We start from the raw sequence: 1,090,291 nt of genomic DNA on the forward strand, positions 1-1,090,291 counted from the left end.
GAAACTCAGCACGGGAAGTTACCCATTGTGCTTAATCTCCACTGAGTATTTCCATAACTTAGAAAACTAATCACTTGGTTAAATTATATAAACTCTCAAGAGATGAGTAGAGTACTCTTCAGTATGAAAGTTCTTAATTTCAGAACTCTTGGATTTTTTCAAATTGTTTTCATACCCATCTCAACTGAGTCTTAGAATAGCTTCATGAGGATGGCAGACAGAGATCATTATCAGTATTCTGAAGAGGAAAACAAAAATCAAGGCACACATCTGTGAAGATACTTGAAAGCACAAAGTTTAGAATTTGCCTTATGTGTTAGTGGATCTATTTTTTTTTTCCTAATTGATTGTGCAAAAGTACTTTTCTCAAAATCTTTGGCACTTATAGTTGTCAAAATAATAATTGAAGCATTAAAAACAACCTTCAGGGACACCTGGGTGGCTCAGTGGGTTAAAGCCTCTGCCTTCGGCTCAGGTCCTGATCAAGGGTCAGGGTCCTGGGATCAAGCCCCACATCGGGCTCTCTGCTCAGCGGGAAGCCTGCTTCCTCCTCTCTCTCTGCCTGCCTCTCTGCCTACTTGTGATCTCTATATGTCAAACAAAAAAATAAAATCTTTTTAAAAAAAACAACCTTCAAACACAGAAAATAAGTTTTCACGAACCTTCAAATTAATATAAAATGATATTAACTTCATAAATGTGTCTTTTAGGAACAAAAATTAAATATATTGTCACACTTTAAAAAGCCCAAATGTTAAAGACACATGATTTCTCAGTTAATGTATTTAAGTTCTTTACAGAGATCTTGAACTTAGGATATTCCTTTACTCTAAACTGGTAAATACCCACAAATAATAATTCATTCTAAAAGTAATGACAAGACATAGCTTGCTGCACATGCACTGGACTCCATAGCCATTGCTTTCTGCCCATCCAATAATTGCTTATTCTTTGTTTTTCATTGATTATCCAGAAGGGGACAATGGATTACTTATTTTTGTTAAATGCATATTTAAATTCTGTATAGTTAACATACACCATATTTTTAGTTTCTGGGTAAAATTTAGCAATTCATCTATCTTAAATAACATTCAGTGCTCATTCCATCAAGTGCCCTCCTTAATGCCAATCACCCAGTTACCCCATGCCCCCACACATTTCCCCTCCAGAAACTCTCAGTTTGTTCTCTACAGTTAAGAGTCTCTTATTATGATTTGCCTCCTTCTCTGTTTTCATCTGATTTTATTGTTCCTTCCCTTTCCCTGAGTTCATCTCTTTTTTTCCCCGTAAATTCCACATATGAGTGAACTCATGTGGTATTTGCCTTTCTCTGTCTTACTTACTTCGCTTAGCATAATACCACCTAGTTCCATCCACATCATTGCAAATGACAAGATTTCATTCTTTTTGATGGCTGAGTAATATTCTGTGATGTGTGTGTACATGTATATACCACATCTTCTTTATTCATTCATGTTGATGGACATCAGGGGTCTTTCTGTAGTTCAGCTATTGTGGGTGTTGCTGCTATAAATTTTGGGATGCATGTGCCCCTTTTTATCCCTATACTTGCTTCCTTTGGATAAATACTTAGTAGTGCAATTGCTGGTTATAGGCTGGCTCTATTTTTTTTTTAAAGATTTTTATTTATTTATTTGACAGACAGAGATAACAAGTAGGCAGAGACACAGGCAGAGAGGAGGCAGAGAGGAGGAAGCAGGCCCCCTGCCAAGCAGAGAGCCCAATGCGGGGCTCGATCCCAGGACCCCGAGACCATGACCTGAGCCGAAGGCAGAGAATTAACCCACTGAGCCACTCAGGCGCCCCAGGTAGCTCTATATTTAACCTTTTGAAGAACCTTTCTATTGTTTTCCAGAGTGGCTGCACCAATTTGCATTCCTACCAACTGTGTAAGAGGGTTCCTCTTACACTCTGCATCCTTGCCAAAACCTATTGTTTCTGGAGTTGTTAATTTTAGTCACTTCGACTTGTATGAGGTGGTATCTCATTGTGGTTTTGATTTGTATTTCCCTGATGACAAGTGATATTTAGAAGTTTTTCATGTGTCTGTTGTCCATTTGGATGTCTTCTTTGGGGAAGTGTCTGTTCATGTCTTCTGCCCATTTCTTGACGGGATTTTTTGATTTTGGGGTGTTGAGTTTGATAAATTCTTTATAGACTTTGCGTTACTTCTCTATACATGTTTAGTTAATTTGAGCCTTTGTTTTTTGCTCCCACTTGGGATTCTGAAGAGGTGGGAGAATGTTATACTCCTGTCAGTTTCAATTTCAGAGCTATCCCTGATAACATGCAATAACTAGAAGTATTTTTTTAAATATATATTTTTATTTATTTATTTGTCGGGGGGGGGGGCGAGAGTGATGTGGGACTTGATCCCAGGACGCTGGGATCATGACCTGAGCCAAAGGCAGCCGCTTAACCAACTGAGCCACCCAGGCGTCCCTGTTGGGGGCCTCGTGCCTAGAAGGGGTTAACCCAATAGAGCAACAGTTCTTGGGAGTCTCTTCAACCGAGGACCTTCACAGGTGGTGAGCTAGAGTGTCACTGTGTCTCCCTGGTGATTGTGATGAGAACATTGTGAGGTTTGGCTTGTTGCCATTGCAGCTGCTGTCTCAAGACTAAGCTAATAAGGCTCCTGTGTTTTGTGAATATTGAGTTATGGCCTAGGTGTCCAAACCATGAAGGTCAAGGCTGTCTGATATCTCTGTATGGCCAGCTACTCTCAGGCCAAAATAGAAACTAGCACCAGATGTACAGGAGGTGATTCCCTTACTGTGTGGTATAAATCAGAACTCTGCAAAATAAACTTTGGCACTATTGGACATCCTTCTTGGTGTTCCTTCTGCCCCCATCTCTTTGTCTTAATTTCTTTTCACCATTCTCTTACCCTCTCAACCCTGGTCGGTTTGTCGCGCTGGCCGCGACATGTCCTGCAATAACTAGAAATCTTAATTAAATTAAATATACGGGTGAATTTGATTGAAATTGATGTTGATATCTTCCTTGTTTTGAAATCACAGATACAGAAGTCTTGGCATGATATACAATAAAAACGGCTTTCACAGTAGTTATAAACCAAATAACAAAAAACTAACATTTGAATGAGTGAAGAGGTGCAATAAAACTTAGCCTAAGTAATACACTATGAAGCTGGAAGAACTGCTTTATCTCTTGTAAGGTTCTCTAAAAGAAATATATTCCCTTACTACCAATGCCTCCTCATCTATACATGTATTTCAGTAACTAGTCAACAGAATAAGATTTTTTTTAAAAAAATGACAAAATGGTGGACCCTATGTATAGCAGAAAAGTATAGGAGACAAACGCAAAAAGATTAATTTAATTATAATAGACAAAAAGAGGAAACTCCATGCTTAAACAGCAAACCCTGTCTGGAGCACCTTGGTGGTTCAGTGGGTTAAAGCTTCTGCTATCAGCTCAGGTCATGATCCTGGGGTCCTGGGATCGAGCCCTTCATTGGGCTCTCTGCTCAGTGGAGCCTGCTCCCCCCCCCTCCGCCTGCTTCTCTTGCTATTTGTGATCTATCTCTCCTCTCTCTGTGTGTGTGTGTGTGTGTGTGTGTCAAATATATAAATAAAATCTTTTTTTATTTTTTATTTAATTTCGGCATAACAGTATTCATTATTTTTTCACCACACCCAGCGCTCCATGCAATTCATGCCCTCTATAATACCCACCACCTGGTACCCCAACCTCCCACCCCCTGCCAATTCAAACCCCTCAGATTGTTTTTTAGAGTCTTTTAAACAACAAAGCCAATTAATACAAATTGAGATATGTCCTTAATTATTCATGTATTTGTGACTAGTATTTATATCTTCTATGTGTCATACATTCTGCCTACTTGGTTCTGGAATATTAAAATATATTAGTTATGGTCCCAGAGTTGAGGTCCTCAGATGCTGGCCAGGGCCTAGGTAAAAACAATAACAACAACACCAAACCATAATAAAATGAGGAGACACGTATAAGGTGGCCACAGGAAAATGGATGCAAGGAACAGTTGGGAGTAGTGACTTCTTATAATTAACTGCATCAGAGGCTGGCATTTAAAAAATTGAAACTTAAGTAGGACTTGATTAGATGAGCAATAGAAGATCATAGCCAATGATTTTGTCATTAGTATTCGCATGTTTGGAAAGAGATAATTATTAGGAAAGAAAGAATGATAGGGAAGTCCATAGCTATGAATTGAGAATTAGAAAAACTAAGTAAAGAAGAGACATCATGTCAAAGTCAGAAGTAACAGAGCTAGGGTGTTGCAACCTAATGTCATAGTTTACTGAAGTAATTCTTCAGTCCTGCACTGCAGTTACGTCCATCAATTATACATACCCTCTTATGACAGAATTCCTCCTCTTATTAATTTTTTAAATCTTAATTCCAGTATGGTTAACATAAGTGTTCTATTCCTTTCTGGTGTATGACCAGAAAGGTCGTACAGATTCAACATTCTATACATTACTCAGTGTTCCATCATGATGAGCATGATAAGTATGCTCTTTCATCCCCATCACTTATTTTAGCCATCTCCCCACCAACCTCCCTTCTGGTAACTACTCTCCTCTATATTCTCTGTTCTCTGTAGTTAAGAGAGTTGCTCTTCTAAACACAAACAAAAAGTGTCCATATGTCCATCTATATATTAGTGTTCTTATCAGTACTCTGCAAAAGCTGGAACCAACTCTGCTCATCAACATGGAATAGATAAATATGTAGTGTTATAGTCACTCAATAGAACAGAATGATTCTTTTTTTTTAATTTACATTATTGCTTCTGTAGTGAGTTACACAGTGAGGATTCAAACCCAGACAGTCTTGCTCCCGTCCTGAGTTTTAGCCTTCACTACATTAAGTGTCTGAATGCATGCTGAATTCATATCCTAATTTTGAGGAACATAATACAAAAATCTTTCCTACCTGTCTTCTCCCAACCTCTGTCCATCACCTAGGACAGCCAAATTGAACCAGTAAACTCAACTCTGGAAGACTACATCCCATACTATACTCTGTCTTTCACAGAATTATGACATACTTAATTCTGGTGTTATATGCATGGATGAGAGTATTTATTAACTACCTTCCCCCACCAGAACCTACTACTCTCTCTCTCTCTTTTTTAAAGATTTTATTTATTTGACAGAGAGAGATCACAAGTAGGCAGAGAGGCAGGAAAGAGAGAGAAAGGAGGAAGCACACTCTGTGCTGAGCAGAGAGCCCAATGCAGAACTCGATCCTAGGACCCTGAGACCATGACCTGAGCCAAAGGTACATGCTTAACCCACTGAGTCCCCCCGGTACTCAGAACCTACTACTCTTTAGAGAAGCATCAAATCTAACTATATTCTCATACAAACACAGTAGGTGGAATGTAAGAAAAGCTGCATATAATAGAATCTTATCCCATCTAAATGTCTGTTCTTTAATTTGCTTAAGGGGACCCCATCTATTTTAGCAGTGAAGTAGAAAAGTAAGGGGTGGATGTTCCTGGTTGATTTTAGCAAATCCCTGGACTTGCCTCCGTTTCTCTGTACCTGCTGTTTGTTCTCACTCCCAAACAACTTTGACCCTGTTTCAAATCTTATACCTGCTGTTCAAACTCAAGTAAACATCTGGTTCTATAGCCTTGTGATTGCTATGGTCCTTTTACATCTCATAATGACTTCTGATATTATGTAGGAAACTGTAGAAATGGAAGAAAACTTAGGCCATTAACTTCCATCACACTGTCTTCTGCATTTATATTCTAACATTTCAAAGTAGTTCACAAATAACTTGAACTATTGGATAAAAAGTTAACAAGAATATGAGCCATGAGATTCTGCGTGTCAAGTGTGCTATCTCAGACAAAAAGCTTTCAGAGGCTGTGAGGGAGTTCTTTAACTTAGTTAACTTAGGTCTTTAACTAATAACCTCAAGACTACAACTTCTCTGTGTCTTATTCAGTGGGTTCTGGTGATCTATGATGGTTGGTGCAGTCTCTTAGGCATTTATTGAATCATCAGACTTGAAAGGTCATAACACTTAAAGAAAATGATGAGTTAATATGATCAGGAGTCATAGATGCTTTTCCTAAGACTTTTACATACCAGGGTCTTCTGGCTGGCATTATCTGCAAAAAAAATACACTTAGAGCCCTAAGCCTGAATATTATTTAATAGCATCTTTCAGTGCTTCTCTTTCTTTTTTCTTTTCTTTCCTTTCCTTTTCCCTCCTCCCTTTCTCCCTCCCTCCCTTCCTCAGTCCCTTCTTTCCTTCTTTAAAAGCATCTTTCAACTAACATCTTCCATGAATTGAAGTTTTCTCTTTTTCTTTTATTTAAATGCAATTTAGTTTACATATAGTGTATTATTAGTTTCAGGGGTAGCAGTGCTACTCTTCTTGATGATGGACTATGATGGAATGTTTTTCTTTACTTGTAGGCCTGGCTCTGGATGACCCTTACATTGGCAGTCCCAAGTCACATAAGCTCTAATATCAAGCCTCTCAATTTCCATTTTGATGTTCTATGCAACAGATTCAATTTTATCTTTGTGCTTCTCTACTGTTTTATTGAGGGGAGGATATCTAATCATGCATATGCTTTTCATATGTTAACACGAAAGACATATTTTATAACCAAAATTCACCCAGGGAGACAAGATGGATGAGTCTCTCTGCAACCTCTTCCTGCTGCTGCCCAATTCCCATAACCACCCATGACAGATATCTGCATAACTTTGGGGGCTGCCTATACTATGCAATATACTCAGTGATTTGCTTCCTGGGTTTACTATTCAGACTTGGCCTTTCTATTGACTCTGAATGGAATACACGGACACTTCAGTCTAGGACTCCTACACCCTGGCACAGACTGCTTTATTGAGCCGTATTTAGGTAAATAAGAATTCTACGGGCAAGTGACATCTGTGACAAGGAGCACACACATGACAAAATTTCATAGATCCTACCACCACACCGAAAGCCATCACATTGCCATATCAAGGGTCATGAGTGTAAGTTTTCCTGGTATTAAAAGGGTATAGGAAAGACTGGATGAATTCACTTTGGATTTCCTGTACTGTCTAATAATCTCATTTGGTATCAATACAATGGTGAATTCCTTGCTAGGGATGCCATAACAAAGTGCTACAAGTTGCATGTCTTAGACCAAAGAAACATACTGTTTGAGAGTTTAAGCTGGTAGTCTAAAATGAAGTTGTTGGTAGGATTGATTCCTTCTGAGGGTTATGGAATAAGAGGCTGTTCTAGGCCTCTCTTCTTGGCTTGTCAGTTGCTGTCTTCTCCCTATGTCTCTTCATATCATCTTCCCTCTATGTGTCTCTGTCTCTCTGTCTAAATGTCCCCTTTTTATCAGGATAACAGTTCTTTTGGATTAGGGGCCACCCTAATGGCTTCGGTTTAACATAACTCTGTAAAGATCCCATTTCCAAAACAGAATCACCTTCTGAGGTGCTGGAGATTATGACTCTAACATATTTTTTGTAGAGTATAGGGGACAGAATTCAGCCTAAAACAAAGAATATGAAATAATTTAAGTGAATAGCCTCTCCTATACTCACATAGTTTATAATTACTGTGATAGAAATTGATACTACTGTTGAGTCAGATGAGTCGCTCATTTATCTCATCCCCAAATTGAGGATTGAATATATGTTAAAATGTACAGATAGATGGAAAGAACCAAGATGCCCTTCAACGGATGAATGGATAAGGAAGATGTGGTCCATATACACTATGGAGTATTATGCCTCCATCAGAAAGGATGAATACCCAACTTTTGTAGCAACATGGACGGGACTGGAAGAGATTATGCTGAGTGAAATAAGTCAAGCAGAGAGAGTCAATTATCATGTGGTTTCACTTATTTGTGGAGCATAACAAATAGCATGGAGGACAAGGGGCGTTAGAGAGGAGTAGGGAATTTGGGTAAATTGGAAGGGGAGGTGAACCATGAGAGACTATGGACTCTGAAAAACAGTCTGAGGGGTTTGAAGTGGCGGGGAAGGGGGGTTGGGGTACCAGGTGGTGGGTATTATAGAGGGCACGGCTTGCATGGAGCAATGGGTGTGGTGAAAAAATAATGAATAATGTTTTTCTGAAAATAAATAAATTGGAAAAAAAAGAAGAAAGAAAGAGACAGGAAAGCAACTGGCCAGCTGCGAACAGTGAAATTAGAGTTGATTAAAAAAAAAAAAGAAAAAAAATGTACAGATAGACTGAGAAGTATTTTCCTGATTGGCAGTCATAAAAATAGAAATATATGTATATATATATATATATATATATATATATATATATGATCCTAGGGTAATAGTTGAGACCTTCGGCCAATAGAAGGATAGAAGATATTCTCAGTTAGGATTATTTCTCTACCCTTTCACTGAAAAGCTTTGCTACTGTATGATTCTGATGTTACAACTACTATTTCTAGGGCTAGGTCTCTCTCTTGTCTATATACTGAAGGAATATAGTCTAGAGCCTTTAGCAGCAGAAATATATATGTATAGAGAGGTTAAAACATAGCCAGGAACCTGTACTATTTTTACTTCTTGTGTTACCCTGATTGTTTGATATTTTAACAAAGATAGAGTTAGAAATTAAATTTGAACTAGAAATTACACTAAACTCGGGGTGCCTGGGTGGCACAGTGGGTTAAAACCTCTGCCTTCATCTTGGGTCATGATCTCGGGGTCCTGGAATCAAGCCCTGCCTGGGGCTCTCTGCTCAGTGGGGAGCCTGCTTCCCCCTCTCTCTCTGCCTGCCTCTCTGCCTACTTGTGATCTCTGTCAAATAAATAAATAAAACCTTTAAAAAAAAGAATCACTGCTCAATATACTGATTGCAACATCTCATATGGGTACATATATGTACATAATGACATAAATATGTATATTTATGTATATATACAAATATAACTATTTTCTCATTGATGGAAGCGTGAGAGTCAAAGTTGTTCTTCTGTTTACCCTTCTGGTGCCATAAATGTGTGATTATTTTTACCCCACCTGATTTGAAAAATGATTTGAGATAGCCTATACAATGAAATAAATCTAACAGTGTAAAGGTAATCCAAAAACTTGTAATAAAAGAAAAGGTCAGTAAAATAATATAAATTCAATAGTATGTTTACTATGTAAAATACAGTAACACATTACATTACATTACAGAAAGATCTAATCCAAATATTCAAGGATGATTTATCATTTGAGTATCAGGAAATGTGTCACTGCACTAAAAAAAAATGTATCTTGGTAGAAGTCATAACATTTTTAAAAAGATTTGATTTGAGAGAGAGAAAGAAAGCACAAATGGGGAGAGGGGCAGAGGAGAAGGAGAAGAGACTCCTTGAGCAGGGAGCCCTACATGGGGCTCCATCCCAAGACTCCCAAATCATGACCTGAGCCAAAAGCAGATAGATGTTTAACCTACCAAGGCACCCATTGGCCCCATAACAACATTTTATAAAGTTCAGTATTTTCTCCAATACTGGGCTCCAAGCATGGTGTGGAACCTGCTTAAGATTCTCACTCCCTCTCACTCGGCCCCTCCACTTACTCCCCTAAAATTAAAAAGTATAATAAAAATTAAAAAGCATTCAGATGTTTAATTCTCATATATAATTTTTAAAAGGGTGCCATTTAAAAGAGATGCCAGCATTGTGTCAGCACTAGGAACTCACAGATCTCCATTTAAGTAATCCAGGATGAAGTTCCCCAGCCAGGTTACCTGTTTTATTGATACACCCCACCTTTTTTTTAATATATTTTTAATTTATTTTTTATTTTCAGCATAACAGTATTCATTATTTTTGCACCACGCCCAGTGCTCCATGCAAGCCGTGCCCTCTATAATACCCACCACCTGGTACCCCAACCTCCCAACCCCCGCCCCTTCAAACCCTCAGATTGTTTTTCAGAGTCCATAGTCTCTCATGGTTCACCTCCCCTTCCAATTTCCCCCAACTCCCTTCTCCTCTCTAACTCCCCATGTCCTCCATGCTATTTGTTATGCTCCACAAATAAGTGAAACCACATGATAATTGACTCTTTCTGCTTGACTTATTTCACTCAGCATAATCTCTTCCAGTCCTGTCCATGTTGCTACAAAAGTTAGGTATTCATCCTTTCTGATGGAGGCATAATACTCCATAGTGTATATGGACCACATCTTCTTTATCCATTCCTCCATTGAAGGGCACCTTGGTTCTTTCCACAGTTTGGCGACCGTGGCCATTGCTGCTATAAACACTGGGGTACAGATGTTAAAGTGCTGTTGGATCCTGTTTGCTAGGATCTTGTTGAGAATCTTAGCATCCATATTCATCAGTGATATTGGTCTGAAATTCTCCTTTTTGGTAGGGTCTTTGCCTGGTTTGGGGATCAGGGTAATCCTGCCTTCATAGAAAGAGTCTGGAAGTTTTTCTTCTGCTTCAATTTTTTGAAACAGCTTCAGGAAAATAGGTGTTATTTCTTCCTTGAAAGTTTGGTAGAATTCCCCAGGGAATCCGTCCGGTCCTGGGCTCTTGTTTTTTGGGAGGTTTTTGATCACTGCTTCGATCTCGTTACTAGATATCAGTCTATTCAGGTTGTCTATTTCTTCCTGGTTCAATTTTGGGAGTTTATAGTTTTCCAGGAATGCATCCATTTCATCTAGGTTGCTTAGCTTATTGGCATATAACTGTTGAAAATAACTTCTGATGATTGTTTCTACTTCCTTGGTGTTAGTTGTGATCTCTCCCTTTTCATTCATAATTTTATTAATTTGGGCTTTCTCTCTTTTCTTTTGGATTAGTGTGGCCAATGGTTTATCGATCTTATTGATTCTTTCAAAACACCAGCTTCTAGTTTCATTGATCCATTCTACTGTATCTCTGGTTTCTACCTCATTGATCTCAGCTCTAATCTTGATTATTTCCCTTCTTATGTGTGGAGTTGGTTTGATTTGTTGTTGATTCTCCAGTTCTTTAAGGTGTAGAGACAGCTGGTGTATTCTGGATTTTTCAATTTTTTGGAGGGAGGCTTGGATGTCTATGTATTTCCCCCTGAGGACTGCCTTTGCTGTATCCCATAGGTTTTGGACCGAAGTGTCTTCATTCTCATTGGTTTCCATGAATTGTTTCAGTTCTTCTTTGATCTCTGGTTGATCCAAGCATTCTTAAGCAAGGTGGTCTTTAGCTTCCAGGTGTTTGAGTTCCTTCGGAACTTTTCCTTGTGGTTGAGCTCCAGTTTCAAAGCATTGTGATATGAGAATATGCAGGGAATAATCTCAGTCTTTTGGTATCGGTTGAGTCCTGATTTGTGCCCAGTACATGGTCTATTCTGGAGAAGGTTCCATGTGCACTTGAGAAGAATGAGTATTCTGTTGTTTTAGGGTGGAATGTTCTGTATATATCTATGAGGTCCATCTGGTCCAATGTGTCATTCAATGCTCTTATTTCTTTATTGATTTTCTGCTTCGATGAGCTGTCTATTTCTGAAAGAGGGGTGTTAAACTCTCCTACTATTAATGTATTCATATCGATATGACTCTTTCTATGGATTAACAGTTTTCTTATGTAGTTGGCTGCTCCCATATTGGGGGCATAGATATTTACTATTGTTAGATCATCTTGGTGGATAGTCCCTTTAAGAATTATGTAGTGTCCTTCTGTATCTTTGACTACACTCTTTAATTTAAAATCTAATTTATCTGATATGAGAATAGCTATCCCAGCCTTCTTTTGAGGCTCATTGGCATGAAAGATGCTTCTCCATCCCTTCACTTTCAGTCTGGGTATATCTTTAGGTTCAAAATGAGTCTCTTGTAGACAACATATGGATGGGTCCTGTTGTTTTATCCAATCTGCAACCCTGTGCCGTTTTATGGGCACATTTAGGCCATTCACATTGAGAGTGATTATTGATAGATACGTTTTTATTGACATCATGTTACCTTTGAAGTATTTATTTCTGTAGATTGTCTCTATATTTCTGTTCAATGCTATTCTTGGGATTTTTCCTCTTTTATAGAACCCCCCCTTAATATTTCCTGCCATGTCAGCTTGGTGGTTGCATAGTCTTTTAAGCCTTGCCGGTCTTGGAAACTCTATCTCTCCATCCATTTTGAATGTCAGTCTTGCTGGATAAAGTATTCTTGGCTGCATGTTCTTCTCATTTAGTGCCCTGAATATATCTTGCCAGCCCTTTCTGGCTTGCCAGGTCTCTGTGGACAGGTCTGATGTTATTCTGATGGGCTTTCCTCTGTAAGTAAGGAGTCTCTTTGTCCAACAGCTTTCAAGAGATTATACCTACAATTATGATTCCTCAATTTGACTATCAGGTGCCTTGATGTTTTTCTGGAATCTATAATCTTGGGTGGAGACCATTCGGCCTCTAGTACATGAACACTGGTTCCATTCGCGAGATTGGGAATATTTTCATGAAGAACTTGTTCCACTATATCTTCTAGACTTCTTTCTTTCTCGTCCCCTTCAGGGATTCCAAAATTCTGATGTTGGAACGTTTCATGGCATCATTTATTTTCTGATTCTGTTTTTGTGGTTTCTAAGCTGTTTGTTCCAGGCTTCCTCTTGATCCTTTCTCTCTATCTGTTTGTCCTCCAGATCACTAATTGTATCTTCTGTCTCAGCTACCCTAGCTTTGGGAGAATTTAGATTAGATTGGAACTCATTGAGAGCATTGTGAACCTCAGCCCTGGTAGCTTTTAGCTCTGCCCTAACATTGTGAAAATCCCTTCTGGTTGCTTTCAGCTCAGCCCTAATCAATTCCATTTGGTCATCCATGGCTTTCTCCAACCTAGCTATTGCCTGGATAATTGTTAGCCTGAGTTCTCTTTCTGACATATTGTTTATTTTGATAGCCATTAGCTCTTTTGCAGAAGGTCCATCCTCTGTATTTTTCTTCTGTTGGGCATTCCTCCTCCTAGTCATTTTGGTGAGAGATGACTGAACAGATGTAGCTGGATGTATTTACTGTGGTGCAGTCAGGGTGCACCCTGGAACACTTCTGAGCAATCAGGATTCCCCACCCAAACGAGGGAAAAAAAGAAAAGAAAAAGAAAAAAAAAAGAGAGAGAGAGACAGGAAAGAAAAGGAAGATGAAAGAGAAGGTTCAGCCCAAATGGGCCTCAAGGTAAGATTTATGAAGTATACAAACAAAAACAGACAAACAAAAAGACTGATAAAAGTATATAACAAGAGACTATTATATATGCAGACATATGCAAATATATATTATATATTTTATATATATATATATATACTTGTTTATACATATATATATGCAAATAAAGGATGAACCTCATCAAAAAGAACCCCAAGTGTAAGATTTATATACTATCAGGACAAACACAAAAACACAGAAACACTGGTAGAAGAGAAAGATGGGGGAGTGGTTATAAATTCTCAGTGTGGGCGAGGAAGGTTGTTTTGATTCTTCCTGGATGTATCTTGATATCTTTGTTAAAGGACTCCACTTTCCTAAGATAAAGGGGGATTAAAAATTGGTTTACCTATAGGGGTAGTATTGATTGGAGAAAGGGGATTATTTTGAAGTTTAACTCTATATGAATATTGGAAAATAAAAACAAAAAAGGAATAAACTAGACTAAACTAAACTAAAATTTAAAAAAAAGAAATTTAAAAATAGAAATGTGAAGGAAAAACAGGTGTATGTATCAAAAAGTTCAGGTTAGAAGTTTATTATGGAATTTGATATACTGGACAGCTCACTGTGATGGTAAATAGGTTAAAAAATTATCTATATATTTTTAAAAATGGGCCAGAATAGTGGGAACAAATTAAAAATAAAAGTTGTCCTATGAAGTAGTGGTGATGGTTCTCTTGTACTCTTTTTTTTTTTTGTTTTCTTTCCTGGTTGGTTTTCTGGGGGAGGGGTCTGCCACGTGGGTTTTCAGTCAATGATGTTCCCTGAGTTAAGTCCTCCAGTCCCCCTCAAGGGGGTGGGCTCTCAGGAAACTGGTTTTTTCAGGCTTTTGTTCTCTGGAGGTTTTTATGTGTTGTTCACTTTTTTTTTTTTTCCTCTCGCCTTGACAACTTTTGATGTTTTTTGTTGGTTTAGAGGAAAGTAAACTGCACCTTGACCTCCCTCTCAGAGAGAAGCCTCAGTCTGTTCTTCTGTGGGTGTTGCAGAGCCCATATAAATTTCCCCTTGGCCGCTGGCAGAGCAGGTTCCGAGTCACAGTCCCTGGGGATGCAGGATCTTCTGCTTGTACCCAAAACCATGGCAGCGGCTGCTGTCTGGGCAGCTCCAGACCACCAGAGATTCCAAGAAGCGATCACACACTGAGATTTTCCCGCTTGCCTGGGCTGGGAGTGCCTGGTCTTTCTGGGCCTAAGAGCGCCTGGCTTGCATGCACCTCTTTCAGGGGAGGCTGTGGGTTGCGCACGCCCGTCTCAGGTTCTGAGAACAGGCACAGGTCTGAAAGCACCAGGCTGGGCCTTCGGGCACCTTTCTTAGGGGAGTGTTTGGGTGGCGCGTCTTAGGCTCTGAAACAATGGCGCGGGTCAAAGAGCACCAGCTGGGCCTTTGTACCTCTCTCAGGGGAGGATGAGGGCACATGCATCTCAGGCTTTGTCTGGCGTGGCTCCCATCCCCTCACAGGAGCCAGACCCCTGCAATCTCGCATGCGCTAGCGGCTCAGGGACCAAGACCTGGTTTCTCCACCGCACTTTCTCTGGCTCAGCACCAGGGGAAGCTGTCCTGGGACCGGGGACTTAAGCCCCTATCCCTAGCCGCCCTGATTCCCACTATTTCCCCCCCAACGATCCTTTGCTCTTTTGGAGTGCTTTCAACCAGTCTCCAAGTTAATGCTGGTCCCCAGACACAGGGCACTCTCGCTCATATTAGGGGTATTACTTTCCAGCCAGTCACCTCTGGTGGCTCCCTCCCCATCTTGTTTATCTTCCAATATCAGTCCACCATTCCCACTCTGCTTTACCTGCCCACTGGCATCTTCTGCCCCTGTAGAGATCCTTTTTTCCCCAGAAATCTACAATGAATAATTATTGAGTATAATTATTGAGTATAATTTATATGAAGCATATTTCTTCTCCCTCACTCAATATTCAAACACTTTAGTTTAAAGAACCCTTTTCCTGGTAAATTATTCTAATATTTTATTGTAGCTCTATGACTCTGCTCAAAGTCTCTGAAAAGATCTGTGTTGTGTTCATCTGCCTCTCAATAATTATGTAACATTATGTACTGCTTTATGACACATTTTCTGATTCTGTTTTACCTCTTGCTTTTGTGTATTTAAAATTCTTTCCATTTCTAGATAAGTGTGAGAGTTCAGCCCCTATAAGTATCATCCCCCAGTCTTAAAATTCAATTAACATAATAATAAAAAGGTAAATCTGCATAAATTTGAAGAAAGTGGAACAAGAATAGAGGGAGAAATCAGAGGTGAAAAGGTTAAGAACTTTTGGAGAGGAGAAATTTTAATGAACAGACCATTAAAGGGGGAGAAAAGGCATTTTGAGAGTGTTCTAAGTGGGAATATATGAAGAAAATCTTGTCCAGGAGGGATACCATCTTTGAGTAAAGCCCAGCATGTCAGGCTTAAAAAAGATTGTAGTGCTTCAGTCTCTCATACTTTTCTAGGATCAAAGCAATCAGACTCTTGAGGAAGTCTTTACATGAAAGACAGACATACACACACATGTGTTGCTCATGCACACACACACACACTGAGTTAAAAATGATTGGGATAAATCCAAGAAAACTTTACAAAAATTCTAATGTCTTCAGAGAAAAGTGAGAAGTTGTTAAATTCAAAGTAAAAATGCTATGTGATATGTAAAATGATGCCCAAAAAACAATAAAAAACTTCTGGAAAATGAAGGATAATAATTAATATAATAAGTTTACTGAATGTTTCAAAAGATAAATTGATGAAAATCGACCAGAAGGCAATACTGAAACACAACATTTGACATTTAGGACAGATAGGAGAAAGAGACGAATATTAGAAGATGACCCAACATACACTATGTACCTTCCTGTAAATGTATATCACATTGATTTATTCTTGATGTAATATTTATTTGAAGTGAATATTAATATACAAAACCTTATTTCAGAACACTATGCGTGAGCTACAATATTCAAAGACGATTTTTTAAAACAGAAAAATAAAGGAAATAATCTATTAAAGTGTATTTTCATGAAAATACTAAATACTGTCTTGAAAATAGTTTCTTGATAATTCTCAATATCAGCTAGACATCTTAAATTCTCCTTGAAAGAGACTATGATAATAGAAGAAATATATGCAGTAGTGTATATAAAATAACATCATATTTCACAGCACTGTGATGTATTTTATATGCAAAAATTAATTCTAGGAGATGGAAGAATGCTACCAATGCATGTCCTCAAACATAACATGGATGTAACTCTGTTGACGGAATGGGAGACGGTGGGGAAAATGATGATGCAGGTAAGAGATGACACTCCATTCACAGTGGCCGGAGTTACAAATCATGCCCTGGTATTTGGGATTTAGGAATCAAAGATTAGATGAACATATTGTTTAAAGTAGTGAGGAAGTACTGGGAAAAACTGTAAAATAATTTGAAGGATTTGCATTGGGTGTCAAGCAGAATGGGTTATAGGACAACATTTCACCCTGCTGTTTGTTAATGCCATGCATTCTTTGAATAAAATAGTTAAGTGATATAAAAGTTCTGTAGTTCCTCAGTTTATGTAGATCCTTTACCTCTTTTGTTAGGCTTATTCCCAGGTATCTTATGGTTCTTTGTGCTATAGTAAATGGAATCAATTCTCTAATTTTGCTTTCTATATTTTCATTATTAGTGTATAAGAAAACAACTACTTTTTGTGCATTGGTTTTGTATCCTGCCACATTACTGAATTACTTTATGAGATCTAGTAGTTTGAGGGTGGAGTCTTTTGGGTTTTCATATAAAGTATCAGGTCATCTGCAAAGAGAGAGAGTTTGAATCCTTCTTTGCCAGTTTGAATACTTTTTGTTTCTTTATGTTACCTGATTGGTGCTGCTAGTACATCTAGTAATACGTTGAACAAGAGTGGCAAGTGTGGCCATCCTTGTCATGTTCCTGATCTCAAAGAGAAGGCTGCCAGCTTTTCCCCATTGAGAATAATATTCACTGTGGGTTTCTCATAGATAGATTTTGTGAAGTTCAGGAATGTTTCCTCTATCCCTATACTTTGAAGCATTTTAGTCAGGAGCAGATGCTATATCTTGTCAAATGCTCTTTCTGCATCAATTGAGAGGACCATGTGGTTCTTCACTCTTCTCTTATTGATTTGTTCTATCACATTGATTTGTGAATGTTGAACCACCCTTGCATCCCAGGGATAAATCCCACTGATCCTGGTGGATAAACTTTTTAATGTACTGTTGGATTCTATTAGCTAGAATCTTGTTGAGAATCTTGGCATCCATATTCATCAAGGATATTGGTCTGAAATTCTCCTTTTTGATCGGGTCTTTGCCTGGTTTGGGGATTAGGGTAATGCTGGCTTCATAGAAAAAGTCTGGCAGTTTTTCTTCTGTTTATATATATATTTTTTTTAATTTATTTTTTATTTTCAGCATAACAGTATTCATTATTTTTGCACCACACCCAGTGCTCCATGCAATCCATGCCCTCTATAATACCCACCACCTGGTACCCTGACCTCCCACCCCCCGCCCCTTCAAAACCCTCAGATTGTTTTTCAGAGTTGTTTATATATTTTTTTAATTTTTATTTATTTTTTTCTTTTTAGTGTTCCATAATTTATTGTCAATGCACCACACCCAGTGCTCCATGCAAAACATGTTGTCCATAATACCCACTACCAGATTCACCCAACCTCCCACCCCCCCTCCCCTGTCCATGTTGATACAGAAGTTGGGTCATTCATCCTTTCTGATGGAGGCACAATACTTCATAGTATATATGGACCATATCTTCCTTATCCATTCGCCTGTTGAAGGGCATCTTGTTTCTTTCCAGTTTGGCGACTGTGGCCATTGCTGCTATGAACACTGGGTTACAGTTGGCCCTTCTTTTCACTACATCTGTATCTTCAGGAGAATAGGTGTCATTTCTTCTTTGAATGTTTGGTAGAATTCTCCAGGGAACCCATCAGGTCCTGCGCTCTTGTTTTTTGGGAGGTTTTTGATCACTGCTTCAACCTCATTATTAGATATTGGTCTATTCAGATTGTCAATTTCTTCCATTCAGTTTTGGAAGTTTATAGGTTTCCAGGAATGGATCCATTTCATCTACTTGCTTAACTTATTAGCATATAACTGTTGATAATTTCTGATGATTGTTTCTATTTCCTTGGTGTTAGTCATGATCTCTCTTTTTTCCTTCATAATTTTATTAAATTGGGTCCCCTCGCTCTTCTTTTGGATTGTTTAGCCAGTGGTGTATCGATCTTATGGATTCAAAGAACCAGCTTCTAGTTTCATTGATGTGTTCTACTCTATCTCTAGTTTCTATCTCACTAACTCCTTTAATCTTGGTTATTTCCCTTCTTATGCATGGGGTTGGCTTAATTTGTTGTTGATTCTTTAGTTCTTTCAGATGTAAAGACAGCTGGTGTATTCTGGATTTTTCAATTTTTTTGAGGGAGGCTTGGATGGCTATGTATTCCCCCTTAGAACTGCCTTTGCCATATCCATAGGTTTTGGACTGATGTATCTTCATTCTCATCGGTTTCCATAAATTGTTTAAATTCTTCTTTGATTTCCTGGTTAATCCAAACATTCTTAAGCAGGGTGGTCTTAGCTTCCAAGTACTTGATTTCCTACCAAACTTTTTCTTGTGGTTGAGTCCCAGTTTAAAAGCACTGTGGTCTGAGAATATGCATGGAATAATTTCAGTCTTTTGGTATCTGCTGAGCCCTGATTTGTGACCCAGCATGTGGTCTCTTCTGGAGAAAGTTCCATGTGCTCTTGAGAAGAAAGAGTATTCTGTTGTTTTAGGGTGGAATGTTCTGTATATATCTATGAGGTCTCTGTGGTCCAATGTGTCATTCAAAGCTCTTGTTTCTTTATTGATTTTCTGCTTGGATAATCTGTCTATTACTGAGAGTGGCATGTTAAGATCCACTACTATTAATGTGTTCATATCAATATGACTCATTATTTTTATTAACAGTTGACTTATATAGTTGGCTGTTCCCATATTGGGGGCATAAATATTTACAATTGTGAGATCTTCTTGGTGGATAGACCCTTTCAGAATGATGTTGTGTCCTTCTTTATCTCAGACTACAGTCTTTAGTTTAAAATCTAACTTATCTGATATGAGATTAGTTACCCAGCTTTCTTTTGAGGTATATTGGCCTGAAAGATGTTTCTCCATCCCTTCACTTTCAGTCTGGATGTATCTTCAGGTTCTAAATGTGTCTCTTGTAGACAGTGGACAGGTCCTGTTATTTTATCCAATCTGCAACCATGTGCTGTTTTATGGAAGCATTTAGGTCATTAACATTGAGAGTGATTATTGAAAGATAAGTTTTTATTGACATCATGTTGTCTGTTAAGTCATTGTTTCTATAGATTGTCTCTGTAAATTTCTGTCCTATGTCACTCTTGGATTCTTTCTTCTTTTATAGAACCCCCTCCCTTAATATTTCCTGCAGTGCCGCCTTGGTGGTCACATACTTTTAAACCTTGCCCGTCTTGGAAGCTCTTTATCTCTCCATCCATTTTGAATGTCAACCTTGCTGGATAAAGTATTCTTGGCTGCATATTCTTCTCATTTAGTACCTGAATATGTCTTGCCAGCCCTTCCTGGCTTGCCAGGTTTCTGTGGACAAGTCTGATGTTATTCTGAAGGACCTTCCTCTGTACCTAAGGAATCTCTTCCCCCAGCAACCCTCAGAAGCGCTTTTCTAAAATTATGGTTAACGAGTATCACAATTAAGTGTCTTTCTAGATTAGTTGATCTTGGTGGGTGTTCTTTCTACCTCTAGGACAGGAACGCTTGTGCCGTTCCCCAGATTGGGAAAGTTTTCATCCACAATTTGTTCAACTATATCTTCTAATCTTCTCTCTTTTTCCACCCCCTCAGTGATCCCAATAATTCTGACGTTGGAACATTTGATGGCATCATTTATTTCCCTAATTTTATTTTCATGGCTTCTAAGCTATTTGTTCCATGCTTTGTTCCATGTTTGTTCCATTCCTGATCCTTTTTCTCTATCTTTTTTTTTTTGGTTTGTAACTCCAGAATTTCTTTCTTCTTTTTAAATTTTTTTTATTTATTTTTTATTTTCAGCATAACAGTATTCATTATTTTTGCACCACACCCAGTGCTCCATGCAAGCCGTGCCCTCTATAATACCCACCACCTGGTACCCCAACCTCCCAACCCCCGCCCCTTCAAACCCTCAGATTGTTTTTCAGAGTCCATAGTCTCTCATGGTTCACCTCCCCTTCCAATTTCACCCAACTCCCTTCTCCTCTCTATCTCCCCATGTCCTCCATGCTATTTGTTATGCTCCACAAATAAGTGAAACCATATGATAATTGACTCTCTCTGCTTGACTTATTTCACTCAGCATAATCTCTTCCAGTCCTGTCCATGTTGCTACAAAAGTTGGGTATTCGTCCTTTCTGATGGAGGCATAATACTCCATAGTGTATATGGACCACATCTTCCTTATCCATTCGTCCGTTGAAGGGCATCTTGGTTCTTTCCACAGTATGGTGACCGTGGCCATTGCTGCTATAAACATTGGGGTACAGATGGCCCTTCTTTTCACTACATCTGTATCTTTGGGGTAAATACCCAGTAGTGCAATGGCAGGGTCATAGGGAAGTTCTATTTTTAATTTCTTGAGGAATCTCCACACTGTTCTCCAAAAAGGCTGCACCAACTTGCATTCCCACCAACAGTGTAAGAGGGTTCCCCTTTCTCCACATCCCCTCTCTATCATTTTGTCCTCTAGATCCCTAATTCTATCTTCTCCCTTGGTTAACCTAGCTGTTAGAGTATTTAGATTAGAACGGACCTCATTGAAAGCATTTTTAACCTCTGCCAGGTCGGCTCTCACTTCTGCCCTTAGAGATTCTATGTTGTCACTAATGGTTTTCTCCAACCTAGCCATCACCTGAATAATTGTTACCCCGAATTCCCTTTCTAACATACTACTTATGTCCATATCCAGTAGTGCTGATAGAGGGGGCACAGTCTCTGAATATTTCTTCTGTAGGGTGTTCCTCCTCCTAATCATTTTGGTGAGAGGTGGTTGGGGGGGTGTAGAGCTGAATATATATCAATGATGATCCAGGCAATGTGTTCCCTGCAACATTTTGGAGCAACCAGAAGTCACCACCAAAAAGAAAGAAAAAAGAAAAAAAGAGAGAGAGAAGAGAAAACCCAGCCAGCCAGAATGAGCCCCAAAAGTAAGATTTATAAGGTATATAAGCAAAAACGGCCAAACAAAAAGAGCGACAAAAGTAAATGACAAGAAAAAAAAAAAGAACCCAGCAAAAATGAACCCCAAGGATAAGATTTATATAATACCAGAGCAAAAACAAATACACAGAAACACTGACAGAAGATGGGAGGATGGTTATAAATCCTTGATGTGGGCGAGGGAGGTTATTTTTTTTAAAGGTTTTATTTATTTGACAGAGATCACAGGTAGGCAGAGAGGCAGGCAAGGTTGGGGGAGGGGGAGGGAAGCAGGCTCCCTGCTGAGCAGAGAGCCAGATGTGGGGCTCGATCCCATAAGAGATTGTGACCTTAGCGGAAGGCAGAGGCTTAAGCCACTGTGCCACCCATGTGCCCCAAGGGAGGTTATTTTGATTCTTCCTGGGTGTATCTTGATATTTTTGTTAAAGGACTAAACTTCCCAGAGATAAAGGAGATTAAAGCTGGTTTATATATAGGGGCAGTATTGATTAGGGAAAAAGGATTACCTTGAAGCTTATATCTATATGTATATTTAAAAAATAGAAAAGAAAAAAGAAAAACATATATGTATATGTATGAAAAAGGTTCAAGTTAAAAGGTTATGGAATATGTTGTATCAAACCTCTAGTTGTAATGGTAAGGGGGTTAAAAAATTAAAAAGAAAAAGAATCATGAGAAAGAATTTTTTTAAAAGTTTTATCTATAAAATATACAGGTTTTAGAGCAATATTGGGAGTTCAATATATTGTTTCCCCCTGGTGCTGGAGTTTTACAATTTGGGGGGGGGACCCTGTGGTGGTTGTCCTCTTGTTCTTTTGGCTTACTTTCTGGGGAAGGTGCCTGCCACATTTTTCTCCCATTAATCTTGCTTGGGTTGAGTCGCCCTGCACGTTATCAAGGGGCTGGACTCTGTGGAAACGGGTTTTTCAGGCTTTTGTTCTCTGGAGGTTTTTGTTCTTTGGTGGCTTCTTTTGGCTTTTTGGAGGTTTAGTGGAAAGCATACTGTACCCAGACCTCCACCTCAGAGAGAAGCCTTGCTCCCCTCTGTGAGGTCCAGAACACACAGACTCCCCCTCTGCAAACTCTGATGAACAACACAACCTCCCACAGTCGGTGCATGCCCCCAACCACCATATCAGTGGTCAACTGAGGTGCCCATTTCTCTCTGCACCCCTGTGCCACTAAAACCGTGAGCGATATTGGTCCAGGGAGCCCGCTACCAGTGGCTGCCTTTGCCGGGACTGCTGTCTAGGATCCAGACCTCATGGTTGTGCGGGTCACAGAAGACTGCCACTGACGAGGGATCCAGACCAGAGATTGCGCTGGATTTTCTCTGGCTCAGGCTGGAAGTGTGCAGACCCTTGGCCAGTGGCAGGAGGCTGGAGTCCTAAAGAGCGCCAGTTGGCACGTACCCTAAGCTCTCTTAGGTGTGGGGGAGTGCGCTCACAGCCCGTGGTCACACAGGGCTGCAGAGCACAGAAGGTTGTGGACCGAGGGAGTACTGGCTGACACCCACACCAGACTCTCACGTGTGGGCAGGAGTACACCCATCCCAAAGGTGGTGGAAGCAACTGAAAGCCATGAGCTCAGGGGGCTCATGGGGGCTCTGCTGTCCTCTCCCTGGCATGGGTGGCCCCTGGCGGTGGTCATCCTGGGTCCGCGGGTTTAGGCCCATGCCCATGACCACCTGATTCCACCCCTTAAGCTCTTTTGCTCTTTTGGGGTGCCTTCAACCAGACTCCAAGTTAATGCAGGTCCCCAAGCACAGGCCCTTTCATATTAGTGTATTACTCTCCAATGGGTCACTTCTTGTGACCCCCCTTCTGCTTATTCTGTGATATCAGTCTGAGCATTCCCACTCTACTTTACCTCTCCACTGATGTCTTCTGCCACCTGTAGACATCCAGAAGTATATAATCTTACATCTCAAACTGATTTCATGGGTGTGTACAATGTTCTGGTAGACAGTTAGTTCACTTTAGAGGACCATTTGAAACAGAGTCTCCCACTTCTCTGCCATCTTGCCCCTGTTCATGACTCTCTTGTGTTTTGTTGACCTTCAGAAGGGGGTTCTTCTCTGTTCTCCATGCCACCAGTGGTTCCTATCCTAACTATAACCATCCTTACTTGTCTAGACAATATCAACTTTGCTGCTTAAGTTTGTCAGATTCAATTGAATCATAAATGGAAAATACCTAGTAAGCATCAGCATTCTAAAGCCCACCTTTAGAGGAGACTGGGAATCCTGGGAGGAAGGAAGGAATCTGATGCCTCTAAAGGAATGATTATGATTTGTTTAGAGAAGGAAGATTATTTGCAGTGTCCAGATTGAAACATGTAGTTGTATATGCCATCCCACCAGGCCCTACCCTCCCCAAACTGGAAAACTTCATAATTCAGTGCAATTTTTCCTCTGGGAAGTCTTCCCTGGTTTTCAGCAACCAGTATTCTTTTCTTTGACTTCCACTTTTCCTGCTTCACAAAAGGAGCATGTGTAAAAGCAATTATTTTTGATGTAACCAACTTTACATTTTGCCAATTCCTTTTTACCCATTTATTTTTAAAAATGGAGATATAATTGATATGTCACATTCTATTATTCTCAGGTATACAACTGAGTGTATATATTGTGATCTATGTATATATGTGATCAATATATTGTGATATATTCACCACATAATTCTGGTTCACCTCTCTCCCCAAAGTTACATGTTTCTTTGTAAAAACAACTTTGTAGATCTTTTGTCATAACAAAGTTCAAATGTACAATGTAATATGACTAACTATAGTCACCATTAACTTCAGTCCTTATAAAACCAGTTTTACCCATTTTTCACAGCTTAGCTTCTGTCTTTAAGTCACATATGATTGTCTAGTTCAGAAGAAGATCCTTCACTGTTCATTCAGAATATTTTTGCCCCGTGTTCATAGATTTTACCTTCAATAACAATATCCCACTGGTGCCTGGCATGGTACTTGACAGTTGGGGAGGTGCACCCTTAGCAGGTCCTGGGAAGACTGCATCTCTGTGGGAACAGGCAGCTGCTGAGTAGAGGCATGGGGTGATCAAAGCTCAGGCAGGAAGAACCCTCTGATTGTAAAGGAGATTTTGCTGTTCGAAAGCCCTGGAATTCTTACTGTGAAAAAGAAGGAGACCTGAGAGCCACCGCTGGAGATGTGAGTCTGAACAAGAAAGCAGAATGAGCCTGCGCTCTCTGGAAGAGTTTATTCTACACTGATAATTAATCCATGGTGTGCTTTCACATTTTGGGAATTATGAAGCCAGTAAAGTAAGACTATGCTCATTCACTCCATAAACTTTTATTTAAAAGTGTCTCATTTGGCTGAGGATGTGCTAGGCTGTGGGATGTAAGGGATAGGATGAGGATCCAGATGCTGGTTCTGCCCACAGGAACCTCACAACCAGGGAAACAAATTCAAATTTGAGGCTCGTTTGTATCGCATTAGAGAAGATGCACTGTTTTATTTATGTATGTTTTCACATCACATCTTTGAATACCTGTGGCATACAGGTGTTGGCACTGGGTGCTCTGTCCTTTTAGTGTAGGAAAATGTCCAGAACGAGTCTGGGAGGGAACAGTGTGTGCTGCTGAGTGGGCTTCCAGATGCTATAAGAAAAGCAAGATAATATCAGTGCCTATGCTGACAAGGGAGGACTGTGCTTCTAAATCTTAGATGAACTGAGAATATCTTAGTCAAGCCCATAATTGAAGAGTAATTTTGTTCCACTCCACAGGTGGTACCTGTGGAGGGTCACACAGTTCGGGGCTGACTTACCATTGCCTTACCCTCATGCAGGTCTAGTCATTGTCAGCTAGACTACAGAGCACTCCTCCAAACACCTGGTGGTACAGAGAGAAGAAACACCAGGTTTAATCAACCCCTTGTAGAGATGACTGATGTCTTCAGTGTTGTGTTATTTCCCCATTGTTTATGTGACCACTGTTGGCTAATGGCTCCAAACAGGAAAGAGAATTTGTTTGGAAATTGAAAAGAACCTCTGTTCTCCTGATGTAAGTTTTCACTGAGGATTATATCATAAGTGAAGGAACCAATTCACCAATGTGTATGTTCATTTTCATAAGCATTAAAAACTTCTCCAAATATTCTCCAGACTAAGTTGCTAAAAATGTTAGTCAACAAAAACAACAAAAAGTAGTTATAAATCCTTTTGAGATTTTAATACACTTTCCATCTGTACATTATTGTCAGGGTTATACTCCAGAGTATAAAAGTATATATGCAACTCAACACCCAAAAAATCAAATAATTAATCCCTTCAAAAGTTGAGCTGAATACATCAATAGATATTTTCCATTAAAAGACATCCAGATGGCCAACACACACATAAAAAGTCCCTCAACATCACTCAACACCAGGGAAATGCAAGTCAAAACCAAGAAGAGATATCACCACACACTGGTCAGAAGAGCTAAATAAATAATACAGGAAAAATTCAATGTTGGTGAGGATGCAGAGGATACACTTTTGGTGGGATTGCAAACTAGTGCAGCCACTTTAAAAAACAGTATGGAAGTACCTCAAAAAGTTGATAATAGAACTACCTTACAACCCAGTGATCACACTATGGTGTATTAATCCCTAAAATACAAAAACATTAAATGAAAGGTTTAAAGGCACCCCAAAGCTGATAGCAGCATTATTTGCAATCACCAAATGATAGAAACAGCTCACATATCCATCAACAGATGAATGGATAAAGAAGATGTACTATATATCACAATGGAATATTATTCAGCCATCAGGATGAATGAAATCTGGCCATTTTCAATGACACAGATGGAGTTAGAGAGGAGTATGTCAAGCCAAATAAGTCAGAGAATGACAAATATCCTGTGATTTCACTCATATGTGGAATATATGATACACAACAAACAGGCAAAGGAAAAGAGAGAGAGAAACCAAGAAACAAACTGAACTAGAGAAAAACAGATGGTTCACAGAGGGCAGCTGGATGGGGGATAGGAGAAAGAGACAAAGGGATAAAAAGCACACTTATGATGAGCAATGAGTAAGCTACAGAGTGGTCGAATAACTTTACTGTTCCCCTGAAAGTAAGGTAACACTCTATGTTAACTCTATTTCAGCAAATAAACAGGAAAGAAAGCATTCTGGTTGACATTTCAAGGCAGGGAAACCCCTGTCACAAAGGGAGCCCATTACACAGGTCGGTGTCATTGCTTCCCTTTTGTTTTCAAAGGTCGAACTAAGTATAATGAAAACATTCAGACGTTTCATGCAGCTGTATTTACATCTAGAAAACTTTCAGATTAGAAACCAATAAGAAAAGTGAGTTTGAAATAAGTTTGATCTCACTCTCTATCTGTTTCTAAAACTTGTACTCCAGCCCACAAGCAAAGGGTGCCTGTTTGTGTTAGGGATGCTGAGCACACTGGGATACTATTGAAGCTTGCACCTGATAGTTTTCAAGAGTCAGTTATCTCAGTGTCTGTGGGACCCAGGAGGGTACTGGAGCAGACAATGTGGTCTATGTTGAAGCTAGGAGAGAATCTTAGAACCTATGCAAGTTTGGAAGGCCTGTGTGATGGATGGATGCCTTGGGGACATTGAGTTAGTTGTTGTCAGGCCTAACACTAAATCAGAAATCCAGTGGTTAAAATGTATGTGCAGTGTTAAGGTGGTGGAGGAGCAGAATGGCCCTAAGTTTATCTGTCCTTTGAATACAGCTAGAATGTTATCAATTCATTATGAACACTTGAGAAATATACTGCAAGTATGCGTGTAGAAAAGCCACCAGTTTGGAATGCAGGAGGTGGGGTTTCTTAAATCCATTGTGATATAGCTGAGGATATGGTGGAGGAGGTTGCGGCTTGAGGAGATGACCACAAAGTATTACAAGTAGTGGAGCACAAAATCAGAACTTTTAGAAGTGTGCTACATGAGGGACATTCCCAACTTAAAGGCACTTAGGTGGTAAAGCAAGGCAGAATCCCAGATGTGACAGCATGGTCTGAGGATCCCAGAGGTCACAAGAAAAACAGTAGTGCTTTGGTGCACCTGAGTTCCCAAGCATAAGGGGGAAGCTGGTTGAACCAATGAGTTTAGATGCTTGTTTTCTGCTCTGTGTTCCATAAACAGCAAACCACTGCACAGTGGTCCAACTGATTTCCTGTTAGGGGCTTTGCAAAAGGCAGAAGCATGGGGAGACCTCCCACCTTCCCCTGGGAGGAACAAAGCAGGTCTGCACAGAAAAAGTCTCTCAAATTTGGTCTTTTGAAATTCAAGTTTGTGCCTCAGATAAAAAAGCTCGCACAAAGGCAGGGTTGAATACAGTTCACAGGAAGACAAGAAGGATTAATTTATTTTCTGATAGGGCTCACTGAAAAGTGGGAACACGAATTTTTAGCTCTGGGACTAGAGAAGGGGTGTGCCACCATATTCGTGCTGCTCAACAGATCTGAAAGCCTCTACAGAGCAAAACAGCACCACCTCCTGGACGCTGGAGCTGCTTACACCCACGCCTGCCTCCTTGAGCACAGGAAGAGCTGTTTCCCTATGACAAGTCCACCCAATAATTAGCTCAACAGAACAATTCAGGACAGAAAGCCAGCACAAACAACTCACGCACAATAGATTTACTGGTTATTCAGGGATGCAAAGTTTCATCTCTCAGGGAACACATCACATAGCATACTTTCTAATTTTATTCTTTAGCTTTGTTTTATTTTCTATTTTCTTATTTTTCAATTTTTAATTTTTTTAATGTTTATATATAATTTATATGTACATATATTCTATTTCTTTCATTGAGTTGTTTTATATTTATACATTTTTCTTTCTTATTTTGAAATATTGTTGTTTTTATGTTTTAATTTTTTGAATATCATTGTTTTTAACTAACAATCCAAAACACACTCAGTATCTAGTTTTGTTTTGTTTTGTTTTATTGATTTGGTTTTCCTTTTTTGTTGTTGTTTTTCTCTGCTGTCATTGATGTTATTGCTGTTTTTTTGTCTTTCTTGTCCCAAAATGAGGAGATGGAGAAATTAACACCCAAAAAAGAAACAGGAAGTAATACTCACTACTGGGAATTTAGTCAATACAGATGTAACTATGATGCCTGAACTAGAATTGAAAACAAGTATTCTAAAGATACTAGCTGGGCTTGAAACAAGCATAGAAGGCACTAGAGAACTCCTTACTGTAGACATAAAAGAACTAAAATCTACTCAGGCTAACATTAAAACACTTCTACTGTCATTTGCAAATATCTTCTCCCATTCCGTGGGTTGCCTCTTTGTTTTTTTGACTGTTTCCTTTGCTGTGCAGAAGGTTTTGATTTTGATGAAGTCCCAGAAGTTTATTTTCGCTTTTGTTTCCTTTGCCTTTGACAGTACAGACAAAAGGTTGATATCCAGGATCTATAATGAACTCCTCAAACTCAACACACACGAAACAGGCAAACACATCAAAAAATGGGCAGAAGATATGAACAGACACTTCTCCAATCAAGACATACAAATGGCTATCAGACACATGAAAAAATGCTCATCATCATTAGCCCTCAGGGAGATTCAAATTAAAACCACATTGAGATATCACCTTACACCAGTTAGAATGGCCAAAATTAACAAAACAGGAAACAACATGTGTTGGAGAGGATGTGGAGAAAGGGGAACCCTCTTCCACTGTTGGTGGGAATGCAAGTTGGTGCAGCCTCTTTGGAGAACAGTGTGGAGATTCCTCAAGAAATTAAAAATAGAACTTCCCTATGACCCTGCCATTGCACTACTGGGTATTTACCCCAAAGATACAGATGTTGTGAAAAGAAGGGCCATCTGTACCCCAATGTTTATAGCAGCAATGGCCACAGTCGCCAAACTATGGAAAGAACCAAGATGCCCTTCAATGGATGAATGGATAAGGAAGATGTGGCCCATATACACTATGGAGTATTATGCCTCCATCAGAAAGGATGAATACCCAACTTTTGTAGCAACATGGACGGGACTGGAAGAGATTATGCTGAGTGAAATCAGTCAAGCAGAGAGAGTCAATTATCATATGGTTTCACTTATTTGTGGAGCATAACAAATAGCATGGAGGACAAGGGGCGTTAGAGAGGAGAAGGGAATTTGGGTAAATTGGAAGGGGAGGTGAACCATGAGAGACTATGGACTCTGAAAAACAATCTGAGGGGTTTGAAGTGGCGGGGGGGGGTGGGAGGTTGGGGTACCAGGTGGTGGGTATTATAGAGGGCACGACTTGCATGGAGCACTGGGTGTGGTGAAAAAATAATGAATACTGTTTTTCTGAAAATAAATAAATTGGAAAAAAAAAAACACTTCTACTGGCCCCTGGGCCATTAAAGCCTCTGTGCTGTGGGAGAAAAAAAAAAACACTTCTACTGAGATGCAGTCCAATGGGAGGTTATACAAAGTGGATGAATGAGGCAGAACAAATCAGTGATACAGAAGATAAAATGATGGAACATAAGAGAGCTAAAAAGAAGAAAGAGAAGTAATGAAAGAAAGAAAGAAAATGATCATGAAGGGAAACTCAAAAACTCTGAAAATCCATAAAATAAAATGTTATCCATATTAGAAGGGTCCCAGGAGATGAGGACCAGGAGAAAGGGGCAGAAGGTTCATGGAAGGACCTGGATTGAGGTAAAATGGCGGGCTCGTGGTGAGCGGCTGTCAGGAATGAAAATAGATATATGCCTTGAAGAAGATTGTAAAATAGATTTCTCTTCAAGTCATCTTCTTTCATACCACCCGATAAGGATCTTGATTCACCATGGCGTTAGCAGCAGTAAAATGGGTGATATCAAATAGAACTCTCTGGAAACATTTATTTCCAATTCAAAACGGAGCTTTATATTGTGTTTGTCATAAATCTACATATTCTACTCTACCAGATGACTATAATTGCAAAGTAGAGCTTGCTTTGACATCTGATGGCAGGACAATAGTGTTCTACCACCCTTCTGTGGACAATCCATATGAACATACACAACCTATCCCTCGGCCAGATCCTCTGAATAATAATGAAGAAATACATGACCAAGTGCTGAAAACCAGATTAGAAGGAGAAAATGAGGACTTGGAACAAGGACCCATGATAGAACAACTTAGCAAAATGTTCTTTACTACTAAGCACCGTTGGTATCCTCATGGACAGTATCATAGACGTCATAGGAAACTGGATCCTCCAAAAGACAGATGATACTGAGGTTTTCAGGAATCAAAAAGATGTTATCTTGTGTCTTATTGGCCTTTTGAGAAAATGCATTGAGTATATTCACTAATGTGTTATATAGCAAAATAATAATAAAATGTGTTCATATATTAAAAAAAAAAAGAAGGTTTATGCAAACCAATTTTAGCTGAGAACTTCCCTAATCTGGGGAAAGAGATGGGAATTCAAGTCCAGGAGGCACAGACAACCCCCTCAAAATCAATAAATATAGGTCAACAGCTCAACATATAATACTGAATCTTGCAAATTTCAAAGATAAAGTGAAAATCCTGAAAGAATCTCAGAACAACAGGTCCTTCACCTGCAAGAGGAGACACATGGCTGGCAGCAGACCTGTCCACAGAGACCTAGCAGACAAGAGACCCAGAGACAAGAAAGGACTGGTAATGATATATTCATGTCCTAAATAGGAAAAATATATAGCCAAGATCAGTGTAGCCAACAAGTCTGTCATACAGAACAGAAAGGGAGATCAAGAGATTCCAGGACAAATAAAACAAAAAAAATTTGTGAACACTAAACCAATTCTCCAAGAAATATTACAGGGAATCCTTTGAGTGGAAAGAGATACTCAAGGTTACAAACCAAAAAGGACCACAGACAATCTATAGAAACAGTGACTTTAAAAGTCACTTACAAGTTATACAATAGCATTCACTTTCTATCTCTCAATATTATTCTGAATGTAAATGGAAGAAATGCTCCAATCAAACATAGGGCATCAGAATGAATAAAAGCAAGACCCTCAATATTCTGTCTATAAGAGAATGATTTTAGACCCAAAGACACCTCCACATTGAACAGGAGGGATGGAGAACAACTTATCATGATAGTGGACATCCAATGAAGGCTGGAGTAGCCATCCTTATACTATACATGCTAGAGTGGAAACCAAAGACTGTCATGAGAGATAAAGGATACTATATCATAATAAAGGGTTTTATCTAACAATTTATCTAACAATTTATCTAACAATTTAAATATTGATGCCCCTAATTTTGGAGCAGCAAAATATATAAACTAATAAATAACAAAGTGAAAGAAACACTTTGATAAGAATACAGTAATAGTAGGGGACTTTAACAAAACATTCACAGAAAGGGGATACATCATATAAGCAGATCCCCAAAGAAATAAGCACTTTAAATGACACATTGGACCAGATGGACTTAACAGATATTTTCAGAGCATTTCATCCTAAAGCAACAAGATACACATTCTTCTCCAGTATACATCGAACATTCTCCAGAATAGATTACATCCTCAGTCACAAATCAGGTCTCAACCATAAAAAAAAAAAAAAATCATACCATGCATATTTTCAGACCACAATTCTTAAAAACTTGAAGTAAACCACAATGAAACATTTAGAAGGACCACAAATTCATGGAGGTTAATAAACAACCTACTAAAGAATAAATGGGTTAAGGAGGAAATTAAATAATATTTAAAATACAGTATCAAATGAAAAGGAAAACACAATACTCCAAAAGCTTTGGGCTGCAGCAAAAGTGATCCTAGGAGGAAAGTACAGGTAGTCCTCAACAACAACAACAACAAAACAAACAAACAAAAAAATCACAAGAAAAACCTGAAATGCAAAACACAACCTAAAGGAACCAGGAAAAAAAAAAACCCAAACAGCAAAAAAAGCCAAAATTCAGCAGGGGAACAGAAATAATAAAGATTAGTGCAGAAATCAATGTCAGTATGGAAATTAAAAAAAAAAACAACAATAAGACAGACCAATGATACCAAGAGCTGGTACTTTGACAGAATTAATAAGATTGAGAACCCCCTAGTCAGACTTAGCAAAAAAAAAAAAAATAGAATGAACTCAAAATCATGAAGGAAAGAGGAACAATCACAACCAACACCACAGAAATACAATTATAAGAGAGTATTATGTGCAATTATATGCCAACAAACTGGGCAGTCTGGAATAAATGGAAAAATTCCTAGAACCATAGAAACTACCAAAACTGAATCAAGAAGAAATAGAAAAACTGAACAGATCCATAACCAGCAAGTAAATTGAAGCCATCATCAAAAATCTCAACAAACAAGATCCCAGGGCCAGACGGCTTCCCAGGGAAATTCAACCAAACATTTAAATAAGTCTGAATGGTTCCAGAAACCATTCCATGCTGATGGCTTGGAAGAACAAATATTATTAAGTGTCTATATTACCTAATTCTGAAAATGTTCAAAAAGTACAAATGGGATGGAGAACTTCTGGACTCATTCTATGAGGTCAGCATTATCTTTATCATCAAACACACAAAGACCCCATAAAAAAAGGAGAATTATAGGTCAGTATCCTGACCTATAATTGGTGCAAAAGTTGTCACCAAGATACTAGCTACTAGGATCCAATATTACATTAAGAGGATTGTTCACCATGACCAAGTGGGCTGCAGGAATGGTTCGTCATCTACAAATCCATCAATGTGATACACCATATTAATATAAGAAAGTACAAGAACCATATGGTCCTCTCAATAGTTGCAGAAAAAAAAGGTGACAAAATACTGCATCTTTTTCTTGAAAAGATCCTTTAACCATGTAAGGATAGAAGGAGCATACTTCAATATCCTAAAAGCCATATATGAAAGACCAAGAATATCATCCTCAAGGTGAAAAAAAAGTTTTTCTCATAAGATCAGGAATATGACAAGGATGTCCAATCTTAGTGCTGTTGTTCAACATTGTATTGGGAGTCCTAGCCCCAGCAGATCACAAAAAGAAATAAAAGGCATCCAAAATCCCAAAGAAGAAATTAAACTTTCCCTCTTCATAGATGACATGATACTGTGTGTAGAAAAACCAAAAGACTCCACCAAAAGTTGTTAGACCTGATAAAGGAATCCAACAAAGTCATAGGATATGAAATCAATGTGCAGAAGTCAGTTGTAGTTCTATACACTAACAATGAAGCAGCAAAAGGAGGTTTCAAGAAATCCATTCCATTTACATTTATCCCAAAAAGTACAAGATACTGAGGCATAAATCTACTCAAGGAGTTTAAGGTTTTTATTCTGAAAACTGTAGAACATTCATGAAGAATGAGAAAGACACAAAGAGATGGAAAACCATTCCATGCTGATGGATTGGAAGAACAAATATTAAGTGTCTATATTACCCAAAGCATTCTAGGCATTCAATGCAACCACCATTAGCAGTTTTCACAGAGCTGGAAGAAAAAATCCTAAAATGTGTATGGAACCCAAAGACTCCACAAACTCAGGAGAATGTTGAAAAAGAAAACCAAACTGGAGCTGTCACAATTCTGGACTTGAAGGTGTATTACAAAGCTGTAATCATTGAGATGTTACAGTTCTCACACAAAAACAGACACATAGATCCAGGGAACAAAGTAGAGAATTCAGCAATGGATCCTAAACTCTGTGGTCAACCAATGTTCCACAAAGCAGGAAAGAACATCTAATGGAAAAAGACAGTCTCTTCAATAATGGTTTTGGGAGAATTGGATAGCCATGAGCAAAAGAATGCAACTGGATCATTCTCATACACCATATGCAAAATAAATTCAAAATGGATGAAAGACCTCAATGTGAGACAGGAAGCCATCAAAATCCTAGAGAACACAGGCAACAACTTTGGGCTCACCCACAACAACTTCTTGTTAGACATGTCTCCAAATACAAGGGAAACAAAAGCAAAAACTAGCTATTGGAAGTTCATCAGATAAAAAGCTTTTGCACAGCCAAGGAAACAGTCAACATAACTGAAAGGCAACCCATAGAATGGGAGAAGATATTTGCAAATGACTAACCAGATAAAGGGCTACTATTCAAAATCTATAAAGGACTTACCAAACTCAAGACTACACACACACAAAAATAGTCCTGTCAAGAAATGGGCAGTAGACATGAACAGATCTTTTTCTAGGGAAATGAGTCAAATGGATAATAGACACATGAAAAAATGTTCTTTATCAATTATCATGAAGAAAATCCAAATCAAAATCTCAGGGAGGTATCACTTCAAACCCATCAGAGTGGCTAAGGTTAACAAGTCAGGAAACAACAGATGTTGGTGTTGATACAGAGAAGGGGGAGCTCTCTTATCCTATTGGTGGGAATGCAAACTGGTGCAGCCGCTTGAATACAGTATAGAGGTTCCTCAGAATGTTAAAGACAGAACTACCCTACAACCCAGCAATTGCACTACTGAGTAAACAAATATAATTATTCGACTAGGCACCTGCACTCCAATGTTTATAGCAGCAATGTCCATGGTTACCAAAATATGCAAAGAGCCTAGATGTTGATTGAGAGATGATGAATAAATAAAAGGTGGTTATGTATGATAGGTGTAATGGTCAACTGGTGAATCACTAAATGTTACTCCTGAAATTAATAATACATTATGTGTTAACTAACTTGAATTTAGATTTAAAAAAAATAAAAAGAAAGGAATAAAACAGGAGGAATCAGTATTTTCCATGTGAAGATGTGATGCTGGTGGAGGAATTGATCAATAGAAAAGAAGAAAGAAAAAAAAGAAGAAGAAAAAGAAAGGATCCCGAACTAGACCTATGCTGCTATAATTCATTGATTTTCGACAAATATTAAATACACTTAGTGAGAAGGATACTATTTTCAACAAAATGTGTCAGAGTCATTGGACATGCATTGGCATAGAAACCAAACAAAACCAAACAAAAATACCTACACCTCAACATCCCCCCTTATATAAATATGAACACAATTTATGACAGCTTTGATTCAAAGTAAAACATAAAAGTATAAAACTTTTTACAAAAGAAGCACAGAAGATCTTCAGGACCTAGGGATTGGTGTCTTCTTCACCACAAAATCAAGGCACAGTGCATGAAATAAAACACTTGATAAACAGGAGTTTACTGAAATGTAAGATTTTACTCTACTAAGAACTTTTGTCCCTATTAAGAACATGAAAAGACAAGCTATAGACTGGAAGAACCTGTTTGTCAACCACATATCTGACAAAGAACTTCTACCTAGAATAAGGAAAGAAAAACAGGGAAAAAACAAACCATCCAAAAAGAACATGGATAGAAATACATAAAGACACATTACGTAAAAGAGATTGAGTAGATGGCAAATGTGTATAAGAGGAAAATGTTCAGTGTCACTAGTGATGAGGAAAATGCTAATGAAAACCTGAGATTTATCAGTACTACCCACCTATTAGGAAGGCTAGTTAAACACAGTAAAAACATTGAATGTTGGAAAGAGGCAGCTCTCCTATGTGGCTGGTGGGAATATAAAGGAACAGCCACTTTGGTTGTTCTGTTCAGTTTGATAGGTTCTACAAAAGCGAAACATAAACCCTACAACCTAGCAAGCAGTGTCCTGGACCTTTATCCCAGAAAATGAAAAATTAAGATATAAGAAATGCTGTGTATTGATGTACTGATTCTCTTATCCTTCAATTAGAATGGCGCTGATCTCAACCTTGGGTTCTAGAAATCAGTGTGTCTGAAAGTGTTGATGATACAAGGCAGGTTGTGCTCAGTGTCAGCTCTGCATGCCTCACTTTCTCAGAGCCAAGGATACCCTTGCCCAGGATCAGGATAATGTGATGACTCACAAAGTGTAGTAGTGACTGCAAGCCAGGCTGCACATCACAATCACCCCAGCAGTTTTTTGTCCATAAATTACTCATCCATAAATGATCATTTTAAATTGTCTATTTACCCTAATATAAAAATCCATACCATATCCCCTCTCCTGGAGATGACCGCAATTTTCCCAACTCCCCTTCTCTGCCATCATGGGTGGGTGCACAGATGTCACCACTTGGTGGTGACCACTGAGTGGGAGGCAGAAACTTCCAGGAGGAACTTGATTTGAATGAAGAACTTTTCCACCTTATGGAGCTGAGCCTCCCTCTCACTGTAGTGCTTGGCCTCTTGTTTTAGGATCTCCACCTCATCCTCCAGGCTGGAGCCCCTTCAGTGGGAGGATCTCAGACAATGACTCCACAATGCTCAGGACCTGGGTCTCCTCTTCAATTTCCTCCCATTCCACCTCCTCATTTCCTGCCTTGAGTTTTAATACAAAGTCTTCCAACTACTGGTCCATTTCATTTTCAGGGCATGGTGTTGTTTTCTTCTGAGAATTCCCCAAAAGATTAATAATGCACAGGTAGCAGGCTACAAGGACCTCAGAATGATGTCAATCACAACAAAAAGGGACTGGAGTGTGCATTCCCCTGCAGGCTTGGAGGATGCCCAGTCAGAGGGGTTTGAGTCAGGCTCATCTCTTGTTGGTATTTTTCCAAGTGCTATGCTGGGATGAAGGACTCATGGTTTGAAGACTCTCAGGTGGCCATGGGTCCAGTGGAAATATAGGTGTAGTGTTGAGCAGGTTTGGAAGACTCATAGCCTGAGACCAAGGCAAGCCCAGTTTTTGAGTTCTCTGTGCTTGGGGGGAAGAAAGGATCCATGTTTAAGGCAGTGTGGTGGGTGTAAGGGCCTACTTAATCAGAGAGAGCCATTTTGTTGCAGTAAACTTAGATTGACCCTGCCCCTCCCAGAGGAACTTACTTGCAAAGCCTAGATACAAGGGCGGGTCAGGCCAGGTGAAGACATCCAATCAGTGGGGCACGCATATATCTACTAGGGTAAATTGAAATTCAGTTGGCCACCCGTGTGTTACCTAGCAGTTTTTTTCTGTGTGTGGCAGACTTAGCATAACTGTTCAGTTTTCTCTGTGTATTGCAATCTCATTGGCCACCTGTGTATGGCCTGGTTAAACTACCTCTATAAAAGTTAGTCTGTGAGGCTAGGAGGGGTCGCCTCTTTGCAAGAGATGGCCCTGACCAGTCAGTTTGATTCTCGATGCTTGGTGCGAAATAAAGCTTTGTTTGACCTTCACCTTGTATCAGTCTTGCTCCTTTGATTATGGATCCTAACATTGGAGGGGGCACCCGGATCAAACGATGAGAACTGAGCCAGCATCAGAATTTTGGGAAAAGCCTCCAGAGGTATTGGGATCTTGGGTATTGGGATTCTGTCTGTCTGTCTGGTTGCGGAGCTCAGGGTATAGCCCACTGGGGAGAAACTGGATGCGGCCATGCTCCCCAGGGCTGGAGTGGATGCAGGGACCCCCCATCCCTCTGCTGGCAGATCGGCAGGGGGTTCAAGTCCCCCTGGGCGGTGTCGAGGTTTGAGTCCCCTTGGGCGGGCAGGGGGTTCGAGTCCCCCTGGGCGTTTGGGGGGCTCGAGTTCCCCTAGATGGGGGGTTCAAGTCCCCCGGGGTGTTTGGAGGGCTTCGAGTCCCCCTGGTCAGTCGGGGGGTTCGAGTCCCCCTGGGCGGTTGGGGGGTAAAGAAAGCCCCCACCAGTGATAGGTTCTGGGTGAGAATCATTGGGCCTGCAGTTGTCTTTGCCTGGTTCTTTTGTTGTCTGTTGTATTTGGAGAAATGGGACAAATGGGGAATTCCTTGCCTTCTTTGGCCCAACGTGGACTGCCTAGCCCATCCCCCTTGCTGGCGGGAGAGCATGGCATCTGAAGTGGAGATGGTTATTTGTCTGCCTCAAGGTTTTAATGGGTAATTGTTAAAGTGGCTTCCAAAGTCTTTGGTAACCCGAAACTGTGAAGGGTTGCTTGAATGACAAATGGAATTAAATTTGTTGGACATCTAGGTCTTAACCAAATGGGATAAAATGCTAGAGCGTTGGCTGCTGGAACTGGATTTGTGCTTCTGAAATCTGCTGGTGAACACGTTCTGTGCTTAACTGAGTGATAAATTTGCCATCTAAAGAATTCTGTTGTAACAACTCACAATTGGTTTATATTTAGTCTTCAGTAGAGGTTAAGGTATTTCTAAGAGTACAAAATTCTGTTAAGTGTAATTAAGACTGATGGAAATGAGAAAAGCAACTCTGTATGTAAAAAGTAGGAGATATGTAAAAAGAGAGAAAAAATAGCCCCGAGGCCACTGTTGGAGCTAAATCCATTTGTAAAAGAATGGAGGGGGAGACTGATCACCTCCCATTAGCCAGGGATACCCAAAGGGGAGGATGTCCAACCTGTTTGAATCTGAAGAGTGCCTGACTGTGTGAGGCTTCCGCTACGAAGTCTGAGTGGGCTGCACCCTGAGTCTCACAGGGCGTCATATGGCATAATGGTCATCTACTCCACGGAGTAGTCTGGTCCAGGGTTTATACAGACAGACCTTAGCTAAGCTGCTTCTAAGTTCCCGCAAGGGATGCAAGCAGGACAGCATCTGAAAGATCCCCCTCCCTTTGTCTGCAACATCATTCATGATGGGAGGGAAACCTGGTAAACTCATTATCTGCATACTTTAAAAAAAAAAAAAAAGACACTGGTATAGAAAATCTGGTTTTCTCTCTCTGTTTAAAAAGACTAAGTTTTCTTAAGTTAATTGATCTGTTATGGTTTTCTCTTTGCCTGCCCAGAAAATTCAGTTTCTATGTTTTGTTTTATCAGGTGTTTAACATCCCTAATTATATTCAGGCATGTGTTTTAAAACTTTCTAAGGTTTTAGCAATTGTTGACAAGATTTAAACCAATGATAAACCCTGGGTTACATTTGGGAAAATGTTACGCATTTCCTAAAGTTTTAGTATGTTGATAGATCATCACTTGATATTGTGATTATGGAAATGTTACGTGTCACAAAAGTAACCTGATTTTCTTGCCAGTTACATTGTAAATTCTCATCTCACCAGCTCTTTACCATATCTAGTCTGAGTTTTTGTCATTTGTAATTGTTTTAATTCTCTTGTAAGGTAAATTCCGTCTCAAAGAAAATTCATATAAGAGACTTTCAGGACAAATACAGGTCTTTGATATGTTGAAATCCTGGAACTGAAATGGGTAAGAATTTACAGAAGTAAAAGCTGCATTCGGACTAAACCAGAATTATTAACATGGGACTAGGTGAACTGAAAGATCATAATGTTGTATCTCTTGATGTTTTGTCTTATTTTAAACATTAATGGTTCTTTAATGTTTGCTCTTCCAGACTAGGGAAACTTTTTCTTAACTTATCTGTAACTTACAGAGATAAAAATGTAGTCATTTGTAAACAAATCAAGGTATTCAACTCTTTCTCTCTATCTGAACTCTCTGAAACCAAAAGGTCTCAGCAAGTATTCTTTCTTCCATGGCAATCAATCATTTGCATAAGTTCAATAAGAATCTGTTCTCCTTGTAACAGGACACCATTGGAAACCCTGGTTATTTTACCATGGCTTTGACTGGAATGTCATATTTGAAAAGACTCAGATATGACTAGACAGCTTAAAGGAACTAAGTTGGACTTTATAAAACCTGGAACCGTAAAGCCCTTTGGAGCTATTGGCCTGATATCTGGCTTACAGAGTTCTCAGCAGCCTCACCAGGTGAGCAAAGGATGTTACTTCCTGGAAGGTGCAGGAACCTCAGGATTCTTTGGGGGCCTCAGGAAGAGGAATTTGCCCAAATCAACAGGTATTGCAGGCATGTCTGATGGCAAGTATGTAGCTTGGCTTCTAGCCTGGAGAGGCTATCATAAGTTCAACCTAGAGATTCCTTACGAGAAGTTCCAGCAGAGCAGATTCTAAAAGATTTATATGATCCCTCACTGTTCTTGCTGAGCTTATGTAAATAATTAGGTCAAGTTGTTAAACTGGACTTCTTTTTCAAATAAATTAGTCCTGATTTGGCTATCTCTGAAAACGATGGTTATTTTAGAGAGAAAAATTATGTTTTAATAACACATCTTTATGGATGTTAAATTCTGGATTTGATTGTCTTTAAATGTTTGTCTACTTAAGCTAGACAACTTGAGGTAAACTTCAGGGAAGTTGCATGATAGCTCATTTAGACGATCTTGCTTTGCCAGACAGTCAGCCCAAGATATAGAAAACTTTAGAAAATTGAAGGATTTGAAGGGAAGAATCTGACTGAGTTAGTGAGAATAGCAGAAAAAGTGTTCAACAACAGGGATGCACAAGAGGATGAAAAACAGACAAAAAAACTGGTTAAGGTTTTGGCATTACATGAGGTGGGGAGGAGACGGGTAGGGGATAGTAAATGGAAGGAAAAGCCTAAGCATAGAGAAGGCAGGTGGGAAGACTTAGATTCAGATCAGTGTGCTTACTGTAAGGAAAAAGGACATTGGGCCAGGGAGTGCCCTAAAAGGAAGACAGCAATGCTTGTCACCAGAGACCGAAGGGGCCATGGTTCGGAGCCCCTCCCCGAACCTCAGGTAAAAATTGAAGTGGAGGGGAAATCAGTTGATTTTTTTGGTGGACATGGGAGCCCAATTTTCATCATTACTTAAACCTATGGGAAAACTATCTGGAGAGGAAGTTTGGGTACAAGGAGCAAATGGCACAGAGAGACATAAATGGACAACAGAAAGGACTTTAAATTTGGCCTCAGGAGTAGTTAAACATCGATTTTAGGTCCTCCCTAATGCCCCATATAACTTGATGGGAAGAGATCTCCTCCACAAGTTAAGAGCTGGCATTCAGTTCTCAGAAGGAGGCATGACTGTAACCTTGAGACAACCCACTGTACAAGTGCTTATGGCAGCAGTAAGTGAATACCTCCTTTACAAGTCAGTCTCAAAACCAGAGGAGACAAAGCGGGGGAGCCTTCTCCAAATCCTACAGGACGAGTTTCCCGAGGTCTGGGCAGAAGGAAAGCCCCCTGGCTTGGCCAAGGAACAACCTCCAGTGTCACAATTAAAGGTGACAGCTATGGCTGTTCACGTTCGGCAGTACCCACTTCCCTGGGAAGCAAAGGAAGGGATCAGAAAACACATTAACCGCCTCCAAGGAGACGGGATCCTAGTTTCTTGCAAATCTCCATGGAACACACCTTTGCTGCCCGTCAGAAAGGCCGAGACTGGGGAGTACCAACCTGTCCAGGACTTGCGGGAAGTTAATAAACAGGTTGAAGATATCCACCCGACGGTGCCTAAGCCCTGTACCCTACTCTCCCTCCTGGGCCCCAAAAGAACTGTGTATACCATCTTAGATATCAAGGATGCATTCTTTTCTGCATGTCTTTAGCAAAGGAATTCTCAGCACCTTTTTGCTTTTGAGTGGCCTGACCCACAGGAAGGATTCCAAGGCCAGCTTACCTGGACAAGACTTCCCCAAGGGTTCAAGAATTTGCCCATTATCTTTGACAAAGTCCTACATGAGGATTTGCATGAGTACAGAACCTCCAACCCAGGAGTCACTCTGTTACAGTACATTGATGGCTTGCTAGTAGCCGCTGAGGACTATGAGTCATGTTTGCGGGGGACGAGAGCTCTCTTACAGACTTTGCAGGAAAAAGGGTATCGGGTGTCAGCGAAGAAAGCACAGCTCTGTCAGAGCCATGCCACTTATCTAGGCTTTGGTCTCCACAAGGGAGTGCATAAACTGTCTGAGTCCAGGAAACAGGTGATCACCTGATAACCCCACCCCACCACGTCCTGACAAGTGAGGGAGTTTCTTGGGATGGTGGGCTACTGTAGGCTGTGGATACCGCGGTTTGCAAAGATTGCCCGACCTCTCTATGAACTGGCAAAAGGAGGGCTCACTATGATAGAGTAGACAGCTGAGGCAGAAGGAGCATTTTGGGAATTACAAACAGCCTTATTGAGTGCCCCAGCATTGGCCATCCCAGATGTTACCAAGCCCTTCCACTTGTATGTGGATAAAAAAGCAGGGGTGGCCAAAGGAGATTTAACTCGGACTCTGGGGCCTTGGCAAAGGCCAGTAGCCTATCTTAGCAAGAAACTAGATCTAGTAGCAGCTGGGTTCCCCTCTTGCCTCTGCATAATTGCTGCCACGGCCCTCCTGGTCAAGGATGCAAGTAAATTGACTTTGGGTCAAAATCTCATCTTGACCCCAACCCATGCTATCGAGGGCCTTCTCCGGACTCCACCCGACTGGTGGATGATGAACACCCGAGTGACAGGGTATCATGCCCTCCTCCTCAACAAACCAAGAGTGACCTTCCAGCTCCTGGTGGTGCTCAATCCAGCCACACTGCTGCCAGAGGAGCTAGCTGACCATCCACATTACTGTGGGGAGGTCCTAACCCAAGTCACAGGAATAAGGCTGGATCTCAGAGACATTCCCCTCCCGGATGCCGAGATGACTCTGTTCACAGATGGGAGTAGCTACATGGTCGATGGAAAGAGGTATGTGGGGGCTGTGGTGGTTTCTCCTGAGCAGGAACTCTGGACAGCAGCCCTACCACATGGAACTTCTGCACAAAAAGCGGAACTGATTGCACTCACTAAGGCACTGCAGATGGCCAAAGGTAAAACCACCAACATCTATATGGACAGCAGGTATGCCTTTGCTATTCTCCATATACATGGAGTTATTTATAAAGAAAGGGGTCTATTAACAGCAGAAGGAAAAGGAATTAAAACAGAGAAGAAATATTGGCTCTCCTCCAGGCTATTTGGGACCCAAAAGAGGTGGCTGTTGTGCATTGCCCAGGACACAAAAAGGGGACTGATCTGATTTCAAAAGGAAATCAATTAGCAGATCGAGCCACAAAGCAAGCAGCCCGAGAAACAGTGCAAGAGCTGGTTACACTCCCGGATCTAGCCCTACCAGAAAAGCTGGACTGTTCAGAGGAAGATTTAAAGTATTTACAAAAATTGGCTAAATTAGACTATGAAGGGGACTGGGCTAAGACTAAATCAAGGAAAATAATTCTTCCTCGAAGACTAAGAAGTTAGTAGACCAGACACATCAGGGTACTCATTTGGGGATACGCAAACTCAAGGACCTTATAGGCAAGCAATTCCAGGGTTCTAAATTAGGCGTATGTTTCAGGATGTAGTTGATAGATGTGCTCAATGCCAGGCAGTTAATGTGGGAGGAACTAGAATGGAAAGAGGGAAAAGAGAAAGAGGTAAGGAACCAGGAATTTATTGGGAAATAGATTTTACAGAAATGAAACCCAGAAAATATGGGCACAAGTATATGTTAGTTTTTGTAGATACCTTTTCAGGCTGGGTAGAGGCTTTTTCCACCAAACATGAAATGGCAGGAGTGGTAGGCAAAAAAGGCTACTAGAAGAAATAATTCCTTAGGTTTGGGCTGCCTCTCGCGATTGGGTCAGACAATGGCCCTGCATTTGTGAGCTCAGTCTCACAGACATTGGCCAAGGCTGTGGGCACAAATTGGAAACTACATTGTGCCTATTGGTCCCAGAGTTCCGGGCAAGTAGAGAGAATGAACCGGACTCTTAAAGAGACCTTGACAAAACTAATTCTGGATGGGGCGCCTGGGTGGCTCAGTGGGTTAAGCCACTGCCTTCAGCTCAGGTCATGATCTCAGGGTCCTGGGATCAATTCCTGCATTGGGCTCTCTGCTCAGCAGGGAGCCTGCTTCCTCCTCTCTCTCTCTGCCTGCCTCTCTGCCTACTTGTGTTCTCTCTCTGTCAAATAAATAAATAAAATCTTAAAAAAAAAATCTAATTCTGGAGACTGGCAGTGGATGGGTAGATCTCCTTCATTTCACCCTCTTCAGGGCACGATGTACACCCTATTTAAACAAGGTGACCCCATTTCAAATAATGTTTGGGAGACCCCCTCCCGACCCCTGCTCTGTCCTCAGCTACAAGAGGTTGCCCTAGCAGAAATTGCTGATCTGTCTGTACTCCAGTCACTGCAGGCATTACAGTCAGTCTTTAAAAAAGCCCATGTAGGGATCCAGACTGCCCACACTGGGATGGAGACGGAGGTGGAACCACATCCTTACCAACCCAGGGACTTGGTTTGGATACATCGCTATCAAGTGGGAAACTTGGAGCCTCGCTGGAAGGGACCATTTACTGTTATCCTGACCACCCCCACAGTGATAAAAGTAGAAGGCATCAGGGCCTGGATTCACTTGGGTCACATCAAATGAGCTGAGGTTGAAGACGCCCCCCAGAGGTGAAAGCCTCAGCCAATGGACCCTGCTGACCATGGACTAAAGCTAAGACTCAAAAGACTATGAGTTTATTGTTGCTCTTATTGTTACCTGTTTATGTAAAGTATAAGTAGGAAATTAGATAAAGTGGTAAATGGCTAACTCATCAGCCAACCGTGCACTAGTGTCATTTGTACAAAAGAAAACTAGAGCAATAAAAATGTTAGACTTACATGTTCAATATAACCCCTTACAACCAGAGAACATAGAACTGGCTGAAAAGTCAAGGAGTTCACTAATCTCCAAAGAAAAGGGGGGAATGTAAGGGCCTACTTAATCAGAGAGAGCCATTTTGTTGCAGTAAACTTAGATTGACCCTATGCAGTAAACTTAGATTGACCCTGCCCCTCCCAGAGGAACATACTTGCAAAGCCTAGATACAAGGGCGGGTCAGGCCAGGTGAAGACATCCAACCAGTGGGGCACGCATATATCTACTAGGGTAAATTGAAATTCAGTTAGCCACTCATGTGTTACCTAGCAGTTTTTTCTGTGTGTGGCAGACTTAGCATGACTGTGCAATTTTCTCATTGGCCACCTGTGTATAGTCTGGCTAAACTACCTCTATAAAAGTTAGTCTGTGAGGCTGGGAGGGGTCGCCTCTTTGCAAGAGATGGCCCTGACCAGTCAGTTTGATTCTCAATGCTTGGTGCGAAATAAAGCTTTGCTTGACCTTCGCTTTGTATCAGTCTCACTCCTTTGATTACAGACCCCAACAGTTAGCAGTCAGGAAATAAATACATGGGGCTTGCATCCCAGTGAAAGCTGAACCAGGGATGGTAATTTTCCTTGGAGTATGCCTGTATGGAGAACCCTTCATGAGATCCTGGTCCTTTAGTCAACCATGAGTGATGTGCTTCCCATAGGGACTGCCTAAGTAGATGTGAGGCTGCCCACACCTGCCCAGGCTGATATGGAGAGAGGGAATGACTGGCTTTCAGGTGACCTTTTCCCTTTGTGACTCCACTATGATGGTTCAAATAAGGGTAAATGTCATTCCCAAACCTCGCATTTGCCAAAGTGGGTAGGGATGGGAATTTATGTCTAATTTCACCCAAATCGGCACACCAACTCAGGACTCACCACTTCTATGAGACCTGTGCTCTCTCAGCAGGACCTCGAAGGATGATAGCTAGGAAGAGGACACTAGTAAGAGGGGTCACGTTAATGTATGTTTTGAGCAAGCCCAACATCAAAGCCAGCCATCCCAGTAAGCCCATTCTTCCACTAGCATAAAATAAACTTCTTAAATGATGTCCATAAAAAGCTTCTACACAGCAAAGGAAACCGTCAACAAAACAAAGAGGCAACCCACAGAATGGGAAAAGATATTTGCATTCGCAAATGACACTGCAGACAAAGGGCTGATATCCAAGATCTATAAAGAACTCCTCAAACTCAACACCCAAAAAACAGATACACATGTCAAAGAATGGGCAGAAGACATGAACAGACACTTCTCCAAAGAAGACATACAAATGACTAGCAGACACATGAAAAGATGTTCATCATCACTAGCCATCAGGGAGATTGAAATCAAAACCACATTGAGAATCCAGCTTATAACAATTAGAATGGCCAAAATTAACAAGACAGTAAACACCAAGTGTTGCAGAGGATGTGTAGAAAGGGGAAACCTCATACACTGTTGGTGGGAATTCAAGTTGGTGCGGCCACTTTGGAAAACAGTGTGAAAATTCCTGAAGAAATTAAAAATAGAGGTACCCTATGACCCTGCAATTGCACTACTGGGTATTTACCCCCAAAATACAGATGTAGTGAAAAGAAGGGTCATCTATACCTCAATGTTCATAACAATCCCCAAACTGTGGAAAAAGCTAAGATGCCCTTCAACAGACAAATGGATAAAGAAGCTATGGTCCATATATACAATGGAATATTATGCCTCCATCAGAAAGGATGAATACCCAACTTAGGTATCAACATGGATGGGACTGGAGGAGATTATGCTGAATGAAATAAGTCAAGCAGAGAAAATCAATTATCATATGATTTCACTTACTTGTGGAACATAAGGAATAGCATGGAGGACATTAGGAGAAGAAGAAGAAAAGTGAATTGGGGGGAAATCAGAGGGGGTGATGAAGTATGAAAGACTGTGGACCCTGAGAAACAAACTGAGGGTTTTGGAGGGGAGGGGGTGAGGGATAGGTGAGCCTGGTGATGGGTATTAAGGAGGGCATGTATTCCATGGATAACTGGGTGTGGTACATAAACAATGAATATTGAACACTGAAAAAATAAAATTAGATTTAAAAAATATCAAAAAAATTATGTCAATACACAGAACACACTTTTCCTGAAAACTTTCCACTCCCAAGTAGACTTTGGACATTTACAAAGTCCTCATGAGTCCATCCTCAGAAATGAATTCAGCAGACAACATGTTTTTAGCTTGCATATGCCCTCATCTCTGTCTGCAGGGAAGAAAGCCACCAAGATGTGACTTTCCACGCAGGTTGCACTATAGCTTTAAGCTGTTTCTGGCCCAGCTTTGGTGTGCTCCTTCTGGTTTGGGCACATAGCAGGGACTGCCATTGCTAGCCACACTCTTGTATAGCCACCATGTACTCACAAAGCAGATTGAAGAAAATCCAGTCTCAAGACATAACACCCCAAATATGAAAGATGTATAACTAAGAATATTCACCATGCTAAAATCCAGAAAAACGTCATCCTGAACATGCTACGCAATCCAAAGACCATATCTAATGATGACTTATGTTGGGATACCCAATGGATTTGAAAGAACTATCCTTGGAAAGAACCTTCATCAAGAAACTGCAATCGTGCATTAAACCAAAGAAAGTAAGTCTCAAGATAGAAGCAAATATAAAAAGAAGAATTTAAAAAGTAATTAGAACGGAAAAATATAGTAACCGTAATTTTTTTTACCACCCATTAAATGGGCTCAATAGGACAATGAGGGTGACAGAGGGAGAGTCAGTAAATTGAAGGTAGAACAACAGAAATACTGAATCTGAACAATGGAGAGAAAATAGACTTTAAAAAGGCAGGAAAGAAAGAAAAGACAAGAAAAGGAAAAGAAAAGAAATGAACAGAACAGTAGGGTTAGGACTCTTATGATGTGGTTGGCATGCTTATGAGAAGAGACACCAGAGAGCTTGCTCTCTCCATGCACACCTACAAAGAGAGGTTATGTTAGCACACAGCCAGAAGTTGGCCATAGACAAACGTCCAGTAAGACGGTTTTCCCCAGAACCTGACCACACTGGTGCCTTATATTGGACTTCTACCTTACAGAACTGTGAGAAAATGTGTTACAGAAATACATTAACCATTTTCCAAGGGTAGATTTTGATGCATTTTTATACAGGACAATAAAGCAGGATATAAGTTATAACAGGACTTTATCAAGATTAAAACCTTCTGTTCTACTAATGATCCTGTTTGGAGCATGAAATGACAAGCTATAGAGTAGGTGAACATATTTACAAATGACATATCTGACAAAGGACTTCTATCTAGAATATGTAATAATCTATTAATGGCACCATAGGTTCGTTAAGGGCAGTAGTGAGAGCAGATCTGACAGAACTTAGATATGCTATCAGTGAGATACAATCTAATCTAGGAAGTCTAATAGAGTAAATGAGGCAGAAGGAGGAATTAGTGATTTTGAAGACAAACTGATAAAATAGAAGGAGCAGGAGGAGGACTGGAACAAACAGTTAAAATCCACGAAAATAGAATTAGAGAAATAAATGATGCCATGAAACTTTCCAGTGTCATAATTATTGGGGTCCCTGAAGGGAGTGGAGAAAGAGAGAGAGGACTAGAAGATATATTTGACCAAATTGTAGATGAGAATATCCCTAATCTAGGGAATAAAACATGTAATCTTGTCCTAGAGTCACAGAGGGCATCCCTCCAAGATCAATGCAGGTAAATCAACCCCTAGGAATGTAATAATAAAACTCAGAAATCTTAGAACCAAGGAAACCATTTTAAGGACAGTTAGAGGGAAGAGATTCCTTACATACAGAGGGAGAAATATCAGAATAACGCCACACCTGTGGTCCACAGAGACCTAACAAGCCTGAAAGGGTTGACAAGACATATTCAGGGCACTAAATGAGAAGAACATGCAGCCAAGAATTCTTTTTCTGGCAAAGCTGTCATTCAGAATAAATGGAGAGATACGAAACATCTAGCACTGACAGAGACTAAAAGAATATGTGACCACTAATTTGGCCATGCAAGAAATATTAAGGGGGGTTTCTATGGGATGCCTGTGTGGCTCAGTTGGTTAAGTAGCTGCCTTTGGCTCAGGTCATGATCCCAGGATCCTGGAATCGAATATCAGGCTCCCTGCTCAGTGGAGAGCCTATTTATCCTTTTCCCTCTGCCTGCCACTCTGTTTACTTGTGCTCTCTCTATCTTTCTGTCAAATAAATAAATGAGATCTTTAAAAAAATATTAAGGGGGGTTGTATTAAAAGGAGACAGACCCCAAGAGTGATACAGGACAGATACAGATACAAGAGTGATATAGAAACAAGGACTTCACAGGCAACATTATGACACTAAAATCTTATCTACCCATAATCACTCTTAACATGGGCCCAAATGCTCCCATAAAATGACACAGGACTGCAGACTGGATATAAAGAGAGGACCCATTCATATGTTGTCTATAAGAGACTCATTTTGAAACTAAAGATACATTCAGACTAAAAGTGAAGGGATGCAGAACCATATTTCATTCCAATGGACCTGAAAAGGAAGCCAGAGTAGCAATTCTCATATCTGACAAATTAGATTTTAAGCTAAAGACTGTAGTCAGAGATACAGAAGGATATTATATAATTCTTAAAGGGTCTATCCAACAAGAGAATTTAACAATGGTAGATATCTATACCCCCAAAATGGGAGCAGCCAACTACATAAGTCAACTATTAAAATAAAGAGACGTATTGGTAATAATATATCAATTGTAAGAGACCTTAACACTCCACTCTTAGCAATAGATAGATCAACTGAGCAGAAAATCAATAAAGAAACAAGAGCTTTGGGGTGCCTGGGTGGCTCAGTGGGTTAAGCCGCTGCCTTCGGCTCGGGTCATGATCTCAGGGTCCTGGGATCGAGTCCCACATAGGGCTCTCTGCTCAGCGGGGAGCCTGTTTCCTCCTCTCTCTCTCTGCCTGCCTCTCTGCCTACTTGTGATCTCTCTCTGTCAAATAAATAAAATCTTAAAAAAAAAAAAAAAGAAACAAGAGCTTTGAAGCTTTGTATGACACACCGGACCAGATGGACCTCAGAGATATATACAGAACATTACACCCTAAAACAATAGAATACTCATTCTTCTCAAGCACGCATGGAATTTCTCCAGAATAGACCTCATAGGGTCTCAAATCAGAGACCTCAAATCAGGTCTCAACCAATACCAAAAGACTGAGATTATTCCCTGCATATTCTCAGACTACAATGGTATGAAACTGGAATTCAACCAGAAGAAAAAGTTTGGAAGAAACTCAAACACTTGGAAGCTAAAGACCATCCTGCTCAAGAATGTTTGAGCCAATCAGGAAATCAAAGAACTTAATCAATTCATGGAAACTGATTAGAATGAAAATGCAATAATCTAAAACCTATAGGATATGGCAAAGATGATCTTAAGGGAGAAATACATAGGTATCCAAGCCTCACTCAAAAAAATTGAAAAACCCTTAATGCACAAACTATCCTCACATCTTATGGATCTGGAAAATCAACAACAAATTAAACCTAACAAATGCACAATAAGGGAAATAATTAAGATTAGAGCAGAGATCAATTAATTAGAAACCAAAAATATAGTAGAACATATCCAAGGTACTAAAAGCTGGTAATAAAAGCTGGTATTCTCTGAAAGAATTAATAAGATCAACAAACCACTGCCCAGACTAATCCAGAAGAAAAGAGAAAGGACCCTAATAAAATTATTAATGAAAGGGGAGAGATCATGACCAATACCAAAGAAATAAATACAATCATCAGAAATTATCATCAGCAATTATATGACAATAAGTTAAGCAACCTAGAAGAAATGGATGCACTCCTGGATACATAAAAACTACCAAGACTGAAATAGGAAGAAATTGACAACCAGAATAGACCAATAACCTGTTATGAGATGGAAGCAGTGATTAAAAAGGTCCTCCAAAACAAACAAGAGCCCAGGCCCTGATGGATTCCCTGGGGAATTCTATCAAACATTCAAAGAAGAAATGCCTATTCTCCTAAAGCTGTTTCAAAAAATAGAAACAGCAGGAAAACTTCCAGACTCTTTCAAGCATTACCTTGATTCCCAAACCAGGCAAAGACCCCATCAACAAAAAGAATTTCAGACCAATATCCCTGATGAATGTGGATGCCAAGATTCTCAACAAGATCCTAGCTAATATGATCCAACAGTACATTAAAAGGATTATCCATCATGACCAGGTGGGATTTATCACTGGGAGGCAAAGTTTGGTTCAACATTTTCAAAACAACCAATCTGATAGAACACATAAATAAGGGAAGAAAGAAGAACCACATGGTCCCTCAGTAGATTCAGAAAAAAATTCAAGGGAGGAGGAAGATGGTGGAGGAGTAGGGGACCTAATTTCATCTGGTCCCAGGAATTCAGCTAGATAGTAATGAGATCATTCTGAACTCCTACAATCTCAATAAGAGATTGAAGAAAAGAAGGGCAGCAACTCTATTAACAGAAAAAACGACAACTTTCTGGAAGGTCAGAGATGCGGAGAAGTGAATCCAAGGCGATATGTGGGAAAATAGACCACGCAGGTGAAGCTCCATCAGCCGGCTACTGGCAAGTGATAGAACAGCAGAGCACAAAACCAAAACTTTTAGAAGTCTGCTTTGTGGAGGGATATTGCTCCAGTGGCTAAGCAAGGTGTAGAATCCTCACTGGGACAGTGAGGTCTCAGGACCCTAGGAGTCATGGATATGGTAGGGGTGCCTGAGTATGACAGAGCTCCCGGGTATCAGAGCAGGGAAGCCAGCTGCAAAGACAGCGCTGAGGAGTTGGCTTTCAGCTCAGAGTGTCCATAAACTGTCAAGACACTACTCTTCAAGCAGGGACCCCATAGTGCCAGATACAGGGAGGCTTACCCCTTGCTCCACTGGAAGGAACTGCACAGAAGCGTGCTGCAGGAATCTTCTGTGTTTGAATACTGCAAATGCACCCATATGTTGGAGATAGAAGCATTCAGTCACAGGCTGGATGAGCATGGAACACACGGGAGACCAAGGAGACAGGAGTGATTGACTGCTTTTCTCTGAGGGCTCACTGAAGAGGAGGATCTCAAGCTCTCAGCTCCTCTGGTGCTAGAGATTGGGAGACTGCTAAAAATTTAGGGCATTTCAGCTTTCCCCAGTTTGGCAATTGTGGACATTGTTGCTATGAATATTGGGGTACAGATGGCCCTTCTTTTCACTACATCTGTATCTTTGGAGTAAATACCCAGTAGTGCGATTGCAGGGTCATAGGGTACCTTTATTTTTAATTTCTTCAGAAATCTCCATGCTGTTTTCCAAAGTGGCTGCACCAACTTGCATTCCCACCAACAGTGTAAGAGTGTTCGCTTTTCTCCACATCTTCTCCAACAATTGTTGTTTCCTGTATTGTTGATTTTGACCATTTTAACTGGTGTATGCTGGTATCTCAGTGTGGTTTTGACTTGAATTTCCCTAATGGCTGGTGATGATGAACATTTTTTCATGTGTCTGCTAGTCATTTGTATGTCTTCTTTGGAGAAGTGTCTGTTCATGTCTTCTGCCCATTCTTTGACATGTGTATCTGTTTTTTGGGTGTTGAGTTTGAGGAGTTCTTTATAGATCTTGCATATCAGCCCTTTGTCTGTAATGTCATTTGCAAATATCTTCTCCTATTTCTCCAACAAAGGGTTGCCTCTTTCTAGCAATCTATACTTTCAATGCCAACCTGATCAAAATTCCACCAGCATTCTTCAAAGTGTTGGAGCAAACAACCCAAAATTTGTACAGAACCAGAAACCCAAATCGCTAAGAAAATGTTCAAAAAGAAAAACAAAGTTGGGGGCATCACACTCCCTGATTTCAAGCTTTACTATAATGCTGTAATCACCAAGACACCGTGGAACTGGCACAAAAAAGACACTTAGACCAATGGAACAGAGTAGAGAGTCCAGGTATGGACCCGCAACTCTATGGTCAAATAATCTTCTACAAAGCAGGAAAAAATATCCAGTGGAAAAAATAGAGTCTCTTCAATAAATAGTGCTGGGAAAACTAGACAGCTATGTATAGAAGAATAAAACTCGACCATTCTCTCTCACTATACACAAAGATAAACTCGAAATGAGTGAAAGACCTCAATGTGAGTCAGGAATCTATCAAGATCCTAGAGGAGAACATAGACAGTAACTTCTTAGACATTGGACAGCAACTTCTTTCAAGACACATCTCCAAAGACAAAAGAAACAAAAGCAAAAATGAACTATTGAGTCTTCATCAAGATCAAAATCTTCTGCACAGCATAAGAAACTGTCAGCAAAACAAAGAGTCATTTTCTTCTAACCAACCAAAATCAAGTGTGTGGGTCTGTTCTATTCACAAGGCTAATTATTGATATCTCTATATCTATATCTATATTTTTCCCTCTTCCTTTCCCCCCAGTTTCAGGTCTCTTCCAAAATCAATAAAATCATGAATGAAAGATGAGAGGTCAACCACCAACACCAAAGAAACAATTACAAAGTTCTTCTTACAAACAATTGTAAGAACATATTATGAGCAACTATACACCAGCAAATTAGACAATCTGGAAGAAATGGATGCATTCCTAAAGATGTATAAACCAGCAAAACTGAACCAGGAAGAAATAGAAAACCTGAACAGACTTATAACCAGTAAGGAAATTGAAGCAATAATCAAAAATCTCCTTACAAACAAGAGTCCAAGGCCAGATGGCTTTCCAGGAGAATTCTATCAAACATTCAAAGAAGAAATAATACCTATTCTTCTGAAACTGTTACAAAAAATAGAAGGAATACTTCCAAACTCATTTTATAAGGCCAGCATTGCTTTCATCCCAAAACCTGACAAAGACCCAAGCAAAAAGGGAGAATTTCAGACCAATGTCTTAGATGAACATGGATGCAAAAATTCTAACCAAATTACTAGCCAATAGGATCCAACAGTACTTTAAGAGGATTGATTATTCACCATGACCAAGAGGGACTTATTCCTGGGCTGCAAGGTTGGTTAAACATCCACAAAGCAATCAATGTGATACAATACATTAATAAGAGAAAGAACAAGAACCATATGATACTCTCAATAGATGCTGAAAAAACATTTGACAAAGTACAGAATCCTTTCTTGATCAAAACTCTTCACAGCGTAGGGATAGAAGGTACATACCTCAATATCATAAAAGCCATCTATGAAAAACAGCAAATACCATTCTCAATGGGGAAAAACTGAGGCAAGAGTCCCTGACAGGCATGGGAATGCGGCTTGCAACCGCTGGAGGCAGTGTGAGGTGCAGTGGGAAACACGCCAGAAGAGGAGTCAGTACAGTCTGTTGGTTCTGAGGGCAGTGGTGAGGTGCTGGGTGATAAACCCTGAAAGTTGAGGCACTGCAGCTTGTCTTTACAGGAGGGAGTGGTGAGCTGAAGACTCTCTGTTTCCCCAGGCCCAAGAGTGGTGGTCACAACCCCTGGAGCCAGGCCCCCACTCTGCATTGTGCCCCTTTTCCCCAGGTTTGCTGGTAATGTGCTGTCAGAATGGTTCAGGAGGGTCTTCCCGGTGGGGGTGTGGAGCGGGGGGGTGGGGGGGCGGGAACCAAACCCGACTCCTTGTGCATTTGGAACTGATGAGTTGAGTGTTTGTTGGGAAGAGTACATTCGCTTCTCCAAAAGGGACAAGGGCATTGGTCAGCTTTAGAAGGAAGTTAATGACCACTTAAGAAACAAGCATGTGTCTCTCCTTCTCCCTGGAATTGGAGCAGGTGTGCAGGCTTTAAGTGGGAGGTGCCTGCTTATCCCCACCTGACTACCCTTCTTCACTCTGGCTCCACAAGACCTCAAGTTTTGAAATCAGCATCTGAGTCAGCCATGCAGCTTGTTCCAGGATGCCAGCATTCAGAGAAAACAGCAGACCCATTGGGCACAACAACACAAGAAGAAGGTAAAACTTCTCTTTCACCCCACACCACCTAGGCTTTTCTCTTGTCTCCAGTGGAACCACGGAGTACACTGAAGCAGCTGTCAGCAATCTAGAGTGGGTGCCAGAATTCCTGAGTTTCCCTGCAGGGAGCCCATGGCAGGGATCCCATTTTCTCTGTTTATTTCTGGCTTGCGATGATATTTGGAACATCTCTTTCTTAGGCAATCCCTTGGATTTGAAAGGGAAGATGAGATTGACTGAGTGTGTGTTTTGAACATAGAATGTGTTCCTTCATGTAACAGTTTATTCCACTGGGCCTAGGCTGTGATGGAATGGCAGACATCCAGAATTAGGTGGCTGTTTGTGGTCAGACAGAGACTTGGATGATGTCTTCTCCTTTGTCAAAGGTGATGTATCCTAATGGATTTGTCTTTTCATCCAAAGAGTTCCAATACAGGCAGAGGTGAAATTCAAAATGATTCTAAGGAACCTTATACGATTGAGAATGGAAGCTTGACTTTCTAAAAGTTTCACTCAATGGACCACCTAGGTAGTTGAACATGCTGTACTTTCTCTGCAATTTCATGGGTGGTGAAGTCAGAAAAAGAGTCTTTGGGAATTCTCCTAGATAGAGGCATTCTGGTGGCTTCAAGGGGCTTGGCCTCAGGAAACCTGGGGTGAATTTCTGTGGCTGCCTGCCTGACACTGGGTGAGTCAGGTTATCCCACAGGTTTTCCATTTCCTCCTTATGAAATTGCTGGCAGGGAATATTCTGCTTAAAGCAGAACCCCCCTGCACTGTTAGTGGGCATGCGGGCTGTTGCAGCCACTCTGGAAAAGAGTATCGTGGTTCCTCCAAAAGCTAAAAACTGAACAACCCTAGGATCCAGCAATTGCCCTCCTAGGTATTTCCCCAAAGGGCACAAAAATGGACATTCAATGGGGTACAAGTACCGTGATATTTACAGCAGCACTATCAACCATATTGAAGCAATGGAGGGAGTCCCAATGTCCATTCACTGATGAGTGATTTTTCTGAGCGGACTAGAAACCAGCTTCAGAAAGAATGAAATCTTACCATCTGCAAAGATGTGGATGGATCTAGAGTGGATTTAGCTAAGCAAAATCAGTAAGAAAAGACCAATAGCCTATGACTTGACGCCTATGGAATTTCAGAAAGAAAACAAATGAACATAGTGAGGGGAGAAAGATAGGCCAATGAAGAAACAGACTCAACCTTAGAACACAAGCCGAGGGTTGCTAGAGGGCAGGGGTGTGGGGGAAGGGTTAAATGGGTGATGGCTCTTAGAAAGGGCACTTGAGATGAACTCTGATTGTTCCATGCAGTGAGAAATCACGAAATCCTACCCCTGAAGCGAAGGAATTAACACTGCATGAAAACGAATTGGAACTGAAGTCAAGGTAGAAAAGAAGACCATGTTCTACTTCATGAAGAGTGGGTAATAATGGAGTGAATTTCGCTCTCCTCTTCTGTGGATAATCATTTTCAAACACATTGTGGCAGGATACCCTAGTTTCTGATTGCATAAGGAGTCCTCAGAAACTTGCAATGAAAGATTCAGATCTCAGAGCATGTCCATGTTCCATTGAAATGTTACTTCCAGCTTTCCCAGGTACAAAGGCAAGTGGAGAAGAATATGGCAGAAGAGGAAAAGAGGTGTTAAGCATTCAGGAGGTAGTCTTCTCCCTTTCTCATGAAAGCCTTGGGCCAGTGCGAATTTGGAAGAAGAAGGAGGGATCCCAGAGTTTTGCAGCAGACATGGGAGTTCCAGGTCTGCCTAGAGCTGACAGGGGTCCCTGAAGAGACATGGCAGGCCTGAACTGCTGGTGCTGAGGTGGGTTCTCCAAGGGGCTGAGTTGAGGATGGGATCAGGCGGTGCATCAGGCTTCGGGTTTGTAGCCTGGGGGCTGTAAGACATGTGGGAGTGCTCAGGGGAGCATGCAGGTTTCTCCAGCTCTGAGGGTTCTGTGCAGCTCCAAGTGGACTGGTTTCCTGCAGGTGGCAGGCAGACTCCAATGGTATGGCTCCACAGTTTCCCAAGCTGCTGGCGCTAAGGTGGGCTCCCCTTGGGGCTGAGTTGTGGGCATGCATCTGGCAGTGCACCAGAATCTGTGTTTGTGGCCACGGGGTGCACCAATAGTGGTGGTGGCTATAGGGGGGCACCCAGGTTTCTCCCTCTCTGAGGGTTCTGCACAGCTCCAAACAGCATGGTTTCCTCCCGCTTGGTGCCAGAGTCCTGGGGTGTCAATCAGGGGTCCTTAATCTGGGGGACACAGGGGCCAGGCTTCTTGGGATGGAAGCCTGAAAACCTTAACTAGGGTTAGGGCCTAGGGGCATGGCAGATCTGATATGCGGTGCTGAGGCAGGCTCCCTGGTGGGCTGAGTTGAGGGCAGGCACCAGGTGGCATGACAGATGCCGGGTTTGTGTCTGGGGCACCACAGAACCTGGGGGTGCCTTAGGTAACATGCAGGTTTCTCCTGCTCTGAGGGTTCTGCCCAACTCCAAACAGCACCATTTCACTCTGGGCAGCAGGTGGAGTCCTGGGGTGAGTCTCAGGGGTCCTTAATCTAGCAGATTCGGGGTACACACCTCTGGGTATAGAAGCCTGTATACCCCACCTAGGGTAAGGTGAGGGCCTAGGGGCACGGCATGCCCGATCTGTGGGTGCTGAGGTGGGCTCCCCCTGGGGCTGAGTTGTGGGCATGCATCCAGTGGCACACCAGATCCAGGTTTCTGGCCAGGGGGGCTGCCAATGTTGGGGGTAGCTTTAGTGGGGCATGCAGAATTCTCCCTCTCTGAGGGTTCAGCGCAGTTCCAAATGGCACCATTTTACCCTAGGTGGATGTCGGAGGTCCAGCCTGAGTCTCAGGGGTCCCCAGTTTGGTGGGCTTTGGGCCAGGCCTCTGGGAACAAAAGCCTGGCCACACCATGTAGGGTTATGGTTAGGGCCTAGTGGCATGGAAGGCCCAATCTGCCGGCACTGAGGTGGGCTCCCTCAGGTCTCAGTCAAGGACGTGGATCAGGAAGCACATCATGCTGAGTCTGTGGCCAGTGGAAGCTGCCGAATGTGGGGGTGGCCTCAGGGAGGCATGCGGGTTTCTCCCCATCTAAGGGATCTGCGCAGCTGATCCCTTAGGGTTTCCTCCTCGGTGGCAGGTGGACTTCTGGGCTGTGGTTCCAGCCTCTCTAATCTGGAGGGCTCAGGGGACAGCCCCTTGGAGATAGAAGCCTGAAAACCCAGCCGAGGGTTAGGATGAGGGCCTAGGGCATAGCAGGCCCAATCCGCCAGTGCTGGGGCAGGTAACCCGGGGGGCTGAGTAGAGGAAGTGGTTGGCCACACGTGTGCCTGGCTTGTAGAGGACTTTCTCACAGGATTCTGGCTGTGACAATTTGGGACCCTGGGCCAGGCCCAGGAGGAGACCCTGCCAGACCCCCACCACTGGATTCGAGTTAGCCAGGGGATTCCCGGCCAATTCTCAGGAGCTTTCTGCCCAAATCAACATCAATTCGGGCAGAAAACTCGTGAGAATTGGCTGGTGTTGGTGATTCAGGCCACACTGGTACCTGCTGTCTAGAGCACTTTCTGGCTAGGTGGGTGTCCTGACCATCTGGGAACAAGGGCCAGGATGATGAAGCTCCCCCGAGGGTTCCCACCCAGGGGAGCTTTCTGGGAGGCAGAGTTGAGGGAGGGGGCCTGACTGAGCATCAGACTCTGTCTTTGTGGCTCGGTGGGGTTCCAAATGCAGAGGTAGCCTCAGGGGAGGCATGAAGGTTTCTCCCGCTCTGAAGGTTTTGCGCAGCTTGAATGATGTGGTTTCCTCCTGGGTGGCACGTGGAGTCCTGGTGTGTGGTTCAGGGGTCCCCAGTCTGGAGGGATTCACAGTCAGGTATCTGAGTACAGAAGCCAGAAAACACAATCTAGGGTTAGGGTTAGGAACTAGGGGCATGGCAGGCCCAATCTGCTATGCTCAGGCAGGATCCATGGGGTGCTAAGTTGAGGACAGGAGTCAGGTGACTCATCAGGCTCCGGGTGTGGCCAGGGGGCACTGCCAAAGGTGGTGGTGTCCTCAGGGAGGCATGTGGGTTTCTCCCAGTCTGACAGTTTTGTGCAGCTCTGAATGGCATGATCTCCTCCTGGGTTGCAGGCAGACTCCTTGGGTCTATCTCCTGGGTCTATCTCAGGAGGGCTCAGGGGACAGGCCCCTGGGGACAGAAGCCTGTAACCCAACCGAGAGTTACCAGTGCTGGGATGGGCACCCCAGCAGGCTGAGTAGAGGGTGGTTTTGGCCACATGGGAGTGTGGCTTGCAGAGGGCTTTCTCACGTGATTTGGGCTGCGACCACTCGGGAACTCCAGCCAGTCCCAGGCAGTGGGACTGCGGGCCTGTGCCACCGGAAATGAGTTCCCCAGGGGCTTTCCAGCCAATTCTTATCTCACAATCTTTCTGCCCAAATCAATATTGATATTGATTTGGGCAGAAAGATCATGAGACTTGGCTGGCATTGGGTGGCAATTCCAGCCACGCTAGCACTGGCAGTCTAAAGTGCTTTCTCACTAGGTGGGTACTTGTCAGGGCCATCCAGGAACATGGGCCAGGTTCATGCAGCTCCCCCAAGGGCCCCTGGCCAGGGGAGCATTTCGGGGGAAGAATTGAGGGAGTGGGTCCAGCTGAGAGTCAGCCTCCATGTTTGTCGCCTGGTGGGTCGCCGAAGGTGGGGGTGGGTTTGAGGGGGCATGCAGGTTTCTCCTGCTCTGAGGGTTTTGCACAGCTCCGAATAGCACAATTTCCTCCTGGGTGGCAGGCAGAGTCCTGCGGTGTGGCTCAGTGGTCCCCAGTCTGGAAGGCATGGGGGCCAGGTCTCTGGGGAAGGAAGCCTGAAAACCCAACCAAGGGTTAGGGTTAGGGTGTAGGGGCATAGCAGGCCCAATCTGCCAGCACTGAGGCAGTATCCCCAGGGGGCTGAGTGAAGGACTGGGGTCAGGTGGCGTATCAGGCTCCAGGTTTTGTGGCCAGGGGGGCCGCTGCAAGTGGCCTCAGGGAGGCATGTGGGTTTCTCCCAGTCTGAGAGTTCTGCACAGCTCCAAATGGCATGGTTTCCTAGTGGGTGGCCGGCAGATTCCTAGCATTTGGCTTCGGAGTCCCTAATCTGGAAAGACTGGGGGACAGGCCCCTGGGGACAGAAGTCCGAAAACTCAACTGAGGTTTAGGGTCAGGGCCTAGGGGCATGGCAGGCCTGATCTGCCAGCGCTGGGGCAGGGGCCCCAGGGGGCTGAGTAGTGGGATGGGTTGGCCACATGTGTGCCGGGCTCATAGAGGGCTTTCTCACAGGGTCCAGGCTGCGACCACTCAGGACCCTGTGTGAGGCCAGGAAATGGCCCTATGGGACCGTGCCACCCAAAGCGAGTTCACTGGGCATTTTCTTGCCAATTCTCATGCGCTCTCTGCCTGTATTGATATCGATTTGGGCAGAAAGCTCGTGAGAATTGGACAGTGTTGGGCAGCGAGTCGGGTCGCACTGTTGTCCATTGTCTAGAGCACTTTCTTGCTAGGTGCATGTCACGGCTCTCCCGGAACATGGGCTGGTCCTGTGTGGCCCCCCCCGAGGGCACCTGCCCACAGGAGCTTTCCAGGGGCAGAGTTGGGGGGGGGGTCTGGCTGAGTGTCAGCCTCCATGTCTGTGGCCCAGTGGGTTGTTGAGGGTGGAGATGGATTCAAGAGGGGCATGCACATTTCTCCGGCTCTAAGGCTTTTGCACAAATCCAGACGGCACTGTTTCCTCCTGAGTGGTAGGCAGAGTCCTGGGGTGTGGCTCAGGGCTCCCCAATCTGGAGGACTTGGGGGACAGGTCCCTGGGGCTGGAAGCCTGAAAACCCAACTGAGGGATAGGGTGAGGGCCTAGGGGTCTGGCAAGTCCGATCGACCAGCGCTGGGGCACACACCCCGGGGGACTGATTAGCGGGAGGCATTGGCCTCATGTGTGCCTGGCTCATATGGGCTTTCTTATAGGATTTGGGGCATGACCACTCGGGATCCCGGGCCAAGCCCAGGTGGCAGCCCTGCAGGCCTGTGCCACCAGAAGTGAGTTCACTGGGGATTTTCTGGCCAATTCTCATGAGCTTTCTGCCCAAATCGACAGCAATTTGGCCCAAAAACTCGTGAGAAATAGCTGACCTTGTGCTTCCATTTGGGCCACGTGCGTGCCAAATGTTTGGAATGCTTTCTTGCTAGGTGCGTGTTGCAACCATCCGGGGCCACGGGCTGGGCCCATGCGGCTCCCCTGAGGGTTCCCACAGAGACAAGCTCCCTTGGGGGCAGAGTTGATGGAGAGGTTAAGGCTGACAATCAGGCCCTGGATTTGTGACCGGGGGTTGGGGGAGCCCTGAAAGCAGGGTTGGCCTTAGGAGGGCATGCAGGTTTCTCTCACTCTGAGGGTTCTATGCATCTCTGATTGGCATGGTTTTCTCCTGGCTGGCAGGCAGAGTCCTGTGGTGTGACTCAGGGGTCCCCAATCTGGAGGGCTTTGGGGCCATACCTCTGGGGACAGAAGCCTGAAAATCCAACCTAGGGTTTGAATTAGGGCCTAGGGGCACGGCAGGCTTGATCTGCCTGCGCTGAGGTGGTATTCCCCAGGCGACTGAGATGAGGGTGGGGGTCAGTCGGTGCATCAGGCTCCGGGTTTGTGGCCAGGGGGCCACTGAAGGTGGGGGTTCCCTCAGGCAGGGCATGCAGTTTCCTCCTGCTCTGAAAGTTCTTTGCAGCTCCAAACAACACGGTTTCCTCCTGGGTGGCAGGCGGACTACTGGTGTATGGCTCTGGGGTCCCCCATCTGGAGGGCTTGGGTGCCAGGTTTTTGGGGACAGAAGCCTGAAAACCCAACCTAGGGTTAGGACCTGGGGTATGGCAGGCCCGATCTTCCAGCACTGATGTGGGTTCCCCAGGCAGCTGAGTAGAGGGTGGGGTTGGCCAGTGTTCGAAGACAATTCGTGCCACTCGTGTGTCTGGTATTTAGAGCACTTTCTTACAGGGTTCAGGCAGCGAACACTCAAGAGGACCGCGGGCCTGGCCTGGGTGGTTCCCCTGAAGCCCCCAGCCCTGGAAACAAGTTGGCTGGGGGTTTCTAGCAATCTCACAAGACTTCTGCCCACTCAATATTGTTCTCTTGAAGTCAGAGTATTAGTTGTTCTGAGGACACCTTGATACCGTAGTGTTAAGTGATCAGCCATAAGTAATGTGAGTAATCTACTTCTTATAGCAGGAAGAAACATTAAAATAGTACAACGTATTTACTAACTGAACTCCATACTTTAATAAAAACCTTGGCAATTTTTTTTTGTTGTTGTTAAAGAATTTATTTATTTGAGAAAGATAGATAGCATGAGAGAGCATGAGGGGAAGTCAGAGGGAATAGCAGACTCCCCATGGGGCTGGGAGCCTGATGTGGGACTCGAACCCAGGACTTTGGGATCACGACCTGAGCCCAAGGCAGTTGCCACCCATGTACCCTTTGGCAAGATTCTTAATATTTTTTAAAATCATGGCTGTCACTTTGTTTATTCTCTATATCTATTCCTAAAAGTATGTTGGCTTATATTAGGATAGAATTTTATATTCTTTCATCTTTTTTCTATATTGTATTTTACTCATTTAATTGTAGGATTATTAATTAAGGAAAAGTTCTGATCAAAACTTACCTGTAATTCCATCCACATTACACTTGAATTAAAGAATATAGAAAAAATATTTTTTCATTAATATTACCAGGCATATCAACAGTGTGATTTATTTTTAGTTATGTAATGAAAAAAATACTTGGGTGTAGATTTTTTTCAAAAATGATAACCATGACATGATGAAATGGTCATTAAAATATCTCTAGATTTTGCTTTTTTATAAAAATCAGTATTTAGAATTTCACAGTGAAGAGGTCCTAAATTCTTCATACATGAAATTATATAAAAATAGAAGACATAGACATCTTTAACTCTTTAATCCTTTGATTAAGCAGCAAGCATATCACTCTTCCAGGCCAAACACTGCTTAAACAAAAAAGAAAATTAATGACGTGCAAAATATTTACAAAATATGCAAAGCACACAATAAGACATCTCACTATATACATGTGTCATATTACTAATGAAGCTCAGATTTTTTTACTGTGTGCTCTAGTGTATGTAAATCAAATTACAGCACATCCCTCAGATACAGCATCTTGGCCCATGGCTGGGATAGAACAGATTTGTAAATGAATCATAATATACTTAACAGCTAGACAGATGCTGGAGCTGACCAACACACCGACTTGTCCCACACACTGTATATTGAAGATCTACTGACAAGAGACAAGACAATAAAAGCCATATAGTATGCACGTATGCAAGACAATCTAAGTACTTTAAAAAAATGCTTTAGATATTTTAAGATATATAACTCCCCCCTCCCGTGGCTTTTAAAGTAAAAATAGGTATAAATTCTTGAATATTAAGAATTTTATATCAGATTTTTATCTAGTTACAATCCAGGGGCAGGAACTTTTTAAGATGATCCAATGAGAAAGACAAGATACACCCTGGAAAAAGTTTGTGCCAGAACATAAGGTACTTATGAAGAGCAGAGCTCTAAACTTCAAAATTAAAACTAATCAATGAATTTAAATCTAATAGCTCCTTAAGGCGTTAGAGCCAATGGTAGGAACTATTTTTCCGATATTGGGAATATAGGACTTCTCAAAACATAAATCAAGGGCCTTAGATGTTGACTATTTCGTGAAGTAGTTCTAGATCTGATGAGAATATGAATGTGCAAACATTTAGCCTTAAGTTCCACTAGTATAGTAATCTAAGTGATCTCTTTGCACAAGTCATGATTCCAATATGAAATCACTGTATCAAAAATATTAGTAACACATTGTTGAAATACTATTACTTGTAAAATATTCTTTGTAGGTGCTTAATGATTTATGTGTTCAATTAAGACTTGAGATGTTTTCGCTTCTTATAAAAAAGGGGTCTCAGCATTTTAAGTTAACAGCACAATTGTGACAATATACTGATGCATCTTTAGATAACACAGAACAAATTCTTCAATTTATTTTACGAAATAGTGTTGATGATTTAACCCTAAACCAAACCCACTAGCACAGGTCGGCTGCAAGGAAAACACAAATGTATCCAAATAGTACAATAGAGATTTATCAAGAAAACATCCTTTATATTAAATGCAGACCATATTAATAAGTATGAGGGCAATTTTAAGTCAGAACCTAAACACAAAAAGGGCATTGTAAATAAATGCTTCCATAACTATCACTATCTCCACGTAACTGACAAAATATAATTCTCTTCTAAAGTCCCCAAATATAGGCAACTACTAGTTAAAAGCAGATAGCATTTTAAAAAATCAAAATTAACTCCATTTTCAAGGAACTTAAAGACACTGTACTTCAACAAATCTGTATGTAAAATTATCACGCCAATCCTCTTATTACTTATAGATGACAGGTCAATGACCTTTAAGCAAGGACTTTGCACTAGGACCCTAAAGTGTAAGTTAAAGGGTTAGTAGGTTCAGTACATTCTTTGTGGTTTCATATAATTGCTTTGCAATTGATTAAATTGCTTTCTTTTAAAGGAATGTATTAAAATTCCTTTAGAAAAAAAAGCAAGATATTTTGAAAAAAGGGATACGCACTAAAATTTTTTAAATATGCATTAAATGAACATATGTCAAAATCTGAAATGCAGGCTATTTATTCTTGTACTCCTAACATAGGAAAATGTTATTAAAAATTAAATTAAGGAAGAAAGAAAAAGTCAAACATCCTTAAGAAACTTAAGGAGTTTTCACAATTCCTAAGTCAGTATTTCTGTACTAAGAGCCTTGACTATGAAGAGGCAGAAATATAAAGAATCTCAATAAAATAAATATGGTAAAAACAAAACAAAACAAAATCTATATACTTTAAGTATATAGAATACTTAATCTCCTTTTGTTCCTTTTATGAGATCATGTTGCTGAACATATACTCTAGAAAGGAGGCTAACTGTAGGCTTTTTGTTGTATAACATTTAGTTTGGTTGCACAAACCAAAAAATGTCCTAGACATCCACTTAAGCTAGCCCCCTGCCACAGAACTAGTTCACAGCCTCAGTATCAAGGAGGACTGTTCTCTTTTGCATCAGTCTGATGAGCCCTGGTCTAATGATGGGGTGAAGAGTTACTGTAGCTCTGTCCAGTTTAATTTTAGTGCAGTGAGGACTGTGAATCTGTCTGAATTCCGATAAGTGACGGTGGCTGTTGACCACCAACCGTGGACAACACTGGTCTTGGGTTTAGACGGGGCGGCAGAGAATTAGCAGGGCGAATGAGAGGTGGTGGAGGCTGATTTAAAGTTGGCCGGGGCTGGATGAACCGAGCCTGCTGCTGGAGTGGAGGAGGCTGCCGGTGAAGAGCAGGGGCAGCAGGCAGTGTTGGACGAAGAAGTGGTGGAGGCTGGTTCAGAGTGGCAATGGGGGCTGTTGGTGTTGGAGTGGATGATGGGGCAGGAGGTGATGGACCCAGAGTCCGAGGAGCCTGTGGGGTCTGTGCCTAGAGGTGAGGAAACAAAAATACATGTATGAGATGAGCGTTCCTAATGAACTGAATACAATATAGCTTGGGCTGTCACAGGAAAAACAAAACAAATCAAAACAAAACAAAAACATAACACCAGTGTTTTTTTTGGAAGCACAAGCTTCTTTTATTTTAAACAAAACAAAACAAAAAACCAAAAACTGAAAAAGCAATGAAGCTACCAAACAGGCATCTTTATTAGTAATCAGCTTAACACTGGAAATAAAAATAAGACTATGAAAGAACAATACACTCTCCATTCTTCTAGGATCAGAACTTAGCATGTCATTAGGACTTAAGAGTCACGAGAGAGGCACCACTGAGTAAGTGTATTGTCAACCTTTCATGCTCATTTAGCTAGTCCTCTGACAAATTAACCTTACAGAACACCACACAAAATGATGATTCCTCAACTCATATTAGCTCAAATTCCATACACAAACACACCTCCTCTTCTTCATCAGTGCTCTTCCCTGATGGCACATTAGAAGCAATTTTTGTCTCCTCCCCTAAAGTAGAAGCATCACCATTAGAAGCCTGGGTTCCTTGTTCTGCTTCCCACTCCTGCAATACCTCCTCTAAGTTAAACCGACGCCTGTAGTTTACAAAGAAGTTCTTCACTTGGCCAACAGTCTTGTTGCCAATTACATCTGCAATAGCTTGAAAATCTTTACCATATTTGCGGACACCTGGAAGGCAAAGTAAATAATACACCTGTGAAGGATCAATCAGGAGAGCTGTGTGTACTATACATCATGCACACACAAAAGATACCAGCAATGAAAATCCTTTCTCATAAACTCTGCTCATTTCTCAATTCTGAGATAGAGACTAAGATATCAGGGTCACAGATGAAAACTATCAATTATGTCATTTCAGCGAGCCAGCCACTTGCCTTCAACTGAACAATCAGAAACTTACCATTTTTTACATACTCAGTTATTTTCTCCAATCCTCTCTTGAACTCTCAAATACAGTCCATTTATTGTAAAGCATTGAATTCTTTGTTCCATCCTCAATTCCACATTCATTTATTTCCCTAGTAGCCAGTCACCTAAATTTGAGCAACACCGTTTGTAAACAAAACTGAATGGGAATGAGCCATCTGTTTTATCCCCTCAATGGATTGAGTGGGTGGTCTTAGAGTTCCCCCATTAAGAAAAGCATCATAATTTTGGTTTTAATACCAGCTTCAATTGGTTTTCTTGCCTAATCTCACCAGGGCACCAATGAATAGAAATGAGGTAAAAAGAGAATCATGACAATGTGATTCGGCAAAAAAGGGAAACTATTTTTCAGAGTTAGTTGGATTTCAACTCCTCTAACAATTTCAGACTGTGTATGAGGAGGAGTCTTAGCTGTACTTTATAGCCTTAAGAGTAAGGTTACAGTAGTGACTACATGTACTTGTGTTTATCATCACTACCTTAAATTTAATGACTGTACATTCAGTTATTTGAGAATCTAACGTTTTGTAATGGAAATTTTATTGGAATGAAAGATTGATATTTGATTTATCAAATCAATTGATATCAATTGATTTCAATTTGATTTATGAACCTGGGATAGTCAATTATACTACAGAATTTGTAATGACTTTATATGATCAGATGGATAATAAACTGCTCTTAAGGGAATTCTAAAAGGATGTTCACTGACTCATCATTTAACTCAAAATATAGAAGGTGTCAAAAGTGTTGATTTTACAATTTCATAACTGTTTAAAATACCAGAAAACACTCATTAATTAGAGATGAGAAAGGGAAAAAAATGATACTTATGATACTAAAAAGTCTATAATATAACCTAAGCAACCAGAATCATGGGAATTTAAATAAATTCAATATGTATACAATCATAGATGAGAGAATATAAGGGTATGTTAACACCTCAGGAGAAATGCTAGATTCATATCTTACAGATACCCAATTACCTTAAAGCATCATCAGGATATGACAAAATTCTTGTTTTTAATTTCTGCCTTTATTTTATATAGAGAATTTGGGAACGAGTAATCTCTTGCTTATATTCAACTAGCCAGGCTTGACTACGGGGAGTGCTTTTATCTTAAAGAGCATTTTGACATTAAGCTGTAATGACTTTTACTACAGAGTTTGGGGTCTGTAAACTGTGCTCATCTGCTCTGTTCTCAAAGGGAAAGACATACGCATGATAATAAATTATGGCACATTATTTACATTATTTAGCAAAATAAGTTCTTTTTAAATCCATAAGCTGATTTTCAGTTCAAACTCCATAACTGAGTAAAAATTCTAAGGGTGACCAGGTTCCACTAATTCCACATCTGCAATAAAAATCCAAGGTTATTTCATATCAGGAATTATTGCTATATATTCAAGTACTTCTCTACTACTTATATTCTGGAAAATAACAACTCATTTGAGATTGCTGTACTGAAAAATAACTCCTAATTAGAAATCAGACACAGAGTTCTATCGATGTACTATTTTTTACAAGGAGTATGTAATTTATATTTAGAAATGACCGAATCTACTGAATACATGAGTTTGGAAATGAAAACTTCAAATAAATCTAAGATTAGTTCTTCTGTATTATAGCAAGAAGTCACATTAAGATGGACTCCAAATACGAAGACATCACAATCCTCAGAACACCTATTTGTTTAGCAAAATATATTATAAAACCTACCAGTAAGTTGTCCCCATGTCTGATTCCATTTTATTTTCTCTTGTTTAAGGGACTTGATCTTGTTAGCAACACTGCTGCACTTCCAGAATTACAGACCCCCAAATATAAACTACTTCCTACTGGAACCTTAGTTTTCCCAGACACTCTGAATGTCAGGGATTTTTTCTAAGTCACCTAGGTTCTGAGTCACCCAGGTATGTTTATCATTAACTCATGTATGCCATATAAACTACTTGGTAAAATCTCAAGGCTCAGACCATACTGCAGACTTATGTCGTCTGGTTGAGGATCCCACTGGTGTCCCAAGAACACACAGGCCTTCGGGGATGTTAATGTGCTCAGCCTGCAGGGTGGCAGGGCAGGGTCTGGAATAGCTAGAGCTCCTTGACAGTTGTTTCTGGACAAGAGCAGTCTCATCCATTTGCCCTAGTGTGTTGTGACAAATTTCATAGTTTTTTCTGTATGCCATGAGGTGAGAAAAGTTGGGAAGTACTGTCCTATGAAATATAATGCTTAGTGCACAGGAAGCGCTCAGGAAATAGGACTGACTTTTCTTCCCCAAATCACAAGAGTCACATATAGCTAACTTCGTTATCACCTTCACACTTCCCATGATGCTGGTTCAACAGCATATTTTGTTTAGAAGGTGGAATTCTTAATTCTATACTGTGGCTGATAACTAGGTAAATTCTAGTGAAATACTAACTGAAGACTTAACTGGAACAGCTCTTTCAGAAGAATCCCTAGCTAGGCTTCTGGAGGAAAACCTAGCAGGGTAGCAATGCAGAGCAACTCACTTTAACAACCCAGGACATCAGAGCTTACTTTAGTTCCAATTTGTACCTGCAAGAAGGGTGGTCTACTGTTTTTCATAATTTACAGTAAGTAAGGCCATCTGATTGCTTTATCAGCAAGGCTGAGAATCAACATAGTGATTAAATCTCTTTCTCTTCCTGAAGATGTAATAAAAGGTCCATTTGAACCATGGTTTTAAATTAAAACTTCCCAGGTTGGGGCAAAGGTCAGTTTTTAAAGGTTAGTAGAATGAAATTTTAGAAAATCCTGGAAGAGTTAAACTGTAAATATCCCAGGAAAAGGAAAAAGTGTTTTCAATCAAATTTTGAAAGTTACAATCAAACAACTTGGCTTCTTATGCTGGCAGATGATACCTTATAATCTTTTAACATACACTTTTAAAGTTTTGTTTGGGAATTAATATAAAATCACATTTTATAAAATCCCACATTTCCCAAACAGTATTCTTCATCCTGCCCAACAAAAAAACCCACACATTCATATTTTTAAAAATTTGGCTAGTAAGACTAACTTCAGGAGCATTTGTAGTATGGTGTTTTCCAACTCTGGACATGAACAATAGACTTTCTTCTTTCTTTCTCCTGACATAGAAGGGATATATCTGCTTTTGGTATGTTCAAAAAGTTATTTTTAAAATCTGATTTGGGGAGTGCCTGGGTGGCTCAGTGGGTTCAAGCCTCTGCCTTTGGCTCAGGTCATGATCCCAGAGTCCTGGGATTGAGCCCCGCATAGGGCTCTCTGCTTGGTGGGAGCCTGCTCCACCCCCCCACCCCACCCCCGCCGCCACCTGCCTCTCTGCCTACTTGTGATTGCTTTCTCTCTGTCAAATAAATAAATAAATAAATATTTTGAAATAAATAAATAAAATAAAATCCGATTTGGGGCTACCGCCCACCCAAAAAAGTAAAAACATTACAGTGGCAAGCTGCTTCTAAACAGTAAATTTTGGGGGGGGGGGACATTGTTTCCTGTTTCTCATATAACAGTATTTCTTAAAGTGAGCATGTACTTAGTATAACCAGGAAATCTATTTTTGAAATAAGAACACAGTGACATCTAGAAACTCCAGAGATGTCGTTCTTCCCAATCAATAAGAGATTAATTTTAAACTCAAACCATTTGGGAACATGCATTTCTTTCTACCTCCTATAAATCTCTTCAAGAATTCATATTAAAGTTAAAAAAGAAAAAATCAACAGCAGTGTAAGGGCTAAAAGTAGAAATCATATATTCTCTTTCTAATATCTAGCTTTTCTCTTCCGAGTCTTGTGTTCCCATCATACTTGTTATAAGTTAAATTCCATCACATAAGATGCTAGAAATTTCGAATCATGAATTATCTGAAGCAAGTGTATCAGAGAGCTGACAATTATACTTCTGGGTCTCCATTCTTATGATACCTGTTATAATGGAAGAAACTCTCTAAAGCAAATGAGTGTTTTTTCAATGGAAAAATATGAACTTCCTGATCTCCACATTTCCTTTTAATTGTTCATGTACTGGTTTACAATCCCTATGTTTTAATCAAGTGCCAAATCATTCTCCCCTCCTTTAGGAACCATTCTAGCTTTTTTCTTAATGTATGAGATAAAATTAGAAAGAAGACAGTTTCTAGGCTTGCAACCTAAAAATGAATGAAATGTATAAACTATAGGAAAAGAAGGTAACATTTAACTGTGAAAGAATAACTGACTTGAATGTATTGTTGTCACTTACTGTTTCATTATGAAAGGCAGACAATATGGTGAAAAAACTAAACTAAAAAAAAACTAAACTAAAAATTAAAGCTGATATCTTGATAAAACTGGAAAAGTTTCTTGTTGTTTACCCTAAAATAGCACTAATATGTTATTAGAGAGTGTATTATTTTTTAGCACAAATGATTATGAAATAAATACATTTAAGAGAAGGCCAAAAATAAATATTGTTTACCAGGCTTCTGCCCCTCTAAACTTTGAAGAGTCAATGTTTTGTACTATCATTTAAATGTATTATTATTTTTTCAAAATATTAATTTGAAAATATTGTTTCATTTTACATGAAAAAAATACACCCAGAATCTAATTTTTTTCTTAATTCTTGCTAAATAAGAAATGTTTATCATATGAATATCAAGATTGATTTTGGGGTAATTTCTAAAAGCACTACAAATTAGAAAAGATATATTTATATGTATGATACAAGCTATAAACAGAGATATCTTCATTAACACATATTGTGAAGACTATACTTAATCGCCTGTTAACCAATCCGTTATAATAGAAAACTCAGATACTTAAGGCTGGCACAGATTACTGAAAGTATAGAAATACCATTCTTAACAAGTACTTTTCAGATAGAGGTTTAAATTAGGCACATTTATAACATCCTACCTGGGGACTCTTGCAGAATGCTAATGAAGTTATAACATAGTTAAAACTAAAATTCAGAACTAAAATTAATATAATAAAGTGATAGAGTACATAAGTACAAACATTCCTGTTTTGGTCTGGGCATGATTCCCACCATTCCAAATAAGGGAGAAAGAAGGAAAAATAATTTTTTATTTATTTAAATATTTATTATTAGAGTAACACTTATTTAAATAGTTATTATTTAAATGGTAGTATTTAGTTAACAACAGTATTAAGTAGATGGGGAAAAAAAGAAGGAAATATATATTTGAGCCCTAGGAAATGATCCTAACATTGTATGTGGTTTTAAATAAAAAAGTTTAATAGTAAAATTGTAAGTGTCACTAATGACACTAGAGTATGTATTTCTCTCTTCAGGTCACTCTAATAGTCAACTATGGCAAGATTTAAAAAGGCATTTAACAAATGAGTGTTAAATCAGAATATATACAGAATATGTCTTAAATATAAAGTGCTTATAAGCTAAAATGTTACTATCAAAACTTACATGATCTACCGTTTTGTAAAACTGAAACAGTGATAATAATACCATATAAAGTTTATCACAAATAAAGATTAAAGAGAAGAAAAAACAAAACAACTGCCTGCTAGGTATTTCTGGACAGCAAACTACATTTAAAATAAAAACTGCAGTTTTGTCCCTTAACCACACCGGGATTCAGGTACATATGACATTACTATAGATTATACTATTTATAAGACACACTTCTGAGAATTATATAAATGTGTGGGCCCATTAGCAAAAATGGCACTTTTTAGTTTTCCCTAAAATAACTATTTTGGACACAAATAGCTCTATACTGTTTTATTTTATGTAATGAACCCCCTTCCCAGAAGAAAAAAAAAAAAAAAGAAAAACCCTAAAAAACCCAAAGTGAAACAAAAATTCCACATACAGAGTTAAAATAAAGACAGTAACATATCAAGAAAGTATCTTCAAAATCCAAAGACCATGTATATTTCTGTACAAATTACTTTCTAAAGGTGCATAAGAATATTGAATGTATCTCAACAGGGAGGAAATGTTTGATTATATCCATAAATATTCTTTTAATATTTATAAACTGAGATAATGTCCACATATACAGCTCAAATTATACATGTAAATCTTTCCATTGTCCCTTCCCCTGAATGCAGCTCAGCATAATATTCGACCCAGGCATAAGATTCCATAGTAGTGTTGCAGAACAAACATGAATGCTCTAGAAACATTAGCCCAGATTTTCCTAAATGAGTCTCTCCAGAAAATCATTTCACTGGGATAATTTTCATATTAGAGTACAAGATTGATATACTAACTTTTATGCAACTGAAATACTGAAAATCAGGGTTAAATTCTATAGGCTACACACACACACACACACACACGGATGGACAGAAACACAGGTGTTACACCTATAAAAGCAATGCTTCCCCAAATAACTATGTTAGAGCTCTAAGTCATAGATCTAAATATGAAACAGCCCCTGAAAATACCAGTTGTTTTGTTGTTGTTGTTGTTTTTATTAACAGGGAGCTTGCATTCATGACCCTAAGATCCAATCACATGCTCTACCAACTAAGCCAACCAGGCGCCCCTACTCATTTTTTACTCTAAATTTTAAAGTTACTAATTTTAAAACAGCTATTATTGAACATTATAAACTAATTAAACTTTGTTCTCATTCAGAAACAGTTCCACAATTACAGATGTGCTCAATGCACACTCCACCACCCTGCTACCATAGGATCAAGTATTTATTCTGTTCATGAAATGACTGTTTTGGGCTGTATAGGCCAACGAGAAGGCTGCCATCATTCTGATGGCACTGTCCTGTGACAGTTTCTAATCACACTGGTAGGGTAATTCTCACTCACTCTAGTCCAAACTGCCGAGTCCTCTATTAATCTTTAATTACATTACTCTTACATCCAAATGATAACCTGCACATCCTTTTTGAGTTAAGTATGTTCTCTGTGTTTGAATAATTAGAAATATTTTTCAAAGTATAGTTATATGTTTCATAGGAGCCCAACTCACATATAGTTAACTACTATAACCTACTATATATCTAGGTTAACTAGATAAAAAAAGCTATTAGTACTCAATACAAGGACAGCTCAGGCAGGAAAAACCAAATTGTAGACCAAACTTATAATTACACAATCAGCCCTGTAGATAGTTTATCTTGAATGGAAAAGAAAAAAACAACAGGAAACAAAAAACAACTACAACACTGAATAAAAAATATAAAGTTGGCCCTTCCTTAAGTAATTCAAACATGAGACAATCCAATCTACAAAGCGCTCTGCCATATAATTCAACAAAGCATTCTAGTTATATCAGTGCATTTAAAAGGCTTTATGTATATTTTTCAGTGTCTCTCTTAACTCTATTATTTATATATATATAATATAAATATATATGAATTTATTTTTAAAGCCAAGTTTCTAAGCATTCAGTGGCACATCTCTTAAGATACACTGAAAATTAAGTATATCATTAATATTTTCAGTACCTGACATTTATCATACAGAGAAACACTATTATACAGAACAATTGGATAAACCAGAAACACGTTATAGTTCATGCTTTTAATGATGAGGGTTATCAATGACTAATATAGTAAGAATGAACCCAACTGCAGGAAAACTGAAGCAAAGGCACACTGAGACCATATGACTTGTTCAAGCTTGTCATCACCATCACTGTTAAGGCTGAGAATGTTTTACGTACTGTACAGGACCCAAAATGTATATAGGCTCAGTAAAGTCACACCCACAAGAACAAAACAGAATTCCTGGTTTTCAGGACTTTGTGGTAAACATAAGTGCCCTTTCTTGATCCATTTCTAAATGAAGGGAAGAACTATGGAAGTCACCTTTCATGACAAGTTAAATAATTAACAATAATAACTGCTTATCTTTAATATACCTTGCACTGCTAGAAGCTGCTCCTCTGTGGTCCAACGGGCATTAATTTTCTGATTTGACTACAAAATTAAAGAGAAGTTTCCTAATGAGGATATGAAGACAGACATTTTTCCAAAGTGCTTATTTTTGTTTAACTTTTCACCAAATCATAACTTTCACCAAGACATGAGATTACTAAAACTCTGATTTACAAAGATCCTGTTTTTAATAAGGATTAAAAAGTACGTTCTGAGTTACCTTTTACCCACACAAAAAAGATAATGAAAGGGAAATGAACCAGTTTGGGAGAATGAAAAACATTCACATTTATACTCAGGTCAGAAGCATTAAAACTGAGAAAATCTATTAGTCATCCATTTTCCAACTACAATGTTCCTATCACACATGGCAAGTGTTAAATTAGCCTAGTTTTAAACATTCAAGAGACTTGATCTTCTTTAGAGAGATCTGTGACTTGCTCTTAAATTTCTTCTCTTCACATTTTGATTAAACCTAACCTTTGATTAAACCTAAACCTAACCCAAAACCAGTGTTATAAATTAATACAGAACTGTAGCTCAGTCCTAATTCCTAAAATATTTCTCTAAATTTCTGAAGCAGAAAGTGACCCTCTATAAGAATAGATTTTTCTCCCTAAGGTCTCCCCACATTTCTCCCAATATTTTTGTTTAAAAAAATCCTAAGTTTAAGACTTTCACTATGGTATAACTACAATATTAAACACCAAATCAAATTTCATTAGTGCATACCCACTGATTAGTGCAAGGACCACTGGCAGTAGAGGGAGGGACAGAAGTCTAACAGCCTACAGAGGTTTACAGAAGAAAGTGCCCAGATAAATTTGCCTGGTGTAATACACAGATAGGCTGGGCAAAACAAAAAGAAAGACTTCCTTTGAGAACAAGTGTAGGTCTTATCTCACGTATGGTCTTAGCAATAAGTTTCTACAATACACAGAGGTTCTAGGAACATCTACTTTCTCACCAGGGGGAAGAGGTATAAAAAGTCAGTATTCAGAAGAAAGAATAAAACAAAAATTCAAAATTAGAAAAAAATTATTAGAGAAGAAAGGAAAAAGTTTTTTAAAAAACTGGGATAAATGAGGAAAAAACCTAAATCAGAAAGCACCGAATACCAGATGATGAGATTAAGAAGAGAGCAAGGCAAGGCCAGGCAGACAGTAGATAAAACTCAACTTGAGAATATCAGCGATGAAGCAAAATGCAAACATTAAAAAGGTAAAGAAAAAGAGGGGGCTATAGGCTATAAAGAAGCACTTAGAGGCTCCTGCGTGGCGTCTGCCTTTGGCTCGGGTTGTGGTCTTGGGGTCCTGGGATCAAGCCCCACATCAGGCTCTCAGCTCAGCAGGGAGCCTGCTTCCCCTTCTCTCTGCCTGCCTCTCTGCCTACTTGTGATCTCTGTCAAACAAATAAAATCTTTTAAAAAAATTAAAAAAAATAAAAGTAACATGCACTATGAAAACTTACTTCGGCTTATAAGCAAATTAAGAGACAGGATAGAAGCAAATAGCTATTAATAAAATTAAAAGTTCAGAGTATACTGCAGATTCAAAGATGAGAGGGAAAAGTTACAATGACTAGGCCAGGGAAGAGGGCCAGCTGGAAGGGATAGACACGGAGGTGGGTTAAAGAACATGGTAAGTTTCTGAAATGCAAAGATCAGGAGAAGACACACCACGTATGGGCAACAACAGGATCAACAATTAGGAAGAAATGATAAATAATGTCTGGAAAGTTGGTGATAGTTTAGTTAAGTATGAAGTGGTCCTTACATATCAAGGTCAATGAGTTCACACTAAATTTAATAAGCAATAGATTTTTGGGGGGAGGGAACAGAGGGAAAGGGTAGGATTCTGATCAGAAGAAGACTTTAAGCCTGGAGAGCTGGTAGAAGAGTGGTGCTGTTAAGGGCCTAAGACGCTATGAAATGCTGATTGGGGAGGTGCAGGAAGGCAAGACTGAGGTGACTGTGGTAACCTGGGATTCACTGACAATGAGGTCAGTCAGGTGGAGCTCGGGATCCAATTGAGGCTAAAATAGATTCATCTATGCAAACACAGCTTTTGAGGGTTTGGAAATGTTTATGAGGGAAAACAATGGAGTCATATCTTACTTACATATAAAGTTCTAAAATCTGCCTATGAATTAAAAAAAAATTCTTTTAAATCCAAATTACTAGTGCAATGTTCTTACAAAGGTGGTCATGGACACAGGCACACGATTGCTTAGTAGGTCCACACGGCCAGATATCTCTCTAGCACTGAAATGGACCAAGTCTTTCAGTTAATCCCAGATGAAGCTTTGGTTGAAATTTAAGGTAGTACTGAATGAAAAACAAATACCTATTTAAATACTAGAATTTCAAGTCAAGGAGACTGCTCGTACAGGAGGCCTGTTGAAGCTAAAGCCTTCTAAAGAAATAGTGGATTCACAGTTCTGGCCTCTATCAGCTTACTCTGCAAGGAAACACTTGATAAATGGGAGTTGAAGCAGGATTGTCCGCTCTACTCTACTTGCTATTACTAAATATAACTCCGTTTTACCTAGCTTAATATCTGCGGTTGCATTTGTGCCATTTAAATGTACATATGATACAATTTTAGTATAGTGAAGTGATGAGCTTGTATGTTTCCAAAGAGAAGTGAATTTTGAGGATTAAAGCTTGGAGAATGCTTACATTTACACATAGAAGGGAAAACTACAGCTGAAAAGGGAACATAATAGTTACAAAGGACATCCCCTCTCAAAAGTTAAAGGTAGAGAAAGGTTGTCATCTACGTCAAGGCTGAGAAAAAGGCAAGAAAAATGAGTTAGAGCTGTGGAATTTGATCATTAGCAGCACTGTTAGCCTTCAAGCAGCAGCCTCAGTGGAAAAATGCAGGGAGGAGGGTAGAAACTGCAAACTCTAATTCATTAGAGTCCGTATGACAAAATAGAAGCAGTGGAAGAAAGGGAAGACTGAAGGTGAAATGGGGTCAAAATTTTTTAAATACGTAAGATTCCTTCAAATTACTGATTTTTCTATTCTCTTTTAAACCCAAGAAACTTTGGTAGAGATTTGTCTAACTTACAGGAAGGACAACTAGGATGTATCTCAGAATTTAGAATTGTGTAGTTGTTATGGTTAGCTAGGTAGTATGACTGAGAACATTTTTCTACAGCAAACCCCAGATGGAAATACTGTTCTTTTTATCATACTGTTTCTTTTTATCATAATGAAATACTAATCTAAACTAAAATGATCCAATATATAACAGTTATAAAACTAATAATATAAAAGGCTCCAAAGAGCCTTTTAGAACAATTGATGACATCCCTCGTGAATTCGGCATCTTTACTGCATCCTTTCCCTACTAAATTAGTCCTCTCATCTTTCCCATTTTTGTCAATAGTAGATTCACACTATCTTTGAGTTGAAAGAATTAGAAAAGGACACCAAGTTAAACCTTCCATCCAACATCCTTAATGAAAGGATGTCACCTACCTATGCATGAAAACATCAAAAGATGAGGAAATTTCTAGCTCCAAAAAGCCCTCCTTTTTTAGTTTCTTCCTTCCTGGTTTCATTAATCTCCTTGTCCCTTGTCTCCTTCCTACCTCCAACCAAAACAAATCAAAGCATAACCCCACAGGCCACCACTCCCCACAACACTCTTACATACTTTCAAATAGATAGATTATTTCCTATTTTGCAATGTTCTTTGGATTCATCACTAGCTGTCCACTCCTACAACCATCACCTGACTGTACCCAAAATGCCTTTTACCATTTACTTTATCACTCACATGCTTAGTATTTTAGCAGCTGTAAAGTTTCCAACTTAGCCTGTATAATACTTCCTAAAATTAAAAATTCCCATTATATCCTTCCTGTACGGAAGAAACTACAGGGTCTTCACATTTGAACTAATTTAAAAGGAAAACTTCTCTTCCTAGCTCTCAGACTTTCACACTTTAGCCCTTGCCCACTGATTTCTATCATAAAGAAGTCCCTGTTGAACTCAATCCTGTTAACATCTCTCATTTACCACATTCACTCCTCCTCAGCGTCCAACTTTGCCTTCCTAAGTAGACAATACTCTTCATGAAAGAAAACTGTTTTACACCTCCATTAAACTCTCAGTGGTAATCAGCACCATGATGCGCACAGAAGTGCTCAGGGAATGCCCCTTGACTGATTTTCTCCTTCATAGGATTTATATGTATTTTGAATATACTGTTCAATACCAAACCATTGTTCATATTATTTCTTTTCTTGTCCTTTTTATATGTGCAAAACTCCTACTCATCCTTCAAACCTCAGCTGAAACATCCCCCATTAGAGAAGTCTTCCCTGATTATTCTAACAAGAATGAGTAATTACCACTTGTTTTCCTGTAGCTTTTTACTTATAAATCTATCACACAACTTTAATCAGTTTGTCTTATTCTATCTAGACAGTTCTTTTTTTAAGGCAGATGGAAAAATCTACCCAAATTTCCCATAGTGCCTAAAACAGTGCCTTACATGAAATAAGTGAACAATACTTATGGGAGTGAATAAACTTTCTTCACCAATTTTTTTCCTAAGGGAAAAGAACAAATATAACCAAAAGAGTAAGTAAAGCATCTTAGTACCTGTTTACTTTCAGTTGAGTTACATCACTTAGTAGCCTACTGTTCTAATGGTTAATGAAATTTCTTTTATTACATATTAAGCAGAAATTCTATCTAACCTAAAGAAAAGGTGATCGATTACATGATTTTTCAACGGCATTACTAAGACTGTTAATTCAGTATTTTGAAATAGATCTATTCAGGTTATTTTTCCCTGCAAAGCAACAGATAAGACATGATAAATATAAATATATCCTGTTTTCTAGATAATAAACCTACATATATTTTTCAAGTCATAGGAGTTCAATAAATCAACCTCAAACTAATATTCAAACTTCAGTGTATGGATGGTAGAGTGTTAAGATTCTGGTTGTTTCATTTGGATCATTATTTTTAGAAAAACTCAAAAGATGTCATATATGTCTGATAACTCTAACCACAAACCGCATTTAAATGTGAGAAATAATACACAATTTTGCTATTAAATGAAAACTTACAGAAGTAAGAGTGAGCAGGAAATGAATCTTGGACTCCATCTGGATTCTAAGACTGTGAAATATAGTCAAAATTTCACTATTTACTAGATTTGATGTTGATCAAGCCAGTTAACCTCTCGGAGGCCCAGAGGGATTTGTCATGTAAAATAGTATTTGCTTCATCTACTTCTTGGAATTTATGTGAGCATCAAATTAGATACCATACAGTTATGTTATTGCACTTTCATGTCTTACTTTTATGTAATGTTAATGAGTGAAGCTATCCTTCCATTTGTTTGGAAAATTTGAGGTTAGAATCATTGTTTCCTTGAAAATTTGGTAGATTTTCTCGGTAAAACTGTCTGGGTCTAGTATTTTCTTATGAAAAAAATGTTAACTGTTCCTTCATTTTATTTAATGACTATAAATTTATCAGGCTTTCCTTCTTAAGACAATTTTGGGAAGATATATTTTCCTACAAATTTCTAAGCTTTGTTTAAATTTTTCAATTTATTGACATAAAGTTCTTTATGGTAGTCCCCTATTTTTAATCTCTAATATAATTTTTTAATTTAATTTTTTAAGTTACAAAATTACAGTCATTTAAAGCTTTTGGATTTTATGCATCTTAATGCATAGATATGAAATTTAAATAATTTTAATATAAAATTTAAAATAATTTTTGTTATAATAATATAAAGTAGTATTCTTTGTATTACTATCGTTCAATAAATAAAAATGTCACTTGAATGTTTGTCAGTTTACTTGTGGGTTTGGAATGAGATGGTATATTACTCTATGTATATTTCATTCTTTCTCATTATCTAACCTTCGTGAAAGAAACCATTCAAAACAAAACAAAAAAACCCCAAGAACAACTTTATTCCTAAGGATTCTTCCTTTCTGAAAGATTCTAATGAGTGAGACAACCTCTGGTGCATTCGTTCTGAAGCCCTCCCCGCAACCTTGCTGCCCTCCCCTCAAGCCCCTCATGCATATTTCATTTGTAGATATTTCAGGCAACTTGTGATTGGGGGAACAAACCCTTAGGACCAAATAAGGATTATTTGATTATTAAATATAAAAAAGGCAAGTCCAGGATATGAAGCACAGCATACAAATCTTAAAAAAAAGAAACAAGAGAAAAGATTTACAATAGGAGCTTCTGTGAAAAGACTTGATTGGAATTACAGGCATTTAAGTACTCCTATAATTATCGCAAATATCAAATATATATTAGGTTTCAGAGGAAACAGAGGGAAGAATTGAGAAAATGGTTAATCTATATCTCATTCTTAGATTTCAAATTTCCAGGGACAGGAGTACAAAAATGTTAATTAAGTCCACATACTAAAATCCTCATTAAAAATCTGAGTCAAAAGACAAATACCTTAAAATAAAAAAACTGTTAAAATTGCTAAACGAACTCTTTTTCTTATGTTCTTTTTCTTGCTGTGTTACAAATTCACATAGGTAGGAAAAGGCTTTGAGCAAACACTGCTGCAAACCCAGAAACATACTGGTTTGCTCATTAATTACCTTCCGTGTTCATGTGCACTGGGCCTATCTGTATAGCTGTTTTTCCCTACTTACTTTGCTTGATATGTATTGCTAACAGCAGGAAAGAAATGACTTCACTTAAATCATTATTCAAATCTCAAAAGACTATCTAAATAACAAAATAGAGACATGACAAATTACCCATGCTATGGTATCTTCAAAGTATTAACAACACATGTGACCCAAATAGTAAATACTGGATATAACTCAAAGAATAAGGTTTCACCATACTTAGTCACATACTCTTCAATAACATACCTCAGGAGGTTTGAATTCTTCAATTCCACCTTCCATTTTCTGTTTAAGTGCACTGTTTACTTGTTTAGCATTCTGAACCTTCAAAAAAATAACCCAAAATATGAATCAGATCTCATTCTTAGGTAAACATATGAGTACTCAGTAAGTGAAAAGGATATATACCAAATCCATCTTAAATTTTATTTCAGGAGGACAGACAATTACATTTTACCACACTTGGGCCACACAACTAATACCCACATCAAGAAACTATATATATTAACTAATTATATATACATATAACTAATATATCTCTAGCAGGCCAATAAACAGTCTACAAATTATAGTATCTGAGTATTTTTTAACAATGTCTGTTATAAGACAAATGGTATACAGAGGAATTAAATTCCATCAATACTGCTCATTACTATAATGTTTTAATAAAAATAACAATTATCCCAATAAGAATAATAATGATGCGAGTGGATAGTATTAGGTGTTTATTAGGTTAAGCATCATTGTTGGTACCTCACATGTAATAAATCACTTAATTCTCACTACTACTTTGTTAAGTAAGTATAATCAGTTCTGCTATAACCTGACATAGGCCTTCTCAATAATCACCCTACTAGGCAAAATTGCACAATAAAAACCACAGGACTTATGGGGAAACAGAGCCTGGGACCCAACATTGAGAAACTTCATCAGTGACAAATAAAAAAAAAAGACAGGAACCTCATAAAAATGATAGCAGATTTATGCATTCTAAATAATAAAGAAATTTACAAAGACTACAATAAAGATGGCACTTTACCTTGGAAAAGACCTCAGGTTACTTATAGACGTGTCAAATAATTGCACCATGTGAGTTACTGGGAAATGGTAGGAGAAGGGTTATTCGAAATCAAATGAAAAATTTTAACGCCAGCTATAGATGTGTGTGGTTCATAACATATAGTGAATTGAGAGAACTGGTACACATCTGAAGTATTTGGATATATACTCAGCGAGATCAGTTTTCCACTGATAAAAATAAAATATAAGCAAATGCAAAATTCACATTACACTCAAATTGTTCCCTAGTATATTAATTGTGTTGGAACAAATTCATGTTTTCAAAATATTTTCAAAAAATTTCATTATAGCAGAACTGACTCTACTTTTACAGTACCCACTTTACAGATGAGGAAGGCAGGGCACAGAGAAGTCCAGAAATGTTCCCTACGCAACAGACAGATGCGGCAGAACCTGAATGTGAACCATGCCAAGTTTTTTTTTTTTTTTTTTTTTTTAAAGATTTATTTATTTATTTATTTGACAGAGAGAGAGAGATCACAAGTAGGCAGAGAGGCAGGCAGAGAGAGAGAGAGGAGGAAGCAGGCTCCCTGCTGAGCAGAGAGCCCGACGCGGGACTCGATCCCAGGATCCTGAGATCATGACCCGAGCCGAAGGCAGCGGCCTAACCCACTGAGCCACCCAGGCGCCCCCATGCCAAGTTTTTAACTATCATTCTACTAGCAATATATTAATCTTTACCTAGAATATTAAGGATTAAGATTTTTGTTTCTTCATTTGTTTACATGCTTTTCTTAGTTTGTTTTTTTCCCCCCCTCCAGTACGAGCAATCAAATATTTATAAAGTGACTTGTGAATTTTTTTTCTCAAGAGATTTTAACACAGCTAAAATGTAAAAATCTAGGTTGATTCAAATGTAGTTAGTTGGCCAACCATGTTATACACACAAAGAAAAAACATAAAAACGTAAATTCCTTAAGGATTTCACAGATTAGTGGGGAGATAAATAAATATAAAAATAAAAAAATATAAGTAAACAATAAATATATGTATTATATAAAAATATATAAATATAAAAATGTAAAGAAAGCTAAAACACCTAATGTAGACTTGGAGGGAGAGAGAAAAGAGAGCAAATATTTTGTATTAATGTTAACACACATGGGTAATAGGGAAAATAGGGTTAAGTTCTCCAAAGGAGATGACACCCAAATTTAGTTTCAAAGGATTACAAAGAATTAAGCAAGTAGGGCGCCTGGGTGGCTCAGTGGGTTAAGCCGCTGCCTTCGGCTCGGGTCATGATCTCAGGGTCCTGGGACTGAGTCCCGCATGGGGCTCTCTGCTCAGCGGGGAGCCTGCTTCCCTCTCTCTCTGCCTGCCTCTCCGTTTACTTGTGATTTCTCTCTGTCAAATAAATAAATAAAATCTTAAAAAAAAAAAAAAAAGAATTAAGCAAGTAGGCAAGGTTTGGCAGGAAATGCCTTTCAGGCAGCAGTAGGAAGAGTTATGCTGGGACAAAACAGGCAATTTGAATTCTGCCTAAAGACTGAAGAAAAGATTTTATTTATTTGTTTGTTTGTTTATTTATTTATTTGAAAGAGGATGTGCACGCATGCAAGGAAGAGCTGAGGGAGAGGGACAAGCAGATACAGTGCTGAGCGTGGAGCTCATGTTGGCCTCAATCTCACAACCCTGAGATCATGATCAGAATGGAAACACTTAACAGCTTCAAGACTACTTGAAATCTTTTTAAAGATATTACAGGCAGGGACGCCTGGGTGGCTCAGTTGGTTAAGCAGCTGCCTTCGGCTCAGGTCATGATCCCAGCATCCTGGGATCGAGTCCCACATCGGGCTCCTTGCTCGGCAGGGAGCCTGCTTCTCCCTCTGCCTCTGCCTGCCATTCTGTCTGCCTGTGTTCGCTCTCTCTCCTTCTCTCTCTCTGACAAATAAATAAAATTAAAAAAAAAAAAGATATTATAGGCAAAGTGTTTTATAAGTTCTCTAAAAAGAAAGACTGCTATGCTTTGGAAGATAGGAATTGTGCACATGTTCATTGTTCAACTCAAGGCCAAGCATTCAGTCAAACACCTACTATATACATTAGAGAGCCTGGTGTCATAAAAGCCAAAGAAAAGGAATTCCAAGAAGGAAGAAGTGGTAGTCAGTGTCAGATATTAATGAGCAGTGACAGATTCAAGAAAAATAAGAACTAAGAAGAGGGCACAAAACCTGGCAATTTCTTAATAAATAAACTTAAGATAGCTTTTTCCAGTGGTAGAACTGGGATGGTGTTTGGGGCAGAAATTACACCGGAAGGGTCAGAGAATATGTGATAGTAAGAAAGCAGAGGAAGCTAAAATGGTAGGTATTTATTCAAGAAGTTTGTTGGATAAGAAAAGAGAAATATAAGAGCTGTTTGGGTGAATAACCAGGGTCAAGAGATAGAGAAATATGAATGTTTGGGATAGAGAAAAACTATCTTGATCCCATAGTATACTGTTGCAGGATTCTTACATTTTATATAAGGTAGTATAATATTAACTCTAAGGATAACATTGTAATACCTAAACAAGGATGATATGGTAGGCTGAAGATGCATACTGTAATCCCTACAGCAACTACTAAAATAAAAAATGCAAAGGGATACAGTTGAAAATATAAATATGATGTTACACCTCTCTCTAAAATCCATCAGTGGTTTCTTAACTCACAATGAATTTTAAATTTAACAAGACCTTTTGATCAATTCCTATCTATCTCTGCTGTAACCTGCTAAAGGCAAGTAGAAATTAATGAAGAGCTTCAAAATGAATGATTTTGATCATACCAGTATTTTAGGAAGATACCACAGATAATAATGTGTAGCATGGAGCTATAGCAAAAGTGAACAGCAAGGAAAAGCCACAAGACAGTTATTGTCAGGTAAGAGGTTATAAACACCTGAACAAAGGTAGTAGGGATGGGATTAAAAATAAGGGGACTAATTTAAATAAAATTTCTCAGGTACACTTACATAACTAGTTTACTACTTGGATTTCTGTGTTGGGGATGTGACAATAAGGGATAAATCAAAGTGGATTCTCATGTTTCAACAGACAGGGAACAAAGAAAAACAATCTTTTAGGGGTAAGATGAGATGCCTAGCAGGTAGCTAGAGATACAGCAATACAGAACTTGGGAGAAAAGTCACAGCCTGAGAAGTAGATTCAGAAGTCACTGGCATATAGTGTAAGACTGCTTGATACAGACCAAGAAAGCACAGACTTAGAAAAGTTACTAGGTCTAAGGGATAGGGAAAACAACAGAAAGCTATCTGTTTCTGAAAATGAGAGGGGAAAAAAATGAGTAAAAAGGCCAGTGACCAAAGAGCAACCATTAGCTGAGTACTTACTATGTGCTATGCACTGTCGTAAGCACTTTTCATATATTACCTGTTTAATTTCTCCCAAGCATCATATTATCTACATTTCAAGATGAGGAAGCGGAGTTAAGAAGAATTAACCAGATACTAAAAAGAAATTTAAAAAATAAATAAAAATTAAAAAAAAAAAAAAGAAGAAGAAGAGTTAACCAGCTCCCCCAAGGAACTAGACAATGTAGGGCGCCTGGGTGGCTCAGTGGGTTAAGCCGCTGCCTTCGGCTCAGGTCATGATCTCAGAGTCCTGGGATCGAGTCCCGCATCGGGCTCTCTGCTCAGCAGGGAGCCTGCTTCCCTCTCTCTCTCTGCCTGCCTCTCTGTCTACTTGTGATTTCTCTCTGTCAAATAAATAAATAAAATCTTTAAAAAAAAAAAAAAGGAACTAGACAATGTAGCTAAGGTTAAAATTTACATTCACTGACCCTAGATCTTGACTCTTAACCATGATTAACCTGATTATGATGATGATATATTTATAATACCATGGCAGCTACTACTGGTGACAATGAGGAGGATGAAGAGAGCAGCCATTATTCACTGAGTATTCAAAATGTGCCAGATCCAGCTCAAAAATCTGCCAATAACATCTCAACCAACTCCTAACAACCTGCAAGAGAAGTATGAGTATTTTATCCTTAATTTCATAGGTATAAAACTGAAGCTCAGAGAAATTCTATTATTTCCCAATATCACAGAGCTAACCAGTAACAATGCTGGGATTCCAATTTAGAATAGACAGAGGCATCTTGGAATTTGGAAACAAAGTAAATTTTAAAGAGTGGAGCTTATGTAAGTGGGTAGCTGAGAAAATCCGTAGAAAACTTAGATTACTGAAATGGATGAACAGAATAGACAGAATTATTAAAAATGTGATTTTTATAGACTACCTGACGCTTTAAAGAGATCAGCTCCATGTCCAGTTGCCGCAGGATGGTGTTGGCTGCATTGGGACTACAGGAAACAGCTACCACATCTTCCTGGGTTAAATACATGCCCTTAGGGGGACGGCATTTAGAACGCTGAGAATGATGGCGGTGTTGTAAACTCTGATACTCTCTTCTTCCAAGTCCAATCTTGCTGGTTTGGACAGGTTGCTCAGTATTACCCTAGAAGAATAAAGACAGTTAATAGGTCATTATGTATAAACCAAAGAAAGCCTATTACTGGAAGTATCTGCTACACTAAGTACACCTATAAAATACTTCTAACCAATTACATTATGTAGAAGTACACACACACACAGAAACACACACAGCACTCACCAACTGGGGGATAGACAACATAATGTATCCTTGATATATCCACTCAATAAAATGTTTGGTTTCTAGCCCAGAGGACTACAAACAAATGAAAAAATTAGATTCTAAACTATTCTTGTTTGCTTCAAGATAGAATATATTTTCCCTCAGCAATAAAGGGCTTATAAAACAGAAAAGCTGTTAACTTATGAAGCACAGAGTTTTTTGTTGTTGTTGCTGTTTTTAAAAGATTTTATTTATTTGTCAGAGAGAGAGAGAGCACGAGCACAGGCAGAGAGGCAGGCAGAGGCAGAGGGAAAAGCAGGCTTCCTGTCGAGCAAGAAGCCCGATGTGGGACTCAATCCCAGGACGCTGGGATCATGGCCTGAGCCGAAGGCAGCTGCTCAACCAACTGAGCCACCCAGGCGTCCCTGAAGCGCAGAGTTTTTTAAGAAAATCAAAAAGGGGCCAATTAGAATTATGACGAGTGGCAGATAACACTTCATTCTCACTTCAGAGTTGTTCAAAGAGAACTATGCCTCTGAAGATTAAAAAGGACATAGAATTATCTTAATCTTGACATTTCTAAACTCTAAATCTATTTATCTGTGAATAAAATAGAATGTGAATTTGTATTTTGAAAGAAGTTAGGACAGTTAGAATAATAAGGACCATGAACTCTTAAGTAGGATTTCATTATTACTTGTAATATTCTTAAACTGTGATATAAAAATACGATGTTTTTCTGCTTCTGAGACAGGAATCCACTTGAAACAGTGCCCATTAGGTTGAAGGCTAACCTAATTTCAATGGATGAGATTACTGTTCCAATAATTTAGAAAAGGAACTCTAAGTAAAAGTCATAAAAACAACTGTATAATGGAACATAATCCACCTCACTGCTTAACAACTAACTCAAAGCAACACATGGCAAATTTGATGTTCAAGGAAATTCCTCCCAGTGTAGTACTTCTAAAATTGCTGGACCAAGTATTTTTTTAAAAATATCTTTAAAAATTTAATTCTGAGGTGACAGGGAAGTGAGAAAATTCCTCAGAGACCAGAAATAATGAGAAAGCCACAATCTAAGGGTATAAGTGAGTATGAAGGAGCTGGCATATGCCAAGGCCCAGGCTTCAATGGACAATAGGTTTAAGTCACAGGAGATAAAGCCAGACCCCTGCCAAGGAAACCCATCATTGTGTGAAGTAGGAAAAAAAAAAACACTCCTGTCTTGTTGAGGAAGAGAATGATCAAAGAAAAACATGCCTACCTCATCCTTAGCTGAATGAAAAGTAAAGATACCCAAAAAGTCGTCCCTGAGAATCCCTAATCACAGGCCTACACTAAAGCTGGTCTGGGGACTAAATTTATATGAATTGTCTGGCCTGAAAAATCCCAAATCAGAAATTTAAAGTGTCTCAGGTTAGTAAGATCTTCGGACACTTAGCAAAAGCAAATGCAAAGTGTCTCTAGAAGAATCCATTTTAAACCCCATCTCAAAAATTTTCAACAAGTATGTTCCAAAGAAAATGATTTCCCAACCACAAACTGCTAAACAAGCCCGATGAGTGAGAGATGGCAGAAGCAAACTATAGAATTAGATCTGCAATGACTGCAGATATTAGAGTTACTGGATAAAGGTACTACAATAAATGTGTTACATGTGCATAAAGAGATAAATTGAATATATGGAATATTCTTTTAGTAGTCTATCAGAACTGACTAAGCAGATATGCAAAAGAACCGAACAGAACATCTAGAAATTAAAAAATATTATAAGTAAGATTAGAAACTCAGTGGATGGATTACTTAGCAGATTAGACAGAACTGAAAAGAACAATAGTGACTTAGAATGTACATATGGTAAAAATTACCACAATGCAGGGCAAAAATATGGAAAGACAAAAACAATGGAAAATGAGTGGTTAAAAGACATGTGAAACTTCATTAGATTTCTAAAAGGATTCCCAAAAGAAAGAATAGAGAGAATCAGGAAGACAATATTCAAAGAGGCAACAAATGAGAATTTTACAGAACTTAAGACATAAGACTCAAGAATTATGATGAATCCAAAACAAATTTACAAAAAACAAAAACAAAAACAGAAAAAAACAAAACAAAAAACCCAGTCAGATATTTTAAGGTGAAACGCCACTAAAGACAAAGAAGAGACCATAAAAGCAGAGAAAGAGAAAAACACAAATTACCTCCAAAGGAATGATAATTAGACTGGCAGCAGACTTTTCTGCAGGAATGACCAATATCAGAAGTAGTAGAATATTATCTTCAAATGAAATAGACACCAAAACTATTTATAAGTAACAGACTCTCACTAAATTAACCTGTATAAGATATATTTCAGGAAAAGGGAAATGATTTTTGAAGAAAGGTCTAATATTCAAGAAAGAATAATAAGTAAATTTTAAACATGTATGTAAATACAAATAAATATTGACTCTATATTTGAGAGATTTTAAAATATAAGGTGTAACTAAAATAGGATAAAAATTGCATACATCAGGAGGGCAGTGACTGAAGTCAAAGCATTTTAAGGGCCAATATTAATCATGAAGTCATTAAAAAAATATATATATTAGACTTTAAGTTAAATACACAGGAAAAATTTCCAGGGTATACAATAAGAATAGAAATATATTTCTGTAACAACCCAAACTAGCAGAGAATAAAAAAGTAGAACCGGAGATGATTGAGTCTTAATGCAAGGGAAAAAAAAAAAAAGAGCAAGCCATGAAGGAGGGGAAAACTAGAAAAGCCAAGTCAAGTAAAAGGTAAAAATGAGAAAGAACAAAAATATACACAGATACACAGGGACCAGACTCTCCAGATAGATTATAAAATCCTACCATTATTTTCCTCAGAAAGAGACAGACTTAAATCGGAAGGACATAGAAATATTGAAAGAAAATAATTAAGATAAAACAGGCAAATAATAAATCAAAGAAAGATGGCAGAGTTATATCAGACAGAAGATATTACAAAATACATAAAAATTTTTGAAACCTGGGTTTAAAATGGATTCTTCTAGAGACACATACTGATAAAAAGTTCAATTCAGTAGCAAAATAAAACAACTCTGACTTCTATTCTATGCATCTAATAACAACAGCTTTGAAATATAAAGAGTATCACCTCTCAATTAATGATCAGATAAGCAGGTAACAAAAACCACATCAGCAAGGCAAGAGAACACAGATTTCAAGCACAGAACTGACTAGACACAATTAATAGACACAGAATCCTGTAACTAAAAGAGTATTATTTTCTTCTCAAACACACATGGAAAAACATTTGTGAAAATTTTGTATACTAGACTTGAGGTTTCAAAATATGCCATCAAAATCCTCAACATTCCAGCCATTGAGGAGTGGGATCTATACTTCTTCCCCTTGATTCTGGATCAACTTCAGTAACTCACAGTAACCCACAGAATGCAACAGAAGTGATGTTGAATAACTTCCAAGGCTAGGCCAGCAGAGGCTGGGTAGTTTCCACTTAGTGCTTTTGGAATAAATGCTTTGGAGAAAACCAACCCATGGTAAGAAGCCAGATTACTCACAGACCACCAGGTTAGAGAGGAATGCCAGATGGCAGCTAGCATATTAACTACCAGTCATGTAAGTGCGTTGAAAACTTTCAATTATATTCTATTGATACTGAAACATAAAAACCATTCTAAAATTAGGAATAAGGTAAAAATATTTGTTATCCTAACTTCTTTTCAACATTATAAAGGTGAATCTAGTTCAGTAAGGGAAGAAATAAAAGGCATGTAAGAATTAAAAAGAAATAAAACTATTATTTTCAGAAAACATAAATCTCTTCATAGGAAATGCAATCTACAAATAAATTACACAAAGGTTTCTTTTCTCCCTATATGTCAATGGAGTATTTATTAGGGCTTTTCTAGGAATGCATAAGCTTTAAGAGCAAAGGTCCAAGAACAGCCAACTCCTTACTCCTTAAAAAACACCACCAAGTAGTGGGACTTATACCCTAACAGCCATCAAGACTTACCATAAAGCTACAGCAATTAAGATCTTGTAGGACTGACAAGAGGAGCAGAATAGATAGTCATGCATATATAAAAACCTCATATATGATAAAGCTGCAGACCAGCTGAGAGAGAGGAACTCACTTCCGTATTAGGAAACACAAGTAAAAATGGATTTCTACCTCACATGAACCAACCTTAACTACTGACAGATCAAGGACTTAAATGTAAAAAGCAAAACTTAAAAGCTTAAGTTTGAAAATATAAAAGAACACAAATTGAATCTGTACATGCTTCTGATGTAATAGCTGTTCATCAAAAGCTACAAACTGCTAAAAGCTATGCAACACATTTAACTAAGAAATCAGTAGCCAGAATGCATAAGGAACTCAATAAGAAAATGAACGTTTATACATTCCATCTTTAAAAAACAGACAAAAACAACCCCAGAGGAAAGGAGGTAAAAAATAAGCAAACAAACAAAAATAGGATTTTTCTTTAAAAAGACACAATAATAGACAATAAGCAGATGGAAAAATATTCAGCCTCATTAGTAAATTGAGAACACAATGAAACTATTTCATACTACTAGATTTATAACATTTTAAAAGTCTGAATATATCAAGTATTGGCAAGGAAGTGGATTATAAGTACTCTCATGGCCCAACTGATCCTTGAACAATGTGGGGGATGGGGACAATGACCTTCCCTGCAATCAAAACTCTGTATAACCTGTGACTCCTCAAAAACTTAATCACTAATAGCCTACTATTGACCAGAAGGCTTACTGACAACACAACGGATCAACACAACTTTTGTTATATATATTATACCATATTCTTAAAATAAACTTAGCTTGAAAAAGGAAAATGTTATGAAGAAAATCTTAAGGAAAAGAAATCTACAGTATTGTACATATTGAAAACGTCTGTATGAAAGCAGACACACGCAGTTCAAACCTGTGTTGTTCAAGGGTCAACTTTACTAGGTAACGGCAAATATGAACACGGTTAATACCCTAGAGTAATTCCATTCCAAACACTACAAGGGTAGTATTTACTCAATAAGTCACTGGTGGCACAATCCCTAATGTGCTGTGCATTTCAGGAGAGTTGGCATGCCTTTCCTACCATGCCACTATAATAATGAAAAACCCCTCCATAATTCCATTATTGCCCTCATGGGGGCAATACAAAACCTACTAAACCTGAGAAGCACTATTCCAAAGGAATTCTTATGTATGTGTATTCAGGATATATTCTCATCAGTATTGTGTATGATAATAATAAACTGGAAATGGTGTCCCTTGATAAGAAACAAACAAGTTGTGGCATACGCATACAATGGAACACCGTAGTATAGTGATGAAAATGAACTGCAAAAAGATGCTAGACAACAACAACAAAATGTGAGTAGCTGAAAAACATATATAATATGATTCCATTTATATAAAGTTTGAAATGGACAAAACTCAATTACGGTTGGTCAGAGATACACACGTGTGATAAAACTACAAAAAAAAGTAAATAATTGATAGAGTTCAGGATAGGGTTCCCTTTTCAGGATAGAGGTTCTCTCTGGAGAGAAGGGAGAGGGGTACAATTAAGGAAACACACACACACAGGACTTCTGTTTCTTAAGCTCAGTGAGGAGATGCTGGCTGTTTTATTCTTCTTTAAACTCTGCATACTCTATGATACTATATAGTTCACAATTTTTAGAAGTTTATTAAAATTCTACATAATGTGTCAATAACATGCAGAAGCAGGTAGGCAGATCTGTGTTAAAGGCAATAATATAGTATCACTCCTTCCTGTGTCCCTATGATCTGTGAAAGAACAGAGGAATGAATGAAGCTGCTGACAATACATTACTTGCCCTGGACCACAATCTGGAGGATTCCTGTTAACATTTTTTTTTCAAGATTTTATTCATTTCTTTGAGAGAATGAAAGAGAGAGCACAAGCAGCAGGGAAGGGCAAAGGGAGAAGCAGACACCCCGTAGAACTGGGAGCCTGCCACCATGGGGGCTGGATTCCAGGACCCTGGGATCATGACCTGAGCCGAAGGCAGACACTTAACCTACTAAGCCACCCAGTCACCCTCCTTTTGACACTGTTTAACTTATACTTTCCTTATGCTAATAGTTTGAGATCACAGTCAAACAAAAGGCCAAATGCATATAGATCATCTCGCATAGTTGGACGGAACAGTATTACACATACGTAAGTTCTCTGGATAACTCAAGTCCCTAATCTCTTACATTTGTACAGTAAACAAAAAGCTTATAATATGTATTCACATTTATTATAGTAAATCTGACAGAATGCTTACTATGTTTCAGGCTCTGCAGATAGGATTCTTGCTCTTCAAAGGCTTACCACAAAGGGATAGACAGGTGAAATAGGGAACCCCAACGAGTATTTCAATAGATTTAAAGAAAAATAAGGAGGTGGTGTCAATTCAAGATAAAGCATAAGAGAGAGTTCATAAAGAAGTTACATCTTAACAGAGTTATGAGGAATTTCCTAGGCAGATTTGTGAATAAAGAGAATCCCAGAAAAAAAAGACCATCATAACCTCAGGACAAAAACCAGGGAACTAAACGACTTTTCTTAAACACTGTTAGTAATCCGAAATATGTGGGGTGGGGTGGGAAATGCCTCACTAGAGAGCTTTGTGTTTTATCCTAACCCTATGAACAAAGCCATGGGAGGGTTGCAAGCAGTAAATTCGGTTTTAGAAAGATTGCTTTGGCAACAGGGTTAAAGAACAGACTGGAATGGAGTGGTGTGGAGAATGTGGAGACCAGGATGGAAGACAGAAAATCCCAATAATTCAGAGAAGAGATGTAAGGCAGTTGTATATAACATAAAGGACAAAATTGACAGTTATTTGAGAGAAAAAATTAAAAACAACAATAAAACGAACAATTAAGAAAGTATAGAATAGTATAATATAAAATAATAACAAAGAGAAAAGTTATTAAGATTGAGACACAACAGTTAAAAAGGTAGACAAAGGGCACCTGGGTGGCTCAGTCAGTTAAGTATCTGCCTTCAGCTCAGGTCATGATTCTAGAGCCCTGGATTGAGCCCCAGATCCCACATTGGGCTCCCTGTTTAGTGGGGAGTCTGCTTCTGCCTCTGCCCCTCACACTATTTTTTTTTTCTCTCTCTCTCTCAAATAAATAAAATCTATTAAAAAAATTTTAAAAATTAAAGAGTAGGCAAGAATCACAGAACCGCCAATACTGTACTATATTTTAACAACTAGAATTTAAATAAAATCTGAAAAATAAAATAGGCCACTGGGCGGGGGTGGGGGGGAAGGATCAGAGAATCGTGTTACAAAAGTCAAAGAAGAGATTTTCAGGGAAAAGGGAGGGGTCAGTAACTTGAAATGATACAGAAAGCTCGAGCAGAATACAATGAATGTGGCAGTTAGGTTGACATCTCTCAGCTGTTTCAGTGAAGGGGAAAGACAGAAGCCTGACTGATGCAAAGTCAAAAGTGAAGTAGTGGGAAGGAGTTTTTTCTAGACTGGTAGAGAGATAGTTACACTTTTACACAGAAGATGTGAGCATAATTTGGGCTGCAATGAAAAGGCTGAAAATACGGAATTAGAGAGGGATAACTGATGGGAAAAGTCCTAGTCCTGACACGAAGGGACAGATAGGATCAAACAAGAGAAGGGACCTTTGTTACTATGACAGAGAAGCATTCAGGCAGACTTTATTCAGTAAATGTTCCTGAGTATCATTTCTATTAATAGATTTGTAAGGGGCACCTGGGTGGCTCAGTAGGTTAAAGCCTCTGTCTTCGGCTCAGGTCATGATCCCAGGGTCCTGGGATTGAGCCTCACATTGGGCTCTCTGCTCAGCAGGGAGCCTGCTTCCCCCCGACCCCCGCCTGCCTCTCTGCCTACTTGTGATCTGTCTGTCAAATAAAATCTTTAAAAAAAAAAATCTGTAAGATTTTTAAAAGTCTGATCATATCAAATATTGGTAAGGAGGTAGACAAAGAGTACTATGTCAAGTGCTGCGAGATACAAGATGTACAATGTAACTCTGTCTCTGACTTCAAAAACTGTATAGCCTAGTGAGCAAAATACAGTAATTTTAATGTACGTATAAACATGCTCAGATGAAAAGGGCAGTAAGTAGCACAGAGGTCAGGGAGAAGGGCTGGAATTTAAGGGACTTCCTGCTTGGTATTTTCTCTGTGAGATTATCAGGTTAAGTTTTTGCAGGAGAGTGGAGAGATGGTAGGTGATGTACAGAAAGGGATGCAAGTTCAGAATACCTGCTCAAATAATGAATAAAATAGTATCTTTTACTCAAGATTTATTATGTACTGGGTACTCTAAGAAGTGCTTCTGTAGGGCGCCTGGGTGGCTCAGTGGGTTAAGCCGCTGCCTTCGGCTCAGGTCATGATCTCGGGGTCCTGGGATTGAGTCCCGCATCGGGCTCTCTGCTCAGCAGGGAGCCTGCTTCCCTCTCTCTCTCTCTGCCTCCTCTCTGTCTACTTGTGATCTCTCTCTGTCAAATAAATAAATAAAATTTAAAAAAAAAGAAGTGCTTCTGTATATATTACCTCTTTGATTCCCAAACAATCCTAATATTTTCATTTTACCAAGGGAAAACAAGAAGTTAAACACTGAGAGACGTAAGGACTGCACTAAGATCTGAAGCCATTTTATCTAAGTAGCAACAATTTATATAATTATGCCATTTTCTCCTGCTGTGCCTCTCAGACCAAGAATAGCAACAGACCCAGCATTGCGGGTTCATAGGGTTAGGGAAGGTATAGCAGAGGATAGGGAAATAGGGACTTAATACTAGGGATATAAGAGAGATACGGGGAATACAGCAATTTTAAGTAGTTGATCACTAGGTCTATGGCTCAGAGAAATAAGGCAGACTTGGGAAAAAATGAAGGAATCAAGTAATTTGAGAACATTTAGCAGTAGTAGGAAAATTTGTAAAATAAATTGAGTTAAGAGTAGGATCTTTAAAATGTCACTTAATAAAAGAGTTTAAGACGATGACAAGGTCCAAGATGGGCCAATGGCATTGAGGAATGGTGGTCATTAAATAGGATGAAGGTACATTCTGTCTCCCAGTTTCGATCTTCACTATGTCACAGATGTCTATACCTCACAAGACTTTACCCTTCAATATTTGATCTATTTTTCACAATTATGTAAATCCTTGCCTATATAAATGAGTCAGTATATCAATTTAGCCTTTTCCTAGTGATTTTTTTTTAAAGATTTTATTTATTTATTTGACAGAGATCATAAGTAGGCAGAGAAGCAGGCAGAGAGAGAGGAGGAAGCAGGCTCTCCTTGGAGCAGAGAGCCCGATGCGGGGCTCGATCCCAGGACCCTGGGATCATGACCTGAGCCGAAGGCAGAGGCTTTAACCCACTGAGCCACCCAGGCGCCCCTTTCCTAGTGATTGTAAATCATCATCATCATCATCATCATCATCATCATTTAGAGGAACAGGAGTGCTTTCCTAGCTGGGGATTCTTCCATCTCTTCCTTTGTTTCTCTTTTCACTGCTCTCAGTGTACCACTACTACAGATCATCACCAACTTATGATGGTTCTGGTTACGATTTTTCAACTTTATGATAGTGTGAAAGTCACAGGCACTCAACAGAAACTGTACTTTGAATTTTCTTCTTATTCCAAGCTAGCAATATGCAGTAAAATGCTCTTTCATAATGCTAGGCGGTGGCAGTGAGCTGCAACTCCCAGTCAGCGAAGTGGACACGAAAACAACCGATACACTGACAACCACTGTGAATATTTACAATCATTCTGTGTTTCACTTTCAGTACAGTATTCAACTATATGAAATACTCAACACTTTATTATAAAGCGGGCTCTATGTTAGATCATTTTGCCCAACTATAGTCTAATGAATGTTATGAGCATGTTTAAGTTAGGCTAGGCTAAGTGATGATGTTTGCTAGATTAGGTATATTAAATACATTTCTGACTTGCAATATTTTCACTTTATGATGAGTTTACCGGGATGTACCCTCATCGTAAGTTGAGGGAGATCTAATTTCTAATTTCTAATTTGCTCTAATATGGACCAAAACAAGTGTTTTTAAGAAAAACTGGGTAACAAAACCAGAAAGCTTAATTTTATACTCTATTATATCATACTATATCATCTGAGGGCGTTTTATTTCTTTTCTCTGGAACTAGCGATTGTGACAGGGCTTTTATACTTCTGAGTGGATGAGATAACCCAATAATTATTTAAACTACTGGCTAACTGGTAGTTCTAGATATTTTTCCCAAACTCTCTAACATCGAAAATTACTACTTCCTACATTATGATATAAAAACGTTTTTCTTAACATGAAGTATAGTTCATTCTTCTTTGCATGGATTTGTAGAACAGTTACAAGCACTCTAATGATCACCATTACCTCTTTCTTGGCTTCTTTTTTTGGATCATAATCACTATCATTTCCATCCATTGGGTGTGTTTCTTCCACATCATCATCACTGAGAAGAAACAAAGATTAGTAAACTTAATTCCCTTTTTATTCTATTCCGGGAGTTTATCAAATTGCAATATACCTTGCTAATAATTTCACTAGACATTTTCCAAAAAAACAAGAGTGTCCTTGGGAAGATTACCTCCTATAATTTAGACTGCTGTAGTGTTTAAAAACATTTATCTTTTTGGGTATATAGAATCATGTTAGCAAACATGTATACCAAAAAAACAGAGACCCAATAGGATAGATATTTAGAAAGAATACCATTTGGGAAAGAGAACACATATATTAATTTGATATAGTACTGATTATTTCATCTCTCCAGCTGGAGGATAAAGATAAACACCAGTAAGCAGAACGGTTTTATACCACCAGAAACATACAGCTACAATAATGAGGACTTCAGTTAGTCAGGTAATGGTGCTCAGGCAATTATGGAAAAAGCATGTTCTAGAGAGTGTGTTTCTTAATGTATTCTAAATATATGTACTGACTATATCGGTACTAAAAGGAAGCACTTGCAAGTAGAGTTAAACACAGCTCACATACAACACAGCTGTCTGCTGGCTACAATTAACAGTTAAAGAAAAGTCCTTACTATTAAGATTTCTGATCACTCAACTCTTCCTGCCAGAGACAAAACATCTTGAATGGAAGGTTACATTACATTTACATTTACAATGTGTTGTAATAATTTTTCTGCCTTAGGAAGTGTAAATAATTCAGTAAGTGTCCTAACAATGTAACTATATAAAGGCATCCAACCTACCTGTCACCCTGATTATGTCTATTGGCTAGTTTACGAGCCTGGCGATCCATCAAGCTTGTCCTGGATCGAGTTTTTTTCCAGGAATAGTAATATTTTACAAGGCTAGCAATTGTCTTATCTGGAAGCTTGAAAAAAAAAAAGTCATGTTAATATCAGCAAATTTAAATCACAAATTCTGATTAACAGAATGAATATTTCTGATACTATTCTTTGATACTTAAAGGCATAGATGAAAAATATTTTCATGGGTATATTTATGAATTATAGAACTAAAAAGTACTGTTACAGCCATAGTAACCCACCACACCTATGTCATCAACATTTCTGAATATTCCTATTTGTTCCAAGAAGAAAGGGGAGACAAGAGTATCACAAACATGGTAAACAATGCACCCAGATGTTCCCAGCACAACATTAGCTTTCGGTATTTGTTTTTCTTAAGGAGTTACTCTTCTCTTCCCACCTCTGTAAGTTGAAATTTTAAAACTAATACATAATTAACATGCCTTAAAATTTACCAATTTAAAATGTACAATTCAATGGTTTCTAGCATATTCACTAAGTTATGCAAACATCACTACGTAATTCCAGACATTTTCCTAAGTTCAAAAAGAAACATTAGTAGTCATCCTCTGGTCTTCTCTTACCCCAGTCTCTGGCAACAAGTAATCTACTTTCTATTTCTATGGATTTGTCTATTCTGGACATTTCATATAAATGGGCTCATCATATACTATATAACCTTTTATGCCTGGCTTCTGTCACTTAGCATCACGTTTTCAAGAAAAGCTGTTCAATTTTCAACAATGCATTTTTTAAATTATTATCTTAACTCTAGGTTTTAAGATGATAAATAATAAAATCAGACTGTAGCTACCATATAAAGTCTCTGGGTATTAAAATGACTAATCATCATGCACTGATTTGTCATACTGGCAAACAAGGACACATACGCCCAATCAATAAGGCTCTCTTTAATACTTAGATATATTTGCAAACATTATCTAATTTTCATCCATTCAGGTTAAGAGATTCTAATGCAGCAACTTCTCAGGTTTATATTGACACAATACTAAAAATTTAAAAACTAGAAATAAAGAGTTTTTCTCCTTAAAAACAATAGTACCTGTATAATATTGAAATACAGAATTTTTTAAAATTGATTTTCATATCCAAAAGAATATATTAGAAAACCCTAATGTTAAAAAATGAAAACAATTAAAACAAAAATGAAATTGTGATTTTCTTCCTAGAACCACATTTAATACACATATATTTAAATCATAACAAAAAATTATGATGCAATAATATAACTGTCATGCAGTTGAGTGGTTATCAAAAATAGGGTATATACAGGGAAGCCTGGGTGGCTCAGTTGGTTAAGCGGCTGCCTTCGGCTCAGGTCATGTTCTCAGGGTCCTGGGATCGAGTCCCACATCGGGCTCCTTGCTCCGTGGGGAGGCTGCTTCTCCCTCTGCCTCTACCTGCCACTCTGCCTGCCTGTACTCTCTCTAACTTTCTGACAAATAAATAAATAAAATCTTTTAAAAAAAAAAGAGTATATACAAATATATAGGTATCTGAAGTATCAAATACTTTCAAACATTAAAATTAGACTGAAAACTTTTTTGTTTTTAAGAATTGGGAAGTGTTTAATAATAGCAAATCTTTCAGGCACAAATTACAGTAAAACTAAAATTACCATACCATTTGCTGAATCCTGTGAAAGCTCTTCCCATGAAAACTAAAGGCTTGTTCAAACAGGACTTTATCTTCCACTGTCCACTCATCCGGAAAGGGAGTGAAATTAGGGAGATCAGCAAGGGACTTCTCAATGTTATGTTTATGCCAGAACAACATGCCAAGAGCCTTTGAAGAGAAATCATTCCCCTTTGGTTTTAATGGACTTATGTTCCATCACACTTAAGAGAGTTAAACACAAATTAGGTTAAAATCTTAAGCCCATGACTTCAACTGAAGATACACTCACAGTTTAGAGCTTTTAATCAGGGATGCCCAGGTAGACCTCATTTATTTATCTCTTTTAAATCAGGGCCTCAGAACAGTGAATGTTCTTACATACCACATTTGCTGCATAATCTAGGAAAAACAGTGAACTGAAGAGAGTGACTATAATTACTAAAGCAAGTTTGTTGACTCGTTTTAAGACTGACCCATATTTACTCATTTGTCAATGTGCAGATAAAACATGCTAAAAGGAAAAATATCCAGTAAATATTTGAAGAAAACTATCAATCATAATATTAAACTAGAAGTGCTCACTTGAAACGCAGTAGAGAAATATTTGTTTTAACCTTTTAGAAGTACCATGGGCTGAACAGTTCCAAGGAGTACCTCAATGCAATCTTAATAATATTTACCACATATATTTCTTAAAGTTCTTTATTATCATAATGCATAGAAAGAACCATTATGAGGCATATTGATAACTTCAATGACTTTATTACCAAATCATAGTAAAACCCAAAATGGGGAATTTCTAACCTTCCATAACCTTCCCTTCTATTGTTAAGTTGTAGGTCTTTATCTTTCCTATAAGGTATCAAGTACCAATTTCATTTTTAAGAAGAGATTTAGCAACTTTTCAAATAATGCATTTTGAAATTAATTTCTGTACTTCAGTAACACTCCTTTAAAATGAACATGAAAATAAACATATGTGCAGTTACATTTTAAAGGATTAACATCTCAAACAAATATTAAACAGAAAGCCAAAAATTAAAAACAAAATAATCAAAGGCTTCAAAATTCACAAAAAAATTAGCTATGTTTAGATAAACATCTCAATTTCTAGAAATGACTTTGTATTATTTAGCCATGGTAATGACTATAAAATTAGCTCTTAATAGTGCAGATTACAGATAATTCATTTTACTATTACTTCTGATAAAGGTTGATCTAATAATTAGTTGAAAACAGATTTAAGAATCTATATTTCATTTTTATTTTTTCATGTTCTTCATTCCTTCACTACAAGGGATAATGAACCATATGCCCCAAATGGATCTTCTTTTAAAATTATCTAATAAAAAAAAGCCCCCGCAAGTAAATTAAAGAATTAAAAATTAAATTTGAGAAAAGCCCTTCATAAGTTATTTCATTCAAAATTGAGAAGTCTTAAATACTAAATAAAAAGTTTAAATTCTAGGTCTTTCAGATTAAAAGATCAGAGAGAACTGGGGTGCCTGGGTGGCTCAGTGGGTTAAGCCTCTGCCTTCGGCTCAGGTCATGGTCTATGGATTCTGGGATGGGAGTCCCGCATCGGGTTCTCTGCTCAGCAAGGAGCCTGCTTCCCTCTCTCCCTCTGCCTGCTTCTCTGCCTACCTGTGATCTCTCTCTCTCTCTCGCTCTCTCTCTCTGTCAAATAAATAAATAAAATTTTTTAAAAAATCAGAGAGAATTACCTGTACTAAAAAAAAAAAAAAAAAATCCCTTTTTGGTTAGCATTTGCCAGAATAATCTGAAGGCTTTGAGATACTTTTAAAACGCAAAGCAGAATAAGAAACAGAGGTATTGAGAGAAAAATATTCAAGCCCTTGAGATGAACAATGTTTACAATAAAAGCAAAATCCCTAAGTTTAAAAGGTCAGACTTTACTAGGCTTCTTATGTTATCTATAAAATTGGTGGAACTGCAATTTCTTAGGATAGAACCAACCAGATGTTCTTTGGTTTTGTTAAGTACTGAGGCAAGCTTTAATACTAAAATGTTTCTCTACATACCTGTTCCACATTGTAGCCATGTTTCTCCTTTGCAATTGCAATATATTCATCCACTGCAATGAAACAATGTTATATAACTATATTTACTTCAGGTGCACAGGGCTTTTTTTTTTTTTTTAAACAAAGCAAAATAAAAATATTATATTCCAGGGCTCTTCCAGGGAAAAGTCATTTTCCATGAAATGTTACAAAAAAAGACTTCTATTTCTATAATCAGGAGCAGAACCTTCCTTGATTTAAAATTTTACTTAGTATGATTTATTTCTAAGATTATATAGCACATACTTATTAAATTCAATGCCATTTAACTATTTTTGTATACAAAAAAGAATAGTCTGTACATAGTCAATAGAACCTAACTACCGTGTAGAATATTAGATAATTTCTTCATTTTTCTGTTATAGTCTTTATTTGAAGAGATTTAGCTGCTTCAGATCCCATCTCATAGTAAGAGCTGGCCCAAAGCCTTTACCTTCCCACTTCTGACTGCTGTACAAAGGATGGTTTATCTATGGTTCTGTCAGCTATACATAATAATGACATGTTCAAGTATGCTTCAGTAGCCCTAAATTTTCTTCAGCTCTTCTTGCAAGCTATACAGAAGGTATCTGAATATTCCATTTTCATTCAACATCCATATGTAATCAAGCCAAAAAACTACTTAGATAAGCACAGCTTCAATGATGAGGTACTAGTTATTTTAAGGCCTTATTTCTGAGAAGTCTGCCATTTCAGTCAGCAGGACTGTTTTACGTGAAATCCATATAGTCATTCCTGTTTGATCCTTTTTAAAAGTTTATATATAAAGTGCATATATATATATATATAAAGAACATATATATATAAAGTGCATATATATATATACACTTTATATATAAACTGTGTGTGTATTTATATATATATATATATATTTATATATATATATATATTAAGCATATTTGGAGAAGCAGAGGTTAAGAATTCTGATCCCAGAACAGCTAGTCTACCAGGGCTTGATTCTCAGCCTTGTTGCAAGTTTTTTGACTATAGGCAATTAACTCTTCCTTTCTGTACCTTACTTTTATCACTCTAAAACAGTACCTGCTTCCTAGGATTAAATGAGATATTATATATCAACTGTTTAGAATAACACATGGTACATTTTAGGTACTTTATATGAGTTTGCTATTACTATTAGTCAATGTTAAGATAATTTAATATATAAAAATGATATTATAATAATAATGCTGTTAGAATAGTAACTATTTTCGATGGATGCTATTATAGTTCCTTAAGACTGTAAACTTTTGCAGAAAATCCAAATATTGTCTTTTGTTTAGAATTTAAATTCATAGTACTTAAACATAAGATAGGCCTAAATACATGCTGTTTTTAACAAAAATGTCCTACAGTCCTATAAGTAGAAGGCTAAACAATACCAGTCAATCTATGGTTTCCAACCTTGGCTGTGCATTAGAAGCAGTGGGGGAGCTTTTAAAAAGTAAGCTCAGGAGCACCCAGCTGGATCGGTCGAAAGAGAATGCAATTCTTGATCTTGGAGTCACGAGTTCAAGCCCCATGTGGGGTACAGAGATTACTAAAAAATAAAGTCTTTAAAAACAAATGAATGAATAAAATAAAAAATTTAAAAGTTAAGTCCAGACTCCAACCCTTAAGGTTCTGATTTAATTGGTTTGAGATAGACACTAGACATCAGCACTGTCTTTTAAAAGTTCCTCCACATGATTCTAGTGCACAGCCAGAGCTGAACCCACTGCCCGATATCTTTGGTCTAGAATATTCTACATGGGCACCACACAATCAGGATATGCTAGCTTTCTAAATTTTGTTTTCCACCTTCTTAAGAAACGCACCACTGTACAAAACAGTGGTAGGACAGCAGAAGCCAGTGATACCCTGATGCTCAGTTTATGAATGAAAACCTTTGCCATGTAACAAGCACTGAACCAGAGAAACCTGATAATCTCCCTCAGGTTTCTCAGTATACAGTCCCAGGCCAAATGTACAATTTTGTGTTTTCTGTTAAGAATGCCTCAAGGGCATGTAATTCCTAGATTACCAGCTGGACCTTTTGCTGGTATTCCCAAACTGTCAAATAGGAAGAATTATCAGGTATGCAGCATAATACTCAATTTTCAATTTTTAGTTCTCTTATTGCATCAAGAAGTATGCTTAGCTTACTATTCACATGACATACAGAACATCATTAATTTTCATAGGACTAAATAAACCATTATGGGACATCTCTAAGATTTCGTAAATAATTTTAGAAAACAAGATTATTTTACAGCTCCAAGAATAGCTGTGCAGTGGTTTTCTGTTTGTCTAATTAACAAATTCAAAGATAACTGAATGGAGGGGTGGGGATCTTAGTTTTGTTACCTGCACGTTTCCTATATCTGATGTGCCGCAAAGGATCAGGTCCGCTACATCACATTGAAGTCTAAAGCCACACCATGATTCAAGAAGTGCATGGTCAATGATCCAGAAGGTCTCCGTCCAGAAATGGAGAGCTCAAAGATGACCTGATTGATGGCTGCTGAAGTCAGTTCTTTCCCCTTTCCTCTTTAAAATGGTAATGATAGTGGGCTCTCTGAAGTTTGAAGGCATTTCTTTACAGCTCCATATACTGAGGAAAAGCCTGTGCAGATGTCTACATAGTAACTCCCTCCCCTGCTTGAGGATTTAAGCAGCAATGCCATCAGATCCTAGGTATTTTCAGTCTTCCTGGGCCTGACACAAATTGGAATGATCAACCCACTATCTTTCAAAAGGAAAAACATTCTAATATAACAACCTCCATCAAAAAACAAAACAAAGACAAACTGTTTTCTTATGAGAATCTCAGCGACCCAAAACAAATATAAGTTGTATTTTGAATTGGTTGATAGAATCCTATTGACATAAACATTCAATTTCAGAAAACTTACATTTAGCATCTGGGATACTGTGATATGGTGACCACACAAGCATTCCTCCATTATCTTTATCTGTGTACTTTGTAGCACCTAGGGAAAAAAATTCATTACTTTAAATATGATGGATTTTATGTACATTTAAAATTAAGTATAAACAAAGTAAATTTTTTTCTATTTTAGTACAGTACCTGCAAGAGGACAAAGGAACCAAGTACAAGGAAACAGAGAAGAAAAACAGATTTTACATTAAATATACTAAGTATTTCATTTATGGAATTGAAGAAAATTTCACAAAGACTGAAGTTAACCCCATTTAAATTAAAAAGAAAGACTTTCTTAAATACACTATATAGCCCTATTTCTTGACAGGTAATACATTTGATTTAACCTTCTAAACATAATTTGTGAGTCATTAAAAATTCTGACTTTTAAAACTAGAGAATACCTCAGGTGGTAAGTTATTTCTGTTTTGCCCCATAACTAAATGGGTCAAGACTACCATCATTCAAAAATACTTATACCTGCTTTTTATGTTTTTTATTTAATCTTATTCCTGTGAGTCTGCCAACTGTTCCTTTTGAGCGTTAATTTCACTTATTACAGTTTATATTTATAAAATTATGTGCTCTGTTTAAGAGGAAAACAAAGTCAAAAAATGTAAAAGTTAACAATGCTGTTTCTCCTTGAAATAATCAAAAGTCCACCTCCAAACGTAGAAGCACAACATTACTGTTGCTTATTTCTAACCTGTTATAACCTAAAAAGTCAGAAAAATCAAGCTCTATTAATACTACATCGAGGATAGAGACTGAATGAAAGCCCAACGCAGCTGTCCCAGTGCCAAATACATGCCTGTGGGTTCTGTCTTTTAATTACTCGGTGGTCTTTTTCTGGATTCTTTCTAATTCCTAGGTGCATTCAAGTTAATTAAAACTATCAAGAAATGAAGCATTGTTGCTACCTACTTAAAGACTTGTCTATGAATGTATCATAATTGACTTTTGTGAGGTATTGATAGCTACCAACAACAAATGGCAAAAATTCCAAAATTACTCATTATTCATAAAACATTAACAGAATTTTGAGGTTAAACTATAATCATTCATAAAGTTGTAAGATATTTGGAATAAAGAACACTCACCTCCAGGGGTAAAGGAACTAAGGGTATAACCTCAATCTAGAGAAGTTATCTATCCAAGAATAATCTAATATAGTTTAGTAGTTTTTAACTTTCGGAGAATCACTACACGTGACAATTGCATATTCAATCAACACACTATAGAAAATTATAATTATATACTGTTAGTGAAAATATGAAGCTAAGATTGTTTAAAAATTGTATGTGTTTTACTCTAGGGAAAAATTTAGGATGGAAAAAAGAGAAATGAGAGAATAGTACCAAAGAATTAGAAAAATCATATTTATAAAATGAATCTAAAAATCTACTGCATTTTGTCATATCTTTAATAAAGAGGACAAAAATCTAAGACTTTAAAAAAATGCAAAGTAGAAGTACATTATCTAAAATCTATATTCAATGAAAACAAATTTCAAGTTTTTTAAAAACTTCAAAAATAAGATCTATATTAAATTTCTAACCACATAAAATATAAACACAAAAGCAAAACTGGCAGTCACTCAGTGGAAATAAAACAGACATATCCAAGTTGGTCAGAAGTCTTTATCTACTTCTATTTCTATTGAGTATTCTAAACTTCAGTTCTTCAGCATGGATTTTTTCTTTTTCACAATGAATTATAACAATAAGATAATTTAAATCCTACTTAATAAGGAGTGCAACAAGAAAGGTTTCCATTAAGTCTCAAGTCTTTAAGAGCGTTATCATGCTTAATATTTAAACATATTTCTTGCATCTGATTCTTGCATTACAGAAAATCTTAATTAAAATACCTTCATGAAATATCTCTTCTTAAACAGATATAAACTATTTTTTGTATTTTTTCCCCAGAAGAAAAACAGTTAGGTTTCCCCCAAAATTCTTAGGACTACAATTAAGGGCCTGGTCTGACAAAAACTGACATCCAAGCTGTGGGAACTAACAGCTCTTCTAACATGGGAGTAGGGGATGCTAATAGGGAGAGTACTAATTGTGTCTGGTAGCAGAAAATGACTAATTAGGCTTTTCAAAGTGTTCCTTTTTTTTTTTTTTCCAAAGATTTTATTTATTTGAGAGAGAAAGAGCGCATGAGTGGGAGATGGGGAGAGGGATAAGCAGACTCTCCACTGAGCAGGGATCCCCAAGCAGGGCTCAATCCCAGCACCCTGGGATCATGACCTGAACTGAAGGCAGACACTTAACTGACTGAGCCACCCAGGCATCCCCACATTGTTCTTTTCCTAACCTTGAACTAAACTCCACCATTTTCAATCATGTATGTGTCAGCTAGGCCCAAGAGATGACTGATGTTCACAAGAAATGAGATATTTTAATGGTTAAGAGTGTAACCATTACAGAGTCAGACTCTAATTCGAATACAAGCTCTACCATTTCCAAGCTTTGTCATCTTAGGGAAATTTACCCATGTGTCCATGCCTTAGTGTAATTCTTTAAAAACACTGATGAGGGATGCCAGGATAGCTCAGTCTAACAGTTAAGCAGCTGACTATGGAATTCAGCTCAGGTCAGGATCTCAGAGTCCTGGGATCCAGACCCCACACGGAGTCCCCATGCCAGGCTTCCTACTCAGTGGGGGGTCTGCTTGAGGATTGGTCTCTACCTCTCTTCCTGGCTCCTCCCAGCCCCACCCCCACTCGCTCGCCAGCTCTCTCCCTAAAATAAATAAATCTCAAAAAAAAAAAATAGGGAAGATGAGAGTACCTACTTCACAGAATTATTAAAAAATTAAATGAATGTATGCAAAGTACCTGGCATACAGTAAGCATTACCTAAACATTATTATTACTAGTATATGCTCACTGTAAGTTCTTTCTTGTTCCATTCGATCTCTACTCTGAAAAGACTTCTTGTCACCTTATCAAATAACACAAACGAATAAAACCTCATGGGGCTCTAACATAAATAGCTAATGCCTCCTCTCACCAATCCCTTGAAAATGAGACTGGATAGCTGAAATGACTTTTTTTTTTCCTAAAAACTCAGACCTGACTTCTCTCCTATAAAAGAAGAAAGTAACTTGTATTATTTTATTATTAACATATAAAGTATTATTTGTTTCAGGGGTATAAGTCTGTAACTCATCAGTCTTACACAATACACAGCACTCAGCACAACACATACACTGTACCCCTCAGGATGATTTGCATACAATAATTTTATCCTTTCCATTGTAAAAGTTGAAGACAAAGATCTCAAGGACTTAAAGTCAATATTTATTTTGCTTTTATGTGCAACAATATTTATTTATTTATTTTTAAAAAGATTTTATTTATTTATTTGACAGACAGAGATCACAAGGAGGCAGAGAGGCAGGCAGAGAGAAAGAGGAGAAAGCAGGCTCCCTGCTGAGCACAGAGCCTGATGTGGGGCTCAATCCCAGAACCCTGGGATCATGACCTGAGCCGAAGGCAGAGACTTTAACCCACTGAGCCACCCAGGCACCCCTGTGTGTAACAATATTTAATACTATATCTCAAACCTGTCTGATAACTCAGAAATAATACTGAAGGGATGCTTGGGTGGCTCAGTCAGTTAAGCATCTGTGTTCTGCTCAAGTCGTAATTGAGTGCTGGGGTCGAGTCCCACATCAGGCTCTTTGCTCAGCAGAGAGCCTACTTCTTCCTCTGCCTGCCACTCTTCCTGCTTGTGTGAGTGTGCTCGCTCTCTGACAAATAAATTAAAAAAAAAAAAAAAAAAAAGAATACTGAAAATCAAGCTTGCCTCACCAACGAAATAATCCAACCTTAGAAGTATCTTATCTTCCAAACAGATTAAAAAAAAAAAAGAAAAACCCAAAACCTAGATAGCAAGTTACCATCATTTTTAAAGACTATATATTAGGATGACAGTTCTGAAAACAAAATTATTAAACAATTTTTAAAAGTATGAAATGAAACACTTAAAAGTTTAATCATTTTGAAATCTTTTAAATACCTTAACTGCAGTTAGTAAGTACATTTTTTTTTTCTTTAAAGATTTTTTATTTATTTGTCAGAGAGAGAGAGAGGGAGAGCGAGCGAGCACAGGCAGACAGAATGGCAGGCAGAGGCAAAAGCAGGCTCCCCGCCGAGCAATTAAGTACATTTATGAGATCAACTGGTAAAAACCAACAACTAAAAAACAAAAATATAATTTTGAGGGGCCCTGGGTGGCTCAGTGGATTAAAGCCTCTGTCTTCGGCTCAAGTCATGATCCCAGGGTCTTGGGATCAAGCCCCACATCAGGCTCTCTGCTCAGCAGGGAGCCTGCTTCCTTGTCTCTCTCTGCCTGCCTCTCTGCCTACTTGTGATCTCTGTCAAATAAATAAATAAAATCTTAAAAAAAAATTTTTTTTTGATGAGCTAGGATTTTTACATCAATAGCAAATTTCAAAATTTAAGTACAAAAATAAAAACCAGGGCACCAGGGTGGCTCAGTACATTAAGTGGCTGCTTTCAGCTCAAGTCATGATCTCAAGGTTCTGGGATCAAGTTCCACATTGGGATCCCTGCTCTGCAGGGGAGCCTGCTTCTCCCCCTGCGCCTCCTCCCACTTGTTCTCTCACTTTCTCTCTCTCTCAAATAAATAAAATCTTTTATAAAAAATAAATAAATTTACTTCTTAGATTTAGGACATTTAGAATAAGGAGTTCTACAGAAATCATGGGACAAATATTCTATAGGAAAGAACTTAAGGGGTGCCTGGGTGGCTCAGTTGGTTAAGCAGTTGCCTTCGGCTAGGGTCCTGATCCTGAGTCCCAGGATCGAGGTCCACATCAGGCTCCCTGCTCAGCAGGGGAGTCTGCTTCTCCCTCTGACGTCTCCCCTCTCATGCTCTCTCTCTCTTTCATTCTCTCTCTCTCTCTCCAATCAATAAATAACATTTAAAAAAAAAAAAAGAACTTAAGTACTGAGAATATTAAGACACACCAAATATTTGTTAAAGTTCTCTCAATTTATGAAGTAGGCTCTCACATATTTAATTCACTACCTTCATATTGGGATAAATAATGACTTTCCAAGGGTTATATAAACATAAGTAAGTTTTATGGGAATTAATTTTCAGAACTTCAGCTTCCCTTTGTGCTCTTCCCCAAGATAATCTGCCTGAGAACTCACCTGCAGTCAGAGCTAGCTGTTCATTCTACTTATGTATGACCTCTTTCACAGATGCCCTTCCCTCACTTACCAAAATAAAAAAAAAGGGGGGGGGCAGCTCTTTTACCCCATCCCACATCTGAGAAGAGTACATCACCTAATATTTTAAGACCTCTACACTGCCAAACGAAGGGTGTCAGCAAGGCTCTCCTTTACTTAAGGTATCATAGCTATTACAATTTCAATCAATTATACATTAATTGTAATAACTCAAACCAGAAGAGACTTAACACTTAGAACCTTATGTTCACAAGAATGCATATTACAATGGTAGAGAAATTAGATAGTTGATCAATAAAGCACTTTCAAGCACAAAAATATAAAATTCCATGGGTAAAATCCATGGCAATAAATTTGAAGATAAAAAGAAAAAATGTAAACTTTCATGCTATTCACCTCTCCATACTTCTTATAAAATAGATACTATCATATTACTATAGTATTTATATTTAACTGGATGCATTTAAAACAAGGATATAATGGCTTTATTTCAAAGTCCTAGTATTTTCAATACACTGGAGATTATGTTTTTCAACTATTTTAACACAGCAACAAGTGATGTCAAAAATACACGAGAAAATTTTTTTGAAAATTCTTTTATGGGGGTGCCTGGGTGGCTCAGTCGTTAAGTGGCTGCCTTCGGCTCAGGTCATGATCCCACGGTCCTGGGATTGAGCCCCACATCAGACTCCCTGCTCCGCGGAGAGCCTGCTTCTCCCTCTCCCACTCCCCCTGCTTGTGTTCCCTCTCTTGCTGTGTCGCTGTCAAATAAATAAATAAAATCTTAAAAAAAAAAAGAAAGAAAGAAAGAAAGAAAATTCTATTATGAATATACAAGCAAAACATTTTGAAAACCACTGCTTTATAGACATTAATTTTCACCTAATCTAATGATATGGTTAACATTATCTCCTTTCACAAATCACAAAACAAAGGCATGGATACTTTAGGCAGTTTGTCAAGGACACTATACCATATTAGCTAAAAGGCGTATGAAAAGAGGTAAGATTTAATCGCCACACAAAACTGCTCTTCCTTGATACACAAATAGGCAGGAGGCACTAAATAAAAGTTGGGAAGTGAAAAATCTGAAGGAAAAAAAAAAGCACCTAAGAAAATAAAACCCGGGATGCCTGGGTGGCTCAGTCGATTAAGCATCTGCCTTTCTCAGGTCAAAATACTAGGACTCTGGGATCAAGTCCCACATTGGGCTCCTTACTCAGAAAGAAGTCTGCTTCTCCCTCTGCCTGCCACTCCCCCTGCTTACACTCTGTATCTCTCTTTCTGACAAATAAATAAAATCTTTTTAAAAAAAGAAAAAGAAAGAAAATAATCAAATCCAGTCAGTAAATTTTTATAAAGGCATTCTTAGCAATGGTGTTAATTAACATAAACTGTTCCTAAAATTATATTCAGTAATTCCACTTTAAATCACAATTCTCATATTTTCTAAAATACTCATTTTAGTAATTCATTCTGTTTGATTTCTATCACTATTAATTTCTTCAATAAAAATATCCTAAACACACATACACACATAAATCCCCTTTAATTTTCCTATATTCTGATCATAATAATCTTGGTACCTTGGGAATTTTTCTTCCAAATAAGTTGGTTATGGCTGAATAATCTCCATGAAGGTAGACTGAATGGTTTATGAGACTAAAGATGAAGGTATAGAAAAAGAGAAAAGCAGAGAGAGATACTGACCATTCCTCAATTTCTATCATTAATAAATACCTCTTTTCCTTTTATCTTTTCCAAGGAAATATGTTTAATTTCTCACCAAAGTATACTGAATTGATGAAACTTCACCCAATAGCACAACACTTAGAATAAAATAGATGAATAGCACTGTATTGAAAGGCATAGAGGTTCAATAGTTACTTTAAAAAAATGTCTAACAACTGATACATTTGCTTGACAAGATTTGCTTATAATGGTTATAGGAAAGCCTATCCAGGTTTAAGTGATAATTGGTTTTAGTTGTGTCCCTAGGTTCAGTATTCTTCTGCAGATTAAGGAGAAAATTTACACATGAATTTTTAAAATGTGACATATATTCATTTTTTTAAAAACAGATTTTATTTATTTATTTGACAGACAGAGATCACAAGTAGGCAGATAGAGAGAGAGGAGGAAGCAGAGAACCAGACGCGGGTCTTGATTCCAGGACCCTGAGATCATGACCTAAGCGGAAGGCAGAGGCTTTAACCCACTGAGCCACCCAGGTGCCCCAATGACATATATTCTTACCCTAATAGAAAGTGGCAATTATAATCTGTGTAAATAACTTGAAATGACTTTTAAAAATGTAATAATGCAGTGATTTTTTTTTCCACAAATATTCTGCTTAGGCTCAAAGTAATAAAAAAAAAATGATGATCAAGTAAACTGGATAATTCAAATAGTGGCCATGTGAAACTACCTGAAGTGTTCTGCACTTTTAATGAATTATTTTTCAAATTTTGAACTTTATTCTCTATCGTGAAATGAAAACAAAACAAAAAAACCTTTACAGTGATCTAGACCAAGGCATATATAAATTTGTTCCAGCAAGAAGTCTGGTTTTTAAACATAAGACCTCCCAATCAACTGTGTACAGTTGTCTATAAAATATAAATCTATCTAATGGAGCAAAAAAATAGATATGTTTATTAACTTATGAAATAGTTCTGGTTGTTGAATTCTAATTTGTAAGTCAGTTTATCATTTCCCAAAAAAGCAAAGTACCAATAAATGCCCCAAGTCATAAAGATATAAATGTATGCAGAATCATTCTTAATTATCAAATTTGATCTTTACTGAATAACCGCCATATGCCAATCAGGTATTTCTGATAAGAATTCCATGAAGCATTTTTTATGTCCATTTTACAGCTAGGGAAACTAAGGATCAGGGAAGGTCACTAATTTGCTCAGAGCACAAAAATAAAATACCTGGGAACTGAATTCAGTCTATTTTAAGCCAAAGCATGCTTTTTCCAAGTAACAAGTTAATACCTTGTAATGCGAAAGTGTTATTCCCCTACCAGCTACATCAATAAACAAAATTAGTTTCACAAACCATTTAAAATTATTTGAAGACAACCAGTACCCACACTTGATAGCTTTTGAATAAAATATACTAACAGCTATGTCGTTTGGAAGGCAACCCAAACCTAGTGAGCACTCGAATCACTGGTTTTACCTACTGAAAAACGGACCGCACTAACAATCCTTTTAACACTTATTATTTTACCCTCCCCCTCAGGACAGGAGGATAGGTTACCTAAAACTCCTCTGCATTGTTGTAATGGGCAGGGGATGAATAATACCCACCCATGCCCTATAACGATGTAAAGACGCTATCCCTCCCCTCTCCCACCAAAAAACACAATTAAGCCCTATTAATATCTAATACAGAATTCAAAAGCCCGACACAATGTTATTATGAGGGGACAGGGGGCAAGAAACTGACCAACTGTGAGGGAGAAAGGGGTTAAAAAAAAAAGAGCTCCTTCAAAGTCTATCCAAAGCCTGAACTGAAGAGGGTCTGGGGTGGGGAGAAGGAACACGCTCCACTCCGGGAGGCTCTAGCAAGGGCGCCTCCATATGCGGAACTCTCGCCCAATCCCCGTCCAGGCTGAAATCCCGTGACCGCCAGAGAGCCTGTTTGGAGAAAAGTAGACAGGGAGCCCGCAAGCTGGGTTAGCAGAGGACGCTGGAACCTGGCTGCTCGGGGAGAAAATGTCTCCTTGGCAGCTGCTGCCACTGTCCTGTGGTCTGACTTCCTAGGGCTGCCTGGAGGGCGAGGTGTGCCTCTGGCTTCTCCCCACCCCCTTTCCCCATCCCTTTCTCTCCGCGGCTCCTACACTCGCAGAGCTGTCGCGACTAAAGCTACACCACCCAGCTAAAAAGAAAGGAAAAAGAAAATCCCGTGTTCGAGCGGGTTGGCCAAGGTTCGCCCTCAGCTTCGGCCGATGACAGCAGCCCCGGCATCCGCCGCCCTTGCTGAGCGCGGCCCTCCGCTCCCCGGGGGCCGGCGGTGTGGCAACTGACATTTGCATGGTTCTTCCACAAGCAGCCTGCACACCCTCTCCTCCAGCCTCGGCCCAACAGCCGCTCCTTCCCCAGCCTCAGACCCTCGAATCCGCCAAGGGCCGCCTCCCTCTGCTCTCCCCAACCTCGCCCCGGGCTCATGGGGACAGAAAGGCGATGCCAGCAGCGGGCAAGTGGCCTCTGAAGGAACCATGTTAACCTTGCAATGCACACATCTGCCCACACGCCCTGTGTCACAGCCCTGCCAAGCCTGACAGCCTCCCCGCCAGATGCCTGCCCATCCCAGCCCCGCATCCCCGCCCAACCGCACACCCTGACCCCTACCTCGGCAGCACCTCTACCCCTTCCACCCTAAACCATTCCCAGAAAAGGGGAGACAGGATTTTGCTTAAGCAAATATATCTACCTGGATCAAATTCAGGGATCCGAGCTTGGTATTCAGCTCCGACTCTCATCCCAACATCTGCAAAGCAATGCCAAAAAGAAAAAAAAGAGAGAGAGAGAGAGAGGAAAGAGGAGGAAAAAAAAAAGAAGAAAAAGAAGAAGAAAAGAAGAAAGAAAGAAAAGGAAAAAGACACTTAATAAAATATAAAATTTGCTGGAGGGAGGAAAGAAGCGGCGGGTGGATGGGAAGATATTAACTCGGGCACTCCGGGAGATGGCAGCGGATGGGGGCGGGGAGCGGGGGGGGGCAGGGCGGAGGATTGGTCGAGGGGCGGAGGGACGGGGGTCGCGGGGGGTGCTGCTGCACTGCACCGGGAGTTCGAGGCTACCGCAGCGCCCGGGCTCCGAGGGGAGGGAGGGCGGGAGCGCGGCGAGGGGAGGGGGCTGGGGGAGGGGAGGAGGGAGGGGGGCAGGCGGGCTGGCGGGGAGGAGTTCGAGGCTACCACCGTGCTCGTCGTCGCTACTGCAGCCGCTCTCGGGCTCGGAGTAGTGCAGCCCGCCGTTGGTGGATGAGGCGCCGCCGCCGCCGCCGCCCGCCGGGCTCTTGGCGCTGCCGTTGGCCGATCGATTCTTCCCCAGTAACTCGGGCCCTTTCTCCATCATGCCGGGCATGGTAGAAGAGGGGAGGGGGAAAGGTGAGGGGAAGCGGTAGGCGTCAGGGTGAAGGGGGAGATGGCTTACGAGTGCGGGCGGGAGGGAGAGGAGGAGGAGGAGGAGACGGCGGCGGCGGAGGAGGAGGAGGAGGGTGTTAATATGGAGCCGCCATAACCGCCCCGGTCCGGCAGTAGCGCAGTCGCCTCACAACAACCCGCCCCGGCCCCGCCTCTCTCCCCTCCTCCCTCCGCTCGCCCCGCGCAGTCCCGGGCGCCCCTGTCGGCCGCGCCGCGCTCTACGCCGCCGCCGGTATCACTCCGCCCCGCAGGGAGGTTCCGGCCGCCGGGCGGGGAGGGGCAAGGAGGGGGAGGTGGAGGAGAAGGGGGGAGGGGCGGGGAAGCCCCGCTCGCCGGCAGCCCCGGCAACCCCAACCGAGCTAATAAAATCGCCGCAGAGAAGCCGCCGCCTCTCCGGCTTCCTTCCTAGGGGGCGCTCTAGCGCGCGGGCGGAGGCGGACAAGAGGGCGTGGGACTCTTTGCCCTCTGGGCGGAAGGAACGCGCCCAGCCTGAGAAAGGGCCGGCGAGATCCGAGGCGCCGGAGTCTGGAGAACGGCCTCTCTCTCTCCCCGGTGGTTGCGGGTCGGGACGGCCGGGAGGGTCTCGGCGGGAGCGCGGCGGTTTGCTGCTCGTTTTTGCGGCTCCTCCAACCGCGACGAGCTGGTGTTGCGCCCGTTCCCGCCCGGGAGCTGGACTGTGTGGCGGGCCGCCCTTAGAGCTCCAAGCCCAGAGTAGCAGACGCGGTCTTGTTTATCTGGACGCTGCAGTTCTGGTGTCTGAATCCCAGATCTGGGGCCTGACTCCCGAGAGAGACTGAGGGTGCCAAGATGAGTTTCCAGTGCTAGCATTGCAGCTGTATTTTGCTAAAAGGTGTCTTGTTAAAAACCTTTCTTCAGTTTTCTCTTCTCACCTTTGCTTTATTTTTACCCATTTTTCGCCTCTACTGTTTTATTAGTTAGAAAGTGGGTGTTGTCACTGGTGAAATAAAATTACGACCGGGGCCTTGTGGACTGGTGCTTACTCAGTCCTCGCTGACTTGTGGTCAGGGCTTGGAGCAGAGCTGTAGGGAGGGCGGAGTCGCCTAGTGGAGGTGAGGCAAGAGCTGCATTCTGGCAGAGTTTCCAGCTTGGCAGGCTCCGTGCTCTGTAATGCTTTTCTGAATTGCGTTAGGCAGAAGGAATAGGGAACTGCATATTTCCTTCACCCGATTTGAGGATATCTGCTCTGTTCTGGCACTGGGAGCTGTTTATGATTTTCTGTTTCTTTCTTCGTTCATTCATTCATTCTTTATTTATTTATTGTTTTTGCTCAGCAGTAAGAATTGAGGACTTCCCGTGAACATCTAGTATGCAAATGAATGAAGAGCAGTATTTGTGGTCCGGAGGTAAGGTATTCTCCAAACACTTAAAGGCTGTCCTGAGTAACTCTGTTACAGGTCAGTGTGGAGTGGATCAAAGCAGAAATAAGCATCTCTGGCCAGAGCAAGACTTCAAATGTCTCAATCAGGAATTGAGCCAGGGGAAAAAAAAAAAAGCCTGGGAAGTAAATATTTGGCAGGCTCCCTGTCTAAAGGGGAAAGTCTCCTGAGCAGGTTCAAAACACCTATCTTGTTCTGATCGTGGAAATAGTTTGATCTATCGAAGCTTGATATGATTCCCATAGATCATACAACTAAACCTTTTATTCTTCTCTTTCTCTCAACAAATACAGTTCTGGATATTATTTTAATTCCTGTATAGTTTTTCTACACTGAGAGAATATCCTGGGCAAATGAAATTAGTAGCCATTTCATTTTCATTGTAAATGAATACATTGGTGTTTTTATTTTTATACGCAAACTTCAAAGAACATGATTCAGCATCTCTGGTCCTGTAATGCAAAGGCCCGACCATGAACTAAGTGAATTCATGAAAGGTAAATGTCGCTCTGATGCCCTTTGGCCAGCGTGCTTTCTAACTCCTCAACTTTGCAACACTTCAGCCTCTTTTTTTTTTTTTTTTAAAGATTTTATTTATTTATTTGACAGGCAGAGATCACAAGTAGGCAGAGAGGCAGGCAGAGAGAGAGGAAGAAGCAGGCTCCCTGCTGGGATGTGGGGCTCCATCCCAGGACCCTGGGATCATGACCTAAGCCAAAGGCAGCGGCTTTAACCCACTGAGCCACCCAGGCGCCCCAGCCTCTTTTCTATTGAAAGGAATTTCTGCTTATAGATCAAGGATTAAAACGTTTTAATTTGGGGACTTTTGTACTTATTTCTAATGATTAGTAAAACCCTTAAAGAAGATTCCACACTTCTCTCGAGTACAACAAAGGGGACAGAACGCATTCCACTCGTGGGAGAAGAACCTCAGGGATGGGGGCTTTTCTTTCTGTTTTGCCCCGAAGAAAAGAACAACACCTGAAGCTGACCTGCTTCTGAAAAAGAATAAGACCTTAAAATGATTTCCCAACAGTTAATAAGAACAGTATAAAATTAGGAAAAGCCTAAGAAGAAAATTCTGCGAATGTCAATAAGGGGTTAGAGGAAATGAATCTGGTCAAGGAAGAAGAAAGCTTTAAGAAAGTTAATAATGTCCAATGATGAAGAATCATGAGAAGGGTTTAAGAAAAGGTCTCTGGATTTGTTAACAAACAATATTTTATTTGTTTGACTGCTTTTTTACTGTATTAAAAATTTTTTTTACTGTTTTCATTGCAGTTTAAATTTGGAATAGATATATCTTATAGTTCTAATATCAAAAGATATCAGAGGAAAAGCTTCACTATTGTACTGGATATCCCAGCAAAAAAAAAGGCAAGGAAAAAAATGTATAAGGATTGTTTTGTTTTGATTTGTTTTGTTTTTAATTTATTTGAGAGAGCCAGAGAAAGAGCATGAGTTTGGGGGAGGGGCAGAGGGAGAGAGAAAAGCAGACTCCTCACTGAGCAGGGAACCTGACTTCAGTCTTGATTCCAGGACCCTGAGATCATGAGCTAAAGATAGACACTTACCTGGCTGAGCCACCCAGGTGCCCCCCACAATGTATAAGGATTGAAAAGAAATAAATTAATTTGTTAACTGGAAAAAAAAAAGATGATAGGCTGTATATATAATTATAATCTATAAACTTTTAGTATTAATACTGAATTTAGCAAGTTGCTGGATACAGTCAGTATATAAAGAGCAATTATGTTTTAAAATACTAGCACTAAACAATTAGAAAATGAATTTTTGAAACTGATAACATGAATGAATGCATCAAAAATATCAAATATCTAGTGTATTAGCTTTCTGTGATAGCTGTAACAAATTATCACAAAGTCAAGTGGTTTAAAACAAACTGTCATACTTCTGGAAACCAGAAGTCTGAAATCAAAGTGTCAACAGGGCTACACTCGCTACAGAGGCTTTAGGGAGAATCTGTTCCCTGCCTTTTCCCATTTCTGGTGTCTGCTAGCATTTCTTGGTTTGAAGCTGCATCACCCGATCTCGGTCTCCATCTTCACATTGCCTTCTCTTCTGTGTGTGTCACGAATTTTCCCCTTCCTCTATTATATAAAGACACTGATAGCATTATGATCCATCTGGATAATCTAGGATTATCTCCTTGTCTCAAGAGCCTTAACTTAATCACATCTCCAGAGACCCTTCTTCCAAATAGGGTGACATTTATAGGTTCCAGGGATTCGGACCTGATTTTGGGGGGGCACCATCTAACACATGGCACCTAGGAATAAATCTTAATGAAAGGTGTATTAGGATACTATACTGAAAATTATATTTTTCAAAGAAATTAGAGAAGATCCAAATAACTGGTCAGGTGCAGAATGCTCATGGATTGGAAAATTCGATATTGTAAAAATGTCCGTCTCCCAGTTGGTCAGTGGTTTTAGTCTAATCCCTGTTAGCATCCCAGCAGATTATGTGTGTGTCATTTGACAAGCTAAAATTTAAATGGAAATTCAGAAGATCAAGAACAGCCAAGACAATCTGGAGGAAGAGCAAAGTTGGAGAATTTATAGTACCAGGTATTAGAAAGTAGACCAGTGGAACTAAATAGAACTCTTGTGAACGTTTTATTTATGCAAAGGTGACACTGTACTAATGTGGAGAAAACAATGGATGCTTTGATAAACGTTGCTGGGTCAACTGAATGTCTATGTGGAAAACAAAAAACCTTGATGTCTACTCATACTAAAAATAAAAGCAAAAAAAAAAAAAAAAAACCTCTAAATAGATTGCGGACCTAAAAGTTAAAAGTAAAATAATAGTGCTTTTAGAAAATACCATGGTTTATTGTCTTACAACATTGGATAATCAAATTATTTCTTAAATAGTACATAAAAAGCATGAGGAAAATATTGAGCATTCCAGGTACAGAAAATAGTACAGGGGCCACTTGACTAGCTCAGTCAGTAGAGCATGCAACTCTTGATTTCAGGGTTGTGAGTTCATGCCCACCATGTCAGGTGTGGAGATAGCTTAAGAATAGAGAGAGATCAGCGGGGAATCTGCTTCCCCCTCTCTCTGCCTGCCTCTCTGCCTACTTGTGATCTCTGTCAAATAAATAAATACATCTTTTTTTTTAAAATAGAGGAAGAAAAAAAAAGAACGGAAAGAAAAGAGCATGGAATATGCAAAGAATCTTGAATTGTATTATGTCAAGGAGCTACAAATAATTTTGTATTCCTGGAGCATGAAGTGAATTCAGAATGGGCCTAGAGAGTTAGGCAAGGGCTGAACCACATAAAGGCCTTGACAGTGTTCAAAGAGTTGGGCAATTTTTATTTTTTAATTTTTTTTAAAGATTTTGTATTTATTTATTTGACAGAGAGAAATCACAAGTAGATGGAAAGGCAGGCAGAAAGAGAGGGAAGGAGGCTCCCCACTGAGCAGAGAGCCCGATGCGGGACTCGATCCCAGGACCCTGAGATCATGACCTGAGCCGAAGGCAGCGGCTTAACCCACTGAGCCACCCAGGCGCCCAATTTTTAGATAATGGAAGAGGAGCAGAGGGCTCTAACCGAGAGAGTGATTTAGTTCAGTTGGTTTTTTAGGTAAAAATTGAATGTGGAAATAAATGAGAAGGCCATTGAATTAGTTAAGAAATTATGAGGTTTAGGGGTGCCTGGGTGGCTGAGTGGGTTAAGCCTCTGCCTTCTGCTCGGGTCATGATCTCGGGGTCCTGGAATCGAGCCCCACATCAGGCTCTCTGCACAGCAGGGAGTCTGCTTCCCCTCTCTCTCTGCCTTCCTCTCTGCCTACTTGTGATCTGTTGAATAAATAAATAAAAATCTTTTTAAAAAAAGAAATTATGCCCCTGGGGATAAAAATACGTTTTAAAAATTTTTTTTAAATTTAAAAATAAAATTTAAAAATTAAAATGAATTTTAAAAAAGAAATTATGAGGTTTAAGTTATGGCATTGGTAACAAAAATAGAATTGGGGTTAGATGCAAATAATTAGGAGGTAAAAGTAGCAAAATTGGGGGATTGGTTGAATATGGAAAGGAAGAAGGAATGGAAGAGTCTAAGCTGACGCCAGTATTTTAGCTTGAATGGCTGAGTGGATTGTGTCAACAACAGAGTTGGTGAATACTGAAGACTTAACAATTTGAAGGACAGGGAGAATGAAATAATTTCCAGATAGGTTGGGTCCTCAATATGGAGATACCAGCATGTAGTTGGATATATAATTAAGATCAAGAGTGCAGAGAGGGGGACGCCTGGGTGGCGCAGTTGGCTGGACGACTGCCTCCGGCTCAGGGCGTGAACCTGGAGTCCCGGGATCGAGTCCCACATCGGGCTCCCAGCTCCATGGGGAGTCTGCTTCGCTCTCTGACCTTCTCCTCGCTCATTCTCTCTCTCACTGTCTCTCTCTCTCAAATAAATAAAATAAAATCTTTAAAAAAAAAAAAAAAAGAGTGCAGAGAGGGATTTGTTACCAATTGATTGTAGCTAACCAAGGTCATGAGACCAAAGTAAATCACACAAGAAGAGGATGTAAGATGAGAAGTATAATGAGCTGAGGATAAAAAGGAAATGGACATCAACATTGAAAGGCCATACAGAGGAAAAGAAATGCATAAAAGAGACTGAGCATAAATAGAGAAAGTAGAGAAATAAGGAGAGTGTAACTTCCTGAAACCAAAGGTTCAGAGAGCTCTAAAGAGAAAGGATCAGCAGGACAGCAGAGAAGTCAGTAATTAAAGCTGAGGCTCCTGGGTGCCTGAGTGGCTCAGTTAAGCAACTGCCTGCCCCTAAGTTCATGATGCCAAGGTCCTAGGATCGAGTCCTGCATTGGGCTCCCTGCAGCAGGGAGCCTGCTTTTTCCCTCTGCCTCTCCTTCTCTCTTTCTCATAAATAAGAATGAATAAAATCTTTAAAAAAAAACATAAAGTGGGGGCGCCTGGGTGGCTCAGTGGGTTAAGCCGCTGCCTTCAGCTCAGGTCATGATCTCAGGGTCCTGGGATCGAGCCCCACATCGGGCGCTCTACTCAGCAGGGAGCCTGCTTCCCTCTCTCTCTCTGCCTGCCTCTCAGTCTACTTGTGATTTCTCTCTGTCAAATAAATAAATAAAATCTTTAAAAAAAAAACCATAAAGTAAGGTTCCAATATGTACAGTGCTTCGGCACATAAGAAAACATGATCTTGGAAAGACCACTTTTACTGGGTCATGAGCCAAAGAACCAAACTGCAGTGGATTGAGAAGTCAAGTCTTTTTTAAGGAAATGAGAACAACTAATATGAACCTATTCCAGGAAATTACTCATATGGATAAGAAAAGGAAAAAATGGAACTAAGTGTCTTGGAGCAATGTAGCTCTAAAGTTATAGGCAAGAGTATGTATATATATAATATTTCAAAAGTTGAAGTACCAAGTGCAGTTGTTTCTACCCTATTATCAGTTGGATATATACAGCTGGAACTTTATGTTAAGGAGAAGAGAGAACAAAGGTTATCTAGGTCTGTGTACACAGTAGATGTTTAATAAATGTTTACTGAGTTGAACAAAACTAATATCCAGACCATAGCAGTATGTGTATATCTCCTTTCTAATGTATACACATAAATCACTGTAGCTGCCTGAACATGCTGAGAGTATTTCTGAAAGAGTATAAAATAAACTGTTTACTGCTGGGAAGGGGGTATCACTGTTTGAAATGAAAGGGGGATTTTTATCTCATGTATTCCATTCACAGTTGGTCTCTTTTGCCATGAGTATGTATTGCTGTTTTGAGGAAATACATGTCTAAAGAATCAATAGACAAAACACAGATAAGTATAATTTTTAAAAATAGTGTAGAAGTTCCACCTACTAGAAGTTGAGAGGTAGAACAGAAGAGGAAAGATGGAAAGAGGGTAAGGGGTATTATCCTCATTTTACAAAAGAGGAAAAATTTAAGCAGGGCAGTAATTGTGGACTACACCTTAATTCACCAACTACACTAGGCACGCAGGAAGGAACTCAAATTTTATTCTTACCATCCAGGCTCATAATGATTTTCTTTATGACAACAATTTTGCTGAAAAGTTTATTGATTTGGTTTTTGCTTCTTCTTCATTATTACATTAGAAGTTCCTGTCTCAGGGGCGCCTGGGTGGCTCAGTGGGTTAAGCCTCTGCCTTCGGCTCAGGTCATGATCCCAGGGTCCTGGGATCGAGCCCCGCATCGGGCTCTCTGCTCTGCAGGGAGCCTGCTTCCTCCTCTCTCTCTGCCTGCTTCTCTGCCTACTTATGATCTCTGTCAGATAAATAAAGAAAAAATCTTAAAAAAAAAAAAAAAGACGTTCCTGTCTCAGAAGTTTACCTCCCAACACTCAGGTGAGGCTATGCAACACTGAGCCCAGTTTAGTGGGGAGGGCCCAAACAACAGGGAGGAGCTCCAGGTTTTTGTTTTGTTTGTTCTGTTTTTCTTGGAGCCACTGATCCTCAAGGAGGAGTGAGGGTGGGATCACATAATTTTAGAGGTCTGGCAATGCCCTCCCTACCCCCATAGCTACCATTTCTGAAGCTGGTCTTAAAACCACCATTTAAACAGATAGGGAGATAGGAAACTACAGCACAAAGTAGATCATTTTTTTAGGATGTTGAATCCTAGAAAACCTTTCTTTTTCCTTCTTTTTTTTCCCCTTCTTTTGTCCTTCCTTCCTTGTACCCAAAGTTCAACTACGTCTAAGAGAAACCCCAAATAACTGCCTTAAACAAAACGAAAATTTACTTTTCATGTAAAAGATATCCAGAAGTAGGCAGTCCTGGGCTGAAAAGTCAACTGCAATGAAAAGGGTGAGCAAGGCAGGCTGCTTTATCTCTGCTCTCCACCATTCCTAGAGTGTCCATTTTGCCCTTGTGATCCAAGATGGTGGTTAGAATGCCAGTCATCATGACCACATTCCAAGTTAGAGAAAGAAAGGCAGAAGGCCACACCCTGCTCTTTAAGACTTTCTGGAAGTATAGCATACCATTTATGTTGGTATATCAATGTTCAGAACTTAGTCACATGGCCCACTATCTTCAAAGGAGACTGGAAAATGTCAAAAGTGCTCCACTAAAAATCAAGGTTCCATTGCTAAGGATGAAGTAGGAAATGAGTACTGAAAGGTAGCTAGCAAGCTCTGTCACACTGTTTGTTTAACTATTTGAAAAGAACAGGGGTGCCTGAATGGCTCAGTGGGTTAAGGTCTGACTTTGGTTCAGGTCATGGTCCCAGGATCCTGGGATCAAGCCCAGTGTTGAACCCCATGTGGAACCAGAGTGGAGCCCCTATCGAGCATCCTGTGGAGCCCAAGGTTGGGCTCCCTGCTCAGCAGAGATACTGCTTTTCCTTCTCCTTCTCCCTGCTGCTCCCCTAGCTTGTGCTCTCTCCCTCTCTCTCTCTCAAATAAAAATATAAAAATATTTAAAAAATAATTAAACAAGCTTTCTTGGAAACAACTGCCTATATTACTAAATCTGGAGTCATCTCTCTTCTCTGGGTCTTTGACATTTGTTACTGTTTAGCCAAGGTCTCCGCTTAAACTCCCACAGATTTTTAATTTTCTTTTTTTAACCCTTCCCTTCCTAAGCAAATGAATATAAATGTATGGTCATTTAATTTCACCTGTTTTGTTTTGGTTATCTGAAACTTTTGAGAAGTTTTTGAATTGCAGCTTTCCTACTTAGCTGTAAAGAATTTTGCTTTAAGAACAGGAATAGTGTATTAATTTATATTTTCAGCATTGGGTACAATCCCTATGCATAGGATTCTCAATATTTATTTAATGAATGAATTCTGCAGTTAGAAGTAAAGGACATATCTTGAAGAGTTAGGTTTTTGTTTTTTCTTTTTGTTGTTTGTTTCAATTCTGGAATTGTTTATGAAAGGAGACTATGAAATCTCCCTGTTGGTTTGTTGTTGTTGTTTTTTTTTTTTTAGATTTTATTTATTTTATGGCTGAGAGAGAGAACACAAGCTGGGGGAGCAGCAGGCAGAGGGAGAGGAAGAAGTAGGCTCCCTGCTGAGCAGGGAATCTGACCTGGGGCTCGATGGGGGGGATTCCACTTGGGCTCCACGTGGGGTACAACGCTGGGCTCAATCTCAGAATAATGGGATCATGACTTGAGCCAAAATCAGGCACTTAACTGACTGAGCCACCCAGGTACCCCAATCTCCCTGTCTTTTAAAATAATAAAGACTTTTTAGGTGCCTCGTTAGCGCAGTAGGTAGCGCGTCAGTCTCATAAAATAATAAAAGTCTTTTAAATGTCTGGGAGAGTTATATATTTGTTTTGTTTTCAAATCTTATGTATTTTATTTGAGAGAGAGAGATCACAAGCAGGAGAGAGGGGCAGAGGGAGAAGGAGATGCCCCGCTGAGCTGGGAGCCCAACTGGGACTCCATCTCAGGACCCCGCGATCATGACCTGACCTGAACGCAGACACTCAACCAACTGAGCCACGCAAGCACCCTGGGAGAATTATATGTGAACACATACCCTGACTTTTAGAAGTGGGAAGGTGATTTAAACTTTTGCTAAATTTCTAGATCATACAAATGTGATTTTGTGATGATTTCACTGGCTAAATTTTTAAAAAGGGAAAGACTCTAGATAGTGACAAGTTTAAAGTTTACATCTTAACTCTGCCTGTGATACATAATATCCTTTCCTAACTCACTTCTTCCCGTCAGTTTTATAAATTACAAAATGGGATTATAAATCATTTTTTAATTGAAAAAGATATTTAAAGAACATATTGATTAAAATCAGTGTAGGATTCAAATTCTGACATAATCTGAAGATTTGGGGATAAGATTAGAAATGCCAACCTCTGAAATGGAAACAAACTAAGTCCATTTGTGGAAATAATCTTAGAAAGTAACTTGAAAATGTATTAGAAAAAATGCTACTCATGAAATTAAGGTTTCCCAATATATATTCTTGTAGACTGGAGATAGTAATCAAAATACAATGTGTAGAATGACCTATAAATTTGTTACTTAGACAGTAATCACACACACACCCCTGTCATTAGTATATATTAAATATTCAGATGTTATTGTTATTAAATGTATAGATTAGAAATAAAGTCAAAGAGAAGGAGACCAAGGAGATGGCACCCAAAATCAGTACAATCGTCCTTTAATTAGAATAAAATATTCCTAGGGATAATAATATAAAGCAACAGGTCTCCTGAAGAAACTCAATTTTCTGGGCTTATACAGGATTTTTTTAAAAGTAACTTACGGGTGTGGTGCATAAACAATTCTGGAACACTGAAAAGAAATTTTAAAAAAAAAAGTAACTGTTAGCAATGGTGCTATGTTTTGTCCCCCTTTCTGTCTGGCTACAGGATTTCATAGCTATATCCTGATCTAATTTCATTACTTTTGGTTACCATAATAATGTGATTTCCTTTAGCATGGGCCAAATTTGGGGCTGTTGGGTCTTGCAGTAGGTGTAGGACCCTTACTGTTACTAAGTCTCTCTGTCTCTGTCTCTCTCTTGCATACACTCATGCACACATCTCATTTCTCATCTCTCAGCTCTATTTTCTCTGGGTTTATCTTATTCTCTAATATGTAAGAAGCCACTCCCTAGACATGAACTTCCTTTAAGCCTCATTAAACAACAAGGAATGAAGGAGAAACATGGTGCTTCACTAGATGGGTGGCTTTTCAAACCTTTTGTAACCCAGTGTAATACACGTTATATTGTCAACCCAATATAGACATACATAAATGTGTATCAGTCAGCTATTTCTGCATAATAACAGCCAGAACATCTCAGGGGCATGTGACACTAAGCATTTATTTTCACTCACTGGTGTGTATTGGTTAGGGTCAGCTGATCTGTGCTGGATTCACCCGGGTTTCATGGCTGATCTTGGCAGGGCTAGCTCATGTCTGGATTGGCTGATGGTTAGCTGACATAGCCTTCTCTTAACTCATGGAAGGGTCAGCCTTTTCATTCTATTAAATTTTCAACTGACTGGAAAAGACCCACCCACATTAGAGAGAGCAATATGCTTAACTCACCTAAGGATTGTAATTTTAATGTCATCCAAAAACACCTTCAAAGAAACACTCAAAATAATATTTGACCAAATATCTGAACATCCTATAAAATACATACATGTATTACAATTAATACATAAAAGTAACTATCACAGTCTCTTTATGCTTTGCTTTCCTAAGATAGTAATCATCCCCAGTCTACCTAAGATTACTCCTTCACCAACACCCACCCCCTCACCCCGAGAAGAAATGTATTGTTAACACTCTTGTTTCTGGATGATAGGTCATATTTATCTTTACTTTTTTTATGTAATGTTTGTTTATTTTTTCTTTTTTTTAATTTTTTACTTTTTATAAACATATAATGTATTTTTATCCCCAGGGGTACAGGTCTGTGAATCGCCAGGTTTACACACTTCACAGCATTCACCATAGCACATACCCTCCCCAGTGTCCATAACCCCACTCACCTCTCCCAAACCCCCTCCCCCCAGCAACCCTCATTTTGTTTTATGAGATTAAGAGTCACTTATGGTTTGTCTCCCTCCCAACCCCATCTTGTTTCATTCATTCTTCTCCTAACCCCTTAACCCCCCATGTTGCATCTCCACTTCCTCATATCAGGGAGATCATATGATAGTTGTCTTTCTCCAATTGACTTATTTCGCTAAGCATGATACCTTCTAGTTCCATCCATGTCGTCGCAAATGGCAAGATTTCATTTCTTTTGATGGCTGCATAGTATTCCATTGTGTATATATACCACTTCTTCTTTATCCCTTCATCTGTTGATGGACATCTAGGTTCTTTCCATAGTTTGGCTATTGTAGACATTACTGCTATAAACATTCGGGTGCACATGCCCCTTCGGATCACTACGTTTGTATCTTTAGGGTAAATACCCAGTAGAGCAATTCCTGGGTCATAGGGTAGTTCCATTTTCAACATTTTGACAACATTTTGAGGAACCTCCAAGCTGTTTTCCAGAGTGGTTGCACCAGCTTGCATTCCCACCAACAGTGGCATCCATGCCAGCATCTGTCATTTCCTGACATTAATTTTAGCCATTCTGACTGGTGTGAGGTGATATCTCATTGTGGTTTAGATTTCTATTTCCCTTATGCCAAGTGATGTGGAACACTTTTTCATGTGTCTGTTGGCCATCTGGATGTCTTCTTTGCAGAAATGTCTGTTCATGTCCTCTTCCCATTTCTTGGATTATTTGTTCTTTGGGTGTTGAGTTTGATAAATTCTTTATAGATTTTGGATACTAGCCCTTTATCTGATATGTCGTTTGCAAATATCTTCTCCCATTCTGTCAGTTGTCTTTTGGCTTTGTTAACTGTTTCCTTTGCTGTGCAAAAGCTTTTGATCTTGATGAAATCCCAATAGTTCATTTTTGTCCTTGCTTCCCCTGCCTTTGGTGATGTTCCTAGGAAGATGTTGCTGCAGCTGAGGTCGAAGAGGTTGCTGCCTGTGTTCTCCTCAAGGATTTTGATGGATTCCTTTCTCACATTGAGGTCCTTTATCCATTTTGAGTCTATTTTCGTGTGTGGTGTAAGGAAATGGTCAGTTTCATTTTTCTGCAGTGGCTGTCCAATTTTCCCAACACCATTTATTGAAGAGGCTGTCTTTTTTCCATTGGACATTCTTTCCTGCTTTGTCGAAGATTAGTTGACCATAGAGTTGAGGGTCTATTTCTGGGTTCTCTATTCTGTTCCATTGATCTATTTGTCTGTTTTTGTGCCAGTACCATGCTGTCCTGATTATGACAACTTTGTAATAGAGCTTGAAGTCTAGAATTGTGATGCCACCAACTTTGGCTTTCTTTTTCCATATTCCTTTGACTATTCGAGGTCTTTTCTGGTTCCATATAAATTTTACAGTTATTTGTTCCATTTCTTTGAAAAAAATGGATGGTATTTTGATAGGAATTGCATTAAATATGTAGATTGCTTTAGGTAGCATAGACATTTTCACAATATTTATTCTTCCAATCCAGGAGCATGGAACATTTTTCCATTTCTTTGTGTCTTCCTCAATTTCTTTCATGAGTACTGTATAGTTTTCTGAGTATAGATTCTTTGCCTCTTTGGTTAGGTTTATTCCTAGGTATCTTATAGTTTTGGGTGCAATTGTAAATGGGATTGACTCCTTAATTTCTCTTTCTTCTGTCTTGTTGTTGGTGTATAGAAATGCAACTGATTTCTGTGCATTGATTTTATATCCTGACACTTTTTATCCTGACACTTTTTGAATTCCTGTACAAGTTCTAGCAGTTTTGGAGTGGAGTCTTTTGGGTTTTCCACATATAGTATCATATCATCTGCAAAGAGTGATAGTTTGACTTCTTCTTTGCTGATTTGGATGCCTTTAATTTCCTTTTGTTGTCTGATTGCTGAGGCTAGGACTTCTAGTACGATGTTGAATAGCAGTGGTGATAACGGACATCCCTGCTGTGTTCCTGATCTTAGCAGAAAAGCTTTCAGTTTTTCTCCATTGAGAATGATATTTGCGGTGGGTTTTTCATAGATGGCTTTGATAATATTGAGGTATGTGCCCTCTATCCCTATACTTTGAAGAGTTTTGATCAGGAAGGGATGCTGTACTTTGTCAAATGCTTTTTCAGCATCTATTGAGAGTACCATATGGTTCTTGTTCTTTCTTTTATTAATGTGTTGTATCACATTGATTGATTTGTGGATGTTGAACCAACCTTGCAGCCCTGGAATAAATCCCACTTGGTCGTGGTGAATAATCCTTTTAATGTACTGTTGAATCCTACCTATTGAATCCTATTTTGGTGAGAATTTTCGCATCTGTGTTCATCAAGGATATTGGTCTGTAGTTCTTTTTTTTTGATGGGATCCTTCTCTGGTTTTGGTATCAAGGTGATGATGGCCTCATAAAATGAGTTTGGAAGTTTTCCTTCCATTTCTATTTTTTGGAACAGTTTCAGGAGAATAGGAATTAGTTCTTCGTTAAACGTTTGGTAGAATTCCCCTGGGAAGCCATCTGGCCCTGGGCTTTTGTTTTTTTGGAGATTTTTGATGACTCTTTCAATCTCCTTACTGGTTATGGGTCTGTTCAGGTTTTCTATTTCTTCCTGGTTCAGTTGTGGTAGTTTATATGTCTCTAGGAATGCATCCATTTCTTCCAGATTGTCAAATTTGTTGGCATAGAGTTGTTCATAATATATTCTTATAATTGTTTGTATTTCTTGTTTCTCTCCTCTTTGATTTTATTTATTTGGGTCCTTTCTCTTTTCTCTTTGGGTCCTTTCTCTTAAGTCTGGCCAGGGATTTATCAATCTTACTAATTCTTTCAAAGAACCAGCTCCTAGTTTCATTGATTTGTTCTGTTGGTTTTTTTTTTTTTTGGTTTCTATTTCATTGATTTCTGCTCTGATCTTTATTATTCCTTTTCTCCCTGGGTTTAGGGTTTCTTACTTCTTCTTTCTCCAGCTCCTTTAGGTGTAGGGTTAGGTTGTGTACTTGAGACCTTTCTTGTTTCTTGAGAAAGGCTTATACCGCTATATATTTTCCTCTCAGGACTGCCTTTGCTGTGTCCCACAGATTTTGAACCGTTGTGTTTTCATTATCATTTGTTTCCATGATTTTTTTCAATTCTTCTTTAATTTCCTGGTTGACCCATTCATTCTTTAGAAGGATGCTCTTTAGTCTCCATGTATTTGGGTTCTTTCCAAATTTCCTCTTGTGATTGAGTTCAGCTTCAGAGCATTGTGGTCTGAAAATATGCAGGGAATCATCCCAATCTTTTGATACTGCTTGAGAAGTGATTTAGGACCCAGGATGTGATCTATTCTGGAGAATGTTCCATGTGCACTAGAGAAGAATGTGTATTCTGTTGCTTTGTGATGTCCATCTGGTCCAGTGTGTCATTTAAGGCCTTTATCTCCTTGTTGATCTTTTGCTTGGATAATCTGTCCATTTCAGTGAGGGGAGCATTAAAGTTCCCTACTATTATTGTATTATTGTTGATGTGTTTCTTTGTATTAATTGGTTTTATAGTTGGCTGCTCCCACATTAGGGGCATAGATATTTAAAATTATTAGATCTTCTTGTAAGACAGATCCTTTGAGTATGATATAGTGTCCTTCCTCATCTCTTATTATAGTCTTTGGCTTAAAATCTAATTGATCTGATATAAGGATTGCCACCCCTGCTTTCTTCTGATGTCCATTAGCATGGTAAATTGTTTTCCACGCCCTCACGTTATATCTGGAGGTGTCTTCGGTTCTGAAATGAGTTTCTTGTAGGCAACATATAGATGGGTTTGTTTTTTTTTTTTTTTATCCCTTCTGATACCCTGTGTCTTTTGATTGGGGCATTTAGCCCATTAACATTCAGGGTAACTATTGAGAGATATGAATTTAGTGCCATTGTATTGCCTGTAAGGTGACTGTTACTGTATATTGTCTCTGTTCCTTTCTGATCTACTACTTTTAGACTCTCTCTTTGCTTAGAGGACCCCCTTTCAATATTTCCTGTAGAGCTGGTTTGGTGTTTGCAAATTCTTTCAGTTTTTGTTTGTCCTGGAACCTTTTTATCTCTCCTTCTATTTTCAATGATAGCCTAGCTGGATATGGTATTCTTGGCTGCATGTTTTTCTCATTTAGTGCTCTGAATATATCACGCCAGTTCTTTCTGGCCTGCCAGGTCTCTGTGGATAAGTCTGCTGCCAATCTAATATTTTTACCATTGTATGTTACAGACTTCTTTTCCCGGGCTGCTTTCAGTATTTTCTCTTTGTCACTAAGACTTGTAAATTTTACTATTAGGTGACGGGGTGTGGACCTATTCTTGTTGATTTTGAAGGGGGTTCTCTGCGCCTCCTGGATTTTGATGCTTGTTCCCTTTGCCATATTAGGGAAATACTCTCTAATAATTCTCTCCAACATACCTTCTGCTCCCCTTTCTCTTTCTTCTTCTTCTGGAATCCCAATTATTCTAATGTTGTTTCGTCTTATGGTGTCACTTATCTCTCGAATTCTCCCCCTCATGGTCCAGTAGCTGTTTGTCCCTCTTTTGCTCAGCTTCTTTATTCTCTGTCATTTGGTCTTCTATATCGCTAATTCTTTCTTCTTCTTCATTTATCCTAGCAGTGAGAGCCTCCATTTTTTATTGCACCTCATTAATAGCTTTTTTTATTTCAACTTGGTTAGATTTTAGTTCTTTTATCTCTCCAGAAAGTACTTTTATGTCTCCCGAGAGGGTTTCTCTAATATCTTCCATGCCTTTTTTGAGCCCGGCTAGAACCTTGAGAATCATCATTCTGAACTCTAGATATGACATATTACCAAAGTCTGTGTTGATTAGGTCCCTAGCCTTTGGTACTGCCGCTTGTTCTTTTTTTTTTTTTTTTTTTTTTTGTGGTGAGTTTTTCCGCCTTGTCATTTTGTCCAGATAAGAGTATATGAAGGAGCAAGTAAAATACTAAAAGGGTGGTAAAGACCCCAGGAAAATACACTTTAACCAAATCAAAAGAGACCCCAAATCGTGAGGGGGAGAAAGGGGATAAAAAGAGGTTCAGAAAAAAAAAAGAAACAAAAAAAGAAAACGAATAAAGAAAGAATATAAAAAAGAAAAAATATATATATTAGATAAACTAGTTACAAAATGTTAAAAAAGAAAAGTGTGAAAGTTAAAAAAAATTAGCTGAAGAAGAAGAAAAAAAAATTGAAAAAAAGAAAAACAAATTAAATTAACTGCAAAACTAATGAATCATGGGGAGAAAGCCATGAGTTCAGTGCTTTGCTTTCTCCTCCTCTGGAATTCCACTGCTCTCCTTGGTATTGATGCTGCACTGCTTGTAGGTGAACTTGGTCCTGGCTGGATTTCTTGTTGATCTTCTGGGGGAGGGGGCTGTTGTAGTGATTTTCAAGTGTCTTTGCCCCAGGCGGAATTCCATCGCCCTTACCAGGGGCGGGCTGAGTAATCCACTCCGGTTCACTTTCGGGAGCTTTTGTTCCCTGAACGCTTTCCGTAGAGTTCCGGAGAACGGGAATGAATGGCGGCCTCCCAGTCTCCAGCCCAGAGGAGCCGAGAGCTCAGGTCCCCACTCCTCAGTGCGCCCTCAGAGAATAGCACCCAATAACTCCCGTCTCCCTGGCCTCCAGCCGTGCTCCGAGCTCACCCGAGCTGTGAACGGTTCAAGGTAACCCCAAGCTGAGAGCTCACTCCTCGGCTCTGTCTCTGTAGCCGGCTTTTTTTTTTTTTTTTAAGATTTTATTTATTTGTTAGAGAGAGAGAGAGACAGAGCACAAGCACAGGCAGAGTGGCAGGCTAGAGGCAGAGGAAGAAGCAGGCTCCCTGCCGAGTAAGGAGCCTGATGTGGGTCTTGATCCCAGGACCCTGGGATCATTACCTGAGCCGAAGGCAGCCGCTTAACCAACTGAGCCACCCAGGCGTCCCGGCTTCCCCGTTCTAATACCTACAAGCTCTGTGACCCTGCGGGAACTGGGGCCATGCTGCCCCCTTGGGCTTCACCCCGGTTTAGCTTCTAGAGCGATGTCCCTCAGTGGAACAGACTTTTAAAAGTCCCGATTTTGTTGTCCATTGCTCCGCCGCTTGCCGGGAGCCGGCCCCTCCCCTCGCAGTCTATCTTTCCATCGCTTTGTATTCACTTCTCCGTCAGTCCTACCTTTCAGAAAGTGGTTGATTTTCTGTTTCTAGAATTGCTGTTCTTCTCTTTGATCTCCCTTTGGATTTGTAGGTGTTTGCAATGTTTAGATAAGCTATCTAGCTGATCTCCTGCTATCTGATATAGCCTCAGCCTGCGACTTCTCCACCATCTTGACTCCTCCCCGCCATATTTGTCTTGTAGTTCTGTGAACTTCCAGTCCACACTGAATGTCGTCTTTGGGGTTTAATATCTCACTGTAAATAATACTGTTTTACACAAAAGTCTTAAAGTAATCGTATTTTTTTTCTACAAATACGCATGAAGCTATTTCAAATCCCTATGGAAAAGAATGGAATATAAATATGCATACATCATTTTTGCCAGCTAAGTGTTTTACATATTTAACTACATTTCTTTTAAAGTGAAAGTTGTCTTTTAAGGTCTTAAATTGTTGGGTTTTCAGACTAACTCAATCTTATCTTTTTTCTTTTTCTTCCCATTTTAATAATAACCCAGAAAAAGTTTCCCTAGTCCTTAAGTTTTTTTGTTTTTCAACAATTTCTTAGTTTGGAGCAAAGAAGTTACAGACTGTATCTGATGAACCCAGAGGCTTTAAAATTCATTCCATCATTATTCCACAAATATTTACATCATAATTTTGAGATACTTGGAACACAAAGATATATAACGCACATTCCATAGCTTTAAGGGGCTCATAACCATATGAGAGAAAAAGAGATTTATCTAAAATAATCCTGGAGTTCAGAGGCTCTCTTTGTCTAGTAACATGCCCCATGTTCTCCACTTTATAGGTGGAGAAAGAGATGCAAGAATCTCTAACCAGTTGGGCAAATTGTAATGAGTTGATAACCCAGTAAGAGAGAAAACACCAAGGTGACACCCACCTTTATAAATCTGTTCCTGGGTCTGAGCCTGGCTCACAAGAATCAAGCCACTGGGCAAACTGCCACTCTAGGAACTGACTGACTCCAGTTCAGTATGACTCACCATACCTCCCAACAGTCCTGCCTTTAAAGGCAGCTCATTTTCTCATTCTCAAAAAGGGCCATTTCAGATACTCTTTGTTTTCATTTCTCTAACCCTACTACTCACCTCTCTTTATTTTCATAGATGACCTTTCTGCTGACTTCAACCCCTCCCCCAACCCTAAGCCATTAAACACTCTACCACCAAATTGTAGTCCAAGCCTCTACCTGCCCTTCCCTTCCAGAGGTCAGTGTAGAGATCACAGGGAAGTTGTTTCACATTTCCCTTAAGCTGCCCACTTAGTTCTCTTTTGGACACCTAGTCAGCTTTGTGGCACTGTTCTTTGTACTGCTGGTCACTGAGAGGAAATCTTGGACATGGTGTCCTTCAGGGAAGACATGGGCCTGGGGTAGACTACCCCTCCGTTTACCCAGGATCACCAGTTAGACTGTGCAAATACACATGAATCTCTTCACAGGTACTTTGGGCTTGTTTTAAAGTGGAATTATACTGTAGGAGAGAAAAGGCTAAAACTTTGCACAGAATGGGCTTCTTCCTGAATCCAAAGGAAAACTATCTGTAGCAAACACTGTCTACATTCTGCTTCATATCCTCTTGGCCTTCTTAAGTTCTCTATGAAGATGATTTCCACACACTGAGTTTCTTACCTCAAGACCCCATGTCTCTTTCCTTTGCCTGAAGGCTCTCTTCAGCCCCATGAGAGCTTGTTCTGCTATAGGCAGGTGCAACACACAAGTGTGGAGGGGGAGTTACACTCATGAGGGCAATGTTCAACCAATTGGGGCTGGGGTTGGTGAATAAATGCCCCAGCCTCCTCACTGTCACTGGGACAAGTCTTTGTTGTTGCACATGGTTTCTCAGAAGATCCTCAGTGGGATTGAGCCTTGTTGCATACCTGTGACAGTGTAAAACTACTCACTACTAACCAACTCATTAACCCCACTCAATAAAGCACACTTGCTGACTTTTCTCCCTTTTCTGTCTCACTTTTCCCATGTCCTCTTCTGTCCTTAGAATCACCTCACAAATAAACCTTCTGTGCCCAAAGCCCTGCACTCAAAGTCTGCTTTTTGAAGAAGCCCAAACTAAGATATTGAACAATTTAGGTTTTTCAAAAAGGGAGTCCCATAACTGGAGTCCCCCCCAGTCCCTCCACTGACTGCTGCTTTCAGATTTGTTCCTGTATCAGACAGCTATTGTGAACCATTTCAGAGTGTCATAGACTCACTTATCTTTTACTCCAACTACTGCTGTAGAAACCTGTTCCCTGCAGCTTTCTCTAGGTGCAATCTGGCAATACTTCCCATCAGGCCCATGGAGCTTGCCTCTCACTCTCCAGCTGGGGTTTGTCTGTTGACTCCATAGTGAAGAATGCTGTGGAAACCAACTGTGGTGCTCATACTTATGCAACTCAGGAGTACTGGGGATCATGCCTTTGGGGGGAAAAGTTTGAGCAGTGGGGGATGGGATCCAAATGATAAATACTATGCCCCTTTAACTCTAATTGACATGTATTTCATGAGATGTATTTCAGGCAACTCCTTGGCAGTCCCCTGGATTCCACAGCCAGTCACCCACAGTAGTGTCCAGTTTGGTAATGCATCTTTGCAGTGGCCTTGCATCTTTCCTGCTCCTCCACATCCCTTGATTCTGCTTCCTGGTTCACACTCATCAATAAGGAATGTACACTTAAGCCTTTGTTTCAGGCTGTTTCCCTGTAAACTAGCCTAAGATGTAACTTTCTTTTTTCTCGGCCTCATTTGTAGATTCTTCTCTATGAAAGTTTACCAACCTTTTAGTAAATCAAGGATGGGGTGACTCCCTGAATCCATACTTCTTGCCTCTCTAGTACAATTCTATAAACTTGCATCATTCAATCTGAAATTATGCTCTGTAGTTTTAGAGGCTGGTTAGGGATGTCAAGTCCCACAGGTGTGTGTGTGTGTGTGTGTGTTTGTTGGTGTATAGCTATAGGGAGATTTGACATACCTGCTCTCATTGTGGGTCCAAAATAGGTTAGGACTTCTGAGTTGGGTCCTCTCTTTGATGTAACTGTCAACGTAAACTGCCCAACTGTTGCTATACTGCTGTACCTGATGAGACAAATGTGAATATGCTGTGGTGGTAGGCACCAGCTAAAGTGGCTCCTGGTGATCTGTGCTCCCAATATTCACTCCTTTGTATAATCCCCTCCTCTTGCATGTTGGCAGGACCCAGTGACTTGGTTCTAACAAATAGAATACAGCAAAAGTGATGGGCTGACACTTCCAAGATTAGGTTAGAAGAACTGTGACTTCCATCTTGTTCACACTTTCTCTCTGGTTCTTCTCACTTTTTCTCTCTGATGAAGCCAGCTGCCACATTGTGAGAGGTACACTACAGAAAAGTCCACATGGCAAGGAACTGCCATGTTCCCTAGAGGGATGCCTCTAGGCAACGGTCTGCAAAGAACTGAGGCCTTCAGTGCAATAGCCCACAAGAAGCTAACTCCTGCTGACAACCAGGTGAGTGAGGTTGGAAACACATTCATCCTTCAGCTGATTTTTGAGATTAGTACAGACAGTCCCCAACATATGATGGTTTACTTACAATTCTTCATTTTACAACAGTGTTGGATGAAATATTCAGTAGAAACTATACTTCGAATTTTTAATATTTTCCAGGGCTAGCAATATGCAGTACAATGCTTTTTCATGACACTGGGCTGCAGCAGTAAGCTGAAGCCCCCGTCAGCCAAGTGATTACAAGGGTGGACAACCAAAAACACAAACATTGTTACCCACACAATCCTGCTGTTTTTCACTTTCAGTACAGTACTCGATAAATTACATGATATGTTCAACACTTTTTTATAAAATAGGCTTTGTGCTGGCTGATGTTGCCCACTCTAGGCTAATGTAAATGTGAATAAGGTAGGCTAAGCTATGATGTTTGGTAGTTTGCGTGTACTAAAGGCATTTTTAACATAATGGTATTTTTAATTTACAGTGGATTTATTGGAATGTGGTCCCATTGTAGTCAAGGAATATATCTGTACAGCTCAACATCTTGATTGTAGCCTTGTGAGAGTCCCTGATCCAGAGGACTCAGCTAAGCCATGCTGTGATTCCTGACCCCCATGAAATGTGAGATAATAATTATATTAATGATGTATTTTCCAAAACAAATATTAATTTTCTGGGACACTAAATCTAAAGCCATAAAGAAAAAGAACATATTTTCTGATTACATTTCTGATTTGAAATGGGCTGCCTTCCACAACCCACTCCCCTTGGAATCAACTATTTTATTTTATTTTCAAAATTTTATTTATTTGTCAGAGAGAGTGAGAGAGAGAGCAAGAAAGAGAGTGCACAGCAGGGAGAGCTGCAGGCAGAGGAAGAAGTATGCTCCCCACTGAGCAAGAAGCTAAGTGTGGGACTTGATCCTAGGACCTTGGGATTACAACCTGAGCCAAAGGCAGATGTGTACCCCACTGAGGCACTCAGGTGTCCCTCAACTAGTTATTTTAAACTGTAGAATATTTAGTTCCTTTTATACTTGCTCTTTTGGACTTCAGATATAATAAAGGAGCTATAAGGGTTCCTCCCTTAGTTAAGTCAAGACCACTGAAATGATGGTTTTAAGTGTTTTCCTTCAAGAAAAAGAAGATTCTATCCTGATTTTATGGTTTTATGACCACCTCTATCTTTAAAGCATTTATTTAGCACACATAATTGGGAACCTCCTACTGTGTGCACCAAGTCCTCGGCCTGAGGTTGGGGCTACTATTCTATTCTATTTCACTTTTTCTGTATTGTTAATGTCTCCCTTTCCATTTGGCATCTTCTTCATGGCCTTTAAACATCCTAATATTTCTTAGATTTAAAAACAATGAAAAAGAAGATGGCAGAGTAGGAGGACACTAAACTCATCTTATTCCATAGATAACTAGGTAATGCTCACACTAGCAGATAACCTAGAAAATAACCTGAAGGCAAGCAGAATAAACTTCACAACGAAATGTAGAGATGAGGCCACATTGAAGAGGGAAAGAAGGACAGAGATACCTTTAAAAGCTAAATGGACCTACAGAATTGTCAGTGGGTGGGAGGGACACCATGGGCATGGCAAAGGAAGAGAAACAGCCCCTTACACAGTGAGCCTGAATCCCCATAACGTTTGGCTTTGAAAACCAGAGAGGCCTAATATTGTGTGTTTCTACAACCAGCAGGACTTAAAACCCGGAATTTTAGAAATCAACAGGCTTGGCTTTGGGTGAGCCAGAACAAAAGATCCAAAGGAAACTGAGTCCCCATCCTTAAACAGATAACACAGTGGAGGGATGGAGGGATAGGGTGACTGGGTGATGGACATCAGGGAGGGTATGTGTCGTAATGAGCACTGGGTATTATACAAGACTGATAAATCACAGACCTGTACCCCTGAAACAAATAATACATTGTATGTTAATTAATTGAATTTAAATTTTAAAAAAGAGATCACACACACACACACTCTCTCTCACACACAAAACAGCCAGCAGAGACACAGCATGGAAGATGCAGTTTGAAAAATGCCTGGGGCAGGGCGCCTGGGTGGCTCAGTGGGTTAAGCCGCTGCCTTTGGCTCAGGTCATGATCCCAGGGTCCTGGGATTGAGGCCCGCATGGGGCTCTCTGCTCAGCAGGGAGCCTGCTTCCTCCTCTCTCTCTACCTGCCTCTCTGCCTGCTTGTGATCTCTCTCTGTCAAATACATAAATAAAATCCTTTTTTAAAAAATGCCTGGGGCATACAGGAGGGAGAGTAGTTACTCATTTCAGAGCATGTCCCCAAGGGACAGGGGTCCTTGGAAGACTTCTCCAAGAATAAGGGAGCTGGCAGGCACCTTTTCCCTCCCTTGCCCCCAGCATAAACACACAGCCACCTGCAGGGACTATCCTGGTACTGATACTACCTAACTTGCTAAGACTGTCCCGCCAACCCCTTTCCCCCCTGTGCTCTGTTTTGGTGGATTCACCCTCTCCAGTCAAGACTGCCTCAGTCTCGGAGCTGCAGGGCCACTTCCACAGAGGACCAGTGACCCAAACCTTGCTAACTCTACTGCATTGCTGTCCTCCCCAGCACTCCCCTTTCCCACAATTTGTAGATCTACTCCATCCAATATGCTCTTGGCTGGAGCCTATCCTGGGTGGTGCCACAGGCTTAGAAGTGTGCAAGCCACCCCGTTAATGCCCAGCACCACTCCAAAGTGACTCTTGCCCTGGAGAGAGGGGAAGATAACCACACACACCAGTGAGAAGGAGGCACCAGTAGTGGGCTGAAGGCAGACAACTGGTACAGCTGCAGGCTTCCCACACCAATGAAAGCTTTTCAGGGACAACACAGGGAAAATGCCCTGCAGTTTGGTGCTACAGCATCTTTGGCAAACACCTGGTCTGACTCAACTCAAAACTAAGGCAGCCCCAGACTGGTACACTAACACCACAGGGACCAAACACTGCCTAAAACAGGCAGAGAGCCACTGCAGATAACTGGACTGAAGGAAAAAGGGGCTCAGTTACAATAACAGGGCACATGCAACACATGTAGAAGACACACCCGAAGCACTAAATTCCAGTAAATGGGACATTGCAGGGCACGACAGGACCTCTTCTTTATAAGACCACTACTTTCTTCTTTTTTTATATATATATATTTTATTTATTTATTTGACAGACAGAGATCACAAGTAGGCAGCGAGGCAGGCACAGAGAGAGGGAATCAGGCTCCCTGCTGAGCAGAGAGCCCAATGTGGTGCTTGATCCCAGGACCCTGAGATCATGACCTGAGCTGAAGACAGAGGCTTAATCCACTGAGCCACCTAGGTGCCCCAAGACCACTACTTTCAAGAGCAGGAGAGATAGCTGACTCTGAGCACAAAGAAACAGAGAGTTAGACACAATGAGGAGACAGGGAATATGCCCCAAATGAAAGAACAGGACAAAATCACAGCAACAGACCTAAGCAAAATGGAGATAAGTAATATCCCTGATGCAGAATTTTTAAAATTATGATCATAAAGATACTCAATGGACTTGAGGAAAGAGTGGTGGACATCAGCAAGAACTTTAACAAAGTTAAGAAAGAATCAACCAGAGATGAAGAACACAATAAATGAATTTTTTTTAAAGATTTTATTTATTTATTTGACAGAGATCACAAGTAGGCAGAAAGGCAGGCAGAGAGAGGAGGAAGCAGGCTCCCCACTGAGCAGAGAGCCTGATGCGGGGCTCAATTCCAGGATCCTGAGATCATGACCTGAGCTGAAGGCAGGGGCTTTAACCCACTGAGCCACCCAGGTGCCCCACAATAAATGAAATTTTAAAATAACACTAGGTGGAAGAAATAATAGACTAGAGGAAGCAGAAGAACAAATCAGAGACCTAAAGGGCAGAATAATGGAAAGTAATCAAGATAAGCAGGTGACATAAAAATTATACAGAATAAGAATAAGCTTAGGGAATTCAACAAAACCATCAAGTGTAATAATATTCACATTACAGGGATCCCAGAAGGAGAAGAGAGAGAAAAAAGGGCACAAAATTTCCTTGAAGAAATAATAACTTAAAACTTTCTGAATTTGGGGAAGGAAACAAATCCAGACCCAGGACACAGAGATTCCCCAATAAAATCAACTGAGCTACCCAGGTGCCCCTCTACAAAACATTTAAAAAAAAGAGTTAATACATATTCTTTTTTTTTTTTTCAGATTTTATTTTTTTGACAGAGAGCATAAGCAGGCAGAGTGAGAGGGAGGAGCAGACTCCCCGCTGAGCAGGGGGCCTGATGTGGGTCTCGATCCCAGGACCTGTGATCATGACCTGAGCTGAAGGCAGATGTTTAATGAGTGAGCCACCATGGCATCCCAAGCTAATATATATTCTTCTCAAACTATTCCAAAAAATTGAAGAGGATGGAAAATTCCCTAATTCATTCCATGAGATCAGCATTACCCTGATACCAAAACCAGGTAAAGACATTATAAAAGGGGAGAAAGAGAGAGAGAGAGAGAATTACAGGTCAATAATTCTGATGAACATAGATGCAAAAATCCTCAACAAAATATTAGCAAACCAAATCCAACAATACATTTAAAAAATGTTCCACCAAGATCAAGTGGGATTTATCTCTGGAATGTAAGTGTGGTTCAATAGTTGAAAACAATCAACATGATACATCAATAAGAGAAGGATAAAAACAATATAATTTCAATAGATGTAGAAAAAGCATTTAACAAAGTACATCATTCATTTATGATAAAACTTTCAACAATGTAGGTTTAGAGGAAACATACCTCAACAGAAGAAAGGCCATATATGAAAACCCACAGCTAACATCATATCCAATGGTGAAAAACTGAGAGCTTTTCACCTAAAGTCAGGAACAAGATAAGAATGTCCACTCTCACTACTTTTATTCAACAAGTACTGGAGTCCTAGGCGCAGCAATCAGACACTAGAAAAAGAAAGCCCAGAAACAAACCCACGATCATATGGCCAACTAATCTCTGACAAAGGAGGCAAGGATATACAGTGGGAAAATGCAACAAATGGTGTTGAAAAACGGGGCAGCTACATGCAAAAGAATGAAACTGGACCACCTTTTTTTTTTAAACATCTACAGACAAAAACAAACAAATCTCAAAATGGATTCAGGACCTAAATGTATGAGTTAAAACTATAAAAATCCTGGACAATAGCACAGGCAATAATTTCTCTGGCATCAGCATAGCAACATTTTTCTAGATATGTCTCTTGAGGCAGGGGAAACAAAAACAAAAATAAACTATTGGGACTACATAAAAGTAGAAACCTCTACACAGCAAGGGAAATAATCAACAACACTAAAAGACAACCTACTAAATAGGAAAAGGTATTTCCAAATGACATACCCAATAAAGGGTTAGAATTCAAAATATATTAAGAACTTATATAACTCAACATCCAAAATCAAATAATCCAATTTAAAAATGGCCAGAAAACATGAACATACATTTATCCAAAGAAGACATACAGATGGCCAACAGACACATAAAAAGATGCTCGGTGTCCCTCATCTTCAAGGAAATGCAAATCAAAACTACAGTGAGATGCTGAGAGAAATAAGAGAAAGACAGTTATCATATGATCTCTCTGATATGTGGAATTTAAGAAACAAGGCAGAGGATCATAGGGGAAGAGAGGAAAAATGAAACAAGATGAAACCAGAGAGGGAGATAAATGGTAAGACTTTTAATCTAAGGAAACAAACTGAGGGTTGCTGGTGGGGAGCGGGGTTGGGGGATGGGATAACTGGGTGATGGACATTGGGGAGGGTATGTATTGTAATGAACTCTAGGTATTATACAAGACTGATGAATCCCAAACCTGTACCCCTGAAACAAATAATACATTATATGTTAATTAATTGAATTTAAATTAAAAAAAAGGAATATACTCTGATGTATGTGGAAATGGGGGGGGTAACTATGAGATATTACCTCACACCTATCAACATGGCTAAAATAGAAAACACAAGAAATAACAAGTGTTTGTGAGGATGTATTGAAAAAGGAAACCTTGTACGCTGTTGGTGGGAATGCAAACTGGTGCAGCCACTGTAGAAAATTGTATTTGAGGTTCCTCAAAAAATGAAAAGTAGAACTACCCTATGAGTCAGTAATCACACTACTGGGTATTTGCTCAAAGAATACGAAAACACTATTTCGAATGCCTATGTTTATTGCAGCATCATTTACAAATTACAGAAGCAGCTCAAGTATCCATAGATAGATGAATAGATAAAGAAAATGTGAGACATATATACAATGGAACATTATTCATCCATAAAAAAAGAATGAAATCTTGCCATTTGCAACAACACGGGAGCTAGAGAGTAAAATGCTTGGGAAGCTAAGTCAGTCAGAGAAAGACAAATACTATATGATATCACTCATGTGGAATTTAAGAAACAAAACAAACAAAGGGAAAAAAAGAAGAGAGAGAGACAGGCAAATCAAGAAATAGGCTCTTAACTATAGAGAACAAACTGATGGTTACCAGAGGGGAGAGGAATGAGGGGTTGGGGGAAATCAGTGATGGGGATTAAGAGGTGCACTTGCTGTGATGAGCACTGGGTGATGAATGGAAATGTTGAATCGCTATATTGTACACTGGAAACTAATATAACAGCGCATGTTAACTAAATGGAATTGAAATAAAAACTTAAAAAAATGGAAAAACTTATTTTTATTATGTTCTTATCTGTTTGGTGAATAGCTGAATCATGATAAAATTAGATAATGCATATGGAAGCAACATGGAAGCTGTCAAATGCTACGCAGAGGAATCTAAGAGCTATAGTTAAAGACATGAAATTGCTTATTCTCTTCCCCAAAGAGAATAATCCTAAATCCTTAATAGGATTTCATTTCCAACTGCACAAATCTTTGAGAATTTTTTTGGAAAATCTACTAAACTACAGTCAGAAATAGAGCCTCACACATCCTTTTCATCTAATGTGTCCTTATACCAAGCCAGAGTTCCCAGACCTGTGTCATGCTGCCCTAGGTCTGATTTAGATATCTAGTTTTCAGAGAAGTGGAGTATTCTTTGCTGATTTGTGTCTTCTTTATTATAGCGTTAAGCTCAATCATGCAAACTTCATGTAGCTTTTCTTTGAAAGCACCCAAAAAATAGCTTCAAAATTATTTTAAAAATTAGAGAATATTTAGCCCTTCCCTCTCACCACCAAGAAAAATTTGGCAAGTTTTAAGTTTAGGAAAAACTACATTTTCTCATTATGTCCAAATGTGAATGATTGCATTACTACACACTAGCAAAAATTGTTTCAAGTTTTCAAAAACGCACTATCTACAGACTTCTAAGAGCTTATTTATAGTTGGAATTTAAAAAGATTATGTTATACTTACTTAGTTACTTCAATATTCCTTTTCTATACTATATAAGATGCTACTAAACTCTTAGCAACAATAAATTTTTTTTTTCTTATAGGAAGCTAGTCAAAACTACCAAGGAATTATTAAAACACACAAAATTATTATTATTGAGAATAATTTCTTGATATTATGTGGCAACAAAGACATTAAGCCATATTCCACATTTGTACAAAGTCCCCCGAAGTAAGGCAAGTCCTATGATAAATGTTAAATGAGTAAATTTATCCTAAAATCTTGGTGGATTTGAAACATATAAGATAATAATATATTTTAAATGAGGTAAGAAGATATTCTGCAATTTTCCCCCAAAATTTTTTGAGGATAACTTTCTTGGCAAATATCAGAATTTATGAGACCCTGATAACTTGTCTTAAAATAATATTTTATAAAAAAAATTTAGGATCTTTAGAAAGAGAAGTTACTTTGAAATGCTAATTACCTTACCCTTCCTTGGTTTCTATTGCATTTGTCATCTTATTATCTTAAGACATGTTGGTAAGAGGCTGATATGGAAGGGCTTTGAAACAAGAAGAAAGTCTTTCCAGCCTTGAATTAAGGTAATTTTAAGTATCAAATCTGCAGGCATCCAGGGGGTTGTTCAAGAACAAAGCTTCATCTGTTGCCGGTTCTTATGCATTTTAATGTACTCAACACTAAGACTCAAGCTTCTGACTTTTGATCGAAACTCTTTTGCATGGACTTTCACAAAAACAGTTTATAACACAGAGAGTTAACTAAGGATTTTTAAATTTTATTTATTTATTTATTTATTAGAACAAAAAGAACCAGGCTTTGAAAAGCATTCTTCTAGAAACCTAAAGGTTTGCTGATTGCTTCCATGTTTTGATATATTATTGTGGTTAACAGGATACCACAGTAGGGGCATCAAAGAGATGGTAAATTTACACCTAGAAAATAATTCTATTTTTGTATTGAAATTGAATTTGCCTTTATAAATAGAATAAATATATGTTTCAAATAGCAAAGGAAATTCTGCAAAGGAGTCCTACAACATCCATACCCAAGTTATCTATAGTCTACCACCTTCAATGACTTCTTTGCCAATTATCCTGGATCTGCAGAGAAATTCCTATAAGGCCATTTTAAACACCATGAGGAATGTGTGATTAACTTTTATAGAAAAGCAATCTAGGGTGCCTGGGTGGCTCAGTGGGTTAGGCCGCTGCCTTCGGCTCAGGTCATGATCTCAGGATCCTGGGGTCGAGTCCCGCATCGGGCTCTCTGCTCAGCAGGGAGCCTGCTTCCCTCTCTCTCTCTGCCTGCCTCTCTGTCTACTTGTGATCTCTCTCTCTGTCAAATAAATAAATAAAATCTTTTAAAAAAAAAAAAAAGAAAAGCAATCTAGAATATAAGAACTATAGATTATATGTCCAAAATGCCTTTCTTTCTGAAGAGCACAGACTGTGGGTTCATCAAGATGAATACAAATCTAATGAACAGAAATAAGAGATACTGGGAATGACAGGAATTCAAGCTGAGGTGTGCCCAAAGCTCAGGGTGCTACTTGGTGGCTTGGATGGTGCTGGGGAGATGCCCTTTCACCTCACCCAGGTCAGCCAGGTACCTGTCATCCTCAAAGAGCCTCTCAGGATTAAATTCACCTTTGTCACTCATCCCTGTTTTCATTAATCAACATTTAAGTTTCTTGTCCTTGACCCAGTCTTAAACTTTATTTCCTACCTGTTTCTAAATCATTTCACTGCATTTCTAGGAACTTTTAGTTCACAGATTAAACAAACCCTCCAATTATCTCAAGCTATGACTGAGAACTCACCTCCAAATCTTGCTTTAACTGAAACCTGACTCTGCTGGAGATACCCTCCTCTGTGGGCATTTCCAATAGTGGCTATTTTTACACCCAGCTATAGAGGAAGACATTTTATCAATGGGACCACCTCCTTCTGGTAAATATTTAAAGGTTGTATCTTCCCTTTCTGATTCTGCTCAGCACTATCCTCGAGATTGAGCTAGCCTACCAGAAGGATGTGTTCCCTCCTTCCCTCCTCTTCCCCCTTCCCCTCCTCCCCCTACCCTTTCTTTCCCACCCTTCCTCCCCCTTTCTCCTCTTTCTTGTCTTGTCCTTATCCTTGTCCTTGGTCTTGTTCTTTTTTTTTTTTTTAAGATTTCATTTATTTATTTGACAGAGAAATCATAAGCAGGCAGAGAGACAGTCAGAGAGAAAGGGGGAAGCAGACTCCCCACCAAGTAGAGAGCCTGATATGGGGCTCAATCCTAGGACCCGGAGACACTACCGAAGGCAGAGGCCTAACCCACTGAGCCACCCAGGTGCCCCTTTGGTCTTGTTCTTGTTCTTCTGCTGCTGCCTCTGGTTCTGCTTTTTCTGTTTCTTCTTTTGGCTGCCAAGAAGCATGTAGTTCTTGGTGAGTACATTTAACTGGTAAAGTTTTAGTAAGTTTCAATGATGTTTAATAGGAAAAGATCATATTTTGATCTTCACATCACCTTTCATTTTTGCCAATATGAAAAAGCATTTTATACTAAACTCTGAATATGTAGGAGAAAGGAACAAGTTTTTGTGTTTGTTTTTTTATAAACATATAATGTATTATTAGCCCCAGGGGTACAGGTCTGTGAATCGCCAGGTTTACACACTTCACAGCACTCACCATAGCACATATCCTCCCCAATGTCCATAACCCCACCACCCTCTCCCCCCGCCCGGGGCGCCCTCCTCACTGCCCCCACCCCACCACCAGGAACCAATTTTTTAAATGTTTCTTTTTGTATGTTAATCAACTGCCTTATTAATTTTTCTTTTTTTGTTGTTTATTATTTTCCTGGGGTTACTTAATTATTTTCTTAAGTACTATTCAGTGAAGCCATGTATAATTATTGGTGGATTTAGACTATCTTTTCCAAGTTTTGTTCCCTAATGCTGATGTGACAATTACTTAAAGAAGCATTCTCAGGTCTTTGGAGGGATTCTGATCAATGCTTTCTCTGAAATCTGGTAAAAGTATTTTACTTTCTTTTGCAACAAAGACATTTAATGTTTATAATAAATTTGGAAAGATTATTATTATTTTTTAAAGATTTTATTTGTTTATTTGACAGAGGTCACAAGTAGGCAGAGAAAGAGGAAGAAGCAGGCTCCCCGCTGAGCAGAGAGACCCATGCGGGGCTCGATCCCAGGACCCCAGGATCATGACCTGAGCTGGAGGCAGGGGCTTAACCCACAGAGCCACCCAGGTGCCCCTGGAAAGATTATTTTTTTTAAGAATTTATTTATTTGACACAGAGAGATCACAAGCAGGCAGAGAGGCAGGCAGAGAGAGAGAGGGGGAAGCAGGCTCCCCGCTGAGCAGAGAGCCCGATGTGGGGCTCGATCCCAGAACCCTGAGACCATGACCTGAGCCGAAGGTAGTGGCTTAACCCACTGAGCCACCCAGGCGCTCCTGGGAAGATTACTTTAATGGAGGCTGCCTATTCTCACATTTCCATAGAGAAAGGTCCTGGAGCAATCAACATTCTCTTAGTGCCTGGACTTTTCCCATTTTTTTTTTTAAGATTTTCTTTCTTACTTTTTTTTTTTTTTTTTTTTTTTGACAGAGAGAGATCACAAGCAGGTAGAGAGAGAGGGGAGGAAGCAGGCTCCCTGCTGAGCAGAGAGCCCGATGCGGGCCTCGATCCCAGGACCCTGAGATCATGACCTGAGCCGAAGGCAGCGGCTTAACCCACTGAGCCACCCAGGCGCCCTCTTTCTTACTTATTTAACCGAGACAGAGAAAGGGATAGCAAGAGAGAACACAAGCAGGGGTAGCGGCAGACAGAGGGAAAGGAAGAGGCAGGATCTCTGCTGAGCATGGAAACTGACTTGGCACTTGGTCCCAAGACCTTGGGATCATGACCTGAGCTAAAGGCAGACGCTTAACCGACTGAGCCACCCACTGCCCCTCTAGACCTTTCTTTTTCATCCTTATGTAACAATCCTACTGTCTTGGAATTGATACTATTTGACTATCCTCATTGCTGATATCTTCACACCTTGAGGTTACTTCCCTCATTGTTGAAGATTTTGACTCCTGTCTTCTCTTCTTAACACCTGCTCTCATCCTAGATGCTCTCTCCAACACCAAAGCCTCAAAGTTCTTTGATCTCTTTGACCCCATTAACCCATCCCTCCAATTTATTTTAGCAAATTACTTGCCACTTGGAATGACTTCACCTTTATCACAGTTGTGGGAAGGAAGGAAAGTGCAGTTTACTGAAATTTTGGTGGACTCTAATGAACCATGCTAGTATTTATGACCTATATACCTTCTTGCCTTGACTCTGAGCTGGCTATGTGACCTGCATGAACAGTTACATCAGTTCCAGTTCTAAAGCTTAAGTCTTGAGAGCTCTCACTTTGCAGTCTTGAAGAAGCCAGCTTCCATGTGTAAGTAGCTCAAACTAACCTTTTGGAGAGGCCATATAGAGGATAATTAAGGCCCTGGGAAACAGCCCCAGCTCAGCTAATGACCAGCACCACGTGAACCATGCTATTTTGGACCTTTTGGCACGCCAGCACTTGAGGAGATACCTGTGAAGTAAAGTAACCACCTAGTCAACCCATACCTTGTGAGAAATAATAATTTGTTAAGATTTTAAGAACTCTAAGTTTTGTGGGTAGTTTATTATGAAGCAGTAGATAATGGAAACACAAAGTATTTTCTCTCCCCACATTCCCATCCTGGACCATAGAGGAGGAACATATATGACCTCTCTTCTCCCTTAGGTGTAATTCCCAAGAATAGCTAATATAATTCTGAAGAATTTGCCCATAGCCAGTTGAATAGTGTCCCTCCCCAAAATTTATGTCCATCTAAAAACCTCAGAATTTAGACATAAGGTAATTAGTTAAGGATCTTGAGAGGAAATCATTTTGGATTTAGGGTAGGCTCTATATCTAATGACTGATAATTTTATATGAGAAAGGAGAGGGAGATTTGGACACACAGACACAAAGGAGACAAAGTGCAGATGGAGACAGAGATCAGAATAATGGGTCCACAAGCCAAGGACTGCTAGGACCACCAGAAGCTGGAGGGAGTTTCCTCCTAGAAACACTGGCATCTTGATTTTGGATTTCTATCTTTCGGTACTGTGAGAGAAGAGACTTCTGTTGTTTTAAGCTACCCAGTTGGTGGAAATTTGTTAAAGTAGCCCTACAAAATGAATATGTTGACATTCACTGTTGGATGAAATCATTGAAAGGAAATGGGTGACCATAATTCCTGAATCTGTCTGTACCTGGTTGGGTGTACCAGGCCTGAGTCCTTAATCTATGCATCTGATTAGAAAAGTGGACTTAGAATCTCTTCTGCAAACCCTGTCATATCTCTGACTCTCGGGAAAATTTTCCTTCCCAATGCTACTTCATATGATTAAGTGTATCTACCTATTCTCTCCCAATCCAGGATTCTCCTATCTTTTTTGATAAAGGTAGTTCAGTTCAACTGTAGTGTTTCCAATTAGCACCAAAGACAGTGTCTAACTTACTTTTAAAAAATGTTAGTTCAAGAGGCACTTGGGTGGCTCAGTGGGTTAAGCCTCTGCCTTTGGCTCAGGTCATGATATTGGCGTCCTGGGATCGAGCCCCATATCGGGCTCTCTGCTCGGCGGGGAGCCCGCTTCCCCTCTCTCTCTGCCTGCTGCTCTGCCTGCTTGTGATCTCTCTCTCTGTCAAATAAATAAATAAAATCTTTTTAAAAAATGTTAGTGCTGCCAAGGGACATAATTATAGACAAGGAACATATGCTAAGGGACATAGTTTAGGAGGTTGGATAGCAGTTTGCCCCGGTAAATCCAACATAATATTTGCATTCACCCCACACTATGCAACTTGGTTCGAAATGAACTATGAGCTGAAGTAACATGTATCCCTTCAATAGTAGAAGCTTTCAGAACTAAATGTGAATTGATATCTTTTTCCTGCTTTTGTATTCATAGAATCACATGGCAAGATGACCTCCATCAGTACTGGTTTTTGAATGTCTGTAATGAGTAAATTTCGCTTAGTGCTCTATATTAAATATGTAGTGAGAAGTAATGTTGGTTTTTTTTTAAGGTTGTTTGTTGTTGTTGTTGTTGTTTTCAGGTTGTTTATTGCCTTGGCATAACCTGGCCTATCCTATTTCAATACCAATATCAGTAAATTCATTGAGCATCTAAAATCATACTCTTCCTTTCTTGTTCTAACACCTTCAGAATTCATTTTCACACTTACTGTCCAGATTTCTGCATAGCATAAATAGCAGAATCTTATAATTATTAGGAACTGTAATCCTTTTCTTCTTGTTTTAAATTTGCAACTACCTTTTAAGGGTTTCTGGGGGTGCCAGATACTGTCTGTTGCAAACTCAGCATCATCCCTGCCCTTCTAAGGAATCTCCTGTATTATAGTGGCCAGAAATCTGGAAACTACATTTCCCAGATTCCCTGGACATCAGGGTTTTGGTTTTGATTCCTCCAATAAGAGTTATTTCTGCTAGATTTTGGAAGGTGGAAGACAGAAGAAGTCATTATTGTTCAATCTTAGCAGGCAGGCGTAGTCTTCAGTGACATCAGGTGTGAGATTTTCCAGTGGTTTCTAGGCTTTCTATTGAGCACCATCTGTTTTTGTGCAACAGGCTATTGAGAACATTGGTGCTAGTTTCCTGTGATTCCTGAAACTTTCTGATTTCCATATGTAACTGATGACTTTCCTTGTCCATCGCCTTCTTCAGCACTTCCAAAAGTTTTATAAACATCTAATCTCTTTTATTAAATATTTTCCTGCCTGAAAAGTAGTGATTTCTGTTTTCCTGACCGTAGACTTGCAGACTGTGGTCTAACTCTAGTTAGTATTTAGGCATAGACACCAATCAATCAGAGCAGATCCTAAACTAACCGAAATAGATTCTAGTTACAAACAACCAGTCCAGCTTCACTGGTGGTACCAGCTGAATATCACCTCTGGTTTAGGAACTGGAGAAATGTGTATATGAGATAGGCCTGAAGTACATTGCTCTCCCTTCAGACAAGTCTTCACAGTTTAAAGTAACAGCTTCATCTGATAGGTAAGAGGTAGCCGCATTGCTAGTGTGGTGTAATAAATATATATGATCTTTGTCCTGCATTTCCAGCACAGAGTTCCAAAGACCCTTGGAATTTCCTGAGTGATAGGATTGTCTTTTATCGTGCATTAGAAGTCCTTCTGAGCACACTTGACTTTATGCTAATGAGACAACTTAAGGTAGCTGCCCCCCACCCCATAACCTTGGGATGGAGCCTGGCACCAGAAAGATGAAGTGTCTAGGATATAGGAACTTTCAGATGCACCCAATGACCTCCAGGGAGGGAAAGGCAAGGGCAGCTACAAATAAAACACTACAAAAACTCTGGAACAATAAGAGTTGATGAACTTCTTGGTTGACAAACACATGGAAATGGGGAAAAGTGGAGAACTCAAACACCCTTCCCACAAATCTTGCTCTATGCATCTCTTCCATCTGACCATTCTTGAGTTCTATCTTTTTATAATAACTGGTAATTTAGTAAGTACAATGTTTCTCTGAATTCTTTGAGCCACTGTAATAAATTAACCAAACCCAAAGTGAGGGTTGTGAGAACTTCCAATCTACCGTGTTTGGTCAGAAACACAGGTAACAACCTGGACTTCCAACTGGCATTTGAAATTGGGGTCATTCTTGTGGGACTGACCCTTAATTTGTGGGATTTGATGGTTTCTTCAGGTAGACAGTGTCAGAATTGAGTTAAATTTATGGAACACCAATTCATTAAGAATTGAAGATTGCTTACTGTTGGAAAAAAAACAAACCACATTTCAGCTAGTAAGAGAGATTGATGGGACTGGGAATTGAAGGTGTTCCAAATCATTTTATTTTATTTACTTATTTCAAAGATTTTATTTATTTGACAGAGAGAGACACAGTGAGAGAAGGAACACAAGCCAGGGGAGTGAGAGAGGGAGAAACAGGCTTCCAGCCTAGCAGGGAGCCCAATGTGGGGATCAATTCCAAGACCCTGGGATCATGACCTGAGCTGAAGGCAAATGCTTAATGAATGAGGCACCCAGGCGCCCCTCCAAATCATTTTATATACTCCAGGTCTAATTACTGAATCCCAGTCTTTCTTGATCAGTGTCCTTTCTTGCACACCTGACAGATAACAGCAAGACTATAGGTTTAATGGCCCTGTAATTCAGTAAGTTTGAGGTCAGTCTTTGAATTTATTTTCCAGCTATCTCAACACTGTGGTATTAGATATTTAGCAAAACCTAGAAAGTCCACAGGTTTCAGAATGTGACATAAGTAAAAAATTTAGGAATCTGAACATTCTTTTACTTTAAACTTCCTGGGGCCATTAGAAAAGCTATCCCATGTCATAGTCCTTGAATTCCTTATAATTTCCATGTATTCTATGTCAATAGCCATTTAGTTGCCAATACTTCAAAAAGCACTTTATTCCAGATAGTAACCACTGGTGGTAATTTAGTTAGTTCTTTGGAAACTATGTTCCATGGACTATCAGATCACATCACTTAATACTAACTGAGTTTTTTATACCTTCAGCTTTAATCATACCTTATGACTAACCTCCTCTTCTGCCCGTATCACCTCCTCTTTTCCCTTAAGTTCTGTTGCCTACAACCGTGTCTTTTCAATATCTCTGAGTTGCAACCTCAGTTGCAACTTTCAGAAACTGGAAGTCATAAGAAAATTAATCTATTGAAACTAGGTCAGGTGATTCCTGATATCTCTAGGTATGCTAAAACACCAAGCTAAAGAGATTGGTACAAGGCGTCCCAGAGAGCTACATTCAGGACCATACCTGCCATCCCTGGCCACTGGGCACTTCAACTTGTGCTACTGCCAAACTCACATCTTGTGGTCCAAGATGATCCACCCAGCTCATTTCATCACATACCATTTAGAACGGCACGAAGGAATATGAGAAGTAGAGGAATACCCCTTTCCTTTAAGGCAAAGGTCTGGAAATGGAACACACTACTTCTGTTCGTAGCCCATTCATCAGAATGTCACATGACCATACCCAGCTATAAAAAATAAAAATCCCCCCAAACCTGGAAAAGTGATTTCCTCTGGGAAACCATATGTCCAGCTAAAATTTTGAGGTCTTATTACTCCAGAAAGAAGGGAAGAATAGGTAGCAAAGGACAATTTTCTCTACCAAGGTAACTTTGTGGAAATAAAAATACTCAAGGAAGTATTCTAGCCAAATGAAATTTGTAGCAAGAATAAAATCTCCAGATCAAAAAGACATGAAACATAGAAATAATATCTAGTGTTCAATTCAATAAAGCATGTGTATAAGTCAAAATTTAAATTAATGGTTATATGGCTAAGAACTATACTGAAATTGTTAAGGATTATCATTATTATTATTATTATTAGAGAGAGAGCAAGAGCACATGTGCAAACTCAAGTGGGATGGGAGGGAAGGGAGAGCAGAGGGAGAGGAAGAGAGAAAATCTTAAGCAGTCTTCATGCTCAACACAGAGCCAATGCAGGGCTCAATCTCACAACTCTGAGATCATGACCTGAACCAAAATCAAGAGTTGGACACTTAACAATGGAGCCATGCAGGACCCCAAAAAGAACTCATTATTTTTTTTAAGATTTTTTATTTATTTATTTGACAGAGATCAAAATTAGGCAGAGAGGCAGGCAGAGAGAGAGAGAGAGAGAGAGGAAGAAGCAGGCTCTCTGCTAAGCAGAGCCCCATGTAGGGCTTGATCCCAGGACCCTCGGATCATAACCTGAGCCAAAGGCAGAGGCTTTAACCCACTGAACCACCCATGTGCCTCAAGGACTCTTTAAATAGAAAAGCGATATCCCTGATTATCTCTTACTTAGGTTTATCACTTGTTAATATGAAATTATTATTTTTTTAACTTGTAAAAATGAATTAAGTGTCTTTTCAGAGAACAGGTGAGAGACATATTTATTGTTGAATTTGGTATTAATAGAGAAATGTAAATACAGATGCTCATAAGAGCTTAAAAGAAACTATTATAGAGTTCTTTGTTAAACTCAATATTGCCAGAAGGAGTAAAGAGAATAGTGAAAACAGGCAACTCATCAAAATAAAAGAAAGGATCAGGGAGGAAAACAATATGAATATACAATAAACATAATGAGTTTATTAAGGAGTCTCAACTTGTTGGTATGGTAAAGTGAAATGATTAAGCTTGGGGGCACTGAGATCAGATTTAATGGTTTCACCACGTACCAGCTGTATGGCTAAGGCAAATTGCTTAAACTCTCTGGGATTCAACTTTTCATTATAAAAGCAACATTGCTTCATGGGGTTTATTGTGAGGTTTAAACAGACTTGCTATGTGTAAAGTGCTTAATATAGTGCCTAGCACTTGGGAAGTGCCCAAAAAATGTTAGTTGTTGTGATACACTGTGACATTGGTAATCTTTAGTTAACCACATTTCTTGGTATTTGAGTCCTTATACAACCCCCTCCCACATTGACCTTGGACTTGGCCATGTGACTTGCTTTGGCCAATGAGAAATTTGTAAGTATGATGTGTGCAGAGGCATCCCAGATGCTTTACATCTTGGGCTCCCTCACCACTGTGACGCTGTGAACTTTATCACAGCTATCCTGCTGGAAAGAAAAGTCACATAAACAGAACTGGGAGGATGAGATACCACATGGAGGGGAACTGAGGCACCAGGCCAAGCCCCTGCTAAATGCAACAATATGTGCCCTCATTGGATAGTATGTGAAGAGTCCAGTTGACCTTTAGAGTCATGAGAAGTAATTAACCATTATTATTTTAAAACTACTGTCTTGAAGTGGTTTGTTATATAGCAATAGATAATGAAAATATTATCATTCTCAAGATGAAAACATTTTTCCTTTTTTCCTAATAATCCCCCAACTGTGTTATGTCAACGGCTCTCCTCCCCTGGGTAAAGAGGGAGGATCCATGCTGGAAGAGATTGCTGTCTTCTGTTGTCACTGCTTCTCTGGTGATGTGAATTGATTGTGCTTCATGACCTCTGTTCGCAGGTCTCCAAAAGCTGGACTTTTCATGGAACATGAGTGATTTTTTCAGGGTGCCTAAAGGAAGAGCCACACACCACACCCCATGGCATATTCCCTGAGAGCATGATCTGGCTCAAGTTTGACTTCTTCTCCCTCCATCATTTCTACAAAGTTTCCCCATGGGCACCTTCTCCTGGGTTCCTTTAGCCCAGAGATAAGAAAATGTGTAGAACAGATAGCTCAAGCCCTGAAATTTCTGGGTATTTCCAATACTTTTATTTCACATTTATTCTTGAAAAGCAGTGTGGTTAACTCTATTTCTCCCTCACATTTATTTTTGTTATCATTACCATGTATTTTAATTCAACATATATTTTAACCTCAACAAGATATTTTCATTGTTTAACTAGTCAACATTCGTTTAGTTTTAACCATGTAGTTACCCTTTCTTCTTTCTTTCTACCTTATGTTACTGAGCTTAAATCAGGGATCAATTTCTTTTCCTGAGGAACTGTTACAATGTTGCTTTTGGTGTGGGTCTACTGGCATTAAATTCCCCCAAGTTTTTGTGTGTCTGAAATTGTCTTTACTTCTTTCACTTTTGAAAGATATTTTAACTAGATATATTTTCTGAGTTGACTGTTACTCTCTTCCTTAAATTTGAAAATTTTATTCCATTGTTTTCTTACTTCCATATTTTCTTTGGAGGAGTCAGCTATCAGTTTTTATTGTTACTTCCCTAAAATTATGCATCTCTCCCTTTTGCTCTGTTTTCAGGTTTATTCCTTTTTCTTTAATTTTCAACAATTTTACTCAGACGTGTTTAAGTATTATTTTCCTTATATTTGTTCTACTTGAGGTTTTTCAAGCTTTTTGAATTGGTGGCTTATTGTCTTTCACCAATTTTGGAAAATTCTCAGACAGTATCTTTTCAAATACAATTTGCCTGTTCTCTTTCACCTGTCCTTTGGGATGGCATATTTTGATCATTTACCATGCCTTACAAGTCCATTTTATAATTCTCTTCATTTTCCCTTCTTTTTATTTGCTTTAATCTGTAGAATTTCTTTTGACCTATTTTCCAGTTCACTAATCATCTTTTCTGTTGTGTCTGATTTGTTTTTAACCCTATATATTGAGTACTTTATTTCTGAAATTTTATTTTTAAATTCTAGATTTCTACTTGATTTAATTTTACATGCCTTCAGGTCTCTAATAAAATTCCCTATATTCTCACCTATTTCTGCATCATTCCCTTGATATTTTTGAATATATTGTAATTTTAACTTATAAGACTGACAACTTCAAAAAAAGGATTCATCTGAATATCTGTTTCTACTGTATTTTTATTTTGCTTTTGCCAGTACATTTTTTATTTAATGCTGGACATTGTATATGAAACTTTGAGAGGCATTGGATGATGTTATCTTCCTCCAAAGAAGATAAAATTTTCTTCTTGCCCTCATTTAAGTAGAAGCAGATTAATCATTGGTCCTATCAGGCTTTGAGATGATTGGAGGATGGGCTTAACACTTTGTAAGAGATGATATATTACTTTGTAGTCTTTAAACTAGAATATAGTCATTCAGAAATCTCTACTTGAAAACTGACATATTGTCCAGAATTCCTTCTCCACTTCAGGCTCTGAACTCCTATTTTTGTCTGTTTAGCTACATATGACTGTCTTAATCTCTGTATATCCTTTAAACACCTTAACAAATTTGAGAGGTGTGTGTGTGTGCATGTGTGTGTGTGCGTGTGTGTGTGTGTGTGTTTACTTTGTTTTGGTATTTTGTTTTGTCTTTACCCTTACTGTTATTCTTCCTTACCCTATTCCCCTAGGACTTACAATTCAGAGAAATTCTTGGAAACAAAATCCTTGTGGAATGCTATATTCTTTTCTCTGTGATTCTCTTCTCTCTGAGATCCTGGCCGCTGTACTTGTCTTGACTCTAATTTTTTTCTTCCTACCCTGATGAAATTGCTAAAGATTTTGACTACTGTTTTATGCTGTGCCCCTATCTCCTAGCTAGGAAATGGCAAATTCCCTGAGAGAAAAATTGGAGACTGTCCAGTTTATTCTAGTTTGTTTCCCTCTCCTCTGGGATCTTGACTTTTGTGGCCTGGCTACTGGGCTGCTCTTTAGTATCTTCAAATGACTGTCTCTTAAAAATCTTAATGTTAGACTTAAAAAGTAAAAATGTAAAGCCTCTACAGCCTTTTAAGGTTAAAAGAACCATAACATTTCCAACGACTACTTTTTAGACTCTCTAAGTTTTTAGCATCCTCTGGTTACACCAAATAAAAGATGGCTTTCAAAGTTTTTCTTAAACCATCTCTTCTGTTCTCTTTACTTGTGACATACTCATGTAAGTGTCCATTATGTATCTATTTTTCCCTCTGAATGCATCCCAACAGAAGAGTGTTCAAATAACAACAAAACAAAAACTGCCGAATAGATTAGTTGAGAGGGAGAAATACAACTCTTCCTTAAAAAAATAATGTTGAATGAAATTCTCACTTTTTGCTTATTGAGAATCAGGGTAGTAATCTTCATCAGTGCATTTTTGTTCTTGAAGTTAAATAACTCCCTCTGCTCCTACTTTCTACAGCTCTCAGGTAGTGGCTTATCATAAAAGTGACTTTTCAAACCGCAATTGATACCTATCTGCATTTGTCACTAGAAAAAAAATTGTACTAATTTTTAACACTTTTTTGTGATTTGGCATTAATATGATTATCCGAGATTCACTGACTGAATGCTTGTCTTGTTCTAGGCACTAAGCATGCAGTCATAAGCAAGCAGACACATGGTTATTCTAGTCTGTGGTAAAAATTGACATGCCTCAGAGGGATGATGCAGGTAGAACTTAACCACTCTTTTTCCTGAATATTGCTAGGATGCTGCACTGTCTTGATTCACAGCTGGGCTATCTTCTTCTTCACTGATGCTTCTGAAATGGTGTGGTTTGTAGGGCTGAGTGCTTCCATACTGCATACTGTTAGTCTGTTTTTGGTGGTGATAATGTTGTCTTCTTTCTTGTTGCATCTGCCTTCTCCATGGTAACTTCTTAAAGCTGCCAGAATGATGTAACTTTTTCCCTCTTCCTTTCTTTCAGTCACTCCTGCACAGTTGCCAAGGGAAACCAGATAAGTATTAAGTGTAATATTAATTCAAATATTATCTGTTTGAATAGAGATAAAGTGCATCGCTTTAATGACATCTATTTCAAACTAGCTTCAGGCTTCTGCTGCATTTACTTTAGGTTTTTTATTAGGCTCACAGGTGTTTCAGAGTTGAGGTTCCTGGAAGTCTGAATACCAGATAAATAGGGTAATGTCTATAGGGAGAAAGTCTAGACAATGTTGTTAGGGAGATGGGGGGGTGTTAAACATTTTGACCTATTTGAGATGGTCCTAGTGTTAAAAAAAAGACTCTAATATGAAGGACTACTGGTCTATAGGTATTTTTAACTCCTATTTTTTGTCTCCTCAATAGGCTGGTCAATCTATGCTCAGCTTCTCAAATTCTTACTATCTGTATCTCTACAGTTTTGATCAGCTCTATCACATTGTGGCCTTTATGAACTAGTTTAATCCCTAAACCAACCATTCTGTTCCCTGCTTTGTGTTGCCAGATGCTGCAAACCACAGTTTTTGCTTTGCCAGCTGCCCCCTCTAGGATTTGACAACAGTGATTCTTTATAGTGACAAAGACAAGTGATTGCACTGTTTGGTTTCTGTTTGCAGTTCTTCCATTATACCAGTAGCACCCTTACTGTAAAACCAGAGATACAACACAACCTGACCAGTGTCCTTCTTCAAAGGGTTAAGTACCAGCTTCTTGGGGCTCCTTCTCCAAGACTTTACATTTTAATAATACCGATGTCTTCATTTTTTGTCTTTCTACAGCTCTAAGACTGGTACTTGCTTCCTGAGGTTACTATCTCTGTGATACCTTATCTTCTAGGACGATTGCCTTTTAAGGCAAACAATTGACTAACATGACTACATGACTAACAATTGTTTAGATTAAATTCTTTCAGTTGAAATAATTTATGTAGTTTTTCTCTTTTGAACTTGACCCTGACCATGCATATGTACACTTTTATTTCTTTCATAAGAAGTACCATATGTTTATGACACATTAAAAGTATCTAGAGGATGGCCAATGTTCATATCAATCAGCCCATAGTTCCTGGATTCCAGGTGAGGAACATATGCTGTAGCAAAAAAGCTATTCAGATAGGAACAGGGTGGTGTGTAGTCATGGATTTCTAAAACACAGAAATTTCTAGTTTAAAAAAATGAGCACAATGCAGAAAACTGATGAAAGCATGGGGAGTGAGGTTTGTTACCATTCAATTGAGTTTTCTTTTTGGTTCTCCAAGATAAATGAGTGTTTCCAATGGATGAGGCTTGGGATCTCTGCTGAAGTAATCTGCAGCCTGACTCTCATGATAATTTTACTTAACAGTTGTCAGAGGGATTATTAAGTATAATTGGAGTATTTTTAAAAAATTTTTTAAAAGGTTTTATTATTTATGTGTTTGAGAAAGAGCACAAGCAGGGGGAGTGGCAGAAGGAGAAATAGAGACAGGCTTCCTGCTGAGTGGGGAGCCCCATGTGGGGCTCTATCCCAGGACTCTTGAGATCATGACCTGAGCTGAAGGCAGACACAACCAACTGAGCCACCCAGGCACCCCTAGTTATCCGAGTATTTTTTTAAATGTTTATTTACCCATTTGGGCTGCTTCTTAAGGACAGAGACTATGTCTGTTTTATTTCTTTCTCTATTTCCAATTTATAGCACAGAGCCTGGCAGAAAGGAGCACAAAAAGTTTGGTAAATGAGAAACAGGAGGAAAAAAGATAATTTAAATCTAAAGGTCACATGCACAGAATGCCCAAGATGTCCCTTTTTGGAAGTCACCAACTGGTCTAGGTGCCCAGGACATCATTTTCCTCTAAAATTCCTCTTATTTTATTGTCACAGGCTGTCCATCAACCAGGGATATAATTTAGTTGGTGCATCAGCCATTATCATTCTACTTTCCCTTTCTAGTAAACTCATAGTGAAAAAAGACATCAAGATTTCTGGTTCTGAAAAAATAATAGGCCTGAAAATCTTTCTGCTAAAAACACCTAGAAATGCTGGATATAAGTTAAGAAGACATTATTTTATTTTTTAAATTTTATTTATTTATTTGATAGAGAGAGAGTGAGCACAAGCAGGTGGAGTAGCAGGCAGAGGGAGAGGGAAAAGCAGGCTCCCCACTGAGGCATTATTTTATATACATTTCTGAGTTGGGTCCTGCTTTTTCCTCAGATTATCTCTTCTGTTATTCCTTTCCCCCCTCCTTTTTAATGTGTTTAGTCCATTAACATTTAATGTAATGAGAGATGTGGTTTAAGTCTGATTTTTCTCTTTTTTTCTAGTTGTCTCCTGTTTTTTTGTTTTATTTTGCTCTTTTGTCACTTTCTGCCTCCTTTAGAATTTTGTTTTTATTTGTTAGATTTCCAGTACTTATGTCTAGTTGTTTACTCCAGAGGCTATATTATTAACTTTTTAGTACATTTGAATTTAATGTTTCATGTCTCATAATGTATACATCTTGATTTATAGTCCATTTAACCCTCCATGCCATCCTTTATCCTTTAGTTGTCATATGTATTACATCTATTCATTATAATCTCCAAAAGTAATTCTGTAATTTTTTTATAAACAATTATGTTTATTTTAAATAAAATAGGAGAACCAGTCAAATATACTTATCCAGTATTTCCCATTCCTGATGGCTCTAGTTCATTCCTGAGGATCTGAGCTTCTCTTTTGTGTCATTTCCCTGTAGTTCAATGAATTCCCTTCAGCATTTCTTATAATTATAGTACACTTCTGGTAGTAATGAAATCTCCCAGTTAACCTTTATTTTAAAACTTTTTTAGTTTTCTTTCATTCTCGTAAGAGATTTGCTAGATACAGCATGCTGAATTGATAGTTTCATTCTTTAAGGATGTGAAAAATACTGTTCACTTGTTTCTGGTCCCATAGTTTTTGATTAAAAGTCCAAAGCCATTGAAAAAATTTTTCCTCTTATGTATTATTCATTTCTTCTGGCTGCTTTCACAATTTTCTCTTTATTTTTGGTCCAACCATTTATCAGTTATCTATTGCTGTGTAACAAATTATTCTAAAATTTAACGGCTAAAACAATACACATTTATTCTCTTACAGTTTCTGTGGGTCAGGAATTCAGAATCTGGACACAGCTATCTCAGTGCTCTGGTATTGGTCTCTTATGGGTTAATCACAGTTTTCTCAGGCTTGATTGTGAAGAACGTACACATAGCTCATGTGCAAGATTGTTGCCAACATTCGGTTTCTTATGGGCTATTGGCCAGGTGTCTCAGTTTCTCATGAGCTATTGACCAGAGTTTTCCCTCAGTTCCTTGCCACGTGGTCCTCTCCATAGAGGATCTCACAGCATGATAGTCTGTTAATGAAAGTAAGAAGCAAGTTTGGTGGGGGCAGGGGGTGGAGGGGGGAGAGAGAGAGAGTGCACACTACCAAGAGAAAAGTCACAGTTTTGTCATCTAATCATGGAAGTTATATCCCACAAATTCTGTATTTTATTCACCAAACACAAGTCACAAGTTTCAGCCTGCACTTAAGGAAAGGGATTACACAAGGGAATGATTACGAGGGGTCGGAGTTATTTGAAGCCATTCCAGAAACTGTCTACCAGTTTGACAACCATATGTCCAGACTTGGTTTTCTTTGTAATTATTCTTTTTTTGAAGATTTTATTTATTTATTTGAGAGAGTGAGAGAATGAGCAATGGGGAGGGGTAGAGAGAGGGAGAGAGAGAGAAAAGCAGACTCCCTGCTGAGCAGGAAGCTCAATGTGGGGTTTGATCCCAGGACCCAGAGATCATGACCTGAGGCCAAGGCAGACACTTAACTGACTGAGCCACCCAAGCAACCCTATTTTTTTTTTCTTTTTAAAAGTTACTTATTTAAATTCGATTTGCCTAACATATAGTATATTACTTGTTTTAGAGGCAGAATTTAGTGTTTCATCAGTTGTATATAACACCCAGTGCTCATTCCATCTAGGGCCCTCCTTAATGCCCATCACCCAGTTACCTCATCCCCCCACCTACCTCCCCTCCAACAACCCTCATTTTATTCCCTAGTTAAGAGTCTGTTGTGATTTGTCTCCCTCCTTGTTTTTATCTTATTTTATTTTTCTTTCCCTTTCCCTATGTTCATCTGTTTTGTTTCTTAAATTCCAAATATGAGTGAAATCATATGGTATATGTCTTTCTCTGACTGACTTACTTTGCTTAGGATAATACCCCCTAGTTCTATCCATGTCTTTGCAAATGGCAAGATTTCATTCTTTCTGATGGCTGAGATATATCTATATCTATAGATATAGAAAATGTAAGTGATATATCTATATCTATATCTATAGAGTTATATAGATATAGATATATAACTCTATAGATATAGATATAGATATATCACTTACATTTTCTTTATCCATTCATCTGCCAATGGACATCTGGGACCTTTCCATAATTTGGCTATTATGGACATTTCTTCTCTAAACATTGGGTGCATGTACCCCTTCAGATCAGCACTTTTGCATCCTTCAGACATACCTAGTAGTGCAATTACTGAGTCATAGGGTAACTCTATATTTAACTTTTTGAGAAACTTCTGTATGATTTTCCAGAGTGGCTGGACCAGTTTGCATTCCCACCAACAAAATAAGAGTAGAGGCAGGCTGCAGTAGAGAAATTTTCCTCTTTCTCCACATCCTCACCAATATCTGTTATTTCCTGAGTTGTCAATTTTAGCCTTCTGACTGGTGTGAGTTAGTATCTCATTTGGTTTTCATGATCAACATGGGGCTTGAACTCATGACCCTGCAATCAAGAGTCACATACTCTACCAATTGAGCCAGTCAGGTGTCCCTGTATTTATTCTCATTGGGGTTTATTAAGCTTCTTGAGTATGTAAATATATATTTAATCAAATTTGGGAAGTTTTATTCCCATCATTTCCTTGCATATTTTTTCTACCCTTTCTCTCCTTTTTTGGGGGGGGGGGATTCTAGTTGCCTTATATCAGCCCTTTTGATATTGTCTCTCAGATTCCTAAGGCTCTGTTAATTTTTTCAAAATTTTCTTTCTGTTTTTTTCATATTGGGCAATTTCTATTGATCTAACTTACTTGGCTCTCAACTTTGTCTCACTATTAAATCTGCCCAGGGAATTTTTTCTAATTCAGATACTATATTTTTTTTTAATATTTTATTTATTTGACAGAGAGAGAGAGATCACAAGTAGGCAGAGAGGCAGGCAGAGAGAGAGAGGAGGAAGCAGGCTCCCCGCGGAGCAGAGAGCCCAACGTGGGGCTCGATCCCAGGACCCTGGGATCATGACCCGAGACGAAGGCAGAGGCTTTAACCCACTGAGCCACCCAGGCTCCCCAGATACTATATTTTTTAGTTCTAAAATTCCCATTTAAAATATTTAACAATGTTGTAACCCTTATTAGAAATTCCTTAGAAAACCCTTATTAGAAATTCCTTCAAATTTTTAGTATAATAGTACCTCAAAAATGGAAGTGGTCAGACCTCTCACAACCTCTGAAAAAATGATTACCTAGAAGATATTTGACACATGTTTGCTGATTTGGGGGTGCCTGGGTGGCTGAGTAGTTCAGGTAATGATCCTGGGGTCCTGTGATCAAGCCCCATGACAGGCCCCATGCTCAGTGGGGAGTCTGCTTCTCCCTCTCCCTCTGCACCTGCCCCCCTCCACTTGTGTTTTCTCTCTCTCTCAAATAAACAAATAAAATCTTTAAAAAACACACACAAAAAAACAAATGTCTACTGATATGAATTTTTATTTATTTTTCAATTTTTATTTTTTCAGTGTTCCAAGATTCATTGTTTATGCACCACACCCAGTGTTCCCTGCAATACATGCCCTCCTTAATACCCACCACCAGGCTAACCCATTCCCCCACCCCACTTCCTTCCAAAACCATCTGTTTGTTTCTCAGAATCCACAGTATTTCATGCTTTGTCTCCCCCTCTGATTTACTCCAATTCACTTTTCCTTTCCTTCTCCTAATGTCCTCCATGTTATTCCTTATGCTCCACAAGTAAGTGAAACCATATGATAATTGACTTTCTTTGCTTGACTTATTTCACTTAGCATAATCTCCTCCAGTCCCATCCATGTTGATATAAAAGTTGGGTATTCATCCTTTCTGATGGAAGCACAATATTATGTTGTATATATGGGCCATACCTTCTTTATCCATTTGTCTCTTGAAGGGCATCTTTTTGCTCTTTCCACAGTTTGGTGATGTGGCCATTGCTGCTATGAACACTGGGGTATATATGGTCCTTTTTTCACTATGTCTGTATCTTTGGGGTAAATATCAAGTAGTACAATTACAGGGTCATAAGATAGCTCTATTTTTAATTTTTTGAGGAATCTCCACACTGTTTTCCAAAGTGGCTGCACCAACTTGCATTCCCACCAGCAGTGTAAGAGAGTTCCCTTTCTCCACATCTTCTCCAACACTTCTTTGCTGTCCTGTTAATTTTGGCCATTCTAACTGGTGTAAGGTGGTATATCAGTAAGGTTTTTTTTGTTTTTTTTTTTTTTTAAAGATTTTATTTATTTATTTGAGAGAGAGAGAGACAGTGAGAGAGAGCATGAGCGAGGAGAAGGTCAGAGAGCGAAGCAGACTCCCCATGGAGCTGGGAGCCCGATGTGGGACTCGATCCCGGGACTCCAGGATCACGCCCTGAGCCGAAGGCAGTCGTCCAACCAACTGAGCCACCCAGGCGTCCCTATCAGTAAGGTTTTGATTTGAATTTCCCTGATGGCTAATGATGGTGAACATATTTTCATGTGTCTGTTAGCCATTTGTATGTCTTCTTTGGTCAAGTCTCCTGCCAATTTTTTTGACGTGATTATCTGTTTTTGGGTACTGAGTTTGTTTGTTTGTTTGTTTTTTTAAAGATTTTATTTATTTGACAGAGAGAGAGAGATCACAAGTAGGCAGAGAGGCAGACAGAGAGAGAGGGGGAAGCAGGCTCCCTGCTGAGCAAAGAGCCCGATGTGGGGGCTTGATCCCAGGACACTGGGATCATGACCTGAGCTGGAGGCAGAGGCTTTAACCCACTGAGCCACCCAGGTGCCCCTGGGGGCTGAGTTTTTTATAGATCCTGGATATCAGCCCTTTGTCTATAGTGTCATTCATTTGCAAATATCTTCTCCCATTCTGTGGGTTACCTCTTTGTTTTTTGACTGTTTCCTTTGCTGTGCAGTTTTTTTTATCTTGATGAATTCCCAAAAGTTCAATTTTGCTTTTGTTTCCTTTGTCTTTGGAGATATGTCTTGAAAGAAGTTGCTGTAGTTGAAGTCAAATAGGTTACTGCCTATGTTGTCCTCCAGGATTTTGATGGATTCCTGTCTCACATTGAGTTCTTTCATCCATTTTGAGTTTATCTTTTGTATGGTGTAAGAGAATGGTTGAGTTTCATTCTTCTGTACACAGCTGTCCAATTTTTCTAGCACCATTTACTGAAGAGATTGTCTTTTTTCCACTGGATATTTTTACCTGCTTTGTCAAACTACAGAACATTCATGAAAGAAATCAAAGAAGACAAAAAAAGATGGAAAAGCATCCTAGGCTTATGGATCGGAAGAATAAACATTGTTAAAATATCTATACTGCCCAGAGCGATCTATACTTCAATGCCAGCCCAATCAAAATTCCACTAGCATTTTTGAAGGTGCTGGAACAAACAATCCTAAAATTTGTAATGGAACCAGAAAAGACTCTGAATTGCTAAGGAAATGTTGAAAAAGAAAAAACAAAGCTGGGGGCATCATGTTGCCTGATTTCAAGCTTTATTACAAAGCTGTGATCACCAAGACAGCATGGTACTGGCACAAAAACAGACACATAGACCAATGGAACAGAGTAGAGAGTCCAGATACAGACCTGCGACACTATGGTCAAATAATCTTTGACAACGCAGGAAAAAATATCCAGGGCGGATTTGAATTTAGTCATAACAAAGCCAGTGAACTCAACATCAGGCCATAGAAAGTCCAGGAAGGGAGCAAGTAATACCAGGTATCTTTATCGACTTGTTTTGGGAAGTCAGGCACACTGACTTCAAATAAGTCTGATTAATAGAATACCGAGAAAAGAGAATGTATATCTTAACTTGCAGACAAGGACAGTTTTAATTCTGTGTAGCAGACAGATTATAAAATGGCTCTCATAATTTCTGTCAATTGGTGTTCACATCTTTGTTAAATCCCCTCCCCTTGAGTATAGACAGGACTTCTGACTTGCTTCTAACCAATAAAATATGACAAAGGTGATGGACTCCTGTGATTAGGCTGTATTAGACTGTCTTGCTAGCAAGACTCACTATTTGCTGGCCTGATGAAGGAAATTGCATAGTTGGGGAAACCTCCATGGCAAGGCACCACAGCTAGCCTCCAGCCTCCAGCCTCCAGCCAGGAAGAAGCTGGTCTTACCACCACAAAGAATTGAATTCTGCCAACAGCTGAAACTGATTTAAAAGCAAATTTTCCCCCAGTTGAGCCTGCACATGAGAACACAGCACAGCTAACACCCTGACTTCACCTTACAGAGGACCTAGCCAAGCCATCCCTACTCTCCTGACTCACAAAATCCGTGAAATAATGAATATGTGTTCCTATAAGCCACTGAATTGGTAGTAATCTATTATGCAACAATAGAATATGAATACAAACTGCATTGTTACAGAGTTGTGCTACCTTTTATTTTGTTGACAGTGATTTTCCTAAGTGATTTTCCTATTTAATATGCTGCTTGAGTTTTAGGAAATGAAATATTTTGAGAGCAGCAATTTTATAGAGTAATTGTAGGAAGAGTAGGACTCTGGGGAACCCACAAGAAAAGGTTTTGTTGTTGTTGTTGTTGTTTGTTTTTAATGATCCAGTGCCAGCATTTCCATTATTGGGGATTTGTCCATAGATATAAAGTCTTATTCAGTGAGGATAAAAGCATGTATATATTTTTAATTGCATTGTTATAGTGGCAAAAGAACCAGAAACAAATTTTTAATAGCTAAATTGTTTTCCTCAAAGGCTGTTAGAATTCACATTTCAAAAAAAGAAAAAAAAAAAAGGAACTCACATTTTCACCAGCAATGTGTAAGTACCCTTTTTCCTATGTCCTTTTTTTTTTTTTTTTAAAGATTTTGCTTATTTGTTTGACACAGAGAGAGAGATCACAAGTAGGCAGAGAGGCAGGCAGAGAGAAAGCAGGAAGCAGGCTCCCTGCTGAGCAGAGAGCCCAATGCGGGGCTCGATCCCAGGACCCTGAGACTATAACCTGAGCCCAAGGCAGAGGCTTTAACCCACTGAGCCACCCAGGCGTCCCTTTCCTATGTCTTTTTTTTTTTTTTCATATATTTTTTCTTTTTAATTTTTTTTCCAATTTATTTATTTTCAGAAAAACATTATTCATTATTTTTTCACCACACCCAGTGCTCCATGCAAGCCGTGCCCTCTATAATACCCACCACCTGGTAGCCCTACCTCCCACCCCCCCTTTCCTATGTCTTTTAATGGATTTCTCCTATCCATCTATATTAGTTTGCTAAGGCTGCCATAACAAAGTACCAAGTGGTTTAAACAACTGAAATTATTTTCTCACAGTTCTGGAGGCTAGAAGTCTGAAATTAATGTCACCAGGGCTCTTTTTTTCCTGGGCCTCTCACCTGGGCTGTGGATGACTGTCTTCTACCTATGCCTTCTCATAGTCTTCCCTCTGTGTGCTTGTATCCAAATTTTCTCTTCTTATATGGATACAATTAAGGCCCACCCTGATTACTTCATTTTTATTTAATAAGGGCATATTTTTGGTCTGCACTTATCCTTCATGATACCTCACAGTTGTAATATAATCCTATTTTTGTCAAACAAAAAATTATAATCCTCATATATCTGTGTGTTTATATATTCGTATATAATTATACAGAAATGACAAAAAGTATAAAAGATACAATATAGATTGGTAACATTGGAAACATGATAGTTGGAGAAGAGAATATGGTATGCAAAGCAGCAGAGATGTAGTAAGCAAGCAAACAAAAGTCCACCACAAAATCTGAAAAAGTATGGCATTTATGCATGTATGGATAATACTGTACAGTTTAATATTTTTAAAAATGTTTGTCATTACCTATATATAGTTGTATAACAGAGTTGCAAATTTTCAGGGTACCTGGGTGGCTCAGTGGGTTCAGCATCTGCCTTTGGCTCAGGTCATGATCCCAGGTTCCTGGGATCGAGCCCCACATCTGACTCCCTGCTGAGCAGCTTCTCCCAGGGCCCCTCCACCTCCTGCCCCCACTCATGCCTACTCTCACTCTTAAAAAATAAATAAATAAAGAGTTGTGAACTCTCATTGACATAGAGCAATAAGCGTATCTTCTACAGCTGGGCTTGACTGAACCAGCAGAGGTTTTGCACAAAGTGGGATCAGTAGGAGGGTTAAAACAAGCTTTTCTTTGGAATAGCAGAATCCCAAGAGGTCAATAGGAGATATGAGAGGTTATCTGCAAGCCTCGGCTTGAAACTGTACATTGTCATTATTGGCCAAAGGGAGTGACAAAGTCAAGGGATTGGAAAATATGCTCTACTCATAGAAGTGAGGCTAGGGAGGGAGTTAATATTTCTAATAATAATCTAATCTATAGCAGTTATATAAATATATATTTAGATTATGACTAGATATCTATTTCATTTTATTGCAGGATTTAAAAGTCACAATTTCTACACCTTTGAAGGAAGAAGGGGACTCTTAAATTTCCCATTTCCCAGCCCCAAACACCTAAAATTTAAGAAAATGAAATTTTTGAAGCATTGAATACTTTTCACCAGAACTAGTTACATGGCTGATTGAAGACCATCAACATGCAACTTCTGAAAACTGAAGATGATGCCTGTTTCAGGTTTTTCCACCTTTCAGAGATGACTTTATTTCTTGATCCAGCAGCTCTGGGATCATGCAAACACCAGTGAAGACGGACGACTCCAAAGAAGGAATAAGGAGTAAGAGGTGCCAAAGGCTGTGCTAAACCAAGACCTTGTCAGGGTACCACAGGGGTGTGTCAGGACGGGCAGGGCACAGGCTCTGCTCAACTCATTCTGCTCTACTCTGCTCCACACCTTGTATATGCTTTAAAAGAGCTTTTCTAGCACCGGGGCCCAAGGGTACTGCTTAGTGAGTAACCCTATCAAATGCCCAGGCGGTGTGAGCCATTAGCACCGTTTGCCTCTGCTTTCCAGTGAGTAACCAGAGATGTGACAGCATGAATTAGAAGGCAACCAAATCTCAGTTCTCTTCTCTTTTTCTGTTGAAAAGCCCTATGAACAAGGTCCTTGTCTGCAACATCGTAGGGATTATTCTCAAACTGTCACGTAATTTCAAAAATTAATCACCTTAAATTATATTTCATTTTTATCTCATTTTCAAGAATCATCTAACTTTCCTATCCTTTCATCTAACACCTCATAAACTTCTGAGTCCCCATTTTCTAGGTAAAATGAGCTTCCTGAGTTTCTCTAGGTGCCCATCTCAGTGACTTACAAGTCCAGTCAGTTTGCGGAGACCACGTTTGAAGACTTCTTTGATTCCCTGGTATAGTGCATGAACAAGAGATGATACTACCACAAATATTCCCGAAGAAAACTCTAAATTAGAGAAGGGCAATCCCCACACTGCATAAGCCATTTTGTTTTTCCAGAAGATACCATGATAGAATGTTGAACAGAACAAGCCCAGACATGAAATGATGGATCCAAAATTAATGGGAGTTATCTGAACATGGTTGAGTTTGAAATCATGTTTACTTTTTTGTTTGTTTGTTTGTTTTACTTTATGTGTTTAAATTTTTTTTTTAAGATTTTATTTATTTGACAGACGGAAATCACAAGCAGGCAGAGAGAGAGGAGGAAGCAGGCTCCCTGTTGAGCAGAGAGCCTTACACGGGGCTCGATCCCAGGACTCTGAGATCATGACCTGAGCCGAAGGCAGCGGCCTAACCCACTGAGCCACCCAGGTGCCCCATGTGTTTCAATTTTTTGCCATGCATATACTTCTTTATACAATCTAACAATAACAGTAAAGATATTTTATTGGGGAATAAAGTAATTTACTCAAGTGAAGGGTATGTTAGGGAGAGGGAAGAGCAGTCTAAGCAGAGAAATACCTCCAGAGTCAGGCTAGTTTTACAAACAGCCATGAACCCCTAAATAACTTAAGTAAAAGTTTTCTGACTTTGTCAACATTATTTTGGTCATTATGCAAAACCACTGTGTTTAGTCATGTAGTCAGTTATAATCTGATATATTATCATCCTAATTTAATTTAATAATTATTTCATATTTATATAAGAAAAGAAATTAAAGTAATGGTTCTCAAAATCCTAGCTGATCACTAATCAACCAGAGTGCTTTTCAAATTATATAAATTTCAAAGTCCTACTACTGACTCAGGTCTGTGATATGAGGCTTAGAAAGCATTTTCATAAAGCTCACAGATAATTTTTATGATCACTCACATTTGGAAACCCTGGTATAAAGCCAGTCTTGTAGACTTTGTCCAGCATCCCCTCTCTCACACAGACAATGAAAATGAAAAGAATTAAATTATGTGATTGTCTATGGGCCTTTCAGATGTCCTGACCATCCAGACTAGTTGTTTATATTGCTCCCACATCACTAGCACAAACAACAGTTGCCATACCCTCCATGTTGCTTGACTGTGTAGACTCATATTATAAGTAGCTATGAGATATGTGAACTTGATCCTAGGGTTAATTTATATACTTGGCAGGAAGGCTGATTCACTTTTTAAGTGAAATTTAACATTTCAACAGAAATTCTTGGTTAGACTGACTTACATGCAGAGGGTTTTCCAACAGGGTTGAAAAACCTCCACATAACTAGAAGTGCTCTTCCTTAAACTAAAAAAAAAAACGTAAGTTTTTCCTCAGTCACCCAGGTACTGGCTCAATGAACCTGGAAGTACATGCCCTAGAAAGGGTATAGAATAATTCCTGAGGTTTAATTTTTAAACATGATTTGGTTCCTTTTATGCTTTGTACTTAACGGGCAGGCTTTGAGGCTGCTTTACTCCCCAGGTGGGCAGACCTCAGGCCCATCGGAATAAGAGGAGATAAGCTTATTCTTAGCACTCTGGCTAAGAAAACAGAAAAAATGAAAACAACCAAAACCCAGATGCCCAAAATTTGGGAGGCTAGGAGAAATAGAAAAGATTTAAAATGTTTGGGTATACAGGAAGGGAACTCTTTGAGAAAGTAAGTAGAAGAAAATCAAGGAGGCTATAGGTTTTTCTGACAAGCTTGTCAAGTTTGTCTCAATGTGGAGAGCAAAATCAAATTGACAGGCAATTAACGATTTGGACCCGTTTTCAAAATTTCTCTGCATTACAGCCATAGGAATTTGGAATTTGCAGAGAGGTAAAGTAATTTTCTAAGGTAAAGTAATTTTCCTCTCATATTTCATGCAGGTAAATGTGCTGAGAAAAATAAATAAACCTAAACTAAATGTACAAGAGTATATATTTCTTGTTCTCTTGCCTGTCTCAAGGGCTGGAAAATTCCATCTCTCCCTATTGCATCTTAAACTTCTTACTTGCTTGATTTTGGATGGAGTCTGATCTTTACAGTCCAGGCTGTAAAAGGTAAACACAAAGGCCTGTGAGGTACAAGGCATTCCCAATTGTAGCCACAAATTTAACCAATTTGTCCCTTGTGTCACTAATTAGGATTGCCAAGAAGAAAATGCAGAACAAATAAAAATGTGATTAGAATTATAAATGAAAATGAAAGTCACCAAATTCAGAATTTAGTTCTGCTGCAATGTGCTGACTCTGGTCTGGGGGAGTGCCATCACACTGTGGCTAGTCCTAGGGAATTCCAAAACGGCCCTTTCTCTCACTCAGTTTTTCCGTTCATTATTCTTCCCTCACAGCATGCCGTTTACCACTATATTACAGGTCCTGATGCCTGTAAAAAAAAACCAAAACCAAAACCAAACAAAACTTCCAATTCTCCTAAAGATATTCCATACAGTGCTCAAGGTAAACCACTGCCTTCCCTTCTCAAGAGGTACAATTTAACCAAACGGCTATTACTTTAGGTTGTTTTGGAGAATATTGTTGTGGACCAGATTTACTCAGTAGTTATATAAAACACAGCTACACATTCCCTTCAATCTGAACTGGTAATGTGCTTTCAAAAACCTTAAAATTTATTTGAAATACAGCTAAAATATAGCACTCAAATTTATTGTGTACGTATAATTTGTTTTCAGATGTAATTGTTTGATTTTGTTCCAGTATCAGCCAAGGTTACCATTGTTAAATCAGTCCTGGAAATAAAAGAAGTCCAGTTAAATAATTTTTAATATTAATTTTGGCCCTTGATAAGAGAAGAATTTTTTTTTTCTAAATAAAGGAAGAGAAGATTGGGAAATACCATGTCAGTGATTCTTAAAATATATTAATACAGCCTATCATCTGAGGATTTGAAGGAGGAGACAGGGAAAAGCAGAATATATATATTTTTTTAATTTAAAAAAATTATTTATTTATTTGACAGAAAGAGAGAGAAAGAGCCAGAGAGCACAAGTGGGGAAAGAGGGAAATGGCAGAGAGAGAAGGAGAAGAAGAAGGCTCCCCACTGAACAGGGAGCCTGGTGAAGGCTTGATCCTAGGACCCTGGGACCTGAGCTGAAGGCAGACACTTAACAGACTGAGCCACCCAGGCACCCAAGCAGAATGTTTTAGATGAAAACTTTCCCTCTCCTTCCATGATCATTTTAACAATATTTTAATCCATATTCTTATTCCAACTTCCAAGATAGTGACCCAGAAAGAGATAAAAGAAGGAAAAGAAAGATATAGCCAAAGAACCATTCTAGATGTTTGACAGTTGTCTAAAAGTCCTAGGTTATAAAGATACAAATGTAGTGATCCAAAGGGCTGCGTGCACCCGAATGTTTATAGCAGCAATGTCCACAATAGCCAAACTATGGAAAGAACCTAGATGTTCATCAACAGATGAATGGATAAAGAAGACGTGGTATATATATACAATGGAATATTATGCAGCCATCAAAAAACCCAAAATCTTACCATTTTTGCAACAACGTGGATGGAACTAGAGGCTATTTTGCTAAGCAAAATAAGTAAATCAGAGAAAGACAATTATATGATTTGTCTGATACAAGAAACTTGAGAGGCAGGGCTGTTGGGGGAGAGTAATGGGGGGAAGGGAGGGAAAAATGAAACAAGATGGGACTGGGGAGGTTAACAAACCATAAGAGATTCTTAGTCTCAGGAAACAAACTGAGGATTGTTGGGGCAGGGGAGGAGAGATAGGGTGGCTGGGTCATGGACATTGGGGAGGGTATGTGCTATGGTGAGTGTTGTGAATTATATAAGACTGATGATTCACAAACCAGTACCCCTGAAACAAATAATACATTATAGGTTTAAAAAAAAATAGTCCTGGGTTAGATGTCAGCCTTCCTCTTACCACTTTTCCTAAATTCAAGTCTTCAAATGCATTTTGTTTCTCAAATAAAGAAACAGATTAAATTTAGTAGTTTGCCTTAAGAGAAGTCCAAGAAGTTAATTTTTTAAATGCTGAAGACTTAACCAAAACTTTATCAAAAGTAGTGGAGTGATTAGTTGTTTTGATTGCTTTAAGAAGACCAATAATCGTGTTAGGGATTGAATGTTTGTGTCCCTCCAAAGTATCTGAGTGATATTTGGAGGTGCGGTCTTTGGGACGTAATTAGGTTTAGATGAGGTCATGAGAGCAGGCCCTCAGGATGGGATTGATGTCTTTATAAAAAGAGGAAGAGAGAGTTCTTTTTCTCTCTGTCATATGAGTATACAGCAAGAAGACAGACACCTATAAGCCAGGAAGAGAGCTCTTGCTGGGAACTAAATCTGCTAGCACCTTGATCTTAGAATTCCCAGCCTCCAGAACTGTGAGAAATAATGGGTTGTAGCTTAAGCCACCCAGTATATGGTATTTTGCTATAGCAACCTGAGCTGACTAATAGAGATAGATTCAAAAGCAGTCATAGTGGGATGTCTAGGTAGCTCAGTCACTTACATGATTCTTGATTTTTGGCTCATGCTGTGGTCCCAGGGTCATGAGATTGAGTCCCGCGTGTCTGGGCTCCCTATTCAGCATGGCGTCTCCTTGAGACTCTCTCCCTGTGCACCCCCCTCTCTAAAATAAATAAACAAATCTTACAAAAAAAAAAAGGGTAGTAGTAGTAGGATGCACAGAACAATCCTGAAATTAAGTAAAGAGACATGTAGAGCATAACAGAAATAAAGGAAAAATGGGTAAAAGTTAATCATCTGGTCTTAGAACCAGACTTAAAATGAACGTATAGGACTTCTCCTTTCCAACCGAGTAATTGGTCTTGGATTTCCTCTCCTACTACCTACTATAAGGATACCAGATAAAATATGTTCTGAGATTCTTCTTTATTTTAGGTTTTTAGCAGTTTTAAACATTATTAATTAATTTTAGCATACAGTGTTAATGGTTTTTTTAGCATACAGTGTTAATGGTTTTTAGCAGTTTGACCCTTGTGTGCTAACTAGCTGTGGTTTTCATTGCATTTATCCTGTTTTGGAGGTTTGTTGAGCTTATTGAATATGCAAATTAATATTTTCCACCAAGTTTGGGAAATGTTCAGCCATCATTCATCAAATATTTTTCCTGTCCCACACTCTCTTCTCTTATTTTGGGACTCCAATTACATTGTCTGACAGGTCTTTGAAAATGCTTCAATCTTTTTCTCATTATTCTTCATATTGAATAATTTTTTAAATTTCTTTAAAGTTCACGGATTCTGTCTTCTACCATATCAAATGTGAAGTTGAGTCTATGTAGTGAACTTTCCATTTCTATTATTCTACTTTTCACCCTAGAATTTGTATTTGTTCTTTATTAAAAAATATTTTCCACATGTCTATTGAGTTTCATTATCTGAGCATTGAGACTACTGTTTCCATTCTTTCAACACATTTATTTATTTATTTATTTGACAGAGATCAAAAGTAGGCAGAGAAGCAGGCAGAGAGAGAGGAGGAAGCAGGCTCCCTGCTGAACAGAGAGCCCGATGTGGGGCTCGATCCCAGGACCCTGGGATCATGACCTGAGCGGAAGGCAGAGGCTTTAACCCACTGAGCCACCCAGGTGCCCTTCAACACATTTTAATTCTCTATAATAGCTGTATACCACATTGGGCTCACTTGGAGTCACTATATATTGACTTCCTTTCTCTCTGAGTGTGTCATGCTTTCCTGGTTTTATTGTTTTTTGTTTTTTGGGGTTTTTTTTTTTTGTATGGCTAGTAATTTTTTATTGAAAACTGAATATTATAGATAATACATTGTGTCAACACTGGATATTCTTTTTTTATGATTTATTTATTTATTTTTGAGAAAGAGAGAGAGGGAGTGAGCACAAGCCAAGGGAAAGGTAGAGGGAGAGAATCTCAGGCAGACTCTCCACTGGGTGCAGAGCCTGACATGGAGCTCTGTCTCATGACCTATGAGATCATGACCTGGGCCAAAACCAAGAGCTGGATGATCAATTGACACTGGTGATGAAGTTTTAGAGTATAGGTGCGGTTCAGTGGGGTGGAGTCTGGAACCAATGACCAAGAAAGAATTCTTGAGATGTCTTTTGAGCAAAATGGTAGTTTATTAAAGCATAGGGACAGGACCCCTGGGCAGAAAGAGCTGCTGCCCCAGGGCTGTGAGGGGTGGCAGGTTATGTAGGATGGTATTGGGGAAGGTAAGGAAAAAGGGAAGTTTCAATAGAACTTTAATATGCTAAAGACCTACAGGATACTAGATACCAGAGGCCTTGCCAATGTCAAGGTCATTTCCCCCTTCTTAGCAAGGTATTAACATTAAGATAGTTGGGAGAGTCCTAAAGAATGTCACATATGTCCCACCCAGGAGTGGGGGTGGGGGAAGGTTGCAGGGTGTCAGTTTCTGCTTTGTCCTCAGCCAGTCTTCTGTTCCCTCATCACTGGCACCCAACACTGGATATTTTTATATTCTTCTAAGGATTGTTGGTTTGTATTTTAATAAGCAGCTAACTTGACTAAAACTGTTTAAAACATTCCATTGGTATGTCTAATGTGATCATAAGCTAGTGGCTGGTCAGGGAAATGGCAGATTTATACTCAGGTTTTGACACTTTTGTCCTTTTAGGATTACATTTCTAAATTTCCAGCTGCTCCTTCAGTCTTGGACTCTATTCCCTGTCACACTAAATAAGTAAGACTTTAGTTTTCTGTTTCTGGATATATGGAGTTTAGGAGAATATTTTAAGACAGAAGCATCACAGACACGATTCTTACCTATTTCAGTTGGGGATTTTCAAGTGGAAACTCTCTTTTGGTTTCTTCTGAATACTTTTGAATAGTTGTTTTTAAAAACATTTTGTCCAGATTTCATAATTGTTATCTGTGAACAGATTTGCTTGAATACTTCATCCTGTAAATATGGAAAACTGAACTTTCACTCTTATTTTTGAAATGTATTTTTGCTGCATCTAGAGTTCTGTGCTAAAAGCTTTTTCTTGTTTTTGTTTAGCTCTTTAAGAAGTATTTGCTGTCTTTCTGGCCTCCATTGTTTCTAATGAGAATTTAGTTATCATTATTCCTCTGTACGTAAGGTATCTCTTTTTCTCCAGCATGTGTGTGTGTGTACTTGTCTTTGTCAAACTCGGGGTTCACTAAGCTTCTTGAATAAATATGTGCCTAAGTACGTTTTTCACAAAATTTGGAAAATTTTGAAATTTGAAATCTTTAGTTATTACTTCTTCAAGAAATGTGTTTTCTGCTCCATTCACTCTCTTCTTTCCTTCTGTGATCCTAATTATAAACATTAGACTGCTTAATTTCTTTTGAAAACATTATTTAAAGCAAAAGTAGTAACATTTCATAGTGGGATTTATAACATAAGTAACAGTGAAATATATCACAAAAAAGGCACAGAATATGGAGGGCTAGGAATGGAGTTGTATAGTATACTCTTTTAATTTTATGTGTTCAATATTAACCCTAATTAAACTGTAGTTAAGTTAAAGTTACTTACCGTAATTCCCAAAGCAACTGTAAGGGCCTGTTTAGCCAGAGCAATTCCATCCGGTTAAACAATGACTTTGAATGACTTTGTTGTTTATATAGTAAAATTTAAACTGTCCCTGTCCACCCCTCCCCCCAGGGGACTTACTTAAAAATCAAGTCCCGGAAAAGTCCCAGGTAACAAAGCGCGAATACAAGGGTGGGTCAGGACAGGTGGAGGTATCCAATCAGTGGGGGCACATAGTGTCTCCCTAGCTACCAAGGAGTATGGGTCCCGCCCTTTGGGCACCTTTTGGTCACCAATTCTAACCAAGGTGATAGGCTAGTTCAAATATGTACTGTAGGGTAAATTGTATTCAATTGGTCACTTATGTGTGACCTAGCCTGACTGTGCAGCTTTCTCTGTGTGTTACAATCTCATTGGCCACCTGTGCATGTCCAGGCCCAACCACATGGCCTTTGCTCTTAAAAGCTAGTCTGCAAGGCACAGAGAGGTCACCTCTTTGTAAGGGGTGGCCCCAGCCGGTCGGTTTGATTCTTGATACTTGGCTCGAAATAAAGCTTTGCTTGACCTTCGCTTTGTATCAGTCTCACTCCTTTGATTACAGACCCAACACAACCACAACCACTAAAAATAATCCAAAGATGTGTTGCTAAAAAAAAAAAAAAAAAAAAAAAAAAAGAATTGAAATGCAATATTAAAAATATTTTATTAGGGGCGCCTCGGTGGCTCAGTGGGTTAAAGCCTCTACCTTCAGCTCAGGTTGTGATCCCAGGATCCTGGGATCAAGTCCCGTGGCCAGCTCTCTGCTGGGCAGGAAGCCTGCTTTCCCACCCCCATCCCCAACCCCACCTCTCTGCCTACTTGTGATCTCTGTCTGTCAAATAAATAAATAAAATCTTTAAAAAATATATTAGAAAATATTTTATTAAACCAAAAGAAAAGGTTAGGGGAGAAGAAATAATGGATAGGACATACAGAAAACTAAAAGCAAGACTGTAAACTCAGTCCCAATGATATCAATAATTATATTCCCTATAATTGGATTAAATACTGCAATTAAAAGAATAAGATGGTCAGAATGGATTAAAAAGAAGAGCGAGAGAGAGAGATGCCCATGACTCTGGGAGAATGAACTTTCAAATTAAACATAGTTCAAAGTGAAAGAAGGAGAAAAGATAGATCATGCAGGCAATAAGCATAAGGAAGTAGTTGTTATTATATCAAAATCATGCAAAATAGACTTCAAATAACATCACCAGAGATAAAGGAGGAGCATTTTATAATGATGAAAAGATTGATTCATCAATGAGATATAAAATTCTTAAGTATCTATAAGTCTAATAATAGACCTTCAAAATATATGAAGCAAAACTGACAGAACAAAAAGGAGAAAGCAACAAATGCACAATTTTTAACATACCTCTCTTAGTAATTAATGTAACAAGTGGATAAAACAAGTAGACAAAAATCAATAAGGATATAGAAGATAGCTTAATCAACTTGACTTATTTGAACACTCAACAACTGCAGAATATGAATTCTTTCAAAGTGAATATGGAATGGTTGCCAAGATAGATCATATGCTAGCTCATAGAATAATTCCATGTAAATTTCAAAAGGTAGAAATCTTATATTCTCAGAACATAATGAAATTAGAGATGCCTGGGTGGTCCAGTCAGTTAAACATCTGTCTTTTGGCTCAGGTCATGATCTGGGGGTCCTGGGACTGAGTCCTGCATTGGGCTCCCTGTTCAGCAGAGGGTCTGCTTCTCCCTCTGCCTGCTGTTTCCCCTGCTTGTGCCCTCTCTCTCACTCTCTGACAAATAAATAAATCTTTTTTTTTTTTAAAGAAAGGAACATAATGAAATTAAATTAGAAATTAATTACAAACAAAATACCTAAAGAAACTCCAGATATTTGGAAATTAATCAACTCATTTTTCTATAAGCCGTGTGTCAGGAAACCTCATAGAGGAGAGTAGAAAATATTTCAAACTGAAATACAATAACAAGTACGTCAGAAGTTATGGGAAAATGTTTTACTTTTTTATTTTTTTTAAATATTTTATTTATTTATTTGACATAGAGAGACAGTGAGAGAGAGCATGAGCGAGGAGAAGGTCAGAGGGAGAAGCAGACTCCCCGTGGAGCTGGGAGCCTGATGCGGGACTCGATCCCAGGACTCCGGGATCATGACCTAAGCCGAAGGCAGTCGTCCAACCAACTGAGCCACCCAGGCATCCCTGTTTTACTTTTTAAAAAATGCTTATGTCAGGCCTGCCTGGGTTGCTCAGTGGGTTAAGCCTCTACTTTTGGCTCAGGTCATGATCTCAGGGTCGTGGGATCAAGCCCTGCATCAGGCTCTCTGCTTGGCAAGGAGCCTGCTTCCCCCCCACCTCTCTCTGCCTACTTGTGATCCCTGTCTGTCAAATAAATAAATAAAATCCTAAAAAATAAATAAATAAAAATGCTTACGTCTGAAAATGGCGAATTCTCAAATCAATGACCTCAGTTTCTACTATAAGAAGCTAGAAAAAGAGGAGCAAATTAAAGTAAAAAAAGTACAAAGAAAAAAATAAAGAGCAGAAATCAATAAAATGGAAAATGTATAAAAACACAGAGAATAATTAACAGCTTAAAGTTGGCTTTTTGAAAGAAATCATTAAGCTGACCTAGAAAAAAGGAGAAAAAACACAAATTACTAAAATCAGGGGTGAAAGAGGAGCTATCACCATATTAGATCCTACAGATGGTAGTGAACTGTCTGGGCTGATGGAAATACTCTGTATCGTAATTACTATTTCATTATAAGAGTATGTATATTTGTTAAAACTGAATTGTTTTGAATTTGTTAAATTGAATTGTTTTTTTTTAAGATTTTATTTATTTATTTATTTGACAGAGAGAGAGATCTCAAGTAGGCAGAGAGGCAAGGCAGAGAGAGAGGAGGAAGCAGGCTCCCCGCAGAGCAGAGAGCCAGATGCGAGGCTCAATCCCAAGACACTGGGATCATGACCCGAGCTGAAGGCAGAGGCTTTAACCCACTGAGCCACCCAGGCGCCCCAAAACCAATTGAATTGTGTACTTAATATCTATGCATTTCATTGTAAGTAAATTTTACCTTAATTTTAAAAAGTTAAGTCAAATGTATCATGCTCTCAGTTGGCTTCTTTCTTTCCTTTTGTGTATGCTTTGGTGCAAACCAGCATTTTGGTAAGATTGAATTGATTCAGCCCATTCTCTAACTTGGAAATGCAGTCTTTGACCTATTCATTTTGTAGTTACTGTAATTGTATGTTCTTATTTCCTTTCTTCTTAGATTATATGCTCTTGAAGAATAGGACTCTCTCCTCTGTACACTATGTTCCAAGGACCTCATAAGGTACCATGAACTTTGTGGGTGCTTGACAAATATCTGGATTATTTCTCAACTCCCAGCTTTTGATCATAATTAAAGCAAGCAGAGCTAACCAGGATAGGATCAAATATCAGACATTTAAGAGGGTGAATTAGAGCATGCCTGCGAGTGTTTGTGTGAGTGATTGTGTGTATATAGCTCTGTTCCACAACAGATGAAGAACAATTTGGGTTCATTCCACATTAGTTATTTCTCTTCTCTTAGATACTGGGCATGATTAAGACTTAACATTTTTAATGAGTCTGGAAAATCATCTCAAGGATTTTACTTTGTTAAAAACATCTCTAATAAAGTTAAGGATTACTGTGCCTCACTTCCTTGTCAGAACCTTCATCAACAGACATGAAATCATGTAAAATGCATAGGAAAAAAAATTCCCTAATGTCAGTTAAATTGTTAAATGTGTATACTAGCATGCCCAAACTCCCACAGTAAATATAAATTACAAGAAAGTAAAAAAGACAATGTCAAACATGCATTGGTGTCTTAAAACAAGGGAAGTGCATAAGCTTAACTTCTGAAGATATGCCTTTGAGGGGGTAAAGAAGAATGAAGAGGGCAGGTGGGAGAAAGAAAGAAGTGAAGGGCAAACTGCGGGTGAAGACTTATTTTTAAGGCATTAGAAGCTTGAGTTCAATTCAGGGGCCACATGCTCTTTTCTTTCATTCTCAACATTTATTGTTCATTGATTTTGAAGCTCCATGGTTATTGAGACATTCCCTACCCTTGGGACAGCCTGGGACTTATGCGGATTCAGTGCATAAAATGTACAAAGTGCCTCATATTTCTCAACATTTGGGCTACTTTCAGTCTTATTGTGTTTGTTCACTTTATGGATCCTAGTACTCCTTCCCCTCCCCTGGTCACTCCCATTTAGATTTCAGACTTATGAAGAAATATGCCATGTCTTTTAATTTCATCTGTTATTTTGTATAGTACTTAACGCCCTACAGGCAGCATAACATTACTGTCCTTAGACTCCAGCGAAAGGGCCTTTGCAATGCTTCAGAGGGCTCCACTTACCACACACACAAATAGAGATGTGTGGACTGTGTCACTCATGAGATGAGCTCCTCTGTGGCACAGCATGACCTGTGGTCCTAAATCCCGTCTTGAGACAAACAGCATTCATCTCCTCACCCCTTGCTACATGTCCTCAACATAAAAAATGACTGTGTCTGAGTGGTGATGATTATAGATTGTGCCACTGCCAATATTAGAAACAAACATTTTTGAGGGAAAGATTTGAGCAGTAGAAGTGCTTAGGTAAGAGGAAAAAAAGCAAATTAATTAACTTGCCAATTTCTTCCTCTCAGTTAATATGAATATAATAGATTTTCACATAATGAATTATCATATTCCAATACTGCCTAACATCCATTTTCTTACTTGCTTACACCTGAACACTATATCTGCGAAATACTGTGTAATATTAAATGACTCATATTACTCTTACATTGATAAACATGTAGGTCTTACATAGATAAACATGTGTAGTAACTGATTATTTATATAGAAGTTTGGATATAGATATTGATTTAAGAAAGGATAAAAACTGGGTGCCTGGGTGGCTTGGTGGGTTGAGCCGCTGCCTTCGGCTCGGGTCATGATCTTGGGGTCCTGGGATCAAGTCCTACATCGGGTTCTCTGCTCAGCAGGGAGCCTGCTTCCCTCTCTCTCTCTCTCTCTCTGCCTGCCTCTCTGCCTCCTTGTGATCTCTGCCTATCAAATAAATAAATAAATAAAATCTTTTAAAAAAAAGAAGAAATGATAAAAACTATTGAATGATAGTGACTTGTATGGTGAAATTAAAATATTTTGTAATATTTAGCAATCATAATAATTTTTCATATATAGCTTTTTAAACAATGTTTGAATAAGATACAAAGAGTTCATGATTTGTTTCTGAATCTAAATAATGCCTTAGAGATTTTACTTTAGTTGCTGTTGTTTCAGTAAAGTTTCTCCAAATTGAAATTAGGAACCATCAAACAAACAAAAACTTATATAGGAACTTCTCTGGTTCAAGAAAGGCCATCTAATTAGGAATGACTGAGAGTAGAAACTAACTATGTGAAAAATCTTTTTTTTTATTTGTTAAATTTATTTTCAGCATAACAGTATTCACTATGTGAAAAATCTTGATTATAACCACATAATTAGTGATTTTGCTAGAATGGAAACTAGAAAAGTAAATTTCATGGTGATGAAGTTCTAGAACCTAGGTGAGGTTCAGTGGGCTGAGGTCCGGAGCCGATGACCAAGAAAGAATTTTTGAGACATCTTTGGTGCAAAATGGTGGTTTATTAAAGCATGGAGATAGGACCCGTGGGCAGGAAGAGCTGCTGCCCAGGGTTGTGAGGGACGTATGTACCCTACGGTTGGGGGAAGGTGAGGGGAAGGGACGGTTTCAACGGAGGTTTCGTATGCTAAAGAGGACCTACCAGAGGCCTTGCCCTTGCGGCTTGATCAATGTTGTCTTTAGACCAGCCATTAACATTAAGATAGTTGGGAGACTTTTTGGTGGGGTGTCACAATCCTGCTATCAGTCGTCTTTGTTAGTGAGATTTAGGACATTTGTAAGCCAAGGGAGACTCCTGTCTTGCAGGATTGTGATCCCTGCAATATAACTATTTGCTTATTGTTCATAGCAGTCAGGGCTGCCTGAGGGATGCTACACATGACTGAGGGGGAGCGGATGGAGAGGGGGTGCAAGGCGCCAGCTTTTGCTTTGTCTTCAGCCAGCCTCATGCTCCCTCATCGATGGAATAAATATAATTAATGAATGTTTTGTTGCTAATCAGTTATCATTGACTCATCAACAGAATACCCAAGATGTGCAGTAGTAATTAAATAGTTGTTTTTGATATTTAGCTTTTGATCATATAAAAAACATAGTTTCATACATTTAAAAAATTTTGTTATGAAAGATAATTTGTCAAGGTAAGAGGACAGAACACATTTTATTTGAAAGCTTATTAATGTGAGTTAGACCTTTCCAGTATCTCTTCTGTGGTATGTGGGTCTACATTTGTACTTACACTGGGTCATGTATGTACAAATACATGGGTCCGTGATTAAAGGAGCGAGACTGATACAAAGCGAAGGTCAAGCAAAGCTTTATTTCGCGCCAAGCATCAAGAATCCAACAGAACATTTGGGGCCTCACCTCTTACAAGAGAGGGCGACCTTTCTCTGTTTCACAGGCTAGCTTAAGGGCAAAGGCCATGCCGTTGGGCCTGGCCATGCACAGGTGGCCAATGAGATTGTAGCACACACAGGAAACTCCACAGTGATGCTAGGTGACCAATTGAGTTACAATTTACTCTAGTAGACATTTGAACGAGCCTATTACACCTTGATTGGGATTGGTGCCAAAAAGCCTCCCAAAGGGCGGGGCCCATACTCCTTGGTAACCAGGGAGACAGTATGCATGCCCCCCCACTGATCAGATGTCTCCACCTGGCCTGACCCACCTTTGTATCTGGGCTTTGTTACCTGTAAATCCCCTGGGGGAAGGGGAGCAGGGACAGTTTCTAAATAGGTCCTTTCAATGTACATGTTGGGGGAAATTTCACAAAGTTGTGTATGATGACTACAGTTTTGTTTATGGGTTGATACAAGATCTTCATGGGAAATAAACATTTTCTTCATGGTTAGAATTCATTTAAAAATGCTTGAATTTGCTGAAGATCTTTTTCTAGAAGATTCAAATGAAAGTTTCTGGTGATTTCTAATTTCCTGGAACAATTCTCATGTTTTAAAATAGCATTTGATAATGTATCAGTTGGTTTCCTTTCTCCTTTCTAAAAAGCTCAGATACTAAAGTCAGAATAAGGTGGGCATTGTGCAGTAGTTATTGTGTAGGGGAGCCAGAGGTGGGTGAGGAGGGCATTCACAAGGCAGGGCACCCTAAAGCAATGCTGGAGCGCAAGCTAGGTGAAGTGAGCACCCATGTGTAGAGGGAAACCTAGCCATGAGGTTTCAGAACCTGAGCAGAATAAAGATGTTGTCTATATAGGGAAAAGATGGCAGCAATACTGGGACATGGATTACAAAATGAGGGGGAGTAATAAAAAAGATAAAGACATCAAGAAAAATGGGAGTCAATATTTTCATTATCTATTGGAAACGGAGAAAACTGGAATGGACACTGTGGTGTTAGGTTGGAATTTGTTGTATCTGTGTGAACTCATGATTTCAATAAATATAATAACTTAAATAATAAAGAAATAGATACAGATGTGTGCTATGTATGTATGATGGCCTTGCAGTAGCATCCATTCTCCACCCCAGCAGCAATGAGCAAACTTTTCATCCAGGTTTCTAAATGTCATTTCCTACTAAAAAGTATCAGAACTTTCTAGAGATGACTGATTCCAGGCCTCAGTTAAAACTTTTGGGACATTTTATTGAGCCAGAGAGTAAGTGTTCTAGGAATGAAGGAGTATGTCAAATGAATACAGGCACAGCAAAGAAAACCATCAACAAAATGAAAAAGCATCCTACTGAAATGGGAGAAAATATTTGCAAATTATATATCTGATAAGCAGCTAATATCCAAAATATGTAAAGAATTCATGCAACTCAATGGCAAAAAAAATCTGATTTTAAAATGTGCAGAAGATCTGAATATACATTTTTCCAAAGAAGACATACAGATAGCCAATTTATAATGTACTTGTACCTGTTGCTCAATATCACTCATCATCAGGGAAATGCAAATCAAAACCACAATGAGATATCACCTCATACCTGTCAGAATGGCTATTATGAAAGAGACAAGAAATAACAAGTGTTGGTGAGAATATGGAGAATATGTAACTCTTATAAAATGTTGGTGGGAATGTAAGTTGGTGCAGCCACTATGGGAAATAGTGTGAATTTTCTGCAAAAAAAATAAAAATAGAGCTACCATATGATCTAGCAATTCCGTTTCTGGGTACGTATCTGAAGAAAATGAAAACACTAACTTGTTTTCACCCCAAGTTCATGGCAGCATTATTTACAATAATGAAGATATGGAAACAAGCATCCATCTTTGGACGAATGGATAAAGAAAATACGATGTAGCCTAGTGCCCTTACGCGGCTCCTGCCTAGCTCCGCAGACAACCATAGCACCATTGACACCGGTGCTCTGACTGCTTCGGCATTCGGTCAAGCTGAACCTCTGGGAATGTGGTTTGAAGCTTTTGTTAAGAAGAGAAACAAAATGCTTCTGCCTCTTTTCAGGAACTGGAGGATAAAAAGAGTTATCAGAAGAATCAGAAGATGAAGGGTTGTAGTTAGAAGAGTTTCCCACATTGAAAACACTTGATTACAAAGAGCTGAAGATAAAGCAATGGTTTTAAAACAAACGGAAAGCAGCTGGTGAACCAATAAAGAAAGAGATAACACTACTTCACTTGCATAACTAGGGCTTATGAAATGCTATCTGATCCAGTGAAAAGATAAGCATTCCACAGTGTAGATCCTACTTTTGATAACTTGGTTCCTTCCGAAAGTAAAGCAAAGAACACTTTGCTTTGATGTATTTTCCCCAGCGTTTGAAAGGAATTCCAGATGGTCAAATAAAAAGAAAAAAGTCCCTAAACTTGGTGTTATGAATTCATCATTAGAAGGTATAGATCCTTTTCATTCTTTCTGGTATAATTATGATTCTTGGAGAGAATTTTCTTATTTAAATGAAGAAGAAAAAGAAAAAATAATATGATGAGAGGAGATGGATTGAAAAACAGAACAGCAACAAGGGCACAAAGGGAAAAAAGAAATAAACAGAATAAGAACATTAGTTGTTAATGCTGTGATCCAATGATAAAAAAAAAAAAAAACTGAGGAAGAAGAAAAAGCCACAAAAGAAGCAGAAAAGAAAACCAAAGCAAAGCAAAATGGAAGGAGAGAAGAACTGAAGAAAAACAAGGACAAGCTGAACCAGAAGCTGTTTGATTAGCCAAAGAGAAAGAAGAGGAGGAAGTCAGACAATAAGCATTTTTGGCTAAGAAGGAAAAAGATATCCATGGGGGAAAAAAAGGCCATTTAAAGGAAAGGCAAAAACTTCAAAACTTGTCTGGAATCACTTTCCTGACAATGAGGTAGAGCAGGTTAAAATGATGGAAGAAGTGGATACAATTTGTGATTGACTTCAACTAGCAAGCTTACAGTGTTTGAATGAAACACACCATCTACTAAAGAAGTAGGAAAGGCTGCTCTGGAAAAACAGAAGAAATAAATGAACAGGTTAGAAAAGAGAAGAGGAGCCTGAAGGTCACATGCAACAGCATTTAAGAATGTAGACAAAGCAACTGGTGAAGTGGAAACTGCAGTACAAATCGGTCAGAGTGATGAAGTTCTAGAACCTAGGTGAGGTTCGGTGGGCTGAGGTCCAGAGCTGATGACTAAGAAAGAATTCTTGAGACATCTTTGGAGCAAAATGGTGGTTTATTAAAACACGGGGACAGGACAGTGGGCAGTGTAAAGTTTTTCCGACGAAATAAACACAACATCAGGTGAAGTGGGTGTAAGGCAAGGTTTATTAAAGGTTCTCTCCAGTGAAGTTTCAGGGCCCAGGTGAAGGGGAGCTGAAAAAGTTGCACCAGGAGGAGGTGGGCACCCTGGGGTGAGGGTCCGCAACTCTGGAAAGCAGAGGGGGGATAGTCGCACCCAAGGCAGGGAGGAGGGGGCTTTTAAGGGGTCTTGGGGAAAGCTCAGGGGTCTTTTGGCAAGTTTCCCTTATTCGGATATCCTGCCTGCTCGTTGGGATCCCATTGGTCCACAGGAGCCCGGGGCAGGGGTCTCAGATTCCCGCTTGGGCCTTTGTTCTCCTGTCCAAGCTCAGGTCTTGTGGCAGGAACTTTCGCCATCTTTAGTAGCCCTTCCTGCCAGCCCAACAGGCAGGAAGAGCTGCTGCCCCGGGTTGTGAAGGATGGCAGGTTATGTACCCTGTGGTTGGGGGAAGGTGAGGGAAAGGGAGGTTTCAACGAAGTTTTCATATGCTAAAGAGGGCCTACAAGGTGCCAGGATACTGGAGGCCTTGCCCTTGCAGCTTGATCAATGTCGTCGTTAGGCCAGCCATTAACATTAAGATAGTTGGGAGACTTTTTGGTGGGATGTCATAATCCTGCTATCAATCATCTTTGTTAGTGAGATTTAGGACATTTGTAAGCCAAGGGAGACTCCTGTCTAGCAGGATCGTGATCCCTGCAAGTTAACTATTTGTTTCTTTAGGTGGTCAGGGGTGACTGAGGAATGTCACACACATTACCGAGGGGAGCGGGTGGAGAGGGGCTGCAAGGTGCCAGCTTTTGCTTTGTCTTCAGCCAGCCTCCTGCTCCCTCATCAAGAAGACTATTGGTCTGCAATTACTAATTAACCTTTTTCCTGCTGGAACAAATTCAGCATGGGAAGTTACGGCTACATCCTACTAAGGATGAACATACATCCTTCTTCTGGAGTCAAGAGAACTGCCAAAGATGTTATTGATAAAGTAAAGAGTCTTCAAAAACTTGACCCTCATCAATAAGATGATAAAAGAAAAAGGGGTTTGATAAATTTTTAAAAAAACAGAGTGGTGCCTCAAGCAGACAAAGCAATACCTTCAGAAACTACTAGAAGGTCCACACACAGATTTCACCCCTTGGACAACAGAAAAAAAGACGCTTTTGGAACAAACTTTGAAAACATACCCAGTAAATACATCTGAGAGATGGGAACACATAGCAGGAGCAGTGCCTGGTGGGCTAAAGAAGGACGGCATGAAACGATGGAAGGAAACTTGAGATGCTAAAAGCAAAGAAGCTGCTGAAATGCACTGCTGAACACAAGTAGAGCCAAGAAATGGCTTATGACAATTTTTGTTTTGTGTGCATTTTTATAGTAAAACTGAAAATACTGTACAAAAGAAAGAAAGAAAGAAAAAGAAATTGTGCTGTATATTTACAACAAACTATTATTCAGCCATAAGAAAATGAAGTCTTGGGGCCTGGTGGCTCAGTTGGTTAAGCAGCAGACTCTTGGTTTCCAGTCAGGTCATGGTCTCAGGTGGCGAGATGGAGCCCTGCCTCAGACTCTGCACTCAGCCTGGAGTCTGCTTAAGACTTTCTTTCCCTTTGCCCCTCCCCATCACTCTCTCTCTCTCTGTCTGTCTTGCCATGTGGAACATGAATGGACTTTGAAGGCATTGTGCTAAGTGAAAGAAGTCAGATAGAGAAATAGACAGGATCTCACTTAGGATCTTATTTATATGTAGAATCTAAAAAACTCCAAAAACAAATGAAAAACCAAGCTCACAGATACAGAGAAGAAATCAGTGGTTGTCAGAGGTGAGGGGTGGGGATAAGTGAAGTGGGTGACCGAGGTCAAGAGGTACAAAAGGTACCAACTTCCAGTTATCAAATAAATAAATCATGGGGATATAGTGTACAACATGGCAAAACAAGTTAATAACACTATATTTGAAAATTGTTAAGAGAGTAGATCTTAAAAGTTCTCATCACATACAATTTTTTTGGTAACACAAAATTTGGTAACACAAATTTGATATTCATATACATAATACATATCATGTATATGTTAATTAGACTTAAGTATATGGATGGATGTTAATTAAACTTATGTATATGAATATCAAATCATTATATTGTATACCTGAAATTAACATATTGTTGCATGTTAATTATACCTCAATAAAAAAAATAGAAAGTAATACAATAACAACAAAAGGACATGAGTTAGCTTGAAGGAGATCCCACTGATCAATTTGAGCCTCAAAGAGATATAATCTATTATCTTACAGATGGTAACCCACTGAATATAATAGGAAGTTATGAGTCCTTTTAATATAAATTAATAAATTTACATTGTTTTAATGTGCTTCTACATAAAATATTTATTAATTATAAAGGGAAGAGTAGGTTTGCAGTGGAGAAGCTTGGCAGACACGACCTAAATTATATAGTTAAAGGTGACATTCTCCAAAAAGGAACAAATCAAAAGCTGCACCACCTAAGAATGCAATGAAAGGATGTCAGCATTGTTTCTGGAATATTTCTACCGAAGATGCCTAACCTGAATTTAATGAGGAGAAAATATCATCGGATGACTCTAAATTGAGAGGCATCCTATAAAATAACCGGCCTGTCATTTTCAAATATGTCAAGGCCTTGAGTGTCAAGGTCAGAACTGTTCTATCCTAAAAGAGATTAGAAAGGGGACCTGTCTTGATGCAATGTGTGATTGTGATCTGGATCTATGAACTACATTAATAGACAATAGGGGTCTGAGGATTAAATTGTAGTGCAGTGTCAGTGTTAACTTTATGATTGTGTTGGTTGTGTTGTGGACTGTAAGAGGATGCTCTTGTTTGTAGGAAAGACACACTAAAGCATTTAGAGGGTGATGCGCATCAGGTTGGCAACTTATTCTCAAATGGTCTAGGAAGAAAAGACCTTTGAATTCTACTTGCAACTTTTCTATAAGTTTGACATTGTTCCAAGACCAAAAAATTGATGATAAAAATAAAAAATAAAAAATAATTCTCAAAATCACTAACTATAATTCTGAAAATGAATAGAAAAGAACAAATCAGTTTTGGCCAACTAACATGAAGACACTTTAAGAGCAGCTTACATAAAACATCCCAGGCTGCACAAAATGCCACATAGCAAGAGGAGAAGCCTACATCTGTGTGAGTACTGAGTACTCAAACTTGACGTCTGAGGTAGGCTAATGAGTGTAGAGTATATTTCTATTTTATTAGAATAGAAAAAAGAATATATTTCTGTCTGCTAAGATAGAACATCACAAGTGTTTGGATTATAATTAGTTGATTGATTCATCCTGACTCTTTCGTTTGCTAGCTATAAGACCTTTACATGTCACTTAATCTCTCTCTCTGCCTCAATTTCCTCATAGATAAAATAAGGATAATTATAGGGCCTACTTCATAGGTGCCCAATGGGTGAACTTTATTTACTTTTTTAAAAATTTTATTTATTTATCAGAGAGAGAGAGAGAGAGAGAGCATGAGCAGGGGAGAGGCAGAGGGGGAGAGGGAGAAGCAGGATCCCCACTGAGCAGGGAGCCCAACACAGGATTTGATCCCAGGACCCTGGGATCCTGACTTGAGCTGAAGGCAGAAGCTCAACCAACTGAGCCACCCAGGTGTCCCACAATGAGTTAGTGTACGTACAGTACTTAGATTATTGCCTGGCACAAAAAAAAGTGCTACCTGAAGGTATTAGCAGTCATTGTTATTAATTCATTCACCAACAGTACAATTTGCATTTTCCAGTGTTAATGATGGTAATGCCATGGTGCGTCTCCCTACTGGGTTTTGAGAGAAACTTTCCCTGCTATGGAATTTCCTGTACCATCCCCCCAGCCTCCCACACCCCCACCCAGCTTGTGTCCCTCCAGACCCTCCTCAAAAGCAGAGTGTAAATACTCACCATGACCTGACCCCAGCTTTTCATTCTGACACTAGAACCACACTGGCCAAGCTGGAAGCACTTGCCATATCTAGAACATATCTTATGTTTTCTGGCAAATGGTTCATTGTTTTCCTTTGTACCACTCTGCCTTTAGGATGTTTGTCTCTTTACCTCTTTGTAGAATTAATCAAACTGTCTGGGACTATTGACCAAACCTACCTCCTCTGTGTCACACAGAGCTCCTCTGTTCACCTCAGTTCCATTTTGAAGTCAATGCATTTGAAACTGAAATACTGCTACATGTTTTATATTTTCCCTTTTCAATAACACTTAGGCGCCCCAAATTGATGATTATGAGATTATTGAACACTGACAGAGAAGGGCTTACCTAATTTTTTTTAGGATCATGTGCAACATTTTAAGCTTTAATTATTGTTATCAATAACAGTTAGACTTTTGTTCTTGTTTGCATCTGTTTATGGGACTCATTTAGGCAACTCTCTTATGGTCTGTGAGTCATTTATTTATGCATTTTATTGCTGTGTCACCATGAAGAGCAGATGGCAATAAATATATTCTAACTTGATTTAAGGACTTGAATCTCCCTGGCATTTATGGATTGCCACTTTTAATGCTGCCATCCTCTTTATAGTTGCTTGCTTGAGAGCATCTGAGACTAGATAGCAAAAACCTGCATGTCCTTTACCTCATTTAGTACATGTGCCTAAATGTGTACACCAGTGAATAGAATATGAATTTCAAAGTCAGTCACAGTTGTGTTTAACGCTTGGCTCTTGAAGAAAGTAGCTCATAACACCTGATGAGTTTGGGCAAATTTCTTCATTAAAGAATGGAGCTATTGACAGTTGACTCCCCAAAAGACCACCAGAAAAACAGAACAAGACCAACTGGCCAAACAAATCGATGTGTATTGGATTTGCTATAGTAAGGGTGAACATCATCTTGACAGAGAGTAATATCTCAGAAGGGAGAAGTCAGGGGAGGATATTTATAGGATTTAGGTAGGCTGGATAGTATTCAAGGTAGAGAACTAGTTGAAGTGGGCAGAAATGATGAAATCACAACTTTGGATTGGGGGGACTAGGGAGACAAGTATGCAGCTGATGTTGGAATTAACCTATTTTATTTGGTTCAGGGTCTTATTTTCCAAGGGCAAGGAGTTAGGTCTTTTTTCTTTTTTCAGTATTGTCTAACACTGGAACAGGAAGGTACATCCAGTTCCAGGACTATTTAACACAGGTTTAGGAAATTTGTTACATCAAATTATGTCATCAGATTGTCCTATAAAATAGAATACTGTATATAAATGAGACTTGCACTGAGTAAGTGCTCATTAAAATCTTAGTTTCTTTTCTCTCCTAGTGCAGCTGCTTCCAAACCTTTCCACCTCTCTTTATTTATGTGGAGAACTCCTCTTCATATTAACACCATCTAAATCCGTGGTCCGCCATAGTACTAATACTCAAAAAAGCTTATTGAATGAGTAAATAAAAATCAAAAGATAAGACTTGGAAAATCAAAGTATTTTCAGAATTTTAATAATAGCTTAAACCCATGAAATTGGATTTCTTCCAAATATAATTAATTTATTTATTGTTGTACTGAATGGAAATTTCTCATTAACTCATTGAAGTTCTGGAAACTGGAAAACCTAAAGGAAAACACTAGATTTTTATTCCAAATATTTAAATTATTCAACTTTGTTGTCTTTCATGGGAAAACAAGTTATCCAAATTAGTTAAGAGTCGTTATAATAGGATCTTCTAAGGATGCTGCTCCGACATCAGAATAAAGGGAGAGGTCTAAAGCTCAGGTTCCGTTTAATATTTTTTCCCCTTTGAACTTGTAGTCTTTGTTTTTGACCACCTTCATTAGAAAATGATTTTATTTTTTATTTATTTATTTATTATTTTTTTTAAAGATTTTATTTATTAATTTGACAGAGAGAAATCACAAGTAGACAGAGAGGCAGGCAGAGAGAGAGAGAGGGAAGCAGGCTCCCTGCCGAGCAGAGAGCCCGATGCGGGACTCGATCCCAGGACCCTGAGATCATGACCTGAGCCGAAGGCAGCGGCTTAACCCACTGAGCCACCCAGGCGCCCCAGAAAATGATTTTAGGTGCTTCTGAATTGCTTTGCATCTACTTTTACAGATAAAGTGCAATAAATTGTACAATTGTAAAGGTCTTACAACCCATACTGCTCTGTTTTCCCACAGCGTTGCCTGCTTTTTCTGTCTCCCTAACTCTGTCTCTCTTTGTCTCTCTCTCTCTCTCTCTCTCTCTCACACACACACACACACACACACACACACACATTCCAAACATCAGTAGTTCCTGGACCATTAGAGCCTCTCAAAACTTTTAATGGTACAGATATCAGAATCCCTCTCTCTCCTCATTCACTCCGAGGAGATTTGGACTCAGTCAAGTCTGAGCTGAGTAGGTATGAATCTGCTCTTTTGCAAAGCACCTCAGGAGATTCTGGTGATCCGCCAGGTTTGGGAACCACCCTCTGAGGTATATGGCCATCAGGGCGTTCCCAGCTCCTGGGGGTTGGGACAAGCCCTGCATCCTCCAGCAGCCATTCACACACATAGGGTGCAAGGGCTTGTTTTCCTTTCCTGCCACCATTCTAGCTTTACTGGAGTCCCCCAGGTTGCATCTGGTTCCGGGAATGCTTCATTAGCTGCAAGGTTAATACAACTGTGACTTTTGTTTCGTTTTGTTTTGTTTTGCAAGGGCCACCAAAAGGGCGAGATGAACAGGAAAAGTAATTGAATACAGTAAAAAAAAAATTTTTTTTTAAGCAACTGGAGTACCCTTTATTCCTTCATGTGCTCTAGGTGTAAGGAGTTGATGTGTCAGCTGACAATTGTTCATGGAAACCTCACCAAGAAATGTCTGAGTTTCTATAGAATTTAAAATCCAGACGGATCTGTTTGAATTTGGAGGCAGGTGCTAATTCTTAGGGTTATAGCAGGCCTCTCTCCCTCTTTCATGTGGTGTTGGACTAACAATAGCTACCTTTTTTTTTTTTTAAAGATTTTATTTATTCATTTGACAGAGAGAGATCACAAGTAAGCAGAGAGGCAGGCAGAGAGAGAGGAGGAAGCAGGCTCCCTGCCGAGCAGAGAGCCCGATGCGGGACTCAATCCCAGGATCCTGAGATCATGACCTGAGCCGAAGGCAGCGGCTTAACCCACTGAGCCACCCAGGCACCCCATGGACTAACAATAGCTACCTTTTATTGGCAGCTGCTATGTTCAGAGAACAAGTTCAGCACTTTTTCTACTTTGTTTTATTTAATCCTAATAGCAACACCGAAACCTGTTTTCCTCATATTACAGAAGAAACTGAGGCTGGGTTAAAATTAAATGATTTACTTGGGGTTAGACACCAGGTACACAGAACAGCCAGCCTGGAAACCCAGGTTTTTAGCTCCAAACCTGTACCCTGAAGGCATTACAGAATAGTGATTACAACTGTGGGATTTGAGCCCCCCTGCCTGGCCTCAATCCCCCACTGTGTCACCCTGAGCAATTTGTAGAGCCCCTTTGTGCCTCAGGTTCCTCATCTGAAAATGGGGTTCTTAACCCGGTTAATAGATGGGCAAAAGATCTGAACAGATGGCAAATGAGCATATAAAAAATGCTCAACATTGTATTTTGTCATTAGGAAATTGCAAATGAAAACAACAATGACGTACCACCACACACCTATTGACATAGCTAAAATCCCAGGGGCGCCTCTGTGACTCAGTGGGTTAGGCCTCTTCTTTCAGCTTAGGTCATGATCTCAGGGTCCTGGGATCGAGCGCCACATCGGGCTCTCTGCTCAGTGGGGAGCCTACTTCCCCCTCTCTCTCTGCCTGCCTCTCTGCCTACTTGTGATCTCTGTCTGTTAAATAAATAAATAAAATCTTTAAAAAAAAAAAAAGAAAGAAAGAACTAAAATCCAGAACACTGACAACCCCAAATACTGGAGAGGATGTGGAGCAACAGGAACTCTCATTTATTACTCGTGGAAATGCAAAATGGTATAGCCACTTTGGAAGATAATTTGGTGGTTTGTTTGTTTATTTGTTTTAAAGATTTTTATTCATTTATTTGTCAGAGAGAGAGAGAGAGTGAGGGAGCACAAGCAGGGGACTGGCAGGCAGAGGAAGAAGCAGGCTCCCTGAGGAGCAAGAAGCCCAATGTGGGCTCAATCCCAGGAAGCCCAGTTCATGACCTGAGCTGAAGGCAGCCGCTTAACCAACTGTGCCACCTCGGTGTCCCCAGTTTGGTGGTTTTTATAAAGTTATACATTCTTACCATACAATCTAGCAATGATACTCTTCAACATTTACTCGAACAAGTTGAAAACATGTCCGCGCAAAATCTTGCACATTTACAGCAGCTTTATTCTTCATTGCCAAAACTTGGATGCAACCAAGATGCTCAACTGATAAATGGGTGAACAGGCACATCATTACGATGGAAGATTATTCAGCAATATGAAGAAATGAGCTATCAAGCCACACAAGATGTGGAAGAACCTAACTGCATACTGCTGGTGAAAGAAGCCATTATGAAAAGTCTGCACATTATAGGATTTCAACCATAGCATATCCTGGAAAAGGCAAACAATGAAGAAAGTAAAAAAAGCAGTAATTGCCAAGGTTCAGGGATAGAAGGGAGGGATCACTAGGTGGAACACAGGGGAATTTTAAGGCAGTAAAATTATTCTGTATGATATTGTAATGGTGGATATACATCATTACACATTTATTAAAACCCATTGACCTGTACAACACAAAAGTCAACTCTAACATAAACTGTGGACTTTAATTAATAATAATGCACCAATACTGGCTCATCACTTGTTAAAAAAAAAAAGTACTACGTTAATGCAAGATGTAGATAATAGGGAAAACTGTGTGCATGGTGGGGTGGAGAGAAGAGGGAAAGTAGGGAATATGGGAACTCCCTAAACTTCCCACATAATTTCTAAATCTATAGAGCAACCTTGAGTTGCTCTAAAAATTTAATTAATTAATTAATTAATTATTAATTAAAGAAGAATGTCCCAAAAATACAGACATTTAAATAAAACCCTTAAAAAATGCCTGGCACTGAATAAACATTATCATTGTTGTTGTTTTTATTTTTATTACTAATCTGTATCACTTCCTTGGAGGTGATCCAGACATTTGTCTGAAAGCAGCCTGAAGTTTTTGTTTGTTTGTTTGTTTAGCAGCCTGAAGTTTTGGTGGGAAATTTAGTGTGACCTTGGGCAGGTAACATAAACTCTCTGTACCTCCATTTCCTTCTCTATAAGGTGGGGATGAGAATTGTACATACTTCTTGAGTTGCTGTGAAAAATCAGTGGGTCAATGCATATAAATTTTCAGAATAGTGCCAGGCATGTAAGTGGACCCTAAATATAGCTACTTTTACTGTGTTTCTATATGACCTCCTAACCCTTCATACTCCATGGAACTGGGCTCAAACCCATCACCTAATTTTTGTTTTCTTTGCTTGCCCCCATTTCAGCACAAGAACTTAATATTTGGCTTCAGTACAGGATGCGGCATATGGAGATGCTCAACATCTGCTGAACAAACTGGCAGAGCTGTAGACCTGAAACATGGACACCTCACCTGCAAGGAGGCCTTCAGCGTTCTAAGTTGTGAGAGCATTCAACGTTATATAGGTCTTACATGCAGTCCGGATTTTGAGGAGTACATTTGCTTTCCTGGGGGACTCCCTCCTTTACTATCTAATGTGTCTTGGGCTCTTGGATTATTCTAACGTTTGGGCACTAGTTCTACAATATCTATCTCCCACCCCTCTTCGGGTTTGCAACTCCGACGGACGATATTGTAATTTATTTCAGCTGTTTGATATCCCAGTGATAGTATGTTCTTAGTCCTATGGTTGACTTTGAATTTGGGAGGTATTGTTTCTGGTCTATCAAACTTCATCAAGTTTATATTTAACCTTCACAGTCTGATATGAATTCTAGATTTCAAATAACATTTAATCTCTTAGGGGGCAGAATTACAAGTATTCCACCAAAGTTAGTTTCTTTGTCTAGAATGGTATACATATATATGTGTGTGTTTATGTGCACAGGCGCATGCATGTGTATATGTATGAAAGATATGTATTATTTTATGTTTCTTATCAATTCTACAGATATTTAATTAAAATATATAGACACTGAATGTTCTCAAAACAGAGTCACTTTTTTATGAGTGCTTAAAAGATTGACGTGTTTAGGTCTAACTCTTCTGAGGAAAGAGTGAATTAAGACAGTTTTAACAACAGCAAAAGAATCTATTGCCTTGCATTTTTAGATATGATAATTATAATACCAATGCATAAAAATTAGAATCAAGTTATTTCAAACTAAAAAAAAATCTGGGGAAAATGTACATACAAAATATGATATCTTTACTGGTTATTCTAATAATAGGCTGAAAACACATATATACTTTTTACAAATAAACTAAATAATAGTAATTCACTGGTTCAGACTATGCTCCTTGGAGTTCTTAAATATGAATCTTAATCTTCCAAGGTGGCCTAGAAGATGCATTTGGTTTATCAATGTTGATGGTGTGGAAAATTCTCAAAGGAAAGAACTCCGTCTCTCTGGATAGTTTATCAATAAGCCAGTGAATGCTTGACCCTTTTATTGAGCCAGTCAATTGTGTTTGTTGATTATTCCAGCTTCATGGGGAACCAAATGGCTCATAAGACAGAGTTATTAAAAGGTTTTTGTTCCTTAGAAGAGAGATACTTCACAAATATTAAAATTTTTGGAATTCTCTCTGGAATACTAGAAATTTGCCCTGAGTACATTGCACATAAAATAGATTCTGTATCATTGTGATAAGGGAAGGAGGACTCTGCAGGGCTAGGTAGGATGCATTTTCTAAAATGAGAAAATTAAGATCCTGGATAGTCAAGTGACTTATATTTTTTTATTATTATTTTTAAAGATTTTATTTACTTATTTGACACACACAGAGAGAGAGAGAGAGAGAGAGCATAAGCAGGGGAAGCAGAAGAGGGAGAGGGAGAAGCAGGCTCCCCGCTGAGCAGGGAGTCCTGCTGAGCAGGACTTGATCATGACCTGAGCTGAAGGCAGACGCATAACCCACTGAGCCACCCAGGCATCCCTCAAGTGAATTTTAGGTAGCCAACTTGAAACTTGTCTTTCTGCTTGATTTAACTGCTCCCACTCTATCTCCTCCTATAAGGGTATAAATATCTTCTAACTTCCCTAATTTTTCATTACCTCCACCAACTGGTCACTGCCCCCAGGCTTAGCCCATTCTAATATATACTTTTCACTGCAGTTGAAATGGTCTTTCTAAAATGCACATCTAATCCTATGACTCCTTTCTTTAAAATCCTTCAATGGCTTTCCATTGCTTTTTGGTAGAGTAAACCTTTCATTGCGTCAACAACGTCAGACATAATCTCCTCATTAACACATCACTACGCATGTCTCTCACATTCTTGGAGTAAGCTTCACAACCTTTGGCCTTCTATTACCTCAGTCTATAATGTACCCCACACCACCTGATTCTTAGAAGAGGTAATTCCTTTAGGTGTCTACTTAGATCTCATTTCCTCTTCCTATTCCCTAAACTCTGCTTTTACTCTCCTCACCCATTCTCCTTAATTCTGTATCATAAAAGGTCTGGGAACTGTGATGGTAAAACACAGTCCACTCCTTGAGGTTTCTGGGGGGTGTTGGGAAGTGGAGAGGCAGGAAGGCCCTTGGAAGGAACAGTCCGGCATTGGTTAAGTTTTGCCTCTGTCACGTGAATGATTGAGATTTCTGTTCCAGTTAAAAACAAAGCTATTTGCTTCTCTTCATCAAGATCTCGTGTAGCCTCATGGCTCCTGTGGTGGGTGAAATGCTGTATTAAATGGCATGTGGGATTCTCTGGGTCTAAGAATCTGCTTTTCTCTGGGTAAGCTATCTTTCTGTTCTTAGGCTCAGGTATCTTGTTCCTTCCATATTTCAAAATGTCTGTCCAAGTTAGCTCTAAGAATTGATGAGAAATACTAGAGAGGTTGAAGGGGCAACTGAATGATTGCCCTTTGTCAATTTATTTTCATCTTTAAGGCAAAACACCATCGCATGCATGCTGGTAAATGTATAACAATCAACCGTCTAGGGGTGAAGAAGGACGCCTATATTTGCAATATTTGCTTGTTTCTGTGGTGGAAATTCTCCCACCATCCTCACTTTCGAGCTACAAACATGCAGTAGTACACCACTCCATAGCATTTCCACGGGACAGAAAAAATAGTTGCAAATAACTTCAAGAATCAGATAATAGTAAAGTAATAAAATATAAAAGTAAATAAATACTATACAGTAAAGCAGCAAAATAATTAGAATGTGATGAGTTTTGAGTATTTGTTTTTAATGTAATTTATTTAATTCTAATTTAATGTAACGTTGAATAAGGCCTTTCATTAACAACTGTCTTGCAAGATTCTGAAAATGTAACCATCGATTCTCATAAGTGTAAAGTTTTTCTGGCGAGATAAACACAACACCAGGCAAAATGGGTGCAAGGCAAGATTTATTAAAAACACTCTCCGGTGAAGTTTCAGGGCTCAGGAGAAGGGGAGCCAGGAAAGTTGTGCCGGGAGGAGGTGGGCACCCTTGGACGAGGCTCTTTGACTCTGGAAACCAGAGTGGCGGAAGTTGCACCCAAGGCAGGGAGAAGGGGGCTTTTAAGGGGCTTCGAGGGGAGTTCAGGGGTCTTTTGGCAAGTTTCCCTTATTTGGATATTTCGCCAGCTCGTCGGGGTCCCATTGGTCCACTGGAGCCCAGGGCGGGGGTCTCAGATTCTCGCTTGTCAGGGTCCCATTCGTCCATGGGAGCCTGGGGCAGGAGGGTTTTCAGATTCCTGCTTGGGTTTTTGTTCTCCTGTCCAAGCTCAGGTTTTGTGGCGGGGACTTTCGCCATCTTAAGTAGCCCTTTCTTTCGGCCAGCCCAACATTCCGACCTTTTGACTTACATAATGGTGCCAGAGGCATTGACTCAGTTCTGGCTACTTCCTGCTGACGGTGGGGGTGGGGGGCGTCATCATAGGGGTAGTTAGAAGTGGGCAGGCGAGAGTAGGGCTGAAGGAGGAGTTCATTGATGGACATTCAGGCAAGTTCTTGTAGGCGACCCTGCAGGCATCGGAAAAGACAGGGAGCAGCTGAGATTAGAAGGAGGATTATGCATACAGGTCCTGCCAAAGGGAGCAGCCAGTTTACCCAGGTGTAGGGGTCCAGGCCCCAGAAAGACGTGTCTCGCCGCCGTGCTTGAATCCGATCCCTGAGTTCTTTAATCCTGGAGGTAACTATAACTGATTGGGTAACAAAGTAACAACATTCTTCATTTAAGTATAAGCAGGTCCCCCCTTTTTCGGCAGTCAGTAGGTATAAGGCCCATCGGTTCTGCAGGGGTAAGGCCGCCAGGCTGGTAACTTGGCATCTGTAGGGCTGTGAGGGAGTCAGCAACCCATTCCATGTCATCATTCAGGACTTGGGAGAGTTTGTAATAAAAGTCTATGGAAGTTCCTATCCCCGCTGTTCTGGTTGTCACCCCTGTGACTATTCCTGCCCCTATTATGAATGGGAGGAAGGCAACCCTTTCTCCACGGTGTTGGGGGAATAGGATGGATTGCAGCGGGGATTCAGAGTAGATGGTGGTAGAAGGAGATAGTAGAATGAATATACAGCCTAGGGGGTCATTAGTGGTCAGGCAGCGACCTCAGGTTCCCTGAGGGCACGAGAGAAATATTCCCGAGGGAGTTCAGTATGGGAGGGAGGAGTTAATGATGTTAGCAGCTGCGGTGGTAAGGGGGAGGACACATTAATAATAGGTATGTTTCCCGCGATGGGGCCGATATGGACCATATCATTTGTGGCCGTGGAGTTGGGGAGTGGCCAGTCAATGGGGGGGGGTATCCCTACAATGTTGGAACGTGTTGAAAAAGGGAAACAGATCCAGCAGTCACTGTCACCGTTCTTCGACACATTTTGCCATAGGTTGTAACTAGAGTTCAGGAGGGCCACTGTCAGTTGTTTGGTGGTAGGAAATTTTTGGATGCTACCAAGATTGATGCCCTTATAGACCGGGTCGCTGGGGGTTTGGAGTCGTTTAGTCAAGTCCGTGACCGCTGTTTTAATGCGTTCATGGCTAGCCTGGTTCTGGACACCCCCTCCCCCGTCAGAGAGACTAACATGACCCAGATAGGTCCAGCAAACTTTTCCAGACCTGGGGTAGATGTTGCAGGGGGCAATACCGCGTTTGGCTGTCACGAGGTCAGAGACCAAAAAGGTTTTCTGGTTATACGTACAGGTTGTTGGTTTCTTTCGCCAGTAGCAGGTTGCAGGCATATGAGTAAAGGCTGAAAAATAGTGAGAGGTACCTGAACCCCTCATGCAGCTATATTCACATGGATCCACCTGGTTTGTCTGGATTAGAAGGAATATGAGAAGGGGCCCTAACCAAGCGGAGTTTGGTAGGGCCTGCCATCTGGGAAGTCCAGTCAGTATCTGTGGGTGCCCGTTTGAGATTGTTGTTATGTACCCATGCAGAGTGACCCAACAGTTTCGCAGCAGTTGGGGTGATAAGGACGATCGTATGAGGCCCAGCCCACTGGGTTTGTAAGAAGCCTGGCCGCAAGCTTTTGAGGAGGCCCTGGTCCCCAGAAGATAGACCTCATCTATCCCCTTCGGAAGCATGGTCTCTTGGGGCTGGGATGACAGTGTCAGCATGGGCCCTTAAGAGAGCTTGGAGGAGAGTGAGGTAAGGTAGATAGAATAAAAGAGGCGGGGAAATGGTTGGAAGGCTATGATTTATAAGAAAGGGCCGGCTGTATAGTAATTCGAATGGGCTTAAGCCCGAAGGCCCACGGGGCGTAGCCTGGAGTCTGGTGTGGGCCAGGAAATGTGGGTCTCTAGGGTAAATTTGGTGAGTTGGGCTTTGAGCAGCCCGTTGGCCTTTTCTACCTTACCGATGACTGTGGGTGGTACGGGATGTGAAGTTTCCAGGTTATGTTGAGGCTCTCAGCAACCTGTTGGGTTACACTGGAGATGAAGGCGGGACCATTGTCTGACTGGAGGGTCCGGGGCAATCCAAACCTCGGGATGATGTGCTCGATGAGTATTGTAACCACCACGTCCGCTGTTTCCTGGGCTGTGGAGTATGCCTCGATCCAGCCTGTGAATGTATCAACCAAGGTTAATAGTTAGCGAAAGGTTTTATGGCGAGACATGTGAGTGAAGTCCAGTTGCCAGTCTCCCCCTGGCTGATGACCTCGGAGCTGATGGTTAGGCCCTGGTCTGCGGATTCCTCCTCGTGAACTCCCGGCAGAACAGGTTTTATAAGCCCTGTGGACAACTTCAGTTACCTTAGATAAGGAAGGATGATAGAACAATGGCTGAAGAAATTGGTGGAGAGCCTTTGGGCCAATATGGAGGGATCGGTGGATGTTGGTAAGTAAGGTGTGCGACAGATTGCCTGGCAGGGCAATCCTGTCCTGAATGTAGATCCACCCCTTATCTCCAATCGTTCCTCCCCGTGCCTGGAGGGCTTGTATTTCCTTTGTAGAGTAGGAAGGCTGGTGAGGGGTGTTAAGAAAAAGGATAGGAGACACAGGGGTATTTAGGGCCATTTGTCTGGCCACTGAGTCTGCCTTATTGTTACCTACGGAGACCAGATCCTTGGCCGTTTGGCAGCCTCGACAGTGAACAACTGCTACCTCAGCGGGCCGACTAAGGGCCTCAAGCAACTTGGCGATGAGGGGTCCATTAGCTATAGGGGTGCCCTTGGTTGATAGGAACCCCCGTTCTTGCCAAAGAGTAGAGTGTGTATGAGTTATGAGGTAGGCATATTTTGAGTCAGTGTAAATGGTGACTTGTTGTCCCTTCGACAGGTGTAATGCCCTGGTAAGAGCTATGAGTTTAGCCTTCTGGGAGGTGGTTCCGATTGGGAGGGGAGCCATCTCTAATACTGCATCCATGGTGACCACAGCATAAGCAGCGTGTCTTTGGCCATCTGAGGCCAGGAGGGAACTGCCGTCCACAAAGAGTACGCCGTCAGGGTTGGATAGTGGTTGATCAGAGAGACCGGGATGGAGAGGAGTGAGGTCCTCTAGAAGTTGTAGGCAGGAATGAAGGGGTTCCAGGGTGGGCGAGGGTATAGGCAGTAAAGTTGCGGGGTTGAAGTGGGGGGAGGTAGAGAGAGAGAGATGTGGGTTTTCTAGGAATAGCAGATGGAATAGCTGGAGATGAGAAGGAGTCAGATGGGCCAGGGATTGGTGGCTAAGGAGGTCCATGAATCGGTGGGGAGAGTAGACCTTGATGAGCTGCCCTAAGGTCAGTTTGAGGGCCTCCTTTGTCAGAGAAGCAGCTGCCACTAAGGCCCTGAGGCAGGGCTGCCATCCCTGGGCGGTGACATCCAGTTGTTTGGACAGGTAGGCTATAGCCCTATGTGTAGGCCCCACCAGTTGTATTAGGAGGCCGGTGGCCGAGCCGGAGCACTCATCAGTGTAGAGATGGAATGGTTTAGAGAGATCGGGTAGGGCTAAAACTGGCCCGGTGGTAAGGCAGTCCCTTAGTTTAAAGAATGAGTGGCGGATCGAAGTGGGATCAGTTAGGGGACCCTGGGGGGTCTCTTTAGCCACCTGGTACAGAGGATGGGCCAGGATAGAGAAATTTGGAATCCAATATCTGAAGAACCTAACCAATCCAAGAAAAGAGAGTATTTTATCTGCTGTTTGGGGAGGTTGGAGTTCTTGGAGGAGTCGTATGCGGTCCCACGTAAGAGACCTAGAAGTGGGAGTCAGAAGTAGGCCCAGATAGGTAACTGAAGGGGCACACAATTGGGCTTTAGAGGGGGTGACTCGATATCCCTTGGCCCCCAGGAAGTTAAGTAGGACGGAGGTGTTGTCCTGGGAGACCGAGAGGGAGGAGCTACAGAGGAGGAGGTCATCCACATATTGTAGTAGAGTACTGGCCTTAAGGATGCACTGCTGTAAGTCTGTAGTCAAGGCCTGGCCAAAAATTTAGGGGCTGTCCCTGAACCCCTGGGGTAGGACAGTCCAAGTTAGTTGTCCAGAAGCGTGCATGTCAGGATCCTCCCAGGTGAAGGCAAAAAGAAAATAGGAATCAGGGTGCAAGGGGACGGTGAAAAGGGCATCCTTTAGGTCTAGTTCTGTAAAATGAGAGGTGTTTGGGGGAACGCGAGCTAATAGGGTGTAGGGGTTAGGAACGACTGCATGGAGGGGGACCACAGCCTCGTTGATAAGCCTAAGGTCTTGTACCTGTCGATAAGCCCCTGAGGGCTTGCATACTGGGAGGATAGGGGTGTTACAGGGGGAATTGATGGGGATCAGGAGTCCCTGATGTTTAAATCGTTCTATGATAGGTTTCAGGCCCTGGCAGTGGGCTAAGGAAATAAGAAACTGAGCTCTAGAGGGAAACTTGGAGTTATCTTTAAGCTGTACTTTAACCGGGGTAAGGTGGGAAGTGATGATGGGCTCCGAGGTGTCCCACATCCGAGGATCTACAGTGGGTAGGTCATCTGGACAGGGGTTCGAGGGAGTGGAGAGGTGTAGGATGAGACGGGTTGAGGTGGAGGGAGGGGAGGAAAGGGAGAGGCAGATAGTTGCCCTCAGTTTCTGGAGAATGTCCCTCCCCAGTAGAGGGACCAGGCAAAAAGGAATCACTAGGAATGAGTGGGAGAAGGGGAACCCATCCAGGCTACAGGTAAGGGGAAGGGTCACCCTAGGATTGGAGGAGGTCCTATTGATCCCCATAACAGTAATTGGTGAGGTTAGAGTAAGTCCCGAGTAGGAAGGCAGAACAGAGTAGGTAGCCCCGTGTCCAGCAGAAAGGAGATGGACTTACCCTCTACCTGGAGCGTGACCCTGGGTTCGGCCTGGGTGAGAGGGGTGGCTGAGTCTGGGCTTCATTAGTCGTCCCCCAATCCGAGCAGTTGAAAGGCCGGACTTACTGTCTCGGGGGGTCCCCCACGTTGAGGCGCCGAAGATACACTGAGGTTAGGGCAGCCGGATTTCCAGTGACCCATCAAATGGCATTGAGGGCAAGGCCGGGTTGGTGGCTTTGGATTGGGGCATTGGCGAGCCCAATGTCCCTCAGCCCCGCATTTGAAACAGGCCCCCGGGGGGGGTGCAGTTGGTTGCCCCTCTCTGTTGGCTCCCGGAGCCGGCCGGCCGCAGGGCTGCTACCAAGGCTTGTACCTTTTGCTGGAGTCTGGCTTGTTGTTTAAGCTCAGCGCCTCCTCACGGGAATTAAAGACCTTAAATGCCATTTTCACCAAGTCAGAAATGGGGGTCTGAGGGCCCTCCTCAGCCTTCTTTAACTTTCTCCGTATATCTCGTGCTGATTGAGAGATTTATCTGAGTAGCCAGTACCTTGGCCCCTGCAGGAGAGGTGGGGTCCAAGGGAGTGTACTGGGTTGAAGCCTCAGTCGATTGGTTAAGAAACATGGCAGGGTTTTCATCAGGGGCCTGGACAATCTCCCTAATCTTGTTGTAATTAGCAGCCTTATTAGAAGCTGCCCACATGCCGGCTATGAGACATTGGACCATGTGGTCGTGGTGCCGGCGGCCATCTTGGCCATCCTGATAATCCCAACCTGGTTCTACAGCTGGGACCGCCCGGGCTCCAACTGGCATGGCAGCATCAGTGAGCTGGACCTGATCTGCGTGCTCCCAGGCAGCAGCCTGGATGCATTCCCTCTCCTCTGAGGTGAGGGTGGTGGTCTGGACCACATGTAAATCATGCCAGGTAAGGTCATAGGCTTGGGCCAGACATTGGAATTTTTTGATATAGTTATCAGGATTGGCCGAAAAGGAACCCAAATGTTTCTCAATTTGGGAAAGGTCTTGTAGAGAGACAGGCTCATGAACTCGAACAACTCCCTCAACTCAGCAACCTTCCTTAGGGGGCAGACTAAATCAGGGGAGGGTTTTCGAGCACTAGTGCAGGTGGAGATGGGAGGGGAGGCTGGAGCGGACGAGGGCGCCAGTTCAGAAATCCTGAACACAAGGGTCCTTGGCCCATCTGCCTTGGTGTCTGCTGAGGTTATTTAGGTCCATGAAAATCTGATAATTAAATGTGCCTTCCGGAGGCCATTGGGACTGATTGACTAATTGGTACTGTGGCCAAGTGACAGTACAGCAACATCGTTTTCACAGGTCCTGGTCCAGTTCCAGGGTTTTAAGATTGACCAACAGGCCTAAAACACCCCCGGGATAGTCAAATTTGGATTGGGAGGTCCCTACAATTTGTTGCCGGGCAACCGAGGGCTGGAGGAAGGTGTCCCCTCCTCCACCACTGGGTTGTGGAAAAACTGTGTCGACTGCCATAGAGGTTAGGGCATCTCCCAGCCTCTCGGAGTCACAGAGGTCACCTGGTGACCAGCAGGGTCCTCCCTGACACGGCTGCGATTAGGGCAGGGCTTTCTGGAAGGAGGCTTCAGAAGTGGCGTTCAGAAAGGCGGGTCCGGGTCCGGTTAGGGAAAGGAGAGAGCCTCCCCACTGGGGTGGGGGCTCAATCTCCTTCCCTGGTTTCGGCACCAAATGTAAAGTTTTTCCGGCGAGATAAACACAACACCAGGCAAAGTGGGTACAAGGCAAGATTTATTAAAAACACTCTCCAGTGAAGTTTCAGCGCTCAGGAGAAGGGGAGCCAGAAAGTTGCGCCCGGAGGAGGTGGGCACCCTCGGGCGAGGTTCCAGGACTCTGGAAAGCAGAGTGGCGGAAGTTGCGCCCAAGGCAGGGAGAAGGGGGCTTTTAAGGGGCTTCGAGGGGAGTTCAGGGGTCTTTTGGCAAGTTTCCCTTATTTGGATATTTCTCCTGCTCCTCAGGTTCCCATTGGTCCACTGGAGCCCAGGGCGGGGGTCTCGGATTCCCGCTTGTCAGGGTGCCATTGGTCCATGGCAGCCCAGGGCGGGAGGGTTTTCAGATTCCTGCTTGGGTCTTTGTTCTCCTGTCGGAGCTCAGGTTTTGTGGTGGGGACTTTCGCCATCTTAAGTAGCCCTTTCTTTCCGCCAGCCCAACAATAATCTGGGGTGAATCAGTTCAAGCACATACTGAATACCATTTTCTCCCCTTAGCAGGAAAGGTCTGTTCACTTTGAGATTCAGCAAACATGAAATTTAAACTTCCTAATTCCCTGCAGGAAATTAACTTGTGTATAAAGTTAGAGTTGTGGGGCGCCTGGGTGGCTCAGTGGTTAAGCCACTGCCTTCGGCTCAGGTCATGATCTCAGGGTCCTGGGATCGAGCCCCGCATCGGGCTCTCTGCTCAGCAGAGAGCCTGCTTCCTCCTCTCTCTCTGCCTGCCTCTCTGCCTGCTTGTGATCTCTCTCTGTCAAATAAATAAATAAAATCTTAAAAAAAAATAAATAAAGTTAGAGTTGTGAGTTAGGTACTAAAGGTATTGTAAATGGGGCATCTGGGTGGCTTTGTGAATTAAAGCCTCTGCCTTTCGGCTCAGGTCATAATCTCAGTGTCCTGGGATTGAGCCCCACATCAGGCTCTCTGCTTCGCGGGGAGCCTGCTTCCCTCTCTCACTGCCTGCTTCTCTGCCTACTTGTGATCTCTGTCAAATAAATAAATAAAATATTTTTTTAAAAAGTATTGCAAGTAAGAAAGGTTAAGAAATGTTATACTGAGGGGCGCCTGGGTGGCTCAGTGGGTTAAAGCCTCTGCCTTCAGCCCAGGTCATGATCCCAGGGTCCTGAGATTGAGCCCCACATTGGGCTTTCTGCTCAGAAGGGAGCCTGCTTCCTCCCCCTGCTCTCTCTACCTGCCTCTCTGCCTACTTGTGATCTCTGTCAAATTTTAAAAAATTAAAAATAAAAATAAATAAAAAACTTAATAAAAAAAAAGAAATGTTATACTGATCTTTTCTCACTGTCAGGTGATTTTCTTGTTGTTCCAATATGATTTTTCCCATGAAGGAAACACACACCAACTTAATAACATATAGAAATTTATATCTTTAGATTTAATGGCTTTCAGTGTTACTCAAATGTTGTCTGCTAACCCACAGTATAGTTATCGCCTGGCATCAGGTTGGAAATGAAGATTCTCAGGTATTATCCAAAACTCTTGAATCACAATCTGCATTTTGACAAGATTTACCTGCTCAGTAAATTTTGAGAAGCATTGGGTCTCCTGGGTGGCTCAGTTGTTAAGCATCTGCCTTCAGCTCAGGTCATGATCCCAGAGTCCTGGGATTAAGCCCTGCATAGGGCTTCCTGCTCAGTGGGAAGCCTGCTTCTCCCTCTACCACTCTCCCTGCTTGTATTCCCTCTCTTGCTATCTCTCTCTGTCAAATAAATAAAATCTTAAAAACAATTTTTTTTTTTCTTTTTGAGAAGCACTGACAGACTGAGTATCAGCTTGAAGTTAGACAAGTCTGGCACTAGAACAACACTATCCAATAGAACTTTCTGTGAGGATGGAAATGTTCCATATCTGTGCTGCTCAAAACATTAGCTGTTAACCACATGGGGCTACTGAGTGCATGAAAAGTGGCTAGTGCCTGAAGAAGGTCCCCTTGAGTATTCAGCAAAGTATGAGATTAGCACATGTGTGTGAGGAAATTATTCACATTGGGAAAGAAGCATCCAAGAAGATTAAAGAGAATAGTGCTTACCACCAGGAGAGCCAGGAATAGTTCTTGTTCCTATAAATCCAGTGTTCTATACAGTGAAGCAAATGTTAAGTGCTTAGCTAGTGTTACGGTTGGTGCTGGTGTTGAATCCTTAAACTCTTAAGAAAGTTACTATTATTAACCTTCATTTATAGATGAAAACAGGAACAGAGAGGTTCGGGAACTTGCCCAAGATCACACAGCCAATAAGGAGTACAACTGAATCTCTAATTTGTTCTATTTGACTTCAAAACTCATATTTTCAACCATAATGCTGACCCATTTCCAATAGATTATTTTTTTCTCCTCTGCCCTTCAGTACTGAGCTTGCTCCAAAACTGGATTTCAGTAGAAGTTGATTCCTCAAAAGGATTTGTGGTTGACAAGACAGATTGTCCTTCCATAAACCATTTTTGGAAAATGTCAGTGCTCCCTAGGAAGCATTTCCCATTTTCCCCTGCACTGATGCTAGCATGATTTCTTAAATGCTGGTAATATGTGGGAAGGTAATTGGAGCCTTGCCCTCTCTGCTAGGAACTAAAAGTATAAGACAATGAATTGGTGATCTGAGCCACTGTCTGGCCTTCCTTGCATTACTTTGTTAATCATGGCACTGCTCTCTGCCCTGGGTTTAATGAGTTTATTTATTTATTTTTTAAAGATTTTATTTATTTGACAGAGAGAAATCACAAGTAGGCAGAGAGGCAGGCAGAGAGAGAGAGAGAGAGAGAGAGGAGGAAGCAGGTTCCCTGCTGAGCAGAGAGGACCAAGGACCCTGGGATCATGACCTGAGCTGAAGGTAGAGGCTTTAGCCCATTGAGCCACCCAGGCGCCCCTAATGAGTTTATTTTTAATGTCCCCATATAAAATCATTTTCCCCATTCACAAACTGAAATGCTCCATGATTTGCAACTCTTCTTTGCCTTCCTACCCCGACTGAGCATTTGATTGCCTTTTTTCATGTCATCCTCTAACCTCTAGGCATCTTGCCATGCCAGTCACCTCAGGGGTTCTGTATCTTCTCCAAGGCCAAGTAGAAAGTCTTTTTTTGGTTTATGTAAACCATGAGTCAGTTTTAGATCTTTTAACCACTGAAACCCAAATAGAATCACCTCAATCCAAGAAAATTCACGTTTCTTTCCACGATTTCTGTCTCTTCATCTTTTGCATGAATACTCCTACTTCTTGGCTCGGATTTTAGTGGGTAGTGCCTTCGCAGGTATGAGTCTGCTTCTTTGTAAGTTCTATAAACATTTAAGAGCCTCCCTAGAATTTGGCCTTGAAATTAGCTGCCTTAAAGCTAATTTTGGGAAGATTTATATTGCATTAGTGCAAGTGACTTCAAATTGAACATTAGATATTCCTTTTTTGAAATGCCTTGTAGCTATTCCCACATTACTGGCCTTTTACCCTACATGGTCTCCAACTGTGCATCATATCTTTTCTCCTCTTACACTCTCTGTTTAGATGTTAAAATTTATTTCTTTCTTTGCTTTAGGAAGACCACTCTAGCCACTTTTTAAAACATTTACCATGGTACCTGCTGACATTCACACTCTTTGGTCTGTCAATAAGTAGTAATCTAAATATTGCTCAAAAAATTACAGTAACCTCCCTAAGAGGAATTCTGGTGCCAGTTGTTAAGATAACACATTTTTCACTTCCACTGACCTAATTTTAGCTAACATTTCCGGCCTCGTCTCCCCACTAGTGCACGTGCTATTTCTGTTATCAACATACTATGTTTTTCCTCATTTCCATATTTTAAAAAGATGTCACTACTTCTTTTGCCTGGAACTCCTTTCCATCCTCCCATAAAAGGAAATATATGTTTTAAAGGGAAAGTCTTGCCTCTATACAATTTAAAAATTTTTTTTAAATCAAAGATTTTATTTAACTCATTAATTAATGTGGGAAAAAGTAAGATGCTACAATAGGTTCAAAGGACAGTCCAGAGAGCAGAAACATGTACAGGCCATACAGGCCATCAGGAGCATGAAGACAAATTTTCTTCAGAAATACAAAACTGGTTTATTCCACATTGGGGGAGGAAAATCAATTGAAGCTTCATCAGGAAAAAATGCATTTGTACACCTCTGGACAAAATTAATTTGCACTGCTCTAAGTTGTCTACAAATTACAGAGCTATAAGTAGCTCAATGTCCATGAAGGGCACAAAGACGCCATAAAACCAGGTATCTTTGGAGGATGTGCTAGACACCACTTGGTTTTCATTAAAGACATCCAGTAAGATTTTTCATGCATTTCCAAGGAATTCACAATTTTCCCTTTTATTCTTTTATTTCCTCTACCATCTTCTGCTCCTTTCTTCCTCTCTTTCTTCCTATTTCTAATTCTCAGTGGTTGACTCATTTATTTCTAGATAGTCTCAATCTGTGTACTTAATCTACAGTTTGTGCAGAATCTGCATCATTAGCTTGCCAAACAGTGTTTTTTTTTTTTCTTATTTCTTTCATTCTTTCTCCTTTTGAACAGAATTGGGAAACCATTGTGTGCTTAGGTTTCTGGTTACTCTAATGTTGCATTCAGTTGGGTTTGGAGGCTTGAATTAACTTGAATGAGCTGTACGTTTTCTTAATACATTTTTCCTAAGTCTAAGTATCTTAGACTTCAATTTCTTCTGTATGATGTTGGAAGGTTGAATATAGTACAAATATTATTCTCTTTAACAAAGAAGCAAAAGGGACCTTGAGGAATTCCATATTTGCTGTCATTTGTTGCATTTTTATGCATACATATTCTATAAATAGTGGTCCTCTGCTTTATATATTTCTTTACTTGCTCTAAGAATAAGGCTTTGCTGCCTGCAACATTTATCATAATTCTCAGAATATTAAAGGAGTTAGTTTCTGGCATTTGGTTCACAGGCTAATACAACTCTTCAGCATTTATCTTTTGTCATTTCTATATTTATGTCTTAAATGTGAACTGTTTGCAGAGCTGTAGTGCTCTGATTTCTTTATGTTCTTCTTCACTTTCTTCCTTCTTGGGATGATACATAATAATACTGTTAGAACTGTATTGTAATAGTCAATACTTTATAAAGGTAAATTGTATTAAGGCTCCTGATAATTCATGCTATGTAATTCTTACTGGAATATACGTTAACAAGTGACTTAATTAGGAGGCCACAGAAGGGGCCTATTGATGCTGAGACAGTATTAATTTCAGAAAAGGATGGCCAATGATTAAACCAAATGGCATTTGAAGGATGGAGGTAAGTAGGATCTCATGTTGGTGTAGAGAGAAATCTTGTGATAACAAGATCATGTATAATGTAAACAAACTAAAGCTATCCAAACAGTGTCACAGTGATTCTTCAGTGACTTAAAAGTACAAATAAGGGTTATTATTCCACTGGATTTTCAATTCTGAATCTTGCCCAATGTTAAGAACAGAGAGGAAAAAATATTTTTTAAGATTTTATTTATTTATTTGACAGAGAGAGAGAGAGATCACAAGTAGGCAGAGAGGCAGGAAGAGAGAGAGGGAGAAGCAGGCTCCCTGCTGAGCAGAGATCCTTACACGGGGCTTGATCCCAGGACCCTGAGATGGTGATCCGAGCCAAAGGCAGAGGCCCAACCCACTGAGCCACCCAGGCACCCCAACAGAGAGGAAAATCTTATGTTGTTCTCCTAGATGCTCTGGGTACAGTTGGACAATCTTTGGTGTGGTCGAGACTATAAAAACTGCTGCTCACAAAACTGTGGGGATTGAGGATCTCTGGCCTGGGTTGGAGAGGAAGGCTCTGCCTGCCACAGGCACTGTAGTAGGTAAAAAGCCAGGCTGTGGCAGGTGGGGCCAACTTTAATTGTGTTGTCATGCAATGGGCACCTTCATGGTCTCTGTCTATGGCTTCTCTTAAGAGACCTCTGCTATTTGTATGTCTTCTTTTTTTATTGTTCTTTGGAGAAATGTCTGTTCATGTTTTCTGCCCATTTCTTGGTGATTTTTTTTTTTTTTTGAGTGTTGGTTTTGCTATGTTCTTTATAGATTTTGGATACTAGCCCTTTATCTGATAAAGCATTTGCAAATATCTTCTATTTCATATGTTGCCTTTTAGTTTTGTTGACTGTTTCCTTTGCTGTGCAAAAGCTTTTGATCTTGATGAAGTTCCAATAGTTCATCTTTGCTTTTGCTTCTCTTGCCTTTAGAGACATGTCTAGCAAGATGTTGCTGCAGCCGAAGTCAAAAAGGTTGCTGCCTGCATTCTTCTCTAAGATTTTGATGGATTCCTTTCTCACATTTATGTCTTTCATCCATTTTGAGTTTATTTTTCTGTATGGTGTAAGAAACAGGCCCACTGTCATTCTTTTGCATGTGGCTGTCCGATTTTCCCAACACCATTTGTGGAAGAGATTTTTTTTTCCATTGGATTTTCTTTCCTGCTTTGTCAAAGATTGACTATAGGGTCCCTATTCTTGGTTTTTTATTCTGTTCCATTGATCGATGTGTCCGTTTTTGTGCCAGTACAATACTGTCTTGATTATTGCAGTTTTGTAATACAGCTTAAGTCTGGAATTAGGATGCTTCTGGCTTTGGTTTTCTTTTTCAACATTACTTTGGCTATTTGGACCTTTTCTGGTTTCATACAAATTTTAGGATTGTTTGTTCCATCTCTATGAAAAATTCTGGTGGTATTTTGATACAGATTGCGTTGAATGTGTAGATTGTTTTGCATAGACATTTTAACAATATTTGTTCTTCCAATCAGACATTTCTTCAAAGAAGACATACAAATGGCCAACAGGCACATGAAAACATGCTCAACGTCACTTGGCATCAGGGAAATACAGATCAAATCATGATGAAATACCACCTCACACCAGTCAGAATGCCTAAAATCAACAACTCAGGAAACAGCAGATGTTGGTGAGAATGCAGAGAAAGGGGAACCCTCTTACACTGTTGGTGGGAATGCAAACTGGTGCAGCCAATCTGGAGGTTCCTCAAAAAGCTAAAAATAGAGCTACCCTATGACCCAGCAATTGCACTACTATGTAATTATCCAAAGGCTACAAGCATAGTAATTTGAAGGGGCACATGCACCACAATGTTTACAGCAGCAATGTCCACAACAGCCAAATTTTGGAAAGAGCCCAGATGTCCATTGGCAGATGAATGGATAAAGAAAATATGGGGGAATATTGTTGAGTAATATTGAGTAATATTGTTGAGTAATATTCCATTTGTGTGTGTGTATATATGTTCGTGTATATATATATATATATATATATATATATACACAAACATATATACACACACACAAATGGAATATTACTCAACAATAAAAAAGAATGGAATCTTGCCATTTGCAACATGAATGGACTAGAGGGTATTATGCTAAGTGAAGTAAGTTAGAGAGAGACAAATGCTGTATGATTTTACTCATATGTGAAAGTTAAGAAACAAAACAGAAGAACATAGGGGAGAGGAAAGAAAAATAAAATATGAAAATTGAGAGGGAAGCCAACCATAAGAGACCATGAACTCTAGTAAATAAATAGGGTTGCTGGAGGAGAGATGAGTCAGGGGAAGGATAATTGGGTGATAGGTATTAAGGAGGGCATTTGGTATAATGAGCCCTGGATGAATGACTAAATTCTACCACTGAAACTAATAAAAAGATAAAATATAGGAAAAATAAATACACCACCAGCACAGATGGGGATGATTAAAAAAAGAAAGACAGACCTCTCTTATAGCTTCCTGGAAAGATTAGTGGGGAAGGGGAGGTTTTAGCTTCAAAGAGAAACCCCTAGAATTCCTGGTTTTTCTTCTTTCTCTTCTTGTGCAGTGTCTCTCCCAACTCAATCCTCTGAGCTACAGGCAGTTTAGCTGTATTAACCAGTTTTAGACAGTGAAAGGGAATGGCAGGACATAAAGTGTATAACCTAAAACAAACAAGCAAACAATGGTGTGCCAGACATTGTTCTCATTGGTTTAATTATTACTTTGTTTACTCCTCAGCACAACTAAGTAAGGCAGATAATATATGACATTTTATAGATATGTGGATTATATAAAATTACACACATGTTGTTCTATATAATTCAGTTATTTTGCCTTGCAAAGCAGTAATGCATTAAAAATAAGGCTCTTCTTATTTTACATGACAGCTAATCCCAAACTTTGGTGGGTTTAGGGGGATGTGAGGGAGGGGAGACCTTGTCTCTGATTAATAGAGTTAATTCCTGCCCTCTAGTCTGAAGTGTCCCCCGACCCCACCCCTTTCTCTTTTAATTTCTGAGGGAATAAATGCCATGTGTGAGGGTCAGCGATGTCCTTCTGCTGCAGGCCATACCTAGAAATATTGATTTGGCATTTGATACCATGACTTAAATCACACTGAATCTTCCAACTTCCTATAATGCATGCTAAACATCTTGGTCTCCTTCTATATCTGTGGATCTACTCATGATTTTCGCCAGCAATATGGCAATGGTAACTGGTCTTTAGATGGCTGTGTGTCTTATATTTGATGAAAATATTTGGCTAATAGTGATAATAGGACTCTTTCAAAATAGTTTTATTTGGGCGGGGGGAGCATGGTGCCTGGGTGGTTCAGTCAGTTGAGTGTCTAACTCTTGATCTCAGCTCAGGTCTTAATCTCCAGGTCTTGAGTTCAAGCCCTGCATTGAGCCTACTCAAGCCCTGCATGGAGCCTAATTAAAATAAATAAATAAATAAATAATAGTTTTGGGGTTATTTGAAACTGCATACAGTAGAGTAATGAGGCCCAACTATGTTTTCCATGATAGCTAAGGATGTTTACTGTACCCCAAAGATTGTCTAAAGCTACCAGTGTTCCTTTAAGAATAATAATGGCTAACAGTTATGTGGTGCACTGTGCTAGGCCCTGTTCTAATTGCTGTATGTATATTACCAAATTTTAATCCTTATAGTTTGCATAACTTATACAAGCAAAATTAGTTTGACTTGTTTCCTTCAGTCTATCACTTTCTTCTAATTCCAAGTCTCATGTGGATACAGTAAGTAGTGAGACTTAATGTCACATGCTTACAGTTGATTGCAAGGGAGGCTGTCAAGGCAGGCCCAGGTCTCTGCCTTAGGAGTTTAGACTCATTGTGAAGAAAGTGAACATGATATGGAATTGTGTTTAAAAGATTCTAGGACACCATAAATATAAATAATGCCAGTATAGAGACAGAGTAGGAAAATCAGGAATGTGGCATCACAGAAGCCAAGGGGAAATGTATGTTTCAAATGCCACCAAGAGGTCCGGTACTGTGAAGAGTGAAAAATATTCATTGGCTCTAGTGATATGGAGGTCACCAATGGCCTTAGTGAGAACCATTTCAGTAGAGGGTTGGGAGGGGAAAGAGATGGATTGGACTGAGGAGAAAATATTTGAGGCGATGAAAATAGTAAGTTTAGGCAATTCTTTAAAGATCAACAGTGAAGAAGAGGAGAAATACAGGATAGCAGTTGATAGAGTGGGAAGTTGGATCAGGGATTTTTTTTTAAATTCTAAGGTGAAGGATTCAATAGAGAGAAGATGATGAAGGATAGAAAAGGTATAATCAGTAGCGTAAGCTTCTGAGGAGTCTGGGGATGGTATTCAGGGCACACTACTATGAGAGAATAGTAGCAATTGAGATGAGAGAATAGTAGCAATTGTAAACAGGTCATTGTGATAGAAAGTCAAAGAAGGGGCGCCTGGGTGGCTCAGTGGGTTAAGCCGCTGCCTTTGGCTCAGGTCATGATCTCAGGGTCTTGGGATCGAGTCCCGCATCGGGCTCTCTGCTCTGCAGGGAGCCTGCTTTCTCCTGTCCCTCTCTCTGCCTGCCTGTCTGCCTGCTTGTGATCTCTGTCTGTCAAATAAATAAATAAAATCTTTTAAAAAAAAAGTTCTTTAATTGACATAAAATTGAAACTGGGAGAATGAGGGTGTGTTGGTTGAAGAAAGGTTTTAGCTGGTAAAGCGTAGCAAGCAAGCTGACTCAAGAAGTATACCATGACTGCCAGGGAGTGCTGAAAGCTCTGGTCAGGGAGGAAATCTTTCAGGTATAGGTAGCAATGCCTCTCTGGCCTATTTCACAATTTCCTTAAGCATGGTTTAGCTGCCAAGATGCAGACACAAAGAGAACAGATAGTGTATTTATCCAGGATTGGGTTTATGAAACAATAAAGGGTAAAGGGGCAAGGGAGTCTTAAGATGTTGGTGAGAGAGTTACTGACAAACAACGACAATCTAAACTGAATGACGTGGGAAGTAAACATCATGGTGGTAACGATGGTAGTGTTAACTAATAGGGACTTCAGTGACCTGAATGTCCCAAAATCACAGAAGGATGTTTGAGGTGGACAATGATTGAATAATCAAACTGAAAAGATAGAAGTTTTGGGTTAAAAGTAGATGTGGTAAGCAGCCTCTAAGACAATTCACAATAACCTCTGCATCCACTCTTGTGCTTTCTCACTTCCTCACTCTGAGGGTCTGCCGTGTTGTCAGCTTCCCCAGGGAGAGGCCCACCCAGCAAGGACTCAAGGATGCTTCTGGCCCACGGTTAGGAATTATATCTTGCCCAAAACCATGTGAGGGAGCTTAGGGGCAGATCCTCTGCTATTTAATCCATCAGATGATGGGGTGCCTGGGTGGCTCAGTGGGTTAAAGCCTCTGTCTTTGGCTCAGGTCATGATCCCAGGTCCTGGGATCGAGCCCCTGCATTGGGCTCTCTGCTCAGCAGGGTGCCTGCTTCCCTTCCTCTCTCTCTGCCTACTTGTGATCTCTATCTGTCAAATAAGTAAATAAAATCTTTAAAAAAAATTATTAAACCATCAGATGAAACTGCAGTCCCAGTCAATAGTTTGATTTAAGTCTCATGAGAAACGTAGTACGAAAGGCACCCAGCTAATCTCCCTAGATTCCTGGCCCACATAAACTGTGAGATAATAAATATTGGTTGTTTTAAGCTACTAAATTGTAAGGTAATTTGTTATGCAGTAGTAAGTAACTAGGCAGGATTTTCACAGTACTAATTAGATGTGAAGATCTTTTGTTTAAAGGAAAAATGAGATCTTTTTCATAAAGGTCATGTTAGAATTGGGTTAGAGTAACTTTTTATGGGTTCCAATACCAGTGATACTGAAGTAGTCAACTGGAAAAGAAAATGCCAAAGGATCTTCTGAGAAGGCGGAAAACAGCTGAAATATCCCCTTAACTTAACAGCACCCATCTCCAAGATCTCATGTTGGAAAATAATGCTGACAGTTCAGATATTTCCTATAATGATTATACCTGCTCTGGATCTTTCTCTTTTAGCTGCAAAATGAAATAAAAGTGAGTAAAAAAATCTATGCTTTAACATGCAAAATAAAGTGTGTATTATTTTTTTTTTGCCAACCTACTTAATCAGAATTTAGCTCCTTAAGGAATATTTGCCTTCTTCACTACTGTATCCCCAGAACCTAGAGTAATTCATGTACCTGTTTAAGTTTTTGTTCCTCTAGACTGTTCACAGAGTAAAGTCTAAACTCTTCAACATGACAACAAAACTTTTATTGACATGGCCTTTGGTTTTCCATTCTCCCACCCCTAGTTTTCTTGGATGACCACAGTGTAAAATGCCACAGTGTCTCATTGCTTTGTTTTCAGTTCTGTCTTTGCTTTTGGTCCCTGAACATTTATTTATATTTGAATTGATAGCTACTCACTTAAAAGGATATATATAAAATTATTTGTTTTATCCAGTGTTTTTTTTTATATATGTAGTAGGAGGGTTTTTAAATTTCTAATTTGAAATACTGCCCAAATCCAAAGTCTTACTATATCCATTTTCATCTCTTTCCATATTAAACATTTCTGTGTAATCATCCTCCAAGTGAGATTCTTTTAAACCAGCAAAAGAGGGATTTTGTTTTGTTTTGTATGATCTAAAAGTTTGTTTTAATAAGCAAATTTAATCAATTTATATTTATTGTGATTACTGATATATTTGGTTATATTTCTGCCACCTTTAATGTATTTTATGTCTACTGTATTTATTCTTTACACCCTTTTTTCCTCTTTTTTTTATTTTTTAAAGATTTTATTTATTTATTTGACAGAGAGAAATCACAATAGATGGAGAGGCAGGCAGAGAGAGAGGGAAGCAGGCTCCCTGCTGAGCAGAGAGCCCGATGCGGGACTCGATCCCAGGACCCTGAGATCATGACCTGAGCCGAAGGCAGCGGCTTAACCCACTGAGCCACCCAGGCGCCCCCTTTTTTCCTCTTTTAATGGCATATTTTAATTTGATTATATTTTCTTTATCCCCATTCCCATTTCCATTTGCTGATTTGAAAGTTGTAAATTTTTCTAACAAAGTCTAAAATTTAACAGATTTTTGCTATGTCTAAATTAGAACTTTAGAATATTTCAATTTCCAATACTCATTTCACTGTTTTCAAGTATTTCAGTGCCACCATGTTGTTAGGATTCTTCCAATTTACCTGTTATTGTCCTCAATATTTTTAGGAATCAATATTTATTGAACTTTAGTAATACTTTTTTTTATTTTTACCAGTTTCTCTGTTTAGCATTGTATCTTGTGCTCCACTCTCTCTTCAGCTCATTTTCTTTTCTGCCATAGTATAATTTTAATCATTTCTTTCAGCAAATGTCTAGCAGTTTTATCCTTTCTGTATTTGAAAATGCCTTATTTTATCCTCCTTTAAAGTTAATAGTTCAGGTGGATATGAAAATAATTCAAATATATGGAAGAGTAGAAAGACTTTTACAGTAAACACCTATATCCTAACCACCTGGATTCTATATTTGTTAACACCGTGCTGTGTTTGTTTTATCCTATATCTGTTTATTTATTTCTCCATTATTTTTTGATGCATTTAAAAAAGTTGTAAACATCCATGTACTTCACTCTTAAATGCTTAGATGGAATATGATTAGCTATTGTTCAATATGTGTTTAGAATTCCTTTTCTGAAATAAAATATACACAATGTATAAAACTCAAATGTATCATATTGTGAGTTGTGACAAATACATGTACCTTAATAACCTATACTCTCATTAAGATATAGAATGGTGCCATTCTTTCTAGAAAGTTCCATCATACCCCTTCCCAGGTAATCTCCAGAAACCCTCTTAAGAGGAAAACATCGTTCTGATTTCTTTTCACCATTCACCCACAAGACTGGGGAGAATTTCCATTTGATCTATGATACCACGGCTTGCTTTGCTCTTCATCAGATTACACCTGAGGAGGTTAAGTATAAGTTGTACAAAGTGAGTGAGATCTTCTTCTTGTTGTTGTCTTTTTTTAAAAGATTTTATTTGGGACGCCTGGGTGGCTCAGTTGGTTAAGCGGCTGCCTTCGGCTCAGGTCATGATCCCAGGGTCCTGGGATCGAGTCCCACATCGGGCTCCTTGCTTGGCAGGGAGCCTGCTTCTCCCTCTGCCTCTGCCTGCCTCTTTGTCTGCCTGTGCTCGCTCGCTTTCTCTCTCTCTGTCTCTGACAAATAAATAAATAAAATCTTAAAAAAATAAAATAAAAGATTTTATTTATTTATTTGACAGAGAGAGAGCACAAGTAGGGGGAGCAGCAAGTAGATTTAAAAATTTTTTTTAAATTTTAAATTTTAATTATTTGACAGGGAGATGGAGAGCACAAGTAGGGGGAGCAGCAGGTAGAGGGAGAGGGAGAAACAAGCTCCCCACTGAGTAAGGAGCCCAATGCAGGGTTTGATCCCAGAACCCTGGGATCATGATCTGAGCCAAAGGCAGACACTTAACCAACTGAGCCACTCAGGCTCCCCACAAAGTGAGAAAGACCTTTGTGGGAAGAAAAGGAATCCCCCATCTGGTGATCCATGATGCCCACACCATCTGCTATCCTGATCCCCTCATCAAAGTGAATGACACAATTTAATTTTTTTTAATTTTTTTTTTTAAAGATTTTATTTATCAGAGAGAGAGAGGGGGAGAGAGCAAGCACAGGCAGACAGAATGGCAGGCAGAGGCAGAGGGAGAAGCAGGCTCCCTACTGAGCAAGGAGCCCGATGTGGGACTCGATCCCAGGACGCTGGGATCATGACCTGAGCCGAAGGCAGCTGCTTAACCAACTGAGCCACCCAGGCGGAATGACACAATTTAGATTGATTTGGAGACTGGAAAGATTACCATTTTCACCATCTCTGACACTGGTAATCTGTGCATGGTGACCTGAGATGCTAATCTGGAAAGAACTGGTGTGATCACCAGTTGAGAGAGTTACCTTTGTTCTCTTGATGTGGTTCATGTGAAAGATGCCAATGTCAAGAGCTTTGCCACCTGGCTCTCCAATATTTTGTTATTGGAAAACTCAAAAAGCCATGGATTTCTCTTCCCCATGGAAAGGGTATCCACCTCACCACTGTTGAAGAGAGAGATAAGAGACTGGTGGCCAGAGCAGTGGGTGATGTGATTGGAAGTCCTTAACTAAAGACAATACAGCATGATAACAACAAGAACAACAACAAAAACCTGCTAGGCTATTTTCCAAAGTGGCTTTTATTATTTTACATTTCCACAACAACGTATGATGGCTCTACATCCTTGCCAACACGTTGTGCTGTCAGTCTTTTTGATTTTAACCATTCCATTGGGTATATATGGGAATTCGTCATGTATTCCACTGTTTCTGACTCTCTTGTTCATGTTGAGATCTCTAATGGCAGTGTCATTTTCATTTCTTTGTAGCTAATGTATTTTTTCCTACAATAGTTTTTAAGATTATCTTTTCCTTTTATGTCCTGAAGTTTCACTGCAATATGTCTGATTTGTTTGTTTCCCCTTATGCCACTTTTTAAGTTTGAGAATTTAATTTTGGAAAACTCAATTTGGTGTAATTTGTAATTATGTCTGTATGCTCACTTTTGGGGAGAATTTTTATCATTTGGACCTTGAGGTATTCTGTTTAGTACAGGTTTTCCTTTGGGGGTAGTTTCTTTTTGGTTTCTGATAGGGCTATGTGAGATTTCTATATAAATTTCTTGGCACAGGGAGGCCTGGGTGGCTCAGTTGGTTAAGCCTCTGCCTTCAGCTCAGGTCATGATCCCGGGGTCCTGGGATCGAATTCCGCATCAGGCTCTTTGTCCAGCAGGGAGCCTGCTTCTCTCTCTGCCTCTGCCTGCCACTCTGCCTGCTTGTGTTCTCTCTCTGACAAATAAATAAATAAAATCTTAAAAAACAAATTTCTTGGCACAGAGTTGTCACACTGTGAGGGCATCTGGGAAAATCCCACTCCAAATATGTGGGATGTTTTGTCTAGGGGTTCTGATTCCTGAAAATCAACTGTTTCTACCCATGTTCTGGGCAAGCTGAGAGCTAGGGATGGTAGGTCCCAATTTTCCAAGCTCCTGATTTCACCAGAATTCCAGTTCCAGTTTCCCCACTATGCACAGAGCCTGTATCCTCAGTTTATACCATCACACAAATACTTAAAGTGCAGTCTGTAAGGTGCCTTTATTTTTAGGTTATAAGCCTCCCCATCCCCCTTAGATTCCCAATAATTGCTGTGGATTCCTTCCTATTTTTGACATGTGAAATTTCCCCCTTTTTGCTTTTGATCTTGGCAATATATTAAACATACATTTAAAAACATTTTTTCCAGGGCACCTGGGTGGCTCAGCGGGTTATGCTTCTACCTTCGGCTCAGGTCATGATCTCAGGGTCCTGGGATCAAGCCCCATGCAGGGCTTTCTGCATGGTGGGGAGCCTGCTTCCCCCTCTCTCTCTCTGCCTGCCTCTCTGCCTACTTGTGATTTCTGTCAAATAAATAAAAAAATTTGTTTTTCCTGTCCTTTCTATGTTTATTGTAGAAAGGCAGTACTCACCTCTCCTTAGCTCAATCTGCCATCTTGATTGTTAGTTTCTAGTTACCCTTTAAAGTCATTGTAACTTGGCTTCTTCCCCAGTATTCCATTGAAAATGTATCTACTAAGGTCTCAAATCACCAGTGAATCATTAGATCCAGTGGACATCTTCCAGTGTTTACAGCATATAGCATATGATGGTGTTCTTCATTTCTCCCACTTCAAAGAATTTTTCTCTCTCTGGGCTTCTAGAAAACTGCTTCTCAGAGTTGTCCCTACTTCCAAACTGCTCCTTCCCAGCCTCCTCTGAAGTCTGTAAATTGTTGATTTCCAATCTCTGGCTCTACCCAGATGTGTCTTTTGGGCTCTACACCCGTGTGTATCCCCTGCCTACTCAATATTTCTTTGCTATGTCCCACAAACACCTCAACTTTTTCAAAACTGAATAAAATCTTCCCTAAATCTATTTAAAGAAATGAAGAAGAGTAGAGTGTTATTTCTATTGATCATGGTCTTCAAAGGAAAAAGTTTATATGAATGTGGAAGAGTAGTGATTTGGAGATGGTAGTGAGGGGTTAGATGAATTCTCATTGCAGCTTCTGGCTTCTAGGAACACAGGTCATACCAGATGAATAACCTCCAAAGGAGGGGGATCGGTGGGATTTCAAGACCTTAGAGGAAGATCAAGTGTCAGTTAAGAGGAGTTGGGAAAGTCTTCAGGGATGAGATCAAGCTGAACTATAATTGATTGACAGAGAAAGAAAGATTTAGGGTGTGTAACTGAGAGAGGAAGGTAGCTAAAAGGAGAGAAATTGTAAAGAAGCAAAGCATTCACCAAGTATTTGTTGAGTTTCTTGAGCGTAAGTGCCAATCATTAGCATCTTTCCATCCTCAGAATCTCTCTCAGTGACTGGAATATACTAGTCTCTGAGCAAATGTCATAATAAAATGAGACTGTTGTAAATGGCTTTTAATTATTTTCCATGAGGGGGAGTGCAGTAACAGATCCTGTTTTCTGATGGTAATAGGAAATGAGAAAGAAGGATATTAAGTTTGGACATTAGAAGGACATAACTCAATTCTACAGACATTTATAAATGCCTATTGAGTTAGCCACAGTTGAGTGCAACACCCACATCTGTGCATCCTTTTCCCTGGTCACACAGATTATGGAGTATGATTCTCATTGTGGCAGATTCTCTCCCTTCTCCCAGCCCTCCAGGGGTGAGGCGAAGTATCTATAATAAAGAACAGGTCCTTCCAGTGGATATGGCCTTCACAACCCTCTTCCTATAAGTTTATTAGAAAACAATTTTTGTTAACAGAAATTAAATGTAACAAATAACACATCAGTCATTGGGTTATAGGAGCTGAAATTTCTCTTGCTGCAAATTCCCCCTGTTTTAAATATTTAATCATGGTGGCAGAGCAGGTGAGGTTACCTTCACGTTCAATTTCTCCTAATGGTGCTAATTTTTTGGTAATGATAAGGCATTACCAGAGATTCCAGGACTCATAGGTGACTCTTTCATGTCTGAGGGGTCTGTAGGGGCCTACTTAGCCAGAGCGACTGCATCTCAGTTAAACAGCCATTTTGTTGTTTATGCAGTAAAACTTAAACTGACCCTCCCCCCATCCCCCGCCACAGCCAGGGGAACTTACTTAAAAGCAAGTCTGGGAAACCAGTAAAATATTGTCAACCAGTCCCTGATAACAGAGCCCAAATACAAGGACGGGTTAGGTCAGGTGGAGATAACAGAGCCCAGAATGCAGGGACGAGTCAGGCCAGATGGAGACATCCAATCAGTAAAGCACACATATTATCTCCCTAACCACCAAAGAATGTAAACCCCGTCTTTTGGCGCTAAACTTGGCGCCAATTCTGACCAGAGTGATAGGCTAGTTCAAACAGCCACTATAGGGTAAATTGTAATTTAATTGGCCACCCATGTGTGATCTAGCATGACTATGCAACTTTCTCTGTGTATTACAATGTCATTGGTCAGGCTCAACCACATGGCCTTTACTCAATAAAAGCTCGTCTGTGAGGCTGGGGGTTGTCGCTTTCTCCATAAGAGACGGCCCTGGCCGGTCGGTTTGATTCGCGGTGCAGGCGCGAAATAAAGCTTTGCTTGACCTCTGCTTTATATCAGTCTCCCTCCTTTGATCACAGTCCCCATCAGGGTCCTTGGCTTTCTGAAAGGTGTCACCTATACCTGACGGTCTTAATAAAAGAAAAAAAAAGTAATTTCTCTCTTTGCATTTTGTCATTTCCACCGTCCCCACCCCCCATACATGGCATTGTCTTCCTCTGCATTTGATAGAGGTTTTTTTTGTTGCTGTCGGGCATAGAGATTTTTCTGGTAACCTCTGGACTCCTTTCCCAGCCAGTCTGCACACTTTGATGGCCATGCTCTCTCTGTTGTAGTATCCATCACTATCCAGCCCCTGGTGAACTCACTAATTACATCATGGCTTAATTACGTTGGTCAGAACAAAGACTGGCAAAGTTCACCTTTGTTTCAAGGAGCTCTCCATCTATTGTGTGATATGATATAATGATAATATGATATAATTGAGGGATAAACTAAATGCTGGAAAGTACAGGAGGAGAACCGCTGAGAAGGGTAGGTGAGAGGCATTGGAGTCAAAGTTTACAAGGTTTCATTTCAGACTCTATTCTTGGTAGAAGTTCTAGACAGTGGTACCCAACTTTCTGCAAGGAGGGATAGAGGCAACTTAATTTGAATTCTGGTCACAGTTATTTAAAATTGTCCCTTTATTTTTTTTTTTTAAGATTTTATTTATTCATTTGACAGAGAGAGATCACAAGTAGGCAGAGAGGCAGGCAGAGAGAGAGGAGGAAGCAGGCTCCCCGCTGAGCAGAGAGCCCAATGCGGGGCTCGATCCCAGGACCCTGAGATCATGACAGCGGCTTAACCTGAGCTGAAGGCAGCGGCTTAACCCACTGAGCCACCCAGGCGCCCCTAAAATTGTCCGTTTAAATGAGAAGTGGCTTTGCCTGTTATATAAAAATACTGGAACTCTCAACTGCTTTGCCAAGGCACATCGGTAGAGTGTGAATCCTTTACAAATGTGTTACCAGATTTTGACAAATTTGTAAGAAGAAAGCTTGCTCCAGCTGAGATTCTTACATTCAGTAATAGATCTCAGAATTTGAAGCTGAGCAGATCCTGGAACTGAATGTAGAGTAGGGAACAGAAGGTGTCAAGTAAGAGGTAAGAAGTAGAGTGTATTGTCAAACCTGCTCCTGAAAAGATGGTGTGTTTACTGAGCACATGCAACCTTGGCCTGTGAATTATCAAAGAGAACATGGATGGGACAGAACACAACTCTCTTCCCACAGTCTGATAGTGCTGAGCGTGGGGCAAGAGAATGCTTTGCTTTCTCTTTGAGACATGCTTTCATAGACACTGTGTGACATGGTCACACTGAGTAGTAATGGTGGTTAAAGATTGCTGACTTTTTAGTGTTCTTTTAGGTCTTTAATCTCTCCAAGTGTGCCACTAAAATTTATAGTATTTAAGACGGTGCTCCTCCCCTTACAATGTAGTGCATGATGAGAATCACAGTAGTACTACATTTAAAATTAAAATGGGAGAGATCTTCTTGTTCTTTCTTCTTATCAGGTAAAAGTCTTTAACATCTCTCACCTCAAATGAGTATCATCTGTTTCTTTTTTATCTGAGCCACAGAACATGAAAGCTCATTAAAATCTGAGAAGTTTTATTAACTCTGACAGTTCTCCCCCATTCTCTTCTTTATCTTCTTTGCACAAGCAGGATTATGAGGTTGCTTGACGGGTTTTTAATATTGTCATGAAAAATCTCCCTTTGGGCATGTTTGTGCCGTAGATAACATAACCTTAAGAACCTTATTCAAATGAACTTATTCAAATGAAGTGGGCAGTCACCACCGAGCCAGCTCAGCACCAAATACATTTCAGATAAGCTCTTGCCAATCACCGTGTTACCTCATTTGTAATGGAACAAAGGCCCACTAGACGGAGCTAGGGCTTAAGAAATTGCAGCTCTAAGCTTATGTGATGGGCATCTTACGTGATGGGCTATCTTATGGAAGAAGTGTTATCATTACTTCGATTTCAAATCCTACACAAACCTTACCTAACTGGGCTATTAGCCCACCCCTGTTTACTTTGTGGCCTCACACAATGATGTCTGCAATGGCCCAATTTATTTAGTCACTCAATGATGCCATTTTACCTTGGTATAGCACTTCACAGTTTAGAGCGCTGCCCCCCACATCATTATGTTTGATCTTCACGGTAACGCTGAGGCTTTGCTGGGCAAGAATCAGTCCCTGCATTTTGAGACTAGTAAATGGAGACAGGCTGTCTGCAATACAAATAGGGTGAGTCAGGGTGGTTAACCTGGACCATTGACATGGTGGGGTCTGTTTTTCCCTTGTAAACATTTTTGTGTCAACTATTCATCTAGTCTGGAACTGACCAGAAGACTATCAGCTCATTCCTTTTGTGGGGCACCATTTCTGGCCACATCCATCGGGGACATACAGTAAAAAAGACAGGTAAAAAGAGTCATGTTCAGGTGGAAATGGCCCAACTAAACGAGCACAGGAAAGCAAGCCAACATGAGGTCCTGCCCGGAAAACTTTGATGTATGTGATTCATTATATCAGGGTCAGGTGTGGAGACCAGTACCTCATCCTTGTGGTATAGACAGTCCTTCACGCCAAGTCTGGGGAAGCTGCTGGCCCCATCCCTCCTACCCCAAGCATTTGTCCTCAGAGGCAAGCCCACTGTTTTTGTTTTTGATTTTTAAGATTTTTATTTATTTATTTAATTTATTGGACAGAGAAAGCGATCATAAGTAAGCAGAGAGGCAGGCAGGATCCTGGGATCATGGCCCGAGTGGAAGGCAGAGGCTTTAACCCACTGAACCGCCCTGGGGAAGACTGACAGTCTTGACGGTATTCAGTTTTCCTACCTATGAACGCCTCTCCATTTATTTATATCTTCTCTGATTTCTCTCATTAGAGTTTTGTATTTTTTCCTCATATAGATTTTTAAAAAATATTTTTATTTATTTATTTGACAGAGATCACAAGTAGGCAGAGAGGCAGGCAGAGAAAGGAGGAAGCAGGCTCCCCGCTGAGCAGAGAGCCTGGTGCGGGGCTCCATCCTAGGATCCTGGGATCATTACCCCCACTGAAGGCAGAGGCTTTAACCCACTGAGCCACCCAGGTGCCCCAAACCCACTGTTTTGATGTCTGTCAGTTTGCTCAGATTAACAGGTTGCGCTTGGGCTAAAAAAAACGTTATGCATATGTGCATATATTTTCTTGCCCTTTTTGGAAAGTAGATGCTGGATAAGAGTGGCAATCAGGTCAGTCACTCAGCAAATTTATCAAACGTCCAGAGCCTGCATTTGTGCCTTTGGTTATCTTAGCAACTCAAGACCGTTCTTCGGGAACTCGGTCAGGTGGTCACTCTGCACGTCTGACCTCTTAAAATTCAGCTTCTTTAAGTACTGGTGGAAGGAACACTGGCAGCTTTCACAGATGAGGCTAACAAACCCTAAGGAGAGGCGGGAAGGTGTTCCAAGAGGCTCAGAGCTCCCCCAGAGGCTCTGGCCTGAAAGAGAGCGAAGGAAGAGAGTTACAGGATCATGTCCCCCCAGGACTCGTGGTGACCTTGTTTGAAGTGAATCCACCAAGGACAGGGCTCAGAACCCCTTCCTCTCCACTAGCCCAAGGCGCATCCCGAACCCATCGCGGAGCTGTGCCCAGAGGGTGGCGCTGCTAACCCAGTCTAGGCCCACGGTCGCCAGCAGCTTCCCGGCCGCTGCGGGAGCCCCCCGCTAGCCCTCCCGCAGGCCGGCGGGGGGTGGGGGGCGCAGCGCCCGGTAGGGGGCGCCCAGTCCCAGGCGCCGCGGCTCCCTCCGCCCACCCGGAAGCGGCTGCGGCTAGGCGAACCCCGCGCGAGTGCTCTGGAAGGGAGGCGCGAAGAGGGCGCGAGGGTGGCCGCGGGAGGGAGCCGCCGCCGCTGGCCGCCCGGGTCCCCGCGGGGCGCATGGGGCGCTTGGAGCTGGGATCGCGTGAGGGCCCGGCGCCCAGCTTCCTGCTGCTGTGAGAAGCCGCGCCGGGACGCCCCCAGGACCCCAAACTGCCGGGAGGATGACCATGGCCGGGGGCAGGAGAGGACTGGTGGCCCCGCAGAACACGTTTCTGGAGAACATTGTCCGGCGGTCCAGTGGTAAGAGGTGTATTCGGATTTCGGTTACCCAGGCTTTTCACCCGTGCCTCGATTGCCGTCGCCTCCCGCCGCTCGGCGCCAGCAGATGCAGTAGGACCCGGAGCTCTGCTGGGAGCCGCGGCGCGGGCGCCGGGGGCTGCCTCCCGGAGGCTGGGGTAGGTGGGTAGGGTGGGGCGAGGTCTGTGGGGCCCCGTCCCAAGAGGAGAGCTCTGCTGGGGACGCCTTTGGGGCTCTTCTCGCTTCTTCTCTGTCTCCTCTCCAGAGAGCGTGATAGCTGATGGGCAAAGTATTGGGAAAAGTGATGGGAAGCCGGACGCGGCAGGAGCGGCGGCGCGCTCCGCATCCGCACTGCCCACCCCGCCGCCGCGGCTCGTCGGGCTCCGGCTGCACCCTGGGCGCTGCCTCTCCCCAGGGAGACCCAGCAGCAGAGAAGGCCACTCGGGTCTGCGCCCCGGAGGGATGGGGGCGGCAGCTGCTTCCCACCTTCCATCGGGCAGCAGAAAAGTCCGAGGTGTGGGGACGCGGGGATATAGGGACGAGCGGCAGGTTACCCGGTTCCACCTCTTCACCCACCCACCCTCTTGGAGGTTAAGTTGAGGCTCCCGAGGGACAGAATCTCCTGGACTTATATGGGAAATGGAGCGCATAGGTGCGGAGCTGGCCAAAGGATCACAGGAACAAACCTGCCGTATAGTTCCTCTCTTCCATACCTTAGCGGTGTTTTATGCCTATAAATCTTGCTCAGCTCTCCATTCCCAAGCTCACCAAGTGTGTCAGTCTATCCCTTACCCAGTAAACCAGTGCTCTCCGCTCCTCTCTTTCTCTGTGGCATTAAGAGGGACCGTGTCGGGAAGCGCTAGACTGTGAGAGTTCTAGCAGCAGGGATGGAAAAGATCATTTCTGATACCTTTAGGACCCACAGCAAAGCATCCTGGCTAAAGCCCTGGCAGAGCAGTTAGGAGGTGGCATCTGGAAGGTGCGGTGCACACCCGTTCGTCACAGGACTGGATGGAAAGGGGCCAAGAGCGGAGATATCTTCACGGGATCTGGGACTCCTCTCCTTCCAGATGCAGAGGATACGAAGAGTTGACTGAGGAAATAGGTTTTAAAAATGCGGAAATATTGCAGCTTTAGAGCTTTCAGAAGGAGCTTGTGTTAAAACCATGGGCTTCTATTTGGATTTAGTTAGGGATTCAGGGGAAGAGCGTGAAAAGTGACTTAAGCCTCCAAGAAATGCTCTTTAATTAAAAAGTGATGTAAGGTTAGCTTGCAACAAAAAACTTGTCAACTATGATAACATATTATTGTGGATTATTTAAATATTTTAGAAATGATCCTTTATCGTGTGCCTCTGAAGAATAAGAGTATTGAAGAATTTCTGGTTGGTCACCTTTCCCTTCAATGTCTTGTCCACTCAAACTTAGTGAGGTGGCTTTTAGAAGAAGGGCACAGCTATGACCTGGGGATTCGAGGGGATGATAATTACTACATAAAGGGTCAAATGAATTCTTTTGTCATAAAAAAGCTAGAGGTGTTCATGCATTTTTAAAAATGAAATCACTGAGAGTTAACTTGCTGTGGTTATTGACCTGTTAGGGGCTGTGGAGACAGTCTTGCAGATTTGGGGATCCCAGTGTGCCTGACACCCAACTTTCTCATAAATATCAATGACAGTTCCATTTTGCAGGGGGCAGGGGGAGTGTGGTGTGAAGAGGCTGTGTTCTTTAAGGTATAGGGGAAAGCTTATGTTTAATGTGCATCATATAATGTTTTTGAGTGGAGAGAGAGGTAAGAATCTTATATGGAACAGTCATAAGTTTCATTGGGCTTGTAGGAGGACCTTAAGAATAGTGGAACCAGGGGCACCTGGGTGATTCAGTCCGAGGAGTGTCTCACTCTTGGTTTTATCTCAGGTCATGATCTCAGGGTCCTGGGATCAACATCTGTGGTGGGCTCCCCAGTCAGTGGGGAGTCTGCTTAAGGATTCCCCCTCCCTCTGCTTCTTCCCTGCTTGCACTTTCTGTCTCTCTTTCTAAAATTACATAAATCTTAAAAAGCAAAAAGAATGGTGAAATACCACGCAAACATAAAATGAATCTTGGAGCTGAGACGGCAGATTACTCTAGTTGATTTTCTTAGAACCACTTCTCTCTAAGCATATATAGAATGTCAATAGACTAAGTCGCTGGGAATATTTTTAGTGTTGGCATTTTAATTTCACCAATTCCAACAGCTTGACTTCAGTTAACCACCCAACCAAACAGCATCAACAACACAAACAAAACATCCTAGGAGAGCTGGATGAATTTTTTAAATTATCTATTATTTCAGAAGAAAATATTCTGGTCTTGACACGTGGGATATAAGCTTTTAGTGATCCCTTTCACCACATTTCCAAAACACAAATAGAAGAAAAATATGTGGACTCATGGAACTATCACAATATCTCCATGCATTATTTTATTTTACTGTGATGGAAAAAGTCTATTTAAAAATATTGATTGTCTCCTCCCCAAATCCACTAGCCTTTTTTTGGACATTACGGTATTGAAATAGCAGTTTACCTTTAAATAGCAATACTTTTTGGATCATCTTTATTAAGCATTTTCTCCCAGTGGTCTTATTGCAGTATTTTTGTTCATCGTTTACAGATCAGAAAACAGCCTAGGAATAGTAAATGACTTATTCAAAGTGGGAGGCACACAGTGCCTGACGCAGGAGGTCTTTGGAGGCTATCATTCATCATTGTTTTTCCAGCCATAAGATTTAGCATGTGTAACTACTGTTATCCTTAAAAAACAACAAAACAAAACAACTACTCTCATATGTTTATGGATAATAAAACTGGCTTTGTCTTGGGCCATTTGAATATCTGGTGTCTGGAATATTATAACCTGTAGTGTTTGCTGCTATGTTGTCTGCCTCTCCTTCCCCATCTTTGTATACATGAAGAAAGTGAAGCAAGCACATTTCCTCAAATATTTAAGGGCAGAGCGGATGAGACCCAAAGTCCCTTGACCCCAGTGTCGTGTTCCTCATGGTACATTCTGCAACGACCTTCTTGTATTACCATTATGTTCTCTAGAGAAGCTTGATTTCCCAGTGGAGATTGAATAAAAATGTTATAACAACAAGAACACATTCATTTTGGCTAACAGCCACACTGCCACATCCAAACAGAGTAACAGGGCAAAGGAGAAGCTAATTCTGTTTTAAGGAAGGGCAGCAGTTTCACCTTTGTCCATGGGTTAACTGAAGTCACCTGCAGGGTAACAGGCCCTTACTGATTCAAGCACCTGTCATAAAGTATTAAATAACTTGTGCATCATATATGCAAGCAGAAGAGGAGCAGTGTCTCCATTTTAGAATTTTAAGACCTGAGAATCTTGGGACACCTGGGTGGCTCAGTCAGTTAGAAGTTTCCTTTCAGCTCAGGTCATGATCCCTAGGTCCTGAAATCGGGTCCTGCATCAGCTCCCTGCTCAGTGGGGAGCCTGCTTCTCCCTCTCCTGCTTCCCTTGCTTGTGCTCTCTTACTCTTTCTTTCAAATAAACAAATAAAAATCTTAAAAAAAAAGAATCCTTAAGTTAAGTAATTTACCTCTAGTTAGTAAAAGGCAGAGTTAGAAAATGCAGTTAGAGGCCCGTCAGGGACTAGTCAGCAGCTCTGACAGGTTTGTTCATTTGAAAAGGACTTATTGAGCCCATTTCTTGAACACCGGGGATATAGTGGGAATCCAGAAACCCTCCTTACCCCTTAGAATTCTACATTCGAATGAATCTTGGTCCAAGCACCTTTCCACAGGTGTTTCTGCCTGGAGCTCTTATTTAGGCCTGACATTGTGTTAAAAAAATTAAATACAGAGGAAACACAATGAAAAAAAAATTTTTTTTAAGGTGTTTAATTGTCCTTGATGGGACTAAAATCTAGTTTAACTTTTTCTGAAGACCATTTGGAGGAGAGATACAGTCATTATCTGTGGTTTGGATAGTTGCAAGTGGTTAGCAGGAATAAGTGACTATGCCCCAGATTTTGCTTCTGATCATGTCGGTGATCATTTCAAATCCTCCTTTTGACTTTCTAACCAGCCTGTTTCTCTTTATATTCATGATTGGAAAGTGTTTTTCCAGAACATTTTTTGATGGTTGCTTAAATTCAGTCATTTACTCTCTTAGGAAGGCTGGCAGACTTTAGTGCCAGAAAACTACAAAAATATTACCCTAAATGGTCCCATCCTAGGCAGAACATATGTTTTAATGTTCGGAAACCTGTATCAAACAATTGTAGGTGCCAGTAAGAATCCATGCACATTAGCAGGAGTGAAACGTAGCACATTCTGGTACAGATTTCTGTACATGTATAATTTACAGATTGCTAAATCAGCTGTGTTTTTGTATAGTGTTAAGTTGGTTCAGGTTGTTGATATAATTAGTACACAAACAGGATGAAAGCCGCGGGTAATGTTGTGTCTCCTAGATATGTTGAGCCACGATAATATTTATAAAACAGAAAACTGGTTAAAATCCATTGTTGCTCTGAAAGGGGACTAGTTGGTAATCTGGATTATTACCAGCTCAGTGGATCCTGTTTTTTTTTCATGTAATGTGTTCTAAGATAACCTTCAGCCAAGGCTCTGCTCTCTTGCTCTGAAAGCGTCAAAGAGTTAATTCTGGTGATTGATATCAGCTCGGAGGTGGGGAGGATAAAGGCTTCTGAGTTAACGTGAGGCAATAACATTTCCATACTCCATGGTTTTTATGAAATCCTTCTATTTTGATAATCGATCATAAAAGAAGAAAAGCATTTGAGGAGCATTGTGGACGATTTGGATTTTTGCCTTTGTTCTGACACCAGCTCTTCATTTATGATCGGGCCTTATTTGACAGTGGTTTCTCCAGCATTACGGTGAAGTTCCTCAGTTTTCCCCCCTCCCCACCCCCGCCTCCGTCCTTTATTTTTGGTTAATGGCTTGTACGCAAACCCTTAAAAAATACCTGTTATTTTTTCAAAGGAACCACTTTTGTGAAGTGAGTGTCTACTTTGTATGTTTAGGATATTTGGATCATTTGTTATTGTTTTGGGTTTTGTTCTGTTTTGTTTCTTTAAGTGGCCGCACCTGTAACTGGTGAGAAAGAGAAATAGAATCATAGAATCTTAGGTCTGAAAGGACATTGTTTACTATTCATTTTCCAGTGTTCCAATGTCTCCAGAACCTCCCTCTCAGTTTATCCAGCCCATGCTTGAATAGCTTCAGGGATGGGACACTCACTTTCTTACAAGGATTGTTTTGCTTTTAAGTAACTGATTGTGAACAGGTGTCTCTTCCCTCCCCTTTGCCTTCCTTTGCCTTCCCTCCCCTCCCCTTCTTTTCTCTTTTTTCCTCCCTCCCCCTCTTCTTCCTCCTTTTTCTTTTCTTGTTGTTATTCTTTGGTCTCACCCAAATCTGTCCCTTTACAGCTCTGCTCTGTTTGAGGTATGCCTCATAGAACAAAACTGACCTAGTTCACTCTTTTCTTCCACCCAAGAACCAGTTTTTTTTTTTTTTTTTTTTTTGGTAGTAGTTATTTGGTAATAGTTGTCCTACCTTGATTCTTCCCCCCCTGCTTTTTTAACCTTTTTGATTGCTTAATACCACAACAGAAAAGCACATAAAATAATTTTGTTATTATTTTATATACATTTGTATAAAGTAAATACTGTGCTGTTGCCATCTATGCCAAGAAATAGAATCCTGCCAGCTCTCCAGAAGCCCCCGGAACCCTTCCTAATCCCAGCTCTCTTATCTCCCAAAGGGAGCCATCTTTTGATTTTATTCTGATCACTTTCTTGCTTTTCCTCCTAGCTTTACCACCTTGTTTTGTATTTCTGAATACCCATAGGTTAATTTCTTATCTGTTGCTGAGGTTTATATGTGTGGGGCCACAGAGTGTGTGTTCTCTGGTCAGCTGGAGATTTGCCCATTTTGTTACAGGTGCCATTGGTTCATTTTCGCTGTGATGTCATAGTTGATTGTATGACTATACTACACATTTTATTTACCTCTTCTGTTCTTGATGGACATACATTGGTTCACAAACTGGCCCCTGGACACGGAGGGCGAGGATATACCGAAGAAAGAGGCAGAGCACTTCAGATTGGTAGCTGGCAGGTTTAGTCAACAAGGGAACTTACTTCAGAAGCTTGTCTTGGGCTGCTGAAAGTCAAGTAGATCTCTACCCCCACTGCCAGAATCTCAAAAGTTTATATACAGGCCTTAACTGGGGTCAGCCATATATACAGCCCACATGGTATCTACCCCTTACTGTCTCAGGGCTACATACTTGGAATGGCTCCCCCCGTGGGAGCTATGAACAGAACGTACATTTCCAGGGCAGGGGAAAGGGTGAGGTGCCTCTGATTGCCTGGGTCCATCTGGCAGGTCAACTAGTGGTCACGTCATCTCCATGACTTCCTCCAGCAACTTGTGAGTTGTTTCGAGTCATGCTATTCGTGCTGCTGCAGACATTCTTGGACATGTCTTTCTGGACACGTGGGCACAGGTTTCTCTTGTGTAGATACTGGATATGTATGGTTTACTGTGGTTGAAGCTGCCCGCCAGTTGTTTGAAGGATCTGTATCAACTCACCATCCCACCCTGGGCAAAGAGAGAGCTCCCACCACTCCACCTCCTTGCCAACATTTGGAATTTTTGTCTTTTTTCTCTTTGGTAGTGACATTGGCCAAAGAGTCTCATAACTCCTAAAACAGGGTCATTTAGAGTTATGTTAATAGTGAGCACATGAACAAAATGAAATGAAAACGAAACTTGCTCTTGTCCTTGGGAAGGCATCAGCATCTAGTGTGTTTTGAAATGTTCTCACAGTCTGAACTCCCTCACACACGCTGGTGGATGACCTGAAAGACTAGCACAGTTAGAATTGTGTGCGAAGGGTGCATGCAGGGGTGCGTGCTTGCAGACATGCATGTGGGTGTGTGTATTTAGGAACTCCATTTTCTTAAACTGAGAATCACTAAACCCCAGGGATGGAGATTGTGGGAGAATCAGAGCTGGAAGTGAGAAGGAAATAGGAAGTGAATGAGTTAGGTTTATTTTAGTGGAAGATGGAAAATGACTGATGGAAAGAAGGGCAGAGATGAAGGAGGAATGAAAAATCAAAGATAAAGTAAAATGAAAAGTAAAGGCTTGCTCATGGGTTCAGCTTCACAAGCATGGTGGACCTCCTTTGTGTCTCATACTGAGCTAGAGGCTGAGTGTACCAAAAGGAGGAGGACTTTTGTGATATTGGGGTTCGTTGAGGGATTTATGATAAAGACCAACACGCCCTATAAACCTGGAAAGATTTAAGAAATGTTACGTCAGCTGAACACACACTACATTTTTTCCCCTTATAAATGCCTCACCCCCAAATTATTCTTAGATTTTTACAGCCATTTCTTTTTCTGCGAGATGAAATGTGGGATGACTAGATCGCTGAAGTCAGTTTAATGAAGATTGCAGAATGTGTGAATCTTTGTTTCGGTGGGTAGAAGTTCTCCTAAAAAAATCTTATTCCTCTGGGATATCTCATTGCTCTGACTTCTTTGGCATGCTCTCTTGGTTTGTTCACCCATTGTGAGTTTTCAGCTGTTGACTTTAAAAATAAAACAGTTATTTTACCAGCAGAAGTGGGTTGTTTCAGGAATAGCAGAGAATTGCAATTTGGGACAAGCAGGCTATGGCAGAAATGACAGGATAGTCCAACAGAGGAGAGGAACGTTGTTTTATGGAGAAGAAGGAGGAAGTTGGAAGGGGTTGTTTCAAACAAACATTCATGGGAGAAAGGCAAAAATTCAGGGTGATGATGGTTTCTCATTGGCTGAGTTGCTGAGGTGGTCAGTTCTTACAGGAGACAGTGTACTTTGTTCCCTATTGGGCCTGTAGCTGATGATGATTCTTTGCTGTTGAGGATTCTTCTGTTGGGGGTTTGTCTGTAATGGACAGTTTGGTTTTTTTTTGTTTTTGTTTTTGTTTTTTTTATGTTGTTAGTCACCATACAGTACATCATTAGTTGTTTTTCTTTTACATCACTGGTTTTTGATGTAGTGTTCCATGACCCATTATATGCATAAAACCACCAGTGGTCATTAGAACACATGCCTGCCTTAATACTCATCACTGGGCTACCACATCCCCCTCCTCCTCCCCTCTGAAACCCTCAAATTGTTTCCTGGAGTCCATAGTCTCTCATGGTTCATCTCCTCCTTTGATCTGCCCTGCTTCAGTTTTCCCTTCCTTCCTCTAATGTCCTCCATGCTATTTCTTATGTTCCACATATGAGTGAAACCATATGACAGTTGTCTTTCTCTGCTTGACTTATTTCACTGAGCATAATCCCTTCCAGTTCCATCCATATTGATGCAAATGGTGGGCATTCATCCTTCCTGACGGCTGAGTAATATTCCATTGTATATATGAAGCCCATTTTCTCAAATCTATAATGGACAGTTCTTGATGTTGAATGGTACCGTGGGAGAGCTCCCCTTTCTGGGCTCTCCACTCGCATTTTAGTAAGGTGTCCCTTTTCTAATTTTCGCACAGCATGAGCTAGATGCTGGGATTTGTTTGGTGCTCTGGTGGTTCTCCATGTGCATGCAGTCTTGGCGAACCCACTGTGCTCTGACCAACTTTAGCATCTCCTCAGTTTTCATGGTCTCTGCTCTAACAGCTCCCCATTGCTGTTAATGATCAACTACCAAAAACTCTTCTGATTGGGTATTAGAGAGATGTGCCAGTGATCAGGATGTTTGCTTACTCATCCTGAGATTGCTCATTTTGAAATTTCAAATGACAGTCTTTTGGTTAGTCCTGTGTTGCATAAAGCTGAGTTTGCAAACTAACAGAGTCAATTATTCTTCTTTTTTAATTTATTTTTATTTTTTTTAAAGATCTTATTTATTTATTTGACAGAGAGAAATCACAAGTAGGCAGAGAGGCAGGCAGAGAGAGAGAGAGGGAAGCAGGCTCCCTGCTGAGCAGAGAGCCCAATGCGGGACTCGATCCCAGGACTCTGAGATCATGACCTGAGCCGAAGGCAGCGGCTCAACCCACTGAGCCACCCAGGCGCCCTCTTCTTCTTTTTTTAGATTTTTATTTATTTATTTGAAAGAGAGAGAGAGAGAGAGAGCAAGAGAGAGCATGAGAGCGGGTAGTGGCAGAAGGAAAGGGAGAAACAGACTCCTTGGTGAGCTGGGAGCCTGATGGCGGGGCTCGGTCCCCGGACCCTGGGATAATGACCTGAGCCGAAGGCAGATGCTTAACTGACTGAATCACTGGAAAGGCCCCTGACTCAATTCTATAATTATTAATGTAATTGTAACTGAGAGTGCCCCCAAACCATCACTTCTCACATCGTTTTAAAGGTCTTGTGATGATATCAGGTGCTTCTATAAAGAATGGCCTCTCCTTCCTCCTCCTTCTCTGAAAGCAACAAACAAGCATAGGCACCCTGCCCTGACATTCAGGGGCTGGGGTCAGCATCTGGAAGATGTTTAGCTCCTGCTTGAGTTTGGTTTTTATTGTATATTACACAACCATGGCAAAGAAGATGGAGTTAATTTGAATGATAAGACTGAATTTATTTTATCTAAATAGATTTTTTTAAAAAGATTTTATTTATTTGTCAGAGAGAGAGAGAGAGCATAATCCGGAGAGCAGCAGGGAGAGGGAGCAAGGAGCCCAATGTGGGACTCAATCCCAGGACCGTGGGATTGTGACCTAAGCTGAAGGCAGATGCTTAACCAACTGAGCCAGCCAGGCACCCCTCTAAATATATTTTTCAGTTTCAGTTTTTTGTTTGTTTGTTTGTTTCTTCTCAGCATTATTGGTATCAAATTGACTAGAGCTCTATCATGACAGTTGTGCTCTGAGCCTCTTCTTGGGTCACTGTCCTGCCCATTTTCTCTTTGCCTCCCTGGAGCCAAAGAGAACTGCTCTGTGTCTGTGAGGCTGACTTGGACGGATTATGTCCATAGGCTCCCCTGCTTTCTGGCTTCTGGCTGGCTTCAGCTTGTGGGGTGTGCCACCATGGGATGGGAGGGAGAATTTATTTACTCTGTGCTATTTATTCTTCCAGTTTCCCCCCTCCCTCCCTATCTCCTTCCCTCCATTATAGACTAGCTGTTTTGCCTTGATGAATGGTTACACATCCAGCTCACTCTCTTTGGGTTTGGGGAGGGTTGAATGTCTTACTAACCCTGGGGGTGCTCCGTGTCCCTCAAGTTTCCTCAGAGGTGTTCTGGGGGGGGGCAGGCAGCAGCCAGCTGGTACCCCCTCTTAAGATCTGATTATGCATGTCTCTTCCGTATTCTTGGTTCTGGGACATCAACTGGGTAGCTGCAAACCTACCCTGCTGGGAGCATTTCCCTCAGAAATCGGCAAATAGTATATATCATTTGCTGCTGCTGGCACCTCACACTTGCCTTTGTAAATAGTTGCGTCATTAAACACTCCTCTAGCTAACTAATTGAGTGTGCCATTTCCCTGCCAGGACTGATGGACAGAACCAGTCACTTGTTCTCTGGATCAAGTACTTTCTCAACCTTCTGTCCAGACCAGCTGTAATTCAAGGGGTTGAACTTGGTCAGGGGTGTGTGTGTGTTCAGGTACTTCTTTCAGCTTCATGAAAAGCACCTGTGTTCTGCCTGCTGAAGACAGCAAGTCCTTGCTTTTCTGAACGGCAAGTTGGTCATCTGGAGGCTGGAGAGCTGCTTTCACTTTCCTTCTCCGTCTTTCTTCACTGTCATGATCTCAGAAGTCACGGAAGACCATAAGTAAACTGAGAGTTTACCAGAGACGGAAAGCAGGAACCGCTAGTTAGGAGCACTATTAGATTAGAGTTATTGGGGGGCGCCTGGGTGGCTCAGTGGGTTAAGCCGCTGCCTTTGGCTCAGGTCATGATCTCAGGGTCCTGGGATCGAGTCCCGCATCGGGCTCTCTGCTCAGCAGGGAGCCTGTTTCCCTCTCTCTCTCTGCCTGCCTCTCCATCTACTTGTGATTCCTGTCAAATAAATACATAAAATCTTTGAAAAAAAAAAAGATTAGAGTTATTGGTTACAGTTGTGACCTTGGATAGATGGCCTTTCTCACATGTGTGCCTGGCCAAGTGCCTGAGGTTTGCATGCTTTGCCTACTCTGACCTTCAGGGTGACTCTTGTCCTGTGGGTGCTTCTGTTATTGCCACTCTACCCTTGCAGATGCTGAGGTTTAAAGACACTAAGTCAATGGCCCTCAGTTAATTTCTAATAGTAGAATCTCTGGGACTCGTTAAGAACACAGATTCTCGGGTCACCTGGGTGGCTCAGTGGGTTAAGCCGCTGCCTTTGGCTCAGGTCAGGATCTCAGGGTCCTGGGATCGCGTCCTGCGTCGGGCTCTCTGCTCAGCAGGGAGCCTGCTTCCTCCTCTCTCTCTCTCTGCCTGCCTCTCTGCCTACTTGTGATCTCTGTCAAATAAATAAATAAAATCTTTAAAAAAAAAAAAAAAGAACACAGATTCTCAGGCCCTCATCCCGGGTGCATCAGAATCTCTGGGCGAGGGCCCAGCAGCTGTGTTTTCCTGAGCCTTCCACGCAGCTCTGAAGGCTGTCGCAGCAGAGAACCACTGCTTTGAGACCCACCCAGGTGGTTTTTTACTTGAGAGCCACAGGGTTGGCTGCTCGGTGAGTGGATGGAGGAGGGTGCCTGTTGGAGGGTGAGTGTACCTTTTCACTCACTGAAATAGCCTTTTGGTTACTGTTCCAGTTTTTTTTTTTTTTTAAGATTTTATTTATTTATTTGACAGACAGAGATCACAAGTAGGCAGAGAGGCAGGCAGAGAGAGAGGAGGAAGCAGGCTCCCCGCTAAGCAGAGAGCCCGATGCGGGGCTCTATCTCAGGACTCTGGGATCATGACCCAAGCGGAAGGCAGAGGCTTTAACCCACTGAGCCACTCAGGTGCCCCTGTTCCAGTTTCTCTAACATGCCCTTCCTGCCTCAAGTGGCAGCTAATGTTTCAGGGTGTGAAATCTCTCCAGGGACCTGTGGGGCCCTGTTAGCCCCTTCTGTGGCCAGATTCCTCTGGAATTTTGAAATTGTGGTTTCCTGTGCTGCACGTTTACTCCCCATCAACTTTTCATCTCCCGGAAACAGAGTTCATGCCTTCTCTTTGTTGTTGTGTATATTCCTTTCAGTTTTCAAGCTGTCATTCCAGAGCGAGGGGATACGTGGCGTGATCCATCAGCCGTTTTGAAGTGGTAACTGATACCTTCTGAAGACCAAGGATTCCCTCAACTCTAGTCATTCTCCCTCTGTCAGATGAAATGACACCTGATGTTTTTCCCACCTAGCGAGCACAGCCAGGGATTGTGCTCCGGCTGGACTTTCAGAGTGTGCCATTTTTCTCTGTTGTTCTTTTTTTTTTTTTTTTGATGGAGAGAGCAAGAGACATAAGCAGGCAGAGCAGCAGAGGGAGAGGGAGAAGCAGGCTCCCCACTGAGCAGGGAGTCTGATGTGGGGCTCGATCCCAGGACCCTGGGATCATGACTTGAGCCGAAGATAGTTGCTTAATCAACTGAGCTACCTAGGTGCCCCTCTCTGTTCTTGACAATGACAGAACTAAAACAATTTAGTGATGACTTTGATGTTCTTTATTCAAGAGAAAAGCAATGCATGGACTGGGGGAGTGCCGTGCCTCACAAGTGGCAGAGGCTCTTCTGGAGGGATTTGAGGGCAAGAGCAGTTTTTATAGAAGAGGTAATGTGGAAACAGGGCAGCATGATGGATTAGGAGGTCAGGGGGTTTCCTCACGAGACTAAAAGGTCTTGTTTTCTAAGTAAGGTAGGCTAACTACAGCTGAGTTGGATGATTGGGATTGGTGTGTCCTTGACAGTGAGATGTAAGTGGGCTAACTTAAGTTTACATTTGTGACATGGACTGGGCGACTGGTGCAGCCACCATTTTGTGGGTCCCAGCGTATGAATTAGCTATCCCTCTTCCCAACTTCCCAATCCCTGCTTTCCTGTTGTCTCTAGTTATGCCTTCTCTTTGAATTTTCTGGTTTTCTTCTTTTTCTCTATCTCCCTCTGGCTCTTGGTCTCTGTCTCTCTCCTCAATCTCTCCTGCATGCTCTTCCGGTGGGCTTATGTTCTCTGCTCACTCACCCTCTAGGTCTTGCTGTAGGTGTCTTGCTCTTGGGTGCCCATTCTCCAGCTGCGACTCACACTCTAGTACTCCCTGTTGGCTGTCTTCCATCTCCCGCACCCCTCACCAATACTCCCTGTCCTCCCATTCCCTCTTTCTCTCCTCTCTCCTTCTGTCCTTCTGCTCATCTCGCCCTACTGCTGCTTGCCACAGATTTTCTCTGTTTTCTGTCTCTGCTGCTCTCTGCATTTTGTCTAGATCCCCGAGTGTCTGTCTTGATCTCTGCCACCTGTGTTCATCACTGTCTGTCATCTTGCTTCATCTCATTCCTGTCTCTCTTTGACTGTAGTCTCTGCCTCCATCTCTCCATCTCTGCCTTTGTCTCTCTGCCTCTTTTGGTCCAGTCCTGTCCTCACCTGCCTCAATAGATGCTCTTCTGTGTATCCATCTGAGTGCCTTGCTTCTCTCCCAAGACCTCCTTTCTCCATTTACTGACTAGCATGTACAGGATCAACTGTTTAGACCTCTTGGCCTTATTGTCTTAGTTTTTGTTCTGAGAGAATCTAATTGGTTCAGCCCTGCCTATGGGTTGGTTGGGCAGTTGTCCCCTTCTGGTCTCGTGTGCTGTGACTGGGACCTGGGTGGGCGATGGGGAGGGTAGGGAGTTATGTGATGTGTAGACTGTGGTAGGTACAGCTGGGCTGGGGAGGTCAGCAGAGCTTTTAGACACACAGCTATGTCCCCTGTACTCCTTCTGTGTCTGGGACAATGTAGATACTCCAGTATTTGTTGTATTAAACTGAGCTGCTCTGAGATCCCTTCCATTTACCTTGGTACTATACTTTAGCTTCACTGAGCTGTTTACCAAGAAAGTTCTAAAGATTTTATTTATTCATTTGTCAGGGAGAGAGAGAGAGAGAGCACAAGCAGGGGGAGCAGCCAGCAGGGGGAGAAACAGGCTCCCTGCTGAGCAAAGATCCCAGTACCCTGGGATCATGACTTGAGCTGAAGGCAGACGCTTAACTGTCTGAGCCAGCCAGGTGTCCCACCAAGAAAGTTTTAAAATAACACAGGAGGCAAATGTAAAACTAATTAAAAAAAGAATTTTCTAACACTATATAATATTCTATACTGCTTACTTTGAGTTACTTTTTTTTTTAAGTTCTGGGAATCAAATTTTTACATGTTCTTCAATGATGGTCAATGAGTTTTGTTAAAAATGCCTATAATATGTATAGATATAAAAATTATCTTGACTATAAAATGAGAATAAAACACCTACTTGATTAATCTGTTTCACCATTTGTTAGCAACTGAGGACACCAATAAATATTTCTTCCCAGTAATTCAACATATCACTGACCGCTTATTTATTATGTAAACTGTCATTGAATCATAAAAAATCTACACTTTTAACACAATTTCATGGGGTTTTGTTCCCTTCCATCCTGCTTATAAAACTGATTCATCTGTTTTTATTGTTTTAAAATCCTTTGAGTAAAGGTAGAGGTCATGTTTCTGAAACCATGTACTTAGAGGTAACTACCCAGTAAACAGAGTTTTGAGTTTGCTCTTCAAACTGAAGCCTCTCTTTCCATTGTAATTTACTGACTTAATCAAAGTGTATTTATGGGGGTACCTGGGTGGCTCAGTGGGTTAAAGCCTCTGCCTTTGGCTCAGGTCATGGTCCCAGGGTCCTGGGATCGAGCCCCACATTGGGCTCTCTGCTTGGTGGGGAGCCTGCTTCTCCCACCCTCCCTGCCTGCCTCTCTGCCTACTTGTGATCTCTGTCTGTCAAATAAATTAAAAAAAAATCTTCAAAGTGTATTTATGTAGAATATTAAAGTTAGAGGCAAAACAAGTGATTATCGAATCTCTTGGGAGTTTGATTTATAATGTGCCAATATTGGGCCCTTTATAATTTAGACGAGTCATTTTCATGGAATTTTATTGTTGAAAAACACAATAGAGTCAGAACATCACTTCTGCTGGTATTAAGATTTTAGGTATTTTATGTAGGTGTGTCATACTGACCTAGCTCTTATTTCTCTCATCCCATCCTCTCCATTCTTCCAAATATTACCATATCTCAATCTTTTTTGTGTTTCTAAAAATTAATTTCTGGTATAGATTTTATTTAGGTTCAGGCAAGTTGAACTATTGTTTTCTTGTCTTTGTCTAGTGCTTATGTACATACTTCTTGTTCTCATCATTTATCTCAGTGATTTCTTTTAATTGTTTTTCTAGTGTTTTGAAAGAAAGGAAAAGATAATTAAAGAAAAATATTTTTATTTATTTATTTGACAGAGAACTCGAGAGCAGCAGGTTGAGGGAGAGGGAAAAGCAGGCTCCCTGGTGAGCAAGGAGCCCAATGTAGGGCTCGATCCCAGGCCCTTGGGATCATGACCTGAGCCAAAGGCAGCCGCTTAACTGACTGAGTCCTGCAGGCCCCCCAGAAAAAGATGATTTTACTCAAACTACTTTTTGTAAGCACACTGATATCCTTAGTGATCTGTAACAGTGAAAGTATTCCAAAGATGTGTTCCCTTCTAAGAAAAATACCTCTAGTTCTTAGAAGCATATTGTGAAATTTATATTGTAGGCCTCTAAATAACCAGTGTGCGCAGGGAACAATAATACATTACCATGAACTGTTTGCTGGATATAGCTTTTATCTGTGTGATGGCCCAAACTGAGTCACTTGCTAAGTCATTGCTTAGTTAGTCTCTCCTTTGGTTTTTTTTTGTTTTGTTTTGTTTTGTTTTGTTTTGGTGCTAATGAGGGTGAAAAGCAAATTTCTAATAATTTCTTTTTAGAATATCTCTGTGTTATGCTTTAGGAGCAAATGGTAGGTTTGAAATGATGTTCTTTTAATGTGGTGTGACTTGGCTCATGCACCATCAGCTGAAGAAACTTTACATGCTGTGGGGAGGGGGGCCTTTCAAATTTTAAGAGAGTGTTTATTTTATTGTACCAGCTGAAGGAAAACTGTGGGCTGAGGAAGATTGAATTTGGGAAACCTCACATTTAACTGCATGCGTTCTTACAGCTAAAGACCTTCAGGGGGTAAAAAGGCATCAGGGGGAGGCAGTAGAATCTATCTAATTTGCATCAAAGACCTGGAGATAGAGGGAACTTTCAGATGAGAGCCAATGAATAAATCATGGCACAGGCAGCCAAGTGGAACCTACACATTTTCCTGAACAAGGTAGGAGGGACCTGATCAGTTCACAGACTACGATTCTGGAGGTAGAGTTTGGTACTTCCCATTGGCTGACTGGAAGTCACACATTCCATGTGCAAAAGCTATATGTACGGGGGCACTTGGGTGGCTCAGTCGTTGAAGATCTGACTTGATTTCCACTTGGGTCATGATCTCATGGTTGTGGGATCGAGCCCCATGTCAGGCTCCATGCTCAGCACTGAGTCTGCTTGTCCCTCTTCCTCTGCTCCTCCTCTTGTGTTCTCTCTCTCTCTCTCTCAAATAAGTTTAAATAAATAAATAAATAAATAAATAAAATCTTTGAAAAATACCAGTATGTATAATCAAGAGCATATGTCTTACTTGGATTTTACAGATTCCAAAGACACACGTGGGTATTTTCTGTATATATAAGCTGACCTACCAACATGTGATTTCTGTCTACCGTAGACTCCCTTGAAAAATGGTACACTTTTACAGGGTTATGGCCCATCATATCACGTATCCAAATCCAGGCAGTTCCGCTGAGCAAATGCTCTGTACAACATGGTTCACCTGAAATGTGTCACTTCCCGCCGAGTTGAGTTTAGAAGGTATTTCTGCTCCTTTTAAAGTGACCTACACTCTACAGAGTCCAGCATTTAGAGAAGGGATAGTTCAGGGTGATAACTGGTTGATGACAAGGGTGGGTAGGTTGCACGTTGCAGAAATGCCATCTGATTTGTGCTTTATTATGAATCCAGTCACTTAGGAGTCAGATTTTATTGCTACCAGAAGAAGAAAACTTGTAGTTCACCTCCACTGAGACCCAGAGAGCTGAAGTGACATACCCACATGGCTCATGAGGGACAACACTGCCAATAGGACCCAACTTATTGTGTCCATGATTGTTCTTTCAGATGGTGCTCTGGGGACCTAGGGGTTGCTGGTGAAGGGTGGATTAATAGGGTGACTTTCACCCTTTTTCTCCAATTGGTTTTCATTGTTGACTAGGTTCCTTGGTGCTTCTCTATAGAATCTCATGGCCTCTGTCTTACTAGATGCCCTCTGCTTGTAGAATGTCCATGTGGTGTCTCTAGTAGTATAGCTCAGGGGTCACCTGGAAGCTCAGGGCTCCCAAGAGTGCAGAAGCAGATGCTTCCAGACCTTCAGAACTTAGGCCTGGGTTTGGTATAGCAACCATTCTGCTGCAGTCTGTTGGTGAAAGCAAATTGCAGACCCACCCAGATTCAAGGGGGAGGAACTAAACCAGGGCATGAACGCAGGGAGGCATGGTTTTTCGGGGGCTACCAGTGTAATCTCAACTATTAATAGTGATACTTCGTTCCAGATCTCAGAGTCATGGGCCTGAGACATGGAAGGGCTGGTCTCTACTAAATATATATATTAAAAAAAAAAAAAATATATATATATATATATAAAATTTTCCCCCCTCCCCAAAAGAAGAGAGAAAGTGAAAAGGACTTAACAAAGCACCCAGAGTGTTCTGGAGGGGATCATATTGCCTCTTCCTTTGTACATATTTTACAAAGACTCTCATCAGTGCAATTTGGCAGAGTCAGGAGGCAAGAAAGCAGATGATCTCTGAACACCTTTTGGGATTTTGGAGCTTTAATCCATGTTAATGTGTTCGAGCCCATTTAACCTTCATTCCTCCAGTTTTTACCCAAGTAAAGGTTGTCTGAAGGAGCCACATGAAAGTCAAAATACGGTATCAGCTTTATGACTATTAAACCAGATTGGAGAACATACAATGCCACCAGTTTCCCTCCTCAACCCTCTTAAAAAAAAAATAGAGCTTTATAGAGGTACTGTATTCTGCCCAACTTAGAGTCCTGGAGTACTACCAAGGACTTTGAGGGAACTGCAGAATTTATGAGCTATGGGTCTGCTGATTCCGTTAAAGACTTTTGTAGAGCATCATACAGTTAAAAGCATTGGCTGTGGTGTTTGTGATGGTTATTTTTTTTAAAAGATTTTATTTATTTATTTGACAGACAGAGATCACAAGTAGGCAGATAGGCAGGCAGAGAGAGAGGGGGAAGCAGGCTCCCTACTGAACAGAGAGCCCAACGCAGGGCTCGATCTCAGGACCCGGAGACCATGACCTGAGCCAAAGGCAGAGGCTCAACCCATTGAGCCACCTGGGTGCCCCTGTGATGGTTAATTTTATGTGTCAGCTTGATTCAGTACAGAGTGTGGAGATATTTGGTCAGATACATTCAGAGTGTTTTTATGAGGGTGTTTTTGGATGAGTGTAACATTGATTTTATTCATTTATTTTAAAAAAATATTCCACCAGCCTTTTTCTTTTCTTTAAGATTTTATTTATTTGTTTGTCAGAGAGAGAGAGAATGAGCACGCACAAACAGGGGGAGCAGCAGGCAGAGGGCGAAGCAAGCTCCCCGCTGAGCAAGGAGCCCAATGCGGTACTGGATCTCAGGACCCTGGGATTGTGATCTGAACTGAAGGCAGATGCCTAACCAACTGAGCCACCCAGGTGTCCGGGAGCATAGCATTTATTTTTTATTTTTTAATTTTTTTAAAAGATTTTATTTATTTATTTGACAGAGAGAGATCACAAGCTGGCAGAGAGGCAGGCAGAGAGAGAGAGAGAGAGGGGGAAGCAGGCTCCCCACTGAGTAGAGAGCCTGATGTGGGGCTCAATCCCAGGACCCTGGGATCATGACCCAAGCTGAAGGCAGAGGCTTTAATCCACTGAGCCACTCAGGCACCCTGAGTGTAACATTTAAATCAGTAGACTGAGTAAAGCAGATTGCTTTCCCTAATGTGGGTGGGCTTCATCTAATCAGTTGACGGGCTGAATAGAATAAAAAGCTGACTTTCCCCCTGAAAAAGAGGGAATTTCTTCTGCCTGACTACTTTTAAGCTGGGATATTGGTTTCTTCCTGCCTTTGGCTTTGAAATGAAACATTGGCTCTTCCTCAGTCTAAACCATGAGCTCTCCTTATTCTTAGGCCTTTAGATTTGAACTGGAACTACACACCATTGGCTTTCTTGGGTCTCCAGCTTGCCAATTGCAAATCTTGGGATTTGTTATCCTTCATGATCACACGAACCAATTCCTTATAATAAATCTCTTTCTCTGGTTACACACATGTGCACACATGCACACTTCCTATTAATTTTGTTTCCATGAACTCTGATACAGTGTTAGGCAGTCCCTGTTCTACTAGATATATGGCCTAGGAAATGTTTTGTCAATTTAGTACCTTTTTGCAATATTTATAAAAATGAGTTAATACTAGTGTCTGCTTACCTCAGGGAGTAATGACCCAATGACTATTAAAACATGCGGTCTTGATGGGGATGATGCCCTTTGCACCAACGAAGAATGGCATATTTCCTAACATTTCTCGGTTTAAAATCTCCAGATCTCTCATATCCAGATCAGGCCAGTTCTGTTGCAGCCTTAGGAAATTATGTTTGGGTTTGTTTGTTTGTTTGTTTGTTTTTTAGTGTTTTGTCCATGCAATAGGATACTTTCCTAATCAGGTTTTGCTTGGCTTCAAAATAACTTTTCATGTATTCAGCTTGGAAAATAGTAAATAATCCCAGAGTCATTTGTGTTTGGATGTGGAATGCGTATCTCTCCGTTTAGCTAGAAAGTCCGTATCACTTCACTAGAGCCCTCTTATTTGGCATTCTTAATCAGTGGGAGTATAGCCAACCACCTGGAGGAATTAAGGAGAGTTAGTTGAACAAGATTGCTTTCATGGAGTTCTTGCACCAGAGTTTATGCACTTTTTTCAGGAGATTCCCACTTTCTGAGCTGTCTCCTTTTATGCAGATATACTTCCAGAAACATGGTAGCAAATTGACTTAGACCCACCTGGGTTCACTTCCTTATTTTATTTTTTTATTCTTTATTTTTATTTTTAAAAAATATTTTATTAATTTGACAGAGAGAGACAGCCAGAGAGGGAAACAAGCAAGGGTAGTGGGAGAGGGAAAAGCAGGCTTCCTGCTGATACAGGGCTCCATCCCAGGACTGGGATCATGACCTGAGCTGAAGCAGACACTTAACGACTGAGCCATGTGGGTGCCCTGATTAACTTCTTTATTTTATTTATCAAAGCTTATCTCCCTCAGAAGTTCCCACTCCACTAAACAGCAAAAGGAGACTCTGAATGTCCCAGTTCGTAGTATCTCAAATGCTTCTGTTTTAATTATTCTTTTCGAGGTAACTCAGTCTCTTGAGTTGAAAACCCAATTCAGCCCACCCCACTGTTTCCCCCTCTGATGGTGTGTGGGGTGGACACAAGCCACCCCGCGTGTGTGTGTGGTGACGTGCACCGCCTCGGGGCCCTATTCCCCAGGTCCTTGGGTCTCTGGTAATGGCCTCTGTTCTGGTCACTAGATATCTAGCAGCTGACTTATATTCTGTTCCTTGAATTGAGCAGAACTTGATGCCCTGCTTCAACCCATCACATAGTCCTTGTGTTGTGTATGTGTTTGTGGTATGTGTATGTGTATGCATGCATATGTGTGGTGTGTGTGTACTAACTTGATCCTGTCTAGGCCCCCACTGGCTGTGCAGCTCACCTCTGATATTTGCCTGAACTTCTAAGTCAGGCCGTTTGACACAGCCTTTGGCTACAGGGTCATTTCACTCTAGTGTGATAACCATCTGCTTATGCAACATCAGCACTAGTAGCATAGTTGGGAACTTCTGGATCTTTTCCAGAGTCCATAGTTGCTGGGGCGTGGGGGTGGTGGCAAGGGAGGGTGCCCAGGAAATTAATATGGCCAGGTTTGTACGACAGCTCCTTTAAGTCACCAGTGTGAGGTCCTCTCCCACCCCTGAGTGTCAGATGGAGATCTAGGCACAAAGTTTCCCCTCTTCTCCTGTCCTTGTCTGTCACCATGAGACAGGACTGTTAGAGAATAGGTCAGCACACTAAATTTTTGTTTTTGTTTTTTAATTTGAACCTCTTTTTTTTTTTTCTTTAGCACAGTAAGTTTTAAGAAGTGGAGGTGATAATTTACAATTGAGGCAAGAGACAAACATTGGAAATCTAGACAGGGAAATGCAAACATTTAGATGAGGAATGATTACTTCCATGCACATCAGTATTTCCTAAGGACATCACTGTAGATCACAAAGTAGAATTATAATGTATGGTAACAAAAATGGTAATGTTAACTCACCAATTAAAAGTCTCATTATACTTAGTATTTTTATCGGAAAGCCATAAATCTAATGTGTTAAAAAGATTTTCATAGAAATGGTCTGATTTTAGTTCTTAATGGAATGAGGGAGACAATGTAATATGATGATTAAAAGCATGAGTTTTGAAGTCAGATAGACCTAGATTCAAATCCTAACTCTAATCTGCTATGACTGTCCTCAGAGGCCCCGTGTCCTTGTGAGTAAAATGATGAAATCAGTGACACTTCATTTAGTAAAGTAATACCACCTCACAAAAATTATTATGAAGATTAAAAAAACCCTCCCCTTAATATATGATCAAGTCTTAGTATAGAGCCTGGCACAGAGTAAATATTGATAAATGGTATGCATTCTTACTAATATCTTTAATATTGCTTATGTGGAATCCCTTAGTTTCTGATGATATATGTAGCATTATGGTATTTTTATGGGTAGCCCACAATTTAGAAACAGATTGTTTTTTGGAAGGTAATTTGCAGGTCAGTTATTTGTAGTTTAGGAGTTGAAGACAATCTAGACTAGTCCTCCTTTCCAGCCAACCATAATAGGGTACGCACATGTGTGCAAGGGATGGGGCAGGGGAAGGGGGAAACATTTCCTTCCTCTTGGGGACAAATGTCTTTGTGACTGGGACTAGAATCCTTTCCTCCATTCACTCCACATCCTTGGATATCACATGTTAGCAAAAGAACCTTGCTTCCTGGCAACTATAATTTCTTGCTTGGGTTAACGCTGAGAGGTAACTATTTTAGAATTTTAAATTCTATAATGAGACTTGCTTTTTCCCAGATAAGACTAATCTGCACTGCAGCGACAAATGGGAATGCTTGAGGAAGGGTGAGCACCTTTAAAGGATGACCAGAATACGTTTATGGGAAACTGCAGTGATATCTGGAACTTGAAATATATCCTGTTCTCATTTTTTTTAAACAAAAAATTTAATCAATAAGTTAATTTTTTTATGATTAAATTCATTAAAAATTAAGAATATACTTATTTTTATCAAAGTAGTATATATTCTTGGTTAAAAAGTCAAACTGAAGAGCTTATAAAGAAAAACAACCATCCTGTGCCTTGTCCCTCTGCCCATCCTGCTCATCAGAGGTCACATGTTCTAATTTTAGCTGTTTCTTCTTATAGTTTCTGCCATGTCTCTAAATAATATGCACTATAGCTATTTCTAGATATATCAATTTTAGCTATTAGCTGTTGACTTCTGTTAATTTAGCTGAGTTTTTATCTCACATTATTTACTTTCAACCTCCTTCTCCTAATATAATTATATTATTCCCTTATTGGTTATCTTTGCAACTTGAAAATATTTATGCCTTTCTTTTTCTTTTTATTATATCAGCTCTAGACACCATCTTATGATTGTTCTCACTTTTCTCTCTAAACTTATCCTTTGTATTTTTATAACATTGGAATTGCTAAGATTATATTTAGATACTTATAGTTAAATATTGCATGCTTTGACTATGTTGGTTTTAAAAATTAGAAATTAATGAGATGTTTACACTGTTGTGATGGCGATGAGACATGGTGTGATTTGGTTTCCCTTCTTGCACAGCTTTTGTTTCTTTGATAAAATACTTTCTTTTCCTGTCCATTCCCCACCCCCAAATTATGCACTTATATTGACTTGTTTTTTAAAGATTTTATTTATGTATTTGAGAAAGAGAAAGAGAGAGAAAGAGCACAAGCCAGGGGGAGGGGCAGAGGGAGAGGGAGCAGCAGGGTCCTGGCTGAGCGAGGAGCCCAATTCAGGACTTGATCCCAGGACCCTGGGATTCTGACCTGAGCTGAAGGCAAATGCTTAATTGACTGAGCCAGCCCAGGTGCACCCTATATTGACTTTTTATGCTGTTTCAAATGATCAGGAATATCATCAGATCCTGACCTCCTTTATCCCTAGATAACTCTCTTCTGGAACATCTGACATCTGTTCTCTGAACCATTCTGTGCTGAATGCTTTCTGTTAGCTTCCTTCCTGATTTCTATATCTGGAGCCACTTTCCCTCTGGTTCTCATGTTATCTTATTTCCTTATTCCTTCACTTTGCTGATACACATCCCCAAGTAATTTCCCAAGAAAAAATACCTAGGAGGGTTGCCAGGGTGGCTCAGTCGGTTAAGCATCTGCCTCTTGATTTTGGTTCTGGTGATGATCTCAGGTCCTGTAGTCTAGCCCTGTATTGGGCTCTGCACTCAGTGGGGAGTCTGCTGGAGGAGTCTCTCTTCCCTCCCACTCCTGCCAGTCATATGATCTCTATAAAATAAATAAGTAAATCTTAAAAAAGTGAGAAATGGCTTTTCTAGGTCTTTGCACATCTGAATATCTTTATTCTACCCTCACATTTGATAGTTCTAACTTTTAGAAAATGTTTGGCTTTTTCTCATGTTGTTCTTTCTCTTGTTCCTGTTAGTATACATGTTGTTCCTCTCGGATTGATGCTCTATGTCTTATTTTAAAAAACGATTTCTGTCTCTTCGCTACTACTCTCTATGAGACTTTATCTTCTGAAATTTATATTGAATTTTTAATTATTCACTTTTAATTTACAGGGGGTCTTAATTGTTCTCTTATTTTTTTTCATAGCATCCTGTTCTTGTTTTATGTTTGTAATATCTCTTGAATCTCTCTCAGGACACTAATCAGGGATTTTTTTTAAAGTTATTTTTTGTTTCCTATATTATTTCTGCTTCTTCCATTGTCATTTTTTGTGTTCTTTTTTTACTCTAATTTTTGTATGGATTTTTACCTTATTAATTCATTTACTTTAATTTTCAGGGTGCCTAGGGTAAGAGAGGAAATAAACACATGCTGTCAAATCATTATCTATAACTGGCTATCATTCCCTCTTAGCACTTAACTTTAGTGGGACATTAGCCGTGAAAGAGCTCACTCAGTTTTTCTTAACTATTTGAGGTCTTTGAGGGAAATTACTTACACTTTTAGAAGTCAACAAGAAAGCTAAACTGATTGGATTTCATATTCATTTAGGGGTGATTTAGTGAATTTGATTCTTTTCTTTTCTTTCTATTTTCTTTTTTTTTTTTTTAGAGAAAGAGAGAGGGCCGCTGTGGGGAGGGGGATGGCATAGGGAGAGGAGGGGAGTGAGGGAGAATCTTAAGCAGACTTCACACTGAACTCCATGCAGGGCTTGATCTCACCACCCTGAGATCATGACCTGAGCTGAAATCAAGAGTCACACACTTAAATGACTGAGCCACCCAGCCACCCTGATGTAGTGAATTTTGTACTTTTTTTAAGTTCAAGAATAACTCAGGAAGGGGTGCCTGGGTGACTCAGTGGATTAAAGCCTTTGCCTTCAGCTCAGGTCATGATCCCGGGGTCCTGGGATCGAGCCCTGCATCGGGCTCTCTGCTCAGCGGGGAGCCTTCTTTCCCCCAACTCTCTCTACCTGCCTCACTGCCTGCTTGTGATCTCTGTCTGTCAAATAAATAAATAAAATCTTTAAAAAAAAAAGAGTCTGGTATTATGGGTTAAGCCGCTGCCTTCGGCTCGGGTCATGATCTTGGGGTCCTGGGATCGAGGCCCGCGTCGGGCTCTCTGCTCGGCGGGGAGCCTGCTTCCTCCTCTCTCTCTGCCTGCCTCTCTGCCTGCTTGTGATCTCTCTCTGTCAAATAAATAAATAAAATATTTTAAAAAAAAAAAAAAGAAGAAGAACTCAGGAAGAGAAGACCAGCATGAAGGATTATCCACACCTCCTTTTAAAAAAATACCTTTATTGAGATATAATTCATGTACCATAACTTTCACACTTTTTAAATGTACAGTTGTTTAGTATATTTACAGAATTATGTATCCATCACTGCTATTGCATTCCAGAATATTTTCATCACCCCCAAAAAGAAACTCCACACCCATTGGCAGTCACTCCATCTTCCTACCCCTTCCCTCCAGGCTTCTGGCAATGATGAAACTACCTTCTGTGTCTATGGATTTGCTGCTTCTGGACATTTCACATAAATGGACCAAAAATATATGTGACTTTTTGTGTCTGACCTCTTTCACTTAGTGTAATATTTTTAAGGTTCATCCATGTTGCAATATGTATCAGTATTGTTTCTTTTAATTGCCAAATAGATACCACATTTTGTGTACCTGTTCATCAGTTTATGGATATTTTGGATTATTTTCATGTTTTGGCTATTATGAATACTGTTGCTATGAACATTCATGGACAGGTTTTTGTGTAGACATATGTTGCCATTTTTCTTGAGCACATATTTAGGGATAGAATTGCTGAGTCATATGGTAACTTCATGGGTAAATTTTGAAGAACTGCCAATCTGTCAAATTGACTGCAACATTTTACATTCCCACCAGCAGTGCACAAGGATTACAGGATGCAGGTTCCAGTCTCTCCACATCCTCACCAACACTTGCTATTGTCTTTTTTATTATAGCCATCCTAGTGGTATACTTGAAGGGTTATCCTGTCTCCAGAAAAAAGTCAAAGATCTTTGACCATCAAGCCCATCCTAGTCTGGTCTTCAGGCTCATCTCCTGCCAGTCTCCCTGGTGCCCTTTGTCTGTTTATGTCAGTCTTTATGTGTCCCATCCTGCCAGGCCTTGGCTTAGGCTTCTCCTCCGCCTGGAATATTCCCTTCCTCTCACAACCTCTTGAGTTCACCAGTGAAAGTCAATTTGTGTTCATTTCTTTAAATATTGTTTTTGTATCATATGTGATAGTTACAAGTTAGGTATCCATAATGTTTGAATGAGTTTTACTCATCCTTCCAGATTAGAGCAAGTTCAAATGTGACCCCAAGGAGACATGGTCCTTTACCTCCCTCAGAGTTAATAGTTTTATTATTGGTTTCTTAGGTAGTTGTGCACATGTCGTTTTGTCCTGATAATTTCCTGGAATGCGTGGACCATATAGCATCAGGCTGGATATCTCCAGGGTCTCGTAATGTGCTTGGTACCTAGTGGACACTCCAAAAGTATTCATGATTATATGGGAGAAATGGAGGGAAAAACTGGTTATAGGTTTTCAGTAAAAGCACATTTATAAATTTAACAGTTGTATAGATTAACTTACTGATAGTTGTGTTTTATGTTCCTTTTAAGTAGATGAAAGCATTTTTAAGAATAGATTACCATATTTAGTTATTTCTCCTCCTTTTGGTTCCTCTATTCTTCCTCACATAGATAAGAAGGGATGGTTATCCATATTGTGAATAAATTGTAGATGCTGTTCTAGAACAAAATTAACGTCCCAATTAAATGAGGACATTATATATCACTACTATTTCACTTTGAATGGTATGCATATAGAAACAAAACCCCTTCCTGTTTACAGCGAAAGAAGGGTTGTGTGCGTGTTCTTTTTTTTTTTTCCTTTTCTTTTCTTGGGGAAGGAGTAAGTATTCTGTGGAAAGGAGCGAGCCAAGCTAAAATCACGATGATATTTAAGTTCTGGATGTTATTTGCCTAATTTAAGGTCTTGAAGAGAAAAAGAGGGACAGTTATTACCTAAGCACAAAAAGTATTGAAGACTTTTGTTCTTGAAAAATATGGGAAGTGGTAAGAAAACACTGAGCAGCTGTACGTTTCTGGCCCACTTACTCCCTGCATCTGAAGTGAATGCGGGCTGGTGGGCAGTGAAAGAACTCTGAAATATGGCTTCTGTGGCTACAGAATTTCAGAATCAGCAAGAAGGCTTTTGTCCTTGTGAGCATCTTGATCAGGTTCTATAAGGCTCTAGTATTAGGAGTGTCTAGTCACTTCCTTACCAAGGAGGGCTCTCTGATATGTGTGTTGCACAAGGCAATCCTCCCTCTCCCTTTCTCTGCCTCTCTAAGAAGACTTTTTCCTCCTGGGATGGGTAAATGCTCATCAGGGTCAACAAGGCCAATCTGTAGCTTTTGGCCAAAGGACTGACAAGGCTAAGATGCTAGATGGAGCCCAGAAGAAATCCCTTTTGCATTCTCTCTTGCTCCAGAGTACCACTGTACTTTCACTGAGATGAGTTAGGACTTGAACATGTCTCCTGGAAATCACTGGATTTCTGCAGGATTCATTGATTGGTTGGTTAAGTATGCTTCCTTTGCTGACTTCCTCTTGGAGGACAATTACCTTAGCATTTGAATTCAAAATATTCAGCTCTAAAAAACTATTCTTTTGTATTCCTCACAGGGCCCTCTTCCTGTTCAAGAGACTGTTTTAGAGGGAAACCAAGATACCTGGATTTGTTGACATTATTTATGTCCTCAATGATTCTCAATTAATGTCTTGCCTCCTATGCCCCTTTCTTTTCTTTTCTCCTTCTCCTTCTTCTTCTTCTTTTTCTTCTTCTTCTTTTTTTTTTTTAACAGATACTAATTTTGTGTTGGGGAATGCCCAGATAGTGGACTGGCCTATCGTGTACAGCAACGACGGATTTTGCAAGCTGTCTGGCTATCACAGGGCGGAAGTGATGCAAAAAAGCAGTACCTGCAGGTATTTATGTCCGGGCTTGTTCTGTTCAACATTCTATCATGGTATCTTCTGGAAAAACAAAATGGCTTATGCAGTGTGGGGATTGCCCTTCTCTAATTTAGAGTTTTCTTCAGGAATATTTGTGGTAGTATCATCTCTCGTTCATGCACTATACCAGGGAGTCAAAGAAGGCTTCAAACGTGGTCTCCGCAAACTGACTGGACTTGTAAGTCACTGAGATGGGCACCTAGAGAAACTCAGGAAGCTCATTTTACCTAGAAAATGGGGACTCAGAAGTTTATGAGGTGTTAGATGAAAGGATAGGAAGGTTAGATGATTCTTGAAAATGAGATAAAAATGAACTATAATTTAAGGTGATTAAATTAATTTTTGAAATTACATGACAGTTTGAGAAGAATCCCTACGATGTTGCAGACAAGGACCTTGTTCATAGGGCTTTTCAACAGAAAAAGAGAAGAGAACTGAGATTTGGTTGCCTTCTAATTCATGCTGTCACATCTCTGGTCACTCACTGGAAAGCAGAGGCAAACGGTGCTAATGGCTCACACCGCCTGGGCATTTGATAGGGTTACTCACTAAGCAGTACCCTTGGGCCCCGGTGCTAGAAAAGCTCTTTTAAAGCATCTACAAGGTGTGGAGCAGAGTAGAGCAGAATGAGTTGAGCAGAGCCTGTGCCCTGCCCGTCCTGACACACCCCTGTGGTACCCTGACAAGGTCTTGGTTTAGCACAGCCTTTGGCACCTCTTACTCCTTATTCCTTCTTTGGAGTCGTCCGTCTTCACTGGTGTTTGCATGATCCCAGAGCTCCTGGATCAAGAAATAAAGTCATCTCTGAAAGGTGGAAAAACCTGAAACAGGCGTCATCTTCAGTTTTCAGAAGTTGCATGTTGATGGTCTTCAATCAGCCATGTAACTAGTTCTGGTGAAAAATATTCAATGCTTCAAAAATTTCACTTTCTTAAATTTTAGGTGTTTGGGGCTGGGAAATGGGAAATTCAGGAGTCCCCTTCTTCCCTCAAAGGTGTAGAAATTGTGACTTTTAAATCCTACAATAAAATTTGTGATGTGCTGTTATCCTCATTAGTGTCTCTTTCTGTATCTGCATCTCTGTCGATGTTTGCGTATATACAATTAAAACAAATCGGGGAGTTAGCCTCACTTTCTGGTGGGACTTGAGCAATCTTTCCTTTCCTTTCCTTTCTTCCTTCTTGTTGGTTCTAACCAGACACTTGAAGAAGATCAGAGTAGATAACTTGCAAATTTAGGTTTCATGCACAATTGTAGGAAACTTATTTAATTCCCTGAGGGTGTCCCTTTCCTGAAGATAAAGAAAACCTGCCTTTGTGCTGGCTCTGTTCCTAATCGCTCAGGAGCAGGAGCCTCTTTTGCTTATTTTTTGCATTGCAGGTATCTGAAATCTAATGTCCAGGTAAAGGAAACTTATAGCTACCGGTAAATTACAGTTTGAGGAAACAGTACACAAGACCAATGAGAGCAGGGTGTGATCATGGCACCTCACTTACTTCAGGTCTCCATCCTGCAGGGATTTGTTTCACATGGTGAAAGAAACAACAGTGTATATACCATCCTGTCACTTAAATGGAGGTCACTTATCTAGCAAATTAACTCAGAAAGAGCAAGTGGGAGGAAGCTAAAAAGGCAACTGGCTAAGTAAGATGGGCACAGAGCTTACGTTTTTGCCTCCTAGGAGAAGTCCTCTTGTTCTCAGGCAGGGCTAGTTTAGTCTTGATCGAGCTGTCTTTTTAAAGATAATGAGACAAGCTTGGTTATCTGTTTTCCTGATTTATAGATGGAAGGTGGAGCATTCCACAAGAGAAGTACGAGGGCAACCATAGATAATAATGCTCTCAGCAGGCTGGGAAGGGCCGTAATAACAAAAGTGACACAGAATTCATAAAGTCAGCAGCAGGGCACTTTTTTTTTTTTTTTTACACAGAGCGCTGGCAATCGCAAGCCTGTAGTAAGCTCAAGGCTGTCCCAGTATCAAGCCAAGCAAGGCTTTTGAGTTGGTGGTGGCTTCTGGTGTTCTTCGTGGCTCAGCAATTCTATGACTCTGTGATTCAAGTCATCACCAGAGATTGCATTCAGTATGTGCAGTTTTGGAAGACGGGGACTATATTGTTTAGGAAGGCATGCCCTTGCTTCCACTTTACCCAAGGCTTGGGGGCTGAGTGTTGGTGTCTTCTTGTTCTGGTCAAATGAAGGCCTGAGGTTGTCAGGGGAAATGCTTACTGGGTCCATGGGGAACCTTTGACAACTGGCTTTTCCTGCCCCATGGAGAGATGGCTTTTCTCCTCTCCCATGTTGTGAGTGTCCTGTGCCGTGGTTTACTCCACCTAACTGGGGGTGTATCTTATTCCCAGAGGTACAAACCTTGCTCACATTGGAGCCTAGGAAAATGGACAGTTTTTCTGCCTCTGCTGAGAACCAGAATTAGTCAGTAGGAAGTTCTGTCTGGAAGTTTTCTCTCATTTTCTTGCATGCTACTCATTTCCCCCTTAAGTCTACCTTTCTCCAAATGTGAGCAGTAGGGAGGTGTATTGGTAAGAATTGTAGGATTTCATCATTTCAATTTTTTAAACCTAATGCCTTTTTTGGGGATGGGGTAGGGTGGGTAGGAAAACAGAGCTCCACACACAGTGGCTGAATCTTCTCTTTCTTTCCTTAGCTCTGCCTTAATGTTTAGAGCATCAGATTGCCCCCTTTGGTGCACTCTTCGGTTGACAAATTTCTGTGATTTTTCCTATTCTTTTGTGTATTTGTTTGGGAATTAGAAAAGGAAAAAGTCTGTGGTCCAGATTTACTCTGCCATCTTTTCTGGGAAATTTCCCAGAGTTGTACTTCTAAAATGCAAATCTCATTATGGAACTCTCTTGCTTAAAACCTTCCAGTGTCTCCCCCACACTCCCCCTCTCCCCCCATTGCTTTTGAAAGCCATGTGTTCCTTCATGATTTGGTCTGTGCTTATCTTTCTGTGCTATCTGTTGTGAAATCTCCCCTCATTGTGTATATTCCAGTTACAGTGAACTGAACTGCATTCAGACAGAATTAACCTCCCTCTCACTTCTCTGCCTTTGCACATACTTTTCTTTTGCCTGGAATGTTCTTTTCCCTCCTTCCCGTCTAATTTCCATCGGCTCTTCAGATTTCATTTGTCTTTATCTCTGGGAAGCCTTCGGTGACCACACAGGGCTTTGTGCCTGAAATTTTTGTTCTGTAATGTATTGGTCACACTGTTTTCTGATCTACTCTTTTTGTGTGTCTCCCCTTATTTACTGTTAATTTGGGGGAAGATGGTGACAGAGTGCTGGTGTATCAGTAAGTCTTAAAATTTTTTTAAAAATTTAATTATTTTTATTAACATATAATGTACTATTTGCCCCAGGGGTACAGGTCTATGAGTCATCAGGCTTACACATTTCCCAGCACTCACCAAAGCATATACCTTTCCCAGTATCCCATCACCCAGCCACCCCATCCCTCCCCCCCCACCCCCTAGCAACCCTCAGTTTGGTTTTTGAGATTAAGAGTCTCCCGATAGTGAATGTTTTCATTAAGTGTGTGTGTGTGTTCATTCCACATAGCACAGTGCTAGGTATAGGACAGATGTTTAACATGTGCTGGTACAATACTCAATATTTGTTAAACTAACTTGAGCTTTTTGGTTGATTTGCAGTTTTATGTATGGGGAGCTGACCGATAAAGACACAATTGAAAAGGTGCGGCAAACGTTTGAGAACTATGAGATGAATTCCTTTGAAATTTTGATGTACAAGAAGAACAGTGAGTATTCAAACGATTCCGAAACATACCTTTATGTGCTTGCAATAGTAAAAGAGGTGCTCTTCCTCCGTTGTCTTGCATCTTCTTCTCCCCCTTCAGCTAAATGTTGTTTCATGAGGCTATTGTGTATGTTGGGATAAATGGTGTAGATTGCTGAGTTACACTCTTCTTTATGGAACTCTTTTTTTTTTTCCAAGATTTTATTTATTTGAGAGAGAGCATAAGTAGGGGACAGAGGGTTAGGGAGAAGAAGTCTTCCCGCTGAGCAGGGAGCCAGACATGGGGCTCCATCCCAGCACCCTGGGATCATGACCGAAGCAAAGGCCGATTCTTATCCGACTGAGCCATCTAGGTGCTGCCTAATTAAGACTTCTTGATCTTGGGGCACCTGGCTGGCTCAGTCAATAGAGCACATGACTCTTGATCTTGAGGTTATAAAATTGACCCTGATGTTGGGTACAGAGATTACTTAAAAATAAAATCTTAAAAAAAAGAACTCTTGATCTCTTTTTCTGCCAAGGTCATGTTTTCCTTATTGGTTTACTTATGGTGAGCTGCTAGCTGCAAACACTTGTAGACTTTAAGGCTTCTTGGGGGAAAGGAAGACATGGGACAGTGACTCTGGCCAGATCATCTTTGAGTCCATCCTCCACAGTACCTAGCACAGCAGGTGACCCCAGTAGATGCCCTGTTGGGGAAGGAGATTAAGAGCACACATATCTGGATGAGTACTGAGTATTATATAGAATTATTGAACCACCATGTTGTACACCTGAAATGAATATAATCCTGTATGTTAACTATAGTGGAATTAAAAAAAAATGGTTTCTGAATAAAATTTTCTTCTCCTGATGACCTTACTTTTCTGTCAGAGATGGTATTACTATTCAGAGTAGATTGTGAATTTGTATTTGTTTTGGCTACAGTTACTTCCATGGAGTATGTTAATGAAGAATTTTGGTCAATAGCCGTACACAGGTATAAAACTCACTTTTCCCTCCTGAGGTTTCCTATCGAATGGAGACGAGCTGTGTTGGAAGTATGGGACAGTGGGGTATATGGCCATAGCAGGTTCCAGAGATGTCTAATAGTGCTGTGTTTTGGTTTTAGAAAATGATTTTGTCTGTAAAGCTTTCCGTTCTTTATATGTAGGATTGAATGGCAGCTCATAGATTCAATAGAATGTTTCCAGAGTGGCCCAGATAGCCCATGAGATTACGTGTTTCTCTTGGTGGCATATTCAGAGTGATACATTTGGCTCTGAAAAGCAAAAGGCACACTTTTTTTTCTTTTTTAAGATTTTATTTATTTATTTGACAGACAGAGATCACGAGTAGGCAGAGAGGCGGGCAGAGAGAGAGGGGGAAGCTGGCTCCCCACTAAGCAGAGAGCCTGATGAGGCCTTGATTCCAGGACCCTTGATCATGACCTGAGCTGAAGGCAGAGGCTTTAACCCACTGAGCCACCCAGGCGCCCCAAGGGCACACGTTTTTTCTGGAAGGAGCTGGAGATTCAGTCTGGACTGTTGGAGCAGACAGCTGAGAGCGCTGTTTGTTTGGTGCTGTGGGCTAATGTCGATCTGAGAGACTGGCTCGGGGCATCAGCTAAGCCAAGGAGGTTGGTCCTGAGGCTTTCACACTAGCATGGCGTCTTGCTCTGTCCCCCTCCTTCAGCCAGCAGGTTGAGTTTCTCCTGGCAGGAGAGGAACAGGGGGAAAGACTGAATGGCTCTGTGCTGGTCCTCTACTGTGGTGACCACAACCCAGAGCACCAGCTCTTACCAGGAGCCACATGCCTTTTTGTGGGGAGGAGGGGCCCTGTCCATGTGCCCCAAGCTAATGGAGTAAGTTCTAGGTTTTCTACCCTGTGAGCTTTGTATACTGAGCAGTTGGATTTCCCCTTGACATGGCATACTAATTGGATAGGTGTGTCACAAAAATAATGCTTTGCATTTATATTTTGCTTTAGAGTTTTTAAGCTTCATTAGACTATGCATTTAACTTGCTGAAATTATATGTGTTTGGCACCAAAGCAAGAGAAGAGGAAACTTAATTTAAATGGAGTCAGTGATTTCAATTTGCTGTACCCGTTAGGGAGCGTGTACCCCAGAGGAAGTGTGCAATGGGGGAGGAGAAGCTGCTGTTCCCGCAGCTGCCTCTGGGGCTGAAGATCTTGTATTTATGAGTGTCTCGTTGCCTTGAAGGTGATTCTTACAGCTGATGTTCTGTACTTGAGGCAGACCTGGCCCACGCATGTAAGCCAATTGGTTCTACTAATGTTCTACAAAGAACCAGCATCTCTTTCCTGCTTTGAGGTTGTGGGAGGGTTATTGAGAGATGTGTGCTAGTCTCCAGGGCAGCATGTCAGCCTTGGGATGGGGTTCTACTTCTGGGTGGTGGGAAAGAATTTTCTAGAATAATTGTGGTCATATGCAATTTTTTCCTTACCCTTTGGCTTGAGAAAATAAACATTGTGGAAAATAGGACTCCACTCTATTTTAAAATGTTGATTCTTGAAGCCCCATGAAGTAGACATGGTTGATGTTATTTATGCCCATTGTATAAGAAGTTAAATTCCTAATTCAAGGTCATGTGGATCCAGGACTTGGTTTCCAGTGTCCTGGCTATTCTTCCAAGGCTGTGAGTAAAGGCAGGGCCACCGTGTATGGTTGCGGAGGCTATTTGCTGAATAGAGAACAACTAGAAACCAACTTACGGTTTGCTTCCTGAATCCTCCATACACCATAGCCTAGCCTTACCTCTGTGCTGAGGGAGGAACTTCTCTTTCTGATTTACACAAAGATGTCTAGAAAGCTAGTGGGAATTCCATACAAGGCTAAGCCTGTACGGAAAACCGGAAGCATGAGATTGATGCCAATAATGTTTGTTTCTTCCTAGGACCTCCATATCCCATCCTATCCTAAGGAATTTAGAAATTTTAAATTATATATTAAGCCTGAGAATTTTACATTTACATTGAATTCTGTGCTTAAAAAAAAGATTCTATTTATTTATTTGAGAAAGAGAGAACACAAGTTGGTGGGGGGAAGGACAGAGGCAGAGGGAAAAGTAGACTCCCCACTGAGCAGGGAGCCTGTTGCAGGACTCAATCCCAGGACCCAAAGATCATGACCTGAGCCGTAGGCAGATGCTTAACCCACTGAGACACTCAGGTGTCCCTATGCTTTTTGTTTTGTTTTGTTTTTTAATTGCTTTTTATTGACCCACTACTCTATGTCAGACACAGACTTCCGCTAGGGATGTGGTTGTGAAAAGAAGCCCAACCTTTGCCCCTATAGCAGCGGTGGGGCAGCATCTATTCCACAGCACACAGCCCATAAGTGTTTTGATGGTGACACCATTTGGAGAGGATCATCGAGTTCTAATGTAGAAGGTCAGGAAAAAAAGTTTTCCCAGCAGATAGCAAATCCATGTAGAAACTGAAGATGTGGGAGTTAGGCAGAGGGAAGGGCAAAGAGTAGCTCAGGCGGATGAAATGCACTGAAGCCTCAAGAGACCCAAAGCAGGGCTTCTAGGACTTTGACACACATTGGAAATCACCTGCAGCAGACTGAGCACACTGAGCAGACATGGGCGGGAGGAGGGAGGGAGGAAGGAGGCAGAGTTTGCTCCTGCTTTCAAAACATCTAGTTCAATAGACTGAAACTTTCAGCATTTTGAAGCTGTATAGAATCTCATGGAGGAAAGGCATTCCTGTTGAGATTTTAAAATGTGAAATGTCATCCTCTAAAATAATTTTTTTTTCCTGACTTCTAAATTGAATCATTTTTACTATGGAGAATACACGAACATGGGAAGGAAAACAACCACCCACCCCAAAGACTCACAGCAATTTTACTATGCTATAAACTTTTCGGTGTTTCCTTTTAGGTTTTGACTTACACATGTTACATAATTGAGATTTTGATATGTATGCAACTTGAAGTCATATGTGTATTTAATCTTTTATCATAAAAATATCCTCCTCATTAAAATTCCCCATAAATATAATTTAGAAAGAATTCATTTATAGTTCCTCCACTGTTGGATATTTATGAGGCTCTGAACTTTATTAAACACAGAGCTGAAGGTAGTATCTTCATGTAAAGATATTTATTGGGATTCTGAAATATTTCCTAGAAGTTGAGAATTACCACGTCAGAGAACAGGAACTGAGGTTCCCGAGACGTTTTGCCAAACAGTATTTCAGAAATGAACCGATTCCCAAGTTCATTAACAGGTTTCGAGTGTCTGACTCATTGTGCTACATCAGCACCAAACAGTAGAACTTTCAAATGTCAAACTGCCTACAATTGAACTTTTTTTGTTGTTTAATGCGTGTTTTTCATGCTAGTGAGACTGAAGTACTTTTTCCTATTTACTCTCCATTTAAAATTACCTTTTTTATGTGAATTGTTCAGATTCTTCGCTCATATCTTCTATTATTTCCGGTGATTTTCTTACCATTTTTTTTTTTTTATAAAATCTTAATAAATTAAGTTTTCCTCTTTCCCATTCTTTGGTAGTATTTGCAAGGACAATTTCGTAGAAAGACTCTTCTCTCTTTTTTTTTTTTTTTAAGATTTTATTTATTTATTTGACAGACAGAGATCACAAGCAGGCAGAGAGGCAGGCAGAGAGAGAGGAGGAAGCAGGCTCCCTGCAGAGCATAGAGCCCGATGCGGGGCTCGATCCCAGGACCCTGGGATCATGACCTGAGCCGAAGGCAGAGGCTTTAACCCACTGAGCCACCCAGGTGCCCCAAAAGACTCTTCTCTTGATAAGCATTAATGTTTGTCCTGCCTTTGGGTGGTTGAGAGTAATTAGAGTCTTACTGGTGTGCTTTGGAATGAGTGTGTGGAGTACTATTAAGTATCTGGAAGGACGGATGATTTGAAAGGTTTCTTTCTATCTGTTAGCCAGTCTGATGAAGAAACCTGGGCATTGGGACTCCTGGGTGGCTCAGCTGGTTAAGCCGCTGCCTTCAGCTCAGGTCCTGATCCCAGAGTCCTGGTATTGAGTCCCGCATTGGGCTCCTTGCTCTACCTGCCACTCTGCCTGCTTGTGTTCTCGCTCGCTCTCCAACAATTAAAAAAAAAAACCAAAACAAAAAACCTGGGCATTTTAGTAATGCTTTGTGGTTCATATCATTCCTTAACTCATACACTGGTGACAGTCATCATTAACAAACTCATTCAGTAAATATTTAGGTGTTCACTCTTGTGCTAATCAATTAGTTTTTCCATTTTTCAAACAAGGATATCACGAGTGTCAGCTTTGAGAGAAAGCAGGACACTCTCTGGCTAACGGTCCGAGGCATGTGACTGACTCCACCATTTGTGGCATGGCGGGCACCTCCTGTTTGGGACCTCTGGGTCAGCTTCTGTAACAAAGGAGTACAGGAAAAGCCTTTTCCTGTCATTGTCCAGGCCAGCAAGAAGAACCTTCCAGCCAGATACTCATTGATTACCTACCAAAGGCCTATGGGTTTGAGCCAAAGAGATCCAGGTATAAGAAAGGAGAAACCTCCTTTGAGGAGGTTACAATCTAGTTGTGGAGGCAAATCCGATAGGAAAACCAACATATTTTACTTATTCAGTGCTAGGAGCTATTTATATGTGAGGGATATTGATTCTATGTTGAAAAACATTTCTATTTAAAATGTTTTTCTTTTTTCTTTTTTTTTTAAAGATTTTATTTATTTTTTTGACAGAGATAGAGATAACAAGCAGGCAAAGAGACGGGGGAGGGAGTGGGTGAAAGTAGGCTCCCTGCTGAGCAGAGAGCCCAGCAGGATGCTGAGCTGGATCCCAGGACCCTGAGATCACGACCTGAGCCAAAGGCAGAGGCTTAACCCTCTGAGCCACGCAGGCACACCAGAACGTTTTTATTTTTTTTTATTTTTTTTAAAATATTTTATTTATTTATTTGACAGGCAGAGATCACAAGTAGGCAGAGAGGCAGGCAGAGAGAGAGGAGGAAGCAGGTTCCCCGCTGAGCAGAGAGCCCGATGTGGGGCTCGATCCCAGGACCCTGAGATCGTGACCCGAGCCGAAGGCAGAGGATTTAACCACTGAGCCACCCAGGCGCCCCAGAATGTTTTTATTTTTATTAGACTTTCTAAATACCATTCATAAAGTCAAAAAATTATGGCTCCGTTTTCCCTTAGGGTTCTGAGCTTTATATACTGTTTGGGAAGCTCTTCTCTTTACCTAAACCAATGAAAATATTCTTCACTTTTTCCTTCTGGTACTTTTATGTTGTGTTAGGCTATTTAAAACATTAAACCATTTGGAATTTGTTGGATTTTTTTTTTGTATTATGTGACATAGCAGTTTAACTTCATTTATTTTCCATATTGCTTATTTACATTGTCTCAGTACAGTGTATTGTCTCAGTACATTGTCTCAGTACAATGCATTAAAGAATCCAGCTCTTGCCTTTCAGTTTGAAATTTTCCTTTTCTTAGATGCTAGATTCTCCCACATTCATGAAGTTGTTTCTCTCCTCTCCTTTTCCAGGAGCCCTTTTATAACTTATTAGCTATGTGAGTTTGATTAAAATGCTCTCCATTGGGGTTTCCCATATTTAAATGGGGGATAATGCAGACACAATTCCATGCCACAGAGTTGTTGTGAGAAGTTAGCCATAATGTGTCAGGACTGGACCCCATTGTAAGCACTTAATAAATGATATTGTTGTTTTCACTGTTGTTTGTTTTAGGGCGCTGCCAATGGCTTTTAGTTACTGTACAGTTGACCTTTGCACAAGGCAAAGTTAAGGATGTCAGTAGTCTGTGTCCCTCCTCCCCACCCCCCGCAGGAGAAAGTCTGGGTTTAACTTTTGACTCCACCCAAACTGAACTACTCTTAGCCTACCATTGACTGGAAGCCTTACCAGTAACATAAATAGTTAGCACGTATTTTTGAATTTTATATGTATTATATACCGTATTCTTAAAGTAAGCTAGAGAAAAGAGAATGTTACAAAGAAAATTGTAAGGAAGAGAAAATACATTTACAGTAATATATTTATTGAAAAAAATTCATGTTCCCCAGAGGAAGTAGAAGTGATAGGCTCTGTATTTTCATTCCAAATAAAATTCTCTTTCTAAAAAGAAAAAAAATCCATTTTTTTGGACATGTGCAACTCAATTGTGTTTTATTCAAGGGTCAGTGATGGTAGGTAGTCCTTGTTACTATTTTTCTTTCAAAAATTTTCTAAGTTTTCTTGGCTGTTCTTCTACCTTTATTTTTCTACTTGAGTTGAATATCAATTCATCAAACTCCAAGAAAAACAAACAAAAAAAGAACAATTGAGATTCTGATTGAAATTGCATTAAATTTATATATTAAATGGGGAGGTTTGACATGTTACAAAATTGAATCTTTTCATCTAAAAACAATGTAGCTCTCTTCATTTATTTAGGTTTCGTGCTTTGCTTTGGTCTTCAATCACATTTTAATTAAGTTGAGGCTTAGGCATTGATTTTTCTAGTTTCCCCATGTCTGAGACCATCCCTCTTCCTCAGAACAGGTAGAGGTAGCTCTGGAGTTTCATTAAACACCTTGAAATACATTCTCTTTTAAGTCATCCAAACACCCCTGTGAGGTAAGATCGAACATTTCAGTCTTACAGGTGAGGAATATAAAAGGAACAGAGGAATGTATCAGACACATACGTATTTTACTGAGCCTAAAGTAGGTCTATCATCCCCATTTTGCAAATGAGAAAACCGATTCTAAGAGGTTAAGTTGACATGGCCAAGGCATACAGTAAACTAAGAGATAGGGTTCAAACCGGGGATTTGAGGTTCCCAGTCAGATGTCCTAATGGCCAGCGGCTACTGCTTCTCCCTAGAGCTTTCTCAGACTCTCTGTACTTGTCATTTGTCTCAATGAAGGTGACCTGAGACCAAACAGTCTCTTAGGGGAGGCAGCCATTCCCCAGTCCTTTATCGACCTGTCATCTGAATGGCCCAGTACATACATCCATTCCCATGAATCAGCAATATGGTCGTCAGTTCCATTGGTGTTGAATATGGCCTGGATACCTGGCTGCCCCTTAGCCTGTTACAGAGAGTACTTGAGAGGAGGCCCAGGGTAGGAGGAAGCTTAAAGGAGGCCAAATAAATCTTTTATATTCCTGAGCCTTGCTTTTCTGTTATCTGACTGCTAGGGTTGAGAAACCCCATGGCCAAGTCAAGTTGTCAGGTTCAATACTAGATGACCGGAGGCAGCTAGTAAGGGATGAGAATCACAGAGTGAGCGGGAGGCAGAGCCTGACCTGTAGCTGTCCCTCCCCTGGTACCCTCTGCTAGGAAAGACCTTCTGTTCCAGCAGCAACCACCTTTGCCATCAGCCTTTGCTGTGTTTTCCCCAGATTTGTGCATTGATCTTCCTTTATCATTCACTCTTTGTCCTTTTTGCAGAAACAGGACATCGCGTACTTGCTTTTCTCTATTTGCCCACTGTAGGCACTTGCGTGCAGTGGCAGAATTTTAACCTCATCTTCCTGATTTTGTGTCCGTATGTGTGAATATTTGTGCTTGGATTGCCTCTCTTGAATCGTGGTGTATCTTGTATCATGGTGAAATGAATTATAGTCCAGAACCTGGGCTCTCGGAGAGATCCCTGGAGGCCAACTGTCCTGGCCTCTGCCTCTGGGCAGGTCTATATCTGAATGGAGCCAAAGTGCTCCTGACTGTTTTTGGGGGCATCAAGAGGGATGGAAGGGAAGCTGAGTGAGGGCTCCAGGTGCTGGGCAGTCTATGTTCATTTGAAGCACCTGTTTCATATTTTGAGACTTTGAGTAATGTTTCACTAGTTAAAAATGCTTTGCTCTTAAGAGTAGAAGGTTGAGGGACGCCTGGGTGGCTCAGTGGGTTGGAGCCTCTACCTTTGGCTTCAGTTAATGGTCTCAGGGTCCTGGGATCGAGCCCTGCATCAGGCTGTCTGCTTGGTGGGGGACCTGCCTCTCACTCCCCCCACCCCCGCCTGCCTCTTTGCCTGCTTGCGATCTTTGTCTGTCAAATAAATAAATAATTTTTTTTTTTTTTTAAGAGTAGAAGGTTGAGATTACTGGTCTGTGCCAGTCTGGGATTCATGTTCTCCTTTGAAAGAATTTCAGAAATGAAAATTTAAGCCAATTATGCTTGATTTCCTAGATTGTATAGGGAATGCTAATTTGTGAGAGAGGCAGGTCTGAGTGACTCTGAAGACACTGGAAGTAGGATATATTTCTTTGGAACTCAGCAGGTATCCCTAGAGTACCTGCCCCTCCAAGGGTGTTGAGTTTTCCAACTCTAAAATGACACCTTTTGGAGTTGACTGTTATAATAACCTCATGTAACCCAATGCATAACCTTGTACTACACAAGGGTGCAGGGTGATGAGACAGAGAAACCTCAGATCTCCTGCCCCAGAGTGAATCACAGTCTATTTAAGGAAAGAGCCCTCCATTGTTAAGGTTTAAAGGGAATCTCACATAGTCCTTTCCTTCCTTGCCTGTTATCAGAAGCAATTGAGAGAGATTCAGGACTCAGGCAAATGGAGTTTAAAATATCCCCTTTAGGACCAGCAAAGCTGATCCTAGAGAACATAGTTTATGTCTGTGGACAAGTAAAGTTTCGAATCAGACTTCTGCACCCAACACAGGTAGCACTGGAGAACCGCAGGCTTCTCCTCCTACCGGTCATCACCCTACCATTTTGAGTTCTCCCCTAACATCTGTAGAATGGGGACGCAGAGCAGGGTGGGGGCTCATTTCTAAGAAAGCAGATGAAGAGAAGTGGTTGAGCTACATATGTCCTCTGAATTACCAACCTAGAGAAAAGACTCGGGAGTTCCTTTGAAGTCTGTCCGTCCATGAGGAGATACCATATCAGGGAGAAGGAGGTTCCCTCCCTCAAGAAGCCCAACTGATCAATTAGACACATGCTCTAAGGCATCCTGGCTATATGAATTTTGGTATAAGATTCGTATTTATTGCCTGAAAAGAAATGATTGGAATAGCACGTGTTTAATCAGGGAGCGTTTCTGGAGGAAGCATTGGGCTCAGTTTGGTGGAGAGAAGTGCACAGTTTTAAATAGATTGACCTCTAGAAGTAGGGGAGGGGGGAGTTCAAGATGAGTTTGAACTGCAGTAAAATGAAAAAGGCCTTCCACCATGACAAACAGAGTGGGCTCTCATGACCTTGGAGGTGTGGGTAATGTCATCAACCCCAGGAGCCATAAATGGAATATGAAGATTAGATGGCACAGTCCCAGCCGGAAAAGTTCACAGGCATGGGGCCCAGCTGATAAGTACCGTGGGTGGCCCATAGGGTGGCAGCTGAGTTAATGGTTCCAGGGATCCAACAAAAGATGAAGCCCCTGGGTTAGATCTCATGAGTGAGGTGGGGGGGCTCGCCTCTCATTCCTTACTGGTTTGATGAATTAGCAGCATTTTCTGGTTTACCATCTGAGCAGAAAGAAAGAGCAGAAAGAAAATGGTGTTTTGATTTGTTTGCTTTTTGTCTTACCGCTATAGGATGTAAGGGAGAGCTGTGGGTGTGTAAGTTCAATTGGTGTGAAGCATTGAGTTTTCTGTTGTTTAATTGAAAATGGTTTAAAATCCCATAGTTTCTGAGCAGGGAACTGGGAAGAATAGTAATATAGACCTTTAAAAAACAGTAGGTGATTCAAAGGCTATATTCTTCTTGATTTTGGAAGGCTATGTGTGATTTTTGGTATAGTGGATTTTTCTTTCAAAACACTTTTTTCATAGGGTGACATTGTAACCTGTTTGTCTTCTAAGAGCACCCAGAAACTGGCAGCTGAAAATTATGGAACAGAAAATCAACAGAGGAATAAAATTAACTATGGATGAATGTATAGATAATGAAGATGTAAGGAGAATATATTCCCATCTGATCTATTTGCTGCCTGTTTGACTATATATTTTATGGTTATTTATGCTTCCATGTGAGTAAGTGGGATAGCCAGATGTGTAAGCTGGGTATTGTTAAGTTGGATTGTCTAATCCTCATGTCAGTCAGATGTCTGTCTGGCCATGTTGTTGTATAATGTAGAGTTTGCCGTGATTGCCCACAGAGAGGCCCAGAGATACCTCTTGGGGATTTATTTCCGTCTCCCAAGATTCAGTGAGTTGTTTGTGTAATATCTTAAAATAAAATAATATATGTAAAATGCTGAACACAATGCCTGGTATATAGGAAGCTTCTCTACTTCTTTTTGTAAAATATTTATTTGTTTGACAGGCAGAGAGAGAGAGAGAGTGCACAAACAGAAGGAGTGACTCAGAGAGAGAGAGAGAGAGAGAAGCAAGCTCCCTGCTGATCAGGAAACCCAAGGGAGGGAGGTGGGGCTAAATCCCAGAACGCTGGGATCATGACTTGAGTCCAAGACAGATGTTTAACCAACTGAGCCACCCAGGTGCCCCAGGAAGTTTCTCTAATTCTTAGCATGGAGAAATACTTAATGTATTTTAACCTGAAAGTGGTTATAAAATAGCATATAAATTACTATCCCAGTTCTGCAGAATTCAGCAAATCATTGAGTCCTTATATCCCAGATGCTGTTTAAGGGGATATGGGAACTAGATAGGGAAGAACTTGTTTCTTTGTGTCTCATTTAATTTTGCATCACAGAATTGTTTGGTGTGGCTGGCTAGAATGTCCTCTATAGATAGAAAATATTTGTTTTCCCTAATTCTGTTTTGGAAGCCAGGCACTGACTTTGTGTAGTTAGTGGTTGACACCTGAGTGGGTGCCCTCCCTGAGAAGTTAGATGAGTCCTGCCCACCTTCTCCTTGTGTGGATTAGGGCAGTGCTTTGGAAGAGCTCATTTATCCCATTTTTACTCAGGAATTAGGATCGGAATTGGAAACACAGTGGTTGAGCTCTGTAAAGCACTAATGTAAACACAGCCCGAAGCCACACGGGAACCTCCCTTTTTGAGGGAGTCTTTGCTGGGAGAGTGATCGTGGTGGTTCTCTTCTTTCTTCAGTGTGTTGTCATTTGCCCATTGCTTTGGACCTTTGGGGTTTTTATTTTGGGGAGAAAGACTTAGAAATATAGCTTTTGGTCTGTGGTTGATTGAGCATGTGAGTCAAATTGATAGATGTCCAAACTGGATTTGGACACTGGGGCCCTTTAGCAATAATTCGAGTTTGCAGTAGTCTGCCAGCTGTGGTTGGCAATGCCTGTCCTTGTCCTTGCTCTTTACTACGGCATGGTCTAAGGTAAGTATTTAGGTTTCTCTACCTTAGTGACTTTCCATAAGATCAGAAGGGATTTTTCAACCCATTTTCTAATCCTTTTGCAAGGGTTAAAAGACCTACATTTATAAAATATTGGAACCAGAAGAAAATCCCTGCCAAATAGTCACTGAAAGTTTCTTATCCTAGCAAGAAGAGGAATTCACAGTATGACATCCCAGCCCCTGAAGAAATGAAACCATTTAAGAATGAGAAATTATTTGTACCTATTCATTCCCAAGTCTTTTTTTTCAGAGCCCCTCATGTGAGAATGCAAATTACTGACCAACCTTTTGATATTTCTTTCAGGGACGCCTGTGTGGTTCTTTGTGAAAATTGCTCCAATTCGAAATGAACAGGATAAAGTGGTTTTATTCCTTTGCACTTTCAGTGACATAACAGCTTTCAAACAGCCAATTGAGGATGATTCATGTAAAGGTGTGTAATTCTGATCGTGTGCATGTATTTATGCACTGTGTTTTTTTTTTTTTTTAATACTGTGGTGTGACCCCCCTTCCAGAGAATTGGAGGTTGCCAAGGCAATCTCTGCCCAAAGATCAAGATTTAAACTTTAATTTGTGTTGGGTAAAGCATCGTATCATTCTGGAATGTATTAAGGGGGAAGAAGAGAGGGGAAAAAAGCTTTGTTTAGGAAAGCATTTGAATCAGTTTTATACCTTTTTAGATTAACCCTTTCCAGTAATGATTAGACAGAAGAAGAGAGCTGGGCACTTCTGGTAGCAGCAACTTCTTTTCTGGGGTCCCCAGGACAGATGCCGGTTACCCAAATGAGGTCCGTGGCTACATTCATCTTATTTGTATGTAAACTTTGTTAGATATGATTGACTTCTTGTATCTCAAGATTGTTAAAGTAGATTTTAACACATCTCTGCCTCTGTGGTTGATTGAGTTAAGTCTTGGCTGGTGAATTCATTGGAAACTTGGTATTAATGAGGCCAGGGTCTTGAGTAACATTTGCATATGGGTCATTTAACCAGCCTGTGACTGCAGATGGTAGTGCTCACTTCAGCTGTATCACGGGCATGTATTCTTTAAATAACACTGGGGGCCAAGGAAGGAAAGGGCTCAGAATTTCAAGAACGACGGTACTCCTGAAGAGCTTGAGCTAATCAGATACACACAAGGTGGCATGTTATTCCCGGAGGTGTGGGATTCGGGGGCATCCCAGCACTCTCTTCTGTCCCTCTTCCCCAGCGTGCACATGAGGTAACCTGGAGGCTGTAGCTCCCCTTAGTTGTAGTGCTTCTAGGGCCTGTGGCTGATTTTCCAGCTCCCTGAGAACCATGCTCCTTGAGGTTTCCCGAGATGCACCAGAGAGATCTGAGCGGAGTCCAGGGAGAAGCCAAATGGGGATGTGACAACATTGTGATTGTTAAATGTGCCTAATAGGAGGAAATAAAAAGCGTGATGTGGCTCCTCTCCTGGGCTGTGTCCTCTAGCACTTCTGGAGGCCTGCATTTATAAAGTTCAGAGCACAAGACTGTGTATAACTGTCATCATAGTTTTCATTATATTTTTCCTTTTAACTGTCTGATAACCCAGTAAGTCAATTGCAGCCTTCCTCTTGGTTTCAAGACGGCAGCAGGTGTAAAGTTTCTGGAAGAGCACCCCAGCCTCCTGCCATCTCTTCTTTTTCCTGCGGGTTTGTGATTCCCCGATTTCTGGATTCTAGCTTGAGGATCTCTCAGTATGAGAGTGATTCCACGGTGAAAGACCGACTCGTGATTAAGTATCACCCTGCTACCCTCTAGAAAAGCACCTTGCTTCTTTAATGGAATAAACTCATAAACAATTAAAGGCCATTAGATATTTTGCCATTTGTCTTTGTAAGTTTTGTCTTCAAGATGTAAAGAGTCAGCAGGTTGGTTGAGTCAGGTTGCCTGCCTCTCGCCACCGCTGGAACGTCTTTGGGTGACACGCAAGTGTTGTTTAGTAGGAAAGCCGTCCTCAGCAGAGAGCATGCCTCACGTGCCGCCGAGGCTTCTGCATTCGGCTCCCGGGAAATGGGAACGAGGCCATCAATCAAAGTGAGGCAGTGAGATTCGCCTCAGTTTATTGTCCAGGAAGAAAATATGCTCTACGTCATTTTACCCGAGTCAGTGATGCATTTCCTTGCTGATGAGTGTTTGGGTGCACACGCCCGCGTGCACACACGCATGCTCACAAGCACACACGCACGCATGCTTCAGTACTCCCTGTAGGAATGCTGCTAGTGATCGCTTAAAGCCTTCTCCAAGACACGACTTTAAAAGTCTGTCCATTTCCAGGGCTACGACAGATATATTTGGACCCTCCCTCCTGTTATGTCACTGTGCCCCTGGCCTCCTTTGAGTGGAGCACTCTACTCAGGACAAGGTCAGATTTTATATTTGTCAGTTTATGGTGGAAGATCTTGAGAGCTGCCCAGGCCTTGTTCATTGTAAGTCTATAAACTGCAGCTCTGGCTGCAAGGGTCGAGTCTAGGAAGATACTTTGCCATGTCGCTGGATTGTTCTTCTGACTTGACGTTTCTTCTTGGATGTGCTCTCCCATTGGGAGCTTCTGGCAGATTCTAGCTGGGTTTTCAGTGCAGCATCCCAGTCGGCAGTAGGAGTCTTGAGAGCCTTGCTGACCCAGGGTTATTGGGAATTCACTTTTGAGCGGGAAGGGGAGTGTGGCTTATCCAAATCCCCAGAAATCCCCAGATAATTGCTCTTTGGCTTAGGAGCACATGTTTCCCACTATCAGATTCACCCTTTGCTTTAGTCAGCTGTGCTCAAATTGTCTTTAAAAGGAGATTTTGCCCCTTGATCACGCAGTGCCTAACTCTGGGGCTTGGGACAGGGCTGAGTGCCTTGCTAGTGATTGAAGAAGCCAGCGGGCGCCTCACATTTCCCCACAAACAAGCAGCTGTGGACTATTTCAGCATCAGACACAAAGTAACTCCCCTTCCCCCAGGCTCCTCTTTGACAGAGCGTATCAATTCTCAAGCTCCTTTGTAGGAATGATCCAGGTCCCTGACCACCTCATTTTCTCTTTTATGCCCATCTTTTGACTGCTTCCCCTGGTTTCTGATAAAAAGTGTCCACAGATGGTGGGAGCCAGGAAATGCAGGTCAGGCTACAGCTGTGTGTGTGTGTGTGTGTGTGTGTGTGTGTGTATTTGAAGTCAGAATGAGAGAGTAGATGGGAATTTTTGGCTGAAACGAGAATCTGTAATGTTCCAGGGGTTTCATTTTTTCTAATCTCTTACTTAATCTGGTTTTTTTTAAGTTTAAATTCAATTAATTAACATATAGTGTATTATTAGTTTCAGAGGTAGAGGTCAGTGATTCATCGGTTTTATATAACACCCAGTGCTCATTACATCGCGTGCCCTCCTTGATGCCCATCACCCAGTTACCCCATCCCTTCATCTCCTCCCTCCAGCAACCCTCAGTTTGTTTCCTATGGTTAAGAGTCTCTTATGATTTGTCTCCCTCTCTGATTTCATCTTGTTTTATTTTTTCCTCTCTTCCCCTGTGATCTTCTGTTGTGTTTCTTAAGTTCCACATATGAGTGAGATGATATGGTGATTGTCTTTCTCTGATTGACTTATTTTCCTTTCTTACTTTCTGTTATTATAGATAATTGATAGTGGCTGCAGGATATTTTTCTCTGTCCTATTCTCCCCTTTGAACGAGGAGGCTTGGGTACATGGGTAGAGAAGAATTAGATGGTAAGGCTCAGAGTTTTCTCTCCCCATTGTTCCCTGAAAGATGAGGCTGAGTCATCCCCCTTGTTTTGTCTCTTACCCCACCAAATAATCTCACATTAAAAGAGTGAATTCACTTTTAAAGACTCACATATTTACTTCCACACAATAAACTTGAGCCAGATTCAGATCAAAAAAGGAATGTAAAACTTTAGAAGAGATTTTTTTTAAAGGTCAAGATTGAGAACGTGTGGGGAGGAGGGCTCGAGCAAGCTGTTGTAACTGCAGACCCTTCCCCGTATCTCTTTCTGTGTGATGTTTGCGAGGCCGTCTTGGAAAAGAATCTGGGCAGTGGATACAAGTGGATACAAGCCACAGGTCCCCTTGGCTCCTCCAATACTAACATTTTGTCTGTCTGCCCTTGGGATGACAGAAAGGTGATGATTTAGTGACTCCTCCTTGAAGAAGCCATTCTAGAGTTTTGGTTATTTCTACACTGTTGAGGACAAGATCAGGGGAGGAGGACCTGAGAATCCTTAGGCAGTGTCCACACTGACTGTCCATCTTGGTCCCCGGTGTCCTCTATTCTCTTACATACATTGGGTTACAGCACCAGCTCCTCTAAGAGAATCTGTGATTCTGCAGATTAGGACCTGCCTGTCCTCACAGCCTCCCCACCAAAGTCAGGACTCCTGCCAGCCATCCTCTGCAACTTCTACTCAAAGCGACTTGGCATTCTTTCCCGGGGCGGGGGCCTGCACGTCAGTCTTTTCTCCTATCCCTGAACTTACTTATCCTTGGAGGAGCTGGAATTTCATTTCATCCCAGAACCCTGTTGTCTGGCTGAGGGAGGATACAGGGCTGTGTGGGCTCAAGCAGCCTGGTGGGGGTCTCGCCCGCATTGAATTCTGTTGTGTGGCCAAGGAAGGGGGATGTGGTTGTCCTTCTGGAGAGTGGAGAAAGGATCCAAGGAGTGCTTTTTAGCCAACTGCTGGATTGTACATTATGTTTTGTTCCTTCTGGCTTTCTTCTGCTTTCATGCCTCCCCTTCCTGTCCACCCCCTCTCACCCCAAAGACACCCAGTACCTGTGTGTGCTGGATAGATACAAGTTAGCCTGAGACCGGGGGGAGTATAAAAAGAGGGAGCGGGAAGTTCTGCCTGTGGAGGGGCAGTATCCAGGAAGGGCACTCTTGAACCTTATCTTCCTGTGGAAAAGGTCCACTGTGCTTCCCTGAAGGAAAGTCATCCTGAGCTAGGTTCTCATTCGGTTGTCTCCTCCCATTTGGCCTTTCGGACAATAAGAAATTGTTTCCAGGAGGGTTTCTCCTGATGGCTCTGGTCCAAATGGTACCTGTTATGGTCCATCATGTGCGTTTTCTTCTCCGACATGTTTTTACTCTCATTGTGTGGCTGTCACCCCAGTCCCCCAAACCAGGAACCCAGAGACTGCCTGAGTTGCCTCTTCTTTCTTTCCTTCTGCAGCTGTTGCTCCCTGAGTTCTGGGGGTCCTACCCCTACAGCTGTATTCAGGCTCTCCTTGTTGCTGGGCCCAGGCCCTAGGATTGACCACGCATGCAGGACCTCTTGCCTGGGGTCCTGACTGGTCTTTTATTTGTCAACCTTGTTTTTAAAAAGCCTACCATGCTTGTTCCCATTCTGTTTCTCTAAAGTGAAGTTGGTGTGTTTCTTCCTTCCCAACCTATTAAAACTCCTTCCTGGTTCCCCCTAGGTTTCAGGATGAAGTTCAAATTTCTAAACCTGTCATCTTGGTTCTTACCACTGACATTCTTCTCCCTGTGGCCCCTGGCAACCACTTTAACATCACTTCAGGCCATAGTCTTCACCCTTTTTCCCTCTACCAGCTGTGCATCTTCCATCTAGCCTTTTAGGTTGTCTTACTCTTCACTGACGTATTACTCTGTTTTATGGTTTTTGCCTTTGCAGGTGCTGTGCTTTCTGTGTATAACATCTCTCTTTTTCTTCTTGTATTTTAATTCCTACTCATCTTTCAAAATTCTGTTCTGGTGTCACTTCCTCTGCTCTAACCCTAAGCTATGCCTTCTCTGGACAGTCTTGACCTACCATCCTATACTCATGTCTGTCCCAGAACTTAGCTTCCATATCACGGCTTTTAAAAAATTTATCGGTCAGTCTTCCCTGCTGGGGTGCATGCTCTTTGAAGCTGGAATCCGTATCTTATTGATCTTAGTATCTCCAGTACCTAGCACTATGCCTGGCATGTAACAATTATGTTTACAGAATTAATACATGAATGAAGGAAGTTTTTCATCAGGCCCATTAGAAAATATCTATATTTCAGCAAGGAAAACATGGGGTGGAACTTGGAAGAGAACTTATTTTCCTTCCTTCAGAACAGGCAGAGCCTGACCATGCTGATAGAGGTGTGATGGAGAATTTTACACTCTTGGTCCATTTCCCCATCCAACACCTATTCATTTTCCCTGCCTTCCACTCAGCCAGTGGAGAGCCAGCTCCTTTGAGAGCCCCATTCCTGGAAAGGTTTCAGGGCTAGCCCAGAGCGCGAGAGGCTAGCCAGAGCCTGGGGAAATGCCCAGAGGTCCAGGGACCTTTCTTTTCATCCATTGTGCTAGATCAGCTTATGGACCAGGACCCTGAGCTCCCTGCCAGGCAGGGTCTGGGGTATCTGTCATGCCACCTCCTTCTTATCATCTGTGTCAGAGTTTGGTAGTGGTAGTGGTGTAGTGATGGTAGCGGAGGGGTGGGTTGGATCGAGGGCTAGCAGAGCCCTTGCTGATCGTTTCATGCACAGCTGTGCTTTACCTGATAGAAAAATATACTTTCTGTTCTTGAAAAACCTTGCAGAATTCGATTGCAGTTTTGTTTCCAGCTGAAAGAGCCTAACTCTGAAAAAATCCAAGTTCAGTACTAGGCTCTTTGGGATTCCTGTTATTTGGGGAACCTGTCACCAAGAGTCCTTCCCCCATCCCAGAACAGGCTAAAATATGCCCTTGCTTTCTCCCCACCTACCCAGGGATTAGATTCATTTCTTATTCCCCTGGCTTTGGAGATTGTAATGCACTGGATGGCTATTTAACTAGCTTGTCCTTGCCACCCCTGGAACCAGCTCAGTCTCTGCTAGATCAGACCATGTGTGGGTTGGGAGCAGCCTGAGCCCAGTCACGAATTCAGAGAAATAGCTCAACTGTCTGGTATCATGTAGCGGGAAAGCTTTGGGCCCGAGTGGAAAGATCTGGGTTCTAGAATCTTTGTAATTGTCTAGGCATTCTGTGCCTTGGTTTCCCCATTTGTAAAATGGGGCTAAAACCTGCCCTACTTATGTCACAAAGCTATGATTAGAACAAAGTGAAAGTGCAGGTAAAAGTAAATTGCTACACAACTTTGAGTGTGTCTAGATGCTTTTCTGAGAGCCAGTCTGGGTTGGGAGAAATGCAGAGGAACTCACAGGAGCCCAGGAGGACAGTGGGTGTGTGGTCTCCCAACAGTGTAACTGGTGGTGTGAATGTCTGTGACCTTCAGGACGTGATTGAAGCTGTCTTTTCTCTCCTCTGCATGCTCCAGGCTGGGGGAAGTTTGCTCGGCTGACCAGAGCTCTGACGAGCAGCAGGGGTGTCCTACAGCAGCTGGCTCCCAGTGTTCAAAAAGGCGAGAATGTCCACAAGCACTCCCGCCTGGCCGAGGTAAGGACAAGGGGCTAGCTCTTCGTAAACCTTACTTCCTTGGGTCTGTGCGCTAAGAAAAGGGTACAGAACAAGTGCGTGGTTTGGAAGGGACCTTCAGGACCCTCAGATTCATGTCTTGGTTGGGTACACATCATGATGTGTGACTTTGGGAAAGTGACCTCAGTCCTTTCACCTCTGGATTTTCCGTTAGGTAAAAGGAGTCTGCAGACCATTCCAGTCCAGCTTATTGAGGTTACATGTGTCAATTCATTTCCTTGAAAGAGTAGGAAAGGAGGTAGAAGTGCTACATATATGAAGTGGTGTTTATTTATAAACCATAAATAATTTCATTATTTGATCAATACATATTAGAGGAAAACAATAGGAAACAAACAAAAATCACCTGCAATCCCACTAACCAGATGGCTTTGTTATAATTTTTGTATGCATTCTTTAAGTTTTGGTTAAGTATATCCTATTACCTAAAGAACAATAAATACATTTTTTCATAGTTAATATTTATGAAGTTCAAATGTATCTAAGAATCAATGCATATATTTAATGTGGTTGTGTTACCTTTTCTTCACTTTATATAATCATGAACATCTTTCCAGGTTAATAAAAGTACTTGAATTTATCATTGTTCTGGTAACCTTTGTCATAAGGAAAGCCTGTGGTGGTGGTATGTTCCCTGTTGCAGGGACAAATGAGTGGCAGGGAAGCCAGGGCAAGGGGGTTCACTAGGCTTAATGCACCCCAGTGATTCTTACTGGTTTTGGTGGTTCTGCATCCAAATTGTGTATTGTCTTTGATGATGCCTGGCCTTCATTTTTCCCACTCAGCCTGGGTGGAGAGGGTAGAGTGTTACCCTTGCGCATGGCATGTTCCGTCTTACCCAGAGATGACAACGTAAGCTATCTGTTTGCCGGCTGATGGCCCTCAGTTCTTGGCCCTTGCTCATATGACTGGGTCATCTCTAGCCTGACTCCTGGCTCCCTAAGGGAGGAATAGCCAGCTTGGTGCAACTTACGTTCAGGGCTCTAAATATTAGAGGTTCACTACTGATGATCTCCTTGCGGCATTCCAGAGCCTCTGCCAGCAGTGGGGATGAGAGCATTCACATGTGGCACGTTAGAGAAGAAAAGGCACCTGGAAGCGTAGCTTTTTGGTCCTGATGTGGGCTCAGTACATCATGGAAGGAAAACTAAAGGAGACCTTTTGGCATACAGGCTGCACTTATCCTGTCCCTGCTGCTGCTTTTTGTTAATAAAGCAATCTCCTTTCCTGCTGCTCTCTGCCTTGCTTACTCTTACTCAGCTGCGTTCCTGCTGTGTGCTCCTCATGCGCACCAGGCTTGCTCTTCTCTCAGATGTCTTGTGTGGCAGCTCCTTCTCCAGCTGCAAGTCTTGGCTCAAGTGTCTTTTTCTCTGGGGGGCTACCTGCATCAGTCAGGGTTCTCCCAGAGAGATAGAACCACAAGGCTATTTAATATTCAGAGATTTCTTGCAAGGAGTTCGTTTATGAGACTATGGGGACTGGCTGGGTGAGTCCAAAATTCGTAGGGCAGCTTGGCCAACTGGAAACTCTTGGAAGGATCCAATGCTAAAGTCTACAGATGGTATTTATGCTTCCTCTGCTTTGCTCTTAAGGCTTTTCAACTGATTAGATGAGGCCCACCCAGATTATAGGGTATAATCTGCTTTCCAGAAAGTTGGCTGAATGTAGATGGTAATCACATCTATAAAATTCCTTCACAGGAATGCTTAGATTAGTGTTTGATCGAATAACTGGGTAACGGTGGCCTAGCCAGGTTGACCTATAAAACTAATCATTAGAGTTCACCCCCTGTCAGCCTGTCATATACATTTCCTTAAACCATACTCACTCACCAAATAAAGACAGTTACAGAGTGATACTTCCACCTAACATGATCCAGTTATCCTGCATATAACCAAAAATGCCAACTCTTTCCACCAGAGAGGGTGCAAAATCTTTGGGGGATGTTTACTCTTCCCTTTGATATTCTGTAACTTAAATAACTGAGGTGTAAACTGTTGTTAATACATCTTATATTTGATAAGGGAATAAGAGAGGGAAGAAAATAAAATATTTGCTTAATAGATATATGCATATATGTATGTCATATATATACACAAACATTCATGAGAAAATAGAAATACTCATACCTCCTAATTCTCTCCTATTCTTTTTCTCCACTTAGTACCTTAGTATTTGCTGAATACTATAGAACTTATTTATTTATTCTGTTTGTTCATCATTGATACATCCCAAGCACTTCAAACAGTGTCTGGCACATAGTAGATGCTTATCATTAGTGGTTTTTGTTTTTTGTTTAAATTGATTGAGTGGATGAAAGAAAAGAAGTGATGTTCATGCTTTTGTTGACCTCCTTTGGCAGAAATAGTTGCTCATTGATTGGCAATATAAGGCAGACATCTGGGTCCCATCCCAGGGACTAGTTAGCCTGGCTAGAGGCTTATGGATTTTACTGATCTCTTCAAAGAACCAGATTCTGATTTTGTTGATTTTCTCAAAGGATTTTCTATTTCTAATTTTATTGATTTCTGCTCTAATTTTTATTATTACTTTTCTCCTACTTACTTTGGATTTAATTTGCTCTTCTTTCTTTTTTAGTTTCCTAAGGTGGAAACTTAGATTATTGATTTTTGCTCTTTCTTCTTTTCTCGTATATGCATTCAGTGCTATAAATCTTCCTCTAAGCTCTGCTCTCACTGCCCCCCACAAATGGGCACAAGTTCTGTGTTCATTTTCATTTGGTTTAAAATATTTTAACATTTCGGGACACCTGGGTGGCTCAGTGGGTTAAGCCGCTGCCTTCGGCTCAGGTCATGATCCCAGGGTTCTGGGATCGAGTCCCACATCGGGCTCCTTGCTCAGCAGGGAGCCTGCTTCTCCCTCTGCCTCTGCCTGCCTCTCTGTCTGCCTGTGCTCACTCGCTCTCTCTCCCTCTGTCTCTGACAAATAAATAAATAAAATCTTTAAAAAAAAATTTTTTTTAACATTTCTCTTGAGAGTTCTTCTTTGATCCCATGTGTTATTTAGAAATGTGTTGCTTCATTTCTGAGCATTTTGGGATTGGATAGCTATCTTTCTGTTACTGATTTCTAGTTTTAATTCCACTGTAATCTGAGAGCAGACATATGCTTTCTTTCTTTTAAGTTTGTGAAGGTGTGTTTCATGTCCCAGAATGTGGTCTCTTTTGCTGAATGTTGCAGGGGAGTTTGGGAAGAACATAAATTCTGCTGTGGTTGCATGAAGTAGTTTATAGATTGTCAGTCACATCTGGTTGATGGATCGTGGTGTTGAGTTCAACTGTGACCTCAGTGATTTTCTCCCTCCTGGTTCTGTCCATTTCTTGTAGAGGATTCTTGAAGTCACCAACTGGATAGTGGATTCATCCATTTTTCCTTGTAGTTCTCCCAGTTCTTGCCCCACATACTTTGATGCTCTCTTGTTAGGCACATACAGATTAAGGGTTATTGTTATCTTCTTGAAAAATCGACCCCTTTATCATCATGTGATACCCTTCTTTATGCCTGATAACTTTTCTTGCCCTGAAGTCTGGTCTGCCAGAAATCAATGTAGTAACTTCTGCTTTCTTTTGAGTGGTAGCTTTGTATATCTTTCTTCACCCTTTTATTTAATCTATCTGTGCCTTTATATTTAAAATGGGTTTCTTGTAGACAATTGGATCTTATTTTTTGATCCATTTTGACAATCTTTGTCTTAAATGGCATACATAGACTATTGATGTTTAAAGTGATTATTGATACAGTTAGATTAATATCTGCCATATCTGTAACTGTTTTCTATATTTTGCCCTTGGTCCTTGTTCCTATTTTGTTGTCCACTTTTTCTGCTTTTTTTGTGGTTTTAATTGAGTGTTGTTTTTTTTTTAAGATTTTATTTATTTATTTGACAGCAGAGATCACAAGTAGGCAGAGAGGAAGGCGGGGTGGGGGGGAAGCAGGCTCCCTGCTCAGCAGAGAGCCCGAAGTGGGGCTCGATCCCAGGACCCTGGGATCATGACCTGAGCTGAAGGCAGAGGCTTTAACCCACTGAGCCACCCAGGTGCTCCTTAATTGAAGTGTTTTATATGATTCTATTTTCTCTCCTTTCTTGGCATATTATACTTCTTCTTTTACTTTTTTAGTGGTTGCCCTAGAGTTTGCAATATATATTTACAACTAATCTGAGTCTACTTTGAAATAACACTGTACTGCTTCATGGGTAGTGCAGCTACTTTATATAGTAACAAAATAATCCTAATTCTTGATTCCTCCCTTCTATTCTTTGTATCATTACTCTCATTATCCATAAGTGTAGGTAAGCATATATATATACACATATCCATAGATGTATATGTATATACATACATATATGTGTATATATATAAAATATTAATAAATATGTATTCATATAGAATTAAACACATTGTTGCTATTTTATTTTGAACAAGGTGTTATCTGTTACATCATTTAAGAAAATGAAAAGTAAAAGTTTTTATTTATTTTCACTTTTCCTTTTCTGATGCTCTTTCTTTGTGTAGATCTGAGTTTCTGGCATGTATTATCTTCCTTCTCTCTGAATAACTTCTTTTAACATTTCTTGCAAGGCAGTTCTACCGGCAACAAATTCCCTTAATTTTTTTGAGGCAAAGTCATTATTTCTCCTTCACTTTTTTTTTTAATGATTTTCTTTATTTGAGAGAGAGAGAGAGCAAGAGCGAAAGCACAAATGGGGGAGGGGTTGGGGGAGAGGGAGAAGAAGGCTCCCCACTGAACAGGGAGCCCCAAGTGGGACTTGATCTCAGGACCCTGAGATCATGACCTGAACCAAAGGCAGATGCTTAACTGACTGAGCCACCCAGGCACCTGTCCACTTTTGAAAGACAATTTCACAGGGTACAAGATTCTTAGCTGGTGTTTACTTTTTCTTCTTTCAACTCTTTAAATATTCCAGTTAGCTCTCTTTTGTTTATGCTTCTGAGAAGTTAGATGTAATTCTTATCTTGGCTCCTAATAAGTTAAGGGTTTTTTTTTTTTCCCTCAGGCTTCTTTCAGGATTTTTTCTTGACCTTTGATTTCCTGCCATTTGGATATGATATGCCTAGATGTGTTTTTGTTTGTTTGTTTGTTTGTTTTGCGGCCCTGTATCCTGCTTGGTGTTCTGTGAGATTCCTGCACCTGGGATTTGGTGTCTAACACAAATTGGGCGTAAATTCCTAGTCATTACTGCTTCAAATATTTTTTTTCTGTTTCTCTCTTTCTTCCCCTTCTGGTGTTCTCATTACACACATTACACCTTTAACAGTTGTCCCACAGTTCCTGGATATTCTGTTTTATTTACTTATTCTGTTGGTCCTTTTGTTACAGGATCTCTCTTCCTTTAGCACCTGTAGTTCTTGGTCACACCACTTCGAAGAATGAAGAGGTAGACCAGACAAAGAGTGGTTGGTGGGCAGCAAGGCAACGTTTATTAAGCATGAGTACAAAGCTCCCAATGAAGGAGGGGACCCAAGAGGCTTGCTGTTGGAGTTTCTAAGTTTAGGGGTTTTTATGAGCTCTCCTGCATAATCATCTTAAGCAACCAGGGTGTGCTGAGTTGTGGCAGTCAGGGCTTTGATCATGTATCTGTCTACCTATTAGGTTCATGTCTAAGTGCTGTTGGTCGTTTTGGGCTGACAACTAGGAGCTTTTGTCTTAGCTGCCCCTTGCTCATGATAGTGACAAATGCTCTGTGGCTACTTGTTTTATTTTAGGACATTTTGCAGAAGTCATTTCTGCAAAGTCTGCAAAACAGAATGTTGGTGGGGCCCTGTCTAAGCTGCGAACAGAATGTTAGTGCTGTTCAAGTTTAGCTGTCCTGACTTCATATTTTCTTGTTGGGGACCCTGGCCCTGACTCCCCACTGTCCAAGTAACTCCTACACTTTTTGTCTTTGCTTTTCGGTTTTGGAGGTTTCTATTAACATATCCTCAAGCTCGGGGCGCCTGGGTGGCTCAGTGGGTTAAGCTGCTGCCTTCGGCTCAGGTCATGATCTCAGGGTCCTGGGATCGAGTCCCGCATCGGGCTCTCTGCTCGGCAGGGAGCCTGCTTCCCTCTCTCTCTCTCTGCCTGCCTCTCCGTCTACTTGTGATTTCTCTCTGTCAAATAAATAAATAAAATCTTTAAAAAAAAAAAACAAAACAAAACATATCCTCAAGCTCAGAGATTCTTTCCTCAGCTGTGCTCAGTCTGCTGATGAGCTCATCAAAGGCAGTCTTCATCTCTGTTTCAGTGTTTTTGATCTCTAGTATTTCCTTTTGGTTATTTCTTAGAATTTCCACCGCTTTGCTTAAATAACCCATCTGTTCTTGCATGTTACATTTTTCATCAGAGCCCTTCACATATTAATCATGGTTTTAATTCACGGTCTGATAATTCCATTGCCCCTGCCATGTCTGGGCCTGGTTCTGATGCTAGCTGTGTGTCTTCAGACTGGGTTTTTTGGCTCTTAGTATGACTTGCAGTGTTTTGAAAGCTGAACTTGATGTGCTAGGCAAAGGCTCATGGGTAAGTAGGCCCTTAGTGGTATGGGGGTGAGGGGTCAGGGAGAGGCAGCATTGTATAATTCTATGTTTAGGTGTTTTAGGGACTTTTTGTCCCTGGGATGTGAATTTCATGAATGCCTCTGAGTATTTGCCCTACTTCGGCCAAATGAAATGTATAGGGGGGCCCAGAATTGGGTATTTCCCTCCCTCCCCCCAGGGCAGAGAGGCTCCATGAGACCCAACACTTTAGGCTCTGGTTATACACTTTGTCCTAAGGGCAGGCCTTTCTGAAAGAGAATAGAATGCTCTGGTGTATTTCAATATAGTTACGTTTGTTCTCCTGTTACAGAAGCAGGAGGGGATTTTTTCTCTGATTTTCATGGTGAGGATCTGGTACAGCTCTTGGAGATAAAACTCACAAAACCAGCTGGCTCTCCCTGGACTTTGTAATTGTCAGACTTGGCCACACTGAGCTTCCAGAGATTTGCCAGTTTGGGGGAATAGGTTTTCCTATCTGGTGCTAGTTTTTGTGGAAGCTTCTTTTCATGGGTTTCTTCTCTGGCAGGTTGTCACTTTTTATTCACCTGCCTCCTACTGTAGTTTTTGGTGTAATGATTTACCTGCAGTTTCACTTCTCTGACAGATCTAAGAATTGTCAGTTTTGGGGGTTTGTTCAGCTTTTCACTTGTTAGGATCGAGTGACAAGTTCCAAGCCTAACCTCCTGGACTCGAAACTGGAAGATGGCTAGTAAGTTTGAAACAGAGAGAGCTTTGTTCCCTGGCCATAGCTTACAGCCAATTTCCTGCTCAGTTTTCTCACTGGTCGGTGCCATTAGCCAAATGGAGATTGAGTAAGAGTATGGCTATGCCTGGCCTCTCCCCCTTCTAGGAAAAATCTGACACAAAGCTCAAGTGCACTGGAAATAGCAGTTTTGCTTTTTAAATGGATTGCACTTGGTATTTTCAAGGAGAACTTATTTCCCTGTTTGACTGTTTTTTCCTGAGCTCTGGCAATATGGGTTTGGCCCTCACTTTACTCCTTATGTCTCCCTCCTGGACTGATTGTAGGAAAGAAGGAGGCACTTACTCTGTGCTAGGCTCTGTGCTTCTTATCTTCAATACTCCGGACAGCTCAGAGCAGTTTTACAGAGGGGGAAACGGGGCCATAGGGAAGGTCACTAACTTGTTCATGGTCACCCAGCAGGACATGGTGGACTTTGGATTGAGAACCAGGTTTATGTGACTTTAAACCCAACCCATTTCCCATTAGGTTGGTTCCTTCTCTGCATTCTTTTCTTCCCAGTCCTGTGCTGTTACTCAGCCCAGGGTTATACCAGACCTTCTGGCTTTAGATGTAGTAGGGGTCCATGATCTCCCTCATCTCAGGATGGAGAACCAAGCCCACCTTGTCTGCTGTTCTTGGGCACCTGTTCCCTTGCTCTCTGTTTGGTGTGAGCATTTGTTCTTTTACAGACCAGTTTATTTTCAGATTCTGAAAGTATCTTAGTCAATATGTACGTCTGGCTGGAGGACCTTTGTCAAGTGTTGAGTTTTGTGGGATGCAGACGCTGGGTAACATTGATGAAAGAAAAGGGGGAGGAGGCAGCCCTGGGCTGGGGGAGCACCAGACCACAGTGCAAATCTGAGGGAGGCTCTGCAGCAGAGAGGAGTCCCACACGGGAACTAGAGGAGTCCCACACGGGGTAGAAGGGTCATTCCTCTCAGCCACTCTCCTGCTCAGCCTGAAAGATCCCCCCGGGGCTCCAAGCACCCCAGAATGGACCCCTTCTCAGGAGGAGACCCCCGGACCCAAAAACCAAGCCGAGTCCACTGATCAGATGCAAACAGCACGAGGTTTATTGAGTAGACACAGGTACCTGCGGGCGGTCAAGTCTTAGGAGGACTCGCGCGCCAGCCCTTTGTTTAGGGCCTTTTTATGGGGTTTGGGGAAGCGAAAGCATACGTACAGAAGCAGAAGCATGGTTACAAAGTTTTCATTGGCTGGTTTGAATGTAAGGCATACTCGGTGTTTGTAGATTGGCTTTGAAGGACCCCGACGCGCGAAGAGAAAGGTGGGGAGGGGGAGTGGACCTTATTACTTAGCAGAGAAACATCCTGCCTACGTGACTATCTGCGCATTACAAGCCGCGCGGCAAGCGTACCTATCTCCCCCGCAACATGCCGTTGCCCCTCCTAGCTCCAGGGCTGTGCTGAGATAAGGGAGGATTGTCCAAGTAGGGGGAAGGGAAGAGGGGTCTCTTCAAGCCATTGGTAGTGCCTCAGCAGAAAGTTGGGGTTTCCATCCCTTAGAAATCTGATAGGAGGCTGTCTGCTACCTGCACCTGCTGCTGGGTAGAGAATCCTCTCCTGAAGTGGGATTTGAAGGTGCACATTTCTGAATTTACTACCATGCTTTCTGCCTTTCTAGGGCGGAAGGTCACGGTCGGTGTCTGAGAGAGCATTGCTCCTGCTCTGTAGGATTTCACCTTGGTTTTCACGTAGGGGTGACACTGCTGGTGTTTGGTCTGTCTGGGAGCACTCTGCTGCCGTGCCGGCCGCCCTTCTCCCCCCGGAATGGCTGTGGGGAAGACCAGGCGGGGAAACCACATTTTCCCTGTCCCCTCCTCTTTCAGTCCTTCCCTATGAGGGAGCTAGGTCAGGATGTAGTCTGAGATCTGCCCTTGTGGTGGCTGGAGCCCGGGAACATCATGCAGCCAGGTCCCTAGGAGGCGCGAGGTCCAGCGCACGAGGCTCTCCGTCTCTCTGTACGGACATCTGGCCACTGCCGTGCGTTTCAGCATTCTGCTGCTGTTCTTCATGCAGGGGATTGGAGTGCCGGACTGAAACAGCGCTCAGCTCCAACCCACTGAGCAGCGTGTCCAGTTGTGTGGTTACATGTAGGGCATTTCATCTCTGAGAGCTTTAATCTCTTCCTCTTCCTTGTCTTCAAGTGGAGGCAGTAGCGCAGATGAGAGTAATAGGTGCCCATAGATTTGTTTGGGGCAGGGAAGTTTCCGAACTCAAGCACTATGACATATACTAAATGCTCATCAAGATTAGCTTAATATTAAGTTTCAGTGTTTGGTTCATTAAGTCCTTCTGAAAAAAGTTCTCAAAAGGGAAATCCTGCCATTTGGGACAAAGTGGGTGGATATTAAAGGCAGTGCTAAGTGAAATAAGTCAGACAGAGAAAGGCAAATACTCTGTGATCTTACTTATTATATGTGGAATCTCAAAGCAAATAGGCAAACAAAAACCTGAGCTTGGAGAGACAGAGAACAGACACAGAGAACAGGTTAGTGGCTGCCGAGTTGTGGGTGGGAGAAAGGGGTAAAGGGGTTCAAAATGTACAAACTTGCATTTATGAGGTAAATAAATCCTTGGGATGTAACTTACAGAATGGTGGGTATAGTTAATAATACATTTTTGGATATTTGAAAGTTGCCAAGACTTTTCTTTAAAAAAAGAAAAAGAAAAAGAATAAAATGCTTAACTAGCTGTAGTGATCATTTCACAATATACACATATATCAAATCATGAGGTTGTATACCTGAGACTAGTATAATGTTATATGTTAATTTTATTTCAATAAGAAAAAAATTTCAATTTTTGGAAATAAAACAGGTTCTTTATCAGATTTTATTTTTTTATTATTTTTTAAAATTGTACTTAACTTGAGAGAGAGAAAGAATGAGCAGTGGGGAGGGGCAAAGGAAGAGAGAAAAACAGGGAGAGAGAAGCAGACTCCCTGCTGAGCAGGAAGCCTGATGTTGGTCTCGATCCCAGGACCAGGAGATCAGGACCTGAGCTGAAGGCAGATGCTTAATGAACTGAGCCACCCAGGTGCCCCTTTTAGCAGATTTTTTAAAAAATTTATATATTTATTTATTTGACAGAGAGAGAGAGATGACAAGTAGGCAGAGAGGCAGGCAGAGAGAGAGAGAGGAGGAAGCAGGCTCCCTGCTGAGCAGACAGCCCCATGCGGGACTCAATCCCAGGACACTGAGATCATGACCTGAGCCGAAGGCAGTGGCTCAACCCACTGAGCCACCCAGGCGTCCCCTTTTAGCAGATTTTAAAACAGAGGCATATGAAGTAAAAAGTGAAATGCCCACTGTTTTTTCGGTGTAACCATTTTTAAATAGTGTATGAGTTTTATTATAATAGGTTTGTATAAATTTATATATATATTTTTTAAACAAGAAATGAGGTCAAATTGTATTTCCAATTCACATTTTTTTCTTCTTCGCTTAATTGTATATTCGGGGTATTTCCCTAAGAGTACATATCCCCTTCATTCTTTTTAGTAGTTGCTTTATATTCCCCTGCATGACTGTATCCAAATCTATTTAGCTATCCCCTGTTGATGGATATGTAACTGTTAACAATTGTTGGCTATTATAGTTAATGCTTCAGTAAACCTCCTTGTTTGTGTGTGTGTGTGTGTGTGCGTGTGTATTTTTAAGATTTTATTTATTTGACAGACAGAGATCACAGGTAGGCAGAGAGGCAAGCAGAGAGAGGGGGAAACAGGCTCCCCGCCAAGCAGAGAGCCCGATGTGGGGCTGGATCCCAGGCCCCTGGGATCATGACCTGAGCTGAAGGCAGAGGCTTTAACCCACTGAGCCACCCAGGTGCCCCTGTATATATATATGTATATATATATATATACCTGGGTGGCATATATATATGGTGGCATATATATATATGTGCATATATATATATATTTTCTTTTTTGCCCTTGTATATATATATTTTAAAGGTTTTATTTATTTGAGAGAGAGAGCACCTCAGCAGAGAGAGGGGTACAGGACTCTTCACTGAGCAGGGAGCCCAATATGGGGCTCGATCCCAGGACCCTGAGATGACTGAGCTGAAGGGAGACACTTAATGGACTGAGCCATCTAGGCACCCCTCCTTGTCTGTATATTTTTGGTTTTAATTTAGAAATCTTTAAAATATTCAGAGTTGCAGAGAGTAATCAGCAAGCATTCCTTTATTTATACTATCTAGATATGGATTTCTCACTTCAAATAATTTTGTAATAACTAAAATATTAAAGTTGAGGTGCTCTTTGAACTTCTTTCTAGAGCTAAATCACTACCCTGAAGTTGTGTGTCTCCTTGTTATTGATGTTTTAATATTCATATTACTTACCTACTTATCCAGAAAGCACATATAGTGTAATTGTGTGTTTTTTAAAAACATAGTTGCACAAATGATAGCATTCTGTGATATTTTACAACTTGGATTTTATACCCAATATTGATTTTTGAAAGCTTTTTATTTTGAAAGAATTACAGAATTACCAGAAGTTGCAAAACTATTACAGAATGTCTGGTACCCTTCATCCACTTCCCACAGTGGTACCATTTATATAACTGTTCTATAGGAGCAAAACTAGGAAAATGACATATGTAGAATAGTGTTAATTAAATTAAAGATTGTAGTTGGGCTTCCCCAGTTTTTACACACATTCATTTAAGTGTGTGTGTGTGTGTGTGTGTGTGCATGCATGTAAGTGTATTTTTAGTCTTGTAAGAAGCTGCCAAACTATTTGCCTATTGCAGTTGGTTCTATCACTGTATCTTCCTACCAGTAACATAGGAAACATCCAGTTTCTCTGCATCCTTGCCAGCCTTGGATATTGCCACTCTTTCTTATTTTTACTAATGAGGATGTCATGATACCTCATCATGGTCTTAGTTTGCATTTTAGTAAATGGCTCAAGATGCTGAACATCTTTTCAGGGGTTTGTTTCCAACTACAGATTTCATTTGGTGAAAAGCTTATTCATGTCTCTTGCCCATTTTTTTTTTTTTAATTTATTTACTTGTCAGAGAGAGAGCAAGTGAGAGCGAGCACAGGCAGACAGAGAGGCAGGCAGAGTCAGAGGGAGAAGCAGGCTCCCTGTGGAGCAAGGAGCCCGATGTGGGACTCGATCCCAGGACGCTGGGATCATGACCTGAGCCGAAGGCAGCTGCTTAACCAACTGAGCCACCCAGGCGTCCCTCTCTTGCCCATTTTTAAATTCAGTCCTGCTAACATTTCTTTCTTGTTCATTGCTTTAAACATGTAGGCATGCTTTTCAATCTTCTCTCTTAGTGGCTCATTTCCTCTCATGGGGAGCTTCTCTACAAGAGTGGTTTTTGGTGGGAGGCCATTGGGTTCTCAATGGTGGAGGCATCTGGATGTGGCGGTTGAGATTGTCTGTGCCATATATCATAAAATTTCTCGTGGGTCAGACCAGCTTTTCTGTAAAAGTTTTAGCCCTGGGGTTCCCAACCATGTGAGTAGTGGGAATTCCAACTCCACACTTGTGTACAGCACATGTTTCCCACAGATAACCATTTTGCCACCCCAAGTTCCAGACAGGTGTCCGGTTTGCTTCTAATGTCTCTGGTATATGTGGTAGGTGTCCTCTGTTCTGTGTTTCTCCGCCAGGGCTGCCCTTTGTCACCCCAGTCAGAGCACATGTGTTCCCCTCCTGTACTCTACAATGTATTCCCTGTTCTCATAACCCCTGCTTCTGAGAAATGCCGGGACTGTTTGGTTTCCACTCCTACAGGCTGGTTTGGTTTTGTGTTCCTGCTTTGTTTCTAGTACCTGAGATTTTGAGATTTCTTTTCCAATGTTGAATTTTTATTTTTTAATTATTTTTAAAAGATTTTATTTATTTATTGAGAGGGAGCAAGGGAGCATGCTTGAACAGAGGAAGGGGCAGGGGGAGATGGAGAGAGAGAATCCCAAGCAGATTCCCTGCTGGGAGTGGAGTCCAACTCAAGACCTGGTCTCATGACCCTGAGATCATGGCCTGAGCCAAAATCAGGAGTTGGACACTTAACTGACTGAGCCACCCAGGTGCCCCTTAAATGTTTAATGTTTAAGTGGCATCTCAACATATTTGGTATAACTGGAAGTTTGCCATATTAGAGCTTAGTTCACTGTATTGACTGTTGGCTCTCAACACACTTGGGTTCTCGTGAATTTAATAGGTTCCTGGAAGTGGAGTGAAGGAGACAGAGGGTACAAACATTTAAAAGTTGGTAGAAAGTGCCAGAGTTCACAGTACAAGGTAATCCCAGTTCGCACTGCCTGTGCAATCTCATGTGCCAATTTCTTCTCTCACCATCCTTGAGAATTGGTGCTAGCAATCACTTTACTCAATCGAAAGTTTTAATATTTTTTAAAAGATTTTTTTAGTTATTTATTTGACAGAGAGAGACACAGCGAGAGAGGGAACACAAGCAGAGGGAGTGGGAGAGGCAGAGGCAGAGTTCCTGCCCAGCAGAGAGCCTGATGTGGGGCTTGATCCCAGGACCCTGGGATCATGACCTGAGCTGAAGGCAGGCGCTTAACAACTGAGCCAACCAGGTACCCCTAAAATTTTAACATTTTTAAAAAAGATTTTATTTATTTATTTGACAGAGAGAGAGATCACAAGTAGGCAGAGAGGCAGGCAGACATAGGGGTGGAAGCAGGCTCCCTGCTGAGTAGAGAGCCCGATGCGGGTCTCCATCCAAGGACCCTGAGATCAGGACCTGAGCTGAAGGCAGAGGCTTTAACCCACTGAGCCATATAGGTGCCCCGAATTTTAACATTTTTTAAAAAAGATTTTATTTATTTATTTGCCAGAGAGAAAACGAGCATGCACAGAAGCAGGGGGAGGGGCAGAGGGAGAGGGAGAAGCAGACTCCCTGCTGAGCAGGGAGCCCGCTCCAGGGACCTATCCCAGGACCCTCAGATCATGACCTGAGCTGAAGGCAGACTCTTCACTGACTGAGCAACCCAAGGATCCTGAAAGTTTTAACATCTTCATTATTTTTTAAAATTTTTTATTTATTTGACAGAGAGAGAGAGATCACAAGTAGGCAGAGAGGCAGACAGAGAGAGAGAGAGAGAGGGAAACAGCCTCCCTGCTGAGCAGAGAGCCCGATGTGGGTCTTGATCCCAGGACTCCGAGATAATGACCTGAGCTGAAAGCAGAGGCTTAACCCACTGAGCTACCCAGGCGCCCCAACATTTTCATTAATTTTTAAAGGAAGAGCTCTTGTGTTTTGTGCACTGCACAGGGATTTGATGGGAAAAGTATAGAGGATGCCTTCCTTACATGTGTGAGCATGTTGCCCTAGCTGCCCCAATAGGACGTACAGGAGGCGTGGGAGGTGGTGCTGAGCCAGCCCCTGCCCAGGACGGAGTTGCAGAGAACTCAGGTCAGCTCAGTGCACACAAGCACAGCTGTGCTTGCTGTCCGCATTTGCAGGGGATGTGCTGAGGGCTGCCTGCTGCTGAGGAAGGGCAGAGGCGGATCCTGGGTCCGGGGTGAGTCTGTTTTCCAGTCTCATGGGCCAGAGTCTCCCGTGGAGGCTGCCAGCATGTATGGGAACAAAGGTGTTATCCTTTCTCCTAGAAACAGACTCTGTGTACCTTGAACCCGAGATTTCCTGCTTCATTTTTTGTTTTGTTTTGTTTTGTTTTGGGTGTTGACTTCATTTGATTCCTTTAGACTCAAGGAAAAGTGACAACACTCCAGGGGTCCCTTCCTGCTAGATGGTTCTTTCCTGCTTCGCAGAGGAATCTGATTTAAACAACTTTTGCCACAAGCATCTGGGTTTTGGGCTAATTTGCCTCTCGTAAAGAGTCTTTTTAAACACTCAGAACTGTCTGAATGTGGGATAGGCGTGCCTGTAGGTAGTGAGTTTGTCATTAGCACGGGTATTTGGAGGACCACTCGATGATCTGCTGAACATGAGGTTGGGAAGGGCAGCTGGACTCATGGCCTTGCCCCCTTGCCTTCCAGCCCCGAAGGCCAGCCTGTGCCTGGTTGCTCCGTGCGCACTCACTGTCCGTGGGTCTCCTACTGGCCAGTCCTCTCTTGTCTGAGGACTGGGATCTTGTGACGGAGGGAGGATTCTTGGCTATTCTCCTAGGAGGATCATTTTGTGTATGTGTTTATTATATTTTAATAAATTGTTTACTCAAAACACACATGGGAAAATTCAAATGTTTGGTGATACCAGAGATCAACCCTATATTTGATTTTGGTAAAAAGTTATAAATAATCGGGTGAAATGAGGGTTGAAGATTTTCTACAGCCCTTTTCTTTTTTTTTTCTCTTAAGAGACAGGATGATATAGTGGAAAGAGAAGGGGATTTGGAGTCAGACTGACCTGAATTCTGGTCCAAGACTCCACTGCATTCCAGCTGTGTGACTTTCTGAAAGTTACTAAGCCTCACTCATCTTTCCTTATCCTCATGAAATAGGATATAACCTACCCCAAAGGATGGTAGTGAGGATTTGCGATGCTTTATGAGTATGATCTTATTTCTCCCTTCTTAAAAATCCTTTAATGTAATCTTGTTGTTTCTTTGGATGAACTTAAAATTTATGTCATGACTTATAAGATTTAGCTCGTCTCCCCAGCTTTATCTGGCGGCTCCCAACTCACTCTGAGCATCAAACTCTTTCTTGCCCCTGGGCCTTGGAACATGCCCTTCCTCTTCCTGCAAGTTCTTGATCCTTCTCTCAGCTGAGCTACTTCCTACACATTCCTCAAATCTCTGTGTAGACATCACACTTCCCAACTGTCCCTGCCCCAGCCAGGCCAGTTCAACCTCCTCAGACACTTTCCTCACCATGTGCAATTTCCATGTTGAGCACTCATGCCCCTGGGAATTGCCTCTTCTGGTAGATGGAAGGTCCGTGAAGTCTCTTAATTATTCCACATCCCTGCCATTGAACACAATGCTGACACGTAGTCAGTGCTTGGTAAAATGTTCATTAAATGAATGTGGGAGGAAGGAAGCAAGAACCTCACTCAGTGCTTGACACTTAGTAGGTCCTCACTAAGTGTTGATTCCCTTTCACATTAACCCCTTCCTCCTGTCATGACAGCTCTCTGCCTTGGTGATGGCTTGTGGGGTACTTTTGCTGCTTTGGTAATGATGGCAATGCTTTTGTAACTCTGTCTGGTCACTTCTTCTCAATACTTTGATTTAAAAAATATAGTTGAAGATTTCAAAGTAAGAAGTTAAAAGAATTTCTCAGGAAATTAAGAAGAAACTGAGATCGTGACCCTATTACATTTCAATATGGGCTTATGAAGGTGCCATGTGGGTTGGTACTCAAGTGTGACATGAAGTATACAGGTTCATACTTTTAATTGCTCCTCACTGCCTTTATCTCTTCCATTAAAGAACAAGTGCATCATGGGGGTGCCTCGCTGCCTCAGTGGGTTAAGCCTCTGCCTTCATGGTCTCAGGGTCCTGGGATCAAGCCCCACATCTGGCTCTCTGCTCAGCAAGGAGTCTGCTTCCCCCCCTCGCTCTCTGCCTGCCTCTCTGCCTACTTGTGATCTCTCTCTCTCTGTGTCAAATAAATAAATAGAATCTTAAAAAAAAAAAAAAAAGAACAAATGCACCATGGAGAAAGTTCTAAAAATAGCGCCTTCCTGGTTTACGGGGAAGAGTGTTTATGACAAGAATTAAGCAGTGGTTTAGCTCGGGTTGTCTGAAACCCCAAATCAGGCTTTATTTAGTGGCTGGAGCTTCATTCTCAACTTTGTTAATATCCTCCTCTCCCTCTTCCTTTGAATGGGCTTTTTCTGGCTGAGACTGAGTTTGTTCTTACTCTGTAGTCATAAAAACCAAAGTAGGTTTTTCAAAGGAAACAGGAGATATACTAAGTAAGAGGTAGGGGTCGTCTGGAGTAAGGGGTTCAGAGAAGCAAGGTTTCTCTTTGCCCATAGGTGGAGGATGTCTGAGGCAGTCGTGGTGGATGACGGGATGGTGGTGTTTGCAGGGTGCTTCCGGCTATGTCCTGAGATGATCAGTGAGGCCAGTTTGGTGGGTGAAGTCTTGAGTACCTTGGGGCAGCTCTCAAAGTGGAAGTCCCCTGTGTTTGACTCTGGGTCCTTGTGCTGATACCATTCTGGGAGATGACATCTAGTACTCCCCATTAGATGGCAACCTTGAGACTGCTGCCTCCTCTGACCCTTGTTAGGAGCCATCCTGGTCATGATAGATTGGCCTGGTCTCCAGCTTCCTAGGAAGGCTATAGAGTCTGCCCATGGTCTCGTCCGTTGGTACTCCTGTGTTGAAGCCCACATCCTGCCTCTCCTGGAGTTCTGTGGTCCTTCTTGCCGGCCTTCCTGAGCTTCTGGGCCTGCCTCTTCCAGTCCTTCTGCCACACAGATGCCTGAGTACCTTTGTACACAGGGATTGATTATGAACCTCCCTTTCTTAAAATGCTTACCTCTACTTAAGGGGCATATCAGGTCTTGCCCTCCCCTTCCTTTATATTTAGGGTCATTTTCCAATTTTGTCTTCTATAGAATCCGCACCCCCCCCCGCCCCGATCCCAAGACATAAAACAACAACGAAAAGCAAACCACTCCTAGACCCGAGTTACAACAGCCTCCTCCCACACCGAGCTCTTACCTTCCTCCTTCGCACGTCCAAGGCTTGGGTGCACTCTGTGCTGAAAATGCTCTGTCTGAGCTTTGTCTGTGGCCTGTTCTTCAAAGGAAGTCTTTCTTTTTTTTTTAGATTTAAAAAAAATTATCAGAGAGAGAAAACACAAGTAGGCAGAGAGGCAGGGAGAAGCAGGCTCTCTGCTGAGCAAGGAGCCTGGTGTGAGACTCGATCCCAGCACCCTGGGATCATGACCTAAGCCAAAGGCAGCTGCTTAACCAACTGAGCCACCCAGGCGCCCCTCAAGGGAAGTCTTGACAATCACCTCATATCTAAGCCTTTCTTGACTCCCTAAGTTTGTTCATTGTCTCTTTTTCTCTGCTCCTGCAGTACTTTTATCCATGCATCTCTTCCCACTTTTCTATTATGTGTTAGTAGTTTGCTTACTCATGTCTCTTCCGTTATAAACTATGGGATCCTTGGAACCTCGTGGGTCCTTTTCAGTGTCCGAGGGTCCATGTTTGCTTTTATAAGTGTCCATAGAATTAATGGGGTCTGTGAGGCCATTTTATTTTGTCTTTTTTTTTACCCCTCCCCCACAAATAAATGTACTTTATCAGTCTTCCTTTCTTCCCAGGCCATTCAGTTCTGTCATTGTTGGTCCTGACCAAGGCCTGTAGACAGGTAGGATGTACTCCATGAACTGATTGCTGGAGCCTTCCTGATTATCATCCAGAATCTTCTGAGTGGGAGATGTTTGCAAATAATTTATCCAATAAGGGGTTAATATTAAAAATATATATAAAAATTATATAAGTCAACATTAAAAAACTCTCCAAGTAATCTTATTGAAAATGAGCAGAGGACCTGACATTTTTCTGAAGCACCCGTTACAGATGGCCAACAGATGCCTGAAAAGATCCTGAAACAACCTTTTCTTTATTTGCACAAAACCACTCGTTTGGATACTATTTAACGATTTACAAGAAAAATGTATAGATTTGTATATACAGGTACACACTTATCTACATTTGTATTTTTATTTGACCTTCACAGGAACTATGTGGTGTAAGTGCTATTAGTTTCATTTTCCAGTTGAGGAAGCTGAGGCACAGGGACCTGGCGTTGCCTGAGGTTGATCAGCTGTGGAGCCAAGATTGACTGCATCAGGCGGAGCTTCTGCCGGGTTCTGCCTGCCACAGCTGTATCTCGATTGACTTCCTGGGTTTGCAGTTCCCCTCCCTAATGATTTCCCTTGCCACCCATTTGTTTTCTGACGCGTCCTCCCTCCCTGTCTTGTACATGTTTTTACATTTGCACACGCACTTCTGGTTCACATTTTGAATGTGTTTTCTGTTGTCTGATGTACGGTTAGTTCATCCCTTCCAAATCTGCTTTGGAGAGCAGTGCCTGCCTTTGTGTAAGTTGGTCCAGGATATTACTATGGCTCAGTATAATGTCTTAGTTCAGACTTGTGCTGTCCAGTATGGTGACAGCTGGCTGCATGTGGCTCTTGAGCAATGGGGATGTGACTCATCTGAATGGAGGGGTGTAGTAAGCTACGTGACACATGCTGGATTTCAAACTAAGTATGAAAAAAGGAATGTGAACTATCTCACTAATAACTTTCTGTATTGATTATATCTTGAAGTTATCCTATTAGGTATATTGAGTTAAAATATTAAAATTATTTTGACCTGTTTCCTTTTACTTCTTTTTATGTGGCTACTAGAAAATTTAAATTGCATGTTAGAGCACATTGTGGCTCACATGCTCTTTGCATCCAGTTTGGGCTGTGGGCTCTTGAATCAGATTTGGGTTTGACTCTCAGGTCCACTCCATTAACTTTGTGGATTTGGGCCTTAGCATCCCTGAAATAATTTCCCTTACTTATAAAATAAAAACCAACATCTACCTTGCACGGTTGTTGTAAGGATCAAATAGTATTTTTCATGTAAAGTGCTCAACCCAGAACATGGGATGAGAACAGAGGGGTTACAGATACGGATCTTGGCGTTAAACTTGACAAGGTTAGCAATGTTGGCTGCACCACTTAAAACCTTTTCTGGCTTGGACAAGTTATTTGAATTGCCCAAGCCTCAGTTTCTTCAGTGGAAAATAGAGATGATAATAGTATGCACCTCATACGATTAGGAGTATTAAATACGTTCATCTATGTAAAGGGCTTACTAGCTCAGGGTAAGGCATATAGGTAACACTCAATAAATGATAACCAATACTGTAATATCTAGGGAAGGGTATCTGCTGGAAGCACATGCTATTTAGTGGTATATGTAGACTTTGGTTTTTGTTTTTATTTCTTTATGACTGTACATGTAATTACAATAAAGTCTTAAGATAAAACATTTTCTGTTGTCTTTATCATGGTTATGGTAGTGTTCTAAGAACATTCTTGATATTATATTTTTGTCAAGAATTATATTATTATTTAGGTCTTTTTATAGCCTCTCCTTTGATTTTCTTCATTCAGCTGGTCATTCATGTATTCAGGTGGTTTTTGTTAAGCATTTACTGTGTGCCAGGAGCTGTGCTAAGCTCCTGAGTATGTGGACTGAGTATGTGGGAATGAGAAGACAACCTCCCTGCCCTCGTGGCACTTGTAGTCCAGTGGGACAGCCATCTGCAAACAAGTAAATAGATAAGGTATTACAATGATTCCTGATCAGTGCTAGAAAAGGAACAAATCTGGTGATGTGATAGAAACGAATAGAGGAAGGGTAGTGGTGGGTGGGGTCATTTCAGATCAAGTGATGAGGGAAGGCCTTTGTGAGAAGATGGCACTCACACCAAGACTCAGAGCTTGGGAAGGACCCATCCATGCTGGGGAGGAACATTGTGAGCTGCTCCAAGGTGGGAAAAGCACTTCTGTATTTTGCAGAAAGCCGGGGGTGGGGGGGGATGGAGTGATTGGTGAGTAAAGGGCTTAGGTGAGGTTGGAAAGATAGACAGGGACTCATATGTCATAGCACGAATGTGGATCTTGTTTGAAGTTCAATGTCATGAGCTCGAGGGTTTTGGTTAGAGAGGCAACATGACCTAATACAAGTTGCTATATGGCAGATGACTTTGAGAAGGGCCAGCTTGGAAGTAGGGAGAGGTTGGGAGGCTGTCTCCATACTGCAGTCGGAGGGGATAAGACATTGAGTGGACTTGTAGAAGTAAGCTGGAGAATAGTGAATGGATCCTGAGTTATATGTTTTTGGTGGTAGAAGCAACAGAACTCCCCGATGGATTAGTTCTGAAGGGTCTCCTGAAGGGAGATCTGAGCTGTACCCCTCTGTGGTACCCCAACAGGAGGGAGTGGCAAGGCGAGTGTTTCAAGAAGGAAGATATGTAAAAACCTGTAGAAAGCTGCCAAGAGAGTGAGATCAGGAGACCCCACTGGATTTGGCAACACTGAGATCTTGGTGACCTTGGGAAAGCGATTTCATTAGCTAGAGGAGGTTGTAGTCAGATTGGAGTATGTGGGGTGTGATGGCAGGGGAGGAAGGTGGAGACACTGTGTTTACTACTTTTTCAAAAAGTCTGGCTATACAGGGGAACAGCAGAAGGAGCCTAGCAAGAAAGGAGAGTTGAATGATGTGCAGCAATGCTGCTGGAGTGATCCTGTGTCTGAAGAGAGCTTGAAGGCATGAAAAGAGAAGGAATCATGGCAGGCGGTGGGTGGAAAGCCCTTAAGTTAGGGAAGAGGGGTGAGGTTCAGGAGTTGGGCACTTTTTCTGTTGAATCCAGAAGGAGGTAGGTGGGTAAGGGTAAAGGCCCATTTGTAGACATTGACCATTGGAAGATGCAGGAACCTTTCTCTGGTTCTCTTACTTTCCTTTCAGGGGAAACCATGAGCTAAGAGGGAGGTGTAATGGAGAGCAGCATTTAAGAACTTAGAGTGAAATGCTCTCATCTCTGAGCTACTTAAGCAGAAATCACTTGCGTGGGGACTGTCTCTTGACATAGAAGGGTTTCCGAGTATGGTAGTTTGGTTCTGCTTCTTTCTTAATCTAGCTAGGTGAGGCTTCGGGAGGAGGGTAGTGATTTCTGGAAGACAGGCTCTGGCCACTGTGGCTGGTTTGGGACTTTAATTGGGAAGGCCTGGAGAAGGTCCACACTGGGAGTTGCTGCCTTTGACCGGATGTTGGCTTCATAAGATGGCAGGGTGTCTTGTTGCCATCATGCAGAGGTCTTAGGGAGAAGTAGTAGTTTTTCAAGAGTCACACAGTAGAAGAAAAGCATTGAATTAGGAAACTGGGCTCAGGCTTAAGTCTTGTTTGGTTATCTACAATAATGACGGTGAGCAAGCCATTTACGTTGTGAGCTTACATTCTCAATTTGTAAAATAAGAAAAATACTATTCTCCCTAGTCTCCTGAGGTTGTGTGAGATGTGATGACGTATGGCACTGTGCTGTGAAAGGTATTTCAAGCTGTACAAATAGATTAGTGAAAACACTTGAAGGCTTGGGGTTGGCAGCCCGGCTTATGCTTCCAGCTGTCTGCTTACTCAGGCCTGGTATGACTCAGGCTGAGTCACTTGGCCTCTCTGAGCCTCTGTTTTCCCATCTGTAGAACTCCCTCACAGGGTGATTATGGGGATTCAAAAATACAATAGAGGGCTTTGGAAGTAAAAGCGCTGGAGAAATGTGACAATCAGACTGATGTCCCTATTCTTCATCGGGGGTGGGGAAGCCCTATCTCTATTTTTCTCCCAGAATCAGTCTTCATGATGAGCATTCTTTGGCATTTTTCATAATGACCTGTAATGAGCGCTTCCTGTGCAGAGTCTGGCACCAGTTGTTGTAGGGGGAGAGACAGGGAGAGGGTAAACTAGAAACATTATACCTGGTGAAGTTGTATCTGCATTTGGGGGACTCCCGGTCTGACTGGGCATGTAGGACAGACACAAGCCCATCTTAGAAGTGCATTTTGGAAGGGCTGCCAGCTCTCTACCTTTGGAAACTTCCACTGTACAAGACTAATCAAATGGAAGAAACTAGAGGCACACATCACACTGACAAGTGCAGAAAAGAGGTAGGGGAGGAAACTGGCTGCTGTGGCCCCGGGGACCACCATACCAGGTCATTGTGTCCCACGTCTGGTGAAGCTGTTTCTCTGCAAAGCTTTTGAGGTGTCATCAGATATCTCATAAAAGGCAGGCTCCTTATGGCTGGATACAAGTTGGCATCCTATCTCTCTTGACTCTGTGCCCTAAGACTTCCCCCCGCTTTGGAGGGCACTGGCCCCTTTTCCAGATAATGATATTCTGAATGACTCTGAGAAAGCTTTCTCTCCTGAGGATGACAGTCATGGAGCTCATCAGAGTGGTGTCTGGGTTTGAATATGTTTCCACACATACTTCTGAGAAGGAGAATAAGTGAGTCTCACAGGAATCTTTGGGATCAACACGCATAATTAGTCATTGTCACTGTACTCTGTACTCTGTATATCTGTACACTGTACTCTGAAAAGACTATCGGAGTTGGATAGTTAAGTGGATGCGAAATAGTCTTTTGATCAAGGAGTTTTCCTTCAGAGTATTGATTATCTGTACTGAAGAACTCCACGGATATTTCTGCCTTCCATTTTCTATAGATAATTGCTGAAGAGTTAACGTGAAAATGAAATATATAGGATCTCAAGTCAGACTACAAACACTTGGCCTAAAAAGACTTTTAAAAATTTATTTATTAGAGAGATAGAGAATAAGCAGGAAGGAGGGGCAGATGGAGAGGGAGAAGCAGACCCCCCTCCCCCGTGCCCCATTGAGCAGGGAGCCCAACATGGGGCTTGATCCCAGGACCCTGAGATCGTGACCTGAGCCAAAGGCAGACACTTAACCCACTGAACCACCCAGGTGCCCACATTTGTAGCCTTTACCATAAAGATTTGGAAAGACAATGTATCACATTTATCCTAATCAAACGTCCTAGCATCCAAGTCTACTCCCAGGATGCAGTTACCCTGTGGTTTCAGTATAAAAAGCTGTATCTCAGAGATGGGAAGAGAGAAATGGAATACAAGTCTCCAGCAACCCTCTCTAGCTAGCTGCACACCTCTGCCAATTCTCTTTGAACAGGTGATGTGGGAATAGCAGTGGGGGGTGGGGACATGGGGCAGGGGGTGAGTGTTTTGGGGAAACACTTTTTTTTGGGAAATATGAAGTTTTGGGGAAATATGAAGACACCGTTGACTCAGGCTTCATTCAAGCAGAGCTTAATAGTGTCCTGGAAGGCATGGGAATCCACTTAGAAACAATTATGGATTGTAGTAAACTGTTACAGGAACAGTCCTTTTTCTCTAAAAAGGTATTTTGTCCTAAGGCTTGCTACTGAGAATCTTGGAGCTCCAGGCAACTTTGGCGTGCCGTCAGCTGGTGGCTGCTTGCTTGCGGATTCTTTTGAGTTCTGGCTAAATCGTCTTATCACTCTGACTGTATTTTGCAAGCATACAGTAAATCCCTAAGTAACTCGCCTCCCTTTCCCCTGCCTTTCCCTTAGCTGAATGCCCATGACCACTTCCTTATAAGGCTCATCATTCATGTCTATTCATTGACTTTTATTTTATTTTATTTTTTAAAAGATTTTATTTATTCATTTGACACACACACACAGAGAGGAGAGAGAGAGAGAACGAGAGGAGAGCACAAGAAGGGGGAATGGGAGAGAGAGAAGCAGGCTCTCCACTGAGCAGGGAGCCTGACTCAGGGCTCGATCCCAGGACTCTGGGATCATGCCCCAAGCTGAAGGCAGATGCTCAACTGACTGAGCCACCAAGACATTAACTTTTAAAAATTAAACTTTTTTTTTTTAAAGATTTTATTTATATGACACAGAGAGATCACAAGTAGGCAGAGAGGCAGGCAGAGAGAGAGAGGAGGAAACAGACTCCCCGCTGAGCAGAGAGCCCGATGTAGGGCTCGATCCCAGGACCCTGGAATCATGACCTGAACTGAAGGCAGAGGCTTAACCCACTGAGCCACGCAGGCACCCTAAAACTTTTTTTTTTTTTAAAAGATTTTGTTTATTTATTTGACAGACAGATTACATGTAGGCAGAGAGGCAGGCAGAGAGAGAGGAGGAAGCAGGCTCCCTGCTGAGCAGAGAGCCCGATACGGGGCTCGATCCCAGGACCCTGAGATCATGACCTGAGCCGAAGGCAGAGGCTTAACCTACTGAGCCACCCAGGCGCCCCTAAAAATTAAACTTCTTATTTTGAGATGACTATAGATTCACATGAAAGAAATAATACAGAGAGATCCCATGGATTCACTCAGTTTCCCTTAGATGGTAGCTTCTTGCAAAACCGTAGAACGATATTCCAGCCAAGCTACTGACATTGGTACAGTTAGGGTACAGACTGTCCCATTATGTCATGTCACCTTTTTATAGCCACACCCAATTCCTTCCAGCCCTCACCCCTTCCTTAAGCCCTTGATAACCATTGATTTGTTTTCAGTTCTTACCATTTTGTCATCTCAAGGATGTTGTATGCACAGACTCACACATTATCTCTGGGGACTGTTGATTCAGTCTCTGCAGATTCATCGAGCTTGCCGCCTGTTTCACTAGTCCATACACATTTATTGGTGTGGATGTATCGCAGTATGTTTAACCATCCGCCTGTTGATGTACATCTGGGTTATTTCCAGTTTTTGGCCTTTGTAAATAAAGCTCTGTCAATGTTCATGTACAGGTTTTTATGTGAATCTAGGTTTTCATTTTTCTGGGTTAAATGCCCGGGAGCTGGTGGGTCCGTCGGTAGTTGAATATATGGTTGTCGAAGTGCAAAACTTTCCTGGAGTGGCTGTACCATTTTATATTTCTGCTAACAATATATGAATGCTCTAGTTTATCTGCATTATCATGAGCACATGGTACTTTTAAGTTTTTAAATTTATTTTATTTTTAATTTTTTTATTATATTCAGTTAGCCACTGTATAGTACTTGGTATTGTCACTTGCTATTGTCTTATAGCCATTCTGATAGGTATGGGGTCATATCTCATTGTCCTTTTAATGTGTATTTCCCTAATGACCGATGATATTGCATTTCCCTAATGACCGATGATACTGTCTTTTCACAGGCTTATGGGTCATCTGTATATGCTCTTGGGCGAAATGTCCCTTCATGCCTTTTCCTCATTTTCTATTGGATTGTTTGTTTGTTTGTTCAGTTGTTGAGTTTGGAGATGATACATTGTGAATTATGTATTCTAGATACTATTTCTTCGTGGGATACGTGGTTTGCGAATATCTTCTCCAAGTCACAGTCTGTCTGTTCATTCTCCTAATAGAGCATTCTGCTCCTGATGGGTGGATGTGTTCTATAAATGTCAGCTAAATCCTGTTGGTTGATGATGTTGTTGAGCACTGCTGTATCCCTAATTTTCCGTCTGGTCATTCCAGCACAGGCTGGGAGAGGACAGTGTGGGTTTGTCTGCTTCTCCTTCAGTTCTATCAGTTTTTGCTTTGCGTGTATTTAGAATTCCTTGGTGTATACACATCAGGGTTTCTAGATCTTGGTGAATGGACCCTTCCATCACAATGTAAGATGCCTTTCTCTCTCTGCTGTTCAGCTGGGGTAATTTCTACTGTTTGCTCTGTCCCCTCCATTCTGCTGCTGAACCTATCCACTGAAATGCTTAAATTGGTTATTGTATTTTTGGTTCTGAAATTCACATTTGGTTCATCTTTGTATCTTCTCTTCCTTCGCTGAGACTTTCTACTTCTTGGCTATTTATGAGACTCTATTTTTTTTCCCCATTTGTTTCAAGCGTATCCGTAATTGCCTGTTCAAGCATTTTTAGGGCGGCTGTTTAAAAATCTTCATCAAATATTTCTGGCATCTCTGTCAATTTGGATTGGTATCTATTAACTTTTTCATTCATTTGAGATATTCCTGTTTCCTGGTATAATGAGTGATTTTTGTAGAAACTTGGGAATTTTGGATATTAAGTCATAAGACTCTGGATCCTCTTTAAACCTTTTGTTTTAGGTGCCTTTCTTTGACCTGAGTACGGCAGAGGAAGGGGTAGGCATCCCCTCATTCCTCCACATTAGGGTAGAAGTCCAGGTTTTTAACTCAGCCTCTACTGATACCTGAGGGGTGTCCCTTGTTATCTGTGGGTGAGCATGATAGCTCCAGTGGCCTGGTGAGGTTACATGGATCCCTCCCTGTCTTGTGGGTAGACATGGCTTCATTACTGTAGGGTGGGCAAGGAAGTCCAGGCTCCCCATTGGGCCTATTCCAGCACTACTCCTGTAGGGGGGAGGAGAAAGAAAAGGAGGTTGGGTGCTTCACTGCAGCCCTGAGATGGTGGAAATCCAGCTTCCTAGTATCCTTTGGTGACATGGGTGGCAATGGGGGTCAAGGTTTTTACTGTGCTGCTTAGCTGTGGTTGCGTGAGTCTTACCTGCAAGTTTTTTTTTTTTATCTTTTGAGGCTTTCCCTTTCCCAGTCCCTTTGCTACAGAGTGGGTTTTTGTTGGGACTCTTGGTCTGTACCCATGCATCATTCCAGGTCCCTGGCTGCTTCAGCTCTAAGTCTGGGAATGTCTGAGGCACAGAGAACACCCACAGAGCTCCTCACTGTTATTCCTAGGCAGTGCGCTCTTCTTAAGAGTCTTAAGTTTGTGTTATATGTAATGTCCAAGGCATTTAGTTGTACTTAGAGGAGGAATAGAGAAAAGTGTGTCTACTTTGGTCTTTCTGGAAGTGGAAGTCCCATTCAGTTCACTTTTATTGGCTTTATTATTTTAAGTCAGTCCCTTTTCCTGCCTTGAGAACTCAGGGCCCAAGCTTTTTTAATCACATGTGTATAAATTTCTTTGCATGGGGAGAGAAATTAAAATCCCAAGCCTAGGAGAGCTCTGTGCATTGGTGGGAGGGAATGGAAGCAGTTCCCACATTTGAAGATGCACATTGGGAGCTCTGTGGATTTCTGGCTTGCTTTAACTCAGCTTTTAAGGCCTGGGGCCAACCCCAGAGGAAAAAGCAATGTTCGATTGTTCACTAAGGGATCTTTATATCCTCCAGAGGGAAAAACAAGTTCCCCGGACACAAGAGGAAGTTTCACCCAGAGATTTATAAGAACCTGTAAGTGGCTGAGAGGAGCAGCTCGGGGTTGGGAGTGAGGGTCCCTTCCAGCTTGGCCTGGCTTTTGAAAGTGTGGCTTTTTGCTTTTGACTCCTGAGGGTGAAACCCATCTGTGATACTTTCTTGGAGCCAAGCTTCTCTGGGCTTCATCCTTCATGAGTCGGCTTCCTTAAAACCCTATTCCTTTGGGAAATGTAACCTCAACATATAACAGTCTATGTTTCTAATCCAGCTAGACCTAGTTGGGGATCTGGTTCTGTGTTTCGCTGGCTGACCTTGATGTTCAGTCGTCCACTTAAAAACCATCTTGTGGTGCCGACTCTGGGCCATCCATTGTGCCAGGTTTGGGGATAAAGTAGTGGGTAACTTTCATTTCTCCCTTTGCTTTACCTTCTAGCCATGAGCAAGTCATCAGCTGGTTTTACTTCAAAAATATATCAAAAAATTGGACTACTTTTCCCTATCTCCTCATTTCCTTCCCAGGCTGTTAGAATAAATTCCTCGATTCTGTCCTTTCTTCTAATTCTTTGCCTCAATTCATTATCTACACAGAACCCAGGATAATCTTTTAAAAACATGTACCAGATTAACATTCTTTTGTTAACTCCCTCCAGTTACACTCAGACATACTGAGGATGAAGTCCAGGCCCTCCTCAGGAACCACTGGGTCCTGCGTGTTCTAGTTTCCACGTCTCCTCTGATCTCATCTGGTATCCCTTTCCTCCCATCTGGTGGGCTTCAGTCATGCCAGACTTTTCCCTCTGCCTGAGAACATTGAGCTTGTCTTACCCTTGACTTATTCCGCTCGTTATGCTATCTGCCTTGGATAATTTTCCATTCAAGTTTGAATGGCTGGTTTCTGGTTGTTATTCATTCAGGTTTCAGTTCAAATACTGTCCCATCCCTGCTCCTCCTGTCACATTTTATCCTGTCACCGGGTCCTCACCCTTGCCTCTTCATTAGTACTTACCACAACTGGAAATTACCTGGATTTGTCTTACTGGACTGAGCTCCGTGAGAGCAAGCATCACGCTCTTTCCTTCACTGCTGTCCATCCAATGTCTCCAACAGTTCCTGGCACTGAACAGTAAATGTTTGTTGAATAAAGTTGCTTAATCCTCTGGGGCCTACGTTTTTCTCTTGTCACATGGAATAATAATTGGCTAACAGTACAAGGTTGTAGTTTGAATTAAGTGAGATAATACATGTAGGAGAAGTACTTAGTACAGTGCTTGGCTCACAATAAGCCAAATAAGAGTTTGTCATTGTTTCCTTACGATTATTTATATTATAATGTTCTTTTCCTTTCTCACATGCTCCTGGAGTGTCATGGGCATTTGTCAGTGGCAGATGCTGACTGGTTGGACACTTGCAGTAACATCCTAACTGAGTTCTCTCTTGACCGTGTTTTTCTACAGGTTCTGCAGCTGGGCTCAGACATCCTTCCCCAGTACAAGCAGGAGGCCCCAAAGACCCCCCCGCACATCATCCTACACTACTGTGTTTTTAAGACTACGTGGGATTGGATCATCTTGATTTTAACCTTCTACACAGCCATCCTGGTCCCTTACAATGTCTCCTTTAAAACCAGGCAGAACAACGTGGCCTGGCTGGTTGTGGATAGCATCGTGGATGTCATCTTTTTGGTGGACATTGTGCTGAATTTTCATACTACCTTTGTGGGACCAGCTGGGGAAGTGATCTCTGACCCCAAACTCATCCGCATGAACTACCTGAAGACGTGGTTTGTGATTGACCTTCTGTCCTGTTTGCCATATGATGTCATCAACGCTTTTGAGAACGTGGATGAGGTTAGTGCCTTTATGGGTGATCCAGGGAAGATTGGTTTTGCTGATCAGATTCCACCACCCCTGGAGGGGAGAGAGAGTCAGGTACATGCCTCAAATCTCAGACCTTGTTGTCATGTCTTGAAAGCTGAATAAATGTGGGTGGTCAACAGAAGAGTCATTACGTGGGTGGGAACTGGCATGGCTGATGTCTGAAACAGAGGGAGCATGCTTGATGGATAGTCTCGCCTGCTGTTTTTGTCCTTTGGAGGACTGGAGGCCCTGCATGTCTGTGAATGGATGTGGAAGGGATCAGAGGCTTCCCTCCTATTTCATGTGGAGTGCAAGCCACTGGCTTTGGTTGGTGGGGCTGCAGAAGCAGGCATGTGTCGCCACTGCATTGGAGAAACTTCCACTTGGTATGCAACTGCTGAATGTCTACCTATTGAATATTCTAATTATGGGGATTTTTCTTTCCTCTGCTGCTGACCTTTGGCTGTTTCATAACTCATTAACTCCTGCCAACAGGGATGCTGTTTCCCCCCCAAGTTTGCTTGCTATTTTTTTTTTTTAATGTTGGGAAAAGTTGTTTCTTTGCTAAAATGAGTCTTCACAGTTAACAGTGGTCCATAGTGTCCCATGTGTAAATTTGCTGACGTAGTCAGGCTACGGTCAACTCCGGCCCTGTGACCAGGACGTGTACTATTGCTGGATGATTCTGCTTTGGATTGTTAGTCCTGCAGGCAGTGGAAGGAATGAAAAGGAAACAAATGCTCTGTACATGTGTTGGAATTAGGACATGCTCAAGCAGTCGGTGAATGGGTGCCTGTGTCCTGTTGCATAGGAAGGGACCACTGGGCTCGTTCAGGTGATTGTCTCCTTTGAAAAGGCGAGGACATCAAGTCATCACAAAGGAAAATGTCAGATTCTTATTCAGCTTCAGTGTTCTATGGGTGTTGTCTTTCCTTTTTCTCACTGCCTCATTGATTCTCCAACTGGATGAAGATAAGGTAGTTGTCTGGTAAGTCTTCAGCCTCGTAGAGCAGTGGACCCTCACTGCCTTGGATGACAGAGGGTCCCAGAAGTATTAGTCTGGCTGGGGTGTTAACTGGGTGGGTAATTCAGGAAGCTACCTGGAAGTTGCAATGAAGCAAGATTCATTTTCAGGCCTAGAGGGTTAGTAGGAACTAGCCTTGAGATAATTGGAAGGAACAGCCATCTCCCTGCCAAGACAAGGCCTGGCCAGTGACTTTGACTTGCTGCTGACATAATGATGCTTCCCAGCCTTCAGATCAGTATCAGTAGTGGAGGTAGACTCCAGCCCCTTCCTGGGTGAGAACTCAGATACCTACCTCTTCGCTCTCCAGGGAACGGGAGCTGATGTTCAGATGCTCTAAACTCAGAACAACCCCTGCTTTTATCTGTGTGCTGTGTTTTAATATACTGGGAAATCTCAGGGACTAAGGCTCTGGGTGGCTTGTGTGGATTTTTAAGGGGATTAAATGAGTGAGACTGATCATGTATAAGAACAAAACATCTCTAATGTGAACGCTGGGATTCTTTAGTGTGAATATGAGTACACATTGGGAAGGATATTTTTCTTTGTGAGCCCATTTCTAGAAGATTTTATGTTAGTTGGTGAGGAAAATATGATCATTTTGGCTTAGATTACACAACGGAATTATTTCAACCTAAAAGAGCTTTTTATACACATATGGGAAGTTAAATTTAACTTAAAAAAACCTTTCAAGTTTTTAAAATAAACCATTTACTATTTAGAGCAATAGCATGGAAAATTTGCAGATAAATAGAACAGTTCTTTGGCTTTCACAGGTTCTTGTTAAACATGGGCAGAGCCATAAACACATTTGTTAATGTGTCAAGATTACCTTGTCCCTTAGCAAAGCACAGTGGCTCACCCCAAGCACTGTGTGTGTCACGGTGGCAGTCCGTTGCCATCGACTGTGAGTACCCCTGATGTGGTTTCTGATTTCCATAGTCATGAACTAGGTTGGCAGATAGGAAAAATGCCAGTTATCCATAGCTGTCTAGTTGGGAGGGGTTTAGCGTCATAAGTAATTATAAGAGTATTAAGGGGCTCTTGTTATGATTTGCTTCCATGAAGAGTTGATTTTACGTTTCATAATTTCTTTTCAAGCTTTGGCTGACACCTGAAACAATGCCTTTTCATAACATTTGTTGTGGTGTGTGGGAGTCAGCGCCAGGAAAATGAAGATTTGGCTCCTGGCCCTCTTGGTATCACCTGCTAGGACAGCTGGGACTTTGTGCATGCCGTTTAGCCTCTGTGGATCAGTTTTCTTCTCTATACATTAGAGACCATGCTACTGTCCTGCCTGAAGATATGGCATTTGGGCAGGAGATTATTTGAGTTCCCTACTAGCTGCAAAGTGGGTTTGGTGAGTTCTCAAATCTCATCTGCAGTCATCTCTCTTCAGGAGCTGATGATAAAAACAAGAAGCCCCACACTTTGAGCTCTTACCTGCAGTGGAGGTGGGAGGGAGGTGGGATGGGAGAAGGGTTCCGAGCCCAGGACTACCACGAAGGTCACCCCGTTCAGCCCTCTTAGCTCCCAAATAGGGGAACAGATGCAAGGGCAAGATGACTCACTCAAGATGACATAGCAAATCATATGGCCACGGCAATAATGAGTCCCTTTCTGACTCCTCTCTATTTTTCATGGTGACAGAGTGGATAAGAATAGGGACAAAACACTGATGGACACCGTTGACCAAAACTGACCAAGAAGCTTCCAAAGTCTGAGGCTTAGCCCTTGGTCTGATAGTGGTGGGGATGTTGGGCACAGTGTCCAAGGAGTGGGGGAGGTTTCTGTGCTCCTCCCAGGGCAGCCGTGTTAGTGATGTGACAGGCAGTTGAAAATGCTCAAAGAGGGACAGACCAAGCATGGTTTTCTAGGCATAGGCCTTTTGTCGAAAGGTGCCATTTAATTAGTGGAAATGGAAGGCTGGTGGGACTAGGGGAGGTTGGGGAGGCCACAAAGGGGGTTGTACCTGTCGAACCTGGGTATATGGCTAGGTGAGAGAATTCCACTTAATGGTTTCTCATCTACTGCCTGCTGTCTTCTTGCCCATGCTCTGTTGGTGGAGTTGCTCATCTAAGATTGCAACTCCCTCTGCTCTAGTCCCTTTTTTTTTGGGAGAGTGTGGGGAGGACAAAAAATTATTGACTCATTTTTTCATAAAAAAATACATGGAACTGAAGCCTCTCTGGTGTCTTCTTAATTATGCCAATGGAATTGTGTCCCAGTGGAGACCACCAAAGAAGAGAGGAATGTGCGGTGGTGGCTTTGCCATCTGTGTGTGTTGTCGCGGGTGGGGGGTGGAGGCTCTTGAAGTGAAAGGACTAGATTCAACCCAAGGCTTAGGGTCAAGAAAGAAGCGGGTTAAATTGCTAATGCCAGCAGTTGTGAATTCAGCCCTGTGGATGTCACCCACCTCCATTATTTAAGCCACACAAACGCTTCCTTTGGACTCAACTTGTTTCACTTATGTAGATGGTCTACATTTGCGTCATTCTCCAGCCTGTTGGTCATAATCTGTTTTGGAGGCTGTTTGGGAATATGTTTGCACATTAGTTAAACTGGTGAGAGCACAAAAGGTCTGGAAACTGGGTGAACTGAAGCTGGCCCTGGGTCTGCCAGAGCAAAAGCCAGATGAATTTTCTCAAGCGCTTAGTGGATTACTGGCCTGGTGAGCTTCACGGATTAAAGATGGAATTATTATTCACCAAACATATTCCCTTTCCCCAGGAAGCCTTATTGCCTCCTGCCATTGGAGTGTGGAAGTGCCCAGGGACAAATGGAGCCAATCAGGCTCCTGCCCAGGTTACAGTTCTGGGGCCAAGAGCCTCCTTCCATCCTTGGCTCTGTTACCTTGGACAGCAGCAGTGGTGTTGCCACAGCTGACCCTTGCCAAGAACCTGCTCTCACAGGAGATGCTCCCTGTAGAGCAGAACAGGAGCAAGGAGTAGAAAGATGAGTAGTATCGACAACAAATTCCCTTTAGTGAGGGTGTTTAACTTTCCAAAACATTTCACACAGATTATCTTTATTCTTATTCTTCTGTCCCTTTGCTACCCAGCTGGGCAAACTTGTATAAGTGTTTCATCTCCCTTTGTTTGCCTCACCTGCAAGACGGGTCAATCCCAACTCTAACCTTGAGGCCCCTGCGCAACTGTTGTCCCAGCTTTGCAGCTGAGGAGAAAGGGCCTGACAGTGAAGTGTTCTGGCAGTGAAGCTGAGCATCATTCTGCCTTTTGGCCTGCACTTTTCCCCAGGCAGGTCATGCTGCCTTGGCACAGAATCTGGAACCAGAGTGAACCAAGCTGTGCATTTTTTTCCCCGAGTCCCCCTTTTCAAATTGTTCCCTGGCACAGTCACTTCTCCCTTTTACACAGCTGACGGGTGAAATGTTTGAGTGGCCGGCATGGGTAGGTCTCTGTAAAGATTGCTGGTCCATGTGCACAAGGCTGGACAGTGAAGGTGAAGGTCAAAAGTGACTCCAACATCAGGTTGTCCCCCCTGCTTCTCTCTTCTTGGCAGATGGGCTCCTCTCTAGGTTCTCCTAGGTTCACTGTTCCTGGCTCTTCCAGGCTTTCCCTGATGCTGAAAACAAACAACCCCCATGGGTTGCTCATCCTATTAATTGGTGACCATCAGTCCTACTCTGTGGCTTTGATTTAGGTGGATGGACACCAGTTTAATTTTCATGCAGACTCTTCTGCTGTCACCTGAAAGTCACGAGGTGACCTGGAATTTGCTTCCTTAGGATCTCAGCAATAGAGGCCATATCCATGGCTTGCAGTAGCAATTAAAATCAAGACTTTTTCAGAGCAATTTTAGGTTCATAGAAAAATGGAACAAAAAGTGCAGAGACAAGAGTTTTCCTATCATTACCATCTTGCATTAGTGTGGTGCATTGATTACAGCCAATAGTGATACATTCTTACTAGCTGAAATTCATTGTTAATGTTGGGGTTTACTCTTTGTAGAATACATCCAAAGGGTTTTGGCTAATAGTTAATGACAGAGCTCCATCATTATGTGTTACACATAATGTCCCACTGCTCCAAACATCTCTGTGCTCCACCTGTTCAACCCACCCTCCTCCCCAGCCCCCGGCAACCACTCATCTTATTACCGTCTCCATAGTTTTGCCTGTCTGAGGATGTCATATAGCTGGAATCATACGGTATATAGCCTTTCCAGATTGGCTGCTTTCATTTAGTGATCTGTATTTAAAGTTCCTCCTCATTTTGTTGTGGCTTGATAGCTCATTTCTTTTCATTGCTCAGCAATATTCTGCTGAGTGGATGTATTATATCTATCTATTCAGTAATAGCACTTAAAGAAATTACAGAAAGCCATTGGTTTTCAAGCCTGATCAGTGCAGACCTTGTCCTGGCATTTCCTCCTGCTGTGGACCTGTTGGACACGGAGAGTGGACAGGTGCTGAGACACTGGTGTGCAGCCCATGCTATCTCCTGGATAAAAACTGACAACCTTCAGCACAAGTTGTTATGTCTGATACTATGATGGACAGCAAAACGAATGTGCAGGATACTTTCCTCGTATTTCAGACTCTTTTCCTTGGCGTTTCTTTTATTTTGGTGCTATTTATGCATCCAATTTTGGCAAACAAAAGAGGACACAAGCAGACAAACACACTATAGTTTTCATCCCCATGTCTTGTTAGGGGCAGGAAGCACTGCTGATGGGTGTGGTTCTCCTTTGACAGCCTGCCACGGTGGCCAGGGGCCGAGGTCTGATCGCAGTGATGTTCCCGATGTTGCCCCTGGCCCCATGCTGGCAGTGCTTCTCTCTTCCCCATCTTACTTACCAGGGGACTCCAGCCGAGATCTTTCCCTCTTATTTTATTACTTACTTACTTACTTACTTTATTTATTTTTGTTATGTTCAATTAGCCAACATATAGGACATGATTAATTTTTGTTATGCTCAATGATTCATTCGTTGCGTGTGACAGCCAGTGCTCATCACAACACCTGCCCTCCTTAATGCCCACCACTTGGTCACCTCATCCCCCAGTCCTCCTCCTTTCTGTAACCCTCAGTTTGTTTCCCGGAGTCCAGGGCCTCTCATCGTTTGTCTCCCTCTCTGATTTCTTCACCTGCGGTTCTGCGCTCCCGTCCCCTGTGGTCCTCTGCTCTCTTCCTTATGATCCGCATTTTTATTTATTTTTAAAATCATTCTTCCAAACTTGTGCTCATAGTGTGTGAAGGACTGTGGAGGTTCTTGGAGCAAACTAGACTCAGCTACCCTGCCTTATTTCTCAATGTTTCCCTACTGTCCGTTCTCTCCCAGGCTCTGTTCTAGCCAACCCAAGTTCTGCTTCTCTTTTAATTCTCCCCCAGCTTTTCTTGGTACCTCTTTAAGCTCTTTAAGCTTGTTTCTTCTTCTTCTTTTTTTTTTTTAAAGATTTTATTTATTTATTTGACAGAGAGAGAGAGATCACAAGTAGACAGAGCAGCACGCAGAGAGAGAAGGAGAAACAGGCTCCCCGCCGAGCAGAGAGCCCTATGTGGGGCTCGATCCCAGGACCCTGGAATCATGACCCAAGCCGAAGGCAGAGGCTTAACCCACTGAGCCACCCAGGTGCCCCAAGGTTGTCCCTTCTTTAAGGAGATCTTACTGACTGGGGTGCTAGGGGAGCTTGCAGTCTGGTGGGGGCTGCTGGTAATTGACACTGACAGAGAAAGTGAGACATCCTGTTCCAGGGCTCAGCTCAGGGTGTTATGGCTTACTAAAGGGGAGTACTTAGGTTAGTGAGAGAATCCAGGAAGTCTTCCTGGAGGAGATGATGGGAGTTTGTTTGGTGAAGAGTAAGAAGGGTGTTCTTGGAAGAGGAGAGAGCCTATGCAGAGGAATTTGCCCTCAGGGCTGAGCAAGGCATTCACTGTGTCCTAAGCAGAGTCAGTGTTGGGGGAGGGAGGCACGGTGAAAGACGGGGGCAAGATCCAGTGATGGAATTTCAGAGTCTTGCCAAGGAATTTACGTTTGTGGTCAAAAAGAAACAATTAAGGGTTTCCATTAGATGTGTGCCATGATCTGACTTTGATTCTGAAGCTGTATCAGGCAGCAGTGGTGACAATGAGAGGAAAATGCCCCAGATCTCCCCTGCGCTAGTTCCTTGAACCCGCAGCAGTCAGGCTGTTCTCTCCCTTACTGTAGTGAAGCAACACTACTTCCCTGCCCCGGATCTCTTATTCCTCTGGCCCTCCCACTTAATGCCTGGCTAAGTGCCCACCCTGAACCCTGTTCTCTGCCCCTCTGGGCTGTGTTCCCGTGCCTCCTGTCCGTAGAGAACTCCACACCACGTAGATCCATCCTCAGTACACTTGGGATGCCTGCTGTATTTCTCCAGGCACTGCCCTCCAAGGCAGGTCCTTTGTTCCCTAACCCATTCAAGCCTGGCTGTTACCTCCACCCCAGCTCTGAGCCTTGTCCATAAATCAAGTGGCTGTGCATGTGGAGGCTTATTGTTGGCCTCTGTTATTATGTTCCACTGGTTTGTCTATTCTTATGCCAATACTGCACTGTGTTAATTAGCATAGCATGATAGTGTTAGAATCAGTTACCTGTGTTCTTTTGTTTCAAGACTGCCATGTCTATTTTATTTTATTTATTTATTTATTTTTTTAAAAAGATATTATTAGTTTATTTGACAGAGAGAGAGATCACAAGTAGGCAGAGAGGCAGGCAGAGAGAGAGGAGGAGGCAGGCTCCCTGCTTAGCAGAGAGCCCGATGCGGGGCTCGATCCCAGGACCCTGAGATCATGACCTGAATGGAAGGCAGAGGCTTAACCCACTGAGTCACCCAGGTGCCCCTGCCATGTCTATTTTAGATGCTTTGTATATCCATATAAATTCCAGAGCTGGCTTGCCGGTTTCCACCCAAACCCAATAAAACCTGTTGGGATTTTGGTTGGAATTACATTAAATCTAAAAACCAAATTAGAGAGGGGAGCCTGGGTGGCTTAGTCAGTTAAGCATCTGACTCTTGGTTTCATCTTAAGTCCTGATCTCATGGGTTGGGTTCTGTGCTCAGGTGGAGTCTGCTTGGTTATTCCCCTACTTGAATGCATGCTTGCTCACTCTCTCAAATAAAATCTTTAAAAAAAAATTTGGAGAGACTGGAAGACTTAATATTGAGTTTTCTAAATGTTGGCCATAGAATATCCATTTATTTGGGTTTTCTTTAATTAGCAATATATTAACAAAATATTAGCTGCCATTCATTTTGTTCTTGCTGTTAACTTATTCCTAAACACCTGGTATTTTTGGCACTCTGTAAATGGCTTCATTTCCTGATTGTTTTTTGCTGGTATAAAGTGTTTTTTGTTTACTGATTTTACAGTAAATTTACCAAATTTTCTTATTAATTTGAAGATTTTGTAGGCTACTTAGAATTTTTCACATGCACAGTAATGTCTTTGTGAATAAAAATTATTTTGCTTTTTTTTCTCTGCAAAATCTATACCTTTATTTTTCTTGACTTAGTCCTGTCTAGCATCTATAATATAATTTTGAAGAGAAGTGGATATAGGAGACATCCTTATATTTTTTTTTTAAAGATTTTATTTAGTTATTTGACAGAGAAAGATCACAAGTAGGCAGAGAGGCAGGCAGAGGGAGAGGAGGAAGCAGGCTCCCCGCTGAGCAGAGAGCCCGATGCGGGACTCGATCCCAGGACCCTGAGATCATGACCTGAGCCGAAGGCAGAGGCTTTAACCCACTGAGCCACCCAGGCACCCCAGGAGACATCCTTATATTATTTCTGATCTCAGGGGGAATATGTTCAGTGTTTCAGCATTAAGTATATTGTTGACTTTTGTTGTTGTAAATACTTTCTGTTATATTAAGGAAGGTCTCCTGTATTCCTGGTTTTCTGAGAATTTTTACCATTAACAGATTTTGAATTCTGCCAAATACTTTTCTGCATTTATTGAGATAAAATGTTTTTTCCTCCTTTAGTTTGTTAATGTGGTGAATTATATTGATTGACTTTTTAAAAAAAGATTTTATTTATTTATTTATTGAAGAGAGTGAGAAAGCACAAGCAGGGGCAGTAAGTTGCAGGGGAAGAGGGAGAAGCAGGCTCCCCCTGCTGGATTTGGGGCTTGATCCCTGGGGTCATAACCTGAGCTGAAGGCAGACGCTTAACAGACTGAGCCTCGCAGGTGCCCTGCTGATTGACTTTTGAAGTTTGAATTAACTCTGCATTCCTGGAATAAGCCCTAGTTGGTCATGATGTCTTCTACTTTTTAAAAAAAAATTTTTTTATTTTATTAGGTTAGTCACCATACAGTACATCATTAGTTTTTTATGTAGTGTTTCATGCTTCATTTTTTGTGTGTAACACCCAGTTCTCCATGCAATACGTGCCCTCCTTAGTACCCACCACTGGGCGAACCCATCCCCTTACAGCTTCTCTCTAAAACACTCAGTTTGTTTCTCAGAGTCCATAGTCTCTCATGGTTCATCTCCCCCTCTGTTTGCCTGCCTTCATTTTTCTCTTCCTTCTCCTAATGTCCTCCATGCTATTCCTTATGTTCCACAAATAAGTAAAACCATATGATAATTGTTTTTCTTTGCTTGACTTATTTCACTCAGCATAATCTCCTCCAGTTCCATCCATGCTGATGCAAATATTGGGTATTCATCCTTTCTGATGGAGACATAATATTCCATTGTATATATGGACCACATCTTCTTTATCCATTTGTCTGCTGAAGGACATTTGGTTCCTTCCACAGTTTGGCTTTTGTGGACACTGCTTCTATGAACATTGGGGTGCATATGGCCCTTTTTTTCACTACATCTGTGTCTTTGGGATAAATACCCAGTAGTCCAATTGCTGGGTCATAGGGTATCTCTATTTTTAACTTTTTGAAGAACCTCCACACTGTTTTCTAAAGTGGCTGCACCAGTTTGCATTCCCACCAACAGTGTAGGAGGGTTCCCTTTCTCCACATCCTTTCCATCATTTGTTGTTTCTTGTCTTGTCAATTTTTGCCATTCTAACTGGAGTAAGGTGGTATCTCAATATGGTTTTGATTTGAATTTCTCTGATGGCTAATGATGTTGCACATTTTTTTCATGCATCTTTTAGCCATTTGTATGTCTTCTTTGGAGAAGTGTCCATGTCTTCTGCCCATTTTTTGACTTGATTATTTGTCTTTTGGGTGTTGAGTTTGAGAAGTTCTTTTTTTTTTTTTTTTAAGGTTTTATTTATTTATTTGACAGAGAGAGATCACAAGTAGGCAGAGAGGCAGGCAGAGAGAGAGGGGGAAGCAGGCTCCTCGCTGAGCAGAGCCCGATGCGGGGCTTGATCCCAGGGCCCTGGGATCATGACCGGAGCTGAAGGCAGAGGCTTAACCCACTGAGCCACCCAGGTGCCTTGAGTTTGAAAAGTTCTTTATAGATCTTAGATAGTAGCCCTTTATCTGTAGTGTTATTTGCAAATATCTTCCCCCATTCTGTGGGTTGTCTCTTTGTTTTGTTGACTGTTTCCTTTGCTGTGCAGAAGCTTTTTATCTTGGAGACGCCCCCAAAGTTCATTTTTGCTTTTGTTTCCTTTGCTTTTGTAGACTTGTTTTGAAAGAAGTTGCTGTGGCAGATGTCGAAAGGTTACTGCCTATATTCTCCAGGATTTTGATGGATTCCTGTCTCACATTGAGTTCTTTCATTCATTTAGAGTTTATCTTAGTGCATGGTGTAAGAGAATGGTTGAGTTTCATTCTTCTATACATAGCTATCCAATTTTCCCAGCACCATTTATTGAAGAGACTGTCTTTTTTCCATGGGGTATTTTTTCCTGCTTTGTCGAAGATTAGTTGACTATAGAGTTGAGGGTCCATATTTGGGCTCTCTGTTCTGTTCCATTGATCTGTGGGTCTGTTTTTGTGTCAGTCCAGGACCTGATGGCTCTCCAGGGGAATTCTACCAAACAATCAAAGAAGAAATAGTGCCTATTATCCTGAAGCTATTTAAAAAAAAAAAAAAGAAACAGAAGGAAAACTTCCAAACTCATTCTATAAAGCCAGCATTACCTTGATCCTGGAACCAGGCAAAGACCCCATCAAAAGGGAGAATTACAGACCAATATCCCTGATGAATATGGATGGTAAAATTCTCAACAAGATCCTAGCTAACAGGATCCAACAGTACAGTAAAAGGATTTATCCCTGGGATGAAAGGGTAGTTCAACATTTGAAAATCAGTGAATATGATAGAACATATAAATAAGAGAAGAGAAAGGAATCACGAGGTCCTCTCAATTGATGCAGAAAAAACATTTGACAAAATACAGCATCCTTTTCTGAACTTTTTTTTTTAAAGATTATTTATTTATTTGACAGATCACAAGTAGGCAGAGAGAGAGAGAGAGAGAGAGAGAGAAGAGGAAGCAGACTCCCTGATGAGCAGAGAGCCCGATGCGGGGCTCGATCCCAGGACCCTGGGATCATGACCTGAGCCGAAGGCAGAGGCTTTAACCCACTGAGCCACCCAGGCGCCCCAAGCATACTTTTCTGTCTTGTAGTTTTTTACAGAACTGTAAATGGGTGAAGGGGAGTGGGAGGTACATGCTTGCGGTTATGAAATGAATAAATCATGGGAATAAAAGGTACAGCATAGGGAATATGGTCAATGATACTGCAGTAGCATTGTACAGTAGCTCCATTTGTGGTGAGCATAGCATACGGAGTTGTCCAAGCACTCTGTTGTACACCTGAAACTAATGTAACATTGTGTGTCAACTATACTTAAATAAGAAAGACACCAGGAAATTTAAGTAAAAGAAGTGGAAAAAGGCATGTCAGGCAAACACTCTCAAAAAGAAAGTTGGATGCCTATATTATCAGACAAAGAGCCTGCTTCCCCCACCTCTGCCTGCCTCTCTGCCTACTTGTGATATCTGTCAAATAAATAAATAAAATCTTAAAAAAAAGAAATAAACAATTCCATAATCAAATTTTAAGACTGTATATACCCCGTTCTCAGTAACTGAATGATCAAGCAGACAAAATAATTAGTAATACAATTTTTTTAAAAAGATTTTATTTATTTATTTGACAGAGAGAGATCACAGTAGGCAGAGAGGCAGGCAGAGAGAGAGAGAGGAAAGCAGGCTCCCTGCTGAGCAGAGAGCCCAATGCGGGACTCGATCCCAGGACCCTGAGATCATGACCTGAGCCGAAGGCAGCGGCTTAACCCACTGAGCCACCCAGGTGCCCCAGTAATACAATTTTTTAAAAACTCTATCTACTTGACCTAATTAGCCTATAGAGAATAAACACTTAACAACTTTAAAATACCTTTTTTTTTGCAATTTTATTTTATTTTTAAAGATTTTTTTTATTTGACAGAGAGAGATCACAAGTAGGCAGAGCAACAGGCAGAGATAGAGGGGGAGGCAGGCTCCCCACTGAGCAGAGAGCCCAATGTGGGGTCAATTACAGGACCCAGAGACCATGACCTGAGCCAAAGGCACAGGCTCAACCCACTGAGCCACCCATGTGCCCCCTTTTTTGCAATTTTATACAGAATATTTACCAGAATAGACCAAATGATGAGCTATAAAGAAAGTCTCAACAAAATTTCAAGATTGAAATCATGTAGTGTATTTTCTTACCACTAAGAAATTAACTTAGAAATCAGTAATAAAATGGTAAGTAGAAAATTATCAAAAGTTTGAAAATTAAGCAATACACTTTTACCTCTGGCAACCATCAGTTAGTTCCCTGTATTTATGGGCCTGTTTCTGCTTTTTTGTCGCTTTTTCATTGGTTTTTGTTTTTGTTTTTGTTTTGGTAGATTTCACATATAAGTGAACTCATATGGTGTTTATTTCCTCGTCTTACTTATTCCACTTAGCAGAGTGCCCTCTAGGTCATCCATATTGTCCCAGATGGCAAGATCTCATCTTTTTTATGTCTGAGTAATACTTGTTGTGTGTGTGTGTGCATGCACGTGTGTGTGTGTGTGTGTGTGTGTGTATAACATCATCTTTATCCATTCATCTATGGACAGACAGTGGTTGCTTCTATATCCTGGCTATTATAAATTATGCTCCAATAAACACAGGGATGCATATGTCTTTTCAAATTAGTATTTTTGTTTTCCTTGGGTCTATACCCAATAATAGAATTACTAGATCACATGGTATTTCTATTTATAATTTTTTGAGGAACTTCCATATTGTTTTCCACAGTAGCTACACCATTTTACATTCCTGCCAACAGTGCACGAATGTTTCTTTTTCTCCGCATCCTTACCAACACTTGTTATTTCCTTCTTTTATTTTTTTATTTTTATTTTTTTTTAAAGATTTTATTTATTTATTTGACAGAGAGAGATCACAAGTAAGCAGAGAAGTAGGCAGAGAGAGAGAGGAAAGCAGGCTCTCCGCCCAGCGGAGAGCCCGATGTGGGACTCCATCCCAGGACCCTGGGATCATGACCTGAGCCGAAGGCAGCGGCTTAACCCACTGAGCCACCCAGGCGCCCCTTGTTATTTCTTTCTGATAGCTATTCTGACAGGTGTAAGGTGGTATCTCACTGTGCTTTTGATTTGCATTTCCCTGATGATCATTGATGTTGATCATTTTTCCGTATGACTGTTGGCCTTCAGTATATCTTCTTCAGAATAATGTCTATACAGGCTCTATGCCTATTTTTAATTAAATTATTTGGGGTTTTTTGATGTTGAGTTATAGAAGTTCTTTATATATTTTAGCTCTTAACCCCTTATTGGATATGTCATCTGCATTTATCTTCTCCATTCAGTAGGTTGCTTTTTTATTTTGTTAATGGTTTCTTTCACTGTGCACACGCTTTTTGTTTTAATGTAGTCCCAGTGGTTTATTTTTGCTTTTTTTCCCCTTTGCCTGAGGAGACATATCTAGAAAAATGTTGCTGAGGCTGATGTCAAAGAATTACTACCTGTGTTTTCTCCTAGGAATTTTATGGTTTCATGTCTCACAATTAGGTCTTTAATCTACTTTGAGTTTATTTTTGTGTATGGTGTAAGAAAGTGGTCTACATATATTTCTTTAGCATGTAGCTGTCCAGTTTTCCCAGCACCATATATTGAACAGACTTTTTCCTGCTGTATATTATTGCCTTCTTTGTCATAGATTAATTGACCATACAAGCATGGGTTTATTTATGGGGCTGTCTATTCTTCTCATTGATCTATGTGTCTGTTTTGTGCCAGTACTGTACTGTGTACTGTTTTGATTATCACAGATAGCTTTGTAGTGTATCTTGAAATCTAGGATTGTGATGTCTCCAGCTTTGTTGTTCTTTCTCAAATTGCTTTGGCTATTCAGGGTCTTTTGTGGTTCCATACAAATTTTAGGACTATTTGTTCTAGTTTTGTGAAAATGTTATTGGTATTTTGATAGGGGTTGCACTGAATCTGTACATTGCTTTGGGTAGTATGAACATTTTAACAATTCCTCCAGTCCATGAGCATGAAATATTTTTCACTTGTTTGTATTGTCTTTAATTTTTTTCATCAAAGTTTCATACTTTCCAGAGTACAGGTCTTTTGCCTTCTTGGTTAAGTTTGTTCTTAGGTTTTTTGTTTTTGTTTTTGTTTTCATTTTTTGGTACAGTTGTAAATGGAATTGTTTTCTTAATTTCATTTTCTGCTACTTCGTTATTAGTGTGTAGAAAAACAGTAAATTTCTGTGTCTTAATTTTACATCCTGCAGCCTTACTGAATTCACTCATTAGTACTAATAGTTATTTTTAGTGGAGACTTCAGGGTTTTTATATATAGTCTTGTGGCATTATTTTTAAAGAATATCTCTTATAAATAAATAGCAAAAGATTGTTTCTTTTTTACTTTTTGAAAATCTGGTCCATTGATAATTATCTTATAATTGGAATACTTAGTGCATTACTTTTTCATTGTTGTTGCTATCATTGGGTTTTAGTCTGTCATCTTGCTATATATTTTCTCTTTCTCACACTATTTTTTGTTGTTGTTCCTATTTCCTGTTTTCCTACCTTCTTTGGATTAATTAAGTATTTGCTTATTATTCCATTTAATTTCCCAGCTTAGCTTTTTAGTTGTATACATTTTTTTTTAAAGATTTTATTTATTTGGGGCGCCTGGGTGGCTCAGTGAGTTAAGCCGCTGCCTTCGGCTCAGGTCATGATCTCAGGGTCCTGGGATCGAGTCCCGCATCGGGCTCTCTGCTCAGCGGGGAGCCTGCTTCCCTCTCTCTCTCTGCCTGCCTCTCCATCTACTTATGATTTCTCTTTGTCAAATAAATAAATAAAATGTTTATTTAAAAAAAAGATTTTATTTATTTTATTCGACAGAGAGAGAGATCACAAGTAGGCAGAGAGGCAGGCAGAGACAGAGGGGTAAGCAGGCTCCCCGCTGAGCAGAGAGCCCGATGTGGGGCTCGATTCCAGGACCCTGAGACCATGACCTGAGCCGAAGGCAGCGGCTTAATCCACTGAGCCACCCAGGAGCCCAGTTGTATACATTTTTGTTATTCTTTTAGTGCTCACCCTAGAGATAACAATTGCATTCTCCACATATTAAAAGCTATTTAAATTAGTACTTTTACCCCTTTTCAAACTACATAAGATTTTTACAATAGTTTAATTCTATTTAACCTCCTTCTTGCCCTTTGTGCTATTTTTTTTTAAGATTTTTTTTTTTTTAAAGATTTCATTTATTTATTGGACAGAGAGAGATCACAAGTAGGCAGAGAGGCAGAGAGAGAGGAGGAAGCAGGCTCCCTGCTGAGCAGAGAGCCCGACGCGGGGCTCGATCCCAGGACCCCGAGACCATGACCTGAGCCGAAGGCAGCGGCCCAACCCACTGAGCCACCCAGGCGCCCCTTTTTTTAAGATTTTTATTTATTTACTTGACAGAGAGAGATCACAAGTAGGCAGAGAGGCAGGCAGAGAGCGGGAGGAGGAAGCAGGCTCCCTGCTAAGCAGAGAGCCCGATGCGGGACTCGATCCGAGGACCCTGAGATCATGACCTGAGCCGAAGGCAGCGGCTTAACCCACTGAGCCACCCAGGTGCCCCCCTTTGTGCTATTTTTGTTATAAATCTACAGGCTTTAAATTGCCAATATCTCTTAATTTATTTATATATTTATATATTATATATTATATAATATTTTATTTATATATTATATTAATATATTATTATTTATATTATATAAAATATAATATAAATTATACAATATATAATATATAAATATAAGTATAAAATATATAATATAAATAATATAACATATAATATATATTTATATTTTTATATTTTTATATTATATATACTTATTTATATATTTCACTCTTCTTTTTAGTTTCATATTTTTGAAAGGGGGATCAGTTTTTTTCAGCCTGAGCATCTGTTTTCATTCTTTTTTACAGTACAGTTCTTTCAGTGATGAGTTTTTTAAATCTTTGTTTGAAAATGTCCTTATTTGAATTATTTTCTCAAGGTGTAAAATTACAGACTTTCTTTTTTCTTTTTAAACCTTTTGACAGTTTAAATATGTTATTGCTTCTGATGAAAATTCAGATGCCATTCTGCTATTGTTCTCCTGAATGTGACATGTCTTATTTTCCTCGGCTTCTTTTATTTATCTTTTCTTCAAAGTTTTATTTAAATTCTAGTTAGTTAACATGTAGTGTAACATTGGTTTCAGGAGTAGAATTTATTGATTCATCACATACAACACCCAATGCTCATCCTATCAAATGCCCTCTTCAGTACCCATCACCCATTTAGCCCACCCCCCACACACCTTCCTCCATCATCCCTTTCATTGTTCCCTTTCATTGAGAATCTCTTGTGGTTTGTTTGCCCCTCTCTCTTTTTTTCCTTCCCATATGTTCATCTGGTTTGTTTCTTAGACTCCATATATAAGTAAAATCACATGGTATTTGTTTTTCTCTGACTGACTTATTTCGTTTAGCATACTACACTGACTCCATCCACGTCATTGTGAATGGCAGGGTTCTGTTCTTTCTGATGGCCAAGTAATATTCCATTGTATATACACCACATCTTCTTTATTCATTCATCAGTCAGTGAACATTTGGACTCTCTCCGTAGTTTGGCTATGGTGATCATGCTGGTATTAAACATCAGGGTGCACATACCCCTACAAATTTATACTTTTGTATCCTTTGGGTAAATTCCTCTGCTTCTTTTAAAATATCCCCTATATTTTTTGTTTTAACATTTTGACTATTAAGTTCCTGGGTTGGGTCTTGTTGTTGACAATATTTCACATGTCTCTTGTGTTCTGTTCTTTTCTTTATTCTCTTTCCCTTCTGTGATTCAGGTTGAGTACTTTTTACTGACCTGTATTCGAATTTACTAATCCTGTTTCTGCTGTAATTAGTCTGCTACAAATCTATCTGGTTAATTTAAAATATAAGGTTGGGGCGCCTGGGTGGCTCAGTGGGTTGAGCTGCTGCCTTTGGCTCAGGTCGTGATCTCAGGGTCCTGGGATCGAGTCCCGCATCGGGTTCTCTGCTCAGCAGGGAGCCTGCTTCCTCCTCTCTCTCTCTCTGCCTGCCTCTCTGCCTACTTGTGATCTCTCTCTGTCAAATAAATAAATAAAATCTTAAAAAAAAAAAAAGAATCTTTAAAAAAAAATAAATAAAATATAAGGTTTTTCCCCCTAGAATACCCATTTGATTCTTTTTTCTCCTCTTTTATAAGAAGTTGAGATATAATTCACATACCATACCATTTACTCAAGTCATGGTTTTTAGTATATTCCCAGAGTTGTGCAACCATAACCAAAATCAGTTGTAGAATATTAAAAAAAATTAATTATGGTAAAATAGAAATAACATAAAATTTACCGCCTGAACCATTTTTAAGTGTACAGCTTAGTGACATTAGGACATTCCCATTGTCTTGCTATGGTCACTATCATTCCTCCACAGAGCTCCTTTTGCCTTGCAAGACTAAAACTCTGTACTTGTTAAATAATAACTCCCCATCCCCCTCATAAATACAGGTTTTGTATATATTATCTTTTGACCCCTGATGGGGTCTGAGACAAGGAGATTGCTGCTATTACTGGAAAGCACAGAGTGAGTGAGAGGCAGAACAAATCTTGTCTTCCTCTTTGAGGTTCCAGAATTATTGAAATGTTTGGATGATGGCTTGTTTAACCTTGAGTTCACTGCAGACTAGGGACCCAATTTAGCTTAGATGATTGTGGCTTCTATTGGAATTATCCATCCCACACCAATAATAGCATCCATGGCCTGCATTTGTAGGAAAGGGAGTCTGAAGGATATGGAAACTATACTAAAGAGTTTTGAGAATTAGACCTTCTCAGGGAATTAGCATCTTACTGTTTCTCCAACCACAGGAAAACTGTGTGGATAAGACATAAGGTTTGAGAATTAGCTAGAGTGTATCTCAGGGTGTTGGTTAGGAGGCAAGAGAGCATTGCCTGCCTGGTAGCTGAGGCCTTTGTAAAGACTCACGACAAAGCCTTCCTTTAAGAAGCGGTAGTTTCTGTGTGCGTGTGCTCTTAGCTTCCTAATATGTTGAGAGTTTTTGAAGGCAGAAATGATACTCACTGCTCATTAATTGACAAGTGTCCACGTATTTGAATTAGAGCATGTGAGAAGGAAACTCCCCAGTAGAGTGATAAGAGATGGTCAGAAAAATTCTCTTCCATATATCATCTCTCCCATTAGCCTGCTTAAAATTCCTTTTTTTCCCCTCTTTGTTATTGTTCTATGTTTTTCATATTAAGCAAAGGAACAAATCAAAACCGTTGTAATTGTGAGAGTAGTGGTAGGGGGCTGGTTTCTCATGACCTTTGGTGAGGCACAGAGGAGTGTGTGCTCCACTGTCAGACTGTGGCCTTGTGGAATGAGGGCCTACTGGGGAGGTTCCGAAAGCCTGGTCTGCCCCAGAGACAAGGATGGCAGTGATGGAGATGGACTCTTTTCTTCCCAGTGGTCCAAAGATGAACCTGCAGAAATAATGTAGGTAGTGAATGTAGGGTAAGGCTTGCTATAAAACAGATTTCCAGATGCATGTGGAGCTATGTAGGAAAGAGATTTGAAATCTCATTGAAAGGAAACATAAAGAAAAGAATAGGAAATAAAGAGTACTAAGCAACAGAAGAGACTTGACTTTTTTAGTTACATTTTTACATAATCAGATTTCTTTGAAAGAGATGTATGTAAATGAAAGGCTTCTATTTGAATAGAAAAAGCAACAAAAAGCATAGCAACACTTAAGAGGAAAGAATGGGACCTTGTAAATAATGTCATTTTAAATGTTTTACAGAACTCCTTATGTCTTATTCCAATAAAAATGTTTTGTTTTGTTTTTTTAAAGCAGTCACTTGAACAGATGAGAGAGTAAATGTGAGTGTGTTTTGTGTTCTTTGGGAAAAGGTACAACAGAAACATACCACTATTTATTGCTGGTTATTGATTGAACAGCCCCAGAAATAGAGCTCTGTGTTCAGGGCCTTGGGAATTTTAGAGGAAATAAAATGGCCTCGGGTGGAGGGTTTTGAGCCAGATCTGGAGGAAAGGTAGAGCCGGGGGCTGGCAGGTAGACCTGGCAGTTGGCCAAACAGTGTAATTTCATGATGAAATAACCAGATGCTTGTTTGATTCTGTCTCTGGGTAGCAGTGTGATCTTGAGCACATGAGTTATCCTCTCTAAACCTTGGTGTTCTTTTTTTTTTTTTTTTTAAAGATTTTATTTATTTATTTGTCCGAGAGTGAGAGAGCATAAATGGGGGGAGCAGTAGAGGGACAGGGAGAAGCAGGCTCCCCACTGAGCAAGAAGCCTGATGCAGGACTCGATCGCAGCACCCTGGCATCATGACCTGAGCTGAAGGCAGTTGCTTAACCGACGGAGCCCCCCCAGGCATCCCTAAACCATGGTGTTCTTATCGTTAATGAGGGCAGTGTCTATCTTGCAGGGTGTTATGGGGATTACATTAGGTAATGTGTGTAGATTAATGCAGTGCCTGGCACATTGCCAGCACTTAGTAACTAGTACTACTCTTCCTATTGTTGTTAGTTCAGAAAATGATCTGAAAGAGTAATAATTAACTTCCCTCATGAAGATTCTTGGCCCCGGGAAGTATCGCTGTTAGGAGGCTCATCTTTGTTCCTGAGCACATAGCCTTGAACCATCTGAGGACCATTCACAACCCACCCTTCCTGGAGATCTGGAAAAAAGAGAGACCTCAATCACATGAGAGATTTCGCATAGATTTTGCATACAGAGCTGAAGACCAGACCAGAACAGCTATGTTGATAGCCCACTCTGCCTTCTACTTCTGGGTACAACCTGATGGCACATTTAAATCATCTCGGTTGCCTGTTGAAAATACATAGTCCCAGGTGCCACCCCAGTCTGTTGATTCTCTGATCCCCAAGCTTGTATTTTTAACATTCTTCTCTGTTGGTGCCTCGGTGGCCATCCCAGCTCCTGATTAGCATTTAGAGTCCGCTCAGACCATTTGGAAACTCTCCTAATGGACTGCTATTCCAGGCCTTACCGATGTGCTCCCTGTTTTCCTGGATCTTGGGATGTCTTTGAACATTGACCTACCAGCTCCTTGGCTGTCCTCCTCTCCCACAGCCATGCATTCTGAGTTCTCAAAGCCTGCACCAACCCCCACATTTGAATCAACAAACATTGACTAAGCTCCAAAGAGTCAAGGTGTGCAAACAAAGGAGAACAAATTCTTGTTTCCTTTGCTCTTTGTGTACTCTCTGACACACACCTCTTTACACTGTGGTGATGATAATAATTATACCATACAAAAAATATGTTCATACAAAAATATGTTCACTTACCACATGCCAGGCATGTACTGGGCTAAGTGCTTGCTGCTTCTCATCTAATTTTGTTTTATTTTCACAGTTCAGTGACAGAGACTCACTCCCATTTTATAGGAGAGGAGACTGAGGCTGAGTGGCAGTCTGCTAAGGAACAGAGCTGACATTCTCACGTGGGACTTGGAAGTCCTGTCCTCTCCACTTTGTTGATTTTATGGTTCGTATGTATAGCAAGCTCTACAGATTTCTTAGGGAGGACTTGAAACTTTAGTCCATCAGTCCCTGCCCCTCCCCCCACCTCTTACATAGGCTGAATGTACCTGGCAGGTTGGGTTTATGAATGGAGGGATGCCGAGGGGCTTGCAAAATGCTCTGAGAACCCGAAGAAGGAGTTGTTCAATGGGCATGATGGGAGAGTTCATGGAGGAGGTGACCGAAGGGCCATGCCTTATGGGAATAGGCTTGTTTTGACAGATGACACTGTGGCCAAGCACATTTTCTCCACAGCCACAGCTGTAATGACTCAGGACGTAAGTGCCATAACATATCTGGGGGGGTTTGGGTGGGGCTTAGCCTATTTTTGGTACTTGTTGATATGATTGTGCTAATATTGATAATTGTCTTCCTTGAGCCATAGTTTATAAAGTGGAGTTTAAAATGTGGGAAACATATAAAAATGTTTAGATTTTATAGCTTTCCAGAGGAAAGAGAGGTGGAAACAGAAGGCTCCCAGTGTAAAAGATGGTTATTTTAAAAGACTTCCTTGTATATGTTGAAGGTCACCTGAAGAAGCATATCTTGGAACTGGTCCTTCTCTAAGAGGAGTCAGGAATGCCAAAGACTAGAAAGTTTTAACCAGGGGAGAAATAGTATCAGGAGGTAGGAGTGACAAGGGACCCTCTAGCCTGAGCAGATAGGATAGCCAAATCCTGGAGGTACGGAACTGCATGGTGCATTCAGGGCACAGCGAGCTACCCTGCAGGGCTCTGGAACATAGTGTGTGAGGAAGGGCATGGGAGATAAGGCTTCAAAGGTGGGATTGTGGGGACACTTGGGTGGCTCAGTCGGTTAAGCGTCTGGCTTCGGCTCAGGTCACGATCCCAGGGTCCTAGGAAGGAATCCTGCGTCAGGCTCCCTGCTCAATGGGGAGCCTGCTCCTCCCTCTGTCCCTCCCCCTGCTTGTGATCTCTCTGTCTCTCTCTGTCAAATAAATAAATAAAATCTTTTTTTTTTTTAAGATTTTATTTGTTTATTTGACAGAGATCACAAGTAGACAGAGAGGCAGGCAGAGAGAGAGGGGGAAGCAGGCTCCCTGCTGAGCAGAGAGCCCAATGTGGGGCTCGGTCCCAGGACCCTGAGATCATGACCTGAGCCGAAGGCAGCGGCTTAACCCACTGAGTCACCCAGGTGCCCTAAATAAAATCTTTTTTTAAAAAAAGGGTGGGATGGTGGAGGACTTTGAATTCGGGGTACACTTTTGATGGAGGTAAACACAGTATTTATCCTAGACTTTAACGCCAGCATGGGGGATTGATTTTTATATCCTCTTATCCAGAAGGGGCCAAAGGAAGGGCCTTTGGGGAGCATCCCACATAGTTCTCTTGCCTGTATTTCCACCATCTCTGTTGGTAAAACAAAGCAGTGGTTATTGCATGTTCTAACGAATCTCCGTGAACTCTGTATTATAGTGCCTTAGCACTGTACTTCGTTTCCATATGAAATCTCACTTTGGAGTCTCATTATCAAAATGGATGGAGTATTGCTTTCGGATCCAATAACAGTTACCACTTACTGAGTTCCTAATATGTGTTCCCAACAGGCCAGGGCTTCACGGACAGGATCACCAAATCCCCACCACCGTGCAAGGTCGTTGTCATTTTTTTCTGTTTGCTTGAGGAGGAAGCCAAAGTGCAGAAAGCTTAAGTAACTTACTCTTTCATTGAGCCCGCATCTCCAGTTTTAGAAACCCATATTGCCTTACAGCTGAGTCCATGCCAGCTCTGCTGCTGCCTCCATCTTACTGCTGGGGGACCTAAGGTCTAGAGAGGATATATGTATATACATTTTTAAAGATTTATTTATTTATTTAAGAGAGAAAGAACATGAGCGTGCATGAGCCCACCCAAGTAGGGGGAAGGGGCAAAGGCAGAGGAAGAGAAAGAATCCACAAGCACATTCCCTGCTCAGTGCCGAGCCCAGCAAGGGTTTCAATCCCAGGACCTTGAGATCATGACCTGAGCTGAACCCAAGTTAGTCACTCAACCGACTGAGCCACCCAAGAGTCCCCAGAGAGAGTATCTTGCCCAGGGCATATTTAGAATGGCCAGATAGCAGCTTGTCCAGGTCACTGTGAGACTTTTCTTGAGCTGCGGGCACCCTGCTGGCTACCAGGTACCCCCAGTGTGACCCTAGAGTCCCATGAGTCACTGGCCAGCTAGCCCTTCTGGAATCTGTAATACTCATTCTTCGTCATTTGTCCAGGTGTATCTGGTCCTACCTCCTTCTGTAGTTAGGACTCAAAGCTCCCTCCTAGTGTTGACAGCTTAGTCATTATACTTTCTTCTCATATTTCCAATGTCTTCACCCATACTTGCTGTGTAAATCTCCAGAAACAGCCTGTTTATAAAGGGTCTTGGACAAGGCTGTATCTCTAGCCTGATTTGAGGAGGCTGCTATGATTAGTTACAGCTTGGCATTAGCTAAATTGAATATAATCCATCATGCTTATTAGATGTGGTGGGGAAAATTGCCCCCTGAAGGCGCAGTAGGAGGAAAGACACATTAAATATAGATAAGCTGAGTATTTCCGCAGGCAGCTGCAGATACAGAGCCGTGGGTTTATAACACAGCAGCCCCCCTACACCAGCATAGAAGAAATAGTGGGGACTGGGGAAGAGAAAGCACTTAGAAGCTTTCAAAGGAAATTGAGCTAGTTACAAAGTACCTCTAATAAAATTTAAACAGTAATATGTGAGAATGGAAAACAGAGTAAGTGATTCTTCCGGTAATTCCCAGAGATTTCTCAGGTAGGATGGAGTTTTCTCCAGACACAGGTGTCTTGACACGTTATAGACTATCCTAGGAATCCACTGGTTTTAACAGCATTTAGGAACTTTGGCTGCTTCCAGTAGCCTGCAGTGCTACAAATATCGTTTTCTTGGTCCCAGTTACTTTGCAGCTCTTTCATGTTTTGGTCCTCAACATCAAGACAAACCTTTATTAACAGACTCATTTTAAGATGCATTAGAGCACCTGAGTTATATGGCTCGGGTCGCTTGATGTTTTGGGGGGGGGTGTGCTCTTGAAGGCAGCACTGTGATAGCGGGCTCCCTGGATATCAGAAGCAACCCTGATGGACAGGCTCTAATATGAGGTTTGTTTGTGTATTTCCCAGCTGGGCAGCAAATCTCTGCTTGTGGCTGTAGTAAGAAAATTCACCGACTGGTTTTGATATGTATTTCTTTTTTTTTTTTAATTAAATTTAATTTTTTTCCAGTGTTCTAAGATTCATTGTTTATGCACCACACCCAATGCTCCATGCAATAGGTGCCCTCTTAGTACCCACCACCAGGCTCACCTAACCCCCCACCCCTCACCCCTCCCAAACCCTCAGTTTGTTTCTCAGCGTCCACAGTCTCTCATGGTTCATCTCCCCCTCTGATTTCCCCCAATTTTAACTTTTCCTTTCCTTCTCCTAATGTCCTCCATGTCCTTATGCTCCACAAGTAAGTGAGACCATATGATAACTGACTCTCTCTGTTTGACTTATTTCACTCAGCATAATCTCCTCCAGTTCCGTGCATGTTGATACAAAAGTTGAGTATTCATCCTTTCTGATGGAGACATAATATTCCATTGTAGATATGGACCACATCTTCTTTATCCATTTGTCTCTTGAAGGGCATCTTGGCTCTTTCTACAGTTTGGTGATTGTGGCTATTGCTGCTATGAACATTGGGGTACAGATGGCCCTTTATTCATCTGTTTGATGTGTATTTCTGATCAGAAAATTGTATTTAGTACTTTTTAACCTTTATTTTTGTTTTGTAAACCTATGGGAAGTTTGTAAAAAAAAAAAAAATTGTCCCACAACACAAGTTAACAACTGTAAGAGTCCCGAGCTTAGTAGAATGTGGCCCTTGTGGAGGGCAGGTGCATTGAATAAAGAAGGCTTGGCCCCAATCGCATTTCCTTTTACCACTTGTAGGCTGGCCCGTGGTCATAGGGGACAGAGGATGTAAAAATGCCACTGCTTGGTCCATCTTGTTCCTGGAAAAGCAACCTGAAATGTATGACAATAACACCATTCTTTTAAAAAAGAAAAAGGAGGGGCGCCTGGGTGGCTCAGTGGGTTAAAGCCGCTGCTTTCGGCTCAGGTCATGATCCCAGGGGCCTGGGATCGAGCCCCGCGTCGGGCCCTCTGCTCCGCGGGAAGCCTGCTTCCTTCCCTCTCTCTGCCTGCCTCTCTGCCTACTTGTGATTCCTCTCTCTCCGTCAAATAAATAAAATCTTTAAAAAAAATAAAAAATAAAAAATAAAAAAAATAAAAAAGAAAAAGGAAAGAAACAGAGCTACCCAGTTTTCATTTTCTATTGGACACCTGCCATAAGAATGTACATGAACCATCTCTTATTTTCATCCTATTAAGCATGTCCATCTCCAGGGCCCGATGGAGACACACACAGCCAGCTGCACAGCACTACTGTTCCTGGTGAAGGAAATTTCCTTGCTTTGTGGAATGTTGTCAGGTGTAATCTCAAGCATGCAGCACAAGATAAAGTGTAGCTTCCATCATCTTGTTTTTCTTCTAGAGTAAGAATCTGATTTTCTTGGTCTTTACTCTTCTAGAACGTGGGCACGCTTCCCTGCTGCATTCATATATTAAACAGAAAAATATTTGTGTAGAGGGCTTATAGGTCTTCTGTTTTCACAGAACCCAATCCAATTTTCTGGTTCCCCAAATTAATCATTATGGCCATTTATTATGTCTTGGGGGAAGTATTTTCAAATGTGTTACTTCTAAATATGTATCCTGTGGTCAGGAGCTGGATTTCCTAGCTGATAGCTTATTAGGATGAAGCTGTCTTGTGTTGCTGGCCTTAGTTTCTTTTAATTTCATCTGAATTTTTCAACAGTTCTCAGCCTATCTTGCAATAATAAAGCTTTTATTAGTTTCCACATCCTTTTCCTGTCTGTTATTTTATTTTATTCTCATCATCCCCATGTGGATGTTGAGAATTTTATGAAAAAGGGAGACAGAGGTCAGGAGCGATGGACTTACTCAAGGTCTTATGGCTGTGGAACTAAAGATCAGATTTCCCAACCTTTAAGCCAGTTTTCTAATTCTTGCCTGATTGAATCCTGAGTTTTTCTTTGTGATTAGTAGGAACTTTGTTTTCGACATTCTCTTTTAAATTATACCTCCTGTCCATCCTATACACCAGACTCAGACACACATGTTCACACACGCATGCATGGGTCCACACAAGGGGTTCGCCTTTTCCTTTGCTCCCCATCAGACCTTGAAAATTTGAGTTCTTTACTGTGTCCTCACACACTCTTCACTGCTAGAGTTAAGGGGGAAATGGAAGAGGAAGTTGGAGCAAAGGGAACAATGCTGGTGTGGGGGCGGGGAACGCAGAAGTTTCCAGCATGTTTTGCCTGAGTTCAGTGGACAGCTGGTCCCATTTCTGCCTCAGTTTAACAGTATAGATAGACCTTGGGCAATTTGAAAATAATTACAGAGAAGGGGAACCTGGTTTCGGATGATGCCATTCCTGAGTTAGTATTTATAGCTAGAAAATGGAGAGATTTTTATATTGAAAGAATTTCCCCAGTATTAAGGACCTGATTCACTTGGGATGGCCACACGGTCACTCCTACTCAATCCTCAAGAAAGCCGAACACTGGCTTTTCTTTTTCCATATGCTAGTGATTTTCTTCGTATAGCCATGGTGTGTAAAGGGGTGATTCATTTGTTGTTGTTGTTGTTTCTTCTGTGACTCATTCATGGACTGAAGAGTCCTTTGGACTAGATGTAGTTCCAGCAGTGATGATATCTTTAAAACTCAGCTTTCTTTTGGGCCATCAGTTCCTTGGCATATCAGCGCAGCATGGTCTCTGTGTAGAATGAGACGTGGGTTAGACTCCCTGCCTGTTTCTGTCCGACCTAAATAGGCTGTAAGCCCTGTCTGCCTGGACGGGGAAAGTTTTGAGTGGCCCTAGCTGAGTGACTGTAATACGTGTTACCCAGTCATGAGAAGGATTTTTCCAGAAACCCAAAGGATTACTTAGAAGGATATAAGAGTCCCTATTCTGGTATATTCATGGAACTTTCTCCCCAGTTTCAAGACACCTATTCAAGATTTTAAAAGTTGTTCCAGTGAAAATGTGTAGGCCCTGGAGCTAGTGAACCAGAGTAACGTCTATAATAAGCCTCTGTATCTTCATATATAAAATGTAGGTAGCAGTGTCTGCCTTGCCTTGTCACATCCACACACCCACCCACGCATACACACACACACACACACACACACACAGAGTTACCTAATACATTGTGATGCCTGTTCTCAAGCTTCTTATCTTATTGCTTCTCAATATATACTGGGAGCCATCACCCTATACAGAGCTTAGGATCAGAGGAGAGAACTGGATGGACTGACTCTCTCTGCCCATTACTGCTTACACCTGTCTCCAGACTGGACAGTTCAGTTACCTCAGACAACGTCTTCCAGCCTTGGATTGTATCATGAGGCCGTCCTCATTACTCTTTTCTTTTCTCTGAGCTTCCTGATGACCTACCTATTTGTACAAGCTATTTCTATATTATCTTTCATAAGGATGCTTTTGTGGGGACAACATGCTGCCTGTAAGTCTCATGTTGGGGAGAGTCTGTTATGGAAAGATAACTTGAGGTACCAAGCCCTGTTAGTGGGTAGATTCTCATGAGCACCCATTAGAGGAGGTGATATTCTCTGACCTATAGTCTTCGTGCAGTCCTGTCCCTATGGCTGCCTTGGCCTGCCTTGACCTGCCTCTGGGGATCAGGCTTATATTGGAGCTTGTGTGTCTTGTCCAGCTTCCAAGTTCATGCTAGACTTACTTAACAGTTGGTTCAGACAAAGCCTGGATTAAAGCTTGTCAACCACAAAGGAAGCCATTTTCAGAGTGATGGAGATGGAAGAGATGGACAGAGGAAGACAGGGCATATTTAATCCAAATTCTTGAAATAATTTAGCATTTTGTAATACGTTAATATTGGTGCCAAATTAAAAATGTCTTTGTTTATTTATAAGTGTTCTCTCCAGAACCTCTTGGTGTTACTTTGTCAGAAGCTAAAGATAGTGCAATAAATATAGTAAAACTGTATATGTTACTTAATTTGGATTTCACTAATTAATATTGCCTCCTGTTTGTATTAATTTTCTGTTAAAATAATTTAATTCATTAAACAATGAATGGCTTGTTTACTAAGGAAAGTACTGTGTGTAGAGTGGGCTGGAATTAGGAGATGAATGCATTAGTTGAAAAGCTATTCTAACTGGTTTTAGTAGAGCGTAACTTTCTTAGGCTTGAAGCATTAGAAAACACTCTGAAGCTTGAAATGAAAGCTTCCAAGGAAAAATTATGAAAATAATATAAGAAAAATAATTGAGGTCAATACATCAAACATATATAGGCAAAAGTTTGATATCTATAATATGTTCACAGTGATAAGAGAAATATCAAGATGAGTGGGAGTAAAACAAAAATAGAAAATTCACTTGGGCAACAAGTGAACAAGAAAATATTCAAATTTCTAATAAATAAAATTGGCAAATGAAACAGTAATGAGAAATTGAAAATATGGACTAGCAATGGCTAAATGAGGTTGTCACATCCTCTTGCTAAAAAGTGACTCTAAACTTGATGAACTTGGTGAAGATAACAATTTTGGAGCTCTAGAAATTGACCCAAATTATATAATCCTCAGAAATATTTATACACAAAACCCCCACAGAACTTCAGGTAAGAACAGTGGCGGTATGTGCCCTGTTTGCTTGGGTTACCTGTTGTGTCCCCTCATTCCCCCACTGCTCTGTTGGCATGGAGGCTCTGCCAGGCAAAGGCAGGGTGAGAACCAGCCACTGTACTGCTGCAGTCAAAAGGGATTCACTTGATTTGGACCACCATCATCATCAGAAGTGGCCATCTCCACAATAGGGTCCGTGCAGAAGGCCACTGTCTCTAGCTTAAGACTGCAGTTGTGATTAGGGCAAAATGTTCTTGACTGAGGTGCAGCAAAGACCGAAATTATCCAAACTATCTCCCTACGTGGGTAATAACCTCAAGGCTGTTTGCACTTGCAGAGAAGGCTCCAAAAGCCCCAACAGCCAATAAAGCACTAGGCAGACTTAGAAGGGCTTGAATTTTTGATGCACTCCCCTACTTCCATACATATTCATTGCAGAGGATGGAAACTTAATGAGCGTGAGGTGTTCAATACCATCCTCTGACTGACTGCCATATGATGCCAACATAGGAGTGAACACTATGAGCCCAGGGTTAAGGGGCACCTGGGTGGCTCAGTCGGTTAGGGTTAGGGTCCTGGGATCAAGCCCTGCATTGGGCTCCCTGCCTCAGCAGAGACATTATGACCATACAAAACAAGGGAGACAAGATCTTAAAAATAAATAAATAAATAAATAAAAATAGACAGATTTCATAGATTTACCTGGGGCGAGTTAATAAACAAACAAAAACCAAACACGAATGACTTACTGTGATTCTATTATCTATTATATTATCTATATTATATTATCTATAATGTCCTATTTGCAACAAAACATGATGAGGCAGTCATACAAAGAAACAGTAAAGTGCGGGCACCTGGGTGGCTCAATGGGTTAAAGCGTCTGCCTTCGGTTCAGGTCATGATCCCAGGGTTCTGGGATCAAGCCCCTCATCGGGCTCTCTGCAGGGGCCTGCTTTCTCCTCTCTCTCTCTGCCTGCCTTTCTGCCTACTTGTGATCTCTGTCAAATAAATAAATAAAATCTTTAAAAAAAAGAAAAGAAAAAAAGTAACAGTGAAGTGTGATCCATACCCAGGAAAAAAAGTAGTTAATAGAAGCTGCCTCTCAGTGTCCTCAGATATTGGAGTTAACAGACCAGGACTTCAAAGGAGTTAAATACATGTTCAAAGAAGTAAATGAAGTTATATTTGAAAGAATTGAAGGACAGTATGACAGCAATGACTCGACAAGTAAAGAGCCAAGAATTAAAAAACAGAATTAATACGGAATTCTGGAGTGGAAAAGTGTAATGACTGAGATAAAAAATTCACTGGAGCCAGTGGCGGGGGGGAGGGGTCGGCGCCTGGGTGGCTTAGTCGGAAGAGTGTAGGACTTTCGATCCTGAGGTCCTGAGTTTGAGCCCCACGTCGGGTGTAAAGATAACTTTAAAAAATAAGCTTAGATCGTAGATGGCAGAAGAAACATTAAGTGAACTTGAAGATAGGCCAAGAGAAATGATCTAATCTGAACAGAGATAACAGAATGAAAAAGGTGAGAAATGGATGTGGCAAAAGACAAAGTGAAAATCATGGAAGCTTCAAGAGAAAATTACTCGTGGGCTTATGGATGCGGTTAAAGGCTGACTTCTCATCAGAAACAATGGAGGCCAGAAAACAATGAGATGACCCATTCAAAGTGTTAAAGCTAAAAACAAAACCAAAATTCTGTTCCACTAAATTCCGCCAAGAATCCTGCATGCATCAAAACTATCTTTCACAAATGAAAGTAAAATAAAGATGTTCCCAAAAAACAAAGATGGGGATAAGTGGTTGCTAGCAGATATGTCTTTCAAGACGTACTAAATGAAGTCCTTCACAATGAAAGGAAATGACATTAGATTTAACTTGAATCCTCAGGAAGAAAAGAAGGGCATCAGAAATGGTAAATATGTGCATTAAAAAAACTTTTAATTATACCGTCTTATCATTTCTCCTCTTAACTTCCTTTAAAGACAAGAGTGCTTAAAGCAATGATGATAATCCTGTACTGTGGAATGTGGAACATATATAGATGTGATGTGACAATAATAGCACAAACTCTTTTAAAAATAGGGGAAGGGGGAGCCCATCAAACAGAGAACACTTTATCTCTGGGACTAGTAGTATTCTGATAACAAAGACAGACCATACAAGAAAAGAAAACAATAGACCAATATCTTAGGAACATAGACACAAAACTTCTTAACACAATATTAACAAACCAAATCTGGAAACATATAAAAGGATTTATTCACCATGAGAAAATGGGATTTGTCCCTGGAATGCATGGTTGTTTTAACACCCCAAAATTAATTAATATAATATGCCATATTAATAGAATAAAGGCAAAGACCACACACAATCATCTTTAATGCAGAAAAGCATTAATAAAAGCCCAATACCCATTCTTGATAAAAACTCCTAACACACCAGGAATAGAAAGGAGATTTCTCAACCTGATAAAAAGCATCTATGAAATACAGCTAACATCATTATGGTAAAAAACTGGATGTTTTACCCCTAAGATCTGGAAGAAAAAAACGAAGGAAGGAGGAAGGAAAAAAGAAATAAGAAGTTAATGGCATTCAAATTGCAGAGAAAGAAATAAAGTTGTTTTTATAAGCAGATGAAATGATTCTTTATATAGGATATTCCATGGAGTCTACAAATGGCCAGAACTAATAAAGAAATTTAGTTTTGTTAACTAAAGGTTTGTTAACTATAAGATCGGTATACAAAACTCAATTCTATTCCCAATTCTGTTTTCTATTCCCAGAAAAACAAAAACGAAAAATGAAATTAAGAGAGACTATGGACTCTGAAAAACAATCTGAGGGTTTTGAAGGGGCGGGGGGTGGGAGGTCGGGGTACCAGGTGGTGGGGATTATAGAGGGCACGAATTGCATGGAGCACTGGGTGTGGTGCAAAAATAATGAATACTGTTATGCTGAAAATAAAAAATAAATTAAAAAAAAGAAAAAGTTTCTTTTTACAATAGCATCAAAAAGAATAAAAGTTGTAGGACTGACACCAGTTGATTTCAAAACTTGCTATAATGCCACAGTAATCAAGAAAGTATGGCATTAGCACAAGGATAAACCTATAAATCAGAACAGAATTGGAAATCTAGATAAAAATGTTTACATTTATGATCTTTGGAGAAAGTGGACTTTCTCCAAGGGTACTGAAACAGTTCACTGGGGGGAAAAGATAGTGTTTTCCACAGGTGGTCCTGAGACAGCTAAGTATCTTCATCTCTTCTTCACATCCTACACCAAGATTAACTCAAAATGAATCATGGATCTAAATGTAAAAGCTAAAACTATTCTAGAAGAAACCATAGGAGAAAATCTTAGTCACGTTGGGTTAGGCAAAGAATTCTTAGATACAATACCAAAAGTGCAATATAATGAAGGAAAAAATAGATAAATTTAACTTTATTAAGTTAAAAACATTTGCTTTTTAAAACATACCATTTAGAAAGTGAAAATATAAGCCACAGACTGGGAGAAAATGTTTGTAGATCATATAACCAATGAAATATTTGTCTCCAGAATATATGAAGAACTCATAACATTCGGTTATAGCTTAGCCATCCAATTAAAAATGGGCAAAAGAACTTTGGAAAACGGTGTAGAGATTCCTCAAAAAATTTAAAATAGAGCTACCCTATTACCCTGCAATTGCACTACTGGATATTTACCCCAAAGACACAGATGTAGGGAAAAGAAGAGCCATATGTACCCCGATGTTCATAACAGCAGTGTCTGCAATTGCCAAGGAGTCAATATGCCCTTCAACAGATGAATGGGTAAAGAAAATATGGTCCGTATATACAATGGAATATTATGCAGCCATCAGAAAGGATGAACACCCAACTTTTGCATTAACATGGGTAGGACAGGAGGAGATTATGTTGAGTGAAATAAGTCAAGTGGAGAAAGTAAATTATCACATGGATTCACTTATTTGTGGAGCATAAGGAATAACATGGAGGACATTAGAAGAAGGAAAGGAAAAGTGAATAGGGGGAAATTAGAGGGGGAGACAAACCATGAGAGACTGTGGATTCTGAGAAACAAACTGAGGGTTTTGGAGGGGACGGGGTGAGGGGATGGGTGAACCTGGTGGTGGGTACTAAGGAGGGCACATATTGCATGGAGCACTGGGTGTGGTGCATAAACAATGAATCTTGGAACACTGAAAAAATTTTTTAAAAAGACAAAAGTAAATAAAAATAGGCAAAAGAACCTCCTCAGGCCCTGGAGAACCTCTCCACCCTGGAAACCCTGCCTGAAATTCCCAGGTCATGGAGATGACCTCTTCCAGATTACATTTTATACCTATTCATCTCCTCTTCTCAAAGAGGAGCCTCCAGCCCCAGTCTAGAAGGTAGAAGCAACGTAGTAAGAGCTGCTGTTTACTGAGTGCTAACTATGTGCCAGACACTTGACCTATGTGGTCAACTGGATAATGGGCCCAAAGATATCCCCATCCTAATCCCTGGAACCTGTGAATGTGACCTTATGTGGCAAAAGGAGCTCTGCAGATGTGATGGAATTAAAGATCTTGAGATGCAGGAATCATCCTGGATTGTCCAGGGTGTCCCTAAATGTGATCACACTCGTCCTTATAAGAGGAAGCAGAGGGAGATGGGATGACAGGAGAGGAGAAGGCAAGGTGATGACAGAAGCAGGGACTGGAGCAGCGTGATATGAAAATGGAAGAAGGAGCTGTGAGACAAGGAATGGGGCAATCACTAGAAGCTGAAAAGTCAAGGGATTGGATTCTCCCCTGAAGCCTCCAGAAGAAACCAGCCCTGCCGTCATCTAGACTGTAGAGCTGGGACACTGATTTCAGACTTCTGACCTCCGGAGTGTAAAAGAATAAATCTGTGTTGTTTAAACCTTCACCCCCAAAATAGGCAAAAGATTTGAATACACTTTTCAACACTACAAATGGCAATGAAGCATGACTAAAGATCCCTTTTTTGGGTCCTGTGATTTAATTTCTTTTCTTTTTTAATTTTATTTTTTTTGCATTTGACTAAAGATTCTTAAGATCACTAATCATTATGGAGATACATATTTTAAAACCAAAATAAGATATGTCTGTTTACCCATCATAATAATAAAGTATCGAATATTGATGACAATGTGATGAATCTGGAACTCTCATACATTGCTGGTAAGGAATATGAAATGGTGGAGCTACTTTAGAAAATAGTCTGGCGTGCTTAGTCAGTAGGGCATGTGACTCTTACTTTTGGCTCTGATCATGATTTCATGGTTGTGGGATCAAGGCCCATGTTGGGCTCCGTGCTCAGTGGAGAGTCTGCATGAGATTCTCTCCTCTCTTTGTCCGTACCTCCACATGTTCTGTCTCTCTCTCAAATAAATAAATCCTTATTTATTTATTGGGCACTTTCTAAAAAGTTGAACATGTGCCACACAACTGAGAAATTTCACTCCTGGGTATCTACCTATGGTATATGAAAGTGTATGTCCACACAACAACACCTGTGCAAGTGTTCACAATAGCGTTTTTTATTATAACTGAAAACCTGGAAGCCACCCAGATGCCCATCTGGTGAGTGAATATGTTTTTGGAGGATACTGGAAATGTACTAATGCTGGACTGTGGTGACGGTTGCACAGCCTTATAAATGTACTTGTTATCGTTGAACTACTCACTTACCCCCAAATGGGGCTGATTTCTTGGGAGAGTGTGGTGAAACCGACAAACTCATGCTTTGAAAATTGTTAGGAACATTTGGGAAAGTAAGGCAGCAATAGATGGTATGTATAAATATGACAGTGTAAGTGTTTGGATTTCACTCACTTAAAAATGTTTATTTGGAAATAATTCCAAGGAAGAAAACTGGTCTCACGTGCAGGGAATCTTCCTGGCAGCATTCTCTCTACAGTTGTAACGCTGGAGACAATCCCGTAGTCTCATAATAGTGAAATGGTTAATACATCATTTAGATTAAATATGTTTTCATTTAAAAACAGCTATGACTGGCATGACCAGATGTGTATAGTAGTCTCATAATCAAAGAAAACAGTCTTTAAAATTATATGTTTGCTCTAATTAAATTGTGTAAAATTATGTATACTGGGCCCATGTTGGAAGGGACTATTAACTGTGTGCAGTTGACTCTTATTACCTTTTTAAAAATCCTATTATTCCTGAGCGCCTGGGTGGCTCAGTGGGTTAAAACCTCTGCCTTCAGCTCAGGTCATGATCCCAGGGTCCTGGGATCGAGCCCTGCATCGGGCTCTCTGCTTGGCAGGGAGCCTGCTTCCTCCTCTCTCTCTGCCTGCCTCTCTGCTACTTGTGATCTCTGTCTGTCAAATAAATAAATAAACTCTTAAAAAAAATCCCATTATTCCTGCTATAAAATTGTCAGAATAAGACAGATATGGCAGTAGGAGGAGAAAAAGTAGCAACAAGCGGTATGGGAGGTATTTAAATTTGAATAGAAAAGAAGAGATGGATGGATGGATAAGAGTTTTGCTTTATAGATTCAGTTAGTTAGGATATGGGGTTGGGAGAGAAAAGAGTTTCTATGCCCAATGAATTTCGGTCTTTTTCAGAAGATGATGATTCCATTAATAGACAAAGAAAATAGGTCTAGGGTCCACAGGCAGAGACAGCAATCACATTTTCTGTTATGTTACTGAGCACGCACATGAAATAAAGGTATTCTCTTAATATTATCTCCCTTTTGGATGTTGAGTTTGAAGTACCACTGCGGTGTCCAGGTTGAGATGTCCAAAGGGCAGAGTGAAATGGGTATATAGAAGTTTGGAGAGAAGTTGGACTAAAAGGATAGAGATGGGGACCATCTAGCACGTGGTCGCTAGAGCTGGAAGAGTTCATGCCGTTGATGGCTGGACATCCCTGTGACGTGAGAGCACCTGCTGGAGACGATGAGTGCCCGGCGTGAAGGGGGAGAGCTCTAAGTGTGTAGGAGGCAGCCAGCCAGTCTGTTAGGAGACGTTTGGCAGGGACCAGAAGGAAAGAGGTGAGACAAAACTCAAGTCATACATAGCAAGACGGTAGAAAGGACTTGTTGCAGAGGTCTTCCTGAAGATATTAGGGTGAAATTTTCCTTTGCTTGGAGAACCACCCAGAGTCTTCACTGCTGTGAATGCGCGTCTGCCTCTCTCTGACTTGAATGTATTTGCCCAGCAGATACAGACCTTCCCCAATGAAGCAGAAACAGTTTCGCCAGGTTCTGCAACTGAAACAATTGTTGCCGTAATGGTAATTTTTCTACTGCAGTGAGAAAAGAATTTTAAAAATCAATTTCTCATTGTACTGACTCTTCCAATGACTCTTCATCAGAAAACAAACCCGCGTGCCAGTTTTGACAGCTTTCTTGTTAAAAGCAGCCTTTTTATCTTTTCCGCAAGTGTATAAATAAGCCTTTTAAAAAAGTAACTTTAGGGCAGCTGGAAATCATTACAGAGATGGAGGGCTTTCCTGATGAGGACCGACAAAAAGATCACAACTCCGTAGTCTGAAATTACAGAGGTGAAGCTGGGCAGAATTGGAATCAAAATTGATAGAAACTGTGGGTAAACACAAACCTGGTCTATACATCTCAGGCAACGAAATAAGAGACAGTCTTCTGGACGATAAAACCGACCTTGTGGGCTCTTTGCTAGTATTAAGAGATACTGTAGAGAAAAATGCTTTGTAATCCATCAAGCACTATTCAAATATATGATGTTATTATTAGAACTTGGTGGGTGGTGTTTTGGAAAAATAGAAGGGAAAAAAACCCTACTTTGGTAGTTGGGTAAGGTGCATGAACCAAGAGAATAAGAATAGAATGCCTGCATAAGGTCACAGGCACTTGCACCTGAGTGGATTTTTAAGGACCAGTGGGGTCTTTTCTGTACGTTCCCTTGACCCTGAAGTTGAACTACCATATGCCCCTTATCTATTTGTTAATGGCACAATCATAGATGGGATGGATACTAAACCCCCCATTTCCCTCAATATATAGCATTTTTAAACTCCTTTAAGTAACAAAATATTATATGCTAGAAAACAAATATAAAACTTATACATATTTAGCAACTTGCTCTCCAAAAGAAAAATATGCTGAGTTGTAGAGCTTACTAATTTCTGTGGTACAAATACTCCCTCCATAGCCAAATTCAGGCTACTAACATGAGATCACTGAATGTTACTTGGAAGAGATACACAGTAGCATATCATTATATAATATTCTGACCATCCTGACACAATAAAAGTAAATGACCTTGAGAGCATGGATAATAGTAAAGTGGAATAACATAGAAAGTAATATGTTTTGACTATTTGCTTTTAATATAATTAATTTTAAGCTTGTATAATTTTATTTTTAATAATAGTTATATTTAAGAGCCAGCTCTCAAAATCCCTAAAAATTTAATAATTGCTCACTTGAGGTGGTGTAAGCAGTCGCAAGTACACAATATTCTGAATAACTTGTGGGTCATGGATCAAAAAATATTTAGGTCTGTTAGATGATAAAATTACTGTAAATCAAAACCTGTAGGATGATGCTAAGATATTGCTAGCTGGCAATTTAAAATATTAAATGGTTGTACTAGTAAATAGGAAAGATTAAAATATAATTAGGTAAGCCCTCAAGATAATAAAAAACAACCAAATAAATATTTAAAAAGTAGAGGGAAGATAATAAAGATGAAAGCAGAAATGTTAACAAAAATACAAAGACAAAATCATCAGTGACAAAATTTGGTTCTTTGAAGAGACATAAAAAATTGACAAAACTGGGGCGCCTGGGTGGCTCAGTGGGTTAAGCCGCTGCCTTCGGCTCGGGTCATGATCCCGGGGTCCTGGGATTGAGTCCCGCATTGGGCTCTCTGCTCAGCAGGGAGCCTGCTTCCTCCTCTCTCTCTGCCTGCCTCTCTGCCTACTTGTGATCTCTCTCTGTCAAATAAATAAATAAAATCTTAAAAAAAAATTGACAAAACTTTGCTGAGATTAATCCAGAAAATCAGAGAAGACACAAACAAAAGAGCAAAAATAAGGCACATCTACAGATCTAACAGAAATTGAGAGAAGAGTAAGAGAAACTTAAGGACTTATAGTACCATGTTTGAAAACTTGGATAAAATAGTATAATTCTGGCGGGGTGGAGGGACTTAAAATTGACCCTATTAAAAAATATAGGAAACTTGAATTCTCTTATAACCATTAATAATTGAAGTAGTATTTAATAAACTCCTAGTAAAGAAAATGTTAAAACCAGGTGATTTTATAGATTAATCCTACCAAGTTTTCAAGATAGATATCATGATAGTCTTATATAAGTTGTCCAGAGAATGGAAAAAGGAAGATTGCTCCTAATTCATTCTGTAAAGCCAGTAAATTCGCAATACTGAAGCACACAAGGATGGTGTCAGAAAGACAATTACAGGTCGAACTCATTCATGAATATGGATGCAAAATTCATAACCAAACAAAGTAAATAGGATGCTGTACTACACAGAAAGGATTGTATGTCATAACCAATTTGGTTTGTTTTAAGAATGCATAGGAAGTTTATGGGATGCCTGGGTGTCTCAGTCGGTTAAACATCTGCCTTCAGCTCAGGTATTGATCTTAGGATCCTGGGATTGAGTCTGCATTGGGCCCTGCTGCTTCTTTCTCTCCTCACTGCTCCTGTGCTCTCTCTCACTATCCCTGTCTCTCTCAAATAAATAAATAAATAAAAATCTTAATTTTTTAAAGAAAGAATGTTTTCTAAAAGCCTCTGAAAATAATCATTCCAACAGGGATATTTTATAAGCATTTTCCTTAAAATCAGGAATAGGAAAATGATGTTCATGAGCACAGCATCAAATCAACGTTGTACTGGAAATCCTTACCAGCATGATTAGAGAAAAAAAAAAAGAAGTAAACAGTATAAGGATTGGGAGGGACAAAAGAAGAAAGATTAAGTGGGAGGATATCCTCTAACAGATATCAGGACTTTCTTTATAACAATATAGTCACTGGGACAGTGTCATTTGATACAGGAAAGACAAATTAATGGAGCCAAAAAGATGGAGGCCTACACAGATGGGAATCTGGTAATGAACAAAGGTGGCATTGCATGCACAGGGGAAATGAGTGGTTCTTGGATATTTGATTATTTGTATGGGTAAGATGATATTGGTTCTTTTCTTCCTACCACATGTAAACTCCAGATAAATTGTTGACTTAAATGTGAAAGGCATCCACCACTTAAAAAAAAAATGTGAAAGGCAAAACTAAAACTTTTTGAAGAGAATCTAGAAAAACCTCTTTGTCCTTTGATAGCAAAGGGTTTCTTTTTTTAAAAATTAACATATAATGTATTATTTGCTCCAGGGGTACAGGTCTGTGAATCATCAGTCTTACACAATTCACAGCACTCATCATAGCACATACCCTCCCCAATGTCCATCACCCAGCCACCCCATCCCTGCCCCCCTACCCCCCAGCAACCCTCAGTTTGTTTCCTGAGATTAAGAGTCTCTTATGGTTTGTCTCTATCCCCAGTCCCATCTTGTTTCATTTTTCCTCCCTTACCCCCCATGACCTTTCTGCCCTGCCTCTCAAATTCCACATATCAGAGAGATCATATGATAATTGTCTTTCTCTAATTGACTTATTTTGCTTAGCATAATACCTTCTAGTTCCATCCATGTCATTGCAAATGGCAAGATTTCATTTTTTGATGGCTGAGTAATATTCCATTGTATGTATATACCACATCTTTATCCATTCATCTGTTGATGGCCATCTAGGTTCTTTCCATAGTTTGCCTATTGTGGACATTCTGGAGCATGTGCCTCTTCGGATCACTACATTTGTATCTTTGGGGTAAATACCCAGTAGTGCAATTGCTAGGTCATAGGGTAGTTCTATTTTCAACTTTTTGAGGAACCTCCATGCTGTAATCCAGAGTGGCTGCACCAGCTTGCATTCCCACCAACAGTGTAGGAGGGTTCCCCAGCAAAGGGTTTCTCAAAGCAGTTACCAAAAAAGCTACCCACAAAAGTTTGATGTGTTTAACTATATTAAAATTAACAATTTTGTTTGTTTGCATTGTTTTTTAAAATTTTATTTTGAATTCAACTAATTAACATATATTATTAGTTTCAGAGGTAGAGTTCAGTGATTCATCAGTCTTTGCTAACACCCAGTGCTCATTATATCACATGCCCTCTTCAATGCCCATCACCCAGTCACCCCATCCCCCCACCCCTACCCCTCTAGCAACCCTCAGTTTGTTTCCTAGAGTGCCTCCGTGTCTGATTTCATCTTATTTTATTTTTTCCTTCATTCCCCTATGATCTTCTGTTTTGTTTCTTAAATTCCACATGAGTGAAATCATATGATAATCGTCTTTCTCAGATTGACTTATTTCACTTGGCAAAAAACCCTCTAGTTCCATCCACATCATTTTAAATGTAAGTTTTCAATTTTTTGATGGCTAAGTAATATTCCATTGTATGTATATACCACATCTTTATCCATTCATCTGTCAGTAGATATCTGGGCTCTTTCCATCGTGGACATCACTGCTATAAACACTGGGGTGCAGGTGCCCCTTCGGACCACTATGTTTGTATCCTTTGGGTAAATATCTAGTGGTGCAATTGCTGGGTCATAAGATTAAAATAAAGAATTTTTGTTTGGCAAAGACAGCATGAAAAAAATGAAAAGATGGGTTACTTGTTGAGAGAAGATATTTCTAAAACTTATAATCATTAAAGTATAAGTGCCCAGAATATATACTTTTAAAAATTCAGCAGAGCATTAAGAGGAAGGTAACATACCCAGTTAAATTAATAGGAAAGGCACATGAATAGGCATTATGCAGAAGAGGAAACATAAATGGTCAGCAACGTAGGAAGTGATGCTCTTCCTCATTTGTAACAAGAAAAATAGAAATAAGACTATAAGAAGATGCTTTTACTTAGTAGGTTAGGGACTTTAAATTTTACATCCAGTGGCAATAATGTGATAGGACAGTGTAAAATCCAGCAGTCCTACTTCTAGAATCCTAGAATCCTTAGAATCTTGTGCAAAGATGTGTTAAGGGACTTGTTCAAGAATGTTCATAGCAGTATCATTTCTAAGACTAAAAACCTGAAGACAACCCAAATCTCCATCAGTGGAAAAATAAAGATACAGTGGCACAGTTACTTAATGGGATGTTATTAGGTGGTAAAATGAATAAACTTCAGTTATTTGCAGTAACATGCCTGAAACTTGAAAATAGAGTGTTTGATAAAATCAAGTAAAAACTTAGGAGGAATGCATAAGGTGTATTTATTATGTTTCTAAAGCTCAAGAATAAGCAAAACTAAGTAACATATTATTGAGGGCTTTATATACACGTTAAAAGGAGAGAGAGAGAAATAGACCCAGCATAAACACTGCTCTGGTCTTGTCTAACAATCCTTAAAAGCAAGACCTGAAGAGATCAAGGAATAGCTAAGTAATGTAACAGGGTCCGAGAACAAAGCTCGGTAGTACTTACAGGAATACAGAAATATCTGTACCAAGTGCGGTGAATTCACAACGTGTGGCATCAAATAAAAAGTTACCAGTCATGCAAAGAAATAGGAGAGTATGATGTACAATGGGGAGGAAATCCAGTCAATCAAAACTAACCCAGAAATGATACAGAGGATAAAATTAGCAAAGCATGAAAGCAATTATTATAATTGTATTTGTATGTTCAAGAAATAAGAGAAAAGACGGAGCAACACAGATAGGAAAGTCATAGAGTTCCATGACTGGGGACATCCAGAACAGAATGGGACGGCTCAGTCTTGAAATGAAGAAGGCTCACTTTTTTCTCTAGAACTCTAGAATAAAGAGGCAAAGATGACTCCAGGTATAGATAGGAGTATAGATGTGAGAGAAGGAATTTGAGGGAGTTGGTAGTTGATTATAATTATGATTATATGGGTCAAACAAGAGCTGGGTTAACTTTTGAAATATGGTACAGAAGTTAAGAATTGCTATAATAACATATTAAAGAAGGAGCTGACCAAAAAACAGACAAACAAAACCATGCAAAATTACACCTACAGTTAAGGCCATTTCATATGGTTGTGTGGCTTACTTAATGCACGAGGCTAGGAACACCAACCTTCTCATAATAGTCTATGTGAATAGTACTGTGGAGGATTGTGACATAGGTGACCTAAACAACTGTACATCACAGTCTTAGCTTATTGTAATCTAGACTGGGATTGGAAGCCATAAATTTACAGAAAATTGCACCTGAGATTAGAAACCATAAATCTGCAGTAAGAGCAGTCAACATGTTTATGTGAATTTCTTTAAGGGTGAATCTTTGGATTGATCCCAAATATCCAAGGTTAATGGACTTTTGGGAGCATGGAGGAGAAAGACAAAGGACTGAATGTTAAAGATCATTGTTTGTGGGTGATGGGAAGGCTGAGCTTGAACCTCTGTTCTAGTTCAGATGTCTGTGTGTTCCCATCCTCTCCCTGTACTGTGGATGTTATTAGTTTGTCTCCCTCACAAAGCTCTAAGCTCCATGAAGAAGTGACCAGTCTTAATGTCCCCTGTAGTACCATGCCTTGGTCACACCTGCATATAGAATGGACTCCATGAATATCTGTTGGATGGACAGATGGATAAATGAGGTCTGGGCTGCATGGGGAAGGATGTCACATTCAACGAGTGGGGACCATGGAAAAAGGAAGGAGATAGGGTGTATTTGATGCATTTCAAGGACTAGTGAAGCTGGAGTAGAGGTGTGAAGGAGCTGGAAGGGGTCCGTGGTTAGACCTTCCAACCCTGTGCTTCTCAGATAACGACCTTGAGAGTGGGTGCTGGGGGCGAGAGGAGGTAAAGGGACGAGGAGGAAGATCAAGGCACCAGTGTAGGGCATATAGCCGATTCCAGTTAAGTGAGTCCGGGGAGGGTGTTGGGAGAGGGTGGTGGAGGGGAGAAGGTTGGGGGGGAAAGGCTGGACCAGGTTCAGTTAGGAGTTTATATGCCTGCACTGAGTAGCGATGCTACTTTGGCTCTCTCCCTGAGCAGCTAGTCTCTTTACATATATATATACAATAACCAGTTGATAGTTACAATAATGCTTTGATATTTTAATGAAATCACACCATTACAGAAAAGACATAATCTGCTGGATTTTATCCCATTACTGATACATTTTTCTGTGCCTGAGGGAAGCTTATCCCATTCACCCCCAGAACTGTGACCAGCAGAATATCTGGAAGGAAACTGCTTCTGCCAAGAAGCTTAAACCAACAAGTTACTAGATGGAGCCCAACCCTGTTGTAGAGATCACATGTACAGACATGCAGATGCTCTTCAAGTAGGGAGAACGTTCTCTTCGACAGACATTAACAGGGATGTCTCTATTTCACTTTTTCCAGTAGGTGCTATGCCTTACAAACCCTTACCTATACTTTCCTTTTTATGTTTTTCCAGTTTCCTGGATGCACACAGGCCTCTGGGTCTCCCCCTTTACACACTGCATCCTGCGTGGGGGGCCAGCCCCTCGCAGGGTTCTTGTAATAGCCCTGAGAAGAGAACAGCCTAGTCCCCGCCCCCGCTGAGGGTGCTGAGTACAAAGATTCTCCCTGCACATTTAGGCTGAGGCTCTCTGGGGCAACTCCTCTTCCTCCCCCTTTTCATTGAAAATGGTTCTTTACCAAAACGGCGCCGAAATAGCTCAGTTGGGAGATTGTTAGACTGAAGAAAAATGGTTCTTTACCCATTTAACCAATTTATGTCTTTATAGCACTTTACATAGTAAACATGTTTTTTTCTTATTTTTTTTTTGTGTCACACTAGAAGAGTAAGTTCCATGAAGGTAGAACTTCTATTATTTATTTACCATTGAGTTCCCAGTGCTTTGCACAGTGCCTGGCAGATGGGGCCACTTGGTTAGTAGATCTCTCAAACCAGGGTGTGTTGGCGTTCCTGCATTTTTACTGAAATGAGGATAAAAGTACTTGTCTCATGGAGTCATGGTAAAGATGAACTTCTGCATTAATTAAGCGCTTAGCACGCTGTTTGGCATGGGAGTTATGAGTCTTAGTAAATGGCGGCTAGTATGAGGGGCAAGACACTTTCTGAGGCATGTGCGTGGGACCTTCCCTGGAGACCTCTGACCCGAGAAGGGAGGAAATCAGCCATCTGCTTGTCACTTGCCCTCCCCCCGCTGAGCAGTAGGTGGCGCTCTGGAGGGAGAACAGCAAGAGATTCCCTTGGAGTAAGGAGTATGTGCACAGGGAGAAGAAACTCACCTTCTCCCTGTACATTTGTTTTTATTCTTGTTCTCTTGTGTCTGTGTGGCTTGATAATCTTTTCCTCGCTGATGTCTGGTTTCAGAAGAATACTGTGTTTGATTACAGCGCGTTTCACATGGTTGGTTTACCCTTCTTCCTTTAAAAAATCTTTCCTATACCTGAGTGATTGATTCATAACATCTTTATCTGATGTTACCTCCTAATGTCATTGCTAAGGCCTATAATTGCAGTGAGTGGTTCTGTGCACAGAATGTAATTACTTTTGCAGCAGCTTGGAATGTGTCAAAATAATGACCAGATGAACAATTATTACGGGCAATATGGCTCATGGTGGCAGATCTGCAGAGAGCACTAACCGTATCATTACTAAAATCAACAGCAGAAACCTGGGCCATCTGCTGGTGTACCCCGCCCCGTTCATTGGCTGGGTCTCTTCTAACCACTTACACTCAGTGAGCATTTGTGAAGTTTTGTGGTGTGTACGTTGTTCCAGGAGGGGAAGAACGTGGGAGGTAGAAAAGTAGCAGAACGCATTGGTCCTGATTTTGATTTTGCTATCTTATTAGAAGAGAGAACATATATTACAATGAAACACCTGGAAACAATATTAAAACATCTATATTCATACTGCTTAATGAAGCAGTGGAGTGAGCTGTTTGGGTTGAGGTTTCTGAGAGGAGAATCCATGAAGAAGGTGAGGCAAGGCTGTGATCTTCAAGAGAGTGGTCAGATTTGGGCTGTCAGGGTTAAGACATTAGAAGAGAACTTGAAATGTCAAAGCTGAGAAATCAGCAAGTCACATACTGATATCGCCAAGGAGAGATGAAGCTGGACACCTGGGGCTGTGGCAGCTTCTCTGGGACATGTTAGGAGTTTGCAGAGGAAGTAAGGCCCTGTAGGTTCATGTGTGAATCTGAGCTTGGTTAGTTTAAATGGCTCTGGCCAATCCCATGGAATGCATGGTATCTCCTCACCCCCCATAAATATAAAAATCATGTGACAACAGTAAAGGCAATTAAAATTAAAGAAAATAGTTTACTACACATCATTGTAATCTAGGGCTCAGTAAACTGTGTCCTGTTGGTCAAATCCAGCCCACCATCTGTTTTTGTATGGACTAGGAGCTAAGAGTGGTTTTCACCTTTTTAAATAGTTGAAAACATTCAAGAGAGAAAAATAATTTTGTGATATATGGAAATGACATGAAATTCAAATTTCAGTGTCCACAAATAAGGTTTTATTAGAACATAGGCACACATTCATTTACATATTGTCGGTGGCTGCTTTGGGCTTTAGTGGGCAGAACTGAGCAGTTGTGACAGAGGCTAAATGGCCTACAACACCAAAAGTATTTACTATGTAGTCCTTTTCAGAAAATGTTTGCTGATCCCTGTCCTAACCGAGTAACCCAGAAATTTCATTTCTGCCTATTTCCTTTCAATCTTCATCTAAATGTATACATAATTTGCACCATTTTACATTTTTGTATATAGGTTTTCATGCTTTATATCCTAAACATTTCCCTGTAATTAGTCATCATAATTACAATTTGAATTCATATAATGCTTTAAAATGTAAAAAATGCCTTCTATCCATTGTCTTGTTTTTATCATCATAGCAATCCATGTGAGAAGAGGGAGCGCTCCCATTTCAAGGAACTGTCACAGTGATTAAGCGATCAAGGTCGCACAGAGAGCAAGCAAGTAAAGCCAGGATTTCTGACTCCAAATCCCTTATTCACTTCACTTTATAATATTGCTCACTGATAATTACATAATTTTCCCCAAGTTAATGTGAATGATTTTTAATTAATTATTCTTCTATTGTCAGATATATATGCTGCCCCTCGTTCTTCCCTTTTACCAGTCATGTCTTAGTGAACATCCTGTCTATGAATTGTTTTGTCTTTTATGTACTTTAAGGGGAAGGATTTAGATTTGTCTTAACACCTGCTTTTCAGCGGAGAGCACCAAGGGTGTGGATGAGGCGGGAATTGAGGTATAAGTTGGGGGAATAAAAGCTGCCTGCCTTCTCAGAGGCTGAACTCATTTCCAAAGTTATCTAGCAGTTATTTGTGGAGTGTCTGTTAGTGCCAGACACAGGGCTGGCAGGTCCTGAGTGTTTGGTATGGGAATTGATGGCGTCCCTGCCTTTAAGAAACTAAGTCGTATATGGGCAGAGAGGGGGATGGGTAGGCTGGCAGGAAGCTGCACAGTGCTAACTGTGACAGGGACACCCATAGATGCTTGGGCGGGGGCCATCCTGGCTGGGAGCTCAGAGAAGAATCTTTAAATGAAGGACAGGTAGGGAGCTGACCCAGTAGAAAGGAGGAAGAGGGGGCACAGTAGGACAAGATGTTATTTTAGGCCTGGGGACCAGCCTGTTTGAAGGACAGGCTGTGAGGCGCACTTGGAACATCTAAGGAATTCATGTTGTTCACTGTGGCTGGGGTGTAGGTGTGTGAGAAGCTGGGGAGAGAAGGCAGGAGGAGCAGATGGGGACCCTGTCACTGAGTAGCATAAACTATATCACGAGGGCATTGACGAGTCTGAGCAGGAGAGGATTATGATCAGGATTGCCTTTTTAGAAAGAATGATTGAGTCGCAGCACAGAGGATAAGTTAGGTGGGACAAGGCAGAGGCAATCGGTCAGTTGGGGCAGCTGGTGCAGCAATCCAGGTGGGAGATGAGTGTGTCAATGTGAATGGTAAAGAGTGTGCTGGTTCCAGAAACCACTGGAGGCAAAATGAGTAGAACTCCATGATTGCCTGTATGTAGGGGGATCGGCGAGAAGAAAGAACCAAATCAAAGATGACATCCAGGTTCCTGGAATAGGTGTTTTGCCTTTTAGACTTTTTCTTTTTTCATGGTTTCTTCTACTTTTTATTTTTTATTTTTTAAATTAACATATAATGTATTATTAGCCCCCGGGGTACAGGTCTGTGAAACGCCAGGTTTACACACTTCACAGCACTCACCATAGCACATACCCTCCCCAATGTCCATAACCCAACCACCCTCTCCCTACTCTCCTCCCCCCAGCAACCCTCAGTTTGTTTTGTGAGATTAAGAGTCTCTGATGGTTTGTCTCCCTCCTGATCCCATCTTGTTACATTTATTCTTTTCCTATCCCCCAAACCCCCCATGTTGCTTTTTGACTTCCTCTTATCAGGGAGTTTGTATGATAGTTGTCTTTCTCCGACTGACTTATTTTGCTAAGCATGATACCCTCTAGTTCCATCCATGTCATTGCAAATGCAAGATTTCATTTCTTTTGATGGCTGCATAGTATTCCATTGAATATATATACCACATTTTCTTTATCCATTCATCTGTTGATGGACATCTAGGTTCTTTCCATAGTTTGGCTATTGTGGACATTGCTGCTATAAACATTCGGGTGCACGTGCCCCTTTGGATCACTACATTTGTATCTTTAGGGTAAATACCCAGTAGTGCAATTGCTGGGTCATAGGGTAGCTCTATTTTCAACTTTTTGAGGAACCTCCATGCTGTATCCCAGAGTGGCTGCACCAGCTTGCATTCCCACCAACAGTGTAGGAGGGTTCCCCTTTCTCTGCATCCTCGCCAGCATCTGTCATTTCTTGTTAATTTTAGCCATTCTGACTGGTATGAGGTGGTATCTCATTGTGGTTTTGATTTGTATTTCCCTGATGCCGAGTGATGTGGAGCACTTTTTCCTGTGTCTGTCTTCTGGATGTCGTCTTTGCAGAAATGTCTGTTCATGTCCTCTGCCCATTTCTTGATTGGATTATTTCCATTTGGGTGTTGAGTTTGATAAGTCCTTTTATAGATTTTGGATACTAGCTCTTTATCTGATATGTCGTTTGCAAATATCTTCTCCCATTCTGTAAGTTGTCTTTTGGTTTGTTAACTGTTTCCTTTGCTGTGCAAAAGCTTTTGATCTTGATGAAATCCCAATAGTTCATTTTTGCCCTTGCTTCCCTTGCCGTTGGCAGTGTTCCTAGGAAGAAGTTCCTGTGGCTGAGGTTCAGTAGGTTGCTGCCTGTGTTCTTCTCAAGGATTTTGATGGATTTCCTTCTCACATTGAGGTCCTTCGTCCATTTTGTGTCTATTTTCGTGTGTGGTGTAAGGAAACGAACCAGTTTCATTTTTCTGCATGTGGCCGTCCAACTTTCCCAACACCATTTGTTGAAAAAACTGTCATAAATTTATTCCATTGGACATTCTTTCCTGCTTTGTTGAAGATTAGTTGATCATAGAGTTGAGGGTCTATTTCTGGGCTCTCTATTCTGTTCCATTGATCTATGTGTCTGTTTTTGTGCCAATACCATGCTGTCTTGATGACAGCTTTGTAATAGAGCTTGAAGTCTGGAATTGTGATGCCACCTACTTTGGCTATCTTTTTCAGTATTCCTCTGGCTATTTGAGGTCTTTTCTGGTTCCATACAAATTTTAGGATTATTTGTTCCATTTCTTTGAAAAAAATGGATGGGATTTTGATAGGGATTGCATTAAATATGTAGATTGCTTTAGGTAGTATAGACATTTTCACAATATTTGTTCTTTCAATCCAGGAGCATGGAACATTTTTCCATTTCTTTGTGTCTTCCTCAATTTCTTTCATGAGTACTTTATAGTTTTCTTAGCACAGATTCTTTGCCTCTTTGGTTAGGTTTATTCCTAGGTATCTTAATGGTTTTGGGTACAATTGTAAATGGGATTGACTCCTTAATTTCTCTTTCTTCTGTCTTGTTGTTGGTGTATAGAAATGCAACTGATTTCTGTGCATTGATTTTATATCCTGACACTTTACTGAATGCCTGTACAAGTTCTAGCAGATTTGGAGTGGAGTCTTTTCGGTTTTCCACATATAGTGTCATATCATCTGCAAAGAGTGATAATCTGACTTCTTTGCTGATATGGATGCCTTAACTTCTTTTTGTGTCTGCTTGCTGGGCTAGGACTTCTAGTACTATGTTGAATAGCAGTGGTGATAATGGACATCCCTGCTGTGTGCCTGACCTTAGTGGAAAAGCTCTCAGTTTTTCTCCATTGAGAATGATATTTGTAGTGGTTTTTTCATAGATGGCTTTGATGATATTGAGGTATGTATCCTCTATCCATACACTTTGCAGAATTTTGATAAGGAAAGGATACTGTACTTTTTCAAATGCTTTTTCCGCATTTGTTGAGAGTATCATATGGTTCTTGTTCTTCTTTTTATTAATGTATTGTATCACATTGATTGATTTGTGGATGTTGAACCAACCTTGCAGCCCTGGAGTAAATCCCATTTGGTCGTGATGAATAATCCTTTTAGTGTAGTGTTGGATCCTATTGGCTAGTATTTTGGTGAGAATTTTTGCATCTGTGTTCATCAAGGATATTGGTCTGTAATTCTCTTTTTTGATGGGATCCTTGGTTCCCATCCTTAGATCCCCTGGTTTTGGGATCAGGGTAATGCTGGCCTCATAAAATGAGTTTGGAAGTTTTCCTTCCATTTCTATTTTTTGGAACAGTTTCAGGAGAATATGAATGAATTCTTCTTTAAATGTTTGGTAGAATTCCCCTGGGAAGCCATCTGGCCATGGGCTCTTGTTTGTTGGGAGATTTTTGATGACTTCCTCAATCTTCTTACAGGTTATGGGTCTGTTCAGGTTTTCTGTTTCTTCCTGGTTCAGTTGTGGTAGTTTATATGTCTTTAGGAATGTATCAATTTCTTCCAGATTGTCAAATTTGCTGGTGTATAGCTGCTCATAGTATGTTCTTATAATTGTTTGTATTTCTTTGGTGTTGGTTGTGATATATCCTCTTTCATTCATGATTTTATTTATTTGGGTCCTTTCTCTTTTCTTTTTGATAAGTCTGGCCAGGGGTTTATCAATCTTACTAATTCTTTCAAAGAACCAGCTCCTAGTTTCATTGATTTGTTCTATTGTGTGTTTTTTTGTTTGTTTGTTTCTATTTCATTGATTTCTGGTCTGATTTTTATGATTTCTCTTCTCCTGCTGGGTTTAGGCTTTCTTTGTTGTTCTTTCTCCAGCTCCTTTAGGTGTAGGGTTAGGTTGTGTACTTGAGACCTTTCTTGTTTCTTGAGAAAGGCTTGTACTGCTATATATTTTCCTCTCAGGACTGCCTCTGCTGTGTCCCACAGATTTTGAACCATTGTGTTTTCATTATCATTTGTTTCCATGAATTTTTTCAATTCTTCTTTAATTTCCTGGTTGACCCATTCATTCTTTAGAAGGATGCTCTTTAGTTTTCATGTATTTAGATTCTTTCCAAATTTCCTCTTGTGATTGATTTCTAGCTTCAGAGCATTGTGGTCTGAAAATATGCAGGGAATCATCCCAATCTTCTGATACCGGTTGAGACCTGATATATGACTGAGGATGTGATCTATTCTGGAGAATGTTCCATGTGCACTAGAGAAGAATGTGTATTCTCTTGCTTTGGGATGGAATGTTCTGTATATATCTGTGATGTCCATATGCTCCAGTGTGTCATTTAAGGCCTTTATTTCCTTGTTGATCTTTTGCTTGGATGATTTGTCCATTTCATTGAGGGGAGTGTTAAAGTCCCCTACTATTATTGTAGTATTGTTGGTGTGTTTCTTTGATTTTGTTATTAATTGGTTTATGTAGTTGGCTGCTCCAATGTTAGGGGCATAGATATTTAAAATTTTTAGATATTTTTTGTTGGACAGACCCTTTGAGTATGATATAGTGTCCTTCCTAATCTCTTATTATAGTCTTTAGCTTAATATCTAATTGATCTGATATAAGGATTGCCACCCCAGGTTTCTTTTGATGTCCATTAGCAATGGTAAATGGTTTCCACCCCCTCACTTTAAATCTGGATGTGTCTTTGGGTCTAAAATGAGTTTCTTGTAGAAATCTTTAAAAAAAAAAAGAATCACATGTCCTACCAACTGAGCCAGCCAGGCACCCCTCTTTTAGATTTTTTTCCAAACTGTTAAGGTCCAGTAAAAGGATTGCTGGACAAAGGGGACATGAATCTTTGAAGATTCTTTCTCTCTCTCTCTCTTTTTTTTTTTAAGATTTTTTTTTAAAGATTTTATTTATTTATTTGACAGAGAGAGATCACAAGTAGGCAGAGAGGCAGGCAGAGAGAGAGAGAGTGGAGGAAGCAGGCTCCCTGCTGAGCAGAGAGCCCGATGTGGGACTCGATCCCAGGACCCTGAGATCATGACCTGAGCCGAAGGCATCAGCTTAATCCACTGAGCCACCCAGGCGCCCTTTTTTTAAGATTTTATTCATTTATTTAATAGAGAGAGAAAGAGAGAGATCACAAGTAGGCAGAGAGGCAGGCAGAGAGAGAGGGGGGAGCAGGCTCCCAGCTGAGCAGAGAGCCTGATTTGGGGCTCCATCCCAGGACCCTGATATCATGACCTGAGCCAAAGGCAGAGGCCTACCCCTGAGCCAATAGGTGCCCCTCTTTGAAGATTCTTTTTATGATTTGAGGGTATTATATTCTCAAAGAAGCAGTCAGTTTACAATACCAACAGATAGGTTTTGTATAGGAAAGTAATTTGATGAAAAAAGTGTAAGATGACAGAAACATGTAGGTCACATTCAGTCAGGGAGTCCTGGAGAAGTGGTTCTTAGAGAAATCTAAGTCTGGGGATAAGGGTGGAGTGTTAGCCAAAGCTTTTCACATTCTTGTCAATAGCTGATCATTTGTTTGTTCAATCCAGAATCAATTACTGTGTGCCTGCTATGCACTAGGACTGCATTGGATGCCAGGGACATACCAAGGAGTAAGAATCACACTCTTTTGTTTAGAAAGGGATTCTGTATGTAGTAAGAGATCAAGATACACAACAAAAACTTTGTCAAAGGTAGGGTGCGATGAATGTATAATAATGGTACAAAATGAGAAATTCAGTGAGAAGAGATTAATTCTTGAGTGGGGGTAGGTTGGGTGAGGTGGAGGAAGAGGCTGCTGCAGACCAGGTTTCTTTGAAGAGCTATTGCTTGAGCTGGTTTTTATAGTCTGTAAGTAGAAGTTTGGGACAAGTGAATGGGAAGAGTCAAGGTGGAGTATAAGGCACAAATCTGGGGATACACTGTTCCCTGTTTATTGTGAGATCTGTCTTCGGGCTGGGGCTGATGCTGCCAAGAAAGCGGCACAATTTGTTTTTGCATCTGAAGCTAGATGAGTAATACAGGAGTTTCTAAAACCAGGAGTCTCACAGTGTTTCTCTGCCTCACAAGACAGTGCCCTAGTTTTGTCCCAGAGTGAAGACATGGAGAAGGATTTCTGATTCGGAGACACAGTGTTGCCTCCAGGCTTTTATTAGGGACATGCAAGGCTTCTTGCCCTCCACAAGGCAGGCTGGGGTGCTTCCAGGCTTCCAGGACTGGACTGGATATCCTCTGGCTATTTTCTGGCCTGGGGTTCCCTAACTACCCCCTGGAACGTGCAATCCACACCTCAGGCCACCAGAAATTTGTTCCCAGACCAGTGAGACATGGAAAGCCTGGCCTTCGTGGTTATGATTGAACCCAAACATTTTCAGTTATTTTATGAACAACAAGTGGGATCATATTCATGGAAGAACTTTGTAAACTGTTAGGTGCTAGGTGGACGCTCAGTATTCATCCATTCAGTGAGTCATTATAGAGGGTCTGCTCCAGTGTTCTAGGTGCTGAGGGTACAATGATGCCCTTCAGCTTGGGGTTTATATTCTAGGACATGGGACAGTCAACACACAAAAGGTAAAGCCTCCCATATGTTAAATCTGATAAATGCTCCAGAGAAAAATGAAATAGGGAAGGCGGAGATGGCGTGTCTATTGGGTTAGACATTGTGATTTTGCTGGGGGGTTAGAGAAAGCCTTGTTTGAGAGGGTAGCATTGGGTAAACAGCCCCTGGAGTATGAGGGATATTAGGGATCTCGGGGTACTGGAGTCCTGGGCAGAGGGAAAGCAGGTGCAGAAGCTCTGAGATGTGTGCCTATCTGACATGCCTGAGGAACAGCAAAAGTTCTGTATGACTTAGGGGGAGGGAGGGAAGGAGTGGTCAATGGTGGGAAATAAGGTTGGATATGTCCTGAAGTAGGAGAGAGAGAGCGAGCAGTGCTCGTGACCTCTGTGGGCCTCGTGACCACTGTGAGGACTTCGGCTTTCCTTCTCAACAGAATTCATTGGAAGGCCCATTTGGCATGTAGCCATTGCTCTTCTTGTCCCTGTCCTGCCTTCCTAGTGATCCTGAGCCAGACAGCCTGGTTTGTATCCAGCTAGGACAACTTAGCTCACTTTGTAACTTGGTACAAGTTACTTAACCCCTCTGTGTCTCAGTTTCTCCTCTGTAAAATGGCAATAATCGTGGTTCCTACCTTATAGGAGTCATAAGAATTAAATGAACTCATGTGTATAACATGAGTGCCTCGCACGTGCTCAATGCTGTGCAAATATTTGTTAAAAACAAAAACGTTTTTAAATTATTGCATCCTTGGGGAGCCTGGGTGGCTCAGTCAGTTGAGCGTCTGACTCTTGATTTTGGCTCAGGGTCATTGGATCGAGCCCCTCATCAGACTCTGTGCTCAGCATGGAGTCCACTTTTCCCTCTCCCTCTGCTCCTCCCCCTGCTCGAATATGTTTTTTCTCTCTCTCTCAAATAAATATCTTTCAAAACTGTTGGAAAGCTTAAGGACTCAAAACAGATATTTGCGCACTGATTTGTACCAACGTTATTCACCATGGCTCAGTGGAAACGTCTCAAGTGTCCATCCGTGGGGGAATGGGTAATCAGAAGGTGGTATAAAACTGGTGGAACCACTATGGAAAGCAGTATGGAGGTTCCTCGAAAAATTAAAAATAGAACTACCCTATGATCCCACAATTGCTCTCCTGGCTGTATATCCAGAGGAATGAAAATATTAACTTAGAAAGATAACCTGCACCCATGATGATAGTAACATTGTTTATGACACTCGAGACATGGAAACAACCTCAGTGTCCAGAGATTCAGCTATAAAAAGAACAGGGAAGGGCACCTGTGTGGCTCAATAGCTTGAGCTCAGGTCATGGTGTCAGTGTCTTGGGATGGAGCCCTGTATCGGGCTCTTTGCTCAGCGGGGAGCCTGCTTCCTCCTCTCTCTCTCTCTCTGCCTGCCTCTCTGCCTACTTGTGATCTCTCTCTGTCAAATAAATAAAAAAAATATATTTTTTTAAAAAAGAACAGGGTATTTTGTCACTTGTGACAACATAGATGGACCTTGGGCATTATGATAAGTGAAATAAGTCAGGTAGAGAAAAATAAGTATTTTCTGATATCACTTACAATTGGAATTTTAAAAAAGGTGTAAAAACCCAAACTCATAGAAAAAGAGATCAGATTTGTGGTTACAGAGGTGGGCGTGGGGAGAGGGGAAATGGGTGGGAAGTGGTCAAAAGGCACAGACTTCTAGTAATAAGATAGTAAGTGCTAGGATTCTAACACTACTGTATGATGGATAGGAAATGCTAAGAGTTTGTATCACAAGTCAAAAAATTATTTTAATCTATATAAGATGATGGATATTAACTAAACTTAATGTGGTCATGATACCAAAGTATCATGCTGATTTGACTTATACAGTGCTGTAAAATCAGTGCTGAATATCAATTATGTCTCGATTAAACTGGAAAAATGTGGAGTATTATGCACAATGGAATATTATTCATCCATAAGAAAGATTGAAATTCTTGTTATAACATGGACAAGCCCTAAAGACAGTAGCAGCTCCGTGATCCCTGGGGTCACCTTCTGACCCCAGAGTTCTGTGATGCCAGGACTCCTGAGCCGAGGCTCATGTCCTCAGCCCTCCATTGACATCTGGGCCATTCCACAGTCCCACCCCTTGGCAGCCTCCTTTGGCCATCTGCTTTGTGGTCTGGGGAACTGCAGCTCTGTCTGCTTGCCTGGAGGGCTTTGCAGCTGAGAGCTCTGTTCTGTACAAAGATAGGATTGTGTCCTGGTACCATCAGGAGGGGATTTAAATTACTGTCTGTAAAGGCATCATGTCTTTAAAATAATCATTTGTGCGTTATACCACCACTGCCAGCAGCATTCATTTGTAGATCTTTTGATTTTAACTGTCTGAAAGATGTCCCCATGAATTAATTTGCTATAGCCTCATAGTTCGGTGAGTCAGGTGGAATGCCTCGGGAGTGGCTACACCTTGGCCCCTGGCCTTTGGGTCAGCCTCTTACCCCTCCTGGTTCTTAGAGGCCTCATCTGCGGTGGGACTGAGAATCTTGGGAATCTCTAAATGCCTATTTTGTTTCACATCTGAGGTGAAGTGATTTGCATAATAGCAGCATGGAAAGAACTGAAGCCAGCTTGCTGTCACTGAAATTGTTATATGTGGGAAACCCACAGTGATGGAGTCCTGGTGAATGCACACCAGAGGCTGCCCTGGGTAGTCCTCGGAAGCTATCCTGCCTATGTACAGGTCACCTTGTGAGAATCCAGAATCCTTAGTCTGTCCAAATGCAGCAGGGTTGAGTCCAAGCTTTTTGCAGGCTTTAATCTTTAGGCACTGGAAGGAACATCATGTCTTTATCCTAGCACTGCTTTTGTTTCTCACTTTTTCATTCTGCCACTTGCTATATAGACACCCACAGCCTACTCACTGCTTGAAGAGAAGCTGGGAACCATCAGTTTCTCCTATTATGGTCAACCTGGCTTTGGCAGAGGACTTCTGAGTGAGTGGAGGAGAATAGTAGGTTTATGTCTTTGGAACAGCCGTGGAAGAGTTTGATTGCATTGCTTGTATTTAATTGATTGATAAATTATCAGTCTTAAGCAATTTTATTTATTTTATTTTTATTTTTTATTATGTCTGGTTAGATGGCATATAGCACATCATAAGTTTTTGATGTGGCATTCAATGATTCATTAGTTGCATGTAACTTGTTTTTAAAATTCTGATTGCAGTCAACACACATCATCTTCCATGGCTGCTTGTCCATCAGTTAGTTCATAAAAAAACCCAAACACTCCGGAAAAATGGAGAGAATTGTCTTATTTATCCCTTAGAATAGTTAAGAGGAGTTAAGCAGGTTGATGCATAAAAGACTAAGAGTTAGGATTCTGTGCCCTGTTGCAAGAGGTTAGTAAATTACGGCTGTGATTGTTTCCTGTTACTTTGTGGGATGTGGCTGACAGGTCCAGGTCTGCATCTAACTTTTCCATTAAAATAAACTTGTAAGTGACATGTTTGTAATTTTCATAATTTCTGATCATGGTAGAGAGTGCTGGATCTTTTAAATTGAGTTTAGAAGTACAAATACCTAGATTTATAGATTGTATTCTGTTATTTTCACAGGTGTCCTTGTCAGGTGAGCCTGGGGCTCTGCGTGTCCTGAGGCACGAGGCCCCCGCCTGTTCTCCTTCCCCTCACGTGGCAAGTTTGGCCAAATGTCCTTAACTGGTTGTTCTCGACTTTTCAGGGAGGGGCCATTATTTTCCCTCTTAATTCATCCTCACATAGAGGTGACTTCTTTCTGACATTTCATATCTTTTCTCTTCTTTTTACTGAGGGCAAACAGTTTCTCCCCTTTGTGACTCTGACTCTCTCTCTCTCTCTCTCTCTCTCTCTCTCTCTGCTGAAGAAGACTGAGGTGACCCCCCTCCCAAATAACATACTTTTGTGAACATTAACCCTGGTAGGTGCATTTTCCCCACTTGACAGGTGAGGAAGTGAATCTCAGAGAGGTTCGGTGGCCAAGTCGGGTCACGGAGGTAGTAAGAAACATACCAGAGGCAAAGGCCTTGTTCGAAGCCTGAGATGCACACGTGGCTTTGGGTGTGCATGGGATTTCTCATAGTGGCTTTTTTTTTTTTTCTCCTTAAGGAGAAGACAATTTCCTTTCTCTGTGGCTTCTCTCAGTCTCAAATGTTGTAGCTACTGATTATTTTTAAAAATTATTTTTATTAAGGTTATTTATTTATTTGACAGACAGAGAGAGAGAGAGATCATAAGTAGGCAGATAAGCAGACAGAGACAGAGAGAGGGGGAAGCAGGCTCCCCACTTAGCAGAGAGTTGATGTAGGGCTTGATTCCAGGACCCTGGGATCATGACGTGAGCTGAAGGCATAGGCTTTAACCCACTGAGCCACCCAGGTGCCGTGCTATTGATTATTTTAACCACACAAAATGGTGACTATTCTTACTTCCATTGGCTTCAAGAAAGTTTAGAACTCTGTATTTACCAGAAGCCTCTTAAAGGAGCCATAACTTTTCCTTAGAACCTTCCTGCAGAGATTTATCCTCAGAAGGCCAGATGGCAGGAGAGTAGAACTCTGTGTTTGTCGGTTGCCTCACAGAATGAGAGTCTAGAATGATTAGCGGTCCCGTCACTGTTCACTGCTGAGGCTGCAAGAAACAAGTGCCCTTGAGGGCTTTAAATCTATTTGTGAAGATGAAGCAGAGTTAAAACCGTGAATAATATTAGAGGCGAAGCCCTGATACTTCTAGCTGAAGGGGCTTCTTATTGCCTTTAACCTACGGGTCCCTTAAGTTGCGGTCACTCAGTCTGCCCAAGAGTCTAGTTTCTCCCTGTCCCTTTCTCAGTACTCACTGTGTCAGTCACACACCATGTCCTGGGGCTAAGCCCACCCCCACAGCTTGCTCCAGGGACTCTGCTTTGATGTCCTCTGTGGTCTGCCAGAAGTGTGCCCTGTGGCTTGTCTCACTCTTGTCCTGAGACTGCTCTGCCCCCAGATATTTGTTTGTCCAGTGCCATGACCTAGTCCTTGAGCACTGGGGATACTTTGTACCCACACCGGCTCTCACAGGTACAACCCAGGAGGCTGGGCTGCTGGCCTGCATGCAGCTCACTATACCAGGTTCCTCAGATTCTGGATAACTCTTTTTTTTTTTTAATTAATATTTTAAGATTATATTATTTTTAAGATCATATTATTTATTTGACAGAGAGAGACACAACAAGAGAAGAAATACAAGCAGGGAAGGTTGGAGAGGGAGAAGCAAGCTTCCTGCTGAGCAGGGAGCCTGATGAGGGGCTTGATCCCAGGACCCTGGGATGTTTAATGACTGAGCCCCCCAGGCACCTTTTGGGGAACTCTTCACACATCCAAACCAGCTGGTAGAGCCTTCCCTCCTCACCACCCCTATAGAGGCCTCAAGGCCACACCACAGATTCCTGGCGCTTGTCTTGAGGCAACACATTTGGGGGGCTCCTGTATAGCATCCAGGGGCTTCACCTTCTGATTAGAAGCTTAATATTGGGTGACGATGAAGCTGAAAGTGGATCGTGTCTGAGGATGGAGGGAGTATTTTTTTTTAAGATTTTATTTATTTATATGACAGAGATCACAAGTAGGCAGAGAGGCAGGCAGAGGGGTGGGGGGAAGCAGGCTCCCTGCTGAGCAGAAAGCCCGATGCAGGGCTTGATCCCAGGACCCTGGGATCATGACCAGAGCCTTAGGCAGAGGCTTTAACCCACTGAGCCACCCAGGCATCCTGGGAGTATGTTTTTTTTAAAGCCAAATTAGATTGCGTAGAGATGGATCTCCACCTCCCTCATCATTAAATAGAGAGTATTATCACATGTGGTCAGAAGGTCTGAGCTGCATGCTCACATGCTTCTTAGTGAGATGAGACTTTCATAATGTCAGCCCTGCTTGGTACCAAGAGCTCTGGCCAAGCAGTGATAAGTGGACTGAAGCCTTCCTTGGGCCCCAGTGCTGAAAATTCTTACGTACACAGCCCTCACGAAACTCACTGAGATTTTCACCTATACCAGACCGTCAGATTAGCTTAAAGCAAATTAAGGGCATAGCTAATTCTGCAGAAATGTTATAGCTGTAAGCACAACATGTATTTATTGTTTCTTTGGGTATGAGAGAATGTACAATCTAGGTGATTTAGATTAATTACACTTCCATGGAAGAAAGGAAACTGAGATGAGGATTCTGTGAAAGACAAAGATGTGGCCTGACAAAACCAGATTCTCTATTCTATAGACCTAGGATTTTTATTTGGCCAGGGATAGATTTCAATTTTTGGTGCCACCAGAAAGAGAAAGAGCCTGAGTGAGGCTTTAATATTGCAACTGAATACATGATTTATTTCAAGGTTTGAATTGTCAACAGAAGGAAAGTGGATGGCTCTAAACTTCCTTCAGTGATTGCTTTCTGTGGTGTCTGCAGATGTGTCCATTGGATACATTACCAGATTAAACAAAGGCAGGGTTGCAGGCTGTCCCATTCCTGGTTATGAAGCCCCCCTTAAACTCAGCAACCACATCCTCCTCCTGAATATGGTCAACAGACCTGTTAAGTGAGATAGAAAACAGTTCCCTTTTTGTACAGCCCCTGGCCTCATGGGAATTCAGCCTTGATGGTGGCAGCTGACTTGCGTTTGCTACTGCTCCTGTCACTGGCAGGCTGTGTTTTCTCTGCGGCCTGATGTAGGCATCTTGAGGGCAGGGAACTGCATGTTTATTTTTGTACCCCTGGTAGCTCTAGGCTGTGTCTTCCTGCACAGGTTTTTAGGAAATGATCATGGCATTGAAATCAATAAGCCGAAAGTAAAATGTGGAAACAATGGAAGGGAAGCCAACTGTGCTTAAACTTCAGTGAATAACTTCCAATAAGATCTGGTAAACCAATTTATTGCATTAGGTAGTTGAAATGGATCTGCAGTTCTCAGAGTGGTGAGATCATCGTGGAAATTTTATTTATTTATTTTTTAAGATTATATTTATTTATTTGACAGACAGATCACAAGTAGGCAGAGAGGCAGGCAGAGAGAGAGAGAGGAGGAAGCTGGCTCCCTGCTGAGCAGAGAGCCCGATGCGGGGCTCGATCCTAGGACCCTGGGATCATGACCTGAGCTGAAGGCAGAGGCTTTAACCCACTGAGCCACCAAGGTGCTCTTACTTCATATTGCATATGCAAAGGCATGAAGACACAGTGTGATTGTTGAACCACAAATGATTTGATATGACAAAAGCAGAAGATGCCTGGGAGAGAGGCAGTGAGAGACGAGGCTGCTGGGGACCAAATTGCAAAGGATTTTGTTTGCGAAAGGAATGGAATTTTATCTGAAGGCGATGGGAGCCATTGAGTGGTTCTAAGCAGGATTGTGTCACATTTTTAAATTTATATTTGTAACTCGATTTTTTTAAAAATTGGAAAAACAGTAATTCACAAGAAACAACATTCAAAAGGGTAGATACAGTAAAGAATCTCTCTCCCTGGGACAGTCAGTGTTTTAGTATCTTATCTATACTTATAGAGATATTATATGCATAGACAAGAAAATTTGCTTGTTTTCTGTTTTTATCCAAATGGCAGAAAAATTAGGCATTGGAATACTGATACACCTTATTTTCACTTTTCTTAGAAGAATGCCCTAGTAAGAAAAGTTTGTATAGCCAATTGAGATGAGGCATCATCTCAGTTGGCTATACAAACCTGTGGAAGTGGAAGACCATAGACCTGGAGCACATTTTCCACACTGGGGAGTAGGAGATGGGCTGAAGGTTACATGTGCCAAACTCAGGAACTCATGGGATAGGCCACTGTCAAGCTCATAGGGGTCTTAAAGTTGGAAGAAATGTCTAGTTTGGAAAGATGTATTTGTAGGTTATTAATTTATAGATATGGTGGATGCAGCCACATTAATGGATGTAGATGACAAGGAAAGGGGTATATGGAGAAGAGAAAAAGGCCAAAAACAATGCCCTGTTAAAAAATCATTAAATATCTAATCAGGAATAATTAGAGTTATTATGGGAACCAAAGGAGGACAGTGCATGCCACATGTTGTAGTAGTTAGTTTTCGAGTCTGGCAACTATCAGCAAAAGTTTATTAAAACGGCATTAGGTACTCGGAGAAGGTTTGGAAAGACCAGGAAAATATTTGGAGGCTTTTTGGCAAGATCATATTGCAAACTAGTCCTGTAAATAAGCCACTGCTGCTCCTAGACGTGTACAGGGTTGATGCCACGATTAGTGGAGCCTGGGCACTGATTCTGAAACAACTAAACTTTGCTAAACCTGCTGCCTGTACGAACTAGGTGATGCGGCCATGCTCTTGCAAAAAGGGTCCTGCTCAGTTTCTCCAGTAGATGCTCTTCAGTGTTGGGGTGTGTGTCTCTGATGGTAGATTCTAGGTCATGTGCTCACACGTTAGCAGCAGCGAGGGTTGGAGAAAGAAGATTTGTGGTTAACTTCAGTTTCTGGGGTGGGAAACAAGTTCTACTTTGTAGGGTGGTGATTCCTCACACGCAGAAAGACCGTTTTTGTGCAGTGTGGTCTTGAAGGATGTTATATGTCCTTTGCAGGTATCAAATGCCAAAGGTGTAGCAATTAGAAGGCAGTTGGTGACCTCAAAGGTAGTAGATTCTGGGGAGTGGTGGGAATGGACATCTGAATGCAGTGGGTTGAGATATGAATGGGAAATGAGGAAATTGAGCCATTATGTGTTGGTTATGGTTTGAGGAAGGAATATTAGGAAGAGGAGGAGAGTTGATATATCTCGAAAGTTGCATAGATCTTGAAACAGCAGTGTGATTATAGTCTAAGAGAAATTAGTCCCTGAGAGGGAGGCTTGAAGACATAGGCAGAGAAGAGAGAGGAGGGTGGATAGTGATGGAGTGATGTCCGTAAGCGGGTGGAAGAATTGTGCAAATGCACATACTTGTATTTGTGGAGGTGGGATATAGAGGGAGAGTTGATACTAACGACCTCTACTTCCTCTGTGAGTTAGGAGGTAATGTTGGCTGAGAATGAGAATGACATGGGTCAGGTGGGATCCTGAAAAGAGTAGTGAAGATTTGGAATATCTATTGCTGTGAAGGAGAGAAAGCGTTGTTCAAGGAAGAGAAAAAGGATGGGTCCCAAGCATCCAGGGACCCACCTGAGAATGGAATTGAGGGCTGGGTCCCTGCTCTTGGATCCCATGCAGTGCTGAGTTTGGCAGGAGGGCGAGGAGACAGGCTGTTGGTTGGTAAGGAGAGAGTACTGGAAGTGACGTAACAGGGTGTGGTTTGATGGGAAGGGAAGTGAAATCTGGAAAGTCAATGGCTGGAAAAGAAAATACATCAAAAAGAAGCCACTACATCAAAAACTAATGAGGTACTATATGGTGACTAACATAACATAATAAAAAAAAAATTAAAGAAAAAAAAATAAGCCAAAGAGTAGATTGGGTTGGGTAGGGATAGAGGAGAGAGTGGAGAACTGGAAACAGGTAATTATTGTGTCAAATGGTGTGTAAGATGTCAGAGAGGGAGTGGTTTCCAATGATGACCAAACTCAGGACATGGAGAGGGGGTTAAGGTCACTGGGAATAGAGAGGCAGGAGTGTTGAATGAGTTTTCCTCATGGATGTTGAATGTTCCCATGCTGATAGAAGAAAATGGGCTGGGAAGCCAGGTGCAAAGATTTTAAAGGATGAAAGGAAGAAGTTGATAAGTGGGATAATTAGTGAAGGATTAGTTAAATTTTGGCATATTTGTAAGCATTAAACAGATGTTAGCCATCAATAATCAGATGGCCATAATGAGGAGGTGTTTTTTGCTGGTTGGCATGAATCTTAAAGGTTTTTTTGTGTGTGTGTGTGTGCTTTTTTTTTTTTTTTTTTTGAGTGCCAACACGCTCTTTTTTGGAAAGAAGTGTGGAGAGTGTGAAAACTCCCTGCTCCTAACTCTGGGATGTATGGGAGAAGCAGGGGAAAAGCAGAGTGCTCAGGGAGAACTGGCTTCAGCTAATGGAGGAAGATGGTGGGAACAATCCAGGAGGATGTTGAGGATGGGAATTTCTTGACATGTGAAGATGGGTTCTAGAGGCTTCACAGGGAAGCATGTGAAGGAGACCTTTAGTTGCAAGAGAATGTTGGCGAAGAGGAGTCATGTGAGGTTGAACTATTCAAGGACCTGAGAGAATGAATGTTTTTTTTTCATTAGCACATTGTCCTTAGTCTGTGACAATGTTCTCTCCATGTATATGACAGAAAAAAAAAATATGAACCAAAACCTGATGAATTGGGCTAACCGAGAAAGTAAGGTATAGTCCAAGTTAAGGAAATGATTAATGTGTAGTCCAGACGAATAGGTAAAATTTGATAGCTCACATAAACATGAATCAGAATGTGGATTAATATTTGAATGGCGTCAGTATTACTGCAGCTGAGGTGACTGCGGATCTAGAATGGCTTCCTTGCTGTCACACTTGTTGTCCTCAGGGGTGAGGCTCACCAGCACTACACCATCCCTTCATCCACATCGATTCATCTCCAAAGCCTTGGTTCTTCATCATTTTAAAGTTATGATAAAGAACTTTCTGGGACAATTTGGAATGTGAATAGGTTTTCTGATACAAGAAGTCCCTGGGGAAATGGTGATTCTCTACCATATGGTGCTGTCATGTTTTTAGCATACTAAAATTAAAAAAAAAATTGGAGTATTCTGTTTATTTATTTCATCTACTGAACTTCAGGCAAATAAGAAAAAAATGCAAATTAATAACTTGAAATGATTTTAAGTAACTAGAATTCCAGCTGTTAATGTAATAAGAGAGAACTTACTTAAAACTGTGTCATAGAGTATCAGTGTACACAGATAAATAACACAGTGAAGAAGTGCTTATTTTATGTTGTTCCAGAGGCTTCTTGAAATGAAAAAAAATTCTCTAATAATCCACACTTTCCATTCTGTTTAGAAAATGATTTAGACCCTTTCTGAGAAGGTGCTGGCTTTAGATCCTGTGTGGATATATTAGTTTTCCAGGGCAGCTATGACAAATTGCCCCAAACTGGGTAGCTTAATAGAATAGAAATTTATTCTCTCACAGTTCTGTAAGCTAGAAATGCGAAGTCAAAGTGTCTGTAGGGCCATGTTTTCCCCGAAAGCTCTAGGAGAGAATCTGTTCCATGACTTTCTCTTAGCTTCTGCTCTTGCTGGTAATCCTTGGCATTCCTTGGCTTGAAGACACACCCACCTCAATCTCGGCATGGGTCTGAGCAGGCACAGAGGTGCAAGTGTGCATCCCCTGTGTGAGATGCTCCAGACATCTGGAGTGTATGGCTGGAGGACAGCAGGACTGTGGGTCATGGTTGCATGTGTTGAGTGGCCATTGGGAGGCGATGGAAGGGGAAGAGGGATGAAGTGCAGGTGAAACAGAGGAAGAAAGGTAATGGAGGCCCAGTGACTCATGTTCATGAATGATAGCTAGAATGGGGTCTTAGAGATATTGTGGTTAAGGGGGAGTTCGGGGAGAAGCTGAATGGAGCTCCTGGAAGGCATCGCTGGACTCAGAGGGCTGGACAGAATGTGCTGAGAGGGCTGTGCTTCCTCTCAGCAGTCACGTTCGATGACCATTAGGTGGAAGTATCTCTCACTAGTATCTTGCCTCTTTCCCTGGTTATGACACTCTCATTGCTTCCTCTCTCTTTCTTCCTATCAAGAATCTTCTCCATGCCAGGCACTGGTGCCACAACAGTGAACAAGAAGACAAGGACAGCATCATTTTAATTTCCTCCCTGTGGCATTAGCACAGGAGTATGTAGGTTTTCCTTAAATGTTGCTTTGAATTAAATATGAGTGAGGAAAAATGACAAGGCAGTTTTGCCTTGGGTAATAAGTTCTGCTTCAGAGTAGAACTGCTTTGAAAGATGATCTCAGGAACCTCCTTATGAGCAGGTGGAGAGTAGGTGGTTGCTTACATGTGTTTGATTTCTGAGTCATCAGAAAGGCTCCTTTGCCTCCCAAAATATCTGCTTCACCCAGGCTGTGGGTACTTTTAATTCCACTATTGGAGGTTGTTTAAATGCAGATATCCTCTGTAGAGAGGATATCCATTTACCCTCATCAGTCTTTTGCACCTTAATATGGGGGGGGGGTTCTTAGCATTTCCTGCATGGCAGGTTTTTAAGAAAAACATATGGAGGGAGAGGGGACACAGGAAAGGAGTACTGGACATGCCAAGTCCATACTGGACTTCATCAGAGTGAGCAGTTTGGATAACCTGACCCTGGGGATGTAGTCCATTGGACTTGAAGAATACACTATTATTTATTTGCTTGTGTATGTTGGACAAGAAGTGATTCTTTCTTTCTTTCTTTCTTTTTTTTTTTTTAGATTATTTATTTATTTATTTGGAAGACAGAGATCACAAGTAGGCAGAGAGGCAGTCGGGGGAGGGGGAAGCAGGCTCTCTGCCGAGCAGAGAGCCTGATTTGGGGCTCGATCCCAGGACCCCGAGATCATGACCCAAGTGAAAGGCAGAGGCCTTACCCAATGAGCCACCCAGGCACTCCAAGAAGTGATTATTTCTGTTCTAAGTTTTATGGCTACAAAAATGTTTTTTATTTGTTTTATTTTTTAAAAGGTGCAATAAATCCCACCTCCCCCACCCTCACCTTAACAAAAATAATTTGTGTGGCAGCCTGATCTGTGGTCTTTTTAAAAAAATTATGTTCAGTTAGCCACTGTAGAGTACATAATTAGTTTTTGATGTGGTTTTCAGTGATTCATTAGTTAAGTATAAAACCCAGTGCTCATCACAGCAGGTGCCCTCATCAATAGCCATGACCCTGTTACCCTCTACTCCCACACTCCTCTCCTCTGAAACCCCCACATTGTTTCTTGGGGTCCGTAGCCTCTCGTGATTCATCTCCCTCTCTGATTTTCTCCCCATTTGGATTTCCCTGCCTTCCCCTGTTGTTCTGCCTGCTATTGTTTATGTACCATGTATGAGTGAAACCATGTAATTGTCTTTCTCTGCTTGACTTCCTTCACTTAACATAATCCCCTCCAGTTCCATCCATGTCGATGCAAATGGTGGGTATTCATCCTTGCTGATGGCTGAGTAATATTCCACTGTGTACATCAACCACATTTTCTTTGTCCATTCATGCCCTGTTGAAGGGCATCTCGGCTCTTTCCACAGTTTGGTGATTGTGGACATCACTGCTATGAACGTGGCCCTTCTTTTCACTATATCTGTATCTTTGGGGTAAATACCTAGTAGTGCAGTTGCTGGGTCCTAGGGTAGCTCTATTCTTAACATCTTGAGGAACCTCCATATTGTTTTCCAGAGTGGCTGCACCAACTTGCATTCCCATGAACAGTATAAGAGGGTTCTCTTTTCTCCATATCCTCTCCAACGTTTGTTGTTTCCTGCCTTGTTAATTTTTACCATTCTAACCGGTGTAAGGTGGTATCTCCTTGGGGTTTTGATTTGTATTTCCATGATGGCTAGTGATGATGAGCATTTTTTAATGTGTCTGTTAGCCATTTATATGATCTGTAGTCTTTACTGACAAGGCTATGCTACATATGGTCTGTGTGTTCGCATGTCAGGGAAGGCTAATAATGGCTACCCCACCAAATATTCCCTGAATTTTCAGTGGCTTATTTCAGAGGTTTTAGTGTTCATTCACATCATTATATGATTCACATTGATTGGTGGGGACAGGATGTTCCATCCACATAATCTTTCAGGGACCCAGGCTTCTTCCATGCTCTATGTCCCATCTTTAATACTTGGCCTCAGGATCTCACTAGACTCATTTGGAAGGCATGCCAAGGGGAAGAGAAAGCACATTCACTTTTAACTGCCTTGGCTTAGAAATGACACACATTTCGTCTCATAGCCATTGCTGAGAAGGGTCTCAGAGACCCACCCAGATGGGAAGAGGCTGGGAGATGTAGTTTAGCTGGGTCCCCAGGAAGAGGAAGCAGCCTTGGTGAGTCTCTCGCACAGGCTTGTCAGACAGCATGTACACATTTTCCTTCTGTCTGTAACATAACTGACTCTTGGGGGTTCTTATTAAGGGAATGGGGGACAAGAGACATGAACAGTGACCTGGAAGCTCTCCAGTGTTTAGAATAGTGTAAAGTGATTGATTCTAGTTGGTGAAGGGCATCATCCTGCCATTGGATTATATCTGGGTGTGAAGGAGACCGAAGTTCTGGTGCCAAGAAGTATTTCTGTTTTTGTGCTTGTTTGCTTGTTAATTGATGTAAGAACAGCTAATGGAAAGCTCCCTTCCCTACACCTTGGAATAATTTTGGAATAGGAATTTTGTGGTTCTGAATGTACTGACTTCTGTGATGTTAGCATTTCCTCTAGTCCACTTCCCTCATTATCTAGATGAGACAGGCAATCGAATTGCCCCAACTTATATAGTAAGTTAGTGGTTTGCTTGGATCTCAAACCTTGTTTTCTAGATTTCTACTCTAATGTTCTTTTCTGTACCACTGTTGCCCTGGGAGGGTCTGCAGGATGGCCGGAGGCTTGACCAGCTGAAATCAGAATCTTCCTTCTAGCTCTGAGATTCCTTGACTGATCATGTTTAATGTATGGTGTCTGATTATATAATCCCTGGCTTGACAACAGTGATGTAGCTTCAAAGAATTTACAACATTCCTGAAAAAACAGAATCTTAGTTCTTTATTTTCTCAGCTGTTCCTTTAGTTCATTTTTATCTTTTTTTTAAAAACCGTGTTTGTTTTTAAATGTATGTATTTTTCTAACTATAAAAGTAATCATTTCAATTATAGAAATTAAATAAATCTATTCAAGTGTAACAAAAATATATACAAATATAACCAAAAAATTTCCTGTAATTCTGTAACTTGACAATGCAGTGGTAACCACTACTGGTGTTTTACATTTCTCTCCATGTGTTTCCTAGCCATTTTTTGAACGCATAATACTTGCATATTATGTATAGTATAATTAGAATGAAATATTATACAATATGAAATAAATACTGTACAACTCTTAAAATATTTCATATTACTTAGTATGAAATATTACACAACCCTTAAAATTGTTTTAAAATAGTAACAATATGAAACATGCTCACATATATTTGTATTCTTATCACAATAATTAGAATAAATTAGAAACAAAGTTCTAATTTTGTCTTTTTTGTTTTGTTATCTGCCTTTTAATGGAAGTAGAAAAAAGCAAATAGAAATATCCCTTTCATATATCTTGGAATAAAATTCCAATTGTATTGTACATAACTATACAAATATGTATGAGCATTTCTCAATATTGTGACTTATTTTAAAATATTTTTTTAAAGGCTTGCATATCTTGCATCTTGCAGAAATACGCTATGCTGAAGCAAACAGCCCAGGTGGGGAGGAGGCAAGGGGTAGTAGTATTTTTGGTTCTTGGCCCTAATGTTCCACTCTTCTTCTCCCAGGGCATCAGCAGCTTGTTTAGCTCACTGAAGGTCGTTCGGCTGCTTCGTCTGGGGCGAGTGGCCCGTAAGCTGGACCACTACATTGAGTATGGAGCTGCCGTGCTGGTCTTGCTGGTTTGTGTGTTTGGGCTAGCTGCTCATTGGATGGCCTGCATTTGGTACAGCATCGGGGACTACGAGATCTTTGATGAAGACACCAAGACCATTCGCAACAACAGCTGGCTCTACCAACTGGCGATGGACATTGGCACCCCTTACCAGTTTAACGGGTCTGGCTCAGGGAAGTGGGAAGGTGGTCCCAGCAAGAATTCTGTCTATATCTCCTCATTGTATTTCACTATGACCAGCCTTACCAGCGTGGGCTTTGGCAACATTGCCCCATCCACAGACATCGAGAAGATCTTTGCAGTGGCCATCATGATGATTGGCTGTAAGTATGACAGTTGCTGGGGCTGGGTGGGGGATGGGCAGGAGGCATACTGTTTGGAGGTCTCTTCCATTGGCTGGAAATAAGGTAATGACTCTAGTGCTAGCAGGATCAGGATCAGGATCAATGTAATAACTTAAAACAAGAAAGGCTTTTTTTAAAAAAGATGAGTTTATGGTTTTCCTGATAAAGCATTGCTGCAAGGTGTTTACTGCAAAGAAATTTAGAAAATACAAAAGAGCATGAAGTGTAAAATGGAGACCAACTATAATTCTGCCTATCAGAGATGACTATTATTACCTTGGGCCTCTCCCTTACAGATTACTTTCCACATAGACACAGGTTTTTATAAAGTTAGAATAAGATCATGTTATTTATACAACTTGGTAACCTACTTGCTCATAGAACAGTGAACTGTGAGTCTTTCTGTGTCAAATTGAACATAACTCTAGACCTCCACAGCCCCATGTGGTATCAGAAAAAGCATGTATGAAAAAAAATGTGAGCTATCTCATGAATTATCTTTTATACTGATTACATGATGAAAAAACAATATTTTTATATAGTGGGTTAAGTAAGATATTATAACTAATTTCATGTTTCTTTTTTATTTTTTTATATGTGGCTCCTAGGAATATTTTTATTGCATTTTTTATTTTTCATGCATTTTAAGAAAAATTTAATTTAATTTAATTTTTTGATGTGTGTTCCGAAATTCATTGTTTATACACCACACCCAGTGCTCCATGCAATACGTGCCTTCCTTAATAGCCACCACCAGGCTCACCTAACCCCCCACCCTCCTCCTCTCCAAAACCCTCAGTTCGTTTCTCAGAGTCCACAGTCTCTCATGGTTTGTCTCCCCCATTTTTGATGTCTACTTGATGATTTGAAGCTGTTTCAAAAAATTGAAGCAGAAGGAAAACTTCCAGACTCTTTCTATGAAGCCAGCATTACCCTGATCCCCAAACCAGGCAAGGACCCTACCAAAAAGGAGAATTTCAGACCAATATCACTGATGAATATGGATGCGAAGATTCTCAACAAGATCCTAGCCAACAGGATCCAACAGCACATTAAAAAGATTATCCACCATGATCAGGTGGGATTCATCCCTGGGCTACAAGGATGGTTCAACATTCGCAAATCAATCAATGTGATACAACAAATTAATATGAGAAGAGAGAAGAACCACATGGTCCTCTCAATTGATGCAGAAAAAGCATTTGACAAAATCCAACATCCGTTCCTGATTAAAACGCTTCAAAGTATAGGGATAGAGGGAACATTCCTGAACCTCATCAAATCTATCTATGAAAGACCCACAGCAAATATCATCCTCAATGGGAAAAAGCTTGCAGCCTTCCCATTGAGATCAGGAACAAGACAAGGATGCCCACTTTCACCACTCTTGTTCAATATAGTATTAGAAGTCCTAGCAACAGCAATCAGACAACAGAGAGAAATAAAGGGTATCCAAATTGGTAATGAAGAAGTCAAACTCTCTCTCTTCGCAGATGACATGATCCTTTATATGGAAAACCCAAAAGACTCCACCCCCAAACTACTAGAACTCATACAGCAATTCAGCAACGTGGCAGGATACAAAGTCAATGTGCAGAAATCAGTGGCTTTCTTATACACTAACAATGAAAATACAGAAAGGGAAATTAGAGAATCGATTCCATTTACTATAGCACCAAGAACCATAAGATACCTGGGAATAAACCTAACTAAAGAGGTAAAGGATCTATACTTGAGGAACTATAGAACACTCATGAAACAAATTGAAGAAGACACAAAAAGATGGAAGACCATTCCATGCTCTTGGATCGGAAGAATAAACATTGTTAAAATGTCTATACTGCCTAGAGCAATCTATACTTTTAATGCCATTCCGATCAAAATTCCACCGGCATTCTTCAAAGAGCTGGAGCAAATAATCCTAAAATTTGTATGGAATCAGAAGAGACCCCGAATTGCTAAGGAAATGTTGAAAAACAAAAATAAAGCTGGCGGCATCACCTTACCTGATTTCAAGCTTTATTACAAAGCTGTGATCACCAAGACAGCATGATACTGGCATAAAAACAGACACATAGACCAGTGGAACAGAGTAGAGAGCCCTGATATGGACCCTCAACTCTATGGTCAATTAATCTTCGACAAAACAGCAAAAAATATACAGTGGAAAAAAGACAGTCTCTTCAATAAATGGTGCTGGGAAAACTGGACAGCTATATGTAGAAGAATGAAACTCGACCATTCTCTTACACCGTACACAAAGATCAACTCAAAATGGATAAAAGACCTCAACGTGAGACAGGAATCTATCAGAATCTTAGAGGAGAACATAGGCAGTAATCTCTTTGATATCAGCCACAGCAACTTCTTTCAAGATACGTCTCCAAAGGCAAAGGAAACAAAAGCGAAAATAAACTTCTGGGACTTCATCAAAATCAAAAGCTTCTGCACAGCAAAGGAAACAGTCAACAAAACAAAGAGGCAACCCACGGAATGGGAGAAGATATTTGCAAATGACAGTACAGACAAAAGGTTGATATCCAGGATCTATAATGAACTCCTCAAACTCAACCCACACGAAACAGACAAACACATCAAAAAATGGGCAGAAGATATGAACAGACACTTCTCCAATCAAGAAATACAAATGGCTATCAGACACATGAAAAAATGCTCATCATCATTAGCCCTCAGGGAGATTCAAATTAAAACCACATTGAGATATCACCTTACACCAGTTAGAATGGCCAAAATTAACAAAACAGGAAACAACATGTGTTGGAGAGGATGTGGAGAAAGGGGAACCCTCTTACACTGTTGGTGGGAATGCAAGTTGGTGCAGCCTCTTTGGAGAACAGTGTGGAGATTCCTCAAGAAATTAAAAATAGAGCTTCCCTACGACCCTACAATTGCACTCCTGGGTATTTACCCCAAAGATACAGATGTCGTGAAAAGAAGGGCCATCTGTACCCCAATGTTTATAGCAGCAATGGCCACGGTCGCCAAACTATGGAAAGAACCAAGATGCCCTTCAACAGATGAATGGATAAGGAAGATGTGGTCCATATACACTATGGAGTATTATGCCTCCATCAGAAAGGACGAATATCCAACTTTTGTAGCAACATGGACGGGACTGGAAGAGATTATGCTGAGTGAAATAAGTCAAGCAGAGAGAGTCAATTATCATATGGTTTCACTCATTTGTGGAGCATAGCCAATAGCATGGAGGACAAGGGGCGTTAGAGAGGAGTAGGGAATTTGGGTAAATTGGAAGGGGAGGTGAACCATGAGAGACTATGGACTCTGAAAAACAGTCTGAGGGGTTTGAAGTGGCGGGGGGGTGGGAGGTTGGGGTACCAGGTGGTGGGTATTATAGAGGGCACAGCTTGCATGGAGCACTGGGTGTGGTGAAAAAATAATGAATACTGTTTTTCTGAAAATAAATAAATTGGGGAAAAAAAACATATTTGGAAAAGAAAAAAAAAAGGAAGGACATTGCTTAATTAATTCACTGTTTATTGATTTTTTTCTTTGAGATCATTGCTTTTCAGTTCAATAAAGTATTTTTAATTTATCAAAAAAAAAAAAAAAAAGAAATTTCCCAAATCCAAAAAACAAACCCCCGCCCCCAAAACGCACACAGGATAAAAAGGCTCCTGTTCAGTTGAGAAGTAATGCGTTATTGAATTGACTTGACTGGACTGAAAAACAAAAACAGCCTTAGTTCTTGAGGAAGGTGCTTAAATCTGTCACTTACCCACCGGCCGTTGTGTAGCTGTTGCTCATGGTGGGTCTGGGAAACAGCCTTGGCCTAGAAACCATTGAGAAATCTTCACTGGAGGGAATCCTTGGGAGAAGTAGACTTTACTGGGCCGAGGAAAGTATATGCATTTGAATGGCCCAGACTCACTTTGAACCTGCCAAGTGCACCCTGTTGGTACTTCAACAACAAATGGCAACATGGGCGAGGACAGTCCTCCCATGAAGCCTCAAGTGTGGACAGGAGTCTGGTCACACATAATGAAGCTGGACTCTGGTTACAGCAACCAGAGACTGTTCTGTTCTTTGTGCTCCCTCAGAGTGGAGTTGATAGCAATTGTTAAATTAACCAGGGAATTCCAAGATCAGGAAACCTAAGGTGTCAGTTTGCCTTACTTTGTCCAACCTCCCAGGGATCCAGCACCTCCTCTGCAAATGGGTTTTATGACCCCCCAGTTGTCCCACTGGCTGCTTGCCTCCTCCTTTTCTGTAACCAGCTCATCGTGTCTGATATGGGTCTTCATGTGAGCCCTCTCTGCAAGGCACAGAGCTCGGCTCTGAGTAGTCACTGCATGTGTCTAGGTGTAATTGATTTGTGGGAAGTGTGTGCTGATGGAGCTTTGGGATTTACTTCTTTTAAATGGGTCTTAATAGAGATGATTGCCTGTCCATGGGAAGCAGCGTTAAGTATCTGTGGGTGGCTAATTGCTTTAGCTTAATTAGAACTTGAGGTGCTTTCTCATGTCGTGTAGAAGGATTTAAGACCTTCGCTCTTCTAGGACAATTTCAGCCTTAACAGCACTAGTTTTCTAGGTACTGCTTACAGCATTTTTGTGAGCCATGGGGCATGAGATAAGCAGCCATATGTGCTGTGCTCTGAGCCCAATTTCTGTCTCTAAGAAGGGGAGAGGAGACATTTTGTTAATCTAAATACTTCATTAAATGCATTGCAGGAAACTTGCTGCAAGTGGTCAGTTAGGAAGCGGGCCCCATGTCATGGGGTCTTCAAGGCTTTCAGATATGAGGTAAATTATTTGCAACTTTTTACTTGGATGAAAAGAAGAAAAAGAATGGTTTTGGGTGGCAAATAATAAAGATAAGTGCAGGTGGCTGGGTGGCTCAGTTGGTTGAGTGTCTAACTCTTGATTTAGGCTCAAGTCGTGACTGCAGGGTCGTGGGATCGAGCCCCACGTCAGTGGGGTCTGCTTGTCCTTCTCCCTCTGCCTCATCCCCACTCATGCGTGCAAGTGCACATGCGCTCACTCTCACTTTCAAATAAATAAATACAATCTTAAAAAAAAAAAAAAGATAAGTTTGTTTTTCCAAAACCATTATTCTATGGAGAGCATGACTTACTGGGTATAATCTTCCAGGAAAACCTCAAATTATTATTATCACCTTTTTTTTTTTTTTAAAGATTTTATTTATTTGTCAGAGACAGAGAGGGAGAGAGACCAAGCACAGGCAGACAGGATGGCAAGCAGAGGCAGAGGGAGAAGCAGGCTCCCTGCCGAGCAAGGGGCCCAATGTGGGACTCGATCCCAGGACGCTGGGACCCTATCCCAGGACGCTGGGACCATGACCTGAGCCAAAGGCAGCTGCTTAACCAACTGAGCCACCCAGGCTTCCCTATTATCACCTTTTTTATCTACCTTCTCAGATCTTTATGATATTTCCATTTCTTTTTTAAAAAGGTGTAATAGTACACAGGCAGTCACCTCTGCATTATGCAACCAAGTGTGACGTTTAGGTAGGCAAGCCTGCTGCACTGTAACCCCATTTCCCAAACACTCATTATGTGCCAGGTGCTGTGACGAGCGCTCCGTACATGGATTCTGCTGCTCCGAACCACTCTGTGCTTAGAGATTATTATCACCGGCTTGTAAGGAAATGGACCCAGTAAGGGTAACTTCTTTCCCAAGAACATAGGGCTGGTAAGCAGGAGAGACAGGCTTTGGACCCAGGCTCCTCTGAATTAGAAGCCAGGTCTTTCTGTGGAGCCCACCTGCATTCGTATGGTCTGAGAACACAGACGGCCAGCCTGAGGCCCTGACTCACCACCACCCTGAAAATTCTCTCTGTCCATTTTCACAAGCCAACAGTTCCTGCAGTAGAAAGTTTTGTATGCTTATTGTTGTTGTTGTTTTAATTTAAGAACAAGATTACAATACAGGCTCAGGGCACCAGGTGCCTTGGAAATCAGCCATTTTTCATCAATCTGTCACTTACAGTTACAGCTGTTCCACTTTCCATGTGACATGTCTGACAAATGGTTGTGCTAACAACAAAGTTATTGCACTCCGTGTAATGTGGTGGCAATTATCCTCATAAGCACACATTCTAAGCAACCTTTGTTCGGGACAACTGCTGTTGTCATACTGGGCTTATGGAGCGCTCTGCTATCCTGCATTGCCTGTGTGTACACATGCGCACAGATGTACCCTTACTGTGTGCTCACGGCGGGGAGCTGATGCCAGAACTGGGGTCTGGGAGAGTGGGGGGGCATGAACCACAGCCTGCCTTTGTGCCAAGGGGTCATGCTTCTCCCTAGTCAGTCACCCTAGCAGTCAGGCCCCAGGAATCCTCAAGGAGTACAGAGAGAACAAAAACCAAGTGGGCTTTTTGAAGTAATGGTATTTTGTGAATTTTCCTTCTTGGCATTGAGGTTTACATGTGTTGATAATAGTATTTCTTTTGGGGCAGCTGGGTGGATCAGCCATTAAGCGTCTGCCTCCAGCTCAGGTCATGATCTAAGGGTCCTGGGATCAAGCCCCGCATCGGGCTCCTCGCTTGGCGGGAAGCCTGCTTCTCCCTCTCCCACTCCCCCTGCTTGTGTTCCTGCTCTTGCTATCTCTCTCTGTCAAACAAATAAATAAAATATTTTTTAAAAATAGTATTTCTTAGAAATTGAAGAAGACACAAAAAGATGGAAGACCATTCCATGCTCTTGGATCGGAAGAATAAACATTGTTAAAATGTCTATACTGCCTAGAGCAATCTATACTTTTAATGCCATTCCGATCAAAATTCCACCGGTATTTTTCAAAGAGCTGGAGCAAATAATCCTAAAATTTGTATGGAATCAGAAGGACCCCGAATTGCTAAGGAAATGTTGAAAAACAAAAATAAAACTGGCGGCATCACGTTACCTGATTCCAAGCTTTACTATAAAGCTGTGATCACCAAGACAGCATGGTACTGGCATAAAAACAGACACATAGACCAGTGGAACAGAGTAGAAAGCCCAGATATGGACCCTCAACTCTATGGTCAATTAATCTTTGACAAAACAGGAAAAAATATACAGTGAAAAAAAGACAGTCTCTTCAATAAATGGTGCTGGGAAAACTGGACAGCTATATGTAGAAGAATGAAACTCGACCATTCTCTTACACTGTACACAAAGATAAACTCAAAATGGATAAAAGACCTCAACGTGAGACAGGAATCCATCAGAATCCTAGAGGAGAACATAAGTAGTAACCTCTTTGATATCCGCCACAGCAACTTCTTTCAAGATATGTCTCCAAAGGCAAAGGAAACAAAAGCGAAAATGAACTTTTGGGACTTCATCAAGATCAAAAGCTTCTAGAGCTTCCCTATGACCCTGCCATTGCACTACTGGGTATTTACCCCAAAGATACAGATGTAGTGAAAAGAAGGGCCATCTGTACCTCAATGTTTATAGCAGCAATGGCCACGGTTGCCAAAGTGTGGAAAGAACCAAGATGCCCTTCAACGGACTAATGGTTAAGGAAGATGTGGTCCATATACACTGTGGAGTATTATGCCTCCATTAGAAAGGATGGATACCCAACTTTTGTAGCAACATGGACAGGACTGGAAGAGATTATGCTGAGTGAAATAAGTCAAGCAGTGAGTCAGTTATCATACGGTTTCACTTATTTGTGGAGCATAACAAATACCATGGAGGACATGGGGAGATGGAGAGGAGAAGGGAGTTGAGGCGGACTATGGACTCTGAAAAACAATCTGAGGGTTTTGAAGAGGCGGGCGTGGGAGGTTGGGGGAACCAGGTGGGGTGTATTAGGGAGGGCATGTATTGCATGGAGCACTAGGTGTGGTGAAAAACAATGAATACTGTTATGCTGAAAAGAAATTTAAAAAATAGTATTTCTTGGCTATTCTACAGCAGTGTATTAAATAATATAGATTATGCAGACATCTTCTGTTGATTCTCATCTCTGCTCTCTGGCACCAAATATCTCCTTATAACTTGGCTAGTTCCCCAGAGAATACAGGAACACTATTGGCAAGCTTGCCCACCTTTCTCAGTTCTGGTAAAAAGTTGCAGGAGCACCTGGGAGGCTCAGTCCATAAAGCATCTGACTCTTGGTTTCAGCTCTGGTCAGGATCTCAGGGTCCTGAGATTGAGCCCCACATCAGGTCCCGACTTGGGGTGATGAGATGGAGCCCTGTGTCGGGCTCTATGCTCTGTGGGAAGTCTGCTTGAGATTCTCTCTCTCCTCCCCCTGCTCTTTCTCTCTTTCAAATAGATAAAAATCTTAAAAAAAAAAGAAAGTTGCAGTAGGAAGAGGCTCAACCTATTGGCTAAAATGAGTTTTCATGATTTGCTGTGGATATAGGTGACCTATGATGTCCCATTTCTAGTCTGGCATCTTGACCCAGACTGGGGCGAGCCAGTCCCCACCCTGATCTCCCCGCCTTCTTCAGGTGGGTCTTTGGTCTCCTGCAAGGGCTTGCCCTGAGGTGAGGTGAATGGACTCCTTACATCTTTTTGCATGTCTCCTGTGTACTGACAGTGCTGAAAGGATCACAAGGCCGTCCTGGCCCTCTGGGTGACACCTGGGAGAGGATGTCCTCCATTCAGCAGCACATACTGAGTGCCTGCCCTGCAGACCCCCAGCTGTGTGCCAGGGACACATGCGCTGTAGGTGGCGCTCTCAGGGAGTCTGAGGTCTGAAGAAGATGGAGGCAGTGGGAGGAACAGAGACAGAGAACTGAGGCCTGGAGATGGAGCTGCCACTGTGGGCCAGACCTTGCCCAGGCCTCTGAGGGATCCCTCAAAGGAGGAAGGATTGTCTGTAGGAAAGAGTCTCTTTATTTGGAATGTCTTGACTAGGGACACGACCCTGTCTTGGGGAGCTCTCCAGAGAGAATTTGATGGTGAGAAGACAGTTTCCATTTTCCTAATATGGGCTTTTGCACTTTTCTGATTCTTTCCTCATAATGTCATTGCTGTCATCCTGTCATTATAATTAAGCCACATTCATTTCCTTTCCCCCTGATAATGGCAGGGGGTCTAGACATTGTGCTTCTACCCCACACACTCTCCACCCCTCTACCCTCCTTTCTCCCTCCCCCCCCACCCCCGCCCCAAACATCAGTCTCCTACCTCAGCACTGCACACCTGTCTCTTTGGATTCATTTCTCCCTTGCAAATTCCCCCCACCTCAGCTCCTCAAAACCACAGCAGAATGTCAGTGCTGAAGGAACTTTGGAAATCTCCATTTGCCCCACAGTAGACCTCCTTCTATTTCTTCTGCTGGGCCAGCTCTCCTCCTGGTCACTGTTTTAGTCAAGCTCCCCCTGAGCCCAGGAGATACCGGAGAGTAACTGGGCTCACCTCTGGTGGCTTCTGTATATCACCTTCTCTCCTGGGGAAGGGACACTGGTGACCTGCACACCGGGATATTTGACCCCACTTCCTCACCCACATGCAGTAGGCTTTGTGGCTTCCTTTCAGCTGAAACTGTTATTTGCAAGCAAATAGGGACTTTCCCTGCCTCCTTTGTGATCTTTCTCAAACATTTCTTCTTTCTTTCCATTTCACCTTTGTTGAATGTACTTTTTTGCATTCTTTTTTTTTAACAATTTTTTTTTAAAGATTTTATTTATTTATTTGACAGAGAGAAATCACAAGTAGATGGAGAGGCAGGCAGACAGAGAGAGAGAGAGAGAGAAGCAGGCTCCCCATCGAGCAGAGAGCCCGATGCAAGACTTGACCCCAGGACCCCGTGATCATGACCTGAGCTGAAGGCAGTGGCTTAACCCACTGAGCCACCCAGGCGCCCCTACTTTTTTGCATTCTATACCAATATTGTGGTTTTTTCAAAAATGAGATGGCACACATCTCCCAGGAGGCTGTAAATATACTCTTGGGAGACTTCAAACACATAGTAGACTCTCAATAAATATTTATGGATTTGTTGATTCTGAGCAGTCGAGGAGACTCCAGAGTTTTGGAAGTAGTCTTTAGTCCCATTGGCAAAGCTTCATGAGTTAGGATATGGGTTCTGCTCCTGGACAGAGACAGAGAGTAATAGTAGCATCAACAAGGGATGTGTTTCCTACAAGGTTAGGGGTGGTCTGGCGGCTTAGCTATCATCGGAGACCCAGGTGACTCTGGTGTCTTCAGCACGTGACTTCCATATCAGGATCCCATATGGCTGTTCCGGCTTCAGCCCTATTTTCGTTTTCTGGAAAGTAGAAAGAAAGGGAAGGGAAAGACTAGGAAGTTGTACCATATTATCTGTTTCATATCTCATTGGCTGGAACTTGATAAGCTGGCCACACCTAGTTGCAAAGGAGGTTGGGAAATGTAGTCTTTATTCTAGGTAGTCAGGCTCAGGTGGAAGACTAACATAGACAAGGAGACCAGCTGTTGGAGAGCAAAGCAGTCTTTGTGCCTCAGCTTTCCTCCATTTCCTCGTCTCCCTTCTGTTGATACCAGCAAACCTTATAGACGTCCCCTGTTGGAGCTTCATCCCTGAACTGCTGGTTGAAAGACTTTGGTTCAAGTCCTGGGTCAGCTCTGTGCTTTGGGTTATACCCTTGAATTCCTGCAGGTTAGGGGTAAGAGGCTCTCCTTACATCTCACTTAGTCTTGTGAGAATTAAATGAGATCGTGATGTAGCATAGCTCTTTGAAAGAGCTGAAAATTTTACATTCAGATGTTGTGATTTTGCTGTTGTTAGTCACAGTGATTATTTCTTGTTCTTCTCAGTGAATTTTTTCCTTTCCTGTTCTTAGGGGGAAAAAAATCATTCTTTCCTTCTCAGGAGCTGTTTAGTTTTGTCTTTGGTTTATGTTTATGTAGGAAATAGGGCACTGTCCAGAATGCTATGGGAGAAGAAGCCAGTCTTTTCTCATTTTTTTCTTAAGAGGTTTTTTCTTAGCTGGTAAATCTGGTTATTTTTTTCCTCCAGAAACTGATTTAAAAAAAAATCTGCTTGCCACTGTGCAGTTCACATGGGTATCCCCATCCCTGACATAGCCTCTAGCTAGTTTCTGTCTTCTCCATCTCTGTCTGCCCCCCACCTCCAGAAAACTCTCTCTGGATACTCCCTCCCGATTTTCAACCCATAGCTGTCTTCACACTCCCTAAGGCTAGTGGACTCTGCTTGGGGTTTATTCACTTGCACTTAGACTTCACACTGCTCTTTAAATATTCTTGTGACTTCCTAGTTATCGTTCTTGTCTTGTGTATATTTTGTTACTTCCTCTGAAACTCTCGGCTTCTGGAAGGCAGGGCCTGTGTGTCTCCCTTGCCTTCCTCTTTTCCTTTGTGCCTGGGTGTGTGCTTTGACTATGGGAAAGAACATGAGCTTTGGAGCTGGGCCGTTCTGGTTTTCAGACTCACCTCTACTCTTGATTAGTGCTCCTTCGGGAGGTTACTCAGCTGACAAGGGAGGCCCTACGCCCTGCGGGGCCAAGTTTGGAGATGGAAAAATGAAATGCCCTGTCTCTAGCAAAGTACTTCTCACATGAGTTGTTCAAACAGTGGTAGTTCTCTCCCTGGCCCTTGCCTTGGTCCCTCTCTTCCTATACATCTCTTGGGCTCACTAAGCAGTGATATTTCTCAACCATTTATTGGTCCTTCAGGTGTGCTCTACTTTGAGAGAATTGGAACTTGCCTAGAGGATCAGGTGCATTGCACTGTTTAAGTGCAGGTCACCAAAATACATGTATATGGATGTAAGTTTCTTTTGCTATAAAGCTTCTTTAAAAAAAAAAAAATTGTCCTGACTTCAGAACAAATTTAAAGAGGAACCTCTTTAAAAAAAGAGAAAATGATTTTGTGTGGTTGGAAGGCCTCCTAGGCATCATTGCCCAGACCAGACTGGCAGGATCTTCACTGTACAGGAAATAGTATCATGAGCAGTGAAAGTGCCCTCTGGAGGAGGAGAGAAGGGGCTAGAAACACTGGTGCACTGAGCACCCAAAGTGAGCCTGGTTTCATGCTTGGAACTGTCTCTTACCCAGTAACTTCAAACAAGGCTTTATTATCCTTGTTTTGCAGCTGAGAATACTTAGTTTCAGAGACATGAAGTAACGAGATCACAGGTTAAGAGGAGGCTGAACTGAGTTTTGAACCCAGTTTTATCTAACAGCAAAGTTTCACTTTGTTTTGTTGGTTCTGTTGCTGATTATTTTGGAATATGGGAGCAGAAAATGTTCTCTTTGGTGTGTGTGGTGTTGGGAGGCAGGGAAAAGAGCTGGGGAGGGAAGGGGCTTTGGAAGGATTGCAGAGAGAGGTGCTGTCCTTGGAATCCTCTGTTATTTTGAATTTTAATTATAGTGACACAATATCCGATTACGTGTGTTGTGGGAAGATATTACCCTTGTTCATAACTGGATTACTGTACTGAGGAGAAGAATTTACAGCAGAAGTCTTAGATGCTAGGGAGCTCTTCCAGGGGGAAACCAACTGGATGAAGGGTATTGTTTGAGACCTTAGAGATGCCCACGTCATTTGCGAAATTTCCTCCTTTTTGAAAATACGATTTTCTTTCAAGTGAAAATGATCATGTGGAGCTGTTGCTATAATTTTTTTTTTTAAGAGAAGGAGAAAGAGGGTAGGGGAGGGAGAGGAAAGGGGAGAGAGAGGGAGAAGGAGAGAGAGAATCCCAAGCAGGCTCCACACTCAGCGTGGAGCTTGACACGGGGCTCAATCCCACAACCCTGAGATCATGACCTGAGCCTAAATCAAGAGTCAGATGCTTAACTGACTGAGCCACCCAGGCACTCCTGTTATCAAGTCTTTTGCTTCTGTTTTGCTTTTGTGTCTCTCTTACCTTTGCAACCTTCCTGTTCCACAGGATCGATCTTCCCCATATTTTAGATAAGGAAGTCGTGGAGTCACTTGCTGTAGGTCCCACAGCCTGTTAGAAGCAGAGCTGAGCTCCAGCCCAGATCAGTGCCCTGGGCTCAGTGTTCTCCCTTCTTCCAAATCAGCATGCTAGCTGCTGGTATTCTAACCACAGGTCTTGGTTCTGGTGGCGGGGCCCTTGATGGGACATTCTCAAAGCTTGATGAGAAGAAGTGAAGGTGGGGAAAGAATGGGTAAGGCTTCCATTTTGCTCGAAGCAAAGGAACTTGATTCATCAAGCTTCACACCTCTTTGTTGCTTTTTATCAAGTCTTTACTGGGGCTCTCAGCCGCTGGGCTTATGACTCCAGACGGATAGAGCGAAATCACACAGAGGAGAACATCATTTTCCAGAGGAGGAAAGCCCACCAGGGAACTATGAAGTATGGTCCCTGAGAAAACAAGTGTCAGAGTCACCTGTCAATTCCCTGGAACCCCAGTCAATCGGCAGTTTAGTAGATGTTCATGTAACAAACAATTTTCAAGCATCTGCCATGTGCCAGACACTGTGTAAGTCCTGTTGATGGAGCAGGGGGTAAGCCTGCTACACACTGTGCTCTCATGTTGCTTGTGGTCTGCTGGGGGAGCTGGGACTTGTTGTGGAGTGAGGTGAGCTCTGCTAAGGGAAGGGTAGCTTGTTACGGGAATAGTGGCAGAGGCCTTTCACCCAGCCGGGGTCGAGGAGGATAACAAGGCATTCACACCCCATTTATCTGGATGGAGCCCTGGGAAGACATCATCCATTCCTGAGTTTGCTTATAATCTTGTTTGGAAAATACAAAATAGGAAAGACTTTCCAGCAGGAAAGACCATGGGAAGCTGGAAAGTAGTGCAGTAGTCCCCCATCCCCACCCCCTCCACCTCGCTGTCTGTGGAAGACCCGTTCCAAGACCCCCAGTAGATGCCTTCAACTGCAGATGGTACCAAACCCTATGTGTACTAGTTTTGCCCGTGCAAACCTATGCTAAAACTTCATTTCTAAATTAGGCGCAGTAAAGATTGACAACAACTAATAATAAAATAGAACAATTGGGGTGTCTGGGTGGCTCAGTCAGTTAAGCAGCTGCCTTTGGTTCAGGTCATGATCCCAGGGCCCCAGGATGGAGTCTGGCATCAGGCTCCCTGCTCAATGGGGAGTCTCCTTCTTCTTCTCTTTCTCCCCCAGATTGTGCTCTCTCTTTCTGTCTTCCTTGTTCTCTTTCCTCAAATAAACATATAAAATCTCTTAAAATTTTTTTTAAAAAATAGAACAATTATATCAATATCTTGTACTAAAAGTTAAGTGAAGGTGGTCTCTCTCTCTTTCAAAATATCTTACTGTGCTGTGCTCACATCACAATCTCTTGCGATGACAGGAGGTGGTAAAATGCCCGTGTAATGAAATGAAGTGAGGGGAGTGATGTGACCTAGTGTTAGGCTACTGTTGACCTTCTGACAACAGAGAAAGGATCCTCAGCTTTCAGGCTGTGACTGACCATGGGTCACTGGAACCACGGGTCAGGAGGGGTGGGATTATGGCCACAGTACATGTTTGGGGAATAGCAATCCAGCCAGTTTCTGTGTCTAGACTTCTGGAAGGACAGTGGTTTTTTTTGTAAAGTGGAGATGAGAGTGTCCTTAAAGAAGAGAAATTTTACTGGCCGGTGAATAAGGGGTAGGATCTGCAGGGCTTACAGAGATGCTAGGTAAAAACTGTACTAACAGTGAGCTACCCAACGTGCACTGTGTCTAGAACCCTTCATACATGCACTTCTTGGGCTTTCCTGGCACTCTGTGTCATAGGTGTTTTTATCCTAGATTTACAGGTGAGGAGGCTGGAGCATAGAGCCTGGATCAACCTCTTGAGACTGGTGGGGTCAGAATTCAAACCCAGATCTCTGGCCCCCAAGTTCATTGTCCCTCTACCATCTGTGCTACCTTCCCAGTCACTGGCAGCGGTAAGAAGGGCCCTGAGGACACCCAGTGACATAGCCTAGAGCAGAAGGCTGCCAAGAAAACAGCCAGCATCCCTTCCTGCCAAACAGGAAGGGATGAGTGCCTGCTCTGTGCCTCCTGGCCCATCAGCATCTCCGTCTCCCTCCTGCAGTGGGCTTGTGCTTAGGGACCACCTCCAGCCAGCCGTTACGTGCCAAAAGCCTGGGATGGCGACAAATTGCAGTGAGGCTAATTGACTGCATTTCTTGAACACCCAGATCTCAATCTTTCAGTCTACCCTTTAGAAAAATCATTGCCATACAGAATTTGTTTTTTTACTTGGAGGACATCCTCTGTGATTTCTGGATTAAATGGCAGCTGGTTAAGCTAAACATGCCACAGCCATGATTCTGGCCAGCTTGTTCCCATCCAAGCCTGTCCCCTTTTCCTGGACAGCCCCCTTTTCAATCAACACTCCTCAGAAAGGAGACTAACTCCAAAATGAGGCTGGTTTCTGAGGGCCGTCTCCATTGCTGACGAAACCAGTTAAGCCGCACGTGTAACTGACATTGGATCAGGAGGATGGTTTTTAATTTCTAAAGTTATCATATGGTAGACTGTCCATGGGAGCAGGAGAGATAAGCACGGGCACGAATCCTGGCTCCATTACTTAATAGTCGAGTGAACAAGCTACTTAATTCCCGAGGCTGTGTCTTCATCTGTAGCATACCAATGCAGTGACATCCCCGAAAGTGAGAATTCTCCCCTTTCAGAGCCCTCCATTCTGCCTGGTGCCAAGCCCGGAGCCCCAGATGGCCTGTCGGTTGATGTTGATGCCATTCTTACAGCACACTTGGTCTGCGCTATTGGTTCAGCAGCTTGGCAGGGGACTTGGGTGGGCATTGGCTGGGGCATAGTGGCTGGAGGAGGTGTGCAAAGGCGGTGACAGAATAGGGCCAGCACAGTGCTCTGCCTACAGAAGAGCTGGATAGGGTTTGCTGGTGGAACTAAATATCAAGAAGACAATTTGCGGGGCGCCTGGGTGGCTCAGTGGGTTAAGCCGCTGCCTTCGGCTCGGGTCATGATCTCAGGGTCCTGGGATCGAGTCCCACATCAGGCTCTCTGCTCAGCGGGGAGCCTGCTTCCTCCTCTCTCTCTCTGCCTGCCTCTCTGCCTGCTTGTGATCTCTCTCTGTCAAATAAATAAATAAAATCTTTAAAAAAAAAAAAAAAAAAGAAGACAATTTGCTAGTGAGGCTGCCACAGACGAGATGCTGTCAGGGCCGGCTCTGCCAGTTGTCAGCAGTGACTTTGTAAGACTCAGAAATGTTTCCATTTTCACTTTTCCCCATTGTGGTCCTCGATGTGTATGAGAGCGAGAATAATTTTAGCTCTCATCAGCGAGAGGTCTGGCTCTGAATCATAGCTACATGTGATAAAAACCCACTGTTGCCACAAGAAAGCTTGGCAGAGAGAGGGGTCTTGGTGCAAAGAGCAAAATGACAGAGCTGAAAAAGAAAATCAAATAGATGAGAAATCACCAGTGAGTTCTGCAGAGCTGCAGGTTACTTGTAGGGCTAACCCTGTTCAGAAGGGCCCCTTTGTTCCTCCCTGGGCATGAGAAGAGGAGTTGGGCTGGTCTGGAGCGGGGGTGATGGCAAAGCCAGAGCCAGGGGAGAACTCTGTCTTCCTGATTGTAACCCCAGATCTGAGGGCCAGGTCTCCCTCTTAGCACTCCCTGGGTTAGGTATGAGGGAAGCAGTACACACCCCTTGGAAGAACAAGAGTAAAATCTGAAGGGTCCTTACAAACAGGGCGTTAACAGGCATCTTAACAGCTCTGCAGAGACACTACACAGTGGGGACACTCTCGGGCTGTGGGACTGCCAGTCGGTTTAGCCTTGCCAAGCAGCGAGCAGGAAGGTGGGGGAAGTGGCAGAAGCCACAGGTTCTCTCCTGGTTGTCATTTTGATTCAATCCCTCCTGGGAACTCAGGTGTTTAATTACACTGAGCTGTGCTCGCATGCCTGCACTGGAAGCCTTGGCTGCCATCCAGTGCCTTGAGTGGAAGGATTTCTTAACAAGAACCTTTCTGGACGTCCAGTGGAACATGGGATTTGAACTTGCCATCTTTGCTTCTTTCTCTCCCTCCCTTCCACAAATCTTCATTAAACCCCTACTGTGTGCCAACCACTTAGATATGGTATATGGACAGTGGAATAATCAGCCATTCTTTGTGGTAATTAACTAGATCTCCAATTATGTTATTGGCACTCATAGAATTTTGAAGTTGGGAAGGACCTCAAGATGTCATCAAGGTCCCCTACTTGTTAGATCTTGACTCCCTTCTCCTAAGGTTGGAACAGCCCATGGAATAAGACCATTCCATTTCCAGATAAGTTCAAGGGTGAGAATTTCCTTTTTATATAAAACTAAAATTCCCTCCCTATGGATTCCATCCTCTTTTCTTGCCTTTTTACTCCTGGGACTTCATGGGACAAATCTAGCTTTTCTGTTGCACAATGATGTTTCAAGTATTTGAAAACCATTATTTCTGCCTAGAGACTTTACCTCTCCAAGATTAATAAAAAAACAGCTTCATCCATGTGGTTCTGAGAAATTTTTGGTGGTGATCTCTTTTCTCTCTCCTTTGTCCTTGTGTCTCTCACAAGGCACCCAGGACTAAACTCTGTTTTCTTTCTGTGGTTTGGTCAGAGCATAACTGAGTAGGACTCTTGCTTTCCTCACTTTGAAATCACATTTATAGATTAGAAGAGCATCAGAATGAGAAGGGTCTTAGAGAACACCTGTCCTAACAGCATCCTTGTGAAGATAACAGATGAGATCTGGAGGGAAGTAGCTCAGCTAGTTCATGGCAGAGCAAGAAAAAGATTTAAGTCTCCCCAAACCCCAGTCCTTTAAGGTTTGAGTACTTTCCATCACTCCTCACCACATCTCTACATCTCTCTGGATTGCTCTTACTTCAAATTTGTATTTTTGACTACTACATCATACTGTTGATTAGATTAAAATTCACTGGCCCCAGCTAGTCTTAAGTTATTTCATAGATTCTACTATGAACGATGTTTCTATCATCTTCTTTTCCAGTCGGCTTTTTGGATCCAAGTCTGTGATTTGACATTTCTCCAGATCTGTTTCCCCCATTTCCCTTGGCTGCACCAATCTGGGAATATGGTCATGGAACAAATCACAGTAATAGGAAGAGAACAATGACTCCTTTTTCTGTTGCTTTAAAGCAAGACCATTAGAACCTAACTTGTGGTTTAAGGGGTATTCTTGATCTCATGTTGACTCAAGAGTAGCCATTGATGCTCTCTTCTTCCACCTAGTAGTATCCCCTTTCTTTCCCTGTGCAGTCCTATCACTTACCAACCCTGCCCTGCTGGGCTATGGACCTTTTTCTCTATCAAAGTGCTGATGTTACTCCTGTGTGACCCAGAATGACACACAGAGCTCTGTCCTCTGTTCCAGTGTGGGCGAAATGCCCTTCTCCTACCAGTGCTAAACCCTGGCATCTGGACAGAACAGGATCACATCGTGCTGCCAGTTACAGACCACTTGGATCTGACTCTTGAGTTTGGACTAGAAGACACCATGTTCTGCTGTACTCTCCCTTTCCTGCTCTCACAGAGCCTCACCTATCCCTCATAGACAGAGCTCATTCTTGGTAAGCATCTTTACATGGAGAAACCATAGTTCCGCCATTGTTTGCTTTTGCAGTTGGCTCTTTGGACTCAACTCCATGCCTGCCAGTAGGGTGAGTCTTTCCCCAATGGCTACAACTTGGCCCTGGGGCGGGGGGCTGTTGTTCTCTAGGTACTTAGAGGTCTTATCTGGGAAGCGGCCATTTGTTTCCTGCACCACTCTCATCTGAACTGCTCATGGGGCCTCGTATATAAGTAAGTTGCAACATTTTGCCCCCATATGCATGGATGTAGCTTTGGCCAAGTAACAGTTTTAGATTTATTTTTTATGATTTTTTGATTGTCAGATATTCTGTTGGTTGCCTTTTCGTTCTTTAGATTTTGTTTATTTATTTACTTATTTATTCATAGTGAGTGGGAGGAGGGGCAGAGAGAGAGGAAGAGAGAATCTCAAGCAGACTTTGCACTGAGCATGGTGCCTGACTCAGGGCTTGATCTCACCACCCTGAGATCATGACCTGAGCCAAAATCAAGAGTTGGGTGCTTCACTGTGGGCACTCTGCCTTTTCATTTTCTTGATCGTGTCCTTTGCACAAAGTTTTTAATTTTAATGAAGTCCCAGGGTTTTTTGTTGTGGCTTGTGCTTTTGCTGTGTTAAAGGATGGCACTCTTTAATCTGCCCTCTTGGCTATTACCTCCCTTGCCAAAAGTTATCCATAAATTTGATCAACACATTTTCCATCTGAGGTGTTCTGGCTCCTTTCATCATTTGTTCATGGTACATTGTGTGAAAGCAATATATGTTCTAGAATCCCTCCCTTTCTCCCACTACTTCAGAACCTTTCAGGGGACTTCGTAATCTATGAGGGAAGGGATCAGAGTGAATACAAGGAAGACATGGAATTAAGAGCAAGGTATGTAGCTCATAAATCCATAGATTTATTAAAGACAGGAAATACTAGTTTGTGAATTTCACTGGGTTTGTCTTCTTTGTGGTGAAGGGAGTCATTGGAGATGGTTATGAAAATCTCTTAATTTTTCTGGGATACTGCTAAGAGCTGGAGCCAAGACCATCGTTATGGGGAGTGACAATGAGCACTGTTCTCCAGTGGGTGTTCCTAGGTGTTACCTGAGTCTGGGAGGAGGCATGTGGTGTTGAACAGTGGTGCCTGACCTGGCAGCATCTTGTCATCAGGTCCCCCGGCTCCGTGACCTCCATGATGCTCTGGCATCCCAAAATGGCTGCTCCTCATCCCATATTAAACCACTGACCTGCTTTTCACAATCAGCTCAGCCCTAGAGACCAGGTTGTTTCTAATTCCCAGGCTCTGAAACTGAGCACGAGGCTTGGGGCAGGGAGAACTCTCCTATGAGGTCACATGCTGACCTTTCCACCATGAGCCCAGCTGAAAATAGCACCCTGACTTCTATCTCTGGGAGTTCAGACCAAACTGTGCGTTTGTCACCCACATTGCCCCTTTCAACCAGCTGCTCCCCTGTGACCCTGAAACCAGCTGAGAGAAGGGAGTGTACAAAAGTGTGAGCGAAAGTGTGCAGTGGGGTCTGACTGGAGGGAAGGAAGAACTTACATCGGAGCAGGCACATTTGAATTAGGGAGAACGAAAATATCAATTCTAGTTCCCTCCATGGCTATGATGCCTTACAGCAAACGGAGTGTATTGAACACATTACGCCCCTTAACCCTCATAGTAACACAGTAGAGGAAGTGAGGCGCGGAGTGGCTGACTGGTTTTCCTGACATGGCACAGCCACTGAGTGGAAGAGCCAGGCTCACGCCTAAGTCTTCTGGGGTGTTCCCTTGGCACCCCACAGCTGCCCCTTTGAGAACCCCACAGAGAACAAGGCAAGGCTGAGCCAGTTCCACCTTGTTCTTTGTTCACTGCGATGAAAGACACGAGTCTCACACAGAGCTCTCTTGCTCACAACTGTCCATGTGGACACTTTATTATGAGTGAAAGTCTCAGTTCTGTGGACTCAGGGCCGCCTTTCAGGAACTGAAGGCTGACTGAGTGTGGGAAGGAGCCAGTGTTCAGCTTTGGGGAGGCATTTGCGTCGGCCATTCAGACCCTGGTCAGTCTCAGGGAGCAGCCGGTCTCAGGACTCCCTGTAGATAGAAACACATCGGTACCAGGATGTCTTGCTTGGTTTGCTTTGCTTCCTTCCTTCCTTTCAGAGAGAAAGAGAGGGAGAGAGGAAGTCTTAAGCAGGCTTGACGTGGGGCTTGAACTCACAACCCTGAGATCACAACCTGAGCTGAAATCAAGATTCGGACGCTTCACTGACTGACCCACCTGGTGTCTCAGATGTCTTGCTTTTCTGTGTTTGGATTAGTCAGGATAATGTCAGTGTTGCCGGCAATATTAAGAGCTAAGATTTATTGAACACTTTTCATGGGCCAGGTCCTCTGAACTCATATGGACTCATTTAATCATCACAGAACTATGAGATGGGACTATTACCATCATTCCCCTTGTACAGATATGAAAACAGAGGCACTGAAAATCAGCCTCAAGTCAGCTAGGAAGTGGAAGAGCTGGGATTCACAGATTCCAACCACAGATGTTCCCCTAATTCAGTGTGTGTTGAAGACCTACCCGATGCCCAGACCTCTGGGGCCCAGGCCACTTACAGGGTGTGTCTCTCTTCCTGCTCTGCTGATTCTTCACCCCTGCTTCTGCCTCTCTTAAGGGCTGAAGGTGTGGGGAGTTGTGAAGGAGGGCGTGGTGGGGTAGCCCTTCTCATGAAAATAGGCCGCAGAGGTGTTCTCCTATTCACCTTGCCTTCCCTTAGCTACTAACTGCCTCTGTCACTTCGAGACGTTCTCAAAGCCAAGGTTTACCTTCTGAGCTTGTTTCCTCATCTGCAAAACAGAGATGATGATGTCTACTTGGCAGGGTGGCTGAGAGGACATAGTGTCTGTGAAATCCCTGACACAGCCTGGCACGTTGTAATTTCCAAATAAATAAGCACTGGGGTTCTTAATCATGATGACTCTTTTCCCTTCTCCTTCTCCTTCTCCTTCCTATCCCCACCCCAGACAGAGATGTGGCTATTGCCCAGTGAGCGCTATCTGCAGGTTCTCTGACCCCACCCCCTCTTTCCAGATTGGTTCAGAGGCCCATGAAGTGGGAGAAAGTGACCCACTCTCACCAGTCCAGTTCCAGAACCTTCTCCTCTTACTATGAAATGGCAGGCATTGATCTCTTTTTCAAACTCTTGGTCTTTGGGTTAAATTAAATAATAGTGCACCAATGAAAATTTCTCCACACCTTCTAGTGAGTGTGTCAGCCCTCCCTCCCCAGCTACAAGCCTCTGGAGACTGGAGACAGTAGCCCTGGAGGTGGGGTGGGGAGCAGGGAGGCCTGGGGAGAGGAAAGAGGCTCTCCTTCTGCATTGTATGCGAGCTTCTGTGACGTCACCTTCTTGCTAGGCTCACTCAGCAGCTGCTTTCCCCTTTAATCAGACTGCTTGCAAAGCTGTTATCTCATTATTTAAATATCCTCTAGTCGAATGTTCTCACATTCATAATTTAATGACCTTAATTATGCATATTAGCTGCCTGCTGACATTCCAAGGTTCCTGGGAAGCCAGGAGTTGTGCTTGGAAGTGCTTGTTCCCTGGTCAGGTACAGAAAGAGATCAGAGAGAACAAGAGAACTGCTAACAGCCTTGAGCCCTTTCCCAGCTGACTGCCACTCACTGTCCGCAGAGGAGGTGGGGTGTCTTGGCTCAGCTGTGCTTCCTCTTTGGGGTTGGGATGAGCAGAGAGCAAACATTTGGAGGGGCCAGTTTGGTCTCTGTCCCCAATGAGCAGTTTTGCATTTCTGTGCCTCTGTGTTTCTCCCCCTGGAGAGAGGAAAGAAATAACCCTCTTTATCCCTCCTGGCTCTCTTCCTGAGAGCCAGGGCCTGGGGCGTATTTGCGATTTGCTGTGTAACTTTGGGCCAGATCTTTCAGACCAACTTCAGTGAAAACATTAACGGTTGACTTGAGGTCGTTATTTTATTTTATTTATTTTTTAAAGATTTTATTTATTTATTTGACAGAGAGAGATCACAAGTAGGTAGAGAGGCAGGCAGAGAGAGAAGGAAGCGGGCTCCTTACTGTGCAGAGAGCCTGATGCGGGACTCGATCCCAGGACCCTGAGATCATGACCTGAGCCAAAGGCAGCGGCTTAACCCACTGAGCCACCCAGGCGCCCGAGGTCGTTATTTTAGTATAGAAGGTGAACAGGGTTTCATCTCTTAGTTATGGCATTCCATTTTTTCCTAAACTTATATTTAATGCCTACTGTGTGCAAGGCACATCAAAGGTTTTGTCAGGTAGCAAATTGAACTTTCTTTGTTCTGAGCCTGTGTATCGATAAAAATTGTTGCTCTTTGCTGATGGACTGAAATACCTACTGTGTCCACCATCCATGCACAGAGTGGGGGCTGGCGGCGGTATTTCTGAACAAGCCAAGTAAAGCCAAGTTTTCAGCTTAGCTGGGCTTCACATCATTCTGTGATGCCAGCAGCCCTTCTGAGTCTTCCCAGAGAGGTCACTGATTTACTGTCTGTGGTTGGCAAGCATATTTTATTCATTCATTTGAGAAATGATTGAGCAGCTAGATACTGAGAATAAATAAAACAATAAAAACATTGCAAGGAGGAGACAGCAGGGGAACAGACGGTTTTAATGTTCCATGATGGTTGGTGAGGCTGGAGTTCGAAGAGAAGACATGGGCAGAGGTTTCTTTCTTTCTTTCTTTTTTTTTTTTTTTAAGATTTTTTATTTATTTATTTGACAGAGAGAAATCACAAGTAGATGGAGAGGCAGGCAGAGAGAGAGAGAGAGAGAGGGAAGCAGGCTCCCTGAGCAGAGAGCCCGATGCGGGACTCGATCCCAGGTCCCTGAGATCATGACCTGAGCTGAAGGCAGCGGCTTAACCCACTGAGCCACCCAGGCGCCCAAGGGCAGAGGTTTCTTAATCCAGTCTGTGGGGTCAAGGAGAAATGGATATTTGCTGTGCCCAGAAGGCTGGTTACAGTTAGCCATGTGAGAAGAATTTGGGGGGCGGGGTGGGGAGATGGGAGAGTGTGGAGGCAGTCCAGAGAACACGGTGCATTTGGAGAGAATGAAATGAGTTCACACGGCCGGACCTTAGGGGGAGAGAGAGCCACGAACTAGCAAGCATCAAGGCTCCAGCAGAAAGTAGGGGATAACCTTGTGGGGTCACAGGTAGTAAAAGCTTGCATTTTTGCCAGAGAGCAGGAGGATCTATCCAGAGATTTTCAGCAGGGACTTTTCCCATTAGAGAATGGATTAGAGGGGAAGCCTAAAAACAGAAAAAACAAATAGGAAATGTTGGTATTATTTTAGTGGAGAAATAATGATGGTTTGAGCTAAGGCAGTGGTAGTGAGGATGGGGAGAGATGGAGGGATTCCAGAAATATTAAGAAAGTTGACGGGCAGCTCTTGGCAATGTCCCTGCCTAGGCTTGGGGACAGAGTGTGCCACTACACGGCTTCTTCACCATGGGCTTCCTTCCCAGCCAGGCAGGTAGATAGATGTGGCATTTTAACAATGCCCAAAAGCACCACTTTGAGCCATATGGAGGGTCTGTGGGCGGCTGGGCAGAGCCAGTGGGGAACAGACGGGCTGGCCGGCAGCGATGATGAATGAGTACATCTCCTGGAGCCAAGACTTCCCTCCAAGCTTCCCTCCCACAACTGCTGTGCGCAAGGGCCTGGGGGCACCCAGTGGCAGAGATGCCACGGTCGGCAGCAGAATAGCATCTTTGTTTCTTCTCTTTTTCCTGCAGTGTCCTTTGCTTGAGCTCCTCTGGGGCACAAACAAAGAATTGCTCCATCTTTATGGGGTGATTTTACTAAAGGAACAATTGGTCAGCTCACCCTCCAGCCGAGCCCCACGCGTACATGTCTGCTCTGCCCTGCCGACGTGGGGCCCAGCTGCTCCTGGCTGAGGGGGTTGCCGGTGGGGGTCAGTGCCCTCTTCCATCCCTCCCTCCTCTCACTGCTTCATTTGCTCCTCGTTGATGTTTCCTCAGGGTCTGTTCATCACAGTCTTGCCAGACAGACCATTGCCCCTCACCCCACCTGTCTGGGCCACCCACGTGTGCATCCTGGAAGGTGATGGACATCCTTAGGGAGGCCAGCCCTTGGTGCTGCTGAGACAGACTGGCTTGCGAAAGACAGAAGCCTCCCCACTGTCCTCCAGAGGCCTGAGGTTCTGAGGTCTAAGTGTTCTGATGTTTGTTCCTCTAAAATCACTACCCATATTTTTCTCCTTTGGGGCCATCGGACTTTGCTGCACACGATCCAGGCTGACCCTGCATGTGTGTCCTGTCCCCACTTTGTTTCCTTGCCCACTTCCTCCCCCAACGCAGGGCTCCCCTCCTCCAACTTTGTGGGAATAACTACACTCTTCCCTGCTCCCATTCCCAAGTACTGCCTTCCTTCCGTTCTGGCTCCTTCCTTGTCTTCTCCACTGCTGTCCCTTATTCTCCTCTTCCTAGACCTGAGTCCAGGACTTGGATTCTGTGCTGCAGAAATGTTTCCCAGCAGCTTCCCAGGCTTTGGAAGGAGACTGCTGCCCTCCTCGCAGCCAGGCTTCGGGCTCTGCCGCTTTGCACAGAGTTGCTGGGCCTGCTGTTGCTGGCGCCAAGCTCCAAACCATGGGGCTTGAAGCCTCCCTTTGGAGAAGCCTCTCCCAGCAGCCTTTATGTTCTTGGCTCTGACACAAGCCTGCCAGCAGGGCCCCTTCCCTCTTGACAGCTGGGAAAGAACCTGCTTCTGGGGAGAGTCGCCTCCCCTCCCAGTCTCCTTTGTGTAACACAGGGGCTGATGTGGTTGCATTTTTTCCTGAAAGTCTTCCTTGTCCTTGCCCACCTTATCCCACTCCTAATCCTAATGCCCCCAGTTGGCAGTTTCCTTGGAGTCCCTAGAAATAAAAGTAGGTCTGCTTTGAAATAGTTTCTTCTCACATGAGGAGAAGGGGATGGTGGGGTGGGCTTTGGGTGTTGGCCTTCTTCTGAAATTCAGTATCCATGATGAATGCTCTCCCAGCACCCCAAGGCCAGGGAACCCCCGGAGGGAAGGGCTACGTCCATGTATTTATTCGGGCTTTGACTGTGTCTCTTGGGCTGCTGGGATTTGGCTGCTGTGAGCCAGCCAGGAGCAGTGGCGTTTTTGGTCTGACTGGCAACTCACAGGTGGTGGAAGCAGCAGCTCCCGGGGACCTGCTGTGGGTCCTTGGCTCCAGCTGCCCCGAACATTCCTCTCTTTCCCTTCCTCTTTGTTTCTTCTTGGCAGGTCCTTGTTGGTTTTTGTTTGGGGGTTGGTTCCACACCAAAGCATTGGAGGTCAAATGAGTGCCCTCTGTCCTTGGAGTCGGGGGAGGGAACCCTGGCTCCTGGAGGACTGGCACATCTGCTCTGAGCAGCCCCCCAGCCTCACGGGTGCCATCAGCAGATCAGCAGGGGCGGGAAGGGAAGCCGGAGTCATTGCCCTGTGGTGGGCCCTTCTTACTCTTTTTACTTTTATTATAGAGTCATTTTATCTTTACCTGGCAACATTGGTTCCAAGCCTCTAAGTATTCCTTGAGTTTTGAAGTTGACACAGACAACTGTCTGTGCGGACTGTGCTTTTTTCATTTCTTTGCTGATCGTACATGCTGGAGTCCTGTGTTCGAGGCACTGGGGATCCTAGAGATGGATCATTCTCAGAGCCTGCCTTTGAGGAGTTCTTAATCTGGTGGTGTAGCAAACAACTGTCAATCAGAGTGCACATGATAAATGCTGCAAAAAGATCTCTGGAGAAAGGGCTAGAGTTTAGAGAATGAGAAGACACACCTTCTACAGCTGCAAGAGTGGGTCCATGAGAATACTGTGTTCATGCGAATGAGCTCCTCACAACTTTATTACTGCTGTTACTGGGTAAGCCGAGATTGATTTGTGGACCATGTAGTATTTGATGTGAGTCTGAAAGAAGGCTTTGTGTTTTTGGTTATGGGGGGCTGGGCATTTCTTGTCTGTCCATCGGACCAGTGTAGATATGCCATGGACCTTAGGCAAGCCAGAAGAGGAAGCTTCAGAAGTTCTTCCTGCCTACTTGGGAAGACCTAATTCATGGGCTTAGAAGACATTTAAACTAAGCAGATAGCAGATATGGCTGGCTCACAATCAAGGAATGCCAGCATAAAACAAGTGGATCCAGGATACCTGAGCTGGAACATTACCATGTATGAAGCTATGTGAAAGAGGCAGGGAAAGTTATTTTGAAAATAAGCATTAGCCTTCAGAGGTGAGGGCTTCCAAACCATAGGAGATGTGGTCTTAGCCACCAGGCAGCTCATCATTCATGTGACTATTAGATCTTCCATATAAAACACATAAATGAGGTATAAGACACTGTGTGAAACTGTTCTCTACTATCTCAGGGTCAACAGGGTTTGCTCCAGACCCCCAGAGCAGCTCTTCCTCCTGACTTCCTTAACTCTCTTAATAGTGCCACTGTACTCCCAGCTACCAAGTGTCTGCCCCTGGGCCTTTCCCCTTTTTTTCTGCATCATCTCCTCCCTGGAGAGCCTACAGAGTTGCATCCCCTAGAGCTTGGTGTCCATCCACCACTTTAGGGTCTCATTACCACACCCTGATCCTGGCCCTCTTCACACTTCATTAGGAATATCATAAGAGCCTCTTGATTTGACCCCTACTTCTTGCTTTTCCCTCTTAAACCCAACCACCTGCTGCCATGCAGGGATTGGATTGGAGGCTGAGAGTGGAATGGATGCAGAGTCCTGTAAGAAGGCACTGTTACTGTCCAGGTGAGAGGTGAGGTGGGCTCTGATGATGGCCGTGGAGATGGAGAGAAGTGGGAAGAGCATGGGTAGACTTTGGAGGTGGAGCCAACAAGAGCAGGGGGTGGATTGGCTGTGAAAAGATTGAGGGTGGAGGTTGTAAGACTAGTTGATTAGTTGGACTAGTTAGACTAATTGGAAAACTAGTGACTTATCTGGAGCTGGGTTCATAGAAGTGGCCCATGTCTTAAAGTGAGGGTCCAGTGTTATTTAAGGGTGGATCATGAGTTTGGGTTCAAATAGGTTGAGTTGATCTATCCGAGAGATGTAGTAGAGAGTTGACTTTGGGACTGGGGCTAAGGAAGGAGGTTTGGCCCAGAGATACAAATCTGGGAGCCACTGGCATAGAGCATCCTAGTTAGATCAGGATGATACCCAAGCAGAATACTACTAGACACATTTTCCCAGCCAAAGGTCTTGGTAATGGTGCATGTGTTTTATTTTTACATAGGTTATGTGAGCCATGTATCATAGGGTACTGAAGCTGGGCCTTTATCTGGCCAGATTCAGGAGAAGGAGGATGGGAATAGTAAACAGGGGGCCATCTGTGGTTAAACACATCAGTGAGGGAACCCCACTGTTCTTTAACCATCACCTGTGAAGATGACCATGGCCTGCTATTAGTCCCACAGAAAGGCAGTTTGTGTGAGCTGTTCACACCTCTCCTCACTCCTTCGTGACCTTGGCCCAGTGTTTGCACACCAGAGCTAGGAGTGTGGCTGACTGCATCAAACCCACCTCAATACCACCCACCGGCCTAGTTATTATTCTTGCGTCTGCCCAGAGTCCTGTTCCAGAAATTCTCTGAACAGACCAAACATACCCAAGAGCTTCACACCTCCCACAGACTTCCCTAGCCCACCAGGCCTCACAAAACATATTTGTCCTTTCAAATGAAACAGTAATTTTGGCTTATCTAGATTCCATAATCCAGAGATGTCTGCAGCTGAAAAATAAAGTAGGAAACAGTGGAACTTTTAAATGCGCGTGCGCTCACACTCACTGTGTAAACAGCCCCAGCCAGCCTCTGACAGGAGGGCCAGGGGCGGCGTGTGCCACAGGGGTGCCTGCCCTGCCTGCTCTTGCCCTCCCCACTTCGCCGTATGTCATGAATGGAGATGGCTCTTGGCAAGCTCAACTCCCATCCAGACGTCGCTGTGTTTTTGCAGTGCTTTATGTTTGTGTAATTATTTGTTTAAAGTCAGCCGCCTGCTGTCTAAGCTCCTTAAAGGGAAGGAAGGGTCTGTCTTGTTTATTGCTGTCCTCTCGAGGCACCAGACAGCACCTGGCAGACAATTCATGTTCAGGGTTAAAGAATTTTACTCATTTACCCATCAATTACTCACTATATATGCATTAGTTTCTACCCCTTTACCCTGAAGTTTCCTCCTTCACAGTGGGTCTGCTCCATTTCCACTATAAGGTCTATGGGCTTTTTTTTTTTTTTTAACTGTTTTCTTTTTAAACTATCTTTAACATGTAACATCTTTGCAATATTGGTTTTATAAGAGCAGGATGGCCATTAGTAGCCTGGGCAGACATGGGCTTGACTTTTGTTCTGCTCATTGAATAGCTGCAGGACCGTGGACAAGTATCTCAACCTCTCTGTGCCTCACTTTCCTGATCTACAAAATGGGGACAAGTTTCCTACCCTAATATGTTGTCGTGAGGAACCAATGAAATCACAAATATAAACCGCATAATGCACTGTCTGGCCCATCCTTAAGCAATGGTTAAACACAAATACATTTTCAGAGTCCGTCTTTACCATTATTCTTTTAGACCCATGGTTGTCAAATTTTGGGTCTCAAGACTCCTTTATCATCCTAAAAATTACCTCAAATCCCAAAGAGCTTTGTTTGTATGACTTATATCTACTAATACTTACTGTTTTAGGAATTAAAGCTGAAAAAATTTTAAAATATTTATTAAGTCATTTAAAGATAGGAGTAATGAACCCATTGCATATTGGCTATAGCTATATTTTCCAGAACAAAACAAAAACATTAGTGTCAGGAGTGATATTGTGGGGCACCTGGGTGGCTCACTTGGTTAAGCATTCCATTCTTGATTTCTGCTCTGGTCATGATCTCAGGGTCGTGAGCTGGAGTCCTGTGTTGGCTCTGCACTCAGCAGGGCTTGGGCTTGATATTCTCTCTCTCCCTCTGCCCCTCCCCCCTGTTGGCTCATGCTCTCAAATAAGCAAATAATCTAAAATAAATAAATTATAACCCAAGATAAATATTAAAAATGTAAAAAATAAAAAGAAGGGCATTGTTTTACTTCTTTGCAAATCTCTTTAATCCTGCCTTAGTAGATGACAGCTGGAATGTCATATGTGCCTCTGCATTCAGTCCACTACACGATCACAGACCACGTGTCCTCTGGAAACTTTACTCATTGGACACTTGTGAGAAATCTAGGGTGGAAAAGGAGAGTAGTGACTTAGTATTATTATGAGAATAATTCTGAACTTAAGGACCGTCTGGAAGGGTCTCGGGGCTTCTCGGGGGTTCCTGGTCACATTTTGGGAACTGCCGTTCTAGGTATTGGATTCCAAAAATTAGGATCACAGTCAGATATTTGTGGCTAATCTGAGCGAGGAAATCAATGAGACTGAAAACCTTTGCGAGCTGAGCCTCATAAGGTGCTGTGAGAATTTCAAAGCCTGAGCATCTTCAATTGATTCTTTCCTCCCTCTCCAGAATCCAGGCAGGTGCATAGCTCTCTGGAGAGCCTTCTTTCACTTCTGTTTTCTCCAGTCTCCACTCGAGTCCAAGCTCTAATTACCCACTCCTGTATGGTCAACCCCAGGATCTTCTCCTCGGTGTGACCATATGATGCTGGAGTCAGATCTGGCTAAAATTCTAGGTTCATTTACCATGAGGTTGTCCCATCTGTAAAGAAAGCTGGTTGCCAGGACAGTCCTCAGGGAGTCATGTAGTTCTAAATGAAGATTATGATGCCCCACACCTGGCACAGGGCCTGGCTCACAGTGGGGACTCAGTGATTTCTGCCAGCTCACTCCTGGGGCATCACCAAACCCCCCTTTCCTGCACTCCCAGGGGCCTAAAGCCACTACTGTCTACATTTACCACTCACTTGTAGGTTGTGTTGTTTCTTAACAAGTTTCCTAAGATTGTCAGGCATGGGTAGCTCATTTGGTTAAGTGGCCAACTCTTGATTTCAGCTCAGGTCATGATCTCAGGGTCATGAGATCGAGCCCCATGTTGGGGTCTGAACTTAGCAGGGAATCTGCTTGAGACTCTCTCCCTCCACCCCTCCCTGCTTGCATGATCTCTCCCTCTCTCTCTCAAATAAATAAATGAAATCTTAAAAAAATAAGATTGTTAAGCACAAAAGGCAAAACCATGCCCATAAAAATCTCTGTACCTTCCATGGGGCTAAGGTCTATAAATATCGGCTTTGTGTAAAAGAAGTAGAGGATGCCCTTGCCAGAAGAATGGCTCGGTGGGAGGACATATTCCATTTGTACGAGGAAATATTGTCATTCTTAGAAACTGATGTTATCCACAAGTGACAGTCAGCAGGCAGATCAGATCCATGGGCAGGAGATGGCTACTACAAACACATCTGTTTAACAAAGATTGCCAAAGGCTTTGCCAATGGTGGACATATTTTGGGTGTTTTTCCGTATGATGAAATTCACAGAGAGAAATGAACGTAGTGATTTAGAGTTATGTAAAAAGACATTCGTCTAAGCTAGATGTTACTGGAAGAAGCAGCTGAAAAGTGGTCTTGGCCAGTTACCACCTAGTGACTTCCACCAGCCCTTCTAGGGGCTTCCACCATCTCCCCAGCCCTGTGAGGGAACCCTCTCTTCTTAGAACCTGCAGACTTTTGTCCCCTTCTGGTCTTGGAGCATGAATTCTCTCTCCTTGCTTCCCCTCTTGGCTCCCTCTATAATTTGACCATCTCCCCCCACCCCCCATGCAGAGTACTCAGAATGGCAGGAAACAAAAGCTCAGCAAGAGAAGGTGAAGGCAGGTTTTGCTTCTGCCCTTCCAAGTACACTACCCTCTCCCACTGACCTGTAAAGACAGGTGCACAAAATGTCTCATATCTCCTTAAAGCAGGGAAGAAGAAACCGTACAAAGACTAATGCAAAATCCAAATATATATCCCAGCAAGTTATTTTGTCTCATTAGGGAATCATAGTTGGGCTTTTGCCTGATTTCCTTCTTCCTAGGACTCTGTGGGGTCTTGGAATGGAGACTGGGGGGTCATCATCACATGTCTGGGAGAGAACTGTCAGCTTCCTTGCCCGCCATGCAGGGTCCCACAGAATGTTCCTGATGGGGCCAGTCCTTAATGGGGATCCTGTCTAATCTTTTGTCTCCGGATGAGTTTATAACCAACCCACTCAGAAGGGCTAATTATTTGTCCTGATTTTAAAGATTTTTTAAAAAATATTTTTATTTGTTTATTTGACAGAGATACAGAGAGGGGGGAACACAAACAGGGGTAGCTGCAGAGAGAGGGGGAGAAGCAGGCTTCCCGCTATACAGGGGCTCGATCCCAGGACCTTGGGATCATGACCTGAGCTGAAGGCAGACATTTAACAACTGAGCCACCCAAGGTGCCCCGGTTTTAAAGATTTTTAAGCCACACCTCACAGTCTTTCTTGCATCCCTAGTCTTGTGTCCAGTCCGTTCAGCACCATGTCCTGCTCCAGGGGTGAGATATTCCACTGCTGTTTCCTGGCTGACCTTCCTCAAATGGCCCCTCCCTCACTTGAAGGCCAAATGCTCTCTGTCCTCTGTGCTCAGGTTGCCCTTGAGCCATCTAGCTGTTTGCCAGCCTGCTGCTGGTTTAGGGAGAGCTCATTTCTGATCCTGTTGTGATGCGGTAGAGGCCCTACCTAGGACCGTGGAATGCTCCCTTCTGCAGAAGACCATTCCATTTAAAGGTGTGGACTCTACACAGGCAAGGGTTTGTTTTCCAAAACCAAATAAACTTGTTTAGAAATGCCGTGGGGACATTCTGTCAGGGGATCCTATTTATGTGCTGTGATGTGTGTTTGCTGGAAGAACTCAGAAAAAGAACTCAGAAAAAGATATAGGATTTTATAATGGTGCAGTTACCTACAACCCTCCCCATCTTGGGCTAATCGGAATAGGAAAACAAAGCCTGAATTTCTTATTCTTCTGTTCCTTTCTTTTCCTCTTTTGTTCCTATTATTTCCTCCCCACTCCTTCCCTGTTCTCTTCTTCCCCTTCTACATCCTTTGTGTATCCAGTCGGCATGAATTCTCATAGAGAAAACTGAACTTCACTGGGATGCTGGACACCAGGAATCCAGAATGTCCCTGCTGCAGGTTGCTAGGCAGCTTCCACATAGCTTTCTGGAAAAGGCCCTTCCTGTTTAGCTGTATACCTTTTGTGTATGTATAATCCAAACTCAGTTCTTTGGAGTTTCTTCAGCTGAAATTAAAGGTCCAGGACCCTGTTCTTCCCTAATTCTGTTTGCTTGCTGACTGGACTCCGCTCCTTAGCCAGTCTGTCTGCGGTGAGGACAAGCAAAAAAAGAGGAGAAAACCTCCAGTCTTTTTTTGGGGTAGTCTTTGAGCTCATGTCTGTTGCACCTTCACTCTATGCTGCTTAGAAGTGTTCGAAGGTGGGAACGCCTGGGTGGCTCAGTCAGTTAAGCCTCTGCCTTTGACGCGGGTCATGATCCCAGGGTCCTGGGATCGAGCCCCACATTGGGCTCCCTTCTCTGAGGGGAGCCGACTTACCCCTTCCCTCTGCCACTCTGCCTGCTTGTGCTCTCTTGCTCTCTCTGTCAAATAAATACATAAAAATATTTTAAAAAGAAGAAGAAGAAGAAGAGTTTGATGGTAGCTTTCCACAGTCTGGTTACCAGCCAGCTTTTCTCTAGGGCGTCTGTTTTTGATGGCAGGGGTGTTGTCAGGCAACATTATAAAATGACCTATATATCAATGACACCAACTTCATCAATTACTTGTGATCTAGGGTGGTTGAGGCTAAGATCTTAGAATTAAGGACTAGGAAAACCAGTTCTAGACTTTGTCCTTTAGTCATCCTGGATTTTAGCTCCTGTATTTACAATGAGGGAACATGGGCCTGTCTTACCTAAGGTGCAGGGACAAAGAGGATTCGTGCAGATGGTTAGTATCCAAGTTCCTTGTAGTAGCTCACGTCACATTTGTTTTCACACACTCTCCTCATAAGCAAAACCAATAACGATGGTTGATGTTCTGCATCACTCAGAATGTGACTGTGTGGTCTTACTGTGAGATTGATTGTTTAGTGATCTGTGTTCATCCCAGGCACATGGGGGTTTAGGGTCTGTGCGTGTACCTGCACATGCCTGCATGTGCTGCGAGTGGCTTGATGCCACTTGGAAAAAAGAAGGCAGAGAGATGTCTCTTGCTAAGTCCGCACCACGTGAGAACCAAGGACAAAGATGAAACGGGGAGAATGAGGAGGGCCAGCCCTTCTTCCTTTACAATAGTCTCCTCCAAGGAGACTTTGTATTCTGTTTGGGGCCTGTCTCTTCTCTGCTACCATCTCTACCCTGTTTTCTGCTCTCAACATGTATCCATTCCCTGTGCTTAGTGGTCCTGTTGTCCTTGTCTCCAGAGCCATGCTGGTAATGGTTGCGTGTAGGGAGATTATTATGAGCCAAAGAGGCTTCCATTGCAAAGCGTCTTACCTGCAGATGAGACATGGTACCTTGTCTCTGGTCTTCTCTCTCCACATAAGCACCATACCTACTTCTGATGTCTTGTTAGGGATGTTTTGCCAGACGTTTATGTTTTTTAAAGGAATAAAATGGAGGGCCTCCATGTTCTCTTTCCACCCCAAAATGTTGTAATTATATAGTGGATCCCTGGTGCCAGAACTCCCATTGTGGTCAAAAGCAGTGGCAAAAGGCGGCATACGTTTTTGATATTGAATTAACCTTCATCAGTTATTATTACATCTCCACTGTGAGCCAGGCATATATAAAGATTTGAAGGTGAATAAAGCACAGACCCTACATTTAAGGAGCTCCGAGTCCAATGGGATGGCTAGACCCATAAACCCAGTATGAAAATACTGTGTGATTGATTGGGCCGATGTAGTAACAGATTTGATTTAGCCTCCTGCCTCAAAACAAAACAAAAGAAAACAAAAACCAGATAAAACATACAAAACAATGCTTTCAAGACACTGGGCACCAAGTGATGAAGGACAGTGATTTCTGAGACAGGAAATAAAGGAGCTTATTCCTGTGATTGCACTGAATTACTGCTTTAGAAGAATTTCCAAACTGAGTCCAGGGAAGAGGAAACCCGGCCTGGGAAGATAAAGGAGAGAGTCTGGGACAGACTTCGGCAGTCAGATTTTACAGAATAGAGTAGCAAACAGGAGAGACTGTGCAGAGAGAGAACTCAGAGTACGTAGAGAGTCTCCCCTTGAGTTTTCAGTAGACCATTGTTCACTGCATGCAAATGAAGGTACTACCCAAGTCTAGGAAAAGAATCACCCAGAAGGATTAAGGAAACAGTGCTTAGTGCTCACATGGGGTGAGAATAGTGCCTATTCCCACCAGGCAGTCTGGATTCATAGGCATTGGGTTGGGCTCTCAGGAGGGTCTTTCCTAGTGAGGAATAATCAGCTTTAGACTAAGCACTGCTCTGACTGTAGACTAAACAGGTAACAAATCTCAAAAGCAAGACCCCTAAGGGTCACTCTATTTCCAAGTAACTTAACCATTTCCTAGAACAAAGCTCAAAAATATTTATAGGAATGCAAAAATATCCAACATCCTAAAAAGGTCAAATTCACGAACACCGACATTCAACCAAATATTACCAGTTATACAAAAAAAGAGGAAAATACAGTGCATGATGAAGGAGAAAAATCAACCTATCAAAACTAATCCAGGGGTGCCTGGGTGGTTCAGTGGGTTAGAGCCTCTGTCTTCAGCTCACGTCATGATCCCAGGGTCCTGGGATTGAGGCCTGAATTGGGCTCTCTGCTCAGTGGGGAGCCTGCTTCCCCCTTTCTCTCTCTGCCTACTTGTGATCTCTGTCAAATAAATAAATAAAATCTTAAAAAAAAAAAAAAACTAACCCAGAACTAACCCAGATGTTAGAATTAAATTTTAGAAAGAGATGAAATTAGTTATTATAACTGTATTCTGTATGTTCCAAAAGTTAAATGTATACATGGGAGGGTTTTTTTGTTTGTTTGTTCATTTTTTAAATCCAAATCAAGCTTCTGGAGATGAAAAGAATAATATCTAGGGTTAAACAAATGTACTGGTCAGGATTAATGGTAGAAATAGACACCAGACATTGCAGAAGGAAAGGTTAATGGACTTGAAGATGTAACAATAAAAGCTACCCAAAATGAAACTCAGAGAAAGAAAAGAATTTCTAAAAAATGAACAGAGCATCTGTGAACTATGGCACAACGTCAAGGGGTTAATTTACCTGTAAATGGAGTCCTTGGGAGAGTGGAGGGAACAGAAACAATATTTGAAGCAATACTGTCTGAAAAAATTCCGAACTTGATAAAAACTGAATTTACCAATTCAGGAACTCAGCGAACCCCAAACACAAAAAACATGCAGGAAAAAAGCCTTACACCAGGGAACATCAAAACCAAACTGTTCATATACTTTACTAAGGCATAAGAATACCAGATTTCTCACTGGAAACAATGCAAACAGAAGACAATGGAGCACCATCTTTAAAGTACTGAAAAAAAGGAAGGAAGGAAGGAAGAAATCCTGTCCATTTAAAATTCTATATCCAGCAAAAATATCTTTCAAAAATAGAAAGTGAAATGAAGACATTTCAGACATATGAAATCTAAAAATATTTATTACCAATAAACCAGCACTATTAAAAAAAAGTGTACACAGAGCCTTCAGACAAAAAAGAAAATGGCTCTTGGAGAAAGCTTGGATCTTCACAGTTGCCTCTCTGCCTGAACTTTCTTTTCTTCTTTTGCTAAATGACTAATACCAGTCTTTCAAGACTCAGCTCAGATGGCTGCCATCTTTCCCCAACCTCCGAGGCTGGAGTCTGTGTCCCTCCCAGAACACTCTATGGCGAGCCCTTACCCTGCATTTATCAGATGGTATTGTAACCGTCTGCTCACTTATCTAACCCCTCCAGAAACTTAACAAGCTCCTTGAAGGCTGAGACTGCATGCTGGTAACTGGTGGTCCGTGACCAAAAATGCTTATTGGGCGCATTAGAATTCTGAGCTAAGACATGGTAGTGGTGGTATGGAAAGATTGGTGACACTTCTGAGCAAAACCAATAAGATATTGTTGGTGACCAAGCAGTAGTGGAATCCACGTCTTTGTTTCCCATGACATTAGTCCTTTGCATTTTTTTAGTATATGTGCTGCCGAAGCGAGCACCATTAGTCCTTTGCAGACTCCTTTTTGTCGTATCCAAGTTCAACATGTATTATTATTTACTTAACATTATTTTTAAATCAACTCATACATTTTTATATAACTCGATGTGTTTTTTTTTTTTTCAATGTATTTTTGAAAGAGCAAATACATTGTAACTAGTGCTGGAATGGAGGCATGAATGGGGGAGCCACTATGGGGGTGGTGAGCCTCTGGGAACCAAGGAAGGCTTTGCTGTTGTTCGCATAGGTGGGTGACTGAAAGAAGGAATGAGGTGTCATTTGAACACTTCTAAAGGAAGGAATAAGCAAATCCTCCAGCAGAAAAACAGAAAATCTACACCTTGCCTAGGATACTGCGTCTGCAAAAGCAGTGAGCCTGGTTTGCAGATGAACTTCAGGCATTTGGGGAATGGCAACTGGTGAAGGCTGAGGGCAGGGGTTCATGGTGAGAGTTTATTTTTGGCCTCAAGCTGGTTCTGGAATAATGAAGCTCGTTCACAATAGTCCAGTCACTGACCTTTGGAAGGGATAGAAGACACTCAGCTGAAAATGGCATTAGATCTCAGCTCAGAAACTGTGCTACGAACTGATATGCATGTCTGGCCGTGAGCAGGGCAATTTGTGAAGAGACATCCTGCAGCTCCTACCAGGCACATTTGGGGTGCTGGTGATTACCTCCGTGAGGCCAGTGTGGCTCCAGGCCAGGCCTGCCGAGTGGGGCAGGGGCAGAGGGTGGCGGGCAGGTTTCCTGGCTGCTGCTGCTCTTCTCCTACCCGCAGCAGGAGTGCTCCTGAGGGGAGGCTCAGAGAATAGTCCAGGGTCTGAAGACAAGTCTGGGCCTGAGGGCCTAGGACCATGACTTGCAAAGACACTTACTCTCTCTGAATTGTGGGCTCTTCATCTGTATAGTAGAGCTAGAAAGAGCTTTTCTACCCACCAAGCAAGGTAAGAAATACAGGAATGCTTTGTAAGCCCTCAGATGCTCTGCGTGTGTTACTTGTTTGTGTGTTAGTTGTTTGTCTGAAGCGGCTTTTGAGAAGGAGGTTGCCTTTGGTGTAGATCCCATGTATTTGGACTTGCTATTGGAGCCAAGGATGGCCACACACAGTCCTTGCCTAGAGTCAGAGTGAGGCTTACTGAGGGCTCTTTCCTTTTCAAAGGCTAATGGCGGCTCTCTGCATGCCAGGGCCTGTGGCTGCAATAGCTCCTCTGCCCTCTCTTTGTTGCTCTTAGTTCTTTTTCTGTCCCTCCCTCCCCCTTGTTCTGATGTGGACATCCAGGGGCATGGCTTAGAGCTGTTAGTGGCTACAGAGCTGAAGAGGCTGATGGGTCACTATCCAGGCTGGGAGGAGGAGGGTCCTAGCAGGCCCTTAGTTTAACCTTCCGTGATTAATCTTTTTTTTTTTTTTTTAAGAGATTTTATTTATTTATTTGGCAGAGAGAGAGATCACAAGTAGGCAGAGAGGCAGGCAGAGAGAGAGAGAGAGAGAGAGAAGGAAACGGGCGTCCTGCTGAGCAGAGAGTCCAATGCGGGACTCAATTTCAGGACCCTGAGATCATGGCCTGAGCTGAAGGCAGAGGCTTTAATCCACTGAGCCACCCGGGTGCCCTCCGTAATTAATCTTTTGATGACCCTTGTTCGGCAACCATTTGTCAGTGCTGTACATTTCCATTGACCCTCTTGCGTTCCAGACCCCGTACTAGGTTCTTACTGTTTCAGTTTCCTCAATAGGCCAGCCTCTACCATACTTGCTTGGAATTGATGAAACTGGGCTGCCCAAGACAGAACATCATAAGCCTATGATTTGTTCAGCTCTTTTCTATGTATATGTATATGTATTACAAAGGCTTCCGCATGGCCCTCGTTATGCTTTAAACAACACTACACAGTATGCAATATAACTCCCCCCACCCCAAAGATTTATTTATTTATTTATTTGACAGAGAGAGAGAGAGAGAGAGAGAGATCACAAGTAGACGGAGATGCAGGCAGGAAGAGAGATAGAGGGAAGCAGGCTCCCTGCTGAGCAGAGAGCCCGACGTGGGACTCGATCCCAGGACCCAAGATCATGACCTGAGCCAAAGGCGGTGGCTTAACCCACTGAGCCACCCAGGCACCCCTGCAATATAATTTTTTAAAAGATTTTTTTATTTGACAGAGACAGAGAGCACAAGCAAGGGGAGCTGCAGGCAGAGGGAGAGGGAGAAGGAGGCTCCATGCTGAGCAGGGAGCCTGATGTGGGAATTGATCCTGGAGTCCTAGGATCATGACCTGAGCTGAAGGCACATGATTAACCAACTGAGCCACCCAGGTGCCCCAGGGTGCAATATAGCTTAGGTGCCCTTAAACTCAGGCTGGCTGGGATGAAAAGAGATGAAGCAGCTTGTTCAAGGTAGCACAGCTGGTAAGTGATGGACTTGGGATTCAAATGTAGCTTCTGATGCTAGAATCCCAGTGCCATCCAGCACAGGACCTGAAGCCCATTGTGTCTTGTCCATGAGGAAGGCCAAACATTTTTAGGATGTGTGCTTTGTGTTTGTCGGCGGGTTTGTAGAGAAACTCCTTTGCTCCTGATCTGGTGTGGTCCCTCCACAGGTCCGATGCCAACTTCTCTGAGGCAGGACAATGAGGTGCCTCACACCCTGGCCAGGAAGGAAGAGATTTTCTCTACTGTTAGCAAATCCCTGATGCCCCCTTTTGTCTTCAGGAGGACAGATTCCCTTCTCTAAGGTGGGGACCGCCTCTGTCTGAAATCATTTACATTCATTTCTCTGAAAAGACCGCCCCTTGAAGGTTTTTCTAAACACTCCCTCTTCCTAATCTCATACTTAAGGGCTTGTTCCTGGTCAATTAGATTTGTAATTTAGGAATAAAATTAGGCGACTTCATATTTTAGGGCAAGATTTATTCATTTTAACCCCACCATTGCTACTGGAGCTTATTACTTATTCTTCTAAAGTGCGTTCCTGCTAAATGCTGGTGGCTGTGAGCTTCACAGACTTTTTTTTTTTTTCACAGTTTCTATGTTCCACGGGGTATTAATGACTCCATTTTGCAGAGTGATAATGTGGTGATGTTTTTTCTTTTCAGGGCTGAAAAGGTTTAGAGATTCTGCCTCGTGTGGCTTCTCATTCTAAATGGAGTTTAGAGGCAAGCATTGATTTCTTCTTTCCAAACAAAGGGAGACACCTCAGCAGCCTTCCAGCAAGCACGTTCAGCCTGAAATGGGAATGATTTTTTCCCTCCGACCCTTCATCTTCTTATGTTTGTATTTTCTTCCTCTTCGCGACTGCTCACAAGTACTCTGAAAGCTTCTCTGACTCATACCATGGGAGCCCACAACGTTCCTCTTCTAATCTTGAATGTTCCGTGCTTTGGAATAAGAGGGGCCGGCGGGTTTGCCGTTTGAACCTGTTTGGGTTTGAGCACTTGAGATTCTTGATGGCTTCTTTTTGGCGGGGAGGGCTTTTTAAGTTTTTCATTTAATTCTGGGGAGTTGCCAAGCAGTGTTATGGTAATTTCAGGTGTACTACATAGTGGGTCAACATTTCCATACATCATCCGGTGCTTGTTGTGACAGGTGCACTCCTTGAGGGCTATTTTTGATCTTGAGATCTGGGGAATGAGGTTGGAAGTGTTTGTGGGTGGTGGGGTAAGGGGATTCCTTCAGGAGCTAACTTCCTCTGCTTCTGTCCTGATTTCTCCTCCCTTGATTAGAATTTAACTTCTTTCTCTTGGACCCACATGAGAATCACTGTTTTCTAGAAATATTACTTATCTGCTTGGTGTGCGTACCTGTGACTACACATGGCTGTGAAAATCAGCTCCGTTAGGCACTGTTTTTAAAAAAACATATTTAGGGGCATCTTGGTGGCTCAGTGGATTAAAGCCTCTGCCTTCCGCTCTGGTCATGATCCCAGGGTCCTGGGATCAAGCCCCGCATTAGGTCTCTGCTCAGCGGGGAGCCTGCTTCCCTTCCTCTCTCTCTGCCTGCCTCTCTGTCTACTTGTGATCTCTGTCTGTCAAATAAATAAATAAAATCTTAAAAAAAAATTAAAAATTAAAATTAAAAAAACATATTTAGGGGCACCTGGGTGGCTCAGTCATTAAGCATCTGCCTTCAGCTCAGGTCATGATCCCAGAGTCCTGGGATGGAGCCCCACATCGGGCTCCCTGCTTGGGGGGAAGCCGCTTCTCCCTCTCCCACTCCCCGTGCTTGTGTTCCCTCTCTCGCTGTGTCTCTCTCTGTCAAATAAATAAATAAAATCTTTAAAAAAATATATAAATATATATATATTTATTTAAAGGGGTTCTTTTATCTGTAGACTTCATAAAACCCGAAGATAACCAACACATAGAAATTTTTGAGTTCAGTATTGAATTCATATGCCAGATTTATAATCAGGAAGATAACTAAGTGACTTATTTGTTTATTTAATTCATTTCTGTGCATTTGTATGTTTGGCTTACATGATCAATGACAGGAAGAAAAGGATCATTCATTCATTCATTCCCTTTGGTACCACTTGTCTTACAGATAAGTTTCTTTTTGGGAATACAGGGATGAGTAAGATAGAAAAGGTCTCTTCCATCTTGGATCTTTGGTCTAGTGTAGAAAATGAAAAATTAATTAAGTCCCAGTGGGGGGGGCTATGAGTACCCAAGCCATAGCTATCTTTGATATTTTCCCCAGAAGGTAATACAGCAGTATACACATAGAAGTTTTTTAGCATTTGCAGAACAGAAGGATTAAAGAATTTGTAATCCTTTAATTACAAGGAGCACATTGTAATTAAAGGGGCAGATTTAGGGAGGCACTTTTGGGTAGTAGTGGCTGAACTTTGGGGATTTGTTAGTACTGTTGTTGGTGGAGCTGGTGGGCCCTAATGCCGGTGTGGGAAATAAGGCATCCTGTGCCCTGCTAACTAAAGACTTACCCAGCTGCTCAGGTTGTGGGTTCATTCCTTCCCCCTGGGAGCTGCACCTCAGAGCCACTTTTCCTGGCTGACTTATGCCCCAAGGAGTCTCCAAACAAGACTGCACTCAGTGTCCTGCTTCAGATTCTGCAGCCCCGTCTTCTGCCCTCCCTTGCCCATACTCCTGCTCCCCTCTTCTCCACACGAATGACTAGATCAATATACCTTTAACTAAGGATGCTTCTAAACTTCTAGAAGCAGCTTTCTCCCTTTCAGAGAGAGAGAGTGAGACCAGACAGAGAGAGAGACCACAGGTGGGCAGAGAGGCAGGCAGAGAGAGAGGGAAGCAGGCTCTCTCTCTGTCTCTCTCTCTGCTTATGCGGAAAGCGAATGGCGCTTTCCGCGCAAGCAAGTCGTTTATCCCCACTGGTGAACTGTGGATATCAGGTTTGGTAGAGGTGGTAGTGCCTTTTTTTTTTTTAAATTCAGGGGAAAAGCCCCACCCTAAGTTGACTTAGGTTTTCCTCATTTGAGTTGATTTTTCCCTGCGACTTGCTGAAGGCACAACTCACTGGAGGCAGAACAAATTTGGCCATGGACTTAGAGGGGTCTAATGGTGCTAAGTGCCACTAAGGACACCAAGGGATTCCATGAGAAACCTAGATGATTTTCACAGTCCCATAGAGAATTGGGTGCTTTGTGCTGCTTCTTACTTTAGTGCTCCTTGAAAGAATAGGGATTGCTCAGGGAGCCTAGGTGGCTCAGTGGGTTAAGCCTCTGCCTTCGGCTCAGGTCATGGTCTCAGGGTCCTGGGATGGAGCCTTGCATTAGGCTCTGTGCTCGGCGCGGAGCCTGCTTCCCTCTCTCTCTGCCTGCCTCTCTGCCCACTTGTGGTCTCTCTCTCTCTCTCTGTCAAATAAGTAGGTGTAATGTTAAGAAAACAAAAACAAAAACAGTAGGGATTGCTCTGGTTACCTACTTTAATTTGTGGGCATTAAATGCTGGCACATTTTTATGGCTCTTGAGAGAAGTCCATAAAACCAAAGGCTGCACAGAGATGGAGGAGCCTCAGGAAACTCCTGTACATGTGGTCAGAAGAGCAGTGAACAGATTTCTGTTTTTCCTGTCATCCCTGTTACCCCTGGCCATTTCACTATAGTTTCAGGGAACATATCACAGTCAGTCCCCATCGATGGGAGGACTAAAGAATTGAATCCTTGGGAAATAGGCAGGAACACTTTCCTGCTTGTTAATCAACCAGATTCCAGGGAATGTCTGTCAACTGAAAGGGGAAGATGGGGGAAGAGGTTGAGGATGGGGGTGGAGAGGGGAGACATTGGTGAGGGGTTTTGGACATTTGGAATTTAGCAAGTTTTGGACTTGTTAAATTTGAGATGCCAAACACAGATGTTTCCAGCATTTTCTAACCTGATCTACCAATCCCAACCACTGTGTCGACTTCTACTTTAATATAGACATTTAATATATTTTAACCAGTGGGTCAGTTTTCTTTTTTGCTCTTCTTTTAAAAAATTATCTTAATTCTTCACATACTGTTATTATTGCACTGAAATTTTAAAATCAGTTAATGTGCTCTAAACTCTGGGAAGATATGCTTGGAATCACTTTTATAGCCATTTTGGGAATTATTAACATTTTAATAATGTTGAGTATTATCATACTTAATGATTTATTTCTCCATTTATTCAAACATTTAAAAATTTTTTAATGATATAGGTTGGGTAATTTTCTCCATTAATGTTCTGCACATTTTTATCAGGTTTATTCCTAGATGTTTGCTACTGTTTTGTTTCTATCCTGAGTGGGCTCTCTCCCTCTTTCTTTTTTTTAATTAAAGTTTTCTAATTGATTATTGCTTCTCAAATACATTTTTAATTCCAGTTTAGTTAATATGCAGTGTTATGTTAATTTCAGGTGTATAATATAGTGATTCAGTACTTCCATATATTACTTATCAGCGGGAAGTGTACTCTTAATCACCTATTGATTTTTGCACGGAGAGTTTATATCCAGAAACCTTTCTGAACACTCTTATCAGTTCTAATAGTTTTCTCTGATGATTCTCTTGTATTTTCTACATAGAAAAATATATAACCTACACTTACAATTTCAACTGTTATTTTTTTATCATTACCACTCTAAGTGAATTTTTAGGGAATTCAGCATAACAGTCAGTAGTTATAGTCATAGTAGACTTGTTTCCTTCGTTCTTGACTTGAAGGGGAAATGTTTTAAAGTTTCACCACTGAATATTAATGTTGACTCTTGGTTTCTGATGGATGCTCTGTACAGGTTAAACCAGTGCTTCTTTAATCTTGGCTTCTTAAAAGTAATTGAAAGTATGTTTTATTAATACTTCATTAGTATCTCTTGAAAAGAATATATATTTTATTTCAGTCTGTTAGGGCGGTGAATTACATTGACAGGTGTCTGTCCCCTTCCTTCTTAATGCCTTTCTTCTTCCCTTGTTCCCTCTCCTTTCCTTCTTCCTGATGTCTCAAGTGTAGGGAATTGAGTTGCTCATTTTCCTCAGAGTATGGAAAACTCACAGCCTTGATCTATCAAGACCCTTTTTGTTATTATGATCATTTCCCTTTAACTCACTGTTTTAACTTTTATTTCTGTATTTAGAAATACCTGTAGATTGAGAAATATAGTGTGGTCTTGTGTGTATGTAGAGGTAGATGTATGTGTGTTTAATTTGCATAAAAGATACTGTGCTACGAATATCATGGTTTCTTTTTGTCTCATTCAACTCTGTGATCTTTGGCATTATATTTGTGCTATTATATATAAACATATAGAAATTCACTTGTTTTCTTAGTAATATGATAGAAATATATTACTACTGATGTGATTCTGCCCAGAATGCAATGTTATATCAAACTACATTTTACTTATTCCCTGGTGATGGACTTATGTTACCTCCCATGACTTGGTACCACAAACACTGCTGTGCTGAATAATCTTGGTTGTGTTTCCATAGGACCTTTGAGAGAGTTTTTCTGGAATATAAATGAATGAAAGTGTGACATGTTTTTTAGGTTTTCTAATATTGATCAATTCTTACATTTCTAGCACAATTCCAAGTTGGTTATTAGGTAGGATGTTTTCAGCTATAAATAGAAACTCTAACTCCCATTGGCTTAAATAAACATGAGAAAAATTTATGATCTCACATTATAAGATGACCTAATGTAGAGCTTTTTCACTGTTTAATTCAGTAGCTGAAAGGCAGCATCAGATTTCTGCCATCTTTCTGCTCTATCATCTTTCACATTGGTGTTACCCTCTGCCAGGGTCCCAGGGCTCACATGAGGTACTAGAAGTAGAAGACCGCAGAAGTAGAAGACAATTTCTTTTCTTTGGATCCTTTTAAAAGTGAGGGAACTTCCCAGAAGCTTCCACGTTCACCCTGAACAGATTCTTTTGTGCCTTGTTGGCCAGAATTATATTACATCATGCCGAGGGCCTAATCTGCTCCCCAGCCAGGAGAATAAAACCATCACAAGTTGTTTCGACCAGTGACTCTTAAACCTGGCTACACATCAGAATCACCTGGAAGTTAAAAGATGAATCAGAGCCTCTCAGTTTTGCTTTTCAGAGTTATAGTGACTAATATTTTATCTGAACTTTTTAAAAATTTCTTTTCAGCGTAACAGTATTCATTGTTTTTGCACCACACCCAGTACTCCATGCGATACGTGCCCTCCCTAATACCTACCACCTTGTTCCCCCAACCTCCCATCCCCCGCCCCTTCAAGACCCTTAGGTTGTTTTTCAGAGTCCATAGTCTCTCATGGTTCACCTCCCCTTCCAATTTCCCTCAACTCCCTTCTCTTCTCCATCTCCCCATGTCCTCCATGGTATTTGTTATGCTCCACAAATAAGTGAAACCATATGATAATTGACTCTCTCTTCTTGACTTATTTCACTCAGCATAATCTCTTCCAGTCCCATCCATGTTGCTACAAAAGTTGGGTATTCGTCCTTTCTGATGGAGGCATAATACTCCATAGTGTATATGGACTACATCTTCCTTATCCATTTGTCCATTGAAGGGCATCTTGGTTCTTTCCACAGTTTGGCGACTGTGGCCATTGCTGCTATAAACATTGGGGTATAGATGGCCCTTCTTTTCATGACATCTGTATCTTTGGGGTAAATACCCAGTAGTGCAATGGCAGGGTCATAGGGAAGGTCTATTTTTAATTTCTTGAGGAGTCTCCACACTGTTCTCCAAATTGGCTACACCAATTTGCATTCCCATCAACAGTGTAAGAGGGTTCCCCTCTCTCCAAATCCTCTCTAACACACGTTGTTTCTTGTCTTGCTAATTTTGGCCATTCTAACTGGTGTAAGGTGGTATCTCAGTGTGGTTTTAATTTGAATCTCCCTGAGGGCTAGTGATGATGCACATTTTTTCATGTGTCTGATAGCCATCTGTATGTCTTCATTGGAGAAGTGTCTGTTCATATCTTCTGCGCATTTTTTGATATGATTATCTGTTTTGTGTGTGTTGAGTTTGAGGAGTTCTTTATAGATCCTGGATATCAGCCTTTTATCTGTACTGTCATTTGCAAATATCTTCTCCCATTCTGTGGGTTGCCTCTTTGTTTTGTTGACTGTTTCCTTTGCTGTGCAGAAGCTTTTGATATTGAAGAAGTCCCAAAAGTTCATTTTCGCTTTTGTTTCCTTTGCCTTTGGAGACATATCTTGGAAGAAGTTGCTGTGGCTGATATCGAAGAGGTTACTGCCTATCTTCTCCTCTAGGATTTTGATGGATTCCTGAACTTTTGACTACTATCTAGTGTCTCTTCTAGTTATTGGTCTGTTTGAATATTTTAAATTCTTCGCTTTAAAGTTTTTATGATCATAAATCTCTGTGATGATTGTCTGCTTTCTCTGGAGGAATTTCTCCTTTTTCATTTTATGTATTACTTTTCTATGCTCTTTTTTTAATGCCTTCAAACCTGTGGCATGTTATCATGGTAAAAGGCAGGGGCCCAAAAGGGAAATCCCAACTATGCAAGCATATTTCAAGACTTTGTTCATTATATACTTTCTAAAATCCTATTTTTCACATAAATTCACATGGTCAACTCCAAAGTCAAGGAGTAGACAACTTCATTAGACTTATTCTAAGGCCATTGCATAGGTTTGGATAACAATGTTGCTTAGGAGAATGAAGGAGTAAGACCAGTGATTCAATCTAGACCAGATAGGAAGTGAAAAAGAATAATTCAGTGGTAATGGTAGCCAAATAATTAGAGAATGGGCAGCTCTATCAAATTCTACAGAAAGGCAAAGAACTAAGAGGACTTTTAAAAGGCCACTTAATGTGGCTCAGTGGTCACTGGTGATTTTTAAAGAAGGTTAAAGTGTTTAGGATAAGGGCTGGATTAAAGGTAATTAAGAATAAGGTGGTAGAGAGTTATAGAATTGATAAGCCATATATATGAAGAGCTGGGAAGGGAAGAAAAGAACATACTGCTTTTTTTTTTTTTTAAGTAGGGGAAATCTGGGAAAATTCAGAAGGAGTAATGAAAGGAGATTGACATTGCTTGATCGGTAGTTAGGGAATAATTGTAATCATCAGGCAGAGGGGTGGTAGGTGAAGTGTGTGGAAGAGCTAGCTTTAATAAGCACCACTGTCATCATAACTCAATTTATTAAGCTTTTATTGTGGTCCAGTCACAGTACTTTCCATGGATTATCTTACTTAATCCTTAAAATAACCCTAAGAGATATATGGAATGGATTATCCCTATTCCAGAGTAGGGGCACTTTCAAAGGAAGTAAGTAAATTGCCTAGGGCTACCCAGCTAATAAGGAAGGGCAGAACTAGTACCAGAATCCAAAGGTAGTGTTATTCATCCTGAGGAATCCTGAGGTGTGGAGGAGTGATGAGTTGACATGAAAGTGGGTGTGCCCCAGAAGCCTAAGGATCTCACAAGTATGAAGTGTATTGAGTAGGGGTATAGGGTGGGTAACCAGAGTGGGCAAAGACAAACGCAACTACAGTATAAAGAATATATAAATACCACAGAAAAGCAGGGTGGTATTAGAAAGGGTCCTCTGTATTGGACCAGTTCTCATTCTCCTCTGTCAGAAATGATCAACTTGACAAGAGATATTAAGGGAAAAAAAGGTCTAAGACTTGAGACTTGATATGTCCACTAAAGAGGTATTACTAGGAAGATGCTGGGACCAGGCTAAGAAAGAACACTGGGGAAAAGCTAACTGACTAACAGAGGCTGCAGCTGTTAGCAGATACGTGAGTATACCAAAGTGTAGGGGAAAGAAACTGGGTGACATTGCTCGAAATGGTAAAAGAGAACTGAGAATCTTGGGTGGGAGTAAGTACCCAATACTTTTTCATCCCACACCTGGTGTGGGAGAGCTCATGGTGTTTTCGGTTAAGAGAAGACCATCACGGGTGCCTGGATGGCACAGTCGGTTGGGTGTCAGACTCCTGGTTTCAGCTAGGGTCCTGATCTCAGGGTCATGAGATTGAGCCCCACATCAGGCTTCATGCTGAGTACAGAGTTTGCTGAGCTTTCTCCCTCCCTCTCCCTCTGCTCCTCCCCATCTCATGAGCTCTCTCTCTTTCTCTCTTTCAAATAAATATATAAATCTTTTTAAAAAGAGAGAGAGAGGAGACCATGAGACTTAAACCAGGTCTTGGATATTGAATAACACAGAGACACTTTTAGGGGGGTAGGGGAGAAAGGGGACAATACTGGATCTTTTCGTGGCATCAGTTACTTCTACTTTCATATACAAAGAGTAGCTGGAACTAGACTTGCTTTCCTACTGTAAACAACTAGGAAAACGGACAAAAATCTATGAAACAACTCTTTTCTAGATATTGGGCAATAGAAAGTACAGGTTTATGACCCCTCAAAGAAGGGAAACAAATGCAGTAACCCCCCTGAAAGTGTCAGCTTTCTGTCTTTGGCACTTTCTGGACAACGAAGAAGAACATGGTGGTACTGCTGAGTTCAGGAGATAGAAATAGGAGTTTGGAGAGGCTAGGGTGGCTGGAATGTACTATGTAGAAAATGCTTACGATCTGCATAGAGGTCCTTTTGCATCTATTGCTAAGTACTAACTATGGGGTGAAACCACATGAGCAGGGAAAGGAAGACTAGATACGTGTGAGGTGGATAATTCCTAAAGGTAATACAGAGTTATTAGAAATTTGAGTTCTAACCAGCCAGAATGGAAGATCCTTGATGAACATCAAGGTCTTTACAAAAGAGATCACAAAAATGTCACAGCTTAGTAATAGGACTAAATGAGTCCTAGAGTAAACTTTACTTAATAATGTTTTAAGAAGCTTAGAAAAAGCTTTGATATGCAAGTAAATTAACTGCCTGACAGAACATAGCCCCACCCATATTAAAGAAGACAACAAAAAATTTTAATGGAGAAAGCATTTTAAGGAAGGTTGCTAAGAGATTTTTCTTGGTTAAATGATGACAAAGAATTTTGTTTCTGAATATGGTACGAATGTGTTTACTCTGAAATATTAATCTCTGAACTTTTAAAAAATACTGGAAACATTTTTTCACCTGTTAAAAATCTTGTAAATAAAAAGTTCTTATGGGCTTTGATTACATTTTAAAAAGAAGAAGAAGAAGAAGAAAACAACAAAATCCAACATTCAATAACATAAAAGGCACAATTTCTAGCATCTAATCCAAAATTACTAGTCATGTATTAAAGGGAAAAAAAGTTAGGATTTTAGGTTAATTAGGAGTTTAATTTTAGATTAATGAGGAGAAAGACCAGTTAATAGAAACAGACCGAAAATAACAGAGAAGAAAGAATTAACACCCAGGCCTTTAGAATAGCTATAATATGAATGTGATTGGAGTCCCAGAAAGGGAGGAGGGTAAAAAAAAAGTAAAAGGAATCAAAGCTAAAAGCTTTCTACATCTTATGAAAATTATTATAAATCACATATCCAAGCAGCTCAACAATTCCCAAGCAGGATAAACACAAAAGAAAAGCAAACCAATGGGATTCAGATCAAATTACTGAAAACAATTTATAAGGAGAAAAATTTCAGAATGTATGGAAAAATACTATATACAGACAGAAATGCATTACATATGCAGGAATGAAGATAACATACGTCTTCTCAGGCACTTTTAAGGCAGAAGCAGATGAAATGGTATCTTTAAAGTGTTGAAACAAAAGCAACAACAAAACAAGGTATTCACCTTGGACTCTATATACAGTAAAAATAGCCTTCAGAAATAAATGGGAAATAAAAACTTTTTTGCAGAAACAAAAATTGCAGAACTTTTCACCAGCAGACCTGAAATGCAAGGTAGATAATATCAATGAAAATTAGATCTACACAGGTGATAGAAGAGCATCATGTGTGGATAAACACAAAAGAATAAAAAGCCAACTCCAAGAGGGTATATACTTTATGACTTCATTTATATAGCATTTCTAAAATGACAAAATTATAGAAACGGAGAACAGACTAGTGGTTGCCAGGGCTTGAGAGAAGGAGGATGGGAAGAGTGCAGGAGGGAAGTGGGTTTGGCTATGGAAAAGGAAGCATGAGGAATCCTTGTGGTGGGAAAGGTGCTAAGAGTATGTCAATGGGGAAATACGTCTTTTCAACAAATTGTAGTAGGAAACTTGTTATCCATATTTGAAAATTAACTTTAACCCTTGCTTCAAACCAGCATAAAAATAAATTTGAAATAGACAAAAATTAAAATGTCTAGGAATCAGGATATTTTTACAGCATCTGGATAGGCAAAGATTTCTTAGGCCACAGAAAATTTGAAACATAAAAAATGGATACATGGGACTTTATTAAAAATACCGTTAAGAAAGATACCATTAAGGAAATGACATTTCTAGCCATACACTCGGATAAAATAGCTGATAAAGAATTTGAATCCAGAATTGATAAAGAACTCATACAATTCAGTAATAAAAAAAAAAATCAATTCAGTTTTTTAACTAGGCAAAAGATTTGGACAGAAATGTCACTAAAGCAGATATATGAGTGGTCAGAGAGCACATGAAAACATGCTCAATTTAATTAGGCATCAAGAAAATGCAATTTAAAACCACAATGAGATACCCAATAGGCTAAAATTTTAAAAACTTCAGCCTTGCTTGTGGGTGTGCAAAAATGGTATTTACATTTTGTAAATCAGTTTGGCAGTCTCTTATAATGTTAAATATTCCCTTATAGTAAGACCCCATGTTTCCACTTCTGTGCATTTACCCAAGAGTTATGAGAACATATGTCCAGACAAAAACCTTATACAATAATGTTTATAATAAATCAAATTAGGAAAATCCCAAATATTCATAAGCAGATGAATGGATAAACAAATTGAAGTAGCTTCATATGATGTGATCCTATCAACAATAAAAAAGCAATGAACTAGAGATACACATAATAATGTGATTGAGTATCAAATCTATTAGGCTAAGTTGTTTAAAAAAAAAAAAAAGCCAGATCCACAGTACTACACACTGTGTGATTTAACTTATATGGAATTAGAGAAAAGGCAAAACTAACTTGCAATGAGGTTAAAACAGATACCTGGTTCCCTTGGGCTGGGCACTGGGGCACAGATAAAGATGTTCCAGGGAACTTTTTTCGGGTAATTAAAATGTTCTTTATCTTGATTGTGTTGGTGGTTACATTTGTCAGAACTCATCAGGCTGTAAACTTCAAGTGGGAACATTTTGTCACACGTAAATTGTACCTCGATAAAGCTTTTTTAAAGAAAATTAGCATCATCTAGTTGCTTTTCGGTCTACCTCTGTCACACAAACCCAAATGCTAGGCTGAAGCAAAGCTTCTGTGGGAGGTTCGTTTCATTCTTGACATTGCCCAGGTCTTCTATGAAACTTTTATACATATGTATGTATACGTATGCATACTATGTATGTGCATAGATATACAAGATTAGATATACCTGTAGATATATATACTTTATTGAAATAGAGCTCACATATACAATGCACACATTTAAATTTTACAGTTCAGTGGTTTTTAGTATATTCCCTGAGTTGTGAAACCATCTCCACTGTTAATTTTAGAACATTTTCATAATCTCAGAAAGAAACCCTGTACCAATTTGAAGTCACCTCCTATTTCTTAAAAATTTCTTTGTGAATTTCTTCCCACATCCCTTAGCCCTAAGTAGATTAATGGTACTACCACTAATACACTGTTTCTCTATCTATATAGATTGCCTATTCTGGATATTTCATATGAATTAAATCATACAGTATGTGGCTTTTCTGACTTGTTTCACTTAGAATAGTATTTTCAGAGTTCATCTATAGTGTCGCATGTCTCACTACTTCATTTCTTTTTACTGCTGAGTAATATTCCATTGTATGGATATATTGTATCCTATTTATCCATTCATTATTTGATGGACATACAAGTCGCTTCTACTTTTTTGGCTCTTATGAATAATGCTACCAACATTCATGTAACAAGTTTTTGAATGGACATGTTTCCATTTCTCTTGGGAGTGATTGCTCAGTCATGTGGTCACTCTATATTTCACACTTTGATGAACTGCCAGACTGTTTCCCAAAGCATTTACACCATTTTGCATGCCTACCAGGAGTTTCCACGTTTTCACCAACATTTGTCTTTCTGGTTATCACCTTGTGGTCTGAAGTGGTATATCTTATGGTGATTTTGATTTGCATTTTCCTGATGACCAATGATGTTGAACAACTTTCCATGTGCTTATCGACCATCTATATATCTTCCTCGGAGAAATATCTATATATTTCCTTTGTCTGTTTGATAGTTAAGTTGTTTTTATTATTGAAGGTTTTAAAAATTATGTTCAGTTAGCCAACATACTGTACATCATTACTATTGAGTTTTAAGAGTTCTTTATAGTCTGGATACAAATCAGATATATGACTTACAAATATTTTCTTCCTTCTGTGGTTGTGATTTTACTTGTTTGATGGGTGTTTTTGCAGCACAAACTTTTTTTTTTAAATTTAATCCAGTTTACTTTGTTTCTTATGCTTTTGAGGCATAATTAAGAAGGCTTTGCCTAAGTGAAGGCCATAGAGATACAATCCTATATATATTTTTTAGCTTTTGTAATTAGGTTTCTGACCCATTTTGACTAATTTTTGTGTGTGGTGTCAGGAAAGGGTTTAACTTCATTCTTTTGTATGTGGATATCTACTAGTCCTGGCACTGTTTGTTGAAAATACAATTCTTTACCCCATTGAATTTAATTGGTATAAAAAAGCTGTCCTTTATCATACTTTTTGATTCATATTTAGCCTGTCCATCTATTAGCTGCCTGAGAGAGAGAAAAGCAATGAGGATCAAAGTGGGAATTCCCCCATCTCATTTGATTGTGCTTTTGTCCCACAATCTCAGTTAAATTTCAAAACAAAAAGTATCTGTCTTAAGGGGTTGAGGCAGAGTAAGAGAGTGGCCTTGCTCCACTTTGAAAAACAAATTTTGAGCTGTGCCTTTCTTTTCCCACTCTGGAAAATGTGATGGGGTTGGAGGGGACAGGGGAGGGACCAGCAGGGCAGCCCACACACATAGCTTCCATCCCATCTGGAGACATACCATTTTTTCCAAATCTTTCCTTCTTACATAAAATGCATTTATCAGCAAGAGAAATAACATTTATGAGTTCCAAGGCTTAACTATGGCATTGCATGTATGCTATGAATGTTGAGGCATCAAATGAGCAATTTTTGATGAATTAAAGGCTGCCTTTTTTTTTTAAAGATTTTATTTATTTATTTGACAGAGAGAGATCACAAGTAGGCAGAGAGGCAGGCAGAGAGAGAGGAGGAAGCAGGCTCCCCGCTGAGCAGAGAGCCCGATGCGGGACTCGATCCCAGGACCCTGAGATCATGACCTGAGCCGAAGGCAGCGGCCTAACCCACTGAGCCACCCAGGCGCCCAAGGCTGCCTTTTTTTTTAAAAGAAAAAACAACTTTGTTCCCACCGCCCTAGAACCCAAGATCATTTTGTTTGCAGTACCACGTACTAGAAAGATTAGCAGCTTTGAGTTTGAGTAAGTTGTTAACAGATTTAGATCTGGACTTGATACTGTTTCTGTTCTTAAAAACTGCATGACCTTGGGCAAGTGATTTTAAGTCTTTGAGTTTGGTTTCAGGTACAAAAATGGGATAACAAACTATGTTGTAGTATTATTGTGAAGAATAAATTACCAAGCTGCCACATGAAAATACTTGGTTCAGAGCTGGCACATACAGCCTTGCAGTGGGAGAGTATCTGCCCACGACTCTGCTAGGCAAAGAGTGTGCGCTCTGTGGATGAGCCGATGGGCTCCCCACATAAATCAGACCAGGCCTCTCTGCGTCTTGGCAGCTCCAAACTTAGAAGTTTCCTCTTTGGAAGCCCTTCCTGGGTTCAAGGAAGTTCTCCTTGCCATTTTTTACTTTTGTGGGAAATAAGTCATGCCGGCTGCCCCCTTTGTGAATCTCCCAACTCAAGTCCTCCCAGGCTAATGCAACACGCATGCGCTGAAATTCCTTCTCCCACCTATGAGAACAGGGCAGATTCCAGTTAGCATTTGGTTTTCTTTCCCATTGGCTCCAGGGAATCCCTGTGGAGGATGGGGACACTCTGTCAGGTCATAGGTTTTTGAGGTTTGGCCAATTAGCTGTAAGCAGAAGTTGGGATAAGATTGGGATAAGGACCTCTCTCCCGTAGTCCCTGAGTTTCTTTCACATAGCACTGCCCACAAAAGCAGGACTGGGTCTTATTTCCCCTTGTGTGCCCAATGCCTAGGACAGAACCTGTCACCTAAATGGGTGCTCATGGATGTTGTTTTGAGTAAAGCACAAAGAATCACTCATCAATCCGACCTCTCTGGAAAAACATCCAGGCACACCTTCTTGATCTTTGGCTCAACTGTCTGGATGGTATGACTTGATTTCATCTGAAGGTCTGGCCTCATGCCTAAACAGAACAGGCAACCACCCTTATGGGCTGCTGATAAGGCCTCAGGCCCCTCATTTGTTGCTCTTTTCTGCTTCTATATGCCAGAAATTCTTCTAAGAGAAGTAAAGTCTTTCATTATGAATAATATTAAATGGGGTCATTGGTGTGAATTGTTACCTATTGACCCAAATGTGCTATAAACGGGTCCTTCTCAGATGTTAATGTATGTAGACCAGCTGGGAATCTTGTTGACATGTGGATTTAGATAGAGGAAATTTGGCATGCAGCTCCTGGCTCTGCGTTTTTATTGTCTCCCAAGGGATGCTGCTGCTCCTGGCCAGTGGCCCATACTTTGAATGGCAACCTCTATTATGGTCTGAATTGTGTCCCCTTGAAGGTAATATGTTGAATTCCAACACCTAGTATTTCAGAATGTGACTATATTTGGAGACAGAGCCTTTAAGGAGGTAATGAGTTAGAGAGAGGACATTCAGGTGGGACCTAATCAAATATGACAGGTTTCCTTATAAAAAGAGGCAATCAGGACAGAGACCCACACAGAGAGACAACCACGTGGAGACACCTGTTGATCCATCTTCAAGCCAAGAGAAGAGACCTCAGGAGAGACCAACCCTGTTCACACCTTGATCTCAGAGTTTTAACCCCCAGACCTGTGAAGAAATAAGTGTTGGTTGTTTAAACCACCCAGTCTGTGGTACTCTGTTATGGCAGACCTAGCAACATAATACAGACCCTAAGCCAGGGTTTCTCAACTGAGAGTGCATCCGAATGATCTATGATGCATGGCTGAGATTTAAGGCCTTTATTATTAAAGGTACCCAGTGAGCATCTCCAGAGGGAACGCCAGGCATGTGAATGAGTACTTTTTGAAAAGACCCACCCAGAATTCTGATGTGCTCCACTGAGTTACAATTCTAAAGAGTAGTTTCTCTTGGTGGGAGTTTCCAGCAAAGGGTTGGGTGAGGGTGACTGTCTTTAACAAAGAGAAGATTTCTATAGAATTCTGTAGTGACTCAGCAAGATGGTGACTTGTGCACATGGCTGGCAGCGTCCAGGTAGGAGGAAGAGGCTGGGCAGAGATCCTTGCCTCTCTCTGTGTTCTGTGATTTCATGTTTCATCCTGCTTGCCTTTTTCTCATCACCTCCCCCATCAAGATAGGCTTCTGTAGAAGTCAGTGGGGAAAAGCAAGGCTGGGGTGGAGGATGGGCAACATAGTTCTTCTCTGAACACCCATTCAAAGAGCAAGGAAGCAACAGGCATTCATTCATTCAGTGTTTCTGGCTCTTCTAAGAGAAATAGGGCTGGGGATCACTCCAGTTGGGCTCGGTTTGTGAAAGGTACATGAAACACCTCAGAGCAAGTCTCTCTCTCTCAAGAGGGGTGGGTATGCATGGTAAGAATAAGTTCAATGAAAAATTTTGATTCTAGTCATAGATGGAAAATACAGTTTTTAGATGGCAGCTACCCAAAAGGTTTGGAATTCTTGCTTTATAACAAAGCTCAGTTGAGAACTCAAGAGTCAGTAAGGAGGAAGATTTGAAAGAGTCTTGATGATGAGGGTAAAAAGATGCCTTCAGAACATCAGCACTGTTGCCTGGAGCATGAGATCACCTCCCAAGAAATGGCAGTCAAGAGTAAGTTAATTGCTTGATTTTTTAAAAAGCTTGTGAACTTATTCTTTGAAAATAAATGAGCTAACTACAGTTCAAGTACCGGCAGGTGGAATGAATCACAGAGGGAGAAAGTGCTAGGGGGAAAAGTAGATTACACGAGAGCCTAGTCCCTTAGACCCTGTGTGAAAGCGTCGCCAGCATTCCCCGTGAGTCATAAGGCTCTGTTATAGAAGAATAGCAGGTGGAGTGGGGGAAGGCTGGGGACTCTGAATATCCCATAAGGTTCACTGAGACTGGGCTTGTTCTCCATGGTGCCAGTGGACCAGCTTTCAGCCTCTGGCTAAATAATACTCTGGGTACTCTTACCTGCTCAGTGTCTTCAGTTTAATTTCTATTCTAAAGAGGGAGAATATGGTCAAGGTCATGTCCTTAAAAAGCAGCAGATATCCAGAATCTGGGCTTACTTCTTCTCCCAGGTTCTGCCAGTAGCCATGGCCACAGTGCTCACACCTTTGGTGGACCACAGGGGAGGTATTATTTTTTTAGGGAGAATTGACTCTGCTTAGAAGCTCAAGGGAGATTGTGAGAGGTTTGAAAAAGAATGAGTTCACATTTCTTTTAAATTGTCTGTTTCAAACATTGTGTGAGAAATTCAAAGTCTTGGTCACTTTGCGGCAACTTCCATCCCTCCTTACTGTGGTTCCTTTGCCCATGGCTGGCGATGTCCTGGCCTGGGCTGTGGACCAGTTTGACATGGATAAAGCTTTAGATGATGTTTTGGAGAGGAGAGGAGAATTCCAGAACTTCCCCACATTGGTAGTTTTACCCTTCTTCATCACTAGACATTTGTATCCAGGTGGAATCTGTTTAGAATGAATAAGGAGAGCAGCCTTTTCTAGAGAAAGAAATTGCAAAGGGCGAGCTAAAGGGAGAGCCCCAGGCATTTTTAGCATTAAGGAAAAATCTCCTAGGGGTTGTCAAGATATTAAGTCCACAGCCAAAGACAATGGCTTGATTCCCTGTGCTCAGACTTGTTTAGGCTGATGTGAGGTGCATCCTGCATGCACGGCATGGGCCGGCCCCAGGTAGGTGATGTACTTAGTTGTCAGCAGTTGTGACTGGTGGCCAGCCATCATTTGACATCTCGTCTCCAGGCCTCTCTGATATAAGCTCGGCCATATTACTTTTCAGTCTGCAGTGGCTGCGGGTTGTCCAGATCTCTTTCCTTTCTGTTGTTTCCTTTCTGTTGTTTGGAATCCGGCACTGACCACTCTTCCCTCCTCTTGGACTGGATGAATTGTCTGAGGCAAATTGTTCTCTGAGCCTGTTATTGTCTGTTTTTAAATGGAGAGGCTCCTCCTCCTATTTTTATTATTCTGTGAAATGAAGGAAAATCTTTCTCATTATGACTTGACAATAAAATAAGATTAGGAGGAGAATCCACTATTAAAATAAGATTTGTGGATTTTAATGTGTAAATTCCAGATATAAAAGCTCTCCTCTTCTAATAATTGATAATTTGCTGAATTTTTCCTACTTCACACAGAGTCATAAAAATGAGAGGCAACGTGCTTCCGGAATAACATGAGTTTTGATCCTTGGTTATTTTGTCTATATGATAAGACTTATCAAGAACATCAAATATATTATATCAATAGATAAGACTTTGGTCTAATTTTTTTTAACTAAGGAAACCCTTTTATTTCTCAGGATATTAAAATGTTGCCTGATTCAGACTCCTTAGTTTCCTAGTAAAAGAATTGAAATGCTAGACAGAGAAGTCACAGGAGGCAGAAGACAGCTGGACTGACTTTCACCAGGATGGTTGGGTTCGTAGGCAGAATTTAGACAAGGGTATTGATCGGAAAGATAGGAAAAACAAATAATGGGTTCATCTGGTAAAACCCGAGGAACCCCCCACCCCCACCACCAAATTATGTTTCTTTGATGCCAGGCTAGGGCAGTGATGGCTTTTTCAGCTCTTAAAAGCAAATACTTCTCTGTATAGTTCTACCCTGTTAGGCTGAGCCTGGACTCTGCGGGGTGCGCTAGTCCCTGGTGCTCCTGCCCATCCAGGAGGCCTTGGTCCTTTTGTTCTCCTAGACACTCCTATAGGACAGAGTCCCCTGGGGAATTGAGGTCCACTGGAGGATTTTTCACCCTGGTGGGCTCAGCGGAGTAGATCTCTCATGCCGAGCTCCAGTTGTCTCTGTTCATCCTCACTCTTGATGGTCAGTCCTCTGGCGAACAGTCCTGCCAGCAAGAACTTTGCCACATCCCGCACTTGGACCCCCTTTCAAAGCTGTGTTTTGTCATTTTGTGCCTATTATGCTCCACACACCAAGCTACGGCCTTTCTTTAGATGTGATCTCTTTTAGGCCACAGAGGCCCTGCTGGCTCTGTGTTGTCTCTTATCTGGCAGAAAAAAGAAATAGATTCAGAAATGGATAGCCAGGGTTGCAGCTAGCTGTGTTTCCATCCAAACTTTCTATCGTAACTGAGTGACGGGACCCTGGCCAAAGACACATCTTAGCTGTGTTTAATCCTGCCCTTTCTTTCAGTGGCCCCATGTTCATGCCTGATCGGCACTTAGAGAACCACCGAATGATGGAAACATTGGAACCAGAGAAAGGGGAGAACACACGGATCCCCCCACATTGTTTTTACCCTCTGAATGCTTCAGATTCATAATTATATATTTGTTTGCTTACTGATCTAGGTTCTTTCTCCCCTACTTGTCTTTAAGCTGCATCAGGGCAAAGACCAAGTTTGTTCACCAGGGTATTCTTGGCAAATGCTTCCTGACACATGGCAGACAGGCACTCAGTAGAACATTTACTGATTTGGGAGTAAAAATCATAATCACTCAGATGAGATGGGGTCGTGAAATATTTATTTATTTATTTATTTATTTAGGTAGCAGAAACAAATTGTGTTGTTGTGCCTGGGATGTTCTAAATTGCTTTGGGCCGTGTGGCTCTTTTTAATGGGACACCTGAGAAATGCCAGCATTTTTTCTTGATGTGTGAGGCTTGTGTTTATTTATGTAAGAAAGGGAACCATGAAATGATGTTGACCTTGCAGGACGTTTGTAGCTGTGGAATCATTTGTTGCCTCCCTTGGGCTGACGATGTTTGCCTGAATTGCATTTAAACAGGGCATCCTTCCTTGGGGTGGATGAGAGTAGCAGAGGAGAATTCTAAGGGTAGAATTCCCTTCCCACAAGGGTTCTGTTAATTTTGTGGTTCACAAAAGACAAGGGACTCTGTTAGATTTTTTTTTCCTTTCTTTAGGAGTTTGTAGACTAGAATCACTGAAAAAGAAGGGGTCTTTGCAATCATTTTGCTTAGAAATTAAGTTGGACTCTACCAGCCAAAACATTTGTTTGGAGCCCATGTTAACTGAGGGCCTACTGTGTGCTCAGTGCACGACCTCCCTTGGTGAGCTCTTCACAGTCTCCTCTTGCTCCTCATGGTCCTAACTCCAAACACCTGAGTTTGTTTGAGTTCTAGAGTACACTGAGTCCTTCTTTCCTTCTGAGCCTTTGGGTGTAACATTTCCTTGGCCTAGAATCCCCCCTTTGCTGTTTCCCAAACTGGTTTTTCTTCATCCCTCTCACATACCTCCCCTTAGAGATGCTTTCTTTACTCCCCAGCTGGAAGAAAGTCCAGCCCTCCCATTCCATCTTGCGTTCTTCCAAAACACATTGTTTTTACCCTCTGAATGCTTCAGATTCATAATTATATATTTGTTTGCTTACTGATCTAGGTTCTTTCTCCCCTACTTGTCTTTAAGCTGCATCAGGGCAAAGACCAAGTTTGTTCACCAGGGTATTCTTGGCAAATGCTTCCTGACACATGGCAGACAGGCACTCAGTAGAACATTTACTGATTTGGGAGTAAAAATCATAATCCTTAGTTGATGCAACGGAAGCGCGGGGAAGTGATCGTGACTTCTCAAAGTCACCCACCTACTAAGTGTCAGAACTAGAACTCTAATCTGGTTCCTTATTCTCAAATCCAGCGTTCACTTCTCTTTACAGTTCAGTGTGACTTATATTTAGCTTTTTTGCTTCATTGTTGTGCTGACAGAAATAGATTCTTTTAGCCATTAGTTTGTCCTAGTTCAGGATCAAGACATGGTACAAGGTCCCTGTGTACATCAGACCAAGAAGACAGAGTATCTTTTGTTAAATGGGAGCTCCTTGGGCTCAAGAGTCACAGCTCTCCAAAGCCTGGCAGCTCTGTGACCAGAGAGAGTTCTGGACTGACTCTTTTTTCTGTGTCCAGAGCAGACAGCACATGGCTTTGTCTTACGGGAATGCATAGACCAGGAAGGCTGATTTTGAACAGCCCTTTATGTGAGTTAGAAAGTTGATTTGTTGGGTATTGCAGCCAGAGAGCTGCTTCTCTCTTTCTGTCTGAAATGACCTGTTTGTACATGAAAGGCGAGGCACCAGTGACATGGCTATGCGAGGCCAGTGCTCTCTATAGAGATGGAAGGGACATCTGGAACAACTTCTAGAAAGTGTGCTTTTGATCTGCCCCTGGATGCTGACAAGCAGAGCCCATTTTCTCTTTCCTTCCATGAAAGGCTGTTGTTGTAGTTGTGACTCACTGTAAATCACTGATATTAGAGTGCCATTGTTCTGCCTCTTGGCTTGCTGTTGGAGCTGCTGCATCAGGTCTGAGCTGGTGCCCTGAAATCCCTCAGGAGTCCCTGCTTTGCCAAGGCTGAGCTAGCAGAGCTGTACGAGAGACAATATGTCTGCCCATCTCTGGACCCTACTTTGGATTCAGCAGTTTATCTCTGGGTTCTGCTTTCAACACTGATCCAAAGACTTTTAGATACAAGTAAATGACTTGCCTTGTGCCCTTGCTGCTAATGTCTTCCTTGACTTCTTTTCCTTTTCTGAAAGCCCTTCCTCTAGGATGGGAACTTCAACAAATACTTTGCTTTTCTTCTTCTCAAGTGTTCAGCTTCCTTCCTCCACTGTAGGGAATAGTCCCAAGGAGGACTTTGTCTGAGAGAGCATGCTCTTCCTTCTAGACCAAACATTGCCCCACAGAGACTTAGGCTTGAATTGCAGGCAGTGACAGGAAAGGCCGGAAAGGACTTGCTGATCATCTCAGGGGATTTCCATCTTCTGGTATGTGGAGCCCAAGGGTCTTTGTCAAATGGGAGGCAGGTGCAGGGCACATGGAGCTCCATTTCCTTCCTCTTTTTTTCAGCCATTCTTTACCCATTTTACATGCTGAGCTTCTATCTAAAATGTTGCTTGATTGAAGGATTCATGACTTAAAACATTGGATCGAGGAACTGTGTTCTAATTCAAATTCTCCAGGGAAGCCATGGTGATCAGAATGAATCCTCATAGAAATTCTTCACCTAGATGGAGTTGTCAAGCTTTCAGCAGATACCATGTTATTTTTATTTTTTTATTTATTTATTTATTTATTTTATTTTATTTTTTATTTTTTTTATTTTTTTTTTAAATTTGTGCACTTTTTTTTTTTTTAAAGATTTTATTTATTTATTTGAGAGAGACAGTGAGAGAGAGCATGAGCGAGGAGAAGGTCAGAGAGCGAAGCAGACTCCCCATGGAGCTGGGAGCCTGATGTGGGACTCGATCCCGGGACTCCAGGATCACGCCCTGAGCCGAAGGCAGTCGTCCAACCAACTGCGCCACCCAGGCGTCCCACCATGTTATTTTTAAGAAAAATTATGTTATATTTTAATTTTGAATTGCATCCATGTAGTAGAATGTTTGTAGAATTCTGTACAAGCATAGGTTTAGTTTAATATGTGCGCGTAATACACACCCACACAAAATACACGTGCGTGTGTTTGTGTGTGTGTGTATGAATGACAAGGCTCTAATACGCACATCTCTAAAGAAGCAGTTGGTATCCTCCCATCTGGAAGTAATCTTGCATTGCCTTTTAACAGAAGACTTAGATATTTTTTTCTCTTAATTTCCCTTTGCCATGAATTGTAATTACTTGTGTGCATTTCTCTCCCCTGTAAACTCTAAGTTCTTTAATTTCTGAACTGCTTATCTTTAATTTCTGTAACACCTAGCCATATGCTCTCTCTGCACATGCAATGAAGGAATCAGTATTTTATAGTATAGTTTTTTGTGAAGTCAGAACTTTATGCTTATGCCTCTTAAGGACCTAATGAATTTTTCATAGAGAAAAAAATGACATATAGCTATGGACAGTACCCTGGCCTCCACCTCCTAGATGTATGCTGTTATTCACAAGGTGGGACAGAGAAGATGGCCCTGAATGCTCCGTGCAAGTTAATTTCCACCACTGCTAAAACAACTCTAGCTATGGGACTTACTATAAGAAGTCACAAATGTTAGTGTTATACAGGACTTCGTGGAAGTGGGTGTGATGGTTAATTTTGAGTCGCCAAGTTTATCCTTCAGTTTGACTGGGCCACTGGGTGGCCATGTATTTGGTCAGACAACATCCTAGGTGTGTCTGTGGAGGGGACTTTGGTTGAAATTAACCTTTGAGTCAGTATACTGAGAAAGGAGATTGCCCTCCTCAGTGTGGATGGCCTAAATAGAACAAAAAGGTTGACTGGTTGACTCTGCCATGAGTAAGAACTTGTTCTCTGTCTATTGAGCTGGGACATTGGTCTCCTTCCCCCGCCACCCCCAATAGGTTTTTTTCTTGCCTTTGGACTATAGCTTAAAAAACTGGATCTTCATGGATCTTGTGCTTGCCAACTTTCATAGTGGAAATTACACCATAGTCAGCTCTTTTAGTTCTTAGGCCTTCAGACTCAGACTGAACTACAGATTGGCTCTCCTGCATCTCCAGCTTGCTGACTGCAGATCTGGGGACTTCTTAGCCTCCATAATTGTGTGAGCTACTTCCTTAAAATAAACCTCATTATCTCTGACTCCTCTTGGTTCCATTTCTCTTGAGAACCTTGATTAATACAGACTTTGGTACTGAGAAATGGAGTCTTGCTGTAACAAAAGTCTAAAAATTTGGAAGTAGCTTTGGAACCAGATGGAAGCTAGAAGAGTTTTGAGGTTCTTGTTGGATATGGATGTTAAGGACATTTCTGGTGAGGTCTCAGACGAAAATGAGAAACACGTTATTCGAAATGGGAGAGAAGTTGCCATCAATGACAACACCTTGACTGAACTGTGTTCTAGCGTTTTGTGGAAATTAGAACTTCCAAGCAGTGACAATGGATATTGAGCTGAGACAATTTCTAAGCAAAGTGTTGAAGAAGTGGTTGTTCCTCCTGCCTGCTTTCAGCAAAATGCACAAGGAGAAAGATGGATTAAAGAAGAAATTGTTATGCTAAAAGGAATCATAACTTGATGATTTGGAAAATGCTCAGCCTATCCATACTGTAAACAATGAGATAGTATGTTCTAAGTAGAACATCAGCGGTGTAGCTCAACTATCAATAAAGAATTTGTGGGATTATATGAATGGAAACACTGCCAGTTTGAACCAATGGGAACAGAGATGGGGCAAAATGATGGAAGGCTATTAGACTTCTTAGATTTGACAGGACAAGAGAGCTATTTGACAGCAAAGGTGGGCTGATCTTCAAGAAAAGGGAAAATGACCCCAAAGGCAATTCAGAGATCATCAGGGCCACCACCTGAGTTTTACCAGGCCCGATAGCCTCTGCCTGAAGCCTTGCGGGTTGGACTGCCCTGCAGAACCATGGTGGTGGGACCTTGGCTTGTCAAAGCCTCAGGGGTGGGAACCCCATCTAGACCTGTGAGGTTGACACAGTTGTCCCAGTGGGCCTAGGGACAGAGTATTGAACCAAAGAGGATTATTCATGGGACTTAAAAGCTAATTTGCCTTGCTAGGTCTTACACTTCCATGATGTTTAGACAAGACTTTGGACTTAAGACTTTAGAGTTGATGGTGGAATGAGTTAAGACTTTAGGGACTTTGGGGATGGAATTAATGGAAATAATGTATGGAATTAATGTAGTAATGCATGCAAGAAGGACATGGATTTTGAGGGGCTGGTGATGAATACTATGGACTTACTCCATCCTTCTGAAATTCATACTTTGAAATCCTAACCTCCAGAGTGACTGTATTTGGGGGCTGGGCTTTCAGGAAGTCATTAAGGTTAAATGAGGTCATAAGGAAAGGATCCTAATATGATATGATTGGTGGCCAGTTTCTCATCCTCTCTCTTCACACACATTCACTGAGGAAAGGCCATGTCAGCACACAGCTAGAAGGTAGTCATCCACACCGGGAAGAGAGATCTCTCCAGAAACGGAAGTTGTTGGACTTAGATCTTGGATTTTTCAACTTTTCAACAACTGTGAGAAGATTAATGTCTGTTGTTTAAGCCATCCAGTTCTTAGTATTTGTTTTGATAGTCTGAGCCGACTAATATGGTGGGATCCCTAGAGATCACTCTTGTAATAAAGGTCTAGGACCTGGGTGGCTAATATGGACTATTGAGTCTTGGCAGAACTCAACTCAAATGCTTATCTTACTGAACTGAATTTATCAAGACAAGGGTCAAGAGAAAGCAGAAGTATGACCAACTGTCAATGAGAGAGACATGAACCTTGGAATATTTGTATCATTTATGACCCAAATTCTCTATGTCCAATAATCTTCTACAGTATAAAATAATAGGCAGGAGAAATCATGCATTGAGTAAGGTAATTCAACAAATATTTATTGAATGTCTACTATCTATAAAGGTACCCTGCCTTATCTGAGTAAAAGGTATTAAGATTCCTAAGAATGTGGCCTCTGCCTTCCAGGAACCTATAGCTTTGTGGCTTTCCTGCCTCACCAATCCTTAAACACATAGGTGGACGTTTTCAACGTGTAATGTACTTCAGATAGAGATTACACATTAATCATAACTGTTGTTCATCTTCAAGTATAGTTGCCTCCCAGGGTCCAGCCCAACCTATTTTTCCTTCTTCCACTCTTCATCCCTGACCTGTACCATTAGATCTACTTTCCATCTCACTTTGTTCCTGGTCATCTTAATCACTAGGGAGATGCCAAAAAACTTCTAAGAAATGGAAAATGGAGGTATTGGTTCATGGGTTACAAGACTACTAGCTTGACACAATTTAGGTTTCTGTGGGAGACGTTTTAGATGAAATGTTAAGTATATTATGCTTTCCTGATAGGCACTAATGATGATAATGAAACTTCACTTCTAATCAGTGAGTACAACATGCAGTGGGAGTACCTTGACCCTACCTAATGCAGACATCTATTCTGCTTTCTTGCTGTTGCCCACATTTTCTCATTAGCCAGGACATGAATAATAGGCCATCTCATGTTTTGTATTGAGTGTTACTCTGCCCATAAATGATGAGATTTCATCATTTTGCTTTAAAATCTAATGCCTATCTCATAGGGGGATTTTTGAGGGGCAGGTTTATCTTTTGACTTTCCCATGTAAAAATATGGAGATAATGTGCCTTTCTTTCTTTTTTTATTTAAGGTTTTATTTTTTTAAGTCCTTTCTACACCCAAAGCAGGGCTCAAACTTACAACCCCAAGATCAAGAGTTGCATGGTCCACCAACTGAGCCAGCCAGGTGCCCCAGAACTTGCCTTTCTTTTTGAAAACTGTCTTTGCCTTTCTTCCATAGTGGAAGAGGCTGTAATTTTTAAATTTGTGAGAAAATTGGACATTTGTGGGTTAATTGGCAGTATTCGCATGCTATAATTAGTTTCATTATGCTTCAATTATATTAATTAAACTCTTGTCCTGGAGAGGACATTTTTCTTCCCTGGGTCCCTCCAAATGTGCATCTGGAAACTGCTTCCCTGTGGTTTTGTGAGCACATGAGGCAGGGTCCATGTTTTTTCATCCTTATATTTCCCAGCACAGTATAAATGTTTGTTGACTCAAACATGTAGAGACATGGTTTGGAAAATCAATGCTGGTACTCCAGTGGCTTTTAAACTTGTTCACCATGTTTTCCAGTGCCTAAATTTGCTAGCCCACACACATGCTTTGTAAGTCTTCCCATTCCAACTCATTTTATGAATTAACAGAATCAGTAGGACAACAATCTAGATGCATGGTGAGAGATAGGAGAAAGGAAGAGATTAGTGTTTCACTGCCAATTTTATGCCAGGAACAGGGTTAGGAGCTTTCACATACATTGTCTTATTTTATCAGCAAAGTGTTTTTTCCCTTGGCCCACCAGGTTGATTTTAACAAAAAGCCAGCTGAAGCAAAAAAGGAAACTGCAACTTGGCTTGCTGGAAATCCCTAATGGCCTCAGATGCTGCTGAAGGGGTTGATAAAAATGGGTTTAACAGAAGTCCTTCTTTGTGATCTCATCACTAAATCATTACAGAATACTGTTGGGAAAACAATTTTCTAAATGATATACTTACAATAAGCCGTTCTGAACTCCCAAATCCTTATTATTCCTTACTGACTCTGAGTCAGTTGCTGTTCACCTGGACAAGGGTAGCTGGTTCTGAAGCAGGGCTGTATGTGAGGTAGAAATATGAGGCCAGTTGCCTCCTTAACATGCTTATGCTTTTAGAGGGGAATAAAATATGGGTCACCTGGGAGTGACTCTCGAACTCAACTCTTGAGGTCTCGGTCTCAGGATTGTGAGGTTGAGCCCTGAGTTAGGCTTCACGCTGGGTGTGGAGCCTACTAATAAAGAAGAAAAAAAAAAGAGAGAGAGAGATAAGGTACATGACATTGTGTTAAAGGTGCTCCTTAAACAAAGTGGGATTACAGACAGTAAACAACTGCCTTCCATCCCTGATACTAGATGTGAGTATCAGTGCCCTGCTTTTTCACAAAATACATGCATTAAATGAATGAGATCTTGTGACCCTCTGGTTTGTGACTCTCTGGTAAATGCTGTCGTTTGGTTCTTTTCAATTAGCTGTGGCCTCCCCAGGGCTACCTTACTGTGGTCCAAGATCTAAGAACACACAGAGGTCAAATAATACTCACCTACGGGCGGTTCATCCCCAATATGTCAGGTGCTGGGAGACTTTACTGCAATCTTTCCAAGCCAGTAATTGGCTGATAACAGTTACCAGAGTAGAGTTGCAGAATTGAAAGCTCAGTGTTCAGCAAGAATGGGAGGAGCATAAACATTTGTCAAACAGTTAGCTTGGTCTCCACCTTCTAAAGAGCTGAGCATCTTAGTGGTTGGTTTCCTAATAAATTATACAACAGGATGCTCCAGGGGGTCCATTTCCTGATGGTGATGGCTCAACATCATGGAGCATTGAGCACTGTCAGCACCATTAATGGTCTATCAGAATCGTCCAGTGGTCTAGAAATGCCACTCACATATTTCTTGCAAGCACATTAATTCAGGCTGAGAATAAGCAGAGCATTGCACCAGACGGTTGATGCACTCTTTTATCTTCCCTTTCTTTCTCTTCTTCCAAGAGCTCTTCCTACCTTCTCAGGTCTGGTGATAGATAGGTCCACATTGGATGATTCTGAATATTTTGCAGGCAGCGTTCCTTATTTGTTTCATTATGGCATCTTAGAGGAAAAACTACTTTCTCCTTAACTCTGGCTTGTTGACTTGTTAATACATATAAAGAACGAGGGGCTCTGGGTGGTGGAGTATCATCTCCAGCTGTGAAACAGCAGCTCCGTGGGGTTCTTACGATGTATTAGCTATCAGTTATCAACCTCACCATCACTGAGGATTTTTTCATTTTGTCTCTCTTAAACAGCAGCTCTTTTGTCACCTGAAATCTAAAAAAAGTAACACCACACCAGGGTGGTCTGAGTAATAAATACCATGATTAGAGGGGCTAGCCCTGTCCCCACCCCTTAGTAAGCACTCAGTAAGTGTTAGTCAAACTTGAATTCCCACCACCATCCCCGAAGAATCACCTCGTTAAAGCGTTGTATCTTTGGTTGTAGCATAATAGGTATTTTTCCTCATGTCCATTTGTTAGCTCAATTCCTTGCCATCTGTGCTCTTTGTCCATCTGTCAACCTAGAAAAATCCTCTTTTTGTTTTTTTTTAGATAACACTTTTTATATTTTGGGCTTTATTAAGGTGGAATGCTGTAGAGTATTATTATTTCCAAGCATTACACTAGCGTCTTATCTAGATGATTAAGCTCTTAGGTGTTCTCTAGGTGAGCTTTCTGGTCATGGTAGAAGAGGAAGCAACACGCTCTTGTGCCCTCATGCTATTTTTGGCTAACGGAGCAAATGGGAAATCCAGAGCTGGTGGGGAACAAAGCCAAAGTTGCAAGTATGTTAGATTTACTGAGCAGGTGCCTGTTGGGTCGGTGTCCCTTGCCAGCCTGCGGTAAGGGGAATTAGAACACTCAGTGGGGAAAAGTTTGTTCTTTGGAGAAAGTTGTCAAAGAAGGAGCTCATGTTGTATCCCATTTAGACCCTGTTCATCAGAAGTTTTCAGGATTCTCTCACCTCTTGTCATCTCACATATATTTCTCAATCCCAAGTAGAGTGTGTAGCATAGGGATTTGAAAATCCTTGTCCAAGCACCCTACCCCACCCCATGGTGCTTATCTTCTGGTTGTATTTATATATTTATACACTAGGGTTGCTTGTACTTGTAGATTCATTGGTTCTTAGAAAAAAAGCCTCTTGATACAAACAGGGGAAAAGCCTGCTAGGGGGCAGTTTCCCCCATATTAAGATAAGAGAAGAGATTATGGAAGCTTTGGGGTATAACATATTAGCAGCAACTGTCCCAACATAGATTCAAGATGCTGGATCTTTATGGCTCTGTGACCTTTTCCCTGTGCCGAAGAAGGTTGGTTAGGATGTCACAGTGGGTGGTGGAAAGAAATAGGCAAGTTTCTTTTCTTTTTCTTTTTCTTTTTTTTTGAAAGAGAGTGACAGTGAGAGAGGGAATATAAGCAGGGGAAGTGGGAGAGGGAGAAACAGGCTTCCTGCTGAGCAGGAAGCCCAATGGAGGGCTCCATCCCAGGACCCTGGGTTCATGACCTGAGCCTAAGGCAGACGCCCAAGCCTGAGCCACCCAGGGGCTCCAATAGGAAAGTTTCTTCCATGGTTTTAAGAACATCTACATCTGATATAGTTTTATAGTGGAGTAAAAGTCACCATCTCACGATTATTATTTTTCCTAGCCTGACTCATATTCTAAAAGTCATCTTTACTGTGCAGGGAGTAAACTACATTCCCTGTTCCCTGGTGGCTTTCTTTATGGCACAGAGGATTGCAGAAGCTTTGTTCTGGTAGAAACCAGCTGGGAGCTACTAGTCTCTGGGTTTTACAGGGGACCTCGGAGGCTGGTCTGTTAGAGTGTTAAAATGATATTGAACCACAATGGCTCCCTCACAGAAGAGGACAGTTACACATGCATGTAACTAAATGGAGATGAGCATAGCTGGGAGGAAGATGAAACATAAGCTAATGAATCTCTTACATCTTTAACTGATATTTACCAGGAAACCACCCCAAGTGTTGACTCATTACTGACTGACCATTTTGGGGGTCCAGATATTGAACTGTTTTGTTTTTTTTTTTAAGTAGCAAAGACAGATGTTTGCAGATGCTAGTTCTGTTTTGACTGAGCTCCTTTTTTAAAAAAATTTATTAATTAATTTCTTTATTTTCAGCATAACAGTATTCATTGTTTTTGCACCACACCCAGTGCTCCATGCAATCCCTGCCCTCTCTAATACCCACCACCTGGTTCCCCCAACCTCCTACCCCTCGCCGCTTCAAACCCCTCAGATTGTTTTTCATTTACTGGCTCACATTTGCAGGATAGCTGGCCTGGTGTCTGTTTTATGGGGAGAGAAGTAAAAGGCCAACATAGGATCCAAAACCACGAGATTGTCCTCCTTAGGAGAAGCATGCTCCTGATGGTTTCGGTGAGCTTGGCATTTGTTTGAGTTTTCTTATTTAAATTCTAGCAGGGAGGCTGCCCTAAGTTTAAGAGACCTAAGGGGGCCTTTGTGTCCCAAATGATAGCCCCACAGAGAACTTTGGATATTGGCCAAGACCATCACCTGGCCTCTATTCGTCTCTTGAAAACAGAACCTTAACTTCTCTGTAGCCTCTCTGGAGAAGAGTCCAAACCTGACTTTGCAAAATGCTAGAAGCAAGCTCTTCCTGCCATCTCATCCCTGGCCCACCTGTGATGTCACCATTTCCATTTTGTCCTCTCCTGATGTCCTCATTACCCCTGAGCGTCCCTCCTGCCTGGCCTGGGGCATGTATACCAATGGTAGTGGGAAATAGCCCCAGCCCTGTCTGGTTTTCAAGGTTTGGGATTGTTGACCCCCCGCTTATTTTCTTTTCTTTTGTCCTTTATATTTTCTTTTCCTGGACTTCACTGACCCCTCTCAAAGTCTGGAAATACTCAGGAGAACACCTGCTGGGTGTTTTGTTTTGTTTTTTTCTTTTTTTGTGTGTTTGATCTTGGCTGCTTTTTGTGAAAGAAAAGCTCCAGAGCCACTGGCTAAGGTGTGTACATAGTCTTGACTGAAAGGGCTTCATGCTATCGAGGAGAGGTCGCTCTTCTATGACCCACGTTGTCACAGACTGAGAAAAATAAGCATGTCTTCAGATATTTCCTGGAGAAACTTTCAGAAGACATCAGAACACACACACACACACATACACACACACACACACCCCTCACCCTCCCAGCCCTGTTTAGCTTATTCCCGGGTGCTGGAACCTTTCCTTTATTCTTGGTAGAGCCTCCCTTAGACAGGCTGTCAAACTATTCTTCATCTGCACCGAGAACGTCGGAAACCAGCCTTCAAGTGCCAAGGCAATTCCTTCTACTATGAATACAGAATATTTCCTTTGAAGTCTATCTTCAGAGTTTTAAAAGATACCAGAATATATCTAAATGAAATTAAGCAGGATATTACTTTAAAACGGGAGTCTAATTTGACATAAAGTTATTCGCTTATAGCTCTCCAGGGACTTTCCCTGCTGTCAACCTAAAGAGACTTCTGAAAATGCTATTTTATTTTTCAGATCACAGACATTTGTTTAGCACTTTACAAAGCATTTTCAAAAAGCAAAAATGGCAACAACAACAGTATTTGGCATTTACCAATTGCTGACGACATAAAGGATGATCTCCTCAATGTTTTCCAGGCACCAGCTCATTTAATTGTCTCTATAACTGTATTGATGACATGCTGCATGGTCCCCATTTTCAGGTGTGGAAACTGAGTCACAAGGGGCTAAATCACTTTCTCTAAATCACATAGCCTGTAAGGACTATTAGGCAAAGGATTCCTTTCCATGTATGGCTGATTCCAAGGTTCTTGAACTTCCCGCTGCCAGCATCTTAATCATGAGTGTCATGTGAGAATCCTGAATTTCAGAGCAATTAGGTGACTTAATTCTGGCTGCCCAGCCTGAAGTGACAGAATAAAATTTAACTTCTTTTCCTTTTCCTTTTACTGGTTTTTCCCCCCTCCTATGTCGTGGGGTCCTAAGTCATTATTTTGGTGGCCCAAAAGCATTCATTGAATCCATGTTGTGTTCCAGGTGCCGAGAGGCTTTGGGTGATGCAAAGATCCTCAAGTTCCTGCTCTTAAGAATTCACAATCTGAGTTTGGGGAGTTATACAGATAAAAACACAATGACAAATGCAGGCAGTATGATTAAACACTCTAAGAAGGCTAAGTACTGGGTGTTTTGGGAACACAGGATTGGGTGGCTAACCCAACTTAAGGACTGTCCAGAAAAGTTTGTTTGGGGAACTGAGTCTGTAGGAATGAATGGGAGTTAATCAGACTGAGACAGGGAGATGTTCTGGACAGAAGGAACACCTTGTCGGAAATCATAGATATATTTGAGATCACAGTGTCTTTGGAGACCACCAAGAACTTCTGTGTGACATTTGGTTTAGAAGAAGAGAATCCAGAGAGAGGAACAGGATTTAAATCATAAAGAACACTACAGGTCATGGTACGCAGTGTGGACTTTTGCAGCTGGCTGGGTGTCATTGAAAGGTTTTAAGCACATGTTGTAGAGAATGGGCTAGAAAGATGAAGTAAGGTTCGAGGCAGGGAGACCCATTCAGGAGGCTCTTAGAATTGTTTAGACAAGAAATGATGAGGGTCCTGACCTCAGGCACAGGCAGTGAGAAAAGCTTTTCCTGCCTCCCCAGGATACGCTTCATCGGTTTATTTGTTGCTTTCAGCACTGGCATGTCTGCCTGGCCGTCTGTGTTACCACCAAACCTTCATCCCTTGTCTCTGTAGTATTTGCCTTTCTTTGTCTTGTTGTACCGTGATTCATGTACTTCTCTCCTCCAAGACCTCGGCTCCTCGGAGGCAGGAGTGTTTCTTTCTCACCTTCGTTTTCACTGTACGAGTACTGTGCCTGGTACACGCTCTTCAGGTTTAGCGTGACCATAGTCTTGAGTCCTTCTTGGGAAGTAGTCAGAAGAAGGGACTTTGGAAAGGAAAGATGAGGGAAGATCATTCTTTCACCCTACAGAAAACTGAGGGATGTTGGTGGTTGAGAGTTTCGTCTGACTCCCCTTGGACTCAGCCAAATGGCATCAGTCTTCTTCTGGGTCTGAAAGTAATTTCCCGGCAGGCTTCTTGTTTGCCCTCAGTAATGTTGCACAACTTCTTTTTTTCTCTTTGACTTTAATTTGTATTTGTTTATTTTTTTATTACATTCAGTTTGCCACTGGATAGTACATCATTAGTTTTTGAGGTAGTGTTCAATGATTTATCATCACCCCCACGTGCCCGCCTGAATACCTATCAGCCAGTTACCCCATTTACCCACCCCACCTTCCCTCTGAAGCTCTCAGTTTGGTTTCTGGAGTCCAGAGTCTCATGGTTTTTCTCCCTCTCTGACTTCTCCCCCTTCAGATTTCCTTCCCTTCCCCTGTGGTCCTTTGCGCTATTCCTGATGTTCCACATATGAGTGAAGTCTCTGCTTGACTTATTTCACTCAGCATAATCCCCTCCAGTTCCATCTATGTCGATGCAAATGGTGGGTATTCATCCTTACTTACGGCTGAGTAATATTTCTTTTCTTTTTTTTTTTTAAATATTGTCTTTATTTATTTGACAGAGATCACAAGTAGGCAAAGAGGCAGGCAGAGAGAGAGAGAAGGAAGCAGGCTCCCCACTGAGCAGGGACCCCGATGCAGGGCTTGATCCCAGGACCCTGAGATCATGACCTGAGCCGAAGGCAGAGGCTTTAACCCACTGAGCCACCCAGGCGCCCCCTGAGTAATATTTCAATGTATATATGGACCACATCTTCTTTATCCATTCTTCTGTTGAAGGGCATCTCGGCTCCTTCCACAGTTTGGCTGTTGTGGACATCGCTGCTATGAACACTCCTGACACCGGTGCATGTTCCTCTTTTTTCACTACATCTGTATCTTTGGGGGTAAACACCTAGTAGTGTACAACTTCTGTGCCATTTCCTAGAAAGAGATGAGACTTCAACACAAATAACTAGACAAAAGAATAGCATCTGTCATTCTTTTTTTTAAAGCTTTATTTTTTAAATTAAGTTTTACATTTTAATTCCAGTATGTTAACATACAGTGTTATATAGTTTCAGGGGTACAATACAGTGATTCAGTGATTCTCTACATCAGTACTCAGTGCTCATCAGAGTACTGTCGTTCTATTACCTCTGTTCCTAAATACGCACCTGCCCTCCCTGTAAGCAAAAGCCTGTGCTCTTCCCTGTAAGTTCTATGGGAGCTGGTCATTTAGTTCAGGGGCTTTCAAAATCTCTTATCCTTTTTTTTTTTTTTTTCAAGATTTTATTTATTTATTTATCAGAGAGAAAGGGCGAGAGAGCAAGCACAGGCAGACAGAATGGCAGGCAGAGGCAGAGGGAGAAGCAAGCTCCCTGCAGAGCAAGGTGCCTGATGCGGGACTCAATCCCAGGACACTGGGATCATGACCTGAGCCGAAGGCAGCTGCTTAACCAACTGAGCCACCCAGGCGTCCCTCTCTTATCCTATTAAATACAAAAGCCTACATGGAAGCCCAGTGTAGAAATCACATTTTTACAAGGAGCTGCTCTTGTTGAAGCCAGAGCCAGTTTGGGGTCCTGAGGCCTTGTTTAGTGCCTCTCTTTGTCTTCCCATTCCTACCTCCAAATAAAGGGACTGTGAAAATCACTACTTAAGAACATCAACATTTTCCCTCTAACCATACACTTTGCTCAGTTTCTCTTAAGTTACATGTGGCTTTCACAGATACTTTTGGTAGTTTGGTTTTTATGAGCTCAAGTGCTCCACCACTTTTTGAGTCCTAGAGTCTTCCAAGAAGAGAGGGATTTGGATTATCTTCTGCCTACCCCCCTTCCCTCTCTCCCAGCTTCTTCTTCTTTTTTTTTTAGATTTTATTTATTTGAGAGAGAGAGAGAGAGAGCAAGTGGGGCAGAAAGAGAGGGAGAGAGAATCTCAAGGAGACTCCATGCTGAGTGTGGAGCCTGACAGGGGTTCAGTCTCACAACCCTGAGATCATGACCTGAGCCAAAACCAAGAGTCAGACAGTTAACTGACTGAGCAACCCACACCCCTCTTCCAGGTTCTTATATACCATTCTTCAGCCTTGACTGGAAGACAGTCTTGCATCTAGCAGTGAATGCCTCCAGAGACCCTAAATCAGATATCATCATCATTTAGATAAAAGATTTCTTTGAAAAGGTAAGTGTTAAGGAGGTAATGCTTCCCTTGAATTCGTGCCATTTACTATTCTGGTTAAAATTTAATTATACTTCATGGAGTTCTGGCACAATTGAGTATCTTCCATGGCCTTCATGCTCCTACCAACTGGGTTAAAATTACTGCTTGGCCTTACAGAGTAAGAGGCTAAACTCTGTCCTAAAGATTTTTCAGGGTTACTGATAGGCTGAGAGAGGAAAGAGACCCCAACTTGCTTATGACTACATGTGAAAATGTGGTCATTTATTTCTCTTGAGCACACACAAAAAGGATTTGTGTACATGAAATTTGGTAAAGAACTAACTTTATTAGAAGAAGTGAAGGGCATTCTATGGGTGTGAGTTTTTAGGTGCTCTTTCAAAGATTCCCAGCCATTTCTCCCCTTTTGTCTCCGAAGACTTTACCACTCACGTACAGAAAGCTGTCAGGGGCTGAGGGGAGGGGCTCCCTCTCAGCCCTGCAAGGTGACCTTGCAATGAATTCTTTCTGTCCAGTAAAATAATTGTGAGGTGGTACCCCACTTGAAAAGTTGGATTTACAAACACAGCATACTTAGTAATTGTCAGCTCTGTGAAGGGTGATTATTCACTTTGGAAAAGGTCTTTGTGAGTAAGTGTATTTACCCAGATTCCTAAAAATAGCCCTCACTTAGTGCTTCCCAGGGATTATATACAGATCATGAAAAATCTAGTGTTAGGAGAAGAGAAACTTTAAAGCCAAGTTATTTAGCAATCTGCTGGCTCTTTGAAGAACAATCTGCAAAGATGATAAAGAATTTCTGAAATGAGGGGCATCTGGGCGGCTTGATGTGTTAAGGATCTGCCTTCGACTTAGGTCGTGATCTCAGGGTCCCTGCTTCTCCCTCTGCCGCTCTTCCCATTTGTGCTCTCTCTCTCTCTCTCAAATAAATAAATAAAATCTAAAAGAGAAAGAAAGGATGAAAGAAAGAAAGAAATTTGTGAAATGCTGTAACTTTCTCAAATTCAACTTACACATAACTTTTTTTAAAGAAATATAACTCCCATCGAATGATTTGTCTAAAGAACACAGCAACTATAATTTGCTGATATTTGACTTTCTGTGTAATATATAAGACATATTAATGAATGGATTGAAAGGAATGGAATGAAATGAAATGAATGTAACCCCTTCTGGGATGGCGTCCAAGGCTGAGTGACTGAGAAGAAAAGCTTCTGCCCTACCGAGCAGAGAGGACTGAACTTTCTCTCACTTTGATTAATGTAACTTGTAATCTCTGAAAGGAAGTGCTTACCTAGAAATGTTATTCTCCTCCAGATAGTGATTATTATCTTTTCAGAGGATTACTTTTTGTTATCTACTCCTAGAGGGAGATCAAATAACCCTACTTATCCTTTATAGTTGAGTTTTTACACAATGTGTTTTTACACAGTTTGAATGTAGGAATATCTGATGTCATTAAGAGACACAAATTCTCAGAGCCAACAAAACAAATCAGAACAGAGGGAGGAAAAAACGTAGATCTGAGAAGACTCTGAATTGAGAAAATGGGCTCATCAGATTACACCAAGATACCTGGAATATTCATTTGAGCTTTAAATATTTATTGAGTGTCCAGTACCTGCCAAAAATTTGCAGGCTCAGTTAGGTTTAAGGAGAGAATTATCGAACATCTGAGCAGGACCAGGTAAGAGACCATGGTCTTTTTGGGCAGACCTTACCAGGAGTTCCCTGTTTTAATATGTTGTGGCAAATCCGGACATATCCAGAGAGGACTGACTGCATGGAGAAGGTTCTGGAAGCCATTTTGCTTGCGAAACTATTGAACAAACAAGGGCAGTTTCCCTAGAGAAGATTTTTGGTAAAGAGGTCATGAAATATGTTTTTAAATCTTCACTGTTCAATATGGTAGCTACTAACTACATGTAGCTTTTTCAATTTAAATTAATGAAAATTGAGTAAAAATTTGAAGACTCATTCCTCAGTTACACCTCTACATATCAAGAGCTCAGTAGCCACATGGGGCTAGTAGTTACAGTATTGGCCAATGCACAGAAATAGTAATTTCCTTCATTGCAGAAAATTTTATTGGATAGTGCTGCTGTAAATACCTAAAGAATTTCGTGTAAGAGAAAGAATAGGTTCATCCTGCATATATCTAGAAGGTATGGTTATGCCCAATGGAGAACAGAAAGGAAAATTTTCCCAGCACTTGAGTTAGGTCAATAACCAAAAAAGCAGAGTGGAAAGTTAAAAAGGGAAATACTGACTCTTGGTGACCCTGTCAAGGATGCTGTAGCAGGAAGGAGGAGTGGATGGTTTCTACAGCTTCCCCAGCTGCTGGGCTTTGTCTGCCTGTCCATGTCAGCCCCTGAGCTGTAGCCTACCCAGCCCACTCAGTCATCTGTTAGAGCTCTTTCCAACACCTTCATTTGGTCATAGAAAGTACCTGATGGTCTGGTTGAGACTAATCTCAGTTCCCTCTCTCTGTTCTTAGTCTCATTTGAACCCTTCTTGGGATGGCTGGTAATATATAAAGTTTATTAAAATCTTATTTCTCAATGAAATTATGCCTGGAAAGTACTTATTTCTAGAAATCCAAAAACAGAGATATCTTTTCTGAATATAAATTTGGATGGATGATGGATGGGGATAATGAAAAGGCATTGTTTTCTAACCCTGTGTAGGCTTGAATTATCCAAGGTCCTATGTATTCAAATACTTGAACTTAGGCAGAGTGAAAACATCAGTTAAAAGTTGGCAACAATATTTTCTTTGGATAATCCCCAAAGCAAGTAGTTGATCTGTGTGTTTGGAGGGGTCTGTGTTTGCGGGGTATCTTTATGGCCAGGTGATGCTTCCTCTGATGCTTGGTTGAATGTACAGAAAATTAAGGGACCATAATTAATGGGGGCTTATAAAGCTTTTACTAGCTTTTGGTAACTTTAGTAACTTTTGATAACTCAAAGCATTACTTCTGGAAATCTAAGACCGGAGTTGATTACCTGAGCACATTCTTAAATTAAAGCTTGGTGGTGTTGCCTTTTGTAAGAATGTCACCTCTGGTCAAGCCTGGGCAGTTTTATTGGTCCTTTGTAGTTCTGAAATGACATTCTCAAACGGCCTGAGAGTACCAGAGGAGGAAAATGACACATCAAATACATTAGGATCATCTCTCCAAGAGGTCAGGCGAGAAAGGTGGCAGAGTCTTGGAGACAGATTGCGGTCCGAACACCTCAATTATTTTGGATTGACTTTGTCATTTTTCCCTACTCTCAATGAGAAATCATTGTCTGCTTTTTTTTGGAAACTTCCTTATTTGTCTTTCAGTGTCTTTTAATCTGCTGCTGTGAATGGCATAAACAGCTGACCTCCCTTTTCTTTCTCTTCTCTTACTCAGTACAGAATCTGGTTTACTCTTTCTTTCTTACTTTCTTTTTTTTAAGATTTCATTTATTTATTGACAGAGATCAGAAGTAGGCAGAGAGGCAGGCAGAGAGAGAGAGAGGAGGAAGCAGGCTCCCCAGGGAGCAGAGAGCCCGATGTGGGGCTTGATTCCAGGACCCCAGGATCATGACCTGAGCCAAAGGAAGAGGCTTTAACCCACTGAGCCACCCAGGCGCCCCTGGTTTATTCTTATCCAATGGATGGGGTTAAAACATACTCTAGGCAAGGGTTTTATCAATGACATATTCCAACTCACCTTGTGCTTAAAGCTCAGGTATTTTTTCTGTGCCCTGACTCTTCAAAGAAGTGTCTCCTCAAAGTAAACAAAGATGTATTTATTTGCCAAAACTGAGTTTCTTTGGCAAAGTATCCTTAGTTTGATGTGTCTACAGTGAATAAGGAGCTCTTACCTATGTCTGTACATAGTCAAGAGGAAGTTCTTATGAGCAGTGAGGCTTAAATCACGCTAAAGGATGACTAGGGATTTGTGGCCTAGATGATGGTGGGGGGGAAGCATTCCAGGCAGTGGGAGTAGCCTATACAAATGGAAAGAAACTCCAGATCTTGAGGTGTTTAAAGGAAATTCAAGGATGGTTCTCTGAAAAGAACTAGTGGGAGAATTACTCATTTATTAACAAATAGAAAGTAGCCATGATGTGGTAGGCACTTTTCCAGACACCGAAGATATATTAGTGGATAAAACAAACATTCCTGTCCTTATGGAACTGATGTGTCAGAAAATATTCAATACATACGAAATGATAGTAATTCATTTGTTATTTCTAAAGAGCTTAGAACAACCCTTGGCACATGGTAAAGGCCACATGAGTGTTTCATTGATAAACCAAATACTTTTATGTGTTTGTTAGAAGGCGGTGACTGCTGTGGGAGTTGAGGGGTAGGGGATCATAGAGTTTGGTAAGGGAAGTTGGAAGCACCAAAGGGAGGCATTAGGCATGGGTCGCAATGTTACACCTTCTTCGAGAAACCTTTTGGAAGAAGTACCATTGAGCAAAGACTTTAAAGAAATAGAGTTTACAAAGCAGTTATTTTGGTAAAGAGCCTTCCTGTGTGGGTAAGAGCCCTTGCAAAGGCCCTAGGGCAGGACAATGTCTTTGGGAAACAGCAAGGATGCCGGAGTAGAGAAATGAGGTTGGAGAGATGGGAAGGGACTGACAGAATGTCATCATCAGGATTTCTGGGTCATCATAAGGACTTTGGCTTTTAGTCTGAGTAAGATGAAGAATCGTAGGAATATGATCTGACTTAAGTTTTAGAAGGTCAGTCTTGCTGCTCTATTGAAAACAGATTTTAGGGGGACAACATTAATAGTTACATGAAACCACTTAGGGTACCAATCCATAAAGAGCATTGCAATAGCCCTAGGAATTTTATAAGAAAGAGATATTTCTTACCAGAACCCACTGTAGGAAAGTACTGTACATCAGAAAAAGTTTAACACTGGGACATGTTTGGTTGGGTAACAAAGTTATCCACTGAATGCCTTCGGAGGACTATGGGTCTGGTTAATTATAGGCCTTTTGTTTTGCTGAGTGGGAACTGCAGTTTGCTGCCAGAGCTGAATTGTCCTTCCTTCCCAGCTTCCCTCTACTTAAAGCTCATCTCTTCTTAGACTAGGGTTCTTATAGAATCAGACTCCCCAGAGAGCCCTGTGTTTCAGTTCCTCCACCCTAAGGAGAAATGCAGGGGCCAGATCCTAAATGACCTTGAACATTTTTCAAAACATGCCTAGTTACATAAACTATACACACTTCCATGATGGCCTTCTTTTCCCACGTCCAGACCCTGTAGGAGAATGTTCTTTTCCTTCATCCTGAGAGTAGTGTTATTCCATTCATTGTTATTCAGAAAGTCATTGCAAAGCACAGGTGAAAGGGTCTGCTCTTGAATAATGTGTTTAGTTGAGGATATCTAAGAGGATTAACTGCCACTGTGCTCAAAGAGGGGGACCCTATCTGGGAGGGGAACCCCAGGAATCTTTGACAGAGATGAGTAGTTTTCAAGCCCCTATCTAGAAAGGACAGTCTTGGGCATTACAGTAATGATAAAGAGGTCAATTTTCCAAGAAGATAAAACGACCTTAATATATATGTGTCTAACAACAGAGCATCAAACTATAGGAGGCTGGGATGCCTGGGTGGTTCAGTCGGTTGAGTGTCTGACTCTCGGATTTGGATTGGATCATAAGATCAAGCTCCGAGTCGGGCTCCATGCTCAGTAGAGTCACGTGTCCCTCTCCCTCTGCCCCTCCCTTCCTCAAATTAATAAATAAATAAATAACATCTTTAAAACCCCACAAAACTATATGAGGCAAAATCTGATAGAACAGCAAGGAGAAGGATATGAATCCACTATCATAATTGGCAAATTCAACACCCCTCTATCAAAAATGGACAGATCTAGCAGGCAGAAAATCAGTAAAGACAAAGTTGAACACAACAGTATCATCAGTCAACTGGATATAATTGACATCTGTAGACTACTTCAACCAGCAACAGCAGAATACAGCCTTCTCAAGCTCACATGGAATATTCACCAAGATAGACCACATTCTGGGCCACCTAAACAAATTTAAAAGAATAGAAATCATTCAGTGTCTGCTGTCAGAGCACAGTGGAATTAAATCAGAAATCAACAGAAGAAAGGTAACTGGAAAGTCCCAAAAAGAACAATCTAAGCATCAACAACCTACTTTAAGTCAGCATGCTTTGTTGAGTGCCTGCTTCACGGCAGGTCCCCAAGGGCGAGCACCATGGCTGTGTCCTCGGGGTGTTCATTCCCTGACTCTGTGATCTGTCAGTCCTTTTATAGTAAATAAGTAAGGATTTGGCAAAATAGTAAAACTTACCTAGACTTCATAATCTACTGGCAAGAGGGGTAGGTGTGTGGTAGCCAGAGACTCTGACAATGATAGTGTATTCCTTAAGTGCTCTGAGATCTAGATGTTACTATGGAAACATTGAAGATGCAGTCCTTATCAGTGCCTCATCTGTTGCTTTTGTTTTATTATGTTACATCCTTTGCCTATTTCTCCTTGTATTGCATGGTGAGTGCTTGTGTCTTTCTCCACATTCTATAGTACTCTTGATGAAGTAAAGATAGTAATGATAGCTACCATCGCTTACTGAACTCCCATCTTCACAAACACTTTCAGTTAATCCTCCAATAGCCTATTAAGGTAGGTAGGTGTTACATATCTCCATTTTATAGATAAGAAAATGAAGTGGGCTCATATGTCTAAAATAATTAGCTAAGGTGCTAACCACTGGAGCTGATTTATTAACACAGATACATCTGATCCCCAAGCCATGCTCTTAGCCATCACTGTGTTCTGGATCATACCCTTGTGGTATGAATGTAAGGAGATAATTTTAACAAGTTCTACTTTCCAGTTCCTCTTTGGGAGAATGGCAATAATTCTTCCCTGCCTATTTCAGTTGAGATATTCAGATGTGAGCCGTAACGTGCAAATAGAAGATACTGAAGTAATGACCGGTTTATTTTATAGCAAAAGTGCCGTTAGCATAGAGACCGTCATACTCATCTTTGATCTTCCTGATTCTCTACCCAAGACCTTGGGGGAGTAGTAGTACTTGGGAATGTTTGTTGCAGGATAAAATTACAAGTTTAAGAAGAGATTATGTCGTCATGAAGGGTTTTGCAAACTGATATTTCTAAAAGGTTGGGATTGCATTTATAAAATGGAAGAAGGTTGAATTTATGTTCCCTCCAGTTTTAAGAGACTTACTTTTTGATGGTGAATGTGTTTCCCACCAGACTCTGAGTTGCCACGTGCCAACTCTGCAGGTCCCGGGCTGACTTGGCAGAGGGGCTGCCTAGGCTCTGTGCCTGCACAGCGTGGTCAGGAGGGAGAGGTCATTGCTCACCGGGCTCTGCACACAAAGGCACATTTTGCAATGCTGCTTTCTGTACATCGTCAGTTGGAAATGGAACAGAGCATAAGTCATTTTAGTTTGCGTGTATTCAGAGTGACTATAGAATTGCTGCATTATAATTTCATGTTGAGAGGAAAAATACTTCTTAGATATTCTCGACTGAACTCCTGCAATCCTGAACTCATGGCTGTCAGCTCTCTTCTTTCTGTGACTGTGCTCCCTTTCAAAAGAAGGAGAAGAAAAAAAACCAATAATCTTCAAGTCCTTCTTCCCTTGAGGCATAAGATCCCATGATGCCTACATTGTCTGACCTTTTCAATGGACTCTCTTCTGGTTGGTTTTATTGTCTAAAATGAGTTGCACTGATGTGAGGTTGCATCTTTATTATTTTCACTTTATTCTTTGTGGACAGTGTTTACTAACTCCATGGGGAGCCGCCTTGTGATGTCACGAGCATAGGGAGATGGGTGTAGGGGAACAGGTAGAGGTTGCTCCCCAGAAACCCTTTACTGCAAGTGGAAAACAGCTCAGAGCACATCTACCGATAATGGGGTTGGAGAATTTCCACAAATCAAAAATAAAAATAGTAGCATATGCACTTTTGTCAGTCCACTAGCTTAGTTCTCAAGCTGTCTGTGGCAAAGAGCTAGTTTTTGATTTCTAAAAATATCCAGTCCATCTCACACTAACACTTCTGTCAAAAGAGAATAAATTAAATGCGGAAAAATTAAATCTTAAATAGGTGAATAAAGTACAAATCCCAAGTTTTAAATTAGACTTAATAGACATAAACTTTTATTTCAGTAAACATACTCAAACAGAAAAAGGAAAGAATTACAAAGACTGTGCACATTTTTTATTTGACATGCACGCACTGGTGATTGATACAGAAAATTCCTATTACACTTGTACTTTGTCGTTCCACAGTCGTGGTTAAACAGAGTCACAAGTGAAAAGGCAGTTCCTTCTATTAAACGCCTATATGCACACTTTGAATGAACACCATGCGTAGATGAGCTTGCTTCTTGCTTGCTAATTTATCAAGTCTAGATTGGATTGACAAAAATGCTGTTCTTGGGGGATAGATGATGAAGCCCAAACTGAGTGCATCAAGGACACAAAGCCATGGTTTAGGCATTCAACAAAAGCATGTGGAATTAAAGTAGGTTGTTGGTAAGTAGATGGTCCTTTCTGATATGTGGTTTTGGGAACCACTTGTCCACGTCAAAAATCTGTAGAGGTCCACTCCCAGGTAGAGCCCACATCTTTTAGGACAGCGACAGCTAATCCTCTGAGCCTTCCTCAGCTAAACCCCTTTGTTCAAGAGCAGAGGGTTTCAGAAATGATTTGCAATAAGTTTCTGAATAACAATGAACAAGAATTGTTATTACTCAAGAGTGGAATAAAGCTGCTCCCAGCAGGAAGGAATAGAACAGTCTCCTACAGGGTCTAGAGACAAGAAAGGAAAGCCTTTGTGGAAGTATATGTGGCTTATGTTCCTAGGTATGTTATGAAGGGCACTCAAGGTCATTTAGGATCTGCCCCTGCATTTCTCCTGATAGTGGTGGGATTACCATACAGGTTCTCTGGGTGGTTTGATAAAATATGTCAGGAATAAAAAAAAGAGAATCCAGCTAATTTAGCCTCGCTCAGAATATTCATTTGTAATTTTTATCTGAAATGAAGCAAGTGGTGGTGTGTTTCCAAATTCATCTTCAGTCCTTCATCAGTAGCCAGTTCCAAAAATGTTAATTAAATTTAAATTATCTTTTGATGAAAAAAAGTGAATCCATAGGATGGTCTATGCATAAGCTTAAAAAAAATTCAAAACATTTTCTCAAATTCAGAAAATATTTGGTGATAACTTTTTTCAGATATGTTAAATCAACATCATCACATCCTTCAGTGATACTTGTTAAATCTGGAACATGTCGTCAGCTGTGGAGGCTGTTCTTTTAGGTGTCTAGCTTTTGTTTTGGTCCTCAGTCCTCTCTGTCATTGAAAAAAATGTTCCTCCTTTACATAGAAGTATTAGGATCATTGAAATAACAAGGACAGACAAAGAAACAAGCTTGGATGTCTAATTTACATCTTTGTAAAGTTGGGACGAAGCTGGCAAAACACTAAGAATTTCTCCTGTACTTAAGACATGCTTGACAGTACTCTTCTTGATAACCATCAAACGTCAACCTGTAATACTGTTGTTTATTATTGGCTTCCTTCTCAACCATTTATTCAGAGTAAGCATGAATTTAATTCATTTACCTTTATGAATTTACAATATTTACTGTATCACTAAATACAGTGTTTCATTGAGCTGACTTCCTTTTGAAGCAAGTCTTTCTCAACAAAGGCAGCAATGAGTTAATTTACATTCTGGTGCAAGTTTATTAATCTGTGTAATTTCAGAATGTTTTCTCATCTCTGCAGCTGTGCGATCAGAACATCCTCTACACAAAACTTAAACTCCAAGCCCCATCTGTTGACAATGTAATTCTTCCTGGCTTTATACATTTGAGAGCTAATTGTCTCTTTTGGCAATGAGCATGGGAAAAAAAGGATTTTTCCTTCATATCACCATCATGTTCGAATCATATATGTACTGAAAGATTGCCATCTTAGTGGTATTGGTGCATTTGTCAAGTTGCAATGAGAGATCCTCTGCTTGCTTTATTTGGTTTAAGAGTTGATCTTTAGCCTGCTGAGTTACTCTGTAATATCTGAAAGAGGTTCTGGAGCTATCTTCTTTGCCACAAATTCACCCAACATTTCTAAGCAAATACTTCTGCTGCAGATTTTATTGAGAGAGAGAGAGAGAGTGTGTGTGTGTGTGTGTTGTCTTAGCAACCCAAAGTGCTATTTTATTAGAAGCCAGCAAAGCATTAATAGGTAAAATTTTGAACCTTTGCTTCTGTGGCTTTCTAATGCAATCCTCTCATTTCAAAAAATTCTTTTGGTTTTGAGCATTTTTTTTTTTTAACCTTGTGTAAGTAAATGTTGCCCAAGAAGTTTTGGAGGTATCATTACTGCGAACATCTCTGTCAATAACACACTTTTGGGTTTAGCATGCCACCCTTAAACATGTCTACAAACCCAAACTTAGTAGATGAGGAATGGTACTTCCAAACAAAACTAACATGAACTCCTTGGTCTCCATTTCTTTGGAATCATTTCCACTGCCATTATCCAGTTCACTTCTACCGATGGGCTCAGTTGAAGTACATCTTGTCTTAAAACAAACAAGTCCCGTGAAATTGCTTTTACAGTTTTAAATTAGAGCTAAAAATATATACTACAGTTTTTGCTTTCTTAATTTAACTTATAGTGTTAAGCCACAAATAAACAAGTTTGCTTACAAATGGAACCAATCACAAAAATAGCAAGTTATAAAAGTAAATACATGCCAGCATTGTCTCCATCTGCCTTGTCTTCTCTGGCCTCCCTCATCTGACTTCCCAACTGGCTACCTCGTACTTCTCATCTGAGCTGGCCAGGAGGTAGGTAGGAAGACATTGGTAATGCCTGTTTAAAATCCTTCTGTAGTCTAATTCATGGGGTGGGAAATAGAGAGACTAGGGTTTCATGTCATTCCCTAACAGGTATGGTAATAATCTAACCATGTCCTGCATAGACTGAAACAAGTGCTGACGTCAGGTCCACACACACATTTTGAGCCCCCACAATGTGCACAGCCCTGTGCTGGATGTGGGCGGGAACACTGGAATAAGTATGTCATAGTTACTGTCTTCTCTGACCTGACAGTTTGGTAAGGAGTATAATTCACATATCAGGTGTATGGGATATCTGTTGCTGCATAACAGATTACCCCAGGAGCACCTGGGTGGCTTAGTCATTATGGGTCTTCCTTCGGCTAAGGTCATGATCCCAGGGTCCTGGGATCAAGCCCCACACCAGGCTCCCCACTCAGCGGGAAGCCTGCTTCTTTGTCTCCCTCTCCCCCTGCTTGTGTTCCCTCTCTGTCAAATAAATAAATAAAATTGTTTTTAAAAAAATAACAGTTTACCCCAAAATGTAGTGATTTAAAGCAGTAGCATTTTTTTTTTAATTTAGCTCAAAAATCTGTAGCTGGTCAGTTGTTCATCATGGTGGCTCTTTTCTGTCCCACATATGGTCAGTAGGCTCAGTTCCACTGGACACTGGATGATCCTTTTTAAGGAAGATTCACTCACATGGGTAGCAAACTGGTTTCCTGGATGGACGCTAGGAACCCATCTTTGGCTTTGAGCCAGGAACCCAGTTTGTTTTCCATGTAGGCCTCTCCAAGACTGTTTGGAATTTCTCCTTATAATGGCTGGTTGCCAGTGGGACTGTCCCCAGATATGAAGGCAGAAATGCATGGCCCTTTAAAGACCTAGCCTTAAAAGTCACATGGCATCTCTTCTACTGTGCTCCAAAGGTTGGTGCAGTCACAAAAGCCAACCAGGTTAAAGGGGAGGGAACAAACCTATGGATGAGTATGTGGCAAGAATATAGAAGAGCAAGTATGATAGGACATAGTGTCATAACCATCTTTAGAAAACACAATCTACTGTAAAAGTTCTTCATTCACTGAACAGCATTTATCAAGCAATTACTATGTGCTTGGCACTGTTAAGGCCTTGGTATTCAGAGATAAATAAGACATAGTTTCTGCCTAGAGAAACTTACAGTTGTAGGGAGAAAGACGATGTGATTAACTATGCCTCATAAAATGTTATAAGTACTATGCCAGATGTTTGTGCAAATTACAGTAGTAGCTCAGAAGGAGGGGAAGTGGTAAGATTCTTCAGGGAAGTAACCTTCAAATTGACTCTAAAGAGGTGTGTAAAGGGCAACAGTTCTCAAAGCAGGATCTTTGGTTCCCAAAGAACCTTCTGGGGCTTCCCAAGACCTTCTCAAGGAGGTTGCAAGGCTATAAATAGTTACATAATAATGCAAAGACATTATTTGCCTGTTCCACTGTGTTTATAATATGCACTGATGGTACAAAAGCAATGGTGTGTAAATAACCAGCATCTCAGCAGGAATCCAGGCTGTCCAAAAGTATTGTTGTCCCAAACTGTATTAGTTGTCATTTTATTCTTCACTTTCGGGCACTTGTTAAAAAAAAAAAAAAAATCCAGTTTTACTGAAAAATGCCCCTGATGAAGTGATAAGGATAGTTAAATTTGGTAAATTTATCCCTTGAGTATATATTTTAATATTCTGTGTGACAGAACAGGAAGCATACATAAAACACCTCTGCATACTGAAATACGGCTGTTCCAATGAAAATTATTTATGCAGTTGGATTCCAAACTGAAATAGGGTCTCCTTCTCACTGGTTTCACCACCATTTTTACTCAAAAGAAAAAATGACACACAAAGCATGGCTTTTCAGACTTGGGTATTTGGCAGACATTTTCATGAAAATCAGGGGTGAGCCCATCACATCAAGGAAAACGACTGACAATATTTGCTGCCAATTAGGAAATTCAAGCTTTCCAGCAAAAATTAGAATTATGGCCAACCAGTAATGGCCATCACAAATGTGACAGTTTCCAATATTAAAGACTGTATGATGCAACTGACAGGGATATTAATGAATACGGTTTTTGGTATTCTTTGATTGAAAGTGTTGACTTGTGGAAGATCTTCATAGCTTAATGAAATTCCGTAACTCATCACGCACCAGAAGAGCTCAGATATTTAAAATAGGGATTGAAGGGTGCCTGTTATCTAGGTCTGCTAGGATTCAATGAAATAAACTCTGTAAAATTCTTGAGCTAGTACTTGGCATAAAGAAAGCACTCAATAAATGTTAGCTATTTTTTACTGAGGTATTTGGACTCCGTTCTCCAGTAAGGAGAGTGTTGGAAGGCTTTCAAACAAGAAAAAGACAATTCTGGATTAAGATGTGTTGTAAGAAAAATGTCGAGAGAGTGCATGTCATATTTGGGCCTTTTCTTAATGCGACATGGTCCTTAGGGGAACACATTTGAGCTGTGTTCCGTTGGTTGCTCTTTTGGTGGAAGTCTTCAACCTCAGGAAGCCACTTGGGCATACTAGTCACTTCAGGAACAGTTTTATGCACAACCAGGGATCGAGTCTCTTTTGTGGAAAATGTTGCTGGCCTATGAACTTTCAAAGTTGGGTTTGTTTTTTTTTGTTTGTTTGTTTCCCCTCCTTTTCACTCAGACTGCTCTTCATGGGTGTGACTAGTTACAGAATCATTTCGTTCTCCTCAAGTAAGTGACTGCCTGGTGCCCATTCTCCCATTACCATCGTTCCTGAGAGGGCCAAACATTACTATGGGTACCACTCATAGAACCAGGTGGGACTGGGAGCCGCTCATGGAAGGAAGAGGCCCCAGTGTCCAAGAAATCACTGGATTATTCTGGAGAGGAAAATTCATTTCATCAATAATGCATTGGCTGTTTACTCTGTGCTGGGCACTGAGGAGCAACAGATGGGAAAGAATATACCTGCCACCCCCATCCTTAGGGAAGCTTGCCTTCCCTGTGGTGAGGGCAAGGAGGCACATTTGCAGACAGCTACATCATGAGTTATATGTGACATATGCTAAAACAGAAGTAAAAGGGAAGTGCTGGGTGGGCGGAGCCCAGAGGAGAGCCTGCTTTAGGCGTGGGCTGACGAGGACTTGATGGCATTTGAACTGGACCTTGACAGGGGGGTCGGGTTCAGGCAGAAGTGGGCAGTTAAGGTCCTTACTGTGGGGAGAAGACCATGAATAAAGATGGGGCTGTGAAGCAGGCAACATTGACAACGTATTTGTGGCACCCAGTGTGAAAGGCAAATGCTAGACCCTCTGTTCACAAACCAATAAGAATTTTGAGACAGGGCAGCAGAGCATTCACCTAGGCATGGGACCCTCCAACGGCAGAGGTCATGGGACGGCCTGGGTTGCATGTCGGTGGAACCAGTCCCAAATCTGGGGTGCATGCAAAGAACGGGGTTCCAAGGCATAGCTACCATCCAAAGAATGTCTTCAAAACTTGGCTGCCGCTGTGTCAAAGCAAGATTTGAGGTGGCTTGGGAGGGACTGGAGAGAGGACGAGGGCTCGGGTCCTCCGAGAAGGGATTGCTCTGCGTACCAGAAACAGCAGAAGGAATGGAAGGGGGAAAATGACAAGGGGGTAACAAAAACGAGAAAGGATGTACAGAAATGATACCGAAATGTTGAGCCTGAGTGATAGGATTGAGAAGAAAAAGCAAAGGAGAGCTGGTAGTTAGGAAGTCAGGCATTCAGTCCATGTTCTCCACAGACTGGCCAATTTATCTGCAGTGACTTCATGACTCCGCGAGGATTGATTGATTGATTGATTGATTGATTTGACAGAGACCACAAGCAGGCAGAGAGGCAGGCAGAGAGAGAAGGGGGAAGCAGGCTTCCTGCTGAGCAGAGAGCCTGATGCGGGGCTTGATCCCAGGACCTTGAGATCATGACCTGAGCTGAAGGCAGAGGCTTAACCCACTGAGCCACCCAGGTGCCCCACTCCGCGAGGATTTAACCAAAGCACTAAGACTTCAGTGGTGGAAATAACCAAGTACGTGTAAATTCTTCAGCAAAGGGCAGTGCCCATACCCTCATTATATTTAATGAAGCTCTGAAAATGTCCACTGGTTCAGAGCACATGCTAGGGTTTTGGTGAGCATGTCTTGTTCGTGCAAATCCAAGTGTCTTAGCCTGACATAGGGCTTCAAGCTCAGCCCCTGCACACCTGTCCAACCTCCTCTCTCCCTGCCAGCCCCGCCCCCCATCCATACCCCATGCCCCAGGGCTGGGTCAGTTGCTTTGGCTTGGGAGTCTTCCTTTCCCACTCCGTTGCCACACCCCCACCTCTGTTTATCCTTCAAAAGTGTTCTCAGGGCATGCTGCACAGCTTGCCCATCCCTACCCCCACATCAAGATTGCACCTGACCACACCATGTCTCATTTGTCCATGCATATAGACGTTGGTCTCATCAGACATTGTACCTCAGCACTAGCACCATGCCTAACACAAGAGACATGCTCGGTAGATGTTTGTGGAATAAATGAATCAATAAAGAGATCAAGTTTGGCCATTAGACTGAGGTGATTATCTGAAAACCCATTCATTTCCACATTAAGAGCTGAACTCTTTTTGGTTCCAAAGAGAGCATGTGACCAGCAGTTCCTCCGCAAGCAGAGCATATACCACTGCTGCTTAAACAAGCATGTGCCAAATGGAGCTCACTTTTATCATTCTGACACCCCAGCCCCTCTGCTGTCACCAGAGACCAGGGAGGAGCAGGACCGACACTAGTGCAAGAAGGGGGAGGGAGTGGTTCACGCTAATAATGTATTGTTAGTGGAGAATGTAGGTGATATTAGTTGATATTAAAATATCCACTGAAAGTTGGACCATTTCTGTTAACAGCATGAGCTGGCACTTCTAAATGTCAGAGGTAAAATACTCCTTCCCCTAGGAGGCTGTCCTGTTTTCTCCCCCAGAGAACCCCAGAGAGCCCCACTGGGGAGCATCTCAGGTTTCAATCATGCCTCTCAGGGCAGAGTAGAGGCTATTTATCTGCTCTTTCTATAACTGTTGGCCCCTCAGAACTTCCTTTTTCCTCCTTCTGTTGATGGCAATGTCACAGTGACCTTCCCAGAGCCAACCAAGCCTGGCACTTCTCAGGGGCTCTGCCTCCCTCCTTTTAGTTTTGGGGAGGCATCCAGAGGCTTGGTTGGCTCAGAAAAGCCTCTTGGAGTGGAGCTGAAATCTAAGCTTTAGAAGAGAAATAGAGGGCTGTCACAGACTCAGCATCTCTGACCCTGTGTATATACTGGATGAGAGTCTATTTCTGGTCTTCCACTTACATCTGTAGACTGTAGACCTCACTCAGTGCAAACATCTTTCTGAAACCCCTCCCTCTGTGCTGAATTAAGTTGGAAACTATTTCAAAAGCTACAGAGACTATGGCAATTTGAGGACTTTTGCTAGCCAACATTTCGTATCAGAACTATTATAGTATCAATATGGTGCCCCATCTTGGCAGACCAAATTAGCAGTTTGAAAGGTATGGTGGTACCAGTGGCTCACTCATAAATGTTGAGATGATTGGTGTCTCCCTTGGCCTTAAGCCAGCTCTCAGAATGAGCAACCCAGTTGGTGGGCTGCTCTGACCCTTCTCCTGGAACCTGTGAGCAGAGCAAATTCTGCATCTTGGATAATTGAAGATGCTATGTGTGTGCTGGCCTAAGGAGTGGAGAAAATAAGGAGCTCCACTGCCTATAGAATAAAATCTAAGAATGCCTTTCATGATATGGGTCTTGTCACATGCCAACTTCCTCTCGTAGGGTCATCCCACCACTAACCTTGAATTATAGGAACCAGCTAGACTTGCAGTTCCTCAGACAAGACTTGTTCCCTCAACCATCCAGGTTTGGCCATACCATTACCTTTGCCCAGATTTTTCCATTTACTCTCATTCCCTCATTTACCAGAATAATTTAAGACTACGTTTTGGCATCTTCTCGTGCAGGAGGGCTTTCTTTGCTCACTTCCCCAAATGGCATCAGTTAAATGCAGACTTTATGTCCATGTACTTAATATCACAGCTAAATAACCTCACCTTTCCCCTAGACCACATCATCCTCATCCCTGCCTTCTGCACCTTTGGAGATGTTATTTATATTGTCTGGGACACCTTCCTACATACTTCCTTCTATCCTCAGTGTTGACTCTCCAGGAGAATTCTCTGGGGATGTTTTTTTCTGCTTATCTCAAGTCTGATTATGTTTTTATGAGCACTGTTCTTACAGTCCCTGATAGCTACCATGAACTCTACTGTTCAGTGGTAATAGTGTGGTGAAACTGAATCAGAAATCTGCAGGAATTGATTACTTGGGCCTTTTCTGTTAACAACAATACTGTCAACAGAAGAATAGAATCCAATAATTTCTGATTGCTATTTTTAGACTAATTTATCAAGATATATATATATGTTATCGATACAAGTTGAATATTGGTTTTTCTCCTCCCTAAACTCAATGCATCCACCTCTGCTTAGCTTACTTTTTATTTTTCTCTCTCCCCTCAGGGTAACCTTGACTATCTTGTAGCCCTAGTGATTCAGGGCAGGAAGCCCAGGGCCTTTGGCTTGTCCAAAGTGTCATGGCAGACACTCAGTCTTGGCTGTTCAAAACCCTGGTAAAGGCTCTGTTTCCTCCTCCTGACATTTGGCCAGCCCCCCTTAGGCATCTCTCTTCATGAAAAAAATTGACCTTGCTAATTTCAAGGACTAGATTTATCTTTTTTTTCTACATACTATGTCTTAATCTTTCTTCTTTCAAGTGAGAAAAGAGAAAAAAAAAGTCAAGGCTGCAATTTTTTCCTGATCTCTGTAAAATCTGAACCTAGCCTATGATTATTTCTTCTTAACTAGTAAAAAGTTCAAAAGTTACTAGTTTCTTCAATTAACTACACCCCCTCTTTTATTTTTTTAAATTATAAGTACCCAGTGAGCATTAAGTGCTTCTCAGCTAAAACTTTTCTTTTATAATGTTTCCTAAAGGCATCATATTCTTTTCCTTAAACATTTTTAGAATAGTTGAACATAACCAGACTTTTTTAAAACAAGGCATCCAGTGGTTACTTGCAGATAATTTAGATCCTCACAGATGGGGATGAGATAATGGTGCCTATAAGAATCATGGGGAATTTAAAAAAATCTACTTGCTCACCCTCTTCTCACCCCACATCACCCCTAAGTCTAAGTAAACCGAGGAGAATATAATTTTTTTTAAAAAAAGCTATTTCGATGATTCTAATACACCCCCTGATTGAGACACGTGGTCATGATGGTTCCAGGTGGGCAGGACCCATCTGAGGATTGTTGATTTCACACAGGAGTCACAGTGAGGAGCAGAAGTGGGGGGTAGTTAGATATGGTTCTGGGAGGCTTTTGGAAGAGTTATGTGTTGTTTTGAGTTGGATCTTGAATAAAACTAACATAGCAACAACTGACATGTGTTGAGTATGTACTGTGTAGAGCACTTCATCTATGTCACGTTTAATCCTCACCAAGCATGGTATTATCCCCTAATTGTACAGATGGGGAAAATGGAGCTCAGAGGGATCAAGTGCTTTGCCCAAAGTCACACAGCAAGTAAGTAGCAGAGTTACTATTTAGCCCTTTCGTCAGTGTGACTCCAGAGCTCTCACTGCTATGATGTGTCCGATTCAGTGGAAGGAAAGCAGCAGAGAGAGACTCATGGTGTGGGTTATAACAGGAAAGTTATCCCACCTGATCAAAATCTTTGCAGGAGACAGGTATCTGGGTTTATGAGAAGTCCTTAAAGTCAATTATGGACGTCACCATTAGGCTGAAAATTGTCTTTGTGTCTCTGGGAAGGTGAGAAGGGCCAAGTTTTTGTCATCATGAGTAGACCTGGTATATGATCATCCACCTCAGTTTTTCTATCTAATTTCATAATCATAATGCATAATCATAGTACTTTCTTGAAGATCAGAGGGATTTTAGATCCCATGCAGTCCTTTTTCTTGCCCTGCTTCCTCATTGGGCAGGTTTTATTCAAGGGAAGACAGCAGCCAGCCAAGTCCCGCGGAGCTGCCCCAGACATCCCAGCGCAATGCGGCCCGCGGCCAGAGGCGGCGGTAGTGAGACCAGCGCAGCGCTGCAGCCCTCTTCCCTCCTCGGATTCCCTCCGCTCCCGGGAGTCATGTAGCTCAGGGGCTCCGCTCCGTTGCCTGCCGCTGGGGACTGTCCAAGGGCCCTCCCCGCGCAGGTCCAGATGCCTGTCACCCCTCCACCCTTCAGCGGAAAGTGAAGTTTGAAGAGTGGGGAAGAGGGAACCATGGATGTGGAGAGGAACCTGGAGCTGAGTCGTCTGACACCCTAAGCTGCTGGAAAACTTGTCCCGGACAACTGCAGATCAAATAATGGGAACATTGTGGGAACATTGCGGGCTCAACACTGAATTTGTGAACTTAGAGTTGCTCAGTTTCATAAATGCAGCTTGATTTCAGTTTCACATCACCCCCAGCTACCTAAATTGAAAAAGCTTGAGCTCAGTGACAGTAGCATCTTTGGAGGTCCGGATGTGTTAGGAGAAAACCTTTCAAATCTCACCCATCCGAACGTCAGCGCATTCTACTACAAAATATCAGCACCTTGGAACCTTTGAAAAAGTGGGAATGTCTGAAAACCCCAAACCTGTTTAACTGTGGGGTTACTAGTCTGAATGACGAGGGAGGACCGTCTTCCCCTGGCTAGGACCGAGAGAATCAAGAAGGCCCTGGTTCAGATGCCCATGTGAATGGTGAGCATGAAGAAGAGCCCTGCTAAGGAGAACACACGGAGGATGAGGACGGTGAGGAGGAGGAGGAGTTTGATAACCATGAAGATGAAAAGGAAGAAGAAGGTGTAAATGGGGGGGAGAGCGACGAAGGTGAAGTCAGTGGGGAGGAAGAAGAATTTGGACATGATGGAGAAGGTGATGAAGATAAGGGGATGAGGAGGAAGAAGAGGAAGAAAAAAAAGAAAATGGGAAGGTAAAAGAGGAGAAGAAAAATTGATAATGAAGGAGAAGATAATTAAGACCAAAATAACCTGCAAAAAAAGAACTGCTCCATATTGGCTGGACTGCTCACAGGTAGCAGTTTAAATAGTAATAGTTAAACAGGTAATAATAGTAATAAAGGGTATCGGTAATACCAACCACAGGACCCCACCCACCCAAAGAGCCAAAGAATAGTTCCTGTGACATTGTGCCTTCCTCCATTTGGTCTGTCTTCAAAATCCACCATCAGCATGGGGATATCACCCCAACAAAACTGCACGTCCTGTTAGGTTCTCCTGTAAGACTTGCTGAGCAGGGGTTCGTCATGGTCAGTGAGTCAGCCATCAGTGGCTGCTAGTTACATCAAGACTATAACAGCATTTTTATTTTCTGTACAACAAAGAAGGCTTGTAAATAAAATCTTAGCATAAAAAAATAGTTTCCTGCAGCAAGGAATGAGTTGGCCCAAAATATCAATGGGGCTGAGGCTGAGAAACCCTGGTATAAATGTTCAAGGCATGGGATGGGTTTGAATCCAGCACCATATTTACTAGCTGTGTGACTTTAGCCAAGTTACTTAACCTCTCTGTGGCCTATCTACAAATAAGGCTCCCAACAGCTCCTTCCTCCTAGGGCTGTTAAGAGATTTAGACAAGTCAGTGTATTTGAGGCATGGGAGCAGTAGCTGGCCCACAGCAGACTTGGGTTTAAGAGCGGTGTCTGGCGCTGTGCTGGAACGGGTTCCCAAGTCGGCCTGCCAGCGTGTAAATCCCCCATCTGTCATTTACCAGCTGTGTGACTTTGGGCACATCACTTAAACATTCTTGACTCAGATGTGTCAGTAGAAGGAAGATAATAATAGTATCTATCAGGAAGATAAACCATGTATGCAAAATGATTGGGACAGTGATTTGTACACCCTAAAAGCTGTATACAATCCAGTTGTGATTATTACTGTTCTTATTCCCTTTTTCAACAAGTATTTGGGCCTCCTGGGCACAAAGGGGTGAAGTCACTCGGCTTACAGCTATTAAACAGCAGAGTCTGGATGAGAACCACAAACTCATGAAAGAAGGAAATCTCTGTCCAGTGTGAGAGTTACCAATTCTCTCTCGTCCTTGGCAACCTGTTTAGTAGAAAGCCTGGTGGGGCACAATACTTCAGGGTAATTAGTACTTTGGAGTCAGTGTAGAGAGAGGCACTCTGACCTACAGCGTCACTTAGCAACCATGTGATTCCAGAGCTCCTTTGAAAAACGAAGACTGCGCGTCATTCACGGAGGAAAATCACGAGATGCTGAAGTGTCCAGATCAGAGTGGTCAACAGGGGAGAAAGTGATTTTAATTTCTTTCTATTAACTATTACTGGAAGAGGTATTTCTTTAAAAGATTTTGTGCAGTCATTGTGCTGTTCCAATTTAATTCACCACGGTGATACTAGTGCCTTTTGAAAAAAAAATTCTTTTCTTTTTTGTAGTTGTTTTGAGATGTAGAAGAAAAACAAAATGTTGAGCTTCAGGAATTATAACTACTATCAGAAAATGAGCCCAGTTAAGGTTAACATACCTGTTTAAATGGTTTTAGGAAAAAAACTATGTATTTTAAGTGGGTTTGTTAATTAGATTCTCTTTGATGACTCATATTGGCAAAATATAAACTTCGGGCTCTCATTATGACATCAAGCAAGACCCAGGTTGGGAAAGCCGCAAGCCAGTCTACCTTTTCAGCCAGGTATAACTGTAACTAAGTGTTGTCTCCTTGCAATCAGGAAAACAGCAAGCACAAAATAAGTGGAAGTAGCAGATTATTTGGAGACCTTTCCAACCTGTGTCTGACCTTCTTGATTCATTTGCAGAGGTAATTGCCTGTGGAAATTGTTATGCTTTTATCTGTGGTGCTATTAAAACAGTGGTTGAAATGAGGTGGCACAGACTGCATGGATAATGGGGTACCGTGGCGTGGGAGCTGTTGTTTTATTCGACAGATGAGAAATGGCTGAAAATAACCTTCTGTCTCCCCTGTAAGAATTTTGCTTGTTAAGTGACATTCACCAACACAGCAGAGTTTCAGCGTGGTTAGGAATTTGAGCTATTCTTAGCAAGATATTAAGTGAGAGTTTTCAGGCTTTTCTTGTTATAAAGTAGGCAGTGTATGAGTGTTTTATATTCCCTGATTTCGGGGGCACTTTCTGTGCTCAGGGGAATAGCTGTTCCAGCTTGGGGAGGAATGAGGACACCATGCTATTAGGACATTCGGAGTGGAGTCGAGTCATTCCTATCAGTGTCCCCTACATCAGGGTACCACTGACCTGTAGGATCACTCCCTCATTCTCTCCTGGTTTCTCTGTCATTTTTCTGTCTGGTGGGGCAAGTTTCACTGCCTTCTTGGCCTCATCCTGCCTCCTCAGTAGGGCCCAGTATTTCTTCCCCCTTTGACCATCCTCTTCCCTTGGAATAGAGCATTACACTTAAAACTTATTAGGGAAATAGTGGGGATCCATGTGGTATAAAACAGTATTTCTAAAACTTGAAGATGCCTCAAAATCCCCTGGAGAGTTTGAAGAGATACAAATTCCTGGGTCTCACCCCCAGAGATTTGGATCCAGTAGATTTGGAGGGGGCATGAGAATTTGTATGTCTACAAACTAACTGCCCAATCAACTGATGTTCCTGGTTTGACACCACATTGTGAAGCCTTTGTGTGATGTTATGGTTTGTAATAATAAATATATATTTGGTTTTCCTCCATGTTTCTGGAACAGAGTTCCTAAAACTCGGAATTTCCTGTGTCAACAGCAATAAATATGTCTCTTGTATGAATGAGGTGACTTTTGGAAGCACCTAAGGATCTGGGCTGGTTGCCAGAAGAGCCAATCACATGATTAGAGGGTTGGAACTTTTACCTGCCCTCTGCCCCCATTTCTCCTCCCCCCCCCAACCTTCTGGGAAGGAAGAGGGGACGAAGATGGATTTGATTCCCCAATGGCCAATGATTAAATCAGCCGTGCCTACGTTACAAAGTCTCCATAAGAACCCAGAAGGAAAGGATTTGGAGAGCTTCCAGGTTGGTGAACCAGAATGCTTCCAAGTGCCATGCCAGGCCCCAGACTCCAGGAGGGCAGACACTCCTTTGTTAGGGCCTTGCCCTGTGTGACTTGAATTTGTAGGGCCAAGGGCAAGATGTCCCAAGCTGAGCCACTTTGGCATGAAGATTATTTTGAGCTCTTGACAGTCAACACTCTGTGGGGTCAAGAGAAACTCTTGCCCTTCCCTTAACTACATAGAAGAATCTAAGTTGGGGGTCTTTCTCAGAGTAAGGGTTATTAGCAGAAATAAATTTTATCTGAGTGCCCCATCTGTAGGAGGACAAACATTTAATTACCAAATATCTGCTCTTCTTACTGCCCTGTGAAATGCTTTCCTTTCCTCTGCAGTCAAATGCTCTACCACTGAGCTATACCCCCACCGTGCCCAGACCCCTACTCCCATCTTGTTAGTCCAAGATGACCTATGGACCTCATTTTACCTGACTGTCTTCAGAACTGCCATGTCTGGGTGGATTCCTTGTATGTATGCTATTGAATTTGATTTTTTCCTGTTAATCTGTCTCATGTCAATTTGATTCTTAGTCCAGCCAGAAAGGACCCTTGAAGGGGACAGAAATTTTTGTGCCCCCCCCCAAAAGTGGCAGGGCCAATAGGGTTCTTTCTTCTCAGAGACCAAGTTATTTTCACCGCACCATGTTGCTTCCCAGCATAGAGCATGACATGCCTGAGTATCCAGTTAATGTTGGTTGAGTTGAGACATCAGATGATTAAGTTAGTAAGCAAATGTTTCCAGGAAATGGATGACTCCAGAGATGGTCCCTAAACATACTGCTGTTAATTATTGTTATATTTCTTGACCATTTTATCATGTACGAGGTACTGTGTGTGAAAAGCATTTTATCTACATCATCTCACTTACTAAAAAGTAAACTATAAGGTAATTATTGACTCTATACTCTGTTCTGTATGAAGATATTTAAAGAGGAAAAAAAAAAGAATTGTCCTGGGGTTGGTAGTGAAACCAGGTTCCCAAACTGCAAGTTTTTGTCTCTGAAGTACAGACTTCTCCTACTCTGTGTTGATCTGCTGTAGTAACCCAGTAATCACTTTTTTATCTTCCCCTTGTTACTACTCATTTCTTCCCCCAAAATGAGATAGATCCATAGCCATGGATTTCAAGACACAGGAAATACGATTTTAAAAGCTGGTTGCTGGTTACTAGACCAATATAAACCTTTTTTCACGTCTGCTCATCGTGATCACATTAGGATAAGCACGAGCAGTTACAGCAGCAAAGACCAAAAATACTACATGAACAAAATGAGATATGCTGCTGTCTTGTGGGCCAGATGACATAGGACCAGGATTTAAGTCTGGTTCCCAGGCCTTCCTCCCTACCCTCTCTGCCTTCCTGTATGCATCCACTAATTCTTCAGTCATTCCTAATCTATGAGTAGCTTCATCCAGAATCACCACGTGGTCAGTATTTCAGCTGATGTGTCAAAATTCTCAGTATTTATGGATTTTAGAGATTCCTCTGCAGGCCTCAGCTTTTTTTTTTTTTTTAATTTTTTTTTTTAATTTATTTAACAGACAGAGATCACAAGTGGGCAGAGAGGCAGAGAGAGAGGAGGAAGCAGGCTCCCTGCTCAGCAGAGAGCCCGATGTGGGGCTCGATCCCAGGACCCTGAGACCATGACCTGAGCCGAAGGCAGAGGCTTAACCCACTGAGCCACCCAGGCGCCCCAGGCCTCAGTTTTTGCATTATGAGCTTGGTTTAAGACCTCTCTCTGGACTCCAGTACTTTGCTATTATGATAACTTTTGAGTCTGTCTGTGCAACTAAAAGATAATAGTTCCCGTTCTGGCTAGTGTTCCAGGTTGCTGTCTTAGTGAAATGCCCTCCCATGTGTGTGTTCTGACATTTGACTCCAGGACAACAGCTGAAAGAGACGATAACTTTGAAGATCTCTTTGTTCCAACTGAGTACTCTGGGTACTTTCACACAGCGTCTCCTTACCCCAACAACACAGGGAAGTGAGCAGGTGATATTTCTTTTGTCAGACTGACAGAAATGGAGGGAAAAGCAGCAGAGTAATTTGCCTCTGGCCACACAGCTCTAAGTGGCTGAGCCAGAACTTGAACCCAGCAGGGTATAACTCAGAAGACCCCCATCTTCCTGTCCTTATCAGATAATACTGGGGGTGCAGAAGTCATTGGGTTCACCTCTCATGATGTGCTGGGCTGTGCTTGACCTAGAAAGCGGAAGATTCAATTTCTGAACTCCTTCTCTGGTTTTTCAGATTCTACTTGCTGTATCTCATTAATGTCTTGGAAGTGAAAGGCTGTCTCTGGACTGCTTTGAGCTCTCAGTGCCAATTGTTGTGTGTGTTAATGACTTTTACCCCCAACCCACCAGTGCAGCCACATGACTTAATGAGTAGTTCATCCTAATCAGATGGCGGCTAATGGGGAATTAAGGATCATAAGGCTGGAGATTTTATTGTAGGGGAAATTCATATAACAAGAGTCTTTTTTCTTTTTCTCTTCAAAAAAATGAAGAAATTAAGTCTCATTAAAATAAGCAGCAACAAGCTATAATCTTAATAGATATTGAATTTGAGGCACTATACGGTTCAAAAGCAGGGGTTGGAAAGGGCTTCTGCTTCCTTGGTTTTTCCTGTTGGCATCTACGAGGTCTGGGGGTGGCAGGATAGCCCGGGTGGGAATAGAGTTGAAGAGGGGAACAGGGAGGAGAGAAGGAAGGAGCGAGTGGAGAAAGACGGAGGAATAGTATAGTCTATATCCTGGAAATGAGCTTTTTATAGAAAAGCAACTCTCCTTTTGGTCTTTCTAAACTACTCTGGAAAAAGAAGTTGGTGAATATAGAATGGACCTTGACCATGAAGAACAAATCAAAACCAACATTTACGTCCATAGAGTTTGACAACATATCCTGAAATAAAACATAAATTATGAAAGAGGCTAGAAAATCATAGTACTATGCTTCTCAAGGTTCCCAGCAGTAACAGCATCACCTGGGAACTTGTTAGAGATATCCTTTCTCTAGGGCCCACCCAAGACCTACCGAATCAGGAACTCTGGCGTCAAGGGCCCAGAACTGTGTCAAATGCCCTCCAGGTGATTCTGACACACACTGAAACTTAGGAGTCAGATTTAGTGAAGGATGGCCTTGCAGTCTGAGAGACCCTGGCTTCTGGCCTCTGCATGCTGTTTCTCTGATGTTGGACTTCATTTTTCTTTTCTGCCAAGCAGTGATGGTACCCACCTTTAGGTTGTGCTGTTTTTTATGATTACTACCTACATTGCTCTGAGCTCTTGGCTTTGAAGATTTGGAAACTATTTTTTTCAGGTTTGTGGGGGGGGTCACCTTAGGCCAGAGCCAGCAGTTCCTAATTGCCTTTGTAAACCATCTGTATGGTTGTCAGTAAACATGGCTGTCAGAACACACACATTTGCATCTGATCCTTCCCAAAACCCCACTAAAGCAACAACAAAAGAAAGGTCCTTTTAGAGTATTAATGCATTAGGACAAAGAGCATGAGAGGTGAGGAATATAAAGTGGAAAGCTATAAGGCAGTAATTGACTTGGCAGACCAAAGAAAGCTGAACCCCAAGGTGATGGAGGGGAGATTTAAACAGTAATTTGATTGACAGCAGAACTTCCCCAGACTCAGGCATTATGGCAATAGTGCCACTAGAAGTGAGGATGAAGAGGGTGCTAAGAATAGGGCTAGTTGAAAGTTTGTTTAAGAAGCATGTCGACCCTGCCCTGGTCCTGGATGGCTCAGTCGGACGCCTGGGTGGCTCAGTTGGTTAAGCAGCTGCCTTCGGCTCAGGTCATGATCCCAGCGTCCTGGGATCGAGTCCCACATGGGGCTCCTTGCTTGGCGGGGAGCCTGCTTCTCCCTCTGCCTCTGCCTGCCTCTCTGTCTGCCTGTGCTCGCTCTCTCTCCCTCTCTCTGACAAATAAATAAAAATCTTTAAAAAAAAAAAGAAAAAAAAAAAGAGTCTGACTCTTGATTTTGGCACAGGTCATGATCCCATGGTAATGAGATTGAGCCCCTCATCAGGCTCCGCACTAGGTGTGGAACCCAAGATTTTCTTTCCTCTTCTCCTATCCTCCTTTCCACCCTTCCTCCCCATTTGCTCATACTCTCTTTCTCTCTAAAAACAAAACAAAACAAAACAAAAACATTTTTTTCTTTTAAAAATAATTTGCTTTCTTTTGCATGCCACAGGACAGATTTCTAGTTTTAAAACAAGGTACATCAAGAACTAAAATATTCCCCCCAACCATCTTTCTTTTCACCAATACAAGAAATCCTTCTGGAAACATAAGCAAGGGACTAAACAGGATCAAACCACCAAATCTACAAGTTAATACATGATCTATTATGGCAGAATAATCAAGAATTTTCCCCCAAAGAAAGATTTTAGTTTTCCAAATATAAAAGAGTCTAAGAGGATCATATATGAACAGAAATCTTATTCCAGATTTTATGGTAAAGAAGGATAACACACTGGCAGCCGAGGAAAACTGAAACTCTGTCTAATAAATAGATCCAAATTAAGAATTTCTACAATATTTCTTTAAGACACAGAACCAGAATTCTTAAAAAAAAAAAAGAGAGAGAGAGAGAGAGAGAGAAGCATCTAGACCCCCAAGAGATTGAGGACTTCTCTAGCAACTCAGAGAGTCCAAAAGGACAATCCTAAAGTTGATGGCACCGTAGTTTCTTCAACATAAACTTCAGGCTGGTCACCCTACGGTGAATTCTCATAGTTGACAACCCCCACTCATACTCAGAAGGGTCCGAGCAGGCATCTAAGGATTACCATATATTTCTAATCTGAAAGGCAGGCAAACACAAATGAGGAAATAAAAACCAAGCAGGGGTAAGAGAACTTAAAAATACATCTATTATTGATATTCTCAGAAGACAAAAGGCATTAATGTCAATGAAACAGAACAGAATGCTATTAAAAAACAACATTCAGTACTGTGAAATGTGTAAACCTGATGATTCACAGGCCTGTACCTCTCGGGCAAATAATACATTATATGTTAATTTTTTAAAAAGCAACATTTAATGAACCTGAGGGAAATGAAAAGTATGATATTGGTTGGAAATTAAATAAAAGGAATAGAAGATGGGGCACCTGAGTGGCTCAGTTTGTTGAGCGTCGGAATCTTGATTTAAGCTCAGGTTATGATCTCAGGGCTGTGCGATTGAGCCCTGCATTGGGCTTGGGCTTGTGCTGAGCATGGAACTTGCTTAAGATCCTCTTTCTCCCTCTCCCTCTGCCCCTTCCCTGTCACATGCGTGCTCTCTCTCTTAAAAGGGGTGGGGGAATGGAAGATAAAATGAAGAAATCTTCCATAAAGTGATAGGAAGAAACTGGAGAGAAAAATAAGAAAATTAGATTAATCTAGGAGTCCAGCACCTGATTCACCGGAGACCCGAGGGGTGGGGAATGAAGGGAAAGAAACCATCAAAGAAATAATCCAATTAATTATGTGACTAAACTATTAACTATATAACTAAACATACATAATCATTTCTCAATATATACATATATCAAATCATTATGTTATACACCTTAAACTAATGCAATGTTGTATGTCAGCTATGTCCCAAAAAACTGGAGGAAACCAATGACGGGACCGAGAGAATCCTTTGCGGATACAACTGAAAGCCTACCTCCATTTCTAAGGATTTTCTTTTCAAAATTATTATGTTTTTACCTGACTTGTTTCTTGCATCAGTACTTATTCCCTCAGTGTATTCATTCAGCCCATGCTTTTTTAGTCTTTTTCTGTATTTGGCATAAAAGGGGAAAAGAAAGATGTCAGAGGTATCAACATGGTTTTATCCACATAAGCTCATCTTCCATCAGCTGCCAAATGGAGTGGCCAGATCATAAGAGCTAACAAAGGCCTGATGATCTAATTCTGCTGGGAATTAGGTCAGAAACAAGCATAGGTGTGAGTAGTCTTCTTTAAATTCTGTTTTAATATATCTTTTGGAATTCTGTATGGAACAAAGTCAGTTTGGATAAACCTGTAAACTACCCACAGAGAGGAATGATTTTTAAATTATTACAAGGAGGAAAAAGACTCATTAGTCCTTTATCTCTAAGCTTTGATGCACCTGCAGAAATGGCTTTTTTTTTTTTTTTCTAGCCTTCTTGAGTTTAGGAGTAAATTATGCTCTGCAGAGTCGTTTAGAAGTTGGGGTACACTTTCCCACAGGAGTAATTTTGTGAATAATAACTGACTTCCTAAAGAAGCCCACAAGTCTTTTTACCTCCCTGATGATGAAAAGTATGCAGGTGAGGGGCTAACAGCTCTGTAGAAGCCAGTCACCCAGGACTCCAGAGAGGCTCTGCTAACACAGGGCTGAGCGCTTCACATCTTCACTCCCTTATGTCAGCAGGCAGATTAAGTGCCCGTCTCGCTTCAGGAAGCTGGAGTCGATGTCCCAAAGAGACAGTGATGAGAGATGGGGGAGTGGTATGCCCACTGGCTCTAGACTGGAGTGCTAAGGAGACCCGGGAGCTGGAGAGCAGGTTAGGGGTAAACAAAGAATAAACTAGGGGCTTCGGAACTGCAGCCTCAAAACACACTTCTTATGTCAAAACTCATTCCTGCGTCTCTTTTCGGTTCCACCGAAGAGCCTCAAGGCTGACCTACCAGCTTTACTTACATTTCCAATGCCTTTTTTTTTTTTTTTAAGATTTTATTTATTTATTTGACAGACAGAGATCGGAGGTGGGCAGAGAGGCAGGCAGAGAGAGGAAGGGAAGCAGGCTCCCTGCTGAGCAGAGAGCCCGATGTGGGGCTCGATCCCAGGACCCTGGGATCATGAACTGAGCTGAAGGTAGAGGCTTTAACCCACTGAGCCACCCAGGCACCCCAACCAATGCCTTTGATTTGCTCTTTCTGACTAGGGTTTTCCTCCATCGTGGGTTCATAAAATAAGAAGCTGTGAATAAATTTTTAAGTGATTAAAAAAAAGAAACTGACTAAAAATAAAAGGTGTCCTTATTATGCTTATCCTTCCGTCAGCCCATCCACCACTGTCCCCACCCTCCATATTTGCTTTCTTTTTTTAAAAAATTTATTTATTTTTTTTCCATATTTGCTTTCTTTGCTCTTCCTTCCCCTTCCTTCTCCCCTCCCCTCCCCTCCTCTCTCCTCTCCCCTCTCCTTCCTTCTCCCCTTCTCTCTTTCCCTTTTATTTTCACTTTAATCTGCTGGAGGCAAGTTTAAAAAAAGAAAGAAAGAAAATAAAGTAGCCCAAGAAAATTTCCTTGAAAGGAAGGCCATAAATTCCTGGATTGAAAGGACTTCCTGAAATCCTCGCACAATAGATGAGAACTGAGCCTCAGCAAAAGGCACGCTATTATGAATTTTCAGAACATTGTGGAAGAAGAGTTTCTTGAGAGGAAAAAGCAGGTTCAGTATGAAGAATGAAGGATCTGAATGCTTTTGTCTTCACAACAGCAAGAGAACACAATGGAGAAATGCTTCCAGTGAGAAATGAGCGAAATGATTTTGCATCTAGAATTCTACACCCAGCTCAGCTATTAATTGATTGTAAGAGTAAACATTAGGTCTCAAAAATGTTGCTCCCATATACCCTTTCTCAGAAAACTACAAAAAAATGTCTTTTACCAACAAAAACTAATAAATCAAGAAGGTGAAACCATGGGATACAGGAATCAGGGGATCTAAATGAAGCTCCTTCCCAGGATGCTGGAGCCGAGACATCTACACAGCTGCCAAGGGAACAGTTCAGAAGCCTCTAGGGGAGTTTTCTTTTTTCTTTACTTTTTTTTTATTTTATTTTTTAAAGATTTTATTTATTTATTTGACAGATGGAGATCACAAGCAGGCAGAGAGGCAGGCAGAGAGAGAGGAGGAAGCTGGCTCCCTGCTGAGCAGAGAGCCCAATGCGGGGCTCCATCCCAGGATTCCGAGATCATGACCTGAGCCGAAGGCAGCGGCTTAACCCACTGAGCCACCCAGGCGCCCCTTTCTTTACTTTTTTAAAGTAGGCTCCATGCTGGGGCTTGAACTCACAACCCTGAGATCAAGACCTGAGCTGACATCAAGAGTCAGCTGCTTAACCGACTGAGCCACCCAGGTGCCCCCAGGAAAGATTTCTTTATGGAGATGACGTTGATAGGCTAACTAAGGTATTTTAATATATTAGGAAGAACTTTTGTCTGTGGGAGAATTGGAGTCAAATCAGTGATACGCAAACTAAACAAATGAAAAGACCATTATTAGCTGTAGGGAAAAGGAAACACTGTAGAAAAGGAAAAGTGACCTGAGTATCCTGTGTGGCTTCGCTCTGAATATGTCTCATCCAGTTACAGTAATATCTGCACAGATAACGATCTAACCGAAATGATGCTATAAGCACATTAGAGGATGGGGCCACGGGAAGAGCTGTGGGGAATGAGTGTGAGATTGGGGAGCAGTGGGGAGAAGAGAGTGAAATTCTCCGAAGAGAGCAAATTCTCAGGCCTGCAGATAATTCCTAAGCCTGAAATATCAGGACTGGTGACTTGAGAATGACATTGAACTATGAAGATCAATAGCAAAACAATCAGCTTAATACAATGGCAAATGGGTGCTTCTGCAGAATGGGAAATTGGGTGAAAAGAAAGAATATCTAGGGGAGTAAAGACTTCAAAAGAGGTTTTGGCCACTTTTTAAACGATGTGTATGTGTACGTATGCACAAATAAACATGAAAATTTAAAAAGGGAAAACAAAACCTTTTGCCACTCTTCCTCTAAATTCCATACCGCGGGCGCCTGGGTGGCTCAGTGGGTTAAGCCGCTGCCTTCGGCTCAGGTCATGATCTCAGGGTCCTGGGATCGAGTCCCGCATAGGCTCTCTGCTCAGCGGGGAGCCTGCTTCCTCCTCTCTCTCTCTGCCTGCCTCTCTGCCTGCTTGTGATCTCTCTCTGTCAAATAAATAAATAAAATCTTTTTAAAAAATAAATAAATAAATAAAATAAATTCCATACCGCAACTTTTAATTTCGGGCCAGAGAAATTAATGTTTATTTTTCTTTGGGTGGGACCCAGAGTTCTTGCTGATACAGTGTTAACTTTAAACTGCTCAACGAGAGAAAGAAACCTGCCCTTGGGCAAATCAGCATTTTGCCTTGGGATTGAGAAAGGGCCTTTCTACCGTGGGGGATGGTGGGGGGACGGAACCAATTCACATTTAGAGTCATCCGGGGCCTCATCTGCCCTGTGAGGCTCTGTTGTGCAGGGACATCCCGGTCTCCCGGTCTTCCTCCCCACATCACACTCGAGTTCAAGCCATAGCTAGACTTCCAGGCAATCTCTCCCAGTTAGGTTGTGAGTACATAAGGCATAGTGCTTTATCTAGAGATAGCAATAAATAAAATGTATGTATGAAAAATGTATAACCTCACTTCATGTAAAATTAGACAACCGGCATTGAGCAAACTATCCATTTTTAATAGTAATAATGTTTCTAATAGTGATAATAATTAAATAGGTCCTTCCTTCTAGAATGTCTCAGAAGCAGACCAGCATGAGAGCGGCCCTGGGCTGTAAATGACAGATGTGTCATCACTGCCTTAATGGTCTGATCAGCACCCCAGTGCCTCAAATGTGAGCCTAGTTCTCAAGCCATGGACAAGAGAGCTATTCTTACTGTATCGATTTGGTATAACTATATTTTTAAGCTCAAAATTAAATTAGTTTTCTGGCAGCCCTCCTGAGAAAGCCACCTCTTACTATTCATGCATGACCTCTGGTTCATCGTGGACTAGAAAACAGAGCCAAGCCACGACTGCTATAGAGGCTTATTGAGTTAGAGTCAGACTCACTGGGAGCAAGGGAGCCAGCTGGGGGGCTCTGGGAGGCGGATTCTGGGAACTCTTGCTGATACAGGAGGCAGGAAGCTGGAGATTTGACCCTCTTGTGTAGAAGTTAATTTTTGAGCTTCCAAGAGCCGTGTCTGCATTATTCAGGCTTTGACTACTTTTGCTTTTCTCTGGCTGCTTTTGTTCAGATTGATAAGCACTCCCTGGTACCTTTCTAGAACTGGCAGCCCTCCTTCCAGTCCTCATTTATAATTCTTCTTGGGTAGAATTTTGTCCTCAGTGTCTTGGGCAGCCATATTCAGCCTGAGTGGATAGACTACTGAAGACTTGCCTCCCTTACATCAAGATCCACGCCTTTCTCTCTGATTTTTTCCCCTCTCAGTCTTCAGCTAAGCCTAAGATCATTTGAAAGAAATCGTTGTGGCCTCTCCATACCGTGGGACAGTATTCATGAACAAAAGGGAATGAACCATTGACACATGCACCAACATGGATGCGTTTCCAGGGCATTTTGCTAAGTGTAAAAGGCCAATCTCAAATGTTCATATACTGCATGATTCCATTTATATAATGTTTTTGAGATGGCATAATTATAAAAAAGAGAGAAAAGATTTGTGGTTCCCTGGGGGAGCATAAGTATAAAGGGGGAGCACAAGAGAGATTTCTGCAGTGATGGGACAGTTTTGTCTTCTAAATGGTAAGCTGCTTACATGAACCTATCCAGGTGATAAAATGACAGAGTCCTACACATACCTCATGGCAGCGTAAATCTCGTTTTTTTTTTTTTTTAAGATTTTATTTATTTATTTATTTGAGAGAGAGAGACAGTGAGAGAGAGCATGAGCGAGGAGAAGGTCAGAGAGCGAAGCAGACTCCCCGTGGAGCTGGGAGCCCGATGTGGGACTCGATCCCGGGACTCCAGGATCACGCCCCGAGCCGAAGGCAGTCGTCCAACCAACTGCGCCACCCAGGCGTCCCGTAAATCTTGTTTTGACATTGCGCTCTACAACACTTCTACAAGATGGAACCATTGGGGAAACTGGGTAATGGGTATACAGGATCTCTTTGTACTATCTTTACACCTTTCTGGGAATTTATAATTATTTCAAAGTAATTTTTTTAAAAAAGAGATGAACTATTCATAAAACAACAATATGGATAAATCTGAAAATAATTATGCTGAATATAAGAAACTAGTCAAAAAAGTACAAAAGGAAAAATATAAACAAATTGTACTACCTCAAAACTAAAAATGTCTATGTGCAAACAATACCATCAAATAAGTGAAAAGACAAAAAGAAAAGTGAAAAGACAACCCACATGGTGTGAGAAAGTACTTGCAAATCATATCTATCAGATAAAGGATTTTTATCCAGAATATATAAAGAATGCTTGCAACTCAATAATAAAATGACAAACAACCCAGCTGAAAAATAGGCAAGATTTAGGTGGACATTTCTCCAAAGAATAGATAAAAATGATCAATAAGCACACAAAAAGATGTTCAACATCACCAGCCATCAGGGAAATGCACACCCAAACTGGGATGAGATAACAGATCTTACTCCCTAGGATGGCAGTAATCAAAAAGACAGATAATAGTGTTGAAGGGGTGCTGGGGACATCTGGAACTCTCATACACTGCTGATGGGAACAGAACAAGGTGCAGCTGCTTTGGAAAATAGTTCCTCAAAATGTTAAACATAGTTACCAGATGACCCAGCAATTCCACTCCTAGGTGTTTACCCAAGAGAACAAAAAACATGTTCACGCAAAAACTTGTTCCTGATGGTTCATAACAACACGATTCATAATAGCCAAGAAGTAAATAACCCAAATGCCCATGGACTGATGATTGGATAAATGAAATGTGGATTGTCAATATGTCAAACATTATTTATTCAACATTGAAAAGGAATGAAGTACCAAATTATGCTGCAAAATGGAGGAACCTTGAAAGGGGCCAGCCGTAGGAGTTCATATATTGTAGGACTTAGTTGATATGAGATGTCCAGAGTAGACAAACCTATATAGAGAGAAAGCAGATTACTGTTTGCCAAGGGCTAGGGGACTGGGATGGGGTGGGGAATGATGCTCATGGGTAGGGGGTTTCTTTGGGAGGAGGATGGAAATATTCTAAACTTAGATGTAGTGATGATCACCAGCTCTGTAAATACAATAAAAGCCACTGAGTTGTACACTTTAAATGGATATATTTCATGGTACATGAATTATATCTAAAACATTTAAAAAGAGTAATACTGTATGATTACATTTATAGAACTTTCTTGAAAATGCAAGCTAACCTATGGTGATAGAAAATATTAGCAGTCGCTTGGGAACAGGAAGGGGTATAAAGGGATATGACGAAACTTTTTGGAAAGTGATGAAAGTGTTCAGTCAGACTGTGTGATGGTTTTGTGGGTGTATACATATTTCAAAGCTTATCAGATTGTATATTTTATTTTATATAAATTATATTAATATAATTGTATATTATATTTAATATTTTATCATGTCAATAATCATTCAATTTTTAAAAAAGCAAAAACGTGTGAATGTTACAAAATATATATATATATTATTTATTAAAAACTAATTTGACAAATATTTATTGAGTACTGGTTTAGTGTTAGCTCCCAGGGATACAATGACAAGGAAAAGATGGGTCTAGCCTTCAAGCAACTCATACAGGCACAGGCAAAGAAAGACACATATGGTTGCAAAATGGCTTATGTACCATTTCAAGTCTGGGAAGTCATGGTCAACTTCAAAGGAAGGCTTTCTGGAAGTGGTGAAACCCTTGAGCTCAGCCTTCAAGGGCAAATGGGAGTTAAAGGTAGAAGGTGGGTTTTGTGATGCCATAATGGTCCTCCTTCCTGACATTAACATAGGAGGAGCCAGGGGAGCACATAGTAGGTACTTGTCATATCTCAGAGGCGACCCACTTTATTTTTGCCATATTACAGTCATGCTTTTCTCCCCAGGAGCCACATCACAGTGGAATAGATTGTTCTCTTTACCTGTACCTTAATAGTAAGTGTGAAGCCAAGGTATAAATAACATCCTTCATTGCTCTTGGCCGATTTGCTATTATTTAGTTACTTGTGATGATGTATTCAAGTTCTGTCTTTGCACTATATTTTTGGCTGTGTGAGAGCCAGGACTGAGCGTTCTCACACCATCCTGTCCTCAGCAGGTAGCATAGTACTTAGCACGTTAGCAGTTCTTGAAGAAGTCTACTTGCTGATAGGTTAGGAATTGGGCTGATACAGAATAACACATCTGACTGGTGGCCTCAGGCACGGCTGAAACTTTTTGTGTCAAGAAGTATAAATTGGTCTCACTGCTCCTATCCCCGCTCCCTTTTCTCTGCCTCTTAGCTCTGGCCGCAGTCATGCCAGGTCCTGTCCATCCTGGCCCTGCCTACCACCTGTTGGTCCTACTGGCCTGCTGTCAGGCAACTCTTTTGATGGGTCCACTCCCAGAGGCTGCTGCGTGAGGTTCTTCTGAAAAGGTCAGGACAGTCTGTCCTGGAGAGGGCAGCTCTGGCCGTTGGCCTGCTCTTGGCCAGATGAGCATTCTCGGGCCCTGGTTGAAGGCCCACTCACGTGTTGTCTCTTCTCCTCAGCTCTCCTGTATGCCACCATCTTCGGGAACGTGACGACCATTTTCCAGCAGATGTACGCCAACACCAACCGGTACCATGAGATGCTCAACAGCGTTCGGGACTTCCTGAAGCTCTACCAGGTGCCAAAGGGCTTGAGTGAGCGAGTCATGGATTATATTGTTTCCACCTGGTCCATGTCCAGAGGCATCGACACCGAGAAGGTAAGGAGGGCCATGATCTCAGGTGAGCCCTGTGTGTCAGCTTTCCCAGGGAGAATGGAGGTACACCTGCGGGCAGGGGGGTTCTCAAACCTGGCTGAGGTTTGGGTAGTTAGGTTCCCAAGTCCTACCCCCAAAAGTTTTCAGTTTGGCTTTGCTCAAGGACCAGCAATTAAGAGATTAAGAACCATTATTTAAGAAACTGGGAAGACAGTGTGTGTCTCCTGGAGAACTTGTTGGAAGTCTAACTGTCCAGGGCAGAATTTCCCAAACTTGTGTGATAGTAAGGCTCAGAGCCATCCCTGGGGAGGTCATCATTGTGACTAATTTTCTTTTGACCTCAGGCTCTGAGATGGCCCAGCCCTGCCACAGATTCTGCCCTTATTTAAATTTTTGGTATTTTGTTCATCGGGGATATATTTTTTTTTTTGGCGTGGATTTTGATTTTGTAAAATATTGTATTAAATTGTAATTAATGTTGATTACTGAGATTTTAGCCCAAGGCTGTTGCCTCACTGTAGTCTCAGCTCTGATAAGATTCTCAGAATTCACGGTCATTAAACAGATTCCCAGCCTCTATACCAAATGTATGGAATTCCGGATTTAGAGGAGGGGGTGGTGTGAGGAAAAAAATCTTCATTTTTAACAATTGCCCAGGGGATCCTCTTCATCAGACAAGTCTTGGTTTCACTGGCTTGAGGAAAACCTCAGTTAGACCTCTCTCTCAGGCTAAGGTATCAGTTTTCCCATCTGTGAAACGGAAACAGCCATAAATCCCTATTGTTCTCTAAGAGTTGCGTTATTCTACATGCATTTCAATAAAGTGGAGAAACTTTGGTGGCTGGGAAGAACAGAGAAAAGATGCAGTGGACTTTCTATTCACTTCGCAGTTATCTCCTGTGTTCATTTTCCATGAGCAACATGTCATCCTGGGTCCGTTTTTCTCTGCTTCTCAGTGTTTTCCACCCCCACTTCTCCTTTTACTGCCAGTCTCTAGGTACTTGGGGAATTCTGATTCCTTTCGCTGTCAGAGTAAGAAAAACAGAAAGATAACGCTGTTGCAGAAACCCAACACATTCAAAGCCAAATGCCGCTGACTTTGGAGCAGCTATGCTTGCCCCTCTTCCTCCCTCAGAAGGGTTAGCTGAGAGTGGAAGTTTAAAAGGAAAACCTGAACTCAGTTTAATTGGATCCCACGTAAAAGGAAGAATAATTCAGGTTTGTTGAAGATCAGCCATGACCACATCGGTAACATAATAAGCTCACCACCGTAGCACTGGCTACCTTGCCTTGAACGCTCGTTAAAAACAAGTATTTACCCCGCTCTCTGCATGCAGGCCCCGCGCTCATGCTTCAGTGACGCTCTACAGCAGCTCTGGGAGGGAGCTGCTGTTATTTTGACCCCAGAGACAAGGACCCAGAGGCCTGGTTAGTTTTGTGGGTTTTTTTTTAATGAATTAATTTATTTATTTTCAGAAAAACAGCATTCACTATTTTTTCACCACACAGTGCTCCATGCAATCCGTGCCCTCCACAATACCCACCACCATGTACCCCAACCTCCCACCCCCCCCCTGCCACTTCAAACCCCTCAGGATTGTTTTTCGGAGTCCATAGTCTCTCGTGGTTCACCTCCCCTTCCAATTTCCCCCAACTCCCTTCTCCTCTCTAACACCCCATGTCCTCTATGCTATTTGTTATGCTCCACAAATAAGTGAGACCATATGATAATTGACTCTCTCTGCTTGACTGATTTCACTCAGCATAATCTCTTCCAGTCCCATCCATGTTGATACAAAAGTTGGGTATTCATCCTTTCTGATGGAGGCATAATACTCCATAGTGTCTATGGACCACATCTTCCTTATCCATTTGTCCATTGAAGGGCATCTTGGTTCTTTCCACAGTTTGGCGACCGTGGCCATTGCTGCTATAAACATTGGGGTACAGATGGCCCTTCTTTTCACAACATCTGTATCTTTGGGGTAAATACCCAGGAGTGCAATTTCAGGGTCATAGGGAAGTTTTGTTAACTGCCTCTGGTCATAGAATTAAGAGTGGCAAAGTCAGGATTTGAATCTGGTTTTGTTTGACTTGGAAGCTTGTGCTTTTCCTACTGTTACTTTTTAATTTATTTTAATTTATTTTTTTAAATTAAAACACGTACTGGAGGGAAGAAGGATGAGCAGATGAGTCCAGATGGAGTTGCCCCCATTTCTGACCCAGGCAGGGCATCAGTCAGGTGGGTCTGAGTTCCTGGCTTTGCCAACCACCTGCCCTTACGGAGTCTGGTGTTTTTGCTTCATTCAGCAAGGCATGTATGTTCTGTGGGTGCCTGGCAGCTGATGGAGCAGAAAGGAACTTTGATCTGTCGGCCCTGGGGCTCCATTTCCCAGGGACCAGGAGGGCTTTGTAAATCTGGTTGTCTGGAAAGAAACCCTTCCCCACCCCATGGCAGGGCTGGGCTGGGCTGGGTGGCTGCCCGTGGGAGACAGCACCGTCAGCGTTTGCCTGCCCTGCCCCTCTCCACTGACTCACTTTCCTGAGAGGCTTTGGGATTTGCCCCAGGTCCTGGCTAGGCGGAAGAGGGAGTACTGTGACAGCTCACTGCAGGGCCCAGCCGGCCTGGGCGGCTGCTCTTCCCAGCAGGGGCTTAGGGCAGGCAGCTTCTGCAGAGGGGTCCAGTCCCGTGGTCCCCTGGCTCTCCCTGGTTCTGGGTCAGAGGGGTCAGGGAAGACTACGGGAGCCTAGGGGTATGGTGGGGAGGATGGGGGGGTGCTGGGCTCCTCTCGTTTGACCAGCAATTAGCCAATGACCATGAGCATGTCGCCTGTTCTCTGAGCCTCAGTTTCCACGTCTATAACACATGGACACTAGATGCCTTTTAGTGCTAAGGCCAACCCCTAAGGCCCCTTTATCTATGGCATTCTGGACCTCCTTCAGCCTGACTCACTGCTCCTCTGTGCTAAGGACCTCAGAAATTAAAGCTCACATGCACTAAGCCCGTGTGTGTGGAAGGCACTGCACCAGCACTTAACCACACACCAGCTCAGGGAATCCTCAAAATTCTGTACTCAGGTTCAAAACAGAAGACTTGGAAAAAGAAGCTTCAGGTTCACAGGATCAGTAACCTTAAAGCCAGGTATTGAATCCGGGTCTGCCTGATCTTAAAGTCTATTCTCCCAACCATGTGTCTGTCCTGTCCGGCCTGGGGTAGTTCCATGAGCCTCCATGGTGACATTCCCTGTGGCCTTTGAGGTCCTCAAGAACCAAGACGGATGGTTTCTCTTAAGGACCAAACAGAAGTGAAGGTGCCCAGGAAGGGGTCTGCAGCTGAGAAGCATTCAGCTCAGAGAGAAGGGTTCAGGACCCCCTAACCCGCCCAGTGTGGAGCCAACAGGAGAATGATGGAGATGCCTGATGGCATGGCAGTCCGGAATGCTCGACCCCCAGCTTCCCTCTCCTCCTCACAAGTGCTTTCCAGGGGATCCAGGAATAGGGCCCATGAATAAAACGTTGTGTCTGTGCCAAGGCCTCACTCATTAGCAGCCTCTGCCAGCAAAGCCCAGCCCAGGGGAAACCAAATACTGAAAGGTGAATTTACCTAGAGAGCAAATGTCGGTTTTGAACTGCTGGGCACAGTTTTGAGGGACATGTGAGAGTTCTCCCCCTGGTGTTCTGCTTGGGGAGAAGAGGAACCAAATCAAATCTGCATTTCTATAGGAGTCTTGTGTTGTTGTTGTTGTTTTTAAGATTTTATTTATTTATTTGACAGACAGAGATCACAAGTAGGCAGAGAGGCAGGCAGAGAGAGAGGAGGAAGCAGGCTCCCAGCTGAGCAGAGAACCCAATGCAGGGCTCGATGCCAGGACCCTGGGATCATGACCTGAGCCGAAGGCAGAGGCTTTAACCCACTGAGCCACCCAGGCGCCCCTGGAGGAGGAGTCTTGTTTTTCAAAGAGCTGGAAGGAGGGAAAAACTTAGCAAGCCCTCAGCCCCAGCCCTGCCTTGGCAGTCTGAATTTTCCATCCCTCTGCTCTGTCAGGGCTCCTTCCCGTCTCGCAGAGATCCTGCTCACTTCCTCAGCATCCCACAACCCCAGAACAAGCAGGAAGAGGCACATGGAGCATGGGGACCAGTGTGTATGGAGCCCCTTCCTGGGTCCTACACTTTTCTGGGGGCCATACTGGTACCTGTCCTTTCAGTTAATCCTCCTGAGCCAATGTGAGCAGTGTGCACTTTATAGGAGAAAGTCAAGTGTAGAGCAGTTAGGCCACTTGGAGGGGAAGGAGCTGGGATTTGGACTGTTGGACCTCTCTGTCCACCGCCTCGCCTCCAGGCAGAGTGCAAGGGCTCTTGAGAAGGTAGGGTAGGAGCAGCACAGTCACGGGCAAGGTGAGACTTGCACAGACTTTTGAAGGAGGCAGAGAAACTTACAGATTCCAAGGGCAGCTCCAGGTGCAGAGGCAAATGCCCTGTGTGAAGGCACAGAAGCAGGAGTGTGGGGGTAACCAGCATCCTAAGTGTTTTCATTGAACTTGTTTGATTTTATGCCCCCAGCTTTGCTCACTAGACTAGAATGGAAGAAAGGCTTATTTATTTATTTATTTATTTATTTATTTTTTAAAGATTTTATTTATTTATTTGACAGACAGAGATCACAAGTAGGCAGAGAGGCAGGCAGAGAGAGAGAGGAGGAAGCAGGCTCCCTGCTGAGCAGAGAGCCCCATGTGGGACTCGATCCCAGGACCCTGAGATCATGACCCGAGCCGAAGGCAGCGGCTTAACCCACTGAGCCACCCAGGCGCCCCAAGAAAGGCTTATTTAAAGGACACACCTAATTTCTCTGGAAAAGCCCACTTGAAGGCATCGTACTGTGTTACCTAATGCTTGCTATGGGAGGGGCCATGCAGTGGTTTCTTATAAAAATTTAGTTCAGGGAACTATTTCTCCCCCTAGAAAAGGCTGAGAATTTTTCCTTTCTCGAAAGATCCACGTGACCTCTTAGAGTTCTCACTTCGCCCTGAATTTCTAGATACTAAGAGTGGAATTGTTAGTGCCTTTGTTTAGGATAGCCATGTAATGTAGGAAATGGTTAGTATCTAAACTAGGCTCTGCACTCAGACTACCTCGTTTGGGAGCCCAGCTCTGCCATTTTCTGGCTGTGCAACTTTGGGGAAGTTATTTATCTTCCCTGTGCCTCAGTTTCCTTCTCTGTAAGATGGTACCATACTAACACTTACATCAGAGGGTTATGTGAGGATTAAGTTAGCTATTAAATGCACATAACAATCATGTAAAATCATTGCTTAATTTCACTCATTTTGCTTAGGATTTGTCTCCTCCCACGAGATGGTAAGTTACAAAAAGGCAAGGGTTTTGTCTGTGCTGTTCACAGCTACATCTTCAGAGCTGAGAATGATTCCTGGTATATTATAAAGTCTCAAAAATAAATATGAAGTGAATGAGTGGCTTTAAAGCACTTAGCAAAGCCTGGCACAGAGTAAGTGCTCACAAAATATTACTTTATCTCTCTTTAAGCCACACACATACTCAGACCATCAGCAGTGTGAGCCCAACCTTCAAAATACGCCCTGAATCTGACCACTCCTCCCTGGCTTCCCTGCCAGCGTCCCAGTTTGGGCAACCTCACTTCTCACGGGGCTTCCTGCAGGAGTGACTGAACTCAAATCCTTGGCTCCATCCTTGTCACCCCAAAGTCCGGGCCCCTGAACTCCACTCTCTAGCTATGGTGATCTTCTTAAAATACAGCCTGGTCTTGTCATTCCCTCCTCACACTCCTCCAGTGTCCCCATCACACTTCGAATAAAGTCAGAGGCTTTTCATAATGTCAGGTCTTTAGGTGCGTGTGTATTGGGCATTCTCCTAAAGCTTCATCCTCTACCCTGAGCCCCTCTTTCTTGCTGGCTGTTGCTCAGGTCCCCTCACCATCTTGACCTTGCTGCTGGGATGTCTTCTGACACATTTTGCAGGTGTCCGCTTACATGTCACCTCCTCAGACAAGCCTTCACCAGCTATTAATCTAAAGATCTCCCCGTACTCCCAGCCCCAACTCTCTGATCCTTCTTCTGAGCATTTAGTGTGGATTTCTATGCTTGCTGTTTATCTTTCTCATGAGAGTGTAAGCGCCATGGGGACAGGTACTGTGGCTGTGCTGTCTACCTCTGCCTTGAAGAATGCAGTCTAGCCCAGTGGGGGTGGCTTCTGCTCCTGGGGTCATGAGGGACCACAGGCTGGAGAGCACAGTGAAGACCCTGACACTTTTTCTCCCTGTGCCCGCCCAGGTTCTGCAGATCTGCCCTAAGGACATGAGAGCTGACATCTGTGTGCACCTGAACCGCAAGGTGTTCAAGGAACACCCAGCTTTCCGGCTGGCCAGTGATGGCTGCCTGCGGGCACTGGCCATGGAGTTCCAGACAGTGCACTGCGCCCCGGGGGACCTTATCTACCACGCAGGAGAGAGTGTTGACAGCCTCTGCTTTGTGGTCTCCGGCTCCCTGGAGGTGATCCAGGATGACGAGGTGGTGGCTATCCTAGGTAGGTGTGTTTATTTTGCTGGACATACACCTCTGGGGACCAGGGTTGGCCAAGTTACTGGGCAGCTCAGTGCCACTGTGGCCTTCAGCCAGGGAGAGGGGGCACCTCGGGGCAAGGCCAACTGCTTGCCTCTATCCGACACACAGATATTTGAGTGCCTGTATTGTGCCAGTTGCCATCTTAGGCACTTGGGGTATTTCAATGACAAAAATGGGTTTTGTCCTCAAGGGGCTCCCAGGCTACTGGGGGAGAGGAGCAAATAAGCAGACACTTGTACACTGCAGAGGAAGGATCTAACTCAGTATTCAAGTATCTGGAAGGCTTCCTGGAAGAAACGATATGTAAGCTAAAGCCTACAGACTGGAGAAGTGAAGGGCAAGGGGGTGTCCTCAGCAGGGGGAAGGCACGTGCAAAATCCCGCAGAGAGAGCAGGATGTATTTGTAGAACTGCAGTGTGTCCCTTTGGCACGGCTGGAGCAACAAAGCAAGAAGGGCTATGGGTGGGAGCTACATCCTAGGCAGATCATGGCAGGCTCTGGAGCCACGCTGAGGGACTTGGACTTGACTACGGTGCACGTGGGAGGTTAAAAGCGGGTAAGTCAGATTTGAACTTTAGAAAGAGAACTATAGTTGCTGCTTCGGGAGTGACTGCAAGGGGGGTGGCTGGGGCAGGGAGAAGAGGTTGGAGACATGCTGTCCAGCATATCCAGGTGGATGGGGCCCCAGACTGACACTGTGGTGGGCAGAGGGAGAGAACCAAATGGAGTTGACTCATTTAAGAAGTTGAGGAGGATTTGCTGGGGCAGGGGTGGGGGGATGGGGGAGTGGTTGAGGACTACAGGATTTCTCATTTGGATAACAAGGAAGCCGGTTATGGGGGATGTGGAGGATGGAGCAGGGGATGGAGGGGACATGTTGGTGCTTTGGCCTTTTGAGCATCTGCAGCCTTTGAGAGATTCATCTGATTGTCTGATGTCTGAGGAAGCTACAGAACAGCTCTTCACTGGGGCCATTTCTAGCTCTCTGAAGGGATCAGCCATCAAGTACTAGCCAACATTTATGCTCATCTAGTCGGTGCCAGGCATTTTACGTACATATGCTCATTTAACCCTTGCAGTAACCCTATGAAGTGATTTTATTATCCCCATTTTGCAGATGAGACAGTGAAAGCTCAGAGAGGTTAGGATGAGATCCATGGAGCCAGCATCCTGGAAAATCTCCACTCTGATCCATTTTGCAATACCACAGTCCTAAGGATAGATTACATAGTTTGCTGGCCCATTATATTTCCAGATACTGCTAGACATTGTGGACGTATTTTACCCTGTATATATGATTTCTTAAGAAACTGAGGGAGGGAGAGGTTACATTTTGTGAAAGTTAGAAATGAGATTCAAATTAAGTAGCTAAGCATACAGTGTTTGTGTGTGTGTGTGTATGTATATGTATATATATACTTTCCAAACTTTGTTCCTGCTTGACTTTGGAGTGCACGGTATGTGGCCTTCCTGTTGCTTCCCTGGTCCCAAGCCATCTTTCCCTCTTGATTACATTCTGCTCAGGTTAACCCAAGGATGATTTATATTCCTTCAGCATGAGCTGGCAGATGGTCAGAGGGAGCCTGGGGTAGAAACTGGGTGCAGGGTGGAGGGTGAAACTATTCTTTGCTAAAATAAGGATGTGGATTCCTGCTCTCCACTGAAATCTGTAGACAGGGTTATTCTGCTCCTTGCTGTCCTCATCCACAGAGAACTGAGATTTGACTGTGTGTAGGACTAGCACACATGAAGGGGACAGCTACTGCTTTAGGGGCTGAGAGGCGGAGAGGCCCTTCATCCCTTCCTTTAATCCTCGTCAGTGTCCTTGATAAAGAGGACTTACCATTGGTAATCACCATTGAGATATTCACCTGGCTAAGAAGAAGTAACTAGTGATTAGTGAGCTCTTCTTTGAGTTGGAATTGGAATTGAATTTGAATTGATCCTTTGGTTAAGGGCATCCTTCATTCATTTCTGCCCTTTTTTTTTTTTTAAGATTTTATTTATTTGCTCATCAGAGAGAGAACACACAAGCAGGGGAAACAGCAGGCAGAGGGAGAAGCAGGCTCCCCGATGTGCAAGGAGCCTGATGCGGCACTCCATCCCAGGACCCCGGGATCATGACCTGAGCTGAAAGCCAGCTCAGGACTGAGCCACCCAGGCATCCTGGCCCATCCCCCTTATTGGTAACTCACCAAATGCCTTTCCAAGGCATCTACACCTGTGACCAGCACCATCCCTCTCCCATATGCATCCTTAGTGACCCACCTCACACAGTTGTGTGTTAGGAGTTAGGATTGGGCAGTGAAGCCTGGAGAGAGTTCATAGGTGCAGAAGGCTTGACAAAGGCAAGTGATTGCTTCCCAGTGGGGTCTCCTCTCTCTTCTCTCTTCTCGTGGCTTGATCCACTGTTGATTTACTTGGTCACTTGACTGCTTCTCCAAATCCAGCCCTCTGTCTCTGGCTCCTTGCGCACCCAGCCTGCTCTGGTTAGCAATGCGAACAGGAATTCTGGAATCAATCACTCAGCAGCTTCACATTCGGGGCAGTTGTTGTCCTCAAGCTGTCCCGACTAGAAAAAGCATCTTCGCTGTGTCCCTGGAGCCAGATTAGCTCCAAAAAGTAGGTCCAAACTTGAGATCCTAAGTAGCCTGTAACATTTCAAGAGGTTCTTATTCTACAAAAAGACATGAGACAAGTCCTTTGACCAAACTTGAACTCTGGGCCAAAATGCGTAAGGTTCCCAGCTATTTGCTCCCTGGAGTTCTATTGCTGTTGCTTCTTCCTAAATAGACTATCTTTTGCACAATTTACTGAAATCAGTTGTTCATGCAAAGGGAGTTCAGGTGACAAGTGGTTGCTAAAACTAGATCTCTATTGCCTTTTGATGCATTTCAGTTCAATACAACCAAAATTTATTGAACATCTACTACTTATGAGGTGGCTGTCATAGAATTGGGAGTATCAGTGGACAAGAGATTAGCTCCCCTTCCAAGAGCTTCTACAAGCACAGGAGACTGGTGTTAGGAAAAAGTGTTACCTGTTCTAGAGGGTCATCTGAGAAGTAATTTTTGAGCAGGTACGATACTGTATCTAGTGCTCCAACAAGGAAAAAATAAATAGCCAGGGAATCCTTAGTTATCACAAAGCCAGAGGCTTTAGAATAAAGCCCAGAGCTCATCTGTCACATTCAGTTGTCTCTACTGTCTTGTTATCAGATCGCTTATTTACATTCTGCTAATTTGTTTTTTCCTCCCAGTTCTAATAGTCTGCTTAACTTTAGCACAAGAATAAGGAAAAGCATATGTAGTCATAACTGTGTTCAATAAATGTTAAAAATAGAACCCTTTCTAAAAAAGTTTTCTAGGAGAGTGTTTGTCAAACTTTCTCAACGCAACTCACCTAGGAAATGGTGTGTTGTCTCATGAATGAATAAACACATGTGCGCACACAGTCATAGGTCGAACTCAAGTGCTTATTCTTGCCGCAGGCCATGCAACCTGGTGCTTTCTATTAGATCCCATTCTCTTTCATTTACAAAGAAATTGACGTCATGACTCACTAAATTGCTTTCTTGACTGACGCAAAGCCTGCCGTTTAAAAAACGGGGTTCCACCAACGTCAACAGTACTTTTGGACTGAAAGCCTTGCTGTCCCCTGAGGGCAGAGACTATGCCTGCATCATCTCTTCCGATCTCCTTTTCCTCTGATGTTCTCTGCCTTACAACTGAGAGGACATTTTCTCAGTCTCCTTTTGGAATTCTCTTAGAAATCACACATGTCTTCTCAAATTCAGTTTGGCAGTTCTTTGAAGTAAATCCAAACCTTTAGCATGTTCATTTTATTCATTATATTTTTAAAGGCATTTTCTCCCAGTTTGTCATAGCTGTCAGAATAAAAAGGCATAGGTACCCATTTTACCCCTGCCCAAGTGGTGGAGATGCCCACGCACCTGCAAGTAAGTCATTATCTTGGTTCTGTGACACTTGACCAAAGTAGAGGAGTCGTGGAATTTCTTCGGGGCTCTGTCTGCTTGAGTGTGGTCTGACTCCCTACATTTCCATCTCCGATATGCAGGGTTTAGATGATCTTGTTTTCCTGTGATTTAGTGTCCCTATAGTAACTTCTGTGGGTTTTATATTTTAATACTTAATTTGTATTTAAACCCTGGATCATCATGTGTCCTTTCTTTCTGTTTTGTTGTTGTTGTTGTTGTTGTTGTTTCCATTCCCTTGGGCAAGGTAGAATCTTTTTGGCCAGACTGCACTGAGGAGTGGAAAGAGCCATGGGCCCCGAGCTGGAGAATTGCCCATAACCCAGGCTCTGCACAAACTCCCTGCAGAAATGCCCCCACTAACCGATGAAATCTCAGGGTCTCCTGCGTTTCTCCTGTCCCCATCACACTGTGCCAATTGCATGTTTGCTCCTCTGTCCCTCCTTGTGAGCTGAGATCCTTTGATTTCCTATCTCTAGCTTGGCCCAGCGTATGGAAGGCACCAGGGGCTCTTTGCAAAATGGAATTGAATTGAGCTGAAAGGCAAAGAGAGACTGAGCAGTGAAGGGCTGCTAGTTCCAGAGTAGGGGGTCTGGACTTTATCTTGTGGGGATGAGGAGCTCAGAGAACATTTCAAACATGAACGACATGAAGATGTGGGTCCCACAAACGCACAGGCGTGGAGGCTAGCTAGAAGATTCGGATGAGCAACGATGAGAGCCTATGTATGGTGGTGGAAGGGAGATGTGGGGACGAGCTGCAGCCCAGAGATATTAGGGGAGGGAGAAGCTTCTGGCTGGGGGAGGTGAGGGAAGGGAATAGTTTGTGGCAGCTCATGGACAAGCAGGAGGGCCAGAGGAAAGATGAAAGGTTTATTCTACTGAATTTGCTACGTCATTATGGAACTGATCTAAGTGTGGCTCTCAACTAGTGGAAACTCTTCTCAACTTACGGATGAGCCAGAGTCTGCCCAGTGAAGGGAAGCAGTCTTGGGAAGATTGATAGGCAGGCCGTGGCTCGTCACACACTCTGAATTAACTTATGATCTGCAGTCCTGTCACTATTGAACTAGGACTTACATGTAGATTCTTCTTACATGTACATGTAAAGTTGTAAATGCTTATTTACAGGTGAAATCTTTTTTTTTTTTTAAATGAACACCCCCTTCTCGTGGTTCCTAATTTGGAAGACCCTTTCATCTTTGCTTAGTTAGATTTGTATTCCAGAGGAGGAGGACCTAGCCTAGGATGGTGGCTGTATGAAGGTGGAGTTAGGATTTGGACATCTGAGGTAGGGCATTCTAGATGGAAAGAATAGTGTGAGCTGAGGCCTGGCAAGGGAGAGTGTGTTGTGCAAGCCCAGGACCAGTATTTGAGTTAGAGTTGAGAGCCCCAAGGGGCAACAGTGGAGCCTGGGGCCAGAGAGGCAGCTCAGGGCTCATCTGTGGACATTTCTAAATGTCAGCATGAGGAACTAGGCTGTGGGGAATCACTGAAGATGATGGGTAAAGCGACACCATTAGAGCTGTGCTTTGTAAAAATTAATGAACTAGATACAGAGCAGGGAGGGAGGGCAGTCAGTGACTCTGGCATGTAGTAGAGATGAGAGATGGTAAGGTACGGGCAGTAGAAATGGAGATAGAAATAGGGTTGCCAGGTCAGATATAGCACACCAGTTAAACTTGGATCTCATATTAATAGGTAATTTTTGACTGAAGTATTTCCCAAAGATGGAATGGGATATACTTATGCTAAAAATAAAAAAGTATACATTTATCTAAACAGGATGTCTTTATTTTTTGCTAAATTTGGCAACCTTTGATGGGAGGGATGTGTTGATGAGACATTCTGGAAGGAGAGTCTGAACGACTGTACGGAATAGGATGTGGAGAGGAGCCAGAGGGGGTTGAGGGAGGTGATTCTGACATCCCAGTGAGTGGGGAGATGGAGGCACTGGAACAGACAATACTGAGTCAGGAGGAAGACACAGTGAGAGAGGAAGGTGATGAACTTGGCTTTGACTTGTTGCATTTAAAGACCAGTGGGGTATCCAAGTGCAGAGCTCAGAAAAGTGGGTCTGGAACCGGGGAAAGAAGCTAGGGCTCAAGACAGAGATTTAGGATTCAGAGGAAGGACTAGGAAACAGGAAAAATAAACCAACAAACAAGACCGGTGCAGAGAGAATACAGGTATCACATTCATTTTACGAAGTGACCAAGTATTTCAGAGCATTTTAAAAAAAAGGGAGTCTAGGGACGCCTGGGTGGCTCAGTTGGTTGGACGACTGCCTTCGGCTCAGGGCGTGATCCTGGAGTCCCAGGATCGAGTCCCGCATCAGGCTCCCAGCTCCATGGGGAGTCTGCTTCGCTCTCTGACCTTCTCCTCGCTCGTGCTCTCTCTCACTGTCTCTCTCTCTCAAATAAATAAATAAAATCTTTAAAAAAAAAAAAAAAAAAAAAAAGGGAGTCTAGGGTGTCTGAAGATACTAGTTAAGCGTCTGCCTTTGGCTTGGGTCATGATCCCAGAGTCCTGGAATTCAGCTCTGCATCGGGCTCCCAGCTCAGTGGGAAGACTGCTTCTTCCTCTCCCATCACCTCTGTTTGTGTTTCCTCTCTCACTGTGTCTCTCTCTGTCAAATAAATAAATAAAATCTTAAAAGAAAAAGAAAAAGAAAAAGAAATGGGAGTCTACCCATTCAGAATGCTCATGAGAAATTTTAAATGGGATTAGAAACTCTTATGATAAGTAAGAAAATGTAATTTTTAAATACAGTATGATCTCGGTTATGGGGAAGAACACATTTGTAGATAAAAACCCACAAACATCTCTACCCACATGTCATAGTTGATGTTTTTATTCCGTGAGGCTATAGGTGATTTTTGTTTTCCTTTGTCATATATATATTTATCTTTCAAGTCTTCTTTAAAAGAGCATATGCTCTTTTCAAAGTGAGGGATTTTTTTTTTTAATTTAAAATGGAACTTGACAAAGTCAGCATTGTTTCATAGGTTCTTAGGTTATCATTTGAAAGAATAACATTTTTTTCAGAAAGCAGTCTCAACTGCATTTCTTTTGTTATTTACCAGTCCAGTCAGGGAAAAAAAAAAAAAAAAAGACATTACTTAGTGGGTAGTACCCAACCCCTCCCTGAAACGCTTCTAGAAAAGGAAGATGGCTAGGTGGTGAGGACAGAGTGGCTATCTACCCAGGATTTTGAAAAGATCAACAACTTTATGTAAAACCCTCATTATTTTGGAGATGGAGGAACTAAATCCTTCACGGAGCTGCTTCCCAAGATGCCTGTGAGCTGGAGGGGCTGAGGGAGAGGTCCCCCACTTCCTGTGCTACCATCTTCTGGACTGCCCCTGCCCCCCACTGCCCTGGGGACCTGGCGTAGCTGCTGGTAGAATATGGCCGCAGGGCACCATATAACAATGTCACTTGCTCACGCTCAACCCAAGGGGAGGGGGCTGTGTTTAAGCATCTCAATGCTCCAACCAAGCATTAATATTCATACAGCTGTTTCATCAACTGAAGCAATTACTTTAAATCCACACTCCCAGGGAGAAGCTAGCCTAGGAATAATCTAGAACTTCCAAAATGCATAACGTTTGTGCCTGGTAATGCACAGAGTACTTGACTGAGGCAGGGTAGAGGTGGGGACCAGGTTCTACTTCTTTAATTCTGTTTTTATTTAAGCAACTAAAAAAAAAAAAAATGGTTTGTAGTCTCTGAAGACACCAGAAGTTTGCAGAGTCAATAGATCTTTCTTTTTTTTTTTTTTTTTTTTAAAGATTTTATTTATTTATTTGACAGAGAGAGATTACAAGCAGACGGAGAGGCAGGCAGAGAGGGAGATAGAGGGAAGCAGGCTCCCTGCTGAGCAGAGAGCCCGATGCGGGACTCGATCCCAGGACCCCGAGATCATGACCTGAGCCGAAGGCAGCGGCTTAACCCACTGAGCCACCCAGGCGCCCTCAATAGATCTTTCTAAAGGAAATTCTTACAACTTCAGTGCCCAGAGGGGAATGGTTAAAAAACTATGGTAAATTGAGGCAGCTGTTACAATGATGATACGAAAAGTGTTATCGGCATGTGAAATGTTGTAAATATAATGTTAAGTGGGGCAGCGGGGAGAAGCAGAGTCTGTAGCTCTATGTGCTATAACCCCAACTGCATAAAAGGGGACTTGCAAGAAGAAAGATGGGAAGCGCACCAAAATGTTCAGAGTTTTCTAGGTGGCGGCCTGTAGAGCCAATATTTTTCCATTTCTCAGTATATTTCAGTCATTTTCTGCAGCGCACACAGAGTCTTTTATAAACAGGAAGGGAAAAAAATCAACTCAATTTGCAATTCTTATCTGCAGTGATCTTGGAAATTATCACCTGCCTTCAGTGAGAGATTTGTGATCTGTTTACTTAGCAGAGACACATTGGGCTAATTTAATTTTACCTAATTGCAGTCGCAAAGAATAGAAGAGCGTCATGATGTTTCCAAGCCATTGCTGTAATGTAACCATTACCAAGTGCGTCCGCGTTCACAGAGAGAGGCCAGTGCTGTTTGCTCCTGCTCAGTATAGTCTCCACAAGGAAGCCTGGTGACCTACCTTTGGCTGAAATTTTTATTCCTTAAAGGAGAGCACTTGTATGATAGGGTGATTTCTTATCTTTACATCTTCTTTTAAATTCATCTATAATTTTCAGCTTATCATTAGCTAGATAGGAGTGAATTATGGGACCGTTTCTGAACAGGTCAGCAAATTCCTTCTTGGGCCAAGCTGACAGGGTAGCTACCTGAGGACACCGGGGTTCTTTTCACTGGGGCTGGGGACCAATCCTCTCCTCAAAGCTGCCATCCTGAGACATTCTAAGTCTTTCATATCCTGGCTCACCTTACAGTGTTCCACTCAGACTCATCTTTTCCTTGATGAATTGATTTATTCACTCCATAAACATGCCAGGTATAGTCTGGGGATTGAAGATACATCGGCAAATCAGACAGACACACCCGGGATAGAGTTAATAGCCTCATCCGGGAGACAGATAAACAAACACACAGTTTTATAACATAGTATGCCAAGGGCAATAGGAGTAAGAACAAGATGCTAAGGAAGCTTATAAGGCAGACATCTAATCCATCCTGGCCAAGAGAAATCAAGGAAGACTTCCTGTCAGAGGTGGTACCTGAGCTGAGAATTGCATGATGAACTGAACTCCACTGGAAGCAGCAGGGGTAGTGAGGTTTGGAATGGAGGATTAAAGAGAAAGTATTCTAAGCAGAGGGGACAGCATTTTCAAAGCCTTTTTTTTTTTTTTTTAAGATTTATATATTTACTTGAGGGAGAGAGAGAGCATGGCTAGGCATGGGGGGTGGGGTGGGACAGAGGGAGAAGGAGAGAGAGAGAGAGAAGGAAAAATCTCAAATAGATTCCCCACTGAGTGCAGAGGCCGACTCAGAGCTTTATCTCACGACCCTGAGATTATGACCTGAGCATAAATCAAGAGTCACTTAACCAACTGCCACTCAGGTGCCCCGAGTATTTTAAAAGACTTTAAAGCAGAAGAGTGATATTTGTGTTTAGAGAGGTCATCTTGGATGCTGTAAAGAGGATGGATAGCAGGCAAGAAGACCAGAGAAGATGATGTTGAGAGATGAGTGTGGCTTGAATTGATTTGATATCAGCGGAAATAGAGAAGAATAGACAAATTTATGAGATCCTTGAAGGATAAAATGATCAGAGCTTGGTCTTTTGTTGGATATGGAAATGAGCAAAGGGGAGGGATCAGGAATAGCTTGGACAACTTTCACCAGGACAGGGAACTCTGGTGGGTGGGCAGGCTGACCTGGGGGTGGGACCAGTTGCATTCTGGGATTTGTGGGTTTGAGCTAAGTGAGTGTTCAGTGTGAGGTTCTAGACTCAGAAGAGAGACCTAGGCTAGAGGCATAAACATGGGGACCATCAGGAACCAGGTGGCAGCTGAAGCCAGGCAAGAGGCTGAGAAAAACCCAGAGAGAAGGAAGGGCAAGAAGCAGTAAGGTCTAGAGCAGAGGCCTGAGGAATGCCTTTATAAGGGACAGGTGGAGAAGCCAGTGATGGACTGCCAGCAGAGGGGAGTGGGCTATCACAGAAGACAGGGAATGAGGGAAAGAACACGCCAGTATTTTATGGCGCACTGAGACGGGATGCTGCCAGTTAAACGGTGATATATGGTTGACTGTAAGACACATTCTGATTTCAGAGATAAAAAAAATGCTCGACAACTTAAGTGTATATTAGAATCAGAGAGCTAGAATAAGTTGAGGACTAAAATATACCTTTTAGCTTGATTAGGAACAGAGCTATGATTGACTGTGGTAAGAGTAGTGTTAGCAGGGGCTGGGGGATAGAAGCAAGATTAGAGTAACTGAGAAATGGGGGAAGGTGGCCATTAGTTCCAGGGTGCTTGATAAATTGCAAAGATCTTTCAGAGTTCTGAACCAAGAGAGAAATAAGTAAGAGAGATACCAGTCAAAATATCACCTCTTTTTTCTGATTAAGCTAATATTGAAGAATATGCTTTGTATCTGCATCCAAAAGGTCTTCCCCATATGGAACCCCAGGATTAGCCTACCCCGGTGAGGGTCTGCCTCGCAGATCGTACGACATGGAGGCATGGAAAGAACATGCTTCCTGCAGGCAGGCAGATTCTGAAGAGAGCAAGGGGCTGGCCTACTACGCATGTGCAGGTTCTTCTTCCAAACTCTCACACAGATGAGGGCCACTGAGAGGCCAAGAGTGTGGGGCAACTGGGATTGCCTTTACAGAAGAGGAACACTGGGAAATGGGGGTAAATCACCCCTTAACGCTAAGAGTGTAGAGATGCGATAAATACTATTATCCAGACATTGAGTCGTAAAAGAAAGGAGAACAGCCCAGACCAGCTAACCTCATTTCCAACCATGCAGCTTTACCCCTCTCGCTGTTCAGAAAAATTACCCATCTCTTCCATGTGTCTCAGGTCTCTTGCCTAGCCGTAGAAGCCCTACCGCATTCTCAGTTTTCACTATGAAGTCCCCATAGCCCTGCGCAAGACAACCTCTGATGTATGTTGTTATTATGTTTTTGTTTTATACTTTGCTTTTACACACCTTTGGTTTGTCTTTCACCATGTAAGCTTCTTGAATGTAGAGACAATGTCTTTTCCGTGTTCTGTGCTGGAACACGGAAAGCTGGAACGCTGCCTGGTCCATGACAGGTGGGGCCAAATTGTTGAACTGGAATGAACTGGGTGCCAAGAGATGGTGAGATGTAACCCCTTCTTTGGGAACCCCCAGTCTCATAGCTGTCCAGGAGAGAGAGGCAGGGCCGTTCCCATCAGAGCCAGTGTGTGACATGACAGTTCCGGGTTTGATTGACCAGAGATGTGGCAGACCCTCGCCAGTGTCCCTTGTCTAGAGGTAGTTTGCTGAAGAGCCTAACAATTGTTCTCCTTTGTACTAACTTCGAAAGAAGACAAGTGTTTCTTAAACATCTCTGAGCTCTCCTACAAAAGCTAAATTAAAGACCAAGCCTCTCTAGAAGAAGATGCCTTTCTGAGAAGTGGGGTGACATGCGTGCCTCTGCCTGGAACCCAGGCCTCCTGAACATCTCCAGGCCCCACTTTCTTTGTTGGCTAAAGAAATCCAATAAAATGTGTTGGCTCAGTACCTAACACCATAGCACACTCAGATAAGACCTGGCACTTAAAGCTGAGGCTTTGTTCCGAGTGGTATATTTTCACAACTTGGACAGGAAAGTGCATCGATGAGGTCTCCACTCTGTCTGTATTGGATGGGCCTTCTCACTGCTCTAAGCTATAGCAGGTGAAGCAGAGGTCACAGACTTCCAGCAGCATTTATTTTCTCAGTAAGAGCAAAAAAAAGGGGGGGGGGAGGGACTTTGTAGCTTCATTACAAATAAAAGAAGGCAAAATTTACCAGGTGTCAGAATTTCCCTATCTACTCTTTCCCGTGGTCTCAGGTGACCTGAGGGAAGCAGCCATAGATGCATGTGGGAGGGTTAAGGATTCCAAATTAAGCTGGAAAGCCTGGACTTCATCATCTTTGGGGTAAGGGACATGGTGGGTATCTGTGGCAGTGTCCTTGGCTGGAGTCTGGCCTGGTACACAGTGCACCCTTGGCAGATCCTGCCCACCCTACCCCTGCCCTGGCCTCCAGTCACTGGTCTGAGAAGTGGTTGAGTATCACCAAGGTATTTCACTGAAGTCCTTGGATCTTTGGCTCTGAATGTGCTTCCAGAGCTCCATCATCACGTGAGTGCCGGGCCCTTCTGGTGCATGGAAGCCCATGCCTTTCCCCGCAGCAGGGCGAGAAAGGTGTGGATGGACCTTGCCTACAGCAGAACCCACTGTACTGCCCCACCAGACTGTGGACTCTGGAATTGGCTAGGATGCGGGTTTAGCTGCTCCACCAGAAACCAGTAAAAGAAGCTTAGACAAGAAACATGTTTTTCTCTCATGCCGCAGCCCAGGTATTAGAGCTGGTGTGTCCATTTCATGGTGTTGGGCACTCTGCTTGCTTCTTGCCTCTGGCTTCATCCTAACTAGGTTGTCACACTGGCCTCCTGGTCTAAGAGCACTCACATCCTTGTTTCAGCCAGCAGGAAGGGAGGAGAGGAGAGGGGCAGAGCAGGACTCCGGAAGTTGTGCACATTCCTTCTGCAACCCTCACCTTAACCAGAACTTGGACAAGGGGCCACAGCTAGGTGCAACGCGGTCTTTATTCCGGTCATCTTTGTGCCCAGCTACAAGTCATCGTCTCCTTTACTAGAAGAGGAGGGAACCGGTTTTGGAGAACATGAGGATTCCTGGGCCATAGCTCCTTAAGGTCAACCCTGACTCTGATTTATCCTTTTTCCCATCATCTAGCATGGTGCCTGACCAAGGTGAATTGAGCAATCATTTAACCTCTCTGGAGCTCACTATCCTCTCTTTAAAATGGGCCTGATGATCTCTGTGGAATTCGCTTCACAGGGCATTAGGAGAATTCTTCTTTCACTGTGTCTCTGATTTACTGAGCACCTACTGTGTTCCAAGCCCAGGGCTAAGTGCTTTCTTCATATTAATTTCATGTAAGCCCCACCACGGCCCTATGAGGTGGGTGTTAGCATCCACATTTCTTAGCTGGGTTAGTTGAGACTAGGAAGGGTTTAGGAAGAGGCCCAGTGCATTGGTTTATCTCCGTATCTAGTATCCGCTGAGTGTCCATTGTGCACCAGAGCCACTTCTGGGATCTAGGGCTTCTGGGGATGGGGGGTGTTTCCAGAGGACAACGGACACACGTAACGGGAAGATGCTCTGGCCGAGGGCTCAGGGAGGACGTTGGAGCGTGTTTGGAAGCCAGAGCAGAAGTTATCTAGACCAAGGAGCAGGGTGGAGGTCCGGGATGGTGCTGGCAAGGCCCTGAGGGGAGCAGAGAGCCAGACTTGAAGGGACTGTAGGAGTCGCAGTGTGGCCAGAGGGCAGAGTGAACAAAAGAGGGGGCAGGGGCCCCCTCGGGCTCCCAGCAGGGGAGTTCAACCTGTTTGGCCCTGAGACTTGAATTGAGGGAGTTTGATAAAGTGCTTGGAAAATGTGCCGTACCGGGGGCAGCACCATGGAGGGAGGGCGAGACTTGGCAAGTTCTCTTAGTGTCTTTGCCACATCTCCGAGGACCAAGGAGGGGACCTAGATGTGACATGCCTGGCTTATGTGATGAATCCAGGAGGTCTGAACCTCCCTTGTTCTCATCCTCATCCTCCTGAACTATACTCCATCTACTCAGAACTTACCTGGAAATATTTGTCCAACCCCTACTCACTGTTGCATAAGCAAAATTATTCCCAGGGCCAGAAGACAGAATGGCCGACCCTCTGAGCCTCTCTCAGTGGTGCTAGGGTCTCTGTGGTCCCATTTTACCACCCTGATGAAGTGAGTGACGAGGCCCCTCTGGTCTTAAAATGGCTTGAGGGCAGAGGACCTCCTGATGCCCCAGAGAGGAGGGATCTAGATGGTATGGTAGGCTGAGGGTACTGACCCCCCTGTACTCTGTGTCCTGGCACCACTGTCAACAGCCCCAGTGTGGCCCTAACAACATCTCGAATCCAGGTGAGATGGATTTAAGGAGTGACTGAACAAGTTGGTGTCAACTGCTCACTGTGTAGAGTATGGAAGGCACTTAGGTGAGTTTATAGCGGAGTAAGGAGACTGGGTACTTCCCTCAAAGGATTACAAAATATACTGGCAACACTCATCTCTACAGGTGAGTGAAGGAACTACAATCCAAACATGGGTTAATGTAGGTACTTCCTTTCCTCCTCTGCAGAGCCCTATGGCATGCCTCAGGGCCTTTGTATCTGCTGTTTCCTCTCCCTGGACTCATCTCTGTGCTGTATATTTCTTTGCTGGTTAATTGGAACTCGTCCCTCGGGTCTCAGCTCGGACATCCTATCTCCCTGAAAGCCTTCCCTCACCCCTTGACTTGAGCCAGACACCCCTCCTGCCTGGTGTCCTATCATGTTAGAATTAGGCACTTACCGCTGAAATGTTATAGTTTGCTGGGTCTCTGTCTCTCCCTATATCATGTCTGTCCTTCCCCTGCTATACCTCAGCTCCTAGGACAGTGCCTGCCAAAAGTTGCACGACTGACTGAATGAGGTATTTCTCTTTGGTTCTAGAAATGGTTGGTGACTTTAGAAGCAGATAGTAACTTCTACTGCAGGCCCCCTGTGAGGGCTCCTTATACGAGCACACAATAGGGAATAGTGAGGAGAAGCAGCTGGAGATTGCCATTTTGTTCTTACCCCTCTGGCCTGGCAAACTCACTCAGAGCCCGTCTTTGAATAAACAGGGCCTTTTCTAAGGGTTCCAATTGTCAGTTTCAGAGCAGAATTGCTTCCCTGTGACTTTTTAGCATTTGGGTAGGTTGTTTGATCCTCCTGGGGTCCCAGTTCCAACACCTCTAGAATTCACCCTGATCACCCTTCCCAGCCCCCCGCTCCCACCTTCCATGACCCATCGAGCCCCCACATGTGGGCATTCCTGCCTCTGCCCATCCTTAAGTTGAATTCTCTATAGGATCTTTTTCTCCTGTGCTCCTTGCAGAGATCTGCCCTCCCTCTCCCTGCGCCACCTCAGCTCTGTGTCCCACCTCCCACCTCTGTCTTATGAATGTTCTTCAGTCCCACGGCTGTACCCCATGGAGTTGTTTATGTCCACTGCACGGTGGAGGTGTGGGACAGACAGCTGCATTGTTTGGGGGCGAAAGGGGGAGGAGGATTAATTATCACAGGGATGTTTGCTTGAAGTTTTAATTAGACTGCCTTTCCTTACTTCCCCTTTTCATTCTTTTTTCTTTTCCCCAGCTCAGAGCATCCACTTAGAATGTATTTTAGAAACTTGGAACGTTAGGTTTTAACATTCTGCACCCAGCGCCTCAGTGTAATAAATAAATCAATAAGCTGATTGCCTCCAGTAGTTTGATTGCCAAGTGCATTGGGGTAACTTTTGTTCTTCAGGGAGTGATCATTTCATGCTAGGGAACAAGGGATGAATGTGGGTGTAGGGTTTGTCCTGGCCTCGGATTCGTAACACTGACCTGGGACGTCGTTATTCCCAGAGCTGTGTGTGTGTAACTTACAAGCAGCCTGCTCAAAGCTCTGTATCCTCCCCTTTGACAGTTTCCCCAAGTTCCATGTCATAAATATATGTCTCATTTCCCAGAAGAGGCTTAGGTTTGTTTAGAATCTAACAGGCCCCCTGACACCACACACTTAAATCTCACTAACAGATCATGTATACCAAAAATGCTGCCTTGACAGGAAGAAAGATCATAGGGTATTCCATTTGGGTGGAAAATCAAATCCAAGTTATAACAACACTTTGATTTCCTGGACCCTATAGATTAATCATGATTATCTTACCATGAAATACTTCATGTAGTAGTAACTAATCTCTATTCATTGTTTGTGTTAAAGCCTTGGATTGGAAAACTTTCTCCAGTGGACTTGTTGTCATTTCTAAAGATGCTTTTATTAATTTCATGATGTGTTTCAAACACAATATGGTTGTCCTTTATTTTATGCAATAGTTTGAATTTCTACAGGTAAATCATATGTTAAACATACATGAGGAATTATTATTTTACTTTCTGGGTTCTTTTCTAATTGGAAAAACTACTCCCAAGTTTGTTTGAGAAGTGTAATGCTCATTCATTAGGTTTTATTTAAATGCAGAACAGTTGACCCTTGAAGAATGTGAGGTTAGCGATGCTGACCCCCGTATATATCTACATATAACTTTTGAACCCCAAAAACTTAACTACTAATAGCCTCTTGTTTATAAGAAGCCTTACTGATAACATCAACAGTAAATTAACATGTGTTTTGTATGTTATATGTATTATAGACTATATTCTTACAACAAAGTTAGCTAGAGAAAAGAAGATGTTATTAAAAAATCGTTAAGAGGGGCATCTGGGTGGCTCAGTCAGTTAAGCATCTGCTTTCAGCTCAGGTCACGATCCCAGAGTCCTGGGATTGAGCCTGGCCTTGGGCTCCCTGCTCAGCGGGGAGTCGGCTTCTCCCTCTGCCTCTCACCCCATTTGTGCTCTCTCTCTCTCACTCTGTCTCTCTCAAATAAAAAAATAATAATAATAGGGTGCCTGGGTTGCTCAGTGGTTAAGCCTCTGCCTTCAGCTCTGGTCGTGATCTCAGGGTCCTGGGATTGAGCCCCACATCGGGCTCTATGCTGAGCAGGGAGCCTGCTTCCCCCTCCTCCTCTGCCTGCCTCTCTGCCTACTTGTGATATCTCTCTCTCTCTCTCTCTGTCAAATAAATAAATAAATAAATCTTTAAAAAAAAATAATAAAGAGTTTTAAAAAATCATAAGGAAGAGAAAACTCATTTACAAAACTATCTACATGTAAGTGGACCCGCGCAGCTCAAGCCCATTCAAGAGTCAGCTATGATCTTAATGAGAATCAGGCAAGATTACTCATGGTAATCTACGTTCGGTAGCTCTGGCTTTGTCATACTACGTTTCATCCCAATAGAAGGCGTTAAGATTTGTCAGTGCCTCATGTTCTCACTGACTGATACTCAAAACTCTCAGGAGAACCTGCCCCTGTTAGAGCCCCTCGTCGCTCTTTTCTGTCCCATTCTGTCAGAGCAGGAAGTGGAGTGCCCACCTCAGGGCTGGGATCCTTTTCAGTGTTCTGGTGAAATATTAGCTAACCTACTAAGTAATTTCTCATGGGTGTCTCAGTCCAGAGTTCCATGGGCCTGTGTGTTCTGGTGATCTATTTCTGCATAATAAACCTCCCTTAAATTTAATGGTGTAAGAAATTGATGCCTGTGTCTCACCATTCCATGGGGTCTTTAGCTCAGTTGGTTGGTTCTGACTTGGGCTTTCTGCATGCGGGGCTGCACGCCGGCGTTGGCCGGGGCTGTGGGCATGTGAAGGCTTGCCTGGGCTGGCTGGCTGACCAGACGGCTCATTTACATGACAGGCAGAGGCTGGCGGTCAGTGGGAGCTCAGCTGGGCTGTCCCCCAGAGCACTGATATGTGACCTCTGGTGTGGTTTGTTCTTCTCAAAGCATGGTACCTGGATTCTAAGAGGGAGCATCCTACAGTAAGTGTTCCAAGAGACCCATGCAGAAGCTGCAAGGTTTTTTTATGATCTGGTCTCAAAATCCCTGCCACATGCTAGAGAAGGGACTAACGCAGAGTCCAGATTCAAGGGGAAGGAGATTAGGCTTTGCCTCTTGATGCCTCTTCACCATCTACCACGTTATCACGTAAAAATGAAAGGCATGGGAGGCATTGGAGTTAAGTGTAGGAAGTTACGGAATGCTTCCTGTGTATGAACAAATGGCCAGCCTTCTTGGTTAGAACTCAGTACCAGGGAGCCCACACTGAATGAACCCCTCCCCATGGAAGCTGGTAGCGCCCCACAGAGAGAAGCATTCCCAGCCAGTGGCCCCAGCCCTCAAGTAACCAACTCAGAGTGCAGATGATTGAAAAACACCTAGGAGGTGAATTTAATTAGTGCAGGTTTAAAGGCATTGTTCTCTAAAAGCTCCCCCTTGCATGATACTGAGTAATAAAACTGTCTTCATAAATCAGAACTGTACATCACCTCATAAACACAGAGGAAACTCTGGAGGAATGTGTCTGGTACAGTCCATTTCTTGCTCACACTTGGAGGTGCTTGGAGAAGGCTATGCGCATGGAGTACCTTGTATCCTTAGAATGGAGTCTTTGGTGTTTGAGAAAAGATCAACCAAGCGTCCAGGCACTTGGAAGTCTAATCTCTTCTTGGCCCAAATGGCGAAAACACCCGCCCTGTTAATCATACTGAGTCAAGGGGACCTGGCTTCCTGCTGGGGAGTGTGGCGGGTCTGGGTGCGTGGGCCAGCCGCTCTCTGGGGGGTGACGAGGGTTCCTTTCCACCCTCATGGCATTGTTTGTTGCCCCCTGCATACTCCTCTCCGGCTCCCTGTGGATTCAAATTTGTGTTTATCTGTGCTGAAAATTTAGAGGCATGATAAACAACATTTCAAGCTATTTATAACCAGAGGCTGTGCCAGGAATGAATTAGGCTTTGCATTAGACATATGTTAAAATGTGGGACTCGGGGAAATGTAGGGAGAATATCCCTCGATGTGAAAAGCAGATATTTAGAGGAGACTGATGGAAGTGGGACCCAGAATATGGTTACATGGAATTAGTACTCTGTTGGCTTTTTATTTTTTTATTTTTTATTTTTTAAATTTTTTAAAAAGATTTTATTTATTTATTTGACAGACAGAGATCACAAGGAGGCAGAGAGACAGGCAGAGAGAGAGAGGAGGAAGCAGGCTCCCTGCTGAGCAGAGAGCCCGATGCAGGGCTCAATCCCAGGACCCTGGGATCATGACCTGAGCCAAAGGCAGAGGCTTTAACCCACTGAGCCACCCAGGTGCCCCTCTGTTGGCTTTTTAAATACACTCTTGAGGAATGCCAGATATGGAGTGGCTTGGAGATGCCATGTGGAGGGGGCCCATAGTTTTACCCTCCCAGGAAGGCCTTTGGCAGCAGTGAGGAACATGGAAGCAGGTAGTGGGGAAGGGTGAGGAATGAGACACCATACAAGCATAAACCCGAGGGCTGTGGACAGAGTATGGAAGAGAATGAACTCTACCCCTAGTGCCTTTTTCCATGTGAATCATCCTAAACAGAGGAGAACTGTCCTGATGTTCAGCTCCCGAAGGAAAGTCCACACCTTCCCCATACTGTTCATCTCTCAGTCTGTCCCATGAATGGAGATCCACAGTCCGCCCTCCTTCCTTCCTTCTCTTTTGCCTGCACTTACTGGCAGAACTATTTGGTGCCAGACATGGTGTGATGTGGAGGGAACTCTCACGCTGGGAGTTCCACAATCAACAAAGACACAGACAAATCATGTGATTATAGATTATGATTGGTGTTTTGGGAAAATGGGGGAGCGATAAAGAATAACAGGGGTTCCCACTTTGGATAGGATGTCCAGGAGGTAACATGACCCCAATGTCATTGGCTAAACTTTGACATGTATTATATAGTATTTTAAAGTTTCTTAAATTGCATGTTTTTAAGGTTCAAAATAAAACCTGTTTTTGTTTTTTGTTTTTTTCCTTTCCTGAGCCCATGTTGCAGAATGTAAAATGGGAGATGGGAAAGCAAACGGGGATGGCCAGACGCCGTCTGGTTGACACTTTCTTCACCAGAACTTTTTCTCCTTAGGGAAAGGTGACGTGTTTGGAGATGTGTTCTGGAAGGAAGCCACCCTGGCCCAGTCCTGTGCCAACGTTAGGGCCCTGACCTACTGTGATCTGCATGTGATCAAACGAGACGCCTTGCAGAAAGTGCTGGAATTCTACACGGCCTTTTCCCACTCCTTCTCCAGGAACCTCATTCTCACCTACAACTTGAGGAAGAGGGTAAGCTGATGGCTTCAGTTTCTTCTCCACCAAGAGCTGTCTCTGTGCACTTAGCATAACCACACAGGCCAAGAAGAATCCTCTTGCGGTTTCGGAAGGGGAGCAATTGTTTCTCTAGAGGTTCTGAGCGTGGTTTGCTCTTCAGAGCTTTTGCTATGAAATAAGGGCAAGAGGAATGTTGCTAGATTAAAAGATGGATTTGTTTTGCTCCAGAAGGGATTTGTTTGTGTATCTGTGCATTTTTTCCCCAGCGATAGCTAGACCTTCTAGCATTTTGAAAAGATGAGTTAAAAATAATGAGGTCATTAGTCAGTAAAATGGCTGAGGGGGGCTACTTAATTAAAGTAAACTGAATTTTCCCTGGTGACTAGGACTCACTAATTGGTGTGAGGCCATTAGTCAGCTGGTAATAATAATTTTGAAAAGCCATGGAGATGAGTCAGTTGGGTCTAGAAAATCAGAAAGGTATGGAATCTGATTGCCTAGAGAATATCTTGTAGACACTGGCCTATTTAATGGGTTGTTAAATGATGAGTAATTTTAAGAACCAGAGAAGATTTCTCGTCTGAAATTGTTTCCTTCACCCTCAAGTAATCGGGATTGCTCCATCCATCTCTGTGAGGGTTAAAGTATTCATTCGTCTTATACTCTTTAGATTTTTCTTGACTGATTTCTTGCCCATCATCTGTCTCTTCTTGTGAACAAGGTAGCTCTGACCTATAGAAACCATCAGGAAGGATTGTTTTAAGAACCTTTCCAAAAATGACCTCATAGGGGGTGCCTGGGTGGCTCAGTAGGTTAAAGCCTCTGCCTTTGGCTCAGGTCATGATCCCAGGGTCCTGGGATCAAGCCCTGTGTTGGGCTCTCTGCTCAGTGGGGGGCCTGCTTCCTCCTCTCTCTCTGCCTGCTTCCTCTTCTCTCTCTGCCTGCTTCCTTCTCTCTCTGCCTGCTTCTCTGCCTACTTGTGATCTCCGTCTGACAAATAAATATAAAATATTTTTAAAAAATTATTTTAAAAAAATGACCTCAGAATCTTTCCTCCAACACTGTTCTTCTCGTGGTCCTTGTCTCTGTGTATACTTGTATCATGCTGGTCCATGTATCATGCTGGTGTTCCAAGTTGGAGACTCTGGCATTGTGGTTGACTTCTCCCCCTCTCCTGTGTCTCAGGTAACTCATTAAATCTTTTTGGTTCCACCTAAGCTCTCAAACCTGGGTCCACACTTTACTTCCATCCTTGGGGCTCAGCCCGAGCTCTTGGGACACGGTGCCTTGTTCCTGACCTTCCCTGTGTCCTGCAGCACACAGTAGGTTCCTGCCTTTTGTCAGTCCTCAATGCAGTGCTCCCTTCTTTGGCCAGTGGTGTGACCTTAAAAACAAATTGGATCATGTCACTTCCTTTGTAAAGACTTTTTGCCCCCACCCTAACTTTAGGATAATGTCTGTACGCTTCAGGATGGTTTCTGTGGCTTTTCGCATCCGACCCCAACTTAATGCCACGCCCCAAGCTCAGCCGTTCTTCCCATGCCCTGTTTTGCCATCCTGACCACTCTTAGCATGAGAGCTCTGCCCGCTTCTGCCCTGCTCTGCAAGCACGCCACACCCTTTCAGAGCCCAGGGCCTCTGCCTGCGGCTTCCTCGGCCTGGCATTCTTTTTTCTCCTGCTCTGTGTGACAAACGCCTGTTAACCCTTACGATGGCTGAAATGTTCATTTGTTCAATCATCGAACCCAGTGTGCACCAGCTGAATGAGCCTCAACATACAAAGCTGAACCACACTCAGGTCTCAATCCCCTGCATCCTAAATTCTAACAGAGAAGATCAGCCCAGGAAGGCTGGATGCAGTGCATGATGCCGAGTACGACGAGTGTGATTTGTAGGAGATACCGTGGGAGCGCGAAGGAGGAGGGCAGCTGAAGGGGGAGTTGGGAAGTAAACGTTGTGGCAGGGGCTAGAGAGACTTGAGCTGACTCTTACAGGATGGAGTCTGCCCAATAAAGAGAGAGGGCAGCTGTTGCATTAGGAGGGGCAATTTGAGCCAAGGCACAGAAGATGAAAATAGCCTTTTGTCTTTCAAGTTCCTTGTCCAAGGTTCCAAAAGCCTATCGTTGGGTGCCCCAACAATATGCTCCCACCTATTTTATTTTATTTTAAGAGAGTGAGCAAGCACAAGCAGGGGGAGGGGCAGAGGGAGAGAGAGAATATTAAGTAGGCTCCATGCTTGGTGTGGGGAAGCTGATGCGGGGCTCGAATTTCATGACCCTGACATCATGACTTGAGCCAAAATCAGGAGTCAGAGGCTCAGCCAACTGAGCCACCCAGCTGCCCCTGCTTCCAGCTTTTTTAAATCCTTTAATTGTATTGTCGTGTGTGAGTCCCTGCTCAGAGACTTGGAGGGCAAGGCCTCAGTACCTTGATATCCTCAGTGCCTAACCCAGTATTCAGGATTAATGAGCATTTGGGGATGCCAAAGAGAAAGAGATGGGATCTCTGCACCCCAGTTTCCACATTGTCAAATGTGAGGTTGTAGCTGGATCATTTTTATGGGTCTGTGATTTGAAAACTTGTCATTCAAATTCTCATGGAGACTGGGCCGTGGTGAAGTATATATTCACAGTACTTCCTTGTTTATTTGGGAGCCCGGAATGCTTTCTGGTCGTCCTTCTAGCCACGTGGATTCTTCTAAAGTCTATCTTTTTTATTTTTTCCTTCTTTTTATGAAAGCAAGTTGATTATAATCAGCTTTCAGTGTTGCTGATAATATAGCAACAGAAAAAAAGCGCAGTTCGGGTTATTTGGAGTAGTAATCATTTTGGAATAATTGTGAATCAAATAAATCTGTCTTTAAAAAAAAACAAAACAAAACAAGGACAACAACAAAAACAACAGTGCCTCAGTGGTCAGATTTTTTTTGTAAGTGCAAAGTGATTGACAGCTCTTGCAGAAGGGGAGCCCCGGGGGTGGCATTTTTGAAGGGCTGGGGTGGAAGAGGCTTGGGCAGGGCCTGTGTGGCCACAAGGTGTAGAGGAGTCATCCAAGTCGTAAAAGATATGAGAAGGAACTTGGGAAATGTCAGAGGTGTCCAAGTAGGCAGTGCTGAATGGTTCTTAAGGTATTTAGACACTCCCTAGATACCATCAGACATGTGGCGGAGGAAACTGAGACACCCAATGGAGAGTCACATCAGTTGACCTTCAAATGTCCTTCCAATGGTAAGTGCCTATGAGTCTGGTATGGAGCCAAGACAATTTTAGGGAGATCCTTTATAGGAAGAGGTAGGCATTGTTTTTCTTGGAAAAAAGAGGCTTGTCATTTTGGCATTGCCATTGTAATCTCTCATTGTGTCCTTCTGAGAATTCATCGTTAACATAGGGCATAGAAGACAGGAACATTACATGCATGAATTATTCTTGTAGCTATTTTTTTTCCTGGCAAAGTAAAGTGTATTCTTGTGGCTGTTTCTATCTTGGCAAAATCGAGTGTTATTTGCAAAGATTCCTGAGAACAGAGTGCCTTTGACATCTGCTTGGGGAGTTGTGTGGGTCTGGAGAAGTCCTTTACGGCACAGCAGGAACTCGGAGCTGGAGGTGCCCCCATGGCCATCCAGTCTCTCCTCTATTTTCCCACCACCCTCATTTCACAAATAGGACTTTTCAGAGAAAGGTCACAGAGCCGGGTCAGTAACCAAAGATTTAGAGGCACCCCTGACTCACTGCACAGGCCTCCTGCAGGATCTCCCAGCTCATTGGCCTTCTCTGGCCTCTACATTCTTACCCTCACCACCCCCTCCCCAAATCCATGTATGTGACTACAACCCTGCTCCCGGCACTGCTCTTGGGACCCAACTCAGGAAGGGACCTGTCACCTTCCTCGGTTTCCTCCCCAAACACCTGAAGTCCTAGGCAAGGGTGAAAGGGGCAGGCCCCAGAAGCCAATCCAGCATTTTCCCTGCCTGTGGACACTGAGCCGGATGAGACCCGGTCTGTGTCCTGCCTCTGCCACTTAGTGCTTCTGCAAGAGTTGTTAATGTTTCCTCATCTTTCAAATGAGGGTGATGAGAAGTTCTACCTTGTACCATAACTGTGAGGCTCAAATAGGGTCTTGCCGGCAAAGCTCTCACACTCAGGGTCTCGAGCACAGCGCGAGCTCCCGTCCGTTGTGGCTCATCATCATTTCGTTTTATCCACTTGACAGGCTGCTCCACTCTGCTCTTTGTCACCGCGCGCCTTCTGGCAAATAAGGAGGCAGTTCTTCTGCCTTTGCTTATGGAGGGTACTTGCTCTGCAGAACTTTCCGCAGGGCGGATGCCGTCTCATAGCAGAGGAGGTGCTGGCGGCTGGGGGATGCTGCGGCGGGGGTGGGGGGGGTGCTGGCCCGCAGTCTCTAGTTCTCGCCCCTAGAGGGGTCAGCACTCATTCTTCTCACCAGTTTCATTGCAGAGGGAGAAAGTAGGCCATTCTGACATCTTTGTTCAGTCACCAGGGGGTCAGGGTTTTGCCAAGAGGAAAGCACAGCATCCTTGTTTCTTCTGAGGGATGTGGCACATGTCCATGACAAGCAAGGGTAAGTGGAGCCTTCCTCACCCCAGGCCCTCAGCATTCTAGGGTCCAAGCCTTTCTGGACATTTTCCTCCAGGCCCTGAGTGGCCTTTGCTCTGCATTCAGAGCCTTGCACAGTGCTGATAATAGCATTATCATCAACTCCCCATATGGGGCGAGCAGCAACCTTCAGCACGAAGGCAGGATGTGTTTTAGGTCAGTTTATTTAGTCCTGAGAATGGCCTCATGGCTTTATAGTATCAGTCCCATTTCTCAAAGGAATAAACTAGGACCCTGTGGAGAAGAGAATCACTTCTCCAAGGTCACGGCCAAGAAGTGGCAGGTTCCAAACCCTGCACGTGCCCCTGAGGCTAAGCAGCATTGTGTCCTCCTCCCGTGTTGGTGTTCTTCAACTTTCGCTTTCTCCTGGTTTATTGACTTTTCAGAGGTGGTGCAAATTCTCTCCAAAGTATACTCACTATCTCCCAGCACACTCAGAAACGTGTGCAGTAAAAAGGAAGGGAGGGAGGCAGGGAGGGAGGGAGGGAGGGAGGGAGGAAGGAAGGAAGGAAGGAAGGAAGGAACTAATTTGTATAGTGGATCATAGTAATATCCCAGTTTGGGAGACATCAGAAGTTTCTCCCGCAGAGTGATGACCACACCATGGCCAGGTGTGCGGGAGAGGCAGCGTACACTTCCCTTTGGTTGGGCAGTAGGCTAACCTGGCAATGCTATCAGTAATACACAAAATGGAACACCAGCTTTGGGGTGAGCGACCTGGGTTTGAATCCTGTTTTGTTTTTTTAAGATGTTATTTATTTATTTGACAGAGATCACAAGTAGGCAGAGAGGCAGGCAGAGAGAGAGGAAGGGAAGCAGGCTCCCCACTGAGCAGAGAACCGATGTAGGGCTTGATTCCAGGTCTCTGGGATCCTGACCTCAGCCAAAGGCAGAGACTTTAACCCACATGAGCCACCCAGGCGCCCCTTGAATCGTGGTTTTGATTGCTGACTAGCTGTGTACCCTTGGGAAAGTTACTAAACTATTCTAAGCTACCTGTAAGAAGGGTCTAATAAAAGTCCCTCCTAATTAGGTTTATTGAGAGGATCATATGCATTGAAAAAAAGAAAGTGACATGATACCTGTAGGAACCTCTCAATACCTATTTGTATTCTTCTGTCCATCTACCTTCAGCCTTAGAAGTTCCGAGTGCAGGCTTTGCTCTCCTTTGTGTGTATCCAGACACTTTCTTTAATCAGTGTCTCATTTAGTTGGGCTCTACTGTCCCTTCAACCTGGGATGAGCGTTCACGTCCCAGCAGGTGCCAGCTAGGAGTTTGGGTTGTCCTGCTCATCACTGGGACAGTAGAGAAAATGTACCACAATTAAATGATGTATCGTAGACAGATAATTAGCTAATTAACAGTGGTCCGCACATGGGATACTTGGCATGTAGGTAATTGGTGGGGTGGTTCTCTTTCTTTGTGTGTGGGGCTTTATTTTTGAAGCCAATGTTGTCATGATTTTGAGTATGTTTTGCATCAATTGTGCTTATGGTAATGTGTTCCAGGATGGATTTTTCTTAGCTTGATAAGGCCCTGACCTAGTGTGTTTGGGAGGGAGCTGAGACTAGAGTTACTGGCAGCTTCAAAGCAGGGACCTACTGATGCCTATTTTCTGTGACTGAGGTTGCCATAGTGAACTGTGTCAAGACCGTTAAATACTGCACATGCATTTCTAGCCATCCCCCTCCTCAGTAACCAAAGGGCATTTTCTTCTGGGGAGGAGAAGGTGAAGACATTGGTGGCTTTGGAAAAAGAGCTCTGTTCTGGAAAGCCTCTCGGTTTTCTTTCGGTACAAATTCTTGTGGAAGGTGGTAAGATGGAGAGAAAGATCCCAAGACCAGGTGCTTGGCAATGTATCTCCTTCTCCATTGAATCATCACAGCCTAAAGTTTAAAAAACAATCTGTACATTATATATATATATATATATATATATATATATATATTTGTCATCCTTCCATAGTGAGGTCTTCTGTGGAATTAAAATCATCTATTAGACTGTCAAATTATGAAGATAATAAAATCAGGGTGTTGGAATTAGGGGTGGGGGATGTGAGTGGTAAGGCCATAATTCTTCCAGGACAGCAACATAAAAATCAAAGCCAAGGCCCTTTTCCCTTAAGAAGATCAGGGGATGGTGTTAGGGACTTGTGTAGACTTCCATGTATCCTTAAGGATCCTCCCTAATACCCCAAAAACCTATAGCAGAGCCCCATCATGATCCCTGGGGGATGGGAGACAGTAAAACCACTCCATGCTTTGTTATGAATCAGCTTGAACTGAAGGTGGCTAGGGTATATGTGGACACCTCCAAGGAACCAGTAACGTTCTGAGATGTATATGGGCTTTGAAGCTAGATCTCTGTATCTGGGCTCAGCCATGTGTTTGGTGGGGGTGAGGGTGCAGGGGGAGATTGTACAGCTGTTCCTCTTCTGTGGATTCATGTTGTTGACTCCAAAAGGTGGCTGTGGGAAGGATGATCGTGGCCCAGGCACAGTGCCTTACACATACACATGGGCACAGTCGAGTTACTTTCCTTCCATTGTCCATAGGAAAGGGGGTAACAGAGTGAAGCAGAGCAGGAGCCCTAATAGTGTGGCTCATAGAATAAGCATAAAGAGGCAAGAGAGAGTGGCAGCTACGAATGTGGACTCTGGAGTCAGAGTTCTTGGGTTCAAATCTTGACTCTCCTTAGTGACCACAGGCTGGTTATCTAAACTCCCTGGGCCCCAATTCATTCATTTATAAAATAGGAATAGGAATGGTACCTTAGAAGGGTTCTTTGTCATAGCAAGTTTTCAGTGTATGTGCTGTTCTCATCATGATTACTGATGAGCTCAACTTTTCTGGAAATGAAGAGATCGCATCAGGTGGTAAAAGTTTTAAAAGGCAAGTAGGGGCTAAAGTTTAATACCTGGAAATCTAGACAGATGACTCCAAGATCTGTGCCTGGGCCTCTCGGGTAGCACCAAAGGATCAGTGAGGTTTGGCAAATAATGACTCTGTTGGGCTTGATACAGATCCTGTTTTCCTCTTTGGACAGAATGGATAGACAGAATGAGAGAGTCCGGTGTGGAGTAGGTGCTGGGGGAGGGAAGTTATAATTTGCCTTACCCCTTACCAACAATTACACAGTGTGTTTATCACAAGTTAGAATAGATCTGTCCAAGTTTAGAGACCCATGGGGCCAGGGCAGTTCTTTAGAGAGGAATGTACCTGCCTAATATTTTCTTAGAAGTGTGTGATTGACTCCTAACAAGTAAGATAGTGCTAATGAGTCCCAGATCATGGGTTTAGTCCCCAGGTGAGCAAGCTGGCTTCCTGAGGTCTCCACTGGTGAGTCCAGCATTTCACACATTTATTTGTCTCCCACCCCCAAACACTTTTTTGAATCTCACTAGGACTTTCTACTGTCTACTCCAATATAGCTATTGACATCTGTCAGAGCCGGTGTTTTCCCGGACAGCTCTAGGAAACAGGGACTAGATGCTCTTCAGTGTCTCTTCTGCCTTAAACGGTCAGTGACCTGGAGAATGGCCGGGTCGTGTCTGTGAAACGTTAAGAAGCCAAAGATGACCTAGCAGAGGGAGTCCGTCTCACTCGGTCTCGGTGGCACCCCGAGTGGACACTGCTGGCCGAGTCTCCCTGCTTTCTCAGCATCCTCCTTTCTCTCAGCTTTCCCCCATCGCCCCTCCAGGGGTGCATTCATGTCTAGTGAGCAGCGGCCTTATGTTACCAGCGAGCAGTTTGTCCCCATTCTGGCCACCCCCGTGTCAGTGAGAGGCTGCTCCCCAGGGCGTTCTCCCAGGCCCTGCCAGTCCCTTACTAGCGCAGTCACATTTCACGTTCCTGCCCATCTGCCCTGTTTCTGGGGCTTCCTTGTTTAAGGGCTCCTCCCACTCTTCAAAATGTGCTCTTTGGCTTTGAACACGTTCTTCTGAATTTTTCCAGTGAGTCACGGGGGGTTTTTATTCTAGCCTGTGCTTTTAGTAAGTGGAGCGTTAGGATCACAGCCCAGGTGACCCTTCATAATAATAACTACCTTCTGAGATCTTAGATTAATGGAAGTGAATGTTAGTTCAGCCCCTCCAAGGGGACTTTGAACACCTGCCTCAGGAGCTCACACACCAAATCTATCCCAGCCCAGATGTCCACATGGACCGTTTCTGTGTAATGTGTGTTCATGGGCCTGCCCAATTTTGGTTCTTCTCATTGCACACTCTGTTGATTGCAAATTTGTTTGTGACTAGTGTCGCTTAATGGTCTTGTCCTGGCTGTATTTAACTTAGGGATCTGGAGTGAAGCTCTGAATCCACAAGGGGCCCTGACTCTATACAGCGTCTCTTGAATCTCTCTAGCGTAGGCGAGGGCCCGTGTCTTTCGATCCAATAAGTAGCAGTCACTTTCTCGCTGTAGCTCTCGTCATACTTCCAATGAATTGTTCACTCTAAGTCATTTTCTTTTTTTTTTGCAATCTAGAAGCTCTGTAAGGCCTCGGCCTTGTCTACCTGGTTGACCTCTCTTTCCTGATCAACTCTCTTAGAGCTTGGTGCAAAGTAAGCATTCGTTAATTGAATGAATGGATGAACAGTGGGCCAACCATTCGTGCAACCAATAAATGAACACACAAGTACAGCAACCTCCTTCTTGTTATTGTTGTAGATTTTTAGTGCCTTGACTATAAATTGGTTTCTGTAGAGACATCTCGCCTTTTTTTCTGTCTCTGAAACTTTGCCCACATATCCCATCTCATCCCTCTCCCCGACCCTTTGTATAGAGGTCTTTCAGCCTCTGTAGGTACCACTGATGCCACCATAAAATAATAATAATCACCCCCATTTATTAAGTATCTCCCAGATCCAGTATGTGCTAAAGCCTTTATATGCATCATTATCTCATTAAGGTGCTGAGGAAACTAAGGTTCAGTTAGGTGAAATAATTTGCCCCAAATCCAATAAGCTAAATGGAGCTGGAATTTGGGCTCAAGTCTGGCAGCCGCCAAGAGCATACTCTTTCTTGCTTTCATGCCCCTCCTCTAAGTGGGGACCCCACTTCACTCATCTGGGGTTAACAGTCCTGTTTCACAAGCCTTCGGTTCCCTGGGAGGAGGCTGTCAACCAGAGGATGGCTTTGGAGGCCATAGCATGGCCTGCCTGTGTCCTGTGTAATGCTGTTAGAAAACAGGCCCAGTCCTTTGTGGGTGCCTGTCTATGTCATGGTGGACAGGGCACAGATGTTTGGTTGAATGGCTGACACTCAATCAGGAAGGTGTCTTCGCATGGATGGTGGGAGAACAGTGAATCTGAATCATTAAGAAAGATTGGAAGAGAAGGCCTCCCGAGGGAAGGCACTGGCCAATTTGCCCATCCCCCAGGTTTTGTTCTTGCTCCTTCCCCCACCTGGTTTTGAAGCCTCCAGAAGGGCACTGTCCCAGACTTATAGGGCAGCAGCAGCGTCAGCTTTCGGGTTTGACTTTTCTGGAGGTGCCTAGAGACCCCAAGGAGAAGCGGACCAATATGGAGGACTGATGCTTTTGGGGGTCTGAGGGAGCTTGATACCTCTTTCAGCCCTCTTCCCACTACACCTGTGGCTGCTTACAGGACCCCAGCCACCCCTCAAACCCCTCACTTTCCAGGCTTTAAAATCCACCTGACTCTCCCTGGGTGGCCCGAAGTAGCAAGAACCAGCATATTTTCCATGACGGATTTAATTTTTAAAAAGCCCCTTGCTGCAGGCAGCATGCGGAAGATGGGGCCTTATCCCCGGGAGATCAATTTGCAGACAGCTCGTGCATTCATGCTGCTGCATTTCCCAGAGCGCTTCTTGCGAATGCTTAAGCCAGACTTGAAAACAGCTTCTGGTTCATAGGGTATGAATTTCTAAAAGGGGATCCTTGTTCAGAGGATAGCACCAAAAATCCTGCCCTCCGCAGGCTGGAGCGCGTCATACATTTGGCACTTCCTGTGTGTGAGGCGTGAGAATGCGTCCTAACCATGTTGGGCCTCTGTGACCATCTGGGTGAAGAGACAAGTGAAGCTGAGTCCCAGCGACAGAAGAAGGGCGAGGACTTCCCCAGGCTTGGGACAAATCCCATAGCAGGTGGCAGGTGGCAGGGGAGGGGAGATGAAGAATAACACGGAACACCTGTAAAAATAAGAAATGGCATAAAATACTAAAAATCCTAGGTGACGGGTGGTAACTGGACTTGTGATCATTTGGCAATAGATAAAAATACAGAATCATTGTATCGTATACCTAAAATGAATAGAATGAGATATGTCAATTATATTTCAATTAAAACAATACTGGAAAGCCTGACAAAGCAAAGCGTTTTACTGAGGACGGCAGCTAGCGGTGTGCTGCATGGGAAACCTCCCCTTCCCTAGAGCCCCTCACTCAGGCACACAGGGGAATACTGCCATGGGATTTTAATTTAACTTATTTCATGGAAGAGATGATGAAATGATTACGGAAGGCTCAGGCGGTGGGAGGGGTGCTGCCTTTCTCGGCAGCACCTTCAGGGCTCGGGAGATGTGGGCAAAGCCACTTTCTTTGGTCCTAGGACAGCAAGGATCTGGGGCAAGCCTCAGGGTAAGGGAAGGAAAGGGGATTGAGAAGTCAAGGTAAAGGCAATCTGTGGATGGAAGGTTTCAGAAGGTTGAGTAGATTCTGCAAATAGTATTCATTGAGGAGAAGAACCTGGCACCCGCTCTGTGCAGCTGAGCTTGGCCTGGGGAGACACATGCCTTTGCTAACCCGGGACTGAGAGCTAGGCCAGAAGAACAACCCGGGGAAGAACTCATCTGCCAAATCTGGTTTCCCCAGTCCCTCTGCCCTGGGGCAAGATGCAGAGTGGCTTTGTTTCACTATTAGACTGCCTGTTGAGGCCGCTGGGAAGCTGCCAGAGTTTTTCATCCTGGGCTTTCTGCTTAAGCTCTGTCTCATTCCACTCTGACATTTCTCTCCAGTCAGAATCTGAACAGGGATGCTTGGGGCTCAAGGACTCAAGTCCTGCTCACAGGCGCCAGAGGCAGCTCCTAATCACTGTGGTCACGAGCGACAAACCTCCTCCTAATCTATAACCAACCATTTCGAGCAGTGTTTCCATTGCCAGCAGTCCCAGCTGCCCTGATGGGAGAACAGCCGCCCGGACCCCCCTGCTCAGTGCTTCCTCCTTACCCCCATCTCCCAATGCAGGCTCACTGCTCTGAGAGCCTCGGGCTCACACAGGAGGCCGGAGCAGGAGTCATTGTCCCTTTGTCACCGCATGGGTGCTGGATTCCAGCCCCTGCTGCAGAGCCAGGTGCCGTCTTCCTGTGTGTGTGCATGCCTCTCACGCACCCTTGGCTGGAAGTTTGCAGGCTTCTTAGTGGATTGGTCTGTCTGCCAGCAGTTGTTGCTGCCGCCGCTGCTGTGTGTGTGTGTGTGTGTGAGAGAGAGAGAGAGAGAGAGAGAGAGAGAGAGAGAGTGTGTGTGTGTGTGTGTGTGTGTTTGCATGCACCAGCAATTCCTCCCATCGGTGACTAGTCCTAAAGGAGGCTGGTGTCGTAGCCAGCTGGTGTAGTCCCCCAGCACCCTGTTCCTCTCCCAGTGAGGGCTGTGGGGTCAGCTCTGCTTGGCTGGGGAAGCAGGAATTTTTTCCTCCAGGTTAGAGGTAAAGATCGGCCTGTAAGATCTGTAAGCTTGATAACCCTGTAAAGTGCCATGTGTGGCCGGCTGTTATTTGTTCATGTGTGTACTTTATTGAAAGTAAATGCTCCTATTTGGGGCCACTGGCTGGAGCCTCCAATCCTGAGTGATTGCAGAGCATGACAGCGGGGGGTGGAGGGAAACTACACCTGTTCCTTACCCTGAGTGCGGGGCCTTGTGGGCCTTGGACCTTGGGTGGCATTTAAAAATAACTCATGGCTACAACCCCCCAGTGAGTTTACTACAGTGTATTTATGACCTGAGGCTCTGGTTCAGGATACAAAAGCCGCTCTTCCATAGAAGCAGTGGGAAGCAGTACGTTCAAGGTCCCAGCCTGAAGCTTGGGAACAAATGTCCAGGACAGAGGCTCCCTCCTCCCCTCTGTGAGGCCAAGAGCAGTCCCTCCGAGGAGCTGGCCTCTGGCTCTCTTGGTGCTAGAGGTGTGCCGAGACTCCAACTTTCGATCGCTTTTGACTTGACTTCCAGTTTCTTTACATGTCTTTCCTGTTGTCTGTGTGTGTCTGGTATGGAGCTCGCCAAGGGAAGAAAACCATCCAGTTAGATGCTTCTTGGGAAGGGCACCATGATATCTCCCTTCTGCCTCCCAACACTCACTCAGCCACAGCACCGGCAGGTGTCTCACTTCCCTGAGCCCGTGGTCACAGATTGCCATGCACTGTGTGGCATAAAACCATGGACATTTACTCTCTCACACTTCTGGAGGCCGGAGGTCCAAAGTCAAGATGTCTGGAGGGCGGTGCTCCCTCCTAAGTCTCTAGAGCAAAATCCTTCCTCGCTCTTCCCAACTTCTGGTGGCTCCTGGCATTGGCTTGTGGAAACCTAACTCCAGTCTCTGCCTCTATGCACAGATGGCCTCCACCCCTTACCTCTGTGTGTCAGGTCTACCCTTCCTTTCTCTTACAAAGACACTTGTTCTTGCATTCAGGGCCTACCCTAATTCCAGGACGATCTCATCTCTGGGTCTCTATATTAATTACATCTGCAAACAACCTATTTCCCAATAAGGTCACAAGTACACGTCCTGGGATTTAGTCCTTGCATCTGTGTTTTGGGAGGGTGCATCTTAACTCCTAACACCACTCTTCTCCTCCCCCTTCCCTCTCTTCTTCCTCTTCCTTCGCCTCTGCTCCCCTTCCCTCCTCTCCCTCTTTCTTCTCCTTGAGTCCCCTCCCAGCACAGGAATTCTTTTTTCTCATAAGGATTATTCTTGTATAAGCCCTGCCCCTTTGCTTGCATGGTTCTTGGAACAAGGTCCAAGGATTTAATTAATCCTTGTTCCTTTGAATCTTAGAATGAAATATTTTCCTTTGTTTTTCTCATCACTTAGAACCCAGAGGAACTCAGAAAGAGAGATTGACAAAACCCAGACAGCACCAGGATCTCAGGAAAGAGCACTGTGTTAGACATTAGAGAGAACGTGCTGCTGGCAGAGGCTGTGAGATGTTGGTAATACCCACCGCAGATGGCCAAGAGCAACCTCTGCCTGACCTTCCAGCTCTGCTCACTCACACTCTCACTCTAAAAACCTCTTGTGTTTCCACACAGCCTCAGAATAAAGTCCAGACCCAGGGATCTTGCGTCAGCCTGCACTTCCAGCTACAGAGCAGACTGCACCTTCATGCTACTATGGGATGCCCACCCACACTGACAGTTCTAGAACGTTCCATGTACTTACTTCTGTGTATGTTGTCTGGCTTGGAGCACCCCTCACCCTACCTCACCTCCTCCCACAGCTCCCAACCCAGCCAACCCCTCCTCAGATTCTCCTTCCCACCAAAGCCGCCCCCAGTCTACTTCAGCTAGAATCTCTCTAATTTGTCTTTCTGCAGTATTTTGTTGGGTCCTTGAGAGGAGATAGCACTCAGGTTTCCTGTGTAAATGGGTACATATCTAATGTTTCCTATGGATTTGGGGACCTTATTGATATGTTTATTCCTTGCATTTCTTCATGTAGTGCCTGGCACATAATTTAACCTATTAGAATCACAACTCAGTTGCCACTCACCGGTCTTCACACTTCAGATCTAGAAGTGGGGATTCCAGCCCCATGTCCTCATCCAGGCTGTCTTTGTCCTCTCTCTCCGGAAGACACCCTCAGGTCAGGGTGCTCCCCCAGTGGCCCATACCCTCCACGCCAGGGTGACAGGCCATCTCAACTTACCGGAGACTGATCCTGGTCTCAGCAGCTAATGCTCTACCTCCCAAGAAACTCATCATACCTGGGCACATGGGTTGCTCTTCTCCATTCTCGGCCTCTCCGGGCTCTTGCTGGAAACACCTCTGAATGGAATCAGAGTCTGGCTCCAAATTTTTCTGGTCATTTGTTGTGCAAGCACCTAATTTCTTTCCTCCCCTGCAGATGGGCATCTGGCCTGGCCCGGCGCAGCCCTCCTGAGGCTTCCCTGAAAGTCTCATAAATGTGACTTCTGAACTTTCCACCAGCTCATGGGCATCCTGATCTGGTCTCCATACCCGCACTGATCCTAACTTGATCCATGTAGCTGACCCTCCCAAGTAACCTTTCCCTCCCCACTCCTCCACCCAAATCCCTGCCTTTATCATATTCAAACAGGGCCTGGGAGGATCGGATCCCAGACCAAACCCTCCTGTCTATAGAGCCACAACCCAAAGATGCCTTCTCTGTGAAGCCCTCCCCAGGAAACTTTTCCCCACCAGCTCCTCACCACTCCATCCTTTTTCCTCTGGGGGCTCCTAAGTGCCTGAATGGGTCATGACCTCTCGGGCAAAGTACGTGGTATCCCGGACTAGTTGCTGGGACCCAAGTTCTACCCCAAGTTTGCCGTAAGGTAAAGTCCTTAACCTCAGTTAAGTTAATGGTAAAATGGGAAAGTTAGGTGAATCCTAGTAATTTTACCAGCCTTACCAAACTTGGATTCCAAGGGTCTCTGCCAGCTGGTGTCCTCTGGAGAGCCTCGGATACAAACGTCTTAAGCAAGACATCCGTGGAAAGAGACCTCTGGAATCTCATCTCCTGTTGGCACATTCCCTTCACCAAGCCAAGCTTGACTTGTAATTTCTATCTTCATCCTTTGATTCCCAGGATAAGCCCATCCTGGCCCAGCTGTGAATAGGACACAAAGCCACCACCTACAGTTTAAGAGACTACTTAAAGTACAATTAGAAGTCTGGTTCCTTGGCCATGACTTGACCTACAGAACTCAGCATTTGGGTGGAGAGGTTATATTTGTGAGCTTTGTCCTGGGCTTAGTTTCCAGCAGACCCATAGCTCTGACTTTCTCCTTCTGTGCCCGGGGATGAGTGTGTCAGGACCCACGTTTTTCTGCCCTCAGATGTTTTCAGGGGTACTCTGCCTATCGAAAAATCAGACTGGGGGTCGTTCAGCTTCGAATTCTCTAACATGTGCACATATTTATGTGTGTGTATGTGTGTGTTTACTTTTAACATCTGTGCCCTGCTTTCCTCTGGACAAGGTATTTTCACTTGGAACATAGCTGCCTGAACCCAGAAAGCCCTCAGCCCAGAAAAAGCTGGAGACGCCACCACCCCAGCAGAGTGGAAACCCTGGCCCCAGGAAGTGGAGCTGGATGTAATCCCTCCCACAGAGAGAAGAGAAACCTCCCAGTCCCAGCTAGCTTGCTACCTAGACAGTGCAGAGTGAGATCCCAGGATCACTGTGGTACAGCTCCGATCACAACCCTGGCACTTAGTAATAGGCTCTCAGTATTTTGGGGGTGAATGTGTAGGATCACTTCCAACTCTGAGGCTGATCCTGTTTTTCCAAGATCTGGGTTGGTCACCATTAGGCTGGTGGCTTCTGAAATATTTAAACAGGAATAATCTCTCTTGAGGGGCAGGCAAAGGGCTGTATTAGCCCCTGTTTTGTGCCCATACCTAAAAACAGGTGCTTGTGTTGAATTTCCGGATTCCTCCCTTCCACGCAGGCAACTTGGCTTTCTGAGAAACTTTGAGGGGTCCTCAGCTCCACTCTCCAGTTGTAACCAACACCCCAGGCTGCCAGGTTGATTCAGGCCAATGGAGAGACCAAGTCCATTGGATGCAGGGCCACCCAGGTAGAGGCAGTGACTGGGAGTATTTCTTTCCACCCGAATGAAGGAAACCACTAATGACCCAACCCCCAAAACTTTCTCTGAGGCATGCTGGCCCTCCCAGGAAAGCTGATCTTGCCTTGCTCCTGCCATCCACCCAAGAGCCTCCCTCTGAGGGCCCTCTGACTTGCACTGTGCAATTAGCAGTCTCTGAACAACTCAGGGAAAGCAATTACACAGTGCCTTTGTGACACCTGCAGGAAATGACAGGGGATTTCTTGTCATGCAGGCCCCCAAACCCAGGCTCTCATCTCTTTCTTCTGCTCTCCATGCCTTTGGCTTTGGCTAGAAGCCCAATTTCTTCCCCATTTTTTGCAAAGTAATCTATCCCATGAATCATTTACAAGCAGTCCTCTTCCTTGACTCTTAATTTCTTCTCAGTGCCTTAATCTCTGTCCTCTTTCTCAATTTCCTCTCTGCCTAGGACTACATTTTCTGGACTGGTAAATAATGCCACTGACAATGCTTTGAAGTAGCTTTATAGTGTTTTGCATCCCTGATGTGTGCACACACCATGAACTGAGACTCCTCCATCTGTTTTCATAACTTTCATAACTTGAACTTTTCATAACTTGAAAGGTATATGATTCTTCCTATCGCTCTGCATTGGGCTCCCCCTGCTTATTAAACCTGCTCCCGGGTATAATTACCTTACAGCTTCTCTGAGCTTCCTCTGGAGCTGAGAGCTGGGGGTGGGGGGCACTGGGGACAGAATCAGGGCTCTGACCCATAGTGTTGTCCCTCAAACCCAACCCTGTCCCGGAAGCCTGACTCTGTGCCCAGCTCTGTGCTCGGAACAGTGCAAGGGATGGGGGGCAGGCCATGGGGTGGTGCCCCCTCCAGCCTGAGGAAATCAAAGGCTCAAACCAGGGGTCTCATTCACTTCCCTCTGCTGTGCCCCAGCATAGTTCCCCTGGAGACTTAGAGAGAAAAGCCATGGGTAATAGTGCATGAGGACTTCTGATCTAATGAAGGGAATTATTTTTATGACAATGCTCTTTGGCCAAAGGTTGCCTTGAACCAATGGTCCCCTTTGGATAAGAGTGACTCTAGCCAAATTCTCAGGAATAAAATAATTCCTTCTGACTTCCCTGTGACTAGATCTGACCCATTGTCATTTTCTTCATTGTTTTTGTTGCTATTGTTTTCTTGGCCGTTCTCTGACCTCACCTGGTGCTTTTGAGAAGGTCTGCAGGGGTGCAGCTCCTCCCTGCCCGCCCTCAGCTCCAGCAGGTGATTGCCCAACTCAGTCCTGTCTGGCAGCTCACCCAGTTGTCTTCCTTGTTAGGAGTTATGGGAGCACTCTCGCTAATCAATTTACTTCAAACAAATTAAGCAGGATCTTGCCTGCCAGGAATCCTGTCTGCAACTTCTAATCTGGCTGCGTTCTTCAGCCCACCCCCAGAACATTTCCTTTATGTCATTCTTTGAAATACTCCCACACTGGTATCCAGTTGGTTACTCAGGCTGTCACTGACAGGATGTCCTTTCGGGCTGGTGGGCTGTTGACTCTTTCCTCATGGTGCCCAAGGCCAGCCCTCGGCACAGAGAACATTGTGCACATTGTGACACACCGTCTTTTTCCATGAAGGTTTTCCATTCTCCACCTGCGCCTCCAGCCTCCTCGTGCCTGCCTGCTTGCAGCCGGCATTGGGTTGAACTGTTGCTCGGGTGAAGCTTGGTGTCAAGATGCCTGGGCTGAGAGCCCCAGGAAGAGAGATGCTTTTACTTCCTTATTTCTGCCTGGCCTCTTCTTTCATAACTATAGTGTTCTCAGTGTCCTTATGCCTTCTTCTTTTGACCTCTCCCTCCTGCACAAGCCGAAGGACTGAGGAACAAGACTGCCAAGGAAGAGTCAAGTTGGCCTGGATTCTTCTACCCAGTTCTTGCTTTTGGGATGTCCTGGCCCATGTATATGAAGCCCATCCTATTGACTAGCATGCTTCAGTTTAGCAAATACGAATTCATCCATCCCATTGGTGGTAAACTCTCTGTTTATGGAAGCCAAAAGGAGACGGAAGTTCGGTGGTATTCTGTTATTTTTTTAAGTCTTCATTTTCATGGATCAGATAGTGTCAGTATTCAGAAAGCCCCCAAGGTCACACTCAGCCATTCGAAGGATCCCCAGGGACCAGTTTACCAAAGCCTGCAATGGGCCAATTGAAATGAGCCTGTCTCCCCACAGGTGAAAGTTGTCTGTCTTTTTAGAGATGATTTTATGTGAGGGGCAAGCAGGCACCTTGGTCACTCTGATGGGAAATGATTGAAGAGGTTGCCTTCCATTTTGGTTTTGGACTGAACTCACCTTTCCTGTGTCTGAGCCTGAGTATGCTGTGTGTGTTTCAGTTCTCACTAGCCTGAGTCTCGTTCTTCAGAATGCTCTTTAATAAAGAAAAAAATTTTAATCATAAAATTTAATCAGAAGCTTTGTCTCAAAGCAGGGAGGAAGAGAAAATTAGGTACTGACCCTAAGAAGAAGACGATGTCATATCCACCTAATTAAACCCTAACAGGTAAATAACATAGGACAAGGGAAATAAGACAGTAGCAGCCTGTGAGTAAAAATCTGAAAGCTTTCCAGAAGAGAACAGCTTCTGGCAGAGTGTGGGACTGAGGATCTAGAATTAAAAGAAGGGAAAATACACCCAGAAACAATGGAATTGGGTAATCAGAGGAGGAAGAGCAGCAGTAGATGTGAGAAGCCTCCTACCGTGGCCAACATTTCACCAGTTCTAAATATAGTCACCATTCTTAGAAGGTAAAAGTTCATTTTTTAAAAAGATAGGAGGGAATAAAAAGAGCTTTATCAAAAGTTAATTTGCAATTCTATTTGAAGACTATATTTGAATATAATTACAAGAAGACAGGATGGGGCATTCTTTTTCAGAGACGGTATTTCCTGGTGTGGTTGGGGAAGGCTGAATGTATTGACGGAAACAAGTGGGTTGGACTTTATTGTCCCGTTCACCTTTATCTATCTGTGCCCTCCTGCTGTGTGCACTCTTCTCTCTATCACATCAAGTCCCTCCCTTCCTTCACATCCCTGGGTAGGTCTCAATTTTTCCAGGAAGCTGTACTATCTTTGCTTAGTACAGCCCCATGTTATACTAGGGAGCCGCTGCAGACCTTTTTGTTTGTTGTTTTATGTTCTTGTGTTTGCTTTTCCTCCTGGTATCCTGGGATGATCTTTAGGACAGAGACTAAGATGGGACAGCTGGGCTCTTCCACCTGCAGAGTGTGGAATTTGGTGTCCCGGAGCTGGGCTCAGAGTGCCCTCAGAGGTCCTTCTCCTCTGGCTCACAGAGAACACGCTGTCCAGGGTGCTGATCGACTGTTTGTCAGATGGTTAAAGTGACTTCTAAACTTCCAGATATCTTGGACTGAAAATTCATTTTGGCTAAAGCCCTGTGGCCGATGTCCAGACAAAACTACAAACATTTTTAGTTAGAGTTGAGAAAGGCTGCGACTGGCACTCATGCCAGATGGTTAAAGAGCTTCTATCCGTAGTTCTTTCTCTCTTACACCTGCTTAGTCTCCTTTTGGTGAAAACAAGCCTGGTGATGTCAGAGAAGTGGGGTAGCACCAGCTCACTGGACAGATCTCACGGTGGATTTGGGTCTGCCAGGTTGGCATAATCTCTGAGGATTTTCTGTGGCCAGCCTTGGCCTTAGAAAACAAACTATGCTGCCTAGTGGAGGCCTCTAGCTGTTGCTTGGTGGGGGGGCTGGGGGAGGAAGGTTGTCTTATTCTGGCAACTGTGATTTGGGATGAAGGGTTCAGTCCTAGACACTGTGAAGGAAGATGACTGGCCCTACCGTTCTAGCTTATTCTGTTCTGCCAGGATGAAAATGACCATTTTTGAGCACACAATTGGCCAATCACTCTGAATTCTTTGTTCTTTCTTTGGCAATCAAACTCTAAATTCTGGACTCTTTTCACACAATTTCCAAGTTCAAATTCTTGGGCTTCCAATTTCTTTTCAGTAAAATGTGAGATCAACTCACATTTTGGAGCTGTAAGGAATATGGTAGGAGAATGGAATCTTAGAGTGAGAGGAGTACTTAGTAACAAAACAACTAGATTAGACTGACTGGTGTTCTCGCGAAGCATGGAACACTTGTGCAGAGGAGCTGGGGAACCAAGAACATGAGAGTATAGAAATTGGGAAAGGAGACAGCCAGCCAATCAGAGTTATTGTTTCAGGCAGCAGAAAGTGATACTGGCTAATTTGCAGGGGGGGGGCGGTATTGGTAGGAGGTAGAATAGGTCACTGGTCTTACTGAAGAACCTGGCTAAGAAAAACTAAGATCCAGAACAGGACAGACTGCAGACAAGACTGTAAGAGCATCACTGCTGGATGGATTCATTCCATCTGATTTTTCTCTCTTCCCATATCTCGGGGTTCACAGACCCAGGAGAGAAATTCCAGTAGTCCTAGCTTGGATCAAATGCCTACCTTTAGGTAGATTTCTTCATAGTTAAAAATATGTGAGTGTCTCTACTGTGTTAGGCTGTATTGTATGTCATGGATACATCAGGGAACAAAGTTCCTGCCTTCACTGGTCACTAGATGTAGTCAGAGGGGCCTTCACAGTTGAGAAAACATTTGATCAAAAACTCAGAGTGTATGAGGGAACAGGCTATGTGGATATCTGGGCAAGAATGTCCACACCGAAGAAATAGCACATGGAAAGCCTTAAGATGTATAAAAGGAAGCAAAGAGGCCAATATATTTGGGGTGGAAAGAGTGAGGGGAAAGTGACAGGAGATGATATCAGAGAGGTGGAGGTAGGGAACTTACCCCATAGGACAGTATGTGGACGTTGACTTTTACTTCAAGGCAGATGGAACTGTTAAGAGTATTTTGAGCAGGAAAGTGATGTGGTCTTAGATTTTGAAAGATCAATCTGATACCTGGATTGAGAACAGAGCAGTGTGGGGCAAGGGTGGGAGCAGGGGGAGGTCAGTTAGGAAAACACTGTAATAATCTACATAAGGAATAATGGTGACAGACAGTGACAGCAGAGGCAAGGGGGAAAGTGATAGAATAACAGAGTTTCCTGTGGGAGTACAAGAGAGAGTGGAGAATGATTGCAAGACCTTTGACCTGACTGACCAGAAGGGTGGAATAGTTACTTAGTGATGAAGACTTTTAGAGGATCAAGTGTGTGGGATGGGTCTGAGAAGGGGCAGGGGGAATCAGGAATTCTAACTCAGATTCTGGGCTGTATGAATTTGGGAGCCATCAGTGCATATATGTGTTAAAGGCATAAGACTGTCTAAGATGACCTGAAGAGTAAGTTTTATTAGAAAAGGGATGAGGCCCGAAGTGTGAACCCTAGGTTACAGGAGCATAAATTGGCCTAATTAGAGTAACTGAATGAAGAACTAAGGTCTATAATTCCAAATGCCAACAAGTAGGCTAGCAGACAAGCAGATCATCTTCTGATTCTGAAGAAAAAGGTTAAAATGCACACCTAGCTACATAAACCCACCTTCTCATTATGTCCTGGGTGCTTTTTTTTTTCTTTCTTTCATTCTCTACCCTTTGATTCATCTTTATGCATTGTTGCTCTCTCTCTGACTGAACCCCTTAGCTGGGACCACTTCTACCAACACCTTGAGAGCAGCTGCTGGTGGCTGTGGCCTCTGGCTGTCCAGTGACTACCCTTCCTCTATCTCCACTTTCCACTGGAAAGTCTGGTGGAAACCCAAGTGATAGGGCATGGAGAGGCTGGAAATAAAAGATCTGATTACCTCTTGTCTTGGCCATTCTTTTGTCCTGTACCAGAAAGTGGCTACAGCCTCCTTTAGGACGAGCTGAATCATGTCATTCAGCATAAATGGTGATATTTCTTGAGGGAGGAGCAGGGGAGCGTACTGAAGGCTCTTGTGTGAGCAAGCAGTCCAGGCACCCACCTCATAATCAAACTAGCAGTCTGCCATGTTGGCCAAAAACCCACAGAGGAGTCCTGAGTCCTTTGAGGGTTACAGCCTCGTGATGTGGTAGCTAGTAACACCTGCCTAAGAAGCCACTACAACCTCCTCTGGCCCCTCCAGCCTCCTCCTTCACTTAGCCTCTGCAACCTGGGTATTGAGGAGCTTGAGACTATTTGGGGCCCATCTTTGTGTGCCTTTCAAGAACCAATACATCTTTTTTGGGTTTTCCCCCCAGTTTTTATTATTAATCTGGGAACTTCCGAGGGCAGGGAGTATAGGGAACTTCTGTGTCCTGGTCATGGGCAGTCTCATACCTGCTTCCTTTCTCCAAGAGAATCTCATTTTTAAAGATCTAAGGTTAGAAAAATAGATAAAATAATACAAAAGACAATATAACAAAAACACAGCCTGCAGAAGACAAAGTGGATAAGATAATGAAAATTACTATAATGAAAAAACACAAAGTTTTGAACAAAACACCCATTCAAGAATGAAAGTTTTGGCAAAATTGAAGTGGTAGGAAATAACTAGAGTACTGTGTGTGTGTGTGTGTGTGTGTGTGTGTGTGTGTGTGGTCTGAGCCCAGTATCCTGGACCTGTGTGGGGAGAAGATATAGTTTGACTCATAGGCAAGTAAAAACCTTGTTCCCATTGTGATCAATATCTAGAAATCTTTTTGGCAGCCCTCTCATCTTACAGCACTGGGTTGAGGACTGACCAGCAGATGTTGGTAGATGGGGTCCCTGCCCTCTGGGGCATGACAGTCCATTTTCACAGGCTCTAGTGCTAAACAAGTGTATCTTCCATCTTCCTTAACCCCTACCTCCCCCTCCCAGCATTAAAAACACTGCCTCCCCAATACACATTCATTCACCACACATTAGTTTAGTGTCCCATGTGTGGATGAGACATGCAGAGATGAAGTCTCACTCCCCGAGTAGCTGGACTTCTGAAAGATGAAATGGACAATGATGGAGATAGTGTATGATGAGTGCTGCATCAGGAGTACACGCAAGGTCCATGGAAAAAGGGAGGGCTGAGAAGTCTCACAGATGAGGTGCTGCCTCCTTCTGGATCCCATCAGGTGAGGGGGAGTTCACTGGTGAAATGGGAAGCTGTGTTGTGGGCATTCCAGGTAGTGATCAGCACACACAACAGTCCTGAGCTGTGGAAGAGCATGGGGTCTCTAGATCATCCCAGACTAAATGCTGGAGTCTGAGCCTTGGGTGACTGGAAGGAAAAAGCAGAAAATGAGGCTACAGAGTTAGGCAGTGACCAATTGGAGGGGTCCTTGTAGCCTTGAGGAGCCGATGAGGACATTATTTTAACTAAGGAGGAGGAAAAGAAATATTAATAGGAGTGTCTGGCATGGAGCATTTCACAAGTGTTATTCCCTTTAATCCTTCAAACAATCTTTCAGGGTGAGTACCATTCAGGCTTTAAGTAGGCACCCTCTCAGGTTCCTAAGAAGCCCCATGAGCAGGTTGACCATCACAGAGTCAGGGCCTATGGCTCTCACTGTGCCCCCGGAGACACAGGGCTTGGCATCTGCCCACACGTGGTTCAGATGGCAGGAGAGAAGGCTGAGCCCCCTGGGGAGGTCCTTGCCTCTGCTCTAAAAGCTGCTTCCTGGAACATCCATTGTACCCAGAAACTTAGAGGGGGAGATTAGGTAGGAATAAAAGCAGATGTTTTGGGGCGCCTGGGTGGCTCAGTGGGTTAAGCCGCTGCCTTCGGCTCAGGTCATGATCTCAGGGTCCTGGGATCGAGTCCCGCATCGGGCTCTCTGCTCAGCAGGGAGCCTGCTTCCTCCTCTCTCTCTGCCTGCCTCTCTGCCTACTTGTGATCTCTTTCTGTCAAATAAATAAATAAAATCTTAAAAAAAAAAAGCAGATGTTTTGTGGAATAGAATGCAAACTCTAACTGTAAGATAAGTGTAAGACTTAAAGAAAAAAAATGTTGCGTTTTTGATAGGCCTTAGCTGGGCTTCTGTTTTCCCTCTTGCTCCGTGTCCCTTCTGGAACATTTTGGTGGGAAGGCTGAAGAAGCACAGTAGTGTTCTGATTCCCAGAGAAGAAACAGCTTCTTAGTGAAGTCTCTACAGGGAGGCTCTGCCTGGGAGTATTTAGGACTGGCTGAGAGTTGGGAGGGGTCCTATTTAAAGGGGGTCAGCAGGATATCTTTACATGTAATCCTGTAAAGTCATTGCCATGACTTCCCCAATTCATCTGCTTTGTAAGTTCATCATCTTTTGGAATTGGGTGCAGGATAAATAACGACAGACAGGTAATTGTGGAGTTTCTTTGAAGTCTGATTCCTTTGCACAAGATTTTAGGACCTTGCCTCATAGCACCATGGACAGAGCCACCTGAACCTGGACTTCCCAAATCTGCTCCCTTCAGAATGACCTGTGTCTCTTCTCCTAACTCTCAGTCATTTAAGTTCTTCCTCTTACCTAGCAAAGTTTAAAATTTCAGGAGTGCCCTGGTACATGCCGACAGCTGGTATGACTCACCCTTCTCAAAGGGCAATGCAATTTTAATAACTATAGTAATGTCTCGAAATTGCTCAAAGGAAAACATGAATGTTAAAGTAGAAACTTATCAATTAATTGTTAATGGTATGATTTTAAGCTTTGTGAGAGGCTGGTGTAGAAAGTATTTGAAGAGGCTTCCTTGGGTTTCTCAGATCCCTGCCTTCATCTGTGCAAAACCAGGAAGCATTGTGCTGCTCCATGGTCACCTGTCACAGTCCAGATTGATCCTCAGTTAAATGCCAACCCTTAGTCAGATTTCCATGAGCTGTGCTTCATCTTTCTCGAGTCAGAACATTTTCCAAACTTCAGCTCATTTGACTTGAGCTCCACTTAGAAAATGTTTGCTCTGTTTGCACAGCTTTCTAAGAAGGGCAAGAAAGACAATCTACAACTTGAGACAAGAAAGAAAAAAAATTGGGCTCTGCCATTGTACTTTGTTTTTCATTTAGCTTGCTTCATTTCATTGATAATTTAATCCCTCATTCTTCTGTCACCAAAAACAAGGAGAAAGGAGCTTATCTTTTCAGCTGACAGATTGAGGGGCTCTGGGCATTTGAAGGCTTTACTTCAGAGAGCTGTTGCACCCTGGGGTCTGAATGACCTGTCATCGAATCCAGAAAGTGCTGGGGCCTCCTGTGTGCTGAAGACTGAGTGAAGCTCTGCCCTAGAAGGCGCAGAGAGGGAAGAACCTCTCATGAACACACAATAGAGCTGGCAGGCCTTACTGCAGAGCACAGAGCAAGGCTGCTCTGTGGTAGGATTTCTGCAGGGACCCAGGTCAGTGTGGACTCCAGTCTTCAGGAGGAGTTCTGAGGCTGGTGCACAAATTGTGCTCTTTGTGTCTGACCCACTGTTTCCCAGGCACCTCTCCCAGATTATTGCGTTCTCTGTGTGGGCCGCTGGGTTACTGGATGTGAGCTGCTGATTGGATACCGGATGGAGGATGCAGCCCGGAGGAGCCCACACAGGGTTACCTGGTTCTGCCTGGCAGGGGTGGGGCTTGTGAGGCCTTTCCTGCAAGAGGAATTCATCCTCGGTCAGCTAACTGCCCTCAGAGCTGTGGTCTGACAGTAGGGGCCACAGCCGGTGCTATTTGGGGTGTCCTCAAGGTCCCAACTGGCCTGGGTTCCTGCTGATCTGACGAGCTCCTGAGTGACCTCGGAGATAGTCAAGGGCCTGAATGCTTCTGCCGCGCATGGGGCCGCAGGCTACGGGGGGTGTTCTTTAGCTTCACTTGCTCCAACCTGACGCCAGTGTGCTCCGCGCAGAAAATCAAAAGTGGTTGAGATAAAAGGCATGATCACTCCTTCTCAGCGTGGGCGGTGCAGCATCCTGCCAAACCGGGAAGAGGAATCCGGCCAAGCGTACTTCTCAGATATTGATCCTCACGCTTGCTCAGGGTTTGTTCAAGTCATAATTTGTGAGCTTAATAAATGTACCTAGAGCTCCCTTACTTTACCTGAGAACTCCATCAGAGCCTCCCTAAGACAGCCCTGTATTTGAAAAGGAACACGTGTGTTTTTGAAGAGGTGGTTTCATCAGAATTTATACTCTGCGCTATTTTTTAAAGGACCTGGGGTGTTTCTAGCAATGCGAAGCCTTCCATAAGATTGCCCCAGTAACTGGAAACAAGACCTTGAGTTCCTCCCCTTCCTCTGACATACCTATGTCTACTTTATTAAATTCATTTACTCCAGCCTCTGTAAATAAATTGTGTATGCAGAGAGAGAGAGTCTTGTGATAAAGAGAGAGGTGGGCCCGCCCTGGTAAGGGACCATGTGGTGGGGTTGAAGGGTGGAGGCTGTGAGGCCCTGCTGCCCAGATCCAGATCCTGGCTCCGCCTCTCCTAGTTGCCAATATGGGCAAGTGTCTTAGCATCTCGAATTAGGGGCCAAAAGGATTTTTACTCCCAGTGTAAGAGCATTTTATAAAACATCAAGATCTATGTCTACATTATTACTGTAACTATAAATAACACTTCATAGGAAGTTAGGGAAGGTGATGGGAGAGCCAGAAATATTTCAGAATCATTTCTACTCTTAAAAAGCTTGCAACCCAGCTGGGAAGATAAAACACAAGAAAATACCAGGGTGGAGACAACCCTCAAATCTTTTCTCCTTATTTAATCAGTTGGCTTCTTCTGTGTCATCGATTCAGCGGTTGTAAACAGCAGAGTCCTCATCTTTAATAAGAGGAGAGTTAAAAAGACCCGACGTGTCTTTTTATGTCAGGTGAATGCTCAGGTGCCTGCCGGGAGGCCGTTGAGTATATTGTACATAGCCATTGAGTATATTGTAGATCACAGTTGAAAACACGAGAGCCACTTGGTTTGATTACGATTGAGCCTGAGTAGGCAATATGAGTATTCCGAATTGTTTTAAGTGCCATTTGAAAGGACAAAGTTAAAGCCAATGGTTTGTTAGGCTCTGGCCTGGGTGAGAGGTTGCTGCAGGGCAAGGCAGCCCTTGAGGCCAAGTCAGAAATCCAGGCTGAGCTCCCTCTCCTTACTGCCTCCTCTGACCTCCTGCCCTCCCAGAAAGTTGTCCCACCTGCATCCAAACGGACTCTCCCTGAGTGGTAAGGGACCAGAAGAACTGCACTGGGATGGACGGCATGGGAAAATGGCAGGTTTCATCCTTGCTTACCAGATATACGTGCAACTGGAGGGGGTCGGGGTAAAAATGAGCCTGGGTTATCACTCAGCTGCTTCTCACCTCAAAGCGGTTTGCTGCTGTTACACAAGGGGACTGTTACACGAGGGGACTCCAGAAGGAGCCACAGCAGTAACCAGGGTCACCTAGCGAGTGGCATGGGCCACTCCTTTTTTCTCAAGTCCCTGTCAAGAGCTCGTTCTGACTTAATGTGCCAGACTTTGTCACCCAGGGGCTTAGCCCTGAACTCATCCCTTTGGAAAGAGATACCAGCTGCCTTTTAGAGAGAAGAAAATTTGGCAGTGAGTCTAATTTTCCTGCCTTGCCTCAGGCAGTGATAGTTCTCAGCTGCAGCTTTGAGAGGCCATCATCCTTGTCACAGCAAACACATGCAGCATTTCCTATGGGCCAGGTTCTGTCCCTAGCACGTTGTAGATGTGAACTATTTAAATCTCACCCCTGAGTCACAATTGCTCTGGAAAACAAGACCACTGACCCGTAGGTCAGAGTAACCTTTGGTCTTTACTGACAGCGTCCTGCTGGAATGAATAGAGAGGGCGCCTTCTCTCCAATCTCTCTTCCTTCACTGATCTCACCAGGTCTGGATGGTTTATATCTGTCAAAGTGGGTGGGGTGAGCAAAAAAGACAATGGATATTCTTTAGCTATGTTAAGTCTCCAAGCAAGGTGATTTGGCGAAGCTACAGCGGGACTGGCCCTGGTGTTGGCTAAACTCTGCATTTGCACACTCTGAGAGCTATTTGTGGAGTACTGATAATATGCTTTTGAAAGGAGTCACCATCTTCCTCCAGGGGGAAGCGTCTTATCAGTGTGCTAGGGCTTTCCATGTTTCTAACTGATAGCCCAAAGAACAAGTACTTTGTTGTTGAGTAAGATAGAGGGACTTCTTTTTCACAATTATTGTGAGGTGTTTGCAAGTAATTTATTACTAATGACAGTAAACTACAATGGCTTCAGATGATTTGCTTTAAAAAATGATGACATTCAAAGTTATACATCCAATAATGCGATTCTCATTCATAGTGTTTCAGTATGCTTTCTTGAGTGGAGAAAAATGCAGAGTTACAGCTTGCCAGCTGGAAGGACCATGGTCAATGCACAGTGTGTTTGAACAATCCCTGCCATGCATCAGGGGGACACAATTGCCCCAAGTATTGCATGCCGGACTTGGAGTATTTCCACCAGAATATTCTGCTTGATTTTGGAGCATGGGAGAAGGACAGCTGAATTTTTTCTTTTTTTTTTTTTTTAAGATTTTATTTACTTGAGAGAGAGAGCCTGAGCAAAAGAGTGTAAGCAGAGGGAACAGCACATGGGGAAACAAGTTCCCCGCTGAGCAGGGAGCCCAACGCAGGGCTCGATCACAGAACTCTGGGACATGATCTGAGCTAAAGGCAGATACTTAACCAACTGAGCCACCCAGGCACCTCAAGGACAGCTGAATTTTTCCTGATGTTTACAAGTAAAGTTAAGTTCAGGCCAGTGTTAGGAGGAATAAGCAAATACAAAAAGAAAGAAAACCTAAAGAAGAATCAACTTTATTGTCACTGACTTGGTCCCTTAATTTATAAATGTACCCCATGCTCTAAATTCTCTTTCCCTGTCCAGCTACATGCAGGGGAATTTAAAAATACAGAATGGATTGAATGTGAATGGTTACTTCTAATCCTTTTCTGTTCCTCACAGTCTCATCTATAATCCACCCTCAGCCACATTATAGTCTACTTGGAATTTTCTTTCTAAATTTGATAGACTTTGTGTTCCTACCTGCCGGTATTTGCTTTGGCTCTTGAGTTTCCAGCGGTCAGGACTGCATCTGAATTGCTCTGAACATGTCTCTTATAAAAAAGTACCCAATGCAGTCACTTTGGGAGTTTGGGTTGCAGGTGACTAGGTATCAGCAAAGGGCAACAGCTCAGCCCAGCCAATTGCCTATAAGACATTTGCTGGCTCTGTTTATGCCTCTGTGTTAAGTGGCAACACCATCAAAAATGTAGACCTTCACCTTCTAATAAGGGCCTATTCAAGGCTGAGCTTTTCCTTGGTGAACACGTGTGAAGCTGACTCCTGCTGAGCTGATCAGTATCGAGTGTGGCAGCCGGATCCCTGGGTGGCTGTGTGTGTACACGCATGTGATAGATACCTGCACATGTACCTAGAACCTGTGGTCTCCACTATTTATTTTCCTGTTTCACATGCATGATATGAAATGACCAGAGAGAAATTTATCTGGAGTTGTCATGTTTTCAAGGCAAAAAATTCACTCCAAGTTCATATTTTGTAATTGCTATGTTAAATCTATTATTCCTCCATTAACCTTTATTATTCCCTCGATCCAGTCACCTGTCCTTCTATTTAACCTCTCCACATAGTCTGTTCCCCCATTCCACCATTCATTGAGCATTCATTGTGTGCCAGGCATTGGAAAGGAGAGATACTCACATCCTCTTTCACATGGATCTGGGCTCTGAGGTTATCACTAAAGAGGGCACAAAGATAGTCTAGAAACACAGAACTCATCAGAACTAGGGAGAAGGGGCTGGGAGTCTTCAGGCTCCAAGGACTCAGTTCACTATGGCTTGGAGCAGTTGTCTGCCAACTCTGATTCCCAAAGAGCTTATTTAAAAATTTAGGCTCTGGTGCCAACACCCTGAGATGAAGAGTCGGTAGATACTGGTGTGCCTTAAGAGTGTGCGTTTAAACAGGTATCCGGTGATTCTGCAGGTGCTCTGCCGACCACAGAGAACACAGATTTAGAACCCAAGTCCAGCATCCTAATTTAGCGTTCCATACACAGCTGTTTTACTTTGTTTTGTGCTTCAGATCAATTGCTTGTTTGCAAGACTGTCGAGATCCTTGTGGAATTAGTTGTGTAAATCCCTGGAGACAGGAGATAGGCTTCAGGGGGATTTTGTTTTTAATTTTCCTTGCTACTTTCTATCCCATGACAGTCTCTTGGACTATTTTGAATATCGAAGAGAGGCTGAAAATGCACTTGGCTTCTGCATGTTAGCAGAAGCTGGACTCCAAAGGTTTGCCAAGTAATTTACAAAGAATTAGATTGTTTCATGCCTTGATTAAGAGGAATTTGTTTTGTTTGAGGATATAATTCCTTGTGTATCTCATGTTTAAACATTTAGACAGTGTTTTTGAGATTATCTATATTCCACTTTGCCCCTTTGCCTAGAGTTATAAACATCCTTTGCACCGTTTCCTCCTGGACAATGACAAGTTAACCCAAGGCCTTGCTTCTGTATCCTATGAGTCTCTTGAGTAATGGAAGCTTCTGTATGCAAATTGGAACCATCACATAGTTAGCATGAAGGAGACCCTGCTGGCATTTGTCTTGATCTTGCTGATCAAAGATAGGACTTTGGTATTCAAGTGCATTCTTTCCCCCCCACAACACACTTTGAAATACACATCTCTCCCTTCCTCCCTCCCTCTCTTTCTCTCTGCCATAGTGGACAGAAAAGTTTCTTCTGAAGTATAAAGACTTGCAATAGAACATGAGAGACTTTGTGCTCTTCCTAATCATAAACAACAGCAAGACATAAATAACCATTCATCATCATTAACAATTGTTGACCCTGTAACACATGCTAAGTAGAGACTGAGGTCAGACTGAATGTGGTGATAAATAGCCTCAGCCGAGCTCATGTTGGTGTCTCACAGCATTTGTGATGAAAAACATGGGAAGAGTTCCCATCCCACTTCTCTATACCGAGGGCTGAGTAGGGATTTCTGGGTTGAAACCTGCCATTTTGAATGAATAGCGAGCAGTCTCGAACACTTCTGGGCACCGTCCATGGTGCTGAAATATCAGGCTGTCTGTCACTGACTCACCTTGTTTGGGGGTTCATTGCAGTACATGAGCTACAGAAATTCTGACATGAGCAGTCAGATCCATCTGGTTATCATGCAGCTAAAAGGGCTGTCCTTAAAATGAGACAAATTCTGGGTGACTGGCTTGGATTAGGGGCATAGGCTCTGGTCACATAAAAATATGCCTTATTGTGATGCAAACTAGCCCAAGAGGAGTTGAACCTGACCTTGGCCTGTCAAGTCTGAGGAGTTGAGCTGGCCCGCCTAGGATGATTCACCGCACACCGGCCCAAGCTTCCTGTCACTTCAAGGTCCAGATGTCAACCTGGCAGGGTTTCCTCTGTCCTCTGCATGAATTATTATAGGCATCTGAAAGGGGCCTTTCTTAAGCTGTTAGTTGTAATTGGGTTGATGAGTAATCAGTTTGCTCCCAAGTCTCTCCATTCTTTTCTGCTTCCTCTAGTGCAATTGTGCATGTGCAAATCACCAAATGAGCCTTCCTTTCAGAAGGTAGGCAAGTGCTGCTGCCAGGCATGTGGGGAGCCAGTACCAGGATCCTATTTTTTTTTTTTTACTCCTATTTATAGTCTGCACTGGGGAGACTGGCTTGTACATTGCATTGGATGAAAATAATCCACGTGAATTTTTGATATGTTGCTTTTTTCCTTCATTCCTTTGTCAACATTGGGAGTGTGAGAATGATTAAGAGGCAGTTTCTGTCCTCCAGGATCTTGCAACCTAGAGAGGCAAACACATAATTACAATACAATGCCACAAGTGCTGATTGTCCAGAGGTAGGCAAATAGTCACATAAAAGGTGGCATTTGTACTAAACTTTGAAGGGTGAGTAGCAGCTCAGTGGACAGAAGGGGGTGATAGGCATTCCTGACAAAGAATACAGGCCCAGCAAAGAATGAAAATATATGGATGTACAAGGTCTGGCTGGGGAACAGTGATTAGTGGTATGGAACTTGGTACAGGGGACCTGGGAAAGAGAAGGAGTCAGAAGGCCATTTTGGAAGGGCCTTCAGGAGACAGAAAAATTTGAATGAGGCAAATGCTGTCTTGGCCACCATGCAGAAGTGAGCTTCCATGGTGGGTCATTAAGTAACTAATGATCCTTGATGCTTCTCTGAGGATTTTCATCACTCCTAGTTCCATTTGTGTAGGAGGTCCTTCCTGTTCAGCCTCCACTTTCTCCTCTCAGGCCGGGTTAAGTAATCCATGGGCAAGTCATCATTCAGCCATCACATTGGGTTACATTGACCTTTCATGACCAAGCTTCCTTCCCCAGACTGGAAGCTTCCTTAGGTCAGGGGCTGGACCTGATTTGTTCTTTGTCCTGCATGTAGGGTGGTGCGTAGCATAGAGAGGGTGCTCTGGTAGTGTATCTTGGATGAATGTGCGAAAAACTGAATGAATGCCCTAAAATTTCCTTTAAGATAGAGCCTGAGATTTACATTGAGGGATTCAAAAATACTTTCATAAGTAATTCAGACACTAAAATATATCTGTGTGGTATGGCTATGGGCTGGGAACAGTGGGAAGCCATTAGGAACAGACATTTCCTAAAATGGATTGTGAGCCAGGGTGACCTTCAGGCAGTTCTAAGCTATAATCTGGCCTGCAGGAAAGGATTAAGTGTGATCGCCAATGGCTGATGGCTCTAATTAGCCTAACCTTTATTAGGGAGCCCAACCTAGATGTCTCGTTAATATGGCTGGGGTGGCTCTTATCCCTGGGAAAGCAGACAGTTTAATATGGAAATTATTTTCCATCAGTTCCTTATGACAGGAAAAATCAGGGAGATGGAAAGTTCTGTTCCACATGGCAATCAGTAGAAGATGCTTCAGTCCTGATGATTTTGCCTAGAAAAGGAGAACTATTCCCCAAAGCATTCACTGGCATGGGCAGGCAGAACCCATGTCTCTGAACAGATGAGGTCTGAGTGTGATGTTGGCCAAGGGTGTCCTTAGTGAGCCGATACACTCACTTTGGGCCCCAGAAGGCAGCATGAGACCCTAAGGTCAAACCCCAGTTCTGCCCTCCAGCACATGGCTGGAACTGGATGATAAAATACAAAGATTTTGAATGTCTGAGAATCCTGTTCACAAAGCCCATGCACTTGCTGTTTGGGAAAGACACTTAGACTTCACCCTGTTTCTTACCCTATTTATAAGAAAAGTAGATATTATGCCAAAGGCACTTCCTTCTTCTGAATCCTAAGTCTCTCCGTATGTCTTACAGCAAAGCCATTTGATGAATATTTCTTTAAGTCTCTGGATTGTTCCTTTGTGACTGGCACTATCACAGAGAAGACTGAGCAGAGACTTAGGATCAGATTCAGATCCTAAGTCCACTGTTTATCCGCGAAGTGGCTCTTCAGCCATCACTGCACATTGGAATCATTCAAGGAGCTTTAAAAATACTCCACCCCAGAGATTCTAATCTAATTGGCCTACAGTGCAGCCTGAAGACTATGTTTTGGGGTTCTAAGGTACAGCCCTGGTTGAGAGCTGCTATATTAAAAGAATCACCTTGGAAACATCACCCAGCACCCGCCTAAAGGTTTATTTTTTCTTGCCTGTTAATGTGAACCTCAGGGAACTCTAAGGAGGAAATCAGATAAGGTCTGTTCAGTAAGTGATGGCTACTGTTGTTATCACATTGCTGAAGATGGGATCAGGGACGGGCTGTGTTAAGCTAGTGACCTTGAGTCTCCTGCATAAATGACACAGGCCACACACTTTGCCAGCATTGGTGGGAACTATGTGAGAGACAGTAGATGGTTTAGTGAGGTCCATGTCTGGAGCACAGTGAGGAGTGCTCAGCTCACTGCAGGGACCGACCACAGGCCTTTTTTCCACATGGGGATGTCCTGTGCTGGCCAATGACCAGACTTTGGCTCACAGGTGTCCTCTTTGTTAACCTTCTGAGGGCTGCACTTTTCCACCCCCTGGTTGGCTTGTTTGTCTTCTTTGTTCCAGAATTATTGATTTCTTGTTTGTTTGTTTGTTTGTTTGTTTGTTTTTTCTTTTTAATCCTGAAGAAATCAGGACCTGAGAGCAGAGGAATGGAGGGGGAAAAAATACCTTGCTTTTATTTTTCTCTCTGTTGCTCAGCAGACTGGCTGACAGTCCCCAAACTGTCATCAGAAGGCCTCTTTGTTTTGAGGAGGTCATCAAATTACCAATTAGCTTTATTTTTTTAAGATTTTATTTATTTATTTGACCCAGAGAGAGAGCACAAGCAGGGAGAGCAGCAGGCAGAAGGAGAGGGAGATGCAGGCTCCCTGCTGTGCAGGGAGCCCAACGTGGGGCTTGATCTCAGGAACCTGAGATCATGACCTGAGCCAAAGGCAGAGGCTTAACCAACTGAGTCACCCAGGCACCTTCAATTAGCATTATTTTAAGGGAAAGATAAGGAGTGTCTTTTCAGTTTTTCCCTGGGGAGGGCTTCCTGGAGGCCAGTGTGGACCCTTCCCTGCCTTCTCCTTCACCTCTGAGGACTGGCTAGACCCATGAGGCAGGGCTCCTCTCCCTGGGGCCCACAGTCACTCCTAAGGCAGAGATGCTCAGTGTTGAACACCATGATTGACCATGACCATGAAAGAACATTTCTCTGGTGGCTGAAGGATGAGAGAGGCACAGTTTTACTTTATATAACATAGTCTTAGAATTTTAAGTTTAAAAATATAAGATTTTTTTTCCAGGAAAGAAAAGGATTTGATGGGTTTTCAGACACCCAGTATGGGTGGGGCCAGATGGGTTTCCTGTCTGATCTGCCCCAGCTACCTTAAGTACTTTGGTGAAACATCTCTATTGATTAATTTTCCCCTTAAAGTTGCATGCCCTTCAGAAGTCTGTTTGCATTTCCATAAATCGGTTATGATTTTATCAGATTAAGTTATCTCCTCTGAGGCCTGTCAGCAACAGGAAGCACATTAACACCAGCAAGACAAGTGTGGGATTTTTCCAGAAATGCCTCGGTTCTCCCACATATATGGGGTTATAACAAACAGCGCATTTTCTAGAAGGCTACCTTTTGCTCATTATGTAAACTGAATCTCTCTTCTCCCATCCCTTTGGGTTTAGATTACTGTATTTTCCTGGTCTCAGTTCTAGGATATCTCAGAAACCCATAGGGAAAGATAATCATTAATTCCATGAACTTATATTGAGTCCCTAGACTGTGCCAAGCCGAGAGATGGAAGATGGATCTGAACCCAAGGAGCTCAGGTGGCTAAGAGACAGACATGGAAATTGTCTGTTACAACTCTAAGGGGTGAAGGGGAGGAGCATGGGGCAGAGGCACACAGAGGTCTGGGGGCAGAGTGCAGAATCCATCTGTGCGGTCCCAAGGAGCTCTGGCTTTCCTTCATTCCCTGGTTATTCAGTGTGCTCCTGCTCTGGGCCAGGCATTGTTCTCAGTGCTAACAATAGAGCAATTACAAGATAGCAACAGTTTATCTTTGATGGCCAGTATAATGCAGGAGGTGGTGCCTCCCTGCAAAATGGGAGTATACAATAGGAAACTGTACTGTAAGGACCTATTTTAGAAACTGTCCCTGCTCCCCTTCCCCCAGGAGATAAACAAAGCCCAGATACAAAGGTGGGTCAGGCCTGGTGGAGACATCCGATCAGTGGGGGGCTGCATACTGTCTCCCTGGTTAGCAAGGAGTATGGGCCCTGCCCTTTGGGAGCCCTTTTGGCGCCAATCCCAATCAAGGTGTAACAGGCTGGTTCAAATGTCTACTAGGGTAAACTGTAACTCAGTTGGTCACCTAGCATCACTGTGGAGTTTCCTGTGTGTGTTACAATCTCATTGGCCACCTGTGCGTGGCCAGGCCTGACCGCATGGCCTTTGCCCTTAAAAGCTAGCCTGTGAAACAGAGAAGGGTCGCCCTCTCTTGCAAGAGGTGCGGCCCCAAACGTTCGGTTAGATTCTTGATGCTTGGCGCGAAATAAAGCTTTGCTTGACCTTTGCTTTGTATCAGTCTCGCTCCTTTAATCACAAACCCATTATTGGGGCATAACATGTATGACTGTGTCTAAGCACACAGAGCTAGAGCCAAAGCAGCCCTTGGCGCCCCGGGAAAACTTTTGAAGGCGACTCAGTAGTCCTTTCTACCTGTAGAGCTTCCTCTTATGCATGGGTCTTCCCATCCTTGCCTTTGGAGCTTTACTTTAGCCCTTGATGCCATATAGCCTAGACCACTGTTCCTGTTCATATAGGACAGGGAGGAGACTGCTTAGGTTTGAAGTGCAGTCTCTTGGCCTTAGAACAAATTTTCCTTTTTACGTCGCGGTGAAGTTCATGGTCTCTTGTGAGATGGCAGCTCAGTGCCTTGGCCTCCTTACAGAGTCTGCGACTGGAACCCATTGGAACTTGCTCATTGCTTAGTCATGGGTCGATGGGCATGGAGGGAGGTGTGAGGGTATGTGGGAGAGAGGCTCATTCTCAGTAGACCATGAGTCAGTTTAGAAACATAAGGACAGAAAGCTGGGCCAGGCCTTGCTGGAGCCACAGGGAAAAGGACAGCTCAGATGTAGCAGTTGACTTCTGACAGCTTCCTTCTGCAGCTTCTGACTTGTCTCCAAAAAGCGATGCGAAGCCAAGACAGAGTCTGCTCTGTGCCTTGTTGCCTGGGAGCAATTATACCCCTCCATTGAGGGAGAATCTAAATTTTATTTTAGCCATCCACTTCTACGTGGTTTGCCATTAAGTCTTGGAGACATATCAGGGATCTCATTACTCTAAATACAACACAAAAATACCTCAAGAGAAATTGCATTTCATGAGATCTAAAAATTTTATTAACCCGAACTATCAAGTGCTTATATAGCTGGTGGCAGCCTTTGCGAGCCAGAACTCTTGCACTGAAGAATTTTCATTAGAATTAAAAACCACTCTGGTTATTAGATGGGGTTGGCTAAGAGCTGGGGCAGCGGGAGCTGGGTCATGCATGTTAAATTTAGGTGCTTTTCATCACCAGGGCATCAAGCACCTGTTGGGCAAATCCAGCACCAAGTGGAGAGGTCCTGAGACACAGAGAAAGAGCTCTGAACCTTAGCCAGAGCTTGGCCTGGGCTCCTCACCGTGGCTCCCAGTTGCCCCTCCTCCCCCCAGTACTCCTCCAGTGCACAGCACTTCCCTCTGGCTCTCTGGGTCATTGAGTTCTAGCTATTAAAAAACGAGGAGACTGAGCTTAAGTCCTTGAGTCCTCCTGGCACCAAAGCTCCAGGAGAAGTGGTACGGGTTGCAAAAACTCTAAAGAAAGGAGATGCAGAAGGGTGAAATGACATCAGTTCACCCTCCTGTTACAAGAGCATTTTGTTGACTCTGTTCTCCTCCATTCATCCCCCTGACCCTGACCCCCACGCCTCAAGGAGGCCCCACTTTCTGGGACAACATTGTGGAGCAGAGAGAACAATCTAAGCTTCTACAATCGCTCCTACCCTTGGTCAGGAGAGAGATCTGCTGCCCTGTTCTGGGCCATGGTCCCTCCAGACAGGGGTTCGGCCGAGAATAACAGATGAAACCCTGTGTAGAGAGCCCTGTGCAATTTCTTTTTTTTTTTTTTTTTTTAAAGATTTTATTTATTTATTTGACAGAGATTACAAGTAGGCAGAGAGGCAGGAAGAGAGAGAGAGGAGGAAGCAGGCTCCCTGCTGAGCAGAGAGCCCGATGTGGGACTCGATCCCAGGACCCTGAGATCATGACCTGAGCCGAAGGCAGCGGCTTAACCACTGAGCCACCCAGGCGCCCCATCCTGTGCAATTTCTTATACATCATTTCTGGCCAGAGTCTGTGAAAGAAACCATAGGTCTGTCTTGTTCCCAATTCTTTGGAGCAAGCAGGTTCAAGTTAACCCATTTAGACATAATTAAAATCCTATCCCCTATGACTTACCATTTGTCTTTGGCACAGATCATTCCACATTCTTCCCCATACCGTCCCTAAGCTAACCTTACCTTGGGCGACTCTGCCTTATTTACTATTTCCTTTAATTGTATGTGGTTATTCTTGCATTGTTGTCATTGCCATGAGATAGAGATTTCGTGGCCTGGACGAGCCAGTGCAGTGTCAATCTTCATGAACTTCTATTCGATTAAACCCTCCTGTCTTCTTGTCTCACTTCGTTTTGTTGTCGTTAAAAGAATACAAAGAATTGCTCAGTTCTCTCCCCCTCTCCCCCTGACTTTCCATACACATTTGTTTTCTTTTTCTCTCCATAAAGTGTGGCTGACCATACTCATTATATTGCTCCTACAAATCCTGATGCTATTTTTAGCTTCTATAAAGTGGTTTGTTTCTATTAATTCTGTCTACTTGGTAGTTTGGAGTTTGCTTTTCACAAGCCCTCTTTGGCCATGCATTGTCCTTCCTCCTGTGGGGGAGGGGAGACAGGGTCCCCAGTGCAGTACAGTAACGTAGCCCTTGTTTTCAGAGAGCTGAAAGTCTGCCTGCTCCCCTGTTTAAGAGGAACAGAGGTCCACACAGACACATATACACACAGCTCTAGAATAGAGAGGGAAGGGAGCCAATGTGCCAGACCTTGGGATAGGAAGGTGTCTGACCTTCTTTTGTCTTTTTTAATCCTCATCCCACCTTGTGAGACAGCTTGGTTTTCCAAGTTTACAAACAGAGCAACATGCTCCCAGAGGTAAAAGAATGTCTATTAAAAGTTAAAATAAATTATTAATCCCATTCCACAAATTCAATTATATAAGGAAAAAAATGACCTTATTTTTCTATAAATTGATTCAGAAGGTTTTGTTACAGGCCCCCATGCTTATAAGCAACAGAACCTTCATCTCGTAAAATTGGAAGCTACTTCCCCCCCGCCCGCCCCTTTCTTAGGGGTTGAATCAAGTTCTGTCCGATAGAATTTCCTGTGATGATGGGAATATATTTGCACTGCCCTTAGCCCTATATGACTAGTGAACATTTGAAATGAGGCTAATGCAATTGAGCTAATGATTTTTTAATTTTTTTAACTTAATTTAGAGAGCCATATATGGTTAATGTCTATAATATTGGACAATGCAATTGTGGACAAACTTACATGGTACAAAGACATTTAGTTGCTCTTGGTTGGGGGCATATCCTGGAAATCCTCATTTACCACATTGAGAACCCTAAGAATGAGTTTGTTCCCTGCAGGATATCCAAGTCATCGGTCCCTGCAGACTCCTCGGTCACCTCTATCCCTGACCCCATGTCTCTTGGGGCTTCCTCTAAGTCCTCTAAGTCACCCCTTCACACTGCACTGGTTCTAGGGCTACAGTGTTTAAAATGGAAGCCACTAGCCACATGCACTTGTGAGCACTTGAAATATAATGTGTGAGGATTGGGGTGTTCTATAAGTATAAAACATACAATGGATCTTGAAGACTTTAGTATAAAAACAGAATATAATGTATCTCCTTATAGTTTTTTATGTTGATTACCTGGCAATTGAATTACATTGTAAATGAAGCTTGGACATATTGGGTTAAATAAAACATTGTTAAATTTAAATTTCATCTATTCCTTTTACTTGTTTAAGTGTAGCACCGGAAAGGTCACATATGTGACTCTCATCTGTGGCTTGCATAGTATTTCTGTCAGACAGCACTGTTCAAGAGGGTCACTGTGCTTCCCCGAGTCCCCCACAGGGAGATATAAATCCATTTCCTGAGAGTCTGGCTTACAGGATGGGGGAAGTGTTAAGGGGTAACAGGGAATAGGCAAGATGGGGTATTTCAAAATGTTAACCACTTTACCACCCCAGCAACTGGGTTCTCCAATGAGGAAGGAAGAGTTCCCAGCCTTTGGGTCTAGGAACCAGGGACTGGGCCTCCTTACAGGCTGAGGGTCTGCCCAAGAGTGAAGTGAGGCCCAGGAAAGGAGAGAAGAGCACTAGTCAGCCTCCGCCTTAGGGTAAAATCTGCTTTATGGGTCAAAGGCTGAATCCCCAAAGGCTAAGGAGTAGCAGGGGCCATACGGAGGTGCAGCCTGGAGACTAAGGTGCATTTGTATCCTGATCTGTGGTGCTTGACTGAGGGATCCCATCACAGCCCCTGCATGTCCCACTGGGTATGCCAGTTGGTGCATTCCATCCCCATGTCAGGAATTGGATTCTTCCTGTCACCCCCAAACTCTAGTCAGGCCTGGCCCTTCAGAATGCTTTGGGAAATGATTGTGTGATTAAAGTTAGGCAAATGAGAGCTGCTTTTCCTTCCCATAATGTCTCACCTGATCCCAGAGGCCCCAGGGGAGGCAAAGAGAGCTACCTGTAAAGCAAAGTGATTTGAGAAATGACTCAGTATGTCGTCAAGTAGGAGACAAAACTCAAATAGAAGATGTAAACCCCTGTCTTTCATTGGTCAGTCAGCTGTATGCCCAGCACCTACACTTGGCCGAGTCCTCGTGCTCTCCCTAGCTGAAGTGGAAAGATAGGAGTTCTCAGAGAGCCTGGGTGGAGAGGCAGGATATGCAACCAGAGTTAACCTGGTCATCATGCTCAGCGGACCATGTCGACAACCAAAGGTGAGCAAAGCAGGCCTCCGACATGTTGGGGGAAGGTAGAGATCCCATGCAAGTTAAAGTTCATAAATCACATTCCATCCCAAATGCCTGTAAAGGAGATCCCATTGTTTGAAGAATCCTGCAAACAACCATCCTGCAAGGTAAATCCTTTAATAATAGCATATGGCTGTTGAGTGTTTTCAGAAAAGTCTGTATTTGTGTGTCCTCCAACCCCTTAATGCAAGACCCACCTGACCCACCTGAGTGTTGCAAAGTGAACATCTTTGAGCAGGGATGAGGTGTGCTTAGAAAATGGGATGACTGAAAATGGAGGGTACATGCTGATTGCCTTCTCTAGGAGACCATTGCCATTGTCCCGGACTCTGCTTCCCTTTGGAGTCCTGAGGCCAGGCAGCCAGGGCTCTGGAGTTTCTCCTTCAGTTTCTATTCTGTCCAGCTGCTCTGGTCTCAGAGCCCGCACTGGGGCCAGAAAGATCCCACTGAGGATTCCTTCAGCCCCAGGCCCCCCACAAGGCTGTGTTGGTACAGCTGCATACCTCGGGGCCCTGTCTCCTTCAGGTCCCACAGAGGGTCACACAGAACTTGTTTTTATGATTATTGTTGCTGATGTGGGGTTAGAACCCCAAGCCCCACTTTCTCAGCCCTGAAAAATCACAGCTTCTCATGGCTGTCTGTAACAATTAGCTCTTGATAGGAAAATTATGCCCTAGGGATAATGGTACAAAATCCTGGAGGGGAGGGGTGGGCATGAGCAAGGTTAGTAATGCACGGTTGAATCAAACCAAACTAATCCCCTTAAGATTTACATCGCGTGTTGCATAAATCTGGCTGTTGACAGCTGAGGCTCCGCAGAAGAGACCTGAGCTCCTTTCTCCTCCCATCCTTGTCCTCATCCTTGAGCCAGCAGTGGCCAGAGGCTCATGCCATGCCTGGGCTTGAGTCATCTGGTGCAGGCAGCACATGGTTCTTCCAGAAATGGTCCCCAGGCCTGTCAGAGTGGGTGGAGGACTGTCCTTGCCCCTATTGGAGAAGAGCTGGGGGTTTCTATTTCCAGAACCTTCCCTGAATCATCACTTATCTTTGCTGCTTCCACCCCCCACCCACACCCCCATGGAAGCAGATCCTTCATGGAGATGACCTGAAAGCTTCTCTGAGATCTGGCTGACCCCATGCCCTCCCTTGAGGACCCACACAGGCCTCCAACAGAGACTCTGTGGTGGTCAGACATCGCCATGGATCGTCCCTTTGGGAACCAACCCTCTGTTCCAGTACATTCCGGGGGACTCCCCTCAGAGCAACAGCCAGGGCAAGGGAGGTTATCCACCAGCCTCACATAGGCACTGCATAAATCAGGTACCCATGCTTTTTGCTTAACTTCTGGGTTGTTCCTTCCAGAGCGGACAGCCCTAGAGAGACAAAGGGCATACAGAGGAGGGTGGGATGCACAAAAGATAAAGACAAAAGGGATGCCACCCTTTTGAGGGCAGGGATGGTGCCGTGATCTTCCACATCTCCCGTGCATGTGCACAGTGCCTCCCATGCAGGAGCCGTGGGCCATCTGGAGTGACTGACTGAGGAAGTAGATAAACAGAGACCATAATTCCTGAATGATGCTGCACATGGGACCCCCTGGAATAAACGTGTCTGCCCTGACCCCCTCATGCAAACTCATTGCATGCATAATGGCGTTTAGTCCTCAATGGCCCATTTCACCGATGAGGACACTGAGTTCTGAGTTGAGCAATTTGCATCAAGTCACATGGCAAGTAAGCAGCAGAGGTCCTGGAGCCTGAGTGAAGGAAAAAACAAAACAAACCCGGAAAGGAAGATAATATTTAATAAGCACAATCCCAGGCTGGGTATTACTATAAATCCTTTCATAACATTGATATTTTATAAAGTTGGGTGAGGTAGATTTTCCTCTCCTTATGAACAGTTGTAGAAACTGAGGTGCAGGGAGGTTAAGAGATGTGCCCTTGTCTGTCAGCCACGTACAGAGCCACACACATGATCACATATGATCACACACAACCACAGACAGCCCCACACACAGCCTCACATGCCCACACATACAGCCACACACAGTCACATACAACCTCACACACAGTCACACACAGCCTCACACATGCCACATATAACCTCACACATAGCTACCCACCACCTCACACAGCCATGTAGACAACTACACACAGCCACACGTACGGCCACATATAACCACGCACAAGGCCACAAATGTAACCACACACATGGCTATACACACAGCCACACACATGGCCACACAGAGCCACACACAACCACACAGGCTTGGCATTACAGTCCCCTTATAGCTCTTCTCTGTGCCCTCCACGCCACCTCCCACACCTTACACAAGACAAGGCCTGTCTCTTGCTTCTCACGGTGGTTGGTAGGTTAGAAAAATATCAATATTCACACCCTTCTGGTTAAGACAGTAGTGAGAAGCCGCCCTCCTGAGTGGCAGGAAAATGTGTGTCTTTCTAGGCTGTGGAGGCTCCCAGGACACGGTCCGATTTGTGGGGGCTGAATTCTTGCTAGCTTCACTCACAGCTGCCTTGGCCACAGAGGAAATTAACTCCTGGGTGTCAGACCTCTGACTTTCCCATTTGTAGACAATCTTTAATACAACACAAGCAGATGTATATTGATTATTGCCTGCATGCGTGGACCTGGGCTGTACCCTGAAAATATAGACATGAATCAGGTAGGGCAGAGGGCAAAGCAGAAAAGCCCATGCCAGAAGGAAAAATGAAACATGTGCTAAATTGAAATACTTGTCACGTGCCATGGGAATAATTAATTTAGCCTGGGAATAGATTGGGAGGCTTCCTACAGGAGGTGGCATTTGAGTTGGACTATGAAGGATGAGGACTTCTCTGGGCAGTGAATGAAGGATGGGGCTTTGCAGGTCAAGAAAAGGGAAAAATTTAGACTCTAGTTCTCTTCTTCCCCACAACCGCTTCCCTAACCCCCACACCTCTGGGCAAAAACTCACCACCCAAAGCTGAGCACAATTAGGCGGGCAAATCTATTTCTTTATGGAGAGCAGGGGAAGGGATCACAGCTTGATACATATTTTACTCCCCATCCAAACCAATGCTTAAGGCTAGCTTGGCTGAGAGGGGTGAGTTCCATGGCTAGGAACTAGAACAGCCAAAATGAAGGGAGGTTCTGGGACCAGAAGGGCAACCTGAGCCCGAACCTCCAGGGGATAGCAGAATGTGGGAGCGGCCAGATGTGCAGCCCAAGGCTGGTGTTTGGAGCCAGTGCTTTGAGGGGAAGCAGGTTGGAATCATGGAGCCAAGGGCAGGAGCCTCGTGATGCCCCTGATTGGTGAGGATGGGCTGGCCTGGATTGCAGGGATTGAAGACACGTTTCCCCCTCTCAGTGGGTCTGGCTCGTGGGTCAGTTTGGTTGAGTTCCTTTATTTGAATGTGGGATCCCTGAGGGCAGGGTATGTGCAAAGCAGCAGGTGTCACAAAAGGACCCCGTGTTTGAGGCCAGGTGGGCCTGAGTATGAATCGCAGCCCTGTCACTTACTAGGCCTGGGGGTTAGACAAACGACTTAACCTCTCTGAGCTTCATCTTCCTTTTTGGTAAAATGGGGATAGGGGTATCTTTACCACGGACTGTTCAGGACGACTCATTGCCATAGTGATTGTGCCTTGTGGATCCCATCATCTCCTTGTGTGATGCTTCTCCAACGCTCAGCCACCCACACAGACCGGTGTCTCTCCAGTCCTGCGTGGGGGGGCTGCTGGGCTAGGGAGGGCCCAGGCACCATGTCTGCACATTAGTTAGAGCCATCTGTTTATCCATTATCTATTCATCTGTCTATATATCTGTCTACTTATCTATGATCCATCCATCCATCCATCTATCCATCCATCCAGCATCTAACTAGGTGTCTATTACCTATCTACCTATCCATCCATCCATCCATCTGTCTGTCTGTATATCTGTCTACTTACCTATCATCCATCCACCCATCCACCCAACCATCCATCCGTCCATCCATCCATCCATCCATCCATCATCTATCTGGGTGCCTATCACCCATCTATCTACCTACCCATCCCTCCATCCACGTCTAATTTTTTGTACACGTGTTTCTTAAACTAACAGGATCATGGGTCTAACCCTTAGTTAACTTAGCTTCATGGTCTCATTGTCAGCACATGTAGTCTGCCTCAGATCTCTATATTAATTTGCTCAGGCTGCCACTACAGAGTACCATAGCCGGGGTGACGTAGGACACAAGAATGTATTGTCTTACAGTTTCAGAAGCCAGAAGTCCAAGACTGAAGTGTCAGCAGAGCTGGCTCCTTCTGAAGGTTGCGAGGGAGCATCTGTTGCTGGCCTCTCTCCTGGCCCTGGGAGCTGGTGGAATTCTTTGTGTTCCTTGGCTTCTGCTGCCCTCTGCCTTCACCCTCATGTGGACTTTAACCCGTGTGTGGCTCCGTCTCTAGTCCAGATGCCCCCTTTCTATAAGGACACCTGTTATATTGGACTAAGGGCTTATCCTGCCTCCATAGAAGGCTGCCTTCTGAGGTAGAAAAGGTCAGGACTTCAGTAGATGAATTTTTGAGGACACCATTCAACCCTAACGGTCTTCCACTCTCTTCTCCAGCTGCCTGTACACTTGAGAGACGGCTGTGTGGGATCATGGTCACAACAAGGTGGGGTTTTGGAGATTTGAGTCAAGTGAGTTCCTAGAGCTTGAATGCACACCCTTGGGTGGCCAGGACTTACCAAGTGTATGGGCCTTATCATTGTGAGTTATTTCGGCCTTTCTTCCCTGTGTATAAAAGCATGAAAAGTACCAGAGTATCTTTAGTCTGCACACCCCTGCCAGGCACTACTCCAGCCCCTGGCCGTGGGCTCAAACACAAATTCCTCCTCCACCCTTGTCCTCCCTCCCAGGGAACTGAGAATCGTGCCGGTGCGAGGCGTTTGGAGAGGAACATAACCAGACAGAGACTTTCCATTTTGGAACTGGGAATCAGAACACTGCAATTAGACCAGAGGTTCTAACCTTGAAGGAAACTTTCACGGAAACTAATTTGACCCCATTCCAATCCCCTCGATTTCAGCCGGCGTCTGTGCCTGGGAGAAGGGGCGGGTGGAATCCTTCCCCCTTGCTGGGTCTGTCCGGTCACTCTGCCAGCCTGAAAGAGCTGACCACAGCCCGAGAGTGACCAGCCGACTTCCACCGTCGGTTTGCAGAGGCTGGAACTGTTAGCGGAGCTGTTAAGGAATTGTAACCACATCATGGGGGATCTAGTGATGGTCACCGTGTCATTCAACTTCCAGACACAGAAAGGGTCTATTCCACTTTGGAGGCTCAGGATTCCCAGACAGCGAGAGTTTCTGAGTGGTCCTCACCCCGGATGTGTGCTCTGGGCTGGATGCTGGGAGGAGAGGCCCCTGGACGGAGCCTGGCGGTGGGGCCATGGCCCTGCAGCTCCTGTTGGCCCCGGGTGAAGCGCAGTCTCCGTGTCAGCTCTTGGAGCACACAGCAGGCTGGACGCCTTCTCACATCTGGGTGCACGCAGGGCTTACCTCCAGGGTGCTGTGCTGGCTGTGGAGTCCCTTCTTTTGGAATCCATCCAGCCACCCGACCCCAGCTTCTTCCAACCCCACCTTCCTCTCAAGAGTCCTGGCTGTTTCCCCAAAGGGCGGCATTGAACCTCTGGGTCCATCCTTGGGAGCTATTGCCTGATTTTTCCAGGCTTGAGAGTATCTGACTCTTAGACACAGTGTTTCTTTTTGCTCGCATCAGCTACCATCCATTGCACACATGTGATGCAAATGATGAGGAGAAAAAAACTTTCATCCTGGGGAGCAGGAAAATGAGGGGAACAAGTGAGAGCACCCCAAGATACCTGCCTGCCAGTCTTGCTTGTCTTTCACATGTGTGAGCAAGAATGTTGTGTTCCTTCATTCAGGAGACATTTGCTGGGCTCCCGCTGGGAGCCTAGCACTGTGCTTAGACCTGTGGGGGACACTGGAATGAGTCAGACACTAATCTTGCCCGGGGAGGGGGGCGGTTCATAAATTTGGAGGGGAATTTCAGATATTTACATAAAAGAGTAATGTTGGGCCAGAAAGCATTGTTTATGATTAGAGCTGGATGAAGATCACGTTGTGTTCGGAAAAGGGCTGCGTGCCTCTGGCTGGGAGGCTCAAGGAAGGCTTCCTGGAAGAAGTGGCATTGCTCAGGCCTTTGCCAAAGAGGTGGGATTTGAATCAATGGAAATGGCATGGGGTGGGGGGTAGCGAGGGCAGTCCAGCATGAAGGCAGCACAAAGGGTCCCAGAGTGGGGGTGGAGGGGGTGCAGGAGGTATTTGGGGTCCTTCTCCATCCGGAGAGCAGGGCAGCAAAGGGCTCTCACCAGGGCACTTGCTGCTGCTGGCGCTGCGCCATGTTTGTGCCCCCGGACTACCTGCTCTTATGTGTGTGCTTACGTTCTGTGTGTGCCCCATCATGCCGCTGCATGACATACCTGTATCACAGCTCACACCTACTGCACAGCAGGCAGCGGGCCGGGAAGGGAGACCTTGCTCATAGTTCCTCAATAGATTCATGTGCCCTCTCCAGGGAGCACAGGGAAGGCCCCTTCCCTTCAAGGCTCTGCAGGGGGAAGGAACGGCCTGGCTGTAGGGGTGTCATCTTTGTGAGCTTGGAGGGGCTTTGTAGAAAGTGTCCCCACACACAGGCCCCCCTGGAGCTGGTGGCCCACTCTGGGTGGGGCAGGAAGCCTGCAACCTCTCCCTCTGTGGCCAGCTGGTTTCCCGGCTGGACACTCACCCCTCAAGTCTGCTGCCAAGGACACGCATCAGGTAGCCACTTTATTGACCATATAAAAAACAGAGTGGGGAGTGGAGCAGAGCCGGGCTTGGGTTTTACTGTCAGTAATTGTTTGTGCTGTCCCTGTCCTTCAATAGTTCTGGATGTAAATAGCTCTCTCTGGGAGCAGAGTCTGGGTCAAGCCAGGGAAGATGCCTGCCAGCCTCCTTCTGGGCTGGCTCTCTGTGTGCCTGGGCAGGGGTGAAGTCCTGGTCCATTTCAGTGCTGGGGGTGTGGGGACAAACATCTCACTTCAGAGCTAGGGTAGGGGCCCAGCCCAGCCGAGCCGCTGATTACCTGGTACCCCTTCCCACCCCTTCCAGGCATGGCCATCCTCACCCACGCCTGCCACACTCCTCTCGGACCTTGGTCAAGAAACAATGTCTATGGAGAAGTGACCTCAGTGCCTTCTCATGCCTGTCCCAGCACAGCATCCGTGCCCTCCACCCCAATACCTGTTATATTCCTAGACTGTGAATTCCTAAGGAGACAGGACTGGGCTTCTCTTCAGCCCCATCCTCCTGTGTGGTACGTGACGGAACTTGGCTCCAGTACATGTCTGTCCAACAGAAGGTAGAGAGAGAAACTAGGAGATGCCAGCCCGGGACCTCCTCGTGCCCAGACTCTTCTGAGCCTGTCTCCTCAGCCATAAAATGGAAACCACAGCATTGACCTGGGGTGTCATGGTGAGAAGGGGCCACTATGCTTAGTAAGAATTGCTAATGCCTTTATTACCTTCCACCCACTTGCTAAGAGGCATGGTCTGAGCTCAGAAGAGCCACTGATTCCCTGTTCAGGCTGCCATTTCCTGACTGTTGGGCCCAGAGGATGCCCCTCCCCCTCTGTGGGCCTCAGTTTCCTCATCTGCAACGTCAAGAAGTTGGACAAAGTGGTGTACGAGGTCTTTTCCAGCCCTGCCTGTGGTTCTAAAAATTAAGTCATTAAGCACCTGTCACCCATATTCTGAGTCACCAGCCACGGTGCACATGATTCTAAAGACTGGCCAAAGCAAGGGTCATTTTTATTTGATTTTCAAAGGCTTTGTTTATTTTTTGGTGAGCTGTATTCTCCATGCTGCATTTTGCTTCTGCAAATACTAGAAGCCGTTTGCATGTCTTACGCACAGCAACGGGTTGTGGGTAAGGAAGGGATGACAGCCTGCCCTCAAGGGACTGCTCCGCACCCCACACGATTAGTCCTTCAGGCTGAGGGAGTCTGGAAGAGGCCCTGCAGGCCTCCTATGGAGAGGGGAGATTTCAGGATGAGTGCAAATAGTGCCAGTGAGGAGGGGACTTTCTGGATCCGAATCTCAGTTAAACTGCTCACCATCCCACATCTGTTTCCTCAGCTGTAAAGGGGTCTGGGACCCACCTCAGAGCTGTTATAAGGATTAAATGCCATGCAATAAGGGAAGAGTGGGTGGCCCATCACGTGGCTCTTAGTAAGCGGATGGCGATTACCATCGGGGGATGTGGTTTGGTGGGGGGGGTGTCGTGGCGCAGACGCAGGCTGGGATTGAATTGGGAGGCCCAGATACTGGGCAGAGACACAGTATGACGTGGAGGGGAGTGAGGAATGAGGGCGGGATAGCTGACCGTCATGGGTGAGTGGAAGGCCCTTGAGCCAGGACCAAGAGGAGGACCCTGACTGAGAGCCGTGGGCAAGGGGATTGCCAGGGGGAGGATGACCAAGAAAGGGAGAACCAGGAGGTCTGTTTTCTGAGATTTTCCTTCTATTACACCTTCTGCGCTGTCATAGCAGGTGGTTTTAGCCTTTTGTTGTCGTCGCTATGGAAATTGCAGCCAAATGGGTTCTGTGCCTGGGCCAGCCAGGGTCCCCCAGGAACACCACTGGCCTAAGTGGGCCTCAAATTTGGCTGTCCAGACCCAAGATGGTGTCCCCGCTGCTCTGACAGTGATGCTTGCTAGCTGAAAATCACACACCTCAGGATGCTAATTTCTCTGTCTGGTCCAAGACTTCCCATGCATTTCTTGAGGTGAAGGTCAAACCCCCAGGGAAGAGAGACTGGAGAGGCCTGTAATTCTTCTCCAGCTTCATCAGCTTCTCGGGTGCAAGCTGCAGGAGAGCTCAGAGCTGAAGGCTTAGAAGAATGTGTATTTCCACCAAGGGCCTGGGCTAACAGTTCTTTCCCCTGGAGAGGCTGGCAGGCCTCGCCTGCTCAGTACTTCTCAGCAGACCCTCTCTCCTTGTCTCCTCCCTGGCAGGGAGGCGATGGTGGGGAGAGGTGATGAAGTCCACAGCTTTCTCCAGCATTCTCAATGCCAGTGAAATGACCTCCCATCTCCAGAGCACATGCTACCCTACCTCCCTGCCTTCCCACCTCCCTCCCCCCTGCCTGGGAATACCCACACCAAACCCCTGCTGACCTACTTACAACCCCACATGCTCCTGCTAACTGGAGAGGGAAGGAGAGAGCTTGGGTTTTTGCAGGCTGGCAGGGAGAGGGCTTCTGGCTGAGTCATTTGCTGTCCTTGGCTTTGCAAAGTATATACAGGAAGAACAGGCAGTGACCAGCTGCTCTCCACATATATGAAGAAATGAGCAAGTGGAATTGGGTTCACTTAAAAGCCAACACTTTGGCTTGTGTATGTGTGTGTGTGTGTGTGTGTGTGTGTGTGTGTGTGTCTAACATTGACCATCAGATGATTAAATGCAGAACTGACTCTCTGGACCTTCAGAAAGAGAAAATAGCATTTGGTGTTGCAAGAGCAAGGGACCTGGGCTCTCCCAGCTCTCTCCTCATCTATACAAAATAAGAACACTTGCCCCACATATGCTGCAGGGCTGCTGGGATCTCAAAGGAGACAGCGTGCATGCCAGTTCTCTGTCAACCGAAAACAGAACGAATGTCAACTGTCATATTAATAATGCCAGGCATAATGGCGGCTTGCACTGGAAATGGTTTACAAGGTCACTGACCTGAAGACAGAGGACTGGCCGGGTGACTTCCTGAGGTCCCCCTGATTCTAGCATCGCTCTTTGCCTCCCTCTGCCTTTGTTCTCAAAGGAGCCAGGGCTGCTGGGAAACAAAGGCTGGCGGAAAGGGCCTGAGGTCTCTAATCTTGGAGGCTTAGAAATTGTTACTGGAAATGGGATCATAACCTAAACATGAAATGGTTGGGGCGTCAGGAGGCCTCCTATGGAGACCTCCGGCATGGGGTGGCTCCTCAGGCCCTCCCTTCCCTCGGATTCCCCAGCAGGAGGCAGATAGGGCCCCTGTCTCTGAGACATGTTCTCACGTGGCACTCGAAGCTTCCCCCCACCCTTAACCCCAGGGAGATTGCATTGTGGAGTCTGCCCTGCTCTGCCCTGCCCTGCCCCACACATCTCTCCCCAGTGAGCCGGTGCTTCCTGGAGCTGGCAGCTGGGCACCAGTGATGGGCAGTGCTAATGACCACTGAGTCACCTGCGGTGACTGTCTCACCCGTGACAGGCCTGTCTCCTGCTGGGGTGCCCTCTGCCCTTCAGTCCCGGGGCACCGGCTGTACACATGGGCCTGCACCCCTGTTGTTCATCTCAGCGGCTGGCCTCTGCCCCCCTGCTTAGAGGCAATGGAAGAAACGCTGGGCACAAGCCCAAGATTATAGGTGGAGGCTAAGAATGAACCATTGTATTTCATTATATTTCATTATATTTCAAACCTGGGTGTTTAGTGAGCCCAGGCTCTGTTTCCTGTCCTGCGCCTGGAACCGAGAACCGCACAAAAGTGAGAAGCTTGGTCTCTGCCCTTGGAACTCTCACAGGAGCATAAGAAGGCAACATTTAGTCTCATCTTTGGTAGAAACTTCTGTGAAGAAAACTATAATAATGGTCAAATGGATGTTAATAATATTAATAAGTAGTATTTATTTCTTTTTAAGATTTATTTATTTATTTGTCAGAGAGAGAGAGCACAAACAGGGGAGAAGCAGGCTTCCTGCCAAGCAAGGAGCCCGGGACTCGATTCCAGAACCCTGGGATCATGACCTGAGTCAAAGGCAGACCCTTAACCAGCTGAACCATCCATGCATCCCAATGAGTAATATTTAACTAAGGGTTCATTAAATATATGTTAGACACTCTACTTGCATTATTTATTTTCATCCTTCTAATAATTCTATAAAGCATGTAGGCACTATTATTAGCTCTATTTTACCGACAAAGGAAACTAGTAGTCAAAGACTACAAAAATTTGCCAGAGGTGCAGGAGAAGATTTATTTCCCCACACCCTTATCAACAAAGTGAATTACCAAACTTCAGGTTTTTACCTATCTGATAGTTGAAAAAAATGGTATCTCAGAGTAGTTTAAATTTGGACTTCTCTTATTATGAGTGAGATTTGGCTGTTTTTCATATACTTAGTGTCATTTAAATTTCTTTTCCTGTGATCCTAGTCCATTCTGAAAATTGAAGTGTTGAGGGTTTTTTTCTCATTCATTTCCAGAAGCTTCTTTTTGTAATAACAAATATAAATAAGTATCTTTCCATTTTTTTAATTTGTCTTTTAATTTTGCATACATTCTTTTGTCATGCAGAGCAGGGTGTTTTTTTTTTAATGTTACCAAATTTATTATTTTAATGTTACAGCTGCTGGATTCCAGATTAGTTAGCAAGGGCTCCCTATGGAGCCCCAAATCACATTAAATATAGAGGATTGGGCAACAGCATCTATTATTTCTCATTTCCCCTGAAAATCCAAAAACCAGTGGAATGCCACTAGAGGAATTTTTTTTTCTTTTTTGACAGCAAGAAGCATTTTACCTCCAGGTACTAAGCAGCCCTGGGCCACCAGCCAAGAGCCCCCAGACTGGGCAAGGCCAGTCCTCCTGGCTCAGTCCTAGCAGGCAGGGATTGGCCATCAGAGTCTGTTCCTGAAGGGGTTTTGGTGGAGACACAATTATGCGGGAGAAGGAGGGGGTTACTCTTTCTGGAATATGACGCATTTGTGGGCTGGCGTGTCTACCATTCTCTCCAGGAGGAGGCCGCTGGCTTGGTCCACATTTTCCAGGAGGGCTGAATCTAAGCGTTAGGTCAAAATCTACATTACTCTGTGGCGTGCCCCTCCGTGGATTTTATTAGGTCGTAGTGATCAGCAGCACCTTGGGAGTGAGCAGGTAGGTTCCCTCCTGCTCTGAAGAGCATCTCGGTGCACTTCGGGGGGCTGATGCGGATCATGTAGATATTGAGTAACAGGTCTGGGGACCTTGCAGGATCCCGCCCCACTTGCTTCCAGTCCCGGGTCACATCCAAGTAGTGTGGCCCTCACACTGGATAGCCCCTGAGCCCAACTGGTAACTGAGATGCTGATGAAGTTTTAGAACATAAGTGAGGTTTGATGGGGTTAGGTCTGGAGCCGATGACCAAGAAAGAATTCTTGTCTCAAAAATTGGTGCAAAATGGTGGTTTATTAAAGCATGAGGGTAGGACCCATGGGCAGAAAGAGCTGCTGCCCCGGGTTGTGAGGAGTGGTCCATTATATACTTGTAAGTTGGGAGGGGGTGGGGTTGGTTTTAGTCTCTAAGGAATTTTGGAAGCACGGTTTCCAGGACCTTGAGGGGCTAGCTATTATTGGGAAAAGGTTATTCATTACCAGTAATAAAACCATTGTCATGAGACCATTTAGATGTATATCAGTGGGCCATATGCTTGGGAATAATTGTCAACACTATCATGGAGGGTTTAGAGATAAAGGAAGTTTCCAAAGGAATTGTTAAAGTAGACTTATAGGATCCTGGTTGGGGGTAGGGTTCAGTGAGGCTAGGATTGCCCATTGCCCTTAGCAAAGCCTTAAGGTGGAGGTAGTTGAGTCCCTAGTGGAATGTCACTCTGCCATGTCAGCAGGTAAGGAAATTTCATAATTTTTCTTCTGCCTCTGTTTCCCACATCAATGCTGTCCCCTTGGATGGCTCCACTCAGCATGGGGAAGGTCTGCATAAAATGGGTAGTAGGCTGGCCAAAGCCCGAGGCCATCTCGTGCCTGCAGACGCCATGCTGGGCCGGGTCCAGGAACTGCCCCAGCACATGCAGGATGGGCTCCCTGTTTCGCTCTGCTGCCCAGAGTTGTTGTCGTAAGAACATTTTTCAGGGCCAAAGAGCAAAAGTCCTAGTTTGCAAGGTCATCAAGTGTCTGGCTCTTTGGGTAGAGAAGACCCACATCAAAACATATCTTTGGAGAATCCTGGAACTTCAGGGGGTTAAAACAATCCTAGAGACTTCCATAGAGATAGAGTAGTTTACATGCAAGAGATGAGTAGTCAGAGTGCCTACGTCAATAGTAATGCAGGCATGTAAAGTCTAGTGGAGTGGTACTTGCAAAATTTTGATGAAAAAGTATTTCGTTCTAGAGTTCTGTATCCGGTTAGTCAAGGATGAAGGTAAAAACATTTTTAGAAATACAGGGATTCAAATGGCTTTCAGGGAATTTTTTCTTGGGGAGCCACTGAAGGATTTGTGCCTATGAAATGAGGAGGGAGCTAAGAAAGAGGAAGTACCGTGAAGGAAGCTCCTGAGCCTGGCAGAGAAGCCAGAACAGACTGGAGCAAGGGGACGGAGGGTTCCAGAAATGGTATCTCGAGGGGGAAAAAAAGGGAACTAATTACTTAGAAATATAGAATATATTATTAATGGGTATATTATAGAGATATCAGGGCATATGGAATAAATTAGTGAGGGTTCACAGACAACCAGGCTGATTTTATTTTATTTTATTTTTAAGATTTTATTTATTTATTTGATAGAGAGAGATCACAAGTAGATGGAGAGGCAGGCAGAGAGAGAGAGAGAGAGGGAAGCGGGCTCCCTGCTGAGCAGAGAGCCCGATGCGGGACTCGATCCCAGGACCCTGAGATCATGACCTGAGCCGAAGGCAGCGGCTTAACCCACTGAGCCACCCAGGAGCCCCCAACCAGGCTGATTTTAAAAAATTAGGTAACAACTTCAGAAAGAAGAAAAGGGGGTGTGTGTATGAGTGTGTGTGTATGTGTGTGTCTGTGTCTTGTCCAAGCATAAGTGACAGACCAAAATTCAAAGCGGAGGCTGTCTGATCACAAAGTTGGTGCCCTGTGACCTTATAGGAGAACTAAGTTCCTGCTACAGAGTACCTGTGAGACCTTCGTAAGCCATTCTCCCTCCTGAGCCTCACTTTCTTTACCTATAGAATAAATAGGCTACACAAAAAGCATAAACCATACATCAAAAGACAGAAAAAATTGATGGTGTCAAAGTGAAAAATGTTAGTATGACAAAAGAACATAAAAAGCAAAACTATGGACCAGGACAGCGGTGAGCCAAGTGGCCTGACCCAAGTTAGGTCCACAACTTGCTTGTGTAAGTAAAGTTTTATTGGAACACATCCACTCCCATTCATTTATGTTTTCTCCAGCTGTTTCTGTCCTACAGAGGTGGAAATGAATAGCTTTGACAGAGATAGTATTGTGGCCTACGAAGTAGAAAATATTTATGAGGTGTCCCTTAACAGAAAAGGTTTGCTAAGCCCTGAACTAGGAGGAGATTCTTACAATGAATGTAAATAGCAACAAATTAAGACCTAAGATACATAAAGTAAGTTGACAAATTAATACAAAGAAGAAAGAGAACACAGGGTGAAGGCGGGAAGAAAGGGTCTAGATGGTGATGTTGAAATGCAGGCAGAGCACCTTTGAAGGGATGGGGGGGCGGGGTTCCTGCGCGCAGATGGACTCCGGACCCCCGTCTGGGACCTCACACAGGAGGCTGACTTTGGGCACTCCCGACCTGCTGCAGGGAATGTGGTGGGGATTTTGAGCCCTGCCAGTGGGCAGTGAGGTGTCTGCTGCTCATGCCCAGGGTAGTGGCGCTTGGTTCCCCGCTCAGAGCTTTCAGCAGCCTCTCCTGTCACTCCCAGTGCTCTCAGGAGAGAGTCTAATTGGGGCAACCATTGCATACAAAAAGACATGTGCCAAGAACAATACCTTTGGTGGCTTGTTACTCTCCAATTTGCCTTAATTGGCTCACGTGTTGGCTGGCTGATTTTCAAAGGGCAGCACAAGGGGGACTCTTCCTAAGTAGGAGAGGGACCTGGGACCATCCGCTCCCTGCTTGTGTTCTTTCAGCCAATTAAGCTTAATCCTGGGAGCCAGCCACTGGGGAGTGGCTGAGTGCTTGGCAGCTGGGTGGGAGGGAAACAGCCTGGATTCGTGGGCTCACACCTTGGTTCATCGCAGCTCTGTTGATCAGCCAGACAAGCTGAGCACCAGTGTTCACATTACAAAACAAACGGTAATAGGTATAGCCCAACCGCCAAGAATCCTCATCTGGTCAGGTTGACTTTTTTCTTTTATCCAGGAAAAAAAAGCGTGTATACAATGTCCATTGGTGAAATACTTTTGAACTATCGCTGTGAATAGCGATAGCAGAGGGCAGCACACAGCCCTGCACGCTGGCAGCGAAACTTCCGCCACCTCCCAGCAGACCACCCTGGTTCCCACCGCCTTCCTTCCATTATGCACAGTGACTTCCCTGGATGCCCGAGGACCAGGCTCCCCAGGCCTGAGGGGTTCCATTCCTACCCCCAAAGACGGTTTACTGAAGCTTCTCCTGTGCAGAGTGGGGCTCTCTTGGCCGTTCTTGTGCTCACGGGACGGAGATACTCCTCGCCAGTCTTGATCTGAGCCGCCGTCTGACCAGACGTGGCTCCTTTGGCCTGGGTGGCAGGATGGTCCCTGCCACTGAATGGGGGACCCAGAAGGGCCACATTTGCAGTATGAGGGGGAGGAGGAAGGTGAGACGTTCTGTGCAGGATGGCGGGGGGCAGAAACTGCATTTACTGATCCTGGGTGGGTGCTGAGTCCTGGGCACACGGTGAAGCTCCTTTCGTCCGCATGCCCACCCTGAAGACTGTGTGGTTCTGTTCACAGCAGTACAAGAATGGTACCAAGAGAGACCCACTTTGGGGAGAAGGTCCAAAACATGGAGGCAGGGTGTGCAGGTAGAGACCGGGCTTGAAGACTGAAGCTTCCCTTCCGTGGGTCTGTGCTGGGAGGCGGCCTTGGGGAGAGAAAAGGAGTCCCGTTGTCATGGCAAGGTGGATTCTCCACCAGGTGAGAATCCGGGGGGAGGAGGGACCTTGAGGGGCTGCAGGCTGGATGGCAGTCAGGTGCTCCAGCCTACAGGCTAGCCCTAGCTGCGCCCCTCACTCGCTCTGTCCTCTCCCTCCACCTCAGCTTCCTCCTCTGTGTAATGGGATTACAAGAGGGGCTACTCTGTAGGGTTGCTGGGATTCACTGAAATAACGTATGCAAGCTATTTAGAGGAGCATCTGATGGACAGGGGGAGCGCAGCGCCCGGGGGCCCCTGCTGTCTTCAGATGACTCTGGGCTCCCTCTGTGCAGGCTGCCCCTGCTTTTTCCCTTCTGTGGTTTGGGTACGCGAGTGCTTACTTCTCTGCCATCTCTTCTGTGCCCATTCTCTGGCTGTTTCTTATTGCACCATTCCCGTGAGCCTCTTCTGCAAGGGCTGCTTCTCTTTCTGTCCTGCCTTCCATCCCATCTCATTCTTTCTGTCCTGCCTTCCATCCGTCTCATTCTGTTCTGTGTGTCCCCCTTTTAGGGCCTCTATCCCCCTCAGATGCCCGGGTCCCCTGGAACAGAGCAGGCATCCTTAGGTCCACTTCCCTAGCTCCTCGCAGATCCCATAGCCCTTTTCTTGCTCCCCAGTGATCTCCCAGACTTTGGGGGTCAGAATAGAGTGGTGGGACCAGTTTGCCACACTTGTCCCCCACCCTTCATCCTCTCCCCCCCGAGAAGGTCAAGGGCATTGATGCATTCCTGCTTCAAGTCTGTGGGCCGAGTGTAGGCGTGGGATGGAAGGACTATGGTCTAGATGTTCAGCTTCCAGGTCAGCTCAGACCCCAGATGCTGAGAAACCCAAGGCCAGATTCTGCAGCCTACCCACCAGCCTTCCTTTGTTGTCCTGGACTCAGGAGTGACTCCTGCCATCTGTATACCCAAGGAAGGAGAGAACCACAATCCGGAAGGTGTCTCCCCAGGTGCCCTGTGCTCTGATGGTAGCGTGGGAAAGGATTGCAGAGTAAAGGAGGTGGAGCTGGTTCAGCCACCTGGTATGGGCCGCAAACCCCCGGAGGCAGCCTCAGCAGCTTCTAGGCAAGGAAGATGTCACTTTCCCAGATGTGCTGATGTGGTTGACTCTGTCTGACCCAGGGCAGGGGGTGGAGGGTGGGGACAAGAAGAGGGTCCTTGGCCTTTGGAGATCCCATGACCAGATCCCCAAGCCCAGTAGAGATCATGGGCCAGAAGGAGGGCACAGTCCCTGCCTCCATGGGGAAGAGTGGCAGCGGCAGGCATGGGACATGTGCTTGGCCAGTCTGGGATTTGGCATGACTGTGTGGCTGGGGAGGCAGGTTTTTGCCCCTGCTCCCTAGGATTGAGAGCTGGCTGGGATTGAAAAAACACATCCCATATCTGCACTTGGTCAAAGGGGTTGCAACAGAGGCAGGTAAACACTTCTGAGGGTTGACTCAACCCCTCAACCCCAGGCCTAGAGCCTGGTCCCAGTCCGGGAGGCAGGAGCTGGGTCTGGGCAGCTGACATTGGTCATACCTGACCATCATCTCATTCATTCTTGGGGGTGTTCAGTGCTGATCCCAGGATAAGCTCCGAGCCTGGGACAAGTAGATGTCCTGCCCGTGTTTCTATAGCTCTGTCTGCCAGGAACGTCCTCTTGGCCCTCAGGTGCTCAGAGCACTGCAGACCTTCCCCGGGCAGCTTCCTCAACAGAGGAGCTTGACCCTCCCCTCTGCTTAAGGACCCTTTGCTCTGGGATCTGTGGGGATCCCAGCCCCAGGGGCAGAGCTTGAGATCAGCCAACTTGGGCTCTGGTCATCATTCTGTAGACCAATTGACTGAGTAACATTCATCTCTGAGCCTGAGTCCTTCATTTCTGAAAGAGGGGTAATCATAGTCCCAACTGCATGGGCTTGTGGTTAAGAGTTAAGGGAAGGCACGTAAGCGCTGAGCACTGGCCCTGACTCAGGAGAGGGCTGTGAGTCACACAGGCCGCAGCTGGGCAGCGGCTGACTCATCCAGAGACAGGGTATTTCTAAGGCAGACGTGGGTGAGAATCAGCCTCCTCCTCCCCTGCCCAGGCCTTGTGCCAGCTGTTTTCTGGAAGCTTTAGGAACAACAGATCCACTGAATGATGGGAATAGACTGAGCAGAGGAGGAAGGAAGGGGACCCCCAGCCCTTGTAGTCAAGAGAACCAGGAGAAAGTCAAGGCCTTGATGGGAGCCCTCACAGGCTCCAGAGAGAGAAGCCAAGGTGCTAGGCACATGGGCAAAGGTAACGCTGACTGGGGCCCTCGCCCAGTCCCCGTGGGTGGCCTGTGGTGAATAAAACGGGGGCAGTGGACATCAGGGGAGGGTTCAGCCCTCTCCTCCTCAGGCACTGCTACATTTCCACTTGAACTTCCTCCCCTCAGCTCCTCCCCCTGCTGCAGTTAGGGCCCTGTCAGGAAAACAGAAGTCGAAACCACACTAATTTTTAAGAGCTTTAAATCAGGGAATTGGTGTCGGAAGGCTGAAAGAGGGAAAAGCAGATGTCGAGGATGCCCGGATATTAGAAGCTAGAAACAGCAGTGGCGTTCCTGTGGATGTGCACGAGGGAGAAGCATGATCACATCCGAGAGCCCAGGGCGGCCCCCCTTTCTAGGAAGGGTGCTCTGGGGTGCTGTAGTATTCAGACCTCTAAAAGGGACATGGTGGGTCTGGTGCCAGGACATCCAAGGAGACACACCCAGGGCTTGTCCCCAGCTCTCGGCACAGGGCCTAGTTTGGGGGCGCCCAGGGGGCAGGGAGAGCTGCGGGGCCAAGCTCTCTGACTGCCATGTGCACAGCGGGGTGCCACTGGTGCCCCAGGGGAGCATGGCAGAGCTGGCACGCGGGGATCACGGAGAGGAAAGGAGCTGCCGGAGGGTGGGCCCGAAGCTGCCCGCTGCTGCTGGCGCCATGACTATAGGAGCTAAAAGCAGGGAGGAAGGCTCTTCTGCTCCCCCTGCCATTCAGTCCTGCCATGGCCTGCCATGGACAGAACCTAACTAGGAGCTGGCTGCCCAGGGAGTCTGGGAGACGTGGGTGTCGGGCTCCCAGCGCCAGCGTCTCCAAGCAGAGTGTGGAGGAGGGATCGATCAGCAGCATGTAAATAACTGCACACATGTGCACCTGCGTGCGCGCACATACACACACACACCCTGGGGTGCACCGTCTCATTTTAGCCTCGTGGCATTCCTCTAGAGATTCCAGTAATGGCTATTATTCCCAAGCTATAAAGACAAAACCGAAGACCAGGGAAGCTCATGGCTTTGCCTAAGTCAGACAGTCAGTCCCCAAATGCTCATGGGATGTCTGCTGTGTGCCAGGTGTCGGTCTAGCTGTGGGGGCCCAGCAGTGAGCGAGAGCCTGTCTGGGCAAGGACATGGGTCTTGTAGCTGGGGGCGTGGGGACTGTGGGAGTGGGGAGACCATCAGAGTACCCGTGGAGACAGGTAAACACAGTAATAGTCTCAGGAACATTAAACAAGTGCTGAGTAGTGTGAGTACCTCGGGTGGTATGGGAGCAGGGCTTAGAAGAGGTCCAGGCCCTGGGGGACAAGAATGTCAGCAGCTGAATACCGAATACCCACATGCATGGCCAGTGGCCATTCTGAGTCACCCTCACATCTGAGACCTGGGAGTCATGCTCCCTGGGCTGGAAAAGCTCTTCATCGAGCGCAGGGTGCAGATCAGCTGGGCTGCGGGCTCCTCCCCACAGGAAGGCCAGGCAAGAGGAACCCAGGGCCCGAGCCCTCACCGGTGGGGCCAGTGCCGCAGCCTGGGACTGTCCTGATGGAAGATGGGCGGTCCCGTCCCAGCCTCAGCATGGCAGAGAGCCTGGCTGCTCAGGACAGGGAGAGTATGACAGAGGCAGACACTGGGAGGGGCCCCTGGCCCCCCACCCCCTTTTCCTCATTCCAGGGGTCCTTGCGTAAAACGCAGTGGTTTCAGATCAGCTCAGGCCAGAAAAGCCATTGGACCATCACTTCCCAAGGAAGGCTCTTTGTACTTTCTTTACCCGTGGACTCCCTCACCTCATATACCTTGTACCTCTGCCAGCAGACACTAAATTAAGACTGAATGGCTGATCAGAACTGCTTCCTGGCGAGATGAGGTTTTGGGGAGGGCGTCCACTCTCGCTGTGGCAGAGCATGAGGCTCAAAGCCGCCGTGAGGAATTCAGGGTAGGCCTTGGGAAGGAAGGATTGATCACGGAGAGCCTCAGACTGGTCTCCTGACTGGGGGTGGGGGGCTAGGGAGGCTGCCCAATGCCAGGGCTGATTTACTGGGTATGTCTGGTGTCGGAGGAGTGGGCCCCTTCCCAGCTCTGGGATCTGCCTATAGCAGCAGACTCCTAGCTGATCTCCTCCCCACCGGGGAGACAGGCTATGGTCCTGCTCCCCAGCTGCATGCATCCAGCCCACACAGGGCTCAGACTGTGTAGACATATATACCTGGGGCCCAAGTGGAGCTGTTTTTGTCTTCAGATCTACTGCCACAAGACCTCTGCCCTGATGGGGCTCAAGACCAGGGAGGCGGGCAGTGATGGCTGGTGCCCGGGAGGGGAACACACAGCAAGAGGGGGCTGGTGAAGCCAGTGAGGGACTACGTTGTGTGCAGCTGGCCCCCTGGCACTAATGGAGGGCATCTTTCCTCCTGACCATGGGCACAGCCATGGCCTCTAAACACAACTGTGAACTATATGCCTATGGGACTATCTTGATGACATGAAGGAAGTTCCCCAGGTGATTCTGTTCCTCTCCTGGTAGACAAGCGCAGCTGGGGAGGGGGAGGCCGGGGACTCCAGGCGTCTTCCCATAATGAAGGAGCCCTGAATCACACAGCTGGGCTGTGAGCTTCAGGGTGGAACTTCTGATGGGAAAGAGGAAGAGAGTTAAAGATCTCCAGTCTCGAAGAGGTGCCATTCAGTTTGGTGTCCCTGACATTTTTTCTTTAATGATTTCTCCTGAGAATGGGCCCACTGTGCCCCTTCTCTGGATGATTAAGGGACCAGAAGGACCAGAACCCTGGGACTGGAGGCAAGGACAAGCAGAGGAACTGACAGTGTGTGTTGCCCAGAGATGCCCCTAAGGCTGCAAATACCCCTCGGGAACCTGGCACAGGTGGGGCCCCAGGTTGAGGTTCAGGATTCTCAGACTACGTACGTACATACATACATACATACATACATTTATTTATTTTTAATTAACACATAATGTATTATTTGCCCCAGGGGTACGTGTCTGTGATTCATCAGTCTTCCACAATTCACAGCATTCACCATAGCATATATCCTCCCCATGTCCATGACCCAGCCACCCTATCCCCTCCTAATACCCCAACAACCCTGTTTGTTTCCTGAGATTAAGAGTCTCTTATGGTTTGTCTCCCTCTCTGAAACCATCTTGTTTCCTTTTTCCCCTCCCTATTCCCCCACGACCCCCTGCCCTAACTCTCAAATTCCTCATATCAGAGAGATCATATGATAATTTCTTTCTCTGATTGACTTATTTCACTCAGCATAATACCCTCTGGTTTCATCCACGTCATTGCAAATGGCAAGATTTCAGGTTTCCTGATGGCTGCATTGTATTCCATTGTATACATATGTATCACATCATCTTTATCCATTCATCTGTTCATGGACATCTAGGTTCTTTCCATAGTTTGGCTATTGTGGACATTGCTGCTATAAACATTTGGGTGCATGTGCCCCTTTGGCTCACTACATTTGTGTCTTTAGGGTAAAAATAGGGTAGCTCTATTTTCAACTTTTTGAGGAACGTCCATGCTGTTTTCCAAAGTGGCTGCACCAGCTTGTATTCCCACCAACAGTGTAGGAGGGTTCCCCTTTCTCTGCATCTTCACCTGCACCTGTCATTTCCTGACTGGTTAATTTTAGCCATTCTAACTGGTGTGAGGTGGTATCTCATTGTGGTTTTGATTTTTATTTCCCTGATGCTGAGTGATGTGGAGCACTTTTTCATGTTTCTGTTGGCCATTTGGCTGTCTTCTTTGCAGAAGTGTCTGTTCATGTCTTCTGTCCATTTCTTGATTGGATTATTTGTTCTTTGGATGTTGAGTTAGAGAAGTCCTTTATAGATTTTGGATACTAGCCTTTTATCTGATATGTCATTTGCAAATATCTTCTCCCATTCTGTCGGTTGCCTTTTGGTTTTGTTGACTGTTTCCTTTGATGTGAAAAAGCTTTTTATCTTGATGAAGTCCCAGTAGTTTTGTATTGCTGTATACTTTCCTCCCAGGACTGCTTTTGTTGTGTCCCACATATTTTTAACAGTTGTGTTTCATTTTCATTAGTTTCCATGAGTTTTTTAAATTCTTCTTTAATTTCCTGGATGACCCATTCATTCTTTAGTAGGATACTCTTTAGCCTCCATGTATTTGAATTCTTTCCAACTTTCCTCTTGTGGTAGAGTTCTAGTTTCAAAGCGTTTTGGTCTGAAAATATGCAGGGAATGCTCCCAATCTTTTGGTACCAGTTGAGACCTGATTTGTGACCCAGGATGTGATCTATTCTGGAGAATGCTCCATGTGCACTAGAGAAGAAGGCGTATTCTGTTGCTCTAGGATGGAATGTTCTGGATATATCTGTGATGTCCATCTGGTCCAGTGTGTTATTTATGGCCTTTATTTCCTTGTTGAGCTTTTGCTTAGGTGATCTGTCCATTTCAGTGAGGGGGGTGTTAATGTTGCCTCTAGTATTGTATTATTGTCAATGTGTTTCTTCGATTTTGTTATTAATTAGTTTATATAATTGGCTGATCCCATGTTAGGTGCATAGATATTTAAAACTGTTAGATCTTCTTGTTGGACAGGCACTTTAAGTATGATACAGTGTCCTTCCTCATCTCTTATTATAGTCTTTGGCTTAAAATCTAATTTATCAGCTATAAGGATTACTACCCCAGCTTTCTTTTGATGTCCATTAGCGTGGTAAATTGTTTTCCACTCCTTCACTTTAAATCTGGAGGTGTCTTTGGATCTAAAATGAGTTTCTTGTAGACAGCATATTGATGGGTCTTATTTTTTTTATCCATTCTGATACCTTATGTCTCTTGATTTGGGCATTTAGCCCATTTACATTCAGGGTAATTATCAAAAGATATGAATTTAATGCCTTGTATTGCCTGTAAGGTGACTGTTATTTTATATTGTCTCTGTTCCTTTCTTGTCTGTTACTTTTAGGCTCTCTCTTTGCTTAGAGGACCCCTTTCAGTATTTACTGTAGGACTGGTTTGGTGTTTGCAAAGTTTTTTAGTTTTTGTTTGTCCTGGAAGCTTTTTATATCTCCATCTATTTTTTTTTCCCTCCATCTATTTTAAATGACAGCCTAGCTGGATATAGTATTCTTGGCTGAATATTTTTCTCATTTAGTGATCTGAATATATCATATCAGTCTTTTATGGCCTTCAGGGTCTCTGTGGATAAGTCTGCTGCCAATCTAATATTTCTACTTTTGTATGTTATAGACCTCTTGTCCTGAGCTGCTTTCAGGATCTTATTTTTGTCACTGAGACTTGCAAGTTTTACTATTAGATGACAGGGTGTTGACCTATTTTTTGGAATTTCTGGGGAGTTCTCTGTGCCTCCTGGATTTTGATGCTTGCTCCCATTGCCAAATTAGGGAAATTCTCTGCTATAATTTGCTCCAATATACCTTCTGTGCCTCTCTTTCTTCTTCTTCTGAGATCCCAATTATTCTAATATAGTTTCATCTTATGGTATCATTTATCTCTCTAATTCTCCCCTTATGGTCCAGTAGTTGTTTATGTCTCTTTTTCTCAGCTTCCTTATTCTCCATCATTTGGTCTTCTATATCACTAATTCTCTCTTCTGTCACATCTATCCTAGCAGTACGAGCCTCCATTTTTTATTATACCTCATTAATGGCTGTTTTTATTTCAACTTGGTTAGATTTTAGTTCTTTTATTTCTCCAGAAAGGGATTTTACTTCTCCAGAAAGGGATTCTCTAGTATTTTCTATATTATACTTCTATATATACTATCTTCTATATTATACTATACTGTACTTTTTTCAAGCCCAGCTATCATCTTGATAATCATTACTCTGAACCCTGGTTCTGACATCTTACCAATGTCTGTATTGATTAGGTCCTTAGCCATTGTTCCTCTTGTTCTTTTTTAGGTGAGTTTTTCCACCTTGTCATTTTATCCAGAAAAGAACAGATGAATGAGAGAAAAAAAATACTAAAGGGGTAGCAATGACCTTAGAAAAATATACACTAACCAAATCAGAAGAGATTTAAAACTGGGGGAGTGGGGGTGCCTGGGTGGCTCAGTGGGTTAAGCATCTGCCTTTGGCTCAGGTCATTCAGGGTCCTGAGATCAAGCCCCGCATCGGGTTCTCTGCTCAGCAGGGAGCCTGCTTCCACCCCTCTCTGCCTGCTTGTGATTTCTGTCAAATAAATAAATAAAATCTTTAAAAAAAAACTGGGGGAGCAGATAGGAGGAAGAAAAAAAAGTGTATATATACAGTTAGAACAGAGCCACACACTTGATTTTGGGTATATTTTGGTCTGTTAGAAGAAACTGCTTCCCCAAATTTTAAAGAAATAAAAACTTATGTATATACAAAAATAAGGGTAAACACAATGAAGGGATAGACTATGACTGTAAAGATGAAAATTGAGAAAGATTCTAAAACGGGAGTTGATAAGAAGTTGGTTGGGGAAAAAAAGATAATGTGATCAGGCTGGAGACTAGAACAAAGCCATACATGAGATTTAGGTTATATTTTGATCTGTTAGAAGAAACTGTATCCCAAAACTTTAAAGAAAAATTTATATGTGTACAAAAAATAAGGTTAAATACAATGAAGAAATAGAATATGAGTATAACAATAAAAATTTAAAAGTTTTTAAAAGATATTGATAAGATAAAATAGTTTTTCATTTGTTTGTTTGTTTAGATTTTTATTTATTTATTTTTTTTATTTGACAGAGAGAGAGATCACAAGTAGGCAGAGAGGTAGGCAGAGAGAGGAGGAAGCGGGCTCCCTGCTGAGTAGAGAGCCCAAAGCGGGGCTTGATCCCAGGACCCTGAGATCATGACCTGAGCCAACGGCAGAGGCTTAACCCACTGAGCAACCCAGGTGCCCCAGATAAAATAGTTTTAAAAGTTAAAATAGGAAAGAGGAAAAATTTTTAAAGGATAAGAAAAAAATAAAATTAAAAAAATAAAATTAAAAAAATTTAACATCAAAAGGCTAAAGAATCATGGGGAAAATACCATGAATTCTATGTGCTGCGTTCCCCTAGCTCTGGAGTTCTGCAGTTCTCATTGATCAGTGAACTGGGTCTTGGCTGGATGTTCTTGCTGATCTTCTGTGGGAGGGGCCTGTTCCAGTGATTCTCAAAAAGCTTTGCCCGAGGTGAAATTGCACCGCCCTTGCCAGGGGTAAGGTGAAGTAATCTGCTCGGGTTCCCCCTCCGTAGCTTTTGTTCCCTGAACTATTTCTGTACAGCTTTGGAGATTGGGAATGAAGATGGCGGCCTCCCAATCTCCAGCCCCGAAGGAGCCGAGAGCTCAGGGCCCCACTCCTCAGTGCACCCTCTGAGAAAAGCAGTCAATCCCTCCCATCTCCCTGGTCTCCTGTTGCATTCGTGCTCAACCAGCCTGTGACTGAGCATTTTTGTCTCTGGCACATGTACCCATTTGGAGTCTCCAAACCCAGCAGACTCCTGCAGTATCCTCCCATGCCACTCCTCCCGGAGGAGGAAGGAGGGGGTCTCCCCAGATCTGCCACTTGTGGGGTTCCCGCTCAAAGAGCAGTGGCCCAACTATGCCTTGGATCATGGTTTGTGGCAACCCTGAGCTGAGAGCCCCTCTTCGGCTCCGTCTCTGTAGCTGGCTTCCCTGCTCCAATACCTGGGAGCTCTGCTACACTCAGATACCCCTGGTCTTTCTGTGACTTTGCAGGTCCTGAGACCACACTGTCCCCTTGAGGACTCCACCCTCTAGTTAGCCTCTGGACCAATGTCTCTCAGTGGAGCAGACTTCTAGAAGTTCCAATTTTGTGCTCTACTGCTTGTGGGGAGCCGGCCCCTCCCCCTGTGGTCTATCTTCCCATATATCACATCATTCACTTCTCTGCACATGGCCGCTTTTCTGCTCCTAGAATTGCTGCTATTCTTCTCTGCGATCTCCTGTTGAGTTTGTAAGTGTTCAGAATGGCTTGATAACTATATAGCTGAATTCCCAGGACCTGACGATATTTAGGTCTCCTACTCCTCCCCCATCTTACTCCTCCACCTCGATCCATTTCTCTTCTATGGGGAGTGGGCATGTGTGCCCAGAAGTGGTCCATTCTGCAGGCCTGCAGCCTCTTCTCTTCCCCAGACCACCCCTTCCATATCTGTCCCAAGCTACAGTCACAGCCTTTTACCTGGCCTCCCACTCTTCAGTTGCCCCCCTCCACCCACACTCTTGGCAGTCTTCAACCCTTGCTGTCCCCTGTGCTCTCCTGGCAAAGCTCTATCTCTCTTGCTGGAGACTCCTTGGGAATAACCTCGCCGTAGCTGGCATGTGCAGCTGTCTTTCTTCCGGGTACCGGCACTGCCTGAGAGCCAAAGCAAGTGTGATGGTTCCCAGCTTCCAGATGGGGACAACAAGGCTCAGAGAGGCAAGGCAAGGGGCTTGGCCCTCTGCTCGTTGTGGCTGAGCTACAGCTGACAGGTGGTTAGCTGGCTCTGGGTACAGCACTGAAAGAGGATTCTGTGATAAAGTGGCCTTCTCTGCTTCTGGTAGTGTTTGCAGAGATGGCTGCTTGAGTCCACAGGTGAACAAAGGCCCACATGCCTCCTTCTGGCCCATATGTTATCATGTTGGCCCAGGGTTGCTTGCAGCCATGCATCCCTCCTGCATGCAGCCCTGAGTCTCAGTCATTGGTGTAGGACCAGGCACTACTCTGGCCCTGGGGTACAGAGGGGAGACCTCTGCCATGAACCAAGAAAGCAGGGAAGATACTGGGTCAGAGACCCCTCTCTGAAGTAGCACAGCATGGGCAGAGAATGGAAGAGACCCCCTTACCATCTCATGTACCCTATATTCTGCAGGGAAGGAGACTAAGACCCCAAAAGGCAAAGCTCAGGAATCCAGTAACTTTCTCCCTTATCACTGAAAGAGCCCTTCTCCAGACCTGCCAGGCACTCTTGATTCAGCATGGCCCTGCGGGGGGAATGAGGGATTCCTGCCAACCCCCATCCCTGGGTTGATAACAACCTGGTGGGGACAGGGGGAAGCAGGAGCCAATCTCCAGATGAGCCCACATGACTTGATGAGGGCTGCTGGGCTGACAGCTCGGGAGGAGGCACAGGTACCTGGGTACCCATCAGCGAGAACTGGCCCACATTCTGAGATTCTCCCAGAGGCTTCTTACCTCCACCCACCCTGTTGTGAGAGACTCCACTGTGTAGACAATGTTGATCTTAAGTCTGTAGTGTAGGTGGGACCTTCTCAAGGAGTGTGGAACCAGTGAGCTTCTGCGCCCAGGGAAGTAGGGGAGCCACCTGGACTCCTGTGTTTAAGAGTGTAGAGAGTCAGCATCCTATAATGGGAGTTTTAACAGCAGGCCAGAAAATGACTTCTTGAGATAGTCAAGCCCTAGAATGATCCAAACAGTGAAATTATTACAACCGTTATTTTTCAAAAGATGATTGCATGAATCAAAGAGTTAATTGCACTAGAGCTTTATCTGTGAAATGGTACGGTCTGCGGGCTGCACTGGGGGGTGTCCAAGCTACCCCAACCATTTGCCACCAACAGGGCAGGGAGTGGGGAGGGCAGCAAAAGGATCAGGAAAGACAACAGTGATGTCAGACCCAACTCTCTAGGAATGTACAGGTTGTCAGGATTCACAGTTGTATGTCCATTTTGGTAGAAAGTGCCTATTTCTTCCTTTTTTGAAAGCATCTTTTTTTTATTAGTTTCAGAGGTAGAATTTAGTGATTCATCAGTAGCACATAACACCCAGTGCTTATTATATCATGTGCCCTCCTTAATCCCCATCACCCAGTTATCCCATCCCACGAATCTCCTCCCCTCCAGCAACCCTCAGTTTGTTTCCTATGATTAAGAGTCTCTTATGGTTTACCTCCCTCTATGGTTTCTTCTTATTGTACTTTTCCTTCCCCTCCCCTATGTTCATCTGTTTTGTTTCTTAAATTCCACATATGAGTGAAATCATATAGTATTTGCATTTCTCTGACTGACTTATTTCGCTTAGCATAATACCCTTAAGTTCATTCCATGTCATTGTAAATGGTAGGATTTAATTATTTTTGATGTCTGAGTAATATTCTAGTGTGTGTGTGTGTGTGTGTACACCACATCTTTTTTTTTATTGTGTTTTGTTAGTCAACATAATATACATCATTAGTTTTTGATGCAGTGTTCCAATATTCATTGTTTATGTACAACATCCAGTGCTCAATGCAATACGTGCCCTCTCTAATACCCACCACCAGACTCACCTATCCCCCACCCCCTCCCCTCCCTCTAAAACCCTCAGTTTGTTTCTTAGAGTCCACAGTCTCTCATGCTTTGTCACCCCCTCTGATTTACCCCAATTCACTTTTCCTTTCCTTCTCCTAATGTTCTCCATGTTATTCCTTATGCTCCACAAGTAAGTGAAACCATATGATAATTAACTTTCTCTGCTTAACTTATTTCACTCAGTATAATCTCCTCCAGTCCTATCCACGTTGATGAAAAAGTTGCGTATTCATCCTTTCTGATGGCTGAGCAATATTCCGTTGTATATATGGACCACATCTTCTTTATCAAGATGTTGAAGGGCATCTTGGCTCTTTTCACAGTTTGGCTCTTGTGGACATTGCAGCTATGAACATTGGGGTACATATGGCCCTTCTTTTCACTTCATCTGTATCTTTGGGGTAAATACCCAGTAGTGCAATTGCAGGGTCATAGGGTGGCTCTATTTTTAATTTTTTGAGGAATCTCCACACTGCCTTCCAAAGTGGCTGCACCAACTTGCATTCCCACCAACAGTGTAAGAGGGTCCCCCTCTCTCCACATCCTCTCCAACATTTATTGTTTCCTGCCTTGTTAATCTTTGCCATCCTGACTTGTGTGAGATGGTATCTCAATGTGGTCTTGATTTGAATTTTCCTAATGGCCCATGATGATGAACATTTTTTCATGTGTCTGCTAGTCATTTGTATGTCTTCATTGGAGAAGGGTCTGTTCATGTCTTCTGCCCATTTCTTGATAGATTATCTGTTTTTTGGGTGTTGAGTTTGAGAAGTTTTTTTTATAGATCTTGGATGTCAGCTCTTTGTCTGTCGTGTCATTTGCTAGCATCTTCCTCTATTCTGTGGGTTGCCTCTTTGTTTTGTTGACTGTTTCCTTTGCTGTGCAGAAGTTTTTGATCTTGATGAAGTCCCAAAAGTTCGTTTTCGCTTTTGTTTCCTTTGTTTTTGGAGACGTGTCTCAGAAGAAGTTGCTGGGGCTGATGTCGAAGAGGATACTGCCTATGTTCTCCTCTAGGATTTGGATGGATTCCTGTCTCACGTTGAGGTCTCCCTCGATTTTGAGTTGATCTTTGTGCATGGTGTAAGAGAATGGTCGAGTTTCATTCTTCTATACATAGCTGTCCAATTTTCCTAGCACCATTTATTGAAGAGACTGTCTTTTTTCCACTGGATATTTTTTCCTGCTTTGTCGAATATTATTTGGCCATGGAGTTGAGGGTCCATATCTGGGCTCTCTACTCCATTCCATTGTGCTATGTGTCTGTTTTTGTGCCAGTACCATGCTGTCCTGGTGATCACAGCTTTGTAATAAAGCTTGAAATCAGGCAACATGGTGTCCTCAACTCTGTTTTTCATATTCAACATTTCCTTAGTGATTCAGGGTCTTTTCTGGTTCCATACCAAGTTTAGGATTGTTTGTTCTAGCACATTGAAAAATGCTGCTGGTATTTTGATTGGGATGGCATTGAATGTATAAATTGCTCTGGGCAGGATAGATGTTTATTTATTTATAGATGTTTATTCTTCCGATCCATGAGCATGGAATGTTTTTCCATCTTTCTGTGTCTTCTTCAGTTTCTTTCATGCGTGTTCTGTAGTTCCTTGAGTATGGATCCTTCACCTCTTTGGTTAGATGTATTCCAAGGTATCTTATGGTTTTTCATGCTATTGTAAATGGGATTGATTCTCTAATTACCCTTTCTACAGTTTCATTATTAGTGTATAAGAAAGCAGCTGATTTCTGTGCATTGATTTTGTATCCTGCCACAATACTGAATTGCTGTATGAGTTCTAGTAATTTGGGGGTGGAGTCTTTTGCATTTTCTACATAAAGTATCATGTCATCTGTGAAGAGAGAGAGTTTGACGTCTTCTTTGCCAATTTGAATACCTTTTATTTCTTTTTGTTGTCTGACTGCTGTTGCTAGGACCTCTAGGTACTATGTTGAACAACAGTGGTGAGAATGAGCATCCTCGTCGTGTTCCTGATCTCAATGGGAAGTCTCTCAGTTTTTCCCTGTTGAGAATGATATTTGCTGTGGGTTTTTCAAAGATGGATTTTATGAATTTGAGGACTATTCCCTCTGTCCCTATACTTATAAGAGTTTTAATCAAGAAAGGATGCTGTATTTTGTCAAATGTTTTTTCTGCATCAGTTGAGAGGACCATGTGGTTCTTCTTTTCTCTTCTTTTATTGATTTGTTCTGTCACTTTGATTGAGTTGTGAATGTTGGACCACCCTTGCATCCCAGGGATAAATCCCACCTGGCCATTGTGAGTAATCTTTTTAAGGTATTGTTGGATCCTGTTAGCTAGGATCTTGTTGAGAATCTTGGCATCCATATTCATCAGGGTTATTGGTCTGAAATTCTCCTTTTTGATAGGGTCTTTGCCTGGTTTGGGGGTCAAGGTAATGCTGGTTTCTTAGGAAGAGTCTGGAAGTTTTCCTTCTGTTTCTCAGGAGAATAAGTATTATTTCTTTGAATGTTTGGTAGAATTTCCCAGAGAAACCATTAGGTCCTGCACTCTTGTTTTTGATCACTGCTTCAATCTCATTACTGGTTATTGGTCTATTCAGGTTGTCAATTTGTGTTTCAGTCTTGGTAGTTTATAGGTTTCCAGGATTATGTCCATTTCTTCTAGGTTGCTTAACTTATTGGCATATAGCTGTTGATAATAATTTCTGATGATTATTTCCATTTCCTTGGTGTTAGTTGTGTTCTTGCCTCTTTCATTTACAATTTTATTAATTTGGGTCCTTTCTCTTTTGGATTAGTTTGGCCAGTGGTTTATCGATCTTATTCTTTCAAAGAACTACCTTCTAGTTTCATTGATGTGTTCTACTGTATTTCAAGTTTCTAACGCATTGATCTCTTCTCTAATCTTAATTATTTTTCTTCTTGTGCATGGGGTTGGCTTAATTTGTTGTTGATTCTCCAGTTCTTTAAGGCATAAAGAGAGTTTTTGTATTCAGGATTTTTCACACTTTTTGAGTGAGACTTAGATGGCTGTGTTTTTTCCCCTTAGGATTGTCTTTGCATATCCCATAGGTTTTAGACCAATGTGTCTTCGTTCCCATTGGTTTCCATGAATTGTTTAAGTTCTTCTTTGATTTCCTGGTTGATACAAACAAACATTCTTTTTTTTTTAAGATTTTATTTATTTATTTGACAGACAGATCACAAGTAGGCAGAGAGGCAGGCAGAGAGAGAGAGTGGAGGAAGCGGGCTCTCTCTGCAGAGAGCCCGATGCGGGGCTCGATCCCAGGACCCTGGGATCATGACCTGAGCCGAAGGCAGAGGCTTTAACCCACTGAGCCACCCACCCAGGTGCCCCCAAACAAACATTCTTGAGCAGGATGGTCTTTAGCTTCCAAGTGTTTGGATTCCTTCCAAACATTTTCTTGTGATTGAGTTCCAGTTTCAAAGCTTTGTTGTCTGAGAATATACAGGGAATAATCTCAGTTTTTTTGGTATTGGTTGAGCCCTGATTTGTGAGCCAGTATGTGGTCTATTCTGGAGAAAGTTCCATGTGCACTTGAGAAGAGTGAGTATTCTACTGTTTCAGGGTGGAATGTTCTGTATATCTCTATGAGGTTCATCTGGTCCAATGTGTCATTCAAAGCTCTTGTTTCTTTGTTGATTTTCTGCTTAGATGTTCTGTCTGTTGCTGAGAGTGGTGTGTTAAGATCCCCTACAATTAACGTATTCTTATCAATATGATCCTTTATTTTGATTAACATTTGACTTATGTAGTTGGCTTCTCCCATGTTGGGGGCATAAATATTTACAATTGTTAGATCTTCTTTGTGGATAGTCCCTTTAAGAATTATGTAGTGTCCTTCTGTACCTCTGCCTACAGTCTTTAACTTAAAATATAATTTATCTGATTTGAGAATCACTACCCCAGCTTTCATTTGAGGCCCATTGGCATGAAAGATGGTTCTCCATCCCTTCACTTTCAGTCTGGGTGTATCTTTAGATTCAAGTACATCTTTATCCATTCATTTGCCTTTGGACATCTGGGCTCTTTCCATATTTTGGCTATTGTGGACATTGCTGCTATAAACATTGGGGTGCATGGGAAAACAACTATTTCTAAAAGTAGGAAAACAATTATATACATAAATGCTTTGTATCAGATTTTTCAGGAAAAATAATGAAGAGAATGCAACCAATCAGAACACGTTGGGGATGGATAAATCTTTAATTATTGTTCTTCTGGGTGGTAAAAAGTACACAGTGCAAAGACATGAATTCAGAGGGCATCAGGTGCAGACGTACCTGGGGAATGACTTCTGTGTTCACCTCTGAGGGTTGGGAGGGTCACTGATGTGGACAAAGCACTTAGTCCAATATCTGGTCCTTTGTTGAATGGCTGATGAGCTTTAGCTGCTGTTGGGGTTGAAGGCTCAGATGAGCAAGCGAGGAGAAGCCCTGGAGAGGGATTCAGATTAAGACAACGGTAGTGGAATGTTGACTCGTCAGTGTGTGCCCTGAGTGCTCCCTTCCCCGCATGAGCGCCCCTGGTGGCAGGCTCCAGGGCATACCCTTTCTCCTACTTTCCATTTCCCTTTGCCTCCTGGCCTGAGGCACTTTGTACCCAGGGTGGAGAGAAACATGGACTGTCAGGAGACAGTGTGAGTAAGGTTGTGTGGGATAATCAGGCTGAAAGCGCAATGGGGAGTAAACCAGACGCTCAGAAGTATTTGGTGGGTTTGATATCTGCAAATCCAAGGTCACCTTCCATTTTCTCAAGTTGCCTCTCAGAATAATGAGACCACATCGTGTTAACAGGATTTCCCAAATCACAATCAGAGTGTCCCCAGACGGGGAGGCATTACTGAGGATGTGATGGAGGCTGAACGCTAGTTCACCGTTCTTGGCCCCATATCCTCCTGACCCACTGATGATTTGGCTCATGCTGGGGAAGGGTTTGGTGGGAAGAGAAGCTGCTCTGGCCAGGTGTGCAGGGCCTGAGGGGTCTACAAGACATTGACACAGCCATGCTCAGCACAGGAAACTTCAGGTTTAGGGATGAACTAGTGAGAAAAGCAGGATTATTTATAAAGGTGAAGGGCGGAAGAGGTGTCTCACAAATGTCATTTACTGCATCACCATAGCAAGGCTGGAAGGAGGAGTAGATGAGACAGCTCGGGGCTTAGAAAGATCAAGAACCATCCTCTGTGTCTGTGGCAGCACACAGCAGGGTGGGCATTTGCTCTGGGTCTGGCCAGCACTTCCACAAGCTCTCGGTTGCATGAAATGTGAAGTGAGGCAGGCAGACAGCCAGGGGGCGCATGGGGAGCAAACCACAGGCGGGATGGGAAGTAGCAGCAGCAGGAAAGGAAAGTGAGGTCTAGATGCCAAGGGCCACAGTAGCAAATTACCACCAACTGAGAAGGCTTAAAACAGCAGCAATGTATTCTTCCTCAGTTCTGGAGACCAGAGGTCACACCAGGGTGCCTAGAGTGCCAGGTCCTGCCGGAGGCTCTGGCAGAGACATTGTGCTTCTCTTCTAGCTTCTCAGTGCTGCCAACAATCCTTGGCATTTCTTGGCTTGTAGCTGCATCACTCCAATACTTGCCTCCACGTTCACATGGCCATTTGCTCTGTGCTTTGTGTCTTCTCTTTTCTGAGACACTCACCATTGCATTTGAGCCCTTAGGAGGTATGATCTCATCTCAGGATCCTGACCTTATTATGTAGGCAGAGACCCTTACTCCAAATAAGGCCACATTCTGAGTTCTGGGTGAACATATCTTTTGGTGACCATTATTTGGTCCACTGCACTGAGGGGGCAGAAAGCAGGGAGTGACAGAAACAGCCCTGGTGAAATGCCAGAGGCTGGCAGCTCCCACACAGTGGTGCCATCTCATCCCTGAACAGCAGCCAAGGGTTGTGTGTCTTTTACTGGGCAGCGGGGATAAGGAAGGGTCCTCATCCCTCTTGGCTTTGTATCACCCTCAAGACAGAGGAACAGGTGCATCTGTAGGAGTGTTTCATGCCCTAGATTAGTTTGTCTGAAGAAGACCTTGGTGTGGGGGGCCAGGAATGAATGAGAAGATGCTCGTCTTGCTGGGATGTCACTAAGGGGTCTGGCAAGGTCCTTCTTGCTTAATGCCAGAAGGAAGTGCAGATGTGAGTGGTGGTGGGTGGGGCCAGCTGAGAGTAGCCCTCTGAGGGGCACCAGCCCAGGCCACCTGAGGGCAGAGCACCTCTAGCCTCTAGATGATTCCTGGAGAAGGTTCCCTGGGACTTCAGTGCATTCTTGCTCTCCCTTCCGGTGCTGGGCCTCGAGGTCACTCATGGCTAGGAGGGTGACTGGTACCCTCAGCATCCTCCAGAAAGGCACAATTTTCCCCATAATCCAGATGTCCTGCTCATGAGCTACACAGACTCTGCTACTTGTCCCGACCACTCCAAGTCTGCATTTCACCTTAAGTGATTCCTCCATCCTGATGAACTGAAGGGCCACACAGTCTAATGGCCCTGGGGAGACATCCCCCTGCCTTGAATGCTCCCGGAGCCGCAGCTCCTTGGCCAGATCTCTCTGTTCTATAGAACTGCCCCTGAAATCTTTAGAGAAGTTGCCGAAGGACAGGAAGTGAGAGAAACTAGTTGAGAGGGCAGGCTGGGCATGGATAGAGGTTATCAACAGATACTGGGGAAAAACTGTCCTTTTCCCAATAACCCAAGGCATTTTCCCTGAGCAGAATGGCTCAGAACTCAGGCCTGGGCGGGGATTCAAGTGGCCGGGCTTTGAGCGTCACCTCCACCATTTGCACGCCCTTAGATAGTCACTTACCTTTCTAGGCTCGATTTCTTCATTCGGAAAATGAGGGTAGCAATGGTACTCTGCTGCTGGGGCTGCTGTAAGGATGGCATGATATAGCACACGTCAGACATGGCACAGCAGTGCCTGGCACACGAGACACTTCCGGTCCGTGTCAGAACTGCCCACCAGGGCTGCTCCCCCAGACACATGTTTCTACGTTGGTGACATTTCTGCCTTGTGTCATTGTCTGTGCCGTCCTGTCTGGATACTTTTGCCCCAATTCTCCACCTTTTATACCTGACTACTTCCAGCTCCTCCTTCCAGAATCATCTCAAGGGTCACCCCCACAGAGAATGACTCAGAACACACTTCTTCAACAACTATTCTAAGGTTTACTGAGACCCTCACAGGAGGCCTGTGAATTTGGTCACGTTATCTGCTTGTGTGGGTGAGGAAGCCGGGGTGCAGAGCACATGATCCCCAGGCCGTGTGACTTCAGAGGGTGTGCTTGTGCTGTCTGTCCCTCATGCTGCCTCCACCTGTGCCCCATGCCCAACACCCCGGGCCCCAGCGGCTGTGGTCCAGCCTGTCTTGCTCCCCACAAGCTGGCAGCCCGAGGAGTGTGGGCTGGCAGAAATGGGCTCCATCCCCTTCTAGCCACAGGTGCTGGCAGCTCACAGTCTGGGCTCTGTGAGTGATGTCTGACCTGGACTGGCCTCCGTCGGTACTTCTGGAAGCCTTGACCCCTCCCTGGGCAGTCCACATATTCATGCTGCTGTGAGGGGAAAAAAGTAGCCCTTGATTCCATAAAGAGCCATTCGGAGAGAGGTTAAGAACTGGCCTTTTCCAAAAGCAACACCCAGCTCACTGCCTTATCAAGTCGGTCCATCTCCACTTTGTTTTTCCAGGTTTTCAGTTTCGTAAATGGCCCCGTTTGTTAATCTTCATGTTTTATGCTCTGTCGTAAAACCAGGCAGGGCTGCCCGTGGAGGGGGCTGGTGGGAGGGGAAGCCATGAGGAAGAGGCCACGTCAGCAGGGCCTTTAGGGACAGGAGGCTGGGGACCTGCCCCCCTCAGACGCTGCTCTGTCTCTCACAGTAGCTTGGGTCTGTGCCAGCCCAGACCCCCGCTCCCCCTGGCATGGCACGGCTATGTGTATGTACCCCACCGAGTGCCCCACACACCAGAAGTGCTCTGTAAATGTTTGCTCTATAAACGTAAATCTTTGTGTCCTCCATTCCAGGCCACAAACCTCTTTCTGGTGGATCAAAGGATGAAGGAGCCTAAAGTCATAGCAGGGCCTATCAGTCCTCTTTGGGTCCTTCTCCAGGGACCAGGGGTTCATTGGGTCTCACTGAGGTCACCCCCCACCCAAATCCCAGGCAGTACACAGGGGGTGGAGCCGCAAGTGTGGGCTCTAGCTGAGGGGCCCTCGGGGTGAGGGGGCTGGGCCAGTGTGTGGCCACACTCCTGTCTGAGCATGCGTGTACAAACAGAAGACAGCAGAGTGGCTGTCACCTCACTCGTCATCAGTCCAGGGTCGGAGACCTGGCTCAGGCTGCCGGAGTCACAGTCACTTGGGAGCTTGTCACCCGTGCCAGTTTCTGAGCCTGCTGCAGGGAGTTCTCACGCAGTAGAGTGAGGTCTGAATGACAGCCAGGTTTGAGAACTGGTGATATGGTCCAGCCAAGGAAGGACATGACTTACCCAAGGCCCCAGGGTGGCTGGTCAGTGATAGCGTTGGGAGCACTCCAAGCCTGTGCTCTTCCTACTGCTTCCCCATGTTCAGGATTGAGGGCATGTGTCTGAATCTGATGAAAACCAAAATAAATTCCTTTTGGTTTATCTGTGGCTCTCTATGATTCATGCTCAGTCTCTGTTCATTTATGTAAACCACTGAGAATTGACATTATGTATATATTTTTGCTTCCAACCTGAGCTCTTTCAAGCAACTGGGCTCCCACTCAGCTGCCCTCCCCTCACCCTCTGTGCTGTCCAGACTCCAGGTGGTCCGTTCCCTTCCCTGCCCCTTCCCCAACCTGTGCAGCTGGGACCCTCTCACTCAGTGACACTGAGGAGACTCTGGCCCCCCTTGGTCTGGGTCTGGGGCTTGGAATGGGCTTGAGAGGACCCAGGCTTTCCATGAATGGAACCCAGAAGGGCATCAAAGGTACTGACTCACCTCAGACTCAAGGCGGTTTGCTTTTTCAAACACACTTGAAGTAGCTGCTCAGAAAGCCCTGTAGCTTGACGAGCCAGGTGTCAGTTCTGTTCAGCTCAACAGCCACCTAGTAAAGGCCTCCAGGCTCAAGGCTGGTGCCTGGTGAGCCCCCAGAGGGATGCAGAGATGAATGAGGGAGGCCACAAGGGCCATCCTGCCCGGGACCTCCTCTGTCTCCCCAGGCTGCCGTAAGTCATGAGCTGCTCGGCATTCTGCGGGGGCCTCTTCTGCCCCCCTACGTCAGGCAAAGCAAAATATATGTCCCTGTGGGCCTGCAGGACTCTGGCTGGCCAGGAGCGATCCAGACTGATCCCGTCATCAGTGACTGGACCCAGGCCAGCCTGTCACCAGGTTGTGGCCTTTCTGGCGAGTGACTGGAGTCCCTGGTAACAGTGTCCAGACTGACCCCTGGTGCTGTGGCCCTGCTGCCCTTTGCCAGCGGGAGGAAAGGTGATGCAAAGTGAGAACACCAGTCTGCCCCTGAAGTTCTGTTTTTACTTATAACCCTGTGACCTTCCTCTAGCACAAAGCTTATTTTATAACAAAGTGTTGACCGTCTCGTGTAAATGATCGAGTGCCGTACTGAAAGGGAAGGACAGCACGGTTGCGTGAGTAGGAATGGTCCTACATGGGTCAGCTGTCTACCTTCGTGATTGCTTGGCTGCCCAGGAGCTGGGGCTCACTGCCTCTGCCTGGCATCACGGGAGAGCATCGTGGAGCGTATCGCTGGCCCCAGCAAATGCATAATTTCTAGGGAACGTGTATCCCTTGAGCACCATCTTAAGGTAGAAGTATCGTAAATCAGGGCCCATGTGTTCACTACTCATTAGGATTGTATCTGTTGTGCATAGACAAGTCCACTGGTAATCTTTCCTGTTCTCCATTAGACCCCAAACATCTGAGTCAGCTTTGTCTGTGTGTGTGTGTGTGTGTGTTGGGCGATAGCATATGCATCATTTCTTTTACCCCAGCACAAGCTCACAAACAGGGAGATGGCCATAATTTATTCACTGACATACTCAGTGATTCAATGACCATTGATTAAGCACTATATATATCAGACATGGTACCGAAGATGAAAAAAAAAAAGAAAACAAACCTGGAAAAGATGAATAACCAAAATGCTGCTTTTCATGATGGTTGTAGCTGGCAGTGACAGGGCTGTGTGCTCCCATCTGCAAAGGTCTTTGATGGTGGGGGAAGCCAGGGAAGCTTGTTGGAGGACATGACTCCTAAGCTGAATCCTGAAGGTCATGTAGGAGTCAGGGGGGAGGGGTGGGCCAGGATATGATATGACAGCCAGGTGGCATGGAGCTTCAAGCAGGTGAATGGGGCTTTTCAAGACCTGAAATTGCTCAGAAAGGATGGAGCTTACCCAGTGCCTGAGGGGTGGGAGGCAGGAGAGTTGATCCTGCTGCTTCATCCGTCCACGAGGGGGCGATGGAAACCCAGAATCACCCGCTCTGCAGCTCCACAGTGGGGTTAGAGATGGGAGGCACCACTGGACTGGAACAGGGCACAGGAAATACCCTTCCCACCCATCAGAGTGATGCAGAGATACAGAGGGCGCCCCATTCCTGCCTCACTACTGTGAGTCGTGTGGCCACCCCTGCCCACTCAGATATGAAATACTTGGCCAAATGTGTGGTCGTGGCTGCCTCGGAAGGAAACAAAGATTCCAAGACCAGCGTCTCCAAACACACAGGTGATGTTAGTAAGCAGAACCCCAGAGCCCAGGTCTGCACAGCTGTCAGACCCCAGCAGCTCTGTGTCTGCTGGGCGTTGCTGGTTTTACTCATGGTTTCTCAAAGGGCGGGAGTTTTTGCAGGGCAGGAAGCTCTTTCCTGGTTCATCTGCCCATCAGGCAAGCCACAGATGTTCATGTGGGGCTGTCTCCAGCTCGCAGGATGGCTGATAGCAGCACTAGGACGACACTGGGATAAGCCAAGAGGCTTCAGAAGAGTCGGCATAGAGCCAGACATCCCCTAGAGGGAGCCCCAGCCCGTACGTGCTGAACTGCCCTGTTAACATGACTACAACAGCTGAAAACGCTGCCTGGGTCAAGCTGGGCCCCCATCCTCTAGGCTAGGATCCATGGGGCCTTGGGTTGAAGAGCAGAGGATACCCTGCCCCTCACAAGCGTCCATCATGAGTGCATATTAACGGCCTTTGTCGGTCTCCTGATATATTTCACATTCAACCTCTTGGGATAAGTTCTGTGTGACTTTCTTGGTGTCTAAAGAAGTACTTCCTTTTCTTTAGTGTTCAGACATCTCAGGCCTCCAGAGCTGCCCTACTCTTTGATGTTGAGAGAGCTGCCAAGAGGACCATGTGTGTTCCAAGCCAGTCCCTTCTTTTAGATCGTTGATTATGACATCTGTGTTTCCTCTTTCTGGGCAGAAGACATTCTCCCATCGATTGGCACCTAAAGGTTAAAAAGGCTGAGGCCTTGAAAGAGTGAAGGAAGAAGGGTTCAGATTGAGCATCAACCATGGGCCAGTGCTGTCACATAAGGAGTCTTGTGTTAGCTTTACACCAAGTCAGAAAATCCCCACTTTATAAGGAGGAAATAGACTCAGGAGTTAGGATGCCTGTGTGAGGTCACACAGTGAGGTGGCAGGGCTGGCATTTCATTCTTTCTAATCCCAAAGCCTGTGTTCCCAGCCTCCCAGCCCATGTGCCTCCCCAAGACCTGAGAACCTTGTGGCAGGTCTTCAGGGTGGGATCTGCGTTGATCCGAGCCTGCCTGCCCAGGGCACAGGTTTCTAGATTGCAGTGGTGGAAAAGCTGCTTCTCTCCCTTACACAGGCCTTTCCTCTGCTTTTCAGTGATCACAGGATGGGTCCTCAGACCAGTGATTTCTATAACAACATATGGTAGGTGGCTTCCCATAGGTTCAGAGGTGGGACAAGTCAGCACATCCCTGAGTGCACCTGCCCCATGCCGCATAAGCCAGAAATTACATGGCTTTTCCGTAATCGGAGGGTAGCCCGGGAAAAGCCCTGTCATTTGTGGCTCTTGCTGCACTCAGGGCCAGACTCTTGAACTGGTTGGCTGACTATCTGTCCATCCTCTCCATGAAGCATTGTCTTCATCCATGAGTACTTGTTGGACGTCTGACGGGTGTGGGGTTAGATGCCACAGGAATGAGTCGCTTATGGCAAACTTGTCTTTCATGGGACATTTAGCTACCCCGAACTTTGGTTTTCCTCTTCTCTAAAATGAGAATGCATCCCAGGGGCCTTCCAGTGCTGCTACAAGGAATACATGAAGTAACATTTGAGTACCTCATGACCCATCCTGGTGGTTGCTGGTATTAAGACAAGGCCGTGTGCAAGGCCATGGGCTCTTCCCCTGAGTCGCCTGAGGATGGGGGGGCCTCCGAGTGAGACTTACTTTTGCTTTCAGAGCCAGCCGAGTTCACTCAAGGGTCCAGATCTGCAGACGGCAGTGGTGGTCTTAGCTGTGGCCCTGCCTGGGTACTCATCTGAACCTTCTTGCTCAAACATTCACGCATACATCACCTGGGAAGCTTGTTATGGATGCAAGGGCTTCCTGTCTGGAGGTTCTAATGCAGCAGGTTGGAGGCGGGGTCAGAAAAATGGTTTTTGAAAAGCTAGACTCCAGGCCAGGACAGGTTAACAGGGGCTCCGCTGAGGCACCAGGACAGTCTCCCAGGAGGAGGCCATCTGGCATCTCCAGCCTCCCTCCGGGCTCATGGGGATGGTCGGGGTGGGGGATTGTTTCTCTTGAAGAGAATGAGGGTAAAAGTCAGTTCCTGGGAAGGAGGGCTGAGGGTCGGGAAGGGCAGGGGTGGGCAGGCCCAGAGCAAAGCCCGGTGGGGCCCAGCAGGGATGCTGTTGCGCCATGAGTGCACCCAGCCCTTGGGGGACCGAGAGGCTGATGCCGAGGGGCTCAGCTTTGCTGTGTTTCTGTCTTGCTGCAGATCGTGTTCCGGAAGATCAGCGATGTGAAACGTGAGGAGGAAGAGCGCATGAAACGCAAGAATGAGGCCCCCCTGATCTTGCCCCCGGACCACCCTGTCCGGCGACTCTTCCAGAGGTTCCGGCAGCAGAAGGAGGCCCGACTGGCTGCAGAGCGGGGCGGCCGCGATCCCGACGACCTGGACGTGGAGAAGGGCAGCGCCCTCGCCGAGCACGCCTCGGCCAATCACAGCCTGGCGAAGGCCAGCGTGGTGACCGTGCGTGAGAGTCCGGCCACGCCCGTGGCCTTCCAGGCGACCTCCACAGCCGCGGTGGCAGACCACGGCCGGCTGCACGCGCCTGGGGTTGAGTGCTTGGGCGCCAGGGCCGGCGGCGGAGGCGGCGACTGCGCCAGGCGCAAGGGCTGGGCCCGCTTCAGGGATGCCTGCGGCAAGGCTGAGGACTGGAGCCAGGTGGCCAAGGCCGAGTCCATGGAGACGCTCCCCGACAGGACCAAGGCGTCCGGAGAGGCCACCCTCAAGAAGACGGACTCCTGCGACAGCGGCATCACCAAGAGCGACCTGCGCCTGGACAACGTCGGCGAGGCCAGGAGCCCCCAGGACCGAAGCCCCATCTTGGCGGAGGTCAAGCACTCTTTCTACCCCATCCCTGAGCAGACACTGCAGGCCACGGTCCTGGAGGTGAAGCACGAGCTGAAGGAGGACATCAAGGCCTTGAACACCAAAATGACAAATATTGAGAAACAGCTCTCTGAGATCCTCAGGATATTAACTTCCAGAAGATCCTCTCAGTCTCCTCAGGAGCTGTTTGAGATATCGAGGCCCCAGTCCCCAGAATCAGAAAGAGACATTTTTGGAGCAAGCTGAGTGGTCTGTTTTAAAAAAAGGAAGAAAGAAAGTCAAAGATAAAACCCCGCCTCCCTGCCCTCAACACCCCTCCCACCACACACACCTACATGACCAACAACTTCCAAAGTAGGCTTTTCCTGACAGAAAATCAGAGCGGGACCAGTCGCTTAGGCACACGCTCGCTCTCTCTCGCTCTCTCGCTCTCTCTGGGAGCAGACGTGGGAGGAGGCGCACGCCACCACCCTGCAAGATGGCAGCCGCTCTCAAACTGTCTGCACAATTTTGGAAGAGGGGCATGCTGTCTAAAGGGTATTTTCCTTCATTTTTAATTTTTTACTGCCATGATCTTTGTAAAAGAGGACAACTGCTAGAAAAGAGGAGCAGCTACTTGGGGACTAGTGGGAGCGCCCTGGAGAACACCCCCATGTAGATACCAGGCTGGGCTCCTGCGCCAAGAACCCCAAAGACTGCGGTGGGCACAGGGACTTCCCAGCATTCCCTGTCCTTGTACAGCCCATGTCTGTCGTCATCTTCTATTTTCCTATAGTAGTCATTTGTAACCAGCCCGGGACAAGGGGAGCTTGAGGGATAAGGCGGGCAGAGCCTTGCAACTTTCTGTCCCTAACGGTTAAGACCAGAAAGCTGTGAGGTGCTTTGGGTACCTCCCATGGACACTGAGAGCCGGGAATCCTCGGGTCTCCTTTCCCAAGTAGAAGAGCTGGAAAGGGGCTTTCAGGAAGCAGAGACTTTCTGGGCTGTGCTGCTCTGCAGCCTGCTGTCATGGGAGAGACCACAGGGTTCCAGAAGCCTCTCATGCACCTCTGGCCCTACTCCATGCCGCTGTCCTCATCGCACTGGCCCCTTCGCTTCTTGTCCTTCTCAGCCTCTCCCCAGTGTTCCTGTGGCCTTCCTCAGGGTGTGCAGCATCGGCAGGAAGGGCAATGAGCCCAGAGTTGCTTTGTTAGCAAAGCAGACACACACACACACACACACACACACACACACACACACAACCTCAGAAAAATGATTGTAGCAAGTCCTATGTTTGTGTTGGTTCTCACTGGGATTGAGGGCCCTTCAGAAGTTTGTATTTTATCCACTGCCTGGGGTCATTAGAGGACCCTTGGGATCCATGCTTGGCCTTATTTTAAAATTAACTTCTTTTTCTCCAGCTACAGTCAGCAGGACTTCAGGAGAAATGGAGAAAACTGCAGGCCAAGGCTGTACATGCTTCAGGTGCAGGAGAAAGAGAAGGAGGCAGCAGGTTCTCCGGATGGCTTTGTAGGGTGATGGAGAGAGGAGGCTCAGGAAAGGTCTGACATCAGGGCGACCGTCACAGAGCCACCTGTGGGCCACCCAGATCCCTATGCCAATGCTCGGGACACTCTGTTGCCTCCTAGGCACCTGGGGTCAAATTATTCATGTGTTTGGGCTCCTTCCAAGGACATTTGAGAAGGGAAAGAGGTCTCTCCTAGGCCCAGTGGAACTAGCTCAGGTGTATGCCCTGCAGAGAGGGTCAGGACCCTAAAACTTGACAAGCAAGGTTGGAAGTTCAGCTCTAAGAACTAGCGTGGAGAGAGAGGGGACCTGGACTCTGGGTGACAGCAGGGACTCATCCAGGGCTCTGGCTTTCTGAATGGGTCACACTACAGCACCACACCTCTACACCTGGCATGATTTTGCTGCACAGATCCTGAACCCGTGCTTATCCCCTCAGTACTAGAGGGGAATTGCCAGGGCAGGACTTGCCCTACCAAAGATACTCAGCATTTCTGAAGGTCTCCTGTCAGCACCCACATACCCACATATCCCTTTGGTCTTGTTCAGTGGCCATGACAGGTCCCAGGACTTGGCCTTCAGCAGTCTGTGCAGAATGGGGTTGTCCCCTCCTGGCACCCAGCACTGGCACAGATAGCCCTGGGGAACAGAGATCCAGGAAGTCAAGAGAAGGTTCCTTCCCCAGGGGTCCCATATAACTTATTCACCCACTCATGGGAGGCTTACTGGGGTGGTTCCTGGCTTCCCAAGCCTGCAGCATTATTCAATCTAGCCTCAGATGGCAGCGTAGAATGAGGGGAAGTATATTTTCCCAAGACCAAGTCATGACTGTTTGTGACTCTGGATAAAGCAGTGGGAATTTCAGTCTCCTTGAGAAGCTGCCAACTAGTCCAGAGGCTCTAAAAGATCTGGAATCCCATCTGCTCCAGAATATTCTAGTTTAGTATTCCTTAAATGTGCTCATTAGCCTGCTTCTGAAGTTTAGTACTACTTTCAAGTCAGGGGTCAGGGCCCTAATAACTCCCTCGCCCAGCTTCGGAAGCACCCGCCCAGCTCTCTGTGGGTTTGATGACAGGCTCCTGTACAGCGCCCTGCAGGCCAACCTAGTGGGGCCCTTCCCCACTGGTTCTGCTGGAGGGCACAGTTATGTTAGTAAGAAATGACTCCCCACTGGGGTCTGAGGGGCAAAGGCACTGATGGGCCAGACTTGAAAGTCCACACTTGTCTTGGGGGAAAAAATAAAGCTTCGTGAATGTACCCGTGGGTTGACTCCTAGGATTTGGGTAGGGCTCATGACCAGAAGCCTGGATCCTGTGGGTGGAATGTGCTCATCTCGGGGTCACAGGGCCCGCACGTGAGCCTGTGGTGACAGATCACCGCAGTGTGGCTGTACGTGCTTTTAGTCTTTTCTGCTTAAGGATCATAGGGACTTGTGCTTTGTTCCCTCTGGAAAAAAATTTTTTTTTAAATGAGCCAAACCTTCTCTCCTTTCATCTTTGCGATATCCATGTGGCCGTGGGCTGCTTTGTACTAACTACCTACTCTTGCCTGGATGCAGCTCTGGCTTCCTGAGCAAGGGCCACAAGCTCCAAATACTGACTGAACCTTCCACTAGCTGGTAGGGCTGAAGAGAGGTTAGGGAAATAGAGTCACTAGGTGTTGGACCAAACATTTAGACTTTAGAAGTTCGGCTGAGACATATTTACCTGAGTAATTTGTTCCTTTCCGAGGGAAGGGGACATAATGTATTATACCATTCCATTGCCCAGACTTGCTGGTTACTTGATCTCATACTTAAACTCCTTACCTTGAATGTGATTTGCAGGAAGGCTCTGCTTTCCAGAGTGTCCCTGCTTTGGAGCCAGAGGTCCTGCCCCACCACTTGGCTGCTTGTTGACCATGCTGTCCTCTCCCCATCTGAGGGAGGTGTGGGGTTGAGAGTTGAGTCTGTGAAAGATGACCAACCACCTCCTCTTGGTGGAGGTCGCAGACTCCAGCTTTGAGGGCTGCTGGCCCATATACCTGCAAGGACACCTCTACCAAGTAGGATAAGGTTCCCCTAGGAAGGAAAGGGAGGCACCCCTCTGGCTGAGAAGCCCTGGTTTCGTGCACAACTTTGATATCTGCACCTTCAGCCACCTTATTCTCTCATGCTCAGACCTGGCTCGTTCCTAAGACCATTTTTTAATTCTCAACCCCAGACTACATCTGTGTGCCGAGTTTGTAGCCAGTAGCAGGCAACCAATGGCTTAAAACATCTCTGATGCTACAATAACATGGGCCCAAGTGTTTCAAAGTGGTTCCTATTCCTTGTTATCCAATTCCTGGGCCTATTTTACCCTCAACCTTCTAGATCCTGTGTGCTGTGGCTGGCCAAATATCAGGCCCTTTTCTGGAACCTTCTTTCAGAAGTCTGGAGCCAGCATGGCACAGAGTCAAATATGCCTTGCACCACCGCAGCTGATCCCTCAAGCACCCCCTCCTGAGTCCTCCGGTGGAAGGTCAAAGTAAGAAGCCAACTGTTAGAATTTTGGTCCAAGCCTTTGTGGGAACTAAAAGAATGCCTTAAGGGGGTCCCAGGTGTAGGGAGAGCCTCCTCTCCCCTTGTTGCCTCGACCACCATATGGCACATACACTCTAGAAAATTTTAGGAGCCCTGGTGGAGATAAAAGTTTCTGATGTGCATTCAATTAATACATTGTACGTTTTGCAATAAAGATGTTTAGCCTTAAGACCCTTGAATGGAACTCCAGCTGGGATGGAGCTACCAACACTTCCCCCCCTCCCCTCCTCACTCATGTTGCTTAAAGAGGAACCCCTTAAGGGCACTCTCAGACCCTAGGGTAGCCTCTCCTCTGTCACAAAATTGTACTGCCTTCTCGCTTGCTTCAAGACCAATACTTCCACCAGCTCTTGTGCCCTCCAGCTGGGGGGACTTCACTGTCCCCTCAACACCATACGCAGCCACCAGAGAAAGCATCATTTTCTCACACAAGGCATTCGTGTTTTGAAGTTTTGAATCCCACTCTCCCTGCCACCACCATACACGGTTCAAAAGAATCAATGTGAATTTGCAGCTTAAATTAGTTTCAAATGAAACGTCTTTCTCATGCGAGCAAATCAGACTCATTCTGGAACCTCTAGAACTGGACTCGAGTGCCCCACAGGCGCCAGACCCAGTGGGTGCCCTCCCCGCCCCAATGAATGTATTCTCTTAGTACTCAGATGTCGTATTTCTGCATCAGTGGGAAGCTGTCCACAGCCGACAGTTCGCCAACCTCATAAAGACACTTCTACTCCTGAGCAGCCCGTCAGTCTGGGGCTTCTCCTTATATTGATATCTTTCCATTGAGTCCCGCCAAATCCTCCATTGGGTTTTTTTCCTTCGCATCTGCCACTTTGTCCAAATGAGCATGAATAGACAGAAGTGCAAATGAGCTGATACTATTTTTATGGTCAGCTGACCATGCTGCCAGAAACTCCACTGTATGTGTGCTCTTGGGAATTGTAAGAGGAATATGCGGGCCCCTCCATTGATGATATGCCCTTCTCAACATTTTTAAACAAGCACAAATGATATTTGTAAAAAAAAAAAAAAGTTTAATTTTATTTATTATGGTAATAAACTATTTTATACAGGATACTTGCTTTTAGCCTTTTCTTACATAATTTAAGGCATTGAATTGGATGTTCTGACCTAAGATGACAGAACAAGGATGGTACTTTCTATTCCTTTTCAAGAGCTTGGGAAACCCTAATTTGGAGAGTACCTGTAAGTCTGGTTGTCGGGGCCTCAGGATTCTAGAGACCCCAAGATTGTGTGTCTAAGGACCACATAGCAAGAGAATGTTTGTGACAGTGGTTTGCCACATGATCCAGAGATAAGGCTGTATCTGCTCTTCGGACATCCCGAGATGCCTTCCAATGGTGCCATCCCTGGAAAACTATGGTACAACACAGTGATTTCACACATATCTGAACATGACCTCCTAATTAGAAGTTTACATTTTAAACAATTTGGGTTGAAATCTGTTTAAAATCTATTAATGCTTCCCTGCCTTTTAAAACAGTGTAAAAAACAGAACTGCGTCTTTCTGGAGTGATTTCATATCAACCATATGAGTTCTGATCCGTGCTTTAATTCATGGATGGTCTCAGAAGCTACTAAGGTAGAGGACTGCTTGACCCTAAATGAACTAGTCCTAAGTCCCAGCACTTCAGTTTGGCTGTGGTTTTAATACCTGCTTGAATAATTGCTTCTTGCTGGTGAGATTCTCCACAGGACTGTCAACCTTTCTTTTTTAATACCAGGGGACTGCATTTCAAAAAGCACACCTTGCTTTTTGTAGACAGAACATAACTCAGGATGAGGAATTTGTGATCTGCAAGCCATATTTGGGCCTCTGCTTGATCCCATAGGGCCGTAGTATGAGTACATTTTTTTTTATGTCCTCTATTTTTAATGATGTCCTCTACAACCCATTCTTTCATTACGTTGCAGAAAAGCATAATAAATATAAAGGAAAGGTAATAATATTTAGAAGTGACTGATACTCATTCAAAAGTCTCCCCTAAAAACAAAACAAAACAAAACAGTTTCACCTAATAAAGCACTGAACATTAGGTTCTTTATATATCCTCAATGGTGAAAAAAATCCCTCTTTGTGAATATGATTTTTGTAATTAGTCAAAAGGACTAGTAATACAGTGCTAAGTAATAGATACTAAATTCTGGGTGCCAAAGAGGTGTCAACTATTAGGGGGATTTTGTTGGTTTGTTTTAAAATAAAACAGTTTCCCTGAAGAAGGGCCTTGGGTTTCTCCATGCCCACTGAGGAAGGCCAGCACCCTCAAGAAAACCTGGCTTTTCAGTGGTTGGGCCTCTTGTGTGGAGATATTCTGGGATATTTATTAGAAAACAAACTCATTATATTATGGTTTATTTCTTATTATATTATATATAATTATATTATTATATATTATATACTTGGACATCTTCTTGCACGGTCCCCAAAATAAGTCAAAATGACCAAGAGTTGGCTGTCCTTCAGATGTCCTGCTTGCCTCCCTGGGGAACCATCTTGGCGATCGTTTTTGCAGCTCGGCTTGTCCACAGGGCTCGGCTGAGGTCAGAGGATCCCGGGGCTAGAGCGACCTTGGTACCTTGCCTACTTGTTCTCCCGCCCCATGCCTGAAGCTGCCCAGGGCTGACGGCCTTTGCAAAGTGAATATCAGAGCTGCTCTGTCCTGCCGGGACCTTCAGGAGTCTTTCACTTAGAGCAAATCCAAGACTTTACTGCACACGCATGAAGAGAGATCTCTTACCGCTTTCATATTACAGTTGGAGAACAGCAAGAGGTCAAAGAAAGAAAACAATGGTCCTAAATAATCTGCATATTGGTTAATCAGACCTCAAATATGTAGCTCATCGTGAACTAATTCCCAAGAACCACTCCAAGTCATGTAATAGCTTAGAAGAAATTCAGGATTATTAGCTCCAAATATATTCACCAATTCTTCCAATATAAGTTGAGTGAATAAATTTGTTTTTACATAAATGGTGTCTCTGAAGAGTTCAAAATACTTTGCATTATTTACATATGCACATACATCAGACACTTGCCTATAATCATCTTCACACCCGTGTGTGTGCTTAGCTAGGCTCCCTGTGGCTGGCCACGGTTCCGGAACAAGTCAGTCCGTGATCCTGTACTATAGTCTCTGGAGTGTTCTCTCTTCCCAGCATCATACCCTACTTAAAACTTCCCCGCACCTCGGGATCACCTGCGTGGGCCTCTCTGTCCTTTACTCACCCAACTGCTAAGGCCACTGCTATTCGCCTGCCTGCCCCTCTGGGTCTGTTCCAAGCAGCAGTCAAGCCGGGGTACACCCACTGCACGCCTGCCTGCTCCATCCACGTCCACTCTTCCAGGCAGAATGGGTAGGAAGAAAGCAAGTCAGCAAGACAGCCGGTCCTGCATTCTAGGAGTTTGAATCTCACTGAGTTAAATGCCACAGCCAGGACACAAGGATCACGCCAGATGGCAAATGTAAGATATGTGGCCTACCCAGCTCCAAGGAAACCTTTCATTCGATAACAATTTTATCCATGGGTTTGAGATGTACTAAGTTCTCCCATAAAGAGGTACATAGACTATGGATCAAACTTCCCAGCTTCTTCACATACCACTTGCCCTCTCAGGGGAAAAAAAGAAAATCCGAAGTCAAACAGATCTCTTCAGCCTTTTCTACCACTTATTAGTGACCTGTCACCCACTTTCCAGAGGGGTGAATAATTAAATAAGAGTCACAGTTTACATTTTAAGCATTTTCTTAAAAAATACTCAAAATGATTCTATAAAAATGTGAATTATCAGTATGACAGAAAAGGCTCCATTTGATTTGTAATGAAATAAAATAACGTAAGCCAGAGTGTAATCCCCTGAGCGGGAAGATGACTGCTGGGGCTTACTGGTGGAGAGAGGAGAAAGGACCATAGGAAACCATCCTTACCCTTTGCCACTGGCCTGGTAGCACCCATCTGTGGGTGCACTAGCTCATGGTTCCTTCATTCTTCTTCTTTGTTGGGAAATGAAGATTAACTGTCCGGTAGAGGAACTGCCATGTTTATACTCTGCACATCTAGGGAACCAAGCATCCAAATGTCGATCACTGTGACAGTGTTCCAATAACAGATCTCCTTAGGTACTGGCCTCTTGGAACACAATAGGACATGCTGTATCTTCTTTGACTGGACAATGAGAAACTTAACTGTGGCTTTGTCTCCTCCCTGCCAGGGAGCTGATGTGTGAAGCTCAGGCCCTAGTGTTGGTTCTAGAGTCCACACTGCAGGACATGGGAAAGAAATCACTTAAATGTTAGCAAAATATTTCAGAAATATCTATTGCATTTAATTCTTGGTAAAGTAGAAAGAACCTGAAGGGCTCTGGGACCAGGTTCTAGACCACAAGGTTACCATGTGCAGCAAGCAAGACAATACTGCTCTGGGCCCCTGCTTACTCAACAGGAAAGTGATGGGGATGGGGGAGATGAGCTCTGGTCCCCAAAGTTAGAAGCCTCACTGGTTGTCACTTTTCTGTGAGAGCTCAAGCTTCCAGTCTTGGAGGGAGATAACTCCAACAAAAGATGAGCAGATGACGCACTGGTTCCTTGGAGGTTATCTTGGTGTATGAGGTCAGGGTGAAGCACCAGTTGCCTTGGAGGCCAGCAGAAAGGGCTGGCACCGGCTGGGCGGCATTAGTCCACTGAGTATGTCTGGGCCCAGGCAATGCCCACATGGGAGTAGCAGTAGAGGAATCCCAGGACAGAGAGGGTCACATATGGCCAGCCTGCAGTGGGAAGACAGAGACAGAAGAATAGTTAGAAACACCTGGGGCAGGACCTTCCACAAGTGCAAACTCTCCCCCTTTGGACAAGGCAGCCCAAGAAACAACATGGGCCTCAGCTGACACATCAAGACACATACCTCCTGGAAAGTGTGCTCTAAATGGAACACCAACAACCTGAACTCTACATTCCTACTGGGCCAGCATAAAATGAGGGGTACGCTATCTCAAATGGAAATTAGGTTTAGAAATAGGACTGGCTTTTTGCCATTTGCAATGACAGGAATGGAACTAGAGGGTATTATGCTAAGCGAAATAAGTCAACCAGAGGAAGATAATTATCATATGAGCTCTCTGATATGAGGAATTTGAGAGGCAGGATGGGGGTTCATGGGGGGGAGGGAGGGAAAAAATGAAACAAGATGGGATCAGGAGGGAGACAAGCCATAAGAGACTCTTAATCTCACAAAACAAACTAAAGGTTTCTGGGGGGTTTGGGGGGGAGGGGTAGGGTGGCTGGGTGAGGGATGTTGGGGAGGGTATGTGCTATGGTGAGTGCTATGAAGTATGTAAGCCTGACGATTCACAGACCTGTACCCCTGGGGCAAATAAGACATTATTTATATATATACTCTGGTTTCTCTTCAGATCACATAAATCTTTCGCCTTTTACATTATATATTAATTTAAAAAATTTAAAAATAGGACTGGTTTTTAAAGAATATATATTTAGAAAACTAAGGTAGTTAATAATAAAAAAGAAAAAAAGTCTGTAAGACCCACAGTAAATCTCAAAATATAGATTGGCCGTTATATGGAATTGAGTGCCATCTGTAAGAACACAGAAGGGAGAGCCTAAATTAAACATTTGCTTTCAAAACTCAAAGCTTTTAGTGGTTCCTTCTATAAGTACTCATCTTAGAATATCTGATGTTCTTTTCTTGCTTTTTCTCCTCCTCCTCTCCCTTCTCCTTCTCCTCCTCTTCAATTAACAGCCCTCTCTTGCTGGTCACTTAATGACTTCCATGTCCTCTACATGTTTCACTTACTCAAACATATATTAGGAGCTCTGGAGATCCAGAGATGGATGCTGTGGAAGGTACCAGATGCCGAAATAGGTGATCCCACTCCAGCTTGGCAAAGATACACACTACTGGGATCTATGAGCCATGTAACATGTGCTAGATAATGATGTAGACAGAGCACATTTAAACTGGTCCATGTGGGGTGAGCAGGAGTTTGTCAGATAGAAAGGGGCAGAAATAAGCAACCAGAGAGACCACCTCAAGTGTGAACATCACAGGCCACCCCAGGAACCGGGATCACGGGACTGTGGCTACTGCACGGGAAGGGGCAGGCAGGGCAAGGCTAGAAGTAGGGAGGAGGCAGTGGGGAGCCACTGAGGGTACTATACTTCTATAGGCTCCCTTCTTGCTATATCAACAAGCAGCTGTGATTATTATTACTAGAAGTTCTATGAATATGGCGTAGTGGTTAAGTGTGCCGGCTCCGAGGTGAACCTGGACACCAGTTCAAACCCTGACTCTGTCACTTGCCAGCTCCGTGACCAGGATCAACTTGATAAATCTCAAATGTAAAACTAGGGGAGGGACAGAACAGCTCTACAGGATGCTATGGACTCACTGTGTCCCCCTACATTCATGTGCTGATGCCCTAACCCCCACTTCATATTTCGAGGTGGGGCCTTTGGGAGGTAAATGGGTTGGGATCAGATCACCAGGGTGGAGCCATCATGATGGGATTAGTGCCCACATAAGAAGGGACGGGAAGAGCTTGCCTCCTCTCTCTCTGCCATATGACACAGTGAGAAGGTGGCCATCTAGAAGCCAGAAAGAGGGTCCTCACCAGGAACCAGATCAGCTGGCATCTTGATCTTAGACTTTTCCAGTCTCTGGAACTGTGCGAAATAAATGTCTGTCGTTCAAGCCTGCCAGTCCACATATTTCCTTACGGTGGCCCGAGTGGCACGAAGACATAAGGAGGGAATGTGACATGATGTTAAAGGCCTGCATGGTGCCTGGGCTCTGATGGGCACTAAGGAAAGGTAGTCATAATATTGGGCCGAAGACACAGAAGTCTTTCTCCACCAAGATGAGAGTGATAACAGGAAGTCCTGTCAGTTCTTCCTCTGAACTCTTGTTTTCAACTCTCTCCTGAGATTAGCTTGGCACCAGAATTCTAGGCCCTGAAGGCAGGAGAAATGAGGGGAGCTGAGGACCCCCAAGAGCCTAGCTCTAGGCCGAGCCCTACAGTCCAACCTCCTGTCTGCTCGTCAGCCAGTGGGTTAGCTTCCTGTGGCTACTGGAGCAAATGACCACAAACTTAGTGGCTTCCAACAACAGAAATGCAATCTCTCATACTTCTAGATGCTGCAAGTCTGAAATCAAGGTGTTGGCAGGTTGTCCTCTCTCTAAAGGCTCTTAGGGAGTCTCCTCCCTTGCCTTTTCCAGCTTTGGATGACCCCAGATACTCCTTGACCTATGGCAACATACTTCCAATCTCTGCCTGTCTTCATGAGGTACTTCTCTTAAGAGAGTACCTCTTCCCTGGGTATCTCTGTGTCCTCTCCTCTTAGAAGGACACCAGTCACTGGGTTCAGGGCCTACTCTAAATCCACCATGATTTCTTCTCAAGACACTAAAACCCCCATTTCCAAATGAAGTCCAATTCTGCTGTTGCAGACAGACATGAATTTGGGGGAGGGCAGGCACTAATCGGCCCAGGACAGCCAGGTACTTTTTTAAGCTTCAAAATGGACACATCCTGCCTGGTCCCCTCAGACACAGATGCCAGGGGACCTGTTGACATCTGCTCCTCAGTGGACTCAGGAAGCAGAAATTAGAGAGGGGGCTTCAGGCATGCAGGGCTGACCCAGACTTCAGCTGTGTTTAGGATGATGCGTTGGCAGGTGTTTGGTAAACACAGAACCCAGAAGCGGGCTGTGGAGGTGGGAGAATGGAGAGCTTATATTTACACAAAGCTGGGCCTGGGTCATTGGACAGCTGTGCTCGGCCCTGCAGTCGTCCAGGGACATCCTTGTGAAAGCTTCCAGCCAGCACAAAGAACTGTAAGGAGAAATATCCCCAGCACCGCCTGGATATGTGGCATAAAATGTTCAGTCGGGAGCCCAGTGAGACCCTGAAAATTCCCTCTACCATTAACTTAGTCTGCCATGCACAGAGGCAGATAGACAACAGGTAGCACACCTGTAATCCTGACTCTGCTATGAGACCCTAGCCAGGCCTCAGTTTCTCTACCAACACAATGGGAGGTCAAAAACAAACAGATGGGCATGAAATTGGATCACAGACTCACTAGTGCTTTTAAGGAGTTTCAGAAATGCAAATACTTCCTACACCTGAGAAGTCAATGTATATAGTCTATGTGTGAAGCTATTATGTAAACAGCTCTCCTTTCCTGACCTCAGGAGTAAGCTCTGTGATGACAAGAAGATGGATTCCACAAGTCACCCTTCCGCAGTATTCACTCAGTATCTCATGAGCATTTGCTGTGTGCCTGTCCTGTCCGAGACATCAGACATCAGTATCACCCTCTGTGGGTTGCCTGCTCTGGGCACTGGGACTCTGTAGAAGCTGCTAACCAAGCACTAATGTACTCCAAGTGTCGGGGGTGTGTGGGGCAGAGACTCCTCTTTATCAGGGCTCAGATCAGTGCAGAAAAAGACGGGGATGGGCTGTCATTCTGGCCACATTTGAGGGTTGCTATGATGCCGACATCCAGGCTTGTCAACTGTGCACAAAAAAGAGGGCATCAAAAAGGGTTCTGTCCCAACAAATGAACCCTGACCTCATCCTGTAGCCCTCACTCTCCCTGGCCTTTCCCCATTCTGTGTTCTCCTTCCAAGCTTGCCCTTCTCACCAGGGTTTCTAATCCACACTGTCCAGTCAACTCCCAGATCTTGGCATCCCCAACTCCATGCATGCACACACACACATTCACATACATGCACACCTATGTGCACACGCATGCATGCATGCACACATGCGCACACACACACCATTGATGTGGCTTATAGCCTGGTGGGCAGTATGGTATTGGTCAAAAGAAAAGGTCTTTCTTAAGAGAGTACATTAAGGCCAAGCCACCCTTGCACACTTGGTATATTCACGGCTAGGCCCCCAGATTCAATAATTTGTCCTGGTGGACTTTGATACCTAGACCTATTAAGATCTAAACAGTTGAACACTTTTAACAGCTGACAACTAGGCAGCACTGAAGATACTACAAAGAGGATGCCAGCAAGTTAGGCAATGGTTGCAAAAGACTGGATAATGGAGCTAATAGGACAGACTACCTGACAGGTATAGCTAAATGCATACAAGTAGGATGCATAGCACCACAGATTCATTTAAGAAGATCCATGTATGTGGTGTAATAGAGGGAGTTAATAGGATGTAGGTGGTTGTATCATGCTATTGTTAAGAGGCCACTGGTGTACTGTAGAATAACTACAGCTAATGAGAACAGGTAGGACACAAAGGGAAATGTCTATAGCTAAGAAAGCAAGTGGTGTAATTTTACTTGAGGTTATTATGGCTGAGTGATTTTCTGAGCAATTACATCAATCTGAAAAGACTGGAAGTCGGAGGCTCAAGAGAGTGAAGGAAAAGACCATTATCATGCAGGGGGATATATAAAATTGGTTTTCTGGAAAGTGATGGGATAATCAGAACAAGCAGCAAGTCTAATGAAAATCTTTATTTAAAAGGTAACATTGTAAGATGATTGCAGCCACTGTGGAAAACAGCATGGAGGTTCCTCAAAAAATTAACCACCTAAAACAACCACAAGAGACTATAGACTCTGAAAAACAATCTGAGGGTTTTGAAGGGGCTGGGGGTGGGAGGTTGGGGGAACCAGGTGGTGGGTATTAGAGAGGGCACGGATTGCATGGAGCACTGGGTGAGGTGCAAAAACAAGGAATACTGTTATGCTGAAAAAAATAAAAAAATTAAAATAAAAAAAAAAAAGAATACTCATTGCTCTCAAGCACACATGGAACTTTCTCCAGAAGAGACCACATACTGGGTCACAAATCAGGGTTCAACCAATTAGTCCCTGCATATTCTCAGACCACAATGCTTTGAAACTGGAACTCAAGAAAAAGTGTGGAAAAAATTCAAATACTTGGAAGCTAAAGACCATCTTGCTCAAGAAGGTTTGGATCAACTTGAAATCAAAGAAGAACTTAAATAATTCAAGGAAACCAATGAGAATGAAGACACATTAGTCTAAAACCTATGGGATATGGCAAAGGTGGTCCTATGGGGGAAACACATAGCCATCCAAGCCTCACTAAAAAAACTGAAACATCCTGAATACACAAACTCTTTTTACACCTAAAAGAACTGGAGAACCAGAAACAAATTAAGCCAACCCCATGCACAACAAGGGAAATAAGATTAGAGCAGAGGTCATGAGTTAGAAACTAGAGATACAGTAGAGCACATCAATGAAACTAGAAGCTGGTTCTTTGAAAGAATTAATAAGACCGATAAACCACTGGCCAAACTAATCCAAAAGAAAAGAGAAAGGACCCAAATTAATAAAATTATGAATAAAAGGGTGAGATCACGATTAACACCAAGGAAATAGAAAGAGTCATCAGAAATTATTATCAATGGCTATATGCCAATAAGGTAAGCAACCTAGAAGAAATGGATGCATTCCTGGAAACCTATAAACTACCAAGATTGAAACACAAAGAAATTGACAACCTGAATAGACCAATATCTAGTAACGAGATTGAAACAGTGATTTAAAAACTCCCCAAAAAAAAAAAAAAAAAAAAAAAAAAAACAAGAGCCCAGGACCTGACAAATTCCCTGGGGAATTCAACCAAACATTCAAAAATGAGATAATACCTATTCTCCTGAAGCTGTTTCAAAATAGAAACAGAAGGAAAACTTCCAGACTCTTCCTATGAAGCCAGCATTACCTTGATCCCCAAACCAGGCAAAGACCCCATCAAAAAGAAGAACTTCAGACCAATATCCCTGATCAATATGGATGCCAAGATTCTCAACAAGATCCTAGCTAACAGGATCCAACAATACCTTAAAAAGATTACCGACCATGACCAGGTAGTATTTATTCCTGGGGCACAAAGGTGGTTCAACATTCACAACTCAATCAAAGTGACAGAACAAATCAGTAAGAGAAGAGAGAAGAACCACATGGTCCTCTCAATTGATGCAGTAAAAACATCTGGCAAAATACAGCATCCCTTCCTGATTAAAACTCCTCGAAGCATAGGGATAGAGGGGACATTCCTCAAATTCATAAAATCAATCTTTGAAAACCCACAGCAAATATCATTCTCAATGGGGAAAAACTGAGAGCCTTCTCATTGAAATCAGGAACACGACGAGAATGCTCATTCTCACCACTGTTGTTCAACATAGTACCTAGAAGTCCTAGCAATCAGACAACAAAAAGAAATAAAAGGTATTCAAATTGGCAAAGAAGACATTAAACTCTCTCTCTTCACAGATGACATGGTACTTTATGTGGAAAACGCAAAAGACTCCACCCCCAAATTACTAGAACTCATATAGCAATTCAGTATTGTGGCAGGATACAAAATCAATGCACAGAAATCAGTTTCTTTCTTATACACTAACAATGAAACTGTAGAAAGGGCAATTAGAGAATCAATTCCATTTACAATAGCACCCAAAACCCTAAGATACCTTGGAAAAAACCTGACCAAAGAGGTAAAGGATTTATAATCAAGGAACTACAGAACACTCATGAAAAAAAACTAAAGAAGACACAAAAAGGTGGAAAAACATCCATGCTCATGGATCAGAAGAATAAACATTGTTAAAATGTCTATCCTGCCCAGAGCAATCTATACATTCATTGCTATCCCAAGCACAATACCAGTAGCATTTTTCAAAGTGCTGGAACAAATAATCCTAAAATTTGCATGGAACCAGAAAAGATGCCAAATCACTAAGGAAATGTTGAAGATGAAAAACAGAGTTAGGTGCATCATGTTGCCTGATTTCAAGCCTTATTACAAAGCTGTGATCACCAAGACAACATGGTACTGGCACAAAAACAGACACTTAGACCACAGAACAGAGTAGAGAGCCCAGATATGGACCCTCAACTGTATGGTCAAATAATCTTTGACAAAGCAGGAAAAAATATCCAGTGGAAAAAAGACTCTTCAATAAATGGTGCTAGGAAAATTGGACAGCTATGTATAGAAGAATGAAACTCGACCATTCTCTTACACCATGCACAAAGATCAACTCAAAATCGAGGGAGACCTCAACGTGAGACAGGAATCCATCCAAATCCTAGAGGAGAACATAGGCAGTATCCTCTTCGACATCAGCCCCAGCAACTTCTTCCGAGACACGTCTCCAAAAACAAAGGAAACAAAAGCGAAAACGAACTTTTGGGACTTCATCAAGATCAAAAACTTCTGCACAGCAAAGGAAACAGTCAACAAAACAAAGAGGCAACCCACAGAATAAAGGAAGATGCTAACAAATGACACGACAGACAAAGAGCTGATATCCAAGATCTATAAAAAAAACTTCTCAAACTCAACACCCAAAAAACAGATAATCATGTCAAGAAATGGGCAGAAGACATGAACAGACCCTTCTCCAATGAAGACATACAAATGACTAGCAGACACATGAAGAAATGTTCATCATCATGGGCCATTAGGAAAATTCAAATCAAGACCACATTGAGACACCATCTTACCCAGTCAGAATGGCAAAGATTAACAAGGCAGGAAACAACAAATGTTGGAGAGGATGTGGAGAGAGGGGAGCCCTCTTACAATGTTGGTGGGAATGCAAGTTGGTGCAGCCACTTTGGGAAACAGTTTGGAGATTCCTCAAAAAATTAAAAACAGAGCCACCCTATGACCCTGCAATTGCACTACTGGGTATTTACCCCAAAGATACAGATGTAGTGAAAAGAAGGGCCATATGTGCCCCAATGTTCATAGCAGCAATGTTCACAATAGAAAATTGTGGAAGAAGCTGAGACGCCCTTCAGCAGACAAATGGATAGAGAAGATGTGGTCCATATATATGATGGAATATTACTCAGCCATCAGAAAGGATGAATACACAACTTTTGCATCAACATGGATAGGACTGGAGGAGATTATGCTGAGTGAAATAAGTCAAGCATAGAAAGATAATTATCATGTAGTTTCAGTTACTTGTGGAACATAAGAAATAACATGGAGGACAGGAGAAGGAAGGAAAATGTGAATTGGGCCAAATTGGAGGAAGAGACAAACCATGAGAAACTATGGACTCTGAGAAATAAACTGAAGGTTTGGGGGAAGGGGGGTAAGCCTGGTGGTGGGTATTGTGGAGGGTATATATTGCATGGAGCACTGGGTGCTGTACATAAACAATGAATCTTGGAACACTGCATCAAAAACTAATGATGTATTTTATAGTAACTAACACAACACAATAAAAAAAATTTAAAAATTAAACATAGAATTATCACATATATACCCAAAAGAATTGAAAGAACTAGAAGAGATACTTGTGTACCCACGTTCACAGCAGTATTACGTACAATAGCCAAAAGGTGGAAATAGCCCACGTGTCCATTCACAGATGAATGGATAAACAAAATGTGGTCTATACATACAATGGAATATTATTCAGCCTTGAAAAGGAAGGAAATCCTGATACAAGCTACAGCTTGGATGAACCTTGAAGACATTATGCTAAATGAAATAAGCCAGACACAAAAGGACAAATATTATATATGAGGTCCCAAAGTACTCAAATTCATAGAGACAGAAAGTGAATGGCAGTTACTGGGGGCTGGGTGGAATTATTGTTTAATGGTATAGGAGTTTCAGTTCTGCAAGATTAAAACCATTCTGGGGAGATGGATGGTGGTGATGGTTGCATAGCAGTGTGAACATGCTTAATACCACAGACCTGTACACTTAAAAATGGTTAAAATGACAAATTTTATGTTATATATAATTTACTACACAAAAAAATTCTATGCTGGGTGAAAGAAGGCATCAACAAAATAACATATACCATATTATTCCATTTATGTAAAATTAAATTAATTTATAGTAACCAAAAGCTTGTAGTGGCTGCCAGGGCTGGAGCAGAGGGAGGGACACATTACAATGGGGACACCAGGAGTCTTTGGGGATATGAAAATGTTTTGCATTTTGATTACGGGAATATTTTCAAGGGTATATACAAGTGGAAAATACCTTAAATATGTATATTTTACTGTGCATAAATTATTTCTCAATAAAGTTATAAAAAAATTTAAAAATGAAAAAAACAATGATAAAAGCTGAAACAATGAAAAAATGAAAAAAGCTGCCCAGGCTTCAAAGCCTGTTTCAAGAGAACATTGGAGTATTAGTGAATCACAGACTTGCAGTATTCCACTACAATGTCCTAGTGTTATATATGCCCTAAGGTATTCAAACAAAAGATGCACATGCAAGAAGATACAATTTACTTTTTAAATGATGACGGGTTCTCAATCCTTCCTCTCCCTAGGGGCCGGAGGATTTGCCATGTGTAGGGCTGAACAGTGGGCTCCCCCCTAATGCTCTCTTCCACTGGGACCTCTGAGCAGGAGAACAAAGCTAAGAGCTCTTTCTTAACTCTGCAGACACACTCAGCAGCTGAATCAGCACAAATCCCTATCCCAGAGAAGAAATCAATCCTTCCTAATGGGAGAGAAGTTAATTGAGTTGCTGAATTGTGTGTGAGCTATCAATTACCCCATCAAAGGCTCACTCAGCTGTCAGTCTGGGCAAACAACACTCTTGAGTTTATGGCCGCCATCTTGGCTCTAATGACCACATCCTACCGCTAACCATTTTTAGAAGAAAATGGCTGGTGACCACCATATGATCAACCTTTGCAGGGAAGCTTTTTTTCTGCCCTTCCTCCAGTCAGCCAGCACCATAGCCTCTGTCCACATGTAAGTAGTTTATGAAGAATAGAGAATCTACTATACAGTTTACAAAGAATACACAGTCTTAGTGAATCCTTACAACACTTCAAGATAGAAATCATGAACAGATGCCCATATCCTTGCTTGTAGCCACACTACCTCAAATGGGCCCAGAGTCCACATCCCAAGCCCAGAGTGTCAGATTAAATCCTATTTGGAGGAAAGTCTTCAGTCTTTCTTTTACTTTTATCTATAATTATCTGTCTTTTACCATTAACAATGCCTTAGCTTCCTCCTTCCATCCACCCAGGCAAGTTTTCCAGCAGAGGCTCTGCTGCCCTGCTGCCCACGGATCCTATTGCTCATCCACTGCTCAGCTGTCACCTTGCTGAGTCCCAGTTCTTCTTGAGGTTAAGGAACTCTCAGCTTGGCTCTTGGGTCCCTAGAGTTGAACAGATGGACTCTCACTTTCTGTCCCATAGAGCAGCAATGTCACTCAGTGACTCAAAACCATTCCAAGAAAGGAAGAAGAGGAGGTTCCCATTCTTCCTGAGAGCCATGAGGCTACAAGGGAAACAAGTCCCACCTCCCCAGGCAAACTGTCCTTGGTTGAACCCAAGCCTGAAAATCTGAAGGATGCATTATAATAACTAAATGTCATCAACATATCCACCCATATCCCTGGGGATGCAAGGTGCATGTGTAACAGCCCACGTTGCCATCCTGGTGAAGACAGATAGAAAACTGGTGAATTTCAGCCTCCATGGACAGCCTTTGTGAAGGGGTAGGCTCGGAGAAGGATATCCAATGGGAAAATGGAAAGAGGTGATTCCAGGAGATGCTGCAGAAAAGAGAGTCATAGGACTTTGTGACTGATGGATCTAGGAGCCAAAAAATCGTTCCTTCTCGTTGACCCTGAGCACTGCTCACCGAGTATCCTTGGGGCTGACATTCAGCTAGTGCACATCAGAGGGACACCAACTAACAGTAACAGGCTGATCCACTACCCTACTAGGTAGTAAGAGCCATGATCCCAGCCTTTCCCTCCTGACCTGTTCTCTGATTTCACATCAAAAGGGGTAAAGCCCTGGTTCTGGAGGGGCCTGCAGGATTCGCTCCAGCACGTGGCTGCGCTCTCTCTGTGCCCACACCTTACATTTGTTAGATACACTGAACACCAGCTCCCCACTCAATGCACACAGTGTCCTGCTTTGGGATATCTTCTACTCTCGGGCCAGCAGAGTTTAAGTGTCCCTCTCCTTAGAGAACCAGCTCAGGCACTGGACTCTGGTCCCAGAGTGTCAGTGCCGCTACCCGTGAGCCCCGGCTCGCTCTGCACCATCGCACCAGCCTCGCTCCTGTCATTTCATTAATTTATCAGAATAACTTTATGCACTGTTGCCTTTGTTAAAAGAGCTACCTCCTGGCAGCATTTTATTTTTAACAATATTCAGGCCTGATGGGGGGAGATGATAAGGTGCCTTGGTGGCTTTATTTAAATCTTATTTACTCCAGTAGTCCCAGCCTGGAGATAATGTGGAGCATTCATCAAACAGTCCTGAGCCTGTAGACCTTCCTTCAGAGCTAAATTTAGAGCAGTAACCTTAATAAAGCTATAGGGCAGGAGGCTTTTGCCATCAGAAGGCTACCTTATTGAAGGATACAGAGCAAGAGCAAAGCTGCCCAGCCTTCAAAGCCTGTAAACTGCCAGATCTGTTTTCAAACACATGGGGATAGTGACGGAAGGTGTGAAGAACAGGCTTTTTGCCACTTTAGGGTTAAATAACAATTTCCTGCCTTCATATAGTTTACAAGCCTGGGCCTGAGGCCTTAGTGTTTTTTCAAAAAATGCTCAGCTGAATTTTTCACATCCTTTCATGAGAAAGAAAGAAAGAAAGAAAGAAAGAAGGATTAGATGGTTCTACTCTGTCCATGAAATTAAAGCATGAAATCCCAGGGCCCTGGCTTTCTAACATGAGCCTACCACAGAATCATCTGGAGGCCATGTCAAGAAGCCGCTGGGTGACCAGATCCCCAATTTCTGATCCATTCCCAGGTGACATGGGTGCTGCTTGTCCAAGAACCACACTTTGGGAACCACCATTCTAGGGGAACTCCAAAGAAAATTGAGGGAAGAGCTTCCTATTGACGGAGCTGCTCACGAACAGACTGGGGTTTTTCACAGAGCAGAGGAGACAGACAGTCATAGGGCTTTATGTTCCCAGGTCTGCTGCGGGGCACCTTCTACGTTCTCTCAGCTACCTTACCAGGGACGTATTATTATTATTATTATTTTTTAAGATTTTATTTATTTATTTGTCAGAGTGAGCACAGGCAGACAGAGTGGCTGGCAGAGGCAGATGGAGAAGCAGGCTTCCGCTGAGCAAGGAGCCAGATGTGGGACTAGATCCCAGAACTCTGGGATCATGACCCGAGCCAAAGGCAGTGGCTTAACCAACGGAGCCACCCAGGCATCCCAACCAGGGACGTATTATTAGCCTCATTTCTTTTTTCTTTTTTTTTTCAAGATTTAATTTATTTGTTTGACAGAGAGACAGTGAGAGAGGGAACACAAGCAGGGGGAGTGGGAGAGGGAGAAGCAGGCTCTTGGCTAAGCAGGAAGCCCAATTTGGGGCTTGATCCCAGGACCCTGGGATCATGACCTGAGCCAAAGGCAGACACTTAATGGCTGAGCCACCCAGGTGCCCCTATTAGTCCCATTTCATAGAGAAAGGAAACTAGAGCTCAGAGAAGCAAAGTAAGTTTCCCAAGGTCAAACAGCTAATTGGTCATTAGACCAAAGTGGGAATTTAGGACTGTGTGACTCATAGGAGTGGGAAGGAGCAGGTTTGGGTTTTCAGGCACCACCCACCACTAAATTACTAGGCCACACATCTCCAGAAGCCTCAAGTTCTCCATTTTTGTGAAGAAGGGTACAAAGAAAGCACTGATGAGCACATTTATATCCCTTCTTGGTGAGTGCCTAACTTAGGCGGCATCCATTAAAAAGTATGCTCCCCACGCCTGAGAGATCTTTCATTAACACAGTCTGAGTCAGGGGCTGAGCCTCCCTAAGAGGTCTAGCAGGGAGACACAGAGGAAGGGGTGGCTCTACCCCACCCCTCCACTACCACACACACACACACACACACAGAACTTCTTGCCATCCTGAGCAAGAGTTGTTTGCTGGGTGCTCTGTGTATGTTTCACCGTCACAAACAGCGGGCCTTAATAAATCACATTGTTCACAGTCAATTTCGCATCCTAATGCAGCCGACCTAGGCTGCATTTTTCATCCTTTCTTACCTCCCGGCACAAGCCTCGTGGGCAGAAGCTTACCGAAGCACTCACTTCCATAAAAGTAAAATCATTTCAGTGAAATTGAGGAAGTGGGGACAACAAGTCAAAGCCACTTTTTCTTACTCTGACAGCATAAATAGACGGTAGTGCTGAGAAAACACATCTTTTCTCTCTCTAGGGCCAAATGGGTAGGGACGCCCCAGAAAACTATCTCTGCAGTTGGTGCCACCGTCCCAACTCCTGCCACTGGGGCCAGAGGCTGCACAGTCTTAACACGCCCCCGGCTGTTGCTCTCCCCTCACCTGTGTCTTTCATACAGTCTCATTAAGGCTGTTGTTCACTATTCGTGCATGACCACGCTGCATAACGCAGCAGATGCTGCCCAGCCACTGAGCTCATGAAAGGTACTTCCCTGCTACAAAGGGGGTGCACAGTATGGCTCAGGCTCCCCATCACACAGCCCAATGACCACTCCTCCACACTGCTCTTCAAGAGGCGCCTACAGCATCCCTGGCATTCAGACAGGCAGCCTTGACCCTTGTCCTGCAGACAGCCGCACCTGCGCCTGAGGCCCGTGCGCAGGAGACCCTGAAGGCTGACAGGGCGCTCCAGGGCTCTGGACACTCCCCCTCCCCCTCCGGATTCCATCCCTCTGCTCCATCATCCTAATGTGCAGATCATGAAAGAGTTGGGGGAAGTGGAGATTCTGGAACCACTGCAGAGGCTGGGATGATGGGCTGCCACTAGTTAGTTGAAATTTCACTATCATTAAAACAGCGGAGCTTCACAATTTTTGTTTCCTAGTCCAATGATGCCAATACCGGATGGATGAGGTCTGGGAGCACGTCCCAGGAGGAGTGGCTGATGGATCTGGCAATGTGTCTATGCAGGAGCACGGAGACTCTGGAGAAAAGAGCTGTCTGCTTATATCTAGAAGTCTACACTTAGAAGAGGTTTGAGGGGGCATCTGTATGAGGGGAGACACCCTGGGGCAAGGCACACTTTGGCAGCAAGAACCCCCAACCCCGCAAAGGCTCGGGTTCCTCCTGCAGGGAATGCAGGGAAAGCAGCAGGGGCAGGACAGAGGCCTGAGCACAATGGAGGAGATTCCTCTCTCAGACCAGAGGCAGAACCAGGCCTGAGAGTCCACGAATCTGCTTCTCTCTTTGCAGGGCACGAGGACCAGGGCACGCATGGTAAATGGACAATGAATAATGATGAGACAGAAGAAATACGATACAGAGGTGGACTCTTGAGTCCTCATTCACAGGACTTCCAAGTTGCTACCACAGGCGATTAGAAATAAGACTTGGTGCAAAATCCCTGAACAAGCAGACACATGTAGGGGGAATTCTGCCCCCATTTCCCCAGCTTGTGGGACCTGAAGCCAACAGATAGACTGACTGTGGCATGCGTGTGTCTGAGAAAAGAGGGCCGAGAACACCTAGACTTTGGCCACAGGCCAGCAGAGCACAAATGCCACTCTCTGCCTACCCAGCTTCCTCTGACCCTGCCCCCCATGAGAGAGGTGGAAGGGGAGAGAGAGAGATGCCTAAACCATGTGAATGTCTGAAAGATCATGTCAGTGACGTGTCCAAAATGCTCTTTTCTTGAAGCAGTTAAGAGAACTCCACATTACTTAACTTAAAGTTCTCAGCAAAGAACAGGAGAAGGCCATGCTCCCTGTGGTGGCTGTGGCAGCTCTCAGAAGTACGACGGTGGGCTGCGAATGCCACCAGCCTCTTGGGAAGAAGGAACCGATCCCCCTGTCAGAGATGGCTTTCTTCTGACCTGCTGTTTCCATTTACTGCATCTCCTAAATCTATTTTGCTCACCTCCATGCTAAGGAAAGGGTTGGTTTGAGCGGGAGAGGTATCACGGACCAAAGAGCTTGTCTGTGCCCAATCTGCCAGCAACTGTTGCTTGAAAAGGGGCTACAACCCCCACCCTCTGCCCTGCTCCTATGACCCGGCCACAGGCAGGCCACTGTGTCTGGAGTACAGTGGGGAGTCCACAGAGCAGCTTCTAAGGGTATTGAACCCACAGGGTTGGTCTCATTCATGCTGACTTTAACCACCTGAGCCGCCCAGTGCCTTCCTGAGACGGAACCTAACAGAAGCACAAAACAGCTCTGATATTAGCTCAGAAAAATGTGGCTCTAGCATTTACAAATGGGATTTGGAAAAGGCATCTCATTTCCTAGGTGCTGGTGTGAGGAGGAACGTGGAAACAGGTAAGAAGGGGCAGGCAGTGACAGTGTCCCTGTGTCACCTTCCGGCCAGCTGGCTTGAGGGGGAAGCAGCTTGCTCATTGGCAGCAGCTGGGAGCAGCTGCTCAGGGCAGCTGAGCACGCAGGTGGCCCCCGGGACCCGGAGAAGGCAGAACAAGGACCGCAGCCTCAGGGAGCCTGGGCCTTCTCTGTTAAAGAAGCATCAGTGATATACTAGATGTTGGCTAATTGAGCATAATAATAAAAAATAAATAAGTAAAATTAAAGTTTAAAAACTTTAAAAGAATTAAAAAAAAAAAAAAGCATCAGTGCTTCCCTAGGAGGGGATAAGGGAGTTGTTTAGGAGAGAGAAAAGGAGTGCAGAAGATCCCATAGGACCCTCGCATCAAACCCGCACATGCAGAAGCCCCCGGGGCTCCACTAAGGGCACATGGAGAGGCACAGAGCTGCCCCACACCATAGCTGCTCCTCTCTCACACGGGCATGGGACAAGCCATATGGCCCAGGACAGCAGCCACTGTCATTGTCACATGTCAAGTGTGGGGCTAGAGAGGGAGATGGGTGTGCAGCTTGCGGGTGAGAGAAAGCACGTGCACAGGCACGTAGACTCGCATGAGGCTGGCCAGCTCCAGGCTTCAGTTTCACAAGAGACACTGCCACACAGAAGCCACACAGAAGACGGGTCCAGAAGGGCTTCATAGTGTGGGCATGCTGATAAGTCAAGGTTTAGTCTGGAAAGAGACCACAAGGTCACATGAAAAGGGAATTAGGCTTATTCCAGGTCACTCTGGAAGACAGAATTGGGGCCAACAGGCAGAGGTGACAAGAGACAGATTCTGATTTCCACTGAAAGGAGCATCTATCAAGCAGCACTTCCCCATAAGGTGGGCATCCTGGGCTCCCATCCCTGTCAGCATCAGGCATCAGAAGATGTGTTTTGGGGATGGCTTCCTCTGACGGGAGTGGGACCAGAGGCCCCAAGGTCCCTTCCACCTCTTAGAGATTACAGTCCTACAAAATTAAAGCCCTCAAACCATCTTGCCTTCCCCCCACCCAGGAAAGGCACAAAGGCTGAGGTTAGACTAAAAGACCCTGTGTCAGGAGCAGGGAGAGGAGGGTCCTCCTGTCTGTCCTGGGAACAGAAGGCCATGACAGGCTGCGGAAATGTCACAAGATACAACAGATTTTTAGCGAAGTGCTTATGAAGATATTTACCTGACATAGACTCAGACACACTTTTTTTTTGAGTTGGGTTATAGAAAAAGACATTTTTGTGCCTTAAAGATCCCATTCTGAAGGAATACCATATTCCCCCTCAGACTCCCAACTCTGCCCAATAGCCTTGATGGGGTCTGCATGGGACCGGAGGCCGCACTGACAGAGGCTCTGGGCCCACACTGGAATTTGTCCCCTGCCCCGCCCTCATCCAGGGTCCCTTCTGGCAACACTGCTCACTGGGGCAGCCCGAATGTCCCAACTCTGGCCAGCCTCTGCAGAGGCAACTTCACAGAGGATGCTCCCAGGGACGCTCTCTGCCTTGCCTGTCAACTGCCGGGAACCCAACACCTCGTACAGATTTCCTACAGGACTGGGGAAGACAGATCTGTTGAAGTGGGGTTGAGAGGCAGATCCAAGGCAGCCTGGCTTTCTGGGGGATGTGAGGACTTAATGTTAGCTCTAGTGAGCAGGAAGTATTTTCCCTATTCCTTGCCTCCTCTGGACTTTCTGTCCCGCCAGCAGCAGTGTCCAGGAGGCCAGGATCCCTTGTGAAATCACTATTCACTCTCCTCCTGACAGTCTTTCCACGGGGTTAACTTTCCACGGTGGCTGCCAGCCACCCCAGTTTCTTGCTTGGTTTTGTTTGTGACCTCAGAGCACAATATTTACACTCTGGACTCCTTATAGAGTTCCCAGATGTTCCCTTGGCGTGATCACCTCGGGGCGTGGAACCAGGCCTCAGTGTGATTTCTCGGATTCTTTTACAGTGACAGGGCAAGTGTCTACCAGCTATGGAGCCCCCACTGGGCCAGTCCTCCTGTGTCTCAGCAACGAGCTTGAGGTGCTGGTGGAAGAAGGAACTGTGACAGCCCCTCTCCCATGCCTGCTGGTGTCATCATCTCTGACGACATCTTGTCAGCACCATCTGAGCGTGGTGTTGATGAGGCTGCTGGCAGAGTCTCCCATCCCCCTTTCTTGGGGGGATCAACCTGGTGACTCATCATTCAACACGTACTGAGCTCCTACTACATACAGGGCACTGGGCAAAGCGTTGGGGATACCAGAGAGATTGAAAGGCCAGCTTGTGGGGGGCCTGAGCAGCTCAGTCTGTTAAGTGTCCAAATCTTGATTTCATTTCAGTTCATGATCTCAGGGTTCTGGGACTGAGCCCCGGGTCAGGCTCAATGCCAGTGAGTGTCTTCCTGAGGATTCTCTCTCCTTCCCACCCCTAAAATAAATAAATAAATCCGTAAAAAAAAAAAAAAAAAAAAAAAAAAGGAAAGAAAGAAAAAGAAAAGCTGGCTTCCAGTTAGAGACAGGGATTAGGTGTAAAAAGGTACATCCTAACCTCAGGGTATTTCCTGGTGTAGATGAATAAATGAATGAGCCAGCATTCATTCAACATTAAGCTTGTTCTTGTGTGCTGGACTTAACAGTCAAGGGTTGGGAAATGGGATAGGAAGGATGACCTCAAAGAGCTCCATCCTGGAGAAGGACGGAGGCATCTGTGAAACAGGACCCAGAGCACCAAGGGCCCACGTGGAGCACGCAGGCGCAGACAGGGCTAAGGGAATGTAGTCTGCATCTGGTCACTGCCAGCCGTGCCGAGTAAGTCCACTCTCTAGGCATGCACCTGATCGTGGTTTCCATCCTCTGGGTAACCCCTCCCTCAATGGGAGAAGGCCAACCCTCCCATAAAACTGTCTGTCTCATATGCCCCATCTCAGGGGCCAGGCTCTGATCTCTGCAGCAGCTCACCATTTCACTGCTCCTGGACCTCCAGGAAATGAAGAAATCAAAACAAACTTCTTTCCTCCTGGCATGGTACTCTCTGTAAGGAGTTCACACAGACAGCCAGGCAGGAAATGCTGCACACCTTTACAGTCAGTCTTTAGACCTTTAGCTAGAGAGCCAGGGGCAGGGTTGTGTTTGCTTTGATTTCCCCTCCCTCTGCCACACCCCTGCTCCTTCCCTGCTCCCTTGCCTTCATCCCTTCCCTCTCCTCTCCCACCCACCAGCACATTTAATATTGATTGCTGGGGCAGGGAAGGCTGTGCTGCTTTACCCTTCTCTCCTGCAAATCTCCCAGTGTGGCCGAGCTGCTGGTGTGTATCTAATATCTGTTCCGAAGCCTTCCCTCAGCTCCTATTAGGTCCTCCTTCAACCCTGAGCCCGTCAGGACAGACGAAAGCCAGCATCAAGCTAATTCACCTCAGCCACACCCTCAGCCACCCAGGAATGGCCCTCAGGGCCAGGGTTCAGGGCTGTGAGGAGGAACCCACCTCCTGGTCCACTGCCTCCTTTGTTGAGTGTCCCTTTCTGCCAGCCAAACCTGGGCCTAGAGGCCTAGAGGACCCCAGGGGCAAGTCTAGGTTCCTGCTTTCTTACTTGAAGCTAGGTTGTCTATGCTTCTTTCCAGGATGGTCCAGGCCCCATCGCCAAGCTTGTTTTTTCCTTCAATTCTGAGCAGTTCCTCTAGGCACAAAGGAGGAGGGGAAGAAGGGACTCCTTCCAGTCTCCAGTTCTGTCAGTATCCCTTTGGCAACAGAAGGCAGCCGTGGCTTCCACTGGCATGTCCAACCTCACTGGAAATTGCCTCCCTAGAGGTCTGAGAAGAGCCATGCAGCAGCCCTGGACCTGGGATTGAAGCAGAAGCTGAAGAGCCAGGAGACAGCTCTCCAGGACTGCCCAAGAGGACATTTAATCAGTGAAAGTTCATATGTTGGCTCATCTCCTCTTTCTGATTTTATAATATGAGAATATTATAAACAAAAACACTCTATTTGGCCCTCCTGGACCAGCTGGAGAAGGTGCCATGAAGCAACAAGTTAATAAAGGACAGATTGCCCAGTGCTGCATACACCTAGCTTAATTCCCTGCCTTCCCCACCACCTTGTAAAGACAGAAGGATTCAACAGCTTGAAGAGTTCCCAGGAATATCCAGCTGATCTAGAAAGAGATAAAGAGATAAGAGCTTCCAAATATTCTGAGGAAGAGTCTGAGTCAGAGCTGAATCCCCTTAAATGTGTTTATAGTTGGCTAAATTCCAAAGCTGCAAATAAAAGACCCATGTATTATGTCTGTCCTTTTATTAAAAGCATTAAATAATCAGACTATTCTTCTCCCTTGTGTTAAACCCAAGAAGGCACCTATAGTCTAACCGTTTTAACAGAACCTTTAAAAATAAATTTTTATATGGTATTTGTCTCTCTGACTTATTTTGCTTAGTATAATACACTATTGCTCCATCCACATCAATGCAAATGCCAAGATTTCATTCCATTTATATATATCCCCCCAGAATTTCTTCATCCATTCATCAGTCAATGGACATTTGGGCTCTTTTCATAACTTGGCTATTATTGATAATGCTGCTATAATCATTGGGGTCTATGGGCCCCTTTGAATTAGTATTTTTGTAGTCTTTAATAGCAGTGCAATTGCTGAAACTAACATTACACTGCATGTTAACTCAGTGGAATTTAAATAAAAACTTTAGGGGCAACGTGATGGCTCAGTTGGTTAAGTGTCGAACTCTTTCTTGATCTAAGCCAGGTCTTGATCACAGGGTCATGAGTTCAAGCGCTTACTTAAAAATAGAAAATAATAAATAAATAAATAAATAAGGAAAAATAAATAAAAATAATTTTTTAAAAATCCTCTCTACTTCAGCACTCTCTCTAGGAACAAGAACCACAAAGCAAAAGGAATAATATTGCCTGCTGGGGCCAGTTTCAGGAGCCAGAATGCTCCGCCCCAGAAAACAGCACTGCCCTTGCACTCAGGAATCCTGAGTTCCACCACCTGCTAGCTACATACACTAGCTTCTCTAAAACTCTTCTTTTCTTTAAAATCAAGATCATCAAACCTTCTTCACAAAATCCTTATGAGGAGTGGACCTGCCCGATCCCCCATTCATTAGCAGAATGCCTGAAGAGGGCAAAACTCTAGCAAGAATGTACTCAGACACCTCACAACTCTAAGTCCCAAAAGGTTTCTTTGTGCCTAAAACGTGCCATTGAACAAGCCCACTTCTGGCTTAGAGAGCTATGGAAGCACAAACCCTAGATGTACTATTTTGTCATTTCTAATCCCAAACTTTCTGCCATTTAACCCCATCATCCCTCCAGCATGGTTGCCAGTAGCATGCTTTCTGTACCACTAGCCTGCATCCCCATGCCAGCATTCCAGTGTGCTGTCCTCCCATTCCCAAGAAGCTAGAAAAGCTTGTTGACACCACATATGACAAATCAAGGCCTTTCATGACTCTGTCCCCCACAGTGGCCACTGCTAGAGACAACATGGGACCAGAGACAGACAGTGTGGATGGCTCCAAGCAGCCCACCTTCCCAGGTGGAAAAATGCTGCACTATCCATATTCCACTTTCTGAGGGTCATATTTGTACAGAAATGTCTACCATGGCCATGATGAGGTTTGCCTCCAGCACTACCAACCATTGCTGTATTCAGTGTGACCGGTACTGTGCTCAAACCACCTCGGTCTGACCCACTCAGGCCCTATCTAAATTACTCTTTGGGAGTGGCTCCATGTCTAGTTTCATGAATCTCTTTGAAATTATCCTATGTTTAGATTTCCTGAAAATGAGTCTATGTTCCCAAGCTTACTTAGACATAGGCAAAAAAGGGCTCCCGTGTATGGTATGCGGTCAGAGGGGACCCAGAATGTGATTTCAAAGACTAGCTGAAGACAGCAAATATTTGAGGATAACCTCTAAGTATTACCTACTAGAGTTGAATATATACCCAAATATATGTTAAATATCCCTTCTGCCCTCTTCAAGCATTTAACTGAAGCCAAGATTATACAGTTGGGCTGATTCTAAGGATTTGAATTACTGGAAGCTGTTTTCATATACACCAATTGGGTTATTTAACACAAAATTCAACAGTGCTGGATGTCTGAGTCTGAATAAATTATAAAATCATTATGCTGGGAATGGTCTGTTTTTTAAAAGCTCAACTCTGGTGTCACTTTAAGTGAACCACAAATTCCCTGAACATTTCTGCATGCAGGCATGTTAATTCAAACAGTCATAATACAACAAGTTTTTGCATTTTGCATAATGCACATTCAGACCTCTGTGCAATTTCATAATCAATCCTGCATTTTGTATTAACACACATGCAATACATACAGCCATTATTCATTCTCTATAGAACAAATAAATCCTCACTTGGGGGGGGGGAACCACTGGAGAATGCATATGGATTGTGCATAATCAATCAGCATGTGGGGTTTTAACACTAAGTGTGTACAGATTTAGGTTTGGGGAATAATAACCAAATAGCACTGAATAAGCAGACTGGATATTGAGGACAAGACTGCAAACCTCTACTGATGAATAACAAACCCAGAGCAGTCCAAAAGTAGAAGGAAAAACCAAATGCTGCCAAGAGTGGGGAGACCTTTTCCCCACCACCATCCCTACCAAGTGCATTGCCATGGGAGGCAGGGCTGAATAATGGATGCACAGCTTCAAGTCTCTTTCAGCCACACATTTGTTGACTACATGTTCATAGTAGTCCTCTGAGCATCAGCACAACAGCACTCAATTTACTTGAAGACCCCCACCGCCACGCAAAAGTAGCTCAGCTGTTAAGGCTGATGATACACATGCACCAAGAAGGTATGAAAGTTTTATTATTCACATAATGAGAATTTCTGGGGAGAGCATTCATTCAAGACATTCCAAAATGGCTTGAGCAAAGGAAGGGGCAAGTAGCTTTGGTTTACAATGTGTCTGAAGGTAGGGCCAGGGTAAGCAGTGGCTGGGTTGGCATAATTTGAACTTTCCACCTGAACCCAGGGAAGGAGCAAGTCCATTTTCTTGTTGGCTTGCCCAGAGACGGGACACAAAGGGATGAAGGAGGGTTGAGGCTGGAATGAGGTCAGCAGTCAAACATCAAAAATGGAGGGTCTTTATTACAATTTTCCTACCTTCAAGCTGCCTACTCTGAAACTGACCTACTGTGTGACTCTCTTCTCATCAGTAAAAGTTGTATAACATTTAAAATAAATGCTGTCACACATACCAAAGAAAACTGGCCCAGTGCCTATATATAACAGATGTTTAATCACTGCTTTTTAATCTCAATCTGGAAATTTAAGGAAAGAGAATGTTTCCTCCACATAGTTCTACCTTCACCCTTAGTTTGTGTTCTTATGAAAACCAGAGAAGCCACCAGCTCTAGTAAGAGTCTTGAAACTATCTACAAGAGATATTAAAATAATGGTGGGAGAAGAAGAATAGAAGGGACTGTAAGGCTGGTGATGGGGGAACGGAGACCAGGGAGGGTGGTGGTCAGGGCAGTGCAGAGGGCAACTTCCCAGGATGTGTCACAGAACATGTCTGGCTGAGGCATCTCTTCTGGTCACAGGGGACAGGTAGGTACACAAAGCATTGCTCCAGTGGGGTGAAGCAAAGGAAGGAAATTGTAAGTGTTATGGACTGAACTGGGTCTCCCCCAAAAGATACGTTTAAGTCTTTTTTTTTTTTAAGAATTTTATTTATTTATTTGACAGACAGAGATCACAAGTAGAGAAGCAAGCAGAGAGAGAAGAGGAAGCAGGCTCCCCGCCAAACAGAGAGCCCAATGCAGGGCTCGATCCCAGGACCCTGAAATCATGACCCAAGCCGAAAGCAGAGGCTTTAACCCACTGAGCCACCCAGGCGCCCCAAGATATGTTTGTCTTAACCCCGACCACTCCACTAATTCAGACTGTGACCTTATTTGGAAATAGTCTTTGCAGATGTAATCAAGATAAGGTCATTGTCAACTAGAGTGGGTCCTGCATCCATTATGACTGATGTCCTTGTAAAACGAGAGAGACACAAGCACACAGACAGACACACAGGCAGGAAGTGTGCCCCGGGCGAACAGAGGCTGAAGCTACAGTCCTACAGCTGTAAGCCAAGGCCACCATCAGAGGCTGGAAGAGGAAGGAAGGGCTCTCCCCAGAGTCTCAAAGGGGCAAAGCCCTGTTGATACCTTGACTGTGGACTTTTCTCCTCCTGAACTGTAAGAGAATAAATTCTGCTGTTTAAGGAACTCTTTGTGATACCCTGTTACAGCAGCTCTAGGGAACTAATATAGTACAGAAGAGATCATCCATTACTTTCATTCTTTTTCTTCACTGAAGATTTGAGTGTGTAATTTTACTCCAAATTGGACTAACTGGGGATGCTAAAGTTTTTTATTTTAGGATGATGAACAAACCGCAGATCTTTATATGCTGCCAGTTAGTCTTTAATTCCTCAAAATTATTTTAAATACACAAAAAGAAGATATTTTACATAAACTATCTACAGTTTTGGCTTATAATATATTTTATACTACATGGTTAGTGTTACAACAAATTTACAAACAGAAGGTAAAGCAGATTTTCCTCAAGATCTGCAAGCTAAGACAAGATGTTAACAGTGATTATCTCTGAGTTATGGGATTATAGGTAATTTTTCTTTCCTTTTTATAACTTTCAAATTGTCCTCACTATAATAATTTTTTTCAAAAGAAACACATTTTTACTTTCCAAGAGACACTATCATTTTCACAAAAGCAAGAAACAGGATTCAATGCCTTGTCTTCTGGGCTTTTGTCTTGACTTTCAATCCTGGGGCTCAGAGATCTGTTCATAGCCTCCTGATTAGGCTTAAAAGGATTAGAACGGAGCATGCAGTGGCAGGAACATCTATTTGTTCCTTTAGAAGTTGGAAAAAAAAAATGAACTTAATCTGCCACAGAATAAGAGGCTCAGGCCAGGGAGCTTGTGGGTAATATTTTCTGATTTGGTCTAATAAGGAGAGTTCTTTTACTCTCAGGAGTCTTCACAAATTGGCCTTAAAGTCCAGCTGCTTATAAGTCCCTTTGTAACAAAAACCAAGCATATTTAAAGGAAAAGAGAGTGTTCTGATTCTGCTAGGACTGCACAAACCTAATAGAGCCTCTGTCTCCTGTGACTTACAACTACACGCTGCAAAAATACAGAAAGCCACTACCTGAGGACTCAAGAAAGCAAATGAGAGCAGAACATTTTAGAGAAGTCAAAATTTGGTGAAGCACAAGGGTAAGATGCCCACTATTTTTTTCTCTTTTATCTCTTTGCTGTGCCCAGACACCAGGTCCCAGCTGTGGGTTGCAGAGTGGAGTGGCAAGATGGGTGGATGGAAAACTGACAGAAACCTTGTCTTCCTGACCACAGCAACCAAGAAAAGGACCCTTCTGGGCCGGAGAGTATAAGGAGAATGTCAGAGAAAGCAAGAATGAAGTGAGAATGGAAACACAGGACTTGACAGTTTGAAACCAACCAGGCTAATTGTTCTGTATCTTGATGTGGCAGTGACTACACAGGTGTATATCCTTGTCAAAATTCATTGATGACTATATAGTACTTAATAGGGTTACATTTTATTATATGTAAGTTATACCTAAATAAAGTTGATTTAGGGGCACCTGGGTAGCTCAGTGGGTTAAAAGCCTCTGCCTTCTGCTCGGGTCATGATCCCAGGATCCTGGGATCGAGCCCCGTATCAGGCTCTCTGCTCAGTGAGGAGCCTGCTTCCTCCTCTCTCTGCCTGCCTCTCTGCCTACTTGTGATCTCTGTCTGTCAAATAAATAAATAAATTCTTAAAAAAAGGTTGATTTAAACATTTTTTAACAAGAGAGCCCAGAAATAAACCTCCAGACCCAGTGGCTCCACCTTAGCACTTACCTGGCCCATCACACATGAACTCCCTGCCATGCCCAGGCCTCTACCAGGTCTGACACAGCTGAGGTCCTGCAGCAGATCATGGCCATCACTAACCAGAGCCTGGAGGAGGCACAGGCTAGTAGGCTCCATGCCCAACATGGGCTCGAACTCGGGACACTGAGATCAAGAATCTCATGTTCCACTGATTGAGCCAGCCAAGTGCCCCAAGACCTTTCTACTTTTTATGTCTATTAGCATAACTCTAAACTATGTCAGCAGGATATCTGGACTACTCCAGCTGTAGTAGTCTCCAGACTGCTGTTCCTGGTTCCACCCCTTGCCTTCCATTCCAGTATCAGAGCAGCCACAGTGATCTTTTAAAACTGCAATTCACATAAGGACAGGCAAATAGATCAACTAAATAGAGTTGAAAATGCAGAAACAAACCCATACATATATGGCCAATTGGTTTTCTACAAGGGTGCCAAGGCCTTGGGAAAAGAATAGTCTATGCAACCAATGGTCTGGGAAACCTGCTTTCAACATGCAAAAGAATGAATCTGAACCCTTACCTCCCACCATATACAAAAACTAACTCAAATGGATCAAATACCTAAGTGTAAGAGCTAACCCTGTAGAACTCTTAAAAGAAAACGTAGGCATAAATCTTCATAACCTTCAATTAAGCAATGGTTCCTTAGATATGATGCCTAAAGCACAGGCAACAAAAAAGAATAGACACACTGGATTTCATTATGATGAAAAACTTTTGGTCTTCAAAGGACACTATCAAGAAAGAGAAAAACAACTGATGGAATGGAAGAAAAAGATTTGTGAATCATATATTTGATAGGAGTCAAGTATCCAGAATTTATAAAGAACGTTAACACCCATGGGTATTACAGAGGGCACAGACTGCATGGAGCACTGGGTGTTATACGCCAACAGTGAAGCATGGAACACTGCATGAAAAACTAATAATGTACTCTATGGTGACTAACGTAACACAATAAAAAAAATGCAGGGAAAAAAAGAACTTTTACAACTCAGTGATAAAAAAGACAAATAATCCAATCAAAGGGAATTCTCAAAATGTGAAATCTCAAAAAATCAAAAAATCAACACTAATCAACTGTAAACAATCATCAACTCTCAAAAAATCAACACTTCTGGGACTTCATCAAGATCAAAAGCTTCTGCACAGCAAAGGAAACAGTCAACAAAACAAAGAGGCAACCCACGGAATGGGAGAAGATATTTGCAAATGACAGTACAGACAAAAGGTTGATATCCAAGATCTATAAAGAACTCCTGAAACTCAACACACACAAACAGACAATCATATAAAAAATGGGCAGAAGATATGAACAGACACTTCTCCAATGAAGACATACAAATGGCTATCAGACACATGAAAAAATGTTCATCATCACTAGCCATCAGGGAGATTCAAATTAAAACCACATTGAGATTCCACCTTACACCAGTTAGAATGGTCAAAATTAGCAAGACAGGAAACAACATGTGTTGGAGAGGATGTGGAGAAAGGGGAACCCTCTTACACTGTTGGTGGGAATGCAAGTTGGTGCAGCCTCTTTGGAGAACAGTGTGGAAATTCCTCAAGAAATTCAAAACAGAACTTCCCTATGACCCTGCCATTGCACTCCTGGGTATTTACCCCAAAGATACAGATGTAGTGAAAAGAAGGGCCATCTGTACCCCAATGTTTATAGCAACAATGGCCACGGTCACCAAACTGTGGAAAGAACCAAGATGCCCTTCAACAGACGAATAGATAAGGAAGATGTGGTCCATATACACTATGGAGTATTATGCCTCCATCAGAAAGGGCGAATACCCAACTTTTGTAGCAACATGGATGGGACTGGAAGAGATTATGCTGAGCAAAATAAGTCAAGCAGAGAGAGTCAATTATCATATGGTTTCACTTATTTGTGGAGCATAACAAATAGCATGGAGGAGAAGGGGAGATGGAGAGGAGAAGGGAGTTGAGGGAAATTGGAAGGGGAGATGAACCATGAGAGACTATGGACTCTGAAAAACAATCTGAGGGTTTTGAAGGGGATGGGGGTGGGAGGTTGGGGGAACCAGGTGGTGGGTATTGGAGAGAGCACAGATTGCATGGAGCACTGGGTGTGGTGCAAAAACAATGAATACTGTTCTGCTGGAAAAAAAATTTAATTAAATTAAATTTTAAAAAAAGAAAAAGGTAAATAAATAAATAAATAAATAATCAACACTAATAAAAAATGTAATTCATGTCAAAAAAGAGAAAGAAACCCAAACATATAAAGTCAATTAATTTATGTCAAGGTATCCAAGAATATACACTGGGGAAGGGCAGTCTCATTAATAAATGGTGTTGGGAAAATTGACCAGCCACACGCAAAAAAGTGAAACTGGACCACTATCTTCCACGATACATAAACACCAACTTGAAATGGATTAAGGACTTGGACATAAAACTCGAAATCATACAACTTGTAGAAGACAACATAGGCAGTAAAGATGTAGATCTTCATGATGATTTCTTAAAATTTGACACCAACAGCAAAAATAAGGAAAAGAAACTACATTCAACTAAAAAGCTTCTGTACAGCAAAGGAAATCATCAATAAAATGAAAAGGCATCCTACTGAATGGGAGAAAATATTTGCAAGTCATATATCTGATAAGGGGATAATATCCAAAATACATAAAAAACTCATACAACTCATAGCAAAAAACCCCAAGCAATCAAATTTAAAAATGGGTAGAAGATCTGAGTAGATGGTTCTTCAAAGAAAACATGCAGATGGCCAAGAGGTGCATGAAAAGATGCTCTGTATCATTAATTATCAGGGAAATGCAAATCAAAACCACAATGAGGGGGGGCACCCAGGTGGCTCAGTCAGTTAAGTGTCTGACTCTTGGTTTCGGCTCAGGTCATGATCACATTTCCTGATCAGGGGTCACAGGGAGTCCCACTCAGCAGGGAGTCTTCTTGGGATTCTCTTCCTCTTTCTCTCTCTCTGCCCCTCTCCTGCTCTCTCTCTCTCTCTTTTGCAAGTAAATAAGTAAATAAACCTTTTGTAAAAAGCCACAATGAAAGGGTGTGGAGGAAAGGGAACTCCTGTACACTATTAGTGGGAATACAAATTGGTGCAGCCACCATGGAAAATAGTATGGAGGTTCCCCCCAAATTAGATACAGAACTATCCTACAATCCAGAAATTCTACTTCTGGGTATTTACCTGAAGAAAAAAAAATGGAAAAGAGGTACACACTCCCATGTTCACTGCAGCATTATTTACAATAGGCAAGATACAGAGTCAACCTACGTGTTCACTGATGGACGAATGGATATAAAAAAATCTATAGGGTGTATGTGCATGTGTGTGCAATGGAACATTAGTCACCCATGAAGAAGGAGGAACTCTTGTCATTTGCAACAACATGGGTATACCTCAAGGGCATTACGCTAAGTGAAATAAGTTCAACAGGGAAAGGCACATACTGTATGATCACTCTCATATATAGAATCTTTAAAAAAAAAAAAAGCTTATATATAAAGAGAACAAACCAGTGGTTGCTGGGGAAGGGGACTGTGGTGGTGAGAGAAATGGTAGGTTTTTTGGTTGTTTTTTTTTTTTTTTTAGTTTAGGTAAATTGAATTATTCTTTATTTAAAAATATTAAAAATCTCTTTAAAAGTTAAAAGTAAGAGAGACAGAACAGTGACACCTGATACTATCTCCATAATAATGAGGATAGAATTTGGTAGAGAGGCAGCCAGGTGTGAGGGAAAGCACATCTTGTTTGCTAAGCCAGGTGGCCATGAACAAGTTATTTGACCTCTCAAATTCTTTGTATCCTTGTCTATAAAATAGGGATTATAACACCTAACCTTCTAAAGAATTTTGTGAGAACTCAATAGGACAGCATAAGCAAGAACCCAGGCATGTGGAATCAGTAGATGTTAGAGGACGTTTATATGCAGATGATCACTCGGAGGGCATGGCAATGGATGACAAGTGAAAGTGACAAGGAGAGGCCTTACTAGTAGCAAAGGCTGTTGGATTCATATTGCCTACTACTTTAGAACAACTTGTTCTAAGCAAAAAATGTTCCCGGGTTAAATGTTTAGGAAATGCTGAATTAAATAAATATCCTCACTTTATGGAAAATTGCAAAAGAGGATGTGCTATGCAAAAGTTTCAAACTGATTTTGCCAAGGGTCCCTTTTCAGATGAAACATTTCACTCTCCCAAGAATATTATTTTAAGGTTTAAACTTTGGCAATATTGTGGGAAATGCTGACCTCTTGAAATGATCATGGGACTGAGAGTCCAGAGACCTGGCCTCTGGTTCTGGTCTGATGAAAGTAATTTACCTCTCTGAGCCTCACTGTCTTCTCCAAAATGGGAGACTTAGTCCAGGATCTCTCCTCTGGATCTTTTTCCACAATCCTATGGCTTCTGCAAAAAATACTAGATTGTCTTGCATCAGAGAGAAGGCAAACCAGAGGCCTCTGAATTCCCAAATAATTCTTCAAAAATGTCCATATATTCAGCTCCAAATCTCAAAAACAACAAAAAAAATTTCTCCATAGTATGAGCATTTCCAGAAGTATTAAAACTCATTCTTGGCATATGAATATATCATTTTCCACTAGCTCTAAACACCACTGGCTCGTCTGTCTAATGTCTCCAGGTGCTTCTGCAATTAGCTCTGTTGTATTTAAATTCTGTCCACTAAATTGAATAAGATGTTCCCTCTTCTCTTCCAAAAAAGCTGTCTGGTGCAAAAAATTAATGGAGCTAACAAGGGACAACAGGAAAGCTGCACTCTGCAGGCAGGTGGCTTACACAAAGCTCTTACATGATTCATTTTCCAGGGCTAAATCATGATCAACTCCATCTCTGCATCTCCAACTTCAACTAACATTGCTACAGTGATGTCTTACAAAAGATGATGTAGTGAGTCCCCCTCCATATGAGCAGTAAATCTAGAATGTTTGGAAATAGTACTTATTTCCCATCTATACACAAAATGATTTCATTTGTGATTTATCAAAGACTAGCGCTAACTATAAGATTTATATTTTTTATTTTCTAGATAAATCAAGGGGATATACCCAAATTGTAGAGATGTCAGTTCTCACCAAATTTATATACATATTCATAGTGATTCCAGTCAAAAGTCAACCAAGGTGTTGCTCTGTTTTTTGCTCTGTTTTGTTTTTGCAGAAATTGGTAAGATGTTTCTAAATCTTTTTATGGAAAACCAAAGATCTAAGAGTACCTAAGACAATCTGAGAGAATGATAGTGGAGGAATTATATTACCATCAATAAGAATTATAAAAATTCCTCAATTATTATAGTACAATATTGGCCCGGGCGGCAAATAAACCACCAGAAATCTGATTTATGATAAAGATAGTGCTGCACATTGGTGGGGAATTGAGGGTCTTTTCCGTGAATGTGGCTAGGTCAATTACGATGTTCACACAGATGAAAAACAGATCTTCATCCTTATCTCATATCATACACAAAATTAATTTCAAATGGAGTAGATCTAAATAGGAAAAGTTAAAAAAAAAAAAGTAAAGCTCCCAGAAGATAATATAGAGTGATAGCTTCATGATCTTGAGGTAAACAAACATTTCTTAATGAGAACACAGAAACTACTAACAATAAAGGAATAGAAACAGGACCTAATGAAAATGTAAAAGGACTATGTATCAGAAAATTTCATTAAAAGAGTAAAATATGGAAGCCATAAAGTAGGAGATAACATATCTGTGATACCTACAACCAACGGAAGACCTACCTGGAATATAAAAAAGTTTATAAATCAAGAAGAATAAAGTAATTAACTCAATTTTTTAAAAAGATTTTATTTATTTATTTGACAGACAGAGATCACAAGTAGTCAGAGAGGCAGGCAGAGAGAGAGGAGGAAGCAGGCTCCCCGCCGAGCAGAGAGCCAGATGCGGGTCTTGATCCCAAAACGCTGAGATCATGACCTGAGCCGAAGGCAGAGGCTTTAACCCACTGAGCCACCCAGGCGCCCTAACTCAATTTTTTTAATGGCTGAAAGACTTCTAAAAGTATTTCCCAAAAGAGAAAAAGAATTGGTCAATAAACATATGCAAAAATACTTAAACTTTAGTCATCAAGGACAACCAAACTGAAATAATGGTGAAATACAATACATACCAACACACATACACCCACACACGTACACCTGCACACACTTAAACACATACACCCATGCACACCTATACACACACATACATACCTGCATGCACACAATAAACACACACACACACACACGAAGAACTGAAGTTAAGAGACGGACAATTCTGAGTTTTAAAGAGGATACATAGCCACTGGAATCTTCATGCATACTGGATAGAGAATAAATTGGTGAAACCACATTAGAAAACTGAAACAGATCACACACATATCCCAAGACCTAGCAATTCCATTCCTGCATTTGTACCCAATAAAAGTGTGGGTATGTATGCACTCAAAGACATGCACAAGATTTTTCAGAACAGCACTATTTGTAAAAACATCAGTCTAAAAGCTATCTAAAAAGTCCGTAAACAGCTGGATATATGACTTGTGTATATTACATAATGAAATGTAATACAGCAAGGAAAATGAATAAACTATTGCTATATGTAATGATACTGGTGAATCTTGCAAACGTTATGGTGGAATAAGCAAGACACCAAAAAGAAATGTCAGTTCTGCCAAAATGTGATGCATATGTTCCTAAAAATCACCACACTACACAAAACCATGCAATTAAAACCATAGCACTTAGAAGATATTTGCAAATGACATATTCAATATATTATATATATATCCATATATTATATATGTAAGCTTATATATATTAGAAGATATTTGCAAATGACTTATCCAATATGTTATATATACCACTTCTTTATCCATTCATCTGTCAGTGGACACTTGGGCTGCTTCCATAATTTGGTTATTACAAATAATGCTGCAATAAACATAGGGGTGCATATATCTTCTCAAATTAATGTTTTTGCATTCTTTTGGTAAATACCCCAGTGGGATTACTGGATCATGTGATAATTTTATTTTTAATTTTTTGAGGAACCTCCATACTGTTTTCCACAGCTGCACCAGTTTGCATTTCAACCAACAGTGCACAAGGGTACACATACACACACACATATACATATCTAATTATGGAAGCAGCCCAAGTGTTTACTGATGGATGAGTGGGTAAAGAATGTGTACACACACACACACACACACACACACACGAGTATTACTCAGCCATAAAAAGAAGGAAATCTTGCCATTTGCAACAACATAGATGGATCTAGAGATAACACTAAGTGAAATGTCACTCAGAGAAAGACAAATATGTGATTTCACTCATATGAGGAGATTAAGAAAGAAACAAAGAAAAAAGAGACAAACCAAAAATAGAATCTTAACTACAGAAAACAAACACATGGTTACTAGAGGAGAGGTGGATGGGGGATGGGTGAAATAGGTGAAAGGGATTAAGAATACACTTATTGTGAGGAGCACTGAGTAATGTATAGAATTGTTGAATCACTATACTGTACAACTATAACTAATATAACACTCTATGTTAAATATGCTGAAATTTAAAAAAACCATAGGGCTTAAAGAAAAACAAAAGTTAAGAGCATAATATTTAAAACTTTGTTAGTGACTCATAAAATTAAAAAAAAAGAAATCTAATAAGTGGTAGCATGGATTTACACATGGAAAATTGTTAGGAAGCAAATCAAGTAAGATCAGGTAAAATAGTATTTATGTTTACAAAGCTTTTGCATATGGATGCTGCCTCGGAGAGCTGCAGCTTGTGAGGTACCTGAAGAGATGGGGAGGGTTACCTAAATAGGCCGGAGTGTTAATGCTACATGTGGGTGAGTGTGGTTCACAACATGCTCCATGAGCTGTGTGCATGTGTACATGTTCTGTACTTCCACTGGCTCAGCTCAGCTGTGTGCAATTTCCTGCATTCGCTTTCTTTCTTTTTTTTTTAAAGATTTTATTTATTTGACAGACAGAGATCACAAGTAGGCAGAGAGGCAGGCAGAGAGAGAGAGGAGGAAGCAGGCTCCCTGCTTGAGCAGAGAGCCCGACGCGAGTCTCGATCCCAGGCAGGAAGATCACGACCTGAGCCGAAGGCAGAGGCCTTAACCCACTGAGCCACGCAGGTGCCTCTGCATTCGCTTTCTTGAAGATAACATTGCATTTAAGCAAATACTGAACTGCATTATGCTCAAATTGCTTCTTACGACAATTATTATCATACTTATTATCCTTAGTCAGGATGGAAATTCACACTTGCAACATAAGCAAGACTGCTGGACTGATAGTACCTTATTATTCTATTTAAATAAAGTTCACAGGCAAAATTCATCTATGACATCAGGTTAACAGGATGTTACCTAGAGGTAACCCTAGAGGGGGCTGTAACTAGAAGGAGTTACTAGAAGTTTAAAGAGAAACTTCCATTGTGCTGGGTACTAGCTAAACAGATGTGTCTACTTTATGAAAACTCATCACACCACACACATAAGATTTGTACATGTCATGAAACATTTAAATAAAACTTCAAAAAAAAAAAGGAATGCTACATTAAAAACCAAAAAGATCTGTCCCTTTTAGGAAGACTTCCTGGCCTTAAGATTTCAAAGGAAGAGGTTTTCCTACGTGGCTAGATAGACATTAAGTTCCTCCCCAAACGAGTACACTCATCATCCATATTCATGTCACAAACATTTATATAGCTCTTTCACCCAGTGTTCAGCAGTCCATCATCCATACCCTAAAGAATAACAAAGTAGGATTCCTGAGTTATCAACTCCAGACAGGTTCTTAGCTGAAACTCCCACGTCATCCTAGCACAGAGAAAGGAATTGGATGACATGCCTTCAGAGCTTCAACTCTGCCCTTTCCTGGCTAAGTGGGTTTGTCATCATTTCTTAAGTATTTCCTCTCTCCCGTTCAACTGAAACTTAGTTTCAGTCTCCTCCCTTGCGCATGGTACGTCAATGATGTCTTGGACATCAGGATCCCCAATAACAAAGATGGCTGGCATCACCTAAATTGTTTTGTTTTATTTTTAAAATACAGCCCCATGTGTAATGAGGGCTTCCCACAAAGGCATTTAGATGGTGACGGTGGTGAGTAATGTGGTGCTCTGATGGATTTATTGCTTTCGTAAGGAAAACATGCATCCATACAGCATTTTGAAGTATATGGAGATCTAAAGGCATTTTAAAACTTCCTCTTTACCTTACTCGAGTCAGCACTCAGTGATCCGTGTTCAGATAAGAGTTTTCACTACAACTAACATTGCTCCTATTCCACTCTCCACTGGCCCTGGCCATTGTCTTCCTAAGACGCCTCCATCTTAGTCTCCTAAAATTCAAGTTATTTTCCCTATCAAATCAGGTAAGTTGAAGAGGGTGCAAAAATCTGATCTCTAACAATATGCATCTACACCCAGATGCTGTTTACTTGGATATGTTACAGTTCGGTTTCTCTCCATCACTGGACATAGGAAGGTTACCTAGAGTGGTTGGGTCCTTGTCTCCTTCAAGAAGCTCAGAGCACGTTATAGATTCTGTGACTAAACTCAGTGGGAGAGGCTCACATACAGAATAAGGTTTGCCTCTTCCTAGCCATGGTGCAACAGCTCCAGGCTTGAAGACCGGCAATAGGAGGGCACTAGAAGGGAAACCAGAAGTTTCCCATGTTGTTAAGTAATGCTGGCACTGACAGATCAATTATGGGAGAGGATCTCTGGGTGATAAAAGGAACATTCCCATCAGATTCACTAAGGGTGTTTATTCAATACAGATTCCTGGGTACCACCCTAGACCTACTGAATCAGAATCTCTTGGAGGTAGGGACTCAGGATTTTGCATTTTAAATAAGCTTCTCAAGTAATTCTCACGAGCATCAACTGTGGAAACTGTACTGGAATCTGGGCCAGAGAAGAGCTGACATCACACTGATTAATGATGACACAAAGGAGAGCAATCTCATTAACTGAGCTTTGTTAGACCAGGTCAACCCTGAAATCATTTGACATTGTGTTCATAATGAGAAACGCAGTTACCAAGCATCCAACCTGCACTGAGCCACGGACAGGAGGCAAGAGAGAATGTCATACATATTTAATGTTGAGTTGTCACAGCAAATAAACAAAACCAGAAAATTTCCTACATACTATTCTGAGGACTCATCAGAGGAGAGATGTGGCCCAAGTGTTCCAGCTATGAAGTATTCAGCACACCCTTGGTTACCTAACAAATTTCCCGCCTGTGTGCATTAATCTATTTACTGGATGGATTGATAAAAAGCATTTCCTTTGCAGAGCTTGGAGAAGCCACCTTATGCTAGGCAGTTACAACTCCTAAGGACACTAGAAATGACAAACTAGCATGATGAAAGGCAGGGAGTAGCCTGGTTCCTGGACTTTGACAGATGACCACTGAACATTTTTGGATTTACAGAGTGAAATAAGAAGGAGAAAAGGAGGGACTCCTGGGTGGTTCAGTTGGTGAAGCATCTGCCTTCAGCTCAGGTCATTATCCCAGGGTTCTGGGATTGAGTCCTCCATCAAGCTCCTTGCTCAGTAGGGAGTCTGCTTCTCCCTCTGCCTGCCACTCTTCCTGCTTGTGAGCACATGTGCACTCTTCATTCTCCCTCTGACAAATAAATAAATAAAATCTTTAAAAAAAAAAAAGGAAAGATGAAACGGAATGTTATGGGAGGATGGAAGGAAGAGTAAACTGAAAAGAAGGAAGGTCAGTAGATAAATGAATGGATGGACAGATGAACAGATAGATGGATTGAGGAGCAAATAAAATAAGTATGCCAGGCCAATTATCCTTTATCCTCAAACTAATTTTAAACAAATTTGTTGAGATAGACTATACAATTAACCCAAGCAAAGTACATGATTCAATGGCTTTCATAATCAGAGTTGTGCAACCACCACCAATTTTAGATTATTGTATCAGCCCTTCCCCAAGAAAGGAACCCCATGAACATTAGCCATGATCCTCTGAACTCCCATCCCTTCCAGCTTTAAAGCAACCACTCATATACTTCTTATCTCCATATATTTGCCTATTCTGGACATTTCACAGAAATGGAATTATATAATACTTGGTCCTTTGTGATTGCCTTCTTTCACTTACAATAATGTTTTCAACACTCATTTATATTGTAGGACATATCAGTACTTCATTCCTTATTACTGAATAATACTCTACTGGATGATTATACCACATCTTATTCACGTATTCATCAATTGATGGACAAATGCGCTCTTCCCACCTTTTCATTATTATGAATAATGCTGCTATGAACATTCATGTACAAGTTTTTGTGTGGATTTATATTTTCATTTTTCTTAGGTATATGTCTAGGGTATATATCCTGGGTCACAGAGTAACTCTGTTTAAGTTTTTGAAGAAGTTCCAGACTATATTCTAAAATGTCCGTTTTCTATGTTATAGTTCCACTGGCAGTGCATCAGTGTTCAAATTTCTCTGACCAGTGCTTATTTTTCATTTTGGGTTTGCTCAATTCTTATCACAGCAATCTTATTATGGTTGTGAAGTGATATCTCATTATGGTTTTGATTTGCATTTTCCTGATGGCTAATGATGTTGAATATATCTTTTCATGTGCCTATTGGTCATTTGTATGTGACATTTTGTTATTGAGTTGTAATAATTCTTCATGTACTCCAGATACAAATGATCAGATATATAGTTTACAAAGTTTTTTCACATTCTAGTTGCATTTTTACTTTCCTGATGATGTCCTTTGAATCACATACAAAAAGTTAATTTCAATGATGTCCACTTGATCTATTATTTTTCCTTTCGTTACTTGTGTTTTTGATGCTGCATATAAGAAACTACTGGATAACCATGGTCACAAATATTTGCCCACCAAAGAATTTTGCAGCTTTAGCTTTTACACTTAGGTCTTGATGCATTTTGAGTTAATTTTGGTATAAGATGTGAGATAGGGATCCAACTTCATTCTTCTGCATGTTAAATATCCATGAATTATTTTTGACAGAAGAAAAGGTGTTACATGGGTGGGATAGTGTTAACAATATTACCAATAATAAACTACCATTAGTAAGGGCTGTCTAAGGTTTTATATTCATTACCTTATTTAAATCTCCACAGTCTCCTATGAGGTACATGTTTTTCTCAAATTACAGGTAAAAAGTGGTGTGTTAGGGTAAGTATCTAGCCCATGGTCCTGAAGATAATAAATGACTCAATTGTGTTTGACTTCAGAATCTTTTACCACCATTCTACACTACCACTTAAACATAGCTTTCAGAAATTAGGGGATTCCTCAAACACATCTACCTTCTTTTAGGTAAGAATTCCAATGTGAATTCATTTATCAAGAATTTATATGATGCCTTCTGGTGATATTTGAAGGATATTGTCATTTCTTGGGTGTTTGAAATGATATTTGACTCAAAGGAAAATCAGGATTTCTACAGAATCTAAGGAAGACTTCTCTTTATGGCAATGGCAGTTAAGTTATTTGGACCAATTCTCCCTGGAATTGGAAGGAAAAAATTCTCACCAGAAGAAAAAAAACTGCAATTGCTAGATAAATATTTTAATTTTTTCCAAAAGGCTGGCAATGTTCTGTACAACAGTAAGGAATTTCCTGGCCAAAATCTAAGAGAAAATGAGAACCAGGGGAGACAAGGGAAGCTCTTAAAAATGTTTTTGTCATGAGAACATTTGTCTTTCCAGACTGGGCTACAATATTTGGGGTAAGATAACAGAAAAGTTCTAGGGCCTGCTTAAAGTAGGGAGTCTAATAGGCAAATCACAAAAGCACATTAGGTTGGGACCTAAAAAGGCATCAAATCATCCACAGGTTAAGGGTGAACTAGATGTCAACACAGCCTCCTTCTTTCAAAGGAGGGGGAGAAGGAAGTGAATCTCTCCCTAAGAGACTGACCATGAATCGGTCCCATCTGGTATCTATCAGATATAAGCACAAATTTTGTCTGGAGGAAGGTACCTTCATGGTAGGCCTTGACCCCACATATAATTACAGAAGACAATGAGTAGCACACAGCCAAAGATAACCAAACCTATAAGGAAAGATGTGCTATGGATAAGACTCAGCACAAAAAGAAGACAATAGATGTAAATACAGATTTAACATATTGAAAATATCAAGCACAGATTATAAAGCAACTATACTTACTATGTCTAAGAAATAAAAGACAAATCTGAAAAATACCCACAAAGAACAAGAAACCACAACATATGACCCTTGATCCTTCTAGAATGAACTGGCCTTGGAAAAAGTATTAATACAAGCAGTCTACTGAGCAAGCTGCTTATCTCCACAAAGACCACCTCTTTGCCTTGGCACATTCTTTGACACATTTGCATATTCCCTCAAATTTCAAGGCAAAGGTAAGGAAACAGAGAAGTCTGTAGTGGTCAATTTTTGTTCAAAATTCTGAAATTAATCTAACTGATCTATAAAAATAGCAGATAAACCTCAAGTATTTTGTTCTTCTCGAGTACCAAAACCATTAAACTACACAAACTGTGAAGACTTAGATAATTCTGAAGACTTCTTCTCCTATCCTTTGTCAGAATCCCTTGTCAGACATCACATAGCCTCCTGACTGGCCTCTCTGCTCTAAGTACCTCTCCTCTACAAATCTGCCTCCACATTACCTTGACACAGATCTTTCAAAACTCAGAAGCATGTAACTCGCTTGCAAAAATCTTTCTGTGACGCACCCCTCCACCAGCCTACTCAGAATGAAGTCCACACTCTGCAGCATGACAGTATGGTCTTCATAACTTTCTGGAGGCCTCTGCTGCAATCAGCCCATTCACCAACAGCATGTCTTGCTTCTTTCCTATCACGATCCTGAGATGCTTACAGTTTCTTCAACGTGCAATTTTATGGCTTTATGGTTTTGTGTATGCTGTACTGATCCCTCAGGTCTCATAATTACTCATCCTTTAAGTGCACCTCTGATGTCACCTTCTCATGCAGAACATAAAGTTAAGCATTCACCTTCTTGTTCCCAAAGCACTTAGCAAAGTGCTATGTCCCAAAACACTGTGGCACATTTTGCCACGTTTGCTTATCACTGTGTCCTAACCAGTCAGTATAATGACTGGCAGGGTACAGGGAGGCCCTGTCCTTCAAGCAATTTTCTCTGTAAAAAAAGAGTTTAGTCTCACCCATGCTCACCTGACCACTGTGTCTCTTTCTCCTGAATCAGGTAAGCTGAGAAGCTTCCCAATTTCTTATTTCCTTACTCTGTACTTTTGCTTCTTTTAGTAAAATCTTCACTGATGATAGCAATTTTTTATACAATGCAAAAGGTATGACCCAATCCTCCAGCAATCTGGTTGGGGCAACCATGAAGTGAAAAAAGTAATCAAGAAGCAAGATTCAAATATGAGAAAAGTAAGGGATAGGTAAATGTGGACGTGAATAGAATGTTAAGACAGGAGTAGAAGCAATTTTTTTTTTATGTTAAAAGTTACCTGGTTTCTTCTAGCTTATTAAAAAACAATGACTTTCCTAGGAAAGGTATGGCTCCCAAGACAGGCTTATGTGACCACTGATAGGCTATTTGTCATTGAAAGTCAGCACACAACAGTGCCCAATATGCTATCTGACATATTTTTTATTTTGTGTGACTGGCAACCCTCAAAATGCAAATGATCTGCTCTCGTACATTACAACAAATGTGCTCAAAGACCTTTTCACTTGGAAGACTCAACTTGGAACAAAGACTATGAAAATTGTTCCTTCTACCCAATATGTCAAAAGACAACTGGGGAGAGGGAAATCAAACAAACGCCATGTTTCTCTGTCATACACTGGGTGGCTTGGCCTCCCCACAGCAGCCAGATACATCTCTCTAATGTTCTCTGGAACAGTGTTCTATCCCCTGCCTCAGCCCTCAGCTGTCAGTTTCCTTCTCTCTCCAAAAGCCACAGGTCTTAGGTAACTCCCTTTGGTACATACTCCTAGTGCCTTAAAGACTTCTAACAGCACAGCAAGACAATCACCTTTAAAATGAAATATTAGATTTCCCCTTTTACATTACTGATAGGTGAATCTTCTCAGTTTCTCATCTTCAAGGTCACAAGAAAATGCCACCAGAAGAATAAAGAAAATTCCTGAGACATATTGCCTAGAGACATCCATGGGTCTAAAATTAGTAGCTGCCTCCTTCTCTGGGCAAGAGCTGGTAGCAGCTGGAGTGTGACAATACGCAGATACCCAGGGAAGAAGAGAGGAGAGCAAAGGGCTGCTGCCATCACGCTACTCGGGCCTGCATCAGGGAGAGAGGCTTCAAGCTTCAGGTAGGCTGGATGCTGGGCCACTTCCAAGTGGGGGTCAGTCCTGCTTGACTTTGCAAGCAGCCTTGGTGTGCCAGCCCAGCATGGGAGACATATAATTCCAGATCAGCTATTTCTGTCTTCTGCTTCCTGCATAACCAATGTCATGGGTTAGAGAGGGCCACAGGAGAAGATGAATATTAGGCATGGACTTAGCTTAAAGAGAATGTTCTGACCTTCCAGTTCTAGACTCATGCTCTGAACAGCTCCGTTTCTCTAAGTGGGGAAGAAGTCACTGCCAACCCGTCTCGATGCCTTATCCTGCCACCTTCCTGCCCCACACAACCTGTGTGAGTTTCCCAGGGCGGCCTTAAGAAAGTACCATAAACGGATTGGCTTGAGTAGAAATCTGTCATCCTTCTGGAGGCCAGAAATCTGAAGGCAAGGTGTCGGCAGAGCCACGCTTCCTCGGGGGCTCCCAGAGGGGGTCCCCTGCCTGCCGCTTGCTGCTTCTGGTGCTTCGAGGCTTCACATGTCTTCTTGCGGCCCTCCTTTCCCCATGGCTTCAGAACATCTTTCCTCTGCATGTCTGTCTCTGTGCCCAAATCTCCCCGCTTTACAAGGACACCAGTCATACGGATTAGGGCACACCCCAGCAGTCTCATTTTTCAATGTGATTCTCTCTATAAAGACCTTATTTCCAAATAAAGTCACATTTTGAGATACTGGGTTTAGGACTTCGTCATATCTTTTGGGGGGACACAACTCAACCACAGCACCCCCTTCGCCAGATCTTACTCTCTTAGGATGTTTCCCTTGCAAAGAATACTCAGCAAGAGGGGATGCGCACAGGATGGCTGCTGGCAGGACTGGAAGTCGGTTGAGGGAAAAGTGGCCCCGGGGAGACTCAAATCCCTGCAGACACCAAACTCTGACCCTTTAACTATTCGGAGACATACTTAACAAGGCACTCACAAACAGGATTCATTTTTGTTTCTGTCTTTATTTTGAGACAATAAATAGTTTTTCTTCTGTGGTTTTCATTTTCATTCACTGATATCCACTGAACTACTTAATGGCCTTAATTACACTCAAGAGAGGTGACCACAGTGCTGGACAGAATTCCTGAGGTGAGTTAGTCCCTTTGGATTCTGCTTTCTGATCTTTACTGCAAACAGAAGAGCCACAGGCCGCTCACGTTGCTGTCTGGGCCTTTGTTTTCCGCGGGGCGCAAGTAGTACAGACCTTTGGCTCTCATGACCGCCATCCTGACGTCATTTCCTCTGGTTAATTCAGACAGCTCGCCCAAACAAAACGATCTTTCCCTGCTCTCCTGGCCTGAGTGAGGGTGATTAATACTAGGCAGGGGATCGTGAGCAAGCTAATGCAATACCTGAGTAAGCCTACCAGAGGGAAAGCCAGCACCCGAGTGCTGACTCATCAGGTAGCAAGAGTCCTGCAGCAACCGAGCAAACTCGGAATAAAAACAGTTGTGTGGGGGTGCAGACCGGCTAGCGGTCAACCCACCTATGGCCATAGGCTGGCCTATCAGCCCGAGAACCTGGAAGTCTGACTCCTGCCATTTCCCTCCGACCCCCTATGATAAGTACCAGGAACAGAACAAAGAGCCAGGCACCACTGACTGTCTCCAACAATGGCCTCCAGAGATGTTCTGTGGTGAAAGCAGGGCTCACCTGTCTTGATGCAGGCCTCACAGGGAAAGAGGCCAGAGTAGAGTACAACATAAAGAATGTGGGACCTGGACTCAAAAGGCCTGGGACTCGCATGGTCTCTCTGCTTACTGGCTGTGTAAAAATGAACAGGTTTCCTAACCTCTCTGAGCCTCAGAGCTCTGGGTAACACTGTGGTAACTTCTGCTAAACTACCTCACAGGATTGCCAAGCAGGTCAACTGAGCTGGCAAAGTGAACACTGATTAACGATGAACAGTTAGGATAGTTAATAGCAGATGCTACTATCGGGCTTTGTGCAATATTTAGTCGGAGACCTGAGGAAAATCTAAATGCCAAGCAGCCTAGACATCTATTTAAAGCAAAGAAATACTTGCTTGTTAGCTGGGCTCTGGCCCCACACCCCGTGCAGAGCTCCACATGGCCAGGCTGGACCACACGGAAGCTCCTTTAGGTTAGACCAGCCTGAAAGTCCCAATGTTCCATTTTCACAGTATGGATACCACACACACATACACACACACATATGGGTAAGGGTGTTTGGGATTACTTCACTGCAAGGTAGAGCTAGCCTAGGCTTTAGCCCCACACCCTCTCCTGGCCTTCACCAGCCAAAAACAACAAAAATATAGGAGCTACCTCAGGAGGGGGTGGTGCCGAGAAAGCTTCTGAAGGGGGAAAAAAGCAGGGGAGAAATGGCTACAAGAGGAGGCCAAGGGAAGAGATGGTAAAATGGGACCACAGTGTTACCTCTCCAGGCTCAGGGCATCATCTCAACAATCCCCCTATTGTGCCATCTATTGTCCCCTCTGAATACATAACTGAGACAGACTGCAAAAATGGTCACACTCCATGATATTCCTGTATCAGCTCTTTGCAAAACGAGAGTACAGTTCCTCCCACCAGGAGATGGAGTCTGTTGCTCCTCCCATGAACTTCGACTAGCTTTATTACATGCTTTGGTCAAAAGAATGCAGAAGTGATAGTGTGTCAGTTCCGAGCCTAAGCCTGAAAGTCCTTGCACACTTTCTGCTCCCTCTTGAACTGTGAGGACTGCCGTGTGAACGAGCCTGGACCAGTCTGCTGGAGAATAAGACACCAACACGGAGCAGGGGACTCCCATCAGTTCATCCCAGCCAAGGCCATAGAATTGTGAAAGCCTCGCTATAGCCAACCCACGGCTGACCCACACATGAAGGCCTGACGCTATCCGAGACCAGCCAGTCCCCAAACTGACAGACTCATGAGCTAAACAGTACTTCTTCTAAACTATTACATTTTGGGGTGGTTTGTTTGCAGCAGTGGCTAAATGATACACGCTAACCCCACCAACCAGGGTCCAGTACAGATCAACACTCCTTTCCTTCAGACAGGAATAAAGACTATGAAGTGACAGTGACCTTCTGTCCCCTACATGGCACTACTCATCACACTGAGTTATGCATACCACAAGGGTTACAGCACAACTTCCCCAAGTATAAGCAACACGGATAAGCTTAGGAGAATTAATTTCCAGAGCACCTGGGTAGCTCAGTTGTTAAGTGTCTGCCTTCGGCTCAGGTCACGATCCCAGGGTCCTGGGAACTAGTCCCCATTGGGCTCCCTGCTCTGCAGGAAGCCTGCTTCTCCCTTTCCCACTCCCTCAACTTGTGTTCCCTCTCTTGCGGTGTCTCTCTCTCAAATAAATAAATAAAATATTTTTAAAAAGAATTGATTTCCAGATTGATTCTGTGTATCTATGTATATAAAACAATAGTTATAATTATACAAATAGTATAACTACACACACACACACACACACACATTCTTCTCCAAAAATTAACCTAAGGTTAGGGTTCTCCTTTTCCTTTCTTCTCTCATATCTTTTATCCCACCTTACAAAGGAAAGGTAAGCTTTTCCCCTATCCTTATGTTATCTCAGGATATTGTTCCAGGGTGCAAAATCCTCAAGGGAATTGGTAAAACATTCTGTGAAACTGTTTGGCGGTGTCTAAGAAAGCGGAACATACATATAGTGTGTGATACAACAATCCCATTCTCAGGGGTACACCCAACAAAAATGTGTACATAGTTTCATCACAGGTCATCAATCTGCTCAGATTGATGTAGATCAGCTGTTAGCTGCTATGTTCATCAACAATGGAACAGAGAAATGAATTGTAACATGTTCACAAAGGTATACGTTACAGTACTAAGCAGGAAAAATCTATAACCACATTCAAAAATATGGATGAATCTCTCAACATGATATTGGGAAAAAGAAGTTTGACACAAAAGAATACATAGTATTTTTGGAAAACAATATAGAGGCTCCTCAAAAAATTGAAAATAGAGCTATCCAGCAATCACACTACTGGATATTTAAGCTAAAGATACAAACGTAGTGATCTGAAGGAACACGTGCACCCGAACGTTTATCACACAATGTTCACAATAGCCAAACTATGGAAAGAACCTAGATGCCCATCAACAGATGAATGGATAAAGAAGATGTGGTATATGTATACACAATGGAATACTATGCAGCCATCAAAAAGACCAAAATCTTGCCATTTTTGCAACAATGTGGATGGAACTAGAGGGTATTATGCTAAGCAAAATAAGTCAATTGCAGAAAGACAATTATCATATGATCTCTCTGAATGAGGAATTTGAGAGGCAGGGCAGAAGGTAATGGGGGGTACGGAGGGAAAAATGAAACAAGATGGTACCGGGGAGGGAGACAAACCATAAGAGACTCTTAATCTCAGGAAATTAACTGAGGGTTGCTGGGGGAGTGGGGGAAAGGGGTAGGGTGGCTGGGTGATGGACATTGGGGAGGGCATGTGCTATGGTGAGTATTGTGAATTATGTAAGACTGATGATTCACAGACCTGTACCCCAAAGCAAATAATACATTATATGTTAATTTTAAAAAGTTAAAAAAAAAAGACTTCAAAAAAAGAATACATAATATGTGATTCTATTTATATACATATTTAAAAAAGAAACAAGCTCTATAACAAAAGACGTACATTTAGAAGTCAGAATAGTGGTCACCTAGGGCAGGTAGTAATAGGTAGAGTCATAAGAAGGGACATTTAGGCACCAGTTACACATGTGTGTTCACTTAGAGAAAATTCTTATGCTATGTACATGTTTTTGGGCTATGTTATATTTTAATCAAAAGCTTGAAAAAAGGGCATCTGGGTGGCTCAGTTGGTTGAGCCACTGCCTTTGGCTCAGGTCATGATCCTAGAGTCCCAGGATAGAGTCCCACATTGGGCCCTCTGCTCATCAGGGAGCCGGCTTCTCTCTCTGCCCATTGCCCCTTTCATGCTCTCTCTCTCTCTCGCAAATAAATAAAAATCTTTAAAAAAAAAAAAGGCTTGAAAACAGAGGGACAAAATAAAGGCATAATTACACAATTCCTTTACTCAAATAACCACAAATTCTTACATTATCCACCTCAAGAAAAATGTGTTTCTAATAAATTTTACATTTTAGGTTTAATAATTACTTATCATTGTTATCATTTTTGTACTTTGTGTTATGCACTAATCATAATTGTAATAATGACTCAATCTAGGAGAAAAGTTTACCTTTCTAGCCTTATAGTAATCAAAAAGCAAACAACACAACGCTACAGAGAAGTAAGATAGCTGAAAAAGGAAGAAATTTTAAACAAGACAAAATTCTGTGGGACAAATGAAATACAAATAGATCAAGGAAATATCACTGTGAAAGAAGAACTTGCCCATATATGTTTTTAAATGTAGGTGGTGAATAACAAAACACTAGATTACTTATAATCTATATTATTTAAGGGTATCGGTTTTATTTTTAAATATTGATATTCATATTACCTCAAAAATGAGAACTTTTATATTTATTTAAACTTCTAATAGAAGAATTTAGATGCCCACATTAAAAAGCAAAACAGGGCATACACATTTTCAAAGTTTCTTTATTAGGAAGAACAGGAGCCAAAAATGGTTCTGTGAAAAAATGATTCAATATAAAAAAAATCTCCCCAAGTATCCTTCCCCTAAGAACCTGTCAGACTGGTATGTTCTACCTACATTTTTTTTTAGGTTAATTTACATTAATCAGGCTGCTTTGGTTACAAGTAACAGAAACCCAACCAGACTGGATTGGCAGACTCTGAAGGGTCGGAGATTTTACCCTACTCGTAAAATAACAGATCAGTTTGTCACAACTTCAGGATGCTGGCAGAAGACACAAGACTCTTCACTCACAGATGAAGGACTTTATTACTCACAGCAATAACAGTAGCCAGAGCATCTGTACCATCTCCCTGAGCCCCTCATCCCACAATGCAATGCAAAGAGAGCCAGGTGATGCCTGCACAGGCAGTGAGGTATGTCATTATAGGTGATAAACCCAGGCTTAGGAAATCCAAATATTTTATAATGAGCCGTAAGCCAGTCTGACTTTTGTCCCAGAGAAGTACATTATAATAAAATACTGAATTGTTATATTATCATTATTATACTGAATTGTAAACAAATATACTTTACTTTGGAGAAAGATACAGTTTCCATCTTTTAGAGATATTTGTTATACAAATATTCTTGGAAGTATGGTCTGAAAGAGAGTCAAAGGATATGCACAAACACAAAATAACCCTAGAGAGCTATCTCCCAACATAAGTTGAGTAAAAAAAAAAAAAAACAAAAGCAAAAATAAGTTCCTATAACTGGAAAGTGCATAGATATGTTAGCTTCAAGAACTCCTGGATTCAGGGCCTTAAAAATATGTGGCAGTGGGTTGTCTCAAAACCGTATCATCCAACATGCAGCTCTGTTTTCCTTGGAGTTGGCTTTCCTTGCTACTTGGCTTTCACTGGTGGTGGCAAGAGGGCTGCCAGGATGTGCCCAATGTTCTGACACTTCCACAACAGCAAAGGAAAGAATGTTTTTTCACCTTATACCAGTTAGAATGGCAAAAATTGACAGGGCAAGAAACAACAAACATTGGAGAAGTTGTGAAGAAAGGGTAACCCTCTTACACTGTTGGTGGGAATGCAAGTTGGTACAGCCACTTTGGAAAACAGTATGGAGGTCCCTCAAAAAATTAAAAACAGAACTACCCTATGACCCAGGAATTGCACTACTGAGTATACAGGTGTAGTGAAAAGAAGGGCCATATGTACCCCAGTGTTCATAGCAGCAATGTCCACAATAGCCAAACTGTGGAGAGAACCAAGACATCCTTCAACAGACGAATGGGTAAAGAAGATGTGGTCCACATTATACAATGGAATATTACACAGCCATCAGAAAGGATGTATACTCAAATTTTGCAGGAGGAGATTATGCTCAGTGAAATTAGTCAAGCAGAGAAAGTCAGTTATCATATGGTTTCACTTATTTGTGGAACATAAGGAATAGCATGGAAAACATTGGGAGAAGGAAGAAGAAAATAAAGGGGAGGAAATTGGAGGGGGAGATGAGTCATGAGAGACTATAGATTCCAGGAAACAAACTGAGGGTTTTAGAAGGGAGGTGGATGGGGTGATGGGTGAGCCTGGTGATGGGTATCAAGGAGGGCACATATCGCATGGAGCACTGGGTGTTACACACAATGAATCATGGAACACTACATCAAAAACTAATGATGTACTGTATGGTGACTAACATAACACAATAAAATTTTTTTAAAAAAAGAAATGTTTTTCCTTCCTCACAGTTCCAACAGAAACTCTGGAATTTCTCTGCATGGGGAGATGGACCATACTGACTGGCCAGTCCTGGTCACATGCTGACCCAAGATCTCAGACGTAGTGTGAGCCCCACAAGGATGGCACAGATTTAGAGTGGCATGGGAGAGCTTTGTTCCCAAAGAAATGGCTGGCTGAGCAGGCAAAGATGTTGCTTTCCCCTATATGACTTTCTAAATACCTTCAAGATGACAAACCTTACAAGTATACTTCTAGAAATTCAAGTACCATTTCTTTTTACAGGCTGATACTCATTTTAATGGTGCTAGTGGCATATCCAATTTGCCATTTTAAAATCAAAACTCTTTAGGAAGAATCTATCACAGTGGTGCCACAGAAAGGCTGTTCTGTTTGATCACAGTTGTTACCTTATTGTGCTATTCCAGAATAAATAATGGCTCCTCCAGAGATGACTATGCCCTCATCTCTGAAACTCATGAAGGTTACCTTACTTGGTAAAAAAGGACTTTGCAGATGTGATCAAGTTAAGGATCTGGATATGGGAAGATTATCCTGGATTATCCAGGTGGGTCAGATGTAACCATAGATTCCTTATAAGAGAGACACAAGGAATCAGACAGAAGGCATGGTGAGGACGGAAACAGTGGAACAGAGAGAGTAGTTCGAAGAGGAGGAAGGTCAACCATGAACCAAGGGATGTAGGCTGCCTCTGGAAGTTGAAAAAGGCAAAGAAAGAGATTCTACCCTAGAGCCTCCAGAAGAAATTTGACTTTGGTCCAGCCAGACTGAATTCAGATTTCTGGCCTCTAGAATAGTGAGAGATAGATTTATATTGCTTTAGGGCATCCGATTTGTAATGATTTGTTACAGCAACCATAGCAAACAAATGCAAGTAGTGGCAGAAAGCAGTTGGTCAGTGCCCAGGGCAATGGTAAAGGGAAACAAACCCAGCAATGGGCAATGGGTCCTGCTGCACGAAAGAATTTGTCCCAGATCTGAGACACCTGGTGATGGTAGTTCTTGCAGAACTTCATTACAAAATGTTATTAAATTCCATGTTCGATACACTAAATTTTTTAATACCTTTAACAAATGCTCAGTAGGACTGGTGGAGACAGTGTGGTAAACAGGGTCTCTTGGCTACTGGTATATATGATAAAGACTAGAATAGTTACCATTTCAGATTTTATCCTTGCATAAGGCACTGGTTCCTGAAGCAGTGGGTAAAAGAGCAGGGCACTCCCCTTTTATCCGCATCCGGCATGTGCTTGGCCCAGCTGGTGCTGAACTATTCCTACCCCCATAGCAGAAGGTGTACAGTAATGCAATAAGCAGTCTAATAAATTAATAACATAAATTCTAGGATGTGTGGTTCATTTTAGAAACCACGTATGCACTGAAATCCCAAGAGATTTCCTAGTGTGGGCCTTAGAGTACCGGGCTGGGAATCCTGCTGCAGACACGCTCGTATATAGTGAATATAGATATGTGGTGAGAGAACGAAGGGGACTTACTTAAATTTTTAAAATTATTTTGGTTTGACTTTAATTTCTACTAACATATTTGCAATAAACCTTTTTCCCTCCCCCCCAATTTTATTTAGATATGATTGGCATATAAAATTGTATTATTTTAAGGTATATAACATAATGATTTGATTGTAATATACTGTAGAATATCACCCTGCACATGTATGGTTGGAGGCAGGTGGATTAGAGCCAGTGAGAAGTAGAGACTTCAAATATTACATGCTAATAAAATAGTAAAAGTCAAAATTATTTTAATTTGATTAACAGTGTCTAAGTTCTACTAGTCTTTACGTGATATTCTATTTAAAGACCAATTTAAAATGTTTCCATATTCCATAAAACTCTTTCCAAATGAATTCACAGAAACTCCTAGTTAACAGGAAAAAGTTTCCTACAACCTCACAGAAAGTACTATTTAAAGTACTATGATTGAAGCGGAGGGCCGCTTTAACTAACCCCAGGAGGACTGTTGGATAAGAACGCCCACTCACTATTTCTTGTGTCTTATACCTAGTGACTTGGCCTGAAGTACCCCTGCCCAAGCCACCTGGGTGACCACAAAGCACAGAGTAAAGAAGAAACCAAGACCTCTGGGGCACCTGGTAGCTCAGTCAGTTAAGCACCTGCCTTATGCTCAGGTAATGATCCCTAGGTGCTGGGATCGAATCCCACATCGGGCTCTTTGCTCAGTGGGGAGCCTGCTTCTCCCACTGCCTGGCATTCCCCCTGCTTGTGCTCTCGCTGTCTCTGAAAAATAAATAAATAAAACCAAGAAAGAGAGAGAGAGAGAGGAAGGAAAGAAATAAGGGAAGAAGGAAGGAAGGAAGGAAGGGGAAGAAAGAAACCAAGACCTCTGAAAGTCTTGAAATTCAGATTCCAAGAATGGCCATAAATGGACCACTGTGCAACCAAGGATAAACCGTAAAACCTGTATCTATGTATCAACTGTACCACTAGTACAGTGGGCAGGAAGCTCCTGCTCCTCTAACTCTTCTGGAACTTGCAGGGAATCCAGTGAGGCAGAAGCAGAATCCACTGGAGCAAAAGAAACTCCCTGTGAAAGTAAAGGCTACTAAAGATAGCAAGACAACGTAATCACAGGGGAAGGCCCTGAGACGCTGATGACTGCCCCCTGTCTTCTCTCATCAAAAATGAAATTTTAGTCCCAAGAACTTAACAAGATGTCAGGGGAATGAGCGTCTATTTAACCACAGCCTTCCTGAATTTCCAGTGCGATACCCCAGTTCAGCTTTAAATAAAATGCCTGTCCAGAGTCATCTGAGTCAGGAGACAAATAAATTGCCTGGACAAGCTAGTAATCAGGAAGAAAATATACTTTCTCCTCTCTCAGCTAGAAACAGTAAGTGAATATGGGGAGTGTAAAGGTTCTGACCTGCATTAAAAAATTACTATTTCCTCTCTCATTGCAATCTGAAGGGGAAAGAACCAAATTCTCCTTGCCTTGGCACAGGCCACTCCGGGAACTAAGTGCTGAGATGGAGTTTGCCTAACTAGATCAGGCAACAAAAGGAGGGAGTATGTGAGTGTAAATGTGTGTGTGTGTGTGTGTGTGTGTAATGAGAAGTCAGGCAGGAGAATGTTCGGCGGATGCCATGCCTCTACCAATCTCCTAGCACTGTAAAACCCACTTCCTGGGAAATGATTAAGTCCCTTTTTTATAGAGCCCATGTCTACTGCTAAGAAAAGTGGATGGTCCTTCCAGAAGGAACACTACCCTGCACCCAAATAACACTGATAAAGCCCATGGCCTCCTCAAAGCCAGATATATTCCCAATATCTGCCAATCCCTGCTGAATACCTTTTCTCCCCAGCTGTCACAGGACTACAGGGTACAGCGAGGATGCTTGAGACTTGGGAGTTATAACTCACTGATATTTCTGAGTTATAAAGCGGTCATCTTCTGCTTGTTCAAAAGATAAACTTATATTTCAACATCAAGGATTTCAGGCAGACACAAGAGCACTCTTTTCCATCAACAAATGGTTTGAAAGAAGCGATCTGAGTTTTCCTCCACAAAGCGTCACATAGTGAGGTCCCTCAAGAGCAGGCCTGGGGACCAAATCCCCGGACCACATCCTTCTCAGATCCCTTGAGCCAACTAAGCTCCTTAAATATCGGAGGCCCAAACATTCACGTTCCTCAAGCTGCCAGAAGTAAATTTCAATAACACAAGTTTTAGGACATTTTTATTTAAAGGCAAACATATCTTCCACAATCAATTGAACATTACTTCTCCAACCTCTGTGGCAGAGAAAACACTTGATAATGATTTGTGTGTGATGCATTCCAAAGGCCGCTCAGCATTCCCAACCCTTGGCTGGAATGGTCCACTGTTCTGAGCAGTGGGGCAGTGTGCGCAGCAGAAAGGAAAGGGTCTGGTTTTATAGGCTGCTCTCACCAACCCCATAGAGAACAGGCTCGAGATGTTTACATACACTAAAAAGACAAGCTTTGTACCTTCAAGCGAACAGAGCTGCACCAAGGTAGGGAGAGAGTGAACTGAAGACAACTCCTTCAGGCTACTCATGAGATGTTTCCAGGGATATCAGTGATACAGTAAAGAGGCTCCCTGAGAACTAGCCCCCTCAGCATCCCTGAGAACTAGCCCTTTGGTATCTTTTCAGCCCCTCCACTGTGTGGGAGGGGGTGGAATTTGCAATCTCTCCTATAAGCCCTAGCCTCAGACACCTGGCTGTCCCCTCTCAATTCTTCCAGGACTCACCAAAGTAAGAGCCGTTAGAAGGACACCTGCTACCAGCTCCTGTCATTGCAGCAGGTCCCAATCCATCAGGGATCAAGGTGCACAGGGATGGGGCTGACTACCCCCAGGGAAGGGCTGCCTTCCCACTAAACCTGGGAATCTTATATGAGCTTGAACTCTCCCCTCGCCCACTGCACTGCATGTTCCTCAGCAAGCAGACGTGGGTCTTGGACCAAGAGGTTCCATGTGGCTGAACAGACAACCAGGCTGTTAAAGACCTGAGTCATTCATCAGCAGCTACATGTACAGTACAGTAATCCCATATCCAAAACCGCTGGGGCCAGAGGAGTTTCAGAATTCAGATTTTTTTTTTAATTTTAGGAAGCTAATGTAATACCCCCAGCAGAGTATGAGCAAGCATCCTATAAGCTCATTAGAATTTTTTGTGCCCAAACATGAATATTCATACTAACCTTGTATCAAGTCAATCAAATTGGTTATGAAGAGAAACCTAGCGTCCTCAAGGATGGGGGATTTGGCAGCATCTGGTTTACTTTCCTCCAGGAGATACTGAAATTCACTCAGAGACAAAGACCCACAATGGGGAACAGATAAATGAGGCAACTGTCAAATCCCCAGGAGACATTCCCTGACTCAGGGGGCCCAGGGAACAGACTGATGAAGATGGGACCAGGCTGACTAAAAGAATCTCTGACACACTAAATGCCTCCTAAGCTGGGCTTCCCTGGCCCGAGAACCCAGAGAAAAATGCTTCCCTACAGCTCTCCATATTTGGAAATTTGGTCTCCAGGACTCAGGCACCTGGCTGTAAAGATAGATCCAGTCATGGGCCACAGCAGGAACCCCTTGGCAGAAGCATATGGGTTTTCTCAGAGCCCTGAACCCCGTGTGCCAACTGTTAGCTCCACAGGGTGCAGGGCAAATCATGCTTCAATCTTGATGCCTTTGAGAAACAGAAAAAACATCTTCCAGCTGCCATCTCTCCTCTGCTCCTATAAAGGCCAGCATGCCCAGGAGCCATCTTCCAGCCTGCTCCCTTCTCACTCTGTGCCTGCTCCCTGCCTAACTGTATCCACTCCCATGACCTCACCTGCCCTTATGCCCGTGACTCCCACAACACTTCGTTCCACCCTCTCCAACTGCAACTCACATTTTAAAAAAAGATATTATTGTAGTTGACATACAATGTTATATTAGTTTCAGATGCACAACACAGTCATTCAACAATTCTGTACACTGTGCTCACAATAAGTATAGTTACCGTCTGCCTCCATATGACGCTATTATAATATATATTAACTGTGTTTCCTATGCTATGCTTTTCATCTCTGTGACTTACTTATTTCATAACTGAAAGTTTGGATTTCTTAATTCCCATCACCTATTTCGCCCATCCCCCAGACCCCTTTCCCCTGTGGCAACCACCAGTTTGTTCTCTGCATTTACAAGTCTATTTCTGGTTTTGTTTGTTTTGTTTTTTTCAGATTCTACACATAAGTGAAATCTCATGGTATTTGCCCTTCTTTGAGTATTTCACCTCACATGATACCCTAAGTCCATCCATGTCATAAATAACAAGATGAGTTTTTATGGCTAATATTCCGTTGTGTATATGTACTGTATCTTTTTATCCAACCATCTACTGATGGACACTTCGGTCACTTCCATATCTTGGCGATTGTAAATAATGCTGCCATGAACACAGGGGTACATCTACTTTTCCAACTAGTGTTTTCGTTTTCTTTGGGTAAATTTCCGGTAGTGGATCATATGGTATCTCGATTTTAATCTTTTGATGAAACTCTATACTATTTTTCATAGTCAAACTCACATTTTTAACTGCCTCTTGGGCACCTCCAAGTTGCCCCATGTCCCCTCTCCTCCTGGGCCATAACCTAATAATATCTGTGTATCCCCACATCTTGCGACCCTGTACTTTTTTGGTCACGTGACTCATTCTGGCCAGTGGAACATGAGCAGAAATCTTGTGTGGCACTTGTGCACCTCCCCGTCTTCTCATCCCCTCCCTTAGGCCAGGTCAAGACAGCAAAGAATCAAATAGAAACATACTAGGTCCCGGAGTCACTGCCTAGAAAAAGCCACTGGACTTACACTGAACAGTGAGAAAAACAAACTTCTGCAGGGAAAAAAAACCCTGAGAGTTTAGAACGACCTGACAGAGCAGCTAGTCCTAATTACCCCCATATACCTGCCTTCTCCACCTGGAAAGTTCCTACTTCATGCTCAAAACTCCAATACCAGGGGCACCTGCGTGGCTCAGTCAGTTAAGCGTCTGCCTTCAGCTCAGTTCATGATCCCAGGGTCCTGGGATCGAGCCTCGCATCAGGCTCCCAGCTCAGTAGAGAACCTGCTTCTCCCTCTTCCTCTGCCTGCTGCTCTCCCTGCTTGTGCTCTCTCTTTCAAATAAATAAATAAAATCTTAAAAACAAAAAACAAACCTCCAATTCCAATGCCACCTCTTCTGTGAGATCCAACCTTTGTGGGAAGGCAGCCACTTTGTCTTGTGACCTCCAGCAATGCACTCACACATGCAGCACAACAGCTACCTCAGTCTGTGGACATGTTCTGTTTGCACGTTGGCTCCTACATGTGTGTGCTTCACTTTTAATTCTCTAGTCTCAGTGCCTTGGAAGTAGCAAACACCTGATGTTTGATTTCCTGAAGCAAAGACTGGAGCCTTCTTGCTCATGTGACCAGCAAACCCCAAGTCAGCATTTTCCCCCAAGTCACAGTGTTCTTGGCATCATGCTACGTTGGGGGAGGCAAGAAAAGTAAGACACCATCGCCCATGATGGGGAGTGTTTTTTAATCTTCAGCTCTTCTGCACCCATTAGCTTCCATCTTTATTGAAGGACGGCTTCCACTTAAAAAGCACATTGTCGGGGCACCTGGGTGGCTCAATGGGTTAAAATCTCTGGTCTTTGGCTCAGGTCATGATCTCAGGGTCCTGGGATCGATCCCCGAACTGGTCTCTCTGCTCAGTGGGGAGCCCGCTTCCCCCTCTCTCTCTGCCTGCCTCTCCACTTGTGATCTCTGCCTGTCAAATAAATAAAATCTTAAAAAAAAGAGAAAAGCACATTGTCTCTTCAGGAACCACTGGCTAAGACATTTCTCAGAAGGCAAAATCAAAGAGAGGTTTGTGATGACGAGGAAAGTGGATGGGGGCTCTCCCGTGACCTCCATGAGCCTGGTTCCCCCAAGCTGCCATGCTTCAGACTTGTGACGTGGCATTCTGGGATCATGCAGCTATACCAGGGTTACATCCAGTATGAGAAAAGATGCAGTGAAAGCACCGCCAACCCCTCAGGGACCCAGCTGTAGAGACGATAACCTGGCCATGTAGTCATGTCACCGCTGCTTGGCAAAACTTCACAAACCAGAGGCACAAAACCCCACCACTGGGCAGGGAAACAGAACAGGGAACCTTTGCTTTTCACCACCAGTGAACTGTCAATGTGCATACCAGCAGCTCCCACTCTCCTGATTCTTCTAAGGCTGTGCTAGAACTCCTAGCTCCAGCCCGAGGGAAGTGGGGCCCATCAATCAATGATGCTTGATTCTGAATGCAGTTTTCATAACAATTCCCAGAGACTAGCATTTGACCTGCTGCAGGTGTGGCTTTGCTGTAGACACTGGGACATGCCACCTAATGCCCAGTAAACATGAGGCTGACCACTACTGCTGGCATCCCAGCGCTCAGACAGACACATCCACAACAAAGAGCCATGGCAAACCCAGGTGCCGTGGCCATAGCTGCAAGGGAGCACTGCGGGACTTCTAGGACCTTCCCTGGCAGGACGCTCAGAGTGGAAATGAAGCAAGGTTAGACTCCGCAGTATACTGAAGGCTGGGATGATGAGGAAGGAAGAGTGGGAGACATTTTAAAAACCAGAGGAGTGGGGCGCCTGGGTGGCTCAGTGGGTTAAGCCTCTGCCTTTGGCTCAGGTCATGATCTCAGGGTCCTGGGATGGAGTCCAACATCAGGCTCTCTGCTCAGCAGGGAGCCTGCTTCCCTTCCTCTCTTTCTCCCTGCCTCTCTGCCTACCTGTGATCTCTCTCTCTCTCTGTGTCAAATAAACAAATAAAGTCTTTAAAAACAAAACAAAACAAAACCAGAGGAGTAACTTAGCAGAAGGCAAAGGTAGAGTTTAGGAGAGTTGGGACAGTACCTTTTCAAGTTCACTGTTGCTTGTGATAGATAAGAGGTACAGCAAAGGAGGGGACCCTGAAAGACACAGCTCAACACAGGGCATTGTTTCTGGTTTGTATTTCAAGGGTCACATACCATGAACAGAACAAATAACACTTCCCCCTTAACTCATTCAAGGTACCGACAGCATACGCAGGAAACAAGAAATGGACGAAAACAGCGCCATTGGGCAACTTACCTTGTACGAAGATCCTGTTCCAGTAGATTTTTCCCACTTGGCTACCCCCAAGAAACACCAGGTTGGACAGGATCAGCATGGCGGTGGAACAAGATGCAAGGGCGGCATGAAATCGACGGCGGGCTTGCGGGGAGAGGAACTGGACCTGCGGGAAAAGACAGGAAGTGTCTCATTGCGGGGGCAGGAAAGCAGTGCTGAGGTGCCTCCCGGCCCTCGGCAGGTACCTGCCCAGGATACCCAACCCAGAGCCCAAGCAAGGCCGTGACTTCGCCTGCTCTTAAAACCTCTATTCCTGTGACAGGCACACTCTGGTCTAAGGAAAGCGGCGACACACCCCCGACTTGTTCTTCTTCCTGCCCAACGGGCTCCCCCTGGATGTGTGTGACAGAAGCACTGAAGCTAGCTCAGATGTGGCTGCAATGCCTCCACACGTTCTCTGTGTGCAGACCTGCAGGGATGGGAGCGCTCCCTGACAACCTGCACAACTCCCTGTCATGAGGTCAAGATCAGGGTGATCTTCTGGGAAGCCACCCTGCCAATCCGACCCACCATTACGAGGGTGCAGGAGAATCAGCACAAGCCACTGTCCTTCTGGGAATCAGAGCTCAGGGGACACGGCCCATGGGGAGAGAACCTGCCACAGCATCCGAATATGCAGGAATTGGAGAGGAGGCTTCCAACACAGACGGTAAAGAACTCTGCTCATCCATCTGAGGTCTTCACTGTATTTTTTCCTCCCCTTTTAATGTCTTCTTGGGGATTTCATAAAGCAAGCCAAGCCTTAATTTCTCGGCACTGACCATTCTGTTGGCCCTAGCGCGGGAGATTGCAGTGCTGCACCCAGAGCGTGTGCGCATCGCCGGTACACCCCAGGCACTGTCCTCTGGGCCTGCACAAGCAGCCTGAGAACCAGGTACAGCGCAACCATCAGGCTGAAGGGCGCCAGGGTTTCAGACAAATGCCTCAGTCTAATCCAAAGACAGGGGGAAAAGAGGGAGCAAAGGGTCCAGAGTATCTTCCTGAAACTTACACATCTCTGGGGTCACTTGCATCCTGATTTCAGCTGTGCTCCAAATACAAATAAGAATCTGGGAGCACCTGGATGGCTCAGTCATTTGAAACCAAAACTGAAACTCTTGGCTTCAGGTGAGGTCACGATCTCAGTGTTGTAAGATCCAGCTCCGCAATGCTCAGGGGGCAGTCTGCTGGATTCTCTCTCTCGCTCCCGCTGCCCCTCCTCTCCCAGGATCTACAGGTTGTCTCTCAAATAAATAAATACACCTTTAAAAATGAACAGAAAGGTGAATCACCCAAATTCCTCATGGGCAAAAAGGATTAAGCTGAGGGTGTCTCCAGGAGGGGGCTTACTTAGTTCCGGCAACCCCACTGTCTGGGGCTGCATGTGTAAGTCTTGGTCAGTGTCCTACTGGAAACCTGGAGAAATGAATTTCTGACCCCCTCCTTTTCTCTCTCCCACCAGTCGCAGCTTCTGTTCTCTGTGCAGAGACACCACTGCCGCCACACACGTCCCCACCCATGACATTCTCTTCCAGCATCCCCTCAGAGCGTTTTACTGCCACCATATGTGACAGGGTGGCCTTCTCAAGGATGAGCTGAGTCATCTGCTTGGACATGATTATTCTGGAAAACTCTCAGGTGATGCTGACATGCTCCTGGGTAAAGGCTACCAGATAAGACGACCTCTAGTCTCTCCCTTGTCCTAAGGGGCCACAAGCACGTGCAGGAGATGCTGTCAAGCCAGACCAGATAAAAGACAGCTACACGGTATAAAAACTGGTAATGAAAGAGAAATGGGGATGCAGGCTTATAACTCAGCACTCTTCACCTCTGAGAATAAGGAGACATTAATCTACTGGTTTCTGCATCTTAGAGCAAGAGAAGACATTTTCTGGGTATTACTGACTCAATTAGCAGTAACTGGTGGGGCAGGGTGAGAGGAAGCAGGGAGATGGAGGGAAGTCCAGAATAATAATTCATGAAAATATAAATTGCTATAATTGGAATAACTGCATCCAAATAATTCTCTCCATGTACAGGACCACTGATAACACGTTTGATTTCTAAGGTACCTGGTGAATCAGATGTTCTACCACCTCTATTCTAACCCCATCCATGTCCTCCAACCTTATATCCTGTTAGGGGAATTCAGAGGCCCCACACAATCTTTTCCATATTAATGTCAATGACAGAGAGTGCACACAGCTTGGTTAAACTCAGAGTGGTTCTCCTTCTACAGGAAATGATTACAATAATTATTAAATAATCAACTGAGACATACCGAGAGAGGAAAACACTCTTTGCACTGGACTTCTAAGCAGGATTGTGATGCCAGGTGACCTGGTGTGGGGCAAGAGCCAGGCTAGTTGGAGGAAGAGCTGAGAGGCAGGGGGCAGAGCAAGGGAGGAGGCAAAGGGGAGAATGAGTGCATGAGACACGGGGCTCTTCTTGCCAGCACCAGGGGCCCTAGTTGCAACGGGACTTCCTTTGCTTCTGTGATTACTTGGCTCCATGATTCAATAAACTGCAATTTCTGCTTAGGAAAAGAACTCAAAATAATAGCAAATATGAAGGAGCCTCTGATCTCACAGACAAGGGAGGACATCTAAATCAGAAACAAAGGACTACAATTCAACTTTTATAAAGAGTTAATTTTGTAAAAACTAAGCAAGAACATTAAAGGTGTAGGCTGTTGGAATCAATAAACTAGAAAGATATAAAGGAGAAATCAAGATGCTCACAGGCAGGTCTTGATTATCCCTAGGGTGAGCAGGTGGGAGACAAAGTAGGTGAAGATAAAGAAAATTCAAAATCCTGATTTAACTAATAGCCCCATCCTCTGAACTGACCAAATCAGCCTTGCCAACAAGCAGCAAACTTGACTGAGCATTACTTCTCTTCATTGTGAATCAGTGGCAAAGCATAATAATAGGCCACTAGGAGCAAAAAAAAAGGAGGGGGCTGTGTGGATAACCCATGATTAATATTAATAGCAAAGGGGACATGAATCTCAGCTGTAATTCATATCTCCTCCTTGGATTCCCTGGATGCACCATGTTAAGTGGCAGTTTTGACACTGAGGCTCTCCCTCTACGTTAGGAACCATCTGGCTTGGTTTATACTCTAGATTTAGGTTCCATACATAGGGGTGCTAGGAGGGAAAAAGTCACATGGGCAAGACAAAACCCATCAATAAATACAACTTTCTGAATGTCTGAGGACATAGGGCCAAGGATCCCACTTTAAAGTCTTGATTTCTTGTATACACTGTCCTCTGCCATCCTCTGGCAACTGTTGTCACTCCTGCAGTCCTTCACATCTAGGATACAGGCTGTCTGTCCTATGTGCAGCGACCATGTTAGTCATGGTTGGGGTGCTTAACGTCCCCCTTGGTAGGAAAACTTAAGTGAGGGACTGTGAACCAAATGGAGAAATAAGTCAGTGTACAACGAAGAGTCATCAGGCATAAAATGAAGAATTGCCAATTGACCAGATAAGGCAATAGTCAGTGAACAGATGTTGATTTTAACACAAATATAATAGAATAAAAAAGAACTCCGGTCTGGTCATGTCCCCTTCCCAGAAGACAGATAAAGCCATGGCAGTCTGATACCCCAGCAGCAAAAACCTGGGAAGGGCATGGTCCCAGGAGATATTTAGAACTTGCTGAGAACTTTTAGTCGTCCCAAGAACATCAAAATTACGGCATGCCATGTGTGAGACAGAACTGTCCAGCCTAGAATGTCAATAGTGCCTCTTGAGTGTGGGTAAAGTGTTTGCTTCTACATTCATTATAAAGCCAACTTCCCTCTTGCTCTATGGGGGCACATCTCCTCGCTTCCTCATTAGGAACAATGCTAAAAATGTGCTCCCTTTCCTCTGGGGCCCAGAAAAAGCCATTCCAGGGCAGGGAAAGTGCTCTTTACAGTGCCCCAGGGTGAGCCAACCCCTCCACCCCAGCCCACCCACTATCCCCAGCATCAAACTTGAGGAGCTCCTGTGTTTCTGACCACAGATGGGCAAGGTATAGCCCCAGTTCCAAAGCTCGTCTCCCTCACACCACTGACACCCAGAGGAAAGAGGAAAAATGGGAGGTAGAGCAGGTCAGAAAGTATGGTCTCCCATGCTGGGGTGACCAGTTCTCCCTCAGGGACTTTGACTTCAATGAAAGGTTGGGGTGGGGGGAGGTTACGCCATGTTAATGTTGCTCTAACCCATTCTTCATTCCCAAGAGAAGGTACTGGATTTTGGGCCTGGATACAGCAAGCCCTTTAGAACACCTGGAAGTGCAGGCGCAGAGTGGATCTCTAATTCCTGTCTGAGTTTGGGGTCTCTGATGGAAGAAACAAGAGGTGGGATGTGGGAATGCTGTAGAAGGACAGTCTAGCAGCGCTTTAAACTTCTCTCTGAGACACTGGCTACCAAAGGCGAGGAACTGACCCAAACAAAGTAAACCTTAGGGCAGAACTAAATTGTCAGACTAGTTTGTATTTCCTGCTGTGAGGTGTCAGCTCCTGTGTTTATTCTGATCTCTATGGCAACTCGTCTCTCTTTCCCAGTCAGCATCCTGTCCCTGGAAATCAGAGGACTTAGGCTGGGACAAACAAGCTGGGTGCGGGGGTGGTGCGGTCCATGGAATCGGGGTCAGAAGTTACTCTCAGAAGGTGTGCAAGGGTGGGAGATGGAGGGCGCGGTGGGACTGCAGGCTGCTGTGCGAGGCGGGTCCCACACGCGTCCACAGAGGGACTGCATGTGGGGCCGAACTGGGAGGAGGGGACAGGCTGAGCATCTGGGGGAGCAGATGGGCTGGAGGAATGGCTGCTGGAGACTGACAAAGGCTTGGCAAGTGGGACCTGATACCGTTTATTTTTAAATGGGGAAAAGCTAAAAAAAAGCATTGGGTGGGTTTGAGCAGCTGGACACAGTTCTTCCTTATAACCACTGAAGACTTTCATTTTCTAATAAAAATGGTAACCAGGGGATAAGAAAGGATGAACAAGGAAATGGCAAGGGGGATACTGGTGGAGACCAGGATGAACAAATGAGGGTAGACACCCCATAGGCTGTAAAGATGAAACCAAAGACAACCAAAGAAAGAATTACAGCTCTTATGAAAGAGAAGGGTGGCCCGAGCAAAAACACTCAGATGGAAGACTTGAACTCCTATCCCATCCTATACCAACCCACCAGGACACTGCCCCCTTGCTCCCTTTGCTAAGGCACTTGGTCAATTCCATTTAGAAGTCATGTTTCACGAATAACCCCTCTCTCTCATGCTGCCCCCAGCATGGTGAGCTCTGTCCTTCAGTCTGTATCACCTAAGACCCATGCATACTCTCTGTGCTCAGCAATTACTTAACACGTGTTTCTCTCTTTACCCAGATAAGTTACAGAATCTCCTGACTTTCTTTTTTTTTTTTTTAAGATTTTATTTATTTATTTGTCAGAGAGAGAGAGAGAGGGAGAACACAAGCAGGCAAGCGGCAGGCAGAGGCAGAGAGAGAAACAGGCTCCCCACTGAGCAAGGAGCCTGATGTGGGACTTGATCCCAGGACTCTGGGATCATGACCTGAGCCGAAGGCAGCAGCTTAACCAACTGAGCCACCCAGCTGTGTCCCTCTCCTGACTTTCTTAATGTTCCATTGTATCCTATTATTCAAGCCAAATGAATACAGGAAGGCACTCAAAAGCAATACCTCCTCCTTCTTGTAAGTGTATAGAGCTTCAAAATATACCAGTGAAGTTAAATTTTCCAATCTTTACTCCTGAATCTAAACAATGCATGTTCCTGAGATAGAATCAAATACTGCAGTGATAAAGACAAATCCAATTTTGCTCACATGGACGAGTCACCTGCTCCATAGTTTAGATACCCAGCCTGGTTAGAAACAGCAGAGGCTATAATCTGGCATCTATATCCACAGATATGAAGGGATTTCAGAGGACTTTAATAACTAAGCAAATTAGCTCTTGGTATAATCAGAGAACTTAAGCCATATTTGAGGAGATAGGGTCCTGCTAAAAGTTCTGGAATGGCCAACAGTACTGTCCTCTGTGTTCTTGCTCTTCTAATGATATCCCCTTGCTTCTAGTCCTCATGTCTCTACTCTGGATTTTGCAGAAGCCTCTTTCCTAGTTGGCATGTTATACCCTGGCCTTTCTTCCTCATCAAGCACACTGAGTATGTCCCCCCACTGCACAAATATTTTGGTGGTTCTTCACTGCTTACAGACTAAAATCCAAAGAAGACCTTTCACAAACGAGCTCATTTTACTTTCCAACCTTAACTCCTACTTTACTAACGACACACTCTATTCAGCTCTAGTCACATACACTTTTACATCTCTGTGGAATTACTTCACACATTACTTCTTTTGCTGAAACTGTTTTCTCTACTGAGAATGTGTCCTCCTAATTCTTTCTTCAAGCTCCAGCTCAATGTCAGTTCAGGAGACCAACAGCTTTGGACCAGCCCAAATGATGCTCAGGTTCTGGCCCCACTTTTGAACTGTGCCACCCAGAGCAAGCTCAAACTCCTCATATACATAGTTCACAATTGGTATTTAATCAATGGTGGATACTCTAACTCTGACAGAGTCAGTCACCCATTTTCTGTGTTTCTGTAACCCATGGGATAGACAGCATCAACCTACACGTTTTAGATATGGGAGCTTAACCTATATTGCTACCTAAGTAGGAAAAAGTATTCCCATTTTACAAAGGAGGAACTAGAGAGCAGAGACATTAAGCAAGTGGTCCTAGGCAGACACTGGTAAAGTACAGTAGTAAATATAATACAGTCATTCACACATTCCGCTAACTCAATGTCTTCATACTCCCTGCTGTATTTTTGCATAGCAATGTGTGTCCTCTCCTCTAGAATGAAATCTTCAAGATACTGGTTTATTCAGTGCCAGATGCAAAGGAGATCTTCAAGAAATGTCTTTATTTCTTGAAATACTTCAAATACTTCAAAAACGAGAACTTCGTGCATGTGTTCCTTTAGTAATGGTTGATAGATATTCACCAAGTGTCAATTTAAGGATCTCAATATTTTCAAGAATAGTATGGCTTAAAATGATACTGGAACTTAAAGAAAATAATTAGAATTCACTATTAGAGTAGGAGATTTAACATGTTCCCCCAGAAAATGACACTTAAAAGATCAAAAATAAGAATATAAAACAGCTGAATAAAAATTGATAGGCCTAGCATCCAAATTGGAAAGGAAGAAGCAAAACTTATCTCTGATTCCAAGTGAATGATCTTTATACATAGAAAGCACTAAAGAGTCTACACACAAACAAACAAACAAAAACAAAAATGACCACCACCTCAAAACACTGCTACAAATAATGAAAAGTTTGGCAAACTTTCAAGATAAAAAATCAACATGCAAAAACCAGTTGCACTTCTACACACTAATAATGAACAATGTGAAAAGAAGATTAGGAAAATAATTCCATTCACAATAGCATCAAAAACAATAAAATACTTGGGAATAAGTTTAACTAAGGAGGAAAAGACATGCTGAAAACTACAACATATTGCTTAAAGAAAAAAGAGAAAGACATCTATATTCATAGAATGGAATACTTAATATTATTAAGATGACAATACCACCCAAAACTGTCTATAGATTCAATGCAATACCTGTCAAAATCCTAATTATTTTTTTCAAAAATAGAAAAACTCATCTTAAAATTAATATGGAAACTTACCTTAAAATTCAATTACCTAAATGGGCAAAACAATCTTAGAACAGGAGAGACTACCAAGATGGCAACATGAAAGGCTCCTACACCCCTCTTCCTCCCACGGATGCACTGGATGTACAGTTTTACATGGAGCAGTTTATACTGTAAGAACTCCAGAAGCCAGCACAGCAACTCCTACACATCAGGAAAATGAGAAAATACCCACATCTCAACAGGTAGGCAAAGCTGAGACACACTCTTGCTATAAACCCCAGCCCCAGCACAAGCATCATACAACTGGGAGAAAACCCCAAATCGAAGCTTCTTCCTGAGGAACAAAAATTTTGAACTCCCATCTATTACCCCAGATTTTAGAACTCCCACCAGAGGAACAGGCAGTAAACTAAAGGTGCTTGTGTTCACAAGACCTGCAAGACTAGCAAACAAAGCAGCAGTTCTTCAGGGTCACATGAGGACTTGTTGCAGCTCTGCCCCCTAGAGCTCATCACTGAGGGAGCAAGCAAAACTCTCAGTCTTTCTCTGAAAGAGGTCTATCTGCATGCTTTAAAAATTGCTGCCTGAGGGGTGCCTGGGTGGCTCTGTCAATTGAGCATCAGATTCTTGATTTGGCTTAGGTCATCATCTCAGGGTTGTGAGATCAGCCCAGTATCGGGCTTCGTGGTCAGCAGGGAGTCTGCTTGAGATTGTCTCTCCCTCTTCCTCTGTCCCTCCCCCCATTCTTACACACTCTCTCTTGCTCTATCTAAAATAAGTAAATCTTTTTTTTTTTTAATTGCTGCCTGAGAGTTAGGCTTCTAATTTAGCACACAGCTAAAGGAGGACTTTGATACTCCCAGGACACTAGGAAATTAATAGAATCTCCCTCACCTTTTCCCTCCAGCTCACTCTGAGTTGTCAGTATCTCCCTGGAAGGAACTTGTAATCATACCAGCATGCCAGCTTTTGCAGCTGCTGTCCAAGAAACAGGTCCCCCAGTGGCCTGGCTCTGAGAGCCAATGGGGCTTTCATTCACAATTTCCACGGGACTGTGGTAAACAAACAAGCAGTTCCTAAAGGACACAGGAGCACTTTCCTGAGACTATACTATATGTCCTGGCACAGGGTGAGTAGGAAAAAATTCCCATCTCCCAGTTCTTCCCTGAAAAGGGGTTTAGATACATATCCTCCCAGCTGCTGTTTGAGAATCTGGATTCTAATCATACTGCATCAAGTTGCTGACTGTGATCCTTCCCTATGGGACACTAATAGGTCTTAGCACATCTTAAATTAAGGGGGCCACTAAGAATAAAGAAGGTGACTTGAACTTGGACAATCACAAAGGTTTGATATAAAAATTAGAAGCTCAGGCCAGGCTGATTGATGTGGTTCATGTGATACACAACACTACTCTGTCAAGACAGGGAGAGATGGCATTTTTATATAAAGCCACCCAGGCACCCCACCAGAAAGAGATCTTAACAACAAAAGGAAAAGTGACTTTTACCTGATTGGGAGTTTAAAATAATAGTCATTTAGATGCTCACAAAAGGGGCACGTGGGTGGTTCAGTGGGTTAAAGCCTCTGCCTTCGGCTCAGGTCATGATCCCAGGATCTTGGGATTGAGACCCACATCAGGCTCTCTACTCCGCAGAGATCCTGCTTCCTCCTCTATCTCTTTCTCTGCCTGCTTCTCTGCCTACTTGTGATCTCTGTCTGTCAAATAAATAAATACTTAAAAAAAAAAAAAAGATGCTCACTAAAGTCAGGAGAACAATGTATCAACAAAGTGAGAATTTCAAAAGAGAGACAGAAAGTACCAAACAGAAATCACAGAACTTAATTGAAAATTACAACACAATACAATACAATACTTAATTGAAAATTTAACAGAAGGATTCAAAAACAGATTAGGTCAAGTGGAATAAATAACCAGCAAACTCAAAGACAGGTCAGTGGAATTTATCCAATCAGAATAGAAAACGAAAAAAGAATGAAAACAGTTAAGATGGTTTAAGGGACTTATGGATACCATCAAGCAGCCAATATACATATTACAGAGGTCACAGAAGACAAAGGGAAAGACTGAAAGGGGAAGAAAGCTTAGTCGATAAAAATATAATGACTGAAAGCTTCCCTAATCTGGAGAAAGAAACAGACATCTAGATCTAGGAAGCCTAAAACGTACCAAATAAGAAACCAAAAGAGACCCACACAGAGACAGATGATAATTAAATTGTCAAAAGTCAAAGACAAGGAGAGACTCTTAAATGTAGCATAAGAAAAACAATTTGTTACATACAAGGGAACCCTCAAAAGACTATCAGCAGGGCGCCTGGGTGGCTCAGTGGGTTAAGCCACTGCCTTTGGCTCAGGTCATGATCTCAGGGTCCTGGGATCGAGGCCCGCATCGGGCTCTCTGCTCAGCAGGGAGCCTGCTTCCTCCTCTCTCTCTCTGCCTGCCTCTCTGCCTGCTTGTGATCTCTCTTTCTGTCAAATAAATAAATAAAATCTTAAAAAAAAAAAAGACTATCAGCAAATTTTTCAGCAGAAACTTTACAGGCCAGAAGAGAGTGGCACAATGTATTTAAAATGCTTAAAGAAAAACACAGCCAACCAAGAATACTTTACCTGGCAGGGCTGTCCTTCAGAATGAAGGAGAGATAATGAGTTTTCCAAACAAAAGTTGAAGGAGTTCGTCACCACTAAACCAGCCTTATAATAAATGTTAAAGGGATTTTTAAAGCTAAAACAAAAGGATGCTAATTAGTAATAGGAAAATATATAAAAGTACTGGAAGAAAGTAAATATATAAATTCAAAACACTCTAATGTTGTAATGGTGGTAGTAAATAATTTATAAATCTAATATAAAGGTTAAAAGAAAAGGTACTAAAGATAATAATAACTACAAAAATGAGTCAATGGATAATGTAAAAGATGTAAACTGTAACATCAAAAACATAGAAAGAGAGGGTGTAAAAATGTTGGACTTTTGCATGCAATGGAAATTATCGGTTTAAAACAGACTGCTATAAGATGTTTTATGTAAGCATCATAGTAACCACAAAGCAAAAACCTAAAGCAGATACACAAAAGATAAAGTAATCACAGCATAGCACTAGAGAAAGTTATCATATCACAGAGATAGTAAGAGAGAAACAGGGGAATAAAAACCAGAAACAATTAACAAAATAGAAATAGTCCATACCTAGCAATAATTAGTTTAAATGTTTTATGGAAGTATGGAATGACTATATCATACACCTGAAAATAATATTACACTGGATGTTAACTGAAGTTTTTTAAATTTAATTTTGTGTGTGTGTGTTCCAAAATTCATTGTTTATGCACCACATCCAGTGCTCCATGCAATACGTGCCCTACTTAATACCCACCACCAGGGTTAACTGGAATTTAAATAAAAACCTTTTTAAAAATGTAAATGGACTAAACTCTACAATCAAAAAAGACAGAGATATTTGTATACCAGTGTTCACTGCAGTAGTATTCACAATAGACAAAAGGTAGAAACAACGTAAATGTCTGTCAGTGGATGAATGGATAAACAAAATGCGGTATACATAAGATGGAACAGTATTCAGCCTTTAAAAGACAAAAAATTCTGTTGCACACTACAACATGGATGAATCATAAAGACATTATGCTAAGTGAGATAAGTCAGAAGTAAAAAAAAAAAGACGACATGCTTCCACTTATATGTGGTACCTAGAATCACTAAATCCATAGAGAAAGAAAGTAAAATAGTGGCTCCTGGGGGCCAGGGGAAGGAGATAATATGAAGCTATTGCTTAATAGGTTTAGAGTTTCTGTTTGGGATGATTAAAATGTTCCGGAGATTGATGGTGGTAATGGCTACACAACATTGTGAGTAAATTTAATGTCTTTGAATTGTACATTTAAAAGTAGTTAAAACAGTAAATTTTATGTCATGTATAATTTATCACAGTAAAAGAATTATTAGGCCTGTCTCACAGACAGATATACAGAATAATGAATACATGTAATTTTCATACCAAGTAGATCATAATCAAACTGAATACAAACTAAGACAGTAAAGGAAGACAAATATATTCTAAAAAGTTATCATGAAAGCCATGCTCACCAACAATGGAATACAATAAATCAGCAACAAAAAAATCTGTAAAACTTAACACACCAGTAAATTTTTTAAAATATCATTAATGTAAACCAAAAACTTTTATTGAAGGAATAAAATGTATAAACGCTAGCAAATATGATCAATAAGAAAGCAAGGCCAAATAAACAACAGGAGGTAATAATACACAGGAGATTTAAAACTCTTTGGAGATTATATGGCAATATATTTAATAATGTAGCTGAGAAACATAAAGTATATAGAAAATATAAATTATCTAAAATTCTCATAGAAAAAGTAGATGGCCTGAAAAAACATAACCACAGAAGAACTGAAACAGTGGTCAGAGCTCTATGCTCAAAGAAAAATTTCCCAGATGATCTTAATGAGCAAGTTCTACCAGGTGGTCAAGGAACAAGACAATTTCCAAGGAAACTGTTTCAGAGGATTAAAAAAAAACATGGGAAGCTTTCACTGATTTCATGATGCTAGTATGACTCCGATAATAAAATGATAAAAAGCCAACATAGGGAAAGAAAACCGTAAATTAACCTTTCTTCTACACATTGCCTTAAAAATTCTAAATTAAATACCTGTAAATTGAATATAGGATTAAAAGAATTATCTTAATCAAATAAGATTCATCTCAGGAATGGGAGTGGGATTCAATATTAAAAATATTAGAGATCCATGTAATTCATGAGATTAAATAATTAAAGGAGAATAATCTTAAAATCACTCAATAGATGCCAAAGAAATATTTGGTGAAATTGCACACTCATTCATGATTTTAAAAAAAATAGTAAAAGAAAAAAGTAAGCTTCTTTTTTAAAAATTTAATTTATTTGACAGAGAGAGAGAGAAAGAGAGAGAGAGCACAAGCAGGAGGAGCAGCAGGCAGAGGGAAAAGCGGGCTCCCTGCTGAGCAAGGAACCTGATGCAGGACTCAATCTCAGGACCCTGGAATTACGACCTGAACCGAAGGCAGGTACTTAAAGGACTGAACCACACTGGTGTCCCAAGAGTAAGCTTCTTTAAGTTGATAAAGATAATACGTCAAAACCCAGATTAAGTATTTCCACTAGCTTCAAGAAAAAGACATTTTCTCCTCTACCACTCAAAATCGTACTGAAAGACCCAGTAAATACAACAAGACAATTAAATGCAGCAAGGGTTAAATCTGTTGGCAAGGACAAAACTGTCCTTATTTGTAGATGATATGACTATCAATCAAGAAAATTTACAAGAAACAATTGACAAATTACTAGAGCTAGAGAAAGATTTAAACAGGACAGATGCATAGTGACCAATTCAAAACAAAAATCCTCATTTTTTCTATATAAAAGCAATAATCCACAAAAAAGTATCCAAGACTTCTAAGGAGAAATGATAAATCATTATGTAGTAACATAAGGGAAGACTTGAATACATAACTAATTCATGACTGGAAAGACCGTATCATAGACATATTAACTCTACCCAATTTAAGCTACAAGTTAATGCCAATCTAACAAATTCCAGTATAAATACCAGGAGTTTTGAGGAACCTCCCTAATTCGAAGACTCATATGGAAGAGTCACTGTACAAAAACAGGCAATGTGATTTGGGAAAAGAACCAAAAGGGGCATGAGATTTTCCAAATCAGGAATCAAGACATGTTACAGAACTCTAGCACTTAAAATAGGAAGAATCAATACAACATAATTGAACCTAAAAATGAACTTATGTATATTTGGATATTTACTATGTATTAAGGATGATCTTTCAAATCAGTTGGGGAAGTTGAGTTGGGCCACTGAATTTAACAGTTTGAAGATATAAAAACTATTCTCTTAGTTTTAGTTTTAGTTGCAGGCCATACAGAAACAGGCAGTAGACCAGATTTGGCCCATGGGCCATAGTTTGCCAACTCCCACTCTATTCTATTCTTGGCATCTGCCCTAAAGGAACACTTACACATATGTACAAGGAGGCATATCTAGACATCTCCACAGCAGCTGCATTGCAAAAGGAAAAAATGAGAGGCAACCTAAAATTTCAACAATAGAAGAATGGTCAAATACACTATATATCCACACCATGTCCAATATTGCAGATCTACATATACTAATATAGAAACATCTTCAAAACATGCCATGAGGAGGAAAAAGAGCATAAATTTCAGAATATTAATGTATTTATTATAACACACACACACACAGTAGTAAGGGTATGTATGGAAGGCTATATTCAAATCTGACAACAATGGTTACCCCTCATGGAAGAAGAAAGACCAAGGTGTGTTTGTTAGAGTGGGGGAGGGTGTCTGTCTTAGAGGACTCCAGTCTTATCTGTGTTTTGGTTTTTTTCAAGAGCATATGGTCGTGATTGGCTTCGTAAATTAAAAAAGAATAAAAGAATAAAAAAAGGAAATCTAGGAATCTTTCCACTTAATGACCTTAGACCCTGGCTATTCCCTCAAGTATGGGGTCAAGGCAGTGAAAAGAGAGAAGCTAGAGGACCATCACACTCAAGTTATGACTGTTCATGGCACTGGGGACCTCCCTCCCCAGGTAGTACTGACGTCCCTTGAGACTATTAAATAAGCCTAAAATGTGACAGATGTGGCCTCAGCTATAATCTGTTCAAACACAAAACAACAGCTTAGGGCAAGGCCTGCTTCTAAGCAAACTTAATATTTAAAAATCTAAAACTGACAAACAGGTAAAGCATTCCAAAACGACTCAGCTAACAGCACAGAAAACTGTTCTGTGACAACCAGTTAAACACGGTGCTCCCTTGAAAACCCGTTAGAGAGGAGAAGGGAGTGGGGGAAATTGGAAGGGGAGGTAAACCATGAGAGACTATGGGTTCCAAAAAACAATCTGAGGGGTTTGAATTGGCGGGGGGGTGGGGGGGTAGGAGGTTGGGGTACCAGGTGGTGGGTTTTATAGAGGGCATGGATTGCATGGAGCACTGGGTGTGGTGAAAAAATAACGAATACTGTTATGCCAAAATTAAATAAAAAATAAATTTTTTAAAAAAGCAAGTAAACATTTGGAAATGTATAAAACCACAGGCAAGGAATGGAATAGAAGTTGAAAAGCAAGAGAGCAAAATCAACCCATTTTTATGACAGAGAGAAGATGGAGGAATTAGCAGGACTGAGACACCTGAATAATAGATATCAAAGAGAGGAGTCATTCATACACCAGATAGATTCCCAGAAGGTCTACCCATTAGAGACACGATATACCACAGATGGCAAAACCATGTAGTAAACCATGGAGAAAGAAAACAGGAAGGTTGGTTAAAAATCTGGGTAATGGGGGCACCTGGGTGGCTCAATGGGTTAGAGCCTCTGCCTTCAGCTCAGGTCATAATCCCAGGGTCCTGGGATTGAGCCCCATATCAGGCTCTCTGCTCAGCAGGGAGCCTGCTTCCTCCTCTCTCTCTCTGCCTGCTTCTCTGGGGTCCCTGGGTGGTTCAGTGGGTTAAAGCCTCTGCCTTCGGCTCAGGTCTTGATTCCAGGGTTCTGGGATTGAGCCCTGCATCGGGTTCTCTGCTCAGCAGGGAAACTCTGACCCTCTCTCTCTCTGCCTGCCTCTCTGCCTACTTGTGATCTCTGCCTGTCAAATAAATAAATAAAATCTTAAAAAAAAAAAATCTAGGTAATGGGCATACAGACCCTGGGGTTTCCCCCTTTCCCCACTGCCGCCCCACGATGAATGAAGGTGATAACAGGGGTTTTTTAAATCAACAAATTGCATTAGAATGACTCTAAACTCAGGGCCAACAGGCACAGTAGCATTTCAGAATACCAAAGATAATTTCATTTAGGTTCTGGAGAAAAATTACACACAAAGAATCAAAAATCAAAATGGCATTTCTCAACAGTAAAACTAAAAATGAGAAGACAAATTACAACTTCAAAATTTTCAGGAGAAACTACCTTTCAACTTTAAAATTTAGTGCTCAGATAATCAATCAAAGGGGAGGGTAGAATAAAGAGAGTTTGGGAACTACAAGGTCTCAAAAAAATATATATATCGCCCACAGTCCCCTTCTATGGCAGCTACTAAAGGATGTTCTCCACCAAATCGAAGGGAGGGGAGAAAACAAGGAGTTCTGGGGCCCACGACACAGGGATTCAGCCCAGGAGAGAGGAGGAGGGAAATGTCAGGACGCCAGCTGTACCGCCTATCTGAAGGGAAACGATCCAGATGGGACAGGAGGATGGAAGGGCTTCAGGAGAGGTTCTCCAGGAAAAGAAGAAAGCTGACAGATTTCCAAATACATCTGACTACATGGAAAATACTTTTCTGAGGGATTTTCAGTTTTATTGGGGAGTTTGGAACGAAGTGGTAATAGTAAACTCCCAATCAAAAAAAAAGAGGCAAGGTGAATTTCTTAATCTGAGATGGGGAAACAGGTGACTAAAAAGGAAGTTCAATGATAGTCTATCAACTGGCTTGGCAGTGAGCCACACTTACCATCATGGTAATAATGTAAACAGCAAGTGTTGATTCAGCCAAAAATAGAGAGGCTATTCTATTAGAAGTTGAGAGTACATCTCAGATGCAAAAACCTCAGGTAGAAAGCAGTTAATATTTATAATTCATAAGTGAAGAAATAAGAGGAAAAAACTTTCGAAAGGCAGAGGTAGATGTCAGAAACAACTGAAGTAGAGAATTAGAAGGTGTTGCTGTTGAGGACAAGGACATACGCACAAGAGGAATGGAGACCAAAGACCCATTTATCTCAAGAAATCCTTGCAGCATGATTTGACTTCTGACCCAGAAACACGTATTTCTTAAGCTTTCTGGATTTCCATTTGTTACCACTGTGAAACAGGGGTAAAGACAGTACATACCTATAAAGCTACTATTGAAACCACATGGCATAATTGGGTAGAAAATGGTTTTGTGAGCAGTCCCACTTCACTTGGACCAATTTTTCCATAGACAGGTTGAGTGAAGCCACAACTAAAACAAAAGTTGTCCAAGAACTGAGGACCGGAATGTCAATTAATTTAATGCCAAATGGTTTGGCTATAGCTTGCTTGTCTTGAATTGCAATTCTTTGTTATTCCCGAGAAAACCCATTTTTGATGGTTAAAAAGAAAATCTAATGCCAAATGTACATGAGTAGCAAGGAGAAATTAAATGAAAGAATCTAAGTGTGTAAGGTCTATTGAAGCAGATGTCTCTTGTCTGATATCAAGGATGCTTAGAATAAATTGTGTATAACTGAATTTGACTCCCCTTCTAATTGAACTAATCATGTGTTTCTACACAAATCACACACATTTCCTCATCTATAAAAATAAAGAGAAGGAACACCTGCCCTGCATGGTTGTTGTGATGCTTAAAGAAAACAATAAATGGGAAAGATCCTCGTGCAGGATCTGGTACAGTTTCTTCCCTGGCAAAGGGTGAGAGCTACAACAACCCCGTGTGAGTCTGGTCCTTCCATTCCTACCGTCAGCTAGGCAGAGCCTCCTGAGGGTGGACCCATCCTGTACCCTTTTCTCTCAATAACCTTTAATTAGATAACAGTACCTTTGCCCCGTAGAAAGGCTGAACACATAAATGAGTAAAACCAAGAAAATATGTATCACAAATAATCCCGTCAGTAAAAAGCTAACCACCATTAATGTTGGAGGGTGTAACCTTCTATGCTCTTCTCTGCATTCGCAAGTACCTTTAAATAAAAATACATTTTTGTTATACCTGTTATTCTTTATTCCTTTCCATCTTTCCTCAAAGTGAAATTATTTGAAAATCACTACTTTCAATGGTGGCTTAGTCAACTGGATAGATCTTCCCATACCAGTCATTCTTCTATGACATTTTTCCTCCGGGGATGGACGGTGGGATGGATGGTGGCCATTCCAGCTCTTATTCCAGCCTACTGGGTGGACTACAGGGTTCAGACCAGAGTAAAAAGCAAAAGCCCCCTTAAATTGTGTTTCAATATGTTCTGGCAATCACGGTACATTGATACCAGCTCAGCTCATCTCAAATGAGGCCAGCAGCTGCTCCATAGGCTTTTTAAAGCAGTGTTTATTTCTAGGTCTTGGGAGGAATGTGAGATATTTTGGAAGTCCTGAACATCTCTGACTCCTCAGAGCTTTATAAAATGCACACACACACACAAACATATATACATATACATATATACAAACACACATATAAACATACATATATGTATAAGTGCACATACACACACATATACATGTACTACATATATGTGTGATACAGTTATAGCACACATACATAATATTCATTGCACATAAAGCATAAGTATACATTTTAAATGAATACATATTATAGAAATATACTGCACAATGTATGTGTGTATTATTTTTGGGAAAGGGGGGCTAATTTCATCCTTCTGTTGATAAAGGAACACTGGAACTCAAGCTCTGCTACCTTCCATGAGTAATGGGTTTTCTGGAAGGAAAAGAGCTAGATTTGGAAAGACACATCCAGATCTTCAGCACGTACACAGTAAGATTTTGCTTTTTCCTAAGCTCATCTACTGAGAGCTGCTGGGCACGAGGCTATGACTCAAGTAACCACACTTATCTGTGCTTTAGAAGCAGGAATTGGGGACTCTCAAGTAATGAGTCTAATCCCACAAGCCACCAATAAAGCCCATTTCAACCACTGACATTCAGGTGATAGATCTCATCTTTGGCTTAGTATTCTTTCCCGAGGTTACCATTCCCAAGGCCGGGAGACTGTGCGTGCACTTGACAGGAAGAGGACAGAAGCGCCATGGCAGCAGTGATGATGAAAGGGTGACCCTGCCTTGCTTGTGCCTAACCTGACAGGGACAGGGAAGGCTGCAGAAGTCCGAGAGCAGGCCAGACCTGGGAGGCTCACCACACCACGAATGAATAGAAGTTGGCTCTAGTTCCAAGCCTTCTCTCTGCAGATAGCAGACTCAGTAATGGAAAGTTAAAAAAGAACCCACGAAAAGACTTTTGCTGTGCTAAACGTATTCAACTAAAAGGTGGAATTATTTGCCACACTCCACCTCTCAGACCAGAGGGGTTAAAGCTTAGGTTCAGATTCCCACAGAGAAGAAAATGTGTAAGCAGTGAATTGCGCAGTGTGCTTCCTGCTTCGTAAACGATCCTTCGGAGTGGGAGACAATGGAGGGGGCACCAACAGGTCGTCATCCACCAAGGAACACACTGTTCATAACAACATGCATTGCTTTTTCCAGACGGAGAGGCCTGGGTGAGTGCTAACAAGCTGGCACAACAGGCAAATTTGACGTGTGGGATTAATACGTTAATTTAATGCTCTCCTGTTTGGTTAAGTGGTTCGCATTTCTATATTTCTAAGTTTGGCATTCAAATCCCTTTATATGGGAAACCATTTGGCTTCTCTAGCTTCCTTTCCTCTTTCCTCCTGAATGATAACCCCTCATCGGCCATGTCTGCCTCCTCACCTCCATGGCAACCCTATTCCTGACTTTAGGCTCTATGGGTCCTAGGCTCCTGAACCTGGAATGCCTATCTTCTCTCTACAGACTTATCCAAGCCCCACTCTGAATTCTTCAGAGTCCTACTCATGCCCCAGCTCTTTAAATGAACCATTCTTAAAAGCTTAGCTCTCACTGACCATTGCACCTCGTAAACATCAGCTGCCCCATCACTCATCCTGCTCTCTGCCCATCATGCCTTACTCTGGTCTTCAACTGATGGGCACACATCTTGCATCTCCAGCTGGACCATGACCTCCTATGGCACTGGGAAAATGCCTCACAGTTCCTTCCTCCCACTGTCAGTACCCTGGCCTGGAGACATAACCACTCTTTAACTTCACGTTACTTTATCCCTTAATGGCGTCACCATCATTGATGACCCCTTCTAGGAAATACCCTCTTTCTCTTCGTTTCTGTGAAATTACCCTCTAGATTTTCCTCCACCTTCTGGCCCCTTCTCCTCCACCCAAGTTTCAAATCTTGATGTTCCTCAGGTTCAGTCCCAGGCCTCCACTTCTTGCTATTTTTCTGCACTCTCTCTGGAAAATCTCAAACATTTTTCAGGCTCCAAAATACCAACTATATGCTCCCAATGTCTATCTCTATCCCAGACCTTTCTTCTGAGCAATACCAGGGAAGGCTAGGCCAATCGGTATTTATGATGTTTAATATAGATCACTTAGCTCTTCCTAGAGAAAAACCTCTCATATCATATTTTTTTGTTCTTGGGTTTTTTGTTTGTTTGTTTGTTTTGTTTTTTGCCTCTTTATTCCAAAGCAGATACCGCAAAGATGACTATCCTGATAGGCCATACAAAATAACTTGTTCTTGGAGGGAACTAATAATAGACTCCACCATTACAAAATGACAGAGTAGTACACTAAAGGCATTGAAGGACTAAAAGATATGGAAAACTTAAAAAAAAAAAAAAAGAAGAAGAAGAAAAGAAATTTGGAGGAAGGGAACAGGTCTTTCACTCAGAGCTCCCTAGAGTTCTACAGTGTGTCTCCCACACAGGGTACAGAAAATGTTTTTTTTTTTTCCCCTAAATGAGCAAATTAAGAGACAAAGAACCAGACTGATTTTGAGTAAATGGCCAAGTCTAGGAAGCCTTCCAGTCTTGAGAAAATGACTTATCTACAATAAGTACTTGATCTCTATTTGTTGAAGCAAGCCAGGTATTAGAGAAATAAAAGATCATGGGTCATTATCAAACAGAACTACTCTTCTTAGACTAAGTTTGCTTTGTAATCCTTCAGTGAGTTAGTCAAGGCTGGTGTCACTGACCTCAAGTGAAAATTTTTCTTATGAGGCCAACTGATAATGTATATCCTGCTAATCGGTGGGCTGGTGTTCCAGAGAACTAAGTAAGCATTAATTGGATCATGACAATAATTCTTACAACTGACTGATCAATTTAAATTGACTGATCTTAAATAAATAAATAAACAAACAAACAAATAAATAAATAAATTGACTGATCTCTCAAACGCATGGTATTTCTGAACCTACACCTTTAAAGTCAAACTGACCAATACAGCAGATAAACTGAATGGATATCATCACAGATCTGTGGTCTTTGGGCTCCTTCTGACACACCAGCTCCCTCCCAGAACCATTAGACTGACCCTCCCTGATTATCACTGGAGGCGCCTTTCCTCAATTAAGTCTATAAATAGAAATTTTACTGCTTCAGAGAGGATATAAATCAGCTCAGCAGGATACTATTGGGGCAAAGAAGAGAAGACAAGGACTGCGGGGAGGAGGACATACTGAAATTACTCAATGAAATGAGCATAGGAGGGGGGCGCAGCGGTGAGCTGCTTGAGATGTTGATTCTCCTTTTGTAGGAAAAACTAAGAAGCAGCCTGAAGGTATCTTCCTTCAAAGAAGAGGGCACACTGAGAATTGGCAAGAAGCAATGTCACTCTACTGATGCTTCAAAATGTTTCCACTTATTAAAAGATTTCAATGCTGAAGACAAATTCTAGCTCCCTCCTTGAGAGAGTGCTTATATAGAGAAAAAGCGTGTAGCTTCAGCAGTAACTCCTCTTCATCCACCCAGTTCAGGTGCTTTGTGAAAGCACCTTTTGTCAGCTTCCTACAGCTCTGCGCCCCAGTGAGTCACAAGCAATAGCCCCCCCTCTCATAAAGCAGCAGGGTATCAGATAGGCTAATTCCTCCCCAACCCTTGCTTTCCTATATATATCTTTTGTTTACTGAACATTAAAATAGCATTTTGCCATCACGAGTTCAATTACTATCTATGCTGCTAAGACAAAAAATAATCTCCCTGTATAATACTCCTAATCCTTAGCCTTAGGAAGTTCTTCCAGTATTCAATCTATATTCTTCATGCTGCTGTATGGGCCTACTTCCTCTTATACTGCCCCTCAATGGAGTCAGAAAACATTCATTCATTCATTTAACCAGTATTTACTACACACATACTCTGTGTCAGGCATTTTGATACATGGGTACAGGTCTCTGACTTCATGAGGCTTACAGTTCAGTGAAGGAGATAAGGATTAAACAAGTTATTATACAAAAATATTTCATTGCACCTATGATAACTACAACAGAAGAGATCACCTACAAGGTGCCCAAAATGACACTACAGATAAAGGGCTGGTATCCAAGATCTATAAAGAAACTTCTCAAACTCAAAACCCAAAACACAAGTCGAAAAATGGGCAAAAAGACATGAATAGACCACCTCTCCAAGGAAGACATACAAATGGCCACGAAAAAATGTTCAACATCATTAGCCATTAGGGGAATTCAAATCAAAGCCACACTGACATACCACCTTACACCAGTTAGAATGGCAAAAATTGACAAAACAAGAAAGAACAAATGTTGGAGAGGATGTGGAGAAAGGGGAACACTCTTACACTATTGGTGGGAATGCACATTGGTACAGCTACTTTGGAAAATAGTGTGGAGGTTCCTCAAAATTTAAAAACAGAACTACCCAATGACCCAGCAATTGCACTACTGGGTATTTACCCCAAAGATACAAACGTAGTGAAAAAGAAGGGCCACATGCACCCAGGTATTTATAGCAGCAATGTCCACAATGGCCAAACTGTGGAAGAAGCCAAAATGCCCTTCAACAGACTAATGGATAAAGAAGATATGGTCCATATATACAATGGAATATTACTCAGCCATCAAAAGGATGAATACCCAACATATGCACCAACATAGATGGGACTGGAAGAGATTATGCTAAGTGAAATAAATCAAGCAGAGAAAGACAATTATCACATGGTTTCACTTATTTGTGGAACATAAGGAATAGCAGGGAGGACAACAGGAGAAGGAAGGGGAAAATGAAGGTGATGGGGGGCAAGAATCATGAGAGACTATGGACTCTGGGAAACAAACTGAGGGTTTTAGAGGGAAGGGGGGTGGGGAGATGGGTTAGCCCAGTGGTGGGTATTAAGGAGGGCACGTATTTCATGGAGCACTCAGTGTTATACACAAACAATAAATCATGGAACACTACATCAAAAACTAATGATATACTGTATGGTGACTAACATAACATAATAAAAAAAATTAAGCAAACAAAACAAGGTGCCCAAAATGATTTGTTAATCAGGACCTGATTGACTCAGGAGGGTCAGAGGAGGACAAACAAGATATCACTCGAACTGCAGTCTGAAGGATAAAGAGGTGGAGGGAGAGGAGAGACAGCATTTTAGAAGATGAACGAGCCCATGGGAGGGAGGGTTCTGAGGCTGGAGGGGCAAGATGTGCAAATGAAGAAAAGGAAGAACACAGTATGAAGTGGGGGGAGGGAGCAGAGAGGATGGGGAGAGCAAATACATACCAAGTTCAAGATCAGGCAGGGCCTCATAGGTCATCTTAAATATTGGTGGGCTTAGTCCTAAAATAATGGGATACCGCTAAGGATTTTAAGAAGGATAACACATGGTTAGGTTTCCAATGAGCAACATCACTCATCACTATGAGGATAATGAATTCAAAAAGGCAAAATTGGAATCAGGGAAACTAGCTAGAAACTATCTGGTAGACTGGGCAAGAAATAAGAATAGTAAGATTAGGATGACTTAGCAGAAATGGAAATAATGTTTAAAAATAAGATCTACCTAGGAGATAAAATATACAGTATTCTATCAGGTAGAACTGAGGGACAGGGAGTATAAAGGGTAAATTGCTGGTTTTGGTCTTGAGTAACCAGATTGAGGATGACTCTTCTAGAAATAGAGAATGCTAGAGGAAATGGAGCTACTTGGAATTATGGGGGGGATGGGCTATGCAAGTTCAGTATTACACATGCTAAGTCTGAGATATCTGTAAGACACACAAGAATGAAACATCTCAGTAGTCACTGGATATACGAGTACCTCGTCATTAACGAACACCATTTAAAATTATAGTCACAATCTACATTCTTTTAAATTTTTTTCTGGATGGCGGTATGCTCTAGAATTGTACTAGTCAAAATGGAAGCCCCCAGCCATATGGGGGCTACTTACATATAATTAAAATTACATACATTTAAAAATTAGTTTCTCGGTGATGCTAGCCACATTTCAAGTGCTCAGTGTGGCTTGTGACTCCTACACTGGACATATCCATTACCGCAGAAAGTTCAACTGGACAGCCCTGCGTAGAACACCAGAACGCTTCCACAACACCCAGCTCTGATTAGTCTTCTGGTGAATATTCAACTGCCATTCCATCAACACTGAGAAATCCTACTGTATTTTGTGCTCCAGGTTGAAGATGGAAAAAATATGGGACAAGAAAATATGATCATCCTTGTTACTTAAGGATCTTCCTACTTATCTTTTAAAAAAACAGAAGAAGGATTAATGCCATGGAGAGAGTGTATGAGCAGCCTGGGGGAGAGGTGAACTCACATGGTAAAAATACTATCAGATCAATCATGGGCAACTAATGTCAGAGGAAATTAGGTCCTAAAGAGATATTAAGTCTTCATTTGGATTAAGATGAAAGAATGGGGAATGGATTCATGAAAAGAGAGGGAAAGAGAGTGACCCAAGTGGGGAAACAGTTTATTCAAAAGGTTACACAATATTTGGAATGCCAGCCCTGTGTTTTTGAAGGAAAACAGAATCTGTGCTGAACTCTATAAGAAACAGAATAATGGAAGAAAAGTCTTTGGGTGGACAAGGGGAAGAACAACTAAAGAATCAACCCAATTGTATTATGCTGAGCAAAATAAGTCACTCAGAGAAAGACAATTATCATATGGTTTCACTCACATGTAGGATAGAAGAAATAGCATAGAGAATCATGGGGAATGGAGGAAAAACTGAATGGGAAAAAATCAGAAATGGAGACAAACAATGAGAGACTCTTAACTCCAGGAAACAAACTGAAGGGTGCTGGGGGGTAGGGGGGATGACTGGGTGATGGGCATTAAGGAGGTACATGATGCAATGAGCACTGGGTGCTACATGGAACCGATGAATTACTGAGCTCTATCTCTGAAATTAATGATGTGCTATATGTTGGCTAACTGAATTTTAAAAAGAATCAACCCAATTGTGCACAGACTTAACACTGTGGCTAACTCTGACACTGAGCTAACCACTGGGAATATAAACAGTAATGGAATCCTGATCTCATACTGAAGAAGCTCCTCAACTGCATAGCCACAACTAACTACCAGGCTGTCCAGATAGAAGATGATAAAATAGGTTTCACGGGACGCCTGGGTGGCTCAGGGGTTAAAGCCTCTGCCTTAGTCTCAGGTGATGATCCCAGGGTGCTGGGATTGAGCCCCACATTGGGCTCTCTGCTCCATGGGGGGAGCCTGCTTACCCCTTTCTCTCTCTTCCTACTTGTGATCTCTGTCAAATAAATAGATAAAATCTAAAAAAAAATACGTTTTGCAAAATGTGTTCTTGCTCAACAAATATGTACCCTAAATATCACATTAATAATACACAAGATATACATCTCACCAAAAAATGCACACTCTAAAATCACTATAACTTAGGTGTGTGACTTGTGGATGGCAGCTCAAAGGAGTCAAACACGAGGGTCCTGGACCGAGTGTGACGAAGCAGAGCAGTCACGTGCTTCCTGTCAATAGGGTTTCCACTGTCTTAATTTTTAACCAAAATTAACAAGCCATAGGCCATATAGCACAATTTGGGTTATTCCTTTAACATTTTAGATTTTTAATATTTGTCAATAACATAAGCCACGGCTCAAAGTCTACAGAGCAGTGCTTAACATTAAGTTCAAGGTTAATTTTAGACCCTTCATGAAGGAACGTGGAGATGTGTTACAGGGCTTCAGCCTAGGCTGAAAAGAATTCTCTGACTTTCATAGATGATAATTGGGTTTCAGGCTTTGGAAGATGGAGATTGAAACCTTGATATACCACCTTTTGTGGTTTTTCTTTGTGTTACATAGCTGTGACTATCATTGAAATTCCATTTTCTATTGAGATTCATTGACATTTCTTTCCTGCTGATTGCTGGGTACTACTACTGAATAAAATGTTTATCTTTAAACATACGTGAGCATATTTAAATTCCTTCAGATGTATTACTTTGCTATGTGCTTTCTATCAGTTTTTATTGAAATAACTGTCTACTTTTACTATGGCTATTTTTATAGGAAAAAAACTGATTAGTCTCCTATTCTATGTATTCTGTTGGGTGGTGTTGGGCTTCTGAAATATATTTGCTTTAGCTGCATATACTGGGGGAGTTTAGGCACATTAATCACTGCTCAGTAAATTTTTTGTGTTTTATTGCCTGCCGTGAACACTGATGACAGCATATTCTTCTTAGCCACGTTTTTCAGGGGTACCAGAATACTGCTGCATATTAAGAACTGACAATTTCCTACAAGATTCTAATACACTGTATATCAATTTTATATGATAAAACATTGGTGTACCCTATGTGTATAAAATGCCTAATTTTCCAAATCATTTTCCTGTGGAATCAGAATGTGTCTTAAGCACTTAGCTGTGTGTGTGGGTTTTTTTATGCTACAGTAACAGTACCTATCAAATTAGCCAAGATTAAAAACGCCACCACTGGGACGCCTGGGTGGCTCAGTTGGTTAAGCAGCTGCCTTCGGCTCAGGTCATGATCCCAGCGTCCTGGGATCGAGTCCCACATCGGGCTCCTTGCTCGGCAGGGAGCCTGCTTCTCCCTCTGCCTCTGCCTCTGCCTGCCTCTCTGTCTGCCTGTGCTCGCTCTCTCTCCCTCTCTCTCTGACAAATAAATAAAGAAAATCTTTTTAAAAAATAAATAAATAAAAAATAAAAAAATAAAAAATAAAAATAAAATAAAAATAAAAACGCCACCACTACTCAGTACTGGCAAGGGCATCCTTGTACATTGTTGGTAGGAAAGTCAATTCGTACACTTTGACTGTAGAGCAGTTAAGGAAGAGTGAAGCTGTATGCAAGGCAGAAAGGGGTGAGGAAAACCTTTACTTAGCAATTTTACATATAAGAATTCATCCTGGTTATGATACTCATCTCCATTTTGACTGACAACTGCAAAGAAAATTGGAATGACACAATTGCCAAGAGCAAGAGACGAAATCAATGATGGCATAGCCACATAATGGAGTTCTACATGGCCGTTGAAAGGGGTTGTTAGAAATGGATTTGGTGACATAGAAAGGTGGTCCTCATACATCCATGTCTCTAGAATAACAGCATTTGTGTTAAACGTTATACATGTGTGCATATATATAAAGAAAAAGTTAGAATAGTTGTAACTGTTTTTGTTAAGGAGGTATTTTTCTTTTCCTCTTATGTGAATTTTCTTATTTTTGTGCAATAGGCATGCATTGCTTTGAAACAGTTATGTAAAACAGAAAACAACAAACAAACAAAACCCCTGCTACCTCTGGGCACATTCTCTTTGAACCCATCGGGCAAGAATGGCCCATGTTGGGGTGAATCTGATGACCCCCTTCCCCCCGTGGCCAGTCCACCTGGCTCAGCTGTCCCCAACCACCTGCTCACCATGCTGTCCCGGACACATGGGGTCTGTACAAGTCTCTGGACTGCATTCTCCACGGTGACTCCCAGCCAGTTGAGGGCCGCCCAGCACCAGAGATAGTCATAGCCACCATGCCAGAAGCTCACAAAGGCAAACGTCACTGCGGTGGAAAACAGTGTCCCCAGGAGGCCGTGCTGGGACCCGCCTACTGGAATGTACACATACCTAGAGAAAGAAGAGGCGGTTAGGAGCCATGCAGTGGGCTGTCTCTTTGCTACCACCTGCTTCTGCCCTTGATTCTCCTGTCACACATTGCTAGCGACCATGTGGAAATCCTTCCCTGGTTCCAGGAAGCCACAGAGTACTCCCTGCATTCTCCCACACACCAGCAACAGGCAAAAACACAAGCCTCAGTTCTGAGGGGTTTGAGGTTAAATGAACACACAGGCTCAAGAGCTCTCATTACCAGAGCAAAATAGCACTTACGAGAGACAGGGTGAGGGGTGGTGAATTTAGTTTCTAAAAGGGGTGTGCCCTTCCCTGGAAGCCTAATCACAGAAGGGCAATTAAGCTTCCAATTACATGGGGACACCAACCTTCAAGACAGGTATAGATTTTACAGCTCAAACTATTATGTTTATGGTAAGCCCAATATTTAAGCACAATTGTTGCAATCAATCTCCTAAGTAGCAGGAGCTGGATGCAGAACAGGGGTGCCAAGACCCGTTGCTCAGGCTTCCCAGGCAAGTTGCCCAGAAGGAGTGGTGACTTTGCAAGTGAAGGGAAGAGCTCTGTGCTCACAGGTCAGCCAAATTATTACCCAGAATGCACAGTATCCCCGGGGTCTGCTCTCTACTGCTGAGGTGGCTCTATGACTGCACAGAAGCAGGACTTGAAATGGTATTTTCCAGCTAGGGTTGGGCAAAACTCACACCTTGGGTTGGTAGAATCTAGAGAGCTAGGAGAAAAGCCTCCTGGAAGCTGCTTTTAAAAAAAAACCCAGAGGTCTTTGATCTGTGGTGAGTGCATCTTTGTTCAACCTTCTTCCAGGAAGGAAAATTAAATCTCCTTTTCCTAAATATACAGTGTGTCCCAGGCATAGCACCACACACTTCACACACATTACATGCTTTGATTCTTTGAAGCACCACATGGTTTACACCTGCTGTTCCAGTATGCCAGTCAGTTTACAATATATAAAATTTGTATATTATTTTAATATTTTGTAGGAAATCTTATTTTGAAAACCATTTTTGAATAGAACAATTTTACAGAGAAGTCAAAAAAAAATGAAAACCACTTCTCAGTCAATAAATATTTCAAAAAACTATAGGATAGGTATTTTTAAATATACTCCTTCACTCTCAAATGTGCTCCAGTTTAGATAAAATTATACGATCATCTTAAAAAGGCCCATTTTTGTAGGCTAGAAAACGGAGGCTAGGAAATTAACTTGAGCAAGGTGCAGGGACTGAATGGAGGCAAGTGGACCATAGCCTGGCAAGGCCAAGAGCATGAATTTTGCTGGGACAAGGGGAGAAGGTGGGTGCTAAATCACGGACCCAGAAGGGCTAGACAATGAGCCAGAAAAGCCTGACAACCCCGGGCGCAGTAGTTTTGGTTGGTGCTCTGCTGCCCCCTAGAGGCGGCTTGGTTGGTGGTGCGAACACTCCTCAGCAGGAGCTAAAGATGGGCCACAATTCCCTCTAGCCTCCTACCTGCACAGAGGGAGCTGCTGCCCCATCATGGTACTCCATGAGTCTGCACTTCACTTCCTACAATGCTGTGTGTAAGAAGCTTGCGGGTATATACATGAGCATATATTGCATGCATATATATATATATATATATGCATGCCTGATAGGTATGTATGCATACATATATGTGTATGTGTGTATGTATAGAGGCAGCAGGAGAGGGGAAACAGGTGTTCAAACCAATTTCAAAAGAATGAGGAATGGCTGCTATTGACAGAAACTACCAATAATTTTGTAAAAAGAGGTAATATTAATACCAATACTCCTCTCTCCCAAGATAGCTATTTCATGTTGACCTCTTACTTACTGTATCTCACTATGTTAAGGTGATCCGCCCTCTGTATGTCAGGAAACCCAGTGTGGAATAAAAGCCTCTCATCATCCATCCACACCAACAGTCCTTCATATTGGATTCAACTCCAAGAAGGACATGTGCTCATGCTTGTGACGAGGAAGTGTCTAGCCCCATAATTACACACACAGCTATTTTAGGGACTCTTGGCACACTATGGCTTTGTAACTTTGCCTTCCAAATGACAGCCGACAAAAATCTAAGAATTTCTTTTATTCCTAAAATTCATATACGGCAGGTCTCCAAGGACATGAGGCTGCTTATTTTAAACCTGAGGAGGGTCTGGCTTCCAGACTGCAAGATAAAAATCCCTTCTTCACTCTTCACCTCTGGAAAACAGGAGGTGCATCAAAAAGGAGAGTAAACAAGTTATGTTCCTTTACAAATTCTACCAATCTCATGTCAGTTCCATGATTAATAAAAGCAGAAATGTCTCTCTTGCAGGAAAGCAGTAGTATGACCCCACTCACTGAGATCCTCTGCACGGTAAAATTGATTTCCCAAAGGAAGAAAGCTTTCAGCACCGCCTTCCCCGCAAAGCAAAAAATAAAAAGATTTTTCCTGTCAGTGACTGTGAGCTTCAGTCTGCACAGGGCCTGCCCCTGCCAGGCGGCCTCATGTGATCACTGCTTGCAGAGAATGCCGCTTGAAGGAGTTAGCATCCATCCACAGCCGCCGCCTTAATTTAAAACCACTTCACGGAACCAGCACAACATAGCAAACCCCCAACTCAGGAGGAGGAACTTCTATAAAATGGAGATGTTATTAATAACATCTACCCTTTACGGAGTTGTCCGTGAGCTAGGTGCTTTATGTACACTATTTCTAACCATTACAACAACCTAGCAAGGAACTAATAACTAGGCCTGTTTTACACAGAAGAGGTGAAATCTGAACCTAGAATGTTCTGGTTTCAGAACTCCTAGGCCTAGGTCCTATTTTGCCTTTTGTTGTTGTTGTTGTTAATAGAAACATTTCTTGGTGGTATGTTCCTCTTATTTAACCAAATCTTCAAAGCAGTCTCCACAAAAACATTCACCAGCATTTTGTTAACTGAAGAGATGTCCTTTGTCGGAAAGGAATCTTGATGGGGAGAAAGATCTTTATTATTTACAAAGGCATTTGGGCCAAGGAACATTGGGGCCAAAAGTCCAGGGGTATAAGTTCAAGTTTTAAACAGACTAACTAGGGGGCGCCTGGGTGGCTCAGTGGATTAAGCCGCTGCCTTCGGCTCAGGTCATGATCTCAGGGTCCTGGGATGGAGTTCCGCATCGGGCTCTCTGCTCAGCAGGGAGTCTGCTTCCCTCTCTCTCTCTCTGCCTGCCTCTCCATCTACTTGTGATTTCTCTCTGTCAAATAAATAAATAAAATCTTTAAAAAAAAAAAAAAACTAACTAACTAGTTTCCTTCTGTCCCACAAGTGGATACGTGCTATCCTGACCAGGCTGGCATCCTGCAGATGTCTGACTACAAAGAAGTGGGGGGTGTAGGGGTGTCTAGGTGGCTCAGTGGGTTAAGCCTCTGCCTTCAGCTCGGTCATGATCCCAGGGTCCTGGGATCAAGCCCCACATCAGGCTCTCTGATCAGCATGGAGCCTGCTTCCCCCTCTCTCTCTGCCTGCCTCTCTGCCTACTCTATCTCTCTCTTTCTGTCAAATAAATAAATAAAATCTTTAAAAAAAAAAAAAATAAGTGGGGGGGCAAAAAGTCAATGGTCAGGTGCAGGTTTGGGGAAGTTGCTGAGTAGGTATACACGAAGGGAGAAGAAAATATGTGGCTCTTTCACAGATCCACTATGAGAAAAAACTCAGGAATATGTCCTACAGTTGGGGAGAGGGGTGGTGAAAACCCATGTGGCAAAAGCATTAATCTTAAAACTATAACACTCCCTTTTCCCAAGACTACACAACAGCTTCCCAGCTTGACATATTATCTTCAAACTCCTTGCTGAGGCCTAATCCCTAACCCCCCCTTGAGGTAAGAGGATGAGGGACAGAGGATACTGAACGACTTCGTTTCTACTCTCTGGTAGAAGGAGGTGAGGTGGGCTTGCAGGGTCCCAATCTTCAATTACCTTGTGCTTGGCAGGGCTGGTCCATCCTACTCCAGCTCTGCCATCTCTTTCTATCTTTATTCCCCACTAGTTCTCTTGGTAAATCATGAAATCCTGAACAAATGGGGAATTCACACCTCCACGCCTTTGGTCATACCATGTTCACATCCTCCAGCCTCTCTGGTTTTTCACCTTCTGTTCAGCCTACAAAATTTTGTCCCTTTTCTCTCTCCTCCCAGAAGTCTCTTTGGAATATGCCCACTCTTCTGTTTAACCTAGAGCACCTACACTCTGTACCACTGACTGAAAAGTTATTCACCAAAAAAATGTCTTCTCTATTATACTGTCATTTCAATTAAGTTGTAAACTTCTTTACGGAAGGACTAGATATGTGATATGTGAACATGCGTGCATGTGTTATTATATAGTTCCTAGTCAATGGTATTTATGTACCTAGCAACCTAATTTTCACAGTCCCCAACAGCTTTTAAAGTTGTGATAAATTATCACCATGGCCACAGACCTATTATAAGCAATCAGGAACCAAGGGAAGAGTGTAAGGTCCTGCCCCAGTTACTGGGAGAAACTTCAAAGGAACTTGTTCCTAAAGAATACAGACACTTGAAGGATGTATAAGTCTCTCCACACTTTGTAATCCTATCTCTCCTATTAGGTCAAAAGCATGTGGCTCCAAACCACTAAACCTATCCTAACCTCAGGAGAATTCACAGATGACAACTACTAGGCTTGTAAAGATAAGAGCCATTAGTAGCGGGAAGGGCAAGACATTGTTGGTGAGGTGACCTCACCTTGGCTTCACCTGGGCTCTAAGAGGATCGCTTCTCAGCCTTTTGGCTAAGATCAAGTGTAAGAGGAGCTCCTAGGAGGAGTTCTTCGCAGAGCTGGCCAGGCTCTCCTAAAGCCAGCTGTCACAGGCAATAGCTCCCTGAACTGACCCTGGCTCTAACCTTGGCCCACATTTGTGTTCGCTCTCCCACAACCCAGGCCAACCCCCATCCTTTGGGTAGTAGACAAACAGCTGGTGTTTAGACCTCACAAAGGAAGCTACAGATCTGCTTATAAAAAGCTTTCAAAAGAAGATGCACACAGTAAAGAAATCACTCTGTCTAGTACAGATCATAATGGAATTTTAATAAGTAAAAACCAGCAGTTGGTTAATGGACAACTCAAGACTTTATCATCTACAGAAGGCTTAAAGAGGTCTACGTTCAAAGCAGAGGGCACGTTTTGAGCTGGGCTATTCTCGGCTCTTTTACTGAGAGATTCTGGCTGTATGTTTTGTATGCAACTCTGAAAAATCGCTTATTAAAAATGATATGTCCTATTTGGCAACAGAACATTGTGGAATTTATAAAATAGAGATTAAGCTCAGGCTATATTTAGTCTACATTTAAACTTCCAGGTTCATGTAATTAGATGCCAACTTTTTTTTTTAATTAATCTTTTCATTCCACAAAGTCTGTAGCTGAGTGGGTTGAGGTGCTGTGCTGATAAACACAAGCCTGTAACATCCATCCTGGAGAAAGATTCCGTTCTAACTTCACAGACTGAAACCCAGACTCTAGCTCCCCGAAACCTCTATCTTCCTCACCATAGAAGAGGCTGATAGAAGATGAATGGCTCAGCCCAGCCTTCCTCAAGTAGCAACATCAGCAAAGCCTAGGGCAAGCAGGAGGGCGGTGCTTAAGACCTGGAGATGTGACCTTGGTTCTGCTCTGCCACTTACCAATCTCTGTAACCTTGAGCTCATCAATTAAGCCTACTCAGCTTAAGTGTGTACACTGATCCTATGCTAGGAGCACTGAAACCCTCTTTGGGTATGAGCTGCTATGAAGATCAGAGGAGACAATGTATGTGTAAGGAGTGTGGAGATGTCAACACTCCATACGAACAGGAGGAGGCATGTTACTAATAACGAGCCAGCAGCACCACACTTGCATTCAAGAAAAAACAAAATGCCATTATCATAATATCAGATTATCATAATGATCAGACACCATTCCTGTATCTTCCATAAGCATTTGAAGGCACCAAAGCTCTGAACTGCTTGCTCAGAGATGTTCTTTACTTAAAACCATTAGCCTTACATAAGCCACAGTCAGAACCAAGCTGCTTAACGTTCAGGGGTCTACTATGGATTCAACACCCACCCATGCGGACCTGTTGATTAGGCTGAGCCCAGATGGAGGCCAGCTGTTCTCCAAACATTTGATCCTGGCTGTGGAGGGGCCTGTAGAGGGTACGTGGATGGGTCAGGGTACAGTAGCCCCAACCACAACTTGGTCCATCACCAACATCTCACTTACAATCACTGTTGGCCTTCCACCAGGTTCCCTCATACCTAGAGAATACAAGAGCCATCTGACCAAATCCTGTCCTTATAATGGGTGACTACTGACTGGGTGGGCAGGGCCTCAAGAATGTGCTTTTATAGGTTTACTCATTCGACCAGTTTAAAGCAGCCTGATAATGCTCCAGAAGGTTCCATCCTCAGTGATACACGAGTCTCTGCAGCACTACGATTCTCAGACTACAGACTGGAACTAAAAAACAAACAAACAACTCTTTAACACGCAATACTTCCAAAGTAACTTCCGGTCACAAGTGGGAGAAGGAAAGGCCCAGGCGGAGGTGACCACAGACGGGGGTACACAACTGCTTCCCTTCACGGGGTTTCAACCGTCTTCGGCTTAGGAGCACACTGAAGCCTCTGCTCTGGGGCCTGTGTCTATTTTGGGTTATAAATAAACACAATATGAAACAGATTCTTGAGAGATTTGAGCAGAGGAGACAGAGCGGGAGTTTATACTCTTTAGTGCCACGGAGCTGAGTCTAATCGCTAATAAAAAGGTCCTTGAGCCTCAGTTTAATAACCACCAAGATTTCCTGGCTGCCTGCCTGTCTCCCCACCTTCCTCCCAAGAGGATGCTAAAAGCATCTATAAGCTTCCCTAGACCAGATGAAAAGGAGAGGTGTATGGAATGTCAGATGAGAAGGAGCAAACCCAGCTGTCTGCATGATGTAGGTCTGTATGATTCCCCATCTCACAGTCAGAGGGAAGGGGTTAAGAGGAAAGACACCATCCTCTGCTGCTCCTAACACATTTCCCAGCCTTTGCTTCATCGGCTGTCCGATTCCCAAGTCCGGGCTGGAAATTACAGCACTCCCAGGCACACAACTCCTCTCTTAAGCAACTGTACTGTTTCTCTCCTATGCTCCCTTTCGATCTCTGCCTCTCACCCACATCCTATCCAGTGCCATCCTGCTGGTCTAACCTTCTTATTTATTTATCATGACTATTAGGGAAATGTTCACTTCAAAATGAACTTGTACAACTCAACTCAAAAGTTGCTGCACTGGTACACTGCCTCAAGGGTCTCTAGAACAAAGTGTTCTGAAGACAAGTGCATAAAGAAATGCCTAACCGAGAGCTGAGGCATTTCAATCTCCATCTGGGTTTATGGTGTAATGATTGTGAGACATCTGTGTTAAGGCCCCACAGAGGCAGGGCCCACAGCCCTGATGGATATATCGTCTGTGTTCCCACAGTAACATAGTATCTCACACATAAAGTCCAGTTGGTTGGTCATGCAGACCAAAACAAAAATTAACAGCTAAGGAAGGGACAAGGCAACTTCTGTGTCTTCGGGAAGCATCTAGTCTGACAATGGTAGCCAAGTCCTTATCCTCAGGGGGTCCTACATACAATGAATTCCCATGGCGTATATCCTAAATTAAAACCTATCTACCTGGCTTTTCAAAGTCATTCTCCAACTGCCTCCCTCCTATGCCACCCAACTCCATCTTCTGAGTCTGCAAAATGGGTTTTCCAATCTAGTCAGTGAACTGCATTTTACACAAGTCTGGGCCCGTCCGCCCCACCATGGAAGACCCCTGGCCATCATTGCCACCATCTGATTTTTCAAAATGAGCTCAACATTCAAGGAAAATTTCCCCTGCCAGTCTCACAGAACGCTGGTGGCCCTTTGATTCTTCCTCTCTTCAGAATACATGTATTCACTGGGTCTAATTTCCTCAGACTTGTCCCTGTGCTGCTTTCTAGCATTTCTGAGTGACTTCATCAGGTCCGTGGGCAGGTACAACTCCCCACCTCACAACCAAGACATGGAACAGGGAAATGTTACATTTCCCTTTTTTCCCCCAGAGTCTACCTTAGCCTCTGAATTCAGGGGATGTTCAGTAAATCCTGACCAATTTCCTTCTTTCCCTCATCCTCTTCAATTCCCTGATTCCCTGATTCCTTCCTCTCCTTTTTTTCTTTGACTGTCACTCTCTCTAAACAAAAGATGATTCTCCAGTTAGAACGTATGGCTTCATAAGTAAATGTCATCATTCACATCTGCCACTACATTGTCCTCTAAGGTGCTGCGGGTTTTGCAGAGTTACATTTACAAAGTCAGACTAAATCACAGATACCAACAGGAGATGTCCTGAGCCAGGGGATAGCTGGCAGGACTGAGAGGTGGAACATGTGCCAACTCCAACTTCCCCAGGAAACTGCAGAGCTACCCAAAAGAAAAGGGAGAGTTAACCAAAAAGCAAAACTTCAGTGCGAAATGTTTTTTTAAAGATTTATTTATTTAGGGGCGCCTGGGTGGCTCAGTGGGTTAAGCCGCTGCCTTTGGCTCAGGTCATGATCTCAGGGTCCTGGGATCAAGTCCTGCATCAGGCTCTCTTCTCAGCGGGGAGCCTGCTTCCCTCTCTCTCTCTGCCTGCCTCTCCATCTACTTGTGATTTCTCTCTGTCAAATAAATATATAAAATCTTTAAAAAAAAAAAGATTTATTTATTTAGAGTGCAGAGCAGAGGGAGAGGCAGAAAGAAACTCAAGCAGACTCCATGCCGACCGTGGAGCTCAATGCCAGCCTTGATCTCACAACCCTGAGTCACAACCAAGAACTGGACACGTAACCAACTGAGCCACCTAGGTGCCCCAATGTGTTAAATGTGTAAATGTTTTTAAAATTAAAATACCTAAGTTGGGAGGTTTAAAATTTTAAATGTTAACTTTACAAATAAAATCACGGACATGACCATCAGTGTTAGGTACCTGTGAGCGGAGGGTGTTCTTGAGGCCAACAGGAGTGTGGCTTTAACCCTTCAACTTTTGGACAATATCTCTTCCTCTGCCATGAATGTCACTTCCAAGTCCAGTGTGTGCTTTGGCTGTAAGAGTAGAACTGAGCTGAAGGGTCAAGACCATTGCTGGACATGGATTAATGAATGAACACACACACACACACACACACACACACACACACCACCTTAGAGCATAGAGATGGGTGGAAGTCTGGATGAGTAAGTCACAGTCATGGACTTCAGAATGCTGGTTCCTTCTCCGGGCCTTGGTTTACAACTAAGAAGAGATCAAGAGCTAAGGGAGAACTAGGGGGTGACGTCTCTGGCTTGGAACATGAATGTTCTAGAATGATCATTCACAATGGCATGCGTTTTGCTACTGGTTTCTGCTAAAACAGAGACGATCTGTCTTTTCTAATGGATTTTCAAGACATGGAGTACCTGAATTATGAGCTTATGCTTCTGAGTTCCCCATTTCTCCACCTCCCTGTTGCCATAAAGCTAACTCATGAATTAATATGAAATGCATGAGGAAAGGGTTATCTGAAGGAAGCCTGCAGGGAATCCTGACTCAACGTGTTGAACCTTTTCTTGGTAGCAAATTTCCATCCACCAATTTATCTGCTTTGCCAATTCAGACATTTATATTCTGGACCTCCTTAAAGAGTAACAACCAATTGGCAGTAAAAATGCTCATTTGGGCTGGCCATCAATGGGGTTCAATGCCAGAAAGGGCGAAAAGTGGGAGAAAAAAATGCCAGCAGATATCATACAGGCACCATTTTAAACACAAGGCCATTCAAGACTGTTTTCAGGAAGAAGAAAAATAAAAGTCTCAGGCGCCGAATGATTTTCAGAAAATAATCGAAGCAAAATGGCTGCTGGTAGTAATAATGAGGCTACTCCCCTCCGGACTGAAGTCAGCACTCTGACAAATCAGCTCTGACAGCACCGTTCCGATCGCCTCTCATTTGTCATAATTATGATCCATAATCCCTATCAGGCATGATACCTTTTAAGGCCTGGCTCTGGAAGGAAAAACTGACAATGCTTGGGTCTGGGCGTGAATGGCAATAAATCTGCAATGCCGTCCAACACAACCATGCTAGCGCAACATTTACGGAAACAAAACAAGAACATCATCTCATGCCCGGAAAACAATGCCCCAATAAGTATTTTCCCCTTAATGCAGTGAGAGGCTGCCCAGATGACACTGCTTATTCGAAAGATCCCACGGTAATTGAATGAACCCTTGAGTGCACATTAGAGATTAATATTTTAAGAGCTGGCATTTTACAGAGACAGTCTAAGAATGACATTCAATGTGTATCACAAAAGGCAGAGTCTTCTGTAGATTAAAAATGCCACCATTCATGCAGTAAAATCATAAGAAATCCACAGACATCAGACGTGGAACTAGATATTAACATGGTAATCCGTGTTGGAAAGCATCCATTCCCCAGGGCAGGGGATAGAAGTGGGCCGTAAGAATGGCATTTTACTTTCTCCCTGGGCTCCTTCTCAAGTGTGGTCGAGATGAGGAAGGAAGTTTTATGAGCTGGAGGGTATTGTGCTTGACTTTTACCTTACTCCTGAGAAAGGTGGGCAGAGAGAATGGGGAGTAACATAGTGGTCCCCAGCTACGAGTGCCTAATGGGGCTGCAGTGACAAATGAGGTCCTGCATCTAGATAAGCAGAGAGGCAACTTGGGTTCAAATAAAAAAAGTATTATTCCCAGATCTTCCCTCCCACATCACGGTCCTGACATCCAAGACTATGGCCAGTGAAACCGCAGACAAGGGCAGATCCCAAGAGGAGCCATTTCATGGGGGCCAAAGAGCAACAGCATCTCCTCAGAGCTCCTACCTGCTTATGACATCTCATCTGCCTGGGGTACATCCACTAATACAAATCTAAGGCCCAGTAACCAGTGCAGCAGGCCTAGGCTTCCAACACCATCACCCTTCCTAATGAGAATGGAAAAGGCATGGAAGAAATGTGATCAATCTGGGTCATGGGTTCAAATACAAGGTGTAGGGCAGAAAGTAGCTGACTGAGTTTACTATCTCCACCTAGGTAGCACTGATGAATTTTATTTTGAGAACTCAACTGACACACCCTTTTTCCATTCCATGATCATGGCTAGGAGACAGGGAACCTACTTTCAGAACATTCCCCCTTCTGCTAGAAGGAGTTTCTGGAACACACAGGAGAGAGGCATGGCTGCCTATACTGTTGAGCATGAAGGTGCTAAGATGCAAGCTGTGAGCTTTAAACATCAACTCTTCTAGGGAGTCAGAAGCCAAGAACCATGCAAGAAACACTAGAGTGGATGAGAGTTAGGGGGCAACCAATCTATTCTTGAGTTCAACTGCGGGACCAGTATTCCAAGCCCGTCTGGTTGTCGTCATGTCTGCCACACTTTCCTGCTGCATCCCAGTCATGACAAGACCTCTGAGACTTTAGGCTGGACTGGAGGGCTCTGCCTTAGTGATCTCCACTGGGAGTCTCAGTACTGCGATTCTCAGTCCCATCAGCTCTCCATGTTCCAGCTCTTCAGTGAGGAGTTTGCTGGAAGGATGGAAATCTCAGCACCACACTGGATGTCAAGGGGACTCCCAACTGATATTGGCTAAATGGTCTCCCCAGCCCGAGGACCCTTCTGCTCCTCACACCAACACCCAGCCCTGGCTGAGACTGTCTGTGGCTGCTTCTTGTCCTCAGCACCAGCAGCTGCCTCTGGCACAGCTGCAGAACTTTGGTGTTCTCCTCAGCATCTCCTGAGCTCTCTAGGAACCTCTTGGTCGCAGGGACCACACTGCAGTGTCATGTGCTGAACACCGCTCTTGGGGAGGAGCTTGCATCAGGGTCTCTGCTGAGCCCCAGGGGGCCATGTAGATCTCTGAAGGACCCTCATCCCAAGTCCCCTCAGGAGTGAGATACCTCAAAGCACAGACCCCACAAAGGACTAAGCCACCCCCGCCCCCACAGCTCTGGGTGAGCTCAAATACTTCCCAGTGCAGCACGCAGTGCTCAAGGTAAAATGTCACCAAAGCCAGTGTCAGAGGAGAACAGTTATCATTGCCAGCTCAAATCTTTGAGGAAAAATACTCTTAGGAGTTGATGATTTTTTAAATGTAATCAAAATGGTAGGCTACAAGGGGACATGTAGGCACATGAAATACAAAATGAAATGATATTTTCTTAACGAGTTCCCTGGGAACCAAGGGTATCTAGACATCGCACCTCGCTGGATGTTGCTGCTGCTCCAGGAATGTGCCTGGCTCAACAGGCAGGGCCCTGGGTATGTGCCAGGCTCTGCCTCCAGCTCCATCACCCTGAACAGCTGTGACCCCAGCAGGACCAGAGAGCCTCCTTCTTGGAGATGCGTTTATAATCTATGTCCAGTTCACCTTATAGGATTGCATATGATGATCAAATAAAACAAAAGGAATGAAAAGGAACTGAAAATTCACGTAAAAAAAATGATGATTCTACTAACAGTATATGGAACATAGTATATTAGGGATACTATTATCTATAATAATCAGGGAAATAATTTCCATTGAGTTAAATATTTTGCTAAATGAAGAGGAGAGAGAAAAACCAGACTGCTCACTTAAGCCAGGCACTGTGCTAAACATTTTATAGGTGTTAATTCAATTTTCAAAACTACCTTGGGAACTCCCCCACCCCCCCCACTCCAAATTACTTTCCCAATCAAAGAGCAGACAGACTTCTTCCGCGCTGCACCAGAGAGCAGAGCCTGGACCAACCGATGACCATTACAAGGAAGCTTTTTTCCTTCAGTCTGAGCTGTCTAAAGGCAGAAAAGGCTACAAACAAAGCTAATGGTGGAGGGGAGATGGAGATTGAGGTCTGATTCCAAAATGCATGCTTTTCCACTAAATCAAGTGGATTTTCCAAGATAACTATGGATGTTAGGCATAGATAACTTATATGTTTAACATTAAAAAGATAGTTAATATTTAATCCAGTATTTTTTACCTTTCAAAAATGTCTATTGAGTCCCTAGTAGGTGTCACTCACCATGCTCAGTGCTTTAGACACTATTTCACTTCATTTAGATGGTACTTCAGCATTTTTAGTGCCTCAGAGTCATTTTTGTGAACCTAAATTATCCTTACAGCAGCAAAGCATAATAGCTCTAGATTACAGAGTGCCCAAATTCATTACAAGATGACAAAATAATCCAGTGCTTTTCCACTTAAGTAAACCCAGTGGAAACTTATTGTATCACCTCAAAGTTCAGAAGGAAGAAGAAAGGATCTTGGAGGCCATCTTGTGTATAAATCCCCTATACTAGACCCACAACCAAAAGTCGCCCAGCCAAACCATCAACACTTGCAGTGGCTAAGAGTTCTCCATTTCTTGAAAAAGTCTTTTTCACCTTTTTTCTTTTTTTAAAGACAACTTAGACTGAAGAGACAATGCTTCTCTGTACTTTTACCAGTTAGTCCTGGTTCTCCTTTCTGAAGAAACATGGAACAAATGTAGCAGGTCTTCAACCAGCAAGCAGCCTGTCAAATATCTGCTGAAAGTCCTCCTCTAGCTCCAAAAGCTTAAATGTGCAGGTGACATACCCTCTGTTTCTTTATACATTCTTGTATATCTGGTTTCAAATCTCCTGTCGTAGTGCCCCCTTTTCTAGATAGTTCCTCATCTGTCTGGGTTCCTCTGGGATTATGGTGCCTAAAGTAGACTGAACCACTTAAGGAATGACATGAATAGGGCACCTGTGTGGTTCAGTCAGTTAAGCATCTGTCTTTGGCTCAGGTCACCATCCCAGGGTCCTAGGTTTGAGACCCATGTCAGGCTCCCTGCTCAGTGGGGAGTCTGCTTCTCCCTCTGCCTCTGTTCATGTGCACACACACTCTCTCAAATAAATGCATGAATATCTTTAAAAAAAACAAAACAAAACTGGGGGGCATGGGTGGCTCAGTGGGTTAAAGCCTCTGCCTTCAGCTCAGGTCATGATCTTAGAGTTCTGGGATCAAGCCCCACATCGGGCTCTCTGCTCGGTGAGGAGCCTGCTTTCCCCTCCCTCTTTACCTGCCTCTCTGCCTACTTGTGATCTCTGTCAAATAAATAAATAAAAAATCTTTAAGAATAAAAAAAAAATTAAAATAAATTTTTTTAAAAAGCTAAAAAAAAGGAATGCATGAATAATGAAGAACAGACTGGAAATACCAATTCTTTTTCTAATCATAGAGTAGTATAAATGACAAATATTTTCTAAGTCTCCACTATGTGCCAGGTATTGTGCTAAGTACTGAAGACACATGGGAATGTCCCATGTAATGTTGCCCTCACAGAGCTTACATCCAACTTATTACACTGACAAAACCCGTAGGGACATTTATTTTGGGGGCAACATTATATAAGACCAAAGCTTGTACCTGTTGATTCTCTGAGAAAGTCAAGACCATTCTATAAGAGTGTCTTCATCTTCTTTCCTAACCACATATATCTTTATCTCCACTGGCACCTACTCACTCATTCATCTGTGTTCCCATAGTGTAAGGGACAACCTTCCCATGACAAAACTAACTCTGTGCTTTGATTCTCTCCCCTTCAGTCTCCTAAAGGACCATCCTCCATCAGTTATCTCCCTCTCTTCCTGCATCCTCATCCAGCTTATCTTAACTGGTTCTCTCCTTAGCATAAAGACATATTCCAGCCCCTCCCACTTTATGGGCTGGAATCAGCTTCGATCCCAACTTCATCCTTTACATCATCAGCTTCAATCCTAACTTCTTTTCTTCATGGCCAAGTCCTTCCAGACCCTTGAAAGAACAGTCAATGCCCGGCCTCTAAGTCCTCCCCTCCCTACCCACTCCCTACCCTGTTGCAGTCTGACTCCTGTTCTTCCCTGTTCCATTTAAACATTTAACTTCTGTCAAGGTCATTAACATCCTCTAGATTATTGAAGTCGAGGGATATATTTATATCATTCTCTTACATGAAGATGTCTGTCACATTCGGTATGGACGGCACCTTCCATGTCTTACCATAATAGTACAACTTAAATTCGTTATACAAATTTTAGGAATAGATACATTTAAAAAATCCAAAAATAACAACTACCAATGACCTTTTTAAAAATATCCTCTGTGACATTTTTCTAGAAATACACATAGATATATACTTTTCATAAGAATAGGATCACATATGGACCACTTTAGGAAACTGCTCTGTTCACCTGTTCATGAGCATACTTCCATATCTCCACCGTCTGTTTCCACAGATTTTCCTCCGTTGGCTCTAGGGAAACCACTCTTCATTTTCCCTTTACCTCGAGAGCCATCATTTCTCAGTCTCCACCCTCTTTTCATCCTCTGGCTAGTTCTAAACACATCAGCAACTTCTCAGACCTCTCTCCCCAGACCTCTCTGTGTTCACCCCAGGAGTCTGTATCAGTTCATTAACAAAGCAATTACTGGAGTGTGGCTCACCTACCACATTAGCTGGCAAGTCAGCCACACACAGAACAAGTAAACAGTGATGCTAGTATACACAAGGTGCTCAAGGCATGTCTGCTACACTAATCAGAAGGCAAGAGGAAGGGGAGGAAGAGCTCCAGCAAGGAGTACTGTTGGGGAAATGACTGCACAGGTGAAGATCGGTATGAAGGCAAGGAAAAGAAGGAAAAAAAGGATGAGGAAAAATGATAGAGAAGCATCGAGACAAAACTCCCTCCTCCTTCACACCTCTGCTGAGAGCTGGATGTGTCATGCAATCACTGAAATGCGGCACTGAATGGGTGGGAGGAGCTCCTCACTACCCCCTCCTCGAAATCAGTCTCCCATAATCACTGCGCATGGGAACCCTTGTGAGGTGACCCTGCAGCCCCTCTCCCTGGCTTTCACCCTGCTACAGAGTTGAAGAACCCTCCCCACCATGCTTCCCACCCACCACTTCATACACTGCCTTCCACTATCCCCACCCCAATATCACCTTTCAGCCCCTTCCCAGATTAACATCATTAATCTGCCAAACCCAAATGATCGCCCTGACCTCTAACACCATCTTTTCTGCTATTCTTAAACTCTTTTTTTTTCAATTTATTTATTTTCAGAAAAACAGTATTCATTATTTTTTCACCACACCCAGTGCTCCATGCAATCCGTGCCCTCTATAATACCCACCACCTGGTACCCCAACCTCCCACCCCCCTCCACTTCAAACCCCTCAGATTGTTTTTCAGAGTCCATAGTCTCTCGTGGTTCACCTCCCCTTCCAATCTACCCCAACTCCCTTCTCCTCTCTAACACCCCTTGTCCTCCATGCTATTTGTTATGCTCCACAAATAAGTGAAACCATATGATAATTGACTCTCTCTGCTTGACTGATTTCACTCAGCATAATCTCTTCCAGTCCCGTCCATGTTGCTACAAAAGTTGGGTATTCATCCTTTCTGATGGAGGCATAATACTCCATAGTGTATATGGACCACATCTTCCTTATCCATTCATCCGTTGAAGGGCATCTTGGTTCTTTCCATAGTTTGGCGACCGTGGCCATTGCTGCTATAAACATTGGGGTACAGATGGCCCTTCTTTTCACGACATCTGTGTCTTTGGGGTAAATACCCAGGAGTGCAATTGCAGGGTCATAGGGAAGCTCTATTTTTAATTTCTTGAGGAATCTCCACACTGTTCTCCAAAGAGGCTGCACCAACTTGCATTCCCACCAACAGTGGAAGAGGGTTCCCCTTTCTCCGCATCCTCTCCAACACATGTTGTTTCCTGTCTTGCTAATTTTGGCCATTCTAACTGGTGTAAGGTGATATCTCAATGTGGTTTTAATTTGAATCTCCCTGAGGGCTAATTCTTAAACTCTTATAAGTTTTTATAACTGTTCAAGTTTTCAGTTGTTTCATTGACTCTATGGGAATGCCACAGGGCTGAGACCTAGTATGTTACTTGAATCCATAACCCGACATGCCCAGTACACTTCTGTATTCCTCTGGGTGCTTGCCACAGACAGAACCGCCTGATCCAGGGCACTAAGATAAGGAGAGGCATTAGAGCCTCGCGGTTATAACAGCCTGGACTCCCTCAAGGGCTCTGATCCTACTTTTACTTACTAGTTGTGAGGCTGTGGCAGACAGTTTATGCTCTCTGAGCCTCAGGTCCCTAATTGGTAGAGTACAAAACCCATAGAGATGGAAAGATTAACTGAGATATTGAAGGGAAAGAGCTTTGAACAATGCTTGGCATACAGCAAGCACTCTATTGAGTGTCAGCTGTGACAATGATAACACGTTTAGAAGTGGTCACATAAAGAGACGGCAAGAGCTCCTGCTCCTCTATCAAAGCATTAATGTCCTCACATCCACAGCAATTTCAAATTCCTCACCTACCCCCACCTCCTGCCCCTTGATACCAGGATTAAAAAGAACTTCTACAAAGCATTCTTTTCTTTAGGGGCATCTCATTCCTTAATAGACTGGGTGAGTGGGAGGCCCCACTGTCAACAATTCAGATAAGAAAAACACACATTATTAAGTATCTTCTCTAATTCATGTTTGTATGATTTATACAACTAATGTATTTTACACTAGAGACAGTTCTAGAAATATCAGTATATTCCCTATCTCCTAAGTGTTCAATAGCTACCTAAAACTGAACTAGCTTATTGCATAGTATTTGTGAATTGTAATCCTATAATTAAGGCTTCATTAGTCCTTGTGATGCCAGTGCTCTGTAGTGGTTGATATAATATGATGAAGTTTATGTCATATGCTTTAAATCTCTGTCATTTTCATTCATTTATTATTTTGGTACCTACTATGGGCACCCACTATGGGCTAAGTGCTGAGGATTCACACACTTCTGTGTTGTCTTTGTGAAATTTCATGCCACTGGGCAGCTCTTGTTTCATCAGCTCTAAATGAAGCTTCATTAAGGATTTTATGAAGTGCCTGGTACTCATCAGGTATTGTGCTGGACATGATGAAGAATATAAAGATGATAGAGATAAAACCCCTACTCTCAGTAAGTTTATAATCTGGTGGGCAGACAAAACAAACATGGAAAAATACAGCAGTATAAGACAGTGTAAGTAGCACCAAAAGGGATTTGAATTAACATTTATCCAGTACCTTCTACATGCAGCCACTTGGCTGGGCACCTGCCATATTTAAGCGTAGGAGGTAAGTTAAAAACTCCCAATTTTCCAGATGAGAAAAGTGACTTTTAGACTCAGATCTGTCTCTGAAACTGGCATCTTGTCACCAAATCATGCCAACTCTTAGCTCAACTTCTTCACCTAGACCTATTTATGCATTTATACTGATTTATACAAAATACATGCAATGAGGTACAGAATGGTTAAGTGCCTTGCTCATACTTTAAAATTATGAGCAGGTTTATTTTTTCTAAGAGTTCGTAGTCTTCCGTGGATGGAACTAGAGGGTATTATGCTAAGTGAAATAAGTCAATCAGAGAAAGACAATTATCATACGATCTCAATGATATGAGGAATTTGAGAAACAAGACAGAGCATCACAGGGGAAGGGAGGGAAAAAGGAAACAAGATGAAACCAGAATGGGAGACAAACCATAAGAGACTCTTAATCTCAGGAAACAAACTGCGGGCTGCTGGAGGGGATGGGGGAGGGATAGGGTGGCTGGTGATGGACATTGGGGAAGGTATGTGCTATGGTGAGTGCTGTGAATTGTGTAAGACTGATGATTCACAGACCTGTACCCCTGGGGCAAATAACACAATATATTAATTTTAAAAAAGACAGAGAGAGTTCTTCAAATCCTACCAACTCCATGATTAAACCAAACGCCCCTCTATCTGCCGCAAAAAGTAGCCCACAATCTTGCCTGGAGGCCATTAAAAAAGGTCCAGGAATGCACAGGCCAGGAAAGAATTTACCTGGCCCCACAGGGCTTACCCTAAACCTCAGCTAGACACTGGGATGTGGCAAAGGATTCTATTTAAACCAGAAAACGAGGTGGCCGCTATCATCCTATCTCTCAGCTCTTTCTCTGAGAAAAGGTATACAAAAGAACTCTGAAGATGACCTGGCCCTCAGTCACCACTAACTTCCGAAGTGGCCTGGATTGTGTCTCTGGCCGACTAATCCACTGAATCCCAGCCTCCAGGGAGAGGGCATTAGGAGGCGGGGCCTCTGGGACAAAACCAGGTCCTGAGGGTGGAGCCTTTGTAAATGAGATTAGTGCCTTTGTGAGAGAAACCCCAAAGAGCGCTTTTGCTTCTTCCACCATGGAGGATACAATGAGCAGTCAGCCTTCTGCAAACAGAAGAGAATTTTCACCAGAACCTGACCACGCTAAAACCTTGACTTCCAACCTCTACTGGCAAACCTCTCTTCTAGCACTTAGAATCTACTCCAATGATTCAACAGGCTTTTGCCAAGCACCTAATATGGGCCAAGCAGAGATTAAATTATTTATTTTCTGTTGTAAACACAACAGACAAGGTCTCTGCTCTCATGGAGCATTCTACTGGAGGAAAATTAAGTAAACAAATGAATAGGTGATGTATTTTTGTTAATAATTTCTGTGAAGAAATAGAGCAAGATAAAGGGCTAGAGTCAGAACACATAATTTAGAATCCCACCATAGACGGCATGGTGTACTCACTATTTGTTTCTGTATGTTGATCTATATCCTGAGCTAAGAGATAAAGTTCTTGGGTATACAAAGCAAGCCTTGTAAGTCTTTATTCCCTGTGACATCCATTAGAGTGCCAAGTACACAGCAATTTCCATTAGTGACTAAGGATGAACTGACTAAAGAATATTCTGCAAGTCAGACGTCATCTTATCCTGTGAGCTACTACATGACATCATTATAAAATAGAAACTTCGGAAATGCTCTTTCCTGACTACTTCCAGAACAAGACTTCTTATATATAACTTCTCATCCTTGCAACATCCTTGACCCCAAGAAAGTCCCAATCTTTCCATTTCAATTTCTTCGGGCACCTTTCTCAAGGATGCCTCATCAGACCACATACCAGTCATCTGACACTGCCCCCCCCCAATCTATGGATACTTGGCCACTAGAATAACTGACAAAATTCTAACGGAATAAACAGCTTCCTTCCTCTAGAGCTATTTTGGAGGTTTGAAGGAAAGGGGAGAGATTGTTTACTCATTTGAAAATGAAAGTGTTTTCCTTCCCCACTTTTCTAAAACTTGCAAGCCCTTTCAACCAAGAACCCTCAAAACTGATCAGGAAAGCAGCAAGAAAGTTACCAAATCCATTTCCTAACACTGTAAAGTTAATTTCTCCTTTCCTCTCCCTTCCCCCTAGCAGTTCTCCCACTAGAATCCCTAAACACCAAAAACTACTCAAGCCAACAAAAACAGATATGTAAGACCCAAAGTCAAGTCCTGGCTGGTACCAGGTGTCTGACCTTCAGGACAAGTGTCTGACATTCAGGACAACTGCAGTCTTTATTTCCAGGTAAAGTAAAAAAGAAAGATACACGGGGTCAGCCAGGTAGTAGTTACTACCATCAATTAAAGTTCCCACTATCCTGATTCTTTCCATAATAAGGACCACTAGGCTTTGTGAATAACATTTATATTCACTTGCCTTTTACCCAACTACCATTTGTTGGATGCCTTTCAGTAGAAGGCCTTATGCCATAAGAAATTCAAAACTGAGTAAGAAGAAAAATCTTTGCTACCAAGTAACCTGCAAATATAGTATTATCTCCAAATACAAAGTAGAATCAACCATTATCACCACTTAAGCTAAAGAACAGATCCTAGGGATCCAGGTCCATGTAAGGTGTACCCATCTGCCCAAGACACACTGAAGGCCAAGGAGGAAGAATGTTCTTCTGGCCCTCTAAAAACTGAATCCAAATGCCCATGTGGACAGTGTCATCTGACCTGTTCCACCCACAAACTCCTGGCCTCGCAGATTATCAGCCAGTAACCTTGCCCACTCCTTTCATGACAGTAGCCAACAAATAACTGGCCCTGGGTATCAATTACCCTGGCAGGAGACATTCACACAGAAAAGTGACTTGGGTTATGACCTTCAGGCTGAGAAGCTTACAACTTTTCAATGCTGAAACAGGGGTCGGTGCAGTTGGAATGTGGGGAGAAGAGGTTGGCTAGTCTGAGATTTACCTGTCATCTGAGGAAACTGACATCTGTGAGGGTATTTACTGTAACAAACCAGTCCTTGACACAATAAACATCTTCTTTCTGTGTATTTACCTAGCAACCTACTGTCACTTGCAAACATAATACATGTAATTCCTTAAATAAACTATATACTCAGAAGCTGGTCCCAGCAACACATAGACACTCTCTCTGAGGTCCCTTTCTCATCCATGAGTCTTTGGTCCCACTGGCCCTTCTCTGAGCTCCTTTAGCCTCTCGGGAGTAAGGACTGAGTATGGGCAACAACCAGCATCATCTATAGGAAGCCTCGTGCATATGTGGATCCCATGCCCCTACAGCCATAATACTACACCCTTCTTCATAAAAGGACAAAATGCCTAACTCCTTCAGGAGGTCACTGGCTTTTAGGTGCTTTGCCAGTAGCACTGAATTATACTGAATTTGATCTACTTTCTCTCCCAGAACAAGTCATACCCTTTTGTGAGTGGCTGGTCAGGTTAGGGGTAAATCTGCAGTCAATGAATTGTCATTTGGGGAAAATTATATGAGGTTGGATTCCATAATCTTCATCTCATCAGTACCAGTCTCCAACTCAAAGAGCTAAATAACATCATCTACCAAACTACAATCAATCAAATGTGGCAAGAGAGCGGGGCTGTTGATGCCAGGCTTCAGACTGCTTCTGGGTCATCAAGATGACCTTCATACGTGTGCATCAGTGGAAGGAAAGGACATGTGGGTGCAAGACTGTGATGCCATGCTGGCCTGATGGCAGGGGGGGCAGCCCCCAGCGCTCGGTGAGCAGCAAGGAGCAGTGGGGAACAGGATGGGTGTGTCTGCTCATATGTAATCATGCACCTAATAAATGCCTGGGACCGAACACAGTGAGGGCATCTAGTGACCAGCAAAAGAAACACAGCGCTTGCCCCAGTAGAACTGACATTTCAACAAGGGTGGAGTCAAATTATAGAAGGTTTTGGGGTTTTGCCTCTTTGTTTTAAGAAAACCTGAAGAAAGATAGCATTTTAAGAGGAAATTTTCTGCACAGTCAGGAAACATGAAACAGCACTGGAGGGGGCTGGTGGATCTGTGACACCACCCTCACCTCCCAACCCCCCTTCAACCACCACAGGGGAGAGAGAAGCTGAGACAAAGAGTTGGGGAAAAGGAAGAGCAACAAGAGAGCAGAGTAAAACCCGCCCTCTGCAGACTACAGTTCTGATTTTTCACAAAATGTTTCTTCAAATGAAAACTGTCACTGAAAACAAAAAAACAAATAAAAAATCAAGGGGAAGAAAAGAACAAAGATGGCTGCTCTGATGAAAACAGGACTCTAAACATCGACATTAATAAGCATATTTATTGGTGGCAAGAAATTCCAATCAATACTAATCAGGCTCAGCTGGCCCTCTTTTCCTTGCCAGGTTTAATGACACTTCCGAGCCCTTATTGGATTGAGAGTCCACACGCATGCATACTAATGAGGTCACCAGTACAGAACTCACCGTTGGCTTCCAAGGGGACCTGATGGGCAGCATTTCTGTCCCCGAGTGTATGTCAACCAACACATGAGGCAGTTGGTTCGTTGGTTAGTCCCTCGAGGTTTCAACCTGCATGCTTGATCACTACTCAATCTTGTTATCTAACAGTTATGAGGGATAGCATGTGAAAGATTGGCTGGTTTGAAATTGTGCAAACTCTCCTCTGAAACTGAAAACCAGAGATTTCTTGCTTTTGACAATGATTTAATGACCACCTCTTCCAACATTTCCCCAACTAGTCTATGGCATCTCTACCTTCCATACATTCCCTCAAACTTGGGTGGCCATGCCCTTAGCAGAATCTCAGCCCAATTCCAGGACTTCTCCAGCCCTTTGCCCCAAGACTCCAGTCCCATGCATGGATTCAAACTCTTCTCCTTCCTGCACACCACCCCCATCCCGGCCCCCAGCACAGGGAGGAACTGTTGTGTTTTCTACCAGGTTGGAGAGGAAGACCAAAAAGTCTATAGACAAATATCTCTCCTTCCCTTATGTGTGCTTTCCCTCTGGTATCAGGGTGGGGGGTCGGGAGGAAGAGGCAAAAGGAAATCTTCTCAGGTGAGTGTTTAGAGCAAAAAGGCAGCCAGTCCTCTTTCTGTGGATTGTCCCTGTTTCTTCAGATTGGCTGGTGGTCAGTTCTTCCTTGTGGCAATATGTCCAAATGTCAGTCTTTTGTGGGGAGTGTTTTTTGGTTCCTTAGAGGGACCTTCTCCTCCAACCCTGGGTGAGAGATATCCATCTCAAGTTTACCACACTCCCCCATCCTTGGGTCCCTCCCAGAGGAGAACCAATCCACATCCTCTTCCTTCTGGGATTCCTTATCTGGTGGGCAGCCTTCTTGACAGGTGGGGGGATGGGAAATAAAAGATTCCATAAGGTGGTTCAAGCCCAGCCACCTTCAAAGGGGCCCATGTAACAGACATGAACCTCGTGCACCCTAGCCTTGCCAGAGGAATGACAGCTTGGATGGCACCTCTTTCAGACCTCCACCTCTCTCCTGACCTTGTCTCCAAACCACAGCAGCTTTGGGCATTTTGCTAACCTGGTGGCTTGATGATTTTCAAAAGTGAGGTAATTGCTAGCCCTGGTTTAACTGAGGAGGAAGAATTTGGGGCACCCCCAACCTGTATGAGTTATTCTCTTGGGGGTCTTCCTCTCCCCATTTTAGAGAGGAAAAACACTCCTTCTCCTTCCCCCAAGACCGGGGAATAGAGGACACAACAGCCTCTCTTTACAGGCACCTCTTTAGAAACCCTAAGCCCCTTTCTCTCTTCCAGTCCTTTACTACTGGCAGGCAGGTGACGGGAAGGAGCCTGTAAGTCTGCTTTTCTGAGTCCAGACTTTCAATAAGCTCTGGGAGCACACTGTGAACTTAGAATGTAGGGTTAATTGGCTCTTGTCCCAGCTTTGGGTGTTCATCAGCTCCCCAGAATAAAAAGAAAACTCTCTTGGCATCATGTTCCAGAAGTTACCCACTCTAAGGTCATATCTCCACTGACCGCACAGGGCACCATTAGAAAGACTACATGATTCCATACAAATCCATCCCTAAAGACAGGCAGCCCAGGAAAACCCACTCTCTGACATCTTGATGTAGGGATGGCGTCTTCCCATTCAAAGGACCTCTCAGCACCTTTATGGGCTCAAGCTGAACACTACCCCCTTCCTCCCCAGCATCTCCTCCAGCACACACCACACGTGCCTATGGACTCACACACACATCCATGACTCACACACACAAAACAGGGTGCCTGGTCTCTGAGTAGAGAATGGTACCTTTGTCCTCAAACCCAAATCTCAACTTTCAGAAGCCAGACCCTACACTGAGCTCTGTCCAATACGTCACTGAATGGTGAAATCACTTCCTTGGCCCTCAGAATTCCAGTGTCTTTGAAGCACAATACTAACCTGAAGCCAGGAGGACCAAGCAGCAAACGAGGCTATGCCCCTAGTTCAATTAGGGTGGAAAGCTATGGTTTTCCTGGAGATAATTAATTACATGATTAACTCAACACGTTTTTTTTGAACCCCTACATTATCACAGACACTCTAGAGGGCACTGATGAGACAGCAGTAAACAAAACTCTAATTACACAATTACAACAGTGGGTGCCCTCATCTTATAATTATTAACCTTTTTTATTGCTATTATTATTATCATTATTATTATTATTAATATTACTACTGCTGCTGCTGCTTTATCTTTGTGAAAATGCCTGCTAGAAAAACCACAGGCATTCACTGCTCCCCTCCCTGTCTCTCCACACACAGTGTTCATAAACCCCATCAACCCTTGATTCCGCTTGCTCATGCAAAGCTTCGCATGCCTATGATGTATGACAACATAAACGCAGCCTGCTCCACTTGAAATTTTCAATAAAAATACAGATCTAAGTGATGAATATTTTATCCAGTGAAAAAAACAATTTCAGGGCCATTTCTAATAACACGTCAACCCAACAGGAGAGGGAGGGAGCTGGAGAGTAATGAGGTGGATAAGCACCTGCACCAGGAGAAGCCAAGGCCCCAGGCAAACAAGAGGGGGGCGGGGTGGATTGAACAGCTCTGTTTTGCAGCCGAGGAGATCCAGGCCCACAGAGAAGTGATGAGGGAAGCTCACATCACAGGGACCTAACCCAGCCAATTCTCGATGGCAGAAGTGTGACTCTGGTATTGGGGAAGGGGACTCGGGGTGCTAATGAGCGTTCAGAAGGAATCCAGGTGAAATTGGATGGAGACTGTGAAACCCCATGCTGAGTGAGCAGACTCAAAAATGCACACAGGTTTGGGCCTTTTACCCTGCATTTATTCATGTTCCTGAGGCCTCTCTGTTCTGCCTCCATGGGTGTGTGTCTGTCCTCTCCACGAGATCCCAGAAGCGCCTCAGTGGAAGAAATAATGTCCCTCTTCTCTGTCTGGAAGGTTTGTGAGAAGAGGGAAGCTATGTTGCCTCTCTCAGCTCCAACTCCTGAGGGGGCCTCTAAAAAGCAAGGGCTCAGGCTAAGGGCAAAGGACAAGCAGCAGGGGTTTCCACACTCTGAAAATTCGGTGTGGGGTCCAACATCACAGAAGTTGGCCCTTTCTGTGGTAAGCCAAGAAGCTGACCGTGGTCCCCCATTTCTGGTCAGTGATGGAGCCACTGAGGGCAAGAAGCTTCCAGAGTTGCCTCTGGAAACCTCTCTTCTGCTCTCCTCCGCAGTCTGCCATGGCTTTAACAAGATGCTGAAACCTCAGAGCAGCCCCTTCCTGGAGGCAGCTCTGTCCATAACTTGCTCAGGAGAGGGTTCTTAAGGTCCAGCCTCCTTGTTTCAAGGCAGGACAGTGTGAAGGGCCTCCCCGCTCCACAGCCACCCATGGGGTCTACTGAGAGAGACCTCTCTGTAACTGACCTGTAACTGATCTCACAGTCTGTTTCCCAGATAATCCGCTCTCTGCTGGCCAAGCACAGGCAGAGGTTGGCTGAGAAAGACTTCAGGGAAGGAAACAAATCTGATGCATAAGTTACTTACATTTTAAGCAAGCAAGGCACTGAATATTTGCCAAACATGCAAACTTTCCCCCAGAGCACTCTGGAAGTCATGAGAGATCTGGAGGAGTTGCTGTGGAAAATTACAATGCCCTGAGGAATTCTCAGAACGTCTTCCTGCCACCTGCCTTCTCTGTGCGTCTTCCTCATTATTCACAACTTTGTTTACCCATAGAAACAAAATGTTAGAGCTGTCATCAGGAATACAAATGGGAAGCAAGCCACTCTCGAGGCAATCAGTAATGCTGAGGAAACAATGGGACTGCAAACTTTTTAAATTTTTCTTTAACTGCTAGTCATGGATTATGAAGCAGAAGGAAAGGAAATTCAACTCTTCACATTCTAGTTGACTGTCAGTAAGAACAGCTCATTTCCCTATCTATTTTAGCCACTTTGCAGAAAGTCAGTGCTCAGGCATAACTGAAATGGTCTTGAGAATGAATAAAAATATTAGGTCCACTTTCCAAACTTCAGCATTGCAAAACTTTTGGGATCTCCTCCTTTCTGCAAAGCTTACACATAAATTTATAAAGGCAAAAGGTTCTCCAAAGTACCTTGGTTACCAAAGCAGCCCACGAGCCGATAAACCAATTTGTTTTGCCCTCAATAAATCGTTCATTAATGTTGTTTATGACATTTAAAGTTTAAAATGGTTTTATGGCTTGAGATTAAAAAAGAATTATTCCAATAAATTTCGTGTACCCGAGAGGATCCTGGCATTTGGATGAGGTAGTTCCTTGTGATGATAAAGTTTTATCTTCAATAATGAAGGGGGAAAGCATTAATCACCTTAAGTCACGGGTGGGCATCTCAAGAGTCAACAGCCCAGCTGCCTCTCCTAGGGGGTTCTCAGAAACAGAATGTTAAGAAGACAAAAAGCGACCAATCTCCTAGCGGAGTTAGAATGTTCAGAATAATTGCTAGATCTGAGCTGTCTCTCAAATGGTAGAGAAGCACCAGAAGGGCTCTCTCCTTCCAGCTGCTCAGGCAGGACCTCTGTGGGCACTTGGCTTTGGTGGCTGGAGGACACGCTGTGTGGTTCAAGGAACCCACGACTCCTGAGATAAGCTGAATGTTACCGAGGAAAGCCCGACCCGGCCTATGTCAGGATTCTTACCACCACAGAGCGTGAGCTCTGGCTCGGCCTGAGGAAGGTCTCAGTCCTGTTTGAGAAGTCATTTCTGAAGATACGACCAACAGTGAGAATGAAATGTTCGGTTTCAGTGGGGCTTAGAAATATCTCTTCCCCACCTCACCCCCACCTCACCCCCACCCCTGGTCTTCCTCTGCAGGGGAGAGGTGACCTGAAATATCATTGACTGAATGCCTGCCACACTTTGAGCTTCCTATCATTTGAGTTGCATAATGATGCTGACGTGGGTACTACTATCACCATTTTACAGATGAGAAAATGGAAATTCAGAGAACTTCAAAATTTAGCCAAGGGTCCACAGACTGTAAGAGGCAGAGATAAAATGCCAAGCTCAAGCTCCCAAGTACTGTTTCTACTACCCAGCCAGTCTCCTTTCTCCAGCAGACTTTTGGATATACATATAGTCATCTCAAGTTACCTACAAGGTAGTTAGAAACCCAAACCAGCTTCAGTTGAAGAATAAGTCAGTGCTAATTTGTAGATTTCGGAAGATAGAACCCCACATGGATGGAATAATCAAACAGCCAGGCTTGAGGGAGAGCTACGCTGAGATGTCAGGAGGCAGGAAGAACCAACACTTCAGGAACCAGCATGAAGACCTGTGGCTGGGAATCAGCACAGTGTGGGGGATGTGGGGTGGGGGCAGGCTGGGGGGGAATGCGTGCACACAGTCAATCCCCTACTCGCTGGCCCTGCTGAGCCTTTGGTACATGTGCCTCAGGAAAGATGATGATCCACAATGCTGTTGCGTTTTTTTAAGTTTTTGTTGTTGTTGTTGTTTTAATTTGAGACAGAGAGGGAGTGTGGAGAGAGCACGAGCAGGGGGAGCGCCAGGCAGAGGGAGAAGCAGGCTCCTCGCCAAGAAAGAAGACCAGTGCGGGACTCAATTCCAGGACCCTGGGATCATGACCTGAGTCAAAGGCAGACACTTAACTGACTGAGCCACCCAGGAACCCCACACAAGGGAAGAATGCAAGTGAGGCCTTAAAAGCAGAATGCAAGTGAGCAGTGGGATCCAATTTAACAATAATCATTTGTTGCTGTTACGGATATCTTAATCTTTCCAAACTATTTCCTTTGACATCTTTATCCTGTAATAATGCCATTGGTTATGCAAGATATGTATTATTCTGCTCACTTCAAAGAGAGGGAAAATGAGGCCTACCTTCCCTGCAACTCCTCCAAGTTACAAGGAACCTAAAACTCAGGTCCCAGACCACCAGACCCTTCAAGGGGATGGATGTCATCTGTTAAATGACCGTGGAGAACTGGCACCGTGGATTGCCACCCCTCCATTCTCACCTCTCCTCTAACAGTATCATGAGTCGGGGAGCCCTGCTTACCCTGGACTCCCCAGAGGACCACAGACTCAAACCTGAACCCCAACCTCAGCCTTCGCATACCATCGACAAAATGTCCTGCCTGTCAACAGCTCAATGCTAGTCCTTCATTCTAAGAACCGGTGCCTACACTGAAAATACAGACAATGTCTGACCACTCCTCCTTTACTCCCCACCCAAAAGTAAAATAACAACAATAAAAATACCTAACTCAATACTTTAAATATATTATGCATGTGATCCTCAAAATAACATTCTGAGGCAGATCTTATTATTATCCCCGTTTAACAGATGAGCAAACTGAGGTCCAGAGAGATTAGACTTGCCTAACTGAGCTAATAAGTGCAGCCAAAAGTGAAACTCAGGAGCTGGGCTCCAGGGTCCATGTTCTTAACCACCTCATGGCACTTCTATCTACCATAGGGGAAACAGTGCCCAAGCACTAAATCTGGTGCTGAAACACAGAATACCCTCCCATTAGTGCATGTGTGGGGTCTCCAAGATCCTGTTGCCTGATTGCCAGTGCACCGAGGAGAACAGGAGCCCTGGGAAACACATGAGCATCCAGCTGCTCCTGGACCCCATCTCAACCTTCCCTACGCACCCGCCACACTAGCTCCACCAAGTCCCATGGTTCCTACTCAAGGTCCTTCACTTGGACCCTGATTCATCCATTTGCTCTTCTTCCATCTCACTGCTTGTTCATTCATTCATTCATTCATTCAGCTTACAAATTATTATTAAAGATTTACAATTTTCCAGGCCTGTAGACTCAACAGATACAGCCTTTCAAGCAGCTCTGTTAGCCTGCGTCCCTATCAATGAGCCCCTCTTGTTTGCCACAGCACCACCATCACACACACTACCATCAGTCCTGTGTTCAGAGCCGCCCACTTGGCCTTGGTAATGGGGTCACGCTCCTTTCCTGGGTGTTTGTGGAAGTTTTCCTTTGCCTTGGTACTCAAGAGTGAGCACTGAGAGTAAAATGGCATTTATGTTCAATAGATAGTGAAATGTTCAACAGATAATGGGGACTCCCATGGAGGATCCATGGCTTCTGGGGACAGTGAGTACAGGAGGTATGAAAGGAGAGTACAAATGTCCCATCAGAGTCTTCTCCAGAGCCCTTCTGGACTCTGCTTCCTGTAAACTCTTGTCACACAGTTGTTTATGCCCAGCCCCCCAAAAATACAAATGTTTTCATACTTTGACTTTTTAAAGCCATTGGCACTTCCACACCAATCTGCTGTGCCCTCTCACACATCACACATCTGGAAACTACCACCTTTGTGGTATGGCACGCCTGTTCAAATAGCCCAGGTTCGATACAGGCAGAAGAAAATGGCCCTTGAGTGGGGTTCTGGAGTTACTGGAGGACTCGGCCCAATTTACAGATTAAAGCTATTCGGGTAGAAATGGGAACCAAGTTACCAGAGGCTTAAGAAGACATGAGATTTTCACGACTCACTTAGTCGTTTTCCTTACAGTGCCCCACTCAATGTTAGTACACAACGGCTGTCCAGTAAGTTTAGAGAACAGAAAGAGTAACAAGATTATTGGAGTACTGCCAAATACAGGTCCTTCGGGAACTGCCTTACTGAGCAGATAAAACCAATGTGCCCTCATCACAACTAGCCCAAGTGCCACATGGGGGCCAGGGATATATTTTCTTAATAGGATCACAATGAAATTTTCTATTAATATGATCAACAAGTCCAGCAATTTCCTTCCTCACAGAGAACAAATGCAAATTTTGCTCAGGATCTACTCAAATTATGAATCAAAAAGTTCTTTTTTTCTTATAATTTATCAAATTTACTTCTCTGTATTTCATTCCAACCTGCCCTGCCATCTACTGACCACTGGAGTCACCTGGACCATCTGAATCCCAAGGAGCCTTGGGGACTCCCTCCATTTAAGATGTCATTATCTGTCACTTCACGCCAATGAAAAACCCTGAGCCACCTTGCCTCCATTCTCCCCTTCCTCTCCCCATCAAGATTCGTCATCAAGTCTTGTCTCTTCTACTTTCATGGTGTCTCTCAAATCATTTGATCCTGCCCACTCCCAGTCTCATGGTGAAGGTTCAAGCCCTCCTCATTCACCGCTCAGATACTTCCAACAACGCCTGTCTGCCTATATGGCTCCACGCCTGCCCCTACCAGCTGCTACACACTCTCCATGCTGATGTTATCAATTTAAAAACATGAATCTGATCCTATTGATCTTGTGTTTAAAACCATACAGAAGCTCCTTGTTGCATGAGCAGGATTAAGTCCCAGCACCCGGGCCTGTCTGTCCCTCAAGGCCCTCCCCTCACCACAGTCCCCTGCATGGGCCTGATGCCTCTGCCCCAGCCACATGGGACCTCACTCATTCTAAACCCACACCCATCTTCTCACTCTGCACCTCTGCTCTGGCTGTTTCCTCTCCAAAGATGCCGTCTTCCCCCAACTGCCAGGCCTGCCATGGCAATCACACACAAATCTTCAAGTTCAGCCCCTGTGTCACATTCCCTGGAATATTCCCTGGCTTCCCCAGGCCAACCTGATGTTTTCTCTTCTGTATTCCCTATTACTTTATTCACAGCCCTCAGACAGCCCTCAAACATGCCACATTCTATAAGCTGCGGGCACTCTGTGTCAGGGGCCATGTCCTTTCCATTGCTCTATCCCCACGGTGCAGTGTGCTGCCCAGCACAGCAGCCCTGATAAAATGTTAGCGGACATGATCAGCTGAATTACTCAGTAACCCAGGCCGCTGAGGACCAGCACACTGTAAGCTCAGGTGAGGCATCTGGACTGAATCTTAAGTAAAAGGAGGAAAAGAGGAGGAGCTTCAGTGAGAAAAGAGCACGCACTAAGCGTATGGTAAATGCCCTTCCTCATGCCTTTCAGCAAATATTTAAAGGAGCCTATTAAATGTCAGGTATTGAGCTAAGTGTTGGTGATATAATAATGAGTAAACCCAGACAGGACTCCTGCCTTAATGGAGCTTAAGACCCAGGAGGGAAGAAAAACAACCAAATCATTTCATGAACGAAAAACAAATAAAACAACCTGTAATGAGGCCCCAAAGAGTTAGAACATATGGTTTAGAGAAAAATAATAGGAGGATCTGACTGAGAGATCAGAAGAGGCCCTTTGAGTTCTAAAAGGAAAGTTTATTAAGCAAGTGAGAGGGGGATAGTATTCTAAGAAGATGGAATAGCTATGTGAACACCCTGTGGCAGGAAAAGGAAAATGCACCTGCAAGGAAGGAAAGAGAACTCAAGAGTCTGAAGGGCGCAGAGTGAGGGACATAAAATCCTGGGTGAGGCTGGAGAGGTAAGAAAGAGAAGACGCCAGACCCGAGGGAGTCTCACAGGTCAGCTCAAGAATTTTGTCTTCATTCTCAAAGCAGCGGAAGGTGCTGGAGTATTTTAAGCAAACGGTGCCATGATTCAGAATTGTGTTTCGAAAAATCCATTCTCAATACAACATGGAGAATGGTAGAGTGGGGGACTAAGTGGGTACTGACTAGACGGGAAACTATTTCAGTCAGTTGTCCAGATAAGAGAGGAGCATAGCAATGGCGGTTTAGAGACAGTGTGCAGATTTGGAAGCTATGAGGTATGTAGAATCAAAACACGGTAATGGATGGATACGGGGGTAGAAGGGAGCTACAAGGGGGGTATCAGAGATGACACCTGTGGTCTGCTACATGTAGCAGGAGAGGTGATGGCACCACCTGCTGAGATAACAACTCTTAAAGAGCTTAGTTCTTCTTGGGGGAAGACTATGAGTTGTAGTCAGCAAATGTTTTGGATGAACCAGGACCAACCTATAAGAAAACTGAACCAGGTAAAAGCTGGATTAGGAATTACTGGCACTGTATGCTTTGAACAACACCCTGGAACCTTTTCAGACCCTTCAGCCCCTTTAACTTTCTGTAAATAAAGATACCTGACAAGACCACCGACAGGAAGTCACACAGTCAAATTCACTAGGACTATATGCATTGTCAGCTACAGTCATCCCAGTGGAGATGCCCAGAGCTTGAAGAGATCCCACCCAGGTCCAGGGGTAAGAAAATAGAGCAGATTGTCAATGCACACATTTCCTTCTCTGTCCTTTTATCAGGGTCTGGTGTTTAAAGGCCACGGCCATGGAACAGACCTATCTTGGACTTGACACATGGCCCACAGTCCATCTACACCTCAAAGACACAAAAGGAAGAAATGTCAACAGTGCGTTCTGGGACTAACGACTGGTTCAGTTGCATAAGATCAGTGGAAGGTGGACGACACAAGTGCAGAAAAACAAGGTTAGGAAGAAAACTAAGGTTGGGAAGGTGAGCTGGGTGGGGTCCAATATGAAGGTCTCCAATTAGAATGCCTCGGACCCTTGCCCAGTGGGCAGAAAGGAGCTTTCAGAGTTTCTCAGGAGGTGAGGAGACTCTGATCCATGCTCTGAAAAGGTAAAAAGGCAGTGAAAGGATGGAGTAAAGGGGCAAAAGAACACAGCGAATCATACAGAAGGCAGAGAGAAGGCTACTGGAAGGGCCCCATGAAGAAATGAGGACAGCCTAACAATGAAAGCACAAAAGGTAGTAATTCATAAAATCTGATAAATTCTGAGTTTGGAAGAGTCAAGAGAGATTATCTGAACAACTCCTTCAGTTCTTCAGGTAAAGCATGCAAACCATCCCACCCACACCGTCAACCCTTCCTGCCACCCCCTTCCCTGTCTTCCTCATTAGCCTCCATTTATGAAACCTGATGAATTTCTTTTCCTCCAAAATACATCTGCTTTTCTAAAAGGGTACTCTGTCATCTCCTGACCATGGGCTCACTAAAAATGCCTGCCCCTTTCTCAGCAGGTCTCAGAGGCTTTGGGATAAGAAAACTAAAACCTTTGTTTAACGCTGATCATCACTGTGATGTAATGTAATTCACCCCACGACACTTCCCAGCAAGCAACAGTGCCACATGAACCCACTCTGCTGGCCCAGCTCTGAGAGCTGCCCCTAAGCAATTTGTCAAAGTAGAACAAAACAACCAAATGAAAAATACACACACACACACACACACACACACACACAATACGTATATTTAATATGATTTGGGATAACATTGATTCCTTTAAACAAAAACACTGAAGCAGCAAAAAACAGCTTCAGAATTGTATTAATTTCCTAGACCTAACAGTGACACAGCAAAACCAGGGAAAGAAACTAATGCATCTGCTGGACTGGAGAGGAATCAAGATGTGTTGTTCAAACACAATGACGCTGGTAAAATAACCATGACTCTGTAATGACGGGTAACAGTTCAGCGACAGCAAGAGGTCCAGGCAAGTTGGAGAGACCAATCTCTGCCCCCCACCAGTTTATTCTCTACCTGGAGGTGGTGAAAGGCTGGAAGATGGGTAAGCAGAATAATCAAAGTCCTTAAGGAAGCAAAGATATCATTTCTGTCAGAAGCGAAGATCTCATACCAATCTTGAAACAGTTTGAATTTCACCCTCCTTTGCCACCCAAAAAAGAGTAGAGCTAGCGGCAGAGAAAGCAGCCTCCAAATGCCTCTAAAAACAAGAGGATATCAAGGGAGAGGAGAAAGAGAGAGCCACGAAGGAGAGAGATGAATCCACCAACTGGTCAGCATTTAGACACCGGAACTCAGCGGGGAACCACCAGAATAAACCCTGACCGGCTCCCGGCCAACCCAGAAGACATTCACCGTGAGAGTCACGTGGCTGGCCTGGAACTCTGGGGGGACCTCGGGCTGAGTCACTCAGATCAGGATGCAGACAATTCCACCTCAGCTCCCCAAAGTTCCCTGTGGCGGGAGATACTCTTTTCTAGGAGAGTCAACCTTCGTGCATAACATGTTTCCAGAGGGTACCTTCACTGATGCTGTACAAATACCAGTTTGGGGGTGTCACCCTAAACCATCTTCAGAGTGCAGACCTACTCTTGCAGCTCTTCACCCCTGGCCACGTATGCGCTGCTGTCCAGGGGCCCCTTTGCTTCTCCCAAGTGGACTCAATATTGTCAGTGACCAAGACCTCTGGTCCTGGAGTTGAACTGCCTGAGTGCACGTCTAGCTGTTCAACCCTGGGCAGTTACTTAAACTCTCTGAGATTTCTTACTTTAGATGGAGTAATAATAGTACTTCCCAACTTCAAAAGGTTTCTAAGTCACACAGTCATATCTATTAAAACACTTAGTAAGTGCCTGGAACACTGTAAGTACTCAATAAAGGTTGCCTCTTGTTGTCATCTTTTCTGTGTATTTTTGTCAGTTGAGAGGAGTTAAGAGTTCTTCAAAAGGAAAATAGTTTGTAGACTAGAGCATTAAGTGTTGGAATAGGCATAATTTAACTCATTTTCTCAAGAAAACTGAGGTCCAAGAGGTGAAATAATTTGGCCAGTTTTTTAGACAGGAACAATCTTCTGGCTCCTATGCTATTATTTTCAGTAATAAACAGGTACAACATGATGTGTTCAAGCACAAAAACAGAAAGAAATTAAGATACTCACTTGTGGTCAGGGTTGATTGACTTATTCAGAATAGTATGTGAATACGTAAGTTGTGTCATTAAAGAAAGTACTGGAACATGTGTTACGATTTCAGATGGGATTGAAAAAAATCAGTATTTTCTATGAAAATGAACAACTCAGATGAAGAAGTAATCCCATGTTTCCAAATCACTGTTCAATCCATATTATGTATCGCATAATTACAACTGCTTTCCAGGACTCTCACCACAATGCTATCTAATGAGGCTTTACCATGCTTTACAACTTGTTCATTCATTTTCGTTCCCAACTCAAATCCCTGCTAAAGCAAAAACAAAAACAATAAGGAAAGAAGGCCAATTCCTACTGGCTCGGTTGCTTAGATGAGTTCAAGAACATAAGAGTGACAAGATGCCAGGACTGGGCAGCCAAAGTCTCCAGTTTCACAAAGAAACCGAAACATGCAAGGGGGCAGAGGGGAAGACTTGTTTTATACCATAAAACTGGTGGTTTCTCTAAATAACCTTTCTTCAAATACATGAAGGGAATTCTTGAATTCTCCCCACTGTCTACTCTTCTGCATTGTGATTAATCCCAGTGCTGTGACACAAGCTTGCCAGGTCTCATCTCAAGCACTGGCTTATTCAGAAGAGGCAATGAACAGGGTAGAGAGAGGGCTCTGGAGATGCAAGAGACCCAGATTCAAAACCTCAGATGTGCCACTTACTGCCTGAGAAACCCCATCAAGTCTTCAACCTCAAAGAGCTTTAGTTTCCTTATTTAGAAAATAGCAATAACCCACACTCTCTATTGGATTCATCAAGAAATTTGGAGAGACAAAGTAAAGAGCCTAATATGGTACCCAAGGCACTGTAGGTTCTTAGTGGGTCATTACTGTGGTTTCGTTTGGAAATGTCTCTCAGGGTCATGTCTAATTTTTTTTTTTTTTTAAAGATTTTATTTATTTATTTGACAGAGAGAAATCACAAGTAGATGGAGAGGCAGGCAGAGAGAGAGAAGGAAGCAGGCTCCCCGCTGAGCAGAGGGCCCAATGTGGGACTCGATCCCAGGACCCTGAGATCATGACCTGACCCGAAGGCAGCGGCTTAACCCACTGAGCCACCCAGGCGCAAGTTTATCTTTTGATTTAAAAATCAACACTCCTTGAAGAAAACATACACACACATGCTATTGTGTATGTATATGGATGCATGTATGTATACATGTGTGACAGGAGACAGATAAAAAACATATAAATAAATTACCTATTATCCTACCATCAGAGAAAATCATGTCAATATTTTGTTATGTTTTCTCCCAGTGTTCTTCCTAGGCAACATTGTAGATCTGTTTGCATGTTGGCTGCCTCATTGTAGCTATATGTGGATGCAATTATAATTCTGATAAATGCTACCTGGGAGAGAGGCTGTTTCAGAATATCTTTTACATCAGATTATAGGATTATTGCCTAAATTAGGAATAATGATACCAGACAACATTCTTTCCTTTTAAGTATTGTCTAGATGTCACTGTGAAAAGCGGCAGCAAACCCTCCACCATCTTCCATGTCATGAGCATGACTGAGAAAGAGAGTAGTTCACTAGGTGAAGAGTCTCCTCGAGATTTTAGTAATAAATTGAGTCTTAAGCCTTATGAGAGTCCCACAGAGCAATCCAGTCTTTTCATATTACCTCATTATCAGATTTATAACTTTTATTTTACTTCAAACAACTTTCTCAATGAAACATTGTAAGGTGTTATACTTTGTAAGTCTCTGACTACCTGAAAATGTCCTTGTATTAAGAAGTTTTCTTCACTGGAAGAATTACATGCTCTTGTCCATGAGGATTTATTGTACGGAAAAGGGACAAAACTCAGAGGGTGAAAAAGGCTGGTGGGAACAAGAAAGGTACTGAGAATGTTACTCTGCCTCCTTCCATGGCTTCTCTGCTTCTTGCTGACCCTCCTCACTTTTCCTTTCTCCCTCCACCAATCTACTTCTCTGCCTCTTCACAGTTTCTGCCGCTCTTGGGCAGTTATCCTGCACATCATAGGACCTGCCATGGCACAAATGATACTGTAATCTCCACAACTTTGGAGCTTCAGTCTTCAGTGCCAACCACAACAGTTCACTCTTCCAAAATCCTTGAGAGGATCTTGTTGGCCCAGCTCATCTCTATTTGCCAGATCTGAAGTCACAGGTTACTTCCCAGAGATTTGCACTCTTGGTCCAATCAGGTTAGCTGGAGATGGCAAGGCACCTGGCTCAGGTGGGCTCGGGTGCCCACCTACTCCATGAGTCCATTCAGGTGAAGACGATTCTCTGAGGAGACGGCTTGACCATAACAGGCATTTTTAGAGAGCAGTTCTTTTTTTTACTTTAGACAGTGAAAAAACTCCACTGGATATAAAATTCTGGAATGACCATATTTTCTCTTGGTACCCAGTAGCCCGTGTTTCACTATGTCTAGCATGAAGGGTTACCAAGCAGATGTTTGACATCTTTTTACTTCTTACCAGTAACCTTGTTTTCTTGCTTGCATCCCTGCATAGTTTCCTCCTTTGTTCAGTGATTTTAAAATTATGGCAGAATACACCTCCATATGGCTCCCTTTCTGGTATTTTATCTGTAATGTGGTTAATCCTTTAAGTCCAAAAAAGTCTTCTTTTATATTTTATTGTTTCCAATTGCTTCTGCTCTCATTGCTCTAGTTTCATTTTCAGGAACCTCAACAATCTATAGTGATTCTTCACATTTATTATTTTCTCTCATCATACCATCTCTTGTTTTTTTCTACAGTGTGGAAGGAGAGCATCTCAACACCACCTTCCACATATGAGTCATCATTCTAAAGTACCAGTTCTGATCTCCAAAGTGGATCTTAACGATGTGATTGATTGTATACTCATTTTTCCTCAATAACTCTTTCTTATTTCACCTAGCTCTATTCCCTTCCCTTCTTATCCTCTATTTATGTCTTGGCATTCCTATTTCTTTTATGCCATATTTTCTTTATATCACACTGAGGAGAGTAAAAATTTTAAATATTTCTCCTGTTTCTTATAATAAATCACTTACAGATCTGCTCTTCCTTTGAGACCTGGGGTGATGCGCCCTTTACTTTAAATGTAATTTTTTTCAGTGGCTACATACAACTTCTTTCTCTACAGAAATCCCTAGATGAAGTAAAATGTATTCAGACTTAGCATCTATCAACAACTTGATATTTATCAATAAAGAGTTTACTGCTCTTAGCTTTCTTTTTCATACTACACTGCACATTATAGTTCAGTGATGGAAATAATTCACATTCATGATGCACTATAATAGCAAATTATGGTACACAATGAATCCATTCTGATTAAAGCCTATATGGAGAAAAGCAAAGAATATAAAATACATGTATTTTATATTTCCTGTTTAGCAAAAGTGTCAGGTAATATAAAAGATACTCTAATCACTATTTCTAATTATGAAGAAAAGAAAATCACTAAAAAATTTCAGAGCATCTAAAAAATGCATCCTTTTACAAAAAAAACAAACACAAACAAACAAAAAAAAACACCCAGAACCACAAAGTACCTCTCTATAAAATTAATAATGAAGGTGGACTTCAAATGACTGTAGTTTCCATCAAAATTGTTCTTCAATTGAAAAAGGGAAACAGTTTGTGCCTTTCACTTTGTTCTCTGACTTCTTCAGCAACAGCCAAATCTCATCCGCAGGCAATACACATGGTGCCAAAATGAGGCGCCAGCACCTAGTCCAATTCCAAGTGTCTGACAGGTGTTCTGTGATGCAGTTCATCTTTCCTGGGGGTGGGGGGGGGGTGGAGCACTATCGTCTGTCAATTTCCTTGTCTGTCTGATCAAGACACCGACATGACGCAACAAAGTGACAATTGCCCACATGTTGGCAGGGCCCCTTCTGTGGGCGCCTCCACATCCAGAAGCATCTCGCGGAGGAGGCAGTATGGACGGGCATCACTGACGGTCAGCACCATGTCCCTCTCCTTCCTGCTGACTTACTTAGACACCATGGGGTGGCTCCATGGTGGTGCAGAAAGAGGGGTGCTTACGAATGGAGGAAGAGCACAGTAGTTGCACTGGGACAAAACAGAACTATGGCTGGAGGACGCCAGTCTGCTTTCCTGGTGGGCATGGATCATGGGTTTCCAAACCGGCAAGGCAGACAGGAGGCACTATTTCCTCTCTGACCTATTCCGTGTGCCACAGTGAAGAAGACATCTCATGACTCTGACAACAGACTGAAGTCTAGTCCTGCTTTCCAGTGTTTATCGTGTTTCTCTTTTTCCGTGTTTTCTAGACATCACTGTGGGCACCTGGCTGAGGCTGTATCAGAGGTCACAGACAGACCACATTTAAAACTTGAAGCCCTGTGGCCACCTTCTTCACATCCTCTTTTATGTACAGCTCAAAATCAGGCACGGTGTTGTTTTAGAGCTGGGTGCTCAACTGAGAGCAATTCTTACCCCTCCCCCCACCCAGCCCAGTTTCCACTGTCTGGAGACATTTTTGGCTGTCACAACTGAGGGTACTACGGGCATTCAGTGAGAAGCCAGAGATGTCGCTAAACACCTCCAGAACACGGGCAGCGTTCCACGATGAACAAGGGTCTTGTTCAAGATGCCCATAGTCCCGAGGCTGAGAAATCTGGTGTTACAGCAAGGGTCCAGCTTGAACAGTAGCCCACAGGGGAATGATGTGACAGGTGTCTTTGCTAGTCTCATCACCTGTATTAGCACCATACCGGTTATCTGAATGCCGCAGTTACACTAACTTTCTGTTGATTAGAATACACAAATCCTTAAAGGAAAAAGGACAGCTTTTGCTCTCTTCGAGACACACAACACAGTGCAAGAACAATCTAACCATAAAAGGACAGATGCAGAAAAGCTCCCAATCCACTAGCAGTAATGTGGTGCTGAACCCAGCATGATGGGGCAGCCACGCGTGAAAACCGCAGACAGCTGTGTTCCCCGCTGGGAAACAAGGGTGGGTTGGAGGCATTCCGTCTGATCAAACAGTGTTGAAGGGGCATCAGAAAGATGCTCTGAAACTCATCCTCGTGATACTAGCAGTCACTGTGAACCACCAGGAAAGGAGAAATCAGAGGCTCTGGGTTGGATGGGTGGAGGATGATAGTCGTCTCTGAGCTGGAATGCACTAAATTTACATAAATGTCCTCAGAGCATTCATATGGTTATTTGTAGAGGTCACAGCAGTGGCTTCAATGATTAGCTCACTAAAATCTCTGTAAGTTTTTCTTTTTGGTAGGAAACACATATCCATTTAGTAGGGGGAAAAGGAATTATATTCAGGTAATAGCTAGTTATTTTTCAAACCATACTTTTTTCATGAAGTTTTCCTGGACTTCCCAGGTTGAAACAATCTCTATCTGGGCTCCCAAAACAAATGTTACTTCTGGTTTTTTAACTTCCATGTATCACTTGCCACATCATATTAAGGTAATTCCATACATACTGTATCTTTACTATGCTAATCCACATTTTTTTGTCTTTGTATTACCAACACCCATCCTATGGTTTGACTATGTCAGTTGATTCAAAAGGTTTTTTTTTTTTTAATTGAAGTGTGGGTGATATACACTGTTATATTAGTTTCAAGTGTATAACAATGATTCAACAATTCTATACATTATGCCGTGCTCACCACGGTAAGTATTTTCCCCAATTAAAAAGAAGAAAATGTTTCTTAAAGAAAACATTTCACCACTTTAAGATAGCCCACTCAGTTAGTGGCCAGCACTCTGATGGCTAGGGCCAGGGGCAAGCAGTGGCTAGACCTGACAAGCATATGCTCCAAGCCCCTCTGGAGCAGAGAGAGCCTGGAGTGGCTCTCTCTGAGGTAGGCTGCTAGCTGAGTAATTGCTAGGATCACACCCTGAGCACACCCACACTGCTCTTCCAAGCTCTGGAATTCAAAGCTGAGGGAGTCCTATTGGTTGCAATGCTTTTAGCACATTTGCATGTTTTCTGTTGTTATTTTGGTTTGGTCTGGAACATTGTTTACTTTGCTTTCCAGCTCTTGGAAATTCATCCATGGGTATGCTATCCACAAGGATTCTCCCCCATGGCAAAAAAATTTCAACCAAAATCTTTGCCATCTTTTTCATGCAGATACAGCATGAGGGGACACACACACACACACACACACACAGCAAGCCAGCCCCTCAAAGCAGGTTCTCTTATAAAAGGACAGTCCATGTTTCATGTCTGACATGGGGACAGAGTGATCTGTACACCAAGCCGACAGGTCTCCCCTCTCCTACCATTCTCCCTCACCAACCACAGAGATTCCAGCCAATGTCCAGAGAATCATCAACTACAAAAGACAGATTATTTTTTATATATCTCTTATGTTTCTTCTACATCCTTGAAAACAGGGTCCATTTTTTTCCTACCTAACAAATCAGCAAAAAAGCATCACCCTGTTTCTCAGTCCTCTATCCCCGCAGAATTAGAGCACAGCGGGTCAAAGCAACAGGCTTGTACCCAGCCGTACACTACTTTGCAAGGTACTCGGTTCTCCCACATAGATCATCTAACCCATTCTTGTGACTTAGGCACTGCCTTCTCTTGGCAGACGGGGAATGGAGACTGACAGAGGACCCCTCACGTAGCCAGGTAGCAAAGGTCCTGGCATCCAAGACCAAGTCCTCTAGCCCAGAGATCTGAGCACAGCAGCAGCCCTCCCAAGGGCTAGGATTCCAGCTGTCCATGGGTTCTGTCCCACAGAGGCCGCTGTGCCCCTCCCTGGATCACCAGTGCAACTCAGCAACTTTACAAAAAGCAGGCGGCTTGTTAGGAAGACTAGTTAAGAAAATGTGGATGCAAAGTCAAACCCCTACTGAAGGGTAACATCCAGTGGTGCAGTCTACTGTTAGTATATCCATGGAAAGCAAAGAGGGATCAGACCGTCCTCATCTACAGCCGTGAAGTTAGACACAGGAGGTACAATTCTGCATGTGTTGGCATTAATGTGATCAGCAAATCTAAATCCTCTATATCTGGGCTTTCTCTAGGAATTCTACTATTGCTTGTGTGCACAAGAAGTAGAAGATTTATGGGGTGGAGGGCGGCTTTATAAAAAGAGCATGCAAGTAAATAAATAAGTAAGCTACAACAAGACCCTATAAAAATTGCATGCATCTCCACGCTGTGTAGTGTGAGTAATGATCACTCCGTCCCCTCAGGTAACGAATTAACTATGACAGGAGGGACAAATCCCCCCAGGGCACCAGGGCAGTGACACAGTATGAAGTCTGAAAAGAAAAGCCACGGGGCTCTGCATGCGCCATCAGAGAGTCAGGAAGGAGTCGGACACCAGGCTGGGCCCATTGGCACCTGCTCAGCAGCCCCAAGAAGAGCGGAGAGGAAGGCATTCTGCAAATCACAACATGATCTAGTTGAGTCCGGGGCGGCCCGCAGGTGTGAGAGGGTGTTCTTCCCCTCTGTGCCGCAGCCGGACACTCCCAGTTCTCCCACTGGCTCCCTGGGGCTGCCCAGCAGCAGCGGTTCTCCCATCCCCGTCTCCCAGGGCGACATCAGGAACCAGGCAGCATTCTTCGGGGTGAACCCCCACCCAGCAGCCTGACAGTCTGTGAGCACAGTCTGTGCCGACACAGACTCATTGACACTCCGCCCGTTTTTAGCTGTCAGAGTCTGGGGTGATTTCTCAGAAGTTAAACAAATTTTAATGAAGCGAAATTACCAGCCTCTTAATATTCTCATTTGAGAAAGCCAAGGATATCAACACCAGAGAAAATCCCTAAACTTCATTTGATCTGATAGCTGGATTGGCAGGACTGCACAGTCCCTTTAAAGACCCCCAGCTGTCGGCACCCATGGTTCAGCTGGGTTCCGTTGCCCTCAAAACACCCCATGGGGACACCTGAAACACACAGTGGGCAAGCTACGGCTCACCTGCCTGCCCAGCGAGATACATCAGCAATGGGACTGCGAGGCTTTCAGCGGGTGAGGCTCCGAGGGCACTGCAGAAGTATTTAAACACGGCAAAGGCTATCTCCAGACATAAGCCAAGGGCTACCTCCAGTGAGACAGCTGTGCCAACCACAATTGCTTCTCCGGAGTTGACCATCACCCCAGATGTGTCTTCTGAAGCAAACAGCAAAATTACCTACGAGAGAGCCAAGCTTCTCAGTGTCATTGACCTCCATCTCTCCTGAATAACTCTCCCTATTGTGCTCAAGTTCAGGTGCCGGTGAACACTGGTAAGGCCAAGGAGTTAAGAATCACGGAGTGGGGTGGGGGGAGTAATGCCATTCAAGATATCTACCTTAAACAAAGTGCTATCCTAGATGGGATGGTAATCGTCAAACACAAATTTTTAAGAGAAGTGGCCAAGGTACTCAAATCGAAGGAGGGAGATAGACCCACACAACTATATTCCAAAAAGACCAGGATAGAAAGAAGATAAAGAGTCCAGATTTGTCCAGAATACAGTACAACTCCAAGTCCCATTATGTAACTATAAATATTATCTTTGGGATTGTGTCCCATTCTCCACATTCTCTGGAAGGACTCTTCCTTTCTTCCAAATTCCACAATTAGAGAACACTTGCACCCTGGCATTTCAGACTGGCTTGATCTTTCTCATTATGTCAGAACTGTTTGCTTTCCTTCTCCAACTAGACCACAGAAAAATTAAGCAGTTGCTTCCTCTTCTGTCCCCTCCTTAGTTTTTATATATTCTGTGTATAGTAGGAGCTCTGTGCATGAGGCTGAATGAAACAGAGTATCTAGTATTTTAAACTTGGATATGGGGTCTCCAGAAGACCAGATCTTGGATTGCTCAACTGTATACAGGAATCTGTCCACTTTCATCAAGTCACAGAATTCCCATGACATAGGATCCAAGTTAGAACAGATCTTTCAAATCATAAGGTGTTTTACAGATGAGTGACTGATGCCCAGAAACTTCTGGTGACTTTCTCAGGGCACTGGAATAAATGAAAAGGCCAGGACTAGACTCATGGTTGTCTGAAGTACCAGATCAGAGTAAAGATGTCTCTATATCTTTAAATGTAAGGAACCCCCTCCAGCAGAGCAGGAGACAATATAGATTTGCACCTCACTCCAATTGAATAATTTGCTTAGTAATCAGCTGCACATCCTCAGCTAAATGCTTTCTAATTCATGATTTTGCTTAAAAGTGATTAAAAGATTCAAAAATAATTATCTATTTCCACTTATAAAATGGATTTCACTGCAATAGACTCAACGTATTAATAAACACAAACATCACTCTATGAAAAACATATTGTCGGCAGATAACCTTTCAATTAGAAACAGATGCTGTGGGCTTTCAGATTCTATAGTGTTTTTATTTTAAATGGCCTGGTCATGAGTGAAACCAGGCTGGCAGCAAACTGGTCTTCCCTTCTCCTCAGGATCCCGTTTCAAAGGTCTGGCCTTCCCTTGGGATTTCACATTACTCCAGAGCACTGGGATTCACAGCCTGCCAGTCCAGAATGTGCTTCTCAATCTCTTCTCTCAGTAAAGATCGTCCCATCTCTGCGGCAAAGCAGTTTACACACCAGTTTCCCAAAGCAGTTAGTAGGAGGAACGGAAAGAGTGTTGGTTGTGGTTACCTCTCATCAGGTTCAAATTCAACAAATATGGACTGGGCACCTGTTAGACCCCAGAGAGGTACTACATGTGAGTTCTCCCTCCTTGTCCTTGAAGCAGATGGTGCTGTAGACAAATGGATGAGGAGTTGACAACAGCAATAAAAGTCCTCCCTTGGGGAGCTAAGTAGTTTCCGAGCATTTTACATGCACTAACAGATTTCAGACGGCATCATAATTATCTCCCCTTTACAAAAGACAAAATCAAGGCTCAGACCTGGTATAAAAGAGAGCAGGAATTCAAACCCAGCTGGTCTAGTCCACAGCCACTGCGATCCTATTCCACCTCTCCATAGCCTCCAGTGATAAGAGTCGACTCTTCCACTGGGATTCCTCCTCTTAATGCTGGGGGATCATTTTCCCACAGTCCCTTTACCAACACATCAAGGGTCCTCCACCTTTTTAGGTTTACAGAACATTTTATTTTTTTTTATTTTTTTTATTTTTTTTAAAGATTTTATTTATTTATTTGACAGAGAGATCACAAGTAGGCAGAGAGGCAGGCAGAGAGAGAGGAAGGGAAGCAGGCTCCCTGCTGAGCAGAGAGCCCGATGCGGGACTCAATCCCAGGACCCTGAGATCATGACCTGAGCCGAAGGCAGCGGCTCAACACACTGAGCCACCCAGGCGCCCCTACAGAACATTTTAAATCCAAATACAGTCTGGTCTATAAAAACACATGTTTAAGTATCATAGTTCCTATGAAATGGGTAGACAGGAGAACAATGTTCATATAAAACAGAAATTATGTCAGTTTAGATGTACTGTTTTCTCAGCCCCCAAGTAAAAGCATCCAAACACAAAGTTCACAAACAGAGCTGACTGCATGCTTGCACCAGATACCTGCTCATCCCACCCCTTTCTCCCACTGGCCTAGTTGGGCCACATGCCCTTAAGCAGCACTGAAATGGAATCAAATATTGAGAACGGAGGACATGGTTCTCTAAGACCCCGTGTAAAAGAACACAGAACGAGGACCCATCTCAGTCATGGCTCAAGTTGTATAAAGCCTGCTAGTGCCTTCCCCTCACCTCCTTCTGCCCTTGTCTCCAGAACTCAGTGGCTGGGTCCCTTCCTTAGAGCCCTTTCTACCATAAAGGTAGCAAATTTACTAGATCCTTACCAGAATATTCATTTCCTAGGAATGCAGTGTGACTTCCCAGTTGTGCTGCTATTTTTATTAGAGCTGTTATTATTTTTCTTCGTGCCCTGGACAGTGTTATGTAGTTTTCAAGTGATATAGCCAACTAAAAAAACAATTTTTTTCCATAAATCCTGTGTGTTTTGTGTGTGCAATTTTATATACCTGAGGATTTTTTGAGTTTGCTGGCCTCATTTAGTGTAAACACCTGAATAGATACCATAACCAAAAGAACAAAACTTTATCCCATGACCTTGTGATTCCTGAGGTCCCTTCTCAGCACTGAGTTGTGGTGAGCACAGAGCTACTTGCTACCTTGACCACGCCCATCTGCATAGTATGATAAGAGATTTTAGTTGTAATCAACAGAATCTACTCTAGCAAATTTAAGCAGAGAAGGAATTTCTTCAAGAGCATTAGGTCACAGAATATCTGGGTGGCCAGCGAATCGGGCTGGGCTCGGGAGGACTGGTCCACCAGATGGCTTTGCGGATGCCACTGCCGGTGGTGCGTGGGAACCTGGTCTAGTGGCATCTAGAAGCTGCACATCTCTCTACCACCCTCGCCAGAAACACGTCATCAGGGTACCTCTTGTCTCTTGAGAATCAAAGCTGCCTCTCTGCTACATCAGAGTGTCAGGGCCCGGGGTACATTCTGACCCTAGATGTAAGGGAGACCCAGAAAGTGACTTTTGACTTGTACTTGTACTTTCAGGAGGTCGATTTCAGAAGGCCAGAAATTCTCCAAAGCCAGAGGGTGCTCTAAAGGTACTGAAAAGCCAGAGTATGGAGAAAATGTCCATGACACTTAAGAAGCGAGTCTTACATTACTCTTAGCATATACCAACCTCCTGTTAGGAGGCTGGTGCCCTACTAAGCTCCTGCCCCAGAGCAAGTTGCCCCCATTCCTGAGAGCCTGCTCGCTTTAGCGTTCTGTCTGGCCCACACAAGCTTCCCAGCATGTATCCTCACTGCAACAGAAACTCGATCTTAAATGTTGACCAATATTTGAAGGCAAGTCCAGGGTTCCAAGGTTGCATTTCTTAATAAGTAATGTTTGTAGGAGTACATTCCCATGAGTGCATTTTGACAATCCTCCAAAACAGATGATGGAGAAGTAGATCACTACCCTGACTCCCAGCCTCATCCTCACTCTGTGCTACCCCAGCAACTCCCTATTCCCACAGACTGCGGGGTGTTCCCGATTCCCAGCTCACTGAGTAGACAGTCACCCATTCTTCTCAATCAGATAAAAGCATCTGGATGCAAATAAATCTGCTCTAATTAATACAAAAGTGTATGTCATCGTAAATGTTGAACACTGGTGTTAAAATTCCTCACAACAGATCCTTCTACTCTAGTAAATAGGCTATATTACACATTTTCTATTGCAAGTTTCTTCTCTTCAGTATGTCGATGCCATCGTCCAAGTGAGGACTTTGAACATGCTAGGATACACATGCATATGTCAGTTTTAACTATAGCTACACTTTCCCAGCCAACTGCTCAGTCACTCATTCCCAAGTTACTGCTGAGAATTTGGGCTGGTCTGAATGGCATGGAAGGCCTAGCATGGCCTGGCCCAGGATAACTTCCCTACCTCACTCTGGGCCCCAACCACAAGGACCTTTTTTCTGTTCTTGGAAGACACCCTGCTTCTCCACCTCGGGGCTTTGGGTCTGCTTTTCCCTGTACCCTCGATCCCAAGCATTGCCTCCTGGAGGAGGCTTCCCCATGGCTGGCTCCTACCCCACCCCTGGATTGGGGCCCTGTGACACACAATTATAGGACCATGTGTTCCTCCTTTTTTGGCATTACTGACTGCTCTACTTTTCCAGATATGCTTATGGTCTCTGACAAACATTTCTCTGCTCCTAAATGATAAGCTCAATGGAAGGGGGAACTATGTCTCTTTTGCTAACTGCTGGGTTCCAAGCACTGAGCAGGGGGCAGTAGGGACTAAAACTGTTTGATAAAGAAGTGAGTGGAGCCATACATTTAGAATGATTGATCTCACCCACTTTGGCATTTACTTATTTGCGTGGTTTAACTCAGATTTTTGAAGTACCAGATCGCCTTCCTAAGGCAGCATTTCACAGGGGGGTAACTAAAGCAATAATATTTAATAACTAGCTGATCAAAAGTCCCAGAACTAGTAAGTGCCCAAGCTGACTTGGGTTTGTGCAGAGAAAGCTGCACAGTGATGCTAGGTGACCAACTGAATTACAATTTACCCTATAGTAGACTTTTGACCCAGCCTTGGGTCCTAACCTTGGTTAGGACTGGAGCTCAAAAGGCTCCCAAAGGGCGGGGTCCATACTCCCAAGTAGCTAGGGAGACAGTATGCAATCCCCCACTGATCAGATGTCTCCACCTGGACTGACCCACCCTTGTATTTGAGCTCTGTTACCTGAGGCTGATTTCCGGGACTTGTTTTTATAGTAAGTTCCCTGGGGGAAGGGGAGCAGGGACAGTTTAAGAGTTAAACAACAATGTTATTGTTTTTTTGTTTTTTGTTTTGTTTTGTTTTGTTTTTTAAAGATTTTATTTATTTGACAGACAGAGATCACAAGTAGGCAGAGAGGCAGTCAGAGAGAGAGGAAGCAGGCTCCCTGCTGAGCAGAGAGCCCGATGGGGGGCTCCATCCCAGGAGCCTGGGATCATGACCTGAGCCGAAGGCAGAGGCTTTAACCCACTGAGCCACCCAGGTGCCCCAACAGGTTATTGTTTAACCTCAATGGAAGCCTCTGGCTAAAATATAAAAATATAAAATAGGTCCTTACAAGAATGATCCCGGGAATCAGGAAAAGAATCTTCAAAAAAGGCGTTACCACCATCATTACTTAACAAATGTCCTGGCAATAACCCATCAGCACTAGATTTAGACCATGGAACTTAGAGCATGTCTTGCTCAGCAGCAGCCCTGGCTCAGAGCTTTTTACATTTTTAAAATAATGTCTCCACATTGCAAATTTTCTCAATTAGTTCGCCAGTGGCTCTTTTTCTTTTTCTTTTTTTTTTTTTTTAAAGATCCATTTATTCACTGGAACATCTGTATTGATAGAAGCTATGTATGGTAGGAAGTGAATTATGCACTTCAACTCAGAGCATGAAGGGTTTTTTGAGGTTTTTTTTTTTCTTTAATCTGGGTTTTCTAATTAACCAACCTAATATAGCACAGCCATGAAGATGAGTAATTCCAAAAACTTTTTCCTCAAAAGTGGTAGCTGTGAGATAGAACTAAGAGTAGATCTGAGAAATCGTCTAAGAACTGAAAATTACTGTAATGTAGAACAGTCATCAGGGACATTGCAATCCCAAAATTCTACAAAGGAAAGTGAAGGACTGCAAAGCACTCCAAGGGTTTCAGCCTAGAGAATAAATAAGAAAAACTGTCTTGGACAGTGACCGTGATGGAGGAACTTAGGAAGGGGGCTCAGTTTTTTATAACAAAGCAGAGAATACACCAATGCATGAGCCAACCGTTTTCCTGAGCAAACCGGATAGGGTTCTGCTCCAGGCTGTCCCAGAGGGGAAGCCAGCGTTTGGGAAGTAGGAGGCCTGTCGGCTGACATCCAAGGGCAGCAGCACCAAGACAGGAGGACTGAGGGCCTAAGATAAAAGACCAGGGAAGGAGCGAGGGGCTGGGCTGGCAGGGAGCTCCTAAGACAAGATGATGACTTGTTTCCAGGAGAAGGCTGCAGACCTCCCTCCTGAGTGAAGATCCTGGCTCCAGACCCACTCTCTCCAGCTGCCCATGCTTCTAGAGACAGCCTACAGCCATGTTCCACCATGGTTCTGTTGCCTTCGATTACTACCCAGGTGCACAACCGCACCTTTTGTAATATATAAGCAAACACAAACAGGGGTAAACTAAAGGATAGTTTAGGGTTGTTATTGATGAGGGAGTAGGAGGCTGGCTGAGAACGGAGCAGGGGCTGGTGCCTTGCACCCCCTCTCCACCCCACTCCCCTTGGTAATATGTGTGACATTTCACAGGCACCCCTGACTGCCCTAAAAGAAGAGCAAATGGTTATCTTGCAGAGATCACAGTCCTGCAAGGCAGGAGTCTCTCTTGGTTTACAAATGTCCTTGAGATTTACAACAAAGAAGTTACCTTATCAATAGCCCAATTTCCAAAGACACATAACTCAGTTCCTCAAGCCCTAATGTCACCCTCCCCTCCATAAAAAACCGAAGGAGACAGAAGTAGAAGGAAAAGTAAATAAAGTTAAATTTCTTTTAAAACCTAAATCTCACTAACAAGGACGTTTGATAGCAGGAATGTAACATGCCACCAGGAGACTCCCAATTGTCTTTATGTTAGTGCCTCATTAGAGGGAAAGTGGCCTTGGCTTGATAGTAACCAGGCCTTCAATATCCTGACAGTCTTCTTTACCCCAACAGCCCTTCTGAACACCCCTTTGTCCTCACCTACCCAACTCCTGTGTATATAACCAGCCACTCCTCACAGGCCCTGGGCAGCGGCATCTCTGCCTGCCCACGGGTCCTGTCCCCGTGCTCTAATAAACCACCTTGTTGCACCAGAGACGTCTTGAGAATTCTTTCTTTAGCCGTCGGCTCCGAACCTCACCCCACTGAACCTCACCTAGGTTCGAGAACTTCATCAGTTATTATTACTCGACAGAGCAGCCTTCACAGCTGCTGGTCATCAGAGAATCTTCCCTAAGGAGCAAGGATGGGCCTGGGTCACCGAACTCCAGCCTGCGGAGGCGAAGCATGGTGATGGCGGAGGTTTTGAAATCCCAATTTCACTAACTTCCCAGCTAAACCTGTCATAGTGAGTTTTGAAAAATATAAATTAAATCATGGTATTCCCCCTCCTTCAAACCCTCCAATGACTCTGATGACATTTAAAAGGGAACCCAATCCTTCTCACTGTCTGGCTGTGGTCTCTGCCTCCAGACTTCACTGGACTCAGTGCTCCCTGGTCCTGCAGCCTCCCGGCTTCCTTCCTTCCATTCCTCACGTGGCTTCTCTTCCTCTCAGGGCCTTGGAGCTTGCTCTTTCCCCCCACCAAGAAATAGCCTAGCCAAGACCTTGCTCTGACCACCTCCCCCTCCTCACTCACATCTCCGCTCAGTGTCCCCAGCTGCCTCACAGAGGCTCTTCCTACCTTACCCGTGCTGTCACAAGTGGCTCTCAGCCCTTGCCCCTCCATCACCTCCTGGGAATCCCTATGCCCACTTGTGTTCTATTTTTTTTTTTAATATTTTAGTTATTTATTTCACAGACAGAGATCTCAAGTAGGCAGAGAGAGAGGAAGGGAAGCAGGCTCCCCGCCGAGCAGAGAGCCCAACATCGGGCTCCATCCCAAGACCCTGGGATCATGACCCGAGCCAAAGGCAGAGGCTTGAACTCACCGAGCCACCCAGGCGCCCCCTGACTTGTGTTCTTCTCTACCCTCTATCTCCACCCACTGCCATGCAAGCCAGCTGAGGGCAGACCATTGTCTACCTTCCCGCTGCTTCTCTCCCAGCTCCTGGAAGAGTGCTGGTTGCATAAAAAGGTTACATGAGAAGGTCAGGACATGGCTACTAAGGCTTGCTACATGCTTGAGAGTTACAATTTATTCATTCGAACTTTTTTTTTTTTTAAAAGATTTTTATTTATTTATTTATTTGACAGAGAGAAATCACAAGTAGATGGAGAGGCCAGCAGAGAGAGAGAGAGGGAAGCAGGCTCCCTATTGAGCAGAGAGCCCGATGCGGGACTCGATCCCAGGACCCTGAGATCATGACTTGAGCCGAAGCCAGAGGCTTTAACCCACTGAGCCACCCAGGCGCCCTATTCTTTTTTTTTTTTTAATGGGAAAGCATAACTTTTAAAAAAATTGATATATATCTGACATTTAACATATTAAAAACAAGAAAACAGACCCAAAATGGAATTGCTAATGCTAAGCCCCACATCAAGATTTCACCAAAAGACTTAAAACAGCCGTTTCTGCCCTTCCAGAAATGGAGTCTTAAACCAGTCAGTCAGGAATCACTCGATCAGCAAGTTAGATAATGTGCCCCATAGACCCCAGCCAACCCCTAAAGCAAAATAAAATAAGCAAAGTGACTCTGCAAAAAACCAACCCATTCTTTCGCCTGGTTTAACTTCCTGGTTCCTGGCCCTCCCATCTATGCAAGTCTCTCATTTTGTACAGCTCCTCAGGCCTCTTTCTCTCTTGCTAGATTGCATACTGTCCTGACTGGCTCAGTATTTGCTCAAATAACTCTTCAAACTTTTCATACACCTCAGTGTTTCTTTTAACAAACATTATATTGAATTTCAGTGTACAACATGAAAGATCTGATCCACATGTATGTTAATGATCACTACTGTAAGTCTGGTTAACAACCATCACCTCACAGGGTTACAAATTTGTGTATGTGTGATGAGAACTTATAAAATCTACTCTCTTAGCAACTTTCAAATCTGCGATACAGTATTATTAGCTAGAGTCATTATGTGGTGCGTTACATCCCCAGGACTTATTTATTTTATAACAGGAAGTTTGGGCCTCTCAAAGGACCCTCTGTGCATGAGACACTGTGGGTTATTATGGGGAATACACACATGAACCAGACCCTGCCCTCAAAGAGCTCACTGTTGGGGCACCTGGGTAGCTCAGTGGGTTAAAGCCGCTGCCTTCGGCTCAGGTCATGATCCCAGGTTTCTGGGATCGAGCCCCGTGTCAGGCTCTCTGCTCAGCAGGGAGCCTGCTTCCTCCTCTCTCTCTGCCTGCCTCTCTGCCTACTTGTGATCTCTCTGTCAAATAAATAAATAAAATCTTAAAAAAAAAAAAAAAAAGAGCTCACTGTCAAGGAGGAATGTAGGGCATGCACTAAAAGAACTCTGTTTAAAGCTATGGGTTCCAAGGGTCACCTGGGGCGAATGGTAATGACACTGATTCCTGGCCTGCGTGCATCTAAAACATCCCAGCAGATTCCCGTGGTCCGGGAAGCTTGGGAAGTAGTGCTGTCGAGGGAGAAAGTGGAAGGGAAGGCTGCTTGGAGGAGGCAGCACTGAGCTGAACTGGAGAGGGCCAGGAGGTGGGTGTGGAGGAAGGAGGCACATTCAGGCGCAGGGAACACAGGAGTCAAGGAAAGAAGCCAGGAGATTTGGGGAGGAACAGAAAGCCACATTTGTTCCCATTTGGTGGTGGCACAAGGAGGAATATGGCAAGATGAGGTGGAAAGCCAGCCTGAAGACCAACTGTTGTGGGCCCGGAACATGAGGGTATGGTCTGTCTTTGATGGAAGTAAAGAGAAGCACGGACTTGCTCTGAGTAGGGAGGGAAAGCCTCAGATAAACATCCAACTTACAGATGAGTCATGGAGAGCTCAGAAAGGGTCCTGAGCTACCTGAAGTCCCACGGGTGGAAGGAGAGAAGCCAGGACACAAACCCTGCTACTCTGATTCCAGTGGGGAGGTGCAGGGGGGAGGGACAAACTGGCTCTCACTGAGTCCCCACTGTTTCCAGGCACAGAGCTGAGCTATTGGCATACACTGCCACACCTCACTTCAGCTCTAGGAGGTAAGAAGCCCGAGTTACAGACAGAAGTGTAAAATCTTTGTCCATAAACAGGAAGGAATGGGTGATATGAAAGAGGTTGAGGAGGCAGACTCAAGAGCATTTGGAAACTGGGCACAGGAACAACGATGGAAGTAGGGCAGCACAGCGGAAGAGGGGACAGCCTCGTGGAAGGGGCGGGGGGACAGCCCCCGTGGAAGGGGGGAGGATGGCCCCGTGGAAGCAGGAAAGCTTCTCTTCAGGACCCTGCCCTGCCTCTGTGGGTCGTGCTTTGGAATCTGGCTGTCTTGACTCACATGTTCTTCACTTTTTATTTAAAACACTTTGTTCCGGGAACACAGCACAGTTCATTAGCTGCTGGTTTTCATATACCACAAGTAGAATGAAAGGAAGGTTTAAAAAGAACAGTGTGCTACTGCAGTGGTCTCAGAGGAGAGGAGTTCGCAGCAGACAGGGACCAAAGAGACCCAGTGGCCCCTAGGAGCCCCTTGTCCCCTCCAGGTGCCACTTAGAGACAATGGGCAGGGCGTAATTAGGACTAGAAGACACAGAGTTTAAGCTCACCTCAGGTGGGAGCAACTTTTCATCAATGCATTTGCTTTTCATACCACTACTAAAAATTATCCCCTTGGACAAAGTTCATGTCCATGTTACATTTGCAAAATTAAAAATCCAAAATCCTATGCAACAAATCAGGTATTCTCCCTGAGTTATTGTGTGTGTGTGTGTGTGTGTGTGTGTGTTTAGAAATATATACATAATAGTTCTTTTACATTTATCTACAAAATATGTATATGTGTGTGTGTGTTTATATGTTTCTAAACTGCTAGACTGAGTACAGATGCTAATTATCTTCCTATTACCATCTGGTTCTTACTCCCAGGACCAAATGCCCACCCTCCTGTCCTTAACCTCCCTGCATCCAGAGCAGCTCAGAGCCTAACCAGGTATCAGCTACCCTAAGGAGACACAGGAAAGAGGGAGGCTTATCTCCAGCTCTCTTCCTTTTTCTTAGGAGGAGTCCTTTAGCCTAAATTAATCCTTCATTTGACTACTTGCCTTCTTAAAAATGCAAGGCAGACTCTTTTGAACATTTCACACATCACAGAATCCAAGACATATTTCAAATGATGGTGAGCAGACTTCTTTATCAACACCACGAATGCTACAATTAACTCCTGCAAATGTGCTGGTAGACTTTGCGCTACTCAAAATAAAGGAGGTTAAAAACTATCCTGTGATTCATGGAGCTCAAAACACCAACATTTTTTAGTCCAAACAACCCTTCTCTTCTGCTCTCGGGCAAGTTTCATGAATGGATTGGGTGAAGGATGTCACCAAGGGAAAACCAAAAACTCCATGCTCACTTCAGAATTCCGTGAACCAGTAACCCACACAGGACTGTCATCTGCTGCCCTCTGGCAACTCAAAGACCCCCCAGACCACAGCGGAATCTCAGAATCCACCTCCAGAACAAAAGCATTACAGGAAGGGGACAGTTCTCCCATTGTACCTTCTCTCTCACCAGAACATAGTGCCTCAAAAGGGCAAACACTGTTTTATATAGACATTAGCGTTTCCATAGGACTGAATCTACACTGTATTGAACAGCACTCTGTAAGCAGCATCTGATTACTTAGAGAAAGGAATTTCTCTTCTAAGGACCATTATCAAACTCTGGAGATCTTCTCGGGTAGCTTTAGGGCCACACCAGAGGCTCAGTGAGCTTTTCTATGTGCCTAAGAAATACCATGGCAAGCCATCACACTCTGCATTTCTGCTAGTCATGACAGGACATCGAGACACCATCCTTAAGACAAAACTAGTGGCTTCGATGCATTCACACCTGGTCTTCAGAATAAAAATGAAAAATAATAAAGAAAACTTATTGTGCTATTTAGAAAAAGAAATCCTTATTTGAAATGCATTATATGGCTAAGTATAAATAATATAGAAAAGAAGATGGAAATGCAGGTGTTATTTTTCCGATTTTTAAATGTGTGAGCACAAGGGCAACACAGAAATTGTGAAAGGAAAACAGACAAATTTAATCTTCCAGACAACATAGAAGAGGGATGGCTCCAGGTTTTCTTTTTAAGTCAAGACGACAACGTGTATCACTTAAAACTGTTTGCCAATGGGAGGAGCTCAGAGAAGGACAGAGGGGCAGGTACAGAGCATCACCATGTGCCTCCATCAGAGGGGTGGGGCTGCCTACAACTCCAGGTCAAATGAAAAATACCTTGGTCAGCAAGAATCAAACCAACCCTCACGAAGCATTTTGACTTTCTTGCCAAAACTAACCCAAGATAAACTCAAACACGCTACCCTATCCTTTAAAATGAAACAGAGCTATTTTCTTCCATAATCTCTCTTCCCAGATTGGACACATCTTCTCTTTTTCATTGGTAGGACCCCAACCAAGAGCCTTTGTCTGAGGCTCTTCTTAAGTGAGTTGTGATTACTGTTTCCTGAAAGTCTTTCCTTTGATTTCTGTAAGATCTGGAATGATTGAGGTCACTCAATTTCCCCCCAGTCATAATAAAACACCAACACCAAAAATGCTCACATTTCATCAAACTTGACAGCTCCTTCCTGCCCCCACAGCTCAGTGAAATACTCCAACAACTTATAAGGAAGCCTGCCCCTCGTCACAGCTGCCTAGGCTGGGAGTACAGAGAGGGCTCGTGGCTTTGTGGAAATTCATGTCATTCCGGAGAAGTCAACGTTATTTCCATCAACATAAAAGATGGAGGGCGCCTGGGTGGCTCAGTGGGTTAAGCCGCTGCCTTCGGCTCAGGTCATGATCTCAGGGTCCTGGGATCAAGTCCCGCATCGGGCTCTCTGCTCAGCAGGGAGCCTGCTTCCCTCTCTCTCTCTCTGCCTGCCTCTCCATCTACTTGTGATTTCTCTCTGTCAAATAAATAAATAAAATCTTTAAAAAAAAAAAAAAACATAAAAGATGGAGCTGATTAATTTCAGGCATGCTGCACTTTCTCTCATGCCAAACACTAAGTATTCAGAACAGTCTGATGACTCAGGGTACATCTGAAGAGCTTATTGGAGTCAATGAATGTAGTTAATAAATTTCACCAATGCCTCCTCTTAAAGAAAGGGACTATATTTTCTTCTCTTGGCCAACACAGGGTAGGAAGGATTCAAGCAGCATTGCCTCACTCTTCTGACCCTCTCCAGTTCTTTCCAGGGACAGAGTCCCAGGAACATAGCAGCACTCTCCGGTGCAACAAAGGTACTACCACCAGCTTTGCTTTCCCACTGCCTGGGCAACTGGGCAATCACACTCTGCTTCTCTCCACCCAACTGAAGCCACTTTCTCAAAGTTGAAAAGGGCACTTAGCACCTTCTGGTGGCTAAATACAAAGTTTCCTCCAATTAAAAAGGAAAAAAAAAAGAAATCCCCACTCAAACCACCCTCTCTCTCCACCAGCTGCCTGGCCTTCCTTTCCTTCCCTTCCCCGCTTGACTTCTTGAAAGAGTTGTTGCTGTCATTCCCTCACATGCCCCTCACACAGTATCCCTACCTGCTTCAACCCAACACAGGAGATTTGTTCGGAGCCCAGAAGAAGGAAAGGGAGGAAGGGTCCCAGAGGTAGACCATCCCTCCTCCTGCCCCAACTTTAGGTCCCTCACAACACAAGACTGGCTAGTAAGAAGCTCAGGGAAAGCCTTAAATCAGATGCCTACGTTTCTCACAGTGGTACCCCAGACATATTCAAATAAGTGATACATGATAGGCTTAACCATTATTTGTTGAATAAATGACTTAACAGCTTCTTCTTAATCCTTGCCCTCTTTGTCCTTTCTGCCTCATTTTGTTCACTCCAACCACAAATATTTGTTGAAGGTTGATTCTGTACAATCTAATCAGGCCAAGGCGATTGAGACATGTTCCCTGCCTTCCAGAAAGTTAATAGAGAACACAGAAGCTACAGGCTAGCATCTGCCGCAAGTACATTGACTAAAAAAATCCATACCATCTGCTCAGGTATCCCCACCCAGCTTTCTCTCATCAGTTTAGATATGGAATTCTCATGTCTGCCTTTTTGGTGAGCATTGGTCTTTTATCCCTCCTGCTAAAACGCATTTACCCTTAATGGGTCAATAGTAGTGGGTATCGCACTACCGTGTATGTGTGATAGCCTGGAGAGAGCCAGGAAAATCCATGTTCCTTGGGTCTAGAGTAAGCCAACAAGATTTCCGTGTACAGCCCTGGATGAAGCCCTGGAGAAAGGTCCAGGAAAGCATGGCCCTTCTTAGAACACCACTGTAGGTGATGCAGCACAGAGGCAAAGCTGTGGGTTTTAGTAAAGGTGATGCCAGTGATGTACATTTCCCCTCAAACAACATCTTCCCAACAGAAAGCTGGTCATGCATTGTGCAGAGCCAAACCACTCTAACGCCTGGCCAGAGATCACATGTGATTTACAGGTGGTTTATTAGCAGACTCAGAATTGGCCTTTAAAGTCTCATACTTGGAGAAAGCAAATCACTCTATACAATATCCTGTTTCCTTGTAATCACTAGCTTACAGTCCTTCAGCAACCGTTATTGCTTCTCACATATTTTTGGAAAGATTTATTTATTTATTTATTTATTTGACACAGAAAGAGAGATCACAAGTAGGCAGAGAAACAAGCAGAGAGAGGAAACAAGCTTCCTGTTGAGTAGATAGCCCAATGCAGGGCTCGATCCCAGGACGCTGAGATCATCACCCGAGCTGAAGGCAGAGGCTTAACCCACTGAGCCATGCAGGCGCCCCCTCACATATGTTTTTAATGGGTTTTTTTAATGGCCATTTTTCATAGTTATTAGAATAATATATGCTCAATATAAAAAAATCTAGAAAATACAGCAAAGTTGATAGCAGAAAAAAATATCATGCGAATTTTCACCAACCCTGTTAATATTCTGGTATATTTCCATTTAACCTCTGTTTGATTTAATAGCTATTTAGAATTAATATGCCCCATCAGCCAACTCTGGTAAAAAGCACCAATAAACTAGGATATAAACTGCCATCTGTAATCTCTTCCAATTATGAACAAGGTTGGAGCTGCATGACTATAACACAAACAGTAGACTCAACTTGAAAAGTGTCAATTCAGTGGCGGGAAAACTGGTTAAGCGGTTGGTAATGTATAGAAGCAAGATGGTGCTCTTCATTGTCTATATGTCTTTCCAGCAGCCCAGCACTTGGAGTAAGTTTGTCCAAGCTTTCGGGAAACTATCAGTTTAGATATGAACCCCTTAAACAAAATTTCCTCTGGTTCTTTAGAAAAAGATAATTTCATGTGAAATTCTTATAGGCCCCCCAAACCATAGTGTTAGTGGTTGGTTCTTTTGACAAGTATACAATTTGCCATTATTTGTCAAGATATTTAAAAAGGATTTTATTTTCATCCCAGTCTTCCACTATCTAGAATTTTATCTAGAATAAAAATTATGGGCTTACCTGATTAAGAAATCATGCAGTCCAACATCAAAATACCTGTTCAAAAAAGACACAGACAAGTAGGTCAGTAAAAGAAATGTACAGCAATGGTGGACTAGACTAAAAATAAATAATTTACATTCAGAGCATGGTGAATAAATCAATCACTCTCCGACAGTGGTTCTCAGAGTATGACCCCTGGAGTGCGGCCCCAGCAGCATTACCTGGGAATGTGCTGGAAATGCAAATTCTCGGGCACTACCTCAACATACTGATTCAGAAATTCTGGAGGTGGGTTCCAGCAATTAGATTTGACAAGCCCTCCAGGCAATTCTGAGGCCAAAGCACTGCTCTATGGCAGCAAAAGTGTCTCAGCAAGTCTATGCTCTCTCTCTCTAGAAAAAAAGGCTGTAAAGGCAGAGTGCAACATTTTGCCAACAGGTGAGCCCTTTTATAACACTAGCCATCTCAGATGTCTCCTCGCTCCGGCATAAATGAAATGTTTTACAAGTACAAAACCATGCTGGCCAAGGTAAGAACAGAGGTGGGAAAGAGTCAGCTCAGTCCTTCCCTGTTCCTCCCAGCCATAGTCCCTGGAGCTTTTTCCCAGAGAGCAACCCTGGCCATAGCTGGGTCTGACCTGGGAGGGAAGAGAGGAGAGGGGCTCCACGCACACGCTGGTGAGCTGGCCACTGTGCTTAGCCTCAAACTGGGCATGCAGTAATTTCTGGGCAGTGATAGACCCTTCATAGACAGCTTCCCCTGCCACCACCAAACTGGCTTGGTCCATATGAATCGCATTGCCTTGGTTTCTCTATTTAGCTCATTTATTCCCCCTAAACCTCTGACCACTTAGCCAGTGTCCTTCTCTCCCCTTTGGGTCTGGCTATGAGTAAAAAGACTAGGGGGCTGGAACCATGATGCTGCTGCCCACCACGCATGACCGTTCCTCCTAACACCTAGATGGTGTAATGACCTAGATGGTGGTCATTGTTTCCCACCCAACAGCCTGGCCTCCCAGGTTCGATCTGCCCAAGTAAAGCCCGAGTTCATTCTGTCCCGACAGACAATGAGCAACAGACACAGAAATTCCCCCTACACTGGGGTCTGACCACCGAGGCCCTGACTGTCCCTAGCTCCCAGCTTTACCCCTCCCCCATCCCTGGAACATCCAGCATGCCCGGCACCTCACCTCACCTGATGTAGAGCAGATGATTACTGACATTACAATAGGATGCCTTTGGGTACCTCTAAATGGCAAGCTCCCTTCATGTACTCAAAATCTGTTTACATGTCATGGACATAGGGTAGAAGAGAACAGAACAACAAAGCCAAAATATAAGTACCTCATTCACTGTATCACTTACTTGAAGTCATCACGTGATTCAAGGAAAATGGAATTCAAGACACATAAATTCCACTTACTCATAAGTCTTCTGAAAAAGCTCTAAATGGAGATGTACCTGCAGGGCTAGCTGATTTGTTTCAGTGGCTATTACACTGACCTGAGGAGATGCTAAGTTCTCCCTCCAATCATATTTAACACAGATTTAAAAAAAACAAACAAACCAAAAACGAAAAACAGAAATGATCCCTCCTCTCAACCAAAACCCAGGCTACATTCCTTGGCCACCTAAGTAAATATTCATAGGACGGAGAGCAACTGCAAGTTCTCCAGGATCTGCAATATAGGAGCTACAAGTATGTTTAGATTAGAACAAAGATTTCAGCTGCTTTCACTCATCCAAAACCTATTCAGCTTTTTCAAAGACATCAGCCACAGAAAGCATCAGATTCTGTTGCAGGAATCATAGCATAAAACAGACACAGAAAACCACAATATGGTGGGCAGAAAGAGGAAAAGAAGACTCTGAGGGAGTAAATAAGAAACCTAATACTACTCACAGAAGGGATTATTTAGAATCTAGAAGGTGGCAACTACTACGTTCGGTCACCATACACAAGCCGTTGCCAGTGAGGCTGGTGCTGGCTTCTCCACTCATCAGCGCAGGAACGAAAGCTCAGGGGATAAGTAACCAGCAGTGCTCCCAGCTAGCAGAGGACAAATCTGGGAGTCAAACTGGGCCCTAAAAGCCATGAATTGCTTGCTCTTCCCACTAAAAGCACAGGCTCTCACTGCCTCTCATTATTACTAACTGAAAATGACTATTCTTTTTAAGAACAGGTCCCTTTCCACCTGCCCTGATTCCTGCTTCTTCCCACGTGGCTGCCCTGCCCCAGGCAAGTGGAATCCTATCAGGCTCTGAGCTTCAGCTTCTCCATGGGAAAATGGAGATCCTTATTCATGGAAGGTTATGCAAAGCAGGTGAAATACCATAAATACAGGGCTTAGCACAGTGCCTGGTAAACCCGTGAGTACTCAATAAATAGTAATCTCCTTCCCTCCAACTTTGAGGAGTTGTTCTAATGGAGGCCCAATTCCCAAAAACTCAGTAGGAGAGGGAAGCCACACAAAAAGGAAATAGTAGGTCTCACTGTGCAGCCACTTCATCCAGGATGCAGGCAAGGCCTGAGCAGTGGCGTAAAGGGTGGTCCAGCTGGAGAGCTGAGGGACAGGCACGGAGCTCAGGAAACAGGCAGGAGGGCAGGAAGACCAATTATTCCATGGCGGCCTCATCGAGAGCCTTGAAGCTGCATATGAGAGCTGGGCGGCGGGGGAGGGCATACATGGGAACAGGCTCCGGCCAGCAGGCAGGGAAGGCATCCTCCTGCCCTGGTTCAGACTGGCATATCAGGAAGAAGGACCAGTACATACTATCACATGACCAGCTTCACCTGTCACCATCGTGTCCCCTAAAATTTAGGGCCTAAATACACAGAAGTAAGGGATTATGATGCATGGTGTTTCAAAACATTTCTTCTCGTGCAAATGTGAATGGTCATGGATGGAATTTGGGGCTAGGACAATGAGCATCTTTAAGCATCCGGCGATAGGCACACTTAGGTTGGGGGATACTATAATGAGTTACCAGTTACTTGGAAACCAGTGGAATGGAGAAGGTCAAGGAGGGGGATTAGCGTCAGAAAACTTACCAGGAAAAAGAGTAAGGGGAAGAAAATGGAACTTCCCCCACTTCTTACTCCTTTGCTGTATCATTTGATCCTCTCAGGATGCGGGGAGTAACATAACGAGGGTCCTGCTTCTCCCGGTGCTCACAACCCAGGTGGGAGAGGTGAACAACCGATAAGCACTTACATAAAGGAGATAACATCAGAGAGCAGAGAATGCACACGAGGTAACAGGACAGAGCGGCAGGCCACACAACTGCTCAGGGAAGTCCTCTCTGAGGAGGTGACACCTGGATTGAGATCCATATGGTCAGAAAGGAGGAGCTATGCAAAGACCAGGGGGAGAAGGTTCCAGGCAGCAGGATGACTGGGTAAAGCCCTGCGGTGGGAAGAAATGTGGCACTCTGGAGGACAGGAAGAAGGCCAGCAAGGCTGGGACAAGCCAAGGTAGGAAAGAGAGGCAGGGACCAGATCTGAGAAGGCAGTATGTAAGAAGTTTAGACTTCATGTTAACATCAATGGAAAGCACTAATGGGTCTTTAACAAGGGAACGGTATTTTTTCATTTGTTTAAATTTTATTCATTTAGGGGGTGAGGCAGTGGCATGCTTTATGTATCAAAAAGAACACTCTGGGTGTCCTGAATAGAAAGGATGGGAACAGGGCGCCTGGGTGGCTCAGTGGGTTAAAGCCTCTGCCTTCGGCTCAGGTCATGATCTCAGGGTCCTGGGATCGAGGCCCGCATCAGGCTCTCTGCTCAGCAGGGAGCCTGTTTCCTCCTCTCTCTGCCTGCCTCTCTGCCTACATGTGATCTCTGTCTGTCAAATAAATAAATAAAAATCTTTAAAAAAAAAAAAAAAGAAAGGCTGGGAACAGAAGCGGGGCAGTGGGCCATGGCCGTCTAGCTGAGAGGTGACGAGGACTCACCCCAGGATGGAAATACTGGAAATGAGGGCAGAGAGACAGGGATGGACTCAGATCGGATTCTGTGGTCAAGTACAAAGACTTGCTCACAGACTTGCGCAGGATGGAGCCAAGGAAGTGAGGGAAGGATGGAAGCGGAAAATACCGTGTGAAATAGCGGACCACCTTGCATCTCACAGTCCCACACTAGGCAACCAAAGGCTCAGCCAGGCCCTGGCTGCTTCTGGAGGCCCCACAGTAACACCTGGTGAGGGGATGACAATGTTCTGTGACTGGCTTTACTTGGAGAGCAGCTCATCTGCTGGAAGAAGTGTAAAATCACAGCAACGGTTTGGGGTCTTTTTTTTTTTTAATAATTTTTTATTTTTTATAAACATATATTTTTATCCCCAGGCGTACAGGTCTGTGAATCATCAGGTTTACACACTTCACAGCACTCACCAAAGCACATACCCTCCCCAATGTCCATAACCCCACCCCCCTTCTCCCAACCCCCCTCCCCCCAGCAACCCTCAGTTTGTTTTGTGAGATTAAGCGTCACTTATGGTTTGTCTCCCTCCCAATCCCATCTTGTTTCATTTATTCTTCTCCTACCCACTTAAGCCCCCATGTTGCATCACCACTTCCTCATATCAGGGAGATCATATGATAGTTATCTTTCTCCGCTTGACTTATTTCGCTAAGCATGATACGTTCTAGTTCCATCCATGTTGTCGCAAATGGCAAGATTTCATTTCTTTTGATGGCTGCATAGTATTCCATTGTGTATATATACAACATCTTTATGCATTCATCTGTTGATGGACATCTAGGTTCTTTCTATAGTTTGGCTATTGTGGACATTGCTGCTATAAACATTCAGGTGCACATGCCCCTTCGGATCACTACGTTTCTATCTTTAGGGTAAATACCCAGTAGTGCAATTGCTGGTCATAGGGCAGTTCTATTTTCAACATTTTGAGGAACCTCCATGCTGTTTTCCAGAGTGGTTGCACCAGCTTGCATTCCCACCAACAGTGTAGGAGGGTTCCCCTTTCTCCACATCCTTGCCAGCATCTGTCATTTCCTGACTTGTTGATTTTAGCCATTCTGACTGGTGTGAGGTGATATCTCATTGTGGTTTTGATTTGTATTTCCCTGATGCCGAGTGGGAGAAGATATTTGCAAACGACATATCAGATAAAGGACTAGTGTCCAAAATCTATAAAGAACTTAGCAAACTCAACACCCAAAGAACAAATAATCCAATCAAGAAATGGGCAGAGGACATGAACAGACATTTCTGCAAAGAAGACATCCAGATGGCCAACAGACACATGAAAAAGTGCTCCATATCACTCGGTTTGGGGTCTTTTTAATGAATTTATTGTGGCAAAAACCACATAACACAGAACTTCCACTTGAACCATGTCTTCCATGTACAGCTCGGGGCATTAAGCACACCCACACTGCTGGGCAACCATCATCACCGTCCAGCTCCAGAACTTCTTCAACCTGCCTCATGTGAAACACGGCATTTCCTCTTTACCTTAGAAAAGCAGAGGTGGGCTCCTTCCAAAGGGCTCAGGGTTGCCCCCTCACATAGGGCTGTGTCTTACACAGATACAGTCTAGAAGTATCTTCTCACTTAATTTTCCTGTATAGATGTAAAGGGCACCTTAGGAACTACAGTAAAAAGGAAATATGCCTTTCTTTTTTTTATTTTAGAATTGTATGCCAGGCACTGGGCTAGGCCCTCTACGTATTACCTCTTTTCATCTTCACCACATGCCAGAGTAGATCCCTGTTTTATAAAGCCCCGTGTCCTTATCCCCTATCACATAGCTAGTAAGCTGCTGAGTCAGGACCTAGCTCAGAGTACCAAACGCCAAAGTCTGTGCTTTTTCACTTTGCATGTTCAGCCACTGATTCAGCCACTGCTAACAAATAGTTAGCATGTCAGGTAGTGGGACTTCAGTGATGCACAGCACAGAACCCCTGCTTCTAGGAAAGTGGAGCCTAGGAGAGAGATGCCAGAGTCAACGATAAGTTCAATACAGTGTGATGAACAGCAAATGTTCTAACCCTCAAGGGACTGCCAAGTCCAAGAGGGCAAGAACCAGAGCCAGTCACCAAGCAGATACTCAATAAATATCTGTTACGTGAACCAAAGTGTGAGTGGTGTGCTGTACCAGGACACCCCCGATGCCTCCGTCTGCTCCGTCAGTGGCACAGTACACTGAGCGCAGAAGATGCCCAAGGTGGTCATTTCATACGCCCAGTACCACATGTAAATATATAAAATAAATACCCACAGCTAGAAATGGGGCTTCTCTCCTGAAACACGATGCCTGTCAAACTGCAGCACAATCCTTATCACCTTCTGAGAAAATAATCTCTCCTAGCTACCAGCCTTCGGTAAACCAGGATTTCCTTAACAGACATGAGAAACAGTGACCTTGCGTGTGTTATTCTTGGTTCCTTCCAGAAATCAAAAATAGGAAGTCTTTTATGTGTGGATGGGATAGAAAAGTTTTTGTTGTCCAAATGTCACCTAGGCGCAGCAGTGGGAGGCAGCTTTCAGCTTGCTCCATGGAGAGGAACTTTCCAAAAAGCTACAATGTCCTACCTACGGCTGTAAACTTCCCATCACAGGGTGAGTTTGAGCATGGGTTATAAGAATATTTAGAGGAGTGAACCACTGCATAGAAAGCTGGAATGGATGACCCTAGTGGGTCCACCTGGCCTCAGGTTTCCAAGTCCCTGCTGTAGTTACTTTCAGGAACCTCCAAGTCTGAACGCGCCCTTGCCCAGCAGCTGCTCTGATGACGGTCAGCACACCCGCAAACTGGGCCTGCGCTGAGGGTCCCGTGGCAGCCCCAAAGGCTTAGTTATTACCACCCTCATCGCTGTGCTTATAGAGCCTCCCAGGCCGCCGGAATTGGGCTCGTTGCCCCTGACACAGTGCTGCACATGGGTTTACCCTTGCAGCAGCCCCCACTTTGGCAGGGGAGGGCTAGCCCCACACAGCACATCCATGGCAGGACTCAGAGCAGATCCCACACATGTTTTGAGGATGAGCTCTGCCCTGCTAGGCTGCCTGCCTCCCAGGCTCCCGGTTCTTCCTCCCAGGCTCGTCCACTGCTTGGGAGCTGGGGATACAAACAGCAAGGAGCCGTGGCCAGAAGCTGCCAATGCCATCTCACTGGGGACGTATGGTGTAGAGCCACGGCTGTTAGGGCCACGTGGCAGGCCATACACAGGGCAGCGTTTGTATGACGTACCACGGTTACGTCTCAGTCCTTGCTCTAAGTCTTCAATCTATAGTCCTCGCTGTCTCCTCTGCAGATGTGGTCCCCCGCCAGTGTTAAGCTCTCCCATTCCTGCTGTGAAGTGTAAAAACTGATTTTGACAGCTGGAGGTAAAACCGAGTCCAAAGACTAAGAGAATAAAGTCTATCCCCAGACTCCAGAAGCCCTGATCACTTCTGGCTGGGCTACCTAGCTTCACTTCAGAGAATGGAAAAGACCATCAAGTCTGTCTGCACTGGCCTCCTTCCTCACTTGACAGACTAGGAAACAGGGTGAAATGATGAGGTCATCTGAAACAGCTCCACAACCAGTGCCAGAGCCGCGGCCAGCAGTTCCCGAGACCCTACTTTATCACTCAGTGTGCCCCCACACAGCCTCCTCCTAGTCTCCACTGGCATTTTTTGGAGAATGCCCTAGACTGGCAACAGGCTTCCTGACGACATCACGTGATAAGCGGCACCATGTTATACCACGTCCGTCTCTATTGGTGGAAGTCACACGAAGGCTCTGCAAGAGCCCTCACTCTCTTATGCTCTCTCCACTGCCTGGGCCTGTCTGGACCTAACCTGCATATCGATTTGAGATTCAGAGCCTGCTGACAGTCAAGAATAAAAAGTGATGGTGGGGGTTATCTACAACAGCCAAATTATGGAAACAGCCCAAGTGTCCAACCATCGACTGATGAATGCATAAGGAAGATGTGGTGTAGATATACAATGGATTATCATATTCTGCCATAAAAAAAGAATGAAATCTTGCCATTTGCAACAGCATGGATGAGCTAGAGTATTATGTTGAATGAAATAAATCAGTCAGAGAAAATAAATACTGTGTGATCACTCATGTGGAATTTAAGAAACAAAACAAATGAGCAAAAGTGGCGGGGTTGGGGGAGAGAGAGAAAAGCAAACCAAGAAACAGATTCTTAACTATGGAGAACAAACTGATGGTTACCCGAGAAGGGGTGGGTAGAGGGTTGGGGAAATCAGTGATGGGGATGATGGAGGGCACTTGCTGTGATGAGCCCTGGGTGATGTATGAAGATGTTGAATCACTATATTGTCCATCTGGAACTAATATTAAACTGTATGTTAACTAACTGGAATTTGAACAAGAAACTTTTTAAAAAGTCATGCTGGGGGATCAGGGAAAATTAAAAGTGAACTTAGGCCAGTAAGACCCCAATTGGCAGCCAAAGCACAATTGGTAAAATACCAAAGTCTGATGGGAAAGTAGAAAGTAAGAACCGCAGCCCATGAAGAGAAATTCTAAAACCTAACAGTAAAAAACCAACAACCACCAAAAAAAAAAAAAAAATGGTGCTGGGTCTTCACAGGACATGCTCTTCACTGCATCAGAAAGTATGTCTGCCATCAGATTATTAGGGAGCAAATTCTGGGAAAACAGGCCAAAAGCCTGGACATCTGGGCATTTCACAATGTTGGAGAAAGAACAAGAGAGAAGGTGCCAGTTCCAGGCATAAACAGCTCAGGAGTGAAGAGCTTTAGGGTAGAAACCACATCTCCCAAGATGTAGAAATAGAAATTCAAGGTCTGAGCTCTGGGTTATCTCACTTAATAACATCTGACCGCGGGTAGAAAAATCACCTCTCCACATCTCAGGGTTTATAACTGTGGCACAGAGATAATACCCACAGCACAAAAAGGAACAAATATAGTGGGTGCAAGGGGTTCATAAACCTTCTGCAAATGTTCAAGAGTATTTTCTTTCCTCCTCAGACTTTGTGAAGTTCCTAGAGGCTCTTCCCCAAACTGCATCAATGCCATATGCATTCGTTCATCCAGCAAATATTTATTGAGCACCTTCTAGACTCTGAAGAGCACCTTCAGACCCTGCAGGAGATGACTGGGATACGAGTGTGAACACGACAGCTGAGTTCCTATCCTCGTGTGTATTCCAGAAACAACTCCTTTATCTGATAGGTGATTTGAAAATGTTTTCTCTCAGTCTGTAGTTTGTCTTTTCTCAAAGCACAAAAGTTCTGTCCTACCTTTCAAAGCACAAAAGTTTTGAATTTATAAAAATCCATCCATCAGGGTTTGTTTTTTTTTTTCAATGGTGGATCATGTATTAGTATCTTTATGTGAAACATTTTTGCCTAACTCATGGTCCTAAATATTTATTTCTCCTATGCTTTCTTCTTAAAATCTTTGAGTTTGGTTTTTAAATGTAAGTCTTTAATCTATTTTTCCAATAAAAACATACACGTCATTTATTAAGTGTGCTTTATAGACAGTTAAAAAAGAATCACTATGACATCACACCTTGTTGTCAAGTCTTTAATCTACTTTAAGTTAATTTTTGTGCACACTGTGAGGTAAGACTCTAAGTTCATCTAGCTTCTCATCTCTTCATGTAAAAATGTCTCCCGAACATATCTGGCAACATGGAGGTCATTGGCAGCTTGACAAGTGCATCAAGTCTCATCAAGTGGTGGAAACGGAAGCCAGACCAGAGCTGAGTGAATGAAAAGGACAGTAAGCAGAGACAGTGGGATATAAATAACACCTATGATCGGTTTGGTTCTGAAGAGGGAGGAGAAGGGTAGTAGGTGCAGAAGGACAAGACAACCGAGGTTGTTTCTTGTCTATCTGGGGTAGGGCGGGGGGGTTCCACTGCGACACATGATGGGTGCAGAGGACAGAAGATTGAGCAAAAGCAAAGAATTTTAACAAAAGATGAGGCAAAGCTATCATGAGAGAGAAGTGGATGGCGCTTCAGATCCCCCCATGGAAGCCAACTGGCAGTGACACCCACAGAACATCACTGGGTTGGAATCTAAAGTGTTGCTGAGATGAAGGGCAGCTGGCCCCAGAGCCATAGGGGATGGCAACACAATGCTCTCCTTTCTTCCAGGTAGCATTTGTGCCCACAATGCCACCAGAAGTAGCAAGACAAAGTGAGAGAAATCCATGTCCCTGATATCTCCCTGCTGCTCCTCCCACCCAGGCTGCCTTTGACAACCCAACTACCGAATTCTCTCCAAATGCAGAGTAATATCTGACTTTTGCCTTTTATTCCCCCTTCAGGAAAAGATTATGCAGAGACATGGGCCTCAGCTTCCATTTATAAAGTAAACTGGGCCCAAGACACCCAGTGCTTCAGGAACCACAATAAAGTAGGTCGGGCCTCGAAAGGCTGGAGACTGGAACTGGGCAACAAGGCAACACTCACCCAAAACATGCTAGCAGGTCACAAAAGTTTAACACAAAGCAAACATTAACACAATCTTAAAAGCCGATAATGTCTTCTCTGCACATAGATTTTTCCAGCCAATCCTGTTATTAAAATCTCATTAGAAAGTACAGCTTTTCTCTTGTAGATACGGCATTACTATGAGGGGTCCTTCATGATACGTGTTTGATGAAGCTGCCCACTGTGGTTTGAAAAACTGCCATCGCATGATCACGTCAATGATCTAGCTTTGCCCCTTGGAGTCATCAAACATTTGGTTCTTCCACTGTCAGTAATCCAAGACCAACCAAATTGAAAATACAGATATGAAACTCAAGTGTGTTTAACTGGGGTGAGGTACACAGGTTTTTCCTCCTTTTTAATAGGGAAATAAAAGATTCTTTACTATAGCTGAAATTCAAAAATAATGATCATTAATATCTAAAAGTGATACTTAATAACAAATTTTAAAAGAAATTCAATATTAGTCTCAATCTTACTAAATTATATCCTTTCCCTCCTGTTTAGTTTCGTATCTGTTATATATCAAAGCCTTGATAAGAATGCCTCTCCGGTATTTACCCCTTACTTGACCATCTAGGATATAATCAGATTCTAGAGTTTAAAACAACCACATCCCCAAATCTTTGCAGCCTCTCCTGTACTCACGAATTAGTAGCAAAACTTCTTAGTTTCTCCTTGGACGTCTCTTTCACCTAGATGGCTCCAGCTAATCAAAGTGAATATGACTATTTTTCCTTCTATAATTTTCTATCAAGTTCTCTTTATGGAAATCCAAAGAACAAAATAAAGGTGGCCATACAGCAGCAATCTGTCAGAGGGAGAATAACCCACATCACAATCTAGCAGAGGCAGGAGCAGAGACACGGGGACGGAGCTCTGCAGGGCTGGGTCGTGGTGTGAGGCTTGATGCCGGAAGCAGCCTAACATGAATGCTCTCACTGGGACTGCACAGGACAAGCTGCATAAATGCGATCAGCTCAGCAGAGGCAGCAGGGAAATCGAATCATCTCAAATCAAGAGATATCAGGGCAGAGAGCTCACACACATACGCAAGCTCTTGGCTTTTCATAAACCACCGTGTAAACATTTGTCTTTGTTTTCCGTAGTTTTAATATCAGAGCCAGGTTGGGAGCCCACACCTAGAGCAACCTCTCCAGAAGTCCTCCGTTCAGACAGCATTCCAGACAGAGAAGTCCTTTCACGCAGCTGACTGATGAGCTGCTTGGTCTACCAGGAATCCGGCCTTCAGGGATGTGTGGGCTGGAACCTAAAGGGATCTTCAAAGTTCTCTAGCTTGCAGCCCTCAACCTGCTCACTTTAGCTGTCAGTGGTCAGCATCTGTGTTACTAAAATTAAACGCCTCTCCCTTTGGATGTTACCAAAAGTGACATGGACTTCAAAGGCAAAAGAGTTCTTTCTTCAAAAAACGGGAATTACATTGTAAATTGTCTCCAACAATTTAAAGTTCACAGATTTCAAGGAAAATTAAAATAGATTTCCCTTAATGAAAACACCAAGGAAAATTGCACTGTATGCATACTGAACCACAAACCTGTTCGTCTGAAGATAAACCCTTTCAAGAGAATAAGGAATTTAATTCCCTCCTCTCCCCAACAAATACTCATCGAGCCTCTACCTCAGAGACCAGATACTGCCAGGTGCTGCGAAGAGTCTCTGCTTGCAAGAGCGTACACTTAAGGAAACAACTGCTACGTAAACTACAAACTACAACAAGGCCAGCATGTTAGGGGAGCATGTCTTCAAGAACAAAAGGGCCTCTATCCTTGGGAGCCTGCTGAGAGTGACAGTCCTCCAGTTGTCCCCTACGACTAGCAGACGAGGAAAAGCCCTCAGTCACAAGTTCTTAACTGGTCAGAAGAGACCAAAGGCCCCGGGTCTGACAAGAATGAGCACCCCCCAAGCACAAAGAGTAAACACCACAGCAGAAGGCTCCCAAGTATTTGGTAGCACTCACTTCATCCCAAGAAATTACTCCATTCTGAAACTCCCACAGTTTTAAGTTAAGAGCCAGTGGCCATATGTTTCTACTTAGTGTTGTGCTTTCTATTGGCCTCTTAACTGTTTAACTAGAAACTTCTAGAAGGCTTAGAGCCTATTAGTACCTCAAAGACAGTATGTTCTTTTTCAGTCACTTATGCATGTAAAAAATAAAATAAAATAAAATTTAAAATAAAAAATAAAATAACATGCCAGCTAGGAGAGCTCAAATATATTTATTTTTCACAGCAAGGTATATCAAATTATTTTAAAAGTCCTATCGGGGTACCTGGGTGGCTCAGTGGGTTAAATCTCTGTCTTTGGCTTGGGTCACGGTCTCAGGGTCCTGGGATCGAGCCCCACGTCGGGCTCTCTGTTCAGTGGGGAGCCTGCTTCCACCTCTCTCTCTCTGCCTGCCTCTCTGCCTACTTGTGATCTCTCTGTCAAATAAATAAATAAAATCTTAAAAAAAAAAGGTCCCATTGGACTATTTATTCTCTAAGATTCCTTTAAGTAAGGCACACCTTTATACATGTAATAATCCCTCTTCCCAAAACATAAAACTTTGTTTATCCCATTTACCTACAGGTAGAATTTTCCACAAGATCATTACCTAGACCACATTCACGTGCCAATAAGCAAGTAGAAAAAAAAAAAGGCAGAACATATTACTATCACAAAACCATATCTACAGAAACCTGGCCACAGGTTTGAAGTGGGAGCTCACACACAGGAACTGTACTTGTCAGACAAGTAAAAGATACAAAACTACAGCAATCAGACAGGGGAGCTATGAAAGGACCTTGGTGCAGGATCATTTTATTTAGGGACAAGCAGTCCCATACAGCCCATTTAGACTTCAGTTGGATTGTTTCACTGTAAAACTCACTGGTGTGAACACTCATGATCTAAGTCAGCAGAACTCAGCCACGGGAGCAGAAGAGGATCAACAGCAGAGCTTCTGCAACAGGCTTCTGCCAGCTCACAGACACCTCCGCCCCAGAGAGCAGTATTTCTTTAACATCTTCTTCTACATGACCTACATTAACAAACGTTATTTCATAGCTTAACCCAGCACTCACAGAGATAGAGAGGTTGTGGTAGCCAGGCTCCAGGATGGCCCTCAGTGGTCCCCACCTCTGACATTCATACCTCTGTGTGGTCCCCCCGTACCAGGATCCGTCTCTGTGAAATCATGTTAGAAGTGACGACGCGTCACTGCTGAGACTAGGTCATAAAAGAGACCATGGCTTCGGTCTTGGGGATGCTCTCTGGTTCTCTTTCTCCAATCATGTACTCTGGTGAAGGACAACTGTGACATCATAAATAGCCCTAAGAAAAGATCCCTGGGGCCAGGAGCTGAGCCCCCTAACAACAGCCACAGGAGTGACCTGCAAGCAGGTCCCAGTGACTGCAACCCTGACCCTGCCTTCAACCTGAGGCAAACCAACCAGTGAGGCAGCCCCTGACCCCCAGAAATGATAGAGGCTTATTGTTTTCAACTGCTAAGTTACACAGAAACAAGTAACTACTATAGGTATATAAGTGAAAAAGTTTCTAGAAGTCTGTCTTACTTTTACTCTGAGCAATTCATAGTGATATTTCTATTCTGCTCCATTTTTCAGAAAGTTGTTTGCAACCCACGAAATTGAGTATGACCTACCAACTGGTCATAACCTAAGTGATTCAAGAGACACTTACAATACACCAATTATCTTGACTCCGGTGTATACATATCACATATATGCAGACATATACAGACTTGCGAATATGCATTTATATAGATACAGATAGAATATGTACTAAGAAACCATATCTATAGCTATTATTTCAACTGGTTTCTCACAATAACTCAGAGTGAGACAAGAATTAAAATCCCCACTTTCCAGAGGAATAAAATATGATGCTCAAAAAAGGCTATTTAATTTGCCTGAAGTCTAAGAGGTAAGAACAACAGAACTGGGCCCAGCACTCAGGCCTTCAAGCTCCTGGTATTTCCCCAGATGCAATTAAGTATATGAATCTCTCATTATATACCTATGTAAAGATATATGTACATTCAATATTTACTACACACTTATATTAATACAAATATGTCTAACAGAGGACACTTTAAGTTTGTAATCCATTCTGTAAATATCCTCCTGGACTTGCATTCAGTCATCCAGGACATCACTCCCTCCTGATTTCCCTCAGACCTCATGGGCTGCTCCTTCTCAGATGTCTTTGCTGATTCCAAACTGTCACTGTCAAAGAGTCAGGGCTCCTTCTTCCTTGATCCCCTTCTCTACACACTCATTCCCATGGCTGTGTCACTACCTCATCTCCAAGTTTTAAATGCTATCTATAGGCTTAAAACTCCCAAATTGGCATTTCCAGTTCAGACCTCTCTCCTGTACTCCGGATCCATATATCTCCTTGCCTTTTAAAATATCTCCACTTGGATGCCTAAGAGAAATTTCAAACTTAGCACATCTGAAAGTAAACTTCTGATAATCCCCTGCATCTGCTTCTCCCATAGACTCCCCTGTCATTGATGGCAACCCCATGCTTCCAACCGCTCGCTCGGGCCAAAAACACCGCCGTCATCCTAGACAGTGAGCTCATGAATCAACAGAACTGTGTGAGACAAAATAAACAAACAAACCAAACGTAGCATCTGTCTGCTTTCGCAGAGGAACAAAAGAATGAATAGTGTGTCTTTGTGCTCACTAGACCATACCCGGAGGGTTATTCTCAATTTCAAGTGCCTACTTGAGAGACTGGCAGAGAGGAGCAAGCTTAGAGGATACCAGTCAGGATGAGGAGGGGATGGCACAGGGAACCAGAAAAAATTAATATAGACAAGTGATGGATCAGAAAACATGATGGAGTGATTATATGTTCCGGTAGATTTAACACAATTGTGATTATGACCAAATGGGCATGGGAGGTTTCCTGTCACTAGATCACACCATCTCAGTGATCGTCATCCTCCCGTCCATCCAGGAGCACACAGTATGCAGACGGCAAGTATGTAGAAATGACCGAGATATACCCCCTTTTTCACAGGAGCAGGGAAAGACCTACTATACTGTGTGATAAATGTCAGGATAGAAAGAAGAATGGCAGCTCTGGGAGCATGTACCATACAGCGTGACCTCTGGGTAGGCTGCTCAGCGTAAAGGAGCTCTGGTCTGAGCTTTGAAGGTCGAGGAAGAGTTAACCAGAGGATGTAGTAGGTGAGTGGATACGGATAGAGAGAGAGAGAGAACATTCCAGGCAGAGGAAACCGTTTATAAGAAAGAGACAAAAGGGGCGCCTGGGTGGCTCTGTGGGTTAAGCCGCTGCCTTTGGCTCAAGTCATGATCTCAGGGTCCTGGGATCGAGTCCCGCATCGGGCTCTCTGCTCAGCAGGGAGCCTGCTTCCCTCTCTCTCTCTCTGCCTGCCTCTCTGCCTACTTGTGATCTCTGTCAAATAAACAAATAAAATCTTTAAAAAAAAAAAAGAAAGAGACAAAAGGAGATGATATGTCCCATTAAGAGAATGAAGGCAGGAAGAGTATCTGCAAATACTTTGGTATGACATAGGGCAGGGTAGAGGGGCAGAGGCAAACAGAAAGCAGAAAATAAATAATAATATGAACGTTTCGTACTAGAACGTATTTGATCCTCACAACAACCCTGTCAGGATTGTACTATCATCATCACCCTCTTCATTTCATAGTTCAGACAGCTGAAGCCCAACAATGTAAATAATTTGCTGAGGGCTCTCAGTTGCTAAGCGCTGAGGGGACACCCTAAACTGGAAGTATGGCTCCAAGCTCGCAGTGGTAAGCCCTGCCTTCGTACTGCCTCTGTGAACAGGCCAGTTCATCACAGGCCTTCAGAGTTTATCCTAAGGGCACAGGGGATAGGCCATTACACATTTTTAAGCAAAGGAAGGAATGGACAGAGATTTGCCTTCCAGAAAGATCCCACTCTTGCCTAAAAGAAAAGAGGAAGAAGGGGCAAGAATACAGTGGGGAGCCCCATTCTGGGAGATGGGGGTGGTCTTGCTCTGATCAGCCGGAACCAGGCTTGAGCCAGACGAATTAAGCTCACAGAGGGCTTAGCACATAAAGAAATCTCTGCGCCTTTCCAGTTCTTCCCACTTTCTATCAAGGACTATATTTAACCTCATAAAAATGGTGACTTTGGGCAGGTTTTATGAGATGGCTGCATAATGAAGAAGCTTAAACACATAATGTCTGCTTCAATGTTTTCTATATGGAGCATTTTTTCTTTTCTTTTCTTTTCTTTTCTTTTTTGCCCGGTGCTCTTTACAATGCGCTATTTCTGTCTTCTGGTGTGAAAATTTTTTTTTGTAATTTCATATTTTAAGTATTTTTCTAGGTTGAAAGTAAAATTCTCTATGATGGAATGTTTTTCTTAGATGAGTTCTCCGTAATCTTTCTCTGAATTTACCCTTGACAAAAATTAAGACATGACACTTAAAATGCCATAGACCTCCTTTAAATTTCTGGTGTAATGCCACCATCAGATCAGAGGGTCCCTGTTTCATTCCCTTTGTAAGAACATTAGTTCTAAGTAAGAGTCTCATTAAGGATTTTGCCTAAGGTCATGCAGAGATGTCAAACCTGGGAAATTTTCTGAAGTGTTTGATTTGGCTGAAATACCACCTCTTGGGTGAATGTGAAAATTTTTAGGTTTGGTATTTGAGTTTCTTTGTCCTCATCTGGGGGCACTCCCCTAGAGAGTTCTCCTGAGAATCAAGTCTATTAAAGAGTGTTTCAACTCCAACTGGAGATACCCATGGATATCAGTAGAGACATGCTTCCATTCATTTCAACTTGTGGTTATTATATCTGGCACAGTGCCTAATGGTGACTGTAATTTCTCAGAGATGCCTTTTCCTCTTTTCAAATATGTGAAAGGCCAAAATCTGACCTTGGTTTAACACATTTTTCTTTCTCCTCTCTCCTAAACCATTACTTGGTCCACCACTCCATTCAATATAACTTGAAGGCCTATTGTAGCTTACATGCCTGGAGTCCAGACCCTTCATCAGACATCAGGGAGCAAAGCTCAAATACCAAATCTGGGCTGATTCGGGGGCCACAGTATTCGTTACCAGATCTCAAAATGATGTGTTTCAGTTACATAGTGGACTTTATGTAGGTTATTGTTCTTACTGAAATGGACTCATAATGTTCTTTGCTTCCTTTTACATCTCAAAAGTTTGTAGAGGCCCTGTGTTAGGACATGGAAAAATCCTTAAGGACTATGCCCCCTACCAAAGTAACAGTGAGTAATGTTAATGGTCTTCTCCACTATAGAACTGTGGGAACAAAGACTTAGAAGTGACATGGGAGGAGCATCCATAACTTCCTGTTGAGCCCCTATTTAACAAAGGGCAAGCATCCAAGAGGTGTGTGTGATGGTTCATATAGCCATGGGAAGTTTTCCTGGATTTACAGATTATCAGCGTGCATGCAGCCTGACCTATAATTTCAGCTTTACAAGCTCCACATACAAAATGGAAACACAGGAGTTGACAGTTACCAAGACTACACTGAATGTCAGTTGCTATGGAGTAGAGAAAGAACATTGCAGAAAGAGGCCCTGGTCAATAGAAACTGAGAAAACACTTGGGGGAGGCTAAAAGACAAAATAATGACGTGGGGACAGTTGGAAATACTGTGAGTCATGGAGCACAAAATAAGATTCTCCAATTAGGCCTGCTTCTCTCTCAGGATGCCTTTAATCGGTGTTTCCTCAACATTTATGTGTTTAATTATGTACAGCAATTATGAAGTTAAACCTACAGCCTCTTAGAGTGACTTTTCAGTCACTCCTCCTAAAGAATCCCAGTTCAGTTAGCCCTGGCCCCTGGTTTACTTCCCTCTCCTCTTTCACTCCCTGCCCTCTGCTTCGCTAATCCCCTACTTCCCACTCAGCCCTTCAAAGCCAGCAAAACACCAATCACCAGCAATAACACAACCTTTTTCAAACCATCACCTTTTAAATAACCTACACAGCACTTAAATCCAGTTGTACCAAAAGAAAATGCTATCAAACTGGTGACTTTTTTAAATCAAAGAGATGGAATCTTAAAAGAACAAGCACTGGTGGAAAACCCACTACGTAGGATTTTTCAGTTGACAAAATTTGTCATAAACCATTCAGGAGAGCCTGGCTTCTACAGTCCAATTTTAGTATGGAAATTTCTTTTCTCTCTTATATCAAACTTGATAATGGAATTCCTCCAAGACCCTATTTTGTCTTATTTGCTATCTGTAATTGTTTTTTACTTTTTTTATTTCATTCATTCATTGAGCAAATAATAACTGAACATCTACCATGTGCTAGGCATTGTTTTGGCTCTCACAATACACCAATGAATAAAACAGATAAACATGGATCTTGCATTCCAACAGGGAGAGAAAGAAACAATTAAAAATTCACATTATCGGTACGCAGGACCATACAGTGTGTTAGGGGAGGGGAAGTAATAGAAGAAAAAGAAAAAGTAGAGCAGGGTGAGAGGGATGGGTGGCATGTGGGGTACAACTTTTAACACAATAGTTAGGGTAAGCCTCATTTTGGAGGTGACAACTGAGTCAAGACTTGAAAGAAGAATTTGGGATGCCCGCATGTGATAGAAGGGCATTCACCCAGAAGAAAGGAAGGAAGAGCCAGGTGACCCTCACGCATGTGTCCCTTCTGTATTATGAACCTACAGTGTAGATCTGTCAGCTTCTGCAGCAGCCCTGGACCTCTCTTCCCGGCCACTCACTCTCCATTCACCATCTATGGCTCAGATCTCAGCACAGTCAAACACACAAGCTTCCTAACTGTCAAAATGAATGTAGAAGAGGACAGGGCTCTGTGGCGACCACCAGGAACCTCCCTTTGAACACTCCTGATCCTTGTCCTTTAACTGGATACCCCTAACAACCATTCCCTTTGAAGTTCTGGAAGAAACTCAAATAGATGACATATAGCTCTGCAGGAAACGGTTTGTCCTCTTCCATTGCTAAAAAGCCCTCCCGGTTGCTTTTCATTACTTTTAACTATTAACTAATTCTGGGCATAGCATCCCTTACCACATCCTCAAAGCTACATAACTCCCTTTGTTCTCTCCCTTTGCCCCGGTCCTTCCCTCTCCCCACACACCTTCTGCTCTGCCATCCGAGCTAACCTTCCAGCTACTCCCCAGCCACCAAGCTGCATGGCACGGCAGCCCCGTTCCCTTCCATTCTCTCCCACCCCATACTCCTCCGCACCAAGATATGGACTTCTGGGGAGTGAAACTTGGAAAATTACATCACAGGTATGAAGAACAGCCTGTGAAAACAACACAAATAACGATATGGCTTTGGGTTAAGAGAGACTGGGGACTTCATTATTCCTCTTTTTCACATTGTCCAGAGGCAGACTTCTCCCTTCTTGCTAAAGAAAGCTGAAGAAGCTTTCAAACTATGGTATAATCAGCAAATCAAGCTCTCCTTTAGGCCAGCATCCTGTGCAGGGTTTAATGACACGGGGGCGGGAACACTGACTGCCTGTGGCCAAAGCCTGCAGGAAGACAACCAAGAGGCTTGACCGGAGACAGCAATTCCCACGCTGAATGATCTTGACTCTTGAGTTTGTAGAAGCTCTTAACTTTCCAAGCATACAAACCATAGAAAAGTACTGTTATAAATTAATTATAAATACTGGGGGCAAATCCCCTGGAGTTAATAATCTCAGTAGTCGGCGTGATTGTATAGAAAACACTGTTCTTACCCCATAAGGAAAGTCTGGGTGCGGACCCTGACTGTCCATTCAAATGGACACACACCCAGGGCCGCAGATAGTGAGCGTACTTACCAAAGCAGCCAGTCTCTTGATAAAAGCTTTAATTATCAATGTGAATAGCACTTTAACACCTCCAGAACAATCCTTCAAAATGAGTGAAGAAGAACTGAGAAACTGATTGGAGTGGCTTCCTTATGGGTAAGCATTAACTTAATATAATCTTAGGAAGAACTCAGAAATTTGGTCTTTAACAGGCTATTACAGAAATTCATTTCCTTTATTGTAAAAATACTTTGTGCCTACACATCTCTATGTTATAGCTAGCAAATGCATTAATTAACATCCTGATTAGACTTCTATCACTAGGGATAATTTGGGGGGATAAGAAATTATGAAAGAAGATAACCCATGCAAAGTGCCTATTCTGCTTGACACAAGAGCGGAATATGTAGGGTTGATGGGTCAGGACAAATATATGAGAATATTAATTCAAGCACATAAAATCCCTATGTCAGTTTTCGAAACTAGAAAATTTTAAAGCTGAAGAGGACCTTAAAGATCCCAATTCTATTCCCTTATTTAGGATTAAGAGAAACTGAAGCACAATGGTACAGCTCGTCAGATGCCTTCTAGAGCACAGAGCATGCAATCTGAGATCGCACGGCCTGAGTGGCCCTGGAACCCAGAGCACTGTTGGTGGAGGAGGTCACACGTCAGGTCTGCTGGGCGCCCAAGGGGGCGACGAGAGGGGCCTCGTTCTTAAGCATCTATAAAGACAAAGATAAGGATAATAGCTCTGACCCAAAGCAAACTGGTGAACAAGTATCTGGAGCCTGATCCTGAGCTCACAGAGAAAAGGACTACCTTGGAGTGGTTGGACGCTGAGACTCTGTGTGCCATGTCCTAGCACAGATGCATTCTCCATTCTTAGTCCCATTAGGTCCTGGGCCCACTCTTGCATGGAAGGAGGTCTGGCCTCTTTGTTCTTTCTCCCTCCTCATCCACATCCTCATGTACCCTCTTCTGCTGTGCTTCTGGTAGCCACTTGGTGTGAGGCAAGATACTGAGGTTCAAGTTTGGGCTCAGTGAGGAGCAAAGGGACTCCAAAAACCTCAGCTTACTGGTACTTTTCACATATACAACCATGACCCTGGACTTATTTATAGATACATTAGAGGCCACAAAGGAGAGAAGGGTAATTGGCAGGGCAGAGTCTGCACGTATAAGGTATCCCTCCCAAATACCATTTGAGCATGTCCAAATCAAGTGGACAGGTCTTCCCCTAGCGGAGACTGGAGCAATCCTAGCACTAAAAAGTTAAGTACAGTTATGAATTATGAACCTCTAAAAATTAGGAAGTGGTACAACCATTTAGATAATAAACAAATTTTTTTTCAATGGGGGAAAGTCTCTTATTTACAACAGAATGCCACCTGGTCAGTGCCAAAGTGGGAAAATCATCATTTACAACCATCACGGTAAAGACTGGATTGGACAAGGACCATCCATAATGCTAAATTGAGGGGGAAACAACAGACAATGAGCACGGTATTTGCAGGGTCTTAAAGTGCCTCCCACAGAACATTTATTAGTTGCAAAGGAGATGAATCAGACAATACCCTTTCAGGATGATGAAAATTAGCATCACTTAATGAGAATTTTTGGGCATAGCGTGCTTCCAGAGGTGATATCATAATGTTTCTTCTGTAGTATTCCTACTTGAAATGCATACTCTAAATCTAATCACAAAGAAACATCAAAGTAAAAATGTGGAATGTCCCATTAACTAAGGAAGAGCGGTACTCTTCACTGTCATGGAAGACACAGAAAGACTGTGGGAATATTCCAGCGGAAAAAGACTCCAGAGCAGTCCAGCACTTTTCCATTGTTCTCTTTGAGAGAAATCAGGCCTGGGGTTAATAATAGGGTTTATAGTTCCTTAAATAAATAATGATCAGGTAGAATATCAGAAGTTGTTTTGTTTTTTAATTCACAGACCTCTTACACAACCTAGTTCATGCTGAGTCTTACAAAAATAAAGAATAATTAGCCCTCTCCTCAAAGATGAGCCTGCCATTCAGCCACAATCCCATTTTGCCCCTGGGCTTTGCTTAATACTTTTTTTCTAAATTGTGAATTCACAGCATTCTGAACACAGCCTTTGCTCTATAGAAAATGGATTTGTGTTTTTACCATAGAAATAGATTTACATTGGGGCACCTGGGTAGTACAGTTGGTTGGGCATCTCACTCTTGACTTTGGCTCAGGTTGTGATCTCAGGGTCCAGGGACAGAGCCCCATGTGGGGCTCCATGCTCAGTGAGGAGTCTGCTTGTCCCCCTCCTTCCCCTTCTGCCACTTTCTCTCCACTCTTCCTCTCTAAAATAAATAAAATCTTTCTTTAAAAAATGGGTTTATATTACATTATAGAAATGGATTTAAGGGTGCCTGGGTAGCTCAGTGGGTTAAAGCCTCTGCCTTCAGCTCAGGTCATGATCCCAGGATCCTGGGATCAAGCCCCGCATCGGTCTCTCTGCTCAGCAGGGAGCCTGCTTCCTCCTCTCTCTCTGCCTGCCTCTCTGCCTGCTTGTGATCTCTATCAAATAAATAAATAAAATCTTAAAAAAAAAAAAGAAATGGATTTATACTTACGTTATCCTACTTTGGTTGCTATATCTTTCTAACTGCTATACCTTTCTAACTGGACTTTCAAAATACAGTACATTTGGAGATACACAGTACATACAGTAAAAATAACTTCCTTCATAAAGCTGGCCATAGCTGACTTTAATGTGAAGTCCTAGCTAATTCAGAAAGTAAAAATACAACCAGTAATATCACTTCTTCCACTTTGTGTTATGGACATTATGTATCTAGACATTATGTATCTAGATCACACTGCTAAAAATAATCACAAATGGATTTCCTGTTCATACTGCTTCCCGTTGCCCCACAAACACACAGACACACACACAGCCTAAAGCTGGAAAGAGTCTTTAGAAATCAAGCAGACTTCTCGCCTGCCTTAAGATATCAGGAGCCCAGATGAGGCCATCACAGCCCAGTGGTCCAACAAGTAACTTAAATTCATGCATGTAGGTAACAATAATATGGGATTAAGATCCTCCAGTGGCTCGGAGCAACATTCTTTCTTCTCTTCTAAACAAATGTGGGACATCACTAAATTACTGCATTTTATGGTCAAGGTCTCCAGCTTATCTTGCGAATCACTAATACGGTTTGACTCACTACATTTAATTTCCCACCATTTGAAGAGTCCCAATGCTCCCCTCATTGTAATAAAAATAAAGGTTTGTAGATGTTGCGCCAAAATAACAGTAGAAAGATTCACAGTGATAAAGGGCCACCCAAACAGAAGATAGTGCTTTACTGGGCATTAGTTGGATTTACTAGTGGCAAATCTATAAGAGGTACATTCATGTCAGACAAAATGGACAAAAACCATAACCCTCCCCCTGCCCCAGTGTCTCCAAGCACAAAAGCAGCTACACTGATACAGCACAGCAGCTCTGGAAAATAACCCCTGGCTTTGCATCCAAGCCAGAAGCTGAGATCTTGGGGGCATGAGGAAATGAGAAGAGAGTGTTGGGGAAAAGCTACTGTCATGCGCATATTACACCTTTTAAGCAGTGAGAAATTCATTTAATAAATCGATTGAAGTCTGAAATCTAATTAAATCTAAAAGATGGAGCAAACTGAAATGCAAATAAGTTCACGGTTCAATTGTATACAAGGAAGCTCTGCCGTGCGTGCCCTCGATGATGCATTACCCAAAGTGCTTTCTGGGTTCATTAAAGCAGTGCGGCAACGTGCCATGAATTATTTCTATGCTCTGCCTCAGACACAAATATCTTCATGCAGGCGATCTGGCCACTTTCCCCTTCCCAGTCAAGGTGAATGAGATGCGTGGTTCTCAAGGGCTCTGAGCGTGGCTGTAATAGCCAAGCTAAAACTTAGTAAGCCAACATGCATACCTTGATTCAGAAAAACAACAAAGCATTTTTCTAATTACTGGCACCCTATATTTAAGATAATCTGAATGTGCAAGACTAATAATGCAGAATGACCAACCGCATTCTAGAGACCAGTGCTGCAATTAGTTTGATTTCAGGCTAGAGCTCATCTTCAGATAGGCACCAGCGCCACTGGATCCCGCTATCTCCAGGTTTAGCTGGCTCTCAGAAGCAGCAAACAAAGCGGCCAGATCCCAGGAGCTAGGCTCCATTTGTGAAGTGGGAGTGTTGCAGGGGCCAGGGAGGTGCTGGAAAGTTTTTTGAAGATGTCAGCAAATGACTGCATCGAGGCTTAACTCTGGGTTATTGCGACACCCCCTCACTGGCTTATTGCTTCTGCCCTTGACCCCAAAGACTAGTCTCATAACAGAGTATAGTGTCACTGTCAACTCAAATCCCTTCTCTGTCTCCCCATCTATGGCGGTTAATTTTTTTCAAGCTCCTATTTAAATTCCAGTTAGTTAACATACAGTGTTATATTAGTTTCAGATGTACAATATTGTGATTCAACATTTCCATACATCACCCAGTGCTCATCAAGGCCAAGTGCCCTCCTTAATCCCCATCACCTGTTTCACCCACCTCCCTTCTGGTAACCATCAACTGGTTCTCTATAGTTAAGAGTCTATTTCTTGGTTTGCTTCTCTCACTCTTTTCCGCCCTTTGCTCTTTTGTTTTGTTCCTTAAATTCCACATGAATGAAATCAATTGGTATATGTCTTTCTCTGAATTATTTCACTTAGCATAATATGCTAGCTCCATCCAAGTCATCACAAATGGCAAAATTTCATTTTTATGACTAATATTCTATTGTGTATATATGTATATATGTATGTATATGTGTGTATATATGGCTATACACACACACACACACACACACACACACATCTTTATCCATTCATCAGTCAATGGACACTTGAGCTGTTTCCATAATTTGGCTATTGCGGATAATGCTGCTGTAAACATCAGGGTCTTTTGAATTAGTATTTTCATATTCTTTGGGTAAATACCCAGTAGTGCAGTTGCTGGATTGTAGGGTAGTTCTATTTTTAACTTTTTGAGGAACTTCCATACTGTTTTCCAAAGTGACTGTACCAGTTTGCATCCTACCAACAGTGCAAGAAGATTCCCCTTTCTTCACATCCTCACCAACACTTCTGGTTTCCTATTAGCCATTCTAACTGGTGGGAGGTGATATTTCATCACAGTTTCGATTTGCATTTCTCTGATGGTAAGTGATGATGAGCATCTTCTCATGTGTCTCTTGGCCATCTGGAGGTCTTTGGAGACATGTCTGTTCATGCCTCTGCCTATTTTTAAATTAGATCATTTTCTGGATGTTGAGTTTTAAAAGTTCTTTATGTATTTTGGATACTCACCCTTTATCAGGTATGTCATGAGCAAATACCTTCTCTATTCTGTAGGTGGTCTTTTAGTTTTGTTGACTGTTTCCTTCACTGTGCAGAGCCTTCCTATTTTGATGTAGTCCCAATTGTTCATTTTTGGTTTTGCTTCCCTTGCCTCAGAAGCCACATCTAGAAAGAATTTGCTATGGCTGATGTCAAAGAAGTTACTGCTGTATTCTCTTCTAAGATGCTTATGCTTTCCTGTCTCACATTTAGGTGTTTAATCCATTCTGGATTTATTTTTGTGTATGGTATAAGAAAGTAGTCCAGTTTTCCCAAGGCCATTTAAGAGACATTCTTTTTTCCTATTGCATACTCTGCCTCCTTTTTCAAAGATTAATTGACCAGATAATTGTGGGTTTATTTCTGGATTTTCTATTCTATTCCACTGATCTATGTGTCTATTTTTGTGCCAGTACCATACTTTTTCGATTACTACAATTTTATAAATTGAAGTCTGGAATTGTGATGCCTCCAGCTTCGCTTTTCTTTTTCAAGATTGCGTTAGTTATTTGGGGTCTTTTTTGGTTCCATACAAATTTTAGGATTGTTGGTTCTAGCTCTGTGAAAAATGCTGTTGGCGTGTTGATAGGGGTTGCATTAAGTGCGTATGTTGTTTTGGAAAATATAGACATATTAACAGTATTTCTTCTTCCAATTCACAAGCATGGAATGTCTTTCCACTTCTTTGTGCTGTCTCCAGTTTCTTTCATCAGTGTTTCATAGTTTTCAGAGTACAGGTCTTTCACCTCTTTGGTCAGGTTTATTCCTAGCTATCTTACTGTTTTTGGTGCAATTGTAAATGGGATTGTTTTCTTAATTTCTCTTTCTGCTGATTCATTATTGGTCTACAGAAATGCAACAGATTTCTGTACATTGATTTTGTATCCTGGGACTTCACTGCATTTGTGTATCAGTTCTAGCGGTTTTTGTTTTGGGAGTCTTTCAGGGTTTCTACATGATACATATCATGTCCTCTGCAAATAGTGAAAGTTTGGCTTCCTCCTTGCCAATTTAGATGCCTTTTCTTTCTTTTTGTTGTCTGATTGTTGTGCCTAGGACTTCAGTACTATACTGAGTAAAACAGATGAAAGTGGGCATCCTCGTCTCGTTCATAACCACAGGGGAAAAGCTCTCAGTTTTTCCTCATTTAGAAAGATACTAGCTGAGAGTTTTTCATGTATGGTCTTTACTATGTTAAAGTATGACCCCTTTAAACATACTTTGTTGAGGGCTTTTTATCATAAATGGATGTTGTACTTTGTGAAATGCTTTTTGTCTATAGAAATCGCCATATGGTTCTTATCCTTTCTTTTATTAATGTATCATATTGATTGATTTGTGATTATTGAACATCGTGGTTAATTTTATGTGTCAACTTGACTAAGAGATGCCCAGATAGCTGGTAAAACATTATTTCTGGATGTGTCTGTAAAGGTGTTTCTAGAAGAGATTAGCATTTGAATTACTAACATGAGTAAAGATGATTGCCCTCCCCAATGTGGCTGGGCATTATACAGTCCACTGAGGGCCTGATGAGAACAGAAAGGCAGAGAAAGGGCACATCTGCTCTTTGCTTGAGCTGGTACATTTTCTCTTGTCCTCAAACATCAGTGCTCCTGAGTCCTAGGCCTTTGAGTTTAGACTAGGACTTACATCATTGGCCTCTTGATTCTTGGGCCTTTGGACTAGGACTTAGAGCATCAGCTTCCTGGTTCTCAGGCCTTCTGACTCAGACTGAATTTATCCATTGGCTTTTCTGGTCTTGCAGACGGCAGACTGCAGCATTTCTTCACGACTGCATAACCCAACTTCTGTATAAAAGTCACTGTCTTGCAATCGATCAATCTCTCTCCCCCGCACCAAATATATACACATACATCCAAACATATACACATGTACCTGTGTATGCATCTCCTACTGGTTCCATTTCTCTGAATAATCCTAATAAACCCTCTCCAATTTAAAAAAAGGAAAGAAAGAAAACCAATGGCCCTCAAAGCTCTTACCCGACCTGCCGTTCCTCTCTCTCCCCTCCCCCGCCACTCTCCTCTGGTCACTCCACACACCACTGTAGTCACACTGGCCTTCTTGCTATTCCTTGCACACTTCAGGCACACTTCCAGCCCAGTGCCTTTGCACTGGCTGCACCCTCTCCCTGGAACACTTCCCCAGGCACCCACATGACTCACTTCCTCTCCTCCAAGTCTTCTTCAAATGTCACCTTCTCCCTGAGGCCTACCCTCATCACTCCATTTACAGTTGGTCTCATAACTTGCCAATTGCATATTTGTAAATTTGCCTACTCACTAAGATTTTTTAACTCCAAAGTAAATATTTGAGGCACTTCTGCAGTCATTCACAGCCAAGCTCAAGGTGGCAAGTAGATTAAGTCACCCAATACCACAGGCCCAGCTGAGGGAGGACAACGTGACACTTAGACATCTTGCTTCAATCCACATCACAAATGAGGGTCCTTTTTGCAGTCTGTCTAGTGCTATAGTTTTGCACTTCTTTGTTTCTTATTGGTGACCCCACTGTAAGGAAAAGCCCCCAAATCCAGTGCTAAAATGCTGTCTGGTGCTCCTAAGCCCCAGAAGGCTGCAATGTGCCTTACTGAGAACAGATGTTCACTACAGAAGATTCACTCAGGCATAAGCTACAGCACTGTTGGCCAATAGTTCAATGTTAATGAATCAACAATATATATCAAGTGTCTTTAAACAAAAACGCACATTAAAACAAGGTTATGTATTGACTGGTTGTCAAATGTTGTGATTAAAGGCTCACAGGAACCCAACCCTACATCTCCCTTAGGAGCTATGGTTTAGTTATTTGTCAATTCAGGGTTCACAGCAAACTTTATCTGAGCATTGCAACCCTTTCCCCAGACTCCAGAACCCCCTTATCAGGCTCTATTCTTTCCACAACATGTATTAGGTCCTAGCACACCATATTACTTACTGTATTTATTATTACTGTCTCACCAGTTAGAAAGTAAGCCCTATCACAGTGCGCGCTGTTGCTGGTTTTGTTCATACTCTGTCCCCAACACCTAGCATAGTTTCTGGCATAGAACAGGAGCTCAGCAAATACTTGTTGGATCAATGAATGAACAGGTGGAGGGAGAGTCAGAACTTCCCCTGAAGCAGAGGTCTGGACAAGAACATCTCCTGAAGTCACATAGGTAGGAATCCAGAAACACAAGGAATAAGGTGGGAATTCTGGCCTACAGAGTATCTAAGGCAGGGAAGTAGAAGAAATAGTTCAAGGTCAGCTGGGACCAAAGGAAAGGAGGCTGGATGAAACAAAAAGAGTTTGCCTGCAGGATGCAAAGCTGAGCCCAGATGGACAGTCAGCAGGTTTCGAAGGGTAGAGTGTACACTTGAAATGGTACAGGCCACTGAGGGGCCCAGAAGCCAATGGGGTCCAAATGGAGAGAAATGGGAGTGCCAAGCATTGTCAGTGTTTCCTGTCTCTCTACATGGTTGCTACAGAATGGCTAGGGCAATCACTAACCTTTGAGAAATAAAATCCCTGATGCTGGTTCCCAGGAGTAAGCCCAGAGTCACCTATGGAAGGCTGCGGAGTGTTTGCCTAAGCAACTTTTGACTTGTTGCTCGGCTTTGACTCTCCAGCTTGTGTTCTGTCCATGGGGTCTGTTAATACATAGGCCAAGTCTCCCCCTGTCCTCATTCACTAGGCGTCAGCTCTCCTGGCAGATGACTGCCCCTCATTCTACCCAAAACGAACTTCTAAAAGACTACACAGCTTATATCTTAAGTCAGCTCTCCCTAAATACACATTATCTTTGACATCCACATGATTCAATAACAACCAGAATGTGAACCTCATTTAGGATTAAAAGAAAGATTAAATTCTAACTTCATCCCGGCAGGTAGGCATCATGAGCCCATTAATAGGTAGAGGAATCGAGGATTAGAGAGGTTATAAGCAATTTGACCAAGGTCACAGACCTAAAAAGGAAAGAACGTGACCCCACATCTGTTGGATTCCAAAGCTCATGCTCTATTCTCTGTACTACATAATTCTAGAACTCTCAGTTTTTTAAATGGATTTAAAATATTACTCGGCTTTCTCCAATAACTTTATGTTAATGGTCACATATTTTTATTTTTAAAAAAACTTATTTTACATTTTTCAGGGATTTAATATAATTTCAATTTATTTTTCATGGTATCCATTGACGCTAATTAGTACCTAATCCCTACTAAAACAAAAATATTTACGACTTTATTTTTTTTTAAAGCTTATCTTTTTTTTTTTTTTAAGATTTTATTTATTTATTTGACAGAGAGAGATCACGAGTAGGCAGAGAGAGAGGAGGAAGCAGGCTCCCTGCTGAGCAGAGAGCCCGATGCGGGACTTGATCCCAGGACCCTGAGATCATGACCTGAGCCGAAGGCAGCGGCTTAACCCACTGAGCCACCCAGGCGCCCAATATTTACAACTTTAAAGACATAGCAGTGTAAACCTATTACTAAAATACTAAAAAAAAAAAAAAAAAAAAAAAGGCAAACATTTGGTAAATTATGACCTGCTACTAAGATAGGACCTGGTGTGGTCCCAGCTCCACCACTTACTTCTTTGGGCAAATCATTTAACTTCTTTGGGTTTTTATTTTCCTCACCATCAAATCAGGATAGTAAAATTGACACCCTCCCTGACTGAACAAATAGGACAATAGATGTGGAAGCATTTATGAATACTAAAGTATCATACAGACTCAATGATGGTTATGCCTCTCTTGGGATACATAACTTGTTAGCATTAATTCCCTAAGGGCATTTGGCTCTGCACCCATAAATCAGTGGCTGGCACACAGTAGGTGCTCAATAAATACTCACTGAACAAAGAGAATTTGGACTTTCATAGATAAGCTGTTGAGGCATTTTTATGATTTATTTAAATAGTCTATAAATGGAAGAGAAAAAAAAATAACCTAAACCATTTGAGAATCAAACATGAAGATGCAGAGTAGTTTGGGGAAAGGTCATACTATAAGACATCCTACTCAATGAGATGCTGATAAAATTTGTGTTGGAAAAGCAGACATATTTTTTGCTACACCTGTTGCCAGACACCTCCACCAACTGCTCAGTGGTCAGAGCACAGTCATGGGTTTAACCCCACATGGGCCAGGTGACTTGGCACAGAGACTGCCCCCACCCTGATAATCCTCTCACAATTGCTAGTCTCTCCTTATAGAGGGAAGGGCTCTCAACAACCATTCCCAATACCAAGAAAACTTCCCACGTTTGGAGAAACAGCATGTATGAGAAACTCATTTAAGAATGACCTGTGTGAGGGGCGCCTGGGTGGCTCAGTGGGTTAAGCCGCTGCCTTCAGCTCAGGTCATGATCTCAGGGTCCTGGGATCGAGTCCCGCATAGGGCTCTCTGCTCAGTAGGGAGCCTGCTTCCCTCTCTCTATCTGCCTGCCTCTCTGTCTACTTGTGATCTCTCTCTCTGTCAAATAAATAAATAAAATCTTTAAAAAAAAAAAAAAAAGAATGACCTGTGTGGATTCTTGAGGGCAGCTCCTGTACCTACTCAACATAGTGCTGGAACACTCCTAAGTCCCTTGGGCCAAGGCCCCATTAGATCATGCTCTGATGGGGCACATGGGTGGCTCAGTCGGTTAAGCATCTGCCTTTGGCTCACCTGGTAATCTCAGGGTCCTGGGATCAAGGCCCACATTGGGCTCCCTGCTCAGTGAGGAGTCTGCTCTTCCTTCTTCTACCCCTCCCTCTCCCTGCCCCCAGCTTGTGTTCTCTCTCTCACTCAAATAAATAAATAAAATCTTTTTTAAAAAGGGAGGGAGGGCTTTGACATATGAGAAAGAGCTGCTCTCTCTCTCTCTCTCTCTCTGAGTTTTCAGCCAGGACACTAAGGATTTTCCCAGATTCCAACAGTGACCCTAATTCTCCTCCTTTGCTACTCTGGGAGACAAGGATCACAGCCAAATCCCACAGGTAACTCAAGTTGAGGTTCTGGCAGTTTCTTGGCTTTACTGATGGGACTTCGGTGGCCAATGACCTTGAGGAAGAAAAGCACAGAGACCACATTTTAATTGCTAATGATTTTGAGTCAAAGGCCAAGTTCTGCCAGATGATATCGCTAGTAACTTCTAGGAAATTAAATCTGCTGTCAAATAGGAAATGAAACACAGAAAACATAACATATAAAACTAGTCCCTTCAGTTTCTCTGTGGATCAGTTTCATGGGACTGAGTAACCACACAACTCTTTAAAGGAAATACACCCTTCCTGGGGCACCTGGGTGGCTCAGATGGCTAAGCATCTGCCTTCGGCTCGGGTCATGATCCCGGGTTCCTGGGACTGAGTCCCATGTTGGGCTCCCAGCTCAGCGGGAGCCCTGTCTCAAATACATGCATCTCGCCCCATTGCAAAACAGTCAATTTCTCCCTTGAGAAATCCTGGAGAACCTAACTTGTTAAATTGTAGCTCTCGATTTTTACAGTAAAATGACAAACTGCAAGAAGGGTACCTAATCCCTACTAAAACAAAAAATAGTGGTCCGTGAAATATATTGCTATTAGGTCAGTTGCCAACTAGACAAGTAACATTACATGCAAATTTACATCATGATGGCAATATGTCATAACAGGACTTGGGCTACTGCCACTGTGAAGTCTCTGAAAGTCCATTTTCCTCAGTCCCCTGATACAGTGCTACTCCCTACTCCCAGCTGAAGAACCTTGGCTGTAACAACACAGCAAGCAGCCTTGCCTGAGTGCCGCTATCTCACTCACTAATCATAACACAACTGGCATATGTAGAATACACATGATGTATATTTTAATTAACTTCTTAGCAAATCTTCTGCAGCTAGCGACATTTCCCAGAAACATAATGACTACTTATATTTATCATCCCTGCTTCAACAGGAATGTCATGTCCATAGGCATTGCTTTCCTGAAGTCTGGTAAGCTGAGTCTCCCATATAAATAGTCTCACTGGGAATTACATCCCTCCTTGCAATGGGGCAGCCCTCCCAAAATCCAAAGAAGATTGTCTGCAGGGTCACAGTCAGCAACCAGGAAAGACTGGGCATTCCTTCCTGGATGGCACAGTCCCTCATCTTTAGGCTTCCCACACACAAGGAACAATTTTAGGGGAACAGAGGGAAGCAGGCAGAAATGGGAAGAAGTCCACATGTAGGAATAACAAGCTGGAGGACACCATCATTCTGGGGATAACAAATGGAGGAATTCATTTTTCATAGGTTTTTGTGACTACAGACCAGTGGCTCCCCCATCTGGTTCAAAGTCTACTGTACCAGATTGCTCATTCTTTACCAAAAAGCCACCTACCTGCAAGTCCCCGCCATACCTTGAGGCTGGTTGAACTCATTCTACCTGCCTCTTCTCTCCTTCTGTGGTTTTATGCCCTAGGAACATCAGTAAAAGCTCCCAGTGAAGTTCTCCTGGGGACCAGTCCCTGTGACCCATGCAAATACTCAAACATACAGTCACTCAGGGCCATTATCTAGGTAGTCTGCAGAGTCAGGGCAAATCAGGATGGAGGAATCCTTAGGATTAATCTAGCCCAGTCCATGGCCTCCTAAATTTTAATGTGCATACAGTGTCCCCAAGAGATCTTGTTAAAAAGCAGATTCTAATTCAGTAGGTCTTGGGTGTGACCCAGGATCCTGCATTTCTAGCAAGCTGCCAGGAGAGTCTGATGCTGTGGTTCCTTAGACCATATTTGGAACAGCAAGGATCTAATGCAAGGCTCTTGCTAAATACAGACATTTCTCTATTAAAGTAAAATACCATATAGAAAATAAGTAAGGAGTGATAGCCTCTGGCCTCCATAAGCTAGACACAATGACTCTATTAACAAATATAAGTGTTAGAATATGTTAACCTTGTATAAAGTACCATAAAGCAAAGAGGAATGAGCAATCCGTCTGCCAGGGGGTGGGAGTGGAGCATAGCTTGACAGGAAAAGTGACACTGCAGCTGGCACCGAATTGTACAGTGGGAGGCATCATATCTGATAGAAGAAAGAGGAACATGGTGAGCCCTACAGCCCCAGGAGGCCAGCCCCAAAGTTATGAGGGTCTGTGGGTGAACAGGGTGGGCTGGACTGAGAAACAAGGACTAGTTCTTACTGTAATAGAAGGTGAGTGAAAGGAACTGGATATAGCAGGTTGGAGCCAGGTTTGCCTGTCATATTTAAGAATAAAACATCCTTTTCTTTTTTAAGATTTTATTTATTTATTTGACAGAGAGACACACAGTGAGAGAGGGAACACAAGCAAAGGGAGTGGGAGAGGGAGAAGCAGGCTTCCCACGGAGCAGGGAGGCCGATGTGGGGCTCGATCCCAGGACCCTAAGATCATGACCTGAGCCAAAGGCAGACACCTAACCGACTGAGTCACCCAGGTGCCCTAAAACATTATTTTCAAGCATGACAGGCAGAGAAAAGTCTTAACTTTTACTCTGCAGGCCTACTATAGTTTAGAATACTCACTAGAAGGCAGAGTATCCATCTTATTCAATAGGTAAGAAGTTGGACTGTATCAGAACATTTTGCTAGCATTTTGAGAGAAAATCCTTTGAATGTCTACTACAGATGGGTGGATCAAAAAGAAGGTGGCAGGGATACTGGTCTGAAATTCTCCTTTTTGGTAGGGTCTCTGCCTGGTTTGGGGGTCAAGGTAATTCTGGCTTCATAAAGAGTCTGGAAGTTTTCCTTCTGCTTCAATTTTTTGAAACAGCTTCAGGAGAATAGGTATTATTTCTTCTTTGAAAGTTTGGTAGAATTTCCCAGGAACTCGAAATGGATAAAGGACTTCAACGTGAGGCAGGAATCTATCAGAATCCTAGAGGAGAACATAGGCATTAACCTCTTCAACATCGGCCACAGCAACCTCTTTCAAGATATGTTTCCAAAGGCAAAGGAAACAAAAGCAAAAATGAATTTTTGGGACTTCATCGAGATCAAAAGCTTCTGCACATCAAAGGAAACAGTCAACAAAACAAAGAGGCAACCCATGGAATGGGAGAAGATACTCGCAAATTACAGTACAAAGGGCAGATATCCAAGATCTATAAAGAACTCCTCAAACTCAACATGCACAAAACAGATAATCAAAAATGGGCAGGAGACATGAACAGACATTTCTCCAAAGAAGACATACAAATGGTTATCAGACACATGAAAAAATGTTCATCATCATTAGCCATCAGGGAGACTCAAATCAAAACCACATTGAGATACCACCTTACACCAGTTAGAATGGTCAAAATTAACAAGCCAGTAAACCACGTGTGTTGGAGAGGATGTGGAGAAAGGGAAACACTTTTACACAGTTGGTGGGAATGCAAGTTGGTGCAGCCTCTTTGGAAAACAGAGATTCCTCAAGAAATTAATAATAGAGCTTCCCTATGACCCTGCAATTGCACTACTGGGTATTTACCCCAAAGATACAGATGTAGTGCAAAGAAGGGCCATCTGTACCCCAATGTTCATAGCAGCAATGGCCACAGTCGCCTAACTGTGGAAAGAACCAAGATGCCCTCCAACGGACAAACAGATAAAGAAGATATGGTCCATATACACTATGCAGTATGATGCCTCCAACAGAAAGGATGAATACCCAACTTTTGTATCAACATGGATGGGACTGGAAGAGATTATGCTGAGTGAAATAAGTCAAGGAGAGAGAGTCAATTTTCATTTGGTCTTGCTTATTTGTGGAGCATAAGGAATAACATGGAGGACAGGGGGAGATGGAGAGGAGAAGTGAGTTGGGGAAAATTGGAGGGGGAAATGAACCATGAGAGACTGTGGACTCTGAGAAACAAAGTGAGGGTTTTGGAGGGGCTGAGAGTGGGAGGTTGGGTGAGCCTGGTGGCGGGTATTACAGAGGGCATGTATTGCATGGAGCACTGGGTGTGGTGCATAAACAGTGAATTCTGGAACACTGAAAAGAAATTTTTAAAAATAAATAAAAATTTTTTAAAAAAGAAGGTGGCATGTAATGAACCTGTAGCTATGGCAGACTGAAATCTCAGGACTTAGAAAACTATAACACTAAATATTTTTGCCTTTCTTCTTGGTATAATAGGAAAAGGAAATCTATTCATTCATGGTGCTATTGAATGTATGAATTTTCACATAGTCATCTACAAGCAAATGCATTTATGCATCTAAACATTTCTGGATAAAAAGGATTAGGGTTTAGATTTTAATACAGTAAGAACATGGTACCAGCGTGATCTTGGACACCTTACTTACTGCTCTGGTTCTCAGGCAGTGATGATAATGTCTAAATCCTTACTCAACATTACTATTACAAGAATAATTCTAAAAGAGACTTTTTGAAAACTAAAACAATGTATTCTGTTCCCAACAATCCCTAATTCCTCATCCAAGTACTCACAAAACTATGTCTAACTGAATAAGATCTTAGAGTATTCTTCCCTGTAGTACAGAAAGAATACCCCCTTCTACTATAAGAGCTGGGCCATAAAGCTACCTGCCCTAGAGAAGAATGTCAAAAGAGAAGGTAGGAGGGGGAAGTAGAAAATCTATCTCAGTGAACTGTGGGAAGAGATGGAAGAGGACAGAAGAACTCAGAAACATGTCCAAAAAGGGAAGGTTATATATAGGTGGAAGTAAAAACCCAAGCAGAGAAGCTCTGGCTTTCCTTTCTGGTCCAAACTGTGATAGACCACCTGAAGAATGCTCTTTACAACAAAGGGTGGCCACACTGGGGTAAATATTGTTAGGCAGAGTAAAGGAAAGAACCTACTTGCTATTGCTGAGCTTCCTTCAGCAGCCTTACGGCAAGAAGACATAAAGAAGTTCCTACATTGAAGGTAGGAAGATGTGGGCCAGTAAACCTGGTTTAGGGACACCTGTGATGAATGGGGAGTAAGACCACTGCAAAGTGTAGTACATGGCCTTGCAATGGCCTGGTTGAGACTCAAAGGGGTCTGCCTAGTCAAGAAGAACTTGGGTGAAGCCCAGTCAGGAAGACAGGAAGTCTGGGCCCTCACCACACCATGTGCACTAGCTTCCCCTCATTAGACCCCACACTGGTTCCTGGGGTCAGATCAGATCCATTGTCCTCTGAGCCCATTTTAATGGGGGGTTTGCCCCCACCACTTCACTAAGACTATTGTTGTCAAGGTCACCATGACCTCCATGGGAGGCAAACTCTACAATGTCAATCCTCATCTTCCTTTACAACTTTAGGTTGGGATCTGAAGAAGATTGGATAGAAGAAAGGAGCAATGAACTTAAAGATAAGCCAACAGAACTGAAACACATCCCTCTTCTCCCCAGCCCATTTCTGGTACTATTAATTTCTTTGTATAGATATAAGTATTCCATTTGGCTTTATGCTTCCTTCTGCTTGAAGAACTTCCTCAGCCTTCTAGTCTGCTGGCTAAACTTTAATTTCTTTCTTCTTTTTTTTTTTTAATGTATTTATTTTGCCTTTAATTTTAAAAGACATCTTTATTGGATATAGAATCCTACGTTGACAGTTTTTCTTTTTCGGTATCTTAAAGATGTCTCTCCATTATCTTTTGGCTTGCATGGTTTCCTTTTTTTTTTTTTTTTTTTTTTTAAGATATTTTAAAAATTTATTTATTTGATAGCAAGAGAGAGAACACAAGAAGGCAGAGGGAAAAGCAGGCTCCTTGCTGAGCAGAGAGCCCAATGCGGGGCTCAATCCCAGGACCCCAGGATCATGACCTGAGCTGAAAGCAGATGCTTAACTGCCTGAGCCACCCAGGCGCCCTGGCTTGCATGGTTTCTGACATGGTTTCTGTATATTCTTTTTTTCCTCTAACTGCTTTCAAAAATTTTTCTCTTTAACTTTGGCTTCAACATTTTGACTGTGATGTGCCTAGGTGTATTTTTCTTTGTATTTATTTTGTTTAGAGTTTTCTGTGGCCCTTAGATCTGTGGTTTATTATCTCGCTAATTTTGGAAATTTTATGGACACTGTCTCTTCAAATATTTCTTTCATTCCCTTTTCCTTCTGGGACTCCAGTGACACATATGTTAGACTATTTGATGTTATCCTACAGCTCTTTGATGCTTGGTTCTGATTTTCGTCTCCCCCGCCACCCGCCCCTATTTTTTTCCCTCCTTGTGTTTCAGTTTGAATACTGTCTGTTGGCTTATCTTTAAGATTATTGCTCCTTTCTTCCGTCCAGTCTGACAACGGTTTAGACCAACTTTCCTGATAAACATGCGCTGAGAATGGTGAGGTGGGATACCAGGAGCCTTCTTCACTTAAGGAGCAAGGGCCTCCCTCCCCCTCAAGTGAGGAGTAATGGAGCTGGTCCTGCTCCTTCCAGTCCTGGGCCAAAATGACTCCCATGGCCAGGGCTAGAGACATTAAATAGTATGAAACAAAGAGAGACAGAACAGAGAGGAGAAGCAGTGGATAGGAAGTTCCAGGAGGTTCAAGGATGATAATTTGTAGGTTCGGTTTTTCAGAAACCCCCTTCGGCATAATTTCCCCAGCCGTCTTCAGGGGACTCCAAATGTTAGCCATATTTCCTTATGCACAAGCACCAGTGATCAGGGGTTCATCCATCCCAGGTCACTGAGAACAAAGGACAGTCTCTGCCTTATTCCCCTGTCCCTAAAACTGTGAAGGTCCTCTAAATTTTACTTTGCTATTTTTGTTGTTGTGTTGGTGGTGGTGGTTTGGTTGGTTGTTTTTAGCCTCTAATGAAGAAGAATAGAGCTGTTTTCATGACTCAATCACTTCTTTTTTCACCAGACACCATAGAGAAATGCAAATTCCCTCTTGGATTCTAATGCTAAGTCATTCATTACAGAAAAGATTGAAACATTCACACTGTAAAGAAACAAAGAACCTGGAATGCTTGCTGTTGCAAGGCAGGCCCAGAAAAGTCTCAGGCACAACACAGGAAATACATGATGTGGCAAAAGATGGTATTTTATGTCACCATAAATGCAGTCAGGATGGCAGGTTAACCACCGGAAGTAAGTTTGACCCTCACTTCGCATTTAAGCCAATTTTTCTTTGCTTTCTTCTTCAGGAGTGTAGGAGCAGAGGGGTTCATTCATCTTTCACTCAGGAAATGTGTTTGTTGAGTGCCTACTATGTGCCAGGCACCGTGTTAGATGACAGGAAGTCTGTGGTGAGCAGGTGTTTGAGAATCTACAGAAAAACAGTTTCAGCAACCAGTGGATCCCTAAAGTAGGAATTTCTCCTTACATAAAAATAAATACACTTCAAATGGGCTTCCTCAGCTTATCACCAAAGGCAGAAACTACACAGGCAAAGGAGAGATCTGACCGCATACCAATGTTAAACCAAGACATCAAAATTCTTATAAGCATTTAAGAGTAAAAGCAGGTTGCACTTTGAATTTAATCCTCAGATCTGAGGTGGAACAAAAGAGCAACACTAGTTTGCTGAAGGGAAGGTGTAAATTAGAAATAAGATAGTGCTAAAATAAAAAAGAAAGAAAGAAGATAGTGGTGGGGAACGAGATGTTTAATGACTGGCAGAGAAGGGGCAATTCTCCATTTTTATTGCCAAATAGTATCTGACCCAGACCAACGTGAGGTAAAGAAACACAGTAGGAGAAGGACAGCCATTACCCAAGCTCCACACAGGAGACACTGGCAAGAAAAATGGAGTCAAGTTTCTATTGTTGGCACCAGACGAGCCCCTCTCCGCCCACCTTCATTCAAGCAGCTGTTTCTGGATTGCACAAGGATGCAGGCCCACTGACCCCACAGCACTCAGTTACTCAGGGTTAAATGGCAACTCCCTTTCTCCTCACCCCTGGGAGCACAGAGGCCAACCCACTGCCTGACTGTACCCTTCCCTGCCCATCTCCCTTTCTAGGGAGTCAGTACATAAACAATCATCATTCTCAGATCCCGCAAATTCCCAGATCCTGTCACACAAGCCTCATGCTCCAGACCTGGGGGAGGAATTCACTTCAGTTTCATTTCTCTAGAGAGACAGGAAAAGGTGGTGACAGAAGTACAGAGTCCAGAGCCACATGCCTGGGTTCAAAGCCCAGTTTTGCCACCTACTAGCTGTGCGATTTAAGGAGAACTACTCAACCTCTCTACGTCTCAGTTTCATCATTTGCAAAGTGGGGATAACTACACAGAGGAGTTTTGTGAGGATTAAATAAACTAAATATACAAAAGCACTCAGAAATATGCCTTGCTCAATGTTTTTGCTGCTTGCAGACCCCAGTGCTGCTGTTACTACCATTACTATTATTACTCTTAATATTATTCATTGTGAGGACATGTTCTAGAAGGGCTTCACTCCTAGTCTGCCCCTAGGTTCCTCATCTTCCACTGCAGGGCATTAGGATCTGTTCTTCAGCCCCTCCCTCAGACAAATCCTGTCCCCAAAGACAATCAGCTCCTCTCTCCTATCAGAGTCTGAATGGAATCACTTTTCTTCCTTCAACTTTGCAACTCTCTCCTTCAACTGCTCTCCGGGATGCGGCAGGATGTCTAAAAAAAATGACAGGAATGAAGGTAAGAACGTGTTGACTCCTCATTCCTTTCAAGGAAGACTCATTCCCAAGGAAACGGCAAGCCAACACAGTCTTTCGGCGCACCAGCCACTGAGAGTCACTAAGACACACACAGGGGCGTAAGGAACACAAGGCATCAGTGTGGCCGAAACCTGGAATGCCCACAGCAGTGACACAGGGGTGCACACTACACAGAGGAGCTGCACAGCTGTCACACGGAGAAGTTTGAAAAGTTTGCTCTTAAGACCTGATGATGATGATTTCAGAGAAAAGGGACCATTCCTCCCAGCAGCACCGAGTTCCTGAGCACCCACTACATGCTGGGCCCTGAGGAGGGTGCTGGGGGACGCAGGGTTAACCAAGAAGAAGGTCTGATCACTGTCCTCAAAGAGCTTACGGGCTGGTGGGTATGAACTGGTGGGGACTCAGGGTATCCGTTCTCAGAGGCGGGCACAGTCACATCTCCGTTTTCCAGAGAAGGAAACTGAAGCACAGAGAGGTCCCCAGAAAGTAAGTAGTAGAGCCAGGATCAAAGCCACAGAGTCAGGCTCCAGGTCTGGGCTCTCGGTCACTGGTGAGCAGCCAGAGAGCCCTCCGTCAGACGCTGCCCAGTGTTTCTTGTGCCGAGCACTGCTGACTCTCAAAGACCCCAGTCTGAGAGTTTGCTCAGTAACACGCGTGTTGGAAGCATCCTCCACAAGGGGAGGGAATGGAGAGGAGACAGAGTATCTATATTTGAAGTCAAAATAAATCCAGGAAACAAAACATAATAATGGTTCATAAAATCTGCTTCAACTTGGTATTCCACTCTGATTTATGCAAGTCTGTGGTTGGAGGCAAAGGTAAAGCGATTTTGAAATATAACTGTTGGGAAAAGGATATATGTTATCTAGTCTGTGGAGATGGGATAAGACAGAAGGACCAAATGTGAGGTAATACAAATGTCCAGTAGCTGGAAACTGTATGCTAAAAGAATCCTCTGAAGTGAGGGAGAGTTCAAATCAGTGCAGATTACAGGGACCTCGTGCTTTCCTTCTGAAATCCATGCTTTCCACATATTACTTCCCATTTCTACCACCTTCCACCTCCTTCCACTGCCCATGCCATTGGGCCTGTCTTTTCTGGGAAATTTAAAGCACAAAACAAAACACACAGTATGATGTTCACACGCACATCTGTAATTCTGATTATTGGCTAACATCCTAGTGTCTACAGTGTACCTGCCCTGTGTTCCTGCATTAGCTCCGGTCTCACTGAAGCCTTGCAACAACCCAGGGAGGCAAGTCCTATGATGAGCTTTATTTTACTGCCTCAGAAAATTGAGGTATTAGAAGGTTAAATGACTTTTTGACCAACCGCTTGGGTGGTGAGGGAGACAAGACTCCACCCCCAGGGCCTGGTGGTCCTCCCCATCCAATGCAGCTGGGCTCATATAAACACAGAAATGGAAGGGAATACAGACAACACCTGACGAGAGTCTTTCTTTCATTCAACAGTAGAGAAAACTGAGAATCGAGTGGATCCATCTCTCCTCTGAGGGCAGAGAGCCCGTGATTTCCACCACAGCCTTTATCTCTGAGCTGTCACATCCCAGGCTCAGAGCTGGACTGGAGCCTTTCCTCAGCCAGTCCGATCACTGCCCATTGCTTCCCCAATACCGCACACCCACAGGCTGACTTCTCAGTTAGCTCTGGCTTTGCTAGATTTTCAAGTGCAAAAAAACACTTAGAAGCTACTCCTTCCCGAGGACCTACTGAACACCAGACTCCGTCAACCCTCGCATTGCCCCTGTGTGCCAAGTGCTATTATTATCTCTATTTTAGACATGAAAAGGTTAGCCCAGAGCATTTTAATGATTTGCCCAAGTCACACAATTAGTAACAAGATCTTGGTTAGCAGGCTGCCTGCAAAAACAGTGAACGCATACCAACGGCACCCTTTTCATCTTCCCCCCTTTTTGTTCATGCTGCCCCCGCCCCCTACCCAGCGGGGCTGGTGGACAAGGTGTGTCCTTCACCAACTCCACGCTCACCATCCAGTCCTGCAGCCTGAGGTCAGAAATGATTCAAAGGCAGGACTAACACAAAGCCAGCAGTTTGCAGAGCTAGTTTTCATCATCTACCATAGGCCTAGACCAACTTTCAACCAGGCCCTAAATTCTTCTATTGACCTAAAAGCTCATGCCATCAATTTCCCACCGAAAGAAGAGGTTCAGGCTCCATCTCAGCCCCAATTCCAAAATGTCCCCACAGATTAAGGTCTAGCAGCACCCAAATTTCTCTGGTTTAGGCAGTGATGCATGAGTTTGCCTATAAAGACCCGAGAGCATCATAATTCAAGAACGGCAGAGGGCAAGCTGTGCAAAACTCCTGAGATAATTGAAATTGACCCATAACTCACCAGCCACCATGAGAAATTCTATCACTTTGCACACTTTGCTTCCATAGCTAAAAATCAAATCAGAGGAACATGATCAGACTTCTAATTTGAAACCTGGGACATGCAATGTCATCTTTAATGACTCCCAGCAAATGATGCTCATTATAGATCTCAGCCTACCTAAATTAAAACATGAAATCTAAAAATTAAGCAGAAAATTCTCAATTTCTCAGGTCTATAAGGTCACAGAAAAATCACACAACTGGGAATACAAGTACTCCTTAGGGTTTTGTTATGCCGCTAAATATATGAGCAGGAATTATATAAAAGAAAAGAGCTAGAAGGGGAAAAAATAAATAAATAAACAAACCCACCAGGTCTTACCTTTCGGGTCTGGGCTATCTGGGTAAATTGCAATTTTTCATGACCAATTTAAACTAGCATGTCAAGGAACATTATCTCTCTGCTGATGGCCAGTGTCATCTCTTCTATGATGTAGAGCTCAGACTCCTGATAACAGTAGGCTGCTGGCTTCAAGTCTTCTCTCACTGGTAAGTGGACTGAAATATGCTGTAATCAGTCAGCACGGTGTTCAGGTGTGTAAGCTGCCTTTAAAATGGGAGGCTAAAAATTCATCTCTCATCACCAGTTCTAAACCTCATCCAGGGACACCTGGGTGGCTAAGTCCATTAAGTATCTACCTTCGGCTCAGGTCATGATCCCAGGGTCTTGGGATCGAGCCCCACATTGGGCTCCTTGCTCAATGAGAAGTCTGCTCCTCCCTCTCCCTCTGCCCCTCCTCCTGACTTGCGCTCTCTCTTGCTGTCTCAAATAAATAAAGGCTAAAATAAATAAATAAACCAAATTCAGTATGGACTTTCTAGAAGGTCAGGTAACCACTACACAATCTGTGAACACGGTTTTTAAATTTCTTCCCTCCACTTCCCATCCACCCTTCCCTTTGTGTCACCGTATGACTGGCTGCCACTGCCCAGAGTAATGTGCACAGCCAGCTTTCACATCTGTTTGTGGCTCAGTCCCTTCCAGACCCCTATCCAGGAGGAGGAGGCAATTCTCTGTCTGCAGCAACACCTCGATAGATGGCTCAGAAATATTAAGATAAAGCTAGATGTAAATAGAAACTACAAGTTCAAAGCTTTATTTTCCTTCAGTGTGCATTTTACAGAGAAAAGTTAGAGAGTGGAGACCAGGGCTGCTGTAGGGTTAGGCTACCAGACCCCGAATGCGAAGAGGGTAAATTTCCTCTTTAGGACAGGGGAATATCTGCAAACAGTGTAAAAGAGAAGCTATAAGGTTTATTTTTTCAATTCAAAATTATTTCTTCTGAGCCTTAAATTGTGCACTGTAGTGCAGAGTTGACCTCCCTTCCTAAATTCAGCTATTTAGTGAGGCACGGTCACGGTGTACAAGAACAAAGACCAAGATGTTTCTAAGTATAACAGGCAAACTGGGAAACCCTTGAGCAAACTAAAACTTGTGAAGGGGAAAACCTACCCCATGTAAACTGAGGGGGGAACGCCAGGCTAAAAGTCTTGGGTTGCCAGGGTGGCTCAGTGGGTTAAGCCTCTGCCTTCCACTTAGGTCATGATCTCAGGGCCCTGGGATCGAGCCCCAAATCAGACTCTCTGCTCAGTGGGGAGCCTGCTTCCCCCCCTCTCTCTGCCTACTGCTCTGCCTGTGATCTCTCTCTCTCTCTGTCAAATAAATAAATCTTTTGAAAAAAAAATTAAAAATAAAAATAAATAAAAGTCTAGGTCACTCCCAGAAAAGACCATGTTTGTCCCTACATCACAAGCTCTCGTAAACACTTCCCCCTCGAACCGCATCACTCCCCGGGCTCAGCCAGAGCTTCCAGCTCACAGCATCCCCTATCACTCTCTCGCCCACATCTGTCTTAAAACTTTAAGGGGAGGGAGGGAGGAGTGTTTCCACAACCTCGAGTCTACACGATTTGAATCTAGTTCTAACAGAAAATGAAAAAGGTCTTGGCGGATACGCTCTCTCTGCTTTCGTTGCGTATAGACAACAGAGGTCATTGGACCCAAAAAAAAAAAAAATTAATTAAAATAATAAAGGACAAAAAGACAACTACTCTGAATGTGAAATACAGTCAACAGTCCAAACAGCCTCTTGTGACCATCAGTGGGCTGAGCTCTATGGGCAAGGAGCCTGGGTCTAGCATGCCTGCCCAAGAGCCATGGGTTTTCATTATACCAACCAACACAAGAAGCCCTTTAGGAGTATATGCTTCCTAAGAACTGCATGAGGGCAAGCATTCACAGGAAGGCAGAGGAACCATGCTAGGCGCATACCAGTCATTGGAGATAGGACCCCAAATCGTGCTGGGTCCCAACCCATTTGTTAAGTAAATTAATTGTATGAGTAAGTCAGAAGTTAACAGAGTCCCCCAACCAGGATCACCTTTTAACCAAGAACCCCTCTGTGTCCCCCTGGCTAGAGAAAACCCCTTTGCTAGCATTCTCCAACCCTGCCATTAAAACTGGGCAACCTAGGATAATTGACGTAATTAAGGACAAATCAAAGCAATCCTCTAACATTACTTGCAATAACCATATGAAATTTCTAATCCCAAGAAGCAAACTGAACCAATAACAAAATGCATTTCAGAGGTTTAAAAAACTTCAGCATCTAGAATCAGCTGCTATGGAAGCTGCTACGGCCCGTCGCAGGCTACCTACACCTTGTTAACAGCAACATCAGATATGGTAATATTCACTGAGCTCTTCCTCTACCTCAGTCCTCTATCTACTGCCTCAGAGATGAAATAGAAGATGAAAAGTGCCATGTGATTGAGCTAAAACAGCAACTTCGAGCAGGGAAGAGGCTCGGGTGGGGGAAATGGAGGTGCCTAACACATGCTAACCCCCACGAGTGAGCAGGTCCCCAGGCTGAGCTTCCTCCATTAGGTTTGCAATTGCAAAAGCAAGCCTGTCACTTATTGCACACTCGAGGTGATAAGAAACACACAGCAGCAAGCAAGCCCATCTGGAGAACATCAGAAACAGTAGGGGGCTGAGGGATCTTTTGGAACAAAAACTCCAGGCCAGCCATACGTTTATTTACGGGGAAAAATCAAGAAGAGAAAGAAAACACATCTGTCTATCCATGTGCATCAAGTATAAGAACAATAAAAGGATAAAAAAGCTAACATTTGTAAACATCTATGTGCCAAATGCCTTAAATACATCAGCTTATTTAATATTCAAAACAACTCTCAAATATGGGTATAGTCACCCTCACTATTATTATTGCCATTTAAGAAAGAAGAAAATTGAAACTTAGAGAAATTTAGTAAATTGTCCCAGATCTGGGAGCTAGTAAATGCCAACAGGGACCTATTCTATTATCCTAATTCTGTTGTTTTTAACTGACAGCCCCACATGGACAGAGGTCATTTTCAAGAAAAACAGAAAGCAATAAAATAATCCACTGCAGCCTATCCCAAGTTAGTATGACACCATTTACACATCAGCCTTAGTGCATTTGTACATAGACCTGGAGAGAAATTGTCCTATCTCACATTATCTTCACAGCTTGGCAGTAATTTTGAGTTGTTTGGAAAGCACAGATTGTCATCCTATTAGACAGATGAAGAAAACCGAGTGCCAAGTGTAGCTTGAGTAAGGGACAGAGAAAGGATTGTGGCCCAAACCCTCTGAAGCTCGCCAAGCCATGGCTCCTCCCACTGGACATCCCCAAAAGCCTTTAATAAAACAAACTACTGACCTCCACATGCCTGTGAAACTGAACATGGTGCTCACACAGCGAGGGAGGGGTGGCGGCGTGAGTCCATCCAGGCGCATGAGCAGAGCTGGGACACCGAAGAGCACCAAGTACTTCAGATAGAAGAAGAGCACATGGGCCAATGCCAGTCCTCCTGAAAGATGGGGGAGCTGTGAGACACTCAGAGAAGCAATAGGGCAATCTCCTGTTCCTGAAAATACACCACCTGCTCCCACATCCCACCCATCCCCTTCCATCCCCTTCCCTCATGCATTACAAAGTTTCTCACATTGGTTTGGAGCAGTAAGAATATTTGAATGAGCAAATATTGAAATCTTCTTTATTACTGTGATAGGCAATAGGACATCTTGGCAGCCATTCTTCTAGAGACGCTACATTTATTTTTTTTTAAAGATTTTATTTATTTATTTGACAGAGAGAGATCACAAGTAGGCATAGAGGCAGGCAGAGAGAGAGAGAGGAGGAAGCAGGCTCCCTGCTGAGCAGAGAGCCCGATGCGGGACTCGATCCCAGGACCCTGAGATCATGACCTGAGCCGAAGGCAGCGGCTTAACCCACTGAGCCACCCAGGTGTCCGATACGCTACATTTAAAAGTGTTTTGTATATAGTTATGCATTTAAATTATATTTATAATATGTATTTATATATAATTATATATAATGGATTTCAAAACTACTAGAAAGGGAAAATCCTCCCCAAATTCTTCCAAAACCTCATGAGCTCACACCCACACCCACCCACTAGTATCGCTAAAAATCAAAAAGTCAGATCAACAAATGGTGAGAAAGATGTGGAGAAATTGGAACTGTCATACACTGCTGACAAGAAAGCAAAATGGTGCAGCCACTTTGGGAAGCCACTTGGCATTTCCTGAAATGAATAAACTTAAAGTTACCACATGACCCAACCATTCTACTTTTGGTATATATCCAAGAGAAATGAGAACAGATACCCACACAGAACCCTATATCCAAATATTTGTAGTGATAGTATCAACACCAACCAAAAGATGAAACAACCAAAATATCCATCAACAGACAAATAAACAAAATGTGGTCTACCCATACAATGGAATATTATGCTGCCATGAAAAGGGATGAAATAGTGACACATGCTACAACACGGGTGAATCTTTTATTTTTTTTAACATGGATGAATCTTGAAACATTATGCTAAGTGAGATAAGCCAGTCATGAGTAACCACGTATTCTATTCCATTCATATGAAAGTCCAGAAAAAGGTAACGAGACAGAAATAGAAAGCTGATTATTAGGTCCCTGGCACTGGAGAGGTAGGGGGTGGGGTAATGACGGAAGTGGTGGCTAAAGGGTAGGGTTTCCTTTAGGTTTTGGGATGATGAAAATATTATAAAATTGGCAGTGGGGATAGTTGCACATATCTGTGAATATCCTAAAAGCCACTGAACTGTACCTTCAAGTAGGTGAAATGTATGTTATGTAAATGATATCACAACAAAGCTATTAATAAAAAAATAAAACAAAACAAAAAAACCATCAGGGCCCCAGGCTACAATGGCCTCTTGGCGTGTACTGTGCCCTTCCAGACTGAGAAAAACACAGGATGTGGATGCTAGGCAAGACGTGAGGTCGGAGACACATGCTACGGCCCACAAAGGCCTCTGCCTATACCCACTGAGAATGACTCACTTCTGTAGCAAGGGCTAAGGGAGCTCTACCACCTTTCTTCTCTCCTCAAGCTTCCTGGCCACTTTGACCTCTGTGCCCTAAGCTCAATGGGGAACCACAGACCTGGGCCAGATGGTGGCCCCATTCACACTGGCCTCAGCAGGTAGGAGGTGTGGCAGGTTTGGCAGAGCAGTGCTCACAGGAGAAGGCAGAGGGCAAAGTGGGAAGACAACTGATGGCCATGTGCTGTCCAACCCCCAGAGCGTCTTCCTCCCTGTGTGAGAAATCCTGCAGGGCAGGTTGCTGCAGCTGAGCACGTTATCTGTGAGCTTCTAAGAAGGAAATAACTAAGCATTAAAGAAGTACCGGCAGAAGATATTATTGCTTGGCACTTGCCATGTTATACAAGGATGTCACTACAATGGAGAGTGTGGCTGTAAATGGTAACTCTGTGCCAGAAGAGAGAGCCATTTTCGGAATATATAGTTTGGGTGAAGGCAAATGGTGGTTCAAATTCAAAAGCCACATGTCTTACAAGAAAAAATCCAGGAATCACTGTGTCTCATTCCCAATCAGGGTTCTTCAGACTTGTGGAAACTAGACTACAATCACATGTACTGAAACAACTGGGTATAAAATTGTAGCATTCTTAGATAGCAATCTGAGAGCAATCAAGAAAAAAAAAAAGCTGGTGTGCATACGTGTGTGTGTGTGTGTGTGTGCATGTGTGTGTGTAGAAAAATATATATACATGAATATATTAGAAAATATATATATATTTAAGTGTGTATATATACACACCCTTCAAGAAGTGGGGTGTATATGCTAGCAATACCATCTAAAAAGTATTTAGGGGGCATATAACCACACTGAGTGGTGAAGAAATCTGTTCCATGGGACACTGAATGGCTCAGTCATTAAGCATCTGCCTTCCGCTCAGGTCATGATCCCAGGGCCCTGGGATCAAGCCCCACATTGGGCTTCCTGCAGAGAAAGCCATCTCTTCCACTCCCCAAAACTTGTGTTCCTTCTCTTGCTGTGTCTCTCTTTATCAAATGAAAAAAATATATAAAAAATAACTCTGTTCCACTGGTCAAGATGGAAAGGGCAGGGGACTCTAAAATAATCCAAAATGAACCACCAGACTTTAGTCAGAAAAATCCCAGAGCTAGAAGAAGCAGGACAGAAGTAAGGATGCCTAATTAAAGGGCACAAGGCTTCCAGAGCTAAAATTGAACAGCCTGAAGAAGTGAAGGCACCAGAGGACCCAGGGAAGACTGTCCAAGGTTAAGGCCACCTGAAGCTCTTTCACATCCTATGAAGCAACAGAAACTTCTTTTCCCTGTTAACAGGATCCAAAATCAGGGAAAATGAGCTGCTTCCTTCTCAAACACTGCTTTTAATGTGACACTATTTTTATACAGTCATCACATTTGAGGCATATAAATGAAAATCTGTAAGATTTTTTAAATGGCCTATTCATTTAAATGTTTTATAATATCAATTCTAGTATCATACCATCTACATTATGTATGAGGAAGGAGCACTAACACCCTTATTACACATTACCCTACATGCTTTCTTGTACTTACAGATATTTCCTACCATATTACAGGATGCTCAAAGCCCATGCCCACATGGTTGAACATCAGGACTTTCAATAACAGGTGCCCAGTGAAGAACAGCTTGCCCAGTGAATGGTGCTAATGGTGGGAAGTTCTTCCCAGTGGTACACACAAGGGTCTAAAGTGTATTAAATCCTCTTAAATTGTTAGATCTGCTAGACCTGAAGAACTAACAAAAAGTCTTCATCCACCTAACGAAAAGTCTTCATGAACCCAGAATGGGTCAAGCTGTGTCTTAGGCCAGAGTTTGCCAAGGACTGGGGAGAGTTGGCCACAGAGTTGGCCACAGAAAGGCCCCTTGACTCTGTCAGTCAGCTGCAGAGCCACCATCTTCATACAGCTGAGCCCTGCCATCAAGATTTTCATAGTCAGTATAAGACACTGATACCAGCTTGGATATGTTTCAAGAAGCATGGTGTCTCTGCACTCTTATGCTTCCCCACCAGTCTGTGTGCCCTGACTCACTGTTACACTCTCTCACCTCTAGCCTATGCTGGGCTCTCACTTCTATCCATGGCCTGACTTCATCTCTGAACCTTTTCTGTTCCAAGGAAAATGACTCCAGCCATTTTGACCTTGTCTACATCTAACCTACTCTAGATTTTGTTTAAATGCTGTTTAGACTAAGTCTGTTCAGATTCAGGAAGCCTAAACATTTTATGAAAGTTTATTTTCAGGGCACTTGGGTGGTGCAGTTGTTTAAGTATCTGACTCTTAGTTTCAGTGCAGGTTATGTGATCAAGCCCCGCATAAGGTCTTCACACTCCAGTGGACAATCTGTTTGAGATTCTCTCTTTTCCTCTCACCCTCCCTATTGTGCTTATGTGTGCACTCTCTGTAAAATAATTAAATCTTTTTAAAAGTTTCTTCTCATATAAAGTTCTTTACACGAATGTCTCATGCCTACAGTTAACAATATTATTTTATACATTTTTTTAAAATTTGTTTTTTTATATCATAATAAGTGTTTTACCCAGTTTTTTTTAAAAATAAACTTTCTTATATAACATCTAGGATAACAACTAGCACTATAAAGATTAATCAAGAAGATCCGAACAGACCAATTACCAGCAAAGAAACTGAATCAGTGATTTAAAAATTCCCAACAAACAAGAGCCCAGGACCAGATGGCTTCACAGGTGAATTCTACCAAACATTTACACAGAAGTTAAAATCTTATTCTTCTCAAACTATTCCAAAAAAATAGAAAAGGAGGGGAGGAGTAGCAGGCTGAGATGACATCAGGTAGCAGGAGTTCAGCTAGATAGTTATCAAACCATTCCAAACACATACAAATCCAACAAGAGATCGAAGAGAAGAAGAGCAGCAATTCTAGAAACAGAAAATCAACCACTTTCTGAAAGGTAGGACCCGTGGAGAAGTGAATCCAAAGCAAAGGGAACACAGGGGAGGGGCCAGCTCCTGGCAAGCAGCGGAACAACAGAGCACAAAATCAGAATGTTAAGAAGTCTGCTCCACTGAGGGACATCGCTCCAGAGCATAAGCAGAGGTAGATCCCTTGCAGGGACAGTGTGGTCTCGGGTCCTGTGGGGTCACAGAAGGATCATGGGTGTCTGAGTGTAGTTCAGAGCTCACAGGTATTAGAGGGGAGAAGCCAGCTACAGAGACGGAGCAAAGAGTGAGCTCTCAGCTCAGGGTTACCTTAAACTGTGATCTGTGGCACAGTCAGACCACTGAGCAGGGACCCCACAAGATCCAAGGAGGACCCCCTGGAAGAGCGGTAGGAATCTACTGGGTCTGGAGACTCCAGGGGGTGCTGTGTGTCAGAGACAGAAGCTCTCGGTCACAGGACGGGTGAACTCAGAGCACGGGCGGAGCCCAGGGAGACGGGAGTGATTGAGCGCTTTTCTCCGATGGCGCGCCGAGGAGTGCGGCCCTGAGCTCTCAGCGAGCTCTCAGCTCCTCCAAGCTGGAGACTGGGAGGCCGCCATTTTCATTCCTGTCTTCCAGAGCTCTATGGAAAGCTCTCAAGGGAACAAAAGCTCTCGAGCGAACGAAAGGATTACTTAGCCTGACCCCTGGCAAGGGCAGTGCAATTCCACCTCATGCAAAGACACTTGAGAATCACTACCACAGGCCCCTTCCCGGAGAAGATCAGCAAGAAATCCAGCCAAGACCAAGCTCACTGATCAAGGAGAACAGTGGAATATGAGGAGGGGAAAGCAAAGCATGGAGTTCATGGCTTTCTCCCCATGGTTCTTTAGTCTTGCAAAATTAATTAAATTTTTTTAATTTTATTTTTTTCTTATTCTAATTTTTTAACTTTTACTTTTTACTCTTTTAACATTTTTTAACTAGTTTATCTTAAGGATACCTTTTTTAAAAAAAATCTTTTTGAACTTTTATTATTATAGTCATATTTTATCCTCCATCGTATCTAACTTTATCTTTTGTATACACATAGGGTTTTTTCTTCTAAAAAATTTTGGAATACAACTTCTCCTAATAGATCAAAATATACCCTAAATCTAGCACAGGGTTTGTTCTGGTCTCCAGATTGAGCAAATTCTCTCCACTTTCTTTTTCTTTTTTTTCCCCAACCAGCTTATCTTCTCAACTCCTTTTTTAGCATTTTTAAAAACTGTCATCTTTACAGTGATATTCCATCCCTTCATCATGTTTATCCGTATCTGTATGTGTGTGTATCTAAGTATTTTTCTTTTAAAATGTTGGGAGGTACTTTCTTCTAAGAGACCAAAATACTCCCAAACCAAGTGGGTGGTTCTGTTCTATTCACCAGTCTAATATATATTTTTTTCTTTTTTCCTTTTCTATTTTTTTTAAACTTCTTTTTTATTATTTTTTATTTATTATTATTTTTTTAATTTATTTTTTATTTATTTTCAGCATAACAGTATTCATTATTTTTTTCCAATTTATTTATTTTCAGAAAAACATTATTCATTATTTTTTCACCACACCCAGTGCTCCATGCAAGCCGTGCCCTCTATAATACCCACCACCTGGTACCCCAACCTCCCACCCCCCCCCGCCACTTCAAACCCCTCAGATTGTTTTTCAGAGTCCATAGTCTCTCAGGGTTCACCTCCCCTTCCAATTTACCCAAATTCCCTTCTCCTCTCTAACACCCCTTGTCCTCCATGCTATTTGTTATGCTCCACAAATAAGTGAAACCATATGATAATTTACTCTCTCTGCTTGACTGATTTCACTCAGCATAATCTCTTCCAGTCCCGTCCATGTTGCTACAAAAGTTGGGTATTCATCCTTTCTGATGGAGGCATAATACTCCATAGTGTATATGGACCACATCTTCCTTATCCATTCATCTGTTGAAGGGCATCTTGGTTCTTTCCATAGTTTGGCGACCGTGGCCATTGCTGCTATAAACATTGGGGTACAGATGGCCCTTCTTTTCACGACATCTGTGTCTTTGGGGTGCAATTGCAGGGTCATAGGGAAGCTCTATTTTTAATTTCTTGAGGAATCTCCACATTGTTCTCCAAAGAGGCTGCACCAACCTGCATTCCCACAAACAGTGTAAGAGGGTTCCCCTTTCTCCACATCCTCTCCAACACATGTTTTTCCTGTTTTGTTAATTTTGGCCATTCTAACTGGTATAAGGTGATATCTCAATGTGGTTTTAATTTGAATCTCCCTGAGGGCTAATGATGATGAACATTTTTTCATGTGTCTGATAGCCATTTGTATGTCTTGATTGGAGAAGGGTCTGTTCATATCTTCTGCCCATTTTTTGACGTGTTTGCCTGTTTCGTGTGTGTTGAGTTTGAGGAGTTCATTATAGATCCTGGATATCAACCTTTTGTCTGTACTGTCATTTGCAAATATCTTCTCCCATTCCGTGGGTTACCTCTTTGTTTTTTTGACTGTTTCCTTTGCTGTGCAGAAGCTTTTGATTTTGATGAAGTCCCAAAAGTTTATTTTCGCTTTTGTTTCCTTTGCCTTTGGAGACGTATCTTGAAAGAAGTTGCTGTGGCTGATATGAAAGAGATTACTGCCTATGTTCTCCTCTAGGATTCTGATGGATTCCAGTCTCACGTTGAGGTCTTTTATCCATTTCGAGTTTATCTTTGTGTACGGTGTAAGAGAATGGTCGAGTTTCATTCTTCTACATATAGCTGTCCAGTTTTCCCAGCATTTATTGAAGAGACTGTCTTTTTTCCACTGTATATTTTTTCCTGTTTTGTCGAAAATTAATTGACCATAGAGTAGAGGGTCCATATCTGGGCTCTCTACTCTGTTCCACTGGTCTATGTGTCTGTTTTTATGCCAGTACTATGCTGTCTTGGTGATCACAGCTTTGTAATAAAGCTTGAAATCAGGTAAGGTGATGCCGCCAGCTTTATTTTTGTTTTTCAACATTTCCTTAGCGATTCAGGGTCTCTTCTGATTCCATACAAATTTTAGGATTATTTGCTCCAGCTCTTTGAAGAATGCCAGTGGAATTTTGATCGGAATGGCATTAAAAGTATAGATTGCTCTAGGCAGTATAGACATTTTAACAATGTTTATTCTTCCGATCCAAGAGCATGGAATGGTCTTCCATCTATTTGTGTCTTCTTCAATTTCTTTCATGAGTGTTCTGTAGTTCCTTGAGTACAGATCCTTTACCTCTTTGGTTAGGTTTATTCCCAGGTATCTTATGGTTCTTGGTACTATAGTAAATGGAATCGATTCTCTAATTTCCCTTTCTGTATTTTCATTGTTAGTGTATAAGAAAGCCACTGATTTCTGTACATTGACTTCGTATCCTGCCACATTACTGAATAGCTGTATGAGTTCTAGTAGTTTGGGGGTGGAGTCTTTTGGGTTTTCCATATAAAGGATCATGTCATATGCGAAGAGAGAGAGTTTGACTTCTTCATTACCAATTTGGATACCTTTTATTTCTCTCTGTTGTCTGATTGATGTTGCTAGGACTTCTAATACTATGTTGAACAAGAGTGGTGAATGTGGGCATCCTTGTCTTGTTCCTGATCTCAGTGGGAAGGCTGCAAGCTTTTTCCCATTGAGGATGATATTTGCTGTGGGTCTTTCATAGATAGATTTGATGAGGTTCAGGAATGTTCCCTCTATCCCTATACTTTGAAGCGTTTTAATCAGGAACGGATGCTGGATTTTGTCAAATGCTTTTTCTGCATCAATTGAGAGGACCATGTGGTTCTTCTCTCTTCTCATATTAATTTGTTGTATCACATTGATTGATTTGCGAATGTTGAACCATCCTTGTAGCCCAGGGATGAATCCCACCTGATCATGGTGGATAATCTTTTTAATGTGCTGTTGGATCCTGTTGGCTAGAATCTTGTTGAGAATATTAGCATCCATATTCATCAGTGATATTGGTCTAAAATTCTCCTTTTTGGTAGGGTCCTTGCCTGGTTTGGGGATCAGGGTAATGCTGGCTTCATAAAAAGAGTCTGGAAGTTTTCCTTCTGCTTCAATTTTTTGAAACAGTTTCAGGAGAATAGGTGTTATTTCTTCTTTGAAGGTTTGGTAGAATTCCCCAGGGAATCCGTCAGGTCCTGGGCTCTTGTTTTTTGGGAGGTTTTTGATCACTGCTTCAATCTCGTTATTAGATATCGGTCTATTCAGGTTGTCGATTTCTTCCTGGCTCAATGTTGGTAGTTTATATTTTTCCAGGAATGCATCCATTTCGTCTAGGTTGCTAAGCTTATTGGCATATAACTGTTGATAATAACTTCTGATGATTGTTTCTACTTCCTTGGTGTTAGTTGTGATCTCTCCCTTTTCATTCATAATTTTATGAATTTGGGCTTTCTCTCTTTTCTTTTGGATTAGTGTGGCCAGTGGCTTATCGATCTTATTGATTCTTTCAAAAAACCAGCTTCTAGTTTCATTGATACGTTCTACTGTATCTCTGGTTTCTACCTCATTGATCTCAGCTCTAATCTTGATGATTTCCCTTCTTATGTGTGGAGATGGTTTGATTTGTTGTTGATTCTCCAGTTCTTTAAGGTGTAGAGACAGCTGATGTGTTCTAGATTTTTCAATTTTTTTGAGGGAGGCTTGGATGGCTATGTATTTTCCCCTTAGGACCGCCTTTGCTGTGTCCCATAGGTTTTGGACCGAAGTGTCTTCATTCTCATTGGTTTCCATGAATTGTTTCAGTTCTTCTTTGATCTCCTGGTTGATTCAAGCATTCTTAAGCAAGGTGGTCTTTAGCTTCCAGGTGTTTGAGTTCCTTCGGAACTTTTCCTTGTGATTGAGCTCCAGTTTCAAAGCATTGTGATATGAGAATATGCAGGGAATCATCTCAGTCTTTTGGTATTGGTTGAGTCCTGATTTGTGACCCAGTATGTGGTCTATTCTGGAGAAGGTTCCGTGTGCACTTGAGAAAAATGAGTATTCTGTTGTTTTAGGGTGGAATGTTCTGTATATATCTATGAGGTCCATCTGGTCCAATGTGTCATTCAATGCTCTTGTTTCTTTATTGATTTTCTGCTTCGATGATCTGTCTAATTCTGAAAGAGGCGTGTTAAGATCTCCTACGATTAGTGTATTCATATCAATATGACTCTTTATCTTGATTAACAGTTTTCTTAAGTAATTGGCTGCTCCCATATTGGGAGCATAGATATTTACAATTGTTAGATCATCTTGGTGGATAGTCCCTTTAAGGATTATGTAGTGTCCTTCTGGATCTCTGACTACAGTCTTTTTTTTTTCTTTTTTTAAAGATTTATTTATTTATTTATTTGACAGAGAGAAATCACAAGTAGGCAGAGAGGCAGGCAGAGAGAGAGAGGGAAGCAGGTTCCCTGCTGAGCAGAGAGCCCGATGCGGGGCTCGATCCCAGGACTCTGAGATCATGACCTGAGCCGAAGGCAGCGGCTTAACCCACTGAGCCACCCAGGCGCCCCTCTGACTACAGTCTTTAGTTTGAAGTCCAATTTATTTGATATGAGAATCGCTACCCCAGCCTTCTTTTGAGGCCCATTGGCATGAAAGATGCTTCTCCATCCCTTCACTTTCAGTCTGCGTGTATCTTTAGGTTCAAAATGGGTCTCTTGTAGACAACATATGGATGGGTCCTGTCGTTTTATCCAATCTGCAACTCTGTGCCGTTTTATGGGTGCATTTAGGCCATTCACATTGAGAGTGATTATTGATAGATAAGTTTTTATTGACATCGAGTTACCTTTGAAGTCTTTCTTTCTGTAGACTGTCTCTATATTTCTGTTCAATGCTACTCTTGGGATATTTCCTCTTTTATAGAACCCCCCTTAATATTTCCTGCAGTGTCGGCTTGGTGGTTGCATAGTCTCTTAAGCCTTGCCGGTCTTGAAAACTCTTTATCTCTCCATCCATTTTGAATGTCAGTCTTGCTGGATAAAGTATTCTTGGCTGCATGTTCTTCTCATTTAGTGCCCTGAATATATCTTGCCAGCCTCTTCTGGCTTGCCAGTTCTCTGTGGACAGGTCTGACGTTATTCTGAAGGGCTTCCCTCTGTAAGTAAGGAGCCTCTTTGCCCTGGCGGCTTTCAAGAGATTATACCTACAATTATAATTCCTCAATTTGACTATCAGGTGTCGTGATGTTTTTTTGGAATGTATAATCTTGGGTGGAGACCGTTCAGCCTCTAGTACATGAACGCTGGTTCCATTCGCGATATTGGGAAAATTTTCATGAAGGACTTGTTCCACTATATCTTCTAGACTTCTTTCTTTCTCCTCCCCTTCAGGGATTCCAATAATTCTGACGTTGGAATGCTTCATGGCATCATTTATTTCCCTGATTCTGTTTTCGTGGTTTTTAATCTGTTTGTTCCAGGCTTCCTCCTGATCCTTTCTATCTGTTTGTCTTCCAGATCACTAATTCTATCTTCTGTCTCAGTTACCCTAGCTTTGAGAGAGTTTAGATTAGATTGGAACTCATTGAGAGCATTGTGAACCTCCTCCCTGGTACCTTTGAGCTCCGCCCTAACATTGTGAACATCCTGTCTGGTCGCTTTCAGTTCGGCCCTAATCAATTCTGTTTGGTCATCCATGGCTTTCTCCAACCTAGCTATTGCCTGGATAATTGTTAGCCTGAATTCTCTTTCCGACATATTGTCTATGTTGATAGCCATTAGCTCTGTTGCAGAAGGTCCATCCTCTGTATTTTTCTTCTGTTGGGCATTCCTCCTCCTAGTCATTTTGGTGGGAGATGACTGAACAGATGTAGCTGGATGTATCAACTCTGGTGCAGTCAAGGTGCACCCTGGAACACTTCTGAGCAATCAGGATTCCCCACCCAAACGAGAGACAAAAGAAAAGAAAAAGAAAAAGAAAAAAAAAGAAAAGAAGAAGAAGAAAAAGAAAAGAGAGAGAGAGAGAGAGAGACAGGAAAGAAAGGGAAGATGAAAAAGAAGATTCAGCCCAGATGGGCCCCAAGGTAAGATTTATGAAGTAGACAAACAAAAAGAGATAAAAAGACTGATGCAAGTATATCTTAATTTATTTTTTATTTATTTTCAGCATAACAGTATTCATTATTTTTTAAACTTCTTTTTACCCCCCTTCTTTTCCCCATGTTTTGGGGTCTCCTGATTTGGTTGACATACATTTTTCTGGGGTCTTTGTCACCCCTTTAGTGTTTTGTTCTTTCATTCATATATTCTTATCTGGATAAAATGAAAAGGCAGAAAAACTCACCACAAAACAAAGAACACGAGGCAGTACTGAAGGCTAGGGACCTAATCAATACAGATATTGGTAATATGTCAGATCTAAAGTTCAGAATGATGATTATCAAGGTGCTAGCTGGGCTCAAAAAAGGCATGGAAGATATTAGAGAAACTCTGTCTGGAGAAATAAAAGCCCTTTCTGGAGAAATAAAAGAACTAAAATCTAACCAAGCTGAAATCAAAAAAGCTATTAATGAGGTGCAATAAAAAAAATGCAGGTTCTTACTGCTAGGATAAATGAGGCAGAAGAGAGAATTAGTGAGGCAGAAGACAGAATAGAAGACCAAATGATGGAGAATAAAGAAGCTGAACAAAAGAGAGACAAACAACTACTAGACAACAAGGGGAGAATTTGAGAGAAAAGTGATACCATAAATTTAAACAATATTGGAATAATTGGGATTCCAGAAGAAGAAAAAAGAGGGAGGGGGGCAGAAGGTATATTGCAGCAAATTATTGTAGAGAATTTCCCTAATATGGCAAAGGGAACAAGTATCAAAATCCAGGAGGCACAGAGAATCCCATCAAAATCTATAAGAATAGGTCCACACCCTATCATCTAATAGTAAGACTTAAAAGTCTTAGTGACAAAGAGAAAATCCTGAAAGCAGTCCAGGACAAGAAGTCTGTAATATATAATGGTAAAAATATTCGACTGGCAGCAGACTTATCCACAGAGACCTGGCAGGCCAGAAAAAACTGGCATGATATATTCAGAGCACTAAATGAGAAAAACATGCAGCCAAGAATACTATATCCAGCTAGGTTATCATTGATAATAGAAAGAGAGATAAAAAGGTCCAGGACAAACAAAAACTAAAAGAATTGTAAACACCAAACCAGCTCTACAGGAAATATTGAAAAGGGTCCTCTAAGCAAAGAGAGAGCCTAGTAGACCAGAAAGGAACAGACAATATACAGTAACAGTCACCTTACAGGCAATACAATGGCCCTAAATGCATATCTCTCAATAGTTAATCTGAATGTAAATGGGCTAAATGCCCCAATCAAAGACACAGGGTATCAGAATGGATAAAAAACAACCCATCAATATGCTGTCTACAAGAAACTCATTTTAGACCCAAAGATACCTCCAGATTTAAAGTGAGGGGGTGGAAAACCATTTACCATGCTAATGGACATCAAAAGAAAACTGTGGTGGCAATCCTTAGATCTGTTAGATATTAAGCTAAAGACTATAATAAGAGAAGAGAAAGGACACTATATCATACTCAAAGGGTCTGTCAACAAGAAGATCTATGCCCCTAACATGGGAGCAGCCAATTACATAAAGCAATTAATAACAAAATCAAAGAAACACACCAAGAATAACACAATAATAGTAGGGGACTTGAACACTCCCCTCATTGAAATGGACAGATCATCCAAGCAAAAGATCAACAAGGAAATAAAGGCCTTAAATGACACACTGGGCCAGATGGACATCACAGATATATACAGAACATTCCATCCCAAAGCAACAGAATACACATTCTTCTCTAGTGCACATGGAACATTCTCCAGAATAGATCACATCCAGGGTCATAAATCAGGTCTCAACCAGTATCAAAAGATTGGTATGATTCCTTGCATATTTTCAGACCATGATGCTCTGAAGCTAGAACTCAATCATAAGAGGAAATTTGGAAAGAATCCAAATACATGGAAACTAAAGAGCATCCTTCTAAAGAATGAATGGGTCAACTAGGAAATGAAAGAAGAATTTTAAAAATTCACTGGAAACAAATGATAATGAAAACACAACAGTTCAAAATCTGTGGGACGCAGCAAAGGCAGTCCTGAGAGGGAAACAGAGCAGTCAAGCCTTTCTCAAGAAACAAGAAAGGTCTGAAATACACAACCTAACCCTACACCTAAAGGAGCTGGAGAAAGAATAACAAAGAAAGCTTAAACCCAGCAGAAGAGGAATAATAAAGATTAGAGCAGAAATCAATGAAATAGAAACAAAAAAACAAAAACAAAAACAAAAACCAATAGAACAAATCAACAGAACTAGGAGCTGGTTCTTTGAAAGAATTATTAAGATTGATAAACCCCTGGCCAGACTTATCAAAAAGAAAAGAGAATGGACACAAATAAATAAAATCATGAATGAAAGAGGAGAGATCACAGCCAACACCAAAGAAATACAAATAATTATAAGAACATATTATGAGCCATTATACGCCAGCAAATCTGACAATCTGGAAGAAATGGATGCACTCCTAAAGACATATAAACTGAACCAGGAAGAAAAAGAAAACCTGAACAGTCCCATAAGCAGTAAGAAGATTGAAGCAGTCATCAAAAATCTCCCAACAAACAAGAGCCCAGGGCCAGATGACTTCCCAGGGGAATTCTATCAAGCATTTAAAGAAGAAGTAATTTCTATTCTCCTGAAACTCTCCAAAAAATAGAAATGGAAGGAAAACTTCCAACTCATTTTATGAGGCCAGCATTACATTGATCCCAAACCAGACAAAAACCCCATCAAAAAAGAGAATCACAGACCAATATCCTTGATGAACACAGATGTGAAAATTCTCACCAAAATACTAGCCAATAGGATCCAACAATACATTAAAAGGGTTATTCACCACTACCGAGTGAGATTTATTCCAGGGCTGCAAGGTTGGTTCAACATCCGCAAATCAATCAGTCTGATACATTAACAAAAGAAAGAACAAGAACCATATGATACTCTCAATAGATGCTGAAAAAGCATTTGAGAAAGTACAGCATCCTTTCCTCACCAAAACTCTTCATAGTGTAGGGATAGAGGATACATACCTCAATATCATCAAAGCCATCTATGAAAACCCCACCGCAGATATCATTCTCAATGGAGAAAAACTGAGAGCTTTTCCACTAAGGTCAGGAACATGGCAGGGATGTCCATTATTACTACTGCTATTCAACATAGTATTAGAAGTCCTAGCTTCAGCAATCAGACAACAAAAAAAAATTAAAGGCATCCAAACTGGCAAAAAAGAAGTAAAACTATCACTCTTTGTAGATGATGTGATACTTTACATGGAAAACCCAAAAGTCTCCACTCCAAATCTGTTAGAATTCATACAGGCATTCAGTAAAGTGTCAGGATATAAAATCAATGCATATAAATCAGTGCATTTCTATACACCAACAACAAGACAGAAGAAAGAAATTAAGAACTCAATCCCATTTAAATTGCACCCAAAACCATAAGATACCTAGGAATAAACCTAACCAAAGAGGCAAAGAATCTGTACTCAGAAAACTATAAAGTACTCATGAAGGAAATTAAGGAAGACACAAAGAAATGGAAAAACGTTCCATGTTCATGGATTGGAAGAAAAAATACTGTGAAAATGTCTATGCTACCTAAAGCAATCTGTACGCTTAATGCAATCACTATCAAAATACCATCCATTTTTTTTTTCAAAGAAATGAAACAAATAATCCTAAAATTTATATGGAACCAGAAAAGACCTCGAATAGCCAGAGGAATGTTGGGAAAGAAAGCCAAAGTTGGTGGCATCACAATTCCAGACTTCAAGCTCTATTACAAAGCTGTCATCATCAAGATGGTATGGTACTGGCCCAAAAACAGACACACAGATCAGTGGAACAGAATAGAGAGCCCAGAAATAGACCCTCAACTCTATGGTCAACTAATCTTCGATAAAGCAAGAAAGAATGTCCAATGGAAAAAATTCTCTTCAACAAATGGTGTTGGGAAAACTGGACAGCCACATGCAGAAAAACAAAACTGGACCATTTCTTTACACCACGCACAATAGACTCCAAATGGGTGAAAGACCTCAATGTGAGAAAGGAATCCATCAAAATCCTTGAGAAGAACACAGGCATCAACCTCTTTGACCTCAGCCACAGCAACTTCTTCCTAGAAATGTTGCCAAAGGCAAGGGAAGCAAGAGGGAAAATGAACTACTGGGACATGATCAAGATCAAAAGCTTCTGCACAGCAAAGGAAACTGTCAACAAAACCAAAAGACGACAGACAGAATGGGAGAAGTATTTGCAAACGACATACCAGGTAAAGGGCTAGTATCCAAAATCTATATAAAAAACTTACCAAACTCAACACCCAAAGAACAAATAATCCAATCAAGAAATGGGCAGAAGACATGAAGAGACATTTCAGCAAAGACAACACCAGATGGCCAACAGACACATGAAAAAGTGCTCCATATCACTCAGCATCAGGGAAATACAAATCAAAAACCACAATGAGATACCACCTCACACCAGTCAGAATGGCTAAAATTAACAAATCAGGAAACGACAGATGCTGGCGAGGATGCGGAGAAAGGGGAACCCTCCTATACTGTTGGTGGGAATGCAAGCTGGTGCAGCTACTCTGGAAAACAGCATGGAGGTTCCTCAAAAAGTTGAAAATAGAGCTACCCTATTACCCAGTAATTGCACTACTGGGTATTTACCCTAAAGATACAAATGTAGTGATTCGAAGGGGCACGTGCACCCGAATGTTTATAGCAGCAATGTCCACAATAGCCAAACTATGGAAAGAACCTAGATGTCCATCAACAGATGAATGGATAAAGAAGATGTGGTGTATATATATAATGGAATACTATGCAGCCATCAAAAGAAATGAAATCTTGCCATTTGCAATGATGTGGATGGAACTAGAGGGTATTATGCTGAGCGAAATAAGTCAATCAGAGAATGACAATTATCATATGATCTCCCTGATATGAGGAAGTTGAGAGGCAACGTTGGGGGCTTGGGGTTAGGGAAGGAAAAAATGAAACAAGATGGGATCAGGAGGGGGACAAATCATAAGAGACTCTTAAGCTCACAAAACAAACTAAGGGTTGCCGAGGGGGAGGGAGATAGGGAGAGGATGGTTGGGTTATGGATATTGGGGAAGGTATGTGCTATGGTGAGTGCTGTGAAGTGTGTAAACCTGGAGATTCACAGGCCTGTACCCCTGGGGCTAACAATACATTATATATTAATAAAAAGGTTTTTTTTAAAGATTATTTCTTTATTTATCTGACAGAGATCACAAGTAGGCAGAGAGGCAGGCAGGGAGAGAGGAGGAAGCAGGCTCCCTGCAGAGCAGAGAGCTTGATGCGGGGCTCGATTCCAGGACCCTGGGATCATGACCTGAGCCGAAGGCAGAGGCTTAACCCACTGAGCCACCCAGGCGCCCCTAATAAAAAGTTTTAAAAAAATAGAAAAGGAAGGAAAACTTCCAAATTTGTTCTATAAGGCCAGCATTACCCTGAAACCAAAACCAGAAGATACAACCAAAAAAGAGAACTACAGGCCAATATCTTCAATGAACATAGATGCAAAAATCCTCAACAAAATAGTAGAAATTGAATCCAACAGTACATTAAAAAAAAATCATTCACCATAATCAAGTGGGATCTATTGCTAGTTTGCAAGCGTGTTTCAACAGGCCAAAAAAAAGCATTTGACAAAGTACAACATCCATTCACAATAAAATGACAGGTTTAGAGGGAACATACTAAACGTAATAAAAGCCATTTATGAAAAATCCACAGATAACATCATCCTTAATGGAGAAAAACTGAGAGCTTTTCCCCTAAGGTCAAAAACAAGACAAAGGGGTGGCACCTAGGTGGCTCAGTAATTAGGTGTCTGCCTTAGGCTCAGGTCATGATCCCAGGATCCTGGGATCCAGCCCCACATCAGGCTCCCCGCTGGGCAGGAAGCCTGCTTCTCCCTCTCCCACTCTCCCTGCTTGTGTTCCCTCTCTTGTTGTGTCTCTCTCTGTCAAATAAATACATTAAAAATCTTAAAAAAAAAAAAAAAAGAACAAGACAAGGATGTCCACTCTCACCACTTCTATTCAACATAGTACTGAAGTCCTAGGCACAGCAATCAGACAACAAAAAGAAAGAAAAGGCATCCAAATTGGCAAGGAGGAAGCCAAACATTCACTATTTGCAGGTGACATGATATTCTATGTGGAAACCCGGAAAAGACTTCAACAAACAGCAGCTAGAACTGATACACAAATTCAGTAAAGTTCCAGAATATAAAATCAATGTGTGGAAATCTGTTGCACTTCTATACACTAACATGAGGCAGCAGAAAGAGAAATCAAGAAAACAATCCCATTTATGATTGTACAAAAAACAGTAAGATAGTTAGGAATAAACTTAATCAAAGAGGTTAAACCAAAGACCTCTACTCTGAAAACTATAAAACACTGATGAAAGAAATTGAAGACAACACAAAGAAATGGAAAGACATTGGAAGAACAAACACTGTTGAAATGTCTATACTCCCCAAAGCAATGTACACATTTAATGCAATCTTTATCAAAACACCAACAGCATTTTCACAGAGCTAGAACCAACAGCTGAAAATTTGTATGGAACCACAAAAGACCTCAAATAGCCAAAGCAATCTTGAAAAAGAAAAGTAAAGCTGTAACCATCACAATTCTGGATTTCAAATTATATTACAAAGCTATAGTAATGATAACAGTATGGTACTGGCACAAAAATAGACGCATAGATCAATAGAACAGAAAAGAAAATCCAGAAATGAACCCACAATTTTAGGGTCAATTAATCTTCAACAAAGCAGAAAATGGAAAAAAGAATTTCTCTTCAACAAACAATGTTGGAAAAATTGGACTTTCTTACACCATACACAAAAAGAAATTCAAAATAGGGATGCCTGGGTGGTTCAGTCAGGTAAGCATCCAACTCTTGATTTCAGCTCAGGTCTTGATCTGTGTCATGAGTTCAAGCCCCACACTGGGCTCCCTGTTGGGCATGAAGCCTACCTTAAAAATACATAAATATATACTTAAATAAATATTCAAAATGGATTAAACCCCTAAATGTGAGACATGAAACCACAGAAATCCTAGAAGGGAACGCAGGCAGTGACTTCTTTGACATTAACTATAGCAACTTCTTTCTAGATATGTCTCCTGAGGAAACTACTAGGACTTCATCAAAATAAAATGCTTCTGCACAGCAAAGGAAACAATCAACAAAACTAAAAGGCAACCTACAGAATGGTAGAAGATATTTGCTAATGAGATATCCAATTAAGGGCTAGTATCCGAAATATATAAAGAACTTTTAAAACTCAACACCTAAAAAACAAATAATCCAATTTAAAAATGGGCAGAAGATATGAACAGACATGTCTCCAAAGAAGATTGCAGATGGCCACCAGAGGACACATGAAAAGATGCTCATCATCACTTACCATCAGAAAAATGCAAATCAAAATTACAGGGAGCTATCCCCTCACACATGTCAGAATGGTTAAAATCAACAAAATAAAAAACAACAGGTGTTAGTGAGGCTATGGAGAAAAAAAAACCCTCTTGCAATGTTGGTAGGAATGCAAAGTGGTGCAGCCACTCTGGAAAACAGTATGCAGTTTCCTCAAAAATTAAAAATAGAATTACTTTATGATCCAGAAATTGCACTACTGGGTAGGGACCTAGGGAAACACTCATAAAAACACTCATTCAAAGGGATACACGCATCCCTATGTTTATAGCGGTGCTAACTACAATAGCCAAGATATGGAAGCAGCCCAAGTGTCCACCAAATGATGAATGGATAAGGATATATATGTTATATATATGTATGTATATGTGTGTGTGTGTCTATACAGATATATATATATATAGACACACACACACACACACACACACACACACACAGGGAGATTGGAATATTACTCAGAAAAGAACAAGTCTTGCCATTTGTGAAGACACTGATGGAGCTAGAGAATATAATACTAAGTGAAATAAGTTAGTCAGAGAAAGACAAATAACATATGATTTCACTCATATGGAAATAAAACAAATGCACAAAGGGAAAAGAGAGAGAGAAACCAAGAAAGAGACTCTTAACTACAGAGAACCAATTGGCAGTTACCAGAAGGGAGATGGGTGGAGGGATGCGAGGAACAGGTGATGGGGATTAAGGAGTACATTTGCCGTAATAAGCACAGGGTGATGTACAGAAGTGTAGAATTACTAAACTGTATACCTTAAAGTAATATAACATTGTGTGTTAACTACCTGGAATTAACATAAAAACTTTTTAAAAAAAGATTAATCAAGAACAGAGACAAGGAACCACAGCACAAGGCAGAAGCGGTGCCATGACAGACTTGGAGATTGACCCTTGCAGATAAGGGTATAGGGAGGAAGGGCAGTTCATGTGCTGGGAAAGTTAACACCACTGGGCAGAGCTACCATGATAGTCACTTTCCCGCAGAAACACTGAAGAAAAGGTGGCCATTGCCTTAACATAGTTATGTAAGGTTCTGTGTTAGGAGGAGGACATGGTCAGGGCCAAGAAAACCAAGAGAGTACATGTGACAGAGAGGGGAAGGGAGCGAAGGAATGGGCAGAAGCGAGGAATTGTGACCAGAAGCTCCAGAAGGACAAGCACCCAAGTCAACAAGGGAAGAATGGCGTGCTGGTGAGAGGCGCAGGCAAAGCTCTTGCAAGCTTGTCCAGCCTGAAGAGGCCAAGGAGGTCAAAAGAAGTCAATCATCTCTAGTCATTGAGTTCTGGGAATAAATGACTATAGCAAATGCGCCAACTTCCGCCTCTGTCTAAGGATTTCAAAGTTGAACCTACAGCCCCACCAGGTAGGACCCAGTGTCCCCTACTGCTGGACTCAGTAGGATAAATGACCTGCTGAAGGAGGAGCTGGTTGAAACCCGGTCGGCTGGTCAGGCTCATTCAGCCCACAAGCTGAACCTCCAACTGAGGTGGCATACCTGTCCTCTCCTTCCCCGGGCGGTTGGTATCATAAGACTCTCTACTGATACTACAGTAAATATGTGCTCAAGGTCAACCATAGCTGGCAGGTGACCCTCCAGGACTCAAAAAAGAGGGTGCTCCCAGGGACCCAGGCTGCCCCTGCCACAAGCAGCTCCCAGTGGAAGGTCTGAAGGTTCTTTCTAAGAAATGCAAATACTGAGTATACAGTGAAACAACACCAAATCAAGGAGTGGAAGGACAGACAAGAAGGAGACCAAAAGGCAGAGACATGGAGAGGCTAAAGTAACCCAAGGGCCCAGACTCCCCAAACTGGAGATAAACAAAGAGGGTGGACAGACTCAGTCAGTTCAAGGGTGATCTTGGGGATGTAAAATCCTGGCTGCACAATTTCTTTCTGCGCCATGGTACAAGAGAGGACAAAGAGGCTGGGCTGTAGTCCTTGGGTGGGACTCCATTCCAGGAAAGGCAGCAGCCAAACAGCCAAACCAGGGGATAAGGGCTGGGCACCTCTGATGGGAGGTGTCCAACTTTGCCCTTTCTACACACATCATGGTTGTGAGGCTGGAGATCTACAACACCTTCCACACATGGCTTCTCAACAGTTCTAGCTCATTTCTCATGGATCTTGTTAGCCACCACTAAAAACAATAGCCACATGTGTAGTAAAAGTATAAAATCACCAAACTCAGGATAGTGGTTACTGTTTAGGGGGAGCATGGGAAACGCAATTAGGATGGGTAACCAAGGTGACTTCAACTAAGTTGGTAATATTTTATTTTTTAAACTAAGTGATGTGGGGCACCTGGGTAGCTCAGTCAGTTAAGGGTCTGACTTCAGCTCAGGCCATGATCCCAGGGTTCTGGGATCAAGTCCCATGTCGGGCTCCCTGCTCAGCAAGAGAGCCTGCTTCCCCCTCTCCCTCTGTAGCTCCCCCTGCTTGTGCTCTATCAAATAAATAAATAAAATCTTTTAAAAATAATAAAATTAAAAATAAATAAAAACTGACTATAGAAGCATAACAGAATAGGCTCTTGCCACTCCCAAACTGTGAGGGAAGAACACTCCACAGAGCAAAAACAAAGCAGTAACACACACACACACACACACACACACACACCCTGCACTACATAAGACTTAAGGAAGGTGGGAACAGGAGGAGATTTACACGGGGCCAAATGACCTGAAAATTCTGAAAAGCAAATTTTCCGGTAAAGACCAGATGTAGATTACAGTTTGAATTTTGATGCTTCGCTATGACTCACTTTGCCCAGTAGAAGTGCTCTGTAAAATCTATGTGCAAAAAGAATTAGAAATCAACCAATTATTCTACTGCAAATCCTTCAAGGAGCAAAAACAATCCCTCTAGAAAGCAAATAATTGCCTCCCTTAAGTATTCAACAAATTCAGATTTCCATTCATCAACTCGGCTTAAAAGAAATATACAACTATTTTATGGCATCTAAGAAGGTACTTGTGTACTAAGTTACCTGAGCATAATAATGGGTTAGGTGGCGATCAGCAAAGATCACGGTGTTTGAGGGATGCTGGGAGTGGGAGGAAAGGGACTAGCCGGTGTCACAAGTAACTGTGGTGCAACTTGCCACCCTTTATGATGCTACCTCAAGCGGGCATCCCTTCCATTCCTCAAGCAGGCACCATGAAATTACCCTCACACCACACAGAGTCTCTGTAATTGAAGAGTCAGGTTCCACAGAAGTAAATCCCAGAGTAGCTCCGGGTTCACACCACATTAATTTCAAATAACCTCAGGATTCTAATCCAAGAAGAGAATTCATAACAATTAATTTCTTCTACGAAATCTTAAATCTTAGAACATTTAATGCCTCCAAAAGGTGGGAGGAGAAGAGAATCTCCTGCTATCTGACATGTGTTTGTGTCCCCAGTTTTCAAAACAGTCATCAGATGTCAAGCATCTTATCCCTCCCCCCCCCCTTATTGTGATCTGCAAAAGGAGAAAAAGCAAATAAATGATTTGGATAGCATTTCATGACCATTGAGATAGGTGCACAGACATTATTTCAATAACAGCTGGTACTTTCGCGATGTGCTAAAACAAACAATCGAACAAACCCTATGACTACATGCACTCATCGGGATGGGTCCCTCGACTTCAACCACGGAGCAGTTCAAATTGCAAAGAGGACTCTAATGTACACTCCACAGAGCTTTATTATACTTTTACCATGGAAAAAACCAACTAACTTTCAACCATTTTCACCTCCTCACTTCTTGGTGTTCTCTCAAATCCCTTGCAAAGCTCTTTTCTATCCCTCTATCTCATCTACCTCGATTCACCACTGTGAAACACCATTCTCTAATGAACTCAAGACATGGGACCTTTTTGAACTCTTTTAACAGAAAATCATAAATTACCACCTTTGCCCCTCCTTATCCCTAAACTGTCAAGGTATAGTAAGAGTCTGTCATGTTTTGTCTCCTTGTAAGATTCTGATGTTCAAAAGAAAATGGCCAAATGTTTAGCCAGCCCCCTTGAACACACAACACCGAGAGAGAAGCCTATTATAAACTACAGACTTCGTGTGACTATGATGTGTCAGGGCGGGTTCACCAGTTGTAACTAATAGACCCTCTCTGATGGCAGGTGCTGATGGGAGGGGAGCCTGTGCATGTGTGGGTGTGGTCGGTACGGTCAATCTCCATACCCCCCCTTCAATTTCTTTATGAACCTAAACTGTTGCCCCAAAAACCCTCTTTTTTAAAAAAGAAAGAGAAGAAAACAATACTTACTACCTTTTTTTTTTTTAAAGATTTTATTTATTTATTTGTCAGAGAGAGAGAGAGCAAGAGTGAGCACAGGCAGACAGAGTGGCAGGCAGAGGCAGAGGGAGAAGCAGGCTCCCTGCCGAGCAAGGAGCCCGATGTGGGACTCGATCCCACGACGCTGGGATCATGACCTGAGCCGAAGGCAGCTGCTTAACCAACTGAGCCATACTTACTACCTTTTAAATAGACTACTGAAATATTTATGAATAATAAGACATCTGGGATTTGCTTCAAAACAATGTGAGAGAGAGGAAAGACTAAAGAAAATTGGCAGTGCACCTGGGTGGCTCAGTGGGTTAAGCCACTGCCTTCAGCTCAGGTCATGATCCCAGGGTCCTGGGATCGAGCCCCGCGGTGGGCTCTCTGCTCAGCGGGGAGCCTGCTTCCTCCTCTCTCTCTGCCTGCCTCTCTGCCTGCTTGGGATCTCTGTCTGTCAAATAAATAAATAAAATATTTTTAAAAAGAAAAGAAAAGAAAGAAAATTGGCTGTGAGTTCATAATTATTGGACCAGAGTGATGAATACATGGAGGTTAATTATATGCTTATGCCTTTAATTTTTCTAAAATACAAAGCTTTTAAAGGGGTGGTACTAAGAGTCTCCACCTGAACCCAGAATTTTAGCCAGGAATGTTCAACTTCCCCTCACACACCAACCAAATATTTTGTGGGAGACAATGAGCAAAATGGACTTACGTCAGCACAATTCCACCTCTGTGCTCAACCTATAGCACAGAGAAAACGGAAAGTGTAAAAGAGAGGCAAATTAGGGAAAGGAGAGGGGGGAGAATGCCATGGAGCCGAATACTGAATGTGCTCATTATCAGTCCTTGAATCACTGGGCACTGGCGGCCTTTGAAGTACCTCTCCTTACAGCAAGACGCCCGCCACAACCTCCGTCAGTTACAACAATGTTTCTCAAATCTACCTGCTCCTAAAAATCACCGGGGGTAATAGTTCATCACAGAGATTCCCAAGCTTCTCCTTGACAGATCCGGATTTAATAAGTTGGGTCAGAGTCCTGAACTCTGAATGCCAAATAAGTACAGATCTTCCTTGACTTACAATGGGGTTACACTCCGATAAACCCATCATAAGTCAAAAACATCACGTGTCCAAAATGTATTTAATACACCTAACCTACTGAACATCATAGCTTAGCTTTGTCTACCTTAAACGTGCTCACTTACATTAGCCTACAGTTGAACAAAATCATCTAACACGCAGTCTGTAATAAAGTGTTGACTACCTCGTGGCCGCACGGGACAGGATGGTTGGGTCGGTTGTGATCACGTAGCTCATGTGTGACTCATCGCTGCTGTCCAGCCTCACAGAGCACAACCTACGGGATATTGCCAGCCCAGGAAAAAACTGAAATTCTTAATTCAAAGTATGGTTTCTACTGAGTGCCGTTGCTTTTGCATCATCCTAGAGTCAGAAAGTTTCAAGTCGACCCACCATAGTCAGGAACAATCTGTAGCAGGAAGCTGCAGTCAGTCAAGTCTGAGAAATTCTGACTTAGAGCACTCACACCCTCCTTCCTTTTCCCCATGAATAAAAATACACATCAAAGTGTAACATAGCGATTTTCCTGGGGAAGGTGAGGTTACTTTTCTGTTGTTCACTTTTTCTGTTTTGTCTTTCTGTTCTTCCACGCGTAGAAAAGGAACAAGAGGCCTCTCCCGTCCCATCTGCTTTTATATGTCACAACTTCAAAGGCAATGTTCCAAACTCACTCTGACACTCATCACTGAGTTATCCCAAAAGAGGACACGCAAGGAATTCCAAAGGAAAATCTTGTGCCACAGGACTGACCTTTAATTTTATTAACTAAAGGCTGCTAGAATTTTGATGACCACAACTTAACCGTGAAGAAACGATGCTCTGCTAGCCTGAGGGGAGACCAGCGGTCACTCAGGCACGATCTAATGCTCTCCTTAGAGAAAGCCCTACACTTCTCTGCAGAGTTCTGCCAAAAATAAATAACTTCCACCAAAAGCTGTTCTACAGAAAACCCTCAGCAAAATGTAACTCAATTCCGTGATGGAAGGAGCAGTGTAATCCGTGATGGAAGGAGCAGTGTAATCCGTGATGGAAGGAGCAGTGTAATCCGTGATGGTAGGAGCAGTGTAAGAGAAAAAACTAAAACCATGGCCAGTTATCAAAGCCCCCTCCAAGGGTGAATCCTCAAGTAATTCTCAAATCTGCTACCATTTCAGGGGGGAAAAAAAAAACCTGTCAAAGTAACCAGGCGATGTTATATATTTTATCTACATATTTTTTTACGTACAGATTCATTACAGTATGTTCTCTCTACTGTGATAGTCTTTGAGGTTTGTGAAAATGGTTTCAAGCGTACCAATTATAAAAGATATTGGATGATTTTTTTTTTAACCCTTCAGAAGAGGAAGGTTACACCCTGAGCACCTACCCTTTCCCAGGAGGAGAAATATTTGAAAGGCAAAATGTGTCCAAGTGCCCAGCAATCCACATCACCCGCCCCGTAGCTTTAATAGACTGAGCTCCTACTGCCGTCACTGTCGTGTCTCTGACATCCCCCAACTGCAGGTGCTATCGCATCTGGACATCCCCCACTTCAGGCCACACCTCTGGCCCCCATGTGGTATCTGGCACCCAACAGGGACCTAATGAAGTTTTGGAGAATGAATGAGTGGGTAATGATTTCCTTCTGGAGACTTAACGGAACTTTGTTGAATTGATTTGCATTAAATGACCATCATTTTTTCATTGATCATAATTAGATCTGAGGGAGGTTCATCCTTAACACTTTGCAATCATCAAGCCCATCTAAACTCCCTTAATATGCTTGTGATACCAAGTTAGTGACAATTCAGAACGAGAACATTCAGTTTCTCTCTCCTAATCCAAAGGAATTGATTATGGTAGTGGGGGAGTGGAAGAAGTCATCGTCTAAAGCTGAGGGAGCAGGGAAAGTAGCCCAGGAGTGAGCTGTTTGGAAGGAAGAGTCAGCTGGATGCAGGAAACCTCAGGCAAGGACGAGTGCCTAGCAGGAAGGTGTGAGGGGGCCAGCCCACTGGGGTAGGCAGGGAGCATTTTCCAGCTCACCTTGTGGCTTCAGCAGCAAGATAGGCATGGTCAGAAAGAGTCATGCTGGCCGGCTGAGAAGCACAGCCTCATAGGAAAAGATCTGAGAAACCAAGCAGGAATGGGAGCTGGATTTGTTTGGTGTTTTAGAAAGATTTGTCTGTAAGAAAACAGGAGATGGTGGTTGTTCATGAGGGGACAAGGGCAGAAAAGCAGCAGGGCAGAGGGGAGGATGGAGCAGCAAGGCTGGAGAACAGAGTCTGAATTTCAGGCATGGCAGAGGAACTGGGGAGGTCCAGCTGTCAACTCTAAGTTGTTTGGGGACTTAGTTCCAAACCTTTAGTAAAGTCCCTTGTCACACACAACTGCTTCACCTGAGTAGATGTGTGTGTGTGTGTGTGTGTGTACAAATCAAGAAAAAGAACCAAGTGTCATCATCAGGGCAATGTGCAGTAGGGACAGCAATGGTCCTTAAACAGAACTAATTCCACAGAAGCAAGGGAGGAGAGGCAGGGGAGGCCAGGAACTGGGAGTCTCAGGAGAACCCTGGGCTCTGCTCAGTTCAGGAAACATCTAGAAATTAAGGAGCTGGGAGATGCTCACTGCTGACATCCAGTGACAATCTGATCTACAGTCTACATATAAAACTATGTTCTACATAAAATCTGGAAACTATAATAAATTAAGAATTTTTCATTTTGCCGGAGAATTTCATGAAAAGAACTTAAAGTGCTTAATACTCAGGGATGTTGTGAAAACTGAGATGAAAATGGATACTTTGGCAGACCTCCTCTTTCTGGCCCAGAAGCAATACTACTGCCTCACCACCACCTCAATACATTGCAAATTGCCTGGGAGGCGAAATATTAGACGAATAAAATTTGTCTAATACGTATTGCTCAAATGACTACCTAGCTTTTACTGCCACCTACTGGCCATCTCCAGTATGTCTACCCTGAACTCCTGCGACACCACACACACGCACACATGTGCCTGCACACACAACACTGATGGCTCCATTCAAGAATCCCCAGAGAAAGCACCAAATTAAACCAGGATCACATTGCAAATGGAAAGCTGTGATACCGGGTGGGAGCCCCTGGACAAGGAAGGCAGCCATACACTGATAAAGTCACCCCACCCAGGCTGATCCCCCACAGCTGTCAGCGCCCTGAGAGCTGATCTGCGTCCTGCGTCCAGAGGTATTTTCATACTGAACAAGCTCACGGGAACACATCTGTAATATCAGAATGCCAACTGCCAGTTAAGAGTGAAAAACATCACCTCCAAGATAACAAGGACCTCACATTTTCCTATGCAAGCCTCTTCTCTCTGGGCCAACCACACAGGAAATCAAATTATGCACTCAGGGATTGCTTGGTGAGGGAGAAATCAGGGTCAGGGCACTGGCCAGAGAAAATATGCATTTAAATGCATCCAGCTCTGAGAGATGAAGGCATCTTCCCCACCATCGGGCTATTCTGCCAGTGGACATGACAAAAGCAAATGGTTGGAACAGGGTATCCCTCCCAGTCAATGCTTGAATGAGAACTGTCAGGACTTGCCTTTTGGATGTTTCTCTGTCTCGTTCTGACCAAACCAACAACATTTCTGGTTGGCAGAATCTTTCCATGGGTATGAGAATGCTTCCAATGAAGCGGTCATCAGTAAAGGCAAAACCCATCTCTGTTTCTGAAAATAAATAAATTGGAAAAAAAAAAAAAAAAACCATCTCTGATCCACTGTGCACAGATAGGATAATCTGCTCTTTGTAACAAGCTGTATTTTGTCCATCCCCAGATTATGGAGGCACCCCCCAGCAGTGCCATGTACTTCCACTAGACGAATAATGATGATTTTCATTCGCTGAAGGATTACGAGTTCACAAAGAGCTTGCACATCCATTACCACAGCTATTTCCCTCACGCATCCTTTGGGGTTCTTTCGGTTAGACCTATAGTTCTTATTTTAAAAATAAAGATGGGGTGTCTGGGTGGCATAGTCAGTTAAGCATCTCCCTTGGCTCAGGTCATGATCCCAGAACACGGGGATCAAGCCCTGCATTGGGCTCCCTGCTCAGTGGGGAGCCTGCTTCTCCCTCTCCCTCTGCCTGCCCCTCCCCCGGGCTCATGTTCTTTCTATCAAATAAGTAAATAAAATCTTTAGGGTACCTGGGGTGCTCCATCAGTTATGCATCTGCCTTCAGTTCAGGTCACGATCTCAGAGTCCTGGGATCAAGCTCTGCACCAGGCTCTCTGTTCAGCCGGGAGACTGCTTCTCCCTCTCACTCTCCCTCTGTGCTTTCTCTCTGTCTCTCTCAAATAAATAAATAAAATCTATTAAATAAATAAATAAAACTTTTGACTAAAAATAAATAAGTAAAGACAGTGAGGTAAGTAAGTGGTTCTTCCAAGGTCACAGAACTACTGAATATGGAGTAAAGACTAAAGCTCAGATCTTCAAACCCCAAGTGAGACTACCAAGACACCTGGTCTTAACAGTAAACAGTGCCTGACCAACTACACCGTATGCAATAAAGTGTGTCAATTATTAGCTACCTACTATTCTAAGCACTGGGAACACCAAGATGACCAATTTAAATAAGGCTCCTACTTCCATCACCACACATGTAATAAGTGGTGAGAAGACAAAAAGGAAAAACTCAGATGGTGATTGATCAGCCCAGTGGAGAGAAAAGGATGAGGTAAAATGCTGACTGGTTTTCTTCTTGGGAAATAGCTTCTCTTTGCAGGGGAAACTTCTCTTAGGAAATGACACTTCAGCTGAAGTCATACGATGATGAAGGGGAAGAATAACTGAAGGGACAGTTAATAAAAATGCCCTATGGTGGGACCATGCTTGTCTGGAGAGAAGCCCGCACAGTGGAGTGCAAAGGACAAAGTGACAGGAGACAAAGCAGGGATGTGGCTAGGAGCCAAACCATAGAGCATGTTGTTAAAAACCAGTCTGGTACTAGTCAGTGCACAATGGAAAGCCATCACACTACTAAAGAAATGTGCAGTTTTCAATGGAGTCACACACCATTCGAAAACAGATTTTACACCCCAGAATCCAGTCTCATGACTTGGTGCTCAATGATTAGGATCTTCTATTCATATAGCACGTTTTCCCAAAACGCTTCCATAGGAGGTATTTGAAAGACTCTGAAAAAAACTTATCTTGCAGAAAGGAATTTCGTTTATCCCATCTAAGAAACCCACATTTATAAATGGTGGGTTCACAACCTCAACATTCAGGCAAATCAAGCTCCATGAAGCCCAGCGAGGCTCCCACGGGCACTGGCTGTCTTTTAGCAGAGCTCAGTTCAGAAACGCTGGGAGAAACAGCCAGCCTCCACGCCTCACCCACCCTGACAGGGGCATCTCCCTCCGGCTCAGGCCCGTCCTGCTCTCCCACAGTTCACTGCTCAGATGGCAGCCTGACAGCTGCTTCCTCTGGACGCGAAGATAAAACCTGTGACTGTCCTGTAGCAAAGGGATGCTCCAAACGCCCCAAGAGAGGGAGCAGGGAAAGAGAAGCAGGAAGGGAGGGAGGGGGATGTAGGGGAGAAACCTATGCCTTCTAAACAGAAACTCACTGCATAAAACAATCACAGTCCTCCACACCCACAGTGAAAACACTGCTGAAGCTGGGAGAGAAAAATGGCCCTATCTAAAGACCAGTGTGGCAAGGAGTAGCCTGGAGTCACCTGGGAAGTCACCCTCAGGAAATCATCAGGGATGATCATTAGGGCTTATAGAACTATGTCCGCTGCAGCATTATTTATAACAGGGCAAAATTTCAAGCCAAGTATCAACAACAGAGAACTAGTTGACTAAATTACAGCAAAGCCATGGGAAGAAACACCATAAAAATGGCAAAAATCATACTCTAAAAGAATAGACTCTATAAGAATATTTCATCACATAAGTGAAAACTCAGAATACACTGAGCTTAAATAGTTGGTCATAAGGAAAACAGGGTAATGAGCAAATCATTTTAAATAATCTAGATAAGAAACCAAAGGTAAACGGGACAAGTAGATGGCGTCTGGGGAAAGAGACTCGCCGTGACTCCCCACTGTACACGCCCTGCTAAGCATGCACGCCCGTGAGCAAACCAACCCATTAAAAACTCATTTGGGTAACAGTCTGGCATCAGGAAGGTGCTGAGAAAGATCATCAGGAAGGTGAGCAGGTGCCTTTCGGCAAAGACATTGGGCAGTCACCTCTGTAAAAATCGTGTGTGCTTTCTGCCTGCAGGGGGCGCAGTGGGCTTCAGCGTTCCCTTCCCCAACGCCAGCACCAGGAGGCCTCCTCAGCAACTCCTACGTGTTCAGGCCACTCAACAGCAAGCCACTCTGGTCTACCAACCACACTGTGTTTTAAGAGTCACTACAGTCCCTCTCCTGTTTCCCAATCCTTACCCCCCATCCATGTCACATGCACTCGCCGCTCCCTGCGGCAGTCACCGAGACACTGCCACGCATCAGCAGCGGTTGAAGCGCCAGAGCCAAGTGAGAGCAGGGACGGCAGCAGAAGGAACAAGGGCCTGAACAGCCACACACTCGGCTGTCCCCTTGGCTTGGCTACCAGGCAGCTGTGATGCTGAAAAAGTCACTGGGCATCTCTGGGTCTCCATTTCCCAATCTGTCAATGAGAGTGTTCAACAATCTGTGAGATCTAATATGGTTCTAAGTTTCCAAGGTTCAATATATCTCAGGGCACCTGGGTGGCCATCAGTTAAGCATCTGCCTTCAGCTCAGGTCATGATCCCAGGGTCCCGGGATCAAGTCCCACACCATGGAACCCTGCACCATCAATCATCACCAGTCAACACCATCATGACCACCACCAGCACCATCACCGCCATCACCACCATCATCATCACCATCATCACCACCATCATCATCACCATCATCATCATCATCACCAACATCATCACCATCATCATCACCATCATCATCACCAACATCATCACCAACATCATCACCATCATCATCACCATCATCATCACCATCATCATCGCCATCATCATCATCATCATCACCATCATCATCGCCATCATCATCACCATCATCATCACCAACATCATCACCATCAACACCACTATCATCATCACCAACATCATCACCATCATCATCGCCATCATCATCACCATCATCATCACCATCATCATCATCATCATCATCACCATCATCATCACCATCGCACTCCCTGTTCAGTGGGGGGCATGCTTCTCCCTCTCCCTCTGCCCTTTGCTCCCTCCCGGGCCCTGTTCTCTCTCCCTCTCTCTCTCTCAAATAAATTAATTTTTTTTTTTTAAGTAAAAGAAGAAGAATAATCAGCATGCTGGAATCCAGGAGCACAGGAGTAACTGAAAGCTCACACCGAATCTCAACAGAAATCTTGGAACAGGGAGCAAAGTGTCCGTTGTTGCTTTCAATCACCAACTGGTCACAGGAGCGCAGGGACGACATCTCGTATCCCAAGAGTGCCTGGGTGGAGAGCCCAGTAAGGATGGATCTAAAGGCTGATGGTATCTGGCCGCCAGCTGCCCACGGCAGAATCCCAGCCCCCAGCCCTGGCTTCTCCCTCCGGCCCTCACGCCCACAGCCCGTTGTCTAGAACCAGGCAGTTCTACCTCACGCATGTGCCAAATTTGCTTTCCTGACCATCACCACAGACCTTGAAACCCTAATGACCCCACTTCAGACTTCCACGGCCTCTTCTTTTGGGGGCGGGGTGAATTTTTTGCTGTTTGGTTTTAGGGGTTTTTTTGCTTTTTTGCCTGAACAACTTTTTAAGCCTATGCATTCTGCAAGGACAGAGGCTGCACTTTAAATCCTTGTCACCTCAATCAAGGAAGTTACCAATCAATCAGTTCATTCATGAATGTGCAGGGCACAATTCTTTCACTGTCCATGTCTGCCTGGACTTCCCTCTTTGCTGCAAGGCTCCATCTCCTGGCCAGGCATTCTGACCCAATGTAGATGTGAGCTGCTCCCTGTCTCTCTCCTAAGCAACATCTAGCCCGAGGACCAGCGCACTAATCAGCACCACGCCTTGTAGGCCGTGCTCTACAATTGAGCCAAAGATGGCCCCCGAGCATTGGCTTCTAGGTTGTCTATTTCTGCACATCAGGCCGAGACCTGTTAGTTCAAAAGCCTTCTGGTGCCAAACTCAACTTTTGAGACATCCAGTTGCTTTAAACATAGTCCAAATCAACAGTTTTTGCCATCTAGGCTGGCCTCCTCTGCATACTCTGTGAAACTGTGCCCCAAACCTGCTAGCCATAGACAAGACCAACCTCGGGGCTACAGAGACCTCAAGGCACTGGTGCTCTTCAGAGATCTCTAACTCAGAGACTCCCCACCAAGCTCCCCATAAAGCCACCCAGACACCCCCTTCCTCCCGATTCCACCCTTCCCAGAGAGTCCCCTTTACCTGCTCCACCTCCAATGGTACACCCCCTCCGATGGTGTAGACTCAGAAGACCTCACTGCGTGGGACCTCCCCCAGCTCACACCTGTGGAAGTGTCACCCCAGTGAAGCTGCATGTGCCACTGTCTCCTCCTCCTCACGTCTTCTTCCTTGATCAGCCATGGACACCCTCCAACCCGACACGCAGAAATCTGGGGAATCCTGCATACTTATAAGTTCTTTGTAGTCCCCATTTTATAACTTCTAATCTGTCTTATAAACCTAGCTTTAAATTTATCATCTGGCTTAGTCAGTATTGCTTTGAAAATCTAATCTGCATCTGCAAATTTCTGTTTCAACAATTCAGAACAGCCTCCTAAATTCTCCTGACCCTGGTTACCTGATCTCAAATCTTATTGGAATTTCAGTAAGTCCTATTCTCCTGTCTTGGAGGACAATTTGGGGCACTGGGTGTATCTGTCCCAATCCATGTTTCTGGACCATGCTCTTGGCAAACAGCCCTGGAGCTACAACATTATCCATGGACGTTGTAAGAAAAGTCTTGAACTGAGTATTCGACGGAATTTCTAGTTTACGTCTGTTAAGATTCCATGGTTCAGAATATTTGCAACAGAGCCCAATGTGGCTGTAGAGGGAACTGACAATAATGAGCATAAGAGCAAATGGTATTTGTGGCCTTGCTTGTACAGGTACAGAATGTACAGAAAAAGAGGCTTGTTAGCATAATGGGATCCTGCATCTTGATTTTGTTTTTAAGTTATCTGTTATGACACTGAGTGAGCCTGAGATCCTACTAAGAAATGCTGGAAGGAAATAATTAGTCATACATGCTTCTGAAGGTCAAGTACATTTTCTTAGTGAAGTTATAACTACCCAGAAATATCCAAAAATGAGGGCCACTTCACACAAATCAAATAAGTACAGTGGATAAAAAAAGTTGATGCGCCTTAAGTAATAATATTTCCCTTAGGCATATTAGCCCAAGTCAGGCCTTAACCACATACAACACTTGGTTAGGAAGAATGACCGAGAATCCCAACAAAATGCCACAGGAAGGGGGATTATTAAAGAGACAAGTAGAACTACAAAGTTATAAAGTGAGAGTGGGCTCCCTCTATTTTAGGGGCCTGTTGATTTGAGGGGTCCTGTCTACCTGTCCTCCGGGATGTATACTGACTTTTTGCAAAGGTGCTCTCATCTTTGCATCTTGCTCTGACTTTGGAGGCATCAATATCTGGCAAATACGTGCACAAAATTGTTTGCTACTGGGGAAAGCTCTCCGGTGCTGTGTAGGAGGTCTAGCACAGCTGGCAATGAACATCTGGCCTCCACTTTTCAAGAGGCACTTGCTTCTCTCTTCTCAAATGTCTGGGACCTAAGATAAGATGCACCCCAGAGCAAAGGGGATGCCACAGAAAGTAAGAAGGGATCTCTTCCCAGCACCAGTAATTTTACAGTCTTATCTCTCCTATCTCACAAAGAAAGTCTCAGATAAACACCCAGCTCACATGGCACCACATTCAAGACATAGAGAAGATATTCCCAGCTTCTCCCAGGTGTGTTCACAACAGATACACTGGGACAAGAGTACAGTCTGAAGTACTGAAACAGCCCATGTATGCACACATGTACGCACACAACCCCCAACTTATAAGAAAGCAATGGGCCATATCCTCCATCCTGGATAAGCTAGGTCAAGAGAGTGGAGAATGGGCAAGAAAGCACAAAACTGGGAATGAGAATTTAGAAAAATGAGAATAAGAGAGACCTAGAAAGACAGGCTCTTAGAGTTAGAGAAAATCAACAGTTCTCCCATTTTAGTTACTGGGACATAATTCTGTACACTAGCAATGCCAGATCACCTCACCGTTGATTAGGGACTTCTGATTTAATGGACAAAACTGGACCCATTTGCCTCTGGTTATGGCATTTGCTAAGAGAATCCACTCAGTCATATTTGTAGTGACAAAAACACAAAGAATTCTTAATTCTTCACAGTGGTGTTGCACCATTAACCCCACACGTCAATCTTTAAATGACTCTGTTTCTTGGATATGGGCATCCCTATTCTGTAGATTTGTCTTTCTTCATTCATCCATTCAACAGACACTTATGTGCCAGACACTGTGTTTGGGCTGGCAGACACAGCCATTCACCCACCCTTGTGCCCTTTCTTCCTTAAAGAATCATTTTTCTCAGGATATACACTCTTATGGTCACCTTCCCAGAATCCTTTGCACCTAGAAGTGGCCATAACCCTATATTTGTTCTGTAAGAATGTAAGCAGTGTTCTATTCTATGGGACTTCTGGGAAAACTACTGCTTTCCAATAAAAAGTAAAGAATTATTTGAAACTTACCTTTAACCTTTTTGTCTTCCCTCCTAGAATGCATATGTACATGACTGAAAGTGATGCCATCTTGAGACCACAAGCTACAGAAAGCTGGAAGGGGCCTGAGTCACTGATAACTTCCCACGGCAGCTATACCAACACTGACCCGCTTGTCTTTCCCTTCTTATTCTGAGAAAAATAAAAGCTTACATGGTTGCACACTGCTGTCAGGCTTCTTATATGTGCAGGCTAACTGGGGTACAACAGTCAAGCAGAAAGGAGCTCTGCTCCTACCTCTAAGAAGCTCACGCTAAAAATGAATGGCCAGTCATTTATTACCATGAAAGACACCAGCTTTGCGCAGTGGCAGTATCGTAGCCAATGAGATTTATCCGAGGCGCGATTATTGCTAATTGAAACCATGAAAGACACCAAAGAAACAAAGGAGAAAGCAGGAACCTGGAGGAAGGAACAATGCAAAGAGAAGACATCCTCCCTCTAAATATGTGTAACATCATCAGTGAAATAAGAGAAGATACCATGATTCATGAGAATGCGACACAAAACCAACGTGAAAACCAAAAAAGGACTCTTGAAAATTAAAACTATTACAGCCAAAATTTTTAAAAATATACTAAGAGAACAGTTAGAAGAGAAAGTTGAAAAAATAGTCCAGAAATCAGAGCAAAAAACCAAAAAGATGAAAAATAGGAGAGAAAGCACTAGAAAATCAGAGCTCCAACTGAATAAAAGGGTGTGAGAGAAAGAGAGGAAAGTGGCAGTAGCAAAATCATCTGCAAATAATTCAAGAATATTACCTAGAATTAAAGAAAATCCATTCCCTTTTTGAGGATGCATCATTATGAAATCTTAGAACATTCTGGACAAAGAACTTAAAAGCTCCCTAAAAGGAGGATCAAAATTCAGGCGTCATACAAAAGACCAGGAAAAAGAATAACTTTGGACTCAATAGCAGCACCACAAGCCAGAAGATAACAGAGCAACGTTCTAAAAAATCGAGTGAGGGCAAATGAATTCTCTATCTCACCACCATACACAGCATCCAGAGGGCAGAATAAAGACATCCCAGACATGTAGGATATCAAAAATTGACTTCTCCCTGCCTCCTTTTTCAGAAAGCCACTCAAAAATATGCTTTGCCAAAATGGAGGAGTAACCCAAAGAACACATGTCCCAGGAAACAAGAAAGAAGCAAAGCAAAGAGAGAAGGGAATTTCCCTGGACAGCAGTTAGGCAGCAGGCCTGGAGATCAACAAATCCAGGGTGGGAAGGGGGGAGGGGGAGGGTTGTGGGGCAAAAGGCTTCAAAAAAGACCTCAAGATAAAACAGGTAGATTTAAAAAAAAAAAAAAGAAAAACAAAACATTCAAAGGAAATGGATCTAGCTGGGGGAAAATGTGGGGATTAAAAAAAAGAAAGCAGACAGAAAAGCAAACAAAGACAATAACTTTAGGGAAACTAAAAATTATGCAGTAAAAGAAAAATAATCATGGTAAGTAGATAACTCAGATTGTCCTATAATGAAAGCATTATGTACTAATCTAAGCAGAACTGAAAATAACTACATTTCAAGGATGGTAGGATGAGAAGCATGTATATTTATAGTAAGGGGGGTATGAGAAGTTAAATTATTATCTTCTAGAATGAAATGCCAGCAGTAGCTTGATACTGTTGTTCTGGGGGGAAAAAATGATAGAATGGTGACTAAGGTATGCAATGAGTGGTCAAATTTGTTTATTTGTTTTAACAATTTAGTGAATATTTTTAATGATTTTTTTTTTTTTTTTTAGATTTTATTATTTCTTTGACAGACAGAGATCACAAGTAGGCAGGCAGAGAGAGAGGAGGAAGCAGGCTCCCTGCTGAGCAGAGATTTCCCCATGTGGGGCTCCATCCCAGGACTCTGGGATCACGACCTGAGCCAAAGGCAGAGGCTTTAACCCACTGAGCCACCCAGGCGACCCAGTTTAGTGAATGTTTTTAATTACTTTTGGTTGCCCAGCATCCTGTGTTCAGGGAAGTCCCCATCTTACGAGTCTTTATAGTAGGGGCAGCCTTCCTCCTACTATAGCACGGAAAATGCCAGACATTTGTTTCCCCAGAGGGGAAGGGGCTGCACTTTACCTCCTCTCTGCCAGTCACACAGGGACACTCTGGTGGCAGTGGCATTAATGATGGCACCCAGTGGCCGGTGGCGGTGTTGATGGTGTGGGCGACAGAGACTGGTGCCAACAGCAGCTGTGGCAGGGGCAGGAGCACCCTCCCAGGATCCGCTGTGTGACATTTATTGTCCTGGTGACACAGCCCAGAGCCCAGTTTCCAGCCCTCCAAGAACTACCCATTTTTCATTTAATGCATTCAAATTTCTACATTAATCGCCCTAAGTTGGTTTTTTTCATTTCTTTGCTACTTCCAAGGAAGAAATTGTCTGGTTCAGAAACAGACACTCAAGTAGCTATAAGCATCAAACCCTTAGGGGAATCTAGGGAATCTGGATTTGTTACCTACATTCTTTGGGGCTTAAGGCAGTGAAAATCCAGCTCATAATAAACAGTGAGGCTCTGGAAGCTTCAGGAGCACAGTGTTGAAACTGTTCATTAAATCATTTTTTGCCTGCAGACGCCTCAAAAAGTGCACCCAAGGGGCGCCTGGGTGGCTCAGTGGGTTAAAGACTCTGCCTTCAGCTCAGGTCATGATCCCAGGGTCCTGGGATTGAACCCCACATCAGGCTCTCTGGTCCGCGGGGAGCCTGCTTCCTCCTCTCTCTTTCTCTGCCTGCCTCTCTGCCTACTTGTGATCTCTGTCAAATAAATAAATAAAAATCTTTAAGAAAAAAAAAAAAAACTGCACCCAAGTCCCTGAATGGCCAAGTGTACACTACTGTGGTGGGCACTAGGATATGCCCCTCAGCTCTTCCTCCAGAAATGAAAGCCTTATTATCCCAGCTGATGGAGTGGGGGGTGAGCAGCAGAAACCCTCAACGGTTAGTATCTTTGGGGGTTGCTTTGGCTCAAGAAAGCTGCCTCATTGTCACACCCTTTGTGGGATGGCAGCATCCATGACTGATTGACATGTGGGTATGAAGGCCTGTCCCCTCACTCACCCTAGGATTACAGATCCTCTCACCTTCACCACCTTCTAGAGGATCAAGTGAAGCTCTTGTTGCATCACAGCTCAGTTCTCCCTCTGGCCAGTCCCGCTTCTGTCCCTTTCCTTCCACAGACGCTAATTCCAAGAGAAGCCCTAACATCCACCTGCAATCTAGCCTCTCTGGGGAACCGAAACTACAATGATTAAGAGCACAGTATAGGGGGTGCCTGGGTGGCTCAGTGGGTTAAAGTCTCTGCCTTCGGCCCAGGTCATGATCCCAGCGTCCTGGGATCGAGCCCCACATCGGGCTCTTTGCTCGGCAGGGAGCCTGCTTCCTCCTCCGCTCTCTCTCTGCCTGCCTCTCTGCCTAACTGTGATCTCTGTCTGTCAAATAAATTTTAAAAAAAAATTAAAAAAAAAAAAAAGAGCACAGTATGGGGGCACCTGGATGGCTCAGTGGGTTAAAGCCTCTGCCCTTGGCTCAGGTCATGATCTCAGGGTCCTGGGACCGAGCCCCGAATCAGGCTCTCTGGTCAGCGGGGAGCCTGCTTCCTCCTCTCTCTCTGCCTGCCTCTCTGCCTACTTGTGATCTCTCTCTCTCTCTCTGTCAAATAAATAAATAAAATATTTTTTTTAAAAAAGAGCATGGTATCCTTTAATTCAAGAAATGTGATGCAGGCTGTTTGCTTCCAACTCCCACAGGGAGCTTTAATAGGAGAGTAAGAAAAAAATGACAGGCCCAAATTCCTAAATTCTCAGTTCAAGCAATGGACTGAAATCCAAGGATCTTTTATCACTCTGCTTAAAACAAAACAACAACCAACAATCAAAAAGGAAAAAAAAAAAAACCTCTTATCTCTTGGGATCATAGGTCTCAGAAAGCCAAAACCAACCAAGTTGGATCCTTAGGTTTATCAAATTACCATGTCAAACGAATTCCCACTTTTGCCAAGTATCCATCACAAAAGTCAGAGCACCAATGTATGGGTGGGACCCCCAAAGGACTAAAGTGGAGGCCTATGATTACTTAGAATATCCTGAGCCCCCAAACTTTCACGACACCCCCTGCCAGCAGAAGCAGTCCCCCCCCTTCCCTGTGAGATAAGGCTGATCTGGGCTTGACTGAGGACTTGTTACTCAAATCCCTCAAGGAAATTATTGGGCAAGAGAAGTCAGTTTTCCTCATTTCTCAGACTCCTCCTCAGTATCAGGGATGGACCCCAGCTAGTCCCAAGGCTTTCTTCACTCCGAAAAACTGCAAGACTTTCTTACTTTATACTGACAAAAATCTGACCAACATGTATGGAAATGTATCCTGAATATTCTAGATGAAGGAGAAAAGGACAATGGTACACTGGGTGGAATTATCTACATGTACTTCCAGCAGTGAAGGAATCCACAGGCCAGTGGCAGCATTGAGCAATGGTGCTGTGTGACAGTCTGCAGATCCAGCCACCGCAACTGCCCATACTTATGGGACAGAGATGCCAGAAATTCTTCAGGAAATCATAAAAGGAAGTAATAGAATCATTTCAAGGAATAGGAATGTCAGGGTAGATTTATCATGTGTGACCTGCTAAAACCACTCCCTAATTTTGTTCCCAAGAGAGCCCTATGACATTCCCTTCTCCAAGACTCTGAGAAATACATGAGTGAGGAGAGTACAAGACTCCCTGAAATGTGTTGTCAAGGCCATTCTCTGTGACTTAGGGATGCTGTTAGGGGACAGAGATTCTTCATTTCAATGTGGAGACCAGACTCCTTAAGTGATAAAGATTAAGTAGGGGCATCCCCCCACCCCCAAGACACACACACACAGAAGCAATCTGGGCATGTTAGCACAGTAAGCCACGTGGCCAGCTCATAGTTCCAATGAGGGGTAATGGTGTTTGCTAGAAAGATCAACACTCGCTATCAAGCGGCAATAGGGTCACTACCCCTATGCAGTGCAGGCAGGAAAGAGTACAGGCAGAACTCAGGGAAACTTGGAGGCCTCCTACCTTTGCTGTGTCTACTGGTTAGTTAAGGAAAGACCAGATTAGCTAAATATTTACGGGACTACCAAGGGTTTAGAGCCCTAGAGCCCTCAGGAATGAAGATTAGGATCACACAACTGGGCAAAGGACCTCAGACAACAAAGGTACTGGAGGAAGGTGAGAAGAACATGGAAAGGGAAGCAGAGGGGGAAAAGTCATAAGTCCTCTGATCAGAACTGGCCCTACAACATTTACCTATTTTTCTTATTTGCTGGCTTCTTCATTAAACATATTCAACTTATAAATTTTCATTACTATTCCCCTTTATTCCCATCCCTTTCTCCTATTATTTCATATAAAGTGTGTTTCATATAAAGGGGGCTAACTCCACAGCCGAGCCCACGGTTACAGAACATTCACATTATGGCAGACCCCGAGGAGGCAGGAGCACCCCCAGGAGTCTGCGCTTGGAGCTGGATGCGATGACTCAGAGATGGCCTCTTTGGGAACGAAGATGCGCAAGTTTTCGGCTCTATGTGGGACAGCTGTGTACCTCCCTGAAGATGTTCAGTCTGCGGCACACAGCTGGAGGACTGTATCCAATAAGGTCTCCTTCCTTTCACTGAAATCTTGTTTGGATTCAACAGACACAAAGAGGAGCTGTTCAGCAGCCTCTTCCTGTAAACTCCTGCGTGTTAATAGAACCCATCCTCTTGTTGGCCTTCGGAAAGCTACAGTTACTATCACTTTTCACACTAGTGCCTGCCCTTCTGATTGCTCTCCATTGGTTTCAGCAGACACACTCCAAGTTTCCTCAAAACCACTTCTATTTTTCTCACGATGCCTCATCCTATGACCCTGGGTTGTACTTCTCCAAGACAACCAGCGTCAACCATGGCTTCTTATTTGCCAAACGAAACAGTCTCTTCAGTCTCCTCTTACTTGGCCACTGTTTGAATCCTGATCAACGGAGAGCAGCTTTCTTCTCAACACCTTCACAAAGCCATTGGTTTCCTCCTGCCCAGATGACTACTCCTTCTCATTGGTTGCTGACTCCTCCTTTTCTCCTTGCCTCTTAAATGCTGGTGTTCTCTCTCTTTTTTTTTTTAAGATTTTATTCATTTGAGAGAGAGAGAGAGAGTGGGCACAAGCAGACAGAGCAGCAGGCAGAGGGGGAGAGAGAAGGCAGCTCCCTGCCAAGCAAGGAGCCTGATGCAGGACTCAATCTCAGGACCCTGGTATCAGGACCTGAGCCAAAGGCAGGGGCTTAACTGACTGAGCCACCCAGGCATCCCAAATGCTGGTGTTCTTTCTCCAAAGTTCTATCCTTTCAGTAAGAATGTCTGACAGAGAACAGGCCCTCAGGAGGCAGAGGCAACCCCATTTCAGGCTGGGTGACCCTCAATGGGGCCGCCCACAGCCCCTAGAGCCCTACCTGCCCGGCACTCATGCAGAAAATCTTCCTGGAGCCTGGCTCCCCCTGAGAAGCTAGTGATAGCAGCTCTTGGCCTTGCCGGAGACTGGAGTAGAAGGAAAGGAAATCAACATCTCCCTGAGCAAGAATAAGATGAACAGGAAGGAAATTCTATTTTGACATCTCCAGGAGGGCATCAAAGGGAATGAAAGAAAAACAAATGCCACCTTGTTGCCATGGAGTCCCTCACGTCCTCTTAATTACCGAGAGGAGCACCAGAGCTCCGACAGCCACGCCAGGGACCACTGCTTTGCCCATCTCCAAGGAGAGATGGCAGGAAAGGCTCTAATACCATCCGCAGAGTTTGTGAGTATTCTCATTGTTTGATCAACCCCATCAGATGAATCCGATATGGGTTCATCTGCGGACCCTGATGAACATCCAGACCGGATGTTCTGCAGACATCCCTATTCCTGTAAACCTGGCAGTCTTCACTCTTTGGAGGTGCGTGGCTCCCCTTCAGCACTTTATGCAAGAATCCTGACTCACTCACTGGCTTGGGCAGCTGGTCGCTCACACTAACACCGATATAATGTCACTACCTAGGCAGGGTCCCTATAAAATGTATTCTCTTCACCTGAACGTGCTCATGAAGCATGCATTAAGCACCTAGGCAGCGTACTGCCCTGTAGTGAGTACCAAGGGGGATAGACACCAAAGGTGGAGGCCTAGTTCCTTTCCTAAAATGGCTTTTGCTCTACTTAGTGGCAGTGGGGGCAGGGGTCCTTTCTGGACAGGGGAGAACATTACCCAGCCCCAAGATCCTTGGAGATGAAAGCCAGTCATGAATCTTCCGGCACGTAAGATAGAGTAGGCAGCTCTGACACGGTCTGTGCCACGGCCTCACTCTCTACAGCAGCTTCAGCACAGGGAAGAAGGTGTTACAGAAGGAGAGAGAGTGTAAAAATGACAATACAAAGATGACAACACCTGTCTCTTTACTGGTTCAGCTCAGAAGGAAATCAGAAACGACACACCAGCGCCCAAGACCCCATGGCCTTTGCAAGCCTTTTAATTCCCTAACATTTATTTTCTTTCTCTCTGTGAACATCTTAAGACATACTGTCCCCCAAACCCTAAAGCTACGGAAGGCCTGTGACCTGGAAAGAAAGGGGGTCACTCGTGAGGCCAGGTGAGGATCACTGGGCTGGCCCATTGGCAAGGCCGCCCGAGCTTCCTTGAGAGGGCACAACACACCAGCCATTGTCACTGAACACCATTAAAGCGGCATATTAGCTACTGTCTCTATCTTCTCACTTCTGATTATGCTACAACCCTTGTTCACACTCCCTAAAAAAATGACTGAGTCAACAATGGAAAAAACTAACCATGGCCAAAGTCCAGAGCAACTTTCAAAATGAAACACTCTTTACTTCAGTCCTTTCTTCCCTGGCCTCTCTTTAATTTCTGATACATTGAGCATTCTTTTCTTCTTGAAACCTTCACAAAGCCATTTGTTTTCTCCTACATTGGTTACTACTCCTTCCCATTGGTTGCTGACTCCTTTTCTGCCCACCTCTTATATGCTGGCATTCCCTCAAGCTCTATCCAAGACCTCCCTTTATTCTCACTGTACACATTTGCTAGGAAATCCCGTTGCTCCCGAGGACTCAATGATCACATATATGCAATGACTTTCAAGAGTGTGTCCCATCCCCAGTTCCTCTCCTGAGCTCCAGTGCCATCTGCCTCCCTGTAGCAGAGATGAGTCTACCTCGATGTTCCATTTTAAACTTAACGTGTCAAAAGGTGGACTCTCTATTCTTCCCTAAAACCTGCTCCTTGTCCTCCTACATTCCCTGCTCCTGGTGAATGGAAGGGTCAATCATCACCTCATCTCATCCTGCAAATTCCCTAGACTCTTCCTTCTCATTCACTGTCTTATTACCCTGGCAGGGAGACTTCATGGACTGTACTTCCAACCTGCTCATCACTTCCTTCTTCTCCACCCCCTGCTTCATTCGAGTCCTCCCCATCCTGCTCTTGGTTCACCAACAGTCCATCCATGTAAAACTGTATCTGGCTCTTTAACATTTGTTGAATGAAGAGACAGACCATATTCTAACAGATTTTTCTCTTTGCCATCTTACTCCACTCTGTTTCATACTCTGCCCTGTAGGCAGAATGATATCCTAAATCCCAAATCTCATCCTTTCTTCTCTGCTTGAACACTTTATGGTTTTCAACTCTGGGGTATTTAAAATACACAAAGCAAAGTTAAATACTTCCATGGGACCCCATCATGTAAAAGGTCGAGTAAATCATCCTTAGCATGACCAGAAGCTATCCAAAATAAAACCCCCTCCCTGTCTTTCTGGAAGAATCTCTCAGTAGATCTTAGACTCTGCATCCAGCTCCACTTCCAGCTTATAGTCCCAAGTGCACCAGAATTACCCATACCAAGCAGGACCCTTGTGAATACTGCAGCCCCAACCCTTCCCTTTCAGCCGTGTCCATTAAATTTTAGAATCATCCAATTTTAAAACTCATCTGAGGCATAAGTCCCACTACAAAACCTTTGTGACCCATCCCTCTTTCCAGACATAGCAGGAGGGTGAGGAGTAACTCCATACTCTTTTGTACTCTCTGCCCAATGACTCTACCTAGACATCTATCTCAGAATTATAAAACTGTAGATGCAGTAAGAAAACAGTGTTCTTTGTGTATGACTTCTCTAGAACAAGCTTTTGGAGCACAAAATCTGTATCTCATTCATCTTTGCATCCCTCCAGCCAAGTCCAAGGCATGGCACCTGATGAATGCTTACTGAAGGGAGCAATGAATAGGACATTACACAGCGCAGACAATAAATAATCAAGTAATAAGGGAATTTGGAGAAAAGGCACTTTCAAGTTTGCAAAGTGTTGATATGAAAACTTTCCTGTTTTAACTCAGAATTAGAATAAAAATGGAGTCAGAATATAGTTTGTCCAAGGAAATGTTATTACTAAGGTAACTATATAATGACACTTCAGAGAAGGAAAGGGGTTGCTACTGGTCATTACAATGAGACTAGTCGTGTCAAACAGAATTGTAAAATGGGATATATAGCTGCTCGGTAAATCATAAGAACGAAATTAATTTTAAGGGTAGAATTATTAATTACCAAAAAAATTTTGAGATCTTCTGTTTTCCTGGCTGTCTCACACTAATTTTCAGAACTTTCTGTATGGGAACAAATTTCCGAGACACCATTCTTGACTTTCTATTCAGAAGCAAACAGGACTGGTTGCCCACCAAACACATCTTCCCCACAATCCTTGCCATTGGAAACAAAATTTCATTCAAGTGTTCAAATTTATCCCTACCTCCGCTCTCACAGTGACCTGGAAGAAATTCCAAATTTTAAACTAATCTTGGGATACTCATTCCCTTTGCATGAGGCTGATGACAATGTGGGCATCAGACCCCCCATTAGAGCCATTAGACATCAGAGGAGGAAGGATCTTGAGGGTGTTTCCACAATGCACAGGTACTATTTCTATAATAATGAAAGGTTTTATAGGCAAATGTCTTCATGACTTTAGGATAGGAAAGAAAAGTATTTAAATACTCAAAGTGTGATAACTATAAAGTTTATAAATTCAACTACATTAAAATAAATTCTGTTCATCAGAAGATTAAAAAACTTAAAAGTCAAACCACAAACCAGAAGATATTACCATTTCCCAAAACGTATAACTGGGAAAAGATGGTAATAAACATGTCTTCTGAATTCATGAGAAAAAGACAAAAATCCTACTAGAAAATGGGCAAAAGTTATCATAGGTATTTCATTGAGAATGATTATACTAAAGTTCTATAAACTATTAAAAAACACTCAAGGAGGAGTCAAGATGGCAGAGAAGTAGCAGGCTGAGATGACATCAGGGAGCAGGAGATCAGCGAGATAACTTATCAAACCATTCCGAACACCTACAAATCCAACAGGAGAGCGAAGAGAAGAAGAGCAGCAATTCTAGAAACAGAAAATCGATCACTTTCTGAAAGGTAGGACCTGCGGAGAAGTGAATCTAAAGCGACAGGAAGATAGACTGTGGGGAGAGGGGCCGGCTCCCAGCAAGCGGCGGAGCAACGGAGCACAAAATCAGGACTTTTAAAAGTCTGCTCCACTGAGGGACATCGCTCCAGAGGCTAAGCTGGGGTGAAGCCCACGCAGGGACAGTGTGGCCTTAGGTCCCGCGGGGTCACAGAAGAATCGAGGGTGTCTGAGTGTTGCAGAGCTTGCAGGTATTAGAGGGGGGAAGCCAGCTACAGCAACAGAGCCTAGGAGTGAGCTCGTAACTCGGGGTTACCTTATTGTGATCCGTGGCATAGACCACTGCTCTGTGAGCAGGGACCCCACAAGACCTGGGGAGACTCCCCTGGAAGAGCTCAGGGATCTGTGGGGTTCAGAGACTCCTGGCGGGGCTGTGTGCCAGAGACAGAGATGCTTGGTCACAGGCTGGGTGAGGTTGGAGCGCGGCCGGAGGCCAGGGAGACAGGAGTGACTGAACGCTGTTCTCTGAGGGCACACTGAGGAGTGGGACCCCGAGCTCTCGGTTCCTCCAGGCCGATATAATTAACACATTTTCAAAATTAAGTATCAATACCATACAATCCAGCAGTTCCATTACTGACTATTTATCCAAAGAAAATGAAAGCACTAATTCAAAAAGATATATGCACTCCTAGGTTTACTGCAACATTATTTACAATACCCCAAATATGGGGTATAAGTGTCTATTGAGAGATGAATGGATAAAGATACGGTACACAGACCACACACAGACTCTCCCCCACACACACACACACACGCACACAACACATACAGGAATATTACTCAGCCATGCAAAGGAAGCATCTTGCCCTTTGTGACATGGATGGACATAGAGGATACCATGGAAGTGAAATACGAGAGACAGAGAAAAACAAATACCATATGCCTTGACTTATATGTGGAATCAAAAAACAAACAAATGAAATAGAAACAGACTCATAGATAGAGAGAACAGACTGGTAGTTGCCAGAGAGATGGGGGAAGGGGGTGGGAAGGTCAATATGCAGAACAAGGGAAAGAGATTAAAAAGTACAAACGTCCAGTTATAAAATAAATAAGACAAGGGGACAGAATGTCCAGTTTAGGTAATATAGTCAAAAATATGTAACTTTGTATGGTGAAAGACAGTAGCTAGATTTATCACAGTGATCACTTCCTAATGTACATAAATGTTGACTCACTATGTTATATACCTGAAACTAATATTGCATGTCAACTGCACTTCAATAAAAATGAATGAATACTAAGTGTTGATAAGAATCTTGAGTTACAGGAATTCCCATGAACTGCTGAAAGGAGTATAAGTTGGTTTGATCAATATAAAAAAAATAATTTGGCAAAATCTTCTGACCACATATACTGACCACATATACTGACCACAATCCAGCAATTCTATTTACAGATACATATACTAGAGCAGTGTTTTATAAACTTAGGATAGTGATGCACTCGATTTAATAGTTTCTAACCATCCTTAATAAATAAAATAGTATAGAACAGAAAAATTATCACAGTACATTTTAAGAGGCATGAGGTTAAGTATTGCCTCGTGAAAATTTGTGCGTGCACACACACACACTTGGACACAAATGCATTTCTTACTATGGGCCATGAGCAAAAGAACTTGAAACCTACTTTCTTTGCACATGTTCTTCAAGAGATCTGCAGAAACAGCATTACGCATCATAGCAAAACCCTGGGAAAAACTAAAAAACTATTCTTCTGTAAGTAGTATATACATACACTGGCATGCTATTCAAAAGTAAAAAAGCCAGTTATGGTAACATGTACCATATATTCTCAAAAACATACATTTAAGCAAGGAAATTAAGTCACAGAATAACACACCAAGAATTCATACATATGAAGATTTCTCAACATATGGAGTTTTAGGAATTTAATTGTGGTAAAACTATAGTGAAAAAGAAGGAAATGGATTTCTGGTTTCCTGTCCAGCATGTAAAGAGGTTACAAGTCATCACTGCACCCTAACAGCAAGGAAAAAGCTAAGCAAACTGAAAATTAACAACTCTTCTTAGCTCCATCAGAGAAGTGAAATCACAGGGCAAACTGCTGTCCACAGCTTGGAGATAGCCAGGTGTATTCAGAGAACCACAACTTACTGGAGCAGAAATCTTTGTGGGTACAGGTACCAGGGCATGAAAATCTGGACTGTAAAGGACAGTACTGCAGGCTCAGTGTGGGAAAGTCTGAGAGTTAAAAACAGCAAGAGAATAGTTATAAGGGCCCCCGCACTTCTGTGAGCTTTATTTCTAGGAGCTCTATCACATTCTCAGGATGGAGACTGAAGAAAAATCCCCTCACGCTTCTGGCAGGGAGAGGGGAAAAAGTAATCATTTGGAAATACACCAGAGCATTCTGCTCTTCTTAAAAAGACCTTCCCTCCAGACAAGTTTTACTGGACTTTAACCTAACCATCAGAGCCTAACCAACCCAGGAGAAGGAAAATACCTAATTCTAGTCTGCTCAGGCCTTCTACACAAAGGGAAGAGAAATACCCAACTCCAGTCTCCTCTAATCATCCTACACTTCATAAAGAGGGTGGTGGAGGAAAAAATTGTTTGTGAAGTTCACAGCAGAGGGAGGGACTAAGCTCATAAAGAGTGAGACCTAGGGACGCCTGGGTGGCTCAGTGGGTTAAGCCTCTGCCTTTGGCTCAGGTCATGATCTCAGGACCTTGGGATCAAGCCCCACATTGGCTCTCTGCTCACCGGGGAGCCTGCTTTCCCTCTCTCTCTGCCTGCCTCTCTGCCTACTTGTGATCTCTCTGTCAAATAAATAAATAAATAAAAATATTTAAAAGAGTGAGACCTAATCATAAGACTACAGAACACTCTCCCTTCTCCAGTGCCTTACTACTATATTAATTACTAAAGGCCTATTTACTGAAGTTCTTTTTACTCAGTACATCATGTCCACCTTTCAAAAAAAATTATAAGGCATACTAAAAGGTAATCAATCAATCAATACCCCCCATAGCTTAAAGAGACAGAGAAAGCATCAGAACCAGACCCAGATATGGCAAGGATGTTGAAATAATCAGATTGGGAATTTAACGCAACTATGACTAATATGTTAAGAACTCTAGTGGAAAAAGCACACAGTATGCAAGAACAGATGGGTAATGTAAGCAGAGAGATGGAAATGCTAAGAAAGAATCAAAAAGAAAAGGCAGAGATCAAAAACACTAACAGAAATGAAGAATTCAGGGTACCTGGGTGGCTCAGTGGGTTAAGCCGCTGCCTTCCGCTCGGGTCATGATATCGGAGTCCCGGGATCAAGTCCCGCATCGGGCTCTCTGCTCGGCAGGGGGCCTGCTTCCTCCTCTCTCTCTCTCTGCCTGCCTCTCTGCCTACTTGTGATCTCTCTCTGTCAAATGAATAAATAAAATCTTTTTAAAAGAAAATTTAAAAAAAAAAAAAGAAAAAGAAATGAAGAATGCCTCTGATGGGCATATCAGCAGACTGGATGCAGCTGGGGAAAGAATCTCTGAGCTTGAGGATATGTCAATAGAAACTTCTAAACCAGAAAAGCAACAAGAAAGACTGAAACAAAGAAAACATGGAACAGAGCACTCAACAACTATGAGACAACTACAAAAGGTATAACATACATGCAGTGGGAAACCAGAAAAAGAAAGAGAGGAACAGAAGCAATATTTGAAGCAATGGTGATTAAGAAATGTCCTCCTAAATTAAAGTCAAACACCAAACCAAAGATCCAGAATAACCAAACAGAATAAATGCCCCCAAAACTACATGTAGCCATAACATAGTCAAACTGCAGAAAATCAAAACTAAAGAAAAAAATACTGAACGAGGCCAGAGAGGGTTGAGAAACCTAACCTATAGAGGAACGAGGTAAGAGTGACACTCAGCTTCTCCTCAAAAACCAAGCAAGTATGAAGAGAGTATAATATTCAAAGTGTTGAGAGGGAAACAAATACCAACCTAGAATTCTGCATCATGCAAAATGAATGAAAAATAAAGACTTCCTCAGATAAACAAAATGGGATTTGCTTCCGCTAGATTTGCCTTGCAAAAATGTTTTAAAAGTTCTTCAGAGACAAGAAAAATAATATAAGTCAGAAACGCAGACCTACACTTAAGAGAAGGAAAAGCAACAATGAATTCTGGAACACTGAAAAGAAATTTAAAAAATAAATAAAAATTTTTGGGGCACCTGGGTGGCTCAGTGGGTTAAGCCTCTGCCTTCAGCTCGGGTCATGATCCCAGGGTCTTGGGATCGAGCCCGGCATCGGGCTCTCTGCCCAGCAGGGAACCTGATTCTCCCTCTCTATCTGTCTGCCTCTCTGCCTACTTCTGCCTACTTGTGATTTCTCTCTCTGTCAAACGAATAAATAAATAATCTTTTTAATAAATAAATAAATAAATAAATAAATAGAAATTTTTAAAAAAGAAAAGGAAAAGCATCAGACATAGAATAAGTGAAGGTAAAATAAAAACATATTAATTGATCTAAAAGATAAAAGTCTGTCCAAAACAATAAAAGCAACAATGTATTTATTATTACATCTTATACACAGGAAATGAATGACACCAATCACACAAGTGATGCAAAGGAGGAATTCAGAATATTTTGTTGTGAGGTATTTGCACTAGCATGAAGTGAATATGGTATTATCAGAAATTGGTCTTAGATTAGTTGTATATGCATACTACAGACTCTAGGGCAACTACTAAAAAGTTTTAAAAAGAAGTATATTTGATATGCTATAAAAAAAGAGAAAATGGAATAATAAAAATTTTCAATTAAAACCACAGAAGGCAGGGGCGCCTGGGTGGCTCAGTAGGTTAAAGCCTCTGCCTTCGGCTCACGTCATGATCCCAGGGATCAAGCCGCATCAGGCTTCCTGCTCAGTGGGGAGCCTGCTTCCTCCTCTCTCTCTGCTTGCCTCTCTCTGCTTACTTGTGATTTCTCTCTGTCAAATAAATAAATAAATAAAATCTTTTTAAAAAAAAACAAAACACAAAAGGCAGACAAAGAATGAAATACAAAAACAGGAACAACAACAACAAAAAAAAACAAACAGAAAACAAGAGGAATGAATATACAATATTAACATAGAAGATACCAGTCTAATTATATCAGTAATCACTTTAAATGTCAGTGATCTAATTACACCAATTAAAATACAAAGATTATCAGAATGAATAAAAAAACAAGACCCAACTACATATTTATTGCCTAAAGAAGCACACTCTAAATATAAAGACACATTAAGATTAAAGGAAAGTAACAGAGAAATATATACCATGCTAACATTAATCAAAAGAAAGCTGGAGGAGCTATGTTAATTTTCAAACACATCAGACCTGCAAGCGAAGAAAATTATCAGGGATAAAGAAGGGCATTATATAATGATAATGATCTAAGAGTCACTTCTTTAAGAAGATATAATAACCCTTAATGTGTATATACACCTAATAAAAGAGGGTCAAAATACATGACACAAAAACTGATAGAACTGCAAAGAAAAACAGATGAATCCATGTTTACAGTTGGAGATTCTGACACCTCTTTCTCAGAAATGGACATATCCAGCAGGCAGAAAATCAGTAAGGACACAGGTGAACTTAACATTACCATCAGTCAACTGGACAGAACATATATCTATAGATTACTTCATCCAATGACAAGAAAATAAAAATTCTTCCCAAGCTCACATGGAACACTCATCAAGATAGATCACATTCTGGGCCTAAAATATACCTAAACAAATTTAAAGTAATAGAAATCATACAATGTCTGCTCTTAGACCACAGTGAAACCAAAATAGAAAACAATACTAGATAGCTGGGGAAAATCTCAAAATATTGAATATCAAATACACCTCTAATAACACATGGAAGAAATCAAGAAAATTAAAACATACTTTGAACTAAACAAAAAAGAAAATATAACTTATCAAAATTTATGGCATGCAGCAAATACAGTGCTTAGAGGTAAATTTGTAACATTAAAGGTATATATTAGAAGAGAAAAAAGATCTACAACTAATAATCCAAGTGTCCATCTAAGGAAACTAGAAAAAGAAGAGCAAATTAAATACAAAGTAAGCAGAGGAAATAATAAAAATTAGAGCAAACATCAGTGAAATTAAAAATAGGAAATTAATACAAAAATGACAACAAAACCAAAAGCTGCTTCTTTGAAAAGATCAATAAAATCAGTAAGTCTCCACAAGTTTAAGTGAAACCATATGATAATTGACTCTCTCTGCTTGACTTATTTCACTTACTTATGCAGCATAAGGGATAACACAGAGGACACTGGGAGAAGAAGAGGAGAAGTGAGTTGGGGGAAATTAGAGGGGGAGACAAACCATGAGAGACTGTGAACACTGAGAAACAAACTGAGGGTTTTGGAGGGGTAGGGGTGGGGGTTGGGTGAGCCTGGTGGTGGGTATTAAGGAGGGCACATATTGCATGGAACACTGGGTGTGGTGCATAAACAATGAATCCTGGAACATTGAAAAAATAAAAATTTTAAAAAATCAGTAAGTCTTAGCTAGGTTAAGAAAGAAAGGAAATTCTCATATTATTAATATAAGAATGAAAATAAGGACATCACTACAGAACCCATGAAGATCAAAAGGATAATAAAGGAATAATATGAACAACTCTGTTCCCACGAATTTGATAACTTAGGTAAAAAGAACCAATTCCTTGAAAGATAAAATCTGCCAATTCACACAGGAATAGATAATATGAATAGGCTTATACCTATAAAAAAAATTGATGCAATGATTAATAACCTTCCAAAACAGGAAAACATTTAAGGAAGAAATTACACCAATACTCTATAATCTCTTCCAGAATATAGAAATAGAGGAAACACTTCCTAACTCATTCTATGAGGTCAGCATTATCCTAACACCAAAATCAGACAAAAACATTACAAGAAAACTATAGACCAATATCTGTAATGAACACAGATGCACAAATCCTCAGTGATATATTAGCAAATTAGGGGATCAAGAGGTACAAAAATATCAGTTACTAAATATGTCACAGGTAAAGTATAGCATAGGAAATATAGTCAATAATATTGTAATAAAAAGAGTTAACAAATGAAATCCAGGAATCTATAAAAACAATTATACACCATGACAAGTAAGATTTATCCCAACTATACAAGGCTAGTTCAACATCTGAAAATCAATTAACATAATCCATCACATCCACAGACCAAAAAAGAAAAAAACCACATAATCATATCAACATATGCAAAAAAAAAAATGAAAACAAAACAAAAAACAAAAAAATACTTTGACAAAATCCAACACCCATTCATGATAAAAACTCTCAGCAAACTAAGAATAGAGGGGAATTTCCTCAACTTCATAAAAAGCATCTGCAAAAAACCTACAGCTACCATCATACTTAATGGTGAGAAACCAGAAGCCCTCCCACTAAGATCAGGAAAAAGGCAAGCATGTCCTCTCTGATCACTCTTTTTCAATATCATACTGGAAGTCCTAGCTAGTACAATAAGAGAAGAAAATGAAACAAAAGGTATACACTTTGGGAAGGAGGAAATTTTTATTTGCAGGTGACATAATTTGTCGATGTTGCAAATTACAGAGTGAACAAAGACAACAACGAGACTTGCTGGAACTAATAAGCAGTAGCAGCAGCGAGGTTGCAGGATACAAGGTTAACAGACCAAAGTCAGTCACCTTCCTATATACCATCAGTGAACATGTGGAATTTGAAATTAAAAACAGGGGCACCTCAGTGGCTTCTTTGGTTAAGCCTCTGCCTTCAGCTCAGGTCATGATCCCAGGGTCCTGGGATCAAGCTCCACGGTAGGTTCTCTGCTCAGCAGGGAGCCTGCTTCCCCCCTCCCTCTGGCCCTGCCCAACCCACCCCCCACCACTCATGCTCTTGCTCCAGTTCTGTCTCTCAAATGAATAAATAAAGAGTCTTTAAAAAAAAAACTTTTGAAATCAAAAACAACACTATATGCATTAGCACCAAAAAATAAATATTTAGGTATAATCTAACAAATATGTACAAGCTAAGGAAAACTATAAAACTCTGTTGAAACAAAGAAGAGCTAATTAAATGGAGAGGTATCCCATGATCAGATTCAATATTGTGAAGATACCAGTTCTACCCTAATTAATCCAAAGCTTCAGTATAATCCAAATCAAAATCCTAGCAAGTTATTTTGTGGATATGAATAAACTGATTCTGAAGTTTACATGGAGAGGTAAAAGAATAATGAACACAATATAAAAGGAGAAAAGCGAAGTCAGAAGACTGACACTATCTGACTTAAAGACGTAGTATAAAGCTACAGTAACAAAACGGTATGACACTGTGGAAAAATAAACAAAAAAGTTCAACAGAACAGAACAGAGTGCCCAGAAATAGACCCTGGAAATAGCGTCAATCTCTGACAAAGGAGCAAATACAATACAATGTGAGCAAAGATAGTCTCAATAAATGGTGCTGAAACAACTGGATATCCACATGCAAAAAGAAAAAAAAAATCTAGACACAGATTTTTACCCTTCTAAAAGTTAACTGAAAACGGAGTATAGATCTAACTGTAAAGTACAACACTATAAAACTCCTGGAAGACAACGTAGGAGAAAATCTAGCTGACCGTGGATGTGGCAATGCCTGTTTAGATGTAACACCAAGGGCATAATCCATGATGGAAGGAACGGATAAGCTGCACTTGCTTATCAATTTCTTAATTTTTGTTCTGTGAAAGACACTATCAATAGAATGAGAAGACAAGCCACAGACTAGGAGAAAATATATGCAAAAGATACATTTGATAAAGGCCTATTATCTAAAATACACAAAGAACCATTGAAACTTAATAATAAAATGAAAAACCTAACTTAAAAATGGGCAAAAGACCTGAACAAACAGCATGAAAAGATATGTCGATGGCAAATAAGCACATGAAAAAATGCTCCAAATTGACTGTCACTAGAGAATTGCAAATTACAACAAGGAGATACTACTCTCTACCTATTACAGGAGACAAAATCCAAAACAGTGACAACACTAAATGCGGACCAGAATGTGGAGCAACAGGAAATTGCTCATTACTGGTGGGAATGCAAAATGATATAGCCACTTTGGAAAATAATAGGGCAGTTTTTTTCCAAAAATAAACATACTCTTACCATCCAATCCAGCAATTGCACTCCTTAGTATCTATTCAGAGGAGTTTAAACTCATATCCACACAAAAACCTGCACACAGATGTTTGTAGCATCTTTATTCATGATTGTAAAATCTAGAAGCAACTAAGATGTCTTTCAGGGGGCAAACTGTGGTGTATTCTAGACAATGGATCATTCAGCACTAAAAGTAAATGAGCTATGAAGCCATGAAAAGACGTGGAGGAACCTTGAATGCACAATAGTACTAAGTAAAAGAGGTCAACCTGGAAAAGCTACATACTGTGTGATTTCAATTATATGACATGCTGGAAAAGGCAAAACTATGAAGATGGTAAACAGAGGGGAAGGAGGGATGAACAGAGAGAGCACTGAGGAATTTCAGGGCTATGAAACTCTCTGTGACATTGTAGTGGTGGATACATGTCGTTCCACATCTGTCAGAAGCCACACATTGTAGAACAAACACGAAGAGTAAACACTAATGTAAATGATGGACTTCAGGTTGATAATGATGGGTTGACCTAGGTTCATCAGTTATGACAAATGCACTGCCCTCATGGGGATATTGCTAGTGGGGGCAGCTATGCCTACAGGTTCCTCTTCATTCCTCTGTAAACCTAGAACTTCTCTAAAAATAAAGGTTTTGTTTTTGTTTTGTTTTGTTTTTTAAGATAAAAAAATGGGAATGACAAAACCAAAACTCAGGAGCAGGTGATAGGTGATGGGTTGTCACTATAAACAAAAGGCTTCTAGGATTCTGGTTAATTCTTTTTTTTTTTTTTTTAAGATTTTATTTATTTGGGACGCCTGGGTGGCTCAGTTGGTTGAGCAGCTGCCTTCGGCTCGGGTCATGATCCCAGCATCCTGGGATTGAGTCCCACATCGGGCTCCTTGCTCAGCGAGGATCCTGCTTCTCCCTCTGCCTCTGCCTGCCATTCTGTCTGCCTGTGCTCACTCTCTCCCCCTCTCTCTCTCTGATAAATAAATAAAAATCTTAAAAAAAAAAAAAAAGATTTTATTTATTTATTTGACAGAGAGACAGATAGAGAGAAGAACACAAGCGGGAATGGCAGACGGAGAAGCAGGCTTCCCACCAAGCAGGGAGCCCACTGAGGGGCTTGATCCCAGGACCCTGGGATCATGACCTGAGCCAAAGGCAGACACTAAACCACTGAGCCATCCAGGCACCTCAAGATTCTTAAGATTCTTTTTTTTTTTTTTTTTTTTTTTAAAGATTTTATTTATTTATTTGAGAGAGAGAGACAGTGAGAGAGAGCATGAGCGAGGAGAAGGTCAGAGAGCAAAGCAGACTCCCCATGGAGCTGGGAGCCTGATGTGGGACTCGATCCCGGGACTCCAGGATCACGCCCTGAGCCGAAGGCAGTCGTCCAACCAACTGAGCCACCCAGGCGTCCCGATTCTTAAGATTCTTAAGTGGAGTGACAGATCCCCAAATGGATCACTGATGATTTTTCTGAGTCACCAGATTTACCACCCTGCTGATGACCTCAGAAGATAACAGTTTTTCCCTACACTTTGAACCCCATTTTGAGTGGTGCTTATTGTTATCCATAGTTAAAATCACTCAAACTAATGGTCTCTTAATTTGGAAGCAGTACAGCTGGGATCTGATTTAGCAAGTCATCGTTTCCTCCTATTCTATCTGTCTAAACATATCATTAAAAACTCATCCCCCCAACTATAAAAAAGATTTGTTTGGGGTAAAAAGAGGCTCTAATTAAAACAACTCAGTATTTTTCCAATCCCAAAAGGTATCTTCCTTGAAAACCTTCTGATTAAGCCTGTGTGATACACCAAGGACAATCATGACTTTTTTTTAAAAAATCTATAAAGAACTAGAGAATCAACAACAATTCAAACCAACTCCACACACAAGAAGGGAAATAATTGTCAAGATTAGAGCAGAGATCAATGAGGTAGAAACCAGAGTATCAATGAAACTAGAAGCTGGTTTTTTGAAAGAATCAATAAGATCGATAAACCATTGGCCACACTAATCCAAAAGAAAAGAGAGAAAGCCCAAATTAATAAAATTATGGATTAAAAGGGAGAGATCACAGCTAACAACAAGGAAGTAGAAACAATCATCAGAAGTTATTATCAACAGTTATATGCCAATAAGCTAAGCAACCTAGATGAAATGGATGCATTCTTGGAAAACTATAAACTCCCAAAATTGAACCAGGAAGAAACTGACAAACTGAATAGACTGATATATAGTAACAAGACTGAGCAGTGATCAAAAACCTCCCAAAAAACAAGAGCCCAGGACCTGACAGATTTACTGGGAATTCTACCAAACTTTCAAAGAAGAAATAACACCTATTCTCCTGAAGCTGTTTCAAAAAATTGAAGCAGAAGGAAAACTTCCAGACTCTTTTCATGAAGCCAGCATTACCCTGATCCCCAAACCAGGCAAAGATCCCACCAAAAAGGAGAATTTCAGACAAATATCACTGATGAATATGGATGCTAAGATTCTTAACAAGATCCTAGCAAAGAGTATCCAACAGCACATTAAAAAGATTATCCACCATGACCAGATGGGATTCATCCCTGGGTTACAAGGATGGTTCAACATTTGCAAATCAATCAACTTGATAGAACAAATCAATAAGAGAAGAGAGAAGAACCACATGGTCCTCTCAATCGATGCAGAAAAAGCATTTGACAAAATCCAGCATCTGTTCCTGATTGAAACGCTTCAAAGTATGAGATAGAGGGAAGATTCCTGAACTTCATCAGATCTATCTATGAAAGACCCACAGCAAATATCATCCTCAATGGGAAAAAGCTCGCAGCCTTCCCATTGAGATCAGGAACATGACAAGGATGTCCATTCTCACCACTCCTGTTCAACACAGTATTAGAAGTCCTAGCAATGGCAATCAGACAACAGAGAGAAACGAAAGGTATCCAAATTGGCAATGAAGAAGTCAAACTCTCTCTCTTCGCAGATGACATGATTCTTTATATGGAAAACCTAAAAGACTCCACCCCCAAACTACTAGAACTCATACAGCTATTCAGTAATGTGGCAGGATACGAAGTCAATGTACAGAAATCAGTGGCTTTCTTATACACTAACAATGAAAATACAGAAAGGGAAATTAGAGAATTGATTCCATTTACTATAGCACCAAGAACCATAAGATACCTGGGAATAAACCTAACCAAAGAGGTAAAGGATCTGTACTCCAGGAACTACAGAACACTCATGAAAGAAATTGAAGAAGACACAAAAAGATGGAAGACCATTCCATGCTCTTGGATCGGAAGAATAAACATTGTTAAAATGTCTATACTGCCTAGAGGAATCTATACTTTAAATGCCATTACGATCAAAATTCCACCGGTATTTTTCAAAGAGCTGAAGCAAATAATCCTAAAATTTGTACGAAATCAGAAGAGACCCCAAATTGCTAAGGAAATGTTGAAAAACAAAAACAAAACTGGCAGCATCACGTTACCTGATTTCAAGCTTTACTACAAAGCTGTGATCACCAAGACAGCATGGTACTGGTATAAAAACAGACACATAGACCAGTGGAACAGAGTAGAGAGCCCAGATATGGACCCTCAACTCTATGGGCAAATAATCTTCAACAAAGCAGGAAAAAATATCCAATGGAAAAAAGACAGAAGAATGAAGCTCGACCATTCTCTTACACTGTCCACAAAGATAAACTTGAAATGGAAAAAAGACCTCAACGTCAGGCAGGAATCCATCAGAATCCTAGAGGAGAACACAGGCAGTAACCTCTTCCATATCAGTCACAGCAACTTCTTTCAAGATATGTCTCCAAAGGCAAAGGAAACAAAAGCGAAAATGAACTTTTGGGACTTCAGCAAGATCAAAAGCTTCTGCACAGCAAAGGAAACAGTCAACAAAACAAAGAGGCAACCCATGGAATGAGAGAAGATATTTGCAAATGATAGTATAAATAAAAGGTTGATATCCAGGATCTATAAAGAACTTCTCAAACTCAACACACACAAAACAGATAATCATATCAAAAAATATGAAGAAGATATGAACAGACACTTCTCCAATGAAGACATACAAATGGCTATCAGACACCTGAAGAAATGTTCATCATCACTAGTCATTAGGGAGATTCAAATTAAAACCACATTGAGATACCACCTTACACCAGTTAGAATGGCCAAATTTTTTTAAAAATATTTTATTTATTTATTTGACAGAGAGAGAGAGAGAGAGCGATCATAAGTAGGCAGAGAGGCAGGCAGAGAGAGAAGAGGAAGCAGGCTCCCTGCTGGACAGAGAGCCCGATGCGGGGCTCGATCCCAGGACCCTGGGATCATGACCTGAGCCAAAGGCAGAGGCTTAACCCACTGAGCCACCCAGGCGCCCCTAGAATGGCCAAAATTAGCAAGACAGGAAACAATGTGTGTTGGAGAGGATGTGGAGAAAGGGGAACCCTCTTACACCAAGATGTAAGATTCCGTTGGTCGGAATGCAAGTTGGTGCAGCCACTTTGGAAAACAGTGTGGAGATTCCTCAAGAAATTAAAAATAGAGCTTCCCTATGACCCTGCAATTGCACTCCTGGGTATTTACCCCAAAGACACAGATGGAGTGAAAAGAAGGGCCATCTGTACCCCAATGTTTATAGCAGCAATGGCCACGGTCGCCAAACTGTGGAAAGAACCAAGATGCCCTTCCACGGACGAATGGATAAGGAAGATGTGGTCCATATACACTATGGAGTATTATGCCTCCATCAGAAAGGACGAATACCCAACTTTTGTAGCAACATGGACGGGACTGGAAGAGATTATGCTGAGTGAAATCAGTCAAGCAGAGAGAGTCAATTATCATATGGTTTCACTTATTTGTGGAGCATAACAAATACCATGGAGGACATGGGGAGATAGAGAGAAGGGAGTTGAGTGAAATTGGAAGGGGAGGTGAACCATGAGAGACTATGGACTCTGAAAAACAATCTGAGGGTTTTGAAGGGGCGGGGAGTGGGAGGTTGGGGGAACCTGGTGGTTATTAGGGAGGGCACGTATTGCATGGAGCACTGGGTGTGATGCAAAAACAATGAATACTGTTATGCTGAAAAGAAGTTTAAAAAATTTTAAAAAAAGATTAAAAAATGGGAATGATAAAACCAAAACTCAGGAGCAGGTGATATGTGATGGGTTGTCACTATAAACAAAAGGCTTCTAGGATTCTGGTTAATTCTTTTTTTCTTTTTTTAAGATTTTATTTATTTATTTGACAGAGAGACACAGAGAGAGAAGAACACAAGCAGGAATGACAGAGAGAGAAGCAGGCTTCCCACCAAGCAGGGAGCCCACTGAGGGGCTTGATCCTAGGACCCTGGGATCATGACCTGAGCCAAAGGCAGACACTAAACCATTGAGCCATCCAGGCACCTCAAGATTCTTAAGTGGAGTGACAGATCCCCAAATGGATCACTGATGATTTTTCTGAGTCACCAGATTTACCACCCTGCTGATGACCTCAGAAGATAACAGTTTTTCCCTACAGTTTGAACCCCATTTTGAGTGGTGCTTATTGTTATTCATAGTTAAAATCACTCAAACTAATGGTCTCTTAATGTGGAAGCAGTACAGCTGGGATCTGATTTAGCATGTCATCGTTTCCTCCTATTCTATCTGTCTAAACATATCATTAAAAACTTGTCCCCCCAACTATAAAAAAAAGATTTGTTTGGGGTAAAAAGAGGCTCTAATTAAAACAACTCAGTATTTTTCCAATCCCAAAAGGTATCTTCCTTGAAAACCTTCTGATTAAGCCTGTGTGATACACCAAGGACAATCATGACTTTTAAAAAAAAAAAATCTATAAATCACCGAACAGATAAGGAGTCTGGCTTGCACTCTTGCCCTCCGTAGGGAGCAGCTTAATCTGGTCGGAAGATCACACATTTCCCCTGGGAGCTACAGGCTGGAGGTCAGACCACAGGGCTGAAATCAGCTACCACAGGAGTTCTTAAAAGGAGAGCAAACAAGGAAGCGAGGCGATTTTGTTCAGAAAGGGGCATAGTCTCTGCAATTTTGGTCAGAGAAATGAAGAGTTGTGATTAAGTCCTATCCTGGAGACTGTCCTGCTTAGAAGATGACTTCCATCTCACCCACTGCAGATAAAGGAAATGCACAGACCAGAAAGGGGATGGGACAACAGAGGGACACACACAGGCACACACCATTTATTCCCTCCTCGGGAGTCTGTAAGCCCCGCCCTTCACCCTCCTGCTTCCATTTAACCCTCAAGCCAACCCTGCAAAAGCAAGTCTGCTCATCTCACAGGACAGAGACGCAGAGAAGCTGGTAAGCAGCCACGGGCCACCCGCCAGGCGTTGGTGGAGCTGAGAGTCAAACCCACATCGGTCCCACTCTAAAGCGCATATTCTTCTCTTTAGCATCATAAGCAAGAACCACAACCAATACCACAAAACAACTCAGTCCTGGAGCATCACCTCTTCGCAGGCCCTCAAAGGCTGCCCCCCGCCATGTCTCCTGCTACCTCCAGTCAAGTGGGCACCACAAAGGTGCAGGCCCCCACCCCCCTCGCCGCTCCCCGCCAAGCTTAGGAGGATTCCATTATGAAAAGGGCTTCCTACCAACCTCCCTCAGAGCCATCAGCCCCCTCCCAGGCATCACCTGGGCCACAAGAGGAACAAGGTGGTGGGGGGGGGGGTTTGCTCAAGGCAACCACACCCTGTTTACCCCAGTCCAGCCTCAGGCTGAATGAAGCTACCTTCTGCTGCTTGTTCTACCGACAGTAATCGCCAGCATTACCTAAGGTCCAACAAGAGACGGCCCTCAAGAGGGAGGCACTGCTGTAGATGGCGTGCATGTACATGAGGTGAACCATCAGCTCGGCCAGCCACCAATAGCAGAGGAGGCGACCCAGCCCCACAGCAAAGGCGGAAAGGTTGGACTTCAGTGAGCAGTACTCTTGCTGCTGCATCTAAAGTAGAAACAAAAGAAGTCATTAGATTGTGCCTTCATTTTTCCAGTCTTCCGAAGAGTCCCCTAGACAGTATTCCCAGCGTCCTTCTCGCAAACATGAGTGCTCTATCTACCAAAACAGGGCTGGATTAGTTATGCATTGTTCTTGGGTGAAAAAGTCACCCCCAAGCAGGGGTGGGATCAACGAGCTAGCCTCGTGCCAGGAACCAGGAGGGGTTCTGCAGCCCTTCACCCCAGCAACAGCGCTGCAAACACCAGTGTAGAGGGCAGTATCTGACGTACTCTCCCTCAGGGCCTTGGAGTCTCTTTGGGCTCAGGTGTCACCCTGTCTTCATCCATCACCCACCCACATTGGAAAAATGGTAAAAGTAGGGCCAAGTCAGGAGGGGTCACAGGAGAATGAGACAGAGCCTGAGAACAAGGGAAAAATCCGATGTGGGTGTGTCATCTTACCTGCAATTGTATTTGAAACAAGGCAGAATGAACACAAATGGGGACAGTATGTGGGACAAGTCTCCTGCTCAGCACACAGTGCAGCGTGACAGTTTAGGGATGTGGACTTTGCGGTACGAATGGGGATCAGACTCTAGCACAGACCACACAGCTGTGTGATCCTGAGCAGGTTACTTCATCTCTCTGAAGCTTGATTCCCTCATATGTAAAGTGAAAATAAATATGGTAGCTTCTATGAAGTACTAAGCACAGCACCTGGCCTATAAAAAGCACTGGCTAATTGGTAGGTAGTATCCAGTAGCTTATATGCCTCCTACTGGGTCTTCTTCACATTCTTCCCTCATGGCATCCCAGACTACCAGCTACAGGGCAGAATTAGGACACAGCTCAGAACCAAACACCAAAGGTGAGAGAAGGATGTTTGGGTTATTCACGGCCATAGACAGACTACTGAGAGTTCACTCAACACATATGGACAACATAGAACGAGTCTGATCAGAGGACCTGGGTTCTGGGTCTTGCCTCACTGCCTGCTGTTTAGGGACGCACAATAGTTTAAAACACACAGATGCTGAAATGCATAAGCGCCTTATAAAATGTGTGTGAAATCAGTTTCAGCCGTACACCACTAGACCAATGCGCAAACACAAGAGAGAGCACATGAGTGTTCTGGAACCTTTTCTGACAAGATTTTAGTAAACAGAAGCCTGCCTTGTAATGCAGAGGTGAAACCAATGCATAAATGATGAAGTTGAATCTGCAAACATTTGCTGGCAGAAAAAATGGACGTGATTTAGCTTTTGACAATCTGGGCTCCAGCAGACGCTCCCCGAACAGGAAAGGCACGCCTTGAACATCAGAGGTGCAGGGGTCCCGCTGCAGCCAGCGGTGATAGGCACCGCCCTCAGAGAGGGAGGGAAATCTTCATGCCAGGAGATTTATTTTTATTCCATTTTGACCACACATTCTACCACTTTCTCAACCTGTCCTCTCAGCACAAGACGCCAGCTTCAGAAATTCTGGCTGCCTCTGCGACATCGCAATAACCTGCACAATGGCTTGCTCCCTTTTCCATCTGTGTGGGTAGCTACACCAAGGCAAGCTCGTCGGCTTAATATTTTTGTAATGTAAATTGATCAAGAGGAATTTCCTTTCTGTTTGCTTTCCACAGCTAGCCTTCGCAAGGTATTTTGCCCAGCCTTACCAAGCTGCCTTGTTAAAAGCAATGATAACTGCTAGGAGGGATCTCCCAGGTCATCTGGGAAGGGTCTTCCTGGAAGAGGACTGGGCACATCAGGGCTGTGCAGACCCACAAAGATCACAGCCAACTGCAATCGCAGCTGAACTACACGACCCAATGCACATCCCCTTCCAGGCATAACCTGAGGGTGGTTTTCCTTCGAATGCGCACCACAAGTGCGCATGCTCTGCAGGACCTCACAGCGTCTGCAGCCACGGATCTGCAGGCCAACGGACAGGTAATGCCTCCAGGCAGAGACGTCTACCCACCCAACCACCACGTCTGTTACTGAATTGAGAAGAAAAGGAAAGAACCCGGATGTCCAGCAGGAGGAGGCTGGTCAAATGCACGAGTCCACCTCAGTACTATGTAGCCATGAAAACTACTTTGTTTAGTGTGCGTAAATAATAGAAGCCTGGAAAGATACACACCAAAATGGCAACAATGATTGTATTTTTTTGGTAAGATTTTTAGATTGCTTTTGACAATTGGTTATTATTGTAATAAGGGGAAAGTACTGGAATGTCAAGATACTATGAAGACTCGGGTTTTCTCTATGGATGAGGCAAGGTCCTCTACTTCTTCACTCTTCTAAAAAGTACTGAGCTTCAGGATCTCGCCTGGGCAGCCCGGCGTCCTCTAGGGGTAAGTATTCTGCTTGTTCTCCTACAATGGACCCATCTTTATTTCTCCTCCACTTCCCACCTCACTGGTTGATTTTTGTACCTATCTACTGAGGTCCTCTTTGTTCATTCTCTCCAGTTCTCTAAAGCAAATTCATTTTGACCTCATGGCCATCAACATATGAGGAAACAATTATGAACACAGTGTCCATTGGTCTGTGGGGACCGGAAGAGTTCTCACCAAGGCCATCAGCTCAGCTAAGACATGAAGAGGCACGTAAACCATTCCAGACCACAGGTGGCCCTTTCCTGGTGCCACACTCCTGGAGGGAAGCAAGTTCCCAGCTGAACGGGATAACGGCCCGTTCAGTATGGACAGAACACAATCTTCACACAACAGAATGTCTCTAGTTTCTAAATAAGCAAATCTGCACAAGGCACGTGAGCCCAAGCACAAGCCCACCCCAAGCTCCGGTCCCCTGAAGACCAGACCTGTACCTGAGGCCTCAGAGCATCACTGAGTGTGCAGTCCCAGCCCCAAGAGCGGAGAAGCAGCTGGAGGGGAGGGGAGCCCCATCAGGCAATCAGGAAAACATGTCTACACAATCACCTCTTAGCTCCAGGCAATTGCCATTCAAGTTCAGTTCAGAGGCCTGCCTTAGCCTCCCCAAACAATGTGCAGTCTAAAATGACACAAATATCTGTAATTAAGGAAAAACACAAGGTGCATTTTGTGGCTGATTGGCTTCCCAATAATGGCTTATCTACTCTCCCCAGGGCAAAACTTCCCTACCCAGTTTAATAAGGTATAATTATGTGTCACCATTGGACCAGAAGGGCTGGACTTTTCTCTGCAATGCCCCCTTTTTGATGCTGGATGCCTCCTCATTCAGAGGAACAGAACTGTCTTCCTTAATCATACAAGTGAATACAGTAGAAGGAAAACAATCCAGTTTTTTATTCTATTAGCTTGTACTTTAAAAAATGGTTATTCATCTTTCTTTAAAGTCATATGATTCAGTCCATTTATACCTTCAATTCAATTCATATGATTCAGTCCATTTACACCTTCAATCTAGTTGACTCCCTTTAATTTAAAAAAAAATTCAGCATTTGTCCCTTGTCGATCTAGCAGAAAGAAAAGATATGCCATACACAGCTCACCTAATGAGCAGGGTTGCTCTATTGTCTGCATGCAAGCATTTCATTTGCAAGATCTCAAACTCAGGGAGTGCCAACCTTCAGACCACTGCAAACTGCCATCAGTGGGAATTTTTAGTTAAGCCTGTACTAAAAAATACACATTAACTCATCTGCAAAGTGCATTTTAAAACACATTATATTTCAAAACCTCATTTCATGCAAATTGCATAAAAAGGAATGTCGAAGTCTTTCAAAGACAGTCTGATGACTAAAGATGACAGTTCTCAAAGACGAAAGGTTCTTTTCCTTCACACACTAATAATACAGATGCTTAAGAGCACCAGCCAAAGTCTTCCCTGGAGCCAGGGTTCGACGGTGCCAACTCGGCTCCCACCTCTGCACTTGGGTCAAGGGCCCCACAGCCAGGAGTCTTATCCTTGGTGATGGAGGAACAGCTCTCCAATCCATGGTCACAGACCCTACCCTACTCCCAACGAAGCCTTCTGCAGTGAGCCCTCCTCTCCCCCTCCCCAGGCATCCAGACTACAGCCGGTGGGATCCCGTAGCCAAAAGCAGCTGCCACAGGACGGGGACCTGCCCCGGCCAGCTTGAGCCTTCAGACCCAGACATCCACCGGGTGACACCATGTCCTCTGACTCCTGTGGGGCTGGCTGCCTTCCACCCTGATCTGCATTCAGTGAGCCTCTTTGTCCCTGTGTCACCACCTGCGACGTGGCGGTAACAAGAGAGCCCCTCTTGTCCAGCGGCTATAAGGGTGAAGGGGTTCGCACATAGCAAGTCTGGCTTGGAGCAGGGGCCCCGTGGCTGTTATGAATTACAGTCTGTATTATTCCAGGTGGTCTCCAGAGCCAGAGCCTGCCCCAAACCCTGAGCGGCATATCTGGGGCTCGGCCTGCCTGCCCACCTCTTACCGACCCTAGACACTTAAGGGCTGGGCCTACCCCGGCACCTGCAGCGACCACCTGCTTCTCTCTCCTGAAGAGACAGAATTGATACACTGGCCCCTTCTAAGGCCAAGAATGGCCACCACCCAGGATCCCGTGCTGCCGTGCCCACTGATGTGACGGGACGCCCTGGGTCTTGGTTCTGGCCTAAAGCTATATTAGTTCACAGCCTTGGGAGCTTCCTGGGGTAAAATCAGAAACTGGCCCCTCTGTGGGGAGGGCAGGAAGAAAACGAAGATGCAGAGCGCTCCGGATTGGTAGGTGGCAGGTGTAAGGAGCGGAGGAACTTACACCCAAGGCGGGTCTCGAGTAGCTACAAATCCCCACCCCCCACCTACCCAATCTTAAAAGTTTATATAGAGGCCTTAACTGGGTTCGATCACATATTCAGGCCAGAGGTTCTCAGTGATACCTTACTCTCTTAAGTCTGTGTCCTTGAAATAGCTCCTAGTGGGGAACAGCAGGTGGAAAGCACACTCTAAGGACGGGAAGGCATGAGGAGCCTCTGATTGCCTGGGTTCAGCTTGTGGGTCAACCAGCAGTCAGAGCCTCATGACCTCCTCCAACAGCTTCCCCAGAATTGCCAGTGGCTTCCAGCAAACAACAGTAGCAGTAATCATTAACACCTCACAGCATTTACATGTGAAGCTACCTTTAGGAAATCACTTAATCCCCGTACAATCCTGTGACTGGAGGTACTATTACTCTTCCCATTTCACTGATAAGGTAACAAGAGTCACAAATAAGGTAAGTAGCGGCGCCTTGCTGGCTCAGTAGATTAAAGCCTCTGCCTTCGCTCAGGTCATCATCTCAGGGTCCTGGGATCGAGCCCTGCATCGGGCTCTCTGGTCAGCAGGGAGCCTGCTTCCTCCTCTCTGCCTGCCTCTCTGCCTGCTTGTGATTTCTCTCTCTGTCAAATAAATAAATAAAATATTTTTTAAAAAAAGAGCATGATATCCTTTAATTCAAGGAACGTGATGCAGGCTGTTTGCTTCCAACTCCCACAGGGAGCTTTAATAGGAGAGTAAGAAAAGAATGACAGGCCCAAATTCCTAAATTCTCAGTTCAAGCAATGGACTGAAATCCAAGGATCTTTTATCACTCTGCTTAAAACAAAACAAAACAACAACAAGAACAAGAGGGGTGCCTGAGTGGTTCAGTGGGTTAAATAAAGCCTCTGCCTTCGGCTTGGGTCATGATCCCAGAGTCTTGGGATTGAGCCCCGCATCGGGCTCTCTGCTCAGCAGGGAGCCTGCTTCCTCCTCTCTCTCTGCCTGCCTCTCTGCCTACTTGTGATCTCCGTCTGTCAAATAAATAAATTAAATAAATAAATAAACAAACACGGGGCACGTGTTCCTCAAATTCCAAATGCTGTCTGAGATGGCCTTCAAGCTAAGGCATTGTGGCCTTTTAACAGGCAAATTCATACCTGCTCATGATCAACGTGCAAATTTCACATGCCTTACTTCACAGAGGACACCTCTTCTGTGCTTCCCTCATCTTGCTATTTACATACTAAAAAACTTGGGTGAAAGACACCTTTTTCCACAGCGTGCTTAATACTGTCATTTTATCAACCAGTTTGGCCTTCTGGTTGGTTTCCATGGTGGGGTTCTGCTGCCCCCTGGTGGCAGAGTCTCATTCTGGGGCTCTCCTTGATCTGACAACCTAATAACTGTGAATGTCAGTATTGTCACTTCATGTTACATTCATTCATTCACTCACACACTCGTTCAGAGTAAATGTGCTTATAAGTTCTTCCAGTTGGCTTTCTTCCCCTCCTAGCAGCCTCTTCCTTCGTGGCCTCCAAGAGGCAATTCTTTCACTACCAGCTTATCTTCCTAGCTAATCGCTCCCCTTTAAGACGCATTTTTCTCACAGGGGGTCAGTGCCCCATTAGGACCGTCTATACCTACAGAACCCTAAGAGCTGTCTTTATTTGCCCTGCAGTGTACTAAACATTTTGCCTTTTCTAGACTGACTTTCCTATGAATCTTCCCAGACCACAGAGAAAGGTTCCAATTTGCCTTGTGAGTTCTCTGCTTTTAGCAAGTGCTCCCATTTTGAAAGGAGTGAAAAAGAGAGGGGTAAGATACAGCTGCAACCAGCGTCTCCACACCTGAGTCCCTACCGGAAGAAACCTGGTCACCCCCCAGCCTCCAGCCCCCAACTCTGCCAGGGAACTCAGAACTGTGGTTCTCAACCTTGAGCCGGCAGCAGAATCACCTGGAAGGCCTATTAAAATCAATTGCTGGGCCCCACCCCAGAGTGTCTGAACCAGATCTGAGGTGGGGGCCCAAGAATTTGCATTTCTAACAAGTTCCCAGATGATCCTGCTGCTGCTGTTCCTAAGGCCACACTGTGAGAACATCAGCTGCCATGGCTAACCACCTGTCTTTCACACAATAATTTTAAACATAATTTTCAAACATAAACTTCAAGTTACTTCAGACAGAAGAATGATCATATGTAACCCAAACCGAGATATGAGAAACCATATGCTAAACACATATCTGCCTAGAATATCAATTTCACTTGAAGATTTATGGAGGATAAAAGAGTTAAATAATTTAATTGGCAATTCTTAAGCTGCACATTATTGTTATAATGTGTATATGAAATACACAAGTGTATAATGTATAGATAAATACACAATACAAAAATGTATAATGAAATACACTTTTGAGTATAATGAAAACCTGTGTGGGATTTTTAAGACAGAACATGGGATTTCTAAGAACCCTGTTACTTTTCCAGGGGGCATCTTCCACATTGCGCTTTGGAAATACATATCAGTACTGCTGACTCTGCACTTGGAACTCATCCCAGGCATGTGTATGTATGTGTGTGTGCGTTTGTGTGTGTGTGTGCATGTATGCACTGTGCACAGGCATGTGCTATGTTCTGTGTATGCACCTGCATTGTTATTCCCACCTCCATCGAGACTGTTTTGTTTTTGTGGTGGGAGGTAGAACTGTCCCTCAAGAAACATAGCTTTTAGGTATGATCGATTACTAAACCTTAATTGACTTCCTAAACATGTTCCATTAGGCTGGCTGCAGCATGAGAAGGAAAATTCTAAGTAGGAGGGAGAAGGAGGTGGGAATGACGAAGGCAGCTTGACAGGAGGTTCAGACAAGGCTGCAGGGAAGCTGGGTCCTGGGCAGAAACAGGCACTGGGAGCCCAAAACACACCACTACTGTCCAACTCTAACTCCACTCTTCTGGCTTACCTAGTCACCCTGAGCAGTTCCCAGGCAATGACAGAGTTATTTCATTAGCAGTTTGTGACAATAAAAGACAACATGGTATTTGCCAACCAACAGCTTAGACAGTTTCCCTTTCCACTTTTCCAAGTAATACCATTAGAATCCAATTTTTTCTTTCCCCGGGACCTCCCAGCAGTGGCTATCCACTCTTAAGTTCCCTGCTGTGCCCAGTTACTAATCCTGGTTGCCAGAGACCACTGAAGAGTCGGGGGAGGGGGAGGGTTCCTTGACCCAACAGGCCCAAGAGATAAGTCGACCTTCATTTCAAATACATACTCCCCCTAAGTATTTCATTTACTATGTAAGCAGTCACGACAATCATGTGTTTTCAATCTGTGAGCACACACACACACACACACACACACACACCCCCCCGGAATGCAGAGCCTCAGGTGTCTCCTGGATGGCCATGACCAATAAGGACAGAGGTTTTATCTACAGAATATCAGCCCAGTCCCCAGGGGGCCGTACCTTGGCGATGAACTCCGGGAAGCTGAGGATGGGCCCATTGTGGAAGACGGGGTAGTAGAAGACATAGGCCACCAGCCAGGGAAAGGAGTAGAAGCTGCTCCCACAGGGCACCTCTTGCCAGCAGAACTCCAGGCTGAAGCTGGTGTAATACAGACAGCGCACGGTCAGCGTAAACTGCAGCAAGTAGTACTCATTTTCTGTCTGGTACCAGCCTCTCTGCAAAGTCCCAAAAGAGAACAGCCCTTGAGCGTCAAAGAAGGATAGCATCTAGGCCCCTGGGAAGGAGATCAGTTCCACAGGTAGACCAGCTGTCCCATAAAGAGGCAGCAGGTAAATTTCCCTGGTGATTGGAGCAAGGAGTTAATAAGCACTGGGCGGCAGAGTGTCTCTACCACCATCCATCCATGTAGCATTAGGCCTGATGCACTACAGTGAAAGTTCTCCCAGAGACACAGCTCTCGGATTCATCTCGACATGCAGGTGAATACAGTCAGCGGGGACTTTGACAGTTCCTCCAGCAATTCAGAAGGCAGACAGAGGCTTACGAATGTCATACGGGATTCCTGCCTTCAACGTATTTTTCCTTTTGTTCTTCTATTATTCATTTGGCTCCACGTGTAAGTGAGGACTATTTGCCAAAGAAGCTTTAGAAACACAGTCAAGAAAAACAGTCCCTTGGAACTAGAGCGTATCATGCTTAGCGAAATAAGTCAATGGGAGAAAGACAACTATCATATGATCTCCCTGATATGAGTAAGTGGAGACGCAACATGGGGGCTTTGGAGGGTAGGAAAAGAACAAATGAAACAAGATGGTATCCGGAGGGAGACAAACCATAAGAGACTCTTAATCTCACAAAACAAACTGAGGGTTGCCAGGGGCAGGGGGATAGGGAGAGGGTGGTGGGGTTATAGACATTGGGGAGGGTATGTGCTATGGTGAGTGCTGTGAAGTGTAAACCTGGCAATTCACAGACCTGTACCCTGGGGCTAATAATAAATTATATGTTTATTAAAAAAATTTAATTATTAAAAAAAGAAGAAGAAAAAAAAAGTCCCTGCCCACCGTGTATCTAAATTCTCATACAGGAGATAGGCATGGAAGTACACAATGCAACATGAAAAAAGAAATCACAAGCATGTACTAAAAATGTATGTGGTAAAATCTAAATAGTATAACCAGGAATAAAATTATGGGTCATTTTATAATCATCGTGCTTCTATATTTTCCATAATACTTATGTATTGCTTTTTTACTGAGAAGAACAATTTATGGGAATACAAGATAGAAAACTGGGACAAAGGGAGGAATGGTGAATGTGATGCATGGGGACACTTTTAGGGCTTTCCACAGAAAAACTAAGCACTGAAGAGTTTCTATTCCATGCCCGGGACTGTAGCAGCCACCAATAAAGACTGAGAGAACGATGTGTGCAAAAGCATGAAAACCCAAAGCAACAAGTTTCTGGTCATTTTTCCCCCTCGGGCAGTATTTCTCAAATCTCTAGTCTACACAATAAATGGACTATTCATTCTCCACCAACACCCACAACTGATACTAACTATCCCCAAACAAGTGATAATTACCATTGAAGCTTTTACCCTACTTTCTCTCTTAAGCCCAGATTTTAACATATGTGCTTAAAGTGTTAGCCCCAATCTGTGGATGAGAATGAAGAAAAACTAAGATAATATAACAGAAAAAATAACTGAATTCTCAAAAACCTACCATTTTTACAAAATCACTTAACAGATATCATCTTATTATAGCCTCAGAACAACTCCGTGAGGAACACAGAGCACCTATTACTTCCATTTTCGAAATGATGTAATTGAGGCTCAGGTTAAATGACTGTCCCCAGTCTCACGAGTAGAAACACAGTCACTTGAAGAGCAGAGGAACCAGGTCATCCACAGGCTCAGCTTTCCCATCATGTTCTTTCCCATGAGCCTGCCAAGTGCTGTCACTTGAATCAATGCATGAGCGAATGAACAAGTGAACTAAAATAAAGACACTGCAGAATTTCAGTTCCATGATGACTAAAGAAAGAATATAAAAACTTCCTAAGATTTTCTGGGCCAAGACAACACCTGCCTTATCTGTCTCAGGGGCCATGATGGGCATTGGATGAGATAAGGAATATGAAATTTTCCTATAAATTGTAGAGCACTCTACAGATGATTTTTTTTTAAAGATTTTATTTATTTATTTGACAGAGAGAGATCACAAGTAGGCAGAGAGGCAGGCAGAGAGAGAGGAGGAAGCAGGCTCCCTGCTGAGCAGAGAGCCCGATGCGGGGCTCGATCCCAGGACCCTGAGATCATGACCTGAGCCGAAGGCAGCGGCTTAACCACTGAGCCACCCAGGCGCCCCTACAGATGATTTTTTGTTAAATGCAGAGAAGACTATTGTTTTCTTTTCCCACCGTTCCTTACCCTCTGTTCCTGCAACATCTGGCACCACCCATGCCTATTAAATTGGGAAAAGTAAAGGTCCATCCTGGGCAGCCTTAGATGGCTAGGACATAGATCCAAAAGACAAGAGTGCAGAATGCAACACACCAGGACTCACATGTACCAACCCAACGTGGCCACTAGGGGGACCCCCACCATGCTTCGTCAATTGACTCTTGGCTAAAAACAAGACACCTCCCTAATGGAAGCTCTGCCAAAGACAGCCTCTCCTTCCAAGGGTAAAACAGCAACACTTACCTTAACTTCCTCCACATCTTGCAGCCTTAGTGTGGAGAGCAGGAGGAGAGAACAAAGCCATGTGAGGACCAGCGACCGGAACTGGGCTACACAGAAGGAGATGAGGGTGTGGAGAAAAATAATGGCTGTGCCATGGGCCCCGAGCACACACCAGGAGGCCCATATTCCATAAGCCCCCAGGATCCAGGGTCTGTGCTGCAGACAGGGAGGGATCCAGGGAGAGAGAAGGAAGGAGAGGGCCAGGGAGGAAAAGATAAAAGAATTAGCTATATGAGTATTGCTATTAAAGGTTTTACATATAAGAGCATAATACTTAGTGATCCATTAACGAAACTATTCTCACCGCCCCAGGGATTTAGTGTAACACGGACAAACAGGATTCAAAAGGACCTTCCACATTAACCCCAGAACTCCACCAGATCCGCCCAGAAAGAAGGAACCACTTTTGGGCCTTCAGCCAAAGCCACCCAGACCACTGGATTCCCTCAACGAGATACTTCACTGACTTTTCAACAGACCTATGGAAGCGAGAAAACTGGTGGAAAAACTACTAATCTGGAACACTAGCCCCTACATACACTATTCTGCAGAACTGAAGGTAAAAGAAAATGCTGGTGCATGTTTTCTCGGGAGTCTCACTGAGACAACTGGGCCATTCAAGTTCACAAACGGCTTTCGAAACTCCAAACCAGAGATTTAAATTAAAATATTTTGGTACATTTCTACTAGCATATCATTCACAATCAAACTGATGTCACAGAAAAAGTGTATCTTACCTGCTCTTTATACAGTATTGTGGCCTTTGCCTAATCAATCTGATGGACAAGTTCATTCCCATCTTAGCAGAATCAGAATATTTTCTCTCCAGTTACCAAGTTTTGTAATTATTGACATTGAATAAATAATTAAACATGTCTTTGCTTTTATGATATATTCTTGGTCATATCTGGATGGTAAATCTTTACTAAGCCACAATAATGTTTTAATATTGTTTATAGATACATATTAACCACATATTATAGTGGCTTAATTATTCAAGTTTTGAAGTCCAACTGCCTAAAATAAATCCTGGTGTCCCCATTAAGTAGCTGTGTGGCCCCCTGGCAAGTTACTTAATCCCCCTGTGCCTCAGTTTTTTCATATGTCAAATTAGGATAACAGTATCTATTTCATGAGCTTGCTGTGAGGATTGTTAATGCATGTAAAATCCTCACAACAGTATCTGCATACATAGGAAGGACATTACAAATTCTAGTTATTATTCCTATAGGGAAATACAATGAGTCTTTTCGGTGTGCACTTGAAAATATGTTTCCAGGAATACACTGAGTTAAAAAGTGGGGAATGCTTGAATTGATGTCTTCTTGTGAAAACAAGAATTCTTTAAGGCAAAGACAGATGTAGACCAGGAGCTGTAAATCTCATCTTTAGATGCTAACTCTTCCAAAATATTGTCTAAATACAATTCTTTCCCAAACCTACATTCCAGCCCAAGAGAGAACATTTTAGACGAGCGGCTAAGTCAGCCACTTTTAAGTTCCAAGGAAATCAGAGAGATCTGTAGTTCTGTTCTACTATTTTTCCATCCTACTGCCCACAGAAAACAGTCACATAAATTTACTTCAAATTTTCCCCCAAACACTCACCTCTGAGCAGAGTCCAATTATAAGAAGCAAGGTTGCCAAAGACCATTTTACTGATTTTAACAAATTGGGGGGGGGGGGTTTCCAACAGGATCTAGAGGATTGAGCACCAGAGATCCTTTTCCATGGGCTACACACATACACAGCCACATTTTTATTAAGCATGATTTGATCCATGTGGGAGAAGCCTATGTGTTCAGCTTTCATTTGGAAACTTAACCACAGACTAAGGGGCTTCAAGATGGAAAAAGCGGAACAAGATTCTCTGATGAATTTAACTGTGCTCACCAAAGCTACCTAAGAGGCACACTACTCTGTCCCAGTTCTCATCCCTCATGGTCTTCCTCCTGCTCAACAGGACAGGCAGGCAACACTTGGTACTGTTCCAAGATGGCGTACCCAAGGCTCTCATGTTACCTGCACACTCTCCACTATGCCTCGTACCACCTGCTCCTCCTCCCCGGCAGGGAGAGGCAGCTCTACCACACACATCCACGGCAGACAGGTGATATGAAGGGAAAGATGTAAAATAGGCAAAAACAATCACCAATTTTTTTTTAAAAGTTATATAAATAAGAACCCCACTAAACTCCTGAGAGCATGATCAGTCATCCATGCCTTGTTCTCTGACCGGCATCAGAGAAGGACAGTCCCCGCTATCAGTACAGCCCTTAGGACACACCTCCTCTAACCACTAACCCTCCACATGCATCTGAAACTGGCAGAATCAGCTGGAAATAGAAGAGAACATTGCCCACCAGCAAGCAGCCCCATGGATGGCCTGCTCTCTGAGGAGGAAGAGGAGGGGGAGGGCTCAAAGGCCATTTTCATGTGCAAAGGCCTAAAACAGCCCTGTTCCACCTATTTCTATTCCAAAAGTGCTTGTCGTGATCTCAGGGTCATGAAATTGAGCCCCCACCCTGGGCTCTGGGCTCAGTGCAGTCTGTTTCTGCTTCTCTCTCTCTCTCTTCTCTTTGCCTTTCTCTCCCCCTCCCCAAACTCCTGCACTCTAAAATAAATAAATCTTTAAAAATAATAAAGTAAAGGGTATCAAAGTGTAAGCCACCCAAAGCTCGAGAATAAGACAGGCTGGGTGAACTCTGCTGAGGCCCAGGACTGTCCTGACCCCCCTTCACTTGCCTCACTCCAGGCTCTTCTGTTTCTAATAGAAGACGAAAAGGCAGGTGAGGGAAGAGAAGAAACTTTTAAAAGTCTAACAAACAGTAAGAAAGGAACTATATTTTTGTGGTCATTCGGATTCAGTTGAAGAGAAAATGCAGCAGCCTTCCTAACGGGACACAGTGCTTCCTGCCCCGGACTGAAGGACGGCCACCTGTCCACTGCTCCCTGTGTTGACACCGAACGGACCCTCTGCTTGACAGTCCCCTTCCGCAGACTAATATCCTGTCTTGTTCAAATTACAATAACGTAGGCCCAGAGTCTAACATGGCACCAAGCAGACAGCGAGCATCCCATGAATACTGGGTAAGTGAACTAATGTGGAGTGGGTAGATAGGGGGGGATGGATATGCTTCCCCAAGTCTTTGGGCTTAACCTGGTAGTTATGACTAACAGGTGACAAAAAGTCAGCACCAACACTTGGGGCTTTTTAGTTGACAAACATGAAAAGCTGCTGTTTTCGAAGGTCTGTACTTATACCCCTGACCCTCTCACGAACCAAGGCTGCTTTGCCAGTACAGATGGAATGGAGTCATTTCACGTCTTGCTGCCTACTGCCTGCTTTCCATTCACAGGGGTCTCTAACTACTCGATTTGTGTTGTGAAAGTTCAGAGAGTTTAGCATGGTCAAGGCACAGGTTCCAAGCCATGAAGGTGGACATCTGTGGTAGAACCCACTGCCTCTCACCCAATGCACGGGTTCAAGGAGACTAACCAATTGAGCTGGCGTATTTCCAAGGCTGAACTCAGCACCACTGCGGGAAACTTCACCCTTCTGTTCTTCAAATCTTCTTAATCAGGAGTAAGGACCTAGCCCCAGGGAGAGCCGGCTGGCAATGCCCCCGACCCCGCCATCCTTCTCTCCCATCAGCTTGCTCTGAGCTGCGGGCACCGAGTGACAGGAGGATGTGGCTCCCTCCTTAGCTCACCTCCAGAGGGAAGGGTGAAAGGGTAAAGCCTTGGTGAGGACTCCTGTTGGCAACGTTACCAGACTTTGCTGTCTATGAATTATTTTTGTACAGCTTCCCAGAAACCACTCAGTGGGGGCATTGTTTGAGAAATAAATAAAAAGAGTCAATCAATAATCCTTATGCATGGCATAATTTATTATATACTATATAACCAATTGCAGCTGCTATTAAATATATATATATATATTTATATGTATGTATCTCCCCAAAGAGAAAAACCAAAACCATCCCAGAGTCAAAACAACCACATTCTAGCCTGCCTTTCCTGGGGTAAAGGCCAGCGGGCCTTCACAAAGCAGATTTCAGTCCTCCCTAGATATGCACTGAGGGAGCAGAAGAGTCTGGTTAGCACATGAGATTCCTATTAGGTGTGTGGTTTCAATAAGATGCTGGCAGGAACACTGCTCACCACAGCCTTCCAGAGGTTAGTTTACTCATTTCAGCCAGTGCCACGGGACCACATTTTGCAGTCCTGTGGCTGAGGAGCTCAGCTGGTCAGGGCCCCATGCTGATGATGTGGGTTCTGCCAGTCAGAGGTACACTGAAGACTCAGCTCTGGGGTTAGCAACAGAGCCACCCGCAGCCCCCACACCAGGCCAGCCTCCTCAAAAGGTGCACACAAGGGTATTTTTAGTTCCGAGGGCAGAGAACGCAATGTCTCAGGTGGTGGCAAGGCCACAGGGGTGTTCAAGAAGGGAGGCAATGGTCTGACCCACCCAACGCACAATCCAGTCATAACAAGCCGACAGCCAAAGCTCCGGGCCTTACTCAGCCTCCCCTCCCGGCCTCTGACACAGTCTCGCCAAAACCCAGAGAGAGCGCCCTACCCAGAGAAAAGGCGTTTAACCTTGGCCAAGAAGCTCAGTGGAAAGTTTTATTACTTATCATGGTGGGAAGAAAAGCAAGCAGAGCAATGCAGTCACACTTTTGGACATAACCTGCCTCTCTCTGGGAGGAGGTGCGACCCCCAAAGGAAGAGAGATGAGATGAGATAGTAGATGGAGATGGGAAGCCTCACTGGGGGCTTAGGGACTGGAACAGCAAGACTAGCTCAGATGCTAACATGCCTTCCCTGCAAGGGCTCTCTGTCCACACCTCCTGACCCCTCCAGGAATGGGGAAATAAAAGACAGCTGCAGCCCAAATCTTCCACTTTGAGGAAGTCCCATAAACACCCACCATCTGGGACACTTAGTCCAGGTGGTGAAACACAAAGCTAATGGGGCCAAAGTTGTGGTTCATACTTACCTATCAGGGCCAAGCAGACTCAGACAGAGAAAGCCCTGTGCCCCAGCCACAGGCAGAACCCCGCCCACCAGCTGTCACACAATCAAGCCTGCAGCTGAGATGAGGGGATGAACAGACACACACTGATGACTCAGTGCTCTCCCCCTGATTTTGCATAGGATGTGCTCTACGGATACAGAGTCCACCTGCCCACGCAGGCCTGGTACAGAGTTGCAGGAAGCTGAAAGAAGCAAACACCTGCATTCCTTCAGACCGCAGCTCAAAGGCACCTCCTGGGAAGCCTTCCCTGACATCCCCAGGCAGATGGGGCCCCCGCCTCCTCCCAGGCACCCAGCCCACCACGGCAGCAGGTCCAGAATCAAGATCGGTATTTGGCTTCCTCTGTGTGCTCACCCAACTTTCTCAGGGGAAGGGTCTGCGTCTCAATCCTTCCCCCCATCCCCACAACCCAACCCAAGTTTGAGAGAAGGTCAGAGAAAGACAGGCAGGGGAGGTGTGTAGGTCAGGGGAGGTGTGTAGGTATGGCTGGACAGACAGCCTCTCCCCTCAGGGTTTCAGAATCTCAAGACAGTGGCCTCCTTTCTTGAGCACGGTAGAGGTGACTGCTCCCAGAAGCAAACACACAGACCACAGTCAGGGCACACAGCAAATGTCAGCAGCCCACAGCAGCCCTTGGCTTTCATCCCATACAAGCATAACCCTGAAAAACATCAGACCCTCACCACTACCCTGAGAAGCAGGCAGCACCTTCCCTATGGCACAAATGAGGAATGGGCTCAAAGATACTATAACTAACTGGCTTATAAGACCACGAAGCGTGAAGGTGGCAAATGTGGGATTCACTTAAGTACTCTTAAGTATTCAGAATACTGCCCAAGATAAAAAGAGCCTAACTCAAAGTCACAAGCAAATTAAGTGGAGAAACATCTAGATCCTAAACCAGGTATATTTCTGATGCTGGTACATGCAAAACAGCAGCTGAAAATGGAGGCAGTTTGGAAAGGAGGCGCATCTGGTGGAGAGCCTCTGGAAGGTTAATCCACATGTAGCATTCTCCACCGGGCCAGGTCCCCTGCGGTGAGGGCTGCTTCTTGGAGGCAAGAAAACCTCACTCTTTATGCATAAAGCATAGGTAGGCATATACTACATAAACAGTGTATCTGTGGTATTAAAATTTCACAGTAAGAAGTCACAATTGGGAAAAAGGTGGGAGTGGGGGCACCTGAGTGGCTCAGCCAGTGAAGCATCAGCCTTTGGCTCAGGTCATGATCCTGGAGTCTCAGGATTGAACCCCACATCAGGCTCTCTGCTCAGCTGGGTGTCTGATTTCCCTGTGACCCTCCCCTTCTTGTACACACATAAATAATACACACACACTCTCTCTCTCTCTCTGAAAAAAATAAAAATCTTTTAAAAATAATAATAAATAATATTAAAAAATAAAAAGGCTCAGAGAGGAAGGGGGGCAATAAAGGGAAAAAAAAGCTAGAGAGACATTAATCTACAGGAAGCAAACATGAACTAGCAAGAACAAGTGAGAGGCAAAGGAGACCAAATGGATGTGGCCATCGTCAGGCCCAATACAGGTGCAAGAGTCATAAGGGGGACAGGAGAGGAAAAGTTGGGTATGCCCAGGGCACCCTCAGTTTTCCTTCGGCCCTGCTTCATTCTTCCACATGTGCAGTTACAAGTATATCAAAAATCAAAACAGAGAAAGGAATATTTATAAAGTCTGTAAGGTATAGAGAAGAGGAAAACAGCCCCCACACACGGGCCACCAGCTGCAGAAGGACAAGGCTCTACCAGGGTGTTGGAGGGTGCTGGCCAGAGGTCACTTGAGCCTCAATTAAAATAAACCATCAAAGGGGAAAAAAGGGATGGACCTGCATCTCCTCCAATGCTATCTGATGAGGGAGCAGAAGGCAAGCTGAGGGCAAAGCTGAAGCGGACAGCCCACAAACACCCCCTGCCCCATGGGATATACAGGACATTCCTCAGGCACTCCTGGCTGCCCTGAAGGAACAAATAGTTAACTTAGATCACAATCCTGCAAGACATGGGTCTCCCTCAGTTTATAAATGTCCTAGTGAGTTACATGGAAGAAGCTTGCTTATCAACAGCCTAACTTCCAGAGACCCCTGGAAGTTTCCTGAAGTCCTAACATCACCCTCTCCTTCATAAAATTGAGGGAGGCTGAGACAGAAGGAAATGTAAATAAAACTGAATTTCTTTTAAACCTGCAGCCCATTCATAAGGACGTGTGATAGGAGGAATGTAACATTCCTCCAGGAAGCTCCCAACTATCTCACTCTTCATGCCTTACCAGAGGGGTAAACAACCTTATCAATGGCAAGGCCTCCAGGAGCCCATGGCTCTTAACATATGAAAGTTCTTTCTCAAACCCCCCCTTTTTCCTCACCTCTCCCAACTCAGTAGTATATAATCAGCCACCCCTCAAAACCCCAGGGCAGCACTCTTTCTGCCCACAGGTCCTGTCCCTGTACTTTAATAAGCACAGATTTTACACCACAGACATCTCAAGAATTCTTTCTTGGTTGTCAGCTCGACTACTTCACCCCACTGAACCTCACCTCTATTCCAAAACCCCATCGTATCTACTTCCCATCCCAACCAGACATGACTACTATCCAGAATTTTAATAGTTATCTCATCTTTGTAAGCGTACATGTGAATGTATCATTTAGTTTTGCACAATTCTGAGCTTTACATGGGATCATATCTGATGGAATCCTCTGCAACTTGCCTTATCAGCTCAACGTGCTGACCCAAAAATTCATCTGTGTTGACCATCACAGCTATGATTCAGTCCTTTCCGTGGAATAAATTCACCACAATTCTCCTTTTCCCCATTATGGCCACTTGGATTGCTTCTGGTTCTTCATTATTATAAACCTCACTTCACTGAATGTCCTGACTCATCCCCTGATTGGCAAAAAAGAGTTTCTCCAGGGGATATGTCAGAAATAGTACTGCAGCTATGGGCTCGGCACCTCTTTGTATTGCAAAGAAAAATACATATTCACAAGCTCTCTGTAGGAGTTCAGGTAGCCATGACTTGACACAACCAGGAGTTTTGTCTTTGCGCAACTGGAGAGTATGAAATGATATGGTTTTAAGATGCATTTACTTGATTACTAATAAAGTGGAACATGTGTTCCAAGTTTATTGGTCATTTGTGTCTCCTCTTCTGCAGATTTCTTTCCACATCTTGAGCCATTATTTACTGGGTGATTTGTCTTACCTTGGGAAATTTCTTTATGTATTCTAAATACTAATCTGTCAGCTTGTAAATTACCTATTAGTGACTTGCTTTTTCACTTTCTTCATTGTCCCTTTGGATACATCCAATGATGTACACACTGCTGATTACACAGGATTATACACTGATAAGTTTAACTACATTAGAATAAGAACTTACCAATTCATTCCTTCACAATTTCTACTTCTTATGTCTTAAGAAATCTTTCCCAACCCTATCATTAACAGATATTCCATATAACGCTTTCTAAAAATGATATACCTTTTCACCATAAGTCCTTACTCTCCACTGAAAAGGAAAAGTGTGCATTTCTTTCGAACAGAGCTAAACAATTGTGTCACCACCGTTTATTAAACACTTCATCTTTTCCACACAGATCTGAAATGCTAATTCTGCCACAAAACAAGTGTCCATCTATGCACAGGTATTTTCTAAACTCTATTCTGTTCCATTGGTCCATATGTCTACCCTGCTGCCCATACAACACTGTCCTCATTATATTTTTTTTTTAAAGATTTTATTTATTTATTTGACAGAGAGAGATCACAAGTAGGCAGAGAGGCAGGCAGAGAGAGAGAGAGGAGGAAGCAGGCTTCCTGCTGAGCAGAGAGCCCGATGCGGGACTCGATCCCAGGACCCTGAGATCATGACCTGAGCCGAAGGCAGCGGCTCAATCCACTGAGCCACCCAGGCGCCCCTCATTATCATATTTTTATAAGTCATAATATCTGGTAGGGTACATCCTCTGGCTTTGGTATCAATTTTATACTATCTTGTTAAAAGGTAGGTTCCCTCTTTTTCTCTTTTCTGAAAAAGTCTGGGAAAGATTTGGGTCATTTGTGTCTTGGATTTTTGGCAGAATTGGTATATTACTAGTATTTTCTTTACAGACAGATTTTTGACTAGTGATTCAATTTCTTTTCACGGTCATAGCACAATTTGGTCATTCTATTTCTTCATGAGTCAGTTTCAGTAAGTTGTATTTTCTAGCAATGTGCCTGCTTTGCCAAAGTTTTCAAGACTTTTGGTGTAAAGTTGTACAAAACATCCTTACTATATTTTTTCATCAGCTTTTTCATACCTAATACTGCTCATTTGTGCACTTTGTTTTTCCTTGACCAATCTTGCCAGTGATAATTTTATTAATTTCTGTTCTTATTTTTGTTGTTTCCTTCCTTTCCTTCTATTCTTTCTAACTTAAGTTGTATGCTTAGTTCAGTATTTTTCAGCCTTTCTTTTTTTAATATGAGTATGTAAGATTATGGTTTACAATTAAGTATCATTCTAGCCACACCCTGTTAAGTTTTGATATGTAATATTTTTCATTCATTTCTAGTTTCTAATTTCTAGTATGATCTCTTTTTTGACCTACAAATTATTTAAAAGTATGTTCTCTTTAATTTCTAAATGAAATAGAGTTTTTAGGTCATCTTGTGTTACTGGTTTCCAAACTTAATTGCACTGGGATTAAAGAAGGTAACCTATATAAAACACATACTTCAAAATCTATTTGAAAATACTTTTGAGATTTGTTGAAATTTATGGTCCATATATGATTAATTTTTTAAGATTTTATTTATTTGAGACAGAGAGAGAAAAAACAGGAGCAGGGAGAAAGTGGCAGGCTGAGCAGGAAGCCTAAAGCGAGGCTCAATGCCAGGACCCCGGCATCACAACCTGAGCTGAAGGCAGATGCTTAACCAACTGAGCCACCCATGTGACCCCTATGTGGTTAATTTTTATTAATACTCTGTATTCTTTAATACAGAATATGAATTCCCTAGTTGTTAGGTATAACAATTTACATATACTTCTTATATCAAGCTTATTAATTAAATTTTCCTTGTTTTTTTCTATATATCAATTAGTCATGAAATTATGTTAAAATCTCCTGGGGGATTTTATATCTCCCCAGGATATAAAATATCCTGGGGGGATATTTTATAGGGGCACCTGGCTAACTCAGTTGGTTGGGCATCTGCCTTTGGCTCGGGACAGGATCCTGCAGTCCTGGGATCAAACCCCACATCAGGCTCCCTGCTTAGCGGGGAGTCTGCTTCTCCCTCTGCCCTTCACCTTGCTCGTGCTCTCTCACCCCGCTCGTGCTCCCTGGCACTCACTCTCACTCTGTCAAATAAATAAATAAAATATTTTTTTAAAAATCCCTATAATCACATATTTATCTATCTTTATGGTACTAACCAACTTTTGCATATTATATTAAAACAAACAAAAGTAGAATTAACTCTTTTAACTCCTCCTAATTAACTCTTTATCATTAAACAATAAATGTCTTTGTCACTAATAATGCTTTTTGCCAGCTATTGAAAAAACTGTACCAGTATTTGGGTGGGCAGGGGAGACGGAGAGCCTTAGATTTGCTTGGAACATCTTTCCCATCCTTTTACTTTCCATGTTTAGGAAAGTTTACTTTCCTAAACTTTCCATGTCCCCCATTTTAAGTAGATCTTGCTAAGAAGCACATCTCAGGACTCTGTTTTTATTTCTTTTTTTATTTTCCTTTATTTCTGTTTTTCTTTTATCCAGTCTGACAATCTTTTTCTGGGGGATATGGGTGGGGATAGGTCCATTTCCACTGATTGTGATTATCTCCCACTTCTTTTGTACTTTCTATTTGTCCTATCTTTTCCATGTTTGACCCTTACTTTTTTTTTTTTTAAAGATTTTAGTTATTTGAGAGAGAGAGAGCACACAAGCAGAGAGGAGGGGCAGAGGAAGAAAGAGAAGGAAGTCTCCCCACTGAGCAAGGAGCCCAATGCAGGACAGGATCCCAGGACCCCAGGATCATGACCTGAGCCAAAAGCAGACACTTAACCAACTGAGCCACCCAGGTGCCCAAACCCTTACTTTTTAATGAGATTTCTAACAGATGAAACCCACCACCTTTTTAAGGTGGTAAAAAAAGAATAGTACTGTCTCTACCCCTACTTTACAGAAAATGTTGAATTAAAATTCAGTGGTGAGAAGTTTTTCTAAAGTTATAAAGCTAATCAGTGAGAAAGCCCAGGACCTAATACACCAGCTAATATTCTTCTGTTACACTGCAACTGACCCTTACCACAGCAGTAGTACAAAATAAAAGTGACAGGTATTATGCTATTCATTTTACAGATGGGAAAATTGAGATCTAGGGGCAGAGTAAGTCATTTACCTATGGGCAGAGAAACCTTGGTTAAACACAAAAATGTTAAATTTCTAGAAAACTTGAACTCTTAAAAAAATACCACATTTGTGGCTTGAGTACCTATACTATATAATCCTTACTAGCTTAGGGATACCCCAAATATGTATTATTTATTATTGGGTCTACTTAGAAAGTCCTAGGAAATGTCTAATGTTTGAAGATATGACCGCATGTAATGATTTTAGTTTTTGCCATTTTAGAAGATGGAAATCAGCTGAATACAAAAAGTAATCAATATCATATTTAAAACAAAGAAAGTTAATGTGCTGCTGGGATTTCCTATCTTCCAGGATGAGAAGTGAGCCTTAAAAGTACCAATTTTCAGGAAACAGCTAAAAAATGGCCCAAGTCAGGTCCACCTCTCAAGCCACATGCACACCTTGTTTTCTCGGTCTCACATTCTGGTCTCTCTTGCCCAGAGGCTCCTGTGTGTTGTTTCTTCACCTCCACGAACCTCTAAATATCAAACATTTTTTGTGGGCTGACTTCAAGTCACTTTCTGGTTGTCTTTACTACATAGATTCCCCAGCAGAGACTCATTTTTTTTTCAAATTAGGAATCTACAGAGTCAAGAAGCATATAGCAGAGGACTCTGGACAAAGCGTAGTCCCTCCACTACAGAGAGATCCTCCTGGTAGTATCTCAAACCCCAGGGTAGCTAAACATATCAAGAGGGTTTCAATCTTCCTGCGAGCGAAAGCAATTCCCAAACACCCTGTTTGAAGTAGCCCTTATCCTCCACTCCAGGCCAGGGTCAAAATAAAAAATACTACTGGAATTCTGATCTACAACAGCTACCGTGGCATAAATTATTTGACATTAAAATTATTCCCACTTAATGATATCATTCACTCTACTTTCTTCTGAACTTACACGAGAAATCAGAGGTCCTGACAAGCATTTTTTTTTTAATTTTTTTAAAGATTATTTATTTATTTATTTGACAGACAGAGATCACAAGTAGGCAGAGAGGCAGGCAGAGAGAGAGAGACTGAAGGAAGCAGGCTCCCTGCTAAGCAGAGAGCCTGATGCCTTGCAAGGCTCAATCCCAGGACCCTGGGGTCATGACCTGAGCCAAAGGCAGAGGCTTTATTTAAACCACTGAGCCACCCAGGCACCCCAAGCATTTGTTTTAGTAAGATCATTTGATTAGGTATGATCTTAATACCGTCTGTAGTTCGTTTTATTCTAAAACCTTCAATGGTTTTTAAAGTAACTTGGAGGAAGCAAGTGAAAGATAAGAATATATGAAACATTTATCATAAATGCCTTTTTGATCATCAGCAGGTCTATCTCATCTTTCCAGGCTTCCAAGGCTAATATCCACATCTTCTGATTCCCAGTTCAGGACTCTTTTCTCTCAGAAAGCAAAGAAAGCCGCTTAAAAGGAAACGAGGCATGTGAGCATACCTTCCTTGCAAGCACATTGGCCAGCTGAGACACAGCCACGTGGCCGAACAGAAACCGCAGCAGCCGTTGTTTTCCCCATTCCATCCAGAAGCTCCACTCAAAGTCGGTGGGGTCCTAAATAGGCCGAAACAAGTTAATCAGAGGGATTTTCGTACATCTTAAGCAGAACACAAACTCCAGTTAATGAAACAACCCGAAAGAAGGCCAGTGTGAGTCCAAACCCCATCGAATGGCGTTTATACACTTCCGGCCCAGTGCTGCCGTAGTCCCACCCACGTTGACTCTTCCCTCCCGCTCTGCTGGCCTCCTTGCCATTCTCCAAAGAAGCATCTTGTCAGAGCGGATCCCCCAAGACCCTCTGTGGAACAGAAACCATTATTATTCCCATTTTATAAAAGATGAAACAGAAGCTTAAAGAATTCATGTACCCAGTGTCCCACAGATAGCGCAAGCAATGAATTGAGGTCATCTCAGGTTAACCACGCGAACAAGAAAAATGCAAATTGGACACTAATAAAATTGCTTAAGGTCAATCCTGTTAAGTCTTGCTGTCATTTTAGACAGGAGGATAATTTGATAGAGAAGTTAACCAACTCCCTATAGGACTAGGATGAAAGAATGAGAGATATGCTTCCCTTCCCTTCAGGAAGCTCTGTGTCCATTAGCACCATGTCTGGACCTGTACTAGGCACAGGGTCTGTGTAGTTCCCTGGCAGGGGCAGGTGAAAACTTCTGGCAAGACTGAACAAGTGAACAGCTGGGAACTGACATCCAAAAGCTTTGGTTTGGCCTCAGGAGCCCCAGGGAGATCATGGTGGCCAAGGTGAGTATGGAAGGAATAAACAGTGACTAGCCACTCTAAAATGGGCAACGCAAGGTTGGCCAATGAACATCTCGGCACCACCATGATAAGTGGGGATCTGAGATCCTCTGGACTTTCTAGCCAAATTGTGTGGACGGGGAAGGAATCTCCTAGTGCTACTGATACTGAACAACTCACCAGTCTCTGCCAATGGAACTTTAATTGGATTTAGAGGAAAATACATGATTTTTTTTTTTACACCTGGGGATTGAGGGGCAATTTCATACCATTACACATATAATAAAACTCTTTTTCCAGAAGGTAAAATATAGGTTTATATCAAACTATGAATACAGAGGTAGGAAACCTAGCAGCCAACATTGCAAACTTTTTTTTTTTTTAAGATTTTATTTATTTGTTTGACACAGAGAGAGAGAGAGAGCGATCACAAGTAGGCAGAGCAGCAGGCAGTGGGGGGGGGAAGCAGGCTCCCCACTAAGCAGAGAGCCCGATGTGGGGCTTGATCCCAGGACCCTGAGACCATGACCTGAGCCGAAGGCAGACTTAACCCACTGAGCCACTCAAGTGCCCCACAAACTTGTTTTGATTTAGAACCCAGATCTACCCATATACTGGTTATAATGATCTTGAACGAGATGCTTTACCTTTCTATTCTATAGGCTCATAGGATAACATTACTGATCTTCTAGGGGTTTATGAGGGATTTTTGTTTCTTTTTTCAAGGTTTACTTATTTATTTAACAAAGAGAGAGAGAGCATGGGGTGTGGGCGCAGAGGGAGAGAGAGAATCTCAAGCAGGCTCCATGAGATCATGACCTGAGCCAAAATCAAGAGTTGGATACTTAACTGACGGAGTCACCCAGGCACCCCAGGGTTTGTGAAGTTTAAATGAGAATACACACACACACACACACACACACACACACACACATATACATACATATACCAAAAGTTTAAAACAGTTACTAGCATGCTACACTCACTAAAAACTGTTACCGGCACTGCTAGTTTTACATACTTCCCATTCTGTGTTAGCCAGCAAGACTGTATCATGCTTTCTATGGTGCCACTTGTTTGCATTTTTTTTCCATTTTCCAAATAAATACTTTTTTATGTTATTATTTTATGTTATTAAATTTTTTGTTATTTTATGTTATTAAATTTTATATTTATGTTATTTTTTATTTTTATTTTTGTCATTTTTTTATTTTACATTATTTTTATGTTATTTTATTTTGTTACTTTATGTTATTATGTATTTTATGTTATTTTATGTTATTAAATCACACATGTTCTCCACACTCCAGATCCTGATACACCCACGACCTGCTCATAGAGCCCCATTCCCATCAAAATCATGGATCTAGTCCAGTTCCTTCCACTCAGAGATGATGACATCAGAGCCCAGGACATGCCCATGCCTCACAGCCAGGTAGCTGCAGAGCAGGGAACTCAAACTTTTAACCTGGGTCTTGACCCCAATTTCAGACTAGCAGAGAGTAAACTAACTAAACAAAGGCAAACAAGCTCAAAGGTCACATGATGATGTCATACTAGAAAATGATTTCATACTAGAAAATGCCATTTTTGTAACAAGGATAAAGGTAAAAACACTAAAAGCCAAGGTTGATTTTTTTTTCATTCCCCTTCAAAAAATATTCCAATATTTTACCTTTTTAAATACAATGTTCTTAACTCAGAATTACACTTAAAATTCAGAACCCCAGGCTTACCTATGCTTCCAAACTTTTCCAACCTTAATTATTTAGCAGAAAAATGATAACTTATAAAAGATAAGAAACCAAAAAGACCTTTATGTTCCACCAGAAGGCCCAGGATTCCTGAACACCCTGTGCTGGTTAAACCCCATCAACAAAATTATACAGGCTTTCATCATTAATTCCTTTTCAGAAAATATCCATTTAAAAGAAATAAAAATATATCCCTCATGTCTGTCCTTCTCCATTTAAAATATTTACCTACAGGAAATAACTGGACAGAAAAGCTGAGCCAAGAACAGAACAAGATGGCCAATAACTAGTGGTTAATGATTTGGGTAAGAAAAATGTTGACTGGCCTGCTTTTATAGGCAACAGCTTTACAGACACTGAGTTCAATCATACAATTCAAGGCAAATGTTAGAGACTCAAATCAAGAATAATTTTTCCATATTTTGTTCCTTCCCCAGTTCCTTTCTTGACCCTGCAATTCTTAGTCAATTTGAAACTATTCTTCAGTTCTTGAAGTGAGTCAGACATAGACTGTGGATACATTCTAGCCAGACAGAACCAGGACAGCTCCACAGAGAAAGGGGAGACTGAACTCCCAGGGACGGTCATCCACACCCCATGTTCTGTGTAAGTGCTTCTCAATCTTCAGTGTGCACACAAATCATCCACACATGGCTAAAATGCAAATTCTGGCCCAGGTTCTTATCTCTGGGACTGGGATTCCAGATGTCCAACAAGCTCTCAGGTGATGAGGCTTCCTGGCCTTGGGGCCACATGTCAAGTAGCAAAGATCTAACACTGATTACACCTCCGTACAGCTGAATGCTCATCACCTCAGAGGATCCATAACAGGTCACCCCACCTCATATGATTCTCAGGCAAAGACACACTAAAGTGGACCTGGGGGACCTCAGGGGCTCAGTTGGTTAAGAGTCTCCCTTCGGCTCAGGTCATGATTCCAGAGTCCTGGGATAGAGCCCCACATCAGGTCCTCCGCTCAGAGAGAGCCTACTTCTCCCTCTTCCTGCTCCTTCCCCTGCTTGTACTTTCTCTCTGTCAAATAAATAAAATCTGAGGAAAAAAAAATCTTAAAGTGGACACCTAATCTTTACAAACTGAACAACCATCATCTTGCATACTATGGAAAGCCCTGAGCAACTAGATTCAAGAATTTTTTAGATGAATAAGTTAACACACACAGTTATTCATTCTGATGCTTTCAATCTGCAGCCAGGCAAGATTGAGAAGTCTAAACCACATGACAGTTCAAAAGAAAGGAGGGCCCAGGTCTGGTATTCTTTTTTTTTTTTTTTTAAAGATTTTATTTATTTATTTGACAGAGAGAGATCACAAGTAGGCAGAGAGGCAGGCAGAGAGAGAGAGAGAGAGAGAGAGAGAGGAGGAAGCAGGCTCCCTGCTGAGCAGAGAGCCCAATGCAGGGCTCGATCCCAGGACCCTGAGATCATGACCTGAGCCAAAGGCAGCGGCTTAATCCACTGAGCCACCCAGGCACCCACCAAGTCTGGTATTCTTAAATGCCTCTTTTCCGTATGGAGAGGAGAGTTCTATCCTAGGCACTGTGGGAAACCCTACACGGATTCCTCGCCTTGGAGAACTCGTAGAACCAACACCAACCCCCTACCATCAAGACATTGAAAATCTGCAAGGCAAGAGAGGTCAGTCACAGTGATGTGATTCAACCACATATATTTGTATAAATGAGATCTTTCCCTCTCACATAAATCACTAATATTCTGCATATGTGTTTTCTTTTTCTCTTTTTTAAAAAATTTTATTTATTTATTTGACAGACAGAGATCATAAGCAGGCAGAAAGGCAGGCAGAGAGAGAGGAAGGAAGCAGGCTCCCTGCCGAGCAGAGAGCCCGATGTGGGGCTCAATCCCAGGACCCTGGGATCATGACCCGAGCCAAAGGCAGAGGCTTTAACCCACTGAGCCACCCAGGTGCCCCTGCATATGTGTTTTCTAATGATAACCTCCCAACAACCCTTCCAGTCATTTTGTTTTTAAACTATATTATAGATGACTTAATAGGAGGTCAGAATAGGCAAATTATCTGCTCAAAATTAGTGGGCGGGGGGGAGAATTTCAAACACAGGCCTGTTACCACAGAGGAAGTCCTTTTCCAAGATGTTTCTACTTGTGCTGATTCTACCTGTGGAGCAGGAGAGCCCCACCCAGACAGACAGATGCACACACACACATGCACAGACATGTACCCCACTATCTGACTAAATGGTCCCTAACTAAGAGGGTGCTTCCTTAATGCCACCATAACCACAGAGACGTTGGCTCAGTGTGATGTCTTTTCCCCTCTTCCAGGTGGACCTCACTGCACCCCCTTCTGTCATTCACATCTCAGTTCCCGCCCCTTTATCATAGCAGATCTTATTCTAGTGCTTTTTATTATAGTTGGTTCATGGGTTTTCTCTCCAGGGAGAAGAAATGGCAAGTTCTTGAGAGTATATTCTTGACTTAACAAATTTGTACCACAAATGCCCAAAATTCAGCACGCCTTAAAAAATGGTGGGGGGGAAAAATGGTCGGGGAGAGCAGTCAGGCATCCTAAGTTCTCATCACACTTCAGCTCCTGCACAAATCTGGGTAAGTCCCTTGGCTATCTGGACCTGAGCCTTCTTGAAGGTAAATGAAGGGATGGTCTAGCATGATGTCTAAGATTCCTTTCAGAGAATAACCCTCAAAAAAGTTATTTTCCAGACTGAAGGAAAGAAGCCCTAGTAGAGAGCTAGTCACCTGCCCACAGACTGAGTTCTGACCAAATGCCCACCCTTTAGGAAAGGGGTTGATCTCCCATCACCCCCCTGTGTGAGCACTCCTGGCCTCCACCCTGTCTGCCTGCTCTGTTCCAGAAAGTCCACCACTCACCCAGCCTGCCCTCTTTCCCAGATTGGGGGGGGAAGTACTACAGTATATTTAGTATGTAGTAGGATACCACCCATAGAAAGATAAGTCAACTATCCTCAGAGAGGCTAAATATCATGCCCCTGGTCCAACAGCCAACATATGACAAAGCCTGATTTTAAAGTCCTAGGTCCTAGGCTGCAAAGTCCGGATTTCTGTGCTAAATACATAGAGCATAAAAATGGTTAAGATGGTAAATTTTAAGGTACAGCTCAGCATTCAGTCCATTGACACTGTAATACAACTGTAACCACCATCCAGCTCCAGAATTTTCAGCTAGAATGTTCAACTGCTTGACTCAATAGAGTTAAATCTGACAATTTCTGTACTTCTCTGGAACCTTGAAGGGAGGTTGGGTGGGGATTCCCATAGAGTGATTTGTACTATGTATTTGATAATACATAAACAATAAACTATTGTACTCTGATAGCCCCAGAAACAAAAATTCAAGAGTTTTTAAGTTCATATCCTGAAACAGATAGATACTCATAGGTAAAATCTGAGACAGTTGACGTGCTCAAGATCCCCCTAACCCAGTCAAAAGGAAAGAAAAGAAGGATTCTAGAAAGTGGGCTGAAAGGAGTGAATTCATGGCTAACAAAAGGGAACCATGAACATTCAGAAAAGCTGCAACATCTAAAATGCCGTGGGAGGGGCGCCTGGTGGCACAGTCGGTTAAGTGTCCAAGTCCTGGGTTTGGCTCAGGGCACGATCTCAGGGCGGTGATCCTTCAGGGTCATGAGATAGAGCCCACATTATGCTCCGCACTCAGTATGGAATCTGCTCAGAGTTTCTCTCTCCCTCCCCCTCTGTGTCTCCCCACCGGGTTCACGCCTCACGTGCGTGCACACTCTCTCTAAAATAAGAAAATAAAATAAAATAAAATATGCCATGGGAAAACAACCATCCTAACTAACCTTCTCCTCAAAATAAAATATTGGCTCTGTATGGCAGATTCTGCCCACTGGCTCAATCAACACTTTTCCAATCCTTTTCTAGTGTGACTTCCTAAATATTAGAAGTCACAAGGCAAAAAAAAAAAAACAACAAAAAACAAAAAACACAAAAACAAAAACCTATATTTCCCAGAATTCCCTGCAGCTAGCTAGCATATCTGCATGCACCCCAACTTTTGATGAACAAATACACAGACTCTGAAGGTGTAAGAACATAAAGATGTCAAGGCTGTGAGGCTCTCCTGAAAGAACAGTGGCAGAGGCCCCTGTGTCCTGCTGCAGCATCAGTGGACGCTCCAGGGTCCAGTCGGTCCAGAGGTGCGCCAGTGCCAGCGGCCCTGTGTGGCAGTTTCGGCTAGCGCACCACAGTACTATCTACTCAAGCTGGGACCTGTGCACCAGCCACAGTTTTGCTCTGGGGCTGGTGCCTGGAAGTTCACTTCATGCCTGTCCCTACAGTCCTTTCGACTACTCTAAAATCTCCTTACACCCCTGCTATAAATTCCTTTCTGCTTAAACTGACTAGTGTGGATTTTATGGTCTGCAATGGAATCTTGATCAACATACTTTGGAGGGAATTTTTCTTCTGATTGCAATCCAGCTCCCGCTGTATAACAGAACCTACTACAAAAATAATTTGCTTTGAAGAGCACTATTCTGAAATAAGTCTGTTCAGTGGAGGAAAATAAAATGAAGCAAGACACCAGCAGGTCAGTCCAAGGAGGTTCTAGAACTAAATAAGGAAGGCGTGAGTGTGTCACATTCACAAGTGCAAACAGAAAATGATCTACCTTGCTCACCAATCTGTATTTTTCATTACCAAAACTCTTTCCTGAGATAGAGAAAACAACAGAGAGTGGAATATGCTGCATATTACTGTTTTCCTTACCCTCACATCCAGCATTCTTTGAAAAAGGAAATATTACAGAAATACAGGACACTTTTGTGTATCTATTTCCTAAATAGCATTATGTTCAGATTACTTACTTCGAGACCATACTTAAGAACTCAGCACATTGAGCAAAAGTTCTCTCTGAACAGAGAAAATCTTTGTAAGATACTGGAATCGAGAAATGTTTTCCTGCATGTTCAAAGGCAGCAAGCTCACCATAATAGCTTATATATCTCCAGAGGAGAAAAGAAAAAGAGAGAGAGAGAGAGAACTAATTTGTAAGAATCCTGCACAAAAGAAGCACTGCTCTCTGAATGAACTCAGGCTAATGATTCATTTAGCAATTATTGGAATAGTTTTATCTTCCAACAGATGCTTTGCTATGTCTAAAATAATTTGAACTCAATTATTTTACTGCTCATAATTTCCAGAGACAAAACTCTTCCCCTAACCAACAGTTCCTCAAAGATAAAACATTTTGGGGGCACCTGGCTGGCTTAGTAGGTAGAACATCAGACTCTTGACCTCAGGGTTGTAAGTTTAAGCCCCGTGTTGGGTGTGGAGGCTACTAAAGAAAAAATTTTAAAGAGATAAAATGTTTTCACTACAAGGCTTTTTTTTTTTTTCTATCAATAAAGTATCTGCTTAAATGTTTCTGCCGGCTTGCACAGGTCAAGAAGATGCTCACAAGGGTGGGGATGCCATCAACAGGGCCAGCACAGGCCACAACTGTTCTACACTCCATCCTTCCCAGTCTCTCAACTGGGAAGTCCTCATGATCTAAGCCTCATAAATCTTCCCAAGGTATGATGGGAGCAGGGAGGTGTTCCACGGAAGAAAAGAAAACATCTCTCAAGATGACTTAGTAAAATCAAAAGACCTAAATTCTTCGAACCTCTTCAACTCTAACAACAATGTAAATCCAGTAACATTTCCTGGCTAACCCTTTCCTTATCTACTTCCTAGGAGTTGCTCCAGAGTATTCAAAACTTATGCATATACTTGATCAAACATGTATAGATTCTGCCTCGCTGCCTTGTCTAGATTTCTCCTTTTCTTCCTGAAGCTAACAAAGAGAATCAAATTTTTAAAAGTAAATATTACATTTTCGTATAAAGCCAACGGCACAAAAACTATATTCTTTTCCCCACACTTCTCAACTGGAAAAACTATTATTTTCTATAAGGTATATGGAGAAACGAGTTGTAAACCAGTAATAAGGCGATAAATAAGTTAGAGATCATGACCAAAAAAAAAAAAAAAAGTAATAGAATAGGATGGCTAGAGAGTAAATGATTTACATAAGATTTCCTAGCTATAAACTCTGCTAATAAATCACACATCCCATTATTGTCACTTCTCCTGAATACCAAAAAGACAAAGTGAGTCACAATAACATGGGAAAAAAAAAATCGCCCCCACCCCACCCCTTGGGGGCACTGGCCCCTAACATGGCCCTCCTACTCAGAGGATTTGCCTTCTGCTTGGGAAAGTTTGCACACATTAAAAACAACAACAACTAGTTACTATACAACATCTCTGCAGTGGGCAAACATGAACAAATGAACTCTGGGTAGAATCCCCAAATGTTAACACCCCCCAAGGCAGAAGGCCAATTAAGAAGATATGAGTGATAAAGGAGAAAAAAGAAAAACATTTTTGTCATATATCCAGGGGACAGGAGGGGAAGTCTTCATAGCCCCAGATATCATTCTTCTTTTCGAATTTGACACACGGCCTGAAAGACCAGGAAAGCAAGCAGAGTATGTGAAGGGTTCTCCCACACACGTTTTCCGTCTGTCCCCTTTGCACATCAGCTGCCCAAGCTTTCAAAATGAGACCACCCTGTGAAATAGAAAATACATATATTGGCCTCTCCCCCCAGTGCCTGCACAGAGCTCCTAAAACCCTTATAATTTCTTGTGATAAGAGCACTGGGAGAATTTTTTGTTCTAATACTTGGTTCCTGACACAGGGTTCCTAATTCCCTTGGAATTGTCTGGGTGAGGGGAGCACCTTTTGTTGTAATAAGGTGACTCTTGTTGGGCTCCTGGATGAGGGCTGCTCACCAGAAAGACCAAACCAGGATTAGAGGTTTGGAATTTTCCACCCCGTGCCCCATTCCAGAGAGGGGAGACAGACTAGAAATCAAGTGAATGATCTTGCCTATGTGACAAAGCCTCCATAAAAATCCCAGAAGTACCAGTTTCACAGAACTTCCAGACTGGTAAACTCGTGGTGGAACTGGGAGAGGGATGCTCCTGGAAAGGTCATGGAAGCCCCCACCCCTTCCCACAGACCTCACCTATGCACTTCCTCCATCTGGATGTTCACGTGGATCTTTTTTCATACCCTTCTGTAATAAACTCAAATCCCCCCAACCCTCCCATGAAGAATGACTAAAAACCTGGATGTAATTATAAGACAAACATAAGATTCTGAAAGATGGAAAGAAGAAAGCAGCCTGCCTAGAAAACTCGGGATTTGAGGAATGACATGAACAAAGTAAAATAACTCACAGATGGGATTCACAGTGGAGGTAGAGGACACAGGAAAGAAACATCAAACATTAGATAGGTCAACAGAAATTACACATTCTGAATAACAGAGAAAAATAGGCTGAGAAAATAAACAGAGCCTCAGGGTTCTGAGATACAATTATAAAAAATATAATGTTCATGTCACTGGAATCCTAGAAGGAAAGGGGGAGAAAATGTAGGGCTGAAAAAAAAAATAAGAAATAATGGTTACAAATTTCACAAATTTGACAAAAGGTATAAACTTACAGAGTTAAGATGCTGAATGAACCCAAATCAAATCAAATATACCAATTAAAAGAAAATGGCAGAAAATTTTTTTTAGGAAATGAGCCAAATCTACACCATCTGTAAAAATTTCACTTCAAATGTAACAATATGGGTGGCTGAAAGTAAAAGGACAGAAAAGGATACACCAAACAAAAGAAAGCAGCAGCCAGTATATTAATATCAGACCAAGCAAACTTCCGGTGAAAGAAAACCAGGATCACTAAATTATGATAAAAGGGCCAATCCAACAAGAAAATGTGCCAACCCTAAGTGTGTATGTACCAAAAAACAGAGCTGTAAAATCCATGAAGAACTAGCCGAAAAGGAGAAACAGATATATCCACAAGACTTCAACACCCCTCTCTCTCAAGAGTTGATAAAACTGCTAGTCAGAAAATCAAGGATACAAGAAAGCTTACCACCAACCAACAGGATCTAATCAATATTTATAGAACGTTCCATCCTACAGCATCAGAACACACATTCTTTTTAAGTACCCATGGAACATTCACTAAGATACATTATATCCTGAGCCATAAAACAACAAATTTAGAAGAATTTCATCATACAGAGTGTATTCTCTGACCACAATGGCATTAAATGAGAAATCAGTACCAAAAAGATAATGGGAAAATCCCCAAACACTTAGAAGTAAAGCAACATACTTCTAAATAACCTGAGTCAGAAAGGAAGTCTTGAGGAAAATAAAAAAATAGAACTGAATAAAACATGTAGGGTGCAGCTAATGCAAAGCTGGAAAAACATTTGTAACGCGACGTATGTACATTGGAAAGAGCCAATGTCACAAAACTCTAAGGCACCACCTCAAGACACTAGAAAATGAGCAAAATAAACTCAGAGCAAGTACAAAGAAGTAAATATAGATAAGAAACAGAAAAATAAAGAAAAATCAGTGGAACGAAAAGCCCGTTCTTTGTAAAACTCAAGTTCACAAATCTCTAGCAAATGGACGAAGAATAAAAAACACAACCCAAATTACAGATAACAGGAATGAAACAGAATATCATAAGGCTCCACAAACATTAGTGAGGCTAATAAGGGATACTATGAACAACTCTATACACATAAATTTGACAACTTAGATAAAATGGACTAATTCCTTGAAAATTCCACAAACTACCAGAACTCACTCAATACAAAATACAAAATAAATAAATAAATAAATAAAACCAAAAAAATTGAATTCATAGCTTAAAACTCCCTAAAAAGAAATCTCCAGTCCCAAGTAGTTTCACTGAAGAATTCTATGAGACGCCCGAAGACGTTCTCTTTAAGAGGGAAACACTAATTCATTTTATAAGTGAACACGAATGTGAGCAGGTGAAATCTGAAGTTAAAAATACTCAAGACTACATATAACTGTTCAAAATCGGACAGTACCAGAAAAGGAGAGAAGGGGAGGGAGGGAGAGATTACTAGAGTCCAATATCCCTCATGAACATAATCACAAAAATTCTCAACAGAATATTAAACAAATGGAGTCTGGCAACGTAAAGAAAACATCATACACCTCAACCAGGTGAGTTTATCCAAGGGACAGAAGGCTGGTTTGATATTGAGAAGTTAATCAAAGTAACCCACCATATTAATTTTTTTTTTTTTTTTTAGGATTTTATTTGTTTGTCAGAGAGTGCGAGAACACACAAGCAGAGGGAGCAGCAGGTAGTGGGGGAAGCAGGCTCCCTGCTGAGCAAGGAGCCCGATGTGGCACTAGGTCTCAGGACCCTGAGATCAGGATCTGAGCCCAAGGCAGATGCTTAACCGACTGAGTCACCTAGGCACCCCATGTTAACATATTCTTAATAAAGAAAATGCCTTGATCATATCAACTGATGCAGAAAAGTTATCTCACAAATTCAATACTCATTCATAAAAACTCTCAAAAAACTACAAATAGAGATAGGAACATCCTCAACCTGATAAAGAACATCTACAAAAAATATACAGAAACCTCACACTTAACGGTGAAGCCTGACTGGTTCAGAGTAAGAAAAAGACAAGGATGTACATTCTCATCACTCTTATTCAACATAATACTGGGAATCCTAGACAGTACAAATAAGAAAATGCAAGTTATACAGATTGACAATGAAGAAATAAAACTGTCCTGATTTGCAGATGACATGGTTGTCTTTGTAAAAAATCTCAACAAATCTATCAAAAAAGGGGGGAAAAACACTTCCTATAATAAATGAGTCTAGAAAAATCATAGGATACAAAATCAAAATATAATAGTCAATTATATTTCTGTATACTAGCAGTTAACATGTGGAAATTGAAATTAAAACTGTAAGACCATTTATAATTGCTCAAAAAAATAAATACTTAGGGGTGCCTAGCTGACTCGGTAGAGAAAACAAGTCTTAATCTTTGAGTCCCACACGTGGCATAGGGTTTACTTAAAATAAAAATAAATTTAAGTGTTAAGAAAAATAAAATAGAATACTTAGGTATAAATCTATCAAAATGTGTATGAAATCTGTATACTAAAAACTACAAAACACTAATGAAATAAATAAAGAGGTAAATAGAAAGATCTGCTGCCTTCGTGAGCTAGAAGATTCAACATAGTAAAAAACATCAATTTCCCCCAAATTGATCTAACAATTTAATAGAATTCCTATCAAAATACCAGCAAAATGTTCTGTAGATATAGAAAAGTTTTTTCTAAAACATACAGGGAAAAGCAAAGGAATCTGAAAAAGAATAAAATTAGAAAAATTACTTAGCCGTAATCAAGAGAATATGGCATTTGTGGAAAGAGCAATATACAGATCTATGGAACAGAAATGAGAACCCAGAAATAGAGCCATATGAGTCTGGCCAACTGATTTTTGACAAAGGTACAAAAACAATTCAATTGAGGGAAAATATTCTTTTCAATAAATGGTGCTGTACCAACTGGACATCCATAGTAAAAAAAATAAATAAATAAACCTTCACCTAAGTAATATAAAAATTAACTCAGGGCACCGGCTGACTTACTTGGTAGTGTGTGATCTTGATCTTAGGGTTGTAAATTCGAACCCCAAATTAGGTGTAGAGATTACTTAAAAATCTTTTTTTTAAAAGATTTTATTTATTTATTGGACAGACAGAGATCATAAGGAGGCAGAGAGGCAGGCAGAGAGAGGAAGTAGGCTCCCTGCTAAGCAGGGAGCCCAATGTGGGGCTCCATCCCAGGACCCTGGGATCACAACCCGAGCCAAAGGCAGAGGCGCCCCAAAAATAAAATCTTTAAAACAAGTTAAATCAAAATGGATCATGGACTTAGATGTAAAATGCAAAACTATGAAAGTCTGGGGTGGGGGGGATGAAAAATCCTTGGGCCATAAAACCAGACCAAGACTTCTTAAAAATGACACCAAAAGCATAATCCATAAGGGGGAAAAATAATCAGTAAACTGACTTTCTCTGAAAGACCCTAGGAGGATGAAAAGAAAGTTACTGACAAAAAAAAATTTGCAAATCACCTGACAAAGGACTATATAACTAGACTATACAAAGAACTCTCTAAACTTAACAGTAAAAACTAAAAAAAATCCAGGGAGAAAACTATCAAATGACATGAACAGTATTTCACAAAAGAGAATATTCAGATGACCAATAAGTGTATGAAATGATGTTCAACATCACTGTCAGGGAAATGTAAATTAAATCAGGAGATACCACTGCATATCTATCAGAAAAGCTAAAATCTGAGTATTGATAATACCAGATGCTGGCAAGTATGCAGACAAACTAAGCATCTCGTGCATTGCTAATAGGATCTCAGAACCATTCTGAAAAAAAAGTTTGGACAGCTCTTCGTAAATTAAACATGCATTCATCATATAATCTAGGAATCAAACTCCTGGGTATTTATCCCTCAGAAATGAAAACTTCTGTCCACACAAAAACCTGTAAACAGATATTCGTATCAGATGTATTCCTAACAGCCAAAAACTAGAAACAACCAAAATGCCCTTCAACAATGGAACGGTCTAACAGGCTGTGGTCCATCTGTGTCGTTAACCCTGCAATGAAAAGCAATGAACTACTGATACACACAACACAATCGGGCAGATCTCAAGGGCATTATGCTGAGTGGGGAAGAAAAACAAAAAAAGCCAGTCTCAAAAGGTTACATATTGTATGATTCCATTTGTATAACATTCTCCAAATGACAAAATTATGAGATGAACACCATGGAGTGGCTTCCAAGGGTTAGGGACAGGGAGAGCTGGATAGGTGTGTCTAGAAAGCAGCGGCAAGAAGGAGCTCTTGTGGTTCTGTATCTTGCTTGTGTTGGTGGCCAGGGGATAGCAAAGGAAAGGAATGGGACTGTACTCCAAGTCCCAACATACAGAAGGGATAAAACTGGAATTTCCGTGGTTGAACCAGGGTAGGGTAGAGAGACAGACTTCTGCTTCGCCCCCTAATGGTGGCTCCAGAAGGAGCCTTTCAGTCTTCAAGGTATTTGAAGACTGAAAGTGGATGACTCAAAGTTCTCATTTGCATACCCATAGTACCCTGCTTAGAATACAATCTTCTCAAATTTAAAAGACTATTTCTTCCAATTGGACATTCCTGACTATGAGAAGTTTACTTACAGAATTTCCTGTGTAAACTAAGTAGGGAGTAGCACTCATGGATAACAAGCCACCATCAGTAAACTAGGAGTTGCAGTTATAGGAGTACTGAGATGGGGCAGTTTTGAACTCATGCTCTGGTTTCTCTTCAGATCGTAAAAATCTTTCGCCTTTTACTAAAGATTTCCGTGGAGAGAAGCAATTCTGAGCCTTTTCAAATTTTTTGAAGCCTTGTCTTTTCACAAGGCTATATCAGCTGTTTTAATGTAAGACCTAAGTTTAAGAAGTTCTGCTGCACTATTTAATGGTCAGAGATGTTTGAAGCATACTATTGCTGGCATCTTCTGTGGTGTCTCTGAGACTATATCATGAGGCCTTGGGTCCCAGCACGGAATTGAAGGAACAGCACCCTCAGATCTTCCATCGGCTCAGTGATCACGATACACAGAAACACTGTTAAATGTAATGCCAGGGCCAATTTTCCAGGCAGGACACACAAATAAGGCCAGGTGTCCTGGTTGTATACAACTGGTATTCTCTTTGGCTTGACTGACGCTTCTCCCCTTTGTTAAAGGCATAGTGCATCATCTATGTCAGCTTGGAATTCTCAGAGGAAAGAAACCATCCGCTACTTTCCTGACCCCCCAGCACTTGGTACCCAGCAGTCTGGGCCACAAAGCAGTGGGTGAGCCAACAGTCACGTGTAAACTCACTGGTATGTGGCTGAGAAACATCTCACTCCAAACCTATATCCCCACAAGATCTCACTTAGCATTCATGGGGAACGCCCACCCTTCTCTACTCATCCCTCTCCACTCTCTCTCCCTCCCTCTCATATACACACACGCACACGCACATGATCTATTAACTTTGCAGACCTCAACTCTTGGTTCTAACTTCACCTTATTTCCCCCGGCTTTTTCCAGTGCTTTTGTAATGAAATAATATTTTCTATGAACTAGTAAATATAAGAGAGAGGAGGGCAGAGCCAGGGACTCGATGGCAAAGAGCTAATAAGCCAATCTGATGTGTACCCATTGGCACTGCAGATCCTGTTTTTCCAGAAGGCAGAGAATGACACCCATTTCCCTCCTCCACAGGAAAGCACTACCACATCCTTTTTCTCCTGTCTCACTGCAGAGCTTTCCACACCTCAAGAAGAAAATCCAGCAGGGATGAGACTGGGTAAGAGTGTACTGATGGGCAAGGAGCAAGAGTTCTTCATGTTAACAAGAGGGAATCAAGCCCAGCGTGTGCTCGGGAGCCTTCCTTCCATCACCAGCCTGCAGTCTCTTGGCCCTTCTATGGAGATTCTTCAGCCCACACTCTCTCTGCCTGGAGAGGCTGGCAGAGGGCACAAGAATCAGCCTCTGCTGGGCAGCCCCTCTGCGAAGGGGCAAAGCTGCATAAAATCCAATTTTCTGTTAATAGGGAATGGCTGAAAGTTCTCACGCACAGCCAAACTGCTTATTAATCTGCTCCCATCACACGGAGGGAGGCAGAGATATAATAAGAACACTGGAATCCTCTCAGAGGGGCTATGGCTTAACGAAAAGGAGGCAAAGCCTACACCCTCTAAACGTGCCAGAATGTAGACACATGCAACAAAGCCAGTGTTGCTGAGGCACCATGTTCCTTTACCACAAGCCCCCAGTGAGACAGGCATGTTCTCTCTGATCCAACAAACACTACTGGACACCAACTAACTGTCCGGCAGGGGAGGCCGAGAGGAGAGGGCCTCTGAGACCTCAGACAGGGAACTGTTAGAGAACAGAGGTTCCTGAGAGAGTCCTGGGAAAGGAACTCATAGGAGAGAGAGACTAATGCCAACCAGAGGTTGGAGCAAGGGGAGAGGAGTCAGGGAAGGTTCCCTGGGGGCTGTTCCCCGAGCTGACAGGCATGCACACCAGTCTGCAGGAACGGTCACGTGCAGGAAACATCAAGGCGCCTTCAGGGGATGTTACTTAGCAGCAAAGGGTGACCGCATGGATCTGAGGTGCTGACACAAGGTAGGGTCAGCGGACAGATGGGGCTGAATGTCAGCTAGGGAGTCTGCACTTCATACCCTAAGAAATGGGGAGCACGAATGGCTTCTGAGTAACATTATGAGACATGAACTCCAGGGATGCACAAATCTGGAATCTGGTAGGACAGGGGTGCAGAAGAGACTAGGTAAGGGAAGGTGCAGGGTGGGCAAGGCAGGAAAATCACGAGGGTCCTGAAAGAGGCCCCAGAAGAAACGACAGTGGCCTGACTCCCTTCAGTAACTGTTCACAGCCTTCTGAATAAAGTCCAGACTCCACACGCGGTGCCCAGAAGCCTTGGGGGTCAGGCTCTATCTCGTGCCATCCCCCCGACCACACCTAGCCTCCCAGCCCAGCTGTTCTCGCTCTTTCTCATCCAGGTCCGAAAACATGCTATGCTCTTCACCCACCTTTCCCCATGGTCTCCCTAGACCTCGGCTGGAATTGCCATGAGTCCAAATCACATGCCCCTGCAGCTTCTGCATGTCCCACAGAGGGCTGCGTCACCCGCCCCAAGGTCCAATCCTCAGCTTCCCCCAAATTCAGAGCCCAGGGAGGAGAGAGACTGGGCCCAGAATGTCCCAGCCTCCCAGCACCCAGCCCATCCCCTGGAGGCCTCTTACACAGCAGGCACTCAAGGAATATTTATTCAGTGAATCAAACAGAGCTTTTTTTTTTTTAAGTATTGAAACACGGAGCAATTTAAAAATGAGCTGAATCTTAAAAATCTGTATAGGCAAACCTTGAGTGCTAGAAAATTGTCTGTACTTTAGAAAAGTACCTCTTTTCTCTTCACATTCAAAGACTTAAGTGATCAAGCTTCCCTTCTCTGATCTTGTCTTCCTCATCGTTCTGACAGGCACTGAAAATTCTTCTCTGATTCTACTTCTGAAAGAATGTCTTTTTCTACAAAGATCCCCCCATTTCAGAATCTGCCGCAGGAGGGAGTGTCCTCAGGAAAGGAGGAGGAGTTGATTACATGTAAAATTTTTCATAATACATTAGGCTTTTGAGAGCTCCCTTCGGTAGCAATCCCCATCTAGATTTAAAGGCTTCTCTGTAGAATATTACCTGCTTGCCAGAGAAGGGGAATCAGTGAATCTTAGCTCTGAAACAAGGATGTTTTCCACGGGGGGAAAAGCAGAATTACCCCCACAAAAACACACCTTGGGCGTCCGTTCTGCCCCAGGCACACACGGGCTGGGTGCTCTCCATCCAGCATCTCCATCCCACAGGCTCCCCTTCCCATGCTCCGGGTAATAAAACTGAGGCTCAGAGGAGGTAAAGTAGTTTCCAAAACCCAGTAAACTGCATTGTGAACTCAAGTCCATCTAACTCCAAACCCGTGCTTTTTTTTTTTTTAATTTTTTTTAAGATTTTTAAAATTATTTATTTATTTGACAGACAGAGATCACAAGTAGGCAGAGAGGCAGGCAGAGAGAGGAGGAAGCAGGCTCCCCGCTGAGCAGAGAGCCCGATGCAGGGCTCCATCCCAGGACCCTGGGATCATGACCCGAGCCGAAGGCAGAGGCTTTAACCCACTGAGCCACCCAGGCACCCCCCAAACCCGTGCTCTTTCCGTTATGCCAACTACCTTGTATCAGAAATAATAAAAGAGAAAAAAATTCACAACACTACAGCCCAACATAGAGCTTCATTTGTATCGATGTGATTGTGACCCTGTCTGGAAGCAAGTTTACCACATCGAGCAAGGCAGACAAGAAATAAAGTTCCCTTTACTGATTGGGACCACGAGCCAAAAAAACTAACATGGGAAAAAGACAAGGGGACCACCAAACACCAAGACAGAGAACGGTCAGAACTGGAAAGGGACCAGGGCAGAACCCACCCCTGGCCACCCACAGGTTCCCAGCTCGCACCCACTCTAGGGAGCCACCAGAGCCGCAGAAAGGGGCCCTTCCAAGCCAGGGAGAGCAGACACTGCCAAGGAGGGTGCGAAGGTCCCAGCATACAGAATGGAAGCAATCAGTGGGGGCCCCACACAAGCTCCCCGCACCACATCAGGCGTCTCAGCAAGTGCCGTCGGCTTTATGCCAAAGAAATTACCAGGCCCAAAGGCATTCCTGATGTGGGCTATAACCCTCCACTCTAACATCATCAAAAGTTGGAGGGCTGTGGTCATCCCATATGCCCTTCCCTACCCTCCAGCGAAGCTTCACCTTGATCAACATGTCCCTGATACCTCCTTCCCTTTCCCAATCACGGAGAGCCCCTCCAGAACAATTCCTCTACTGGTGACCTTGCCAAATCCTATGACTCTGTGGAGCCCAGGGGTCCGGAGCAGTTTGTGGAAGCCTGTGCCACGGTGGTCTCTCCCTGCTCTGACTATAGACACCGTCCCACTCCGTGTACCTACACATCTCTCTAGATGCAGGTAGTACAGATGTATTTTTCTCCAGTGTTACAACTTGGCACAGTGGTACTCACTCTCTCCTACAGTTACCTCCAACCAAATACTCACCTCTTCTATTCTAGGCCCTAAAGATACCAGATTGATTAAATCCCAGCCCTGTCCTCGTGGCACTCAGTCTAGCTGAGGACGGATCATATAAAATACAACCGGAAAACATATTTCTCATTACAGGGCATGAGACAATCCAAAGCACAATAGCACATCACCCCATTCTCTTCATATCACTTAGCTCGACCTGTAGCTGTCAGGTTTGTTCGTTTACTTACCTGCGATCTGTCCCCATTAAAAGACAGTGGGACAGGAATCTTGTCTGTCTGGTTCACTATTGTGTCCAGAAACATACTCATTAAAAGTAGTGTGTGTGGAAGGGGATAAAGAGAGAGGCAGGGAAGTGTCAGGAATGATGAGCACTAAACCCAACACAGAGGTCCAAGCAATGCTTCTGTGACTGGGTCAGACGTAAAGAGGGAATATGGACCAGAAAGGGAAGGGGAGAGAAAAAAATCCAGAAGAGGACACAGGCCGAGCAAAGGAAACAGCAGGTCAGAAATGGCAGAGGCTGTTTGGGGAGAGCCCCTGAACACGGACCTGGACCAGTTATTCTCAAAGACACCTGTCGATGCCGGGAGACATTTTTGATTGTTGTGACTTGGGTCGGGAGTTGCTGCTGGCCCACATTAGGTAGAGCCCGGGGGGCTGCTAAATTTACATCCTACAAGGTACAGAACAGCTCCCTGACAACAGAGAGAATTATCTGGTCTAAAATGTCAGTAGTCCTGAGTTTAGCAACTGTAACATTTAAGGCATGGACTGGGCAGAGAACATTAAAGCTTTCTTTCTAATGTTCACAATTTCTACTCTCACCAAGTATGTTCTTTTGATTAGAATTTAGAGCCGGATAGCATTTGCTTACCACCTCCCATAACCTTGAAGAAAGGAAATATATACCAAGGAGTGTCCAGAACCTGTCAGGCCTCTGTACCAGCTGAAATGAGACTCTCAGCAGGTATCTGTGAACTCCCTCGCGCTGCACTTGGCCTGGGTCTGTTCTATGATCTTCATCAAGGACACAGTATCAATTACCCTCACCTACTGACTATACACCAAGACTCTTCATTTTCCCTCTAAACTCTAAGATTCCAAACTACCCACCCCATTTGCAAGGGATGAGATGTAGAAAGATGAGGACAAGAGGTACTCAACAGCACCAGATCGGTGGATGGATGGGCAGACAAACAGAGGCATGGACAGAGATTTTTCAGAATGGAAAGGACTGAGTCTGTAGAGCTCCAAGGGCATGTATCTGTGCTTTACGCACTTTTCCATGAAGGCAGGATTGTCCTGAATGTTGACACCCCCAGCCCCATGCCCTGTTATGAAGAGTGGAGGAGAGGCGGGGTCTTTGCTTAGCAAAGGTCATTTCCCTAGGAATCTACAGCCTTGGCAGGGAGTCAAGCAGCTAGACTTTGAAGGAGTGGTGACAGGAGCTAGGAAGTCAGCAAAGACAAAGCCCCTTTGTCTGGAAGTAGCACACACAGCAGGACGGAGCCTGCCCCTTGACAATGAAATCTGCAGCAGCTCCAGAACTCGCTGGGGCCTGACCCTCTGTTCAGCTGCCTGTCCTGCCTTGCAATGGCTTCTCTTCTCAAGAGCTAGAAGTCTCTTATGGCTTCTCTTCTCAAGAGCTAGAAGTCTCTTAGTCTAAAATGGGTTTGTTTATTTTTGTCTCTGGCAAACAGTTCAGTATTGTCTGAAATGCTTGAATTGTAACTATAAGAGGGAAGAGAGAGGAAGAGAGATAGAGAGACAGAGAGATCACCATTTTATTTCCTGTTGTAAGAGATCCAACAGTAAAACATTCTGAAGAGTAGATCTCAGACACTCACAGGGGCTATCTCCTGCTACATCTCAAATTCTACCATGACAGAAGTTTCCCAGATTTCCTCATCTCTGAAGTGGACACAATAGCATCCACCTTACAGTCTTACTAATATCCTAAAAAGGCTTATTTAAATCATAAATATTTACAGATGGATGCAATGAATGAAAACTCAATAGCATCCAACTTCTCAGGGAAACTTCTGGTGGACAGAACAGCAAAAGCCGGGAATGGCACCACTGCAGGGCAGGAGTTCTTCCCAGTCCCACACGATCATGGGCCTTCCGTCTAATACAGTGGCTCCACACAGAGCCAGAGCTGGAAAGATGCGACAGTTTACCCTAGAACGTCAAAATGGAAATTGAAGTAAATTTGCTGCAATTCTAAGCAAGACCAGCAACTCTCACAGTAGAAAAATATCAGCATAGGCAGTGCCCAGATAGTAAACGAATGATTTGTAAGTTGCATGTTTGAAACTTGGAACGAAAGCATTATTTTATGTCCCAAGCCAGCCCACAAACACTGATTGAACTTAAAATACTTCTGGCACAACACATACTTAGAGCGAAAACAGTAAAAAGCAATGTTCTGATATCACTTTAAAAATCTATCAAAATAAAAAAATTAAAATTAAAATAAATAAAAATCTATCAAAATTGCTTAGAAAAATAAATACACAGCTCATCACTAGCCAAATACAATAGTAATATGAAATATTGAAACCAGGTTTGAAAACTGAGAAGCTTTAACATTTATCCACTGAGTACCTTCTTTAATCCTCCAAATAAAGTGCCAATCTCCAGGGCAAACTGCCGGTCCAGCTCCTCTTCATGTTCTGACAAGAAAAACAGTGTTTCATTAGTCAGTTTTATTTAAAACTGGGTTGGTTTAAAAGGAGAGGCACTAAGAGAAATTGGAATATGTTCTGGAAAAGCTGTCTGTGGACTGAGCTACAAACATGGAGACATGTCAGACTCCTTGACCTTCTGCTCTAGTTTCCTGTGACCGAAGTTCCTGGAAATATAGAGTGGGGCTGATGGAAACGTCCCCTTCAACTTGTAATAAAGGTTACAAATGGAGAGGGATCAAGACACAAAGCTTCCAGCACCAGGAACCAAAGGTGGAATTAGTGCAAATACCTCACCTCTATAGCTGGTGAAAAATTATTCTAAACAGATCACACCACAAAATGACAGTGATCATAGCCCCATGATATGCACATAATGCTAACGACATTATAAAATGAAATCCTATAATAGTAATAAGTATACAATTGGTTTAAAACTAAAAGTATTAAAAAAATATTCATTCAAATACTTGCTGAGGGTGTGCGATAACCAGGCACACACTGTGATATACCAGAAATGAAACAAAACAAGATTGGCATGACCTTTGCCTGGGACTCCTGATACCCCAGGGAAGTGAGACGAACCAATAATGATAAATTGCAACAGTGCTGATGCAACGCCAAGTAAGGAAGGAGGAGTGCTGAAGTGCCTGTGCAATGTCCCCTGACCAGCCCAAGGGGAATGGATGGAGCTCAAAAGAGTACACTGAACTGGAGAAGAAGCCTGGGGCATCTTCCGCATAAGGGTAGCGATGCAGCCACCAGAATGTCTGAGCTCACCCTAAAAGGCACAGGGTGCACAAACAAGGCAAAACCAATCCTTATCAGACCAACAAACCTAAAAAAACCACAGAAGAAACAAAAAGGAACTTCCCAGAAAGATGGCGGGAAAGCCAGGAGAATGTGTAGTCATTAAAGGATGCTGGTTTCACAGCGGGATCCAGGGACAGAGTCACACACTAGAGGAGCCCCAGCATCCAACCACGGGCAACACTGCCCTGGAACAACAGGAAAGGGTGGGGTGGTGAGCACCAGCGCGGGGCACCACATGCACCAGCTCCAGGGCAGAGTCCCACTGCATCCCACAGGGTGCAGGGGGCGCTGTGGAGGTGTGGGATTACAGCCGGGCTCTGGTTCTTTCTGTTACAGCGGCGCGCAGGTCACATTGTGTGCTCAACGGTGCACAGACTCAAGTTCCAGGGAAGAGCCACAACCTCCAGAAACATCAGAATTGTGCAGAACTGAAACGTGGCAGAAACGTGTTTGGGTGGTTTTGTTTTTGTTTTTTGCTTCTTTTTTAAAAGAGTAGGTTCAGAAGCAGTGAAATTTACATGCGAAAGCAGCAGACTTCCTGAAACTGGAACGCAGCTCCCTCTAGTGCGAAAAAGGAATCCTACACAGGAGAATAATGACACCCTGTCTGGTGTCCGCAACTGAAAGGAAGGCACAATTTTAAAAAGTAAAAAAAGATGAAATTAATTTTAGTATCTTTTATTTCCACACAGAATCAGTATTAAACAATTACGTATGAGTCATTTTACATCCCTTTTTCTTACTAATTCTTCAAAATCCAATATACATGCTATCCTTAGAGCCCATCTCAATTTGAAGAGGCTATGTTTTAAGTGCTGGGACAGCTAATGACTACAGTATTAGACAGCATGGCCAAAACCAAAAATCTTCTCTCAGGTTTGGAGAATTTTTACAACTCGCCCGGTCTGATTTCTTGACACCAAACGCTACACAACATCCATTCTTCTTTGGAATTCCTGGTCCTGAAACGGTCTTAAGTTAGCTGAAAATGCGTGGCTACGGAATTTGGTTGCTAAAGGAGAACGGCAGCTGAGAACGTGTAGTGGGAAATCTTTCCCCAAAGAGCTTCGGCCCTCAGAATGTCTCTGCTGCGACCTTTCATTAGAGAGCCCATATTCTCACTCAGAGCAAGAGCTTTCATCGTAGCTCACACACACGCAAGCAAAAGGACCCTGCAAATGGAGAGAAGCCTTCTTTGCCTGAGCAATTTTCTCCACACCACGCAGGCCTGACTGTTGGGTGAAGCGAGCTGCTTCTTCGAGGTGCCCTGGTTTTATTTCCCAAAATTCAGCGCTCCACAAAACTGCCTCGGAGCACAGAAATGAAGCAATGTCTGTTGATGAGACCTCATTACTAAATCAGCTGTTGATTCTCCCCACTCCAACCACCACCCAACAAGAGGATACATCAAAGCCCCATTCTACCTACTGAGTGAGAGGATTTGCATTTTAATCGATGCCAGTGAGCTGTGGTGGTAAACCAGTTACTTGGAAGTGCTAACTAGCCTACCCCTTTCGCCCTCAACATTTTGATAGGAAACCATTTCTGGGGTGGGGTGGGGGTAATCAGAGGGCAATAATCGGGAAGGGGAGGAAACACACACACACACCCTTGTCTGACACAAGCCACTGCCAAGGACCAGCACACCCAATCATGGCTTAACATGTCCTGCTGTTTCTATGCATTTGAAAAATTCCAATCAGCTCCTACTGATTCTTTATTTCTCTAAGAAGCCGCCGGGTACGACAGACTGTGGCAGTAAATGAGCAGAGAAAGGGAGCAGAAAAGATGGGCTTCTCCAGATAAGAGAACTGAACGATAACCAGCTCTCACAAATTCATATAAAAGGTCGTATAGAAGGATGAGAAGGTGCTGGTTTTCCTATAATAACTCTTGAGAAGTGGCTCCCCACCCCCCAATTCCCATAAGGGAATGAAAAGTTGATGTAGAAATAGCCCATGCAAAAGCAAATCATATATGTAAATAGGATACAAAGTGACATACAACATAAAAGGCCTTCAGATCTCCTAATAAGGCTGCTGTCTATTACTCATCAGTGGGAATTCTGGGGTCTATCACTGCCAGCCACCAGGTACACGATCTGCATGGGAGTCCTTAGGGCTCCAGACTGAGATGGAAACACTCCAGCAAAGAGGAAACCATAAGCTCTGGGCATATTCTTTCGTGTTTGACAGAGCGGCAGGGAGCACTAGCTGGAGGAGTAAGGAGCTGCGGAGTCTAATGCGGAGGGTCGCTTTCACACGCCCTCCAGCTCAGGCCCTGTCCCAGGTCACTGTTCACTGTGACAAGTTTACTACTGGTGTGAAGAAAGTCGACTAAGGGTGGGGAGCCTGGGTGGCTCATTCGGTGATGCGTCGGCCTTCTGCTCAGGTCATGATCCTACGGTCCTCCATCAGCGGGAAGCCTGCTTCTCTCTCTACCCTACTGCCTCGCGTGCTTGCTCGCTCTCTCTCTGGCTCGCTCTCTCAAATAAGTAAAATCTTTAAAAAAAAAAAAAAAAAAAGTCAACCAACAATCTCCCGCCTTGAGGGCCAGTGTCTGCATAGGAGGAGAAGGCCTACGTAAGCCGGAGAGGAAGGAGTGGGCCAGCAGGCTTGGATTCCCAGGAGGAAAGCCGGAGCTCTAACGTTTCCTGTGACCCTGGCCACAGGTGACCAGGGAACAGGGGGAGCCATAACATGAAGCCCTGCCTAACAGATCCCTCGGAGGCCGCGTGTGACACACACTATCCATGCAGGCCATCAAGCCAGACTGCCCAGTCCTTGGGAGGTCCGTGGGAGCTATGCCCTTGGGTCCTTTCACAAAAGACCTGTTAACTGAAGAGCCCCTCCCATGGTTCCAAGGGCAAGGCCACCTGTTCAAAGACAGGACCAGGGATAGCCTCCATCCCCCCCAACCCAATGCCGCCCACCCTGAACTGGGCCCTCCAGAGTTGCCAGCTGTCTTGCAACCAAATTCTCTAGTCACAAAATCAAGTGGGAAAAGTTACCTCTTGTTTACAAAGCCCGCCCCTCATGAGAGGTTAGTGTGTTATGAACACAAAGAAGAATCTAAACGCACTGTTGTCTCCTTTCCTTATAAACAAAGACTAATGGTAAGTGACAACAACAGGGGCGTTTAGGAACAAACAGAAGGTAGAAGGTGAAAATGTTCAACTACAATTGTATTCCACTTTCAGAACACCTACTATATAAACACAGAACTTGGACATAGCAATTCAAATAAATCATTTGTTTGTAGTTGCTTCAATATCGGGGCTTCCCTGTGCTACAGAGTTTATTTAGAGAAACATTTAACTCTGCTCACTCAAGATTTTTAAAAATAAAAATAAAGGGTCTGTGAAATGGAAATGCAAATTTGTGGAAAAATACCACTCTGTTTATAAAAATGTCCCCAGTATGCAAGTTTTCAGGAAGAGAGCCAGGGCATAAAACTTGAACCTGGGCTCTGGAAAAGCCAAAAGAATCTAGCATGGTCTACTGTTCAATGGAGAGTAATTGTCATAAAAAAAAAAAAAAAAGTAGAATTTATAAATAAACCCAAGTGATTGCTGGGTTTTTTTGGTTTTTTTGTTTTTTTTGAAAAAGAGAAGAAATCCACTAAGTAGACAAAACCTTTAGTAAATTCCCTAAAACAGAAAAAATGAGACATGGGTGATTCAAAACATTATATGATCTACAACTGGATGTTCATACATTTGAAAATTTCACTGCAGAGGAAAAATGTAGGGGCGGGTGGCTGCCTCACACAGCTCTTGATCTCAGGGTTGTGAGTTCGAGCCCCCACATTGGGTGTAGAAATTCCATAAAAATAAAATCTGAAAAAAAAATTTATATATCTATATCTCAAACTGACTTAAGAAAATCTAAATATAGGGGCGCCTGGGTGGCTCAGTGGGTTAAAGCCTCTGCCTTCAGCTCAGGTCATGATCCCAGGGTCCTGGGATCGAGCCCCACGTTGGGCTCTCTGCTCAGCAGGGAACCTGCTTCCTCCTCTCTCTCTCTCTGCCTGCCTCTCTGCCTACTTGTGATCTCTGTCTGTCAAATAAATAAAATCTTTAAAAAAAAAAAGAAAGAAAATATAAATATTACCTGAAATAACTAAAAGGTACTGACGTTTTCAGTGAATCTATTTCCAAACACTCCATGCCTAGACCAGACAAACTTACAAATGAATATCAAACTTAGAAGCTCACATCTTGTGCACTATTTACACAGTTCCATAGCACACACAAAAAATTCATTTTATAAAGTTAATGCTGATGTTAAAATCTGATGAAACAAAAAATAAAACTACAGGCCAATGAATCTCACTTAGAAATTAATAATTTATAAAAACCTTAGAAACAAGCAGTTTATTTAAAAATACCATAGTCATAGGTTTGTTGTAGGAATCCATATAAGCCATACTGGAAAATGTATAACTTTAAAATATGTCAACAACTTGATGGGCACCTGGGTGGCTCAGTGGGTTAAAGCCTCTGCTTTCAGCTCAGGTCATGATCCCAGGGTCCTGGGATCAAGCCCCAAATCGGGTTCTCTGCTTGGCAGGGAGCCTGCCTCCCCCTCTCTCTGTGCCTGCCTCTCTGCCTACTTGTGATTTCTGTCTGTCAAATAAATAAATCTTTAAAATAAAAAAATATGTCAACAACTTGAAAGGGAAAAACTTTGCAATCATCTGAATAGGTGCTTTAAAAATGAATTCAACATTCACTGCTGATTTTAAAAATTTAGTTAAAGGGAGCTAGCCAGATTCCTTATCATAATTAAAAATTAAAAAAAAGAAAAAGGCAAAGTTTATTCAACTTTTCAGTAATGGTAAAAACAATATGAGAAATTCCATTAAAATTAGAATTAAAGGGGCACCTGGGTGGCTCAGTGGGTTAAAGCCTCTGCCTTCGGCTCGGGTCATGATCTCAGGTCCTGGGATCGGGCCCCACATCGGGCTCTCTGCTCAGCAGGGAGCCTGCTTCCTCCTCTCTCTCTGCCTGCCTCTCTACTACCTGTGATCTCTATCAAATAAATAATTAAAATCTTTTAAAAAATTAGAATTAAAATAAAAATAGCATTCTTAGGGCAACTGGGTGGCTCAGTGGTTAAGCCTCTGCCTTCAGCTCAGGTCATGATCTCGGGGTCCTGGGATCGAGCCCTACATCGGGCTCTCTGCTCAGCAGGGAGCCTGCTTCCTCCTCTCTCTCTGCCTGCCTCTCTGACTACTTGTGATCTTTGTAAAATAAATAAATTAATTAAAAACCTTAAAAAAAAAATAGCATTCTTTCCCAACTACTGTATTGTTCTACAAGTCCCAGCTAAGCAATAATAGATGAAGCAAAACCATTAGCGTGATCTGCAGATATTATCTAAACACAAAAATTAGGAAAATCAAAAATAAATAAATGGAACATTAAGAGAATTCAATAAATTGTTGGAATTTAACATACATAAACCAAAATAAATACCTTTAGATCAGAGATAATCAGCTACAAATTATAGGAAATATAACTGGAAAATTTCCCAATCATAAAAGGGAAAAAAAAAGACTCAAATGATCTGAATAGGAATTTTAACAGGACTTGTTATGAAGAAGACCAGCAACCTTTACTAAGGGAAATAACAGAAGACCCTGAATGAATAAAGAAAAAAATACCATTATCTGTGGATGGAAAACTATAATAAGAATACTAATTATTTACAAATTTCTAGGGTTCCTAGAATTCTAATTAAAACGCAATGAGATTTTTTTCAGAACAATTTCGTATATGTATATAGAAGAATAAACCAGTAAAAATAGCTAAGTGAATACATTATATGTTAATAAAAAATAAATTAATTAATAATAAAAAAAAAAAAAGAATAGCGGGCGCCTGCGTGGCTCGGTTGGTTGAACGACTGTCCTCCAGCTCAGGTCATGATTCCGGACTTCCAGGATCTCGTCCCACATGGGGCTCCTGGATCCTTGGGAAGTCCGCTTCTCCCTCTGACCTTCTCCTCTCTCATGCTCTCTCTCACTCATTTTCTCTCAAATAAATAAATAAAATCTTAAAAAAAAAAGCAATATTTATTTATTATCTATTTATTTATTTATTTATTTGAGAGAGAGAGAGCACGGAGGAGGTGGTCAGAGGAAGAAGCAGACTCCCCGCTGAGCAGGGAGCCTGATATGGGACTTGATCCTGGCACTCCAGAATCATCACCTGAGCTGAGGCAGTTGCTTAACCAACTGAGCCACCCAGGTGCCCTATAAGGCATTTTTAATTAAAACAGTGCAGTAATGAGGTACGAATTGATTGAGAAATCCACTGATATTCTCAGAAAAGAGAGCTCCCAACCCCAGGATCATGACCTGAGCCAAAGGCAGATGCCTAACCGACTGAGCCACCCAGGCACCCCAAGAAGAAGTACTACTGACACAACCTTCCTGGAGAACAGTCTGGGGAAGTCTATCAAACACCTTAAAAATATTCATGTAGTTTTACTCTGCAATTCCTCTTCTAGAAATCATTCTTCTGAAAATCCTTCTGAGAAAAGCTCTCAGGTATGACACAACAATACAAATAGATTCCTTACAAAATAAGTGCGCTACACATTCAACTCATACAGCTGGAATGAAAAGGAACAGAGCAAATCCAAAGAAACGATAAGAAATAATAAGAGCAGAAATTAGAGAACAAAAGGAAACAACTGAGAAACTGAACAAAGCCACAATCTGGAAAGATTGCTAAGCTCTCTGACACAACTGATCAAAGCAAAAAAAGAGGAGGAAGGGAAGGACAGAGACAATGTAAAACAAAATACACAGTAAGAAGAAAACAAAACTACAGAAACAAAAAAAACTTAAATACGAGTATTATGAACCACAATATACCAATCAAATGGAAAACCTACATAAATTCATAGAACCCTGGAAAGCTACAAAATGTCAAAATAGGTACAAAATGAAATAAACTTGAATATAAATCAACAAATAATTGAAACAGTAGCCTAAGACTTCCCCTCCCAGCTGCTTTCCCAGGTGACCGCTAATCACTCAGGTTTTCACTGATGACAATCCGACTCTTTTCCTTTCAAAAATTGCATCAAACTGATATGAACACAATATATGGGCTTTTTTTAGGTGGGAGCATTAATTCTTTCAAGGTTACAGCACGGCAGATCTCATCTTTCCTCAGGTTCAGTGTACGCAGAGGAACATAAAAGTGTCTCTACATCTACCGAACCACAAGGGCGTCACCTTGACCCAGCAGGTCCAGATTAGCCACCACGCTGCAGAGCTCAGGGGAGCAGTCCCCAAGCATAGCAGATCACCACCACCTCAAGCCAAGTATTTCCATATGACTTAGACATGTTCTACACCTGGTAGAGTCGGAAGGAAGAAAGGGTGTTCTGTTCAGTCCCTGCTGTGAATTTAGCAAAAGATTCCATTGGATGAAGGCCATTCAAGTTAGACTGCTGTCCCACATGGCCCAACAGCCCTGCCTCCCCAGACAGAGAGCAGTGAACAAGACGCCTGCTCTGCGCCCAGAGAAAGCAGCCGTGCAGATGCCCGCTGGTGGCATTTCACTGAACAGGTAGGTTTTGAGCCTGTAATATGTTCTAGACACTCTATTTGCTCCAAATACAAACATCCCAAAAAAAGTTTACAGAAGAGACAGTTTTCCCAGTGACCTACTTCTATCATGCGGCTAAGTAGCACTTTTTCCGGAATTAGACAGTAAGACATGGAGCCAAGAAGACTTAACATTGCACCATTAAACACACTTTGGCAAGACAGGGGGATCCAGCTTCCATGAGCTGAACTGGCAAAAGTATTAGAGAAAGAAGACATTTCTTGGAGCAACCTGAGAAACACTTTGGCACTGACATTTAAAGGAAAAACAGAGGATGAAAGAAGCTTCGGGCTAGGGAGTGGTCACTAATAAGTCCAACAGCATGACAGCCTCTGGATCAGCTGAGGTGCAGAAAAGCTTCCTACTATCCACAGAAGGATCCCCTCCCACCCCCATCCCAGCAGCCAGCGTGACACAGAAAGGAAACATTTTATCCCAATTCTTGGATAAAATTTTAAAAATTTTATTGTAGAATAGACAAAAGGGCCTCCCCTTTTAAAGTGAGGTGCTTTAGTAATTATCAATAAATACAAGTGGCAGAATAGAACAAGATGCTGGGTCTCGAGTTGGACACCTCTGAGTTTAAACCCAGTTCCATTAGAACTTACTAGATGTGGGACCTTAAATTCTTTCAATCTCTGTATCCTCATCTGGGTGAAAAAGTACAACATCCATTGTGAAAGACTCCTAGGATGGCGGCCATAAATTCCACTCACAGGCATGCTGCTCCGGCCATAAAAAGGCTAGACTGCTCCCCCTGAATCTGGACTGGAGCTATGATTTGCTTTCACCAATAAATGAGACAGAAGTGAACTGTACAACGTCCCAGGCTGAACTTTAAGAGATCTGTAGCTTCTGCTTTTGTGCACTTGCAATACCCCTTCTTGAACCCAGCTGTCCTGCTATGAGAAATATAAGCCATGTGGAGAGTCATCCAGAGAGAACCTCTGCACACTAGGTGACAACTCCCCACTGAGGTCTTGGCCAGCCACATGAGTGAGGCACCCGATGACTGTAGTCCCAGCTAACACCACACAGAGCAGAAGACCTGCCCTGCTGAGCCCAGGAGAGGTTTGTTCAAAGGACAAAGACTCACAAAAATGAGTTAGTGTAATCCATAACATCAACAAGCAAAAACAAAAAAACAAACAAACACACACACACACACACACACACACATAAAAAAACCACATGGTCTTATCAATAGAGGCACAAAAGCATTTGACAAAATCCAACACTCATTTACAATTAAACACTCTCAGCAAACTAGAAACAGAAGGGAACTTTCTCAATTGGATTAAGAAACCTACAGTGAACATCAGAACAACAGAATGGTCAGAAAGCTTTCCTACTAAGATCAGAAAAATGGCAAAAGTGTCCCCTCTCACCCCTCCTTTTCAATATCATAATGGGAGTCCTAGTTAGTGCAGTAAGAAAATGAAATGAAAGGTATATAGAATGGAGGGTTCCTAGACAGCTCAGTCAGCTGGGTATTTGCCTTCGGTTCAGGTCATGATCCCAGTGCCCTGGGATGAAGCTCCCTTTCCCTCTGCCATTCCCCTCAGCTTGTGCTCTCTGGCTCTATCTTTGGTCAAATAAATAAATAAAATCTTAAAAAAAAAAGAAGTATACTAAATGGAAAGGGAGAAAAGCAATTGTCTTTATATGCAGATAATACAAATACCTATGTAGAAAATCCAAAGAATCTACAAAAACACTCCTGGAACCAGTCAGTGATTATAGCAAGGTAGCAGGATACAAGATTTATATGCAAATTCGATTCCTTTTCTACAGATCAGCAATGAACAAGTGAAATTTACAATTAAGAACACAATACCATTTACATTAGCACCCCCAAAAGTGAAATACTTAGGAATAAATCTAATACAAGTCATGTATTAGGAGAACTAGAAAACTGATGAAAACTAAAACAAAACAAAACAAAAAATTTGAGAGATATTACATGTTCATGGATAGGAAGGCTCAATATTGTTAAGATGTCAGTTCTACTCAACTTCGTTTATAGATTCAATGCTACCAAGTTCCCTTGTGGACATTGACAAAATGATTCTAAAGTTTATATGGAAAGGCAAAACACCCAGAATAGCCAAGAATAAAGTCAGAGGACTGATATCACTCAATTTCAAGACTTATTATAAAGCCTTGGTATTCAAGAGACTGTGGCACTGGAGAAAGAATAGACAAACAGATGAATGGAACAGATTAGAAAGCCCAGAAAAGGACCCGCATAATTTCAGTAAACTCACCTTTGACAAAGGAACAAAGGCAGTACAACACAGGAAAGATAGTCTTTCAACAAATGCTGGACCTGGACATCCACATTTTTAAAAAAATGAATCTATATGCAGTCTTTACACCTATCACAAAAATTAACTGAAAATGGATATTACAGATCTAAATATAAAATGGAATACTACTGAATTCCCAGAAGAGAATGTAAGAGAAAATCTAGATGACCCTGGCTCTAGGAGGTACCTTTCAGATACCCAAGACACAATGTATTAAAGAAACAACTGGTAAACTGGACTTAACCAAAATTTAAAACATCTTTTCTGCAAAAGACACTCTCAAGAGAATAGGTGACAAGCCAGAGGCTGGAATAAAATATTTACAAAAATCCTATTATCCAAAATATACAAGGAACTACTAAAGCTCAAGAATAAGAAAATAAACAACCCAATTAAAAAATGGGCAAAAGACCTGAACAAATACCTCACCAGGGAAGATTAGATCTATATGGCAATGAGCATATGAAGATGCTCTACATCACATCATCAGGGAAATGCAAGTTAAAACAATGAGATACTACTACACATGTACTACTAGAATGGCAAAAATCTGGAATACTGACATCCACTCATGGAAAAGACTACTGATGAGCTGCCATTCTTTCCTCTTCTATAATAGAACTCTTGAATTTAGCTGGATAACTGGGCTTCCAACCAAAGATTACATTTACTTGCTCCGCTCACAGCTGATGTGACTACAGGACTGGCTTTTAGCAAATGGTATGTCAATGGACATGATGTAAGCAACTTTCAAGTCATATTCAGGAAAGAAGAAGGTCTCTCCTCCCCTCCCCTCCCCCCTCCCTTCCCTCCCCACCCCTTCCATCCTTCCTTCTGGGAGAAAGGGAAACATGACAGCTGGAGCTGAAGCAGTGACCTTACATCACGCAGTGAAGCCACATGATGAAGAAAACAGAGGGACATGGTAGAAGGAGCCAGGCTCTTTGATGCTGTCTGGACATCATACCAGCCTTTGAACAGTTATGTTGGAGGTTGTGTTTCTGCTGCCAAGCCTATCTTCAAAGTAACAGACCATCTCATAGGGCTGTTCTAAAGACCGAATGAGACAAAGTATATGTAGCATCTAATATGGTACCTGACATAGAGCAGGATTAGCTCCCATACATGAGCCCTGGGAGCTCAGAGGCTCCAGCAGGGGAGTGCAACTACTTGGCCAGCTGGGACAAAAGATCAGTCCTCATCTACTGTCGATGGTCTGTCTCTGCAACCAAGCCCATGGCTTTGAGTGGGACATCTGCCAGCTGGGAGGAAAGTCCACCCTGGGGATGCATATCCAAATCAGGCCCAGTGAGACATAAGAAGGCAGGTGTTCAGAGTAGAGGACTCTCAACTGTGCTTCCCAAAGCACTTTTACCATCGGAAGTGACTTTTCAGCATACTCTCCTATCAAACTCCTCACAATACATGCAATGTTTTTCACAGCCTTTCCCTGCTTTTTTTTTTTTTAAAGATTTTATTTATTTATTTGACAGACAGAGATCACAAGTAGGCAGAGAGGCAGGGAGAGAGAGGGGGGTAGGCAGGCTCCCCGCTGAGCAGAGAGCCCGGTGCGGGGCTCGATCCCAGGACCCTGGGATCACGACCTGAGCTGAAGGCAGAGGCTTTAACCCACTGAGCCACCCAGGCACCCCTCCCTGCTTTTTTAATCTAAGCTCAACTTCTACCGCTGTCCCCTCACACTCTACCCTGGTCCCACTGAGTGGTTTGTTGTTGCCAAACAATGCTATGCTTCCTAACACGCTAAGGCTTTGTCCCTTTGCCTGCAAACTCGTCTCTTTCCACAGAGCTTCTGATGTCTCCTCTATTAAGCTGGCTCTGGTTGTATCTTGTGAAAAAGCCCAGAGTTCTCATAGCCTGACTACAGAAAAGACCGTCATGATCCCTCCTCATTTCTTTCTCCCATTCTCCCACAGCATGGGAAGTCTGAGAGGTGCGTGGCCACCAAGCTAAAGATGATGTTTTCCAGCCTCCCAGCTGTGTCCATAAGACCTGGCACTGGCCAGTTGGGGGTGAGCAGAAGTGACAAGGGTAACGTGCTGAGCTCTCCTCAGCACGTTAAAGGACAGGAGGATTCCCATCCCCTTTCCTATGCGCTGGGATGTGGATTTGATGATGATTCTTCTTCAACAAGCATACAAAGCACTAAACACAGCAGAACAAAAGGGCAAAAGGAGTCTGGGCCTCCCACACCATGAGCTGTCTGCACATTTCTGAGAGCAATGATGATGGAAGGGAGATGAAGAGGTTACTGCAGGTCACCTCCACAGCCTTCAGTAGCCATTGAATCAAACCCTCCCTCCTCTTACAGGATCCCATTCAAGACCCGGGATTGGGGTAGAAAATCGTGTTGACTCAGATCATAAACTCCAAGCACCCCAGAGAGGGGAAAGCAAAGTCATCCCAAGGGTCCAAGTTATCCCAAGCCCACTAGACAATCTTCCAGAGTCTTCTACCTCTGAGTACTTCCTTTCCCCCTTCCTTTCTAGATAGTTCCAACGAAAGTTGGAACCTTACCTCTGGAAGCTTTGTAAACTTCATAGAAAGAATATAAGTGGAAGCCTAGTGAAGCCAACAGGTAAAAAGACAGTTCCCATCGGGGCAGCATAGTTCCTTGTGACGAAGCGTCCAGGCAGACACACTGAGAGTTTCTAGGAAGAGAAACAGAAATAACAATGTTAAGCCATAGACACGACACTAGGGAATGGCATCATATCAGTTCACTTGCTGTCTAAGGGATCCATCACTGTTTAAAGTAATAGAGACAGAGCCCCAGTTATACTTCCTTCTGCCTTATGCATCCTGCATCCAAAATGTGTATGCGCGCGCGCGCGCACACACACACGCACACACACACACGCCCTGCCTTCCTCGGGGTGGGCAGGTCTTCCCTAGGAGCTCCCACAGCCCCCAATCTGCCTCCCATCAGAATGCACACCAGACAGTCATGTGCTCCTGGCCAGACAGGACTGGCTCCCCCTGTGGGATGGACCATTGGAGAACATGGACCCTGATCTCTGCATCCCCAGTACCCAACGCAGGGTGTAGAATGTAGCGAGAGGGGACTAGTGCTCCATGAACAATAAATGGCTTCAAATCTTAAATAAGTACAGGGACGCCTGGGTGGCTCAGTTGGTTGGACGACTGCCTTCGGCTCAGGGCGTGATCCTGGAGTCCCGGGATTGAGTCCCACATCGGGCTCCCGGCTCCATGGGGAGTCTGCTTCGCTCTCTGACCTTCTCCTCGCTCGTGCTCTCTCTCACTGTCTCTCTCTCTCAAATAAATAAATGAAATCTTTAAAAAAAAAAATCTTAAATAAGTACAGATCCTCTCCAAACCTGTTCTAAGGCAAGTTGTTCTCCCCTTCGTAGGTCATTCCACAGCTGTTTACATGAATGGGTGAATGAAAGCTGCCATCTTCCATCTTACGTAAACTTCTTAAAGGGAAGTGAATCATGTGATCCCCAGCAGCTGTGGCGGACTCTGCTAGCTGCCCACCCCACAATATTTAGTCTCCCTTCATAGACATGATGTAATTTTTATCTGAATGCATGGATGCTAAGCTCAAGAATATAGTGTAGCCAAGGGTGGGCATTTGAATAGTTCTGGCTGCAAGGCTGTGGTCATTTCCTTCCTGCTGGCCAGAGCTGAAACAGCCACCTTGGGCCAAGAGGTGAGAGCCATGTGGGAAAACAAGACCGAGGAGCCTCAGTTCCTGACTCCAGGTACCACCCCACCCCCAAAACGCCCCAGACCATGTATGTCTGGACTATTACATGAAAGAGAAATGCACTTGCAGATTGTTTCAGTCTCTCTCTTAACGGCAGCCATGTCTATATCCTGAGTATTAGAACAGGTGATAGGAAGTCCTAAAATTCTACAGATTAAATGATCGGCTCCCAAGTAACAAAGAGTTAGTTAAATGGCTCTCAGTGCTTTAGTGAAGCCTCTCAAATATGTCTCACAATGGATGCCAAATAAGGAGCAAAATTTTAAGCCCCAAGCAAGCATTTCTCATGTGAGACAGTAATGCCAAGAATCAGAATTCACACATCTCATTTTATGGGATGATCACCCTAATGAACAAGGTGAAGCAAGAGAGACAGGCACTTTACAGATGAAAAATGTGAAGCAGAATAAGACCACACAGTGAGAAATAACTGACCCAGCGCTCAAACCCAGGTCCTGGGCCCACTGAGACTCCATGCTTCCCCTCAGCCACATCCAGCCCCATTAATGCCAGTTTAAAAAGTCACTTGTCTCTACAGCCTGGCTCATAATCTACCATGAACAAACTTCTTTCTTCAAGCTAAGAGAGAGCAGAAAAAGATAAACTTTCGCTTTCAGAAAATAGGAGGTCAGAGTCAGCGGTCCTCCACCCAGAGTACCAACTGGCAATGACCTAAAAGTTGCTCAGGCAGTTTGGCCTCCGGCCACCTCAGGGATCCAGAAGCAGGCACTTATGCTTTCAACCCCAAACACTCGCAAACCCTCAACAATGTCTTCTCAGGTCCCCTTGCTATTTTTCAGAACCATTTCTAGCTTTAAACATTTCTACTCAAACTTAATTTTAAATACCTGGCATCTAAAATCTAAATACCTGACATTTAAAATTCTAGGCATTTTAAATACCTAGAATACCTTAGAATCTCTTTGTAGAATTTTGTGGGAATATGGTAGTCTTCCCTTTAGTGGGAAGTTACCTTTAGCCTCTGCGTTTTCAAAGGATGTTGGTACTACATTGGATGGCCTCCTCACCTCCATTAAGAATATGTGATTAGCAAAGTCTGAACCCCTAAAAATGCTACTGAAATGTGAACATAATCTTAGAGATTAAAGTTCTGGAAGCCCTGTTGTTTTGAAGCTTTCCAGGGACAGTCTCTTCTAGGACAATTCCTTTGCATTAATGAACTGTGGGGAATGAAAAACTTCAGTGTTAAAACATTTCCCTTTCTGGAGCTCTTAGCTATACTGTGTATGTTTTGCAGACACCTACACAAAGATACATCGTTACAAGCAACAAAGTAGCGGGGCTGACTGGGGCACCTGAGTGGTTCAGTCAGTTAAGTATCTGCCTTTAGCTCAGGTCATTATCCCAGGGTCCTGGGAATTATCCCGGAGTCCTGGGATCAAGCTGTACATCAGGCACCCTGCTCAAAAGGGAGTCTGTATCTCTCTCTCTCTCCCCCCTTGCTGTTGCCTCCACTTGTGCTCTATCAAATAAATAAAATCTTTAAAAATAAATAAAATGTGAAGACTAGACCAAAAAGCCTCCAACACCACCACACACACACACACGCACGTCCTTCTTAACAAGTCCTTCTTCCCTATACCTCTCTTTCCAGCTCTTGCCCACCTATCTCAAGAAAATTCCTCTCCTTAGTGTTTTCTTCTGTATTAATTTCAGCTGTGCCCTTAGAAAGCAAATCAGAGCAGATATGTTTAAAGAATTTAACAACCCAACAGTATCAAAGAAAAGGCAAGTTGGACATTGGGGAATATAACTAGAACTTTTTTTTTTTTAAGATTTTATTTATTTATTTGATAGAGATCACAAGTAGACGGAGAGGCAGGCAGAGAGAGAGAGAGAGAGGAGGAAGCAGGCTCCCTGCCGAGCAGAGAGCCCGATGCGGGACTCGATCCCAGGACCCTGAGATCATGACCTGAGCCGAAGGCAGTGGCTTAACCCACTGAGCCACCCAGGCGCCCCCCTATAACTAGAACTTTTAAATATCCAAACCCAAAACGTTCCTAAATACACTCAGAAAGTTCTCAAGTTTCCATTTCTCGTTCTCTAAACAAGCACGCTCTTCTTTTTTTTTTTTTTTTTTTTTTTTGTGCAACTCACAATGAAGCTTTATTGATTGCCAGGAGGGGGAAAGGGTGAGGACTCAAGTAAGCATGCTCTTCTTTAGGGATAGGCTATCATGATGAAATCAAAGAGGTCCTTACTCAAACATATAAGTAATGCTTCTTTTCTGTTGTTCAACTACAGATCCTGTCCTGCAATAGCATTATCAGCTTCGTGGGTATCTATCTGTGAGACAGCCTAGAAACTAATCACCATCTGTAAATTACTTCTATAGGAAAAGCTAACTGATAGCAGAGCAGCATAGCCTGAGTTTGAGTAAATGCCAACCCGATTATTCTACGGAACTGAGGCTGTGCCACTGACATGTGAGAGCTAGGAGAGAGGCCAGGATGTGTGATGGGAAAGGGATGGGGCCCAGAAACTCTGCCACCTTCGTGGGAATACTGGTCAGTGAAGTACCAATGTGAAGAAGTACAAACATAGATAATGGAGGTGAAGGGAGAGCGGGAGCCATGTGGCAGAGGGTCTTAAAGATAAAGAATTGCCGCAGATGACATGATTCTTTATATGGAAAAGCCAAAAGATTCCACCCCCAAACTACTAGAACTCATACAGCTATTCAGTAATGTGGCAGGATACAAAGTCAATGTACAGAAATCAGTGGCTTTCTTATACACTAACAATGAAAATACAGAAAGGGAAATTAGACAGGGGGGAGGGGAGAAGAAAGGGAAATTAGAGAATTGATTCCATTTACTATAGCACCAAGAACCATAAGATACCTGGGAATAAACCTAATCAAAGAGGTAAAGAATCTGTACTTGAAGAACAACAGAACACTCATGAAAGAAATTGAAGAAGACACAAAAAGATGGAAGACCATTCCATGCTCTTGGATCAGAAGAATAAACATTGTTAAAATGTCTATACTGCCAAGAGCAATCTATACTTTAAATGCCCTTCCGATCAAAATTCCACTGGTATTTTTCAAAGAGCTGGAGCAAATAAGCCTAAAATTTGTATGGAATCAGAAGAGACCCCGAATTTCTAAGGAAATGTTGAAAAACAAAAATAAAACTGGCAGTATCACATTACCTGATTTCAAGCTTTACTACAAAGCTGTGATCACCATGACAGCATGGTACTGGCATAAAAAGAGACACACAGACCAGTGGAACAGAGTAGAGAGCCCAGATATGGACCCTCAACTCTATGGGCAAATAATCTTCAACAAAGCAGGAAAAAATATCCAATGGAAAAAAGACAGTCTCTTCAATAAATGGTGCTGGGAAAATTGGACAGCTATATGTAGAAGAATGAAGCTCGACCATTCTCTTACACTGTCCACAAAGATAAACTCGAAATGGATAAAAGACCTCAACGTGAGGCAGGAATCCATCAGAATCCTAGAGGAGAACACAGGCAGTAACCTCTTCCATATCAGCCACAGCAACTTCTTTCAAGATACGTCTCCAAAGGCAAAGGAAACAAAAGCGAAAATGAACTTTTGGGACTTCATCAAGATCAAAACCTTCTGCACAGCAAAGGAAACAGTCAAAAAAACAAAGAGGCAACCCACGGAATGAGAGAAGATATTCACAAATGACAGTACATACAAAAGACTGATATCCAGGATCTATAAAGAACTTCTCAAACTCAACACACACAAAACAGGTAATCATATCAAAAAATGGGCAGAAGATATGAACAGACACTTATCCAAAGAAGACATACAAATGGCTACCAGACACATGAAAAAAATGTTCATCATCACTAGCCATCAGGGGGATTCAAGTTAAAACCACATTGAGATACCACCTTACACCAGTTAGAATGGCCAAAATTAGCAAGACAGGAAACAACGTGTGTTAGAGAAGATGTGGAGAGAGGGGAACCCTCTTACACTGTTGGTCGGAATGCAAGTTGGTGCAGCCACTTTGGAGAACAGTGTGGAGATTCCTCAAGAAATTAAAAATAGAGCTTCCCTATGACCCTGCAATTGCACTACTGGGTATTTACCCCCAAAGATACAGATGTAGTGAAAAGAAGGGCCATCTGTACCCCAATGTTTATAGCAGTAATGGCCACGGTCGCCAAACTGTGGAAAGAACCAAGATACCCTTCAACAGACAAATGGATAAGGAAGATGTGGTCCATATGCACTATGGATTATTATGCCTCCATCAGAAAGGACGAATACCCAACTTTTGTAGCAACATGGATGGGACTGGAAGAGAATATGCTGAGCGAAATAAGTCAAGCAGAGAGTCAAGTATCATAGGGTTTCACTTATTTGTGGAGCATAACAAATAACATGGGAGGACAAGGGGAGATGGAGAGGAGAAGGGATTTGGGGGAAATTGGAAGGGGAGGTGAGCCATGAGAGACTATGGACTCTGAAAAACAATCTGAAGGTTTTGAAGGGGTGGGGGGTGGGAGGTTGGGGGAGTCAGGTGGAGGGTATTAAGGAGGGCACGTATTGCATGGAGCACTGGGTGTGGTACAAAAACAATGAATTCTGTTATGCTGAAAAGAAATTTTTTTTAAAAATTTTATTGATAAAATTATATCCTAATTATCTGTTTTCTCTTTATTTTTTATATTTTGAATCTTTTATATAATGGAGAACTTCAAAATACAAAAAAGTACTGACTGTAATAAATCCTTATCTGCATCAAATTAAAAAAAAGATAAAGAATTGCAAGTTTGCATTTGATTTGCTGAAGAAAACTCAGGTGTATGAGCCTGTACATTTAGCTATTTGAGTGAAGCTTCAGGAAGAAGCCCTTTGACAGTGTGGTTGTCTGCAGGAAAGGAGAGCAGCAATTCGGGAGGAAGCAGAGAGAAAGTTCTAGAACGAAGCAACACAAATAAAGCACAATTAAGTCATACTGATGTGAAACCAGTCCAGGAACAGGATTGAAAAAGAAGAAAACAAAGAACATACAACAGCAACTCCAAAGCTGTAAGATCACAGTATCTCAAAGCCAAATATTATTGATAAGAGGAGACTATTTGAGGCAAATGAAGACAAAGAGAGAAAGTAGATTTAATATCAGGTGTTGGAAGGAAATCATAGCACGTTTCTCTGGGATCAAAGGAAGAGAAGTCAAACCAGAGCAACAAGGAATTTCACCTGTATATTGGAGTAAGAGCCCATGAGGCTAGGTATTTCAAAAAAGCACTTCTCTGGGGCTTACAGAACTCCAGAGGCCCACAGAATAAAATCCTAGCTACAAAATGGCAAGAATTCCTCAGCTAACAGAGTTTTCTCTATACTGAAGAAACATACATTTGCATTTACTTTGTAATTTAACACTCCACCTGCTTTGAAGACATCATCTACTCTACTCCTCACCAGGAGGGCTAACGGTTAGCTCTTTTTCAGGAATCAGAATCCTGCTCAGGGAAAGGCAGTGATCTGCCCAAACGCACAGAGAAGCCAGTGATGGCGCAAAAACCAGAATCCAACTCCCCAGCTCCCACTCTTTCACAGACAGAAATCCTGTTCCTTAATCTTGGCAGAGAAGCACAGCTCACTATGCCAAAGCCAAAAATGTGCATAAACATAACTTCTGTTAGATGCTTTCCCCCGGCAATTTCCAATATCACTTCAAATGTATCTTTATTTTTGATGCATGCTACAAATGGATTCCAACACTTCCATTTTAAATGTTTTCTACTCCTTGGTCTTGATATTTCCAGTGCTGAATGAGCTATAACCACATACCCACATGCAGCAGAGGACTTTCAAAACCACATTCTCAGCACTGAGCTAATAATCGTTGGGTACCAGCATCACCATTGTCTCTTCTACCAATTACCAGTTCCTCAATGTCCTAAACTGAAATTTTCCTCCACTTAGTTTTCTTATACTTTAGTAACAGCTGTACTATAAGCGCTATTTATAGGCTACCTATGCTAAGCAAGCACTTTACAAGTATCATCCCATTTAATCTTTATAACAACTTCTCAAGGTTGGTACTTCTGGTATCCTCATTTAACACAAAAGAAAACCAAAGCCCAGAAAGGTCAAGAAACTTGCCCCAGGTCACATAGCTGGTAAGCAGCAGAGCTTAGCTTCATACCCACCAAGTCTAACTTCAGAGCCTTCCCTCAGCCCTATTTTTTTAAATTAACATAAAATGTATTATTTGTTTCGGGGGTACAGGTCTGTGATTCAGCCACCTTCCTATTCTTACAGGGGCACCTGATTCGTTTTTTTTCCATGTCTATGATGAAATCAATCCATCAGGAAAGCTAGAGAGTTATACAAGCTACATACAAGCAAAAGAAAATTTTAAAGTCATGCGTAATTTAGATACTCCCTAGGAAGAAAATTTGTAAATCAACTGGATGTAATCAAAACACACATGAACCATCTAACTCACACTTTCCTTAAAAGACTGACTGAAGAAGACAAACTAAACCAATGTATTCAGATATAAGAAGGGAAAGTCAGCAGTCACATAGAAGGGCTGAGTAAAATTGAAATAATTCTAAATTTAGAAACAAATGAGCACTCTGGAAGTCACAAAGTAATAGAAGTAAAAAGAGCACATGTACACTGAAATGACAATGGCTTTGGAGAGAATGAAAGAGTAGGATAATATTCTAGCACATTTGGAAAAATTATGAGACTTGCTCCTTTGTTTGATGAAACAAACTTATTTTGCATAATACAAATTGCAGGACTCTCACGAGGAAACCCAAACCCAGACACACTGTGTCCTCTCAGTTTTTGCCAAACCCTATTTAGGAGTCTTACAAAGAGTCTTATTCCTTTACTATGTAATACTAACAAAAAATACTTCTTTCTCCAAACCCAGAAAGGCTTCACTAACAGAGTGATGTTTGTGGCCTGGAGGAGGTCCGCTGGACGGGACAGAACATCTGTCTCATTACAGAATATTTTAAAATACATACACTACTTCCAAACATGCACCAAAATATCATGTATCAGTTATGTCTCACTGCACCATAAACCACCCCAACACATAGTGGCTTAAAACAACAGAGATCCCTTTTCTTCGTGATTCTGTGGGATGGCTATGTGGGCCATCCTCCTGCTCTCACCTGGCATCACTTGCATCACCAAGTCACCACACAGCTCAGTAGGGGCTGGAAGGGCCAGCATGACCTCCCCCATGCCTAGCATTTGGTGCTAATTCTCAGCCAGGTGCAGCACTTCTCTTCTACACAGATCCGGCTGCTCCAGGAGGCCCGACCCTTCCCAGCACAGTGGCTTTGGGGGTTCAAAAGAACAAAGGCAGGAGGGGCAAGGTCTCCTAAGGACCAGGCTCCAAAATTCACAGAACACTGTGTTGGTCCAGAGACCAGTCCAGATTCAAGCGAAAAGAGGGATTCTACCTCATTAGGAGAGCACAGCAATGGCACCTTCAAAGCAGGCAGGGACACAGCATACCACACCAGTATGTGAGAAGTTCTGGAAAGTTAGTGGGAAAACTGCAGTTCACAAGGGATCTATAATACATGAAATGTCACAAAGATTGATTATTTGTATACAAAAAAAAAATAATTATTTTCCCTAGATCAGAACTGCAAAATCAGTAAGGACCCTGCTGTCATCTGATCTAATCTCTAGTCAGTTTGGGAATTCATTTTCAAAAACCTACCTGACCATTTCCAGTAACATCAAGAGGCAGAGAAACTTTTTGTAAGCAGTTCTGGTTATTATCCTATTTTTCCTCAAATCAATTCAAAAACTGGTCCCTCTTTTTTTTTTTTTTTTTAAGATTTTATTTATTTGACAGAGAAATCACAAGTAGACAGAGAGGCAGGCAGAGAGAGAGGAGGAAGCAGGCTCCCTGCTAAGCAGGGAGCCTGATGCCGGGCTTGATCCCAGGACCCTGGGATCATGACCGGAGCCGAAGGCAGAGGCTTAACCCACTGAGCCACCTGGGCACCCCTGGTCCCTCTATTTTTAAAAACTTTTTGTCATTAGTCCATTTGTACCTTCTGGAACTAAAGGCATGGAGGCAGGGTAATGGGATTACATGGTGATGGCTGTGGTGTCAGAAATCCAAAGTTCCAATCCCAGCTCCAGCTTCGCTACTTCATAGCTGTATGCCCTAAGACAAGTTGCACAACCTCCCCACGACTCAATCTCCTTACATATAAACAGGGATGGGCCACCTGTGTGGCTCAGTGGGTTAAGTCTCTGCCTTTGGCTCAGGTCATGATCTCAGGGTCCTGGGATTGGGCCCCACATTGGCCTCCCTGCTCAGTGGGGAGCCCGCTTCCCCCTCTCTCTCTGCCTGCCTCTCTGTCTACTTGTGATCTCTGTCAAATAAATAAATAAAATCTTAAAACAACAACAGCATTAACAGCAATTGCTGTAAGGATCAGATGAACTTACAAAGTGGTAGAACAGTGCCTTGGGTTCTGTTCTAAAATGTAATTCTTTTTGTTTTTAATGTTACTGCTATTATACTAAAAAGGCTTAACTGTTTTCTCCAATAATACTTCTTCAAATATTTAAAGATAATTAATGCCACACACTCCATCTCAAACCTTCTTCCAGGACAGACATTCATGATTCCTTCAACCATTTCTTCAGTGACTGAGTTCCTAGATCCTTTACCATTAATTATTTGTCTCTGTATAGTACAGGTGTCTAGACCTGAACCTAAAACTCCAAATGTAGCAGACAGTAGGGACCGTGACTTCTATTCTTCCATTAACTATACTTTTAAATAAAGAAATCTAGATCCATTTCTTCATTCAGCAAGTATCAGCGAGCTCCTAGTGAGATTCAGGAAACTTATTTGTGAAGCAAAATATAAAATCCCATCTGGGAAAGCCCTTAAATAGGGTACTCCCAGAAATGTCCATGTGTTCATTCCTGGAGCCTATAATATAGTTCCTCACAAAACAAAGGGATTTTGTATTTGTCATTAAGTTAAAGATGGGGACATTAGCCCTGACCATCCACTTAGGCCCAGTGCAATCGCAAGGGTCCTTCTGGGAGGGTCCGGGACAGAGAAGATGGGAAAATGGAAGCAGAGGTTAGCGTACTGTGCTCTGAAGATGAAGGAAGGGCTCACAAGCAAAGACATGGAGGCAGCATTGAAAGACAACAACGAAAGAGTCTGTCCTAGAGCCTCCAAGAAGGAGTGCAGCCCTGCCTACACATTGTGGACTTCTGACCTCCAGAAGTGATAATAAACTTCTGCTTTAAGCCATTACGTTTGTAGTAATTTGTTACAGAAACAATAGGAAGCTAACATGCCACACCTGCCTGGTGGGAGGAAAGACTCTAACCGAAAGAATTTACATTAAAAAAAAATTCAGAATATTTTTAATTCAACTGTTATAAAACTTAAATTGTAAGAAAATTAAATCTAAAACAAAATTTTGTGTTCAGTTCGCACCTTGGCATTTTGTTGGCTTCTACCTCGCACTGATAACAGTCTCAATATCAAACAAAGCTCTAGGTCTTTTTATAGGAACTGCCATTAAGCCAGACCTCTGTTGTCTAAGAGTGCGGGAAAGGAGTCACTTTTTTAAGTCCCTAATTCACAAAAGGTACTAATGTGCTATTATACGGTCTCTCATGAAAATTCTTGACCTACTTTAAGCCTTTTTAATCACCAGGAATCATGCCAACTACATCTTACACTCCCCAGATTAGGGGCATCTGAATGAACCAAACATTTTATAATATACTACTTTAAGTAAACTTTGCATTAAAATGTACCTAAAATTAATTTAAATTTTTAAAAATTAGTTAAAATTTTAAAAATTAAGATTCTCAAAAAGCAGATTCACTCCAGTCATTGCCACTCAGATTAAAAATCAAATGCCTTGGGGTGCCTGGGTGGCTCAGTGGGTTATCCTCTGCTTTCGGCTCAGGTCATGAACTCAGGGTCCTGGGATTGAGCCCTGAGTCAGGCTCTCCTCTCAGTGGGGAGCCTGCTTCCCCCTCTTTCTCTGCGTGCCTGTCGGCCTCCTTGTGATCTGTCTCTCTCTCTCTGTCAAATGAATAAATTTTTAAAAAATCTTAAAAAAAAAAAATTAAATGCCTCAAAATTCCCCAGCCTCATTTCTATCATCTTATTCAGTTGGGCCTGTTTTTGAACCCATTCTGCTGTTTCTACCTTCCTTTTGTTCAGCTTCATGCAAGGCTCATCCACAATCTGTTCTCATTCTCATTACTGAAGAGCAGTCCATTTGTATAAACTATGCAGTTGTCCATTCCACTACTGATGAACATACGGGTTGTTTCCAACTTGAGGCCATTTTGAATAACAGTGTTCTGTACATTCTTTGACATGTCTTTCAGTACCCACATGTCTGCTGTGTTTATTCAAGAATGGAGTAGCTGGGTCATAGGAGATATAGTAAATGATACACCAATTTCCAGGACAGTTGCACTAAGTTTTATACCCAGCAGCAATGCATGAGAGTTCCAGTTTGTCCGCAACCCAACCAGGACAGGTATCCCCCACTTTCTGAAAGGTCAGATTATACCACTTTGCTTTTACAAAAGACCTACATTAGTAGCTATTTTTGTTAACCAAAAGAAATACAAAGATTTCCACTTCTACAGAAAAAGGCAAGAGGAGACAATGGCACTCCATGTTTGTTTTGCAGCCAGCACTTACAGAGGGAGCACACACCCCAGCAGCAAGAGTGGCCCCGGGCTCCTTCCCAGGAAACTACTACGCTGAGGGTCTCAGCATCAAGTCACCAGAGCTCTGAACTTTGCCCGTGAACATCTGTGCTTGGCCTTCATTTATTCTGTGCATCCACCAGCGAAATGTATCCTAAGGTATCAGAAAAGCTTAAGAGGGATTATTTTGGGGGGGTCTGGAATGCTCAAAATTTTTCCATATAAATTAATGATAACTCCTCCTTTGCTTCACATTTCAGCTTATGAAAGATTTTACAGAACGCTCTGCTTTTGGATAGCGGGAGAAGCCTGCATATACTTAGCCCTCACTCTGGTGAGTATATAATGATAAAGCATTCTCATTTTAATTTGCATTTTCCTAATTACCAATGAGGTTAACCATCTTTTCATGTGCTTAAGAATTTGGATATCTTCCTTTGGGAAGTGACTTGCCCATTTTTCTATTGGGCTGTCCATTTTTTTCCCTAATGATTTGCAGAAGTTGTTTCTACATTGTGGGTAGGAGTTCTGTATTGGATATATGTAATTACAAATATCTTCACCATTCTGTAGCTTACTTACCACTCTCCTTATGGAATCTTTAAATGAACAGAAGTTCTTACCAATCTTGTTCCTTTCTAATTGGTTGCTTTTTGCATCCTATCCCACAAACTTTTGACTGTCTCTAGGTAATAAAGATAATTCACTTTGCTTTCTTCCAGAAGCTTTATTATTTCAGCTTTCACATTTAGGTATGTGATATATCTTAATTACTACTTGTATATGGGATGAGGTAGATGACCAAGATTCATTTTGTCCAATGGAGATCCAGTTGGCCTAGCATCATTAACTGAAAAGGCCGTAGTTTCTCCAGTGCACTGAGGTGTCACTTTTTTCACAAACCACACATACATGTGATGTAAGTCTGATTATGGATTCACTACTCAGTTCCATGGTCTGTCTAGCATAGTGCCAATACCATACTAGCATATTATGTATTGATCTAGACATCCAAATTTTCTTTTTCTTAGATTATCTAGAATTTCCAAATAAACTTTAGAACTAGCTTATCAACTTCTATTTTTGAAAAGACATCTGCTAGAATTGTGATTGGGATTGTGCTAAATCTATAGACTCATTTGCAGAGCAATGACATACTCTCCATTGTTTAAATCTTTGATTTTTCTCATTAATGTTTTAGCTTACAAAAAGTTTTTATCATGAATCGGTGTTTAATTTTGTCAATAATTTTTCTCCTTTATGTGTATGTAGTTAAATTACATTTGACTTTCTGATGTCAGCCAAAGTTTCCCTTCCTAGAGTAAGTCCAAATTGGTCATGGTTTAATCTCCTTTTTATAGACTGTTAGATGATTTACCAATACATCATTAAGACTTCTGCATCTTTTATGTGAGACTATAACCTGGAATTTTCTTGTAAATTTCTTCCTCATCACACTTTAATAACAAGATTATGCTGGCCTCATAAAAGCTGCCAGGGAGTGTTTCCTTTTTCAGTTTTTTAAATGTTTGGACTATTTCCCTTATGAAATCATGTGGGTTTGGAAATTTTGCTTTGGAAAGGATTTTAACAACAAATTTAATTTCTTTAATAGAGGGACGCCTGGGTGGCGCAGTTGGTTGGACGACTGCCTTCGGCTCAGGGCGTGATCCTGGAGTCCCGGGATCGAGTCCCACATCAGGCTCCCAGCTCCATGGGGAGTCTGCTTCGCTCTCTGACCTTCTCGCTCATGCTCTCTCTCACTGTCTCTCTCTCTCAAATAAATAAATAAAATCTTTAAAAAAAAATAAAAAAAAATAATTTCTTTAATAGATACAAGACTACTTTGCTTTTCTAGTTCTTATGTCTTAGTTAAGGGTTTTTTTTTTTTTTTAATAGTATCCATTTCATCTGAACTTTCCAACATATTACCAGAATTATTCACATTTAAAATCTTTTAAATGTTTTGGGGATATATAGTGAGAACACCTTTTTTCTTCTCTGGCACTGGTAATATCATACTCCATTTAGGTTTAAAGGCACTCTCAGTAAAAAAAAAAAATTCTCCTGCACTATGTGACACATAGCCACTAACACAAGAATATTCTCCAGCAGAACTATCCACAGAAGCAGAGCAGTTTATATTGACTATAAACAATTCAACAATTCCCTCTCAATAGCTTTTATCACTAGAAATAACTGAACCCGAGTAAAAGGAGACACTAACTGAAAGAGAAAGAAATGGGTATTTGTAATGCTCTAGGGTGTCCAGCAAATTCTCAGAAGAAAAACAACCTCTAAGCAGGATTTGTAACCTCGGACACCCATCCCACCACCTCCAAGACATCCATAGGTAGAATTCAGGAGGCCACAAATCTATAAATTCACTCATACAGCTTTATTTTCATGAACTTCTAGAACAACTGCATGAGTTTTATAAATATGACAACAAACCATATTAGAAGGAGTTCTGGCAACTTTGTCACCAATAGAAATCAGATACTTTTGTTACACAGTTCAGTTATTGCAAATATTGGGAAATATCATTTATGTGGGCATCACTACTTTGAAATTATGAGTTATTTGATAGAGCTGAATTTTGTTACTTAGTGCATTAATAAACACAAAATACTCTTATCACAAATGTGGGGGTTTGTTACACTATTCTGATAACTGTTTCAATGTAATTTGTAACTCTATTAATTTTTTAATGCCTTCTAAAAATTGGCCTTCCCAGACTCCAAAGAGGTCCATTCATGTGTGTGTATACAAACACACACACATGCAAACACACTTAAAAATCTTACAAGGAATTAAGGATTTCACCCAAGGGAAGGAACTCCAAAGCAAAAATTAAGGAGAATCTTCCCTTGGCCAGGCCCTGAGCTGCAAGCAGGAAACACAGATAAGTAAGGCCTGGGCTGGCTAGTTTTTGATGTTACCTACAGAGTTCCTACCAACATCTAGCCTCCCACAATGATGACTGGTCCCTCCGAGACTCAGCCTTGACCTTAAGTTAGTCTATCTAACCTGCTTACCAAGGAGGAAGCAAAATAAATAATAGATACAGCACGGGCTTTGATCCAGAAAACGGAGTGTAAAACTCAGCCCTGAAATCTACTAGTCTGTGCCTTGGGCATCTCCTCTCTTCTGCTGTGAAAAGGGATAACACTACCTACCATCCATGGTGATTGTAATTTAGGTACAATGGGTTCACAGCACCTGACAAGCACATCGGCCTTGTTAGTATTAGCTGAATCTTTCAGGTAGAACTAACTGTCCTTGTTCTATACTAATCACAAGTACGGACTGCCACAGAGAAAAAAGGGATAAGAATTAGAGGAAAGATGGAGCATGAAGAATGGAAGCGGTAGGGAGACGGTACTTGGTTCTTCAAATTCCAGTATAAAAACCACCCCCTCAGTGAAGCCTTCGCTTTCGTCTCCTGTACCCACCGCACTTAAGTAAGCCCTTGATAGCGCCTAAGCGCCCAGCTCTGAGAGTGAATGCATGAATGAGGAATACAGCACAGGGACAGACACAGTGAGTCTAATCCCCATAAAATGCAAACCACCAAGGACGCCAATCCCCTAGTAGGACAGCTCTGATCCAAAAGCCATGAACCAAGGAAGCAGCACATTTCTTTACACCAAGGCCACCCCAAAACCTGGACTGCCTGGGGCGGGGGGTGAGGGTGGGGCCTTTCCACGTAAAGACCGGTGCCACCTGCAGGCTAGACTTTGAAGACGGCACCTGAGTCTGAAGAGTAGAAACCAAAATAAATTAACTTCGGGGGTCACTTGAGCCGCCGCAGTAGGACCGGCGCACGTCCAACACTGCCTGGGGGACCAGCGGAAACTAGGGACCAACCCCGGGGAGAGGCCGCTGGCGGGGGCGTGCGCGGACTCCGCCCGGCCTGCGGGAGCCCCGCCACCGCGCCGGGAGACCGGCGTGGCCCGGGGCGCACGGCCCACGCCGCCTTTGTCTCCCCGGCGGGACAGGGCGCCTCCTCTGCCCCGCCCCCGGGCCCGCACGCAGGAACCGGGGTAGGAAACGGAAAACGCCTAGAGCATTTCTGGTTCTCCAGCGAGCACACCACGCAAGTCAGCACGTAACCTCCCCGGGACCCGCTACGGGCCCCGGCTACCAACCTCCGGGCTGTCCCGGGCAGCGACCGCCGTGTTCACGCGCGCCACGAGTCCCCAACAACCCTCTCGGCACTTCCGAGTCCCGGCGGCGGCGGCGGCCGGCTTCCCGGGAAGCCGCCCTCTTCCCCGGGAGCGGCAGTTGGAGAACCAGCCCCGCGCGCGTGCTCGGAGCGCGCCCCCGCCGCCGCGCCCGCGCGCCCCCGGCTCCAGGCTGCCCGGCTCGGGCGCGCGCGGCGCTCCGGGACCAGGCAGCCGGCCTCTGAGCGCCGGGTGTGTGGGGTTCTGGCCGGCGGGCGGGCGCCCCCACTCCATCCCCCCGGTCTTCCTCGCTCGCCCGCACGGGGACTGCGGGTTTGTCCGCCGGGCGGCGTCTGCCCCATCCGTTTGCTAGTTGCGGGTCCGGGGCTGCCCCGCATGTTCCGAGCGGAAATCACCTGAAACTCCAGGGGGCTCTAAATCCAGCCCAGTGGTCCCCACGGACGCTCAGCAGGCGGGAGGAGGTAGCTCAGTGCGGTGGAAGGAAGGCGGGCTTTGCGGACGGGCTGCTTGACCGGCTTGCGGTGTGAACATAGCCCCTGGAAGCCTCCCGGCCCTCCTCAGTCAAGCGAAAATACTTAACTTTCTTAATACCTAATACTTAACTTACTTAATACTTAATACTTAACTTAAAAACTTAACTCTGCTTGCCTCGAGAGTTAAGAGTGGAGACCGAATGGGATGAACGTTATCACCCGTAAAGCCATTTACAGAGATGATCACCACCGCAAAATATATACCAGTGATTTGGAATGGGTTGTAAAGAGTAGACGTGACTTCGGCTGAGCGCTGATAATCAGAGGACAGAGCCTGCCCGAGTTCCACAGACCTACCTGAGCCAGAGCATCACCTGGGTTTAAAACCAGAGGCATGGGGCGCCTGGGTGGCTCAGTTGGTTAAGCAGCTGCCTTCGGCTCAGGTCATGATCCCAGCGTCCTGGGATCGAGTCCCACATCGGGCTCCTTGCTTGGCAGGGAGCCTGCTTCTCCCTCTGCCTTTGCCTGCCATTCTGTCTGCCTGTGCTTGCTCTCTCTCCCTCTCTCTCTCTAATAAATAAATAAAAAATCTTTAAAACCAGAGGCATGTGAATCTCTCTTCAAGCCAAAGGAATCACACTCCCCAGGGGACGGGTGTCTCAGGTGGTTCTATGCTCAGGTAAATGTGGGTAACTCTGCCTTAGGCAGTAGGAAAACACAGGCTCTAAATTTAATCTAGCCGTCATTGAAATAGTCCAGGAGATTATTTTTCTGACTGCAAATTTCTCCGAGAAACCAGAGCATAAACTCTGAGAACAGGAATTGTCTTCTCTTTCAGCTCTCACCACCCCCCACTCCCACTGCCTAGTACAAGATGGTTTAGTACAAGATGGTTTAGGTAAACAGATGTTAAACTAGCTCCAAGTAGAAGTGCCAGATGTACCAAATAAAAATAGAGTCTGCCCAATTGAAATTGAATTTCAGATGAATAACCAATACTTTTGAGATATCAGTATGGCCCATGCAATATTTAGGATATACTTATACTTTAAAAAAGTATTAGTTGCTTGACTGAAAATAAAATTAATTGGGCAACCTGTATTTTATCTGGGAACCCTCAGCCTCACAGACGGAGTGGTAGAATAACAACTCAGCTCAGGTAGTGGCACACTCGGGGACAGGAATGAGATAACAGTTCCTACATTATTTCTAAATGACACTAGTAGACAATAATGTAGGTTCTCTGTCCTTTACACGTAACCCCTTTCTACACAAACAACACAGCCACCTGAAAACACATATAAAAATAAAGGCAGTTATAGTCATAAGTACATTAGAAACATCAATTAAATTTTAAAAAGTCAAAATGTAAAGAGAAGCAATAGACTAGGAAAAGTACTTGCAGGCACTATAATGCAAAGCTGTTACTTATTATTATATATGGATTAAATAAGAAAACTTAGAAGCCAGCTGCAGGTGAGTAAGACACATAAATAAAGAATCCAATAAAAAAATTGTTGGGATACACAATTAGGAAACATACTGCAAAAAGCTTAAAGAAGTGCAAAGTGGGGGTGTCTGGTTGGCTCAGTGGGTTAAAGCCTCTGCCTTCAGCTCAGGTCATGAACCCAGGGTCCCCGGATCCAGGCCCGCATCGGGCTCTCCGCTCAGCGGGGAGCCTGCTTCCCTTCCTCTTTCTCTGCCTGCCTCTCTGCCTACTTGTGATCTCTGTCAAATAAATAAATAAAATCTTTAAAAATAAATAAATAAATAAAAGCTTAAAAAAAAGAAGTGTAAAGTGAAATAACACATGATTTTCATACACAAAGTTGGCAGAAGTTAATAAATGACATTAAAGGAGCACCTGGGTGCTTCAGATGGTTAAGCGTCTGACTTGGTGTCAGCTCAGATCATGATCTCAGGGGCCTGGGATCGAGCCCCGCATCTGGCTCCCTGCTCAGTGAGCAGTTGGCTTGAGATTCTTTCCCCTTCTCTTTCTCTCCCCCTCTGCTCCTCCCTCTTGCTTGCATATGCACGCTCTCTCTCTCTGTCTCCCTCTCTAAAATAAATAAAATCTTTCTTTAAAAAAAAGTAACTGACTTTGTTTAAAAAAAATAAAATAATAACATGGCATTAAAGACTGGCAAGGGTGCTGTGTGTTATCACTCACCACTTTTTAGTTAGGTAACAATTTGGCAGTATGAAAACCATTCAAATGTATCAAAATTCCTAAAACCTTCTGAACTCTGTTTATGACAATAAATCCAAAGGAAATTATCCATAATGTAGAAAATACTCTTTATGAATGAAGATTTTAATTTTAACTTGTATCATTTTAACTAATTAATAAGTAGGGAAATGTACTATAACATACCAAAATATACTATAATAAAGGGGAAAATATCATGGAAACTCCTGAATTTTCCAAAAATAAAAAAGTAGAAATTAAAAATGTATACACTCTTCAGTCTATTAGATACACAGCTTTATAAAATAATGGCTACTGGAGTGCCTCAGTGGTTCAGTGGGTTAAAGCCTCTGCCTTCAGCTCAGGTCATGATCTCAGGGTCCTGCGAGCCGGGCGTGAAGCCCTGCTTCGGGCTCTCTGCTCAGCGGGATGCCTGCTTCCTCCCTCTCTCTCTCTCTGCCTCTCTGCCTACTTGTGATCTTTGTCTGTCAAATAAATAAATAAAATCTTTAAAAATATTAATAATAAAATAAAATAATGGCTACCATTCATATGTGACATGACAAACTATATCTTTTTTAAACCTGTGTGTGGAAAAATAACTGGAAATGATTGAAAAGGAAATAAAGTTAAATTTGGGTGGTGGGACTAGCTTTATTTTTAGTTTTTCCACATTTTTATTAAATACAAAGTAATTTTATAATAGAAAATTAATGTGTTACCCCTGAAAAAAAAAAAAACTTTTCTTTCTGTAAAGTTCATTTTAGGGACTCTAGAATCTCACTTTTGTATAATCATATACTTAATGCTGAGACTTTCTAAATATTAAAATCTCCTTAAAACATTTTCCCTAAATATAAACACCTTAACAAACTTTGCATGTTATCTGTTAACCTAGAAACTATCCTTAGCAAATTCTTAGTCCAATGTTGAATTCATCAACTTAGTCAGTCACATAAGTATATGGTAATTAAAATGACTTAAACATTTCTTAAAATTCAGCAAATCAAATGAGGCCCTAGATTTTTCTCCCATCAGATTACATTCTGGAAGAGGACAAACGTAATAGCATAGACCTTTTTTTGTAGTAGTAAAATGCACATACAACGTTTACCATCTTAACCATTTTTTTAAAAAGATTTATTTTGTTTTAGAGAGAGAGCACGTGAGCTTACACATGTATGTGGGGTCTCGGGGGAGGGACATAAAGGGTGAGTGAGAGAGAGCATCTCAGCAGACTCCCTACTGAGCTCGGAGCCTGATCCCAAGACCCTGAGATCACAATCAGAGCCAAAACCAAGAATCAAATGTTAAAACCACTAAGCCACCCAGGCGCCCCCCAGTCTTAACCATTCGTAAGGGTACAGTTCAGTGGTGTTAAGTTCATTCACAGTGTCATGAAACTCCAGACTCTTCATCTTGCAACACTGAAACTCTGTACCCATTAAATAATAACTCTCTACTACCCTCAAGCCCCTGGCAACCACCATTCTACTTTCTGTCTCTATGAATTTGATTCTCTAGGTACCTCGTATACATGGAATCATACAGCGTTTGTCCTTTTGCGAATGGCTTATTTCACTTTGCACAATGCCCTCAAGGCTTAGCCTTATTATAGCCTGTGTCAGAATTTCCTTCCTTTTTAGGCTGAATGATATTCCACTGTACATATAGATCACATTTTTATCCGTTCATCTGTAGATGGACACTTGGGTTCTTTCTACCTTGTGGCTATCATAAATAAAGCTTCTATGAACATGGGTATACAAATAACTCTTTTTGGTGACTGTGCTTCCAATTCTTTTAGCTATCTACCCAGAAGCAGAATTGCTGGATCATATAGTAATTCTATTTTTAATTTTTTGATGAACCATTGTACTGTTTTCCATAGCAAGGGCACCATTTTACATTCCCACCAACACTGCACAAGGGTTCCAATTTCCCCACATCTTCACCAATGCTGTTATTTTGGGTTTTGTGTGGTTTTTTGACAGCAATCCTCCTAATAGGTGTGAGATAATATCTCACTGTGGTTTTGGTTTGCATTTCTCTAATATTTATTGATATTGATTATCTTTTCTGTGCTTATTGACCAGTTACCTATATTCTGTGGAAAAATGTCTATCCAAGTCTCTTGCTCATTTTTAAATCAAATTGTTTGTCTTTTTGTTGTTGAACTATAGTTCTTCATATATTCAAGATATTAACCCCTTATCAGATAAATGACTTACAAATATTTTCTCCTTTTTCACGGGTTGCCCCTTTACTCTGTTGATTGTATTCTTTGATGCAAAGAAGTTTTTCATTTTGATGAAGTCCAAGTTATTTGTTCTTTTTCCTTTGTTTTCCTGTGGCTTTGGTGTCATATCCAAGAAATCATTGCCAAATCTAGTGTGATAAAGTTTTCTCTTATGCTTGCTCCTAAGATTTTTATAGTTTTAGTCCTTAAGTTTAGTTGTAAGATCAATTTTTAGTTAATCTTTGTATATGACATAAGGTAAGGGCCAAAATTTATTCCTTTTCTCAACACCATTTGTTGAAAAGCCTACACATCTTTCAAAGGCCAAGGTTTAGAGTGGGGTATTGTCTGGGTTGAAACACCAGGAGAAAAGTTGGGGTTATTTAGAAGAACGGAGAAAAGAGGGGAAGATTCTCCCCATCCTTCAGTGCTTTACACAGGCAGAAATGTCTGGCTTTCAAAGATCTGTACCTGTCTTAGAAAAGAAGTATCAGGGTTCTGGGGTGTCCTGACTTGAACCTGGAGCAGTTAGCCCTGGGACAAGAAAGTCAGAGCTGCCTTCCCTTGGAAGCCTTCTCTGAAGCCAGAGAGTATCCTCCAGGAGTTAAGAAGCAAACCGTGGCTAAAGTACATTGACCAAAATTACTGATAATTGAGGTTTAAAAAAGAAAACTAATTTGTGCCTTGGTATTGTATTTCTTTAAGAACAAATATATCAAAAGTAGTATGTAAAGGTAAGTAAGTAATGGTCAGTCACTCTTTATGACATTACTGTAACCCCAAATTATTATTATTATTTTTATTTTTAAAGATTTTATTTATTTATTTGACAGAGAGAGATCACAAGCAGATGGAGAGGCAGGCAGAGAGGGAGATAGAGGGAAGCAGACTCCCTGCTGAGCAGAGAGCCCGATGCGGGACTCAATCCCAGGACCCCGAGATCATGACCTGAGCTGAAGGCAGCGGCTTAACCCACTGAGCCACCCAGGTGCCCTGTAACCCCAAATTATTAATCAGGTACCTGCACTGGGCATGTTTTCTCTCTGGTCCTTTAAGTTCAAGGGGCCCGAGCATCTCAACAGGGCTTTCTATCTAGACAGACGGCCCTGAGCACCTGGCATACACAATCCCCACTGCAGAGCTGGTGCTTAGGAAGGATTAACCAGACCAACTCTTCTTTATACATTCAATGATGACTTAGCTATAGCAATAATAACCATTGAACAGAGACACAAATAACTGTTAAGACTTAATTGACGAAGTCTTCAAGATAAAGGACAGAATTTCTAATCATGAAGTTTCAGGCACAGGCAATTACATAGAGCTCTTCAGAAGCATTAAGGGCCTTCCTAACCCTTACCACTGGGCACAGGCTCTCATCTGTTCCACCTACAAGGATGTTGGCACTGGTTCACGGTGATCCTCAGTAGTCAACACTGAACTTGCATTTATATGTCCAACATCTACTTGATCCCTAGCACAAAACCAAATATTAGGAGAGTTTTTTTTTTTTTAATGGGGAAAAATAAAAAAAGACTTGTCTTGCAGGAATTTGCAGCCTAGCTGAGGATTCACCAAGTACATACAAAACAACTAGCAAATAATAAGCACATTTGAAAGCATATAGTTCAAACTACCCATATATACTCAAGAATGCAGTCCCATCAGTAGGCTAAACAAGGCAGACACAGTTCAACATCACCTTCTCCAAGAAGACTTCCCTGATCACCTTGGGAAAATTAACCCCTGCCCAGACACTTTCCATTCCATTGCATTATTCTTTTTATATTTTTCTATAACACTACAACTCTCTGAACATCTCTTGTTTTCTTTTTAACATATTTATTATCTAAGTCAGCATTATTCAGACTACTTGCAACACATAATTTATTGTAAACTAAAGCTAATGGGTTACATCGACTTAATTTTTTTAAACAAAATGTAACAGAGTAGAGGAGAATAGAGAATAGAATATGATAGAACAGAACAGAAAATAGGAGAGGGGGTGCCTGTTTAGGTCAAGTCAGTTAACCTAGTCTGCCTTCAGCTCAGGTCATGATCCCAGGATCCTGGAATCAAGCCCCATGTCAGGTTCCTTGCTCAGTGGGAGCTCCCAGCTCCCTCTCCTGCTGCCCCTCCCCGCACTTGGGCACTCCCTCTATCCCCTCTCAAATAAATAAATCTTTTTTTTTTTTTAATTTAAAAAAGAAGAAGAAGAAGAAGAAGAAGAAGTGGTACCTGGGTGGCTCAGTGGTCAGGGCCTCTGCCTTCGGGTCAGGTCATGGTCCCGGGGTCCTGGGATCGAGGTCTGCATCAGGCTCTCTGCTCGGCGGGGAGCCTGCATCCCCCCCTCCACCCCCTACCTGGCCTGCCTCTCTGCCTACTTGTGATCTCTGTCAAGTTAATAAATAAAATCTTTAAAAGAAAATTTTTGAAAGAAAATAGGAAAACATATCACTGGATTTTTATTAAGAATTGTGAACTTTGAGGCACCTGGATGGCTCAGTCTAGCTAAGCAAAGCTAAGCCTTTGGCTCAGGTCATGGTCCCAGGATTCTGGGACGATGCCCCACATCAGGCTCCCTTCTCTACAAGAAGCCTGCTTCTCTCTTTCCCACTCCCCCTGCTTGTGTTCCCGCTCTCGCTGTGTCTGTCTCTGTCAAATAAATAAATAAAACTCTAGAGGAAAAAAAAGTAAAACTCATTTAAAAAAAATGAATTGTGAACTTTGTCAGAAATACTGCATCCAATTAGGGAGGAAAACTGAGAAAGATAATGGAAGGCTATGACAAATATTAGCTGACTAATACGATAAAATTCTATCTTCTAACTAACTCTCATTTAATTTTCTGGTATATGATGTGAAGTTGACTATTACTGTTACAGGACAATTAACAGAGTTTCTATTTTACATTAATATCAATCACTTCATTATAAAGCATTTTCTTCTGAAAAGATATTAACAAGTAAGATATGTTTCAGGTTTGTATCAAATGTACATTTCATGAAATTAGCATGAATTCTCCTTTCAGGGGACTTCTTACTGTTAGAAAAGGATGATGGAGTGAAAATTAGAGGGATGCCTAAGTTCAACCTCCAGATATGTAGAACTATAAATAGCAACAATGGTGAGAAAATAGTAAGCTTCAGCTTCACTGGAGGAGCATGCTAAAAAGAAGATGCAAGACCTTATAAAGAAGAATATTTGAAATGTTTTTTTTCAAGGGCATCTGCATGGTGTCGATTAGGGATCTGACCCTTGATCTCAGATCAGGTCTTGATCTCAGTGTTTTCAGTTTTAAGAAGGAGCCTCACCTTGGGCTCCACACTGGACATAGAGCCTACTTTTAAAAATAATGATAATAAAAAATAAAATGTTTTCATTGTGTAAAATCTAACAAAAGTGACCAATACCAATATTTATCATTTTTGTCATTTATTTTGTAATGAGACCTTTAAAATCAGTCAGACACTGAGAAACACAGCACAATGGACTTGTCAACAAGCCCCTCAAACATTTTGGACAAAAAATTACTGGCACAATTTCTCAGTAGCTCTACAGACTGATAATGAGATTTAGTTGCATACTACTCAGCAAAAGAGGGAATGGCTCATCCAGATGTTGAAAAAGGACTCATCTAAAATGACTAGATTTAATATCTATGATTTTTTTAAGATTTTTATTTATTTATTTGACAGAGATCACAAGTAGGCAGAGAGGCAGGCAGAGAAAGAGGAGGAAGCAGGCTCCCTGCTGAGCAGAGAGCCCGATGAGGGCCTCCATCCCAGGACCCTGGGATTATGACCTGAGCTGAAGGCAGAGGCTTTAACCCACTGAGCCACCCAGGCACCCATGATATCTATGATTTTTAATGCTAAACTAACGAGTAAAATATACAACTCTTTGGTAGAATACTATTTCTAGTTAAATCTGTGCTACTGCAGAAACTTCTAACGCCGTGCTTCCCATGTGGTTAAAATCCAGTATAGAACTTGTGATCCATCCCAGAAAGAGTATGGATGGATTCTGTGAGTTATTCAACTTTTCTAGTTTTTGCAAGATGACAAGGGGTGTGTGTGTGTGTGTGTGTGTGTGTGTTTAAATTTAACCTCACACACACTGGATCAGCTATATTTACAAAACTGGAAAAATGCCTCATAGATATCAAGGAATGACAAGTGACAGAGCCAGCAGATATGGCTAGAAAGCATAACAAAGCTATTAAAATACTGTTAGAAGCTACTAAAAACACTTGTGCTTAGAAATCAGCATCAATAGGAATTCAACTTAGCATCTCTAGAAATAATTCTGCTGAATTTCATGGAAGTGTTAGAAAAAAAAACATGGTGAAATTTGTTAAATTCATTAAAGAAAACTCATTGAACAGAATATTGATGTGTTTTGTTCCATTTGGTGCAAATCAGACATTCATGCTGAAGCATACTGAAGCCCATTGATAGTCCTAAGAGTACCTAAAGGGAAATATTAAGCAGAGTGAATAAACTCAGAAATGACAATAACATTTTTCTCGTTGAAAAGCAATCTCATTTGGCAAACAATCTCATTTTCGAAGATGATGTTTGGGATTTTAAATTGGTATATTTGACTGATGATACTGATATTTTTAATGAACTTATATTTATAACTACAGAGAGAAAACAATGTAATTCAGCAAGTCAAACATCCAGGATTCCAAAAGACATTTTGTTACAGCAAGAAAGACTTAAAAGTAATCACCCTAGCTCCTATTTGTTCCCAGTAGTGTTGCGACACATTGAAGAAGACATTACTAGTAAGGACAGGGACTGAAATAAAGTTAAGGATACTGTTATATTTGGCTCCTCAGTTGTAAATTTGCAATCGTTATTTTCCAGAAGAGAAATTGTAAAATTATGAAAAATTTTTCCAATGAAAGAATAATTTTCTTTTTGAAACTCTGAATCAATAATTCACCCAAACTTGGAGCCCTAAAAAGACAAATGAATTATTGCTGCTGAGTTCTTCATTTGCACTAAAGAATAATCACAAGACATTAAATGCATCGTTATTTTAGAGTAAGATTAAAGAAGAATTTCCATTGCTAGGTAACAAGAATGCATTGCTATTATTACAACTGGCAATAAACTATTTGTAAGATCAAGGATTTTCAACCTTTAAAAATGACTAAAATGACAGAAAGAGGCTCATGAGTTTATGCACAAAGTATTTGTTCTTGTGTGTTCTGGACGCCATTGCATTAAATAAAATCTCGCCTAACTCTTGATTTGCATTACTTATTTGGGAATTTTTTTCTATGTTGCATTCAAGTGTTGATAACAATAATTTATGTTTTTAACTTTTTATATGTAAGAAGAGTAAGTGCTGTTCTACAATACTTATGATTTTGTTGCGTAGGGCAAGGCAGGGGGAGAAAGCACATACTTCATTGCTGTGCAAAAAGTATTTCTTACGGGGAGGTGTGATTTTTAAAAGAAGGTTAAAAAGTGCCCATCAGAGTCTGCCCTCCCCTGAAGCCAGCCCCGTCTGGAATGTAAACTCCAGAAGGGCAGAGTTTTTGTTTTGGGCACAGGGTTTCAAAGGGGGAGGAGCAGAGAGAGAGGGAAAATCTTAATTAGGCTCCAAGCCCAGTGAGGAGCCCAATGAAGGGCTTGATCTCACGACCCTGAGATCATGACCTGAGCCAAAATCAAGAGCGGGATGCTTAACCAACTCAGCCACCCAGGCGCCCAGAAGGGCAAGAGTTTGATCTGTCTTATTCACCACTACTAGTATGTGGAATAGTGCCTACAGGGGAGCCTGGGTGGCTCAGTTGGTTAAATATCTGACTCTTGGTTTTGGCTCAGGTCATGATTTCATGGTCTGGAGATGGAGCCCCATACTGAACTCCTCACTCAGTGGGGGTCTGCTTCCCTCCCCTTTCTCTCTCTCCCTCTGCCCCACCCCTTGTTCTCTCGCTCTCTCTAAAATAAATACATACATCTTTAAAAAAAGAAAAAGAATAGTGCCCATGTATTCAAAAAATATTCAACAAATGTATTTGCTGAACACACTAACCAAATTAGGAAAAATATTAGTTTGCAATTGTCTTTTGTTTGCATTATGTTTTTTCTTCCTTTTATAGATGTGTGTTTTAGAAAAAATAAAGAGAGGAACCCCTGGATAGCTCAGTGGGTTAAAGCCTCTGCCTTCGGCTCAGGTCATGATCCCAGGATCCTGGGATCGAGCCCGGCATCGGGCTCCCTGCTCAGCGGGGAGCCTGCTTCCCCTCCCCTCTCTCTGCCTGCCTCTCTGCCTACTTGTGATCTCTCTCTGTCAAATAAATAAATAAAATCTTTTAAAAAAGAGAGAGAGAAAGAAAAAATAAAGAGAAATTACTATCGTCATTTCTATAAAGGACCTGCAGGCTGCTAAGAACTAGGAAGGACTCCCAGTCCCTTTTAGTTTGGGAAAAAGTTGTGGATAACCTTGAGTTTTAGGGTTTAGGGGGCCCTGGATGGGGAGTGACTAGCAGCAGAAGGGATCATGTGCAAGTCAAAATCACATAAGACCATTACTTTTCAAAAGGAGTAGAAAGCAGCCATGCTTTTGACAAGGTGGTTGAGCCCTTTTGGAGCTGAAAGATACAGTCTAGTCCTCCTCCCTCATTTTATAGAGGAGTAAACACAAAGAAAGAAATGAACATGAGTAACAGTTTTCAAGTGTGCAGGGAGGGAACAGAGTCAAATTCAGATTCATTTTTGTTTCCTTTTTATAAAATGGGGATAATAATGGTACCGGATCATAGATAAGCTATAATGATTAACTGAAATAATTAATGTGAAATACTAAGCATAGTGCCTGACCCATAATATGCACTGAATCATTATTAGCTATTATTATTAATATTACCAATAGAACACAGAATGTTTGGAAATATTCAGTGAGGTTTTATTTCCTAGTGCTTCTTTATACTCATTATTTCCTTTACCACTCTGTCATATTCTGTACACATTGTTCTCAGACTGAGAGTAGATAAAGCTGAGAATAAAAAGTCTGTTGAATGTCTGAATGGATTTATTTTAAACTCATAGTAGAGACAACATCTTGAAAGACAGGACTTTCTTTTATTCTGAAAGCTGTGCATTTTGAGAAAGAGCAAAAATGTGTGTGGAATAGTTTCCTGATTTTTGGTTTGGGGCCCAACGCCCACCCCATGAGCCAAATCCCCCAGGGGAAGTGAACAATAGAAACCCACTATGAGGATGGTGTTTTTCAAATTTATGATCTTGTATCATAAAATTGATTTATTGACCGGGTTAAAACTGGCATTAAAAGAGATGAAAGGGAATGGAATAGAAAATACCAAAGTACACTGCAAGGATTCATGCTAAGTTTTGTTTCATGAAGCCATTGTTTCACTTGTGCTGTGTGCAAGTCCTTTGCAATGATGTGAACTCTGTTTTCTATTGTAGTCACAGTCATTGAAATTTGCACATCACCAGGGATGTCATAGTCTCCTCTCAGAATGTCCCAGGGAAGACAATGGCTCCCAGAGAATTGCCACATCCAGAAGGGTGTTGGAAGAGCAGAGCAGCCACAGTCTAGGGTGGCTGTGCAGAGCCATAGGTACCTTGGCAAAATGGGAAAAGGCCAGAAACTTACTGTGGCCACCAAGAAGGATGGATAAGAGGCCCTGAGCCTTCGTGGTTTGGCAGAAAGTGTTAGCCAAAGCGAACTGAAAGAAATGGAGTCTGGACCATGAGAATAAAGGCAAGGGGGTGTAATGGTGGACACTTGGCACATCAGGACAATGGGACGTGGTGGAAGAGTTACCCCTCAATGGAAGCTGGTGTGGACAGAGAGTCAAGATGGGCTGGACACCTCCTTCCTCCCCAAACCAGAGTGATGCAGAAGTTCCACCCTCCAGACACATGTCCTCTGCAGCTGCAGAGACTGAAAGAAATAAGGGAATCAAGAGAAGGAAATTCTTGAATAGCTACCCAAAAGAGACGATGTTCTAAAACAGAATTGGGAAACAGTATAGAAACTCCTCAGGAAGTTAAAAATAGAACTACACTTCTACCCAGCAATTGCACTACTAGATATTTACCCAAAGAATACAGAACTACTAATTCAAAAGGATACATGTACCTCCATGTTTATAGCAGCATTATTTACCATAGCCAAATTATGGAAACAGTCCAAATGTCCATCAACTGATGAATGAATAAAGATTTGGTATATATAAATAAATATGTGTGTGTGTGTGTGTGTGTGTGTGTGATGGAATATTACTTAGCCATAAAAAAGAATGATATCTTGCCACTTGTAACAACATAGATTGAACAAGAGAGTACTATGCTAAGCAAAATAAGTCCATCAGAGTAAAACAAATACCATTTGATTTCACTCATAGGTGGAACTTAAGATACAAAACAAATAATCATAGGGAAAAAAGAGTGAGGCAAACCAAGAAACAGGCTCTTATTTATTTATTTTAAAGATTTCATTTATTCATTTGACAGAGAGAGAAAAAATAAGCAGGGGAACGGGCAGAGGGAGAAGCAGGGCTCAATTCCAGAACCCCAGGATCATGACCTGAGCCAAGGCAGACACTTAACTGACTGAGCCACCCAAGTGCCCTACGAAATGGACTTTTACGGTGCCTGGGTGGCTCAGTCATTAGGCATCTGCCTTTGGTTCAGGTCATGATCCCAGGGTCCTGGAATGGAGCCCCGCATCTGGCTTCCTGCTGGGCAGGAAGCCTGCTTCTCCCTCTCCCACTCCCCCTGTTTGTATTCCTCTCTCGCTGTGTCTCTCTCTATTAAATAAATAAATAAAAATCTTTAAAAACAAAACAACAAAAAGAAATGGACTCTTAACCATAGAGAACAGATTCATAGCTACCAGAAGGAAGGTGGGCGGAGGGTGTGGTGAAATAGGTGTTGGGGATTAATGAGGGCAGTTCTTGTGATGAGCACCGGGTGTTATATTTAAGTGTTGAGTCACTAAATGGTACAGCTGAAAGTAATATCACACTGTGTTCACTAACTGGAATTTAAGTAAAAACTTTAAAAATATTTTTAAAAATCACCTATTTTTATTATGTGATGTTAGTCTTACCATAATATAAAAGACTAAGCAATATACAACTACGTAGAAAACAAGACCTGCCCAGAGAACCAGAAAACAAAGCTTATTTTTGAATTATTAATCCCCACAGCTAGTGTTGTATATGGATCAAAAAACAAAACAAAACAAAACCAAAACCAGAAGTGGCTGAGATTGGAATGTCTGCACGGCTCAGCCCTTTAAGCGCCGGCCTTGAGTTCAAGTCACGATCCCAGGCCTTGGCCGGAATCCCGCATCTGGCCACGGGAGTGGGTGCAGACGAGGACGGACCGCGGGCTTGAGGACAAGTTCTGTTTAAGGGGAGAAACCTAAGGCTTTTTTTTTTTTTAAATTTTATTTATTTGACATTTATTTATTTGAGAGATCACAAGCAGGCAGAGAGGCAGGCAGAGAGAGGAGGAAGCGGACTCCCTGCTGAGCAGAGAGCCCGATGCGGGACTCGATCCCAAGACCCTGAGATCATGACCTGAGCCGAAGGCAGAGGCTTAACCCACTGAGCCACCCAGGTGCACGGAAACCTAAGACTTTATAGGCAGAATTTGCAGGCACGGGAGAAAAGCTTACACAGAGCTGTTCTGGGTAAAGGTAGGAGCCAGGGCTAAAGATAATTTCCAATGTGGTGCACGTTGGATACATATTTTTCTTTCTTTCTTTTTTTTCTTTCTTTTTTTTTTTTTTGTAGGTGAACACATAAAATTAGCAAAGGAAAGGCGATGTCACGCAACGGCACTGCCATTTCAGCAACTGGAGGGAGGGCGCCTGGGTGGCTCAGTGGGTTAAGCCGCTGCCTTCGGCTCAGGTCATGATCTCAGGGTCCTGGGATCGAGTCCCACATCGGGCTCTCTGCTCAGCGGGGAACTTGCTTCCTCCTCTCTCTCTCTGCCTGCCTCTCTGCCTACTTGTGATCTCTCTCTGTCAAATAAATAAATAAAATCTTTAAAAAAAAAACTGGAGGGAGGTGTTGGTAATGGTGTCCGGTCAGGGCTGATCCTTCACTTCTGTCTCCCAGGGCCCCCTCCTCCCTGGGGTCCAGGACTCCGAGATCTCTGAGCACCGGGGATCTGCGGGGAGGTTCCAGGGTGCCTCCCCCTGCGAGCCTCGTTGGACGCTGCGGTCCCACCCCCTCCTCCCGCACAGCGCGCTGCCCAGGGGCTGCGGGCTTCCGCCGGCCGCCTTCTCCCGGCTCCGTCCCGCCGCTCCTCTTCGGTGTCCTCCACCAGGAGTTTCTCCACCCAAGGGACAATTCTGCCCAGGACTCCAGTGGAGAGTTCAAAACCGAGGCGAGGGACCTCTGCTAAACAAGGCTCTCAAAGGCTGGCTTCCCTCAGGAGACAAGGGCAACGCGTCTCGCCCTGGCGCTCGTCCACTCTCCCCACCCCCCAACCCTCTGGTCCAAGGCGGCTCTGAGGAGGCGGCCATGACATCACTTCCTTCGTCTGCAGCGCGGCCGCCCGGCCTCGCGCCGGCAGGCTTCGGCCACCCGGCCCAGCGGAAGTAGGGCCGCGACCGGGCCGGGCCCGCCCTCGCGCTCACCCTCGGTTCTCGCCCGGCTCACCTTCCACCGCGGGTCGCGGGCTTCTTGAGGAAGGGGCGGTCTTCAGAGCGGCGGCGGCCTGCAGTTTCCCTCAGCTCTTCCAGAAGCTACGAGGGACGGCAGTGACGAAGAGGGCCCACTAGGTGGCCTCACAACACCTTGTTTGTTTAGTGTAGGTGCCCGGCTGGTGGCGAGAGACCAGACCCTCCCCCGCCAGCCACTCTGGTGGGGCAGGTGTGTGGTGTGCGGCCTGTGGGGGGTTGTGTGTGTTTAAGGGGTGCTCAGTGCGCAGAACGGAGAGGCAAAGACAGAAGTGTAAGGAAAACCAATATACCAATACCTAAATTTACAAGACAGTGACGTCGTGAGTTATTCATGGGGATGCATACAAAGAACTCAGAGTTAATAAGGAGCAGAATTCCATTAGTACCTTCAGTCATTTTTAGATCATCGGTTGTTTGGCAGAGAAAGTGTTAGCCTACTAACATTTCAGCCTACTGAAAACGAACCGGGGGTGAGGATGTGCATGAGACCGGCCCTCCTCTAAGAATCTGATTTGTACTTTCATTTTCATTTGTGATCAGAAATTTAATGAGTGCCTACTACATGCCACAGCCCAACTAGGGCTGAGGATACAGCTGTGAACAAGACTAACGACCTCACACTCTCACATAACATATTTTCAGAAAGTTCATACACATAATAAAGACTGCATACAGTTTCTCTAGCTCTGTTATTCTGTGATTCCACAACTGTACACTTCCTTTGCCTGGCCCTCCCGTGCAGAAGTATGGGATCATAAGATACAGTTAATCCACCAAAATTAGATGCACACGTTTCCTGGAATAAAGTTGCAATGTGATTTCCAGTACTTGGTCATTATGCCATCAGGAGTTCTGTGAAGAGACAATGCCGTGGAATTTCCAAGCCTCTCCTCTTTAACTCTCACCCACTTTTTAAATAATTTGCCAGGACCGGGACAGACCGTCTGAGATGTGGTCCCCTCCTGGGGCAGGAAGAGCAGTGGGATGCTGAAGAACGACGACTGAAACACTCAAATGGAAAGTAAGAAAAGTGTTTCACGATCCGGAATACCAAGAAGATTGTGGAAAAAACTCAGAATACAAAGGTGTGGCATTTTTTAGCACTGCCAAATTTATTTCTCTAGCCAAGTCAAACATGACACAATGGAAGCTAGCTTCCAGACTTCCCCCATGAGAAAGTACAAATTCTAGTCAGTGTGGAAATCACCGATAGGTCTGGGAGTTGTCTGGCTTGCTCTGCAAGAGGGCGGCATATGCTTTGCGTGCCTGCATGCGTGTGTGTGCACAAGCACAGATGAGAGCTAATTAGAAGAGAGACTATTCACATGGAATCATAGAACAACAGAGCCGGAAGAGCTCATTTAATCCATCTTCTCATTTTAGAGTTGTAGAAATCGGGCCTACAAAAGGGAGGATCATGCCCGAGATCACAGAAGTTAGACTATAAGCCACTATCTTGTCTCCCAGTTCTCAACTTGTCTATATTCTCTGTTCCCCGGTGTTATAGAGGTGTGAGTTGCCTTTCTTATATGGATTCACTTGATTTTCCTTTACGTGTTATTACATTGGTTAAATGGTAATCTCCCTCCTCCCTGAAAGATACATCTGCCTAGAACCTGTGAACGTGACCTTATTTGGAAAAAGGATCTTTGCAGATGTAATTAAGTCAAGGATCTTGAGATGAGATCATCTTTAATCAGGGTGTTCCCTGAATCTAACGACAAGTGTCTTTATAGACATTTTAGGGGAGAAGACACACAGAGAAGAAAGTGCGATGAAGACAAAGGCAGAGATCAGAGTGATGTGTCTACAAACCAAAGAATGCCAAGGATTATGAGCAGCCACCAGAAGCTAGGAGAAAGGCATGGAAAGGAGCTTCCTCGAAGAATCAACTTTGCTAACACCCTGTTTTTGGACTTCTGGCCTCTAGATTTATGAGAGAATGAATTTCTATTGTTTTAAGCCACCAAGTTTGGGGTAATTTATTACAACAGCTGTAGCAAACTAACCTATGTGTATTTCTCAGACCATCTGAGATGAATGAAGGAAACTTCATTGCCTTTTCTCATCTCTTCCTCACCTTGGAAATGAGTTCTTTTAGCACAATAACACCTATGGGAGGCTGCTGGCAGAAGAGGCTATTGGCCAAAGAAAGATTGCTTAAGAATGGTGCTTTGGAACAATCTGAAAATGTTGGACACTAAGGAGCCACTAACTGAAACCAGCCCTAGAAACCCTAACCCCCAAAGCGATGGTGTTAGACATTAGGGCCTTGGGAAGGTTTTTTGGGTTTAGATGAGGTCACACATGTAGGGCCCACGATGAGGGTAGTGTCTTTCTGAGAAGAGGAAGAGAACAGAGTCCTGTGAGGACACAAGAAGGCAGCTGTATGCATGCCAGAAAAGGAGCTCTCACCAGAATCCAAGTATGCTAGCACTCTGGTTTTTGACTTAACCAACCTCCAGAACTGTGAGGAATAGTTATTTAAGCCACCCAGTCTGTGGTATTTAGTTAGAGCAACGTGAGCTGACTGAGATGGACCAAGATAGACACAGAGATGCCTCAGCCCTTGTGTACAGATACATATAAGGTCTAGAAACATAAAAGTCAGTCTTAGCAGTTAGGTGCCTGGGGAAACAGCATAGTAGGTCTTCTAATTCAATGAGCAGAATGAGGAAGGGAAGGAACTTTGATCCTTTGAGAACATGGCTCAGGGCAACTATGAGCACAGAAATGGTAGAGAGAGACAACAGCCTGTGGTGACCCTGAGGGCTAAGGAAGGAGGGAGAGGAGCTGCCCAATGATCCTAGAAAAACAGCCTCACATTCCACAGAGACATAGACATACAGCTAGGTCCTTGGTGTCTCTCCCTGTCGTGTCTCTGATTCTCTCACTTGGGATCAGTTGAATTTCTCTTCCAACTCTTTGAGGTTTGCTCCCAAGGTTGATGTGGTCACTGAAAACCAAAGAGTCATACAACTAAAGAGAATGTTCAGGGTCATTCAAAATTTCCTCCCACCCTAAGAAACGGACACTGAAGTCTTCCAGTACAGTAGGGTTTGCTGCCTTCAGGGTTCCAAGGTTCTCTTGCCGCTTTCTTTAGAAAGTCCTTTTATTCCAAGGAGATCTTTCCCCTAAGCTCTGGGATTGACTGTTGCATGCTGATGGGGGCAGTATCTCCTGGGGAAACATGTGAGCTAAGTGGTTTCCATTACCATCTGGTCTATGGTCAATCCCCTGGAAATCCCAGGGACCACCCACCAGGAAGAATAGAGCAGTGGTCTGCAACTAGGTAGCACAGGAAAGGCTCAAAGACCTGTGGTATTGATAGTCCAGGTTTGTTCCTTCTCTCCCCCCCTCCTTTTATTTATTTAGTTAGTTCATTAACAGACAAAGATCAAAGATCACAAAGGCAGAGAAGCAGGCAGAGAGAGAGAGAGGAGGAAGCAGGCTCCCCATGGAGCAGAGAGCCTGATGCAGGACTCGATCCCAGGACCCTGGGATCATGACCTGAGCCGAAGGCAGAGGCTCAACCAGTTGAGCCGCCCAGGTGCCCCTAGTTTGTGCCTTCTGATCCACTCACACAAGCCAGCCTCCAGACCTTAGGAGGAGGTGCTAAGCAGGAGACTCTGACTCACTGAAATTAGTCTATGTATCTGTCCTGGGTATGGGCATGAAGAACAGGGCTAGGCTAGACCAGGCAAGGAGGCATAGGCAGAGTTTCTGTCCCTGACAGTCTAGTATATGTGACAACATCTCAGTTCAGTTTGTATCACGCACAGTCTCAGAGAGACAGGGATGATCATGGCATTGGACAAACACAAGTCACCAGAGAAAATCCCTTAGATTTGGACCAAATCACATAGACCTCAAGGAAAATCAGATATGTGCCACTTCGAGAAACCTAGAATGGGAACTTGTACAAAACAGAAACACTAGGTAAACAATAATGGCTAGGTACCTATACTAGATAAACAATGATGGCTCACTTTTTTGTGGAGGTGGGGGGTTGGGCTGGGTAATGGCTTTGGGGAGGGTCATACCTCATGTGAATTTAAAATAGAAATGGAATTATAAATAATATTAAAGGGCAAATCTATTGCACAATGCCTTCAAGTTTATTTTTCCTTTTCATGTGGTTGTTGGCAAATATCTGGAATGGGAAACAGGATCATCCTTTTGGGAGGCTTTCTCTTTGTATTTCTTAGTGTTGCAGAAATAAGTACACAACCTTAATTTGTTCCCCAAAGAAAGGGATAATAAAAAACAACCACTCAAAACGAGTCAGAATTGCTAGAAGAGCCAGGAAATAGCTTTTGTGGTTGGCTAGTTTGTTTGTTTTTCTTCGTAGTTTTCCAGGAAGTATGATCAAGACAGTAGCTGCCCTTTGGGTAGCACATTCATACCAAGCGCCAAAGGATTGATGCATTTGCTGAAACTATCTCTTTGACAGAGCACATGGCTCCCCCGGGGTTCGGCTCAGAGCCGTTGCTTGAGCAAGTCCATGGTGTCCTTCGAATAAAAAGCAGGATAGCAGCTATGGGACTTGGTTAGAAATTACATAATCTGATGAATTCCGCCTTGAGTCCAAATTGAGGTTCACACGTGTCAGAGAATGTCCCCAAACTAGTGAATGGACAGGAACAGTCAATTTGCAGTTTTGTTGGGTGGGGCCGAAAGAGAAAGGAGGACATTTCATGACGACTGTGGGGTTGAAATCAAAACCCAGCATAGAATTTTTTTCCCTATCCGGCACCTTAGCCTGGTCTGAGCTCTACAGAAAAGGTTCTGATCAGAGCTAGAGGATTGGTCTTCCAAAAGGACTCTCTGTGAGAACTTGAAGCAAGAGTAGCACTCTTATGCCCCCATATGGAAGGGGACCGTGGCTAGAGCTGGACCCAGAGGAAAGGGGATGAACCTGGGGGAATCTTTGTGTTAACTGCAATAACCCTGTCCCCATTCATACAGTCATGTGATCCATCTCCGTGGAGTCTGAACGGGACTTCATTGAAATAGGAGGTCTTTACTATGCATGTGACAAGAAGAATCAGTAAAATGTGGGTTACTGCTATTAAGGTGGCCCTCCTCAGGGTTGAAATTACACCTTGTCTCTCAGGCTGTAGTTTTCAAACTGTGCTCCATAGTAGCCTGAGTGTTTGGACATTAGGGGAATAGCCCATGGCAGATTCTGGGCCTTCTCCCACCAACTCAACCAACAGCAGTCACTACTTCATCTATTTTCAAAATAAGAAAGATTTTGTAACTTAATGAAAAGGTCTTCTTAGCTTAATAGAAAAGTCTTGAACAGCTCTACTTTAGGGTTCTCTTAACTAAGCCTGGTGACTTGTACATAGTAGATTTTCAATGGATTCCATATTTATTTGCCAAAAGAGGAGTTGAGGTGATAATAACTTTTTATTAATGGATGAGACCAAAGTAAGTGATTTATTTCCAAAATATATTGAAAAGATCAAAGCAATTAAAATATTAAGTGTTGGGAATACTGTTTTATTTCTTTTGCACATGCCAGCAAGGAACAAACACAAATCTTAATGTGAGACAATTACAGTGATTCTTATCGTTGGAAATAAGCAAGATAGTGGAAAATCATGCATACGTTTGTTATTAACTATATTTCAAAGTTATTGCTGGTTGTGTGGTTCTGTTAAACAGTTGTTGGCTAATTTTCTATCGCAAGAAAGAATAATGACCACCTCATAAATTGTGTTTCTGCATGCATTTTGATTAACAGAGATTATTATCAGCTTAGAAAAGGGGAGTTTGAAAAGATTAAAACTCCATTAATAAATAAAAACTGTTTGAATGTTCACAGTTTTGAATGTCACTAGCCTAAGACTTCATAACACACAGATCTAACAAGTATTTTCTTTCAGGCAGAAGGTCTCAGTGAAAATAGCTCTGAATATAGCAGTACCCTGAATCACAACTAAAGATTTGGTGGGTTGTTTTTCTCTATGGTGAGTTGATGGACTGTTTGCAAGAACTTTACCCATTTGTGTAACTACGTTGGATCAGATGGACCTGCTCCAAGGCAGAACATTCTTTGGAGGGCCAGTCAAAGCTAGCCAGATCAACAGATTTGAAAATGGCCTGGTCATAAATCTGTCAAATCACCTCTGGCTTGAGCTAAGGTTTGGAGCAAATAAAACCATGTGATCTTCTAGAATATTCTCGGAGAACTTGGAAGACTTTGAAAGGTAGATAAAGTTCTCTGAAAGTCTCCTTGCTTGATAAGATGTCTTTATTTTGTTTAGAACAGGTCAGAGCTATATGGAACTATTCTGTAAAGGGAATTAGCATTACCTAGAATTCCAGATTAAAGATAGTTGCATCACGCCCCAGGGGGGTGCAGCAGGTCACCGAATCAGAATCTATGGACCAGACGCAGCCTTCCCTGTGTGGCGATACACCAGTCCAAGAGACGTGGCACAACCACGGTCTGTTTCCAAGCCGGCAAAGTGATCCAGCAGGGTCTGATCAGAAGGGGCCAAATGGGAATCCAGTTTCATGAGTTCTTGGCAGCAGCAAATGCTCACTGTTAGGGGTACACTGAAATGCTAACAGGAACCAGCCAGCTCCATGTGAGGCGTGAGACTGGGATGAGGCCCAAGTCCTGAGAAACTGAACTGGCAGCAACCAGCTAGGCGGCTGGAACACAGGCTAGGCCTACCTCGATGCCAAAGACCAGGGCAGAAGGGACCAAGCAGACAGCCTCGCTACTCATATGCTCCTATTTTTTCTGTTTTACAGCCAATTTCAAGGCTGTGCTCATAGTGCTCCAGCCACCAGCAAAAGGCATTAGTAGAGGGTCTTTAAATCCTTGTCTTCATGGGGAAAAAATGCAAACCTGAAGCTGAGCTTCCATGGGCTGTAGCCAGTACAGGGTGGGACAGGGCTGGGGATTATGCAAAATGTAGTGCCCAGCATCAGGCCTAAGAAGTCCTGATTTTGGAGTAGCCCATTGGGAAGAACAGTTCACAGATGAGGTGGACTTCTTGGTAGACCACCACCAAATTCTGCATCTACATCTTTGAAAATGTGCTTTTACTGAGAAACCAAGAGCAACTTTCCTCTGATTGAATGCTTGCAGGTTAATTTTGCTTTCAGCCTAGCTAAACAACACATCCTCTGAAGAATTTCTGAGTCTTTCGGAGAAGCATGAGGAGGTCGTGTCAGCTTTCCCATTATCCTCCATAAGCCTGCGTCTTTGCTTTTCTGCATTTTCCCAGAGGCTGGGAGCCAGGCCCAAGAAATGTTGAAAGGAAGGGGTTTTCCGATGTAAAACGAATTCAGGTTCATGTTTAGACGATACTAAATGTAAATGTGCAAAATCATGTCACAGTCTGGCTCTTGTTTCTTATCAGTCCGAAAGGCAAATATCCAGAAGCTGCTCCAAGTTACGAGTTTAAAAGCAAGTACCTTTCGCTATCCGGAACTAGCTTCCACTGTGCCACATAGCCCCCCGGAAGATTAGCCAAAATTGCTTTCAACTTACTACTTGCAGCTGTTTGGAATTCCACATCGATTCTCTGCAGAGTCGCAGAGCCTTACTGGGCGAGCCGTACAGTAAACACATGAATCTCTGCCAGCGCTGGCATCTAGAGCGCCATGATTTGCAAACATGTTGAATTGCTATTTTATTCAATAAATGGAATGTACAATAGAAAATAGATGTGGAAGTTACACCAAACTTGTTTATCCTGCTAGAGTGGGCTGGGTAAAGCTATTGTGCTTTGGTTATGAAGGAATCTCTGTGGGGAAGGAGTAGGTGGAGTTCTGCCATTCTTTCCTAGACTAATATTAAGCCCTTGGGGTATCGCCTGTCTGCACCCCCTCTTGAAGACCTCCTCTCCCATCACTAACTCCATAGTTTACGTTAACTGATACTAATTATGCCCTTGTTTCCAAGTCTCAGTGTTCTTCATAGATGCCACTTTTCTTTCCTTTTTCCTTCCTTCCTTCCCTTCCTTTCCTTCGTTCTTTCTTTTTAGAGAGAGTGAGTACACATGCATGAGAGAAGGAGGGGGCAAAGGGAGGAGGAGAGAGAATCTTAAGCGGGCTCCACACCAAGTGTGGAGTGTGAAGCCGGGCAGGATCTCCTAACCCTGAGATCATGACCTGAGCCAAAGCAAGAGTCCAAGGCTTGACCAACTGAACTACCCAGATGCCACTCGTCTATACAAGTTCTAAATACATATATCATTTTTATACATCAATAAACACAATATTTAGTGAAAATATAAGTATGTGCATATTTGTACGTATGTATGTGTATACGTGTGTGTGCATGTGTGTATACATGTAAGTTTCGTCATTGTCAGGGCTGTGCCTTCTCCATCAGCCAGGAGCTCTGCAAGGGCAGATGGCTATTTTTCCTCCCCTAGTCACAATGACCAGGGATGATGCTCTGCCTCTTGCATCAGTCAAGAGGCGTCCAGGACTGGGAGCTCCCTGACCCTTGCCAGAGAGGGCTTAGGAGAGAAGACGCAATACCTTCTGGATGTGCCCGAATGAAGAAGGGGCAGTGAGCACACAGCAGAGCACACAAGGGAAGGAAGAAACTCAGATTTGCCCACATAATAGCTACAGTTACTTTGCCAGCCTTTTCCATCTGAGCAAATGGGTGTGGTCATTATAAGAAGGGGACTATGCCCCCCAGTAAATAGGGTATGCTATTTGGTGGAAAGGAAATTGTAAGAGAAAGCGTCTCATTTCTGCAGTTTGAAAGCAGGTAATCTCTGTAGTCTGGGTGTCTATTTACACTTTTCAGCAATAAAGAGTAACATTACCTTAATAACCCGCTCATCTGAGGCAGGGAGGATATGTAAGGCATCAGAGAAAGAGGCATTTACTCTGATGAGCCACTTTCCCCAAACAGCATAAGATCGACATCATTCGCCGAGGAGATTTTTTTTTTTTAATTTCTAAAAATATTTCCCAGTTATGACATGTGATCTAAAGCACAGGTACCCTAGGCTCACTTTCTGTGATGACTAATGACACGAGTCCCACCCCTGTCAGAGAAGGGGGGAAAGGGAAAAATAGATGTAGCACTAGACTTTGAAAGAAGAAAGTTTTACAAGTTAAAAACCGAAGTAAGTAATTGTGAGGCAGAAAATGGCTTAGTAATTTGATCTTGGTGCTTCTAGAAACACCTCTGGGAGAGAGTGCTCAGTCAATGGGAGAATTTTGGCTCTGCTCCCCAGACACCAAAGGGCAGGAAAGTGAGTTTTCATGCCTTTTTCTCTTCAAAGAGACCTGACCTAGGCACTGCTCTCTTTCAGGCAACAGGAGCATTTATTTCAAAACCGGTCTTTTTTTTTTTTTTTTTTTTGACACCTGTTCAGAGGCTGCCGGATGACAAGCCGCACCCACCCCCACGCCCACAGCCATGGGGCATTGTTCTTGGTGCCAGCCAGCTTGGAAGCTTTGTCTCAACTTGTACTTTTAAAAGGATCTGAGGACCAATTCAGGGGAAGATTTTTTTTTTTTTCATAGATATGGCCCGAGGCATACAGTTTTGTGGGTTTGGTTTTTGGGGGTTTTTTGTTTGTTTGTTTGTTTTTGGTCATCAGCAACTAATACAATGCAAGCAGATATCTTTTCTCTGAAAAAGTTCTGCTGAGCATTATGGCCGTGGTGGGATCTGGGGGTATGCAGACGCAGTGAACTCATTGATTCAGACACAGCTCAATCAAAATCTGATCATTTTGACCTTAAAAGAAAGGGTTAGGTCTTTCTACTTTATTTTTTTTTTCTTTAAATCTGCTTAGGAAGGTAATTGAAAGGGTAGGCAAGATCAGAGAAGACAAGCTCCATGTCTTTAGCTTGCTTCTAACTATTGTAGATACTTAGAAGTGCTAGAATGGAAATGTATGTTGTTTAGCACAGAATAGTTTTATCTGTTCATTAACGAGGCTCCACAGAACCATAAAACTGCCTCTGGGAAACCCTATGAACAGTTCATCCAAAGACGATCATGAAACTAAAAATACTTAAAATGGACCCAAGAGTCTTTAAAATGATTTTGTAACACAGGTCGCAATGAGGTGGGAAAGTATAGGTTGTGGTTTCAAAATGTCTGGGTTCACATCTCGGCTTCCTTACTGCCTAAGAAACATTAGGTAACTTCTCAGAGCCTGAGCTGCCTCGTCTTTTTTTTTTTTTTTTTAAGATTTTATTTATTTATTTGACAGAGAGAGATCACAGGTAGGCAGAGAGGCAGGCAGAGAGAGAGGAGGAGGAAGCAGGCTCCCTGCTGAGCAGAGAGCCCAATGCAGGGCTTGATCCCAGGACTCTGGGATCATGACCTGAGCCAAAGGCAGAGGCTTTACCCCACTGAGCCACCCAGATGCCCCAATGAGCTGCCTCATCTTTTGTAAGGAATTTCTCATTCACAAAAAGTGTAAATGGAATATGGGTTGTCAAAGTGCTTTGCAGACTGTAAAGTGCTAAACAAATGTACCTTGTTCTGAGAACAAGATTATAACATCTTCGAATCTGAATTTCTTCCAGTAGAGCCCAGGAATCTCTATATTTAAACAGGATTTCCTTAAGTGTTGTGCCATTCAACTTAGGAATCCGCTTGGTGTGGTCCCTGGACCAGCGGCAATGGCACCACCCGGGAACTTACTAGAAAGGCAAGTTCTCAGCCACCCCAACCTTCTGAATCAGACACTCTGAGGGTGAAGTCCTGCATTCAGGGTTTTAAATGAGCCCTTCAGGTGATTCTGAACCAAGTGAAAATATGGGAACCACTGATCTAGGGTATGACTGCTCAGGCTTGAGTGCTCATTCGGATGATCCAGATGTCTTGCTAAAATGCCTGGGATGATTATAAGGAGGGAGTAAGGGGAGCAAAGACCTGGAAGACACCAGCCCCTCTGGCAGAAGGAGTTACCACCCTGCAGAGCCCCCTCAGACCAACACCTGACAGGACTGCCTAGAGACAGAATTTCTCTTCTGACACCTATCCCCAAGACTGGCGAGTGGGGTAGGACATGGGAGTCCCTTCTAAGTTGCCCTAAGGTCACTGCGCCCGGTGGAGAATGAGGCAGTATGGATTGGGAGGGCAACAGAATGCTGTGGCCTTATATGGGTTACCCCTTTATGTGTTTGGAAAAGGGGGTAAAAACATCCCCTCATTCTCTGCTCAGATCCCCATATTACAGAGATGGCCTTTTGGGGGTCATCCCAGAAAATTCATCCTAGAAGAATCTGACTTGATATCTTCTCCAGAATCTTTTTACAAGGATGCATTTTTTTTTAATTCCCCCAAAGATTTTTATTTATTTATTTGAAAGAGAGAGGGGGAACACAAGCAGGGGGAATGGGAGAGGGAAAAGCAGGCTTCCCACGGAGCAGGGAGTCCAATGCGGAGCTCGATCCCAGGACCCCAGGACTGTGACCTGAACCGAAGGCAGACACTTAACGACTGAGCCATGCAGGCATCCCAGGTTGAGTTTTTAATAGAGGAGGAAGAGAAGAGCTGGTTCAGAAATCCCACAAGGTAATTTTTAAACTCCACAACCCAACATATCCTCCTGATTACTGTCTCCTCAATGAGTGTGTGCCTCTGGGGAAAACGTGGTCAGAGGAGACTTTGATTCAGACTCACAGGGTATTTCCAGTGATGGAAAAAATAGATATTGTATTCAAACAAGGAAAAGCATTTGGCAGAGCCTCTGCCCCTCCCGCCCCAGGTTCCCTGGGCCCCAGCCCCAGCCTTACTGACACGGCCCCTGTCAGAGAACCTGGTGCTGAAAGGAGCGTCTTCTTGATGGGGAGAAGCATCTTTCTGGGTTTTAATGAGATCATTTATTGTCTCTTTGCTCTGACGAAGATTGTAAATGTGACGGGTGAAATATAAAGAATAATTAGTCCCAGAGGTGAATCCATCCCCTACAATATGTCTTTTCTCCCTCTCAGCCTGTTGAAAAGTTTACTGCTTCCAGATGCGCCCGATTTCAACAGTTAAGAGGAGCCGGTTCCTTTTGAGCTGCAAACTTGTCAGGGAAAAGCTTGTTTCTGAGAAAAGGCTTAAGCTGGAGAGATGATTCCTGAAGAAACAGCTGACGTGGGAAGGAAATATGGCCATGGTGAGGCATTGCTGGCCTCCCTGGGGGGCCTTGACCCCTGTGAGAAGGTGGGGGCAAGGCCTAGGTCAGCCCCCATTACAGTAGCGACTTCTCACTAATTAGCTGTTAAGGAATCCAGCAGCTTCTGAAGGAGACATTTGTGAGGAATGCTTTCCTCAGATCCTGCCAGCGCTCCAGCAAAGCCAGCAAGCCCCAGCCCAGCCGGGAACTTCCTGCTTCCACAGAGCTCAGGACAAGCCTCAGCCACCGTCTGAGAGGCCCCCAGGAGCCCACACATCAGTCTTTGATAAACACCAGCCACTCCCACTTTAGAAACATAAGCTCTTTAGTCCCTGCCAGTTGCCTGGTAGCTTGGAGAGAATTCTAAGAGCTATGAGCCCCCAAGGACTGCATGATCCAGTCCTGGGACTTCAGATAGGAGAAAAGCTGTAAGAGCTGCTTTTTCTTTCATGTCCACTCTCTTCCTGGGGCCCTTTACGTGGAAGGGTATCCCTGACAGGGCCTGCTGGGTAGGGGTGGGGTGTTTGAACGCGTGTGAAGAGGGCACGGCCAAATACTCGAGATGTGGGCCTCAAGAAGTTGGGGCAGTGAGGGAGTCTGGCTGAGGAGGCCCAGGGCCTGGGATTTCCCCTGGCAGGAGGAACAGGCATCGGGTAGATTAGATGCCCATCTGTGAGGAGAGACTGAAAAGATGGGGCTCCAGGGGTAGGAGGGCCTCATTCTGCGTGTTTGGGTATAAGTAGAGGGAATGTAAATGAAGGGGGGGAGCTGCTGTCTAGCACACCTAATGCAGATGAAGCACTGCCTGACAGATCCTACAGAAACATCTAGCACTTCAAAGCCCACAGAGCAGTGGATGGGAGGGGTGGGTGCTGAGCTCACCCGTTCTTCCCCCCTACCCTCACCCATTACCTTCTCCTCTCAACAGTCTCTTTGCTGAAGTTCCTCAAACATCATAGGCATGCCCCTATGTCTTAGTCTGGGGTACCCCAAAAGCACATCCAGAGCTTAGGATACAAACAGGGCCTACTTATCCATTAGGGTCGTCCATGCAGGGAGACCGCAGTACTTCTCAGAGCCCATAAGAATGTGTTCTTTGTAGGGGCGCCTGGGTGGCTTAGTGGGTTCAGCTTAGTGGGTTCAGCTTAGTGCCTTCAGCTCAGGTCATGATCCCAGGGTCCTGGGATCGGGCCCCACATCGGGCTCTCTGCTTGGTGGGGAGCCTGCTTCCTCCTCTGTCTCTGCCTGCCTCTTTGCCTACTTGTGATCTCTGTCTATCAAATAAATATTTTTTTAAAAGCCTTCTTTGTAGAAGCAGAAGAAAAAAATGAAATTTTAGATTAAAAATGTTTTAATACATAACATCTTGTATATTCCTCTTAAGAGATGAATAATGCAGTCATAAAAAATGTATTTTTAATTTCTTATTTTTTTGAAGAAGGGGCCCCTTGGCCACAAAGGCACAAGTACCTAGGATTCATGACAAGTCACACCATGGCCCTGGGGCTGGCCTTAATGTTACTCCAATGTAAGAAGTAAGCCAGGGAGGCTCAGGGAGGCTGAGAGTCTCACTCCCAGCCCTGACTAATGGGTTGGGGAGCTAGGATTCCTGTCGGAGTCTTTTGACTCTCATCGCTCTCACCCTTTCTCATGATCTTGAAACTTGAAACACTTGGGTGGGTCGCAAGAGGAAAAGCTTGGTAGGAAAGATGTGCCTTTTCTCTCGCCTGTTCTCATTTCTCAGAAACAGGATCCGGAACGGCACCCAAGCCTCTGGCAGCTCAGCAGCTGCAAACAGCCGGCCGGTGCATCTCTGCAGACTCTTGGAGCTGCTCCGTCTGCCGCGGCCAGACGCGTATTTGTGGCTTTCCTCCTGGCTTCTTTCCCCCGGTTTTCAGTCCTTTTATTCTGAGATGGAGCTGAAATTTTTCCAAAAGGGCCCATGGTGGACACCCAGAAGTCAGTAGGGACTCCAAAAGGAAGTTAAGGCTGGGAAAGGGGGCCAAGAAGAGGGGGACCAGCCTAAAGTACACAACACTCAATCCTTTATTGCTCACATGTGGCCTGACCGCTGGTGGACGGGCTCCAGGAAAATCTGAACCCTGGACTAAGCCTCACTCCCGGCCATCCAGGCCAGGCCTGGATGTCTCCCTCCAAACCCCCCTGAGCCAGGCTGATTTTTTTTCAGAGTACAGCTGCAGAAAGCACTGAGCTGGAGCTCTACAGACCTGGTCCCTGTAGGCCTAGCCACACCACAAACTTGAGCTTTGACCCTGACAAAACCTCTCTGGTTCTCAGTTCCCCCATCTGGGAAATAAGAAGCCTGTTGGACCCGATGATCTTTGAGATTCCAGTAACTCAGCAAACAGAAAAACCTGTGTCGCGGAGTGGGAGTCCAGAAAAATAGGTCTGTTGCTTAAAACAAAATAAAACAAAAAACCAGTCCCCCCAGCTCCGAGCAAGCCCCCGACGCCTGGGTTTGTGAGTGTTGTGTTGAAGACCTTGCCGGCGCTGCCCCAGTTCTGGGGGCGGGAGGTATGGGAAACGGGCATCGCTTGAAGAGCATCTCCGACTCTGGCACCCGGCAGAAGCGAGGGCATTTCTAGGGAGACCGCCGCAGACCTGGAGGACCTGGCGCCGAGGGTCGGGGGGCCGCGGGGGACACCTGCGCCCGGCCCAGTCTGCAGGCCCGGGGCCTCTAGGCGTCCCCTCCCCCCGGGCCAGGCCGGCCTTTCCCCCGGGCCCCACGCGGCTCCGGCTCGCGGAAGTCGCGCTCTTTCTTTCTTTCCCCCTTGTTAGAGGAGCTGAAATCTGATCGTGGAAAGTCTGGGGCGGGTCTGAGACCCGGCCGGCTCGGGCTCCCAGCGCCTGGGGCGATTCCTGCCGGAGGAACCCAAGCCTGGGCTCGCCGCGGGGGCGGGAGGTCGGACACCTCGGAACAGGCGGCTTTGTCTCTGGGCAAAGCAGGAGAGGTACTTAATTGCAGGGGCGGGGCGGGGGAGGAGACCCGGGAAAGCCGAATGACACCTGACAGCTTTGAGGGAGCCCCCCCCCATCCCCGCCGCTGGGGGGTGGTCCTGCTAATCCCCTTCGCGAGAGGAAGCTAATTGCTGCAGCCAGAGAAGGCAGGATAAAAGCGAGCATGGACCCACACCCACCAGGCCTGGAGTCATGCTATTTGCTGCTAAATTAATATAATTATATTACCTAATGCAAAAACTACGTTAAGAACTCTGGCTTTTGGCTACATCTAGGAGCTTCTGATGGGTTAAAGGCAACATCTTGGTCTAATTCCCCCTTTTTTCCCATCTCAACGCCCCCCCCCCCAACTACAAATGTCAGAAATAAATTATCGAAACCAGATGTAAAGTTTTGGGTGCACATTTTCGGGCAGTTCTGCGCTAACAGATGCCTTGTATTAATAATGTACAGTTGTGACAGGAAATACGGTTTAGAGTCCTGGAAAAACATGAAAGCTAATTCCATTACCCCTTTTCATGGTACCTACTTCTTCTCAAATGCTCAACTGGTTTGGATTACAGCGAAACTTTAGAGGAAAAATGATTTGGTCTGAATCAGTAACTCAGCTCTGCTTTCCAGCCTCTCCGCCTCCAGCACCCACCTTCCCACGCACCTGCAGACCTACGTTCTATGTGCAAATAACCAGAGATGAGAACATCTGGACCTGGTCATTCCTCAGGGGACACACTTCCAAATGTTCCTCACCTTCCTGTTCATGGGGACTTGGTAGACAGGAAAGCAGGGCGAGTGATCCCAGCTTCAGACTCTTGCCTGGGAGAGCCCTTTAAAACCTGGCCTACCCCTCACACTTCACTTTCTGCAAAAGTAAAAACAATAAAACACTTTTATGCTTGAGGAACCAGATAAATCCTGGTAATTGATCTCGGGAGAGGGATTATTAAGGAGCGAAGTGCAATGCTTTCCAGAACTGGAGGTGTAATAAGCATGAAGCCCAGCAAATGCACAATTTGTTATCTGAATTTCACCACTCGATGCACTGCAAGCGACTGGCTTGAAAACAGCTTTTCTCTAGGAAGGGAGAAGGCACTAAACTAGCTGTAACACATCCAGGGACAGTTATGTACTGTGACTGAGAAATGTCTGCGCTCTCCCTGTCTCCCGCCTGCAGGCACACTCAGCAAGGTCAGAATGTTCCTGCTTGCCTTTTTAAGGGACGGATTCTCCTCCCCTTGATGCCAAAGCACAATGCAAAAAGAGAAAACTTTCTCAAGGTCTTCCCCTCTCTTATATTCTGCCTCTGAGAAAACAAGACAAGCAGCGAGGGTATCCAGACTGTCCTGGATCCGTAGATGAGAAAGCCTTTTCCTATTCAGATAAAGAACAGTCATGAAGGAAAGAGATCTCCCAATTCGGTTAAGTGGGACCAAAGAATCACAACATCCAAAATAATACTACTACTTACTGAGAGCATATTATGTGCCCAAGACTGTCCTAGCTGCACACGTACCTTGTGCCATCTAATCCTAGGAATCCCCAATAAGGTAGGGGCATTACATTATGTCCGCAGTTTATAGATGAAGAAACTGAGTTTCAGGGATGCTAAATCATCTGCCAAAATTCACCAAGTGGCAGAGTCAACAATCAAAAGTAAGTATGTCTGATTCCAAAGACTGTTTTAAACAACCTCTAACACTTGATCTTAGCCAAAAGGCTGAGAAGGGATCAACCTTGGTTTACCCTCATGGATAACAAAGTGTGTCCTGAATCATGGCCAGATCCAAACTGTGTCATTCCTTTAGCAAAACTTTTTTTTTAGGCAGAGCACACAGTCTTAAAGTCCAGAAGAAATTAACAAAGGCTGCCCTGTGGACATTTTGTGTGAACAGCACAGATAAAACTAGGAGTGGAGGAAGCTACTAGGGACCAGGAATCAAGTCTTGGCTCTAAGCCCTGGCTTTCGTTCTTACTGGCCGTGAAATCAAAGCAATTAGTCTTGGCTTCAGTTTCTGTACCTTTAAGGGTAACATGATAATACTTGCCCTGTTTGTGAAGATCATGTGAAATAATGGCTATCCAAATTTTCATCAAGTACTAAGTAAATTGCTGTGTGATCTTAGGCACCTTCCTTTACCTTTCTGATCCTCATTTGTCTCAACTGTGAAACTGTGGGATTGAATGAAACAACATGTAGCTTTACCTCATGCTCTGAAACTGTATAATCCAAGGGTAGATGTTGCAGCATGGTTCAAAGGAGCAAAAGCTGGGAAACAGAGGGAATGTCTTCCAAGAGAGAATAGTTGAATAAATTACTGCACATCCACACCTTGAAACAGTATGTAACCAATGAACAATGAAAAATCATAGCTATGCCAGATAACTTGGAGGAATTTCCATGCAGTGTTGTTGGAGGAGAAAAGTAAAATGTGGAAAAAGATTTATAAGTGGTGCACCTGGGTGGCTCAGTGGGTTAAAGCCTCTGCCTTCAGCTCAGGTCATGATCCCAGGGTCCTAGGATCAAGCCCCACATTGGGCTCTCTGCTCGGCGGGGAGCCTGCTTCCTCCTCTGACTCTGCCTGCCTCTCTGCCTACTTGTGATCTTGGTCTGTCAAATAAATGAATAAATAAATCTTAAAAAAAAAATGTATAAGTGATCTCACATTTGCAAAACAATGAATGGCACTCCCTCCAGTGTGTGTATATGCATATATTCTACATAGAATTATATGAGCAAAGAGAAATTCAGTAAAATGGGTTTTTTATGAAAGGTATTACTGGGGGTTGAAAATGGGGCCAGGGATCACCATGCAAATAAGGGAAAGATGGATTTAAAAATAATAAAAGGGGGACCCCTAGGTGGCTCAATCGCAGGTCATGATCCCAGGGTCCCTGCTCAGTGAGGAGCCTGTTTCTCCCTCTGCCCACCACTCCCCCTGCTTATGTTCTCTCTCTGACAAATCAATAAAATCTTCTAAAAATTAAAAAAATAATAATAAAAGAGATGTATATGCTCAACACCTGCATTGGTATAAAAATGTGTATCGGGGCGCCTGGGTGGCTCAGTGGGTTGGGGCCTCTGCCTTCGGCTCAGGTCATGATCCCAGGGTCCTGGGATCGAGCGCCGCATCGGGCTCTCTGCTTCATGGAGAGCCTGCTTCCTCCTCTCTCTCTGCCTGTCTCTCTGCCTACTTGTGATCTCTGTCAAATAAATAAATAAAATATTTTTAAAAAATGTGTATCCATAGATATGTGCTATTTTTAAAAGATGAATCAATCACAAGTTACTTGAAATAAATAAAATGTTATTTATAAATAAAATAAAATGTTTCATTTATTTTTTTAAAATGTTTCATTTAGACTTATATCAAGATGCAAGAGGTTTTTTCCAAATCTCCAAAGTACCCACAGAAGGTACTCCCATCCCAAGTTGGTTATATGTCAATAGGTATTTAAAACAGGGAGTTCCCAGGGCACCTGGGTGGCTCAGTGGGTTAAGCCTCTGCCTTCAGCTCAGGTCATGGTCTCAGGGTCCTGATATCAAGCTCAGCGTCGGGCTCTCTGCTCAGCAGGGAGCCTGGTTCTGCCTCTCTGCCTTTTTGTGACCTCTCTCTCTGTCAAATAAATAAATAAAATCTTTAAAAAAATAAAATTAAAAATAAAATAAAACAAGGAGTTCCCCAAGGTAGTCTGAATTCTCCCCCTGCCCATCAATCATGTTTACACTATACATTTGCATAAGAAACCCTTTCCTCAAAGAAAGAAAACATACTCAGCTCTTTGACAAGCTCTTCTATGTCAAAGGCAGACCTGTTGAGGTTATTCTGTTCACAAGCACTTGCAGAGGGGCCGTGATGCAGAAAAGAACAAATTCAAACCCTTTCCCTTACGGAGCTTACCTTCTGGAGCAGGAGGCAGACGGTAAAAAGGCAGTCAACACAATCAAGAACAGGGAGTGATACAGACTGTGATTGAAAACAAACCAGGGAGAGTGAGCGAGAGAGAAAAGGGTATCTGGCACCAAATTCAAGAAGATGTTACCAAAAAAAAGCCTCCAAGGAGGAGATATTTGAGCAGAGATCTGAATGGCACGAGACGGTGAGTAAAGCACAGTCAGGCTACAGGAAATAGACCAGGACGGAGGGAGTTTGCAAGTAGAGGGGAGACAGCACCCCCTTCATTGCTACCCCTGACCCTAGCCACCGTGTCTCCCACCTGGGCCACTGCTATAACCTCTAGCTGGTCTCCCTGATTCTGTTTCTTGTTTTCTATGGTCAATTTTCCACACTTGCAGCCTGAGTGATCCTTTAAAAATGCAAATCAGGTCATGTTACAACAATGTGCAAAACCCTCCAGGAGCTTCCCATAACTTAAAACAACACTCAAAGTCTTTACCTTGGCTGACGAGCTCCCCAGGATCTGGTTCCAGCTACCTCTCTGACCTCAGCTCACCATGTTCCCCTTTGCTCACTCACTGGCCTCCTTGTTCTTCCCTAACAGGCCAAGCACACACCTGCCTAGGCCTGGAGTTCCCGTAAACGGACCATGAATCATCCAATTGCTCCGGCCATGGGTTTAAGAGTCACTCCTGACACCTTTCCTTTCTCACACTCCACAGCCAATCCATTAGCAAGTTCTGACAGGTTTACATTCTAAAGAGATCCCAAATCAGACTACTTATTATCACCTCCATCAACAACGCTAATCCCAGCCACCACCACCTCTCACCTGGATTACCACATCAACCTGCTAACGGTTGCCTTGCTTCCCGCTTGTCCCCCACAGCCTATCCTCTACCCAGTAACCAGAAGGATCTGTTTCCACCATTTATACAACATTCAAAAAGTATTTATTGAGCCCAACTACGTGTTAGGGTTTATTTTGGTTGCTGGAGATTCAGTACTAAACAAAATTTAAAAGGTTTCCACCCTCCACGACAGAAGGTTTGAAGAAAAAAATGAAAAAGAGTTTTGTTTTGTTCATGTTAAAACAAGCAATCGGTGTACTTGGTCAATATTATCAAAAACATTTGGTTGTATGGATACAGCACGGGCCAGTGACGCTTTATTGTTGTTCCTTAAAAATTTAGTTTAACAAATTCAGCACTTAGGATGCTCTATCTTTTCCAGAATTGGAACGTTCTGCACCCAGCTGGTGCAGATGCCTCAATATCACATTCCAAACTTCAGTGTATGTGTTGTACCTAAGATCTAGTTTGGGATGATAATGTTTTCAGACATTTAAAAAATGAAAAACAGAATTCTTTGCTAAAGCGTATGAACCCCAGCACTCCATTTGGATGAGGTACTCCAGAAGCAAAACACATAGACAAGGATATCTACCTACTGACTTGTGTCAGTTCCAGAAAGGATTTGAGGGAAACAACTACACAGAATTGATTAATTTTAACTATCATCAGTCACAATCTAAACTTTGTCTTATTCCCAAACTTTCATTAAAATGCCCCTTCCAAGTTACCTTTAATATTTATTTATTTATTTATTTAGAACTTAGAGTGTTTGCCCCACGTACCCGTAGGGCAAGGATTATGGCTTAGTCTTCATTTGTCCCTCAATATCATCCTTGGTACAGAATAAATGTTTGTTGAATGAATGAATCACACTTTCCTAGGGCAAACTTTATATACAAATCCTCTATCCCAACTGGAATAAATGCTGGCATAAAGAAATACCTTTTTATCTTTTTTATGGGCATTCAGACAGAAGAATATTGTAACTACCCCTTTCCACAGGTAAATACTAAAAAAAAAAAATTTCCAGTTTTTAGCTCTTTTTTCTTCCAAGGCCCCTTGCTTCAAAAGAGGTTAAGTTGTAGGAAACAGAACCCATTATAACTGTGCTAAACACAAATATTTACCATCAGGCATCAGGTACCTGAAAAATCACTGGAAGAGCTGAGAACGCGGGCTGGAATGACTCCCAGAGCAACACCCCAGAATTGGCCTGATGGGAGAGCTGCCAAGTGGATGCATCTGAGGCTGATGAATTAAAAAACCCACATGGCCATGGGCCATCGCTGCATTCAGCGATCAGGAGCCTGTCACCAACACCACCACAGCCACAGCCTCTTGAGATCTATAGGGCTGGCAGCAAAACACTGAAGGCTGCTGTAGAAAAACACAGGGTCTCCATAGCCATGCTTGCTGCTGGTTCCTGGGTGACCCTGGGCAAGAACCTGGGGTAGGACCAGCCGGGATGCTTTGTTCGCATGTAGAAGCTCAACAAGCCAAAACTGCCAGGAAGAGCGCCTTCACCGACTTATGTGGAGCACGTCTCATTGGAAGAACCCAATCCCCATCCAGAGCCTTAGCTGCAAGGGAGTTACAAACAACTTAGTTCACACCCGTCTCTGTCATATGGGAACTCCTACTGGGGAAGGTGGAATAGATACTGAGTGCCAATCAACCCTAACCAGTCTTTTCACCCATTTGGCAGAATAACAATACAGCTCACATCGGGCATGCGCTCTATGCCGGTTTAAAGAAGAAACAACTCCCTGAGGCAACCCCAGTGTGAAAGCCTAAAACTCCATGAACAAACCAACTGCCCACCTTCGTGGGAGGAAGAATTACCACTCGATCAGTGTGAGGGCAAACAGCATCCTTGCTGAAGCTGGAAGTGGGGAGGGACAGAGAGACATTTTAGGTGGTGAAAGGAAGGAGAGAAGGGGAAGAGTTTCCCACCTCAGATAGGCATCTTTTGCCTCAGACTGACTTCCCTGTGGATATGCTGAGGTCTTTTGGTGGATCACTGTGTCAGGTGGGGAAGAGTGACAGCTGTCTCCAGGCTGAGGAGAGAGACCCACTTCCTCCTCCAAAGGCCCTCTGGGGGTCTGGCTTGGTTCTAATAATGCACAAAGCTTAATGTGGTTCTAATTAAACACAAAGCTTGACCAAGAAAAAAGTGAGATAAAATGGAGAGGGCCAGAGGGTAGGAATTGGAGGATTCCCAGCGGCCCCTGGGGAGAGCGACTGTGGAACAAAGTGTGTTTGGGTGCCAAGGAGAGAAGGCAGTGCGTGCAGAGCAGTGTGTAAACAGCCGCAGGACACTGACAGTCGAGGAGCAGCTCCCTGAGAACCAGAAGCATAGGAGGAGCCCCCCTACCAAGCCACCCAGCTTGTTTCCACACCCCAGTTAGGGTTGTACCCAGAGCCATCCCTGGCACCAGAACGAGCTGGGCTCTAGAGGCTCCATTCTAGTTGGAGCTGACAAATCAATGGCAGGACTCCCTTACTGAGGTAAGCCCCCTTGCTGAGCTAAGACCCACTCAAGGACACTGGCCAAAGACTGAATGGTCCTTGGAGCGTCCTTGACCAAACAAGGTCTAGCAGGGAGGAGCTATGGAGATGGTGATAAGAGAGACAGAGGTGGCAGAGGATAAGTTGGAAGAAATGGAATCACATGTTTAGGAAAGTCTGGGGAATCAGCTTGTCCTATAAAGCTCAATAGCCTGGCGTAACCAGAAGAGCCTACTGGGACTCTGCTTCTTTACCTTTCAGGTGACACTCTTTACCTGAAGCAGTCTGGACAAGAGGCTACCCCCTTGCAGTGCCTTCAGAAGAGAGCCAGCAGCTGTCCCTGGGACCTCCCTGGTCAGATGCAGCCTGGCTCTTAACCTCTTCAATGACCTCAAGAGCTTCTCTCTCCTTGCTTACCTCTGTTTAGAAATTCCAGAATTAGGATCCCTGTCGGATGTGTGGTGAGAGCATTCTCTGGTCTCTCTGTGCCTCAGATTCCTCATCTCTTAAGACAGAGGAAATAAAACCGCTTACCTCAAAGGGTTGTTGAAAGGTTAAAATGAGATGTAATTTGTTTAGACATTACATTCACATGTAATTCGTTTAGAACAGCAACTGGCTCAGGAGAAGGGCTGAATAAATATTGTCAGCATTTGTTGTTTTATTTCAATGGGTTCTTTTCAGAAGTTGGAGATCACAGATTGTTTAGAGACAGGCTCTGGTGGAGAAATGGGAATGGGATAGAGAGGGCGTTGGGTGGAGAGTGAGATAAGCTGCTGCAAGGGACAGTGACTGAAGAAACGCTGACAGGGGATCAGAGGTTGACCAGTCAGATGGAATGGAGCTGAGAAGAGGAAACACATAACTAGGACCAGGGAGAAACATGGCTGGGACCCTATGGGTTTGAATACAGATGTGGCTATTACTAGTGGCCAAACAATGGTGTCTTTTACAAAGTGTATTTCTTTTTTTGTTTTAATTTTATAATTTATTTGAGAGAGAGAGTGAGGGAGTGCACACGTGCATGTGCACGGGTGCATGAGAGCAGGGGGAGGGGCAGAGGGAGAGGGAGCTACATCTCACTTCTGCTTAGATCTCTCTAGTCAAGACTCAGTCTTGTGTCCACAATGAGATGCAAAAGAGGCTAGAAATCTGATCTTTTGCAGAGTAGTCATGTGCCCAGCTGCATTTTGGTGAATTTTTTTCCTAAAGAAAGGAAAGGAAACTTATTTTGGGAGTGACCCAATGACCAATGAGTGATCCAATACTGTTTGCTATAAGACTAGTGCATATTTTGGGATTTTGATGGAATGTTTATTCCTAATGATTTCTGAAAACACCTGGCAAAGTTATGTCATATTGTTTGTGAGTCATATTCAAAAGGCCAAACTGTACACAAAGTTCAAAGCTGGAAGCTTCCTACAATGGCCCCACTACCACCTGAGTACCAAAGCCACTTCTCTTACAATTGTGGGTTTTGTTTTGTTTTTTTAAAGAATTTATTTATTTATCTGACAGAGAGAGAGCCAGAGGGCATGAGCCAGTGTAATGGCAGGAGGAGAGGGAGAAACAGCCTCCCCGCTGAGCAGGGAGCCCAACATGGGACTTGATCCCAGGACCCTGGGTTCATAAGAGCTGAAGACAGATGCTTAACCAACTGAGCCACCCAGGCACCCCTCTTACCATTGTTAATGGGAAAAGCCTTGAATTGTCCAATTCCTTTCCAGGAAAATGTTTTGAAGATTAATTAAGTCAAATGAGAATTAAATCAGCTGTTCCTCTTGAGTGATTCCATCCATTGCCAATGAGATTTATGAAGCAGCTTACCTTTTCTGAGAAAGGATTATTAGAGGACAGTACAAGCCAAGCTTTTCAAATTTGACAAAAATACTCAGATTATTATTAGATTCTGAGATATGCTCTGAAGGTGATGAAGGAGCTTTTTGGAATAGAGCCAAATGCTAATGCTGATTTCAACAGCTGAGCAAGATCTGTGCAGGCATTTCAAGATCACTCCCATGTTCTCTGTCCTGCTGTTAAATGCCTAAGACATAGTTTTGCGTACGTTCCCTGGCTTTTATTTGCCCAAAGCCCTTTCTGGAGGGAGCTAGGATACAAATAAACCACAGGATGGATACCTTCCCAACTAGAAAGTGAGAATGAGCCAGCTCCTTTGTTTCTCCCCATTCCTCTCCTGATAAGGATGCATCATTTTTTTTTTTTTAAAGATTTTATTTATTTATTTGTCAGAGACAGAGGGAGAGAGAGCGAGCGAGCTCAGGCAGACAGAGAGGCAGGCAGAGGCAGAGGGAGAAGCAGGCTCCCTGCCGAGCAAGGAGCCTGATGTGGGACTCGATCCCAGGACTCTGGGATCATGACCTGAGCCGAAGGCAGCTGCTTAACCAACTGAGCCACCCAGGCTTCCCAGGATGCATCATTTTTTAACAAACATATCAAAAGCCTGCTTGAAGGAGGACCAGGATTAGCATCAGAAGTCTTTTTTGTTGTTGTCTTGCAATCTTGCTGTTATGAAAATGGAGAAAGGAAATAGAAGAGGAGGCAAGATAGGAGAGAGAACACTTAACCTTTTGATCTGTTTTCCTACCACAGACTACTCTGACAAACTAGTGAAGCCTATGGGCTCCTTCTCCAAATAATGTTTTCAAATACATAAAATACTTAGGATTACTCAGGAAACTGATCATATTGTGATAGAGAGCTACTCATGGAGATCTACTGTGGAGGTCTGTGGACCCCACTGGAAGGACTCTTCTTGGTTTCCTCTCATGTCCAGATTATTAACTTCCTTCAAATCAAACCCAAGTTTCAACAATTCAGGCTGCCTTAGCTAAGCGTTTGACAAACACACTCCTTCATGTGAAGTTGCTACAAAACAAGCCCAGGCTTTCCCAGACTTCTGATGCTAATCCTGGTCCTCCTTCAAGCAGGCTTTTGATATGTTTGTTAAAAAATGATGCATCCTGGGAAGCCTGGGTGGCTCAGTTGGTTAAGCAGCTGCCTTCGGCTCAGGTCATGATCCCACACATTTCTGTGGACTAGTATCTGATATTTGAAGGCTATTTATTTATTTGACAGACAGAGATCACAAGCAGGCAGAGGCAGGCAGAGAGAGAGGAGGAAGCAGGCTCCCTGCTGAGCAGAGAGCCCGATGCGGGACTCGATCCCAGGACCCCGAGATCATGACCTGAGCCGAAGGCAGCGGCTTAACCCACTGAGCCACCCAGGCGCCCCTGATATTTGAAGGCTATTGCCATAAAGCTCAAGCACAGGTGTCCTTACTATAGGTTGCCTCAGCCCCACAGGCACAGATAGTTACGGGCTCTGCCCAAATGGTCCTTCCTGTCTTAGAGCACTGAGCAGAGATTCAGTATTGGGATCCTTCCTTCAAAAGTAAAAACTTCATAATAAACATAGGAGTTCTCCTCTTGATAAAATATCCAGTGAGACGGAGCTGTTTTCACAGTAGCAGAAACTTCTGTCCTTTGAAATAACCCTTTGTTTTGGCAAAGAGAGGCCACAGAGAGACAGACAGAGGGGGAAAGATGGGAGGGGGTCAACATTGCATGCCTTTGTTAGTTCTGCCTCAACAGTGAATCTAGACTGAGGGACCTACAAAGGCCAGATCCATCTCAGCTTTGGTCTTTGCGTGTTTCTTCACATAGACAGGTCTGGAATAGGAAGGGCCCCAGGACTGCTGTCAGTCCAGGATCTCAACAAGCCTTACCGATAACTACCATGGTACCTTATCACGTGTTCTCAGGAATCCCCAGGGGATAATCCTTTCTTAGATTGCCTTCATTGGGACCCCACATCTGAGGGGAACCATTTTACTGGTTCAAAGAGAGACTCAGTTGATGAGAGTCTTAAGAACCCAGGCCTTTCTCTACCCTTCATGAAGGACTCCGGTAAGGGAAGTGCAATCTACAAATTCCACCCAAAGATGCAAGATTCCCTCTGAACTACCAATCAGAATAGGGTTATTTTAATGATTTCCACTGTAGGGGAGCTTGGGTGGCTCAGTGGGTTAAAGCCTCTGCCTTTTCTCAAGTCATGATCCCAGGGTCCTGGAATCAAGACCCGCGTCGGGCTCTCTGCTCACAGGGAGCCTGCTTCCCCCTCTCTCTCTGCCTACTTGGGATCTCTGTCTGTCAAATAAACAAATTCTTTTTTTTTTTTTTAAGATTTTATTTATTTATTTGACAGAGATCATAAGTAGGCAGAGAGGCAGGCAGAGAGAGAGAGGGAAGCAGGCTCCCCGCTGAGCAGAGAGCCTGCTGCGGGGCTCAATCCCAGGACCCTGGGATCATGACCTGTGCTGAAGGCAGAGGCTTTAACCCACTGAGCCACCCACGTGCTCCTCAAATAAACAAATTCTTTAAAAAAAATAATAAATTATTTCCACTGCTGATGGAACCAAAAGAATCCTTCATCTATTTAAAGACCATATGAGACCCCACCATTTGACTGTACTTAACACATGTCTGAAGACTCCCCACGAAGTGCTCCGGCCACCTTCCCTACGGAGAATGCTACTGTTTCCCTACCTCTAAAACAGTTGAACCTCTGTCCCACAAAAAGAGAAAGAATTCATTCCAGGAGTGCAATGTTTTCTGGAATATCTCTTGTTGTGGTTCTCATGCTCTCCTAGAACTATACATGACTAAAAAAGTCAATTCTACGATGCATACAGTTAAGCAGTATCTATTATTATTTATTATTGTCCTAAATTACCATAAACCAAAATTAGAACTAAGTATTAATAGTGATTTGTTTCTGAGTAGTGTAATTACTGGTTACTTTTAGTTTTTTCTTTAGGCTCATGTGTATTTTGGAAATTGTCTTCAATAAGCTCTTATTGGTATTGTAATCAGAGGAAAAAGAAAACTTGTGAGCAACTACTCTGCTGAAGCCAGAGGCAATTACTGAAGCATAACCACTTCAAGGCAAAGGAGAAAGATGTTTGTGTTTGTTAAGACAAGGGGTGTGCCCCAATTTAGGTAAAATGGATGAAATTCGCTGAAAGGACACAAATTACAAAAGTAAATTCAAGGGGCACTTGGGTGGCTCAGTCTGTTAAATGGCTGCCTTTGGCTCAGGTCATGATCCCAGGGTCCTGGGATCAAGCCCTGCATTGGTCTCCCTGCTCAGTGGGAAGCCTGCTTCTCCCTCTCCCAGTCCTCTGGCTTGTTTTCCCTCTCTCGCTGTCTCTCTCTCTGTCAAATAAATACATAAAATCTTTAAAACAACAACAACAACAACAAAAACTTAGGTTAGAAACGATGCCAACCTTACAAACACTCAAAAAATAGATGATGGGGGGAGGGGCGCCTGAATGGCTTAGTCGGTTAAACCTCTGCCTCCAGCTCAGATCCCGATCCCAGGGTCCTGAGATCAAGTCCCGCCTTGGGCTCCCTGCTCAGTGAGGAGCCTGCTTCTCCCACTCCCCCTGTTTGTGTTCCTTCTCTAGCCTTCTCTCTGTCAAATAAATAAATAAAACCTATTTTTTTAAAAGTTTTGAAATTAAAAAAAAAATAGATGGCTAAATATTTCCCAACCAATATTTTAAAGCCACTTTATAATTAATACCAAAATTAGACAAAGACAAGCACATTACAAGAAAAGAAAACTGTAGGGAAGCTTGGATGGCTCAGTCGGTTAAGCCACTGCCTTCGGCTCAGGTCATGATCCCAAGATCCTGGAATTGAGTCCCGCATCCGGCTCCTTACTTGATGGGGAGCCTGCTTCTCTCTCCCCCTCTGCCTGCTTGTGCACGCTCTCTCTCTTTCTCTGACAAATAAATAAAGAAAATCTTAAAAAAACAAAACAAGGGGCGCCTGGGTGGCTCAGTGGGTTAAGCCGCTGCCTTCGGCTCGGGTCATGATCTCAGGGTCCTGGGATCGAGCCCCGCATCGGGCTCTCTGCTCAGCAGGGAGCCTGCTTCCCTCTCTCTCTCCCTGCCTGCCTCTCCGTCTACTTGTGATTTCTCTCTGTCAAATAAATAAATAAAATCTTTAAAACAAAACAAAACAAAACAAAACTGTAGACCAATCTCTCTCGTAAACAAAGATGCAAAAATCCTTAGTATGATATTTGTAAATGGAATTCAGCAAAACATAAAAAAAGAAAAGAAATGTTCTTCTTTTTCAGGACCATTTTAGCTATTCTAGGTCTTTGACATTTTCATATAAATTTTAGGATTGCCGGGACACCTGGGTGGCGCAGTTGGTTAAGCAGCTGCCTTCGGCTCAGGTCATGATCCCAGCGTCCTGGGATCGAGTCCCACATCGGACTCCTTGCTCAGCAGGGAGCCTGCTTCTGCCTCTGCCTGTACCTGCCATTCTGTCTGCCTGTGCTCGCTCGCTCTCTCTCCCTCTCTCTCTCTGATAAATAAATAAAATCTTTAAAAAAAAAGGTAATAATTAAAAAAAAATTTAGGATTGCCTTGCCTAGTTCTACAAAAAAAAAAAAAAAAAAAAAGGTGTGTTAATCAAAGAACGTAGCTAAGAAAGTGAATAAGCAAGCCATGAATCTGCAGAAATATTTGATATAAACACAGATGCATGCATGCACAGGTGTACACTCTGGTAGACTAATAATGGCTCTTTCAAAGATGTCTATATCTTAATCCCCAGAACTTGTGAATTCATTACTTTTCATGGCAGGAAGAGTTTGCAAAAACAACTAAATTAAGAATCTTGAAAGGAAGTTATCTTGGATAACTAAGGTGGGGTCTATGTAATCACATGGTCCCTGTAAGAGGAAGGCAGGGGTGAGAGTCGCAGAGAGGAAATGTGAGGACAGAAGCAGAGGATGGAGAGAAGCATTTCTAACATGGAGGCAGCGCCTTTTGTGGTCTCCAGAAGCTGGGAAACGAAAGGAAATAGACTGTCTCCCTTAGGCTCTGGAGGAAGCACTGGCCCTGCCAACATTTTGATTTCAGCCCAATAAAACTCATTTTGGGTTTCTGACCTCCAAAACTGTAAGATAATAAATTTGTGTTGTTTTAAGCCACTAAGTTTTTGGTAATTTGTTACAGCAGCAATAGGAAACTAATACTATAGTCACACATGTGGAAACATATACCCTTTTATCAACAAATGATCAAAGGGTAATTATTTTAGTCCTTGGAGAAATATCTATTCAGATCCGTTGCCCCTTTTCAAATTGGATTACTTGTAACCTAAGTTGTAAGAATTCTTTTTATATTCTGGATACAATTCCCTTTCAGATATAGGATTGACAAGTATTTTTTTTCCCCATTCTGTGAATTGTCTTTCCATTTTCTCTGGTGTTGTTTGAATCAGACAAGTTTTTCATTTTGATGAAATCCAAATTATCTGGTTTTTATTTTGCTATTGATGCTTTGGGTATCATACATATGAAACCTTCGCCAAATCCAAGGTTATAAAGGTTATTACCCCTATTTCTTTTTTTAAATACTTTAAGGTCTTACACATACATCTTTGATACATTTTTAAAAAGATTTCATTTATTTATTTTAGAGAGAGAGAGAGAGTACACGAGTAGAGGAGAGCCAGAGGGAAAGGGAAACAATTTCCAGCAGACTCTGTGCTTATCCCAGAGCTTGAAATGGGGCTCGATCCCAGGACCCTGAGATTACAACCTGAGTCAAAACCAAGAGTCAGATGCTTAACTGACTGAGCCACAAAGTGTCCCAAATCTTTGATCCATTTTGAGTTGATTTTTGTGTATATGGTGAAGTAAGAACCCAGCTGCATTCTTTTTCATGCAGCTATTCCCATTTCAACCATTTGTTGAAAAGACTGTTCCGTCCTTATTGAATGGTCTCCGCACCTTTGTCAAACATTAGTTGACCAAAGACAGATGGTTTTATTTCTGGACTCTCAATTGTATTCTATTGCTTATAAGATTTTACTGTGCCACTACCACAATGTTTACTGTTACCTTTTAGTAATTTTTAAAAAAGATTTTATTTATTTGACAGAGAGAGACAGCGAGAGAGGGAACACAAGCAGGAGGAGTGGGAGAGGGAGAAGCAGGCTTCCCGCTGAGCATGGAACAGGATATGGGGCTCTTGATCCCAGCATCCTGGGATCATGACCTGAGCCAAAGGCAGACACCCAATGACAGAACCACCCAGGTGCCCAAACTTTTTTTTTTTTAAAGATTTTATTTATTTATTTGACAGATGGAGATCACAAGTAGGCAGAGAGGCATGCAGAGAGAGAGAGGAGGAAGCAGGCTCCCTGCGGAGCAGAGAGCCCGATGTGGGGCTCGATCCCAGGATCCTGGGATCATGACCTGAGCCGAAGGCAGAGGCTTTAACCCACTGAGCCACCCAGGCGCCCCAACCCCAACTTTTTAACAATTTTTAAATTGGGAATTTGAGCTCTACTTTGTTCTTTTCTTTTTTTCTTTTTTTTTTTTTTTAATCAAGATTGTCTAGGTTATTCTGGAATTCATTTTCTGGAATCCAGTGAAAATCCATATGAATTTTTGAATCAGCTTGTCAATTTCTATGAAGTAGTAGTTCAAATACCACAGGCTTTCACTTTTCTTACTAAATCTTTGTAGATTTTCTTCAATAGATGTTTCTTTATTTGTTATATGTCCTTACACCCATTTCTAGAGCCTTTAAATATTGCTGTTTTGTTTTGTTCTTTTAAATAATTTCTACCAGTGAGAAATGAGAGTGGTTCTAGGGAGCTCCTCACACCATCACACCAGAAACCAACCTCCCAAACATAAGATTATATTAAAAACTCCCACAACTCAATATCAGAGAGACAGCCCAATGTTGATGAAGACATCATACAACCAGAAGTCTCATTCATTGCTGGTGAAGTGTAAAATAGTACAAAAACTTTTGGAAAGTAGTTCAGCACTTTCTTATAAAGTTCAACATTCCACCTACCCTATTACCTATCCATTCTACTCCTAGGTATTTAGCAAAGAGAAATTAGAATTTATGTCCACAAAAAGACTTGTATGAGAATGTTCATAGTGGCTTTATTCATAGTAGCCTGTCCATCAGTGAGAAAATGGGTAAGAAAATAGTGGTATATATGTTCAATGGAATATTACCCAAGAACAAAAAGGAATAAATTATGGAGACATGCAGCAATGTGACTCAATCTCAAAAACATTAGGCTGAGTCAAAGAAACCAAACACAAATGTATATTCCTTTTATATGAAGTTAGAGAAAAGGCAAAAAATTGATGAAACTTGGTGAAAAAAAATTGGGACAGGGGTTACCTGGGGGTCAGGGTGGGGAAGGAAATAGGATTGACTAGGAAGGAGCCTGGACGTGGTCTGTATCTTGACAGAGGTGTGGCTTATGCCAGTGTGTGTCAATACTCACAGAGCTTTTATTCTTAAAATCTGTGCATTTCACTGAATTTACGTTATGCCAATATTAGAAAAATGAAGGAGAAACCAGACAAAATACATAATGAAAGGACAGAAGAAAGACACCCTGGATCCTTTTAAAGGAGGAGACTAGGAGAGACAACCGTGGATTTGGCCCTCTGGCCTAGTTTGCTCTGTAAGACCCTAAATACCCAGACAGGGCCCTACCCTGGGAGAGCTTATGCTGTGCTCTAGGCTTCATCATGAGATACATGGTTGTAACTGACCTATTCCATTTGTGAACATGCAAAACCATACACATACGTATTTGTACGTCCTCCTTCCTGGTATGAAAAAAGACCAACAAAAAGAAAAAAAAAAATAGAGATGAAAGGTACTTTAGGGGTCCTGGGTGGCTCGGTTGGTTAAGTGTCTGCCTTCGGCTCAGCTCGTAGTCCTAGGATAGAGCTCTGCTTTGGGCTCCCTGCTCAGTGGGGAAGCCTGCTTCTCCCTCTTCCTCCGTCCCTCCCCCTGCTTGTGCTCACTCTCGGTCAAATAAATAAATAAAACCTTAAAAAAAAAAAAAAAAAGAAGGGTACTTTAGAGTCATCTTGTCTAATGCGTCTTTATCGTTATGAGGAAATAGCCATTCGAAATGAGGAAGTGTTGACATCCTGAAGGTTGTACAGTTCTGCCTCAGTTTCTTCACCCACAAAATACAGATATTATGAAAATGAAATGTGCTAATATGTGCAAAGCAATTAGAGCAGTTCCTGGCACATAGTTTGGTTGTTATTACTATTACTGTTAACGTCTGTTCTTCTATGAACAATCTGTAAAACCCCTTTTTTTTTGTTTGTTTTTTTGTTTATGCGTACACAATCCGTGTCCTTCCCGCCAGAGAGCAAGAGAGATGGAGGCAAAGGGAGATGAGAAGCTGGAAAGGCAGCGACAAGCACCTGAAGGTGCTTGTTTGCCACCAAAGGCTGCTGGAGGGCTCCCCCTGACTCCCCTTTGCCCCCTCCTTACCCCCATCCCACCCCAGCCAGCCAGTGTTAACAGAATTCAAAAGGTAACACAATCACCAGGCTCCGAATTCCTAGAGAATCCTGGCTGGGGGCTGCTAGAGGCAGAGAGGGCTCAGATAAAGATCAGGTACCCACAGCCCTCCCATTTAGTGGGAGGAGGGGGGAAGGGTGGCAGTGGGGCCATCTGCCTCCTTAAGCCTGGCCTCAGCACAGGTTTGCAGAATGTCTCCAATTGGCTGCCTGTTCAGCCCAGAGAGCCTCAGGAATGGGAATCTAATCAGACCCAGGTGGAGAGTCAATCTCACAACTTCTCCGGGTTCTTGCTGCTTCCACCCCGGACCTGGGAGGAGACAGCAGTGGCCTGATCCATGAGGGCCTTTCCTATGGGGAGAAACCTGGTGGCCAGGGTCCCTCCACCCTCTCCACACCGGTGCTTAGAGACGTCTGACCCCCGGCCAAGGAGCCAGGATCTAGATAAGGGTTTGATTGCTTTTTGCTTCCCCCAGGGTCAATGAAAGAAGAAATCAACACAAGCTCACTGGGACAGAGAGAAAAGGAGGGCAGAAAACACCCAGAGAGGAGGAGACAAGGGCCCTTTCAGAGCCCTCAGGCTGTGAGGAGACACAGGCTAGAATCTGCTTAGAACCCCCTTTCTGGGGGCAGAAAGGTGAGGCGCCCACAGGACAGAAGAGGAGTAAAACAGAAACGTATTAACAAGAACAGAAAGAGCGGCGGGGACTGGAGTGTAAGGGGTGGTTACAACCCATTGCTGTTCTGCTTCTGACAGCATCTGGTGTGAGATGTGTGACAATTCCTTTTTTAACTCTTTTCAGAACCAAATTCCTGGCAAGGGAGGAACAACAACGGCAATAAACTGCCTGGAGAGCTTCCTGCCTTCTCGCCCACACAAGCCGAAGGAACACTTTCTGAGCGCTTGTCTTCATCCGCGTTGGTGAAGGTGCTTCGACCTCCAGTGGAGTCTCAGGATTCGTGGAGGTTATGTTCTACAAAGTCCCTGCGAACCCAGAACCATGGTTTCTGGAGGAAAAGCAAGGTTAGTTTCCTGGGGACCCCTGGCGACATTTTCATCAATTCATCAGTACATAACCTTGTTGTGTGTGTGCTTCTGTTTACTTAACACAGATTGTTGACCCACGAACACTGAGTTCACCGGGGACAGCACTATGTGTAACTCATGCTTGAACCAGACTGTCTCACACGTGTGTTTTCTCTAGAAGGCACATCACAGGTTTCTCGCGCTTAGAGCAATAGACAGAGCTTCAGCACTGTTGGCTTGGGCCTATTTTAAACAGCAAAATCATCAATTAAAAAAAAATCACAAGGATACCAAACACATGGCAATAAATACACCACAAAAAGGACACAGGTTAGCAGTAGGAGAGCTGAAACAAGAAGGTGTGTCTTGTTCGACTTCAAATGGAAACATGCATATTGGGTGACTCAAGTTTTCCGCCTGTTTGTGTCCAAGAATGATCCCGAAAGCCCAGCAAATACTGATTTGGGGTTTATAAATAAATTTTAGCGAGTAGGTGAATTTGTAAATGCAGTGTCTGCAAAATAATCCGAATCAACTGTACACTGTCTCTTTTAATTCTTCTAATAATCCCATGTAGTGGGAATTATTATTCCCATTTTGAAGACTGGTAAACTGAGCCTCAGGGGTTTAGGCAATTTACATAAGATGATACAGCTAACAAGTGATGTTTGTATTTCTCCTACATCAAATGTAAGATATTTCTTTTACAAAAAAGTGCTGCCAGGGAAGAGAGGACCATCCTGCCTTCATCAATTCTTTGTTCTGTATCCATTCACTGTAACTAAAGGGATGTGTTCAGCTGTTGCTGTGAGTTGGTGTATTCTGCCTACCTGATTTGGGCATGCTTCTGGGGATGAGGAACCATGTGCCCCCCCCCCCCCATCGCTGTACTGGAGCTTTTTGAGTATAAAGAGGGTCTCTCCTGCGGTTTACTTCCCAGGAGATTCACAAGCAGACTCTTGAAAAATCAGTCCCATTCCTCTCCTGGAGGCTGTAGTCTGGAATGAGTGTGGGAGGCCATAGGGAGACTCTGCTTTGATTCACTTGGTAGCTGCAACAAATACTGGTCCCCTGCCAGCATCTTAGCCCAATGCTAAGCTCCACTCAGAGTCACTGTTCATAGGAAACATCTCAATCCTGGTCCTCCTTAAGAAGGTTACACGTGATATGGGGACACGAAATAGGACACAGAGATTATGGGCCCATCAGACCCATGCCAGGTGCAGGGCCAAGGGTGGGGCAGGATTTCAGTGGGTGAGGGGGATCCGTGAGGACTGGAATGGGTGCTTCTTCATGGAGAAGGAGTCTTGAAGCCGGCTTTAAGTGGAGAGTGGGATAGAAAGAAGGAAAGAAGGAGATACAGGTATCAGGAATGTCAAAACAGACATAGCTTATGATAGACCAATACATCTGGATCTGAAGGCCTCTCAAACAACACTGAATGGAGCCCAGAAAAAATTCATCCGGGTTCCTTACCAGCCACAAAGGGGCTTCAGGTCTTCCAGCTTCAGAGCCCCTGGGCATGAAGAACCAGTTCGGACATCAACCCTGACAACAGAGAATCCTCCACAGAAGTGATGTCCCTGCCAGGGTTCTGTGGTACCATCTTTACCTTCAGAAAAACCAGAGATACCTTTACTGCCCCAACGCATTTTTTGCACTCATTTCTCAATCCACTCCAGTCTGGATTCTGCCCCATCACTCTAGATAAACTCATTCTTACAAAGGTCACCAATGACCTTCCTCTTACTACCTCCAAGGCACATTTTTGCAGTTTTCACCTAACTGGATATTTCTCTCTTAGAATGTAAGTATCATGAAGTTAGGGAATTTTGCATTCACTACTCTATTTCCAATACCTAGAACAGTCTGGCATAGAAGGTTCTGAATGAATGAGTGACTGAATGAATGAGTGAATGAATGAACTTTCTCCCAATGACTTCTGTGACACCATACTCTCCAGTTTTCCTCCTACCTTCTTGTGTGTTCCTCCTCTGCCTCCTTTGCAGACTCATCTTCTCCTGCCCTGTGAGATCACACCAAATTTCCATTATAGGCTCTTTTCTTTGTATTCTCTTTCCTTGGGAGGTCTTATCCATCACTTTCAATTACCATCTGTGGCAGACTGTATTGCCCAAGGCTAGTCACAGCTATGTATTTATCTCATCCCACATAATTCCTCTACGATGTAACTGACACTCTTCCACGAAAAAGTGGGGTCTGAGTTCTCTCCCCTTGAAATTAGGTGGCAGTTTATGACTTCCTTGGCCAATGAAGTATGCTGGAAGTGACACTACAGGACTTTTGAGGTTAAGTCATCTAAAAAATACAGTTTCCACCTGGCTCTCTCTCCGAAGATTTTTGCTTTTGGAACCAATCCATCCTGTTGTGAGAAAGCCCAGGCCACATGGAAAGGCCACATGTGGGTGTTGCAGCCAACAGCTAGGCAGCTAAGCTAAGGTCTCAACCAACAGCCAACATCAACATCAGATAATTCCAGCTCCTAGCCATTGAGTCTTCCAGCTGAGACCTCAGACACCTCAGTAGAGCGGAGTTAAGTCATCTTCTCTGTACCCTGTCCAAAGTCCCAATACACCAAAACCATAAAAGATAAATAATGATTGTTTTAAGTCACCAAGTGCTGAGGTCACTGTTGCTCAGCAATAGACAACCATGACACCATGTTTGCTGGTATCTCCTACATTTACATTTCCACCCCAGTCCTTTCCTTTGATCGTTGGATCCATATATCCAAATGCCTACTCATCACGTCCACTTGAATGTCTCAATGGAACTACAATCTTGCCATGTCCAAAACTAAATTCTCATTTCTCCACAACTCTGCTCCTTATCCAGTGTTTTCTTTCTCAGTAAATGGCCCCACCTTCCTCCACTTTTACAGCCCAGAATTGTACAATCCATCCTTAAGACTTTCATGTCTCCCCTGATCCACAACAAACCCATCAAGAAATTCTGTCCATTTTTTCTCTTCAATGTCTCTCTAGCCACCTGTCTTCATCCTCACTACCATCCTGGGCCAAACTGCCATTACTCCTCCCCGCCTTCATCTCTGCAATGCTTCCCTGCCTTCCCAAATCTCACTTGATTCTCTCCAATTTGTTCTTCACACTGCAATCAATGTTTCCTTATGTAGGGCAGTGGAATACGGAGCTTTTCCTTGTTCTGAAGATCAAGACCAAAATCCTTAGCCCTAGGAGACCTAGCCCTTGCCTAACTTCTCAGTTTGCCACCTGCCCCCAGACCTCTGCTTTACACAATACTGACCTTTGTATTCTGGGATGAGCCACGTTCCTCCCAACAGAGGCATGTGCATTTGTCATTACCCTCCCAGAAAATCTCTTCTGCCCCCAACCTTCATCTAGTTAATTTTTTGTTCATTCATCAGATCTTAGCTCCACCAAGGACACCTCTCCTGACTCTCTTCCACTTCCTATCTAAGGTCCCTTGTTATATGCTGTCATAGCTCCAAGAACTTTTTAATCCTGGCATATTTCTGTCTATAGTTGCATATCATCTGTGAGATTATTAGATTACTATGTCCCCTACAAGAGCACAAGCTTCAGACCAGCAGCACCCATGTTTATTTTGTCCCTAGTGCAGTGAGAAGACATTTTGTAAATATGTACTGTTTGTGGAATAAATGATTGGGAGGAGGGGATGTATATTGGATGACTGGGCTGCAGGGCCAGGAGCTCACTGCTCAGTTTTATGAACCAGTAAGTCAGGGAGATTTTGACATGAACTCCACACCACCTTTCCCCTCTCCAGAAATGCATTTTCTTTTTAATAAAATATACATTTTCTTCAGGCTTTGGACCCCAGTACCAGTGTGAGGGTGGAGGTGAAGGATTTTGATTAGTTTAAACTAATCAAGGTAATCCTCTTGCCCAGGACTGACTTGGCAATAAGCTTGAGACACAAGTCTCACACTATGTGAGATGTCTCACACTAGAGAGATGGGAAGGGAAGTTAAGTTTCAAATAGTGACGGGAAGATGCTCTTGAATGAAGATGGGATTCTTGGAGCCATTTAGTGTCTTTGGCTCTGAAAGAGCACAGGACCCATAAAAAAAAAAAAAAAAAAGAAAAGAAAAAAAGAGATAAGGCCTACTGATGGAGAGAACCCAGCTCTTCAATGAGTGGATGAATTAACCAACTCGAAACTGTTTACAATACTGAACAATAAACCACTCCATATTGGTTTAAGCCATATTGGTTTAATTGCTGACATTTTGGGTGGCATAATTCTTTGCTGTGGGTGCTGTTCTGTGTGTTGTATGATACTGAGCAGCCTCCCTGGCCCCTACTCTCTAGATATGAGTAGCACCTCAAAGCCCAGTTTTGACAACTAAAATTGTCTCCCCTTATTGCCAAATGTCCTCTGGGGAATGAAGTCATCTCCACTTGAGAACCACTGGTATAAGCCAACTGTACTAACTTTCTATGACTTGAAGCCAAAAGCATCTTGTGATACAGTCCCCCAGTGACCTTTGTTAACCCCAGAGATTAATCTCCCTCTACCTTGTCGTACCCACATTGGCCTCTAACCCCAGACCTGCTTGCACACCCATTCACACAATTACACCTGCATACCTGCTCTATTCAGTCCTAGACTTCCCAACTGCTGTTCTGCCTGAACTCTCAACACTCACTCACTGCCCTGGCCACATCCTCAACCATCTCTGCCGTCACCATCTTCTGCCACTTGCTGTAGGGGCTGACGACTGTGTTTTCTGTTACAGGCTCTTGCACTGATGCATGTCTCTGCTGCTCCTCCCACTCATTGGGGTGAGGCCAATAGAAATTTCCCTTAACTACCCCTACCAAGGCTCATTCCCCCCCTGTCTACTCCTGTGTCATTCATGCCATCAATCTATCTCTCCATCCTTCCTGCCATCCTTCCTTGTATCCATCTACGTTTCAACTAGGTTGAAGCTGACTATGATCTAGCAGGTACAACAGGCACTGGATAACAAATCAATTAAGAGATGGAGTGTGTCCTTAAAGAGCACACAGTGTGGCTAAGAAGACAGCTCACTAAGCCAATGAGAAGAGTTACTGATGTTGAAGACATCTGACCTAGTAAGGAAAAATGTGTTTTCACACCCTGAATAGCCCTCCCATTAATTAGGTGTTCAAGATGATGCTAATAACAATCTTCATCTACACACGAAGCAGGCCTGGCAGGGCCATCTCTGCAAATACGGTTAGTCCAGTTCCAGTGACTGGATGAACTTGGGAGAAATAAGAAGGCCCAAGTTTAAGCCTATTCTGTTAAGTCTGACTTTTTTCCCTTCTGGACTTTTCTCCAACTGGTCTGGATTAGTGAGGTCCAGCTGTTTCTATTTAAAGACAAAGGCAACAAAATCTTCAGGGTGTGCCTCCAAAAATCATGCCAGAAAACACGCGCGCACGTACACACACACACACACACACACACCACCACCACCACCACCACCAAAAACAACAACAACCCAACCATCCACACGCTCTGCCCTAGGGACAGGGATGCACACTGACACACACTGTCAAGCAGTGAAGGGAAAAACAGAAACCGGGCATCAGCTCAAAGGGCTTAAAGCTAAGGAGGTGGAGGCACGATGGTGGGGGGCCGGTGGGGGGGGGACAAGAGGGGAGCTGGGGAAGAAATGTTTCCAAGCACAACAGAAAAGCTCTCGGCCCAAAGATTCTGGATTTCCTCTTTGGTTCTTTCAAAGAATTAGTCTCTGGCTCTATTTGGCGGGGGTACCAGCATTTGTGGGGTGTGGCCTTGGGTTCACTTCCCTTCACAGTAACTCTATTGTTCAGAAACTGCGGCCAATTTATGGAAAGAGGTGGAATGTTTATGTAACTGACTCTGCTTTAGACAAGACGTTTGAAAGGGGGAAAAAAAATGACAGATGGAAGGAGGCCAGTCCAAACAGGGTTTTTCTTCCTTTCTGGACACAGATGTTGGAAAAAGGAGGAGAGGGAAGATGGGAGGAAGAGAAGAAAGTCAGGGACAGAGAAGGAATGCCAAAGTCCGAGCTGGCCAGAGACAGCCAGAGTCTGTCTTCGTGGCCAGGGGCAGAGCCTTGGAGCAGAGTCTCCATTTTTGGAAGCTGCTGTTTTAATTAAATAGGTCAACCCAGTCAGAGAAGCTCTGGTGTGAGGTCTGGATCTCATTAGGCTAAAATGGGTGGGGTAGGTCTGGCCAGGGGGGAGTGGATCCCCTGGTGGGTACGTGGGGGGTGGGGGCCGGGGATGAGGGAACTTCTTTACTGCTCTCCCCGAAGCCAGGCCCCAGGCAGCTGGAGCTGCCAGGAGGGCCAGACCACAGATGGAGAATGCGCTTCATTAAGCACAGAGTCTGCTCTGCCGCCTGGAGGCCCAGGCAGACTGGAAAAATCAGTAAGGCTTTGGGGGAGGGGGATTTGCAGGGACAAAACTCATCGCACCACCAGCCCAAGTGAGTGAGGAATTATGAGAAAAATCCTCATATCTATACCTTCCCTTGAGCCTTGGGAGCTGACTTTGGGCAAAGACAGGAGAAACAAGTGATGAAATCTTTGTCTCCCAGATTATAGGATTCCTGATCTTGGGAGCCCCTATGTAGTAGGGGAGGTGGGTAGGGAGTCCAGTTTGTTGCAGGAGACTCCATCCTTGCTCTTGAGAATCCCAGCCCTGACCCTGGGGTGTCTAGTCTGGTGGGGGAAGCAGGGCTGTAGTAATGAAATGCATATCAAGCTCATACAAAATTAGCATGAAAACAGGCTCCAGAGAATTTCATGCCAAGTGAGGACAAGGTGTGTGACAGGACTTGTACTGGGGCACCTGGGTGCCTCCGTTAGTTGGGCTTCTGCCTTGGGCTCAGATCATGATCCCAGGACCCTGGGATCCAGCTCCACATCCAGCTCTCTTCTCAGTGGGGAGTCTGCCTCTCCCCTGCCCCTCCCCCCAACTCGTGTTGTCTCTCACGTGCTCTACTGTCTCTCTCAAATAAATAAAAAATCTTTAAAAATCCTAAAAAATAAAAATAAAGGACTCATATTTACCGTGGGACGAGGTTAGGGAAGGTTCCCGGAGGAGGGCGGTTCTGAGCAAGAAGATGACGGATTCTTGGCGAGAGCAATAGGACAAGAGCCCACATGTGAGAGTCTGTGTCACACAGTCTTCGCTTGCAGGGAGCAGGACTTAGAAGCCCACATCTCCAGAGGTCTCGGTTTGACTGGTTGGAGGTAGTGAGGCAGGTCCTAGATATCCAACATCTGCCAACAGAATAAAGACCAGTCAACTGACCGCCCGGTTTACCCCAAGAGATCAAATCCAGCCACAGAGTTTGCTGGATCAGGCAGTAGTGACACGGTTGTCAGCGGATCTAGGGACCAGACACCTGTTAGGTCAGGTGTCCCCCAAGAATAAGATGCCTGTAAAATGTATCATCTAAATAGGGATCCTTTGGAGGGAGATGGGAATGTTACTAAGAATTATGCTGGGCCCATAGCCATAAACCAGGATATTTCACTAAAATCTTCCTAAAGTGTTTAGGGGTCTAGGTACGTGTGCAGCTGAGATTTTAAGAAAGGGAGGGATTAGTTTCAAATACCCTCCTCTGTGCCTCAGTTGCACTCCAAGATTTTTAGAGAAATATGATAACCATGCTAAATAAAATATGCATATCGGTAGCAAGTCTGTCCTTAGGGTTAGTGCACATGTATGTGTAGACATACAGACCTCTGTCCGTATATGTAGCTAAGTAGAGAAATAGACACATAGAATATAGACGTCTCGTGAATATTCAAAAATTATTTCAATTAAAATGAGAGACCTTGAAAACCTTAGTTCTTACAGCATGCCTCTTGGGACTATGTCCCAAGCCTTCCAAGGGATGCTATCAAAGATGGATGTTACTTGTGATGGTCCATGTCTTTTATACACCCTCTTGTTATTTTAATAGTTCTTCGGGGTATACACATTGTTGGGCTGGCAGGAAGGGCTACTAAAGATGGCAAAAGTTCCCACCACAAGACCTGAGCTCGGACAGGAGAACAAAGGCCCAAGCAGGAATCTGAGACCCCCGCCCCGGGCTCCTGTGGACCAATGGGATCCCGACGAGCAGGCGGGATATCAGAATAAGGGAAACTTGCCAAAAGACCCCTGAGCTTTCCCCAAGACCCCTTAAAAGCCCCCTCCTCCCTGCCTTGGGCACTACTTCCGCCACTCTGCCTTCCAGAGTCGTGGAACCTCGCTCAAGGGTGCCCACCTCCTCCCGGTGCAACTTTCCTGGCTCCCCTTCTCCTGAACCCTGCAACTTCGCCGGAGAGTGTTTTTAATAAATCTTGCCTTGCACCCACTTTGCCTGGTGTTGTGTTTATTTCGTCGGAAAACTTTACACACATCACTTTTCCAAGGAAATGTAAGACAAAATGAAATGGCCCACATTTTCCAGTTTCCCTTGCTGTGAGGGGGGCAGGTGAGTGATTTAAGGCAGAAACATTCTGGACTCAGAACAGAATTTCTCGGGGACAGGGACATGGTAAAGGTCACCCTCTTTGCTGACACCAGATTACTGCAGGCACAATGACAGACAGCAGTTCTCTGGGCCACCAGATTTGCAGTGTGGCTCAGGGAGCTGTCCTAGAAACTCAGCCTGGAGTTGTATTTTTCAGTCCTTCCCAATATCCTTAATAAGTCTTTTTATGCTTAAATCAGATGGAGAAGGTTCTAGCTTTTTTGGTGGCATTTTGTTCTATGATATATATATGCATGTATATATATATAATATATATTATATATATTATTTAATATATATTTAAATATATATATTTAAGATTTTATTTATTTATTTGACAGACACAGAGAGAGCACAAGCAGGGGGAGTGGCAGGCAGAAGCAGAGGAAGAAGCAGGCTCCCCAAAGAGCACAGGAAGCCCAATGCAGAGCTCAATCCCAGGACCCTGGGACCATGACCTGAGCCAAAGGCTGTTGCCCAACCAGCTGAGCCATCCAGGTGCCCTGTTTTGTTTTATTTAATGAAGAAAGATCAGTTCAGATGATTCAGAGGCAAAGTTCGAGGAGTTTTTTGGTACATACTATGTGAGGAATGGGACTCATGCCAGGGGAAAGTTAGCCCCAGGGGATGAAATGAGACTATCAAGCAAACCACCTCATTTATCCAGTGCTCAGCCCCTCTTTTAACCTGGGTCTCCATTCACTTTCTTCCCTCTGCCCTCCTCTCTTTCCCTGCCCCCATCTCTGGAGATCCATCTCATTTCCTGTTTATGTATCCTCACACTGCCCCTCAGAAACGGGGAGTGAAGGAACAAGTCTCTCTATCCTTCAAGAGGGTAAAATGAAGTCCAGAAAAGGCAGGGTCTTGGCCATGGTTGTGGAGCTGGCAAAAGGTAAATCTGGGATGACACCTTTGCTCTTAGCCTTCATCTCTATATTCAGGAGCCCATTGCTTCCTAAACCAGGAATCCCTGGAGTGATGAGCCCTTCAGGCATCTGCATTAGCTTGGTATACTCTGAACAGAGCGGTCTGACTCAGATTTGGAGTCTCACCTCTGACCTGGGGCAGAGCAATCCTGGATGAGCCACTGACCCTCTTTGGGCTTCAGTTCTCTGATCCGTTAGATGAAGGACGCTAATTCTTCACCTTTCGGATGTCATAGATCCTGTTAAAAAATCCGATCCGCTTTCTCCTGTCCTTCCCCTAAACCCCTCAAAAATGCACACAAGGTATTTTCTGTAAAATTTCAAGGGGATTATGCCCTCTGGCTGGACAAGCATATAGGATTGTTGAGAGAATCAGACCAAAATTGAGCTAAAAGGGTTTTATAAACTACAAAGTATTTCATAATTTTGAGGGCGATCAATTAGCCAGGCAGCTTTTCCCCTTTCCTAAGCTCTGGGGGATGGTGGTGACATTAAAACTAGAGTCCCCAGATCTGTCATGAGAACTTGCCCCCACCGGGGTCCTCTAAGCAACAGGTGGTCCTCTCCCACTCATGGGGCCTCACTGAGGCTTCACTGCTCCACAGTCGAGGGCCCCGAACATTGCTTCCCTCCAAGCTTTCTGCTCCTTGCAGCCGACCCACTCCACTCAACACACAGATGGTGGCATCTCTCGGACCCTGTCCCTTTGAGGACAATCACGTAGTCATTCATCTGCTTCTAACCTACAAGATGGCTCAGAGCAGTCAGGGAGTGTGGACAGACTTGGCAAGCACGGTGCCATCTGTCCCAGGCTTGTGGTCCTCTCTGTCCCTCCTATTTCTCAGACCTCATGTCTAAATTTGGGGCTCAGAACATACGAACCCGGGACTCATTTCTCCTGGGGATACTCCCAGATGGGAGGGATGTCGAGACAGGCATGTGCAGCCCGATTAAAGGTTAGGGCGCGTGTGTACGTGCATGCACACACGCACAATCACACTCACCTGGGGAGGGCCGTGTCTGTCACAGGCCTGACCTGGCATCAAGGCGCTACATCAAAGGAGAGGAGTGGCGGACTTGGTGGTTTCTCTGGCATGTGGCTCACCTTCCTGCCGGTATTTTCCCTGACAAGACTTGACTTGCCATCCACATCCTCCCTCCGTGGTGGCAGGGAGGATTAAGGACCGCTCTGCTCCTATCAAAGGCCCTTGCCACCCTGGGAACGCGGCTGTCAGCCCTGTCCTGCCACCTGCCCACCCAGGTCTGGTTTACTCCCTCTAGGTTGGCCCCGCACATCCCCTCCCAGGCAGCAAGGACGGTGTGAAGAGGGAATGGCCAAGAGCCAGGGCGCCCCAGTATTCTGACCCTTCGGTGCCTGGAAGTTTTCTCTGAATAATCACTAGGAGTAGCAGCAATGTCCAATGCCCTTCTGTGATCCCATGGCCTTGAACTGGAGGGCTGGGCCTGAGGGTTGCCAAGAAGCAAGATCATGGTGCCCAGGCAGCAGGAGGAGAAGGGACGTTGTTGTGAGATGGGGGAGCTGCTGCCTCCCTGTACAAGGGATGGAGGGGATGCAAATCTAGACCCAAGGCCAGGCCTTTGTCTGGGCCCATGACCCAGAACTATGCTGTCCAGTATGGCAGCCACTATGACTACTGAGCCCTTGAATTGTGTCTTGTCCTGAGTGATAATCTGTTTTAAGTGCAAAATACACACCAGATTTCATAGACTTAATACCAAACAAAAAAGAATATAGAGTGTTTATAATTCTAATATTGGTTATATGTTAAAAGGATAATTTTTAATATATTGGGTTAGTAAATAAATTATATTATTAAAATAAATGTCAGTCACTTCTTTGAATTTCTTAAGATATTATTTATTCATTTGAGAGAGAGAGAGCGTGAGTGAGTGGGAGGGAAGGTTGGAGAGGGGAGAAGCAGAATCTCTTGCTGAGCAGGGAGCCCTGTGTAGGGTGATCCCAGGACTCCGGGATCATGATCTAAGTCAAAGGCAGATGCTTAAGTGACTGAGCTGCCCAGCTTTTTTAAATGTATGTGTTTTTTTTGTTTTTGTTTTTTTTAAAGATTTTATTTATTTCTTTGACAGAGACAGATCACAAGTAGGCAGAGAGGCAGGCAGAGGGAGAGAGGAGGAAGCAGGCTCCCTGCCAAGCAGAGAGCCTGATGCGGGGCTTGATCCCAGGACCCTGAGATCATGACCTGAGCTGAAGGCAGAGGCTTTAACCCACTGAGCCACCCAGGCACCCCTTAATGTATGTTTCTAATGTGGCTACTAGAAGATCTAAAATTGCATGTGTGGTTTACATTATATTCCTACTGAACAGAGCAGGTCCTGCAAAAGCAAAGCAAAGGACCCACCCAGAGCAGCCAGCTTTGGAGAGAGGACCAGGGAGGGAGGCCCACCTCATTGTACTCACCATGAGCTTCAGCTGGTATCAGGAGCTTCTGAAGAGCTTGTCTGAGAATGAGCCAGAACTCGACCTAGACAGCAGAACTCCTGATGCCCATTCCCATGCTCAAATCCCTCAGAACAAGCTTCACTCATTCCCTCACTCTCGGGGCTAGGCTGTTGAACTAGTGGCTTGTGGCAGAGGCGAGGGAGTTGGGCTCCCAGGACTGTGGACATCTGTCTAGTGGATCTTCTCTACTGGACACATTGAGGTTTCGGAGACGAGGGAGGTGGCGGTGGTGGGAGTGGCGGTAGTACCTGTTTCTTCCTGCCAGGAGGCTTGTCACAGCCTCCCAGTTCAGGAAAGCAAGATACCCCTGCCATCGCCAGGCATGTTCTATTATTCATTGACCCCGAGGAGGGCTGCCCACGCTGCCCTTCCAGCTGGTTAATTGGATTTCATGACAACTTTTTTAAAGGGAATTTTCTGAGGAGCAATGTTGTGTCCTGCCCCAGGGGTCCTGTGAGCTACCCTCCATCTCCTTGAAAACGCAGCTACTGCTGTCTACCGTGGAGCTTTAATCATACATGTCAGGGTAGTCCCAGCCCCACCGGAAGCTGTTGTGTGGCTAACGATTGGCTGATGCTCACAGATGGCAAATAAGCCCCTTTCTTGGCGGAGATGAAGAAAAGCCAACAGGTAGCTGATATGTGGGGGACTGCTGGTTAATCTGGGTGCCATTTCTGCTTGGATTCCAGCCCCTGGTAGTGAAGGGGTGGGGACTTATCAGAATCAGAATGTCAGAGGTTCGCACTTTCTTCTGGTGGGGAGACTCCTAAACTAAGGCCCATGATAATACTTATTTTCCAGGAAGAAGCCCCTACTTAAACAATTACTTGAGAATAGGCAGCTAAATACTAGTATGTCATGGACCCATTTATCATCCTTTCTGGGTGGTCAGCTCTGCCAGAGGGAAGTCCTCATCCCAAGGATGCTCGGGGGTGGAAAGCAGGAGAGTCCCCTGCCGGCTCATGGCCAATCACTGTCCCATGGCTGGAGCAACAGAAAAAGAGAGACACAAAGCCTACTGTGCAGCACCTCTATGTTCCCCAACCTGTGCCGTGGAGGACAGGCGCGAATCCTCAGTGTTATGGTAGGGTTTAATGGAGAACTCTGTATTGGGAGGGTTGCTGAGGATGGCAGCTGATGAGCATAAAGCCAGAAGGGGAGGAGCTGAGCCCAGTGTCTTCACTGTGCCGAGTTCTGACATCGCACACTCATGCACAAGTATGTGCCCATCAAACCCTGTCTGGTGGATGGCCAAGAAGAATCTAGTCCGAGGGTTTAGTAGGGACCCCACAGAACAGGCCCCAAAGGACAAGCCCTCAAACTTGTAGACACTGAGGTTGGCAGTAGAGCCAGCAGCCAGGGGAGCCCTATGACTGTGGGCTCTCTCTTCCTCATGGACTTGCTCCCTGAATTGTGCCCACATCAACAAGGAGGATTACAGAGCTACTAGGATTATATGCCTATATTGTGTAAAGTGATTTCCATCCATTATCTAGTTATACAGCCCAGTAACCTAGTGGGGTAGCTGTTATCATGGCCTCATTCTACTCATGAGGAAACCAGAGCTTAGGGAAATCATTTACTAGACAGAAGACATTCATAGAAAGTATGTGCCCATAAACCATTGTTCTGTGGTCACAAATTTATGTGAAGCCAAGCTTGTAACTAAGGTTTCTGATTCCGAGTCTCATGGTTAATTCCTACTTTTAATGCCTTTCTAAAACCAAAACCAAATACCGAAACCTAAAATTCTCATTGAAAATTGATTATGGGGAGGGGGGTCAAGGGATCTTACATCTTATATATCATGGAACAGCCTATAATAGCCTAGGAAGGTGCATGCAAAAAATGGACCTTGAATTGGCCTTCAAGGGAAGTTACTCTTTAGGGCACAGGGAGAAGTCATCTCAAGCTAAGGAAAAGATAGAGGTGAGGACTGAGAGAAGAGAGGGAGCAGGTCATTAGGAGGGGACATTGAGCAACCAACATGGCTGAAGCAGGCGGGGTTGCCAAAGTTTGGGGTGTATTTAAAGTCAGGCCTGATTGGAAGTTTTAGAAGTCTGCTCCACTGAGGGACTTCACTCCAGAGGCTAAGCAGGGGGTGGAGCCCTCGCGGGGACAGTGTGGTCTCAGGACCTGCAGTGTCACAAAAAGACCAGAGGTATCTGAGTGTGCCAGAGCTGCCAGGTATTGGATCGGGGAAGCCTGTGGCAGAGACGGAGCTGAGGTGGGGGCTCTCAACTGGGGGTTACCTTAAACCGTGATCCGAGGCATAGTTGGACCACTGCTCTTTGAGCAGGGACCCCACGAGTGGCAGATCCAAGGAGTTCACCTTCCACCCCCGGGGGGAGCACAATGCCAGAATCTGCTGGCTTTAGAGACTCCATATGGGGTCTTGCACCAGAGACAGAAACACTTGGTCACAGGTCTGGTGAGCTTGGAGTGCAGCTGGAGACCAGGGAGATGGGAGGGATTGACTGCATTTCTCTGAGGGCACACTGAAGAGGGGGGCCCTGAGCTATCACCTCCTCTGGGCTGGAGACTGGGAGACCACCATTTTCATTCCCATCCTCCAGAGCGTGACAGAAAGTGTTCAGGGAACAAAAGCTCCCAGAGAGCCTTGGGCAAAGACTTTTGAGAATCACTGCAATGGGACCCTCCCGCAGATCAGCAAGAACATCAAGCCAAGACCAGGTTCACCAATCAATGAGAACTACAAAACTTCACAGCTATAGGAACACAGCACACAGAGTTCATGGTTTGTTCCACTCCTAATTCCTTAGTCATTCAAAGTTAAATATTTTTAATTTTATTTTTTCTTATCCTATTTTTAAAATTTTTTCCTCTTTCCTATTTTAATGTTTTTTTAGCTATTTTATCTTACCAATACCTTTTTAAGAATCCTCTTTAATTTTCATTGTTATATATATTACATTATATAAAAAATATAATATATATAATATACATAATATATATTATATTTCATATTGTATCTCTTCATTGTATTTAACCTATTTTTTGTATACATATAGGTTGTTCTTTCTTTAAAATTTTGGGATATGTTTCTTCAAACAGATCAAAATATACCCTAAATCCAGCACAAAGCTTTGCTCTAGATTCCAGCCTGATCACATTCTTTCCTCTTTTTTTAAATTTTTTCTTTTTTCAACCAACTTCTTATCAATTCCTTTTTAGAACCTTTTAAAATTTTCTATCCCTTCATCGTGTTTACCCTAATTTTTGTATATATACAACTTTTTCTTTCTTTAAAAGTTGGGGAGGCAGTTTCTTCTGGACCAAATGGACCAAAATACACCCAAAATTAAAAAAGAAAAAATAAAAAATCAAGTGTGTGAGGCACCTGGGTGGTTCAGTCAATAAGTGTCTGCCTTCAGCTCAGGTCATGATCCCAGAGTCCTGGGATTGAGTCCCATATAAGGATCCCTGCTCCAGGGGAAGTCTGCTTCTCCCTCTCCTGCTCCCTCTGCTTGTGTTGTGTTCTCTCTTTTTCTGTCTCTCTCTGTCAAGTAAATAAATAAAATCTTAAAAAAAAAAGCTTCTAGGACAAACAAAAACTAATTTGCAAACCAGCCCTATGGGAAATAGTGAAAGGGGTCCTCTAAGCCGAGAGAGTCTAAAAGTAACAGATCAGAAGGGAACAGAGACAATATACAGTAGCAGTCACCTTACAGGCAATACAATGGCACTAAATTCATATCTTTCAATAGCTACCCTGAGGGCTCTCTGCTCTGCAGGGAGACTGCTTCCTCCTCTCTCTCTCTCTCTCTCTCTCTGCCTCTCTGCCTACTTGTGATCTCTGTCAAATAAAAACAAACAAACAAACAAACAAACAAAACAAATAGCCACCCTGAATGCAAATGGGCTAAATGCCCCAATCAAAAGACACAGTGTATCAGAATGGATAAAAAAAAAAATAAGACCCATCGATATGCTGTCACAAGAAACTCATTTTAGACCCCAAAACACCTCCAGATTTAAAGTGAGATGGTGGAAAACCATTTACCATGCTAATGGACATCAAAAGAAAGCTGGGTGACAATCCTTATATCAGATAAATTAGATTTTCAGTCAAAGACTATAATAAGAGATGAGGAAGGGCACTACAATATACTTAAAGGGTCTGTCCAACAAGAAGATCTAACAATTTTAAATATCTATGCCCCTAATGTGGGATCTGCCAATTATATAAGCCAATTAATAACAAAATCAAAGAAACACATCAACAATAATACAATAAGGGGCGCCTGGGTGGCTCAGTGGGTTAAAGCCTCTCTTTCAGCTCAGGTCATGATCCCAGGGTCCTGGGATGGAGCCCCTCATCAGGGCAAGGAAACAGGAAGCCTGCTTCCCCTCCTCTCCCTGCCTACCTCTCTGCCTACTTGTGATCTCTGTCTGTCAAATAAATAAATAAATAAAATCTTAAAAAAAAAATACAACAATAGTAGGGGACTTTAACACCCCCCCCTCACTGAAATGGACAGATCATCTAAAGCAAAAGATCAACAAGGAAATAAAGGCCTTAAATGACACACTGGAACAGACGGACATCACAGGTATATTCAGAACATTTCACCCCAAAGCAACAGAATACACATTCTTCTCTAGTGCACATGGAGCATTCTCCAGAATAGATCACATCATGAGTCACAAATCAGGTCTCAACCAGTACCAAAAGACTGGGATCATTCCCTGCATATTTTCAGACCACAGTGCTTTGAAACTAGAACTAGAACTCTACCACAAGAGGAAAGTTGGAAAGAATTCAAATACATGGAGGATAAAGAGCATCCTACTAAAGAATAAATGGGTCAACCAGGAAATTAAAGAAGAATTAAAAAAAAAACCTCATGGAAACAAATGAAAATGAAAACACAACTGTTCAAAATCTTTTTGACACAGCAAAGGCAATCCTGAAAGTATATAGCAATATAAGCCTTTCTCAAAAAACAAGAAAGGTGGGGCGCCTGGGTGGCTCAGTGGTTTAAAGGCTCTGCCTTTGGCTTGAGTCATGATCCCAGCTAGGGTCCTGGGATCAAGCCCCACATCGGACTCTCTGCTCCACGGGGAGCCTGCTTCCTCTTCTCTCTCCGTCTGCCTCTCCGCTTGCTTATAATCTCTGTCTGTCAAATAAATAAATAAAATCTTAAAAAAAAAAAAAAAGAAAAAGAAACAAGAAACAAGAAAGTTCTCAAATATACAACCTAACCCTGCACTTAAAGGAGCTGGAGAAAGAACAACAAAGAAAACCTAAACCCAGCCGGAAAAGAGAAATTATAAAGATCAGAGCATAAATCAATAAAATAGAAACCAAAAGAATGTACCCCTGGGGCTAATAATACATTATATGTTAATAAAAAATTAAAAATTAAAAAAAAAATAAAAGAAACCAAAAGAATAGTAGAACAAATCAATGAAAGTAGGAGCTTGTTCTTTGAAAGAATTAATAAGATTGATAAACCCCAAACTTATCAAAAAGAAAAAAGAAAGGATCCAAATTAATAAAATCATGAATGAAAGAGGAGAGATCACAACCAATATCAAAGAAATACAAAAAAAAAAAAAAGAAATACAAACAATTATAAGAACATATTATGAGCAACTATACACCAGCAAATTTGACAATCTGGAAGAAATGCATGCATTCCTAGAAACATATAAACTATCAAAACTGAACCAGGAAGAAATAGAAAACCTAAACAGACCCATAGCTTGTAAGGAGATTGAAGCAGTCATCAAAAATCTCCCAACAAACAAGAGCCCAGGGCCAGACAGCTTCCCAGGGGGAGTTCTTTTTTTTCTTTTTTCTTTTTTTTTTTTTTAATTAAAGATTTTATTTATTTATTTGACACAGAAAGAAGGAACACAAGCAGGGGGAGTGCCAGAGGGAGAAGCAGGCTTCTCACTGAGCAGGGAGCCTGATGTGGGGCTTGATCCCAGAACTCTGGGATCATGACCTGAACTCCAGGCAGACACTTAACAACTGAGCCACCCAGGTGCCCCCCAGGGGGAATTCTACCAAACTTTTTTTTTTTTTTAAGATTTTATTTATTTGAGAGAATGAGAGAGAGAGAGAGAGAAAAACAGCATGAGAGGAAAGAGAGTCGGGGGAGAAGCAGACTCCCCATTGAGCAGGAAGCCTGATGTGGGACCCGATCCTGGGACTCCAGGATCATGATCCAAGCCAAAAGCATTCACTTAACCAATCGAGCCACCTAGGAACCCTCTACCAAACATTTAAGGAAGAATTAATACTGATCCTCCTGAAACTATTCTAAAAACATAGAAATGGAAAGGAAACTTCCAAACTCATTTTATGAGGCCACCATACCTTGATCCCCAAACCAGACAAGGATCCCATCAAAAAGGAGAATCACAGACCAATATCCTTGGTGAACACAGATGCAAAAATTCTCACCAAAATACTAGCCAATAGGATCCAACAGTACATTAAAAGGATCATTCACCCTAACCAAGTGAGATTTATTCCTGAGCCGCAGGGTTCGTTCAACAACCACAAATCAATCAATGTGATACATACATTAATAAAAGAAAGAACAAGAACCATATGATACTCTCAGTAGATGCTGAAAAAGCATTTGACAAAGTACAGCAAACTTTTTTGATCAAAACTCTTCATAGTGTAGAGCCATCTATGAAAAACCCACAGTGACTATCATTCTCAATGGAGAAAAACGGATGGATTTTCCCTCAAGGTCAGGAACTCAGCAGGGCTGTCCACTATCACCACTGCTATTCACCATAGTACCAGGAGTCCTAGCCTCAGCAATCAGACAACAAAAAGAAATTAAAGGCATCCAAATTGGCAAAGAGGAAGTCAAACTTTGCAGGTGATATGATACTTTATGTAGCAAACTCAAAAGACTCCACTCCAAAACAGCTAGAATTCATACAGGAATTCAATAGTGTCAGGATATAAAATCAATGCACAGAGATCAGTAGCATTTCTATACACCAACAGCAAGACAGAAGAAAGAGAAATTGAGGAGTCGATCCCATTTACAATTGTATCCCAAAACCATAAGATACCTGGGAATAAACCTAACCAAAGAGGCAAAGAATCTTTACTCAGAAAACTATGAAGTATTCATGAAAGAAATTGAGGAAGACACAAAGAAATGGAAACACATCCCATGCTCATGGATTGGAAGAATAAATATTGTGAAAATGTCTATGCTACCTAAAGCAATCTACACATATAATTCAACCCATGTCAAAATACCATCAATTTTTTTCAAAGAAATGGAACAAATAATCCTAAAATTTATATGGAACAAGAAAAGACCCCAAATAACCAGAGGAATGTTGAAAAAGGAAACCAAGTTTGGCGGCATCACAATTCCAGACTTCAAGCTCTATTACAAAGCTGTACTCATTAGGACAGGATGGTACTGGCACAAAAACAGACACATAGATCAGTGGAACAGAATAGAGAGCCCAGAAATGGACCCTGAACTCTATGGCCAACTAATCTTCAACAAGGCAGGAAACAATGTCCAATGGAAAAAAGACAGTCTCTTCAACAAATGGTGTTGAGAAAATTGGACAGCCACATGCAGAAGAATGAAGCTGGACCATTTGCTTACACCACACACAAAAATAGACTCTAAATGGATGAAAGACCTGCATTTGAGACAGGAATCCATCAAAATCCTCGAGAACACAGCTGCAGCAACTTCTTCCTAGAAACATTGCCAAAGGCAAGAGAAGCAAGGGCAAAAATGACTATTGGGACTTCATCAAGATAAAAAGGTTTTGGGGTGCCTGGGTAGCTCAGTCATTAAGCATCTGCTTTCTGCTCAGGTCATGATCCCAGGATCCCGGGATGGAACCATGCATTGGGCTCACTGCTCAGTAGGAAGTCTCCTTCTCCCTCTCCCATTCCTCCTGTTTGTGTTCTCTCTCTTGCTGTCTTTCTCTCTATCTCTCTGTCAAATAAATAAAATCTTAATATATATATATATATAAAGTTTTGCAGAGTAAAGGAATAGTCAACAAAACCAAAAGACAATGGCCAGAATGGGAGAAGATATTTGCAAATGACATATCAGATTAAAGGGCTAGTATCAAAAGTCTATAAAGAATTTATCAAAATCAATACCCAAAGAACAAATAATCCAATCAAGAAATGGGCAGAAGACATGAACAGACATTTTTTCAAGGAAGACATCCAAATGGCCAACAGACACATGAAAAAGTGCTCAACATCCCTTGGCATCAGGGAAATACAAATCAAAACCACAGTGAGACGCCACCTCACTCTAGACAGAATGGCTAAAATTAGCAAGTCAGGAAATGACAGATATTGGTGAGGATGCAGAGAAAGGGGAGCCTTCCTACCCTGTTGGGGGCAATGCAACCTGGTGCAGCCACAATGGAAAACAGTAAGGAGGTTCCTCAAAAAGTTGAAAATAGAGCTACCCTACAATCCAGCAATCGCACTACTGGGTATTTACCATAAAGATACAAATGTATCTTTAGATACATTTTAGATACATTAGATAAATGTATCTTTTAGATACATTTAGATACATTTATATCTTTAGATACATTTGTATTTCGGATATGAGATCCAAATAGAAACGTGCACCCTTATGTTTATAGCAGCAATGTCCACAATAGCCAAACTACAGAAAGAGCCTAGATGTCCATCAATAGATGAATGGATAAAGATGTGATATATATAATGGAATACTATGCAGCCATTAAAAAACCCCAAATCTTGCCATTTGCAGCGATGTGGATGGAACTAGAGGGTATTATGTTAAGCAGAATAAGTCAATTAGAGAAAGATAATTATCATCTAATCTCTCAGATATGAGGAATTTGAGAGGCAGGGCAGGGGGTGTGGGGAGAAAGGAGGGAAAATTGAAACAAGAGGGAGTCAAACCGTAAGAGACTCTTAATCTCAGGAAACAAACTGAGGGTTGCGGTTTGGGGGGAAGGAGGGAGTGGAGGGTGGCTGGGTTATGGACATTGGGGAAGGTATGTGCTATGGTGAGTGCTGTGAATTATGTAAGACTGATGATTCACAGACCTGTACCTCTGAAGCAAATAATACATTATATGTTAATTTAAAAAAAAAAAAAAGACAGTCCTGAAAGGTTAATAATACCTGTTAGGCTGGTGACAATCAACCACAGAATGAATGGGAGGGAAGGAGTGAGGTCTAGGATGGGTCATGGCTGTGATGGTAGTATATCCTCTAGTTAGAGATAACTAGAGGGAGGGAGGTAACCATCTGTGGGGGCAAAGGGGAGAAAAGTCCTGATGACTCTGAGATTTCAAGGATGTGAACAGAGGATGGCTCCTTGTAGGTGCCCCCCCCCCAAAAGCTGGAGGTGGCTTCCCAATCTAAAGCCACCCACCCACTGGGCATTCCTGGCCTGCAGGCCCGCTTGGGGGTAGGCTTTCCCTTCCCAGTTCCTCCCTGCCCCCTCTGCAGAAAGCCTGAGACATTCCTCATTTCTCCAGCTTCTTGTTTCTCTAATTTTATGATTGTATGAAAATAAGGTTCCCAAATTGCCTTTAATTAGCTTTAATAAGACAGCCTTTTTGCTAATTAAAATGATTATTAAGAAACCATTTATTGAGAATGAACACAGTTGTTAGAACCTAGGAGAATTCTGAACCCTTAATAATAATAACAGCAGCCATCACCAGGCCTGGGGGCCACCAGTTCACCTGCCCCACTCCTGCATTCAAATGGGGTGGCACTCTGGCTCCCGGCCTAAGATTTCAGCCCTCTTCCTCTCCAGGTGTCTCCAGGACCAAATGCTGCCTGCATTGCTAGGACTGTTCATTTCCCCAGCACTGGGGTTCTCACTGCAGAATATGGGCCGGGGACATAATCACGGGGGTTTACTTGTCAAAGCCCCGGCATAGGGAGCAAAGATGGGCAGGCAGACAGAGGCCTGAGAAACCTCCATACTGACTTCATCCCCCTGGAGCTGGGTCTCCCAGACTGTGAGAAAAGTGGGTGGTGGGCCCGGGGGGCCTCAGAGGTTCCTACACCTCTTGGAGCGTGGTGATGCTAAGTCACCTGACAGAGCCGGCACTCTTGTCAACGCGCCCCTCTGGATAATGCGGGAGCATGGGACTGACAGAGCTAAGCAGCTCAGTGCAGTTCTCCTCTCCGACAGGGCTGTACAGGCAGCCAGTGCAAGGGTCTCCTGTGGCGAAACGCATGAGAATCATCGGAGACACCGTGGCTCCCGCAAGGAAGAAGCGGGGCGCCGGATAACAAGGCGAGACCCAGGCGCTGGGCCCGAGGCGTGTAGATGTAGCTCCCCGGTCCCCCGACCTCCGGATCCCCGGCCGAGACTCCCTCCCCGCCCCTCCCTACCCTGCCCCCCCTGCACAGTTGTCAACAGCTCCTGGGTGAAGGAGGAGGGCTTGTGCTGTCATCTTTTCCTGAAGGCAGCCTGGGAGCCAAAGTCTGGAGGAGGCTGGACCGTGTCTGGAAGCAACACCCGGGGCAGGGGAGGGGAGAGGGACAACTCGGATCGAACGTGGTGCAGAAATTCAGGCCAGAGGAGAGGCCCTGGACATTTTCTGGGACGTCGTCTGGGCTGTGTCTGCCTTCCCAGGAGCCGTGGGTCCAGCTGTGCCCTGTCCTCCCTCTTCCCCACTGTCCTCCTAGGGTCCTTCGAGGGACTTGGTTGGCAGTGTATTAAGAATATATTTAAATATTACAGGGGAAAGAATGTGGGCTTTGAGTCCCACAGCCCTGGGTTCAAGGTGGCCGCGTTACTAGCTTTGTGACCTTTTGTGACTCTTTACCGAGCCTTAGTTTCTTCCCAAGGACCGACTGGAAGGGCTGTGTGCAGCGAGGACGCTGAGGGGGTTCAGTCGGAAACTTCGGACAGAAGCGCTAGGGTCGGAGGGCTGTGCACTCACTCGTGCAGGCGGAGAAGCTTCGGGACCCTAACCCAAGGCTCCGCCGGCCCCTCCCTGCGGCCCCTCCCTGCGGCCCCTCCCTGAACCAAGGGCTCTCGGGCAGCCAGGTCAGCGCGGGAAGGCGCCACGGAGACCTCTGTAGGGATCCAATCGCCCTCGAGTCGCCGGGGTGGGGCCGGGGCCTGGGTGCTGCGTCAAAGCTCCCCAGGGGTTCTTCGGTGCAGCCAGGGTTGAGAACCAGTTTTCCTGAAGGAATAAACAAAGAGGCCTTGGCGGGGAGGGAGAGGATGGAGCAGGTGGGTCCCCTCCCGTCTGCAGGTGGCCCCTTCGCACTATACTCATATGCCCCGCGGACCCAGCCACATGCCCGCCCATGTACACACGCACGCTCAGAGGGACCCACGCTTATCCATACACACACACACACACCCATTCACACCGTCACGGACACTCACACCCACACCGCCCGTCTTCTCCGGGCGAGCCTCGCGGCCGGGACCCCCCGGCTGGGATGGACACCCTCGATGGGGTCCGGCCCTGGCTCTCCCAGGGTCTAGGGCCCGGCAGCCCCTGGCGCTCTGCTGCCGGTGACAGCGCGGCTCCTCCGAGCCCCGGGCGCTCCGCAGAGCCCCCGCCGGGCTGCGCCACGCTTGCTCCGGCTCTTTGTTATGCTAATTCCCCTTCCCAGCTGGTGCCAGCTGCCTGCACAATGAGCGCCGGGAGCCCTCGCCAGCCAGGGAGTGGGGGCGGGGTGGGGGGGGTGGGAGCTCCGCGCCCTGCACCCGGGATCCTGGCCTGGCCCAGCCTGGTGAGGTGGTGAGTGGCCCAATAAGCATCCTTCCCTGCATCCTCCCCTCCCCCATGCTTGCAGGGCCGCGCCCCTCGGGGCCTGTAGGGCATCCACTGATTCATTCCAGCCGCCCCGGCTGCCCGCCCTCCAGGTGCCAGGGCTTGATGAAAAGTAAAAGGCTCCTCTGCGGCTTGAGAGCCGTGCGGATGAAAGGGAAGCAGCCGCCTCCCAGACCACACAGCTAATCCTCCCGTAAACCTCGAGCAAATAAGGGGAGAGGAAGAACAGGCCCGCTGCAGATGTGGAGTAGCAGCCTCCGGGGATCCCCAAATTAAAACTCGTGCAGGGGAAGCACTTGGACCACCACCAAATGACACTAATTGGGTTATGGGACCATAATCTTGGCTCTTATGAAAAAAAAGAAAACCAACAACAGTTATAGTCACAGCTGCAAGGACTGTCTTCATAAAAAGAAGGGGGAAAGTCCGCTATTTTATTACTCATAAACATGAGAGAGAAGAGGGTTCGCGGATCTCCTGCCTGCGAAGGGCAGGCGGGCTGGTGGCTTGAAGGAGAGGATAACTTTGTGCCAGGAGGAGCAGCGCTGTGGCTGGCTGGCTCGGTGATGTGTGGAGCTAATGGGCTAATGTAGGGGGGGGAGCACTCTGGAAGGAGGGGGAGGGGGCTGTACTGAGACACCGCGGGGGAGCATGGCCTATCTGGAGGAATGTATTTCCAGACAATAGGTTAGCAGCCATATGCAGAACATCATTCTGGGCAGGAAAACTAAGAGATGTATTCTTTTAAGAGACATCCAGAAGCAGTTTCTCAGTTTCACTGGCAGCAGAGGGTAGTGGGAGTGATGGGTAGGCATCATGGGGAAGGAAATGATGGCATGACAAGTGTAAAAAATGCAGGTGAAAATCTTCAGAGAGATCTGTTGGTTGTTAGAATCTCAAGTGTTAGGGCCAGAAGAGACCGATCTTAGATGCCGTCTGAGTTCAGCCTCATCATTTGACAGATGGAATATTAAGACCCAGAGATGTTAAGGGACTTGTCATGGGGAGACTGCTAGTGGGTGGTAGGAATGGGCAAGAGACTGTCTCCTAACTCCTACTCTTGTGCTCACAACATTAATTTGGTAATAATTTTTTTTTAAGAAACAGCAGTCGTTTGACCAGAAATCAATACAATAGACTGCAGGGAAATAAAAAGTTAGAAATTTTTTAAATGAGTCATTATAAACCTTTTTGTGATCCATAATGAGGATGAAAGTTGGAACTCAATCAGTTCTTACAGATTCCATCCCAGAGTTCTTCCTAGCATGTGTCCACTTATTCATCCATTACAACACCCAGGAGGACTGATGGCCCCAGGATTCCTTTGTGGGTCCTTTCGGTGCAGGGACCAATACTATTTCCAGACAGAGAGATGCCCCCACACCCCATCCCTCATTGCCCCTCTACACTAAGTCATCTTAGCTAAAACCAGCTGAGTTAAGGCTAGACTGGTTGAGAATTCCAATCAGTCATCCTTCCTCATTGGTATTCTACTCACAGGAAAATAAAAGTATCTTCTCCAGCTGCTGGGTGCCCAGACACAGAGAGGACAAGGATCGGGAGATGGCCAGCTGAGATCTCCCTGGGCAGATAGAGGTGTCCCCGCTTCCTAGTGCCTCTCTCATCTGAAATGGCAACTACTGGTACCATTCATGAGATACTAGAGGCTGTTGGGGTAGGAGGAGAACCTGTTGCAGAGAAGTCTTGGAAGGGCCATGGCACAACACTGCATTTTCTTTCATTATATTTGGGTGCCTGTTTCTCATTCTCAAACCATATGGTTCAGTTTGATTCTCATTTCAGACCTACTAGTCAGCAAGCATCACTATAAGTGTACCTCACCTTATAGAAAGATGCAAGTTCTTAAAAAGTTAGGGGGAGATGGAAATATCATTTGTTAAAGGGAATCCTATTTTAAAGCCATCGGTTGGGCTTTGAGTTTAAAGGGGTAGGGATAATCACTCTCTAGCTGATCTGCTTTTTGTTATTTCTAAAAAATACTTTATTTAGGGGCATCCGGGTGGCTTAGTGGGTTAAGCCTTTGCTGTTGGCTCAGGTCATGATCTCGGGGTCCTGGGATCACGTCCTGCATTGGGCTCCCTGCTTAGCGGGGAGCCTGTTCCCCGCCCCCATCCCACCTGCCTCTCTACCTACTTGTGATCTCTCTCCATCAAATAAGTAAATAAAATCTTTAAAAACAAATGAATAAATATCTTATTTATTTATTTATTTGACAGAGGATCACAAGTAGGCAGAGAGAGAAACAGGCTCCCCACTGAGCAGAGAGCTTGATGGGTGGCTGGATCCCAGGACCCTGGGATCATCACCTGAACCAAAGGCAGGTACCTAATTGACTTAGCCACCCATGTGCCTCAGTTAATCTGCTTTTTAAAACTTAGATCTTGTAGGTGAAAACTGTGTCTTAGTTATTTTATGATAGGCCATGTCCTCAAAGTTACAGTTAACCAGGAAATAATTCTTTGGTCTCCATTACCAGATGTAGGAACACTAGAAATCATTTTGGGTCTAAGTTATCCATATTTGATACTGTATTTTTCTCTGAGTAAAAACTAAATCTAAGAGAATAATATCATAATTGAATAAGCTTGAACTTTGACAAATCCTAGGATGAGTCAGAAGTTAATGGTTTTTCATCTTTTCATTTATAAGGTTTATACCTCTTATTCCCTTCAGATAGTCAGAGAGATCTGAGATCTGACTGAGAGAGATCCTCAGATCCTATCTATGAAACCAATTGTATTTATTAAAGATAATGCTTTCATTTTCCCAGAGTTTCTTCTTGATTTGTGCTGTGTTAACCCAGAGCTAGTTCAGTTCCAAGCAATAGTCAAGAAATCTGCCATGGGTTAGCCTATGCAGCTGCTTTCAGGAAATTTTATGATTTCCAGTAAACCTTTTGAAATGTTAAAAATATCTCAAGAACTCTAGTGACTACTTTCATAGCTGTCTGCGGGTCCTAGGTCTCCAGGCTTGACATCATCTCCGTATTTGTTTCAAGCTTGTTGTACAGAACCCAAAAGGCTGAACGCTTTCCACAAAAAGGAGAATCAGGTGCTGTCAAGGTCCTGCCTTCGGGGCATCCAGGGACATTCATGGAGATCAAACGGAGATTCACCGTGACTGCATATCCATCATGTGTATCCAGGCAAGGACCAGTCACTCCCTGATATTAAAGTCTTTAAACCTGGCAAACTCGCCAGGTGTGTACATTATGCCACCTCATTTTATAGACAAGGAAATCATGGCACCAGGAAGTCAAGGGGCTGCAGGCCAAGGTCAAGACCGCACAGCTACAGTGACAGAGTGGGATTTGTACCCAAGCAGTAATTCTAAATCCCACTTTTAACCCTCTGCTCTATTGCAGCCTCACGAGAAACTTACAATTGCTATGCAGTTCAACTGAACAGGAGAGAGGTGCCTTGGACTAATAACTATACCTAGTAACTAAGATCATTTGATGGATTAATTGAAAAGCACACGGCATCTAAGGGCTTGGAAAACTAGGAGAAAATCTCCCAGCTCCCAGAAAGACCAGACAACCCATTTTTCTCTTCTTGCAAAACCATAAAGGAAATCCTTTCGTCCCTGAAATTGTTTTCCTGTCTTCCTAAAGAAGTTGATCTCCCCAAAAAAAGGTCATTCCTTTTTCATCTTTAGACTTTTCCTTAAAGAAAGTGAGTTCATTCTGCAATGCTCGCGGGTCACTGTCAATCTCGGACTTCTGGCGCTCTACTCCACCACAGAGCAGCTCCCAACCTCTCGCTGAAAACCCATGCCTCATAGCCTGTCATTCTCCATCTTTGCTCTATCATGCACACAGGTGTTTTGTGAGTTTCGGGGAAGCCTGACTGCTGGGCCAGGTGCACTGAGAAAGTTCGGCTTCTTGATTGCCAGGATATGGAGTTAGTTTATATCTGATTGTAGCTCATTGCACTCACCTCAGAAAACATCCGCAGGCATACTTAGGCTGGCATTGGCAGGGAAAGGAGTGTCACATGCCTGATGCATCGATCCAGCTGCTGCCATGGAATGACCTGGATGAAGGCAATCCCTGTTGAAAGTCACGCCAGGCTGGGCAGCACAGGCCGTGGGGCAGATTGGGTCTTTCCCAAATTTCACTATTTGTCCATTGTCTTGAGATCTTGGCAGAAAGAGGGATCACAATTTACGTCCTTGCAAGTTTTCTAGGTGTGCTCTATCCCCCAGATATGGCATTTTATAAGATTTTATAATTTTAAATCAAAGGAGTGATTATAAAAATGGGGTTGAGAAACATGTGGGTACTTCATGAGCAACGAATGACTAATTCGTCTCCATACGTTCTATCAGTTTCACCGCGGTCAAAAGCAGGTGTTTCCAGGCTATGAATAAGTAGTTTGCATTTTCAAAATTAACAAATTGGACCAACATCAAGGAAAAAAACAACAACCAGAGCTAGCCCACCAGAGAACTGTTTACCAAAGAAGCTGAAGCTCATAGCAATGGTTTGCAAACTCCACCAGGCAAGCTTGTGTAAATGCCCTTCATGTAGTCATGGTTCTTCAGCCTGTCACAGATACTGGAGGGAAACGCAGAAACAGGAAATTACAGACTATTTTAAACAGCATGTTTTATTAAACTCACTTGCTGATGCACTTTATGGCAGGATGCGAGATTCAAGTGTTCATAACTTACATCTTTTCAAGTGCTTTTCCTGAGTGAATTCTCCCAGTTGAAATACGGCATGTATGCAGGGCTGGAAACAATCTCTAAAGTAGTAACTGTTTCACCCTCGGTCATGTAGCTCTCACAACCAATGGAGCAGTGATAGCCATGTGCAGATAATCGACCTCGCTTACACACTGTACTGGGTAGGGAAGCAATGGAGGCCTTGAGTAGTGACTTACAAGATCCTGAATGCATTTCAGGTTAAGCCACAATCAAAGCACAGCGATCTTAACATGAATTACTAGAAACCGTACATTGTCTCTCATCACTGAAATACTGATGTCATTCCTCTCTTCATGCACAGTTCTGCATCTTGTTTAAACCTTCATTGTTCAGGACCTGCTGCACCCTCGTTTTGGAAACGGCCTAGCAAAATAGGCAAGGATAACCTTAACTACGAATGAAAAAGCTTCAAATTTAAGGGGCTGTCATTAAAATGGATTTGAACAGCTAATTATTTTCAAAAACGTTTTCTGCTCACAACTTGTTGGAGGAATAGAAAAGCCTAGTTACGCTACATGGGAATCCTTATATCCTTGTCTGATATTTATTGTTAAGTTGACAACTCTTAACGCCCATGTCTGCTCCAAGTTGTTCTCAGCTCTTCTGGAGACGCACCGAAAGGAAGTCATTAAGTGGAGTTGTAATACAAGTTCATGACTGGAGGGCTGGGTAGCCGTGCTTTGATGGAGTTAACTACGATCTCTTAAAATAAAGGTTCATTCACTTGCTTCTGCCCTTATGAAACAAAATGTTCTGAATCTCTATTGTCTTAAAGACCATGCAGAAGATGCCCTAACCTACTTAGTCACTCGTAGTAAGATAGCCACTTCCGCTGGCTTTGAGTTTTTCTACCAGCCTCCCAAGTCCTGGCCGCTGAAATCCTGTCCTTGGGACCCCTTCAAGGTGAAGGACAGATTCATAGGATTTTAAGAGTTGGAGGCAAAGCACGGTTGATATATGTGCTCCTTTGAAGTGACTCTGCCAGACCGTCTTCTACAATTGCCACTATAAGAGGAAGGACCAGAGGCAAAGGTTAATGATTTGGTTAACGAGGTGCACCTAGATGCCTCAGGGAGTAGCAATTAAAGGCATTCTTGGGGGGAGCTGGGTTATTTTAAGTGAAGATTTCGCCTCATTTAATTTTTAAAAGTCTGGAATCTGCCCTATCAGGTTCTCCTTAAAGCAGAGCCCAGTCATGAGAAAGGGTGCTACTTCCAGTGGGTAGACAGAGTATGGGGTGCAGAGTGTCTTAGCTTTACCCGTCTCTGAGACAGAACTCTAGAACCCAGTCAGTAAATTATTAGCTATGCCTTGGGCACCTGGAAAGACTGAACTGAGTATCTTCTGAATAGAAATGGTGATACAGGCCCCTAAGAGGCCCTAATGCTCTCATACCAACCAAAGGAACATTCTTATTTGGATGGGTGTTTAGGGGTTTTCGGGGAAGGGGTGGAGGTATGTCTTTTGGTATGCTAGAAATGTCTTAGGGACAAGAGCTTGATGACTAAAAATTACAAATTTTAATGCTGCTGAATTCAAAGGCCCCTAATCGTCCAGCAGAGAAGCTCCAGTGGGTTCTGCTGTAGATGCCTGAGGCCGCAGCTCAGGTGATGGCTCTGGAAAATCATCAACTGTCACTTTACAGCTTTGACCATCAAGAGGAACATTATCTGGGACGCCTGGGTGGCTCAGTTGGTTGGACGACTGCCTTCGGCTCAGGGTGTGATCCTGGAGTCCCGGGATCGAGTCCCGCATCGGGCTCCCAGCTCCATGGGGAGTCTGCTTCTCTCTCTGACCTTCTCCTCGTTCATGCTCTCTCTCAAATAAATAAATAAAATCTTAAAAAAAAAAAAAAAAAAAAGGAACATTATCTGATAATGTGGGGGAGGGGGGCTTTCTAAAGAGCAAAAGGGATGTCATTTCTTTCATATGTAAATCTCTTGGATTTATTACATTCATAGTAAGAATGTTACACATGACAATTAAGCTCCCAACAAGCTTTCTTCCTTTATCAAAAGAAATGTTAGCCTCTACCAGCAACCTTAAAACAGAGTGGTATGGAATACCAGCAGTAATCTATTGCTATTTTGACTGCTGACATACGGGTCATCTTTGTGACAATTTGACATTCCATAAAGCGATCAGCCAGGATTCCTTCAGTATTTGTGTTACCATATTTTTTTTGGTCAGAAACTTTGCAAAAATGAAAAAATCTTTAGATTCTTAAAGATAAAACCTTCTTGATGACCAACCACATCATTTATTAACATTGGCCTCTTAATTAACAGAAATCTAACTCACAAACTAGGACCATTCTAAAACACCTGTCAGGTTGACCTCTTGAAAGAAGTCTTTCATTTTGAATACTCCCGTGTGGCCACTGCCCACTAGACATCTTGAGTTTTTTAAAGGAGAAAGAGCAACGGAAAACAGAAACATTGCCGATGATCATGAAAATTAGGAACTCTTAATGCATTTTGATCATTTTAATAAATATATATCAAGAAAACCTCACTTTATTACAACACATTCATATACAAGCATCTATCATCTAAGTTTTCAACATCAAATGTTTATCAAATATTGAAAATAAAGGACAAAACATTACTAGACTATTAGCCATAACACAAGAACATGTTTTAAAAATTGGTCCTTGTGGACATTGTCCAAATGATGATCCTACTCATACACTGTATGAATGAGACCTATATTTAATATTAATAGCAATAATAAAAAAGCTTTTATCTTGGAGAAACTGGGAGGACTTACTTATCTCCTCCATTTGGCATTTGGTTCCTGTGAAGTACTGTTTAAGGAGGCCCAAGTCAATTAGCAATCTTGGAAACTGGAATACAGTTTAGCAGGAGGAGTAGGCTGGCGTAGGAGGACGGACGGTCAGAGGGGCACTCTGAACACTCTTCAAATGTACAAATTAAATAAATCATTGAGAAAACTGTGGCCCAAATACATGGTAGCTATTGCCAACTGAGTCCCATTTCTCCAAAATAACTTTCCAAAACCTAAAGTCTTTACATTCTTTAAGATAAAACCTTATTGATCACCACATCATTTATTAACATTGTGCTTCTTAATCAACAGCAAAAGTCATATATAAAAAACCACATGCTTTTATAATCTAAACGAGTGAAATGATGCAAAACAGATTAAAGTATAATGCATGCCACCGGTTCATGAACTTCATTGGACAAGGAAACAAAACAAAACAAAACAACCCAAAACCCAAAAAACCCAAACCCCAGCAACAGACCCGTTGCCATAGAAAAGCTCAAGCAGCTTAGTGCTGGTTTCTAACAGCTCTATTGTTTCCCCCACCCCTTTCTAAAAATGCCAAATCCAAAAGCAATTGGGCATCAAAAAACAAAGGAAGAATAGAGATGTTGAATCAAAAGTTAAACACAATAGTTTCGAAGTTAACGGTTTCCAAACAATATTGATCCACCCTGTGTATTTTTTTCCTGTTTGTTAAATCCCTGCTGTAACTCTGATTTATCCTTAATTTTCACATTGGCAAAAATTAAGATAAAGTAAGGCACCAAAAATCGCCCTGTATAACACCTCTCTAACTGCCTGATCACGCATCGCAGGCAAGCCAGGAACTCGCAGGGATTACCCTTCTCCACATATTGTTGATTGCCACCCCTAGACAGGTGTTTCATTATGTTACATCCTATTTTCGTCTGTCATGCAAGACTGTTAAAGACATCTCCTTAACGGCACGGTGAAGCCACTTCATCTAGCTCCCTGTCTTCAGTCTTTCATTCAGAAAAAAAATACTGTATCACATAGAAGCAGCAGACATCCTTTGCTGGTTATGTTGGTTTGCTGACCAAACAACTACCTAATTGATTGGCGAACGTGTTGCCGTTTCTTAGCTAGTGACAGGCTCCTTGGGGGGGGGGTCATGGAAAGGTCACAAGGGCACACTGTCCCCCAGTCTAATCTACTGGACCTTTTCTGTGAGAAAACTAAGGTTTACTTTTAAGCATCGAGTCAACTGTGTTCTTGGTAACATCACCACATTGAGAAGTAGCTCGCTGATGCCTACTCTACAGAGGTTTTACGCAATCTGCTCTCCAGGCATTAAAACGACACGGCGTGTTCATGGCATAATTTTATCAGTTGTACAAAACTATAAAATCCATTCAAAATAAAATCTATGAGAGCTAATTGGTCATGCTGTGCATGCTTCAGAGGTTCGGTGGAAAGATGGCTCATAGTTTGCTCCCTTTGCCACAGCACGGTTTGTTACTTGGTGAAGGCTCCTTTTTCCTTAAGGACTTTTTCCAAGACTCACTCACATTGTTTTTGTCATTATATCCAGTCTCAAAATAATCATAAAATTGGCCTTTGCACTCAAAAGCAAGGTCATTTCCCACAGGTTCATGGCTTAATGGGCCACCATCCCTGTTGGTGTCGTTATTTGCCTTCTCCTCACTTAATGTGGCCTTTTCCTGAACACCTAGTGACCTGACATTAGTGACAAAGATTTCGCTGGCGGGTACCTGACCATCACCCTTGTAAGCAGATGCACAGCCTACATTGAAATCCACCTGGTGGGAACAACTCGGTAAAGGCAGAGGGGGAGGGGAAGAGGAAGTTGAGGAGGAAGAGGGGGCAGTGGTGGAGGCACTTCCGACACTAGCATGGACAGAAAGGGGCAGGTTTAGGTAGTGACCACCACATTCCTGGTAAAAGCAGCAGGCGTGAAACTTTTCACACTCCTCTTTGGCCATCCGCGGTCGTTTTCGGTAAGGACAGTCTTGAGCCAGAAACCACTCTTGGGCAGAGGGGCCGTTGAAAGAGCAGGCAGGAAAGCACCAGTTATTCTGCATGATAATCTCGCCGTGGATCCGTTTCATCAAGTTGTTGATAAGGACGGACCGTCGGAGGTACACTTCAGGATCATCAATAAACTTGAGCTTTTCTAAGGACATATACAGGATATGGGCTCGTTCCTCAAAAATCGAGATGGTCTAAAAACCAAACACGGAAGAGAAAACTTAGAGGACGTGGGCTGTGTAAGTATGCCATTGCAGTAGATTTCTTTCTGGGCATGCTGTGGTCCTGTTCCTCCCAGGTTCACTTAGGGATGCTGTCCCCGGTGTTGCTAATGACCCTCCCCGGCTTCCTGCCTCAAAGGTGCAGTCCAAGCACCTGGGAATCCGGTCCCCCTGCAGACCTCAGCAGGGACAGGTGAGGCTGTTTGTGTTTCTGTGGCTGAGGGAGATGCCAAACACACAACTCCTCTGCCCTACTAGAAGTCAGGGGAGCGGCTTCTCTGGAAGGAAGGGACATAGTAATGAGGGGCGCGAGGAGGGGTTCTCAGTTGCTGGTTATGTTGTTTCTTGATCTGGATGCTAGTTACATAGATATGTTTCCGCTGTGAAATCCAGCAAGCTGTACTCTTAGGATACTTGGGCCTTTCTGTGGGTGTATACAAACCCATGCATGTGCACACACATACACTCATGTATTTATATGTCGGCGTCTTTTGAAAGATGTCAAAATGCAGGTCATAAGTCTACTTCAAACCCTGGCCAAGAGCACAAGAGCTGCATTCAGCGCTGTCCCTCTGGCTTTAACACTTGCAATTATCCTTACTTGACTGAGGGACAGCGATAATTGAGGCTCAGCCCCTGAAATCATCAGTCAGTAGAGGGGCCAAAGCAAGCCTCCTTCTGGGGCCAGGCAGGAGGAGAGATGCAGGGAGGAAATGAGAAGACTCACTTCTGGGCACTATGATACTATCACTGGGTGATGACTGGTACAAATCCAGCAGCCACTGGGAAACAGTCACAACCATAACACAGAAATGAAAGAGGAAATAAATGCTTATGTCCTGGTGACCAGCTTTTCCAGGTCATATTAAAAAAAAAAAAAAAAAAGCCACCTGGTAGTATGACCCGAGGAACTGCAAACAAAGCCTTCCCGGGTTAACCAAAGGCAGGAACTACACAGTCAGAGAAAAGCCCAGCATGCACCAATCCATGCCGGTGTCTTTATGAGCAAGGTCAAGGCAACACCTGAAGGACATGCTCGTGAGACGGCAAGGAGAGGGGGTAAGAGGAGATACAGAGGAAGATGAATTGAAAAATTAAAAATCCTCTCCGCCTCTCAGAAAACTGTGGTCTGGGTTATACCCTCCTTGATTACATCTGTAGATAGTTTTTTTTAAAGGAAGAGAACCATAAGGAAAAAGAACTGGTATTTGAAAAGTTTAGGTGGCCAGTTTTTTATTTCTAGGCACTTCCTGGATCCCATTATTTTCTTAAGCATGCAGAAGAGTCAGCTGTGATCTTTCCCAGGGATGAATTACGTATTTTAACAAACTAAGCCGACGTAACGTGTATACAATGCAGTGTGAGTTTTTACTTGCGAGCACACACTCAAGCGATAGTGAGTCCACCTCTGATGGGTCAAGAGAAGCCTGGGAAACTGCTCCCAGGTGGGCACACACAGAAGGGGCTCTGGCCATGGGACCTAGAGCGTGGAGAGAGGGGAGATGTCAGGAAAGAATGGTGCGTCTCTGCACACATGTGAAAACATGGATGGCTCATAACCACTAACGCAACTTGAGAACCATCAAGACATTTGTAAAAAAGATGTTCCTTGGATTATATAATTTTGTTGTTTCTGGGTAGAGGAGCTCGTGCTGGCTCTTTCTTCCACTACTTGTGAAAATAACAGAGGGCCCAAAAAAGTGACAACGATTAATACGGCTCTGCTGAGAAGTGGCTCATTTTCATTGCTTGGGTGGAACAATTTAATTTCTGGAAATGGATCAAGCAACTGTTACTAAGTATCTTAAATTCTTAATAAAAATAATGACTATTAAAAAAAACATACTTTATGGCTACAGCTGCTGAGTGGTGGGTGAAAATCCTCTTCTTCCACATACTTCCTCTTAAAGTATGTGATCTTGGATGTTGTTATAGGATTTGAAATTCCCCTGTAATGTGATCCTGTGGTAATAAATCAGATACGACAAATGACATGCGGTTTGCCAGAGGTTCTCTCAACAAAATACTTTCCTTATAGAAGATAAGTTGGCTACGTATTTGGCTGTACATGTGGTGATTAAAAATAAACACTGGTCTTAATATTTGCTATCATACAGAATTCTGTGACCCAGGCTAGGCAAGGATTTCTAGGTAATCATAAAGGAAAATGACCTATGTCAGCATTTATAAAAATACTTGGAATCTTAATTCTATGCACAAACAGCAAAATTCATAAAGGGGAGGATAGTATTTATTCAAACTGCTTAATTAAATCCACGATAATAGGGCACCACTGGTCAAACATATACATCTTTTACCGTAAGCACGAATAACCAAATAACTTTAAAATGCTATTGGCTGTGGGTAAGGAAGCAAATGACTATCTGAACATTGGAGTTATAATATTTCTTCTTTCAAAATATGAAACTAAAAAAATTTTAGCTTAAGACTAAAATATGGGTTAACCAAAGTCCTTTTTTCTCTCTCAAAAATGTAACATGTCAATCATGAATTAAAGGAGGGTCCAATTTTGAATGAACAGAGCTTTTAATCCCATATGAACTTCAAGAAGTACTTAGTTTACATTTTAGGTTTTGTTTTTTTTTTTTTAAAGCACACCACACAAAAATCCAAGGAACTTATCTTAGAATATAAGAATAAAGAATTAGGAAGAACATACTCCTGTATCTAATAAAAATTCTCCCTGAATACGAAAGCCAATTGTGTGGTTAGTAAAAAGAGAAGACACATAGCTTCTGGCCCAAAGTGCAGATTCCTTTACGTCTCAGGGGATAAAGATTTCATTGTCAAAAGCTCACCAGGGCTTGAAGAGAACCATGTTCCGCAGGGTGAAAAACCAAAACCCAAACTCAGGGTCTCAAAATCTGGTTTGGTTCTTTAAAAAATATAGGTGGCATGACTTACACACTAAGCAGCAGCACGTGTAGACGCGGATTTGAATGCAATTTCAGTATCGCCTCTGATCCTCTCCCGGAGCCCAGGACTCAGTTAAGAGAGGGGCACAGAGAGCCTGGAAGTCCCTGGACTAGCAGCTCTCTCTGGGCTCAGATGGGCGCCCAGAGACAGGAGACACCAGTCCCGCTCACTAGTCTGGCTGCAGAGGGCAGGGTTGGTTGGGGGAGGTCAAGGGCAGTACCTGCCAGTGGGGGACCGGCTCCCCGGTCTCCCTGCAGAGGAGCCTGTGCTGGCCCAGGGGGACTCGGGCCTCCGTAGCTGTCAGCCTCCCATAGTGTCTGGTACCCAGCAATTTCAGCAGCTCCTTCTGAGACAATGGGCTCGCAGAATCTATTCATGGACAGAACCAGAGTCATCTCTGATGGCCTCAGATCTAAAGAAAAAAAGAAAGAAAATAGCCCTAGTCAAGAGTAAGCCAGGGGATGGCCTTGGCATGATCATTACTCTGCTTTGGGAAACTTCTGCTTCTCAGTTCTCCCCTTCACCCTGAAACATTTTATTATTTTTTCAAAGAAAACCTCAGCGAACTCTCTCGCAGCTATTAGCTCAGCCTCTGTGTTCAGCAATCTGCATTTCATGGGCGGATCTTTAAAATCCCATTTCTTATTGTTCTCAGATTCCCCTCAGCCCCATTTGAGACAGTTGCTTTGCCTCCTGAACACATTTTCCCCCTGACCTTCCAGCAGAAAATGTACCGCTAAGAGGCAAGTCCCAAACCCTTGCACCTCCTTTCTATTAATAAGGCAAAATCAATTTTCTAGACAATCCCGAGAGTCTCCTTTGATGAAATCCGCTAATCAGTCAAAAAGGGTGTAGAGGCCACAATCTCCACCGTCATCTCTACTGAGGCTCTGGGTCGGTTGGGGCAGGGCGGCTGCCCCCTCCTCTCCTTTCCGCAGGGCCAGATCCTCTACACCGGTTTAGGGCTCCCTCCACTTTCTTCTCCCAAAATGAAGCAGACAGAGACACACTTGGTAGTTGTTTCCACCAGCCCTGATCGGCCTGAACTGGATCTGCCTCCAGTCAAAACACTGTAAGATGAAGACAGAAAATTGGCTCCAGTTTCAAGCCGGGAGTTGCAGCCCCACAGGAGCCAAGCACAACATCAACGGAGCAGGCAGAATATTAAACAGGAGCCAGGGCTTCAGGGCCAGAGGCTGCCGGCAACTCTTTCCTCCGCGCGAGGCCCAGACACAAGGCAGCAACTTTCCAAGGGGCACCATGCTGCGGCCCTCCTCTCCGGTTCACGCCCCTTCCCCCGGGGGGCCTGCAGGGAGCCTGGGAGCCTCTTTGCTCCGTGATGCCTGCGGGGCTCCTGATGGGTTCAGGTGCTGTGGGCCACTTCCAGCGGAGCTCTGGGGCTTCACTTGGCCCCAGCTAAGATTCAAGGCAGGGTCAAGGGTGGGTTCAAGGTTAAAGAGTTTGGGCCAGAGATCAGTGGTGACGGCAGAGAAGCCTCCGCGCCTTATTAACTGGGAGTTCTTTTGCAAGACCGGAACCTCTCCTATCCTACTCTGCCATTTAAAGAACTGTCACAAAGACTGATGTCAGGCTTGCTCTCTGAAGATAGATTATCTTTCAAATATACGCTAAGGGTGTATTCATGCTTTCTTCTCCAAATGACACAGCTCCTAACATTTTTGGAAAAGGGTGAGTCCCCTGCTGTCCAGCAGGAGGCTAGGATTACCTACGTGTTCTAATGAGGGTTCACTTCCAGGGAAAGGAAGGAAAACCACCAGGGGAAGGGGAAATTGCTTTACAGAAGTGACGAGGTCTTTATGGCTAACAGCAGCTCTTGGCAGCAATGACTCTACTCTTTACCCAGGCTTCTCCTTGAGATCCTAAACTCTGTCCCAACCTCACTGAAGGATGAAGTAGGGGAAGTCTCGGTGTCAGTGGCTGGAATGAGGACCCAGCGATTTGGGAGGCTAAACCACATACCCCTTCTCTTCTAAAATGCCCTCCAAAGAGGGAGCAGCCAAGGACTTGCTGTAAGTAAAATCTTATTACAAGGCAAAAAAGAGAAGTTCGATTATTCTCTAGAAGGAAATGGTGGGACATGCCATTTATTTTGTTCTTGACTCATCAAAAAATTTACACTACATTGATTTGATAAACCAAGATATTCTGTCTATCACCCCTCAAACTCCGCATCCAACCAAGTTATCAAACCTCATGATAATTTATTCCCTGGGAGACTCTCATAAATGGTCTAACATCTTAACCTATTATAAAAGGCACTTGTACCAGTAAGTGCTCCTGCCAGGAGCATATGAATTATAGCTCTCTCTCACTGACTGCAACAGTATTTTCCAGCTTGAAATTCACACTCACTTTTGTGCTGGATTCTGGGAATAAGACCCAAGCTTTTTGTCTATATTGAACTTTTTTTTTTTTTTAAGATTGATTTATTTATTTGAGAGAGAGAGAGAGAGAAAGCCATGAGTGGTGGGGGGGGCAGGCTCCCCACTGAGCTGGGAGATTGATGTGGGACTGGATCCTGAGCCCAAGGCAGATGCCCAACTGACTAAGCCACCCAGGTGCCCACTATATTGAACTTTTATAACATAAAACCAGAAGAGGTTGACAAATCCACGCCCCTTAAGAACATGAAGCATTTGTAGGCCCCTTAAAGCAATTACCTTTGTTTAATAGGACATTATATGGTCCTGTGCTATTTTATGTTCCTAAGAGTTTGTTTCCATTTTAATGACTGATCCTTGTGGCTGTTTGGGTTAAGGATTTCAGTGTTTCTGTTTGTTAGTGTTGATTCCAGCATATGAAATCCTATCAGGATGCATCTGAACTTGAAACACAGCTTAGAACTTTTATCTTGGCTTTTTTTTTTTTCCATTATGATATCTGATTTCTCTTAAGTTTTTCTTTTTTTGAACTGGAAACTTTTACACACAAAATCCAAAGTCGGAGAAGCTGAGTGCCACAAATGGTATTTCTAAGTCTGAATAAAGTATGAATGACTTCGGATTATTTGGGAGCAGACAAGAGATTTTGCAGTGAATTCTTCCTAGTCTATTCAGAATTTATGAAGGGATGTTAAGAAATTAAGAAGGCAAGTTCTACATTCATGAAGCATTAGGACTGGGTGGTACTATGCACCAATGTTTCACATAACTCTTTATTTGTATTATATGTACAGATCCAAACTGTCATTATTCTCTATAGGATAAGACTTACACTATGATTCTGATACTGAGTTCAGAAGTTTAAATCCACAAATTCATATGTTGTTAATATTAGATATAACCACAAAGATGTACATTTATGGTAAAATTTGTTTTTTGTTTTTTTTTTAAAACATCAGAAGTGAGTGGTTTCAAAAGTAGGCGGTTAAAGTGTGTCTGGTCTATATATGGGTTTTAAAAATTTAAAAATAAAAAGCTCCTAACCTCTTATCCCCAGGCTCCTCCTGCGTATCTGTTTTGTCACCCAACTGGATGAAATGAAATGACACCTCAAGCATTCCCAGAAGGCTAAGGGCTAAAATGTCCTGCTTTTCCAGCAAACGTTCATCGTAAAGTTACCAGGCATTGCTACACAATTTGGTTTTTCCATATGAGTTACCGCTTGTTCTTTCCTGAAAGCCATTCTAATGCTAATATGAGAGGCTGGCCCACAGATCTGGCTACCTAAGATTCAGTGGCCCCTTGAATCTAACGGGTTTCTGGTCATTCTTTGCCCACCCCTCCCCCATCTCTCATTGGAAATTAGAGAACATTAAGAGCATTATAGCAGTTAGAGATCGGATTCCCACAGTGAAACGCAGAGAAGTAAAGGGCTCATGTATTCAATGCACCTTTGGTGCTGCCCAGGTGGAATCAAGCGCCTGACCTCGAAGTTGTGCTTAATAAGATCCCAACAGCTCGTCCAGCTGCTGCTGCTCCTGCTGGTGATGGAAGGGGCTGAATTGGTGGAAGGAAATCCTTCGACCTTTCTAAATAGACAGATGTCGCTTTTCTGTCCGTCCCTGCAGTACACCTGTCTACTCTGGAAAATGCATTTCTCAGCTGTAGCTTCCAGAAGCCCGGAGCTTTAGGGCAGGTCCTGGGGCTAGAAAGGCGGGGGCTGGGCCTGAAGGAGAAGATGGGGTGTCCGGGTGTCCGAGCCCTGGCGCCAGATCTCCGCATCCCAGGCCCAAGACAGGGGTCGTGAGGTTTGACGAACCGACCCCCTGCAGGCACCGGGTCCGGGCTCCGGCACTGACACACCCCCAGGGGTCGGTGCCATGGCCCCTGAGCCCCTTCCAGGGTAACGAGCGGAGCCCTGCCGGCCGCCGGCCGCAGGAGAAAGTAAATAACACCCCAAGTGTCTGGGAACAAAGGCAAGTTGTCTTTCCACGGTGCCGCAGCCGTGCACCTCTCCTTCAGAATAAGAGCTATTATTACTGTTTCTTTCTTTTCTTCTTCTTCTTCTTCTTTTTTTTTTTTTCCTTCAAACAAGTTTCCTTCTAAGGGAAATAAACACCAAAGGTAGGATTCCAAGGAAATGACTCACGGCGGCTGGCAGGGCTCTGGCGAGGCTGGCCCGGGCCCCGCGCTCCAGCCCGCAGCAGATGCCTGCCCGGCCCGCCCTCCCTCGCCGGCCAAGCCCACTCGGAGCCGGCGGCTGCAGGAGCGCCCTGCGCGGCCGTGGGACCCGGGCGGCGGGGGACAGCGCCCGCACTTCCCGCGGGCGACCTCCCTGTGCGCGACACCCTGGCCCCGGGGGGCCGCCTCCCCACCACCCCCCCGCGTCTCCCCGGCCCCAGCCGGGCACTCGCGAAAGTTGCTAGAGCCCAGGAGGCGGGAGGGGAGGAAGGGAGGAGAGAGGCGGAGGCGTGGACCAGGCGGGCAGCAGCCTAGCCCGCCGGGGAGGTGAGCTGAGGACAGAGGAGCCGCCGCCGCCCGCAGCGCAGCGCGGCTCGGCTCGGCTCGGCTGCCGGGGAGGAGAGTGCGGGGGCGGAGGTGGCGGAGGACAGAAGGTGTCAGCTCCTGCAGCTATTCCTTTTTCTCTCAGACGCGCGCTCCTGACATCCACAATCCCTCCCTCTCCACCTGCCCCGCGCCGCGGCGACCGGACCCCGGGGCATCCCTCCTACTGACCCCCGGCCCCCAGGGGAAGGGAGGGAGCGGCCGCCGAGGACCCTGGCATCTCACCGGGGCTGCCTTCCCTGCCCGCCCCCGGAGTCGGCTCGGTGCGCGCAGGCGGCCGCCGTTCCCGCCCGGGTAAAGGCCCCGCGGCGCACGCCAGCCCCTGGAAAAGCCCGCGCCGCCTCGGCGCCTCTCGCCCCCGCGCCGCCCGGATCCCGCTCCGGCCGGTGCGCGTCCACTCGGCGACCCCGGGGCGGGGAGGGCGTGCTGGGGACGGGGGCGCGGGTGGGCGCGCGCAAACGCCCGCGGGGACCGGCCCTCGCCCTCCACCCGCCCTGGCCTCGCCGCCCGCGCCCGGCCTGGCTCTTACCGCGGGGTCAGCCGGGAGGCGGCGGCCCGAGCGCTCGCGCCGCCGCTGGTCCGCTCTGGGCTCGGCGCCAGCCCGGCCGCCGGTGCACAGTCGCGCGGAGCCCGGCCCGGCGGCCCGGTCGGCGGTGGACGCTGGTGCGCGGCGGGCTAGGGTCCCGGCAGGTCCCGCCGCCGCGACTGGGGCGCCGCGCCGCCGTCGCTGCAGACGGTTATGGTAATGAGCGGCTCTGTCTAGCGAAGAGCGTGTGAAACCCGTCAATCCTGTTTGCCATTTCCCCGTGGATTTCCGAGGAGAGGTTCTGCAGGATGCCCCCAGGGTGAGAGAGGGAACATGACAAGCGCGCCCGCTCTCCCGCCCTCCCTCTGCTCCCGCCGCCGCCGCCGCTCCTCAGGCAGCACACGGGGCGCCTTCCCCTCACCCCCACCCCAGCCCGCCCCCTGCCGCCTTCCCTCCTTCCCGCCCTCCCTCCTCCCTCGCCTCCCCTCTCTCTCCCCTCCCCTCCCGGTGCCCGGGGACACGCGGGCCCAGCTCCAGCCCGCAGCCCAGACCCCACGCGCTCCCAGGCTCCCGCCCTAGCCCTGAGGGCTCGGCTCCAGCCGGATAACGTATTCACTCTGCAACCTTCTGAGATGTCTTCTCTTTTTTTATTTGGTTTAGTTCTGTTGTTGTTGTTGTGTGTGTGTGATTTAAAAAAAAAAAAAAAAGAAAAGAAAAAGCAAGCGAAGAAAAATCTGTGCCTTTCCCACCCTTTGCAAAAGACTTTCTTCTCCTTTGCCACAGCAAACGGAGATGAGAAACAGATGTCTTTGCAGGACCAAGCAGTTATTCTCCTCTCGCCGCCCGCCCCCGCCCGTTCCCCTCCAGAGCTGCGTATGTATAAAAAAGCAACATTGGTCCTCCTGCAACTTGAATTGGCAACTCTTTCTGGGTGGGGAGCCTCCAGGGAAAACCTCCAGGAAATAAAAAAGTAATAGAGGAGGTTGTCCTTGGTCAAGGGAATGTAATTTAAGCTCCGGAATCACATTATTTTGCAAATAGTAATTTTACCCTGTATTAGGCTCAATTGGAGTTTGTTTTTTGAAACATTAATTCATAACTTCTGTCTAGGGACTCCTCCATAGTCGAGATGGGTCATTTCAGGTGTAATGAACACAGAGGATTGGAAGGCATAGACCTAATGAAATCAGGGGGAAGGCACCTGCACAAAAGTGATACAAAGACTATAATGTTTGTTTATTGCTACTATGCCAGATGTGCTAAATATAACACTTCTTTAAAACAGTGATCCTCCGACTGTGAAAAACCAAACCTCTTGCTGCCTGGCTCCCTAGGAATCAAGGATAGGCACAGACTGAAAATCAGGGAGGAAAGGAATAAGATCAAGGATGAGTATTAGCATCTGCAAATTGAACTCTATCTAATTTGCATGTTTATTTCTTAGAATTGTAATTAAATTTGTGTAATAAATGTTTTCCATTTCATTTGTACACTTAAAATTTGGGTGACTGATGTGCAGTTAAGTGAATTTCTTTTCTTTTTTAAACAAATGTAGTTTATTCAATAAAGCAGCAAACAAATATTAGACATAATTAGAACTAATCTACTTTGAAGGTATTTTTGTTGAACTTTGTACATTTAAAGACTCTCAGAGGTTTTAAGGGTATTAGGAAGCTGAAGGAAGGCAATTATGCTGAAAACAGACTAACTCAACAGACTTCCAGGAGCATTATTTCATTTTTTCCAAAAAGACATTTCAGCATGGCATGCCTAAAATTGGGAATTGGGCATCCATCTTGGCTTTATTCTGAGCCATATTAAAACCATATTAAATTGCATTGGCTCGTGAGTGACATAGGCCATTATGATAATAACTTAAGAACTGTAAAGATGTCATTTTGTGCACTCAATGGGTGTTGCATGCCCAGCTTCTGGGCAGAACATCATTTTCATTTGGGTGGGGGAAAGAGAATAAGAAAACACGCAAGGGGATTTAAAGTGGTGCAAGTACTTGAAAGTCTAAATCAGTGCCCAAAACTGGTTAGTGTCTAACTCAAATGAAGAACTAAATGTGAGGGCTTGGAGGCTTATTATTGTTTTTATCTCCCTATATTAAAGTTTTATAGCATTTAAAGGACTGTGGGGAAATCCCCACATACACTTGGCTGTGTCAAAATACATAAAACCAAAAGGAGCAAATTAAGCATAAAATTGAGAAATAACATGAGACTAAGTATCAGCATGGGTTGCTTTGGCACCTTTTGGAGCTTTGGCTCTGAGAAACGAGGCTTCTGGGAAACTGGCATTGCCCTTGGGTGGGTAGGACTCTTGGCTTTAATGTTACAACAAAATGACATCACAACACGAGTATGAAATCATTGTACTTCACAAATCATTGTCCTTCACAGCACTCTTGTGGTTTTTGAGTATGAACTTGACCCTGTCCTGTTCAGATATGTTGGGTTAGCATGTTGTACTAACAGCTTTCCCTGCCCTTCTTTTTAATCTCAAGCTCAGTGTTTTCTGAGATTCAGTGTCCAACTGTTGACAATGTGAACAAATGTTGACGAGAAGAAAAGTCAGTCAAACCTCCACAAAAGGAGAAATATTTGAAAGTTTAAAGTGAGTTTCCGGTTGAAGATAGCTACATGGGAAGATCCTGATGTCACCACCTCCCAGACACAAGGAATCTACAGCTACATGTGGAACAATTTCCTCTGAAAAGAAATCCAAAAACTGGGGGAAAGAAGAGGGAAATCACATCGAAAGTGGGTAGGAAGGGCTGAGCTACAGTTGCACCATAAACCTCACTGCTGGTACAGTGACCCACAATCAGGAGGGAACTCAACCCTGAGCTTCTCCCAGAGGATGGAAGGGTTTGCACCACACTTAAAAGATGCATCCCATCTTTTAAGACTGGCCTCTGAGAGATAAGCCCCAAACATTTAGCTTTGAACACTAATGGGGCTCATCTTCACCAGACCTGCAGGGTCAGGGTGAACTAAGAAACGACTCTTTCCAATTTTAGTATATGTGCTGCCAAAGCGAGCACTAAGAAACAACTCTTAAAGGGCCCTTACATAGACTCACTCACCCTAGGGCCCAATGCAGAAGCAGCCCTTTGAAAAGCGCCCAGACTTTATATGAATAGGACACATTTCCTAATTTTATATATATTTTTAAAGTTTTATTTATTTATTGGTAAGAGAGCATGGTGGGGAGGGGCAAAGAGAGGGGGAGAAAGAGAAGCAGACTCCCAGCTGAGTGCGGAGTCCAAAGCAGGGCTATATTTGATGATCCTGAGATCATGACCTAAGCTGAAATCAAGGGTTGAAGGCTTAACCTGCTGAGCCACCGGGGTGCCTCCACATCCACTAATTTTAAAGCATTGATAGTCGGGGGGAGGAGCCTGCTGAGATATTCTCCAAGATTGGAACCTGGTGGGTGCCATATTGTTGTTCTCCCTCTGCCTTGCTAAAGCCAGCAGTCGCCATTTGTTTTTCCCTTCCCCACAGGTGCCATCTTTATGCTCCAGCCAGGGGGTGCCATTTTGCATGATCACTTGCTAAAGCTGGCAAGTGCCATCACTTTCCTTCCCTTTTTAAATTTGTTTTTGTTTTTGTTTTTCCTTTCCTTTTTTCCCCTTTTTTCTTTTCTTTTTCTTCAGCAGGTACCATCTTTGCCCTCCCCCGTGCTTCACTCCAGCCAGTGAGCACCATCTGCACCCTCTCCCTCTGCTGTACTACAGAGAGCCAGCGTCTCCCTAAGCAGATCGGGTACTCCAGTTTTCCACTCGGTAGCTCAGTGTTTGTGGCTACCTACAGGAGGATGGCCCTTGATGGCCTGCTCCTGGAGGCCCCGGGGGGGGCTTGCATTCTTGGGTCCCCCTGGGCTGTAACAATTGGAGCCATCTTCCCGGCAGGCGGCTGTCCCCCCCCCCCCCCACAGACAGCAGGCCAAACGATTTCCCCACCCTGCCTGCTCTTCCTTCTAACCCAGAGGTCTTTTTCTTTGTCCAGGAGCTGTGGCCTGAGGGGCAGGCTTCTGGTTTGCATACTTGCGGGAGCTTACAGAAGTGCCCTCAGGGAACAGGGGCCAGTGGCCTCCAACCTTGCCTTTGCCTCTGCTTCATTCCACCTGCTGGTATCTTCCAGAAAGCAGTTTATATCCTTGCCTGGTGCCCTGATTTCTGTGGCTGTTGCCAGGGGTCATGTCTCCGTGGCCTGGCTCTGGTGCCCAGTGGAGCTTATACTTGCTTCAGGTCCTTCCGGACAGTCAACAACCAAGAGTCCTTAAGCAGCTACCACACCCACAGCAGGAGGCAACAGACCCAGGAGTTCAATCTTTCTGTAAAGGAGGCCAATTAGCTTATCACAGCTGCAGCAAGAGGGGCAGGCTTCAAATTAACACATCTAAGGCCTGACTAGATATCTTTCCAGAGACCTCAGAGCTCTCTCCCTCTGCCATGCTCCACGGCACTAACCTCGCTTGGAGGGGAGCTTCTATATGTATCTGGTACCCCAATTTTTATTATGAGTGCTCTGGTTTTTATGACTGCTGCTCAGGGGGTATCCCTTGTTTGCCTAGCTCTGATGGGCAGGGGTTTGCACTCCAGGTTCCCCTGGGACCGTAGCCACCAGAGGGACAGTTCTTGGCAGACTCCCATCTGCAGGACACTGCACAGACAGCAGACTGAACCACCTACCCCACTTTCTGTGCAAGAAGACGACTTGCCAGTCCTGGAGCTTTGGGCAGACTGCAGGTTTGGCACATGTATAGAGGCATTGGAGGTATTCTCGGGGCACAGAGGACAGGGGATGTCATCTTTGTAATTTCCCACTCTCTCACTACAGCTCACCCATATGTCCCAGAAAGGGGCTTGTACACTTGTTTAGAACCCTGAATTTTGCAACTGCTGACCAGGGGACATTTTCAGATTGCCTGGTTCTAGGGGCCAGTGGGGCTTATGGCCAGGATTCCACAGGCCTGCATATATTAACATTGCTTTAAACGCTGTTGCCTGAGGAGAGTCTAGCTTCTAATCAGCCTGAATCCTGGTGCTCACTGAGGTGCTCCCCTTTGGGACACTGACTAGTCTTGGCACCCCCTCAGTTACTGGGAGCTATTAAAAATAAAATAGGCTGCTTGGAAAGTCACAAAAGTTTGAGAGACAACCAAGAGTTAGGGCAGGGCTGAACAATGTTTCATCTTCTATACAAGGTGGATCCTTCAAGATGAAGAGAAATGACTGTTTCATCTAGTGCATAGAAACCAACACAGTCAAACAAAATGAATAAAATAAAAAATATGTTCCAAAAGAAAGAACAAGATAAACCTCAAAAATATTAATGAAATGGAGAGAATTGATTTACCTGATAAGAATTTCAAAGTCATGAGGCACCAGGGTAGCTCAGTGGGTTAAAGCTCTGCTTTCGGCTCAGGTCATGATCTCAGGGTCCTGGGATCGAGCCCCACATCGGGCTCTCTGCTCAGCGGGGAGCCTGTTTCCTCCTCTCTCTCTGCCTGCCTCTTTGCCTTCTTGTGATCTCTGTCAAATAAATAAACAAAATCTTTAAAAAAAAAAGAATTTCAAAGTCATGGTTGTAAAGATGTTCAATGAATGCAAGAGAAGAATATAGGAACACAGAACTTCAACAGAGACTGAAGATATATGAAAGTTCCAAACAGAAGTTACAGAACTAAAAATATAACTGAACTAAAAAATACAGTTGAAGGATTCAACAGCAGACTAGATGAAGCAGAAGAAAGGATCAGTGAACGCAAAGGTGGCGGAAAAACAAATGGTCTAACAAAAACAAAAAGTGAAAAAATAGTGAAGGTAGCTTAAGGCCCTATAGGATAATATCAAGGAGACTAATATTCACATTATAGGGGTCCCAGGAGAAGAGAGAGAGAAAGAAGCAGAAAACTTATTTGAAGAACTAATGGCTGAAAATTTTTCTGACCTGGAGAAGGAAACAGATATCAAGATCCAGGAAGTCTATAGAGTTCCAAAAAGGATGAAACCGAAATGACCAGCACCAAGATACATAATTAAAATGTCAAAATTGAAGACGAGGGGAGATTCTTAAGAGCAGTAAGAGAAAAACATCTTGTTACACACAAGGAAAACCCCATAGGACTATCACCAGTTTTTTCAGCTATAGCTTTACTGGCCAAAAGGGAGTGGCATCCTAAAGCCCCACATTTTTATTACCCATATCTTTTTATCTTTTACATCCCTTAATTATTTTAGCTATGGTTATTGCTACTTTGTCTTTTATTTTATTTAGCTTTATAAGCATTTACTCCACTACCTTTCCTGTGTATTCATTCACCTTTACCAGTGGAATTCATACTTTCGTATGTTTTCTTGTTACTAATTTGCAGCCCCCTCTACTTTAGGTTAAAGAAGGTCCTTAACATTTCTTGTCTGATTTAGTGGTGATGAACTCTTTTAGCTTTTGCTTGTCTGGAAAACTCTTTATGCCTCCTTCAATTCTGAATAATAACGTTCCTGAATAATGTATTTTTCACTGGAAACATTTTTCTTTCAGCACTTGAAATATATAGGATGCATCTGGGGCTAGTGATAAGCAGCAGGATCTTCTCTCATGATGCTGGACATCAAGCTGCAGCTCCCAATGAGCCACATGAGCATGAGGGTTAACAACTGATACTTACAACCTTTCTGTACCCACACAACCATGCTACTTTTTCACTTTCAGTTCAATGTTCAATCAATTACATGGGAGATTTAACATTTTATTATAAAGTTGGCTCTTTTACATGATTTTGCCTAACTGTAGGTAAATGGAAGTGTTCTGAACATGTTTAAGGTAGGCTAAGCTAAGCTATGATATTTGGTAGGTTAGGTATATGAAATGCATTATCAATTAATGATATTTTCAACTTAATATTGGGTTTACTGATATGCAATACAACCATAATTTGAGAAAATCTATATACTGTTATGGATCTAAGTTGTTTTATGTAAACCTCATATTAACAACCAAGCAAAAACCCACAGTGGACACACAAAAGACAATAAGAAAGGCATAACATTAAATAAAATCATCAAACCACAAAGGAAGAGAGCAAGAGAAGAAGAAAGGAATAGAGAAACTCCAAAACAACCGGAAAACAACAAAATGGCAATAACTACCCACCTTTCAAAGAGTACTTTAAATGTAAATGGACTAAATTCTCCAATCAAAAGACATGGAGTGGCTGAATGGATAAAAAACAAAACTCATCTGTATGATGCCTATAAGAGACTCACTTCAGATATAAGGGCACACACAGACTGAAAATGAATGGATGGAAAATTATATTCCATATAATGAAAACCAAAAGAAAGGTGGGGTATCTATACAAATATTAACAGACAGTCAGAAATATAATAATAGCAGGAGAATTTAATATCCACACAGAAAATCAATACGGAAACATTGGTTTTAAATGGCAGTTAAACCAGAAGGGCTTAATAGATATATACAGAATATTCTATCCAAAAGTAACAGAACACACAATCTTCTCAAGTGCACATGGAATATTGTCCATGAAAGATCACATGTTAGGCCATGAAACAGTCTGAAAAATTTAAGAAGATTAAAATTATATGAAGTATCTTTTCTGAGAACAATGGTTTGAAACTAGGAAATCAGTTATAAGAAGCAAACTTGAAAATTCACAAATGTGTTTAACATTTCTGTTGTTAAACTACATGGTACTGAAAACCAGTGCATGAATAAAGAAAAAGCAAAATCAGAAAGATTTCTTGAGACAAAAGAAAATGGAAATACGGGGCGCCTGGGTGGCTCAGCGGGTTAAAGCCTCTGCCTTCGGCTCCGGTCATGATCCCAGGGTTCTGGGATCGAGCCCCGCATCGGGCTCTCTGCTCAGCGGGAGCCTGCTTCCTTCTCTCTCTCTCTGCCTACTTGTGATCTCTGTCTGTCAAATAAATAAATAAAACCTTTAAAAAAAAAAAAAAAAGAAAATGGAAATACAACATCCCAAAATGTATAGGATGAACCAAAACCAGTCCTGAGAGGCAATTTCACAGTGATAAACGTCTACCTCAAAAAATAAGAAAAATATCAAATAAATAACTTAACTTTACACCTCAAGGAACTAGAAAAAGAAGAATAAATGAAGCATAAATATAGTAAAAGAAAAGATATAACAAAGGTCAGAGCAAAAATAAATAGAGGAAAAAAAATAAAAAAGATCCATGAAGCCAAGAGTTGGTTCTTTGAAAAAATAAGCAAAAAATGACAAACCCTTAGCTAGACCCACCAGGAAAAAAAGAGAGGGCCCAAATACATAAAATCAGAAATGAAAAAGGAGATGTTACAATTGATACCACAGAAATACTAAGAATCATAAGAGAGTACTATGAAAAATGTATGTCAACAAATTGGACAACCTAGAGAAATGGATGAATTTCTAGAAAGTTGCCATCTTCCAAGACTAAGAAGAATTAGAAAATGTGGACATACCAATTACTAGTAAGGAGATTAAATCAGCAATTTTAAAACTCCCTACAAACAAAAAAAGTCCTGGACTAGATGGCTTCACTAGTGAATTATACCAAACTTTCAAAGAATTAACATAAATTTTTCTCAAACTGTACTGAAAAATAAGAGGAGGGAACACTTACAAACTCATTTTACAAGGCCAACATTACCCTGAAACCAAAACCAGGTAAGGACACCACAAGAAAGAAAAATTACAAGTCAATATATTTTTTTTAAGATTTAAAAAAAAAATTTATTTGATAGAGATCACAAGTATGCAGAGAGGCAGGCGGGAGATGTGGGGAGAAGCAGGCTCCCCGCTGAGCAGAGAACCCCATGTGGGGCTCGATCTCAGGACCCTGGGATCATGATCTGAGCTGAAGACAGAGGCTTTAACCCGCTGAGCCACCCAGGCACCCCACAAGTCTATATTTCTGATGAACATAGATGAAAAAATCCTCAACAAAATATTAGCAAACCAAATTCAACAATACATTAAGGGGATCATACATCATGATTAAATGGGATTTATTCCAGCGATGCAAGGATGGCTTAACATCCACAGATCTATCAACATGATATACCACATTAACAAATGAAGGATGAAATAATATGATCATCTCAATAGAGGCAGAAAAGCATTTGACAAAATTCAATATCCATATATGGCAAAAAAGTAGGTATAGAGTGAATGTAGCTCAATAAAATGAGAACCATATATGAGAAGCCATAGCTAACATCATACTCTAAGTTCAGGAACAAGACACGTGATGCTACTCTTACCAATTTTATTCAACATAGAATTGGAAATCCTACCCATAGCCCCTACATTAGTGAAAGAAATAAAAGGCATCCAAACTGGAAAAGAAGGTAAAACTATTTGCAGATGACATGATACTATATATAGAAAACCCTAAAAATACCATAAAAAGTTGGAATTAATAAGTGAATTCAATAAAGTTGCAGGATAAAAGAATCAACATACAGAAATTGGTCACATTTCTATACACTAAACTATCAGAAACAGAAATGAAGAAAATAATCTGATTTATAACTACATCAGAAAGAATAAAATACCTAGGAATAAATTTAATCAAAGAGGTGAAAGACCACTGAAAACTATAAGACACTGATAATCTGAAGAAGATGCAAATAAATGGAAAAGATATTCTATGCTCATGGATTGAAAGAATTAATATTACAGGTGATTAGATATACTCTTGAATGTCCATCTATCTTGTATTTTAAACCTGTGGATTTAAACATAAATGAAATAAACTGCTGATAGGAAAAAAAATAAAATCTTAAAAAAAAGAATAAAAATAAAAAAGATACATCAAACTGTTGTTAGTGTCTTGTATCATAGACTTATGGATGATTTATTTACTTATTTCTTTGTTTTGGTTATAACATTTTAAACTTATCATTTGAGTAATAAGAATTTAACAAATATTTTAAGTTCTACTTGTCAAAAATAAACTAAACTAATGTATTCTTTAAAAAAAAGAGAAAGAATTAATATTGTTAAAATGTCCATAGTACCCAAAGGAAGATACAGACTCAATGCAATCTTTATGAAAATTCCAGTGACTTTTTTTATTTTTTACTAGAACTGAAGCAAACAATTCTAAAATTTGTATGGAACCACAAAATAACTCAAATATTCAAAGCAATCTTAACAAAGAACAGAGCTGGAGGCCCCATGCTGCCTGATTTCAAATTATATTACAAAGCTATAGTAATCAACACTGTATGGTATTGGCATAAAAGTAGATATATGAGTCTATGGAACAGAATGGAGGGTCTAGAAATAAATAGTATACCTATATAGAGTTAATTAATTTACAATGAAAGAGCCAAGAATAGAGGATGTAGAACGTACAGTCTCTTCAAGAAATGGTACTGGGGAAACAGGACACCAACATGCAAAAAGTGAAACTGGATCACTAGTTTACACTGAACACAAAAATTAATTGAAAATGGATTAAAGGGGAGCCTGGGTGGCTCAGTGGGTTAAGCCTCTGCCTTCGGCTCAGGTCATGATCCTGGGATTGAGCCCCGCTTCAGGCTCTCTGCTCAGCGGGAAGCCTGCTTCTTCCTCTCGCTTCTGCCTGCCTCTCTGACTACTTGTGATCTCTCTCTGTCAAATAAATAAATAAAATCTTAAAAAAAAAAAAGAAAATGGATTAAAGACTTTAATGTAAGGTCTGAAACCATAAAATTCCCAGGAGAAAACATAGATGGTAATTTCCTTCACATTGGTCTTGGCAATGATTTTTTTTTTTTTTTTTTTGACACCAAAAGCAAAGGCAACAAAAGCAAAAGAAAACAAGTAGATTTACATGAAACTAAGAAGCTTCTGCAAAGCATAAAAAATCATCAACAACATGGAAAGGCACCCTACTGAATGGAAGACATTATTTGTAAATCCTGTATCTGATAAGGGACTAATATCCAAAATATATAAAGAACTCATACAACTCAACAGCAAAAACAAAAACAAAACAAACCACAATTTGATTAAAATATGGGCAGAGAGTCTGATTAGATATTTTTCCAAAGAAGACATACAAATGGCCAACAGGTACATGAAACACTGCTCATCATTAGTAATCATCAGGGAAATGGAAATTAAAACCAGAGTGAGATATCATCTCGCACTTGTTAGAATGGCTATTATCAAAAAGATAAATAACAAGTGTTGGCAAGACTGTGGAGAAAATGGAACCCTTGTACTCTGTTGGTGTGAATGTAAATTGGTGTAGCCACTATGGAAAATAGTATGGTGATTCCCTAAAAAAAAAAAAAAAAAAAAAATAGGACTACCATATGTACCATATGATCCAGCAATTCCACTTCTGGGCATTTATCCAAAGAAAACAAAAACACTAACTGAAAAAGTTCTATTCACACCCTTGTTCATTGTAGCATTATTTACAATAGTCAAGATGTGGAAACAACATAATGGCACATGAATGGATAAATGGATCAAAAAAATTGTGACATGGAGTGCCTGGCTGGATCAAGGGGTAGAGCAGAAGACTCTTGACCTTAGGGTCGTGAGTTTAAGACTCATGTTGTGGGTGCCTGGGTGGCTCAGTGGGTTAAAGCTCTGCCTTTGGCTCAGCTCATGAGCTCAGGGTCCTGGGATCAAGTCCCAAATCAGACTCTCTGCTCAGCAGGACGCCTGCTTCCCTTCCTCTCTCTCTGCCTACTTGTGATATCTGTCTGTCAAATAAATAAATAAATAAAATCTTAAAAAAAAAAGATTCATGTTGTGCATAGAGATTACTTAAAATAAATTAAAAAAATCTGCTATAAATCTCTACATCTATTCAGGGAAAAACTGATACACAAACACACAATGGAATATTATTCAGCCATAAAAATGAAATCTTGCCATTTGCAAACAATACGGATGGATCTTGATGATTTTATGCTAAGAGAAAGAAATCAGAGGAAGAACGAGCTCATGTGTGATCTCATTTATATGTGGAATAAGAAAAAAAAAAAACAGCTCATAGAACTGATTGGTGGTTGCCAGATGTAGGGGTTGGGGGTGGGTGAAATGGGTAAAGGAAGTCACAGTGAGCAAATTTCCAGTTATGAAATAAAAAGTCATGGAAAAGTAACGTACAGCATGGAAACTCTAGTTAATGATAATGTATTGCATATTTGAAAGTTGCTAAGAGAGTAAATCTTGTAAGTTCTCATCTACAAGAAAAAAATTTCTGTAATTATGTATGGTGACAGATATTAATTAGACTTATGGTGGTGATCATTTCCCAATATACTAATATCAGATCATTATGTTGTATACCTGAAAGTAGTATAATGTCATATGTCAATAATACCTCAATGACAATTTTAAGTAAGTAAGTGGTGGCTAGGACACAAGAAAATAACTATAAATCAATAATGAAATATTTGGAATAAGTGAATATAATTTATGAGTTATAATATTCAACCCAAAAACTATGATGTCATAGTTTTTAGATATGTGTGTAGAAGTTCCAAGACAGCAATTTGATTATAAAACTTAAGATACCTTGAGTTGCAAATTCACTGAAGACAGTGATGTTAACAAAGTGCCAGACTTAAAACTACTGTAAACCATTTCACTAAAACTTTTTGTCATTTGAAAGGGGAGGCTTTTCAAGTAAAATTTGACTCATTCAGATTGCTGTCAACACTGTCCATTTGGATTAATCAAAAGTCAGACTTACTAGCTTTTAAAAACAAGTGTAACATTTTTACAGCAAAAAGAGGTATCTAGATTCAATGTCTTCAATTCCCCTTCTCCCATCCTCAGACCTCTCATTACAGTTTTCAGCCCATCACTCCATGGAAACTGTTACTGTCAATGTCACTAATGACCTCCATGTTGCTAAATCCAAAGCTCTTTTCTTTCCAAAGCTCACATTTTTCCTGACCTGTGTGCAGCCTTTGACCAAGGCCATCACTCTCTCTTCCTTGAAATACCTTATCCTGCTTCTGGGAGAATCCTGCATATCTTCCTACATACCCGGATGCCTCTAACCTTATTGGTTCCTCCCTTTCTCTCTTAAGGTTAGAGTGCCTCAAACTCAGTCCATGGAAACTTGTTGCTTCCTTTGAACCACTCTTTTGTGGATCTCAGTCAGTCTCATGGCTTCAAATAATCTCTATAGTCTGATGACTCCCAAGTTTAGATCTCTAGTCCTAAACTCTCTCTTGATCTCCAGACCCTGCTTAGATGTTTAATGGACATTACAAGAATTACAGATCCAAAATAGAACCCCTGATTGACTCTACTCCTTCAACTCTGCCACCCCGAATATTCTCCATTCCAGTTAATAAACCACACTATTTTGTTAGTTGCTCATGCAAAAAAAAAAAAAAAAAAAAAAAAAATTTGGGATTCATCCTTGACTCTTTTTTCCTTTATACCCTACATCTAATACATAAAAAAAATCCTTAATGCTCTATATTTATTTTTAAAATTATTTTTATTATTTTATGGAGCAGGAGTTTGAGTTCTTTGAAACTTATTCATTTTTTAAAAAAATTTTTATTTAGATTCCAGTTAATTAACATAGAGTGTAATATTAGTTTCAGGTGCACAATATAGTGATTCAACACTTCATACAACACCTGGTGCTCATCACAGCAAGTGTAGTACCCCTTAATCCCAGTTACCAATTTTACATACCCTCCCCATCTACCTCCTGGTAGCCTTAATGTTTTTCCAGAATGTGATTATTATTTTTTTTTCTAAATTTATTTATTGGACAGAGTAGGCAGAGAGGCAGGCAGAGAGAGAGGAGGAAGCAGGCTCCCCGCTGAGCAGAGAGCCTGATGCGGGGCTCCATCCCAGCACTCTGGGATCATGACCTGAGCCGAAGGCAGAGGCTTAACCCACTGAGTCACCCAGGCGCCCCCAGAATGTGGTTATTTTTTATCATCTCTACTGCCACCATCCTGGTCCAATCCACCCTTATCATCTCTTGCCTGGGATATTGCAATAGCTTCCTAATTGGTCTTCCTGTCTCAGTCTTTGGCTCTTTCTACAGTTCAGTCTTGGCTCAACGGCCAAAGATGTCAATTTTGCTACGATTTTACCCAAGACCTTCCATTTCACTCATTGTAGAAGCCAAATCCTTACAATGGCCTCCCTAGGCTGGAAGTTTCCCTTTACTTTTCTAACTCACTCTGTCTCCAGCTACTCTGGAGTGTGACAGGCCTGTGCCTACTGCAGGATATTTGCACTGGCTATTCCCTCTGCCTGGAATGTTCTTTCTCCCTATCATTGCACAAATCAGTATTCCACCTTTTCCAAGTCTTTGCTCAAATACCACCTTATTAAGAAAGTCTTAAAATTTTCATTTAAAAAATTCAAACACTTCATCTCCATATCTTTACTTTTGTCCAGAAGATTTACCACCTTTTAATAGGCTCTATATTTTATGCATTTATTCTATTTATCACTATCTCCTCACAGTAAAAATTAAGGCCCACACAGGTAGGTGTTTTGTCTTTTTTAATCAGCCCTATGTTTCCAGCACAGAGCCTGGAACACTGAAAGCATTCAATAATTATTGTGTTGATTGTGGTGCCTGGGTGGCTCAGTGGGTTAAAGCCTCTGCCTTCAGCTCAGGTCATGGTCCTAGGGTCCTGGGATGGAGCCCCGTTTTGGTCTCTCTGCTCAGTGGGGAGCCTGCTCCCCCACCCCCCGCCTGCCTCTCTGCCTACTTGTGATTGCTCTCTCATCAAATAAATAAATCTTTAAAAAACTAATAATTATTGTGTTGATTGATTGAGCAATTATGGAGTGGCAAGTTAGTTTCACATATGTATAGAAACCCAAACAAGGCTAAAACAGAGCTACTCTACTCTATAATATATAGAATGGTGAAGCAACACCAACTCATCTGTGTCTCTGGAATTCTCTGGTCCTGGGCTTTTATCTGCCCTGCAGCACTCCAGGACCTGAAGACATTCCAAGATCTTCAAGCACCCAAATGGTTTAGTACTGACTTGCTTGCCTGAGGGTCCCCAATACCATATCTCCTCCAAACAGTTGCTGGTGCTCTGGACCAGCCCTCCTTTCCCCCAGTGCAGATTTTCATTCATTGCCCAAATGCTTGTTCTAAGCTATAGTTTTAAAATTACAAATTGTATAAATAATTGCTCTCCAGGGTCCTGTAATGTCACCTCTTGGCAAGGCCACCCTTTCAGAAGCCAGGAACTCCTCCACTGTCTTTCTAATCCTACTTTAAAACTCGCCCAGAAACACTTCAATAATTATGTGCATACTACATACAAGCATTGAGCTAGGCGCTGCAGGAGAAGTAGAACGAATAAGACACTGTTCTTAGACTTATAGAGTCATCAATACAGTAAGTAATTCAGGTATTTCGTAATTCAGGACATGGTAGAATGGAAGTTCAGGGGTGAGACAAACCACATCCAGCTGAGAAGAGCCAGAAGACTTATTTAAGAAATTGAAATCTGATGTTGACCTGAAAGGATTGGTAGGCTCTCAATGGGTGGACATGGAGAATAGATGAAAAATATTTCAAATAGAGAAACCATTTGAGACACAGGTTGGAAAGCAAAGGGCATCTTTAGCTGATGGTAAGTATTCCAGTTTTACTAGAGTGACAAACTATGTGAAAGTTGAAAGTAGGTGAAGCTGTATGATAAAAAAATGTAAACAAGATGAGTTTGGTTTTAGCTTAATAAGCAATGCAGAGCATTTTAGGTTTCTGAGCTGGAGAAGGACAAGATCGAAGCCAAGCTTTAGGAAGTGTAACTCGCAGTGGAGAGCAGTGTTGGGAAGCTCTTCCAGCAGGCTAGGTGAGGGAAAATGCCAGTTTCTGTTAGGGTAGTGGCCCTGATGGGAAGGAGACAGGTGAGAGATATTACAGACTTGGAATCTTTAGGATATACTCATTGATTGGTTGTGAGGAAGGGAAGAGTGAAATTTGACTCTGGGTTTCCTCCTTGAGCCGCCTTATGGCTAAGTGAACCCATCAGAAATGAGAAGAGAAAGTTCGAAGGGAATAAAATGTGGTGGTTCTGGTTATGTTGAGAATGAAATGTTCATGGAATAGACAGATGGAGGTGTCTGGTAGCCAGCTGAATGTTCTTGTCTAAATGAAGACAGAATTTAAGAGCAATTATAAAAATTTAGGATTATTTCAACAACTACTGAGGTTGAAGTCTTAGAACTTAATGAAATCATTGAAGACTTTATAGAGCATTTAAGAGTGAGGGCTTAGGTCAGCACCTTGAAGAATATAATAGATGCATTTACTCAGAGGTGAAAATAATATTTTAGCTTAGTGTGTAGGATATTTGTATTAATGATGTAAAAGACCCTTTTGGCTTAAATTTGAAAGAAGAAATTTGGGATGGAATAGTAGATTTGGGGTAGCAAGCAGTCTCTCCTAAGTTTCCTGACATCACAATACAGTCATGTCTGTAGGCTGTGCTTTCTGGTGTGGCTGAATGTACAGATTCACCTTCACAGGTGGAAAGGGACTTGGTAATTCATCAGAAAATCCTGAAATAATCCCCCCAAATATGTAAATCACTGATAATGAGCTTGGAGTCTTAGGAATATTTGTCTTTTGATAGGAGTCTCCTAAATGCCACACAAACTTTAATGAAAATAATCAATAATTAATGACATAACTACAGATATAGTACACAACAATAAACATTATTTCTGAATGGAAGTCACACAACATATATGGTCCCTGACTCAGTACTATTTTCAGGGACCTATATTAGTGAGTAAGAACAAGTTATAGTATACATATCAATTATTTGTAAAGAGATGTTTTTCTATCATACTTGGTAATTTTTGCAGTTAAAAGATTTCTTTTGAAATACATTTAATGTTATTAATATTGTCTTAGCTAAAAGAGTGTGGTAATTAGGTGTATATCAACCCCAACATTTATCCCAAGCCTTCAAAGAAAAGATGGTCCATAAATTCAGTATAAAAGTTGGGTGGGACCTGGATAACCAGACAGGAGGAGGGGGAGCCCTCCAACTGAGCAAGGGATGGTCAAAGTGTGTGTGTTTGTGTGTGTGTGTGTATGTGTGTGTGCTCACGTGTGTGTATGCGTGCGCACTGGAGTGTGGGTTTAAAGTCTTCTGAAAACACACTGAGATAATAAAGAAATGAAGAAAAATGATGATGTGAGTATTTCTGGGGATAATATCACCTGTTTTTGTTCTATTTTCTTGTTTTTCCAAAGAGATTTTTCCCACCCATTTCTTTTCTTTGGGTCAAAGGGCCTGTCCAGTTTTTCTTGACCCTAAACCTAAAGGCATTGGTCCACACTGTGCCAGAGCACTAGATCAGAAGTATGACCTACTGAGTAAGGAGATGTAGGATTTCATCTAAAACCTAAAGACAGGGCGCCTGAGTGGCTCAGTCAGTTAAGCATCTCCCTGTGGCTTAGGTCATGATCCCAGGGTCTTGGGATTGAGCCCCACATCGGGCTCCGTGCTTGGCGGAGAACCTGCTTCTCTCTCTCCCTCTCCCTGCTGCTCTGCCTACTTGTACTCTCTATCTCTGTGTCAAATAAATAAAACCTTTAAAAAAAAACAAAAAACCTGAAGACAGATTTTGGTGAAGCCACAGAGAGGCAATGCAGAGTTGTGTAAGGCATAGCAGACCCGCATAGCAGAGTGTATCCCAACTAATCTTAAGGTTTTTTGTTTTTTGTTTTTTTTTTTTAAAGTAATCTCTGCGCCCAGCGTGGGGCTTGAACTCACAACCCCAAGATCAAGAGTCTCATGCTCTACCAACTAAGCCTATTTATAAATCTCACTGTATAACAAGGGTAAGCTCCAAAGTTCATAATTTTGTCATCCTGTTAAGAAAGACATAAACCAAGGAGAATGAGATCCCAGAGAGGGGAAGTTTGTAAAGAAACTCTACTTGTCTGAGGGGTTTGAAGTGGCGGGTGGGGGGGTGGGAGGTTGGGGTACCAGGTGGTGGGTATTATAGAGGGCACGGCTTGCACGGAGCATTTGGGTGTGGTGAAAAAATAATGAATACTGTTTTTCTGAAAATAAATAAATTGAAAAAAAATTAAAAAATTATGAAAAAAAAAAAGAAACTCTACTTGTAATTTGATTTCAAAATCTCTTTCCTTCCCCATTTGCCTTATCTGTACATTGTTACAAAGCAGGCAAGCTGAACATTTTATGAGGCTTAATGTTAGACTAGCAGGACATATTTATGATGCTATGTCATCGTCCCAAGAAGCCTTTATTGAGTGACTAATGGTTGCATTGGCACACGGACAATTAATCTTAACATGATTGTTTCAGGAGCTGGAAGATTTGTAGGTATTAGCAGCATTTTCTTGGGCTCATCCTCTGCCTTATATACGTGTAATTTCGAGAATTCTTTTCATCTCAGTGTATAAGTATTATCTTTTTGCTCTTTTTTTTTGCATTTTTAAAAGATTAAATCCTCAAAGAAGAGTTTCAGTGGCTGACAAAGGCAAGAATATGATCTCTATAAGTAAAAAGTTAAGGTATATAAAAATTATAGAGATTTAAGTGTGATCCTAATTATTTTTATTAAATACTGTTCCATTTAAGTAGTATGTTGTTGTCTCTTTACCATCCGTACATCAATACTGGGTTTAAGTAAAATGTGTGTACTTTTCACAAACATGTTTGATTTTCACAGGTCAAACATTTTATAAATTGAGAGCTAGGATGAGTAAATGGGTCAGTGTTATGAAGACAGAAAGCTCTAATTAGGAGGAAAATATAAGGGAAATACAGCATGTGGTGAGCAGCCTTCCCATCTGTAGGCATTAGCCTTGATTTGATTTAGAGCTATTTCATAGAGTGTCCATGTACACAATGCTAACAGAATAAACAGACTGTATCAGTAACCTGTTTCAGGAAGGGGGAACCAGGAATCACGTTCTGACGGGGGGATACTGGAAGACAAATCCATCCTTGAGCATTTCATTTTTTATTTCTGTCTTGTGAGTGGTATAAAATGTGTAGGCATATCAAAGCTCATAACAAAAATTGCTTATGCCATTAGGAAGACGTATTTATTTTCAACAATGTAAGGGGAAAAGCATACAATTGGGGTAGAGAGAGAGGGAGACAGAGAGAGAGAGAGACAGAGAGAGAGACGGAGAGAGAGAGACCTGCTGCAGACATCACCTGAGTGGGAAATTATACATCCTGCACACACATGCACAGAATTCATCTCTGACAATTTAATTGTTTAATGGTAGGACTAACAAGGAATCCTTTCTAAAGTAATGGCATATAAAGGCTTCCTAGTGAAGTTAATATTCCTGCTGCATTTGATGGGTGTTTCCCATTTGTGCAGTTCTGCCCGAACAGACTCCTGGTGTTTGATGAGGGGAGGCAGGAGGGGCGGTGGTGTCTGCGTTCAGCAGCAGAATCTGGTGAGTGCCTTAGCCTGTGACTTTAGCCATTAAAGCAACAAACCCGAGGCCACGATGGGCACCAGAGCAATTGCTCATATCGTTGTAATATCTGGGCCTGCTGTGCAAGGATCTGGGCTTCTTGGACGGATGGCTGGGTGTTTTGAGTTCAGAGCCCTTGCCTGCACAGTTGTCTGTTTTCTCTTAGTTTGCTGGAACCAGGGTTTGGCAGCCATTTGTGCTGAGGTTTTAGGACTTCGGTTTGACCAGTCTTCTAGATAATGAAATGAATGATGTCTCAGATGCTAGGATTTGAATTCTCATCCGGAGCCGCAGTCTCTTCTCATATTTCTTTCTGGTTCAGCCTTTGCTTACTTCTGCACTTTAATTGGATCCCTGGGTGGCCTGTCGGTTACAGCCACGCACATAGCAATGGACGCTCTGTGGGAGAATAACTGCCCCTTAAGAAATACGAAGTTCCCAGAGCAGACCCTCATTTGGTAGTTTCCATTCTTAAATCAATACATTTTACATGCATTACTCTGGTTACTTGGCTTCGGGAAAAAAAAAAAAAAAAAGTTTTGTTGCCTGTATCAGAGGGACCCAGTGGTGGTAGTGGAGATTGAGTTTGACCACAACAGAGAAGGCGGTTTGCTCTGGAGCGTGGTTTCCCGTTGGAAACACGTTGTGGAACAGCTCCCATGCTGTCTGCTCCTCTCGCTGGAACTCTATCTTTCAGTCTAGGAAAAGGCTTAGTAGGCAGAATTGAAAATGACAGACTATTTTTAACACAAGCTTTATATCCCACAGTTCTGGTTCTTCTATTATCATTACTTATTCATAGACTTTTATTCCCAAATATCATTACCCTTTACAGTAATAGGATCAGCAAAGCAACCACTTAAAACAAAACAAACAAATGCAGGAATCCAAGTCCCACTCACAGAAACATTTTTCCCCCCTCTTGCCAGTTCTCTGTCTCTCTCTGACTACCTGGGGGAAAAGGAGTACTTATCAGTCACTAAGAAGTTCTGCTGCTTCAAAAATACCAGCGGAACAGAGGGGCTTGGCAGTAGGTAATGATATGAAGGCGCTGACAGTCTAAGGAAATGGAAAGGTGGTAATGATATCTGAAAAAAAACAAGGGAAAGAAGAAGGAGTGGAGGAAGGTGGGAAGTGGAAAGAAAACTAAGAATACACTGTGAGTGTTGCTTAAATTCAGTTTCAAGAGGCAAACGCCCATCTAAAACAGATCTTATTTCGTCTACAGTGACTCTGAAGCAGGATTGTGTAATTATGCCCTATCTAGTAACAAGAGCTATGTGTCCTGAGGGCCTACTATATGCCAGATGCTTTTTAGAGGTTATTTGGTTTACACAACTTTTAGTAGCAGGCATGAGTAGTTCCATTTTACAGTTAAGGGGACGGAGGCTTGGAAAGGCTACATGGCTTGCCTGAAGTTGTATGCCTCCGTTGGGTAGACCTGGAACATCAACTCAGATCGTTTGGATTCAAATCCTATGCTCATAACCACTATAATTTTTTCGGACTGACTTCCACTGTGCCATAAGCCTTGCATATTATTTGGTCATTTGTCTCTCCACTTATGTATGTATGTGTGTATGAATACACCACGTAGTTCCAGAAATGATTTAAGATGGTGTAAATGCCTTGGAGCTATGCACATATCTAAGCAGCATGCACATGGCTAGGACAGTCTATGTATTTGTTAAATGAGTCAGGGAACATCAGTTGTCAAGAGTTTAGAATTTTTTCACTGTGGAGGCTTCTTCCTTTTTTATCTTTAAAAGAAGGCCAGCCAGGGGCGCCTGGGTGGCTCAGTTCTTAAACTTCTGCCTTCAGCTCAGGCTGTGATCCCAGGGTCCTGGGATTGAGTCCCACATCTGGCTCTGGCTCAGCAAGAAGCTTGCTTCTCCCTCTCCCACTCCCCCTGCTTGTGCTTATGTTCCCTCTCTTGCTGTGTCTCTCTCTGTCAAATAAAAAAATAAAACTTAAAAAAAAAATTAGGCCAGCCAGAAATGCATCTGTGCAGGAAGGTTTGGATACAGGAACCAGTGTGGACTGACTAAACTTCCCAAATCTTTTCTAGACCTTTGCTTCTCTCTCACCAGGCTTTATGGAAATTATTTCTCTTCAGTAATTAATTTCAGAAATGTGAAAAGTGAATTGACAGGAGGAAGAAAGGATAACTTTACCACAGAGGAACCTGGTAAACACTACTTCAGTTAGCTGTTCAAGGCCAACATCAACAGTAGTAAGTCATGTTGATGTACTCTTGATGTACTTGATATACATTTGATCCAATGTATTGAAAATAGCACTTCACCTCTGTGATCATCCTCCCCCAAACCCATAACCTCCCAGTCTAATTGTGAGGAAAACATCAGAAAAATCCCAACTAAGTGACATTATAGAAAAGACCACATCCCATTACTCCTTAAAACTGTCAAGGAAAGTCTGAGAAATTGTCATATTCAAGAGGAGCCTAAGGAGACAGGGTGACTAAATATAATGTGGTGTCCTGGAACAGAAAAGGACATTGAGTGGAAACTAAGGAAATATTAATAAAGTATGGACTCTAGTCAATTATAATATATCAGAATTAGTTCATTAATATTAACAAATGTACTGAAGTATGATGTTCATAATAGGGGAAACTGAGTGTGGGAATATGAAAATTCTCTGTACTATTTTCTCAATTTTTCTGCAAATCTAAAACCAGCTCTAGGGGTGACTGGGTGGCTCAGTCAGTTAAGCATCCCACTCTTGATCTTGGCTCAGGTCTTAATCTCAGGGAGATGCATTCAGGCCCCGAGGTGGGCTCTATGCTGGGCAAGGAGACTACTAAATAAGTAAAACAATACCTAAAACAATCAATCAATCAATCAATCAACTATTCTGAAAAATAAAGTCTTTAAAAATATTTACACACACACACATGTGAATTGACCAAGACATTCGAGAGAACAAATGGCCTAACTAGAAGTAGAATCTATATCCCTCTCTTGAAAAGCTAACCTAGGGGCAGCGGGGTGGCTCAGTGCGTTAAAGCCTCTGCCTTCAGCTCAGGTCATGATCCCAGAGTCCTGGCTCTCAGATCCCAGAGTTGGGCTCTCTGCTCAGTGGGGAGCCTGCTTTCCCCCTCTCTCTCTGCCTGCCTCTCTGCCTACTTGTGATCTCTGTCTGTCAAATAAATTAAAAAAAAATTTTTTTTTTAAAGAAAAGCTAACCTAACAATTGAGATGGATAGCTTTTCCTTGAATTAATGCAGTTTTGCTTCCTGTTGATCTCTGGATTTTTACTACCAGGTTTGGATATCAGAAGATAGGATGAAGCTGCTGAGGAAGAGTCTACTGAGTTTCTGATGATCTTGAGTAAATAAATGCCATTGCAACATACACTTGTGGAGCCTAATTAGTTCTAGGATGCGTATACTTCAACTCATGTTCCCAACCTTCCAATGATGTTGTCCTGTACCCAGTTCACTACTGAGATATTCCAAGGCCTTAGTTTAGTTCTTCAGAACCCAGCAAGGGTTCCTGAATCACTTTAAAAATTGATCAAATAATTATTTCTTTTTTTTTTTTTTTAAGATTTTTTTGTTTATTTGACAGACAGAGATCACAAGTAGACAGAGAGGCAGGCAGAGAGAGAGAGAGGGAAGCAGGGCCCCCGCTGAGCAGAGAGCCCCATGTGGGACTCGATCCCAGGACCCCGGGATCATGACCTGAGCCGAAGGCAGCGGCTTAACCCACTGAGCCACCCAGGCGCCCCTCAAATAATTATTTCAATTCAAATTTCTAATGCCACATCCTGTTTGGCTTACTGTTTGTTGGAAGCTCCCAATGTCTCATATGTAGCCATACCAGTGGTGATCACCAATAGAAATCAGAGATATTTATATATCTCTGTAGATATTGCAAAATATCATTTTGCTGTAGTTGCTGTAGATATTGCAAAATATCATTTACACTCATCACTACTTTGAAAATTATGGTAGTTATTAGATTTGCTACTGTATCTTTTTTTTTTTTAAAGATTTTATTTATTTATTTAACAGAAAGAGATCACAAGTAGGCAGAGAGGAAGGCAGAGAGAGAGGTGGAAAGCCTGATGTGGGGCTTGATCCCAAGACCCTGAGACCATGACCTGAGCTGAAAGCAGAAGCTTAACCCACTGAGCCACCCAGGTACCTCAGAAAAAAGACTTCCCTGACTGGGAATTGAACCTGGGCCATGGCAGTGAGAGTGCCAAAGCCTAACCACTAGACCACCAGGGAATGTCACTACTGTATTTTGATATTTAATGCATTAATAAAGAAGTGCATAGGTTACTGTAGCAAACATGTAAAAATATTTTGATAATTGTATTTTGATATAATTGGTTTCTTCTGTAATCCTATGGAGATTTAAAAATACAATTAAATACATTTTTTCTGAGAAGGGGTCCAAAAGCTTCTGCACATTCCCAAAGAGGCTCATGGCATAAAAAAAAAGATTAAGAAGTTTGATGTAGTGGAAAGAACACTGAATTGAATCTTGAACTGTGTAATCTTCATAGAATCCCTTGACCTCTAGGTTCCACATTTTTCTCACTACTGTGCACCTTAAGACAAAACAAAAAAGTCCTTGTGCATGGTGTAAGAGAATGGTCGAGTTTCATTCTTCTATACATAGCTGTCCAGTTTTCCCAGCACCATTTATTGAAGAGACTGTCTTTTTTTCCAATGGATATTTTTTCCTGCTTTGTCGAAGATTATTTGACCATAGAGTTGAGAGTCCATATCTGGGCTCTCTATTCTGTTCCACTGGTCTATGTGTCTGTTTTTGGGCCAGTACCATGCCGTCTTGGTGATCACAGCTTTGTAATAAAGCTTGAAATAAGGCAACGTGATGCCCCCAGCTTTGTTTTTCTTTTTCAATCTTTCCTTAGCGATTTGGGGTCTTTTCTTGTCCCATACAAATTTTAGGATTGTTTGTTTCAGCACTTTGAAAAATGTCGGTGGAATTTTGATCAGGATGGCATTGAAAGTATAGATTGCTCTGAATAGTATAGATTTTTTTCCTAAAAAGATTTTATTTATTTGACACAGAGAGAGAGATCACAAACAGGCAGAGAGGCAGACAGAGAAAGAGGAGTAAGGCAGGCTCTCTCCTGAGCAGAGAGACTGACATGGGGCTCAATCCCAAAACCCTGAGATCATGACCTGAGCTGAAGGCAGAGGTTTAGCCCACTGTGCCACCCAGGTGCACCTGGATAGTATAGATATTTTAACAATGTTTATTGTTCTGATCCATGAGCATGGAATTTTTTACCACCTTTTTGTATCTTCTTCAATTTCTTTCATGAGTGTTCTGTAGTTCCTCTAGCACAGATCCTTTACCTCTTTGGTTAGGTTTATTCCAGGGTTCTTATGATTCTTGGTGCTATGGTAAATGGAATCAATTCTCTAAATACACTTTCTCTAAGTGTATAAGAAAGCAATTGATTTCTGTACATTGATTTTGCATCCTGTCACATTACTGAACTGCTGTATGAGTTCTAGTAATTTGGGATTTTCTTACAATACACAAAGATAAATTCAAAATGGATGAAAGACCTCAATGTGAGACAGGAATCCATCAAAATGGTAGAGGAGAACATAGGCAGTAACCTCTTCGACATTGGCCACAGCAACTTCTTTCAAGACATGTCTCAAAGGCAAAGGAAATAAAAGTGAAAATGAACTTCTGGGATTTCATCAAGATAAAAATCTTCTGCACAGCAAAAGAAACAGTCAACAAAACAAAGAGGCATCCCACAGAACGGGAGAATACATTCACAAATGACACTACAGACAAAGGGTGGATATCCAAGATCTATAAAGAACTCCTCAAACTCAACACCCAAAAAAACCAGATAATCATGTCAAAAAATGTGCAGAAGACATGAACAGACACTTCTCCAAAGAAGACATACAAATGGCTACCAGACAAATGAAAAAATGTTCATCATCATTAGCCATCAGGGAGATTCAAATCAAAACCACATTGAGGGACGCCTGGGTGGCTCAGTTGGTTGGACGACTGCCTTCGGCTCGGGGCGTGATCCTGGAGTCCCGGGATCGAGTCCCACATCGGGCTCCCAGCTCCATGGGGAGTCTGCTTCGCTCTCTGACCTTCTCCTCGCTCATGCTCTCTCTCACTGTCTCTCTCTCTCAAATAAATAAATAAAATCTTTAAAAAAAAAAAAAAACACCACATTGAGATACCAACTTACACCAGTTAGAATGGCAAAGATTAACAAGGCAGGAAACAACAAATGTTGGAGAGGGTATGGAGAAAGGGGAACCCTCTTACACTGTTGGTGGGAATGCGAGTTGGTGCAGCCACTTTGAAAAACAGTGTGGAGATTCTTCAAAAAATTAAAAATAGAACTACCCTATGACCCTGCAATTGCACTACTGGGTATTTACCCCAAAGATACAGATGTAGTGAAAAGAAGGGCCATCTGTACCCCACTGTTCATAGCAGCAATGGCTACAATCGCCAAACTGTGGAAAAAGCCAAGATGCCCTTCATCAGATGAACTGATAAGGAAGATGTGGTCCATATATACAATGGAATATTACTCAGCCATCAGAAAGGATGAATACCCAACTTTTGTATCAACGTGGACAGGACCGGAGGAGATTATGCTGAGTGAAATAAGTCAAACAGAGAGAGTCAATTATCATATGGTTTCACATACTTACGGAACATAAAGAATAACATGGAGGACATTAAGAGAAGGAAAGGAAAAGTGAATTAGAGGAAATCAGAGGGGGAGAGATGAACCATGAGAGACTGTGGATTCTGAGAAACAAACAGGGTTTTAGAGGGGTGAGCCTGGTGGTGATTAAGGAGGGCACTTACTGCATGGAGCACTGGGTGTGGTACATAAACAATGAGTTTTGGAACACTGAAAAAAAATAAAATAAATTTAAAAAAAAAATTTGGGCAGATCAAATCAGATAACATGTAGGGGAATTACTATAAATTGCAAAACCATATAACTGTAAGGAATCTCTGTTATTGTTATGTTTGGCCATTAGATAAAAATGACTTTTTACCAAGGTTTTAAATGTAGTTAATTGCTAGGAATTTTTCTCACTCAATGATTTAGACCATGCTTACATGAACAAAATGAAGTGGAAAATTGAGTAAATTCTCTGGATGATAATTCATGTTAATAGTTTCCTACATTTGCTTGCAGCATCCAGATAATCAAAGAAAATATGTTTTAACTTGAATTATCAGCATAGCTAGATCACAATTCTCACCTTTAATTTGAATGTATAGATTCAAACACCAAAATTGAAGTTCTTGATACTAAGAGGAGTAGAATTACTTCCAGACCCCTATTCTAGTGATATTACTCCAAATGTGCACACTGAAGTAACTCATGTGTTCTACAGACATCGATAGTTGTTTGTGCATCAGGACACGTGCATATCATTGATTAGAGATTTCTTCTGTACTGGTCAACATTCTCAATTCCATTGGTATGTACAGACCTTACACCACTTGGGATTCTGTGTGATACATAAGTCTTAGGACAGTCTTGCACCCTCAGCAGTGTGCAAGTGGGGAACATTTTCAATGAAAAAGCGGGCTTGGGGCACCTGGGTGGCTCAGTAGGTTAAAGCCTCTGCCTTCGGCTCAGGTCCTGGGATCTAGCCCCACATCGGGCTCTCTGTGGCAGGGAGCCTGCTTCCTTCTCTCTCTCTCTCTCTCTCTGCCTATCTCTGCCTACTTGTGATCTCTGTCTGTTAAAAAGTAGGCTTACCCATGCTTTATGGTGTCTAGATCCTAAGCAATCTATACAAAACTGTATGTTTTAAGGAAACTTACAAACCAAACTGTAAACTGAAAGGACTTGAATTACTTAGAAGATCAAATAAGGAATTCAACTAGAATATCTTTGTACATCTGTTCCTTTCTACCCTCTGATACAAAGGTAAGTTCCATCAGTCAGTCTAAAGAAATCAGTAATTGCAATTTCTTTCTCCGCTGTCTCGTCCCACAACTTTTCACACCAATACCAATGTATGGGTTTAATTTGATTAATGATGCAATTATGTTGAGAAGATCTACTGTAACTATATTGAGTTGCTGGAAAGTACTTCCAACAAAAAGACAATCCTCTGGGCAATAGACCATTACTTAATAGAGAAAGCACATTACACACCATGATAGTTTGCCAGGGCTGCATTATGAAGTTTCACCAATGGGGGGGGGGCTTAGAAGCCAGAAGTCTGAGGTCAAGGTGTTGGCAAGGTTTGTTCTTCTGAGAGCCAGGGGAGAGAATCTTCTCCATACCAAGCCTTTAGCTTGTGGTGGTTGACTAGTAATTATTAGCCTTTCTTGGCGGTTGAAACATCACCTGGATCTCTGCCTTCATTTTCATAAAACATTTTGCCTGTGTGGGTGTCTCTATGTCCATATTTCCTCTTTTCATAATAACAGTAGTTATACTGGATTATGGCCCGCCCTAATGATTTCATCTTAACCAATATCTATAATGACTCTATTTCCAAGTTAGGTCCCATTCTGAGATACTGGGGTTAGAGATTTAACATATGAATTAGGGGGACACGATTCAACCCATAACACACACTCTAATTGTTCAACATATATTTGAAAATCCTGAATGGAAAGGTAATACCCTTGTGAAGAGCTATAAAGGCATGCACTTCTTGGGGAGACACATGGGCAAAGCTCTAATGAGTGTAGCCATGTCCGTAACTTAGCAGCTAAATTAATACAGACCTGTATCCATCCTTAAAGTAACTTCTGGCAGCAGTTTTTAATTTTTATTCTGAAGTCTCTCTAACCCCAAGTGTCCTGGGGTTTTATCTAAAAAACAAGCTTTACATGACTTACCGTGGGCTAAACTTGACTTTCTACTGTAAAGATGGGTCATACTTGTACAATAGTTTCTCATTCCCTCTGGAACACGTTGGTTTTGTTTATTACACAGTTTGAAGAGGACATCCCTACTGCCCAAGGACTTGATGTTTCTGAGAGTATGTCCAAAGCAGGGAGTTAGACATTGGGACCAGCCTTTAACTGAAATGAGTGGAGGGAATATGTTTAAACCCAGACTGAGGTTTAACTTAAGAAACTTAAGAAAGAACTTTCCCTTTACTAACTTATTTTTCTGAGATCAAGACCTGAGCTGAGATCAAGAGTCAGATGCCTAACTGACTGAACCACCCAGGTTCCCCCTCTTCCACATTTTATTGAAGATACCGATATACAGAGTTTAAAATGTCACAGTTCCATAAGACTCATAACTAAAACCAATGATTTCCATCCCCCCTTCTACCCATCTCCAATTGTGACTACCTAAATAACTTTATTTATTTATTTATTTATTTTTAAAAAGATTTTATTTATTTATTTGACAGACAGAGATCACAAGTAGGCAGAGAGGCAGGCAGAGAGAGAGAGAGAGAGGAGGAAGCAGGTTCCTTGCTGAGCAGAGAGCCCTATGTAGGACTTGATCCCAGGACCCTGGGATCCCAGGACCCTGGCAGAGGCTTTAACCCAACTGAGCCACCCAGGCATCCCTCTAAATAACATTTTTAAATGTTCTTTCCTTATATTTCTCATTTTAGTAATATCTATTCTTGACTTCCTGCCATGTAAGATGAGGCTTTGGTTCTCTCACAGCTCTCCTTATTCTTCCCTCTTCTCACCTGATCTTCTTAATATACCATGATTTTGGGCTAGTTGAATATTCATTCAGATTCATAAGTATGTAAGTACTCTCCACAACTTGCAATGTAGTGAACTATAATTGCATTTCCTTTTTTTGTAAAGCTTTTTTCCTTTTCCCCATCTTGGGTTAATAATTGCCCGTTATTTTTTCTTCTTACTTTTATATGTATCGATCATTAATGCACTTGCAAACTCACTGCCTGAGTACAAATCTCTTTTCAATATTTCTTCCTTCTCCTCCTCACCCCTCCCGCCCCCATCTCCCACCTAAGCTCTCTCTCACACACTTTCTTTCTCCAGGCATCCTTCCTGGAGCCCTCCATTTTTTCTGATCCATTCAGAGACCCTGGTTCCTCCCTAGGCCTGCTGCTTCCAGCTGTCATTCTGGGTCTCCCATTACCATCATCTTGGGGTTCCCTTTGCCGCATTCCTGAAATCAGTCCCCTATCCCTTGTTTCTTATATCCCATATATTCTACATTCAAACTTCCTTCCTTTTGGTGGATTACAGTTTTAAGTAACTTCTCAAGAAAAGGCACATAGGAGGGACATTTTCTGAGACGTTGTGTGCCAGTTATCAGTTATGGCCTGTCAGCTCAATTGTCCCTCCTTGAGGGTACTGGAGATGGATGCTAAACGCTTCTTTGTCAGCTGGAACCGGGTTAGTTTCTGTCACTAGAGGGCTCTGGAAAGACATTGCAAGGCATGACGGAAAAAAGAGCTTCTCTTCCCAGCTCCCATGGGTAGCTGCCAACAAGTGTGCAAGGAATTCAGGGGCCCTTGCCCTCCAGCAAGTTTCTCCTCTCACCTGCCGCCCCTGACTTCTACTAAGCCAGCTCCAGCTCGCTCCTGTGGGTGGCTTCCTACACACACTGGCTTCAGAGTGCTGCTTTCCAGTGGGCAATTTCCCAGGAACCAGCTTTGGCCCACAGTACCCCAGTGAACTTCTTTACCATCCCATGGGCTGTGGGATGTCCTCTGTCAGGTGCCCTCTATGAGGAGGTCTGGAAGCATCCTTCAGGAGAGGAAGCTCTTCCGAGGTTATTCCTTCCTTGGTTTTGGGGTACTCTTGCTCAGAAGCAACTGCTCACTACACTTAGTATTCCTGTGTGCTTTAGGGTTCTCGTTTACCACATTAATCATTTTCCACTAATTAATAATTCATCATATTAAATTTTCCCTGCATCTGACTGAACACTCTACACATCTGAAAATGCGCTTAACCTCTTATTTGTTTTTTGTTTTTTTTTTAAGATTTTATTTATTAGAGAGATCCCAAGTAGGCAGAGAGGCACGCAGAGAGAGAAGGGGAAGCAGGCTCCCCGGTGAGCAGAGAGCCCAATGCCAGGCTGGATCCCAGGATCCTGAGATCATGACCTGAGCCAAAGGCAGAGGCTTAACCCAGTAAGCCACCCAGGTGCCCCTAACCTCTTATTTGATTGAACTTGGTTAGGCAAAGAATTCTGGGTTGAAAATAATTTCTTTCAGAATTTTTGATACTCTTGCTTCTATTTCTAGTTTCCATTGTTATTATTGAGAAGTTTGATGCCGTGCTGTTTCCCATTCTGTTGTATATGACATTTAAAAAATTTTTGGAATCTCTCAGGATCTTTTCTTTATTGCTAGGGTTCTGAAATTTCATGATGTGTCTCAGAATGGGTAAGGTGTTGGGAATACTCTGGAAACTCATGTCACTGAGTTCTAGGATATTCTTGGATTTATTTCTATAGGCATCTGCCTCTTCATTGTCTCTACTTATTCTTTCTGGAATTCCTATTGCATGGATATTGGACATTCTACACTGGTCTTCTAGTGTTCTAAAATTTTCTCTCTGATTTTTCCATCTCTCCTTTTTTTTTTTTTTTCTTGGAAGATTAAGTCAACTCTATCTCACAGTATTTCTCTGTATTGTGTATTTAAGAGCAGGGCACTAACAAACTATACGGAAGTCTTGGTGGAGTGGTGGGGTGTGGATGGTGCCTCTGGAATCGTGGCCTTTATTACAGGGTGGCAGAACTGGACAGTTGTCCAGTTGTCCAGTTGCCCAGCAGTATCTGCAAGGCTCTTGGGATGGTCAGTTTTCCAAGAGAAAAATCTTTCAGTCTTCTGTTCAGGGGTATCAGCCCAGATGCCAGGATTCTAGGGAGCCAAATTAAAGAAGAGCAATGAAATTCTCTCTTTGATCATCAGGCCATATCCCTGCCCTTGGCTCTCAGCCTTTTGATGGAGCTTCTTCCCAGAGCAAACCATCTTCCACTAGGATGGGAAAAGGTAGTTACTAGGTGGGGTGGACGAGGGGATCTGGAATTTAAATAAAATCTTGAAAAAGGGGGGAAAAGAGGTTATAGTAACTGAGAGAGTGTGTTATTTGATGAAAGAAAAGACATGTAGATCAATGGAACCAGAGCCCAAAAATACACCTGCTCTTACACGGCCAGTTGATATTTGATGAAGGTGGAAAGGTAACTCAGTGGAGAAAAGGCAGTCTTTTCAAGAAATGGTGCTAGAACTGTTGGACACCCAGATGCAAGAAACCCACAAAAACCAAAACAAATAAAAACTGAATACTTCTGGCCTTCAAAAAGAGTTAAGAGAATGGAAAGAAAGCAAGGGACTAAGAGAAAATATTTACCAAACACATTTTACCTAAAGGACTGGTGACCACATGATGTATATAAAGAACTAAAAAAACCGACCCTCAGTAATAAAGAAATAAATAACCTAAAAAGAAAATGGGAAAAAAATTTGAATAGACATCAAAATATTACACCAAAGAAGATATGCAGATGGCAGGTAAACATATTAAATATGCTCAACATTATTAATCCCTAGGGAAATGCAAATTAGGATCACAATGCATTACCACTATGTACCTATTAGAATGACTAGCATTAACAACAACAAAAAAAAACCAAAAACACCTTTTTCTTTTTTTGGGGGGTGGGCAGAGGGAGAGGGAGAGAGAGAATTTTAAGCAGGCTCCACACCCAGCAAGAAGCCCAAAGTGGGAACCAATTTCAGGACCCTGCGATCATGACCTGAGTCAAAATCAAGAGTTAGTCACTTTACTGACTGAGCCATCAAGGTGTCCCCCAAACACCTTTTGATATCATGTGCTGGCAAGAATACAAAGCAACTTGACCACACTGGTGGGAATACAAAATATGATAGACCCTTTGAAACACATTTGATAGTTTCTTTTTTTTTTTTTTTAAGATTTTATTTACTTATTTGACAGAGAGAGATCACAAGAAGACAGAAAGGCAGGCAGAGAGAGAGAGGGAAGCAGGCTCCCTGCTGAGCAAAGAGCCCGATGCGGGACTCGATCCCAGGACCCGAGATCATAACCTGAGCTGAAGGCAGCGGCTTAACCCACTGAGCCACCCAGGCGCCCCCATTTGGTAGTTTCTAATAAACATATATGATCTAGAAATCCCACTCTGAGTTATTTACCCAAAAGAAGGAAAAACCAATGTTCACAGGTAAAAAATTATAAATGTTTATAGTTATCTTATTTATAATTAATCAAAACTGGGGGCAGGGAATTTCCATCAACTGGTAAGTGGGTACAAAACCTGGTACACATACACTATGGAATGTTACCCAGCAATAAAAAGGAACAGACTACTGGTAGACACAAAAGCATGGGTGAATCTCAAGTGTGTTACACTAAACCAAAGAAACCAGACTCAGAAGGTTAAGTGTCATACAGTTCCATTTATATGACATTTTGGAAAAGGCAAAATCACAGAAAACAGATTGGTGGCATGAGGGTTTGAAAGTGGGGGAGAGACTGAGTATGAAGAAACATGAGGGCACTTTTGGGGAGAAGGAGATGCTCTGTATCTTGAGTGTAGTGGTGCTTATGTGACCGTGAGTCATAACTCATAGGGCTGTTCACTGTACATTAAAAATGACAAATTCCATTGTATATATTCTTAAATTATTCTTTAATGAACCTAAAAGAAAAGCCCCTGGGACTACTTTCAATTCTAGCATTTATAAGATAGTAACCTACCAGCTCCAGGTAACTTTGCAATATGGAGACGGTATCTCTTTTTTTCACTTTTATTAAGTACTCAACATGAGAAAAGGAAGATTGCCAAACTGAGCTTGTATAGAAGACATTTGCAATTGCTGAGTATTTCATTAGCATAAATCCCAATAAAGCTTTTTTGGTCATATTTATAGGCATGCTCACATTTTTACCTCCCTAATATAGCTGTTAAGAATATGAAATCTTGGGGCGCCTGGGTGGCTCAGTGGGTTAAGCCGCTGCCTTCGGCTCAGGTCATGATCTCAGGGTCCTGGGATCAAGTCCCGCATCGGGCTCTCTGCTCAGCAGGGAGCCTGCTTCCTCCTCCTCTCTCTCTCTGCCTGCCTCTCTGCCTATTTGTGATCTCTCTCTGTCAAATAAATAATAAAATTAAAAAAAAAAAAAAGAATATGAAATCTTCCCAGTTTCCACTTCAATGATGAGCATTTTTTATTTAAGTTTTCTGGTGTGCATGCAGCATAAAGTCTGTTGTATCACTTTACATCTTTTGCAAATCATGTTTAATTTTGTTTACCCAGAATATAACAATGAAATACAAATACACACACACACACACGTATATATATAACTATATAGACATATATTCTATTCACACTTCATACTCTTATAGTAAAAGAAGAGACTTAATGCACTTCTGCCCTCTGAGGAAGCTTGTGGTAAAACAGGAGAAACATAATGAATAATTAAAAATATTATATTTACTCCAGGAGAAAGATAAATCTTTGAGAAATCTCTGCCAGCAGAAAGCTTCACAATCAGGTTATATATCCTTATAAATAAATTGCTAGTCTTTCCAGGTGTCAAGGGAATTTACAGTCAGATATTAATGAGATAAAGATGCTCAGCTTGGTGATTAAGGGGGAGGAGAATGAGGATTGAGTTACTTCTTGTTAATTCTTACCATGCTTCAGTGTCAGCTAACAAGTAAGTTCCGGATGTTTGGTGTTGGGCCCAAGCTAGAGTCATAAAAAGATGAGGAGGACCTTAGGCTGAAGAACTAATTCTGAGAGATTCCATATCAAAATATTCAGACCTTAGGAAATTAGTTTTTCTTCATCATGGAGATCTGATCTATTTTATGTGTTTGGCCATTTGGCCTATCATTCTTTTACGTATTATTATAGAAAAGTGTCTCTCCTCTCCACCTAAGGAATTATGGTCAATTGAAGAAATAAGTAGAGAATCTGGCCATTCAGTGGATATAGTAATGACATGGCATCCAGCTCCACTGTGGCATTAACTAGCTGTGCAGCCTTGGACAAGTGACTTCACCTACATGGGCTCTCAGCTTTCTCATGTGTATTATGATGTGGTTGAATTTGGAAATCTCTAAAATCAACTGTAGTTCTAAAATCATTGCTCTTTCTATACGCAACATCAATTTTCAAATTATTTGAACATGATGTATAAACCTATATGAAATATAATTATGTCCCTGATAATTCAGAATGCCTTTCAAAACCGAGCATACCTTAGAGTCATTGCCATTAATGCCTAGCAAAGTTCTGGTTAAACTGAAGTTTCAGACTAATGGAATCTTCATCAGACTAGGTTTCACAAGAGTTTTACACAAATGTACAATTTTGAATGTAATAAAAAATTTACCCTCATTTTTATAAGATAAACTCTAATTCTGTAACTAATCATGAGAGGTGATGTAATGAGGAAGTTCACATATAACATTCTGACAATTGTCAACAAGTTCAGACCCTTTTACTAGTGTGAAATGCAGATTATCAGCTAGTGGGTATAAAAAATTTAGACAAGAGAGAATTCTCTGATAGGCTCTAGAAGGCAATACATTCTATATATATTTTCAATAGCCAACTAATTAATAATAAAAAACGAATACAGTTAGTTTCTTTTAATGGGGTTAAGCTAATTGAAATTTGTGCTACTTGGATAAGGACCAAGTTGAAATTTACATGTCCTTCCATCATTTTTTCTTCATTTTAGTCTTCCTTCACCAAACATTTCTTGAGTGGTTACTATCTCAAACTCTAATTTCAAGATCACTCAAAACCACAAAAAAACCCAAAATCCCTGACCTTAGGGAGAGTCTCACTCTATCAGGCAAAGCGTATAATTTGATAATTATAAAATAATGTGACAATTTATACATAAGCTATGAGGGGAGAATTTGCTTATCTTGGCACTGTCTCTCTCCCTCTCTCTCTCTCTCTCACACACATACACACAGACGTACATTTATCTGAAATGACCATTTCATACCACACTTGATTTTAGTTAAAAGGTTGGGAAGTGATGACCATTTCGTATCAAATTTTAAAGAATAATTCTGAGCTGCTGGAGCATTTTTGAAGCTATAGGTTCATACACAAATAACATTATTTTCTTTGTTGTTGTTTACCGATTTTAATTATTTATTTGTCAGAAAGAGAGAGAGAGAGTACAAGCAGAGGGAACAACAGGAAGAGGGAGAGGCAGGCTCTCCCCTGAGCAAGGAGCCTGATGTAGGACTCGATTCCAGGACCTTGCGATCATGACCTGAGCCAAATGTAGATGCCTAACCAACTGAGCCACCCAGGCATCCCTATACTCATTGTTCTTGAAAGCAAATAGAAGAACCTGTAGTTTTTTGAAAATCCATATGCTTTTGTAGTTGGTATTAATAGGAGAAATTGAAAGTAATAAAAACATATTTAAAACTTATTTTAGATGCAATGGTCATTAGTTTTTCGTGAAAATAGAGAGACGCAGGAATTTTTCATATATTCCTGGTTAGGAGTAAAGATTGGTACAATCTTTCTGGAGAGCGATATAACATGATTTATCAGAAGGTTTAAAAATGTACATACTGGGATCCAGCAATTTTATCCTAATAACTGAGGATGAATGGAAAGATTCAGTTATTAGTGTGTATACATTTAGGATTGTTACATCTTTTTGTTGAATTGACCCTTTTATCAGTAGATAATTGTCCTGCTTTATTCCTAAACACTGGGGGGCGGGGGGAGTGTGTGGTAAGATTCTATCGGTCAATGGAAGGATATAAATAAATTCCTGTTTTAAAAAGTGGAAATCGGGAAGAGGAGTCAAGATGGCGGAGAAGTAGCAGGCTGAGACTACTTCAGTTAGCAGGAAATCAGTTAGATAGCTTATCTAAAGATTGCAAACACCTGCAAATCCATCGGCAGATTGAAGAGAAGAAGAACAGCAATTCTAGAAACCGAAAAACAACCACTTTCTGAAAGGTAGGACTGGCGGAGAAGTGAATCCAAAGCGACGGGAAGATAGACCCCGGGGGGAGGGGCCGGCTCCCGGCAAGCGGCGGAGCAACGGAGCACAAAATCGGGACTTTTAAAAGTCTGTTCCGCTGAGGGACATCGCTCCAGAGGCTAAACCGGGGCGAAGCCCACGCGGGGTCGGCGTTGCCTCAGGTCCCGCAGGGTCACAGAAGGATCGGGGGTGTCTGAGTGTTGCAGCGCTTGCGGGTATTGGAGCGAGAAAGCCCGCTGAAGAGACAGAGCGACAGTAAGCTCGCATCTCGGGATTACCTTGAACCGGTCGCAGGCTCGGTGAGCTCGGAGCGTGGCCGGTGGTCAGGCAGACGGGAATTACTGGGCGCTGTTCTCTGAGGGCGCACTGGGGAGCGGGGCCCCGGGCTCTCGGCTCCTCTGGGCCAGAGACCAGGAGGCCGCCATTTGTATTCCCGTCCTCCGGAACTCTACGGAAAGCGCTCAGGGAACAAAAGCTCCTGAAAGCAAACCCCAGCGGATTACTCAGCCTGGCCCCTGGTAAGGACGGTGCAATTCCACCTGGGGCAAAGACACTTGAGATCACTACACCAGGCCCCTCCCCCAGAAGAACAACAAGAAATCCAGCCAAGACCAAGTTCACCTACCAAGGAGTGCAGTTTCAATACCAAGGAGAGCAGCAGAATTCCAGAGGAGGAGAAAGCAAAGCACGGAACTCATGGCTTTCTCCCTGTGATTTTTTAGTCTTGCAGTTAAAGTAATTTTTTTCTTTTTCATTTTTTTCTCTACTTTTGCTAAATTTTTAAAATTTTTAAAAATTTTTTAAATTTAAAAAAAATTTTTTTAACTCTTACCCTTTTCATTTTCAACTTTTTTTAACTAGTTTATCTATATATATATATTTTCTTTTTCATACTTTTCTTCGTTTTCTTTTTTTTAATTCCTTTTTTTTTCTTTTTTTCTTTTTTTTTTTTCCTTTCTTTTTTTTGAACCTCTTTTTATCCCCTTTCTCTCCCCTCACGATTTGGGATCTCTTCTGATTTGGTTAAAGTATATTTTCCTGGGGTTGTTGCCACTCTTTTAGTATTTTACTTGCTCCTTCATATACTCTTATCTGGACAAAATGACAAGGCGGAAAAATTCACCACAAAAAAAAGAACAAGAGGCAGTACCGAAGGCTAGGGACCTAATCAATACAGACATTGGCAATATGTCAGATCTAGAATTCAGAATGACAATTCTCAAGGTTCTAGCCGGGCTTGAAAAAGGCATGGAAGATATTAGAGAAACACTCTCGGGAGATATAAAAGCCCTTTCTGGAGAAATAAAAGAACTAAAATCTAACCAAGTTGAAATCAAAAAAGCTATTAATGAGGTGCAATCAAAAATGGAGGCTCACACTGCTAGGATAAATGAGGCAGAAGAAAGAATTAGCGATCTAGAAGACCAAATGACAGAGAATAAAGAAGCTGAGCAAAAGAGGGACAAACAGCTACTGGACCACGAGGGCAGAATTCGAGAGATAAGTGACACCATAAGATGAAACAACATTAGAATAATTGGGATTCCAGAAGAAGAAGAAAGAGAGAGGGGAGCAGAAAGTATACTGGAGAGAATTATTGGGGAGAATTTCCCCAATATGGCAAAGGGAACGAGCATCAAAATTCAGGAGGTTCAGAGAACGCCCCTCAAAATCAATAAGAATAGGCCCACACCACGTCACCTAATAGTAAAATTTACAAGTCTTAGTGACAAAGAGAAAATCCTGAAAGCAGCCCGGGAAAAGAAGTCTGTAACATACAATGGTAAAAATATTAGATTGGCAGCTGACTTATCCACAGAGACCTGGCAGGCCAGAAAGAGCTGGCATGGTATTTTCAGAGCACTAAATGAGAAAAACATGCAGCCAAGAATACTATATCCAGCTAGGCTATCATTGAAAATAGAAGGAGAGATTAAAAGCTTCCAGGACAAACAAAAACTGAAAGAATTTGCAAACACCAAACCAGCTCTACGGGAAATATTGAAAGGGGTCCTCTAAGCAAAGAGAGAGCCTACAAGTGGTAGATCAGAAAGGAACAGAAACAATATACAGTAACAGTCATCTTACAGGCATTATAGGCAGTACAATGGCACTAAATTCATATCTCTCAATAGTTACCCTGAACGTTAATGGGCTAAATGCCCCAATCAAAAGACACAGGGTATCAGAATGGATAAAAAAACAAAACCCATCTATATGTTGCCTCCAAGAAACTCATTTTAAGCCCGAAGACACCTCCAGATTTAAAGTGAGGGGATGGAAAAGAATTTACCATGCTAATGGACATCAGAAGAAAGCAGGAGTGGCAATCCTTATATCAGATCAATTAGATTTTAAGCCAAAGACTATAATAAGAGATGAGGAAGGACACTATATCATACTCACAGGGTCTATCCAACAAGAAGATCTAACAATTTTAAATATCTATGCTCCCAACGTGGGAGCAGCCAACTATATAAACCAATTAATAACAAAATCAAAGAAACACATCAACAATAATACAATAATAGTAGGGGACTTTAACACTCCCCTCACTGAAATGGACAGATCATCCAAGCAAAAGATCAGCAAGGACATAAGGGCCTTAAACGACACACTGGACGAGATGGACATCACAGATATATTCAGAACATTTCATCCCAAAGCAACAGAATATACATTCTTCTCTAGTGCACATGGAACATTCTCCAGAATAGATCACATCCTTGGTCCTAAATCAGGACTCAACCGGTATGAAAAGATTGGGATCATTCCCTGCATATTTTCAGACCACAATGCTCTGAAGCTAGAACTCAACCACAAGAGGAAGTTTGGAAAGAACCCAAATACATGGAGACTAAACAGCATCCTTCTAAAGAATGAATGGGTCAACCGGGAAATTAAAGAAGAATTGAAAAAAATCATGGAAACAAAAGATAATGAAAACACAACGGTGCAAAATCTGTGGGACGCAACAAAGGCAGTCCTGAGAGGAAAATATATAGCGGTACAAGCCTTTCTCAAGAAACAAGAAAGGTCTCAGGTACACAACCTAACCCTACACCTAAAGGAGCTGGAAAAAGAACAAGAAAGAAACCTTAAGCCCAGCAGGAGAAGAGAAATCATAAAGATCAGAGCAGAAATCAATGAAATAGAAACCAAAAAAACAATAGAACAAATCAACGAAACTAGGAGCTGGTTCTTCGAAAGAATTAATAAAATTGATAAACCCTTGGCCAGACTTATCAAAAAGAAAAGAGAAAGGACCCAAATAAATAAAATCATGAATGAAAGAGGAGAGATCACAACTAACACCAAAGAAATACAAACAATTATAAGAACATACTATGAACAACTCTACGCCAACAAATTTGACAATTTGGAAGAAATGGATGCATTCCTAGAAACATATAAACTACCACAACTGACCCAGGAAGAAATAGAAAGCCTGAACAGACCCATAACCAGTAAGGAGATTGAAACAGTCATTAAAAATCTCCAAACAAACAAAAGCCCAGGGCCAGACGGCTTCCCGGGGGAATTCTACCAAACATTTAAAGAAGAACTAATTCCTATTCTCCTGAAACTGTTCCAAAAAATAGAAATGGAAGGAAAACTTCCAAACTCATTTTATGAGGCCAACATCACCTTGATCCCAAAACCAGACAAGGATCCCATCAAAAAAGAGAGCTATAGACCAATATCCTTGATGAACACAGATGTGAAAATTCTCACCAAAATACTAGCCAATAGGATTCAACAGTACATTAAAAGGATTATTCACCACGACCAAGTGGGATTTATTCCAGGGCTGCAAGGTTGGTTCAACATCCGCAAATCAGTCAATGTGATACAACACATCAATAAAAGAAAGAACAAGAACCATATGATACTCTCAATAGATGCTGAAAAAGCATTTGACAAAGTACAGCATCCCTTCCTGATCAAAACCCTTCAAAGTGTAGGGATAGAGGGCACATACCTCAATATCATCAAAGCCATCTATGAAAAACCCACCGCAAATATCATTCTCAATGGAGAAAAACTGAAAGCTTTTCCGCTAAGGTCAGGAGCACGGCAAGGATGTCCATTATCACCACTGCTATTCAACATAGTACTAGAAGTCCTAGCCTCAGCAATCAGACAACAAAAGGAAATTAAAGGCACCCAAATCGGCAAAGAAGAAGTCAAACTATCACTCTTCGCAGATGATATGATACTATATGTGGAAAACTCAAAAGACTCCACTCCAAAACTGCTAGAACTTGTACAGGAATTCAGTAAAGTGTCAGGATATAAAATCAATGCACAGAAATCAGTTGCATTTCTCTACACCAACAACAAGACAGAAGAAAGAGAAATTAAGGAGTCAATCCCATTTACAATTGCACCCCAGACCATAAGATACCTAGGAATAAACCTAACCAAAGAGGCTAAGAATCTATACTCAGAAAACTATAAAGTACTCATGAAAGAAATTGAGGAAGACACAAAGAAATGGAAAAATGTTCCATGCTCCTGGATTGGAAGAATAAATATTGTGAAAATGTCTATGCTACCTTAAGCAATCTACACATTTAATGCAATTCCTATCAAAGTACCACCCATCTTTTTCAAAGAAATGGAACAAATAATCCTAAAATTTATATGGAACCAGAAAAGACCTCGAATAGCCACAGGAATATTGAAAAAAGCCAAAGTTGGTGGCATCACAATTCCGGACTTCAAGCTCTATTACAAAGCTGTCATCATCAAGACAGCATGGTATTGGCACAAAAACAGACACATAGATCAATGGAACAGAATAGAGAGCCCAGAAATAGACCCTCAACTCTATGGTCAACTAATCTTCGACAAAGCAGGAAAGAATGTCCAATGGAAAAAAGACAGCCTCTTCAATAAATGGTGCTGGGAAAATTGGACAGCCACATGCAGAAAAATGAAATTGGACCATTTCCTTACACCACACACAAAAATAGACTCACAATGGATGAAGGACCTCAATGTGAGAAAGGAATCCATCAAAATCCTTGAGGAGAACACAGGCAGCAACCTCTTCGACCTCAGCCGCAGCAACATCTTCCTAGGAACATCGCCAAAGGCAAGGGAAGCAAGGGCAAAAATGAACTATTGGGATTTCATCAAGATCAAAAGCTTTTGCACAGCAAAGGAAACAGTTAACAAAATCAAAAGACAACTGACAGAATGGGAGAAGATATTTGCAAACGACATATCAGATAAAGGACTAGTGTTCAAAATCTATAAAGAACTTAGCAAACTCAACACCCAAAGAACAAATAATCCAATCAAGAAATGGGCAGAGGGCATGAACAGACATTTCTGCAAAGAAGACATCCAGATGGCCAACAGACACATGAAAAAGTGCTCCATATCACTCAGCATCAGGGAAATACAAATCAAAACCACAATGAGATATCACCTCACACCAGTCAGAATGGCTAAAATCAACAAGTCAGGAAATGACAGATGCTGGCGAGGATGCGGAGAAAGGGGAACCCTCCTACACTGTTGGTGGGAATGCAAGCTGGTGCAACCACTCTGGAAAACAGCATGGAGGTTCCTCAAAATGTTGAAAATAGAACTGCCCTATGACCCAGCAATTGCACTACTGGGTATTTACCCTAAAGATACAAACGTAGTGATCCAAAGGGGCACGTGCACCCGAATGTTTATAGCAGCAATGTCCACAATAGCCAAACTATGGAAAGAACCTAGATGTCCATCAACAGATGAATGGATCAAGAAGATGTGGTATATATACACAATGGAATACTATGCAGCCATCAAAAGAAATGAAATCTTGCCATTTGCGACAACATGGATGGAACTAGAGCGTATCATGCTCAGTGAAATAAGTCAAGCGGAGAAAGACAACTATCATATGATCTCCCTGATATGAGGAAGTGGTGATGCAACATGGGGGCTTAAGTGGGTAGGAGAAGAATAAATGAGACAAGACGGGATTGGGAGGGAGACAAACCATAAATGACTCTTAATCTCACAAAACAAACTGAGGGTTGCTGGGGGGAGGGGGGTTGGGAGAAGGGGGTGGGGTTATGGACATTGGGGAGGGTATGTGCTTTGGTGAGTGCTGTGAAGTGTGTAAACCTGGCGATTCACAGACCTGTATCCCTGGGGATAAAAATATATATTTATAAAAAAATAAAAAAATTTATTAAAAAAAAAAAAGTGGAAATCTAGAAAAATATATTCTTTTTTTTTTTTTAAGAAAAATATATTCTTTAACTTACTATTGGAAACAGTGACTCAGATTCTGCTTGAGCCTGAGCAGGTACACGTTAGCAATAACATATATTTGTAGAAATAGCTTTCTGTTATTAATAGTCGGAGATGCATGGCTTCTCATTAGTCACAAAACAAACAACAGTAAACTCTGCACATTGTTTATAATCATATTAGGGATTTACAACCATATAAATTATTTCTGTAAAATATATATGATTTTGCTATCCCATTGGATAAACTTTATTGCTTTCCTATGTTTCTGTGTTTTATCTTAATATTATTTTTGAGCACCCTTTTGAGTTTATATTACAGCATTTAAAAATCACTGGTACTAAATAAACTAAGCAGAATGCCTAACAGAAAATAGAAAAACTATTTCTATAGCAAACTATGTTGCTGTCATTAGGCCAACTTTTCCCTCCCCAATTATCTGAATATTTTGATGAGAATTAATTGAGCTCAAGGCTGTGCTGACACCTTGTGTCTAAATATATTTGAGAGGAGTTTTGCAGAGTTAAGGAAATCCAGATACGAAATAGCCACATCTGCTTCACCAAGCTGATGGTTTGAGTTTCTTCTTAATTATACTCAATCACCTACATCACTTTCCGTTTGCTCCCACACTATGTCCTATTGTTTGGTGTTGCAAGATGGAAACATTTTCATTCTCCAAGTAACAAAACCATAGTCTGACAGCAGATCTCTTTAAAATAAAGGTGACTGCAAAATCTCTGCTGTGCCTCCTGTTAAGAGGTGGGAGTCGAATTCCACTCCCCTTGAATCTGGGCTGGCCATGGTCTCTTACCAGGTAATGGTTTTTTTGGCCTCCAAAGACCACACATTGATTCAAAGCGTGAAGATGCTTGAGAGTAGGTTCTACACCTGAAGTTTTTATGGGTTAGGTCAGGATTTAGCCCCAGACACTGGCTACTTCAGAAGAAACCTCTAAAGTGTTTTCAGAGGAGAACCAGGAAGGGTGATTCTACCAAGTTGAGAGGGATCCCGTCTAGAGTTACTCAGTTGTCCCTAGAGATAAATCTAATCCAGGTCCTCAGAATGCATTCATGAGGATGAAGTCTGAAAATCTGTATTTTTTTTTTTAAAGATTTTATTTATTTATTTGACAGAGAGATCACAAGCAGGCAGAGAGGCAGGCAGAGAGAGAGAGGAGGAAGCAGGCTCCCTGCTGAGCAGAGAGCCCGATGCGGGACTCTATCCCAGGACCCTGAGATCATGACCTGAGCCGAAGGCAGAGGCTTAACCCACTGAGCCACCCAGGCGCCCTGAAAATCTGTATTTTTAAGAAAAGATTTTATTTATTTATTTGACAGAGAGAAATCACAGGTGGGGGTGGGGAGAGGGGAAGCAGGCTCCCTGCTGAGCAGAGAGCTCAATGTGGGGCTCTATCCCAGGACCCTGAGATCATGACCTGAGCCAAAGGCAGAGACTTAACCCACTAAGCCACCCAGGCATCCCTGAAAATCCATATTTTTAACACTCTTCCCTCCCCAGGTGATTCTTCAGCAAGTGAACATTTGAGAGCCACTGATACCAGAATTGAAAAGACGGGTTTTTTTCCTGTCCCTCCCTCTTCTACTTAACTTCCCAAACTCTCATCAAGACATTTCACTCTTGCTGTCAAAGAGAGACCCATTTAGAACAGAATCAAAATCAAGAAGAGAACTGGAAATAATGTTGGTGGGAGCAAAGTGATTGTTGTATCTGTAGTGACCATGAGAAGGCAACAACAACCATCCACTAATGATTTTCAAAAAATAAAGACTAAAGAATCTTGAATAATATGAGTAACCAAATTCATTTTTGCTTTTTGAGATTTCCTATCACCAAATGATCATCTGTACACTATTAAAGAAGGTTTATTATTTAGAAAATGTTCTCAATAGCAAAGTAGGGTGAAATGAAGAATCAATAAAAAGAGAAGACCAGGGGTGCCTGGGTGGCTCAGATGATTAAGTGTCTGCCTTACGCTCAGGTCACAATCTCCAGTTCTGGGATTGAGACCCATGTTGGGCTCCTAGCTCAGCAGGGAGTCTGCTTCTCCTTCTCCATCTGCCTATCCCCCTGCTTGTGCTCTCTCGGGCTCTGTCTCTGTATCTCTTGCAGATTAATTTAAAAAAAAAAATCTAAAAAAAAAAAAAAAGAAGAGAGAGAGAGAGAGAGAGACTATGATTTTGAAAAAATAGGTTAAGGGTGCCTGGGTCTAGTTAAGCATCTGCCTTCTGCTTAGGTCATGATCCCAGGATTCTCGGATCAAGACCCATGTCAGGTTCCCTGCTCGGCAGGAAGCTTGTTTCTCCCTCTCCCACTCCCCCTGCTTGTGTTCCCTCTCTTGCTGTGTCTCTCTCTGTCAAATAAATAAATAAAATTTAAAAAAAAAAGAAAAGAAAAAATACGTTAATGGTTAAAGCTGGGAAAGAAAGCTACTGAGCCAATCTTCCTAAAGATGGTAACACGAAGTAAACGAGAGCAGAATCTGCTGTCAGTTTTTCTCTAAAATCATACTTACACTCTTTCTGAAACAAGAAACCCATGAAACTTTCTGTGATTATTTTGCAAGTCTGATTCTCCAAACGTCATGTGTTTCCTTCCTTCTGCAGTTAAGGGAGAGCAACAGTAAGTTTCTTAGGAATAGTTGCATGTGCCAGCTGAATGGACACAGTTCCACTCTAGGCATGCTCATCTGATGTAAATATGAAACTTCCTTTTAAAATATGTCTTAAAATTGAACTTGTAACTATTACCAACCTGATTTAAAATCCCTATATAGCAAGTACATGCAGAAAAACACTTCAGTAGAACCTAACTTGTATGTAACTTATTTATTTTTTTTTCAAAGATTTTATTTATTTATTTGACAGACAGAGATCACAAGTAGGCAGAGAGGCAGGCTGGGGGTGGGGGGTGGGGAAACAGGCTTCCCCGCTGAAGCAGAGCCCGATGCGGGGTCGATCCCAGGACCCTGGGATAATGACCTGAGCCAAAGGCAGAGGCTTTAACCCACTGAGCCACCCAGGCATCCCCAACTTCTCTTTTATTAACCAGCTTTGAGCTGTCACTCTCTTAGTAAGTGATATTCTTCTTCTTCAACTTCCAAGACTAAACAATAACAACTGATATTTTCATGTTCACTTTTTTCTTGGCTTTCTCCCTTATATAAATGGCAGAGGGGTGACAAGAATGTATATACTCAGAATTGACCGGTTATTTATAGTTAGAAGTTTCCAAGAGAGAAGACATCTGCCCTAGACCTGGAGACTATTCTCCATCAGCTCTCATGCAGCTCGGTGTCTCAAATATAGCAGAAAGTTTTATATGTTAAATGCTTCCTGGGGATTTCCCTAAAAGTCTGTGTCCATATATCCTCCTTTGGATACAGAGTTTAACAAAAGAGATCCTACAACCAACATTTAAAAGGTTACCTCTTAGAAAAATTAAGCATATAATGGGATTGTTATATATTCTTGGGTTATATTCACAGAAAGTATACAGTAGTTAATATTTTTCATAGAAATGTGCTAGTGGGGGGGCGCCTGGGTGGCTCAGTGGGTTCAAGCCTCTGCCTTCGGCTCAGGTCATGATCTCAGGGTCCCGGAATAGAGCCCCACATTGGGATCTCTGCTCAGCAGGAAGCCTGCTTCCTCCTCTCTCTGCTCTGCCTGCCTCTCTGCCTATTTGTGATCTCTGTCAAATAAATAAATAAAAGCTTAAAAAAATGTGCTAGTGGGAAAGAAAGGTCAAGCATGCTAATAATTAAGAATATTGAAGCTCTCATCAAGTATTGGCAGATGTTCGGGCATCCGTCTGAAATTAGCAGAGATTTGTCTGCCCTTGCTACCAAAATTTAATTCTCTCCTTGATAGTGACAATCTAAACTTTGTGACTGATAGTCAACATAGACAATGCATTCAATTACACATATAAACCATGTATTTTAAAAGGTTGTGTGAGAATTACATAGAGGTCCAAACATTCTTTCCCATATGATGCTTTTGTTCAAAATATTATAAAAACTTTTGGAGTTTGAAAACCTCCACTGCATTCTTCAAAATATGCCAACTATATAGTTCGTCGAAAATGGACTTGCTCTTAGAGAAATCCCTAACGTATCATTTGATACCTAGAATTGTGAAGCTCAAACTGTAGGTTAAAGCTAAGTCCTATCTCTCAACAGTAGGGAGATTTTATTTCCCAGAGACCGCTGCCACCTTCTATCACACCTGCCACGTTCCATTTATACCTGGATAGACCTTTATCACTGTGTCAACCAACAGAGAATGGAGGAAATGACACTCTGTGACTTCCAAGGCTAGGTTATTAGAAAGGCCACACACTTCCATCTTGCTCTTTTGGGACACTTGCTCTTGGAAACCAGCCATCATGCTACTGAGTACCAACGCGGAGAGTTCGAGCGTAGCGGGCAGCCCAGGATTAAGCACCAGCCGTGTGAAAGAACCTTCGGATGCTTTCAGCCTCCACCCACTGACCCATTTCCAGAGGTGAGTTATCCCAGCTGATGTGTGTGGAGCGGAGACGAGGTGTATCTTCGAAGCTGTGCCCGAATAGCAAATTCATGAACAAAACAAATGATTGTTGTTCTTTTAAGCCACTAAGGGTGGGGTGGTTTGTTACTCAGCGATAGAGATCTGGAGCAGATTTTGTCACCTGTGGGGAGAGAGCTGCTGAAACAAAACCTAAAATGTGTGGCGCTGGTTTGAGGACTGGGAAGCGGGCTGAACCCGGAAAAGCCTCAAGGAGAGCATTTGGAGGGATGCAAGGACCCCCCCCCCCCGCCCCAGGCTATCAGCAGGAGCTGAAAAGAAACTGAGGAGCTTGGTCTTAGAAGCAGGGGTGGGGTGGGAAGAGAAAGACCTTTATTCCATGGTGGTGACATCACCTGCCGCAAGACAGAAACTGGGAAATGTACCTAATGCAGTCAATAACCCAGTTAAGGAGATTTGCAGGCTGAGTACTGGTAGTCAGATGACTTTTCACTGGCTAAGCATTAGAAAAGAAGAGAAAGAACAGTGAATTTGTAAGGGAGCTAGGAATTGCTGCGTACGAAAATTAAACTGTTTCTCATTTTCAGCCTCTCCAGATGGTGAATGATGCTCAAATTAAGAAATAGCTTCTGTGAAAATTAATGGGGTTGCAAAAAAGTGTGGTCTAAATATGAAGCCAAGGGCAGGACATACTGGCAGTCTTCAAGACCTCAGGCATACTGGGCGCCTGGGTAGTTGAGTCAGTTAAATGTCTGTCTCTTGATTTCAGCTCAAGTCACTATCTCCAGGGTGGTGAGATCAACCCATGTTAGGCTCTGTGCTCAGTGGAGTCTGCTGGAGAGTCTCTCTCTCTGCCCCTCCCCCACTCACATTTTTACTCTCTCAGATAAGTAAATAAATAAAATCTTAAAGAAAAAAGACCTTAGACATACTTAAGATGGTGTTTTATAAATTTTTTTTAAAAAGAAACATTTTATTTATTTATTTGTCAGAGAGAGAGAAAGAGAGAGAGAGAGAGAGCATAAGCAGGGGGAGTGGCAGGCAGAGGGAGAAGCAGGCCCCCTGCTGAGCAGGGACACCCCGCGCCCCCCCCCATGTGGGACTAGATCCCAGGACCCTGGTATCGTGGCCTGAGCTGAAGGCAGACATTTAGCTGACTGAGCCACACAGGTGCCCCTATAAATTTTTTCAAATAGATAAAAACCTCACAACCATTGGGTGTTGTCTCCTAGTAGCCCCAAAGATATTCCTAAATAGAAAAGGGCTTTTCTTAAAGAGATTTGTAGTGTGACTTTTCTCTAATGGAGTGGATTGGAAATGAATATGTAAAGAGCCCACAAAGTTTAAAAAAAAAAAAATGACACCATCTGGACTGAAAGGAAGAAAGATGGTACAAAATCAAAAGGGGCCATTGGATCCATGAACTTGGATGGGCAGCAGGTAGTTTGGTAAGACCTCTCAGCTGCAAGCCTGGGCTACATCTAAAGGAAAGGAAGGAACCTAAATAGAATTTTATGACTGATGGCCAAGAGTTGGAAGAAAGTGATGCTCTGTGACTGCTGAGTCCAGCTCATAAAAATGCCATATACCTCTGCTTTGCTCTCTTGCAATGCTTGTTTCAAACCCAGCTACCAGGCTGACAGCACCAAGCCCCAGGCATGGGGATGAGCCTTCAGATGATTCTGGCCTCCAGCTATCAAGTGACCTCCAGCCTTTAAGTCACTCCACCTGAGGCCCTGTAGAACAGGAAGCCGCTGCCCCTCCTCTCCATCCAGGGAATGCAGATTCCTAAGCAAATTCACGCAGTTTTTGAAACCACTTGGTTTGTTGTGCTTTGTTATGCAGCAGCAGGGAAACAGAATGAGGAGAATGGATACACAAATTGTGGTATATCCATACTATGCAATATTATCCAGCCATAAAAAGGAATGAAGCCCTGAGACATGCAACAACACAGATGAATCTCAAAGATCTTATGCTGAACAAAAGGAGCGGGACATGCAAAGTATGTACTGTATGATTCCATTTATTTGAAATTCTAGAAAAGGCAGAATTGATCTAAGATGAATATATTGAGCAGTGGTTGCTTTGGAGTGCGACTAAGAAGTGATACAGGACAACATTCTTGGTGGGTGGAAATGGTCTATGTTGTGATAGAGGTGTGGGTTACAAGGGTGCCTTCATTGGTCAAAATCATACAGCTAACATTTGTGTATTTCAGCATGTGTAAAATTTACCTTAGAAACTAAAAGACGGGGCATCTGGGTGGCTCAGTCAGTTAAGCGTCTGCCTTTGGCTCAGGTCATGATCTCAGGGTCCTGGAGTCGAGTTCTGCATTAGGCTCCTTGCTCAGCGGGGAGCCAGCTTCTCCCTCTCCCTCCACCTGCTGCTCTCCCTGATGTACTCTCTTTCTCTGTCAAATAAATAAGTAAATAAAAATCTTTAAATATATATTTAAAAGAAAAATAGGGTGCCTGGGTGGCTCAGTGGGTTAAGTCTCTGCCTTTGGCTCAGATCATGATCTCAAGGTCCTGGGATCGAACCCCAAAAATGGGCTCTCTGCTTAGCAGAGAGCCTGCTTCTTCCTCTCTCTCTGCCTGCCTCTCTGCCTACTTTTGATCTCCCTCTCTCTGTCAAATAAATAAATAAAATCTTTAAAATATATATATATATTAAAAAAATTAAAAAATAAAAATGAAGTGGGAGCAGGCAACATGTGAAGATATAGAGGATGTAAGAATGACAAAATATTGTTAACTAGTAAATCTGGGTGAGCAGTCCGTAGAATTTTATTTTTCTATTCTGTTTACTTTGTGTATGTCTTAAATTTGCTGTGTGTGTTCAACTGGCTACTTCTACATCTAAATTTCCTAGAAAACGTGTACTTCCTTTTCTAGATTGGATTGTTGAATCCTTGTTGAATCCTTTCTGATGTGCCCTCACCCCAAAGAAGAGCCAAACCATCACATTTGTGAGCCCTTGGCACCATTTATCAACTTCTTTCATTGCTTCTTTAACAACTCTTTGCCTTGTCTTGTTTTTAGGTCTGTTTCCCTCTCTCAGAATACATGCTTCATTTGGGAAAGATCCACATATTATTTGTATGAATGTATATATATAAATAAACATATTGATATAATGTTTATTTATATATCTTAAAGATTTTATTTATTCATGAGAGAGAGCGCATGAGCAAGTGGGGGGAGGGGCAGAAGGAGAAAGAATCTCAAGCAGACTGTGCTTAGCCAGGAGGCCAGCATGGGGCTAGCCCCCAGGACTCTGAGATTATGACCTGAGCTGAAATCAAGAGTTGGATGCTCAACTGACTGAGCCACCTGGATGCCCCTTTATTTATATTGATATCCCTGAAACGAATACAGTCTTAAACTCATGGTAGATGTTAACAATTATTTGTTGGTGTTCCTGGGAGGCACTCGGTTAAGCCTCTGACTCTTGTTTTTGGCTCAGGTCATGAGATCCGGCTGCATGGGGCCCTGCGTCAGGCTCCTCAGTCGGTGTGGAGACTGCTTTAGATTCTCTCTCCCTTCCCCTGCCCATCCTGCTTGTATTCTTTCTCTCTCTAGACTAAACAAATAAATCTTTTAAAAAAATAGTTATTTGTTAAATAAATCAAAGCCCAAGTAAAAACAGTTGTGATACTTTACTTTTATCAAATAACAAGAAAAAACTGGGGGACCTGAGTGGCTCAGTGTGCTAAGTGTCTGCCTTCAGCTCAGGTTATGATCCCAGGGTTCTGGGATTGAATCCCACATCAGGCTCCCTGCTTTGCCTGCTTCTCCCTCTTCTCCCTACTTGTGGTCTTGCTCACTATCTCTTTTGGTACATCTCTCTCAAATACATAAATAAAATCTTAAAAAAGAAAAAGAGAATATATCACAAAATCTACAGTATAGATTCAGACTATAAAGGGTTAAAGCCCTCTGTAAAGTGTGAAGATTTCCACAAAGAAGGCTTTACACACATGTGCACACATATTCTCTCTCTCATACTCACACATTTAGTCTGAAATCCTATCATTTGTAAAGCTAGTATCCATAATTAATAAATATTTTAGGGTATGGTTTCTGACTCATTTAAAACATATCTCCACTTATGTTTAACAAATTTTTTGGTGCTTTCAAATTCTCTGGATATCTACATGCATGTATGGTTCGTACTATAAGGCAACTTCCAGTTCACAAAATGTGAATGCACCCTGCAGTGAACGTGTGTATTGCATAGTTTGAGAGCAACTATAGCAAAATACTGCCCTGTGGTTAAAAACAATTCTTAAAACGTTTGTTTTCTTGAAACACAACTTTTGCCTAAAAGCCTGTAAATAATTAAAGTTGAATCCACATAGTCATTTTGTGACTCAAAATAAAAATTAAGATAAGTGGTATAAAATGTAGAGTCATAAAGTAAGCCCTGGGGGCACCTGGGTGGCTCAGTGGGTTAAGCCGCTGCCTTCGGCTCAGGTCATGATCCCAGAGTTCTGGGATCGAGCCCCGCATCGGGCTCTCCGCTGAGCAGAGAGCCTGCTTTCCTCTCTCTCTCTCTCTCTCTCTCTGCCTCTCTGCCTACTTGTGATCTCTCTCTGTCAAATAAATAAATAAAATCTTTAAAAAAAAATAATAAAGTAAGCCCTGATCATATTGTGACCTTCAGCAGATAACTTAGTAGAGGCTCAGATTTCACAGATTAAGAGGCTGTTAAGATAGTTCAAAAGGATCTAAACGATAGAAAAGCTGGAAAATAGTATGTGTTGAGTGTATTAGTATTATGTAGAATAAAGACTGCTGATTTAAAATGTCTCTCAAGCATATGAAGTTACATGCTGAAGCTCACAAATTTCCTTTCATTAAGCATGAAAAGATGGATAGAGAAATAAAACAACATAAACATTCAGTAAGTGCTAGATAACCCGGGTCACATCACTTAAAACCTGTAACTGTGCTAAGTGAGTCATATCTCCAGGTGAAAAAATAAGTGCAGGTGATTAAAAATCTTTCTGAAACCTTCTGCTTCTGGCTCCATCATGTAATGCTTGGATGTTGTCCCTCATATTCTTAAAAAAAAGATAAAGCTGAACAAACTGAAAAGCAGTTACTCTTCTCATTTGGAATTTGAACATGTTGCTGAATAACACCTGGGTCAAAGAAGCATCTCAAGAGAAAAGAAAATTTTAAGCTAAATGAAAATGAAAAATACAACTTATAAAAATTTGTGGGCTACACAAAAGCAGTGCTTACAGGGAAACTTACAGATTTAAATGCATATACTAGAAAATAAGGAAGATCTAAAACTAAGCATTTAAATGTCCACCTGAGCATTCTAGAGAAAGAAGACCTATTTAAACCTAAAGCAAGCAGAGTAAAAGAAATAATAAAAATTGAACTGAAATCAATGGACTTGAAGAGAGGAAATGAATACAGAGAATCAAAAAGCAACAGATAGTCCCAGAAAAATCGCAGTAAAATTGACAAACCTCTAGTTAGGCTAGCATAGGAACCAAAGAGGGAGAGGAAGAGAAATAAAGAAAAGGTTAGAGGAGAGAGGAAGAGAGAGAAGGAGGGAGAGAGTGAGGAAAGGAGAGAGGTGGGGATGGGGAGACGCAAATTACTAACAACAGAAATGAAAAAAGGCATACAGCTCCAGTTCCCACACCCATGAAGCAGATAATAATGGAATATTATTAACAGCTCTGTACTCACAAATTGGATAACTTAGATGAAATGGAAAAATTCTTTGAGAGACACAAAGTACCAAAACTCACATATAAAGAAATAGATAATCTAAATAGGCCTTAATCTATTAAAATATGGAATTAGTAATTAATAACCTTCAAAAAGAAAAAGTGCCAGGCCAAGATAGTTTCACAGATAAATTTTACCAAACATTTATGAGACCAGCATTACCACTATAGCAAAACCTGATAAAGATATTATAAAGAAGGAAACTATAAACAAATATTTTTCACAATAGATTAAAAATTCTCAACAAAATAATAGTAAATTGAATATAACAATATATTACAAGAATTATAAACCATGACCAACTGAGATTTGTTCCAGTTATGAAAGGCTGGATCAACATTAGAAAATCAATCAATGTAATTTACTATTTCAACAGGCTAAAGAAAAAAAAAAAAACCCATATAATCATTATCTTTGGAAGCAGAAAAAGCATTTGACCTATTCATGATAAAGACTCTTGGCAAACTAAGAACAAAGGAAACATTCTTCAACTTGATAAAAGATCATCAACAAAGACCTATAGGTAACACAATGGTGAGAGACTAGATACTGGCTCTGTGCCCCTAAGATTAGGATGAGGCAATGATGTTCTCAGTCACCATTCCTACTAAGTGTTGTGCTGGAAGTTCTACTTAGTCCAATAAGTAAAGGAAATAAAATATACACTTTGGGAAGAAAGAAATAAAACAGTCTTTCTTTGCAGATGATATAATTGTCTATGTAGCAAATGCCAAAGAATTAACAACTAAAGAACTCTCAAGATTAGTGAGTACAATAAAGACTTAGGACACAATATTAATATACAAGTAAATTGTTTTCTGACAAACCAGTAATGAACAACTAAAATTTGAAAATTAAAAAAAAGTACTATTATGGGACAGGGGGAGGAGCAAGATGGCAGAGGAGTTGGAAGACCTAAATATCCTCGGGTCCCAGAAGTTCAGCTAGACAGTTATCAAAGCATTCTAAACATCTGTAAATAATTAAAATTGAATCCAGATAGTCATTTTGTGATTCAAAAAAAGAGGAGATACAACTCAATAGGAGATAGAAGAGAAGAAAGGCAGCAATTCTAGGAACAGAAAAGTTCTAGAAGGTAGGATGTGCAGAGTAGAGAATCCAAGGCGATATATGGGAAGATAGACTAGGGGAAGGGCTTGGGTCCCGACAAAGGGTAGAGCAGCAGAGCACAAAATCGGAATGTTTAGAAGTCTGCTCCACTGAGGGACATCACTCCAGAGTTAGCCAGGGGTGGAGCCCTCATTGGGACAGTGTGGTCTCAGGACCCGTGGGGTCACAGAAAGACCAGGGGTGTCTGAGTGTGGCAGAGTTGCCAGGTATCAGACAGGGAAGCCAGCTATAGAGACGGAGCCGTGGAGGGACTCTCAGCTCGGGATTTCCTTAAACCATGATCAGAGGCACAGTTGGGGCACTGCTCTTAAAGCAGTGACCCCACAAGTGGCAGATCTGGGGAGACCCACCTTCCCCCCTGGTAGGGAGCATCATGGGGGCATGGCAGGAATCTGCTGGGTTTGGTGACTCCACATGGGTCTGTGAGCCCGAGATAGAAACGATTGGTCACAGGCCAGGTGAGCACAGAGCGCGGCTGGAGACCAGGGAGACAGGAGAGATTGACTGCTTTTCTCTGAGGGCGCACTGATGAGTGGGGCCCTGAGCTCTTGGCTCTTCCAGGCTGGAGACTGGGAGGATGACATCTTCATTCCCATCCTCCAGAGCTCTATGGAAAATGCTCAGGAAACAAAAGCTTCCGAAAGCGAACCTGAGCAGGTTTACTTAGCCTGGTCCCTGGTTCCACCTCCAGCGAAGACTTTTGAGAATCACTGCAATGGGTCCCTCCTGCAGAACATCAGCAAGAACGTCCAGCCACGACCAGGTTCACTGATCAATGAGAACTTCAAAACTTCAGAGCTAGGGAAACACAGCACATAGAATTCATGGCTTTTCCCCCATGATTCTTTAGTTTTTCTAAGTTAAATTTTAAAAATTTTATTTTTTTCTTATTCTATTTTAAAAAATTTCCTCTTCTCTATTTTAACGTTTTAAAACTATTTTATCTTATCAATACCTTTTAAAAAATATTTTTAAATTTTCATTGTTATAGTCATATTCTATCCCTTCATCGTATTCAATCCTATTTTTTGTATACATATAGGTTATTCTTTCTTTTAAAATTTTGAGATATAGTTTCTTCTAACAGATCAAAATATACCCTAAATCTAAGACATGGCATTGTTGTAGTCTTCAGTCTGATTACATTCTTTCCTTTCTTTTTCTTTTTTCAACCAACTTCTTATCAATTCCTTTTTTTGAATCCTTTAAAATTTTCATCTTTACAGTCATATTCCATATCTTCATTGTGTTTACATATATATATATATATATGATATATATGTAATATGATATATATGTAATATATATATATATATATATAATTTTGTTTTCTTTCTTTAAAATTTGGGGAGGGAGTTTCTTCTAACAGATTGAAAAACACCCAAAAATCAAGTGTGTGGCCCTATTTTACTAATCACTCACCAGTCGTGTGTGTGTGTGTGTGTGTGTGTGTATGTATATATAAAATTTTTTTCCTCCTTTCTTCTCCTCCTGGTTTCAGGTCTCTTCCGATTTGGTTAGTGTATATTTTTCTGGGGTTGTAGCTACCCTAATTTTAGTATTTTGTTCTCTCATTCATCTATTCTTATCTGGATAAAATGACAAGGCAGAAAAACTCCCCTAAAAAAGAAAGAACAGAAGCAGTACTGATGGCTAGGGACCTAATCAATATAGACATTAGTAAGATGTCAGAACCAGAGCTCAGAATGATGATGATCAACGTGCTAGCTGGGCTCAAAAAAAGCATGGAAGAAAGAATCTCTTTCTGGAGAAATAAAATCCCTGTCTGGAGAAATAAAAGAACTAAGTTGAACTCAAACAAGCTATTAATGAGGTGCAATAAAAAATGGAGGATCTTACTGCTAGGATAAATGTGGCAGAAGAGAGAATTAGTGATATAGAAGACCAATGATGGATAATAAAGAATAAAGAAGCAAAGAAAAGGAGAGATAAATAACTACTGGACCATGAGTGGAGAATTTGAGAGATAAGTGATACCATAAGATGAAACAATATTAGAATAATTGGGATCCCAGAAGAAGAAGAAAGAAAGAGAGGGGCAGAAGGTATATTGGAGCAAATAATAGAGAAGTTCCCAAAATTTGGGGAAGGGAATAAGCATCAAAATCCAGGAGGAACAGAGAATCCCCCCTTAAATTCCATAAAAACAGGTCTATAACCCGTCATCTAATAATAAAACTTACAAAGAGAAAATCCTGAAAGCAGCTCTGCACAAGAGGTCTGTAACATACAACAGTAGAAATATTAGATAGGGAGCAGACCTATCCACAGAGACCTGACAGGCCAGAAAGAATGGACATGATATATTCAGAGCACTAAATGAGAAAAATATGCAGTCAAGAATATTATATCCAGCTACATTGTCACTGAAAATAGAAGGAGAGATAAAAAGCTTCCAGGACAAACAAAAACTGAAAGAATTTGCAAACACCACACCAAACCAGCCCTATGGAAAATAGTGAAAGGGGTCCTCTAAGCCAAGAGAGAGCTGAAAAGTAACAGACCAGAAAGGAACAGAGCCAATATACAGTAGCAGTCACCTTACAGGCAATACAATGGCACTAAATTCATATCTTTCAATAGTTACGTGTTGCGTCCGGCATGACAAATCAACCAGGAAACGCGAGGGTAAGAGGATGGTAAAAAGAAATTAAGAGACAAAGAGATAGGGGCAGGAGGATCACTGAGGATGATGTCTAACAGTACTGATTTTATTCCACATCTTATAATCATTTATAAGGCAGACCACAATAGAAGGAGTAATACATCAGTATCTAGTCAGATGACCGCAAGTTCCTATAACAAGTTTACATTAACTACAAACAAATCTCGTGATGTCAGGTAGTCACGGCTAATGCCATTAGCTACTATTGATGCAAGACAATCAACCAGGGAGTGGTTTATGGGAAGTACAGGAACAACAAGGACCAACTAAGAATTTAAGACCCTGACCACATTGTTCCCTTCTGTAGGGAGAGCGTGTGGGAAGTCACGTAGGCAAGCGCACGACACGTAGCACAGACCCTTTCTCAGTGCTACTCAACCTTTCCTGTCCGTAACTCTTTATTAAGGTATTTGGACTTAAAGGGAGACACAAGTCAGGGCCTGGTTTGGTCCTCGACTCCAACCGTGCTGTGACCTCCAACAGTTACCCTGAATGCAAATGGGCTAAATGCCCCAATCAAAAGACATAGTATATCAGAATGCTTAAAAAAACAAGACCCATCGATATGCTGTTTGCAAGAAACTCGTTTTAGATCCAAAGACACCTCCAGATTTAAAGTGAGAGGGTGGAAAACAATTTACCATGCTAATAGACATCAAAAGAAAGCTGGGGTGGCAATCTTTATATCAGATAAATTAGATTTTCAGTCAAAGACTATAATAAGAGATGAGGAAGGACACTATATCATACTTAAAGGGTCTGTCCAATGAGAAGATCTAACAATTTTAAATATCTATGCCCCTAACATGGGATCAGCCATTAAATAAACCAATTAATAACAAAATCAAAGAAACACATCAACAATAATACAATAATAGTAGGGGACTTTAACACCCCCTTACTGAAATGGATAGATAATGAAGCAAAAGATCAACAAGGAAATGAAGGCTTTAAATGACACACTGGACCAGATAGACATCGCAGATATATTCAGAACATTCTATCCCAAAGCAACAGAATGCACATTCTTCTCTAGTGCACATGGAACATTCTCCAGAATAGATACCATCCTGGGGGGCGCCTGGGTGGCTCAGTGGTTTAAAGCCTCTGCCTTCAGCTCAGGTCAATGATCTCAGGGTCCTGGGATCGAGCCCCGCATCGGGCTCTCTGCTCAGCAGGAAGCCTGCTTCCCTCTCTCTCTCTCTCTCTCTCTCTCTGCCTGCCTCTCTGCATGCCTGTGATCTCTGTCTGTCAAATAAATAAATAAAATCTTAAAAAAAAAAAAGATGCCATCCTGGGTCATGAATCAGGTCTTGACTGGTCCCAAAAGATTTGGATCATTCCCTGCATATTTTCAGACCACAGTGCTTTGAAACTAGAACTCTACCACAAGAGGGGTGTTGGAAAGAATTCAAATACATGGAGGCTAAAGAGCATGCTACTAAAGAATGAATGGGTCAACCAGGAAATTAAAGAAGAATTAAAAAATTCATGAAAAAAATGAAAACACAACTGTTCAAAATCTTTGAGACCCAGCAAAGGCTTTCCTAAGAGGGAAGTATATAGCAATACAAGCCCTTCTCAAGAAACAAGAAAGCTCTCAAATACACAACCTAACCCTACACCTAAAGGAGCTGGAGGAAGAACAGCAAAGAAAACCTAAACGCAGCAGGAGAACAGAAATTATAAAGATGAGAACAGAGGTCAATAAAATAGAAACCAAAAGAATAGTAGAACAGATCAATGAAGGTAGGAGCTGGTTCTTTGAAAGAATTATTAAGATTGATAAATCCCTGAGCAGACTTATCAAAAAGAAAGAGAAAGGACCCAAATTAATAAAATCATGAATGAAAGAGGAGAGATCACAACCAATACCAAAGAAATACAAACAATTATAAGAACACATTATGAGCAAATATACACCAGCAAATTTGACCATCTGAAGGAAATGGATGCATTCCCAGAGACATATAAACTACCAAAACTGAACCAGGAAGAAATAGAAAACCTGAACAGATCCATAGCCAAAGGAGATTGAAGCAGTCATCAAAAATCTCCCAATAAACAAGAGATGAGGGCCAGACAGCATCCCAGGAGAATTCTACCAAACATTTAAAGAAGAATTAATACCTAACCTCCTGAAACTGTTCTATAAAAATAGAAATGGAAGGAAAACTTCCAAACTCATTTTATGAGGCCACTATACCTTGATCCCCAAACCAGACAAAGACCCTATCGAAAAGGAGAATCACAGACCAATATCCTTGGTGAACACAGATGCAAAAATTCTCACCAAAATACTAGCCAATAGGATCCAGTAGTACATTAAAAGGATTATTCACCATGACCAAGTGGGATTTATTCCTGGGCTGCAGGGCTGGTTCAACAACCACAAATCAATCAGTATGATACAATACATTAGAAAAGAAAGAACAAGAACCATATGATACTCTCAATAGATGCTGAAAAAACATTTGACAAAGTATAACATCCCTTCGTAATCAAAACTCTACATCGTATAGGGATGGAGGGTACATACCCCAATATCATCAATGCCATCTATGAAAAACCCACAGTGACTATCATTCTCAATGGGGAAAAACTGAGGGACTTTCCTTTAAGGTCAGGAACTCATCAGGGCTGTCCACTATAACCACTGCTTATTCACCATAGTACCAGGAATCCTAGCCTCAGCAATCAGACAACAAATAGAAATAAAAGGCATCCAAATTGGCAAAGAAGAAGTCAAACTTTGCAGATGATATGACACTTTATGTGGAAAACCCAAAAGACTCCACTACAAAACTGCTAGAACTCACACAGAAATTCAGTAAAGCATCAGGATATAAAATCAATGCAAAGAAACCAGTAACATTTCTATACACCAACAGCAAGACAGAAGAAAGAGAAATTGAGGAGTCGATTCCATTTACAATTGTGCCCCCAAACCATAAGATACCTAGGAATAAACCTAACCAAAGAGGCAAAGAATCCATAATCAGAAAACTATGAAGTACTCATGAAAGAAATTGAGGAAGACACAAAGAAGTGGAAACACATCCCACGCTCATGGATTAGAAGAACGAATATTGTGAAAATGTCTATGCTGCCTAAAGCAATCTATACATTTAATGCAATCCATATCAAAATACTATTAATTTTTTTCAAAGAAATGGAACAAATAATCCTAAAATTTATATGGAACTGGAAAAGAGCCCAAGTAACCAGAGGAATGTTGTAAAAGGAAACCAAGGTTGATCGCATCACAATTCCAGACTTCAAGCTCTATTACAAAGCTGTATTCATCTGGACAGTATGCTACTGGTACAAAAACAGACACTTAGATCAGTGGAACAGAATAGAGAGCCCAGAAATGGACTCTCAACTCTATGGCCAACTAATCTTCAACAAAGCAGGAAACAATGTCCAAAGGAAAAAAGACAGTCTCTTCAACAAATGATGTTGGGAAAATTGGACAGCCACATGCAGAAGAATGAAGCTGGACCATTTCCTTACACCACACACAAAAATAGACTAAAAGGATGAAAGACCTGCATTTGAGACAGGAATCCATCAAAATCCTTGAAGAGAACACAGACAGCAACTCTCGACCTCAACTTCAGCAACTTCTTCCTAAAGCATTGCCAAAGGCAAGGTAAGCAAGGGCAAAAATGAAATGTTGGGACTTCATCAAGACCAAATGCTTTTACACAGCAAAGGAAACAGTCAACAAAACCAAAAGACAACCAACAGAATTGGAGAAGATATTTGCAAATGACATATCAATTAAAGGGCTAGTATTCAAAATCTATAAAGAACTTATCAAACTCAACACCCAAAAAACAAACAATCCAATCAAGGAATGGGCAAGAGACATGAACAGACATTTCTGCAAAGAAGACATCCAAATGGCCAACAGACACATGAAAAAGTGCCGAACATCCCACAGCATCAGGGAAATACAAATCAAAACCACAGTGTGATACCACCTCACACCAGTCAGAATGGCTAAAATTAACAAGTCAGGAAATGACAGATGTTGGCAAGGATGCAGAGAAAGGGGAACCCTCCTACCCTGTTGGTGGGAATGCAAGCTGATGCAGCCACTCTGGAAAACAGTATGGACGTTTCTCAAAAAAGCTGAAAATAGGGCTACCCTATGACCTGACAATTGCAATTCTGGATATTTATGCTAAAGATACAAATGTAATGATCCAACGGGACACATGCTCCTGAATGTATAGCAGCAATGTCCACAATAGCCAAACTATGGATAGAACCAGAAGTCCATGAATAGATGATTGGATAAAGAAGATATGGTATGTGTGTACACACACACACACACACACACACACACACACACACACAGTGGAATACTATGCAGCCATCAAAACCCCGAAATCTTGCTTTTTGCATCAATGTGGAGGGAACTAGAGGGTATCATTTTAAGCAAATAAGTCAATCAGAGAAGGACACTTATCACATAATCTCTCTGATATGAGGAATTTGAGAGGCAGGGCAGAGGTCGTGTAGGGTAGGGAGCTAAAAAAATGAAACAAGATGGGGGTGGGAAGGAAGACAAATCATAAGAGACTCTTTTAAAAAAATTTTTATTTATTTATTTGACAGAGAGAGATAGATCACAAGTAGGCAGAGAGGCAGGCAGAGAGAAAGGGGGGGAAGCAGGCTCCCTGCTGATCAGAGAGACTGATATGGGGCTGGATCCCAGGACCTGAGATCATGACCTGAGCCGAAGGCAGAGGCTTAACCCACTGAGCCACCCAGGTGCTCAGAGACTCTTAATCTCAGGAATAAAACTGAGGGTTCCTGGGGGTTGTGGGGAGAGGGATAGGGTGGTTGGGTTATGGACATTGGGGAGGGTATGTGCTATGGTGAGTGCTGTGAATTGTGTAAGACTGATGAATCAAAGACATGTACCTCTGGGGCAAATAATACATTATATGTTAATAAAAGTATTATTATCATTTATTATAACACTAAGAGGAACGAAACATTAGGTTTAAACCTAGCAAAGTATATCCAGGATCTATATATAGAAAGCTATAAAACTCAGATGAAGAAATCATCTAGAGGTCTACACTTGATCTTAGCCAAAAGGCCGAGAAGCGATCATCTAGAGGTCTACATAAATGAAGAGATATTTTGTTTCCTGGGTTGAAAACTCGTTATTATTAAGATGTCAATTGATCCCAATTGATTCCCAGTTGATCCCAACCAAAACTGCAACAAAAAAGGGGCACCTGGTTATCTCAGTCAGTTAAGCACCAGCTCTTGATTTTGGCTCAAGTTGTGGTCTTAGGGTTGTGAGATTGAGCCTCGCATTAAGCTCTGCACAGAGAGTGGAGCCTGTGTAAGATTCTCTCTCCCTTCCTCTCCCTCCGCCCCTCACACGCTTGCTCACTCTCTCTCTCTTTCAAAATAAATAAAATAAAATAAAAAACAGGCACATATACTATAGTCAACTCATCTTTGTCAAAGAAGCAAAGGCAATTCAAAGGATAAAGGATAGTCTTTTCAACAAATGGCGGTGGAATAACTGGACACCCACATGCAAAAAATAAACATTGACGTAGACCTTATCTTTCCATTTTTCCTCTCAAAATGGATTATAGACATAAATGTAAAACACAAAACTAT

General features: G+C 42.7%; 5 protein-coding genes, 1 long non-coding RNA gene, 1 other non-coding gene and 5 pseudogenes across 18 annotated transcripts; 8 read left to right on the forward strand and 4 right to left on the reverse strand.

Moving 5' to 3' along the window:
* The first annotated feature begins 29,818 nt into the window (after positions 1-29,818).
* Positions 29,819-30,706, forward strand: LOC122918158 (39S ribosomal protein L42, mitochondrial-like). Its single transcript, XM_044266304.1, has one exon. It carries the CDS (start codon positions 30,278-30,280, stop codon positions 30,704-30,706), a length of 429 nt encoding a protein of 142 aa, XP_044122239.1. The 5' UTR covers positions 29,819-30,277.
* Positions 30,707-62,873: 32,167 nt separating this feature from the next.
* Positions 62,874-115,182, reverse strand: RCOR3 (REST corepressor 3). 6 transcript variants are annotated; one of them, XM_044267463.1, is made up of 12 exons: positions 114,838-115,174; positions 114,354-114,410; positions 104,646-104,723; positions 101,716-101,768; positions 99,680-99,841; positions 97,973-98,097; positions 97,129-97,207; positions 86,312-86,530; positions 81,231-81,308; positions 74,324-74,381; positions 65,957-66,198; positions 62,874-65,485 (listed from the first exon to the last, which is right to left on the reverse strand). In XM_044267463.1, the coding sequence occupies exons 1-12, from the start codon at positions 115,001-115,003 to the stop codon at positions 65,141-65,143; spliced, it is 1,662 nt and encodes a 553-aa protein (XP_044123398.1). In that variant the 5' UTR covers positions 115,004-115,174; the 3' UTR covers positions 62,874-65,140. The 6 variants fall into 6 exon arrangements, 5 of the variants coding, with proteins under 5 accessions (XP_044123398.1, XP_044123397.1, XP_044123399.1 ...); XM_044267462.1 differs by having other exon boundaries at positions 114,835-115,174; XR_006386660.1 differs by lacking the exon at positions 62,874-65,485 and adding an exon at positions 66,431-66,563 and having other exon boundaries at positions 66,108-66,198; positions 114,835-115,181.
* LOC122918710 lies at positions 114,968-170,120 on the forward strand. Of its 4 annotated transcripts, none has more exons than XR_006386663.1 (5): positions 114,968-115,026; positions 116,358-116,426; positions 136,518-136,671; positions 167,359-167,424; positions 169,032-170,120. It is a non-coding gene; the product is annotated as an uncharacterized LOC122918710 (long non-coding RNA). The 4 variants fall into 4 exon arrangements; XR_006386661.1 differs by lacking the exon at positions 114,968-115,026 and adding an exon at positions 115,560-115,912 and having other exon boundaries at positions 116,355-116,426; XR_006386662.1 differs by lacking the exon at positions 114,968-115,026 and adding an exon at positions 115,560-115,912 and having other exon boundaries at positions 116,355-116,426; positions 136,522-136,671.
* A 14,659-nt stretch (positions 170,121-184,779) lies between these two features.
* Positions 184,780-191,497, forward strand: LOC122917996 (annotated as a pseudogene).
* Positions 191,498-212,243: 20,746 nt separating this feature from the next.
* Positions 212,244-221,473, forward strand: LOC122917997 (annotated as a pseudogene).
* Positions 221,474-228,926: 7,453 nt separating this feature from the next.
* Positions 228,927-605,577, forward strand: KCNH1 (potassium voltage-gated channel subfamily H member 1). Of its 2 annotated transcripts, none has more exons than XM_044267467.1 (11): positions 228,927-229,105; positions 257,002-257,125; positions 260,823-260,929; positions 273,495-273,623; positions 280,442-280,560; positions 310,051-310,524; positions 378,838-379,267; positions 490,723-490,922; positions 497,225-497,477; positions 517,288-517,484; positions 599,813-605,577. In XM_044267467.1, the coding sequence occupies exons 1-11, from the start codon at positions 229,027-229,029 to the stop codon at positions 600,674-600,676; spliced, it is 2,976 nt and encodes a 991-aa protein (XP_044123402.1). In that variant the 5' UTR covers positions 228,927-229,026; the 3' UTR covers positions 600,677-605,577. The 2 variants fall into 2 exon arrangements, with proteins under 2 accessions (XP_044123402.1, XP_044123403.1); XM_044267468.1 differs by having other exon boundaries at positions 310,051-310,443.
* LOC122918713 lies at positions 473,443-474,185 on the forward strand (annotated as a pseudogene).
* On the reverse strand, positions 605,531-952,142 carry HHAT (hedgehog acyltransferase). Of its 2 annotated transcripts, none has more exons than XM_044267471.1 (12): positions 952,069-952,142; positions 920,386-920,519; positions 907,022-907,089; positions 885,176-885,289; positions 872,241-872,435; positions 869,530-869,745; positions 861,192-861,363; positions 799,185-799,335; positions 752,823-752,858; positions 693,510-693,711; positions 666,197-666,341; positions 605,531-609,285 (listed from the first exon to the last, which is right to left on the reverse strand). In XM_044267471.1, exons 2-12 carry the CDS (start codon positions 920,474-920,476, stop codon positions 609,194-609,196), a joined length of 1,482 nt encoding a protein of 493 aa, XP_044123406.1. In that variant the 5' UTR covers positions 920,477-920,519; positions 952,069-952,142; the 3' UTR covers positions 605,531-609,193. The 2 variants fall into 2 exon arrangements, with proteins under 2 accessions (XP_044123406.1, XP_044123405.1); XM_044267470.1 differs by lacking the exon at positions 952,069-952,142 and adding an exon at positions 936,467-936,584.
* LOC122918969 lies at positions 834,937-835,109 on the forward strand (annotated as a pseudogene).
* Positions 900,050-900,166, forward strand: LOC122918906. The gene has a single exon (XR_006386693.1). It is a non-coding gene; the product is annotated as a U5 spliceosomal RNA (small nuclear RNA).
* Positions 952,143-1,016,558: 64,416 nt separating the features above from the next.
* SERTAD4 (SERTA domain containing 4) lies at positions 1,016,559-1,028,092 on the reverse strand. 2 transcript variants are annotated; one of them, XM_044267472.1, is made up of 4 exons: positions 1,027,773-1,028,092; positions 1,022,497-1,022,688; positions 1,021,186-1,021,301; positions 1,016,559-1,019,312 (listed from the first exon to the last, which is right to left on the reverse strand). In XM_044267472.1, the coding sequence occupies exons 2-4, from the start codon at positions 1,022,669-1,022,671 to the stop codon at positions 1,018,551-1,018,553; spliced, it is 1,053 nt and encodes a 350-aa protein (XP_044123407.1). In that variant the 5' UTR covers positions 1,022,672-1,022,688; positions 1,027,773-1,028,092; the 3' UTR covers positions 1,016,559-1,018,550. The 2 variants fall into 2 exon arrangements, with proteins under 2 accessions (XP_044123407.1, XP_044123408.1); XM_044267473.1 differs by lacking the exon at positions 1,027,773-1,028,092 and adding an exon at positions 1,023,148-1,023,162.
* A 61,550-nt stretch (positions 1,028,093-1,089,642) lies between these two features.
* Positions 1,089,643-1,089,764, reverse strand: LOC122918960 (annotated as a pseudogene).
* Positions 1,089,765-1,090,291: the final 527 nt, after the last annotated feature.

The sequence above is a fragment of the Neovison vison genome, chromosome 10 (assembly GCF_020171115.1).
Source record: "Neovison vison isolate M4711 chromosome 10, ASM_NN_V1, whole genome shotgun sequence".
Classification (NCBI taxonomy): Eukaryota; Metazoa; Chordata; class Mammalia; order Carnivora; family Mustelidae; genus Neogale; species Neogale vison.

Excerpts from the sequence above, each read along its gene's own strand:
- LOC122918158 (XM_044266304.1), top strand. The coding sequence starts at position 30,278 with ATGGCGTTAGCAGCAGTAAAATGGGTGATATCAAATAGAACTCTCTGG.
- RCOR3 (XM_044267462.1), bottom strand. The coding sequence starts at position 115,003 with ATGCCCGGCATGATGGAGAAAGGGCCCGAGTTACTGGGGAAGAATCGA. Across the intron at positions 99,842-101,715 it reads ATGGCTACAATGTGGAACAG|GCTCTTGGCATGTTGTTCTG; the intron begins GTATGTAGAGAA and ends TTCTCTTCAAAG. Across the intron at positions 98,098-99,679 it reads TTCACAGGATTCAGCAAATG|CTTCCAGATAAGACAATTGC; the intron begins GTATGGTAATTT and ends TTTTTTTTCAAG.
- KCNH1 (XM_044267467.1), top strand. The coding sequence starts at position 229,027 with ATGACCATGGCCGGGGGCAGGAGAGGACTGGTGGCCCCGCAGAACACG. Across the intron at positions 379,268-490,722 it reads GGCCATCATGATGATTGGCT|CTCTCCTGTATGCCACCATC; the intron begins GTAAGTATGACA and ends TCTTCTCCTCAG. Across the intron at positions 490,923-497,224 it reads GAGGCATCGACACCGAGAAG|GTTCTGCAGATCTGCCCTAA; the intron begins GTAAGGAGGGCC and ends GTGCCCGCCCAG.
- HHAT (XM_044267471.1), bottom strand. The coding sequence starts at position 920,476 with ATGCTGCCCCGATGGGAACTGTCTTTTTACCTGTTGGCTTCACTAGGC. Across the intron at positions 885,290-907,021 it reads TATTTGGAGGATTAAAGAAG|GACCCCACCGACTTTGAGTG; the intron begins GTACTCAGTGGA and ends CGGCCTATTTAG. Across the intron at positions 609,286-666,196 it reads GAACAGGATCTTCGTACAAG|GCTGGCCATATGTGACCCTC; the intron begins GTAAGTTGCCCA and ends TTCCCACTGCAG.
- SERTAD4 (XM_044267472.1), bottom strand. The coding sequence starts at position 1,022,671 with ATGACTCTGGTTCTGTCCATGAATAGATTCTGCGAGCCCATTGTCTCA. Across the intron at positions 1,021,302-1,022,496 it reads AGCCGGTCCCCCACTGGCAG|GATCACATTACAGGGGAATT; the intron begins GTACTGCCCTTG and ends TTATTACCACAG. Across the intron at positions 1,019,313-1,021,185 it reads TCAGCAGCTGTAGCCATAAA|ACCATCTCGATTTTTGAGGA; the intron begins GTATGTTTTTTT and ends TTTGGTTTTTAG.